General features: G+C 44.5%; 34 protein-coding genes, 2 long non-coding RNA genes and 1 other non-coding gene across 96 annotated transcripts; 18 read left to right on the forward strand and 19 right to left on the reverse strand.

Moving 5' to 3' along the window:
* The first annotated feature begins 3,412 nt into the window (after positions 1-3,412).
* On the forward strand, positions 3,413-8,100 carry LOC133509910 (pleckstrin homology domain-containing family A member 3-like). Of its 2 annotated transcripts, none has more exons than XM_061837388.1 (8): positions 3,413-3,560; positions 4,589-4,705; positions 4,774-4,923; positions 5,380-5,501; positions 5,598-5,702; positions 5,776-5,819; positions 5,975-6,081; positions 6,935-8,100. In XM_061837388.1, the coding sequence occupies exons 2-8, from the start codon at positions 4,684-4,686 to the stop codon at positions 7,030-7,032; spliced, it is 648 nt and encodes a 215-aa protein (XP_061693372.1). In that variant the 5' UTR covers positions 3,413-3,560; positions 4,589-4,683; the 3' UTR covers positions 7,033-8,100. The 2 variants fall into 2 exon arrangements, with proteins under 2 accessions (XP_061693372.1, XP_061693371.1); XM_061837387.1 differs by lacking the exon at positions 3,413-3,560 and adding an exon at positions 3,572-4,000 and having other exon boundaries at positions 6,935-8,098.
* Position 8,101: 1 nt separating this feature from the next.
* Positions 8,102-27,138, forward strand: LOC133509911 (protein phosphatase 1 regulatory subunit 1A-like). 4 transcript variants are annotated; one of them, XM_061837391.1, is made up of 9 exons: positions 8,102-8,225; positions 9,931-9,974; positions 10,067-12,362; positions 14,895-14,946; positions 16,263-16,300; positions 16,360-16,414; positions 18,231-18,419; positions 21,201-21,301; positions 26,329-27,138. In XM_061837391.1, the coding sequence occupies exons 3-8, from the start codon at positions 12,084-12,086 to the stop codon at positions 21,275-21,277; spliced, it is 690 nt and encodes a 229-aa protein (XP_061693375.1). In that variant the 5' UTR covers positions 8,102-8,225; positions 9,931-9,974; positions 10,067-12,083; the 3' UTR covers positions 21,278-21,301; positions 26,329-27,138. The 4 variants fall into 4 exon arrangements, with proteins under 4 accessions (XP_061693375.1, XP_061693376.1, XP_061693374.1 ...); XM_061837392.1 differs by lacking the exon at positions 26,329-27,138 and having other exon boundaries at positions 10,067-10,238; positions 11,102-12,362; positions 21,201-22,577; XM_061837390.1 differs by lacking the exon at positions 26,329-27,138 and having other exon boundaries at positions 21,201-22,577.
* On the reverse strand, positions 22,725-51,577 carry nckap1 (NCK-associated protein 1). 2 transcript variants are annotated; one of them, XM_061837369.1, is made up of 31 exons: positions 51,268-51,577; positions 42,483-42,593; positions 41,354-41,440; positions 41,215-41,271; positions 40,995-41,137; positions 40,816-40,906; positions 39,423-39,560; positions 39,264-39,312; positions 39,030-39,186; positions 38,145-38,201; positions 37,679-37,775; positions 37,445-37,551; positions 37,218-37,350; positions 36,071-36,152; positions 35,736-35,794; positions 35,267-35,412; positions 34,738-34,870; positions 34,532-34,651; positions 32,803-32,942; positions 32,590-32,721; positions 31,435-31,653; positions 30,726-30,856; positions 30,561-30,658; positions 30,409-30,502; positions 29,781-29,863; positions 28,877-28,957; positions 28,703-28,796; positions 28,511-28,627; positions 24,734-24,843; positions 24,408-24,497; positions 22,725-23,399 (listed from the first exon to the last, which is right to left on the reverse strand). In XM_061837369.1, the coding sequence occupies exons 1-31, from the start codon at positions 51,373-51,375 to the stop codon at positions 23,283-23,285; spliced, it is 3,381 nt and encodes a 1,126-aa protein (XP_061693353.1). In that variant the 5' UTR covers positions 51,376-51,577; the 3' UTR covers positions 22,725-23,282. The 2 variants fall into 2 exon arrangements, with proteins under 2 accessions (XP_061693353.1, XP_061693352.1); XM_061837368.1 differs by having other exon boundaries at positions 41,354-41,446.
* Positions 51,578-51,742: 165 nt separating this feature from the next.
* Positions 51,743-75,226, forward strand: LOC133509907 (dual specificity protein phosphatase 19-like). Of its 6 annotated transcripts, XM_061837381.1 has the most exons (9): positions 51,743-53,620; positions 53,966-54,202; positions 57,450-57,496; positions 60,701-60,853; positions 63,587-63,697; positions 63,826-63,903; positions 72,178-72,235; positions 72,707-72,804; positions 73,952-74,075. In XM_061837381.1, the coding sequence occupies exons 2-8, from the start codon at positions 53,986-53,988 to the stop codon at positions 72,766-72,768; spliced, it is 726 nt and encodes a 241-aa protein (XP_061693365.1). In that variant the 5' UTR covers positions 51,743-53,620; positions 53,966-53,985; the 3' UTR covers positions 72,769-72,804; positions 73,952-74,075. The 6 variants fall into 6 exon arrangements, 5 of the variants coding, with proteins under 5 accessions (XP_061693365.1, XP_061693364.1, XP_061693366.1 ...); XM_061837380.1 differs by lacking the exon at positions 72,707-72,804 and having other exon boundaries at positions 73,952-75,226; XM_061837382.1 differs by lacking the exons at positions 72,707-72,804; positions 73,952-74,075 and having other exon boundaries at positions 72,178-72,258.
* Positions 75,227-75,394: 168 nt separating this feature from the next.
* Positions 75,395-123,561, forward strand: LOC133509902 (G patch domain-containing protein 8-like). Its single transcript, XM_061837367.1, has 5 exons — positions 75,395-75,718; positions 112,729-112,836; positions 114,367-114,530; positions 117,164-117,282; positions 119,223-123,561. Exons 1-5 carry the CDS (start codon positions 75,602-75,604, stop codon positions 123,002-123,004), a joined length of 4,290 nt encoding a protein of 1,429 aa, XP_061693351.1. The 5' UTR covers positions 75,395-75,601; the 3' UTR covers positions 123,005-123,561.
* Positions 123,562-145,142: 21,581 nt separating this feature from the next.
* Positions 145,143-152,249, forward strand: LOC133509863 (uncharacterized). The gene is made up of 4 exons (XR_009797457.1): positions 145,143-145,352; positions 150,802-151,036; positions 151,497-151,599; positions 151,974-152,249. It is a non-coding gene; the product is annotated as an uncharacterized LOC133509863 (long non-coding RNA).
* Positions 152,250-154,326: 2,077 nt separating this feature from the next.
* Positions 154,327-160,097, forward strand: zc3h15 (zinc finger CCCH-type containing 15). Its single transcript, XM_061837917.1, has 10 exons — positions 154,327-154,547; positions 156,147-156,248; positions 156,320-156,431; positions 157,478-157,630; positions 157,696-157,787; positions 157,873-158,055; positions 159,110-159,190; positions 159,271-159,447; positions 159,519-159,654; positions 159,779-160,097. Exons 1-10 carry the CDS (start codon positions 154,473-154,475, stop codon positions 159,967-159,969), a joined length of 1,302 nt encoding a protein of 433 aa, XP_061693901.1. The 5' UTR covers positions 154,327-154,472; the 3' UTR covers positions 159,970-160,097.
* A 1,461-nt stretch (positions 160,098-161,558) lies between these two features.
* Positions 161,559-169,264, reverse strand: rbm45 (RNA binding motif protein 45). Its single transcript, XM_061837234.1, has 10 exons — positions 168,838-169,264; positions 167,662-167,784; positions 167,029-167,155; positions 166,271-166,588; positions 163,560-163,689; positions 163,391-163,499; positions 163,134-163,297; positions 162,517-162,592; positions 162,292-162,430; positions 161,559-161,984 (listed from the first exon to the last, which is right to left on the reverse strand). Exons 1-9 carry the CDS (start codon positions 169,120-169,122, stop codon positions 162,314-162,316), a joined length of 1,449 nt encoding a protein of 482 aa, XP_061693218.1. The 5' UTR covers positions 169,123-169,264; the 3' UTR covers positions 161,559-161,984; positions 162,292-162,313.
* Positions 169,265-170,959: 1,695 nt separating this feature from the next.
* On the forward strand, positions 170,960-174,158 carry LOC133509833 (cytochrome c). Of its 2 annotated transcripts, none has more exons than XM_061837236.1 (3): positions 170,960-171,119; positions 172,240-172,414; positions 173,838-174,158. In XM_061837236.1, exons 2-3 carry the CDS (start codon positions 172,246-172,248, stop codon positions 173,981-173,983), a joined length of 315 nt encoding a protein of 104 aa, XP_061693220.1. In that variant the 5' UTR covers positions 170,960-171,119; positions 172,240-172,245; the 3' UTR covers positions 173,984-174,158. The 2 variants fall into 2 exon arrangements, with proteins under 2 accessions (XP_061693220.1, XP_061693219.1); XM_061837235.1 differs by lacking the exon at positions 170,960-171,119 and adding an exon at positions 171,547-172,032.
* Positions 174,159-180,993: 6,835 nt separating this feature from the next.
* On the forward strand, positions 180,994-185,611 carry LOC133509774 (gamma-synuclein-like). Of its 2 annotated transcripts, XM_061837122.1 has the most exons (6): positions 180,998-181,266; positions 182,901-182,942; positions 183,745-183,872; positions 184,146-184,172; positions 185,019-185,075; positions 185,313-185,611. In XM_061837122.1, the coding sequence occupies exons 1-5, from the start codon at positions 181,146-181,148 to the stop codon at positions 185,073-185,075; spliced, it is 375 nt and encodes a 124-aa protein (XP_061693106.1). In that variant the 5' UTR covers positions 180,998-181,145; the 3' UTR covers positions 185,313-185,611. The 2 variants fall into 2 exon arrangements, with proteins under 2 accessions (XP_061693107.1, XP_061693106.1); XM_061837123.1 differs by lacking the exon at positions 184,146-184,172 and having other exon boundaries at positions 180,994-181,266.
* Positions 185,612-187,765: 2,154 nt separating this feature from the next.
* LOC133510190 (high-affinity choline transporter 1-like) lies at positions 187,766-202,157 on the reverse strand. 2 transcript variants are annotated; one of them, XM_061837964.1, is made up of 8 exons: positions 201,901-202,157; positions 197,705-197,818; positions 194,334-194,489; positions 192,979-193,127; positions 191,981-192,124; positions 191,641-191,794; positions 191,349-191,566; positions 187,766-190,925 (listed from the first exon to the last, which is right to left on the reverse strand). In XM_061837964.1, exons 1-8 carry the CDS (start codon positions 202,082-202,084, stop codon positions 190,362-190,364), a joined length of 1,683 nt encoding a protein of 560 aa, XP_061693948.1. In that variant the 5' UTR covers positions 202,085-202,157; the 3' UTR covers positions 187,766-190,361. The 2 variants fall into 2 exon arrangements, with proteins under 2 accessions (XP_061693948.1, XP_061693950.1); XM_061837966.1 differs by lacking the exon at positions 194,334-194,489.
* Positions 202,158-212,221: 10,064 nt separating this feature from the next.
* LOC133510154 (solute carrier family 22 member 7-like) lies at positions 212,222-222,085 on the reverse strand. Of its 2 annotated transcripts, XM_061837886.1 has the most exons (11): positions 221,921-222,085; positions 217,704-218,157; positions 217,448-217,551; positions 216,758-216,912; positions 216,334-216,502; positions 216,126-216,249; positions 215,022-215,128; positions 214,673-214,887; positions 213,934-214,042; positions 212,450-212,662; positions 212,222-212,373 (listed from the first exon to the last, which is right to left on the reverse strand). In XM_061837886.1, the coding sequence occupies exons 2-11, from the start codon at positions 218,082-218,084 to the stop codon at positions 212,325-212,327; spliced, it is 1,626 nt and encodes a 541-aa protein (XP_061693870.1). In that variant the 5' UTR covers positions 218,085-218,157; positions 221,921-222,085; the 3' UTR covers positions 212,222-212,324. The 2 variants fall into 2 exon arrangements, with proteins under 2 accessions (XP_061693870.1, XP_061693871.1); XM_061837887.1 differs by lacking the exons at positions 212,222-212,373; positions 221,921-222,085 and having other exon boundaries at positions 212,493-212,658; positions 217,704-218,963.
* Positions 222,086-229,264: 7,179 nt separating this feature from the next.
* Positions 229,265-269,626, reverse strand: epas1b (endothelial PAS domain protein 1b). Of its 2 annotated transcripts, none has more exons than XM_061837736.1 (16): positions 269,207-269,626; positions 254,156-254,346; positions 249,010-249,146; positions 247,226-247,313; positions 243,508-243,626; positions 242,024-242,226; positions 238,565-238,671; positions 237,434-237,581; positions 236,534-236,724; positions 235,622-235,809; positions 235,416-235,526; positions 234,431-234,957; positions 232,183-232,261; positions 230,557-230,635; positions 230,392-230,472; positions 229,265-229,436 (listed from the first exon to the last, which is right to left on the reverse strand). In XM_061837736.1, exons 1-16 carry the CDS (start codon positions 269,230-269,232, stop codon positions 229,285-229,287), a joined length of 2,427 nt encoding a protein of 808 aa, XP_061693720.1. In that variant the 5' UTR covers positions 269,233-269,626; the 3' UTR covers positions 229,265-229,284. The 2 variants fall into 2 exon arrangements, with proteins under 2 accessions (XP_061693720.1, XP_061693721.1); XM_061837737.1 differs by having other exon boundaries at positions 230,557-230,632; positions 269,207-269,623.
* Positions 269,627-272,689: 3,063 nt separating this feature from the next.
* Positions 272,690-315,210, reverse strand: LOC133509501 (protein kinase C epsilon type-like). The gene is made up of 15 exons (XM_061836567.1): positions 314,294-315,210; positions 300,916-300,979; positions 298,720-298,888; positions 297,435-297,469; positions 297,259-297,347; positions 297,045-297,177; positions 295,600-295,757; positions 294,592-294,685; positions 294,299-294,495; positions 293,320-293,493; positions 281,721-281,875; positions 276,632-276,770; positions 276,344-276,532; positions 275,732-275,878; positions 272,690-275,556 (listed from the first exon to the last, which is right to left on the reverse strand). Exons 1-15 carry the CDS (start codon positions 314,882-314,884, stop codon positions 275,410-275,412), a joined length of 2,481 nt encoding a protein of 826 aa, XP_061692551.1. The 5' UTR covers positions 314,885-315,210; the 3' UTR covers positions 272,690-275,409.
* Positions 315,211-316,978: 1,768 nt separating this feature from the next.
* On the reverse strand, positions 316,979-324,694 carry LOC133510229 (centrosomal protein of 55 kDa-like). 3 transcript variants are annotated; one of them, XM_061838025.1, is made up of 10 exons: positions 324,540-324,686; positions 324,089-324,186; positions 322,285-322,435; positions 320,716-320,778; positions 319,606-319,756; positions 319,409-319,535; positions 318,726-318,873; positions 318,313-318,387; positions 317,522-317,644; positions 316,979-317,352 (listed from the first exon to the last, which is right to left on the reverse strand). In XM_061838025.1, exons 3-10 carry the CDS (start codon positions 322,363-322,365, stop codon positions 317,152-317,154), a joined length of 969 nt encoding a protein of 322 aa, XP_061694009.1. In that variant the 5' UTR covers positions 322,366-322,435; positions 324,089-324,186; positions 324,540-324,686; the 3' UTR covers positions 316,979-317,151. The 3 variants fall into 3 exon arrangements, with proteins under 3 accessions (XP_061694009.1, XP_061694011.1, XP_061694010.1); XM_061838027.1 differs by lacking the exon at positions 322,285-322,435 and having other exon boundaries at positions 324,540-324,694; XM_061838026.1 differs by lacking the exon at positions 324,540-324,686 and having other exon boundaries at positions 319,409-319,532.
* A 1,524-nt stretch (positions 324,695-326,218) lies between these two features.
* On the forward strand, positions 326,219-363,454 carry myofl (myoferlin like). Its single transcript, XM_061838020.1, has 53 exons — positions 326,219-326,382; positions 327,160-327,215; positions 327,325-327,416; positions 332,760-332,868; positions 334,119-334,194; positions 335,093-335,262; positions 335,414-335,542; positions 336,147-336,209; positions 336,300-336,350; positions 336,494-336,524; positions 336,615-336,730; positions 337,800-337,926; positions 338,026-338,129; positions 338,205-338,273; positions 338,341-338,384; positions 338,455-338,537; positions 340,593-340,717; positions 340,804-340,917; positions 341,053-341,230; positions 342,672-342,796; positions 342,883-342,992; positions 343,071-343,263; positions 344,343-344,498; positions 344,617-344,748; positions 344,832-344,995; positions 345,999-346,113; positions 347,782-347,884; positions 347,954-348,090; positions 348,165-348,329; positions 349,559-349,646; positions 349,801-349,878; positions 350,436-350,617; positions 350,680-350,838; positions 350,915-351,016; positions 351,100-351,261; positions 352,262-352,427; positions 352,516-352,586; positions 352,660-352,674; positions 353,887-353,985; positions 354,456-354,584; positions 355,853-356,008; positions 356,069-356,160; positions 356,251-356,421; positions 357,542-357,690; positions 357,784-357,923; positions 359,432-359,520; positions 359,602-359,697; positions 360,834-360,975; positions 361,060-361,159; positions 361,744-361,937; positions 362,816-362,925; positions 363,001-363,148; positions 363,313-363,454. Exons 1-53 carry the CDS (start codon positions 326,295-326,297, stop codon positions 363,349-363,351), a joined length of 6,102 nt encoding a protein of 2,033 aa, XP_061694004.1. The 5' UTR covers positions 326,219-326,294; the 3' UTR covers positions 363,352-363,454.
* A 494-nt stretch (positions 363,455-363,948) lies between these two features.
* parga (poly (ADP-ribose) glycohydrolase a) lies at positions 363,949-397,130 on the forward strand. 3 transcript variants are annotated; one of them, XM_061838023.1, is made up of 18 exons: positions 363,949-364,026; positions 365,092-365,154; positions 365,235-365,777; positions 367,465-367,597; positions 368,832-368,954; positions 369,041-369,121; positions 370,390-370,464; positions 374,838-374,930; positions 377,202-377,356; positions 381,014-381,093; positions 381,198-381,258; positions 381,417-381,492; positions 383,906-384,053; positions 388,314-388,392; positions 388,525-388,633; positions 388,816-388,921; positions 391,813-391,941; positions 393,592-397,125. In XM_061838023.1, exons 2-18 carry the CDS (start codon positions 365,126-365,128, stop codon positions 393,786-393,788), a joined length of 2,217 nt encoding a protein of 738 aa, XP_061694007.1. In that variant the 5' UTR covers positions 363,949-364,026; positions 365,092-365,125; the 3' UTR covers positions 393,789-397,125. The 3 variants fall into 3 exon arrangements, with proteins under 3 accessions (XP_061694007.1, XP_061694005.1, XP_061694008.1); XM_061838021.1 differs by lacking the exon at positions 363,949-364,026 and adding an exon at positions 364,091-364,968 and having other exon boundaries at positions 393,592-397,127; XM_061838024.1 differs by lacking the exons at positions 363,949-364,026; positions 365,092-365,154 and having other exon boundaries at positions 365,253-365,392; positions 365,479-365,777; positions 393,592-397,130.
* A 4,022-nt stretch (positions 397,131-401,152) lies between these two features.
* Positions 401,153-450,128, forward strand: ogdhl (oxoglutarate dehydrogenase L). 16 transcript variants are annotated; one of them, XR_009797330.1, is made up of 28 exons: positions 401,266-401,285; positions 402,622-402,836; positions 403,687-403,857; positions 405,173-405,278; positions 407,482-407,597; positions 408,487-408,641; positions 408,870-409,016; positions 410,233-410,323; positions 410,400-410,579; positions 410,653-410,781; positions 411,003-411,203; positions 412,363-412,515; positions 412,959-413,061; positions 415,145-415,273; positions 415,657-415,807; positions 419,226-419,353; positions 419,433-419,611; positions 419,806-419,877; positions 422,186-422,311; positions 422,882-422,954; positions 423,039-423,202; positions 423,492-423,646; positions 423,733-423,870; positions 432,713-432,841; positions 434,010-434,120; positions 435,988-436,049; positions 444,938-445,101; positions 447,512-447,631. XR_009797330.1 is itself a non-coding variant. In XM_061836351.1 (24 exons), exons 2-23 carry the CDS (start codon positions 402,624-402,626, stop codon positions 423,854-423,856), a joined length of 3,066 nt encoding a protein of 1,021 aa, XP_061692335.1. In that variant the 5' UTR covers positions 401,266-401,285; positions 402,622-402,623; the 3' UTR covers positions 423,857-423,870; positions 435,988-438,241. The 16 variants fall into 16 exon arrangements, 7 of the variants coding, with proteins under 7 accessions (XP_061692339.1, XP_061692341.1, XP_061692338.1 ...); XR_009797334.1 differs by lacking the exons at positions 444,938-445,101; positions 447,512-447,631 and adding an exon at positions 449,528-450,128; XR_009797335.1 differs by lacking the exons at positions 444,938-445,101; positions 447,512-447,631 and having other exon boundaries at positions 401,264-401,285; positions 423,449-423,646; positions 435,988-438,241.
* LOC133510298 (U6 spliceosomal RNA) lies at positions 413,972-414,077 on the reverse strand. The gene has a single exon (XR_009797579.1). It is a non-coding gene; the product is annotated as a U6 spliceosomal RNA (small nuclear RNA).
* chata (choline O-acetyltransferase a) lies at positions 427,063-434,470 on the reverse strand. Of its 2 annotated transcripts, none has more exons than XM_061836360.1 (14): positions 434,263-434,470; positions 433,980-434,171; positions 432,753-432,871; positions 431,907-431,960; positions 431,648-431,828; positions 431,164-431,341; positions 430,923-431,092; positions 430,566-430,666; positions 430,347-430,457; positions 429,685-429,807; positions 429,468-429,609; positions 428,759-428,818; positions 428,537-428,674; positions 427,063-428,465 (listed from the first exon to the last, which is right to left on the reverse strand). In XM_061836360.1, the coding sequence occupies exons 1-14, from the start codon at positions 434,416-434,418 to the stop codon at positions 428,139-428,141; spliced, it is 2,052 nt and encodes a 683-aa protein (XP_061692344.1). In that variant the 5' UTR covers positions 434,419-434,470; the 3' UTR covers positions 427,063-428,138. The 2 variants fall into 2 exon arrangements, with proteins under 2 accessions (XP_061692344.1, XP_061692343.1); XM_061836359.1 differs by having other exon boundaries at positions 430,347-430,475.
* On the reverse strand, positions 438,312-439,885 carry slc18a3a (solute carrier family 18 member 3a). Its single transcript, XM_061836362.1, has one exon. The coding sequence runs from the start codon at positions 439,883-439,885 to the stop codon at positions 438,341-438,343; it is 1,545 nt and encodes a 514-aa protein (XP_061692346.1). The 3' UTR covers positions 438,312-438,340.
* Positions 449,488-467,015, reverse strand: rgra (retinal G protein coupled receptor a). Of its 2 annotated transcripts, XM_061836365.1 has the most exons (8): positions 466,906-467,015; positions 462,615-462,722; positions 457,265-457,421; positions 454,767-454,888; positions 453,741-453,894; positions 453,544-453,661; positions 451,074-451,187; positions 449,488-449,645 (listed from the first exon to the last, which is right to left on the reverse strand). In XM_061836365.1, exons 3-8 carry the CDS (start codon positions 457,414-457,416, stop codon positions 449,502-449,504), a joined length of 804 nt encoding a protein of 267 aa, XP_061692349.1. In that variant the 5' UTR covers positions 457,417-457,421; positions 462,615-462,722; positions 466,906-467,015; the 3' UTR covers positions 449,488-449,501. The 2 variants fall into 2 exon arrangements, with proteins under 2 accessions (XP_061692349.1, XP_061692348.1); XM_061836364.1 differs by lacking the exons at positions 462,615-462,722; positions 466,906-467,015 and adding an exon at positions 457,713-457,824.
* lrit1a (leucine-rich repeat, immunoglobulin-like and transmembrane domains 1a) lies at positions 464,732-470,773 on the forward strand. The gene is made up of 4 exons (XM_061836363.1): positions 464,732-464,868; positions 466,941-467,401; positions 468,145-468,450; positions 469,719-470,773. The coding sequence occupies exons 1-4, from the start codon at positions 464,747-464,749 to the stop codon at positions 470,771-470,773; spliced, it is 1,944 nt and encodes a 647-aa protein (XP_061692347.1). The 5' UTR covers positions 464,732-464,746.
* Positions 470,774-471,992: 1,219 nt separating this feature from the next.
* On the forward strand, positions 471,993-475,828 carry lrit2 (leucine-rich repeat, immunoglobulin-like and transmembrane domains 2). The gene is made up of 3 exons (XM_061837729.1): positions 471,993-472,102; positions 472,219-473,009; positions 475,020-475,828. The coding sequence occupies exons 1-3, from the start codon at positions 471,993-471,995 to the stop codon at positions 475,826-475,828; spliced, it is 1,710 nt and encodes a 569-aa protein (XP_061693713.1).
* A 6,467-nt stretch (positions 475,829-482,295) lies between these two features.
* cdhr1a (cadherin-related family member 1a) lies at positions 482,296-769,492 on the reverse strand. Of its 3 annotated transcripts, XM_061836294.1 has the most exons (32): positions 769,354-769,492; positions 769,175-769,269; positions 719,605-719,743; positions 682,772-682,881; positions 676,600-676,701; positions 669,207-669,281; positions 638,536-638,614; positions 571,208-571,308; positions 556,236-556,319; positions 553,010-553,155; positions 527,509-527,594; positions 519,384-519,534; positions 519,160-519,263; positions 517,235-517,382; positions 502,467-502,610; positions 497,079-497,240; positions 496,322-496,417; positions 495,549-495,694; positions 495,410-495,460; positions 493,506-493,595; positions 493,067-493,153; positions 492,396-492,512; positions 491,294-491,437; positions 491,092-491,170; positions 490,895-490,995; positions 490,610-490,813; positions 488,996-489,148; positions 488,756-488,920; positions 487,396-487,463; positions 485,978-486,206; positions 485,531-485,788; positions 482,296-484,485 (listed from the first exon to the last, which is right to left on the reverse strand). In XM_061836294.1, the coding sequence occupies exons 16-32, from the start codon at positions 497,137-497,139 to the stop codon at positions 483,931-483,933; spliced, it is 2,604 nt and encodes an 867-aa protein (XP_061692278.1). In that variant the 5' UTR covers positions 497,140-497,240; positions 502,467-502,610; positions 517,235-517,382; positions 519,160-519,263; positions 519,384-519,534; positions 527,509-527,594; positions 553,010-553,155; positions 556,236-556,319; positions 571,208-571,308; positions 638,536-638,614; positions 669,207-669,281; positions 676,600-676,701; positions 682,772-682,881; positions 719,605-719,743; positions 769,175-769,269; positions 769,354-769,492; the 3' UTR covers positions 482,296-483,930. The 3 variants fall into 3 exon arrangements, with proteins under 3 accessions (XP_061692278.1, XP_061692280.1, XP_061692279.1); XM_061836296.1 differs by lacking the exons at positions 497,079-497,240; positions 719,605-719,743; XM_061836295.1 differs by lacking the exons at positions 517,235-517,382; positions 519,160-519,263; positions 519,384-519,534; ... (9 more) ...; positions 769,175-769,269; positions 769,354-769,492 and adding an exon at positions 505,159-506,001.
* chst3a (carbohydrate (chondroitin 6) sulfotransferase 3a) lies at positions 503,924-511,996 on the forward strand. Its single transcript, XM_061836298.1, has 4 exons — positions 503,924-504,311; positions 509,778-509,938; positions 510,054-510,581; positions 511,287-511,996. Exons 2-4 carry the CDS (start codon positions 509,859-509,861, stop codon positions 511,981-511,983), a joined length of 1,305 nt encoding a protein of 434 aa, XP_061692282.1. The 5' UTR covers positions 503,924-504,311; positions 509,778-509,858; the 3' UTR covers positions 511,984-511,996.
* pax2a (paired box 2a) lies at positions 670,486-707,921 on the forward strand. Its single transcript, XM_061837739.1, has 10 exons — positions 670,486-670,697; positions 671,402-671,599; positions 676,603-676,688; positions 678,273-678,392; positions 680,230-680,274; positions 691,324-691,499; positions 694,951-695,071; positions 703,136-703,237; positions 704,907-704,993; positions 705,113-707,921. Exons 1-10 carry the CDS (start codon positions 670,486-670,488, stop codon positions 705,187-705,189), a joined length of 1,224 nt encoding a protein of 407 aa, XP_061693723.1. The 3' UTR covers positions 705,190-707,921.
* LOC133509392 (uncharacterized) lies at positions 758,384-767,002 on the forward strand. Its single transcript, XR_009797325.1, has 3 exons — positions 758,384-758,523; positions 764,760-764,866; positions 766,866-767,002. It is a non-coding gene; the product is annotated as an uncharacterized LOC133509392 (long non-coding RNA).
* On the forward strand, positions 768,696-773,370 carry cuedc2 (CUE domain containing 2). Of its 3 annotated transcripts, none has more exons than XM_061836300.1 (9): positions 768,696-769,037; positions 769,734-769,820; positions 769,886-770,029; positions 770,205-770,266; positions 770,363-770,493; positions 772,176-772,343; positions 772,894-772,958; positions 773,089-773,149; positions 773,221-773,370. In XM_061836300.1, exons 2-9 carry the CDS (start codon positions 769,747-769,749, stop codon positions 773,365-773,367), a joined length of 852 nt encoding a protein of 283 aa, XP_061692284.1. In that variant the 5' UTR covers positions 768,696-769,037; positions 769,734-769,746; the 3' UTR covers positions 773,368-773,370. The 3 variants fall into 3 exon arrangements, with proteins under 3 accessions (XP_061692284.1, XP_061692285.1, XP_061692286.1); XM_061836301.1 differs by having other exon boundaries at positions 769,738-769,820; XM_061836302.1 differs by lacking the exon at positions 768,696-769,037 and adding an exon at positions 769,507-769,632.
* Positions 773,371-777,340: 3,970 nt separating this feature from the next.
* Positions 777,341-787,751, reverse strand: hif1an (hypoxia inducible factor 1 subunit alpha inhibitor). The gene is made up of 8 exons (XM_061836297.1): positions 787,299-787,751; positions 782,637-782,887; positions 782,334-782,482; positions 780,959-781,104; positions 780,613-780,719; positions 780,461-780,524; positions 779,232-779,342; positions 777,341-777,481 (listed from the first exon to the last, which is right to left on the reverse strand). Exons 1-8 carry the CDS (start codon positions 787,740-787,742, stop codon positions 777,413-777,415), a joined length of 1,341 nt encoding a protein of 446 aa, XP_061692281.1. The 5' UTR covers positions 787,743-787,751; the 3' UTR covers positions 777,341-777,412.
* Positions 787,752-792,741: 4,990 nt separating this feature from the next.
* On the reverse strand, positions 792,742-805,680 carry wnt8b (wingless-type MMTV integration site family, member 8b). Its single transcript, XM_061837714.1, has 7 exons — positions 805,516-805,680; positions 805,238-805,375; positions 802,340-802,373; positions 800,276-800,414; positions 797,923-798,048; positions 796,266-796,408; positions 792,742-794,244 (listed from the first exon to the last, which is right to left on the reverse strand). The coding sequence occupies exons 1-7, from the start codon at positions 805,596-805,598 to the stop codon at positions 793,663-793,665; spliced, it is 1,245 nt and encodes a 414-aa protein (XP_061693698.1). The 5' UTR covers positions 805,599-805,680; the 3' UTR covers positions 792,742-793,662.
* A 3,988-nt stretch (positions 805,681-809,668) lies between these two features.
* On the reverse strand, positions 809,669-818,988 carry scdb (stearoyl-CoA desaturase b). Its single transcript, XM_061836627.1, has 7 exons — positions 818,967-818,988; positions 818,817-818,841; positions 818,452-818,688; positions 815,992-816,122; positions 813,829-814,034; positions 813,482-813,714; positions 809,669-810,933 (listed from the first exon to the last, which is right to left on the reverse strand). Exons 1-7 carry the CDS (start codon positions 818,967-818,969, stop codon positions 810,734-810,736), a joined length of 1,035 nt encoding a protein of 344 aa, XP_061692611.1. The 5' UTR covers positions 818,970-818,988; the 3' UTR covers positions 809,669-810,733.
* Positions 818,989-820,075: 1,087 nt separating this feature from the next.
* cfap36 (cilia and flagella associated protein 36) lies at positions 820,076-828,387 on the forward strand. 6 transcript variants are annotated; one of them, XM_061836626.1, is made up of 12 exons: positions 820,080-820,466; positions 821,797-821,861; positions 822,195-822,296; positions 822,376-822,490; positions 822,561-822,648; positions 824,373-824,508; positions 824,596-824,652; positions 824,843-824,954; positions 825,021-825,157; positions 826,262-826,429; positions 826,499-826,590; positions 827,816-828,381. In XM_061836626.1, the coding sequence occupies exons 1-11, from the start codon at positions 820,361-820,363 to the stop codon at positions 826,580-826,582; spliced, it is 1,170 nt and encodes a 389-aa protein (XP_061692610.1). In that variant the 5' UTR covers positions 820,080-820,360; the 3' UTR covers positions 826,583-826,590; positions 827,816-828,381. The 6 variants fall into 6 exon arrangements, 5 of the variants coding, with proteins under 5 accessions (XP_061692606.1, XP_061692607.1, XP_061692605.1 ...); XR_009797360.1 differs by having other exon boundaries at positions 820,076-820,466; positions 826,262-827,464; positions 827,816-828,384; XM_061836622.1 differs by having other exon boundaries at positions 820,076-820,466; positions 826,262-826,590; positions 827,816-828,382.
* Positions 828,388-829,914: 1,527 nt separating this feature from the next.
* ppp4r3b (protein phosphatase 4, regulatory subunit 3B) lies at positions 829,915-844,025 on the reverse strand. 7 transcript variants are annotated; one of them, XM_061836617.1, is made up of 16 exons: positions 843,533-844,024; positions 842,749-842,804; positions 841,261-841,359; positions 838,855-839,478; positions 837,535-837,612; positions 836,367-836,483; positions 836,177-836,293; positions 835,809-835,940; positions 835,450-835,552; positions 835,341-835,382; positions 834,779-834,937; positions 834,099-834,268; positions 833,879-834,012; positions 832,846-832,970; positions 832,625-832,734; positions 829,915-830,662 (listed from the first exon to the last, which is right to left on the reverse strand). In XM_061836617.1, exons 1-16 carry the CDS (start codon positions 843,672-843,674, stop codon positions 830,552-830,554), a joined length of 2,319 nt encoding a protein of 772 aa, XP_061692601.1. In that variant the 5' UTR covers positions 843,675-844,024; the 3' UTR covers positions 829,915-830,551. The 7 variants fall into 7 exon arrangements, with proteins under 7 accessions (XP_061692601.1, XP_061692600.1, XP_061692599.1 ...); XM_061836616.1 differs by having other exon boundaries at positions 832,625-832,737; XM_061836615.1 differs by having other exon boundaries at positions 832,822-832,970.
* Positions 844,026-844,362: 337 nt separating this feature from the next.
* Positions 844,363-855,846, reverse strand: LOC133510098 (polyribonucleotide nucleotidyltransferase 1, mitochondrial). Its single transcript, XM_061837783.1, has 28 exons — positions 855,587-855,846; positions 854,880-854,940; positions 854,622-854,696; positions 854,429-854,534; positions 853,175-853,224; positions 852,971-853,034; positions 852,840-852,887; positions 852,639-852,752; positions 851,772-851,958; positions 851,128-851,179; positions 850,999-851,056; positions 850,831-850,927; positions 850,663-850,765; positions 850,527-850,597; positions 850,027-850,063; positions 849,866-849,932; positions 849,650-849,739; positions 849,511-849,564; positions 847,974-848,083; positions 847,778-847,849; positions 847,019-847,082; positions 846,836-846,919; positions 846,680-846,763; positions 846,498-846,604; positions 845,162-845,217; positions 844,981-845,059; positions 844,840-844,887; positions 844,363-844,724 (listed from the first exon to the last, which is right to left on the reverse strand). Exons 1-28 carry the CDS (start codon positions 855,703-855,705, stop codon positions 844,569-844,571), a joined length of 2,313 nt encoding a protein of 770 aa, XP_061693767.1. The 5' UTR covers positions 855,706-855,846; the 3' UTR covers positions 844,363-844,568.
* A 2,901-nt stretch (positions 855,847-858,747) lies between these two features.
* Positions 858,748-927,496, reverse strand: ccdc88ab (coiled-coil domain containing 88Ab). Of its 7 annotated transcripts, XM_061836594.1 has the most exons (38): positions 926,462-927,085; positions 926,262-926,362; positions 916,870-916,978; positions 900,337-900,406; positions 894,129-894,187; positions 893,165-893,248; positions 892,952-893,092; positions 891,930-892,102; positions 889,368-889,449; positions 887,625-887,783; positions 887,182-887,328; positions 886,970-887,114; positions 886,423-886,601; positions 885,114-885,251; positions 883,914-884,097; positions 883,701-883,831; positions 882,696-882,989; positions 882,382-882,564; positions 882,032-882,310; positions 881,148-881,272; positions 880,680-880,818; positions 880,415-880,591; positions 879,172-879,333; positions 876,760-877,037; positions 876,540-876,683; positions 876,201-876,387; positions 875,915-876,060; positions 875,753-875,845; positions 875,022-875,224; positions 871,488-871,565; positions 869,353-869,589; positions 868,407-868,460; positions 867,242-867,331; positions 865,639-865,907; positions 865,122-865,554; positions 861,806-861,862; positions 860,958-860,977; positions 858,748-859,869 (listed from the first exon to the last, which is right to left on the reverse strand). In XM_061836594.1, exons 1-36 carry the CDS (start codon positions 926,522-926,524, stop codon positions 861,819-861,821), a joined length of 5,580 nt encoding a protein of 1,859 aa, XP_061692578.1. In that variant the 5' UTR covers positions 926,525-927,085; the 3' UTR covers positions 858,748-859,869; positions 860,958-860,977; positions 861,806-861,818. The 7 variants fall into 7 exon arrangements, 6 of the variants coding, with proteins under 6 accessions (XP_061692578.1, XP_061692579.1, XP_061692573.1 ...); XM_061836595.1 differs by lacking the exon at positions 860,958-860,977; XR_009797358.1 differs by having other exon boundaries at positions 860,958-865,554; positions 926,462-927,086.
* Positions 927,497-931,627: 4,131 nt separating this feature from the next.
* Positions 931,628-968,407, reverse strand: LOC133509611 (calcium/calmodulin-dependent protein kinase type II subunit gamma-like). 3 transcript variants are annotated; one of them, XM_061836815.1, is made up of 20 exons: positions 968,288-968,407; positions 967,204-967,298; positions 956,534-956,593; positions 955,718-955,772; positions 954,580-954,645; positions 953,153-953,225; positions 950,678-950,780; positions 949,451-949,534; positions 949,277-949,371; positions 948,704-948,826; positions 947,347-947,430; positions 947,226-947,268; positions 944,646-944,705; positions 941,912-941,952; positions 939,336-939,380; positions 938,510-938,555; positions 936,616-936,691; positions 936,193-936,287; positions 934,791-935,035; positions 931,628-933,883 (listed from the first exon to the last, which is right to left on the reverse strand). In XM_061836815.1, exons 1-19 carry the CDS (start codon positions 968,350-968,352, stop codon positions 934,803-934,805), a joined length of 1,542 nt encoding a protein of 513 aa, XP_061692799.1. In that variant the 5' UTR covers positions 968,353-968,407; the 3' UTR covers positions 931,628-933,883; positions 934,791-934,802. The 3 variants fall into 3 exon arrangements, with proteins under 3 accessions (XP_061692799.1, XP_061692798.1, XP_061692797.1); XM_061836814.1 differs by lacking the exon at positions 944,646-944,705; XM_061836813.1 differs by lacking the exon at positions 944,646-944,705 and having other exon boundaries at positions 938,501-938,555.
* Positions 968,408-969,913: the final 1,506 nt, after the last annotated feature.

Genomic DNA, 969,913 nt, shown 5'->3' on the forward strand with positions numbered 1-969,913 from the left:
AACAACTCCTCACCCACATCAAAACTACCCCGGTTCCTCCGGTGTTATTGTTCATACATTGTGATTTTATTTTGTCATACTTATTCAAGGCAATCAACTTAATAATCACTTTTTTTTTTTTTTTTTTTTGCAATTTCTTAGTTTTGTTTTGCTTGTGGTGTACGTCCTTTGTGATCAATGAGTAATTTATCAATACGTTTACATGATGGGCGGCACGGTGGCGCAGGTGGAAAGCGTTGGCCTCACTGTTCTGAGGTCCCGGGTTGGATCCCTGACCCGCCTGTGTGGCGTTTGGATGTTCTCCTCGTGCCTGCGTGGGTTTCCTCCGGGTAGGCACTCCGGTTTCCTCCCACATCCCAAAAACACGCAACATTAACTGGACACTCCAAATTGCCCCTAGGTGTCATCGTAAGTGTGACTCTTGTGTGTCTCGATGTGCCCTGCGATTGGCCGGCGACCAATTCAGGGTGTCCCCCGCCTCCTGCCCGTCGACAGCTGGGATAGGCTCCAGCACTCCCCGCGACCCTCGTGAGGATGAGCAGCGAAGAAAATGGTCATTTACATGATCTAGTATTAAACCATTTTCCAAAATGTTCAAGAATTGTTGGAGTAAATGATCTATAATTTGAGCTTTCATTTGATCGTAAAATGTTGAATGACAGGTTAACGATGTGTACTCGTGGCTTAGAGATATGATTTTGCAATCATTTTCGCTTTGCATATGTTTACAATGTCTGTAGTTGAGGTTGAGGTAAAGCGAACGCGTTTGTCGAGTTAAGACACATCCCCTTGGATGATATTTGCCATATGTATCTATTTTCCGGCAAAGTTAGTCCAATGCTTGCAAAATAGTTCTCAAACTGATCATGCACCTTCAATTTTATTTAATATCCGTTACATGATCACTCTTACGTTATTTTCATATATGCTTTTAATATCCTTTTCTTTTTCTAAAATTGAGCAATATTATTTCACATGTCCTGAAATTCATTCCAAGTTCTATGTCGAAGACGTTTTCTCGATAGCGAGAGAACACAAACAGATGGTTCCCGCTAGATCAGAATCAGAATCATCTTTATTTGCCAAGTATGTCAAAATCACACAAGGAGCGGCTGCCGCGTGTCATACAAGACGAGGCGAGGCCGCTCGGTATAATCTGAAAATAATTGTGGGCGTTGACGCACTATTAACTGCTCAACTGCTCTAAATGAAGATGATTCAGCATTTTGCACATCTGTGACTCGAACAAGAAATCGTCCCAATGGACTGAATGGATCTCGTTCTTTGTTCTGAATGTCGTGCCAGGGCAGCACCGACTGCCAGGGACAAATTCCTTGCGTGTTGTCACATACTTGGCTATTAAAGTTGATTGTGATTCTGATTTTCCGTCAGCCTCCGACTCTTCGAGGTCGTTGGGGGTTGGGCCGGGAAAATGCCGACGCATCCGTGGGGCCCGCCTTCAAAATGGGCACAAAGTCCACCTGGACTTGAAATGGAAATGTTAAACCTTAGTACTGAACTGAGTGGAATAAGCAAACTTGAATCAAATAAACGCAAATCGGTTGCGATATTTGCTTCTAAGTCGAAAGGCAAAGCTCTCGATTCACCAGTCGATCTACGTTTCTACCCTCACCCGTGGCCACGAGCTTTGGGTCGTGACCGAAAGAACAAGATCCCGGATGCAAGCGGCCTAAATGAGTTTCCTCCGCGGGGTGTCCGGGCTTTCCCTTCCAGATAGGGTGAGAAGCCCGGTCATCCGGGAGGGACTCGGTGTCGAGCCGCTGCTCCTCCGCATTGAGAGGAGCCGGATGAGGTGGCTGGGGCATCTGGTTCAGATCCCTCCAGGAGGCCTCCCTGGTGAGGTGTTCCGGGTCATGTCCCACCGGGAAGAGACCCCGGGGACGACCCAGCGAGAGACTATGCCTCTCGGCTGCCCTGGGAACGCCTCGGGATCCCTCCGGAAGAGCTGAAAGAAGTGACTGGGGAAAGGGAAGTCTGGGTTTCCCCTCTGAAGCTATTTCCCCCGCGACCTGACCCGGAGAAGCGGTATAAAATGGATGGATGGATGGATGGATGGATGGATATTGGCATGTGATCATGTGCCTCCCAGTTTTCTAGAAAGTTGGAAAGTTTCCTTTTCCTATTATGAAAAATGAGATTTGCCTAAAAAGTAGGAAATGAAGGAACACGTTATCAGCCCACGTTTCTTTGTGCTCAAGGGTGGCGCCGTGTGAATGTGAAATCCCCCCCCCCCAACCCCCCGAGAGAGAACGTGACGTCGGCTCGCTCGTCTTACGGCAAACGAGGAGGGACGCGATCTGCAATTGCGGTGGGGAAAACTCACAAACCCTCGCCGGAGGTTGTCCGACGGACGGCTGACGTCGTACCGCGTCGGCGTCACCTGCTTGCAACCGGTTGATCTGTTCGATTGTGTCGACCCACAGCATTTGTATGCAATCGTTAGCCATCCTGCGAGAATTTCGGCGTGTGCTGACAACAATCGTTTCAGACTTTTGCCCCAAACTACTCTTCTGTCATTTGACAAATATTTCATTTGGCTGATGGCCAGCCATTCACACTCACGTTCACACCTGCGGGCTATTTACAGTCCTCTGTGAACCTCCCACGCACGTTTTTGGTACTTGGAAGGGAATTGCACGAGGCGGAGAAGAAGAAGAAGAAGAAGGTGCGGGAAGAACATGGGAACTCCAAACAAGCCAAGCTGGATTTGATGTCGCGACATCAGAACTGTGAGGCGGACGTGCTAACTTGTCTGTCGTTTGTTGAAGAAACTCTTCAGTATTGACGTCGTTGCTGCAAAATTCGGTTCCTGATTGGTTCTGAACCCATTTCGGTGTTTTCATTGGCACGCAGACGCATTCAAGCGAGCAAAACATTTTTTTTTTCTTCCTCAAGGCGTTTTGTATAAATTATTTGGCAACAACAACAGCAAGCGGCCCTTTTCAAATCAAAGCAGGACTTTATGAATTAAAGTCACATCCGACATTTGTTTCCCAAGTACACAAAATACATAAGCGTTGAAACCGTGTGCCAAAAGACGGACGCGGTTTATAAATTGACCTGTTCATGATCTATCAATGACTAAATGGTTTTGATTCAGGTTCCATCCTGGCCCCGCCGGTGTGGAGTTTGCATGTTCTCCCCATGCCTGCATGGGTTTTCTCCAGGCTCTCCACTTTCCTCCCACATCCCAAAAACATGCAACATTTATTGGACACGCTAAATTGCCCCTAGGTGTGATTGTGGATGAAGAAATATGGTTTTTGAAATATGTTTAAAAGTAGCTCTGCGATTGGCTGGCAACCAGTTCAGGGTGTACCCCGCCTCCTCCCCGTTGACAGCCGGGATAGGCTCCGGCAACCCGTGACCCTCGTGTGGATAAGCGGCTAAAAAAAATGGATGGATGATTAAAAGTACATTTTTACCTTGTGGATAAAACGAGCTCACCCATCACAATCAAATGTGAAACAAAGTGGCGACATGGCGCCCTCCTGTGTCTCTGCGAGGTAACGCACGTGACTCAAATCACCACGTCATAAGTAAGCATATTTTCAGAATTTCATCGTTGGTCTCCAAGCGCAAAAGTTTCATCTTTAACAATGCGCACATTTCATCGTGTTGCTGATCAAGTAATCGATTGTTTTTACTTATTTTTCGACACACGCACGCGCTCCGATGCGTGTACGCGCACGTCGTCCCCGAACCCGCGTCATGTGTTATTTTTTTTATTTTACTTGAGCTCAAGTGAGCAACAGGGCTCATGAAGAGCGACGTCATGCCCGCTAATTGTATTCACGCTCGCCCGACAAATGTGGACGTCTTGGAGAGGAAGCGTAACCGTTGTTGTTGTTTTGCCATTAGCCGCTAAGCTAGGCTGTTAGCTTTAGCCTGTTAGCAGCTGTCACAGCAAGATAATCTGAACCAAATAATAATACAAACATGGAGGGCGTTCTCTACAAATGGACCAATTACATGACCGGTGAGTCTGGTTGGTACCTTGTGTGCCTGTACTGTTTTGTGTGTTCAGGTTACACCAATCAATATTATTCTTATATATATATTTTTTTTTTTTGGGGGGGGGGGTTGCAGCTGACTGTCACTGTGTAGGAATGGCAATGTTAACTCAAGCAGAAGCACTACATACATAAGTAATATAGAGTGTTTTGATCTGGCTATTGTTCAATTAACAATCAAAATGATCAGTCACACACTTTCATTATGTGACTTATTAGTTAAACGTATAAATATATACAGTAGTGTGCACCCAAATGTCAACAAGGCACCATAACAAGCAACGGCAGATGTGAAGAAATGGCTTTAAAAAAACAGTATGTGCTTTATTTACATTCCTTTTATTACCACCAATGTCTGAGGGGAGTGTGTAACATTGTCGAAGAAGTTAAATAAACTGTCCTCACTATCGTAAACTTGAAATAAAGTCCAAACAATATCTAGTATGCACTGTGCATCATACTAAATTTATTTTTCAGGCCAATATGATTTCTAAAAAAATGACTTTCTCATGTCACGTTCCAATTTCTAATGTGGATTTTCACGTGCGTGGCAGGCTGGCAGCCGCGCTGGTTCGTCCTGGCGAACGGCGTCATTTCGTACTACGACAGCGAGGACGACGTCGGAAAAGGAAGCAAAGGCTCCATCAAGATGTCCGTGTGCGACATTAAAGGTCCGCCGTCAGAAGAGGTCGCGCGACGCGGTGCGGCCGACGCCGCTGACCTTTTTGCCACTTTTCAGTTCACCCGAGCGACGCCACGCGCTTGGAGCTGATCATTCCCGGCGAGCAGCATTTTTACGTGAGGGCGGTGAACGCGGCGGAGCGACAACGCTGGCTGGTGGCGCTCGGCTCGTCCAAAGCGGGAACCTCGGACGCCCACAAACACAAAGGTACGCAACGGAAGACCGCCCAAAAGCTCACAAAAATCACATTTGTGATTTTAATTATTGTGTCCCTGTGTATATATGGAGGGGTTATTTTTCTGGGGGGTTTTCTGGGATTATTTCTTTCTCTTGATACCAATCCCACACAGAAATATAGAGAACCTGTTTGTGGCTAACTTGTTTTATTTGTGTTTTCTTTTCTCCTGTGCAATTTATGGTCAACTGTTTGCTAAAAAAAAAAAAAAAAAACACACACACACACTTACTTGATGCTTTTGTGCTCATGGATTGCACCAAAACCCTTAAAAAAAGGACTATTTGGTGTCAAGAAAAAATGTTGGAGACATCCACTGTTAGATTAAGATCTTTGGATGTCAGGGAGGAACTTGGTTTAGCCTGGGTTGTTAGTGTAAGTTTCACGGATTCTTCGCCGCATTGAATGTGTACGTGTGCGCGCTTTAGGTCCGGACTGCCTGAGGACCAAAATGTCTGAGCTGCGTCTCTACTGTGACCTCCTGGTCCAGCAGGTCCAAACCATCCAATCCCAGAGCGGCGCAGACCCCGAGGACACGCCCACATCCGAGGTTTCCAATAAAACACGATTAAAAAAAAAAAAAAAACGAGACCACGACTTGTGCTTTTTTCAAGTTTGTCAAGGGGCGTGCTAATATTTTGGTCAGGCGTCGCTCCTCCGCGCCACGTGTGCCACGTTCATCAGGACGCTGGAGGAGTGCATGAACTTGGCGCAGCACAAGCTGGCGCCGCACCTGCCGCCTCCCGAAAGGGTCAGACGCACACAGTCCCAATGTCAGCAACGGCGTACGAGCCTGACGGATATCCAAAATGTTTCGTTTCCAGATGAGAAGATCGGTCAGTCACCCTGGAACGTCCGCTTCGGACAGGTCAGACCAAACGCGGACGTTTTGCAATTCATTTCATTTTTAAAAATATCATGATCACCTCCATGTTTGTTTCTTTTGTCCAAGTTTCGTTGCCTTTGTGAATGTTTTTGCGCACGGCGTTGTGGATTCATGCGTGCTTCGTTTGTGTTGTTCAGGTGCGGCGCGCTCAAAGAAGGCTCCGGCGGGGGTCAGCGATCCAAACCGCGGCGCGACCGGGCCGGCTCGGACAGCTCCGTTTATGACGCTCAGTCGACGTATAAAGGTGAACTGGCCTTACGTTAGGAATTAAAACCGAAGGGAAAAAAAAAATCTGCCTAAATGACAATGACATTGTTTGTCATAGAAATAGTTTAATAGTCCCCCTCCCAACTTCATCTGAAAGAAGAAGAAAAAAATGGCAAATTTCTGGTTTTGCCTTTTTATGTACACGTAAAAGATGCTTGTCTGTCCGGAAGTATTCCTCCATCTTCCCGATCAACCGGTACTGCGATTTCTTCATCAGATGAGGAAAAATCTGAGAAATATGCGCCGGGCATAACGGTGTCCCATGCAATCGAGCGTTTAGAACCCCACGTAACACGTCACATCTGCGCACGTAGGTCACGTGACTCGCGAAAATGGCGGCGCGCCTAAAAATTCGTAATTGTCGATTTAAAAATCTTCACAACACTTAAATGAGAGAGGATTTAACATCACATTATCAAGATGGAGTACATATTACATGACCAATTGGATACTTTGTTCATGCAAACCACCGGAATTTCCCTTTAAGATGGAGTAATAGTATTCGTCTCGTTGCAGAGGACAAAGAATGTATGCCTGTGAGTATTTATAAAGCGTGTTTCTGCAGCGCGTGTTCCAATATTCTTTGCTTTCAGGGTTTGAATTACCGCAACATTAATGCTACGTTCATTTGCCCGTCAATGGCCTTTTGCATTATGTGTTAGCATTCTGCTAACAGGCTTAGTTTGCTTGAATACAAACAAATATGTAATTGTCCTTGATGTATGTTTATTTGACTGTACACTGTTCACTGTCTGCCAAAGTTGAGCCTCGTAAATGGCTCGCGTCGCTTAGCAAAGCTGAATATGCGATGGCGTGCGTGCGTCTTCCAGGTTTGCTGGCAAACTCGTCGTGCATCCCCGAAGAGCGAGGGGGCGGGGCGGCCCCCGAGACCACGCCCACTGACACGGACGCGGAGCTGTCCATCTGAAGGTCGCACGAAGGTCGGATGGCGTCACTCGGACGGCGGACGGCGCGAGTGTATTTCCCGCTCCATTTGCAAACGAGCACTTTGGACGCGTTCCCAGTAATTTATTTCTCTTTGCCTCTGGAACGCAGAACTTGAGGCGCGAATGCGAGCGGGACCAAGATGGCCGCCTTCTTTGCTCCCTCCCAAGGCGCGCTCGTGTGGACACGAGACGCCATTTCGTTGCAAAGGTCAACGGCGGAATGATTAAAATGTCCTTGTTACGCAGTCCCACATATTTGTGGAAGAACTCTTTCCCTTTTTTTTTTTTGGCCCAATAGACTTGAACCAATGTGTTGCCTCGAGCGGGATTCGTTTGGAGCACTAAATTGAAAATTTGCACGTCGGAACGACGTCACACGACGGCCACGTCGCCGCCAAATCGCGGACGCAGAGCCATTCCCAACGTGGCCGACGCGGAAGTGCCGCAATGCACGGTGGTACTTGCATGCGGCGCACTTGAGCGGGAAAAGTCCTTTTTGGAGGGATTGTGTCTCCTCTGTTGCTACGGCGACCAACTCAGCATTCAATCTGGTGGTTTTAAACGGCAAATCTAAAAATGCTTCAAAATCACAAATCACCCCCCCACCAGGAGATGATGACCCCCATAATAAAGTCATGAATAAATTATATTTCATTGCTGATTCCTTTCTTGCAGTTTTTTTTCCAAGTTCTTCATTGACCTTGTCTCCATTTTTATTATTTAACAGCTTTTTTTAAAAGTTGTATGCAGTACATAACGCATACATTTGAGCAGACTGAAAATTGTAACTTCCAGTTGATAGAATAAATGCAAAAAAACATGCAGCAAGTCCCCTAAAATGTCTGCTTTGTTTCTTTCGTGCCATTAAATTGTTGCCAAACATTTTCTTTGTTGTAGTCAAACACCAAAATTCAAACGAAATGTGAGTAAAATGGCCTGTCGAAAAGTGAAAATATTTTTAAGGACACAACAAACAAGTGGACAACAACAACAAAATAATTGAAGGAGACCTTGCAGCTCATTTATGAAATATGTTATCCTACTGCTTTGTGTGTGTATCTGTGTGTGTGCGCACGTGTGTGTTTTGATGGGGAAGCGCAAAGCCCGCAAAGCTTTTGAATCCCGGATGTGGCAGCAGCCCGACAGGACTCGAGTACGACGCCTCGCTCACGAGGTCAGTTCAGAGTTACGCACGCGCACACAATGGGGGTGGGTGAGGCCCCCCCCCACCGAAATTCCAACCTGTGCACGTACGTCGCAATAAATGAAACCAGTGTCAAAAACTTCCATTTTGTTGGCAGAGTAAAGAATTCATATTTTAGGATTTTACTTTTTGATGATGTATAATTTTTGGGCGGCACGGTGGTTCAGCAGAAAAGCGTTGGCCTCACAGTTCTGAGGACCCGGGTTCAATACCAGCTCTCCCTGTGCGGAGTTTGCGTGTTCTCCCCGGGCCTGTGTGGCTTTTCTCCGGGTGGGCACTCCGGTTTCCTCCCACATCCCAAAAACACACAATATTAATTGGACACTCTAAATTGCCCATAGGTGTGATTGCGAGTGTGTCTGCGATTGGCCGGCAACCAGTTCAGGGTGTACCCCGCCTCTTGCCCGTTGACAGCCGGGATAGGCTCCAGCAGTCCCCGCGACCCTCGTGAGGATAAGCGGCTTAAAAAATGGATGGCTGGATTATGTATAATTTTAATGATTTGAGCAAACACAGCAACAGCAAACACCCCAAATTATGACAATTGGGCAGGAATTTTGAAACTTTAATGCACGAGTACTGAAATAATGTACTTTTTATCATTTATGGAGATCTCATATTGCGCGAGAATGACCGGGCTCGCTTACCGCTTTTGCTGTTCATCGGATGGAGTCAAATGAGGGTTTCTGTTTTCTTTGATGCATTCCTGACAAATTACTCCCCTAAACAATAAAATCTCATTCATAGCATTCATGTTTGAGGAATAATAAATAAAAACAGATCCAAATACAGAAATTTACACTTTGTGCTTTTTGTGCTTTTTTTTCCTCTCTCTTACTATCTGAAGTCAAATCAGACTCAACCTCTCATGTTTCTGGTCAGTCAGGATCACCGAAATTATTTCATTTTTGTTAACTGCCACAATAATGAGAGAGAGAATTTCTGTCATAATTTTAGATCCATTTTTCTTGCTTGACTTGGATCAATTGGATTCGCAATCTGATGTAATGGAAATTATACATCCATTCATTTTCTTTGCCGCTTATCCTCACGAGTGTCACGGGGAGTGCTGGAGCCTATCCCACCTGTCAACAGGCAGAAGGTACACCCTGAACCGGTCGCCAGCCAATCGCACGGCACATGGAGACAAACAGCCGCACTCACAATCACACCGAGGGGCAATTTAAAGTGTACAATTAATGTTGTGTGTTTTGGGGATAAGGGAGGAAACCGGAGTGCCCACCCACAGAAAAGCCACGCAGGCACGGGGAGAACATGCAAAGTCCACACAGGCGGGTCCGGGATTGAACCCGGGACCTCAGAACTGTGATGCCGACGCTTTACCAGCCGATCCACCATTCCACCCACCGTAATGGAAATTAGTGACAACCAAATATTTTGTAGTTGTACAACTACTGTCCGGTAACCTGCCCCACCCCCCCACCCCCCGTTGACTTGGTGGCTTCGGGTTTGTCAGATGACGACGACGCAAAAGCAAACATTGCGTCGGTGTGTTTTAAAGTGCGTTTGTAGGCGAGCGCACGCCCAGAGATGGACGCGGCGGCCGGTGGACGACGAGCACACAACGGTCACATTTCCAGCGCGTATTTGGATTCCTGATTTGTGTGCTTTTGCCCTCTTTTGTTGAGGCTTAGTTGTTCAACTCTGTGTGCAGGAGGCGGCGAGGAGCAAGTCACAGCAAGTGCAAAGCCAGCCGAGGTAGCGACGCCGCCAAACGCTCACTGAGCTCAAATCCGAGGTTCAATTCTCCACCGTAAAAAGAAGTTCACTCAGTCTTTGTTGCGCCGCAGGCCCAGTGCGCTCCGGAGTTGCCGGTTCTATCCCGGTGCGCGGGTTGCTTCAAGCAGCGCAAACACGGCCTCAGGGCAGCAGGACCCCCGGACGACCGCCCAGACGACGACGACGAAGACGCGCGTGAACGTGAAGCGCCTGCTGGGGGAGCCGCTGAGCACGCGGGGCAAGGTAACCGCCGCCTTGTGGTGTGTGTACCCAAATTGTACGTGTGGGGTGAGGGGGGGGGGGGGGGAAGCACAGCAGCAGTTTGAGATGATGGAGACTCGCTTTTCCAATATTACAATTCTCATTATTATTGTTGTCATTTTTACTTGTTTAAGCGTCTCCAGTAGAATTTTTTTTCCTACACTTTCTTGTTTTTCCTTCTGCAACTTTAACTTTTTGGAAAATGTCAAATGTCCCCCCCCCCCAAAAAAAAAATCCTTCATACTTTCTGTACTATTAAAACAAATTACATTTTACAAGACTTAAAAGTACATATTAAAAAATTATACATGAACACATTTTGTAAAAAAAAAATTGCTTTTGTCATTTTCCATTTTGACATTTAATTTTTTGTCTGTAAAATAGAAAGCTATTTTAAACTGATTTGGATTATTTTTTTTATTCCAATTTCACATCATAAACTTGAAAACATTTTCAAATCTCAAGACAGTTTCAAAATAAAAGCAGATATGCCAATTTTTAAGTTTTAATGTCAAAAGTCTTGAAAAAAAAAATTTCCATCAAGGTTAAGTTTGAAAATTAAAAATAAAAAAAGACTAAAAAAAGATAATTTACTTTCCTCTCAACCTTTTAAAAACAGAATATTAAAAAAATGGTTTATCTGCATTTTGTCCTCTTTCAATTAATCTCAAAATTTCTTGAAAATAAAAAGAAATCTAAAAAAACATGCAGACCACTTTTTCAGAGATCAATTTAAAAAGTATATGAAAAAAAACTCAAAGCAATATCAAATGCAAAGTCCAAATCTTGGCAATTCGACAATTGGACTTTGTGGCACTCAAGCGTTTGCTTTTGCCCTCGTTCAGCTCGCACAGGCAGCCCCTCTCAAGTCCGTTCTTCAGGGGCGGGCGGCGCCGGCCAAGGTACGGCGTCGGCGCGGCATCGGAGGTCCCCGTAGTCCACGTCAGGAATTGGTGAAAACCGTAAAGACTCGATGGGCGAAAACCTGATGATGTGGTTCCTGGAGATGCTCATTAAATTGTAAAACCTATTGCGAGCGTTCCCTTTATCGCTTCTTTGTGTGTCTTTACCGTTAATTCGACTGGAAAGAGCCTCATTATGTTGTCGCAGTACACCAGAGGGATCTGTGAACTGCTGTGCACAGTATAGCAGGTGGCAAAATAAGCTGTTTTCATTCTCAGATATTAATGAATATGTAGCAATTTGACAACGTGTCGGAACTGTTCCACGCGACGAGTGTGATGAGTTTATTGATAACCGGGACCGTTTATGCACTGAAATTTATGAATGGGAATTTGTATTTGTATGAATTGGGCCACCGCCAACTGCTCTGCTGGGGTGTCGTTATCAGTGATCAGGATCAGGAAATCTTGTGGTTCACGTTACATTTGCATGAAATTGTCCAGCCATCCCTTTATTAGCCGCTTATCCTCACGAGGGTCGCGGGCGTGTTGCAGCCTATCCCTGCTGTCAACGGGCAGGAGGCGGGGCACACCCTGAACTGGTCGCCTGTCAATCGCAGGGCACATAGAGACAAACGACCAATCGCACTCACAATCACACCTTGGAGCAATTTAGAGTGTACAATTAATGTTGCATGTTTTTGGGATGTGGGAGGAAACCGGAGTGCCCAACCGGAGAAAAGCCACTCAGGCACGGGGAGAACATGCAAACTCCACACAGGGAGGGCTGGGATCGAACCCGGGTCCTCAGAACCGTGAGGCCGAGGCTTTCCGCCTGCATGAAATTAGTGACGTCCAATCTTTCTGATCGTCGCTAACTTTTGAAAACTAGGCGCCGTTTGAGCGTGCGAGGCATTTTTTGCATATGAAAATGTGCCCCTGGACGTCAAGCAGGAGTCGCACCGGTGGCAATATAAAAAGCGGCATTGACGGCGCTCGTGCCAACGTTTGTGTGTTCAGTCATGGACCGGGCCCCAGGCCACGCCCTCTTCACCACACACACACACACACACACTTTCTGTCTCTGTCTGTCTTTGTTTGTTTGCGCGAGCGTCGAACTGCGATGGAGCCGAGCAGTCCCAAGAAGATCCAGTTCGACGTCCCGCCGCTGCAGGAACACTTGGACCCCCAGGCCGCCGAACACGTAAGTGGGCCGCACGCCGACGGGGCCCCTCTCTACCCCGAATCTCAGCATGTGTGTGTGTCACATTTCTCCACAAGCAAAACTGCGTATATATTTAAATGACATTAAAAAAAAAAATTAACAACTGCACTTGAGCAACACGAGCGTAACTTTCAAAATCGCACCGCAGTGGCGCGTCGATTTTTGCGTGGCTTTTAATAAATGCTTCCCACTGCTCGCCATTTGGTGGTCAACGCATGATGAAGATGATGATGATGAGAATCCACAAATGACATCATGTCACGTTTGCATTCTCGTGGGAGGCCCGACAAAGCGTCGTGTTCGTGTCCCGCTGAATGGAAACGCAAACATTTTGTTTGTCTTTCAAATGCAAGATTTCCATGCTGCAAATGTGTTGTGGAGATGAGTGGCAATTTATTCAATAATTCATAAGTTTCTTGTTTGAATAATGATGTGGCGTTTGTTTGTTTGTGCATGATGATCTGTGTCGCGGCCATTTTTGTTGAGTCAGTATCGCACCAGTCAATATTAACATAAAAATAATCCTACTGCAACTTTATGATTCCCTCGTTTCGCTACTAAGAACTCAAAATTGTCAAGTGGAAGAAAAATTACTTTAAAATGTTTCTGCAGTATATTAGCATAGTTGATATTAGATCATTTATATTTTGTAACACATTTTCAAAGTTATTTTCATTTTTGCAATTTATTTTCACCATATACAATTGTTGTTTTAAGGTATGTGTTTATATAATAAACACTAAGTCATATATACATTTGAAGCCAGAAATTTACATATGCTGTGCAAAAAGGAACATCAACATTATTTTATTTTGTTAATTGCCACAATAATGACAATTTCCTAAAATGATTGTATTTTTTTCTACAAGGTCAAAAGTTAACATACATAAAAAGTTCAAGGCCACAGCTCAAACACACCCCTTTCTTGTATGAAATCATTGGAAAATCGAAATAAGTCGAGCCAAGAAATTAGAGGAAGAATCGTGGCGATCCACAAGTCTGGCTCATCCTTGGGTGCAATTTCCAGATGCTTGAAGGTGCCACGTTCATCTGTTTGATTAATTATACGCAATTATTAACATCGCGGAAATGTGCAGCCATCACACCGTTCTGGAAGGAGGTGAACGTGTTTGGGTCCGAAATGTGCGAAGCCACCTGAGAACAAAAGCTAAAGACCTTGTGAAGATGCTGCTTGAAGATGGTGAGAAAGCGTCATCATCCACAGCGCGACGAGTCCTGCACCGACACGCGCTCTAAAATTCTCTTGCATTATTGTGCCATTTAACAAAATTCAATCATTTCGCTGATCGTGACTGACCCGAAACACGAGAGGTTGAGTCTAAGTTGACTTCAAAAAAATGGAATGTGCGTTTTTGCATCGTGGATGTAAACTTCTGGCTTCAACTTGCATGTGTACTGAATCATATCCACCCATCCATTTTCTGCACCACTTATCCTCACGAGGGTCACCTTACGTAGGCATCGTCGCACAGGAGGCGGGGTCCACCCTCAGCTGCTTGCCAGTCAATCGCAGACTGAGTGAAATGTATTTCATAAACAAATCTGTGCTCTAATATTCATTTAAATCTCCTGTCTACGCGCAAAGATTTTTCCACTGAAAACAGCTGTTGAATTTTTTTTTCTTTTTAAATCACAAAACAACCAATACTGCTCTTCTTGCTGTTTTCAAGCAGATTAATTATTAATTGTTCCCCTTTGATATTCAGAAGATGGAAACAGGAAGTTGTCCAAAACATTTTTTGATAATTATATTTTTACCGCATATAAATGTATTTTATTCTTCAATCTTTATTTCACAATAAATCATACAGGGCGGCACGGTGGATCAGCTGGGAAGCGTTGGCCTCACGCTTCCAGGGTTCGATCCCGGACCCCGCCTGTGTGGACTTTGCGTGTCCTCCCCGTGCCTGCGTGGGTTTCCTCCGGGTGGGCACTCCGCTTTCCTCCCGCATCCCAAAAACATGCAACATCAATTGGACAGACTAAATTGCCCCAAGGTGTGATTGTGAGTGCGACTGTTTGTCTCCATGTGCCCTGCGATTGGCTGGCGACCGGTTCAGGGTGTACCCCGCCCGCCTCCTGCCCGTTGACAGCTGGCACTCCTGCGACCCTTGTGAGGATAAGCGACAAAGATCATGGATGGATGGATACACCATACATTATAATGCACGTAAACATAAGCACATTCATTTGTCAGCTTGCGAGGCCTTCTTTCCACTTCCTGTAGGGCCTCTCGGACTTCCTGTCCAGCCACGTTGGCGCTTTTAATGTCTGAAATCTTTCCACTAAACAAATTTGTGAACGTTTGACAATCATTCCTTGTAGTTCAGAGTTAAAAAAAAAAAAATAATAATAATACTTGCTCTTACACTACGTGCTGTGTTTGTGTGCCAGTTTGAGTCTTTTTGTTGATTGTTTTGCTAAACGTTTAATATTTGCGTGCACGTGTTTGACACGTTCTTTAATTGCCCCCCCCCCTCCCCCCCCCAGATACGTCGCAGACGGCCGACGCCTGCAACGCTGCAAATATACAGACAACCTGGTAACACACACACACACACACACACGCACACATCACCTAAGTAGCGGTCATTTGCGCTTTGGCAACACTGTTTGTGTCAATAAAGAATCTTTTGAATATGAACGGGGTGGGGGCTCGAGGGGGGGGGGCGCTGGGCTCTATAATGGAACCTTTATTAGATTTTAGCAGCAGCGTTTTGGAAGTGACGTCAGTCAGTGTGTAGACGAGACTGATGGATGCTGAGCTGCCGTGTGTGCACGCGTGTATGTGTATATGTGTGTGTGTGTGTGCGTGTGTGACTGATGGAGCGCCGGGCCGCGTTCCATTTAGTGAGCTCGCCTTCCGCGTGTAAAAGCGTCCGCACAACATCAAGCGTGCACTGGAGAAGGTCACCGAGTACGTTGCGGTGTATACATGGGGAAAAAAAAAACCAATAAATGACAGAAAAAGCCTACTGGAACCGCTGGACTTCATCTGAGGTTCATCAGAACCATTTATTTATTCAAACAACCTTTATTTATCCAGGCAAGGTAATTGAGAACGTCCATCAATCCGTTTTCTTAGCCGCTTATCGCAGCTAACTTTGGGCAGGAGGCGGGGTTACACCCTGAACTGGTCGCCAGCCAATCGCAGGGCACATGGAGACAAACAGCCGCACTCACGATCACACCTTGGGGCAATTTAGAGTGTCCAAGTAATGTTGCACGTTTTGGGGGTGTGGGAGGAAACCGGAGTGCCCACCCGGAGAAAAGCCACACAGGCACGGGGAGAACATGCAAACTCCACAGAGGGAGGGCCGGGATTTCAACCCGGGACCTCAGAACTGTGAGGCCAATGCCTTACCAGCTGACCCACTGTGCCGCCCAACTGAGAACAGATTAGAAAAATAAATGCAAAACCCAAGCCGTGAGACAACCACTGTACTGTAATTCACAAAATACATTTTATGACATCATAGCACAAAGTTCACAAGAGGCTAAAAACAATTGCGGCGATCATGTGACGTATCATTGGGATGGTTGAGGTGACTTTTATTGTTTTTTGCAGGGTAAAACTCCAGAAAGAGTGAGTGCAGGTTGTGTTATGCATGGTGAGAGATTGGGGTGTGTACACTTGTGCAACCACATTACCGCACTTTATGTTTGACTTCTCCTTTTTTCCTTTTGCAATGGAGCTTTATAGGTTTGAAGGCAAATCCATCCGTCCATTTTCTTTACCGCTCATCCTCACGAGGGTCGTTCATCGCAAAAAGAAAGTTTTGAAACGATCTGTTGTTCTCATTGCGACACGATTTTGGAATCAACAAGCTCCGTGTTGCCGTTTTGTGTCTCGCGCAGAAGCTGGCGATCAGAACAACGCAGGCGGCGGCTCGCAGGTTTGTCGCCGAGCACGTGCGCACGCAGCAGTCCGGGTCGTAAGTCGTGTGTTTGTCAGTCTGTAGATGGCGCTCAGAGGAGGCGAAGCACGTTGGCCCCGCCCACCAGGAAAGGTAAAAGGCCATTCTTTCGTCCAACCGGCACCGTGGCTGTCAAATTTTGCCCCACGTCAAGTGCAAAGGTGACGAGTTCACGTGGAACTTTTGAGCAACGATTTGGGAACAGCACGATTGTCTCACAGCCTGAAAGTTTGGGATTCGAATCTCGACTTCCGGTGGAACGTGCACATTGTTAAACGAAAAGAAAGCAAGTTACAAATTCACCTGTCTGTGTGGCTTTTCTCCCACGTCCCCAAAACATCCATCCATCCATCCATTTTCTTTGCCGCTTATCCTCACCAGGGTTGTGGGGAGTGCTGGAGCCTATCCCGGCTGTCATCGGGCAGGAGGCGGGCTACACCCTGAACTGGTCGCCAGCCAATCGCAGGGCACGTGGAGACAACCAAACGTTTCCACTCACAATCACACCTTGGGGCAATTTGGAGAGTTGCGTGTTTTGGGGATGTGGGAGGAAACCCACGCAGGCACGGGGAGGACATGCAAACTCCACACAGGCAATCCTGGGATTGAACCCGGGACCTGAGCACTGTCAGGCCAACACTTTTCGTGCCGCCCTCCCCAAAACCTTCATCGGAGGCTCGAAATTGCCCCGTGGGTGTGACTGTGATTGGTTGTCTCTATTTGCCTTGTGATTGGCCGGCGACCAGTTCAGGGTGTATCCCGCCTCCTGCCCGATGACAGCTGGGATAGGCTCCAGCACTCCCCGCGACCCTCGTGAGGATGAGCGGCTCTCGGTGCTGGAATCGTAACGCGTTGAGGGAGAAGCCGCGCGTTGTTTTTGTGACGCAGCGCGAACACGACGACCAAGTCGCGAGCGCACACGGAGGCAGGAAGTGAGTGAGCGAGCGCCTTAAAAGCTTTTTTTCTTGTATTGATCGGCAAAGTGTGCAACGCGCTCTCGCCAGCTCCTAAAAGCAAAACGAGCAGCGTCGGCGCATCGAAAGCGTTTGGCGAAGCAGCACCGAAATCTGCCCGAGTTGCCCCCGCGGAAGAATTCATCATTGAAAACATTTTTTTTTTTTCCAAATCCTGTTCAATTTCACGCCATTTTGATGAATTTTTTTTATGTATAAATGTAATTCTCTCAGCTATTTCTTTGATGTACATTTGAAATGAATTTGGACGCACATTTTACAAATATTTACTGTTATTTAATTTATTAACTGAAATTACTTGGACTTTCATTTAATTATAATTCAAATAATTGTATGTACATTTGAATCAAACGTTTTTTTTTTCACAAGCACATTTAAATTACATTTCATTTTGTTGGCATCATTGAATTCATTTTACATGTATTGAGATGCACATATTAATTCTATTTCATAATGTAGTTATTAGCATATTTTAATGTGTTGCTAATTGTAGTTCATTTACAATTCAATATACACGCAATTTAAACTAATTAAATAACAATTTGTTTCATTAATTCAATGCTTAACCTGCTTTTTTGCAAATCGTATTTAATTTATTTTTGCTGCAAATCATTGTGCAATATTATTCTTTATCTCTTTATTTTTTAAATATCTTTAAAACTAAAATTTACAAAGTATTTTCTCTGCAAATGTATTTTTAATGTGAGGTGTCGTTTCCAATGGAAATTTAATTTCATTTAATGTTTTAATGTACTTGTATTGTAATGGTTTTCAAATGATTTTCAATGCATATTTTAATTCAACTTGCCGATTTACTTTGCTGCATATTTTATTTAATTTGCGTCCGCTGCATAAGAGTAGAAAATTTTGAAATGAACCGAAATGGATTTGATTCCGTGGCAAGTTTGTTGAGGGGCTGCCGTCGTCTTCGTCAGATCTTCACGCTGAGGCGGAGCAACACCCCCCGGGGGGGCCGGACTACCAGTTGAGTCCAATCACAGCGCAGCTCTATGCCAGCGCCTGCTCGTGGACCAATCAGAACGGGCCGAAGGAAGCCAACGGGAACGAGGCGGGACTTCGAGCCAATCAGGAGAGAGGCCTGGCGCAGAGCCGAAGCTCAACCGGTAAATTATGTATATATATATTCAATATTTTAATGAGCATTTTAAGAAAAATTATGTTTTTTGTGTCCATCAAAATAATGACAATATTTTAACTGACCGGCCATAATGAGCATCGTTCGATTTGGAGGGAAAAAGTGCAGAGAACACCATCCCAACTGTGAGATACGGAATCACGTCGTGGGGTTGCTTTGCTCCAGGAGGGATTTGTGCAGCGAGTGTGCGCGAGCAAGGCAGCGTACGAGCCCGGCTCGCTTACGTCGGTTCTTGTCGGGGGGGGGGGGGGACGACAAAAATCCCCGCCGACTCGTCTGATCCAAAATGTTAAGGCAAATTCATTTTTTTAGTCATCGTTCCGGTTCTTGTCGGGGGGGGGGGGGGACGACAAAAATCCCCGCCGACTCGTCTGATCCAAAATGTTAAGGCAAATTCATTTTTTTAGTCATCGTTCTTCTGGTATTTGGCAAATTTTAATTTGCTAAATAATCCTAATTGACCTAAAACGGGAAAACTTGAATATGACTTCATGTTAGACAGTGGGGGGGACCCTGGTTCGATTCCGGCCCCGCCTGTGTAGAGTTGGTATGTTCTCCCCGTGCCTGCGTGGCTTTTCTCCGGGTGGGCACTCGGGTTTCCTCCCACATCCCCAAAACATGCGACATGAATTGGACACTCGAAATTGCCCCAAGGTGTGATTGTGAGCGCGACTTGTCGTTTGTCTCCGTGTGCCCTGCGATTGGCTGGCGACCAGTTCGGGGCGTACCCCGCCCGCTTCCTGCCCGTTGACAGCTGGGATAGGCTCCGGCACACCCGCCGACCCTTGTGAGGATAAGCGACTAAGAAAATGGTTGGTTGGATGTAAACATCTGGTTCCAATTGTATTGGTTTGATATATGAGTGGAAGTTCATAAACATGTTCAAGCGGACGGATATAACCGTCAATGGCAGTGAATTGCCAGTTTCCAAAATGTAGGGAAAGACGTCAGGCCGATCTTCAAAAGGGCTTTGCAAACAAGTTAATCATGATGAATAATTGACCTGCAATCCATCTTTTGATTGCGTTGACATCTTTTTTGTCCAAGCAGCAGAACTTGTTGGAACTCGTGTGGATTTCCATCATTATTTTGGAATTTTCAAATTCCTCAGAAGTTGAAAGCATTTCAAATAGAAAATGTTGCTTCCAATATTTTTTTCTCTACCGTTTTGCGGTGTGTTTGTGTGACCTCACCAAGACTTGAATGCAACTAACTTGTCGTTTGTCTTCCGTCTGTCCTGTCCTGTCCTGTCCTGTCCTGTTCTGGTCTTCTTGCTTCCTTTTCGTCAGACATGTCATGCGAGTCCCCAAAAGAAGTCTCCAGTCCCGACTCGGTCTCTCGGTAGCCGCCGTCGCCGCTCTTCCTCCTCAGCCTCTCCTTCCTCTTCCTCGCGCCCCGCCGCCGCCGCATCAGTTCATCATCGCGCCGTCCGATCGTGAACGTGAACGCGCACCACCGACCAATAAAAATCTCTTATGAAATGCCAACGTGCAACTTGTCCCGTGTGTGGTTTGATTTTTTTCGTGGCTCAAAGCGGCTTTTTGGATTCAAGTCTGCAAATGAGGCCCGACGTTGCTTTTTCGTGTTTTCAAGCCTCCTGCCGTCTAACGGCCGCAAGGGGGCGCACGAGGGGAAAAGGCAAGAATGAGACCGGTGGGACGTGCCGAGGAAGTGACTTTGACTGGCCCTGTTAGTGGTGCGCTAGCGTTAGCGCTATGCTAGCGTGTTCCTGCCGTGCTTCTGGCGTGTCTAAATGATATTTACGGGTAAGTTTCATTTTAACCGGCCCTGTTAGCGTCAGCGCTAGCGTTAAACTCTTTCTCTTTGTAAATATCTCATGTTTCAATGTGGACACCTGCGGCGTATGTGCGCACCAAATGGTATTTCTTTTACAAATGTACTCGGTGAGGCTTGCAACCAGGTGCGCTCCGTCGGCCGGGAATTACGGTTGTCATAAGTTTGTGAATTACAATTTGCGAGAAACTTCTCAAATCTTATTTCATTGACTTGTTCTGCATCATCCGCAAATCAAAACAATAGCGCCTGCTAAATCATCATGCCATTGTTTTTTTTTTTTCATAAATCACTTGAAGATCTTCAGACAGAACTGCTGAAATCAATTTTGGCCCTGTAAATGTCAAATGTCCATTTTATGAATGTTTATGCATATCTTTCAGCTTGATGGCGCATCATAAACCAGTTTATTTTACTTCTCATATTTGCGTTACACGTTTCATTTCTTTAATGGACGTGCAACAAAAAGCTTGTGGTCTTTTTTTTTTTTTTGTCTTTGGGATTAATGGCGAAAATTGATTAGCGACGCAAGTGATTGGAATTGCGCTCGTGGTCAAACATTTTTTCAGGTTTTTGCCGCTTTGTATGTAAAATATGTATAAATGAGATTTTCTTTGTTTTCTTTCCCATCGACTAATTAATCACCAAACTTGTGATTTTTCTCGTGATTTTGTTTGGGGAAAAAGTGACTAACTGTGGCGACCGAGAAGAGGAAGAAATTCCCCAGGGACGGGACCACCGGTATCAGGGAGGGAGGGGCGGGACACGAAGGGAGCGGTTGGCTGTATGATGGAGAAACACGGGACAGTTGAATGACATGATTGATCTTCGTCTTTTCAAAGTATCGGCAAAAGATAATTTCATAGCGGTCTGTCTGTATCTGGATGCCAAAAGGTGTCTGTTTGACCCCGGGAACGATGCTAATTGGCTAACAAACGCTACGTTTCTTTTGCAGGTGCACTTGAATCATCCGTACCCGAAGAAGACGAAGAGGTCGACGTCAAGCGTCGGGATGACGAAGACGCTTTTTGACTGTTTTGAATAAAACATACGAAGGTACCGCAACACCCGCTTGCGCAGTGGTTTTCAAACTGTGGGGTGGGGGCCGGTTTACAATATTCAGTGCTAGCACGCGTACCCGTCGGACAAAATTTCAAATAGCTGAAATTGGAGGAGTCACTGATGGTGTAGCGGCACACAAGCCTGCCTTTGGTGTGGGCGGCGCGGGATCGATTCCCGCTCAGTGATGGTGTCGATATCTGCCCGGTGACTGACTGGCGACCAGTGCAAGGTGTAGTCTGCCTTTTGCCTGAAGCTCGCTGGGATAGGCTCAAACACTCCAGTGACCCTTGTGAGGATAAGTGGCTTGGAAAAAACACCAGCTCAAATGTTTGGGGACATTGGATTGATTTTGAAATTGTTTCATATCGGTGGTGTTCAACTCCTTTTGTCGCAGGCCACATTGCAGAGACGGATTCCATCAGAAGGCCGTTATGCCCGTAAAAATCCATAATCACGTCATAACAGTATTGAAAGCATGACTATTTTCCATACAACACTTTCTGTTTACCTGTACTATAACATTATGAAATCAAAATTCCACACGTTTCCTACTATGAGTAGAAACTGAACGTCAGACCGAGTCCAGGGTGGAGGAATGTGCAGAGGGCGCCACCCGCTGACGCATTTCCCGAACTGCGGCCGCAAAGCACGAGACAAAAAGTCGGACGTGTTCACTTGTACTTTATTAACCGTCACCGAGAGCCGCCGAGGGGCTTCCCGGCGTTTTTCTTTCCACTGCACTTATGTTACAAGAATGCCCCCCCCCCCCATCCTCACAAAAAAACATCATGTCGTGTTTGTCCACACATTTGGCAAATTGCAAAAGTAAGAAAACGTAAAAACAGACCAGTTGAGTTTCACATCAAAACCTGTTTTGTTTTTTTTGTTTTGTTTTTTATCATTTTGCTTTTGTTCGAAGACACAAAGAGTTCCGGTTACCACTAGCTAGAAAAGAATAAATCACCATGTTACAAGTGTACGCGCGTGACTTTGAAGAGGTTTTTTTTTTTTTTTAACTATGAAATGATTCGACAGTCTGCGTCATAAATGGAAAATGTACACAAAGCTCAAGCAAAACGTCGTCCTCGAGCCGAAAGAAAAAAAAACCCAAACAAGAAAATCATCCAAATCCGTCACCGGCGCTCAAATAGTTTAGTGTCAGCGCAATATATATACTGTATATTTATATATACTATGTATTTATAAGGTTTTTTTTTTTTGTCCTTGCATAACAAATACTCATGTTTGTAAAGTGTTGCCATGGTTACGACGGGTCGAGCAACATCATGACAGCGTCATAATTAAAAAAATTCAAAAAAAAAAAATGTAGACACTGATCCCCAACTTCATCCAGCTAGTGTGTGTGTGTGTGTGTGTCACATGTTGGTCAGCAATCGCAGGTACTTGTGTACCTGTATTTTTTTTTTTTTTTTTTTTTACTTGGTAGTAGTACATACATTGACCCCCCCCCCCTCCCTTTATCTTTGTGTTTCGGCATTTGCAAATTCATTTATCTGCAACTTTTTAATATTTTTTTAACACTTGATCCTTTGTTATTTGCTGGAAAAAAAAAAAATTGCACAAAGCAACAAAACCATTTCTCCTGGCACCAAGGAACTATGTTGAAGTGAACAGATTTTCTTCCGACTGCAATCACCCAAAAGTTGCGTGGGATGCGGACCGAGCCCTGCTGCCGGTATTGACGCACCCCCGGAAAGGTTCAGCGCTTCCAATCGATGCCACAAGGTGGTGCCAAAGCACTACTTTTCCATTAGACATGGCTGAGGCGTGACATTGTGGCGTTTTAAGTTATTTGGAGTTTTCAGCAAATAACAGTGGATTGTTTTCACGTAAAAATCGAGAGTAGTGAATCGGGAATGAGGCGAGGAACGCTGTAATGTGTCAAGGCGTGTTTTTGTGTAGTGTCAGTTGTGCGTCTACGCAGGAAGCAGACGGAATGTGCGTTTGTGTGTGTTCATGCATTGGCGCTGATGCTCTGCTTGTAGACGGCGTGGTAGGCGTTACGCAGGAGCACGTAAGGGAAGCAGGACTCCAGCAGGTCCATGGTCAGGAACGGGGACTCCTGCACAATCTGCGCACACAATCGCAACGCGCGTTAACAACTGCACACAAACACAAAACAACTACAATGAATCTGCGCAATTGTTGCTCAGCTTCTGATTGAATGTTGGGTCGATTCCATTTTTTCAAAAACACGACTGATTGCGGACCGGTTAGCGCAGGGGTCGGAACCTTTTATTAGGCTGAGAGAGGCATGAACGGCAAATATTTGAAAATGTAATTCCAAAAGAGCCATGCAATATTTTTAAAAACGAAATACAAGTGTACTTGTGCGTTTTGTGGAAGCCCAACACTTTAAGAGAAACAAGAAGTCTCTGAATTCATAAAAATGACATTTTCAATGTTGCAAACCAGTGATGACAGAAGTACTTTATAGCATTAATGCCACTTCTTTGCTGATGGCTTCGTCGTTTATTTCGTACGTCATTAAAATAAACTTCGTGCGGCCTCTGAGACTTCCATCCGTTATTCGTGAACATAGCTTGGTTTTCATGTTTTTTGTTTTGTTTTTTCAAATATGACAGACTTTTCATATGACGGTATGAGTCGACTGTAATTCGCGGCCTAAAGAGCGCACCTGATTATAAGCCTCACCCAGTACGTTTGTAAAGGAAATACCATTTGGTATATGCGTACGCGTAAAAGCCACAAGTGGCCACATTTGAAATGGGAGATATTTACAAGGAAAGACGGTACACAGAAAGAGTTTAACGCTAGCACGGCGCTAAGAATAGCGTGGCGCTGACAGGGCCGGTAAAAATCACAGAGACATGCTCGTAACACAGCAGCAGCACGCTAGCAGTGCTAACGCGAGCGCAGCACTAAAATGGCCGGTAAAAGTCACTTCCTCGGCACATATATTCCGGTCACTTTTACCTTTTCCGCTTGCGCCCGCACAAATTAGCCGCATCACCGCATAAACCGCAGGGTTGAAAGCGCGTGGAAAAAGTCACGGCTTGAGGGTATTATACTTTATTACTTTTAAGGGTCGTCCAGGTTTGGCGTGAAGGAATCTCACCATGTCCAGCAGCAGGTAAACCGACTCTCTGTTACGCGTCGTCATTTTGTCCGTCTCCTGGCCGATCTTCAAGAGGCTTGACGACGCCAGCTGCACACAGACACAAACAACGCTCGTTAAAGGAAGACGCGCGCCGTAATGAGGACGTAAACCACTGGGGGTCAGCACTGGTCTAAACATGACTGACAGCACACAACTCAAAACCTAACTGAACACCGTGATGAAGTGCGCGCTACACAAAACTGCGGCGACGATTCTTTGGAGGAGACCAGTGGGCAGATGCACGAGGTCGCAAAAGGGTCGAGAAGAAAAGGAAACGGCCTCACCGCCAGGAACTCTTTGAGGCGGTCCTCGATGCTTCCTTTGTGGATGGTGAAGAGCGCGGCGGCGATCTGGTTGATGGCTTTGGCCAGGCAGTGGATGTTATTACAGTGGCCTGCAGGGGGCGGCAAATACACATTGTTAGCGCAGGCCGGGCTAACTCCTCCTTCATGTTTCGCTCACGGAAGTGGTGGGAAAAATATAGTCGGCCCACCTCGTTTTGCCATTAGCAAGAGTCCTGTAATATTTGCTGCCAAAATACTAGATATGTATTTATTGTTGGTAGTACACATTTGGATTGCAGTTGGATCACTGAGTTGGTTAAAAACGGCCTAATCCAGAGGACCTATATGTTATTTATATATCACACAAACGTTGCTAATTTTTCATAAAAAAAAAAATTAAATTGTCAGCGCAACAGAAATGAATAAATTAGCGCCAAAGTGCAGATTTTCTTTGGAATCCGAATGCCTCCCGTGTCGGTTTCAAACCGATGCTCTGTTGAAGCTGCTGCCGTGTGACGCCACACCTAGACAACCCCAGTAAACAGAAATGGCTTCCAACATAGACAATCATACACGTGATGAAGACGTTTTTATGGAATGCTCTGTGGAAGAGGAGGAATTTTTTTTATTCTTCCCGTGTTCAAAAAAACATCCCACGCGGGTGTAATTCAACCATATACGTTCGATCCTGCGTTGACGAATGCAACACGAGGACGGGATTCGGCGAGACCTGACCAAGTTGACGTTGAACTTCGCACCCAAAACAATCTACCTTGTTGTTACCTTGTTGACGAAATAATCAAATTCAAAAGCGCGTTTAAACGTCTGATGCTGCTATCACACAACGGTGAGTCGTTTGTCGTTGTACTAGCGAGAGAGTCGGTGTAAAACAAAAATCGAAATCTTCGGTATTGTTTTGCGTTTAAAGATTTCGCCTGTATTTGAAAAAAATGCACCGAACACTCGAGAGCACACACCGCCGTAGTCCAATTTCAGCAAGACCTCAGCGTCAACAGTGCACTAACTTTATACAGTGTCCAAATTTTGTCACCTCCTGAACATCACATGGATACAAATATTAGCTGACATGTATATCTGTAATTAACATTAAAAATGAGGTCGATACTAAACAGTTGAACACGCACGTACCGACCGTACTTGCTACTTGCCAAGTGAAGGTTGCACCGGGTTTTCAAATCCGTCCTCCGTGAAACGTTTGGAACACATGACTGTCCACTCTGATCCGTAAGTCCAATGCGCCCGCTTTGTCTTCACAAACCTGGTCCAACACCTGCCTCTCCGTTCATCTTTGGGCCATTCACGTAAGCCGACCCCGTCGGCGTTTGGCGCAGAGTCAGCCGTATGCAACACACTTCCTCGCCATCTTTGCTAGCTTTTTCACTCTCGGGCGAAATTTTGTCCGGGCGTGACGTCGCGTTCCGGAGAGTAGCCGAACTTGCCGAATCAAAGTGACATTTCAAACAAAATCTGGAGACTGACTTATTTCATTTCTGTTGTGTTGAGAATTTTTTAAAAATATTTTTAAATGAAATTTCCTCTGGAGTACACCTTTAATGACTTTTTTGACCTCATAGACAAATGACCTGCGCCGTTCTCTCCGTCACAAGACTCAAAAGTGGCCAACGAACACAAAAGTGTTGGCCGTCCCCGACTGAGGGCGCCACGACGGAGAGGACACAAAAGTGTTCATTTAGGCAGGAGACAATGGACGTTATTCAGGTATTTGACACCAAGTTGAAGTGACATTTAACGCACAGTGTGCGAGCGCGCACGATGTGCTTCAGACACGCGACACCCGCATACTAACAAAAGGAGCCCATTACGAGTCATTATCCTCTTCCAATGGCCCTTATTAACAACGGCGCCTTTCATTTCAAGGTTGTTAGCGTCTGTGCGTCTCAATGACTCCATCGAGACGCTCGCCGCACGACACCCGCGCCGCGCCGTCTTTGCTACAGAATCAACTTTCCTCCGCTCAGCCCTTTTTGGAATAATCACCTTTAATTAGCGCCGCCGAGTGGAAGTGACCTTAACGTGGAGGTACGCGGCAGAGCTGCGTCGTAATGAATCAATCGCTGGCCGCCTCGCGCGCCACCGGAGCGGTAAATGACATTTCCCGACGCGCTTTCCGCCGCAGTCGCGACACGGGCGGGGGTCGTCGGCCCGGTCTCGCTCTTCCTTCTCGCGTCGACGCACCGGAGGAACATCCTTAAATGTTCAGTTTCTGTTCAGAATGCGACTCTACTCGGGTTTTGAATAACTGGGAATGAGGAAGTATATTTGACATTTTTTAGGAAATCACGGGACTATTTGGAGCCCGACGTCAGTCAAATCGCCAAATAAAATGTTCAAGCATTCGAGTCAAACTCATTCAAATCCATTTTATGCGGTTCACTAAAAGCAAATAAAGTCAATTTCATGCTAAATGTGTTTGCTTCATTTTATGTTCTTCAATTTCAAAAGTTATTGCATGCATTGCCCCCCCCCCCTCCCCCACACCAAATCCTCTCTTGAAATAAATGTAACAATAGTGTATCACCCTTTTTGAGAGAATACCAGTGTAAAAATTCTCCGATACTGGATGCGCTCACACACGTGTACAGAACGTTCCAGGTAGGAACTGAATCTCTCAGCTTTGTGGCGTGAAAACACGTTTCCATCGCAACGACCTTTCAGGTATTGATACTCGCTATCACCAAGTACTCTAACCCAAGTACAGCGATGCCTCAGTTCTCGACCACAGTCCGTTCCAGAAAACCGTTTGAGAAGTGATTTGTTCGAAAACCGAATCGATGTTTCCCATTTGAATGACTGGAAAAAGAAATAATGCGTTCCGAGCCGAAAAAATTGGGCTTTTTAAAGCTTTTTTTTCAGCTTTTCATGATGATAAACTGTATAGTAGAAGTACTTGTATACTTTATATAATAAAAGAATTTAAGAAATACATTTATTTTTTGCTTAAAATGTACGCTTTAGTAGTAGAGCAGGCTAGGCTGGGAGCGCATTGCCGTACTCGGCCCCCAGCCTTGTAAACTTTTCTTATTAACAAAAGTGCAGAATGACTTTAAACTTAAACTTTAAACTTGCCTTCTTTGGAGCCATGATTGGGGGTTAATATGGAGTTGATAAAAATGTTTAGGCCAATGTCGAATTCAGAGGACCTATACGTTATTTATATATCGCACAAACTTAGCTCATTTTTCATAAGAAAATGTTGAAAAAAAATTCTCAACACAACAGAAAAGAAGAAAAACAAGAGTCACTACCGGGACACGTCTTGGTACGTACAGAGGCTGCGTTATACAGAATAACAAAAGCGCGCTGGTTGCGCCGCACGCGTTATGTCATTTCAGTTTTTTTTTTTTTTTTTTTTGGGGGGGGGGGGGGGGGCGTTCGAATAGACAATAACAAAGCGCGTCGTGGGTGGGTCACCTGCTTGCGCCGCACGCATTATGTTATTTCCGTTTTTTGAGAACTGAGGCTTTACTGTACTGGTTCTCTTAGTCTGGGGGGGGGGAAGCTGAATACCAACGGCTTTCCATAACTTGTGATTTTAAATCCAAAACTGAGGGTGGGTTGAGTTGAGTTGGATCACACATTTCTGTGATTTTCTGTGGTGTGAAAGTGAGCGTGAATTGCTGTTGGTCTGCATCTGCCTCGTGATTGGCCGCTGAGCAGTCCCGATGTTCATGATCAGGATAGGCTCCGGCTGACCCCAATGCAACTAAAATCGAAAAGACGGATGTTTGTGCGCACCTTCAATGGCGGGACTGTACTGCGACATCACGTTGCTGGCCAGCGTCGGCAAGGAAACGGCCACAAACACCATCAGTAGACAGGCAATCTTGTACTCCTCCTCCGGACTGATGTTCTCTACACACACACACCATGAGAAACATCGAGGACACGCCCACATGACTCTGCCCTTTAGTTGTGTGCGTGTCTTACCGCTCTTTTGCGAGGACAGCGCCACCACCAGCGCCGGGTCGATTTCGCACGGCAACCCTGCGGCGGACGACAGCTCGTAGACGTTCATGGCCACCTGGACTCAGACGCGAGTGTTTCCATTGTCAATATTTGGAGGTCACGACAGAGAGAAGATGTCGAAGTCGCGGGTGTAACCTTCATATCCGTCTCCCTGGGAATGTGGTCCTTGAAATCCTCCACCGAGCTGACCAGGAAGGGAATGTGGCACGACAACACCTGCGGAGGAGATGGATAGCAGTGCAACTTCCTGCGGCACTTCAAAGAGCCAGACGTGTGGACCGGCCCGAGAAAAACCTCGAACCGCCTCGGTGGGATTTAAAGTTGCTCACACTTTTCATTTCAATCACAGAATGTGCAGCATGGTGGCAGGGAGATTACATTCATTATTATTATTTTTTTTATTTTTAATGCAAGGGTTGATGAATTACGGCACAGACGTGACTCTTGTTTTTCTTCTTATCGAGGACTACCGAATCGATCCCCGGCTCCGAAGAAGGCAAGTTGGTTGTTTTAAGTTATTCTCTTACACAAGGCTGGGGGCCAAGATACGCCAATGCACTCCCAGCCTAGCATACTCGATTACTAAAGCATACATTTTAAGCACAAAATAAATCTATTTCGTAAATTATGTTATTATATAAAGTATTTAACGTATACATGTACTTCCACTATACAGTTTATTATACGGAAAAGCTAAAAAAAAAATGCTTTAAAAAGCCACAGTTTTTAGGCTCGGAACGCATTTTTTTCTTTTTCCATTCATTGTAACGGGAAACATCGATTCGGTTTTCGAACAAATCACTTCTCGAACCGTTTTCTGGAACGGGTTACGGTTGAAAAGCGAGGCATCACTGTGTATACCAAGTGAAAACAACACAATGTTAATGTTCAGTCCCACTTGACGTTTATACAATTTGATTGCATTGCACGGATCTGTTCGGTAAATGTAGCGCGACGTTGCATTTGCAGTCCCCCGAAACAAAAATGGAGTTTTACTTCTGCTCGTCTGGCCGACTGTCGAAGTTCGTGTGTTTCTTACGTCTCTGAGGGCTTCCTGGGCCAGGGAGCGGAAGGAGAGGATGACGCCGATGATCGTCATCCTTTTCAGGACGCTGTCCACTGCTGCAAAAATACATTTTTAAAAAGAAGGGTCACACGCTACATTGACAAACAACCAAACTTAAGGACCGGTTGATTCTTTGATTCGCAATAAATCCAAGTTTATTCTTTCGACAGTCCCCCCCCAGCAACATTTTTTTTTTCCTCCCCAAATAGCAGCCAGTGAGTTTTTGTATTCCCACTAAAAAACAGACAACATGGACGGAATTCTTTTCACCTCGTTTCAGACGCGACAAGTAAGGAGCCCAGTGGAACGCAATCACTGAGTCGATGGCGCAAAGCCTGCTGGCCATTACATGAACGCCAATTAACTTTTGAGGATCCGCTTCCATGCCGCAAATATTTTACAGAGGTGGCTTGTTTCACTTCTGCATGAGAAACTGCGTGATTTCTCTTCAATCCACACGGTTTGAGGGCTCCTTGTGTATTCAAAATTTCGAAAAGATTATTTGATTGACATGCGTGGCGCATGCTCAAAGATGGATTAGTGTGGACAAAATCCGAGACGTTGTCTTGCGGCTCGAGAGACAAGGGAAAACGGTGCCTACATGTGAGCTTCTTGAAGAGCGCTGCCATGTGGTCGGGCTTGTCGAAGCTGGTCCTCATCTGGGTCAAGACCTCCATGTTCTCCACCACTAATTTCTGCAGACATAAACGCATGAGCGCACATTCCCGCTCGGAATCGCGGCCTCGCTCGTACCTTGAGCTCGGCCACCTGCGAGGAGATGTGCCACATGAGGCTCTCGCTGAGGAACTTCATGCCGTACGGTCCCAGCAGCTCAGACAGCGAACGCATCTCTGCCGGGGAGCGTTGCCGATGGTGCGTCTTAAACGGATCTCACTTTAGGGGAGCGCGCGTTTGTACCTGAGATGTCGGAGTATTCCTCGGCGTTGAACGTCAGCTCGTTCTCCGTGGGCAGGTTGACGAAGGCCTTCATGGCCGGAAAGTAAGCGATGTGGCCGTTGCTGACCTGCCGGAGCAACGTCTCCAGGTACCTGCGCAAGGGTTTGATCGGTCACATCAAGGTCACTTTCTAGGACGACAGCAAATATCAGTTACCGTAATTTCCGGCCTACAAGTAGCGCCTTTTTTTCCCCCACACGCTTTCAACGCTGCAGTTTATGCGGTGATGCAGCTACTTTATGCATTTTTACTCATGGTCGCAAGGGGGCAGTCGAGCGGAAAAGGGAACAATGAGACCAGTGGAACATATGTGCCGAGGAAGTGAATTTTACCGGCCCTTCTAGCACTAGCGTTAGCACTGTGCTAGCATGTTGCTGCTGTGTTACTGGTGTGTCTCAGTGATATTTACTGGTGAGTTTTATTTTAACCGGCCCTGTTAGCTTTAGCGCGGCGCTAGCTTTAAAAAAAAAAAAAACTCTCTATGTACCATCTTTCTTTGTAAATATCTCGTGTTTCAATGCGGGCATTTCCGGCTTTTACACAGCTGCGGCGTATGTATGTACCAAATGATATTTCCTTTACAAGTGTACTCGGTGAGGCTTGTAACCAGGTGCGCTGTGTAGGCCGGAAACTACGTTAAGTGGACACCACTTGAACTCCAAAGACGCACCAGTTGGTGTAGAGGCTGGTGATGGTGGGCTCGCCGTGGCTGTCCAGGTGCTGCGTCTGCTGCAGCAGCACGTTGTTGAACACGCGCGTGATGTCGATGGTGACGTAGTTCTCGATGGACTGCAGCACCGTCATGTAGGCCCGAACGCTGGTCAGCAGCTCGCTGGGCTTGGCGATCTCCTGAGTGGCCTGGTTGTACATGGTCATGCCCACGATGGACCTTGGGAGGGAGAGCGAGCGGATTTCCCGTCAGATTAAGCGGCATTCTGCTCTCGCTTCGCGTCTCATCTGTGTGCGTGTGCTGCTGTTTGCGTAGATTCCGGAGCTGGGAAGAAATCTATTTACAAAGGGTATACGTCAGGGGTGCTCAACGCGTCAATCGGTCAATCGCGGTAAAAAAGAAAAAAGTCAGCCAATCTTCCCTCTAAACTGCGCGTGTGCAATTGTCCATCACGCTCTCTTTCTCGTACCTTATCTTACACCCCGGCTGCCCCCCACCCCCACCCCATCCCGCTCTTAAAGACGTACACTCATAATCACAAATGTTACAGTACTTAAGCAGCCCATCAATGTGTTTTATAATGACAGTGTCCACCACTGCTGCTTTAGTTAGCAACACAGTCTGGACAACGTAGAGCAAAGACGAGCGAGACGTGCTGCTTATGTTTACTTTCGATATTAGTGGAGAAAGTTAAAAAAGAAATGCTGTTGTTTTAAGATGCCGTGACTGTCCAAGTATGTGAATAATTGAAGAAAAAGTGGTTATACTGGACGAGATTTTTTCTTTTCCGAGTGGGAGGGGTCTGGTCCGAAGCCAAAGTAGTCGGTAGCTCGCGAGAGGCTGGCTGCTTGAAAAGTAGATCTTGGGGTAAAAAAAAAAAAAAAAAAAAAGTCTGGGCACCCCTGCTACACGTAATATGTATTTAATATAATTCTTTTTTTAAACTTGTATAAATGTACTTTTTATATTATATAGATAAAAAAATACATTCCTGTTTCCATCATTATCTACCATTATCGTTGTGCCCCGCCGTAATCCCAAATCAAAATCAAGTCACCTTTTACCCCAGCACTCCTTAAATCGAAATCTGGTGCCTTAAATCTGACTGGAGTCAAGTCAAGTGACTCCGTCCCGCCACCTCTGGCCGCTCCTTACTTGGTAAAGCGGATCTCCAGGTGGGAGGTGAGGTACTCCCTCGGCGTGAACGTGTGCTCCCACACCGCCAGGTTGGGAACGTAGTTGATGGAGAAGCAGAGTTCCGACAGCGCCGTGTGCAGTTTGTCCAGACTGGAGGAAAGACGAAGGACGCAGCTCGAGCTTACGAGGAACAAACGTTCCCCGGGTGAGAGCGGCCGGGTGTGCGCTTACTTGGTGACCAGTAGTCTGTTCTTCCTCATGCTCTCCACACCCGGTTTCTCTCTCTCCGGCTCGCCCTTCTTCCCCGTGGCCTTCTTGCTCTTCTTGTTGACGGCCTGGCTGATGGTCTTGGCGCAGTGTTTGGGAAGCAGCTGCCGGTGAAGGGAAAATCACAGAGGGTCAGTCGGACAGATGGAATCAGGTCGGCCGGTCGGCCGTAAACAATCTTTTATACGGCGATTTGGTTTAAGCGCAGCCGGCGGGGAGGTCACACGTCAATTCAAGAGGCTTTTTACGTCACGCGCCAACAAAAGAAGACCAACATTAATGTGTCAGCCAGCATTATTATATAACAGCCATTACATCCCATCACAGAATACAAACTTTTAGTGTCTTCTTTATGACTTTTATTTGCTTTTAAACAATTAGAAAATGAAAGACGCAATTATGTAGGCGCCTTCAGACCCATTAAACCGCTATATAGCAAAGAAAAGCATCTGTTGTAAACATCCTAACAATGGCGGGTTACAAAACTACCACAATTTCTCATGTATAATGCGCACCCCAAACGATAACCTCAAAATTCTGGAAAACCCTGCCACCTATGTATAATGCATTTTACAATACATGTTTTCACTTTGGCGCATATGATCTAAGTTCATTTTGGATTTTTTTTTTTCAAAGAATTATTCTGAAGTTATTTATTTGAACACATAATTATTTTTTATTTACTTGCTCTTACCCTGAAACTCACAGCAATACTTTTATTTGTAAATAATTTGCACTCATAAGTTTGATTTCCCAGGCAGAATTTGTAAGATGGGTACAATCCTTCAAAGAAAACTTCAAGGACCAGGGAAGTATTGAAAAAAATGGAATATGATTCCATTTAAATTGGGAAGGATATTAGAAAACGGTTACCATTAAACAAAAAATGACCATAAGGAATTTAATCATGGTTCTTGTTCATGCATCAGTCATCTCCTTTTTTTCCCCACAAATAGTGCCATGGTATGTCAACTTATGACCACAACTGTACATATTATGCAGTGATACGTACTTTTGTCATATTGGAATGAACGTGTACATTACTGCACATTACTCATAACCTCGAGGTTTGGGTGGCATTTTGGAATCAAAGTGTGCAACTTTTTCGTAACCTCTAAATGGCAGCATCCATTCATAAAATGTGAAAGTTTTTACCCCATTTTCCCCCATACCGCTTTATGATGCACACTATTAATTTATTTGGGGAAAATGTGCATTGCACATGAGATTTTACAGTAGTCACGCCATTTACGTTCAATCTTGCATTAGGTGCAGCAGCCCTGCAGTCATAAATCCATGAATGACTGCAATTCAAGTATCATGTTAACATAAATGCTGCATCAGCACAATATCCATTAGTCCTAATTTCCCCTATTGTTGCGAAACCGGTTGGCACTGTGGGTGACTGGTTAGCACATTGGTCTCACGGTTCTGAGGACGGTTCCAAATCCCGTCCCCGCCTCTGTGGAGCTTGCATGTGTAGGTGTGAATGTGAGTGTGAATGGTTGGTTTGTATGTGCCCTCGGCGAGCGGTACATAAAATGGACTGATTGACGATGTGAAATTTTATTCTAGTCACGTTTCACCTACAACCCATATTTAAAGGTGGGACAGAATATGAAAGCAGCGTTATTGTAAAGCTATATAAAATTAAATGGAAAAACAAGAATGAGTCAGTCGCACAACTGCCTACCTGGTCGCTGAGGGTACATTGTTCAGTGCAGATATCGGTGATGAGGTTTCGGGCTTGTTTGGCCATCTCATCCAGAAACATGTTACACAACGACAAGCTGCGGTCCCCTATGTGGTGACGCTGCAGGGAACAAAATAGCACGACTTACACAGATGCGATATACCACGCTGGGCATATTGGGACTGCGTGCGCGGATGTGCGCTCACCTCCTCGGGACAGAGCTCGTGTGTGCAGGACATGAAGTGTGTGCAAAGCAAAGGGAAGCAGATGGAGTGGCGGCTCTGCGAGGGAAGCTCCAAGCACTGCTGGAACATCTTCTCAAATGCACGGCTGTAGAAACTGCACGCACGCGCGCAGTTTTAGATTCACAATCTTGGGGTAATGGTGGAACGCGGAAAATGCAGATGGAAGGCAGAATCACTTCCACAATCCACCCCACGTCTCCGACGAGTGCTTCCAGTGGCCGTTCCTGGCATTTACGACGACGTGCAGCCCGGCGGGGCGGCAGCGATGCTATTATTACAAGTCGCCGCTAGGCATGCTCTGAGTGTGCAGATTCCACTTCCGCTGTCGCGTTGGAAGTTAAATCTAGGAATCCTCGCATCCCTAGCAGCGTTTGGAAGTGGTTGTGGCCAATTACGTGTTTTACCAATGTTAATGTTTGTTTGCCTTTAGTGTAATAGCAGTAAGTGACGTTCAAGCTTTCAACACCACTGAGTACAAATTAAAGCTCACCAGAATATCGAGAGGTCTGAAGTTTCCACCAGCATCTCCACCAGCGAGTCCACCATCTTGGTGTGGAAGATGATGGTGTTCATCATTTTGCCGAGCTCCTTGTGGTCGGCGATGCCGAGACTGGCCTTGGACACGCTGGTGTAGGCCTGCACAGAGGAACCAGAATTCAATAGACAATTTTTTATTATTTTTTTTTTTTTTTAAACATACTGGATACAAACTTATGACATACAAATTGACCATTTTCCGTCAAGGTCGATCAAATAAAAGCTTGAAGGATTGTATGAGCTTTAGAAATACAGAGTTAAAGGACCAGTCCAAGGTTTGGATTCACTTGTCCTCAGTATTCAATGAGAAATCATGTCAAAAAAATTTTAATCGGCACCGTCAGTGAAAAAGCATCAATAAATGGAAATAAATATGCCTTCATTGGAGAAAATAAATCACAATACTCAAAAAGAATCAAAACCTGCAGTCTGAACCAGTCGAGCCTCATGCCTCGGAAGTCGAACACCTCGCCGTCCTCGACTGCAAAACACAATTCAGATGCAATTACTCAACCGTGAATGGACATTCAGGGTACGTTTGGAAATTCACACCCAGGGCGCTCTCTCCGCTCCGGAACGTTCGGAAACTCAGGAGGGTTATTGGAGTGGGAGTTTGTAAATGCACAGAAAATGGAGCGCGCTTTCTCCCCGTTTCTGAATGAAAACTGCACCCTCACATTGAATTTCCCGACGTACCCGTCGTTGTATCACCAAAACAGCCAAACACGATTCGCAATCCCACTTCTGCTGCGTTCACCTTGTTTGACACTGAGCGAGGTCATCGTGTTGACAAATGAAGACATGATGATGGACTCGTCCTCCGGACATACGGACAGGTTCTGGCACACGCAAAAAATATGGACGCGGTTACAAACCAGAATGGTTCTATTTTCGCTCATTAAAACCAAAATTGTGGTGTTATTTTACAGGGGCGAGAACACATTAAGGGAGTTTCTTTTCATTTCATCCAGGGAAATTGATGTGAAATAAGGCAATATTTTGTGAAGTGGTTATGAATCAAGGTACCACTGTGTTTGTGTTTAATTTACAACAGTGTAAATGAGTGGTTCAAATACTTTTTACACCAACTAACACATAAATAAAGTCGTTACGTTAGTTCTTAAGTATAAGCATCCTGTTAACTTCCAAATAAATTAACGTCAACTAAAGGGGCAGCACGGTGGATCAGCTGGAAAACGTTGGCCTCACAGTTCTGAGGTCCCGGGTTCGATCCCGGACCCGCCTGTGTCTAGCTTGCACGTTCTCCCTGCGCCCGCGTGGGTTTTCTCTGGGCACTCCGGTTTCCTCCCACATCCCAAAAACATTCAACATTAATTGGACACTCTAAATGGCCCCGAGGTGTGATTGTGAGTCCGGCTGTTTGTCTCCATGTGCCCTGCGATTGGCTGGCGACCAGTTCAGGGTGTACCCCGCCTCCTGTCTGTTGACAGCTGGGATAGGCTCCGGCACTCCCCGCGACCCTCGTGAAGATAAGCAGGAAAGGAAATGGATGGATAAGACTAAAGGCTCACTGAAGTTGAGGTAGGGGATTTTTTTTCCCCCCTCAAAAATATAATTATTAGAACACACTTGAATGTTAACGTGGTGCTTATATATAGACAATTTTAAAATGTGATTTCAATAATCATTCAATGAACGTGTATGCCAGAAAGTATACCAAGGTCAAATATAAATTTCCCTCAATTGTTTGTAAACTAAAGAGTTTTAAAAGATAAAATTCAACTGTACTGTATTTTAGAGTAAACTACAGCTGAACAAACATCGATAGATAAATAAACAAACAAACAAACAAATAAATAGATGAATAAATTAATCACCTGCAGTCTTAAGACTGCGTACCGCAAGAGGGCGGAATCACCGGTGTCGGTCAACGTAGACCTCACCTGCACCAGCTCATTGAGTACGACGGCGTCGAAGCCCGACAGGTACTGCACGTAGTATCTCTGCATGACGGGGCCGTATTTCCTCACGTGGGCTCGCAGCTCCTCCATGTAGAAGATCAGCTCCGCGATGTGTCTGGCAAACACGACACAAAAAAGGCCGACATGTTCTCGGTGATCGCTTAACACTGCGGAGGCGGGCGCTCGAGTCGGACATTTACAGTGCCTACTTGTCAATGAAGTCATCTGTGCTTTTCTTCTGGATGTTGTCGGCGTGTCGGAGCAACCAGATGATCTCGTCTCGGGCAAATGACAAAGCCATGAAGACAAATAAGGCCTAGGAGGACAGAAGAGTCGTATTTGTTAACGTGAAACGTCTTCAAAAATCTACGATATGGCAAAGGTGCAAATGATGAACTCAGATACAAGAGGGAACGCTCAGATGCTTGGTTTTACGCCGTCACCTTGGGGCCCAGCAGGCCTGGCTGGTCCGCCAAGACGGTGGCCAGCTCCTTGAGGGCGGACCTGAGGAACTTGCGTCGCTCTCGGTGCATGGACCCCCTGCGGGGTGGGCGGACAGAAGGAGGGAGTCAGCGCGGAAGACGGCGACAGGCCCCAGCCGTCACTTTACAACCCACTTTGACACTTTGAGGACAATCCTCAGCAGATACCAAAGTGACGCAATGACAGCCGTGGCGGGAAGGAGAAGAAAGACGAAAGCGGCAGACAGATTAAGTACAGACGATGAAATGTGGGGAAGACAAAAAGGGAACAAAGAGAGGCGTCTGAGTCAGACTACTCCAGAGATGAGACGGAGCAGGTCGCAGAAAAGGAAACAAGTAAAAAAAAAAAAAAGTAGGTGACTAAATAAATCCCTTTGCTAAGTGTGAGGAACAACAAGACGAGGCTGGAAAGCGAGTGCGTTCGTACGCGTGGGACAGGGCCTGTTCCTTGCACTCTCGGATGTCGTTGATGCGCTTGTTGTACCTGGAAAACACACAAAGGCAACTTGCTCAATCCCAAGATGGTACGACATTTGACAGAAATGACAGAAAAGGGATTGAAAATGGCAAAACCAATTGATTGATTTTATTTGTTATATTTTTCATTAACCTCGAGGGTTATTCGTTTACAGTTCATTCTTCAAGAGGGATTTAAAAAAAAAAAAAAAAAAAAAAGATTTTAGTGCCTTCCATAATTCAAAGTGGTTCCCCACTCATGTGCAGCGCTTACACTAACAACATAGCTGCCAACAGAGAGACGTTGGTTTGAGTTAGACTTTTCGGACCCCTCGATGAACTATTCCAAAAAAAAAAAAAAAAAAAAAAAAAAAAGGCTCGCTAAGGACCAGACAAAATGAGCACAACCGGCACGATCCATTGTTTTCTGGATGGCAAGAAGAAAGTCTGGTGGAAGACAATATTCAGAATTCTGCCAAAATGAACGTGCATATTTATGCCACACACTTTGACAGCTTATCTCATGACATTCAATTGTTGAACATTTGAAATTTTATCGTTAAAAGGATTATGTTTACATCAAATCTATTGATGATTTGTTTCCCCCAAGAGGAGGCATGTGTATAGAAAAATGTATTCCTATGGAAGTTGATGCTGGGGGGGGGGTTAAAGCTTGTTTGGCATCAAGAGGAATCAAGAAAATCCCAAAAAGGAAGTGTGGGGGGGAGTAGTTTTTTTTTTTCTTGCTTTTTCCAAAAATGAAGTAGAAAAATGTATCAAAATATGAAACCCCTACACTTTCAGGCCAAACTGCCCAGTACTACCCAGATGTAATCTGTGCTCCTCGTTTATTTACCCTCGGATGTTGACAAAAAGGTCCTCGGCAGCCTTGTGGATGTGGAAGACTTCGTCCCTGAACAGACAGAGGCAGGTGGAGCTCTGCAGCGCCACCTTCCACAGCGACAGCGCCGCCGCGTCGCTGTTCAGGACCGCGTGACACAGGATGAAACCGACTGGACAAAAGAGGAAGACGTGGCTCAGGAATCTCCGTCGGAACGGAAACGTCGCAAAGTGTCTCTTCGCTACTTACAAACTATCCATTTCTCCATCGCGTCCAGGGACAAGTATTCACAGGGCATCTGGAAACACGAGAGAGTGAGACGGAGCGAGAGAGAGAGACATGCTTGCGAGCTTAGCTTTTCATAATTTCATTTGGAAAGACGGCACAACGTGATTTGGTCCCGCTCACAGTGTCTGACTGCGCCGGGTTGAGCATGGTGGACGGAGCCGAGATGAGCGAGAGCAGCTGGGCGTTCCTCCACTGGTCGGCGGACAGATTCCTTCTGGGGTAGACCATCTGAAGGCTGATCAGCGCGTCAGACAGAGACTGCAGGGGGAGACATCACAACTCAATGCCAACAAATACTTCGCAAACTCACTTGAGACAATTTGAAGACCTAAATGCAGGACTCCAAGACAGAGGCATAATGTCCAGTGGGTTTTATTGCAGAAGTAGTGTCCGCACCCGGTGACCCGGTGAGAACTCACTGAACTGGCAAATCCCCGTGACAAAAACTCCAACATAAATACTTGGTCAATGCACATGCTGAATGTGGCACAGCTTTGACGAGTGCCAGAGGTGCCAGCTGTCATTAACGTTTCTACGTTTATTTCTTCCTCTGCGGTATGACAAAAAAACATTAGCAGGGGACATTTGCATTGAAATACTTTGGGTAACATGCACTTGTACATGATCATACAGGTGCCTGTGAACTGCATGTTGAAATGATTCATTTTGTTTGTTTTACAATATGGAATTAATTCTGCTAATTTATTGTTATGTTGCAATGGCAAGCTGCTGCTCTAACATGTTCATTTGAGTGAAAAATGCCTAGTGCAGGGAAAGATTGCATTTTCAAACATTATTCAATTGAAATACGTCACATTTTCATGCGAATTGCAAGATGGAATTTTATATTACACTCGCATTATTACACTCAGTATTGGAGCGTACTCAAATGTAAGTACCGTCATTTCTGGCCTACAAGATGCGACTTTTTTTCACACGCTTTCAACCCCGCGGCTTATGTGGTGATGCGGCTAATTTGAGCATTTTTTTCCAACGCCCACAAGGGGGCACTCGAGCGGAAAAGGTAAGAGTGAGGGTAAGAGAGGAATAAATGTACCGAGGAAATTACTTTTATAGGTATGTTTTTTTTTTTTTTTTTTTTTACCGCCCCTATTAGCGCTGTGCTAGCATGTTACTGCTGTGTGACTGCCGTGTCTGAGTGATTTTTACCGATATGTTTTTTTTTAATGGCCCTATTAGCGCCGTACTACCGTTAGTGCTGTGCTACCATGTTGCTACTGTGTAACTGCCGCAGCTTTTTTTTTTTTTTTCTTTTTTAAGCCATCCCTGTACTGTGCTAAGATATTAAAATTTTGAAAACTCTTTCTTTGTCAATATCTCGTGTTTTAATGTGGGCACTTGCGGCTTTTCTATTGGTGCGGCTTATGTATGTACCAAATGGTATTTCCATTACAAATGTACTGGGTGAGGTTTATAATCGGGTGCGCTCTGAAGGCCGGAAATGACGGTACTTTTAATGCCAAATTAGTACTTATTAGCAGCAACAGGCTACCTTTCCATGTGGGACAAACTCTTCCATCAACTTCTTCAGAGGGTTCTCGTAATCCACGATCATCTGGCCCAGCCTGGGGTACTCACGGTCGCTGAGACACACAAAGATACACACACGCCGCACGTTAGAATTCATACCAGTCAACGTGTCAATTTTGAGCGTGACTTTTTTTTTCCCACCTGGCTCCGTGCGTCATCTCGTGAGCGTAGTTGTACAGGCCGATGATGGCTTTCCTCTCCTCGATGCGCGACAATATGATCATGAGTGTAGTGTAAGTCACGACCAGGTCCAGGTAGTTCTTCGTCAGGTCAAAGTTCACCGTCTTGACACGAAACAAAGCAGTCCCGTCGCATCGTTCACGTGGAACAAAAGCTCAAATGAAGTCATTGATGGACTTACAATGTCAAAAAAAACTTGGCACGCATCAATGGTGTTGAGCAGCTCGCACACATGATCCTGTCGACGCGTGCAAATACGTTCGTTAGGCAATTCGGGACATGATCAAGCACCAGATATCCTCGCTGTTGTGATTTCCAACCTTAAATTCCATGACATCCACAAAGGTAAAGTAGTAGAGGGCCAAGTTCTTCAGAATCTCCGACTTCTCCTTCTGCAGCTGAGCCAGCTGTTGCTGCAAGATCAAATTAGGGAACTGAAATTGGAATGTCGGTGCAACACCTCGCTTTCATGGAAACTCCAGTTGTTAGGACTGCCTTTCCGTTTTCTAGTAATCACCCCTGGTGATCATAAATAGTTCATGCACATATTTTAAAATCTACTTTATTGAAAGGGTTAACCAATACCATTCCTAATAGTTACACAAGCATGGCAACTATAAGACTTTTTTTTTTTTTTTTGTGTGTGGTAGCTGCAAAACGTGCCTCACAGTTCTGAGGTTTGGTCTTGAAATCCGGGCTGTGGCCTTCCCGCGTGGACATTACTAAGATTTTTTTCCGGGGTTAGCGACATAAAGCTAAGTTCAAAACTTGCTGGCGGTTTTCAAACCACAAACCCTCGCTTTAATCTGTTAACGCGAGACAAGAGAGTTCGTTCCTTTGAGGACACGCGGTGCAAAGCGGCTGCAGAAAACATCCAGAGACACTCGATTGACGCACTAAACTACAGGACGTGAAGAAAAAAAAAAAAAATGAATAAATAACGGGGCCAGCCGAGCAAAGCAAATGGACCAAAAAAAAAAAATAGCCTTAAAACGTAGAAATAAATGATCACAGTTGTAGAAAACTCAAATGAAATACACAAATAAACTTACCAAAAAGCACAAGTCCGGAATAAGCCAGGATTAGCATGCAAAACAAACAGACACAGAAACACAAAAGAACATAAGAGACAATTTTTGCACATTTATATTGAATAAAGCAGTTAGCCAGACACACACAGGCTTCACACATAAGCACACACGCCGCAAGCTAAAGGAACATTTGGTACTGCAAATTAATGACTCTGCACACGCAATTTCAGACATTTTTTCTCAAACTAAATTTGCCAGTCTCTCCGAACGCAGGTTTTACTACCGATTCACACAGACAAACAAAAACATAACCATAAAATGTATTATAAAAACACGTTCCGGCAAAGCGACTCGCGCCAAGATAATAACCGTGTAACAGAACGGATACTCCAGGCTACACGCAGAATCGCGTACTCACATTGTTGTTCCGTGTCTCCACAGCGGGGAACTTCCTGACGATGAACTTGACGGCAGACTCCAGGTTCTTGTCCACCAGGTAGGAGGGCTTGGCCTTGGGGTCTCCACATGCCTGAGGGGGAAAGACGCACAAGAGGTGAGGAACGTAGAAGCGACATCAAAAATGAAAGCTTTTTTTTTGTTCTATTCTGTTTCCTCGCGTATGCCCAATTCCTCACGAGATGTTACGGGTTCAATTCCCGTGGGTTACTGACCACAGTGTAGGATGACCAGATGAAAACAGACCAAAAAAAACTGACGTGCTGCCCTGTGCGTCAAGACATAGGATGCACATTCCGACAACATACACAGGGTCCGTTTCCATTTTGTTCTCACGTTACAAAAATGGAACGTTTTCCAGGTCTGTCTGTGTGGTTTTCACGTTTGGTCAAAGCGGGCTGGGATTACCTCGAATATCGAAATCCCTCAAAAAACGATCCTGCATCATCTATTTATGAGAAATAAACGCCTGCCTTTTCCTATCGGTGGCCAATCGCATTTCCTCACTTCAGATTTTCTATTTTTCAAAAACAGATATTAAAAGGTTAACTGCAGAGCCCAGTTGTTAAGCAAATCAGCAGCACCTCGCGAGGCATGTACAGTCTCTCCGATCAATTAAGGCGTGGAGTTTTGATCCGTGTTGAAAATGAGTTCCCTGTAGAGCTTACAATATGCGAATACGGTGACGTTAAAAATGATTTACGTTAAATTCCATGGCAGGTGGTGGCTCCACAATGCTACTACGTGAGTCCATGTTGTTCCGTCTGGTTTGGTTGTTCTTCCTGTTGATTTTGTTTCCAACTCCACTTATGAAGCAAATATAGTGCCATATACTAATTATGTTTAATATTTCCCCCCATGGGCAGTTGTGTAAATAAACGCGCTCGTCCAATATTTGTGGGAATGAGGTACATGAAGCCACCTTGCTATTACTAAATACGACTACTAAAATTTTGCAAACGCCTTGCAATTCCCAAAGTGACTCACCATAGACAAATAAAGTGCATTTTAATGGGAATAATTCGACAAGAAAATGTATTAATCAGGATTTAACGCTCGTCACTGACTTGTCAGACTGGCGGGAAGCAACAGAGCTCATGCATCATGGGTAGTGTAGTCGTGGATGGGGGCGGGGAGGCTGCGGCTCATGCATGTGCCATCGACGGACGGACCGAGCGCAAAGTGATGAGCACTTGCTTTGGGTTGTGTAGCGTCTTTCAAGGGACCCAAGGATGCTTGCAGTAGTGAGTTTTATCGTCAAAATACGCCCGACAAGTCAAACAACAAAACGGAACCACAGGGGGGAAATCACAAATTGTTTCACACATACACATCAGATAGAAAAGAGCTAATAATTACTACCAGTATGCTAGAACTGACTCCCAACAACAACAACGTGTTTTTGCTACAATTCATCTTGAGGAGCAAAAGAGCACCAAAAAATTTAAACAGACAATATGAAAGTTTAGGAGTTGATTTTGCTAATGAGTTAGCTTTGAGGCTAATCACCAGTTTTAAAAACATCACAGACAACACACTAGAACTTTTGCACTTCACATAGAAAAAAAAACCCCAAAAAACCTGAAAAGAATAGTTTTCACGTCTTCAGGAAATAAACGTATTATGATTTTATACAGACGGACAAAAAGCAAGGTGACGACTGCCTGTTTGCTGGCCAACCCCCAAAAACTGCCAAGCCTTTAGCATGTGACAGTTCAAGTTTACATGAAGCTAATTGATCTGGAGCCCTCGACACAACTAAAGTTTTCCCCTCTAGGCCGCCACCCTTACACTCCTGCTGAGATAAAAACCCCGAACACAAATCGGCAGCGATCCATCGTGGAGCCTCTAAAATTAAAACGCTCTCTTTTCTCTGTTCCAATCATCGTGCAACGCTCCAACTGATTTGACGAAATATATTGTACTGCGGATGCAATGTCATGGCATGGGAGCCTCTCGCATGCACTTAAGAGTCAATGACGTTGACGTTCCACATTCAATGGAAATGCCGACGCTCAGGAGGATGGTTGTGCGCAGACGAAGACTCGTGCGCTAAAGCATGCAAGGAAACGTCATGTCTGCAGCCGTCAAGTGTCGTTCGTTTCGCGTTACTTTGGTGAAACTACGACAGCGGGATGCCGTTGACATGGAGCGGGACACTGCATAAAGCGCTTTGGCTGAATGAAGGGAGGAGCAATGGATGGAGGGAAGGAAGGAAGGAAGGAAGGAGGAAACGGTGCAGCCAATGGAGGGACGGTGTGGGAATAAGTCGGATTGGTGGGAGCTGTTGCCAGGATACCAAAACAGATCTTCATCTTGCCTCCGACCAGCTGCTGCTGCTGCTGCTGCTGCTGGCCTGCTTGAAAGGGTCCACGTGTCGCAATGATGGAAGCTAATTGCGAGCGGGCTCAACTGTGGTTGGACGAGTCATTTTGGCTCTTCCACTAACAACGTTTTTACATTCAATGCTCGTGTCAGTAAGGTTAGGTGGACTGGTCTCAAATCAGTTTTTGGAATAATGGTTTAGTCGCTTATGGTGTAGTGGTAAGACTGACTGGCGACCAGTTCGGGGTGTAGTCCGCCTATCGCCAGGAGTTAACTGGGATAGGCTTCAGCGACCCCTGTGAGGATAAGCGGCTTGGAAATCGGGACGCGTGGATGGATTCCACTACTGAAGCCTGACCGGGTTGCTGCCTTGATGGGCAGCAGGCGGAAGCCAAACAGGACGCGTCAGAGACTGAAGTCTGTTATATCGAAAGTTAACGTCAGTTAGTTTCTATGGCAATATTCTGCTTTTTATATCTTAACAAGAATCAGCGTTGCAGACTTTATTTTAGTACACTTGTCTTCAACTTTCAGATCCAAATCACATGATTTCTGAGCCCAGCTTTTGGTTTTATAAAGTGTTACATTGTTGAAGTAGATATTTTGAGAGTTGATACTTGTTATCATGAGAACATTCGCTTTTGTTGCTATATTGTGGCAATATTCACGTAGGCATGAAACACTCACTCCCTTTAAACCGTGAGATTTCAGATCTAGCCATGAAAGAAAATGTAACAAGCCTTAAGATAAAGGACCCTCAAATTGGACTGGTCCATAACATCAAACATAAAAGAAGTACGTTTAGAAATAGATGTAAATGAAGCCCACAGTTATTAATTGAAACATGAAGCACAGAGGAGCAACAGATCAATACAGGTAGCCAGGAAAGGGGGCGGGAGGCGGCGAAGGGAGAGGGGTGGGGGGGTGGGGGGAGATGAGATGAGGAGGGGAGTCCGAGGGTTGGTGAGGGGTGGACAGAGGGAGGTTCATCGGTGGAAGGTGATAAACTTTGCAAACCTTCCAAACTTGTCCTTGCTGCATAGGAGAGGGGGGAAGCATTGGAACGGAGAGAAGAAGAGAAGAAATCAAAACCACCCAAAGAAACTGCTCAACACACATAACATTTGTTACACACACTTGTCGCCTCGTCGCCGCAGTTCTCCACAACACATGAAAAGGACACACGGCGCACAGGCATGCCATCGCCACTTGACACTTGTTTCACGCACGCTGACTTGCCGCTAACACGCCGAGCAGCATCCCTACCGACGTACTCGCCGGGAAGTAACACATCCATTTTGAGTGGCCACCACAGGGCCCGACTAATATGGCCGACGCTCGGTAGCCAAGTGTTAGGCCCCTGCGCTTTTTTGCTCCACATTTTTAGGGAAGGCTGTTGCCTAGTAACTGGCAGACAGCGAGTCTTTCCCAAGCGTCGGTGCGACAGCCACTTGGCAGCTGCGAATGTCGCCATACAGCTTTGTAGTCATCGACGGCTGCGTTAAGTACGTCAACAATGGCGCTGGGACTTTGGTTCACAAGCTTCATTCGTACAGACTCCGTTCTAGAATTGCAGGTACCGAATTGTTCGGGAATTCTGACGATTTATCAGATAAGAACTGAATTATTACCACAATAAGGTGACAGTGGTGAGTTGGTCGGCTGTTAAATGGCGAGCACGTTCGCCAGCCTGCGTGTTGAGTGGCTCGATGCGACTCGCAGCCATCGGCAGCTTGCGGGTACGTTTGTTGCACTACCGTTTGTTCGATAAATCTATTATCAGGACTCTGACGACTGTGTCTGTCCTTGACTACTTCTGACGGGACTACAATTCATCTAACCGACAGAGGTAGGCCATTTTAACCTAGCCGATATTGGAATGTCATCTTGAGTTGGCAATTGCAGATGGTGTTGTATACTATCGCACGTTATCTTCCCGTTAAGTGTGAAATGATCCCAAATTTAGGACATGCTCCACTTTTATAGACCCCCCCCCCCCCCATGGCTGGGTTGCACGTGACGTCACGCTCGTTCATCCGGGTACTTGACCGCCATTGTTGCAGACAAGCAGTCAGCTGTCCATCGTCATCATCATGCCTGATTTCTGTTGTGTCTACGGATGTGGAAATCGCCGAAACAGAGACATTGGGAAGCGATTTGTCCATGTTCCGAGGGTTAGATTGCACGATGGAGAAGATACAATGGAATTATCGAAAAAACGGATGCAAAAGTGGCTTGCAAATTTATGACGTACAGATCTGAACGAAGCTCGAGTACACAAGTAAAATGGTTATTCGAAAATCTGTTCTGATCATTTTTTGAGGGTAAGCGTGTCTATTTCTAGTGTCCGGATATTCTACTTCAGAGAAGTCTTTCAGATCCTTTGAAAGTACGTCATCGTGGAGCGTGTACGGATCGATATCTTCAGAGTTTGATCTTCTGTACATATCAGGTAGAAAACATCCGCCGCTCGCCGCTTACATGTGGGTGTGTGGACGTTGCCGTGGTGATATCGTCTGCAACGCTTAGCTTGTCTGTAGAAATGGCGTCGATGCGATTGAGGGTACATTTTTATTACGTGATTGGCTTTGGGAAAGACATTTTGCGTTAACCTTTTGGTCATCAAATTATTTGAGTCAATCGACTAATTTGAGGTTGGGAAGCACTGCAAGAAGTGTATATTTACTTTTCTACGAAACTAACAAATGTAAAATTAAATATTGAATAAAGAATTACTGGAAGGGGAAAAAAAATGACTGGAGTCACTGAAATTAACACAGATAATGTGTCAACCCCCCGAAATATCATACATGTGCTATTTTATCTGAGATGAACCACCACTAGGAGAAATGAGGTGAGTGTGGAAGTATTAACATTTTGGATATACCTGCATATTTAACAAGTATATCTATAGCTTGATGTATCAGTCCAACTAATCTAATAATCTACTCGCTTAATCTTTAGCTGGTGTCTTCCAACAACAAAAGATATTTACAATTTGACGAGTTATATTTGTCAATATCATTGCGTGGAAAGAACTGATCAACAATTGCTTTTGTGTATCTTCATTTTCATGGTTTAACTACCGCACCTGCATTTAGATTTTTTGTTTTGAGGATAACTCCTGTGCGATTGTTGCCAGTAACCCCCCCCCCCCAAAAAAAAAAAAAAAAAACTCCCCCCCCGGGCCCTCATTAAAGCCTGAGGCCAGGCTCCGTATTCTGGAACATTCTATGCAACATGGAAGCACATTTAGTTGATCCCTGAACAGTTGGTGAGTAACAAATCACACAACATTGGGGTGGGGGGGTGAGTTGTGGCACTGTGCAACACAGGAACAACAGCACACCAATTCAAATGTGATGGTTCAAATCCCGTCCCCGCCTGTGTGGAGTTTGCATGTTCTCCCCGTGCCTACGTGGCTTTTCTCCGGGCTCTCAGGTTTCCCTCCTACATCCCAAAAACATGGATGGTAGGCTAACTTCAAGTTAAGAATACATGGCCAGTAATACTGTAGCACTTATAGTCTATATACGCTGTTTAGACTCTGAATTACCATATTCCAAAAAAATCATTTGTTTCTTTAATTCGATAAAACACCGTGATTTTAAATATCATTTTGAACACACTTGTGAATGCTCCATTTATGATGTTTGAAGGTTTATGATGACCATAACAGGCATGGTCATTTTTGTTAGCCTGTTTATGGTGTTGTGTATTAAACTCGTGGACTTTCACCGTTTAATTTTCTTTGCTTTACATAACAGTTTAACAGTAAACTTCAATTTGGAGTGACAAGTAAACAGTTTCAAGCAGGCAGGCCTTTCCTCTGATGCCGAGAATTGTTGACCAACTCTCAAACTGTATAAAATGATTTTAGCATTCTGTGTGAGGCTTAGGGGTTTGGGAAGCTAGTCAGAACTCCGCACGTTATTGTTGGGTGGGCATCTGATTATTCGATGACTTGTTGAGGGTTCCCAATCAATCCTTGTGGCCGCCACTACACTGCACAACTATCAAAAATTTTGATTTCAAAAAAGTGAGATTGTTACCCCGGAATTTGGTTTGGATCAGGCTTAAGATGTCATTCACGACAAGCTTTGGGGCCAATTTAATAAAAGCTCGATTTTTTTTTTTTTAAATTAACGCAGAGTCACAAAAACTAGATTACACATTTGATCTATTTTAACTTAAAAATCGCTTAAATTGATAGTTTAATCCCCCGCACACACACATAGACAAATGATTGCATTAATATAGCCCCTTTGAAGGTCTACATTACCACTCATTCAGAATTATGCATTGAGAAAAATGTCACTCCTCTGTCATTTAAGAACCAAGAAATGGAGGGGGGAAAAAACACCTTATTTCATAAATCTCTTTCACAGATGGAATCAAATATTTCAGATGTACTTTAATCCAATGATTAATTAATTAAATTAATTAATGATACACCACTAAATAGTTGTATAGGATTTTATATATATATATATATATATATATATATATAGATAATTCAACACTTTAATCTGGTTTGCAACTAATGGATCTATACCCAGCCCCCTAAAAGTCTGCTCGGTTTCAGTCCTTGCTGAGGAACTTTAGGACGTCATGAAAAGAGTTCCAAAAGGAAAATGAAAATACAAAGACCATGGAAGGTGGGGTGAAAGCGACCGTTACATCATAATAAGCGAGAAGCAATGCAGCTCATCCAAAATGGACCCACAATTTTTTTAAAAAAACAGCTCTTTGCTTATGAAATGACCATTTATTGTAGCGATGAGCGTGAATGGCATTACAGGAGATGCGAGTGTGAGATTTCCGACTGAATGGTTTCCCTTTTCTACAAGTTTGGACGTCTGACTCCTCTATTCATTTTCATTCACAAACAATACGAGGCGTCACACAGACACTTCTTACAAGAATAAGACTTTTCTTGCCCTCACTCACAAGGCAGCATTCAAGAACCTAACACCAGTGTTCACGGACAAATCATCATCATTATTATTACTACCATATCTACACATCTACAATCCACAGTCCTTTGGGAGAACTCGAGATCAACACAGCAGTACAACTATGATGACAGCATGCAAGGTCATTTCTGATAAATACTGAATAAAAGAGCAAATATCATTTATGTGCACAACTTCACATCTTTCATGATGAACATTGGATTTAAACCCGTGCTTGTATTTCTCCACAGAGGCCTTGTAGCTCAGTGGTTAGAGTACTGGTTTGGTAAACCAGGAGTTGTGGGTTCGTATCCCACTGGGGCCTCCACTCCCCGAGAAGGGTTGCGTCAGGAAGGGCATCCGAAGTAAAAATTGTGCCAAACATACATGTGCATTTCATCTGAGATGACACGCTGTGGCCAAGCCGAAACAAACTTGTACTTCTTCTCCACCCCAAACCATAACAATATCTACACTGCCTAAACTTTATTTTTTTAATTTAACTTCCATATAAGGCTTGTATGAGTCTTTACGATAATGGGCACTATAAGAGAAATGTTTAATTTTTATTAATTTGATTACAATTTGGATGATTGCACTAAGAGCTATTTGTAATTTTGATTTATACGATGGGAGTGCAAGAATCAATCAAGCTGATGATTATTATCGTTATAAAAGACAGACATTTTGATGAATTGGATCTCATGGAGGTTCGTATACGTTATGACTTCAATTACATTATGAAGAATATAATGGCATCTATGGAGAATACAATGTGTAAATATGTTTTAAAATGGCAGTTTATGTGACTTTACGGGCGAAAGAAGCAAAAAAAAAAAAAAAAATGTTCCGAACACTGTTTTGGTTGTGCTAACAGCGGGCAGCCCACCAGGGTGCGGCCGTGCCCGGACGCTTCACTTCGGGCTTCTCTTGGTTTCGGGTCGTTAGCCTAGCTTAGCCTAGCCTAGCCGACACCCTCCGCCATTAACCCGAACTTAAGCGGCGCTCGTTAGGCGGCAGGCCCCGATTTAACAACCCAGGGGGTGAACAGTTATTTGTGTCCGTCGTCCTTTCTTTTTTTCTGGCTCGTTCAAATGTGAACAATTTAACGTCAGAGCGTGATAAACGCCCGGAATCCATGGTGAATTCCCTTTCGGTCGCAAGGGGCCAGCACTCCGTTAAGCTAGCCCTGCTAGCTGCAACCGTGCCCACAGTCAGCCTCAAAGAGAGCAAATTAAGGCCGATACTCTCTTTCGCTCCGTTACGATGGAATCCATAACGATTATTACGTGGGGGGGGGGGAAAAGAGTGGCTAAATATGTCGAGGATTTTACATATCAGGCCAGCTAATCAAGCGTTCACACGGTGGCGTACGTTAAGGCAAGCGACACCGGCTTTTCGGGGACGGATGTTCGTAAGCCATTCAAGCCAGTTTGTGAGCTTTTGGGGGGTGCGGAGCGTGCGAACCTTTTTGATATTGTAAACACGGGTCAGCATCCCGATGCCTCTGTCGTTGAGGATGGTGAGCTTCTCGGCCAGCTTCTGCTGGCTGGGCTGGATCACTCCCCGAGACATCTTGCCGGAGCTCCTCGATCGATCCTCCCCGCAAATCAAGTCGAGAAAAAAAAAAGGGAAAGCACGGATATCAAATCGCGAAAGTCCGCAGTCTCGGCTCGTGGCTCGTGGCGTTTGCGCTGGAATTAGATTTGGGCCATGATCAGATAGCCGAGGACAGCAGCAGCAGCTTCCTGTACTCCACCCACCGTCGCTTCAGCCGCTCGCCGTGTTTTTTTTTTTTTTTTATTTTTTTTTTTTTTTTTTTTTGGTCACTGGGATGCGAGGAGAGGAGGCGTCCTCGTTTCCACATCGTGATGCCTTCACGGTCACTGAGCCTCGTTCGCCTGATTTCTCTATTGCCGATTCACGCACTCAACATTGCAATATTTTTTTTTTCCACGTTTTTAACTTTTAAAATGTGTATATTTGATTTAATTAGATCGAATTATTTTTATTCGTCGCTGAATACTGTTTTTCTTTAATTGTTTTTGTTTGATGGAGCCAACAGAACCACATCATCTGGAAAAAGCAGAGATGCAGTACTGAGGCCACCAAACCGGACTTCCATCCATCCATCCATCCATCCATCCATCCATCCATTTTCTTATCCTCACAAGGGTCGCAGGGAGTGCTGGAGCCTATCCGAGCTGTCAACGGGCAGGAGGCCGGGTACATCCTGAACTGGTCTCCAGCCAATCGCAGGGCACATGGAGACAAACGCACTCACAATCACACCTACGGGCAATTTTGAGTGTCCAATTATTGTTGCGTGTTTTTGGGATGTGGGAGGAAACCGGAGTGCCCACCCGGAGGAAACCCACGCAGGCACGGGGAGAACACGCAAACTCCACACAGGCGGCCCAGACTTCTTCTTCGCATGAAACAGAATCAATTCTTTTTCTATTTCATGATCAAAAGATTTTACAGATACTATGATTTTTCATAGTAATAGCATAATGATGGAACAGTGTACCAGTGTTTAGAGCACAGGAGTCAAACTCAAGTCCCGGGGGCAAGATCTGGCCCACGGAGGCAAATCATGTGTATCAACTTCCATGATTTTTTTTTTTTGTTCAAATCTGTACCAAAATTTGAAATTGACACATCATAAATGATAACATGGAGGTATTACAAGTATTTTTGTGTTACCAAACAACAATAGTTGGAAAAACCCATCATCCTTGATTTCTGATTCCAAAACCAGTTCATAAATTTCATGTGTGAATATGATGAGACGGTTAAAGATTTTTATCGTTTCACAGCCATAACGGCCCTTTTAGGGAAACTGCAAGTACAGTGTGGCCCGTGACAAAAATGAGTTTGACACCCCTGATTTAGAGCATCTGCCTCACAATTCTGAGGATCGAGGGGTTCAAATCCCTGCTCCCCCTGTTTGGTTTTTGCATGTTTTCCCCGTGCTTGCGTATGTTTTCTCCTGGGACTCCGGTTTCCTCCCGCATCCCAAAATATGAAACTGCGGTAAAGCTCGGCAAGAGTGGGTGACCTGCCAAAGTTACCCTAAGACCGCAGCAAGAACTCATCCAGGGGGGTCACATAGGAACCCAAGACACAATCTAAAGAACTGTGAACCCCCCACCCCTTGCTTCACTTCAGGTCAGTGCTCATTAATCCACAATAATGAGGAAATATGGAAAAAAAATAGCATCCATGGCAGAGTACCAAGGCAAAAAACTGCTGACAAAAAATAACATAAGTCTCATCTTACTTTTGCAAACAAACATCTGAATGACCACCATGACCAAGCAGAATATTCTATGGACTGATAAGAAAAAAGTAACAGTATTTCAGAAAAAAAAAAAAAAAAATGGTGCTTGTAGTGGCAAGTAATTAATATACTGTTATCTGATTATGCTTCACACCAGTGATAGTTGCACAACGTGAGAAGCAATTATTTATGAGAGAAGAACGTTTTTTGTTAAGCAGCTCATACTTTTAGTTATAGATGAACCGTTTCACAAAATGTGCACCACTGTATGAATCTCCTCCCTTTCTGGGATGTTCAGCATTCCTACTTTATTGTAAGACATTGAATCTATCATTCTGTGACGTCCTTCCGGTGTGTCTGTTACTTTCCAAACGCTAAACGCTGTGGTTGAACATTTTTTTAATGCAGCCAGCGAATATTCATGTTCTCAGGTTTTTTTACGTCGTAACAACAGCTGGCGGAATATTATGTAAACCCCGGAGACAGTAATTGTAGAACTTTATAGTTGCAGGTCGTGTCAATCTACATTTTTACAAGGTGAGTACGCGAATCAGTTTAACAACAACACAGCAGGTTTTGGCTCGTCACATTATTAATTATAGCTTGGATAAATCTATAACTGAATAGATTTTTAGTTTCGTAAAAAAATATCGATTTTGCTTGACGTGAAATAATTTAGAATAGGAAACATTGTAGTTGAAATTAAAGCAAATTACTGCAGGTCGTTACATATTTGTGCTGTTACATAGTCTGCTCACATCACACTTTGTACATGCATGCAATAAATCAGAGGTCTCTCCCCCCCCCCTGTCCCCCATGAAAAAAAAAAAAAAAAATCATATGCCTTCTTTCCTAAACTTCACCTGAACGCAACACTTCCAGTCCTGTTCAACCCTCCGGTGATGCATTCGCTGTCCGGGGAGATTGAGGGCTTCTCCAAAAGCCGCCTGAGGAAACAGTGCACCCGCGTTACCACGGTGACGGGCAGAAAGCTGTTGGAGAGGCACACCGATGCGGGAGCAGAGGTGGAGGAGCTGGAGGAGGGGAACGGATGCGGATTTGTGGAGGATCAGAGTCTGGACCTTCAAGTTGGAGTTGTCCGACCCTTCTTACTGCTGGGTGAGAAACAGAATTGTGGCCTACCTACCCCTACTGTCCGTTTAGCAATGATAACTTAATGTAATATATTTAATATTATATATTATCATAGTTTGCGTATACATAAGGTCACTGATGATGGAGAGGGACACTCGCCCGACTTGGGTGCAGGAACCGTGCATTCAGTTCCCACTCTGGCACTCTTGCGACCCTTGTGAGGATAAGCGGCTCAGATAATGGCTGGATGACCAGTTATATAGCTGAAGCCAGAGGTTTACATACATTGTGCAAGACAAAGATTTTAACTTCTGGAAATGTGCTGTGATCTGATGAAAGTAAGTGTGAAGACCTGAGAACACCCTCGCAACTGTGATGCATGGAGGTGGCAGCGTTATGTTGTGGGGCTGCTTTTCTACAGCAGGAACTGGACCGCTTCATAAAATAGATGGCATCATGAAGAAAGCATATGACATGGAGATCAGAATCAGAATCGTCTTTAATGGCCAAGTATGTAACAACACGCAAGAGATTTGTGTCCGGCAGCCGGTGCCGCCCTGGTACGACGTTCATGTTGAGTACTGAGAAGAAGAACAAAGAACAGAATATATAATTCCCCCCCGACCTATAAATATTTTACATTTTTTATTTATTAAATTGAAATAATACATTTAATTTATTAAATTTATTAAAAAAACACACATGTGTGTATATATATATATTTTTTTTATTTTTTTTTAATTTTTTTTTTAAATTACCCCCCGCCGACCAGACCTATAAATGTTAGTTTGGTGTAATGGAAACTCCTGGCAACAAAATATTTTGTCCAATCTGGTGAAAATGTGGTGCTGACCTTTCCTAAATTGTCTGTTTTTATGAAAGTGAGTGGCAATTGTTCGTTGTTTAAATCTCCCTACCGATTGGCTAGCGACCAGTTCGGGGTTTACCCCGCCTCTCGTCCGATAGCTGGGTTAACCCCCAGCGCGCCCGTGACCCAATGATTTACATAACACACACGCCACCGTTTTGAGTTTTATGCAATGAATTCACAAATATCCGCCTAGCCGTATGTACAAACGTAGCGATTGTCCACACGACCAATGTGGAACTGTTTGGGCCAACAATATGGAACAGATGCAAGTAAAGAGGAATGCTTGGGTTGATTTTTCTACAATCGATAGTTGAAAAGCACACCGTAAGAAATTCTGGGAAGGAGCAGCTAGCACTGTGACGCTTTTGCGCCGCTTTCAATGCCGAGACTGTCCCTGCGAAGCACGGCGCCTACCAGCAAATCGCCCGTCGTTTGTACATCAACGATTGCCTTTTAAAAACATAATGCTTGTTTTAAGTGATGCAAAGTGTAAGGATACTGACCTCAAGTGGAGAAATTAGTAACTGCACCTTGCTAAAGTATCACAAACTGATACTGAATTGCACATTTGTAACATCCAAATGGATATCAATATGCAGTAAATAATTGGTTTGCACTTCATAGAGTTCCTCTATTACATGGGTTTTCTGGAACTTAACTCCTTCAGTGCTATGTTCTGGATAGGTAAGCCCATAAAAAAACAGCGCCATCTGGTGGGGCCTGAATACTGTTGTACCTTGTATACGTGTGGTTCTTACTGGAGTGTCCTTGAGCCTGACATTGAACTCCCTCCCAGCTCGATGTGGCCGTTCTGCTCCGTAGAATGAGAAAACTTGTCAGCAGGGATCAATATTAATATTGCATCTGTTCGAGTCAAAGGTGAAAAATTCCTTTACGGCACATTAGCGCCGACAGCGATGAAGTTCGCCTATTTTTTCACCCTCGCAAGTCAGCCAATCACGACGTCCGCTTGCTTACGACTCTGCTGGGATTTGCGGTGTCAACCTTTTTTTTTTTTTTTTTGTGCGTGTGTGAGCAAACTCATTTCAAGATGATAAACTTCCCCCATTTACGCTTTCAAGCGTCGCCGTCCATTTTTATAAAACACTCGCAGAAGAACTATTGTCCCTCTGAGGACAGATTCACGGTTACACTTATTTTTTTGGCATGCACGTACATTCACAACACGTATACTGTAATTCCCGGCCCACAGAGCGCACCTGGTTATACGCCTCGCCGAGTACATTTGTAAAGGAAATACCATTTGGTACACACATGGGGTGCAGCCGTGTAAAAGCCGCAAGTGCCCACATTGAAACCGACATTGAAACGCGAGATATTTACAAAGAAAGACGACACGGAGAGTTTAATGCTAGTGCCACCGTGCTAACGCTAGCACCGCCGCGCTAACAGGGTCCGTTAAAAAAAAAACATACTGGTAAAAATCACCGAGACACGGGAGTAACATGCTAGCGCAGCGCTAACAGGGCCGGACCGGTGTGATGGTCTGAGCGCTCCCGGTGCTGAAATGTCTCCTTGTGATTAATGCACACGCACGTGTATTTTGTAAACTTCCAGCCAGTCTGAAACATCGCGTTCACGTTCGCTAAGTACGTCTCAGAAAGATGAACGCAGCGAACGTACGTATATGTGTTTATCTTTTTATCAACTTTTGTTTTAAGGTTAGGCTTAGGATATAATTTATGTTAGCTCGCTCTAAGTAGAAGAAGGGGAACTATGAGACCGGGGGGATTTCCCAGTAAGTTTCTGCTACGTACCCAGAGTTCCCCCTGTTAGTAACGCAGGCGCATTAATCACAAGGAGACTTTTCAGCACGGGGGAAGTGCTCAGACCGTCACACCGGTTAAAGTCACTACCTCGGCACATATATTCCACCGGTTTCACGCTTACATTTTCCGCTCGACTGCCCCCTTGTGGCCGTTGGAAAAAAAACGCCGGGTTGAAAGCGCGTGGGAAAAAGTCACGGCTTTTTGGCCGGAAATTACGGTATGCAACAAAAATTCTTGCAATGGTCTTAGCCCATTTTGGGCACATGAGCATCTTCCCTTCAACCGAAATGTGCTCGTAAAGACTTATGGAGTAATTATTATTATTTATTTTTTTTACCTTTATTAAACCTGAACATACAGAAGTGTTTTGTTTTGTTTTTTTACATCCACAACAGCATCAGCATTAGTGCGTACCGGCCCACATCCTGAAGCACTCCTCCACAGCTGCCCCAGGATTCAGTTTTCTTTTTGTGTCATATTGAGAGACGCAATTTTATTCTGGTTGGAGTTCATGCAAGGCTGCAGCCATTTACAATTTTTTTTTTCTTTTTTGCTTCAGTAATTTTGCTTCAATTGTTGTTTTCTCATCTTTTTTGTTCTTCTCTTTCAGCCTCTCAGGATGCGGCCCACGACATGGACACCTTGCAGAGATATCAGGTCAGTGTAGAGAAGGGGGGGGGGGGTGTGTTCAATTTTGTGCTCTTGCGTGGGGGTGGGGGGGCCGATCGCATGGACGAGATTAGATGCGGCCTCGCGCAGTGTTGCTTCCGCTCAGCAGGGGGAGTAAATGATCCCAGCACGGCTCCTAGGAAATGCTCTGGCTCCAGGGGCCGTCGTTGCAGAACTCACCCGGTTCTGCCTGGAAGGACACTTTGAAGACGGTCGTTCCCTGCTGGTTGCCGTAGCTCGCGAGGTCTGTCGCTGTCGCTGCATTTATGACAACATTCAATGGCCGCATTATTAGGGACACTATCCGTTACATTAAGAGAACGTGCAAACTCCACACAGGCGGGGGCCGGGATCAAACCCAGGTCCTCAGAACTGTGAGCCCAGCGCTTTGCCAGCTGAGCAACCGTGCCGCCGCAAAAGCCTTATTTTTATTAAAAATGAAACCTCGTCTTTATCTTTTTCTATATCGTTGAAACATGCATAGAAAAATATGAATATTGTGAGGAAAATATTAGACCCGAGTTCCCCACTATTTGTGGTCACATTTAGTAAAGGAGAGGTATGAAAAAGATAAAAATGGCCCTAAGAAATGCTCGATAAAGTTTCGTCTTCCTGTAGATGTCCTATCAAAAAACAAACAAAAAAAAAAATACTACTACTAATAATAAAATACATATATAATTTCCTCCTACATCCCCAAAACATGCAACATTAATTGGACACTCTAAATCAGTGATTTCCAACCTTTATAGAGCCAAGGCACATATTTTACCATATACTATATTTGGAAAAAATCCCACGGCACACCAACAAAAGTAAATGTCACCAAAAATGGATCGATTAATTACTTATGTACTTCCTGCCATCTAATAGAAGAGGATTTTTTTTGTTCTGTCTGTCATTATGCCTCACTGGCATAAATAGATCAACAAAGATACATTATTTCTGGGAATAAACATTTGTTTTTTAGCAATTACATAAAATGGGATAACTTCCCACGGCTCGCCTGAAGAGCGCTCACGGCACACTAATGTACCCCGGCACACTGTTTGAGAATCACTCCTCTAAATTGCCCCGAGGTGTGATTGTGACCTGCGATTGGCTGGCAACCAGTTCAGGGTGTGCCCCGTCGACAGCAGGGATAGGCTCCGCCGCTCCCCGCGACCCTTCTGAGGATAAGCGGCTAAGAAAATGGATGGATATCATTCAAATCAATCTCCCGAGTTATGACGCTACTGTAATTCGGTTGTTTAATGAAGTCACCTTGGAGATTGTGAACGTATTGTCGCGATGGAAGAGCAACACACCCCTTAAGACAATTTTTAAAATGCTGATGCAATCTTTGATTGGGGTTCGATTGCCCCAACGAAGTCGTTTATCACACTTAACCGACGGCGGTAATTGAATTCCAGCGCGCACCCGTGACTTGCTGCGCGCCGATTACCGCCGTCGCTCACGTGCTAACATGCTAATAATGCGCGCTAACGTGCACCAGCCGCACTGTTCCGGCTTGCCGGTTTTTACTGCGTGTACATTGCGGCCGCGTTTCCAAGCAGACGCGGCGGCATTAAGAGCGGGAGAAACGAGTGTGCTCGAGTATAATTTGTTGACCTCCCCCGATGCCCCTCTTACGCGTTCACTGTCGCAGCCGCGCCTCGTTAATGAGCCACAAAAGTGTTCTCCACTTTGGACCGCTGCTCTTCATTTGCCGAACACAACACTCACGGTGCGCTGCGAGTCCGCCGCAGTCATCATTTTACTCGTTCCGCACTCCCGTTTTTATAGCCGGCGTGAATGCAAATAAAGTCAAGTGTGTTGTTTTGTGTCCTCACCGCCGTGTGTACAGTACTTGCTTGTTCACGGTGGCGGCGCGTGTGGTCGGTTTCGAGACCTTCAGGTGTAAATGCCACCGTGACGAGATTTCCCAAATATGATAATCTGTCAAAATAATGAGCGTGGTTGGAATGGCCACTTCCGCCTGAATGCAACGCAGCAGGAATTTTTCAAAATCAGATAGTGGGTTCTGAAGAAATTGAGTTTTGCGTGTGTGTGTGTGTGTGTGTGTGTGTGTGTGTGTGTGGTGTGTGTGTGTGTGTGTGTTGTGTGTGGTGTGTGTGTGTGTGGTGGTGGTGGGGGGGCTTGCCTTTTTGGGCAAAATTTTTTGGTGTGATATAGCTTATAAAATCTATCCATCCATTTTCTTTGCCGCTTATCCACATGAGGGTCGCGGGGAGTGCCGGAGCCTATCCCAGCTATCACCGGGATGTAGGCGGGGTTTACACCCTGAACTGGTCGCCAGCCAATCGCAGGGCACACGAAGAACAAACAGGCGCACTCACAATCACACCGAGGGGCAATTTCGAGTATCCAATTAATGTTGCATGTTTTTGGGGTGTGGGAGGAAACCGGAGTACCCACCCGGTGAAAAACCCACGCAGGCACGGGGAGAACGTGCAAACTCCACACAGGCGGGCCCGGGATTGAACCCGGGACCTCAGAACTGTGAGGCCAACGCTTTACCGGCCGAGCAACCGTACCGCCCTGCCTCGAAAACATGACTTCAGATTCGATTAAAACAGCATCATGTATTTTTTTTCCCCACTTCAAAGTACCTCCTTGCCCCTTTTGTGTCATCTGACGTGTTTATTTATATTGCCCGTTTCAAATAAAAGTACAGTTAAAAGAGTGCACATTACAAGAAATATCATTAAAAGTGGAAATACAGTACTCTAAAAGTCACCCGGATCTGAAAATATTCCCGACCTCACCCCTGTCGGCAATTTATTCCATTTGTGTGGTCCAGGCTCCTATTCTGAGGGGTTCTCTAAGTCCAAGTGTCCAAATTTCCGTAAGATTTCAAACTCAAATAGCCGCAGTATAATGGAGGAATTTATTGGCTTTCGAAGTTCTGCTACATCAAATTCCAGGATGGTGATGACGGCCACCTGTCACGTTGCTACAATAAAACGGCAGCAACAACAACTAGACTGAGAAAGGGATTTTGATTGTAAAATAATCATTTATTTAAGAAACACCATCTGGCTCGTAACAAACACCTCTTCTGTCGCCCACCCCCCCACCGCAACCTGCTTTATTTTCCTTGGTCTCCGTCAGGGGCCGTCGCGCCGCCGCCACAATCGCCCACCCCTTGCCAAGGTGCCTCATCGTCTCCCCCCCCCCCCCCCCAAACAGGTGTCGCACGTGCTGAACGTGGCCTACGGAGTGGCCGACGCGTTCCTCGATCAGTTGGTCTACAAGACCGTCCGGATCCTGGACCTCCCGGAGACGGACATCGCTTCACATGTGGAGGAGTGCGGCTCCTTTATAGATCGGGCCCGGGAGCAGGTACGGCGGAATTCATCCATATGCATTCTCCGCCGGCGTCTCGGGGGAACACTCGCGATTGGATCTCACTGCCCTGCTTTATTGTGCGCTCAATCAATAAACGCGCACTGTACATTCATCATGTTGTTTTATTAGAGACGGGAGAAGCCCGTGGAAGCCTTGCTACAAATTAAAGCAAGAAGCAGAAAGCCAAACGGCTGGATCAGCAATGCGTAGTTGAGATTTCTGCAACACTTCCTTTTCCCGATAAGTGAGCACAGCAGATACGCCGAACTTCAGTGCGCAGTTGGGTGGATTATTAGTTTGCGATTGCAGTCATGTTAGTACACGTGGAAAAATGCTCAGTGCGACGCTTCCAGGCAATCAAGGTAATCTGATTAATTCCACAAATAGTTTCAGCCCCCTTTTATGTGCGTCGTATGATAACAGATGTACATCCTCTCGTCTGCTTATCTGTCCCACCTTGTGTGAACGGAGGGTGGCGAATGTGAGGATCATCTTTGCCCGCTTTCTAATAAAATCCCCCCCCCCCAAAAAAAAAAAAAAAAAAACCACACTTTCAAAAGAATTTAATTTTGGGCTGTAGCTTACATGAAGACTGCGTTTAGGATTTTGATTATGATTGCGACGCGGAATAACGCGATTACGATCGCATTATAATCACAATCTGTCGCCGCTCAGCATAGAATGGCTCAAGCGGCAATAAAACAAAAAAAGTGAGCCCCTTTTCGTCTTTGCAAGCCAGAAAAAATTATGGCTGAGTTTTTGCGGTTTACATCCTCGGCCTTCGTTTGCCAGTTCAGAATCTTGCATAAATTACCGGTAATTCCCGGCCCCCAGAGCGCACCTGGTTACAAGCCTCACCGAGTACATTTGTAAAGGAAATACCATTTGGTACGCACATACGCCGCAGCTGTGTAAAAGCCGCAAGTGCCCACATTGACACAGGAGATATTTACAAAGAAAGACGGTACACAGAAAAAGTTTAGCGCTAGCATTAGCACTAACAGGGCCTGTTAAAATAAAACTTACCGCTACATATCACTGAGACGCGCCAGTAACACAGCAGCAACACGCTAGCGCAGCTCTAACGGAGCCGGTAAAAGTCACTTCCTCGGCACATGTATTCCCCCGGTCTCATTCTTACCTTTTCCGCTCGAGTGCCACCTTGGGGCCGTAAGAAAAAATGCACAAATTAGCCGCATAGAGCGCAGGGTTGAAAGCGTGTAGAAAAAAGTCGCGGCTTGGAAGGCGGGAAATTACGGTATTGCCTGTACAGTAAATAAAGCTTTTAGAACGGCCGTGGCAGCAGTATTTCCTTTATTTTCCGTGGGAGAATTTGAATTCTAAACCCACCCAATAAATCCACATTGACAGAGTCTGCTCGCTGCAACCGATTTGATATCAAAAAGTATCTTTAGTAAAGCGCTGATTTCAGTCTCCAACAATCGCTCCTGCACAGACCGGCAACATCCCCGCATTGCGTTTTTCGGTTTCTCCGCAGCGCGACTCAAAAGACCAAAGCTCAGCACAAAGACCAGGCTGGCATCGAGTCCCCATCCGAGTGTCCCTTTCTTCACCTTTGACCTCCTTTAATTGGATGGCGTTCCTGGCAGGCCCGCGCGGTTCTCATTGTGCGCTAGGCCACGTGATATGCGCGCTGATATGGAAACGCTCAGCCCGGGCCCTGTCGAATAAGGACAAAACGAGACCGCTCGGACCGAAAGCAAATTAAGTTTCCGTGTTGCCCGCCGTGGATTATCTGGTTTAAGCAATTTTTATTTTCCAGATGTGACTTATTTGCCCCAAAAGTATCAAAACACGGCCTGCTCTGCGTATCTATGGCGATAATCCAATGGGGCAACCTCTCTGACTGACAGTGAGTCATAAAAGATGAGGCCCGAGCGGACGCATGATTGGGTTATGTTTGAAAGTAAACCGCAGAAAGCGGCTATAACATGTCAATTACTGCAAGAAAAAAAGCGTTTTTCGATGGTCCATCTGACTTCACGGACGTTGATTGGCAGATATGATGCGGTCGCAAGCGACGCCACGCGCGATACAAAACGGCACAAATGCGTCAATGTGGCGAGCTCGGGGATTGTATTAAGACGCGTCTTTAATTGAATCATTACCACCCTGACACTGCAGGCAGTAAAAATAATTGCATTGGCATTAATATCAAGTTACATATTCACGCTCCCGTACACAGATTGCACCTTATGTATATTCGATCCATTACTGCTTGTGCGGGATTGTAATACAAATATGTAGTGCGGTCATTTTCTGCCTTACTGTATACGGTGGAATCTCGATGAACACCCCTGAGGTCGAACGACTCAGAAGTTGACACAAAGGTTCAGAATTCAAACTGCCGTCACACAAGTGCCTGTACCTTTTTTTGTGGTGTGAGTACAATTCCCCCCAGTGGAGGAGTTCAAGCCCACTTCTTCCTTGACAATCACGACATGTTTTTGTGGTTCAGTGAATCATGCTGCAGTCCCGTGCATTGTTTGTGGAACCTCAAAAGTTTTTCTATCGCAGTGTGGTTGCAAACTGAATTTTTATTTTATTTTCCCACAATAGTCGGTCTGTATTGGGCCTTAAGGGCGAGAGCATAAAAATGTAATCATTACCTCGGAATGAAAGGATGAAGTATTTTTTTCTTTTTTTTTTTTTTTTCTAATAATACTCAAAGGACCAGACTTGAGTGCTCTCTCTCTGTTGCTTCAGGACGGCGTGGTTCTGGTCCACTGCAACGCGGGCGTGTCGCGCTCCGCCGCCATCGTCACGGCATACTTGATGTGGAGGGAGGGGCTCCCGTTCGACGAGGCGTACCGGCAGGTGAAACTGGCCAGGCCTTCCAGTCGCCCCAACCCAGGATTCTGCCGCCAGCTGCAGAGCTACAGACCGTGAACGTCAACTTCAAGTTCAAGTCCAATCCCTTTTTTTTTTTTATTCTGTGGCGCCAGTTCACAACAGAAATAATCAGAAGCCGCTTGACCATTGGGCCGTGTCACGGAGGCGAGCGTCAGCAAACCAAGTCAAAGGTGAGACCGGGGATTCTCAAACCTGTTGGGTCCACGTTTCCTTGGACCATTTCCTAATCCCAACGCCACTTAAATGTACCGTCATTTCCGGCCTATAAACTTTTGACTTTTTTCCACACGCTTTCAATACTGCGGTTTATGCGATGATGTGGCTAATTTGTGCATTTTTTTTTTCTAACGGCCGCAAGGGGACTTTCGAGCAGAAATTATAACATTAATCACAAGGAGACTTTTCAGCACCGGGATCCTTCAGAGCGTAGCACTGGCCCTGTTAGTGCTAGCGTTAGCGCTGTGCTAGCATGTTGCTGCTGTGTTACTGCCATATATAAGTGATTTTTACCAGTATGTTTTTTTTTTTTTAACAGGCCTTGTTAGCGCTGCGCTAACGTTGCCACTGCGCTAGCCTTAGCCCTGCGCCAGCGTTAGCGTGTTGCTACTGTGTTACTGCCACATCTCAGTGATTTAGGTATGTTTTTTTTTTTTTCACCGGTCCTGTTAGTGCTGTGCTACCGTGTTACTACTGTGTAGCTGCCGCAGCTGTTTTTTTTTTTTGTTTTGTTTTTTGTTTTTTTAACAGCCCTGTACATGCTACCGTGTTGTTGCTATGTTAAGCTAAGCTAAGGTAGTAAAACTTGTACCACATTTCTTTGGAAATATCTCATGTTTCAATGTGGGCACTTGCGGCTTTTACACAGGTGCGGCTTACGTACGTACCAAATAGTATTTCCTTTACAAATGTACTGGGTGAGGCTTATAATCAGGTGCGCTGTGTAGGTCGGAAATTACGGTCACCTTGCGAGTCCCAAAAGACCATTGGAAGTAGTTTTTGCCCTTTTTTTTTTTTTTTTTTAAAGAACATTACAATAACAAATTGAGAGTGGTCGGAGAAAGGCTCGTAATAAAGAATTAAAAGAAGAGAGTCACATTTTGTTCATGAAAAAAAATGTAGTTTATGTGTGTGTGTGAGAGAGAGAGAGAGAGAGAGAGAGAGCGCACGTGAAAGTGTGTACGAGCGAGTGCGTGAGAATGTGCCAGAAAAAGACAAAGCATCTCCCACTGAGAAATGATTGGGAACTTGTCATATAAAATGTATATCTGCTCTTGTTGGAAAGTGTGCCTGTTCTCTTTCATTATTTATTGTTATTATTATTTGGAAGGCGCAACTTTTGGAGCATCGGCGGCGAGCACACGGGGGAGCGCGGCGGGGCGGGCCTGCGCGTTGGTGGCGTGCCAGCGGTGGAGAGGAGGAGATAAGTTGTGCCAAATGGCTGGCAATTCCTGGCGGAGCCGTAAAGGTCGTCGATTATTTAACGGGGCCGTAAAGCTCGCCGTCTGATTGCGCGGAGGCGGCTTCTGTCGCCGTTAATAACGGCGACGTTTGCACGGCGCGGCTTCCTTCCTCCCGATGTCCAGATGCTCTTCCAGCCTGACCAATTAGACAAATGAAGTGTTCTCGCCCGCCCGTTTCGCCATCCGTCGTTTTTTTGCGTTCCCGCTTTTGTACGTTGACTTATGAATTTAATTCCTTCTGTCAGCCAGCTAACAGCATAATGTACTCATGCAATATGCATTTGCCTTATTTAAATACATTGAAATAACATTCGTTCCACCATCCCCCAAACACCCCCATTTCGAAAGAGGCGCAGCAATTAATCAATGAATCGACCACGACTTGATTATCAAATTAATCAACAATTTTTGTATTTTAATAAGCGTTAACTCGTTTAGTCCCATTGTTTAACATGTGACTGGAACTGTAAATATTCTCTCATTTCTGGAGTCCTTCACAAAAGCAGACGTAATATCATTTTTGAGTGAAAGGAAAATTAATTTGCAATACAACGATGAACATTTTTGCTGATTTTTGGATTGATGACACAAACCAAACTAGCAAGTGAATCAATGAAATGTTTTAGAGTAAAGGGACGTATATTTTTTTTCCCCCAAATGACCGATTGATCGAAAAAGTAATCAACACACGAATCGATTCTTCAAATAATCCTTAGTTGCAGCCCGAATCTAAGTTTAATGAAACGAAATGTGAAGAAATGAAAAAACGGCGGGCAAGGTGCGAGATGAACAAAATCAAGGAAACAACAACGAAGCAGTATCACACGAGAGGGCGTCATGTACTCATCGACCTTTTTGAAACAGAGAGCGCGTTCTCGGGTATTGATAACGCCGAGGGCTACTAGGGCTGCACAAGGACTGCTACATACATAAAGACTTTCAGACTTTGTCCTTCCGTCCGTTTTCCAAGCCGCTTAGCCTCACAAGGGTCTCGGGAGTTCTGGGGCCTACCCCAGCTAACTTTGGGCAAAAGCCAGACCACACCCTGAACTGGTCGCCAGTCATTGTTGGTGCCGATTTCACCCCCCACCCAACCAAGCACATCAAAGGCCAGACGATCCCTTCTTCTTATTCTTCTTTTCCTTTCGGCTTGTCCCGTGAGGGGTTGCCACAGCGTGTCATCTTTTTCCAACTAAGCCTGCATCTTCTTCTCTGTCCTCGCGTCCTCCCTCACAACATCACGTCAACCTTTTCTTTGGTCTTCCTCTCCCTCGCTCTCTTCCCTGGTAGCTCCATCCTTACCATCCTCCTACCAATTTCCTCACTCTCTCACCTCTGGACATGTCCAAACCAATCGAAGTCTGCTCTCCCGATCGAACCTTGTCTCCAAAACATCCAACTTTGGCTGTCCGTCCCTCTAGTGCACTCATTTCTAATCCTATCCAACCTACGAGAACATCAACATCTTGATTTCCTGCCACCTCCAGTTCTGCTTCCTGTTGTCTCTTCAGCGCTACCGTCTCTAATCCGTGCATCACTGTTTGATAAACTTTGCCCTTCATCCTAGCGGAGACTCTTCTGCCACATAGAACACCAGACACCTTCCGCCAACTGTTCCACCCCGCTTGGACCCGTTTCGTCACTTCCTTACCGCACCCACCATTGGTCTGGATCGTTGACCCCGAGTATTTGAAGTCATCCACCCTCGCTATCGCTTCTCATTGGACCCTCACTCTTCCCCCTTCTCCCCTCTTATTCACGCACACGTGTTAAGAGTGGATTTGTCCCGATCTGAAGCTCTGAAAACAGTTCAGGGCCGATAATCTCAAATGATGAATGAACGTGTTCATGATATACGATAATATATAAAGTCTTTCTTTATGCGTGTTGGGAGAGTTGCCCAAATCATGACTCCGCGATTTGCGACGTAGAACAGATTCCAGCCAATCAAAAAGCACCCTGACGCAACAAAAGAAAACCGACCGTAAATAAATATACATTTTTTTTTGGGATTGTTATTTTTGGGTTTGGTTCCACCCATAAGATTTAAAACAAAATTGGGGGAAAAAGATTCATAAAAACAAATAGGTGAACCGTGACTTTGTGCGCGTCTACTGTATATTTTAATACATTTTTTTGAACAAAGGTTTCTGTCTACGTGTCAGATTTTCACCTATCGGAAAAGATTGTAACGTATTGGTGTGGAAAGCGTCCTCTGTCGAGTGCGAGAAGAGGAACCACAAAGAGTAGCGTGACGGGCCGGCTTTGGCCTTTCCTCTCGGTGGCTCTTCATTGGCATCTCCGAGGAGCGGCCATGGCCTGGCCAACTGGGCCAACTGGGTTCCCCCCTGACATTTTTCTGACATTTCGCCGTCTGGATGAGAGAGCCCCCCAGGATGGCTCCCGCCGTCCCATCTGTAGCGTCTCCAGCGGTGGCCCGCGGCCAATTGGGCCCGTTCAGCTGGCCTCGCTGTTGACGTGCCAGCGGAGGTATGCCCGCTGCAGTCCAACCCGGGCTTAGTTCTGCTCTTGTTGACAGCACGCATGTCGGGACGAAGCATTTTTCCGATATCCACGTACATCTATTCTTTGTCCTGTAGTAAGACAATCCGGTTCCGCACTACAACAACTATGTCCTATGTTACTAGTTAGACCAGGGACGTCAAACTCATTTTTCGCACGGGCCACATTGTAGTTATGGTTTCTGTCAAAGGGCCACTGTGACTGTGAAACTATCAAAAGGCTGAATTGACCCATCATACATATACAAGAAATGAAGGAACTGGTTTTGGAATCAGAAATCAACTATTGTTGACACAAAATTTGGTAACACAAAAATGCTTGCACTCTTTCATCATCATTTATGATATGACAATTGGAGATTTTGGCACAGATTTGAACAAAAATAATGGAAGTCGGTACACGTGGTTCGCCTTCGCGGGCCACATAAAATCGGGCGGTGGGGCGGATCCGGCCCCCGGGCCTTGGGTTTGACACCTGTGAGTTAGCCCGTTAAGTCAGAGTTGTACTCGTGACTTGTGTGCTGAATGGACCTTTCCGACGTATCAATCCTCGTACAACAAGAGCCAATCAGATGGCCGCGTTGTCTTGCCACGCCCCTGCCGCCACGTTGTCCCACAAGCAATGCTGCTTGGAAAATTCAATGTCACGAAGAAAATGGTCCTCAGATGCACTCGGGGAACGTGCAATTCCGATGAAAGATATCCGGCGAGGTTACAAGGGGCCCGCTTGATTCATTTCCCAAAGCCTAAAAGACAGTTGACGAAGCGTCTACGATGGATTAAGGCTCACGGAAGAGCGCATGTACAATTCAATGTGGACAATCGCCACAAACACAAGGCAGTATGTTCCAAGGTAAGCGAGTTTGATGAAAATATGATCAGTGCTTTATACATTGCAGGAGAGCAACTTTCACTTTGCTCGTGTATCACTGACCTGCTGAATGAAATGTGTCATCTTTTATGCCGAAGATACGAAAATTACGTCACGTCACGCAAGAGAAATGTCTATTTGCCCATTTTATATCACATCGGACTTTTAAGACAGGGCACCGGGTTCCGTTACGAGTTGAGTCAAATGAATACACCCACTCGCTTCTAAAGACTACAATGATATTACTCGTGATCTTACCAAGTAAAAAGTACTCTCCCTGCTTTACACGCGCAGTACGATTCCACTATTTTATCCTGTTGGATTTCGATATGAAGTTTGTGAGGCTTCAAACTTTTTCTGCGTCGATCGCCAACGTTTTTGCCGTAACTCTGACATTGCGTCCTGCTCCGTCCAAAATCTTCATTCCGTGTACAAATCCTAGCGTGAAATAGTTGAGACCTCTCTGTAGAACCCTCGTGGACAAGTCCGGCGCATTTGGCATAAAACGTACCGCAATACTAATACACAATAGAGAATCCACTTCGAACCTGTTCTGTTTAGTCGCCATTTTGGAAGATTCTGGGAGATGGAAACTGTTGCTCAGGGGGGCGGAGCTGAAGATCGCCTGTCGGAAAGCTCCGTTGTTGTACCGTCGGACAAAGAGCATACCAGTACATGTACCCTCAAGACTATTGAAACGGCTTTCCGGTGACACTAGTACTGGGAAAAGTCTGAACCCTCCACTCAGCCTTAATGTGTCCATAAGTATAACGAGTGATCAAATGTCCTGAAGTAGTTTAGCAGTTTCACCCCAAGATTACATTTCTGCCCATCCCCCAACGTTCCTGAATAATTCATCTGGGATCAAAGAACAATCAATACGGTTTGAACATGAAGCTACTGAGCGGCCACGCCAGCTGTTGCCCCCCCCCCAGAGGCTAAAGTTGCTAGCATACGTACGCGTGAGTCTCACCTAGCGAATTTCTCTCGTTACTTTAAAGCGACGTAGCGCCGCGCCGCTTCCGCAGAGCGAGGGACGAGTCCGAGTTTTACGACGCTTCTCAGACGCTTCACGTGTCGAAGAGTTAATAGATTTGTTCTCGAGCTATTTTCAACACTTTGAATGCGTTAATAATGCATGAAAATAGCAGACGACGTGGGCACATCAGTCGTATCCATTTGGGAAATGTACTATATTTGGATGCGCGCGGTTTCTGCCTAACAGCGATAATACGGAACAGGACAGTTTGAATATTTTATAATTGATTGTTTGAAAATTCATTTAACTAAGGAAAGAAGACGCTTCCCGGCTGGCAGCATGTGGATTTTGTGATTATTTTTCAGCGTTGTACTGCAGCGGAACGGCAAAGGCTCGTCGAGTGAAAACACTTAAAGGTTCTCCGTCCGCCGCGTCGGAGCATCTCATGGTCCAGCGGAGCGTGTCAGAGTTCACGCACTCTTATCATAAAGCAGCAAAACATCCCGTCCGCTCACAGGGATAAAACATTTTCTCTTCTTTTTTCTTTTTTTTTTTTCTTTCCTCAGGCTTGCCGCTCCGCCGCCGCGAGCTCTCTTATTGCTCCCCGTGTGCCCGTGTGATGTATTATTAAATAAAGCAGGCGTTCGTTTATTACGCACAACACTGGCAGAGTGCATATTTGACATTTTCTTTATCTCCAAAACAGCAACCCGCCTAAAACACACACACACGTGCACACTCCTGCAAACATATGTTTGCTGCTCGCATAATGCGCACATTTATAGAGAATCAAAGAGTAAATAAATTGAGACGCGAGCGCGGCGTTAAACAGACGGCATTTGCATTTGTGTTAAATGAATCTCGCGTCGCTTAGGGGAGCTTTTTAAGCTTATTATTACAGCAGTGGATCATGGGAGGGGAATTCATCAGATAAGCTGCTTAGAGTGGCCTTTATTTTCCTCAACGCTCTGCAGCAATATTTGCTCAGCGCGCCATAGAAAGAGAGAGAATCTCTCCGGGGGGTTCCTGACAATCCTTCTGCGGCCCAACTCCCTGCGCAAATGTTGCAATTCCACACGACAAAATGGGGGGGGGGGGGGGGGGGGGGAATTAGCCGCGGTCCCGATTGTTGGTGGTTCGTCAACCCGGGTTGGATTTTTGTGGGTCGACATCCGTCACGTGTCTGCAGTTGTTGTCCAGAATGCTCGGAGAACGTGAAAAGCGAATTCAGAGATTCGTTTCGAAAGACATGATACATTTTTGAAGGTAATTGCTGAAAAAGTGGAAAGCTGATTTTCGCTATTTCAATGACTGTATTCAGATTTTTTTTTTGGGGGGGGGGGTGGGTGGTTAAAATTATGCCCAGTGACATATTTGTTTCTGTTAGTGCTTATCTGGCTCAATGGAAGTTTCCGACCGGCGATGTTAAGCTCCGCCCCCCCTTAGCTACATTCGCCATGTCCCACAAACTTCCAAAATGGCGACTGAACAGAACAGGTTCGAAGTCGATTCTCTAACGAGTATTCCAGATAATATTGCGGTATGTTTTTTGGCAAATGCGTCACACTCGTCCGAGAGAGTTCTTCAGAGAGGTCTCAACTATTTTACGCTAGCATTTGTACACGGAATTAAGATTTTAGACGGACCAGGACGCAATGTCAGAGTTACGGCAAAAAAAGTTTGACGCCTCACAAACTTCATATTGAAATCCAACGAGATAAAATTGTGGAATCGTACTACGCATGTAAAGCAGGGTGAGTACTTTTTACTTGGAAAGATCACGAGTGATATCAGTGTAGTCTTTACAAGTGAGTGGGTGTATTCACTTGACTTGCCTCGTAATGGAACCCCGTGCTCTGTCTTAAAAGTCTGATGTGATACAAATGGGCAAATTTCTCTTGCATGACGTGGCGCATTTATGTATCTCTAACCCGACTCTTCGGAATAAAACACGACACGCTTCATTCGGCAGGTCAGTGATGCGCTAACAAAGTGAAAGTTGTTCTCCTGCAATGTATAAAAGCACTGATAATAATGAAATCCAACTCAGAGAAGATACTTCTCCCTCACTTACCTTGTGTTTGTTGATATTGTCCACGTTTAGTTGTACGCGCGCTCTTCCGCGAGCCTGAACACATCGTAGACGCTTCGTCAACTGTGTTTTCGGCTTTGGAAAGTGGATCAACCGGGCAGAATATCTCACATCACAATTGCACGTTCCCCTGGCGCATCTGAGCACCATTTTCTTCATAAAATGAACTTTTCCAAGCGCACACTACTGACAACCAGCATTGCTTGTGGGACGACATGGCGGCAGGGGCGTGTCAAGACATCGCGGCTATCTGATTGGCTATTATTGTACGAGTGATTGACAGGTCGGAAAGCTCCATTGTGACATGCCTGCACCATGAAAATGTATCTTCCCATGGCCCTTCCCTTTCCGTCCCTTGGCCACAACATTTTCCTAGTCCTTGCTTCATATACTGCTTTTATAGGCCCTAAAATAAACATGCGGTACTGTCGGTGGATAGTACATGGATGCCGAAATACACACAAAAAGACGCAGTTGTCTTGAATTGGAATTTTTACTGTACATTTTTTTGTTTTGTCAGATGACAACGATGATGGAGAGGATACCTGCTTCCGTTCCAGTTTTCTACCGTGGAGACGGTGAGTGAAATGTCCACTAACATGTAACGTCACCACATTCTTAAAAATGACCCGTCAATCCAAACGATGTCGATGGTTTCGAAGTCCACTTCTTTGCTTTGCGGCCACTGGAATAGCTACACATGCATTTAATAAAGAAAAGGGGGAAAAAAAACCCAAAACGATCCCTTTTGGAAGACAATGCAAAGTTAAGATATTGAAATTAAAATTTTCCCAAGTATGATGCGTATTGGGGCGGCACGGTGGCTCAAGCTGGTTCAATCCCGGGCCCGCCCGTGTGGAGTTTGCATGGCTTTTCTCCGGGTGCCCCCCCCCCCCCGGTTTCCTCCCACATCCCAAAAACATGCAACATTAATTGGACACTCTAAATTGCCCCAAGGTGTGATTGTGAGTGCGGCTATTTGCCTCTATGTGCCCCGCGATTAGCTGGCGACCAGTTCAGGGTGTACCCCGGATCCTCTCCGTTGACAGCTGCGGTAGGCTCCGCCACTCCCCGTGAGGATAAGCGGCAAAGAAAATGGATGGATGGATGATGCGAATTGGCCCAGCGACCCTTGTGAGGATAAACGGTGAGGAAAATGGATGTTTTTGTGCAACATGGCGTCCTCGTGATGAGCACATCTACTTCCCAGTTCTGTTTTGTCCGGGTACTCCCGCCGCTTCTCCCCACATTTCACAAATGAGGATAAGCGCCCTAGGAAATGGGTGGCTCGTGTTCCTAATGTTGTGGCCTTTGAGTGCATATTAACGATATCCAGTGGAAAGGTTAATAAGAGTCCAGTGACCACGAGACGTCCATCGTTTGGTGTAGAAGGTTTGCGTGGTTTTAAACTCTCAACTGCGGCTCCAAAGTCGTTGCTGTGGCGGTTCCGGAGAGGAAGCAAATGGGTCTCCCGCCGCCCATCCCATCAGTCGGTCATTTCCCGTAATGCGCAAAGCAGACCACCAGACTGACGTCCATCTGCCTCCGAGATCTTTTGTCTGTTTTGGCCGTAGTTTGTGCGTTAAGCAGGTTAAACGTAGCAATTGGAACCATTTTCGGCACTGACTTGTAACTCCGAACGCACCCCAGAATAATCCCCGAGACGTCCAATTATGGTGGCGCTCGGATCGGAAGGCGGAAATTGCTCTCAATTGTGTAGCCGCCGCTTCGCTTCTTTTTCTTGCCGCGCTCGCCGAGGAACCGAGCCGACCATGGAATGCTGCGGCCGAGTCGTTCGTCTTGACTGCGACTTGGCTGAAAAGTATTGAAGTCATTTGCAAATGGTGAAGAAATGAAAGGAAAATTACTGGGATTTTCAAACAAATACAATCACAGACGCGCTCTCGGAAAACGTTTTGCTTTTCAAAGAAAACTGATCAAATCAGCAAGCCTCTGCTTTTTTTTTTTTTTTTTTTTTACACGAGATTTTTTTAAACATCAACAGCCGAAATATTCTGTCCGTTGTGCTCACGGGCCAATATGCATTTGTTGTATCCCATCGGGGGCGGGGTTAAACCCGGCATGGGATCTTATGGATTTATACGCTGTGGGATGTTCAGTTTCATAAAGAGTCGGGGGATGACTTGTGCTCATCTGTGACCACACATTTTGATTTAAAAAAAAAAAAAAAAAAAAAAGAACATTTGGAAAAGCAGACGTTTCCCATGGGAAGATGTTTCAGCGTTTATTCTTCATGCAGCTGTCATGTTTTTTTTGTTTTTTGTTTTTTGCAGCTGGAAAGCCTTGGCCTCACAGATCTGAGGTGCCGGGTTCAATCCCAGACCCGCCTGTGTGGACCTTGCATGTTCTCCCCGTGCCTGCGTGGGTTTTCTCCGGGTGGGCACTCCGGTTTCCTCCCGCATTCCGAAAACATCCAACATTAATTGGACATGCTAAATTGCCCCTAGGTGTGATTGTGAGTGCGACTGGTCGTTTGTCTCCGTGTGCCCTGCGACCGGTTCAGGGTGTACCCCACTTCCAGCCCGTTGACAGCTGGGATAGGCTCCATGACTCCCCGTGAGCCTCGTGAGGATAAGCGGCAAAGAAAATGGATGGATGGATATTTAATGATGAGGCGGCACAGTGAAGCAGCTGGGATAGGCTCCATGACTCCCCGGGACCCTAGTGAGAATAAGCGGCAAAGAAAATGGATGGATGGCTATTTAATGATGAGGCGGTACGTTGGATTATTTGGAAAGTGTTGGCTTCACAGTTCTGAGGTCCCGGGTTCAATCCCGGACCCGCCTGTGTGGAGTTTGCATGTTCTCCCCGTGCCTGCGTGGCTTTTCTCCGGGTGGGCACTCTGGTTTCCTCCCGCATTCCGAAAACATGCAACATGAATTGGACACTCTAAATTGCCCCAAGGTGTGATTGTGAGTGCGGCTGTTTGTCTCTGTGTGCCCTTCGATTGGCTGGCGACCGGTTCAGGGTGTACCCCGCCTCCTGCCCGTTGACTGCTGGGATAGGCTCCAGCACTCCCCGTGAGGATAAGCGGCAAAGAAAATGGATGGATGGATGGATAGATGGATAGTCAAGTTGATTTCGGTTGGGTTGAAATGAAAGCAGAATGTCTCCACGCCACTTTGCTGCTCGTCGGTAGGTGGAGCTTGGCTTCTTCTCCTGGAAAGGAAGAGAGGAGGAGGAGGAGGACGGAGAGCTGGAGACGATTAAGGTGGTGAGAGAGAGGAGAGGAGAGAAAGGGATGGCATGGGGATCAACAGAGAGAGAGAGAGAGAGAGAAAGAGAGAGAGAGAGCGCAAGCGTCAGCACTCCATGCGTTAAAAGGGCAGATGGTAACGGCGGGTAACTGAGGAGCAAAGCACTCCGTTCGCCGCGCAGCCAAAGATCAGCGCAGGGAGAGCGACAGCGGCAGCGGGAGCGGGAGCGGGAGCGAGCCAGCATCTCAACGCACGCGGCCGGCCGGAGCATCTCGCATCTCGCAGGGAGCTGCAGAAAGCACCACAGCGCATCTTCCTTGGCTTCTTTCCGCGATCCCGCGCTGACAGGACAAGGCAGCAGTAGGTGAGGGAAGTGTCAGTTGGGGGGGGGGGGGGGGGGGGGGGACGGAGAGCTGAGATTGCAGCAGGCAAACGAGGGGTGGGGGTGGGGGTGGGGGGGGTCGGAGTCGGAGACCGATGAATGAAGGATGGGGCGCAAAGTCGGCGGGAAGAGGAGAAGGAGGCGCATTTAGGACAAGAAACCGCTGAACTATTGCAAGGAGAAACTTGCGGAAAGAGAATTTGTCAGCAGAAGACGCCAAGAGGGCAAAACTCTCGTCTTCTTTTGTTGTGTTTGATGACACCCAAGTAGGACGAGGAGGAGCAGGACGCCATCCGCTCTCCGCTCTCCGTCCAAGTCCGGGAAAAGTGCCCGAGGAGCTTCCGATGGCGTGCTACTACATCGTGATCAGCTCCACCCACCTGCGGGACGGACAGCTGAGGAGCATCAAAGGGGTGTTCCGGGGACCGATCGGGGCCGACGCACGCAAAAACAACACAACGGTGAGCCGTCGCAAACTTTTGGACATGTCGCATCATCGGAACGCCGCTCGGCTGACGTTTGTTTTTGGAAGGTTTCAACCAAAATATGCATGTCAAAAACCTAATCATGTAATATTTACGATACTCTGAACTCTTACCTGGGCCAAAGTATATTTTATTACGGTGGTACCTTGACTCATAAATGAAATTTGTTATCTGAGCACTTAATATTCAATGGCATGGCATTTCAATTCATTGAATTGACGCATTAAAAATATATGTATAATATAAACAATAAATTATACAATACAATAAAAAACTAGAAATTAATTAAAGGTGTAGGGTACTTGTGAAGACTGCTGATGGTTTAGGCAACAACAACAAAAAAAGATTATATATAGATGGAAATTCTGTTGCTTGGGATCAGTATTTGTAAAAAAAAAAAAAAAAAAAAAAACAACAAAAAAACCTCCCTAATAAATGAAATGTAAAATTTAAAGTATGCTTGGGTTCTCATTTTGCATTTGAGTGCTTGACTGGCCGTCCTGTTCGTTAAACGGCTGCAAGCTGGAGCCAATCCCAGCTAACTTCGGGGACGCCAGCCAATCACAGGGCACACGGAGACGGACAACAGTCGCACTCACGATCACACCTACGGGCAATTTAGAGTCACCAATGAAAGCATGTTTTGGGGATGTGGGAGGAAACCGGAGTGCCTGGAGAAAAGCCACGCAGGTTGGGACCGGGATCTGAACCCCGGTCCTCAGAACTGAGAGGCAGATTTCTAACCATTTGTCCACTGTTCCACCATTATGTTATTTCTTTGAAAAATAATAGTATCCATACAAATCTTTTGAAACAGAAAAATAATGTGTTCTGTTGAAAAATTGTATGCGTAGAGGGGGGCCGCTTTGGTGGCCTCAGTCCTGAACCTCCGCTTTTTCCAGATGATGTGGTTCTGTTGGCTTCGTCAAAGCGTGAACCGCAACTCAAACTGGACCGAGGCCCGGTCCTCTTGCCAAAAAGGGTTGAGTCGGAGATGAAATCCTGCCCCAGGTGGAGGAGTTCAGGGATTTCGGGGTCTTATTCGCGAGCGAGGGGGAAAAACTGAACGCGAGAGTGACGGGCAGGTCGGTGCAGCATCTGCACTGATGCGGATTTGGCATCGGTCCGTCGTGGCGAAGAAGGAGCCGAGCCTGAAGGCGAGACTCTCCATTTACCGCTCCATCTACTTTGCCGACCGGACCTCCACTCCTCCCCGGTGAGGTGTTCCGGCCGCGAGACCCCGCCGATGACCTAGGATGTGTGCCGGAGAGACTTTGTCTCGCGGCGTTCCCGGAACGCCGCGGGATCTCCCCGGAGGAACTGAAGAAGTTTCTGGGGAGAGGCAAGTCGCCGAGACTTCCCTGCTGAAGCGACCGCCGGCGCCACCCGAAAATAGGTTGACGGATAGAAATAGAGTCGGAAAGTACCGGAACACCGTAAGATTTTTAGAAACAGAAGTGAAAATGCTTTGATACAAAAACTGCGGGCGAAGAAGAAAAATAGCAAGTAATATTTTGCCTTGATTCATGATATTTAATCTTGGTTCGAGTTTGGATCATTGCAACAGTAGGAAAGCACTTTTTTTAAACGACACGTCAATCATTTATCGCAAGTCATTACGTGGACCCCCGAGTGGCGTCCTTTTATTTGCTCAAGCGACATCTTTTCCTGCGTGACGACCGCGGAGTCATTAGGTCCACATCAGCATCACTTGGCCCCGCCCCCGCCGGGCTTGATTGTCAGCTCCTAATCAAAGCGTTTGCACAGTTAATTAATTGCCACTTCCATTTGCTTAATTGACTTGAGGCAGATGGGCCGAGGGCGGCGAGGCAGCTCGAAGAGCTCTGCTGGCGAGCCAGCGGCGGCGGCGGCGTCAGCACGCTCGCTGGCTCGCACTCCCGGTCCGCAGCCCGCACCGGCGGTTTCGCAGGCCACGGACGACCCGGTGCCGTTTTTTTTTTTTTTTTGGTGGATGAGCTGCCGGATCTAATCGTCGCAAGTTTTGAAAATTGAAATCGGCGATGGTCACGTCGCACCTGAAGACAATCCAGAGCAGCGGCGCCCGGACAGAAAAATCAAAAGGATGGTTGAGGTCAGCGCGAGGCTGTGAGAGTGCGCCGGCGGATGCACAACCAGAGAGGGATGATTATTTTTTTCTTCCTCCCCCCTGACTTCCCCCAATATAATTTCACTCATGTACTTGCTAGTGTCGGGTTATGCTGACGGTATTGGCAAAAAATGACACGTGACTTTTGACCCCCCCCCCCACTTTCATTCATGTGCAACGCAGTTACCGCGGAGAAGCTCCTTCAAACACTCCCACGACTTGAAAGGTGTCAGATATATGACTCACTTATCCTAACTAGAATGTTCCATTATGTCAATTTCTGGTACAAATCTTACCTTTCAAGTCGCCCGACATGCGCAGCGTCATGTCTACCCCATGAGGGCTTGGCCCGCTTTGATTTTTCTTTGGCTTTTTTTTTTTTTTTGGGGTGGGGGGGGTGGGGGGACCGTCACCATAGGTATGGTTCTCGCTTCACATCAAAGCTTGGCCGGCGGCCCTGTTGGAATTTCTCTTCGTTTTTCTTCTTCACATGAATGAAAAGCCTTTTTTGGCAGCCACAACGTGCGCCATTGCGCGCAAATTTTCACAAACACGTCGACGTGTGTGGCGCTTTGGGTAGTTTGGAAAAAAAAATGTGTCCCCAACACTAGTTTTTATTGTTGTTTTAGATGAGGTTAATATTGCTGTGCAACATTTGAAATTGCCCACTCGGATTTTATTTGCCGTATTTTCCACACTACAAGGCCCACCTAACAGCCTTTAGTTTTCTCAAAAGCCGACGGTGCGCCTTATAATCCGGTGCGCCTTATATATGGATCAATAGTGAGCCTTGAGTCCAACGCCATCTAATGGATGCATAACGTAACCCCAGCCTCTACTGTAGCATCTATTTGATGCGCCTTATAGATGAAAAAAGTCTTAAAATGGGCCATTCATTGAAGGTGCGCCTTATAACACGGTGCGCCTTATAGTGCGAAAAAATGCCGTATATTTCTTATTTGACGTCCGTGCCCCGATCTGAAACTGTAAAGTTCCCCTTGAAAATGTTTGAATGTCTCTCGCACTTCCTCACAAATCGCCGTTCAAAAGAAAAGCCATCAAGTCCAACATCAAAGCAGTCAAAGTGTTTAAAAAAAAAAAAATAATAAGTTGGAGAAGCAAAGTGAAGCAATAAGGAGACTTTTCAAAACGCCGCCCGCGTCCGTCACCTCTTCCCGGAATAGCGCGGCGCTCGCTATATGCGGCCGAGAGTTAATTGGCAAACAAGCGCACACGACGGCCGCCAGTCACCTCGGATCCTCGTGCGCACTACGACTAATTTTAACTCCGTCGGCGCGGGCGGCCTCTGATGTAATGGCGTGAAAGCGGCACGCCTCCAAATAAGCCGCTGAGATCTGACATGTGTTGGCGCAGCGCAAAAAAGTCAAAGAGCCTTTTAACCGCGAACTGACTCAAGATCGTCTTAAATATACATTAGGTCGGTGATTTCCAAACACTGGGTCGAGACCGATTATTGAGTTCGCCGCGGATCCAATTTCACTTCATTGGTCTGATTTAGATTAGAAACCCGACTCGACGCCCATTTGAATTCCTCGCCGTTCAACAGTCCCTGCCCCTTTTTTTTGAATAATATTGTGTTCACTTTTTTTTAAGTTTGATTTTGTTGTTTGATTGCTTCAGGTACTGTACGGTTGATTTTAAAGTTCTCTACAAATTAAAGTTGAATTGAGGTACAATTGAGGTACAATCCTGTTACCGGTACATGAATTGAGAGAATTTGTTTTTAAATGAATTTTTATCTTTGAAGATCATTGCTGGAAACATGCAAAAACTAGGAACTACGCAGTCCTCAAATGTGGAGATTTCACGGTCAGCTGTTTTGCAGCGGTTAGAGAGTCTGCAGGCGTGGCTGCTTTAGAGCGTCACGTTGTGGGCTGCGAGTGTGCGCGTGTGACGCAGAGAACGGCAAAAGATTGAGGAGAGCTGTTGACGATCATTGCTGGAATCATGCAAAAACTAGGAACTACGCAGTCCTCAAATGTGGAGATTTTGCGGTCAGCTGTTTTGCAGCGTTTGGATACTCTGCAGGCGTGGCTGCTTTAGAGCGCAACGTTGTAGGCTGCGAGTGTGCGTGTGTCACGCAGAGGAGAGCTGTTGAAGATCATTGCTAGAAACATGCAAAAACTAGGAACTACGCAGTCCTCAAATGTGGAGATTTCACGGTCAGCTGTTTTGCAGTGGTTGGAGAGTCTGCAGGCGTGGCTGCTTTAGAGCGTCACGTTGTGGGCTGCAAGTGTGCGCGCGTGACGCAGAGAATGGCAAAAGAATGAGGAGAGCTGTTGAAGATCATTGCTAGAAACATGCAAAAACTAGGAACTACGCAGTCCTCAAATGTGGAGATTTCACGGTCAGCTGTTTTGCAGTGGTTGGAGAGTCTGCAGGCGTGGCTGCTTTAGAGCGTCACGTTGTGGGCTGCGAGTGTGCGCGTGTGACGCAGAGAACGGCAAAAGATTGAGGAGAGCTGTTGACGATCATTGCTGGAATCATGCAAAAACTAGGAACTACGCAGTACTCAAATGTGGAGATTTTGCGGTCAGCTGTTTTGCAGCGTTTGGATACTCTGCAGGCGTGGCTGCTTTAGAGCGCAACGTTGTAGGCTGCGAGTGTGTGCACGTCACGCAGAGAACGGCAGAAAAATGAGGAGGGCTGGAAAAGTTCCAGAGTGCGACATGACAGCAAGCTTGTGGGGACCAGCGAGTCGCTCGGTCGTGGTTGCTTTGGAGTGCCTCGTCATTGTGGAATGGAAAAGCTCCACGACAACAGGCTTTAAGCAGATAAAGTATATAGCATTTTCACCGCTCAGACGTGGAGTCATTTGTCGACGCGATATATTCCAGATGAAGTGGGATCCAGTCGTATTTGTACATTTGTAAAGGAAATACCATTTGGTACATGGATACGCCGCAGCTGTTGAAAAGCTGCAAGTGCCCACGTTGAAACATGGGATATTTACAAAGAAAGACTGTAGACAGAAAGAGTTTTCAAAGTTTTCATACCTTATCTTAGCACGAAAAAGGCTGGTTAAAAAAACAAAACTTACTGGTAAAAAAACAGCCGCGGCAGCTACACAGTAGCAAGGTGGTAGCCCAGCACTAACAGGGCCGGTTAAAATAAAAAAACATCCCTAAATCACTGAGACACGGCAGTAACACAGCAGCAACACGCTAGCGCTACACTAACGCTAATGTGACCCTGCGCGATGCTAACGATAACGTGATGCTAACGGTATCACGGTGCTAACAGGACCGGTTAAAAAAAACATACCAATAAAAATCATGGAGACACGGCAGTAACACAGCAGCAACACACTAACACAGCGCTAACGCTAGAGCATCGGTAACAGAAAAACATACTGGTAAAAGTCACTTCCTCGGCACATATATTCCACCGGTCTCACTCTTACCTTTTCCGCTCGAGTGCACCTTTGCGCCCGTTAGGAAAAAAATGCACAAATTAGCTAAGCCGCAGGGTTGAAAGCGCGTGAAAAAAGTCGTGGCGAATAGGCCGGAAATAACCGTAGGCCAAATGTGGCAGGGTTGGTAATAACACGCTCCTCTATGGTGTGTTACATTGTGTTCAAGATGTTTAAGTTGCTTCACGAGGACTTTACAGGATCAGTTTTTCCTCTCGATGGCAAGCGGAACAATTAACGTTGATGCAACAGGATGATAGTAGTGTTCAACTTTATTGCGTAAAAGTGACGGTTTATTGTTTTATCGATGTATGATGGAGTGCCCGCACATCCATCAAGTATCAAATGAATTCTCAGTTTTGCTAATAGGGTTGTGAAAATTTTGCTAAAATTGACATCAGACCGTCTCCGCACTGAGTTTCTTCTTCTGTGACTTGGAATCTTCATGGGGGGGGGGGGGTGTTCAACTTTATTGCGTAAAAGTGACGGTTTATTGTTTTATCGATGTATGATGGGTGCCCGCACATCCATCAAGTATCAAATGAATTCTCAGTTTTGCAAATAGGGTTGTGAAAATTTTGCTAAAATTGACATCAGACCGTCTCCGCACTGAGTTTCTTCTTCTTCTGTGACTTGGAATCTTCATGGGGGGGGGGGGGGGTGTTCAACTTTATTGCGTAAAAGTGACGGTTTATTGTTTTATCGATGTATGATGGAGTGCCCGCACATCCATCAAGTATCAAATGAATTCTCAGTTTTGCAAATAGGGTTGTGAAAATTTTGCTAAAATTGACATCAGACCGTCTCCGCACTGAGTTTCTTCTTCTGTGACTTGGAATCTTCTTGGGGGGGGTTTACACATGATTGTATAGTTGAAGTCGCCCGCGTTGCCATTCATTTGCAGCATGTGTATCGTTTTATGAATGGAAAATATACGGCTGGCTCTTATATGATGGCGATTTCCTCCCTTGACCTCTTTAACCGGGCAAACTAACGTCTCAATCAGGCCCTTCCGTCCCGCTAATAAATGATCCTAATCCTGAAATGGATTTTGCACCCCCCCCCCCCCAAAAAAAAAAAAAAGCGTCCATCCAATTGAAGGAAGTTCCAATCTCCTTCCCGATGACCACTCAAACCTTTTTCAAGAACCCCGAAATGAGGCGCAGGGCGAGAGAAAAGCACTTGACCTTGAGACGATATTCTCCTCGTAATCTGAGGATTATTATCGTGACTGATTGCACGTTGGCGGCAACGGACATATTTCTGCATTTATTTGAATCGACAACGCGGACGGACGTTTATTGTCCTCATTAAGGGATGAAGGCGACATTTAATTAGCTTTAGTCTCACCCTGCAAAGTGAATTCGCAGATTTGTGTTTAAACGTATGAAAGATGGTTGAAGATAATCGCCGGAAACGTGCAAAGACACAACTGAGTAGCGCCGAATTGCGGACGGCGAGGAGAGAAAAAGTTTTGAAGTGACATCCATTTTTCCGAATGGTACACGTGGAATTTGATTGTCACTTGACAGACGAGTAGGGCGAGGTTTCACCGCATTCCAAATTTGATCGCAGAGTATCTCAGTTTTTCAAGATTTGCAAGCCTCACTTTACGTACAATACTTGCAAATTATTATGATGATTATTTTTTTTTTAACCAGTTTTGACAAGACTGCCCCGCAGCCTGTCAAATTCCCGAGACGTTTATATTCGCTCAACGAGGCCTGGAAGGCATCCGAGCTACATTTCCTCCGCTCACATGAGTCGATTGTCTTTCGCGTTTCGATTCAAAATCCAAGTTTAGCGATCTCGGACGCTTTTAGAATCGTATCTTTCCACTTAATTATCTGCTCTTAATGAATGCATCGTCCGCCGCGAACGTGTTGATGAGTTTTCTCAGCTCGGAAAGCGCCTGCGGTGTCAACCTGACTCACGGGCCAAAACTTTTCGGAAGGAAAATTACACGCAAATGGCCGCGGGAATATTTCACACCTTTTCCCAAACATCGGCCAGGCTGGTGGACACGTTGCCGCGGCAACGTCCGTCCCGGCCAAGTCGAACACGCGCGTCGCGCTCGGAGAAATATGATTCGGAGGGATTTTTTTTTTTTTTTCCCCGTTTGCGTATCTTGCGTCTCTTGTGGGATTTGCTTTTCCCCCCGCTGGATACAAAATAAGAAATGAGCTTTAAAAGTTTTTTTTTTTTTTTAAACAGAAAGTAGAAATCAAACAAAATCAAAAAACATGAACACCCGTGGCACCTAGTCAGTCGTGGGCACCTCAAATAAGCCCCCCCCCCCCATAAAAAATGTAATCATCAAAATGAAACATTTATCCATCCATTTTCCTTGCCGCTTATCCTCACAAGGGTCACAGGGAGTGCTGGAGCCTATCCCAGCTGTCAACGGGCAGGAGGCAGGGTACACCCTGAACTGGTCGCCAGCCAATCGCACCTAGGGGCAATTTAGAGTGTCCAATTAATGTTGCGTGTTTTTGGGATGTGGGAGGAAACCGGAGTGCCCACCCGGAGGAAACCCACGCAGGCACGGGGAGAACATGGCAGGGATTGAACCCGGGTCCTCAGAACTGTGAGGCCAACGCTTGACCATCTTAACCACTGTGCTGCCCAAAAATTTGATTTTTTAAATTATTCCATCATATAAAGTATTTAAACTATACATGTATTTCTACTATGAAGTTTATTATCAGGAAAAGCTAAAAAAAAAAAGTTTTAAAAGGGCATTTTTTGTAGGGTTGGAACACATTATTTCTTTTTCCATCAATAGTAATGGGAAATATTTATTTGGGATTCGGATTCTGAACAAATCACTTTTCGAACCGCCTCCTGGAGCAGATTGAACCTGGGTCATCAGAACTGTGAGGCCAATGCATTACCATCTTAGCCACTGTGCTGCCCAAAAATTAGATTTCTTAAATTATTCCATCATAGAAAGTATTTAAACTACACATGTATTTCTACTATGCAGTTTATTATCAGGAAAAGCTAAAAAAAAAATGCTTTAAAAAGCCATTTTTTAGGCTTGGAACGCATTATTTCTTTTTCCATTAATTGTAATGGGAAGTATTGATTCGGGATTCGGATTTCGAACAAAGCACTTCTCGAACCGCCTCCTGGAGCAGATTGAACCCGGGTCATCAGAACTGCGAGGCCAACGCTTTTACCAGCTGATCCACCGTGCCGCCAAAAAATGAAACTAATGAAACAATTTCAAAATGTATCTATTTTTAGACGAGCAGGATAAAATGATCTCCGCTGTGTCGTTTTTTTGACGCACTTCCACTTTCCCCTTTGACTCGTTACAAGTTGCACGTTTGTCGTTTGCTGTGGATGTGCTCACTGGAGTTGTTTTCCACGGGGTGTACGTGCGTGCGCGTGCGGCTGTTGTTATTGATGAGGTGGACGTGTAATACATGTGTAATTGCGGCTGTTGTAGTTATCGGAATCAGCGTTCGTGGCCAAGCGCGTAACAACACACGAGGAATTTGTCTCCGGCAGTCGGTGCCCCCCTTGTACGACATTCAGAACACCCCCCCCCCCCATGATGTTCTTCTTGTACAAAGTACCGTTACCCGTTCGCGGTTCTCGTTATAGACAAGTCCAACGACAATACTTGAGATGTGTGTGTAGGTGTGTGTGTGTGCGCGATATTTTTCTCGTAGATGTGCGTCGTTGTTATTTTTGCTGTAGACGTGTAACCTTGCTGTAGATCTTTGAGGGGAATCGTCGTGTCGTTTGCGAAACGGTGTGTACAGTTGCTGCTACTACTGCGTAGTAAATGTGTGTTAAGCGTTGTTATAGCTGAGTTATAGATGCATTGCAAGTAGTAATTATATACTGAAAATATGTGCGTGTCACTGTGTGTGTGGAATTGTTTAACCTGGAGATTTATATCTTGTTAGTCTAGATGTGTGTCGTTGTGCGAGTAGTTATTGTGATTGTAGACGTGTGTGTGTAGTTATGCCTTTAGTTATTGTTACTGGTATAGTTGTTTTATTTCCTGTAGATTTTTGTGTAGTTGTTGGTATGGGCATAAATGTGCGTGCGTGCACGTGGCAGGAACTCTGTGGATGTGTGAAACATCAGCCATGACTGAGGAGGAGCCATCTGTGTGCGCGCGATTGCTCGGCTGACGCATGCGGCTTATTTATGATGTTGTCAAGTGCAACCCGAAGAGTTTTGCAAGCGCGCTACGTCGGCCCTCGGGTGTGAAAACGTGTTTGCTCGTCGAGACATCGTCTTTGTCAGACATCCGCTTTTTTTTTTTTTTTTTTGTGAAGTTTCCACTTCGACGGAAGTCTCGGCCGGCGCCGCCCGAGAGCTTTTGGCGTAGCGCCCGCAAAAAATGGAAAAAAATTCAAAGTCTCTTTCGGCTTTATTAAGCGCTTGAATTCGTCCCGAGCTCGGCGGTGTAAATCCTGTCGCGACACATTGTGAAAGCTCGTTTATCCGCTACGGAAAGCGATATTGCTGATTTTTAGAAAAAATGGGCAAGCGAGTTGTTACTAAGTTACTAACGTTGCGGTGGTACACGCGCCCGATTTTGGCGCAGGCACTGTGGGTGCAGTGGTGGCGTCTATATATATATATATATATAAATGATAATTTCTGGCCTACAGAGCGCACCCGATTATAAGCCTCACCCAGTACATTTGTAAAGGAAATACCATTTGGTACATACATAAGCTGCACCTGTGTAAAAGCTGCAAGTGCCCACATTGAAACACGAGATATTTACAAAGAAAGACGGTACACAGAATGAGTTTTCAAAGTTTTAAAACCTTAGCTTAACTTAACATAGCAACAACACGGTAGCACAAACAGGGCTTGTTAAAAAAAAAAAAAACAAAAAAAAAAAAAAAACGTACCGGTAAAAAAAAAACAGCCACGGCAGCTACACAGTAGCAACACAGTAGCACGAACAGGGCTGGTAAAAAGAAACATACCTAAATCGCTGAGACGTGGCAGTAACACACCAGAAACACGCTAGCGCAGCGCTAGCTAACAGGGCAGGTTAAAAATAAAACATATTGGTAAAAATCACTGAGACACGGCAGTAACATAGCAGCAACACACTAGCACAGCGCTAACGCTGGCACAGTGCTAACCCTAGCACAGCGGTAACAGGGCCGGTTAAAAAAAAAAAAAAAACAGGTAAAAGTCACTTCCTCGGCACATAGATTCCACCAATCTCACTCTTACCTTTTCCGCTGGAGTGCCCCCTTGCGGCCGTTGGGAAAAAAACAAATTAGCCGCAACACCGCATAAGCCGCAGGGTTGAAAGGCCGTGGGGAAAAAAAATTTCCGTTTATAGGCCGCAAATTGTGTGTAGTCCACCTTTTGCCTACATTTTGCTGCGATGGGCTCCGTCACTCGCGTGACCCTTGTGAGGATAAGCGGCGTGTGAATTGTAAAAAACTGTTTGTTTTTTTTGTCAAATTGACTTCACCGACGTAATCGTTAACGTTATTGCTTTGCGGTGGTAAATCCTTCACGTCACGGTTTTGCACGTGTAAACCAGGTCCGGTGTGTTTTGAATGCGATAACTGTTGCCGTGTCACAGTCTCAATTGTTAAAAAAAAAAATAATAATAATGAAAAATTGGATGGAGTGCATCGCCCGCGTGAGCATTTTAGCGCCGGGCGGAGGTGCCAAATGGAAGGAGCTCGGCAGGAGGTAGCGATACGACGCCGACGACCTGTTTGTTTACACGGAATTTCTCCCCGGATTTGCTGAGAGCGCGAAGACGCTCGGAGAAACGCGTCAGGTTGAATTTTATGCACGCAGCGCAGAGTTTCTCGAGTAGGTGGTCATGCTGAAATTCTCCATTTGAAGGGTTTTGGCTCAAGCGAGTAATTATTTGAATTCTATTTATGAAATAGATCAAGTGCAGATGCTGATCTTCAATTGCAGTTCCAAAGGGATTTGGTTGCCGGTTTTTGTTTTTTCTTAGTCAACCTGTCGACTTTCACAATGATATTTAGAAATTGATATCAACTAGTCTAGTCGCTAATAATATATTTTTTTGGTCGGCGGGGGGGGGGGGAAATTCAAGTAGTCCGTGATCTTAATTGATTGACACGCTCTTCCGTGTCCGACGACGCAGACGCACACAAGATATTTACAAAGAAAGACGATACACAGAGAGTTTAACGCTAGCGCCCCTGCGCTAATGCTAACGCTAGCGCTGCCGCACTAACAGGGCCCGTTAAATAAAAAAAACATACAGGTAAAAATCACTGAGACACGGGAGTAAACATGCTAGCGCAGCGCTAACAGGGCCAGATCGGTGTGACGGTCTGAGCGCTCTCGGTGCTGAAAAGTCTCCTTGTGATTAATGCGCACGCACGTATATTTTGTAAACTTCCGGCCAATCTGAAACATCCCCGTGTGCCATTCGACAACTTGCCGCAGAGCGTTCACGTTCGCTATGGACGTCTCAGAAAGACGAACACAGCGAACGTACAGATATGTGTGTATGTTTTTATGAACTTTTGTTGTCAGCAGAATTGCACGTTCCCCAAGCGCATCTGAGGGCCATTTTCTTCGTCACATTAACTTTTCCAAGCGCCTGCTACTGACAACCAGCATTGCTTGTGCGACAATATGGTGGCAGGGGCGTGTCAAGCTCGGGGTAATATTGTGCGACTGATTGACAGGTCAGAAAAGTCCATTTGCGTACGCTTCGTGTATTACATAATGCACCTAGCAACTTTGACTGTCTGGCTGGAAAAATGCTGAAATGAAGCCTAATAATCCATATTGGTACCCGACTTAAAATGAAGCCACCAATGTATTGTTTGCGAGGAAATTGTACTTTTTATGGTGTTTGTTTGCGGCCATTAAATATGCATGATGACTTAAAACGAAGACTAAATGTAAAAATATTGCGCCGGCACAAATACAATTAGAGCCGGAGACGCGTTTGCTGAACACGTGTGCCGTTAGCCGCCGCTCGTTACAATGCGGGCGGATTTAATTATATTCCAATCAGACGGCCATTTTCTCGCTCTGCCTCCGCTGGGAGTCGCCGGGTAGATCGCACGCGAGACGGAAAAAACACAGCGACTGATCGTTGGCGTGAGACGGCCGTCGGGGCCGAAAACGCGTCACGACGTGAGCTTTGCAGCAGGGTGGGAAATCTACGGAGCGCGGCCCGCATGCGGACTGTGCCCTCCGTTTTCTTTTTCTTTTTTTTTTTTTTTTATTCCAGTCCACTGAGCACTCCCATTCATAAGAGTTGTGAAATAATTATTGCTTTAATTTATTAAATTAAATAAAATATATTTAAATTATTTTAATTTATTTCCTAAAATCTGTTTGTCGAACTGTATTTATTAATTTTCCATCCATCCATCCATCCATTATCTTTGCCGATTATCCTCACGAGGGTCGCAGGGAGTGGTGGAGCCTATCAAAGCTGTCAGCGGCCAGGAGGCGGGGTACACCCTGAACTGGTCGCCAGCCAATCGCAGTGCACATGGAGACAAACAGCTGCACTCACAATCACGCCTTGGGTCAATTTAGGCTGCGGCCCTCCCGCGACCCTTGTGAGGATAAGCGGCTTGGACATTGGACAAATTAAGATCATAACGCTTCACCTTAAATGTAATAATTTCACTTTTAATATGCGGAATCTTATAGCCTATAGCCCATCGCCTATCTCAGCTGTCAATGGGCAGGAGGCGGGGCACACCCTGAACCGGTCGCCAGCCAATCGCAGGGCACATGGAGACAAACATTCACAATCACACCTAGGGGCAATTGAGAGTGTGGCATGTTTTGGGCATGGATGTGGAAGGGAACCCACGCAGGCACGGGCAGAACATGCAAACTCCACACAGGCGGGACCAGAATCGAACCCGGGTCCTCAGAACTGTGAGGCCAACGCTTTACCAGCTTCTACACCGTGCCGCCTTCTTAATTTTCATTTTTTAAAAAAAGTTACTTTTCTTCCAAGTTGGTTGTAAAAATCAAATCAATCCAACAAAGGTTTTGGCTCCGAATTCCGCACGAGGTGCAAATTCCCTTTGGTCAGATTTACTGTGAATTCCAAAGACAGAAAAACACACGAACGCAACGTGCGGGCTCCCTCGGAGGGTCGTCGACCCCCCCCCCCCCCTCGGCCTCAGCCTCGGAGAATAATTCTTCCTCCTGAGATGATCTTAATGAGTTGCGGAGTGCACTGTATATTTATATAGCTACTCCATCGCCATGGCAACTGGGGGAGCGAGCCGGCGGAGTCGAGGGGGCGTCATTGCGACGCAGGTGAAGCCTGCCAACGAGGTGGGTGGCACGACGGGGGGGGGGGGGGGGGGGCTGGAGCGTGGCCAAGCGGGATGGCGACGCAGGAAGTGGAAGCAGATGGACGACACGCACAGTGAGGAAGTTTACCCACGCTAACGCTTGTTAGCCCACTGACTCGCTACAACCTTCTTTTTTTGTTTTGGATTATTATTATTATTATTATGATTTATTTTTTTTTAACGGAGGCCATTTTCTCCGTGATCACGTCGCACTGTGCTGTGGGGAACGAGGCAATTTCACTTCATTGGTCGAGAAATGATTGTTTATATGGAGAGAGATATGTACCGTTATTATTATTATTATTTTTTTTTTGGGGGGGGGGGGGGCGGGGCTTTGATTGAAGTCCACATTTAAGCAGCAAATAGTAAAGAGTGAAAAGTTCATCCGAGATGTTTGCTGGCAAACTGAACAAATATGAGAGAATTTCACGCCGATTACGAGAGTCTGGCTAGCTTCACGCTAACAAACAAAGCAAAACGCGGTCGACCTGTTCATGCTAACGTTGACATCCGCAGTTTTCAAGGCAAAGGCAAATTTGAGCACTTGTTTTTTTGCAGTTTGACACTTTTTGGTGCCACAAAATACTCTTTTATTATTTATACTTATTTTCATTATTGATATTTTCAATCAGCTGGAAAGGTGTTGGCCTCACAGTTCAGAGGTCCCAGGTTCAATCCCGGACCCGCCTGTGTCTAGCTTGCACGTTCTCCCTGCGCCTGCGTGGCTTTTCTCCGGGTGGGCACTCCGGTTTCCTCCCAAATCCCCAAAACACGCGACATTAATTGGACACTCTAATTTGCCCCAAGGTGAGATTGTGATTGCGGCTGTTTGTCTCCATGTGCCCTCCGATTGCCTGGCGACCAGTTCGGGATGTACCCCGCCTCCTGCCCGTTGACAGCTGGGATAGGCCCCGGCGACCCTTGTGAGGATAAGCGGCTAAGAAAATGGATACATGTATATTTTTCACTATTTAAGCGTAGTTTAAATGTCGAAACTGTGCATGAAGTCGTAGCGGCTTAGGTTGACATGTCATGTCATTATCCAAGCCGCTTATCCTCACAAGGGTTGCAGCTAGCTTCGGCCCAAATTGGTCGCCAGGGCAGATATCGACACCGCTGATGACTTTGTATTTGAATGTTTGTGCTGATGGTGTTACTTTGGAGATGCCAAGTATTTTCTGATATTTTGAAGATAGCTGGACTTTGTCGTAAAAAGCTTTTTTTTTTTTTTCCACTGGGAACGTCTGTCAGGCTTTCCCGCAACAAATTACAAGGCCCGTTTTTGTGCTCTCGTGGCTTTTCTTCTCCACTCGGGTCTTCGCCTTTCTCGTCATCCTCTGGTTTCATTTCCTTCCTCCCTTCTTCTTTCCCTCCACAATCAGCCGTCCGCCTTTCTCCTCGCTGGCCTCGTCTTCTCCTTCAATCGCCTCCTCATTCTTCTCCCGTGTGATTGCTTCCACGGCTCTCCTGCCTCCTCCCCCCCCCCCCCCCCCCGGCCGCCATCCCCCTCTTCAGTCTCACTTTAGTGAGCTGTAAAAACAAGCGTCGAATAATAATCATAAAAACGACGACTGTCCTGCCGTTAGAAAGCCGTCTCCGTCTGGACCACACGCACACACACACGAGCCCGTGAGTTGAACGGGAAGTGAAACAGAAGCGCAGGCGAGCGCGACCCGTCGGCTCTCGCCGCCGTCCTCGCCCGACGGATTTTGCGCGAGCCACGCTCGCTGCCGATATCTCGTTTCAAGGACTTGCGGGTGCGACAGGGCTCCAAACAGAAATCGAGAAAATAATGATAAATAATATTGAACGGGCGACACGGAAAGCGTTGACCTCACAGTTCTGAGGGCCCGGGTTCAATCCCGGATCCGCCTGTGTAGAGTTTGCGTCTTCTCCCTGTGTCTGCGTGGCTTTTGTCTGGGTGGCCAGTCCGGTTTCCTCCCACATCCCAAAAACATGAAACATGAATTGGTGTGATTGTGAGTGCGGCTGTTTGCCTCGACGTGCCCTGCGATCGGCTGGCGACCGGTTCAGGGCGTACCCCGCCCGCCTCCTGCCCGTTGACAGCTGGGGTAGGCTATGGGCTCTAGGCGATAAGATTCCGCATATTAAAGGGGAAATTATTACATTAAGGATGAAGCAATCTTGATTTGTCCAATGTCCAAGCCGCTTATCCTCACAAGAGCCTATCCCGGCTGACTTCGGGCGAAAGGCGGACTAAACGCTGTTTGCACATTCTTATTTATTTTTATTCGATTTGACATTCATACACTGATTTAAAAAATAAATTGGAGGTTACTCACGAGTAAAGTGCAGTACTTGCCGTCCTCTAAGCCGCGACTTTTTTTCACACGCTTTCAACCCTGCGGCTTACGCGGTGGTGATGTGGTTAATTTTTGCATTTTTTTTTTCTAACGGCCGCAAGGGGGCACTCGAGCGTCAAATATAAGAGTGAGACCGTTGGAATACATGTGCCGAGAAGGTAACTTTTACCGGTATGTTTTTTTCTAACCGGCCCTATTAGCGCTGCGCTAGTGTTAGCGCCGTGCTAGCGTATTGCTGCTGGGTTAGTTACTGCTGTGTCTCGGTGATTTTTACCGGTATGTTTTTTTTTTTTATTTTTTTTAACCAGCACTCTTAGTGCTGCGCTAGCGTTAGCGCCACGTTAGCGTGTTGCTGCTGTGTTACTGCCGCGTCTTCAGTGATTTCGTTATGGTTTTTTTTTTTAACCGGCCCTGTTCGTGCTACTGTGTTGTTGCTATGTTAAGCTAAGCTAAGGTATTGAAAACTCTTTCCGTGTACCGTCTTTCGTTGTAAATATCTCGTCTTTCAATGTGATCACTTGCGGTTTTTACACAGGTGCGCCTTATGTATGTACTAAATGGTATTTCCTTTACAAATGTACTGGGTGAGGTTTATAATCTGTAGGCTGGAAATTACGGTACAATGGGAGTATTTTGAGTACTTTATTACGCTGAAGTCATTTTTGGGGAGGACGACATTCTACTTTTGCTCGAGTTGTATTATTCAAAAGTAAGATGACTCTTACTTGAGTACAATATTTGACCGCTGACACATAAGTGGACAACGTTTGGTACGCAGCTGCTGATGTCGTTCAGTACAAGTGTGCAGTTTGACGTAGTTTCCCTCTTGAGGCAAATTTACGAAAGGTTCTGTCAATATTGGACAAAAGCAATCACGGTACTCGACATGTGTTGTCGGTCATCTGTGCTACTTTTTTTTTTTTTTTTTTCCATTCATTTAATCCTCCTGAATGGGGGGGGGGGGGGAGAAGCCACAACAGCTGAAGTGAGCACATGTTCGCGTTTGGCAGCGGGTCAGCGCCATAATATTCTCATTTACTCGCACAACAAGGACGCCCTTGCTCGTTTAAATTCACTTAAAGGTGCAACTAGTCATCACCTCCGAGATGAACGAGGACGGAGTCCGGAAAATGGCCTCGGTGCGTCCCCGGCAACGCCAATTAAACGGAATCAACGTCAATTTTGCCCAGGATGTGACACAAATACACAGATTAGTTTAAATGTGGTCACGGTGTGGATTCCAGATCTGGATTCTATTTTTTTTTTTTTTTTTGTAAATTGGATTTTAAAATACTGCCCCGTGATTGGCTGGCAACCAGTTCAGAGTGTACCCCGCCTCCTGCCTGTTGAGAGCTGGGATAGGCTCCAGCACTCCCCGCAACCCTTGTGAGGATAAGCGCCCAAGAAAATGGATGTATGGATTTTAAAGTATTTTTGGGGATAACTATTATGAGAAAAATATTTACTTTCTATAAAAAACAGTAGTCTGCTATGAAATGTAATTTTACATTTAGAGAAATAAAAAAAATAACTATTATTTGTGCCTAAAAAAATACAATATGAAATTGAAGTTGTAGTTTTAAAATAAACGTCGGAAGATTGTTTACAAGAGGTTTACATTTTTTAAAAGACAAAATGGTAATCTTATGAAATAGATTTTTTTTGTTTAAAAAAACATAACAAAATGATTTTGAAATCAAGATTTAATGAAACACCGCAGGTGAAAAAAATAATTTAATTATAACCCAACAAATTCTGAAAATTTGTTGTAATCTTATACTTCATGTTTTTATTTTCGGAATAAAAGAAGGTGATAGTGAAGTTGAAAACTACGTGGCAATTTTTCTTCAAAACATTTTTTTTTTCTGAAAGGATGAATGTTGCATTTGCATTTTGCGTCGTTATCTCTGCGGAATCGCGGCGTTTGCGCCGTCCGAGAAAACACAGATCAGAGACAACTTGAAGCGGTGTCTGCGGGCACGAAAGGTCACGGCGGTTATCTCAGCTCGCGTGCAGCACACAGCCGGCGCCGCGCGGCGTCAGCGCTTCCGATGACAGCGGAGCGGCGGATCGTATCGATCGGCGTGACCCTCTCGGGCTATCGGTACCGAAGATCCCGTCCAGATAAGCTTACACGTGATCAATAGCACTCTCTTTGTCTGGTTCTATGTGTGTGTGTGTGTGTTTGTGTACGTTTGGTTAACTTTTGTGTAACCTGACGTGGGTCAGCCTCTGGCCTAGTACACTTGTGTGCGTTTGACCTTCTCGAGCCTATCCCAGCTGTGAACAGGCAGGAGGCGGGGTACACCCTGAAGTAGTTGTCAGCCAATCGCAGGGCACGTGGAGACGGACAGCCGCGCTCACAATCACACCTAGGGGCAATTTAGAGTGTCCAGTTAATGTTGCATGTTTTTGGGACGCGGGAGGAAACCGGAGTGCCCACCCGGAGAAAACCCACGCAGGCACGGGGAGAACACGCAAACTCCACACAGGCGGGGCTGGAATCGAACGCGGGTCCTCAGAACTATGAGGCCAACGCTTTACCATGCTGCCCAAAAAATAAATATATTTCTTGAATTATTTTATTATATAAAGTATTTAAACTATACATGTACTCCTACTATGCAGTTTATTATCAGGAAAAGATTAAAAAAATGCTTTAAAAAGCCCATTTTTTCTTCAGCTTGGAACGCATTATTTCTTTTTCCATGAATTGCAATGGGAAATATCGATTTGGATTTCGAACAAATCACTTCTCGAGCCGCCTTCTGGAGCAGAATGTGATCGAGAACTGAAGTTGTACTGCTGTTTTTTTTTGTTTTGTTTTTTTCCTACTTTAAGCGTAAGCCACTTTGATTGCTCTTTTTGATTGTACGTATCTGCCCCCGTCCCCCCCAACACTAAACGTGCGGGTGTGCATGTCAGGGCGGCTTTGAAGCCCCTTAAAGGTCGGTCAAGGTGAAGTGTAATGGAACCCTGACCAGATCCAATCGGGACCACTTGTGGCAAAATGAATTGGCCTCACACACAGAACCCGAGCGTGTGTGTGTAAAGGCCAAGGAAGCTGTGAAAAACAAATCGAATTTTGACAGCCGTGCGCACGCAAAAGGGCAAATTTATTTAAGAGGGATGAAAAAGTTTTGTGCACCGATCCCGTGTGAACAAGTCGAAGACTTCGCACAACGGTTGCCAGTTTTTTTTTTTTTTTTTTTTTTGTCTACGCTCTGATTTATATTATTATTGTTGCTTGATTCGTTTGTTTTGCGACGCGTTGGTCGACCTCCGTCCCGTCCAGGGGTCGCAAAGGGGTCACAGGTCACGCCGCGCCGCTAAACTTTTCTTCAGTCGTCCAAGGTCGTCCCTTAATACTTTGTTGAGTATCACGACGGCAGTAAATAGTTTGAGTTCAAAATAATGTTTATTATATAATATAATATCATATCATATACATAATATCAATCACATAATCTGTCTTACTTGTCTCACTTAAGTGAGTGAAACAAAAACTTCGCGCTTGCCTGAATTCAACTTTCTACTCCAGCCTTCTCCTAAAAAATATTCTAAATTGAATTTTTAACTTGCGTGAAAATTCACGTTTTCTGCAGTAAATGCAACTTTAATACTGTATATATGTTTTTAAAACCTTCTTTAAAATATCAGATTAATTTGAATCTAATTTGAATTAATTTTGTAGTTTTTCTTTTTCAATGATCCAGAAATATTTTTTCTATACCAAAAATCAGATTTAAAAAAGTACTGCATACAGAAGTATTATATTAATTATCAGGATATATTTTTTTCCTAAAAAAATTAGTGTAAAAAAAACTAAAGCAAAATAGAAATTTTAAAAAGTACTGTGCAAATGTTCTAAATTGAATTTCTTTAACTGACGCGAAAATTCGCGTTTTCTGCAATAAATGCAACTTTAATTCTGTATATATATTTAATAAACCTTCTCTAAATTATCAGATTCATTTGAATCTAATTTGAATTAATTTTTGTATTTTTTATTCAATGATCCAGAAATATTTTTCTAAAACAAAAATCGAATTTTAAAGAAGTACTGCGCAAATGTTCTAAATTGAATTTCTTTAACTGACACGAAAATTCACGTTTTCTGCAAGAAATGCAACTTTAAATCTGTATATACTGGATATTTAAAAAATGTTGTCTAAAATGTCATATTAATTTGAATCTAATTTGAATTAATTTTGTAGTTTTTTTCAATGATCCAGAAATATTTTTTCTAAAGAAAAAATCGAATTTAAAAAAGTACTACGCACATATGTATTATATTAATTATCAGGATATATTTTTTACCTAAAAAAAAATTATTGGAAAAAAACTAAACATTTTTGTATTTTTTGTGGCGATATCTAACGTGTATATGTAACCTATCCATCTAACGTATAATATGTAATAACAACACTTTTTTACAAGCATGCCATCATCTTTAGGTCGTCTTTGTTTTTCTCATGCAGTTTTTATTTTCACATCCATACACAATCACAAAGATTTGTCTTGTGACTTTGTGTGTTTTTTTGTTGTTGTTGTTGTTGTTGTTGTTGTTGTAGGGTTATGCAGCCGAGTTGGGGTGTTTTTCTATTTCATCAGGACGGAATACATTTTCTTATTGATACTAGTGTGTGTGTTTTAGTGATAGTGTTTTTCTCAAATTTGTATCCATCTTGTGCGTGTGTGTGTTACTGTTTTGAGACTTCACTGCTTGATTCTGTCCCGTTCGATGTCTCTCTTTTTAATGCGCGTGCGTGCACATTGACCGCGCCGTCCCATGCAGGTGTGTCGTGAATGTGTTTTGTGTGTGTCCGTGTGTAGCGAGATAACACCGTAGTCACGGGAATCCATCAGCTCCAACAGGATTGCTTTTTGACGGCTTTGCTCGGTCCCGTGTCTCATTCTTGTTTTGCGCTCCTCAACCTTGAACCACGACCCCCAACCCCACCCCCACCCCATAGACAACCCCCACACTTGCCCATCTGTCCCCTTTAGCCACCCCCCCCCCCCCCTGCCCACTCATCATTCTCTTAAGGCTTTCCCTCCCGGAGCAACAACACCGGTTGCACTTGATAAGAGTTTAGCAGCTACTGTATGTATTCGTGTGCGTGTGCACGTGTGCATCTTTTCCAAACGATTCCCCCCCCCCCCCCCCCCCGCAGAGCGTGAAATAGATACGAGGGAGGCGGCGGGACGGGAGCACAGAGGCGTGCGGAGAAGTCGGCGACAGATGACAAGTCGGGAGGGACGGAGGGCGGGATGGCAAGAACACGGAGGGGAAATGAGCGATGGCGGCGCGGGGCGGGGGGGGGGGGGTGCGAATATGTACGAGGAGGGCGGGCGGGTGTCTGAGTGGGGGCGCCAAATTAGTTCGAGGGAGCGAGCAGATGCGAGGGACATGAGGGACGGAGGTCGGCTGCCGCGTTACATTTGTCACCTGGAATATGCGAACAGATGTCGGGGAATGCGCATTGGCTCCCGATGGTCTCCGGCCCGTCCTCATTGGCTCGTTCCTTCGCTTGATAAACGGCAAGTGCCGTAATTTCCGGCCTACGGAGCGCACCGGATTATAAACCTCACCCAGTACATTTGTAAAGGAAATACCATTTGGTACATACCGAAGCCACGCCCGTGTAAAAGCCGCAAGTGCCCAAATTGAAACGCAAGATATTTTCAAAGAAAGACGGTACACAGAAACAGTTTCCAAGGTTTTAATACCTTAGCTTAGCTTAACATAGCAACAACATGGTAACACGAACAGGGCGGGTAAAACAAAAAAAAAAACAACAACAACAAAAAAAATCATACAGGTAAAAAACAAAAACAGCCGCAACAGCTACATAGTAGTAACTCGGCAGCACAGCACTAACAGAGCCGGATAAAAAAAATAAAAACATACCGAAATCACTGAGACGCGGCAGAGTAACACAGCAGAAACACGCTAGCGCGGCATTAACAGGGCCGGTTAAAAAAAAAAAAAACAAAAGCTGCAACTGCCCGCAATTAAACCCACGTTGTAAGAAAGATGGAGCACGGAAAGAGTTTTCAAAGTTTTAATACCTTAGCTTAGCTTAACATAGCAACAACACGGTAGCACTAACAGAGCCGGTAAAAAAACAAAATAAAAAACATACCTAAATCACTGAGACGCAGCAGTAACACAGCAGAAACACGCTAGCACAACGCTAACAGGGCTGGCTATAAAAAAACACACACTGGTAAAAATCACTGCGACACGCCAGTAATACGGCAGCAACACGCTAGCACAGCGCTAATGCTGGCGCTAACAGGGCCGGTTAAAAAAAACATACAGGTAAAAGTCACTTTCTCGGCACATATATTCCGCTAGTCTCTTACCTTTTCCACTCGATTGCCCCCTTTGCGGCCGTTAGAAAAAAAACGCACAATTAGCCGGATCACCACATAAGGCGCAGCGTTGAAAGCGTGTGAAAAAGAGTTGCGGCTTATAGGCCAGAAATTAGAGTAGTCGCTTTTTAAAGATGCATCCAATCACACTGACTCAAGGTGAGGTGGTGACCTGAAGTCAGCGAGATCGGGGACACTTTACTCATTACGATGTACTGACGCTAACACATAGCAAGAATATTGCACTTAATATTAATGGGAACAAATGCAAGTAAAGAGCAACGTTAAGCTTGATTTTCTACACCTGTAGCGCTGTAGTTAAAAGCATCACCACAATGAATTCTGGGTAGGCATAATGCAGTCAGTGTGAGGAATGGTGCAAATTGATGTCAGTTTATTACTTTTATTATGACCTTTAGAAGGACTTTCAGTAAGAGTGTGTTTCTAAATTAGCTTTTTGACTGCTTGATATCTATCCATTTTCTGCCCCGCTTATCTTCACTTACTTATGCTCATTTTTTTTTTCAAATCACTTTCCCACTCTACTTCCACATATTCCCGTCTTAAATCGATGCCTCCCCCATCCGCAGTTGCGTAAATAATGCCCCCGGCCACCGTTTCGGGAATTATGGCAGAATTTGAGACGGCGCTCTCATTAGCTCGCACGAGTACTTACACTGAAGTGGTTTACGAAGGTCGCGATGATTCTCAAGTCGGTTTGTGTGTTTTTGTTTATCGGGTCGGCCCTAATGACGACTGCATGGTAATTTCGTTTGGCCTCCGCCAACTAGCGCATGCTAATGATGTTTACACGGTTAAAAAAAAAAAAAAAAAATGAGGTCACTAAACTTCAACCAGCAAACATTTCACCTATGTTTATATAGCTGGTGTGTTCAAACGTTTTTGAGGCAACATTGTATGTATTTTTTTTTGTCTTTGTTACCATGACGACTATTGTGGCGGTAGGGCGTTGCGACGCGCTACGGAGTGTTGCCGTCTTTTCTGAACGATCTGGCAACATTTTTTTTTAACCTGTTGTCAGTTTTTGTTTTGTGTTGGTGATTGTAATTGTTATCTGACCGTAAATTCAAACCAAAGGTACGAAAATAAACATTAAACGACCCGAACAGAACTGAAGCTGTTAGCGCAGCTAGAACATAGAAAGATTCAACTAGAAAATGTGGAAAATACCTTGCAGATACTTCCTGTTTGCAGTGGTCATGTGACCAAGCGAGGGTGCTCATCATTGCACATCTGCCAGGCTAAATTTAGTTTCCCGCCTCCATACGAAGATGCGAGTTTCTGGGTCGAGTTGGATCACTTCAGTGTACTTCCTTGTCACCAGCTAGAACTTTCAAAACTTTGGTGGCACCTTTTTTGGCGTCTTAGAGCGAGAAAAACGCCATTAAATAGCGCGTGGGCAGCCATATTGTTACGCCCCCCGAGGTGTCTCCTGGCTAACTAACGTTAGCCGCGGTATCTTGTTCGCACTTGGCAGGCAAAGCTCCTTTGAGCGGGTGTCGCACCAGCCCCGAATGGGCCGGCGGGGCATTAATTAGATCCGAGCCGCGCCTTCCCCCGTCATAATGGGACGATTACCGGCCGGGAGAATTTCGTGGCTGCCGCTAAACCTCCCCGGACCGTTAAGCGCCGAGGAGCGGTACCGGCTTGTTTTCTTGTTGAATTAATCCGCTGGTGGCCTTTGCGTTTGGTACCGGGCCTTCGGTGAGGGATTTACCCGACTTAATCCGTGATTAATAGCGCCACGAACGTGTCGCAATTATGGAAATCGTCAATACTAGACATGAAGGCAATTTAACATTTTAACTTTACAACTAATATCTACTGATACCTTTTGTCAAATGACAAAGCGTAAATAAAATACATCTTACCGGACATGCACATCGCTGCAAACGTGTTCTCCCTCTCAAAACTGTGACGTTTTCCTATGACGGACCATTCAGAGGACGGAAAACCTACGACATCACCAAGGACCAATTTGTAAATTCAAAATTTGGCTGGTTAAAGAAATTTTCTAATAGTTGAAGTTCTATGAATGAAGGCTCCGGGCAGATTACATTGACACGGCAACACATGGATACTGAAATCTGATTGGACCAAAAAAAAAAAAAAGTAGCACGTAGCGCATGCAATGCATCCAAAGCAAACACGATGATAATTGTACATGACTACTATTTGCACCCCAAAAAAATCAGGGATTTTTTTTTCTTTTTTTTTTTTTTACATTTAAACATAAATATTCATTGATGACATAATTAACCCTTTCCGGGGAGGGGTTGCAAATTCGCAACAGGTTTAATATCATCGAAACTTTTACGTCCAGAATATCATTTTCTGAAAGTATCAGATTTTTCTCTCTGCAAAATTTGATTTGGTCCAGAGGGGGTGAAGAGAAAACAACTTGACCAAATTCAATTCCGTTTTTCCATCGTTGTTGCGCCGTTTACGCTGACAACATGGCTGCCAACACAGAGGAGCAAAACTAGTTGTTGACGAGCCAAATATGAAGTTTTGGCCCATTTTGGGTCCGAAACTCTCATACAAGTGTGGAAAAATAAGTTAACCGCAGATCACGATTCATCCGTTTTTCAAGACACTTATCCTCACAAGGGTCGTGGGTGTGCCAGAGCCAAATAATGTTTAAAAAAAATGACACACAGTCACTGTGATTTGACGGGCGCATATGCGGCCGCGCGCCGTCGCACTTGCAACCCCACACAGTCGAGCACGAAAAATCACGCGTTTAAAATTTGTCATGAGTAGAAATACATAGTTATTGAAAGACGTCGCTTAGTTTGTGTAGCGTTGACCAACGTTCCCTCTAAGCTGCGCCACTGCGCAATTGCGGACTTGTCGCGCACTATCAGCACACACGAAAACCGATCCAGCGCAGTGAACCACAGCCTACTTTTCTTTTTTTTTTTTTTTTTTTTTTTAACACGGAAGCCCACTTCCACTTCCTAGTTTACCTGACACCGCCCCCTTCCGCTCTTAAAGGGGTACACTCATAGTTACAAACACACACCCGTGACTTTATTTCTGCGGGCATGACTGGCGAACCACACCGGTAACGTGATATGTGCGGGCACACCGGTACATTTTTCAAACGTGAGTGACCGGAGACATCACTTCCTGTGCATCTTCTCCAAACAGCATTTGCTAACGCGTAAATTCATCCCTTCACCCGAGCTAAATTCACCTTATTTTGGCAAGATGTGGAAAAACGCTCCAAGGCCCGTTTTTTTTTTTTTTTTAATCTTCCCTGTAACTACAAAACTCAGTGGCGTCAGACCACTTCCTTCCTGTTGGGCCGGTGGTCTTATTTACTGATTGATGGAGTGAGAGGCAATGCGGAGGAACGAGAGGAGAGAGGGAAAAAAAAAGATTGGGAGAGAGGGAGGAGAGGTTTAACTGAAAGAGGGAGGCAGAGGAGAGGAAAAAGTGAAAAATCTCTGAGCCATAATCTTCACTCAGCCTGGAGAGGCTTTGCCAAGATGACCACGCACGCACGCAGGCACACACACGCACATAGACATGCATGCGCATGCACACGCACACAACCACACAGCTGCGTGGGCCACGTTTAAGACAGAGTGAGAATCAATGCGAGCATTGCCACAATGCATGATAATGAGAAAGGCCTTCTGCGTGTGAGTGTGTGTTGGCAAGCGACACTATTTATGCATGTGTGTGTGTGTGTGCAACTTCACAACTTTTGGGTTTGTGCGTGTGTGTGAGGTCTAATCCCAACTAAGTCTATTAATGTGTGTCTGACTGCGATAGCCAGCCGACGCTTGATTGTCATGTCCGTCCTCACGGCGGACTCGTATGTGTGTGTTTGGGAAAAACCCGTCCTCCAGAATTCCGCCGGGGAGCTCGGACAAAAGTCAGTCCATTAAACGTGGCCGCACACGACGGACTCGTGTTTGTCTGCGCGTGTGCCGGGTGAATCAGGAAACGGGAGCGGCGAAACGACGGTGAGAAAAACGGCGTCGACGCGGCAAAAGGGAGGAAATGGCTGCGACGAAACCTTAGCGGAAAAAAAAAAAAAAAAAAAAATGATAGCGGCGAATGTGGAAGTAAATATGTGCCACCGGGATTTGAATTTTGAAACGCCACAGAAAACAGGATTCGAATTTGATATGTAAAGTGATCACATTTTCAATACCGTCATTTCCGGCCAACAGAGCGCACCTGATTATAAGCCTCGCCCAGTACATTTGGAAAGGAAATACCATTTGGTACATACAAAAGCCGCAGCTGTGTAAAAGCCGCAAGTTGAAACACGAGATATTTACAAAGATATAAAGGTATACAGAAAGAGTTTTCAAAGTTTTAATACCTTAATTTATCTTACCATAATAACAACATGGTAGCACAAACAGGGGTGGTAAAAAAAAAAAAAAAAAAAAAAAATATATATATATATATATATATATATATATACCAATTTAAAAAAAAAAAACAGCCGTGGCAACTACACAGTAGCAACATGGTAGCACAGCAGTAAAAGGGCAGGTTAAAAAACAAAAACAAAAACATACCTAAATCACTGAGACGCAGCGGTAACACAGCAGCAACAAGCTAATGCTAGCATGGTGCTAACAGGCCTGGTTAAAAAAAAAAGCATACCGGTAAAAATCACTGAGACACAGAAGCTACACAGTAGCAACACGGTAGCACAGCACTAACAGGGCCGGTTAAAAAAAAAAAAAACCATACCTAAATCGCTGAGACGCGGCAGTTACACAGCAGCAAGACGCTAATGCTAGTGCGGTGCTAACAGGCCTGGTTAAAAAAAAAAGCATACCGGTAAAAATCACTGAGAAACAGCAGCTACACAGTAGCAACATGGTAGCACAGGACTAACGGCCGGTTAAAAAAAAAACATACCTAAATCACTGAGACGCGGCAGTAACGCGCTAGCCCGGCGCTAATCCCAGCGCGGCCCAAACGCTAGCGAGGTGCTAACGCTTGCACGGTGCTAACAGGGCTGATTAACAAAAACCAGTAAAAAAAATCACTGAGACACAGCAGAAACACGCTAGCTGGGCGCTACCGCTAGCGTGGCCCAAACGCTACCGTGGTTCTAACACTAGCGTGGCGCGAACAGGGCAGGTTAAAAAAAAAACCATACTGGTAAAAATCACTGAGACACGGCAGTAACACAGAAGCAACACGCTAGGATGGTGTTAATCCCAGCGCGGGCCATACGGTAGCGAAGTGCTAACGCTTGCACGGTGCTAACAGGGCTGATTAACAAAAACATACCGGTAAAAATCACTGAGATGCGGCATTAACAGATGCCCGGTGCTAATGCTAGTGCAGCCCAAACGCTAGCGTGGTGCTAACAGGGCCAGTTTGGAAAAAAAAAAGCATACTGGAAAAAAATCACTGAGACATGACAGTAACACGCTAGTGCAGCACAAACGGGGCTGGACCGGTAAAAGTCACTTCCTCGGCACATATATTCCACCGGCCGTTAGAAAAAAAAAAAAAAAAAAGCACAAATTAGCCGCATCACCGCATAGGCCGCAGGGTTGAAAGCGTGTGAAAAAAAGTCGTGGCTCACGGGCCGGAAATTACGCTAACAGCAGCGGCGCGAGTGCGACGAAACGACGGCAACAAAACTTTAGTGACGGAACCGAAGTTATAAAACGGGAGCAAGAATAGAAGCGAGAAAGCCGCCGTAACAAAACGTCGGGCGTGTGGTAATTCGAGGCTGCTTGTAGTGTTTTGTGCGAGATCCTCTTTTTGTCTCCTTCTGGCTTCCGTTCACATTAACGCAGAAAAACGCGTTCGCGTGAGCTCGACGCTCGTCGCCGACGGCTGCCCGTCATTCGCGTTCCGTCACTTGATTTCACTCATCGCAGAAGTCGTAAAGTGCATTGAGGACAAAGTGTTTCATATCTGTGTGTGCGTGTGTGTGTGCGTCACAACACATGCCGCCCGCTCGGGATGGTGATGCAATATTCATATCAATATGGCTGCTGTCTGTTCATCTTTTCGTGGCGGCAAAAAAAAAAAAAAAAAAATTGTCCGCGATGTACTTTTTGGACAGTCGTTACGTATTTACCTTTCGACTGGGTATGTGCAAATGAATATTTTTTTTGGTGTATTTCACAATTAATTGTTCATCATTTGTGTGTTTCTACGTCTTTCTGAATCGATAGTCGAGGATTTAAATCGGAATGAAAATGAAATTGAATGGTGAACTTGTTTGTTGAGCGCTTCGAAAAGCAGCGCCGATTTCAAGATATAAAAGGTGATATGAAGGGACGCAATCACTCTATTACTGTACAAGCGGATTTAAAGAGACGGTAGCTACACTGTATATTACTGTAAAATGTGATTCAATGAAACGTGTGAAGTAATTCAAAGTGTTACTTTCATGAAATGCATGATTTTTAGTATGTCATTAATGGAAAAAAACAAAAAAGCCAGCAGCCGACATGGACCCATGCGTTTTTTCCACCGCAAAATATGATTTTGACGTATAGGGCTTTTTGTAACTCCCGCCATGAAAATCCTCTCGAGGGATTTGTTTTCGGGAAGAAGCAGGAAGTGACGTACAGGGCGGGACCGCCCTCAAGTGGGCTGGTTTGTTGACCTCCGCGAAGGTCGCTCGTTGTTCCTTCGTGTTAGCCAAAATGGCGGCTCGTTGGACGGATTTACCCTTCATAAGTTCGCAGGAGACGTCGTGAGAAATGGATCGCACGGGCTGCAAACGACGAGAACTAAGTGGGTTCCAAATGACGCGCAGGTGTCCGTCCTCCTCGTGAGCCGATTGAAGACCTCTTCTGTCCCTTTTATTTGCGTATTTGTCCAGCGGTTTGGTGATGAACCCGACAAGATTATCTGGGCTGTGTAGTACTGTACTCTGAAAGATGCGACGCAGTGTCTGTACGCTCAGCGACTTTAAAAGCGAATGTAAAGAGACAGTAACCGTTACCGTGATAATAAATAGAAAGGGACGGGGGATTTTATAGCACAAGCACCTGAACTGATTTGATTGATTTAAAGAGACAGCAGCAGCCCGTTAGCCGCATTTCCGACGCATGTAAATCAGATAAGATAAGATAAGTGTCATCTTGGCCCGTCGTAACTGATGACTGGAGCGGCTGCTTGGGCCGTCGTCACGGTGACGCCCAGTCAGACTAAAAGTGCATCTGGATGTCGGGTTTTTAGCAGATCTAGGAGACCAAAGGGTCGTCTCAAACCAGTTTTTGCTCGTTCCAGATTTCTGCCAGTCTCGGGACCGGCTGGAGATTTACATCGCATGACACGACTCGAGGCGCGGCGGATCGGGGTCAGGGTACGTGACGACGGTGACGGAGCCGCTCCTCCCCTCGCTCTTTTTTCCTTTATTTGGCTACCTTTCATCTCTTTTGTCGTTACTTTTTATGTTTTCGTCGCCGCCGTCTCGCTCCCGTTTTGGACGCGTTCCCGCAAATGAACCGTGAAGCGTCTTCCCTGAAGATACACTCGCAAATGTCGGGCCGCGTGTATTCATTCCGAGTGTTTGTGCGTGGCTAACTTTATCTCTTTTTCGTTTTTTCATTTTTTTTTTTTTTTTAATGTCATGTCTTTGTTCGGATGTGAACCCCCTTATTTATCGCAAGGAAAGCTTCAAGATTCCCTCACTATTGGGGAAAATATACATGCTTGCTTATTTGTTACTCGCAGTCGAAGTTGACTGTAAAACTGGCACATAAAACAAAATACAATCGAGGTTTGTGTCACGAGCAAGGCTCGGCTACTGCCAAAAGGGGCGTGGCCAGGGCGCTGCTCTGGGCGGGGACGCCCGTCACCGGTCGCAGCTGTTTCACATTCGGACTGTAATTGGACGGGCATTTAAGTTGGAGTTTTTGTCACCGGGATTTGCCAGTTCGTTGCCTTGCGTTAGTGAGTTGCATTCACTGCCTGTGGGACTCTCCGCTTCTACACGTAAGTTAGAGTAACCCCAGTCACAGCGATTCTGTGCCCTTTCGTTTGATCCTGTCCTGTTGAGTTTGTTAGTTTGCCCCAGAGTCATCGAACCCTTGCTGTATGTCTTTTGGATCCCGCCTAGCCTAGCGTTTCTTAGCCTCTGCCTTGTCGGACTGCTACACCGCGTACGACCCAGTTTCCGGAACATTCTGCCCCTGCCTCGAAGTCCTGCATTTGGTGCCGCCCCCGCACCGGAGATTCCTGACAGGATTGCATCCTTAATCACCAGAATGTTCAACCCTAGTCATGCGTGAAGAGAAGTATGTTAGCTTAATGCTAACATATAATTCAATACACCCTTAAATGGCCTATCAGAAATTAGCATAGCAGTCCTGCTAATTGTAAACATACACACACAATCAGCATTACTACAAATCATACGCTATCAACGAGTCAGCTATATGTTTTAAATAAGTTTAAAACATTTTTAGTTGCTTTGAAAATCCTTCTCTTGTCTGAGCCACTTATCCTCACAAGGATCACAGGAGTGCCGGAGCCTTTCCCAGCCATTTACGGGCGAGAGGCGACGTAGACCCCGGACGGATCACCAGCCAATCGCAGGGCAGACATAAAGAATCATCGGCACTCATATTCACGCCGACGAGGAATTTATTAATGTTTTTGGGATGGGGGAGGAAACCGGAGTACCCGAACGAAACAACATAAAAACTCCACGCGGGTGGGGCCGGGATTTGAACCCCGGTCCTTAGACTTGGAACTGTGACTCACCAGTCGTCCACCGCGCAGGCTTATTGTAAGCAATAAAATAAAAAAAAATTAGTAAATACTTTTTAACTGAGCACCTCTAAATAATACGATTAAAATGAGAACGAATTATTGTTTCATCATTAAAATTAAGGATTTTCCTTTGATATGTTAACTTTTTTTTTTTTTTGGTTAACACCACCCCACCCCCCCCCTCCCCAGCCCCCCCTTCCCGGCTGAAGTCTCGGACGTGACACGCCGAAGACAAACGGCGAAATTCTCCGCCGTCCTGCGTCCATTATGGCGGGAAAGTCCCGCCTGGATCGTTACGGGAGCCGCCGTAATTCCATTAAGTCACGACTTATGTGGCATTATTCCATTAGATCAGGCGACATTAAGTCAGGACTTATGCGGCATTATTCTATTAAATAAGCAACATTAAGTCAGGAATTATGTGGCGCTATTCAATTAGAATCAGAAGCCTCCCATTTGCATGATTTCGTGAACGGCGACGACGGCGTTCAAGAGGCCGCCAGGGCGCTTTAGCCGCGTCCATTAAAGTCGACCGCCCGAATGAAAACACTCTTGGGCTTCAGCTGTATGGATTCTTTTGTTTGCTCTCTTTAAGGACATCAAGGAGATTTGATTAAAGACGACAATCGCGTTAAAACAACAACAACAACAAAATGAACGTCTTGGTCCTGTGGAAACCGCGTATCGAACACAAGGCGGGAGGTTAAATTTGAGTCCGTTTGGCAGGTCGTCAACGATTCGGATGAAACGGCTTCAAGCGGATTCGTGCCACGCCCCGTTAAAGTCCGAACAAAATCAAACAAACAAGAGTTCAACCTTGTGTATCGAAAACAACAACTGAGTTTATTTTTCCCCTGAGGAACGCCTACTCAGGTTAATACATTTAAAATGTCATAGGTGGGCGAACCAAAACAGCATTGAAGGCGGATACAGCACATACGGAACGAGCAGAAAAATACTCGTAGGCATATATTCTTTATCCTCTGCAAAGAAACAACTAATACTACTGCAATTTACATTACATTTGCCTGTATTGTACTGCCTCCAGGGGGCGATGGCACGCACACCGGAAGGAGCCACAATGAATTTCAGTGAATACTCGCTTCTCGAACGTCCCCGTTTTCGAGATTTTTTTTGCTTCCGTTTTTCGAACGAAAATCGGTACTCGAATGCCCCCGACGAAACCTGGAAAAAGCGTGTTGCGCTCGGCCAGACCAGCTGACCCACAACGCGCTTTGTTGCGAATACCCACGCAGCTGAAAAAAAACGGGATATCACATAATGCGCACGGCGCAAGCAGTTGACCCACCCGCGACGCGTTTTGTTTTCGTCAATTCGAACGCCCCCCTGAAAAAAAAAAGGAAACGACATAACGCGCGTGGCGCGACCAGTTGTTTAAAGTTATTCTGCACTTTTGTTAAAAAAAAAAAAAAAAAAAAAAAAGGTTTACAAAGCTGTGGGCCGAGTCGTTACAGATACGGCAATGCGCTCCCAGCCTAGCGTACTCTACTCCTAAAGCATACATTTTAAGCAAAAAAATAAATATATTTCTTAAATTATTTTATTATATAAAGTATTTAAGCTATACATGTATTTCTACTATGCCGTTCCTTATCTAAGAACAAATGCTTTAAAAAGCCAAATTTTTTAGGCTTGGAACGCATTATTTCTTTTTCCATTCATTGTAATGGGAAACATCGATTTGGTTTTTGAACAATTCACTTTTTGAACCGTTTTCTAGAACGGATTGTGGTCGAGAACCGAGGCATCACTGTATAACGTACAGACTGTTTCATTCTTGACATTCTATCGAATTAGGAACGTACTCTACGTTTTATAAAGTAAAGGTCACAGGGTGCTGTTCGGCTTACAAAATAAGTTACTAAACATTTTCTTGGTTTTTGTTTTGTGAGGCTGGAACGAATTAATGGCATTTCCTTACATGTGAATAGAGAAAATGATTTGTATTATTCTAATTATCAAAATTAGCGCTCAGAAACTGTTCAAATAATTAGCGCAAACGCATCCATCAACCTAGCAACATAGCATCACAGTTGACAGGTTAGGTCAGACATTAGCGCCACCTACAGGCCCCACAGAACATCTCCGTGCTGTCTGCTGATTGTATGAAACGGATTTAGCACCGCTTGTTGCTGCTTTGGCATGTTCAAAAGCTGAATTCAAAGAGAATATAATTTTGTGGCATGTCATTGCTGTATGTCTTCATGTGAGCCTTTAAGGGGCGTGGCCTAATGTTCGACATCAGGAACTGGAGTCGGGCTGGCTTGTTCGGCGGCGTGTGAGCGTTCGAGCGTGAGTTTTTGTTGTTGTAGTCAGTCAATCGCATTGATCAGTCGACTTGTAGTTCCAAGTTCAAGTTCATTGCAGTCAGCGTAGTTTGAGCCGCTGCGCTGTTGAGGATGTGCTGCGTGTCGCGAGGCCCCTGTCCGCAATTCCGGCAGCGGTCGACGATAGCGGCTTCGTCCGCAGCGGAGTTGCGACAGTTTGGATCTTGCGGCCCGCGCAAGATCTGTTTCGGTTTTGTCCACCTCGGGGGGTTGGGTCGCCACCGAGGACGACGACCGGTTTGGAGCCGGCCGCCGCGTCTTCAAACGACGGAGACTACGTAGCCCGTCTCGGGAGGCTCGTTCGTCGAACGCCGTGTCGGTGGGGATGTCTCGACGGTATTTGCGGACGCGGTTGAGGTGGTTCGATTGACACCGGATGTCACGGCCGCGCGGGTAGTTGGCAGCGGCTTAGAGCAGTTTTTCATTTTCTGCCCCTCTCACTTGAAATCGGCAAATAAGTCCAGTTGTAATCTACCTGGCAACCAAGCGTGAACATCTTTTTTGTTTTTTGTTTTGGACACGAGCGCCTCGCGGTTCTACGTCCCTCGGGAAGTTTTTCCTCTTTTGTTGTGAGCCCGGTTGTAACCACGGCAACCAAACGTCTCCCGAAGTGACTGCAGCCGACCGGGAAGCTGAAACCAGCGCTCAACTTTTTGTCGTTGATGACTTTTAATGAGCGTCGTTCGCGGTGTTGGAGAAAAATGCGTTTAATAATACATTAGAACGCCGTTTCTAGAACAGTTCCGACGAAAAGTGACCTGGAACTTGACTCCAAACGTTCCCTCCGCGTCTGATGTCTCAACCTCGTCTAATAACTCGCACGCGTTTCGTTGTTTTGCGCTTTGATGCCGCGTGTTGCCGCTTAGCGCTCGCCGGGCGGGTCTGTTGCCGCCGCGAGACGAAAACAACCACCGGCATGAGTGAGCGCTAATGTTTGAGAGCCAATTAGCTACTTTTGGAGCCCAGTTCAAACCCAGACGCCTCGCCGCTCTCGTCAAACGAAACGAGGCTGACGGCTGCGGGTCTGCGACTGCTTTGTGAGCTGAAAATGAACTTGATGACCGGCACCTCTTAACGGCGAACCTCAGGCTGTCATGAGCCAGCGGTACGGGGGCGGACACAAATGCAGGACTCCCGGGCAAAGGTATAATGTTCAGAGTGGTTTTATTCCCAAATAAGGTCATACACAGTTTAAGCAGTCCAAGAAGGCAGAGGCGCAAAAACCTTAGGCTGGAGGCTAGGTACAAAAACGTGCAACGAGGTCCGACGGCTACAAGGGAAAACATGAACAAAAACGTGACTTGACAAAGGCTGACAACTTACGCACAGTAGCGGAGTAACCCAGGATGCGGTGAAGCAAATGCAACGAACTGGCAAATGCTGCTGACACATTTACCACTTCAATAGTTCTTTCATGCCCACGACACGGGCGAGCGCACAAATTTCCTGGACCGGTTGTCAATTGCAAAATGTGTGCTGGTGAGCGAGTGACGGAGGGAGGGTGTGTTTTTGTGAGCGTGCGGGTAAGCCAGTGAGGGAACGTGTGTCCGCTCAGATTGCGGATCAATAATTGCGATGAATAAAGGGATCCTTCGGCAATCGGAAGGCGCCGAGACGTCATCGCTCAACGCGCACGCTAATGAAAAGCTCCAGTGCCATAAATATCGATTCGGCGCGAGCACGCGATACGTTTCACGCTACGTGAGCGCCGGCGACCGTTCGGGAAGCCCCCCCCCCCCATAGAGCGGATGGCGACAGGACGCCCCGGCGTACACGCGAGGCCGCGACGTTTTTTGGCGTGGTGACTGACGTGTTGGAAATCAACTCATTATGGAGTGAACTTAGTCGACGTTGAAGTGATTTTTTTTTTTTTTTTTTTTTGTGGACAAAAATAACTGTAAAAAATGGTATTTAAAAAGTTTTCAAATATAATCTGAGCAGGTAATAGTGTCAGTTTTGTGTCGATTTCAACTTCCTGTTTGAGCAGGAGAACTGACTAAATACTTTCCTTCCCCGCCGTTTACGTTTGAACATTTCTGTGTATTAACAATATGTAAACGTGCATTATCGTTGATGGATCCATGAAACCATCCATTATTCAAGCCGCCTATCCTCACGAGGCTCACGGGAGAGCCGGAGCCTAGCCCAGCTAGCTTTGGGCGAAAGGAGGACTACACCCTGAACTGGTCGCCAGTCAGTTGCTGGGAATGAGCGGGAATCGATCCCGCGCTGCCCGCAGCAAAGCCAGGCATGTGTAGCACTACACTGTCGGTGACGCTTTTGGATGCAAGAATCATGTCATGAGCAAGGCATGACCACCGCCAGTTCGTTGCCTGGCGTTAGTGAGTTGCATTCACCGCCTGTGGGACTCTCCGGTTCTACGCGTAAGTTAGAGTGACCCTCGTCACAGTGATTCTGTGCCCTTTAGTTTGATCCTGTCCTGTTGAGTTTGGTAGTTTGCCCCAGAGTCATCGAACCCTTGCTGTATGTCTTTTGGATCCCACCTAGCCTAGCGTTTCTGTACCTCTGCCTCGTCGGACCGCTACACTGCGTATGGCCCAGTTTACACAATAAACCACAGTGAGCATTATACCTATGCCTCAAAGTCCTGCATTTGGGGCCGTCCCCGCAACGGAGGTTTCTGACAGGATTGTGTCTTTAAATCACAAGAATGTTCAACCAAATCATGTATGAGCAGAAGTCTGTTAGCTTAATGCTAACATATAATTCAATAAACTCTTAGATGGCCTATCAGAAATTAGCATAGCGGTCCTGGTGATTGTAAACACGCACACGCACACACACAATCTGCATTACTACGGATCCCACTCACACCCAGTTTCCGGAATAAACCACATTGAACATCATGCCATTGCCTCAAAGTCCTGCATTTGGGTCCGCCCCCGTAACCGGAGGTTCCTGACAAATCATCATGTTAAAAAGATCTTCATCAAAACTAAATATTTCCATATTCAATTTAGAACTTTCCAGGAACAATCTCCTCACAAGTATAAGATCAATAACCCAATCATTCCCAGATGTATGAACAACATTTTGTACACGCGATAACATCGTGTCCGTTCCGACACTTTTCTCGAGTCGAGCTCATGTTGCTTCACTCTGCGCTCGAGTTATTTTTATTCCTTCCTTTCTTTTTTTTTTTTTTTTTTTGGAGTGAGTCAGCGTCCTTGCTCCGTGACTTTTTCCATTATTTTTTTTATTCTTTCCCAGCGCCAGACGGCGTCCACATTTTCTCAATACGCACGCGCATTAAATAAAAAGTCACTTCATGTGTCTGTGTCTGTAACTTTGTGCGTGCAGGACGAAGGCGCCTCCTCCCGTCTGTACTGCGAGCTGTGCGACAAGCAGTACGTGCGACACCAGCAGTTTGACAACCACATCAACTCCTACGACCATCACCACAAGCAGGTGAGCGGTGAGCGGTGGGCGGTGCCGGAGCGGAACCGGGTCGGGTCGGGCCCGGTCGCCTTGCGCCCACTGGTCTCTTTTGTTCCACGCCGGAGCCAGAAGGAGCTCGCTCATCTTTTGTGTATGACGCATCCGTCCACAAAAAAAAATGGGACTTTCCATGAGGGAAACGTTTGATAACGTTATCCATTTTCTTTGCCGCTTATCCTCACGAGGGTCGCCGGGAGTGCCGGAGCCTATCCCAGCTGTCGACGGGCAGGAGGCGGGCTACGCCTTGAACTGGTCGTCAGCCAATCGCAGGGCACATGGAGACAAACATCCATCCGTCCATTAATTTTCTTAGCTGCTTATCCTCACGAGGGTCGCCGGGAGTGCCGGAGCCTATCCCAGCTGTCAACGGGCAGGGGGCAAGCGAGGTACACCCTGAACTGGTCGCCGGCCAATCGCAGGGCACACGGGGACAGACAACAGCCGCACTCACAATCACACCTTGGGGCAATTCATGTTGCGTGGGTTTTTTTGGGGGCAGGGGGAGTGGGAGGAAACCGGATTACCCGGAGAAAACCCACGCAGGCGTGGGGAGGACATCCAAACTCCTCACAGGCGAGTCCGGGATTGAACCCGGGACCTCAGAACTGTTAGTACGGTAGTAGTAGTTAGTAGTATTTATTTGGTACCTGATAATGTTATAACACATGGCGGCACGGTGGATCAGCTGGTAAAGCGTTGGCCTCACAGTTCTGAGGACCCGGGTTCGATCCCGGCCCCGTCTGCGTGGAGTTTGCATGTTCTCCCCATGCCTGCGCGAGTTTAGGCCGGTTTCCTCCCACATTCCAAAAACACGCAACACGAAATGAACACTCTAAATTGCCCATAGGTGTGATTGTGGGTGTTTGTCTCATTGTGCCCTGCGATTGGCTGGCGACCAGTTCAGGGTGTACCCCGCCCGCCTCCTGCCCGTTGACAGCTGGGATCGGCTCCAGCACTCACTGTGACCCTGGCGAGGATAAGCGGCAAAAAAATGGATGGATGGAAGACAACACACATGAATCCTGAAAGTAAAAATTTGCGAACGTCACCGGCATTAGCGAGGCTCTTTTTTGTAACGCACGCGCTCACGCTAATCACCCTTTTCCGAAGTACTTAAAAGTTTGTTCCGGTTTGTCAAATCCCACGACTTGCGTTATTGTTATTGTGATGATGACGACGACGATATACGGCGTTTTTGTCGCGCCCGTGATTATTATTTGCGAGCGCCCGTCGCTATCTCTGCGGAATTAAGCCGGACGCCGCCGAAGCTGACACTTGAGCGCGCTCGCGTATTTACACATAAATTATTGAAACATATGTAGACGCAAAATGTACACACGGGCCCATACGAGTTTGTCATTTTCCAACGTTGTCACTTTGACGTCCGCCGATGACGTTACGGCGATGTCATGGGAATAATAATGATAATAGTAATAATGATAAGTCGGTGGCGACTCTTTCGGCGACGCGGTCCTCGCAATAACGACGCTGCCGTTCCAGCGTCTGAAGGAGCTGAAGCATCGCGAGTTCTACCGGGTGTTGGCCTGCAGGAGGCAGCGTAAGAGGAGGGAGGAACGCAGGGAGGGGCGCTTGCTGAGGAAGAAGAAGAAGAAGAAGGTCCAGCATCATCCTCATCATGAGGAGGAGAAAACGCAAGTGCGCTGGTGAGGAAGAAAAACGCAAACTCATATCACAAAACACCTTCCCATCATTTCAAACTCATCTCGCAACGTTACCCTTCAAAATAAAAGATGCTGTCCAGACGAGCGCATTTCACAAAATGCGGCACACGCGGGAAAGACTCTCCGTAACTCTCACAAACAACCCAGACTAAATTAGCTCCTCCCCCAATATACCTCCGCATTCCTCCTTGCGGCAAAATTGTACAACTTTCCGACTTGTCTGCAGCTTCGGCGGCACCCTGTGGGCTCGTCGGGCCTTTTCAGAACGTCAAATGTGTTTTATGAAAATAATTGGTTAATTATTCATGTTGAAATTATTTCAGTGCAATTTCAAAATGAATTATATTCATAAAATTCCCCGCTTGACTGGGAATAGTAAGTTTCTTTCGGCTTGTCCCTTTCGGGGTCGCCACGGCGCGTCATCTCAGATGAAATGCACATATTTGTCTGGCACAATTTTTTTTTTTTTTTTTTTTTTACGCCGGATGCCCTTCCTGACGCAGGAGGCCCCAGTGGGATACGAACCCGCAACCCCTGGTTTACCAAACTGGGCCTAATATCATAAAAACATTTATATGCAATTACAGATACATTGAACATATTTCCTCACTGTATTGTAAACGTTTTTTTAAATTAAATGAAAATGAATTTTATTGTTACAATAAAGTTCTAAGCCATTATAAATAAAGACATTTAAATATATTTGTTAAATAAACGAGAAATACATCTTGCATTGATTTTTGTAGATTAATGACATTTCAATTAAGAGATTGAGATTGAAACCGTCCATCCGTTTTCTGAGCTGCTTATCCTCACAAGTGTTGCGAGAAGAGATTGAATCATATATTATAAATAAAGACATTTAAATAAACAAGAAATACATCTTGTATTGATTTTTGTAGATTAATTACATTCCAATTAAGAGATTGAGATTGAAACCGTCCATCCGTTTTCTGAGCTGCTTATCCTCACAAGAATATATTATAAATAAAGACATTTAAAAATATTTGTTAAATAAACAAGAAATACATCTTATATTGATTTTTGTAGATTAATGACATTTCAATTAAGAGATTGAGATTGAAACCGTCCATCTGTTTTCTGAGCTGCTTATCCTCACGAGTGTTACGAGAGGAGATTAAATCATATATTAAAATAAACTTCTCCAATTGGTTTTAATTAGTGTAACCAAAACATATTCAAAATATTATCTAGATATGTATATTAATATGTATATATATATATTAATATGTCCGATTGGCCGGGGCAAAGTTCATCGACCTCTCCGTTAGCAGACCAACATATAGGACGCCAAAAACTTCCCGTGAAAAATGTACGACGCCACGGTAGGAATGAGAAGCCCCCGACAAACACACGAGCGTAGCTTCTGGACAAGGTGTTGCGGCGAGCGACCCGGCGCCGAGTTTTCTCAGCGAACTTGAACGCATCCCTCCCCCTCCGGAGCAGCGAGTCGCAACCGGAGCGCGCCCACGCAACAAAAACTCCAGCCGCTGCCAGAAAGTAGTCCCTCGGGAGCACATCACCCTCTTGAAATCCAAGAATGAAGGCCAGAATTTCAAAGTCGCTGGGCGGAATATGCCGTTCACGCTTCGCGTGCCGAGAAGGACGATCGTGGCGGGGGTGCTCGCTAGAAAGCAGGAAAATAAAAATAAACAACAATCCGGAGCTGTCAGATTAATTTCAGCGGTGGGCCACATTGGAGTTGCGTTTTCCCTTAGGGGGCTGCTATAAATATGAAAAAATGATAAACGCAGTCAAGGACAATAGTTTAACTATTGATCAATTAACTCTTAGGAAGGGGTTTGTAACAAAATACATGCCTGCAATATCTCAACATCGATATTTATCACATATGACAGTTTGAAAGTTTGAACAGATTTTAGCAACGATCCTGGAAGTCGGCACATGATTCGCTTCCACGGGCCGCACAAAATGATGTGGTGGGCCATATCTGGCCCCCCCGTCCTTACGTTTGACACCAGCAAACTACACTCTAACGTTAAGCATTTTTAATTCAGTAATTTCCGTCGCGAGGGAGGTCGCATATCACGCACGAAATTGACTTGCGTTTCTGTCGTCCATAATTTTATGCTATTCTGTAAAAAATAAAAATTAGACTCCAACTAAATGACATTTTAGTGAAAAGGGTTTGACTAAAAACAAAATCCATATTTTCTGTCGAAATTAACCCCAGCTTCCGGTTAGAAGCATAAACTTTCGCTTGTTCGCCAAACCCGATTGATCACAATCAGAAACCTGAAATTGTTTTACAGACGCGAACTCGTTTCCCAAACGTCCGATCGATGACTCGCAATCCAAAACGTACAATTTTGTTCGCAGTCGCAGCCACGAATATGCAATTCGCGCTCATCGTGACTCACATTCCCCTCCAATGCGCAATTTACAGTCTTCAATGAAGCTCATATTCCTATTTTTGTAACGCGGGACAATTTCCACGTGTAAGGCAGACACGTGAACTGCGATGAAGTCGCGTTTGATTAAAAGAACGAGAAAGTCGCGTGTTGCAGCTGCGGAGCCGGCGTAGAGCCAAGCCGTGACCGGATTGATTTCCAGTTTTCGCTCTTTTCCCCCAGCGCTCCGGGTTCGGGGCCAATGTTCCGCTCCACCACCGTGGCGGTGGAGCCGGCGTGCCCGATGGGGAAGCGAAGCGACGTCCGCGCCGACGGCGACGCCGTCGGAGCTCTGGGGAGAGGTAAGAGCTCTTTAAATGCTCGATGAGGGGATTTGCTCCGTCGCCGTATCGATGCATCCCAGCATCAAGCATGACAACACACACAAACACACTCATTGGCCTCATCGAGTCTGCGTACTGACTGGAGGCTTGGCGTGGACAACACAACCTGGCGTTGAGTACTCTAAAGACTGTAGAGATGATTCTGGACTTCAGGAGGCATCCCTCACCACAGCTGCCCAACTGTCGAGACCTTCAAGTTCTTGGGAATTTCAGTCTCGAAGGACCTGAGGTGGGAGACGAACGTCAACTCCATCCTCAAAAGGATGTACTTCTTGCGGTTTCTGAGGAACCACCGTCTGGCGCAAGAGTTGCTGAATCAGTTCTACACAGGGGTCACCCAATCAGGACTGTGTACCTCCATCACAGTTTGGTTTGGGGGCCGCCACAAAAACGGACAAAGTCAGACCGCGACGGACAATCAAAACCGCTGAACGGGTTGTCGGCACCGCTCTGCCCACTATTGAGGATTTACACGCAAGGCGAACTAGGTCCAGACCAAGAAGAACGTATTTTGCCGCCTCTTCAAATGCTTCTCCCCCCCCCCCAAGATCATCAAAAAAATGTCAATATCAGACAGCCATAAATGGTGATTTTGTTTATGAAGGAATAAAACCTTGTCAGGGTTGCCTGGTTCAAGGATGCAGGTACACTCCGCCGGTGTGCTCGGAGCACGTTGTCAAGGTTTGTTGCTCATATTGCGGATTTGCCATGAGGGGATTCTCGGCTGCTGACCCCAGTTGAGGCAGGAAGCAGTCAGAAATCCGTTGAGGAAACTTCCTGTCGCCGTTTTGCTGAACTTGGTGGCGGCGCGTCCACGACCAGCAGACCCCTCCGGAGGGATCGGGACGTTGAAGATGCTCGATCAGTCGCCTCAGCGGTATTCCTAGTTGGGAAGAGTCATCCGTTCTTCCGTTTTCTTCGCCGCTTATCCTTACAAGGGTCACGGGGAGTGCCGGAGCCTATCCCAGCTTGTCAAAAGGGAAGGAGGCGGGGCACACGCTGAACCGGTGTGGGATGTGGGAGGAAAGCGGAGAAAACCCACGCAGGCGGGTCCAGGATTGAACCCAGGACCTCAGAACTGTGAGGCTAGCGCTTTTACCAGTTGATCCACCGTGCCGCAGGAAGAGTCACAGAACCAGCAAAAGTAAAACCGACTCTTTTCTTGAGCATTGAGTAGCGAATATCCTTCATTTGTGTACTCAATGACGTGACAGTCTGGTGAACGGGGAGTTTGTTGTGTCCCACTTGAAGACTTTCTGTGGGTAAAAAAATCATCAGTGGGAGTTTTAAAGAAATGACAAATGCTCTCAAAACCCGTCACCGGCGCATGAATATTCATAAACGTTCGGCAAAGTTTTGCGTTTTTCTCAAACAGATGGAAACATTTGTTTTAAAGATATGCATCGAGGAGGAGGAAGATGTTCGGGAGGTGGAGGAAAGTCGAAGAGGAGAACAAAGTTGAGGAGGAAGGCCTGGTTTAGGTGCAGCAGCGGGATGAGGAGGAAGTGTCCGAGGATTTGCATCCTCGCCTCGCGACGTATTTCCAGCGCAGCCCTCGCCAAGCGCGTAAATCCTGCGGTAGGCAAACGGAGGCCCGGCAGCTGCCTCCCGGCGCTCCAAAACGGATCTGCAGAAACGGATATTTCGTATGAACATAAAAGACGCTTCCAAGTAAGCCTCGCATTCATCAGCGCGCTTATTTCTTCTCCAGTGCGTCCCACGCTCGTAAATCACATTGCGACGTGTGATGAGCGACAAAAAGTGATACCCGGCGGCCGGATTGCCGAATCCCTCCGCAAACGGGCCCAAAATCATCTTCATCTTTGTCTTTTTTCTCACATGCAAATGTAAGCTCTCTTGTAATCCTCCATGTTCGTCTCCTTCTTCCCTTCCTCTAGATCCTCAAAGCTCACTGCTCCTTCCTCTGGGAAGCCGACTCCTGAGCGACGCGCGGTGGCCGTACCGGCAACTGGACGACGGCGCCATTACGTCCGGCGACGTCACGGGCGGAAACGGCGAGACCGGCCAAAGCGGAGCCCTTAACAAGCTCCCTTGGGCTCCCGGTTTCTTAAGCGACACCATTAGAGCCACCAACAGCGAAAACAAAACCTCCGTCGCCAGCAGGGGACGCCCCGTTTGCTTCTCTCTGCCTAAAAGGAGCTGTGTTCTGCTCCACCAATCAGCCGCCGTCTTCATCCAAGCCGGGCGGAGTTCGCGAGACGGGCAGAAGACGACCCACGAAGTGGACAGAAATGTCTCATCACAGCGGATCTCAGCTGCACCGTGTGGCCGTGCTTTGACCAGAGAACTGGACGACCCGATGAACGCCGCGTTGTCTTTATGTAACCACCAACACGGGACCGGAGCCCCTGTCCACGTGGGAAGCGGGACAGGTGCCCAAGACACTGCTGGAAGTATGATTAGACCGGCAGTCGTTGGTGAATGTGGGACGGAAGCCCAAGACGGAGGTGGAAGTGGGCTTGGAGCCAAAGTTAGTATCGGATATGGAGCCCGAGTAGCCGGCCAAAGCGGGACTGAAGACCAAACCGGTGAAGAAGGTCGGACAAGAGCCCAGAATAATGGCCGAAGTGGAACCGCGGCCCAAGTCAGTGGAACACAGACAACCGGTAGAAGTGGGAGTGTAGGTGAAGACAGGGGTGGAAGTAGAACTGTTGCCCAAGACATTGAAGACTGTGGGCCTGGAGGCCAAATCAATGCAGATGGTAGTACCAGAGCTGAGGCCTGTGGTCAATCTGTGACTAAAACCGCATCCACTGAAGATAGTGGCCGAAGTAAGACTGGAGACCAAATAAAAGGTCAAAGTGTCATGGGATCCCTAATCAATGCGGGAGGTAGTACCAGCACCGAGCACAGTGGTAGACGTGAAATTGGAGCTGGAGTTAGTCACGGAATTGAGACTAGAGCCATCAGAAATAGTGGTGGAATCAGGACTGAAGGCCATGCTACTTGTCAAAGTGGGCTAGGAGCCCAAATCATTCTAACACATAGCACTCAAGTCCAGGATCCAGCTGGATCCCAAGTCAGTCTTGGTAGTGTCACTGGAGAGGAAGACTGGGACACAGGTGGTTCGGGACCCAAAGCTACTGATCGACATGAGACCGAAGCCCGTGACCGAGGTGGACCTGGGACTGGAACTGTCAAAGATACTGGTGATAGTGAGATTGGAGCCCTAGTATCTGGTCAGAGTGGGACTCCAACCCAACCAGGTAATGAAGGTGGCACTGGATCCAGCAAGGTTCCAGTCCTGCCACCGCCCACTTTGGAGTGTCAGAGTTCTGGCTTTGAAACCTCTAACAAAGGCGATTTTGTCCAAAAGCTACGTTGTTCCGTTCCCGCCGTGATCCATCAAGCAGGATTCGTGAACCAACCCAAAGACATGGATCAAAAACAATCACCGAGTTCTACTCCAGGTCGGCCCAAGGAACCTTTCTGTCCCGTCCTGAGCCGCGACGGCAGCCGCGTCCTGCTGTGGCCCTCGGAGATGGTCCGCTACACCAAGACGTCGCCCTCGCTCTCCTACAGCGTCAACCCGCTGCTGTACGATTTCCGAGCGCACGGAGGCGGCCGGGGGGAACCGGGGAGGAGAATAAAGCCGTCAGTGATCAAACGGGACGGCTGCCAACACAAGTGGGAAAACGGCGGGGGAGGCGGCAGGATAGAGTCAGATGAAAGCCAGGACGAGAATGAAGGAGGACAGGCGGGAAATCTTCTGCCAGTCGCGGGCCGAGGCGAAGGCGGCGACGAAGTCGGCAAAGTGGTCGGCCCGTTTCCTCGTGCCGACGCTTTCGAATCCGGCCGTGTTGGACTGGGGAAAAGAAAGAGGAGGAGGAAAAGGGGAGGGCTGAGGAAGAGGGGGAGAAGGAAAAGAGGAGAGGAGATGAAGAGGAAAGAGCAAAGGAGGAGGGAGATAATAACTAGTCTTTGCGAGATGGCAAGGCTGGAAAGAGAGGACGGCGGAACAGAAAAGCGGCTATTAAGTCATCTGGCGGCGCGGCGGATGCTCGCAGGCCTCGGAAAGACGCCGAGGGGGGGGGGCCAGGGAGTGATAGCGGAGAACGACGCGCTATTAAGTCGTCTTCCCGCAAATCGGTGTAATCGCTGGATGCAGGTGAACGCGGGGGCCGGCCCGCCTCGGTGCCGGCCATTACCGTGCGGGCGGGGCCTCCGCGGGGGTGCGGCATGTAATGCGGCGATTAGCCCCGCCACCCGGACGCCGCGCCGTCTGGCGACTACGGGGCCGCGGCGCAAACATCAAGATGGAGACGAGCGAGGGCGGCGAGATAACAAGTGCGGGGATCGGAGCGAGATAAGCTCTCGGGAGGCGAGAGCGTGCGAGGCGGCGATTAGCAGCTTCTCGTCCCCCCGCCGAGACGCAGCGTGCGAACGCCAAATCCATCTCTCGCCATCAAAACACGCGGAAGCAGCATGCGATGCGGCGATTAGCCCCGACCCCCTTTCTTTTAGAGGCCCAGCGTGTGCTCGCAGACAAACGGCGGCGGGACATAATCACCCCGTTGATGCAGCAAAGCTAGAAAGTGAGCCGAGGGTCCCGCCGGGACGCACAAACACTGAACTCGGCTGCGAGGGTCTCTCACAGGAAGTGAGGCGCGCGGCAAAGAGGAAGCGGGCAGAGTGCCCGGAAAACAACGCTCGGAAGAAACGCAAGCGTGGACGACGACAAACCAGAAGAGTTGTCGGCTTCGGTTCGAAGACAACTTTGGACTTAACGGAAGGAAGCGGCAAAGAGGCGAAACCTGTCGAGACAGATAAAGTACGCCCGGATGCCAACGCTGAGCTCTGCCAAGATAACGACAACGCCGTCGCCGACAATGGAATACTCGACAAGGCGCCTCCCGGGGAAAACACCCGTGAAGACGACAACACGGAACTGGAACGCCCACAGGGCAGCGGCAGCGGCAGCAGCAAGGAGACAAATCCGAGTGACTTCTCACCCGACGGGACGGATAAAGCGTGTCGGGAGGCCGGCGACGCGAGCCGACCGTCGCGCCTCGACGACGTCCCGGAAGGATTTCGTCCCGCCCGTGGCCGTCGTCTGCGCCGCGAGAACGTCGACAACAACGTCGACGCGCCTCCAGAGGACACAACTCGTGATGATGTCACCGTCAGCGGTGAACGCGTGAGCCCGGGCGGTGACGCCCCCATTTCGGAACCCAAACCTCCTCAAAGCGAGGGGGACGGTGACAGTCGGCATTGCGAGAAGGACAAGTTGCCGGATGTCCCCTCGCCGAAAGACTCTCATCCGGCTGGGAGGCGTCACGAGGGCAGGACTGTGGAACTCGTCTACCCGGAGAAGAGGCCTCGTTTCCCCCACGGCCTCCCTCCGGGGTGCGTCCCCCTCCAGGGTCCCCTCCTCCTCCCGGCACCGTCCTCCTTCTCCTTCCACCACACGGTCATCCACCACCACATATCCCTCCTTCCCCCGCCCCTCCCGCTCCCTTCGTACCCCCAACCCCTGACACACTTCGCCCCCCACCCCCTCGCCCTAAATCCGCCACCGCCGCCCTCTTTCTTCGCCTCGCCGCCCATCCGCCTCCTGGACTCTCCGTATCCCCTGGGGACGGAATTTCACCCGATGCTGAGTCACCACCTCCTGGCGCCCCCACACCCCCCTGCCCTCCCCTTGCAGGTGTTGTTCTAGTCGCCATCTCGGACAGGCTTTCAAGACTCGTAACCTCCCTCATCACTCCGCAGTGAAGCCCCGCCCCTTTACGGCAGGAGATACTTCCTGGAAATCACGCGTGATAGGTGAAAATCTGCAGTAGAGAAACCGTCGAAAATACGTACAACTAATAAACCAACACTCACCTGCATATATTCTTCATCCTCTGCAAAGAGCAACTAATATTCATGCAGGTTACCGAGAACCGTCTCCATGTACATATCTGTGCTACTTTATTTTTTTTTTTTCGAGTGCTATTATTTAAAACATTCGAATGGGCTACAATGCTATCGAAAAAGGTCCAGTCGGAAATTTTCTATTCATCCATCATGGGGAACGTAAATAAGTGAATGATTCCGAACGCAGTTACTGGTACAGTTAGGCGGCAGATTTTTAAGCTTGCATTTAATTGCATGGCCATGAGGGGGCGGGGGGACAAAATGAATTTGAAATGGGATTGATTTTGTTTCCATGGCGACACGCGCACACATGCCGAGCGATTGTGTCAACCGGAGTCAGACTGCGCACAATTGAAGGTCAATCATTCGGGGGGGGGGGGGGGGGGGGGGGCGTCCCCGTCACCGTCGTCCTCTTGACCAACAGCGAGACGGAAAAACTTCACTTTGTGTGATTTTCGCACAAACGTCACGTCGCGTGACTTTTCTTGAGAACTTGACTTTGTCAATCTTTGGCCCAAAGGCGCAACGTTGACTGTTTTGGGGTTTGCCCCCCCCCCAGGATGCAACTTTGCGCATTGTTGTCGTGGCATTTTTACGCTGTCACTCCTGCGACAAAACAACAACGACAGTTGTTAGCGACACAAATTCAACAACGGCGAGTCGCTGGTAAGACTTCCCATTGAAATGTTTTCACAAACGCTTTTATTCGATTTTTTGCATTGATTTGATTTGAATGATTTAAAATTAAACATTACTTAATTAGATAAATGAATCACAATAATAATGTAATCCATCCAGCCATATTCTTAGCCGCTTATCCTCACGAGGGTCGCGGGGAGTGCCGGAGCCTATCCCAGCTGTCAAGGGGCAGGAGGCGGGGCAGACCCTGAACCGGTCGCCAGCCAATCGCAGGGCACATAGAGACAAACAGCCGCGCTCGCAATTACACCTACGGGCAATTGAGAGTGTCCAATGAATGTTGCATGTTTTGGGGATGTGGGAGGAAAGCGGAGTGCCCACCCGGAGAAAAGCCACGCAGGCACGGGGAGAACACGCAAACTCCACACGGGGGGGGGGGGGGGGCTGAACCACCGTGCCGCCTAATAATGTAATATTATTAGTTTTGCCATTTTGTTTTTTCCTTGTATGTATTCATCTGTGTTTATTCATATCATTGGTTTATGTATTGTCACCAATTTGAAAAAAAATTCACCTGTACATTTGACATCATAGTATAGTAAAGTCTACTTATTAGAATTTAAAGCAAAATCAAATTGTTATCGAGTATTAAAATGAACAATTCTTCATCCCCATTTTAAGTTTGAACAAGATTTTTTTTTTTTTAATAAAAGATTTGGTGACGGAGATGGTCGCTTGTGAACAGGAGGTCCCACTCTGTCTCTTTTATGCACTTCTGACCAAATTCAAGAGTTTAAAGGGTAAAAGTTTTACCACCAATGCCGCTTTCTTCGTTAGCCCCCGAAGCAGGACCGTTGTTTGATTCCTCCTGCGCCCCCGTCGTCATGGTTACCCCGAGAGACTTTCTGACATATGTTGCAAACAAGTGTGACGTTGTACAGTAGATTGCTACGATCACTTGTGATTAATAATGAGAAAAAAAGCATCAACTAGAAGATAAAAAGTTTACCTGGATGTATTTTTGTAGAGCAGAGCCTCAGTTGAATGAGGCTCACGTTTTATATTTTGTGCTCATGCTCCTAATTATTACTTCTTAGTATTCAAACTACTGCTTTCTTTTCCTTCTTCTGTTCCACTGATAAAAGGAAGAATATTTGTTTAGAAATCTTTGGAGCAAAGTCAACATTATCGATGTGCTTGTTCGGATAAATGGAAAATGGAAAATGAGTAATAAATCAGTAGACTTGATACCAAAGTGTCTTGTTTGCTTCCCCCCCCCCAAAAAAAAAAAAAAAAAATCAAAGAAATTGAACCAAGAGAAATTTGATTCCGAGAAAAAGGTATTTGAGAATTTTCTGAAATAAGAACAATAACAACAATCACTTTTTTTTTTTTTTTTTACCACAAAAGAAAACACTTTAAAGATGGTTCTTTAGTTGCTTCGGAGCTCAAACTCATCATCGACACACGTCTGCACAGAAAAATATCTTGCAAATATCAATAATATAGGACTAATAATATGCCGACAAGGTTCAAGACCGTCATGGCGTTGCAAGCGTCCCATGTCTGTTGGGACATTATTCAGGTTTAGCTCCCACACAGGCAACTTTACTACTTTAAAACACGGGGACAGACCCAAATGCAGGACTCTGACACGAGGACATGATGTTAAGCGTGGTTTCATTCTGAACCGAGGTCGTATACCAATAAGCAGTCCAAAAGCGGCAGAAGCACAAAAACGCTAGGCTATAGGCAAGATCCAAAAACATGAGGCGTGGTCCGATGACAAATGACTTGTGAACAAAAACCTAACAAGACCATGGGGGCACAGATACGCTTTGACGAGTGGATGCACTACACAAAACTTGCGACTTACGCACAGTAGCGTGTAACCCAGTTAAAAAAAAAATGCTACAGTTAAAAGTTAAAATACACAAAGTAGCAATTGGGTTATAGTTAGATGGAAAAACATGACACGCTGTGGCGCCCCCTAATGGGACAAGCCAAAAGGAAAAGAAGAAGAAGACGCAATTAGGTTATAGGTTTTCTTTATACAAAGTGGAGGAATGTTTGTTAAAGTATGTGCTGAATTTATTTTCTTTTGGAGGGATTTGTTTGGGATGTGTTTTATTAATTTGTGTAGAGAAATACTTTTGTTTGACATTTTATTGTTGTCACCAGCGTTTGAGAAGGACAGGAAGTGACGTGTGAGGAGGCGTGGTGAATCGAGGCAACAGAGAGAGAGAGAGAGAGAGAGAGAAAAAAAGCAGAACGGAGTGCGGAGTACTTAGTTGGTTTTTGTTTAAGCAAGGAAAAGTTATTTATTAGCATTGATTAACGTGATCGACAAGGACTGTTGACAGTTCAATTTTGATAGTGTGTCGTTTGAGTTGGACTACTCAAATCACGCCGTAACGTGGCGGAGTTAGCAGCTAATACAGAGACGAAGTGGATGCATGGAACTTAGCTAGGACGCTAGCGACAAGCTAACGCAAGCTAGCGAGGCCGAGGACGAGGACCGTCAGGACTGAGGCTGGACCATTGGACACGTCCCTCGACTTTCTTGGTTCCTGCCGTTTGAAACGCTGCGGGGACATTGGGGTTTGAATTTCTTTTCTTTTGCCTGCTATGTTCATATTTGTATGATCCCCTTAGTTGGCTTAAATTAGCTTAGCTCATATGTGTATTTTGACTTTGTTTTATTGGAATGAGTGTTTGTTTTGTATACATATTTGATTTTCCATGCTTTCTTTGGTTATTAAATGTTCACACTTTTTCTTCCACAACCAGGTCTATTATTATTATTATTATTCATCTGCAAGACAGTTAAAAAAGCGGGGAGTTTATTTGGTAGCTGAGTTATTTAAATTAGGATAACCTTAACCCATAAAGGGGAAATATTATTTCAGAGACCTTTTGAGAGGAATAAGTGCACAAGTAAAGTTGTAATAGCAGTTTAGAATAATTATCATTGTGGTTATGGACAGGTTTCCAATGACGTCACCACCCTTAGACCAATCGGATAAATTAACCATAGACAAAAAAATGAACGTGTCATCTCTCACCTTGTGTTCTCTGACCTTTATGACACACAAGATGGCGTAATTGGAAACCTATCCGTTGCAGGGATGAGAATTTTCCATGGAATTCCAGAGTTTTTTCCAGCTGAAATTGCCATTTTTGTGAAACGTGTAAATCCATTGGGAAATTTTTTTTTTTTTTTTTTGGGGGGTACGGCTTGACGCGGGGCGAGGCTGCGCTCGAGACCGGCCGCCAGGATCGATCGGCAACGCTCGTCGTGAAATTAGTCACGGCTGTGATAGCGGAAAACGGCATTGCTATCTGCTTGGATCAAATGTTGTATTTATGATAAATATTTTTATGATAACGACAACATTCCGATTTCCGACAGCATTTTGGCGGTATTTCGTCGGTATTTTCACTCTGATGTTAACATTTCATAGAGAAACATTCTGTTTACTGCGGCATAGTTATAATATATGTTATCGAGCGGTTTGCACGTTTGTCAGTATGGTGAACGTCTTGGAGCGAAAAGGTGACGATCATGCCAGGGAAATTGATAAAAAACCACGGGCTAAAAAACTGTTTCACATGGGCATGGCTAGAAAAAAGTGTAACCGTGCAGATAGGAAGGAAAAATGTATCAACGTGTCTAACCGAACACGTGCTAAAAGTGGACGTTCCTGGCAAAGTGCTGTCCGCTCTACGTTCCGATATGATCAATTTTGGGAGCCGAGGAGCAAAAAAAAAATATCCAGGAGCATATCTAAACCAGGAAACGCAAAGGTAAGTCGGACGTAAATTTCTCAAATATTATATAATTGACAACTGTTAATACGATGAGGCCTATCTGTAGCACTGGCCCTGGTGATCACGCATTTTATTGCTCACTTTTATATTTCATGATCTCTCTCTCTCTCATATATATGTGTGCGTGCGCGCGTGTGTATATTTATATACAAGTATGTATATGTGTGTATGCATATATACAAGTATGTATATATGTGTGTATGCATATATATATGTATATATATATGTGTGTGTGCATATATATGTATATATATATGTGTGTGTGCATATATATGTATATATATATGTGTGTGTGCATATATATGTATATATATATGTGTGTGCATATATATGTATATATATATGTGTGTGCATATATATGTATATATATATCTGTGTGTGCATATATATGCGTGTATATGTGTGTGTGTGCATATATATGCGTGTATATGTGTGTGTGCATATATATGCGTGTATATGTGTGTGTGCATATATATGCGTGTATATGTGTGTGTGTGCATATATATGCGTGTATATGTGTGTGTGCATATATATGCGTGTGTATATGTGTGTGTGCAATATATATGCGTGTGTATATGTGTGTGTGCATATATATGCGTGTGTATATGTGTGTGTGCATATATATGCGTGTGTATATGTGTGTGTGCATATATATGCGTGTGTATATGTGTGTGTGCATATATATGCGTGTATATGTGTGTGTGCATATATATGCGTGTATATGTGTGTGTGCATATATATGCGTGTAATATGTGTGTGTGTGCATATATATGCGTGTAAATGTGTGTGTGCATATATATGCGTGTAAATGTGTGTGTGTGCATATATGTGTGTGTGCGTATATATATGTGTGTGTTTGTGCATATATATTTAATATATGTGTGTGTGTGCATATATATGTGTATGGTGTGTGTGTGTGCATATATATGTGTATATATGTGTGTGTGTGCATATATATGTGTGTGTGCTTATATATGTATATATATGTATATATGTGTCTGTGTTATATATATATGTGTGTGTGTGTGTATATATATATATATATATGTATACAGACATATATGTGTGTGTGTATATCCATATATGTATATATATATATATACACAAATGTGTATTTATTTCTGAAGTATAACTTGTAAGTGCAGTAGCCTATTTGATGGATATAATTTCAGTCAGTCTACATTTTTATGTCTGAAGTTTGGCAAAATTATTTTGGTTGTTTGGAGTCATATTTTAAGTTTTCAAAATATTACGATTGCCCAGTATTTACACTCTTAGAAGTAACCGGAGGTCACCATTTAACAGTGTGTTTTATTAAAAAAAAAAATAATAATTCATGCCCAAAGGGGGTGTGTAGTAAAACACAACACAAACCCTCACAAAAAAAAAAACAAATTCTCAGATGTGGTCATGTGACCACGTCCATCGAGGCACATATGAAAATTCAAGTCTTTTGGTTAAATAAAAATGAAACGGCCACCTGACTCCTCCAGACTGTACCTAATAAAATGGCCAGTGAGTTTCATTTGTGGTGGAGGCGCACGACGGCCATTATGTACAAGCGTGTGCGTGTGCGCGAATCAATGCTCGTGGGCCGTTTTGCCGGCGTGACCTTTAGGACGGCGCAATTGTGCGGCGGTGTGACATTCAAGCCGGAATGTTTGGAATGGGCCTCCCGGCGTGGACGGCACTTTTCTCCTTTGTTTGTTTTCTCGTTTGATTCATTCAGCGAGAAAAGGTGACATTTGTGTGTCGCCGCCGGACTGAGACTCGAGTGTGGCGGCCGGGCGTCGTTTCTGCAAGAACAAGAAGAAGAACGGCTGAAAAAACAAAAAATGGAAGTGTGTTGTGTTGTTTTTTTTTTTTTTTTTTGTCTCTACAGTTTGGTGACGAGGAACAAAACGCCTTAAAACTTTAATAACGTTTTTGCCACCATTTGCAAAGATTAGAGATCCTTCAATCGGGTCGCCGATATTGTGTCGTGGTACAGGAAGCGTGGGATCGATTCCCGCTCAGTGATGGTGTCGATATCTGCCCTGCCAGTTCGGGGTGCGGTCTGGCTTTCAGCCGAAGCTCGCCGGGACAGTTCTCCAGCTCTCTGCCCGGATAAATGCAGAGGGGTTGGGTCAGGAGGGGCATCCGACGTAAAAACTGTTCCAAACAAATACGAGCGTTTGTCTGAGATGACACGCCGTGGCGACAAGCCGAAAGAAATGCCTACAGAGACGCTTCAAACGAGAGTCAAATAATTCCCGTTTTGCTCATAAGCGCTTCAAATTAGGATTTAAAACGGAATTAAAGTTTCAAATTAAGTCCTTCAAGAGTCAATGAAGGTTTCGGATTTGGCTTTCAAGAACGGGACTGGGGTTTTGGACTAGGCTATCCAAATTGGATTAGGGTTTGAAAGAAAGGTTTCAAAGTCGGGGTAGGGTTTCAAATTCGTGTTTCAAGACAGGTCTCAAATCCAGGTTTCAAAACAGGATTAGGGTTTGAAGACGGGAGTAGTGTTTCAAAGTGAAGGTGTCTTTTCAAATTTGGGTTTCAAAACAAGTTAGGGGGTTCAAATTCTAGGCTTGGGTTTCAAGAAAAGAAGGGTTTTAAACCAGGAGTAGGGTTTCAAATTAGGGCTGAGGTTTCAAAACACTCATCGTGTTCTATAGCCATCCATCCATTCATCCATTTTCTTTGCCGCCTATCCTCATGAGGGTTTGCGGGGCGTGCTGGAGCCTCTCCCAGCTGTCAACGGGCAGGAGCCGGGGTACACCCTGAACTGGTCGCCAGCCATTCGCAGGGCACATAGAGACAAACAACCACACTCACAATTACACCTAGGGGCAATTTAGAGTCTCCAATTGATGTTGTGTGTTTTGGGGATGTGCCTGGACAAAACCCAGGCAGGCACAGGCAGGACATGCAAACTCCACACAGGCGGGTCCAGGGATTGAACCCCGGACCTCAGAAATGGGAGGCCAACGCTTTACCAGCTGATCCACCCTTCCACCGTTTCAAAAACGGGTTCATGTTTGAAATCAGAGTTTCAAGATGGCGATGGTTTCAAATTAGGGTTTGAAGACGGGGGGGGGGGGGGTAAGAGTGTCATGTTAGGGTTTGAAAATTGGACCAGTGTTAAAAAAATGGGGTTAGAATTTCAAATTGGGGTTTCAAACTGCTGAACGTGGACGCCTTCCCTCCATTCATGACAAGAATAGCCAATGAGCCGGGAAACAGGAAGGAAATGAAATGAAAGGAAAGGAAAGGAGGAATACGAGATGGAGAGGGGAAAAAACGTGACGGAAGGAGACGGGTGCAAAAGAGCAGAAAATTAAAAAAACCAACCAGCAAAGGACAAACTCGCTTTTTTACTCCTTTATTTTTAAGGGTGTGTGTGTGTGTGTGTGTGTTGGGGAAAAAAAATGTCAATGTCCAAAGCGTGTGTGTGTGTGTGTTATTTTTTTCACCAAGGAAAACAATTAGAGGGGTGAAGAATGATAGGAAGAAAAAGGAAGGAAGGACGGAGGGATGAAGCATCTGAGGAAGTAAGGAAAGGAGGAGGGATGGTATTGGAAGGAAGGGGGGAAGTCTTTTCTTTTTGTCTTTTCCTGTTTTTGTGAGGGCAGCTGGTAAAGCGTTGGCCTCGCCATCCTGAGGTCCCAGGTTCAATCCCGGACCCGCCTGTGTGGAGTTTGCATGTTCTCCCCGTGCCTGCGTGGCTTTTCTCCGGGTGGGCACTCCGGTTTCCTCCCACAACCCAAAAACATGCAACATTAATTGGACACTCTAAATTGCCCGTAGGTGTGATTGCGAGTGCGGCTGTTTGTCTCCATGTGCCCTGCCATTGGCTGGCGACCAGTTCAGGGTGTACCCCGCCTCCTGCCCGTTGACAGCTGGGATAGGCTTCTCGCGACCCTCGTGAGGATAAGTGGCAAAGAAAATTGTTGGATGGATGTTTTTGTGACATCATCCGCCAGGTAAGCCCCCTAAAAAGCCGCACGGGATTCGTCCACTCGCAGCAGAGGACGCGTTGAAAGGGGCGGCGGCTTCGGAAGGAACCGACCGACCAGCACGTGAGCGCCAGAACCGGGATGGAGGGAGGAAGGAGGGAAGTGGACGGAGAAACGCGAGATGTCGAAGCGCGACGGCAGATGGCGAAGGTCCGCCGGCTAACCTCGCGTTAGCCCGTCTGCTAAATTGACGGCAAAGTCAGTCAAGTCGGCGGCTTTCTATTGGGCGACGGGCAAAGTGGGTCAGACATCAAAGTAGCCGGTGCAGAATCTGCCCGAGCCGGCGCCAAATTGCCGCTTCAACTCTCTCGTCCCGGGCCGGCGCCTGCTCTTTGCAGTCCTCCTTACACGGCGGGTGGGAAATTGCATCGTACACGGCCGCCGCAGCGGAACGGTCCGCGTTTTTTTCGTCCCAAATTCCTGTGCAAGCGGAGACCGGCCGGTGTGACTCGGTCGCCACGGCGATGCATGCCACCGTTCTACGCCGGCGCACGTTCGAAAGAATCGCTCGAAATTCTTCACGCGCTCTCTCTGCGTCATTACGAAGAAGAGAGTTTGCTCGCGATCTGTTCTCGGCCCGTCTGGTTCGTGTGATTCTCCCCCACACGCCGGATACGACTCACTTATTGGCATAAATGAAGTTAGCGTGACAAATTTCAGTTTTAGTCACCATGACGGCGGCAAAACTTGACAAACTTTTTCCATTCCGGCCCCTTTTTTTTTTTTTTTTCAATCAAGTGGAAGTCGGCGTCGCAAACATTCGCGGAAAATAAATCAATCGGGTTCTGCTGGGGACGGCACGGTGGAGAAGCTGGTAAAGTGTTGGCCTCACAGTTCTGAGGGCCTGGGTTCGATCCCGGACAAGCCAGTGTGGAGTTTGCATGTTCTCCCCGTGCCTGCGGAGGTTTTCTCCGGGTGGGCACTCCGGTTTCCTCCATCCATTTCCAAAAACATGCAACGTTAATTGGACACTCTAAATTGTCCGTAAGTCTGATTGGTTGTTTGTCTCGAAGTGCCCTGCGATTGGCTGGCGACCAGTTCAGGCTTTACCCCGCCTCCTGCCCGTTGACAGCTGGGATAGGCTCCAGCAATTTCTTAGTCACGTGACGTCACATGACTAAGGAAGCGAAACTGGATTGGCTGGCTGTTGGGTTCTGACCTGAAGTAACCCCGCCTGATGGCACGGACGGTGAATTTTAGACAACGAATTGTTAACATTGAAATACAATTATTAAAAATGTGATCACTTTACATTTCAAATCCAAATCCTGGTGGCACATATTTACTTCCATACGATCGTAGCAAGTAGCAAGGTGACGAAAAACAAAATCGCGACTTCCAAGGCCTGCAAAAGAGCAAACGGAAAATTACAAAACTTGAAAATTGTAAAACGTCGGCGAGGCTTTGAGGCCAATCTCGAAACGTCGCTTGACTACGCAAAACGAACTCGACCGCCATGATGAGGGCAGTTCAACCGGTGGATGCTGGATGAGATACCGTAATTTCCCGGAAATAATGCGCAAATTTTTCCCCAAAATGTTTTCAAAAAGTTAATAGAGCGCATTATATTTAGGTATGGATGAAAAATCAAAAATGCAATTACATTGTATAGTTGTACACAGGTACATAGAGTGGTAAAAAAAGAAAAAAAGGTACACATTTCGATATGATGTTCCATGTCTTATGTTACACATTCATATTTTGTACAGTAATGTGCGCCCTCGACCTGAACTCGACGACCTCCTCGGGGAGCTTCCAATTTAAGATCGTTAGCGTAGCATGTTTGATGCTACTGCACCAAAGATCAGAAACGACTGCAAAAAAAAGACCAAAAATGTCGACTACAACGGCAACGAGTTGTGCAGCTGCTTTTAAAAGAAACGTGTCATCAAATGCTCGCTTTAAAAAAAAAAATAAAAAAAAATTTGCCCATTACCCTCGTTTCTATGTCGTCTGAGCTCGCGTTGTTTTGATAGAGGCTGTGCTGCGGAACCGAAACGCTCGGGATTCAAAAAAATGTTTGGATATGGATGAGCAAAAGGGGATCACAGTTTATGAATCTCGGCAGGCACCAGAACTGGACCAAGTCGCTGCAAAGGTTCGCTACGATGGATATTTTTTCAGATTGGAGATGAGCTAGATGTTGCTCTTGAGGATAAACTGCACTATGCACAAATGTTTTATGCACAAAGATTGCAAAAAATGGCAAACAGTCTTAAATATTTGTTTAAGACTAATATGTGTTATCAACAGTACTAATAAAATGTTGTGCCATAATTGAGCATTTATTTTAGTTGGTTGAGGGATTCTGTTCTGACAATTACCTGCCCCGAGATTATATTACGGCTACATCGGCACATTTATTATTATTAATGATTCTTGTACAGACAGTTTTTTTTTTTGAAGTACAAACCTAACAAAATATAAATACGAATAATTCCCAATATTTTTAGCATATGGGTAGCAGCAAATTGGTGGTGCGCATTATACATTGGTAGAATGGTTTTCCTGGGTTTTTTTTGGGGGGGGGGTTTAGGTCAACTTTGGGGGTGCGCATTATACTTCAGGACGCATTATGCTCGAGAAATTACGGTACTTTGCAGGCGGAAAATGTTTCCCTCTAAGTTGAGCGAGAAATTCTTCATTCCGGCTGATCACTTACAGACAAACAAAATTGTTAACAACGATTCCCGTCTTTCATCGTCCTCTTATCGTCAAGCGGCGGCGCCACCGTCTCCCGTTCTTCTCCGAGCGGCGGACATTTGCTTCGTCTGGCAGCCAAATGCTGCCATGGCAACGGCACGGGTTCAACCCCCCCCCCCCTCCCAGTCGCCGCGATGGTTTCTCCCACTGAAACTGTTCTCAATCCACACAACCCTCGGGGTTCATATCTGCGCCTCATCACGCTCCTCTGTTAATATTTACTTCCCCTCGCCGGGGCTGCGAGCGTCGCACTTGCAAAGTCCCACGCAACCGACACACACACACATCTACACACGCTCACATCTCCACACACACACACACACACACATTCCATCCAAATGAGAGCCATTCAACTAAATGTCCCTGCTGACTACTGCTACAGCTGCGGATGTGTGTGTGTGTGTGTGTGTGTGTTATAAGTGTCTTTACTCATATTTGTGTGTGTCCGTGTGTTTTTGTGTATGTGTGTGTGCTACACCGATAGCCAGCTGTCCCTTCAGGTAATGTCACGCTTGACAAGAGAACGAGTGAGAGTGGGAATTAAGAAAAAAAAAAAAAATTTAGTACTGCATCCTTCATGCTGGCATTAATATTCCAAGTCTGCACGCGTGTGTGTGTGTGTGTGTTAAATGTCTTTTTTTTTTTTTTTTTTGCGCCATTTATTTATTTGCCAGTACGCCTTCAACGTAGTTGCGATATCATGCGTAATTCATTCCGCCCCCCTCAAAACAGCAGAATTACATCTCGAGGGGTGGTAAAATAATTAATAAAGGACAAAAAAAAAAAAAAGGGCATTTATGAAGTGCGCGGATGAAAGCTGAAGCGCGCACACACACAAATGCGCGCGCACACGACCGGGAGGTGTGCAAATGGCATCCAGAAAACTTTCACCGCTGTAAATGTTCAATATTTAAATCCGCAATAGTTTGGCAGCTGCTGGTAGTAGATAGTAGATTCAAACACACACACACACACTTTGATCCATATGTAGTTCACGGAGAGAAAATACTCGGACAAATGCAAGACCGTGAACACCGACGCCGCGCTTGTTCCAGCACTGACCTAAACAAAGTTTATTACATGTTTATTATTCACGAGCATCTCCCGTGAGGTCATTTTCTTTGGACGGCGCAAAACAGTTTGGCAGCCACCGCAGAGACGAAAAATATCGGGCCAATCCTCCATCCCGGCGCTCGGGGAGTCGAGAGTCGATCCTCGCCGAGAGAAGCCAATCCCGGCACAGGCGTAGGTAAAGGAGCGTTTACGGCGCCCACGTGGACTTCTGCGAGCCGCTCGGAGTCTTCGACGCTCAACTCCAGGGAGAAAAATGCACTCGCGGCACGTCGGCAGTCGGAGGCAAACGTCTTTCCCGACTTGACGTTTATCGAAATCGGACTTTTGATCCAGACGGGCGGGACGTGGGAATCGATGGCGGGCCTCCCCCCCCGGGGCGCTCGGGATCACAAGCGAGACTTTGCGCGTAATTCCTGCCGCTTGACCCGCGGATTACCGAGTGTCAAGGTCGAACTTGTTCTCATCAGAGCTGCTTTAGTGTGTGTGTGTGTGTGTGTGTGTGTGTGTGTGTGTGCGCGCGCGCGCGCCAACCGGATCGACGTCGGACACTTCGGTCCGGTCCGGAACATTTGAGGGATCCGATACGAAAGTTGGGGGCAAAACTGACTTCAGAGAGGTATTTGTTGAACAATGTTTGTTACAACATTCGCTGCGCCAAGGCGGCTGCAAAACTCTACATCATCATTAAATACAACTGTAATAATAATAATCATATCTCAAAAATGGACGCTGGTTGGGAGGGTGGGGCGGTCACTAATGTCCTTGATTGGCCAGCGGCTACTTAGTAGCAAAGAAACAGCGATGCTAATTTCCATTAGCCAGTCTATGACACTGCGCATTCGATGTTAGCATTAAGCTAGAGCACTCGTGTTCAACGGAATGATGACATCAATATTAATGATATGAACTTTTGGCTGAGTCGTTCAGTGTTTAAATTGCTCGTTTGTCTCGTGGTTTGCATTAAACTCCAAGCGGAAGTGACACAATTCTCCGAGCGATGTGATATGACGTTCTCCCGTTTCTTAGCGGAGAGAGTGTGACAACAGGCGCAAATGACGCCTTCAAAAAAATGTATTTTACTACGTTAGTGAATATGAAAGGCGTAAAAGAAGACTCCGGCATTTCTGTACGCAATTCTCTTTTGCACGGCATCTGGCAAAACGGCGCCGGAGCCGGGTTTAGCGCGTTGACCGCGATCTTGTCACGGAAAGATGCTTTATCGTCCCCGGGGGAAATTCCCGCCGAGCGGATTGGGTGCATTATTTATGATTATTGCGGTCAAGAAGGCTTCAGCGCGGCAGAAGGTTTTGCGCGACGTCCTTTTGTGGCACATTTAAGGCCTGAACCAATCGTGTTTGTTTGTGTGCGCTCAGCGGGGGGCACTTTGTCGGCCCGCCGCAACTTGTCGGCGCTGTTAGTAACCGGCGGACTCTCTAATGGAGACCATTAGGAAGGAGCGCACACCGAAAGCGGGGAAACTTAAGAGCCCGGGTGGCTCTCTGACGGTAACCGTGGCGACCAGGAGGAAGGAGTTCCACTAATGCGCTTGTGCGTCTTTTCAAGGAACAGCACAAATGTCAGCGCGCCGCACTCTCATGCAATTAGACGGCGAAGGCTTTTTCGTTGCGATACGTAGAAATGTAAGTCGCTCCTAACGCGTGAGGTCTCCTTTGAAAGGAACTATACAGTTATGCAGACCGAGCCGTTTTGCACGATACGGGCGAAGTCCAGATTTAGATTTAAGTGCAGGAAGAGGACGCAGAGAAGGTCGTCATCGTGGTTGTTCCCACGGAGCACAAAGAATCTACGCCTGTGTACCGCCTCTCAAGTATACAAACCCGAGTCCTTTCCTCAAATCAAAATTAGGAACTAATCCATTAACTTAATGGTAATTATTCAAAACTTCTATTACGTGCACTTATCCCCTATCAAAAGGTCTCTGAAATAATATTTCCCCTTATGAGTTAAGGTTATCCTAATTCAAATAACCAAACTACCAAATCAACTCCACACTTTTGTAGCTCTTCTTGCAGATAGTCAAATCATAGACCTGGTTATGTAACAAAAAGTATGAACATTTAATAACAAAATAAAGGTTGGAAAATCAAACCTGTATAAAAAACAAACATTCAAATAAACAAAGTCAACACAATGCACATGTGAGCTAAGCTAAACTAAACTAAGGGCCCGAAAAAATATGAACATAGCCGGCAAACGTAAGAAATTCAAACACCGATGTCGGTGCAGTGTTTCAAACGGCAGGAGTGAAGAAAGTCGAAGGGTGTGTCCACTTGTCCAAAGTCATCTAAGTGCTCACGGTCCTCGTCTCGAGAAAAATCGAGAGGGCGCTTGCGATAGCAAATCACGAAGGTAGCAATCGTATGGAAGTAAATAAGTGCCACCAGGATTTGAATTTGAAATGTAAATTGATCACATTTTCAATAGTTGTATTTCAGTGTCACTTTTCAACGTCAACAATTCAGCTGTCTGAAATTCATCGTCTGTGCCACCGGGCAGGGTTACTACAGGCCAAAAGCGAAAACCCAGCCAATCGCAGTTATGCTTTCTTAGTCACGTGATGTCACATACTAAGAAAGTGTGACTGGATTGGCTGGCTGGCTGTTCGGTTCTGATCTGAAGTAACGCTGCATTCAAAAAAAAAAAAAAAAAATAAAAGTCAACATAACTACACAATGCACACGTGAACTAAGCTAAACTAAACTAAGGGCCCCAAAAAATATGAACATAGCCAGCAAACAAAAGAAATTCAAACACAGATGTCCCTGCGGTGTTTCAGGAGTGAAGAAAGTCGAAGGGTGTGTCCACTTGTCCAGCGTCATCTAAGTCCTCACGGTCCTCGTCTTCTTCCTCGTGGTCCAACACAGGCCTCGCTAGTTGCCGTTAGCCTGTCGCTAGCGTCCCAGCCAAGTTCCACGCGTCCACTTAGCCTCTGTATTAGCTGCGAACTCCACCACGTTACGGCGGCTATCAGAATTGAACATTCGACAGTCCTTGTCGAAACACGCCGATCAACTTTGATGAACGTCCGCCGTTAACTTTCCTTTTCTTCAAACAACAACAAGTCCTTCGCACTCCGTCCCGCTTCTTTCTCTCTCTCGCTCTCTCTCAATACCTCACTTCCGGTTACAAAAATAAAATGACAAACAAAAGTATTTATTTCCACAAATGAATAAAACACATTTAAATACAAATCCCTACAAAATAAAATAAATTCATCTTTGTATTTGAACTTTTGATTGTAGTGATTTTTTTTTTTTTTTTTTAACCGGGTCACACCTGTCAATGTCATCGTCTGCTCTGTTTATTTGCGTTGCTCCTCGTGATTTACGACCACCGTAACATTGATGCTAACTTCCGCTAGCCCGTCTAGGGGCATTTGCATTATAGGTTAGCATGAAGCTAGTGATCTTTTGTTGAACAAAATTACAAACACACGACACTAATTTGCAGTTGGGCTTTTGCAAACTCAATTATTTGTGGATTTTTTTGGGGTGTCGGACAACTTATTCCCCTCGCCCATTTTTCAAGTGTGTTTTTCTGGGTGTTGTAGTGTGTCTGTGTGTTCATAAGTATTTGTGCATTACTGTGTGTATGCTTTAACTGAATGTATGTTTTTCATATGCATGTTTTGGTGTGTGTCAGTGATTTCATGCATGTGTTAAACGTGTTATTGTATGTTACTGTGTGTGTGTGTGTGTGTGTGTGTGTGTGTGTGTTTGAAAGAGACAAGATGGCATATGGCAATCACTGCATGTAGGTAAATATGAAAAGCAACGTCAGCAAGAAGGACATGTTGTATTTTCCCCGTGTGTGTGTGTGTGTGTGTGTTTTTCACCCCTTACGTCAGTTTCGCATGCGCAACAGATTTCATCTCCACATGACGCACGCGCACACAAATATGCTCGTTCGTGACCTACGTCAGCACAAAGCAGCAATTCCAGAGACTTTTTGTCATTTCGGGACAATTGAAAGCAGTTCCGCTCGTTCAGTATGAATTTTGGTCGGCGCGTTTATCGGGAGCGGACCCCAAGTACCGTCTGAAGGATCCGTGCCCCAAAAGACGCGGGAAGTCTGCCATTTTGTTCAGGCTCATTCGGGCTATTTCCAGATCTCCCTCCAAGACAAACACGTCTGACATTTTGTCCGATTGCTACCAAATTGGAAGCGCACGTCGTACCCGAACAATTTTGAGTTTTCCTCGTTGTGTTTTGGGGAAGCACGGCGCAAAGTTTGACGATTTGACGTAACGCCCCAAACTCCGACCGACAGCGACCCGCAACAGTTATTGGAAAATTCAGCCAATTTCACTTAGCGATATGAAACTTGGTAGAACCATTCATCAAGAGCAGACCCACAAAAAAGTCTCAAGAAGCCATACTGTAAAAAACACTTGAAATCTGCCATTTGGGTTTAAATTGCGTAATTTGGGGTCCTCGGCTACGGGCACGAGTTGTGGGTCGTGACCGAAAGAACAAGATCCCAGATACAAGCGACCGAAATGAGTTTCCTCCGCAGGGTGTCCGGGCTGTCCCTTAGAGAACGGGTGAGAAGCTCGGTCATCCGGGAGGAGCTCGGTGTCGAGCCGCCGCTCCTCCGCATTGAGAGGAACCAGATGAGCTGGCTGGGGCATCTGATTCGGATGCCACCTGGATGCCTCTCTGGTGAGGTGTCCCGGGCGTTGTCCCACCGGAAAGAGACCCCGAGGACGACCCAGGACACGCCGGAGAGACTACGTCTCTCGACTAGCTTGGGAACGCCTCGGGATCCCTCCGGAAGAGCTGGAAGAAGTGGCTGGGGAAAGGGAAGTCTGGGTATCCCCGCTGAAGCCACTTGCCCCCGTGACCCGACCCGGAAAAGCAGTAGATAGTGGATGGATGAGGCCGTTATGGTGACTTCTCAATGTCCTTCAAAAAGGAACTTGCCCTACGATAATTTTAAAATTCAGCCCCCAAAACCAATTGCACTCAGAAAGATGAAATTTAGTAGATATTCGTATCAAGAATAGACCCACAAAGAAGTCTCAAGAAGCCAAGACAAAGGAAGTGTGTCACGTTGCCCGGAAGCCGCCATTTTTGACTCGTTTGGGCTATTTCCCAGGCGAAGAGACTCTTTTTCCACGCATTTGTTCTGCAAGGGTGAGAATTTTCTGCGGATTTTGGGAGTTTTTTTTCAACTGAAAATGTCATTTTTGCGAGACGTGTAAATCCGTTGAGAAAATTTGGGGGGATGGGGTTAGAGAGTACGGCTTGACGCGGGGTGAGGCACCGATCAAGATTGCTATCTGTTTACGTAAAATTTGGTGTTTATAAAAATGACAACATTCCGATTTCCGGCAGCATTTTGGCGATATTTCGTCGGTAATTTCATTCCGATGTGAACTCTGAATTTTCGCACCCCCTCCGAATTCCCCCAAATTGGTCATTCTCATCCCTGGTTCGGACAAATTTGAAGGACGTAAACAAGACCGATGGATGACACTAGCTGGAATTTTGTTTGTTGCATGTGGGCGGAGCTTGAAATCGATGTCATACGAGAACTCTGACAAGTCCACAAGTTCAGAGCTCGCGCAAACATCGCACGTGTGATGAATTTCCTCGCCGTGTGCTAAGCTAGCTTTTGTTTGCAGGATTTGCCCAAGTTACTGATCAGCATTGACAGCCACAATTTGACCATTGGGCCAATTAGCAGCGCACGTTAGGAATATTGTGAATATGTCAGCGCACCCCATCGATTATGCTAAAGGACGTGCCGCTCGGCTGCTCGGCGGCGGACTAACTAACTCGCGCGCCCCAAAAAGTCGAGAGGAATCAATGGCATGCATTAACAACATGGCGCCCGTTGATAGCGACCACGCGGAGCTCATTAGCTGCCGCTCGCACGCTCGGATTCGAACGCGCCACTGTGCAGCGCCGTCCATTTCCTGCGTGGGGTAAAGGGACACTTCATTGGGGACACAGATACCAGTACTGCGGTACTTAGTGTTGATATTTCAATGTTTCTGATTACTTGCAAAGATCCGTGCCGTGGCTGCACGTGCGACGGTGTAGCGCTACGCTATCGATAGCGAATCATCGCAGAAAAGCTCCTTGCTGCGATCTACTGTAAAAGCGAGCGTCTGATGTTTATGGCGCAATTAGCCGAGCGCTTTGAGCACTTGAGATGTTATTTGCTGCAATCAATTAACGACAGCAACAACAACAACAACGGCGAGCGGCAGCGGGGGCCGTCGTTCGATGCCGGCCGTCGGGCCCGCGGGCCGCCCTCTTTGCGGCTTTTTCTTTTTTTATTTCTTTTTTTTTTTCTAATGGCCGCCATAACTCACGCGGGCGCTCGCTCCTTAATGGCTTCCGAAATGAATGGCCCGCGATGAAGCGGCTAAATGCTGGTTGCCATGGCGATGGGGTCAATCGATCACGGCGTATTGATTGGACATCGATACGATCCAGACAGCGAGCTGCAGGAATAGGCAATGAGGAGTGTGTGTGTGTAGTAGTAGATGTGTGTTGATACTTTTTGTGTATATCATATAAATTCCCCAGCAGCGTTTTGATGTGTCATGGCACCATTTTGTCTCCACTGCAGATGAATATGATTGGCCCTCAAACACACACACATTTGCACACACGCACACACACACTATCACCAGTGCCAACAATCTACTCGAATCTTTTTATTATCTTAACTGTTTGTGAAAAATGTCTGCCAGCGAGGCCTCCTGAATTTGACCAAATTTGGGATCAGAATTTGCCCATTTTAAATAAGGACCGCCCCTTTTGGAATTTCACCCAAGGATGGCAGAGGACTTCTTTGCAAACGGCCTTGGAAATGATTTGACATGTGAAAAAGCGCAATAATTTGCAAACAATCATAACGTGGGGAAAAGTAGCCAAAAAAAAAAAAAAATTAAGCTGAGGGCTCAAGATGAAAGCCGGCGAGCTCACGACGGAAAATCTGAAGTGGTGCGCATTGGAAACTTTTATGCAACTCCTGAGCTTGTTGGACTTTTTATTTAATTTTATTTTTTGGGGGCCCAAATGAATAATTGATGTGAGGTCAAGTTAGTGCAAGATTATACAAAGATGCTGATGAATGAGCCCGCTTGAAAGAGAATCCTCAAATAACAATCTTGCACTTTTTTCTCCAGGGGGGGGGGGGGGCACAGCCGGGGTCCAAGTCACGTGAGTGCCAAACATAATATTCCCCGCAAGCGAGGCTATCTGTTTCTCTAAATCCATTTTTTTTAATCATTACTGGCAAACTCTCCCCTGTGCAAATTTTTTCTGTCAGAAATATCCGCAAAGTCACACCTGGACGTGTTTTCTACGTGAGCGACAGCAAAAATTGGATCCGTTGTTGTTGTTGTTCTAATTAAGCACTTTTTTGTGTCCGAGGGCATAAATATGAATATGAATATACACATAAATATGAAAAGAGTCCTTGCAAAAAGTTGATCAAGTGTCGGCGTGTTTCCCTTCAACGGTATCGCGGCCTCCTCTTTCGTTTTCGTTCAAAAGCGAGTCGAGTTCTTGCGTCGGCGCTGGACAAGAAAAGTTTGTTGACGATGACGATGAGCGTCTTTTTTTTCCTCCTCCTTCTTTTCATATTTCATCTTCCCAAATGAAAACTGTCCTTGCGTGGATGTCCACCAAATAAAAAAACATCATCAAGCCAAAAACGTGGAGGCTGTCTATCTATCTATCTATCTATCTATCTATCTATCTATCTATCTATCTATCTATCTATCTATCTATCTATCTATCTATCTATCTATCTATCTATCTATCTATCTATCTATCTATCTATCTATCTATCTATCTATCTATCTATCTGTCTGTCTGTCTGTCTGTCTGTCTGTCTGTGTCTGTCTGTCTGTCTGTCTGTCTGTCTGTCTGTCTGTCTAGCTCCATCCCTCCATTTCTCCCTCCCTCTCTCTCTCTCTCTCTCTCTCTCTCTCTCTCTCTCTCTCTCTCTCTATCTGTCCGTCTGTCTACCTTTTCTGCACACGTCAAGTGTCTTGCGTTATTCTGACCTTCACGTTAATTTGTGGCCAAATATATCAAAAACTAAAAAAAAAAAAAAGGCTCCTGTTGCCCATTTGGGCATGCAACTGAGCCCCCCCCCCCCCTACCTAAGTAGGCGCTTATATCATATCCATATTTCATATTTATCACACCACCGCTAGCCTCGCTGACTTTGATAACTCCGCATGCCGTTCTTCCCGCGCGTGTTGCGTGGTTGACTTTCAGAGCATCTGCTGGGTGGGTGCGGGCATGGCGGGCGGTGGGGGGGGGGGGGGGGGGCGGTCACAGGTGGTATATTGTCTCCACTTTCCTCACACACACACACACACACACACAAATAAACACACATATGTGGATTCTGACCTTGTACCAGGCCGGGACTGTCAGCGCTTGTCTGAAACACACACACACACACATACTGCCATTTTTCCCAACGGGGGTGTATGTGTCCCAGTGGGGGGGGGGGGGGTCAAAAGGGGGGCTTATTGATGAATAATGCTGGGACTAATGAGATGCTCGCTGATGGTGACAGAAGCCAAAGGAGTCAGGAAGTTGTTTACTTTTCCCAAAAAGTCATAAAGCATTTAGGTGGCACGTTGGTAAAGCGTTGGGCTCACAGTTCTGAGGTCCCGGGTCCAATCCCGCACCCTGCCTGCGTGGAGTTTTCCATGTTCTCCCCGTGCCTGCGTGGGTATTAATCGGACACTCTAAATTGTCCGTAGGTGCGATTGTGAGCGCGGCTGTTTGTCTCGATGTGCCCTGCGATTGCCTGGCGACCAGTTCGGGGTGTGTCCCGCCTCCTGCTCGTTGACAGCTGGGATAGGCTCCAGCACTCCCCCGTGACCCTTGTGAGGATAAGCGGCAAAGAAAATTGAAGATAAAGCATTAGTGGGAGAAGGTGAAGAAGAACAGGGCGGTTAACAGGCCTGGCTCGTCGTTGTGTGCAAATGAACACAAACGGGTGAACATGTGCTCAGCGAAGTGCAAACATAGTCGGGATGAGCGCCGAAGCGGCCGAGAGAAAGAAGAACAAATGACGGCGGGGATGCTTGAATGAAAAGCAAAGCAGCTTTCCTCACACGCTGTTGTGTTGTGAGAAAGTAAGTGTGTTTGGGGGGGGGGGGGGCAAGGGCGGCCGTCGCGCCGTTTCCGCCGGGGCGTTGACAGCCGGTCCACCTCCAGCGCTAAACAGAGACGTCCCGTAAAGCAGCGGCGGGGAAACGCATTTGGCAGCGCTTACTTTGCCGATAGGGGTCATTTCAAAGAAATACACACATTGATTCGATGCGCCGCTCCGAGATCTGCAACGTTTTGCTTCCGTGGACAAAAATTGGAAACAACATAATGGATTGAATATGACTTGAGCACATATTATCTTTTTATAGTCTCCGCAGGAGGGATGCGGGCAGCCTGATTCTGGATCAGCAAAACATGAAGGAAATGTTTGCTGCAGTATGGAAGGATGGACCGACGGACGGATGGACCGGGCTTTCTTGCTCAAGTAAGCAACGACATCCATGAAAAAGACGTCGCTTGGATGGCAGCGTGTGTTCCTCCAAAAGCTGTATATACCTTTCAGCATGAATGGTGGCAATATGCACTAACCCCCCCCCCCCAAAAAAAAAAAAAAAAAAACCGTATGGAAGGATGGACCGACAGACGGATGGACCGGGCTTTCTTGCTCAAGTGAGCAATGACATCCCTGAAGAAGACGTCGCTTGGATGGCAGCGTGTGTTCCTCCAAAAGCTGTATATACCTTTCAGCATGAATGGTGGCAATATGCACTAACCCCCCCCCCCTCAAAATCTGTATGGAAGGATGGACCGACAGACGGATGGACCGGGCTTTCTTGCTCAAGTAAGCAACGACATCCATGAAAAAGACGTCGCTTGGATGGCAGCGTGTGTTCCTCCAAAAGCTGTTTGTACCTTTCAGCGTGAATGGTGGCAATATGCACTAACAACCCCCCCCACCCCACCCCCGCCCCATCCCGCTTTCCTTCACTGATTGTGAACTTTGACCTTTGCGTTGATAGAAATCCAGACAGCTTTTTGTCTCTTTTGGGCACGACCAGCGGCATCGAACGGTCAGCCCTTTCATGCAATCTTTACAACTCTGTCATGTAGCTTTAGCCTGTTAGCATTGTTAGCTGGACACATACTAGCACGCGTCCTTGTGTTAAAGACCAATCCGTATTGTTGACCTTTTTCTTCATTATTTCCCATTTCACCTCCCTTTTGTATTTTTTTTCTTTTTCACTAGTTCTCGGTCTTCCTGGCTCTTGATCCCCACGCCACCCCCACCCCGACACTCACCCCCTCCCGGCCTCCTCTGTCAGAGAGCAGATCTGCCTGAATAATTTCTTCCCCCTGGACCAGTGCTGCTCTTTAATTCATGAGCCACAGTGCCAGCCATGCAGCTTCTCCCTGCCACTGTGTCGATGCGTGTGTCGGTGTGTCGGTGTGTGTGTAAGGTGGTGTCAATGAGTTGAGTTTGCGTGTGTATGTTTGTGTGTGTCAGCAAGTAAACCCACTCTAAAAAAGAACAAGTGACAAAGTTTTTGAAGGTGAGTGGGTGAGATGTTTTAGTTGTGTTTTAGGACCCCTGCCCTGCAATGTGTGCGTGCGTGTATGTGTGTGTGTGTGTGTGTGTGTGTGTAAGGTAGTGTCACTGATGTGTGTGCGCTTTTGCGTGAGCGTCAGCCAGTAAAGCAACCCAGCAAAAAATGATGAACATGGCGTGTGCCGTGCGTGCCTGAGCATGCGTGTAAAACTGCCATGACAAAGTTTCCGCATAGAAAAACGCATTCACGGTGGCCGTCGCGTTCCCCGCGCGTTCTGGCACTCTCCTCCTCGGCAAGGAACGTTCCGCCGGTTCCAAATCAATGCTTTTCTTTATCTCGTAAATTGCTCCATTTGGCCGACCGCGGCGTCATTAAGCGGCGAGCTCGTTTCGCGTCCATTCAAGAAGAGGCCGAGGCGGATGAACGCGACGTGATCCGACTTGAGCGCGCCGTTCTCCGCGCGAAGTTCGCCGGGCTGAGTTCTCGTTTGTCTTTTACGTTTAATTCGCGCTGACATTTCAGTCAGTCAGTCAGTCCGAGCCCGCTGCTGATTTACTGGTTTGATTTCACAGCGCACTAAATTTATCTGCAGCGTCTCCGGTTCATCGCAAAGGCCTCGCAAACGCACTCGATGAAGTCCTTAAATCCCGCGCGTCCGCCCGGCCGGTGCGACGAGACGGACGAGTGAACGCGTTCGAGACGTGCGACCGTAAAACAACGCCGCAGTCGGCGTGATGGCGACAATTAGCTGACTTTCCACGCACGATCCGTTGCTCTTGCGCTCTTCCGTCACAATCCAGATTGATGTTCCCCGGCGGTGTGCTGCTGGAAATGATCCAATTTCACTTCATTGTTCTGCAAATTATTCAACGCCTACCGCAAAAGCTGCGTTTTGGTTCATCCGTGTACTGTATGCCAACGACGTCCAAAGACCACACTACCCGAAACCGAGACTCGCCGGAAAACCAGAACTCGCCGAAACTGAGAAAACAACAAAACTTTTGGGAGTCAAATCAGTTTGAAAACGACCATTCTGCGTTTAATGTTAGTTTTCTTTGAACTCCATTTGACCGACAATAACGTGGCGTCTGCAAGTCCAAGCGCGACACGGAAAAATGTCACATTTTAAAAAATGATCTTTTTCAACGAATTTCCAGCCCAGAATAAATCCTCGCATCCCATACGTGGGGTTTTCTTCATGTGTTAGCGTTCAACTAAATGGATTTTCCATGATCGTTCGGTGCACGCGAGAATAGGTTAGGGACATGCGACCCTGAGAACGCCCGATCCCGTCAGATCTCGGAAGCCGAGCGGGTTTGGCCATGGTTGGTACTTGGATGGGAAACCGCCTGGCAATACCAGGTGCTGTAAGATTTTCTCCCCCGGCTAAATCGCAGAAGGGTGGCGTCAGGAAGGGCATCTGGCGTAAAAACTGTGCCAAACAGAGATGACACGCTGTGACGACTCCTAACGGGACAAGCCGAAAGGAAAAGAAGAAGAAGAAGAAGTTCGGTGCTCTCAAGAGCACTCGATCGTAGTTTGTAGATCGTAGTAGTTCCTTACATTCGTTAGGACTTGCCTCGATTGTTGAAACGTGCTGCTTTCTTTGTCCTTCCCTGATGAGCATTGATACCCTGCACTTCATGCATAACACCGCAAGAAGACCTTTGACCAAGACGACAAAGTACGATCATATTACTGACTTGGTTTGGCTCTAAGGTCTCCTGAGAAAGAATTCGAAGCCCTAGTTCCTTAGAAAATGTTCCACGGCTTAGCACACTCCTCCTCACTGACTTCGTGGTACCGTCCGTATGTTCCGGCCCAAAACCTACGCTCACAAATTGCTGGTCTTTGAGAGCCTCGAAAGAAGTCTACAGACTCACACGCATTTTCTAGTCAGGTTCCAGGAATCTGGAATGGGTTTCCCACCAATGCTATCGCTGTTACCTTGGTAGAAATCTTTAAAGCTCTATTTATGATGTACTTCTACGCTCTGTTTCTTTCGGCTTGTCCCGTTAGAGGTCGCCACAGCGTGACATCTCAGATGAACGCTCATATTTGTCTGGCACGGTTTTTACGCCGGATGCCCTTCCTGAAGCAACCCCTCAGGGGGAGTACAGGCCCCAGTGAGCTAGGAACTCCCGACCCCTGGTTTACCAAACCACTGCTCTAACCACTGAATTATTTGGCCCCCATATGTACTTCTACTCTCTGTCCTGAAGTTAAATTGCACGTTGGCCTGTTTTAATGCCGCCTCTCATCTTCCTCCCCGTCCCTCCTGCTCGGGCGCTACCTGGCGATGACCGAATTGAAGGCTATCTTGGACGGATTCTGCGGCAGCTAACTGACACAAGCTCGGAGGTGGACCGCTTCCCCGGTGGCGCTGTTGTGAAGGATTCTGCTCCGACCCATCGGACCACGTAGTCCTGGGACAGGCACTTTCCTGAAGGCGCCGGTTTCCCTAACCCAACTTCGTGGACAGCGCCTATCAGCAGACTACACGATAAACCCACTCGATATACTCCAGCTAGCTCATTCTGGAAGGTTCCTTCTTGAGCTTCTCGTTTGTTTTCCTTGCCCGACCGTCACGTGTCAACTGTGGGCCCGTGAAGCCCTTGAAGACTCTTTTGTGATTGAGGATGAAACTCATAAACTAGACAAAGCTACACAATATGTAATCCACTTCGTTTCATGTTGATCTTGACGGTAAACGGGATGTGGCAACCGGGGTTAGAAGTTCTTTCAAATGTTCGTTATCAGCTAAACTGCTGCCAGTTGTCGAGTGAGCAGCTGCGTCTCAAACGTTTGCTCACGAGTCAAAGCAAAAAAAAAATCGGCCAGGTGACGACTCGTAGCTCAAAATCCGGCAACCTCCCTAATGAAAGGTCCGGTCGCCGAATGCCGATGTCCTCCGAATAGCTTCGTTTTGAATGTCTCTCTCTCTCTCTTTTTTTTTTTTTTTTTTGCTGGGGTTTGTTTCAGAAAAGCAAACTTCTGAAGCTTTCATGTTTAAAACTGGAGCAGATGACGAAATGCTGATCTTCTCAAAGCGAGGACGAGAGCAGATATATCGCGTCTGCGTGTCACGCGGAACAAGCGGAAAAGATTTGAGGGTCGCCGGCGTCATCAATAATGAACGCAGAGCCGCCGCCGTCTCCATTTTTAATGTTCAGGCGTTTAGTTATCTGTCTACCGACGTCTTCCCCGTCTGGACTCGGACCGGCGGCCCGGCGCAGGCACGCACCTGCGCACTTGACTTGCTCACTGATCTCAACTTTTAACGAGTGACGTGAAGTTCCACGCCGACGCCGACCCGCATGAGGAGACCGTCACGCTGCTTTCAAGAGAAAGCGCAGGCGATGTTGAGTCAAGATACTTTGGGCCCGAGAAATTCAGAGCGTTCTCCGAAAAAGCGCTGTAGATGCACGTCGCTTTCGATCATGTGTTCGGAACTTCTGCGGACCAGGAAGAGCACGGGACCTTAAAGGTCCACCGTCATGAAATGCTTGATTTTGAGTATGTTATTAATGAAAAAAACGGCAGCCGGTATGGACCCATCTGTTTTTTCACCGCAAAACATGATTTTGACGTATATGACTTTTTGTAACTCCCGCCGTGAAAATCCTCTCGAGGGATTTGTTTTCGACAAGAAGCGGGAAGTGACATACAGGGCAGTCGTGCACTCAAGCGGTCTCGTCTATTTATACTAGTTTTACCTGCTGGAAGGGAACTCGTTGTTCCTTCGTGTTCGCCAAAATGCCGGCTCGTTGCATTGCTGGATATCGCTCGAACACTCGGGAAGATGGATTCATTCTTCATACTTTTCAAAAAGACCCGGTTCGTTGTGAAAAATGGATTGCACGGGTGCAAAGGACGAGAGTTTTGTGGGTTCCAAATGACAGGTAGGTGTGTACGCAGCTACTTAAAAAAAAGAAAAAAATAGTTTGGGGGTGGGACGTAATCCTCTCAGAATGTAACAAAAGATCCACGCACCTACGTCAGGGGTGCTAAATGTGTCGATGTACCCGTCAGCGCCGAGCACGGCTTCGGACGAGCCACTGCCGAAGCCGCGCCTCGTCTGCCGCCTCGTCTCACGGGTACGGCTTCGGCCGCGGTGGTGGATCGGATGGGGAGGCGGTTTGGCCGTGGCGCCATTGTCGCTCGCGCGAGACGTTGTTTTTATCACCGCCATGCCGAGGTGGATGAGGCGGGGAGGTGCTTTGGCCGCATGCGGTTTGGCCGTGATCCGTATATCATCTAAATATGGCTCGAAACGATAGGGTAACATTGCCCGGGTCACTTCGCTCGATTGTTGTTGATGTTCTCTTCTTCGACGCACTCTCCGCTCATGTTTATTTTTTGGAAGTGAATAATTTTCCATGTATTTTTCATGACAATATCTATTTTCGAATCTTCATCGGGATGTCACTTGACCTTTAAACGCTGAAATTACGAACCTCTCGTGTCTGTAATGCACTCGGCAACATTTGAATCTCAGCGCAGTCGGAGTAGCCACTAAATGATGACATCGCGTTTTAACGCTCTTATTGTTCTTTCGCGTCTTCTTCTTCTTCTTCTTCTTCTGTGTCCCTGGGGAGGAATCCGGCGAGCTGATAAAATGATGAAATGGAAAAAAGCATGCGAGGAATAAGGCGTAGGAGTGCATGGTAAAGCACACGCACGCGCAGACAAACAGCGAAGCAGACTTCTTCTGTTGTTTTTTTTTTTTTTTTTTTTTTTAAGAGAGCAGCTCGAGCTAATAAAAGGCTGCGGGGAGTCGGCGGAGGCCGCAATAAAGCCGGAGCGCCATCAAGGAGAGCGGCCAAGTTTCACCCGGCTGAGTGACAGTAATAAGCCAACAAAGTGCTCGGCCAACGCCGACAACAAGCTCCCGGGGGGGGGTGGGCACGCGCCCGCCCCCGCCGGCACCGCTTCCGGATTGAAGCCGCGGCTAAGCAGACCTGCAACGACCCGACAGGTGCGATCCGCGTCCGCCTTAGCGCCTTCCCGCAGAAGCGTGGCGGGGAAACCTCGAGGCCGCAGCCGCGTCGAATACTTCCTTCCGACACTCAAAGTCGTCCATTCGCTTTTGAATTCTAATTCATCGGCATGACAACTACAGGATGCCGTATGGAAATGTGTTGGTTCTTATTAGCATTTTGAATAAATAAACATTTTATGAGATTCAAAAACATCAGCTGGTAAAGCGTTGGCCTCACAGCTCCGAGGTCCCGGGTTCAATCCCGGACCCGCCTGTGTGGAGTTTGCATGTTCTCCCCGTGCCTGCGTGGCTTTTCTCCGGGTGGGCACTCCGGTTTCCTCCCACATCCCCAAAACACGCAACATTAAATGGACACTCTAAATTGCCCCTAGGTGTGATGACCGTGAGTGTGATTGGTTGTTTGTCTCCATGTGCCCTGCGATTGGCCGGCGACCAGTTCAGGGTGTGCCCCGCCTCCTGCCGGGTTAGGCTCCAGAACTCCCCGCGACCCTCGTGAGGATAAGCGGCGAAGAAAATGGATGAATCGATGAAAGACACGCGTAAGTTTTAGAGAAAGAACAGATCCATTGTGGCGGGTATAATGTCGATCGCGTCAAGCGGAATCGTGTTGATAAGCGGACGAACGGGCGATGTTGACGTTGCTTGACGGATTCAAACTCAACTGGACAAAAATACATTTGTCCCTTCTATTTTGTATCTCATGAAAAATGATAAATCGCATTTTGTTTGATACAAAAATGCGACACTGGTCAAAGTCCCGATTAACATCCAGCTAATTTATCAATATTTGATGAAGGATGAAAACTAACATTTAGTTTTGTTTCATTTAAAGACAAAATTTTGGTACGACGCCAAGCATCTGTCAATATTTGATTTACGTTAAAAAATAATATTCCCTTGTAATGACTTGCAGATGCAACGAGAACGAAGCTGAAGGACCGCAAACTTTTCCTGCGATGTTTCGGGAGTGGGTGGAGCCTGCTTTCAAGGGGCGTGGCCACATCGGAATTTGGGAGTTGGCCCAGTGTTGCAGTAAATGTGCAAAAGCGCAATAATGGACTGCACCCTGGATATGAAAATTGGGCAAAAATCATATTGATCTGAAATATTAGCATATTCTCAAACTGGCAAACATGTCATTAGGCCACTTTAGTTCCCAGGTGCTTATTTACTCTATGAGGCCCGTTTGATGGACAAACCACATTTTGTACCGTTTCGATATTATTATTATTATTATGAAATCAGTTGGGTGCAAACGCAGGCGCTTGGGCGACCGACCGTGACCTGGTTTTCCCCGTTTTCGCCGAGCACTCGCGTCGGAGGCGCGGCAGATGAAATCACTTGAGCAAGTCGAAGGCAAGTGTAATGAAATGAAGGCAAATCGGCAGCTCGAGCGGCAAAACTCCTGCCGGTCGCCCCGACCGCCCTCCGGCCACGGCGCTCGCTGACACGCGGTCGCCGCAAAACCCGTGCACGTGGAAAAACCTTCCAGCATGTATCCCCTGTCTATCCTTCTGCTCCTGTACTGGTATACTGTTTGTCACAACTCGTAAGACCTTAGGAGAACTAGTAGGCTGACTGTCTTACTAGTAACATTTTGCTTGCTTGCCTTGCTTCTAAACTGCTGCGCTGCACTAGGAACACGACAAAGACCAACTAGTAGTCATGAGTCTGACACTAGTGGCCTTCTAGATCCCATTAGTGACTCCAAAATCCACTAGGAGTAGTTTTGTCTTTAGTTGTCCAACTAGTCATGTGCAGGACTAGTGCACTCCTTGTCCTCACTAGTACACTTAAACTACTGTGTCGCACTAGTAGCACGACTGCTTCTTTTTCGTGTTTTTCTTTTTCTTCATCTTCTTTATCCCCCACGTCAAACTTTCTTGCTCCTGCGTGCACGTTTTGTGCAGAGCCGAAGACCCATTCAGACCCTCCCCCCCAGCCGGAAACTCATCCCAAAATGCAATAAACCACATGGCAGCCGCGCCGTAATGAAGCTTCGGGTACAAGCGTTAAAGGGGCTAATAAAGCAATTTTTTTTTATTTTTTTTTTTTGGTCGCGCACGGGACAGATGGCGGCTCAGTTTCGCGGCCATTTAACTCCAACGGCAATAAAGCGCAAAGAGTGGACGGAACACAATTCTTTTGTGGACATGTTAAATACACACACTCTTCAACTCTTTTCTGCTTCATATTATATTCATGGGAACTTTGATCGTGTCCCTAAAGTCACTTTTATTTGTGGATTTATTTTTGGAAGACATCTGCGGATGTGATTACCTTGAGTGTAATAAAAAAAAAAAAAACACACACACACACAAAAAAAACTGCGCTTATTGTCTTACGTGTTTGTGGACTTGTCAGGACCGAAACGTTGGGTTGGGAGGCAGGAAAACACTGACACCCAGTGGACGGCCGCTGCAATCAAACTACAATTTTGGCCTCACTCACGCTGTGTATTAATATACAATATTATAAAATATGTAATTCGTTCCAGTACAGTAGATGTGCAAGATTTTAGTTTCCAACAAACTGACAACTGACTATATTTTTACATTTTGAAGTACAGTAATCCTTTTTACATCTATCCATGCATTTTCTTAGCTGCTTATCCTCATGAGGGTCGCGGGGAGTGCTGGAGCCTATCCCAGCTGTCAACAGGCAGGAGGCGGGGTACACCCTGAACTGGTCGCTAGTCAATCGCACGGCACATGGAGACCATCAGTCGCACTAACAATCACACCTAACGGTTAATGTCGCATGTTTAAACCGGAGAAAACAGAAGCAGGCACGGGGAGAACATGCAAACTCCACACAGGCTGGTCCGGGATTGAAACCGGGACCTCAGAACTGGGAGGCCAACGCTTTACCAACCGATCCACCGTGCCGCCTTCCTTTCTTACAAAAACATTTAAATATAAACTTCTATGTCAGGGCGGCACGGTGGATCACATGGAAAGCGTTGGCCTCACATTTCTGAGGTCCCGGATTCGATTCCGGACCCGCCTGTGTGGAGTTTGCATGTTCTCCCCGTGCCTGTGTGGGTTTTCTCCGGGTGGGCACTCCAGTGAGAAAACAAGTGCTTCTCATTTTAAAAAATAAATAAGTATGAATTGAAAACTTTGGACGTTCGTCTATGTCGGCAATATGAGACAAAATATGGCCCAGTTAATAATGACCACGGAACATATTCATCATATTCATAAAACTACAGCACCCGTCATGAATAGCGAGATGACGTCATAAATGACAGGAGGTGGGCGGAGCCAGCGTCACCACGTTAGCGGCAAGTGGCTAATGGGAAGCTGAGTGTTAGCAACGAGTGGAAAGCAAATATTTCAACTGGGGTTTTTTTTGTTTTTTTTTTTTTTAAGTTCGGCTTCGGCAATAACGCGCCTCGAGCTGAGCCAACATGCCTCCGAAGAAGCCGGCTCCGGCCCCGGGCAATAAAAAAACGCAAGAGAAGAAGAAGGAAAAGATTATTGAGGTACACGCACAAAAAAAAAGGAAATCACGAGTTAGCATGTTAACGCCGCTGCTAGCGTGATCGCACGCGAGCGGAACATCGCGTGAAAGCCCATTTAGGCAAACATATTTCTTTTTGAGTTATCGTCAGTGGACTATTTAGTGTTATTTCAACTGAGGTAAGCCGTCCAGTTGTTCCGATGAAGAGTGGACGGTCGCCATTAAACGTTAGCTCGCCAATGTGACAATTAGCCCCTGGCCATGACGTCATAGTTAGCCGGTGGACTGCGTGGAAAGTCTTCGACGGTTCCTTGTTTAAATAATAATAATAATAATTTTTCGTTCGGCGTGTCCTCTGTTTCTTGGTCAAGTCAAGCCACGTACTTATTTATCAAGTTGTTTTTCTGTACGTTTTGGATAAACAACGTCTACGATGATGTATGGACACGATGACTGCATATGCCAGTGGCAAAAAGCATTTCCGGCTTTAAAAAGGTTGAAAATGCCCCAAAAAATGTTTTTTTTTTTTTTTTCCTGAGCTCAACGCAACTGGCAAGTGGTGACCACATCAAAGCATGATATGCTTCTTTCAGTCATTTAGGAGAAAGTAGGCAATTTCCTACATGGAATCCAAAAAACTGGCGTCCATCCATTTTCTTAGCAGCTTATCCTCACGGAGGTGAGGGAGTGCTGGAGCCTATCCCAGCTGTCAACAGGCTGGAGGCGGGGTACACCCTGAACTGGTTGCCAGCCAATCGCAGGGCACATGGAGACAAACAGCCGCACTCACAATCCCACCTAGGGGCAATTTAGAGTGTCCGATTAATGTTGCATGTTTTTGGGATGTGGGAGGTAACCCATACAGGCAGGTCCGGGATCGAACCCTGGACCTCAGAACTGTGACGGCAACACTTTCCAGCTGAGCCAACGTGCCGCCTAACTGGCATCCCGTTTATGGTTTTACACACAGTAGAGAATCGTGTATAAAATACTTAATACCCGTCCGTCCTCCATAGGAAGGTCCAGGTACCTTTTTTTTTTTTTTTTTGGTTGTTTCTTTTTTGCGTCTAAATCTGGATTTAAAGCGAGTGTCCAATACAAAGTCCCGATCCCATACCAGGGGACTGCATTGAAACGAAAATAAAAGTGTCTCTCCAAAATGTCTTAATTTGATTTTATTTGACACAAAATATCCCACTGTTACATTTGACATTTATACATGTAAGCCTACTGCAGCGGTGGTTCAAACCAAATCGACAAAAGCGCGTCGTAGCGTCTCTTGACGCTAACCCTAACCTGACGCTCTGACGCAGCGCAAATTAATGATGCAAGCAACTTAACATTTATGCATCCTGTCTTGAATTCACAAACTAAAATATACAAAATAAAGATCAGAAACCTCTGTTTAGCAGTTTAGATCGGGACAACCCTTGCTGTGATCGTACAAGAAGACGAGGAAAACTGAATTCTTGTTAGTGCCTTTAAGCGTAACAGTATACAAAGGCGGGAATTCCATCCTTACGGGGATTTTGCGGGGTCTACAAGATCCAGGAAGTGGCTTCAATATTTGCCTTCCGTTTCGTTCATGATAACCACCGTCGGCGTGCTGCGTTTTTTCCAGGACAAAACATTTGGCCTGAAGAACAAGAAAGGAGCCAAACAGCAGAAGTTCATCAAGAACGTCACGCAGCAGGTCAAATATGGACAGCAGAACGCGCGACAGGTCAGTGAGAAGCGACCCTGATTGGCTTTTGGACTCGAATGTGGCCAAAGTCCCGATGCGCGTCCCCACAGGTGGCTCAGGCCGAGGCCGATAAGACCAACAAGAAGATGGACAAGAAGAAGGAGTTGGACGAGCTCAACGAGCTCTTCAGGCCCGTCGTTGCCGCCCAGAAAGTCAACAAAGGTAACACGAGTCAACCGAACGTACACAATCGGTTTTCGAACGATAATTTTTTTTTTTTTGCTTCCGTTTTTGAACGAAAATCGGTATTCGAACGCAGCTGAGGGAAAAAAAAACCCGGAACTAACAAGCTGACCCGCGACGCGCTTTGTTATGAATTCCCACGCCGCCGAAAAAACCCGGAAATAACATAATGCGGCTGACCCACCCACGACGGGTTTAGTTATTGTAATTTCGAACGCCCCCCGAAATACCCCCGCCGAATAAAAACCCGGAAATGACAACGCGCGCGGCGCAACTGACTCAATTTTGTTATTGTGTATAACGCAGCCTCTGTACGCAGACGTGTCGCGGTAATGACATCAAAGCCATCCGTGCCAAGTGGAACGAAATCCATAATTTCGTCGAGCTTTATCACCCCAATAAATCTGAATGTAGCAGAGCACCCAAAATTTAAACAAATTAGATTTTTTTTTTTTTTTTTAAAGGGGGCGAGTCACCACCCCCGAACACATTTGATACGTGCAGTTGTAGAAGCATTTCTGCATTTTTTTGTTTAACTCATGTTACGAATATTTTCATTTCTTTTTGAAAAAAATTCCCCTTCGTTATTACTTTTTTAGTTATTCTGCACTTTTGTGAATTAAAAAAAGTTTACAAGGCTAGGGGCCAGGTCGCTACAGATACGGCAAAGCACTCCCAGCCTAGCATACATTTTAAGCAAAAAATAAATACATTTCTGAAATTATTTTATTATATAAAGTATTTAAACTATTCGTGTATTTCTACGATGCAGTTTATTATCAGGAAATGCTAAAAAAAAAATGCTTTAAAGGGCCTAATTCTTTAGGCTCGGAACGCATTATTTCTATTTCCATTCATTATAATGGGAAACATCGATTCGGTTTTCGAACAATTCACTTTTCGAATCCTTTTCTGGAACGGATTGTGGTCGAGAACCGAGACATCGCTGTATGTATATATATATATATATATATATATATGTGTGTGTGTATCATAATCGTCCCCGTCCCTTCTGTCACCTTCAGGTGTGGACCCCAAGTCGGTGCTGTGCGCCTTCTACAAGCAGGGCCAGTGCACCAAAGGGGACAAGTGCAAGTTCAGCCACGACATGTCCATGGAGAGGAAGTGCGAGAAGAGGAGCGTCTACGTGGACGAAAGGGACGAAGAGCTGGAGAAAGGTGAGCGCTCTCGGACGAGCGTGACGAGTACGACGCTGACTAACCGGAACCTCCGGGCCACGCAGACACCATGGACAACTGGGACGAGAAGAAACTGGAGGAGGTGGTCAACAAGAAGCACGGCGAGGCCGAGAAGAAGAAAGCCAAAACTCAAATTGTAAGATTTGGAACGTTTTGGTCATCCGGCCGAGAGATTTCCACAAAAGAGGAGGCTGAGGTGGTTTTCGTGCGCCGTCCGGCAGGTGTGCAAGTTCTTCCTGGACGCCATCGAGAACAACAAGTACGGCTGGTTCTGGGTCTGCCCGGGAGGGGGCGGCGAGTGCATGTACCGGCACGCCCTGCCGCCGGGTTTCGTGCTGAAGAAGGACAAGAAGAAGGAGGAGAAGGACCAGGAGATCTCCATGGAGGAGCTGATCGAGAGCGAGGTAGGCTGCCGTGGCGCCGTTCCAGGTCCACTGAGGTTCTGGCTGCTGTGTCGTTGTCCTGTGATTTCATTTCTAACAATCTGTAACAGTTCTGACCCTGAACCCTTTTTCAAGAGACGGTCCAAATCAAGTAACTGTAGCCAAAGCCAAGGAATTTCGAGTCCATTAACTATTGATATTTACTCTTAAGTCCAGTTTCATTTCTCAAATTAGCTTTGCTAAATTACGATGTACCGTCATTTCCGGCCTACAAGCCGCGACTTCTTTCACACACTTTCAACCCTGCGGCGATGCGGCTAATTTGTGCGTTTTTTTTCTAACGTCCGCAAGGGGGCAACTCGAACGGAAAGGGTAAGAGTGAGACCGGTGGAATTTGCGTGCCGAGACTTTTACCGGCCCTGTTAGTGCTCCGCTAGTGTTAGCGCTGTGCTAGCGTGTTGCTGCTGTGTTACTGCCGTGTCTCAGTGACTTTTACAGGTTTTTCTTTTTTTAACCGGCCTGTTAGCGCGTTGCTGCTTTTACTGGTGTGTCTCCGTGATTTTTACCGGTATGTTTTTTTTTTTTTTTAACCATCCCTGTTAGCGCTGCGCTAGCGTGTTGCTGCTCTGTTACTGCCGTGTGTCTGTGATTTTTACCGGTATGTTTTTTTTTTTTTTTAACCATCCCTGTTAGCACCGCGCTAGCTCGTTGCTGGTGTGTTACTGCCACAGTTCAGTGATTTAGGTTTGTTTCTTTTTACCAGCCCTGTTCGTGCTGCTGTTGTTGCTATATTAAGCTAAGCAAAGGTATTAAAAAAAAAAAAAAAATAATAAATGAAAAAGATTTCGTGTTTCAATGTGGTGCGGCTTATGTATGTACCAAATGGTATTTGCTTTACAAGTGCACCGGGCGAGGTCCGTAGGCCGGAAACGACGGTAATCCATTTGCAATTGCATCACGCCATACTGTTACTGTCACTTGATAAAATGTACTCGAGTGATTTGAAATTTTGGCAACGTCGCCCAACCCCACCGTGAATTCCTTTCAAAGTTCTCTCCGTGGTTCTGTTTGCCAGCGAGCAGCGCTCGGTCCCAGCGTGACCCGCATCACCTTGGAGACGTTCCTGGCGTGGAAGAAGCGGAAAAGGCAGGAGAAGGTGGGAACGCTCTCCGTTCGCTGCGTGACGCGCTCGGCGATGTCGCGCCTTAAAGGAGTCGCCGTTGTGGTCGCCCGCAGGTGGACAAAGCCAGAGAGGAGATGGAGAAGAAGAAGGCCGACTTCAAGGCCGGGAAGTCGCTGGTGGTGAGCGGCCGCGAGGTTTTCGAGTTCCGGCCCGAGCTGGTGGACGACGACGACGACGAGGCCGACGACACTCGATACGCCGACAAGGAAGATGAGGACGATCGGGAAATGGTAAAATCGTGAGGTGCGAGGCGTCCACGTGCAACCCCGATTTACATCCCGCTCGTTCCGTCGGGATTCAGACGGACGCCGCGGAGGTCCAGGACATAGACCTGTCCCGCTTCGTCCCGCAAGAAGTGGACCACACGGGAATCACGGTGGCGGCCGTGGACCGCTTCACCTCCAGGAGTAAAAGTCAGATGAAGGACCAGGACAAGGGTAAGAAAAGCTCAAACCAGGTTTCGGTGGAACCGTGTCCAGTTTTGAAAGTGACAAAAGGTTACAAATACATTTTTTCCCAGCATAACTACAATTTTTTTTTTTTTTTTTTTGCGGTTAACAGAACTAAACGGAGCGTGCGGCGGCTCCGACGCGAACGGGCCGTCGGGGGCCGAGGGGGGCGGGGAGGCCGGAGGAGGAGGAGAAGAGGACGACGACGACGACAAGGACGTCCCGGTGGACGAGAACTTGTTCACCGGGGAAGATCTGGAGGAGCTGGACGAGGAGCTCAACACGCTGGCGCTGGACGACTGAGCGGGACGCGGCGGCGACGTAAAAAGGACCGACCGACCGACCGACTGACGGACGGACGGATGCATGGACACGGAAGTTTGAAATTTAAGTCATAGAGACTCTGTAATAAAACCTTGGTGTAATCGTTACGTCTGCCTGGCTCCGTCCGCATCCCCTTTTCGTTTTCTGCCTCTTTTCTCCACCACGATGAGTGAAATCCTCCCGTAGAGCAAACGAACAGCAGTGATTCTGTTCTAAGAAATTCAGTCTGTTCTCAAAACTCCACAAATCGTAATCGTAACGTTCTCTTTTGATTCGTCTACATCATGTCGGACGGGAATGAATCCATGTTGTTCTAAAGGGGAGGCGGGGGGGGGGGGTTGCGCTCCCCCCCTCACGACAAACAGGTGACTGTCGCGATTGTAAATTATGTTCACTGTCATTCAGCAGAAATTAAAAACTGTGCATCCAAATTTGTCTCCTGTAATAAGTCAAAATTCAAAGTGTGGAATTGGCCGAAAGTGGCTGCGAGGAGGTCAGGACTCAAAAGTGGGGGCCCTCCACTGTTTGCAGCGGATGGCGAAAATTGACATTCATCTTTAAAAAAAAAAAAAAATCTTGAATAATTCGGGATAAACGACAAATGATGCTATACTTATGCAGTGTTTATACGGGTGAGACTGGCAAAAAATGTATAAAATGCGGTTTCAGGCGCCCCTAATTTGTTGCTTCAATATGACATCAGCTGTATCCTCGTGCGGTCTCCGCCCTCCAATTCCGGATCCTTTCTTGTTTCTCTTCGGCTTAGTCCTGCTCGTTAGTCAGAAAAATACAATCATTTCCATATTTTAAACCATCACCAAGTGATCCAGGGTGGGAATGGAAAGGATAGTCACTAATAAAATAATCTATAACATGTTAGGCTGAGGCATTCGGGCATCGACTTCTGTAGTGCCTTGGGCAATTAAAAAAAAAAATAATAATAAAAGAAAATAATAATTGTGGATTAGAGCTTTCAAACCCAGAAATGCCGTGTTGAGTCAGCCAGTGCTTGAAAATTAATTGACAAAATGACCGTAAAATGAATGTTTGGTACAAAAATACAATTTCCTATTTTAATAAAATTTCCCATTTTATTTTAACCAGATTTAACTTTCAAAACCCTTTACAGAATTCCAAAAAAGAAAAAAATATATATTACAAATAAGCGCTTCCTCTTTGTCAAAATGTATGTAAACACTTGGTCTATTCCTATTTTAAAATGTTCACCAAAATCCTCATTTTGCTTTATTTCTTCTGGCTTTTCGAGCCCTGATCATTATCTTTCATCAATTTGCAAATAAATACTAGATTTTGTTTTCCCTTTCAGGATGGAATAACGGCGCTTGTTGTCATCCATCGCTCGGGTCAAATGTTTCCAACGTGTTTGCTAAATCGCATTGAAAATGATTTTCGTTCCCGCTCAAAGAGGAAAATGAAATCGCGGTCGCGTGACTTTGTGTACACGACATTCAACGACGACATTTTGGAAAATCGAAGTTGACACGCAAAGCAATTTGGGACGCGGGAGGTTGGAAAGAAACGCACACAAGAGGAGGACAAGTTGGGGAGCCTTTTTGGTTTTATTTCTGTTTAACCGTATCACAGTGGGAACACATTTGAACATACAAAACTCAAACACAAATAAAATAATAATAATAAAAAAAAATAGCAGATGTCTACTTGAAGAGTTCGTTAGGAGACCCAAGTTAAAGCTTCCATTAGCCAAAGTCAACTTAATTTCGTGGAAATGGGTCCGACGCGCTCCTCTGAATTCTTCCCACAGATTGGAAAATGTTAATTGATTTTGAATCATAAAAGAATTACAAAAAAACAAACACTGGAGTGACCCGCTACATCGGAGGTCAGGGCAAGGTCACCGGACAGAAGTACAAGGTCAGACAGATGTCAAAGGTCGTGTCAAGAGGTCTCCGTCCGTGTTGGTCGTCGGGTCTGTCAGGTCGGGGGGGGGGTCGTATTGTCATGACAACAGTCGCCTGGGGGGACGAGAAGCTGCAGTTACTCACACGCCAGCCAGCGTCGCCGCGCACATTTGTCACGTGACTCGATCCTGTTGAATTTAGTCCACTAGGTGGCAGAGTTTGCTGTCCGTGGAGTGCTTTTAACTTTACTTTCAATACTTTTTTGCGTCACTTGTATCGCTCCTGAATTCTGGAACGTGACTACAAGGAGCTGCAGCCATTTTTTTTTTTTTTTTGTGGTGGGGGGTGGCGACCTTAATCGGTTCATATTTAATGAAGATGTTGATATATTCATTAAAAGGAGCCATGTTGGCTAACTCACCTGGCACGCGCTGCCGTCCGTCCTAGTACGTGCGAAGTCTTTTGTGAGATTCTTCTCTGGGAGGATCCGCGAGCATCACCTTCATCTTCACGCCGTTGACGACGTGGCCGTGAAGCGTCGCCATGGCGTCGTCGGCGCACTCAAAATGAGGACGGAAACGACACGCTTAATATCTGAAATTGTTTTTTGTTTTCATTTTTCCCCTCCGACAGACTGGATTGTCACCTGCTTGTCTGCGTACTTCATGTATCCGACCTTCCTGCCCGGAACCAAGTGGACCTCCATCAGGGAACCGAATCGCCTATAGAAAAATAATAATAATTTTTAAAAGAGAAATAATGCAGAAAAATGTATTCGTGTTGCACAAAAGGGTTGGCAAACGTTTGCGCTCAAGGATCAAATTTGATTCTTAAAACTTACAGATGGACCAAATAATTAGTAGATGAAGTCAAAATAATAATCCAGTGGATGTGATATCTTATTTTAATACTGAAAAAAAAAATACTTTTATAAAGCCATTTCATAATCAAATTTAATAAAATGAACAAGGCTTGTTAAATGTATACATACAGTTATTTATATTTAGTAATATTTATTACTTGCAACAAAATAATTTTCGATTTGGTGTGCTAACTCAAAATAAAGACTTCAGTCATTTTGGAAAAATTAAAAAATAATGCAACAAATGGAAACTTGAAATAAAATACAATATATGTCAATGTTAAAGCGTTTTACTTAAATAAATGAATGAATGAATGAATGAATACACAACCAATGTTTGGAGAACGAAAACTTGTGCAAAACATGTGAAAACGTGCATTTGGGTACGAGAAGCCGCTTACCCGAAAACGTCCTCCAGCACGTCCACGGGCAGGGGGGCGGGGCTGAAGACCACAAACAGCCGCTCCTTGGCCTTGCTGTCGGGGGGCGCCAGCTTCTTGGGGGGCGGCAGGCTGACGTCCGTCTGGACTCGGGACACGGGGGCCGGCGGCGGCCCGGCGAATCCCTGCGGGACGGACGCGTTCGTTCGTTAGCGCGCGCGCAAAGAACAAAAAGAAGCAGGACGGGACGGGACGGGACGGGACGGGTCGCTCGGTACCAGGTGAGACGCGATGGGAGGTTTGATGGCTTGGCTGTTGGAGGGTCCGTTCCAAACCGATGACATCATCTGGGTGGCCACGAACTGCATGGCCATCCGACCCACAGAACTGCGCAGAAGGCGTTCGTCGAGTCTTGACTGCGCTCAAACTTTCTTTGCGCGTTCGTACCTGCTGCGATCTTCGCCGTCGTCCATAAAACTGACAACCAGTCTGTTCCCCGGCGGGTACTCGAATCCGTTCAGTTTGTCTTTGGCGTAAAGGGCTGAACCCAGATTGCTGTAGCGGATCATCGCGTGACCTGCAAAAAAAAAAATGCTTGTCATTACATTGAACCCGTTTTCATAGCAAGGGAATTCGTTTTGTCTTTCAGCCAACAGGCGAGAAGTGAAAATCTGCTACAGAACTCGCGCACGTGACGTCACCATTTTCCCGGCGCCATATTGCAGGTCAAACAGATCTGCTGGACATTGTGGGAGACGTTGAACCGGATGAGGATATTTACAATAGCCGAGACCTGTCGTGATGTTGGTTGTCACCACAAACGAGACCCGTATCCAAAGAGATCATTCTATAGAATACAATCTGAAAATACAAAATAATATCGATGGATTTCGGCAATTAAACGTGACGGATGATGCCCGGCTAAAATACACACAGGCCTGTGTAGCGATCGCTTCATTACAGGTAGGAATTATTCTTCTCAATCTCAAATTCCCAAGAAATATTTATAATGCCAAGTTGGCTCATTAGAGAACAATGCGTATTTATTGGGGGAAAAAAAAAAAAAAAAAAAAAAGTGAAAGGGAGTCATCTCCAACAGACAAGGAAGCGTGTTGCGGCCACACGTTAATCTTCGATAAACATCTCCCAGACAGATTTTTTTGTTTTTTTTTTTTTTAAATATGCATTGTTCTCAAATGAGTCCAATGTGCATTTAAAAATGAAAATAAACCGTCAGTCACACAGAGGTTTACGTAGGTTCAGGTGTGGCCGCAACGCGCTTCCGCGTACGGAGGCTGAAGCCTATCCCAGCGGTTTATTTATTTTTCATTTTTATTTTTTTAAATACGCATTGGACTCATTTGAGAACAATGCATATTTGAAAAAAAAAAAAAAAATGTCTGTCACGGAGAAGTTTACCAAATTTTAACGTCGCCACAACACGCTTTATGTACAGAGGAGTCGACTCGTCTTTTTTTTTTTGCGAGTTTGTGTAAAACCAGGGGTCATTTATTGAAATATTGGTATTTGTATTGACAAAAAATCCGATGTGAGATTTATTCTTGATTGTGAACAGATCCAACAACGAAGTATTTGTATGCGTCCACAGACTTTTCTACGCTTTCAAACTCTTCTGTGTAAATGTCGACGACTTACTCACCAGATCCATGTCTAGATCCAGTTGTCCGAGACCAGCGGAACCGCGGGGAAAACATCGACTTTGGCATTAAAAATGGGTCCTCTGCGCCAAGTGTCTCTCATTTTGCCACGTACCTTCTTTTATTATCACCTTCTAAATGTTTAACGTTATCGGACAAAACTTTGGGCGTCGTGCTAAAAGATGTGTTTTTGCGTCATCTCCGACCGACTTTGTCACGATCCTGCCGCTTCAGCACGAGCTGATTGGGAGGCGCACACACCTGCGCCTCATGCGGCCTGATCATCCCCCGTATATATCGGACCCGGTGACGACTGGTCCTCCGCCAGTTCGTTGAGCTTTATGTCCCGTTCCAGCACTCTCGTATCCCTGATCGTCAACCCGTGCGTACCGACCTTCGCCCGTTCTCCGACCGACCCCGTAAGCCTGACTCCCTTGACACTCCCGCCTGCTTTGATCGTTCTCCCGTGTACCGACTCCTGCCTGTCCGCTCATCTGTTCTCGTCGCTCGACGTCCCAACTACCGCTGCTGCACCGGACCGCCTGCTCGATCCCCGACCTCGGCGTATAATAAACGTGTCTCTTCTTGAACTACCTTGAGTCTTCCGAGTTCCTGCATTTGGGTCCTACCCCCGTTTCTGATGGGACGTGACAGACTTAGCATTGAAGAATGCTTTGTTTGACCGGCACTTCCGGCCAGTAACGTGATTTGATGACGGGACGGGGGGGGCATAAACTACAAATAGAAAATATTGTACACGCTGTAATTATCTCTGTGATTGTGTTATTTGAGGAAAATAGTGCCTAATAGTGCATTTTTCCCCAAATTTGGGGGGGGGGGGGGTGGGGGGGCATCCGTTTCGTGCAGATTTCCGCTGTTCCCGATTGAACTCGGTCTCTGCCGTCCGTGAATTGTGGGTGCCCACCGCATTGCTTCGGTGCTGAAATGAGCGCAGCCGCTCCAATTTGGCAAAAGCAGGCTTTTATCATCATTGGGAGAAAAAAATGGATCAAAAAATATATTGACGTTGCTTGCAAGCAAAGGTCACCTAAATGGATGTGGACGTCTAATCGTGCCCACTGCAACCTCTGAAAATATTAAAACGATCACGCAGTTTCTCCAGGTGAAGCCTTTTCCTACCCATAAGCGCAAAAATATTCACATCGCTTCATGAGGAGGACTTAACGTACTCAAAATCTGTAATATCAGGATTACGGTATTGATATTTTCCAAGGTTTAATCGGCATGAGATGTCCACATGCGTTTTTGTGACGCTCGATGGGAGTTTTCTGAAATTAAGCTTTTCTTATGTGAACAAATTTTAGACTGTCCCCCGTCATCTTGTGGTTCTGTTTGATCATCTGGCCAACACTGAACGGGTAAACATATTCAGTCCTGGAACTTTTCTGTTAAACCTCGTACGATATACGGCGGGGGGAGGGGCAAATCTGGAATAATCGTAAACGGTGTTGCGCGATGTGACGCATCGCAAACGCTCACCTTTACTCATCCCGTAGGCGTCCCGCTGCAGCTCGCAGTATTCCATCCCCGGAATGATGTCGAACAGGGCGAAGATCTGCTCCTGGGACAGCGCGGCGCGGGTCGACACCATCAGGCAGCGGGTCAGGTCGGCGCCGCCGCTGCCGCCGCGGTAGTCCATCATGTTGTAGCTGACGGGCTCCGCCGGCGCCGCCATGTTGAAGGGGTACATGCTCATGGAGTCGGCGCCGCCCGAGTAGTCGCTCCTGACCGCCATGCTGTTGTAATCTTCCGTGGCCGAGGCCTTGTTGCGGGGTTCCGCCAGGATGGCCCGGTAGGCTGAAAGCGACGTCACGGGGACGGGATTACGAGGTGCAGATCATTTGTCGGGCGCAAAAAAAAAAAAAAAAAATCATAACAAAACATTTCACGCGGAAACATTAACAGACTGAAACTGAACAAAAGAGTAGGAAAATGGACAAAATTAAAAAAAAAATACACTTCCTGTTGAGATCCACAGGGATGAGAATGACCAATATGATGACAGCCTCGCCCTGCGTCAAGCCGTACCCCCTCCCCAAAATTTTCCCAACGGATTTACACGTTTCACAAAAAATGACATTTCCATCTGAAAAAACTCGGAAATCCGCGGAAAATTCTCATCCATGATTTTAGATTTGATTTTCATTTTTTACTTAATAAAAGAAGCGCACCTTGCTTGAAATATTGGAACACGCGGCTCTGAACACCCCGCCTGCAGCGCCCCCTGGCGGCCGTACCTTTGTCACAGTTTTCGATGGCCAGGGCCGCTTGGGAGGGTTTGTAGTATCTGACGTAGCCCAAACCTTTGCTCTCCCCGGTCAATTTGTTCTTGATGATGACGCAATATTCGATGTCGCCGTACTCCTGGGGGTGGGGGGGTGGGGGGGGGGGGGGGGGGGTTTCCAACGCGGACAGAAACGGTGTCAAAAATGCCTTCGACAGTATAGAGCACAGGTGTCAAACTCAAGCCCCGGGGGCCAGATCCGGCCCGCCGTATGATTTTATGTGGCCCGCGAAGGCAAATCATGTGCATCAACTTCCATGATTTTTGTTGAAATTTGAACCAAAATTTCAACTGTCATATCATAAATGATGATGTTGAGATATTGCAAGCATTTTTGTGTTACCAAACATCAACAACAGTTGAAAAAAAATCGATGACCCATGATTTCTGATTTCAAAACTAGTTGATCAATTTAATGAGTAAATATGATGGGTCAATTAAAGATTTTCGTGGTTTCAGTCATCATGGCCCTCTGACAGAAACCGTAACGACAATGTGGCCCGCGATCAAAAAACGAGTTTGTCACCCCTGCTAGAAAAAAAAAAAAAATCATCCACGTTCCGCCAATGAAATGAGCCGTGCGCACCTTAAAAGTGTTCTTCAGGTCTTCCTCCGAGAAGGTTTTTGGGATCATGACGAAGATCCGGGTCAGCTCTTCGTCCTCCACGTCTCTGTGGCTGGAGGACGACCGCGACTGGGCGATAAACACCTGCAACGGCACCCGACGCGGGTGAGGACATGGAGCCGTCTCCGACGCAAATCCAATACACTGAATCCTTCAAAGACTCGGTCGGGTTATGGATGGCTTTCCAATTACGCCATCTTGTGTGTCACAGAGGTCAGAGAACACAGGCGAAAGGTGAAGCGTGAATTTTTTTTTTTTCCCTATCGTTAATTCATCCGATTGGTCTAAGGGTGGTGGTGACGTCATTGGAAACCTATCCGTTCTTGCCATGTGACAGTAAATATTCCCAGCTCGTGGTACCGTACACGTACGCTTCTATTCATATTCGTTTTTTGATTAATCAATCAATTGGCCAGGAAAAAAAAAAAAACAACATCTGTTGATTTCCATCCATCCCCTACTAAAAAACAAGACTTCATTCATTCATCGGAAAACACGGTTATTGCTTTCTAAAGTACAAGCAAATGTCTTATTTTGAATAAACACATTCTGCTTTCAAAAAGGACGACAGATATGTGAGAATATTTACTGTTGAGATGTTCAACGCGAAGGATTTGGGCAGCTCCAAGTTTTAAAAAATGACTAAACAATTAATCGGGCAGAACTCCTTCACTGCCATTGTTGAATTTAGAAATCCAATACAGAGATTTCAGATTACGTCACTACAATCCCAGGATTCCCTTGTCCGCCATCTTATGTGTCACTCCTGATAATTGGAAACCTGGTAGCTTTAGTTGTCGATTAATTTGATGATCGATTACTCATTCAATCGTTGCACCTCGACCTCCAGCTCGTTTCCTTCGTTCCCTGAGTAAGTTTTAAAAAGTGTGTGACTTATTTGGACCCGCTGTTATTATACATTTGATTTTTTTGTTATTTACATATTTTTATTGTATATAATTGTCAAACGTGCTCCTTAAACCGAAGTACAGAGCAACGACAGGACCGTTAGCAAGCTAATTGCTAATATGGGAGCAGCATAAGAGCTAACTCTGTGCGGTCAGTATTTTGAATATTGTTGTTTTGTTGCTAGCCGAGTGAAAGGATTTTGGGTAATAAGTTGGGTTCGGTTCCGACCTTGATGGGTTTGTTTCCGTCCAGCAGGACTTTTCCGTGCATCTCCTCCATGGCCAGGCAGGCCTGAGACGATTTGGCGAACTTGACGTAGCAAATGCCTTTGGACTCTTTCGTCTGCTTGTCTTTGACGACCCACACGCCCTGGATGTCGCCGAACACGGAGAAGCGGTCCCGGAGCTCATCCTCCGTGACGGAGCGACTGGCCACCAGGAACAGACGGCTGTTGGGAGGGTCGTCGAGGTTCTCCGGTGCCGCTTGTCTCACGTTCGCGTGGGACTCGTCCATCTTGGAATCTCAATCCTGCGGTCTCTGCCGGTGCCTTCAAGGACCTTCGTAATGTGGAATGTCACCTTTCAAAACTGCCCTTCATCGTTTTGTCGTACTATGAAAATATCAAAGTTTCAAGTGGGTAAATGTTTTATACTTACGACTTATTTAATACAGATAAAGAAGGGAATTAATCTGTGCTGTGCTGTATCACAGACACGAAAAAAAAAAAAAAAAAAAAACAAAACGGAAAGTGGTGTAAATTCCGTTTGCTTTGGAAGACCTGAATGTCTCGTACAGGGCAGTTTCACCTCCACTGTGTGTGTGTGTGTGTGTGTGTGTGTGTGGTGTGTGTGTGTGTGTGTGTGTGTGTGTGTGTGTGGTGTGTGTGTGTGTGTGTGTGTGTGTGTGGTGTGGTGTGTGTGTGTGTGTGTGTGTGTGTGTGTGTGTGGCGTTGCGTTCAAAAATCATCGGCATTTGAAAAATGCATTTTCCTACCGACCGCGAATGGCGGACGACCGGTTCAGGGTGTACCCAACTGGGGTAGGCTCCAGCACTCCCGCGATCCTCGTGAGGATAAGCGGGTCAGAAAATGGATGGATGGATGTTTCCTATCGATTCTTGAAAATGGCTGCAGACATTTACATCATATTTATTTGAATCCCATTTTGAATGCATATTTGAGCAAAAAATTATTTTCCGTGTTGTGTACTTAAAACTAGAGTCATGTCAATTCTGTTTGTTTTGAAAGTTCCACGCACAGTATTCTAAATTGCCTCTCAACGTGAAAGTGCTGTGGATTCCGTCACCTTTTTTGAACCGTGAATGCAAAGGCGAGTCGTAAACTGCAGATCAACTTTGGTAACTCGCGTTGTATCACCTGACATAACGGATGTCACCTTGAATAAATCAGCGCGGTACATGTAGTTTAATGTGCGCATTCGTAAAACGGGGGTGGGGATCAGTAATGCGATTTTTAAATAAATACACATTAACTGTCTATAATACACAATTGACAGGAAATCTTCATTGTGTTTTCTCTGAGACCCCGCACCTTCCTCCGCGGACACAAACACATGAATATCTTCTGGTTATGGTTTTAAACCTCAAAACAATCCTCTCGGAAAGGTTGTCTTAATCAGTGTGAAATTGCATAATTTATGCATGTTGTCCGCAAAGTCTCTCTACAGTTTAAAATAAATTACAAGAGCAACTAATTAAATATGTTCATCTCACGTTTGGTCTCTGAGCACTTCTTTGTTATTTTTTTTAATACAAATGAAGATATGGGAAATTCCACAGCTAAAGACATTTTGTCACCATTGATCAGGTTATGCTAAATAAAACACGTCAAGAAATCAAAACTGTATTTTGAGTAATTTATATTGACCAAATAAAGAAGTATTAAACGTGGGTGGTGCACTGTATTTACTCTTACTAATAATTTCCACAGATCTGTCAGTTCATTTGTAAACATATGAATAATAACTCATGGACACCAGGTAATTAGTTTAACACATCACTGTAAAATAATAATAAAAATGATAATTAAACGTCCTGACGAAACATCTAGAAATGTATTACGAGTGCAGTACATGGAGTTACATAGGAGGGCGGACGTCACGTTCTTGTCTGTAAACGTCTCAACACCTTTTTACTCCTCCTCCTCTCTGCCCTCGCCTCGCTTCTTCAAGGTCAAACGAACACCCAAAACCTTCCGTGGAAAGAAAAAAAACAACAAAAACGGCACACCGACGACTTTGCATCTTGATTTTTATATCGAATTGACGACGAATGCGTGCCGACGGTCAAACGCGCGAGGGCGGTAAAATCACTCGCGTCGCAAACGAGACCAGGCCCGAGACGGAAGGTGACGTAACCACCGTCACGTGATCGCGTGACGTCATAAACCTGCGCCGTAATTTAGCGGAGTGACCTTCTGTGCGACCGCCACAACGCGTCGGAGAGGAACCACCAAGGAGCCGTTTTAACTGAACACTGCTTTCAACTAAGAGGTAAACGCAGCATATCACTTTAATCTCGAGTTCGCTAAAGTCGTTGAGTTAATTTGAAAATTGCGGCGAATTAACGTGAAATGGCAAGGTAGTGGCCACGTGACGATAGCTTTCTGATGTATTTTCGGGAGGATTATGGCCACTTCATACTATGATGTTTATTTGAACTATAGCGGTCAATATTCCTTACGCGTGCGGAGACTGTCTGCTTGAGAGGGACGCCGGCCTCCTTCAAGCATCCTTGAGAGCCGGCAGCCGGTGACGTGAACATACCGCTTGCCTGCGTTCTCGAATCGAGAACGTTAAATATGTTGGCGGAAATTACAAGACATTTGAATCAAATGTGAATGAAGTCTTGGGTTGAAAATTAAAAAAAAAAAAAAGGGGGGGGGGGGAATTCGCCGGGCCGCCATGTTAACGGTCATTCTTGAGCTAACCGCGCTGCTCGGGAGCTGCCGGGGATGTTGAATGAAATACGACACGCGAGGTAAACTTCACCACCGGTTGTCGTTTTCAGATTAAAACGTAAACGCTAAGAGCATTAATCACGTCCGATTTAGTGCATTAAAGCTGCCCGCGAATACACACCCTGCTGCCAGGGAGACTAATGCTAACTAGCTTTGGGGCTAACCGACCGAGTATCAGGCGGCTAAAGCTAAGCTAACGCATCCGAAGTGCCTGTGGTGGCTCTTTTGACCTCGAGCGGGAAGTCAGACCGTGACGTGTTCTGTGTTGACGTCACCCACGCGCTGAAGAGCGTATGTCACGTAAATGGAGCCTCTCAGCTGCTGGTTACCTTAACGACCTTCATTCAACCGGGAGCACCGCAGAGGACAGGAGAGGAGGAAGGAGGGAAGGTGACTGCTTGTAAGGTCTGCAGAGAGACTGGAGGAGCCACAGAAAGGCATAGATGGTGACGTCACCTGTTCGGATAACTTATAATAATAATAATAATAAACTTTCAGCAGGTTAACAGTCCTGACAAAAGCCAGATTCAGTTATAATTATTTTCATAGCCTCTTATATCTATATGTAACAAATGTACAACGGAATGTGAGTTGAATTTGCCTCCGAGCTGTTTTGAGTGTAATTATTTGTAATTTTCCGTATCCGTTTCCAGCTGACGATGGGCGACGTGGCGAAAGGCAAGAAGGTGTTTGTGCAGAAGTGCGCGCAGTGCCACACGGTCGAGGAGGGGGGCAAGCACAAGGTGGGGCCCAACCTCTGGGGCCTGTTCGGCCGCAAGACGGGCCAGGCGGACGGCTACTCGTACACGGACGCCAACAAGAGCAAAGGTCGGTCCTAGAGGAGTTTAAAAAAAAAAAAAAAAAAAGTCGGTAACTCCGAATTTACAACCCCGATGGTTGCGTGTTGACAATAATGTTTAAAGGTCAAAAAGCTGTGCGACATTCACAAACGTTCCTAATCTGACGCAAAGCGTTCAGGTGCCGCTTCATAATACTTTTCCACTTCTGTCACCACAAATTTTGGAGGGTTAGAGAATGACAGTTATTAGCCAATCTTATTTAACGACAAAGTTTGTGTGACCGTGGTTCTCGTCACGTCGTTAAAAATTCAGTCATCAGAGACACAGAATCCAGTAAAAGTAGATCACGTGACAAATTAACTGTGCAACATATTGCCACATTTTCACCGAAATGTTTTTTTCCGCCACTTTCTGAAACAACCAAACGAGCCGCAAGGTGGTGCCATAGCCCAATTCTCATCGGAAAATAGTAGATTGCCAGTGAGCGACAGAGTGATGCGCCTCCACTGAGAGATGATCTTTGTATGTCAGGGGGGAGCCAAGTTTAGCCTGGGTTGTTAGTTCAAATTGCGGAGAGTCTCCATGCACTTGTGCCCCCCCCCCCCCGATCAAAATCATTTATCAGCTGTATTTTTGAAAGGGTTAACTAAACTATTAAAATAGGCAATTATACATATTTTAAGGGTCTTTCCTACCTTAACTTAATGATAAAGGCCTAGTGTGAACTGTTGAAGTAGCAAAATGTAAAGTGTCTTGACTACCTTTTGATATTTGACTTACTGCCGTAAAAAGTGACATCACTCCCGTGCGTAGTAGTCTTAGAACTCCCATCGTTGATGCGGTTCCTTGATGTGACATCAAAAGGCAAAGAAAAAGCAAATTGAGCTTGTCTTTTGGCCCCTGCTAGGTGTACTGACATCATGTGATGTCATACATTAAACAAAATGTTCGGTAAATCGGTAAAAATCGCTGACACACACCAACACGCTTGCGCAGCGCTAACAGGCCGGGTTAAAAAAAAAACAACATACTGGTAAAAATCACTGAGACACAGCCGGAAGATGCTAGCGCAGCACTAACAAGGCTGGTTTAAAAAAAAAAAAAAATCGATTAAAATCACTGAGACATAGCAACATGCTAGCACAGCGCTAACAGGACCGGTTTAAAAAAAAAAAAAACACCAGTAAAAGTCAGTTCCTCGCCACATTGAGTCCACCATCTCGCTTTTACGTTTTCTGCTCAAGTGCCCCCTTGTGGCCGTTAGAAAAAATGCACAAATTAGCATCATCGCCGCATAAGCCGCAGGGTTGAAAGCGTGTGGGAAAAACGTCGCGGCTTATAGGCCGGAAATTACGATACATTGGTGGGGGTAAGAAGTGAAAGACTTAAAGATTTAAATGGACACGAGCAAGGCATGAAATTGCAACTTTTTTTTGGGTGTGTGTTGTCAGGAATCGTGTGGGGCGAGGACACCTTGATGGTGTACCTGGAGAACCCCAAGAAGTACATCCCGGGCACCAAGATGATCTTCGCCGGCATCAAGAAGAAGGGCGAGCGCCAGGACCTGATAGCGTACCTCAAATCGGCCACATCGTGAAGTGCGCGTCGGCGTGTTTAACCTTTTATTTGTGTTTTACTCATTCAAATTCACGCGCTTCAAAAGGTCACGTGTTGCGTCATGTGACCAGATGCCGACGAGAGGGAGAGACGATGGCTCTCGTGCATGTGGCCAAAACGATATTTGGAAAATAAAAAAAAATATACTCATTTCATAGTTGCTCATCAACATGTCTGTAGAGTTACCAAGTTATTTTTCTTGTTTGGATTAAAAAAAATAAATGTCCCATTGTTTAAAAAAAAAAAAAAAAAAAAGCAGCAGCCCTTCTCTGCTACGATTTTAAAATCATTCAAAATGAGGTGCACTGAAAGGGAGAAATGAAAATATACAAAACGTGCGCGCGTGCAGAAGGCAAAAAGGCTGTCTTGTTATTTACCTGGTTTCACAGGCCCGGAAGAGTTTTAACTTATTTTACTGCCACGTATGTCGACCGTCTTGTCTGTCAAATGTTCCCGAGGGGCTGCTGAGCACACAAGGAAAATACTGTATGTACAGGGGAAGAAACGTGTTGTCATGGCGACGCGGCCGAAGGATTATCTATTAAATACAAAAACGTCCACAAATAAAAACTTGCCTCTTGTCTATTTTTATTTTTAGCTTCTAAATAGAATGCACACGTCGATCTTTTTTTGTTTGTTTTCCTGTAGCTTATCTAAAAATTGTCTGGCCCATCTGTCCAATGGCGACGAGCACCGAAGTGTAAAGAATTTAAAAATGAAATGCATTTTAGAAACAAAGTTTAGCCGGATGGGCCTTTGTGTGCTGCAGTTTAATGCACGTCCTCAAGAGGGCGGCGTCGTGCAGATGAATGGCAAGTGTGCAGCCCAGACGGAAGGCACGCCCAATCAGTGCCTGGCTTTATATTTTACCGGGTGTTTTGCATACAAATATTTACTGTATGACGACTTTATAATAATGACAAATTACGGCACGTAAAACTGAATTAGTAATTGGAGATTGAGCCACCAGTAAACATTATGATTTAATCTGAACATTAAAATGTTTGTTTGATTTTTCACATAAACGTAATTAACTTGAACCGCTTGATTCTTAGTGATCTTGGAATAGGGCGCCCCCTAGCGGTCTAACATGTTTCCATTAAATGGACAAAAAGGCTCGTAGAGACACCAGGGTGGGATCGGGGAATCATATGAAAAGTGAACTTGTTAATTTATTTTAATTTAATTAAAAAAGGCTGGTCGATTTTCACATTTAATTAGCAAAATAAAATTATATTTGTAATTATGGTATAAATGCTATAAATATAAAATATTTACTATACAATTTATAAAAAAAAAGTTTACACACATCTGCTGAAATGTCAGGTTGTGATTTCTAAAAATCAGAGCAAGTGATATTATTGTAATGTCTCTAAACAACCTGACTGAACTGAATTTTGGAGGTACGCCCATTTTCTCTTTTTTTTTTTTTTTGCTCTGTTTTGTCCACCTGATGACTTTCTTCACCATATCAAGACACTTGAATGCCTTGTAAATTATTTTTGCACCATTTTCCCGATTGAGACCTTCGGACACGGATGCTGTGGAACTCATCGGACTATTTCATGCGCTGGTAGCTGTGACTACCAAAATGTCAGGAAAAGCCTACTTGAACACCTGAAGTTGATTAGTACGTCTGGGGGCGCAGTTTTAATGTGATTGGTTCGACCTGAACACAGCAACGTTCACTGTTATAAGAGGGTGTGCACACTTATGCAATCGCATCTTCAATGTTTTTTTTTCCTCCTGAAAGGAGTTGCCCAAGTTAATATTTCACATGAAATGGGAACTTTTGAAAAAAAATCTTTATCTTGTTTTTATTTGACTATAAAGTGTTTTTTTTTCCCCCCACCAGGGTGTGTAGACTTTCACATATATCTAATGTAAAATGATGGATTTTCTGTCAGCAGCAAATGATTTGATGTGCTGAGTGCGGGTTAGAAAAAGAAAAAGTGAAGTTGTTGTGTCTTCGCCTCTTTTTTTGGGGGGGGCCAGCGTAAGTGCTTCTGTGTTTGTGACTGTTGTCACGGCGACGCTTGTGAACGCTGAAACATTCCAATGGGCAAACAAGTCTTCTTCTTCTTCTTCTTCTTCTTGTGACGTTTGCTCCAGTTTTTGTTTGCGGGGGCAAGTTGCATAATTGCGCATTCGCCTTCAAATGGCTGCATTGTCGCTTGCAGAATTTGACCATCTGCGTTTCTTTAATTATCGTTTGTATTCATGTTTTTTTTTTAAAAATTGATTGCAAAAAAAAAAAAAGCAAGCATCGAGATCTTGAGGCAGTCTTACAGGAGCTGATGTTTTAAATTATTTTAATGTTTAAAATCATATTGAAATTTTGGAAAAGTGAGGAAAAGCATGAGCAGAAGGGGGGAAAAAAATCTATTAGATATGTAAATAGTTAAAACATCTGGTCACTTTTCCTCAACGCGCTAAATCTAGATTCATAATTTCTTTGCCTTCTGATAATAACGAGAATACTTTTCGAAGTGTGGAAAATGAACTTTTGACTTCTGTATTTTTGTTGTTGTTGTCAAGCTCGTTGTTCCTGTTATATTATTTATTCTATTTAGTTATCATTATTGTTATGAATATCCATCCATCCATTTTCTTTGCCGCTCATCCTCACGAGGGTCGCGGGGAGCGCTGGCGCCTATCCCAGCTGTAAACGCGTGGGAGGCGGGGTTACACCCTGAACTGGTCGCCAGCCAATCGCAGGGCACATAGAGACAGACGACAGTCGCACTCACAATCACACATTGGGGAAATTTTTAATGTGTCCAATTCATCTTGCATGTGATTGGGATGTGGGAGGAAACCGGAGTGCCCGCTAGGAGAAAACCCACGTAGGCATGGGGAGAACATACAAACTCCACACAGGCGGGGCCGGGATCGAACCCGGGTCCTCAGAACTGTGAGGCCAATGGTTTACTAGCTGCGCAACGTGCCACCTTAGTTATTTTAATGTTTAAAATTAGATTGAAATTTCCGAAAACATAAGAAAATTGTGAGAAAGAAAAAAAAAATCACTTAGATATGTAAATAGTTTAGACAGCTGGTCACTTTTCCTCAACGCACTAAATTTAGGTTTTTAATTTATGTACTTCTGATGATAATAACAACAATACTCTCCTAAGTGTGAAAATGAACTTGATGAACTTTTGACTTCTGTATTTTTTTTGTTGTCGTCAATCTTACTGTTCTTATTTATTGTTATTATTATTTTATTGTTATAATTTATTCAATTTATTTAGTTATTATAAATACCTTTTTTAATTGTTTAGTTTGCCTGGTGAGAAGGCAATCTTTTTTGTACTCAATCTGATGTTCACATATTTTTGTAGAAATTTTCATTAATCACACACAATGTGTATTATCATTATTTTTTTTTTTGGGGGGGGGGGTTGAATTTGACATAATTTCCCCTCATGATGAATTTATCCCTTTACTTCCAAGTATCATATTTCATTGACATTTCCTGTGAGCAGCAACATTACTGAGCTCAATTAATATTCAATTTCAAAAAGTCTCCACATGAAAACAAAGTTTGTATGTCGGCATTCTTCGGTGTTACATTGACTTAAAAATTATTAATAATAATAATAATAACAATCCAACGCCCTAGTAGAAGTTGGTGTCAGAGTTGAGGCGAGTTCTGGTCCTGATTAAAACAAAAATGTCACAAAGACGTGCGACGCCAATTAGCACGTACGAGGGGCATTCCTTGGAGAGATGATTGAGCGCAACGCACGCGCACATTCACGAATACAAACGGAACGCTCAAGTGTGTCAAATTTGTCACCGGCTCGATTTTGGAAGTGGTGCGTGCGAACGTTGTTCAAATTGTGCCACCTTGCGGGAAATGATCGTGACGGGACACTTTATTAGGTACACGTCCCGAACCACAACCCTATGAAAAATTAAAAGTTGGACGTTCCACATGAAATGCCCATCCCAGATTTTGTGATGTCACTGATCCGCCCACCAAATGAGTCGTTTTGCAGGTAAGAGAAACTAGGTCAAAGTTCATGGACTTTAAGTCTTAAACACTTGTATTTTTTTGGTTAAAAACATCGAACGGGATATGCATTTTATGGAACAGTTGAAAATATATTTTCGTCTAAATTTGCGTTAGAAATTAGACATTTCATACGCTTTAAATGATGCTCTACGTTCACCATCAGGGCCCCCAACGCTGACCTTGCAAAACTCACTCGGTAGCGGCCCCTGGAAAGTTGCAAAAGTGGAGCACCCCCCTCCCTCCCTGACGCGTCGGCCATTCTGCTTTGAATCATTTATCTAGGACGAATTCTCCTACTGGGGGGGGGGGAGAAAGAGAGTTCTTTTAAAAAAAATAGCCAAGGGAAAAAAAAAAACTAGATTGAAGAGAAATTTTATCGTGTCATGTGACTACGTCATTTTTAAAAGGAGACTCTTCATGGCACATATGTCAAGTTTGATATTTTTTTCCCATCATCATTTGTCATTAAAGGAATACTCCGCTGAACAATGAAAGCCTTAATCATATCTAGTGTACCTTGAAAATTTGAGGTTAATCTGACATCATTTAATGGTGTTTTGAGAAGATTTTACGAATTTTCATGGGCGCCGCCATTTTGGCGAGAAACATTTAAGGACCCGGCGGCCCGCGAAGTGTACAGTACGACAAGTGTACAGATGTATTCGCAACTTTGTTTAAGACCAACATTGTTAGAGTACAACAAGTCTGAATTATTTTCAATAACTTTGTTACGGTGTTGCTAACCAATGATGACAAAAGGACTTCTTACCATGAATGCGACTTCTTGTGCTTTTATACGTCACGCAGGTGTTGAGACTTCCATCCGTTCATCGTGAGCGTGATTCATTTTGATTTTCCGTCATGCTAGTAGGATGGTGAACAGTTCTTGGTGACAAAGGCGTGCCTTTTATTCCGTTTGATTATCTTGTCTTTATGGGAAATTGGTGAAATGGTGATTGGCAACGTCGAGTACGAATAATTTGGCATAATCCCAATCTGTGAATTTACAAATCGGCCATTTTGGCCCGGTCCTTTAAGGAGGTCCTGCTCGAGTGCCAATAACAGGCAGCCATGCGCCGCACGGGATTGACTTTTCTACAAGTTTTGACTTCCATTTGCAAAGTGCTGACGGTGTCAAAATGTCCGACTTTGCAGGAAAGAACATATTTGGCTTTCAGCCATTTCAAGAGTGAAAACGTCAAACAAATGCATTAAATTGAAATTTTGATTGCTTGGCGGCTGTTAACGTCCTGCCTCCTGACAGATATTTTGCTTTAAATTATTTTTATCGATCACTGCAGCTCTCGTTTCTACAGTAACCTCAGTCAGGGCGGCCATGACGACGATGATGATGACGATGATGCAGGAGGAGGCGGCTAAAAATAGGGCAGCCAATCAGAGGCCGTCTGAATTTGCTGAGTCACACTCAAGTTCCTGACTGGATGATGACTTCCGCCTCCCCCATGATCCTTTGCGGCCATTTCAGTAGTTCCCTCCACTCCTGGTTGGCTGCTTCTATTTTATTATTATTATTATTTTTTTAATCGCTGCGGAAGGTCAAATAATTTTAGATGTTCTTCACACCTCCACCTTACTTGCTTTTATTGTCAGATAATGTTTGTGTTTATTGTTGTCAGAGGATCTCATTTCCAATGTTTGTTCTTTAACTCCATGCATAAGGAATGCAACTGGCGGCCATTTTTGTAGTTTTCTCCACTCACATTTTACACGTCCTTGAGTTGATTTTTATTGCCCATTTTGTCACAGCTCGTCATTCGTCGTTTATGTCAGCGCTTCCCTGTTGTCACGTCCATTTTATTTTGAAGTAAATTTTTTCTTTCCCGTCATTTCAGGAAATTGACTCGCTGCCCTGGCGATTTCCTCAACATGTGGCCAATTCCCAATTAATAAATGTTGTACGTCCAGCGTTGTCCAAATATTCACATCATCTTGTGTCCTTCCACGTCCGCAACTCGCCTTTTTTCGTAAGCTTTGTCATGTCACCGAGAGTTCCTGCTCTGTTCATTTTTTTTCGAAGAACTTTTGTTTCTGCCCTTGTTCTGATTTTATAGCACCAAGTTGTTACTTTTCTTGTCATGTTTTTTTAAACTTAAAATGTATGCAGGAAATGCCCAGAATGTCCTTTTTCCGAGCTGTCCCATTTGGGCTTTTAGGGTCGCTTCTTGAAATGGACACGTTTCTCATCAAAATGAAATGAAAATAAATGAATTTGGTAAACATCTTGACTCTGATTGGTCCATATCACATCGTCAACTGGTGTCTCGAGGACAAAGTCATAGCGACGTTGTGTCCATCGACCTCGCAAGAGTTGGCTTGTTGGCCCACTAATAAGGAACGTGATGTAGGAGGGGGGGGGGGTAGATGGCACTCAGATATTAATCGGCAAGGCGTCGGTCATTGCAAATTGCTGTCGCTTGCAAGCGGTTTTGGTGTTGGGAAGAACTCGGTCGACAAACCGCCCCGACGTCGAACTGAACCAGGTCACAGCCCCGTTTTGACCTGTTCTGCATAAAACCGTATGGAAAAAAAAGTGGATTCGGACGGAATGGGACCTTTAATGAACCGTCTGCAATATTAGGCACGCTTGCACATTGTAATGCGATCCAATACAAGATGATAATGTGCGCTGTCATTTATGAATATGATCATCATTGACTTTCTTGATATCTCAGTGACGCAGCACAGTCCTGTGCACTGCCATCAAGATTTGTGGCATTTTTTTTTTTTTTTTGCAGTTAAATGTCAGCCAATAGAAGGCCTCCTTTTTCCCCCGAAGGGGCGTGGTCGCATCCTCTGCCAGTTTGTCACGTTTGGGGTTTTGAGAACAAAATGAGTTTTTGTTTAACTTTGAAACAAACTGCCAGTGAAAGGGAAATAAAAAAAAAAATATGGACATGAATTAGAAGCTTCTTTTGTTTTTTACATCTTTTCATTTCTTTTTTTCCCCCTTCTCTCCATTTGACACCGCCGTTCCTCCCTCCTCTGCAGCACAATTCTCTCTCTCATTCTCACTCACCCCCTCCCAACCCCTCTCGTCCATTAGCAGGACGTGCAGGCGAGGACGGGACAGTCGAGGCGGCGCAAGACTGGGCAAAGCATCATGGACGTTCTGAAGAAGGGCTTCTCCATCGCCAAGGACGGCGTCGTGGCCGCCGCGGAGAAGACCAAAGCCGGCGTGGAGGAGGCCGCCGCCAAGACCAAGGAGGGGGTCATGTATGTCGGTGAGCTGGCAAAGGCCACTAAACGGATGCAAAGAATATTGAATTATTAGTATTCTTTTTTTTTTAATGAAGAGTACCAGGGAAGGGGACGCTGCACACATTCCAGAACCAAAAATGATTTGCCAGGGGAGCGAGCAGAAGGAGAGGGTTTTAAAAAATTTAAAAATGACCGAGAAGCAGATCATGCAGAGTATGGAAGGTGGTGGAAGGTTCCGGAGGGGATGGGGGGGCGGATCAGAGCGGAAGAACAGGCGGCGGTCTGGGTGTGGCTCGGCTGGCGTTGATTCTTCTGCTTGTCGTGGTATCGAAATCTGGTATGATGCAAATACATACAAATTGGGATGCAACAGAAGCGCTTTCAAGATCAACTCATCCAAAGGATGCTGGAGAGATTCTGGGTGGCACCAAGTGGTCACAAAAAACTACGAGCGATCCAATCTTCAGAGTTCAGAGCAAGATGGGGCGACCCGTCCTTTTTCCCATCTGGTTGCCACTTTGCACAACGACTTGAGTAATGGCGACGTCGTCCGCGGCGTTTCTTTCTCCGTGCATACGAGACACAACAATAACAAAAATTCAGTCTCTCGCATTGCCTGAAATCGTTTGGCAAGCTTTCTCTTCACGAGAACCCTGGAGAAAGTCCGGACCAGGTCTGGGACTGGGTCCGGGATTGATTTTCGGTCGCGCTTAACATATCTGCCTCACGGTACTGGGTTCGAGTCCGAGTGGTTTCTCTTGGTACTTCCGCCCGACACTTTCGGATTAACGTGTGAATATGACCATAACGTTTTCTCACAGGAAGTGAAATGTTGAAGAGTTTCCTGTACAGTATCTTAGATGAGCTCTCAATTTTTGGAGATGGCGTTCCAGTAGTGACATGGTCGCTCCACAATGTCGCGCAAAGTTCTTATTGCGTAGTGACGAGCCCGGAGGTTTTCTGCTCCAGCCCTCCAGGTGGCAGTGTAGTGCCTTCAAAAGTACAAGCCAATATGGCGCCACCTACTGGATCTCCAGCTACTGCACCTCCCCCCGTGTTCCCAACGCACACTGTGATGGGCCAAATAAAAATAAATGCAATCTCTCTCTTTGCACAAAGAATGCATTTCTGAAATTCCCAATTTAATATTTGCATTACCATACAAAATATAAACTAAAATACACTTTACATCAGGCAGTTTTTGTATAAGGGAAATTCACTCGCACTTATTTTCAAGTAACTTTAAGTGTGCGAATTTACTGAGATTGTAATAAATTAAAATAAACAATACCATAGGTATCATTTTAAGATATAAGTTGGGTTTTTCGACCTTTTTGTTCAAAGAAGTTCTGTTCTGTTTGTTTACAGTTTTGCTTTATTTCTCATCTTGTTTCTTTTATAACAATCTACGCATTCACATGCGGTTCAGTGTGTAGATTGGCTTTTATATCTCCAATTTAAAAATGTATTAAACGTTATTTCATCCTTTCCTTACTCTCAGTGCAGGATTGTAATCCGGTAACGTCATTAATAATTCATCAATATTTCAAGCTAACGACAAAACGGGCTCACCGACCCCGCTAACACGCGCGGTTGATAAAGTCGTCCTGACTTCCTCATCCGCGCTCTCATCTTGTGCTTAACGTGTCATTTCCAGGAAACAAGACGATGGAGGGCGTGGTCACCGGCGTCAACACCGGTACGAAAACCGAATCATTTCTCACTCCTTCGTCGATATCGCCAAAAAATGCAAACTGGAAGACGAGAATGAGCCGAACGATTCCGAAGGCAGCAACGGCGGTTGGCATCGTTGGGCTCACGACCTCGTCTCTGTACAGGGATTTTGATTTTAGTTCACTCGTCAGAAAACGATTTCTGACCAAACGGCAAGAAGCGTGTCGAGCAGAACAGTGACGATAATAAATCTTGCTGTTGTCACTCCTCAGACTATAAAACATCAAAAACAAGACTGAGGGCTGCCGTGAGTGGCGCTAGCTGAACATTTGTCATTCACGCCACTGACGGCGCAATATATTTTCATAATCGTGACATACACTTTCTACGATCTTCCGTATACATCTTCTCTGTGTCAGTCTCAAAAACTAGGCTTACATTTCTCTCCTTCTCAAGCGCTGTGACAAACTGAAATGATTCACCGAATCATTTTTCTTCCACTCAAACACTGTGCTAATTTCAAATCCAAATGGATGCGACGCCGCCATCTACAGTACAGAGATGTGTTCGTCATGATAGTGCGCTACAAACTCGATTATTCACGAGAAAACACGGGAGAGACCCTTTTCTACGGCTGTCTCTCGGGAAAACGTATTTGACGAATATATTCGTCAGTGGCACCGAACGGTAGGATTCCAGTTGCAGAGTAGAAACGTTGAGGGCTGACTGACGCGCCGTGCACATTTGACAAAATATCCAACTCTCTCGCGAGGGATTACCAACGCAGCCGACCCCCACGACATTTTCTCTACCTGGTGTCCTTCCAGTGTCCCAGAAGACGACGGAGCAGGCCAACCTCGTGGCTGACGCCGCCGTCTCCGGGGCCAACGAGGTCGCCCAGGCAACGGTGGACAGCGTGGAGAACGCGGCCTTATCCACTGGATTCGTCACTGTGGTGAGCGATGTCATCTTGAAACAATTTTTTTTTTTTTTAAAGAGAAAATATTTTACCCCGCCGCAACATTTAACGATCTAAGTCGACCTAAGTGTCTTTCGGTGCATTTTTGTCTAAATCAAATCATTAGTGCCTTGTTTTTTTTTTGTTTTTTTTAAGAGTAATGTCCGATTATACAACTGTTAAAAGATAATAATGTGGTTTATGGTATACTTTTTTCCACATTTATAATTGTCTTGGTTTGTGTTTTATCCGTGGACCGGATGGAAACAGGAGGAGGCGGTACCAGCGACCGAGGAGGTGCCTGATTGGTTGACTGACGGATTGCATGGCATGAATCCCTCACGGCTCGCGAATTCTGCCGCTTATTAACGCTTTCGCACCTAAATTGCATTAGTTGTAGTTGCAAGTAATTTTTGCTATGAGGATACATGCATATGACGGTTATATTTAAAAAAAAAAAAACTAACATTGTACTAAAACACATTTAATGTTAGCCAGGCTGCTGATACAATATTTTATTTGCAGCTGTTCCACTTGGCGGCTCTGTTTGAAGTTTGACGTATCATTTTTGTAACTTTCGGTCTTCTTCTAACCCCGACTGAGCGACTTTCTCCTCCAACTAACCTTTTTTCATCCTCACTTTCATGACAACTTGATTAGCCTGATTAGCTAGTTTTAATTCGGTACGTATCAAATGGACGTTTGTCAATTGTTTCAGGTCACTCTTACTGAAGGTTTGGTTATTTTTTTTTTCAAGCGCATCTGTTGTAGAGCAGGTCATCTCTTGACCAAAGGGTTGGCAGTTCCAATCTGTCTGCCGTGAGTGTCTTTGGGCGAGACTGCGAGCCTTAAATTGCTTCTCGGTTAGCATTGTCAATTATATTAAAAGTGACTGTTTTCAATTGATTTTGGCCACTATTAGCAGTCCTTCACAAACAAACTTTGTCCAACATGCGCCGTTTACAAAATTGTGCTTTAGTTTTTGATTCAATTTGTAGCACGACTACGAGCGGCAGGCACAGCGACGTCTCCACCAGAGCGCTGAAACAAAGGCCAAAGTTTCTTTGTCTTGGGTGAAACGCAGTTACGAATATACGTAAATGGTGGCGGTCATGTGACGTGGTTGCTCCGGATCTCCCGCAGGCTGACGCGCCAAAAACCCAAGATGGTGGAGAACAGACGGAACAGGCTGCTCAGTAGGTGAGTCAACGAATGCAGTGGGTCACATTTTGGTTAGCCTGTTAGCAAGCGACCAAGTTATTAACTTGGTGTCACGATTATTAAGTGCTTGGTTTAATATAGATGATTTTTGGGGGGTAGATTTTTCATGATCTAAGTCACGGGAATCCACAAAGGTTCATTGATTTCTTGGGAAATTACGCTAGCGACTTCTATGCTAGTTTTGTTGACAGCCTCTTTTTGTGTCATGTTCGCCAGTCAGCAGCCACTTCCTGTGTTTGCCCGTCCAATGAGGAGGAAGAAGAAGACCAAGCCCCGCCTTTCCCCTTGTGTTGTCATGGCTACACTCGCTCAGCATTCCGCTCTCGGCCGCCCGTGTGTCGTGCGGCCTCAAGCGTCCGATCACGGGGATGCGAGTCCTTTTCGGCGTGCATGTCGCTTTGCCAACAACACACGAGCTTAATTCATCACCGCCCACTCTTAACACACTGATCTGCGCTGTCTGGTTCTCTCTATTAACTGAGCTTCACTTTTATAAAACAATACAAATGAAATAAAGATACCTCAAACATCTACTTTTGTTCATTTCATTTGGAATTTCCAGTCTGGTGTTTCGTCCCCATGCAAGGTTTGTAAATGCCACAAGATGGCAGCAAAGTGCATTTTAAAGTCTATTGGACAAAGCTATGGCCTGCCAAGAAGAAGCTCCTCCCTTCAGTTCAACACAATTTCTTGTTACCAGATGGCACCAGAGCAATATTTTTGACCAATGGCTTTGTTCCGAGGCTTGACAGCAAAGGATTGGTTCCAAAAAGCAGAAATCCATAAATTTGCGACGATTCGCAATCGTGCCGGGCTTCAGTGTCGTGTACATCAAGGAAAATGCACCCCCCCCCTCCTGTTCTGTTCGATTTGAAAGTATTGATTCCACCGCCGACCACAGAAAGTGGCTGACTGTGATTTCCAATTGATTGGGTTTTTGGTGTTCCACTTGGCGCGCTGTCACATTTGTGCACACGCCGCCTTTGAAGTGGTCAACATACAAAGACGACTACAGTACTGATGAATGCCCAGAACATGTGTCCAGAAAAGTTGCAGAACGAGTGAGAAATGCGCTAACGGATGAATTATTTAAGACTTGACATCATCCTTGATGGCCGAAAATTCTAAAGGAACCAGTTTCCCGTGATCGAATCTTTACTCGACGAAGGCTACTCAGATTAAGGTTGGATAAAATTAGATGCACAGGAAGTGGGTTTTGAGCTCAAAAAGTAAACTTTTGAAACTGGGTTAGGGGGGTTTAAAAAAGGCATCTTAAAACCGGGTTCCGTCACCCTTTAAAACTCCAGGATTCAAAACAGGCTCTGTGTATCAAGGCAGTTCGGGTTTCACATTAGATCTTAAATCGTTAGGGGTTTCAAAGCCTTGTGATTAGGGTTAGGCAATGAAGGATGAAACCCCGCCGGTCTCAACCACGATCGGAATCACGAGACTGACAGGGGAGGTGCACGGGCCAAAGTCCCAACTAAATAAGCCCTCCCTTCAAAAAAATAGAACAATTCCCCCCCCCGGGAAGCCGCATAAATTATTTATTGAATTATTTATTAAATTTAGAATTTAGATGTGTTCAATAGGCCTACTTATGCGGGCCTTCCTCCTTCCAGTTTAGTTATAAATTAGATTTCAATCAACCTCCGGATTTCACAAATAGCCAAATACAAAAAAGAGTGAGTTAAGCTTACGTGGAGCGACGTTTCGACTCTCTCGGAGTCTTTCTCAAGCGCACTTACTCACCAGAAGGCATCTTCTCTCTTTGACGTCCCAAATGGCGGACATGTCCGTCCCAGGAATGCAGGTTTAGGCGGGGAAAAAAGTAGGTTTTGGTGGGAAAAGGTGTTTGGGAAAAAGGTAAATGGACTTGTGGTAAGGATCACAATTGGGGGAAGGTAATGGGAAAAAAATAAGACATGGATCAAGGAATGGATTGGGCAATAACGAAGATAAGGATCGCAGGTAAGTGGGTCTAAAGCAAGGCAAAAGGTAAGTGGACTTAAGGTTAGGGTGGGGTTTGGGGAAGGTGACAGAAAAAAAATCAAGGCATGGATCAGGGAATGGATTGGAGAATAATTTAGCAGATAAGTGGATCCAAGGTTAGGCTAAAGGTTTAGTCAATCTAAGTGTATCAAAGCAGTTAGGGGTTCACATTAGATCTTAAATCGTTAGGGGTTTCAAAGCTTTGTGGTTGGGGTTAGGGTTGGGGTAAGGGTTAGGGTTAGAGTCAAAACAGGGTTAGGGTATTAAGATGGTTCATGGACAAAAACCAGAGCAAAAATAAATGCCCCTAAAGAGCTCATCTTTGCCGCCCTCGTTTCGGCCCTCTCGTTCAGGACCCAGAACGCGTGACCCGAGACCCAGGACCGAGGATCCGGGACACAGACGAGCGTCCTTCAACCGGCAATTGAGGCACGGGAGCTCTAAATATAGCAGCGGTCCGTTATCTCGAGCTGGGCCTGATAGCACGAGCGAGACGCCAGGAAGGCTGCTTTGGCTTCGCGAGCCAACCGACCGGAAGGTGAATGGAAAATAGAGCCGCGGCCGCGCATTTGGGAGATGAGGAAGGTCGCAACGGAGGCGCCCATTCGTGTTTTGTTGGAGTCAAGCGAGTGTCAACGAGCTGAAGAAATTCACGGCACATTAAATATGCAGTCAAAATTGTTTTATTTTTTGGTTCGGATGAAGGTCAAACATTTGCACCAACCAGTCTTCGCCATGGAGCTGTCACAGGCACTTTTTTTTTTTTTTTTTTTAAACAACCCTTGACAGTCTTGGATGTTTTGAATAATTGATTTTGAAAAAAAATGTATATGAATTTCTTTTGTTGCTGGTCGTCCTTGGAAAAAGAATGTTATGTTTTGAGCATTTCACAGGAAATCAAATGCATATTTTGTTGTTTAGCTGAAGGGCGAAGAATAAAGATGGCCGCTGTTACTGTTTTAATCAAGCAAACCGCAGACAACCTTTGAAAATGCTTCTTTCGAAGTGATGATTTTTTAAAAAAAGTATATCCAGAATGCTTCTAAGCTTACATTGAAAAAGAGACTCACGACGTCACGAATAATGCTGCTTGTCGTTACTTTGTTTTAATGAACCAACTCTTGACAACTTTAGAAAATGAACGTTAAAAATTGCGTTTGGCACGTCAAGTCAAAGGGGGCGAACGAAGGCTTTCATGACAAATTCTTCTCACTTGTTTGCATAGGCAGTTAGATTTGGGGCAATTTTTTTTTTTTTTTTTTTTTTGAAGTGCTCGTGCTTGAGAGGCCTTCTTATCGCGCCACCACGATACAATCAGCTGTTGACAATCAACTACTTGTCTAAGAAGCTAAAATACATTTTTTCTTTAAAAAAAAAGAAGAAAAAAAAAAAACAAACCAACATGTGCAACATTTTGTTTTTTACTGGCATGAGTCTCACAATCGGCTGGTGTCAAAGTCACTTGACAGCTGAACACATTCGCGCTGGCGCAGGTTTTAGGCAAGAGTGCCCCCCCCCACCCTTGCGCCCCCTTCTGTCCGTGCCCGGAAGTGTCAGTGCTGCATAAAATTGCAGAGAGGATGCTGAGCTCTTAAAACAGAGAGCATAGCCGTCGTTTTCTACCGTGTACGCCGGTCAGCGTACACGCCTATTAAAAATAACAAAACGGAAAAACTACAGTACGTAATCCCCTGTATATTCGCGGCTCACCATAAATGAATTTGCCCAGTTTTATATATATATATATATATATATATATATATATATATATTTTTTTTTTTACTCTGATCCGAGTGAGTGTAAGCGGGACGGAAGAAAAAATGAAATGTCCTCACATGCCACAAGAAGCCACTGAAGCGCTGTCTCAATGGGAATTGGTGTCAAGGAAGTATGCTTCGATTTATATGTCAGGGAGGAGCTAAATTCCCCCAAAAAATCAAAATCAAAAAGTCTATAAACTTTTTTTTTTTTTTAGGGTTAGGTTAAATTAAACCTTTTTTGGGTTCCCAGTTTTTGGTCCAACCAATCAGATTTAGAGCCTCAGTGTGTTGCTAAGGAAATGTAATCTGCCCAGTTCCTTCAGAATCAGCGGCGATGGCCCAAGCAACATAAACGATATTAATAATGAGAGCGTTTCGTCAGCCCGTCACGTTCCCAATTCGTCCGCACGGGATCTGGATTCTTACCATGTTTGATATTATATTAGGTCATTTTAAAGTTTCCTCCGAAGGGTGTCCGGGCTCTCCCTTGGAGAACGGGCGAGAAGCTCGGTCATCAGGGAGGGGCTCGGTGTCGAGCCGCTGCTCCTCCGCATTGAGAGGAGCCAGATGAGGTGGCTGGGAAATCTGATTCGGATGCCTCCCGGTGAGGCGTTCCGGGCATGTCCCACCGGAAAGAGACCCCGAGGACGACCCAGGACAAGCTGGAGAGACGTAGTCTCTCGACTACCTCGGGAACGCCTCGGGATCCCTCAGGAAGAACTGGAAGAACTGGCTGGGGAAGGGGAATTCTGGGTATCCCCGCTGAAGCTACTTCCCCCGCCACCCGACCAGGAAAAGCGGTAGATCATGGATGGATGGATAAACCGAGCGGGGAACTTTGCAAACACGAAGCAAACAGTTTTTCACGGCACTGCTCGATAGCGAGAGAGCATGCGTATGCGCTCGGTAGCCCGTAGAAAACGCCAGAAACGTCGACGCAGCTCACGGGGTGAAAGGCGGACGGCATGCCAAAAAAAATGAAAGAAATGAAATTAAAAAAAGTTCTACTCGAGCAATGCGGGGAGTCGGCGTCGCCAATGACGCGTTTCCTGCTTGAGGATGTGTAAATACATTTTTATATTACTATCAAAAGTTTTAGAGGTTGAGATGTCAGAAAAGCAACAAACAGGAGTTTCAAAGTCTCTGTGCTTGGTTTTCACAAAAAGCTCATTTTTGTCCGCGATTTTTATTTCCTGGTTTACTTTTCCTTATCGTAGCGGCGGATATTTTCTCAGGACGCAATCTTGGCTTGCCGTCGAACGGTGAGTCGAAAAAACGGGCGAGTCCGCTTCGATGAAATTTCGGCGGCAATTTTCGCACAATTGTGACGTGGAAAAGATGATTTGCCTCGAAACTAAAAAAAAAAACAAAATCCGTCCCTTTTCCATTCTTTGATTTTCAACTGCCGAAAAGTGGGCGGGGCGTGGGTTTTTGGGGGGATTACTGTACTTGGACTACTCATTTTGTTCCTACCCGATTCCACGCAGTCGCATTGAAATCAAAGTCATTGGCTCTAAAAATTTGATTCCAACATGGGCTCGCACACTTCGTTGCTCTCGTTCTGTTCCTTCACGTCGTCGTCGTCGTCGTCGTCGTCCTTGTCGTACTTGGATGGGTCCCGCGTCTCGGCCGAGTCCCGCGTCAGCACTTGAAAGACGTCCCAGCGCTCGGGGATGACGCCCTTGTGGAAAAGCAGCGAGGCCAGGAAGGAGAAGCACAAGATGGCCGCCGCCGCCGACAGCATGCAGACGGTGCGGATGGGCCAGGTCTGCACGTACACGCCGTCCACCAGCGTGCAGCCCGGGAAGCGGATGACGGGCGGGATGCCCAGCACGGGCTCGCCGCACAGGACCCGGAAGAGCATTCCGGTCAGGCAGCCCAGCACGGCGCCGTAGCCGTTGGACACGGCGAAGAAGAGGACGCACACCAGCTGCGGCAACATGAGCGTGTAGGTCAGGTCCGAGCGCAGCATCCAGATCATCAGGACGCTGTTGTCCAGGAAGGTCAGCGAGGTCCCCGCCAGGCCCACCGCCACCACCGAGGCCCGGATCACCCACTGCAGCTCCTGCTCCGTCGCCTGCGCGCCGACCACCGCGACAAACGCAAATTAGCCGCCGCCTCCTACGGGATTTGCGGTAAACGCTGACGGAAGACCGACGCGCTTCTTACTTTCTTTCTTTTAATAAACCAAGCGTCGGGAAAATATGTAATACGCTACATATTTACGTCAGTTTGCGGAGGACGGCGAGATTCGTAACGGCAAAAAAAAAAATCTAGTTGTCGTCGCGGTGTTTCGATCGAGGGAAAGGAATGTTGATTTTACAAATGAATGGATATTAGGAGCATATTTCTGGAGAGTCACACTCACAACACGACACCAATGTAGCCGGTCCTCATTACTTTTTTTTAATTGATTACAAGACGGAACCGTTACCTCAACAATAACGCGAGTCAGGGTCATTGAAAACTGAACGGGAGAGATTTCGTCTCGGTTCCTCACCTGCGTCCTGAGGATGTTCTTGTAGATGTTGGAGGTGAAGATGGAGGCGGCGGACAGGAGGGCCGAGTCGGTGGACGACATGACGGCGGCCGCCACGGCGCCGATGCCCACGATGGAGATGTACTGCGGGGTGAGGTGCTGCAGCACGATGGGCAGCACCAGGCCCGTCTGGCCTCGCTCGAACGGAGACGGAGACCCGTAAGATGTCATGTTCCAGTCTGGGAAGGCGCACACGTGCAAACGCTCGTCAATATGATGCCGCCACATTCGGATCACCCGCGGCCCGCCTCACCCGTGGAGGCGGCCGCCGCGCCCAGCAGGATGGGGGGGATTCCCAGCGTCGGGACGATGAAGGCGGCGGCGAAGCAGGTGATCTTGGCCGTGGTGGATGACGCGGCGGATAAAGTCCTCTGGTGGAAGTTCTGCAGGCCCAGGTTGCCCAAACCCTGGGCGAGAAGACGGAGGGGGGAAAAACAAGGGAAGGCGAGGACATGGATGGCGGCCTCACGTAAACACGGCGACGCCTTGACAGAAGACGGGCCCGACTCAATTTAGCCAGATTCTTATCACATGTAAACGAGAAAAACTTACGATCCCGCTTTTCGTCATGTCCGTTTCCCGCGCTCACTCACCAGGATCAAGAAGTTATCGATCCAGCGCCACACTCGGTTCTCCTCCAGCGTGCCGAGCCAGGGGGGCTGGAAGGTGTAGTTGGACGCCGTCTGCGTGATGTCCGTCACCGCCGGGCTCATCAGCGCGAAGGGAACGCACAGCCACTGCGGGGGAGTTCCGCCACCGCACCGTTAGCGCGCTAGAAGCCTTGCAGCTAACGACGCGTCTTCAAGTACAAGCCAAAGCGACTGGGCTTTTCGACGAAGAATTTCAACTCCAACATTGTGGTAAACCTCATAAAATGATGTAGCGAAAGATCCGGATCACTATTGGCAGCAACGGAAGTTAAGATTAGCGGCGGGCGGATCGATTCTCCTCGTATTCTAAGTACCTAACAAAACGTCATTCGTGATACACGCATTAAAAAAGGCGTAAAATGGCTAACGGGAAAGTAGTGCGCAGTGTTTTGATGGGTTCGGAAGTTGCCCCCCCACTTATGGTTTATTTTTAAGAGGAATGTTGAAATTTTTCATCATGTTTTGCACGTCAACTTCGATTCATTCCGACGCTTATTCGGTGCCGGAGCTGATCGGAGAAAGAGAAATCAGCGGCTCGGCGTTCCGAAAGCGAGCCGCTCATCAATCGCTGCTTTGAATTTTTTAATTTGCATAGCGTTTGAAGTCAAACGTGGGAGAATATTTTTGGCTCTGCAAAATACATTCGGCGCCGTGCAGAAGAATCCGAAAAGAGATCTGCCGGTGACTTTTAGTTCCTGGAGCTTTTTGGACGGTTGAATGCGCAGCAGATAGACGATAAATCGATAAATAATTGTGTGACATCCTGAGACACGAAAACACCAACACCAAAAACAACAACAATGGCGACAACAACAAAAGCAAAACAAGCAGTTGTGCCGGGGGGGGGGATTATGCCGAACGTGGACCCAACCGAGGTCTTTGAGACCTTTTCGCGATCAGCTATCGAGCGGACCGCCGTCGTGGCGTCGCCGGCGACTCACCAGGCTGATGAAGATGAGCACCAGCTGGATGATGTCCGTGTAGGCCACCGAGTAGAGTCCGCCCAGCAGCGTGTACGTGATGGCCACGGCGGCCGAGATCCAGATGCTCACCGTGTACGACAGATCCAGGATCACGCTCATGGTCACGCCTGTTGCACACACGGACATTCACGCTTCAGGACATGTGCGCACATTACATGTATTAGCACCCCCCCCCCCCCCCCCCACCGACAGCAGTTCTTGTCGCTCGTATACAATACTCATGTAATCAAGACTTTCAATCCCAGTTTGTTTGCACAACGTGGATTAGCGCAGATAAAATGATCCAAAACAAAAAGAAATCCAAAGGGTCAAGAACAACCGACCCCAGGTTCTCACTTTACTGGGAACCATTGGTGAGAAGACCGGAACCATAACAAGAACTCTCGGCGACGCGGTCGGATTACGCGGCCCGGCGAGCGGAATAACACAGATCGCATGTTTTCCTTGTCAGTTATTACTCATCGTTCGCACCACGAGCGCTCTCGCTCAGTCGGAGTTACGAAAACACCGGCGGATTAACTCTTAAACACTCTTTGACGTGAATTCAGAGATTTCTTTCTTAAACACTTGACACGTCTTTGAAGATCACTGCTGAAAATGTGCAAAGACTGAAAACTAAGTGGTACTTAGTTGTGGAGATCGGGGGCCTTATTTTCATGATTCTCGCAAATGCGCCGTAAATCCGGTTCACCAACTTGTCCGGCTTCCGACGAGCCGGCATTCCTCTCCTTCGCCATAGACGGAACAATTCGCCGCATTCTCTTTCTCTTCTACGCAAAAGCTGTGCTGATCTTAACCGCGAAGCGCCGCCACCTTCAGGCATCTGGCCGTCATTGGAAGAACTTCACCAACGAGCCGGTCTAGACCCTCTTCAATTTGTACGAGCGCCTCGATCCCGCCTGTTTGAACGAGGATCTGTTCTCAATTGGCTGATCTGGAAAAACACAGTTTGAATCTAAAGTCTCACCACTGAAACAAAAACCATTCGTGTTATTTAATGCCGTCGCACGATGAGAATCGATGAGGAATCGGCTACTTCTCGTCAATTCCCGGCGTTTGATGTATGGAAGCACATTTCCAGTACCGGGCTTCCGACGAGATGGAAGCCGCCGGCGTCGAGACGGCTAAAAGTCCCGGCGCCCTCCTCTGGGCCGAGGTGGGGGTGGGGGACGGGGGCCGCTCCCGCGGGAAAACACCACACCCGCGTTTGCTGTATATAGACGAGCTATAAGCGGACGTATGCGCTTCCCGGGACACGTGCGGCGTGCAGCTGGCGCGGCGCGCACGAGGATCGCGTGCGGAGGCGTTCTTACCTAATCCTATCAGCGTGCCCGTCACCCACATAATCTCGGAGACCAGCGCGGCCACGGACAGGGCGGCCGTGGCCGCTTTGCCGTACTTGATGTGGAACGGGTCCATCATGGTCACGTACTTGCTGTTGCGCATCGGCTCGGCGAAGAACAGGCCGCCTTGGGCACAGCGGAAAAAGACAAGACAAACAAAAATTGGAATTCAACACGCTGACGGCAAACACGAGATTGCGGGCGCTGACCGGGGCCGCCGTTCGTGGGGCAGCTGGTCCCCCTTTTCCCGGGACGTCCTCTCCCACCCAACTTCGGCTTTAAACCTTAACCCTCGTTCAAAGCCCGGCTGGAAACTCGGATTTAGGATTCCGATTTGAAAGCCCGCCGCGGCCTTGAAACCCCACCCCGGCCTTGAAACCTAAATTTAGAATCCCTTGCGCTGTTTTGAAATCCTCATTTGAAACCTCAACCCAGACTTGGAACCGTAGCTTCCGCATGAAACCCGAACCTTTCTTTAAAAGCCCCGACGTACGTCGGGAAAACTGAAATTTGAAACTCGAGCCCGATCTTCCGAAGCAAATTTGAAACTTTAACCCTCGCTCGGGACCCTAACCGAGTCCGGAAACCGGAACTCATCGTCTAAAGTGGCTCAAGACAATCATTTGAAATCCTAACAAGAACATTTCAACAGTGAACTCCAGCGAGGAGCGAGAAAACAAACGCAGGCGTGACGCCTTGCGTCTCGTTTGGAGCTCAAGTCCTGGTTTCCGTTCCGCAAACGTGAGAAAAGGTGCAAAGGAAAACTTTCTAAGCCGCGTTTGGGGTGACGTGAACCGGAAAAAAAAACGGCAAAACGCTCGGAGTTAAGGAAGCGTTTACGTAAGACGCGAGACGACCGCAAGGAATTTGGAACGCACACCCGGTGGGGAGAAAATGTGCGTTGATCAAGAGTAAGAGGATCAATCATGTGACATTCACGCGGAGAAGGAATGGCCGCTAATCTGCACGTCCGGTACGCGACCTTACGCAAGCTGTCGTCTGGGCGCGCTGGCGTCACGTCGCTCTGTGGCTTTTGGTTTTTTTTTTTTTAAAAAAACCCGCCCACCCGGCGTTTATGTTACACGGAGACGCATTTATTATCCGCTCGTTTAGACGTCAGTCCGTACGTCGTCGAATTCCTTTTTCATATCGACGTGCTATTTTGGATAAAAGCAATGTGGCTATAGTTCATATATTTGCTCGTTCTAGACTAAAAATGGACTTTTTGCTGACTTTTTACACAAGTGCAGCGTGTTAGTCCAAAAAAAAAAAAAAATGAATAAAAAAAAAAAAAAATCAATAAAACTCCTCTGAGAAAGGTCAACAGCCTTTTTGGAGCAGCTCCATGTTTGTATGATCAGAAAAATGACAGTTGAAAAAAGTTAACATTTATTTTGACGGCGCTACAACAAACAAAATGGCACCCGTTGGAGGGAACGGGTCCGTGTATTTATTTCTCGTGTCGCACTTGGATACCGAAACTTTCGCGGACTGTATCGTTTTGAGATTTCGACGATCACGCGATCGCCACACGGTGCCGGTATCACCTTGTACGGCATCGTACCGGCAACCGCTCCTAATTTGTTGCCGTTTTCAGCACGAGCGTCGCTGGGAGCATGCTAAGAACTTTGGAAAATATAGGAAAACGGGTTCCTTCCGTGATCTCGCTGCGTCGGTACATAAACTATCGCAATACTGCGTGATTTACAGTGGGTCTAAAAAGTTTACACACCCCTGTTCAAATGCCAGGTGTTTGTGATATTCAAAAAATGAGACCAAGATCCACCTTTTCAAAATGTTGGCTACCATCAGTATGTCGTACAACCCGGACAACTTTCAAGATCTTTTGGAGAGGGGAAGTAAGAAGGAGCATGCGAGATCACGTGGTTGCACAAGTGTGCACACCCACATTCAAAGTCCCGTCCCGTCGGGACTCAGATCGCACGTGGCCGCATTGTAAGAGCCTCAAATGAACACCAACATAAATTCAGATGTTCTAGTAGGTTGTTTTCCTGATATTTTTGCAGTACAACATCGCAAGCCGTTTCTTTTGTCAACCGGGTTGCACAGATCCATAGGTCAGGTGGAAAAAACTTTTGAAATGGTTTATCTTGGTCTCATTTATGTATTTGGTCTCGACTGAGAAAATTTCTTGAGAAGTATTTCCCACTGAAAAGAAATTGAGACATTCTCTAACTTGAACATCTCCTTCCATATTTCATATATTCCATCTGGAGACTGTTCTGTTCATTGAGGGCGTCCGACAAAGTGACCTTCTTCCACATTTGTTATTTTTTTCCCCACCAAAAAAAAAAATGAAGATATCCCCAAAGTCGTATTTAATCTTTCCTTTTTTCTTGAGCGATTCTAATCATCCACATTTCTAGACTGGATTAAACAATTTGAACAGCAAAATGTGACGTTTTTTGGACCAATTTTTACAGACGCTTTTTGGCCCGCAACAGCCGAATGAGGACGTATTTACCCCCCTCGGTCACCATTTTTCAACCAATTCATAGTACGACACCCGGAAATTGTGTTAGCGCGTTTGTGCGTTCCAGTATTATCCATCCATCCATCCATTTTCTGAGACGCTTATCCTCACGAGGGTCGCGGGGAGTGCCGGAGCCGAGGGTACACCTTGAACTGGTTGCCAGCCAACCGCAGGGCACACATAATCACACCATGGGGCAATTTAGGGTGTCCAATTAATGTTGCATGTTTTTGGGACGTGGGAGGAAACCGGAGTGCCCACCCGGACAAAACCCACGCTGGAACAGGGAGAACATGCAAAGTCCACACAGGGGGAGTCCGGGATTGAACCCGGGACCTCGGAACTGTGAGGGCAACGCTTTCCAGGTGTTCCACCGTGCCGCCCGTTCCAGTATTATATTTCACTAATTGCAGTTTCCACCCCCACGTTTTGAGCGAACTGTGCCGCCTTCGGGTTGAGCTTGTCAGCATTCCGGCCCAGTTCCAACGGAACCGGCATTCTGCAATGATTACGGCCACGGCGGCGGCGGCGGCGGTCACATGCTACTTCCAGCCTGGCTTTGTGGCGCCCAATTTTTAGTCTCCTGAAGCAAAGAGGGGTCAGCCCGAGACCTGGTAAACCCTATTTGGCCTCGGAGGCCGACGCGACTTAAGCGTTCTTAAGGACACAAATCCTCCCGTTGCGAGGACGCGAGGAGACTCTCCATGTTTGGACGTCACCGCTTTTGTTTTTTTGGGGTTTTTTTTTTTTTTTCGGTGGTGTCGCTTTCGTTGCGCTTTGACAAAATGTCGTCACGGCGGCGGAAGGCGCTGAGCCGCTCCGGGCTGCCCTAAAAAGGAGCGCTCACCGAAGATGAAGCACATGGTGGCCGTGACGGGCATGACGGCCCAGATCAGCCCCATGGACGGGTTGTACACGGCCTCGGCGGTGCCCACGATGAACCCGCCGCCGACCCACGTGGCTGTGGAGAGACACACACACAGGCACCATATTTAGCTTTTTTTATATCCTCCTTTCATCTATATACATAATTCACAAATATCATTAACCGGTTAAGCAGCACCGGTTAAAACCGGTCAACTCAGTTTCCCAGTTGTCTGCTAACCATCATTTATTAGCAACCCGTGAATGAGCGAATTTTGTGAATCCAGTACCATCCTACATCCAGCCATCCATTTTTTTTGCCACTTATCCTCACGAGGGTCGCGGGGAGTGCCGGAGCCTATCCCAGCTGTCAACGGGCAGGAGGCGGCTGGGTACACCCTGAACCGGTCGCCAGCCGATCGCAGGGCACACGGAGACAAACAGCCGCAATCGCAATCACACCTTGGGGCAATTTGGAGTGTCCAATTAATGTTTGCATGTTTTTGGGATGCGGGAGGAAACCGGAGTGCCTGGAGAACATGCAAAGTCCACACAGGCGGGGCCGGGATCGAACCCGGTACTTTTCTACAAATCTTGATTCATATTGTCGAATCTTTTCAAAATTCCACTACTTCAGGACGTGGCTGCTATCGTTTTTTCGCCCAAAAATGGTCATTTTCACAGAACTCCATATTTTCCCCCAGCAAAATCCCGATGAGAAATTAATCGCATTCAGATCGTTGAAATTCAAATCGCCTCGAGAACCACTTTCAGGTTTCCAAGAAGTCTCACGTTACCGACATGCCCCCCCCCCCTTTCCCCTTTCCCCTTTCCCAGAAGCTCCGCCAGGACGTCGAACACCAAACGTGCGGCGCAACCGTGACAAGCGGAAGGTTCCGTCTCCGAGTCGAACTCGCGATCTAGCGGGACTTCATCCGCGGTTTCGAAAGATCTCGAGGCAGCGGCAAAAAATGATCCCTGATTTGGAAAAAAACTCTCAAAAGACGAAAGATCTCGGAGCTCCGTTTTCTCCAAATGAGGGAAAAACTGCCTCATCAACTCTCAGTAAAACAATTTAGCGAGTAAATTGAGACGCCTTTATCGTCATTATTTCAGTCTTTGCACTTTTTATGACATTTTTCTTTGTTGGTGTGTCACGAGCGTTATTTTAATAGTCAACAAAATAAACTTATGTAAATTTTATTCAATGTTCTACACGCGTCTAATATATTTGTAACCTTTCACATTAAAACCTGTCTGAAGTATCATATTTACAGCATATTTAAGCGCTACGTGTGATTGAGCACACAATTGAGCTGTTATGTTTTTGTTTTTTGTTTTTTCGGGTGTGGATGCGCGCCCGCATCGGCGGATCGTGCGAAATCGATCCGTCGATCGATCGCGTCTGGGAGCCAAAAGTGGGCCAAACGGAGCGAGCGCCGTACCCGCTGTCACGGCCGCCGCAAAGACGGTCGCGTCCTGCTCATTTTTAGGATTGGCGACAATTTCGTCAGACGAAACGAACTAACAAAGACTTGACCCCGCGAACTTTGACCTTTGGTGTCACCGCTCATGTTTGGAGTAAATAAATGTCACACTTCATGAAAAAAATCTCATGTTGAAACTTCCACACACTTCTTCGTATTTAATCTGTATCCACACTTAATGTGCTATTTTTTCAAAAGTAAAATTTGATGTACTAATGCACATTATGGACATAATGTGGATAAAAAAAAAAAGGTTTTGCAAAACAACAAAAACGAGACCAAGATAAATGATCCCAACACTTTTTTCTCCTTTCAAGCAGAGCAAAAAATACAAATATCAAAGAGAGATAATGGGGTTGCAGAAGTGTGTACACCCTGCTATACCAGGGACGTGAGCGCGTTCCAAATGTATTTTCCCATTCAAACGTATTCGACGGGAGTCGACGCACCCTTGAAAGTGCCTCCGACGAACCCCAATCATTTTCCGCTGTTCTAGTAGGCTTTCCCCGACCCTGTTTTCTTGCTTCCGTGCAGGTTTTGTGTCAACATCGGCAGATATTTTGGAACTGTTGTTAATGAACTCCCCCTGCAGCCGAAGTCAATCCGTTCCTGATGCTTGGCTGTTGCCATGGTGACGTTTCTGCGCCAAGCATACCTTTTGGAATTACGGCCCAAAAAGTTCAGCCTCGTGTGTTTTTGCCAAGTCCGGGCGGGCTAGCGTGTTTTTCTCTGAAGGTAAGGCACCCTCCCGTCTTGCCACCCTACCCCGTCGCCCAGATATAGAAGACGAGAGTTTATCGGTCACGTGTACTTCGCAGCCAGGACTTGCCAGAAATTCCTTCAGTGTTGATGTCCGCCCCTTGGCAGCCTCCCCAACTCGTTTCCGTGACGTCTTTTCATCAATTTTGAAGGGAAGCCCGGTTGGTGGAAAAATATCTGCTTTGCAAAATTTCCTCCACTCGATGACGACGGTATTTACCGTGCACCTTGATGCAGTTCATGCCTCGGAAATTCTTTTGGACCCTTCTCCCGACTGAACGCGTCGGGCAACAGGATATCGCCGATGCTTTAAAAGTTCTCAACAGACTACGGCCTGTGCTGCAAGATGCGACTCCAAAAATGTCAGAAAATGCCTACGAGAACACCAGAACTTTATTTGAGTTTAGTCAGGGGTATTTTAATAATTGCACATCCACATGCCCAATTACAAGAGGGTGTGCATACTATTGCAAGAACTTCATTTTAGTTGGTTGTTTTTACTTCCATCCATCCGTTTTCTTTCCCGCTTATCCTCACGAGGGTCGCGGGGAGTATCCCAGCTGTCAATGGGCTGAACTGGTTGCTAGCCAACCGCAGGGCACATGGAGACGAACAGCCGCACTCACAATCACACCTAGGCGCAATTTAGAGTGTCCAAATAATGCTGCGTGTTTTGGGGATGAGGGAGGAAACTGGAGTGCCGGGACAAAACCCACGCAGGCACGGGGAAAACACGCAAATTCCGCACAGGCGCGTCCGGGATTGAACCCGGGACCTCAGAACTGTGAAGCCAACGCTTTACCAGCTGCTCCACCGTGCCGTCCTGAAAAAACCTCTCTCTCTCTCTCTATATATATCTCTATATTTACAGAAGGGAAGTAAAAACAGGCAGCACGGTGGATGAGCTTGTAAAGCGTTGGCCTCACATTTCTGAGGTCCCGGGTTCAATCCCGGACCCGCCTGTGTGGAGTTTACATGCTCTCCCCGTGCCTGTGTGGGTTTTCTCCGGGTGGCCACTCTGCTTTCCTCCCACATCCCAAAAACACGCAACATTAATCGGACACTCTAAATTGCCCCTAGGTGTGATGACCGTGAGTGTGATTGGTTGTTTGTCTCCATGTGCCCTGCGATTGGCCGGCGACCAGTTCAGGGTATGACCCGCCTCCTGCTCGTTGACAGCTGGGATAGGCTCCAGTGCGCCCCACCACCCTCGTGAGGATAAGCAGCAAAGAAAATGGATGGATGGATTTTTTTTTTCAGTTAAGATGTAGAGGACATCCATGGTGGAAAAGGGTTTCGAAAGAATCCTGGTCTCGTTTTTTTTTTTTTTTTTTTAGGTCAGCTCGCCCAAAATTAAGAGGGGTGTGTAGACTTTTGCTGTCCACTGTATTGAATCTCCAATGTACCTAATTTACATTCCCGTGTACATGTATTTTCTTCCATGTGTAAGCTTTTCTGGATGTATTTCTTTTTAGTGCCATACAAACATATGTGCGTCATGTATAACGCGCTGACATCATATGTAATGTTTCATGTGTACTTCTTTTTATAGCCGATTATGTACCGTTATTACATCATATTTAACGTGCTTCCACCCCCGACGTAGGAGTTTGCATTCAAGCGAACGCCATATCTGGCCCTACTGTACCGTTTTGAACGCTCATCGACTTGCGTTGCGGCATTTTTACATCATGTCACGCATTTCGTGCACACATCCCCGCGGTGGAGGTGCGCACCTTGTAATGTCGCCTTCAATTTCTCACATTTCGGGCTTTCGGTTTGGCCTCAAGCGGCACAATGAGTTGAGTAATCACGTGTAGGAGGAGGTGAAACGGAGGTCGAATTCGGATTCGCTTCGGTCCGGAACGAAGCCGGTTGACGGTCGCAAAAAAAAAAAAAAAAAGAAACGCCAAGAAGGGTGGCGTGTACTCGCCCGTCATGGTGAAGATGCCGACGGCCAGGTTGATGCCGCGGTTGCCGAGCAGCGCCATCTCCGTCTGGTCTCCGCGGCCCTTCTTGGCCTCCCGCTTGGACTTGAAGGAGGCCCACACGCCGATGGCGAGCACCAGCAGGTAAAAGAACATCATCACGCTCACGCCGGGGATGTTGAGAGCCATGATGGGCGAGCGCGAGGACCAGAACCAGGACGAGGACGGACCGATCCAGAGACCGAGCGACAGTGGCGGCGGCTCGGCGAACGTCCCCCCCCCCCCCCCCCCACACACACACACACACCCGCACCCTCTTCCGCCCCCACCCCCACCCTCTTCCACACCGCCGTCCCCGCCGCCTCGCGCCGGGCTTGGAGGAGGGAGGAGGGAGGGATGGATGGATGGAGAGACGGAGGGAGGGAGGGAGGAAGGGGGAGCGGGCAGGGATCGGCCGGCCCCTCCTCCCCCGGGCCGCCGCTGCGCCAATCGTGGGCCGGGCCGGGCACCGCGTCACCCCGGCGAGGCGCTCCGTTGACTTTGTCCTATTTGAGCCGCCCGGAGGTGACGATTTGCTGCAATGTGCTGACGCCGAGCGCCGACGCCGTCCTGGGAAAAAAAAAAAAAAAAAAAAAAAAGACAAGAAATCCACCAGGCGGGGGGAGGGCGGCTGCCACCCCCCCCCCAACCCCCCTCCCTGGATGCTTGGACCCGCACGACGTACATTAGCTAATCAATGTGGAACATCCACAGGGGAGCAGGACGACTTACTTGATGAAAAGCCGCCATTCCATGTTGCGGTCCAAATGGACGGAACGCACGCAGAACCGCCATAAAACGCGTCCAAATGCAAATTTCATTCCGTAAATTGGATTCCCCCCCTCACACCGCCACTTTTGTGGGATACTTTTGTTCCTTTCACCCCTCCTTAAAAGGTTCGAACTTCAACTTGAAAAAGAACATGGTTTTATTCCGCCATACAGAATTTGTTATTAATTCACAAAATGATCATAATTACAATATTTTTCCAATGGTAGCAAAACACTCCCATTGTCTGAAAGTGTGCTACAGCCAATAAATCACTTTTCAATCCAATATATTTGCATTTAATCTTGATGTGGCCACAATTTTTAGTCAACGTTCATATGCGATATTTACAGTTTCATATCCCGCTAATTCTGTATCGTGTTTCTGTTCAAACTGAAAATCATGCCGCAATATTGCTGACAAAAATATGTAAAATACGTCTTGAGAATAAAACTTGTGCCTTGTTTTTGAATGTACGTTAAGGTTGGTCATGATTGAGATACTTTTACATTCTTTGGGGTTTGTTTTGTTTTGGTTTTTTTTTTTTTTGCTTTGTTTGGATGAGACTTGGTGTAAAAAGTCAATTTCACTCACCCATGCAAGTGGAATGTACATTAGCGAATGAATCAAGATGACTTTTGGGGCTTCAAAAGGGATGAAAAGGTTCCATTTGAAATTGGAAGGTGACGAATCGTAACGTGCACTTTCAACAAATGAGTGAAAATAAAATACAGCCGGGGCCTGACTTACGACTTTCATTTGCTCCGTGACAGTGTCTGCGTCATGAGGGGGAAGGCGGCGGCGGGGGGGGGGGGGGGGGGAAGATGCATTAAGGTCATTGAGTGAGTGCCCCCCCCCTCTGCCCGCCTGCACTGAAGCCCTTTTCATGCCAATGCCAACATAAATGTAAATCAGAATCAGATTTAATGCCCAAGTATGTAACAACATGCAAGGAATCGAATCGATTCAAAATCGATTCATTCGGGCCACTCAATAAGGAGATGACCGACACAGAAAAAAATGAATCTGTCACAAATTCAACTTTCAACCATTATTACAAAAAAGAATCATCATCGGATTCTGAGAAAGATAAAAAAAAAAAAAAAAGAAAACAAAATGTAAAAAGGGGAGACAATGAGTGCCTCGGTTCCATGACCGCGCCCATAACACAAATCGTTCATATCTCATATCGATTTTCCCCATTAAGACAAATCAAAATGGCGTTAAACAATTTCGGCTGCCCAAAACAACGACAATAAAAAAAAAAAACGTCATTATTATTATTGTTAGGCAGCACAGTGGATCACCTGGTAGAGCGTCGGCCTCACAGCTCTGAGGACCGGGGTTCAAATCCGGGCTTCGCCTTTGTGGAGTTTGCATGTTCTCCCCGTGCCTGGGTGGGTTTCCTCCGGGCACTCCGGTTTCCTCCCACATCCCCAAAACATGTAACATTAATTTTACGCTCCTACGTGTGATTCTACCTGGGACTGTTGTCTGTTTTTATGTGCCCTGCGATTGGCTGGCGACCAGTTCAGGGTGTGCCCCGCCTCCTGCCCGTTGACAGCTGGGATAGGCTCCGGCACTCCAAGCGACCTTCGTGAGGATAAGCGGCAAAAGAAAATGGATGGATGGGACTGAGGGCTTTCCTAACCACCGAGAGCTCAGCGGACACCCAGTGCACTTTTAAGGATTTCCCAATAGAATCAGAATCTCGACTCAAGCACAGCTTTCGAGTAGAAGATCGAGATCAGCTGCTGAATGTCGGCCGGTGACGCCGAATACGAGCGAGGGAAATGCTAACGCGTTGGAAGTCGGGCGAGTTTGGCAACGCAAGTTCAAGAAAAAGTACCAGTAAAGTGTTGCGGTAGGTCGGTTGAAAATTAACTTGTGTGTTAGGGTGCGGAGAAAAGATGTTGTCGTCCATGGAATGAATGGCCAAAAAAGTCTCGTTATTGTGTTCTAGTCTCAAAAAACCTTCAATGTCACTCTTCTGCTTGACATTTTTCTTTTTCCTCGAACAAACTAATGGATTTTAAGCGTAACAAAGATTTATTTTTCCCCAGTGCGGCCGAGCGCTTCCGGCGATGACGCCTAGCGCCATTCTCAGGTCTTAAAATGCTGCCGTGGCGTTTCCAGGAACAACAGTAAGAAAAGTCGCGCTCGCAGCGTCGTCCCGCTGCCCCGCTGAGACTCGGGCCGTGTCTGCCAGCTCACGGGGAATATCGTGGAGGGCGGGCGCGAGGCTGTGGGGGGGTGGGGGAGGCGGTCAAGAGGCTCGAACACTCAAGCGACTTTTTCCACACGCTTTCAACCCAGCGGTTTATGCGGAGATGTGGCTAATTTGTGTTTTTTTTTTTTTTTTTCTAACGGCCGCAAGGAGCGGAAAAGGTAAGACTGAGATCGGTGGAATATATGTGCCGAGGAAGTGACTTTTACCAGTCCGGCCCCGTTACCGCTGCGCTAGCGTGTTACTGCCGTGTCTCAGCGATTTTTACCGATGATTGTTTTTTTTTTTTAACTGGCCCTGTTAGCGCAGCGGAGCTACTGTTAGCATTAGCGCGGCGGCGCTAGCGTTAAACTCTCTGTGTACCGTCTTTCTTTGTAAATATCTCGTGTTTCAATGTGGGCACTTGCGGATTTGACACGGCTGCGGCTTATGTATGTAGCAAATGGTATTTCCTTTACAAATGCCCTGGGTGAGGCTTATAATCAGGTGCGCTCTGTAGGCCGGGAATTACGGTACTCATATTTTTGATCCAATAACAATTGATGTGAATATGAAAAAAATTACTTAAATGATGAATAGGTTTTAAAGAGATCTGTTTAGCGGTTCACGTACGGATCAAAATTGGAGCGTACGACGCATGCGTGGAAAGGTGACCAAAAAAGTTGAAAAGCAGCGAGGAGCGCGCCCGCGGCCTGCGGTCGCCATCTTTGTTTCGGCTTAAGCCTCCCGAGGCTATTTTTGGATTTTGGGAGCGCGCGCCGGGGTGGGGTGGGGTGGCGGTGGGGGGGCGGGTGGGATTGAGGAGCGGCCAGGGATTAGCATTTGAAAGCAGATACCGCTAATTCAAGTTCCGCCGATGCTAACGGCGCTAGCGCTCAGGCCGACCAGCGGAAAGCAAAGCCGCAACACCCACCCCCGCCCTCAAGTTCTTTTTTTTTTTTTTTTTTCTTTGGGGGGGGGGTGTCAGGATTGCAATTGGAAGTGAGTCACGTCTTTTTTATAACGTAAGAATCCACATCGGAAGGAGGAGGAGGAGGCTATTTATGAAGGCCGATGACATCACAAGCGCTCACCAGCAGTGACGCTCGCGGTGAGCAAAGTCCCGCATATGACGACATCCATTCATCCATTTTTGGAGCCGCTTATCCTCACAAGGCCTATCCCAGCTCGGGCGGGAGGCCGGGTGGGTTGGGGGCGGTTATCCAAACTCCTCAGAGGCGGGGCCGGGATCTGAAAGTGACGAGGAGGTTGTATTTGCAGACCAGCGACATCAGAACCGCTCGGCAGCGGGCGACATTTGAGGCGACCCGTGTCCCCGTTTATGAGGTCAATAAGGCGCCGGATTGGGGGCCGCGATTGAAGCTGTTGGATTTGATTAGGAAAATATGGAACCTATCAAAGAGACATCAAATCAAAAACAAAATGAAAACTATTTTGGAGTTGCGGATCACGACTTTGCGCCGTTCTCTTCTGATTGCGGATAATGAGGCACTCCAACATCCAAAATTTCCGATGTTCTAGTTGGCTTTTCCCGACGTTCTGAATTCATCGCATTTTACGGACGAAACACGTTCCGCAGATCATCGCACGGATGTTGTTTTCCAACGAGATCACGTCGGCAGAAGGGTGCAAAAGGATTTCAAAAGGTCACAAAGATGAAAATGTTTTCAGATGATTTATCTTGCTCTCATTTTTTTATATCACTGAACCCTGGCATTGGATCAGGGGTGTGTAGACTTTTATAGGCACTGTACATTCCAGAGTCTACTCCTTTTTGTTTTTGTTTTTTTTTTAAATTACGCACAGGATTTGTATCAGTACTTTTACTTTTGGCAGTCTTTTTTGGCTTGTTTTTTTACACAAGTACTTCTACTCGAGTACAGTTAAGCGTGAGTACTTTTCGGATCTCTGCATTTGCAAGTTGACAGTTTGTCTGTCGGCGCTCAAATTCTGAAATGAATCCCACGTTTCGGATGTGATACCAGCCGCTGGCGTACTACGCCCACGACCTTGCGCATTATATTTGACCCGAGGCAAACTGTCATGTTGATATTTTTTTTACATAGCAAGTACAGAATCTTGTAAAGAGATATGGATTGCCAGCTGCTTCTGTACCCTCACAAAAATACATTGCACAAAAATAGACCGAACCATATTGCAAGGACGATATTCCCGGTATGATAACTAGCTTTTACGACCGGCGTGGAAATGTGCCGTCCGTTACTAAATGTTTGATGATTTCAAGATGGGTCGCCCGCTGGCCTCGCGCTACGGAGACCAATCGCGATCCCGCGAGCTAGCTGAGCGCAAGTCACGCTATGAAAACAAAATGGCTCCTCCTGAAGCACAACGACGACAAAACGACGCGCGAAAAATAGTCGAACAAACATCCAACTGCTGTGACAAAAACTAACGACGACTAACATCAACAATAAAACACGGAAGTAGGAAGAACTATTGACAAACGCTGCTGGGCCACTTTGCTAGCGCGACCACTGATATATAGAAGAAAAAAAAAAGACTGGATAGCGCAGACACATCGAGCGGTATGTCGATTGGTTGAAGCCAATTGGCCGCCATCTTGGTACTCCCAAAACGTGTGGAGGACACGGCATGTAGAATTAAAACTGGTCGTGTGAGCTTGACATTTTTTCAATTCTGGTAACATGAAGGATTTTTAATTTGACTTGGTAAGGCAAAAAAGGCGAAGTGCAAAGGAAAGACAGAACACCGTGACTAGCAAGAAACCTTGCATATTACCCAGGGCCCGATTTGCGTGACATGTTAACTTTTCCCAAAATATGCTGTAAAGCACTATCATCAGAACATCGCAAAAAACTAAGCATGTTTTGGTCATAAAAAACATTAAATTTCAAGTCAATCAGTTAGACATATTTTGGAAATAAGAACTCGCAATGGTAAAATAGATGCTAAATGCTTTGTTCATTTGTTGTTTCTGCGACGTCCGATTTCAGACAGAAACTTTCAACTTGTTTGCTCGTATTTGAAAATCAAATTGCAGAGTTCTGTATTAAGAAATTCATCAACGATTTCACAAAAAATGTGTTTTCTTGCTCATCCATTGATGAAGTCTGGGAAAATATTTACAATCGTTTTTTCACACAAAAAAAAAAGGCGAAGCAGAGCGTGAACAGTGAACAAGCGTAAACAAAACTTTGTTCAAGTGAATTAAGCTCATCAGAAAATTTTAAAAAATCCTTTACAAACAAACTTTAACAGTGTCAAAGTAAATCTTTCCAGCTTACCCGTGGAATGTTTTCTCACAGCCACAAAACTGGCAATTAACGCACATGATCGTTTTGGGAGTATCAAGATGGCGGATTGGCGACTTCAGCTTTGGTGGCCAATGAGCCATCCAGTCTTTTTTTGCTTGTTTGTTTGTTTTTTAGATCAGTGCATGAGACACTAATTTAGCAGTTGTTTTAACTCCCGACTCAAATAGGCTGAAAAGACATGGAATTCCTTTGTTAACAAAAAGCTGATTGATGCCACCCACCTCTGGCTGGGAGTCCAGCATGGGATGGGGAGTAGAACCTGCAAAAATAAAGACGGTAAACATTATAAGAAGAGAATAAACAGAAAAGATCCAAATCACTCCTTTTGTTCACAAAAAGATGATACTAACTCCGACAAGTCGATTGTCGAATGACCTGTTGGTTGTTTTAGGAGTATCAAGATGGCGGATGGCGACTTCAGTTTTGGTGGCCAATGAGCCATCCAGTCTTTTTTTGCTTGTTTTTTTTTTTTTTTAGATCAGTGCATGAGACACTAATTTAGCAGTGTTTTAACTCCCGACTCAAATAGGCTGAAAAGACATGGAATTCCTTTGTTTACAAAAAGCTGATTGATGCCACCCACCTCTGGCTGGGAGTCCAGCATGGGTTGGGGAGTAGAACCTGCAAAAATAAAGACGGTAAACATTATAAGAAGAGAATAAACAGAAAAGATCCAAATCACTCCTTTTGTTCACAAAAAGATGATGCTAACTCCGACAAGTCGATTGTCGAATGACCTGTTGGTTGTTTTAGGAGTATCAAGATGGCGGATGGCGACTTCAGTTTTGGTGGCCAATGAGCCATCCAGTCTTTTTTTTGCTTGTTTGTTTGTTTTTTAGATCAGTGCATGAGACACTAATTTAGCAGTTGTTTTAACTCCCGACTCAAATAGGCTGAAAAGACATGGAATTCCTTTGTTAACAAAAAGCTGATTGATGCCACCCACCTCTGGCTGGGAGTCCAGCATGGGATGGGGAGTAGAACCTGCAAAAATAAAGACGGTAAACATTATAAGAAGAGAATAAACAGAAAAGATCCAAATCACTCCTTTTGTTCACAAAAAGATGATACTAACTCCGACAAGTCGATTGTCGAATGACCTGTTGGTTGTTTTAGGAGTATCAAGATGGCGGATGGCGACTTCAGTTTTGGTGGCCAATGAGCCATCCAGTCTTTTTTTGCTTGTTTTTTTTTTTTTTAGATCAGTGCATGAGACACTAATTTAGCAGTTGTTTTAACTCCCGACTCAAATAGGCTGAAAAGACATGGAATTCCTTTGTTTACAAAAAGCTGATTGATGCCACCCCCTCTGGCTGGGAGTCCAGCATGGGTTGGGGAGTAGAACCTGCAAAAATAAAGACGGTAAACATTATAAGAAGAGAATAAACAGAAAAGATCCAAATCACTCCTTTTGTTCACAAAAAGATGATGCTAACTCCGACAAGTCGATTGTCGAATGACCTGTTGGTTGTTTTAGGAGTATCAAGATGGCGGATGGCGACTTCAGTTTTGGTGGCCAATGAGCCATCCAGTCTTTTTTTGCTTGTTTTTTTTTTTTTTTAGATCAGTGCATGAGACACTAATTTAGCAGTTGTTTTAACTCCCGACTCAAATAGGCTGAAAAGACATGGAATTCCTTTGTTTACAAAAAGCTGATTGATGCCACCCACCTCTGGCTGGGAGTCCAGCATGGGATGGGGAGTAGAACCTGCAAAAATAAAGACGGTAAACATTATAAGAAGAGAATAAACAGAAAAGATCCAAATCACTCCTTTTGTTCACAAAAAGATGATGCTAACTCCGACAAGTCGATTGTCGAATGACCTGTTGGTTGTTTTAGGAGTATCAAGATGGCGGATGGCGACTTCAGTTTTGGTGGCCAATGAGCCATCCAGTCTTTTTTTTTTTTTTTCTTTAAGATCAGTGAGCGCGACAGCAGCACTTCCCAGCATGCCGACCCGCTTGCTGGAAAACATGGCTACCGTAGGAATGACGCGTTTATTGGTGGCTTAGCTGTTGTTTATTGTTCCCAGATAGAAGTTGGGAGGGGGCCCAAAAGGAGGCCAGTGTCCAAGGTTGAGTGGTGGCCACCCAGCGCTTCACAAATAATATCTGGAATGAAAAAATAATAATTACAAAAAGAAAGTGCAGTCGGGGTACTCAAAATCTGGTGCAGTGGTCCTGTCCGAAAGCAGAAGAATGTGAAAAGATTTGCCAAAGATGGCGACGTGGCAAAAAAAAAAAAAAGATGTCTGCTTAGGACGGCTGCGCAAACGAGAATATTTTGCAAAATCGAAGAAATTGATGTGTACAAATTGAGGGGATTTGGGGTGGGTTTTTTTTTTTTTGAATTTGTCATAAAAAAGCCTTTTGGGGAATATTTTGGTGTGATATCACCTCTATAAAATCAGGTCAAAAGAAAAGAAAAATTCTTCAAATTAGCATAAAAGAGTTCAACTTGATTCTTTCCCATCATATCTGCTTGATCCTTTTCTTTTGCCGCCTGCTACTTGTGGAACATCTCTGATTGGCCGGCGAGTTTCAGTTAAAAAATATCCACCAATAAGCTCGTAGAAACTTCGAAACAATTTTTTTTTTTATTTTAAATAGCACAAATGGAGCAATTAAAAAAATAAAAGAAGCGGGGGCGGGGGGGGGGGGCTTTCAAATGAACTCATTTTTTCCTCTGAATTTGTTCGTTATGGAAGATTTTAGAGGTGTCAGTGGCGCTCATTCCAGGTTTTTTTAATTTGATTTTTTTTTCCGGAAAATTCCACAAAGATGGCGGCCGCTCGTTACGTTGTGCATGTTTTTAACATCATAGTTACGCATTGTGCTGCCATTTAGTTTGTAGCACCAAGACGATCCAACGGTGTGCGTTTACGTTTACACCCCGACAGAAACTTCCCTAAAATAGATGCCAAAGTCGATCAGCTCACGTGATCGGGGAAAAAAAAACAAAACGGTATTTTGTATGGAATACGCCGGGATGACGGAGGATCCGTGTTGCGCTCTCGCGGGCCTGCGATGTGTTGATGGCGTTTTGCGATGATGATGTTCCACGAACGCTCGCCTGTTCATTTTTGCGGTCGCCCCTTCGCTCCAAGACAAATTCATCCCGAAGGAACCAAAGAGAAACTTTGAACCTCGAGCTTCTAGGACTCGAACGGCGAGGAAGCGCTCGGAGATTTTTGGGGGTCCGGGGGCCGGGGGTCAGGGTCGTCTCGCGCGCCCGGACGTCCCGTTCTGAAGCTTCTTCCGGACGAGCGTCGGACGTCAGGCGCGCGGTCGCAACGTTTACGGCGACAGCTGCGGACACGAATAGCCCCTTTACGGCCGGCATGAAGGCGGCGACAACAGCCGCGTCCGCCACCTCGCGCACCTCCGGCCAGGTGGGAGGGACTCACTTCCACTTTGGTTTTGACTTTGACAGCCAGCGGAAGGATTTTGCGGGCCTCGCGTACGCGTTGGAAAGATCCAAACCGTCTCCGTTGCAGCCTCGATAATGATGAAATGAAAAGATGGTTTTCAGGTTTGCGCTCAACTCGTGAATTTTTTGAATTTTCCATTCGTGTCTCACTTCAGCGCCAGCCAAGTTTTCACGAGGCCGCCGACAGCCTGCCGCTACTTTTACTGCCGTTCAAAATTTGAACGCCCGCAATAAACGCATACTTACAGGCGGCCAACGTGGTCCGAGTCCGGATTCCGACCCGCAACCTTTGACGCTGAGGCCGACGTGCTAAACGTGTGCTGAACCGTACGACTTCAAAACAACGTAGATCGGCGTAGCCGCAGGGCCACTTGTAGCAACTGATCAACGATCCCTCAGGAAGGGAGAGGAAATGGAACTTTTCAGCAAAAACTCCAAACGGACGCATCATCTTGCTAACTGAGCAGTTTTATTTCTCTCTCAGTTTTAGCATTTTATAAACCGTAAAAGTGTAAGCTAACAAAATTTGAAGAAGAGTCAAATTAAGTTTGGCTGTAAATGTCGGCGTGCATTTTAGGTTCATCCAAGACTGGAGTTTTTTTTTTTTGGGGGGGGGTTGGGGTTGCGGTTTTAGCCCCCCGAGGCTGCACCCAACCCTCCAAAACTCCATCATTTGGCATCGTTGGTCTCCAGAGGAACTTCTTCTTGGCCTTCGGAACTAAATCAGAACGGGAAACGCGAAGAATCAGCAACGTGCTAACGAGGCGGCGCCGACCAGGGGCGACGTGACCCACCGTCCGGGGGGCTCCTCCACGTCCCCGATGGTCTCGGGCAGCCTGCGGTCCAGGGTCTCGGGCAGCGCCAGCGCCGCCAGGCCGCAGGACGTGGCCCCGGCGCACAAGACCACCTGGGGGAGGAGCGTCCACGAGTCCTCCAGGAGCAGAACTAGAGGAGCCACGGACACGCCGATGCGACTCATCACGTTGGCGAAGCCCAAACCCTTCTGCCTGAACACAACAACGGAAGACGCGCGAGGTTTTTGCGTCAACCTCCGGCGGACCCCATTTATTGTCTTTACACCCAACGATGTCGCGTATTTCGATATTGTACATCGGAAATCATCTTTATAGCATACAGTATTTGCATACGGATGGTTCTGTAGCGCTCCAACATAGCGCATGTCATAATTCAGGGATCATTTGTCGTGTTTCACGTAGAATTTGTTTATAATCGAGCATATTTACAAAATCCCCCACCTTCAACGTGCCATATTTACATTACATAAGTAGTTTTTATAGCACTTACACAGCATATTTATGCTGTATTAATCGTTAGCTACACCTACTCTACAATATTTACATCATATCTAATAGATGAACCTGTAATGTATACTGTGTTTACGTTCTTTACACCGATAATGCCCATTTACAGTATATATCGTATGACTAATATACCACGTTTACGTCTATACTCCGGTAATTTTTAATACGTTGACATCACTCGTCATTACACAATTGATGTACCGTAATTTCCGGCCCACGTTTTTCACACGCTTTCAACCCAATTTGTGAATTTTTACTAACGGCCACAAGGGGGCGCTCGAGCGAAAAAGGTAAGGAGTGAGACCGGAATATATGTTCCAAGGAAGTGACTTTTACTGGCCAGAGTAGTGCTGCACTAGCGTTAGCAATGTGCTAGCGTGTCTCTGGCGTGCCTCGGTGATTTCTACCGGTAAGGTTTTTTTCAGCGCCGTGTTAGGGTTTTAGCGCTGCGCTGGCGATAGCCTTAGCACCGCGCTAACGTTAGTGTTAGCATTAGCGCCGCGCTAGCGTTAGCACCATGCGTGTGTTAGCGCCGCGCTAGCGTTCAACTCTTTCTGTGTACCCTCTTTGTAAATATCTTGTGTTTCAATGTGAGCACTTGCGGCTTTTACATACGTTCGGCTTATGTATGTACCAAATGGTATTTCCTTTACAAATGTACTGGGTGAGGCTTATAACCAGGTGTACGCTGTGGGCTGGGAATTACGGTACTGAGTTTAGTCGGCATTTATGCTTGGAGACACCTATAATGTACCAGATTTATGTTTGGTACACCTTTATTGTATGATGTTTCCATCATAATTAAGTTTCCTACACATGCAACGTAGTAATGATACATACTCCTCGCCAACAGGGGGCAGCAAATGATCAGAATGTAAGCTGTAAATTTATTTGAAAGCGTTTGCTTTTCTTGTGCGCCGATTGGGTGGAAATAAGCCAGTCGGAGAGCGACTCACCTGAGCACGGTGGGGAACAGCTCGATGGTGTACAGGTAGATTGTCGTGAAGGAGGCCTCAGAAAGCCCCTTGCCCAAGATGGCCACCGCGGAACGCACAAGCCACAAAGCTATGTACACACACAAAAATGCAATATCATTATTATTATTATTATTATAGAAATTCACCCCTGTTCAAACGTTCCCCGGAGAACCCACAAGGCACAAACAGTCCCGGGAGACGGAAAAGAATGAAATGGAGAATGGATTCTTCAGCCGCTTATTTTGATCCAACATTTCAAATGAAAGTTCATAAAATGAGACTTTGATGAATATTTGTTTCGAAGTCATCTTGTTTCTGGAGTGCCTGGGCACCCTTCAAGTAATATATCCGATTAAATTGTCTACACACCTCTAACGTACCCTATTTACATCATATTTCATGTATGTGCCGTAATTTCCGGCCTACAAGCCTCAGGCCTTGCTTACAACCCTGCGCTTTCTGTAGTGATGTGGCGCTAGCGTTAGCGCGGCGCTAGCGTTAAATTTTTTTGCGTACCGGGGATTATAACCAGGTGTGCTAACGCTAGCGCCGTGCTAACGCTAGCCCCGTCCTAATACTAGCCCCGTGCTAACGCTAAACTGTGTAGCGAGGCTTATAACCAGGTGCACTCTTGAGGCCGGGAATTACGGTACTTCCAATGAAACCAATTCGGATGTTATTAAGGTAATCTTTGATCACTATCCGGAGACTCTTTTACCTCTGGGCACCAAGATGTTGATGCCGATGCAAGTTCCCGTCAGCACCATGGTGCCGGCGAGACACGCCCGCCGACCGATTCTATCGACCAGCACGTAAATCAGCAGCTTGGCGGGAACCTCGATGGCGGCGTACACGAACTGCGTCAGGTACACGTTGAGGCCGAAGCCGTCCAGGTTCAAGCTGATGCCGTAGTATGTCACCGCCGTGCCGTACCTGAAGTTTGGTTAGCGACCCGTCAAGATGGATATCAAGGAGGATGTAATTTAATTTGCTAGATGAAAATTGGGCCAAAAATCCCAATTTGTGATAAGAAATATGACACATATTTGAAGGGAATCTCCACCCACCACGCGATTCCGGTGACCAGCGAGATCTGTCTAAGTTTTGGCGTCTTGAAAAGATGAAGGAGGCTGAACTTTTTGTTCTTGTCTGACATTTCCAATCTGGACAAAGCCTGTTTGGAGACATCATTGTTGATTCGTGAGTTCTACGACACAAAACATTCATGTCAAATTAAACAAAACACATCAACAATTATGACTTAATACTGGAACGCTTGCTAGGAAAGGGAATTGGCTGTTGTCGTGGCTGATTTTACGTCTCACAGCAAGAGACCGAGTCGACTCGCGGTGGCTTAAGTGCATTTGGGATACAGTATCTCTGACTTTAAATGACATAATACACAGAAAAAAGTGCAGTGGGAAGTCAGAAAAAAAGGTTGGTGTGCCCTCTCCAGGTCTGGGATGAGGTCCTTCCCCAAATGGAGGAGTTCAAGTACTTTGGGGTCTTGTTCACGAGTGAGGGAACAACAGAGCGCGAGATTGACAGACCGATCGGTGCAGCGTCTGCAGTGCTGCGGACTTTGTATCGGTCCGTTGTGGTAAAGAGGGAGCTAAGTTGAAAGGCGAAGCTCTCAATTCACCAGTCGATCTGCGTTCCTCCCCTCAGCTATGGACAAGATCCCGGATACAAGGGGCTCTCCCTTAGAGAACGAGTGAGAAACTCAGTCATCCGGGAATGGCTCAGTCTCGAGCCGCCGCTCCTCCGCATTGAGAGGAGCCAGATGAGGTGGCTGGGGAATCTGGATCCCTTGTGAGGTGTTCCGGGCATGTCCCACCGGAAAGAGACCCAGAGGACGAACCAGGACACCCTGGAGAGACTACGTCTCTCGACTAGCTTGGGAACGCCTCGGGATCCCTTCGGAAGAGGGAAGTCTGGCTATCCCGCCTGAAGCTACTTCCCCCTGCGACCCGACCCGGAAAAGCGGTAGATAATGGATGGATGGATGGATGGATGGACAGAAAAAAGTGAAATATTAGATTAAAGCTGTATTTTTTTCCAGAGAAAAATCACACCATCAAACAAAGTTGTACATTTTAAAGAACAAAAGTCATATTGTGATTAAAGTTGTATTTTTCTGGGAGGCGGGATTTTGATTTTCAGACGCGTACCTCCAATTTGACTGCGGACAAGAACTTGGGTCTATTGTTGGCACGGGCGCATTTGTCCAGGTACAAGTGCGCCTCTTCCGCTTTTCCATTGGCCAAGAGCCACCGAGCCGATTCGGGGACCCACCTGGGGAACGACGACGTCGAGAACGAGAAAGCACGTGGAAGGGCTCGCGCCGGACGCCGCCTCGCGACCGGCTGGGGAACTCACCACCAGGTGAGGACGGCCAAGGCCAGCGGCGCCGTGACCGTCACGATGAGAGGTCGCCAGGCGTTGACCAGGTAGGCCAAGGCGGCCAGCAGCATGTTGCCTAGCGACCACGCCAGGCTGCAGATCACGCACATGGACGCCCGGTGAGTCGTGGCCACCCACTCGGCGCCTGCATTGTGACGGCAAACTTGCCTTTGTTAGACCAAAAATCATTATACACTGCATTTTTATGTAAAAATTTCTTGATCTTTGTTGCGTTTTTGCTGAAAGAAGATGGTGTTGTATGGTTTCGTTATTACATTATTATTACTAAAATCTAAGTTTGTGAGATTGAAGTATATTTTTTCAGGGAAAAAAAGGGGCAAGGTAGCGAGCTTTCGGTTGGGTCGTTGTGCTGGACAAGCTAGCGGGCGCGTTGCCTCACAGAGGGTGAAGGAGATGAGGCTGATGCCCGCCAGTCCCGCCCCGCAGAAGAACCTCAGCGCGGTGAACAGCACGTACGAGTCGGCGAACGCGCTCGCCAGGCCGAACACGATGGACAGGACGTAGGAGGCCAAAAGACTCGGTTTCCTCCCGTAACTGCGCACAAACGACAGCAGGAATTCAGAGAAATCTCAGGAAATGCTACTGTGGGGTATGTCGCTTAGTGAATCGTTTGTCAACTTTTAGATGGCAGCAGATGACACCCAAACTCTTCTTTTAGGTTAGACAGGGCTATGGCCTGACTAAAGGAAGCTCTTCCTTTCACCTCAACATAGTTCCTTGCACCAGGATGTTATGAGGTGCCATCAGAGCACTAGTTTCCCATCAAACAGGGTTATGATTTGACTAAAGGAATCCCCTACTCTCACTTCAACATAGTTCTTTGGAACCAAGATCCCAAACGCCAAAGCACAGCTTTTCTATTAGACAGGGCTCCGGCCTGACTACTGTAAATGAAGTTCCTCCTCTCACGTCATCACCGTTCCTTAAAAGGTGATGTTTTGGAGGGGGGCAGCGGGGCGGAACCGATTAATGGCATTTCAATTCATTTCCATGGGGAAAATGGATTTGAGTTAACAAATCTGAGTTGCAAGTCGGGACAGCGGCGGATTGGTCGGGTCAATGTTCGTACTTATCCGACAGGACTCCAAATAAGAGAGAGCCCAGCATGAGTCCCACAAAGAAAATAGTGTTGGTGGTCTGGGGGAGATGCTTCCAGTCGCACACCAGATCCCACTGCAACAACAATAAAAGATATATATATATATATGTATGTATGAAGAAAATCTGCAGATATGTTGGTGGTATGCGGTCTAAACACACATTTAAACTGCTTGATTTGATTTATGAAAAACAAAACTCTAATGTTGCAGAAGTGGGACGTGTACCTCGGTGACGATGGTCGAGGAGAAGGTGGAGTTGTCGTAAACCCATCCGTGTCGGCATTCGGTGGTGGGCGTGGCCCCCGAGCCGTTTCCCGCCAATCGCCAGCTCGGCTCGGCGAACATCCGGCACGTCAGCGGCTCGCCGTCGTCGCCCAGGGGGACGGCGGCGGCGGCGCCGGCGGCGACCCCCTCCAGGTCCCGGCTCGAGTTCCAGGACGGGTTCCGTCGGCTGACGTCGCAGCGGTGAGGCGGCACGGCGGCGATGAAATTGTTGAGCAGGAAATTACACGGGAGCACGATGCGCGGGCTCAGCATCAGGACCCCGAGGACCACCTGGAAGGGGCCCAGGGAGCCCACCTCCTCCAGGATAGCGTCAAACGTCATCCTGGCCGCCGAGACGCGACGAGATGGGAGTCTTTGTTGCCAAGACAAAGACGTCCTTTATCGCCGACGCCACCTTTGGACGTCGTATCGTTCATCGTTAACAACACAATCAGCTCACTCGCTGGCCCACACGTGACGGACGCGCACTAAAAATGAATCATTCTGCACTAAAGGCAATAAAAATCGCAATATGATGGCAGGTTTAGTTTTCACTTTTTTTTTCCAAATTGTAATGTTACATGTTTGAATTTGTTTCTTTTTTATTTAAAAAAAAAAAAAAGTGATTCTGACATTTTAAGTTTTTTCTTTTTAACTTTGTAATGTTACGAGATTTGATATTTAAACGTGTTGGACCAAGTATTGAACCCTGAGGAACACCTTTGAGAATTAATAGAGGGACAGAAAGAAGACCTTCCTCCCGGACTGCACAGCTCTCACAGAGAAGAGAGATGAGCCATCCATCCATCCATCCCTTCTCTTAGCCGCTTATCCTCACAAGGGTTGCAGGGAGCGCTGGTGCCTATCCCAGCTGTCAACAGACAGGAGGCGGGGTACACCCTGGACTGGTCGCCAGCCAATCGCAGGGCACAACGAGACAAACAGCCGCACTCACGATCACACCTATGGGCAATTTCGAGTGTCCAATTAATGTTGCACGTTTTTGGGATGTGGGAGGGAAGCGGAGTGCCCACCCGGAGTAAAACCCACGCAGGCACGGGGAGAACACGCAAACTCCGCACAGGCGGGGCCGGGATCGAACCCGGGACCTCAGAACTGTGAGGCCAACATTCTAACCAGTCGCTTCACCGTGCAGCCCGAGTTGTGATATAGCAAGTTAATTTTTTTTTAGGGCAAAAAGTTGTTGCATTACGAGATGAAAGAAGGGATTTTAAAACTTTAAATTGTAATATTACAAGATTTGCGTTGCATTTGATTTGTGTGTGTGACAAAAAATGCAGGAGATTTAAAAAAAAAAAAAAAAGCTGCTGTATTTTTAAGGAGCACTATTGACGTAGTTAAATATTTTGAAAAAATGGATTCAAATTTTACATTGTGAAAACTAATTCAAATATGAGATTTACTTTTTTTTCCCATTTTTTAATGAATATTACAGGATTATATTGAAACATGCTTTTGTTTTGCCCCTCAAACAGCATTTCCTTTCCTTGCATGTGTCACATGCACACACTCGAATTGAGGCTTGCCGATGAAGCGCTGCCTCGGCCAGTGAAAACGCAACCGAATCCTTTTCTCGTTCAAGTGTCTGAAATGCTTGCTCAAAGGAGGAATTTTTTTTTTTTTTTTGTCCAAGATAGGCAGCAAAATGTCATCTTGAAGACAAATGATTTATTTTCCCCTGCCGTCATTTTTTTTTTTTTTTTACAGCATGTAATGTTTGACTGAGCGCAGCTAAATATTGACCACACACAAAAGGTCACGTTTTAAAAGGCAATAAAACTTACAAGAAAGTTTGTCTATTGCACGCCCACTCAGCATTTTGTCAAAAGTTATTTTTTTGTGTGTGCACGTGAAGAAGTCACATGACTTTGGTGTGACGTGACGAGCTGAAGGAAATTTCAAAGTCAATCTGAAATGTTAAAAATTAGTTTTAAAATGTCAATCTGATCCTTTTTATTTTACTGTCTTCTTCACTATATTAATTAAGAGTTAACGTGATGTTACATGTCACATGCGACATAACTGAAACTATAACTAAGGACATGTTTCAAAGAAGAATTTGTCATTATGCTAAAAGATCGGTTATGAAGAGAAAAAAAAAAGTTGGACACGTTTGACTTCACTTGTCGCTCGAAACTCAAGCTTTAGGCCTACAAATTGCAAAAACAAAAATACTGCTAGGCATAATTTTGATTTTTGCCTCAAACTGCTAAATTGGACAAATAAATAAACTTTTGAGATGTCAGATGTTGCCTGGCAGAATTTAAGTGTGGGGTGGAGGGATAGGTCACGTGCTAGGGAGATTTTTAAATTTTTTTTTTTAAATTTTCCCCAGAAATGCACTTTTCACCTGCTAAGACAAAAACCATCATCATCTTCCTCACAAAAGCATTCCTGCAACGACACGTGTGGACACTAGAGGGAGACATAACCTCACAGTGAACGTCAAGTCACCTTTCGTCATAAAAAATAAAAAGTGGAAAAAAATCGGTAGTAATGACGGCACGATTACTGCTACTAATACTAACTTTTTTTTTTTTTTTTTTTGTATTTTATTTGAAACTATTTAACTAGAAAGCCTCAATGAGATTAATCTCTTTTACAGATGTCCTAACCCAAAACGACTTGGTCACAGAAGCAACAGACAAACAAAAATGAAAAATACCAAATAAATATGAAAGGAAGGTCAACATGTTCCGCACAATCGCAAAGGATCGGCGATGCAACCTGCCTTTCATTTGACTTTTAAAACCCGTTTCGAGAGAGCGTTTCCCTCAGGCCATCGTCCATTCTCAAAACCGCTCATCCTCACAAGAGTCGCGCGAGTGCTGGACCTTCACCCGGCTGACCCCCGGCAAAAGGCGGGCTACGCCCTCGACCGGTCGCCGAGCGCGCGCCGCCGCCGCCACTGAGCGGGAATCGACCCTACGCTGGACAGAACTGAGACCAAACGGGTCTTGTGAACCGGGAACAGGACCGAAACTTAAGTCGCAACAGTTCTGTGACTGATAAAAGCAGAAAAACGGTCAAATGGAAACAGATGAAAAATTGCTTTGTATATTAAAACATCCATGTTCCAAGCCGCTTATCCTCACAAAGGTCACGAGAGCACTGGGGCCAATCCCAGCTAAATATTGATTATTATTTCTCCAAATAGACAACGCAGCCAAAGCAACAAGAGAAAAGTTGTCGTAATGATGTGTTTAAGTCTTAAGAATTGGAAAAAAACGCAATGAGTAATGATAATGTCTATAATACTGTACATCACTTGTGAGGAATGGATATTTATCCTATTATTGACAAATTGATGCAACAGTGTTTCCTCCTCCATTAACAGAAGCTGAACCTGACCAGACTAAATAGTCATAGGAATGTGGGACCAATCAATATTTCTTCATTATTTTGGATTCACATCACTGATGATGTATTTACGCAATCTTGCTTTGCATTGCAATTGTTCCGACAAAACTCGGATTTCATATTGAGTGGAACGTTTCACGTCGCTTGTAAAGATGTGAAAGATCAAGACGTTCTCACGAGAAAGCCGATCCGGAACTCTCCGGCTCGCTGTTTGTCTTTGTCGTCCGCTCAAAAACGCCGCCGGGGGGTCGGGGGGGGGGACCTCCGCGTCATCGCGGCCGGCCCGTCGGGGGTCCGCACAGGAAGCGCTAGCCCGTGGACGCCCGCCATCGAAACTGGGCCAACAACAAACTAGTTGGACCGCGAAAACGATTATTGAAGGATGAACCGGGATGGAAAGATCCCGGAGCATTTTGGACAAATGGAGCGCACCCTGGCGCGGTTGCCAGACAACTGAACGTTTGCACTTATACACGAGCGTATCACACGTATGGAAAATTTGGAGCGAACACTCGGGCACATTTTCCACAGCGCTCATCCTGGTCCGGGTCACGAGAGCCCATCCCCAGCCGACTTTGGGCGAAAGGCGGACTACAGGCTGAACCGATGCGGTCCGGAATTTTGGGACATAGAACCTTTCTTTCCGGGACTTTTTTCGAGGTGACGCTTCCTCCCCGGTGCCAACTTCAATTGTGAGCGTCGGCGAGGCATCTCGTAAATGCGTCACGATTTGCCGAGTTATGAAATCCAGCAACAATGTTTGGCAAGTCCCCGCGTAGGAAATAACTTTGCTTTACCTCTGCCGTGCGAACGGGAAGCGTTTTCCTCGTGCCATATTTAGCCGCTTTCTATTCATCCGAGGTGGAAAATCGTCTCGAAATTTTCAAGGGTCAAAACTGGAGGATGATTAAGTAACGCTTGCGTAAGCCGCTTTGTCCGCCCGAGCTTCCCGGAGAGCGACAATCGCCGGGGAGACAATTGCGGGCCTGCGTTTGGGCCAAACATCGGATTTCTTGTGAGTTCCTGCACACGGACAAAAGAGACAAAGGGGACAATGACTTTCTGTGGATATTTGTGATGTAACAAGGCGCCGGCCACGTCTTCCCCCTGCACACACGCACGTATTACATGCGATAGAAGATTTGCGTGTTCCGGGGGCAAAGCTGCTTTTTGGTTTTTGAGCTATTTCCTCGCGTATGAAATCGCCCAATTACAAAATACGTGTATATTCTGATACGCAGGCACGTGCGTAGAGAGAGCCCGAGCGGTGCCGCAGCACCGGCCCTTTTGCCCTAAACGCGCCTTTTTAATTGTCATTGTTTTGATTTCCCCGGGGCAACAGCAACTTGCAACAAAGTGCCCTCTCCCGCCTTCAAACCACGAACACCTGTCGACGAACACGTTCCAGTCGAGAAAACTCGCCGTCCGGCTCCATTTGCTGTCTATTTTTTTTTTTCTCCCTGCGGCTGCCTCGTTTTAGCGCTTGAGCGCTAAGTGCTACGGAAAACGGACGGACGGATGACTGATTCTGACACGGAAGACGGTGTTTGTGTGTGCAAGAACTGGAAGGAATTATAAAGGTTCAAGGGTCACCGTACACAAATGCGAGTCCTGTTCCAGCTCCGGGGCTCGATGTGCGTACAAGCGGTCGTCCCGGGGGAGCAAAAAATGAAAAAGCCAAAAATCTGGACGCACTGGTGGAAAATTGTTAAGTCGTTAGTTGCTGGGGTGGATATGTTGTGTGGGGATTTACATTTATAATCATAATCATAATCATAATAAACAATTTGTCAAATGCTCTTCTTTGAGTTGCACAAGACTGAAAACAAACATGGAGAGCTTCAGACGTGGGAAAGAGACTTGTTTACTGATAGGGAGTGTGCGTGAGTGCGTGTGTATGTTGGGGATCCTTCCCAGTGAGGGAGTCTTTGGATCAGGGAACAAACTGGACTCGGGACAAATATTTTGTGAAGACCTCACACTTGGTTTTTGATCAAATACCTCATTGATTGATTGAATCTCCCCACAAACATCGGTAATGCCACCAACTGAGTGATCTAAGTGAGTCAAAAACTGGTGTCGAACCAAAACCAACAATTGCGTGAATCGAATGACAGCGAGTTCGAGAAGGCGCTTTGGGGTGTCTAGTGCGGTCCATAAACCAATGGAGCCTTGTCGGTTCTCCTGGGGTCACCGGCTGTCTTTCGACACGAGACCGGTTCAAGATTGGACTCCATGTACTGGACTGGAGGCAGAATTGAGAACTCTGACGATTCAAGTGGTTCTAACTGTGGATTTAACCAGCAGTTGTCGAAAGTGTTGTGGATTCTCGAGGCTCCATTTGGGTTCCAATGCAGACTTTGTTGGCTCTACTGGGAGGATCAGAGACTGTATTTGGATGCTCTCCGCCGATCTGTGGGTTTTCCTGGAGTCCGAATCGGGAAGTTCAAAAGGTTCCAGTGGGGTTGAAATAACTAGCGGTATCGAGGCATCAGTGGGTTCAAAACGAGTTCTACAGATGATCGGGTCTATGTGGACTTTGGCAGAAACTGTCTGGGTGGCAGCAGCTTTTAGTGGGGACTTTGCGGGGACTTGTGGAGCCTCAAGTGCCAGGGTAGACTCCAGACTACAAGCCATCACGTTGGAACAGGAGAAACGAACCATAAAAGCATCAAACCAATAAGACACTAAAGCCGGTAAGATCAATAATATGGTTTAATAACAAGATATCAGTGCAGAAAAGACAAAAACTTTTGAGCGGGTTAAATTCCCCATCATAACAATGGTAATAATACAGTATATGAACTGCGTAATGAATATATCGCAAGGATTTGTAGCATATACAAAAGCAGAATGGGCTCAGTGAACTAAAAAAAAAAAAAAAATACAAGAAGTTCAACGTGGATCCCAGAGTGAAAAAACTAAAACCCTGTTTTTCGACAAATTACACAACATGCTGGTATCGTCTTCCCAAGCGCGGCGATCCGAGGGGGTACCGCGCTCCCTTCGAGGAACGCGGCAGCGCTAAACGCTAACGCTGGTGACGAGCCTTCTGGCGCCGACCGAGAGACAAAGTCCGTCGTTTACATTAGCAACACTTCCGCTAGCATTAGCCTCAAAACAACCAGTTTGAGAACTTCTCAGAAACTTTTCAAAGCGGCCAGCGGAACTGCGGCTAACGTTCCCAACGACGCTAAGTCCTATTTACCGCCACGTCCGTTCAACAAGTCTTCCCACGTACGTTTACACAATTCGGCTAATGCTAACTAGCGCAATGTCGAAGCTTTAAATCAACGGCTACTGTATACTGTTTTACAACTCGCGATTTTCAAAGGACCCTTGGAGCGCTTCATCTTCAATACAACCGATTTTGACTAAAGACCCTCAAGCAGCTTCAAGGACAAACAGACCAGTTCAGGCCTCTGATTGGCCTCAGAACCTTAAAACACAAAAAGGTCTGAGCCAAGTCACCAAGGGATTCTAGCGGGGGCTACACAGGGTCTAAATGGGTCTTTTTAAGATGACGTCAGTTCTCGGAGAGTGCATAAATTCAACTGGGTTTAGAATGGTCCTGTGGGTTCTCATGGAGTCAAGGATAGGTTTCCAATGGAGACTACAAGGGATTGAATGGGGATGTCTTGGGCTCTAGTGAAGTCAGACTGGGTTGGAACAGGGACCTTGGGTGTTCTGATTGGGTTAATGTGGGTCTTTTGGCACTCTGGTGGTTATAGAGGGGGATTACGTGGCTTATACAAGGGTTCTGGTCGAGAAAGTGGTTTCTAGAGAGGTCTAGGCTATGTGGGCCAGTTCTAAAAGGACTATCGTCTGTGTTTTGCTAACTGAGTCACTTCTAGAAAGGGACAACAAGGGTGTTACTTGAGTCAATACCTCTTCTAATGCAGACCTCAAAGGTTCTAAAGGGTTCAGGGTTTGTCTTGATGGGTTTGGGTTTTTACTGTCTCGGTTTTAGTAGGGCTTCTCAAGGGAGACGTGATGGGTCTGGTGCAGAACCCGAGGCTACGTGGGGATGTTGGTGGTTATAGAGGGGAATTACGTGGTTTATACAAGGCTTCTGGGAGAGAAAGTGGTTTCTAGAGAGGTCTAGGCTATGTGGGCCAGTTCTAAAAGGACTATCGTCTGTGTTTTGCTAACTGAGTCACTTCTAGAAAGGGACAACAAGGGTGTTACTTGAGTCAATACCTCTTCTAATGCAGACCTCAAAGGTTCTAAAGGGTTCAGGGTTTGTCTTGATGGGTTTTGGTTTTTACTGTCTCGGTTTTAGTAGGGCTTCTCAAGGGAGACGTGATGGGTCTGGTGCAGAACCCGAGGCTACGTGGGGATGTTGGTGGTTATAGAGGGGAATTACGTGGTTTATACAAGACCTTCTGGTAGAGAAAGTGGTTTCTAGAGAGGTCTAGGCTATGTGGGCCAGTTCTAAAAGGACTATCGTCTGTGTTTTGCTAACTGAGTCACTTCTAGAAAGGGACAACAAGGCTTGTCAATTGAGTCAATACCTCTTCTAATGCAGACCTCAAAGGTTTCAAAGGGTTCAGGGTTTGTCTTTCTGGGTTTCAGTTTTTACAGTCTTGGTTTTAGTCAGTTTTCTAAAGTGAGGCGTGTTGGGTCTGGTGCAGAACCTGAGACTACGTGGGGATGTCCAACACTGACCACATGGCTTCTAGTGAGGTCAAAGTGAGTCTTTTAGGAAGTGACTGAGGGTTCTATGAGGACCTCAAGGGTTCTAGTTGGGTCAGTATGGGTTTTTTTTTTTATAGTGTGTCAGTATTTTTAGACTATGTGGGTTCAGGTGAAGGAGCAAGTTTTTGTACGTGTGGAGATTTAAGCAGCAGCTGAATGTTCCCAGAAAGGGTTCGGTAAGAGTTTTAGTGGGGTCAGAGTCGGGTTTGGTCACCTCCACAAGAGTTGCAGAGGCGTTAGAACTGGTTCTAATAGAGTCAGTTAGTCCTTCCAAGTGAGTTTTTGTGGGCCTATTCAGATTCTAGTAGGGATGACTAGAGATTAGGGATTATAGGACTATGTGGGTTCTACGAGGGTGAGAATGGAAATTCCACGTTTGCACTCGAAGGGCCGGACGAGACCGAGGAACGTTTTTTTTTTTTTTTTGGGGGGGGGGGGGGCAAACGGAAGCTTCCAGAAAATAGCAGCATGTTATGTAATTGAAGAGCACTTGTATATCAACTATCCATACAAATACAATGAGAAATACCAATAGAAGTATTAATATCAACGCAGCGTGTCGGTTAGATGCAGATGTGCGCGTGAACTCAAAAAAATGGCACGTGCAAACTACACACGCCTGCCCTTGTACACACGAGACCGGATCAGAACTACAAGACACCGCGTGGCCGCCGGACCTCCTTTACAATTATCAAAAAAAATAAAATAAAATGCTACATACCTGGAAAGTGACAAAGAACGTTGCGTCGTTTTTCGGCTGCAAAAGTTGTTAAAGCGCAGAGAGAAAGAAGAAGAAGAAGAAAAAGTACTGGCCAGCCATGACGGGGGAAGAGGAACAACGAGGGGGGGGGGGACCACGTACCAGAACACGTCGGCGCTACGAGTCCACCGTCAACATTCGGAACGCGCGACGTGCACGCGTGCAAAGCGTTACGGGAGGGAAAAAAAAATAAAAAAATCCACGACCATCGGACAAAAAAAAAAATGAACGAACGGGGAAACGCCACCAGAAGCCCAAAAGAACCATCGAGATGGGTCGGAAGGGGACGTCAAAACGAGGCTTTCTGCTGCTATGTATGTAGAAATTGGGGAGGAAGGCGAACGTTGATGGCATGGTGGGGATGGTCTGGATTGGGGGGTGGAGGGTGGGTTAAAGTGGGGTTTTTTTTTTTTTTTTGGGGGGGGGGGGGGCGTTAACCGTAAAAAAAGAGCAGAGGAACACTCAACGACCTCTTTGTCCACTGGCATCGGTCGGATCCCGAAAAAAAAAAAACAAAGCTACGATTGGTGCAAATTCCACTCAATGACCCCCCCGAAATTGTAACCGAGGAGGATTAGGGCCACATTGAAAAAAAAAAATTAAATTAAAAAGAGGAGGAGAGTCCAAATCCAACAATACACACGAAAACATGCATCATTTAAAGATTTAAAAACATTGAGATTAAATCAGGAAATAGCCCCCACCCAAAAAAAATAATAAATTAATAAAATCATAGTCATAACGTCACCAGAACAATTTGGTGCTTTTCTAACTTTTGAATTGAAGTGAAAATATTAATCGTAATAAAACGAGTGCAATTTTGTAAGGATAAAATAATCTACAGGAAAATAAAGTTGTTGGTGGGAATCTTACGAGAATAACGTGAAATTTCTCATTCCATTACAAATCATAATTACATTTCCGAGAATAGTCGTACTTTCAAAAGCGTGATAATATTCCGAGAATAAAAAGCTAATTTCATGACAATGACAAAATCATATTACAATCAAATCATAAGTTAATGAGGGAAAAGTTGGTACAATTTGACAAGACTAAAGAATAAAATAATTTTTACGGTAACGTTGCAAGAAAAATGTTCATTATTAACGTTGCCAGTACAGTGGGATTTTAAAACAATAAAGGAGATTTAACAAATATAAAAAACTATCTGATAAAGTTGTCATGTTATGACAAAAGAATTTAATAGAACGCAATTTTACAAAAATAAATTATTTTTCCAAGATCAAAGTGGTGACCACACAAAAATGAGGTCAAAATATATTACTATAATAAAGTCAATTTTGTTTCTTAAAAAATAGTTTTCATTTTACAAGAATACTCATAAATTAAAAATCATTCTGGTGGAATATTATGAGAATTGTCCCAAACTACCTACCGTTTTAATTTAGTGCAACAAGCGTACGAACGTGTACGAGGTGTTAAGAAATTCGTAAAATTCGGAGAATAGCAACTTTTTGTGTTTATATGGAAAAAAAGTTGACAAGAATCAAAGTCAAAATTTTAAACACATCAAAACAACAAGACAATTATTGAACTGAGATTAAAGTGCCAATTAAAAAACAAATACATTTGTAATATTAAGAGATTAAATTTGACATAAAAGACAAAATATTCTAAAAATGTAGTCATTATTTAATATATTTTTTTCAAAGATTAAATTATTAGGTAAATATCCAAATGTGTTTTTTTCAGTAATACACACATGTGCACCAAAAACAGTAACGTCCTAATAATTTTTTTTTTTTTTAATATTTATTTTCTAATTTCAATGTGGCCGAAATCCTCCTGCTAGCTCATTTTTTGCCCTCGTGACAAGTGAGAAGTGCACAACAACGAAAAAGAAAACAAATAACAATAAAAATATGCGCTCACGCGACAAGACAACATCGGACAAAGTGAAACGAGCGCGGCGCAACAAAAATACGAGTACGAGCATCGCGTGATGCTTTTTATGAATTAGCGTGTCGGATTGGATAATACAGAAAGTTGATTTGTTTGTTATTTCTTTACAGCAGTTTAACAGAGTTGCTCTTCTTAAACGAGCGCAGGTGACATCATGAGGGAAGTAAAAGATGTTATTACGTACAAATTTTGGACTTTTCAGGACGTCGTTTTTGTCAGGCACAAAAAAAAAAAAAACAAGAAAAACTCTCTTTGGGATGCAAACTTGTCATAAAGCGTTTTTTTCCCCCTCCTTTTTTTTTCTGGTGACATTTTGGCACAATTTGCGTTGGAAAATGGTCCAAATGTGGTTCCGGAGACCCAGAAAACGGGTCATTTGTAGCCATTTATACATTGTATTTACGTTGGAAATTTTCGACCCGAGGTATGGGCGATGTAGCCAAGCGGCAAATCTTTTGTTTTTCGCGACGTTTTGGCTCAAGTTTGCCTTGAAAATGGTGAGCAAAAAGGTTCGAATTGCGCGTGTAGCGTTGGCGTTAAGCCGCGTCGCTAGCGCGGCCGCGGCGGGAACGTGTGCAGCCCGGGAACGGCGGCGTCCCGCTAGAGCGGCGGGACCGCGCCCCGAGAACTAAATAAGGCAGGATGTGATTGTGAGTTAGCTTGGCAACGAGGCTCTCGCCGGGCCTCCGGTCCAGATTGCCCGGTAGCTGTTGGGGGTCGGCGGGTTGGGACCGAGGGGGTTTTTTTTTTTTTTTGGGGGGGGGGGGGGGTTTGCTGCCTCTAGGTGGCCTGGTCCAAGGCCGTGAGCAGGTCGCAGCCTTGCAGGAGGTGCAGGTTGCCCTGCAGCGGCACGTTGACTTCGCAGTCGTAGCGGGTCAACTCGGGCAGGAAGGTGCGCTCCAGCGACGGGCACAGCAGGCGACTGGCCAGACCTGCGCAGGGGGGGGTCGGGGGGTCGGGGGTCGAGGACACAAACAGAGCGCCGACACGGACAAAAGATTCTTAGTCACGCTCGACAAACGCACTGGCGGGCTACAAAGCTTTGTTTGGATCGCGACATTTGGAATGACACCAGAATTATCTTGTAAATGATGCCACAAAACTTAAGTTCCATTTTTAGGGTTATTTCAAAAAAATTTTCATTTTCAATAATCTCATCAAACATACGGTATTTGTAATGAATCGGTTTCAAATGATCTTGTAAATAATGCCACAAAACATAAGTTCCATTTTTGTGGGGTTATTTTTTTAAAAATCATTTTCAACAATCTCTTAAAACATATTTGTAATGAGTTGGTTTCAAATGATCTTGAAAATAATGCCACAAAACATAGGTTCAATTTTATGGGGTTATTTTTAAAAACATCATTTTCAACAATCTCATAAAACATATTTGTAATGAATTGGTTTCAAAAGTCATAATACAAATATATCACCACTTTCAAGCTCTTGATTTTTAATTTTTCTTCCTATTTTTCATAAAACATGAATTTACAATAGATTAGTTGCTCGTTGTAACAAAAACAATAATATAATTTTGATTGTTTTAATGTTTTCCTTACAATAATATTTACTAGAAATCTATTCATCATGAATTTGTTTGATGTTATCATAATAGATCACTTCCTGTTTTTATTTTTCATAAAACATGTCCCGTATATATTGTAAAAAAATACAGATAATTTTGAGTTTGTTTTCTCATCTTCTTGCATTTCTGTCCTTTTGGGGTCCAACATTCTTGAGCATCTTTTTTGACGACAAGTCATCAGAACTTTCCAATGCAATCGTTAACCGTCGTCGTCGTCCCCCCCCATTTTCTTTTTGTCCCTCAATGACCGCCATCCCCTTTGTGCCGGGCGGAAGTGCGAAAAAGCGCCACCTCCTCACCTGCCATATTTCCGGGATATTCGGACTTCCTGTGTTGCCGCAGAGCGTCGAAACTCGCAGCCCGGCTGCCCGCCGCGAGTCCTGCAACACAAACGGGTCTTCAGCACGGGGACCAGAACCTTAACGCGTTTTTTTCTGCAAATCAGACGGGACGCGAGCTCGCACCGGGCAACGATTCGGCTCCGGGGTGGACGTCGCCCCTCATCTTCTTCCAGCTGCTTCCTGAGATCGGACCTTCACCCTGCTCGACACGCACAAGACAAAACAAGTAAGCACGCCGCATGGACAAAGGCAGCGGGACAAATACATCTTGTGAAAATACAGTGGAGCCGAGATTTCTTCTCGTCTTTGTATAATTCCGTTTTCAACGACTTTCATAAACTGTGTTGAAGTGGGTTCCTCGGGCGCTGAGGCGTAACTCCAAACGATAAGCCTCCCGGTCTGCTCGGCAACACTTGTCGAAATTCAAGTCCACCGAATCATAACGCAGCATTTTGGGACTACTGCAGAACAGTCACACGCAAAAGAATCCACCACCTGGTCAAATAAAGTCTGTTGCATTTTGTTATTACCCCGCCACACTTTTATTTTGAAGGCCTGATTTTTACATACATATTTACACGCACGTGATTTGACTGAATGAAAAATAGTTCTGCAAGCACGATCAAAGGCTGATCACTAATTTTAACGTGCAACTTTTATAAATTGTATTATGAATGAAACATATCTAGTACATCTATAAATAAATGCTATTCTGTTTTCAAAATGTACACAATATGATGGTTCATTATTTAGGTGCATACCATTACCCCCCCAAAAATTACAAATTCAAATACACATTCAACTAACTACTAAATTGAATTCAGATTTGCACGATGGCGTACAAGCGTGCTTTCATAGCGTGTGTATCGTATCCAATTCAAAAACATTTTTTAATTTCTCGTTTTAGTCAATGATGGAAACGCATGAATTTGACAATTATTAACAGTTATATGAACGAGTGTGGATTCTGGCACAGGTTACGTTCGGAATATTGCATAAAAATGGAGAATACACATATATATATATATATATATATTATTTTTTTTTTTATTTTTTTAAATCAATGCAATTTGAAAAGACGGATTTCCACCCATAAACGGGAAAATCACGTCGAATATTAGGCCGATGTTAACTTTTACGAGAGTTGCTGAGCAGAGCGGGAGGCTTGTTAATGTCTGGAGTTATTCATAAAAGCTTACATTCAGGAATATTGTTCTCCCTTCCATGACAATAGGAAGTTAGGTTCAATAAATATTCAAAATACTGTTTAATGTTGGTGTATCCACTCCTGTTATGATTTAGTTCATGCATCCATTTTCTTCACCGCTTATCCTCACTAGGGTCGCGGGGAGTGCTGGAGCCTATCCCAGCTGTCAAGTCATTCTCTCTAAATTTGAATTATTTTATGCGTGGAATTGATGACATTACTTTGGATTTCAAGCGATTCCGTTTTGGCCATTTATCAACACGTTGTTGAAAACTTTTGACCCGAGGTATGTGCTCCCGAAGGACAAATATTTTGTCGGTCGCCTTGGCAAAAAAAAAAAAAAAAAAAAAAAAAAGGTTTCAAGCTTGTCTTACATCAGGAGAAATAAAGATGATCCAAACAAAATGCAAAACTAAAGCAAAAACCAAGTTATGAATGTATTTTTTCTTAGTAAGCGAGTGGGGGTCGGATGGACAAACATCAGACGTGAAATTTTGGTAACATTGGCCGACCAATTTCTGGCCAGCGTGACGTCAACTCACCATCATCTGACTGAAGGAGCGCTTGATGTTGTTGGCCGCGTTCACGTCGCCGTAGTTGTGGACAAAGTCCTCCATGCGCCTACACAAACACACATTTTGAATTTTCCGCTTCCACACTGCTTGGGTCGCATTTGACCCGTTTTGACGCAATCCAAACAAAAAAATCCAAAATGTCGTCCTCACACCATGAAAAATAACTTTTCCTAGAGTGACTCCAAATGGCACCAAATACATACATATAAATAAAATAAATAAATACAAAATGTATTTTATTAGTGTTACAGTGTTTGTGCACGCTTATCCCCACAAACGGATTTTAGATTTACCTGAACGGAGAAATGTAACTTCTGTCGCCCCCTCAGGTGCAACACAGTATTACATCAACCAAAAGTCCCTTCAATATGACGTAGACAGCCACCGCTTCTATGTGACGATTCAATGATTTTTTGATCCATCCATTATCGCCGCTTATCCTCACATGGGTCAGCTAGTTTCGGGCGAAAGGCGGACTTCCCACGCTGCCCGCACCAAAGTCAGGCGTGTGTACCGCTACACCATCAGTAACTACGATATCTTTATTCAGTTTTACCATAATTTCCAGCCTACAAGCCGCGACATTTTCACGCGCTTTCAACCCTGCGGTTTATGCGGTGATGCGGCTAATTTGTGCATTTCTTCTAACGGCCGCAAGGGGGCACTCGGGCGGAAAAGGTAAGAGTGAGACCGCTGGAATATATGTGCCGAGGAAGTGACCTGTTAGCGCCGTGCTACCGTGTTACTGCCGTGTCTCAGTGATTTTTTTCCCCAGTATGTTTTATTTTAACCGGCCCTGTGAGGGCGGTGCTAGCGTTTGCACACGTGGCAGCGCTACAGTTTTAGCGTTAGTGCGGCGGCGTTAGCATGGCGGCGCTAGCATTGAACTCTGTGTGTACCGTCTTTCTTTGTAAATATCTCGTGTTTCAATGTGGGCACTCGCGACTTTTCACACGGCTGCGGCCTCTGTATGCCGTGTCATTATCCTAGCCGCTGATTCTCAAAAGGGTTCCAGGAAAGCTGGAGCCTATCCTAGCTAGCTTCGGGCGAAAGGCGGACTACACCCTGAACTGGTCGCCATTAATTATTTAATTTGTGCATTTTTTTCTAATGGCCACAAGGGGGCACTCGGGCAGAAAAGGTAAGAGTGAGACCGGTGGAATATATGTGCCGAGGAAGTGACTTTTACCGGTCCGGCCCTGTTAGCCCTGCGCTAGCGTGTTACTGCCGTGTCTTAGTGAATTTTACCAGTATGTTTTTTTTTTTTTTTTTTTTAAACTGGTCCTGTTAGTGCGGCGCTAGCATTAGCACGGCGGCGCTAGTGTTAGCGTTAGTGGGGCAGCGCTAGTGTTAAACTCTGTGTACTGTCTTTCTTTGTAAATATCTCGTGTTTCAATGTCGGTTTCAATGTGGGCACTTGCAACTTTTACACGGCTGCGGCCTACCTACGTACCAAATGGTATTTCCTTTACAAATGTACTCAGCGAGGCTTATAACCAGGTGCGCTCTGTAGTCCGGAAATGATGGTAAATGGATTCTTCCGAAGAGACAATTGCTGGAAATTCATTTTTACTGATTTGTTGTCTTTTTGTGTCTGCGTTTATTTTACATCAGGGCTGCCGAGGGCTTTTGTTCAATCGCGGCGATTGTTGTTTTTTTTTGTTGTTGTTGTTGACAGCAATTATTGTATGATTACTTTCTGATACACAAAAGGCGCCACGCTCTGCCCGAAGCGCGGTAAAATGCGTCATTTGTGTCCTGCCATTTCCGCAAGGTTTATTTCGGAGGGGCCCGAGTGGACCAGCGCAGGAAATTAATCAGGCAATAAAAAAATAAAATAAAAACATGTTGTGACGGTAAGATATTAGAGGAAGTGAGCGCTTTAATCAGCGTCATGTGGACTCCTTTAGTCGCGACTTTGGGTGAAAAGGACCACCAAAGTTACATACTGCAAGTTTACAAATCGATGAACCGTTGAAAGTTTACACGCTGGAAATATGAATATTTGGTCGGCGAGCAGCAATGTTCAAGAGGGAGCTTGAAAGAGTCCGGAGAAGCGGCTGTGCCCCCCCCCCCCCCCTTTAAGGGTCTTAGAGGAATTGCCAGAATAGCTGAAAATGTAAAATTAATGTAGAAACTAAATAACGAGAAATAACTGAGCGTGCATTGAAAATGACAACATTCAAAGGTCATGTTGATAAATCGGCGTCATCACCTTTCTTTGTGCATGACGTGCAGCAGGTTGTGCTGGCAAGATGGCCGCCGCTCAGTCGCCACGGCGTCCGCAGGGTAGGCACCGCTGGCCGCTCGTCGCTGGTAAGTCAACAGGGGGTCCGGGGGCCACTGCAGGTTCTGAATGCCCCCCATCGAAGAGAGAGGGGTGCTGGAGGGGGCTCGGTAGGGCGGGTTCTGAACCCGCCCCATCACGTAGGCCCTCGCGCTCGGGTCCAGAGCCCCCTGACCCGCGGCTCGCTCCTCGCCCGGAGCCCAGGACGGCGGGGCCGGGGCGGGGGGCTGCGGACGGTAGCGGCTTTGCTGGTGAGGGGGCGAGGAGAGGGGCTGGAAGAGGCTGGCGATGTTGCTGAAGCTCTGCTGCTGGGACGGAGGAAGACCGGCGCCCCCCAGCGGGCCCACGTCCAGGGGCTCGGCGGCCTCGGAGATGATCGGATTCAGCTGGAAGTCCTCCCCGTCCATCGGGATGTAAGGAGCCAACGTCTCCAGGTCCAAGTCGCTCAAGTCCCTCTGAAGGAACACCAAAGAAACGCGTGAACACGCCAAAAATAATAATCTCATTATCCCAGCCGCTTATCCTCACAAGCGGGAAAGCCGGAGCCCATCCCAGCAAGACTACACCCTGAACGTCACTGAGCGGGAATCGATCACGTGTATACAACTACACTATCAGTGACTCTCAAATATTAATAATAATAACAATGTCACGGCAAAAAAGAAATGAGTAAATAATACTTTGGTTTGCTGTGCAATCTGCGGGTTGAAGGAAGTCATTTTTGGAGGCCTTTCCCTCACTCCATAGAGCAGTAGAAGTGACAAATATTGTATGAAATATGGTGAAAATATTTTTCATATGCTCCAAAATCTTTGAAAGTTTTAAGTTTTGAGGCTAAATTGCAAAGGTGGATTTGAAATTTTGAAATAGTTGTTGGAGGTCTTCCGCCGCGGAAGATTCCACAGAACCACACCTCGGTGTCGGCGGGACTGCCGTCGTCCGTGTCCAGAGCGAAGAGCCTCTCCGTCAGCTCCACCTTCAGGTCCCCGTCGGAAGCGCCGAAGTAGTCGCCGGGGCTGCTGGGCTGAGGACCACCGAAGCAGAACCGCAAGTTTGCTCACACGCTCCGCGGGGTCACGTCCGCGACCGTAAGGGGCGCCGCGACGCCCTCTCACCCACCGTGGAGCAGCTGCTCAGAGTCGGGGTGGCGCTGCAGGGCGACGGCTTCTGGCGGACCGTGAACGAGGCGGCCGGCGTCAGCGTCAGCGGGGCGCCCTTGAGCGTCTCGCAGGCCCAGGCCGGGGTGCCCGGCACGGAGGCCGCGGGGCGCTGGGCGTACGCCACCGGCTCCTCGAGGTGAGGATGGCCTATCGGAAGGACATCAGCTGGTGAGAAGTGAAGTACCGGAATTCCCGGCCCGCAGCGCGCACCCGGTTACAAGCCTCGTCGAGTACATTTGTAAAGGAAATACCATTTGGTACATACATACGGCGCAGCTGTGGAAAAGCCGCAAGTGCCCGCATTGAAACACGAAATATTTACAAAGACGGTACACAGAAAGAGTTTAATACTGACGCTAATGCTAGCGGCATGCACTAATGCTAACGGCGCACTAACGCTAACAGCGCCGGATGAAATTAAACTTACTGGTAAAATATCACTGAGACACGCCAGTAACACAGCAGCAACACGCTAACGCTAGCGCAGCGCTAACAGCGCTGGTAAAAGTCACTGGCACGCTCATGCTACCGGTAGCACTAATGCTAAAGGCGCGCTAACGCTAGCACTAACAGGGCCAGACAAAATAAAACTTATCACCGAGACACGCCAGTAACACAGCAGCAACACGCTAACGCAGCGCTAACAGGGCCGGTAAAAGTCACTGGCGCGCACATGCTATCGCTAGCAGTAATGCTAAAGACGCGCTAACACTAACTCTAACAGGGCCAGACAAAATAAAACTTATCACCGAGACACGCCAGTAACATAGCAGCAACACGCTAACGCTAACAGGGCCGGTAAAAGTCTCTTCCTCGGCACATATATCCCACCGGTCGCACACAATTAAGTAGAGTATGCAATGATTCGGACCGAAATCGAGGCTGACGATGGTGTCCCCGGGCGTGGGCGCCAGCTGCACCAGGTCTTCGGGTTCCTCTTTGAGTTTGAAGAGCGCCTCGTCGCCGTTGTCGCCGGGGAAGAAGCCGCCGGCGGCCCGTCGGGGCTTGAAAAGCGACTCGGTCTGCTCCAGGGAGAAGATGGTGCTCTTCTCTTCGATGTCGCTGGGGATGGGCGTGAAAATTCCGTGAAAAAAAAAAAAAATGACAAATTGCAGATGTAGTTCCGAAAATGTTGTGTTAAAACGGCTTCGGAGTGATCAGGGAGCAGCGGATGAGCGGAATGATTCCGAACGCAATCCATACTTCTTCATAACTACTGCAGATAAGAGTTTGATCTAAATAATAATAAGAATAATTTGAAGAATTTCCCTCATAATGGACGTGGTGGGTTCAAATTTTGAAATTTTCAAATTGGGGGCAGGCCTTATTTTTCCCAGTTCAATCTAAAAATTCTTTTTAAAAAAAAAAAAAAATGGAGTCAACCAGGTTGCACGGTGGATTACATTGGTAAAGCGTCGGTTTCACAGTTCTGAGGACCCGTGTTCAAATCCCGACTGTGTGGAGTTTGCATGTTCTCCCTGCGCCTGTGTGGGAACTCCGGTTTCTTCCCGCATCATTAATTAGACATATTAAAAATTGCCCCTCGGTGTGATTGCGACTGTCTCTATGTTCAGGGTGTACCCGAGAGCCAGGATGGGCTCCAGCACTCCCCGCAACCCTCACGAGGATGAGCGGCAAAAGAAAATGGATGGAACCCACCAGTTCTCCGTGGCTCGCGTTGCTTTTCTAGTGAGCACTGTCGTTTTCTACCTTTTTAAGCTGCATTGTGGACTACACCCAGGGGCACAAACAAAAAAAGACGGCGGCGGACCTGAGCACGTAGTTGATGCAGACGATGCACTGCGGCTGCGAGTTTCGGCTGTTGTAGATGACGGTGCCTTGCGTCTCCACCCACACGAAGCCGCCGCTCTTCGCCAGCATGCGGTACTGCCCGCTCACCGCCTGGCCTTTGCTGCACACTGCAAAAACACATTCAAACACCCGGCTAAGCCCAAAACGGCTGGTTTTGTGAAAATCTGGGGATCAACTTGGTCTTCATTGAAATTAATTTTGAAAAACAAAAAAAAAACAACAAAAAAAAACCATTGTCTTTCTTTCTAATACATTTTTTTTTCTTCTCATTTTTGGGGGGCATCCCAGACAGAAAATGCTGATGAGTAGTTTATCCTCACTTATTCAAAAAAATCTAAGCCCTCACACAGAATCGACAATAAAATAAAATAAAATGAATTGTTTGGTTTTAAAAAGTGGAATCACAGTACATACTGTGACAGTCATGTGTTGGATGTGTTCCTTTAAGGGGCGTGGCCTAGTGCAAGACCGCAGGAGTCGGGATCCGCATGTGAGCATTTGGGTGTGAGTCGTGGCCTACAACAGCTCCTTGCGGGGGTTGCGTGTCCGTGACTCTCCTCTCCACTTTTTTTTTTTTAAAAATAAATAACACAATTTAGTGCAGTTTTTACACCAATTTTATCGGCCTGATCATATTGGCCAATAATTGGCATTTTTTTGGTGATCAGCCGATCATTTTTGATGTCAATTTCTAAAAACAACAACAAAAACCACTAACACAGTGAAGATGCGCACAAGTTTGTGCATTTGTTGACAAAGGATCAGTTTGCACTTTTTGAGTTTTTGTGAAATTTGATGAGCACAATGTTAAAATATTACAAAAAAAAAAAAAAAAATGCTTTTCCACGACCAGACATTCCCTGAGTCGTACTGAGCTCCGCCTCCCCGGCAATTTTCTGGGAATATCCGAACTGCCGGCATACACGGAATGCACCAATGTGACATTTGTTGCAGTGGACTGTTGTGTCGTGGGAAGGAAGCAGCGCCGGGTCATTGACCAAAGATGACGATGAGGATGATGACGGAGAGGGAACGGACAACACGTACGGTGGGGGGCAAGACAATTCCGGCATTTGTGCGCGCGACTCACGGTTTTGGTGGCTCTTGGTGACGCTGTCCGAGTCCAGAGCGTGATAAAAGTCGTAGACCGAGCGGCCCAGCAGATCCTCGGGTGTGTAGCCCATCAACTCGGTGACCCTGCGGCGCGCGCATGCGTTTGTGCACATCTCAGTCAACACAATTCATCTTAATAGCAAATAAATAAAATGCATCTCAAAATGAATATCTTAAAGGCAGAGGGGTCAAACTCATTTTGGCCACAGGCCACGTTGTAGTTTCCTCCCAGAGGGCCGATAAGACTGTGAAACCATCAAAACTTTGACTCGCCTCTAACGTACTCACAAAAATTCTGAAATACGTTTGGAATCAGAACACAATGCTAATGTTTTTCATCCGTTGTTCATGTTGGGCTACACAAAAATGCCAATAACATCTAAATGTAACCATTTATTATATATGGCAAAGAAATTTAGAACAGATTGTCACAAATATCACGGAAGTTGATTTGCCATCACGGACCACATAAAATCACATGGCGGGCCAGATCTGGCCCCCGGGCCTTGAGTTTGACACCGCTGCCTTCAGGTTAAAAAAAACTTTTTGGGGACCCATCTTCCGATATCCACTAATAATGTATTTAAAAATAAAAAATTGGACCATCTACTGGCCTCTTGGAGGAAAGGAAACAATTAGAAGTTGAGGAGCTTCATTTATACTAAAGTAGTCCTTTGCTGCCATCTTGTGGCAAAGACAGGCAATTATAAACGCTTCTAGGGGAGGCCTCAAATAATATTTCGATTTACGCTGTTGCCAGACAAAACTGCAGCACCTACAAGTGAGATTAATAGCGTCCATTTCCCATCATGAAACAAAACTAGTGAGCGTAAATGGAATTCATCGATGCTGTATTTTAAACAAAACTCTGTTGCGGAAAAAAAAAAAAAAAAATCGCAGCAAGTACAATAAAAATCAGGCAGAGAAATGACGTGAAAGAGAGAAAAAAAAAATGCCGGAAAATAAACACCTCTCCACAAAATAAACTTTGAGTTGGGGGAAAAAAAAAAAAAACAGAAAGTGCAATGTCGTCTGTTCATTTTATTTTCAATTTTACTTTCACCGAAGGACCGCCAACGTCGTTAATGAGTCGTAAACAAGTTTGTCCCTCTCAAACAAAACACGCCCTTTCCTCATCAGGAAGGAAAACGGTTGCCACGATTCATTTGAATCTCAGGACAAAGATGGAGCGAAAGATTATGACTGATGTCCATAAAATTGAAATGTACCTGCTGAGCCCATCTGAACTCTTGTTGCTAACCAAAACAGCAGCACCTAGCCAAACATTTAAACAGTCAAATGAATAACAGCACGGCAACAGCCAACGAACTAGGTGCCAATTCCAAATATAGTGAAGAAAATAAGTATTTGAACCCCATGCTCCAGCGAAGAAAATAAGTATTTGAACACCCTGCTATATTGCCAGTTCTCCCACTTAAAATCATGAAGGGGTCTGAATTTTTTTTTTTTTTTTTTTTAATCGAAGGTGCATGTCCACTGAGAGAGAGAATCTAAAAAGAAAAATCCAGGAATCACAATGTATGATTTTTTTTTTAATGATTTACGTGTGTGATACAGCTGCAAATAAGTATTTGAACACCTGTCTATCAGCTGGAATTCTGACCCTCAAAGATCCGTTAGTCCGCCTTTAGGGTTAGGGTTAAGTCCACCGCCACTTTGTGTATTATGCTGAATCAGATGCACTTGTGTGCAGTCGTGAGCTGCATAAAGACACCTGTCCGCCCCGTGCAATCGGTAAGCCTCAAACTTGTAACGTGGCCAAGACCAAAGAGCTGTCCAAAGACACCAGAGACAAAATTTTAAAGGTCCACCGTTGGAGGAATGATTAGAAAATGGAAGAAGCCAATCATGACGGTCAATCTCAAATTGGAGTGGTGCCCCCATGCGAGATATCACCTTGTGGGGTCTCAGTGACCCTTAGAAAGGTGAGGAATCAGCCCAGGACTACGCGACAGGACTTGGTCAATGACCTGGAACGAGCTGAGACCACCGTTCCCAAGGTGACTGTTGGGAATACACTAAGACGTCACGGTTTGAAATCACGCATGGCACGGAAGGTTCCCCTGCTTAAACCAGCCTGTCTTAAGTTTACCAATGACCGTTTGGATGATACAGAGGACCCATGGGAGAAGGTCTGGTGGTCTGATGAGACCAAAATTGAACTTTTTGGTCATAATTCCACTCACCGTGTTTGGAGGAAGACAAATGATGAGTCCCGAGAACACCGTCCCTCCTGTGAAGCATGGGGGTGGTAGCATCATGCTTTGGGGGTGTTTTTCCACCCATAGGACAGGATAACTGCACTGTATTTAAGGAGAGGATGACCGCGGCCATGTGTTGCGAGATTTTTGGGGAGCAGCATTGAGGATGGGTCGCGGCTGGGTCTTTCAACATGGGAATGAACCGAAGCACACAACCGGGAAAACCGAGGAGTGGCTCCGTAAGAAGCACGTCAAGGTTCTGGCGTGGCCTAGCCAGTCTCCAGACTTAAACCCGATAGAAAATCTTTGGGGGGAGCTAAAACTGCGTGTTTCTCAGCGACAGGCTAGAAACCCGACTGATCTAGAGAAGATCTGGGTGGAGGACTGGGCCAAAATCCCTCCTGCAGTGTGCGCAAACCTGGTGAACAACTACAGGAAACGTTTGACCTCTGTAATTGCAAACAAAGGCTACTGTACCAATTGGTTTTCTCAGGTGTTCAAATACTTATTTGTAGCTGTATCACACAAATAAATTGTTAAAAAAACCCAAAATCATACATTGTGATTTGTGGATTTTTCTTTTTAGATGATCTCTCTCACGGTGGACGTGCGCCCTACGATGAAAATTCCAGACCCCTCCACGATTTCCAAGTGGGAGAACTTGCAATACGGCAGGGTGTTCAAATACTTATTTGCTCCACTGCATTTGGAACTGGCAAACCGTAACCTACTGAACTCCCGTCTGCCGCCCCTTCCTGGCCGATCCGTCATCTGCCAATGACGCGCGACTTTTTGACAGGAAGCCCTTTCGGCCGAGCGGGACCTCGACCACCGAGCGAGTGTGTGTGTGTGTGTGTGTGTGTCCTCTAACGAACGCCGGAACCTTCAATAACCTCATTCACTTAATTGGACGCAGGATTTGAGCCGCTATTAACCCCCCCCCCCAAAAAAAAAAAAAATTTTGGCTGAAAAGAAAAATGGGCCCTTGTTTGTAGTGAAGTCATGCCCGCGCACACCCCCCCCCCCCCCCAAAAGAAACCTTTGTCCCGCATGAGCAGGTTGAAAAGATTACAAGTCTGCGTGCACAAGGTTGTGTAATCCTAATCAGTGTGAGCGCGCGCCAAAATGTCTTCATGTACCGGCAATGTTTGAAAAGTGGCCTTTGGCTAGCAAACCGACGGCGCTCGGAGCAAACGCCAACGGCGACGGCGCACCTGTCGTCGCAGTAGGTGAACTTCATGTCCATGCTGTGCCGGCTCAGGAAGGTCCTGCTGTCCAGCGGCGCCTCGATCTTGGCCGGGTGCGGGACGGGTCGGCACATCAGGACGGTGCAGGTGAGCGCCGGCTCCTTGAAGCCGCACGCCGGGCGCTGCGGGGAGGCCGTGTACATCTTCAGCTGGCCCGTGCAGTGCAGCACCTGCCGGCGACACGGACACCAGTTCAGGCCGGATTTTGGAATCGAACAACCTTCCTTCGGATTGGATCGGAACGTCCGTTGCTCCATGGAGCAGTTTTTTTTTTTCTGGGATCTTACTGTTTACGGCTTGAATTGTGATTAATTTACGCTTCCAATTAACGCAGGCTTGCTAGCTGCTTGCAGACACCGTGAACAACAATTAAAACGTGACGTTTACTGCCTTTATTTTTGTGGGTTCTCCTCCCCATCCCGTGCCGGACGCCCAGCCAGAGTTGGGTGGCATCAATCGGCTTTTTGTCAACAAAGGAATTCCGTGTCGATTATGTTGAGAGTTTTCAGTCTATTTGAAAAAAAAAAAAAAAAAAAGACACAAGGGCTCATTGGCCACCAAAACTGAAGTCGCCATCCGCCATCTTGATACTCCCAAAACGATCATGCCGACCTGTGCGTTAATCGCCAGTTTTGTGGCTGCGAGAAAACATACTACGGTTAAGTTGGAAAGATTTACATTGACACTGTTAAAAGTTTGTTTGTAGAGGGATTTTTTTTTTTTATCTTCCAATGATCTTAATTCACTTGTTTACAGTTGTTGTTCACTCTCTGCGTCACCTTTATCGGCTGCCGGTTTTTCACAAAATAGCGATGTCAATATTTTCCTAAACTTCATCAATGGATAAGCAAGAAAACACATTTTCTGTGCATTTTTTTGCTGAATTTCATAAGACAAAACTCTGCAAATTGAATTTGATATTCAAATGCGAGGAAACAAGTTGAAATTTTCTGAAATAGGACATCGTAGAGACAACAAATGAACATGTCGTTTACTGATTGACGTGAAACGTAATGTTTTTATGACAAAAAAATGCTTACTTTTTTGCTATGTTATGATGGTAGTGCTTTACAGGGTATTTTGGGAAAAGTTAACATGTCACAAAAATCGGGCCTTAAGTAATATGCAAGGTTTCTTGCTAGTCACGGTGTTCTCTGTCTTTCCTTTGAACTTTGCCTTTTTTGGTTTACCTATTCAAATGACAAAATCCTTCACTTTACCAGAACTGAAAAAAATGTCAAGCTCACACAAGCAGTTTTAATTCTACATGGCAAACTTTGGGGAAAAAGCCCGCCATAATGTCCGCCACAGGTTTTGGGAGTACCAAGATGGCGGCCCAGTGGCTTCAACCAATCGACATATCGCTCGATGTGTATGCGCTTATCCAGTCTTTTTTTAAAAAAAAATTTATATGCCGACGACCTGTAATGTTCTTGTTCAGCCTATCGCACCTTCCAGCTGGCCGACTTGAGGTTGACGGTGCGCCCCCTGTTGGTCACCGTGCATTTCATCCGCATGAAAAAGTCCCGCTCGGCGCTCTGCTCTTTGCTCTTCTTTCCGAAGCCGCCGCCTGGGAAAATAAACAACAACAACAACAGAAAGAAAAAGACGAGAGTGCGTCACTTGATTTCAAATCGCGTCACTCGCTGCTGGCCTCCCGTTTCTTTACGCTTGTTATTTTGCTTTGTAGCCTTCTGAATGGCTAGCACCAGTCTCACGTTATAATTTAAGAATATTTTTTTGTTTCAAAGGCCGGGCGATATACGGCTTTGAAATGTGCAACGGAGCCTTCTGATTGGCTAACGCCAGTCTCATGTTTGTACTTTCGTGTTTGCTAATGGCTGGGCGATGTGGCTGTGAAACGATTGCAGATTCTTTTTACAAAAATCTATCCTCAAATCGAACCATCCGTTTTCTTAGCCGCTTATCCTCATAAGGGTCGCGAGGATCGCTGGAGCCTAAACCCAGCTGTCAACGGGCAGTCGGCGGGGTACACCCTGAACTGGTCGCCAGCCAATCGCAGGGCACATCGAGACAAACGGTCGCACTCACATTCACACCTACGGGCAATTTGGAGGGTCCAATTCACGTTGCATGTTTTTGGGATGTGGGATGATGTTTTATGACAATTAATGTTGGGGCAAACCGGTTTCTAAACAATCCAAAAACACCTGGTAATTGAAGAATTCTAAATTGCCCGTAGGTGGGAATGTGTTTGTTTCTATGCGGCTTGCGATTGGCTGGTGACCAGTTCAGGGTGTACGCTGCCTCTCGCCCGCATTTAGTTGGGATTGGCTCCAGCACCCCTGCGACTCGTGCGAATATCGAAAGAATATTGTCATGCCCATCCATCCATTTTACCCTCACAAGGGTCACGGGGGTACAAAGCAATTTTAAAATCATTTCTTCACTGGATATATATTGAATTAGTTATTTAATCAAGTTTTTGGTGAGATAAAAGTGGTTAAATGTCCCATACAAATGTGTATTTTTTTTTAAATTGTACATCAATATATATTGTATATCATCCATCCATCCATTTTCTTAGCCGCTTAGCCTCACGAGGGTCGCGGGGACCGCTTGAGCCTATCCCGGCTGTCAACGGGCAGGAGGCGGGGTACACCCCGCACATCGAGACAAACGGTCGCACTCACAATCACACCTAGGGGCAATTTAGAGTCTCCATTTAATGTTGCATGTTTTTGGGACGCGGGAGGTAACCGGAGTGCCCGGAGAAAACGCAAACTCCACACAGGCGGGTCCGGAATCGAACCCGGGACCTCAGAACTGCTTTCCAGCTGATCCGCTGTGCCTCAAATCCTCAAACCTAAAAGCTACAAATACATAATCCCTAGCAATAAATTCAGCGATCAATTAAACGCCCACACAAACATGAGCAAGAGCAAGCGTCGTCGCCGTTAGCAGATGAAACGTGAAAAGGAGGCACTCACGGTGACGGGCGCAAACGCTTCTTTTGCATCGTCTTTGATTCTCGACGCGAGAGTGAGACTTATTTTAGGGCGCTCGCGTGTGTTTGTGTGCCAGAGAGCGAAAGAGGAAAGGGAACTGCAAAACAAACCAGATTACTCCGCTCGCGCCGCTGATAAATCTTATCGAAGGCATGCGTGTAATGACGAGTGTGTTACTAACCCTCTCTCTCTGACACACACACGCATGCACGCTCGCGCACACGCCTGTCGAAATGACCTCTGAGCCCACGTTTGCACGCCGCTCTCACGAGATGGCGGACGTTGGGGGACTGGCGTGGTCTTCATTTTTGACCCGCAAACACTTTGCCCTGAAATACGCCGATGTCAGCAAATCTCTTCCACTTGATGGGACCGTACAGTTATGATTTTGCCTTTATACACACACTCATAAATTTGAAATCAAACCATTAGCATGCGATAATGTGTCAAATTTCAGCTTTTCACGAGATAATGATGTAAAAGTGACATTTTAATCCTTCGTACGTCAAGCGTCAAATGAAGACCTTAAATTTTGTCATTTGCCAATTTCTCAAAAAACGTGTTTGTGATCGAGGCGGACGGAATTTGTAATATCTGGCGTCTAAATTTAGTCAGCTCTCAGTGCTACCGGAATTAGCTTCTGATAAGCGGGCCCATATGTTTGTTTCGGCGAGGTGGTCAACGTGGGGGCGCGAGGTGTCGGCGGATCCGGGACGCGAATTGACAAAAGCCGAGTGCTGCCTCCATTACGGGAGATGCAATCAAATATTTCCCGCCGTTGACTTCACGGCCGCTCTTAAAGGTCAAGTGTCATGAAATGGATGATTTTTAGTACGTTATTGATGAAAAAACGGCAGCCGGAATGGACCCATCCATTTCCCCCCCCCCCACCACAAAACATGATTTCGACGTATACGCCATGAAAATCCTCTCGAGGGATTTGTTTTTTGACAAGAAGCAGGAAGTAGCGCCCTCAAGTGGACACGTTTCTTTCTATTAGTTTTACCTGCGGGAAGCTAGCTCGTTGTTCCTTCGTGTTAGCCAAAATGCCGGCCCGTTGTATGGCTGGCTATTGCTCGAACACTCGGGATTCGCTCTTCATAGTTTTGAAAAAGATCCGGTTTGTGGTGAAAAATGGATTAGCAAAGGACGAGAGCTTCGTGGGATTGAAATGACAGGTAGGTGTGTATACAGCTTAAAAAAAAAAAGTCAGGGGGTGGGGTGTAACGCGTAAGTCAGGAGCGCTAAATGTGCAAATCGGAAGGCTTCCTTGCAGCATCCGCTAAAGGACGGCCTACGCAGGCCGAGTGAATCTCAACTGGCATTGTCGACAAGGCCGAGCCGGCCGCCGGCCTCGTTGGCCGGTGTGGTTCGTCGCGGCTTCCGTGGATCGGACGGGGAGATGGTTTGGCTGTGAGCCGCGTATCATCTAATGCTGGCGATGCAATTGGACAAGTTGCAACAACAATTTTATGGGGGTGTGTGGTTAAACTATTTGGGGAAGCAATTTTCTGCTTTTGGTCTCCAAATAACAGATCATAAAAGTCACTTGATTGCTTCCTTTTTTTTTTTTTTTTTTTTTTTTCCACAAATTGAAAACTTGTCACATGAGCGGTCGGGAAAAGTTGCTAAATATCACCACAAAGTTGCTAAATGGCAACAGTGGGTAGCCTTCGGTTCGTCGCAGTGGCTTAGCTCTGCCCCCCGGTCGCCACGGCAACAAAATCCACCCCGCCAAAACTGATTGATTTCAAGCTGGCGAGTGGATGTGGCCCAGACTTTCAATCTTGAGGCGACACAACATTTTTCAAGACAGTTCAAGCGTTCAAGACGGCTGACGGATTTGTTCTCAAGCTCCCGTAATTTCCGGCCGACAAGCCGCGACTTTTTTTTTTTTTTTTTTCACACACGCTTTCGACCTACGGTTTATGCGGTGATGCGGCGCTAGGGTTAGCGCAGCGCTAGTGGTAGCGCGGTGCTAGCGGTAGTACACCTATTTGTAAGCCTCAGTACAACAGAAAGCTAGCGGCGCTAGCGTTAAACTCTTTCTGTGTACCGAGGCTTATAAGCAGGTGCGCTCTGTAGGCCGGGAATTACGGTACTTTCAGCACTTTATATCGATTAATAATCAAATAATTCAAAAACAGCCACGATGTGTTTGCGCGCGTCGAGTAAGACGGCGCTAAGAGGTGCGACTGACTGGCTGTCTTCAGGCTGAGGTTCTCTCTGATCTCGTCGTGGTCGCACGGGTGCGTGAAGTCGAAGATGCTTTGGCCGGTCAGCTCCACCTGACGACGACAAAAAAAAAAAAAACAATAAACATACAGCAAAAATATGCAGAGTGAAAAGCTGCTGAAGGCGCCTCAAAAGCCACCAAATTGCTCGGTTGTCCACGGTTAATTGAAAGGACCGGCGTCGATAAATACAAAAGTGGTTTGACGATGATTGCGCTGGTCTTAAAAGCCACAACAATAAAGGCGCAAAAGCCGTCTGCTCGTCGGGCAAAATCTCATTAGCGACTCAAGTACACTTTTAAGATACACGTAAACTTGTTACGATGGCGCGCAAATCCAATTTACGGGACAAACACGCGTGTGTAATGCAATTACATTTTGTTTGTATTTTTTTTTTTTTTTGTGTGTTTGTAAACAGACCACTGAGGGAGACGTTTTGCACATGGACGGTGGCCGCCTTACCAAAATGGATGAGAATATGAACTGTAACTGTAGTTATACCATGAATACCTTTTTTTTACTTTTTTTCATGAAAATTTTCTCCAATTGCAAACATCAGTTGGTAAAGCGTTGGGCTCACAGTTCTAAGTCCCGGGTTTGATCCCGGCACCCGCCTGTGTGGAGTTTGCGTGTTCTCCCCGTGCCGGGTGGGCACTCCGATTTCCTCCCACGTCCCCAAAACATGCAACATTAAATGGACACTCTAAATTGCCCGTAGGTGTGATTGCGAGTGCGGCTGTTTGTCTCGATGTGCCCCGCGATTGGCTGGCGACCAGTCCGGGGTGTCCCCTGCCTCCTGCCCGTTGGCAGCTGGGATAGGCTCCAGCGCTCCCCGCGACCTTTGTGAGGATAAGCGGCTAGGAAAATGGATGGATGCACATGGCAATATTCTTTTGATATTCACACGGGTCGCAGGAGTGCTGGAGGCAATCCCAACTAAATGCGGGCGAGAGGCAGCGTACACCCTGAACTGGTCACCAGCCAATCGCAAGGCAGATAGAAACAACCAACCATTCAACGCTCACATTCCCACCTACGGGCAATTTAGAAATCTTCAATTGCTGCATGTTTTCGGATTTGTTAGAAATCCGAGTGGCCGGAAAAAAAGCCGTGCAGGCACGGGGAGGACATGCAAACTCTGCAAAGGCAGGGCTGGGATTTAAACCCGCAACCTCAGACCACCAGCTATTCCCACACACAAGTTGAGAACAGTTACTGATGGTGCAGTGGCACATTCGACTGACTTGGATGCGGCGACCGTGGGTTCAATTCCCAGTTTGAGTTCCCCACTCAAGACCGCTTAACCTGTTCAGAGTCAAAGAGTGCCACAGTCTTATTCCAGCTGGTTTCGGGCAAAGAGGCTTAACTGGTCGCTCCATAAGGGCACGGGACAACCATTCGCACTCACATTCACTGACTGGGGAACTGAACCCACGGTCGCCGCACACAAGTCAGGTGAATGCGACAGTACACCACCAGCAACTGTGTGTGTGAATAGCTGGAAAACTGTATTACTTTGTCTCGAAGACAAATTTGCCTTCCCGCTGATCCACAAACGCACCTTCCACAATTCCCAAAGCCGAAATGAATATCACCAAATGTTACGTCACGATGATGGTGTAAATTGTGGCTATATTTGTGTAAAGTATTTTGAGACAAATTCTCCTTTATCCACTTTGGTAGCGGAGGTGACACAACAGGCCGTTTGTCCACTAAACTGTGCGTAATTGTGTTGTGTGCGTGCATGTACCTGCGTGAGACCCATGAACTTGTTGATGTTCTCGGAGAGGAAGATCATGTCGCCGTCCGACGTTACCACGGTGATGAACCCCTCCAGAGACTTCAGGTACAAGCTGCTCATCTGCTCGTCATCGCCGCCGTTGCAGCCTGAGGGCACGCACGCACGCGTTGGAAAAGGTGCACACGCTACGGCGCACTTCTTGAAACTCAAATCGGGACAAACGTTTGAACGATTAGCTCGCTCAAGCGTGAACGCTTTCAACCATTTAGCTCCTTTCACACCGGCTGGCTGCACGCAAGGGGATCGAGCCAGAAGCCAGGAGCCAACGTGTCAAGTTTAACACCTGAAACTCATTGGCCGTCGCCCTTGATGATGAAAGCAATTGTTGCATCATCCGCCGGCCACGCTTTTCTAGTAGTCATCCAAGTCAGAAGTACCAAAATTCCCTGCCTACAGAGCCCACCCAGTACATTTGTAAAGGAAATACCAGTTGGTACCGCACGAGTGTAAAAGCCACAAGTGCCCACATTGAAACCCACGTTGAAACACGAGATATTTACAAAGACGGTACACAGAGAGTTTAACGCTAGTGCCGCTGTGCTAACGCTAAGTCTAGTGCCGCGCTAACGCCACACTAACAGGGCCGGTTAAAAGAAACAAACACACTGGTAAAAATCACTGAGACACGGCAGTAACACGCTAGCGCAGCGCTAACAGGGCTAACACTCTAGGACAATGCTAGTGCGGCGACCACAGGGCCGGTTAAAAAAAAACATATTGGTAAAAATCACTCAGACAGAGCAGTAACACACACATAAAAAAAACATACCGGTAAAAATCACTGAGACACGGCAGTAACACGCTAGCGCAGCGCTAACAGGGCTAACACTCTAGCATAATGCTAGTACGGCGCCAACAGGGCGGGTTAAAAAAAAAAACATTGGTAAAAATCACTCAGACACAGCAGTAACACAAAGAAAAAAACACATACCGGTAAAAATCACTGAGACACGGCAGTAACATGCTAGCGCAGCGCTAACAGGGCTAACACTCTAGCACAATGCTTGTGCGGCGACAACAGGGCCGGTTAAAAAATAACAACATACCGGTAAAAGACACTTCCTCAGCACATATATTCCACCGGTCTCACTCTCACCTTTTCCGCTCGAGTGTCCCCTTGTGGCCGTTAGAAAAAAAATGCACAAATTAGCCGCATCGCCGCAAAAACCACAAAAGTCGCATCTTATCGGCCGGAAATGACGGCGTATAAGGGGATTGATAGCAATAAAGCGGGATCCACGGTGACTTTTTGCGGTGAAAGCAATTGTTGGGTGGTCCACCATCTACACCTTTCACACTGTCAAGCGAAGTTTGTCGGGAGACCGTGGGAAGCCGCGAATCAGGATGTCAGGTTCAACGCGCCGGACTCGCAGGTCACAAACTTTTTTTGAAAGCATGCAACCATTTACATATTTGCAAAAATAGTGGAATTTGGTCGACGCGTTAAGGACGCCGTCTCGAGAACCGCGCCAGAAAATCCGACAGGAAGTTCGCCATTTTGGTCTGCGGAAGCCATTTTAGTGCCTGTTTCCAGCTCGAAATATAAAAAAAGTGTAGTTAGGCCACAAAATAAATAAATAAAATTAAAAAAATGCGATCTGACACCAGAGTCATCAGTCTGCAAGAAATTTGCCATGTTTACAAAAATAAAGAACCCATGTCGGGAAAAAGAACAGGAAGTCAACGATTTAGGTTCGAAGATGCGATTTTGGAGGGGACGGCGGCCAGTCCGAGTTAAGATGATTTTGTTATCATCTTCCTGAAGTGTCAAAATGGAATTGTGTGTGTGTGTGTGTGTGTGTGTGTGTGTGTGAGTTAATCCACAAAGGCCAGCAGTGGAAAAGGGGAGGGGGGGGGGGGGGGGGGGTGGGGGTGGGACTGGGCGGGGGTGTTGTCCGAGGGGAAGATCGCAGTTCCTCCAGTGCTTCCCTCCGATAAGACTTTGACCTCTCCAAACTTCCAGCACGGCTAGTGGAGGACTCAAGTCTGGACCGAGGCCCAGATGGTGTTCACCCCCCTCGGGGGGAGGGGAGCCCAAGAGCTTTCTCACGGGGGAGTCTCTGGGGTCCGCTCCAAAAGGCCGGCGGCGGCAGGCACCTTTGGCCTACATACTTAGCCGTGATTAGCGGACATTTGGAGCCCCCGGTTGCACTTTTCCTCTCTCTTGTTGCTCTTGCGTTGCGTAAGAGTCCCGCTCGGACCGCAATGGGCGACGGGAACGCGTCACGTGATTGTGAGACTTCTTGACGGGGTTTGGGACAAATCATCCCCCCCCCTCCCCCCATCATTGTCGAGATTTTGTTGGCGCACAGAACATCAGCAGCTAGCTGACAAGCGCGTCGCCTAGCTTAGCCCGGTCGTGCGCCGCGACGTGAAACAAGTTCCTATTCCCGTCTTTGGTGACAGCATCCGGCTGTTGGCGTGACGCTAAGCTAAAGGCTAATTCCAGCCTTTTCAGCTGCGTGTTAAAGATGCGGGAATGGTGACGGCTAATAAAAATGTGCACGAAAGGTGATATAAAAAATGTAAAGGAGACTGCGGGAAAAGCTGATTTGAGTATGTGTGTGCGTGCGTATATATATATATATATATTTATATGCGTGTGTGTGTGTGTGCGTGAGCATGTTGGCGCCACGTCAAGGGGCTGTTATGGCTAGCTGCAGTAATGCCAGCAGCCGTCGGCCGTTGGGCAGAGGCCTTCACTTCCTCCCCAATCTCCCCTCGCATCTCGCAAGCTTTTTAATCGCGACGCTCATCTCGCTGTCCTCGCATGCATTTTCGCCTCCCCCCCCCCCACCCTCCACCCCCTTCTCCCCCCGTCACCCGCTTTTAACCACCTGTCACCAGACAAATATGACAGCAACAAATTGAAATCATCCACAAAGCAAAAGTTCCACCGCTGGCACGTACCAATGCCGTTATTTCAAGATGATTCGGCACACGAGAATCGCTCAGAGTGACTTGAAATGTTACACAAAGTCAGCCAAGATGGAGGAGGAGAAATCATTTTGGAAATTCTTCACATTGAGACATTTTGAGAGTACGTGGACCAGCCTAATTAAGCGAAATAATCCACAGGTAAAGGAATGGACCTTTCCGACTGGTGATCCTAAGCTCCGCCCCCCTTGGCTAAAGGTGCCACGTCCCACAAGCTTCCAAAATGGCGACTGAACAGAACAGGTTTGAAGTTGATTCTCTCACGCGTATTCCAGATAATATTGGGGTATGTTTTTTTGCCAAATGCGTCAGACTTGTCCAAGAGAGTTCTACAGAGAGGTCTCAACTATTTCACGCTAGGATATGTACACGGAATGAAGATTTTGGACGGAGCAGGACGCAATGTCAGAGTTACGGCGAAACGTTGGCGATCGATGCAAAAACGTTTGACGCCTCGCAAACTTCAACAGGATAAAATTGTGGAATCGTACTGCGCACGTAAAGCAGGGTGAGTACCTTTTACATGGAAGGATCACGAGTAATGTCGCTGTAGTCTTTAGAAGCGAATCATTTGACTTGGCTCGTAATCGAGCCCGGTGCTCTGTCTTAAAAGTCTGAGATGCGACGCAAACTCAGAGAAGATTCTTCTCCCTCACATATTGTCCACATTTTGTTGTACGTGCGCTCCTCCGCGAGCCTTAATCCATCGTAGACACTTGGTCAACTGTGTTTTAGGCTTTGGAAAACGAATCAACCAAGCCGAATATCTTTCATCAGAACTGCACGTTCACCAAGCGCATCTGAGGAGCATTTTCTTCGTAACGTTAACATTTCCAAGCGCACGCTACTGACAACCACCAATGCTTGTGGGACAATACGGCGAAAGGGGCGTGTCAAGCCAGGGGTCAAGACAATGCGGCTATCTGATTGGCTATTAAAGTCCATTGAGTCACCCATCATTATCAATGAATTCGATTACAACCAAAGTTATGAATTCCGACTGCCATCGCACGTAATAAAAAAAAAAAGACCGACTGGAAATAATTCCCCAAATCAAAAGTGATGCAAGATAACTTAAGCAATAAGTTTAGAAAATCACATTTGAGACTTCTTTAAGATGTTTGGAAACCAATCGAACGAAAGGAACCTCATGAAATTAGGTAATATTGTACATCCGGTCCTATAGAGGTCGCGCATCTACGTCATAAAATCACATGACTTTTGTTTTACGTCGCCATATTGACGGTCTAACAAAGCAATTGTTCAACGCTAAGTCGGTTGGAGACACGAAAACACGTCTTTTAGCACGACCCCCAGAGTCTTGTCCGATACCGTTAAGACATTAGGAAGGTGAAAAGAAACGACGGTATGTGGAAAAATTAGAAAAACTCGGCAGAGAGGACCCGCATTTAATGCCGAAGTCGATGTTTTTCCCGGGTAATAAATTGGATTGTTAATTGGCTTCCGCTTGTATTGCAGAACTGGATCTACACATGGATCTGGTGAATAAGTCGTCGAGATTTACACGGAAGAGTTTGAAAAATCTGGACGCATACAAATACTTCCTTGCTGGATCTGTTCTCAATCAGGAATAAATCCGACCTGGTGACGGTCTTGACGGCTCGTGAACGCGGAAGCGTGTTCGGCCACACGTTAACCTTTGCCGGAAATCCATCGATCTTTTCCGCTGGTATTCAGTACAAATACCAATATTTCAATAAATGACCCCTGGTTTTACACAAACTTGCATTCATTAGCTATGATTGAAAACAAAAATAAAAATAAAAGAGAAGAAGACGGAGTCGTTTCCACGGGAACGTACACAGAAGTGATTGCGGCCACACATCACGTTCAAGAAATATATGTCCACTGTGCTCATAGAGAAAAATCCAGAAAGTCACAACGGACACATACATACCACTGGTTATTAATGATAATTGCCACTTGGCACGATAAAAAAAAAAAAAAAAAATCAACACAATGACTGGATATACCACACAAAGTCAGGAAAGTCGAAGAAATGCGGACACTAAAGCTGACGTCAACGCTGACGTCGTCCACTTTGAGGAATGTGAAAACAACAACGCACGTCTTGATGACGCTTTGAAATGAAAAGTGGACCAACTAAACGTGAGCGCGTTGTCGTGCGTGTGCGTACCGGTGGCAAAGAGTCGGCGCGTGCGCAGGAAGCTGATGGCGAGCCTCATGATGGACGCCTTGTCCAGGTGAGCGCTGACGCTGTGCGGCAGGGGAAGCTGGTGAGCCAGCTCGTAGAAAACTTCCGTCTCCTTACTGCGGCGGCAACGGGCGGCGTCGCGAGACTTCTCCTTGCGGCGCTCCGAGCTGCTCCTGTGCGACGCAAAAACGACAACATAAATTCCATTTTGGGACCGCCTGGTGAACAGCTTCCTTTTCTTTTATTTACTGTAAACATCTCGACTGCGCATTAAGAAGCATCTTTAAAATTGAGATGCGTCGATAAATGTTCCATTTTTAATAACAACAACAGAGATTAACTCGTGAATTTTCAAATTTTGCTTTAATTGAAAAAAAAAGCGGCAAACCATACACCACCTATTGTTTTATCAAAAGTTATTTTTTAATTATGTGTTCCTGAATGTGCAATTAAAAAGGAAATAAAATAATTTGTCAGTATATTTGTTCAAATATGGATTATCTAATTAAAAACTCAATTTGGAAATTATTTTAAAGGCTGTGGCTGACCAATGAAAAGCATGTAGAGCTTTTATAATTAAAAAAAATATATATTTCTTCAAATGTATGGATTGTACAATTAAAAACTAAATTAAAAAAAAGATTTTAAATGCAGTGGCTGATCAATGAAAAGCATGAGCTTTTCTTAATTTAAAAAAAAAAATACATTTGTTCAAATGTATGGATTGTATAATTTAAAATTAAATTCAAAAAGTTATTTTAAATGCTGTGAAATGAAAACCATGTCCACTTTTTCTCATTTTTTTTATTTGACAGATTTTAGAAACCCAATTCTCCGATTGAAATTACTTCTTTTTATTTTTAATATTTATTTTTGATTGAAGTGTAATTTTCTGAAATATCTTGAGTGTCCAGTGAAAAGCACATACCGCCTAATTTGGTGTTTAAAATGGTTTTGTTCACATGCATACCTTGAAGAATCCTAATCAGATCTATTTGAAAAGAATAATTTGAACGACTTCATTTAAAAACGCACATTACGCAATCTTTCTGTTCCAGGTGCTCGTCAAAGACGATTTCCTCCCCTGAGATTTTGTCCAATTGCCACGAAATTCGAAGCACACCCAGCAGACAAACGGACAAGGCTGAATTGGCCAAAAACATTTGTTTTGCCTCTCATTGCGTGCGAGCGCAGGACGACGGGAGAATTTGGGCTGGCGTGTGAGCCAACGCCGATTAAATGTGCTCAACATCTGTTGACACCACAAGTACAAAACTAACGCCACACACCTTGGATCGATGGCGTGGAAAAGTCCTCTTTGTTTTGTGTGCCGCCAACAAAGTGATTTGATCACAGCTTGAACGACGCTCCCGCCCGGCAGACGGAACTCGACGTGTTACGGCGGCTTTTGATTTGAACGCCGCTGTGACGCTTTCAAACATTGTCACTATGTGCCCTGCGATTGGCTAGCGACCAGTTCAGGGTGTACCCCGCCTCTTGCCCGTTGACAGCTGGGATGAGCTCCAGCACTCCCCGTGACCCTCGTGAGGATAAGCGGTTCAGAAAATGGCTGGATGAATAATCTACATTCTCTGCGAGAGCTGTGGCGCTTGCACACAACTGGACGGAAGCAGTCAGTCAGGGTGGAGGGTCTTCTTTCTGGCCCTCTATTCATTCTCAACGGTGTTCCTCAGGGTTCTATACTATGCATACATGCATTTTCTTTGCCGCTTACCCTCACAACGAGACAGACAGCCGCACTCACAATCACACCGGGGGGGCAATTTAGAGTGAGCAATGAATGTTGCATGTTTTTGGGATGTTGGAGGAAAGCGGAGCGCCCACCCGGAGGAAACCCACCCAGGCACGGGGAGAACATGCAAACTCCACACAGGCGGATCCGGGATTGAACCCGGGACTTCTGAACAGTGAGGCCAACGCTTTCCAGCTGATCCACCGTGCCGCCAATAAATAAATCCATTTGAGAAAAGAATTTAAAAAAAGACAACGTGCAAAAGCTTTGGGGAATTTTGTCTTGAATGTTCTTTTCAATACATCTGACACCCAAGAACAGTTTCTACAACCATGCCATGAAAACAAAAAATGTAAAATGGATTTCAAGTACAGTACATTCTTGTAAAAAAAAAAAAATAATAATAATAATAAAAATCTTAGCATGTCATGAAAAATGAAGCTAACAAGGGGAGTTGTTTCCATTGAAGGAAGAAAGAAAACCGCAACATTTTGGGAATGAAACGTGCAAGGTGGGCTTTCGCGATCAGGCCCCTAGCGGACAAAATCAACTGCTGCAGAGGAAGACGCAACTGAGAGCACTTTCGGCGTCAACTCGTGGAGTTCCGGGAATCGGGTCGTGGTTTTTAACCCGAAAGAAGGGTGTCGGAATCCCGCGGGGCATCAGAAACATCGTCGCGGGTTGTGCTTTTTGAAAGCAAAGCGCGTCCCCTTTGCAATCGCGTTCGGGATAGCAGATCGGCGCTGGTCCCAAAAGAACATCCAGAGTCCGAAACAAGGTCGAGACTTTTGGGAGTCCGGTCCGAGTCCAAGATCATTCAGCATTACATTAATTTCAACTGCGTGGGACATGCCGGCCACACAGGATGTAATGACGCACACGCCAGAGGGTCTGAGGGCGCGATAAGAACAAAACATCGCAGAAATTAAAAGTTTATGAATCAACAACAAGCACAACAGAAAGTCAGTGATTGAATTTTGGAGCGGGGGAAGGGAGGGGGGGGGGGATTGGAATCAGGGCCCCGATTTGCCAAAGATCGTTCAACTGGCGCTCGTTTTGAGCCCCACACGACAAAAATAACTTTTTTTTTTTTTTAAATCAAGAGTGATTCCAAGAACTGCAGCACTGTGTGCAGGCGCAAGCACATACAAACACGCAATGGAGATAAGAAGGTCCAGGAAAAGGCCGAGCACAGATCTTTGTGATTTTCTATCCGACGGGCCATCAGCGCGTCTCGCCGCCGTTTACGCTCATTAATCCGTACGCTAATGAGTGTGCGGCGGCGTGTATGCGTGTGGTCACCCTTTGATTGCGCCCGTCCATTGTCGACCTGCACAGTCGCAGGATGCCAAACAATGGCGGGCGGAGGGGCGCCGGCGGGGCGTCGGGTCTTCTGATGCGCTCGCCACCCTTGCCGGCGAGGCGTTTCCTGTCTGGGAGCCCGGCGAGCGACCGCGCTCTGCGATAAGGGCCGATCGCGGCCAATGAGCGAAAAGCTTCCTGTTTGCCACTGTGGCGAACTCCGGGAAGGACTTCTTCACACTTGCCATTGGTGAAAATTACTTTTTTTTTTTTTAACCATTTCCATAAACAATAGTCTGCTAGCTTCATGCTAACACGCTTGGTCAAAAAATAGCGGGCCTGCCTATCCAAGCTATCTTTGGGCGAGAGGCGGAGTACACCCTGAACTGGTGTAGCCAATGGCGGGGCACATGGGGAAAAAAAAAAAAACAACAACAATTTGCACTAACGTGAAACTTAAAGGTCCACTGTCATGAAATGCATGATTTTTAGTATGTTATTAATGAAAAAAATATGGCAGCCGGAATGGACCCGTCCGTATTTTCACCACGCAACATGATTTTGACGTATGGGGCTTTTTGTCAGTCCCGCCCTGAAAATCCTCTCGAGGGATTTGTTTTCAAGAACAAGCAGGAAGTGACATACAGGGCAGTCTCGTATGTTTATGCTCGTTTTACCTGCTGGAAGGTAGCTCGTCGTTCCTTCGTGTTAGCCAAAATGCCGGCTCGCCGTATTGATGGATATTGTTCGAACACTCGGGAGGATGGATTCATTCGTCATACGTTTCAAAAAGACTCAGTTCGTCGTGAAAAATGGATCGCACGGGTGCAAAGGACGAGAGCTTTGTGGGTTCCAAATGACAGGTAGGTGTGTACGCGGCTACTTAAAAAAAAAAAAAAATAGTTGATAGGGGGGGCGTAATCCTCTCAGAATGTAACAAAGGATCCGCGCACGTAAGTGATGGGCGCTAAATATGTCGATGTACCAGTCGGCACCGACTACGGCTTCGGTGTTAGTTAGAAGTGATGCGCATATCATCTAAATATGGCCTGAAACGCCCCGGTCACTTCACTCGATTGTGCCCGCGGCGGACAGCTTCAACGCCGCCTCGTCCGCGGCGGACGGCTTCTACCGGGTGGGCTCATCCATACTGTCTGGGAGTTTGTTGTTCGTGAGAAGTGATCCGCATATCATCTCAATATGGCTGGAAACGATAGAGGTACTATCGCCCCGGTCACTTCACCCGATTGTGAGATGTTCTCTTCTTTGAAAAGAGCTTCCGTCTTCCATCGTAGGCGGCACGGCGAGTTTTCAATGGCGAATGTCCCGTTGTGACGTGACGAACAGACGACGCAGGCTACATGGCGACCGCTCGGATGTCAAATGAGACTTCCGCAACTTTGCGCATGGATGACGCGCTCGCCGCTCATATTTATTTTTTCGCATGCACATTGAAGTGAAGAATATTATATGTATTTTTCATTACAATATCTATTTCAGAATGTTTATAGGCATGACCCTTGACCTTTAAGGACCCAACCATGCATGTTTTAGGGACGTAGAAGGAAGACTCAAGTACCCGGAGATAAAAAAAAAAAAAAAAAAAAAAAAACATGCAAACTCCACACAGACGAGGCAGGATTTGAACCTGCAACCTCATAACTGTGAGGCAGATGTGCTAACCAAGTCCCGTTTTACTCCATTTATTGCAACATAAGCACAAATAAAGCCCAAAAAGTCAGATTTTTTTTTTTTTCCCCTCAGAATTGACTGTCCAGCGATGAACAGGAGCACGACCGGTGCAGATGTGCGATTCTTGGGAAATTCTTCAACGCGACATTCCGAAACTCTTAATGCGTAAATTTCAATTTCATCGAAAAATTAGTCGACGAGCGTCACACAGAGCAAGATGAGCTTTGAGCGAAACGATTTCGAAATCAATCATCCTACGCGCGCTTTGACGCACCGCAAGCGCTCACACGCACACACAGACCGACTTTGGCCGATATGTCCGTGTTTGATGAAGTCGGGTTGGGCAATGCGACGCAGGGGGCCCAAAATGACTTCAGGACTACAAATATGGCTGACTCCAGGGGTCTTTTGAGTGTGTATGTGTGTGTGTGTGCATCCAAATGAGGCTGTGGGTTGTGAATGTTTGTGTGCTTGATACCGAGCGATTGTGGTGGTGTGTGCACATTAATGTGCGGGTGTGCATGTGCACGGTTGTGTGACGTGACACGCGCACACAGCAAGAGCTCAGATGTGCCGCGGGCCAAACGCCATCAACAGTATCATTAGCGAGCATAAAGGAAAGCAGACACGACTTTATTGTTTTCATCAGGCAGCGTGCGTGCGTGCGTCGCCCGGAGCTGCTTCTTCTTCTTCTTCTTCTTCATCTTCATGGTCACCGCCCGCCACCGCTTAGGCCGACGCGAGGCGCGGAAAGACGCGGCCGACAGCCGGCGCGGAAGACAAACGAGCGCCGCGTTCGCCAGGACGTTTGGCCGGCCGCGCGGGAAAAGACGTAAGCGCGCCCGGCGGTCTCGATGGCGCGTCCCGGCTTCCTCTGTGCCACCCGTGCGGACGTCTTGCGGCCTGTCGGCGCGCTTCGAAAAATGTCTTGAAAACGTGCAGTCCCGACGGTGTGAAACGCGGCGGCCATATTTGTAGTCCAACAGTGATGGGACTACAAACGGGGGCTCTAGCCCACAAGTACACGTGCAGACGCAAAAAGTATTCAGTCAATTTGATTCTCACTCAGACTGCCTAAAGTAACCATGGCAACCTGTAGAGATACACAAAGTCAAACACGCGTTTACCTTTGACCTCCAAACATGTGTGCTCAGGTGTTGTGTTTTGCATTTAAACACAAACACGGCGGCCTTCTTGCGGCCATGTTACTGTTGTGATAACAAGCTGACGGGCGCTTATAGGAAACACACCGAGTGAACACCTTGTGTGTAGTTTGTCCAGGTCACTGTGAGCGTGCAGTACGTGTGTTGCATATATTGTCGACTTATGCATATCAACTTGTGTGCAGCTTTGTTTATCTGCTTATACATAAACACGTTTGTGTGTACCGTAATTTCCGACCTATAAACCGCGATCCCCCCCCCCTCCACACGCTTTCAACCCTGCGGCTTATGCGGCTAATTTGTGCATTTTTTTCCGAACGGCCGCAAGGGGGCAGTCGAGCGGAAAAAGTAAGAGCGCCACCGGTGGAATACATGTGCCGAGGAAGTGACTTTTACCGTTTTTTTTTCCCGTTTTTTTTTAAACTGGCCCTGTTAGCGCTGTGCTAGCATGTTGGTGCTGTGTTGCTGCTGTGTCAAAGTGATTTTTACTAGCATGTTGTTTTTTTTTTTTAACTGGCCCTGTTAGCGCCGCTTGTGTTAGCGTCACACTAGGGCGTTACTGCCGCGTCTCAATGATTTAGTTTTTTTTTTTTTTTTTTTTAACCGGCTTTATTAGTGCTGTCCGACTGTGTTTCTACCGCGGCTGGGTTTTTCTTTTTACCGTTTTTTTTTTGTTTTTTGTTTTTTTTTTTTACACTGGCCCTGTTAGCGCCGCTTGTGTTAGCGCCGCGCTAGCGCATTGCTGCTTTTCCTGCTGCGTCTTAGTGATTATGGTACGTTTTTTTTTTTTCTTTTAACCGGCCATGTTAGTGCTGTGCTACCATATTGCTACTGTTTAGCTGCCGCGGCTGTTTTTTTTTTTTTTTTACACCTGTATGTTGTTGTTTTTTTATTTTTTTACCAGCCCAGTTCGTGCTACCGTGTTGTTGCTATGTTAAGCTAAGCTAAAGGTATTAAAACTTTGAAAACTCTCTGTTTGCCGTCTTTCTTTGTAAATATCTCGTGTTACAACGTGGGCACTTGTGGCTTTTTACACAGATGCGGCTTACGTATGTACCAAATACATATATATATTTATGTACGAGGTCAGTTTCTGTCAGTGAAAAATGTCTTCTCATGTATGCAACCTGCATGTGCGCATGTTGTGCGGTATGCTGCATTTATGCGTGTGCGCGTCATGTCGTTGAGTTTGCTTGGAACGTGTGTTTCCATATGGAAGAGAGCCGTGTTGCGTTGTGTGTGCGCGCATATGAAATGTTGTGGTCAGGTGACATAAGACCCTGTTTGTAAAAGAGCAATTTGTGTGTGTGCGCACAAATTGCTGACACTTGTTTTTTTAACATGAACCAAAGTGAAACAAAATGTCCTTCAGCGGTGCCAAAACAAAACTGGCTTGGACACAAAATGGCCGCTGTTGTCCAAACGCTGACTGACAAAGTCACGTCGCCTTTCTTAAAGACACATTTGAACTCTAAAGTCCGACAAGTCCACTGCAAATGAGCTTCGCACATGATTAATATATATAGAAATAAACTATTAACGTGGGGAAAAATAGTTTTCTTTCATAAATAAGAATGTTTGTAAGGGAACCCAGACATGTAAAAGATAGAGCCATACAAGTGTCATTTCACAGGAAATGTAAAATTTCCGGGCGGCACGGTGGATCAGCTGGTAAAGCGTTGGCTTCACAGTTTCGAGGACCCGGGTTCGATCCCGGCCCCGCTTGTAAGGGAGTTTGCATGTTCTCCCCGTGCCTGCGTGGCTTTTCTCCGGGTGGCCACTCCGCTTTCCTCCCACATCCCAAAAACATGCAACATTCATTGCCCCGAGGTGTTATTGTGCCCTACGATTGGCTGGCGACCAGTTCAGGGTGTACCCCGCCTCCTGCCTGTTGACAGCTGAGATGGGCTCCAGCAGTCCCCGCAGGCCCTCGTGAGGATAAGCGGGAAAGAAAATGGACGGATAATGTCGTACTGTATTCCCAACAACGTCGTCAAGCATTGTCAAGACGGTGACACGCGATGACGTCAGCAGCCCGCGGGTAAAATCCGCAAAGAACCCGGATGAATGGATGGATGATATGCAATATATAATGATTATAATGAATGTATTTGTATGGTACATTTAACCACTTTTACCTCACCAGAAACTTGATTAAATAACTAACTCAATATATATCCAATTAAGAATTGATTTTAAAATTGCTTTGTACCCCCGCGACCCTTGTGAGGATAAGCGGCAAAAGAAAATGGACGGATGGATGGATGGATGGAAAATTGCCTGGCTGATCTCAAACTTTTGAAAATTGATGTTTTTTTCCTTAGAAGCAGGAGTTATTTTTACATCAATTGTAAAAGAAACAATGATTGTATTTTCAATATTTATGTGTAGGTAATTGTGTGTGTGGGGGGGGGCGCTTGTTTCATAACTTGCCTGGTATCCGGAGAAATAAAGCAAAACCCAGATTTGGGGGGTGGGGGGGGGGGTGGTGGAATTAAACCTTGTACCGTTGAATTTTTCTATGAGCAAACGGGGGAAACAGATTAAAATCAGAACTCTCCGATTTATATTTGAAGGTCCAGGTCGCCCAGCCCGACTCCGAGGCTCCGATTGTAATTCTTCAGCTCCCTGAAAACACAAGGACGGACTTAATTGCGCGACAATGGGACATTGAAGTTACTGGCTTCCATTTTTTAATACAACACACCTTTCCTTGCTTACAGTTAGCCTTCCTGCGGCTGTGGCGCCTGGCCGACACACAAACAACACGGCAACAATACAACGCCGGCTAATCTGTGATCCCGAGGAACACGGAGTTCTGGAAACTCGGCCAAACACACACACACACACACACAAATGCACATGCACACGCACGCTCACGCTCACAAGGCCAGACAAACGGTTTTCCCGCTCCGGGGCCTCAGATTGAGCTCAATCAGGGGAAGAACGATGCAGGAGATCGCTGATGACTGCGATAGGCCACGGAAGAAGAGTGCAGCTCGCGCACACAAAACGCAAAAAAACAAACAAAGCCGCCCGGGCCGCACCAAGCGAGGGTGGTGGGCGGGTGGGTCGGGGGGTTACAGACGCGGCGATTGAGAGGCGAGCGCGGGGCACAGGTGGTGTCGGCCGGCCGGAGCACCGATCGGAATACCAAACAAGAAGGAGAGCGACAAGCCGGAAGGGCGGTTGCAGGATCTTCATGTTTCCCCCTTTAAAACATGTGACACGAAGAAGGACACGAGTGACGTGTTCGATTCTCCGGCGCGGACAAAAACAACGCCGCAACGCTCTCCACTTTTGTCCCATTTGTGAGCTCAACGCCGACAAGCTAGCACGGTGAAAACTAGCGGTTAGCGAGTCGGCCTCACAGAGGAGAGATTCCGGGTTCAAATCCCAGTTCACACCCCACTGTTGCTATTTTTTTTTTTTTTAAACATGTTAATTTCATGTTGGCCTGTGAATTAATAATCGTGAATACCGTATTTTGCGCATTATAAGGCGCACCTTTGATGAATGGCCAATTGGAAAACATTTTTCATATATAAGGCGCACCGCATTATAAGGCGCATATAATAGAGGCCGGGGTTACGTTATGCATCTATTAAATGGAGCTGCACGAAAGGCTCAATATTGATCCATATATAAGGCGCACCCGATTATAAGGCGCAATGTCGGCTTTTGAGAAAATTAAAGGCTTTTAGGTGGGAAAATGCGGTACTCATTTGTCGATTTGCGCGGTCCGAGGTGGCGCGCCGTCCCTTGCCCAAAAACAGGCAGCCCAGATTCTAACACACCAAATAAGGACAAAGGGCTGTAGAAAACAGCCAACCGGACCCAAAGACCTCATCTTACGTTTCGGCTGAGCTAACGTCGCGCGCGTGCAAAATCGAGTCCTTGGCATCGGAAGAACCTCTTCGAGTTTGAAATGTTTACCTCGAGCTGGCGCCTTCCCGTATTTTCCTTTTGGGATTTCATTTCACGTTTCCTGATACACGGTCAAATATTCTGCCCGCCGCGAGCCGTTAACCGCGACAACAACATGTGCCGCCAAAAAACATGAGCACATCTCCCCGCGGGCGGACTGAGACCGTCTTGTTATTGGGTCCAGGCCGGCCGCTAATTAACATGTCAGGTCACATGACGTCAGGTCCAAAACGTGCGCGAGCGAGTCCGGTCAAAAGCGTTCCAAGTGCTACGCCAGACCAAAGACACAAAGAGATACTGAAGATGTAACAAACGTAAAATATTTGGGCCTTAGTCGAGATTAGAATTTGAATATTAGCTTCATTAGCCGAGTATGTGACGAGACACACAAGGAATTTGTCTCTTTAACGGACTTAATCGACAACTATCAGAACTTGAGAAACCGTCAATACGATATAAGAAGGCAATACAATAACACACAAATGTGCCATGTACGAATCAATATCGAAAAACACGAGTAAAATTGATCTCTCACCACCAGAGATGCCGAGACAATCAAAACATGGTCACGATATTATTTATCACAGCCATCGCCATAATTGTCGAAATATTGATGTCGTACCGGGCGGCTGCGTTGGCCTCGCAGTTCTGAGGACCCGGTTTCGATCCCGGCCCCGCCTGTTTGGAGCTTGCATGTTGTCCCCGTGCCCGCGTGGCTTTTCTCCAGGTGGGCACTCCGGTTTCCGTGCATCATTAATCGGACACGTTAAAAATTGCCCCGTCGGTGTGATTGCGGGTGCAGCAGTTTGTCCCGATGTGCCCTGCGATTGGCTGGCAACCAGTTCAGGGTCTGCCCCGCCTCCTCCCCGTTGACAGCCGGGATAGGCTCCGGCGCTACCCGCGACCCTAGTGAGGATAAGCGGCAGAGAAAATGGACGGATGATGTCGTACTGTATTCCCAACAACGTCGTCAAGCATTGTCAAGACGGTGACACGCGATGACGTCACCAGCCCGCGGGTAAAATCCGCAAAGAACCCGGACCCCCCCCCCCCCCCCCCCCCCCCCCCCCCCCCCACCCCGAGGCCATCGCGGCCGCCCGCGCTTCCATTTTGGTCGCGGGAGGAAGCGGAAGCGAGGGAGCCGACGGCGGCCAGGAAACAGGAAGCGGCGAGGGGACAGACAACTGAAGCGGGCCAGCGGGAGGCGCGGGGAACGGGAAAAGAAAGCCGACGCGGGACAAGCCTCCTCATTTTTGAAGTCCAGAGTCACAGAAGACCCTTTCACGCCGAGATCCTGCAACACTGGCGTCGCGAGTCGCCGCGCACGCGGAACGCTGCCAGGCGGGCGGCGACGTGCCAAACGAAGGCGCTCAACGCGGAGTCACAGGGTTCGCTGCAAATTTCGGATTTCGAGCCTCTGAAATCCGGGTCAAACTAGGGTTAGGATTTCAGGTCGGGGGTTATGATTCAAGCACACCGTTGGGTTGTCAAGTTATGGTCATAAATTGGGGTTATTAATGAAGACTTTCCACCCACTCAGGAACTCAAACGGAGGTTTTTCATATTCTGTCGACAACATTCGCTCTTTTCAACGAGCACAACTGGGACGAAAGAAAAGCCGGCAGATGTCAAACGTCCACCGGTGGGATCAACGGCTGCGTTCGGGCTCCTTCTCCCCCCTCCTGATGATAACTCGCATTGTTTTTCTCTTCCCCCAAAATTCCCTCCACTTTTTCTTAAACGGTCTTGTGACCTTCTCCGCGGTTCGGCCTGAACTTCCGACTCACGTGTCGGGGGGGGGGGGAACAAAACGCGTTTGTCCTACGGGAGATAAAAATAAAGATCAGGCCGTTAAAACGCAGCGGAGCCCGACTTCTGGTCTGGCAAGACCGACAAAAACAACTGGACCTCGGCCAGGGAGTGACGCACCGACGGCGACGTCGCGCCCGCCGGCCGTGTTCCGTCCGCGACGTCGCACTTCTCTTCGTCTCTCTGTTCAAACAAAACCTGCAAAGTCCCACTTTCAAGGATCTTACAAGAACTTTAATGAAAACACACCTTCTTTCATAATGCACGTTTTATAACAGCATATGTAATTATGCCGACTTGCATAACATGCTAATCCGTGCAAATTTAGCAACGGCGAGTCGGATAAATGCGACTTTTATAACACTGCGTTTAATAACGCCACGTTGAACAATACCAAGTTCGATAACACCGCAAGACCCACACAACCCTCACAAGATCATATTCGGTAATTCCGCGTTTAATAATAACCGAGATCACCTTTTATAAATCCATTTGAGTACGTTTGATAATGGAAATTTCCGCAAGAACACGTTTACCTACAAGTTGACGAACGCAAATTTATTACAACTCCCAAGATTCATTGCGCCGGCTGTCCACCATGAAACGTAATGGGCATAATGCGACATATGCATATTAATACTTGGGAGGCGGCGGTGACAATTTGCTTCTGTTTCTCTCTCTCACACACACACACACACACAAAATGTGCAAATTTGCCCCGCAGCCACGCTTCCTGGTCAGCTTGCCTAAAATGGCTGAAGGCGGTGAAGGGGATGCAACAGGCTCCAGTGGCTTCGGTGTGTGTACGACCCCCCCCCCCCCCGACGACCCTCTTACTGCGCCGGAACACGGAGGTGACAACGTGATTGTGCCCAGAAGCGCAGCCGGCAAAAGGGTTCGCGACGGCGACGACGAAGGACGTCACGGAGTCGTGAATGGGACAAAAAAAGTGAACCGCGGTGAAAGCAAACAGGGGCGTCAAACTCATTTTTGTCGCGGGCCAGATTGTAGTTATGGTTTCCCCTCAGAGGGCCGCTAAAGCCTGTGAAATCATAAAATTGCTTAAATCGCTTCGCCACGAGTTTTGGAATCAGAACTCAAGTGGTAACGGGTTTTTCAACTATTCCTCAGAATTGGTAACACAATAACGCTTGTAGTATCTCAATGTTATCATTTATCATCTCACGAGTTGAAATTTTAGTACAGATTTTCACGAGAATGATGGAAGTTGACACATATAATTTGCCTTCAGGGGCCACATAAAATCATGCGGCAGGCCAGATCCGGCCCCCAGGCCTTAAGTTTGACACGGGCTTCCGTCGAGACACGACAACAACGCAAAACAGTCCCCATGCTTTAGAAAATAGAGCAAATGAACGAAAAAGTCATAACAAATGTGAAATATTGCTTAAACATTACATGTAGAGGTGCAACACATCTTGAATGACTAATTCACTATCAAATTAATCAATAATGTCTTGTGACGGTACTATAAAAATAGGTGAGGCCCTGTAGCTCAGTGGTTATTTACAAACATCTTCTTTTACTTGGTGAAAAAAAATGTATCATAATTAGTCCAGATTTTCTAACGTGACGGACAAACACAAAGACCTGAATTAATTGAATTCTTTTGCATTTTCTGCACTGTCAACTTCAAATACGTAATAATATATATATATATATATATATTTTTTTTTTGTCCAATTCAGTAAGAAAAAAATAATAATGCGCAGTTGGAGCTCTAATTACATGTCATGAGTATAAGTGTTCAATTCTTATCTAATCAAATCAAACAACCTAAAATACCAGAAGAGCAATATACTAGTTTATGTAAGTAATAGTGATCTTTGTACAAGAAGTGCAAAATTTTAATGTCAAAAAAGATACTTTTTTCATACCGACACCAACACATGCATACGGTCTTAAGTACTGGCCGATACAACGAGTCGGCTATTTTTGATACAATGACAAGTATTTGTGAACAAGGATGTGTTTTTTTATGTCGCACATGACTATTCGCCCGGTGTCAAGTGTAGCGCCAACTAATGGCGAGGAGGACTGACTCAAAGCCCTTTTTTTATTTCTTTCATATAAGAGTACCCGATTGCTTGAAATAAGGCCAGTACTTTTCAAGACTTGCCCATCCCTAGCAACAATATGCATTTATGTATAACAAAGACTGATAATCATGGTTTATCATCCAAAATAAGACAAACATTTTCTTTGACTTTGGAAAACCTTGATCAAAATGAGTCCCTTCCAACAGTAATTATACTTCTATTATTATTTGGCTTATTGCTTTATTATTACAATCCCAATCTTTGGTCAATTGAAACCTCCTTGTTAGATTACAAGTAACCTTTGATTGCTCAGTGGCTGTCGCGGCAGTGTTTTTATATCTCAGATGAGTCCTCCGTCGTCTTGTCGTCGTACTCGAGCGGCTCCGACGACCGGAGACAAAAATCTCGTGTGTTTTTGAATAAAGAGGATTCGGATTCTGTGTTACATATTTTATTCCTTTCATCTTTTTTCTTCATCTGCGTTGTGTATTGGCTACTGGGTTGGGAGGGGGGAAAAAAAATAAAGATAACGTCCCCGCACGCTTTTCCTGGTATCAGATTTGAACCCTCATAATTTTGACGTATTCAACATTTTCCCGGTTAAAGGGTGAAAGTGTTGAATGCACACAATTTTCCTATGCAGAAGGCTCAACACCCATAACATTTTCCAGGCAGGTGTGGGTTCAACGCCCGCACCCGTTCCCGTCTAGGGCAAGCACACCATTTCCCCAAAGAAGCCTTCCCCAATTTAAAAGGGTGCAACACCCACACAATTTTCGTGGTGAACGGGTTACACATTCAGACTTTTTAACTATTATGAATATAAAATGCTAACTTTTATTTAAAAGAAAAAAAATCAGTTTCAGTCAACCTACACTTTGCTTCTGAATAGGATTAATAAAGAAGACTCGCAAACAAGGAATTAAACAATATAATGTAGTCTCCAAGAGCAACATATTGAAATATTTACAGTGATCTGTGGAGTGTTATACAGATAATTCATTCGTGGGTGAATCTATTGGGGATTATAATTTGTGCACCTTCAGTCTTTTTATGAATTTAAAAATCAAACATTGACTCCATCACATCAGGAGCTTTGAAAACCGTCAAACCCAACTTTTTAAAAGTCCAAAGAAAAACATTCATGGGAGAGGTTATGTTTGTTTTCATGCAAGAAGGTCAAAGTATGAGAAATACAGCATGATGTAATGCAGCTGCAGCCAAAAGTTGACGCGACTTCTTTTAAAAAAAAAAAATATATATATATATATATATATATATAAAGTTTTAATAAAGCCATTGGACGAGAAAATAAACGTCACCTTACCTTTTTTTCTCTTTGTCGGCTGTCATCTTTCAGGCGGCGACAAATCCGCTCAAGTGTCCAATGAAAGCGCGTCGGTCGGGGCGACGACCTGTCGCCGCTTTAGTCCGCTCAAGAGTGAAGGTGAGGCGGCCGCGGGGCAGGACGGAGGGCCGCCGGTCGCTTGCTGCCTTGGGGGAACCAGGGCCGTACAGTCTCAGGACACTGCCGAGGATTGTACAGCCTCTCCCCGCACGGGAGCTCCACGGGGGGGGGGGGGGGGGGGGCCGCCGGGACGACCACGGACACACCGCCGGAAAATAACTTGTCGTCCGCCCGGTCGCTGGTTCGCTCGCCCGCTTGTTCGCAAGTTCGCTTGTCGTCGTCACACTGATTTACTGCCTTGCTGACTGAGTGACCGGCGGCCGGCGGATTGCAGCTCCCGAGTGCTGATTGGCTCGAAGTCACGGGGAGGGAACGCCCCCCACCTTACCGGCCCCACCCCCCGGAAGTCGACACATTTTTTGTGACCTGCTTTCTTCAAACCGCAAACATCTTTTTACGTTTCCAAAATTCAAAACCTTCGAAAAATCTCAAGCGAATTTCTGTCACACACAGACAAAAAAAAAATTTTTTTTTTTGGACTAATGTTTAAGGGGCTATTTTATCGGAGTTGATTAATAAATTAGTTAGAATAGTCAGAAAAACAGGGAAAAAATATTAGTTCCCCCCAATTTTTTTTTACTTTTTGCGTGTGACAGCAATATAAAAAAAATTCTGTTTTTTTTTTGACTAATAGCTTTCCAAAAATGTTCAATTTTTCCCCTCTGTTTTTGGGGCTATTTTTTTTCCCAAGTTAAATTAGTCCGAAAAAACTGAAAAAAATAGTCCAAAAAAAAACAGGGAAAAAAATAGCCCGTAAAACAGGACTTTTTTCTTTTTTGTGTGTGTAAAAATATTAGTAAAAACAAAACTGAAAAAATAGCCCCAAGAACTGGATTTTTTTCCTTTTGTGTGTGACAGCCATAAGCCCCATCCCAAAATGTTTTTCGGGCAATTTCTTTTTTTTGGAATAATATTTTTCCACATTTTTCGGGCACATTTTTTCCCCCTTTGTTTTTGGGGCTATTTTTTTCCTCTGAGTTAAATTAGTCCAAAAAAAAAGTCAGAAAAACGGGGAAAAATATGTCTAAAAAAAAAACCCCACTGAAAACATAGCCTGAAAAAGAAAACAAATTCCCAAAAAACTGAATTTTTTTGTGTGACAGCAACAGCCCCCCCTTAAAAAAATCATCCTATTTTTTTTCTGAGCTAAATTAGTCTGAAAAAATGAAAAAAAAATTGCCCAAAAAACGGGAGTTTTTTTCCCTTTTTGTGTGTGACAACGATACACTTCCGTAGTTTTCCATGTGGCGGGTAGCAAAAAGTTTTGACTCAACCACCTATTTTTGTGTGCATGTGAGATTATAACTACTGAAACGGTTCTACAAGAAAACTAAACTGTGTTCATCACATAATGTTGGCAATCAATAAAGATGCAGAAACACGAGACATCATGACTTTAATTTAACACATTTCACATCTTTTGAAAATACAGTACACTTGGACACAAGGGAAACCGACAAAATAACAAAAACATTTCATGTACACAGAACAGTTGACGAGTGCAAGGAGGCTGATAAACCAAGTTTGGAAGAAAGCGTGGAGTCAGGAGCTGTTATTGCATCCGTACATTCTGACAGCCGACTTGCTACTTTTGCGATTTATGGCCAGACAATGCCGAAATTCGAATTCGTCACGCCTTAGCGTCGACGTCCACGGACTTTTAGAACCATTCTTTCGCTGAGCTGTTTGCTAAAATGACCGCTTTTAACCAAAAGCCCAACACCATTCTGTCTTATCAGGAATATATATATATATATTTCTTTTTTTCAATAAACAATAAAATGACCACCAAATTTCATGTTGCTTTGTCAAACCGGCTCAAACGGCTGAATTTTCAAAAAGTTGCAGTTGGGTGTTACTGTGCTAGTTTTTCATCTGAAGAATCTCTATAAATCACCCAAAAACTAAAAAAAAAAAAAAAAAAAAGTCAGCTTCAAACTAAAATGGCAGAATTGCAGTTTTTTTTTTTTCTACTCAAGATTGACATGTCTACCCAATGACACGTTGCCAAGTTAAACTAGCCTCGGGCATAATTTTCAAAACTTCCACGAGTTTGATTTTTTCCAAGGCAAGTCAGCAAAATGATCGATTTTCCTCAGGATTAACACGGATCCCAAAAAAATGCTTACAATTTGTTTTTTTTTTTTAGTTTTGAGAGTTCTTGGGTGTGAAAAGCCGTCAAGGTGCTTCTTTATGTGCCCTTCGAGTAACTAAATACTGACAGTAACGCGGTGAGAATCGCAGCGTATAAATACTCGAAACGTTCAACGGGGGGAGGCGAGTTCGAGGACGGGAAAAACGAGCCCGTGCAGGTCGACAATCTTGCTATCGAGGAAACGCACAACAAACCCTTTCAAGCAAGTTGTAAAAAAAAAATAAAAATAAAAAAAAAGTCATCCACCCTGTTTAAAGTTCATCATCTTATTGTCTTCTTTTGTTTTTTCTTCTCTCTCTGCAAATAACCGACAAGTCGAAAAATATGAATTTTCTTGCAGTAACGCTGCAGGGGGAAAAAAAGCCCATCCACAATATTCATGAGTAAAATTGTTTTTATAAATGACATATCTGCATTTCTCCTCTCGGATTTCTGGTGGGAAAGAAAATCACAAGTTCAGCCACTTTTTTCCAGGTTGTAAAACGAGTCAATTGTGATGTTGCTTATGAAACTTTTTTTTTTTTTGGGAGTGTTGTCATGCTTCATGTTTCAGTCACGCTGATTTAAAGCGTGAAATATTTAGTTGAAACCCAACAGAACAACTATTCAGTACTTACTGGTGCTTAAATACACATAACAGGAACTGAAATACATACAGTAGCACAACGAAGTTTATTCTAAATATTAGTACAGTTGTGCCTGGACAAACTCAAATTCCCTGTAAATGAAATTCTCCTAATGGATTGGACGAGATGCCATTAGTGGACGTTTGGCGTTCAGTAAGTGGATAAATGGTTTTCATACGATTTGTCTTTTTTTCAATTTAGTTCCTTCCAAATTTTGTCCCAATTTTTGTACAAAAAAAAAAAAAAAAAAACCGACAACATGGTGTTCATTTCCTGGAATTGGTAGAAATTTTTCCCAAGCATTTTGCAAGTTGTGTAAAAAGGTTCCAACAGAGAATGGGAGGCGAATTCCACCATGCAAGTGTTTATTACCAACTCACGGCAATAACAACCCTCCCGGTCTGCTCGGCAACATCAGCGTCACACTTTCACCTAAAAGTCACACCTTCAAGATAAAAGCAGTAAAATAACACCTTTGCCTCTCTTTGACATCTTGGTGGCTAATTTAGCATACAAGCAAGCACAAATTTGTGTTACTATACTACCATGTTTTTATTTTGAAAGAGTGCAATACGGATGTTTTCTCGCTATTTCTGTCAGTGAAATTATATTTATTCTCGACACTATGTAAGTTTTGTCAATATTTTTGGACGCCTCGATTCTCTAGCGTAGAACCTACATTATTTACATTCTTTCCTATGGGAAATATTGTTTTGGTTTTTGATCAGACTTTTTGGAATTGATTAATCAAAAACTGAGGCTCCGACTGTGGCTCGCCTTGCCCACATGCAAAGGCCTTACAGTCCGTACCGAAGACCCCCGCAGGGCCAAGCTGGACTGCGATAAATGGAGAACTGTGGATAATTGACAGCCATTATAACTGTATTTAGCCCCAGCCCACCCCCCCACAAAAAAAACAAAATAAAACAATAGGCGCCGCTAAACCGCGGATTGGTGCTTTTAGGGCTGGTTGATCCGAAACAACTAGAACAAAAAAAAAATTAAAAAAGGGAAAATATATTGGGTGAAAAGAAAAAAAAAAGTATGCGGAGGTCTACTGTACCTTAATAGCTCCATTAATATCCACTTCATTGGAGCGACGACAAATATGAAGGCCTCCCGCAGTCGACAATTTTGCCTTGTGGTGGTAAAAACTAGCAAGTTGGGGCGCTTGTAAGTCAAGGTACGACGGTGTGTTATCATTTTTTGCCTGTGACTCAAGAGCTCCAAAAAAATTCTTCTGGTGCTCAGCTTCGAGGTGAAAGAATGTCGCTGTTTTCTTTTTCTTTTTTTCCACCTTATTTTTTCTGTTTTTTGGACTAATATTTTTTCCCCATTTTTTGGACTAATTTTTTCTACCTGTTTTACTGGCAATTTTTTTTTCTGTTTTTCCGTCTTATTCTTTTCTGTTTTTTCGGGCTATTTCTTCCCCCGGTTTTCAGACTACTTTTTTCAGTTTTTTTGGACAAATTTTTTTATTTTTAATGTTTTTCAGGCAATTTTTTTTCCTGAGTTATTGGCACAGATAAAATAATAAATAAAAGTTGATCAAAGTAAATAACATGGTAATTTTCCTTATTACGGAGTCCGCCAAGAGTCACTTGTTGTTCACGGGTTCTCGCGTGAGTTCGATCTGTCCCGATAATCCAGAAAAAAATAGCCTGATAAAAAGGGGGGAAAAAATCAGTCCGATAAACTTGGAGAAAAAAATTAGTCCGGAAAAAAGAAACAAATGGGGGTAAAAATATTAGTGAAAAAAAAACAACAGAAAAAAAATAGCTCAAAACACAAAAATTCTTCTGGTACTCAGCCTCAAGTTGAAAGAATGTCACTTGTTTTCTTTTTCTGTTTTTCGGGCTATTTATTTTCTGTTTTTTGGACTAATATTTTTCCCCCGTTTTTCGGGCTATGTTTTCCTGTTTTTTGGACTAATATTTTTTCCTGTTTTTTTAGACTACTTTTTTCAGTTTTTTGGACTAATTTTTCCCCTCTGTTTTTCGGGCTATTTTTTTCCGAATTATTGGGACAGATAGAATAATAAATAAAATTTGATCAAAGTAAATAAGATGGTCATTTTCCTTATTACAGAGTCCGCCAAGAGTCACTTGTTCACGGGTTCTCCCGTGAGTTCGATCTGTCCCGATAATTCAGAAAAAAAATAGCCTGATAAAAAGAGGGGGAAAAAAATCAGTCCGATAAACTTGGAGAAAAAATTAATCCGGAAAAAAGAAACAAATGGGGGTAAAAATATTAGTGAAAAAAAAACAACAGAAAAAAATAGCTCAAAACACAAAAATTCTTCTGGTACTCAGCTTCAAGTTGAAAGAATGTCACTTGTTTTTTTTTTTCTGTTTTTCGGGCTATTTATTTTCTGTTTTTTGGACTAATATTTTTCCCCCGTTTTTCGGGCTATGTTTTCCTGTTTTTTGGACTAATATTTTTTCCCGTTTTTTTAGACTACTTTTTTCAGTTTTTTGGACTAATTTTTCCCCTCTGTTTTTCGGGCTATTTTTTCAGAGTTGTTGGGACAGATAGAATAATAAATAAAATTTGATCAAAGTAAATAAGATGGTCATTTTCCTTATTACGCAGTCCTCCAAGAGTCACTTGTTGTTCACGGTTTCTCGTGTGAGTTCGATAACTCAGGAAAAAAAAATAGCACAAAAAAATGAGGGGAAAAAAAATCAGTCTGAAAAACATGGAGAAAAAAATTACTCAGAAAAACAGAAAAAAATAGTGGGAAAAATTATTAGTCCCAAAAAAAACCCCAGAAAAAAAGAAAAAAATAGCCCAAAAAACAGGATTCTTCTGGTACTCAGCTTCGAGGTGTAAGAATGTCGCTTGTGCACACGAGATGAACTTTGACCCACAGGTTCTGACCCAAAGTCACTAAACTAACTAAAAATAGAAAAATGTTGAAAATGTCAGAAGGATGTCCAACAGTTTTGACAACTCTGCGTTGAATGACACCAATGCACTTTGTGAACTTTCAATGTATCGATGACATCGAAAGCAAAAAAGGAAGTATAAGCACGAGAAAAGCGACGGACGTAGGAAACGACACCATGAAGCTCACGTGTGTGAGAGGGTACGCACACGCACAAAAATGAACGGTGACTTGGGTTCCTCAGCGCTACAAAATGCTAGAAATCACACATCGGATCACGGGCGGCCTGGTCTAATTCCCGGCGAAGAATCAGCCGAGGTTGACTTTTGTTTCCGCCGAGACGCCGCCGTACGGGTCGCGAGAGCTCCGCGATCGGGTTGCTACGCGGTCGCGTCTACGCCGCAATGTCCTCCGCAAAGTAGGAGAAACCTTTGAACTCGTCCTGGTTGATCTGCTTGACCACGCTGTCGTCCACCGGCGTCAGGACGGGTTCCTCTCGTGTGAAGTCCTGGTCGAAGTTGTTCACGTCCCGTTTGGTTTTCTACCAACGTGACATCGAACAGGATGTGAATACGGTGACCGAGCTGACCTGCTAATGATGACGTAAATGTGCTACATTAGCAAACAATATGAAATATGACTTATAAGGATGTTGGATGTGAGACAATACAAAGCCGATCGATCAATAATTTGCGTGTGCACGTGCGTGTACTGACGATGCGAGGCTTGAACGGCGGTTGCATCTTGCGGGCCTCCAGCAGCGTCCAGTCGATCTCCCTGAAGAAGGGGTGGAGCTTGATGGCGTCCTCCAGGCCGTGGGCCGCCACGCAGCCCAGACGCTTGTTGGGATTTTTGATCATGAACTGGAGAGAGGGAGGGCCACGCGTTAGCGTGCGCGGGAATCGGGTCTCGCCATCTCAATGCTCGTCCGGAATCCGGATCAAAAGAAATGACACGCGCGTTTTGACGCGCTTCCAAAAATATCCTCTGGGGCTCGATGATGTAACGGGCAAGTTAACGAATCGAATCGTGATTAAAATATTTTGTTGTGCGACGACAGCATGTTGATTAGACAAGTGGATGGATGGACGGTTGAACGACGGATGGATGGATGGAAGACGGATGGATAACGGCTAGCCACCTGACAACGAAGATAAATGACGGCCAGATAATGATGGATGTGAGATGATGGATGAAAGTCGTATGAATGGATGGATTGATCAATGACAGACGTGTCGTGGACGGACGGATGCTGTACGAATGGATAAATTGCTACACGGAGCGCTACATGCAGACGAACGGACGGGTCGCCGAAGCCGCCCGCTGACCTCTTTGAGGACGCCGACGGCCTCCTTGCTCAGCCAGACCGGGTAGAGGACGTCGTCGTGCAGGATGGACTCGAACAGGTCGTCCTCGTTGTCGGCCTCGAACGGAGGCTGCCCCGCCATCATCTCGTACATCAGGACCCCCAGGGCCCACCAGTCCACCGAAGGGCCGTAATCCAGCTCCTGGAGGATCTGTGTGAAAACACACAACCGATCGTGAATGTCTCGGACAAAGGTTGAGCGGGCGCGGTGGCGGGAAGCGTGTGTGTGTGGACTCGGGCTGGAAGTGACCTCGGGCGCGATGTAGTCTGGCGTCCCGCAGAAGGTGTTGGTGCTGACCCCGTCGAGGATGCCCTCCTTGCACATGCCGAAATCTGCCAGCTTGCAGTGTCCGTCCGCGTCCAGCAGGATGTTGTCCAGCTTCAAGTCCCTGGAGGACAAAAACGGTCATCAGAAGCGAATTTCAAAATATCTTTTCACAAAACGCTCATGTTCTCCCTTTCGAGTGACACGACCCGTCGTCTAACGGCGGAGCGATAAAGAACGGAAAAAGCGACAAAGGAGCTTTGGGGCTTATTTGGGTCACACGACAAATTATTCTTTGTGTCGTGAAAGACAAGCCAAAATACTCCAAAACAATCTGCTCAATTCGCCATCGCGACTCGTCCACCTGCGCTGCTTTAGTTAGCAACACAGTCTAGGCAACGTAGAGCAAAGACGAGCTAGACGTGCTGCTCATGTTTACTTTCGAGAAAGTTAAAAAAATAAATGCTGTTGTTTTAAGATGCAATGAGTGTGGGAGTATGTGAATAATCAAAGACAAAAAGTGGTTAAACTGGACCAGATTTTCTCTTTTCCAAGTGGGAAAGGTCTGGTCCGAAGCCAAAGTAGAAAGTGCAGGATGAGATGGTGAATAAAGTCAAAATTCCACCTTGGCACAGCCTGATCCAGGATGAAAGCACAGAAAATACAGTGCACAAAAACGCTAATTCTGTATTTTAAACACAGGAGGCAACATAACAACCTTAAAACAGTTTGGGAGGATCATCGTCATCATCATCTCCCCCGGCTGTTTGAAAAGTAGATCTTGGGGTAACAAAGTCCGGGCACCCCTGCCCTAAAACATCGCTGCATCTTTGAAATACGCCATGCGACACAACGGGGGAATTTCAAGCCTGGCGCAAAGCCGTTAGGCGGGGTCCGGTTTGGGAACGTAATGTGCCCCCACCACCGGCCCCCGCCAGCTTACCAGGCGACGGCGGCGGAGGGAGGAGGAGGGCAGCCGAGCGCCAGCAGATAAGAGTCCAACGCGTTGAGAGACGGCAGAGTCAACGCTGAATGCGGCCGCTCGCCGCTTGATGGTTGATTGCAAGAAAAATGTCAACACGGCGACTGCCGCCCTTAAGCGACGTTCTTTTCCAACGTGCAGACGCCCAGACAAGCCCCAGGCGGGGCCGGCATGGACCGCAGATCTGCTTATGCAACTGTGCAGCTGTTTTTTGTTTTTCCTTTCAGAAAGCCAGCGAATAAAAAGTCGATTCATCAAAAAGCTCAAACACTTTGCCGGCTGAAAGAGTGCCCATCGCCATAGCGACGGCGCTACCGGCGCTCGGCCAGGAGCTTCGGGCGCCCGCTCCGCGGCAAAGAATTCATTTTTCACACGCTGCTCGTTGGAAAATTGTTTTATCTTCATTTTTTTGTAACTCACGCCAGCATTCCCACGGAGCCGGTCAAACCGATTAGGAGGCGATTGGTTGCGCACTATTACATAAACTCATTTGACACTCTCGAGTGGAAAAGTGTGTTTTTATTTTATTTTATTTTTTTTTTGCTTCTGTTTTCGAACGAAAATTGGTAATCTTGTGAACTTAAGTAATACTCTGTTCCATTAGCATTTCTGCATTTTTGTTTTGTTTCATTAACTCGAGTTACGAGTTAATGTTTTTACATGTTACTTTTTGTAAAAAATCAAAAATATATATATTTTTTGCCCCCCCCCCCCGATTATTGCTTGTTTAATGTTATTCTTCACTTTTGTTAATAAAAATAAGTTTATAAAGCTCGGGGCCGAGTCGCTACAGATACGGCAATGCGCTCTTGGCCTAGGCTACTCTACTAATAAAGTATACATTTTAAGCAAAAAAATAAATATATTTTATTATACAAACTACTTAAACTATACATGTATTCCTACTATGCAGTGTATTATCAGGAAAAGCTAAGCAAAATGTTTTAGGCTTGGAACCCATTATTTATTTTTCCATTGATTGCAATGGAAAATACGGATTTGGTTTTCGAACAAATCACTTCTCGAACTGCCTTTTGGAACGGATTGCGGTGGAGAACTGAGGTCGTACTGTACAGGTGCCTTCTGATTTGGAAACGGGAAAGATGGTTTTTGAAAGAAAATGAGGTTAGTCTTTCCAAAAGTATCCCCGTGCGGAGTTTTGGGAAGGATCCGGGATTGAACCCGGGACCTCGGAACTGCTCTCCAGCTGATCCACCGTGCCGCCTTCTTTTGTTATCTGGCGAGTAATTTTTTCGTATTACCTAACCCGAGAGAGGTGCACACCGAGTTTTATTTTGGGCGACAAATGAAAGACGGGAGCCGCTAGATAACGTTTGCTTCATGAGCAGCCTTCCAGCGCTCATTTGTGACTTGAGTCTCTTTCAGGGGTGCGCATCAAGAATCACCTTCTAAGTATACAACGCGTTGTTTAGGAACACACGCGCACACACACACACACACACACACACACACACAGCAATCAGGTTTAGTTGAGGACATTTCCTGTTTGCTGTTGATTTTTCCATGACATTCCGATGACACTTTGACAGCGAACCCGTCTCAGCTGCGCACCAATAAAAGTACACACCCACAGCGTACATCTATACAACTTGGGAACAAACCAGAACATCCGCCTCCTCGACGTCGCAGGGGTCCTCTCGGCCTATTTGGCCTGCTTGTGTTTGAGTGTGTGAAAGACTCGACTCAAAAGGTTGCTGAGGTTCATTGTGGACGCAATCTGGATTTTGATTCAGCCCTTTTTTCAAAGCGTTTTTCCTAATCGGAAATCGAGGAAATCCTTTGCTACAAGTAGGACTGCCGGGTGAAAAAAAACAATAAAAATACATGCAGGAAAATGAAATGTTTCAAAGATGGCTTGGAGAAACAGATGCACAATATATATATAAAAAGGAAAGATCAAAATTTATTTTGAATAATGTCCTTGCCCTTCTTCTATTAGCAACGAAGAGAAAAAAGATGAAATCCGTAAATCGGAATAAGAAAAGTCACGTGATTTGGCGTCCACGTTTGATTTTGGGAGGCATATTTTTCCAGTTCTACTGATTTTCGAGGTCCTCCTCGCGCCGGGGGCCAGAATCCCCCCCCCGGTTCGTTCAAGTTCACGCCGACGCTTTATCAACCCGCCCAACCGGTCCCAACCTGCTCGCTCTCAACTTTCATTGGGGCCGCTCACGTGACATCGGCTTTGTTTTGGAACATTTTCCTCGCTGCGAAAATTCGAGGCGACCTGGTCGAAAAGGTCGGTGGAAAAAGCCGAGCGGGAAAGAGAGGACGTCACATTTTGAAAAACAAAAAAAAAACTTTGGAGTTTCTCTTCAATGCTACAAAATCGGCGGAGGCCAACGAGGGAGGAACGGAGGAGCTGGTTTCCGTCCAATCCGGTGGCGGTGAATTAACGCGCCACGACGTGCGCGTGTGAAAACAAACAACAGCGCCCAAGCCGAGATGGAAACTCGCGTCTTTGCGGAAGGAGCAAGACCGAACGTGCCACTTCATCAATGTCGGGAGTGATTCCAAAAGAGTTGGCAGTTAGACGCCGTGCTGATGTCAAGTGCGTATTTGCTGATCCTAATTGGGGCTTAACAGGCTGCCGTCGTCGTGTTTTTCAGCAGGTGAAAAACATTACGACAGTTGCCGTGCGGTTGCCACTGTCGCCGTTGAGCTTCAAGGTTGCGCCGAGGTCGGGGCGTCGGATGTGGTTTCCCGGTGCCCCCTTTGGGGCGTGTAGCCACTTGAGCTTCTCGGGAGCTCGGGTGTCGGAAATTGTCGACGCAGGCTGCGGTTGGTTGAAGGGCGAAGATGGATTCTTTGGTAGGAACTTGACTCTGCTTGTCGGTCTCAAGTACGCTTCATGTCCTACCTAACTGACACACCGGTTCTAGCTAGACCGGGATCACACTCCTTAGTGCAGCTGTCGGTCGAACTTCATATTCAAGAGATCCAATGTAGTTTTTTTTTCTGGTCCAGCAACGGGAACCGTGATACTTGCGGGGCTCTGTGGGCAGTACTCCAGGAGGATGGATTCCAGGGTACTGTTCGGTCCTCAAAAATCTTGGCTGGACAACTTTCGGTGCAGTAGATTTTGGAAGTTCCCCTGCACGGAGGACAGAACCTGCTGGGGGTTGGTACCAGTTCACGTGGATGTTTATCCATGCGCAAAAACTGGTCTGAACCTGTTCAGTCACTCCAGCTGTTGACTTTGATTCAAACTTTTAAATGACATCTGCGAAAACCTCCACGTGTCGGTCTAAAGTTTTGCTTGTGGATGTTGAACTAGTTTTCTTGTGAAAGCCATGAGTCTGGATCTTTGTCATTTCCAGATGATGCAGTCCTGATGGCTCACCTTCAACAAGACTTCCTGGGAGGAGAACAAGCGCCTCGAAATCAAAGTCCACGGTCTTTAGTTGGGAAGGTGCGGATTGTGGCCTCCGTTTTAGAAGCAAAAAATCTTCTTCAGGTGGAGGATTTGAAGTATCTCAGGATCTCGTTTACAAGTGAGGGAACGACAGATGATGAGACCGGCAGACGGATCAGTGTAACCGTCCCCCGAAATAATCCAGCGCCGACCGGACTTGACGTGACCCGATGCAAAAACGCTTTGGGCGATTCGGAATCAAGCTTTAGAAAGGTTCAAATTGTAAGAGTGGGGAGAATCGTTCACGAAGGACTTTCGTGTCCCGTTTCAGCACGTTTTTTACAAATGCTGACATTTTTTGCCGCAATAGGCGCATCTCACAAATTTGAATATCGTTGAAGAGTTTTTCGCCACTGACTTGAGTAGTTTTACAGATCCAGAGGAAAGCCAAATTCTCACCTGTGATGGCAAATCATTTCAACTGTTTCTAAGATTGAAATTTCTTGACTGTACATGCAGTTTTTTTTCTGTTCAAATTATAAATAACAAAACCATAAAATACGTCATTCTGTGTGTAGTAAACTTATATCCGTCTTTGATCTTTCATGTTTTGGACCAAAGTCCTGAAACCAAGAAAAGTTGTTCCAATGTCGTGAGCCGCACTCGTCTTTGCAAAAATCTGCCAAAAGGCGACGACGCCTCGGCAGGGTTTTTACCTGTAAATGACGCCGTGCCGGTGCAGGAACATCAGCGCCGACGTGACTTCGGCGGCGTAGAATCGCGAGCGGGCCTCGTCGAACTTCCTGGAGCGCTGGATCTGGAACATCAGGTCGCCGCCGTTCACGTACTCCATCACGAAGAAGAGGCGGTCCTGGGAGAGAGCAAGTCGGCGAGGTCAGCTACCTTCCATGCGGCCACGTTCTAAACCGGTTTTCTAACGTGAAGCGAACAAGCGAAGGAATCAGACCAAGAACTTATGGAACGTGTTGCGGACGTGCTTCCCACTTGTCCTACCGTGCCGCTCACATCCCCAAATTATGGAAAAAAAAAAAAAAAAAAAAACGCACTTAGAATCCGGGATCTGCATCAAAGTCCCACAAACGGGTCGGACTTTGAGCGACAGGAGGCGACAAGGACCGGGTCGCTCCAGAGCCGTGCGGCGCACTTCCCGCGGCGGGCACGCCTGCCCGCTCGCCACCTCGGTCTGTTTTCTCGCCGCTCCAAACGGACCTTCCTGAATTCCAGCTTTCTTCCTTCACGGAGGAAGTCCGTGCGAGTTTCGGGATATAAACGGCGCTCTATATAAAGAGCTTGAAGAAGAACCCGCGGGCCATTGTGCGAGCCCAGCAGGAAGTCGGAGCGCTTTTGTCCGACCGTTTGTCTCGTGAGCGCGCCAGCTCATTAATAAAGACGTTTATTTATGATTTTCTTACCCTTTTGTGTCACATTTGTGCTGAAGGGCAACATTGAATTGCTTTAAAACGGAGCGACGAGCTTGTTGATTCAGATCACTTTTTTCTTCCATTTTTGTCAAATCAAAATGTATAAAGCAATTTTGTTAGATATATGTTGAATTAGTTATTTAATCACATTTTTGGTGACATAAAAATGGTTAAATGTACCAAACAAATGTGTATTTTTTTATTGTACATCATTATATATTGTATATCATCCATCCGTCCATTTTCTTAGCCGCTTATCCTCACGAGGGTCGCAGAGAATGCCTGCCCCGGTTGTCAACGGGCAGGAGGCGGGGTACGCCCTGAACTGGTCGCAAGCCAATCGCAGGGCACGTAGAGACAAACGGCCGCACTCACAATCACACCTATGGGCAATTTCAGAGTGTCCGATTCATGTTGGGTGTTTTTGGGATGTGGGAGAAAACCGGAGCGCCCACCCGGAGAAAACCCACGCAGGCACGGGGAGAACGCGCAAACTCCGCACAGGCGGGGCCGGGATCGAACCCGGGACCTCAGAACTGTGAGGCCAACGTTTTCCAGGTGATCCACCGTGCCGCCTATTGTATATCATTTATAATAAATTGAACGTGTCAAAAATACAGAAATCTTAATGAACCAAATATCAGTCCCCCCACAAAAAATGTAATTAATAACAAAAATTAAATATAAAAGGGAAATGATAGTGTTCATGTTTCAATGTTTCATTTATTATTCCGACAAAAGCGATTTTGAGCGAATGGCATCAATCTGTTGGCTCAGTCGAAGGATTCTCGGATTTTGCAAGACTTTTGTTCCACCCGAGTTATTTCCTCTGAGAATGAGTCCAATTGACCCCTCCGTGGATATTGCGCAATCCGCGTCACTGACCAATCAGAGGCCAGAGATCCGCATAGACCAAAGCCCGTTTTTTGCTCCCGCCATTTTCTCAGACAACATTGCATGGTCCAGTATAGGTTTAGTTAGCGTTTTATCGCGTATTTGGTGTTATTTAACAAAAAATATGGTTAAGAAGTGTCGTCACGGACTTTGTAATAGTGACGACAGGTATCCTGAAAGGCTAGTTGGTGGAGTTCCATTCGTACCCTTTCCAAAACCGAAGACCCGGTACGAAAAACGCCTTCGATGGATCAAACTTTGTGGAAGACCGCATCATCAACTAAATCCATCTTATATCAACCGGAACGCACATGTTTGCACCAAGGTATGCCCTATATTAGATTTTCAATACATGTCTCGTATAAATGAATTCCAAGTTCTTCGCTAGCATAACACCGCTACGTGTGAACGATTGACACACTTATTCTTTGTTGAGCGATATTTAGCGAAGATCGGACTGCACAAACGTATGGATTTCGTGGTGGCTCGCGACCGAAGCTTAACCAGACGGTGTTTGCACGAAGATATGCCCGAAATTTGATTTTTAATACACGTCTCGTATAAATGAATGAGACGTTCTCCGCTAGCATAACACCGCTACGTGTGAACGATTGACACACTTATTCTTTGTTGAGCGATATTTAGCGAAGATCGGACTGCACAAACGTATGGATTTCGTGCTGGCTCGCGACCGAAGCTTAACCAGACGGTGTTTGCACGAAGATATGCCCGAAATTTGATTTTTAATACACGTCTCGTATAAATGAATGAGACGTTCTCCGCTAGCATAACACGGCTACGTGTGAACGATTGACACACTTATTCTTTGTTGAGCGATATTTAGCGAAGATCGGGCTGCAAAAACGTATCGATTTCTTGCTGGCTCGCGACCGAAGCTTAACCAGACTGTGTTTGCATGAAGATATGCCCTAAATTTGATTTTTAATACACGCCTCGTATAAATGAATGAGACGTTCTCCGCTAGCATAACACCGCTGCGTGTGAACGATTGACACACTTATTCTTTGTTGAGCGATATTTAGCGAAGATCGGACTGCACAAACGTATCGATTTCTTGCTGGCTCGCGACCGAAGCTTAACCAGACGGTGTTTGCACGAAGATATGCCCTAAATTTGATTTTTAATACACGCCTCGTATAAATGAATGAGACGTTCTCCGCTAGCATAACACGGCTACGTGTGAACGATTGACACACTTATTCTTTGTTGAGCGATATTTAGCGAAGATCGGACTGCAAAAACGTATCGATTTCTTGCTGGCTCGCGACCGAAGCTTAACCAGACGGTGTTTGCACGAAGATATGCCCGAAATTTGATTTTTAATACACGTCTCGTATAAACGATTGAGACGTTCTCCGCTAGCATAACATTGCTAAGTGTGTGGGGGGCGTGGTTAAGTGCCCTGTACGGAGGGGTCAATTGTCCTGTTGGTTGCCGCGGTGACGCTGCTCATTGCGTAAGAGTCGCGCATCTGTCGGAGCGATCGCGCTCTCTGCCCCGCAACATTTCCAAAGTGTCATTTGGAACGCAAGCATGCAAAGTTTTATTTGTCGCGAGTCGTTATAGGATTTGTTTTAAACGTGTTGGGGAAACAGGTGCCAGCAAACTGTTTATTTTTTTAAAAACTCTCCATTGTCAGATTAAAAAAAATGTCTTGAGCATACCAATATAACACATTTAAAAATATATATATTGTGTCTAGAGTGGAAGAAATAAAACAACAATAAAAAAGATATGCGTCATTGAGGGTCATGTAAAAAATGCATTTTCAAAGGTCATAAACACACATTGTTATTACATTTTGTAGTTATATATTCAAAAACGTATCCGTTTGCAACCTGCCTGAATTGTCAATGTTATACAGCTAAAAATCAGTTAAAATGCTCATGACACTATACACGAAAACCCCCGCAAATCATATTTCACGATTATTTTCATTTATTATATTTATTTTTACATGTTATTGTTGCAAAATGTATTTTTTTAAATCAGGTTAGGCAATTGATGGTACAGGGAGACTCTCGGGAATGCAAATATATTATTTTTTGTATTATACGGATATGTTAATTTTGATATTTTTATCATTTTATATATCCATTTCTCTTTCACGTAATATATCCTGCTTCAGTGTGAGCGTATTGTTTTAAGTGTTTGGAGAACATAAAAGGATGTTAAAAATTGTTTATTTTTTTCAAATTTCAATTTTTTTTCTACATTGCGGATATTCATTTATCACGGCCTTTAAAATTCTCCTGAAGACTTCAAAAGCAAAAGCCGACAAGCAACATACAGACAAAAAATAAACTGAAGTGTAAAAACTGGAGCCAGAAATATTGCTTCATTCACAGAAAAAATGTTTTTTGTTCTCATCTACATCTAATTGTTGTCTGAGAATATTGTTTTATAGTAATAATAAAGCCAAATCAGTGTGATGAAGGCTTGAAAGCAGCGAAATGCTGTCAAAATAAAGAGAGGAGAAAACAAGCAAGCAGATAAAAATGAAGAAATCCAAAAGGTCATCAAGTTCACTTGGCATCCGCACAAACCCCAAAAGTGTGACGCGAACTCGCCGCGGAACAAAAAACACCAACACGGAATTGCTGTCCGATTTTCGTGGGAACGTCGCGCGCTATTAGCGCTCGGCCTCATCCCGCCAACGACGACCTCGCTAGCTTCCGCGCGTTCAAGTGGCCGCTTTAACCTCAACTTTGGTGTGTGTGTGTGTATGGGTGGGCTTGGGAGCTTATCAAGAATTAAAAAAAAAATAATAATAAAAAACTCCATCTAGGCAATCAGCGCCCTCCATATTGTTCCAAATCTATTTTCTAAAGGCGCCACGTAGGAGGCATGCTAGCCAAGCCAAGAGGTTTATATGATGCGATAATCTTTGTAATTTGTCCGATTTTCAAAAAGCGGTCTTTGTATTCCTTTTTGTTCACTCACTTTGTAGCCCACCCTGCACAACAACCACAGAGCGGCTGCGCCCAAATGTCAACTGGATTGTGTTACGCGCCCCATTAGCATGAACCGCAACCATAAGCGGAGACGCGAATCGAAACCAGGAAGACGACGCACAGCGCTACTTGGATCCCAAGAGCTTAAAAAGACATTTCAAGTGATCGTCGACGGCATGAAAGACAATGTGGTCGAATCCCATTTCTGCCACTGAATGCTAGGAATCCATTCCAGGCCTTCCAATAAACCACCACAATTACTTTTGTCATGTTACAGTTTTAATAGAGTTAATTGGACGTCGTGCACTGTATCAAAACATAAAACGTACAACATAAAAGATGTAAAAAAAAAAATGGATTTTTATAAAGTGTAATTACTGTGTGCTGTGTGTGCGTGTCTGTGGAAAAAAAACAATTGAGGGGGTGCAGATTAAAAATATTTCATTTTAGTTTAATTTGCTGAATGATGAAGTGGTTATTATGATTTCTTTTCAAGATAATAAATAACAGGACGATCATGGTGATTACAATCTTAGAATTTGACTGGATCAGTTACAAATATTCTCTCTGGACATCATAAAATGTACACGCATCAAATTTCCAGTTTCCAAGCCGCTTATCCTCACAAAATCTGTGATGAAATCCTCTTTTCAAATGTATTTATTTCCCTCGAATCAACCTCAGCCCTGATGAAAAAATGATCAGATATGCTACCAAAACCAATTTCAGGAATTTGAACCCTTTAAATAGTCCATTTCAAATTTTGATTGACGGGGGGGAGATGGGGTTCGACGAGGCTTTTATTTATTTATTTATTCATTTATTTATTACAGCCAGCTAGCGCGATTGAATTTTCCCGAGACCACACAGTTGCTCTTTCTCCAAGTGTGGCATCTTGTCTCCAATTCCTCCTGGCGGTTTTCTGGGCAGCCGGCGGAATGCGGCCGCCGCTACTGTTGTGTAACCGTATTTACATTTCTGCGCCGTAATTAGGCCGATAAGGAGAACTAGCGCGATGCCACAGTTGATTGCGAAGGAGGGAGGCCGGCGGGGGGTGGGGGGGTGGTAGGGGGTTGTTGTTAAAGACAAACTCGACGGGAAGTCCTGGGACGCCCAATACTGAGGAGAGTGATGTCACAAAATGGCAGCTGCGACTGATAAACATATGAAAGGGGCAATAATAGAGTCTATCGACAGTGTAAGAGGCGGCGCGGTAGATCAGCTGGTAACGCGTTGGCCTCACAGTTCTGAGGTCCCGGGTTCAATCCCCGTGTGGAGTTCTCCCCGTGCCTGCGTGGGTTTTATCCCGGTACTCTGCTTGCCTCCCACGTCCCAAAAAACATGCAACATTCATTGGACATTCTAAATTGCCCCTAGGTGTGATTGTGCCCTACGATTGGCTGGCGACCAGTTCAGGGTGTACCCCACCCGCCTCCTGCCCGTTGACAGCTGAGATAGGTTCCAGCAGTTCCCTTGTGAGGATAAGCGGCTAAGAAAATGGATGGATGAATTGATAATAGTGTAAGAAAAAAAACCTTTTTTTTTTTTTTTTTTTACCTGGGCCACTGGAAAACATTTTTCCCATCAGTCGAAATACATTTCAAATTGCAATCAATTTTCCTTTTTTAAGTAGGGTTGCATATTCCCGAGTGCTAAAGTAAAAAAAAAAATGAAAATGTGCACGGCTGAGCGCTTTTGCATCTTCACGTCTTCTCCCGTCCGCTTAAATCTAGAAATTATGCACCCTCGCGCCAGATACGCATTATGGGATGGTGCAAACCCTAAAACGTAGACCTTCCCTGTCAAACGCGGCCGGTGTGGCGGTCTGAGCGCTCCCCCCGTGCTGAAAAGTCTCCTAGTGATGAATGCGCATGCGTTGCTAACAGGGGAACTCTGGGTACGAAGCAGACGCTTGCTGGGAAATTCCCCCGGTCTCAGAGTTCCCCTTCTTCTACTTAGAGCGAGCTAACATACGTTATATCCCAACCTAAACCTTAAAACAAAAGTTGATAAAAAGATATACACATATATGTACCTTCGCTGTGTTCATCTTTCTGAGACGTCCGTAACGAATATGAACGCTCGGCGACAAGTTGCCGAACGGCACATGTTGAAGCACGGCTGGGGATGTTTCAGACTGGCCGGACGTTTACAAAATATCTGCGCATTTTTCAGCTCAGACCGTCACACCGGCCTTGCTCACATTCTCCGCCGAGTTGAACCACTTTTCCGCTTTCTACTCGAGAGCTTGGACGTCGCGTCCCGCAAAAGGTGAAACCTTCCAGATTATTATTACATACGTTCCAACATCATATCAGCGACTGACTCGCAAAAAGCTATAAAATGTATCTCAAGAACAAAACATAGTTAACTGAGGTGATCGAGATGCATTGCTTATTATGTATTTTTATATATATATATAAACATATACATTTATACTATGTATATATGTATTATGTACTTATGTATTTTATTATGGAAGTAAATATGTGCCACCAGGATTTGAATTTGAAATGCAAAATGATCACATTTTCAATAGTTGCTACAATTCGCTGTCTGAAATTCACCGTCTGTGCCACCAGGCAGGGTTACTTCAGGTCAGAACCGAACAGCCAGCCAATCCGGTTGCGTTTTCTTAGTCACGTGACGTCACGTCAACTTTTTCATGACTTTGATGATATATAATTAAATGACTAGACATGTACCGACCGACTGAAATCTGTAAATTTCTTGTGTGTCAATGAAAATAAAAAAAAGAAAAATTTAAAAAAGATTCATAAGGTTGTTGAAATTGTACTCAATTGTGTGACGAAATTAAAGGCTGCTCATATGATTTGCAACGACATTTTCAGAAGGACAATAATCCAGAAATGTGAATATTTTCCAAATGTAATTCTAACTATTTTGGAATCGTCGTTATTTTTGAGTTTACGACGCCACGGACCTACCGGGCCGACCCACTGGAGATCCAATTCGGGTGAATGTAAAAAAAATGAGTTTGATGACCCCGTTAAACACGCGCGTTGATATGACATATACAGCAAAATATCCGTAAATGTCCTTAAAACCTTAAATTAACGGGCGCACTTGACCTGTCTGGGGGAGGCCGAGGGTTCGATTCCCAAGAAAAAGGAATGAGTTGTGATTGCGTTGCCAATGGATTCTGAAACAATAACAAATTGTGAGTTTAGCTCCTCGTAGGTGGGCTGAGCACACATTACGCAACAAAACCAGGAAGTGTGTGTGTGTGAATGTATAGCGTAGAGTTTATTGTGATCACATAATGTGTGTGTGTGTGTGTGTGTGCGTTTGTATGGTGAAGTGGTGACTAGGTGGGTCCATGTTTTATGCGTGATAAGCATCAAAAATGTTACATAAGCAGCCAAAATCCCTTTGTCTGGATCCAGCGTGTGCGTGTGCGTGTGCGCTTGTATCCGTATCTGTCCGTGTGTACGCGTGTGTGTGTGTCGTGTAATGGCAACTCGCCGGGCATAAGCAAACATGTAAACAAACATGTCATGTGACCTCCCGGTCGCCCACCCAGAGAGCGTGTGTGTGTGTGCGTGCACGCGTTTGTCGTGTGAGCGACATAACAGGAATTCATCATTCGTAGAGGAGACGCCATTGCGCAGTGTTCCAGAACCTTCTGAGAAAATAAACAATGCACCCATCGAAATTTTTGACCTCGGCCAAACCTTTGTAAAGGACTTTAATTAAACAACCATTGTCCTCGTTTTTTTTTAAATTATTATTATTATTATTATTACCGAATCTGAATTGTTTTTCCCCATCGAGATTTAATATTAGAAAAGCAATTGCTGTGATTATGTGAAAATATTTTTACCGATAAAGTGCGTGAGGATGTTTACTCAATGACGAACATTGATGGAAAAGAAAAAAAAAAACGGAATCGAGAACACATACAGAAACAAAACTGGATTTAAGAAGAATAAAGAGGCTGAAGAATGAATGGAGAACGTCCCCAAAAACTGTTTTTATTAACAAAAGTGCAGAATAACTTTAAACGGGCAATAATGAGAGGGGGGAACAGACAAATTGCTTTCTATTTGCACAGAAAGTACGTAACGTACAAAAAATTTAACTTGCAACTAGAAGTAGGGTTAATGGAACAAAAGAAAAAAGCAATGCAAAACAAGTGTTTCAAATGTCTTTGGTGGGGGTGACTCGCCCCTTTCTGACAAAGAAAGAATCTAACGTGGACCGTTTCTGCCGTCTTTCGAGCACCTTCCTGAAGTGGCTCATTGAAAACATGGTGATGGAGTTCGACAAAATTACGGATGTCGTCCCATTTGGCGCAGAAAGCTTTCATATCGGCACTCGAGACGTCCCGCCCTGCCTTCAGCCTCATCAGACAAAAATAAGAAGCAACTTTTTGACTTCCTCCGAGTTCCGTGGCCTCTGCTCCTTTAGCAACACCACTTTCTTTGAGGGCATCCTCGTGTTTCAAAATGGCGCCGATCATCGATTTCGCCATGCCGTACTTCTTCCGTAGCTCAGAAACACGCACACCAGATTCGTGCTTGGCTATGAAATCCTTCTTGGAGTCGACAGTTTTACGCACCGCTTTCCTTTTTTCAGCACCAGCAGTTCCACTTGCCTTCTTTGGAGCCACGATCGGGGGTAAACGTTGCTCAATCGGAAGAAAAAAAACAGTCGCTACCGCCACACGTTGGCTTGCAGAGGAGTGTGTGGGTCAACTGATTTCCGATTTTTTTGGGGTGCGTTCGAAAGCGCAACAACAAATCGTCGTGGGTCAGCTGGTCGGGGCGTTCGAATACCGATTTTCGTTCGAAAATCAAAGCAGAAAAAAAAAAAAAATCTCAAAATTTTTCTTCGAAAAGCGATTTGCACGTTTGAAAAACTGAGGTTTGCTCGGGAAAGTGTAAAAACAAAACAAAAACAGCCCGATGGCGTATCGGGCTCAACGTGTAGGGTTAGGGATCAATCATCCACATTTTCGTCCACGTCTCAGGCAATTTGGTCTTCTTCAGAAAACAAAGCCACGCATGCCTCGACGTCGGGAATTCGGGAACGCCGCCCGGCACGAAGAACTCCGACCGCAATCATCACGATGATCCGTGACAGCAGCCTTCGGCATTTTTAAAATCTGAATGTTGCGTTTTTGCTCTGAGGATTAATCATGATCCAAGTGGATCTGGACCCACAAAAATCACACCTGCAACTCGCATTTAGTTGGTTTTTTTTTTTTTTTTTGTTTGCCACGCGCTACTTCAGGGGTTGACGGCGACGCAGCGTTTGTCGCGCTCGCTCGTACTGGCCGGCTGCCGACGGACGAGCGGCCGCACCTGCGCCGGCGGCGGCTCAGCGCCGTCAGGCTCCGATGGAAATGAAAAGATGTCAACCTCGTCTCCGCCGCGCACGCACGCATACGTAGCGCATGTACACATTCCGCGGCGGGAACACTTATGCAACGCGTGCTAGACAAAACACGGAGCGGACGCAGGAAGTCGTTGCCCGTGGCGGCGCGGCGCCCTTTAAGTGCCCCCCAGAGTACGCCTCAATGTAAAGGCGCACGCCAACATTAAAAAGGTCTAAGCTGGGCTTTGGCTCAGCAGCATGAGCGCCATTAACCTTGACTCCATTTTCCCTGCTGAAATGAATTCAAAGGAAATCTTTCTAGCTCGCAAATTCACAGCAAATTATTATTAATATTATTATTTTTTTTTTTGCTGCGTGAAAAACAAGCGTATTTTATTATATATATTTGGTTTAATTTATTTATATTTTTTTAAATTAAATTATTATTGTGTTTCTTAAAGTGTAATTACTGTGCACGGGGTGGTCTGGGACGTGAGCCTTTAAGGGGCGTGGCCTAGTGCGCAGCAACAGGAGGGGATTAGATGGCGTGTGAGTGTCTGGGCGTGAGCGGTGGCCCACAGCAGCTCCTTGCAAGTGTTCTCCTTTTGTATTTGACTGTCATTCCGACTTTTCACATCACTCGTGTGGATCAGCGGCTCCGAAGTTTGCTTATAGCTAAAATTTCGGGTGGAAACACAAAAGCAAAAAATAAATAAATAAATAAAAATAAATAAATAATAAACAAAAGTAAATTAACCATCCACTCAACGGCTTGTAATTTAGAAAATGGAAATATTTTGGCCACTCATGAGTCAGGGTACCACTCTATGCTTAATTCAAAGGAACATAAAGACAAGCTTTGTACATTCGGAGGCGGAATGGTTTAGCCTGGGTTGTTGCAAAGAGTCTTTTCCGTGCGCCCACATTCGCTATATTCTTTCCTAAATCAAATGTTCAAGTTATTAATTTTGAAGGGTAACTCTGTAAAATGAGTTGAAAATGACGTTAAACTGGTTAGAGCACATTTAGGCTTTAATCTAGTAATCGATACATTTCTTGGAGGTCAACTATTATTTGTGGCAGTGGCTCAGTGTCGGGCAGGGATGTCAAATTCATTTTACTTACGGTTCTTCTTGGAGGGCCGTTATGACTGTGAAACTATTAAACATCTTTTAACCGCCTCATCAAATTTACATGGGAAATTTGTGAATTCGTTTGGGAATCAGAAATTGAGAGTAATGGGTTTTTCAACTATTGTTTGGTAACACAAAAAAAATGCTTGTAATATTGCAATGCTACCATTTATGATATAACAATTTGAAATTTTAGTACAGATTTGAACAAAAATCATGAAAGTTGACACATAGGATTTGCCTTTGCGGGCCAGATAAAAATCACGCGTTGGGCCGGATCCGGCCCCCGGGCCTTAAGTTTGACACCTGCGCTGTAGGGTATTTATTAATCATTTAGAGTTGCTACATAATGCTTATTTCATTTCTTAAACTGCTTGATAGCTTGTTTAATTCAGGCCACCCCCCCCCAGGAAAAAAAAACAACAGAATTTTAATTCACTAATAATTCCGCTTTGCTCACGTGAAGGTTCGCTACGACGTTCTTGTTATTTAACTTGACGGCGGTGACAGGGCGCATGCGCGTGTTCTTACTTTGGTCTGGAAGCAGCAGTGCAGCTGCGTCAGGTAGGGATGCTTGCGGGCCAGCGCCAGGATGCGCTTCTCGGTCAGCGTGCAGTCCACGTCGTCGTCCTGCAGGATGACGTCCTTCTTCAGCACCTTGACGGCGTAGACCTCGTCGCCGCCCCTCAGCTCGGCCAGCATCACCTGAACGCCAAAAAAAAAACCCACGCAAACGAGCATTTGAGTTACGACCAAGGCCGGCAAACTTTAATTTTAACTTCAAAATTTATGCTTGGTTTTTGTTTTATTTATTTTATTTACTGTGAAACTACACAAAGAACATGAGACTGTTTATCGAACTACATCCCTCAAAGTCAGCGAGCTAAGGCTAGTGAAACTAGCATCACGATCGCAGTAGTTAGCTATGTTCAACATAGCTAGCACCGCTGATAACAATGAGTAGTCATAAATCTTTCAGCGAGGGATTTGAACGCACAAATAGGAGCAAAATATGCAGACTGACAATTTGGAAGTACTCACGGGGAAATATTCTTTATTTTTCTGTGAAAAAAGATGAACACGGCGGCATCTTACTGAGCAATTATGCCATCTTCTTCGTGTATGTACAGGTATGCATGTATTGCGCTGCCCCCCGGTGGCTGGGGTGTGCATAACAACGGGCAGATCAAGTTAAAGTTTGGAATCCTCATGCAAAAAAAAAAAAAAAAAAACCCACAGAATTCTTTATCTTCAATATACTGTAATGATCTTATTACTGTATGTTTTTAAGATGTAGATTTTTGCCGTGAAAAAATTTTCAATTGGTGTTTTTTTGGTGTCCCGGAACCGATTAAGGGCATTTCCATTCATTTCAGCAGGGAAAGACGATTTGAGATCCAAATCTCTTTAGTGACGAGGACAGTCACGGAACAAATGTATCTGTAAGTCAAGGCAACACTGTACGGACGTTTAACCCTTGACCTCTGACCCCAACCCCGTAACGTCTCACCTTTCCAAAACTTCCTTTTCCCAGCACTTTGATAAACACGAAGTCACTCAGGTCGATCCTCTTGGGCTGAGCGGCGCCGTGACCCTCGACCTCGCCGTTTTCCCGACGGCCTTCCGTCGCCGCGGCGACGGCCGACAACTCGCGGCCGCGGTGGTCGAAGGACAGCGCTTTGCGGATGTTGTCCAGCTCTTTGGCGTCTGCCCACGCGTGAAAAGATGAAAAGGAGAAATGAGGGTGCGGTGGGGGTTTTCTCGGAGGTCGGCGGCGGCGGCGGCGGCGGGGACGCTCGGTACCCGGGTCGGACGGAGACGTCGGGGCCGACCTGGACCGGTCCTCTCCCGTCCGAGGCAAGCCGGGAAGCCGCTCCGGGTCGTGAACCTGAGGGAGCTGTCGGGACACGATCGGCAATCACGTGGCACACGGCGCCTCCGCAACACTTTGACAAGATTTCACTTCTTTAATATTTTTTAAATGACATAACGAAGATGAGGCAGTTGGAGATGTTTTTGTTTTGGATTTATATGGACTATTTTTTTCTGAAATTAAATGATATTTTCAAAAAAATATTCAGATTATTTTCATTTTTTTTACGGCTGATTTTTTTTACTTTCTGCTAAAAGTAATACATCACCTGTGAAAATAAAATATTTAGCTTTTTTCATGTTTCCCTTTTTGTCACAGATTTACTAGGCAACCTTAAACGATTTCTGAAATTAAATTATAGATGATAAGATTTCAGCTCAGATGTTTTGGAAAATTTAATGGGAATTTTCTCAAAAATAAAAGCTCCAACTTATTTTCAGAAATAATAATTTGAAAATTAATTTTAATATTTCAACTTTAAATAAGATAAGAATTTGTTTTTGCTTAACTCAACTATACGTTTCACTTTTTAGAATGTTCACTTTTCTCTGTATCAATTATTACATTTTCTTCTAAGACCAAATTAATCATGTTTTACCTTTACAAATATGAATTTCTTTTATTGAAATCTTTTTGCAAAAACTAAAAATCACTTTTTTTTACTGACTCATATTAAATGAAATTCACGACAAATGTTGCATTTGGGTGATTTATTTGCTGAAATGTTTTTTTTTCCATCAAATTAACTTAAAAATGTCCCTTTTTTTTCTATTAAATGAGAAAACTTTCACCTTTTGAAATTTGTGAAACGGAGGAAAAAAAGAAATGTGGGCGTGGCTCGATGTAGTAGTTTGTCCCGGTTGAATTGCCGTATCGACCCCCCCCCCGCCACAGGCGTCGCCCGTTTCTAATGCCAGACGGAGGAAGTCGCCGCCCACCTGCGGGTGCGCTGACTTTTGGCGCCTCTGCGTGCTGTTGGAGATCTTGTCCGGCGTGACTCCGAGGTCGGACAGGACTTTGGCGATCCCGCGCGCGTCCACGCCGCAGTTGGGCGCCACGTTGCTCTCGCAGCGCCGGTGGACGTTCACCTTACACGCTGGACACACGCCAACAGGAGCACAAACTACGCGTCCAGGCTTTTACCAGATTCCCAACGACTTGCTGACAATTCAGACGTCAAAAATTCCTCCTTCCTTTTCATTCCGACTTTCTCTGCATAGCATGCGTGTACTCGTGGGCGACAACAAGGCACTCGAATTTTGTAGCGTGACACTTTTGAAACGGCATTATTTTCTAATCTTATAGCAACGGGGAGGCGGCACGGTAGCTCAGCTGGAAAGCGTCGGCCTCACAATTTCTGAGGTCCCGGTTCAATCCCGGACCCGCCTGTGTGGAATTTGCATGTTGTACTCCGGTTTCCTGTAGCTCAGTGGTTAGAGCACTGGTTTGATAAACCAGGGGTTGTGGGTTCGTATCCCACTGGGGCCTCCACTCCCTGAGAAGGGTTGCGTCAGGAAGGGCATCCGGCGTAAAAATTGTGCCAAACATATATGTGCGTTCATCTGAGATGACACGCTGTGGCGACCCCGAAAGGGACAAGCCGAAAGAAACTTACTTACTTACTCCGGTTTCCTCCCACATCCCAAAAACGGGCAACATTAATCGGACACTCTAAATTGCCCTAAGGTGTGATTGTGAGTGCGGCTGTTATCTGTCTCCGTGTGCCCCGCGATTGGTCGGCGACCAGTTCAGGGTGTACCGTGCCTCCTGCCCGTTGACAGCTGGAATAGGCTCCAGCATTCCCGCGACCCTCGTGAGGATAAGCAGCTAAGAAAATGGATGGATGGATTTTGAGGATTTTCCACACGCGTTGGCCTCACAGTTCTGGGGGCCCGGGTTCGATCCCGGCCCCACCTGTGTGGAGTTTGCATCTTCTCCCCGTGCCTGCGTGGGTTTTCTCCGGGTGGGCACTCCAACATGCAACATTAGACACTCTAAATTGCCCCTAGGTGTGATTGCGTTCGCTTGTCCGGATGTGCCACGGGATTGGCTGGCTAGCAACCTGCCTCCAGCGACCCTTGTGAGGATAAGCAGCTAAGTAATGGATGGATGGCTAGATCCTTGTAACTGAATGTGACTAAATAAAGTAAAACTAGATAAAATGTCATGGGTAAAGATCCATCCATTTTCTGAGCCCTTATCCTCACGAGGGTCACAAGGGTGCTGGAGCCTATCCCAGGGGTCATCATGCAGGAGTTGGGGTGGACGGATGGATGGATAATGCTATAGGTCCGCAATCGAGCCCGACCTACGTACATACTACATGCCCCCCCCCCCCCCAGAACAACGACTTTTGAGAGGCGGTCCCGGCGTCCGCTCGTACCTTTGCACTGCAGCCCTTGCCTGAGCAGCCCCCACAGCAGCGAGCCGCAGTGGTCGCAGAACGTGAGGACTTTGAAATTGTGGATGCGGAACTTGTGCGGCAGGTTGACGCTGAACCTCTGCGAGGCCACCGGCTGCAAGGGCGACATGAAGCCGCCGCCATTTTTCTTTGCGTTTCTTTCTGCTAGCTAGCGCCGCGATTGCGCGTCTCTCACCTCCTCCGCTTTGTCTTCCTGCTTCTTCATGGCGGCGCACTTGGTGATGATGAGCTCGTGGCAGCGCTTGTGGACCACGCACGTGCACACTTGCGCGCGCACAACAACAACGACAACACTTGAACGCACGTCCCGCACGGCGGGCCGGGACCGATCATTGTCGACGTCGCTCCTACCTTGACACTGGTAGCCCTGCTTGCCTAACACGCCCCTGATGGCAACACATGCACACACACACACACACACACAAAAAAAACAACCGAAAATTAATATCACGATGTCCTGTTTGGAGACACTTCAGTACCAGCTCATCAGTATGTCACTAATATCCGCCATTCTTTGCAGGGGATAAAGAACATAAGACCGCTAGTTGTGATATTATCTACATGTGTTTTGGCACCGCTTTTGTTCATTCTGTTGCTAACATGGTTATAGCACCGCAACACTGATGCTATTTAGCCTTAGCATTAAGCTAGCGGCCTGAAATGCAAAGCTAGGTGGTTGTTTCAAATACACAACTTGTACCGTAATTTCCGGCCTATAAGTCACGACTTTTTTCACACAAACCCTGCGGCTAATTTGTGCATTTTTTTCTAACGGCCGCAAGGAGGCACTCGAGCGGAAAAGGTAAGCGTGAGACCGGTGGAATATATGTGCTGAGGAAGTGACTTTTACCGGTATGTTTTTTTTTTTTAATTGGCCATGTAGTCGCTGTGCTCCCGTGTTGCTGCTGTGTTACTGCTGTGTCTCAGATTTTTAACGGCATGTTTTTTTTTTTTTTTTTTAACCGTCCCTGTTAGCGCCACGCTAGCTTGTTGCTGCCGTGTCTCGGTGATTTAGGTGTGCTTGTTTTTTTTAACCAGTCCTGTTAGTGCTGTGCTACAGTGTTGCTACTGTGTAGCTCCCGCGGCTATTTTTTATCGGAATGTTTTTTTTCCTCATTATCAGCCTTGTTCGTGCTACCGTGTTGTTGCTATGTTAAGCTAAGCTAAGGACAAGGCTAAGCTGGACGTTAAAACTTTGAAAAGTCTTTCTGCGTACCGTCTTTTTTTGTAAATATCTCGAGTTTCAACGTGGGATTCAATGTAGGCACTTGCGGCTTTTACACAGGTGCGGCTCATGTTTGTACCAAATGGTATTTCCTTTACAAATGTACTGGGTGAGGCTTATAATCAGGTGCGCTCTGTAGGCCGGAAATGACGGTAATTCTCTTCGTTTTAAGTTTGGTTTGACAGTAAACTTCAGCTGGGAGTGGCAAGAAAAGCTTGAATTGTTCCCTTTTAGCCAAACTGTGGCTTTTGCTGTGACGTGAGTTCGAGTTGGGTTCAAGTGCAAGTCAAATTTGTAAGTGGGGTCAACTCATATCTCAAGGCAGAAAAACAAATACATCAAATAGCTAAAAAGCTGATTGTGAGGCGCAATATAGCGTCGAAAAGTCGTATGCAACGTCAGGTGACTGACCATATGAAGTCCCGGCAGTGCGAGCAGTAGGTGGGCTGCCTCAGGTAGGTGGCCATGAACTTGTGGCCGTTGACCTGGTGGACCCGCCGGCGAAGGGCGCCCTGACGCTTCCTGGGACGCATCCGCTGGCGAAAGACGCGCTCCTCATTGTCGCTGCTGACCGTCACCGCTGGGGCCGACACGCGGGCGAAAAACCGTCAGAATGGAGAGCAAACAGTCGCTCCGTCCTCGCGTCGTACTGAGCAACGTTGGCAATCCTCGGAAAACGATTTGACGTCGGGTGACGCCTCGAACTTCCCGTGACAGGCCGTAACCCCAAATTTAACGCACGGGTTAAGGCAGGGGTGTCAAACTCAGTTTTGTTGCGGCCCACCTCTCCTTAACCGCCTCATCATATTCACATCACTAGTTTTGGAATCCGAAATCAAGGGTAACGGGGTTTCCAACTATTGTTGGTTGCGTGTAATATCTCAACATTATCATTTATGATTGACAATTTCGAATTTTGGTACAGGTTTTGACAAAAGTTATTTGACAAATACACATGATTTGCCTCCGCGGGCCACGTAAAATCATGCGGCGGGCCAGATACGGCCCCCGGGCCTTGAGTTTGACACCCGAGACACTGTCAAAATTACAACAGTGACAGAAAATGGCTGATTGGGTCCAATTTGGACGTTTTACATTTGGGGGGTGTACTCACTTTTGTTGCCATCAGTTTACACGTGAATATAATGATGTTGCGTGAGGAAAAATGACTATTTTAAAGGGACAGTTCATTGAAATTGTTGTTGTCCTTGCGGCAAAAACTTCTTTTTTTTTGCAGCTATACAATCGTTATACATCGTTAAAGTTCAAGATATTGTCAATACTTAAGATTGATTAATAATGTGTCAAATGAACAGACCCACAGACAATTGTAAAAAATTCAATAGATTTGTAAAAATCCAGAAGTGGGACGGTTCTGTCAAGCGGCAAAACTACACAACTTGGAGACCGCCTAATGTACATTGTAGCAGTTTTTATTGCAAGCATGGTTTTTTTTTTTTTTCGTTTGCATTGTTCCTTCAAACCGGTTCACAAAATATCTTGAAATTGTGAGGGGGTGTCTGCACTTTTGTGACATACTCCACATACAAGATGTGACATTTTCCTTTTCTCATTTTAAATTTGCACCTTGGCTGAATAAAGAAGAGGAAGGGAAGCTTCACTGCTGATTTGTTTTGCCTTTGCCACGTTTTGGCCTCAATTAAAAAAAAAAAAAAAAAAAAAAAAAAAATCAAAATAAAACTGCAAACACAGCAAATGTACACTAGATGGCAGTATAGCACTGTGGACCAAAAATAAAATACATACAGTACAGTAAGCCAGAGAGAGAGAGAGAGAGAGAGAGAGAGAGAGAGAGAGAGAGAGAGAGAGAGAGAGAGAGATAGAGAGAGAGAGAGAGAGAGAGAGAGAGAGAGAGAGTCCTTGAGTATCTTTGTGGGTTACTAATCATCCCATCTTTGTGGGGACATTTTGTCTTTGTGGGGACATTTTGTCAGTTCCGCAAAAGCTAACGTAAGCCCCTTTCGCCCGGCTAGACTCTCTGTAGACATAATATAACCGAATATTGGAGCATATTTTGCAACAGAGGACACTTTGTCCTTTGTGTGTGTGTGTGTGTACACTAATAGGTTGATTGCAGCTCTCAAGTCGGCCATGTGATGCGGAGCTGTGCAAACACAATTAAGTAATGAATACAATTTAAAGCCACACACAACTATGTGAGGAGTAGAAAAAAATGAAAGTATAGATTTAGCCTCCCGCTGACACTTTTCACGATGTCCCTCGTTTGTTGCCTTCCTCCCGCTCTCTTCCCTGGTAGCTCCATCCTTACCAACCTCCTACCGATTTCCTCGCTCTCTCGCCTCCGGACACGTCCAAAGCATCCAAGTCCGCCCTCTCTAGCCTCGTCTCCAGAACATCCAACTTTGTGCCGTCCCTCCAACGAGCTCATTTCTAACCCTATCCAAGCGAGAACCTCAACATCTTCATTTGCGCCGCCTCCGGGTCTGCTTCCCGTCGTCTCGAATCCGTCCATCGCGGCCGGCCTCACCGCCGTTTTACAAACTTTGCCCTTCACCCTAGCGGAGACTCTTCGGTCACATGACACACCGGACACAAAAACAAAACCCCCCAAAAACAGAATCATACCTTCACTCGTGGATTCCGAGAGATCAATGATGACGTAAACCTTCCCCTCGGGTTCCAGGTCCACCTGCAAAAACAGAACGAAGAAAAGAAACGAGATGAGCTCGCAGGAAGAGACGAGCGCTTCCGAAAGAGCAGAGCAGAACAGGAGGACGGCGTGTCGGGCGGTCGACGTGAAACATCCGCACGGCCGCGTCCTGGTTTTCGCACGCGGCAATCCTTTATTGGCCCGGATCTCTCTTTTTCGTCGGACCGGATCCTCTCTGCTCGAATTGCGTCCGCACCGCCGAACCTCGCGGACGCTCGATGAAAAGCGAAGATGTCGGAAAGCAGAGACGACGTACGAAGGGGGTGAGAAAGTTTGCGGGTTCCGAGGCTCCGCCGGTTGGTTCTTTGCGTCGGCGCTCACGTGAAAGACGGAACTTTGGTTTGTGACCTCCGCCGAGCACGAAAGTGCAAAAGAAAGAGAGAGATTTTGCCGTCCGTCCGTCCGTTCACGACTGGCCGGGACATGTCGGTGAAGATCTAGAGAAAGCGATTGAGTTACGATGTCCTTCTTTCCGACATTTTGCAGGAATGCTCCGTTTGTTCGGCGTACTTCGGTCGTTGTTGTCGGACGCCGATCCCGTCATGTTTATTTCTTTATTTTATTGTGGGGAATTTTGGGGGGGGGGGGTTCCTTGTGTTTCTGAGTTACTCATTAGTTCAGCGACGAACTGTACTACTTCATTTGTAAATTTTGAGAAACGAACTATGAAGCCATTAATTGGACACTCTAAATTGCCCCAAGGTGTGACTGTGAGTGCGGCTGTTTGTCTCCATGTGCCCTGCGGTTGGCTGGCGACTAGTTCAGGGCGTACCCCAGCCGCCTCCTGCCCGTTGACAGCTGGGATAGGCTCCAGCGCTCCCTGCGACCCTTATGAGGATAAGCGGCCAAGAAAATGGAAGGATGGATGGATGAACTATGAAGCAATTCATGTAGAAAGTGACATTCCCAAACACTGTACGAGGTAAAACAAATACATGTACTTTCAAAAGGAATTACATTTAAAGGAAACCTTTCATCCATCCATTTTCTTCGCTGCTTATCCTCACAAGGGTCGCGGGAAGTGCTGGAGCCTATCCCAGATGCCAAGAGGCAGGAGGCGGGGTACGCCCTGAACTGGTCCCCAGCCAATCGCAGGGCACGTCGAGACAAACGGTCACGCTCGCAATCACACCTAGGGGCAATTTTTAACGTGTCCGATTAATGTCGTGTGTTTTTGGGATGTGGGAGGAAAGCGGCGTACCCACCCGGATAAAAGCCACACAGGCACGGGGAGAACATGCAAACTCCACACAGGGGGGGGGGGGACCTCAGAACTGCGAGGCCAACGCTTTCCACCTGACCCACCGTACCGCCAATTTTCATCCAAATTGCAGTACTGCGTATCGGCGAGTACTGCGATGCCGCCGCATTCCGCGTGCCGACTCGTCGCGACGACGTGAGCGAAAACCCCCGAAAACTTCGCTGTACCTTTATTGACTTCCGCGATGCCGATGACGTCAGCGCGCAGACAAAAAGGTCAAGGCGCCAAACACGACACCTCCCTTCCTGCCGGCGGATTGAGCGCGCTCAGAGACGCAGGTGCAACGCCGACCCAAATATAGTGCGGGCCAGGAAGGAAACACACACCCGCGCAAGCCGCCCTCGCATGTGTGTGCGTGTTTATGTCCACAACTTGATTATGTATCGAGACGCAACTACCCGACCAGACAGCACAACTCTAAAACGTCTGCCAACTTTGTGACGCCAACATGACATTTAGCGACCAGTGCGCATGGCTCCATCCACTTTCTTTGCCGCTTATCCTCACGAGGGTCGCCGCAGTGCTGAAGCCTATCCCAGCTGTCAACGGGCAGGAGGCGGGCGGGGTACGCCCTGAACTGGTTGCCAGCCCACTCGCAGGGCACGTCCAGACAAACAGTCGCACTCACAATCACACCTACGGGCAATTTCGAGTGGCCAATTCATGTTGCATGTGTTTGGGAAGAAACCGGAGTGCCCACCCGGAGAAAACCCACATCGGCACGAGGAGAACATGCAAACTCCACACAGGGGGATCCGGGATTTGAACCCGGACCCTTACAACTGTAAGGCCAACGATCTAACCGGATGCTCCACCGTCCCCAGTGTACATTTTTTTTTTCTTTTATATGAGCAAAATGTTCTTGTATGCTAATAAATAACACACACACGCAAATTAGATTGCAGCCCTTAACTCAATTGTGCCCTGCAAGATTGCAGCCCTGCTTACAAAAATGATTTGCTTACTGTACACAAAAGCAGAATTATCAATCATAATGTACACAAATGTCCTGTACAGTTTTGGTAAAAATTTATATCTGATTACTTATCAATCCCCCCCCCCCACTACTATTTGTGATCATAAAATATTAAAAGGTTCTAAAGGGAGTGTTATGAACACCTGTCATCTTGGACACACACACATATGCACACGCATGCGCACACAGGTGCACTCACGCGCACGTATGCATTCACAAACATTTAGAAGTACAAAAACAAGCTAGCACTCAAGCTAGGTAACCGATATAAGCTTATGCGGCGGCCATGTTGGTGGAGGCAACATTCCCATCAAAGGCAACACACAGACATCGAAATGGAATCGTAATTTGCTAATTTCGCAACCGATTTTCGTGAGATTTTTTTTTTTTGGTGCGTGTCAATGCCAAAGCACGTGCTGTCAATACATATTTGGACCACCCGCAAAATATTGCCACCTGTTAAAGATGAGTTTCAGCTACCTTTTTTTGCGATTGTCCTGTGTTCAATACGACTAATAAATATACTATCAATACATCCGCCCACCCATTTCCTTTGCGCTTATCCTCACGAGGGTCACGGGGAGTACTGGAGCCTATCCCAGCTGTCAACGGGCAGGAGGCGGGGTCCACCCTGAACGGGTTGCCAGCCAATCGCAGGGGCACATCGAGTCAAACGACCATTCACACTCACAATCACACCTTGGGGCAATTTAGAGTGTCCAAATAATGTTACATGTTGTGGGGATGTGGTAGGAAACCGGAGTGCCCACCAGGAGAAAACCCACTCAGGGACGGGGAGAACATGCAAACTCCACACAAGCGGGGCCGGATCGAACCCGGGTCCTCAGAACTGTGAAGCCAACACTTTACCAGCTAAATAAAAATCATCTTCACCTGTGAAACATTACTTTCAGTTCGCCTTTTGTGATCATACGGCGGCACAATGTGCTGCAATCCTCACGAGTTATGACAGTTTGGTTGCCGTTCGCACGCCCCTCCTAGCTTCGGATCGCCGTAAAGGGCCTCACATCTACATAATTCATACCTATGCACCCGGACGGAGATATGAGCCCTGTACGGCGACCCTGAAGTCCACTTGAGTCGCTTGACGACAAGCAGCCGTCTGGCGGATCGCAGAAGCAAAAGAAGACTTGCAGATGTTTATTGGCTCAACCCAGCTGAACGGTGCTGTCAAAATTAAACACTGAACAGACAATTGTACGTTGTGTATTTAAAAGCACCGCATAGGTTTCGGGAAAGTCTGCTTGACAAATAGCATCAAAGCGGCTGCGTTAGAACCCTTCCAAAAAAACGGAACACAAACGGTAGCGCAAAGCATGCAGACAGACAAAAAGATGATTACAGGCATGTATTTTTTTTTTTGTTGTTGTTGTTGTTCTCGGCAAGAAACGACTATTATTACTGCAGCGTATCAAGCAATTAAGACGGTTGCGTGTATATTTGCAACAGTGAACCAAGCTGCAAATTCTTATCATGAATTATGAAATGAGGACGTTCGCTTTGAGTTACGAGCATGCAACAAACCGAACTCGCATCTCAAGGCGGCGGCGTGCTCCACATGGCGGAGAGGCAACGCAAATGTCAGCGCGTCGAGATTTGTTGTCCACTTTTTGCCTCCCGCGCTCGTTCTGCAGCGAAAGTGTGATGGACTGCGTGTTTACGCGCGTGTGGTTCTGAGCGTGTGTTTGGATCGGCGCAACAGAGGCCGTGTACGCGACGTCCTGCCCCGTTTACGCGCCGCTCTCCCCGTCGCGGCTGCGGCCTTGCGGTGTGACGCGCTACAGTCGGACAACGGCGAGAAACAACCTGATCAAGTTCAAATCCTCGTGGATCAATTTTTTTCAAAAATGTTTTAGAACTTCAATAAAACTCTCAAAGGAACAAAAAGTGAAGAAAATTAAAGCGCCACCGAAAGAGTTGAGGGCCTTTAAAATACAATTTTACAAACTCATAAAAATTCAATAAGAATACAAAATGTTGAGACCCCCCAGAAGGCCATCCATTGGTTGCAAAATTAAACTGTTAAACTGTTCCAAAAAGGGGCAGGGCGGTGGACGACTGGTTAGAGCATCTGCCTCGCAGTTAAGAGGTCCGGCGTTCAAATCCCGACACCGAATATGTGGAGTTTCCATGTTCTCTACGTGCCTGGGTGGTTTTTCTCCGGGTGGGCACGCCCGTTTCCTCCCACGTCCCAAAACACCCATGGTAGCGTAATTGAAGACTTTAAATTGCCCATAGGTAATAAAGTTTGGGCGACACAGTGGATTGGCTGGTAAAGCGTTGGCCTCACAGTTCTGAGGACCCGGGTTCGATCCCGGCCCCGCCTGTGTGGAGTTTGCATGTTCTCCCCATGCCTGCGTGGGTTTTCTCTAGGCATTCCCGTTTCCCGCAAAATCCCCCAAAAATGCAACATTAATTGGACATTCTAAATTGACCCAAGGTGTGATTATGAGTGAGGCTGTTTGTCTCCACGTGCCCTGCGATTGGCTGGCAACCAGTTCAGGGTGTGCCCCGCCTCCTGCCCGTTGACAGCTGCGATAGCCTCCAGCACTCCCGTGACCCTCGTGAGGATAAGCAGCAAAGAAAATGGATGGATGCATGTTCCAAGAGAGGGCAGGACGGGGGAAAACTGGTTATAGAGTGTCTGCCTCGCAGCTCTGAGGTCCAGCGTTCAAATCCCAACACCGAATATGCGGGGTTTCCATGTTCGCAACGTGCCTGCGTGGGTTTTCTCCGGGTGGGCACTCCGGTTTCCTCCCACGCATGGTAACTTAATGGACGACTTCAAATTGCCCAAAGGTAATAAAGTTTGTTTCTATGTGCCCTGCGATTGGCTGGCAACCAGTTCAGGGTGTGCCCCGCCTCCGGCTCGTTGACAACTGGGAAAGGCTACAGCACTCCCGCGACCCTCGTGAGGATAAGCAGCAAAGAAAATGGATGGATGCATGTTCCAAGAGAGGGCAGGACGGGGGAAAACTGGTTATAGAGTGTCTGCCTCGCAGCTCTGAGGTCCAGCATTCAAATCCCAACACCGAATTTGTGGAGTTTCCATGTTCGCAACGTGCCTGCGTGGGTTTTCTCCGGGTGGGCACTCCGGTTTCCTCCCACGCAAGGTAACTTAATGGACGACTTCAAAGGTAATGAAGTTTGTTTCTATGTGCCCTGCGATTGGCTGGCGACCAGTTCAGGGCGTGCCCCGCCCGCTGCCCAAAGATAGTCGGCAGAGGCTCCAGCGACCCTCGTGAGGATAAGCGACTCAAACGTGCACGGACGGACGTTCCCGGAAACACTACAACCCGTGAAAGTAAAGCACGTAAAGCTCCCAAAAGCGGGTGGGAGAAGATGAATGAAAAGAATGCGAGTGGGCAACGTGAACGGACTCACTCTACTCATGCCATTGTTGTTGTTTGGAGCATCGCCGTAGCAACCAAGACTCTGCAAGCATTTCATTTTTCGACTCTCAAGTGCGCGTCTTCATGTGACCGCGCTTTTTATGCTCGCGTATGATGACAACGTAGCGCCTTGCCACGCGCTTGCCGCTTATTATTTTGCCGAAAACGGAGTCGAGCGCGTCCCCCGAACGCAGCGACCTCCTCTCGTTCGTACACTTTTGTGCGTCGCATCGCACCTACGCGGGAAACCCCGAATTCGTACCTCGATGATTGCCGACCGAAAGTGAGCGTTCGCAAAGGTCGATTGTTTTTGCAGCGAGTTCTTAGCATTGGATCTCGTCAGCGGGACTGAATGAGGAGCAACGACGAAAACGTCCATTTTCACAAGTTGGCTTCCTCCGTCCGTCCGGTCCAAATTTGCAAATTTCGCAACCCAACAAAATCCATCAAAAGACGCAAAAGTCTTGGATATTTCATTTTGGAAGGATTGTCGGAAACAACCAAAATGATCATAAGCGGGTGGCGCTTAATCTTTTGTCTTTTCCAACGTGGCTCAGAGAGACTTTTTTTGGGTGGGTCTTCTTGTTTATTTTTTTTTTTTTGTTCGCATTTTTGAAATTTGATTTTACCTTGCTTTTATGTACCGTAATTCCCGGCCTAGGTTTAGGGTTACATCGATACCGACTCTGCCTTAGGGGGCTACATTTTCGAAATATTTTTTAGAGTTTCACATTTTGTAGCAGGTCATCAAACTTTGACGCACGTGAAAATATTTCAACAGTTTGCATCAGAAATTCGTACCAAATGTGCCTAAAATTTGGCAGCAATTGGTCAAAATCTCTAGGAATTGTTTTTTTTTTTTTTTTCCCGAAAGATCTTTGGAAACGACCAAAAAAAAAAAAAATCATAAAATGATTGCTTCAAGCCAAAACGGAAGACTTGCTGTTTCGTTCCAGGCGGGGCTCCTTTGTGGGTCTGCCAAATTTCATATTGCTAAATTAATTTAGCGTCAGGGGCGAACATTTTTTTTTTTAAACTGCTGCTGAGCCAATTTGAGTAATTATGTAACTGCGGAGCAATTTACAGGAATTATTCATTGATATCTTCTTAATCGCGGGTGTCAAACTCAAGGCCCGGGGGCCAGATCCGGCCCGCGTGTATCGACTTCCGTGATTTTTGTTCGAAGCTGTGCCAGAATCTCCAATTGTCATATCAAAAATGATGACGAGAGATTGCAAGCATTTTTGTGTTACCAAACGTCGAGAAGAGCTGAAAAACACGTTGCCCTTGATTTCTGATTCCAAAACCAGTTCCTAAATTTCGGGTGTAAATCGGAGGATGCGTCAATTGAAGCTTGTGACGTTTTGGCAGTCATAACGGCCCGCGATAAAAACGAGACACGGCTGCTCTTAATGACACAACGGAAGATTTTGAAAAAGCGAACAATCCAACGGCGTCCATTTAAGATTTGAACACGGGCGTGACTATATTAGGAGGCAGAACATCGGCAGCTCCCCGTCCGCTCGATTTTACGACGCAAGCGACGCCGACGGCTCGCCGTCGCATTCCGGACATTTCTGCGTCGCGAAAGAAGCGCGAGAAACGCCGGAGGGGCCGCCCGGGTGGGCCCACCTTCTTTCTTTCTCTTTTCTTTCTCTGGGAAGTCCGCTGACAGTGAAAACAGGAAGTTGCGCCTGCATCACGCCGCCTTTATTTTTAGACGCAAACGCACATCACATTACACACACACACACACACACACGGAGGCCGGCCCCCCGCTTCCTCGGGTTCCGAGCCTGCGCTGCACCCCCCACAGGGGAAACGGGGTTCAAGACGAGGTCAAGTACACGTTATTCCCCGCATTTTTACAAGCGACAGGCAAAATGTTTCGGTGTAGAAGAAGGTTTAACCTCTGGGACAAAACGACTCAAACGTCGTACGCAGTCATCGATACCACGATTGCCACAAAAAAAAAAAAAAAAAAAAAAAAAAAAATCACTTTCCGTTTTAAAAAAAAAAAAAAAAAAATTGTGACATTTCTCATTTTCCCTCTCTTGAGAAAGCATACGCACCGAGTCGTTGGGATGAAGGCTACCAGTATATGAAGCACGGGTGTCAAACTCAAGGCCCGGGGGGCCATATCTGGCCCGCCGCATTATTTCATGTGGCCCGCAAAGGCAAATCGTCAATGTCAAAATGCTTGATTCATGTGAAAATATGTCCCAGCATTTGAAATGGTCATATATCATAAATGATAATGTTGAGATATAAGCATTTTTTTGTGTTACCAGATGTGAACAATGGTTGAAAAACCCATCACGATCGGTTTCTCATTCCAAAACTAGTTCATGAATTTCACGTGTAAATATGATGAGGCGATTCAGGCTTTCTATGGTTTCAACCATGACAGCCCTCTTGTGGGAAATCCTAGCTTAAATGTGGCCCGTGACAAAAACCAGTTTGACACGCCTGAAATAAAGGCACTAAAGTTCCGCATGACGTTTTTGCCCAATTAACACTGTAGAGTCATTAGCACATTCCTAACACTTTTCATCTGTTTAAAAAAAAATGAAAAATCATATTTTACGGTGGCCTCGCAGTTCTGAGGTCCCGGGTTCAATCCCAGACCCGCCTGTCTGTAGTTTACATGTTCTTCCCGTGCCTCCGTGGCTTTTCTCCGGGCACTCCCGTTTTCTCCCACATCCCAAAAACACGCAACAATAATTGGAGACTCTAAATTGCCCCGTCGGTGTGATTGTGAGCGTTTGTCTCCGTGTGCCCTGCGATTGGCTGGCGACCAGTTCAGTGTGCCCCCCGCCTCCTGCCCGTTGGCAGCTGGGATAGGCTGCGGCACTACCCATGACCCTTGCGAGGATAAGCAGCTAAGAAAACGGATGGATGGATATATTTCACATCTCCTGTATGTTTTAACATATGTATGAATATTTCTAGATTTGACTTTGGGCTCTGCAACAACGAAAAGAAAGAAAAAAAATCATCAGGTCAGATATTAAATATATATTCCTTAAAATATGAACGATAAGAACGCAGATACTCGTGGATGGACGCCTGCTTTGCGCTTGTACAGCGCGAGGAGTTTGGCGCCGAAACTGGACCACAAACAACAAACGCGGGCGCTCGCGCTCCTTTTTGGCTTTGGCAGGGCGACCGATCGGATTATAAACGCGCACGTGAGTCTGATACGTCGACGGGGACCCGCGGGGCCGGCGCGCGTCGCGCGGAACGTGTCCCGACATGAACCCAGAAACGCGGCAATGAGTAGAACTGCGCGCGCGTTTGCGTTCGGCGTACGAAACAATGCGCAGATTGTGGAAGCTCCAAAAAAGGGAGACATTCAACCGCAATATGTAAGACGGTGCCTTTGTCGGAGGGAGCGGTGAAAGCACCACAAGCCACACGGAAATTTTACTCGCGCACGTGGGAAAAATTTCCACTGACTTGACGCGAAACCGGACTGTGGGTCAAAAGAGGCCGAGGCAGGGCAGCTACACGATACGTGAACCGTTTACTCCCATCTGATCTTCGAGATCGGAAATCGGACCGACGTCGGCAACAATTCATATTGCAAAATCGGTAAATTAACCGGGGTTGTTGCTGGGACCGATAACGGCGTCGGACGAAAGTTAAGTTATATATACATATATATATTATTATTTTCACTGACGTGACATTTTTTGCTGAATTAGCCACACACCGCTGCGCGCCGCCATTGAACCTCTCTACCTAGCGCGTACCCAGTGTGGAAATCTACGCAATACTCTCAGTTACTGTTTGTTTTTTTGTGTTTTTACGGGCGTCGCGGGACTCAAGTACACAAGAGAGGACTTGCTAACCGTTCTTCAGATTTTTTTTTTTTTTTTTCCGACAACTCTCGCCGATTCGCTGGAGCTTTTTCCAGAGTTGCTAGTTGCTAGTCTAGCTCCCCAAAGCCTCGCAATCCGGTACACGAGTCCCGCCGCGCGAGCGGGGACGTCGCGTTAACGCTTCCGACGAAAGACTTCGGACGTTCTGCGGCTCCGCGCTTCACGGAGACTTGGCTTTGCGGGCGATTGTCCGACGCTGCTCTCGCGCCGCCCGGTCTCAACCTGCGTCGCGCTGGTGCGTCGCCGAGCTTAGCTAACGAGCTGAATCGAAACTCTTTTCTTAAGGCTAACATCACAGTTAAGATCACTTGAAAGATTTGAGAATTTTAAGAATGGATTTTTGTCTTTCTCCCATTGTCATCAAATTTTAAACATTGCTTTGCTTGTGGGGAACTAATAAACAGGTTTTACTTTTTTTGGGGAAAAAAAAAAAAAAAAAAAAAAAAAAAAAATGGAAGAAATGGAGTTTGCCTCGATGTTAAACAAAATAATATTCCACCGCCTTTCATTTTCCGTGTTAGCATACAGCTAAGTGCTCTTCCTTCGTGATTTCCGTCACATAGAGTAAAAGATCAAGGGCACAGTACTGCACCTTTGTGACGCAGTCCCGAGTCCCATGACGTGCGTATGCCACGTAGACTGATAGTCGGTCTGGGCTCGACGTGCTGTCGGTCGCGTCTTCAAAAAAACGCAGTTAGAAACAAAATGTCGTCCACCTTAGCTATGTATGAGCAACGGGACCGCAGGGATCGAAAATGGCCGCCGTTCGAGGCAGCCCAACACGTGAAAACGACCCTTTCGATCGGATATGAAAAACAATGCTAATGCTATGCTCAATGCTAACCTTCTCGCAAAACAAAACAACGCAAGGAGCAAAATTCGTCCGACGGGCACGCGGATGATGTTTACGTGTCATGACGCGACGAGTCAGTCGAGGACACCCCGCCGCTGATGTGTGTCCCCCCCCCCCCCCTCAGAGATTGAGCTCTTCTTCCTGAAGCTTCTAATCAAGTGGTATGAACGCGCCGCGCGTCGTTAACCCTTTCCGTCGTTCTAAGCGCTCCTTCGGGACAGCGTGAAAGTGCTGATCCGAGATGGATCTATGTGCCTGCACCACGCCTCTCCACCACTGGAGTCGCCCAAAGTCTCGAAGCCCCCTCGACGACAACATCGTCGATAAATGCCCATTGCGTGACGTTTTCCATAACAATGTACGCGTGTTTAGCATAATTTTTGCCCTGACCGGAAGTCCGAGCCCGTTGACCATGGCGGAACCGATGACGGATGCAGAGTGCGACGTTCAGTTTTTATTGTGCATCATTGGCACTCCTCAAGGATTAGAACTGTTGTCAGATTTTGTCATTTCCATCTTTAGTTATCAAAATATGTCTGAACCAAATAAATTGTCATGTATCATAAATAATGAGATATGAAAAGTTTTATTTGTTTATTTTACCAAAAATGAACAATAGTTGAAAAGCCAATTACCCGACCAAAACTTGTTCATACATTTTTGGCGTAAATATGATGAGGCGATTAAATATTTTTAATGGTTTCACAATCGTAATGGGGCGGCACACTGGATCAGCTGGTAAAGCGTCGGCCTCACAGTTCTGTGGTCGCGGGTTCAATCCCGGACCCGCCTGCGTGGAGTTTGCATGTTCTCCCCGTGCCTGCGGGAGTTTTTCTCCGGGCACTCCGGTTTCCCCCCACGTCCCAAAAACATGCAACATTAATTGGACGCTCTAAATTGCCCGTAGGGGTGCTTGTGAGTGCGTTTGTCTCCATGTGCCCTGCGATTGGCTGGCGACCAGTTCAGGGTGTACCCCGCCTTCTGCCCGTCGACAGCTGGGATGGGCTGCAGCACTCAACGCGACCCTCGTGAGGATAAGCGGTGAAGAAAACAGATGGCCCTCTAAGGGAAACCGCGACTACTATGTAGCCCGTGACAGAAATGAGTTTGACACCCTTGGATTGGATGACGGACGGTTGTTTCACTGACCACACCAGGCCACGACGCGCGATTGTTGACCAGCCCCATTGCGGCATAAATGGACTCTGCACGTAATATGTACAACTGAAAAAGTTGTTTGGATCAAAGCCGAAACGTCTCCGACAAACGAGAGGTGTCCAATCGCCTTGAAGCGACTTTTGCAGATCGCCTTCGTCGTGCACGTCCGCACCGAACACACGCAAAGAGCTGAAAATGCAAACGTTTCAAAAGCAGATTTTGACAAATGGATAAAAGGACGTCGCTCGATTTTTAAGGACACTGCGTAAAACCCGACCACAGTTGTTCAAGACAAGTTGATCCCGTTTCAGTGTACGTTTACTACATGAGCACGTTTTACTCCGTTCCTGACCTTGTACTGACTTGACTGATGACGTTTTGCTGACACGTACGTTCGGCAAGCGGCGACGTGTCGCGGCGGGAGCGCCGGCTTTCGGTTCTCACGCTGCCGCTGCTGGCGAAGCGAGCGGCATGCTAGCTTTGGGATTCACCAGCAGACCACCAGCAAAGCCCCGTTTTCGTGGGGGAAAACCATTCAAAATTGGTAAATAAAACTGTGACATTGGGGTCAGTCTTACCAGTCTCACATACTTTGAACACATTTCGACGTAGTAAAAATACACTTGACATGATTTAAACACTTCTCAAAGTATTCCTTAGCACCTTTTGCCGTTCTCTCGCTCGTATAGATTTCCAAAGAGGCAATGTGTGCTTGCTTCTAGCTGTTTATTTGTTACCCCAAGTTTAGTAAAATGTACGCAAAACAAAAGATTAACTTTGTATCTTAAAACACACAAACCGTATCATCACCTAACTCAAGACATGCACGTTACTGCTAATGTATGACGTGAAACGCCAGAGACAAGCTAACAGAAATGCGATAGATGTCCTGATGGGCCAAATCCTTCAATTTTTTTTTTTTTTGAAAACACATTACATTCGCTCTACTCTGTGCGTAAAATGACAACTACTGGAGTTCAGTAGGACACCTTCTCTGCCTCTTCTTCTTGCCTTCAATAACGTCTTCCAGTAGAGCTCAGTGCTGCCCGGTTTGTAGTTGCACAAAATGGCACTACAGCGAAGTCACGCAACTCTAAATCGGGATATGCCTGCATACTCTAAAAATTCACATCGACGGCAATACAGCGGGGGAGGGGGAACCCCGCGCTCGACGCCAAAATGGCCGACAGCAGCAATTTGCTGATGAGGACACTCGGGGGGGGGACGGCGCTTGTCTGCCGTCTCCTCGTTCGCTTTTTCATCATCGCTCGCTCGCTCACTCTCGTCACGGGCCCAACGGCCGCATCAATAACGCCCGCGTCCGCCTCGGCACATCTGGGCGCAGGTGCTGATGATATTTGTGCGTTGACGTGATAACGAGAGCGCGGCGATGACGTCTGACGACGGCGGCGAACGCTCAAATTGTGGAAGCGTCCCAATGAGAGTAAAGATCATTTACATGTCGCGTGATTGGAAGAAAAACAAAACATGCCAATCGTCATATTGAGCATCAATTATGTGATCGGATCGATAACGGACTCGGAAACGTCGGCTCTCGTCCCGAACGATGACGTCACGAACGCGTGCCCACACTTTCAGGGTGAGTGATGGGGTTGTGACGTCATCACCGGTCTTCTCTTTTCAGGAGCATTTCTGGAGTCACGTGACAAACGCGGAAGACGCGATCACGTGACAAAAATGCCAAAGCAAAAAAACTTGCAAATGAAAAATGGGGGTCAGGGTCTCACCCACTGCTCGAAGTGTTTGGCGCCGCCGTGCAGGAGGTCGTCGAAGCGGATGATGCAGTTGGCCACGAAGTCGTCGTAGCCGATGGGCGCGTCGTGGAAGACGGCCAGCTCGATGGCGCGGCCGTCGCGCACCTCCGCCGTGAAGTCGTCGTTCCACGCGGGGCTGTTGGTGCGCGGCCGCGTGCACGTCTGGCCCACCCGCGACTCGTCCACGTTGAGCGCCATGTACGTGTCCAGCACGAAGCCCTTGCCGGAGCTCTTGGCGGCGGCGCCCACGGCGTGGCGCAGGGACCACGCCGTGGGCTTCAGGTCGAGCGCCTCGCAGATCCTGATGCGCATCTGCCCGTTGAACACCACCATGGCTGGTGGAGGGGGGGGGGGGGGGGCGGGGGGGGCGGCGGAGGTCCGGACGCCTCGTCCAGAACCAGCGCGACGCTCACAGGTGGACCCTTCGGCTGCAAGAGTCGCCCCAGCTCCACTTAAAAAAAAAAAAAACGGGATGTTTGTGTTTTGGGGGGGGGGGGTCTGACAGCCAGGGGGAGTGAGTGGGGCGGGGGTCCACGCGGTGTGTCGCCTCCAGCCGCAGCTCATCCGCGGCTGTTGATGTTCTCGTGGACTCGAGCGCGCGCCGTCACGCCCCCCCCCCCCCAAGACCGTGCCGGAAACACGTCAGCTGCGCGGTGATGACGTGCTGCCACCGGGGAGGTCCGTGGAGACGCAAAACGCTCACCGTGCTTAGTGCAGAGAGGCCCTTAAAATCCCCACGCGCCGGACACTTCATTGATTAGGGACACGCGGCAAAAGCGCCACATTCAAAATACGAACCCCTGCAAACATAACGTTCCAAATATGGAAGTGACTTTTGTTTTTATTTGCAATTTCCTGTAGATGCCCCAAGATGGCGGCAAAGCACCTCATATAACAATACTGATGATGAAAAGGCACAATCACTGCAGCTTGCTGTGACCGGCTTCGTGTCGAAGTATTATACTGCCCCCAGGTGGCCAAAAAGGAGCCCCACACTCGCCATGAACTCTTTCAATCTTCCACCCTTCATTTTCTTTGCCGCTTATCCTCACGAGCACTGGAGCCTATCCCAGCTCTCAACGGGCAGGGGGCGGGGTACACCCTGAACTGGACAACCGGCCGCACTCACAATCACACCTACGGGCAATTTAAGAGTGTCCAATGAATGTTGCATGTTTTGGGGATGTGGGAGGAAACCGGAGTGCCTACCCGGAGAAAACCCACGCAGGCACGGAGAGAACATGCAAACTCCACACAGGTGGCGCCAGGATCGAACCCGGGACCTCAGAACTGTGAGGCCAATGCTTTACACCAGCTGAGCCCACTGTTCCGCCTCAACTTTCTTTTTAATTATTACTCTATGTTTTCATACAGTACAGTACAGTATAGTACAATACTATACAGAACATTTTTTTTCTTTTGAGAACAAATGTTTTGGGAGGGGCTTGAATGGATTTATACATTTTAAAAAATTATTTCAGAGGGGAAAGATCATTTGAAAGTTGTTCACAGAAGGAATTCAAATTGTGTCTCAAGGCACCGCTGTATTTGTATTAGACGTGGATTAAGAAAAGCAAATAATTCAGTTTTTCAGACAATACTGGAGGATATTTCCCTGCCCCCCCCCAAAAAAAAAAAAATCTGTGAATAAGATTTTGAAACACAAATGCAGAATGATTTGCAACCAGTGTAGAGCTCATCATTTGTCCAAATTCACCTAATTGGCCTACAAGCGCATTTTTCATCCATCCGTGTACCAGAGTCTGTCACGATCCATTGTTGCGAGGGAGGACCCAAATGCAGGACTCCGAGACAAAGGCATAATGTCCAGTGGGTGACCCGGTGCAAACTCAATGAACCGGCGCCCACGACAAAAACTCCAACATAAATACACGTTCGATCAATGTGCCGAATGCGCAACAGCTGTGACGAGTGCCAGAGGTGGCACCGCCCAGAGCGGTGACTAGGCCACACCCCTCCTGGCAGAGCTCCATGTCCGCTCATGACAGATTCAATCCCAACTCTCTTCGGGGAGGAGGCTTGGAACACCCTCAACTGGTTGCCAGACAATCGCAGGGGAGGGCTGGGATACAAACCCCGGTCCTCAAAACTGTGAGGCAGACGCTCGAGCCAATCCTCCACCGTGCCGCCAAGTTGATGTTTCATTTACTTTGTTCATCTTTCCACGCCGGCAATGTTTAGTGACAGGCACGACAACAAAACCTTCTTCCTCTCCAGGACGGGTGTTTCCCGAACTTTATTAACCCAAGGTGCACATTTTACACCCCCCAAACATATCGTGGCACACTCAGCAAACAAAAATGTCACAAAAATGCTGACATCTGAATGTAGGCACAAATGTCCGCACCCGGGGATGTGGCATTATTTGTAATACATAACAAATTAAGGCCAACAGTGCATTTGTCTTAACTCTTCACAGGAATTGTCGCTGTTTTGAAAACAAGACGATGACCCAAGCATGGAGAAACGTTGTTTTAACGTTGATGACATTTTTAACACGTGACGCATCACCACCTTTGCGATCAGGTCCCGTATTGCTGGCTAGCAATAATCTGTGCCCTTAAATAGTGTCAAAAATGGATGAACTGCTATTAATCTGACTTGATGAGTATGAGGACTGGGACCATCAGAAGCATCTTAAAGTGTCCCACAAATTCATTTATTCATTTTCGAAATGACAACTAAAGCGCACAAGCGTAACACAAGAGAAGCTCGCGCGTGCGTCTTCAAACACGAACGACTCGTGCGAGGGGAACAACTCACAACGTGGAGAGCTGGAAAAACGGCAGGCAGCTTCTTTGAGGCTCGGCTCAGATCAGGCAGACTTCCAGGTGGTCCATCATCTGCCGGTACTGACCGATGGGACACTGGATCTGACAACGGGGGCACTCCAGGGAGCTTCTATCCAGGATGCTGTCGTTGGGCGACGACGTCCAGCGGGGTCTCATTTCTTCATAGATGGGCTCGTCCTCCTCCTCCTCCATCTTGCTCTCTTCCCCGTGTTGCTTTTTCTGATGAATGGAGATCAGAAAAGGTTTATACAACGACAAAAATAATAATAAAAGAACTTGAGGTTGAGCGCACAACATCAAGAAAAGAAAAAAAACATGCGGTGGCTCATGAATTGAAATTTCTGTACACGTACACCTGGTCTGTATACAAGAAAACGTTGAAAGAAACCTTTTCGTAGAACGCCAGCCGGTCGTCGCTTCGTCGCAGCAGGTTGAGAACTCTGACCAGCTGGTTCTTCAAATACGAACAGTTCTTCATTTCATCTTCGAGGTCCTGGAAGGAACTGTGTACCTAAAAGCATTTCACCAGAGTGAGCAAACGTCTCCTTTTCACGTCACCGCGTATATATCCGTCCAATTTCTGAGCCGCTTATCCTCACGAGGGTCGCAATTTAAAGTCTCCAATTAATGCGTGTTTTCGGGATGTGGGAGGAAACCGGAGTGCCCGGAGAAAAGCCACGAAGGCACGGGGAGAACATGCAAACTCCACACAGGCGGGGCCGGGATTCGAACCCCGGTCCTCAGAACTGTGAGGCCAATGCTCTGATGAGTTGCTCCACTGTTCCAGCCCACACACATTTTTTCTCACATTTATTGTAATCTTGTTCATTTTGCTTTGTTTTAGTCTGCTGTCTGGATGGATACAAGTCGGCACTGCATTACCATAACATTAACGGGATAAAAAAAAAAAAAAAAAAAAAAAACAACCAAAAATGTCACAGTCCTAAAGTTGTGCAACTTCAAAGTGATGATAAAAAAGAGTCGGCGCCTAATCTCGTTTGCGGAAGGAAACTTGGAATTGTCGACGGAGATACGGTCATGTGTGTGCTGCGTTTAGCAAGTGGAGTACGCAACACACCCTCGACGATTAAGAACACTCTCATTACGTGTGGGGAGTCGCACTTTTGGAAAATCATCTAATTATGATGTGAAAAACGGAGATTTTGGGAGGCGTCGTACCTTCCGCTCCAGGTCTGCGATCTTGTCCTGGCTGGCATTATGACGCTTTACCATGAACTCCTTGAAGAGAGAAGACTGAGACAAACGCAACAAAATTAGCACTCGTTTTTTTTCTCACACGTTTTAATCCGACTTTGGCCTCTTGGCCCGAAAGACACTGAAGTGGACCGTCTATCCATCCATTTTCTCAGCCGCTTATCCTCACAAGAGTCGCGGGAGCGCTGGAGCCTATCCCAGCTGTTAACGGGCAGGAGGCGGGGTACACCTTGTTTCAATTTGCATTGGATTTTTTTTTTTTTTCGTGTGCGCAGTTTAGAGAGAACATTGGCTGACGTCTTTTTTTTTTTTTTTTTTTTTGGCACGCGACGGCGATCAACGCATTGAGCACCCCTGCGGTACGGGCTCCAGCGCACCTGCACCTCCGTGTTGGCGCTGCGCCGCTTCTCCTCGTCGAGCTTCCACCGGAGCGCCTTCATCTCCGCCATCATCTCCTCTTTTTCTTCGGCGCAACGCTGGAGCTGCCGCTTGAGCTCCGTGGCCTCGTTCTCCTTTTCCTCATACCTGCGCATTCATTTGACGCTCACGCATTGTGTAGACTCACTACAGTATGATAGTCTTTCATATTGTATAACGTTGATTATTTCTGAGAAAAAAAAACATAAATCAACATTTCGAATCATTTCAATATTGCATAAAAATATAAATATAGAAATAAGTCAATCATGATTAATGTGTTTTTTTTTTAATTGACTTTTACAGGCAGCCTGCAAATCATCTGAGTCAAAAACAAAGAAAGTGTATTCCAAAGTAGTTTTGGACAGGAAGGAAAAGTAGAAAAGGAATTTTAAGGAAAGATAGAAAGGAACAAAGAGGCCAAAGATTGTCACGATGGGGTGACAAAATGCCAGTAAAAAAAAAAACCAGATCTGAAGATTTCAAAAAAAATGGAAAAGAGAAAAAGTCTACTACAAACTACTTTTGACTCGCCCAGTAAATGTACTTTGAATTGAACTACTGAACTAAACACACCTCTCCAGACGGTGTGCGTACAAATCCTGTACCGCGGATCGCGCAATTGGCGTTTCTAGCGACGCACCTCGTTTTGGCGTTTTCCAGGTCGTGGAGGGTGACGTCGAGCTGCTGCTTGACCATCAGCAGGTTGTCTCGACCGATCACCAGCAGGCTTTCAAAGTGCTCCTTCATGTGGCTCACTTCCTCCTCTGCTGCGAGCACAAACACCTTAACGGATCTCGTTATTGTCGGCGTTTGGTGACACGCCGCCTTGCGTCTTACCCTCTGAATGCTCCTGATTGTGGTGCGTCAACTGGGCCCGGACGGCCTGGTCCAGCTGCTTGTCCAGCCACAGCATTCTGTCCACGACCGTCCGAACGTAGGCTTCCCGTTGCTGGTCGTAAGCCAGCCAGTGGTGGTTTTTGGCCAAGGCCTTGATTTTGGGGAGAAGGGGCGGGGGGCGAAATCAACAATGGGAAGGCAGTGAGGTCGCGTGTAAATACAGTGCCAAAATATCAAAGACTCAGCAACGATATTGGAAAAAAAGTCAGTTCAATTCCCTTAATATGAATGGCTACAGTGCTGTGAAAAAGTATTTGCACCATTCCTGATTTTATTTCATTTTTTTGCACATCCATCGCACACAAAGGTGTCAAATCATCAAACCAATTTTAATATCACTCAGAGACAACCCATGGAAATACAAAATGCAGTTTTCAAATGACAATTCAATTTATTAAGGGTCAAAAAAAAAATAAAATCCAAACCTTTCGGACCCTTTGTGAAAAAGTATGTGCCCCCCCCCCGAACCTAAAAACGGGTCAGCAATAACTGAAATCAATTGCGTTTGCGTTAATCGGAATTTTGTCGCATGAACTTCTCGTTTAAGGTCACACCACAGCATCTCAATCGGATTTAAATGCGGACTTTGACTTGGTCACTCCAAAATGTTAATATATTTTTTGTAACCATTGAGAGGTGGATTTGCTGGTGTGTTTTGGATCGTTGCCCCGCTGATTCTGATTCTTAAAGGGCTAATAATATTGAGGACGAAAAAATACATGTCGAAAAGTATTGTGATATTTTCCATCTACGTGTGTTGCTCCACAGTATGTGTTCAAATACCTGTTTCAATGCTAATCCTGAACCTGTCTATGGCATTTTCTATTAAGTGTTTGCGTAGAAAAATGGTGCTTGATAAAAATTATGTTTTTTGACGTCTGCGTAGCTTCTCTGTCATCCAAGTCATGCTAACACCCAAAAGTTGAATGGAAGCAGTTGGACTCTTTTTATTTTTTTTTTCCCCACTTGTTTTCCCCAAAAATTACTTTGGCAATTATTATTATTATTATTAGGTTGCCCATTCCTGATTTTAAGCAAAAAGTTACCTACATCTTTGAGATTCTTTTGGAGCACTGCAACATCACTGGAGAACTGCTCGTTTGACGTCTCGTCCTAAAACGTTAAAAAACAAACAAGCAAAAACATTATGCCTGAACGAACAACTTACTAAATAATAACTCACATGCCACAGTGACGGAATTCAAGTTTATTTATAGTGACACATCCATAGACGAGGTAAATCAATATTGATTTCATTTGCATTTAATTTCCAAACATTTTATATTTGGACGTAATCTTTCAAGAGTCGTTTGATTAGGTACAAATATGTGCAATATCCTTTAATAGAATCGTTATTTAGGTATCTTTTGACTATAATTAACGGCGATGTTAATGTTGAAACTATATATAAAGTTAGAATATCTATACACTTTAGGAATAAAATCTCTCTTTTTTTTTTTTTTTATTAAAACTTGAGCTACTGCATTTTAACATCATGACGGTGGTATTAGAAGAGTCAAGTTTTTTTTTTTTTTTAGGTAGTACTTGGTGGCAAAAGTTTGAGAATCACTGCATGAAAGGATGCAAATCAAAATGAGATTAAAAAAAAATATATGAGAGCATATTTTTGATTCCTGGAACCGCAGCAGTGAGCAATAAATAAAGTTCTCGGGCCAGATCTACCGTTAAATTTAAAGACAGTTTGAGGACAAAATGTAATCATTTTTGTTTGTAAAATCTCTAGAAATTATGCTCTACAGGAGTGAATAGAAAAAGATTTAAAAAAACAATATAGTGCTACCATGTAGTGGTGTTTCCATTAAAATGGAGGCCAGCAGTTGAGGAACAGCCTCACAGTGGACAACTTTAGTTGGAGATTGCAAAATAAAATCAGCATTCTTGGCTGGATGGTTAATGAATTCAAACACAAGAATGAATCAATGCTTAAACGCAGCCTCTCGAGTGTGTTCCATGCAGGCCAACGATCGCATCACGTGCCTTCACTGTTCACACCGATAAGATTTTAGTGTTGAAAGCCCTGACAAATCCGTGTATGCGACGCTCATCGCCTCTGCGGATCAATATTATCCATCGAGCTCATTTATCAGGACGACATAGATGTATATTTTTTTGGGCGCAACGTCTGGAGTTCAAAGTGCGTCGCCGCTGATAGAAGCAGGGGACCTTCCACTAACAACATAGCTGGAGAGAGAAGCTAGTCCACAAAAGCAAATCAGCAATTTGGTCGCTGAACTTAGGGTCTTTTTCTACCTCTCTAAGTGACTTTTTTTCTTTTTTAAAGTGTCAAGTGACTTTTAACTTGAAGAAACAGCCAACATGAGCTCAATCATTTTCACATGTGGACGGCTAATGCGCTGCCAAAAACGTTTCCCGGTTGTACGTTGCATAATTTAGCCATATTGAAAGTTTTAATACGAGGTATGCGCTGACGTTGCCACTTTCACTTTTCATACGATAAGTGGCAGCGGCACGGTGCATATTTACCCATATTTGCCACTGGCGGTGACTGAAAAGGAAGTAGCGGGATGGCTGTTTCCTTTTTGGACATAACAAGGGCCACATTTATCACCGTTTTTCAACAGAAAGTTCCAGCTTTACTTGTAATAAGGAGAAGGAGCTGTTGATCCGATTTGAATAGCACAGCAGGATCTGGGGGAGTTCAGGCCTGACCCTGAGCATCTCGGGCTTGTGCACGTGATGTCACCATTTTCACGGCGCCATATTGCAGGTCATACAGAGCCGCTTGACACTGTGGGAGACATTGAACCGGAGGAGAATATTTACCATAGCCGAGACCTGTTGTGCTGTTGGTTCTCACAACAGACGAGACAGATATTCAAAGCGATCATTCGATGGAATAGACCGGAAAATATCGATGGATTTCGGCAATTAAATATGATGGATGGTGCCCAAACCACACACCCCTGTGGAGCGATACCTTCATTTCAGGTAGGAATTGCTCTTCTCAAACTGAAATTACCAAGAAGTATTTGGTATTTGAAAAAACAAATTGTCTTATTTGAGAACAATGCGTATTAAAAACAAAAAAACTGTCAGTCGCAGAGGTTTACGGAGGTTAAGTGTGGTCGCAATCGCTTCCGTGTACGTTCCGTGGAGATGACTCTGTACTCTTTTTTTTTAATGAATGCTAGTTTGTGTAAAACCAGGGGTCATTTATTTAAATATTGGTATTTGTATTGAATACTAGTTGAAAAGATCGATGGATTCCGGCAAAGGTTAACGAACGTGTGGCCGAACACTTCCACGTTCACGAGCTGCTATGTGGGATTTATTCCTGAGGAGAACAGATCCAGCAACAAAGTATTCGTATGCGTCCAGACTTTTATACGCTTTCAAACTTTTCTGTGTAAATCTCGACGACTTACTCACCAGATACGTGTGTATATCCAGTTGTCCAAGACAAGCGGATGCGAATTAACAGTCCACTTTCTTATCGGGAAAAACATCGACTTCGGCATTACATACGAGTCCTCTATGCCGAGTTTATCTATATTTTTCACATACCTTCGTCTGTTTTCACCTTCTAAATGTCTAACGGTATCGGACAAGACTCTGGGCGTCGTGCTATAAGACATATTTTCGTGTCGTCTCCCACCGACTTAGCATTGAACAATGCTTTGTTAGACCGGCAATACGGCGACGTAAACAAAAGTCACGTGATTTTATGACGTAGGTGAACGAGCTCTATGGCTCCACGATGACAGCCTCAAGGTGCACTTCAAGCTGAGCAGAGAGCAGTTGCTTTCTTACCATGTCACAGTGCGTCTTCGGTCCTGTATCCCAGACCTCAGGACACTGGGACAGGCTGTTTACACTGCAGAAGTTGAATTAAATCTCTTCCTGTTTTTACTCTGAAATGACCATCAGTATTTCTCGCATTTGATAAGTCGAGAGGTCGTCACAACGCACAGCTGCCGAATTGGACATTTGAATAAGAGTGTTGCGCTGTGCTAAGTGCAGTGTAAAAGGGATTTTAATGTTCAACAATTTCATATACTCACAGAAAGTTAGCGATATAAAGCTTTCATATTAAATTTAGGATGAACTTCACATGCCCTCAAATCTTTACAGGTGAATTTAACCCTACAAAACCCATGGGGTCACAATTCTAAAAGATTTGGATGTCTTAAGTTCTCTACGGTTAATTTGACCAACTCTAAATTTTTGTACACGCATGACATATCCAACTATTCAATGTAATTCTTTTTTTTTTTTTTTTTTGCACAACTTGCTGTTCGTTAACAAGCAGCACTCATTTCACAAACATACATACACATACACCATTTGTATTATTTTTACTGAGGTTTATACGGTGTTAATATTGAGAACTAAACTTGAAATCAGATTTTTGTGTGGGGGGAAAAACATATAAATCAGATACCTTTGCAGTAGACATCATCAAGTCCTTAAGGTGGATGCTCCTACTGTAAGATGGATCCCGCTTTTCCACAGATTTATAGGTTTGTCGCAGGATATCTCCTATTTGTTATTTGCAAAATTCAAATATATATATTTTCAGTGCTCAGGAATGAGAGAAGAACACGTATAGCTACGTATCTCTGTACATTAGAATAAGTACCAACTGCAGCCCAGGGCTTTAAAATGCTATTGTAGAGAATTTTGCCAGGTTTCACCACTCCTAATTTATGTTATAACTAGTTGCTGCAATAATTGAATACTATAACAAAGAATTCGTACATAAACCTAAACTAACGTAGGACTACTGTACGTTACAAATGGGAGCTAGCTTAGAGTACGAACGCATTTAAAAAAAAAAAAGCATTTTTTGTTGTTGTTGTTCCTGTAATATAACCCTGAAAAAATGCGGTTACCTGTCGTAAATTGGTGTAATGGTGTGGTAAAAGTGTAGAGTATGGATTTTATCGACTTTTTCGAGAGAAAATAGAGATATTTTACACTAAATGCAAAGTTTACATCAAAGACCAGTGTGAGACGTTTGGACGCGTTCAGGTAAACTCGGACTTATTCCACTGATCAGCTGGCAGTCATCCACGAAAACAATATTAGACTGTCTATTTAGTGAAAGTTTTACATCAAGGCAAGTATATTTATGTATTTTATAGTAAAATAGACGTGTGTGGCCATTTTAGCTGAGTAAATGTAGAAGTTATTATATTTCTGATGGTTAGAGAACGCAGCACATTGGGAGGCGCGAAACACAAACGGTTAAACAAAAACAAGATTTGTAAAAAAAAAAAAGACAACAGCAAACAAACAAAAATAAACAATAAAAACAAGGATCAACAGGAACAGAGAATCCCATGTTTTTATTATTTTTTTATTGTTTTGAGGAGGTGGGAAAAGTATTCACTTTTGTACTGTATTGGTGATACTCCTGTAAAAAAAAAAAAAAAAAAGACTGGTAAAAATATTTCCACTCTTGCTAAAAATAAAAGTATAGACTCACATGAAATAGCACAACACCAGGAACGTATTATTTTTTTTCCCTCTGAACGTTTTAACTTGAGCTACTTAAACAATTAAACATTGTTGACTAGCAAGAAGAAAGAGCTAAATTAGCGAGCTAATGATAGTTGAAAAAATAATCAAAACAAAAACGCAAATCAAGCTCGGGATGCTCGTGGAAAATATACATGTAAAATTTATTGTGAAAACTTGTGTTAAGAGCTGAAAAAAATAAATCATCTCACACTGTGGACCGACTAGCAACAACAATAACAAAATGCCAAAACAGGAAATGATAACACGCTGTAGTGATGACAAAAGAACACTAGAGCTCAGTCAAAGCCAGCTAAAATGATATCAGTGTACCGGGAACAAGATGCTGTTGTGCGCTATGTTTGTGAAGCAATCAGTTGAGTAAATTCGGAATTGTGAAACCTCTTGATTCCTTACGAATTACTACACGCATACAAAAAAAAAAAAGAAAAAAAAAACAACAAAAACACACATCCTTTTGTGAATGGACTAACAACAACAAAAGAAGCTCAAGTAGCTGTTGCTATCGACGGTATATGATGAATTATTGAAAGTTCAATGCCGGCATATTCCCCACTCATCATTCTGAAACAGTTCTCTTAAACAAAGAAATTGATATTTTGCTTCTACCAATCTGTTCCATTATCATCAAATAACAAAAAAACAAACAAACAAAAAAAAACCCACGTCACTATTGTCCCTTTAAAAAAAATAAAATAAAATCTGTATTTCATCCAAAAACCTCAGTCAATCAAATTCTAAATTGTGGTTTATATAATTGTGGTTTGTATTTATTTCCCCAATCCCTCCTCCCCACACCCATATAGGTTGGAAAAATTTTGACAAAGTAGAGATTAAGTATGTTCATATAAGTGTTCAAGTACTGTACATTGACTAAAAATAAAGAGTTGTCAGAAAAAAGAAATACTCGGCAAAACTACAAGACCAAGTTAAGTCCAGTTTTATTGGTTGCTGTGACTCACAAGCCACGTGGCCCTCCTTCTCCTCCCCTCCGTCCTCCTCCTCCTCTCTTCACTTCTGTTTCTTTCAGTCCTCTGACTCGACTCTAAGGATTATGCTCCGGTTCTTCCTCCTCTGAAAATCCTACTTTGGATTCACTCTTAAACATGCTGCGGGTAATTGTTGAGTCTGCATGCGGGATCCCCAAAAAGAAACTGGGCAACCCTGATCCATTTGCTTCTGTTGTGTTTCGAGGTGAGATATTATGAATAACTTGACGGTGTGGAAGGTGGTATGTCATCATACTTTTCAGTTTTTTTTTTAATATACAGTTTATGCAGTTCATAGGTATTTTGCTTGAATTTAGAGTGAATATTATGATCATGATGATGTAAATACCCGTTTGTCCATAATGGCTTCATTAATTACATGCCATGCACACATACAAAGACACATATAGTATATCCTAGCCATAATTAGATTTTAATTTCATCTTTGCACAAAAGTGTATCCTATATCGTTTTACATTTTACTTAGGTTCCAATCAATTTAATGATCTTTTTTCTTGAGTTCAAATATTATAATATTGTGTGTGCTAAGTAACAACTCATTTGGTCTCGTGGCCTTGTTGTTGATTCGATCAGTTATTCTCAAAGTGTGGTACTTTTACCACTAACGGTACGCGGTCTCCCTCTAGTGGTGCACGAAAAAACCTTTCCAAAATACAGTTCAGTTGTACTTCACTTTGAAGTCCGATACATTTGCTTTTGAATTGTTTGTTTCTGATTTTAAATGTTCAAATATACCTCTTTTTTTCCCCCTTGGGAGTTTTTAGTTCTTGGTATAAAATGTTTGAGAACCACTGAACTCGATGCTATTTACCATCATGTACAATAATAATAATAATAATAATACCTCGTAATCCCACTTATCGTTATTCAAGTAGTCTCACGACTTGAAAAATGTTCTTCCTTTATCGTGTGTGTACCGATTTCTTTTCTTTTCCCAACGAGGTGAACTTTGTGATTTTAGGTGAAAAGAAGAAAACCAAAGCTGTTGACAATGAGCTAAATCCCGTCTGGAATGAAGTGAGTGCAGTTCACGGCAGCTGAGTGACATCCGTAGTGTAACCAAACGAAGGCTTGACTCTTTAGCATCTTTGCTCTTTTTTTTTTTTTTTTTTTGTTCTCCTTGCAGGGGCTGGAATTTGATTTAAAGGGCTTGGCTTTGGACGGGTCTTCGTTCATCGACGTGGTCGTGAAAGATCACGAGACCATCGGCCATCACAAGTATGTGACCGACAAGTTTTTAAATGATGCATGAATGATCACAAAAGCAGGGTAAATCAGACCTGCGGTGGTCTGGGGTGTTAACATGAACTTTTTTAGAAAGACGATCTAATACCAAAAGTGAAAGTAAATCATGTCTTTCCGGGACTGCAGTTTAAAATATTGCCAGATTGATGGCTTTAGATGTTGTGGAACCCAATGAAACGTTCTGTCCGCTTAACTCACTGTCACCCGAAAAAAAAAAAAAATTCAATAAAATAAATCAGAATTTATTTGAATCTATATAAAAAAGACAACAATAACCACAAAAGCAGAGGTGGGGAACCTGATTGGTAAAATCTTGTAATTAGCATTTTATTCATATTTGAGTGACTGGATTGCTCATATGGTACTGGGCTAAGACGTCACTTATTTTGTGTAATCTTGACAAATGTTCCCTCGAAGCTGCGCCACTGCGCAATTGCGCACTTGTCGCACACTCTCGGCGCACGTGAAAACCGATCCAGCGCAGTGAACCACAGCCTGATGTCATATATATATATATTTTTTTTTTAACACGGAAGCACAACGCCTACTTTTACTCCCTAGTTTACCTGACACCACCCCCCTCCACTCTTAGAGGGGTACACTCATAATTACAAACAGAACACACACCCGCAACTTTATATCTGCGGGCATGACTGGTGGCCCACACCCGTAATTTTACATCTGCGAGCATGACTGACCACACCCGTACATTTTTCAAATGTGAGTGACTGCGTTGTAATTATCTTTACGATGACTGATACCGCCGGCCCAATGAACGACTGATTCGAGAGTCTGCCTCACAGTTCTAAGCAGCAGGGTTCAAATCCCGGCTCCGCCTGTGTGGAGTTTGCATGTTCTCCCTGTCTGAGTTTCCTCCGCAGGGTGTCCGGGCTCGCCCTTAGAGAACGGGTGAGACGCTGGGTCACCCGGGAGGTGGCTCAGAGGAGAGCCGCTGCTCCTCCGAATTGAGAGAAACCAGATGAGGTTTCTGTGGCATCTGATTCAGATGCCCCCCGGGCGCCTCCCTGGTGAGGTATTCCGGGCACGTCCCACCAGGGACACGCTGGAGGGATTCTGTCCCTCGGCTGTCCTGAGAACTCCTTGGGATGTCCCCGGAAGAGCTTGATGAAGTGGCTGGGGTGAGGGAAGTCTGGGCGGCCCTGCTAAAGCAGAAAATAGATGAATGGATGCATTTATCCCTCACTCAAAAAAAACGGAATTGAAACTAGCGGGTGGGTAATATTCACTTATTAATGATATAAACATGATTATTTGCGGGGAAATGTGGCTAACTGTCCTCATGATCTACTGTACCGTGTTTTTCCCCAATGAGCATCAACGTCAGCCGTCTTTAAAGCCCCCGAGCACTGGATGGTGATTGCGGTTAAGTTCAGACTTGTAGCGTCTGTGAGCAAAACGCATTGTCTCCCTCACTGCTGTGCTCATCAGGAATGTTGCCTTAAAAGGACACAGTCATTGCCTTTTAAGCTTCCCCTCATAGGATGCAACACCACGACACTCAGAATAAATCACAAACTTTAAGTAAGGACTTCAGAGCGCTCCAATTTGGGGTTTTGTGCTGTGCGGATAGGGGGGTGGTTAAAAACAGCCCAGTCAGGCTTTGTCAAAAAGTTTGGGAATTTTCGTAGCCCTGCACACACACACACACTTGGTTATTTTTCCATGGCCTCCAACTGGAGACGCGTGACGGTGCGTTGAGCAAGAAGAATGCCTGCCCTGGCTTGTCACTGGCACAGCTGTAATCTGCAAAATGATTTATTTTTTGTCCTCTCGCGAAAGAAATATTTTGTGACCTAGATTGTAGGAAAAAGAATGTGAACCGCGATTTAAATGAAGGCACAGCTTGCACTTATTTTTGGTGGAAGGATGTGATTGATCCAAGAGGTCCCCCGGACAATACTGCATTTAAGTTTAAACTCATTTTCAGTCAGTTTGTGTTTTGGCGCACCAGCCAAGTGGACGGACGGATCGCTCTCTCCATCCCAGACGGTCATTACGCAACACTTCATAGAATTTAATGGAAGAAACTGCTTTGATTGGTGGGAAATAAAGTTGGTTGTGTTCAGCTTCACGGGTCGCAGACTGGCCGTTTTTCAAATGGACCGGCTGCACACTTCTGAACCACTGATCTAAAAAAAAAAAAAAAAAAAAAAAAAAAGACTGGATAGCGCATACACGTCGAGCGGTATGTCGATTGGTTGAAGCCAGTCGGCCGCCATCTTGGTACTCCCAAAACGCGTGGAGGACATAGTTTACAGGTTGGATTATGGCGGGGGTTTTCTCAAAGTTTGGCAATTAGAATTAAAACTGGTTGTGTGAGCTTGACATTTTTTTCAGTTCTGGTAACATGAAGGATTTTTAATCTGACTTGGCAAGGCAAAAATGGTGAAGTGCAAAGGAAAGACAGAACACCGTGACTAGCAAGAAACCTTGCATATTACCCAGGGCCCGATTTCCGTGACATGTTAACTTTTCCCAAAACTAAGCATTTTTTGTCATAAAAACATTAAATTTTAAGTCAATTAGTTTGATATATTTCGGGAAATAAAGACTCAATTGACGCGTGGTTGTTTTGGGAGTCTCAAGATGGCGGATGGCGACTTCAGTTTTGGTGGCCACTGAGCCATCCAGTCTTTTTTTTTTTTTTTAGATCAGTGGTCTGGACTTGCGCTAGTCATGAGAATCAAGCCTGAAATTGTCCATAGGTGTGAATGTGAGTGTGAATGGCTGTTTCTCTGGTGACCAGTCCAGGGCGTGCGTCATTTCTCACGCCCAAAGTCAGACGGAAAATGATCTCGCCCAACCGCAGCTGTAATGCAGATCCGCCCAATACAAAATGAATGCATGGATACGTATGGTGGCACGGTGGGGCAAGTGGTTTGAGCGTTGGGCTCACAGTTCTGAGGACTGGGGTTCAAATCCCGGCACCACCTGTGTGGAGTTTCCATGTTCTCGCGGTGCCTGTGTGGGTTTTCTCCGGGCACTTCGGTTTGGCTCTGTGATAGGCTCTACCACTCCCACGACCCTTGTGAGGATAAGCGGCACATAAAATTGATGAATCTTGTTTGTTCGGAGGAAAAGGCCAAGCCCTACCTTAAATGTGCGTGTGTGCTTTTGAGCATAAAAATCTGTGAATCAGCAAATTTGTGAATGCCAAAACATAAATATTCGGGGGTTTACTGTACATATTTTTGGCATCAGGAAAGGAAAGCGTAGATGTTTTTTAAATGTATGGTATGACCTTACAGTATGTGCAATTTATAGCAGCAAATATGGTTGGCGAAAGGGCCGACCGAGCTGCTGCTGTGGATTTGTTTGTGGTTCTTTTGGTTCTCTCTCGGCTTCTGCACATTCATCATATGCAAAACCATCACATTTGTTCTCAGACTAAATGACTGCAGCTGCTTTATAAACTGTATGAGAAACTGAAACTGTTGGGGAGGAGGGGGGGGGGGGCAGCTCATGAATATGATCGGTGCTGTTTTCATAAAACTGCTTTTCCCCCCACCCCCACCCCACTCCCGGTCCCTAAATTTGGCCAAACGCCCACGGAACCCGACATGTGTTCTAAATTGTTTCCATGTTTTGTCATTTCTCATGCCATTTTTCCACTATCCTGAGCATGGTTATTACGGACCAAACAAAATGAAAATGAAGATTGAAACAAGCATTTCCAAAAAAAGCAAAAAAAAAAAACCAAAAAAAAAACTACTGAAACTGCATTGTCTGTTTACCCACTTAATTTAAACTACCAAGAATTATCCATCCATCCATTTTCTTCGCCCCCTATCCTCACGAGGGCCACGGGGAGTGCCGGAGCCTATCCCAGCTGGCAACGGGCAGGAGGCGGGGTACACCCTGAACTGGTTGCCAGCCAATCGCAGGGCACAGAGAGACAAACAGCCGCACTCACAATCACACCAAGGGTGTCAAAGGCACGAGGCACGGGGCTGGACCCAAATTCAGGACTCTAAGTCGAGGACATGATGCTGGAAAGCGTTGGCCTCACAGTTGTGAGGTCCTGGGTTTGATCCCGGCCCTCCCTGTGTGGAGTTTGCATGTTCTCACTCTGCCTGCGTGGGTTTCCTCCAGGCACTCCAGTTTCCTCCCACATCCCAAAAACATGCAACATTGATTGGACACTCTAAATTGTCCCTAGGTGTGATTCTGAGTCTGGGTGTTTGTCTCGATGTGCCCTACGATCGGCTGGCAACCAGTTCAGGGTGTACCCCGCCTCCTGGCCTTTGTCAGCTGGGATAGGCTCCAGCACTCCCCACAACCCTCGTGAGGATAAGCGGCTACGAAAATGGATAGCCAAATACAGATAAATAGAATAAACAAATAAAGGCGGATGGAGCCACAGCAGAAGCAAGACAACTAAACTACGAGCCCAAACGCAGATTCCAGGCTACACAAGGCAAAAATGTTGATTACAGAGAACGGCAGACATAATTTGGCAGATAACAGAGCAAACAATAAGTAATAACCGGCAAATAGGAGCTGAACCTTGAAACTTGTTGGCCATCGTAATAATTTGGTGTCCCTGGTGCGCCAAAATATCCCGCTGATGAGAAATGACGCCGGAAATTCCACGCGCCAATGCTCCCCAGAAAGAATGTGGAAACAGAACCGAAACAAGAAACCCGGCAGGCGAAAAACGGGAACAAGGAGCGATGTGGAAAAACGCCAGGATTTCTTTTGGCTCTGCCAGTTGAACAACTTCAAATGTTATTGTTGTGACGTTTGAGATTTTTATTTTGACTTTCATACACTCCACTTACGGTCAACTTGGAGTCTGTTATAACGAATTTGTGCGTGGTTATTTATCTGTCATAAATTGAATACATTTTTCAAAGTGGTACTTAGTTATTTTTAGTCCACAATACAGATTGTAATCGTTTTTTTTTTTTTTTTTTTAAATCTCATAATTCCATCGATCCATTTTCTATAGCGCTTATCCTCATTAGAGTGTCCGGTGAGCTGAGTTTGGGAGAAAGGTACACCGTGCGCTATTCTCCAGCCAGTCTACGCAAAGTATGAATTTCCTACACAATGAATGAATCACATTTTGCAATCCATCGTGGTTAATAACCACACAGCTGCATCGGAAAGGTGAGGAAGTGGAATGGAGAAGTGGAAGCGGTCCACACCCCCCCCCCCCCCTCCAACATGGTTCAAGCTGTTAGTCACACAGGGGCCAGTTTCTGCCTCTACTCGACATTTACCGGAAGACTTTTTTTAATGTATTCAAACAAATAATTAACTCCCGTTTGAATTCCTCACTTGCTTTTTCAGGTTCATTGGCTCTGCGAAAATCTCTCTGAGGGACTTGGCCGGTGGGCACGTGAGGTCCCTCCCGTCCAAGAATGTGCCCCTGACCAATGAGAAGCAGCAGCCAGTTGGGGTAAAAAGTGTTTTCAAAAGTAACTTCATGCAGGGTTGCCCTGACATATTCGGTTCATCATTTGAACCCCAACCCAGCAGCATATTTTTCCATACAATGTAAAATCTGCGTTTTTTTTCCTGCTTCTGACAACGTACTTACGCTAATGTCCTTTGTGGAAGTAAATGCGTGCCACCGGGATTTGAATTAGAAATGCCACTCAAAATTTTAGGTTGTAAAATTCACATTTCCAATAGCTGTAGTTCAGTTTAACTTTTCGATGTTGAAAAATTCAGCATATAAAAAAAATTCAACCTTTAAAATTCAAACGCAATATTTTCTGTCTCCTGAGATTGAACTGGCTACAATTCGCCGTCTGAAATTCAGCGTCTAACAGCCAACCAATCCAGTTACGTTTTCTTAGTCACATGACGTCACATACTAAGAAAGCGTCACTGGATTGGCTGGGTGTTGGCTTCTGACCTGAAGTAACCCCGCCTTCTTGACACTGAATTTAGACGTTGAATTTCAGACGGCGGATCGTAGCCAGTTAAATCTCAGGAGACTGAAAATATTGCATTTGAGTTTTAAAGGTTGAATTTTTTCATATGGCGAATTTGTTAACATTGAAAAGTTAAACTGAAATACAGCTATTGGAAATGTGATCGCTTTGAAATATGTGAATTTTACAACATAAAATATTCAGTGGCATTTTCAATTCAAATCCTGGTGGCACATATAGTCTTAACTTCCATATGGTGGCGGCAAAATGATGTCTGAATGAAGCGCCTCAATTCACTTCACAGACAATAAAAAGGTGAATTTTCGATGATTAATGGTAGGCTGCGGGTTTCAAAACCAATTTGCAAAGTTGGCAAATTCACGAATGGAGATAAAATAGAAATAAATGGAAGCACAATGAGCACACTCGAGCAGAAGCTGCTGTCAGCCACAGCTCACATACAGACACTCACGCACGGACTTGCCGATGCCCCACAGTGCCCCAGGCCCCGCCTCTTAAGGTCACATACTGTATCTGACACATAGACACCAAAATACATACAATCTTTTCTTTAGCAGTGGTTTATAAAAATATAGGTTTTATTCCGTATTGTGTTCAAATGCATGTTTGCTAAGCGTGTTTTAACCCTGGAGAACCCGAGACATCCAAATCCTCTTTTAAAATTTATGGGTTCTCTGGGGTTAATAAGTTGAAATATGTTTCAATGGTTTATATAGTAAATTTGATAATGGGTAAACGTGTTTTTCAGGCAACAATTAATTTGCTCATTGGGTATGAACGCCCCGGGGACGCCGCTGACGGCGACGTGTCTCACGCGGACAACGGTAAGAGGAAATCGGAGGAGGTTTGTCACAACAGCTGCGTTAACGCCGACTTCACAAAGATAATAAGCATCTTTTTTTTTTTCGTCTGACCAAAAGTCCAGCTGTAATAATAAGCATGAAGTTGATGCCTATTAAACAGGTGCCCATTTAAAATGCGCATTATTATTCACGCAAAGGTAGAATTTTTAGCAAACTATAGCACAGGTGTCAAACTCAAGGCCCGGGGACTAGAACTGGTCCGCCGCGTGATTTTACGTGGCCCGCGAAGGCATATCATGTGTATCAACTTCCATGATGTTTGTTAAAATCTGCACCAGAATTTCCAATTGTCATCTCACAAATGATAACGTTGCGATATCACAAGGATTTGTGTGTTAGCAGACATCATCAGTGGTTGAAAAAAAATAAAACATTACCCTTGATTTCTGATTCCAAAGCTAGTTCATAAATTTAATCAAATGTAAATGTGATGAGGCCAAAGATTTTTTTTCATAACGGCCCTCTGAGGGAATCTGCGACGACAATGTGGCCCGCGAGACAAATGAGTGACCGACAGGATCACATTCGGTTGTGAGGGCGGACCTAAAAATTGTTGACTTCCAGTGTGAACGTTAAAATAAAAGATATGACATATTTTTTGTGCCATTCACAACTACAAGATAGAATATTAAACAATCACTTTGATTCAGAACGTGGTCAATTTATGACAAATTTTGAACGGAATTGTTCATGTTTCGGACTGAAAGTGTAAAGAGAGAAAATGACCACAATGGACAGCGTCTATACATAAAAGTGAGTTTATGGTAGCGGTATTTACTTTCCCTCAAATATTACCTCAGTTTTTGTCAGGTACTTTACCTCGAATAACGCAATGCATTCGCGCCCCTGCGGGGCTCAGAGGCCCACGAGGAGGGCGACGAGGGGGAAGCTGACGTGGAGGCAGGGGACCACGCGGGAGCCCCGAAAGTTCCGGCCACGTCGGTCCACCCCAGGAAAGCCAGCCTCAAGCCGCCCCTCGTCGGCCGCAAGAAGCACAGGCCGCTGGCCAACAAGCCCCAAGACTTCCAGGTTTGGTCTTGGACCTTCGATTAAGGATGCAATTTGTAATTAATCGGATGTCAGCCTGCATAAGCAATAAAGGCCCATGATGGAAGATTAAAAACAAAAATCTGTTTCGAAGAACAAATGGCCCAATTAACTTCTTCTTTCCCGCGTCCAGATTCGCATTCGGGTCACGGAGGGCCGGCAGCTGCCCGGCGACAACGTCAAGCCCGTGGTGAAGGCCAACGTGTGCGGCCAGACGCATCGAACGCGAATAAGGAGCGGCAACAACCCCTTCTTCGATGAGGTTTTCGGTTTTATTTACAGCCGTTCCTTCTCCTTGAGGACGAGTCAGCCTCACTTTCACATTCTCCTCGGAAATAATTTGACATTTTTCAAATTATTCAACCGGTTCAAACCATCCCAAGTATTTTTCACGCACTTTAAACTCCCGCGCTGTCGGTTATTTCGCGACATTCCCAAAATAATGCAAGTATTTTACTCGCTAACGTCTTTTGTCCGGGCAAACTTCAAACTGTTGAGCTCATTCGTGACATTTTGGGAAATATAATAAATAAACAAATAAATAAAAAAATACATAAATAAAATATATAAAAATATAAAATATATAAAAAAATTATATATATATATATAAATATATTTATCACATTAAAAAAAAAAAGACCAATTTGTCACAATGGTGCACGCTTGATATTTTTGGTGGTTCTATCTAAAAGTGCAGAACTGCTTGCTAATAGACACAATTTTTTTTAAAAATCTGATAACTGTACTTGATTCATTGAAGATTTACCTGGTTTAATGTCAGACACTACGTATTTGTACACAGTTAATTAAAAACTCACTTTTCTATTACAATAAAATGCTTTTTTTTTTTTTTTGCTTTCCTTTAGCTATTTTTCTACAACGTTAATATGCTCCCCTCGGAGCTGCTTGACGAGAGCATCAGCATAAGGGTGTGTATTAATTTTGAATTTTGCAGCAGGCTTGACAAAATGAAAGGCTAATTTCGATCAAATTAAACGCTGTGCTTTTTCTGCGCAAAGGTTTATGATTCCTTCTCCCTCCGAGCAGACAGTCTAATGGGCGAGTTCAAGGTAACCCTGTGGGAAACTTTATTAAAATTTCGTTTTTTAATATTTGCTTTTTTTTTGTGTTTATTTTTTGTAAGTGTTACAAACTCACATGAGCACCCACTGCAACGTATGAACATATATTTTCTCTTGCCTGTTTTCCTCAGCTTGATGTTGGCTACGTTTATGATGAACCAGGTCAGTCTTTTTTTTTTTTTTTTTTTTCTCAACTTCCTGCGTACATATACACGGATATTGCACATGATGTAAATATTCCACTGTGGTCAGGTCACGCCATACTTCGGAAATGGCTGCTCCTGAGTGATCCAGATGACTCCACCTCTGGCGCCAAAGGTTACCTGAAAGTCAGCGTTATCGTCGTGGTGACTGGGGAAGAGCCGCCGGTGCGTGCGGGGTTTATCTTCTGAGCACATCAGTGGGAGTATATCGTATATCATTTGTCGTACATACAGTATATTATATTCTGTTCAATTGGGATTGCTTATTGGGTTACCCAAGTTTAGGTGCCATACACTTGCAATAGCAGGAGATGTAACGCTCGGTTTGGTTCATCATCAGGGAGATATTTAATTTCATTATTATTATGATTTTATTTACATTTATTTTGTTTCTTTTTTTTCATTTTATAGACATTTTGATTTTTCCACCTTTACATGTATTTGATTGTTTTGTATTGACGACATTTTTAAATTTACCTGATTTCATGTAATTTGCACGTAACTCATTTAAACTAAATGTAATTCATTTAAATTAATAATTTAATAATTATGTTTTATTTTGTTGACATTGATGTTCCATTATTGTAGTTGCATTTTTTCATTCATTCATTCATTCATTTTCCGAGCCGCTTATCCTCACAAAGTCTGCATTTATATTGTCTTTAATTTATTGTTATTATTTACATTTATTTCATTGCGGGTTTAATTTTATTGACACGTATTCGCTTGCATCATTTTATTTCATTTTACTTGCAATTACATTTCTTGCATTTTATTTGCACGTTTAAATTGAATCATTTCACACGAATTGCATGTATTTAACCCAGCTGTATCTTATTCATGTTGATTTTTTTTCCTCATTTTGTTGAGATTTTTTTAACTTAATGTAATTCTATTAGAATTGCAGTTTATTTAGTATGCTGTTTGCTATTTTGTTTCTATTTTTTTTTATATGGGTTGATTTCATTCAAAATGTTTATTTCATGTAATTTATTTAAAAAATATATGATCCGGATTCTATATTTTGCATTTGATTTTAATGATTGTTGTGTGGATGAAAAAGTGCACTGCAGTTTACTGAGCGATGTTTTGACAAGTTGGTTGCATTACATAACGCTCTTTATAATATCATCTCTTCCGATGGATCACATCAAGTATATTTAATCGAGCGATTGATGAACTATTTTAGGGCTAAATGCCAAACAATTGCACTGAAGTTTGTGTCGTCACGCAGAGCGAGAGGAGAGAAATGAGCGAGGATCAGGATGACATCGAGAGTAATCTTTTGGTGCCAGCAGGCGTCTCGATGCGATGGGCCACTCTCAGCCTCAAAGTGTTCCGTGCAGAGGACATGCCACAAAGTATGTAAACAATCAAGTACGTATTGTGGTGTGCAGGGTGTTGTCGCTACATCTCTTTCAGCGCTCTGCAACTTTTTTTTTTTTTTGTGCGTTTCGCAGTGGATGATGCATTTGTTCAGACAGTCAAGCAGGTCTTTGGCGCTGACGGAGACAGGAAGAACTTGGTGGATCCGTATTTGGAGGTTAGCTTTGCTGGAAAAAAGGTAAATAAGTCAAAGCCAGAAGTTGTGTTTCCTCTCCCTTTGGCAAGGAAATCATTTGAATTTTGTTCATTTTAGCTTTGCACCAGAATCATTGAGAAAAATGCAAATCCTGAATGGAATCAGATCATCAACCTCCAAGTCAAGGTACGAAAATGGAAGCTGGGTGACAATGGTCAAAACAGTCTTTCATCTCGTCCGTTGTCCTCTGCAGTTCCCGTCCATGTGCGAACGCATCAAGCTGACCATGTTTGACTGGTAAGAAGTGAGAAGTTCCCACGCAGTAAAATGGCAGCCGCTGATTGACGTGCCGCCGCGCTCTCGGCAGGGACCGCGTCAGCAAGGACGACGCCATCGGAACGACGTTCTTAAACCTGAGCAAGATCTCCTCTCCTGGCGGAGAGATTGAAGGTAAGGCTCTTGTCTGGCTGTTGTCAATTTAAAAAAAATAATAATAATAAAATAATAATAATAACAACGAGAGTTCAAAATGTAACTGCACACCTCTTCCAACCACAGGATGAACATTTAATATTTAATATTTTTAATATACACGCATAGTTATTAAATCTCATTTTATGTAGTTGAAGGTTACTATTTGAGTCTAAATAATAATAATAATGATTTTACTTATTATACTTTTATTTTACTTTTATTTCTTATATGAGTACATACACCGTAATTTCCGGACTATAAGCCGCAAATTTTGTCACACGCTTTAAACCCTACGGCTTATGCAATGATGCGGCTAATTTATGGATTTTTATGGATGGGCGGGCGAGCAGAAAAGTTAAGAGTGTGTCACGTACGTCCGGTGCGGGGCTGGACCCAAGTGCAGGACTCCGGGACGAGGACATGCTGTTAGGCGTAGTTTTCACTCGAGCTGAGGTGGCACAGAAACACTGTGACGAGGACGGCTAACACTACGCTACTTTCAGTGGTGGAGATTCCCACTGTAAGTGAATGCAACTCACAAACTCAGAGAACAACGCACAACGAACTGACCAATGCCAGTGACTTGAATACACCATCTAATTACAGTTCCAATGTGAGTGGTGACAGGTGTCACCGGCCAGGGCAGTGGCCACGCCCCTCTTGGCCACTGATTGGCTCATGACAGAGCGAGACAGGTGGAAGATATGTGTCGAGGAAGACGCAAGTTTAATGTAACTTAGCGCTTTGTGCATGTATAAAATGCGCATGAACAAACTCTCATCACGGAAAGAAGAAAGAAGAAATGCATATGACGCAGCTTTCAAGTCAAAAGCAATCGAGCCGGCCGATAAAAAAAAGGAAACTGAGCTGCTGCACGTAAACTTGGCATAAATGATTCGATGGCGAGACGCTAGAAACGGCGGAGCAATGTAAAAAGGCGAAAAAAAAAAAAAAAAGCTTTCAGAGGTAATAAAAGCAGGCAGCCTGAAGCGTGTTGCTGCTGTGTTACTGCCGCGTCTCAGTGACTTTTACCGGTATGTTCCCCCCCCCCCCCCCCCTGTTAGTGCTGTGTTATTACCGTATTGCTGCTGTGTTATTGCCACGTCTCAGGCAATATTTGGAAAGAAAAGCTACGGTATATTATTCCAACTTTGAAAACTCTTTCTGTGTTCCGTCTGTCTTTGTAAATATCTCATGATTCAATGTGGGCACATGCGACTTATAGACAGGTGCGGCTTATCTATGTACAAAATGGTTTTCCCTTTAAAAATGTCCTGAGTGAGGCTTATAATCAGGTGCGGCTCATAGTCCCGAAATTACGGTACTCTCATATATACTTATACTTTACTGTTCTTTATAATAATGGTTATTTTTTTTATTATTATACAGATGATAAATGATAAGTGTAGAGGATTAATATTGTGTTGGGATTATTTAATGTCTTGTTTCGCTTTCAAACAGACGCGCAAGGTCAACTTTCCAAGAGCCTGTCTGAACGTACGTAAGAAATTGTGGGCAGCACTTGGAAGAATTTGGCTTTGGATTTCAAAGACATCTTTGTCGCTGCTCCGCGTGTGTGCATTTACTGTGTGCTCGTGGACTCTTCGTGTGCGACACTATTAAACCAAAGGCTATTTAACCGATTTCTGGAAGTGGTTCATTTTATCGAGTCCTCTCGACTGCAAAGTTCAAAATGTTGGTTTAGGAAGAGTTGAGTGTGTTTGCTCTCCCCCATCTCCAGCAAATGGCTTCTTCCCGACCCCCCGTGTCTGTCTTCTCTTTTTGGCGGAAATCGGTCAAGTAGCTTTTGTTTTACTCTCGCTAAGACTCTCCCAACTGAAGAGGTGGCAATCTTGGTGGTGGTGATATCGACATGTTATGAAACGGGCAAAACTAAATCACTGAACGTTTACAACAGTTGTGAAAAGCTGAACATTGCAACATGTGGTCTGAATGGACGCGTGGAAGAACAAAGACTTTGGCTTTCGGTTTTAAAGATGGCACAGCCGTTCCGTGTGTGTGTATGTGCAGCGGACCCCGCAGCAAGCGAGTCTGGTTTCCTGCCAACTTTTGGTCCTTGTTACGTCAACTTGTATGGCAGCCCAAGGGAGTTTACTGGACTCCCTGACCCGTATGAGGACCTTAACCTTGGCAAGGTAAAATACAAAATAAAGATAAGAATAAATCAATGACAATCTCAAGTCTGCATGGAATGTTTTGGAATTTTGGATCACACTTGCAGGGTGAAGGCGTCGCCTACAGGGGGCGTGTTCTCGTTGAGCTGTCCACTGCGCTGGATGGAAAAGTGGACAAGAATGTCGATGATATTTCTCGTGATGACATCCTGGTGGCGCAGGTACTGTATGTGATTATTTAATAAGGCGCAACAGTGGCTCAGTTCCAATTGAATTCAAACAAATGAGTACAGGAACTGAAAGTACGGAAACGATTTCACGTCTAACTCCATCACATCCTTCGCTCTTGAGTGCAGAAATACCAGCGAAGGCGGAAGTACTCCCTCTGTGCAGTTTTCCACAGCGCCTGCATGCTCCAAGAGCCGGGGGAGCCCATCCAGTTCGAGGTCAGCATGGGAAACTACGGCAACAAGCTGGACTCAACCTGCAAGCCTCTGGCGTCCACCACGCAGTACAGCTTTGCCGTATTTGACGGTACGGACGTCCGCATTCTCGCATCCATCCGTCGAACCGCTGGTCATTCCCTTTACGGTCAAGTGTCCCTATAAATATTCTAAAATAGATGTTGAAAAAATAAATCATCCATGCGCAAAGTTGCGGAAGTGTCATTCGACGACATCCAAATGGCCGCCATATTGGCTGCATCTCCGGTCCGTGACGTCCCCCCCGGACATTCGCCATTGAAAACACGCGGCGGACCCTACTATGGGAGATGAAAACGCCCCTTCTGACACGGAAACTTTTCGAAGAAGAGAACATCAAACAACCGAGTGACGTTACCGGGGCAATATTACCCGATTGTTTCCAGCCATATTCAGATGATATGCGATCACGGCCAAACCGCCTCCCTGTCCAATCAACTTCCGCGGCGGAGATGAGCCATCGCGGCCCGGTGCCGTGACGAGCCACCCCGGCCAACAAAGCCGGCGGCCGGCTGCGACGAGCCACAGTGCCTTATCATGGCGCCAAGCCGGGCCGCTTTACGGCGTTGTCCATATGGTTAGGGTCGCCGCCGCCATCCGCGATGAACAACACCGCCAAGCCGGGGGACTTTACTGCGTTGTCGTCGCACGCGGCTGAGTGCGGCATTGTCGGCGGCGTTGTTCAGAGCCGCCACCGTTTGCGAGCCCGACACACAGCCTTCGCCCAAGCCGTGACCGGCGGACGCGGCGCCTCGGCCGGTGTTGTTGCTCATTTTCGGCGCCGAGGTGGCTTATCGTGCCGCCGAGCCGGGCCGCTTTATGGCGTTTTTCGTCGCACGCGGCCGAGTGCGCCATTGTCGGGAGCGTTGTTCATAGCCGCTGCCGTCTGCGAGCCAACGCGGCAGCCCGACGCCGTCCGACGCGCACATCGACACATTTAGCACGCCTGTCATACGTACGCGGATCTTTTGTTACGTTATGAGAGACCGCTTACTTATTATTATTATTTTTTTTTTTTAGTAGCTGTATACACACCTCCCCTGTCATTTGGAACCTACGCTACAAAGCTCTCGTCCTTTGCACCCGTGCAGTCCATTTTTCACGACGAACCGGGTCTATTTGAAAAGTACGAAGAGAGTAAATCCATCCTCCCAAGCGTTGGAGCAATGTCCAGCAATGCTACGAAACGGCATTTTGGCTAACACGAAGGAACAACTGGCTACCTTCCCGGAAGTAAAACTAATAAAAAAAAAACAATTCCACTTGAGGGCGGTCCTGCCTTATACGTCACTTCCTGCTTCTTCTCGAAAACAAATCCCTTGAGAGGATTTTCATGGCGGGAGTTACAAAAAGCTGTATACGTGAAAATCATGTTTTGTGGTGAAAAAAAACGCATGGGTCCATGCCGGCTGCCGTTGTTTCATGAATTACATACTACAAATCATGCCTTTGATGACAGTGGACCTTTAAGTGTGTGTTTTGCCCGCCCTCAGGTAACCACTACTACTACCTGCCCTGGGCAGACACCAAACCAGTGGTGACGCTCACGTCCTCCTGGGAAGACATCAGCCACCGTTTGGAATCTGTCAACATTCTTCTCGCTATTGCGGGACACCTCGTAAGATTAACGACACAATAGTACGTTGCAACAACACACGTCAATGTCACCTGCCCGTCATCGCCCCTTTTGTTACTTTGATGCAGGAGCACAACCTGTCCTCTTTGAAAATGGCCATTCAGGCCAAGGAGTCCGAGGACCAACTTGGTGAAGTTTGGCTCCAACTCATCAGTCACTTCCTTGAGGACCTGAGCAGGTAATGGCTTATGTATTTACGAGTATTCCATATGGATCCTTTGTGTTTCTAAAGGCGTTAACAGTTTTTGGCGGACAGTTTTCAGCTACCGGAGGTGGAGGGCCAGGCCCATGTGACCACGTTGGATCTGCAAATAAAAAGCGTGCGTGACGCAACACTGGAGAACCTCCAACAGACGGCGAATAGAATGAGAGAGGAGGCCACGGATGTCAAGGCTGCCGTCAGCGACATCGAAGACTGGCTGGACAGAATCAAACAGCTGGCGGTCGAGGTGATTTAAAAAAAAAAAAAAAAAAAAGTGTATTATTGCTGCATTTGCATTGAACACCCGTTTTTTGCAATAGTGAAAATTTGCTTTGTAGATTGTATAAAAAAATAATAATGATGAAAATATTTCAAAATAAGTTCTACCCATCATCACACACATTTAAACCAGTGAAAGCGCTTTTAAAAAGATATTCATTTCAACTTTTTGTCACTATCACGTTTGTCTATATATGTTATGTGTCCATATTGTATGTTTCAAGCAGAAGAGGAGAAGCTCATCCATGCTTTTATCTCAAGTAGACTTGACTATTGTAATGGTCTTCTGACTGGAGTATTAAACAGCTGCAGGTTGCGTTCTGGCCAAAACAAAGCGGACAGAGCGTATAACTCCAATCCTTAAGTCCTTCCACTGGCGTCCAGTCAGCTTTAGAATAGATTTGAAAGTTCTGCTCCTGGTCTATAAATCACTAAATGATTTAGGCCCTGAATACATGAAAGAAATGCTTACGGAATACAAACCCAGTCGAGCGCCGAGATCGCCTGACTCAGGTCAAATAGCGCAGCGCAGAGTGCAAAGCAAACACGCTGAAGCAGAATTTGCCCATTATGCTGCACACAAATGGAATAAGTTGCCAAAAGAGGCGAGGTCAGCCCCAAGTGTCAATGTTTTTAAATCTTTTTTTTTCATGCTTTTTGGCATGTATCCACTTTTTCATCATATTACTTGCACTGTATGTGGTTTTAAGTGTCTTGTTACAAATATTTTGTCATTTTTATTGTTTTTATGCCGTTTCAAATGTTTTTTTTTTATCTCTTTCAAGTTTGCCTTTGCTTTGCTTTGCTTTGCTATATAAGAAATGCTTTGTCACTTACATTGAAAAAAAAAAAATAGAATCAGGCATTGTCCTGTATATTGAAACACGATAACGTTCAGCAAAAACCAGATCATTTCCTCTGACGGAAGTCCGTTAGCTTCCCCCCCATCCCAGTGTGTCTCCGACACTTTTGTCCATTATTTTTTTCATATTTTTTTTTTTGGTCTTCTCAAGCGTCTCAAATTTTTTTCTGGAACTCTTTCACCAGCCTCAGAACAGCATGCCCGACGTGATCGTGTGGATGCTGAGAGGAGAGAAGCGAGTGGCCTTCGCCCGTGTCCCCGCTCACCACGTTCTCTACTCCAACTTCAGCGAGCGGGCGTGCGGAAAACATTGCGGCCGCACGCAGACGATCTTCATGCAGGTACCATGACGGGTCACCATATCGAAGCGTTCCTTAAGTGCGTGTGTGTGTGTGACCGAATGCGTTTAATAGCTTCATTTTTGGGTTTTTTTTTTTAACTTTTGTGGACATTTCTCAGTACCCGATGGATAAACATAAAGGTGTCAAGGTTCCCGTTCAGCTGCGGGTCAACATGTGGCTTGGACTCTCCGCATCGGAGAAGAAGTTCAACAGCTTTTCTGAGGGAAACTTCAGCGTATACGCGGAAATGGTACACGCCGTTGGCTGTCACACATAAGCGCTTTTTGAAATTTTCGAGGAATACTTAAATGTTCCTTTCTTCTCTTTCCGTAGTATGAAAACCAGGCCCAGTTGTTTGGAAAGTGGGGGGTCAATGGTCTGGTGGGTCGCCACAAGTCCTCAGACGTGACTGGAAAAGTGAAACTCAAAAAAGAGCGCTTCATGCCACCAATCGGATGGGAGTGGGAAGGCGACTGGTTCGTCGATCCTGAGCGCTGGTCCGTCTTTTTTTTTTTTTTTTTTTAATTTATATATCATTCTACATTGTTCACGCACCTCATACCGTATTATGTTTTTTTTTTTAAGCCAGAAGTGTCAAACTTATTTTTAGCACGGGCCACATCGAGTTGCACTTTCCCCCAGAGGGCCGATACGACTGTAAAAGCATCAAAATCTTGAATTGCCTCCAACATACACACAAAAATTCAGAAATATTTTTGGAATCAGAACACAAAAAAAAATGCTAATGTGTTTTTCATCCATTGTTCACGTTTGGTTACACAAAAATGCTAATAACATCTAAATGTAATTATTTCTGATGTATGAAAAATTTTGAACAGATTGTCACAAAAATCATGGAAGTTGATTTGAGTTGATCTGGCCCCCGGGCCTTGAGTTTGACACCTATGTTCTAAGCTAGCTTTTAAGCATTTTTTTTCCACTCCTACTTGGTTTTACTGAAACTCTAACATATCAAAGAGAATTAAACATTCTCTCTTTCAACACCAAAATGTTCAAACAGACCATGTAAAATCATTTTCATCCCAAGATGAATCCTTACATAATATGATGGAAAACAACATCATCAACATCAGAAGTTAGCATATTTTTGTACTGTTTTGGATCTCATTAGATCGTGTAAAAGGATCTCAATGTCCCTACGATGTCCCGGCTATTGAACCGGGTACCCTTTTTTGTCGGAGGCCACATTCCAAACCACTTGTCCGTCTCGGGTTATGTTTTGCTACACAACTTGATTTCTAGACTTTCCTTTGTTAATTGCCACATCATAATTCACCGCGCGTAGCCAACAGCTAATACAATCACAGGAAATGGAAAAAAAGTACTTTCAGCTTCCCGCACCGTTTTACACGAGATCTTTTCCCTTCCCTCGGCGCTTACATCCTCCCACCAGGGCTCATGTCAATAGTTTATCGTGGCACACGATTTTGAATCTTGAATCTTTGAACCTTCAACATGAGCCTCTGCTCCTTTTTACAGCCTTTTGACAGAAGCCGACGCGGGCCACACAGAGTTCACGGATGAGGTTTTTCAGAACGAAACACGTTTCCCCGGCGGAGAGTGGAAACCTGCGGAGGAGCCCTACACCGATGTGGTACGAAATACTCTCCCCGTGTACTGTACGCACATGTACAGTACTTTATGTACACACATTCCACTCGTGTCAACACTATGCGAATAATGCGGGTGAAGATTACGGGAACAAAAGCCTCGTCTCATTCACGCAAAGTACCCGTTGTTATCGGCTTCCTCGAAGCCATTATGTCGCTCACGAAGCCAAAACCGTTGAGGCGTTTTCACACGACCGCAGCTCGCCGCGCATGTTTGGGAGCGTTTTAAAACCATTCACCGCTGTTTTGCTTTACTTCCCCCCTCTCATAAGCCTCGACGCTGCTGGCACTAGTTTTAAAGGTCATGTGACACACACAGCTAAAAATAAGGGATTCGGGAACAAAGTGAGCAGCAGTGAAAGAGAAAGTGCTTGTTCCTCGTTTTATCAGCGCTTCTACGTCTTCTTTTTTTCCACACCCGCTTCTTGGCATCTCTTTAAAGGTCAAGTGTCATGCCTATAAACATTCTAAAATAGATATTGTAATGAAAATACATATGACATGATTCACTTCAATGTCCCTACGAAAAAATAAATATGAGGGAAGAGCGCAAAGTCGCGGAAGGAAGTCTCACCCGACATCCCGGTGGTAGCCATGTTGCCTGCATCGTCTGTCCATGACATCGCACCGGGACAGTCGCCATTGCAAACACGCCGTGCCACCTACTATGGGACACGGAAGAAGAGAACATCAAACGATCGAGTGAGGTGACCAAATTTAGATGATATGCGGATCACTTCTAGCTAACAACAGACTCCCAGACAGTATATATGAGCCAGGCCGGGCGAAGCCGTGCCCCTCGTCCGAAGCCGTGCTCGGGTACATCGACACATTTAGCACCCCTGACTTACATGCGCGGATCTTTTGTTACATTCTGAGAGGATTACGCCCCCCCCCCCCAAAAAAAAAAAAAAAAAAAAAAAAAAAAAAACTATTATTTTTTTTTAGTAGCTGTATGTATACACACCTCCCTGTCATTTGGAACCCACGAAGCTCTCGTCCTTTGCACCCGTGCAATCCATTTTTCACGACGAACCGGGTCTTTTTGAAAAGCATGAAGAGCGAATCCATCCTCCCGAGTGTTCGAACAATATCCCGCAATACAACGAGCCGGCATTTTGGCTAACACGAAGGAACAAAGAGCTACCTTCCAGCAGGTAAAACTAGTAGAAAAATACGAGACCGCTTGAGTGGGCGTCTGCTACTAACGTCACTTCCTGTTTCTTCTGGAAAACAAATCCCTCGAGAGGATTTTCACGGTGGGAGTGACAAAAAGACGTATACGTCAAAATCATGTTGTGTGGTGAAAAAACGGATCGGTCCATTCTGGCTGCGTTTTTTTTTTTTTTTTTCTTCCGTTAATAACATACTAATAATCATGCATTTCATGGAGGCCTCGTAGCTCAGTGGTTAGAGCGCTGGTTTGGTAAACCAGAGGTTGTGGGTTCGTATCCCACTGGCGCCTCCACTCCCTGAGAAGGGTTGCGTCAGGAAGGGCATCCGGCGTAAAAATTGTGCCAAACATATATATGCGTTCATCTGAAATGATACGCTGTGGCGACGCCGAAAGAAACATGCATTTCATGACAGTGGCACTTTAAGTACAGAGTGTGAAAAAAGTCATTGAGTGACTCTTTATCTCTGTACTATAGAACGGAGAAAAGGCCCAGAGCGCCTCAGAGTTCGAGTGTCCCATCGGATGGACTTGGGAGGACGACTGGAGTTTCGACAGTAACAGAGCTGTAGATGAGAAAGGTAGCACAGAATTATGGGGTGGGGGAGTCCACCTTTAAAAATATGTATTAATGGCTTTTATGACTTTAGGCTGGGAGTACGGAGTTACAATTCCACCTAACGACAAGCCCAAATCGTGGGTGGCAGCGGAGAAGATGTACCACGTGCAGCGCAGAAAGAGGCTGATCAGACCCAGGAGGAAGATATCCGATAAAAGCGTCGTTGAAGTAAGCAGCAGTCGGTGACCGATTTAGAAAAAACGGCCCTCACCCTCGCGGTCCTTCTTGACTCTCTTCTGCAGAGACGGGAGACGGGGGAAGGCTGGGAATATTCCTCCCTCATCGGCTGGAAGTTTCACCGCAAGGAGCGCTCGTCCGACACGTTCCGACGCAGACGCTGGCGAAGGAAGATGGTTCCGTCGGACCGCATCGGGGCGTCTGCCATTTTCAGGCTCGAAGGCGCACTGGTGGGTCGAGCTATTGGACACTTTAGCTCAAATCCATAAAAAAACAGCTCAGATTACTTCATCTTATTGAGCAGCTGTGACTGTTGTCCTTGAGGATTTTCACATACGTTGCCCTCACAGTTCTGGGGACCCGGGTTCGATCCCGGCCCCACCTGTGTGGAGTTTGCATGTTCTCCCCGTGCCGGCGTGGGTTTTCTCCGGGTACTCCGGTTTCCTCCCACATCCCACATTAATTGGAGACTCTAAATTGCCCCGCTGTTTGTCTCTATGTGCCCTGCGATTGGCTGGCGACCAGTTCAGGGAGTAACCCGCCTCCTGCCTGTTGATAGCTGGGATAGGCTCCACCACTCCCCATGACCCTCGTTAGGATAAGCAGCGAAGAAAATGGATGGATGGAAGGATGGATGTCTCCATATGCACTGCGATTGGCTGGCGACCAGTTCAGGGTGTAAGCCGCCTCCTGCCCGCTGACAGCTAGGCTTGGCTCCGGCACTCCCCGTGACCCTTGTGAGGATAAGCAGCGAAGAAAATGGATGGATGGATGGATGGATGGATGGATGGATGGATGTTTGTCTCTATGTGCCCTGTGATCAGCTGGCAACCAGTTCAGGGTGTGCCCTGCTTCCTGCCTGTCGACAGCTGGGATAGGCTCCAGCGCTCTCCGCGACTCTTGTGTGGATAAGCGGCGAAGAAAATAGATGGATGGATAGATGATGTACATCCATCCATTTTCTCAGCCGTTTATCCTCACAAGGGTCGTGGGAGTGCTGGAGCCCATCCCAGCTATAAACGGGCAGGAGGCGTGCCAGACCCTGAACTGGTTGCCGACCAATCGCAGGGCACAAAGAGACAAACAACATTGGCACATCACAATCGCACCTAGGGGCAATTCAGAGTCTCCAATGAATGCATGTTTTTGGGATGTTGGAGGAAACCGGAGTGCCTACCCGGAGAACAGCCACGCAGGCACGGGAGACAACATGCAAACTCCACACAGGCGGGGCCGGGATTTGACCCCCAGTCCTCACAACCGGGTGCTCCACCGTGCCACCCCTTCTGGTATTCCAAAACAGTGATTTCCCGTGTGGCCGTTACCATAGTTTCTTTCCCCTGAGTCACGTTGTTTACATTGGTGATTCACTTGCACGTGTTTTTTCCCGTCAAGTTCCTTTTTACTTCACTTGAAAATGTCCTTGACCCACGTCCCTCCCCGCGCGTTATGTCGACAGGGGGTTGACGTGGACGAGAAGGCCAGCAAAGCGGACGCCGGCAAATTATTTGGAGCCAACACTCCCACCGTTTCCTGCCACTTCAGCCGTGAGTCGTCGGTCAGACAAAGCTCGTGACTGATTAAAAGCCCGTTTTTCTGTGTACGCTTCCTGAGCGGTTCTACGGAAAAAGAAGAAGTGCCAGGCACCGTGCCCACGCGCGTTGTTTTCAACACTGATTCGTTTGAAAACGCTCCTTTCAGGGTCCTACATTTACCAGCTGCGAGTGTACGTGTACCAGGCGAGGAATCTCTGCGCCATGGACAAGGACAGCTTCTCAGGTGAAAAGCCCCAAAAATCAGAAGAATTCATTTTAACGAGCCAACAGCAACGTGCAGTCACAATAAGAGAGTGCATCATCAGATAAAGTCACGCTATTCACAAAAAAAATGAAATAAAATGGAGCAAAACGGTGCTTTGAACACCATCATTTAAATATCTAGATATGTAGGAGGCCCTGTAGCTCAGCGGTAAGAGCACTGGTTTGGTAAACCAGGGGTTGTGGGTTCGTATCCCACTGGGGGCCTCCACTCCCTGAGAAGGGTTGCGTCAGGAAGGGCATCCGGCGTAAAAATTGTGCCAAACATATATGTGCGTTCATCTGAGATGACACGCTGTGGCGACGCCGAAAGATACTTACTTACTTACTAAATATCTAGATATGTAACTGAGCAGAGGGCTTAAAACTTTGTCCAAATATACAGAAGATATTTTCTGTACTACTTTGTTCTTTGTTGACTATTTGCTGAATCTATTTGGGGGGCCCCCTGGTGGACGAGGCCCCCAAGCAGCTCCGTTCGCTCACGCCTCGGGCGACCTCCGCCAACTGACTCTGCAGATCCGTACGCCCATGTGTCCTTCCTCCACCTGAGCAAGACCACGGAAGTCATCAGTGCCACGTTGAACCCCACCTGGGATCAGAGTCTCATCTTTGACAACGTCGAAATCTACGGCGACCCGCAAACGATCGCTCGCAACCCGCCGGACGTCGTCCTGGAGCTGTACGACAGCGACAAAGTGGTGCGTTTCGAGAAAGAAAAACACGGGCGGCGGACTGCGATCGGACTCTTTGTGTTCCGCAGGGTAAAGATGAACCCATGGGTCGCTGCCTGTGCCCCCCGGTCGTCAAACTCAACCTCAGCGTGGCTTCCGACAATAAACTGCAGTGGTACCCCGTTACCAATAAGGGCCGGCGTGCCGGAGACGTCCTGCTGGCGGCTGAGCTTTTATTGAAGGAAAAGGTGAACCGTCTCCAGCCCATTGCAGGGCAATTGGAAAATTTCTGCAAATGGAGTTTTCAATGCTGTCGCCTGGCAGGCGACTGAGGGAGATCTTCCTCTGGCTCCCCCTCGGCGAGGGGAGAAGCTCTACATGGTTCCTCAAGGAATCAGGCCCGTTGTGCAGCTGACTGCCATCGAGGTAGCGTATTTCGCTCCGACCGTGACGGCCATTAAAACCAACAATTCAAATTGTGGGTTTTTTTTTTTTTTTTTTTCTGCCAGGTCTTGACTTGGGGCTTGAGGAACATGAAGAGCTACCAGCTGGCCACCATTACTTCTCCGAACTTGATCGTGGAATGCGGCGGCGAGATCGCGCAAACGGCCGTCATCAAGAATTTCAAGAAGAACCCCAACTTCCCTGGATCTGTGCTGCTACTCAAAGTGGTACAAACACTTCGCTGTTTATTTTGCCAGTTGGTTTGAAGACCTGGTGCCGATTCGGGGGCTGAAAGAAGCCCCACACTTTAACTGCAAAAACACAGAATTTCCAAATCACATTATCCATCCATCCATCCATCCATCCATTTTTCCCGCTTATCCTCACAAGGGTCGCGGGGAGTGCTGGAGCCTATCCCAGCTGTCAACGGGGCAGGGAGGCGGGGTACACCCCGAACTGGTCGCCAGGGAATCGCAGGGCACATCGAGACAAACACCCAGACTCAGAATCACACCTAGGGACAATTTAGAGTGTCCAATTAATGTTGCATGTATTTGGGATGTGGGAGGAAACCGGAGTGGCTACCCGGAGAAAACCCACGCAGGCACGGGGAAAACATGCAAATTCCACACAGGCTGGACTGGGATCGAACCCGGGTCCATCAGAACTGTGAGGCCAATGCTTTACCAGCTGATACAACGTGCCGCCCTCAAGATGTAGTGTAGTAGCAGTTTACGTCATGTCATTATCCAAGCCACTTATCCTCACAAGGGTTGCGGGACAGCTAGAGCCTCTCCCTGCTAGCTTCGGGCGAAAGGCGGGCTACACCCTGAACTGGTCGCCAGTCTGTCGCAGGGCAGATATCGACAGCATCACTGAGCGGGAATCGATCCCACGCTACCCGCGCCAAAGGCAGGCGTGTGTACCACTGCACCATCAGTGACTCCCACCTGTTTGTGTTTGGATGTTGGCATATTCCGTTCAATAAATTGGACACTCTAAATTGCTCATAGGTGTGCTTGAGAGCGCGGCTGTTTTCTGTCTCGAGCTGCCCTGCGATTGGCCGGCAACCAGTTCAGGGTGCACCCCGCCTCCTGCCCGTCGACAGCTGGGATGGACTCCAGCACTTTTGCGATCCTCGTGAGGACAAGCGGCTCGGGAAATGAATGAACAATATAAAAAGTAACATTTCCTTCATAAAATGTTTTTTTTTTTTTTTTTTTTCAGCTTCTCCCCAAGGAAGAGATGTACACTCCCCCCATTGTCCTCAAGGTCGTCGACCACAGACCCTTCGGGAGGAAACCGGTGGTGGGCCAGTGCACCATCGAGTGTTTGGAGGACTTCCGCTGCGACCCGTACCGGGTCAACAGTCAAGTCTGCATGTCTGCCAGAGGTAGACGCGCTCGCAGCCGTACCCACACACAAGCATACGCACGCACTGCCGCTTATTGGCGGCTTTCTGCGTCCTGTTCACATTTCAGTGGCGATGATGGCTGCCGCTCAGGGGGATGTGGTGATTGACATCGAGGAGACGTCGCCGGTCAGAGTTGAGGTGAATCACGACGCACGTGGCAGCGCATCAAATAACTTTTCGATTAACCATTTCATTCATTTCCACGTTGCAGGTTCAAGCTGACAAGGTGAGTCTCTTTCTGCCCTTTTTTTTTTTTTTTGATGCCAAAAACATTTTTCCCTCCTCTGAACAGTTATTCCCAGTTCCCTTTTGGGGCCGTCCACAATCACGGAATGTGTTGACACTTTGCCTCCATACTCCATATGTAGCCGCTTCAAAAAGGGCGTGTCATATTTGCATATTGTACATATCAATGCACCAACATGACTCCAGCTTCTGGCATCACTCACTAGGCCACACCTCTTAAAGGCACACATCCAACAGACAAATAATAATCTCATTATATTTCGTAAAACCACTTTATTTACGGCAGCGCGGTGGAGCAGGCGGTAAGCGTTGACCTCACAGGTGTGAGGACCCGGGTTCGATCCCAGATTGGCCTGTGTGTCGTTTTCATGTTCTCCGCGTGCCTGCGTGGGTTTTCTCCGGGTAGCCACTCCGGTTTCCTCCCACATCCCAAAAACATGCAACATTCATTGGACACTCTAAATTGCCCCTCGGTGTGTTTGTGAGTCTGATTGGTTGTTTGTCTCGATGTGCCCTGCGATTGGCTGGCAACCAGTTCAGCGTGTACCCGCCTCCTACCCATTGACAGCTGGGATAGGCTTCGGCACTCCCCGCGACCCTCGTGTGGATAAGTGGCGAAGAAAATGGATGGATGGACAGTTTACTGTATTTACCTTCTCTTTTATTACATTTATACTTCTTATATAATGTATAATTATTTTTATGATGGGTCTGGACTGAATTCATGGAATTAGAATTCGCTTCGAAAGGTAAAATTACCTATCCGTCCATTTTCTTAGCCGCTTATCCTCACAAGGGAGTGCCGGAGCCTATCCCAGCTGTCAACGGGCAGGAGGCAGGGGACACCCTGAACCGGTCGCAGGGCACACGGAGACAAAGAGGCGCACTCCCAATCACACCTTTGGGCAATTTAGAGTGTCCAATTAATGTTGCGTGTTTTTGGGATGTGGGAGGAAAGCGGAGTGCCCACCCGGAGCAAAGCCACAGAGGCACGGGGAGAACATGCGAACGCCACACAGGCGGGTCCGGGATTGAACCCCTGTCCTCAGACCTGTGAGGCCAACGCTTACCCGCTGCTCCGCCGTGCCACCAAGGGAAAAATTATAATATATATGATATTTCCAGGTACAGTTATACTGCGTTCGCTCGTGTCCCGGCTCTTCAAATATTCAATTTCCTCTCGTTGGTGCAGGAAGAGGAAGCAGTTGACTGGTGGAGCAAGTTTTACGCCTCGATTGGACAGCAGGAGAAATGTGGGCCTTACCTGAAGAAAGGTTATGACACGTTACAGGTCAGGACGTGATCGCACTCAGACTTCAAACCAAACACGGGCGCGATTCAATGGCAAGCGCTATTTTGTGGTCCCTTGCACACGATACAGAACGGCCAGTGAGCTGGTCGGTTTGACTTTGGACACACAAAAAAAGTTGGACAGGAACACTTTTGAGATTCACAATTCCTCCCATTTGCTGGAATCACTTTCCAGGTTGATAATTGCATTTGGATTCCAGAAGAAAGCGCCAAATACTTTTTCTGTCAGACTGCTTTGGTGCCGAGTTGTGGCATCTTGAGGTATTTACAGATTAAGCCAAGAATAACAGCAAATTGGCAAGTTTTCCGGTGAATAACGGATTCGAATTTGTGAACAAGTGAATTTGCATTTTGATTCTTTTTATTTCAGTTTTTCGGTGCATCAGGGCCCGATTGAACAAATCCAATGGCCACAAAATTCGGGACCCAGTTGAATTATTGCCTCTACAGGTGTACGACCACGAACTGGAGCAAGTGGAACAGTTCCAGGGACTCACCGATTTTTGCAGCACTTTCAAACTCCAGAGAGGAAAGACAGACGGAGAGGAAGACGACCCCTCTGTTGTGGGAGAGTTTAAGGTGAGGAAGTTTTAGGCCGAGTGCCCGCAAAGTTCTGTCGACGGGCAGGAGGCGGGGTACACCCTGAACTGGTTGCCAGCCAATCAAACAGCCGCGTTCACAATCACACCTAGGGCGTCAGGGGCGCGAGGCAGGGGGCTGGACCCAAGTGCGGGACCCCAAGTCGAGGACATGATGTTAGGCGTGGTTTTATTCGAGATCAAGGTCATACACGGTGTAAGCAGTCCGAGAGGGCTGAGGCACAAAATCGCTAACCAAAAGCAGGATCCAGAAACATGAAACGGGGTCTGATAACTGTGAAGCCAAACTTGAAAACATGAAAAACTAGATTGGACTATGATGGCACAGAATCGCTGTGACGAGGATAGGTCAACACTACACTTACTCTCAGTGGTGGAGAATCCAACTGGCAGTGAACGCAATGCACTTACACAAGGCAACGAACTGGCAAAACTCCAAACTTAAATACATGGTCTAATTAGAGTCCACATGGAAAACAGCTATGGCTGGTGACAGGTGTTCGAGGTGACACCGCCCAGAGCAGTGGCCTGGCCACGCCCCTCTTGGCACTGGTCCAGACTTGCTCATGACATTGAGGCAATTTAGTGTCCAATTAATGTTGCATGTTTTTGGGAGTTGGCAGGAAACCGGAGTGCGCACCTGGAGAAAAACCACGCAGGCACGGGGGAGAAAATGCAAAATCCACACAGGCTGGGATCGAACCCAGGTTCTCAGAACTTTGAGGCCAACACTTTGCCAGTGAACGGGATAGACAGTCAAATACAAATCATTAACTTAGGGAAAAAAAAAAATCTTGTTTCTGAAAAATGTTAAAATATGACTTATGGCCAACATAGTACAAAATGAGAACATGCCATGGTCTGCTGTAGGTCACCACTCACGCGCAGACGCTCACACTGAAATTACCGGTAGGGGCCAGCCCAACTCCAGCCCCTGACATCGCTCATTCGACTACACCCCTCAAAAGTACACATTCAAGACAGAAATACTTCAGTATCAAATTTATTTCCTTACATTTTCATTTATTACTGTATTTTTTTTTAAGGTTTTTGTGTGCTAAAGTTCGATTTTTCTTGATTAAAAAGATGACAACTGTGGTGGGTTTCCCGGGTCGGAATGGAATTAATGGTTATTTCCCGTCATGTCAATGGGATTTTGTTGTTGTTGACATACGAAGTTTTGTATTCTTTTGAAGAAAATACAGTTCATCATCGTTCATCGGCGTTGTCTTGTTTGTGGATGCGCAGGGGTCGTTCAAGATCTACCCGCTGCCCGACGACCCCGGCGTGACGGCTCCCCCGCGACAATTCCGAGAACTTCCCGAGAGCGCTCCTCGGGAGTGTCTGGTCAGAATCTATGTGGTGCGCTGTATCGACCTGCAGCCCAAGGACACGAACGGCATGGTAAGTACTGTATGAATATCAGAAGGTACTCATAACGTAGCTAATATTGTTCATCTTCAGTGTGATCCATATGTGAAGATATCACTGGGGAGGAAGACCGTGGATGACAGAGATAACTATCAACCAAACACTCTCAATCCAGAAATTGGAAGGTCATTCAAACGCAAATGTTTTGTACTTTTTAGAGGGGGGCGTTGATATTATCATACTGTACATCCCCCCCCCCCCCCATCTTTGTTTAGGATGTTTGAGCTATCTTGCTTCTTGCCACAAGACAAGGATCTGAAGATCGCGGTGTACGATTACGACTTGCTGAGCCGAGACGAGAAAGTGGGCGAGACCGTCATTGATTTGGAGAACCGACTGCTGTCCCGTTTCAGGTCCTGTTGTGGCCTGCCGCAGACTTATTGTGTGTGAGTATCTTTTTCTTTTCAGTATAGCTACAAATCGCTACATGAGTGTTACTTCGCTTTGTTGTTCTTTCTTTCCCCAGTCAATTAATTTGTTTAAAACGGCATTTTGTTTCTTTTTCTTTATTTTTTTTAACAGTCCTGTATACTTGCTCTGAGATACAAGTTTCTTTAGTCCGTGCTTGTGATTCAGAAATGTCATATCTCAAATGATTTTTTTTTCCCCACTGTAATTATTGGAATGCCATTAATCCACCCCCCCACCCCCACACACACACATACACAATAAAATAAAGAAATGAAAATCTTTGTATTGTCTTTTACAAGATAAAAAACAGTACCCTATGATTCTACTTCATAAAAACTTACAGTCTTGATGATGTGATTTACTACAATGTAAGGACATTTAAAATAGTTTTTGGAAGATTTTTGTTTTTGCTTTAATTGAATGGACATTGTGCTGCTCTTTCTGGTGTGTACGCCTTGGCCACTTGGCATCAGTATAATTCAGATATGCAAATATGCTGTAGTATATGGAGCCGGTCGCAATGCTTCCATACGCCGGAGTAATATTACCAGTCGTTCTATGCAGAGGATAAAGAATATCCGAGTGTTGTTATATTGTCTGTCTCCTGTTTTTGTTCAAAAGTTGTTTGCAATTCGTTCCATTTCTGAAAAGGTTATAACATTGCAAAATAGAGGCAATTTGTCTCTATTTGTGTCTCCCATTATGTGTTTGTATCAAGCTAGCGCTTTGTTCCAAATACACAACTTGTATTTCTTTTCGTTTTAGTGGATATGTCGTTTGATAGAAGAATTTAGCTGAGACTGGCAATTAAAAGCTTGAATCCTCTTTTTTTGAAAAATGTTTGTCCTTAATTGTTGCTTGCAAAATTTGTGGAGACAAGAGCACCTCAAAAGTCCAGACCAAAAAGCAGCCGAACGACGGGCCGTACCTCAAACAATAAGTCGGGTTACTCATACCTCTGGGTGATACTGTAGTTCCTTGACACCAAAATGCCACAAGGTTGTCGTCCCACTACTTGTGTGGTGTAATTAAGGTGTAATTACACGTCCAATACAAAGCTTTATTACCGTGTGACTGTATATGATTTTCTTGCAGTTCTGGAATTAATCAGTGGCGAGACCAGCTGAAACCTTCTCAGATTCTCCAAAATGTGGCCAAGCTTCGGGGTGTTCCTCCCCCACGCTTTGAGGGAGATGGAAGCGCTCTGTTCTTTTCAGGAAAACAATACAGCCTGCAGGATTTTGGTATATTTAGATTTCATGATTAGCAAATCACGTCCTCTATGTGATTTCCGTTTATGCACGCCCGCTTTTATTACTTCTGCGCCCCTTTAACAGAGGCAAACACTCCCACCCACCCCCACCTTGGTCCGGCCAGCGAGAGACTGCCACTGCATGTGCTCAGAGACCAGGGCTTGGTACCCGAACACGTGGAGACCAGGACCCTGTGCAGCTCCCACCAACCCAACTTGTCACAGGTTAAGAAATATTGCTAAATATTCCTCTTTTATAGTGACTTTGTCAACGAAATAGTGGAACACACGTTAAAGGCCTCATCATTAAAATCTCGAGCATCTAAAGCAGAATTGTGAAATTCATTTTCACAGTTTTGGTTTCATCAGAAGGCTCATATGACTGTGAAAGTCATATAACTGTATTATTACACATACCGTATTTTGAATACAACGTTAATGTAAAATTAAAAGTCAAAGAATTTAGTGACCACCACATATAAATAGTAGGGATGCATCTATACCACTTTTTTTCAGCGTAATTACTTTATTACGTATTATTATTACTATTATGTTATTACTTATTATTTATTACTAGTTAATATGAATACAGATACTTTCCAATACAGTTATCGCTTGCAGTTGTCCAAAACAAACATTTCTTCAGCACGACAGATGTTTTACTCAAATACTGTAAAATTTGTTTTAAGTCAACTACTTGTCAGTACTGTATTAAATATTAAACACAGTGGACGATGGGGCTCGACAAATTTGGTGCTTTTTCCTTGTCGCCTGAGTGGATTTCTGCATCATTTTTACACTGCAGAATTTCCAGTCCGCGGTATCACTGTGTAGTATCGGAGCAGTTTATTGAATCTAAATACAAATAGAGATAGCAGCAATATCTGTCATAAATATCTTTGATTTTATATGATGAAAGGATTTCATGAAATAAAATGCCAGTAATGTATGACCGTATGATGAAAATTAATTCACTTGACATTAAGGTACAGTACAACCTCGATTCTCGACCACAATCCGTTCCCGAAGGCAGTGCGAGAAGGGATTTGTTCAAAAAACAAATCGATAGTTCCCATTACAGTCAATGGAAAACGAAATAATGCGTTCCAAGTCTAAAAAAAATTGGCTTTTTCAAGCATTTTTCAACTTTTCCTAATCATGAACTGTGTAGTAGAAATACATGTATAGTTTAAATAATTTTGGAAATATATTTATTTTTTTGCTTAAAATGTATGCTTTAGTAGTACAGTAGGCTCAGCTGGGTGTGCATTGCTGTATCTGTAGCGACTCGGCCCCCAGCCTTGTAAATTTTTTAATTATCAACAAAAGTGCAGAATGACTTTAAACAAACAATAATGAGGGGGGAAAAGCGAAGACAATTTGTTTTTTTTTAATTTTTTTACAAAAAGTAACATACAAAAACATGAAATTGTAACTCGAGTTAACGAAATCTTTGAAACAAAACAGGAGTGCAGAAATGCTGATGGAACACAGCATTATTAAAGTTCGCGAGTAAAAAGCAATGCAAAACTTATCAACTATCAAATTCTGATCTAATTATCCTTCTATCCTTGTTTTAGGCCCCTTGCAAACGATCACAGATCTCGATCTTTCCTCTTTGATAGGGCATGTTTTTTTTTTTCTCCCCCCTTTTGATGGGTCCGTACAACCCTTCCTGTACGCGGACGATAACGAAGTAATTGAGTTTAACATGCCCTTTCCCGTAAACGCAGGGACGGATTCAAATGTGGGTGGACGTCTTTCCCAAGGGCCTCGGTTTGCCGGGGCCTCCGTGTGACATCACTCCGCGGAAAGCCAAAAGGTATGAAATGGTCGTCGCGGCGGATGATATAGTGATGATATAGTAAAAAAAAAATGATCTATTGTGTTGTCTTCGGAACAGGTATTACTTACGTGCCATTGTTTGGAACACAACTGATGTCACTCTGGACGAAACGAGCATCACAGGGGAAAGCATGAGCGATATCTACGTGAAAGGGTATCGTAAACTGTACACACTATAGTGTGTGTGCTCACTATATCCATCCAGCCATTTGCTTAGCCGCTTATCCTCACAAGGGTCGCGGGGAGTGCTGGAGCCTACCCCAGCTGTAACAGTTTAATTTACTGTTTACTGAAGAAGAATAACAATGAGTACACTTATACACTGGACACTCACACGCTGTGCTCCCAGGCACATATCTATCTAGTATCTACATATCTGTCTACATATCTTAAAGGCACATAACTAACATACAGACGCTACAATACTCGGGACATTTTATTAAAAATAAATTGTGTTTAAATATGTTAACAATATATTAAAGACGTTTTTATTTTATTAAATGTGCTTGAAATCTATCTCGCGTAAAGACTGAACATATCCACCCCCGACAAATGTGGTTTCACAGTTATATTATCCATCCATTCATCCATTTTCTTCGCCGCTTATCCTCACAAGGGTCGCAGGGAGTGCCGGAGCCTATCCCAGCTGTCAACGGGCAGGAGGCAGGCTACGCCCTGAACTGGTCGCCAGCCAATCGCGGTGCACATTGAGACAAACATACGCGCTCACAATCACAATCACACCTATGGGCAATTTAGAGTGTCCAATTGATGTTGCATGTTTTTGGGATGTGGGAGGAAACCGGAGTGCCTACCCGGAGAAAACCCACGCAGGCATGGCTAGAACATGCAAACTCCACACAGGTGCGGCCGGGATTGAACCCGGGACCTCAGAACTGTGAGGCCAACGCTTTCCAGTTGCTCCACAGTGCCGCCCACAGTTATATTACCGTATTTTCCGCACTATAAGGCGCACCTAAAAGCCTTTAATTTTCCCAAAAGCCAACGGTCCGCCTTATAATCCGGTGCGCCTTAAATATGGATCAATATTGCGCCTTTAGTGCAGCGCCATCTATTGGATACATAACATAACCCAGCCTGTACAGTAGCGTCTATTCCATGCGCCTTATAATGCGGTGCGCCTTATATTTGAAAAAAAGTTTTAAAATGGGCCATTCATTGAAGGTGCGCCTTATGGTGCGGAAAATACGATAGATACTCACGTGCTATTTTTTTTTTTTTTCTGTCATACTTGAGCGCGCTTCTTTTACTTATTCTGCCGTGTCCCAGATGGATGCCAGGAATGGAGGATGACAAGCAGAAGACAGACGTTCACTACAGATCCCTGGACGGCGACGGAAATTTCAACTGGAGGTTTGTCTTTGCCTTCGACTACCTGCCCGCGGAGCAGCTGTGCGTCGTCTCGAGGAAAGTGAGTGAGAGCGTCCAATCGGAATGGATTGCGGGCATCGGGCGTGAGGCCAAATGTCGAATTACGGTTCCTGTCCTTTCCTAGGAACACTTCTGGAATCTGGACAAGACCGAGTTCAGGACTCCTCCAAAATTAATCATTCAGATATGGGACAATGACAAATTCTCCTTGGATGATTACTTGGGTATGAAAAGATATTTACCGTAATTCCCGGCCTACCGAGCGCACCTGGTTATAAGCCTCACCCAGTACATTTGTAAAGGAAATACCATTTGGTACACACATAAGCCCCACCCGTGTCAAAGCCGCAAGTGCCAACGTTGAAACACGAGATATTTACAAAGAAAGACGGTACACAGAGAGTTTAACGTTAGCGCCGCCGTGCTGACGCTCACGCTAGCGTCGTTGCGCTAACGCTAATGCTAGTTCTACCGCGCTAACAGGGCCGATTAAAGAAAACATTCTGGTAAAAAAAAAAAAAATCACTGAGACACAGCAGTAACACGCTAGCGCAGCGCTAACAGGGCCGGACCGGTACAAGTCACTTCCTCGGCACATATATTCCGCCGGTCTCACGCTTACCTTTTCCGCTTGAGTGCCCCCTTGCGGCCGTTAGAAAAAAAAACCCCACAACAAATTAGGGTTGAAAACGTGTGAAAAAATTTGTGGGTTATAGGCCGGAAATTACGGTACTCAGGAAACATATGCCTGTAAATTTTAGAAACTAAAAGTTTACCGACTGAACTTGTGTCCACATTTGTGTCACAGGCGCAATCGAGCTGGACCTACTCAATCTAATCGCCCCCGCAAAAACCCCCGAAAAGTGCCGACTGAAAATGTTGCCCGGGATGACCAGCTCCAACTCCTCCAAGAAGTCCCTCTTCAGCTCCCTTTTCACCCAAAAGTCAGTCCGAGGCTGGTGGCCGTGCGCCATCGAGCAGGATGGGAAGAAAGTCCTCGGTGTATGTTTGAACCCCCATTTATAATACTCTACTTCTTTTGTCTATGTCAATTATGTTTTACATCTATCCATCTATTTTCCTTATCATCGCATGTCCTCATTAGTGCCGCAGGTGAGCTGGAGACTCTCCCAGCTGACGTTGAGCGAGTACCTATGGACAATTTATAGACTCAACATGCATGTTTTAGGAATGTGGAAGGAAGCTGGAGTACCCGTACGAAAGCCAGGCAAGCACAGGGAAAGCAGGCAAATGCCACAGTCAAGCTGCCACAAGATGGTGCCAAAACACCGCTTTTCCATTAGACAGGCATTTGACCAATGTTCCCTCTAAGCTGCGCAACTGCGCATTTGCGCACTTGTCGGACAGTCTTATCGCAGATGAAAAAAGATCCGGCGCGGTGAACTACAGCATGACGTCTATTTTTTTTTTTTTTTTTTTTTTTTAACACGGCAAGCAACACGCTGCCTCTCACAACGAGCTGCTGCTCGGCCACACCGGGCCAACACACTCTACTTCCTACGTTACCTGACCCCGCCCACCTCCGCTCCTAAAGGGGTACACTCATAATTACAAACACGGCCCACCAGCAGTCTGGGCAACGTAGAGCAAAGAGTTAGACATGCTGCTTACGTTTACTCTTGATAATAATGGTAAAAGAAATGCTGTTGCTTTAATGGATGACGGAGTATGTCAATAATGGAAAAAAAAAAGTGGTGAAACTGGACGAGATTTTCTCTTTTTTTGAGTAAAAAGGTCTGGTCTGACGCCAAAGTAGAAAGTGCAGGATGAGATGGTGCATAATGTTAAAGTGTATTTGTATACGAGCAATTACATATTCAATTTTCCACAATCTCATCTTCAAGTGATCTCTTTTACAGGGGAAAGTAGAGATGACGTTGGAAATAGTGGAGGAGAAGGAGAGGGATGAGCGACCTGCCGGAAAAGGCAGAGAAGAGCCGAACATGAACCCGAAACTGGAGCCCCCAAAGTGACTATCCTTTCAAATATGCGTTATTTTCTCACGTTTTCTTGACCATGCCTAATTATCATCTCTCACCGGCAGCCGTCCCGACACATCCTTCTTCTGGTTTACGAACCCTTGCAAGACCATGAGGTTCATCATATGGCGAAGATTCCGACTGCTTTTTATCATCGGGATCCTGCTGACGCTGGTCTCATTGTTCTTCGGGATCCTTTTATTCTCCCTCCCTGTAAGTTCCCACATTTTAGGTAGCTTCTCCATTTCCTGCCTCATCCATAAAAAAAAAAAAAAACTGTAAAATTCATAATCTGAAATCGACAATGGTAACAAAATTGCACGGAAAACGATCGTCACTTAAGTTTTTAAAAAATCATGTTACATTTATCTGTGCAGAACTATATCTCCATGAAGATTGTGAAGCCCTCCTCCTAGTTACATCATGCTGCAAAATCATCAAGATAATTCTCCTTCAAACAACATGCAGTGACTTAGTAAACCACATCACAGCAGTTTGTATTTGTTGCCAATTTCAAAGTGTGTTTTTTTTTTTTAATAAATTGTACATACAGTTGATCTTATCAATTGAGTCTCAAAGTTGTCTATGAAATTAATATCAGTTGTTTAACGTGTTTATGTATCTTTTTAATTCTAGCTTAGCATTTTTCCTTTTAAAATATTGCATCCGACGGATGTAAAATGTAATTTTATTGACTTAGGATCAGTCAATTAATTTGAAAGTTACCGGAAAGCCTTTAGTGGTATATAACGTGACGTCATCAGTTGAGCCCCTACTACGCCGATTTGCGGTTTCCGGTCCCTTTCAGCTCTTACGACAGATAAAACTCATTTGCGGCTCGGTCGCTATGATACTAAGACCTGACTCCGCCTCTTCTTCTCAGTAAACCTGCGTTGATTGGCCATGCTTCTTCTTGTCGTCAAGCGATAGCGGCTGTCGCGCCGTCATGTCAATAAAGGAGATTTTGTGGATGTGTGTGCAGTATTTTAAACGTCATACGATGTGGTTTTACATTGTAGCAATCGGAAGAAAAAAAAAATAACTGCATAATGGAGCGAACCAAGAAATGACAACCTTGGAGGGACATGCTTGTAAGATTTATCTCTCTCTCTTTTTTTTTTTTATCGGCGACCGCTAGCTTGGCGCGACTGCTTTGTGAGTCAGTAAACTGCAAAACATTTTGCTCTCTAGCTTCTGCGTGCCAAATTACCGTTAGCTCTTGATTTATTTGCGTTATTATTTTTTTTTTACAAGAGTTATATTTTGCTGTTCCTCTCACGGAGCATTGTTGCACCGGTTTGCTTCAACATATTAATTTGCTAGCTAGTTAGTCAAATTATGGCAGTAATCTGTTTTCCATCTTTCCCATCAAAAAGTTGAAAGCTGACTGCAGTTGGTGTTCATGACGTCGACCAATGTTCGTGTTGACGCACTCATTTCAACAAACTCAAACCCCATTTAATGTGTATTATTTTTCTTGCGTGACACCTCTTTCCGAACTGATGTTATACACGTTCCTTTTATTGACATTGAAAGTTCTCCGCCCACTACTTATACAATGTTGCACACGTCACCAGACATATTTGTTTATCATTCAATTAATAGTATTTTTGCTTTATATACTTGAGTATATTTGGCTTTTGTATTGTTATTCGTGTGGTCTTTTGTAGCACCAAGGGCAATTTAGTACTGTACCGTAATTTCAATCCTCTGTATGTGTTATGCATATTGAAAAATTGGAAGATATTCTCAGATGAACCCTGAACTGGTTGCCAGCCAATCGCAGGGCACATCGAGACAAACAGCAATAGTCACAATCACACCTAGGGGCAATTTAGAATGTCCAATTAATATATCGGAAATTCCGCTTACTATTGTTTAAAAAAATACAAATATTGGTGCAAAAAATACTGAACGTCTGTAATGAATTTTGCTTTTCAGCACCATAATAGAGATCAGCAAGTGGAACAAAAAGTGCTGAAACATTCAACACTTGGACACGTGCATTCAAAGGCTCAAAATAAAGTTCACCTGTAAAGTTGTTAATATATTTTACGACTATCCAGAAATGTCACCCATAAGCTCAAAACATTTTGAGTAGTTTATGTGAGCACATATTGTTTCATTCAACACCTGAATGTTTTTTTTTTTCCCAGCACCTTTTGTCAACTCTTGTCCGACATCTCGAATATGGATGCAGAAATGGATTCTCAGAGGAGGTAAATAAAAAAGCTGACATTTTACTGTTTGTGCTCTGCTTATTCCTTTTTTTGTTGTTGTTTTTTTGTACGTGTCCCAGCGTGACTGGCGATAGCCAATCTGATGGCGGATCGGCTGAGCTCGTCTGCAGAACCCAAGAAGGAGGCTGTTTTCTACAAGGAGACACCGATTCTCAAAATTTAATGGACTGCGGGTCTTTAAGTGAGCTCAGCGAGCCTCCACTTGTGAGCATTTCAGGTAGTCCAGGCCCTGCGCAGTGTCCTAATGGACAAAAATCCAAGAGGCCCGGTTCTCCCGGGCCTCACCCCGTGAAAACCACCCAGGTCGCCGATCCCAGACCGGCCTGCCACGTCAGTCCGAGGAAGGGCCCGTTGTCCGACGACGTGGAGATGCAAAGTCCCGTCGGTCAAACGTTGCTCGTCAACAGCTTGGAAGAAGACGGCAGCGCTTGTGGAAAAGAGCGCGGCGAGACTCGGAGAGACAAATCTCGCCGCTTTGTTTCAGAGGCTGACTGCGAACGTTCGGCCTTGGGAGCTGGCGACGCCGTGGCGGCGGACTGTAGCGACCTATCCGATTTAAGACAGGAGTTGATTACCGACCAGTCGGGTCCCCCTTGTGAAAGGTATTTGGAATTCGTTTTCCATCAGGATCAGGATTAGGATTAGAGTTATAAAGCGGTGGAACATTTTCAGATTTCAGGAAAGGTTTCTTTCCTGATAAAGGCTGATAAAGCGTTGGCCTCACAATTTTGAGGTCCCGGGTTCAATCCCGGACCCGCCTGTGTGGAGTTTGCATGTTGTCCGTGTGCCTGCGTGGGTTTCCTCCGGGCACTCCGGTTTCCTCCCACATTCCAAAAACACGCAACATTAATTGGACACTCTAAATTGCCCCGAGGTGTGATTGTGAGTGTGGCTGTGTGTCTCCATGTGCCCTGCAATTGGCTGGTGACCAGTTCGGGGTGTACCCCGCCTCCTGCCCGTTGACACCTGGGATAGGCTCCAGCACTCCCTTCGAACTTTGTGAGGATAAGTAGCTAAGAAGATGGATGGATGGAGGAAAGTTTCCACTAAATGACATTTGCATGTAAGTTAACCGGGGAGTTTTGGAAATACTGTGCGGTGAACCCCCACTTATTCCAAATTTGCCTTTTGCCAGTTTTGTAAAATAATTTTTTTAGGGTCGTGGGAACCTTCATCCATTTTCTGAGCTGAACCTATCGTCCTTCATTATCTGCAAATTTTGTCAAGTCACTGTTTTCGTGCTCAGACTAAAGCCTTCAAAGTGTAGTGTTGGCGCCATCTAGTGGAACCTTGCTTGTATTGTTTTGATTTATTACTTGAGTCCATCCATCCATTTTCTTTGCCACTTATCCTCACAAGGGTCGCGGGGAGTGCTGGAGCCTATCCAAGCTATCAACAGGGAGGAGGCAGCCAACTGCAGGGCACATGGAGACAAACAGCCGCACTCACAATCACACCTAGGGGCAATTTAGAGTGTCCAATTCATGTTGCGTGTTTTCGGGATGTGGGAGGAAACCGGAGTGCCCGGAGTAAAACCCACGCAGGCACGGGGAGAACGTGCAAACTCCACACACAGGCGGGGCCGGGATTGAACTCAGGTTACCATCTGATCCACCGTGCCGCACTCATCGCTTGTGTTTTCTTGGAAAACGGATAGATGGATGTTTTGAGATGTCCCGAATTGTCGGGACTTCTTGAATGCACATTGCAAATCCTGAAAAGTGCAAATTTCTGCTGCACTTCCAACAAAGCTACTAAAAAAGTAAATGTGTACTCTGCTGTTACACTTTACCTGTATAGCATAACATTTATTATATGATCCCGTGTAAATTCCAAAAAGCGAGTTGAATTACTGAATACCAATTTTATAAGAGTGCATATTTGTTTGCCCGTGCCATCTCCATTCATACTCGGTTGTTATTTACGCTCGTTTGCTAGCTGATACTATCGAAGAGCCTCACGCGGAGGCCATTAAAGTACGTTAACTGCTTTTTTATTTCCCTTGACTTCACTCAAGTAGCACCGTATCCAAAGCTTGCTCGTACCTCAAATTTTGCCTCACGACAGGTACCCCTGTACTTGGATGAAATTTTTAGTCTGCATTGTGGTAAAAATCAGTTTTCCCCAACTATTCTAAGTTCCGTTTTAAGAGTCAACCATCAACTTTGCACATTGCTGATGCATTTCTGTTAAAGTTGACGAGTTTTGCAAGACTACGACTACTTGATGATGAATTCCGGCGACCAGCACCTGCAACGCCACGCTCCTCTCTTGTGCTTGTCTTTGCAGCATCCCCTCCCCTGTGCGCGACGTGACCCGAAGGTGGCTCGGGACCCCGATAGATGAGCTCAACAGGATGCCCCAGTGCGCTCCCCCCTTGTCTCACCTGAAAGTCACCCCTAGCCACACCGTCACAGTTCGGGTGAGGGAACCATTTCTTCTTTTCTGCGTGTGGAACCATCCTGACAAAAACATGCTGGGAAAGAACTACAGAATCCGAAAAGTACACTGCGCTATAGAGCTCGTGCACTTACGTCACTGGTCATATTGCCGGTCAAACAACAGACAATGACGCTGAGACAAAATGAAAACGTCTTATAGCACGACGCCCAGAGTTTTGTCCGATAGCGTTAAACATTTAGAAGGTGATAATAAACGAAGGTACGCGGAAAAATGAGAAACTCTTGGCATAGAGGACCCATATTTAATGCCGAAGTTTTCGCTGATAAGAAATTGGACTGTTAATTCGCTTCCGCGTGTCTTGGACAACTGGATATACGCATGTATCTGCTGAGTAAGTTGTCGAGATTTACACAAAAGAGTTTGGGCGCATACAAATGCTGTCGTCAATCAGGAATAAATCCGACATGGTGACAGGTTGGCGGTTCGTGAACGCGGAAGCGTATTCGGCCACACGTTAACCTTTGCCGGAATCCATCGATCTTTTCAGGTATTATTCAATACAAATGCCAATATTTAAGTAAATGACTGCTGGTTTTACACAAACTCGCATTCGTTAAGTATGATTGGGGGGGAAAAAAAAGAAAGAGGACGGCGGCGTCTCCGCAGAACGTAAACGGAAGCGATTGTGGCCGCACGTTAACCTCTCTGCTGCGACAGACATTTTCTTTTCTTTTTTTAAATACACATTGTTCTCAAATGAGCCAACTTGGCATTATAAATACTTGTTGGTTATTTGAGATTGAGAAGAATAATTCCTACCTGAAATGAAGCGATCACCACACGGGTGTGTGTGTGTATTTTGGTTGGGCACCATCCGTCACGTTTAATTGCCGAAATCCATCAATATTTTCCGTATATTTTCATCTGGTATCCATGGAATGATCTCTTTGAATATCTGTCTCATCTGTTGTGACGACCAACGGCACCACAGGTTCTCGGGAAATTTGAAAAATCTGCTCCGGTTCAACGGCCCCCGCAGTGCAGAGCAGCTAGGTTTGACCTGCAACATGGCGCCGTGCAAACGGTGACGTCACGTGGGCGAGCTCGATTGAAACCGGTTGGCGCGTTTATTCAGGATCTTACCAGACTGCTCATCGTGTGCCGCGAGCCCGCCGGCCACCCGTTCATGTTTTAACGGCTCTGCAACGACCGCGGCGTGAGAATTCATCACGTTTGTTCTGTCCCCGTTCCAGACAGATCTCCTCAGAGAGGGGGAGGTGCCCGTCCCGTACCCCGGCAAGTTCAAAGACGTGTGGGATGACGTGTCCGTCAAAATGCCTTGCTCTGAGAAGAATCTGTTTCCGGTGGAGACGGAGGTCAAACATGCACGCCGACTCTCGATCCCAGCGCAAACGTCGAGTTGGGAGTCGTAACGCTGATCGCTAAAAATAATGTCTCGTAGGATGGAGGCGGTGTCCAGAGTCGCTGGGAGTTAATCCACTCGGCCTTGCAAGGGGGGTTCAAAAGTTCTCTGGATGTGAGGGTAAGCCACATTTCTGGAGATCATCTGGCCTAAAATAGGCAAAAAATTTTAAAAAAGTGGCACATTCCGGTGAATCTTGAAAGCTAGAATTTCATACAAAGGTCCATTTATTTCCATTGTTCCATTCAAAATGTAAAAGTCATGTTTTATGGGTTCTGGAATGTGTAATTAGGGTCTGTAGCAGGTAAAAATGTCCTTTCAGAGCGGGAATATCTTTTTGAGTGTACCGGGAGTAAATCTTGTTTCGAACAGTTATGTAAAACGTGAGAAACAACAAACACGATGAATCTATTGTCTCGAGTTAACCTTTGTGGAACACCAAGACTCAAAAAAAAAAAAAAAAAAAAAGAGAAAAAAAATACACAATTTTTTGAAAGCACAATCATATTTTTAATTGATAGTCTTATGAATAAAAAACACCTTTATGTTACATTATAATTTCTTGTGATGACAATTTTTTGGGGGAGGGGTGAAGTATGATCATCAAACTATTAATTGTATCCATATATTTTCGATGCATCTGTACACACGACTTGCATTCATATCTTTCATTTTCTCACTTACATACCCAAACTTCGCTATACTGTGCAGTATTATTTTATGTCTTAATTTATAAAAGAAAGCAGCGCACTCGGGTCGGGGAATCTCCTTCTTGATTTTCAATTGCTGCGTTCTCACCAAGTTACCTTAAACTATGTTTTAATATATCTTGAATGTATAAATGTGTTTTTCTATATTGTTAAAGCAGGTGAGATCCACCATATTGTGATGATCATTTTCCCACACACGATGTCTGGCATCCTTTTCACAAGTGCCACCGTCATCCACTGGGTGGCAGTGTTTGCAAAAATAACACGTTACAATTTGCATCTGGTCCTTTTTTAATTTTTTTTTTTACTCCAGCGCATTCTAAACAGTGATTTCCAACCTTTATAGAGCCAAGGCACATATTTTACCATTGGAAAAAATCCCACGGCACACCAACAAAAGTAAATGGATCGATTAATTACTGTATATACTTCCTGCCATCTAATAGAAGAGGATTTTTTTTTTTTGTTCTGTCTGTCATTGTTCCTCACTGGCATAAATAGACGAATAGAGATACATTATTTCTTGGAAATGTTTTTTTTTTTTTTTTTTTTTAGCAATTACATAAAATTGTATAACTTCCCACGGCACACTATTTGGGAACCATGTTCTATAGAAATAGAGCTTCTGCTCAATTCGGTGTGCTTGTGTATGATTCATAACTGATTTCTTTTCATTAGGATGCCATCTTGAGATACAACACAGCGCACGCAAAGAAATGGGACTTCACCGCCCTCAACCTTCTTTGCACAGAGGTGAGCTGCACATGCAGTACACGTACTGTACTGTAGTACCTTGTGACGTGGAACGAAGTGGTCTGGAAATCATTACCATAGAAAAAAAATTCCCGCCATTTTTTTCTTTAATATCCTATGTGTTTCAACCCAAATTCATGTTTTGATGTTTTAAAGAAGAGCTGCACTGCTATTTGGTCACATTATCAATACTAGCAAATGCATTGATTGCAACGTTGATTGGCTTTGCCTATTACAAAGGCTTTACGAGCTACCAAATATGCAAATCATTTTTTCGTCATAGTTTCCAGGACAGTTGCTGTGATTTAAAGTTTGGTTATCCTCAAGGAAATGTTAGTACCTGCAATTTTGAGCAGCATTGAATACATTTCAACATCCATTCTGATTTTTTTTATTTTTTTTAAACACTTGCCCGCTGCTAAATATAGATCATTTCAAATGTTCTTTTTTTTTTTTTTTCATTATTATTTCTACTCCACGGACTGATGTCTCCTTGCGAGGCAGCGCTTGCGCGATCGATCGGCTGTGTGAGCTTCTTTATTACTTCATCCAATTTAATTAAAAGCCCCCCCCCCAAAAAGATGCTAAGTAAGCCCATCAAGAGTAGAAGATGCCCTTCCACTGACTGTCCTCGTTCCAATGGAAGGGAGGATTTTCATTTGTGTTACATAAAAAAAAAAAAATGCTGCTAAGACATTTTGCAAAAAGCGTACGGGTGAAGGTTTAACTATAAAATCACAAGTGAACGCACAAAACTGCTTTTTTGAGTACAGTACATGTATTGCTCTCAGTTTAATTAAAAGTGCAATATATGTCGTATTTTCTAGGCAAAAAAAACCAACAATTTTTTAATCAATTTAGCTGAGCAATATTGCAGGTTTTCACCAATTGTGATTGGTTCAGTTTGCAGCATTCAGTTTATTAATTTGGGCAGAATCATTTTCCAGACGCACCCGTGTTCCAGCTCCCCCCGATTGACACTCCCCCATGGCGGTAGGAGAGGACGAGATAAATTAATGGAATGGAAAAAAAGAAAAGAGCGATACAAATCGGGATGTGTCTGTAAATTGTCGCCGCGTTTCGCTCCTTCCGAACGAAATTGACGCTGTCACTTTCTGATGGAGGATGGAAGCGGTCCAGGGATGAGTACAGCCCATGCCCCGGGGGAGCACGCGGCGAACATTTGCGTATTGTCAAGCATTTGACACTTCATCGTCATCCTGGCTCTATCCATTCATTTTTCTTCGCCGCTTATCCTCACGAGGGTCGCAGGGAGTCCTGGAGCCCATCCCAGCTGTCAACGGGCACTACGCCTTGAACTGGTCGCCAGCCAACCGCAGGGCACATAGAGACGATCACACCTAGGGGCAATTGAGAGTGTCCAATTAATGTTGCGTGTTTTTGGGATGTGGGAGGAAACCGGAGTGCCCACCCGGAGAAAACCCACGCGGGCGCGGCAAATTTATTTTTTATAGCACATTTCGTGCACAAGGTAACTCAATGTGCTTTACATGATTAAAGCCATTTAAAAACAAAAACTGAAAACATTTAAAACGGCATTAAAAACAATAAAAATGACAAAATATTTTTAAAAAAGACAATTAAAACCACATAGTGCAGGTAATATGATCATAAAATGGATATATTCTAAAAAGCATGAGGGGAAAAAAAGAAGAGTTTTTAATCTAGATTTAAAAAAACATTCACATGCAAGCTCCACACAGAAGGGGGGCAGGATCGGACCCGGGACCTCAGAACTGTGAGGCCAACGCTTTACCAGCTGATCCACCGGGCCGTCCCATTCTGCACTTGAAATTACATATTGAAATCATGATTGTAACACAATATTGGTTGAGCACTCTCAAAGTGTCAAGAGTTTTGAATTGTTTACAGCAATATCTGGAAAATTTGGCTTTTTCTGCCCTTTTTTTTTTCTTCTTGTGGACAAACAACACGAAGACAAGTGCAAAAATTGATGGTTGGATTTACCAAGCAGATTTGATATCATGCGGCCACGTCCCAAAAACACGCAACATTAATTGGACACTTTAAATTGCCCCTAGGTGTGATTGTGCCCTGCGATTGACTGGCGACCAGTCTAGGGTGTACCCCGCCTCTTGCCCGTTGACAGCTGGGAAAGGCTCCAGCGCTCCCCGCGACTCTCGTGAGGATGAGCGGCGAAGAAAACGGCTGGATGGATTTCCTATCAAGCAGCACCAAAAAAGATGATCCAAGTGTAATCGTGAGCGCCGGTCTTGTAACCCCCGAGCGTAGCCGTTTATGGTCAGCTGCTATAACTGTGCGGGGAAATCATATTTTTACCGTCATGCCGCCACATCCTCCAACCTACCACCTATTAGTCCCGCGAGAGCGTTTTATGATGCCCGCCAGCTCGTTACTTCTGACAGCGTTTAGTCAAGACTCGCTGCCACATAAACGCTCCGTGAACAAATTGCCGGCTGGAAACTCGGGCGTTGCGAATGAAGCCACCCTGCCGCACGCCATTTGCATTTTCTCCAGAAGGTCCATTTAATCAGCTGCCTCGCGTACCTTGACGGAAGAAGGCGAGAGAGATTGACGACGGTGACATTTGAAGCCAATACGCTCATAAGCGATGGCGCCGTAACTCTGGCCGTACGACGGAGTAAGTGTTGTTTATTTTGGAGGGAATTGCTGAGGCAAGCTGGAGGCTGAAGTGTGGGCCCGCTTTTACAGTGGCGGGCCCGCGACTTCCCCCCAGCCCCACCGAGAGGCCGTTCCATTTTGTGGAACTCCTCCCGGACGTGTTGACGGACGTACACGTGGGCTTTCGTCTCCCTTATTCCTTCAGTGGGTTACTTCTACCCTGGGGGTCTTCCTACCCGGGGAACATGAGCGGAATACAACTCATTAAAAGGAAATGTTTGGTACTCATCGTGACTTTTCACATTTCTAGCAGCTCGTCAGAATTTTTTTTTTTTTTTAATTTCCAAAAGCCCATCAAAGTCTAGGTTGGTAGCTCTTAATTCACTGATCAAGTGAGGGATGACTGTAAAGTCTTCCCGATACCTGAACTACTTCACTGACTTCGCAGGATCTCTAAAGTCGGCCTGTAACGTAAACTGCTGTTATTGTTATTGACATTTTGTCCACTGAGCTTTTTCCTGCTCTTATATTGGCTCGTTACCAATGTTCCCTCGAAGCTGCGCAACTGCGCATTTGCGCACTTGTCGCACAGTCTCGGCGCAGAGGAAAACAGATTCAGCGCAGTGAACACAACACCACACCACACTGCCTCTAACAAAGAGGTGTTGCTCGGCCACACACTTTACTTCTTACCTTACCTGACACCGCCCAACCCTCCATTTTAAAGGGGCACACTCATAATTACAAACATCGGGGTATGTGAATAATAGAAGAAAAAATGGTGAAAGGTCCTGTCTGAAGCCCAAGTAGAAAGTACAGGATGAGATGGTGTATAATGTTAAAATTCCACCTCAGCACAGCCTGATCCAGGATGAAAGCACAGACGATGCATTACCCAAAAAGCTAATTCTGTATTTTAAATATAGGCGGCAACGTAACATTAAACCTTAAAACTGTTTGGGAACATCAATCAGCTTTCAACGTGCATGCGAAAGATATTCTGCAAGCAATGATACAGTTTTACAGCGAGGAAAAACAGGCGGGGATGTCATTGTGGAAAAAAAAGAAACAAATTTATAATTTACAGTTAATAGTTGGCTTGGTATGTATTTTTATTGTGATTTATTTTTTTGATTGTTGACATTTTCAGTGTAAATTTGCAAAAATACAAAATGGTTGTTCAAAATGTTCTGATGGGAATGTAATCTGATCCGTTTAATGAGCCAGTATCTTCAATGGATGCCACTGATTGACCACAGTGCCTACGTCTGATGTTGCTCACAGTGGTCAAAGGGGGCGCTCACGGCCTTTGTGTGTTTGCTCAGACGCGTGAAAAAATTAGAGGGAACATTGGTGGTTACCAAGGATTGTTTTTCAAACTATGATTTTTTTTTTTTTTTTCATCAACTATGTGGTTTCTTCCTGGGTGATTAAAAGAAAAAAAAATCTCTTTTCAAAAAAGTGAAGGATTTGTACTTTCAACATTGCTCAAAAGCAATTACATTTATTGGAATAGGATTCATTCAGTAATAGAAACATATCTGATGAAGTTCAAAGTATATTAGCTACATGAACATTGTTTGCCAGACCAGGAATTTCATGTATGCAGTAAGTAGTAAGTGATTTGTGCTTATTTTCTTCATACTATATGAATATAAAAATGTCATGCAAGCTAACGCTGAAATGCGCAACAGGTCGTGTTCAAAGAAAAATTCCATTTAACGACCTGAACCTCTTTCATCCCGCAGTGTCTGGAGCATTGCGAGGTTCAGCACCTTTACGAGGTCGTGCTGCCTGCCATGGTCAAGCTGGCACTCAGTGCGCCACGCCTCTGCACGATGGTACGTACGACAGTGTTGTACTTGCGACTTTAACAGGCAGGGGTGTCGAACTCGTTTTTGTCGCGGGCCACATTGTAGCTACGATTTCCCTCAGAGGGAAACTATAGAAATCCTGATTCGCCTCATCCTATTTATTACACGTGAAATTCATGAACTAGTTTTGGAATCAGCAATCGAGCGCGATGGGTTTTTCAACCATTGTTCACGTCTGGTAACACAAAAATGCTTATAATATCTCGGCGTTATCATTAATGATGTATGACAATTTGAAATGTTGGGACATATTTTCACAAGAATCATTGATTTTGATACAGACAATTTGCCTTCGCGGGCCACATAAAATAAAGTAGCGGGACAGATTTCTCCCCCAGGCCTTGAGTTTGACACCCGTGTAATAGAGGAACAAATACTGTCAAATCACCAACTTGATCTTCAGTGGAGATCAGATCAAATTATATATTATTAATACATTATATTGAATGAAAATCTATTTTTGAACAATTCTACAGGCAGAAAATGATTCACGTTTATTTCATTTGGGAAATTTTGAGGTCCGGTCTTGGTCACAGAACCAATTAAAAATGGGCAATGGACCGCTTTATCATGTGGGAATTGCGCAATGCTATTCCAGACATTCTGCCCTGTTTTAATCGAGGCAAGAGTTTTTTTCTGTTACTGATGGAAATCAAAGTTGAAATATGTAATCTCACATTCTGTAGGAATTTCACCTGCACTTCACCACAGGAACGAACCCCCCCTTTTCCCACTCTTTGTTAATCCAGTTTCTCTCTGTCTCTGCTTTGTAGTGCACGAGAAAGCCTCGGGCCAGATGTTCAGCCTCGTGTTATTGGAGCTTGTATTGATCTGATAACTCGTGCGGCCTTGGGAGGCTCTTTATCTCTAATCAACCAAGTTACAGTGGTGCCTTGGTTCTCGAACACAATCCGTTCGAAAACCAAAGCACATTTTCCCATTACAATGAATGGAAAATGCAATAATGTGTTCCAAGCCTAAAACAAACTTTTTTTTAAGCATTTTTTTAGCAATGCAAAACAACAGATTCAAATGAAACAAAACAAAACAAAAAAAGCAATGCAAAACAACAGTTTCAAATGTCTTTGGTGGGGGTGACTCACCCCTTTTTCCACAAAGAGTGAATGTAATGTTTGTTCCTGCCACCTTTTGAGCACCTTCCTGAAGTAGCTCATAACAACGTCATTGAAATTTTGCGGTGCTCTGCAACATTCAGATTCAACATTATATCGTAGTATTATTCGGCCCCTTTATATATATATATATATATATATATATATATATATATATATAATATACACACACACACACACACATACAGTGGTGCCTTGGTTCTCGAACACAATCAGTTCCAGAAGGCTGGTTGGAAAAACAAAACGTTTGAAAACCAAAGCGCGTTTTCCCATTCCAATGAATGGAAAATGAAATAATGCGTTCCAAGCCTGAAAAAAAAAGTTTTTTAAGCATTTTTTTTTTTTTGCAATGCAAAACAACAGTTTCAAATGTCTTTGGCGGGGGTGACTTGCCCCTTTTTCAACAAAGAGCGAATCTAATGTTTGTTTCTGCCATCTTTTGAGCACCTTCCTGAAGTGGCTCATAACAACGTCATTGAAATTTTGCGGTGCTCCGCAACATTCAGATTCAACATTATTCGGCCCCATTACTTTCAGTGCAGCAAACTCATTCCAGAAGTTCAGTGAGGATCTCGGAATGATCCGATGTTGACTGATGATGATAAATAGAACCTGCCTGTGTGTCATCAAGTCTCCGTATAGATGCACCTGCTCTGTGATAGTCTCGGGGTTCTGTTTAAAGTGCAGAGACCATCATGAAGACCGAGGAACACACCAGCCATGTCCGAGATAGCCTAATTGCAGCAAAAGGTGGCGCTACAAATTATTAATGCAAGGGGGCTGGATAATATCGCATGCCCCACTTTTGAGGTTTTTATTTGTTAAAAAAAGTTTAAAATATACAATAAATTTTGTTCCACTTCACGATTGTGTCCAACTTGTTGTTGATTCTTGACAGAAAAAAAAAAATTATATCTTTATGTTTGGAGCCTGAAATGTGAAGAAAGGTTGAAAAGTTTCAAGGGGGGGGGGGCGAATACTTTCACAAGGCACTGTAATTCTCTACCCCAGTTAGTTGTATTACCCACGTTATCACACACTTCACACTTTTTATGTTTTACGTGGTCATAATCCTCACAGTCTCCCTTTTTTGTGCCTTCCCCAGCCAATCCCCCTGCTGAAGTCACGGATGAACCATTCCCTGACGATGTCTCAGGAGCAGATTGCCTGCCTGCTGGCAAACGCCTTCTTCTGCACGTTCCCGCGGCGCAACTCCCGCAAATCGGAGTACTGCAACTACCCCGAGATCAACTTCTACAGGTGACGGAGGCATTTTGCACAAAGCCGAGCGTATCCCTCGAATTCTTCGCCGAATCCCCTCGTGAGCCTTTAAAGTAGGACGATGAGAAGGTCTTTTTAATTCTGACATACTCTTTTCTGTATTTGGGATTAATGTGATCATTTTCTGCTTCGTATTTATTAGACTTTGAATAGGTTAAAGTTTAAAAAAACGCTTAATGTGTTCATGAGTTAATCAATTTTGCTGTGACGTACCGGTGAGCTTCACGCACTCCACTGCTACATGACAGCAGCAAATTTCACTGCAAAGTGTGAAAGTTGAGAAAACTGTTATGTTTATTGCTACGACCGGTAAAAAATTACCTTAAAGCTAAACATAAAACCGCAAATTACACATTGGGAATATAACCAAACCACTTTGTTTGTAGAAAGACCACTAGCATAATGCTAACAAATAATGGGAAATCCCACAAATGGGCTAACAAAACTAGCATCTAACTTGGGGTAGTTATAACCCTTTTAAAAAAAAAAAAGGATATTTGAACATAAAGGGTGCATTGACACATACAGATGCCGTATATAACATTAATGACTGTATTATAGATGTTTATATTATACTGCCCACGTGTGGCTAAAACACACACACACCAGGAGGAGCAGCATAATCTCAACTGAATTAAAGCAAGCAATCATTATTCAAAACCATTTAAATTGTTTACATTTCATACAATAATGTCATTAGTGTATGTTTCAATGAAGTACAATACTGTAGCGTGCTACGGGTATTTCTTTCATTCAAAAACACATTGGAAATTTTGGCGGGACCGGAACAGATTAATGCCGTTTTGATTCATTTCAATGGGGAAAGTTGATTTTGTGACACAAATCATTCCAGTTACGAGTGTCGTCGGGGAACATTTTTAAATTGTCAGTCAAGGTGCCGCTACAGACTATTTACAGAGAGCGATCTAATTTCCAAAAGGGGGCACTAACGTCTTAATAAAAGCGTCCTCTGGTATTCATTTCACAACTATGTTTAATATTACCCCACAGTGACAAATAACATCTGCTCTTATTTCAGCAGCCTCCCCTTCAGTTTTCTAAGTTGTGCATAGTTTGGGGGAAAAGGACTGCGGGTCCCCGTTTAACCTCAAGCGTCGGTCTCGATACTTGTGTGGGAGTCCAGAGTCTCTGGTCATTACGGCATCTGGAAAGTGTAACTGGATGGAAATTATTTTGAAGGTGCACTCGTATTTGGTTTTTATTTTGAAGTTTTAAAAAAATAGATGGGGTGTTTTTTTTTTTTTTTTTTTTTTTTAAATGTCAGTAATATGATATATTATACACAAGCAAGAATGTCTCAAGACATGATTATGTTGGGAAGGGGGTGCTTGGTAGTTATGGTTGTTATAATCACATTTGAATATCCCCTGTCTTATTATACTGTATTTACAGTCAGCGACTTACATACTGGACATAGAGCAGGTTTCGCTTCAACTCAATTTCCCCTCGCGTCTTTGAGGAGCCGTCTCTTCGTTAGTAACACGGTTACTAACATCCGGTCTGCATGTCTGACAAACATGAAACGTTCCATCCTGCTGTTAAGTGACATCTCAGACACGATGGAAACCTAAAATTCCACAATTTGACAAAAAGTCACAGGAAAAATTTGCCTCGACGTCCAAAACAGGTGTCAGACCTCTCAGTTCAGAGTATGAAGGCAATTTTGGGAATGTGTTTGTGATTTTATTTCGCTTTTTATGGGTGTTTTGGGTCACAAAAAGCCAATGTTTTTATTTACTGTATAAATTACTATTGTTGGACTATTTTTGCATTTTGTCAACAGTTTCCCATATGATGTATATACCGCAAGGGTTTGTCGCTGAGAGCTAAAATCTGCAAGTAATGATGGCAACGCGGAAAGGGTTTTTATATTCATCTTAGGTGCTGTTTGCAAACATTTTGCAAGTGTTATCTCCAAAAATATTTAGTTCTCCATGTAACACTGTGATAGCCAACAATAGACGGTACAGGAGCTGAGGTTTTAAAACACAATTACTGTACTTTCAAAAAAAAACAAATGGGGGAAAAAAGTACCACACTGGATTTAAAAAGAATTGTATCTTTTCTCTATTGCGTAGTGACAAGCTTATTTGTAATATGATTTTGTATTTCGTGTTTTAAATATTAAATGTTGTATTCAATCCCATCTTTAATCTTCTGCGAGAGAGTCCTCATACTACTAAGGGTGTGGTACTCGTACCACACTTTGAAAATGGCTGTTGATCAAAAGATACCCCAAAATGGTGGCAAAGATTTCTATTAGACCAAATGGCCCCTCGAAATGAATTTCCTCCCCTCACTCCAAGATAGTTCTTCGGCACCAAGATGCCACGAGGTGGCAGCGAAACAATACTTTTGTATTTGACAGAGCTTTGGGTTGAGCACAAACAGCAAAGAGTCAGTTTTTAACAAATAACAGATTGTATATTAAATACAAAGACATTGGGTTTTTTATTCTCTTCTATTTTGTAATAACTCAATCACAGGTGTGAAACACAAGGCCCGGAGGCCAGATCCGGCCCGCTGCATGATTTTTATGTGGCCCGCGATGGGGAATCACGTGTGTCAACTCCCATGATTCTTGTTAGAATTCCGCACAGAAATTTAAAATTGTCATATCATAAATAATAACACGGAGATACTGCAAGCATTTTTGGATTACCAAAGTAGTAGTACAAGTTCATAAATTTCACGTGTAAATACGATGAGGCGATTTAAGGGTTTTTACGGTCATAACGCCCCTCTGAGGGAAACCGTAACTACAATGTGGCCCACGACAAAAATGAGTTTGACACCCCTGGACTAAGTGACATTTATACATCTTTTTTTTTTTTTTTTTTTTTTTTTTTTAATGGGAAGCATTGTTCATAAATCTCAACAGTAAGGTAAGTTGTGGTTCCAATACTAGTATAGTTGAGGCTTATTAGCTGCCCCGAGAGGTTTTGGTTATAGTATTTTATGACTTGAACAGACTTCCTATGCGGGGACCTTTTATCCTCCTCTAAAAGAATCTTTCCTCCCTACGCATCAGATCTTAGCGCGAGGCTGATAATTGACGAGGGCTGTGAAATAACGTCAACATCTATTCCAGTCACAGGGTCCTTCTGTCGCTCGCTTGCAGATACCCGAGGCCTCGCTTCACTTTCAGGGATACTGTACAACCAAGTTTGTGAAACGATGAGACAAGACAAGCGGTGCAGTCTAAAACGGGCCCAAGCAACCCCCACCCCGGTAATTGAGGGAGTGGCCGTCACTTTGCTTATTGGCTACAGCGACGCTGCGTCTTGGACGGGCAAAGCGGCAAGCAATCTGCTGATTGCTTTTTTGGCACGACTGTCGGGGTTTGTCCGCCGCGAAGTGATGGATATGTTGGAGAGGGACCACGGGAGGCCGCTCTTTTGCTGCTGCCGTTTTCCGCAGATTGAAAAGGAATTTCATTTTTTTTAGCGATGTTAATGAAATGAATAACCATAGGGTTTGTACTTAAAAGTTATTGGAATGTCAGAAACAAGGGAGGGGTGTGGCTCTGCTGTGAATCCAAACATATTTTTTTTTCAGCCCTGTCAAGATATGACAAATTTTTCATTTGTTTCCTTCGTCTGCTTCCTCTTGCAGGTTATTTGAAGGCTCCTCGCCGCGAAAAATCGAGAAGTTAAAAACCCTCATCTGCTACTTTAGGAGGGTTTCACAGACCAGTAAGCAAGCATTAGAAAAATACACTCCCACAACCATCAGTTTACCAAATGTGGATTTAAAAAAAAAAAATAGAATCAACGTGTTGATTTTTGTCGCGTTTTAGGACCAAAGGGCCTTGTGACGTTCACAAGACAAACAATGAACGCACTTCCGACCTGGGAGAAGTATTACTTTTTTTTACTTATTCTTGATTCAAAAACAAATGTATTCCAACTTATTTCATGAATTAATTTGTTTATTATTCATTTACAAATTACTCCTTGGCAAAAGAGCAGAACTGAATTATCTTTTTTTTAATTTTTTTTTGTCTTTCTTTTTCAAGCTGCCAGACTGAGCTGACGCGCTTACATATCACTTGTGAGGGAACAATTGAGGATGATGGTTACGGTATGCTGCAGGTATGAAATTCATTTATAATGTCAAGTCTACGTACTTATTGAAAGTTTGTCAAAAGAAAACACTAATCGATGTCCAATAGCATTTGAAACTCAAAATTCGGTTCTGTGTTCACTGCATCTGTTGGAGTCTATTCAACCTTCTTTCACGCCTCTCATTGGTCTCGGCACGACAAGTGCGTATTAAATTTTTGCCTGACAGCTGAAATATCCACATGAGTAGCTCAGAGAAGTATGAGGGAGGGGGATAGCGAGGACACTTGGTTGGGGGGGAAAACGGAGGCCCATTGGTGGGGGGGGGGGGTCTTGACGACAGTGAGGAACCTCAGTGTGGCCGACCCAGCCCGGGGGCCAGGAGTCCTGCGGATGGATTGACGCCGACCTCTGCAGCGTGTTGAGCTTTTGATTGGGCAGAATCTGCTGTCATTCAGTCGGGGGGGGGGTTGAGATTGAAGGGAGAGGCGAGCGAAGCTGAGGTTGAACGAGGTGAGGAGAACCGGTTCAAAACCATACACATAAAAACGCTCTCGCTGTCACACACGGAACGACGCGGCTCCGGGCCAGTGAGCGGGACCCTCGCGCTGACTGACGTGTTTAAAGAGCAGCATTTGGATGAAAATGCACCGTCTTGTGCTTCTGCTGCCAATGCGTCGGCGTGACGGGGCATGAACTAAAAAAAAATACAAAGGACAAAGTATGTGAGCCTGTTAGCTTAGCTTAAATTTGGAATCTTTCATCTTAAAGACACAGCAAAAAACGAATACGCTCCAACATAAATATCCCACTTTGATCTTTTCACACACTTCACTTGGCGAATGACTTCTGCAAATGCTGAGTCGGACAAACTGTCAGGTTCACCACCTAACTGCCGGATTAATACGCAAATGAGAGACAAGACGAGATCTTTGATTTTTCTCATGAGGAAAACGGGTTTGGCTGACCAGCTGCACCCCCGAACCACGTTCCGAGTCAGCCTCACCGTTGTGCCTCTTTTTATTGCTTTCTCAGCTCAAAACGTTTCCATGGTTATAAATTCACTAAGTACCGTAATTTCCGGCCTATAAGCCGCAACTTTTTTCACCCGCTTTCAACCCTGCGGTTCATGAAATGATGCGGCTAATTTGTGCGGTTTTTTTTTTTTCTAACGGCCGCAAGAGGCACTCATGCGGAAAAGCTGAGAGTGAGATCAGCGGAATATATGTGCCGAGGAAATGACTTTTACCGGTCCGGCCCTGTTAGCGCTGCACTAGCGTGTTACTGGCATGTCTCAGTGATTTTTACCAGTATGTATTTTTTTTTTTTTTTTTTTTTTTTTTTAACTGGCCCTGTTAGCGCAGTGCCGGTGTTAGCGCGCACTCGCGTTAGTTTTAGCGTGGCGCTACCATTAAACTCTTGTGTACCGTCTTTCTTTGTAAATATCTTGTTTCAATCTGGGGACTTGCGGCTTTTACACAGCTGCGGCATACGTATGTACCAAATGGTATTTCCTTTGCAAAAGTACTGGGTGAGGCTTATAACCAGGTGCACTCTGTAGGACGGGAATTACGGCAGAAATGGTGAAACAGATGGCTACACCAACATGTACACCAAGATAAATATTTCTTCAAGGCTGCAACAGTGTCCCGATCAACCCACTAGAGATTAGCAGGGCATTCTTTTAAGACATGTTTGTGGTGTTTGGGTGTATCTGTTTAAGGTTAGACGGGGGTGGGGGGCATCGCCTTACGGGTGTCGCTGGGTCACAATCTAGGTCATGCACGCTGCTCGCAAAGAGAATGATTCAGGGAAAGAATAATAGAAACAAATGCACGATAAACCAATAATTCTAACACAAGCCGAGAGACCTGACGATGTGATGAGATTGAAAGTGTTAGTTAAAGCTGTACTGGTCCATAAAAAGCGCACACCTGGTTTAAGCGGTGCCCGACGTGAACCATTCTTCAAACAAAAGACCCCTGAGAACACCGACCAACCATCGACAACTGTAAACTTGCACAAATCTGGAAAGGGTCACAAAATATCTCTCAAAGCCTCGACGCAGAAGTGCAGTTCATTCCGAAGTTGCAACGTACTGTACGTACGGATTGTGTAGGTTACAAAGTAGCGTCTGTGCTGTGTTCACCATTCGTTTGCGTGGCGTGAGTTCTTATAGATCCAACTGGCTGGATTTTGCTTCCTCATTTGATTATTCCGAAAACAGGAAGCAAGCATGTGATCTTTATCTGTATTAAATGAGCGCAGTGGGTGGCAGGAAATAAGGACATACTAATTGACTCATTTATCTGCACAACTGGAAGTCAAATCTTACCGTTAACTCCAACCACATTTTTTTTTTTTTTTCTTATTAATGTAAGGAGAAGAAATGCTGTTGGAACTGTAACTCGTAGCGATAAAAACGCTCTCTTTCTTTACAAAGGTGGACTTTGCAAACCGATTCGTGGGCGGCGGCGTCACGGGCCACGGCCTGGTCCAGGAGGAGATTAGGTTCATCATCAACCCCGAGCTCATCGTCTCCCGCCTTTTCACTGAAGCTTTGGAACACAACGAATGCCTCATCATTACAGGTCTGGATTTGATTGATTGATTGATTGATTGGAGTTTATCCCCCGCTTAGGCCGCTGGTGTCAAACTCAAGGCCCGGGGGCCAGATCCGGCCCGCCGTCTGATTTTACGTGGCCCGCGGAGTTCAAATCGGTACCAAATTTCTAATTGTCATACCATAAATGATAACGTTGAGACATTACAAGCATTTTTGTGTTACCAAATACCAACAGTTGGAAAAACCCATTACCCTTGATTTCTGATTCCAAAAATAGTTCATAAATTTCATGTGTAAATACGATGAGGCAGTTAAAGATTTTTATCGTTTCACAGCCATAAGGTCCCTTTGAGGGGAACCGTAACAACAATGTGGCTTGCGACAACAAATGAGTTTGACACCGCTGGGTTGTTGGACCATGACAACAACAACAAAAAAATCAAAACAAAATGACATTTCCTTGTTGTTTTACAACAAAACATTTTTTGATTGTGTTTGAAGAGGACGCGCCTTTTCTCCTCCACATCCTCGCCATCCCTCTGCTAATCGAGAAAATCCAACTCTTAAAAACCTCGTACTCGCATCCAGGGCAGCCTCTCCCTTGCCTTCGCACACAGTACACACATTTCCACAACTGAAAACGAGGTATTACAGTGCGTTATTAATAGATGCGACCCTTGTGATGAATATTTGTGTCGGCTACCACGGAACGGTGCCGTCGTAGACGAGAGAGGCAACGTTTCTTCGCTCCAGCGACGTCACCAAACGCGCACAAACCGCTTCATTCTGTGGCGTCAATGTAAAAAATCGACTTTTGTCTCCTTAAGCGCCGCAGACAGGGCGACGCAATGGCGCCGCCCTGTCTGCTCTCGTACATTCATCTCTTTTCCGAGTCACCTTCAGTTGTTAGTCACGATCCTCCGAGCCTCAGACCACCCGCTCCTCCTCCTCCTCTTCCTCTCCACTTAACTTTATTACATTTGGACAGAAAGGAATTTATAACTGCACTAAGGTCATCGCTCCACTAATGGAATGGGCCAGTTACGCCATAGATTCATTAAAACCTTGCGCAATGTTCTTTGCACGCATGCAGTCTTTTCTTCATTTTGTTTGTTCGCCTCCGTCCGCTTTCGACATTCCTCGCTAACGGCGAGCATTCCCGTTCGTTTCTGACGACACGTCGGCATCTATCGGTAGTCCTCAACGGGGGCGTCGTCTGATCGGAAGGTAGACGAAGGCCGCGATGTAATCTGGTGATGGGAACCTTTCGGGCAGGATGCTATAAGGAGGGACGGGGGGGGGACGGTTTCCGGCACAAATGACATCGAGGTGATCCGGGGAGGGCCGGCGGCGCGCGTCTGTTGATAAAGGAGAAGGATGTGAAGTTGAAGTCCCTTGAATACATCTTTGGTCTGAGTGGATCTTTAACGGGGTCTTCAAGATGAAAAATGTTCTGTAGAAACTGTTTTTTAATCCCAGCGCGGTTGTTGTTTCACGCCGTGCCTCCCACCGCGGGCCACTTTTTCATCGGAAAACTTCTCACAAGGTGCATTTTGATGCCGAGGGTTTGAAATAAAATCAATGGTGAAGAAATGAGAGCGCGGCGATTTTAAGTAACTCAACTTTTTCCGTTTGTAAGGAAGGTTAAATGCAAATTCGAAGAGACTCGAAGTACCGCAGACCTCAATTTATGCAGCACTTTAAGAAGGACTGCGGCTGGAACAAAGTCCTGCACATAAAACACAAGGCCATAAATAAAATCGTAAATAACTACATAAAACGTGTTTTTATCATGCAATTTTATAAGAGCTCCCTTTGAATTGTCATCCAGTATACAGGCGGGTGGAGTATTATCCCCTTTGATTGTACATGTTGGGTGAAGTAAATGAGAAAGACGAGGAGGAGAAATCTCCAGCGACCAGTATGAAATCTTCATCTTGCAGTCATAGTTTATGTGTTAAAAAAAAAAAAAAAAAAAAAAAAAAAAGGAGCCTTAAAATGAATTTCATGAGTTCTGAATGTCTGTTGTTGAACACCGCACCCACCCCGGCGCTCTCGTGATCTTTTTTTTTGCAATTTTACAAGTTGGCGAAGCAACTTTAGCAAAATTCTGTCGCTTGGAAGAACATTCACGAAAAGGTACAGATGATAAATTATTGTTTTTGCCAACATATACAATTAATGGGCATCGTGCCTTTGGCAATGGTCAATGCGATTGATTTGATTTTTTTTTTTTTTGCCTTATTGAGATAAAAGTCTCCTAACAGGCCACAATCGAGGAAATAAGACTTCTTTTTCGTCTAAAGCATAAAACAAAAGGCAAAAAAAAAAAAAATGACCCCTCTCGGGGGCACCGGGTATGTTATCTGTTTTGTGAATTGCTACATACTATAGATATGTTTATTAATGAATTCTTATTCTAGAACGATACTTACGCACGAATAATACTGATGGATTAGCATTTTGAAGACAAACTTGACATTTCTCCCTTTCTTCTCTTGGAAAACGCTGCGTGCGTACTTGAGGCAGCCATGTCGGTCGGGTCAGGAAGGAAGGAAAGGGAAATAACTCCGTGCGAACTTTGACCCATGAGTTATCCTCTCCCCATACCAAATTATGGCTTTAGGTTAAAAAAGTTTAAATATTTTGATATACAGAAGAATATAATGTGTGAAAATCATGATGTCCCAAAATGGGTTAAAATCAGACAAATATACACAAAGTAAACAATGAAGTCACCCAGCCCAATTATTAATGAAGCATTTATTATCCCCTGGGAAATTGACAAAAATGCCTAATCATTCATTTAGAACTCTTAAATTGGTGTTTTGTGTCATCTGTTGTTGTCTCGCTGATGAAAACCTCTAAAGTGCATGTGACAGGAATGGACTTTTGACAAGATTTCCTAAAATGAAATCAACAGTCAACAGAATTTGTTCATTTTTATGTTATGACCGCAATGGACAGTTTTGAAGTCCCGTTTCAAAGTCAGCGTTCACGTTGAAGGGGCGCTTTGGTGACGTCTTCCCTTTGAACCATTTCTTCCCGTTACGGCTGGAACGGTTTTATTTTAAACCCCAAAGCCGATTAGGTCTTACATGAGGAGCTTTTATCGATGGCGATCCGATCCACGTCGACATTTTGCATGCGGAGAGCATAGAGACTGATTTAAGAAACGCAGACGACGTCACTTTTTGTGCTCTGACTGGTGGTCGCCTGCATTCGCGACTTTTCGGGGTTGCCTTTTGAACGTGATGCCTGCAGGATGGAATTTTGGGAAAAGCCTCCGTTGGACTTGAGGAAAAATTGGTTGAAGGTCCACTGTTGTACTGCACTGTATTATTCGACAATCAGTTCCACACGGCGGAATTAATAGGAACACTCAATTATGGAAATGATGATTAGGTGTATCCCTTGTCATAATGCAGAATCTTTTTGGACATTGGACAGGTTTGTTGGGGACAGACTTTTATACCCCAAGATCTACTTTTCAAGCAACCAGCCTCTCGTGACCGATTGGAGGGGGCGTTATTTTTCTTTTTTTTTTTTTAAATAGAATGACCAAGTCACAAAGATCTACTCACTACAATACAAAAATGCAAAGCACGTTTATTGTAAAGTATATCGAGGATTCTTTCTGTATACATTTTGCTCAACACGACATACATAATTGCTATGGCTCTTTTACCACCTCTCCGCCTTGGAAGGACTTCTTCTTTTTAACGATGATGTGACGAACTCGGAACGATTCTCCGGCGGCTGCTTTCGCTGTTGGTTCTACGTTGCGTGAAAAGTGACTGCTGTGCGGCCAATTGGGACTTTAGTTGGTTCACTTTTCTCATTCTTTGCTTGCTTTTCGGCGGAATGTCGCTGTCATAAACGGTTTGAAAAATGCCGCTCCACATTTCACTACACTGGCAGATGAGGCGAACGCACTTCGAAAATGATACCGTGAAAAATAAGTCCCCCCCCCTCCCATTCTGTATGAAATTATGTTTTTGTTTTCTTCTTTACTCCAGCATCCATACTCATGTTTGCTAAGATTTCTTAAGCAAGGGTTTAAAATAGGAGGGAACTCGCCGACTTGCGTGTTTTCCTGTACTAAGTGTCGTCGTTTGCGCACGCACGGTGAGCTAAAGGTCAGAAAAATACGGTTGTCTTTTTTTTTTTTTTTTTTCTCGCCACGCGGTCACGATCGACCCAGACTGCCTCAGTCGACGGCGATCCACGGATTGAGCACCCCTGCTCTTAACTGTAGCCCACTCATTTTGTTTCCCTCGTGCAGGTGCCGAGCAGTACAGTCGCTATTCCGGCTATGCCGAAACTTACAAGTGGGCCGAGATCTACAAAGATGAGACTCCCAGGTATTTCTTTCACACTTTCCCTGGGGGAAAAAAAAAAAAAAAAAAAAAAAAATGTATTCCCTCTTGTCAACCCAGCGCGAGGACTCCGGCCGGGTTTGAAACGAACAAAATTCTTATTGTTGATTTTTGAAGGGACGACTGGCAGAGACGATGCACGGAGATTGTGGCCATTGACGCTCTGAAATACAAAAACTTCTTGGAACAATTTCTACCTGAAAAGATGACCAGAGAGCTCAACAAGGTGAGACATCTTTTTTTCTTTCTGCATGAACAGAAGGACCTCCTGTATGCGTTTGAAGCATTTCGACAAAATATTACATCTTTTGTGGGACATCATGATCCTCTTCAAGCTTCCTTAATAATCCCGTTTTTTTTTTTTTTATTCCCAAACCTTTTGGTTCTTCCCACTTCCGCTTTTTCAAGGCGTACTGTGGATTCTTCCGAAATAATGCCAACAGAAAGCACCTGTCTGCAATAGCCACCGGCAACTGGGGCTGCGGCGCTTTCGGCGGAGACACGCGACTCAAAGGTAGGGACCATTCGGTCAGATCAGGACTCAGATGATGTCACGAGCAAAAACTGAGGGACCATAGCCTCTATTACAACAAATGAGCAGCTTTAACAATGTTGTGGTTAGTCAGAAAATATGAGAAAATTGTAATTTCAAATACTATGTTAGAATTGAGCAGCACGGTGGAGCAGCTGGAAAGTTCTGAGGTCCCGGGTTCAATCCCTGTGTGGAGTTTGCGTGTTCTCCCCGTGCCTGCGTGGGTTTTCTCCGGGTAGGCACTCCGGTTTCCTTCCCACATCCCGAAAACATGCAACATGAATTGGACCCTCTAAATTGCCCCTAGGTGTGATTGTGAGTGCATCTGTTTGCCTCCATGTGCCCTGCGATTGGCTGACAACCAGTTCAGAGTGTACCTCGCCCGGCCTCCTGCCCGTTGACAGCTGGGATAGGCTCCAGCACTCCCCCGCGACTCTTGTGAGGATGAGCGGCTAAGAAAATGGAAGGATGGATGTTAGAATTCACTGTTTTCCAGCCGTATAACTTTGCAAGCCTTAGCTCTGCTCCAGAACTCTTTCAAAGAAATGGCTCCCGACATCCATCCATCCATTTTCCTAGCCGCCTATCCTCACAAGGCTCCCGACAAACACGGTTATATAGTTGACGTGACTTCAAAGCGGTGGGGAAGCACTGTCTTTATTAGAGTAGCGTATTTTCCGCACTATAAGGCGCAGCTTCAATGGATGTTTTTAAATTCAAACATTTTTTCCCATATATAAGGCGCACCACAATATAAGGCGCATAAATAGAGGCTACAGTAGAAGCTGGGGTTACGTTATGCATCCATTAGATGGAGCTGCACTAAAGGCGCAATATCGATCCATATATAAGGCACACCGGATTACAAAGGGGACTTTTTAGAAAATTAAAGGTGCCCCTTACTATAGTACGGAAAATACGGTACTGTAAGGCTCCATTTATCATGGAGGGACGTCCGATGGTCATTGTAATCTTTGCCCCAACTGTTATTTAATCCACACACGGAACAGCAACTCATAAAAAGCGTCTTTAAGAATATGGGCAAAGTTGAGCCATGATATTGTGGAGATAAACAGCATACAATTTTCCATAATTACAGTACACAGCTAAAATCTGCTCATGTCTGAGGGGATTTTGACGGCGCTGTGAAATCGCTACGTGCTGCGTGTTTAAAGATGACCCCTCAAAGTTTAACGTAACCGCCACCAATTTCCCAGCATGTCCCAGCATTTTAAAGCATTTGCAGAAATACTGATAACCCCCCCCCCCCCCCCCCCCCGCGCGCGATTGTGTCACTCATCCGTTTCTGTTTACACGTTTACGCTTCCCATTATAACACCGATTGATTTGAGACGAGGGAGAGCATAAATCGCAGCCCCCTCTGTGGACTCGCAGTGCATCCGTCTTCATAAACGAGGGCCCACTTACCGTCCCCGGGGGCAGACTTAACGCTGCGCATTTTCTCCCAACGTACTGCGACATACGTTCAGCTCGCACTCGCAGTTATTCGGAGCCATTTGCTCCGCCAGTACGTACATTCCACAGATTCTATTTCAATAAGAATTTATTGACGACTTTTCTAATCCGGTTTTGGTGAGCGTGCTCACGTGAGACGGCGTGTTTCCCGAGCGCTGCTGTCGCCGTAAATATGAAATGAGGTTATGAGTCGTGTGTTCATTAATCTGGAGTTATTTCTCCTGCCGTTAAATATTGAACAGCCTTAATTTGCAAAAAGACGGACGGCGTCGACTGAGTCGTGAACTGCGCGCCGGAGGCAAGCAGCGTTTTGGACCAACGACTAACTTCCCTCGTTTACTTCCATCTGGTTACTTTCAGAGCAATTTGCCCTTAAAAGCCTTCGATTCTTTGCTTTTTTTTTGTTTTGTTTTGTTTGTTTTTTGATTAGACGTTAAATTTGATGAATAAAATATAACAAATGACACTGGCGTTATTGAAAACAACCTTTTCTTTTTGGTTTTGCTTTATTTTTCCTGAAACCAAATACTGCACATTCTTTTTATGATATTTTAACCCAGAAATGTTTTTTTTATACTTTTTCATTTCTTTCCAATGTGAAATAAAAGTAGAATCCACACGCTTTAAACCCAATCGTCAACAGATTTTAATAAAACATGCTTCACATATATTAACAAGAAGTATGGAAGTAAATATGCGCCACCGGGATTTGAATTAAAAATGCCACAAAAAATGTTATGTTGTAAAATTCACATATTTATTTCAAAGTGATCACATTTCCGATAGCTCTATTTCAGTTTAAATTTTCAATGTTAGAAAATTCGCCATATAAAAAAATTCAAACGCAGTATTTTCGGCTACAATTCGCTGTCGGAAATTCACCGTTTTACAACTAGCCAATCCCGTTACCCTTTCTTAGTCACGTGACGTCACATACTAAGAAATCGGAACTGGATTGGCTGGGTTACGAAGGCAGGGTTACTTCAGGTCAGAAGCCAACACTCAGCCGATTTTTTAACTATTGGGGAAGTTTTGGTAACGTCAAAACGCTTGCAATACCTCAACGTAATGATTTATGATATGACAATTTGGAATTTTGGTACAGATTTGAACAAGAATCCCAGAAGTCGACATAAATGATTTGTCTTCGCTGGCCACGTAAAATCACGGTGGGCCGGATCTGGCCCCCGGGCCTTGAGTTTGACACCTGTGCCCGACACTGGAAAAACCAACAAACTCCAGAGGTCGTTCATGGAAGAAAAAATAAATTACCGGGGGAAAAGATCATCCCGAGGCAAATATTTCAATGAAGCGAGTGAAGTTAGCGATTCCTTTGCGACGGAATGATGACGGCTTGGCTTTCCCTTTTAGCCTTCTTGTTTTCTCTCACGTTTCAGCGCTGATTCAGCTGATGGCGGCGGCGGAGGCGGGCCGGGACCTGGCGTACTTCACCTTCGGAGACGCTTCGCTCATGCGAGATGTTCACCACATGCACGCTTTTCTGACTGAGAGACAAGTCACTGTGGGTAAGGATGACAAAATCTCTCTTTTTCTTATTCTTTTTGTTTTTTTGAACTGCTATAGTTGAAAAGTTCGGGCAAGTGGAATTGTAAAAATAGTCCCTAAAGTTGCACAATCTGGGAATGACATCACCTGAGACCTCAGTCCAGTGTGCAACAAATTATTAGAAATGTTTTTTTTTTTTTCTTTTTTGGTCACACTCAACAAGTTAATCAGGACAAAAAGCAGAATAGACAATGAAAATTTGTCAATTTTTTTTTTTTTTAATACCCTAATTTGCGGCCTACAAGCCGCCACATTTTTCCACACGCTTTCAACCCTGCGGCTTATGCGGTGATGCCGCTAATTTGTGCATTTTTTTCTAACGCCCGCAAGGGGGCACTCGAGCGGAAAAGGTAAGAGAGACCGGTGGAATATATGTGCCGAGGAATGCTGTGCTAGCGTTAGCACTGTGCTAGCGTGTTGCTGCTGTGTTACTGCTGTGTCTCAAGTGATTTTTACCGGTAAGTTATTATTTTTTATTTTTATTTTTTTTTTTTTAACCCTAACCTAACCCTGTCAGCGCCGCGCTAGTGTTAGCATTAGCGCCCCACTAGCGTTAGCGCCGTGCTTGTGCTAGCGCCGCACTAGTATTAAACTCTTTCTGTGTGCAGTCTTTCTTTGTAAATATCTCGTATTTCAATGTAGGCACTTGCGGCTTTTACACAGCTGCGACGTATGTGTGTACCAAATGGTATTTCCTTTACAGATGTACTGGGCGAGGCTTATAATCGGGCGCGCTCTGTAGGCCCGGAATTACGGTAATTTGATCAATTCGCAAAGACTTTACGTTCTTCCTAGTTGCAAATGCTGAGGCGATCACAACGGCAAAATCTGGAAACGAACGGCTGGAATCGATCATTTGACGCGATTGAGAAAACGGCGTAAACGATGAATTGAGTTTCCTTGCCCGCCGCCGTCGGCAGTCGAAAACATGCTACGTGGCCTAAAATTAGTTGACAATTAAGTAATGCAAATTTAGACGTGCAAAACTCATTTCTAAAAACTGAACCGATACGCAGGAAAAAGGAAAAACTTTCATAAATCTGAATGAATCGGGGGTGGATCTGCAGCCTGCGACAGTCCAACAAGGATTGTCCGACTTTGGAGGTTCGGCGGCATCTCGTGAAAGACGAGACAACAATTGAGCTTTCATAGTAGACAACATAATAAATGGGACTGGGGACGATGGTCGTGAAGATTGAGAGACTCGTCCTTGCTGCCACTATTACTGCGCCAGTATGTGTGGTGGGGGGGCAACAGAACGCTAAGTTATTACACCTTATGGGCCATGTTTTTTTTTTTCCCGGGGCCCGTCCATTCAGCCTCAGAGTGGATTACCGGTGACCCCGGCCTCGCCCTCCCCCTCGCTTTTCCATTTTTCTCCCGCTGACATTTATGAGAGCCTCTCGGAGAAGTCCCCCCCCCCCCGGCCATCCATTTCCTAAAGTGGCGCTGCGCAGGCGCCCGAGCACGAGCTCAAACCGGCTTTCTTTTTTTTTTTTTTTTTTTTGGGGGGGGGGGGGGGTGGGGGGCGGGGGTATTTTGCGGCATAAGCGTCTCCCGTCTCGTCCTCAACATGTTTTTTTTCCTCCCCGTCTTTGTCTCTGTCCCAGGGAGGCTGTACGGCCTTTTGAACCAGTACTCCAGCCTGGTTTGCAAGAACTGCCGCACGACGAGACCCCACGTCAGCCTCTACGATTTCATCTATCGGAGGGTCTCTTCCCCTGCGACCGCCGACGCCTTGGACACCGCTAAGGATTCTGGGATGTCCCCTATAACATCAGACTCTCATTTAAAAAAAAATAAATGAAAAAATAAGAAACGCAATTAAAAAAAAATGTCAAATCGAGGGGCCTCCCCGTACTTCCCTCCTCGAGGTCCAGAAATCTGTCGTGTGCTTACAATCACTCTTACAGGTGCATCTCAATCATTAAAATATTATTAAAAACATCAATTTCAGTAGTTATGCGGCCTTTTTTTTTTATATACAAATGTTCAGTGTTAAGAACTGAGGCCTGTGGCGAATAGCGAAAATCCGCAAATATTTGACACCTCCGCTAAAAAAGGATATGGCGATCATTGCCTATATTTGATACAAGCTTAATACATCACATTCTATTTAATTACATTATTGGGTTTTATAACATTCAACATAATAAGAGTGCTATTTCTCTTGAGTGGCAAAAGCTACAACCGATTAATGGCATTTACATTCATTACAATGGGTAACAATGATTTGAGCTAGAAAGGAACAAATTACACTGAAATCTCAAGGCAGCACTGTACATGTTTTTAAAGGGTATTTTTTTTCAAAGCCTGCATTTTTTTGTATTATTCCTCACTATTTTATATATATATATATATATATTTATATTATTCCTCATTAAGTGTGTCGTGACATGGCGACAATCAGAAAATGCGCATCCCCGGTGACAACAGTTGAGAATGACACCACACCACCATGGTGCTATGGTATGGTAATTGTTAGATTAGACACGGCTTTGGCCTGAACACAAAAACAACAAATAGGCGAATTTTCCAGCGAGTAACAAAAGTGGCGTTCCGAGAACAATCCACCACTAAGCAAATTCGAAAATAGCTAATCGGGAATCATTACTACATTTTTTTGTACGTGTATAATTTTGATGACATTGCCTGAAAACAATCAACATATAATTACATATTGTTAGATATCCATATTTACTGAATAGCGTAACTGTCAAAAGTATTTTTTAACTTACTCCCACCATCAATTAAAAAAATCGGGCGAGATTCTTGGTAAATCCGCAAAGGGTGAATGAACCCGGACAAATGTTTTCCCTGATTAACGTAAAATAATAACTTGGGCAATTTTGCCAACGATAAACAATCACTGATTTTTAATTTACTGTAGAAATTAGCTTGATTTTTTTTTTTTTTTCGTTTTGTTTAATGACTGTAAAATAGATCTTTGACTTTTTGAATTAAACTATTGAACTGTATGAACTCGTCTACAATATAATTTTTTTTTTTTGAATTGAGATGCACCTGTACACACACTCCCTTTAAGTTTCTGATTTCCCCAAAACGCAAGCTACCAAAAAACAAAACAACAACAAAAAACCTGCCTTGCCTTTCTCGCGGGTGACGGGGGTGCATTCCAGGAGCCTTGTGCTGAAAATGTGGTGAAAAGTTTGCAATTTCTAGCAATTTGCCAAGTCTTGCCGACGGAAGTCAATTTTTCAAATCGCTTCTGCTTTGATGACATGCAAATGTCACTTTTCCATTGCGAACCGGCTCGACGCAGGTCCAATCTCCGTGTTTTTGGGGCAGAAAACTGCAAACAAAACAAACCCCCAACCCCCCCCAAAAAAGGGCATTGAAAATATCTGTCCTCTTTGGGTTTTTTCCGGGTGCTCCCATTTCCTCTCGCATCCCCAAAACACGGTACGGTAGGTTGTTTGAAGACTCTAAATTGCTCGTAGGTGTGAATGTGAATGGTTGGTTGTTTGTGTGCGTCCTGCGATTGGCTGGCGACCAGTCGAGGGTGTACCCCCGGCACACCCGAGAAGTGGTGTAGAAAATGGATGGATAACTGATTTCGAAGGGATACCACAGACAATGTTGGTGGCTCACCTGTTGGCCTTCTGAGGTCCCGGGTTCGATCCCGGCCCCGCCTGTGTGGAGTTTGCGTGTTCTCCCCGTGCCTGTGTGGCTTTTCTCCGGGTGGGCACTCGGGTTTCCTCCCACATCCCAAAAAACATGCGACATTAATTGGACACTCGAAATTGCCCCCGAGGTGTGATTGTGAGTGCGGCTGTTTGTCTCCATGTGCCCTGCGATTGGCTGGCGACGAGTTCAGGATGGACCCCGCCTCCTGCCCGTTGACAGATGGGATAGGCTCCGGAACTCCCCGCGAACTTTGTGAGGATAAGCGGCTAAGAAAATGGATGGATGGAAATGGAATTAATATTTAGCGACAAGATTTCGGCTGTTATGAGGTTATGTAACGAGGTCTGGGTCTTGGGGTCGCTAAGGAAAACTCTTATCCGAGAGGAGACTGAGGGCCCCCTGCAGCCAACTGGAGACTGTGGAGTTTATCAGTAATGAATATTTTTGTCATTTCTAGAAATCCTCAAAAGGCCACAATGACAAATTACTCAACCTGTGAGCAACCAAGATTATTTGTCCTCTCATCAACTAGAAGCCAGGTACAATGATGCTAATCATATTTGGCGAGTCTGTACCGGCGGTGGAAAATGGCTGCCAAAATACGGGCGATACGATGATTTGACGGTGCTTGATGATTGTTGTCAGTATTCTCTTCTGTTTTAGTGAAGGAGGCCGTGAGGGGGCTGCGCCGTCGGCTATGCACATGTATCTCGGAAAGTATTCCACGCGTATTTTTTAGAGCAGGGGTGTCAAAGTCGTTTTTTTCTCGCGGGCCACATTGTTGTCCCGGTTTCCCCTTCAGAGGGCCGTTTTGACTGTGGAACAAACATATTCAATCATCTCACAATATTGACATCATCAATTTATGAACTAGTTTTGGAGTCAGAAATCAAGGGTGATGTGTTTTTCAACTATTCACGTTTGGTAACAATAAAAATGCTTGTAATAGCTCAACTTTATCATTTATGATATGTGACAATTTGAAATTTTTGGTACAGATTTTGACTAGAATCGCAGAAATTGACACTGTTGGTTTGGCTTCGCGAGCCAGATAAAATCACATGGCGGGCCAGATCTGGCCCCCGAGCCTCGGGTTTGACACCTGTCTTTTCGGGCTTGACCCTGCTCAAATGACAACCGCGGCTGACTTATAATTCTTTGAATAAATAAAAATCAACAACACCATCCCCGCATTATGTATGAACCGTGGGGTGAAAAAAAAATGTCACGTTACTTTTTTTTTTTTTTTTTTTTTTTACACATTTTTTTGCTATCACATACCGTGACTGATGTACGGACACTATTTAATGATGCTTTGACAACATATCCAGGAACGGCTGTAAATGTACATAACATAATAGTGGCGAGCTGTAGCTTTTTATTCTGGTTTGTTGATTAAAATTTATCCCGACCAAGTCGTGTTCCTCCACCGCCGTCGCCGTAATTGAATGATTCGCGGCTTTTATCGCGGGCACCACGATCGGCACGGCGGATCCGTCACTTGATTTTTTTTTTTTTTTTTTGTGCAAGAATCATGCATTATTGAATGAGGCCCAAGCCGATTGATTTCTGTGACGCCGCTTGCGCCCGCAGCCCTCGAGGCAAATTAAATTGCGCCTCGGTACGCGCTTTATTAAACGAATTAGGCCCCTAAGTAGCGTCACGACTTGGAAATCCATAAACGGCACCGAGCCGGGCCCGCCTCTCGTAAGTGGATTACACATTAGGTGCCTCCAAACGAGACTTTGCTCCAAAGTCACTTTGGGTATGTGCCACTCAGACAGTTGTTGACTTTCGACGATGCGGATCAGCGTGTTTTGCGCCGTATTTATTTTGCCGAATTAAAGATTAACTTTTTCCGGTGAGCTTTGGCTCTCGCTGCGGGCAACGAGGATTCACATCTGTGGAAGTAAACACGTGCCGCTAGGATTTGAATGTGAAATGCCGCAGAAAACGGGATTTGAATTTAAAATGTGAAGTGATCGCATTTTCAATTGTATTTCAGTGTCACTTTTCAATGTTAACGATTCAGCCGGCTACGATTCGCTGTCTGAAATTCACCGTCTGTGCAGCCAGGCCGGGTTACCGTATTTTCCGCACTATAAGGCGCACGCAAAAGCCTTTAATTTGATCAAAAGCCGACGGTGCGCCTTATATATGGATCAATATTGAGCCATTCGTGCAGCTCCATCTAACGGATGCGTAACGTAACCCCGGCCTCTAGCGTAGCGTCTATTCTATGCGCCTTATAATGCCGTGCACCTTATAGTGCGGAAAATACGGTAGTTCAGGTCAGAACCGAACACCCAGCCAGTGGACCTTTCCGACCTGTCAATCACTCGTACAATAATAGCCAATCAGATAGCCGCGATGTCTTGACACGCCCCTGCCGCCATGTCGTCCCACAAGCAATGCTGGTGGTCAATAGCGTGCGCCTGGAAAAGTTCATGTTACGAAGGAAATGGTCGTCAGATGCGCTAGGGGAACGTGTAATTCTGATGAAAGATATCCTGCCCGGTTGATCCATTTTCCAAAGCCGAAAACACAGTTGACGAAGCGTCTACGATGTGTTCAGGCTCGCGGAAGAGCGCACGTACAACTAAACGTGGACAATATCAACAAACACAAGGTAAGTGAGGGAGAAGTATCTTCTCCGAGTTGGATTTCATTATTATCAGTGCTTTTATACATTGCAGGAGAACAACTTTCACTTTGTTAGCGCATCACTGACCTGCCGAATGAAGCGTGTCGTGTTTTAGTCCGAAAATTCGGATTAGAGATACATAAATGCGCCATGTCATGCAAGAGAAATTTGCCCATTTTTATCTCATCAGATTTTTAAGACAGAGCACGGGGTTCCATTACGGGCAAATGAGTACACCCACTCACTTGTAAAGACTACAATGATATCACTCGTGATCTTTACAAGTAAAAAGTTCTCACGGCGGCGGACCCAAATGCAGGACTTCGAGGCAAAGGCATAATGTTCAATGTGGTTTATTCTGGAAACTGGCCCATAACACGGTGTAGCGGTCTGACAAGGCAGAGACACAGAAACGCGAGGCTAGGCGGGATCCAAAAGAGATGCCACAAGGCCCGATGACTATGGGGGCAAACTAAAAACTCAACAGGAAAGGAACAAACTAAAGGGCACAGAATCGCTGTGACTAGGGTTACTCTAACGTTAACGAAGAAGCGGAGACTCCCACAGGCAGTGAACGCAACCCACTCACGCAAGGCAACGAACTGGCAAGTGACAAATAGTCCAACTGAAATGCCGGTCTAATTAGTCCGTCACCGCCCAGAGCATCGGCCCGGCCACGCCCCTCTCGCCAGTCGCCAAGCCTCGCTCGTGACCGTTTTCCTTGGCACGACTTGCAACTTTTTTGGTTTTTTTGTTGTTTTTTTGAAATCCTCCGCCATGACGGTAATTACCCTAAACAGGATTTGATTTAACACCTTCGCCCGCAGTGCGTCCGCCAGCGGCGCAGGAACTTTGCGTCCACGGAGACTATTAATAAAACGCCAGCCAACAAATGGCCCCTCGCTCCGTCTTTGTCAGGCGGCAGAGTCGCCCCGGCGGAGTGGCATTTCTCTTGGTAATTGCATGACCCCTTCCTTCCGTGGGTCGGGGGGGGGGGGGCACTGTTCAAAGACGCATGCAAATAATGAGATGGCAGGTTGGGGGGGGGGGGACGTTATTATAGTGTAACAACCTAAGAATGCCATCTATGATTTGACTGCTTTTGTCATTTTTTTTTTTTTGGGGGGGGGGTATAGCATCAGCATGCTAATGTTGCTATCTTGATAACACCAATAAGAATAATTGGATTTAGAAACTTGATGTTCCCTGTTTTTCCATTTTTTTTTTTAATGATCGATCCCCCTTTTTCACCCATGTTGCAGCCAGCATGTATGAATGATGAAATTTAAAATGAGGAACAGCATTTTTAAATTGGTGCCGGGCCAATTATTTGATTGATTTTTTTTAGCCCCGCAAATGGGAAACCACTTTCCGCAAATGACTTTTTTTTTTTTTTTTTTTTTTTAAGAAAAGTTCACTGCGCTTTCTCGTTCCGTGCCAGAATCCTTCTCAAGGGTGTCGTTCCTTTCATCTAAATTGGCATTTAAAAAAAAGTGTGGCAAACACGTCAAGCGGATGACTCACCGTTGGCGACCCCGACCGAGCAGGGAAAAAGCCAAAAGTCGCTTCTAGTTGAAAGCGGCGGAAACCTGTTTGGTGACCCTGCATTTTGCCGTCTTTGGAGGAAAAACCACCGGTCGGGGTCAGCAAGTCGCAGTGTCGCGGTTGGGACATCATTAATCAGCTCATAAAAAAAAAAAAATGAGTGATTAAACCTGCCCTCGGGGTGCAGCATGAGACTTTCAGAATTTTACAAATTTTTCAAGGAAGGTCTGGAAAGCGTCGGCCTCACGGTCGCGGGTTCAACCTCGGATCCGCCTGTGTGGAGTTTGCATGTTCTTCCCGTGCCTATGTGGGTTTTCTCCGGGCACTCCAATTTCCCCCTACATCCAAAAAATATGCAACAGTAATTGGACATATTAAAAATTGCCCCTAGGTGTGATTGTCAGTGCGGGTGTTTGTCTTCATGTGCCCTTGCGATTGGCTGGCGACCAGTCCAGGGTGTACCCGGCCTCCTGCCCGTTGGCACTTGGGATAGGCTCCGGCACTCCCCGCGACCCTTGTGAGGATAAGCGGCTCAGAAAATGGATGGATGGATAAATTGCCTCTAGGTGTGATTTTGAGTGCGGCTGTTTGTCTTCATGTGCCCTGCGATTGGCTGGCGACCAGTCCAGGGTGTGCCCCCGCCTCCTGCCCGTTGCCACCTGGCATAGGCTCCGGCACTCCCCGCGACCCTTGTGAGGATAAGCGGCTAAGAAAATGGATGGATGGATGAACTTGACATACAAAAATGTAAGAAATAACATTTTTAAACGCAGTGCAGTATTTTACAATGATAGTACATTTATGTATTTTATCGATTTGGTGGAATGGCCCAGACCCAAAATCAGATCAGTGGTGTCCAACACAAGGCCCGGGGGCCAGATCCGGCCCTCCGCATGATTTTATGTGGCCCCCGGAGGCAAATCACGTGTATCAACTTCCATGATTTTGGTTGAAATCTGTCCCAAAATTTCAAATTGTCATGTCATAAATGAGCTATTACAAGCATTTTTTTTTCAATAGTTGGAAAAGCCATTAGCCTTGATTTCTGATTCCAAAACTAGTTCCTAAATTTCATGTGTAAATATGACGAGGCAGTTAAAGATTATTCACAGTTATAACGATCCTCTGAGGGGACCCCAAAGTAAAACGTGGCCCGTGACAAAAATGAGTTTGACACCCCTGTATTAGATTCGACCCTGTTTTAAAGTTTGTATTCAAAACCGAACCCATTTGAAAAGGTTTTTTTTTTTTTTTTTTCATTGCAAGTGTACTCACTGACAGAGACCCGGCGGATTTTGTGCTCCTAATTTTGCGTGCGGCGGCGGCGCTTGCATCACGCCGCCTGACTCATGCAGGGGTGGGGGGCGACGGCGGTGGCGGAAGGGGGGGGGTTCCGAGTGCTTCGGAGTCCGTGCCACCTTCGCCGCGCTGGAATCTGGGCCGGTCGCGAAATTGCAACGGCCGAAGGTGAACGTTCGGAACGCACGAGGGTGATTTTGAAACGCGTCGCCCTTTGCGCTCGATATTCTTTGCGGTGCGTCACACACACACACGCACACGCACACACAGGCCGGGGGGGGGGGGGGGGGGGGCTGATGATTGTGGATTTGCATTGAAGGCGGCGGATTAGTGGTGCCGTCACACAGAGCATCATAACAAAGCCAAAGTCAAAAGCGCCGCTGCCAGAACAGGTGAGGAGCAACTCGAGATCGCATCGGACATACTTGAAGGTTGCTTTCAAGGTGCGCGAATGACTCCGCGCAGCCGAGTCCGATTGCACATTTTCTGGCGTTGCTGCAGTAAAAGTTTCCGCCGCCAGGATGGTGGCGCTGCGTCTGTTCGAGAAGAACCGCGTGCCGATTTCAGTACTTCAGTTGCTCAAGCTTTGTACCGTTTCTTGTTGCACTTCCTTAAAAACCGAACAAAAGTACTCACGATAGTAGATGTGCCGATACTACAGACCTTAAATGTACTAGTAGCTGAGATCAAAGCAGGTTTCTCCATCCATTGTCAACAGTAATAATACTAATATTGTGTTCTGTGACAATTGAGGAACCGAAGCGACCAGAAAAAGAGCAGATTCTCTTCTTTCTTTCACCAGAAAAAAAAATCCCGTTTATACGTCTTTCCAGTTCTTTGTAATCAGTAGTAGTAGTATTTAGGTTGGGTTTCCCAAAAACCGGAGAAAAAATGTCAAGCAGAGCAATAAAATTTAAATTATTATTATATATATACATAATTAAAATTAAATAAAATTACGCTGATATTTTTTTTGCGTTTGTGATACCCCAAACTATAAAACAAGACTTAAAAAAGGGTTTTGATTCCCGCTAAAAAAAAACAATTCTATAGAACTTTAGGACCCAAGTCCTATAGAAATTTCTATTGTTCTGTAGAAAAATTCTAGAGAAAATCACAAGTTCTATAGAAGATGCTGTTCTGTACAAATTCTATAGATTTCTATAGAAAATATTTGGGATGGCAAAAGATAAGACAACAAAAAAAAATGCGGCTTGTTTTGTTTGTGTTATTCGTCAGTCACTCCACCAAGTGTGTCAGTTTTTGCAATTTCTACTACCGACCACGGCATAAACCCCGTTTGTACCGTACGTAGTCCGCAGTACCTAGACTTGAGCGATTTCCGGCGTGCCGGCATTTCGCCCCTCGATGCGATGAGCAGAGATTCGCCCCCCCCAGTCTTTATCTTCTCCTCAAAAGCAGTGCCGGCCCCAAATCCGAATTGGCGCAACGTTGTTGAGTGCAAAACCAAACCAGATGAAAGCGTTGTCTCTCGCTCCCTCAGGCATGAGTCCGTTTCGAGCATTGGGGGGCGTGCTGAGGGCTGGCGGAGCCGGTCCGTGGTGGCGAGCGGGTCGGGGGACCCTGGCCAGGTGCGGACCACATCCCGGGAGAGCGCGTTCCCACGAGGCTCCGCCCACGCAAGCCGTCGCCAGTAGCTCCAGCTATGTGGAGGACATGTACTTTGCCTGGCTGGAGGATCGTAACAATGTCCACGAGGTAGACGCTTGCCAATTTTTTTTTTTTTCCGCATCACTCAATACCAGTCGATGATTTGACGCACCCGCACGTCGTCACGCTCGCAAATTTGCACGATCGAGAACGAAATATCACGCGCGTAAAAAATTTTCATGAGCAGGAGTGCATAGATATTGAAAGATGTGGCTTATTTTGTGTAGTCGTGAGCAAGGTTCCCTCGAAGCTGCGCCACTGCGCAATTGCGCACTCGTCGCACACTCTCACCGCACATGAAAACCGATCCAGCTGAGTGAACCACAGCCTGACGTTTTGTGAGTTTTAACACGGAAGCAGACGGAATCTGCTGCTCAGCCTACTTCTGCTTCCTCGTTGACCTGACACCGCCCCCCTCCGCTCTCAAAGGGGCACGCTCATAATTACAAACAGAACACACAGCCGCAACTCTATATCTGCGGGCATGACTGACCACACCCGAACATTTTTCCAAATGCGAGTGACTGCAATTCCACCTCAAAATACTCTTCAATCATCATAACCTGACATTTTTCATTTTGTGTGGAGATCACATCAACATGGACCCCCCAAAATATGGAATTCCTCCGGTTAATGTTGATATATCCAATAGGAAGTGTCGAAGAAAATCTGTAGGAAGTAGCAATGCACAGTGGTGGCTTGAGACTTATTATCCATCCGGCCTATTTTTTGCCGCTTATCCTCATGAGGGTGGCAGGGAGTGCTGGAGCCTGAGACGTATTAATATTATGCTCTTATTATGCTATGGGTCGTTATAAAGGAGGCAATTTTCCAAAGTATGTCCCCTCTCTTAGCAGCTGTGCTATTTGTTTCCCTGTCCTCCGGATCGGCGCCGCAGTCGTGGGACGCCTTCTTCCGGAACGTCCAGAGCTCGGGCGGCTCCGGCGAGGAGGCTCAGACGCGCCCCTCCGCCCTCCTCCAGGGCCGGCCCGCGTCCCACTCGCCGGACGTGACACAGAAAGTGGTGGAGGACCACCTGGCTGTGCACACGCTCGTCAGAGCCTACCAGGTGCCCCCCACCCTCATGCATCATAATACATCTCTGGTATTGTTCGTTGGGGGGGGGGGCAAAATGGGGAGGTGGGCCGTATCCGGTTTGGGGTCTTCGAAGCAAACGGAATGAAAGAAAATCACATCACATTTCCAGTGACACTGAAACAGAAAGATTCTAAAAATGATTTGACAAAGTTGAAAAATCTTAAGCCTCATAGCATAATTTCTCATGTGTTTTTTTTTTAACGTACTGTCACAATATAAATTAAAAAAATGTTCTAGTGAGAAGAAAAATCTTCTTTCTAATCTGCTAAAAGCTGAATCAATCATCTTTTCCTATCTGTTGATTTTTTTTAACAAGAAATGACAGTTATGCTTTAAAATTTAAGAAATAAATATAATTATTTACAGAGCACGTTTATATGATTTTATATGATTATATTATATGATACATGATGAACTTTTTCTTCTGTGGCAAAAGTACATCTGTGATTTTTTTTTTTTTTTTTGTGCCAGGTCAAAATCGGCTTTGTTCTATTTTAATTATACCACCTCAAAAAATGCATCCTCTTAATTTGACTTTTTAATTTTCTAACACAAACAAACGACTGACCGTCATTCATTAATATGAAAAAAAGTCAAAACTTAATCCAACATTGAACTTAAATTGAATATTAAATTTAATTTTCGCACACCTCATTGGAATGTGACATTCCTTGAGTGAAAATTTGACTGTTATTGGACTAAAAAATTACAAATATTGACGGCGGCTTAGCCCTTTTTCAACATTTTTGTAAAACAAGAAAAAAAAAAGACAAAACAAAGCCAACAAATATGAAGAATCCAGTTCCCTCGGTTCAGCCGTTATGGAAAACCGTGACGTGGATGACCGAGAATCCGCCAGAACCCCATCTAAAAGCATTTTTTGAAAAATGTATAATGTGACAGTAAGTTTAAAAAAAAAAAATCATCTGTCTGTTTTTGTATTAACATATGTGTGAAAAATGCATCCAAATGTGCCCAAAACGATGCTGCACTTGTTTTAAATACGTAGAATATCCAAGTTGTATGGTTATGCAAACAATTCACTTTTTGAACATATGAAAATACCAGAGTGGCTAAACGAAGCGGTTCCCTTCGCCCGATCCGTTCCGAATTCTCGTCGCGATCCGTGTGGCGACGCGTGGCCGACACAAACCGAAGAAAACTCCCCCCGGGGCTCCGGCGGGGCAACTAACGAAGTCGCACCTCCGCCTGTCCACCCTCAACCATTTGTCGACAAACGCATTTTTTCATTTTCATTTTTTGTGGTGTCTGTGTGCTCTGTCTAGATTCGCGGTCATCACGTGGCCCAACTGGACCCTCTGGGCATCTTGGACGCCGACCTGGACTCGTTCGTCGTTCCCTCTGACCTCATCACCGCGATCGATAAATTAGGTGAACGAAAAAAAATAACGCTCGTCATCGTCATTTATAAATATGAAGTGCTTTGCAAAATGATAACTGCGGGAATTATAAATCTTGAAACAATAAATAGTAGTGACACATCCAGACAGAGCATACAACAATACTCACGGGAATATTTCTTCATCCTCTGATTAAAAAATATATACATATTCCGCCTCATTTGCGGCATGTAGTAGTGCAGTTGTATGTTGATGTCTGCATGCGTTATGCTGCCCCCTGGTGGCCGACCCACACACCAAAAGGAGCAACACAATGCTCATTGAATGAATGAATTGCATTTATTAAATACACGGTCGTAAATTGCCACACAAACAGATACATATCAGTGAATTTGAATAATGTCAAATTCCTAATTTAATGTAGACTGTTCAAGTCAAAACGTGGAATTGATATTATTGATATGCACAACACACACACACACACTCAGAATGATGTATTTAATTGGGATTTTATATTTTTATTTCTGTGTCAGTTAAATAATTTGCGAGTACCAAAAGAAATGACCGTAATTCCCGGTTTACAGAGCGCACCTGGTTATAGGCCTCACTCAGTACATTTGTAAAGGAAATACCGTTTGGTACATACATAGGCCGCGGCTGTGTTAAAGCCGCAAGTGCCGACACTAACGCGAACGCCGCGCTAACAGGGCCGGTTAAAAAAAAAAACCAAAAACATACTGGTAAAAAAAAAAAATCACTGAGACACGGCAGTAACACGAGAGTGCAGCGCTAACAGGGCCGGACAGGTAAAAGTCACTTCCTCGGCACATATATTCCACCGGTCTCAGTCTTACCTTTTCCGCTCGAGTGCCCCCTTGCGCCCATTGGGAAAAAATGCGCAAATTGACCGCATCACCGCATAAGCCGCAGGGTTGAAAACGTGGGGGCACAATTATTCCAATTTCTTGAGCTACGGCGGTACACCCGCGTTGGACACGGATGTGGCTGCACGTGGGTCAGTAGTTGTTAGAGTTGGAAGAAGAATAAAAAACCCGAAGAAGCCAGAGTGCGTCTTTGTGTCGTTGCAGAGCGTTGCATTCTGCGTTATATCGTCACGAGGCCGCTATAACTCGCTAATGAAACGTAATGAGTCATGAATCATTTGCGCAGTCCATGGATCTATTCTTGGCCCCCTTTTCTTTTTTCCTCTTTGCTGTTAATGTGATTTGCACCTGTCTCCTTTTATACGGCTGGCGAGCGCTGAGCCTGAGCAGCTCTCAGGTGGTCGGCTCGTCTGCGCCGACGCCGTCGTTGCTCACGCCCGTGAGTGCGCAGTTTTTACCTTCCAGAAAAGTGTTACAAGTAGCCACGTATTTTGCTCGTTCGCGTTCAGTGTGTTCGGAGTCAAAATTTAGTACGAAGCAGCACAAAAGGTGAAACATTGGATCATTTCTAGCCTTTCTGGAACATCCATTTTCCGTCCATTTTCCTTGCCGCTTATCCTCACGAGGGTCGCGGGCAAAGCTGGAGCCAATTTCACCTGTCAACGGCCGGGAGGTGGGGTACACCCTGAACTGGTGGCCAGCCAACCTCAGTGTGTTTAAAAATTTCATTTCTTACATTTTGGTATATCCAGCCATTTTCTTAGCCGCTTATCCTCACAAGGGGCGCGGGGAGCGCCGGAGCCTATCCCAGCTGCCGACGGGCAGGAGGCGGGGTACACCCTGGACTGGTCGCCAGCCAATCGCAGGGCACATCAAGACAAACGGTCACACTCACAGTCACACCTCGGGTCAATTTAGAGCGTTCGATTAGTGTTGCGTGTTTTCGGGGTGTGGGAGGAAACCGGAGTGCCCACCTGGAGAAAAGCCACGCAAGCACGGGGTCGGCATGCAAACTCCACACAGGCGGGGCCGGGATTTCAACCCGGGACCTCAGAACTGCGAGGCCAACGCTTTATCAGCCGCCCGCCGTCCTGCCTCTTTCTGGAACAAGGCACGTTAAATTCTACAATTCTACAAAGCCTCAGTTACAAAAAAAAAATACTATTTTCATAATTTATCACCTGTTCTGGCACACTAACCTCGAAAATTTATCCGAAACAAATAAAGTAATTAATCATAATTCACCAATGAATTAGTTTGATGACGCAGGTACTTTCAGGTCGGCATAAATATTGTGTTCAAATGATTTTTGTTCCAAACGTTGTTGTTTTTTCTTTCAACGCGTACCAGGTTTCTACGGTCTGCATGAGTCGGACCTGGACCGGAGCTTCCGCCTCCCTCACACCACCTTCATCGGCGGAGGAGAGACGACGCTTCCTCTCAGGGAGGTCATACGGCGACTCGAGGTACAGCTGGCGGTTTTATACTTCATATTGCTGTTCATTGTTCCCGTCCCCGACGTGTCGCGAATTTTTGAAGCGGGTTAGCGGTTTTTTTTTTTTTTTTAATGGGAGTTTTACAGCATCTACCACTCACTTCTCACCTCTAAAAGATATTCATAATTGCATATGGACGCCACAAGGTAGCAATAAAGCGCTTAAAATGAACGTGATGAATCCGCATTCAAACCATACATCGAGCATGTTACATAAACATCCATTTTCTACAGCTTTTCTGGGTCGGGTCGCGGTTGAAGTAGCTTCAGCGGGGATACACAGACTTCCCTTTTCCCCAGCCACTTCTTCCAGTTCTTCCGGAGGGATCCCGAGGCGTTCCCAAACCAAGCCGAGAGACGTGGTCTCTCCGGCGTGTCCTGGGTCGTCCCCGGGGTCTGGAACACCTCACCAGGGAGCCATCCGGATCAGGCGCCCCAGCCGCCTCACCTGGCTCCTCTCAATGCGGAGGAGCAGAGGCTCGACACTGATTCGCCGGTTCCCTAAGGGAGAACCCGGACACCCTGCGGAGGAAACTCATTTCGGCCGCTCGCATTCGGGATCTTGTTCTTTCGGTCACGACCCGCAACTCGTGCCCCGAGGTGAGGGTAGGAACGTAGATCGGCTGGCAAATTCAGAACTTCGCCTTTCGACTTAGCTCCCTCTTTGCCACAACGGACCGATCCAAAGTCAGCACCACTGCGGAATCTGCACCGATCCGTCTGCCGATCTCCCGTTCCATTACATCAACAACTACTCTATATTCAGTACTTCCGTTGTTCAAACAACACACCTTCCACCCTCCAATTGGATAGCGTACGACGTGATTTACTTTTTTCTTCTCTCCGTTCTCCCGATCCAGGATTCGTACTGCGGACATGTGGGGGTGGAATTCATGTTCATCAACAACGTGGAGCAGCGTCAGTGGATCCGTCGCAAGTTCGAGACGCCGGGAATCATGCGCTTCACGGCCGCCGAGAAACGAACGCTGCTGGCTCGGCTGATACGATCGACGCGGTCAGCAAAGAAATGAACATCTAGATGCATGAATAGATGCGCAGACAGCGCAGTAGCAGACCGTAGATCATACTCCAAATCCGGCAGCCAGTTTTACGACTAGCTCATTTTTATCTGACGATAAACGAACTCAAAGGTCCCTGTCGGCTCTCTGGAAGCCTCACCGCATTTTTATTAATCGACATATTCCGAGACCTGTTCAGACCTGTTCATGTACTGACTTTATAGCTTCGAGGACTTCCTGGCCAGGAAGTGGTCGTCGGAGAAACGCTTTGGACTGGAAGGCTGCGAAGTCCTCATCCCGGCTCTCAAGACCATCATTGACAGTTCCAGCGCCGCCGGTATCGAGAGCGTCATCGTGGGGATGCCGCATCGGTAATGCGCATTATTGCACCTTTGGAAAAACACCACAGAAAAACAACTGCACAGACAATCATTTAAAATGAGATTTTAATCACATTTCATATCTTGGTTTTGTTTTAATATTTGGGGGGAAAAAAGATGAATAAAAACATTTGTGTTACGTACACTTAAGAGCAGAGTTAATGACTTCAAATGACACATCAACGGCTTATGTTTTATTTTGAGAAATGAGCATCATAATCACGTAAAAAAAACTAACGTACTTCAATGGAACATAAAAAACAAAATAGTTTGTGCATCATGATAATTCATTGGACATTGTGGCGCTCATTGTTCTTATTAATTTTGGCCACCAGAGGGCAATACAACACGTCCAAAAACAACACAATAATTTGATGTAAGAACGTCAACCAAACTGCAGTAACGTTTTGTGCAGAGGATAAAGAAGATGTTCCTGTCTGTATTTTTGTGTGCGCTGTTAGCATGAAGCTAGCGGACTTTCAGTCAGCAGGTTTAATGAGCTTTTGGTTAAACACACCTCCAAATCTGAGGCCGTGGTGGTCTTCAGTCGGGAAAGGGTGGCGTGCCCCCTCCGGGTCGGGGGTGAGATCCTGCCCCAAGTGGAGGAGTTCAAGTATCTTGGGGTCTTGTTCACGAGTGAGGGAAGAACGGAGCGGGAGATCGACAGACGGATCGGTGCAGCGTCGGCAGTGATGCGGACTTTGTATCGATCCGTTGGGGTAAAGAGGGAGCGAAGTTGAAAGGCGAAGCTCTCAATTTAACGTTCCCAACGTCACCTATGGGCTCGTGACCGAAAGAACAAGATCCCGGACGCAAGTGGGCGAAATGAGTTTCCTCCGCGGGGTGTCCGGGCTCTCCCTTAGAGAACGAGTGAGAAACTCGGTCATCCGGGAGGGGCTCAGTGTCGAGCCGCATTGAGAGGAGCCAGGTGAGGTGGCTGGGGAATCTGATCCGGATGCCTCCCTAGTGAAGTCTTCCCGCCATGGCCCACTGGAAAGAAACCCAGAGGAGGACCCAGGACACGCCGGAGAGACTGTGTCCCTCAACTGGCTCGGGAACGCCTCCGGAAGAGCTGGAAGAAGTGGCTGGGCAAAGGGAAGTCTGGCTACTTCCTCCGCGACTCAACTGGATGGATGGTTAAAACCACAAATGGGAAAATGGTTTGAGGTACCACCGTATGTTTTGGTGTGCTTTGTTCTGCTTCCAGGGGTCGACTTAACGTCTTGGCCAACGTGATCCGGAAGGACTTGAACCAGATCTTCTGTCAGTTCGACCCCAAATTAGAGGCGGCGGATGAAGTGAGGACGCCTGGACTGAAGTAGCGGCCCGTCTGAAAATACTTTCGAGCTAACCCCTCTGTTATTCCCCCGACAGGGTTCCGGCGACGTCAAATATCACCTGGGGATGTACCACGAGAGAATAAACCGGGGGACGGAGAAGAACATCACGCTGTCCCTCATGGCGAACCCCTCCCACTTGGAGGCGGTGGATCCGGTGGTCCAGGGCAAGGCCAAAGCCGAGCAGTTCTACAGGGGAGACTCGCTGGGGAAAAAGGTCGGAATCCCACTCGCGACGGTAGCGCTCTGTCGCTTGTCGTCAGACTTTGAACGATGTGGCCTCTTCCCAGGTGATGTCCATCTTGATGCACGGAGACGCCGCTTTCGCTGGCCAGGGTGTCGTGTATGAAACGTTCCACCTGAGCGAACTCCCCTCGTACACCACACACGGTACAATCCATGTGGTCGTCAACAATCAGGTAATGGGATGGCGCTCCTCGATTCAGTTCTCGAAAGGAATTTAGGTTTTAGAAGCGCCTGTTGGATTCAGGCTAATGGTAGCAACTGAACGTATCGAGTTGCTTGTCTTACTTTACGATTTTCACTCACAAAATGTTTTGTTTTTTTGTTGTTGTTTTTTGGATCAAACGAAATACAAAAATTGTGACGACACGAATGCCAATTGAGTCTTGGCTTGCAGATCGGCTTCACCACCGACCCCCGGGTGGCCCGCTCCTCGCCTTACCCCACCGACGTGGCTCGAGTCGTCAACGCCCCCATTTTCCACGTCAACGCCGACGACCCCGAGGCCGTCGTGTACGTGTGTCGCGTGGCCGCCGAGTGGCGGAGCGCCTTCAACAAAGACGTCGTCATCGACCTGGTCCGTCCCGGAACTACGGTGGTACCTTGAGACCTTTTTGAAACACGGGCCATCGTTCAACCCGTTTCGTTTTGCTTTCAAGTGCAAGCGCAGACCTGAGATGCAAGAATCTTACGCTAGCAAGGAATCCGCTAACTTCACAACAATTAGCAGTTTGTCAAACACAATTAGCAAACAATTCTTCCAAAAAGAGTTTTTGAGCTTTTCATCGCCACTTCCAGTTTAATTTTATTGTCAAACTCAAATGAAAACATAGAGAATTTTCCTTTGTGTATTTCAAGCAACCACCTAGCCTAGTTTTGAAGTCACCTAGCTTAATGCTAACACTAAATGGCATCTGTGTTGCAGTGCTTTAACCCTTTAAGGAGAGCGCTGAACACAAACTGTGTACTAACATGTGTAACACGGGATCATATGACAGCACTCACGCTCATATATTCTTTATCTTCTGCATAAAACTACTAATATTAGTGCAGTACCGATGACTGTTGCGACATCTCAATGAAGTGCCAGAAGAAGCTCAGCGGCCATTCTATTGGTACAGTGAGATAGAAACAGTTCAATTGGGTTTTTAATTTTTCTTTTTAAATTATGTCATCCATCCATCCATTCTCTTCACCGCTTATACTCACGGGGAGTGCTGGAGCCTATCCCAGCTGTCACCAGGCAAGAGGCGGGTTACACCCTGAACTGGTTGCCAGCCAATCGCAGGGCACATAGAAACAGCCGCACCCTGGGGCAATTTAGAGTTTCCAATTAATGTTGCATGTTTTTGGAATGCGGTAGGAAACCGGAGTGCCCACCCGGAGAAAACTCACGCAGGCATGGGGAGCACATGCAAACTCCACACAGGCGGAGCCGGGATCGAACCCGGGTCCTCAGAACTGTGAGGCCAACGCTTTACCAGCTGCGCCACCATGTTATGATTTTGTTTTCATAAAGTAAAATACTATGAAGTGCAGCCGTTCCTAGTTCAAATTCGTACGACAGCAATTTTTCTTGTACTTGGGTTGCAACGGATTAACGGCTTCTCCATTCATTGCAATGGGGAACGGCCATTTGACGTGTGAATGTTTTGAGTTGTGAACCCCTAAGTCAAGGTCCCACTTCAAATCCAACTTATTTCTTCATTTTTGACGATAAAAGAGACTACTAAAAATTCCTTCGCTTGTCTCTGCAGGTGTGTTACCGGCGCTCGGGCCACAACGAAATGGACGAGCCTTCGTTCACGCAGCCGCTGATGTACGAGCAGATCCGGCGCCAGGAACACGTTCTGAAGAAGTACGCCGACAAGCTCATCGGCGACGGGGTCGTCACCCTGCAGGAATTTCAGGTGTTTCCTCTTCATCTCGTATAGGATTTTTTTGGGTGTGTATCCATTCTCTTAGCCGCTTATCCTCACGAAGCCGATTAAGTGGCTCTCATCAATGAATTTCTCGATAAAAAATGCGCCCCGAAATGTTTGTCCGTGCAGCGTGGCGGCTACAAGACATGTGACCTTTTTATTCCTTGCTGGATTTAAAGCGCACTTGAAGATGCAGCCGTAAATCAGGCGGCGGCATTGAATCAGTTATTTTCGATTTACTGCTGCGATTCAATCACCGGTCTCCGCCGTTTGACGGACGTTGTTTGTCACCGCAACGTGGACCCTCGCAAATAGCCCATCGCTGACACAGCTCGGCAATTTACTGCCGTTAAGGACTCCATTTTTCTCGTTCAGCTCGAGGGAGACATATTTTTGATGAGTGAATTGTTCTTCCAACGCGGGTTCTGCAGGAGGAAGTGGCCAAATATGACAAGATATGCGAGGAGGCCTACGCCAGCTCCAAGGACGAGAAGATCTCGCACATCCGACACTGGCTGGACTCGCCCTGGCCAGGTACCAAACTGCCTCAGCTACGTTGTTTTGAAAAAAAAAAACACAACAAAACATATTTTCTCAGATATGAGCAAGGCTCCCTACGTCATCTTTTTCCATCGAAGCCCATCTGGCGCATCGTCACTGTCCTCACGTCCTCCCTCCGATAAGTCCTCGTCGTACAAGTTATGAAGTTACTCACGTTCAACATTCACGAATTGATCACATACGCGTCTCGTTGTTAGCAAGCTAAGCTAAGGAACACGACGCCGATTAGCAAGTTTTAAGTTGACGTTTCCACTCGCCCGACTTCTTATGAGTACTCAGTATCGTCGTTGTATACGATACGTAGGTTTTGCGGGACGCGGAGATACTAGCGTTTGATGTTTTATTCCTCAGTAAATATTAGAAAAACGGGCGCGTTTTGTTTTTAGCGGTCTAAGCTAGGCTAACTTGGGCCGAGCAGCTTCGACGCGAACGATACGGCTCCAATTATGCTAATAAGAATGCACAGATGGTGATTTTAGTCAGCTGAAGTCGTCGCCAGGAGCGTCCCACGTCGACTGTTCACAACATTCGGTCCAAATTCAGCAGGATTTATTGAATTTACGATCGGGTTGGTCAGAGCCTTCTGCGTAAACTGTTACCAGTTTGAAGACCGGAAGCAACTTTAAATCTTCTTCTTTTCCTTTCGGCTTGTCCAGTTAGGGGTCGCCACAGCGTGTCATCTTAGATGAACGCATATTTGTTTGGCACAGTTTTTACGCCGGATGCCCTTCCTGACGCAACCCATCTAGCATCTATCTGGGGGGGGTATTCCCAGGCGGTCTCCTCTCCCAGTACTAACCAGAGCCAAACCCGTTTAGCTTCCGAGATCCAACGAGATCAGGCGTTATTTCCAAATTAATCTCCATATTAAAAAAAAAAAATGCAAAATGAGGAACGCTTCACGAATTTGCGTGTCATCCTTGCGCAGGGGCCATGCTAATCTTCTCTGTATCGTTCCAATTTTAGTATATGCGAAGCCGAAGCAACGCAATAGTACGAGGGACCGGGCTGCTATATGAAGAGCTCATTATACAACACAACTTAGAGTTATGGTTTTATTTCAGAACGCTCGGTCACAAAATATATCGATGTGTATATGTATGTTATACAAGCTATTCCAAAAATATGTTGGTTATAATTGTTTGATTATATGCAGAAATGTACTGAAAATAATATTTGGAAACACGGAAGTGCACATACGGCAATCTGATAGGCTGCCAGGAGGAACATGTAAATTTATTTGACGTCAGACGAATGCCATTGGTGGAGACAGAGCACCCCCCCCCTGGGAATGGCCAGGATGGGGGGGAGGAAGCGAGTCCTGTGTGCTCACCCTCGTGGCGAAACAAGGTCGAGCGCCCTGCAGTTCCAGCCCTTGCTTATTCATTTGGTCATTTTTTGAAATAAAAACAACTTGAAAATTATATGAAAAAATACAGGGTGAGGACATCTAAATCGGAGGAACAGTGGAGCGACTGATGAGTGCGTTAGGCTCACAGTTGTGAGGACCGGGGTTCAAATGTCGGCCCGCCTGTGTGGAATTTGCATGTTCACCCCGTGCTTGCGTGGGTTTCCTCCCACATCCTTCTTTTTTCACAGTTAGCTGCCCAGTGAAGCGACATGCACCCTCAGTTGAAGTTTACTGTCAAACTAAACATGAAACAAATATGATCAATGATTGGTTATTTAATAACAACCGAACGAGAAAAGCTCTGCTAGCTTAATGCTAGCATAAAAACGTAGCTAGCTTAATGCTAACGCACAACACTTTACATTTAAAGTCGCCGTGTCTTAAATCTTCACGGATATTTGAACACAAACGTTAGAGTAAAAGATTATATTATTTCTCCTTTCTGAAAAAAAAGACAAATACAAGAGCTGCTGACTTAGTCCATAACAAAACACTAAATTTGTGCCTCTACGTGATGCATTATACCGCAGTATCTCCAGTTGAGAAGCTAAACAGCACTGGCCAGTATTTAAATAAATGCTATATTTGCAGTCTTTCTCTGCTGCTGGGAGATAGCGACTGATTTTCAGGCATCTTTTCTTTCAGAATTTTTCACAGAAGAGGGAGAACCCAAGACCATGACCTGCCCCCCCACAGGACTGGATAAGGAAGTCCTGCAGCACATCGGCCAGACCGCCAGCTCCGTCCCTTTGGAAGATTTTGCCATCCATCCTGGTCAGATAAACCTATCCTTTTATTCGTTTTAGTGTCCCTTTTACTTTTGTCGTAATGGATTTGTTTCCTCGCCGTTGTGGCAATCAGACGTATCATGAATAGAGTATTGTTACTCACATTATTATAAATTTGGTTTTGGGATTGTATCGCATTGAATAGTGCGCTTGAAGTTTTGCCCTGTATAACAGTAATGCAGTAGTTGTACTTGTGGACAGTTTTATTTTCTTTAAAATTCCTGTCCAAGAAGTCCCGCATCAGCCAGACTTTTAGTGTCCACAATTGACAAGACCACCTGTCGTTTTGCAGGTTTTTTTTTTTTTTGCTTGCTCATCCTTTTTTCCTGTTCTTTCCTTTCGCCATCTCTCGTCGGTGCGCCCCCGGAGGCCTGTCTCGAATCCTGCGCAGCCGAGCCGACTTGGTGCGCAGGGGTCAGATGGACTGGGCCTTGGGAGAGTACGTTGCCTTCGGGTCGCTCCTCAAAGACGGCGTCCACGTGCGTCTCAGCGGCCAAGACGTGGAGAGGGGAACGTTCAGGTGGGTCCGTGTCGCGTTAACAATAACGACCACAAAATCGACAGCTCCGTTCGGTTCACTTGCACAATATCAACACATCTGGTACGAGAGCTTTCATAATAATCACGACTCATTTTGTCACGTTTTTTTTATTTGTGGCTGTGCTGTTTTGCCAGTGATCAAATTGCATTAAATGTTATATTATTCATATTGTTATTAAAAATGTGTTTTTCCTCTCTTATTATGATGGTTGTAGTGGACAACTGCACTCATCACATTTATATTCCAAACAAATATGAGCGTTCATCTGAGATGTCACGCTGTGGCGAACCCCAACGGGACAAGCCGAAAGATCTTCAGGTTGTTTTTCATCATTTTTAAAATGCATTAATATTTTGGTATACTGAAGATATTTATTCTTGTGGTTTTAGTTCTCTGTGGTGTGGAGCTCATGTTTGAGTTATGTTTATTTAAAAATACTCTTTAAAATGTTCACATTGATAAATATATATTACATTTTTGTACATTTGATTTTAGTTTGCTGAAATTGCACTTACATTTATAATTATGTTTTTAAAATTGTTCAAATTAGTATTAGAATTTTTTAATATTTTTTGTGTCCGTTCAAAATGTTGTATTTCTTTCTTTAGCAGTTTTAACATACTGTGGCTTTAGGGTTAGCAATATCCTAAAAGTGTATTTTTCTCTTTATAATGAAAATGTTCACCAATGGAGTGCAGGGGCGAAGGACTTTTTAATCTATGTATTTCGAGAGGGTCAAAATATTACAGTGAGCTCTTCGTATAATGCAACTACACAATGATAAACGCGAGTGCACACATTGCAAACATTTTGAACCAGAGGGGATTTCAATGAAATGCAACAACGCAATTGAACTGGTCAAAGATGATTCCAAGGTGCGAAAAGATGGTACAATAGCCTCACTATTGTGTAAATGAAGCTCTTCAACTCAGACCAACATAGTTTCTTGACACAAACATGCCAATTTTTTTTTCAGTATAGCCCTGCAATTGCGTAAATTAACCCCATCAACTCACCGTGATATATTGTACGTCCTTTGACGCCAAGATGCATTAAAGCACTACTTTTGTCTAAATGAAGCTCCTAACCTCACTTCACTTTAGCTACGTGTCACAAGATGGTGGAAGAGCGCCGCTTTTGTAAAAGAACATCAACTAAATTCCAATGTAGTTCCTTGGCACCAAGATGCCACAAGATGGCACCAAAGTGCTACTTATTTGCTACGCAGCTCACTTCAATCCAGTTCCTTGGCACCAAGATGCCACAAGATGGCAGCAAAGCAATACTTTAGTGCCATTGAAACTCCAAAACTCACTTCAATATAGTCCCTTGGTCTCGAGGTGCAACAAGATGCAGGAAAGCACTACTTTTGTCTACAAGAAGCTCTCTTAAAATACTGTACAGCGTTTCAGAATAAGACATTTGTGTCGTGTATTTTACATATCTTAGTTATTTCTGTTTCATGTTTGTAATCCAACAAAAAAATGACAAACACCCGTACTTAGATACAGTCACGACAGATTTGTACCAATGGCCTTTTTGTTTTCCGTCTTCAATTCTCTCTTCGCCTTCACGTAATATTGAAGAAGTTTTGGCGTCTCCTGCGCTTTTGTTTCCCCGCTTCCGTCGCGCACGTCGTCATCTCGCAGGAGCCGCCGAGCATATTGGCGCGTTCTGCTCCGCCGCGTCTTTCGCCGCCGCACCCGACTCGACGTGTTTGGGTGCGGGAATGCGTGCGGCCCCCCGTTTTCCCCGCTAATGGGGTCCCCGAGGACCGGCGACATAATCTTGTTGCGTGCGCGTTACAGGAAGGACGGGTGGACGACGAGTAAATTGAGGTCCGGCGTTGGCATTACAGAAAAATATATATTTTTTTAAATAAAGAAAAAGAAGGAAGAGAAGCTTGAGGAAAGGTGCAGGGATAAAGAAGACAGGAAGAAAAGGAAGTTATTAGGAATAAGTCCAAGACGATATTATTGGTGTAAGGATAAAAGATGAAGAAGGCCAAACATGGGAAAGGGGAGGGCGGCACATGTAGGCGAACTACCATAGGAAAATTGTTATGTTGAAAAAAAACAAATTCAGTATGTATCTGGTAGCTCATTGTACTACAGTGAGGGGAGGCTTATCGTACAAATCGAGATCAAGTAGCCAAGAAAACAATTACGCAGCATCTGACCTCATTAAACAGTGTGCTGTCAATTATTATTATGATTACATAGGAGGCTGATATATACAGTCGTACATATACGTACATCTACTTATGCCTAGAAAGAGTACCACAGATGCATTATTTGCCTTGAGGATGCTCGTGGAAAAGTACAGAAAAGGTCAGAACGAGCTACATTTTGTCTTTGTAGACCGAGAGAAAGCCCATGACAGAGTACCGAGAGTGGAACTTTGGTACTGCATGCGCAAGTCCAGTGCAGTGGAGAAATATGTTACAGGACACGTATGAGGGTAGCAGAACAGCGGTGAGATGTACCGTAGGTGCGTCAGAAGAATTTAAGGTGTAGGTGGGACTGCATCAGGGATCTGCTCTGACCCCCTTCCTGTTTGCGGTAGTAATGGATAGGCTGACAGATGAGGTTAGACTGGATTCCCCTTGGTCCATGATGCTTGCAGATGAGATTGTGATCAAGGAGCAGGTGGAGGAACAATTACAAAGATGGAGGCATGCACTGGAAAGGAGAGGAATGAAGATTATCCAAAGTAAAACAGAGTATACTTTATGTGCAAGAATGAGAGGGGAGGTGGGGGAAGAGTCAAGCTCCGGGGAGAAGAGATAGCGAGGGTGGATGGCTTCAAATACTTGGGGTCAACAGTACGGAGCAATGGAGAGTGTGGTCAGGAAGTGAAGAAACGGGTCCAAGCAGGGGCGGAACAGTTGGCGGAAGGTGTCTGGTGTCCTATGTGACAGAAGAGTCTCCGCTGGGATGAAGGGCAAAGTCTATAAAACGGTGGTGAGGCCGGCCATGATGTGCAGATTAGAGACGGTGGCGCTGAAGAGACAAAGGGGAAGCAGAACTGGAGGTGGCAGAAATGAAGACGTTGAGGTTCTCGCTCGGAAGTGAGCAGGTTGGATAGGATTAGAAATGAGCTCATTAGAAGGACAGCCAAAGTTGGATGTTTTGGAGACAAGGTTAGACGGAGGAGACTTTGATGGTTTGGACATGTTCAGAGGCGAGAGAGTGAGAAGGATGCTGAGGATGGAGCGAGAGGAAGACCAAAGAAAAGGTGGATGGATCGTGTTACGGACGACATGAGGACAGAGAGGAAGATGCACGAGATAGGCTTCGATGGAAAAAGATGACGAGCTGTGGCAACCCTTAAAAGAAGAAGATTCTTGTGGGAATGGTGTTTGAGTACTTTGTGGTTGTTTGTGCATGTTTTCTAGTCACCGTCATCATGTTCTCCACGACCAAGAGGTGGACAAACGCACCTGCGTCCCCATGAACCACCTGTGGGCCGACCAGGCGTTGTACACCGTCTGCAACAGCTCCTTGTCTGAGTACGGCGTGCTCGGTAAGTGCCCGAGTAGAAACCTCGACCCGGTCGACCGCGGACCCCGCCCCCGCTCGACGGCCTCCTTTTTCCCTCTCAGGGTTCGAGCTGGGCTTCGCCATGGCCAGTCCCGACGCCCTCGTCCTGTGGGAGGCGCAGTTCGGAGACTTCCACAACACCGCCCAGTGCATCATTGATCAGTTCATCAGCTCGGGGGAGGCCAAGTGGGTCCGCCACAACGGCATCGTTCTGCTCCTCCCGCACGGCATGGAGGGAATGGTGAGGGGCCGCATTTCGGAGCACATTTATGTGATCTTCAAGTTAATGCTCATGACCTTAGTGCTGGAACAAATTCAATTGGGGTTTGAATCTGCAAATAGATGTATCTGTGAGTGCCGAACCGCCAGTATGCGAGTGTTCACTGTATATGCATTTCATCACTGTACCCAATCAAATCTTGTCCTTGGTTTCAGGGTCCAGAACATTCCTCTGCCCGACCTGAGCGCTTCCTGCAAATGAGCAAAGATGACCCGGATCACTTTCCCGTAGGTGGACCTGAACTATTTGGATTTTTATAGGAATATTTTACGATACAGCTAGGGCAGTGCAATGGCCTGGAGGTCAGCATGTCATCTCATGAGCTGTCAATACGGGGGAGGACCCTAATGCAGGACTCCGAGGCAAAGGCATAATGTCCAGTGAGTTTTATTTCAAAAGGAGTTTCCGCACCCGGTGACCCGGTGCAAATTCAATTAACTGGCAAAACTCCAACATAAACACACGGTCAACAGCTGCGACGAGTGCCAGAGGTGGCACCGTCCAGAGCGGTGACCAGGCCACGCCCCTCCTGGCAGTGCTCCAGCCCCGCTCATGACAGAGTCTTCCTTTGTGGATTTGGCTTGCTCTCCTCGTGCTTGTTTGGCTCATCTTTGTCTTCTTCCCACATCCAAAAATATTCCACGTTAGCTTGGCTGACAACTGTAAATTGTCCACAGTTGGGAACGTGACTGTGAATGGTTGCTTGTCGATACGCTGACCAGTCCAGAATGCACCCCCCGACCCCCAAAAGTCTGCAGTGATATATTTCCTTTGCATGTTTTTTTTTTTTTTTTTTTTAAAGCTGAGGACGGCAATTTAAACCCTCCCGCAATGGCTTCTTGCTCTGTCATCGACGCTTTAAGTGATTGTTGCCAACTTCTTTATTAGGGGCCCCTGAGGGGCTACGGCTACGGGATGGTGTTCAGCGCTTAGTCAGGTCCCCCGGGTCAGCTGGTGTGAGGGAGCATTTAAAGAGAGATGAGGATAAGGTGCCAAATTCATCTCCAAATGAAATAGTGATCAAACAATTAGTTGGGGAGGGGCACACGATGGGGATATTGCGGGTATTTGTGTCTCATCTTTTCTGTTGTCGGTTGGTGAAGATGTTTCACCCTGAAGCCGAAAGGATTGTTCAGTTCTAAATTTTCAAGCGTGAAGTCTTCCCGGTATCAGTTGCGTGTCGATGGCAGGTTACAGCTGGTGAGTGACCGAGCAGCGCTTTGCAAAGCGACCGTCGTTCACCTGCCAGCCGGCCACACTTTTCCCATCCGACAAGACAAACTTTCGGGGAGGGACGCCCGTCAGCAGGAGTTTGTTGAAAGCAATGTTCCTCGTAAGCTGCGCAACTGCGCATTTGCGCACTTGTCGCACACTCTCAGTGCAGAGGAAAACAGATCCAGCACAGTGAACTATAGCCTGACGTCTTTTTTTTTTTTTTTTTTTTCACGGCCCACACACGCTACTTCCTAGTTTACCTGACAGCGCCCCCCTCCATATTAGTGGAGCACACTCATAATTACAAACATCGGGGTATGTGCATAATAGAAGAAAAAATGTTGAAACTGGACGAGATTTTCTCTTTTTTTGAGTGAGAAAGGTCTGGTCTGAAGCCAAATTAGAAAGTGCAGGATGAGATGGTGTATAATGTTAAAATTCCACCTTGGCACAACCTGTTTGAGGATGAAAGCACAGATAATATACAGTGCCCAAAAAGATCATTCTCTATTTTAAATATAGGAGGCAACATAACATTAACCTTAAAACTGTTTGGGAGCATCATTCAGCTTTCAACATGCATTGCCAAAGATATTCTACAAGCAATAATTCAGTTTTACACCGAGAAAAACAGACGGGGATATCATTGTGAGTTAAAAGTTAAACGTTTTCAGATTTATGGTTCATAGTTGGCTTGGTATGTATTTGTATTGTCATTTATTTTTTCGTTTGTTGAGATTTTCAGTGTAAGTTTGCAAAAATTGTATTCTGATGGGAACGTAATCTGAAACTTTTGATGAGCCGTGCGACTTCATTGGATAACGCTGATCTGACCACTGTGCGTACGTCCGATGTTGCTCACAGCGGTCAAAGGGGGCGCTCACGGCCTTCGCGCGTTTGCTCAGACACGTGAACAATTCGAGGGAACTTTGGTTGTAAGCAGATCACAAGTGACGGCGCAATTTGCGTGGTTCTTTCGAGTTTGACGGCTTCACTCAAAACGACACTGGCCAGAATTTGAATATTGTCCACAAAGCGAAGATCCTTCTTCTTGATAAAATGACCTGCTGACTCCAGCCCAAGTATTTGCGTCGGTCTTTCTCCTTTTCAGTTTCTCCGACGCAAAAGTCGAGGATTTTATCTCCGGGGTGAACCGACTTCTCTTGCTGGGTTTCGAAGTTTGGAGCAATTCTTCTGAGTTTCCCTGACAACCCAAACACCTTCGTGGATTTCTTATCACCCGGACGACCGACGTGTTCTCGTTTGGTTTGCTGGTGAATTCTTTCTCCTCTTTTTTTTTCTTTTTTTTCCTGCATGAAGGAATTTGGGGGAGATTTTGAAGTGCGGCAGCTGTACGAGTGCAACTGGATCGTGGTCAACTGCTCCACGCCGGCTAACTACTGCCACGTGCTCCGACGGCAGATCCTGCTGCCGTTCAGGAAGCCGGTAAAGCGCGACAAACTGGCTTCGTGTTCCCAAACAAATTTTATTTCCGCTTTTTATCCCTCCAAAGTATTCCAACGCAGCTCTGATTGAATTGAATTGTGGTATTGGTTCATAACTATGTCGACATTTTATGTTGGTTAGGGGGCGTATAGCCTTTTTTTTTTATAACTTAATGAAGCCATAAGCAACAGAAAATGGAGGGATAAAATGATGCAAATTAATGATGATCAGCGTAACTTCTGACTGAAACTTTTATGCTATACATGAATTAATTATTATTCCTTTATGCACAGCTCCACTTTTTTTTTTTTTTTTTTGTCCAGCTACAGTGAATTTCTTAAGTGATCCCCCGCCGCCTACGAATGTGACGCTCCATTGTGCATGAGAAAACAAACCACCGCGAGCAAATTAGCGGGGATGCCAAAAGAGAATATCGTGTTTTGTTTTGTTTTGTTTACAGGGAAAAGTCTCAATTCTGGTTTTGGTTGAGTGAACATTTCGGCTTCGTCCCTGCGCTGATGTCACTCGGTGGCAAAAAAATGAACAAAACTCTGTTTTCTTGTTCCCCAGCTGATTATATTCACTCCGAAATCTCTGCTGAGGCACCCCGATGCCAGGTCCAGTTTCGAGGACGTCGCCATAGGTGGACTTTGACCCGTTCGCTACGTTTTAAGTTTTAAGGTTGGATATCGTCTTTAAATGAAAATAGTGTTTTTATCTTGTCCAGGTACTAAATTCAAGCGGCTGATCCCAGACGAGGGCCCGTCCGGTCAAAGTCCAGAGCAGGTCAGAAGGCTGATCTTCTGCACCGGAAAAGTCTACTACGACCTGACCAAAGAGAGGAAGCGGCAAAACTTGGAGAACGACGTCGCCATCGTCCGACTGGAGCAGGTACGCTGCGACGTGGTGGGACCGAATGGTGCCCGATCAGGTCCCAATATCGCCTCACGGCAAAAACCGTCGGTAGCGTTTCAGCGCAAAACACGTCTGGAGCGGTCTGTACACATTATTATGTGAAATCAGCAAAACCTCTCCTGCGTATGATGGACTCGGATTTGATGTAAAATGTAACGTTTTGTCACATGACCTGATAATTGTGGTTGCTAAACTGCGTTCCTGCGCGGCGGTCGGTCCCAGTTCTCGACGCCCTCCCTAGCGTCCGTCGGATCTCCTTGTCCAGATCTCTCCGTTCCCCTTCGACCTGGTGAGAGGCGAGGTGGAGAAACACAAGCGCGCCGAACTGGTCTGGTGTCAGGAGGAGCACAAGAACATGGGCTACTACGATTACGTGCGGCCCCGCTTCACCACCGTGGTGGCCAACGAGAGGCCCGTCTGGTGAGAGCCTCGCCTCCCACCCCGTCATCCCGACTCGATGCGGATCGCTCGCCGGAATGGTCCTCCTCCTCGTTGTTTGCTTTCAGGTACGTCGGGCGCGGCCCCGCCGCGGCCCCCGCCACGGGGAACAAGTCGACTCACCTGAATGAGCTGAAAAAGTTCGTGGACGCGGCCTTCAACCTGAGCGCCTTCAAGGGGAGGGAAGCTTGAGCCGCTCCGGAGGTGCACGTTTTCTCTCCATTTGTTCTGTAACGTTCCTCAGACAACTCGAGTCCTCACACGCGTCTTTAGATAGAACTTCAGCCAATAGAAGGAAAATCGTTTCACCATTAATAACTACGAACACGTTTGATCTTAATTTCTCAGTAGTGATAAGAACGGCGGCTTCTCGGAAGCCTGACACAGTCCGTTCCAGGAGAAATTTGGAATTCATTCATTTTCCCAGTAATATGAGCTGCGATGATTCGGGCGTTCTCCTCATTCTTGTGCACTTACGTCTTGTCCCTCGAGCAATTCAACTTCATTCTGCTTCGATTTTGGACTTTGGAGCCCTTTTTCTTGTAACATTGTTGCTTTTCTGGGTTATTGCAACATTATGTCTTTTGTGTTAAACTATTCTCCTCCCGCTTGGAGTTTATTGTGGTGACATTTGCATGACTTTCTTGGAGCAGGATTTCTATCCTAATGTTGTCTTGGTTCTCGTTTTCATTTTGACTTTATACTCTTCACAATCCGTCTTAATTCTCCTATTTGTAGTTTATTCCTGTGACATGAAGATCATTTTTGGTGCGATTTTATTCCGGCGACTTAGTCCTCGTTCTCATTTTTTGTTGTTGTAAAATTCTGACTCGATCCGTTTTGAGACTACGCTTATAAAATTCAGACATTTTTGGTTAGATTTTGAGTTTATTTTCTTTCTGTTTCTCTTTCTGGAACATCGCGTCTTCCTCCCCTTTGAGACATTACGGCTTTTTTCTTCGTTTCACGTTGACTTCTTTTTCATAAAATTCCATCTTTTGCCAAAATTTACCTTTCCTTTTTTCTTTTGTCATTATGACTTTATTCTTGTAACATATATTTTTGTAACAATACACTTCCACCTTTTTCGTGTAACAGGCCGTCTTTCCCCTAATTTATTTCATTTAATCTCGTAACGTTTAGACCTTTTTTCTTGTATTATTCTGACTTTATGGTTTTTCTGGTAACATTATGACTTTATACTCTTACCACTTAAATTTCTTTCTCATATTTGTAACATTGCATCGTTACCCTCCTTGTACTTTAAACGTTTATCTTGCAACATGATGATTTTATTATTTTGGTCCCATTTTTAAGTTGTTGGATTTTTTTTTGTGCCATTACCGCTTCATTTTTGTTCCATTTCTTGATTACTTTCACAACAGGACTTTTTCCTCATCATTCCGACTTTTTTTTTTCACCAAATCACAACTGCGTTCTTGTTCCGAGTTTATTCTCCTTAAAATTGATTTTCCCCCCCCCCTTTTATTGTCATCCCACTTTGGTTACCATAAGGACATGTGACTCCCGTAACATTCCAGTTTGATTCTCTTTCTGGTTTCATTTTTCCAGACTTTATTGTTCCATTCCTTTTTTGGAATATTGTGGCTTTATTCTCATTGCATTTTCAGTCTACTAATGTAATAAAAGGACTTTGTCCTTTCCTGCAAGATGACGACCTCATTCCCTTTTGCTTTTTTTTCATTTTTATTTTCCATTTTTCCCCGCTTGTTCTTGTTCTCGCCTAATTTTGAAGCGGTTGTTTCTACTTGTATGAGGTAATTAAACTTCTCCTGACAGGCGTCAGAAGGTGCGCTTCTGCGTTTTCTCTTCACTGTCACAGCTCACTTCGTTAGCAGACGTCAGCCAGCTGGCTGGGAGACTTGTTTGCTTTACGACGATATTTTATCGGGCTCGTAAAGCGCAAACAAAACGGAGCCCGAGAGGCGTGAAGAGCAAAACTGACACTCGGTCGTCACGTGTAAATAAACATATTCCGAATGCTCCGTGAAGGAGGAGCCAAGCCTTTAATGGCAACTGTGCTTCTGAATATGCAAATGCGGTTGAAGGTTTATAACGAGCCCAACGTTCACATTCATTTCCGTTAGCCGTCCGTGGGGTTTTCTCGTGATATGTTAGCATTACGCTTGTGGATTTTTACTCGACAGAATGACATGTTCTGGTCGAATGTCTTGCCATTTAAACATACTCGTCAGTTTTGCAGTAAACGTCTACTAAGAGTGACAAATAAACAGTTTGAAGCGAGCGACTATGCCTCTTATTTGTAGAAGTGTGCCAACGAGTCATGCGTTCACCTCAAAGCGTCGTTTCCACAGTGATGAAATCCCTCCAGATTTTCTCGGCATTCCGGATTTTTGAATTTTCATGAAAATTGCTCTGGAAAATTGAGGAAAAATTGTCTAAAATTAATCCGGATATTAGTTGACAACATTGAACGAACATGCGTTTGAGTTTGTTGTTTTGCTGTCACAAGTGTAGCCATGTTGAGGCACTAACACGAGTCACAGTAACGCCCCTCCCCTCGCATTCTCTCAAGACGTCGCTTATGTTGTGTGGTCTTGACCTTAATTTACGTGTTTATTTCATAAACGTTGTTAACTAAACAAGGCTCCTTGAAAAAAAAAAAAAACTGTCATTCGCCCAGAAACAGGAAATGCAATTTTAGATGTCTTTTTACTGAACAATTCGTTTATTTCATTTGTATTGAGATAAGATGCCATATTTTAAGCATATTTTAATGACAAATGTGATTTTGTGCTATGCAGTGATAGGGGGATGGCGGGCAAAAAAAATCTGGCCTTGGCCCTTGGGGAACTTGTGCCCAATTTTTTTTTTGGGTCAGGACTTAAAAATGTTACTTTCATTTTTTTGTCTGAATTTTGTTCACAGATAACGCCAGAATGCACCACAGCCATCCATTTTTTGCAAAAATTTCCCGTGGGGGTGGGGTTGTGTCAAGGAATGCCCCCGGACCCTTTCGTGCTCGCATTTGTATTTTCAGGAATTTTCACGAAAGTCCACTTTCGTCTCTATTTTTCACAACAGTCTCCCGTTTGTTTGGATTGAGAGAATGAGAACAGGCGCCGAGGATCCACTTCGGGAAATGTGTTTTATTGCGTTGATCTGAAACTTTTGTTTTCGTTTTTTTTTTTTTTTTGGTCTTTGTAACAGATCACGTGTGGGTCGAGAATGTACCCCTGCAATAAACGTTATATATATATATATATATATATATATATATATATATATATATATATATATATATATATATATATATAAGAATATGATGAAACATGAATTGGTTAATTAGTGAAAAAATGGACCAATGGAATTACATCAAGCATACAAATACTTGAAGCCAATACTTTTATTCTTTATTATTACCAGTTGTTGTGTTTTGATGGCCGTACACCAGCTAATATGAGCAGCAAGTACAACATTAAGTCCATCATTTATTATTACTATTAACAAAATGCACATTAGAACAGTGGTCACAGATTTTGTTGTCAATTGCACACGTAAAACTCGGCTTTACAGTATATTCAAAAATAAATATAATTTGTTTCACAGTCACAGCACAGTACAGTCCTCACATAAAAGCAGGGATTTCTTCCTTTTTGTAAATACTGATCAATTACCGGTTTACATTTACACTTGGCCTTATAACACAGAACTGAAATCATGTTATTTGTGGAATAGTAAATAATTCAGTGGCTCAAGTATTCAATTTAGGGTACATTCTTGTGTTTTTTTTCAACAGCTGGCCGTTTATTACAGCCAAATAAGGATAACAGTATGCCATCTAAAGATATGGAAGGTATTTCCTCAAATTAGTCGCCGTGGGTTTTGTTTGTTCACACGGTTTTTAAAAGTGGGCCTTTTATTAGTACCCCGGACTGTACGGGCGGAGCTCCCGACCTGGCATACGCGTTGTACAGTACGTACATACATCGTGTATCATTTTCTTCTCGGTTCCCATCAATAATGCAGTACGGCTGGAGGCGGGACTAATTTGTTCGAGAGGGGTTTTCGCCCTCCGAAGTTGTAAGAAAGCCACAAGGAATGTTTGCAGCACTTTATCTTCATGAATGCGAAGATGCCTCTTTAAATCTGCCCTCGCTGCAGGGCTGGCAAGTCCACGCCGACGTCTGCTTTGTTGGAACGCTTCACGTCGGCGTCGTAAAGGTGATTGGATCAAATTGGCGGCCCCGCCCTTTCCATATGGGAGCCGTGTATTTGAGAAGCGGCCTTCGATTGTTCGAGTGGGCGATGCACACGACAATTAATTGGCCTTAAACACAACAGAGGAAAAAAATATCAACCAAGTTTCATCAGAACTTGAAAAATGGCATCACTGTGGCAATGTTTCTTCGGAGGATTTGTACGGCACGTACAGTCAAGACGCTTTTAAAAGTTACGCTTCCACGTTGTATTGCAGCATTGATACTATTTGTTATGCTTGACTCCCAGACTCGGGTTTAGTTTGGCTCAGTGTCTTCACAAGAGAGCAAGTGGCACTTCCTGGTTCTGGGATCTCCGCGGGTGGGCCCAGGGTCGGACTCTTTCTCGGCTCACGCGGATTGCTGTTGCAAAACAAATCGCTCATGTCCAATAGCCCCCGCTGCAGACTTTTGACAAATTGTGACGAGCACGTGTGGGGACTTTCCCTAAAGCTGGAAACGCAGAAGACAAAATGGTCCGACTGAGGGTTGTAGCACACACCGTATCCGTTGGGGACCACGGGTCCGTAGCAGCAGAACATCTCAAACTTCGTGGGTACCTGCAGGGAGAGTGATGGGCTCATTGACTCCTGGACTGTTTCAGTGGATTCTCTCCAGATTTCAACAGTACCTGACTCGTGGAGAGAATGAACTCATTGCTGATACGATAGGCCTCATCTTGAAAAATCTCCGGCTTCTCAATTTTCAGTTCTCGCGCCATCTCGCGTAATCCTAGTAGGTGATTGTCTATTGCCAGCCCCGCGATAGCCTGGAAAAGAGAAATGACATCATGTATTTATTGTGTTTCCTTTGTGACACTAATTCAACGGAGTGACGGGAACTTGGTAGGTACCAGTGTCGAATTCTTTGTCTGTTCTGCTATGGCGGCTTGTAACAACTGCAACTTTGCATCCTGGTGAAAACAAAGGTCAATGGCAATTCAAGGTCCTTTACGTACTGAAAGCATGAGTTGTAATGGTATTTAGCCGCTACAGTTGTCATTTTTCTCGTGCAGTTCTTTTAATTGATCTTGATTTTGTGTCTTCACTACATTTAATTATGTCTCTGTCATGCTGTCCACAGTCAGACCAAATTTGTTCATTTGCTATTTGGAGCAAATCCGAGTTGGATCTCTTTGTCAATGGAACCGAAACGCATTCTTTGTTTTGAACTGTGACATTGAGTATGGTGAGACACAACCCTCAAAACCCGGTACAGTCAGACAAAACCTACCAAACCAAGTTCGACCGTCGAGTCGATTTCTTTTGGATGATTGGAGAAACAGACATCTTTTTGTTCAAGTCCATTTCACCTTTAAACCAAAATAAGACCAAGATGATTATGTAGCCTCGATTAAACATTGGTGAGTGAGAAAGGGCTCCTTATTTTGGATTAAAGATGAAACGTCCCGGCCGAAGAGTCCAGTTGCATTGAGTCAACTTTTGCTCACAGTCCAGTTGATTTCAATGTGCACAGTACTAGCCAGCCAGCTCGATCAAGAATGACTAAACAGTGCCTGGACGAAAGTGCTCGCATCCCTCGTCTAACTTCAAACTGCTTACACACGCGCTCACGTTCCCGTTGGTCATTGCTCGAACAAAGGCCAGGGCCTCCGGCGTGGCCGAGCGAATGTTGTCCACTCGGCCATCTTTAAAGCGACGTATGGAGGCGCTCTCATAGGTGGAAACTGCTCTGCCATGACATCTGGCCTCACAGAGAGAGAAGCAGGTAAGAAGGCACGGCTTCCATACGCCGTGACGTCGTTCGGCTTTCTACTACCTGTAGTAGGCCAACTGAAGAGCCACCTGAATGAAGGCGTCCGGACTCATTTTCAGCCTCTTGATCAGTTCTTTTCCGTAACGGTTGAACTTGTGGACGTTCAGGTCGAGATTCTTCACAAGCCTTTGGAGTAGACACACATTGCTGTTGGCTTAAAACGTAGACCGTATTTTTGCAAATAGTAGGCGGCGGTGTTTTAGATGAGAATGGGAGATGTAAGTAAAAACTCAAAGTTTAAAACGATTTTTTTAAAAATGCATTCCTACGGAGAAATGCAGTAAAATGTCTAGAGCAGAGTCAGACTGGGGAGAACTGATGGAAGATGCACAATCATTTCTGTACATTGTTATTTAGACCGTTATGGTTGTGGTTGAAGGAATTGTTCTTTATTGATCGAATAAGATTTAGAAGAAGGATTATAGGAAACAATAGATAGCGTAGACATGGATGCAGAAAATTGTGAAGCAAGCACTCGTCAGAGTTCTTCTGGAACTGGATCTTTAGCATTGGGGTTGCTGTTTTGGTTAGCGTCAGCATTCAAATGAGCTCAGCAGTTAACTCTTCTACATCAGTTCGTGACAAGTAGCATCGATGAGCTGAAATAATTGCAGTGACTATAAACGTCCCCTCGTATTTTCCGGATTGAAAGTGTAAAGCCAAACCTGTAGAGTCTGTCCACAGAGAATGCCAGAAGTTTATGCACGACCGTGGTACATTTCCAGCGAAGTCGTCGCGGTGCTGGCAGCTCGGTCACACTCGCAGCCCGGACCAGCCTGGAAGGGCTGCGGTTCCTTTAGTGCCACAACATCGGCATCAGCTATAAAGATTGTCTGATTTTCTGAAATTGCCTTTCATCAAATCTTTAAGAGTTAAGTACCTACATGTATTTGAGAAGGTACTCCGTACACTGCACCAGAACGATCCCTTCGAATGCCGAATGCTCGCACACGACTCCGCAGCAACCGTCGGCACCTACGACAAACTGGCACAATGACCCTGCTTTCAGAGCGTAAGAACTCGGGTACCGAAGAATGGAACACAATCATGAGACATAGTCTAAGCGCACAGTTGCACGACATAAATATAAGAATGTCTTTATTGTCATCACATGAGGTACAATAAAATTAGAGATCATTAAAGATCGCAAGCAAGCATCACGATGGTGATCTTGAGCGGACGTGTTACGGAGAGCGTACCAGTGGCAATACAGGGGTGACGACATATTTCTCTGCACGAACCTGCATGCTTTTGTCGTACCACCGGTTGCCCCCGTTCAGGGCCGCTCCTCCGCCGTGTAGCGTCAACATGGCCCGAGCGGCGTCCGTCAGCTTGGCCTTGCTGCTGTCGTCCAGACAGACCAAACAAAGGCAGCGTTCCAACAGGTCCAAAGAGTCCCTGTTGGTAGACTCTTCAAGGGAGCAACGAGCGTTTCATGTCACGCAGTGATTCTCGCGTCATTTCCTGAGAAAATTTCAGTACCTCTAATGAGCTGGGCCCGGGCCTCTGCCCACTCCGTGCGGCCATCCGAGGTCAGAAGGCCGATCGGCGGCTGTCGCTCGTCTTGGTTGTCAGCCATTTTAATAATCCTCTCCAGCTGAGTCAGGAGGTCTCGCTCGTTCAGACGCCGGAAATCGATCACCACGTCCAGGACAAAAAACTGAGTAACAAATTCACGTTGCATAACCAAGATGAAAATGAGTAAAATTTTTATTTGTGCAAGAATGAAGTGGAAAGTGCTACAGTGAAAACTTAAATTTTACAATTGCAAGTCCATGTTGTTAGCTTTTTCAACAAACCAGATCGATCGACAGTCCTCACTAGTCAGAAACTGAACAGTAGATTGTGTAGTTACTTTATTCATCCACAAGGGAAATTCACTTGTTATATTCTGATCAAGGTTTGCTGAATATGTACCGTAACCTTAAGATTGCGGTTGGAACTGTGCAGGTTTTTGCCAACTCACCTGGTTCTTACAAGCCACAATGATATGCTCCGGTTCTGGCGCCGCTCTACCGTCCCGTGCCACAAGGGTGTCCCTCGTCTGCCCCGGCAGACGGTAGGCGCTAAAGATCCGGTAGTACTGCTCCATACAAAGCGGGGTTCCGGCATGTTGCCCTCGGGCGTACTCGGCAGGTAACGCACGTCTGCACGCAGCCGCACGCGAGCTTGTCAGCCGTATCTCCACTTCCTATGTTCAGTGTTTGAATCTTTTTTGGACTTACTCATCAAGCAGACTTTTGTACTCAAGAATTCCAGAAATCAAGTTGGCGGCAAACCTGCAGAAAAGTCAAAGAAACATCACACCGTGGTCAAAATATCATTTACAATATGGTTTACTGGTTTATTGTGCGGATTACATTTAGGTCTACTTCCTAAATTACCATATGTGCTACACTACCCCTAAAAAGTTTAGACTATTGGGTCAAGTTTTTTCATTACCCTTTCAGATTAACTTCATTTGATCTCATTTAAACTTTATGTATCAGTATTGCCGCACTACTCGACACCGAACACTTGCCGTAATGATGTGATTTATGTCTTAAATTTCTCCTGTGTTTTTAACATACTTGCCCGATCACCGTCGTTAGATTCTGATTCTGATCTTTTGAGAATACGTCCAATTGTTCAGTGTTTCAGTCTTGTTTTTGCTAAAATAGCTGTTCTCTAACAGGAACCTAAATGGATGAATTCACAATCATTCACTTGTTGGTGTTCTACTATTATTACTGTTACTGCAGCTATTCGTTAGCCTAGTCTACGGCGTTTTGTATCGTGTGTTAGCATTAAGCTAGTGGAAAAAAAAGGTGAGGAAAAGTTCTGCGCTTGGAATACACGACGTGTAATTTTCTTTTCTGGGATGCCGGTAAACTCTAGTTTGGAGCGGCAATTCACAGTTTGAAGGGAAATTTTTGGAAGAATTAGCTCAGGTGTACTGAAACGATGTCCCCGGATGCATTCGCCGTTGAGCTTTCAGACTTTTATTGAACGGATTGTTCAAAACTGCCGTGTCCTTGGTCTCTTCCCCCAGTCGAATATTTGCCGGGTACGCGCGTTTGAGCCGAACGCACCTCAGAGAATCGATACGAGCTGCGAAGTTCTGGAACGGGAGCACCATGGCCGGGCTGGAGTTGACCGGCAGCGGCAGTCTGTTGTCGAGGTACATGTCGTTCAACCAGTAGTCGTACACCTACGTTGCGCAAAATCAAAATGTTCACTCAAGGCCCGATTTAAATTGGTCACACAAATGATTATTTAAAAAAAAAAAAAAAAAAATATATATATATATATATATATATATAAAAATTAAGCCCATTTGAAATATATATAATAAATATATGAAAGGTAATTATAATAATTTGATGATTATTTTTGGAGTTATAGTAATGCCGTCATGTGGGAAAAGAGGGTCACAGTTGCCGATGAATTTTTCAGCTGTTTATTGAAAGTCGGGAGGGCACCGAAATGGTGAGTGCGCTCCTGCTGAAGCCCCGCCCCCCCAGACACTGGCACCACCCCAGCAGGTCTCGCCTCTTAAAGGCACAGTACACAGACGCCATGTACGTTCTATATAGTTTAGGTTTGAAATAATTTTGTTGTTTTAAGCGATGATGTTCTCTTAGAATTACACCAATTGCGGGTGGATCTGAAACGTGATATCTGTGATAATTTTAAAGGTAATTTTCACTCTCAGTCAATAAAGTAGCTTGGCAATCACAACGCGATCCAGAGCAGACGTGGCATTGGTAAAGCTGACATTATCGCAGACAGTTTTATTACTTTTTACGCGGATTTAATTTAGCTCGTTTCACTGTAACACTTCAAATAGAATGACGACTACTTCTATTGAACATTGGCTCATTTAACAATTTAATAACTTGCTCATTAGATTTTTTTTTTTGTTTTCCCCATCAGAAAATTGCAACACGAGCCTTAGCAGATGTGGCATCTGTAAAGTTGACATTTCAGCTGGCATTCAAAATTAGTTGGACGGAAAGATGTAATGTTTTTATTTTATTATAGTTCGTCTTTCATTCATATATGATACGGTAAGGTATCATGTTTGAATTTATTTAAAATAACACATGATGAAAATTCAAGTGAAGCCCCCTCGCCTGCCCAAATAACGGTCTACACCTTATTTTTTTCGTTGCACTTGCACGTTGCATCGATAATAAATCTGAATATCTGAATCAATAACTTTTCACAGTGAAGTCAACCCTCTGTGACCAAATAATTTATGTTTAATACGGCGCAGTAGTATTGCTAAAACAGAATCACGTGCTGTATTTGCGTACCCAGTTGGTGGTTTGCTCCCTCCTCTCCAGGAGTTTGCGGTGCAGGAGCTCCCCCAGACCTCCAGGGGCGCCAAAGCGCTTCACCCCCTCCTGGGTTTTTTGAAAGTGCTCGTCAGTGAGCAGCTCTTTGACGCATCTCAGGTACGTGTCCAGCGTGTCCTTCAAGGCGGGCACCGGCAGTTTTGGCGCACTCTGGACAAGCGGGGTGGGATTCAGTCCCGGAAAAAATTATCGCGTGTGCGAAGATGAGGTTACGTGCGAAACGGTAGAATAACATCTTTACGTCGGGGGGCTTGCAATCTTTGGGGGGCTCCCTCTTGTCAAGTGACATCTTGCTGGTGCACACGAGCAGTCGAGCAAATGAAACGGCAATTCCTGACTGGCACTCAAACAGGATCATGAATGCAGATACGATTATAAAATTAGAACATATGACCATGTATTTTTTTCCAAGACATAAATTTCACTGTCCAAATTAAAACATTTTTTTTCCAAGGATTATGATGATGATGATAATTTAAAAACTATAAAATAGTGTTCTAGTCATGGTTACCATAATAATAAGAAGGAAAATAGTTAAATGATGATACAGTAATAATTAAAATATACAATAATACATATTGCTGCTACTACTACTAATAATAATAATCTTTCTCCTCGCCCTAAGAATAATTAAAATGAAATAAAACAGGAATAAAAAAAAGTCCTCATTTAGGTTTCTTTAATAGTTAAGTAATTTAATTACATGAATATTAATTGATATTGTTCTAATCACGCTATAAATTTTCATGCGAACAATGATAGGATTTGAGTTTTGGTGCTTGATTGATTTCTGATTAGATTTTCCCTTCATTTATGCTCTCCCGACAAATTGACATCGCTCGGCTGTCGCGAATGATTGACACGTGCCCGTCGCAAACGTCGCCGTCAGGATCGACACCCTCAACCGACACGCGAGCAAGGCACTTTCCCGAGTCACTCGAAATGTCGTCTGGCTTACCTGCGAGTGGTCAGAAGCCGCTCCGTTGCCCTCAGACTCCGGCGAGGGCTTGAATTTTCTTTCTTTTCATTTTCTTTTTCCCGAGCATCCTTCGTCCAAAGATGCTCAACTATTAAGTCCGTCGCCGTGGTTCCGGAGATATGCTGAGGAGGGGTGGGCGGTTGGGGGAGGGGTGGGAGGTGGGGGGGGGCCCTGGCGCTGCCCCTCCCTTGGCGTCCGGCGATTCGCCGGAAACTTTTATTCGCTGCCTGACTCATTAATGCCGGCTCAATCGAGTCTTGACCAATTTCGCTTGACTCATTTGCCCCGCGCATCTCTCCCTCCCTCCTTTTTATTCATTTTTTAAACATGATTACATTTACATTTGTCATTCCATTTTGTTAGTTGATTATTATTCAATATAACGGGCCTCAATTCGATATTGCATCTTCCATTTAATGCTGGTTGAGGCAAACATTGCGAGGATTGAAAATATTCAGCTCTGGAACAAAAAAAAATAATAATAAAAAAAAAAAATGAAGAGACCACCGCAAATTGATCAGTATTCTGATTGTGTTATTCATATGTTTGAGTAAAATATTCATTTTTGTTTTTTCCCAGAAACTTCTGACACCATTAGCCCACCTTCTGAATACAAATATTTGTCCATATGTGATTATATGCAGAAAATGAAACATTCTCAAATGACCTCCCAAAATATTTAAATTTTTGTTTGTGTTTTTTTTTGGGGGGTCTATTAATTATTTCCAGAGCTTCATATGTAATACATCATCAACACAAACATGCACCTTTTCGCCATTATTTTTTTTCAATAGATTCTTCCACTTTTATTACAAATATTGATTAATAGTGTAACAATTTTTTTTACCGTGCAGTAATTCAACTTTAAAAATCAGTGATTCCCAACCCCCGAGGCCAGGGGAAACGATCCAATTTCACTTATTTGGTCAGAAAATGATTATTTGTTCACTTATCATGACGTTTCTTTTTTTTTTTTCTTCGATCTAGGCCGGCGACGTAGAGTGTCCGATAAGCGAACAATTAAATGCTCCTCCACTAGGTGGCAGAAGGTAAGAACTTGCGCTTCCACCCGTTCGGTTTTATGCGGCAGAATAAGTTGTCGACTTACGTTTGGTATTTTGCGAGATTATCATTGTTTTATGCATTCATATGCTGCGCGATGTTTTGATTTGTTTGGGCGGTGTTGGGGAAAATGTCGTAAAGCAGCAACACCACGAATCTAGCATGCACGCAACCTTGAAGCCATGTTACGCGTGTATGTACACGGGCTGTAACATGTTATTTTACATTAAAACATGGGAAAGGAATATTTTTGAGATCACTTTTGAGTAGGCGGCATGGTGGATCAGCTGGTAAAGCGTTGGCCTCACAGTTGTGAGGTCCCGGGTTCAATCCCAGTCCCGTCTGTGTGAAGTTTGCATGTTCTTGTGTGGGTTTTCTCCGCGTACTCCAGTTTCTTCCCACATCCCAAAAACGTGCAACATTAATTGGACACTCTAAATTGCCCATAGGTGTGATTGTGAAGGGCGGCTGTTTGTCTCTGTGTGCCCTGCGACCAGAAGTGGGGATAATCGGCAAAGAAAATGGACGGACGGATTGATATTTTTGAGTTGAAGTGCGGGCAGTCGCGTCATCCGTCCTTTTTCTGAGCCGCATATCCTCACAAGGGAGCGCTGGAGCCCATCCCGGCTATCGTCGGGTGAACCTCGAACTGGTGACTGGAGAGTCCACACGGGCGGGGCTGGGATTTGAACCCCGGTCCTCAGAGGTGTGACGCCAATAACCGGTTGAGCACATTTTAATCATTGTACTACTCTATTCAATACTTACTATAACTATAAATATACGATAAATACTATAAACCGTCACTAGCTCGCATACGAAATCGATGAAAGGATTCTGTCCGACAACCACCACGGATATATACTTTTTTCAAATAATATTCCTTTAGTGGTGTGCTGTGACATATTTCCGATTTTTAACATATGCACCTCGGCGCAATAAAGGTTGGGAAACACTGTTTTTAATAATTCCCGGGTCGTCGTCGCGTAATATCTATTTGACGCGTGTACACCAATATGCACGTACCGTATGTACAGGAGCGGCTCGTACATCAAGGCTTTGCAATCTGTGATTACATCATCGAAAAACCAGAACAAAAGCCTACTTGCCCCCCCCCCAAAAAAAAAAAACAAAACATATTCGGGGACATACGCATTCATTATTTTTGCATAATTAGCGAGTACGTAGCTGTGCAACTCAAAGGCAAACTGACCACACGGACGGACAAGTGGCGAGTGTGGATTCCAAATACAAAAACGGATCAACAATCCCTGAATTGTAAATTGATGCGATCACTTTTTTTTTTTTTTTTTTTGCATGGCTCCTTTTTACTCAAAAAAAAAAAAAAGCTGAAGGTAGAAGGTCACAATTGTACATTTGGCACTTCACTTCAAAACTAAGTTCACATGTTTGCGTTTTGGATTTTTTTTTTCTTTTTTTCTGGAACGTATCCTCAGCTATTGGATGAAAAACGATTGGTTATAGGAATTGCTACATATTTTCAACGCCATCTGTAACGCACTAAGATGCCACAAGGTGATGCCAAATCTCCGGCCAACAGGAAAGTAGTCATCAGTGTCAAGAAAGTCGTTTGAAGTGATCCATCTTCACTGCTGCCAGAGAGAAGCTAATTTTTAATCTGGATTGTTACCGGGAGTTACCAATGCCTGTGGGTGCCACGAGACGGCAGCAAAGCACGACTTTTGCCACGAGATGGTGGCAAATCAAATCGAATAACGGAGAAAAATCTGTGAACTTGTAACCGCCAAACGAGGAATCTGCTTAACTACCATCTGGCACACAATGAATACGAGTTTGACAACCCTTGTTTCAACTTTTAATATCGTCGGTGATTGTCAAAGTTGTACGCAGGCTCCCTCTGGTGGTAAAGGAAGAATTACTCAAATGTGGCCTAATCGACTGCCTAAATCCAGCACAGTACGCTCGTTGAGTCCAGTTCAGTCCTATTTCACGTTCGGCTTGCATTTAATTTCATACACTGAAATTGAATCACCATTTAAGGATTATTTTCCTCCATTTTCAAACGGTGCATAACGTTCGGCTCAAATTCGATATATTTGTTACGATGCCGTCGTTACGGTGGCACTCTGTAAAAAAAGTTTGAGCAGTTTTTTTTGGGGAGGCAAAAAAAAAAAAAAAAAAGCCCAAAATATTTCGTGTTTTTCAGTTGCTCTCGGGCGGCCGCCACCCCCCACCATCCCCCCCGCCCCCCACCCCACCGCGCCCCGCGCGCCAATGGCCGGCGTTTGCGGCGACTTCAGGCGGACTCGCCACCCGAGGACTCGGAGAAGGAGCGGCGCACGAAGGTCTCGACGGCGCCGTCGTCCGCGGCGGCGCTCAGGCCTTTCCTCTTCTTCTGCCTCTCCTCCTCCTTGACGGACTCGTACAGTCCCGCCGGGCCGTCCTCCAGCAGCATGTTCCTCTCCGAGTACGACGGCCTCATGCCGGCCACGTTCTTGAGCAGCAGCAGCGCGGGCGCGTACAGCACGTTGGCCAGGCCCATGCCCAGGTTGAGCTGCGCGAAGCCCAGGTCGTGCACGATCTTGCCGGCCGCCACGGGCCCCATGGCGTAGGCCACGCAGTAGGAGATGTCCGCGATGGCGTACACGCTGCCGTAGACGGACACGTGGCGCACGTCCACCAGGAAGGCCAGCGTGGGCAGCAGCGCCGTGTCCACGAAGGCGATGCCGAAGCAGATCCCGCACAGCGGCACCATCAGCTCCCCGAAGTTCTTGCACGCCGGCACCGTGCACGAGCTGGCCCCGATGAACACCATGCCCACGGCCCCGTAGAACCACTGCAGGTGCGGGTACTTGGCGGCCAGCTTGACCGTCAGGAAGACCCCCAGCACGTGCGGGAAGAAGGCGGGGAACCAGGTCATGCCCATCTCCCAGTTGCTGGAGTTCATGGTCTTCTCCATCCACGTGGCCAGCGTGGGCTCCAGGAAGGCCAGCGGGATGTTGCAGATGGTCAGCGCCCCGGCCACCACCGCGATGTACGGGTCGGCCATGAGCCGCCAGATGGGCGTGCCCACCGGCATGTTGGCCCGCTCGCGGTCGGCGAAGGGCTTGAGGACCGCCAGGCACATGAGCCCGTCGGCCAGGCACACGGCGGCCAGGATGAGGAAGGGCACCCGCTTGCCGGCGAACTGGTACAAGATCCCGCCGAAGGGGGGCGCCACCAGACTCCCGAAGGAGATGAAGGCCAGCGCGATGCCCAGCGAGCGGCTGCGCTCGGCCTCCTCCGTGTAGCGGTCGGCGATCAGCGCGATGCCCGACGTGTCGGCGAAGGCCGAGCCGATGCCCTGCATGCCGCGCGCCAGCAGCAGCGTGACGTAGTTCTCGGCCAGGGCGAAGCCCAGCGTGGACAGGAACATGATGCCCAGGCCGATGACCAGCGGGATGTCGTAGCCCACCCAGTCGATGAAGGTGCCGCTCAGCGGGTTGACGAGCAGTTGCACGATGGCCTTGGAGGCGAACAGGACTCCGACCTGCATGTCGAAGTCGCCCCCGTGCGCCGCTCCCCGCTCGCTGCCGTTGCCCGGGGCGGGGGAGGCTTGCCCGCCTTGCCCCTGGCGCATCCCCTCGAGGTAGTCCGGGATGATGGGCACGATGACCATGTAGAGCATGTTGTCCAGGAGCAGCACCACGCACACGATGACCAGGACGATCCGCCTCTGGCGGGCCGGCTCCTGCATGGCGCTGCCCAGCCGCTTGCTCCTGTCCCCGATCCGGCTGAGTTTGGAGGCGGCCATCTGCGCCAGGTTGGGGGCTTCTCGCGCCCCGCTTTCCTCCGGCTCCATTTCGCCTTCTTCTTTTCTTCTTCGAACTTTTGCGGTAAGCGGACGACCGCGTGGGACTTCACCGACTCCCGTCAACTTCTCCTCTGTCGACATCCTCCTCTTCCGAGCAGTCAATCCCCGCTCACTTTTTTCTTTCCGAGCATCGTTCCGCAGCTGCACTCCCGAATCGGAAAGCTCGCACTCCGCTTCCCCTCCCGGCTGCACAAGCGAGTGACGCAGGCTCCTTTTATGCCCATCAAACGCACACGTGCACATGCACGCGCACGATAGATAAAGCGCCAGCGTACGCTGCAGAGATTCTTTACGATGTGTTAACTTTTGTCCCCTCCCCCCTTAAATTCTCCTTTTAATTAGATTTAGGTTGAAAATCATTTGCGGTCGCATATTTTTCCCCACTTTTCCATAATTTATTCATCTATTTTACAGGTATGAAAGGCCCTCTGCCGTCCCTCTTCACATAAATTGAACAATTAAATATATTTGCTCGTCGCTGGTTTCCATGACTTGTGATTTGAAATTGACCTTTTATAATATACTTTATGGAACAACAGTGAAACGCGGGGGCAAATTTTTTTTTTTTTTTTTTAATTCAATATGATGTGATTTGTCTGTATTTGCAGAGGGGAAACCATATGATCGGAGCCATTAATCCTTATACAAGCTCATTCGTTTTTGGATATGTCCTGAAAATAATTATGATTGTGTGTAAAAAAAAAAAAAAAAAAAAAATTAGAAGAGCGAACTCTCCCTTTTTATGTACGCTGTCTCCCTCTAGTGGTTTGTTTATGAAAAACAACCATTTGGTAGTATGAGTATTTAACAATAAAATGTCACAAAATAAAAGAAACTGAAAAAACATGACAAAAATGGTAAATTATGTATATATAGATAGATATTTGAATTATTAAGTTTGAAAACTAAAGATAAAAGTGCACAATGACTAGAATTGACCAATAACTCTAATACATAAAAAAATATTGTACATTTTGAATATAATTATAGGTATGGAAAGTTTTATCCAAAAATGTGACTTGCAAACACAAAATGAAATCGAAATGTGCCGAGAAAAATTGCAAAACACAACAGCGCGTTGAAAAGAATTGAACACATTTTCTAATATGGAAAATTTTTATCTTGAGAGGGAGCTAACAAGAGTGATGACCTAACCAAGCAAAACAATACATAAATAAATAGCTGGGTTTTTCCATAATGGGGAAATTTCAGCATCGTATCAAAGTGACAGCTTCAATATGTCACACGTTACACACAAAAATATGTCATTTCTCTTCAAAAAGCAAACTTAAGCAACCCCTTCTGAATGTTTTATGAAATGCTAAAGTTGACTGTGGAGCGCTTCAACCACCCGACCCCCCCCCGAACCCCCATAAAACACATTCTTGAGTCAAATGTCAGTATTATAGCGCCATCTAGAGGTAAATTGAAGCTCCATCTTTCTCCAGCGTTCATCTCAGCAGTGACAGTTTCCCGATTTTTACGGCGCCAAAACACAAATTTGACAGTAGCAAAAAAAAAACAAAACAAAACAAAACTGTCACAAAACGCCACAACAAAAACGAACAAAAAAGTCATGAAAATTATAAATACTGAAAAAATCAAATTTGAACTCAATTTGTTCACAAATCCACGCCTTTAGTTCATTTACTTCAATGCTGGATTAAATATAACCACAAATTGAGAAATACTGACTTCTATCTGGCACAAAAGGAAGTGGTCAAGATTTATTTTATTTTATTATTTCAATATTTGATTTGACATGTTTAAAAGATCGAACTTTAATATAAGGATACTCTATAAAAACAATACTGAATAAATATGTAATTAATGAACAATACGTGAAATGACGAATTGAACAAAAGTGAAGCACTTTTCATTTTGAATTTATTTCCCTTTGGCCACCAGAGGTCGTCCCTTCAACAAATATTTGTCGGGACGATCATAACATTTCTTATTCATTTGTAATACATCGCAAATGGATTATTTAATCCCTGAATTATATTATGATACCATACAAGGAAAAAAAAACATTACGTTTGTTGTAATGGCTTATGAGCGTGATGTATTGAATTAGAATGAATTCCTAATGTGTGATCATTAACTTTCTTCATTGATTTATTCACACACATTATGAATATCTACTGCCTTATCATGAGATGTGTGATACGAATTGTTTCATTCAATTATCATATAATATATACATGTACTTATATACATTCAGTGGATATAAAAAGTTTACACACCCCTGTTCAGATGTCTGGATTTCGTCATATGACAAAATAAGACCAAAATCCTTTCAATCTTTAATACCACCATTAATTTAATTGGAAAAAAAATGTTTTTGAGGGTGAAGTAAAAATAAACAACTGACATACGTGAGTCAGTCCACACACCTTCCACCAATTTCAAGTTCAGATGTTCCGGTAGGCTTTTCCTGCCCCCAACATTTGCTTAGCTTTCTGACTCAATTCTCTGTTTACAGTTCCAGGTGTCCCAAATGAGTTTTTTTAATCCCAATATTTGATAACGCCGTGTTTTTGCGCATCGTCAGTCAACCTTTACGTAAGACGGCGCCCAAAAAAAGGACATTTGACGTAAGAGTCGCTTTGAGCTCTTTTGCAAACAAGGCGAACGCTGTGTCGTCTTTGTGTGACGTAGGACACGTTAAATCCGGCCAATCCCACCGGGGAGGGGATCAAAATTTTCGAGTTTTATTTTTAGACGACCGGTTACGTCACTCGGCATCGATAATCACATTTATTTCCCTTGGCGAAGGTTCCGTTAGTGGAAGGCTTAAGCAAAACACACACGCATGCGGATTCGCACACGGAGGCAAATTAACTCATAAACAAAACAAAACGAAACCTGACAGCTGAGGTAGGAAATAAATACAGATATGTTTAAAAAGTTATCTTTTTATTACAATTAATGCACCTTCCAAAGTTTCCTCGTGCAGCACTGTTTTCCTTTTTTTTGGTTTGTTTTTTGCCACCTGTACGAGATCGGGCCATAACCCCGTCTACTGTAATTTCCGGCCTATAAGCCGCGACTCTTTTCACACGCTTTCAACCCTGCGGTTCACGCGCAGATGTGGCTAATTTGTGCATTTTTTTTTCTAACGGCCGCAAGGGGGCACTCGAGCGGAAAAGGTAAGAGTGAGACCGGTGGAATATATGTGCCGAGGAAGTGACTTTTACCGGTCCGGCCCTGTTAGCGCTGCGCTAGCGTGTTACTGCTGTGTCTCAGTGATTTTTACCGGTGTGTTTTTTTTTAACCGGCCCTGTTAGCACGCTGCTAGTGTTAGTGTTCGCCCGGCGCTAGCGTTAGCGTTAAACTCTCTGTGTACACCTCTTTCTTTGTAAATATCTCGTGTTTCAATGCGGGCACTTGCGGCTTTTAGACAGCTGCGGCCTATGTATGTACCAAATGGGATTTCCTTTACAAATGTACTGGGTGAGGCTTATAACCAGGCGGGCTCCGTAGGCCGGGGATTACCCTAATTAAAAAAGTAGTGGTTTGGTGCCACGGAAATTTGCTGACTCGATGGAAGGAGATACTATTTGACAGGCCAAAGCTGTGCCAAATAAAAAATGTAATGACTTGGTATTTTGTTCTACTGTCAAGGAACTATGTCGAAGTAATGGAGGAGCTTCTTTGAGATGGGACAAAGCCCCGTCTAATAGAAGTGTACTGCTTTGGCAGCGTCTCAAGCCGTTTTGATGTTGAAGAACTGTGTTTGATGTAGAGGGGAGGAGCTTGAATTAGACGGACCATGGTCGTTTTGGCATCATCCTGTGGCATCTTGGTGCCAAGGAACTATGTTGAAATGAGTGGAGGAGCTCTTTTAGACAGGGCTAAGTCATTTTTCAACTGCCATCTATTTTTCGGTTATATGGGGGCACCGTCGATTGGCTGTAAAGGTTCGTCAGGATACCTTTTATCGATTTTGTCATGAACAGACACAAAGGTGACACACGCGTGCAACCATTTATGACGCGCTTGTATGAACACGCACAAACGTAAACAAGTCCGTGCCGAGGCGGGATCCACGTCGTATGTTTTTTTTTTTCGGCGTTTTTTTTTTTTTTTCTTCACGTCATTTCTACTGTGACCTGATTTGAAAGCAAAGCTCCGGAGATTCAAGATGGCCACGTAATCTTGTGCACTTGCCAACGTATTAATTTCCAAATCCCAAAAGGCACCGCGGCCAAACGCCGACGTCGGAAATAACCCCGGCCGCACATGAACGGTTAACACAACGCGGCAACTGGACTTCACGATGGCGTCGAATTCCTGCCGTAGCACTCCTCTGACTTTTTACTTCTTCTTCTTCGTTTCCTTTCGGTTTGTCCCGTGAGGGGTCGCCACAGCGTGTCGTCTTTTTCCCCATCTAAGCCCATCTTGTGCATCCTCCTCTCTAACAGCCACAGTCCTCATGTCTCCCCTCACCACATCCATCAAGCTTTCCTTTGGTCTTCCTCTCTTTCGCTCTTTTGCCTGGCAGCGCCATCCTCAGACTCTCTCGCCTCTGGACATGTCCAGACCGTCAAAAGCCTGCTCTCTCTCTAACCTCGTCTCCAAAACATCCAATTTTGGCTGTCCCACTAAATTTGCTAATTTCTAATCCTATCCAACCTCCTCACTCCGAGCGAGAACCTCGCCGTCTTCATTTCTGCCACCTCCAGTTCTGCCTGCCGTTGTTTCCTCAGTGCCGCCGTCTCTAATCCGTACATCATGCGTTAGCTCGTCGCTAGCCTTAGCTCGTCGTTGGTTATTTCGTTTCACTCTCCGATGTGAGTGTTACCGGCCTCAGAAATGGGCAAAGGATTTGAATTTTGGGGAGGTAAAAGAAGCTCAGAAGGAGCGCCTGCATCGACCCTGCACCAGAGACATCAAATTGGATCTGATTCAGTGATAAATTTATCTGTATTTATATTATATATTCAAATATTCCTCTTTATTATATATATATATGTATAAAAACGGAATCGTGCTGTATTTGCGTACCCACTTGATGGTTTGCTCCCTCCTCTCCAGGGGTTTGTGGTGCAGGAACTCCCCCAGACCTCCAGGGGCGCCAAAGCCTATATATCACTTTATATGATCCGTTCCAACTCGGCGTGTTTTTGCCGCAAAAATTCAGGGAGCAAGTTGACCTCTGACCTGAAGCAACGACGGCGACCTCACAAGCGTCAGAACCGGTACGATAAAAGTGGTGGCGTTTGGTTGGTCGGGCCCAAAACAGGACACGAGCCCTTTTTGCCTTTTTGATTGTGTATTTTGCTTCCCGTGTGTGTATGCGGCGCAATTTATGTATATGATATATATATATATATATGTATATATTTTGTTGTGTTTGTGTATTTTTACATTTTTTTTTGTTTTCATGTTTGCATGTGTGTTTCAGTTTGTCACTTAATGTTTGCATGTATTTATTTTTGATTTTTATTCATTTTTTGACATGTGTTTGTTTTTATTGTGTGCGCGCACGTGTGTTTGTGTGCATGTAATGTGTTTGTTTGTGTATGTGTGTGTGGAGTGCATTTATGTGTGTTTGCTTTCGTTTACTGGTGTCTGTTTTTCTGTTTGTGTGTGTTTCTGTGCATGCATTTAATATTTTGTTTTTTTTCCCGTGTGTGTGTGTGTGTGGTTGCGTTGTGTGCTTTTGCGTTTGTGTGTAAACCATACAGTGCGAACATTATCGCGGGCCCACACGGGTCAACGTGAGCGGTTTAATGAATTAAAAGAGTGATTTCTAAAGAGCAGTGACGCACGGCCAGGCCCACTTTAATCCAGATTACACTCAAAACACTAATCCTGTAAAAATACTCTTTCTTCTAGACAAATACTCGTTTAAAAAAATTTTTTTTTTTTTGGTCTCACCCCAAGTTGCGAGTTTGATAGTCGAACACGTATACCTGATGTGTGTGTGTGTGTGTGTGTGTATCATGCCAAGTGGCGTTCACGGCTCAAGCGGACGTGATAGCACAGAGAAAGTCTACCACGTGACTTTTGGAATCTTGCAAATATATATTTACGTCATGGGTTGACCACCAGCGATGGTCAACGGGGGCGGTGGGGGGGCGCCCAACAGATGGCTGAGATTGGCGGTGAAATTCAGTGATAAATCAAGAGCACTTTTTTGACACTGCACACTTCTAGGGAACCCCCCTGTAGGGCCCCTTACTGAATTGCTGGCTAATGGCTCGTCGGGGAACTCGAGAAATGGCAAAAAGAGGCCTTTATCAATGACAAAAGAGTCTAAGTGCTGCAACGACGACGTGTCGGGAATCCCCTTCTCGGGCCCCTGACCAGCTGTTGTCGATTGGCGTGCGCCAAGAGACGACTGCTTTTGGTCCTTTTCATCGCCGCAACGAATGACGTCTGTCGACGACGCAAAGACATTTGGAGATTCCGGAATCTCCTCGATGTGGCCCCCTTAGAAAAAAAACAAAAAATGCCACCAAGGGGACTAATAGATACATATATTTGGTACATTTATTTTCTATGGCAATTATTTGAGAAAAGAATGTATGAAATCCAGGTCCAGCTCGCTGGTTGGTCACGTCGCCGCGTAATCCTCTCAACAAAAAAAAAAAGACCACGTGACGACGTGATTGGTTGACCAGACGGAATAATCCTCGGTGAACTTTAACTACCTGAAAATATGTTTGATTGCCAGAGACGGAAAGCCGCTCGGGGAAGGGGGGAGGGAAATTGAAATTGGAAAAAAAAAAATGAGAGAAAGACAAAATGACAGCAAAGTGAAACTATTTGTGATGATGATGACGACGTTGTCATCTCACTTTCCATCTTTATCAATATTCGATTTTCTCATTTGTGTTATTATGGCACTCTTATTATAAATGTTGACATTTCAGTCAAAATAGATCTGTGCTGTTTTGTGTACTGTAAGTCGATTTCATTCTGTTATTCAATTGCAATTTTCGGCATTATTTTTACTCTACTATGGATTTTTAATTTTTAAAAATAATTTCTTACGGGCGGATCAGCTGGTAAAGCGTTGACCTCACAGTTGTGAGGTCCCGGGCCTGTGTGGAGTTTGCACGTTCTCCCCGTGCCTGCGTGGGTTTCCTCCGGGTGGCTGCTCCGGTTTCCTCCCACATCCCAATAAACATGCAACATTGCCCATAGGTGTGATTCTATCTGCCCTGCGATTGGCTGGCAACCTGTTCAGGGTGTACCCCGCCTCCTGCCTGTTGACAGTCGAAATAGGCTCCTGCACTCCCCGTTAACCTTGTGAGGATAAGCGGCTAAGAAAATGGATGGATGGATGGATGTATTGTGCATTAAAGTTAAGTAAAAAGTAGACCAAATTGAAAAAGGATCTTCAAGACGTAATGCAAAGCAGCTGGGATAGGCTCCAGCACTCCCCGCGACCCTTGTGAGGATAAGCGGCTAAAAGAAATGGATGGATAGTACCACCCAGGTGCATTTAATCTTTTAAAACTATTTTCAAACATGTATTTATGTACAATTATTGTTTAACCTCTGCAACACATTTGAATGAAGTCCTTTGTTTCTTCTTTTTTTTTTTGTAATTTTCCAATATTTTAGGAGGAGAGTGTTCATTTTTGTGTAATGTTACAGCGGCCGAGCGATTCTGTCCTGGCGTGATGTTTCCGACAGGCTGTCGACATTTAATCTGCTCGGCAACCCCGACTGGGGGCTTCCCGCCGGCGTTATTACCGCCAACCTTCCGCCTCACGGTAATGTAATTCCGCACGTCTCATATTTTCATGACCTTGGTCATTGACTGTGGCGGAAGAAGAAGAAGAAGAAGAAAAAAAAAATCCCAAAAGACAGAAAAATTCATTTATTGTCACGTCAAATCAAGTTTATAAACAGACGAAAGGTCAGCAAGGAACAATAACGTAAACTATTGCCATGTGGAAAATAATCATAAGGAAGTTCCCATGTGGCGAGCAGAAACTAGGAAAGAATGTACACGCGTGGAGCAACGCGTGGACGCTACAAATCAGAAACAGCGGAATGGCAAAACTGTGCTGCAATCTTGAGCAAAATATCGTGAAAGAAAACAAAAACGTGCGTTGAGACAAAAACGAGTGGACTGACAAGTTTTGGTTGATGGTTCGCTTCGACCTGCGAGTGCCAACTGGACATGAGAGCGGTTTAAATTGGCAGTGACTCGGATTACCGATTATACATTGAAAACGACCACATAGCTTAGCCTTCAAGTCCGCTCGCTCTGTGCTAATGCTAATACATATCTGGAAATGCCATAGCTGTATTACCGAATAAAATGCAACATCACTCTTTACCCTATGTGACCACAAAACGTGTAGCAACACAGGTAGACAGATGGTATAACAATCCTCACAGGCACATATTTTTTATCCTCCGCAAAGAACAACTAGTATTACAGCTGAGAGACTGCAAGGTCTCCTCTGTTTCATTTATATCTGTACGGCTGTATAACACTGCCCCCGGGTGGCCAAGGTAATCATTGATGTGAAGCACAAAATGTGGCTTACGCTCTGTCTGAAGTCATTATTGTATGTTTTTAATCATGTCAAATATAGAGCGCTATTTTTCCTTATTAAAATACACATTGGGAAAATTCTATTTTTTTTTGGTGGGGGGCAGGATGGAATGGATTATTGCGCGATTGGTTCAAATTTTGGTTGAAAAAAAAAAAAAATGCAGACGTCCCTGAAAGGATTGAGGACGCACGGCAGTACACGTTGATGCACATTCTACGATAACGATTATTCGATTATTCGATAAGCGTGTCGTGCAACACTGATTCATATTGATCGCGATCAACATACACGGTTATTTTTTTGTCCACTATTGTACAGAAGTTGTTTATATTCTGTGTTGGAGTCTGCAAACACGTGGATGTATTTTCGAGAACTGCTGACTCATTTCTGATCGTGGGCGGTGGGGGTTGGGCGTCCGAGTGAATAATAGTCTTCTTGTTCTCTGGGATTACTGCGACTTCTACGCACCGATCGAGCGTGACCACTCGGGAGCGGCGTGCACTTCAAATGGAGGGGGGCGAAAATAATAATAATACATATGATATCACGACTTTATTCGTAATTAAAGCTCGTTATTTTGCAAGGTTAAAGTTGTAGTAGGATGAGCAAAATCTTCTGCCCGAGTAAAGATGTACATGATACATTATTTTTATCAATTTAACAAAATTAAACATTTCCTCGATGGATTTTTTTTTCTCGGTTTCTCTTTTTGTGTTAATTTTTTTTCACAGCTATATTATTTTTTTTTTCCCCAAGATTAATACTTTATTCCAATGACCCGATGAAACGTCATGATTTTTTTTCCCCTCCTCACAAGCGTGACCATAAACCGCTTTTATGCTAACTCGTGTTTTCTTTTCAATAGACTTTATTTTTGTTTTTATGAGGAAAAAAAAAAAAGCATATTTTGTGAGATGTGTATTCAGCTGACTAATTGAAGCACACGAGGGGCGACGGGCACTTCACGGACACACGCGCGTACGTACTGTACGTACGAACGTAAACACGACATAAAACGAAACTACCACCGCCACCGCCACAAGCGAAACGGCTGCGCAACATTTGCAGCGCTGAGTTTATTTGGACTTGTTGTCAATTTGAGGCACTTCGATCTTCTCCCCGGTGAGGAACTGCCAGATGCCCCCTCGGTAGTTCTCGTTGCCCAGAGCGTACAGGAAGACGTTGAAGGTGGGGGAGGTCTTGGCCAGGATGGGGGCCATCTGACAAACACAGCAACAAAGAGGCCCGTCAGCGCTCGAAAGACCGGCGGATTCAAAACGGCAGCGGTATTGAGCTCTCGGGGAGAAATTTCCGGATCAGCCTAAAAGACGCTACGACCTTTCCAGGTGAACTTCATTTCACCTCCTCTAAACTTTCACGTCCAGATGTTCGGCGTTTTCGTGCTGTCCTCGAACCAGGAGCCGAATGGCTGATGAAATATGCATTTGGGTTTTCATACATCTGGAGAATTTCTAGCCGTCTTTCAACTCCACACCAAAGTTGTATTTTTTTTTTTTTTTTTTACTTTTTACCAGATCAAAACTAATTTGTGTCATCAATGAAAATTCACATAATGAGCAAAATCTGTAAACATGCAAATTTAATGAATGTCAAGTATAAAGAATTTTGGACCGATCATTGATCCTTGAGGTACGCCGCTTCTTAATCTCATTGCTGTCTCTTTTACAAGTAGTTTTTTACCCATAAAATGGCAACGCCTCGAGAACAGTATTTATTTATTTTTCTCAGTAATTGTCTGTGATCAAACTGTATACTATTAAACTTTTTCTCCTGGTTGAAATACTGTTCATGATTGTCATTGGAATTACAACTGACCATCCCGTATTCCCTCAACTTCATATTTTATTTTAACAGATGAACAGATTGAAATGATTTACAAATGAAGAGTTTGTTTTCAAAACGAGACATAATAATAATTATCCATTCGGAGCTGGATAATTTTGGCGCGAGTTTCGTAAATCTGAAAAAAAAAATGCCTATGTCTCGTTTGGAAAACAAACTCTTCAAATGTTATAATGATTTTTTTTTAAAGTTAATTAAGAAGCCATACCGGTCTATTATTTTCTGTATATTTATCTCCGGTGTGAAAAGGTAAAAATGATTTTCGCGTCTTTTATCGAATTAGGAAAAACTCACATTTTGAAATGCCAGATTGCTTGGATGTTTTATAATAAGATTTAATAGTAAACAATCAAGGAATCATTATTTCATGAAATTTAATTAGTAATTAACCATAGTCACAGAATTTACATCAGTTTTTTTTTTTGTGTGTTTTCCATTTTTCTTACAATTTCTTTTATAACATCATCATTTACCCGCAAAGAAACACATAACACTTACATTATTATATCTTAAGTTACTGTCATTTTCCTATCTAATATCCACAAAGCAGTAATTGATTAATTAGTACTATCTTCTAAATGGCCTGTTGTGGTAATCTGCTCTGATAACCATAATTAATCCACTTCCAAGTGCTTTGCACATTATTTTTCACTTTTCTTTAGTACTTTACTATAGTTGTAATTTTTCTGTACTCTTACAGTTGTCATCGATGTGGTTTACTTTCGTCTTCGCAGTCATTATTCCCGAGTCGTATTTTCTGACACGAAAAGCGTGGCCGCGCTTACCATCCTGAGCTTGGGCGAGACCAGGTTGGCGTTCTCCACCGCGGCGTAGAAGGCCAGGAGGCCGTAGGGGCCCCAGCACAGCAGCATGGTCTTCAGGGGAGTACTTGGGTTGAACTGGAAATGGGGTGGGGGAGGCCACGGGTCAGAACCACACCATTCAGAAATTGCTGAGAAAAAAGTTTATAACTGCTTTATAACACCTTTATAATCGATTTATAAAGCCGGAGTCCACTATTTGACAAGTTACCTCTTGCCCGGTGTCTCGGTCTCTGACCATTTCCATAAGTAGTACCTTGAACTGTTAATGACTTTTAGCCACCTCATTAATCGGAACTCGTGAATAACTACAGTACTTCACGAGGGCACTCTTATAGAAAAGTGGCACCGACATCGCAGTCAGCTGGCGAGTGATGCAAGATATTACCGAGAGTACGGGATTAACCCGCCGAGAATACATCTCGTTATGCTAGTCCATAAATCCCGACGCTAATTCATTGGTCTCGTGTAATCCAGCGTGCCAGGAATTCATTACGGCGTTCCGTTCCCACTTCACGACGCTCGTTTCGTCCATATGTGCCCTTTTTTCCGTGTTTATGTTTCATGTTAGAGCGTTATGATGTTAGAGAGTCTTACAAAAATAATACGACGGCTACGTAACCTTTAATCGACCCGTTTTGATTTGTCCCGGACTGCCAAACCGACATGTGCCAGCTGTATAAAGTTTGACGGGGACGCACGTTGTTGTCGTTTGTCATCAAAGTGTTTCCGGCGACCTCACGTGGCAACTAGCTTAACTTATTTGCCGGGGGGGTGGGGGGGTGTTCCACGGTCTCCCCCCCCCCCCCCGCCCCCACTCCCCCCTTGTTGGACCATCATCTCCCATCCCGGTCGGGAACAGAAGCACTGGGTCGTGTGTTGATGATGACCTACATAATCGGTTGTTTGGCGCTCAATGAGCAGCACATGAGGAATGTGCGCGTGCGTGCGCATGTGCGGGCCAGCCTGGGAGAATTCCTGCGGTTTCTCCCGGCGAGGCGCTTCAAAGCACCTCGAAGACTTCCGAGCGTGCACGCGATATGTTCTCAAGCTGGACTTTGCGTGTACAGTGTACCGGCATCATTACGATCTGCAGCAGTTTTCGAAGGTTCCTAAATGTTGTCGTAGCCGTGTTCATTTTTTGTTAGCCCCTCTCAAAAGGACAAGTCCCATTAGCCGTCACGTGATTCATAGTTATGATTTTTGTTTCTTAAACTCTTGATATTAATGCTTGTTTTTCTTTATGTAGCCTGCTGTTGGCTGCTGACCGGTCCAGGGTTTATCCCGCGTTTCCTCCGTGTACCGTGTAGCTCCATTCCAAAAGCACAATGAATACATGTTTAAAGGCCAACTGACGCCAAAAGCAGGATTTTTAGTTTGTTTTTCATTTTTTAAAAAATGCAGCCAGTATGGAGCCATCTGTTTTTTCACCACACAAATGATTTTGACGTATATGGATTTTTGTAACTCCCGCCATGAAAATCCTCTCGAGGGATTTGTTTTGGAGAAGAACCAGGAAGTGACGTTAGTAGCGGACGCCCACTCAGGCGGTCTCGTATGTTTCTACTAGTTTTATCTGCGGGAACGTAGCTCTTTGTTCCTCCGTGTTAGCCAAAATGACGGCTCGTCGCATTGCTGGATTTTGCTCGAACGCTCGGGAGGACGGATTCACTCTTCACACGTTTCCAAAAGACCCGGTTCGTCGTAAAAAATGGATTGCACGGGTGCAAAGGACGAGCGCTTCGTGGGTTCCAAATGGCGGGTAGGTGTGTATAGAGCTATTAAAAAAAATAATAATAATAGTTTGGGGGGGGGGGGGGGAACGTAATCCGTCTTTCAGTGAGCGACGACAACGCTCGCGGGCTCATCCGCCGGTTTACGGCGTTTTCGTCGCTCGCGGCCGAGTACGCTACATGCTGTCATCCGTACTGTCGGGGAGTCTGTTGTTAGTTCGAAGTGATCCGCTTATCATCTAAATGTGGCTCGAAACGATAGGGTAATATTGCCCCGGTCGCTTCAATCGATCGTGAGATGTTTTCTTCTTCGAAAAGAGATTCCGTGTCAGAAAAAAAATCCAAAAATCTCTGTTGTGCCACTTCGTGATTTCCGTGGCGAATGTCCCAGTGTGACATCCGCTGACGTTGCAGACGATAGGCCGCCACTGGGATGTCGAGTGAGACTTACGCAACTTTGCGCATGAACGACACACTCGGCACTCATATTTATATTTTCGTATAGACATTGAAGTGAAGAATATTATTTTTTAATTTTCATGACATCATCTATTTTACAATGTTTGATAGGGGAACTTGGAGTTCAATAAGTTGCTTCCTATGCATATGCATAAGTTTGTCGCATATGTTTCGATATGGTCTGCGATTGGCCGATGGGCGTTTCAGAAAATGGCCGGAGTTCTTGTGGGAATTGTACCTACCTTGGTGTTTCCAGTCTTCTTGAATTTCTGCGCAATGGACTGGTAGGAGGACATGACAACAAACACCTGGATGGCCATGTTGAAGACGCTCATGGGGATCAAGTAGGAGACGTAGTTCCTAAGCGGACGGAGGGTGTGTGTGTGTGTGGGGGGGGTCAGTACGCTAATAAAGAAGTTTTGAGGGGCGCTTCAAATACCTGTCGCCTTTGCTGTAGTCCAGCGTGCAGCACGTCCGGAGGGGCTCGTAGTCGTACTCGCCCCAGCCGATGAGAGGCATGGCGGACCAGAAGGCGCTGAAGAGCCAGATGAAGACGACCAGAGTGATGGCGCTGCTCCACTGCAGTTTCGTCCCTGACGACGACAACACAACCGAATGTGAAGACGTCGGTCCGTTGCGCAAATTGACATCGGGCGGGTCGTCGTTTATGCTGCGCCTGACGCAGAACTTGATCAGTCATTCAAATTAGACAAACACACGTATATATATATATTTTTTTTAAATTTAATTTAATTTTTCAAATTTTTTTTTTAAATGAAATCTATTTTCTAACACAATTTAGGATTTTGTATCTGCATTTCCTGACCTGTTTCAGATGGAGACCTTAGCATATTTGCCAATTTCACTTGTCTTTTAATGTGATACATTTTTCATTACTGCTAACAAAGAGAAGCACAACAGTACAATTTAATCATTCAAATTTCATATTTCTTTTGTATCCATTAGATTGATCTACTTTGGAGTCAGCCAGCGCTCCCTCAAACGTCCTCACGAGCACTTTTATCATATTTTTAAAACCCGCCTCGAAACCCGTTAATCTTCTTTTGATTTTAACAATTTTTTCTTTTTTTTATTGTTCCTACAGAACTCAGTTTCATCTGCTTTTGTTCTTAAAGTGCAATTAAAAAAAATCCGAGTTGTATTGAATTTTTAAATACAGCACATTTGCATCTAATATTTTCGGACCGTTTCTTTATAAACATGAATTTTGGCATATTTTTTCATTCAACGTTGATGTGCATTTTATTTGATGAACTCTCTTTTTTTTTTTTTTTTTTTTTAAACCGCCTTCATCTCTGTCGAGCCAACTTTGCATTGTGTTGCAGCGACTTACGAAGATCCCAAATGCACTCGCGGGGGTCTTAGAGGACCTTTCCCGCGTCGAGGCCCAGCCCGTGCCGGCGCGGTTCGGCCTCGCGACTCCGACGAACGGCTGCGGACTCACTCGTGCAGTACTGGTGGTATCGATCCCAGGCGATGGCGGCGATGAAGTGGATGCTGGCGAGAGCCGTCACGAACCCCTGGAAGCCGTGAGTCTGGCATCCCTCGGAGCCGTACGGCCAGTACCTGCCAGCAGGGTGTCAATCATGTCGTTTGATGATTAGATTGATCCAACGGTACGCTTTTGTTCTAAAGCACACATGCTCAAAAGTAGGGGGAATTTTATTTTGAGCAACGGAACGAACATATGCATGTGTGCCTTGAGCCGAGTTTGGCGTTCACACCGACGGCGAAGGCAGCCTCGTCTCAGGCAAACTCGCAACAAAGGAGATTACCTCCACTGCACTGACTGAAGAGAAAGGCGGGTCGACCACCAGAAAAGCCCCCACCCCTTCGCCCCCTTCGCCCCCTTCGCCCCTCGCCCCCACTCCCCTAATCCACGCCGTCACGATAATGGCCGACTGCTCCCGATTATCCCACGGAAGCGCACTTTGATGCAATATTAAGCGCCGCCTTGGTGGCGATTTGACGTCGTACCCTTGGGGCGTTTGCAGCCAAGCAGACAACGAATTACCTCCAAATATTATAAAAAAATCTCAAACATATTTGATGTTTGGCTGGAAGGAAAAAAGGAAATAGATGCAACTTTGAGGTACGGGTATAGAAAAAAAAAAAAAAAGTATTCGTTTTTGTTTTGTACCTAAAAAACAAAACAAGAAGAGTTCAATAGAGTAAAGAAGTGTCCATCTGTCCATTTTCTTTGCCGCTTATCCTCACGAGGGTCGCGGGGCCGTGCTGGAGCCAATTGCAGCTGCCAACGGGCAGGAGGCGGGGGACACCCTGAACTGGTTGCCAGCCAATTGCAGAGTAAAGAAGTAACTTTTACACATATTTTCCTCACAATTTTGCGGGGGTATCCATGCTCATCCATATTTTAAACACATTGTAATCGGTATAAAAATAATATTCCACAGATGGAAAATGTAGACTGAAAGTACAAATGTAAAATGGACAAATACATTTTTCAGTTCAATGAATCACTGACAGGATGCAAAATGACAAATAAGCAATTAGCAAATGCTAAATAGCGAACGTGCAGGCGTCTGCGATTATTAATTGAATTCATTATTATTATTGTTTAGGAGTTAGGTAACACCGGCTCGACTTTTATGCTGTCGAAACAACTTGTGCAGATAGATTTGTGAACTAATTAATAAAGAATAGCTCAACTGACGACCAGTGACAAATGAAATACTGTAATACACTTTACCTGTTTGTGTTGGCTTCAGAATTTTGAACTATATTTATATATTTTTGTATGGCGCAAGATGATTTTCCTCAAAACAACAACGTGAAACAATTCTGAGAAGTGGGGAATATCTTGCATCTCCGAATTTGCCGCGTCGGCTCCTCACTTTTCAAATTTGTCCACATGGCTGCTGTCCCGTTTTTGTTTTTCCCCATCTTATGTGACCGAAACTCCGTTTTGGCAAACTCAGCAATAAAAAGTACAGCTAACCAGATTTTAAAATACACGAAAAACAGTCGAGAACAGCACAAACGTATCTCAATCTGTGTTCTGAAAGTATTGTAAAGAAGTTCCCGTGTTGCCTTTCATCACAAACTGGTCAACATATTGTATCCATGAACTAGACTAGCTCCCTCTAGTGGTGTTTAAAAGAATCACTGAATTAACTTTTTTAAACATGGATGGTACATTTGTGTCGCATATTATAAATTCCAACACATTTGCATTCTGTCTTGAAGATCCTTTTTCAATTTTGTCTACTTTTTACTTAACTTCAATGTGCAATACATCCATCCATCCATTTTCTTTGCCGCTTATCCTCACGAGCGTTGCAGGGAGTGCTGGAGTGCAGTTTTATCTTTTAAAACTCTTTAGTTTGCAAACAATTTAGGGACATTTTTGACCTTAGTATTCTTTCTAGCATACACGTGTATTGAATGATTATTGAAATCATATTTTAAAGACGTCTATATATGAGCACAATGTAATATTCAAGTGTGTTACAATAACAATTATATTTTCGAGGGGTAAAAAGTCCTCTACCTCACCTTCGGTGAGCCTTTAGTCTTATGCATCCATTTCCTTTGCAGCTTACCCTCACGAGGGTCGCGGGGAGTGCTGGAGCCCAACCCAGCTATCAATTGGCAGGAGGCGGGGTACACCCTGAACTGGTCGCCAGCCGATCGCAGGGCACATTGAGACAAAAAGTCGCACTCACAATCACACGTAGGGGCAATTTAGAGACTCCGACACGCGCAATACAGTTGAATTGAGTTTATTTTTGTTAATATTCATACCGTGCCCATTGATGGCTTACAATTACAGAAACGAACATGTAGCCCTACTGCGCTACGGTACTGGAATGTTGGTGCTGATTTGTGGCCTTTTTTTTGGGGGGGGGGGGGGGGGGTGTCGGTGTAAGTACCGGACGAGCGGGTGTGATGAGAAGTGCGCGGGCGATGGAGGTCGCTGACCTGAGGAAGCTGGAGAACGCCGCCACGGTGGCGTTCATGGAGATGCCCATGTCGGCCATGGCCAGGCTGAAGACCAGAAAATTGCTGGGGGTCCTCAGCTCCCTCACCTTCAGGAAAGCGGCCACGGTCACCGCGTTGAGGAAGAAGCCCATCAGACCTTTGAAAGGGGGAGGGAGGGAGGGAGGGAGGGAGGTGGCACGCGATGACACCAGTCACTCGTGAGATTGTGCGCAAAAAAAAAAACAACAAAAACAAAAACGATTTGAAAAATCCAAAAAGAAATGGACTCCAGTGGTGATGCGTGATGTGTGAAATCACGTATGACACCCACGCCCACTGTGGCTTTTCCTGTCCGCATTCCACGGGCAAAACAAGCAAAACCCCGCAAAAATAAATATATAAGTACATGAAAAAAAAAAAAAAAAAAACCCAAAACAACAAAACTCACCCTCGACCAGCAGGCACGATCCCAGGGAGAAGACATCAAACTCGGAGAAGCCCTCCGGTAAAGGGTACGACGAGACCATCCTCGGAGCCGATTTGTCACCCGCGCGCGCAAAAATAATTACAAAACAAAAAAAAACCCCACACGCACACGCCGGCCTGGTTACGCAGCGCCTCTGAGCGAGCGCGCCGGCTTTTTAAAGGGCCACTTCACGTGAAAAGCGGGCCGCTCGTCATGCAAAGCCACCGCCCAATCCGCGCAGGAATGTCTTAACACCCCTCGGAGCACACAGCAAAGCAATTACTGACACAACGAGCCTTTTGTGCGCGCGTGCGTGTCTGGCGGCGAGCACGAGGAGGAGGAGGAGGATGATGACGATGGCGGCGATCTTCATCTCCGCGCACACAACAGGTGTCCGCAAACCGCATCTTCGCGCGTTCGCCCATTAAAAGCTGCGATCCAGAGCAAAAATGGAGGAAATGTTGCGCCTCATGCGCCTGCAGCAGCAACAGCAGCAGCAGCAGCCTGTAGACACCCCCCCCCCCCCCATGCCTTCCACATGTGGCCGTGCGCATTTTTTTGGGATGGCGCAAATGAAGGCGGCGGAGTCGTCTTCAAGATGCACGCGCAAATGTGCTCCTAACATGCAACGGCTGATGGCTCAAAGGTGCACAGTCACTACTTTTAGAGGGTACCAACACCCCAGTAATGAGCCCTTTAAAAAAAAAAAAAAATTATTAAATTAAATTTAGGCAGCATGGCGGAGCAGCTGGAAAGCGTTGGCCTCTCAGTTCTGAGGACGCGGGTTCAAATCCCAGCCATCCCTGTGTGGAGTTTGGACGTTCTCCCCGCACGTGCGCGGTTTTGTCCAGGCACTCCGGTTTCCTCCCACATCCTCAAAAAAACATGCAACATTAATTGGACACTCTAAATTGCCCCTAGGTGTGATTGTGAGTGCGATTGGTCGTTTGGCCCGATGCGCCCTGCGATTGGCTGCGACCAGTCCAAGGTGTCCCCCACCTCCTGCCCGTTGACAGCTGGGATAGGCTCCAGCACTCATGAGGATAAGCGGCAAAGAAAATGGATGGATGGATGAATTCAATTTAATTTTGAGGGATGTTATCGGAATGGGCGCCTTATACATTGAGATGAGAAGAATTTTGTTGAAGCGTTTTGTTTTACTGGCTTCTGATTTCAAAACTATCAATTTTTTGCATACGTGTAATAATATTAAGCGATCATACACTTCTACGTATGCCTGATGTTACATTTTTCCAGATTCAAGAAGCAAAAATAGCGACACAGCTGTACTTTTGCTACATTAAATTTCAAAGTTTTCGAGTTTACAGCTGCGCGTGCACAAACGGAATTTACAGCATCCGTACGTGAACGGCAACAACGAACAAACGTCCGACTAAAGCGAAGGCGTTATCGATTGTATTAAGGCAGAAATTTTCAAAAAAACGTCATGAAGATGCGGTGGAACGGTGGGGTCAGCTGGTAAAGCGTTGACCTCGCAGTTCGGAGGACCCGGGTTCGATCCCGGCTCCGCCTGTGTGGAGTTTGCATGTTCTCCCCGTGCCTACGTGGCTTTTCTCCGGGCACTCCGCTTTCATCCCACATCCCAAAACATGCAACATTAATTGGACGCTCGAAATTGCCCCTCGGTGTGATTGCGAATGTGGCTGTTTGTCTCTATGTGCCCGGCGATTGGCTGGCAACTAGTTTGGGGTGTACCTCGAGTCCCTCCTGCCCATTGATAGCTGGGATAGGCTCCAGTGCTCCCGCAACCCTTGTGAGGATAAGCCGCAAAGAAAATGCACAGCTGGATGAAAATGTCGGTGCCGTGTTCAATCTTAGTTTGGGGGAAGCGTCGCAAAATCAAAGCCGATCGGGGCGTCGCTATCCTCGTCGGCCTCACTCACTGGATGTAATCACAAACAATCATCCAATCACAAAAAATTGCTTTGTGATTGGATGACCAACTCAAATGCGACAAGCCTTCCACTGCAGAAAATTGCTTGAGTGGACAACTATTCTTATTTTATTTTATTTATTTATTTATTTTGGGTGGGGGGGGGGGGGGACTGCAGACAGCATTTAGCCATGAAAATAATTTTTGGACTCTTTAACAAACAGAGAAAACCAAGAATACGCAATTTTTTTGATGGCAGGTTCCAAAAAAGAAAAGCATCTGCAAAAGGATAAATTTGTGCAAAAAGTGCAAAACTGGAAATACGCAGCGCTCCAATGTACACGATATACTTTCCAGCTGCGTTGTTGTATTTTTTTTTTTTTTTTGCATCGTTTGCTCTTCTTAACAGAACGAAACATGCGCAGTTAGCGGTTCGCAGTCTCGAGGATTCGACTGAAAAGATAAAACAAACGTTTCAGCCAGCAGGTTACGTTCAAAGAACGATCACGGCAAGTGTGCGGAAAAAACAAAAAAAAAACCTTCTTTGCGGCTTTGTCGTGCTTCGCGTCGCGACGACGTCACCGTTGGCGGCTTTTGCCGAACAAACCTCACATTGTGTGCGGGCGGCTTCTGGATTATAAGATCAAAAATGTTGGGAAACCACAATGTGCCAAATGGTGCCAAAGGCCACTTTGAAAAGATTCTTAATTCTTTCCATTTGTCAGAATTACACGCCCCGCCCCTTTACAAGGCTTATAAGATGAAGATTGAAATGTTCTTTTTTTTTTTTTTTGGGGGGGGGGGTATTCATAGTCGTAGCATGTAGTAGAACACGTTTGAATTTGTTTGATTTCATGAAAATAGCGTCCCAATTGTTCCGCTGTACAGGGAGTCCTAAAACGTTTCGACTTTACAACGACTTTACAACGCCCGTTCCCCCGTCCGCCGTTTTGTCTGTCCCATGCTTTGTGGGTCGGGAGTATTTGCGCATTTTTCACCCTCCTTTTTAGACATTACCGCCTCAAAGAAGAAAACTGTCTTTTAGCAATGCTTCCGCAGCCATCACCACGGAAACGAAGCTCAAGATCATAAAACGATTGGAGGAAGGAGAGACGCTAACACCACCGAGGCTTCAGTCGGTCGACCGTGGTGACAATTATTAAAGACAAAGACGTATTTTAGCACATGTGAAGGGTTCCGTTCCTATGTCGGACACAACGATCACAAAACAAGGTTCTTTGATACTTGTCGAGATGATGAGGATTGAAGACCGGGTTCCTTGGCAATAGCTAAGCACGGCCTCCCCTTCTTCTTCTTCTCCGTCCACCTCTCAGCAGTCATGCTAAGTACGTCATCTTGTTGAGTATTTATTGGTATTTTGACGTAAATTCTCACGTTAAGGGTGAAATCCGACTTAATTCGAAATTCGAGTTAAGTCGGAACTGTAGAAACGAATCTCAGTCGCGGACCGAGGACTCCCAGTCGTAGACCGAGGACTCCCTGTCCTGTGAAATCCTCTGCTTGTATGTGTTGCTGCCCCGTGTGTTCAAGTAGTGGTTGCTTGAAGGCTTGGAATTACTGAAGCATCAAAGCTAATTTTTGTTAGCGTAGCATTTTCACGAAATATGTCCCAAAGTGGTGCACACGTCTGCCTCACTGTTCAGACCTTCAGTTTCCCCCCGCATTTCAAAATTTTGGCTTCATTGAAGACTCTCGACAAGAATACTTGTCTGATTAATTTTTTAATCTCTACGTGCCCTGCGATTGGTCGGCAACTAGTTCAGGGTGTAGCCCACCTCTCGCCCCGAGTCAAACGAGATTAAGCCCCAGCTCTCCCGTGACCCTAAAATGAGCACAAGTGCGTAGAAAATGGAGGTATGGATTTCTATGCTGCGTCGGTATCTTTGTGGAAAAGTTAGTTCTTAGCTAGCTCTGTGTCTGGAACGTCAATATTTGGATGTCACGTTCGTCCACTTTTAGCTTTGATATTTTCTCCGATAAAACCAATGCTAAGAAACACCATTTTCTATTCTTGGGGGGGACGTAATCGCTTCCCTCTTGTGGTAAGTGGTAACAATGACATCGCATCTCCATAAAGTCCACTCCAGTGATCGGGATCCTGCAAATGAGCTTAAGGACTTGATATATGGAATGTTTGAGTTTTCCTCAACAAGTGATTGCCCAAGAGGTTAAGAGGCTCATTTCAGCTACACTTACTTCGCATACTTACTCACAGGGATTTGCACAGGAAAAAAAGGTGACAAAAACTTCAATACGAAAGTAGATTATGGATTAATATGAGGTCTCATTTTTGTGTATAGTACAAAAGGGAATATCGATCTCCGATTGTAATTCGACGTGACAGAATTAATCTTCCACATGTAAATGGCCTGTTCAGTCCTCTCGACTTGTCCCGTCCTGTCCTGTTCTATCTGTACCCATCCTGTCTTTTCTTTGTATAATTTTTCCTTTGCCTATTTCACGCTCCGCAATCCTATCTTGTTCCGTCACATCCTTGCCTAAGCCTAGTTCACCTTTTCTGTCCTGTGCAAACCTGTCCTAACCTTTGTGTTAGCATATCAGGTGCTTTATTTGCCTATCCTATCCTCTCCCTTGTTTATCCCATCCTATCCCATTATATCACATTTTGTCAAATCTGATCCCAAGCCGATCCTTTATGCCATATTCGACTATACCTGCACCCATCTCATTGTCCTGTACCTTATTGTCTGAGGTAAGCTTATCTGATCCGGTTCCAGTCATGTTAAGTCCTCCTATCACGCATTATATCCTGTACTTTTCCTACCCTTTTTGCAATTCAGCTATCAAGACTGTCCTATCATGTCAAATCCTAGCGTAGACCCGAATGATTCCATCAGATTCTAATTATACATAGATCTATCCTTTCCAAAGTCCTGTCCTGTCCTGTGCTGCCTCATCCAGTCTGAGGCAGGCCTCTTCTTGGCCCATCAGATCCCATCCTGTCCTACCTTAAACACCATCTTTGAGCCTTTCCTCAGAGATAGTTCCAGAAGAGGCACACTTTGCAGGGTCAATGGCTCGTGGTCTTACGGTGGTCCGAGTACAAAGTCCAGGTGCTGCAAATACACAAAGTTCTGAGAATGAAACAAACGCTTTATAGTCGGAAGTCCCTCGCACAAGCGGCCAAATATTTGACTGAGTTGATATCTCGAGTCTCCTTTCCGTCCACTCGCTGGCGACTCACATTTTCTCTTGTGCCGAACGTTGCTTGCCGGCAAAAAAGATAAAAATCAAAACCAAAACATGAGTAACTTGAATGGCAATGTTGTACTATTCAACATTTTTCATCCCGTTTGTTTTTGGAAAAAGTGCTCACAAAAGTCACAGGAAATCAAACCTTTGATGATCACCGAAATCCTCGTTCAGTTCAGGATCTCGTGTGGTTTCGTGCGTGACGATAATTCGGCTCATTTTGGGGGGGCCTTTTTATTTTTAGAACATTCCAGCTTCGACTGGGGATACAAAAGCTTTCATTATTACTATTATTCTGATGATTAATGTACTGTCAGTATTAATTCATCCATCGCTTTCTTGGATGGATGGTCTCGTATATTTGAATCAGGAAAACAGCTCGGCGCTGATTCGTCGCGGTTGGACTGTAGAAGACGAACCGCTTCGCCACATCCAGTTTAATTTTTACAAAAATGGTAAACTCATTTTATTATTATATTATTATATTTTTGACACACAGTCTGAAGAGGAAACTACACGTACAGTGATGCATGTCTCATAACGGTTGCTGGAGTTAAGTTTGAGCAAATATATTGCGCTTGTATGTGGGGTGGCTCCACACGCTAATCAACAGAGCAAAGCCCTAACCACCTCTAATATTTACGGAATAGTTTATGCACATCCGAATTAATGTAGCGTCGAATATTCCAAAATCACAATAACATCCACATTTAAATAGGCTACGTTATGTAGGCTTATGCACTGAACATTAGAGGAGCCTCATTGTTCTTCTTCTTCTTCTTATTATTATTATTACAACATTTCAAAAGCATCAGTGTCATATAATCATCTCATAGGTATAATTCTGCTGACGTCTTGAATAAATGCCTGTCAGATATAAAAACAATCAGGGACAATCAGGTTGTTTTCTCTTTTTTTTTAACCTTTTAAAAAAACATTAATGAGCAAAAAAAAAAATAAATGGACTGCAGCTAACAGACCATTTTTTTAACCATCAATGGGAAAATTGAAATGTGCTTGAGCACCACGTGAAGTCCATGTATGCATTTGCCTTGTAAATATGATTAATAATGTAATAATGGCTGAACAGTTTTGAAAAAAACATTTTAGTTTTCCAATTTTTTATAAAAATACTCACGGGAAATAGATAGATAGATAGATAGATAGATAGATAGATAGATAGATAGATAGATAGATAGATAGATAGATAGATAGATAGATAGATAGATAGATAGATAGATAGATAGATAGATAGACAGACAGACAGACAGACAGACAGACAGACAAATATAGAAATAAATTTAAAAAAATCGCCAATAAAGCTGATTCTGATTCTGAAAATAATGCCCTTGTCTTGAATGACAGCCAAATGGCACATTGGTAAAAAGTGTGCGGTGAAATGCAGGAGCCCCCTAGCGGCCGAACTGAGATGCTTCAACTTGTAGATTAACAGTCACGGCACGGCTCAAATGAACAAACTACATCTGAGAGGAAAAGAAGCGGGGGGGGGGGGGACAAGCAAACATCAGAGGGGATTATGACTATTTCGGAAGTTTTTTTTGTTTTTTTTTTTGCCCCCTCCCTCTCCCACTGTCCCCCCCCCCCCCCTCCCTCGGCCATGCGACAACAAACAGGGGACGTCTCCGCGCAGCCTATCGGATTCCGGGATGCCAGAGGCATCCAAATGAAAAGAACGGCAGTCCTTGCGCTAATCCTCGCGCATCCTTTTTATCTGGGGACTCGAACGCGGTCTGATCACTATGGGACAGCGGAGCGGTGGGGACGAACCATGCGGATGATATTCCCGTAGATGCGAGGGTGGGGGGAGGAAAGTCGGATGCAAAGTGAGCGCGTGCATGTTCGGCGCCCTGCGTACAGGCGGCCCAAAATGTTCCTCGTCCTGGTCGTGGGGGTCTACGCGGCCGCGGGGGGGCTTTTCTCCCCGGTGAGCAGCTGCCCGTCCCAGTGCAGCTGTTTCTACCACAACCTGAGTGACGGCTCCAAGGCCAGGTAAGGTCGCCGCCCACCACCCCGCCCGCTGTTTAAGGGGCACCAGTTCGTCCCGGACCCATTCCTTGCGCTTTTACGCACGTGCTTACGCGGGTCTTTCATTTGTGACATTTGGAGTTTTGCACCAAAGTATACACACACAAATGTACTGTACGTGCGGAAAACATAGATCAGGGCGAGTGTCGGTACAATTTCTGCACTTTACAGCTCGTCAGCAGTGGGTCGTAGAGTCGTTTCTGTCTCTCTTTTTTTTTTTTTTTGTGTTTATATACTTTTCTTTGTTCCCCTTAACACCACTTTGGAATGCATTCCTACAAACTAACAGTACAGCACCAGAATTAGTTGGAATTCAGGTTCCTCATTGCGCAACACTGCGTATCTTGGGTGTGTATCCCAAAGATTTTGCTGTTCATAAAAAGAAGGCCACGCTTATAGATTTTGGTCTCCTGCATTATTTTGGAAAAAAAAAGTGGATGTTCCTCCAATAAAAGTATGGATGTTGGAAATGGCATCTTGTGTTGCACTGGAAAGACTCGCGTACGTTACGAGAGGAAGAGCTCAAGAATTTGAGGACATGTGGAGACCCTTAGAAGAGTTTTTGAAAAAAAAATGTGAATTCTTTGTGATTTGTGTGCTTTTTTTAACACTATTATGTGTTTTTTGTTTTTTTTTTTTGGCTTGTTTTTTTCTGTTTTTGTTTTACTGTTATTGTGTTGTTTTTGTAAAATTATATATGAAAAATCTAATAAATATATTGTTTAAAAAAAACATTACAGCACCATTTAAGTACATGAACATCATGAGTTCCAGTGCATGCCCCCCCCCGCCCCCCCCCCCGCCAAGACAAATAAAAGCAAAACAACACTAAAAACATTTCCTGCCTTACATGCATACTTAAATATCAATTAACGTTATTCCAGAAGCCAGAGTTGTCCTGCTCTATTGGAAACTGTTAGTAATACGGTTATTACTATATGTACACACACACACACTCACACACACACTGGGGTTGGCATTCAGCAAATATGTACATGTGCAAATGCATAACACTGGGGGCTCTTGTGAATATTTTGCTAATCCCTTGGCAGCCAAATTAGGGGATGTCATGCATGTTCTGTGGGTAATTTTCTTCCAAATATGAATTACATACAGAAATGTCTGCATTATTGAGATTAGTAGTTTTGATCTTATTTTGGCTGCGGGCTACGTTGGGGCTGAATTCACTCAGCAGGTATTGAAACTGTGAAAAAAACATTTAAAAGTATTGTAGCTCATCATATGATTACATATAAAGTTGCTCCTTTAATTGATTCTTACATAAATTACCGGTCAAAACTTTTACTATGTCTAATTTTAATCATTAAAAAAAAAGAATTAAAAAAAAAAAAAGGCAAGCGGTCTACATCAAATAAATATTGGTAGTGAACTGCCAGAGGTTAATTAAAACAGTTCAGGTCGCCAAAAAAAGGAAAATAATTAAAATTTCAGAAGTATCCAAAAGTTACATTCTCCAGACATGAACCCTATCGAGGTGGTTTTGAAACCGGGCTGTTTTTCAGCTAAAACGAAAAGAAGAAATCCATTTCGAAAGAAACGTGAAGAATATTTTTTTTACTGGACCACGTAAAATGGGGCCGGATCTGGCCCCCGGGGGCCTTGCGTTTGACACCGGCACTCTCCTGACCAATCCAATGCAAGTGTGTCATCACGGCCTGCAATCAAAAGTTGTTGTCGTTCAAAAGCAGTTAAGAGCGCTACCGAGAACCAAAGTGGGATAACTCCCGTTGTGAGTTTTATGACGAGTTTAGTGCAATCGTGGCCTAATCGTGTATCGTAGCTAATCGTATCTCGGCATATCGGATGCAATTCAACGTATTTCAGCGTCGGTTGTGGAATCTTATCGGATCGTATCCGAGCGTATCGTGCCGTAACATTGCAAATCGGACGATATTGTACCGCTGCGTATCGTATCTCATCTTAACGTATTGTGATATCAGCGTAGCGTATCTTACGGTGTCGGATTGTGGAGTTACTCACGTTGTTTTGTGCGCGTGCGGATTTTTGTTTCCCAGGAGCGTGATTTGCAACGATCCCGAGATCTCGCTTGTGCCCGTCGGCTTCCCGGCGGACACGTCCAAGCTCCGCATCGAGAAGACGGCCATCCGGCGGATACCGAGCGAAGCCTTCAGCTCCCTCTCGGGTCTGGAGTTCCTGTGGATGTCCTTCAACGCGCTGTCGGCGCTGACCACCGACAGCTTCCGCGGACTCCTCAGCCTGGAGGAGCTGCGCCTGGACGGCAACGCGCTGGCCGCCTTCCCCTGGGAGTCCCTCGCGGACATGCCCAGTCTGAGACTGCTGGACTTGCACAACAACCAGCTCACCTCGCTTCCCGCCGAGGCCACCGCGCACATCAGGAACCTCACCTACCTGGACTTGTCCAGCAACAGTTTGCTAACGCTGCCCGTCGCCGTGCTGGCCAACTGGCTGGCGGCCAAACCCGCCCAAGGACCGGAGAGCTCCAAAATGATCCTGGGTAAGAGCGTTTCCTGGCGTCGGCTCTTCGTTTTGCCACCGCCTCCTTGTCGAAGAAACGACACAAGAGTCGAACAGTTCAAAGAACAGTTAACAATACATATATGAAACTTTTTTTTCCACTTTCCTTTGGCCAAAATTAACCTCGTTCCCCAGGCTTGCTTCTGTTTTTCTCCAATTTCACGGACCCCGTTCTACCACCGTATACCGACGTGACGACGACCTGGTCCGAATTGACTCGCTATTGTTTCAGATTGGGTCCGATTGTACGGTGCATGAAGTTGTTACCGTTCTGCCCGAGAAATAAAGATGGACGAACCGATTGTTAAAAATAGTAAACATGAATTTATGCATGGTCTAACTCGTACGATGCGAAATTGCAGCTGGGCGCGTAAATTGGAAACAATCTGAAAAACAAAATTCACCAATTTAAACCACCAAAAAAGGATTTGGAAACATTTTTGGTGACTGAAGTAAGAAAACGCCAGATTTTTAGCGTTTATGGAATTCTACGATTCGATAGAATGCGGCGGTCAAGGGCACGGAATTGAAACGACGGCAGAACCCGACCTTGATCGTCATCATCATCATCATTGCCATCGTCATGCTCATGATGTAGTTTATGAATTAAATGTTAATCCTCTTACAAGATTAACATCCTCCACATTGGCCATCTGCAAGCCGCTCCATCGCGTCGCGCCGACCTTGCTCACCTGTGACCCCGCCTCTCCGCCACCCCCCAAGGTCTCCACGACAACCCGTGGGCGTGCGACTGCCGCCTGTACGACTTGGTCCAGTTCCAGAAGTCCCCCACTCTGGCCGTGGCGTTCATCGACACCAGGCTGCGCTGCTCGGCCCCCGAGAGCGTGTCGGGCGTCCTGTTCAGCGACGCCGAGCTGCGGCGCTGCCAGCCGCCGCAAATCCACACGGCGGTGGCGCGGGTCCGCAGCGCGGTCGGCAACAACGTGCTGCTCCGCTGCGGGACCATCGGGGTGCCCATCCCTGACCTGACGTGGAGGAGGGCGGACAAGCGAGCCCTCAACGGAACGGGTGAGTGTGCGGATCTCTCGGGACGGAGACAAGAGATAGACCGGTTCCCCGAAATGAGTCGTCAAGATGACTCCAACATTTCGTCTCAATTCCTTTTACTGACAACTTTTTCAGATTTCCGACATGTTCCAATTTCGACAATCGACATTTTGATTTCAAATTCTACTAAAATGTGCAGGTAGGTCCTAAGATCAGCAGCATTTCTGATGAAACTAAGTAAGTTTCTTTCGGCTTGTCCCGTTTGGGGGTCGCCACAGCGTGACATCTCAGACGAACGCTCATATTTGTCTGGCACAGTTTTTACGCCGGATGCCCCTTCCTGACGCGACCCCTCTTGAGGATTAGAGGCCCCAGTGAGATACGAACTCACGACCTGGTCTCCCAAACCAATGGTCTAACCATTGAGCGACGGGGCCTCACCTTGTCTTATGAAAAAATTGTGAAAAAAAAAAAAAAAAATCACCAAATAAATAGTTCCCTAAAATGTTCTCTGGTAAATAAGATTTTCCAGTTTCATTGTAATCATAATCATAATTCAGTTCAGACAATATAGAAAAAGTGCGGTGAGTTCCCAGGGTCTGCATTGTCTCATAAAGTGAAAATTGGGATAGAGACGTAAATGTCCAGTCAGTCTCCCCCAAAAGGTCATCCTGATATACGAGAAAATGCGGAAAATCGGCACCGATTATCAGCCCGGGCCGATCTACACTTAATGAAGATGACTTGTTTGCGGTAACTTCAGCCATGGTGAAGCAGCATGTGGCTCATTAGACAAGTTTATGTTACACGCCATTTTCCAATAAAGTGAAACATCTTCGTGGTCAACCACTTGCCTAATAGGAGATTTTTTTTTTTTTCCGGGGTGGGGGTGACCCGTCCTCTATTATTCACACCGGTGGCATTTTGGTGCAAAGGAACCGTTGAACTGAGTTGAGGAGCTTAAGGCAAAAGTAGTCCTTTGCCGCCATCTTGTGGCAACTTTAGGCATTTACGGAACAATACAAAGCATCCATTTCATGTGGATTTTGGCTTTTCACAGCAGGGATCGGACGCTTATCGAACGCGTGTCCCCATGAGAGTCACGGGTGAGTTGGAACTGATCCCAGCTGACTTTGAGTAAGAGGCAGAAGCACCAGAAGTACACTCACAACACAAACCGCGAAATCTCACAATTGTGAGGCAGCTCTGCATTAATTTCAGCAAAGTAGAACATTTAGCCACAAACAGAAGCCGGATGATCATCGCGTTGTCTCATTTTGTTTTCACAGTCCAGCAGGAAACGTCCAAAGATGGAATCACCTGGTCCATCCTGAGTGTCCCGGCCGTGTCTTACCGCGACTCAGGGAAGTACGTGTGCAAGGCGACAAACTACGCCGGGAACGCCGAAGCTGTCATTTCCTTAGTGGTGTCTAATTCTCCAAAAGTGGAAGGCAATCAAACCAGCAACGAGAAGAAGGCCAAAGTCAAAAAGTCCAACCCGGTGGGAAAAGCAGCCTACCAGGAGAAACTGGTGGCCCGATATGTGGCGGCAACCTCCACGCCTACATCCCCGCCGCCAGCCCTGGATCCCGGCCTCGCGCCTGAAGTTCCTGGGCCCGGTTTGGACAGTTCCGGTCCTTCTCCCGACCCGGCCGCGTCGTCCAATGCGGACGCACTGCTGGATCTGGAGAAGACTAACCTCAGCAACCTGGCGGCAAACGCCTCGTCCCTCCAGCAGGACCCGGAGCAGGTGGTCCGCTCAGTGAAGGTGGTGGGGGACACGGACAATACGATCTCCCTCAACTGGCGAGCTCCGAAGGCCAAGAACACGACCGCCTTCAGTGTGCTGTATGCCGTGTTCGGAGAGAGGGACATGAGGAAGATCAACGTGGGGGCGGGCCAGAACAGGGTGACCATCGAAGGCCTGGTCCCCAGGACCAAGTACATCGCCTGCGTATGCGTGAGGGGGCTGATCCCCAAGAAGGAACAGTGCGTCATCTTCTCCACAGACGAGGCGGCCAGCGCCACGGGCACCCAGAAGCTGATCAACGTGATCGTGATCACAGTGGCTTGCATCATCGCCGTCCCCCTCACAGTCATCGTGTGCTGTGGCGCCTTGAAGAGGCGGATCCAGAAGTACTGGGGGAAAAAATCCAAGGACATCCAAGATTCCTATGTGACCTTTGAGACCTTGTCACCCGGGACCAAAGCCAAAGGGCTGGAGGGGGAATACTTGAACAGACTCAACCCGGAAGAGTCCAACAGGCTGCTGTCCGCCCGCTCCAGCCTGGACTCCGAGGCCACGGCTAAGATTGAAGGACAGCCCAACGAGTACTTCTGCTGACGTCACGCTCCAGCTCCGGCTCCTCCGCCGCGTCACCTTCCTCGCACGCATTCTCCTCCTCCTCCTCCTCCTGCGCCGTGTCCCAGTCCCGACCAGAGCTCACAGCATCGCCCGCTTCCCCGCTTCCAGCCGCATCCGAATCCCCACCACCACCCGTATCCTGGAGTGAGGCCGTCCGCCGGCCACCCTCCCCACATTCCGTGGGACTCGCCCCCGCCAGTTCCTCCTCGCTGGGTCGCGCCTCCGACTCCGCCTCCACCCCGAGCCAATTTCTACCAAAGGACCTTTGCACGCTGCACCATCATGGAAATATCGGTATAGGGTATTTGTCAGGTGACTTTTTTTTCGTCTTTTGGATATTTCCGTACCATATCGCTTCACTTTCGGTTTTAAGAAATCCTAGCGCGTTCACGTCGGCGAAAAAGCAGTCCGACGCTGCCCAAAGGGAGCTAAAAGCAATAAGACACTCCATTGTCAATATGTACGTGTGTGATTTGTAAATACTTTTCTGGACGGTGTACACTTCCATATACGGTCAAGTCTGTGCCTCTGTATATATCTGTCATACGTTCTCAGAGGAGATACTGCACATATATACGCAGGCATGGTGAACACAGACAAGCTGGAGCTGGAGACGAGTGCAGAAAGGACTGAACTATGACGGCGTGTAAATAAGACGTGGAACTATTTGTATTCCCCTGAGCAATCTACGTGTATTTGTTTTTGCACCACCTAGAGGCAACCACTACTCCAGTAAATACATTTATGAACTCCACTGAGGATTTGAATAGTGTTAAATAAACTTTTCTATATCTATACACGGGTATCTGCGGTGTCTTTGTTGCTGTGCAGCTTGCTGTGATCCATCTGCTTGTATTTGCGGTTGTAGTTAGCATTTCTGAGGGACTGCACTGTATCCTACTTGTCCGTGGCTAATGTAAGGGAATCAACTGAAGTGGTACAGTTTTTGCAAATGAAGGTTGAAGCAGCAGACCCGGTGACGTCATCAGCCAGTAGCGCCTGACAATCCCTTCCTGAAACGCTACTTATCAGTGGGCGTCAGCGACTTAAAACCAATAGTGGGTCAAACCTGCTGACTCTGTCGAGAAGTAGGAGTTGTTCACTCGGGGATTAGTCCTAATAAGCTTCCCTCGTCTGCCTCGACCGACGTGTCCTGCGTGTGAACGCCGCCTGCCATTTGGGAAACTCGAGGCAGACTATGGACAGGATTTGTTACCTGCTAGTTACCGTTTTGCTTCACGTTCAAGGGTATGAAAGTTTTTCTCAGTGCTTGCGGGGGTGTAGTTGTATAGAAGACCGTCATGGAAGGTAAGATTGAATCTTCACCAAGGTAGATCCTGTTTCTGTCTTTGGTGTGGTCTCTTATCTTTTCCCCGGAGTCGCGGTGAAGATAAGTCTGAATGAATCCTTGACTTGACCCGTAGGTCTCTCATATGCATGGAGGAGAATGCGTTCGGGGCCATTCCGGAGAACATCCCGCACGATATGAGCAAAATCCGAATCGAAAAATCCCACTTCACTGAAATCAGGCGTGGGGCTTTCTCCAGAACACCCGCCTTAGAGAACTTGTGGTTGAACTTCAACAACATCACCCTGATCAACTCCAAAGCTCTGGAAGGTTTGGGCAACCTGACCGAGCTCCGCCTGCAAGGGAACAAGTTGCGCTCCATGCCATGGACGGCGTTCGAGGACACCCCGAGTCTAAAGATCCTGGACCTGAAGCGCAACCAGCTAGATGTGCTGCCGGAACATGCGTTAAAGAATTTGCCGGATCTGACCTACTTAGACATATCCTTCAATCGGCTTACGGTCATATCCAAGGAGGTCTTCCAAAACTGGCCCCTGTACCAAAAACTGCAGAGCGCAGAGAAGCAGGAGGCGAGCTCCTCCGGGCCGAACGTCGTCCTCGCGCTCCACGACAACCCCTGGCTTTGCGACTGCCGCCTCAAGGGCTTCGTGGAGTTCATCCGCTCCCTCAGCCCCCCGATTATACTGATGAACTCCTACTTGACCTGCTCCGGGCCGGATTTTAGGGCGGGCAAGTTCTTCCACGAGGTCGAGCTGCAGACCTGCGCGAGGCCCGCGGTCACCGCCCCGTCGCCCAACGTCAGCCTGCCGCTCGGCGCCAACGCCACGCTGCGCTGCCTCGCCAAGGCTCGGCCGGACCCCGCGGTGTGGTGGACATATGGTCTGAAGATAATCAGAGGATTTCATGGTAAGAGTGTCACAACCGGGCGTGCGGCTGGGCTGATATCTTGCACTAAATTAGATACTTACACGCACAATTTAATCACAGACCTCAATAAAGCTTCCTTTAAGAGAAGTCAATCTGGGTGTCGGCCACTGAGTCCGTCAAGCCGCACACCATCGGTGTCGCAGATCATCGTCCGCCACGTCGGCATCGGTGTCGGCCGACTGTTAGAACTGGATCAGTTAACGTGCTGCCACTTCAGTTGTGTTTTTTTTTTTGAGGAGGGGAATTTTTTGAATCCTCGGGGTTATGATGGATTACCCAAATTTGTATCTACTGTAAATGGGAACATGTAAGAATTACAAGCAATTTTTTTTTCATTAACCCATTCATGGGAAGAGTGGAAATTTTTTAACTTATTGAGATAAAAGCCTCCTAACAGGCCACAATCAAGGAAATAACACTTCTTTTTCGTTTATGATAACTTTACTAATTTATAATCTCGTCCCCAAAATGGGACGCTGCCCGCGAGAGGCCACTTTGGTTTTCTTAGTAGATCGTCCCAAAGAACAGAATCAGAATCAGATGAAAACACTTCAATATTTTGATATATTGAAGGATATAATGCGTGAAAATCATGATGTCCCAAAAATGGGACGCTGCTTTTTGACAAATACTTACGTAGAACCTCCTCCAACGAGTTGATGTAAAAATATATTATAATGGCCAGAACAACAACACCGTCACGTTATATTTTTGATGCGGGTGACGTGAAAGGAAACAACTGCAGGTGAGGCGAGCGAGTGAGTGAAAAAAACGAATTTTTCCTGTTCAAAATGGTCAAATCTGAAGCGCTCGCTGAAATCGACACACTTCACGATGGTGGTTGGGACGGACAAAATATACAACTAAATGGTGGTCGTACCAATATATTTACATTGTAAAGGTATGTAAATACTAGAAAGAAAAAAAAAAAGATTCTCAATAGGTTCTGATTCATTTTCGTTTATAACAGCATATTAACTAAAATGCCCAGGAATGTGTGAGTTCTTGGTAAATTGAATCACTCCCTGGCAGGAAGTAAAATATTCCTCTGGCGCAGGACCAGGAAAAGCCATCGTGCTAGCCGTAGCTACTACCCAAAAGCAATTTCTGATCAATCCAAACTCTAGTTTCCTCATTTCAAGCAAACAATCTTCTTCAAAAGATTCCTAAAAACTAGTTCCTAGTTTCATGGTCACGTTTACAGTGACAGAAATCCATTTTCTGTTGCGCTTTTCGAAGCTGACTTTGGGCGAGAGGCAGAGCGCAACCGATGCTACGGTGGCTCGTTGACGGCGCGGACAGAAAAAGTTCAACGCAGGATTGCACAGCGTTTGTACGCGAGTCGAAAAGCTATTTAGTCATAAAGAGAAAATCATGTCTGTCATTTCCACGGTCGCCCCATTCCACCCACTTTCGTGGTTTAGTACAGTGACCGGATCAGGCAGGTCCGATCTCATGTTGTGTTCGCGTTCGTATCTGAGCTAGCATCACAAGTCCCATTACGTATACATGAAACGTTTTAGTTTGTATCACAGATTTTTTTTCACCGTCATTTTGGTATGCCAATGAAGCACTGCTTCTTCTTCCGGAACCACCCGTGATAGATGCAAATTGGTGAAATAAGGAAACCATATAAAGAGCATTTGTGATTTGATTTCGATATGTTTCACCCATAGACAAGAAGGCTAGCTAAATCAGGGGGAACAACGACTGAACGTGTTTTCCTATTCTTCATCTCTTCCAGTAGACCTCGGTGCTGGTCGCCATCTCGCGGCACAATATGATACGACACAGAAGGCCCGATTCTAAATTCGGAATTGCCTGTAAATAACCGTAAAAAAACGATCCGTGATTAGCGGTGGTACGAGGGATAAGGTGCGAGGTAGCAGGGCAGAAGTACTGGGACGTGTCGACACGTTCTTCTCAGGGCTCAGGTCTGATTCTTAAGCGCTCGAGTAATTGTCGGTATATTCATTATATTCCTCTCAGAGTCTCGGGAGAGAGTGGACGAAGACACGATCAGATCCGCCCTGATCATCCCTTCGCTCCACGCGGCCGACCGGGGCGTCTACACCTGCAGCGCCGTCAACTTCATCGGAAACTCCTCGGTGAGCATCCACGTGGACGTCGTCTCTCCCGACGGCTCACGCTCGCCTCCCCTCCCCGGCTCGCCGCCGGATGACGAGAACGTCTACATCGACATCCGTATCGCCAAACAGACGGTACGCGGCATCGCCATCGAGTGGTTCGCCGTTTTGGATCACCCCGACCAGACGTGGTTCACCATCCATTTGGGTCGCGCCAACGCCGAAAAGAAAGAGACCATCTACATCGGGCCGGGCATCCGTTCCTACTCCGTCTCTGACCTGATGCCCGCCACCAAATACGAGATCTGCGTGACGCTCAAGAACCGGACGCCGCGGCCCGGCCAGTGCGTGGTGTTCGTCACCGGAAGCGACATCACCGAGATGGAGCAGCGGGAGAAGCTGATCCACATCGTGGTCATCGTCCTGGCCATGGTGCTGGCCGTGCCCGTCGGCATGTACGCCTGCACCACCGACGCAAAGTTCACCTGCCTGGAGGGCCTGATGGCGTTCTGGAAGAAGCGGCGCGGCGAAAGGGGATCGGCCGGGTTGGCGCGCGAGAGGCAAGGCACCTTCGACAGCCTGCAGGCGGCCAGCGACGAGGGCCTGGTCCGCAAAGAGTCCAGTGAGGACCGGAAGGTGAGGTGGAGGTCAGATGACAGGCCGCTTAAGAGCAAGGCCGACCACAGCAGAATCACTGCAGAACTGTACTAAACGGCAGCGAGCACTTACTGTATCTTTTGTACGTGTGATGACGTGGCGTGATACCCTGCTGATACTCTCTACTCTCTCCTCTGTTCTAGGACGGGAGGTTTGTTGAAAAGGTCTGATTGCTCATCTTTTTGTCAAGATTGTTATTCCAGGGATTGCACCAGTGTAGCCGTGTACTTCACGATTTTACGCTGCTATTGTTCAGTGTGTTTCTATTTTTGTTGCCTTTGTTACGGAATCGGGATTCGGAGCACATCTACAGTGAAGGTAATAAGTATTTGAACACCCTGCTATAGTGCAAGTTCTCCCACTTGGAAATCATGGAGGGGTCTGAAACTTTACAGAGGTCAACCGTTTCCTGTAGTTGTTCACCAGGTTTGCACACACTGCAGGAGGGATTTTGATTTTGGCCCACTCCTCCACACAAATGTTCTCTAGATCAGACAGGTCTGCGGGCTGTCGCTGAGAAACACGGATTTTCAGTTCACCTTTGAAGATTTTCTCTTCGGTTTAGGTCTGGAGACTGGCTAGGCCTCGCAAGAACCTTGATATGCTTCTTACGGAGACACGCCTTGGATTTCCTGGCTGTGTGCTTCGGGTCATTGTCTGGACTGGACTGGACTGGACCTACGATGAAAATTTCAGACCCCTCCATGATTTTGAAGAGGGAGAACTTGCGATACAGCAGGGTGTTCAAATACTTATTTTCTTTACTGTAGGCTTTCTACGTGCGGTTATTGTACACAATTTTGTGTTAGCACGTTAAAGAATCATGAAATTGTTGCATTTGTTGCGGGGGATTCGTTCCACAACCTCCTGCGATAGATGGATCTGTGATAAAGGAGTCCATGTAAAAAAAAATATTAAAAGACATTTAAATGTATTAAAACAGCACTTTTTCAAGTATTTCTCGACGCTTATTGTTGCTCTCTGGCCCAATCGTCAGTTACCCAAACAAGAGGAAAAAACGTGTCGCTTCGAGCTGTTCGTTTACGCCCGGTTGAAGTTGACAGTAACACTCATGCGTCAAATAAACAAAAATAAAACATTGTATAAGTCATCACCGAAACGTTAAAGTAAATTTCATTGATTTAATTAAGTGAAACAAAAGTGAGCGGGCGTAATGCTAACACAATCAGAAATGTTATCGGATTAAAATTCGGTAATTCTAAAAGTAAAAAAATGCAAAAACCTGGAGCAGCAACGCATACAACAACACAAACGGGCTTCGATTCGCGCCGCTTAGTGTGAAGACGGCAATTAGTGCGGCTTGGAAGGGAGCCTGGGGGCGCGCCGTTCTAAATTCGGAATTACTGCGAAACGGGTGTGGCGCCACTCGCTCGTTGGGCAAAGCGTCACGTACAAGTGTGAACACGAATAAGCAAAACAGTCACTTCTGATGCACTTATTATTTAGTATTTTTTTAAGACAACCGAAAAAAATTGGGCAGAATATTGAGGATTATTCAACCTTGTAAAGGCAGACTTTGAAATAAAAAAAATAACGATTATTATTCTACATCATCTACATTTGTTGCTGTGTCCAAAAATCAGCAGAATTTAGAAATATATGCATTTTGTTTGACAGCAATATTGCATTTTTTTGGTCCCATCATTTCATATGAACCTCATCATGTGATTGAAAATTATTTTATTGAAATTGCGCTTTGTCGATTCGTTGCAATGCGATTATTGTCATTAATAGATTAAAAATTTCATTTTATGTCATTTCTTTCTCAAAATACACACATGAGATGTTTTACAAGGAACTCACATTTTATGAATGAATATAAAATTCACAAATCATGCCCAAAATGATGATACAAACATGGCTGAAATGTTGCCCCGTAACCATATTAAAAATGTCATTCACACACACACACACACACACACACAACACACACACACACACACACACACACACACACCACACACACACACACACACACACACACACACACAAAAAAAAACATTTTATACAAAATCCAACAAAACTCTAAGAAAGACCTTTTGTGTGTATTTATTTGAATCATTCCTGTGCTCATGTAAAAATGAGATATAGAAATAAAATGGTGTTAATGTGTGGAAATCTTCATTTTACTCAATGGTACAAAATAAATTTTTTTTTTTTTTTTATGCACGCCGTGAGATAATCGCACACACGGTTTGTCCAAAGTGACCAAACTGGCGAGTGCAAAGTTTCATCCGTTGATCTTTAATCCCCGCCTGCGTCATCGCGCTCTTGACAATATGTCACGGGATGGACGCCTGCAAACAAACGCCGCCGAGCCTCAACGGGGAAAAGCCGGACAGATGGCACGTCGCATGCGCGCACGGCCATTGTTCGTTTGACACAAGATCCAAACATCCAGATCGTCCGTCTTGAGTCTCTAACTCAGCCTTCCTGCTGTTTGACACATGAATCGCATCTCCGCCTTATGTATAATAATCCTTTGCAATGCATGAGAGACTTCAACAGGTAGTCAGCGCTTAATTCAGTGGCCAATTATTATTTCTCGGCCCATTTTTAGCACTATGATGTGCGGCTTGCTAGCAAAGCAAGCTACGTCTCCACCCTCCAAAAAACTGCTCTTCCTGAGATGCAAGATTTTGCACAATATTTTTGTCGACATTTAACTTCCCGAGCGTGGAGTCGACGCCACGAACGATTCTGGAGGCCAGTCGCCGGCCGAGAGGACCTCCGAAAGCCTTAAAGCCCGCCAGCTAGCATGTGGATAGGGAGCAAAAGCTCCACAGCAACTTGCCGCTACATTTTCCAGCTACTGGAGGCTTTAAGGGAAAGTCCAAATATAGACATAGAGAGAGAGTCCTCGGGTTAAGATGATCTCGACCTAAGACGTTTCGACTTTACAACGCCGTCCCCCCATCCGCCATTTTGTCTGTCTCATGCTTGTTTGTGTTTGCGCGCCGGGAGTATCTTTGCATTTTCTACCCTCCTTTTTAAACATTATGGCCCAAAGATGAAAGTTATGTCTTTTAGCAATGCTTCTGCAGCCAAAAGAAATTCCATGACCATGGAAAGTAAGCTCAAGATCAACAAAAGATTGGAGAAAGGAGGGAGACACCAACACCACCAAGGCTTCAGTTGGTCGACCGTGGTGACAATTATTAAAGACAAAGTCCGTATTTCAGCGCACGTGAAGGGTTCCTTCCGTTCCTACGTCGGCTCCAACGATCGCAAAACAAGGTTCTTTGATACTTGTCGAGACGGAGAGGATCGAGGACCAGGTTCCTTCGCAATAGCGAAGCACGGCCTCCCCTTCTTCTTCTCCCCCATCCACCTCTCAGCAGTCATGCATCATCTTGTTTATTTCAATGTATTTGTTTTTCATACAAAGTATTTTGATGTACATTCTGACTTTATTGGGGGAATCCGACTCAAGTCGAAATTCGAGTTCAGTCGCTACTGTAGAAACGGATCTCAGTCGCAGACCGAGGACTCCCTACATATATATGTATATATATATATATATATATATATATATAATTCCTGGCTTGTTACCTATTTAGCAACCTTTAACATCCTTAGCGCTTCGGCTACTTTTCTTCTATTTTTTTGCGGTTTGACAAATACGATCATGTACAATATTCTTTATGTGCCGCATCAAACGCCGACACAGACACACGGGGGTCCATATATGTAATTCCGGTTCAGTCACTCCGGACAAGTTGCTCTTTTTCACAGGCCTTTATTAGCACGTCAACAAGCTTATATGCCGACATGCCAAGATGCTTTGATGCCAAAATGTCGACGATGCCAAAGATACCGTAAGAACCACAGTAGCAGAGTGTCCCAGAACGCAGTGAAGTATGCGCAACGAACTGGAGTTATGGTAAGAACTCACTGGCCTTCTGACCGGATGGAGTTATTCTTCTTGCTTCTCTCTTTCTAACTAACTAGCGTCGAATCTTTGCCGCTGATGGACCGTTTGTACAGGGAGTGCCCCAAAATAAGCGTCCTGACACCAAACAACATTGGTGAACAAGGTTCCGCTACAGAAACGCAAACTACCAGAAGGAAACGTTTTCTCTCAATAACGTAAATTCTTCTTTACTGTAATTCACTCTTTCATTTAAAATAAATAAATAAACAACAAAATAAACTGAAGTATTATAACTGACACTTATGGCAGCTCCAACGTAGATAACCTTTTAGCGTGAGGCGGTGAGTCGGCAGCTCACATTTTTCAGAGATCGGGTTTGACCTCGCCCCGCTCCGTACGTAAGGCGGGGGCCATGATGCGCTACATCGTCCTCTGTTGCCGACCAAAATTAACATCACAACTGCTCTCGGGTTTGCGACGATGTTGTTATTTGCGATAAGTAGTCGCACTGAGGGTTGACGTGGTTTGGAAAAAATTTGAGTAAGCTTGGGTTGTGGCAGAAGCCTCTATTTTTTTTCCCCATGAATTGCTCACTATTTGTCGAACTGCAGACCAATTGACTTGAGAGCCCTGCCGTCACACAGTGCGAACAAAAAACAAACAAAAACCATTCGGGCAGATGCCAGCTCGCATCTCGAAAGACTCGCAAGTCAGGTGACTTGCGTTTCAAGGCAGCCGTCCGGAAACACGGCGAAATGGGCTGGATGAAACCCGCCCGTCGTTTGTGTCTGTCCAGCATGGGCGCTTTTTGCAAGTTCCCACTGTGTACGCAGTAATCCTCTGTGCAGCCGTAATCCTGGCTGCCTCTTACACGGCATAATGCACGCTCATTTGGGCTGCTTCGCGTATTATTCCCTGTCCATTTCGCTTTTAATAGCCATTGAAATTGTGTCACCGTTCCCTTCACTTTTCTTTTTTTTTTTTTTTTTTCATATATGGGGGGGGGGGGGGGGGGGAAGGGGGAGATTGATTTGGCCTTTTACTTTGGCCTCACGCCTAACGGTTTAAAATACACCAAAAAGTTCATTGCTGGCGGGCTAAACCAGACGAGGTCAGATGAACCTTTGGTTCGTAGCCAACGCTGCAATATTACGGAAAGATGAACAAGTTGGCCCTCGGATTAGCAAAGGGTAATCTGCACATTCCGTGTTTTATGTAATTTTGAAAATATGCCACGGCTGCATGTTTGGCTGAAAAACGCTCGGAGGGCGCTTTGAGCGTAACTTGGTAATTGGTGGCGCGGGCGAAGAGGATTGGACGCATCGGGAGTTGAATATTTGCAGAACATCTGCTCAGATGTTTGCTCAAATAAAAAAATAGAAAAACAACGACAACCCGAACACGTCACGACAAGTACGGTTGTATAACCCGCCACCAATGTCAAACATATTTTTAGTGTTCTGCTAAAGTCCATCACTTTTTTTTACTTTTGCAGGACAAGTAAAAGGATAAAATAAATTATTACTCAGTTTCTGTTTTATACTTTTTTTCTTAGTTAAAAAAAATGTTTTGACATGCTTTTTTTTGTAGTGGACTATTTCTAAATTAAAATGTAAAAAAAAAAAGCAGTAATATTACTAGACACCATACTATTTTTTTTTTTAACCCTTTTTTTTGAAAATAGTTTAATTAGAAATTAGTACACCTTTTTTTTAAATTTCAAACTTATTACATTGTGATAGCATCACACTTAATTTGAACTTGCATGATTCAAATGTAAACAAGGTTTAAAGAAAGCAAGGTTTAAAGAAAGCTCATCATTTTTTTTTCATTTTATTTTACTTTTGTAAATGGTCCAATCAGGCACAGCGGAGTGGGGTATTTTTAATTTAAAATGTAAAAGAGCATTAATATTACTAGACACCATACTATTTTTTTTACATTTTTTGAAAATAGTTTAATTCGAAATTAGTACCCATTTTTTTACAATTTCAAACTTATTACATTGTGATGGTATCATACTTAATTTGAACTTGCATGATTCAAATGTAAACAAGGTTTAAAGAAAGCTCATCATTTTTATTTCATTTTCTTTTATTTTTGTAAATGGTCCAATCAGGCACAGCGGAGTGGGGTATTTTTAATTTAAAATGTAAAAAAGCATGAATATTACAAGACACTATACTATTTTGTTAGAATGTTTCGAAAATAGTCTAATTAGATATTGTACACATTTTTTTTTTAAATTTCAAACTTATTACATTGTGATAGTATCACACTTAATTTGAACTTGCATGATTCAAATGTAAAGTGTGAATGGTTTTCTTTACATGGCTCGAGTTTTATCGGCTCTCTCGTGAGGATAAGGACAAGAAAACGGATGAACGGACTGGACTGTCCAGGAACCTGAAACCCGTGGCCAACTGGTTGAACTGAGCCTGCCTGTGTGCCGGTACGAAAAGGATAAAAACTGGTATTTCTTCTAGATTGTCAGAAGGAGGCGCTAGGCCCGACAAACAAGCCAATTACTTCGAGTGTTAAGCGGCAGTCTAAGGAAGTGGACACTCACGCTTGCGAGAATCGAAGCTTAAACCACCGGAAAGGTTGAAAATAAACACAGAGGGAAGCCTTTCAAGGACTTTACTGACAAAAATACAACCATAAACCAAAAAATAAAAATGCAGCCAATATCAGGAATATGTCGTATAATGCTTGAATGTGAAGAAATAATTTGCAGAACTGTACTGCGTACCTGTGAGTCGTTGGGATTAAAAGTGGTCTTAACGGGATCACTGTGGTTTTCTTCCTTAAGACCAGCTCGGGCTGATCTCCTTAGCCAGCTCCAGTGTCAGTGAAATTTCCCTGTAAAGGAGATTGTTGGAATCCAAAAACTGTACACAGTCTTGTCTCGATATTGGTGCCTTCAGTCCTTGACAAAGGAGAGTTTTACACAAAATGTACAAAGTAACAAAGGATGGGAAGCTGGGAAAATGGCCACTCGGATTGTCCAACCAGGCAAAGTGTGCAAAGTCTGAGACCACTGTTGAGTTGTTGAGTTGAGAAATGTGGATGTCTTGCTGGCAAAACGTTGGAGTCGCAGTTGCCTCGTATGGTTCACAGTTCACGCTTCAAAGTTTTGGATTTTCCAGATGCTTATCATGTTTGCGCTGGTTTCATTCCAAATACATGCATGCTAGGTGAATTGAAGACTAAATGGGTCCAGGGTGTAGCCCGACGCCCGGCAAAAGTCATCTGGGATAAGATCATCTGTGATGCTAGTGGATGCTCTGGAAAATGAAAAGATATTTCAAACTTCCTGGACTTCCTGGTTAATGGAGGACAAAAAATGGAGGTCTGGTTTCATTGAACGTTACTGCAGAAAATAATCCCTGTGTCGACAGCTTTATTCACATTTTGATGAAACCCTGCTAAAAAAATTTCTATAGAACACTTCTAAAGAATTTCGAAAGAACTATAGAACTTTAGGACCCAAGTCCTGTAGAAGTTCTATAGAAATGTTATTGTCTTTGGAAATTCTATAGAAAATCACAGCCAAAGTTCTATAGAACAAGTTGTTCTGTACAAATTCCATCGAATTCTATAGATTTCTGTAGAAAAAATTTAGCGGGGAAACTTTATAGTATTTTTTCTCGGTCCACACACCCCCTGCCTACAAAATTTCATTCATTTCGTAGTGGAGCGCTACCTGTACTGTATGCGTCTGAGTCTTTATTGTTATTAACCATTCATTTTCAATGACGACCCAGGTCGGAGGTGATCTGCAGACCCTCCCAGTTGATATTGGGTGAGAGGGTGGCTACATCCTGGACTGGTCGCAAGGCCACTGACACCAAAGGACCATTGAAGTGACTGACAATTGGACACTCGCATAAAAACGGGAGTGCAGTATATTCAGGGACAGTCTTGCGTCACATGAAAATCAGAAGTGGGGGACTCGAGCCACTCGACCCCAAGATTCAGATCTGAGTGGTCAATTTCTGTTTCAATTTTAGCTCAAACTTACGAAAGACAGGACATGACTTTGACTCGGTATTCACGAGACTCGGCTTGAATTAAACCTGATCTGCATAATTTGAAGCCTTAGCAACTTTGCAACTGGAACTTGCTTGAAAGTTGAAGGTGAAGAAGAGACTTCAGATGAAAACTCAAATAAAGTGTGATAAATAATCATAAACCAACAGCTGGAGGGTGGCCAAAGACACACACATGGATACATATACACGTTAATGCGCTCACAGCACTATAAGTGATTGCGTATCCTCTTCTGCTCCAGTCTCATTTTGAGTTCTGACACCAGCGCCTTGTTGACCGAGTCCGGCGTCGTCGACTTCTTCTTGGGGCGTGCCGCCACGGCGGCCGAGACGGTGGGCACCGCCCGCTTCCTCTCCGCCGGGATGCAGGGCGGCGGCGGCGGCGGAGGCGGGAGCCGAGGGGCGCTGTGCGGCGGGGGCCAGTGCCGGACCGCGTTGCCCACGTTGTTGTTGTGGTTGACGTTTTCGGCCGTGGCCCCGGCGTCCTGCTCTTCCTCCTCCACCTGGAACTTCTCCTCGGGGTTCTCCGCTCTCCTGAAGGGATTCCTGAAGGTCCACGCGTGCTGGTTGCGGGGTCTCCTCCGCACACGGCGGTTGGGCACCACCCGGTTGGACTTTTTGTTGCGGACGAAGGTGACGGTGGAGATGAAGACCGTGACCGTGACCATTAAGCTAATGACGCCTGCGAGCCCGCCAACGATTTGCATGGGCTTGTTTTTATTGTGCATTAATAATGATCCCAAAGGCCCCCCTTTGAGTTGGGCCTGTAAAAGAGCACAAGGAGAACGGGGATCCGTTGTCACACATTTGTTACTTTTTAACCAGCTACTGTTCCCTCTATTTACACATACATTGCTCCCAATTTGGCCAAATGCGTTTAAAGCATCGAGAAACTAAGTAAGCTGCCACAGTATCGTAAGTGCAAACTGCATACAGTTGAAATCCAAACATGCCGAGTCTGGATATTACGACGTCTTTGCCATTTCAAGACAAGATCAGAGGTTGTCCAGGAAACCATTGCTGAGACCATTCAGCTTTTAGCGAGGAAATTCAATATAATTGATTTAAAAAAAAAAAAAAAAAAAAAGGGAACATTCTGAGTCACATTGTGCTCCTTTACTCTTTTACAGACACAGCTCAGTGTAGAATGGACCAAAATATTCAATCGTTCCAGATCTCCAGATTCCAGATCTCAAGGCAAGCTTCGCTCATAGCCTCCTGATAATCTTTCTGATCTTGCCCTGAGGTTTGACACGGGACTTTTTCACAGAGTTCCAGTATATGAGAGTTGAAATGACGATTGTGAGGGAAACGGCGAAGGTGACGGCGGTCATGAAAATCCCAAACACGGCCCTGGGGCGTTTCCTTAGTCCCAGGAAGTACGACACAAATCTGGATTTGACCTGAGGACATGACAATGCGGCACAAGAGAGCTTTTCAAATCAAATTGGTCTGATGGAAGATGTTGAATAGGTTGTGCAATTGAATCCAGACATCGAATTCAAGGCCTGAAATATTGAAGAAATATTCTATTACAACGAAAAAAGTGCTTAACTATGCAATAATGCACTCTAAATTTTATACAGATGTTTATGATGAACGTTTTAAAATAATGACTGCAAACTGCTCATTTGAGACGTATTTTGTGGTTCTTTGAATCTATTTGCAACAAGACGAAATGGTCCGAGAATATTGCTACTCGTTTGCAGCCCTCACTTGATGACGATTGAGATTTTTCTCCTTTCCACGAACAAACACGACTCAGATTGAAATATTGTTGTGCGTTTATGTGAAAATGGCGCCACTCACCGCTTCGGTGATGTCGATCTTGACCACGGCGGTGGTGCTGAACGAAGGCTGGCCTCGGTCGCGGGCCTGCACCACCAGCGACCAGGTGAAGTCCCTCTGGTTGGTGATGTTCTTGATGATGGCCATGGACTTGATGTAGGACTTGAGGTTGATCTCGCCGGTATCGGCATCGATGTCAAAGATGTTGTTGTCGGGCTCGGCTTTCATGATGGCGTACTCGATCACGTTGTTGGGGATCTCCGCGTCGTCGTCGACAGCCTGCCGTCGGAACGGCTTTAAAAGTTAACGTTCTACCCCTGCACAGTGCAGCTTTTAGCCCAGGGGTCTCCAAACTCTTTCGTTTCCAGGGACAACAACAATTTTCACGCTGCCCCCGGCAGATTTTCAAAAACAGACTTTGGACACCTCTGTTCTACGACATGAAATGTATGACACAAAGACCATCACCTCTATTTTGACTGGTGCGCCAATCACCATGGTCTTCTCCAGGAAGTTATCGTTGAAAGCAGGCGGGTGGTCGTTCAGGTCCAACACGGTGACGAAAACCTCAGCCAGGCTGTACCTGCCCTCCGAGTCCTCTGCCTTGACATAAAAGTTGTACTTGGACCGCACCTCTGCATCCAGGCTGGCCCATGGTTGCGTGTAGATGATCCCGGTAGAGGACTGGATCAAGAACCTGAAAATGGACCACATGGTTTCAAAACCCAACAGATTTCCTGTGAGACTTTGTTCAAGAGTGGAACATGTTACAAGGAAGAATAGATATATCAAACAAAGTTCAGTAACAGAACACCGCTCGGGTTCTGATCAGGGGTCCGTTCTTCCCAATCACGCCCTTCCAGGTCTCACTGTCATTGCCCATGAGAGCATTGAAGTCCCCACCAGAACGATGGAGTCCCCAGCACCCACTCTAAGGACTCCAAAAAGCGTGGGTACTCTAAATTGTTGTTTTGGTGCACAGGCACAAACAACAGTCAGGACCCGTCTCCCCCCTAGTCTGGCCAAGGAAAACTAGATCCAATTTTTGTAATCATCGTAGGGGCTTTTGGAGCCGTGCTTTATCAGGTCCCTCACCTAAGACCTTTTTTGCTGTGGGCGATCCTACCAGGGGGGTGAAGCCCCAGACAACTAAAGTCCTCGGATCAGTGAGACACACAGACCCCTCTACCACGGTAAAGAGGCGACATCTTGAGTATGTGACCCAGCAAAGAAATCAACATTCCAGCCCTGACAAGGATCAGTATAGTAACACAGCAGATCTTGATGCCGATGGACGTGTTCAGTCGCTCTCTCGGGTGACTTTGCCAGAACGCGAGCTTGTTCGAAGTAAACAACGTTCTATTTTCACCCCCAATCCCATTATGGAATTAACGAGTGCAAAGCAACTGGGGAGAGCAAAGATTCCATGATCTCATCCATGCCCAAAGTCTTCCGCAAGACATTTACAGGAACGCGGGGAGTTGTTTATGATTGTACAAGTCACATGGACTGTATACTCATCAAAAAGACTGTGGCATGCGATCGGTCGTAACAGAAATGCCACCAAAGCAAACTTTTCAACTCTCGTGATTGTCTCTGCGAGATGGAGGCCGAGATTACACCGTGACATCCAGAGGGAAAAGTGAACCCCGGCTGAACCTGGATTCTCTGGAGTTATAAATATTTGTGTGTACAGGAAATTTAGAAAGGTTGAGACGACGGACAATACCAGGAAATCTTCAGAAGAGATGAAAACAAACCTGCAGTGGTCATTGCATGCTCCCGCGAGCAAAAATATGAATGTATAAAAACTCTACAAGGTAGAACTTTTTTTTTTCTACTGTCACCCCAAAAACTGTGAGGAATTAAGTTCTTGAGATACTCACAAGTCAGCCCCAGATCCATAGATTGAGTAGGTCACATCACCCCATGGCCCTGAATCCGGGTCTATAGCCTAAACAACAGGATAAAAAAAAAAAAAATCAAAACAATAATGCGTTGTATTTTTACAATTGAAAAAATAGTCAGAAAATAATCTACAATATCAATGAATAAAATAAATTTTGGGAGTTTCTGTAAAATATGCTATTTTTATTTTATAATATATTTTTTTCTCAGTCCCGTATTAAGTCAAATTATTTGACGTAGTCTTTGCACAAAGGATTGTGGTCTCCAAATTCTGCCTAGCAACAAGGTGTGACGTGACCAGGAAAAAGAATCTGGGCGATTAAGATTCTCTCTTTGTGAGATAAAATGATATTTCACAATGGAAGTTTTTCATTTCTGCTGTGAAGTCGGGAAACTGGAAGGAAATAAACTCGATGACAACGTCAAAGTGAAGTAGCCGCCAGAGAGAGAGTGAGTTAGTTTACATTTCTTGCGCGGCATAATAACAGGACTAGTCCCCCACCGTGCTGGCGCCAACATGGCAGCCAGACCAGATACCGTGACATGGAACATTTAATACATTTTCATGGGGGGGGGGGGGGGGACGGTTTGATATGCAAGGAACTTGAATTTGGCCAGAGAATGAATCCAGATCAAGATCCTCCTGCGTTTTGTTTGTGCACAAAGATCGCAAAATGAAACTGTGTCGACGCGTCAGGGACGCGATGTTGCGGCGATAAAAAAAAAGAAGGCCTGTTTGATGTCATCATCGTGTCATCGGCTAATCTGTTGCATCAGCGAGGCCTGTTCAGTGTCTCGATGTGTGCAAGGTCGCTTGTCGGCTGTTCTTTTATCTGATTGAAATTGCCCGGGATCAAGGCAGCGAGCCTCTGCTGGCGTTCCCGCAACCTCGGAAGCCCGTCCGGCCGTCGCGTCAAGGGCGACCGGACGTCGAAAGTCGCAAAATTGCCGCCCTACTGTGCCTTGAATCGATCGGCTCGGCTTGTGTTTCCGCGGCGTTCGCGAAGCGCTAACGTGACCTTGAATTTGTTCAAAACGCGGTATGGCCGCACATATTTTGTAGAGCTTAAAAAAAGAGAGAGAGAGCGAGAGAGAGAGAGAAAACAGGGAATTTGGTGTTACACAACAAAATGAAAGTGATAGCCATCTGGCAGCTTCCCTCGCCTAGCTTTTATCTACATGTTTTCGCATATTATCCCTAACTCAGCACCAAAAGTCTACATTTAGGGAATTAAAACTCCTCTCTGGCATTTTGCTCAAATCCAGCATTCCTCTTGAGCTCGCCGTGACGTACGCCGATGCGGGTCTATTTTTAGAACGGAATGACGGCCAGCTCACCAGCACGGACACCACGTTGGAGCCGCCAGGTGAATTCTCCGGAATTCTGGCGATGTAGTAGTCCGAGGAGAATTTCGGCACGTTGTCGTTGGTGTCCAGGAGATGGACGATGATGTCGGCCGTGGAGCTGAACCTCTCCGGCGTATCGATCTCGACGGCGAGAAGCTGAAAGAAACAAAACTCTTTGAATAAAAATGAAGGGCGGCCGCGGATAGGCTGGCGGTTTGCGAATGAGCTCACCTTGTACGTGAGGAAGTGATGCTTCTCGTAATCCATGCTTGCCGAGTCCTCCACGAGAATTGTGACTTGGGCCTCGTTCAGTACCGTCTGCGGGACGACCCGCAACATTCTGCCCGGCCCGATCAGCCTCAAGTTGAATTTCGCATTGGCCCCCTAAAGTGCAGTGCGAAATGCATACACTGGTGTTGTTTGTGTGCGCTTGTAGAATATTGTTGAATTTATTGTTGAATATTGTTTCAGGGGTGCTCAATGCGGTCAAAAAAAAAAAGAAGACGTCAGCCAAGGTTCCCTCTAAACTGCGCACGTGTGCAATTGTGCACCGCTGATGCAGTCTCTTCGCAGATATTCTGCGTTGCGCACAAAAAATACATAATAATCCAACGCAAATTGAAAGTATAACATCCAGCTATTCAGTTTGTGGCATTTTGCAATGTGATGGAATGAGTGAGGGATGACTTGTTGTTCCATCTAATGGCACAATTCACATACGTACTGTAAAAAAAAAAAATGAAAAGAAGAAGCCGCTGGTTTCTTTTAGGCCGACCGATGCGCCGCCACACTCTCTTTTTCCTACTTTACCATGCACACTCTTAAAGACGTACACTCATAATTACAAATGTTGCAGTACTTGCGCAGCGCATCAACGTGTTTTATAATGACAGCGTCCACCAGCGCTGCTTTAGTTAGCAACAGTCTGGGCAACGTAGAGCAAAGACGAGCTAGACACGCTGCTTATTTTACTTTCGATATTAATGGAGAAAGTTAAAGAAGAAATGCTGTTGTTTTAAGATACAGTGACTGTCCGAGTATGTGAATAATCGAAGAAAAAGTGGTTAAACTGGACGAGATTTTCTCTTTTCCGAGTGGGAAAGGTCTGTTCTGAAGCCAAAGTAGAAAGTGCAGGATGAGATGGTGAATAAAGTTAAAATTCCGCCTTGGCACAGCCTGATCCAAGATGAAAGCACAGAAAATACAGCGCACAAAAAGCTAATTCTGTATATAACATTAACCTTAAAACGTCAACCTCGTCAGTAGCTCGCGAGAGGCTGGCTGCTTAAAAAGTAGATCTTGGGGTAAAAAAGTCCGAGCCCCCCCCGGTTTAGATCTTAGCTTCTCTAGGAGACTGTAAACTAGATTTGGCGGATGATGTAAAGATGCTACCGCAAAACAGCTGTAATTTATTAACCTTCATTCATTTCTCTTACAAAGTAGCAATCGTTACCATCGAGGATGCGTTATTCTCGAGCCCACTTGAGGTCTCGGCGGGACGTGCCAGCTGTAATGTGATTGGCCAACTGGCCACATCCAAAAGTACAGTACATGCATACCCTACTGCAGTCAGACTGGAAGGGCAGCATTTAATTTTAGCAGGGTGGAACCCTAAGTCTTAAGTGCTAAGGTTGAAATTTGCTGAAAATTTTACACTTAGTTAGTTTTTTCATTCAAATATAGACATATAGTCGTATCTAATATATTGGTAAACTGAGACATTCTTGGCTTTTAATTTGTGTCCTTCACGTCGGTTCAATCCATTTCTCATGAGTTAAATGGAGAAACGTGGACACGCCGAGTGTTTCGCAACACCGGCGTTCCTTTGCTTCGGTGCGCGCTCACCTGATCGGAGTCGTTGACTGTGATTTTGAGCCCCCGGAGTATCTCCCCTTCGGGGGGATGCTCGTACATGGTCAGCTCAAACGTGCTTTGGGTGCCGTTTTCGCCGTAGAACGTCGGCGGATTGTTGTTCAGGTCGACCACGCGGATCACCACCGCGGTCTCGCCGTAGTCCAGGAGACGGCCGTCGGGGCTGATTTCAGATGCCTGGGTCCAAATTAGGCCAGTTTATATTCATAGTGACTGCTAATATTGCCGCAGTTTATTTCCATTTTTATGGTTACTTACTTTGACTTTAATGTTAAAGATTTCTCGCTTCAGAAACGCGGGACTTGTCAGCAGGGTGATACGACCAGTGGTCTCGTTGATGCTAAAAACTCCATCGTCCCCTTTAAATGTGACGTGGACAAGAGTGGCAACAGACGTGGGAAAATATTTTGGGAGGTATATTTTCATAATCATTGCTGTGTGAACAGCATGCTCACCTTCCACAAAAGAGTAACGAATCGGATTTGGATTTCCCACATCGCCGTCTTTAGCCGCAACGGTGAATATTTCAGACCCCTGGGAAAAGATGCAGTATACGGAAGATTAGGTTTTTTTTTTTAATCCAAAAATACAAAGTGCCCATGCCGAGTAAATTTGAACGCTGAAAAGGGGCAAGCAACGTGTACAGCACATACTCACAGGAGAAGAAACTTCATACACGTAGGCGAAGTACGGCGTTCCGATAAAGGATGGCGGCGTGTCTTGTGCATCTATGACGTTAATGGTCAGCGTAGCAGAGGACGACAAAAACTGCTCTTTGCCGTTGAAAGTTCCTCCCCCATCCTGCAAAAAAAAAAAAAAAAAAAACAGAAAATAGTGATGTAAAGACTCCTGAAATGGTCTTCTGGGGTAAATTATACAAGCAGTCACAGTGCAGTAGAGTATACATGCAGTCTGCTAATTATATGATCAAAAATGACGGATGTGGATTGTATTGATTCTCACAAAAACTAACCCAAAACGTTAAGAAAAACCTCACTGAAGTGCAAATGAGCTTTCAAAAGGAAGTTTCATGAAAAAAAAGGCGTACGTGTGCAATATCTTTTCTACTTCTTCTTCTTTGCCTTTCGGCTGGTCCCGTTAGGGGTCGTCACAGCGTGTCATCTTTTTCCATCTCAGCCCAACTCGTGCATCCTCCTCTCTGACCGCCACTGTCCTCACGTCTTCCCTCACGACATCCATCAACCTTTTCTTTGGTCTTGCTCCCGCTCTCTTCCCTGGGAGCTCCATCCTTACCATCCTCTTATCAATTTCCTCACTCTCTCGCATCTGGACATGTCCAAACCATCGAAGTCTGCTCTCTCGAACCTTGTCTCCAAAACTTTGGCTGTCCCCCCAATGAGTTCATTTCTAATCCTATCCAACCTCCTCACTGCGAGCGAGAGTGTCAACATCTTCATTCCTGCTACCTCAAGTTCTGCTTCCTGTTCTTTCTTCAGTTCCTCCGTCTCTAATCCACACATCATGGCCGGCCTCACCACAGTTTCACAGACTTTTATAGACAATATCTTTTCTACAATACGTAGAATCACTCGTGTGCTCGGTGTTCAGTCGCGAGCCAACTTCCGGTCGGGAGGTTAACGCGTCGCAACAGCGAGCGCAGAGCCGAGAGTCTGCCGGATCAGTGACGACGTCGACTTCAATTGCGAAAAGTCGATTATTCGACTCAATCTTCGCTTCAACGCAGAATAATAATATGGTGTCGAGGGCCAAAAGTACATCTCTGCGGTCCACTTCATACCTTCGCGACCACAACGACAAAATGCGTCTTTGCTTTCTCGTAGTCCAGCGTTTCCTCAAGCTTGATGCGAATGACGCCGCTGTGTCTGTCAATGGCAAACAACGCCGACTGCGTGTTCTGCAACAGAGAGCGCAAAAAGAGCAGGAGTTCAACATTTTGAAAATCAAGAGCAGAGATTCAAACAAAGCCTCAAAGTGGAAAGAAACCCCATTAGGAGCACGGTCGCATGGAAACGTCCATGAAAACACTAACAAGGGGCCGCTGGAAGTAGGCCGCGTAGCGCATTTGTGGTTCTCCATCTGGATATAAGAAGCCCATACGGTCCATAGATGCAGGTGAAAGCTGTCCATGCCCAGATGTGCGCCGTCGTTGTCACCGGTCCTCGCCACCGCGGGAACCAGATGCGCTTAAAAGCCCCAAAGTGCACACTACGAACGTCGGACGGCCGTTGGCTCGCCAAATCGGCCTCACGTGTGCAAATGAAATTGTGGCGTTAATCCACTCGCGACTAATGCATGAACGCCGGCCCGTGACATGGGGCAAAATCTTTGTCGCCCCATCTGGGGCCGTCATCGCGATGTGTCGTTTGATGGGGGTGGAAATAATTAAACGGGAGTGTGAACACGTAGCCGGGTTGTCAGAAAATGTGACGGGACATGAGCGCCAATTACCAGAAGGTAGTAGGTGACCGATCCCCCCGAACCCGTGTCTTTGTCCAAAGCCTCCGCTTTGAAGATGCTGTTGCCGGACTCTGTGGTCTACAATCAGAATTGAAGCAAAACAAAATGCAGATACAAATTTAAACAACAAAAAAAAAAAAAAAAACAAGGCCACAAATAAAATGGGGGCTAAAAATTATCTATCTATCTATCTATCTATCTATCTATCTATCTATCTATCTATATATCTATCTATCTATCTATCTATCTATCTATCTATCTATCTATCTATCTATCTATCTATCATCCATCCATCCATCCATCCATCATCCATCCATCCATCCATCTATCCATCTATCTATCTATCTATCTATCTATCTATCTATCTATCTATCTATCTATCTATCTATCTATCTATCTATCTATCTATCTATCTATCTATCCAACATACCTCAAGGACATCAATGATGGCAGGCATGTTTTGGAATTCAGGTTTCTCGTCATTTGCGTCCATCACAAATATCGTCACTCTTTCCACAACCTGAGAGCATATTTTCATTTTTAGATAATTACACAATATAGAAAAGTGCAAAGCCCTTGGGGCCCCCGTTTGTTTTAAAGGTTTAAATCACATCAACTCACAGGAAAGCACAGGGAGTGAAACTTCACATCTCGCCGAAGTAATGCAGTGAAATGTGAAAACATTTTTACCACACTGTCAATGTTGATTTTAAACACCCCAAAAAAATCAACCATTTGCCTTTAAGAGGCGTGGCCCATTGGGGGGGGGGGGGTGGTTAGCGACGTCATCGCGTGGAGCGTCCGGGCGTGAGCTGCGGCTGACAGCAGCTTCTGCACGAGTTTGTCCTGAGTATGTTTCACGCGTCTGTTCTCCTGGCATTCATTAAACAGCTGAAAAGTAGAGAGCGAACCCTCGGTGAAAAGGGTTAGGCTACAAAGAGTGAGCAGATCCCGGGCAAAGCCGGGGGAAGAAAATGCACGGTACTTCGAGTACTGAAGTGTGGAAAGTGAGGTTTCAAAATTTGTGCTGCCAATTTAGTTCAGTTTGCTTCCATCTTATTTAGAATTTAAAGTGTTCCAATTAGCCTAATTGGAACGTTCCTGCCTCCTTCTTTTTTAGCAGCCAATTGGTTCCATCCATCCTCCAAATTTGGAAAACGAGCCAATGAACACCGATCTCTGGCGTGACGTTTCGGACTTAGTAGTGGCCTTCTTCAGGCGCAGCTTACTCAAAATTAAGTCAGTCAGTCAGTCATGTAAGTTCCTTAATGGACGTCAGTCAAGTCATCTCCTCCACTCGATGTCACAATGTGGAAAAAAAATGTTGTTTTTAATGTCATTAAATGTTAAACTATGCTTTTATAATTTAGAAAACTCGCCAATGAACATCGATCTCTAGCGCGACCTTTCGGCTTCGTACAGGCCTTCTTCAGGTGCAGGTTATCAAAATGAAGTCAGTCAGGCAAGGTCCTGAATGGGCGTCAGTCAAGTCATCTCCTCCATTCAATGTCACAATGCGAAAAATGTTTTTTTTTTTTTTTTAAATCTCATTAAATGTTAAACTATGCTTTTAGTATTTAGAAATGTGCCAATGAGTCAAATTGTTGTTTTTGCCTCCTTCCAAAATTCAAACAAGTTACCACCATCCTCCATATTTATCAAATAAATGAATACATAAAGAATTTAGACAGGTTGTGGTCAGGGTAAGGGTTTGGGGAAGGGATAGGGACAGAGACAGGGTTGCGGAACAGGTAAGTGGAATTAGGGATAGGATAGGATTGCGACCAGGTACAGGTAAGTGGACTTATTATTAGGATAAGGGTTTGGGGAAGTTGTATCCGAGTATGCCAAATGTACTTGCTAACTTGAGGTAAGTATCAGGTGAGTATGAATCTGTTTTAACAAAAAAAAAAAAAAAAAATGTTGTTTCCCGTACTTGGGTTGCTAATAAATGTTGTTTGTTTCTAGGGCAGCTGTTGCAGCCAAATGAGTTATGTCACGTCTCCCAGGTTAGGTTAAGGTTAGGGCAGGGTGAGGGTTAGGGTTAGGGTACGGTTAGGGTTAATGCCCACCCTAAAAAGGTTTCTAATTGCTAATTGATGGCTACAAAGTGGCACGTTTGCCTCAATGAAGTACCTCAACTCATTTTCGGCCACTCTACCCTCGAAAACAACTATTTGCAACACGCAAATTGCTGGCTGGCGCCTGTCAACCGCACGACACCAATTTTGTGAACTCTTCAGCCTTGGTGGAGTTCTGAATTGTTTGAGGAAACAATGAGGCAGCCCGAGCTTGACTCAATAGTCCAGACTGCAAACAGAAGAGTGTTGTTACCTTGCTTCTCCCATCTGTGATGCTCACCATTACGTCAAAGGAATCCTCTTTCTGAGCAGAGATCGAAAACAAGGTTACATTTTTCCCACCCCCGATTTCTGCATTCTGAATCCTTAATTTGAACCATCCCGACACTCACCTCTCGATCCAGCTTGTGCACTAAGGTGATATTACCCGTTTTGGGGTTGACCCCGAAGTACTCCTTGGAACCCGGATCGAAGGAAACGCCGTAGCTCACCTCCTGGCCCTCGGGGTCGCTGCCATTAAGGCAGTAAATTTGTGTACCTAAATGGGAATGCATACATTTGACATCCTTTCTACCAAAAAAGTGTTTTGAACAAAATGACTTTCATGCCAATGCAGGTTGAGACTCGAAGGTTTTCTATATAGGTGTGAGCTACTTATGTACAGTGTGCCCAAGTCAGATGTCTAAAACGAAATGTTCCTTCCAGATGACTGCTGGGATTGGCTGCAGCAATCCCGCGGCCCTCGTGAGGATAAGCGGCACAGAAAATGGATGGATGGATGGATGGATGGATAATGTGATATGATATGTCGAGCTTCGGCCGGACGAGATGCATTATTAAGAATCCCACTGGAGTTCTTGGCAGGACACACCCCACTGCAATAGGATTGGCTGCAGGACACGCGCTGCTGCACGATGATTGGCTACTCTATCACGCTCGGACACGCCCTCCTGCCCCCAGATTGGAGAAGAACTGCGACTTCAGTGTGACCGTGCTGTTATGGATCCCAATAACTTTAAAGCACCCGAACCCTAACCCTAATCCCAACCGTCCACCTCCATATTACATAAACCGCAAATTCAAATTTAACGTTTTAAATGTGCTGGGTGTCGGGCGTTGTTACGTGAACACGAGAGTCATAGCGATAGTCACGTGTCGATCTCACCGACGGGCGTGTCCTCCGAGAGGCTGAAGAGCGCCATGTTGCCGTTGCTGCTGTACGGCCCGTTGTCGAAGAAATACGGGGCAAAGTCTGCCTGCGCTGGACGACACAAAACAAAAGGGACAAAAATTAATTTGGTAACATCGACATTTGTCGTACTTTCCATTATTTCCATTGATCGTAAGAGAGCCGTAATAAAAGGAAGTACATGAAATGTCCACCTCGCCATTTTCTTAGTTGCTTATCCTCACAAGGGTCATCAGAGTGCTGGAGCCTATCCCAGCTGTCACCGAGCAGCATCGTACTCGCAATCACACCGACGGGGCCATTTAGAGTCCATGTTTTGGGGATGTGGGAGGAAACCGGAGTGCCCACCCGGAGGAAAGCCGCGCAGGCACGGGGGAGAACGTGCAAACTCCACACAGCCGAGGCCGGCCGGGATTTGAACCCCGGTCCTCAGAACTGCGACGCTGACGTTCTACAAGCAGGACTAACGGAGAAGTAATACTATTACTTTCCGGTACTTCACACAAGACGCTCCCTTCTTGGTCACGTCGGGATTAAACGGGAGTTACGTCAGCCGCCTTAGAAAACCATTTCTTGATACACACTGCTAGCTAGCTATTTTGTGGGTGACAATGCTAACACTCTTTTTCTGTGTATTAACACTTTCAACAACTGCGATGAGCGTTAATCGTGAAATATTTGCCCCCCCACGCCTCACGCCACGCAAACCTGTTCGTTACGCTCGTGAACTCACCCAAGCAGACGTGCAAGACGCCAAAGAGCAACGGCAATGGCGCGACCCTCGCCGGCTTCATCCTTTACAGCGTGAAGCGATGAAGTCGCACCATGAAGGCCGGCGCGCGAGGTGCGCCTCCCAAGCTGCTTGCCGGCCGACTGAAGGCAGATGCTCCCCCGGCTAATCCAATGACACTTCTTAAGAGTCCCTCCTGGTGTTGCTCGAGTCGGGCCTCTCTAAGCACCGCGGGCCGGACCCGAATATCCGGGGGGGGGGCCGTATGGTATTGTGCGCCGTGCGGTTTTGCCTCAAAAAGTCCCCTCAACTTAATGCGGACAAACAATTCAAAAACGCCATCGATGTGGCCGAGTTACGTGTCAAACAACAAATATTTGACCACAAACGGTGGCGCAACATCTGGACAGACATATTCACGGGAATTTCTTCCTCATCTTCAGTGAAAAGCAACCAATATTACTACAGTTACTGATTCCATCCATCCATCCATCCATCCATCCATCCATTTTCTTTGCCGCTTATCCTCACAAGGGTCGCAGGGCGTGCTGAAGCCTATCCCAGCTGTCAACGGACAGGAGGCGGGGTACACACTGAACTGGTTGCCAGCCGATCGCAGGTCACATGGAGACAGACAACAGTCACAATCACACCTATGGGCGATTTAGAGTGTCCGTTTAATGTTACATGTTTTTGGGGGGGATGCGGGAGGAAACCGGAGTGCCCGGAGGAAACCCACCCAGGCACGAACATGCAAACTCCACACAGGCGGGGCCGGGATCGAACCCGGGACCTCAGAACTGTGAGGCCAATGGTTTCCAGCTGATCCACCGTGCCACCCAGTTACTGAGTCACTTATAGTAGTTGTGAAAGTCTTCTTTGTTTATGTTTGCATGACTGTTTAATACAGCACCCCCCAGTGGCCAAGTAGCATAAGGAGCCACGATGAATTAATTATGATGCATAAATGGTTTACTTATGTTATTTTCTTGGTGGGGGGGGATACAATATTTAAGAGCACGAATTTCTCGATTTACAAAACAGAAAAATGATCGTTTGTGAAATGGGCTCACGCGCATACTTTTTTTTTTTTTTTATAATAATCATCCGACGTAATCATTCATTGCGAGTGTAAATCTGAATTCTTGGGCTGACTTTTCCGTTTTCCTCCGCAGTTGACAGAGGAGATGGAATTTTTTTAAAAAGCGGGCGGCATCGCTCGTGTGCCAGAGGTTGCGCGACTTTGTGCAGCATCTGCTGTGCACTCCACAAACCATCTGCTGCACGGAGGGGGGGGGGGGGGGGGGGTCGTGGGGGGGGGGGTCATTATTTGCTCCAATTAGTAGAATCATAAAGCAGAGGATGATGCAGATGAGAGCAGCGAATGATCTGATGGGATTACGTCGCTCCGCTTGAAATAAATTCGAAAATGGGAATCCGTTCTAACGACACGTCGTTTTGCAGTCTTCTCCTGCCATATCATTTTTTTTAAAACCATTTTTTTTTTTTTTTTTTAGATGAATTTTCATTCGTTCAATAACCACTCTTACGAACCAAAACACACAAATCATCTTTTCCCCGCTGTCCAAGCCCCTCCCCCCACTAACAAAAGCAAAAAAAAAAAAAAAAAATTTTAGTAATATGTTTTTAAGAGGAAAATCACAAAAATTTGATTGTATTTCATAAAAGCATACAATCATGATATGTTTTTGCCACACTGTTTGCTTCATTTCAATGGATATTGTGCTGCTCCCTCTGGCGTGGCCACCTGCAGACCTACAGATCTAGCGGACCCCCCCCCCCCCCAAATATTTATGCTTTGGCATTTGCATTTTCATCTACAGGGAGTCCTCGGCTTAAGACGATCTCGACCGAAGACGTTTGGACTTTACAACGCCCGCCATTTTGTCGGGCTATTGCTTGTCCGTGTTTGTGCGCCGGGATTATCTTCGCATTTTTCGACATTATGGCCCCAAAGACGAAAGCTGCGTCTTTTAGCGATGCTTCTGCAGCCATAAGAAAATCCATTACTACAAAAACGAAGCTCAAGATCATAAAAAGATCGGGAAAAAGGAGAGACACCAACACCACCAAAGCTTCAGTCGGTCGACCGTGGTGACAACTATTAAAGACAGTTATGCTAAGTACATCAAGTCGAAATTCGAGTTAAGTCGCTACCGTAGGAACGGATCTCAGTCGTAGACCGAGGACTGCCTGTATTTGCCAAGAGGGGCGTGGCCATGCCACTGCTCTGGGCAGGCACACCTGTTTCACATTGGGACTGTGATTGGACGGGGATTTAAGTTCGGGTTTTTGTCACTGGCATTTGCCAGTTCGTCTGTTCCCTGAGTTAGTGAGTTGTATTCACCGACCGTAGGAATCGCCACTACTGGGAATAGTGTTCGCGTTGTTATCCTCGTCGCAGCGTTTCCGTGCCACGCCAGTTTAGTCCCGTCTTAGTTCATGTTTCCTAGTTTGTCTCCCAGTCGTCACGTCTTTTGGATCTCGCCTCGCCCAGCGTTTCTTTAACGCTTCCTTCTCGGACTGCTTATGACCTCAGCTTTGAATAAAACTACACCTAACATCATGCCCTCGTCTCGGAGTCCTGCGTTTGGGTCCAGGCCCTGCACTGGAGGTTCGTGACAGTATTTGTGGATTTTTTGGGAGGGGAACCCCCGTTTTTTTTTTTTAAGGAAACCCCCTCATGTATGGTGTGCTTTTTATCACGATGCCCCACTTATTCCCCCTTTCATTCGGGGAACCACTTTTTTTTTTACACGATTATAACGAGGATCAATAATTTACTGATTTTCGCATTCATATAGCGCAAAGCGGGGGTCGAGTATTTACGATACACGGAGACGGTAACCCCTCACGAAGTCGCAGTAATATTCATCATTTTTTTTGCAGAGAATAAAGGGTTGAAAGGGTTATAACACCACAATACTGACGTTATTTGTTATTTTTTTTCCGTTTTCATTCAAAAAAAAAAAAAAAAGAGGTCCCACGTTATTTGCTTAATACATTCATTAAAAGTCATGGCACGCAAAAGATTAAGATTAGGAAACGTGAATAAACCTTTGACCGTCCATTCTCGTTTTGTAGTACAATCGACTTTATAATCCGAGCGGCGCCGGATGGACGTAAACAACGCGAGTCGCTCGCTGCTTTGTGTGCAGAGAACAAGTCGTCGAGTCCTTCAAGAGAACGTCTGCAAAGTGCTCACGCCGGGCAGATTTTATTTTTTATTTTTTTGTGTGCGAAACGATCACGGGTACGACACCGAATGGCATCGGGGGAAGATGGGCCACCTTGTGCGTTGGTTTCAGGTTTAATTCTCATGGCGCTGGCAGATGGCAGCCCTAAAGATTAACCCACTGTGATCTAATCCAGCCTCATCTTGTAATGCACAGCCGCCGATGTACAGGAAATCACAATGGACCGCTCGACGGTGGGGGGGGGGGGGGGGGGGTCTCATGCTCACGAGCATGTTTTGTTTTCCTGCGATTAATACATAAATCTCTGCTTTACATTCTACACGTTGGAAACGGGGAAAAAAAAACAATTCTTTTTTTTTTTTTTTTTTTTTTTAAAGCTGGCTGTTCATCTAATGCTGACCTCTGTCAGAACCAGCGGGGGCGCCTGCCGGGAAAAGTCCGCCACGCGCTTACGACTTGAGCCCGTCGCCGTCATCCGATGTGGATTACGCGTCGTCGACGGACGCGGCCAAGCGTGCATTAAATGCGCTCCCGAAACGTCGGCAACCGGCCACCTTTGGGCTCGCCGGGGCCTGCCGCGCCGTCAGAAATGGGTGACAAGCTCATGCGGCCAATATAAAAAGACTGCACACCCCTGCTGAAAAGGCAGATTTTTCTCGTGTAGAAAAAATGAGCCCAAGATTATTCACCGCAAAATGTTATCCGTCATTAATGTGAAAAAAAACAAGATGTACAATTTAAATTGGGGGAGGGGGCTCACAGTTCTGTGGTCCAGGGTTCGATCCCGGACCCGCCTGTGCGGAGTTTGCCTCCTCCCTAATGACAACTGGGATAGGCTCCAGCACTCCCGCCACCCTCGTGAGGATTAGCGGCTAAGAAAATGGATGGATGGAACTTAAAGGGGAAGGAAACAAAACAAAAAATCAAGTACATGGAACTAGTCTAAATATGGTATTATGATTCATATTGTGTTCTTGGAAAAAGAATAGAATTAATACATTTTGACTGATGGGTGGGGCAGCCACATTGTGCAATGTCACCCTCTGATGTCCACAATTTAAAGGGGGGGGGGGGGAGACCCGGTGGACCAGATGGAAAGTGCTGGCCTCACAGTTCTGAGGTTCAAGGTTCGATCCCGGACCCGCCTGTGCGGAGTTTGCCTCCTCCCCAATGACAACTGGGATAGGCTCCAGCACTCCCGCGACCCTCGTGAGGATAAGCGGCTAAGAAAATGGATGGGTGGAACTTAAAGGGGAAGGAAACAAAAAAAAAAAACAAGTACAAGGAACTAGTCTAAATATGGTATTATGATTCATATTCTGTTCATGGAATAAGAATTGAATCAATTTTCAGTGATTGGAGGGGGGGGGGGCAGCCACATTGTGCAGTGTCACCCTCTGCTGTCCAGTTAAAATAATGCAATTGGACAAATGGTAATCATACAAGTTGATCCCCCCCGCCACCCAAAATTTACATAATTTGAAATGAAAATCGTCGACATGCATCATGTTGAATATCGTAATAGTGTTGCGTTCAAAAGCGTTAATCATGATGTCTCCGACGACGAGTGAGGCAAATCATATTCGTACCTAATCTGGTAAATCACTTTTAGTGTTTAGTGTATTTAAAAAAAAAAACAACAACAACACGCAACACGGTGGGATTACATGTGAAAACATGTTGCGGCGTGCGTGTCGCCGTGCGTGCTCGTTGGCCCCCCGTCAAGGAGCGATGTCGACACCGTGAAGGAGTTTGGCTCTCGGACCGCAACGCGTCTGCGGGATTCTGCGTGAAAAAGTGTCGGGAAAACATGTGGGGCTGCAGAGAACACATGCCGGGAACATTCCAGATTACTGAAATCCAAAGCGACAAGTCGACAAGTTGTAAGGCACCGAGCCCGAGTGATTGCCGCCATAAAAATTGCTTGTAGGTATGGCAAAAGGCTGCTTTTGTCTAAATTACGCGCTTAAACTCACTTCACATGAACCGTACACTCTAAATTGCCCCAAGGTGTGATTGTGTTTGTCTCCATGCGCCATGCGATTGGCTGGCAACCAGTTGTGGGTGTACACCGCCTCCCGCCCCTTGACAGCTGGGATAGGCTCTGGCATTCCCCGCGACCCTCGTGAGGATAAGCGGCAGAGAAAATGGATGGACGGATGGATGAACTCACTTCAACGTAGCTCCTTGACACGAGAAGGCCACAAGACTGTCGAAGAACGAAAAGAATCTCAGCAAGATGGTGGCAAAGCATAGCGTTTGTATAAATGGAGCTCCTCAGCTCACGTCAACATAGTTCTTCTTTTATTGCTTCATCCTGAGTTAAGAAAAAAAAAAAAAAAATCCAACATTAACATCCATGCACAAGAAGCAGCGTAGCTAAGAGAAACACTAACGAAATGAAAACTATAGACTAATATTCATATTTATACAAATATTCTAATTTAGCTTTTAAATTTACATCAGCGCTTCTAATCGCCTTAGGCCAGCGTTGAAGTCACTTACCAACCTCTGGTACACGTTTCTGCATATGACATACATCATAGCATGTTCCAAAGTATGTATCTCATATGGAGGAATATGAAAAACAAGAAAAATGTATGAACTGATTTTTTGTTTTTTAGGATACATACATTAAGAAACGGAAATGAGACGAGAGTCGAAAAGTTTTTGCATGACTTTTGCGAGCGCACACTCACGCCGATCCCGAGCACCTGTCGTCAAGATATGTACCCGATTCAGATTTGTCCATTTTGGATTATTATTGATAATCTCCAGTGTGGTTGGCCAAGGGCAGAGGTTCGCTTTTAGTCCCGGTCCACTCCAGTAAAACTAGGTCACTCCTTTAATCTGTCCACGCTGAGTGGACTGTGGGGTCACACAGCCTTTTTTTTTTTTTTTCTTTTTGCTCTTTTTTCATTTAATAAACTGCAGAGAGGATATGCACACGGTGACTGTACGGTCACAACTTCAAGCAAATCCCACAAGACGTGACGCGCGACTTGTGCAGCAAAACCCATGGACTAAAAATAAATGATGACTAAAATGATCAAATATGCTCATGAAAACAGCATGTACGTGTGAAAAAAAATCTGATGTGTTGTGACATTCAAACTTGCCTTATCGGAACAAAAATCTACTTCCATATCCAAGCACAAGGTTTTTGTTTTTTTTCAATCCAATCTTATTAAAAGTTCAATATTTACTTAAATTGCTTTAAGCAGAGGCTGTCCGGAAGGCGCCTTACGCGCATATTCTTGTACATTGCTGCCCTCTAGTGGTCATAAACTGTTACCACAAAATAACGTCATATTGCATGAGAAACATGGGTGTGCAAACATTTGCAACAGCGGGGGGCCCACACTTGATTTTTAAACCTGACAGATAGGCTGGAAATTACATATTTGAGACTAAACAACATTAAACAAATATGGATTGTATTTAAAATGATCTATTTTAATGATTAATACTTTGTGTTGGTCATTTGTGGACGAGTGCACGCCGGTGGGTCTGAGAGTGGGAGTGGGGAAGTGGGGGGGGGGAGTTGAAGGTGTGCAGCGGAGTGTGTCACGTGACCTTGCTCACTTCGACTGAGACGTCCCACGCGCGTAGTCGTGTGACGTCAGCACGGTCGCACATTTCGCTCGCGTGGTCCGCGTGCGCGCGCGTCCTCAGACACGCCACACGTTTTCGACCAGTAAAAAGTTTAAATGCAAAAAATAACTTTTCTTTTCCGAGGGGGAACTTTTGGAATAACTTTTCTTGAGTGTCGATCACAATAGCAGATTATTTTTTTTTTTTTTTTTTTTTGGTTTCGTTTTCTTTTCAATGCTCGAGAGGCGATAGTTGTCATTTTTTTTTTTTTAATGTTCCCGTGGACGTTTGTGCTGCCCACGTGCGCGCGGGGGCCACGATGATGCGGCGCGTCCGTCCTTGCTGGGGACAATGCGGCAAGATGCTCCGTGGACCGGGTTCCTCCCACGAACGCGAGCGCAGGCAGACGGAGAGCAACGCAAAGGTCGGTAAATTCGTCGGAAACGGAACAGAAAAGTGTGGAATTTTGCAAATTATTAAAAAAAAAAAACGCTCGTTGTGTATGTCACTACTGACTATAAATATTTGTAAAAAAATTTTCTTTTTTTTTTTAACATTGCATACAACGAGAATTAGCGTAAATGTGGAGCTTTTGGATGCTCGGGCAGGTCGAATTTTCCTCGATCCGTTGACAGATTTGTCGTTATGGTGGACAAAACAACCACAAAAACATCTCCACGAAGATGTTGCACAGGCACAAAAGCGTCATGTCGCAGACGTTCGAATTCCACTGGCCGCAATTCATGAGTGTGCATTCATTCATTCAGGTTCGGTAGGTGCGAGGAGGTGTGAAATTCTTCCATTCATTCAGCGACCCCTCCCCCCTTATAGGCTTGCTATTGAAGGAATGGCAACACATTCATGGCTGCTGCACCATATTGCCACCGTCATTTGCATCCATTTCCTGTATATTTACATATGAGTAAATTCTTTTTTTTGGGGGGGGGGGGGGGGGGTCACAAATGATTAAATCACCCTCACGCCCGTTACAGCGTCGGTATCCGATACAGTACAGAATACACAAACATAATCGCGTATCTGCTTAGCGGGGCTGGTGTGTCAAAATCATCTGCATCTGAATGAGCTCCCCCGTCGGCTTCAGCCGTCTCATTTCCATACAGACTAGACTCAAAGCTGTCCCATACCGGCCTTATCTATGTGACTTTCTCAGGGAACCTCCCCCTTTTTCAGTTCTGAAATCTTCCAAGAGTACTGGTAAAATTAAAAAAAAAAAACATTTCTTGGAACATTTAAATGTATTAAAAAAATACCTTTTAAAGGATTGCTTCGTCCGTTCACGCTCTCCAGCTTGCAGTTCTCCAAATTAAGAGGCTCGGCGTGCTTGCTTCAACCACCTTAATAGTTACTCTAAGTGAAGTTGAATGTCCAATGCACAAGATAAAGTAGAATGAAAGATTAAATATTTAAACGTCAATCAATATATTGAACCAAACGACACAATTTATCCCACCCATCCATTTTCTTTGCCGCTTATCCTCACGAGCGTCGCAGGGAAAGCTGGATCTTATCCCAGCTGTCAACGGACAGGCAGCGGGAGACACCCTGAACTGGTTGCCAGCCAATCACAGGGTACAGCCGCACTCACAATCACACCTAGGGGCAATTTAGTGTGTCTAATTAATGTGTTTGGGATGCGGGAGGAAACCGGAGTGCCCACCCGGAGGGAAACCCGCGCAGGCACGGGGAGAACATGCAAACTCCACACAAGGGCGGGTCCGAGATTGAACCCGGGACCCCAGAACTGTGAGGCCAACGCTTTACCAGCTGCCCCACCGTGCCGCACTACATAATTTAATCGGACAAAAGTCTGCCATCTTAATGCTAACAAACAGTCTGACTGTTCCTGTCTCTTCTGAAAACCCGTTTAAAACAAAACAAAAACCCATTCGTTGGTTGAAAAACTCCATTTTGAGGATAGAAAATGTTGTCATCTGTTTCCCACTCCCTATTCGAAGTATTTCGGGCCTCCGGCGGACAACTGCAGACACAGAAACGGATTGGCCAGCAACCCGAGCGGTCCGCCGGGCTATTTACCCAACAGATTCAGCGCCGGGACCAAAATCCGCCAAATATGCCATCTGATCGGAGTCGTGTTTCACTGGGAATATTTCGGGGGGAGCGGTGGGTGGGGGTGGGGGTGTCATGCCAATGTTACTCAAATGAATAGAACAGTGTTTAGTACAAAGATTGGATTCAAGTTGGCCTCACAGTGGAAACCTGCCGGTAACATCTCGGTGTTGGACCTCCTCAGGCTGTCCTGCCAGCACAAGAAAGGGTCGGGGTGGGGGTGGGGGGCGTAATTGCTCCTTCTTTGGGGGCAACTAAGCCTTAATGACAATAGCTTACTGTCTCCCTGTGAGATAGCAGCGAAGTACCAAACGCGTTCCCGTCGCAGTTGTTAGAACAACCAAAGCTGCGAGCACATAACTTTGCCCTTGCAAGCAGATAATAGATAAAATATTGTGTGTGTTGGCCCCATTTAGAATGACACACGATGATGACGACATCTAGTAGAAACTTCCCACAGACTAAACATTACGTCAAGCTAACTGATATTCAGAGAGCAAGCATCTGTTGTGAAAATCTCTTGAAATGGCTTCCTCGTTACTATTCTGGTCACTTTAAGAGTCCTCCCGGTGTCAAAAAGTCACAAAGTCCCACAGCTTTGGTCATCCTGGTGAAATTATGCGTTATGTCCGACCTTACAAAAAAAAAAGCCCACTTCTACTGATGTCAAAGGCGTGGGCAAGAACACAAGTTTACGTAGTTCAGGAAGTAATTACCGTCATTTTTGGCCGACAAGCCGAGACTTCTTACACACAGTTTTAACCCTGCGGTTTATGCGGTGCTAGTGTTAGCGCACCTGGATATAAGCCTCGGTACACAGAAAGAGTTTAACGCTAGCGTGGCGTTAGCGCTAGCATTAAACTCTTTCTGTGTACCGAGGCTTATAACCAGGTGCGTTCCTGAGGCCATGAATTACGGTATGTCGGTCGGTCATGATACATTTGTAGGATTTACAAGGATTTTGTGGAACCGGAGCCAACGTTGTCTTACATTTATTCGTTCTTATTTCCGCCATCGCCCGCCGTTGCTTTTTTGGCGCGTGGGCGACCCAGCAGATGTTAAACTTACGTCTCCAGGCTGGCCCGGGAATGGCTCGGGGTCTCGGCGTCATTCCCGTCCGAAGAACCATCTGAAAATTCTACATTATTTACAGCCACAGGTTCAAATCTGTACGGTATTATTCCTCCGTCTTCCCGATCAACCGATACTGCAATTTCTTCATCGGATGAAGATAAAGCCGAGAAATCGGCGCTGGCCATAATCGTGCCACGACGCAAGCGAGCCTTTGTCTGCGCATGCAATACGTCACATCCGCGCACGTAGGTCATGTGACTCGCCAAAATGGCGGCGCCCGTGAAAATTCGTAATTGCTGATAAAAAAAAAAAACAATTAAATGATAACCGGATTAACCTCAAATTTTCAAGATACAGTACATATGACATGACCTATCTGATACATTAATTCAAGACCGGACTTCCCCCTTAAGATGGGAGAAATCAAGGCAGTGAAAGTTCGCTTTCCACCCACTCTCAACCGACCCAGATGAGCGTGGGGGGGGGGGGGGGTGCCTGGACCGGTTAATCATCGGTTGCAGCTTTGATGAATTTTAATGAATTTCTTGCCTATCCAGCGACAGTCGGTGATTTACAGTAACGTCCCGGGTAAAAAAAAAAAAAAAAAAAAAGGAAAGGAAAGGAAATGAAAGCTTCCAGTGGGAATTTAGCTCTCAGCGTTTCCACTTGTGAAGGCAGCCATTAATGCAATTTGTAGCGAGATGATAAACAGACTGATGGATGTTTCTGCTCGAGCAAATAGTCCGATTTGCCAAACGCTCCAGCGGCTCTTGAATATGTAAAAGCGCTCAAGCTCCAGCGGCTCAGCCTTTGACGGCCGTGGCGTATTAAACTCGGATAATTGGCTGATATTTACTTACAGGGAACACAATCGGCTGACAAGGGCCCGAAAATTGTGTTCTTCCTCCCCTTAATGATGCACTTGAAATGTGAAAATTCATCATTCTGTTGACGGGTCCAGATCACTTGATTGTTTAAGATAGTTTTGTCAGATCCTCACAAAGAAAAGAATCTCAATCAGGCAAAAACTGCATCAATGAACGCGGTGTACTGAAAAGGACCTTGGCGTACTTCTTGATCACTAAATGCAAAAAACTGTACCGCCTGACTCCCCGCAGGTTGAGGCTCGCGCTCGCTCTCGACCGGCAACCTCACCAAGCACGTCGACATTTGGGGAAAAAAACGTGTGTCGAAAGCACACAGGCGCCTCTTGACGGGCCCACGTGGACGCGTTCCACCGAGAACTGAAAAACAGCCCTGTTTGCGTGACCCCCGCCCGCCCATCTCCCCATCGTTCACCCGACTAAGCGGTGGTTTTCCTCGGAGTCCGAGAAGGGAGGCATGTTGTTTACAGAGCCCGTCTGGTGTAAAAACTGTTTGAACATTCCTGAGGTTTCGCATCAGCCCAACTGCGACGTCCAAAAAAAATCAAATTAGATCCGCGATTGGTTTAATCTCCGGGTTTTGAAGAAAGTGGAATGATTTTGGCGATCTTGGGTTTTGTGCTTGGTTAAAACCTTTTTTAAATGTTATCTAAGAGCCTGATCTGGACAGGCGACTAGCTGTGGACCTGATGGAGACTCGAGTCTTGAGCTTCACGTAGCTTAAGATCAGAAAAAGTCAATCAATTGCACCCACTTTTATGTGCACAGCTCTCCTTATCCCCACTTCAACCTCTGAAAACATCAGAACGAGAGCCTTCATCCTAGCGGCGGAGACTCTTCTGTCACATAGAACACCAGACACCTTCCGCCAACTGTTCCAACCCGCTTGGACCTGTTTCTTCACTTGCTTACCACACTCTCCATTGCTCTGTATTGTTGACCCCAAGTATTTGAAGTCATCCACCTTCGCAATCTGTTCTCCCTGGAGCTTCACTCTTCTTCTTCCAGTGCGTACCTCCATTTTTCCAACTGTTCCTCCGCCTGTTCCCTGCCTTCACTGCAGATCACAATATCATCTGCGAACATCATGGTCCAAGGGGAATCCAGTCTAACCTCGTCTGTCAGCCTATCCATTACTACCGCAAACAGGAAGAGGCTCAGAGCGGGTCCCTGATCCAGTCCCACCTCCACCTTAAATGAACCTGAATAGGCTCACTATATAAATAGCTTAACGTTCCTTAATGTAATGTTACACAACTGGCGGTACGGTGGTGCAACTGATTAGATTGTTGGCCTCACTGTTTGGACTTTGCACGTTCTCCCCGTGCCTGCGTGGCTTTTCTCCGGGCACTCCGGTTTCCTCCCACATCCCCAAAACACGCATTGATCGGAGACTCCAAATTGCCTTTCGGTGTGAATGTGAGTCCGACTAGTTGTTCGTTTCTATGTGCCCTGCGATTGGCTGGGAACCAGTTTAGGGTGTACGCCGCCTCCTGGTCGAAGATAGCTGGGATAGGCTGCAGGGCTCCCGTGACCCTTGAGAGGATAAGCGGCTCAGAAAATGGATGGATGGATGGATGTTGCACAGTATCGGCAAACAATACAACACAACTCAATACAAGATTCCCTTCAAACAAACGCTACTGAACAATCGGTACCAAAATGTATGCGGACATCTCAACAGTGGACATCGACTGTACTTCAAACTCTAAAAATATCACAATGATCGCTGCAATATTTTCTGAACCTTAACGCATTTTGCTTTTCATAAAGCTCACCCGCTATTGAAAATGGATGAATAGTACCATTGTTTTTTTGGGGGGTGGGGTTTGTTTGTGACGCAGAATGAAACTTCAACCTCTGTATGAGAACCCCGGCGTGGACCTTCTAGAATCGGAGTTGCCACAAGACGACTGAACAAAAAAATGAAGATTAAATATGCCATTGTCTTCATCTTTATCGTGGCCCTGGTCATCATCGAAAAGGAAAGCAATATCATATCACGGTAAGAGTTAAACTGCAATTTCATTTTGCGTCCAAACACTACAAACCTCGTTCGGGTAAATGCCAAAAGTGAGCCCTTTAGGGTCGGCGGTCTAATCCGGTTGGTTTCCCACCAGGGTGTCTGATAAAATGATGCAGAGGCAAATTCCGCAGCAGACCACGCAACCTTCGCTGGATTACGGCAACACCACGCAAAGTAGCCCGACCGTCTTCAACACGCTGCTCTCCAAAGTCAACGCCACAAAAGTGAGCCGCTCCAATCGAACCGAGGAGCGCCATGGAGAAGAACTCGGAAACGGGGGCCGCCAGCACATACTACTCATGGCTACCACCAGATCGGGTTCTTCGTTTGTGGGAGAGTTCTTCAACCAGCACGGAGAGAACATGTTCTACTTGTACGAGCCGCTGTGGCACGTAGAACGCATGCTGACCAAGCCGGCGGAGTCGTACAACGGGAGTTTGTTGCCGGGAATTTATCGGGATGTGCTCCGCGGCCTCTTCCTGTGTGACTTCGCGCCTCTGGAGAAGTTTATCTCTCCGCCACCCCGGGACCACGTGACCCCGGGACTGTTCCGCAGACAGTCCAGTTTGTCGCTGTGTGAAGAGAATGTTTGTACCCCCGTCATCAAGGACGTTTTTGAGAGGTACGCATTGTAGAAATTGGGGCCACTTTTGTCAATTTGTACCAGGATTTTTGAAAAAGGTTTTGGCTGCGATTAAATTGGGAGGATTCATGTCTAGGTACTTACATGGCAATGATGACTTCTTCTGGAATTGTGGTTTCACTCCGATTTTGGCAAAATGCCCTAAAAGGTCACGATACACTTCCTTGTTTCTCTTTAGTTTTGGGAATCATTCGTACATGCGGTAGACCATCAGGTCTTGACAGCGCTTAGGTTCTTCAGTTTTTGTAAGGAGAACACTTTGTTTGTCAATCGACATTGGAACAGTGTAGCGAAATTGCCGCCTGGTAAGAGATTTGTCTTTCCTCGGCTGCAGTTCAGCATCAGTTGGAGAGTCCGCATGGCCTTCAAACTGCTTCAAAGCATCCTGAAATTTACGATTTTGGTGGGAAGTTTCTCAAAACAGAATCAGTGCTTCACAAAACAAAAAACTTCTAGAGAAGGCGTTCATGTAAGACCTCGAAAATTCAGTCAATGCTTTCAAGAGTGATAAACGTTTTGGGGAGGAAGTTTGTCGTAGTGAGTTTTGCCCCGACAAAGCTACCAGAAGATTGTTAAAGGTTGACATCCCCCGAGGGGTCGGCTAACTGGCCTTGCGGTGGACGAATTTGAAATCTGATCGCTTTAGGAAACAGTCCTCTTGCTAAAAATGTGCTCTCGTTGTAGGTTCCGCTGCAAAAATCGTCAGTGCGGTCCACTCAACCTGACCCTCGCCTCGCAGTCGTGCCTTTCCAAACAATACCAAGCCATTAAGACCGTGCGCGTACACCAGTGGGAAACGCTGCGGCCTCTGGTGGAGGACCCTCGCCTGAACATCAAAATAATCCAGCTAGTCCGGGATCCACGTGCCATACTGGCGTCACGCATGGTGGCCTTCTCCTCAAAGTACCAGACGTGGAAGGCCTTGGTGCAGGACGGTCAGGTGCCGGAGAATGACGAGGAGGTGAAGGGGCTCCAGGGCAACTGCGACAACATCCGGTGGTCCGCCGAGTTGGGCCTGAGTCAGCCCGGCTGGCTGAGGAGACGCTACATGTTGGTGCGCTACGAGGACATCGCTCGCTACCCGATGCAGAAGGCCGAGGAGATGTACAGGTTCACGGGGATCCCGTTTAGCCCCCAAGCCCGCGAGTGGATCCTGAGCAACACCCGCACCACTCAGGGTGCCAACGACATTTACTCCACCCAGAAGAACTCGTCGGAACAGGCGGAGAAATGGAGGTATAGCATTCCGTTCACACTGGCCCAGGCGGTGCAGAGACTCTGCGGACCCACCATGAAGCTGTTTGGCTACAAGTTTGTGGACGATGCAAAGATGCTCGTTAATAAGTCCATCAGCTTGTGCGAGGACAGGACATTTAGCTAAACGTGCCTTCCGAGACGTGAGCGGCCTTTACGCGGGTGGGGGTGGGGGGGGGGGGTGCAGACTTGTTCTTCCATCGGCCGCATCGAGAAAAATCGATGGGAAAAAGGGCAGCATGGGCGTTCTTCGTCTTTGACTTAATTGGCATGATAAAACCGATCCATCACCATAGATAAAGATATCATTAGCATGATAACGTAATTGTCAAAGTCATTTTTTTTTTTATTTACTTTCCCCATAAAAACACTTAGAATTGCCTGCACAGTAGTGCCTTGAGATACAAGTTCAATTTTATCTTTTCCCATTGCAATGAATGGAAATCCAATTCATCAGATCCTTCAATAACATGTACAAAAGTATTCAAATGCAGAGCAAAAAAAAAAAAAATACTATCCGTATAACCTGCAAACAGAAAATATGAGTACAAAACAAGACTGTAGTTAACGATATTGTCCTTGTTCTGTGGGGTTTACTGGCAGTTGCCAACTGATATTTTGCTCCCACTTCAAGGAAACCAATGCGAAGCGATGGTGGCTGGAAGTCGTAAAGTGTGCTGGCACCATCTATTGGTCGGATTGTGAAAAACCTGCCAAGCGACATATTCCGAATAGCGAAAAACTCGGAAGTCAAATCAATTGTATCCCAAGGCGACACTGTATTCATACTTTAAACTGCGCCGATACTATACACTGTACGATATCATACTGTCAGACATCCGATATTAAAGTTAAAATAATAAACGGCTTACTAGTTATTGGATTTGGGGGGGGGGGGAGCACCATAAGGATCTTTGTAATCTCCATGAACAACCCAGGCTAAACTTAGTTCTGCCCCCCCCCCAACATTCAAAATCGTGTATCATTCACGATGTATCACTTCAAGATACTCACTTGGCACACATTATTCCTCTCGTTTCCTATTTCGCCAGAGTGTTCGCACAAAATGTTGAAGAGTGAAACGCGTACACGTCGGGGGGGGGGGGGGGTGTTACTGTATTTCGCAGGCCATAAAGTATTGATCGCATTTTGCCTGTGAGTCAGGCCGAGATGCAACCGTGTAACAGTGAGGAGCCGCATTGGAAAAGGGAAGTATTTATTTTGCACACCGTTGGCCACTGAGTAAGCCAGATACAAGCCTAAAACTGTGCATATGAACAAAAAGTGTCTTTTTATCGGTAGTGGATTATATTTGGACATTCAGGGATGTGTTGTGCGTGTCTATGTTCAACATTTATGGTAATGCTATCAAAAAAATTTGTGCTTTAAGTCTGTTGGCGTTGACTCCGGTGAAGTGAAAGCTTAATAAACGCTAATAAATAGCATTTGAATAAATTCTTTTGTGCTACACAGAACCAGAGATCTGCCTTAAATACATCAAAATGTTGGAAGATAAAAACACGAAAAGCAAAAATGAACTGTGGAGATTTTTCACCAGTTTTTGAGGCCCGGCATGAGTTGTTGTGAAGTGCGGTTAGCTAGCTAGCTAAGCTCTCCATCCAGCTTCTCCGCTGACGTACCCGCTTTAGAGCGCCTCGCTGTTAGCCGTCGGTCCGCACGTCGTCCAAAGAAAGGCAAGCGGATAGCAAAGAGGGGGTGTAAAAAAAAAAAAAAACTAATTTAATACTAATTTAAAATTTATAGTCATTTAAACTAAACTAAATCGACTTGACGCCCAGCGTGTGGATCAGGTCTTGGCCGGAGCGCCTCGTTGTCTGACACGAGTGCACGCGCATCACAGAGATAAAAGGCGGAAGAGCGACTTGTTTTATTTATTTATTTATTTATTATTAAAATATCGGGCGGTGGCCAGCGTGCGGCGTGCCTCTTTTTCGAGATATCGGAAAGCGCCGGAACAACCCGGCGATATTCCAGTCCCCGGAATCTTTTAGCTTATATTTTTAGGGTTCAAACGTGTAGTTGTGTGTTTAGATGAAGAATTATCAATTTTTCCGGGTGGCAGATGTGATATTTGATTAACAGAGAGAATAGATTGACTTTGCACGATTTTCCAGGCTTCTATTTTAATCCATTCATCCATTTTCTGAGCCGCTTATCCTCACGAGCGTCGCGGGAGTGCTCGAGCCAATCCCAGCTGTCATCGGGCAGGCGGCGGGGTACACCCTGAACTGGTCGCCAACCAATCGCTGGGCACATGGAGACAGACACTCACGTTCACACCTACGGGCAATTTAGAGTCGATGCACGTTTTTGGGATGTGGGAGGAAACTGGAAGAAAACCCACGCAGGCACGGGGAGAACATGCAAACTCCACACAGGCGGGTCCGGGTTCGAAACCCGGGTCCTCAGAACTGTGAGGCCGACGCTTTACCCGCTGCTCCACTGTGCCAGCCTCTATTTTTAATCCTTCGATTTTGGCAGGGTTGTTCACAACACTCTTCTCTTTGGCGCTTTACTTATGAGGCGTGTATTTGCGTTTGCGGACGGTCGCGGGACAAGATTAGCGCGTACAACTGCGGCCTGTGTCTTGAAGCCACACCCAGGTGCTGTCGCGCTAACTGTCTTCTCTCCTGACGCCGCATGAAGGTATCCACTGTGACTCGGCGTCAATGGCTGCATTGTGTTCGCCTTGGCGCAGGCTCTGTTCAATTCCCCCCCTCGCGGGTGAAAAGGGATATGCATTAAAGGCGCCTATACGCGAGCGCTTACGCTCTCCTCGGTTGAAAATGTGAACTTGAAAGCGTCGCAGCTGCTGTGCTCGGGTGGGGGTCAACGTGGAAGCGTTGAAGACGGAATCGGTACAGTGAAGTCACAAGAGAGCCTGTCCAATAAGGTATGATGACACTTGCTTTCCATTGAAGTATAAGTTATGTTGTACAGCTATTTGCGAGCAGTATTTGCCATTTGAGTTATTATAATAATGTGCAAAAGTCTCACAGGTCGGCTGCTATTTGGGAAAACTACGTCGGTGTGAACGTTCGCAGTAAAACAGAAACTACGGCACAGCAAATATTCAAATATGACGTTGTTGAAATAATGATGTGGGCGTGAAATGTCGCATGATTATACCTTTTCTATTGTTTGTTGAATACAATGTAAAATATATTATTGTTGTACATGCGTCAGAGTATTTTTTTTAAAGACGACACAAAGACAACACAAAGCAAAATAAATACAATTTTTACCAAAAAAAAAAAAAAAGGGTCCGTTCTGATTAAAACTACAAACTCAAAACTACAATTTCATTTACATTCACAGCACAAATATTGATCATTTGGTGAATTTATTTTGTATTTTGATCGCTACAGTGTACACATTTGAAGATTAGGGCTGGAATGTGCAAAGACTGAGAACTATGTGGAAGTTAATTGTGGAGGTGAAGTGTTAAACTCACAGTTTTTTTTTTATTTTTTAAGATTTTTAAGACGTGGCTAAAACAACAGCCACTGATGCATTACAAGGGCGTCCCGCATGAGTCCTCTCCAATCCCACGATAGTTATTGGTTATTGCTTTTGCGAGATAATTCTTGGGCAAGCACATATTTCAGATACTTCAGTGTGGCAGCATTACAGTACTATGAATCCCAGTAACCCAAATCCTAACCCTCACCAAAACAAAGATGCTTGTTTTCATTTTGTGCAAATGCAATACATATTTGGAGCGGCCATTTCATAACATCTGCGCAGTCTGCCGGCCCCGCGATCATACCCAGTGGGGGGTGTCCTGCCCGGACCTCAAGCGGGAGTCACAATAACTCCTCTGTGACAACCCAACCCCGAGTTCGAGAACCGTGGCGCTAGCTTTTTGCGAGTGGCCCGAGATTTCTGTGTCACGTGGCGAACGTACAACTCGAGTACTCCACCCCTGGCAAACACGCGTACCCTGTGTAGCCCCACCCTTCCTCGAGCGTACACTCCATCATCTCGGCCGCCCCCGCTTGCAAGGTAAATAAATGCCGCGGTCGGACCGGAACACTGAGTGGCCTCACGAGCCTCACGAGCCTCACGAGCCGCGCTGGATGACAGAGGGCTTGTGTTTAGCTGTCACTCCACAAGCCACAAGCACGCATATCTCGAGACTATATTCAAACGTGGAAACTTAATCAAGTCGTTGATGGGAATCAAACCTGCAAAGGGCCTCGTTTAAAACCCATTCGCGGGCAGCGTCCCATTTTTGGGACATCATGATTTACACGCATTATATACTTCAGTATAGGAAAATATTGAAGCGTTTTAATCTGAAGCCGTAATTTGGTATCAGGAGAGGATAACCAAGTCAGCACGGAGTTATTTCCCTTTCCTTCCTGACCCAACATGGCTGCCTCAAGTTATCATATAACTTAATCATAAACGCAAAAGAAGTGTTTTTTCCTTGGTCGTGGCCTGTTAGGAGACTTTTATCTAAATAAGGCAAAAAATTGCCATTAATGGGCTAAGGTCATTTGAGTGACGTGTGTGCAAAAAAAGCAACAAGGGAATTTATTTTGTGTGTTCTGGGAGTATCATTCCCAAAAAGATGAATTTCACATGTGCAATGTGATCAAATTGTTTTCATTTTCAAATATTTTGTCTCACGGGCGGGTGCAAACATTGTTATGAGGACTTTTTCTTAACGCTCGTTTTTTGAAAGGCCATATTGGCTATTCAGTCATCCATCCATCCATTTTCTTAGCCGCTTATCCTCACAAGGGTCACGGGGAGTGCTGGAGCCTATCCTAGCTGTAAACGGACAGGAGGCAGGAGACACCCTGAACCGGTCGCCAGCCAATCGCAGGGCACATCGAGACAAACATCCGCACTCACAATCACACCTTGGGGCAATTTAGGGTGTCCAATTAATGTCGCGATGTGGGAGGAAATCGGAGTGCCCACCCGGAGAAAAGCCACGCAGGCACGGGGAGAACATGCAAACTCCACACAGGGAGGGCCGGGATTGAACCCGAGACCTCAGAACTGTGAGGCCAACCCTTTACTAGCTGATCCACCGTGCCGCCCATTATTCAGTAATGTTTTTTTTGTTTTGTTTTGTTTTTACATCCATGCCTATACAGGGGGAAAACATTGTTTGATAAAAAAAAAAATAAAGTAGTACCACAGCATTAACCAAATATCATATAAATGCGTTTGAGTTATGATTCCAATGAGTTGCAAGAATGAAAAAGCCAAAAGCGACGTTAGCAAGAAAACGAAGCTTTAAGAAATGAAACTTTTGGTGGAAAAATAAGCATCATGATTTGAGTCACAATACACACTTTGGACTTGTTATAAAAACAAAGATAAGCAAAACTGCGACTCACAGAGGTTGAAGTTTTTCCAATAAGCGTCTGACCCTGTACAAAAAAAAAACAAAAAAAAATGATTTTGGGGTGAAACCTGACAACAGCCTTGGAAAGCAGCCCGGCGTGCCGGTTTTGCTTGACGCTGGCTTGCTCGCGTTTGTTGCTCCTGCAGAGGGAAGCAAAGTCCACAGCATGAGCAAAAACGCGGATTTGAGTTTCCGTCATAGTTTGCGCACCTACTTTTATTTTGTCAACATCATTACCGGTGGATGCAGACCCCAAGGCCCGAACCCAAATCATATTTTTAGCCACTATTATCAGTCATAAGTTAAACACATATATATTGGCTGCCTGTCTTCTTTGAATAAATTTCAAGAACTATTTAAAATGGGAACATATTATATTAAATACAGTATTATATATTAATTCACAGAATGTGCCATTACAGAAAAAAGATATATAGAAGAAATGATAAATCAAAGAATTATGTCAATGCGACGAAAAGAAGCATTGTGAATAAATAAGCTGTATTTTGCTATTAGAAATCTGTGACCGTTTTTCTTTCTTTTTTTTTAATGTAAGAAGGGTAGATGTTTAAAAGCTTTAACTTCGCCTTTTTGCACCTTTGAGTTTATTCTTGAATATTTTCATAAAAGACATAAAATTACTTAATGGACAATTTTTAAGATGCAGCATAGATTTGTAGCGTGAGACCAAAAAAAAAAGGAAATAACTTTGCTAGGCTGTGTATATGAAGCTCAAATATACAAAATCAAAGCAGTAAAATAAGAAAATGTCAAATACTGTACATGTGCCTGAAAAAAAACTTGTTAAAAAGAAAGATGATATCAAATAATTCTTCAAAACTACGTATACTGTAAATATGCGTAGAAACTCAAGAAAAAAATTCTTTATCCAAACATTTCAACATTGTTACCCTTGCTTAATCCATTTATGCATTCATTTTGTTTATCAATTATTTATGGGCTGTTCTGGTTGATTAGTTTTGCAATGGAATATTTTGTACGTAGATCTCAACAAAGTCAAAGGGTGCGCAGTGCAGAAATGTCCTTCCTTTGTGTTTTGCACGCGCGAGGAACGGAGGCGCCTCTCGGGCGAGCGCTCGTTTGTGCGGGGTGAATTAACAGCGCGCCGCATTTCTCGTGCCGCCGCTTCCTCACGGCCGAGTTGCCTTTGCCGCTCCTCGGTGGGACAAACGTGTGAAGGATGTCCGCCGGAAAGCGGCTGCGGGCCAGCGGCACTAATCCGCTAATAACCACAGCCGGCCCGGGCTCAACATTGCGGCGTATGCGACCGCAAACCCTGAACTGGGGCCTGTCCAAGGGCCTCGGGCATATGGTGGTCAGGGTGGGGTAATTTCCATCCATCCATCCATCCATCCATTTTATTTGCCGCTTATCCTCACAAGGGTCACCTGGAGTGCTGGAGCCCATCCCAGCTGTCAACAGGCAGGAGGCCGGGTACACCCTGAACCGGTCGCCAGTCAATCGCAGGGCACATCGAGACAATCACACCTAGGGCCAATTTAGAGTGACCAATTAATGTTGCATGTTTTGGGGATGTGGGAGGAAACCGGAGTGCCCACCCGGAGGAAACATAGGCAGGCGCGGGGAGAAACATGGAAACTCCACACAGGCGGGTCCGGATTCGAACCCGGCACTTCAGAACTGTGAGGCCAACGCTTTCCCAGCGAGCTTGAGCGCGGCGCTAGCGTTAGCACTAGCTTTAAACTCTTTCCGTCTACTGTCTTTGTGAGCATCTCGTGTTTCAATGCGGGCACTTGCGGCTTTTACACAGCTGCGGCGCTTGTATGTACCAAATAGTATTTCCTTTACAAATGTACTCGGTGAGGAGAAATTACAGTACTTTCATCTCATGGTGCAAACACAAAGAGAGAGGGAGAAGAATTTACTGCACGTCACCTCGTCTGCAGCGGTCCTCTCAGGCAAGCCTCCGCCGATCAGGCTGCAGATGCGACCTTCTCAAGTTGCTCCGACGGGGCAATTTCTCCTCCTACGAATCTCGCCTTGCATAATTCAAGCGTCCGGTCATTCTTTTAAAGACTTTGCCCTTCAGAGAGAACCCGAGAGGGGACTCCCGCAAAAAAAAAAAACAAAAAACAACAACGCAATTTTAATTAGACTACCAGTGGTTGCTTTATAATAGATGAAGAGTTGATTGTAGGTCATCAGGCTCCAAAGGGTGATCGGGTCCAAAGACCAAATATGACAAAGCTCCAGAGCAGAAATCCCGTAGGCCGGCCAGAGCTTTTGTTCCCGCTGCGTTTACTTGGGTCGCTGTAAGAAATGGTCACATAAAGATGGCACATATTGTTTTTCTCAGTACAGCAAAGCCTCGGTTCTCGAACGGCCCCATTTTTGAAAACAAATCGGTTTTCGAACGAAAATTTCGAGAGTTTTTTCCGTCTGTTTTCGAACGAAAATCGGTACTCCAAAGAAGGCAATTTGCTTGTTTAAAGTTATTCCGCACTTTTGTTTTATTAAAAAAAAAAAAACGCTTACAAGGCTGGAGGTCGAGTCGCTACAGATACGGCAATGCGCTCCCAGCCTAGCGTACTCTACTGTTAAAGGATACATTTTAAACATAAAATAAATATATTTCTTAAATTATTTTATTATATAAAGTATTTAAACAATATATATATATTTCTATTATGCAGTTTACTATCAGGAAAAGGTAAAAAAAAAAAAAGCTTTAAAAAGCCCATTTTTTTTTTAGGATTGGAACACATTATTTCTTTTTCCATTCATTATAATGGCAAACATTGATTCGGTTTTCGAACAAACCACTTCTCGAACCATTTTCTGGAACGGATCATGGTCGAGAACCAAGGTATCACCGTATGTGCTGCCACAGACAATTTCTAGCAACATCTTTGCGGTTTGGTGTACCTCAGGGCAGGATGTAAGGCCCCATCCCAATTACCATAAATATGATTGCCTATTGGGAGAGTGACTCTGACAAGTTACTCAGACAACTAATGTCCGTCCAGTCGACGAACTCAGAGCACAATATCAATATTTTGCTGACGATTATGTAAATGATAACTATTCATCACACTTGCAGTTTCAATCAAAATCAATTAGCCCCTGTAAAAAAATTGCAAAAATGTGACAAAACTTATTTCAAATGTTTGGGCTTTGATGATGCAGGCAATTAAAAAAATACATTATTGCAAAATTGACAATTATTAAATGCATCATTTTCATGATATGATGTATTTGAGTCATAAAGCAGCCTCAAGTCACTTTTTCCCGTTAAATTTGTAACTTTGCAGTCGGAACGACTCGACGTCCCCAAAGAGGCGACAGCTGTCTCCGCGTCAGTCCCACGCACGCCGTTCCGTTTTGTCGGCTGCTTCGCGGAGGTTTCCGTGTTTGACAAGTCCTCTCTTCCTCCCGGGGATCAATGTCTGCGCTGTTCTATCCGATGTTTATCTGCGGGTGATCAATCACAGCCGCCGACAGCTCGCGGGTTAGAGTTACCGCCGCGAACTGAGCGGAGTGGATCAAAGGCCGGGGAAGGTTTGATGGGAATACTTTTCAATATAGTCGCTGGTGGCTTTGGTACGGGCGGCGTGCGATCCATTCCCGCTCGGCTCTGCCCTGCGACTGACTGGCGACCAGTTCAGGGTGCAGATCGCCCGGAGCTATCTGGGATGATAGGCTCTGGCTGTCCCGTGACCCTTGTGAGGATAAGCAGCTTGGACAATGGATGGATGGATGGATAATTTCAATGTATCATAATAATAACGTTGGGAACTGAATTTGCAACAAAAAGTGGCCCCTGCTCAGACTGACACTTGACGAGATTTCCATCCATCCATCCATCCTTCCATCCATTTTCTTAGCTGCTTATCCTCACAGGTGTCACGGGGAGCGCTGGAGCCAATCCCAAACCGTCAACAGGCAGGAGGCGGGGTACATCCTGAACTGGTTGCCAGACAATCGCAGGGCACATCGAGACAAACAACCACACAACCGTACTCACACCTTGGGGCAATTTAGAGGGTCCAAAAAACGTTGCATGTTTTTGGGATGTGGGAGGAAACCGGAGCGCCCACCCGGAAAAAAACAACGCAGGGATGGGGAGAAGATGCAAACTCCGCACAGGCGGGTACGGGATCGAACCCGGGTCCTCAGAACTGTGAGGCCAACGCTTTACCAGCTGAAAATATTGTATAATAAAAATAAAAAAAAATAGTAGTACCATAGCATTTACCAAATATCATACAAATGAGTTTGAATTATCATATAATTCCAAAGACATTTGCATTGCATCTTGAAGATCCTTTTTCAATTTGGTCTACTTTTTACTTAACTTTAATGCGCAATACATCCATCCATTTTCTGTGCTGCTTATCCTCACGAGGGTCGCGAGGAGTGCCGGAGCCTATCCCAGCTGTCAACGGGCAGGAGGCGGAATACACCCTGAACTGGTCGCCAGCCAATCGCAGGGCACATAGAGACAAACAACCAATCACACTCACGGTCATCACACCTTGGGGCAATTTAGAGTGTCCAATTAATGTTGCATGTTTTTGGGATGTGGGAGGAAACCGGAGTGCCTACCCGGAGAAAACCCACGCAGGCACGGGGAGAACATGAAAACGACACACAGGCCGATCTGGGATCGAACCCGGGTCCTCAGAACTGTGAGGCCAACCCTTTCCAGCTGACCCACCATGCCGCCTCGGCAAGATTTTTCACCCAAAAAAAAAAAAATAATAATAATAATGTCCCAAGTGTAAAATAAAAAAAATAAATAAATTGTGCCATACAAATCATGCAAGTTACTGAAAGTTGTCACATTATTTGTTTGAACTACGACCAAATCAAAGAGACTCCTGCTCACTTGGCAATGGCGTAAAAAAAATTAAAAAAATGAAAACTAAAAATAAACATCATTTGAGGACATATGCTAAAGTTTCACATGCATTGCAAGTATAATAAATCCGCCGCAGCGTATGTGGCACCTTTGGCCCACTTAAAGATAAATCAATGATTGATGACAACTTTGCTCCGGCAAGTCAGGATTTCGGGCCTGGAAACGCAAGCGTCAATAATCCTCGCCGGCCCCTTCGAGTGATGTTTTTTTTGGCCTGAGGTAAGACCGCGGCCAGATCCTTCCTCCTCCTCGAGCACGTCCAAACGGTGTCATCTCTCCACCGTTGACACAGCAAATAAACAGAAAAAGGGGCAACTTTATCTCTCACTTCCTTCTACATTGTCTCCTTGACGCGTTTCACAGGCAATAATAGAGCAGATGTATTTTCCGGCTAACAAGCCCAAGGGCCACGGAATGAAGGTTAAGTGCATGTAGTAATACTCACAAAAAAAAAAAAAAAAAAAAAAAGGGGCAACTTAACACCTCAGGAGAGGACGAGATGGAATGTTTTTCCTCCCGGGCTTTGGCCCCTTTGGACCTTGCTTGAAAGGGCAAAAAAAAGGTACACGTTAAATTTTCTAGAAACATGTTTATGGGAGTAAATATGTGCCACACCAGGATTTGAATTAAAAATCCAGCTGAAAATTTCATGTTGTAAAATTCCACCGATCCATCCGTTTTCTTTGCCGCTTATCCTCACGAGGGTCGCGGGGAGTGCTGGAGCCTGTCCCAGCTGTCAATGGGCAGGAGGCGGGGTACACCCTGAACCAGTTGCCAGCAGGTCGCAGGGCACATCGAGACAGACAATTGGACTCACAATCACACCTATGGGCAATTTACAGTGTCCAATGAATGTTGCATGTTTTTGGGATGTGGGAGGAAAGCAGAGTGCCCACCCAGAGAAAACCCACGCAGGCGCGGGGAGAACGTGCAAACTCCACACAGGGGGTGCCGGGATCGAACCCGGGTCCTCACAACTGTGAGGCTAACACTTTACCAGCTAATCCACCATTCTGCCCCTATTAGTATTAGGAATGTGGAAAAGATATCATTACAATATTATGAAGGTCTGTACCTCCTATTCCATATGCATGTGTCAATGTACATTTTAAACCTTCCATGTTGCATGTTTTTGGGATGTGGGAGGAAAAAGGTGTTTAATTGCTTGTAGGTTCCACAAGATCACAACAAAGGAAGGCTTTTCTATTTGACGAGGCTTTGGAAAAACAAAAAAAAAAAGATGAATTTGCAATTATCATTATTGCTAAACTATGCATACGCGAGGTTCTGCTGTAAATGTTCAGAACCGCTGATTAAAATCTTTCATCGGGGGGGGGGGGGGGGGGGGGGGCAAAGTGCAATTTCTACTCTCGGCCATGATCAAATACAGAACACCCCGAAGAAATGACTGCAGTTCTCGCATGGGGGATTTCAACTAGTTAAAGAGTGAGAAAGGAGGCAAAAGCAGCCTCCGGAGCTCGTGTCACACGCTGCAGTATTCACCAACATCTAATTGCTGGCCATTGTCTTCATTTGACTTTTAACCCGTCTCATAAATTATGCCCCAGGATACTTGAACCGACACCGCCGAGCCAGGTTTCGTCTCAAAGGACGCCGTGGGGATTTCCAGCTTCCCAGAATAGTTGCACGTCTTGCTAACGCGTCCGAGAATTCCCGACGTTGCTTTAAAGAGAGCGACCGACCTCGCGATGACACCGAGTGATCGTCTTCACTTGTCGGGGTTTTGCTGTTCTATCTGTGGATCCAAACGTCCATCCGTTCGTTTTTTTTTTTAGCCGCTTATCCTCACAGGGGTCGCGGGGAGTGCTGGAGTCTATCCCAACTGTCAGCGTGCAGGAGGCGGGGTACACCCTGAACTGGTCGCCAGCCAATCGCAGGGCACGTGGAGACAAACAGCCGCACTCACAATCACACCTTGGGGCAATTTAGAGTGTCCGATTCATGTTGCATGTTTTTGGGATGTTGGAGGAAACTGTAGCGCCCACCCGGAGAAAAGCCACGCAGGCACGGGGAGAACATGCAAACTCCGCACAGGCGGGTCCGGGATTGAACCCGGGACCTCAGAACTGTGAGGCCAACGCTTTCCAGCTGATCCACAGTTCCACCGATCCAAACCTTGACCGGAGTAAAATGCCCGCGACCCGACGACACCAACAATTATAATTCATCTTGAGAACTGAATTCCAATTTTCTATTGGCGCTGCGTAGGAGCCAACGCCCCTAGTGTCGGGACGTGGTAACGCGCCCTTTAATTCATTATTCTTGCTTGTAAAATGTCGCAGCTTCTGATTGGCCGCCTGTTTTAATAATTGCATAATGTCCGCATATGAGATTTGAGTGTGAGATGCTGCGTTTGTGAGTTAGTTGCTTCCAGGTGACTCCCAAATCGTCCCAAGTTCACATACTGTGTAAGTCAACGATCTCAAATTTAATTTTTATGAGTGTTTGGAATTACTGTTATGAAAACAAAAAAATGCGGTTTTGTGTTTGCACAACACGAAATTCAAAATTCATATGGCTTGTGGGGATGTGCCAAAGCTTTGGATGTTAACTTTACACACCCCGCAAAAAAAGATGTTTTGACAGACTGAGTTATTGGGACTCATAATTCAAAAAGGACTCGTAATGTTGTGTGTATTCATCCGACACACACACACACACACACACACACACACACACCACACACACACACACACACACACTCTCGATGAAGGAATTCCTGCATATGTTTAGGCAGATTCGATTTGTATTAGTTTGTTTTTTATGCATTTATTCCTTTTCTTCACTGCTTATAATATTAATATAAATATCATAATATTTAGACCAATTAAGTAAAATTTGATAACATCTCTCACGGCACAGTGGTTGGGAATTGTCTTCATCTAAAACTCCGAGAAAATTTTTTTATCTCACACACTCTGCAACCGAACAAATGAACTAACGTGAATGCAATTTCATCTCATTTTGTAATTGAAAAATATAATGACATTAATCGATTTAATGGATGAGGAAATAAACTTGAGTTATTATCATTATTGTAAGCGGAATATGAGAGGGCTGAATTGATGAGTAACTTCCGACTTCCGTCGCGCTGCGCTTCCAATTTGAGTTTTTTTGCCTCTAGGGGGCAGCAGAGGTCCGCACCAGGAATCGTGAGGCAAAGCACACCAGTCGGGAACAAAAGGGACGAAATTCAACTGACAACTTGGCTGCAATTAGGATCAAAAGGCCTCTTGTTGATGAGCTCCATAGTGGTAAAATGAAATTTGATGAGAAAAAACACAAATGTACAATCTTCCCATCAGTTAATCTTCCAAGTGATAATGTAAAGCGGATTGTTACTGGGCGGGCTCGTCGGTCAGTGTTCTTTGGTGAAGACGGTGGGAGAAGTGGCATTATGATGAAAGAAAATGAGAGATGAAAATGTCTGGAGATATGGGGATGATCTATGTTTTCGGATGGGGGTGGGAGCTAAAATCGCGGCCTGTGGGGGGAGAGTTTGGCCCACATGAAAGTGGCAACGTTCCGTTGTTCCCCTTCGGCTGTCGGCACTTTTTAATGTCAACTTGCTCACGGCTCGGCTGTAACTTCATCATCACGAAAAACGGAGCTCGTGTTGAATTGATCCCGTTTCCCGTTAACCCACCGCTATTCGACCAATCAGGAGGGCGCGTTCACCGTTTAAGATCCAATACAAAAGAAAGTTTTACACTTGTTTTGGACTTTCCCTTTGGATTAGTTTTACCAATCGAACGGAAGGTAATAGGAAGTGTAATAAATCAAAATATGTAATATCACCACTGTTAATAGCTTATCTGCTTCGGGTGCAACAACAGAGGATTCATTTGAATTCTGTGAAACATTGATTCTATTGTTATGGGGCTCCCCCTTGTGGAAGGTAAAAGAAACGCTGAATTAAATGACAGCGGCGTCATAAAAAAAAATACAGCACAGTACATTTAAGTACAGTTCATTTCCATCAAATTGAAGTACAATATATTTGCATTTAACTGATTTTAATATTTTTTTTTTAAATTTCCAACATTTTAGTTAGATTTAACTTTTTAGTACAACATATTTGTAGATATTTTTTTTAGCGCTATTTGTTTTCAAACATTTATTTGAGTAAAAAAAAAATGTGCAAAACATTTCATTTAAGTCATCATCAATTAAATATGTATTATTTTTTATATATTCAGGTGCAAATTTCAAACTGTGTGATGTTACAGTGGCTTGCAATTCTGTTATTAAAAAAAAAAAAAAAAAAAAAAAAGTAGTGTTGTCCATTAAGGTGCAACCTGAAAACATCTTCAAATGTTCAAAATCACAAATGTGTTGCAGGTTTAAATGAATCTTTTTTAAAAACAGCATAGATATGGATGGATATTGGAAGCATTATTATAATTCCCCCCCCCCCCAACTTGCCCCAAACAGCCATCTTTAGCCTTTACAAAGCAGCATAATTGAACGGAGCCGCGATCTTTCCTCGCCTGTAGTTATTTGAGGACGCCCGGGCCGGTGACACAACCAAAATTGAAACGCACCCCTCCCTCCCGAACGCCCCCCCCCCCCCCCCCCCCCCACAACTCGTGTTCTCATTCCGGCGAAAGGTCAGAAATTCAATCAGGGGCCGCCGCGGCGATCGCAACATACGATACGCATTGGAACGGACTACTAGTGTTAACTCTCGTTAAATTCCTGGGCCGCCTGTGGTCATTTTCGGCTTTCTCTCCGGTTAGCCATTAATCCCGGCAACACGTTCTTTTATTCCTGACTCATTGTTTATGTCATCCGGAAGGAGACGGACACTGACGAATAACTACATTTATGGGTTATTACGCTATGGCTGTATGTAGAATTATATGCACGTAATCCTTCTGTATTGCGATTTTTTGGGGGGACTTTTTAGGGAACCAACTAGAGCCGCTATATTATAAATTACAATCGATCGCTCATATTATTCGTTATTATTATTCTCTTAAAAATAACTAATTACCCTGTTAATATTAAGACTAGCTATCCTGAAAAAGAAAAAAAAAACATCCATTTTTTTTTTTTACTTGCAAAATTTCAATTTTCTTTTGGAATTAGCCCAACAACATTCTTTTTTTTCTTTTTCCTCAATTAATAACAATAATTCCAGCACCTCATTACATACGAAACACAAACTCGACAACGACCACTACATAGAAACACAAAATCGGAGTCCAAATCTAAGTAAGGAGGGGACTTTGAAATTTTATCAATTAAAAAAACAAAAAAAAAAACTATCCTTGGATCCCAAGTAATGTTTTATCAGAATGCAATTTGGCAAAACATTGCAATCATTTCTAATAAGTTACCTTGTGTTTCACTTTCATCCTCTCGTCCACTTTCCTTTTGGTTGCCATCGGAGTGGAGGCCGCGATGTTTCACGTTCAGGAACGCCCTGTGCACATGGAATAATAAAAATGAGTAAATCTGAAATGTGTGCAGCGAGCGTACAAGCAGGAGAAGTGTTGGTGGTTGGTGGGGGTCTGGTCGCGAGGGGGAGAACTGGAGGAAGTGAAGTTGTGTCGAAATAAACGGCCTCATCAATGCGCTGCCACGGACCTCGTTGGACGCCACCGACGGGCGGCGGCAATATGAATCACGGACAAAGAAGCTTTTCAAAGGCGGGTTCCGCGTATCGGCAGCCGTCAAGACCCCACAGAAAAGGGGCATCGGTGACGATGGACGTTCCAAGTCGACTGTTGCTTTTCAACTTTTCCTGTTCTTTTCTAATCGGCAGTTTCACCCAAAACGAGCGTTGTACGTCGCGTGTAAACAGAAAGTACCGTAATTCCCGGACGACGGGTCGCACCGGATTCTAATCCTCCCCGAGTACATTTGTAAAGGAAATACCATTTGGTATATACATACGCCGCAGCTGTATGAAAGCCGCAAGAGCCGACTTTGAAACACGAGATATTTACAAAGAATGACGGTACACAGAAAGAGTTCAACGCTAACGCTAACGCTAGCACCGCACTAGTGCTAAGGTTAACAGGGCCGGTTAAAATAAAACTTACCGGTAAATATCACCGAGACCCACCAGTAACACAGCAGCAACACGCTAGCAAAGCGCTAACGCTAGCGCAGCGCTAACGCTAGCGCAGCGCGAACAGAGCCGGTAAGAGCGTGTGAAAAAAGTCGCGGCTTGTAGGTCAGAAATTACGGTAAGTCAGTGGGGTCGTTGGGGGTCAAAATTACCGAAACAACACGTGTGACCCTGTAGCTCAGTGGTTAGAGCACTGGTTTGGTAAACCAGGGGTTGTGGGTTTGTATCCCACTGGGGCCTCCACTCCCCGAGAAGGGTTGCGTCAGGAAGGGCATCGGGCGTAAAAATTGTGCCAAACATATATATATATATATATATAGATAGATAGATAACACGCTGTGGCGACCCCGAAAGGGACAAGCCGAAAGAAACACACACACTGCTAATGCAAAGCTACGCTAAAACCACAGGCTAGTTTAGATTTGGAATTATCCAAGGAGGCCTTTTGAAGGCCTTCCGCTGGGTAAATACCGAAAGCTAGTAGAAATATAGTCTATGTTTGCGCTTGGCCGAACAGATTCGATTATTAGGAAGTGGGGGGTGAGCATCTCAACTTCGGCGTAGATAATTAGCTATGAATTTATCGTATCATTTTTTTAAACAGTACATACTTAAATATGGTGACCAGTACGCCAGTTAAACACACATAATCAACAAATTGCTCATCAATACTTGAGCCCAAGGCCAGTTAAAAGTTTTGACATTTCAAGATGTAACGACAAATAATCGACGCCTTTAATCGTTATCTGCATGGGTGTGATGCATCATGGGATATATTGCTTTCCCAGTGATCGTCATTGAGCACTACTTTCAAGATGCATTGTGGGATAAAAAAAAAAAAAAAGTCCCCCTGGAACAAAAGGTTTTTATTTAATATGCAAACAAATTGATGAAATTCACTTGTGACAAGAACTTTCTTGACTTGATTCTTGTCAAATTAAAACTTTTTTACCATCTTATTTGTGGGAAAATTATTTTTTTCTCTAAAATAATGAATTTGTCACGGTAACTCTGATGAAAAGCAACATTTTAATATGCAGTACTACACACGCGATCTTAATTGATGTTTGGATCACGAGGGGATCCTTCAATTTTTGTTCTAAACAACAAAATAAATTCAACAAAATAAATTCCTCCAACATTTAAAGAAGCCGCACAAGTCAGCGTCAGCGGCCATAAAATGTAAATCATATTCGCTAACAAGAACGATAAACAGTACAATTAGCCGAATCACCGTAGCTCCGCGTGCTAGTCAAGGATAAATCATTGAGAACGCAATTTAAAAAAAAAAAACAAAGGACAACGAGCGGTAACAAAAAGGAGTGAATTGTGGTTGTTGAGCACAAGGTCGAGTCGCTATTTTTCTTGCGTGTTGTTCGGCGAGCGAGGGGAATGGGGGGGGGGGGGGGGGTTTTGTGCGATGCGGTATTTACATCAAGCCTCATTACAGATTTACTACTTGCTGGCTGCGGCGCGTTCATGAGGTCAACATGGTGGAAAAGAGGCGCTAACGCGGCGCTGCCAACGACCCGGTGACAGACAAGACAAACACGAGCCGCCCCCTCGCATAACGGCCGCGTTGTCGTTTTGTTGGGCGAGAAATGCTTAATTAGTAACTCATTTTTCACGTGAAAGTAACATTTAACATTCTTAACGTGATATATATATACCTGTGAGAACCGTTGTATTCTGCGTTTGTACGCTACGTGTTGCTGCTAGCAACTAGCAGTTGTTCGAAGGTTTCTAATTCCAGTCTGTCATCCATGCTAATCTGTGCTAGCCCACCTTGATTCACATTACGTTAGCATTAAGCTAGTTTTTATTTTCTCAGATGAAATTAATTCTGGCGGTTGAGACAAAGTACGCCAGCGTGTACTGATACTCGCGGTGGTAGCCACTACGCCCCCACGCCCGCAGGCCAGTACTCGCTGATAGAGGCGCAGAACGAGCTCCGTAATAGCGAGGCAGCGCGCCCAAAACCATCAATAGCAGCGCGCCGCGCTCTGGGCTCCCGTGGCCGGCAGCGCAAAGTTGCGGCGTGTGAAGGGTAATGGGACATCCGGCGCCGGGAGACGGCAGGCGCCACAGCGGTCACACGCCGGTGCCGGAAAGAAAGATGAAGTAATCTCGGGGAAACAAGTAGACACAGTCCACTTCCAATCTGGCCCCAAACAAGATTAAAGTGACATTATTCTACGGGAGCGCGGCAAGAGTATTAATCTTGCGCCGTCGCGGAGGCGGAGGGCCAGACAAAACAACGGATCCGGCCGACCGCTACGGAACGAACGGTCGCACATTTTTTTTTTAAATTTTGTCACTGCTGGAGTTAACAAGTGCAATCATCTCTTGGTGGAAAAAGCTCGGGAAAGGCCACGTGGGGTCGTTTTTAAAACTTGCTTGTGTGGGAAAAAAAAAGAAAAAGGAAAGCATTGTGAGATCTGAATTATAAATTTTACCACGAGGTACACACGGAGCCGCTTATCGGAAGTGATCCAATTGTTACATTTTCAGCTCATCTTTTTACTTTTGCTTAAAAATCCCAAAATGTTGTTTTAAATAAATCAGAAACATTTCAAGATAAGTGCTGAAAACGTGTCAAGACTGAGAAAAATCTTAATCAATTGTGGAAATATAGGATGAAACAGTTTTTCACGATTGAAATTTTCCGGCTCTTTTTTCAGTTTTTTTGCGAGGGGGGGGGGGGGGTTCGTGTCCAAAATGTGGCCCAGTGATGCACTTTGGAGTTTGGCACGAGTTCGTTTGTTCCTTCCCCATTATAGAAAAACTTCACGTTCGCAGCAACAGTTATTCGGTGCAATTGTGACGCGCAGTTACAATAGCTAGCTAGCTAGCTAAATGTGCCTATTATCCGAAAATACATCTTTCTTCCGGATAGTCAACCGGAACGAGCGGCTTAGAGCGCCTCGTTGTCGAAGACGATAAAGGGAGACTGAAGACCATGAACTCTGGGTTGACGTTACCGCTTTAGAGTGCCTCGTTGTTGGAGTGTAAAAAAAAGCCCTTGCCCGGTTAGCAGCATTTTTCTAGTTTTCTAGTTGGCACTGTTGGTATTTGATCGACAGTGGGGGCGTGTTTTCAGTCCATCCAGGAGACATATGCTGTCCTTCCCCCTTTTTGGGCATGTTGTAATTGTGAAGAGAAATAAAATTAAGGGTCCGGGGAGAACTGCTCCAGAGCGTGGTGGACAATTGTGGGGTGCAGTTCTCTTCCGTTCTCCTTGCATAAAAGCAAACTGGTAGTGAGTGTCTCGTCCTTATTTTAATTTTATTTTATTGATTGAACCCGACGTTGTCGAAGACGATAAAGGTTAGACAGAAGACTTTAATTTCCGGCTTGACGTTACCGTTTTAGAGCGCCAATAAGCGCCACATTTGCTGCGAGGTAGACTATAAACTCCCGCTTGACGTTACCGGTTTCGAGTGCCTCGTTGTTGCGGTGTGGAAAATCCCTTGCAGGGTTAGCAGCATTTTTCCAGTTTTTCCATTTTTCCAGTTGGCAGTGTTGACTTCTACTTTTACCAGGATATCTTGACTTCTACTTCAGTACTCAGAGCGAGAACTTTAACGTGATCTTTTGCAAGTATCACAGGCAAGAACCGGATCTGGAATCTGCACGACTGCACGTGTAGTGTACGTCAACATATCCAATAAGCGCCGCATTTGGTGAGAGGTAGACTATAAACTCCCGCTTGACGTTACCGCTTTCGAGCACCTCGTTGTTGCGGTGTGGAAAATCCCTTGCAGGGTTAGCAGCATTTTTCCAGTTTTTCCATTTTCCCAGTTGGCAGTGTTGGCTTCTACTTTTACCAGGATATCTTGACTTCTATTTCACTACTCAGAGCGAGAACTTTCACGTGATCTTTTGCAAGTATCGCAGGCAAGAACCGGATCTGGAATCTGCACGACTGCACGTGTAGTGTACGTCAACATATCCAATAAGCGCCGCATTTGGTGAGAGGTAGACTATAAACTCCCGCTTGACGTTACCGCTTTCGAGCGCCTCGTTGTTGCGGTGTGGAAAATCCCTTGCAGGGTTAGCAGCATTTTTCCAGTTTTTCCATTTTCCCAGTTGGCAGTGTTGGCTTCTACTTTTACCAGGATATCTTGACTTCTATTTCACTACTCAGAGCGAGAACTTTCACGTGATCTTTTGCAAGTATCGCAGGCAAGAACCGGATCTGGAATCTGCACGACTGGACGTGTTGTGTACGTCAACATATCCAATAAGCGCCGCATTTGGTGAGAGGTAGACTATAAACTCCCGCTTGACGTTACCGCTTTCGAGCGCCTCGTTGTTGCGGTGTGGAAAATCCCTTGCAGGGTTAGCAGCATTTTTCCAGTTTTTCCATTTTCCCAGTTGGCAGTGTTGGCTTCTACTTTTACCAGGATATCTTGACTTCTATTTCACTACTCAGAGCGAGAACTTTCACGTGATCTTTTGCAAGTATCGCAGGCAAGAACCGGATCTGGAAACTGCACGACTGCACGTGTAGTGTACGTCAACATATCCAACAAGCGCCGCATCCGCCGGCTGTTCGGGCGCTTGTCGGACGAGCCGGGGAGGGATCGCGCTCCCGTACCCTGTGGTCCGACTCACCGGGACCCCCACACCCCCCGTCCTCCCCAGCATGGGTGCTGGGAGAGGTAGCTTAACAAAACGTAAAGGGCTTCAACTGAGCAGCGGCACACAAACTGTTTTCTCTCCACAAAGGGCTTCGGGTCCAACCAATGTCATAAGCCTTTAATGAGATCGCTGATCTGGACTAAAGAATAAAAAGCTTCCCCTGTCCAGACACTGGCAATGAGTACAAAAAAAAAAAAGAAGGAAGGGGGGGCCGGGGGGCTCGGGGGGAGTGTTGCCGACATGACAATGCTGCTCAATTAATTGGTGGGGGGGAAGCCAAAATCCAATTAATGTGTATCAAGCTGGCAGTTTTGCATGATGATGGCTCATTAGGAGACCAAGCCGAGGCCGCGGGAGTCAAAGGACGGAGGGGGCTTAAACCCCACTCATTAAAGCTCGCCCCCCCCCCCCCCCCCCTCAGCGGGATCGGCTCATTTATGCAACAGGTCGGAGGCGAAAAAAAGTCAACGGCGTGGGCGGAGTCGCCGCTGAGAGGACCAACTTTACGCTTTTTAGATTGTTTTTTTGTGTGTGTGTGTTTTGAGCCAAAATTGAAATCAAGATACCGCTGTATTGATATAGATTTTAAATGAAGTATATTCAAAATATGCGCTGTACTTACAATCGCATTAAAGTCCATTTTCGCTAGAGTTAAAATGTAATTAATGTGTAAAACGCTTCTTTTTTTTCGGGTGGGGTCGAATTAGACCGTTTTGATAACTCGGCACTAGGGGGGGGGGGGGGGTTTGGTGGGGGAATTGCAAAATACTTTCCCCTCTAATTAACTTATATCATACTCATACTGACAAAAAAAAAAAAAAAGCATTTCTAACAGTATAATCAAGACTGAACGCAGTATTTTGGTGTTCTTTTTTGCTCGTGTAGCCTTTTACTCCACCGGTGTCAAAGTCAAGGCCCGGGGGCCAGATCCGGCCCGCCACGTGATTTTGTGTGGCCCGCGAAGCCAAATCCAGAGTACCAATTTCAATTATTCTTGCAAAAATGTGTACAAAAATTTCAAATTGTCACGCATCGTAAATGATAAGTTTGAGATATTACAAGCATTTTTGTGCTACCGACCACAAATAGTTGAAAAACACAAACTCGAGTTCCGATTCCAAAATTTTATCATAAATTGATGATGTAAATACGATGAGGCGATGAAATTCTTTGTATTGTTTCACGGTCATAACGGCCCTCCGAGGGAAAACAGAACCGCAACGTGGCCCGGGAGAAAAATGGGTCTGACGCCGCTGTTTTGCTCACAGTGACATCCATCCTTGTTATCGCCAAGGCAACCCACTGTACGCCTCATTAAGAGTTTGCTAATATTTCAACAGGCAACACAACAAAATACATAACAAAAAAAAAAAGGATTAATTAGCTAACAGTAACATTTGAAAAGAAAATAGACTTAACTGCCTGAGTCTGTTTTTTTTTTTTTCCTCAGAAGAGTTTTTGTGCCAAAAATGAAAGCATATTTCTGGCTAAAAAGCATTCCCGAAAATGTATTCCTGTGTGTAAACGTCGGAATGTGAGTTTAATAATTTTTAATCATTTGTGTATTGATACACATCATGTGACGGTGGATCGTTTGCGTTTGATAATTTAACTATGTAACATGGCTTTATGATCGTGTACATGCTAAAAACATGGCGTTGATTTTTTTTTTTAAAGGTGATTTTTCGCCGTCCGCAATTACAAACCGTCTTGAGAGGGAGGTCATTCATTTGCCAGACATAAATGTAAATTATTATTTAGTGAAGTCGAGCCGCAAAGCCTTTGCACTTTGCTACTTCCCACCGCAAATGCGGCGCCCGTCGGATCGGATGACGCGCACCGCGATTCTGCTGGTGGCGTTCGAAACCCTCGAAAGATCTCGCTTGACGGTCGTTCAGCGAGTACCAAAGACTAACGTGGCCTTTTGTTAACCGTTAACCCGAAGCGTCCATTCGGAGGTCGGATTGGAGCCGCGACGCTTAAATATTAGCAAACTCTTAATGAAGTGTCCAGTCGGGCGACGAGGATGGATGGATGGATGTCACTCGGAAGGCTATCGTGGCTCGCTACGTGTTAGCATCAAGCTAGTGGACTTTGTAGCACGGTTCTGCGGTTTGACCAATGACGTAGAATAAAAACGAGAACCCCTTTCACGTGGTAATTTGACTTTTAACTTCCGGTCAGGGCAAAACATTGCTTTGGGGACTACATTTCACGTCAAAGTGGACATCCTTTGATATCTTTACAATTGTACATTGTGAAACATAACTTTGGAATATGTTGGGTTTTTGGTGTCAATATGGTTCATTCTTGTTGCGCTGTCAGCTGTCAAAAATCGTGAGGGCGGTCGCAAAGAAGTCACTTTTCACCAGTTTAACCGTCATAATTAATTATTATAATTATCCATCCATCAATTTTCTTTGCCGCTTATCCTCACGGGGAGCGCTGGAGCCTGTCCCAGCTGTCCACGGGCAGGAGGCGGGGTACACCCTGAACTCGTCTCCAGCCAATCGCAAGGCACATCGAGACAAACAGCCGCGCTCACGATCACACCTAGGGGCAATTTATTTGTCCAATTAATGTTGCGGCGGCACGGTAAAGCGTTGGCCTCACAGCTCAGAGGTCCCGGGTTCAATCCCGGACCCGCCTGTGTGGCGTTTGCGTGTGTGGGTTTTCTCCGGGTGGGCACTCCGATTTCCTCCCACATCCCAAAAACATGCAATATTAATTGGACACTCTAAATTGCCCATTGTTTACTGTCTCCATGTGCCCTGCGATTGGCTGGCGACCAGTTCAGGGTGGAGCCCGCCTCCTGCTCGCTGACAGCTGGGATAGACTCCAGCACTCCCTGCGACCCCTGTGAGGATAAGCAGCTAAGAAAATGAATGGATGGACGTTTGGATCCAAAGATAGAACAGCAAAACCCCGACAAGTGAAAACGATCCCTCGGTGTCGTCACGAGGACGGTCGTTCTCATTAAAGCAACGTCGGAAACTCTTGGACGCGCACTTTTCTCGAAAGCTGGAAATCCCCACGCGGCTGTTTGTCTCGTTGTGCCCTGCGATTGGCTGGCGACCAGTTCAGGGTGTACCCCGCCTCCTGCCCGTAAACAGCTGGGATAGGCTCCAGCGCTCCCCGCGACCCTCGTGAGGATAAGCGGCTATGAAAATGGATGAATTAATGTTGCACGTTTTTGTTTCGTAGAAACAAAAAAATCAGCATTTGGTGACACGTGGACACCATACACACTGTCAAGCTGTTTTTTTGTTGTTGTTTTGAAATGATAAAATCTCTCAATTTTTTCGTCTGTTCAGCTGCCTTCAATGCTTTTTTTTTTTTTTTTTCAGGTCAAGGCGATTTGAAGCTTTCCCTGCCGCCCGCGCACCGACGCCTCGTTTTTTTTTTTTTACCCAAACAGCCGTTAAGTGGTAATTGCGAGCCAAGACGTCTCATCGTGACGCAGAAGAAGAAATGCGGCGAGGTGGAAACCAACCGCCGCGTCGACCACACCGGATCGCGCGCGGCGAATCATTCATTTGTAATATCGAACGCGATCCCAATAAATGACGCGGCAATGTGTGCCGAATGCTAACTTGTTGCGCGACGGGCTAGCCGGAGGACGCGCGTTATCGATCCCGCGCGACGCCGCGACAATTATTTTATGTAACGGCCACAACTGCGCCGCGTCCAAAAAGGATAGTTACAGCTCTCTTGGGGGGGGGGGGGGGGGGGGGTGGCGGGGACAACCCCCCCCCCCCAAGGAGACACTTCATCAGCTACTCTTTTTACAGGCCGGGCTGGAAATAAAACATCGCCTTAAATCAATACGGCTGCGAGGAGGGGAGGGTGGAGGTCGGAGGTCACGCCGGGTCAAAGCCGATTGGTTGACGGAGGCCGATAGCCTTAATTGATAGGTTGAGGGTTCGAGGGGACGCGCGCGTGAAAACAGACAACAATAAAGGCTCCTGTAATTTATGTAAAAGCGGCCATCGCGTCGGGGAAAAGCGAGACGTCTTTCGACGGCGTCGGCGCTTAATCGGGCGGAACTTCATTAATTCGGCGTAATTAATTGAACAGGCTGTTGTTGAATTTCGCTACCTTTCTACTTTTCTGCTCGGACGGCCATGTTTCACCGTTATTGTTGTCCCATCCCTTCGAGGCTTCGCGAGTTAATCTGCGGGACCCCCGGCGGCTGTCACATGCTAATAATCACGCAACTAATTGACTTTGTTGGCCCACTTATCAGCCGCCTCAGCGGGCGGCGCAGAGCCTCCGCCATGTTTGTTTACGGCAAGGTGAGCCTCCATCTCCTCCCAACGCAACTTTTAAAAGACATGCCCGTGATTCTTAACTTGCCTTTTTTTATTGTCAAATTGGAGCATCGGATGTTTTTGTTTTCAAATTCCTAGCATTGAATTTTATTTTTGTTTTTCCCAAAGTGAAACATTCATAGTTAACAGGTACATAAAAATACCCAAAATTGCATTTCGATTAAAATATCTCAAATGATTTTCCCTTTTTAAAATGAACAGGAAAACACTGTGCCATTAATCCATTTCGAATGGATGCACAACAATAATTTTTGTCATATGTTTAGATTGATAAAAATAGCTGAACATTTTAGCCCATAAAAACATAGTAATAACCTTACATGATAAAATACATCTGTCTCCATGTGCTGCTGCTCCATTTCTTCAAATATCCGATATAACATTGCTACATAGATGCAATATGTTATGGAATTTTGGAGCATCAGACGCTTTTGTTTTCAAATTCCTAGCATTGAATTTTATTTATTTTCATTTTTTTCATTACTACTTTTCAAAGTGACAGTTAACAGGTCCATAAAAATAGTCCAAAACTGCATTTCGTCTTTCTTATTAAAATATCTGAAATCATACCTTTTTAAAAAAAAAAAAAATGCACGGTAACACACTATGCCATCAATCCACTTAGAATGGATGCACAACAATATCTTTGTTATATATTCAGAATGCTAAAAAATAGCTCTATTTAATATTTTAGTTCATGAAAACATAGTAATAACTTAACACGATAAAATACATGGCTGAGTACTCTTACACTGTCTGTCTCCATGTGCTGCTGCTCCATTTGTTCAAATATCCGTTCCTTCAACAGTGATAACATTGCTACATAGATGCAATATGTTAGGCTGTCTATGGCATTTTATTTTGGGCAGATGCTACGTAGTTATGTGTAGTTTTTTGGATTTGGTGTCAGTAACAAATTCCGACCGTCTACAAGTTTGGCTAATGGGTTCGGGGGGGGGCGGCAGCGGTGAGGTCGAGACACGAACAGAAGAACACTCGCTATCCTTTCTCACTGTTGCGCTTGTTGTCACTTCCCCTTTAACGCACGTACAGACACACACACACACACACACACACTCGTGTACACAATGGATTTTCCCGTTTTTGCAGGGTATTTCCCAGTTAATTAACAGATTAGTGGTGTGCGGCAGCTCTGAAGTTCGAAGGTCAAGACTAAAGCATCTAACTGGGGGGATAATCAGTGGCAGGTGGGCCAACACTTCTCCTACGCCCCCCCCACAAACACACACTCCCCTGACTTGTGGCAAAATAAGCCCCTGCGCCGCCATCTTGAAGCCCCCACCGCGTGTGGCCTGGAAGCGCTTGACTCGGGTCACTTTGAAAGCGGCTGAAACCGAGCACCGATATTGAGGAGGATACCCAAAAGAAAGAAGAAGAAGAAGAAGAAGAAGAAGGCGGGACTGCTTTGAATTTGTTCGCCTCCGCTTTGCTAAAGTGACCCCGAGGATCCTTTTAAGCACATTTCCATTTCGCGCATACAGCTATAAAATACAATAAACGCTTCGAAGGGAAATAAGGACGTGAATTTCTGTGGTCCACCCCCCCCCCCCCCCAACCAATCCCACCGCCCTCCCCATCCTCCATTCACGCCTCCCATGGTCCATTCCAGGTTCTGCTCGCTGGAGACGGCCCATTGTGGACTCGTGAATGGGAGAATTAGGGAGTGTCTCTCCTCCTATTAATTAGGAGCGGGCGAGCGGTCGGCCTTTCCGCTCCCCTGCGAGTCGCCCTTCATTATTATTTCCTCGCATTCTTTCGCCGGAGTTCGCCCCCGTTTCTCCGCGCTCACATCAAAGAGCGGGCGACAAAGACGCGGCGCCGAGAGAGGAAACTTCGTGTGCGTCCGTTTGCGCGCAGGCCGACGTTTGGCGTACGAAAGTGATGTTCGTAACAGTGTAATAGAGTGAAACGGGCGACAGGTTTGGTAGTTTTATTTCGAAGGTTTTCATAGTGTACAGTACACGGAAGTCCAAATTTAGTCGTACACCTTCACTGCAAAAAGAAAATATTACTGTGGCAATTGTGTTGTGTCTTTGGACTGATCTATTTGTGATAACGTAGCTGTTGTTTGAAGGTTTATTAATTATCATAACAATGATGCTAACTTCCGTTTAACCATCGATGGTGTTTCAAATGATCTGCCTTTCATTAGTTTTGCGAGACGCTTTATCTTTTATCGTGTGGCTTGTCGCTGCTGTAAGCCACAACTCACACCTAGATGCTCACGCAAAATTAACTAACTACTACTAACTAATGGACAATCAGCATATTAAAGTATTTACAGTAATTTCACTTCATAAAACCATTTTTTTTACCGTGTTTTATTTTTTTTCTAAAAAGTATTATAATTTATTTCTATAAAAATTTATTTTAGAGGCTGGGTGGAATGATTTAATTGCATATTAATTCATTTTAACTGAGAAAATTGTATAAATTAAACTACATATTCTGTCACAGAACTAATTAGTAATTCAAGGTAGCACTGCATTGTAATATACAGATAATGTTGTTTAATAGCTATATTTTTCTAAAAAGAAAAATCACTTCCCATCCGCGTTTGACTGAATAAAATTAATATTCCTATTCAAGGTTTGCCGTCACATTAAGGGAGTCAAGTGACGACATGAGCCTAAATTCAGTGGAGAAAAATCACTTTCACACTCAAATTTGCTCACAAAGCCTTAGCTTGAGTCCCGCCAACGCGCCCCCCCCCCACCCCCCACCCCAACACCACCCTCTTGTTGTCCACTTGGAGACTTCGGGGGGCCAGATGCACCGTTTGGGTTCGAGTGAGGTCTTTTCTTCTCACCCCTTTCCAAGCTGGTTTAAAGCTTGTAATTATCTTTTGCTGGGGGAGGCCGTAAATTGGATTAAAGTGGAGGGTCTCGCCTGAATGGCTCCTCGCCCCGCAGCCCCCGCCTCAAACGACCCCGCCTTACCAACCTCCGCACCGTCAACCCCTCGCTCAGCCCGGCCCCCCACCCCCCTCCGCACAATCTCACCACTCGGTGGGCCGCGCGCTGATAAAAGTGCGCAAAACCGGATTTGGATTCAGCCTCGGCATTCACGCCTCCCTGCCGGACAAAATGGAATTTTCCGACAGAAGAGGCCAGTACGCCCGCCGGCGGTATCTGCCCGCGTGGTGCTTTCATCTGGCCTCGCTCTTCCAGAAACGCCATTACCTACGTTATCGGCCGCGTGCGACTCAGCCTGACTGGACTCGGAAGCCCGGACGCCTCCTCGCACACGCTGATGTCCACACACATGCGCAAAACATTTTAAGTGACATGTTAGGTATGATCTCCCCCCCCCCCCCCCCCCACATTGAAGCTCAGTGTGTTCACACTGGGTCATGTTATTGGATTTTTTTAAAAACGTATATAAATACACACATATATATATATATATATATATTTTTTTTTTTTACCATTGTGCAATATATTTTTAAGTCTTTTTTTTCATTTAAATTTTCCATTATTTATGTATTTAATTTTTTTTATTATATATATTTTTACTATTAGTAAGTAAGTATCCCCCCCCCCCGTAGACTTTAGCACACTGTTAATGTTCAAACTGGGGATAATGTTACAGTGGCTCGTAATTTTTTGGGGGCGGCGCTCGGTGTAAAATTGAAATCCAAACCTCGTAGATCTGCAAACTCAAAATAAACTTGCGATGCTCAGGGTTCAAACCCAAACACGCTGAAGCGGAATTCAGCTTGTAATAATCATAATGTTTTCAAAATCCAGGAGAACAGCTAGCTGGGATAGTCTGCAGGCCTCCCACGACCCTTGTGAGGATAAGCGACTTTGACAATGAACATGGACATGAAATCAATCGCTACTGAGCTCTTTTAAAGCATCTTAAAATCATCTTTTTTTTTAGCAATTTTACTAAACCGCCTTATATTTCTGTGCTGGACTTTTTAAAAAAATATTTTGCTCTATATTTCTATATCTACTGTATGTTTTAATGATGTAAAGTGCATTGAGTTATGTTGCGTATCAAATGTTGACAACTAGTGGAATGAAGATTACTGTCCGCATTTAAAAGAAAGAAAATTAGCTTTAAATATTTTAGATAAATAAATTAAATATATATATATTATATATATATATATTAGTCCTTTTAATTTCAATAAAAAATGTTGTGGTGTAAAAATATAAATACCAGTGACACACACAGAGTACAAAAAAAAAACGCTAAGGTCTATTGTGTATTAAATGTTGACAACTAGTGGAATGAAGAATACCATCTGTATTTAAAGAAAATTAGGTTTAAATATTTTAGATATTCATTAAAAAAAATCTATATATATATATATATAATTAAAAATATATATTTTTTTCAGTCCTTTTAATCCTACAAAAAAAATGTAGCGGTGTAAAAATATAAATACCAGTAACACACTCGGAGTTAAAAAACAAAACAAAACATGTAAAACACGCTAAGGTCAAAGGTTAATATGTCTCACTTTCATAGCGCGGCCCTCCGAGCAGTATCAGGCTTCCCTCCGAGGTAATCGCAACATGGGTTGAGCGTTCCTCTCTTGCCGCTATAATGACCTGAAACGTGGAGAGCGGCGACAGAGACTCCATTGAGGGGGCTCGCAAACCCCCCCCCCCCCCCCCAATTCATGTAAAATGTCAACGCATTTTCCAACAGACACTTACGAGGGGCTCAGCGGACCCTCGAGGGCTCACGGAGAAAATAACCTTTCGCGAGGGGACGCCGCCCGCCTCCGATGATTTTAACCAAATAGCTTTGACATTTTACAGCATGAAATTCGGGGAGGTGAAAAAAAAATAATAATAACAATAAAGAAATAAAAAAAAAAAGTAAACCGTCAACAGACACTGGGGAGTTTACGGACGCCTTCGAGCAAACGGCGGCGTGAAAGGCCACGCGGGGTGCAACGGGGAAACTTATCTGGCCTCTTTGGATTTCAGTTAGCGCTGTGGAAGCTTTTTTTTTTTTTTTTGGGCCCCCCCCAACCCTCCCTCGAAAAACTTATCTGCTCTTTTGATGTTCGGTCGGGAAGGAGGGAGTGATTCCCTCCGCACAGTGGGAGCTCAGGGCCGGTACTACGATTGTTTGTCCAAGATATGGACTGTTTTCACTACTCCCGCTACTAATTCATTTATTATTGCACACAAGAAATATGCTCAAAGGGGGGTGTGGGGGGGGGGGGGCGCTGCTGCTGCCCTGATGTTTATTTTTTTTCTTTAAAGTGTTGGAATTCTGACATTTCTACTTTTTGTGTGGTCATCATAAACTTGAAGGGAACGGAAGGACCGCAGTGCACCTAATATTGCTAATATTGTACAGTTTTTATGCTGAATATGAATCTTAAATCCGCGATGAAGGAAACATTTTTATTTTATATGATCGCGCATTGCCGTACCCGCCGGTAAAAGACGGAAACGAAGCGGGAACAGCCGATCGGGGGCGTGACGTAGGAATACATTGTAAGAACGCTGATGAATTTCCCGATAATTCGAGCGATGAATATTGTTCTGAAGGGTCCCACGAAGACGGTGAAGAATACGAATTTTACGAAGGCGTTGAAGGTTATCAATTTGAGCCGGTTAGACAGCAGTCAGGCCCATCGTGGAGGATTTGCCTCGTGTTGGAAATATCGACTGGAAAGCGTTTGTGACGTTCTTGTTTGTCATAAACTGATAAAAAGTAAAGGCTTCGATTTTCTGAATGTATATACACAAAGTTTTTGGTCTTGTTTTGAAATTATGCAAACGGCGTGTGTTTTGCGATTTGGTACGCGGCAACTACTTTGCAGGAAAAATGCTCATTATTGCACCAAAACGCGCAGAAGCCGATAACATAACTTAAGTTAGCATATTTTCACAAATAAGTAATAATATAATGCTGCTTTCTTTCGGTTTGTCCTGTGTGGGGTCGCCACGGCGTGTCGACTCAGATGAACGCTCATATTTGTTTGGCACAGTTTCAATAGTAATAATAAAATAAAAATAATAATAAATGATTTTTTTTTTATGGATTGGTTTTAGCTTAGAATTGCTGAGGAATTCTTGAAACGAATGTTTATTTTTTTTTTCTTCGGCGTGAATATCATCGTTCCAAAACAGCCCATCCCAGATTTTGTGACATCAAATGAAATGAGTCGAAGCTCGGTCAAAGTTCGCAGTCATAAACACTTGTATTTTTTGGTAAAAAACATCGAACAGGACACGCATTTTATGGAACAGTTGAGCATAGATTTTCATCTAGATAGATAATTTGCGTTAGAAATGTCACATTCCATACACTTTCAATATTTTATAGTGATGTCATTGACTCTCAGCAACTTTTAATTCCCGAGAACTGGAAGGAGAACCACAGCTGTACCAAAGTGCCGTACATCGCAATAAATTTGCATTCCAATCTAGTTTGAAAAGAGCTGCACAGGTGCGGGGTTGAATTCCTGCGTGAAGTCGTAGAGTAGACGAGAGTATGAGGGCACCCGGCTCCAGGCAGCGTATGCCCCGTGATGGTTACATTTTTATTTTGCCATTACAGCGTGTGTGACGCCACTCGAGTGTGCATGTGAAAAAAACAACCGCGGTTATTTAACCCCCAGTAGTTTGTCAGTTGCAATCACTGTGATTTGCGCCATCGCACTCGCAAATCTGCACAGTCGAGCAGGATAAATCACGTGCGTAAAATTTGTTACAAGTAGAAGTACGTAAATATCGAAAGGCGTCGCTTATTTTGTGTGGACTTGACCAATGTTGCCTCTAAGCTGCGCCGCTGCGCAATTGCGCACTTGTCGCACACTCTCGGCGGACGTGAAAACCGACCCAGCGCAGTTTTTCAAACACGGAAGCACACTCTCTGCTCAGCCCACTTCTACGTCATGGTTTACCTGACACCGCCCCCCTCCGCTCTTAAAGGGGTACACTGATAAGTCCAAACAGGTCACACGCCCGCAACTTTACATCTGCGGGCATGACTGACCGCACCCGTAGATTTTTCAAATGAGAGTGACTGGAGTTGGGAAGTAACAGAAGTGAAGGTTGAATTCTGCTGTTGCATTTTGGTTTTCTGGCAAGCTTCAGCGCTCCTCCGGGACGCATTCTTCCCAGAATTGACATCTCTTTGCCGTCACGTGCGCTTTCCGCTGTTTCACAAGCCAAATACAAAATGAGAACACGCTGACAACTGTGCTTTGGATGTTTTTCTACTTCTATATTACAGTCCAACAATGTATTTTTGATGAAGCCATTACGGTACGGTTTAAAGAACAAATCCCACGGTGACTTTTGCCGTCCCGTCGGTTTCAGAAAAGGAGGCGTCAGTGTTTATGGGACGGTAGTCAGCACCTCCTCTCATCTTTAATTTCCTGCCGTGTGGTGCGAAGACAAAGATCAAACGGAGGACAAAGTGACACTCCTCAGAGGAGAGTGGTGACCCCCCCCCTCCCATTCCGAGCCCTCCCTCGTTTCCAGAGCTCCCTCGACTTCCTCTCCTCCCTTTTTTTTTGAAAGCCAAAACTTATCATAGCTATTTGTCTGCGACGACAGCCGTTGATCCGGCGTTACTGATTAGCGACGGACTCGGGGAGCATTTGTACGCCGGCAACTTGATTCTGTCATTGACGGATACGCCGTCACTCTCCGCCGTTTAATGTCCCGTGACGGCAACCGCCGATCCGTCAGCCGCCGCATAAGCGGCTTTTAATTTGGGTTTTGACTTCCTCGGGTGTCTCCTCCTCGTTTCTCCTTCAACATCAGAAAAAAAAAAAAAAAAAACCTCTTGATGGCCAATCTGCGGCAACCCACGTCAATCAAACATCTGTTCGGCGTCGGGTCGTCCGCGGCTGCGCCGGCTGACCTCGCCGTGACCCGAGCGATAAGCGGCGAGGCGGGGGAGCGGGGGGGCGTTTACGCTCCCCGAAGCCACCTTGGAGAAGGGCGAGCCCATCGCGCATTAGCGCTGATTGTCCATTTTGGATTCAACGTAGGCAATGTTTGATTTTCTCGACTTTTTCACTGCACGCGAGGGGGCGGTGGGCGGTAGGTGTGTGTGGAGGGGGGGGGGGGGGATAAGGGGAGGTGAAATTTCTCCCTTCCAAATGGATTGCAATTTCCCCCCATTTAGCACCTGAGGGTAATTAGCTTGAGGAGAGTGCAGAGTGAGAAACACGTTCATGGAACATTAACTCTCGCACATTCTCCAGTTGCAGGGAATTAATAGGAAAGATTAAAGTTTAAAGAGAGCAAATGCCATTAGCTGGGAAACTCCTTCTTGGGGGGCCGCATCCAGCCAGCCAGCCACGCTAATCCAACCCCCCTTTACGAGCGCCGCTTGAAAAGCGACGGCCGTGACGTTCACGTCGTAGCTTTTTTTTTTTTTACATTTGGACTTTTTTGTGCGAAAAACGACGCCGATTGCCTGGTTGCTACGCGCTAACAGCACATTTACGTGAGAAAAAGCGGCAAACGTTGCAGACTCGTTTTCTACGTTGTCGGAGAAACAACAACGGTTGTCTCGGACTTCTACTTTTGAACTTTATTCAAACACTATTTTTTTCACTAATTTCATTGGTTACTACTACACTTGTGAGGTTTTCTCCATGCTTTGTGCGTGTAAAAATAGCAGTTTTTGGAATGCTTATGATTACCATAACATCTATGCTAATTACCTACCGCCAGTTTGTGGTCTATGATAACATTAAGCTAGCATATTTTCATCACGTAAAATACAGTTCCAGTATGGCTGACTTTTTGGGTGTTGGAAAATACAGTACAGTACAACCTCGGTTCCAGAAGGCAGTTCGAGAACCGATTTGTTCGAAAACTTATCGATATTTCCCACAATAACAACGTGTGTCGTGGATCAGCTGGTCGGGCCGCGCGTGTTAGGTTATTTCCGGGTTTTTTCACGATGCATTCGAATTTACAATAACGCGTGTCGTGGGTGAGCTGGTCGGGCCGCGGGCGTTACGTTATTTCCAGGTTTTTCGCAGCCGTTCGAGTACCGATTTTCGTTCGAAAACAGAAGCAAAAAAAATCTCGAAATTTTCCTTTGAAAACTGATGTGTTCGAGAACCGAGTATTCACTGTATGTTGATTTTTACAGCAGACATCATCCGGGAGTGCCAAACAGCTTGAAGCAAACACACATTGCATCTTTTTTGGAGAACTGTATGACCGAACAGGCGCTAAGGAATACTTTAACACGTGTTTAAATGTTTTTAACGCATTGGGAGGGATAAACATATAAAAAAAAAAAGTGTTCTCTAGATGGTTGCGCCATTGCTGATTTCCCCCTACCTAATCATATCCTTTTCTTCTTTAGACTGTGAGGACAACCAGTGTAATACCACTATAATAACATAATAACGACAACAACAACAAGGCTCAAATTATGTGAATGAAGACTTTGGAGGTGGAATTGTGTGGTACTGAGTTCCCCCATGGAACATATTGGGCGATGGGCAGTCAATCGCTGTACACAGTCATACTTTTTCCCATCACATCATATCGCATATCACATTTCATTTCCTCACCGAATGAGAATCAACGAGAAAACTGATCAAAAAACGGGATCGATAAGCAGTATGGAAAATCAAATCTGACTGCTAAAGTCTGATCGATTCCCGCGGCCAAGTGAGCGATGTAAGCGCTGCAAAAGAATTGGGGTAAGCATATTTTGGGGGATTTATTTTTACAAGTCTCCTTCTGAGACGGCGAGTCGGCGTGTGTGTACCCAATCGTTTATTTCCATCATACACGGAGTTTTCCTTGGCTTGTACTTTTTCTCCACTTATTCGCCCATTTAGCCGTTCATCCATCAATCTATCTACCTTAAGGGGAGAGAGGAGGAGACGGCAATTGGCAATGAATTTTTAGAAGCTATCCCGCTCACAGATTCCATCACAGGATGAGAAATTCTGTGAGGGCGAGGGAGAAAAAAAAAAAAAAAAAAAATGGGAATTGAGACATGGTGGAATTTATTGCCCATAAAATTCCATTCTACTATCTGATTTGAAAAGTCCAGTCCTCCTAGCTTGAGAAAATCTATTTCCCGCACATTTTAATACCCGCCGCGGCAGTCCTCATAATTCATCGGAGTGTGTTGGGCTCACTTTTATTAGATCTGAAACAAATTTTGGTGGGGATCCTATAGGTCATTAAGCATGGAGTAATTTTATCCTTGTTTCCCTAATGACGCCATAATGGTGAGTGAATTTCTTAACTAAAGACCAAAGAACATTGTGAAGGTCAGCTTCATCTGCAGGCTCCTTCAAGCGCTTCTGGCAGAGATTGGAAAGCGCGCACATTTTCGGAGGCGTCATTAATAACCTCAAAGCCGAGAGCCTATTTGCGTTCTCGCTCTCCACCTTTTTAATTCCCCCTCTTTCTTTTTCTTTTTTTTTTTTTTTTTTAACGTCTCTCCTTCTCACTCGTTCCTCGCGCGGGCCCGGCTGGCAGACACGGCGGCGCGGCGACACAGCGATCCCAGATGTGATGCCGCTATAATTTGAATTTTATGCCTTTGTTATCGCTTTAATCATTTTCTTTATTCGTTTTGTTCCAGCGGTCTGGGAGAGACACCTGATAGGCTGCAGCGCCGGGGGAGCCATTTTTATTTGGAATGTGGTGCAAGGTCTAATTAGAATTTGAATTTTGCTGAGCCTTGAAATGGCTGGTACTTTATCCTGATCACTTTAGATATTGTTCCAAGTCAATCATTTGTCATTGCAAAGCATGCCGGGAAGGGCTCGCCTAATGAATCCGCGGCGCTTGTTCGCCGCTTTTTGCTGCCCTGGCGTTTTCGGCCACTTAGGCGGCGCGATGCGCGGACGGCGGCGCTTACATGTCCATGTAACGACGCCGCGTGCCTCGGAGCTTTGCCAACGCCCCCCCGCCGCATTTCCCACGCCGGTCGCTCTCCCCTCTCCGAGCGAGCAAAGTCACGAGGAACTTTGGACGCTTGTACAACACGACCGATAAAGTTAATGGAGTCAAAGTAGTATCAAATACGGCGCGCTCGCGGCACGTTCTTTTCTAATTGAATTGATTTGAATCATTAATGGCGGCCAGACTAACGCTAAATCCGGCCCGACTGAGCTATAAACTTTCAATAGCCGGACAAATTTTCGTGTTGCAATTTTTTTTTTCTTTTTTTTTTTTTGGAACTGTTGTCTTTAAACAAGCTAGAAAGTTGTTTAGTTGGTTGTCATGTGATTTTTTAACAGCAAATGGATAGCAACACCCACTCAAAGAACCCCTAAAACGAATCCCAGCACCCCGAAACCTTTCACGCGTATGAGAGCACTCCTACGTGTGAGGGGTCTTCTTCTTCTTCTTCTTTTCCTTTCGGCTTGTCCCGTTAGGGGTTCCTGCCACCTCCAGTTCTGCTTCTTCTGCTTCTCTAATCCGCCCATCATGGCCGGCCTCACCACTGTTTTATAAACTTTACCCTTCATCCTAGCGGAGACTCTTCTGTCACATAGAACACCAGACACCTTCTGCCAACTGTTCCACCCCGCTTGGACCAGTTTCTTCACTTCCTTACCACACTCTCCATTGCTCTGGATTATTGACCCCAAGTATTTGAAGTCGTCCACCCTCGCTATCTCTTCTCCCCGGAGCTTCACTCTTCCTCCTCCGCACATATATTCTGTTTTACTTCAGCTCATCTTTCGTTCCTCTCCTTTCCAGTACACGCCTCCATCTTTGTTATTGTTCCTCCACCTGCTCCTTGATCACAATATCATCTTCGAACATCACGGTCCAAGGGGATTCCAGTCTGACCTCATCTGTCAGCCTATCCATTACTACAGCAAACAGGGAGGGGCTCAGCGCGGATCCCTGATGCAGTCCCACCTCCACCTTAAATTCTTCTGACACACCTACGGCACATCTCACCGTTGTTCCGCTGCCCTGTACTATTCGAACATATTTCTCTGCCACACCCCAGACATCCGCATGCAGTACCACAGTTCCTCTCTTGGAATTCTGTTATAGGCTTTTTCTAAATCAAGGGTCACCAACGCGGTGCCCGCAGGCGAATGGTAGCCCGCGAGGACCATATAAGGCGCCCGTGAGCTATATCCTAAAAATACCATTGGCCAAAAATTGTGCTTTAAATTCTGAATCTGACGTCCTTCCGTGAATTAAAATTTTAAAATACCTGTAATGTCATTTACGACAATAAATTAAAATGAAAATATTTTATCCACGTGTAATGAACTGGGTCTGAAATGTTCCCCAAACAGGTCACGGAGCCCTTCATACGATCGGTGCTCACGAAATAGCCGTGGGCCTCTAAAAGGTTGCTGAGATCCGCTCGAGATCCACAAAGACACAATGTAGCTCCTTCTGACCTTTTCTGTACTTTTCAGTTAGCATCCTCAAGGCAAATAATGCATCTGTGGTACTCTTTGTAGGCATGAAACCATACTGTTGCCCGCAGATACTGACCCGAGTCTACCCTCCTGCTACGCGTGAGGGGTGAACCTGAATTATGCCGCATATCTTCAAAATGTGCTGTCGAGGCAAATTTTTGCACTTCCTGTATTTCAATGAGTAACCCCTTAAAATCCACGAGATGCTTTGGAAACTTTTATGTTAGATATAAATGTCACATTGCTATCTAAAATGTTCTCATCGCGCACGTGTTTGCGTCCGAAGCTCGAATAGTCGACGGAAACGACCGTCTGTTCTGCAGGAGTCGCCGTGCGTAGCCGACATGGAAATGTTGTTTTGTCACAGCCTATCTAGGAGAACGTGAGTCCCCCTTGCTAACCCCCCCACCCCCACCCCCACCCCCATCCCTCAGATGTATTTTATTACCGGGACGCCTTCCTGCGGACGGATTGGAGCTGACAGGCGTTTAGGTCCAGAAATGTAGCAATAAATGGCATTCTCGGGGTGCTGATGTGCACTTTGCTGCGGCGACTTGACAAGCTAACGTGTGCAGCGCGACGCAGCGCCGCCTCGGCTTGAATCCGTTCCGCGATCGTGCAAGCGTCTCCAAACGTTTGTATCGCAAATCATCGCCCGTCATTGAAATCAATGGAAATGCCATTAATCCGTTTTTTTAAAAAGTATACGACTACCAAAATATGGATGGTAGCTTCTTTAGTGGTTTCCAATCATGTGTTAACATTAAGCTTGCGGACTTTCAGTAAACTTATGGGCGTTGGTGAAATATACATGTCATTGTCTTTGCTTCATGTTTAATTTTACAGTAAAGTTAAAGTGGAAGTGGCAATAAATACCTTGAAGACGTTTTAGGCATCTTTTTTATAAATTGAATTGCTCAATATCTGATGCTTGTTGCGAAGTTTGCTGCCACCGTCAATCGGGCAAGACAAAATAAGCGGCTGAACGACGGCTCGTGTCTCAAAAAAGTCCGGTCACTCGTAAGTCCGGGCATGGCTGAATTTGGGCTATCACCTTCGATCGATTCTCTGATTGATTACTGAAAGGTGAATTGAATCATTATTACCATCTTAGTATTTATGAGGGCTGGATTTCAACCTTTAAATTGCATACGTTGGTACCATACGTATGGTAAAAAAAAAAATAGCTGTGCAGAATTTGAGGCAGCAAAATGCTAAAAAGTTAGCAATTGTGATTAGCATCAATGCTCTATCTATTACAACTTCAGGTAAAAAAAAATAAAACACTAATTATCACTCATATTTACGTTATATGGACGTTAGATGTTGAACTTTGTCTTAAAAATCACTCATAGATGTTCCTTTGTTGTTCTTGGCAAAGTTTATCACTGCCCCAAACACTGTCCGTCTGCAATAAATGTCCATGTGACACAAACAATGGTTGCGATTTAGTTTTTTGGTCAGAGCTTCGAGGTCAGAATTTTACCCGAGTTATTTTTTTTTTTTGTTTCTTTTTCCAGCCCTACACTTGTGTTAGTTGCTTTTAGAAAATACAGCCTTGGTGATTTTAGAAGCGAATAACGTTCGGTTTTTCCGAAAAAAAAAAAAATGTGCAAGCGAGACCTTTTCCCCTTTTAATTGCCTCGAAATCTAATGGAAAGCGAAGCGCAAAAGTCAGGAAGGCTGGCTTTGAACTCCTTTGAAAAGAAAAGAAAATTCTTGTGACAAGATGATGGATCACCTGTAAGCCCACCTGACACTGAAATTAGGCTTTTCTTAATGACACGCTGCCTCCTCCTCGATGCGAAATTCAAATTGGCTCCCCGGCTCGCCCTCCCTGTCGTCACCTGTCCCTTTGACTCGCGCGAACGCCAAACGCAGGCACTTTGTCTTTGTCAGCGGCAGCAGGACAATGTTTTTCACCGGCAAGCTTTTGTATTAACCAATCTCATATGGAACTGACGACATAGCTCATTGAGCAGCGCGTAGTTGTTGCGGGAGCGCCTTCAGCCGCCTCCTCCGCTCGCTCTCGTCGGAGCCCGGGCGGATTTCTCAACGCTCTCGTTTGGGGCCTGCTTTTGAGCTGGCCGCAGGAAAAGAAAAATTGGTGCCATTCGGAAAGAAGACACTTCCAATAGTTGAGTTATAATGTACGAATGATATATTGATGAGTCCGTGGTTTCCTGCTACGTTGAATTTGCCAGAGGATATTCAGAACTTTTTTCAAAATTGTCATCTCTGGTTCTGTATTACTGCATTTTTCTTCGGATCTATATGAAGACGGTGAATGCCAATTTATTGTGGGGGGGGTATTATGTGTGTGTATTTTTATTCTCTGTTCTCTTTATTTTCCTATTCTGCTATTACGTTGTTATAATGCCGATCTTTGTGACACGGTTTCCTTTCATACTCTTAAGTCCGTATGAAGCGACGCGGTTTCCTCTAACGCTCTTGGGTCGCGAACTCTTTGTCTTCTTTGTGACGCGGAAGTCATGAAATGTTTCAAGGATTACCGATATAAGGACGAGAAAGACGGACAACGAGGCTTCTTACCGCGACCTCGACGCTGCTCTGGGAAACTACGCCGTTTGGAACGCTAGTTACACCAACGCCTGCCGCCTTTGGTTTATGGACCGGCTGGGCTGGAAATTTCGCTAACTTGGAATAACATTTGCTCATTCGACATCGGCGACTATTCGCCGTTGTGGCTCAACTACGCCGTTCTCGAACGGCCATTTTGTGTTGTCTATTCTATCGTGTTTGTGTCGCGTCGATGTGCGTGAGATTAAATTGTCAGAAACGCAATACAACTGGTTTGAAGAAAGGGGGCGCTAGTCTAAATTCATACGTAACAAAATTGGGGGCTCGTCCGGGATCGAATCCATTTGACATTCGAGACATTTGTTTAAAAACGTTTGTTAGGTTTTTTTTTTTTTTTTTTGGGGGGGGGGCATATTTGAAACTTAAACTATGAAGCCAGCAAAATGGAGTTTCATGTTGAGCACTTTATTAGGTCCCCAAACCCCTGAATTGGTCTGTGATTTGCATCTCGCTAGTTATTTCCGACTTGATGCCAAACCCGCTATGAGAAAATTCCAAATTTTGAACTCAATCGCACATAAAAGAGGCGGCGGACGCCTTTTCGTTGGTCACTCCCACTTAAAGTTGGACGTAAGCCGACTCATAAAACAAACCGGACTCAAACGTTGTACATTTAAACACCAAAATGGTCAACAACTTTCTCTTTATGGATTGGGGGGGAGGCGAGGCAAGGCCGAAGCCCCCTAAAATAGGCCTAGCGACATCACTGGCTTCATGCGATGAAAGTCCGCTGCACCCCGAACAGTTTTGGGACGGGATTTAAGCGCTAGCGCGCAGTCCACCAAGCGCCTCACCTGCCACTGGAGATGACGTCACCTGTAATCAGGTGTGGCACCTCACACGCTGACCCGCATCATCCGCCGCCCCCTCCTCCTTCCTCTCCCCGCTCTCGGCGTGACGCTCGGTCTCAACGGCGGCGGCCAGTAATCCATCCTGACGCCTGAAGGAAAAGACCCGGCAGGCCGCGGGACGCGGGCCAGAGGGCGGTAAATGAAAAATCAATGTTACTGTGACACATTAACTTATCCCGCCAATTTCATAAGCGCCACGACGTGTCAGGGAGAATCTGCGGCGTCGGGAGGTGCTATTGGTTTTCCGCGGGACACTCTCAGCTCACAGGAAGCGGCTGGAGGAGTTGCCTCCAAGAGCAAAAATACTCAAAAGTGGTTTTTCTTCAGTTATTTCTATTTCCTTCTTTCTCAGCCCCCTTAATGGTCACTCTCCGCCATATTTAGTGCCATTTGATTGCCCTGTTCGGTTTCTGCCGTTTGCTAACCGGGACTTTACAATAAAAAAAAAAAAAATAAAAATAAAAAAAAAAAAAACCTCTTTGCCATTCGTTAAAAATGCCAGTTTGACCAGCCAGTATCACATGATAAATATGATTCGTTGGATTAAAAAACAAAATAATAATAAAAACAGTTCTCTCTGGCTACAAGTTATGCGCCTAATAGTGTGCATCAAATGATTTGAAATCTCGTAAGTCATGCTTTCGCTCTCCGATTGGTTGTTTCCCCTCGGGCACGGTGGTTTCTTGCAAATCACATTAGAAGCACACGATGGCGCCAGTGACCGCAAATTTATTTAGTTTGAAACAAATCACATTTACCACGCACTACTGTCACGTCATACCGACAGTTTTGACAAATAGACTATAACACAAAATGATTTTTTTTCTCACGAAATTTTTAAATTCCCCTTTAATGTCATTCGCAGGAAAAAATAAATAAATTTGATCTTTGCAGTCCATTGACCTCACATTGTGTCATGCCCTTAGTTTTGAGTGATAAAAAACATTCAAGGAAGACTAATTTAATTTTTTAAAAATCGTTCTTTCGTGTAATAATGATAAAATCCAAAATACTGTATTTTAAAAGCGTTATCTATGACATTCCATGACTTTGCGACACACTTCGTGAGTCTGATTCCAAATAATAATGGATGCACTTATGAACTAGAAATTTATGACCACAACGTAAATGTGTCGTCCAAAACGCCATTTTTTTTTTTCATGCAGGCTAAATAATGTTGTGCTATTATACAAATACAAATAAAGTTTCAAGGATAATAATAGCATAATATTACCGTCGAAAATTCAGGCTGCATTGCACATATTGCTCAGATAAAATTGTATTGTACACTTTTAAATGAACAGAAGTACCATTTTTCTTTTACTCTCAATTTTGCATTACCCTGGTCTCAGTATTATGTATCATATTTGTTCTTCTAAGATGTCTGTTGTCATACATTTTGCTATTGTTATTAATTGTATATGGATATATGGTACATATTAGATACCGACATTTTCTCTGAAAGCAACAGTGAACACAGTAATAAACTTTGACAGAACTCAAGATGGAAAAAATAAAGAGAACTTTGTTCACTAATGCAAGTACAGTATGAATTCAACTACACACACACATTTAAAGTAAAAATATGAACATAAAATGAAAACGGGTGTAACCACCCTGTCATGTACATTATACAACATGAATGTAATTTTCTACTGTTAAAAAAATAAAACTTGCAGTTTTCATACATGTGAACAACACAAATGGATATATCTGCTCTTGTGTCTGAACTCCTCATATATATATATAAAATTCACATAAAAGTCTATTGAAAACATTTTTGATTTTTTCAACAGTAGAAAATGACATTCATGGTGTATAATGTGAATAACGGTGGTTACACACTTTTTCATTTTATGTTAACATTTTTACTTTAAAGAAAACACATGTAATGATAACCTCCTTTTTTTTTAAAAAGTAAACATTCACACCGGAGATCCATTTTTACACAAATTTTGTAAAGTCGTGCTGCAATCAGATAAGATGAGCACGCATTTAGAAATATGTAGTCAGTCAGATTAGTCAAGTAATACGGAGAGAGAGAGAGAGAGAGAGAGAGAGAGAGAGAGAGAGAGAGAGAGAGAGAGGAAAAAAAAACCTCGGGCCTCGTTGGGGGAGCCTGCGTAATCAGTACCCCCCTCTCGACTGTTAAATGTATTTCAACAGTAAATTAACAACCCATAAAGGGCCTTTGGTACGCTCCGTTCAAATTAGAGCCGCTTCTTATTTACTGCCACAGAAGTGCAAAAGTGACACTTTGCCTGATCACATTAAGAAAAGCAATGGAGTGACCTTGGCATAATGGAGGCGGCTGACATATGAGAGCGTCTGCAGCCGCCTCGTCCTCAAAAACGCGCCGCGTTCCCGGCATCCTCCGCCGCCGGGAGGGGAGCGGGGAAGCGGGGAAGCGGGGGGGGGGGGATGACACAAAGCGCGTCATTAAATCATCAGCTAATGGCGTTAGCATCACTTGGGCTGCGAATGCCGACGCGGAGCGCAGAGATTTATGGCGACGACTTCCCCGTGTTGGAAAAACACCGAAACGGCCGAGGTCCTTCCCTTCGAACAAAAGCGCTGCCGGCGTCGGCGTCGGCGTCGGCGCCGTCGCTGTTGATGTTGATGTTGATGTTTTCTAGCGCCACTCGATTGTTCGCACGTTTTAATGCTTTAATTACACCTCAACATCTGTGCGCAGTGATTTCACTTTATGGATGTGGAAGCTCTTAATTATGAAGCAAAATCCATAAAGTCATTTCCGATGGCGGATGCAGACAATTAAATTTATTTAAGATTTCCAGCCGAGGCTGTCTGGAAATGACCCTCAATGCCACGCGCCTCGGCACGTGACAACGTCCCGTAACGGACGACCGGCGGCGACAGACGGCATCGATCACGAGCCATCATCTCGAAAGCGAGGAGCCGCGTCTGCCGTTCGCCGTCTTATCGCGCTTCGCCGATGGTGTCTGAAAATGACGACAAACGTTGAGGAAAGTAGACACGCGAACGCAGTCGCGGCTCAACTTGCAAGCTAAATTTGTTCGCCGACTCGTTGACACGAATTGAAATGCCGTCAACAGTTCCCGGTTTTGGATGAAGACAACAGCACTCGATTGTATCAAAATATGATGAATGAGAATGGAAAAAAAAAAAATGGGATTAACGCACGTACTTGTGTGTTGGTCGTGTTCCTTTAAAGGGCGAGGCCTAGTGACTGAGCTCCTTCTTCCCGAACAAGCCAGATTGCTGAGGAGACCTAAAACATGGCAGGTACATGACATTAAAATGTTTGCATCAATCTTACGAAAAAAAAAAAAAAGGGGGGGGGGGATATAGAGGTCGTGCACCTACGTCATCAAATCAAGTCACTGGCCGGAAGTGCCGGTCAAACAAAGCATTGCTCAATGTTAAGTCGGTTGGAGACGACGGGAAAATACGTCTTATAGTTTGGTCCGATAGCGTTAAACATTTAGAAGGTGATAATTAAGGAAGATACGTGGAAAAATGAGACACTTAGCATAGAGGACTCATATTTAATGCAGAAGTCGATGTTTTTGCCGGTAAGAAAATTGGACCGTTAACCCGCTTCCGCTTGTCTTGGACAACTGGATCTACGCACGGATCTGGTGAGGAAGTCATCGAGATTTACACGGAAGAGTTTGAAAGCGTAGAAAAGTCTGGACGCGTACGAATACTTTGTTGCTGGATCTGTTCTCAATCAAGATAAATCCCGCATACTGATGAGCCACTTGGATTTTTTTTTTCAATACAAATACCAATATTTCAATAAATAACCCCTGGTTTCACACAAACTCACCTTCATTAGCTATGATTGGAAGAAAAAAAAAAGACAGGGAGTCGGCCCCTCGTACACGGAAGCGCGTCGCGGCCACATGTTGAACTTCGGTAAACCTCTCCGTGACAGACATTTTCTTCTTTTTTTTAATATACATTGTTCTCAAACGAGTCCAATGAGTATTTAAAAAAAAGAAAATAAACCGATGGAATAGGCTTCAGCCCCCGTACACGGAAGCGCGTTGCGGCCACACGTTAACCGACCTAAACCTCTGTGTGACCGACGGTTTATTTTATTTTTTTTTAAATACGAATAAGTCTCATTTGAGAACAATGCATATTAAAAAAAAAAACAAACAAAAAAACATCTGTCGGGGAGAAGTTTACCCAAGTTTAACGTGAGAACATGTGGCCGCAGCACGCTTCTGTACGTTAGGGACGACTCCCCGTCGTTTTTTTTTTTTTTGTTTGTTTTTTTTAACGCATTGTTCTTAAATGAGCCAATTTGGCATTATGAATATTTCTTGGTACTTTGAGATTGAGAATAATAATTGCTACCTGAAATGAAGTGATCGCTACACAGGCACAAGCTCTATAAGATGCAGTCATCCCTTTTAAAACCTTTTCAAAAAATTATTTCAAACAGTAATAATGCTCCAAATCAGACACAAGAAGAAGGTTGGTTACATGAGAAAACAGGCAAAATCCTCGATGTCATAGGCAGGAAGCGGAATTAAACCTTGGAAAGCTCGTCCCTAAAAATGTGGGGTGAAAAAAATTCATCCCCGTAAGAGGTCCTCATCCACGTCGGCAGCAATCTTCATTGCACAGATACGGCTGATGCCAAGCGCCGGACTCTTCCCGTTGTCATTTGAGGAAATGCTGGGAATCGTCGGAAAGCTCACCCTTGCTTTGTGTTAGTGAGTATGCTTCACCGCATCCCGGGTTACTCCGCTACTTAGCTTCATAGTCATCGCACCCTGTTTCTCGTTTTTTTGGATCCTGCTTTCTTGGACTGTGTAATTGCGCATCCCTCGAGTTAAGAATAAAACCAACTAAACATTATGCCTTTTCCTGGGAGTCCTGCATTTTGGTCCGCCTTCACGCTGCTGGCATGTGACATTTTTATTTTAAAAAAATGCATGCCATTGCTCAACAGTATTGCAAGTGAAGACGATTTTAAAATTTTGGTGCATAAAAACATGAAGTTGACGCACATCATTTCCTCACGCAGGCCACGTGAAACGATGTGGCGGAGCAGATCTGGCCCCCCTCGGCTTCGAATTTGACACCTCGCTAACGCTGGAAAGCTGACCTCTAAAAATGTGGGGGCAGAAGACAAATGTATCACTTCAAAGTTTATTCCCAATCGTGTCACGCAGAAAGTCACAAAATCGGGGACGGAAATTAAATTGACCTTCCACTCAAGAGCTTTGTTTGTTTTGCCGAAACAGTCTAAATCGGGCAAGATGTTGAAAAGTACCATCGGAAAGTCGATTTCAGTGAGCGAGCGCAAAGAACCGGTCCAGATAAACAGATCACATATGTGCGCACACCCCCCCAATCAAGCACAGAGCCTTTGAAAAGGCCATTTAGCGGGCAAAATGTGCCCGTTTGCTCCACTAGTGTGAAGCCCAACAGCAAAAGACAAGGACGGCGGAGTGTGACAAGCATTAAGACGCCGTGCGTGCCGCCTTAATGTGCGGCTGTCCATCACCGCGACTTCTACTTGAGGACCGCAGACGCCACGGCAGCTTCGGCTAAAAGCGTCGGGCGCGAGAAAGGAGGAGAAGAAACAAAAAGAAAGCCCTGCAGGATTTCTGTCAAGATGAGATCCATTTGTTGTCGGCCGGTCACTGACAAGCTTCCGTGTCGGCGCCGCTGATGTGCCTCGTCACTCAAGCCGGCCTCGTGTGGTTTCGCCAAATTGACTCATAAGCGCAGTTTGCTAAAAGGAACGTCGTGCGCAACATTTTTCTTCTTTGTGTCCCTCACAATCTTTTTTAGTCCTTCTTTCCAGATGGCTGATTTAAAAAAAAAAAAAAAACAGGAAGAAATTAACTGCCTTGAGTGTTTTTTTTTTTTTTTTTGGTCTTTAAACTGCAATATAGCCGCCATTATTGATGACATCATTATTATGCGTAGGATCTCGGCGTGAATAATAAGTCGTGATCTGTCATTTATCCCGTTATCGGCGCCGCGAGTTGGAAAGGTTAGCTAATCCGTTGTGATGTTGAATGTGTCAACCGCCATCGCCGACGGGGGTCCACGTTGAAAGGCGCCATTGTTCCCTTTACCCCCCCCAACACCGGGAAAGTGCCGGTCACAAAAATAATCTATTATTTAATCGTCTGCTCTGATTTAAAGCCACTTGTGTTGGAAGCAGTAAGTGATTATTATATATATATATATTTTTTTATAAAAATGAAAGCCGGTAAAATGCTGAAATGAGGATGAAAATAAATGTGCAATCTCGGCAACTATATATGAATCTCCTTACGTGTGATTTTTTTTTTTTTTTTTTTTAAAGACTAAAGCATGAAAAATAGTGCCGCCGGTTACGAAGCAACGTGAAGCGGGCCTGGTGTACAAAGACATTTCTGTACAGCATATTCCCCAAAGATGAATAGCTGTTTGGCGGTATGGTCGTGCAGAACAATGAGAAGGATTTCAGGAAAATGGGCTTTGGGGTGGCATTGTGAGCATACATTGTTGAAATGGGGAGGGGGGGGGGGTTGAGGGATAGGGGTGTGGTGTGTAGGGTGTGGGGTGGGGGGGGGGGTGTTCAGCACGCTTGAGCGCATTTAAATTTACACAAACTCTCCAGGAATGACAGTGATAAATGTTACACTCTATTCTACAATATGTTTAATGCATAGGTCTGAGGAGTTAAGTTTTCTCCCCCTTTTGCGACGAGGCCGCCGCCGCACTCGCCGCGACGCCTTACATCGCATTCCCTTCCATTAAAATGCCAAGTGGCAACAGTGGAGACAGCAGGAGGATATGACACGGAATTTGTTTACCTGTCACCTCCCACCATCCTTCATTTTTTTTTTTTGTTACTTTTTATTTGAAGCCTTCCTCCCCCTTTGTCATGTCGGCTATGGTGAGCGGTGAAGGTTGTTCTTGTAAAACATGCTAGTGGGGGGGGGGGGGGAGGAGGTGGGCGAGGGGTGGAAATATTCGCAGGAATTGAGACACAACTTGATCCCTCAAGCAACAGCTGGGAGTATTTTTTGAAACAATTTTTCATCTATGAAATGGTGGCAATATTCTGTTCCTAGGTGAGATTTAAGGGTTGCTCATCGTTAGCGGGTCGTTAGCTGCTGCTACTAGTAAACCAAAAGAAGAATAAAACATTTGGTCTTAAACAAATGACAAAAGTGTAATCAGCTGCTATTCTTCATATCATAAATGTATAAAAAGGATTATATTTCAATACTATGATATAAAAAAGGTACTGCAGATGATTTTTTTTTTTAAAAAAAATATACACCAGGAAAAAAAAAATACTCAAACTTGTATTCTACGTGTGCTCCCACATTTATGCTGAAGGGAGCGCACACACTGGCACAAAGTAATCAAAACTGGGAAAATGTTCAACATGAAAATAATAAAACAAGTTTTACACGTCATACCTACATATTTTTCCAGTTCTTACTTCGTCTAGTCCAAAGCAAAATATGGTGAAGCAGCATTTGGCTATTATACTGCACACAAATGAAATAAGTTGCAAACAAACTCTTATTTTTTTTTCTCATGCTTTTTTTTTTTTTTTACCATATATCCACTTTTTGATCATATTACTTGCAGTGTATGCAGTTTTAACTGTCTTTTTAAAAAATATTTTGTTTGTCATTTTTATTGTTTTTATCCCGTTATAAATTTTTCATCTCCTTGTTTTCAAATGCCTTTAATCATGTCAAGCACATTGACTTACCTCGTGTATGAAATGCGCTGTACAAATTAATTTGCTTTGGTCTCAATTTTTGTAAAAGCCCAAATGATTACGGTGCTGAAATCCATAAGCCCGTCTATGGCGTTCCACATTTCATGTACGCATCAAGCTAGCCGACTTTTGATAGATGAAATTGCGCAGTTTGCTGGACCATTTTAATATTCAAAAATCTACAATGCGCAATTCTCTTGTTTTACAATGGACTTAAAGTGGGAGTGACACCCAGCTTGAAGCAAGCACGCGTCGCCTCTTATTCGGAGAACTGTACAAGCGCAATAGTGAGAAGGCGCTCTGAAAATTCCCACTTGTACCACTTTGGTGGTCTTCAACTTGGGAGTTTCCAGTCCCGCGTCCCATGTTATGCTAGAAGGGGGGGCCCCCCTCATTGGGTCCTCTGAGGCCCCTCAGATGCTCGGGATTCCGCATCCCCGCTTATCGCTACGGCGATGCCAGCTGTGACCACATGACCGCACCGAAACGGACCGCCGCCGGCGACGCACGCGGAAAACTCGCTCGACTTCCCTCCGTCGCCTTTGCGGGCACGGAAGAAAGACAGCGGCGCTGGTGTGGATTATAGCGAGCGTAGGTCGCGCTAGTAGCAGGAGGAGAGGGCGCACGAGCGAGCGTGTACAAGTGCAGCAGTGTAAGTGCAGATAAGATACAGAGCGCAGGCTTGATCTCTCTTCGGGATAAGCGTTTCGACTCCCAGTTCACCCGCAAACACACTCGCGGTAACACCTCAGTGGGCGTTAGCAAAATGTAATCTATAGACACTGTACATGGCAGTGAAGCAGCCGGGGATTACAACACAAAGTACTCGCTGCGGGAGGTACACAAGGCGCAGAGATTAACCGCTGCAAGGTAATATTTTGGATCTTTTTTTTTTTTTGTCTTTGCTTTCGAGTACGACTGGAAAAGGTTCGGACGGGCCGGCGGATTTTATGCGGCGGTGTTATTACGCTTTCGGTCATTCTCGGCACGTCGAAGGAATTGCGGCTTTTGTCTGGAGACGGCGTTAGAACGGATATTTGAACACAAGCAGTGCAGCAACACAGGTAGACAGACAATAAAACAATGCTCACAGGCACATATTCTTTATCCTCTACAAAAATGACAACTATTACTGCAAATTATTGTGTCACTTGAAACTCCTCTTTGCTTGTCTGCACGTCTGTCGTGTGTTTACCCTCAGCAAATGTATCATTTGCAATTTTTAATATTCTATTGAATCCGGATTACGTGGAAATGACTTCCTTATGCGGCACCTCCTCCTCGCTCGGCCGAATGGCGAAGGAGAGCGTTTCAAAGCGCCCGCAGGAAACTTTAATGAAACGTTCAACACAAGAGATCAGCACAGGACTGCCAACGATGACAACAGACAGACAGTTCTCTTACTTATATCTTATATTTGTATAAATTACATTTACACTGTACATGTCTGTAACTTTTGTCCCTAGATGTCAGCCATAAATAAAACAAAATTGCAGGAAGTTCACTATGTCATCAATTCTAGTTAGCATTGTTTGCATATGGTTGGTCATGTGACGTCCCAGTTATAGTTGATTATGTTACTACGGAGCACTGAAGTACAATATTGAGTATTTAGATCCTGATTGAAAAACAATTCATTATATATATTTTTTGGAGGGCGGTGAGAGGAGTAGGTTGGAACGGATTGATGGTATTTTCATTCATTTCAACAGGGATGAGATATTTGGGTCTGTCATTTGTTGTAAATACACAGATTTTCTGGTAAATGTGGTTAGAATGATACACGAACGAGCCACTTTTCTCGCCATTGTGGGAAAGAATCGGCCTATCTGTGCGCCAACAAGATGCCTGCTACCAACAACGCAGCAGTCAGAAGGTGGCGGGGGGGCGTCGGGGGGTGCGTTGCTTTTATGGCCCATGCATCAAGCGCAGCTTCTTGCATACTGCAGCAGAGCCACTGTAAAGCCTGTAATATGTAAACAAACAAGCCTAAACTTTTTTTTTTTTTTTAATGCGTGTGATTTACAACGCGAGCAGGTGGGCTGGGCTGGGTGGGGGTGAAATTGGGGGAGGGGGGGGGGGGGCATTTTTCACCACCTCCAACAGGCCCCAGCCATCAAGCTAGCCGGCCAGCCGGCCAGCAATCCCGTCCGCAGACAGCTTGAGCACTTTCGATTTTATACCTCAGCAGTTTTTATCGCCGTCTTTAGCCGCGCGCGAGCGGACCGCCTCACTACATCCTCCGCAAGCAGAGCGCCGGCGTGGGGCGTCCGAGCGGCGGCGAATAACAACGCGGGGCGAAAACAAGCGGCGACGAAGGAGGCTAAGAAGCCGCGAGGTCACGTGACTGCAGCCGGCGCCCGGATGGGCTCTGGTGAGGAGGGCGGGGAGGCGGTTGGGGGTCTCGTCGGCGCAGATCGAATTGTCTGATGCGACGGCTTCCCGCCTCAGATTAAGCAAGGTAGAGTAGCCAAGCCTCCGAGGCTTTTAGCATCCGCGCGGGCTTGCTGCAACTGATACCGGGAAGTTATAATTAAAGGTTCCGAGTGAGGGACGCTCGCTCGGTGCGGCTCACGCGTTTCCGTCTTCTGCGAGAGGAAAACGGGGAGGGAGCTGTCGGGGAAGCGAACGTTGCTAGAAGAAAAAAAAAAACATTTGCAGACAATCCACTAGTGACGCTTTTCATCTAATATTTGCACAACTTGTATATATATATGTCGTATTGCTTATACGATAAAGTACTCTCGGGAAAATTCCACTTTTGCGTGTAAGTTTAGCGTGCACTCTAACCTTGATTTGAATTTCTCGTGTTGACTTGTTCCAGGTCTCAGTGTGTTGCGCCCCACTTGTTGTTCTCTAGCAAGCGTCAAACGTTTGAGTCGTGAAAGTGTTCAAGGACCTCCACTTTCGCGCCTTTCTGTGACTCTTCCGGTATCAAATTTGCGACCTGAAGCCTCGCAAAGTCAAAATGCTGTTGTTGAATTTTTTGGCGTCATCTTGGTCGAATGACGTCAAATATTTTAATCTTTTTTTTTTTTTTTTTTTGACGACAGCAAAAATGCAAATGTTGTTGTGCTGTCTTCTGCACAAGTGTGAATGCCTTTAAGTCCTGGTTTAAAATACATTTTTTTTCTCATGCTTTTTAGAGAATTTCCACTTTCAAATGATATTTCTTGCACTTTACGCTGTTTTAATATGTTTTATTCTTTGTAAAGCAAATTGAGTCACAGTGTATGAAAATGCTATCTAAGTACAGTAAAGCCTCGGTTCTCGGACGTCCCCGTTTTCGAACAAATCGGTTTTCGAATGAAAATTTCGAGATTATTTTGCTCCTGTTTTCGAACGAAAATCGGTACTCGAAGGCCTCCGACAAAACCCGGAAATAACATAATGCGTGCAGCGCAAGCAGCTGACCCACCCACGACGGGTTCTGTTATTGTCACTATTGAACGCCCCCCGGAAAAAAAAAAAATGGAAACGACATAACGCGTGCGGCGCAACCAGCGTGCTTTTGTTATTCTGCATAACGGTGCCTCTGTACACAGACGCGTACATACATTTTAAGCAAAAAATAAATATATTTCTTAAATTACTTTACTATACAAAGTATTTAAACTATACATATATTTCTACTATGCAGTTTATTATCAGGAAAATCTAAAAAAATGCTTTAAAAAAAGCTGAATTTTTTAGGCTTGGAACGCATTATTTCTTTTTCCATTCATTGTAACAGGAAACATCAATTCGGTTTTCGAACAAATCACTTCTGGAACCGTTTTCTGGAACGGATTGTGGTCGAGAACCGCGGCATTGCGATTTGGTGTACCTCAGGGCAGGATATAATGCCCCATGTCAATTATCAAAAACACTGTGATCGAGAATGAGGCATCACTGTACATTTGGTTTTCTTGTCTGCGTGGCTTTTTTTTTTGTTGTTCATAATATTACGTCAGTCTGATATTGCAATATGTTAAAGTAAAAAAAAAACAAAACGAAAAAAGCCAATTTTTTTGCCAATTTGAGAAGGGCTTAAAAAATGGCTTTTAAAAATAAATTTAAGTATGGGCTAAGTTACATAACGTGTGAAATTCGTCGATCACTGTGTCACCACTGTGTTTATTTCCTTTTTTTTTTGATGATCTGTTTGACGGAGCAAAGGATTACGGTTTTCACGGCGCCGGGGGCGAAACGGATAAAGGCATAAAACCAAACGGGAGCAACAAGCGTCCAAATTGACCACCGCGCAACCTTGACGCGGCCGACGGCGGGGGAAGACGCGAGGAGGCGGGATTGAGTCGAGGGTGTTGTTACGCCGGCCAGCTTTGGGCAGTTGACTTTAATTTGGGATTTACAAGTGACATCGCGCCCCCGTGGCCGTCTTCCTAGCCGGGGCCCGGCTTTATGGAGTGAGACGTCGGGGTCTTTTTCCTCCTGATTAGGAGGCCTGCGGGCGGCCACGCGCAAAGTATTATAACCCACGGCATTATGTATCAGAGTTAAAAGACCCCCCCCCCCCACCCCTTCAATCTTCGCCGTCCCCTCTCCATCAAGCAAGCATCACGCCCCCGCCCTCAGTCACACCTTCGGAAGGTCAAGCCTCTCAGATGAGTCGAGGGTCTAATGAAGACGTGCGACGTCCTGGCAAAGTTGGCCGGGAGAACGTTTACAGTTTCAAAAAGAAATCAAAACCAAAACAAAATTGGGAATGTTTGGGGGTTGAGGGGAAAAAAGCGGGAACCCGCAGCCCGCGGGCTTATCTCCGAAGCCCGAGGTCTGTTCGGCTTAAGCCGCCGCGTTAAATACGCCGATAGCCGACGGAATAGCCAAGCATAAAATGAATGTGAAAGGATGACGAAACAACAAGAAAGGCGAGGAAGAAAGAGGAGGGAAGCGGTTCGGCCTCCCGGCTCAACGGAGCAGAAATCGAGAACAAGCCCGAGCATTACCGGGGAGCCCACCACCACCACGCGCTTTTGTTAACAACAAAAATGACAAACAGAGAAGAAGTTTCACAAAGTTCTGCACGGAAAAAAGTGATGGGAAATTTTTAACACATCCACCAAAAAAAAAAAAAACGTAAGCGAGTTCAATTCCTACATTAAGATCCACTTCCTGTGTAACGCGAGCTTTTGCTGAAGCGCTATCCCTTTTATTTTATTGATTTAAAAAAAAAAAAAAAAAGGAGTCCCAGAGGCGCTAAAATGTAGAGCCAATGATTAATGTCCCTCTCAGAAAAAGAAATTATATGGAATAAATTAAACTACTGCAGCAGCAAATTGAAAAATAAGAATGTAAATGAGCTTTGAATACTTAATATCATGGAGAAAAATAGGCAATGAGGCCCTAAAATGATGAGGGATTAGCGCAGAAACATGACATTAGCTCTAATGGCAACGAGTGGATTTGCGCCGCTGTCACAATTTAACTGTCGCGTCTGATTTTCTGGCAGGTAAATGACAAATGGGGAAGATCGCGGGCGCCACTCCAAAAGCTTCCAAAAGATTGGGGCCAATTGCGTCGCGATCAAAGTCGGCAACGCCCCCGATTAGCCCGCCAGTTGCGATTTGGGCTGTGCTATTTTTTGGGCGGATCGCAATTCCAGTTGGGGATCACAAAGCTAACGATTAGCTCGCTGCCTGTGTTTCTACTTCTTTTACAATCACCATCCACCCATCCATTTTCTTTGCCGCTTATCCTCACGAGGTACGCAGGGAGTGCTGAAGCCTATCCCGGCTGTCAACGGGCAGGAGGCGGGACACACCCTGAACTGGTCGCCAGCCAATCGCAGGGCACATCGAGACAGACAGCTGCACTCACAACAATATTTGTTTCATAAATTGTATTTTTCCTTCAAAAGTTGGCTGCCTAAAACCCATTTATTCATTTTTAAATCAATTTCTCATGAGAATACATAGAAAATGTTGACTCAAATACTGTACATACTGCACATTTAATTTGAAAAATGCATTTAATGAAATACTTGGTTAATGTTAACATATGACCTGCTGCATTCTTGAAAACTCATCCATCCATTCGTTTTTTTTAGCCGCTTATCCTCACGAGGGTCGCGGGGAGTGCCGGAGCCTATCCCTGCTGTCAACGGGCAGGAGGCGGGCGGGGTACACCCTGAACCGGTCGCCAGCCAATCGCAGGGCACGTGGAGACAAACGGCCGCACTCACAATCACACCTTGGGGCAATTTCGCGTGTCCAATTAATGTTGCTTGTTTTTGGGATGTGGGAGGAAACCCGAGTGCCCACCCGGAGAAAACCCACGCAGGCATGGGGAGAACATGGAATAATGAAGTAAATAACGGGAATTCAGCCAAGATGTGACCAAGATATGGATGACTATTAAAAAATAAACATATTCTTCATTTCAAAACCCAAAAGTCAATGCGTTCCGTTCCAGACGCTCTCAAACTTTATGGGCTGAGAGAAGAAGTAGCAAGAAATCTTTTCCCTCGTAATCATGAATTCCAAGGCAATTAAAGTTATTTTTGAGACATAAGTTGCGATATTGGGCAAAAAGTGGAAAGCGTTGGCCTCACAGTTCTGAGGACCCGGGTTCGATCCCAGACCCACCTGTCTGGGGTTTGCATGTTCTCCCCCCGTGCCTGTGTGGATTTTCTCCGGGTGGGCGCTCCGCTTTCCTCCCACATCCCAAAAACATGCAACATTAATTGGACATCTTAAAAATTGCCCTTAGGTGTGATTGTGAGTGCGGCTGTTTGTCTCCCTGTGCCCTGCGATTGGCTGGCGACCAGTTCAGGGTGTACCCCTCCTCCTGCCCGTTGACAGCTGGGATAGGCTCCAGTGCGCCCCACCACCCTCGTGAGGATAAGCGGCTAAAAAAAACGAATGGATGGATGAGTTTTCAAGAATGCAGCAGGTCATATGTTAACATTAACCAAGTATTTCATTAAATGCATTTTTCAAATTAAATGTGCAGTATGTACAGTATTTGAGTCAACATTTTCTATGTATTCTCATAAGAAATTGATTTGAAAAATGAATAAATAGGTTTTAGGCAGCCAACTTTTGAAGGAAAAATACAATTTATGAAACAAATATTGTTGTGAGTGCAGCTGTCTGTCTCGATGTGCCCTGCGATTGGCTGGCGACCGGTTCGGGGTGTAGCCCCGCCTCCTGCCCGTTGACGGCCGGGATAGGCTCCGGCACTCCCCGCGACCCTCGTGAGGATAAGCAAGCGGCAAATAAAATGGATGGACGGAAGTTGCAATTTTAACAAATTTTTCTGAGAGAGAGAGGAAAAAAAATACAAGATTTGTCGTTTTTTAGTCATAAAGTGTGCCGCGACGTGATCATTATATCCACTGGGAAAAGATTTTCCCAAGTTACGGAATACTGATCTCAGGGTTCCACTATTCGTCTGATTTGCGAAGAAATATATTTGTATGCGTATCGCGGAGACGTGGAGCAGGCCGTAAGGGAAGAGGAAACGGTCTCCTTGAAGGCAATCTGCTCATTAAGATAATGTGTTAGTTCCAATTAAACTAACATTAAAACGGTGGCCATAAAGCGCTGGACTCAGCGTTTTTCTTAACTTGCTCTTTTAATTACATCGTTCCTCTCCTGTCATTAAGGATATTAAAAATTCATTAACACGAATAGTCCTGCGTGGCGGCAACAAATCAGGGAGAATTTCATCTCGTCTTGTCAAAGGATTAGAACCATTAGTGATTTCATGTGAAAGGCGTCAAAGTCCAGCCCCAAAGCCATTTTTTTTTTTTAAATTTCATTTAATTTTTTTGTGAGTCAACAGGTTATTGCCAACTGTCAGATTGTGAAAGCGTCACATTTATTTGAAAGGTGTTTTAATAAAAGCTTTAATGGGGGGAAGAAAAAAATAAAGAGAGGGCGACATTTACATGATGAATGAGTTTTGGCAGCGGCGAGTTTTATGCGTCGTATTTATCCATTTATTAATTGTACATTTATTTGCCCGGGCTTCGAGCGCCGGCGCCATTCCGTTGCCGGCTGTTATGTTTTGCGTCCGTTATATTTCTGCCTTCTAATTTGTTTTCATCAAATGTTGTTTATGGCTAGCTGAAGCCGTTTTACAGCTTCACTATCGAAGCGTGCCGGCGCCGCTGCAGGAAATGAATCACGCCGAAAGAGCGAAGAAAAGGAGGAAGACCGAGAAAAATAATCATTTAAAAAAAAAAAAAAAAAAAAAAAAAAAAACACCTGCAAAATCCTGCCGGTGCACATTAGCGCTGTCCAACAAGCTAGCAACAGACACGAGCGCGCGGCAAAACGAGGAAGATTAATCAGATTAAAACAAACGTACGCACTCGCGGGAAATGCGGCAGGTGCTAATGTGCAAATAATTACAGCTTTGGCATGAATATAGGAAAATAATTACAGCCAAAATGTAAAACAACAGCTTTGAAATGTTTTGTTGGCACACAATTGTGTGCCCCGTGTGTGTGTGTGCGTGCGTCCCGAATATTTCCCCAGTGGTAAATGTGATCACCTTTATGCAAATCTTAGCCGCTATTAAGAAAATGATGCGCGGCTCCATGAGGGAATTATTTGCCAAATGTGAAACTAATGTGAATATTGCACGTTGTTGGCATGCGTGGCGCACTGCAGGCACTTTCTTTTTCTCTCTATTAATTTTCTGACATAGCTTGAAAATAAAGACGGGGGCCTTAACAATCATGGAAGTATGATTCTTTCAAGGACGAAGTGGGAGTTTTCCCAAATTTCCCCCAAATACTTTCTCACTTTCTCCTTTTCTTCTTTTATACGGAATATGTATTTTTAAAAATACATCTTTTTACAGGGTGCATTAAATATCATGGCCACTGACTCTCAGTGGAAGTTTACTGTCAAACCTAACATCAAAGAAAGGAGGAAGAAAATATGTATTTGAACACCCTGCTACATTGCAAGTTTTTCTGCAGTGTGTGCAAACCTGGTGAACAACTACAGGAAACGGTTGACCTCTGTAATTGCAAACAAAGGCTACTGGACCAAATATTAACTTTGGTGTTTTCAGGTGTTCAAGTACTTATTTGCAGCTGTATCATACAAATAAATCGTTAATGAAAAAAAATCATAAATTGATTTCTCTCACAGTGGACATGCACCTACGATGAAACTTTCACAGCCCGCCGTGATTTCTAAGTGGGAGAACTTGCAATGTAGCAGGGTGTTCAAATACTTATTTCCTTCACTGTATTTAAAACTGCCGACGTAGCTTAGCCTTTAGCCCCGCTATCTTAAGGCTAGTGTTAAAATAGACAATGATTCGCATTCTCGTGGCTGCGTTTAAACCCTTGAAGAAACGGATATTTGACTAAAAACTGTGCGGCAACACATGTAGACCGACAACGCAACACTAAACTGCATTCGTTATCTTCAATGAAGACAGCCCATGTGAATCGCACTTTGTTCGAGGCACCACATGCCCGGCTGCAATACGATTGGCTGGCGCACGCAGGCGGGAACGTGAGACGTAAAAATTATTTACTCATCTATTAATTACTATTTCAACCAACGATCAACCTTTGATTACGCTTGCGCTCCCACATTTTTCGTGTTGCTTTGTTTCCACGGAAAATGTAAAACTTTATAATCATGTAATTACATTTATCTTATCCATTTTGAAGAAAGGATATCTGGCGATTAAACCACAAATAATAAGATTAAGATCATTACTAATGTGTCAATGTTGATATTTTGCATTCTATACTAGTCAAATCAAAATCAAAATGAGTGTCAAACCACAAATATTACTCCAAATATCAGTTTATATACATATACATATATTCAGAGTACATTATAGATCAACATCCACAGAGGAGTGCGACCAACCCATCCAGCACATGTACACACACGGTGAAAAAAACAACACCGAATGACGACAATTCATAATTCATGAGGCGCTTGTTGTACTACGTATGGAACTGTAGCACGCGGGCAAGCCGCCGCACGATCGTCGCGCAATGAAATATTCATGCGCTCCGAACTAATTGGACTCGGAAGGGCGCTTTGTTTTCTTTCTCAAGTGGTGTAAAATCATCTGCAGATTAAGGATCGATATATAAATAAAGAAATATGCACAATGGCGGGGGGGGGGGGGGTTTGTGACTCGTGTAGAGAGCCACGGGAGGGTGTCGGTTGAGGTGGTGGTGGTGGGGGGGGGGCACCCAGCCCCATTTGAACGTGATTCCACCGCTTGAATGTTTTAGTTAAATAAAAAATATATATTTATATATACATGTAAAAAGTTAATCACTTTATTTTGCTTAGACACATTTTCAACATGACGATACAAATACGGCTTTCGACGCGCGGACAAATTCACGCGTGGGTCGGATTTGGAATGGCACTCGACTAATAATTGGAGATGAAATAAATAATACTCACTAATACGGTGAAGTACTCTGTCATCATCGGTTACAGCATACGAGGTCACCAAAGCATCTTCACCCATCCGAATAAATGGAAATGCCATTGATCTATTCCACCTGTCCCAAAATATGATGTGTCATATCAATATCAATATTACTGTACCCTATATAACATACAGTAATGACATAATTAAATACAATGTACTATATAGCATAAAGTACATGGAAAGTGAGGAGACGTCACAACTCCTTAGCAGTAATATTAGTCATTCTTCGCAGAGGATAAAGAATATATGCGAGTATTATAAGTATATCTATCCACACGTTGCTCCAAAATGAGTTCAAATATTCTTTGCTGAAAGGGTTAAAGGTCACCTGGAGTTTTATGTCTTAGTTATGTGTTGGTATGAATCCGAATGTCATAAAGGCTAAGCTACGTGTTTATTTTTAAATTAACTCCCGAAGAGAACTGAAATGATTTCCACTCCCCGCCGTTGACTGGCAAGCGATCCAGGGTGTAGCCCACCTCTTGCCCCAAAGTCAGGTGAGCTAGCTCCAGCTCACGCATGACTAGCATCAGTTCAAGCACTCGCGGTAAATACAGTGAATCGTTTTCGTACCTAGGAAGCGGAATTGGACAATTTCCAGCAGCACGCCCGGTGAACTCTCATCGGGAACTGGTTGGGAATCACCGGGATAGGCTTGACGACACTCGATTCTGAAATATTCTTGATGCGCCGTTCCAACGCTAATCAAACGGGTCTCGGCATTCCTCGGGGAAACGGATCTGTGCTTGAATGATTGCCGGTGCGACGCCCTCGCGATGATAGAACAACACATTGTGTTGAACAAAGAGGCCCTCGAGTGCTCCCAGGGGTCCGTTTATAGCCCCGGGGGCTGCGGCTTTGACAACAACATGCTAACGCTTTTTCCCCATCGCCGACACGTGCCTGCGCCACCCAAAGACACGGAAGGACTGACGACTTCAGTGTTTTGATGACAAATTAAATTTCAAGCCACAGTCGGGAACCTTTCGCTTTGGCTACAGGGCTCCATCTGCAGACGCATCAGTAAAAATACCAATTTATGACATTTTTGATTTGAAAACACACCAACAAACAAATATGAGCGCTGTATTGTATAAAAACATGCATCGTTTTATGGAGTGTAATTACTGCGATTAAAGTGAGTAGCAGCGTTTCATTTGGACAAAAGTAGTTCTTCATCTTGGTGCCCGGGAACGAGGCTGACTTCACGTCATTTCCGGACAATAAGGCGCGACTTTTTTCCCCCCACACGCTATCAATTCTGCGGTGATTCGGCTAATTTGTGCATTTTTGTCTAACGAGCGCAGGGGGACACTCGAGCAGAATAGGTAAGAGTGAGACCGGTGGAACATATGTGCCGAGGAAGTCACTTTTACCGGCAATTTTTTTTTTTTTTTGCACTAGCGTTAATGCTGTGCTAGCATGTTTCTGCTGTGTTACTGCCGCGTCACAGTGATTTTTAACGGTATGTTTTTTTTTTTTTTAACCGGCCCTGTTAGTGCAGCGCTAGATTTAGCACGGTGCTAGCGTGTTGTTGCTGTGTCTCAGTGATTTTTACCGGTATGCCTTTTTTTTCTTTTTAACCTGCCCTGTTAGCACTGCGCTAACGTGTTAGTGCTCTGTTAGAGCCGCGTCACAGTGATCTTTACCGGTATGTTTTTTTTTAACCGACCCTGTTAATGCTGTGCTAGGGTTAGCACCATGCTAGCGTGTTTCTGCTGTGTTACTGCCACATCTCAGTGATTTAGGTATGTTTTTTTTTTTTTGTTTTTTTTTACCAACTCTGTTCGTGCTACTGTGTTGTTGCTATGTTAAGCTAAGCTAAAGTATTAAAACTTTGAAAACTCTTCCTGCGTACCACCTTTCTTTGTAAATATCTCGTGTTTCAATATGGGCACTTGCGGCTTTTGTATGTATCAAATGGTATTTCCTTTCCAAATGTACTGGGTCAGGCTTATAATCAGGTGCGCTCTGTAGGCCGGAAATTGCGGTACTTGAGGAGCTTCATTTAGTGATTTGAATGAATTAATTGATTCATTAATTCATTCATTCAGTCAAGCTACTTCTGATGATTGCTTAAAAAAAAAAAAGCGCTATAACGGGGGAACACTTCAATGGCAAACGACGCTCAGCGATGCTCACCGGCGCCTTAAGCGACACGTCGCCGCTTTATTATTATTATTTTTTTTTTTGCAAACGTCTGCAACGCGACGCTCCAAGTGGCCAGCGCCACGCGTCTCGCCCCCTGACGACGTCACGGGGGTTTCGGACGGGCGCCGTTGCGACACAACGACCGCCGTGCACTTTTCTAACATCTGCCGCGAAAAGAAGAAGAAAAAAAAAAATCCACCCTGCCCTGCTCCCTTTGACACCGTTTTTTTCACGAGGGAAGAGCGGGCACAAAAGCCGCCGGTTCTTGTGCGATATCCCGTCAAGGCTGTTGTGCGGGCGGCCAAGCGTTGCCTTCCTTCGGAGAGCCGGGCCAACATCATTCAGCTTCCTCCGTGTGATCCCAAGCACACAACAAATCCTGTGGCCCACAGCTCAGTGGCCAGGGAGAAAGAGCCGCCACACAATGTCTTTTTATCCATACGTGCGTTCACGGGGCGTGCGGCATCTATTTATTTGGCCGACTTTTCATCGGCATTATTGATTGCGGACGACAAAAGAATCGTTTTTTTAATGACACTCAAACCTCGAAAGTTCAAGGCCAGGAATTTGCAATTCGACAGCACATTGCAGATTTTAAATTGGACAGTGCTGCTCCACAAAATCCTGAATCAAAGCAACTGGACTCTTCTGGTTTGTGATAACCAGAACTCAAGTGTGGACCCAAATGCCCGACTCGGTACGCGGGAAAGAAGGTCTTTATTTGTTCCAAGGTCGTGCGCCGGGAGGTCAGTCGGAGAGAGCAGCGGCATCGGGGACGTGAACCTTACTGGGTTGGTCGGAGGACCGGCATTGGTCGATAGGCCGGGATTCGGGATCAGAAGCGAGGAAGCGCCGGAACGAGGCATGGATGGCAACGATCTGGCAAAGCCAGACCGTCCGCTTGGTAATTATTGGGGATGAGGCACAGGTGTGCGCCTCCTGGCGACTGCATGGCGAGGACCGGCAGGACCATGACATGGTTGGTCGTAGATACTTCAGCTTGAATCTAAAAGACTTCTTTAGTTCCATTTTTGGTTCTGGGGATCCAGTGCGTGTCCTCCCAGGGTGTGGTCAACAATTGGGTGTCGTCGTTGCCCAATGCGGGTCGTACCAATCAGTCGTTCTGACATCTTGTGGCAAAACGGCTCATCGGAGACGTTCTTCCCATTAACGGGACGATCTTTGTCCGTTAGCGAGACGTTGAACGCTAACCCGCCTCGAGCTCGGTCAACGCGAATGAGAAATCATTTTCAACGGCCTTATCTGGTTGAACAAAAGAAATTATTCTTCATTTCTCTCTAGATCTCAATGGCGTGCATTGGTGAGTTCCTGGACCCGCCGTGTTTTTGCTTGCCGAAACCTTTAGCGCAAGGATGTGACGTTAAGCCACATTTGAAGATGATTACAGAAGTGGCCCGGAGTGGGGTCGGCTCCATTCTGCGTTCTCGTGTTTTAGGCGTTCACTGGCTACGTCAATGGCAGAAATGCTGGAGGGTTTTGGGGGGGCACGTGAACGGCGAGGGCGCATGAAACGATGCCACGGTTTCATCCGCGGTGAGTCTAAAGTTCTAGACCTCGGTGTTGGGTATCTGTACTTTAAGAAGCCCATAAATGCGAGTTGTCGTGACTCCGGGGTACAGGTGAGAGGCCACGCGGCCAATATTTAGCAAGTGTATGACTGACTTTGGCCAGTTCTGCTACTGAAAGACTTTTTAACTGGTTGCTGCATCCAAATTCCACCCATTAGAAACTAAATGACTCAACCAATCGAAGGCTGATCAGCATTTCAAAATTGCGCCCGACTGCGGTTCATCCACATCGCATATTTGTGATCAAATTGCGTCTCGCGTCGAGCAAATGAGTCCAATAAAACAAAGGGCTTTGTGCTGTCTGCTGGGGCGCAAACAGAAGCCATCACCCCGACAGACCCTCTGTTTCCACTGAGCTCAATTAGCCCAGCGCTAACGCTGTATAATTAACACCCCTACGAGGGCAATCAAACAGAATCTAAATGAATGGCAACGGCGGCGTATTAAGAAAAGGCCTCCGAGCGGCGGGGGTGGTCCGAACCCAGACAGAAAAGACATCTCGCGGGCAAACATGATAGAATTACAAAACGAGCAGCTTGCAAACTGTCTCGGCTTTGATGAAGAAACGTTTAATTATCCCCCTGGCGGAGAAGGTCTCCTATTGTCGAAAGCTAATTTGTCCCTTTTGGCTACTTCCTCACCCGACGGGCTTGTCAGTCTCGGGTTACCCGCCGCCGCCGCCGCCTCCTCCTCCTCGCCGGCGGACCACCGTCGACCCGAGTTCCACGCGGACAACTATTTTGTTTGTTAAGCGTGGCCCTTTGGGGAGAAGATGAAAGCACGGAGAAGATGCCTCCCACTCGGGTGGGGGGGATCAGGCGGGTCAATTTCCCTCCGACTTTGTCTGGTCTGGGCCCACAAAGGCCACCATTGGACCGCACCGGAGGCCGGCTCGCCATTCTCTGCCTGCCACCGCCGCTTGATTCACACCATAATAGATGTGCAAAACCAGGCTCTCCCGCACACAAATCCTCTCCGAAATGTGAAACGGGAGACGGCGCTCCCCTCACGCGGCGGCGACATCCAAATAGAAAGGGACACCGAGGCGCTCGCTCTGGTTTCGACGACCTTCATATTATTTTCCGTTCCGGTAAATAGTCCGGTGCCGCGTGATTTAAATGCCGCCGTGAACCCGTGAAGGGTCCCGACCGCGTCCGTCCGTGTTCCGCCCGTGTTTTGAGAAAGTGACGCGTGAGAAATTCAGTCGGAAAACTTTTTGGCTTGCTGAGTTACCGTAGCGCCAGTTTGGACTTGACCAACTGGGAACAAAAGTGGGCCAGATCATTGACTGGCGTCATCCGCAACTCGGCACGGAAGTGCATCTGCACCACGTATTTTAAAATCTTTCATGAACTATTGATAGATTGATATCCGATAGGCTGCTTGGACTTGGACAAATACTATTAAATGAAATTATTAATAAAGCAGCACTGGATTTGCCAAAGTTTATCTTCCCCTTTTTTTATTTCAATTATTGATTCCTGCAATTCTTTCCAGAAAGTACAATTAAATGCAATGCCATTAGGCCCCGACGGTAGATCCGGTCCACATTTAAATGCAATTTAAAAAGAGAGACTTGCGGGGTGGGGGTGGGGTTTGGGAGGGGTTATATATTTGCATAGCGAATTAAAATTAAGACCTAATTATGCAAATACATGATCAAATGCGACAGTGGATGGGTTTCAATTCTGTTCATATCATCATTCTGTACGACAATAGTCACTCGATAGGGCGAACGACATTGCGCTCGTTCCCGACAACCATGTTAAATATTCAGGTGGTGTTTAATTAATAAGTGAAATTAAAAAAAAAAAAAAAAAAAAAGAGTAGGGCGGGGGGGCCTCATGAATTACAAAGCCTTGCTTCTTAAATACACCTTGACAAATCCTCCTCCCTGAGGAATTCCGTTGCCTTCATTCATTTTTGGACGGGGCCTTCGAAACAGACAAGAAAAAGTCACAAGTCACAACTTAAAGGCCGCAAGAATTGAGAGAAACGATTAAAAAAAAAAAAATGGACCGGACCGCAATTTCCAAACATTTCCCGCCGTAGCGTAAACGCGATCCGAACCGGAGGAAAGCGTGACGAAAACAAACCGCGACGACTCCCGCTGCCCTAACCGAGCAATTAATTAACATGTGTTGAATATTTAAAAGCTAGCAAACATCTTTTAAATATTAATCATGTGAAGAGGAGGAGCAGCGTCCCCCACCCCCACAAAATGAGAAGCACGGCAACCAGAACCGACTGAACTAACAAAATTCTCCGTCTGACGCGCTGCCGCCACGTACGCAGCCTCTCGCCACGTCAAAAATCTTGTTTACATACATAAATAACGGGAGTGAGAGGACCTTCAACGCCACAAACGCGATATATTAAGCAGTGTTTTACTTTGAAAAACAAAACAAAACACGCTCTCTTGTTTATGCTGCTGTGCGTAATTAGCAGCCATTTAATACCGCGCCGTTAAAAGCCGAGATGCGTCGCGTTGGTGCTGCTCGACGGTTTTTATGTGGACGACGTCTGTTGCTAGTGAGACTTAATTAAAAAGCCCATCGGTGTAAGTACAGATATTAAAAGGGATAAAAAGGAAGGGGGGGGGGGGAGAGAAAAATGTAACTTTCGTTCAAGCTGATCCTCCAGATTTGGGCAATCAAAGTATGTGAGATGAATAGCGGGAGGTAATGAACTGGCCAAACATGACATTTGCTTCGCTCTTAATTAACAAAGTTGTAAAACAGAGTTATCGGTCGGCCACCGCAAGCTGTGAAAGAAGCAAAGTGCTTTTTTTTTTTGTCTTTCCTGCGATATTTTTATTCAAAAATCTTACTTTTCATGCACCTCACAAGCCATTTGTTACTTCTAATTAGTTGATCGAAAGAAACTAATAAGCAGTTTCCTCCAACAAGGCCCTCAAATGATGCCGCGAATTACCGTAACTCCCGGCCTGCAGAGCGCACCTGCTTACAAGCCTTGCCGAGTACATTTGTAAAGGAAATACCATTTGGTACATACGTACGCCGCACCTGTGTAAAAGCCGCGCATTAAAACCCACACTGAAACACGAGATGTTGACAAAGAAAGACGGTACACAGAGTTTAATGCTAGCCCGGCTAGCTAACGCTAGTGCTAACGCTAGCGCCGCGCTAACGCTAACAGGGCCAGGTTAAAATAAAACTTACCGGTAAATAACACTGAGACGTGCCAGTAAGACAGCAGCAACATGCTATGACAGCGCTAACGTTAGCGCATCGCTAACAGTGACCGGTAAAAGTCACTTCCCCGGCACGTATATTCCACCCATCTCGTTCTTAACTTTTCCCACTCGAGTGGCCCCTCGCAGCCGTGAGGAAAACTTGCACAAATTAGCCGCATCACCGCATAAACCGTGTGGAAAAAAGTCGCGGCTTGTAGGCCGGAAATGACGGTAGATGCAATCTCTAAAAAGAAGATGGAATATGTTAAGGAAATATGGTGTAAATTAGCAAAATATGAAATAATAATGAAAAAATATCAGGACCCTGAGTTTCCTCTTTTTTCACTTAATAAAAATGCTCCACTGTAGTATGAACTAAAACAATAAAAAGCATGTGCCAATTTTTTTTTCAGTGCACAATGGCAATACAGTATATTAAAATGGATTTGCACGGTTACAGATGACAAAAATTGACCTTTAAGAGTCAACAAGATGACTGAAGTAAGTTCCCCAAGATTGCGCGAAAGGTGGTACTTTACCTGTGCATTTTCCCCCAAAATATTTTTCACTTTATCACACCTAAAATACAGTTTTCCTTTGGCTTCATCCCAGGAAAACGACAATTATACTTCCTCTTCGTGACTTTCATTTTCTTTTCCAACGGCAATTTACGAAACCCAACAGACAACGAATAGCAATACATAAGTGTACATGTACATGTAATACCTCACAAGCAAACAGAAATTACAGCGTGGTTGCCGACAAACGGAAATTTTTGTACCATACCGCCGTATCAGCTCCTGTAAGCTCGTCGGAGAGGATAAAGAATATACCAAAATATATCATTCTGCTCTGCGTTCAAATATTTGTTGGTTGTGCAGTACATGCGTTTCCCAAGATGTGCTAGCATTAAGCTAGCAGACTAAAAGCTAAGTTGTCCCACAAGCTTCTAAAATGGCGATTGAACAGAACACGTTTGAAGTCGATTCTCTATCGCGTATTCCAGGTAATATTGGGGTATTTTTTTAGCAAATGCGTCAGACTTGTCCAAGAGAGGTCTCAACTATTTCACGCAAGGATTTGTACACGGAATTAAGATTTTGGACGGAGCAGGAAGCAATGTCAGAGTTACGCTCGATGCAAAAAAGTTTGACGCCTCACAAACTTCATATTGAAATCCTAAAATAGTGGAATCGTACTGCGCATGTAAAGCAGGGTGAGTACTTTTTACTTGGACAAAGCACGAGTAATATCATTGTCGTCTTTATAAGCGAGTTCATTTGGCTTGGCATGTAATGGAACGCAGTGGTCTGTCTTAAAAGTCTGATGTGATACCAACGGGCAAATCGACAGTTCTCTTGTATTACGTGGCACATTTACGTATCCCTAACCCGACTCTTCGGCATAAAACATGACACACGTCATTCAGCGGGTCAGTGATTCACGAACAAAGCGAAAGTTGTTCTCCTGCAATGTAATAATAATAATCAAATTCAGAGAAGATACTTTTCCCTCACTTAGTTTCGAACATACAGCCATGTTTTTGTTGACATTGTCCACATTTAGTTGTACGTGCGCTCTTCCGCGAGCCTTAATCCATCGTAGACACTTGGTCAACTGTGTTTTAGGCTTTGGGAAACGAAGCAACCTAGCAGGATATCTTTCATCAGAATTGCACGTTCCCCAAGCGCATCTGAGGACCATTTTCTTCGTAACATGAACTTTTCCAAGCGCCCGCTACCGACAACCAGCATTGCTCGCGGGACAATACGGCGAGAGGCCAGTCGGCGTGTCAAGCCAGGGGTTAAGACAATGCGGCTATCTGATTGGCTATTATTGTACGAGCGATTGACAGGTCGTAAAGGTCCATTTATTCATATGCGATTGAATCGCGACATTAACGTCGGAGAATGAGGCTTTTTTCCGCACACCGCCATCTGCTGGATTTTTGGCCGGGAACTGCCCGAATCAACCCCGACTGCAAAAGGTGAGCTTGTTTACGCGCAGTTGACAAATAGCGAGGTATCGAGGCGGCCCCCCGTGAAGCGTGACGCGGTGTCATTGGGGAGGGGGGAGGTGGCGGTGGGTGGAACAGGTGGAAGGTAATGAAGAGTATCAGCGGGGTAATTGATGACCCCTTCCTCCTCATTGGGGATGTTGTTGTGAAGCTTAATCTTTGTCATCAGAGAGGGAACGAGAGAGAGAGAGATGGAGGAAGATCAAGAAGGGGGGGTTGGGTTAAGCTGTCTTTCTCTCTCTCTCTCTCTCTCTCTCTCCTCTGGGTCAGGTAAACATGCTCGGCGGGGACAGGTCGGGGCCCGCCGTCTGACCAACCAGGCTGAAAATGGCCCTTGTCCGCTGCCGGCGTGTAGCGTTTCGGGCACGGCTTGTAATAAGAAGAGCCAACATATTTATATACGATCGAGAGGCCCCACCTGGTTGCTGCCTTCTGTCTGGCCCGTCACAAAAACAGCTTTGTTACTCCTGAACAATTCACAAGGTGGGAGGGGGGAAGGGAGAATGGGGGGAGAGGGGAGGGGCACATCCAGGCCAGTGGACGGTGAACCCTCATCGCGGTTCATCGTTCGGGGCCCGCCATTTTGCTGATTTTTTTTTTTTTTTTTGTCATGTTGTCTGTGTTGCTGTTGTTGTTTTTTCTTCCTGTTTGCAGTGATGGCGGGAGACAATAGCGACCCGGTTTAAGAGTTTTTCATCATACAGGCCATCTTTCGTACATTTTTTTTCTTGCTTTAACTCACAAGCAACAATTTAAGACGCAAGCACTGTATTAATCTTACTTAATTACTCATATTTACTGCTGAACTAAATATAAAATAAAAGAATTACACAAGACAACCAAATAACTTCAAGCTAGCCTTAAAGTCTGTTAGCTTAATGCGAACATACGGGTCATCTTTTGTATGTATTTTTTTCTTGCTTTAACTCACAAGCAACAATTTAAGACGCAAGCACTGTATTAATCTTACTTAATTACTCATATTTGCTGCTGAACTAAATATAAAATAAAAGAATTACACAAGACAACCAAATAACTTTAAGCTAGCCTTAAAGTCTGTTAGCTTAATGCGAACATACGGGTCATCTTTTGTATATATTTTTTTCTTGCTTTAACTCACAAGCAACAATTTAAGACGCAAGCACTGTATTAATCTTACTTAATTACTCATATTTGCTGCTGAACTAAATATAAAATAAAAGAATTACACAAGACAACCAAATAACTTCAAGCTAGCCTTAAAGTCTGTCAGCTTAATGCGAACACAAAATAGGAACATATTAGTGTTCACATGGGAGCGTTATAACGCTTCAAGTGGCAGGTCCATCCATCCATTATCCAAACCGCTTATCCTCACAAGGGTCACGGGAGAGCCGGAGCCTATCCCAGCTAGCTACAGGCGAAAGGCTGACTACACTCTGAATTGGTCGCCAGTCAGTCGCAGGGCAGATATCGACACCATCACTGAGCGGGCGGGAATCGATCCCACGCTGCTCGCAGCAAAGTCAGGCGTGTGTACCACTACACCATCAGTGACTAGTCAAGTGGCAGGTATTTGAATAAAAATGGTTTATAACGACCTTCATATTTTTCGCTAGTTTCCAGTAGCTCATCAAAGGGGTTTCACACATGTTAACATTTTACCTTAAAGCATTTATGCTTTTTTTTTTTTTAGGCTGCCTGGAATCTTCTGGAATATTCTGGTGAATACAGATTTAGGTTATATTATGTTACATCTTCATTTATAAAATTTTTAAGACTATGGTTTGTTTGAACATTTTGATGTTTCAACATACCATTTAAGTTTCATTTTTCAGTTTTATGGTAAACTTCAACTGCGAGTGATAAAAATATCTTGAAGCAAGCACGCTGGGCCTCTTCTCTAGAGAACTGGGACCTTACGAATCCTTTAAAAAGTTTTATTTACATTCTGTCTGGAGGAATTCTTGACAATGTTTGTTTTCATAAGTTTAAAGGTGCGTGACGTACAAAACTTGTTTGATCGCCTCTTTATCTGTCTGGCAGATTTGACATTGGCGGGTTTGTAATGCGAAAAACCCAACGTTGCCGTTTTCCTCCAGGCGAGTGACCAAGAGAGATGCGGTCCCGTCCACCCCCCGCAGCGACAGGTGCACCGTCCCCGCCGGCGTCTCCGGCTCGCCGCTGACCTCCAGGCCAATTAGAAGCGTTCACGGCGAGTGATTTGTTTTGCCGTGTGCGGCAGCTGTCCACTCAGCAACATTTATGAGTGATTAGTTAAGCTTGGCCTGAGCTCTATGCGGAACCTGCGAGGAGCGCCAAAGCCGCAGTCACGCGGCGTTGGTACGTGGGGGGGGGCTTAGCGGCGGAACTTTTTGGAGAGAACACCAAACGAATAATGAGGCCAACAAAGACGTCCTTTGACAGCTCCACCGTGTGTTTTCGAGTGGAGAGCAGGGGAGGTCCGCTTACGAGAAGTTACCAGATGACACCGACTCCGTACATTTTTGTGATGTCGCAAAGGCGACGGGGGGTGAGGGTGAGGGTCAGCGCTACTTCTCGGTTGTTGATGAACATCTCATGCTAGCCCTCTGAAAGACCTGTGAAATGAAAACAAATGTTTCAAATTGCCTTTATTTTCCACATTATTCATAAATTATGATAGCCATCTACTGTATGTGAAGACTCTCATCATTAGGGCTGAACGATTATGGGCGAAATAATAATCGCACGTGTTTTGATGAACAGTTATTCATCGTGATTATTTACATTTCTTTACAAGGCGGCTGGTAAAGCGTTGGCCTTACAGTTCTAAGGACCCAGGTTCAATCCCGGCACCGCCTGTGTGGAGTTTGCAAGTTCTCCCCGTGCCTGCGTGGATTTTCTCCGGGTGGGCACTCCGGTTTCCTCCCACATCCCAGCCACATGCACCATTAAATGGACACTCTAAATTGCCCATAGGTGTGATTGTGAGTGCGGCTGTTTGTCTCTACATGCCCTGCGATTGGCTGGCAACCATTTCAGGGTGTACCCCGCTTCCTGTCAGTTGACAGCTGGGATAGGCTCAAACACTCCCCGCAACCCTCGTGAGGATAAGCGGCTAAGAAAATGGATGGATGGATGGATTATTTCTCCTTAAGGGAAAAAAAGTCATTTTTTTATTGCAGTACTTTACAAGAAAAAAACTAAAATTTTCCATTTTAGCAAGAGATAACTGAATAAATGTGTAATTACAAATGAGCTAACTGAATAAATGTGTAATTACAAATAAATGGAAGCAAGTACAATTAATGCATAAAACAGTAAAATTAATCTGGAAGGCCCAATTTTTCATCCGCTGATTTCGGAATTCCGATTAAATTTCCACATATGCGACATCTCAATTGGTTTATCAAGGTTAAAGAGTGCCAGCGCGACCTCTCGGCTAAACGAACAGTTCATTTTGCGGCGTGGCGGGCGCCATCTAATGAATACCGTTAAACAGCCTGAATGCATTTGGAGACCCCCCCTTGCATGGAAGCGTGATTACAAAGGACGGCTATATCAAGTGGTCCTTTCATTTGGTTAACATGATCAAATTGACTCCCGTGTCACGAGAGATGACACCGGCGGTAATTAATTTCTCCATTAACGCCGGGGCCGGTGTGACAGCCGTGCAAACACGGCCGGGAGAGCGGCGTCGACGGTGGCGCCGGGTGGGGTGGGGTTGAGAACCCTGGTGCGAGGTGGAGGAGGCGTCCCGTGATCTGTCTGCTGCGCGTTTGGACAAAACCCCGCCCGTCTGCTGCATGTGCTGAGCCGGCACTTTTCAGGGCAGCTTTGAATTTACATATCATAATGAAAGTTTGAAATAAAGACGATAATTAGTCGAGGGAGTCATTAGAGCCCTTGGCCTTTGCTTCTTTGCGGAACGTGGAAATGCTATTAATCCATTCCAGCATGCTCCCCAAAAAAAACATCAATTTGGAAATCAAAATAGATGTCTATATTATCTATTGTTATTAAAAAAAAAAAACACCTTGCAGTGATGACATTTAAGTATCATGTAAAGAATTACAGTGATGCCTCGGTTCTCGACCGCAATCCGTTCCAGAAAATGGTTCGAGAAGTGATTTGTTCGAAAACCGAATTGATGTTTCCCATTACAATGAATGGAAAAAGAAATAATGCGTTCCAAGCCTAAAAAAATGGCTTTTTAAAGCATTTTTTTGGCTTTTCCCGATAATAAACTGCATAGTAGAAATACATGTATAGTTTAAATACTTTATTTAATACAATAATAAAGGATGAAGGACATATGGCAGTGAGTATTATTTAACTGCCTGTCTACATGTGATGCTCCACCGTTGTAGTTAAAGGGTTATAACACTTCTTCTTATTCTTCTTCCTTTCCTTTCGGCTTGTCCCGTAAGGGGTCGCCACAGCATGTCATCTTTTTCCATCTAAGCCTATCTGCATGCTATAAATTAGCCTGTCTGTAGCGCTTTTGTAGCATTGTTTGCTCACGTGAAGCTAAAGGATGTGACCAGGATCCCTCATAATACACTGAAAGTAGTAATATCATAGCCTTATGATGTAGAAAATGATAAAATCTTGTCTTGTCATTTCCAGTCCATTCTACAAATAATTTGTTGTGGGTGTAAATCCTTTTGGGCTCGTGGAATATGTTTATTCAGACGTGCAACAGAGGCAAGAGAAGCCTCCGATCAAATCAGAAGGCTTATGAATTTATTCAATTCGTCTCAGCTCCCTTTGTGGATTAAACCAGTGATTGCTCCCCCCCCCCCCCGCAAAATGCATTATTTTAATAAAAACGGCAGTCTATTTCCCGATGTTATTCACGCATGCGTGGATGCCTGCAGGCCGCCCGCCGGACCTTTTCGGAGCAGAAGCGAAACCGACCCGGCCGGGGCTTTCTCCCGGGGAGCGGGTGCGATTGTCCGCCATTTTCACCACAATGCCGCCATATGGGGAGCAGAAGGATGAGCCGCTGGGCTACCCCCACCCCCGCCTGAGCAAAGGCAAACAGCCATCCCCGTATGCATGCAAGCGGTCACTTAGCGCCGGCGCCTCTTTAGCATTACAACACATGAAACACAGCGGTCACTTTGTTTCCGCCGAGAGGCGTCGTCGGGGGGCCTCACCCCCCTCTTAAGGTGCCTCCGCATGAGGCAGGATAAACTTAGGGGCCCGGGCCCGGTGTCAATAAATAAAAAAAAAAAAAAAAAAAAAAAAGACACTTACATGCTTCTTCAATCCTATCAGAAGATGAAAAGAAAGGGGGTGGGGGGCAGTCCATTTCCTCACACCGTGGAAATGAGTTTAAGACAAGACAAATGCCTTTAAGTGCTCGTGGCCGCGATGTGTGTTTTAAGGCTCAGCGACTTTGAAATCTTTCACGCTAAAATTTTTTTTTTTTTTTTTTTTTTACTCGATACCATAGTGGCAGAATTACATAGAATTAAACAGCTTTTGTCACACTTTCTGATTCAATTCAGCGCACGTTGAGCTGCTCCTCCTGGTGTGCACGCCTTGGCCACGCGGGGGCGTTATAAAGCAAAATCACAGATCTCCATCAGTCGCAACCCCGAAGCTGTCGTTTTCTGCGGAGGATGAAGAAAATATGACAGAATACTGTTGACATGTCTTGCTGCAGAATTTGTTTTCATTAGGATTACAACACTGCCACATGGATGCTGATATCTGCCTATGGCATTTGCCATTTTGCGTTAACATTAGCATTAACATCGCAGGCTATAGGCTAAGCTATGTGGTTGATGGAAAAACAACGTGCGATTCTTTTTGTTTAATGCTTAACGTTAACAGCTTCAACTTGGGAATGAAAATAAAGAGTATTTACCAATTGACCTTCCCGACTTGTCAATCGCTCGTACAATAATAGCCAATCAGATAGCCGCATTGGCTTAACCCCTGGCTTGCCACGCCCCCTCTCGCCGTATTGTCCCGCAAGCAATGCTGGTGGTCAGTAGCGTGCGCTTGGAAAAGTTAATGTTACGAAGAAAAGGGTCCAAGAAAATGTGCAATTCTGATGAAAGATATCCTGCGAGGTTCCAAAGCCTAAAACACAGTTGACAAGTGTCTACGATGGATTAAGGCTCGCGGAAGAGCGCACGTACAACTAAATGTGGACAATGTCAACAAAAACATGGCTGTATGTTCGAAACTAAGTGAGGGAAAAGTATCTTCTCTGAATTTGATTATTATCAGTGGTTTATACATTGCAGGAGAACAACTTTCACTTTGCTTGCGTAGCACTGACCTGCTGAATGAAGTGTGTCATGTTTTATGCCGAAGAGTCGGGTTAGGGAAACGGAAATGCGCCACGTCACGCAAGAGAACTGTCGATTTGCCCGTTGGTATCACATCAGACTTTTAAGACAGAGCACTGGGTTCCATTACGAGGCAAGTCAAATGAATACACACGCTCACTTCTAAAGAGTACAATAATATTACTCGTGAACTTTCCAAGTAAAAAGTACTCACCCTGCTTTACATGCGCAGTACGATTCCAAAATTTTGGGATTTCAATATGAAGTTTGTGAGGCGTCAAACTTTTTTGCATCGAGCGTAACTCTGACATTGCTTCCTGCTCCGTCCAAAATCTTAATTCCGTGTACAAATCCTTGCGTGAAATAGTTGAGACCTCTCCGTAGAACTCTCTTGGACAAGTCTGACGCATTTGGCAACAAACATACCCCAATATTATCTGGAATACGCGATAGAGAATCGACTTCAAACATGTTGTGTTCAATCGCCATTTTGGAAGCTTGTGGGACATGGCTAAGGGGGCGGAGCTTAAGATTGCAAAGGTCCAATCTATCAGACTTCTGCTTGTGCTGAAGCGAGATGAGTCACTGACATGATACAACACCCGAGATTTACTACAAAATAACCCATCTTTGTTCCAATATTGATGCGAGCAACGTACGGTGACAGGCCAAACAATTACTTGCACTTGTACTACATGGCAGACGGCACATAATTACATTTTTGGTGACGGTGTTGTTTGGTCATATGTGGTGAGATTGTGTTTATTTATTAGAACGTGACATATTTGCTACGGCACAATAAAGGTTAAGACTCACTCACTAAACTTTCACGTTCAATACAAAACACGCATTTCCTAATTTTATGAGTTTTGTATTTCCTGCAGTGAAATAAATACCGTAATTCCCAGCCGACAGGGCGCACCTGGTTTTAAATCTCGGTACACAGAGAGCGGCGGTGCTAATGCTAACACGCAGGCGCTAATGCGGCAGTGCTAATGCTAACACGTCAGTGCTAACGCTAACGCGGTGGTGCCTATGCGAACTAGTGCGGCGTCTGTGGAAAAAAACTCATGGCTTGTAGGCCGGGAATTACGGTAAATGAATAAATAAAACTGATAAAAAAAAAAAAAACTCCCAATGTTTTAATATGAACATCTGAAATCTCTACGTCGATGTATCTGTTTTTTTATGCAGCAGTGTTTCTTACACTCAGGTATGATTCGGCATAAAAAAAAAAAATTGTGAGCAGGAGTCAATTCGCCCTGTTTTTATGGCCAAAAGCAATGAGGCGATTGGCCATTTATGTCTGGGTTGTGTGTGGCTCAGCGGCGCCGGTCAGCCAGTCGGCGTGCAACTTAAGTGTATAGCGCGATTGTAATAATGACTTACTGATGGGAGGGAAGAGGAAAAAAAAAAAAGGCAAACTGCCTCATCCGAAACTGTCTGATTATGACTCGGAATGGATGAGTTCATAACGCCGTTAAAATTTTATTGTGAGACAAAAAAGGATATTTTGTTGTTAGGTGGGGAAAACGCGTGAAGGCTTAATATTTAGTGAAGCAAATCACAGCCCTCGACCTCACTACTTTATCGCAGGGGGAGACATTGCAGAGCTGCCCACAATCGAGGAAGCTCCGTGATATACAAAAACCGTGATGCCGCGGTTCTCCGCCGCAATCCGTTCCGCAAAACGCTTCGAAAAGTGAATTGTTCCAAAACCGAATCGATGTTTCCCATTACAAAGAATGGAAAAAGAAATAATGCGTTCCAAGCCTAAAAAAATTGGATTTTTAAAACAATTTTTTTTAGCTTTTCCTGATAATAGACCGCACAGTAGAAATACACGTATAGCTAAAATACTTTATAAAATAAACTAATTTATACAATAATTAGCAAAGCCTGTCGTGGGTGGGTCAGCTGCTTGTACCGCACGCATTATGTTATTTCCGGGTTTTAGGATGAAGGTTTTTTCGGCGGCGTGGAAATTTATAACAAAGCGTGTCATGGGTCAGTTAGCCTGGTCACATGGTATATGTTATTTCCGTTTTTTTTGAGCGCCGTGGGAATTCACAACAAAGAATGTCATAGGTCAGCTGGTCTGGCCGCGCACAATATGGGTTTTGTTGGGAGTGTTCAAGCACCGATTTTCGTTTGAAAACTGAAGCAAAAAAAAAATCTCAAAATTTTAATTCGAAAGCTGATTTGTTTGAAAACGGGGATGTTCGAAAACCTAGGCTTTACTGTACCAAGCATCTAAGTGGTGAATGTGGCATTGGCATTTGCCAGTTCGTTGCGGATGCTTTATTGCATCCTGGGATACTCCGCTACTGTGCGTAAGTTCGCAAGTTTAGTGTTGAGCATTCTTTTGTCACAGCGAGCCTGTGCATCTTTAGTTTGACCACGTCTTGTCCAAGTTTGCCTCGTAGTCCTCGGACCTTGTGCACGTTTTTGGATCTTGCCTGTTGCCTAGCGTTTTTGTGCTTCCAACTGTTTTGGACTCCCTTTTCGTGCTCGACCTCCTTCTGGAATAGAACCACTCTTAATATCATGCCCTCGCCTCGGAGTCCTGCATTTAGGTCCGCCCCCGTGCTGATTGCTCATGACAATGTGTCAGTATTACAGTGAACTGACAAATTGCTTGAACGTTGAACGCACGTTTTTGCCCCGTATTTGAAACATTTTGCAAGATAAAAGAACAAGAACAGGTTTGGTAAATAGGTTTGTTGTCAAATTGTGTGTGGGAACAGTAAAACTGTCCCCAAACAAGTGTTTTTATATGGTTGCTCAATGACTTTCATCCATCGTAGGTGGGTCTATTGAGAACGTATCTTTTTTTTTTTTTTTTTTTAGGGGGGGGGGGGGGGGACCAATCCCCCTAACTTGTCTGTCATTTTTGCTTCATCTTGCTAACTGACACCAACTAACAAGCACATAATGTATGATCGGTTCATCATCCATGAATGTGCTGAATGGCCGGCTTACTGACCTCGCCTACTGAAACCGGGAGGGGTCATTTTCTCCTTCTGTAAGCTCAACCTTGATTCTTAACGCGGAGAGCCCGGCGGTAAATCACGGCTCCCCGCCGAATGAACTCCGCTACAAGGCGACAAAACTTAGTGGAAGTATTTATCGGGGGCGCGGTAATGCACTGTGTTTAAGCCCCATCCATTGAAATATGGGTCCCACTTTTAATATCCAGAGGGTGAAGCGGGAGGCAGTCAGGTGATTCGCTATAACCAAATGTTACAGTATAAAACAGCGTGTCACGCTGCTATTTGACATGAATGAGATTAGATGGAATTCTTTCTAAGTGAGGGGAAATTACAAGCCTATCGGGGCGGGGGGGGGGGCAAGCGCACACACACACACACATACACAGGCATCCGCTTGTGCTACCCCCCGCCCCCCTTAGCCCCCCCGCGGCCCGACAACGGCGGTGTAGTCGCGCATGAACATCGACATGAGCGGGGAATGACCCCGCAAACCACATCCGTAACCACCTTGAGTGCAGCAGGAGGGAGCGAGCGGTGTTGTTTTAAAGGTCAGACCAGTGTGAGGTCACGCTAGCGCACACGCTACCGCGAACCGCTGTCAAGCGGCGAGATTGCGCTTCATACAAACACGTGCGCCTTATCTCTTTGTTACGCGTTTGTAAAAAAAATGAAAAAAATTGCAGTGTTCACTTCTTGCCTACGTAAACAAAAATATTTTTTTTTATTTTGATGGACCGGCATGAAACACATTAAAATTAAAACCTCGCTACTCATATGCTACATGCAACATTTTGCTCCGCTTTTGAATCCTTCGCTTGGTTTTTGGACACCAAAGCATTTGTCAAGTTGTGCGACAAGGATGACAAGCTAACACAAAACTAAATAAAAATAAAAATTATATTTTGGGAGAACTTGGCAGCAAAATTTATTTTTTTTTTTTTTTTTAATCATGTCAAATTACATGAGCATGTTCAGCGACAAAATGTGTATTTTCACCAAAGGTTGAAAAAAAAAGTTGAAAAAATTCATTGATTTTGTGAAATAACTACAAAAATTCCAAGGAATTCTGTTATGTTAAGTGCACGTCACAATTAAGACGGTAACGCAAAAGGAACAAAGTAGCAATGGTAGCTAGTCGCTAGCACTAGTAGCGCTAACCATTTTAATTCCAATAGATGCGGTAAGTGATTACTTTTCAGTAGGATTGCCACAATCAAATCTTTTTAGACTCCATTATATATTTTGCCCTGTACTCTCGTAATCAAGACAACGAAAATAATATTTGCTAGACGGTTAGCATTCACGATTAGCAATTACTGATTTAAGTTTAAAAAAAAAATGCTAACAACCCTTCACCTGTCTCATATGCCATGTTAGATGTAGAGCACACATCTGATCGTGTCCTAAAAAAATCACTTACAGATGTTTATGTTGTTTTGGCCGAAGTTTTTCCACTGGTCACGAGTCCGTCTGCAACAAAAGTCCCTGCGCTAACAAAGGAGAGTGGTTAAAAATGCTCTTGGGGATGCCAAATATGCTTTTATTACTATTTTTTATTGCTTCAGGCGGAACTTTTTGCAAGGACCAATTTTATTTTACACAGTTTGACTTTCCAATGACTGTAATGCGGAGTACATTTGGAACGGAACCCCCACTCCCCCCACCCCGAGGTTGCTAATCATTCCATGACACGTTCACCCTCTTTCACATGACTTTCCAGCACATCAGGATGACGCCTTGTGAAAATTGACCTCCACCTTTAACTCCTGCTGGAAAACAACACGTGTCAGCAGGCACCCCCCGACCCCGCGGGCCATGTCGGGGGGAGGCGAAGAGGTGAGGCGCTCCGTGCCCGGTCTTCTTCGGGACCACCATAATGACTGCTAATTACGCCGCCATCTGCGGGCTGACACCTGTTCATTAAAACGCAGGAAGAACTTTCGTGAAGGCTGCGAGCTCACAAATGTGATTGGGGGGGTCTCGATTTACGTGATTTGTCCTGAGTCAGACTTGGGTTGCCAAATTTAGGACGAGGACAAATCAAGACGTGACTTGACTTCGACTTGATATTCATGAGGTGTGACTTTGACTTGAAGCACACAACTTGAGAACTTTTACATTTGAAAATGTACATTTTTAAAATGTTATTGAAAGAAAATCGTTTTTTTGTCTGGTGTATGCGAACCTTGCCAACTGGTATTGGAACCATGAATACGTGATTGTGTTAGTAGACCTTAATAAGTACAGATACTGACTGCAAAGGGGCTAAACTGCCACGGCCAGGCGATAAAACATAACTCATTAAACCAAAATAACGACTTGCTTTGCTGAAAATTTGGAGGAGACAAGGCACGGGGCTGCTAGTACTCTCTAATGGTATGTTAACCAAAATATTGCAGTGTCACAGTACCCACGGTACGCATTTTACAGCTCTAAAATGTATTATTTTTGACTGAGTGGGTAAATAACTTTTTTTTCCCCTTTGAAAACGCCAAATAGATTCATTCCTAAACATGAAAAAAATAAAATTAAACCTCTTGTTTTTAAGGTAATGAATTGACTTTGTGTAGTAACATCAAATTGGAAACAATGTGTTAGCCTTGCTAGCTTGCAAGTTACCGCCTTCGATAGCAAGCCGACAGCATTTACTATATTTCACCAATTATAGAAGTCTCATAGCTGGTTGTAAACATTCATTTCAAGACAGCTTAATAAGAATATTTATATATGTTACCTTGAATTTGTCCAAGTGCGATGTCATTGCATTTCGGAAGTATCGCTTCTCCTAGCGCCCACTCTTCCGTTAGCAGCTTTAACGTAATCTTCCTCTACCGAGTGGAGGTATCCTAAAAATTCCCCAAATAGTTGACTTTGATTGAATACGATCCGGCTACTACAGGTGGAGTATCAATAAGACTTCTGAGACCTCTGCGGCGCTAATGATTGAGTGAACTTTGCGTGACACTTTTCCAGCACTCCAGGAGGCATCGCCAAGGTTAACCAGGCCACGGGGCGGCATTAAGAGGCGGGAGGGGAGAGGAGGGGGGCGGCGGCGTTGTTTGGAGCGGGAAGCCAATAAAAAAGCTCTCGGATATCTGCTGAGGGGGAGCGCGGGCTTGTCAATTGTGTGGCCCAAAGAGGTGATCTGCCATTACCGCCTCTCGCAAGACTAATGAGAGCCATTGTGCTGAAAGCTCCTCGAATTCTACGTCGATACTCATTCGGGGGGGGGGGGGGGGGGTGTCTGTGTTGAACGCAGTTTGTTTTTACTTCCTTTCGATGCGGAAACAGTTGACACCTCAGTTCGCCGCTTGCTTTGCGGCGCTTGTCGTAATGCTGCGTTCCGGATCGCTGCAAACTTGGAGGTCATTTTGGGCCTCAGACTAGGAGACGTGCATTAGGGTCCATATACACACACACGCGCTCAGCACCGGGGGCAAATATCGTGTCACAAAACATTCTGTCTTTATTGACTGATATCTGATATCAGATATCTGAATACAGGCAAATATAATCAGATATGGTTAGGGTAAGGGTAGCTTTTACGGATGGACAATACTGTGTACTGTGACTCATAAGTAGAGGTTTTCCAAATGGTTATCGTTAGAATAATTCTCGATATTGTATATACTCTCATGAACAGGTAGGTATGTTATGGTAAGCATTATTAATGGGGAATCTGGTTTAGGTAAGACCAGGTGAGTATAACACAGTAGGGCAAGAATCGCGAAGTTTCCATTTTCCTCAAAAGGAATTTTGTGTTCTCTTTCCATCCCCAAGTCAAAGTCGAGATTCCTTTCCCTGTCCTACAAGCTAAAACTCCTCATAAACAATTAAGTGGATGAATGTACTTTACAATACCCTTTGGTTGGTGAAACCAAGTACGCATGCATCCCTTGTAATAGTTGCAATACAACAACAGACATGCACTAAAGGAAGTCTCTCGTATCAAATATTTAATTCCATCACTCTGATCCTGAAAAAGTCAGAGATTCACCATTCATTCACCCAACTATATTGAAACCGTTGTCTTTTTTTTTCCCGTGAAGACGGGAGACAGAAGAAAGAGAGGGGTTTGCAAGAATGGGGCCAGCTGCTGGAGAAGATGGAGCTGCCAATGGTCGCTTAGGGGCTGGCAAGTCCTCATGCTGGATCACCTCAAGACTACTGCAGGACCCCCGTGGGACCCGCGGCAGTTTACCTACTGCGCAAACAGCTCTGTGCGTGACGGAGTCAACACGGGACTGCACTTGGATCTGGAAAACCTGGACGGGGCAGGGATCTACGCAAGTCATCCTCAATTGCTTAAGGACTCCATCAGTTTTGCCATTATATCAGCATCACCACACACTAGTGGTATACTTCCACTGCTCAATGCCGCTCCATACTTGTGCTTTTTATGTCCTCAATGTGTCATACTAGAGTGGCTCGAACTAGCAGAGATAAATTCCTCGTCTGGCTCGTCACATACTTGGCCAGTGAACTGGATCCCGATTCTGAAGATAGGTGTGAGTGGAAGACGGCAACTTGTCCAGGCTCTTACCAAAAGTCAGCTGGGGTAGGGTGCGACAGGCTGCGACCCCGATGAGGAAAGACCAAAGGGATGCACGTCATTTTTGATATCCCGTAGAAAATGTTTGTGTCATGGCCAGAACTCGCGGCTGAAGACAAACGCATGACCGTTGAGTCTTAGTAGCAGTTTGGGAAGAGTCTTTAGTCCAAATACCGGTAAGCAGTCCACAAAGGCAGCAGTAGTAGATTCGGCAGGCGTAAGAGGAAGGTCAGTAACGGGTCGGGGTTTCGGTACACGGGATAGCAAGAGCAGAAACAAGGAGTTGCGGGAATGTCACACGGGATCAACGATCTGGCAAAGACCACAATACACGCGTGGCCATAAACGCGTGGGACGGAATTACGTAGATGAGAGACCGGTGCGCGCCATATTGGGGACCGGCACAGCCGTGACAGTTCGAGGCCTGATAAAACAGATGCGTTTTATTGCCTGGCTAGAATTTTGACTTTAATGTCAATGAATTGAGATCAAATCAACAGTTGAGCCACTAGTGCACTTCAGTTTTGCTTCCAGGCGACCACATTTTTGAATCGATTCATACAGTAATCGATTCTTGATGCCCTTCTCGAGCGGACTGCTGACTGCCACTTTTCCAATGATCGGGTTCAGTGGGTGTGGCCACCGTGTGGCCCCGCCCCTCCCATTCTGTAAAACCTCAGTGCAAAGCGACCTTCCTTCACTGCGGCATCCCGCCACACTTGTGTAAAATCCCAATGTCTCACGTGAAACATTTACACAAACAGATGATGGCCAGGGTCGGCCCGTTCCGAGTCCGTCGAGCCCGAGACGGTCCGACGCGGCGACCGCAAAGCAAGCGCCAATTAAGATGCTGACAGATTGAGTTTGGAAGACAAATTTTGGGATGGAGAAGGTTGACATAGCTGCGTCTGTACAGCCTCCAATTAAGTGTGGAGAAGCATTCTCTCTCTCTCTCTCTCTCTCTCTCTCTCTCTCTCTCTTTCTCTCTCTCCCTGCGGGATCAGTGTCTGTCCCTGACGGATGACTCACTAATGAGAGCAAATCTCGCTAAATCCGCGAGAAACATGATGAATGAAATCGTGTTCGCCTCGTTCATTTGTCGTCTTCGCCGATGAGACCAAAAACACAACATTTATCTAGTCAACAAATTGCAGCCCATCATTGTTCATCCATTCTTTGGGCTCATTAATACACGCTACAATTGCCAATAGTTGTTTTATATATATATATATATATATATATATATATATATTTTTTTTTTTTTTTTTTTGCTACTTCCTTCCTCTCAAATTTTGTATAAGTAGCAATAAATGAGCAGACAAATTAGGGATGCCGTCTTCCTCATTATTACACCCCAAAAGCTTCACCATATGTAGCCGTGCTATTAGACAAGCAGCGGTAGGTGTCCTATTTTCAAAATTTAAATGACCAAGTCTGGGCTTAATTGGTTCCGAACGTCGTTTAGCGGACGGCGCGGCAGCCGGGCTCGGGAGAAGAATCCGACAGATGGCTTAGTCTTATGACTTGTATTAACACCTTCCAAGTTTAATGAACTGTTAATTGCTTTTCTAATACATAATGGGAGCGCCGGAATGCTAGCGGTAACGCGAACAGATTAGCTTGCGGGCGACATGTACGCACGCGTCCTATTCAATGTCACCTTTGCATGGAGTACAATACGTAGCTGGAAAATATAATACACATCGCCGAAGCCAAAAACAGAAAAAAATATGTTTTTTTCAAGAGCTAATCAATGCATTGTAATTGAAGATAGACCAAAGGTTTTTTTTTTTCTTTTTTCAGGGTCGAGGTAGGAGTACCGCAATTTCCGGCCTATAAGCCGCGACTTTTTTCCCGCACGCTTTCAACCGTGCGGTTGATGTGGTAATGCAGCCAATTTGGGCATTTTTTCCAAGAGACACAAGGGGGCACTCGAGCGGAAAAGGTAAGATTGAGACCGAATATATGTGCCGAGGAAGTGACTTTTGCCGGTCTGTCCCTGTTAGCGCTGCGCTAGCGTGTTACTCCCATGTCTCAGGGATTTTAACCAGTATGGTTTTTTTTTTTTAAAACTGGTCCCGATAGTGGGCGTTGCTAGCATTACTGCGGCGGCGCTAGCATTAAACTGTCTGTGTACCGTCTTTCTTGGTAAATATCTCGTGTTTCAATGTCGGTTTCAATGTGGGCACTTGCGGCTTTTACACGGCTGCGCCCTACGTGAGTACCAAATGGTATTTCCTTTACGAATGTACTGGGTGAGGCTTATAACCAGGTGCGCTCTATAGGCCTTGGAATAATGGTAACTGTTGGTTAATCAATTAACTGCAGCACCTATTTACCCGTAAAACACAAATATAAAATGATAACACTGTCAAAAATCTGCTGTAGGCCACAACTCACACCAAGACACTCACACACAGACTAACCCAGCCAACCTGACTCCAGCTCCTGTCATCGCTCACTAGGCCACACCCCTTAAAAGCACACATCAAGACACGGATACTACAGTGCACCTGTTAGATGGCGGCAGCAAATGCCGCAGTATGTGCCCCTGCCCCTCGCTCCCGTAAAAAACACATTTTGAGATATAATTTAACTAAACTTGTGAGTCATGGAATATTAGCATAATAGCAATTTTGACTTTTTCCAATACAAAATATGAACGTGTTCCTGAGATGGCATTTAAAAAAAAAAAAGAAGTTCCTCTTGCAGTAGCTCATCAGCGCGTTTTATCTGTGTGGATTGTCCTCAAGTGACCATAATAGCTCTGCTAACTTCAGGGGAAGTACTTTATTAAATTAAGCCATCTTTAAGGTCAATATACTTCTGTAATGAGTTGTCTCTTTTGATCATCAGAGGTGAGCTCGTAGCTCGCTCCTCATTCTTTTTAACGGCTGCCGCGTTGTCGCCGAGCCTTGCGCTAACGTTTTCCCTCTTCTTCTTCTTCTTTTTCCCTATTCGGGCTTCGACTCAAATAACGCTTTGGATGCTTAGAAGCCATTTCCATAACTAAGTGCAATTTCCCCTCGGTTTGTTCTTGTTTAATGAGGTGCAGTCTTGTTTGTACGCCTCCCAATGTCACCAGAAAAGCCGTTGAAGCGGCGGCCTCGGAATTAAATCAAACGGGAATCACTACGCCGTCGAATGGTTTATAAAAAAAAAAAAAAAAAAAAAAAAACCAACAACAACAACAACCCTGTTAACCGCTCACTTTACATCGAATTTGCTCTTCTTTTTTTTTTTTTTTTTGGTCTCTTTCTTTCTTTCTTTGCGTGACTCTCCCTTGAAACTCTTGAGGGGTCCTAATGATGGAATGTGTAAATGACTTTGGGGTGAAGGCGCCGATGCGAGCAGCGACAAAGAGAAAATGACCAACATTGATTTATCCTGGCTGTTCTCTTGTCTGCTCGCCGCAGTCAGAACACCTCGCTGCATCCCATTCCCTCCCATTATCTCCCCGCGATCGCCGCAGTCCAGTGACTTCCCTACAGGGTCATAAATACTTCCTCGCAGACCCCATACTGCTTGCACATCATCCCGCCCCCACCCCCAGACGGTGCCTAATGACAGCCAAAGACGAGACAATGCATCCTTCGCCGCTCGCGTGCGTTACACAAGCGGATGGACGAGGTACAGCAACAACGCGAGAGGCCGACCGACCGCCGCCTCGCTTTGCATTTAAAACGGCGCATTAAAGAAAGTAGCGCACGTGATTGATGCTCGTAATGGCCGGAGTTTTGCACTGTTAAATCCACGTGTGTTGCTGTCGATATCGGACTTTCTGAACAAACAAGAAGAGGGCAGCGGAATCCTCATCAGTGAAGCACGCTGGCGATTTTGCCACGGCGTGGCCATATTTGACCGCCATCCGAACTGCTTTCCTTCTATTTACTGACGATATGACTGCCGAGCCCGCACGGTGGGCTCAGCTGGCAAAGCGTTAGCCTCACAGTTCCGAGGACCCGGATTCAAACCCGGCCCCGCCTGTGTGGAGTTTGCATGATCTCCCCGTGGCTGCGTGGGTTTTCTCCAGGTACTGCGGTTTCCTCCCACATCGACAAAAACATGCAACATTAATCGGACACACTAAATTGCCCCGTCGGTGTGATTGTCTCAACGTGCCCTGCGATTGGCTGGCAACCAGTTCAGGGTGGACCCCCCCCCCCCCTCCTTCCCGTTGATAGCTGGGATAGGCTCCAGCGCTCCCTGTGACCCTCATTGGGATAAGCGGCAAAGAAAATGGATGGATGACTGCTGACAAAAGTAGCGAGTTGAATTCTGGAGTGTTTTGCGTAAGATTCTCTGCTTATATTCAACCAAATGAAGTCATTGGACGGTGACCCGAAGCAGACTGCGAAGGTTTCTTAATGCAAAAAAAATGGGATCTTATGCAATGGCCGAGTCATTCACCAGACCTAAATCCGATTGATTATGCATTTCTTTTGTTGAAGGGAAAATGCCGCGAGAGAGAGCAGGAAGTGAAAGTTATTGCAGGAGAGGCCCGGCAGAACATCACCGGGGATGAAATCCCGCATTTGGGGATGTTCCGCACTTGAAGCTGCAATGGACTGCAAAGGATTTGCAACCAAGAACAAAAAATATGAAAAAGTACGATTTGATTGACGTCCCACTGCATTTGAGTTCCTACACTCTTGACCTAATTTGGACACAAACATCATCATTACACATCAGGCAGTTGTTCCATGATCAATGTTACATTCTCCAACCAGAAAGTCCATCAATTTTCTTTGCCGCTTATCCTCACAAGGGCTGTCAACAGGCAGGAGGCGGGGTGCAGCCTGAAGTGATTGCCAGCCAATCGCAGGGCACGTCGAGACAGGCGAGAGTCACACTCACAATCACACCTCGGGGCAATTTAGAGTGTCCAATTAATGTTGCATGTTTCTTTGGGATGCGGGAGTAAACCCACGCAGGCACGGGGAAGAACATGCAAACTCCACACGAACCCGGGTCCTCAGAACTGCGAGGCCGACGCTTTACCAGCTGAGCCCACCGTGCCGCCTCCAGCAAGTCTGGATTTGGAATTGTTTGCCGTCAGTGTCGTACCAAGGCCGTCAATCAGGTTACTTTCACGGTACCACAAGAGTGCACCGAGTCAAACGCACCCCTTCATGGGGAGACACAATGACTCCAATTAATTATTGTGACGCGTCGGTCATCCAAATCAATTAGAGAGCCGCGCATAAAGAGCCGCCACCGTCAACAAATTCCTTTTCAGCACAAACATCCCATTCCGGGAAAAAAAAAATAATCAAAGAAAGAAAATAAATGTTTGGTCGTTTCTTTTTCACGGGGCCCGGGTCGAGAGGGGGCGGGGGGGGGGGGGGGGGTGGGGTGGGGGTCATTGTTTTGCGCGTTATTATGTGTACGGTCAGGAGCTAACGAGCAAAGCAACAAGCAAATGGTTTTCATTTGCTCATTTACAAACTGGAACCGTCTGAATTAACGGCCTCCGGCCAACATTTTGGCAAAAAACCTGCTCGGCTGACTTCTTGCAAAGAAAAATCATGGAGAAGCCAAACAATATTTAAAAAAAAAAAAAAAAAAAAAAAAAAAAAAAAAAAAAAACAGAAAATGGATTGAATAAAAATCTTTTGTGGTTGCACTTTAAGTGATTTTCCACTGGAACGTCACACCAATATTTTCTCTTATGGCTAATTTAGGAAACCAATTGAAGAAAAAAAAATATATAAAGAATAATAATTGAAAATAATAAATAAATATAGTATAATAAATGTATAACATTATATTATATATATAATATTACTAATATATAGAATGTAATTTACTCACTAGAATCAACAAGAAAATATAAAATCGATTATTAAAACGAGTGAGAAGCAGTACAGAAAATAGATCGATTATTAATTACTTATAATAAAAATAATAAATTAAACTACATAAAAAAAGTAATATTTACACAAAATAATACAACTATCATCTGTAGTAGTAGTAATGTAAATAATTTGATTTAAATGATTGATTGGCTTTACAGTCTTGCTTATCGCCGCTAAATTTGAATCCCATTACATTTAATAATTCAAACTTTCTGGCTGTCATAATATTACTTCATGATAATTCTGTTATTCCGCTTAAATCATTATCGCTCCCAAATTTTGAAATTCCACTTTTTGTTCGAATGACATTTATTGATTTATTTCCTTTGCGTTTGCACTCGGGACTTTCGAAGCCCCCCGGCGCAGGCGTCTCTCGTCTGATTTCCAACGGAGAAGCGGCACGAGATGTCGACAGCGCGGCGGGCGCCGAGCTGCCGACGTGCGCATAAAAATAAATAATGCCAAAATCTGCACTGCGGGTGTGCGTTTGCACATGCGCCACAGTCTACTTGGCATGCGGGATAAAAGGGACGAGGAGCTAGCGGGAATCAATCGGCCACCCACCAATCCTTTGCGTTGGAAAGATATTGTACAGTATATAAACACAAACATTGAGGCCATTTGAGCATATGTACCCCCTTGAGAGAATTTGAAAATACAGTAGCGCTACCTCGCGTCGGTTTGCCCTTGGTCCTTTTTTGGGGCTTTGTGTTGGGGGCTAAAATGTTAAAGGGGAATTCCGGTGATTTGGATTAACAATTTTTCCAACAGGTCGTGTCATATGTACTATATCTTGAAAATGTGATGTTAATCCTCTCTCATTTAATGCCGTTTTGAGAAGATTTTCATCCGCGTCATTCCCGTCCAAAGAACCATCCGAATTTTCAACGTTATTTACAGCCATTGGGTTCAAATCTGCACGGACGTATTCCTCCGTCTTCCCGATCAACCGATACTGCTATTTGTTCATCAGATGAGGATGAATCCGAGAAAATCAGCGCCGGCCGTAAGTAAGCGAGCCTCCGTCGGCGCACGTTACACCTCGCATCCGCGCACGTAGGTCACGTGACTCGCCAAAATGGCGGCGCCCGTGAAAATTCGGAATTGCCGATAAAAATCTTCTCAAACGTCACATTTTCAAGATACAGTACATACATGGGATATTGGACACATTATTAATCCCCTTTAATTAGGAAGGAGCTTCGTGTCCGCCTTTTGAGTGAAGTGAGGAATAAAAAGAGAGAAGCAGTCGCCGGTGCGCTTTCAGAGGAGGTCCAACAACACAAGAATAGAAAATGAAAACACTCACAAGGAGCAGGAAGACGGTGAAAAACTTTTGCTTTGTCTTTGGAATCTGCAGTGCTAGCCCACATAATTTAAACATGAAATATTATCAATGGGATCGTTTTTCGCATTTTACATTTCTCCCGAAAGTGTATGGCCTCACCTTTTTTCTGTCTTCTGATTGGTTGTCAAGAGCGGAAATGTTTAACTAGCTAAACAGATCCAAAGTGATCTCCACACGCGAACACCTGTAATAATCGGCATCTCTTCTGCTGAGTATGTATTTTAATTTTTAATAATGCTTGGTCATGTTATTAGGTAAATAATAATTATGAGGCACTCCATATGATATGGTGCACATTTGTGTTACTGTATAGCAGTGATTCCCTAACAGTGTGCCGTGGAAAATGTAAAAAAAAAAAAAAAAAACATTTATTTCCGAGAAATAATGTATCTTTATTCATCTATTTATGCCAGCGAGGCACAATGACAGACAGAACAAAAAAAAAAAAATCCTCTTCTATAAGATGGCAGGAAGTACATACAGTAATTAATTGATCCATTTTTGGTGACGTTTACCTTTGTTGGTGTGCCGTGGGATTTTGCAATTGTAAAATGTGTGCCTCGGCGCTATAAAGGTTGGAAATGACTGTCGTATAGCGTCGATGGCGCCGATAATTGCAACTCGCCCGGTCGCGCCATTAAGAGGCAGACTCAGTCGGGGTGAGCCCCCGGCCCAAAATCGACAGCCCGCCGCCGATGCACCGACATCACGGCGGACGCGCCAGTCGGGCAAGCCGCATTTTGCAAAGCGTAACAAACGGGCCGCCGATGAGCACATTCTCGGCGCGGGAGGGGGGGGGGACGCGATTGGCTGAGCGTTGCTCGACGGAGTACGGCCCGTCGAGGAGGCCTGCGCGCTAAATGAGAGTTTTAGCAGGCATGGCTAATGTCTGCGAACCTGCAGTGTTTAGCTTGCTGTTAAGGGGCCGCATTAGCGCGCACGCAGACGTGGGACGCCGATCCGAGCCTGCGGGTCCTAACGCGCGCAATTGTGTTTCTGCCTCATTTCATTGCGCCATAATCAAGGATGTGTACTTTTTTTTTTTTTTTTAAGAGCTTAGCACCAAATCTCGCTGCGTGTCACCATTGCGTGTGCCGATGACGCCGCCGACGGGAGACCCACGCGGTAAAATGGGCCAGAGTCTAGACTGCAATTCACAAATCAGCAGAATATGAATTTCAAAAGGTGAAAATCAATTAAAAAAAAAACAAACAAACTAATTCATCACTTTGAGGAAACAAAACCGATCACACAATTCTTCAAATACTGTAAAACTGACAAGACAAAATAGAACTTGAATACAGTAATTTTAACATAAAAGCATTCATAGTATTTGATATTGCTTCATGGAATTCTGAATGGATTCCAAACTATTATGCAAAACATGATACACGGTCCGGAGAACACAATACTCACTAGTTCTTTCTGTCCAGTGGGAACAACAACAACCAATTTGTGAGGGATTTCATGTGCTTCTCGTTCTTGCTCTAAATTCTGCTGCGTTGCATCACTTGCACTCGACCTCACTGCTGCCTGCCTGCCATGTTGTGGCACAACGTGGTACTACAACAAAGTTATGCAACTCAAAAGTCTGACTTGACTGCATACTGTAAAAGCATATTAAAAAAATCCACAAGTTTGTTGGCACTTAATACAAGCCTCTTGCAGTTGCCAAATATGGTTGTAACCCTTTAAAAAACAAAAGGTGTCAAACTCAAGGCCCGGGCGCCAGATCTGGCCCGCCACATGATTTCATGTGGCCCGCAAAGCCAAATCCTGAGTGTCAATTTCCATGATTCTTGGAAAAATCAGTACCAAAATTTCAAATTGTCATACATCATAAATGATAAAGTTGAGATATTATAAGCATTTTTGTGCTACTTCCAAAACTAGTTCAGAAATTAATGATGTAAATACGATGAGATGATTCAATATTTTTGTTCCACAGTCATAATGGCCCTCTGAGGTAAACCTCAACAACAATGTGGCCCGCAAGAAAAAAATAGTTTGACACCGCTGCTTTAAAAAAAAAAAAAATTCTTTTCCTTTCGGCTTGTCCCGTTAATGCTAACAGGCCCGGTTAAAAAAATAAAAACATACTGGTAAAAATCACGGCAGGAACACACTAGTGCAGCGCTGACAGGGACGGATATGTATAAGTCACTTCCTCTGCGCATATATTCCACCGGTGTCACTCTTAAATTCTCTGCTCGAGTGCCCCCTTGCGGCTACTAGAAAAAAAATCCACAAATTAGCCCCATCACCGCATCAACCGGATCACAATATAATCTGCGAACATCATAATCCAAAAGGATTCCACTCTAACCTCATCTGTTCAGCCTATCCATTTCTACTGCAAACAGGAAGGGGCTCAGCGCGGATCCCTGATGCATCCCCCCCTTTAAAAAAAAAAAAAAACAAATATGCTAAAGAATTACATGAAGCTAAATCCAACTGGGTTTCCATTTTTTTATATGCTAATGTGAGTTTGTTAAACGCAATAAAACATCAAAGCGCTACAGCAAACCGATGTGCTAACCGCGGCGTTTCCTCAGAGTGATGTCGCGCGGCGAGCACAAAGTAGCCGTCCTCCTTCTTGTTTACGCGTTGTGCGCTGTGTGTTTTGTGTGCTCGCAGCCCCGGCGGCTCTCCCGAGCGACAGAAACCTTGTTGTGATTTATGCGGGCCCGCGTACGAGCGCCGGTTACGGAGTAGCAAGACATCGATCTGACAAAGCAAAGCAAACAATAAAGAGGCGAGGAAGATGATGTGCCCAGTGGAGTGGAGAAATGGAGAGTGTACCTATAAGAGCTAATTATCTGAGCACATAATTCTTCAGGTTAAGACAGCGCCGGGCCCCGGTCTCCGCGAGGATCCGCAAGGTCACAGTCTCGAGTCCGCACAAGCGCGCAACGCCGCCATTTGCCGAAGAAATACGACTTTGAGTACCGAAATGGTCTGAGCGCTCCCTTATGAAGAGAACACACACACGCGCACAGCTGTAATATTATTATTATTATTAGTTTCTCCACACTGGATCGCAGGTCAAACATTTCTTGGATTGTGTTTTTCAGGTGAAAAGTTGCACTTATATAGAATCTAAATTTCTCCTTCAAGGCACACTGCAGCCGCTCCTCAAATGGATTCTCAGTACGGCAATAATACTAGTTGCTCTTTGCAGAGGATAAAAAACATATGCTCACGAGTACCGTTGTATCGTCGGTCTAATTGCGTTGCGCGACTATTTGTGTTCATACATCAGTTGCTTAAAGGGCAACAACACACCGCGTACATGCTAATTGTTCATCCGTGTACCTATGGAGTTTTCCATTGTATGCTAGCATTAAGGTAGCCTCATAACAATAAGCAATATCGACAATTGACTGATGGGCGGTGTAAGATGAGTTGTGAAATTATTATACATATATAATATTGACTATTATAAACATTTTGAAGCTGTGTCTCCTATTCCTATATTTTTGTCATAAATATATAGTACATTAGGTGGCACGGTGGATCAGCTGGTAAAGTGCTGGCCTCACAGTTCTGAGGTCCCGGGTTCAATCCCGCCTGTCTGGAGTTTGCGTGTATTCCCTGTCTGTGACTGCGTGGGTTTTCTCCGGGTGGGCACTCCGCTTTCCTCCTGCCTCCCAAAAACATGCAACATGAATTGGACACTCCAAATTGCCCGGAGGTGTGATTGTGAGTGCGGCCGTTTGCCTCCATGCGCCCTGCGATTGGCTGGCGACCGGTTCAGGGTGCACCCCGCCTCCTGCCCGTCGACAGCTGGGATTGGCTCTGGCACTCTTGCAACCCTTGTGAGGATAAGTGGCGACTAAGAAACTGGATGGATGAGTACATTATTTCCCGTTTGGAAAATAGTTTTTGAATCCATATTCGCAGCACACACTGCATCTTTATCGTTTAACAAAAAATGTTTTTGTCCATGTTTTTCATTAGTAGAAGAAAGATTTAGGCGCCACAGCAGCTCGGCGCCTTTCTCATTTGCGTTTATTTACCTCGGCAAATACATCTCCGAAGCAGTCTTTTATCTTTATGCATTTGTTTTGTCGTACCCGTGACTGATGTTATGATCGGCGAGGTGAAATGTTATCCCTTCCTCACAGCCGCGCAACAATCCAGCGTACAAATGCGGCCTTTCCACCTCGCCTCGTCTCTCTACCGGCGGGCCAGAGTCATAACGTTTGCAATTATCGCTTTCTATCGAGCTTGTTCTCTGCTCCTGTAAGCAGAGATCTTTTAATTAGACACCAGCAGCAAAAGCAAGCAAACACTCCTCTGGAAAAAAAAAAAAAAAAAAAACTGGGGGGGGGGGGGTCTGCGTGCTGGCTGCCATTAATAACGTGATATAAAAGCAAAGGCAGACAGCGTCTGACACTTTTAGTAGTTGGGAAAACAAGATGTAATCTGTGCTCAGTGCCAGGAGCGGAGAGCGGCGGAGGGAAAACTACGAGAAAGAAACAACACAAACTGGGGGGGCATCAATTATGAGAAGATTATCTCTGGAAAGTTCTACCCGCACGGACAATGGGAGGTGCCGCGCGGCGGAAGGCGGTCGGACATGTGCGCACTTCACTAGTCATTCAAAACATATGAACATTCAAAAGGAAATGAATTTTTTGTAAAAAAAAAAATAATAATAATAATAAACCTCGCCTTTTTTTCCCCCTCCTTGTTTGTCTGCTTTTTGTTCCATGCAGCCCTTTTGATGGGATATTGCAGCATTTTTGCTGCGAGACGACAGAGTGAAGGCGATGAGGCTCTGGTTAGTGGCACCCTTGGCACTCATCTGGGCTTGGCATAGCGCTCAGCACGCTCCGCTGGCCTTGAACATGCTGAGGTTTGAATCCAAAAATGCCTTTGTGCAGCACAGGGCCGCCAGAAGCGAGGCGCCCCCCCCCCCCCCCCTCGCTGCATGGCACCAGTCGGGGCTGCAGGATCACATCTCTGGTCCCAAAGTAGATTTGCCGTAAAGTCCACTTGGCTTAATGCCACCCCCCCCCAAAAAAAAAATGCAAAATACCATAGACAGGCTAACTACCGTAATTCCCGGCCTACAGAGCGCACCTGGGTATAAGCCTCACCCAGTACATTTGTAAAGGAAATACCATTTGGTACATACATACGCCTCAGTTGTGTAAAAGCCGCAAGTGCCCACATTGAAACACGAGATACTTGCAAAGAAAGACGGTACACTGAGTTTAACGCTAGCGCCACTGCGTTAATGCTAGTGCTGCCGTGCTAACGCTAACAGGGCCAATTTAAAAAAAAAAAAAAACATACTGGTAAAAATCACGGCAGTAACACACTAGCGCAGCGCTAACAGGGCCGGACCTGTCAAAGTCACTTCCTCTGCACGTATATTCCACCGGTCTCATGCTTAAATTTTCCACTAGGATGCCCCCTTCCGGCCGTTAGAAAAAATGCACAAATTAGCCGCATCACCGCATAAACCGGATCACAATATCATCTGCGAACATCATAGCTCAAAAGGATTCCAATCTAACGTCATCTGTCAGCCTATCCATCACTACCGTAAACAGGAAGGGGCTCAGCGCGGATCCCTGATGCAGCCTCCCCCCCTTTAAAAAAAGAAATATGCTAAAGAATCACATGAAGCTATATCCAACTGGGTTTCCATTCTTTTATATGCTAATACGAGTTTCTTAAATGCGATAAAACATCAAACCGCTACTGCAAACCGATGTGCTAACTCTGCACATATATTCCACCGTTCTCACGCTTAAATTTTCCGCTAGGGTGCCCCCTTCCGGCCGTTAGAAAAAATACACAAATGAGCCGCATCACCGCATAAACCGCAGGGTTGAAAGCGTGTGAAAAAAGTCGCGGTTTATAGGCTAGAAAGTACGGTAATAGCATCAGTGTTGCGTCGCTATAAATCTCCACAACAAATATGTGAACACAAAGATAGAGCAACACGTGTAGACAGACAATATCACCACACTCACGTGCTTATATTCTTTAGCCATCGTAGAAAAAGGGCCAATATGACCCGGAGCTTACTGATGATATAAGATACACGTCTCACGAATTAAATTTGTACCTCAAGACAAGTGGACTGCACGCGAGAACTGCAGCGAGAATCCACGGAAAGGATCCTGACCGGAGCTTCATTTGAAATCGGTTTGAAACGTGTCTCGTTTGTCCGTTCTTTCCACACACACACGATCTGGTGGTGTTTTTTTTTTTTTTTTTTTTTTTTGTGGTTTGTGTGTTTGTTTGTTCAAGGTACAGCATGAATTCTAATTTTGGCAGCCCGGGTTGGCCACATTAAGCATGCATGGCGGTCTGGGATGGGGTCCAGCTGGAAGCCGACAAACCAGCAATAGCCGAGTAGTTTCTTATTTCCCAACGGTGTTTGGAATACAAATAGAAAAAAAAAAAAAAAAAAAGAATTACCTATTCAGCGGTAAACACGTGGAATTGAAACTTTTTCCTTTTTTTTTTACCCCCCATTCCCGAAATATAAATGACGGCGCTGTAGATTTAAGGTTTTTATCTCATCTGTGCCACGAATCACCGATAAGGGGAGAGAGCGAGACCGAGAGATCGGTTACATATCTATTGGAACGGAAGCGATATGATAATCATTTGCAAATCCCGCGATGGAGACACTCTTTTCTCCTCATACTTGTTTGCTGTTTTGTTTTGTTTTTATTATTATTTTCTGATTTGTTTGTTAGATGCTGTCTGCAAAGTGGCCAAACTTTGAAAGTGCAGCAGACGGCACAAATACCACACAGGTGAGGAAAAAAAGACAAGGAAGGATGGATGGATGGAGAGAGAGAGAGAGAGAGATGGAGAGGGATGGAGGGAGGGGTAGGGAGAAAGACAGAGGGAACGAGAGAGAGGGGGGAGGGACAGATAGATAGATAGATCAATTGGTATAGGCAAGGATGGATGGATGAAGAGAGAGAGAGAGAGAGAGAGAAAGAGAGAACGACAGATAGGCAGGGATGGAGGGAGTGAAGGGGAGAGAGAGATAGATAGATAGATAGATAGATAGATAGATAGATAGATAGATAGATAGATAGATAGATAGATAGATAGATAGATAGATAGATAGATAGATAGATAGATAGATAGATAGATAGATAGATAGATAGATAGATAGATAGATAGATAGATAGATCAATTGGTATAGGCAAGGATGGATGGATGGAGAGAGAGAGAGAGAAAGAGAGATTGACAGATAGGCAGGGATGGAGGGAGTGAAGGGGAGAGAGATAGATAGATAGATAGATAGATAGATAGATAGATAGATATAGATAGATAGATAGATAGATAGATAGATAGATAGATAGATAGATAGATAGATAGATAGATGATAGATAGATAGATAGATAGATAGATAGATAGATAGATAGATAGATAGATAGATAGATAAGGCAAGGATGGATGGATGGAGAATGAAGATAAAGAGAGAGAGAGAGAGAGAGCGACAGATAGGCAAGGATGGAGGGAGGGAAGGAGAGAGAGAGAGAGAGAGAGAGAGAGAGAGAGAGAGAGAGACAGACAGGTAGGCAGGGATGATGGAGGGAGGGAGGGAGGGAGAGAGAGAGAGAGAGATAGATAGACCATAATAATGTAGAGCAAATGTAACGCAAACATGACTTGGGTGAAAATAGGTTGGTAATATAGAGGACCAAAACTATGAATGGGTTTTCTAAACATATCTGATGTGCTGCTAAAAAGAACAGGAGGTGTTGCGGTCCCAAAGCGACGTCGTAAGAGGCCGGGCAACCCACGTAAATGTTCGGGGGCCGATATTGGTCCCTAATAAACAACAAAACTAGAAGTGGAAACCCTGCGGACACACTGTGACGGTGACACCCCAGGAGCCTCCCGAGTGGGGCGTTCGAAAGAGGACTCGTTACTTTTCTATTTCATTCGATTTTTTTTTTTTTTTCACTTTCTTGCCAACACCATACAAGTGTTAAAAATAGCATCAATGTCAGCCGGAAATACGATAGGAAACAGAAATAAATGAACACAAATGGTGGAGCAACACACAGAGAGAGGATACGCAGTAGAGCAATACTCGCAGGCGTATATTCTTGACCCTCTGGGTAAAATGACTCCAGAAGGAGCGGCATAATGACCTTTGAGATGAAGCAAGAAGATTTTAGATTGAAATACGCATTTCAAAAATGTTTTTGGCTAACGCCAGAAAAGATTAGCGGCAGTTCCTTTCATTTAAATGGAGAAAGATGATTTGAGTGAGTCGTGTTTGTAGTAAATTATTTGTGACCCTTTGGTGATTTAATATAGGATATTTTTCCTCGTGGGGGGCTTCCGAGGTTCTATTCGCAAGCACCCCGGGTGGGCGCCGGGTGTCACGCGCCATTCAAGTCCTTTTCCAACACGCCTCCACTCGCCCTCGCTGGCCTCTGCTGGGCACAGTGGCCTTCCTCTCCCACTTTCATCAGAATCCCATTTGCCGCCGCCGTCGCCGCACCCCCTTCCTCCTCTTCCTCTTCCTCCTCCCGCCAAACTCTTAACCTTCCCTCGGCCGTAGTTTTGCCCCCCCCCCCCAGGCCCTCTCGGCCTTGTCCGTCAAGCGCGGCGATTAAAACACTGGCAACGACCGACATTTTTCTCTCCCCCCCCCCGGTGCCACCGCGGCCCCCTGCCCCCTTCACCTTTCTCGCCCCCCCCCCCCCCCCCCGGAAAGCCGCAATCCATCTTGTGGCGAGGCAAAAAAAAAAAAAAAAAAACATCATTTATTCTGTACTTCCCCGATAATTTACTTTCTCTCTCTCTCTCTCTCTTCCCCTCTTTTCGTCTTTCTTGTCCTTTCGGCCCTCCCTCCTCTCATACTACAGGAATTCTCCATTTCCCTATAAAATGAAAATTCATCTGGAATTACATCTTATGTCATCATTATGTTTATTAAGCGTGGATGATGTATATGAGGAGCCGCGATGTGCCGCTGAGTGCTTAATGATGCATAAGATTAAGCCGAGCCTCTCAGCTGTGCTGAGACTCCCCTCCGCTTCCCGGGCTGCAGACACACGCTGGGGGAACGGGCTCCGAACGGCCATCAGGTGAACGGGAGGGGGGGGGGGGGGGGGGGGGACCGAAAGCCGACGTTCTTACGGCTCTCGCCGGCAGCGAAGGAGGAGGAGAAGCAGGAAGGGGGGGGGGACAAGAAGAGTTGCAAAGAGTTGGGAGGCCACTCGCGAGAAACACAAATCAACCGGGGGAAAAACAACGACCGATAAGAGAAAAATGGACGACGGTACGTGGGAAAAATTAGAGGACCCGTGTTTAATGCCGAAGTCGATGTTTTCGCCGATAAGAAATTGGACTGTTAATTGGCTTCTGCTTGTCTCGGACAACTGGGTCGACACGCGGATCTGGTGAGTAAGTCGGCGAGATTTACGCGGAAAAGTTTGAAAGTGTAGAAAATTCCGGACGTATACGAATACTTTGTTGCTGGATCTGTTCCGAATCAGGAATAAATCCCGCATAATGACGGTTTTGACGGCTCACGTAGCGGAAGCGTGTTCGGCCACACGTTAACCTTTGCCGGAATCCATTGATCTTTCCAGCTAGTATTCAATACAAATACTAATATTTGAATAAGTGACCCCTGGTTTTACGCAAACTCGCATTCCATAACTATGAAAAAAAAAAAAAAAAAGAGGACAGACTCATATCCATGGACCGTACACGGAAGCGATTGCGGCTACACTTAACCTCCGTAAACCTCCGCGACTGACAGTTTTTTTCATGCGCATTGTTCTCAAATGAGCCAAATTTGGCATTATCAATACTTTTTGGTCAATTTGAGATTGAGAAGAATTATTGCTACTTGAAATGAAGCGATCGCTCCACAGGCGTTTGCGTATTTTGGTTGGGCACCAACCATCGCGTTCAATGACTTTGTTTATTGTGAGCGTGAACTTCTAATGCTAAACTAAAACCCCGTTGAATACACCTAGTAAATATTTGCTTGATTAGCGTATTTTCTCGAGTACAATGCGGACCCCCAAACTTGACCCCCAAAAATCCGGAAAACCCTTCTACCCATGTATAATGCGCACCACCAATTCGCTCCTACCCATATGCTCAAAATATTGGGAATTATCTGTATTTAGAACAACAAACATGCTACGCTAACGATTGTAAAATGCTAGCTCCCCGAGGAGGTGATATAATTCAGGTTGGGGGCGCACATCACCGTAATAAATATAAATGTGTAACACAAGACATCGAATATCATATCAAAATGTATATGTATATCTCTTTTTAAACCACTTTATGTACCTGTATACAACGATACAATGTGATTGTATTTTTTATTTTTCATCCATACCTAAATGTAATGCGCTCCATTAACTTTTTGAAAATAGTTCTGGCGTATCATTTTGGAGAAATTATCACACAACTCGAGGCTCTGGTCCCGCCACGTGGCTTGAATGCCGCTCAGCTCGAAATTCGAACTCGCGCGCGGAACGATCAGAAGCCGTCATTTAAAAAAAATCGGCAACGTAGCGAGGGCGCGAAACATCCACTGCGCTCTCCCTCGCTGCGATGTCACTTCCCGCAACCGCGCCGGTGGCAGCCGATGACAAAAACATGATCCTTCTGGTGCTAAACAATCCAATAAAGCTCTCTGCGGGGAAGAACTTAACCTTTCCTCTCCTCCAACGCCGCCTTTCACGGCACGTGACGCCTGCCACAGTAAATTCAAATCATTAGTCTTCTCGCTTTGCCATCACACGGGGGGAGGAAAAAGGGGGGTCTGCCTCTATTAGTAATGGAGACCTCGTCGGAGACCTTCCACGGAGAGCCCTGCCTTCCCCAATTCCCACAGGAAAAATCCCCAGCACAAAACTAATTCTACTTTTAATAATCTGTCATCAGGACCAGAGGCGGTCATAAATTATGTGGGGGAGCGTGTGCGGGAACGGGCCACAAGAGGGAACTCGTGGCAGAGGAGAGTGGTGGCGCCGGTGGGGAGGGATTCTGGGGGCGCTGGCTGAGTTTGACAAACTCGGAGGAAAACAAACAAGAACTTGCTCACAGGATTTGCGGGAGAGTCCGGCCCTGCGTGGCCTGCCGGCATCTTCATTTCTGCCACCTCCAGTTCTGCTTCCTGTTGTTTCTTCAGTTCCGCCGTCTCTCGTCCGTACATCATGGCCGGCCTCACCACCGTTTTATAACCTTTGCCCTTCATCTGCGGACATCATGGTCCAAGGGGAATCCAGTCTAACCTCATCTGTCAGCCTATCCATTACTACCACAAACAGGAAGGGGCTCAGAGCGGATCCCTGATGCAGTCCCACCTCCACCTTCAATTCTTCTGACGCACCTACGGCACATCTCACCGCTGTTCCGCTGCCCTGTACTATTCGAACATATTTCTCCGCCACACCAGACTTGCGCATGCAGTACCAAAGTTCCTCTCTTGGTACTCTGTCACAGTCTTTCTCTCGATCCACAAAGACACAATGTAGCTCCTTCTGACCTTCTCTGTACTTTTCCACGAGCATCCACGAGGCAAATAGTGCATCTGTGGTACTCTTTCTAGGCATGAAAGCATACTGTTGCTCTCATATACTTACTTTTGACTAGAGTCTAGCCTCCACTACTCTTTCCCATAACGTCATTGTGTGGCTCATCATCTTTATTCCTCTATAGTTTCCGCAGCTCTGAACATCCCCTTTCTTCTTAGAAATGGGGACTAGCACACTTTTCCTCCATTCTTCTGACATCTTCACTTCCGCTAGTATGAATATCGTATTGTATCGAATAAGTCGGTCAAAAACTCCAGAGCCACCTCTCCAAACGGCTTCCATAGCCCCACTGGTATGTCATCAGGACCAACTGTCCTTCCATTTTTCATTCTGTTCAGTACCTTTCTAACTTCCCCCGTACTAATCGTTGCCACTTCCTGGTCTGGAAGTGCCTCACGCGTCACGTCAACTCAAGACTGATAAATAAGCAGCTTGAAACAAGCACTCTTTGCCTTTTATTTGGAGGATTATGCAAGCAAAAGAGTGAGGACAAGTGCTGAAGTTCCCCTTAAGGTACATTTTAAGAAGTTTAAACGCGTTTAAATTGTGTGGGATCGTCCCGCGTTATGGAAATTGGAAAAGTTAAGCACACACAAAGGTGCTGATGAGCCACCATCGATCTGGCTTTTACGCTGCGTCTATATCTATGAAGACATCTTGAAGCCATACACGACTTTGTGTGTGTGCACGTGTGTTGCTGCCGCCGTTGTTGTTGCCGCGGGCACGCTGGCTCGCTCGCAGTTTCCATGTCAATATTTGCCGGAACGACGGTCATGCTTCATAATCGGCTCCCTCGATCAAATCGTGGCTAAAGGCCCCCCCCGACTCCGTCAGGTAACGGGGGGGGGGGGGGGGCAGTCGGCTAATGAATACTACAACCCCCCGCCCCCCTCCCCTCGGATAAAATAAAGACTGATACAATCTCGATTGACTGAAATGACCAAAGACTTACAAGATCGGGTCACCGTTTAATGAATGGATTACATTTTTATTCCTGATATTGTTGGGCTATTATACTGCACGTACGCTAACATCAATCTTCTGACGTCGTGTGCTTTGTTCAGCACTTATGACGCGTTTACGAACGTTATTACAGTTAGTATTACAAATAACGGAAATTAGCATTGGTGTCGCAGTAATTTTAAAATCTCTGGTGAAAATCATATTTCTATTTTTTGGTCGGAGTTTTACCCTCCACACCAAACACTTTTGAAATATTTTTTGACAGGCTTCCAACTTCTTTGCCATACTGCAGCACCACATACAACAATGCTTATGGATATGAACAGCGGATATAGAAAAAATCTACATACCCCTTATCAGATGACAAATTTTAGCAATATTTAAAAAAAAATGATTCCCAGATGAATCATTTCAAGATGTTTTCCACCGATAATGTGACCTACACTTGTGCTGCTTCATTGAAAAAAAATACTTTTTGTAGAGAGTCAAAATATAAAATTCGATGACTGAGATAATACTGTTGCACAAGTGCGCACACCCTCATATAAGTGTGGACACGGCTGTGTTTGGAATTAACCAATTACGTTCAAATTTGAATAAATGGGAGTCAACGCACATCATTTAACGTGTCTGGTTCGCCCCAAGATAAAGTTCAGTTACTCTGGCGGGCGTGCAAAACAGCGACTTCTAAACACCGATCGAGCGCAACATGAAGACTGTAGCTGGACCATGTGACGCGAAGGGCGGGGGGGGGGGGGAATGCAATAGACGCAGGACGAAGAATGGAAGCCCCGCAAAGTCAAGTGCTCAATTTTCTCTCCACTCTGCGGCGATACCGCAGAAGCTCAATCATACCGGGACCGTAATATGAATCAAGGACAGCTCACTCACTCTCAATTGCGGGCCGGGGCCTAACTGGGACCCCGCGTAAAGCGCAAACTGGGTTCTCAATTCAAACGGGAGCGAGTCAAGTCGGACTTTCCGGCACGTCTGGAGCCTGACGGATTACCTGGCCGCCGTAAGGACAAAGGGAATGAAGATGACTACTCTGCCAAAGCTGGCTACAGATGAGACATGCACGGCTGAACGAGCATCGCGCAACCTCGCCCATTTGTCTACGTGCTGGAGCTTTGCACAAGCTCTGACAAAGGAGTCCCCGCACTTCACTATTGACATATCGTCTCCGCTTATGGATGCCGGAATATCTGCTTTTCAACTCTCATTTGCAGTCCGGCTTCAACATTCATCAACTGGATGCGCCATTAAAGTTCCAAACATTTTGGAGTTATTTATGGCGCGCGGGGCCATAAATCAAATTGCGTGTCCTTCAAACTTAGCGAAAAAGTGAAACACGTGCGAGTGGGAAAAGATGGAGTCATGGCTGTGACTACGCTGTGTACCGATCGTTTTTGTTCTTTGGTTCTTTCTTCCTTATTCGTTTATGTCAGTTAAGGAATTCGGCGGCGCCGCCTTCCGCATTTTTCCATTGCTTGGTCCATTTTCTATTTATGAATATAAAAATTATTTGAGATACAGAGAGATTCACTTATTTGTCATGGGGGGGGGGGGGGGTTTCCGGTAAGTTACGGACACCCCCTGCAATAGGTCAAATCCGTGGAGTGGCGGCCCGGTATTTCTTTGGATATACATATTTTAGAGCAGGGGGGTCAAACTCAGTTTTCTTTAGGGCTGCAATGTAATTCGTGTTTCCCCTCAGAGGGCTGTTATGACTGTGGAACAAAAATATTTAGTCATCTCACCGTATTTATGGACTAGTTTTGGAATCAGAAATCAAGGGTAATGCATTTTTCAACTATTCATATTTGGTAACACAAAAATGCTTGTAATATCTCAACTTGATCACTTAATTTGAAATTTTGGCACAGGTTTTATCAAGACTCATGGAAATTGAAACTCTAGACTTGCCTTCGCGGGCCAGATAAAATCATGTGGCAGGCCAGATCTGGCCCCCGGGCCTTGAGTTTGACACCCATGTTTTAGAGGTATATATGACACACTCATACTTTTTAAAATCTTCCTCACACACCTATTGGCCGCTACCATACGCTTCTGAATAATTTCTATACTCATAAAACATAGGGTAATACACAGCAGTACTGTTAACTATGTACGTTATGCATTTTATGATGTGTTTTAATGAGAGAAATAAAAAAATATGGCTGTTAAGGTACCAGAATGCCCTTGCAAGTGGGCAAGCAGAACCACAATTGCAGATGCATTTTCAGCCAATTCAACTTGTAGGAATCGACTGAAATGAGATTAGATCGGTACCGTAATTTACGGACTATAGAGCGCACCTGATTACAAGCCTCACCCAGTACATTTCTAAAGGAAAAAGCAGTTTTTACATACACAAGCCGCACCTGATTAAAAGGCGCATGTGCCCAACATTGAAACATGAGATATTTACAGAGGTACACAGAAAGAGTGTTCAAAGTTTTAACAATATACCTAAGCTTTTCTTTCCAAACAGTGCATGTGACACTGCAGTAACACAGCAGCAAAACACTAGCTCAGCGCTAACAGGGCCGGTTAAAAAAAACAAACGTGCAAACACACCAGCAACACGCTAGTACAGCACTAACAGGGCTGGTTAAAAAAAAAAAAAAAAAACATACTGATAAAAGTCACGGCAGTAACACAGCAGCAACACGCTGGCACAGCACTAACGATAGCACAGCGCTAACAGGGCGAGTTGAAAAAAAAACATCCGATAAAAGTCAATGAGATGCGGTAGTAACACAGCAGCTACATTCTAGCACGGCACTAGCACAGGGCTAACAGGGCTGGTTAGAAAAAAACATACCAGTAAAAATCACTGAGACACGGCAGTAACACAGCAGCAACACGCTAGCACAGCACCAACGCTAGCACAGCACTAACAGCGCCGGTTATAAAAGAAACATACCGGTAAAGGTCACTGAGACGCGGCAGTAACACAGCATTAACACGCTAGCACAGCACTAATGCTAGCACAGCGCTAACAGGGTCGGCTAAAAGAAAATGTACCGGTAAAAGTCAATGAGACGCAGCAGTAACGCAGCAGCTGCACGGTAGCACGGCGCTATAGCTAGCAGAGCACTAACAGGGCCGCTTAAAAAAAACATACCAGTAAAAATCACGGAGACACAGCAGTAACACAGCAGCAACATGCTAGCAAAGCGCTAACAGGGCCGATTAAAACCAAAACATATCGGTAAAAAGTCCCTTCCTCGGCACACATATTCCACCGCTCTCACTCCTACCTTTTCCGCCCGAGTGCCCCCTTGCGGCCGTCAGAAAAACTCCACAAATTATCCGCATCACCGCATAAACCGCAGGGTTGAAAACGTGTGAGGGAAAAAGTTGCGGCTTGTAGTCTGGAAATGACGGTAATTGTACCATAAAACAAGAGCTGTCTGTCGCCATTAAAAAAAATAGATATATTTCCGCTAAACATGTTCTTATTATATCAGTCACATATGTCAATCGTTTTCAGCAATTATCTTCAAACGTGTACACTGAAACAAATCCCCCCCCCCACACTCGGTGTTCCGGAGGCCGGGTTCACTTGTATCCGAGCCGCGCTCGTATATTACAATGCAGCTGAGGTGGCAGCAGCGGTAAGTCATTCCTTTCGCCCCCCCCCCCCCCCCAGCATATTCCGCAAACCCCCCCCGCTCGGCACTTAGAAGGTCACCCCTTTCATCAGCGATTCTATTTGCATTCCAAATCGTACGTACATGAAAAATGTGCCACCGGCTTCCAGAAGCTGGCGGGCCCCCCTTCGCAGGCAGATTAGATAGAATTTGCCGTAGCAACCTTACACGCGCTAACCTTTGCAGATGGCCTCGCCATTGTGTGGAGGGGGTGGGAAAAATGGATTGCCTAATAAAGCATATCATCCGACATATTTGCCGCTTGGCCGGCTAAATAGAGGCTGTGTTTTTGGAGCAAATTCCCTTTGTCAAATTTGTCAGCGTTCGCGCTGCCGTTTTGGGTTCGGGCCACGAAGAGGAGGAGGCGAGATTCGCGGTGTCAAGTTAAAGTGGCGGCCAATTTGAAGAAGAGACCATTTTTCTACAAGATGGATTATAGTGGCGGGGGTGGGGGGCAGATTTGTTTTTTTTTTTGTTTGTTTGTTTGTTGCCATTCTCTTGTGTTCAGCTTGTTACATGAGCGTTGATGGATCACAGCTCCAACTGAGATGTAATATTCTTTGGTGCTACACTTGTAGCACTACAGAGGAATAACGACGATGAGCCACGCAATGAAGTTATGGGAAAGAATAGTGGAGAACAGACTCAGGACAGAAGGAAGTATCTACTCAACTCCTTAAAATGTACCTTAAGGGGAACCTCAGCACCTGTCCTCACTCTTTTGCTCGCATAATCCTCCAAATAAAAGGCAAAGAGTGCTTGTTTCAAGCTGCTTATTTATCAGTCTTGAGTTGACGTGACGCGTGAGGCACTCCCAGACCAGGAAGTGGCAACGATTAGTACGGGGGAAGTTAGAAAGGTACTGAACAGAATGAAAAATGGAAAGACAGTTGGTCCTGATGACATACCAGTGGAGGTAGAGAAGGCGTTTGGAGAGGTGGCTCTGGGGTTTTTGACCAACTTAGTCGATACAATACGATACTCTTACTAGTGGGAGAGAAGATGCTAGAAGAATGGAGGAAAAGTGTGCTAGGCCCCATTTTTAAGAACAAAGGGGATGTTCAGAGCTGCGGAAACTACAGAGGAATAACGACGATGAGCCACGCAATGAAGTTATGGGAAAGAATAGTGGAGAACAGACTCAGGACAGAAGGAAGTATCTACTCAACTCCTTAAAATGTACCTTAAGGGGAACCTCAGCACCTGTCCTCACTCTTTTGCTCGCATAATCCTCCAAATAAAAGGCAAAGAGTGCTTGTTTCAAGCTGCTTATTTATCAGTCTTGAGTTGACGTGACGCGTGAGGCACTTCCAGACCAGGAAGTGGCAACAATTAGTACGGGGGAAGTTAGAAAGGTACTGAACAGAATGAAAAATGGAACGACAGTTGGTCCTGATGACATACCAGTGGGGCTATGGAAGCCGTTTGGAGAGGTGGCTCTGGAGTTTTTGACCGACTTATTCGATACAATACGATATTCATACTAGTGGGAGAGAAGATGCCAGAAGAATGGAGGAAAAGTGTGCTAGGCCCCATTTTTAAGAACAAAGGGGATGTTCAGAGCTGCGGAAACTACAGAGGAATAACGACGATGAGCCACGCAATGAAGTTATGGGAAAGAATAGTGGAGAACAGACTCAGGACAGAAGGAAGTATCTACTCAACTCCTTAAAATGTACCTTAAGGGGAACCTCAGCACCTGTCCTCACTCTTTTGCTCGCATAATCCTCCAAATAAAAGGCAAAGAGTGCTTGTTTCAAGCTGCTTATTTATCAGTCTTGAGTTGACGTGACGCGTGAGGCACTTCCAGACCAGGAAGTGGCAACAATTAGTACGGGGGAAGTTAGAAAGGTACTGAACAGAATGAAAAATGGAACGACAGTTGGTCCTGATGACATACCAGTGGGGCTATGGAAGCCGTTTGGAGAGGTGGCTCTGGAGTTTTTGACCGACTTATTCGATACAATACGATATTCATACTAGTGGGAGAGAAGATGCCAGAAGAATGGAGGAAAAGTGTGCTAGGCCCCATTTTTAAGAACAAAGGGGATGTTCAGAGCTGCGGAAACTATAGAGGAATAAAGATGATGGGCCACACAGAATTATGCTAGAATGGTACAGGACATGTATGAGGGCAGCAGAACAGCGGTGAGATGTGCCGTAGGTATGTCAGAAGAATTTCAGGTGGAGGTGGGACTACATCAGGGATCCGCTCCGAGCCCCTTCCTGTTTCCTGTAGTAATGGATAGGCTGACAGATGAGGTCAGACTGGAATCCCTTGGACCACGATGTTCGCAGATGATATTGTGATTATTGTTATTTTGAAAGTAAAAGAGGGTTGCTAGGTTCTGTTCATCATTACGTGAAGCCTTCATATTTCTGTGATACCGATGCGAGTAAACCATTGTGGGTAGTCTTCCGATTTTGATGACACTGTTGTATTTCAATCAAACATGCACACAGATTAGACAATACACGATGTCAAAAAAGTTGTCAGAATTGAAAGAGAACCTGAGAATCAGCACCTCCAAATCCGAGACTATGGTCCTCAGTCGGAAAAGGGTGGCCTGCCCTCTCCGGGTCGGGGATGAGATCCTGCCCCAAGTGGAGGAGTTCCAAGTATCTTGGGGTCTTGTTCACGAGTGAGGGAAGAACGGAGCAGGAGATAGACAGACGGATTGGTGCAGCGTCTGCAGTGATGCGGACTTTGTATCGGTCCGTTGTGGTAACGACGGAGCTACGTTGAAAGGAGAAGTTCTCAATTTACCAGTCGATCTACGTTCCTACTCTCACCTATGGGCTCGTGACCGAAAGAACAAGATCCCGCCCGGATGCAGGTGGGCGAAATGAGTTTCCTCCGCAGGGTGTCCGGGTTCTCCCTTAGAGAACCGGTGAGAAGCTCGGTCCACCGGAAGGGGTTCAGTGTCGAGCCTCTGCTCCTCCGCATTGAGAGGAGCCAGATGAGGTACCTGGGACACCTGATCCGGATGCCTCCCGGACACCTCCCCGATGAGGTGTTCCGGGCACGTCCCACCGGGAAGAGACCCCGGGGGACGAGCCAGGAGACACTGGAGAGACTACGTCTCTCGGCTGGCTTGGGAACACCTCTGGATCCCTCCGGAAGACCTGGCTGGGGAAAGGGAAGTCTGGGTATCCCTGCTGAAGCCACTTCTCCCGCGACCTGACCCGGAAAAGCGGTAGATCATGGATGGCTGGATGAAAGAGAACCTGGTTGACGGGTTTAGAACTGACTTACTTGACAGACTTGCTCGAGATAGTAGCGCAAAATAAGTTGAATTCAAGGACCGGCAATATTGGAGGAGAAACTGTGTTGCGTTTTTTGAACCTATGTTGAGAATAACTGAGAAAATTAGAAGGAACTCCGGTTGACTTGCGTTTGGACTCGCCATTGAAGAAACAAAGCAAGTCTGAAATCTCGCAAGGCCTCCCCCACCTCGTCCACACACACAAGTGTAATTTGGCCACTCAGCCCTAATTCGCGGCTCCCAGAAAAAGCTCTTTCATCAAACTTTGCATATGAGCAGCCAAGTGACGCACAGCCTCTTAACGGCCTGCTTTGCCTCCTTCGGAGAGTCGGCCGACCAATCCATCTTCCTGAGCGCGCTCGCAGCCGAGGAGCCGGGCAACCCGTGCTCCCGTCAGCCGGCACCGCCGGGAGATGGATTGGGTCTCCGTCGCCCACCTCCGGTCCGGTACCGGTCCAGTGGCACAATCTGGACTTTAGACGGCGGGAGCATGTGTAGGGGGGGGGGGGGGCATCCAGTCAGTCATGTAGAATCCAGATACACGAGACGGACCTCCTCTTTGTGTCTTGCACTACAAATTTTTGTGTGTCGGTGCAAGTGAAGTCGCCAGTGGTGGGAAGTAACAGTGTACAAATATTTGAAACTTTTCAGGTTATCTTTTTTGACTTTTGAAGACGGAACTCCTTTCAACTCCTTACTTTTGTCAAAATACGCTTCTTACTTGTTTCTCATCTCTAGAACAAACACACACACAAAAAAATGATATAACGTAAATTACGACCCATAAGCCGCGACTTTTTTCACACGCTTTCAACCCTGCGGTTTATGCGGTTAGTTTGTGCATTTTTTTTCTAAACGCCGCAAGGGGGCACTCGAGCGGAAAAGGTAAGAGTGAGACCGGCGGAATATATGTGCCAAGGAAGGGACTTTTACTGGTATGTTTTTTTTGTTTTGTTTTTTTAACCGGCCCTGTTAGCGCTGCTTTAGCGCTGTGCAAGGGTGTTGCTGCTGTGTTACTGCCGTGTCTCCCTGATTTTTACCGGTATGTTTTAGCGCCGCGCTAGCCTGTTGCTGCTGTGTTACAGCCGTGTCTCTGTGATTTTACTGCCACAGCTGTTTTTTTTTTTTTAAACCGGTATATATATATATATATATATTTTTTTTTTTTTTTTTTTAACATCCCTGTTCATGCTACCGTGTTATTGCTATGTTAAGCTAAGCTAAGGTAAGGTATTCAAATTTTGAAAACTCTTCCTGTGTGCCGTCTTTCTTTGTAAATATCTCGTGTTTCAATGTGGGCACTTGCGGCTTATACACAGGTGCAGCTTAGCAAATTTAGAAACGTACTGGGTGAGGCTCATAATCGGGTGCGGCTTATCGTCCAGAATTTACAGTATATCTTTTTTTTCCTGTGTTCAGCAGTTCACAGTGTTCGAAAAGCTAAGTGAACATCTCAAAAGTGGAGTCAACACTACAAGCAGGATGGAGCACCAGTGTCCCTTTTATGCCGTTTACACTGCCACAAAACTGGAAAAGTCACGTCACGTCATTATCTACGCCGCTTATCCTCACAAGAGTCATGGGAAAGCTGGAGCCTACCCCAGCTAGCTTCGGGTGAAAGCCAGACTACACCCTGAACTGGTCGCCAGTCACCACACCAGTCTCAAAAGTGGAAAAGTAAGAACTAAAATCTGAGTGAAACTTTGAAAAACTCGGACAGGTGAAGTGTGGAAAAAAGCTCTCCGCAAAGCTGGAGACAAAAACCGCAATTCAGGAAAGACTCGGAATAAAAACATAGATTCTCGAAACATGAAGCAGAAACGCTAAAGACCAAAACGAGTTCAGGACGCGACAGAAGACAAAAGCATCTGATAAAGTGTTTGCACTTGTACTGAAGTACTTCTTCCACACGCAGCCATTTTGTCTCTGACAAATTCTCGCGCTCGATGTGAGCAAACGTGCAATGTTCAGTGGCGGCGGCGGCGGCGGCGCTACGAATCCATCTGATGTCTGACGGGACGCGAGCCTCAATTGAACCGGACCATCCAGCCATTTGGTCCATTCATCCTCCGGAAAGTTCCTTTCACTTCAAGCGGAGGTTCGGCGCTCCTGCGCCGCTTTGCGGGAGCGATAACTCACGTTATGCAAAGCGGTCCTTGTAACATGTCACTTTGTGTTTGGAATTACTTCTGACCTAATAAGCGCAATCTCTGAGTTATGGCGTCGCGGCCTTCGTCACCTCGGTCAGCGACGTGTTGTGAATAGTTTACGAACTTTTCTGCGGGTTTGGCACTTTTTCAACGTCGCCTCGAAAGATGGGAAACGAGAAAAGAGAATCTGCCGGTGTCGTTTCTCCGTCAGAATGTGGAATCATGTTCGACTACATTTTTTACAAATGATCATTTTTTACGTTTTTTTTTCACTATACTCGCATACTGTAGTGCGCTGGCTTGTGGGAAAAGATTACTACAATGTACTGTCTATAGTACAAAATATTTGCTCATTGATTAGCAACAGTAAAATCTTCATAAATTTAGCGGTTTTTATAGAAAAATGCGTTAATTTGTCCAGAGGGGGGAAGAAACTAGCTTAATTACATCCAGTAAATATTCAAAAACTATTTTTTTGTTCTCTTAGGGGGGCTGAAGTGTCATCTGAAACCAGGTAAAAGAACTTCTCTTGAACCCAAAAATATTTGCTTTGACACAAGAAGTCTGGAACTGGTCAGAGAAAAAAAAAACACGGTGAATGCAGTAGCTGTAAACAAAAAAACAAAACAAACAAAAAATTATAGTGTTCTTCAGATTTTGATGAGGCAAAGAACTCGCACCACGTCAGAGTTAATGGTCAAATTTCCCTCGAAGTCTCATTTTAGTTAAGCAATTGATTGTTTTGGGTTTGTAAAGCACAGTACAACCTTGGTTCTCAACCACAATCCGTTCCAGAAGTGATTTGTTCGAAAACCAAATCGATATTTCTCATTACCATCAATGGAAAAGGAAATAATGCGTTCCAAGCCTCAAAGAATTTGGCTTTTTAAAGCCTTTTTTTTTTTTTTAGCTTTTCCTGATCATAAACTGCATAGTAGGAAGATATGTATAGTTTAAATAGTTTATATATTAGAATAATTTCTGAAATATATTTATTTTTTGCTTAAAATATATGCTTTAGTAGTAGAGTAGGCTGGGAGTGCATTGCCGTATCTGTAGCAACTTGGCCCCCAGCCTTTTTTTTTTTTTAACTAACAAAAGTGCAGAATAACTTTAAACAAGCAATAGTGAGGGGTAAAAAAAAAAAAAAAGTACAAAAATTTTTTTTTTTTAATTTTTACAAAAAGTAACATACAAAGTGCTTTGTGGGTCAGCTGGTTGTGCCGCGCAGCTTACGTTATTTTCGGGTTTTGTCGGGGGCGGGTTAGGGTTAGGGCTAACCGATTTTCGTTCAAAAACAGAAGCAAAAAAAAATCTCGAAACTTTCGTTCGAAAACCGATTTGGTCGAGAACGGGGACGTTCGGGAACCGAGTATTCACTGGACTGTATTGGCCTCACGTGTACGAAAGGAGTGCTCCACTTGCCGATGGACATTTTCAGTCCTTTAATGAACACAAACACAGCGAGCGTACTCGAGAGGGAGCTGCTGTCGACCACGGCTCACACGCAACTGCCCCCGGTCCGGGCCTCACTTCCTAAAGTTACATGCAAGCGCAAAGACAATCGAACAAAGAGTATTTTTCCATCATTTTTATGGCCTTGTAATTTGTATTCAAATATGTTTACAATGTCTTTAAAATGCATTTCCATAACTTCAAAAGTGTTTCAAACATGTGGGAAAGTTACAATAAAAACATTTTCCTTATCACCTTCTTATGGGTGGTCTGCGTCCCCCGTGATAGACGGGGGGGGGGGGGGCTTCGCTGTATTTACAATTCCTCCCCCACGGGCCTGCTGCCGCTCGCTTACTCATTCCGGTGGGATGCAATTTTTAAAAAAAGAGAGAGAGAACGATTTGGTTACATCCGACAAAGGCTATCGTGTGTCCCGCACGTCTAATGCGGCCACGGACCTCAGATCAAGAGGTAAAACAAAAAAAAAAAAAGTGTGTGTGTGTGAAGATAATAGCGCTCATTCGCCCAATTTAAGCTTCTAAAAAAGGGAAAAAATAGTAATCGAGCACCATTGGTAATGTTTTGTGACTCAACTGCAGATGGGTGAGACGTCCATGAACGGGGGCTGGCCTTTATCCGCACTTATTTTGGAACAATGTTCAACAATGCTTACTACAATTCGTGTCAAACGAAACGAGTTCCAATTCGGCCATCTGCTTTTTGAAGAAAAAGGAAGCAAGAAGTGATGCGTGTGGAAGAAAATATGCGCCACCAGGATTTGAATTTGAAATGTAAACTGATCACATTTTCAATAGTTGTATTTCAGTGTCACTTTTCAATGTTAACAATTCAACCGGCTACAATTCGCTGTCGAAAATTCACCGTCTGTGCCCCACCAGGCAGGGGTTACTTCAGGTCAGAAGCCAACGGCCAGCCAATCGCAGTTCGGCATTCTTAGTCGCGTGACGTCACATACTAAGTAAGCGTCACTGGGTTGGCTGGCTGTTCGGTTCTGACCTGAAGTAACCCCTGCCTGGTGGCACAGACGGTGAATTGTAGACGGCGAATTTCAGACAGTGAATTGTCGCCGGTTGAATTGTTAACATTGAAAAGTGACACTGAAATACAACAAATTAAAAATGTGCTCACGTTACATTTCAAATTCAAATCCCGGCGGCACTTATTTACTTCCACGGTCGCGGAGTAGGCAGACCGAAGAGGGCGCGCCGCTCGGCGGGAACACAACACCGTGGTCCACGCGTCGACTGAACCCCGAATCGTCGCTAACAGGAGCTGCTACTGTTTTAGCTAGCAACATAGCTTAAATTGAGCCCCCCCCCCACACACACACACTTTTCCTCCTACTTGATTGGAGTGTTTCTTTGTTTTGATTTCCGGAGCATTTATTTGTTTTGGTGGGGTTCCTGGATCAAGTTCCAATGTGAAGGTGTACCAAATATCGTGTCCTGTGCGCGCATTTCCATTGATAAATGACATTTGACATCCAATCGAGCCGGTGGGCTTCCAGTGATGCGTTTTGTCATTTTCATTTGGGGCTCCTTCCCGCCCTACAAGTGGCCCATCTCCGCCCCTACGGGGGCCATTGAAGGCCGCATCCATAACCCGTCATCTGATATTTCATTCCCCGTACGGGCGCCGTGTACCTAAGATGTAATCGATACGCAGACACGCGGGCCCCTCCTGTGTTATTACAAGGAGCGGGGCGGGGAGGGGGCTGGGGGTGGGGGGTCGGCAACGTCTGCTCGGCTTCCCGTGCCGTTTACACAGTTCAGGCTTCCGATTAACCTGAGCGGATCTCCACGCCAATCACGGGGGGGCGCATGAAAGGAATGACATTGTTAGGAAGATGTCGCTGACGGTAGGAGGGCCACCGTGATGTATCGCCCCCCCCCATCCTCAACCGCGGCACCTCCAACCACCCACACCCACGCCCACCTGCACACACCCTCGCCGGCGCTGACGGGGATGAGCGTGGAAGTCATTCATCACATCCTCTCCGTGGCCACCGAGAGGCCAAACGGGCCTGCAAGCCTCTCACGGAATCCGAATGCGTCGCGTTTGAGAAGCAAAGGCGAGAAATGGCGCAGAAAGCGCGACACGTACGAGGATACGCACGGCCGACGTGTGGAAAAGGCGACTTGTACTACGACCCTACTCACTTGTTTCTAATACTCTCATCGAGTTTTTATCCAGCGGGGCACGATGCAAATTCTTTGAAGCGGGGAATTTGATAACAACTGATATGATGTCGCAATGACAGAAAATAATTCTACATGCATACGTACTTTTCCACATTTCATCTGAAGCGGTTCAAAATCAACATTTATCTAACAACATGCCAAAAACATTCACAAATATGGAAAATACACCTTAGCAGAGATGCTGATTATTTCATGTATTCATAGAGATTAGTTTAGATGTTTTTTTCCCTCGTAGAAGTTGACTGAAACGAGTTTTGCGCCGGCCAACCAATCAGACGACAGAAAAATGTTGGCATCATTGAGCGCCGGCGCCCCCACCCTGATAGGACCAATCTAGTTCGATAGTACAGTAGTACAATACAGTAGCGCTACAGTATACTACTAATTGTCACAAACCTCCGGTGCGGGGGATGACGCAAATGCAGGACTTTGAGGCAGAGGCATAATGTTCAACGTGGTTTATTCCGGAAACTGGGTCATACGTGGTGTCGCGGTCAGACATTGTCTCGTCATAAATGATAACGTTGAGCTATTACGAGCCTTTTTGTGTTCCCAAACAACAATAGTTGGAAAACCCATTACCGTTATTTTCTGATTCCAAAACCAGTTCATAAATTTCTTGTGTGAATATGATGAGGCAGCTAAAAAAAATGTTTCACACTCATAATTGCCCTCTGAGAGAAAACCCGAAGTAAAATGTGACCCCGTGACAAAAATGAGTTTGCCACCCCTGATTTACGCGAGAAGGCCTTGGGTAGATCCAGTTGACGTGGAAACACGCAGAAGATGAAATCTGATTTGACAAAAACTAATCTGACAGCTACAATCTACTACAATAATTATTTATTATTATTATTATTACTGTTTTATTATTAAAAGGAAAATATCCCATATTGGTACTCAATATTTACAAGTACTATTTCTCGTGATTTTTTTTTTTCCAATTTAGCGGTTTTAAGCTTGATTAAATAATTCTCAATATAATTGAGTACAACAGGAATGTAGATTTTTTTTTTTTTAAATGACCAAATCCGAGGTTGATTTTTTTCACATTTCGGTCAAACTTCGAGGTATCACCGTATTATATATATATATATATATATATATATATATATACATTGTTATAATATCATATTGTGACTGACTCGCACCCCAAATATGAACAAATACACGATTGAAAACTGTCACAATACACAAGTACGCATCTATCACATGCGTGTTTGCTGTTTGCACACGGCGACGTCCGTTTTATGAATCCCTCCCAAAATTTAATTTAGGATTCGAGAGACCGATTAAGCCCCCCACCAACCAACATCCTCACCCGCCCCCACCCTGACAACACCGAAATCGAGACTGCATCCAAGCTGCACCGGCACTCGACTGTGGCCTGCGGGAAGATCTCAGCAGTGATTGAGAGTGCGTTGAGACGCTCAGGGCCAAACTCTACAAGCATTGTTACACGGACAAGGCCGGCGCGCGCGCACACTCGGGTGTTGCCCCCACCGGCGACGCGGATATCGATTATTTCGCTGGCAAACTCACTTCAAGGAGCACCATCATTAAGACAAATGGAGTTCCTCTCCAATGACAAACGCATGAGACGCTGCAAATTCTCCGCCACTGGACTCACTTTGTGCTCGCTTGGGATGCGCAAAACGGAAAATTCCACCATCAAGAGGGGGAGATAGCCGCTTATCCTCACGAGGGTCGCGGGGAGTGCCGAGCTGCTATGGCCCCGAAATCTTTGCTCTACTCATGAACAAACATAAAGGCAAAAACATTTTTGTGAAATGATAACGATGCAGTGTGTGCTGATAATAAGGATTCAAAAACTATTCTCCAAATGGGAAATAATGTACTCATCCATCCATTTTCTTAGCCGCTGCTTATCCTCACAATGGTTGCAGGAGTGCCGGAGCCTATCCCAGCCGTCAACGGGCAGGAGGCGGGGTCCACCCTGAACTGGTCGCCAGCCAATCACAGGGCACCCACACAGGAGACAAACAGCCTCAATCACACCTTGGGACAATTTAGAGTGCCTAATTATCCTGCTAAGAAAATGGATGGATGGATGGATGGATGGATGGATGGCTCAGGATAATGATCATTAAATCAGACGCTTTAGTTCTGTATATTCTGTTTAATTATTATTACTATTGGCGTGATTTTTTTTTTTGTTTTTATTAAGGATAATATAAGTGCTATTTTTACTCATTAAAAACAACTTTTTGTGCAAGGCTGGAATATAATAATGGCATTTTCCTGAATTTCAACAGGGAAATAAGATTTGAGATACAATCAGGTCATCATATTTGATCAATATAACATATATTTATCGTGATTTTGATATTTAAAACTTTGGGAATCTTTTTCAGGCAACACATTTGTTTTTTTTTTTTACTTTCCACACGGATTGTGAGTGCAGCTATTTGTCTCCATGTGCTCCGTGATTGGCTGGCAACCAGTTGAGGGTGTATCCCCGCCTCCTGCCCGTTGACACCTGGGACAGGCTCCACAGCACTCCCCTGACCCTTATGAGGATAATCGGCTAAGAAAATGGATGGATGGACGGATTTAACGGACAACCTTCTCAATAGTCTGTTAAATCGAGGTTTGGGGTGTTTGTGTGTGCAAATACTGAATATAAACAGTGATTTTACTTTGTAGATAATAATCATGTAATTGCTATTTTTGGGACGGACATCTTGAATTCATTTTATTTTTTTAGCGTTTTAATACAACGATGATTTGGTTTTAAAATGAATCAATACTTTGATTAATCACCTCCCTCACATGACAAAAAAAAAAAACAAAGAAATGCGGTGAATTGCGCACGTGGCTGATGTGCAGTAGATCAATAAAAAAGCCTCGCCGATGATCAATTTTTCCCCGTTGAGCGGCAAACAAAGCTCCGACTTGAGGATGTCATTTCCGATTTAATGTGTCCTCCATACCTTTGCAACTTTCCATTTGTTATGTTTGGCCAAGCCATTAGTCGCCATTTATTATCATTAGCGTGATAGAAGCGTCTTCCTCGCCCAAGCGGAAGCGGGGGGTGGGGGGGGGGTAGATAATAAAAAAATGGACATTTTCACATTAGACGGAGCTTCACTGGTGCGTCAGATTAATGTTGCTTTCACAAAAGCAGGGAAAAAAAAGGTAGGCGGAACGTCAACTTCGCCGACAAACTATCACATTATCTTGTCTGCTTATTTATTTGTTCATTTTCTTGACGGCCGTAGGTAATCTCCCCCCCCCCCCCCGCTTATCATATCATGTTTAGCGCCTCTTTGCTCCCGACTGACTATTCCAAAGTGTAATTGATGAATATTAGGCGGACCTGAACGATCCGATGAGATCCGATCTGAGGGCTTTGTCAAAAACAACTGCGCACAAATTGAACACGGCATATAAATACATACAGCCCTTCTTATATTCCTTAATAAGTCGGAGAAGAAAGAAAGTAGCCTTTTATCAACATGGCATATTCTTACAAAATGTTCGCACCCCAGATATTTCCAATGGGATTTAGGGTCTATGTGAGAAGCTCTTCGGTTCCAAATTGACTTTTTTTTTTTGCCTTTTCTATAAATATCTGAATCTGTGGTACATGTACAAATTACAAACCCGTCCACCATTCAAGCCCTCTAAAAATCACATTTAGTTTTTGTCTGTTACATTTTTAAATTTCAGAAAAAATATCCCTGTATTGTATGAAAACAAAACGTGATAAAAGGTTCTGAAGATGAAATTAAAACCTTCCAACATCATATTTAATTACACATTTTTCGGTTGAAAAAAAGCATAAAACATCGAGACTTTACAAGTCTTCCCTGCTCAACTCGTCAGGCTTTTTCAAAGTTTTTTGTAACTAAATTTAACACAATTTTGAAATGCTATTAATCCATCCAAGCCTTCTAAAAATCATATTTTGTTTTTGTCTGTTCCATTTTTAAATTTCAGAAAAAATATCCCTGTATTGTATAAAAACAAAACATGATAAAAGGAACAGAAGATGAAATTAAAACCTTCCAACATCATATTTAATTACACATTTTTAGGTTGGAAAAAAAGCAGAAATAGCAGCTCCTCCAGAGTGTTCTCATGCTTTTTTTTTTTTATTCATTCTGTCATAAACCAGAGGCACGGGGGCGGACCCAAATGCAGGATTCCGAGGCAAGGGCATGATCTTAAGGATGGTTTTATTTCAGGAAGAGGTCGTACACAGCTAAGTAGTCCAAAGAGGCGGAAGTGGCCTGGCCACGTCCCTCACAGGAAGCCCCGCCCACAGCAGTGGCCAGGCCACGCCCGTGACACCTTCAGCTGGCTAGCAAAAGGCACAAACCGAAAAAAATGCAATTAAAAAAACACGAGAACACTCACCAGGAGCTGCTTTAGGCCACAACTCGCAGCCAGATGCTCACTCGTAGCCTAACCGGCTGCTTCACAAGGCCACGCCCCTTAAAGGGACGCGTCCAATTAAGAATAACACAGTAGCTACCGCTTTATCGATTTCTTTACATTCGCTTTTATTGTGTTTTGATACAATACAGTGACATTTTTCCGAAATGTAAAAATGTAACAAAAAAAAACCCTAAATATCATTTTTCGAGGGTTTGAAGGGAATAATAGCATTTCAAAATTAAGTTAAATTGAGTAACAGAAAACTGTGGGAAAAGCCTGATGAGTTGAGCAGGGAAGACTTGGAAAGTTTCTTTACATCCCGCTGTTATCATATCATAAATAATGTAGATTAATGGCCAGAGTCAAAACCACTGAGGATAATCCGCGTGGAATACATCACTGTCACGGCTCACTGTTGAATATTGCATTTACACCGGGAGCATTTTTTAATCACGGCGAGCTCCACATGTTAATTATCACTCTGGGGGGAAAAAATATATATTAAAAATTAAAACAAAAAAACTCCAAGTGAGAAACGGCGAATCGTGAAGACTTGTGCAGCGTGCGGTGGACTTTTAGATGGACGCTTTTCGGACGGAGACTCGTGGAGCATCTGAATTTCTTCAGACTTCCACCCCAAAAAAGACAAAAACTGTTAAAAAAATGGATTTAACTTTTTATCTTATGAATTTGGCCCTGGCTGTATAAAATCTCGCAAGTCAAGCCGCCATTCGTGAAGTGGAGTGAATGATGAACAGCTCAAAACTAGGAGTTAGTGTTAGCCCAAAAACCATCATCGAACCAAATCAAATTCTACTGGTTAATAGCTGGGATTTCACTAGTGCCATACAGATGCCACCTAGTGCACCGTTTTTCCCCGTTAAAACAGTTTTAGTCATTTTTACATCATTTATTGTTTTACTATATATTGTTATTGGATGGCAAAGTTCTCCTCCCATCCATTCGTTCATTTTCTTAGCCGCTTATCCTCACGGGGGTCGCGGGGAGAACACGCAAACTCCACACAGGTGGGTCCGGGATTGAACCCGGGACCTCAGAACTGTCAGGCCAACGCTTTCCAGCTGAGGCACCGTGCTGCCCCCTTACATTTAAACTCTTGAAAATTGAGTTCTTTAATCTAGCCGTAATAATGTTGAAAAATTATACAACAAAAAAATTGCAGCTAGTAAAAATGCTGAGTGGCAAGTCATTCTGGGAAACCACTCACCAACGTGGCTGGTTTGCAAAAAAAAAAAAAAAAAAAATGTAAATCTCAGCTTGTAAGTGTTCTTTAAGAATTATGCACAGGATTGAGAACTCCATCCATCCGTCCATCCATTTTCTTAGCCGCTTATCCTCATGAGGGTCATGGGGAGTGCTGGAGCTTATCCCAGCTGTCAACGGGCAGGAGGTGGGGTACACCCTGAACTGGTCGCCAGGGCACATCGAGACGGACAACAGCTGCACTCACAATCACACCTCGGGCCAATTTAGAGTGTCCAATTAATCTTTTTGGAATGTGGGAGGAAACCGGAGTGCCCGGAGGCATGTCCGGGATTGAACCCAGGACCTCAGGACTGTGAGGCCAATGCTTTCCAGCTGAGGCACCGTGCTGCCTGCCCCCTTACATTTAAAGGCTTGAAAATTGAGTTATTTCATATAGCTGTAATAATGTGAAAAAAATTATCCAACAACAAAATTGCAGCTAGTAAAAATGCTGAGTGGCAAGTCATTCTGGGAAACCACCCACCAACTTGGCTGGTGTGCAAAAAAAAAAAATAAAATGTAAATCTCTGCTTGTAAGTGTTCTTTAAGAATTATGCACAGGATTGAGAACTCCATCCATCCATTTTCTCAGCCGCTTATCCTCACAAGGGTCGCGGGGAGTGCTGGAGCCTATCCCAGCTGTTAATGGGCAGGAGGCGGGCGGGTTACACCCTGAACTGGTCGGCAACCAATCGCAGAGCACATAGAGGCAAAAACCCGCACTCACAATCACACCTACGGGCAATTTAGAGTGTCCAATTAATGTCGCATGTTTTTGGGATGTGGGAGGAAGCCGGAGTGCCCGAAGGAAACCCACACGGGGAGAACATGCAAACTCCTCACAGGCGTGTCCGGGATTGAACCCGGGACCTCAGAACTGGGAGGCCGCCGTGCCGCCGTCCTCTTACCAATGTGCAGAAATTTGCATGACTTGAAAAGTGAGAGAGTCGTTCTTGCTGTCTTACTAGCGAGGAGTACAAAGAGCGCACTAGTACACGAAGGTTCTGGAAACCGCGCAAGGGCTTGAGGAGGCCTCGTTTCAAAGTTTCAAATGAGGATTGATGCGCGTCCCCGCCGTTATTAATGTATCGACGGCGCCTGTCAGGAACATTACAAATAACATTGTTTTAATCCATATTGATACATTAGCGCGGGTAATTGATGGAAATCCAATGAAACTCCCTCATTTTCTCCGCTTAGACGCTATTCATCCGCCATCTGCTCAATTTAGAGCTCCCCCGGGGAGAGTCGTGATGGGCTGAAATCAGCGCTCGTCAGATGCGGCCCGCGTTTGGGTTCTCTCTCTGAGCAGTCGAGTTCTGCAAGACGCTTTCGCTCGTGCCGACACTCTCGTTTGATACGCACGTTCCGGGTCGGATTTAGTATCCCTGTGGATTTTTTATTCAGTTTTTGCGAGTGAATTGAACAGTGAATTGAACAGCCGCTTGAATTCTTTGTTCTTCTTACTTCAATGATTCATCCTCAGTGCTACTAATGGCGTTTTTCCATGTTAGAGCTTTTTTACGCAGCCATCCAAGCAGCTACATTGAAACGACCTCAATCCAAGACGTAGAAATACGTTGAACCTCCTCCACAGACTTCGCACAGACTTTCTCAAAAGGACGAGATGACGTCGCAAGGAGAACCCCCACCCCCGCCCCCGCCCCCAACCCCTCCGCTTGTAATCCATTATTACCAAACTAAAAAGAAGCCTATATGTATATTTGAAAGTGTTCTGTAATAGATTTTTAATGTGCATTTGTCTATGCCCCAAAGGCCTGGATCTTTGACATTTGGAATAATTGTTGTCGTTCAGCAGGGGAGGCTCGCGAATAGCGCGGGGACAATTGCAGTAAATGACTGTGTCAGCCTGTTTATTTGTGACATGATTGCCCGCGGCGGAGCCCCCCCCGGGGGGGTTGGGGGGGCTATTAGAGGCTGCGGTCATAGCGACCATGGCGCGGGGCGGGGGGGGGGGGAGAAGCTCAGCAATCAGCCAAAAGTTTGCACTTAATGCGACAAGTTATCAGGCGAACGCCCCCCCCCCCCCCACCGCCCCCTCCCACCGCTGAGAAAAGGAGAGGCGAGGGAAGGACGTCGCGGGTGGGCATCGTAGATATTGGAAACGTGTTGAACATCATAATCACAATTATTCAACGCGGCCGCCGTGTGAGAGGTCACGTGTGTATTCAATGGCGCCTCCCCCCGCCCAACCCCCCCACCACGCACACATATGTTTGGCCATATTGCACAAAGCTGTCTCATACATGTAGGCCCGAGGGGGGCCGCAGAGCAGAGCGCGTCCGGCTCCGTATCTAATGACATGATGCGAATATCTTGGGCCTGCGGCGTGGACGCAAGTGCGTGTGGAGTGGTTTATTTATTTATTTTATTTTATTTTATTTTGAAAGGTTCCCCAGTGCAAGTGAGATCGTGACGGGACGCGTGTCATTCCCGACATATCGGGTGTGTCTCGGTGAGTGAATTCCTCAAGCGGGCTTTATTGCAGTTCAACTATTGAGGATTTTTTTTGTTTTGTTTTTCATTCCGCGCATAAATGGTCGTATTGCGGGATTTTGAGTTTATGTTGTAGAAATCTTAAACGTGTGGTAAAATAAACACTTCCTCATCTAAAAGAAAACTGGAAAAACACATCACAAACAATGAAATGTACAGAATTTACAGTACTATTGTGTATTACTGTACGTTTAGGTGTTAAGAGTAGAAAAATTTAAAAAGACAATGTGTGGCAAAGATAGTTTGGGGAGGTTGGCACAGATTAAAAATTATGTAAAAAAGCAACCCAAAATGTGGTCGCGACTTCACTCGTTTCCTGTATTGCAGTATTGGTCCTGACACTAACCCCTGACCCAAATCATTTTTAATATCATCATCATGTAGCTGTGACTTTTTTTTCAAGGAATTTCAAGGATGTTAAATAATAAAGATTATCCATAATTGTGATGATTCCAAAAAATACCGATTGCTCTGAGTGGTGAATCGATTCAGGATTATAAATAAGTCTGTACATTTTGGTTTTCTTGTATTTACTATTGTCATTGTTTTCACAATTTTGGGCCCGTTTATGTAGTGTGCCTGGTTTGTTTTGAACTTTTCTGCACAATAAGCGCTGCTGTCAAATCATAATTCATGCATTATACAAAATTCCACATTGAAGCTGTTTTGACTGACAGAAATGAAGACGTCAGGGACGTGACTGGAACAAAGCGCGGACATTTTCCCATCCCAGAAGAAAAGCCCCCGCCGCATCACAGGCCACCGTAGCAACTTGGGCCTCCTCAAGAATGTTTGTAATCTCCTCTGGCGGGGGGGGGGACACTTCCTGCGGTTGGGGCCGACCCTGCGGTGGACAGCGCTATTGTTCGAAACTCAAAGGATGCGAGGGAGACGGGAGGCGGAAAGACAAAAATGGCGCCAGTGCAAGAGCTCCCGGAGCAGGTAGTGTCCACAAATAATGCAAAATATGCACAATCATAAATATATTTATGCGCATTCTTGTGTAACTGGAGGTCTCACGTGGCAAAATTGATCAGACTCTAAGTCGTACTACTTAAAAGAAGCCTCTGGTCAAACTAAAAGTACTGATTCAACTCTACTATCCATCCATTTTCCTTTGCCGCTTATCCTCAGAAGGGTCGTGGGAGTGCTGGAGCCTATCCCGGCTGTCAACGGGCAGGAGGCGGGGCACACCCTGAACTGGTCGCCAGCCAGTCGCAAGGCACATCGAGACAAAAATCCGCGCTCGCAATCACACCTACGGGCAATTTAGAGTGTCCAATTAATGTTGAATGTTTTTGGGAGGTGGGAGGAAACCGGACTGCCCACCCGGAGAAAACCCACGCAGGCACGGCGAGAACATGCAAACTCCACACGGGCGGGGCCGGGATTGAACCCGGGTCCTCAGAATTGTGAGGCCAACACTTTCCAGCTGATCCACCGTGCCGCCCCAACCCTACTAGTAAAAGTTAAAAAAAAAATGCGTTAAAGTGTTAATTAGTACTATTTTTTAAACGTCAATTCTATAATATAGCTGTTTGATTCCATAAAAAAAAAAACTAATTTCACACAAACTCAAACGTTTACTGACATTGTGTTCATACTACGGCGATTGAAAAAAGAAACAATGCTTACATTTTCCATAAATCTGACATTTCCACCTTTGGCATGTGGACTGAGGTAACGCCTTGGTATTTTTTTCATTATTATTTTTTTTTTTTCAAAGCCTGCGTTGACCAAGCCACGGGTACAAAGTGTAGTAATTTTTTTTTCCAAAATGTAGAGAGGGAAGCGAAATAGTCGTCACAAAAATGAATCAACAACAAGTTCAGAGCTACGAGTATGGAAGTAAATATGTGCCACCGGGATTTGAGTTAAAAATGCCACTGAAAATTTTATGTTGTAAAATTCAGTTATTTTTTAAAATATCATATATTATTATATCATATATATTATATTATATATATTTTTACATTTGCAATAGCTGTATTTCAGTTTAACCTTTCAATGTTAAATTTCCCATATAAAAAAATTCAACCTTCAAAATTCTCCTCCAATTCGCCGTCCGTAATTCACCGTCCAACATCCGACCAATCCGGTCACGCTTTCTTAGTCACGTGACATCACGTACAAGCCGATACATGAGCTATTTTGGCTGTGTGCTTGTATTTCTCCCGCCGAATTTGAATTTATCGAAGTCTCCTCGCTCATTAAAAGATAAAGTTTTGAAAAAGTATTTAAAGACGAGGAAGCGTCAATTGTGTAATTAAACGGGGGGGGGGGGGGGGAGTACGACCAGTCGGGGCTAATTGCAGGTAGGGGGCGGAGTTGAGCCCCCCCCCCCCCCCGACAAAGATAGAAGAGAATGCCGCCTCTGTTTGGCGTTTAAAGGGGCGACGGAGGTTGAGGGATGGATGGGTGGATTGAGGAGAGCAAGAGAGAGAGAAAAACAACAAGAAAGACGCGAGAAAGAGTTTGTTTTTGTTTTTCTTAAAGCGCAGAATTTCGCTGCCGCGGCAGACTCTCGGCGCGGCTCCTCGGACAGATGCCGAGCCAGATGGCGGAGGATTAACGGAAGACGGGCGAAGAAGAAATGAGAAAGCCTCAAACGGGCCCGCGGAGAACAGACATTCAAATATTTTGCGTTTGTGTGTGCGGCGGGTCCAAGGGAGAGGCCGTTAAACCACATCTCAGCTGGGAGGACTAAAGAGGATGGGTGGAGGATTCTCAGCCAGAGACGGAGCTCGCGATAATAATCACAGGCGTGAAATTACAACGCTGATATTTGTCGCACCCCGGGGTGTCGTGCGCTGCGGTGGGGCTGGGGCTCGCCCGGCTCAAAGCGCCCACGCGTCAACCCCGGCCCGACTGACGACTTTTTCTTTCCCCGTCACGTTCCGGACCGGCCTTCGGCGGGCAGAAACCCACAGTACAGAAATATAGTTTGACCCTTCCAACACGCTTTAAGCGCATTTGAACTTAAGACACGCTCAAACGTCAAGTTTCATCCCTATAAATGTTCTAAAGTAGATATTGGAATGCAAAATACAAATAACATTATTCACTTCAATGTCGATACGAAAAAGTACATGTGAGCAGAGACCGCGTCAAAGTTGCGGAAGTCTCACTCTCCTGCCCGTGATGTCACACTGGGACATTCGCTGTTGAAACAGACTTCGCCGCCTACTATGGGAGACGAACGCGCCCCTTCCGAGACGGAAACTCTCTTCGAAGAAGAGAACATCTCACAACCAAGTTTCGTTTCGAGCCATATTTAGATGACATGCGGATCACGGCCAAACCGCCTCCCTGCCCGATCGATCCGCCTCCGCGTGGCGCTGATAAAAACGACGACGACGCAGCCAAACCGCCTCCCCGTCCGATCCACCTCCGCAGCGTCAATGAACAACAAAACAAAAATGTAGCACCCTTGATTACGCCCCCCACACCAACTATTACTTTATACACACCTCCCTGTCATTTGGAACCCACGAAGCTCTCGTCCTTTGCACCCGTGCAATCCATTTTTCACGACGAACTGGGTCTTTTGGAAAAGCAAGACGAGCGAATCCATCCTCCCGAGTGTTCGGGGAAAGTCCGGCAACGCAACTCGCCGGCATTTTGGCTAACACGAAGGAACAACGAGCTAGCTTCCAGCAGGTAAAACTAGTATAAACAGTCGAGAACGCTACTGCCCTGTACGTCACGTCCGGCTTCTTCTTGAAAACAAATCCCTCACGAGGCTGTTCATGACGGGAGTTACAAAAAGCCATAAACGTCAAAATCATGTTTTGTGGTGAAAAAAATGGATGGGTCCATACCGGCTGCTGTTTTTTAAGCTAAGGTTTTCCTTACCGCTTTTCCGTACTCGCTCACTCGCGCAGTTATTCCATTAAGAGGCCGGGTGTGCTTGCTTCAAGTTGTTATTTCACTCCTGCAAAATTGACACATAAAACAAAAGAGAATTCAACATGTAGATTTCAACAAAGCATATCATGCAACCACACAACATCAAATGAAATGATGCTAGCTTAATAAACATAAAATGGGAAGCGGCGTAAACAGGCCGATGGAAATTAGCATAAACCCACAAACAAGTGCTATGTTGCTGTACGCTAAGCAGCGACACATAAAAACGCAACATACAACAATACACAAATGCATAAATTCTCTCCGCTCTCAATGCATCGCCAGCGACGATCCAAGTGAAATTGTTGTTTGGGAAGTTTATCGAGCTGAAAAAAAAACATCTGTTGCAATTTTTTTCGGCACCTGTCTGCGTGAACATATTCTAGGGTTTCACACGCAGTAAATAGATTTTAAGTGCTGCATAAACTGCCACAGCGGCACATTTTTGGGGTTTTATGAAGAGTAGGTTGAAATAGTGTGAAAAATGTGGCGTGGTTATGATCAATTATTTGGATTCCATGCGGGTATTAGCAGGAAATTTGCTCGAGAGTACTACTGACGTCGTGACTACTTTGTAGACTGTCCTGCGTGAAAGCTGTCATTCTAGAGTTAAGCAGAAAAGTCACCCCCCCCCCCCCCCCCCCCTCGGCAACGCGCCGAGCGAGCGAGCCCTGACAAGATGTGACACCACATTTTCTTCTGGGCACTTTGGCGGCGATGGCGCAAAAAGAAGCTCATTTTCATGTCCGTCATCTCCCGCTGCCGGGCCCCGCTCAGCCTGCCTCTATTACTGCGGCAAAAGTGAAAAGCAGATGTGTTGGCAGGCCCAAAGTGATAATGGCAAAGGGGGGGGGGGGGGGCGCAGGAATGATGGAGCTGGGGGGGGGGGTGGGCGCCGACTGATCCCAATTGCCCTGCTTTCAGCCGCTGCCACCCCGGCTCCCCCCAGGCACTAAAGGGCCCACTGACAGATGGGACGGAGCTCCGTGGGACAGGCTGGTGACTTGGCACCAAAATGCTCCGCCAAACAGACTTTTTCCCCCCCCCAAAAAAAAAAAAAATCATTTTTTAACGTCACAGGTGGAGATCTCAAAGTCGCCGGGCCCGACGCGTCATTTCAAGTGTGGTCTGAAAAAGATTCCCACGATTCTTCCTCGTATTGCGCTCACGACTTTCCATCTCAAAATCATGATAAATATTTGATATATTGATCAAATATGATGAAGCGATTGCATGTCAAATCATATTTCCCTGTTAAAATTCATGAAAATTCCGTTATTATATTCCAGCCTTTCACAAAAAGTTGTTTTTAATGAGGAAAAATCGCACCTATATTATCCTTAATAAAAAAAAACATGTTAATCGTAATAATAATTAAACAGAATATAAAGAATGAAATCATTTTGTCACACTATATGCTTCGATTCAATGGTCATTATGCTGCTCCTGCATCATGCCTTAGTCACCTAAGGGCAGTATAATACACACAAATATGCGGTACATCTAACAGCAGTAAGTTATTCTCTTATTTTTTACATTGTCTGTCTACATGTATTGCAGCACTTTTTGCGTTCAAATATCAGTGGCTTATCGGGTTGTGACACGACGAGATTGATGATATGCTTAAATATTCATTTTGGTGTTTTCTAATTTTTGTGTTGACATTAGCATTACACGAGCAGACGTAAACGTTTTTTTTTTTTTTTTTAACCAAAGGAGGCACGGTGGCTCAGCTGCAAAGCGTTGGCCTCACAGTTCTGAGGACCCGGGTTTGATCCCGGCCTCGCCCGTGTGGAGTTTGCATGTTCTCCCCGCACCTGCGTGGGTTTCCTCCCACATCCCCAAAAACATGGAACATTAATTGGACACACTCTAAATTGCCCGTAGGTGTGATTGTGAGTGCGGCTGTTTGTCTCGATGTGCCCTGTGATTGGCTGGTGACCAGTTCAGGGTGCCCGTTGACAGCTGGGATAGGCTTCGGCAATCCCGCGACCCTCGTGAGGATAAGCGGCTAAGAAAATGGATGGATGGGTGTTTAACCAGGAAAGCCTCACTTACGGTGTTCAAAGCGACAAATCGACTGGACGACGGCTCGGCTCGTACTTTCTACAAACTCCAAACTCTAGTCATTAGTATCTCATAAAAAATTATTTTATTAAAAAAAAAAGAAATGTTTTAATCCTTCATCAAAAGAGTTTCACTGTATGAATTAAAATATGCTTCTAGATGGGCGCTCAAATATTTCCCGTTTCTCTCAGAAGTTTTTTTTTTTCCCCCTGTTAAAATGGAGTCCAACAATGTCAAATCCAATATAATGAAAGAAACTCCAGGAATCAATCAGCGCCCCCAGTCAAGGTCATCACAGCGTCATCGCAAAGTCATCCTGTCGGTGCGCCCGCGATCGCCCGGCGGAGGGTCCGCAAGTACGGGGGCAGAGGGGGAAGGACGACAGGAGGATGGCGGGAGAGCCACGATGACAGACAGGTGGGAGCAAAAAAAAAAAAAAAAAAAACGTGGAATGCGGAAAGAAATGCAGAAGTGGAGGTAATGTACAAGCCTGCCTGTTAGATTTATACCTCAGAGAATCGGCCGGTAAAGACGCACTTTGTCTTCGGAATATGAAAACAACTCCTGCGCCTTCCCAGCAGGGAAATTGCAGTTTTTTACATTTCCGAATCATTCTCCCATAAGGGATTCGGGTAACAAATGAAATACTCCTGCCCCCTTGTCTGATTTATTCCTTTTATTAGCCGCAAATATCAACCTGGCAGTCAAAGGATGAGTCACCTCATTCAGAGGCGGGATTGGGGGGGCTCAAAGTCACTTGGGGCCAGACAGCCTTGCATAAACAACCCCCCCCCCCCCCTCCAAAAAAAAAAAAAAAAAAACACTACAACAGGGATGTCCAAAGGGTGGCCCCAGGGGCATCTGCGGCCCGTGCCGCATTTTTTATGGGCCTGCCACGTATTCCAATTTGAAATAATTATAATAATTTGACATAAGATTATAACAAAGTTCAATACAACGATATATCGTGCAGTTTTTTTTTTATGTTTTTTTTTTTTTTGCAAAGTAAAAATGCTTTATGGAACGGCAGTTTAAAGATATCACACCTTTTATTCTTAAATGTTTTTGGTCGAATGCTACAAAACACCACATATTTCATTTGAAATTGTTACATGAAATAATACAATAAAAATGTATTACTTTAGTTTTTTTCATTTAATATGGAAAATGTATTTGAATTTACAAAATATCACCATTTTTTGTCAAAATATGCTAAGCAAAATTTGATATGATAGCAAACATTTTTTACTTCATTTTATCATAAAAAAATTAAGGATTGTTTATATTTTCAATTAACTTTAATGTTACAATGTATCACAATTTTTTTTTATTTGAAAGTGTCTTAAATATGTTAAAAGACCCCAATGAAAATTTGTCATGCAAGTATTTTTCATTTTAAATTATAAATGAATCTAAATAGCATATGAACTTTTCATTTACATTTTTTAAGTAGAATGTTACATTTTATTTGCAATTATTTTCTAATAAAGATATTTTTCGTCTGACTTTTGGTCAGTTAAAATCATCGCTGCTCTTAACAAATACGCTGGTATATGCAGACGATTTCAATACGTCCCGTACATGCTGCGCAATGAATTTGGCTCGCCATATTTCATAAACTCCAGGTGGCGATTTATTGTCGTTCAAAAAGTTTGGACATGGCTGTAGTAAACGCTTCGGAGCGAGCGCAACGGCTGAAGTAAAAATCAGCGGTATTGTCGCAGCCCCTCAATTCGCAGGCCGCATTTGAATAATTGCACGCGTGTTTGTCGTCGTGGCGACGTCGCAGATGCCCGTTTACGGCGGCGCCGCGACACAATGGACCTCATTAGATATTAGTAATTGGCCATTAATGAAGTCCTTTCGATAGCCCGCTGAGGAATATGCGCGAGGGCCCCTGGAGAGCGATCGGGAGGGGGGCACCCAAGGGGGTGGGGGGGATGGGACCTCGCGGCATTAACATAGTCCCTCGGCTACCAGCGGCTTTTAAACGGCCAATCAATAAAGAGCACGAGTTCATCTCTCTCGCCGTGGACGTGTGAGGACGAGTGAGCAGTCAAGAGGCCTTTTCTTCACCCGTGATGGATGCTGGGAAACACAAGCTGCCAGATCGTGCGTGCGGCTCCAGAAGGAAAATATTACCCCCCCCCTCCTCCCCCCACTTATTTTCTCCCTGTTGTTACTTTGCATAAGCCAGACAACATCAACAGCGTAAGCGCGACTGTAAAAAGCCGCAAGACAAGGGCGTCGCAAATATCGTGTGACATTTACGGCACGTTGCAGCGCGGAGGAGACGGGAACCGGCGAGGTTTTATTCTTAATTTTCTCATTTGCGTTATATGAGCACAATGAAACGGGTATCATGGCGTACAAATACCGCCGCCGCGCGTGTCCTTGAAGGCGGCGTCATAAACGGTTCGAGATGACGACGCCGGCAAATTTATGGCGACTGCGCCGTCGCGGCAAAGTACTCGGTAAAATTTCATTGTAACTTTCATGGAAATTAATAAATGTGGCCCCTGACCTTGAGGAAGGCAACCCCCCCCCCCACCCACCCACCCACCCCTCCTCACTTATCCAGTTGAGACATTGGACCATCTGTGCCTCGATCACTCCTCCTCCCTCCGTATCAGGCTCAAGATCGCTGTCCCACCTTCGCTAGGACTTCGCGCCGACCCCTTGAGATTTGCGTCGCGCCCTTTCTCTCTTTGTCGCCGCCAAGACGTCCGACAAACCCCCTGGAGGGAGAAAGATGGAAGAGCGCAGAAAATGGCGCAAGTGTGAGGGATGGAGGCTCGGAAATTACATGACGCGGATCGAGGCCTTCGGTTTGGGTTTCTGTCGAACGCCACGTTGAAATTATGGGAATGATGCCCGATTTGGATTGACTGTTTATGGAATCGTTCGCACAACCGCAAAACGTGATGTCACGTGGCCAACTGTGTTTTCAGTCTAGTCCTGAAAACATTGGTAGTGATTTTTTTGCTTGAACTAACTGCCCCCCGCCCCCATATATTCATCAATTCTAAAGAATCTTGTGGACCAAAGAATCCACTGACAGTTTTCAGCTCTTTCGCTTACTATCGCTTTTCTGGCCTAAGAAACTGTATTTGTCATCAAATAGAAAAAGGCAACCACAGTGCTAACCGCTCAAAAAAAAAAGCAAAATACGTAGTAACGCGGGAAACCAAAACACTCACAACAACAAATTACCGAGAAACCTCGATGCGACGTGAGACAGCAACGAGAACGGCGACGACGGACAGACCCAGACTAAAAGAAGGCAAGGAACAAAATTCAAGCAAAGTGGCGAGACGACAAGGCACACCTGGACAAAACACGAGTAACTGGAGGGTGCTGATTGGTTGACAAAACAGAGACAGAACGGAGCTGACGAGAACTGCTGGGAATAAAAATCTAACGAGTAACCCAATGCATGAACGTTGGACACAGGAAAACAAGATACAGCAGAGCCTCGGTTCTCGACCCCAATCTGTTCCAGAAGGCGGTTCGAAAAGCGATTTGTTCGAAAACTGACGACCGCCACCCGCATTGTTATTTTGGGCGGGTGGGAATCCACAACAGAGCACGTCGTGGGGTCAGCTGGTCTGGCCGCGCGATCTGTTTTTTCCCGGTTTTGTTGGGGGCGTTCGAGTACCGATTTTCGTTTGAAAACAGAAGCAAAAAAAAAATCTCAAAATTTTCATTCGAAAACCGATTTGTTTGAGGACCGCGGTTGCACTGTATAATCTAAAGAACAAAAACACAAATCGTGACAAATGTCTAAAAATGAAACAAAAATCTGTCCTCATTTATCACTTGTAGCAATGTAAACAACTGCACAAGGTAAAAGCCAAAGCGAGCCCCTGTTAGGTGCAGAATAACTTTATGACATTACAAGAAAAACATTTCCAGACAAAAGTCCTTTTTTTAAGAAAATGTCATTTTCCAGGACAAAAGGAGAAAGGAAAATCAAACGCAAAAGAAAGTCAGAGTCTTGTGAGAAAATGTTGAATCCAAAGACACTGCAGGAAACTTTGGGCGGGGGGAAATAACACAAAAGTGGCAAAAAGTTGGCTAAATACATAACGATAAATCAGACGGAATTTGATCATTTCCCACAAAGGCTTCCCCGGGTCTTCCACCACAGACTCGGAATTTAAATTTACAGCGTGCTAAACGAGACACATTCAAACATTTTAATAACCCCACCGAGCGACGACTTCAATTAGCTTTTATGAACATTTTCCTTGAGGAGCGCCGTCATCGCCGCGGAAGGGAATTTAAAAAAGATCGTTTAAGACGGCGCCGCCATTATTCTTGAAAATGAGGAGTTATTTTTACTCGCCTCGTCGTGGCGATTAGCTCCCCGGGTTGATTCGCGTGCCATTAAATGACCATCTACCAAAATGGCTGCCATTCGACGGAGAGCAAAACCGGCGTTTTTGCCTTCGGGATCGGCCGACGAGAGGCGTCGCCGCTCCTTTATCGACTATCTGTCGCTTGATTACGGGACGGTAAGGCGTGTGTGTCAATAACGTGACGCGCGAGATGGCGAAAACGGCTTTTTACGCCGCAAAGCCATTAAACAAGTCATCCCAACTCCACTTTGCGGAGGGTGAACGTGGGAGCGCAGCAGAGTGTAATGGCTTTAATCTGCCTGTTGTTTGTCTCATGGGCATTAAACACCATCTTGATATGAGTGAGACGACAGTGAACACAGGAGGGGGTCCTCGTAATATTTAATAGGTCATCAAAAGGAATGAGGGCTCCGCGGCTGACATTCGCCGGGATAGTTAGGAGAAACCCCGGGAGTTGTCACATGAGTCATTAGCGACTCGCTGGCGACGTCGTTCCAAAGAGGCGGGAAAGTCATCATCGAGCAAATGTGACAATTCAAAGGAGCCCCATTAGCGGGCTGGAGATTTGATTTGTGTTCCCACCCTGAAAATAGACTTCATAAAACTCTCCCAGCTCAATCGAGGAAGGAGGCGCCGGCTCGATCGAGATCGATGGGTCCGATTTCGGATCGGGCCGTCGAAGGCCGCGAGCCGTCGTCGTGACTGGGTCGCGGGATCGTTGTCGACGCGCAGACGCGCGACGGAAAAGCTGCGGAATTCATTTCGATTGCTGACGACGAGCGGCGTGAAACGTCATCTCGGAAAGGTTTGAAGTCGAGAAATACGGAACGAGGAGGTCAATGTGATCGAAATTTGCCGTTGTGAAAATGTTCACTTGGGAAATTTATTTTGTACTTTTTCAAATATTTTTCATTTAGCTATTCGAATGCTTTTAACCGTGTATGAAATGAGCTCCACAAACACATTTGCTCTAGAAATGCCCCCCACAAGGTCAATACTAACACGCAACTCATGTGCTAACGATTAGCATAAATACCGGAAGGGTGATAACATTTTATGTTAAAGATACAGTACAGCTTCAGTTCTCGCACGTCCCCGTTCTCAAAAAAAAAATCAGTTTCGAGATTTTTTTGCTTCTGTTTTTGAATGAAAATCGGTACTCGAACGCCCCCAACAAAACCCGGAAATAACAGAACACGGGCAGCAGATCAGATGACCCACGACGCACTTTGTTGTGAATTCCCATCCCGCCGAAAAACCCCCCAGAAATAAGACAACACGCGCGCCGCGACCAGCTGACCCACCCGCAACGCGCTTTGTTATCGTCAATTCCAACGAACCCTTCGGAAAAAACACAAACTCACGCGGCCGTTGATTTGGTTTTCGAACAAATCGGTTTTCGAGCCGCCTTCTAGAACAGATTGTGGTCGAGAACCGAGGCTCGACTGTACTTAGTGACTCTTCTTCATTGCCTGTATTATAGTGTACAACCCCCCCCCCCCGCCCCACACCGTCACCTGGTGGCCAAGGTGCGCATACCAAAAAGATTATCACAATTATTTGAATGAAAGCATTAATCATTTCTTTACATTCTGTTTATCTTCTTATGTTGTTCGGTGTTATAGAGGGCAGTTTTCTTGTTGAAATTACATTAAATTTTTCTTGGGTTTTTTTGGTTGTTGATTTTTTTGTGGGGGTGGGGGGGGGGGGGGAGAGTGAAGGCTAGAATGGATTAACGGCATTTCCATTCATTCCAATGAAGAAAATTGATTTGACGTGATCAAGGCATCGCCGCGTATGTAATGGGAATAGAAATATTTGTTTATTTGACAAATCCGCTTTGAAGAAGACAGAGTGACAATTCCGTTCCCATCTCGGCTCAAAGGATGTAAACAAAACATTTCAGGGGAGAATTCAACTGTCACATTTGAGACCTCTCAAAACTTTCCAAACAACAGCGGGCCGCTCACTTGCCCCCCTCCCGTCCCGAGAGGCCCGCGACCAATTTCTCTTCTTTTCAGACCCCCGCGCCTCCTTTGCCGGAACCCGCACCGGCCGTCAAAGACGTTCCATCCATCCAGCCGGCGTGACTATGACTGATCTGGCCACCAAACGATCAATTTGTATCCCTTGCCGCTCCTTCTCGGTCTCCCGTCTCTCTCTCCTCACTTCATTCTCCTCGCCGTTTTCTTGATGCGCTCAATATGATGAAAAAGCGAGAGTGCACACGCCGTTGACACCCGGGCACCGGCGGAGTAACAATCCTATCAGCGTTCGACCTTGGACGACGCCTAATTCCTACGTCCATCTATCTATGCGCGTGTGACACCAGAAACTTTTCACTTCGGGACGCGATCAGTCATCCTAAAAGCTGTATTTACTCCACATCCTAGTACTAGTACGCACTTTTCCGTCACAGGCAAAACTACTTAGCGCACGAGTTAAACGGCTAGGGTGCACCAGTAGAACGACTATTTATGACTAGTATTTTTTTTTCCTCTACTTTGTGGCATTTCCCCGCATACTTGGAGAAAAAAAAATGGACTCCTTGACCTTGTTTTGTTTTTTTTAAACCCTCCCCAAATTCTTGAATAATATCTATTACCATGACAAAACATCAAAAGTTTAAATAAACTACATGGTAATCACCAGAGATGTGAATTATTTTGCTCCAATAAATCCGTCCTCATTGTCTTTGCTCCTCGGAGCTAATCCGCTAACTGTCGCCACAGCTAACTGGAAGCGTCGAAGAAATCTTTTCCTTTTTTTAATTGAAAAGATGGCCCTGAAAATGAATTTTAATAATGTCCACCCAACATTAGTCCAATTCCGTCACCTATCAGAAGACGGAAAACTGTCAACGTCACTCGAAGCTAGCTCGCAGGTCTGCGTTTGACTGATCGGTTCGCTAGTGCGCTTCACTTCTTTAAAGACTGTTAGAAATCCCAGCTGCTAAAAAATTTCGCGGTCATGACGTTACATATTTTCATAGTCTTTGCTGACCAGTAACTGTATCGAAATCCTTTCTAAAGTAACGCTTAAAGTTCAAGTAGTTTACTAGATTTTACAAGATGTCATTTTACTTTGTCAGTTGGGATTTCTTCAAAAATCTTGTAGAAATTGCTATTGCGCAGACCTTTTTATTTGCACAGCGACATGTTTTTAAATTATTAGAATGCTAAAGTTGTGCTGCAAGTGTCCAGAAATGTCACACGGTAGTGGAAAATGAAGGCTACGGAACAAACGTTCAAAGAGGCTTCCCGCAATCAGGTGATGGATGTCCTCAAAAATGCCAGTTAACCGCCGGCGGCCTCCATTCAGGAGTCCCCTTCATTCATTAAGCGGTAATTGGACGCGACGCTCACCGCGGAATGCCGGGATTCCTCCGAGGCACGGCGGAGGCGTGTCGGAGGAAAAGAACCGTTAATCCGTCCTGTAATTGCGGAGAGCAGACGGCGGGGCCGCCCGCGTCCGCCGGAGACATCCGTCACCAGGCGCGAACAATAGCGAGCGTGCGCACCCATGTTGACGCTAGCATATGCGGGTGTGTATGTGCGTGGCTACCCTTTCCCTTTCAGACAATTTGTAAGGCCGGCTGTCGAAGACAGGCCGAAGACCGCGGAACAGCTGGAGACCCCCCCCCCCCCCGCCCCCCCGCCCCCCCGCCCCGCTCCCCCAACCCGTGATTGATAAACGCGCAGGCAAGAACTTCATCTCCCCGCCCTGCCCCGCCGCCAATGAAGACAAAGGCGCCACGTCGTCTCCGTCGGCGTGCGACCGCCTCGCGTGTCGTTAAGTGGCGACCGCCGACCTGCCCCCGGTCCTCAGCTGGGGGAGTCGGGGTGCCAAGAGGGAGGTCAGGACCCGAACTAATTACCATTTTATGACAAAACGCTTCTTTTGTGGTTGTTATATAATTGATTTACCTTTCAGGGGGGGGGGGGGGGAGATCATTATGAAGTAGCGCCGGGAGAAAGGCTTTGCAAAAAGGGGAGCGGCGGGGGTCGCTGGGGGGTAAGAGCGAGCACACACGTCCGCAAATATAAATACAGTGGCCCCTTGACTTACAAATGACCCAACTGGGGGATTTTGTCTTGAGTTAAGAGCAAAAATTTGACTTACCAATGCCAGATGGCCAAAGTTTACGTCACTTCAGTTTGGCAAGAATTCTAGCTAGCTTAATGCTAACACACAATGCCAATCGCCATAAGACTGATGTCGACGCTCTATAACGTGTTAAAACATCAACACAAACAATGCAACAACACGTCTAGACAAAAATAATCACAGGCATGTTGTTTTTTTTATCATCTGTGAAAAACAACTACTGCATCTGACTGACCAGTTGTGACCATCTTATGTATTTACAGTAGAAGTTTGATAGAACAGATTAATAGGGCGATAAACATACTGTACATGGATTATGATTTTGTTATTGGGGAGGATGGTGGTCCAGTATACCCTCCTGTCCATTACGTTGAAGCACTTTTCTTTGCGGGCCAGATGGACTCATATTACTGTACAGTACAGTACAGTATAAAGTTCTTATGAAAATATATATACAGTGAAAAGCTTGAAAATGCTTGAAGGTTTCACATTTTAGCCAAACTTAGCTCGTCCGTTGGTGTTCTTGGTGACATTCTTGATGTACAATACTCTAAGGTAAGCAAATATGAAACTAGCAGATTTTATCAGTGGCATTTTAAGTTAAAAATGGAAACTGTTTTTGAATTTGCACAAATTGTTCAGTTTATCTCATATCTGTTATTTTGGGGGTCTGTTTTATTGAGGTTCTGCTGCGTTATATTCTTCCATGGTGGCCAAAGCATGAATAACAGAAGGAATTGCACAATGTCCATTGAATTGAAGCATGAAATCATGATGCGCAAAACTTTTGATTCTTTACATTTCTATTAAGTTGTGTATTCCTTCTATATTCTTTTATAAAATACAATAGTATATCCTGCTCCTTTTCTCATGAAGAAACAGTAAAAAAAATTTGTAGGTTTTTATGGGGGTGAGGAACAGATTAAGGGCATTTCCATTCATTTCAATGGTGAAAGATGATTTGATATACAGCACAAGTTTTTGTAAACTCATGGAGTGGAAATACTTGTGGAAAGGTATTTATAAATGGGGGGAAAAAAATGGATGGCTGACCCAAAGCGTGGACACGAGTTGCTAGCTATGTGCATCCAAGATGGGAAAAGCAAGTCAAGCAAGCGTCAACGGCACGTGATTAAAGCCACATTAGGATGTCGTATCGATCCGCGCCCGTGTCAACATGGCTCCGGTTTTGACCTGACACGTTCGCAAGGCTCGTTGGCTCGGTTTGGTCAGGTCAGCGAGTCGGATCGCGAGCGGCTTCGTTTAAAAGGGATTCAGTTTGACCCATAAATATGCGATTTCATGATGTTCATCAATTCATTTGTTTGATTTATTTGACATTTGTTATGTTTGTCAATTCATTTGTTTGTCATTTTGTTCATTTCATTTCATTTAAATGCATTTTATTTTGTTTGCCAACGAGGTTCTGTATCATGCTGTTTTCATTTTTATTCGTCAATTTATTTTAGTCAGCTTGTCAATTAGGCTGCGTTTCTTTGAGTTCTTAAAAACTGTATTTGATTTCAATTGATGTGATATTACCAGGGAATCGCTCTCACCGAATCCCGTTTATTTGATGCTCTTTTGTTACGCGTGTGCATTATTTTCCCCGTATGATTTCGGCACTTGAAGCCAAGAATGATTTTCGGTTGCTCCCAACTTTCCGTCTTTGGAGCTTTGGCATCTCCGTCCTCGATGCATTTTATTCACGGCTTGGTTCGGTCGAGGACTCTGCACACAAATTGAAAAGTTTTCAGTTGCTGAGTAAAAAAATATGCCTCCGCCTTGCATCAAAAAGGAGGTTTTTTTTTTTTTTCACGGTTATTGTTCCATTTTAATTCCAGACTGAACTCCAGACATCGTCCTTCATGCGACAAAGTGGATTCGAGGCTCATCCATTGCGCCGAGCCGGTCCGCATTTCATCTGCTACGACAGACGATGAATGAGTGAATACTGATGAACAGGCGTGCAAAAAAAATAAATAAATAAAAATAGATGCGCCCGGCCTATTTTTCCTTTTTATTTTAGTGTGACAGAGGTGGAAAAGAGGAGGTACCCTTCGGCTCCCCCGGGAGTCGGCGGCAGCCTCCTCCATATTCACAACGGAGGCCCGGAGAAGTTCACAAGTACGCATCAATCTCACTTTGAGACTACGGGCCTTTCATTTGTTTGTGTGCGCGGCGCCGCTCGCGTGACGGGGCCGATTCTTCAAATGCCACTTACTGTACAAGTACGCGCACAAATTGCAGCGCTGCGTATGACGCTTGGATCGGGCAGAAGTTACATAATTTAGTATTAACGATTTGCTTATACGTGTCACATTACTGTCTAAAAACAAAGCGTAATGAAATCATTAACTTGTGTGCAAAGAATGAAACTGTTTTGCCGTATTTTTTGCTTCAATTCAATAGACAGCGCTGCTCCCTCTTGTGTGCGTGCTGTGGCCACCTGGGGACAGTACAAGTAAATAAAAAAAAATAACACAAACGAGTGGATGGAGTAGTATTACCTGATAACATTAAACAAGCCACGGCTTAAGGCAGGGGTGCCCGGACTTTTTTTTTTTTACCCCAAGATCTACTTCTCAAGCATCCAGCCTGAGGATTCTTTGTGTAAATGTACGTTTGTCTGCCTCGCATAACCGCACGAGCCAATATCACACAATGCTTCACACCGCCTTCCTTGCTGCAGAGATTTTATTTGAAGAGAAGATTTCCGCCTTATTTTTAAATCTTATTTATTATTGTTTTTAAAATTTAGTCAGCTACGCCTCTTTTATGCGTGATGTGACGAACTCGGTGACTGCTGCACTCTCAGCTTGCTTTTCGGCAGAATGTCGGTGTCGTATTTTCCATAAAGAGTTCGAAAATGCCGTTCCATATTTCACTACGCTAGCAGATGAGGCAAACACGCTTTTCCTGTACTGTCGCTGTTTGCACATGCGCGGTGAGCTAAAGTTAAAGAAATATATATGGCTGATGTCTTTTTCATTTTTTTTTTTTTTTCTCGGCACGCCATCGCGATCGACCGAATCTGCCTCGCAACCGAGACCAGTCGATTGCGATGGACGCGTCGAGCACCCCTGGCTTAAGGGTTTGTAACACCATCTCCAGCACAGAACCTGCAAAATCTACACAGAAACGACCTCTGAACCGTGAGCCAGATGTGTTTACCAGTTGTCCACCACGCTGCCTGGTACTGACCCACGTAACTTCGACTGGATTAGCAAAGGGACGACTTCTTTAAGCAAACAGATTTGAAATGTTTGCTTCCGTGATGGCGACGTAAGCATTTTTTTATCCTCCGGTTAGTCAGAGCAAATCTTGTTGCAGCCAAGCGCAATTCGCACAACACCTCAGAAGCAATCGGCACACAGAAATCAGCATTTTGGGTGAGCGTGATGTGTTTCGGTTACATTTTAATATTATTACGGGCATTTGTACAGGGAGTCCTCGCTTTACGACTGAGATCCGTTCCTACATTGGCGACTTAACTCGAATTTCGACTTAAGTCGGATTCCGCCATTAAAATCAGAATTTACATCAAAATACTTTTTACAAAAAAACTAATACATTGAAATAGACAAGATGATGTACTTAGCATTACTGCTGAGAGGTGGATGCAGGGATGAGAATGACCAATTTGGAAAAAACACTGAAAAAGTCTGCTTTTGCCAGACATAATGCACAATTTTATTTTTATTTTAAATCAAGCACACTGTTAAATGGTGACTTCTGGTTACTTCTAACAGTGTAAATACTGGGCAATCATAACATTTTGAAAACTTAAAATATGAGTCCAAACAACCAAAATAATTTTGCCAAACCTCAGACGTAAAAATGTCGACAGTGAAATTTATATCAAAGAGGCTACTGCACTTACAAGCTATACCGTAACTACGCCGTAGTAAACAGAATGCTTTTCGATGAAATGTGAACATCAGAGTAAAAATACCGACGAAATGCTGCCGGAAATCGGAATGTTGTCATTTTTGTAAACAGAAAATTGAATGCAAACAGGTAGCAATGCCGTTTTCCGCCATCAATGCTGTGACTAATTTCACGACGAGTGTTGCCGAAAGATGCTGGCAGCCGGTCTTGATCGCAGCGTCGCCCCACGTCAAGCCGTATCCCCCTCGCCAAAAATTCCATCAACGGATTTACACGTTTCACAAAAATGACATCTTCAGCTGAAAAAACTCGGGATTCCGCGAATCTGCGGAACATTCTCATCCCTGTGGATGGAGAAGGAAGGAAAGATGGGAAGGAGTTTTACATCGTCTCATATCTTTTTGAAACTGCCATTGCGCTGACCTTATTTGGCAGAATCTTTCAGTCAATTTTTATTTCCACAGCGATCTTAGCAACATGTTTTTAACCCATTCGTGGGCAGCGTCCCATTTTTGGGACATCATGATTTTCACGCTTGATGTCCTTCAGTATATCAAAAATATTGAAGTGTTTTAATCTGATTCTGATTCTGGTTTTTGGGACAATCTACTAAGAAAACCCAAGTACCCTCTCGCGGGCAGCGTCCCATTTTTGGGTCGGGATTATAACTTAGTAAAGAAGTGTTATTTTCTTGATTGTGGCCTGTTAGGAGGAGGCTTTTATCTCAATAAGGCAAAAAAATTGCCACCCTGCCCGTGAATGGGTTAAACTAACTCAATCGTCTCCATCTCGACAAGTATCAGAGAACCTTGTTTTGTGATCGTTGTGTCCGACATAGGAACGGAACCCTTCACAGCTGCCAAAATACGGACTTTGTCTTTAATAATTGTCACCACGGTCGACCGACTGAAGCCTTGGTGGTGTTGCCGTCTCTCCTTTCTCCCATCTTTTTATCATCTTGAGCTTAAAGCCTCGTTGCATCAAATGTTTACAGTCTATAGGTTTGTGTCTGCGCAGCGGTCCCTTACATTTATTAAAGGCTTGAAAATCACATTTTTGAATTTAGCTACAATAATATCCAAAAATTATCCAACAATAAAACTGCAGCTAGTAAAAATGCTGAGTGGCAAGTCATTCTGGGAAACCACTCACTAATGTGGCTGGTGTGAAACAAAAAAGGCTCATGTAAATCTCTGCTTGTAAGTGTTCTATAAGAATGATGCACAGGATTTAGAACTCCAGTCATCTATCCATTTTCTTAGCCGCTTATCCTCACGAGGGTTCGTTTCCATGGTCATGGCTGGAGAAGCATTTCTAAAAGACACAGCTTTCTTCTTTGGGGCGACAATGTCGGAAAAAAAGAGGGCGGGAAATGCGAAGATACAAACGCGGACAAGCATTAGCCACACAAAATGGCGGACGGGGGACGGGCGTTGTATAGTCGAAAGGTCTTAGGTCGAGACCGTCTTAACCCGAGGACTCCCTGTATTTTAAACCACGGCCCACTTGTGATTGCTACATTTTTTTTTTTTTTTTGATAGGTTTTCACCTCTCTCTCTATTTTGTCTCCGCTCGACGTGTTGGTATTTTCTCCCCCCCGCCGGGTCGGCGGCCCGGCTTTGGTTTGGTTTTAGCAAGGCAATGGGCCGTGCTGGCCTTTTTGTCCGACCCGCAGCGGCGCGTCTGCCCTTACTCGTGTTCACTTGGGCCTACTTTACCCACACCGTTGATCGCAGGTGATGTTCTGGAGCGGGTCCAGCTGACCTCAAAGAGGAGTTCGATGCGTCATTGTCCGGGCGGGAGGACCTCCCGAGACCGGCCGGCACCGTTTGACTCGGGCTACTACGTCCTCAAAGTTACACGTGCGGCGTATTCCGCAATTTCCTGGAGCTTTTTTTTTTTTTTTTTTTTTTTTTTGCCCCGCTAATGAGGAATCTTAATATGCAATCATGTTAACATTGGCTGTAATTTGCGGCGCGGTGGATCTTCACTCGCGCGCAGACACCTTGCAGCAATTGATGGATATCCGATGAGACGGCGAGTGGCTGCCAAGGGGAGTTAGCCGCCGCGGCTTGTGACACATCGCCAAGGCTGGCGGGAAGTACGCCTTAAATTAATTAACAACGGACCTCTTGTAGCCGCTCACTTCTGTAAACAAACATTTTAATATGCGGTAATTAATTAAATCTGCCAAGCTCCTCTGCCCCCTCCCATTGATCTTCCTTCAGTGTTCCTTTGCCCGTCTTGTTAAAGAGTTTATCGTGTGCAAAGGGAGATGAGGCCTTTTACCTGCGCTGAAACTTGATTGAAGGTCCTTTTTTTTTTTTTTTTACACGTGACTGCAGCAGGTGATACTGTAACGTGACAACTGTAAATGGACATTTTGAAGTTCTTTCTTTAAGGACAGTGATTTTCAAAGTTTTTACACAAAGGCTTGATATTAATGCTTGCCAAAATCGGGTGGAATTTAGCAGTCGTGGGTAACACTGTCGACTTCACTTGCCACTTTGGCGGGTTGAGTTTGATGCGGATATTTCAAAAGAGACTTCAGCTCGGGTGGTGGTTCAGACTCTGAAGTCTGGTATGCATCATAGTTCTTGTTGCATGAAATATTTACAGTCTATAGTTTTGTGTCTGCACAGCGGTCCCTTCCAATTAAAGGCTTGAAAATATATTTTTTTAATCTAGCTATTAAAAAATTATCCAACAAAATTGCAGCTAGTAAAAATGCTGAGTGGCAAGTAATACTGGGAAACCACTCACCAACGTGGCCGGTGTGCAAAAAAAAAAAAATGGCTTATGTAAATCTCTGGTTGTAAGTGTTTTAAAAGAATGATGCACAGGATTTAGAACTCCAGTCATCCATTAATTTTCTTCGCCGCTTATTCTCACGAGGGTCGCGGGAGTGCTGGAGCCTATCCCAGCTGTCAACGGGCAGGAGGCGGGGCACACCCTGAACTGGTTGCCAGCCAATCGCAGGGCTCGTCGAGATAAACTGCCGTACTCACAATCACACCTGGGGGCAATTTAGAGCGTCCAATTAATGTTGCATGTTTTTGGGATGTGGGAAGAAACCAGAGTGCACACCCGGAGGAAACCCACGCAGGCACGGGGAGAACATGCAAACTCCACACAGGCGGGTCCGGGATCTAACCCTGGACCTCAGAACTGTGAGGCCAACGCTTTCCAGCCGATCCACCGTGCTGCCCCCATCCATTTATAGGCTGGAAAATCAAGTTCTTTAATCTAGCTATAATATTAGAAAATATCCGACAACAAAATTGCAGCTAGTACAAATGCTGAGTGGCAAGTCATTCTGGGAAACCACTCCCCAACGTGGCTGGTGTGCAAACAAAAAATGGCTTATGTAAATCTCTGGTTGTCAGTTTTCTTGAAGAATGATGCACCGGATTTAGGAATTACAAAACGAAATCATTCACAAGGAGCATGGCACCCAGGCTCACGCTGAAGTGACCGTGCGGAAAAGCAAACAAGCCGCTGCAGGCTCCTGACCTCACTTACTAGGCCACGCCTCTTAAAGGCACACTTCCACACGGGGGAAGAACTTTCATCTAAATCACACATGATAGAATCAGTGTAATTCTTTATAATCTCCTTGTATTTATTGCGAGAAAATTGGTTGCTAAAATGATCAAATGATTGCAAATAAAGGTTTGTTAAAAAAAATGTACACATTAAAAACGCAACAAGATTCAACACAAATGTTTTGTAATTCAAAGTTAAATCCAACCGAAGTGTGATTGAGTAAGTGAGGAACAAAACAGCGGCAAAACCTCTTATTCCTTAAATATGATCGGAGAAAGGTGTTTACATTCCACTTGGTGTCCACTCCCCGTGTGTTATTACAAGTTTAACGCATCGTGCTTTTCTTGTTTAAAATTTCCCAAAGATGATTCAAAAATGGGGATTTTCATGATTAAAAAAAAAAAAGGATGAATAATGGGAAAGGAAATAATATGGAAAGCATTAAATTGAGTTTACTTTAAGTCCAGAATCAGTTCAAGTAGATTAAGAGAGGGAAAAAAATGATAAATCCCTGTATGCAAATTTGACAAAAGAGTCATTATTGAGTCAAATCTGCAAAGGCAGCGTGGACTAAAACAGTGCCGAATGGCTTAAGATTGATTTGGCCAGATTTCTTGGTGGAGATAAATAAATCTGAGCACTCCAAATAAATCCCTCAAATTATCTACAGTGGGTAGTTTTGCATTTATCAGAGATGAAGAAGAAGAAGGGGAAAAAAATGTTTATGGAAATCCACGTTAGCTGGGGGAATAAATGCGGGCTCAGGGGGCATCGCTGCACAGGTAAGCTGCTTTTGGAGGGTTCATGTAAATCCTAAAAGTCCAAAAGTCAATTACTGGGCCATCTCAAGCATGTGTTACTTGAAAGACTCGGATGTTTTATTGAAGAGCGGCTTTAATTCTCAAGCCTTCCCTTTCATGCCGCTTGGAGAGGGAGAGCGAGCAAGGCGCCTCCTTCGGACACGGCCGGTGTCGTGTATCACACACACACACACACACACACACCGATGCCCAAAAACAACTCTCAGGTGGTCCGCTCCCCTTCGCTGAACAGCACAAAGCCTTCTCAATGTAGACCACACAGACGAAACGAGAAATGCGAGGCGACGTCTCCTCCTTTGCGCCGACCTTTTTTTGGACGGGCAGATGACAATTTCCACAAAGAGGCCGGATTGTTCGAAACCCCGCAAAGTTTGGCTTATTCGGCATGATCTGTCATGAAAACTACATCGTAATATGTTATTTCAAATCTGAAAAGTAGTGATCATACATTTATTGGATTAGTGCATTTGTTTATTTTAAAGCTTTATGCATAATACCAATGCAAAATGTGAACGTGAGGTTCCGGTATTATTTTTGTGCCTTTGGAGGGCGCCATCCCCACATTCTACACTGTAGTATCTGTCAGTTTGAATGCGTGTGACTTGAGAAAGCCTGTTGAGAAAAGTCGGAGTCAGCAAACAAGACTTCGCTGACTGTGAAGCGGCTAACCTATTAGCCAGGTAACGCGTTTAAGTAACTCACCGTTTGCGATCGTTTCTTCGATAATTGTTCGTTTTGTTGATGATTGACCACCCGTGGACGGATTACAGATCCTTCCAACTGGCGGTCGTAGGCTATATTAAATTAGCCAACATTTTTTACTTTACTGTGCTCGGGTTTCGAACGTCTTTGTTTTCGTACAAATTGCTTTTCGAACGAAAGTTTCGAGATATTTTTTGCTTTGGTTTTCAGACAAAAATCGGTATTTGAAGGCCCCGACCAGCTGACCCACGTCGATTTGTTACAGGGTTTCGTACGCACCCCCGAAAAAAACGGAAACAGCGTAACGCAACCAGTTGCCGGTAGCGACTGTTTTTTCTTCCAATTGAGCAACGTTTACCCCCGATCGTGGCTCCAAAGAAGGCAAGTGGAACTGCTGGTGCTGAAAAAAGGAAAGCGGTGCGTAAAACTGTCGACTCCAAGAAGGATTTGATAGCCAAGCACGAATCTGGTGTGCGTGTTTCTGAGCTACGGAAGAAGTACGGCATGGCGAAATCGATGATCGGCGCCATTTTGAAACACGAGGATGCCCTCAAAGAAAGTGGTGTTGCTAAAGGAGCAGAGGCCACGGAACTCGGAGGAAGTCAAAAAGTTGCTTCTTATTTTTGTCTGATGAGGCTGAAGGCAGGGCGGGACGTCTCGAGTGCCGATATGAAAGCTTTCTGCGCCAAATGGGACGACATCCGTAATTTTGTCGAACTCCATCACCATGTTTTCAATGAGCCACTTCAGGAAGGTGCTCGAAAGACGGCAGAAACGGTCCACGTTAGATTCTTTCTTTGTCAGAAAGGGGCGAGTCACCCCCACCAAAGACATTTGAAACACTTGTTTTGCATTGCTTTTTTCTTTTGTTCCATTAACCCTACTTCTAGTTGCAAGTTAAATTTTTTGTACATTACGTACTTTCTGTGAAAATAAAAACAATGTCCCCCCCCCCTCATTATTGCTTGTTTAAAGTTATTCTGCACTTTTGTTAATAAGGTTTACAAGAGGTTACAAGGTTACAAAGGTTTACAAGGCCGGGGGTCGAGTCACTACAGATACGGCAGTGCACTCCCAGCCTAGCATACATTTTAAGCAAAAAATAAATATATTTCTTAAATGATTTCATTATAGTATTTAAACTATGCATGTATTTCTACTATTCAGTTTATAATCAGGAATAGCATAAAAAAGAAAAATATACATTTTTTAAGCTTGGAACGCATGCTTTCATTTTCCATTCATTGTAATGGGAAAACGCGCTTTGGTTTTCAAACGTTTCGGTTTTCAACCGGCCTTCTAGAACGGATTGTGCTCAACAACCGAGGCACCATTGCGGTTCACTTTGTTGACAGTTCTTCTCTGCAGTCGACGCACTGCACTCCCTCTTCTTCATTTAGTGTTAAATGAGACCAAATTTTGCACATTCTTTGAACCACTTTTTGCCGTCTTACTGTATAGCAAATTTTGAAATCATAGCTATCACATTTTATACAATGGATTTTCACCATATCGAAGGATTTTGCAGCGATCGTTTTTCTACACAGTCAAGGAATTGACTGGAAAGCTATTAGGGTTGTTTTTTGGTTTGTTTCTTATTCAGTTTGGAAAAAAAATGCAACAGCAAGATGATCAATATTGTGCAAGAACCAAAGAAATCATTTTGCCATATAAAAATTGCTTCATATGCAATGTGAAACAATGAAAATATTAATGTTGTAGAGTTAAAATTGCTTTCATCAAACAAATCGGTACCCTAAGAGCCCACCATTTTTTTTTTCAACATGTTCAGCAAACAGGAAAAACAAAAAATTAAAAATTTCAGGCAACAAGAAGACACCTTTGCAGATGACAACCTGCCTCGGGCTGACTCCGGGCGAACGTGATACTATATATCGTCACCCAGAAGATGCTAATCGCCACGCATCTCATTCTAGCATTTATCCTGATCGGGATTATGAATAAAATTGGTATTCTTTTGCCGTCGTGTCACCATAAAACAAATCTGGAATATGACCCCCCCCCCCCCCCCGCCCCACACACACACACACACACCACTCCTCCTTACCCTCACCACTCCCATCTGTCAAGACAAAAGATGTTCATCTTTAATCCATGAGCAGCCATTGAGGAGGTGGGAATTACAACTTGCAGATGTTTTACTGTGCGTTCGCCTCCCGCCTGCGGCCCGCCGTTCCGCAATTGCCACATTTCGACACGCGCTGACTTCCGTCGGGTTCGCAAACACAACAAAACCGGGGGGAAAAAAAAGGTGTTCGCACTTGCTCGCAAATAGCAGACAGAACCCACTCGTACCATATGACACTGTCATCGTTTGGTAATTAAACCCTCGCTGCCTTTAAATATGAAAATCTGGCAAGAAGAGGAGATGATGATGGTGATGATGATGCAGGCTGCTAACATTTGCAACAAAGCATCCCGACGCGAGGCGGGAAGCATATGGCCGCCCTGCCGCAGCGCGGTGACCCCCGCCCGGGTGGATCGGCGGCAGCCCGCTTCAGAAGCAGCATTGTTTGAAAAACGAGAAAAAGTTTTTTTTTTTTTTTTTTTTTTTTAAGAAAAGGGAAAATTTCTGCCAGCTTGTTCGCCAGCTGGGTTGCCGTCCTCATTACTGCAATAACTCAACATTGCGCGGCGCAATGTATTCTGGGAAAGAAAAAAAAAACTGGCTTTCATAGCATTTGCTTTTGTTATTGATAAAATGAAGAATCAAAAAATAAACTGTCAAGAAGGGCTGCAAAACATTTCATGAAAACTCATTAATAATAGTAACTTCTTTGATTTCAAGCTATTATTATTGATGTTTCAGTCATAGCTCACGTTTAAAATATAAAGTGAATTTAAAACCACCTCACAATTTTGCCTAAGGAAACTTCGCTGATATGATTATTCACACGAGTACTTTACATCAATTACACATTTACAATGTGGAAAAAACTATTTCCAGAGGAGAATTGCAAAAAAATGACATCCGTTTATCACATTTTAATCACGTGCAACCGACGTACTGTACCTTTTATTTTTTTTCCCAGTTTGGGCTACCTCAACTTTTATCATTTTGCAAGAAAATTCCAATCATAAGTTTTATGGCTAATATCAGTTGCTCATCTGAAATAGTAAGTTTTCAACAATGTGTATATTTATCGAGTCGCGAGTCAGGGCCGATTATGGTACTTTGTGGCGGAAAAGGGGTTAATACCGTCCTGCAGACGTTGAAAAATTATTCAAAGTTCAAGCAATGAGCGAGTGGGACACTACACAGGAGGAAGAGGAGGAGGAGGGGGGGGTGGAAATGCAGGTGAGAGGAGACAGGAAGAGATCGTTTGCAACGTTGGTCAACATTAGTCTGACCTCTCAAGATTTCTTTGGCCCTCGGGCTCCAACGGCCAAGACCCCAATGAAGCGGTCGAACGGACGACACCGCCACAAACCGCCTCTCCTCCCTGTCCCGGCAAAAAATACATAAAGAAGAAAGAAAAAAAAGGGGCACGAAGCTTCGGGAAGGACCTTCGGCTCCGTTACGGGCAAATCCGAGACCAATCCGATAAATTAAGATCTGTCGTCTAGAAAAAGGAAAAATGGAAACTTCCGGTGGAAGTTCAGCAAACGGGATTCTAACATCCTCCATCAAAAGGCAAAAGGCTCGTGCTTACAATTAGGATCATGCATCTCTTTTTTCCTTTTTTTTTTTTTTTTTTGAGGAAATTAAGACGTTGGCTCATGAAAAAAGCAAAAGGGTGAATGCTACGATTGTCAAGATACTTTCATGAAAAGTTTCCCACCTGCCATGAAGCAGAAATCCCAAATCTTGCAATCGGGTTTAAAAGTCGCAAAACTAATCTGTTTATCCTTGAAAATGAGACTTTTTTTTGTTTGTTTGTTTGTTTGTTTGTTTGTTTTTTGTTTGGTTGGTTTTTTTACTTAGACCACAGGCAATTTTTTTGTGAACTTGTGACAAGGCAAACAATTTACTTTTTAAATAATGAGTCTGATTTGTATTAGTTTTGATTAGTCAATTTTGATTGATTTACTGTGTTGAGCGGGGAATCGCATGAGATTTCCTGCAGGGGCCCATAAAAAAACATATTTATAGACGGTAGACCACTTTGAGTTTGCCATGAGATACGAGTGATGTGGGTTCCAAGTTTTTCAAAATAAAGGCCATAATTCTTGCCATGCTGGCAAAACTTGGAAATTTGCAAACTCAACTCACTTCACAATAGGCAGCAGTTTGGCAGATTGTGAACAAAACATTTTTTTTAAAGAATCTATGAGTGGCTTATTGTCACCCAAGCTGTCAATCTAAACATCAAACAAAGAGAATTACATGCTGTGCACGTAAAACAAGCACACAACATTTGCCACAAGGAAATCCGCCGATCTTAGCGCTATCAAAACACAAGAGACGAGGTGTATGGATAGCATCGGGGTCGCAGTTTTATAACCCTGAAGGCCATAGAAATTGGAACAAAAACGGTAGACCAACACATGTAGACACACAACATAAGACTGCCGGGCATATATTCATTATCTGCTGCGAAAAATAACGACTATTACGGCATCCATATACAGCTGTGTTTCTACATTGCACTGGCCCCAGGTGGCCAAAGTCTCTGCATTCTATTTCATGATGTAATTACTATGTAATTACTACGTTACCATAAATGACGGGTTAGATATTGTACGTTGTTGTTGTTTTTTTTTTACATTAAAAAAATAATCCTGCATCCCTTCTCACGCAACGAACAACTCCATCTTCTTACTGAGCATGTGCAGACTTAATCCGGGAAGACGCAGCAAAAGAATCTTGCACATTCTGCCATATAAATATTGGTGTATTATGGATAAAGCTACTACTTGCAAATAAGATGATGCTTATAATATTGTACTTGTGTTTTAAGTTTTTCCTCCATTATTTTCGCATGGCAGACATTCCCCCCCACCGGAATGAAACATTCTCTGTGTAGGATTCACTTGAATTGGTCCAATGAATAATAATGTTCACGTGCCATAAAGATTTGATGTTAAGGAAGAGAAGAAAAAAACCTCAAAGTACTGCGCAATCGACTTTTGAAGCGCAGTATAAGCAAGTGCACGAGTATTTAAAGGTATAAAGTTTGCCAGCGTATCCATTGCGGGTTCTTGGTCCAGTGGCGGCCTTATTGCCACCGCTGAACTTCAAGCATTATAAAGAATCTTTTAACACAAAATGTTTGTTAAATAGCCGATAGAGAAGCCATCATCTTTTAATGTTGTATTATATGGCCTTCGCACGCTCTGCCGTTCTTGTGGACATTGTAATATTGCATTTTTACTGGTTACTCATCTGTTAATGTTCCAGTTACTGAGGTTTATCTTCTGCCTGGTGCTATTTTGTGCCCCCCCCCCCGCCTCCCTCCAAACCGACACCCCACCCGCCCCCTTTTACACTGTTAAACACACACACAAAGTTGGAGCTCAGCATCTCTGACTGAAAAAGATCATCCCACTTTTACATCTTTACCACATGCACTAGTTAAATTAATGGTTGTTAGTATGCGGATATTCTCAAGCATACAAAATATTATTTAGCATGTAATTGGTGGTTTTATGTCACAGTTGTCATGTTAAGAACTTCTGCCACACCCGCACAACACAAAATATTAAATATAGACCAATGTGAAATTGTGAACTGGAGGGATTATGTGATTTTAATTTATGTATTTTACTTTTTTTTTGTATCATATCATGAACATTCAGTTGTATTTTTAGTCAGTAAGAAGCAAAATTTAACTATGCAGTCAGCTGTCTTTGCCCTCACTTTAAAAAAAAAAAAATTAATCAAATCTCAGTTCACTGGAGCAAACTTGTTACAGAGTGTGTATTTGTGTGTGTTTGTTCCTAAACCGTTTAGTTGTGGATGATCGCTCCAAAAAAAAAAAAAAAAAAAAAAAAAAAAAACCTCCAGACAACCGGTGGAGCCAGCGACTAGAAGCATGACGCCCATGCCGAGGAGGGCTCACGGGAGGCCGGTCAGACGTAGCGGGCTGCATCGGGGAGACGCACCATTAGCCAGGGGGAGAACCGCGCCTCGCTGTGCCGCTCGATCAGGTCAGAACCGCCGCCTCTTTTTGTCACACTAACACGGAGCTCCAACAAACACCATCTACATTTAATTTGGTAACAAATTTGATATATTTACAGCATTGCAATAAATTATGACGTTGCACTTGTGGCACCCAAGATATGATTTACCCATTACAATGCATACGTATCGATATCAAATAAAAATAATACAAAATACTATTTTATTGATATGGGTTAATTGGAAGAACACGCCTCACAGTCCTTGTTTTGAGGGGGGGGGGATCAATGCGTAATGATGTCACTAATTATGGCAAAAATGAAACGCAAGTGCAAAATCAATCTGCACTGCTGTGGAGGATCTGGACTCGAAGGGGAAATCCATGAGCGGGTCGGACGCGGCGCGTGAGGTGTTTGTGTTGTTGTTTGCGCTCCGCAGCATTAAGTCCAACCCGCAAAAGATGAACTCGTGCAAATTTTGCACATTGGAGATATATATATATATTTACATATATATATATATATATATATATATATATTCTTTTTTTTTAAAAAATCATGGTCATGATTGTAACTTTTTACGTCGCATCCAAAACTGTTTTGCCTTGCCAATGAAATATTAAGAACGCCACCATCAACACACTGTTAATGAAAATCGATCATTATTATTGTAATAATTATGAGGGCGGGGAGGGGGGGGGGTTGTTACATTATAATTCGTGCAGGTGTGCCTAATGTTTTGGGCGAAACGGAATTTGCTGCGTCGTCACTGCATGCAGAGAGAGAGATAAACAATAAAAAAAAACATTTAAAAAAAATAAGATAAAAATAAAAAAATGAAACATTTGAAGGAAAACATCGATTGAGTTGAAATGTGCGTCACAGGTCACCGGTTTGTAAAAACGGGAATTTTCCATCCCGCCTCCGTGGAAATGCCTTACTCGGTATCACGACGTGCAACTCAATAAAGTGAAGAAAAAAATAATATTTCTCGTGGGGGCGGGGGGGATTAAAATCAAAATTTTGCTGGAAAAAGAAAGCTGAGATTTGTTAATGATGACCTGCTTGTTTGTTTGTTTTTTTTTGTTTGTTTGTTTTTTTAGTGGGTGGGTGGGAGTGTTGGTGGTGGCCTGGCAGAAAAAGTGAGGGACGGGGGGGACATCGTATATGTGTGTGTGGGGGGGGGGGCGGAATAGCAGCAGCTTAAGGGCAAAAGTGCACTGACGTGTGAAATTACAGCCCATGGTGCTACATATTGTACCAGAAGCTCCTAACACCCCCAACACTGCACCCCCAGACCCTAAAATAGAAGAAACAAAAAGAACTATTATTAGTAACAGCCCCCAAATAACAATAACAATAATGATAACCATTTTTTTTAATAGTTCCTTGTTGATCCTGAAGCTGCAACATCATTTGTGAAATCAACCTAACTGGAATCAAGTCAAATTATATCCAATAAATGAGCAAATAAAATCAATTTAAAAATTATATTATTCATTTGAGTGCATTCATGAATCATAGGATTACCATGATGATGATAATTATGTGTATATGTACGGTATACGTCGATATACATTATTTCTAACATTGTAGCACTTTTCTCTTGAGTTTGAAAAAAAAAAAAAGGAAATGGATAGCCAAAATCTAAAAACACAAAATAGATTATTGGATATTATTGTTGAATATTAAATGACATCAACCAAAACACCTATTAAAACTAATAAAGTACACTAGTAATACATGTATGTCTTTAGCCTTGTTTTTATTAATATAGAGATTGAGTTTTTCCTGTTTAAAAATTAACATTTGTAAAAATGAAAAATAATAATCTCCACATTACAAACATAATTCAAACAACGAATTCATGTACATTGAAGTTGCATCACTGACTGAAACGTGACTATTTGAAAGTCACCAAAACCGAAATTATCTCAAATTCGAACATTCATACGTGATTTATCATCTTTTTATGGTACGCTTAAAATAAAAGGAAGCCTTCACAACGGGATTAATTTTTTTTAACCTTTGTAATTAAATATGTTTTCCAGTCTTTTGCATGTCTGAAAATATTCTGAATGCAAGCAACCCCTAACATTCCCTCCCCCAACTCTATTTTAGTCGTCTTATTTATTATGTCTCAACATGCATCAAAATGAATTCCAAAGTCAACAAAATTGCTTGAAAATATTATGGCTCATACTGATCACGTGCTATAAAACATATCTGCCCCCCCCGCCCTTTTTTTAACCCTTTGTTCTCCTGATGGATTGAGTCCTAGCGGAAGAGATTAGGGAGGGGTTAGTGTGTGTGTGTGGGGGGGGGGGCAATTTATTCCATCTACAGTAAGTTTACTCGCGAACTTTGACCCCGCCGAGCTGCGAGCGAGTCGCCTGAACGCGTGCGTGGGGACTACCGTGGACCGCTGGGCCGCGAGGCTGCTGTGCTGTGCGAGCGCCATCTACAGAGCGAGGGAGCGCATAGCCGAGGAGGCGTGCTTGTTAGATGACGACCGGGAGGAGGATGAAGATGAACGTGAAAAGGAAGAGGAAGAGGAAGGAGAGGATGATGGCCTGCAGTGGTGACTCACTGACTACAAAATCTTTTTTTTTTTTTTTTTTTGGGGGGGGGTGCAAAAAGTCGCAATGCTCAGATACCACATTCGTTGCATTGTTAGTCCTGTGATTGGCTGGCAACCAATCCGGGGTGTACCCCCCGCGTCCCGCCCCATGACAGCTGGGATTGGCTGCGACCCTCGTGAGGATAAGCGGTTCAGAAAAAAAAGGAGGATGGATATTATTCATGGTCCCAGGTAGAAAAGTTTAAAAACTGCGTATATTATTCATTTAGAATAATTACCCAGCATGCACCCTTGCTTTAAGTCGGGGGAGGGGCTCATATTAAATATATATATATGACTTTTTAGATTTTCTAACACCAGGCATCAAAGAGTACCACAAGTGTCTTTTTTTTTCAACAATTTTTATGGGACTTTATTTGGGCCCCCGTTCGGAAAAGTTAATTTAAAGTTAACTGCATGAAACATACAAAGAATATGAGAAAATGTGTTTTTCTTTTTTTTTAATAGTTTTTTTTGTTTGTTTGTTCGATTTTGCACCCTTTCAGTAACGTCAATTGCTTATTATGAGTGCCATATGTATAGATGTTTTTTTTTTTTTTTCAATAGAAGCCATCAGAAAGAGTGCAATTGGTGCTGGTTGGCCATGTTGACTTTTTTTAATTTCATATATTAGTGGGACTTTATATGGTATTAAATAGGACAAGGGGTTCCGCACTCCTAGTTTGAGGTCACCTGGACTCATGAAAAGAGTTTTAAAAAGTTTTCATAATTTACTTACACACGTCACTACAAAAAATATATAGCATCGTCAGTCAGAACCAAAAAGTTCTAAGAGGCTGATTTTATTGATTTTCAATTTTATTATTTTTTACATTTTTAAACTTGTAATTTTATTTCATGTTATTTTCGTATCTTGATAGTTTAGTTTTGGCGTCACAATATGAAGACCGTACTTGGGGGGGGGGTGCCTTTTTCAATGTTTTCCTTTTTAAATTATCTAATAAAAGTCATCTTGGTGCTGGTTGACCCAATTACGTTCATTTTTTCGTTCCATGGCCCCTGCAAGGAAAAATTCTTGCCACAGTGAAAAACACGAAAAAACGTACATGTGTGGGTGTGTGGGGAGTGAGGGGGGGGGGGCATTTTTAAAAATGATTGTTCCGCATTTTTTGAAGGGACAGGTTCACATCAATTGCATATTAAAGTGCTGTTTGTATTTTTTTCATTGACGTGTCACTGAATGTATATTTCTTTTCATTTTACTCTTTAAAGCGTAGCTGACAAAGTCACACTAATTGAATATAATCCATATTTATATCACGATTATAATATTCGACGATGAAAAGATCCTCTACTTGGATTTCAGAAAGCAATATTTCATGATGTATTTTTGGGGCTTTTGGGCACTTCCACGTTTGAGGTTGAAGTGCAGTTTGTGGCAGCTCTTGAAACAACAAAATTCTGACGCGTTCCCAGTTCCATCGTCGTCGTCTTCGTGACGTTTCTTTCTTTTCTCCTCTTGGATTTTTCTCTCTTTTGCGTGGGCGCATCGCAAAGTGCTGGAATCTCTTGCCTTTGTCTGACAAGTCATCCATCTCTTTGCGGAGGGGATCTGTGGGATGGAGCGATAGGAGGAGGGTGTGGAGGTGTGGGAGTGGGGGGGAGGGGCCGGGGATGGGGGGGTTTGTCTGTGGGACTTTTAGAAACAGACACGCAAGCGAGTGGGGCTTCATTGTCAGCCCAAAGCTCAGGCAGGCAAGGCAGGCGCAGTCCATTCCGGAGGAGAGGGGGACCCGCTTGTTGTCATCTCCGCGCCTCCCCCCCCCCCCTTCCCCATAACCCCGGCCCTCCACCCACGCTCGCACCCCACCCCACCCCAATCCAATCCACGCGGCCGCCCCCTGGTTTATATTTTTTTTTTTTTTTTTTTGCTTCTTCCTCCGACCAAGCCACCGGGGGGAACCCACGCCGCTGCTGCCGCGGCCGAAGCCAAGCGAGGATTTCTCCGCTGGACCGCGCGTGGAGAAGTCCACTCGAGCCCCGCGTCCTTTCCTGAGCGTGTCTTCGTCCGGTGCTGCAGACGCACGCGTGGGTCATGCTCTGCACCTGACAGCAAAACCCCCCTCCCGCCCACCCACCACCTACCACCAACAACAACAACCCGCCCCACTTTTGTATTTTTTTTTTATTCTTTTTTTTTTTTTAACACGGACGATTTATTATTATTATTATTATTTTTTTTTTTTTGGTTTGTTTTGGAAGAGCTGAGAAGTTGCTGCGCACTCCACGGCAGCCCACGCGGACTCTGTCGCGGCCACCCGGACTATTTGCTGGTCCCGGGGTTTGCGTACTCGTGTGCGTTTTTATTTTTATTATTTTTTGTTTGTTTGTTTTGTTTTTTTTCTCCTTTTGACGCTGCCCCACCATCGAGGCGAGACGGCGACCTCAGTCGATTACCTTTCTTTGCTCTGCTATCCCATGGATATCCACTGCAAGGCAGATCCTTTCTCCGCCATGCACCGTGAGTCTTTTCTAAAATAAAAGTAACAAAAAAAAAGAGAATTTTGCACATTTACTACACAATTAAAGCACATTTGTCGGGGAAACAAATCATATGTCCTCTTTCCCCATCGTCGATTTATTATTTTCTGTGCGAATGGTCAAAAAGTCAAAAATCGACCATTTCTTACAATCAAATACAAGAAAAAAAAATACAAGACTAACTCTTTAATATTGTAATGTTCGTTCAGAAAGTCTATAGAATTTTAGTAGTTGATTTGATCGTGGATTGCATGTAATTTAAATGTGGCAAAGTGAGGTAATCTTTGTCCCTTGTCCTCGAAGATAATAAAAATTAAAATATGGTGGTTTAACACATTTCATTCATGTTCACTTTATTTTCCAGTACAGTCGTGCTGATAAATTTGCGGGCAGAATTTGGTGAAATGTTGAAATGATGAGGGGGCAAATTTCGACTAAACGGGGATGATCTCACGATTATATTTATTATTCGGCGTTGTGTTTTTTTTTTTTTTTTTTTTTTTTTTTGAGAAGAGGCCTTTTTGTATAGTTTCAATCCGGCTGAAAATAAAACAAATGTTTGAGCAGACGTTTTCTTTAAAGAATCCTACAAATTTCACGTTTGAGCGCAAAATATATATATATACAAATTCCAGCGTCTTGCTTGTGAAATTGTTGTATTTGTTATTTTTCTAAGGGATCGATTTGAATACAAAGCTTTTATTACCGGTGACATTACACGACAGTGACCTGAAAGCACCTTGTATGTAAATGATGTCAAACAATTTCTCGTAATAGTGTTAAAAAAAAAAGGTGGGTGGGGGGGGGGTCAAAATCTCCATGTGATATAGGTGGGTGGTAAAAAAAAAAAAAAAAAAAAAAAAAAAAGAGCAGCGCCGTGCGCGTAAATTATTGATCTGCCTTTGTAATATGAGTTATCAAAGGTCATTTGAATTATTTACCGTAATTGTGCGGGGAAAATTAAACAGGTCGAAACGTAATACGCGCGACATGTGTTGCGCTGAGGATTTGATCTTGGAAAATTGGACGCTGGCGATGCGATGCTGAAGTTTACGCAGAGACGTGCGTTTACCGCCCACCCCCACACCCCACTCAACGACAATATGAATAATAATAATAATAATAATAATAATAATGATAACGATCGCGGCGAGGGCAGACTGCGGCCCGCGCGGGGGTGCTCTGCAGGTATGTAATGTTACGCTTCCCCCTCCCCGCTGCCGCTGTTGTATCCCACGCAGGGCACGGCGGCGTGAACCAGCTCGGCGGGGTGTTCGTCAACGGAAGACCCCTCCCGGACGTGGTGCGCCAGCGGATCGTGGAGCTGGCCCACCAAGGGGTCCGGCCCTGCGACATCTCCAGACAGCTACGGGTCAGTCACGGCTGCGTCAGCAAAATCCTCGGCAGGTAATAACGTCAAGAAAGAAATTGCGATCAAATCATACGATATAAAAATAAAAACAAAACAAAAAAAAAAAGAAAAGGAGCTCGTGTCCAAACATCAATCTTGGAGTTATGCGCGTCTTTGCAGCTCCATTCCAACCTCAGCCATATTGTGATACGTATACAGAAGCTAGCTTTTATTAGTAGTCAGTTTTGAATTCATTTATTATTATTTTATTTTGCTTACACACTACTATACCCCCCCCCCCCACCCCACCCCCATATCACGCAAAGCTCTGCCAAATGGGAGCCGTTGAGGCTACAAAAATAATCAATCCCGACAAACCCAAATGCCTGCTTTTATGTCTAATTCTAAACACACTGCAGAGGTAATATTTTGAAATATATTTTTTCCTAGCTATCAGAAGGCATTTCAGAGGTATTTCAATGCACACACTGAATGTTTGTCAGAAACATTGCTTTTTTTATTTAATTATGTTTTGGGTTTTTTTTTTAGGAATAATAATAAATAATAAGTCATGGTGGCATGTCATGCATGCACACTTGTTAAATCCACTCTCACTCCACTTTGCGCCATGAAGCTGATTAAAAGTGCAATTAAATGTGTATTATTATTTTTTTGCTGTTGTATTTTGAATCCACGCAAGCGAAATAATGACGGCGTTATTTGTCCATCGTTGACGATATTAAACGTGTCTTGTGTGCAGGTACTACGAAACGGGCAGTATCAAACCGGGGGTGATCGGGGGTTCCAAACCCAAGGTGGCCACCCCAAAAGTGGTCGACAAGATCGCCGAGTACAAGCGCCAGAACCCGACCATGTTCGCCTGGGAGATCCGGGACCGGTTGCTGGCCGAGGGCGTGTGCGACAACGACACCGTGCCCAGCGTTTCGTCCATCAACAGGTAGGACTTTCAAAAATATATAATTAAAAAAAAATATATATATAATAATAAAATGATGACGACGACCGCGCATCATCATAAGTTTCGACGGAGGCAGGCAGACCCGTTTTCTGCAGCCCGGCACAAGGGTGGTCTGTTGCAGGTGCAATTCAATACGCCCCCCCCCCCCCCCCCAAGTACCCCAGGGACGAAGCCTGCGTGCAGTGTGAAGAGAGAGAGAGAGAGAGAGAGAGAGAGAGAGAGAGAGAGAGAGAGGGGGGGGAAAAATCACATCTGTCTCGATAAAAAGAAAAAAAAAAATCGATCGATAGACTGTAAGCAGCGAAACGCCCCAACAAAATGCGTCAAAGTTGACACCGAGTCTCTCTGGTGGCCGACAATTACATCGCAATCATAATCATAAAAAATAATGAGGATAAGCCGAATGGAAAATGAATTGATGAATGAATTATACATTCCATGTCGTCTAAAAGTTTATATCCCGACCATGAAGTGGTGGTTGTATTATTAATTCTTCATAATTACAATATTTTGTAAACTGTGCATTTTCTGGAGATTCAAACATAAATTGATTGTAATTACTTTAAAATATTATCTATAAAGTATACATACAATAATAAAAAAAATACATATTGTATTTTTATGCTTTCTATTCCTATTAATGGGTTATTATTTTGATTACAATATATCTTTTAAATGTAATGCGTTTATTTTAGGGAACTTACTTTCTATCTCTGGACCTGCATTGTATTATCAACTCTTATTATTATTATTTCAAAATATTTGAATGTATCAAATTATACATCAAATTACAACAATTGTATTCATCTACATTCACTCGTGTTATCTTAAACGTCTCTTTTCCTGCCATTAATTATTATTTTGATTATTGGCCATAGTAGTATATTTCTAAATTGATCTGATTTCCTTGGGAGAGAAAAAAAAATCAGATTTTTTTAAATTTATTATTTTACATCGTCTAAAATTGTTTCTCATCATTCCATAACTAGGTCCCAATTATCTATTTTTCTAACCTTTATTTAGCCAGGAAAACTTCCCTAAGATTAAAAATATCTTTCAAGAGTATTCCAATTCTTTTCAGTCTTCTTATTCTTGCTAATATAATTTAAAAAATATCCATGGCAATAACATAAATAGAACAATAATTACAATTTTTTTGTTGCCTTTCTTTTTTTCCCCAAAATGGCTCGTCATTATTTTTCACCTTATAATTGTTACTCAAAAATAGATATTCAGCGATCGTTTAAGTACATCAAATATTTTCCAATCCTCCCATCGATGGCGGCGCCCTTGCAGGAGTGCTGAACTTTGGTTAGGAGCCGACGTTCCGGAGAGCTGCTCCTCGGCATTACATTTTAATGAGGCCACCGAGACACTCGGAGCGAGTCCCGCTGACTGGGGGGGTTTGGGGGGGGGGGGAGTCGGAGGTCTCCACACACACACACAAACACACAAAAAAAAAGACATTTGGGGACGTTTGGGGATGAAGTGGAAATTTGGAAGCTTTGTACCGGGGGCCAAAGCGAATTCGTGAAAAACGATACATATATAAACATGATGCGGCGATCGAAAAACACATTTATGATATCTTCTGCACAGTTGTGGCTTATTCTTGTTTTTTTTTTATGCGCATGTGACCTGTTGCTACTAAAAATGGTCGACTTTTAAACACGCCTGCTTAAGTGTGTTAATAATTGACTTTGGCTCCAAACGGTATGTTTGTTTAACTTGCGAACAATCTCATAATAAGCTGCTCCTGCTAGAAGAACCCCCCCCCCCAAAAAAAAAAGGGAGGGAGTTTTCCCAACATGCAACTTTCAAATGTTTTTGTTTTGCGGCTGCGTGCGGGTCGGTGGTCTCTGCGGGAAAAGAGGGCTTGACCTCTGCTCTCCTGACTAAAGAGGACATTTTCCCGCCGTGAATTATGAAAGATGACGACGGGGGCGAGGTTGCACGCCGCCCTCGAAACGAGCGACTCTCGGCCCGATTGACCCCCATTTTCATATTTCTTCCGGGGATTTTGCCCTCTTTCCACGCTCGCGCCAAACCCCAAAAGTCGTCCATTCGCCCCTCCCAAAATTGCTTCTGCGATAGCGACAACGTGGAGCACAAAAACAAAGCCCTTGAATTTATGATCCCCCCCCCCCACACGCCCCCGTCCCACCCCAACGCTGTGCGGTCAGATAACTGTTGTGGGTGAGATGTTAGAAATTCAAATCAAATATTGATGTGTGGTTTCTGGGAGGAGGCTGCGGGGCCTTTTGTGGCGCACGGAGGACACATGAGACACATGAAAGGAGCGTCCCGTCCCGTCCCCCCCCCCCCCCCCCAACCGCCCCCTCCAGGAAGTTAACCCCTCACTGCCGGCCCCCCCTAAGAACAGTCACAGGCCGGCACCCCCCCACCCCGCAATCCCCTCCCGTCACACCTGCCGGACGTCGGTGCGGGATTCCCAAAGCCGACCGACGGTCGTCCGATGATCTCACGTCGGCGCGTCGGTCAAAATATTGATCGCGGCCACGCCGGCGGTTGTAATGCGATCGGGCGTTGACAAAAGAGCTCGCGCAAATCCCGGCGTCAGGTCCGCCTGAAAGAATGACAGAAATCCTCAAAATATGGAAAGGCCGACCGATTGTCAGAACGGCTTCAGAGGACGAGGAAAATAAACGGGCGGGAACGCTTTGAATTGAGATACGGCGGAGCGGCGCGGGGCGACCGGCACGTTCAACACTTTTGCTTTGGATGCAAAAGGTCACGAAGACATTCCAGGCTTTTGATTTATTAGATGCACAAAAGTAAATCCATACGGATTGGTAAAAAAAGCAGTTGGGCGTTTGCTATCCAGGATGGGTGTCAAAGTCATTTTTGTTGCAGGCTGCATTGTTGCCGCAGTTTCCCTCATGACTGTGAAAACTGAATACGTGTTTCACGGCCTCATCGTAGTATTATGCACATGTACAGCATACAATACAACAGATGGGCCTGCTACCACTGATGAAAACAGAACCCCGAGGTTATTTCAAGGCTTCGGGCATAAGATGGTGATGAACGGAGAACCGAATCAAGCTTGTGTTGATTCTAATTTCGAGTTTCCGTGGCTTCGTGCAAACGTTTGCCGTAAAAGTTTGGTGTTTTTAAGCAGTGGTTGTCGTCGCAGGACCCCTGCAGGACGCTGTTCGGAATGGTCCTAGACAGCATAAGGTCCTCAAAACTGGTGCTGAGCCACTCAGGGACTCTGAAAAGATCTTTCTAGGCGGCAATTCTGCAACGCTGCTCTAATGTCGACTGGGGAGGGACTGACACGCTTACAAAAACCGCAAAGGTGCCGACGGAAGTAGATTAGTGCCACCAGGATTTGAATCGGAAATGTGAAGTGAAATAGGATTTCAATTGGAAATGCCACAGAAAACGGGATTTGAATTTGAAATGGAAAGTGATCACATTTTCAATAGTTGCTACAATTCGCTGTCTGAAATTCACCGTCCGCGCCACCAGGCAGAACAGCCAGCCAATCGCAGTCACGTGACGTCACATACTGAGAAAGCGTAACTGCGATTGGCTGGGGGCGTTCGGTTCTGACCTGAAGTAACCCTGCCCTGGTGGCACAGACAGACGGTGAATTTTAGACAGCGAATGGGAGCCGGTTGAATTGTTAACATTGAAAAGTGACACCGAAAAACAACGATTGAAAATTTTACATTTCAAATTCAAATCCTGATGGCACTAATCGACTTCCGTAATGGCCTCCTGTCTGACGGAATCATACCTTATTTAAAAACAAAAAATGAAACATACACAGATTTCTCTGGATTTTTAGGATCCAACAGCGGTCGAGCCGTGATCCATCTCTAGATTGAGAACCAAAATAAAGGCAATCTGTCCCAAGATGACCTTGATACAGAGCAGAAACTTCCTACTCGAACACATTTTAGAGATTAATTTATTTCAATGCCTGCATCACCTGCACAATTTTAACCGACACTTAGCCGTTGTGACGGTCTGAGCGCTCCCCCGTGCTGAGAAGTCCCCTTGTGATGAATGCGCATGCGTTGCTAACAGGGCAACTCTGGGTACGTAGCAGACGCTGACTGGGAAATCCCCCGGTCTCACAATTCCCCTTCTTCTACATAGACGGAGCTAACATACGTTATGACCTAACCTTAAAACGAAAAGTTGATTAAAAAAAAAAGATATACGCATATACGTACAGTACATTCGCTGTGTTCGTCTTTCCGAGACGTCCGTAGCGCACGTGAACGCTCGGCGACAAGTCGTCGAACGGCACATGTTGAAGCATGGAAGGGGATGTTTCAGACTGGCCAGGAGTTTACAAAATGTACGCGCAGGAAGACTTTTCAGCACCGGTAGCACTCAGATCGTCACACCGTAAACGTTCCCGGGGCCACAGTTTGGTCACCCCTGGTCTGGCGAGCAGATGGGAGGGAAACGGCTGTTGAGGTGGGGGGGGGGGGGAGTAAAAGAGGCGGCGGGGGAGCGAGATGATTAGACTTGGCCAGGTAGAGTCAGTGAAGCCGATCATTGAGGTGAATTGATGTGATTTCATGCTTTGTTTGCAAGATCATTCAGAGCAAAGTGCAATGAAGACTTTCCCGCCACATCACATCGCGCCGCCGTGTATTTGAGGGGGGGGGGGGGCAAACTTTATCATATTTTGAAGCCCAGAATCCCGCTGGATTGAAAATACACTCCCAGAAAGGGGGCGGCACCCGTTCAGCTTCGCACAAAAAAAAAAAAAAAAAGCCTCAGATTGGCTTTCTAGTCGTGAGATTACCTATTTGGGGCTCGGATGGCGAGGATACGAGCGCGGGGCCCCGGACCCCCGGCCCCTCGGACCGCGGCGCGCTTTCGCATGCACGAGGCCTAAGTGGACATGATGAGCTGCGTTTAAAGCGTCCCGGCGAAAACCTCCACGCTCGGGAGGCGCCGATGACTGATCTTGTGTGTGTTGTTCACTTTACCAGGATTATCCGCACCAAAGTCCAGCAGCAGTTCCACCCGTCCCCCGACGGATCCGTCACGCCGCTCTCCACGCCGGGACACACCATAGGTGAGAGTTGTGACTAAACGGAATGAGAAAGAAAAAATATTATAATCTCGACATTGCGAATCATTCACTTGCTCCTTGTAGCTCGTCCCCAATCACAATTTTGGGATTTTTCTATAGTGGACTACATATTTCACTACAATAACCACTAATATCACACTATATGGTTAACTTAAAAAAAAGTCTCCAAAAAAATCCCTGCATACTAAATTGGGTGACACGCCACCGGTGTCAAACTCGTGGCCTGGGGGCCACATCTGGACCGCCATATCAATGTACATGGTCCGCGAAAGCGAACTCATGAGTGTGAGTTTCCATAGTTCTGGCTAAAATCTCTCGCAAAATATCTAATATTCATATGTAAAAAAAATAATAATAATGAAAAAAATGCTTGGTCACCAAAATACTTTTAATACACTGATATGGTTTTGCAGGGCGGCACGGTGGGCTCAGCTGGTAAAGCGTTGGCCTCACAATTCTGAGGTCCCGGGTGCAATCCCGGCCCCACCTGTGTGGAGTTTGCATGTTCTCCCCGTGCCTGCGGGGGTTTTCTCCGGGCACTCCGGTTTCCTCCCACATCCCAAAAAAACACGCGACATTAATTGGACACTCTAAATTGCCCCAAGGTGTGATTGTGAGTGCGGCTGTTTGTCTCGATGTGCCCTGCGATTCCCTGGCGACCAGTTCGGGGTGTACCCCGCCTCCCTGCCCAAAGTTAGCTGGGATAGGCTCCGGCACTCCCCGCGACCCTCGTGAGGATAAGCGGCTAAGAAAACGGATGGATGGTTTTGCAGTCGTACGGCCTCAGAGAGAAATTTTAACTATATTGTGACAAAAATATGACACCCCTGGGGTAGGGGATGTATGAACTTGGTCAATTATTAATATTTTTTAAATAAGGGTGACTACACTATAGATCATACATCAGTCATGTGAAAAATAGTTTTGGAACACCGTCGAGGTGGCGTTAAATAATGTCATAAATTGACAATTGCATGATTACGTCAGCTTTTGTAATAAATGTTGAACAAATACTGTAAATGAATTATGATAACATAATGGGATGTGTGTATTTTGCAAAACTGAAACAGTAAAAGTGTTGCATATTGATTATCTGTTACCTACCGTGTTTAACTATGATTGATAATTAATGTGAGAAATCAATATAACAAATTATTACTGTTATTACAGTGTCGTTAAAGGCGAATTGACCAAATTCGTTTTTTCCCCAGAAGTGCAAATCAAACCGGCCGAAGTTCTCCTGAGGTAGTTCTCGGTGACCCGCCTTGGCCGACAGCGTTACGCACTACACGCCCCAAAGTCCTCAACGCAAACCGGGCGTTCATCTCAAACCGGAATTGAAATCCCATCGCAAGCGTTCAGTTTTCAATGACGCCGAGCGGACGTACAAACAAAACGGAAACAAAAAACAAAAACCAAAAACAAAAACAAAACAAAAAAACGATACACAGTAACAGTCGTGTTGCGTCGCGGCAGAAAAACCGAAAGCGCTTTTGAGGGCACGGTTCGGTGAACTGAACGGGGATTGATTCCCCGACGCGGCCTGACTGCAGTTTCCCCCGTCAGTCCCCAGCACAGCCTCCCCGCCTGTGACCAGCGCCTCCAACGACCCCGTAGGATCCTACTCCATCAACGGCATCCTGGGAATCCCTCGCTCCAATGGCGAGAAGAGGAAACGAGACGAAGGTGAGGGAAGGAGGACGCAAACCTCTTTTTTTTCAAATTCCCTCTCTCGCCTAAAGCCGCCGCACGTGAGGAAGAAGATGGCGTTTATGAGGATGGGCGTGTTTCCGTGGGGCGTCTCCGGTGACTTGTTAGCTTGCGTATCAGCCAGGCCTGACGAGTCAATCAAGCTTTTTTTTTTTGATGCCCTCGTGTTTTAGCAGCCACGAGCGTTGCAGACCAGGCTCAACTGTCATGCTGCGAGGATTCAGCAATTCAACCCCCGCCGGTGATTGTCAAACTGTGGTACGAGTACCACTTGAGATAGTCGTTAATTTGTTGTTCAATTTGTGCATCATGTAACACTGGCTTCAAGTTTAAATCCACAACAGTTCAGTGGTCACGTGCGGTTCAGTTGTATTTAACTTGAAAGTGCAAACCATCGGCATTTCATCTTTGTTTCTTTTGTTTTCAAATATTTGTTTTGGGTCCAATTTCATTATTTCTGGACTTCATATTTTCCTATAGTTAAGCACAATGTAAATGTTGTTCAAACTCTGCATACTGTTGCACTGGCTAAAAATAATATGCAGTCAAGCCTCGGTTCTCAAACGTCACCGTTTTCGAACGAAAATGTCGAGATTTTTTTTGCTTCTGTTATCGAACGAAATTCGGTGCTCGAACGCCTGCAACAAAACCCGTGAATAATATACTGCACGTGGCCAGACCAGCTGACCCAATACGCGCTTTGTTGTGAACTCCCACGCCGCCAAAAAAACGAGGAAATAATGCGCACGTTTTGTTATCGTCAATTCGAACGCCCCCCCCCCAAAAAAAAAAAACAGAAATTATTCTGTTACAACTGTTATTCTGTATAACGCAGCCTTTGCACACAAATGTGTGGCTCAAAAAAGGGCAAGTTGCTTGTTTAAAGTTATTTTGCACTTTTTGTTAAAAACAAAAGTTTACAAGGCTGGGGGCCGAGTCGCTACAGATACGACAATGCGCTCCCAGCGTAGCCTATTCTACTACTAAAGCATAAATTCCAAGCAAAAAATAAATATATTTCTTAAATTATTTTATTATATAAAGTATTTAAACTATACATCTATTTCTACTATGCAGTTTATAATCAGGAAAAGCTAAAAAAAAAAAAAAAAAACGATATTTTTTTTAGGGTTGTAATGCATTATTTCATTTTCCATTCATTCTAATGGGAAAACGCGGTTTGGTTTTCAAACGTTTCGGTTTTCAACCGGCCTTCTGGAAAAGATAAAAGAAAAGAAAGGAAATGCTTTAAAAAGCCAAATTTTTTAAGGCTTGGAACGCATTATTGCTTTTTCCATTCATTGTAATGGGAAACATCGATCCGGTTTTTGAACAAATCATTTCTGAAATCGTTTTCTGGAACGGATTTTAGAACTAGAACCAAACCTGGTGTGTTTTTATTTTGGCCCAAGTATTTTTTGAAGAGCTACATTGCTAACGGTCTCCAACTTTTGCACACAACTGCAACTTGCCCAGCTTGGCAGCGGAAACGTGCGCAGATATGTTGAAAGATTAAAACGGAAAGCCAGCCAGTCCGAGCCAGAATTTCTCATTGTGGACACACACGGCCGGAGGGCTAATAGATTATTGGGGGGGGGGGGAGGGGGGGTGCAAACAATTGGCTTTTTTAATGCCTGTGAATTAACATGTCCCCAGTGGGGCGCCGAACAGGTGTAGCGACAGAACGACGGTCGCGCCGCAGCGTGCGTGCACGAATGTACGTGTGTGTGTGTGCGCGTATGTCAACAATTTCAAAAACAACATTTTATTACATTAAAGGTCGCTTCCTTCTTTTATCTTTCTGTTTCTTTAGTTCTCTGGACTGGCAACCACTTGGACGGACGGAAAATCGGACATTGTGAGTGAAATCAACCTATAAACCTCTTTTTTTTTTCTTGCTTTTCAAACAGATCACCGCTCTTTATGTTCTTGCTATTTTTTTTTTTTTTTTTTTTTTTTTGGCCCTTTGAGGGATAAATTAACAAGCTAAAATTAATGCAAATGGGTATTTTCGCACATGTCGTAATGGAATGCCGGTCGGCGTACTTCGCAGGCGGTAATCAACCAGCTGTGAATTTCCACCACTGGCGTATCATGTTAACGGTTGAAATTGCCCACAAATTATTAGCTATAACGGCGCACGTGTGACTTACACCTTTTTGCTGAGTCATCACACTTTGACGCATACACAATTTAACATTGAACTGCACATGATGGTGTCAAGACGAACGTTACGTGGTCACAAAGGGTTAATAATTAAAAAAAAAAAAAAAGGAGGGAAAGAGTTAACCGTAATGCGACAATGTTGCGCAACGCGCACCCGAGGTGAACCTCAAGTGCTTTTGCGTGTTGCGAGGGAGCAGGTTCAAAGAGGGAATCCGATGCATTTTGGGATTCGTGCCAGCATCCCGACGTGGGAAATAAGTGTGACGCTTTGCACGAGCCCCGACCCCAACGCGAACGTGCTGGCATTTAAAGGAATTTGCAATTCTGCAGAGAAGAAGCTATTAATTCACAAATTAACACCCTCCCTCACTCTATCGTGGATGTGCAAGCTATCGAAAAGACAAAAGAAAGAGCCTTAAGGGGAGGGGGGAAAAAAACGAGAGAGTCTCAACCCTATCTTGCGGAGAGATTGCTTTGCATGTCTGCGAGCATCGGTGGCAATTACGACGACGCCGGGAAGAAGGTGTCCTTTCGTCCCCGCCGCCAGCGCCGCCGCCGCTGTCCAAATCTATCCATAGCCAGATTTATTTGTGTATCTCATTACAGGAAATGGAATGTTGCGCCCTCCCTGCCAAATGCATGAAAAACAAAGTCGGGGAAATTAGCCCGTCGCACTCGCGCTCGTTCCTTTAAACCTGCCTTGCCAGTGGACGCCGGGAGGATTCGGTGACAAACGCGGTGCCGTTGTCGCACGTCATCGAAAAGGACCACCGCATCGGAACTTTTATATACTCGACTATATTAAAGGAAAATTCCCGCGGTTTGGAGTAACAAAGTATCCAATACGTCATGTGATATCTACTCTATCTTGATAATGTGATGTTAAATCTTTTCTCATTTAATCGTGTTTTGAGGAGATTTTATTTATCGACAATTACGAATTTTCAGGTGCGCAGCCATTTTCGCGAGTCACATGACCTACGTGGGCGGACGTGACGTGTACCGTGCCGTTCCGAACGCTCGATTACGTGGGACGCCGTTATGCCCAACGCTGATTTCTCTGATTTATCCTCATCCGATGAAGAAATCGGTTGATCGGGAAGGCGGAGGAATATTACCATACAGATTTGAACCTGTGGCCGTAAATATTGTTGAATATTTGGATGGTTATTTAGGCGGAATGACGCGGAGTCTGACGAGCGACCTCTGAGCTCCGGGACTCGAGGAGCGATCAACCGATACTGCCATTTCTTCGTCAGATGCCGAGCATAATGGCGTCGCATGCAATCGAGCGTTTGGATCGGCACTTAACACACGTCGCCTCCGCGCACGTGGGTCATGTGACTCGCGAAAATGGCGGCGCACCTGAAAATTCGGAATTGTCGACAAAAACCTCCTCAAAACACGATTAAATGAGAGAGGATTTAACATCAATTATCAAAATAAAGTACAAATTACATGACTTATTGGATGCACTGCTACTCCTAACCACCGGAATTTTTCTTTAAATAGATCAAAATTATCTATTCCTAGCCGGGGTGCTACACCCAAGAATAAATACAGTTTAGTTGTCTTTAACTTTGGACTTTTTAACACTTGCTTTTAATTTTCAGTTTGAACTTTTCAAATATTTCATTAGGTTAAACTTGTGTAATGTATTGTTATTAAAGGGGACCTTGAAATTTTGTGTTAAAAAAAAAATCCCTAGGAATGATTTACTGATTCCCAAGTCTCTAATGACAATATGGCAATTTGTATATAGTTCGCTTATCAGCAAAATGAAAAATAACTATGGAGTATGACACAGGTGCGCCATTGATGATATCATTGCTGCCGCATAATAACAATGTGCTGTCAGCTGGGGTGGGGGGGGGGGGCTTCCCTAATAAATACTGAACAAATAAATCATAAGATTACATTGTTTCAAGATGAATGTATTTTACAAATTTTAATAGACGAACAAAGCACTTCATGCCCAACTCGACTGTGATGTGTACCCCCCAGAATGGAGGGGGGGGGGGAAAAAACACCACTTTTTTTTTTGTATTGCCCCAATGCATCATGGGAAGTACAGCGGTACCTGGAGTTTTACAAAACGAGGAAGGAGACCACCGCCGTGCGACTGCGTCTCGTAGCGGTTCCAGTTCCTCGCTAATTAAAAACGGGAGACAAGTTTCATGTAGATTTACCTTGGCCTCCAGTTCTTGGGCCAGGGCGGGTTGATGTGACCTCGGCTTCGGCTCAGCACATCCTGAATGGAGTCCGGCGGCGTTCCCGGGAGGACGGGCAAGTCGGCAGGCTACGGTGATAAATCAGGGAAAGAACAAAGGTCATAACTTGTGATTGTAGCGCCGGTGCACAGGAAGCTGATGAGAAAATGAAAATACGGCCCGGCGCGGTTGTTAAGTCGTGACATAAAAAGAACGAGACGCGTGCGGGAGCCGAGCCCAACTGATTACAGGGTCCGTGTTTTGATTTGCTCGCATGCGATATTCGGCCGTGTCGGACGATTGTACGGCGTGTGTAGCTTTTAACACACGCGACCCGTTGGCCGAGTTTAAATCAGTTAGCGCGCGGCTTTTAACCCGAGCCTCCGCTTGCTTGGCTAGCCAAGCCCGTCCATGACAATGAGTCGATAGCGGGAGCCGCTTCGGAAAATAAATGCACCCACGGCCAAAGAGAAATAAATAGCGTCGCGAGCGCCATGATGGGAGGACGGCTGGGGGGGAGGTGACGGGAAGACGGTGTGTGTGGGGGGGGGGGAGTCCAGGTATGAGAGGGTCCGCAGAGCGGAACATCTAGACAAGAAGCCACCACAACATCGGAGGAGGACACAAAAGCCCCCCCCCCCCCCCCCATCAGTGTCGTCTTATTTCCGGGTCTCGCGCGTGCGCGTTAACCGTTCGGATCCGGCAGCGCGGCTCGCCCCGACGCAGCTGTAAACGATGCCATCCTTTAACGATACAAACACGGGCTAAATATATACATCTTCATATGCGGGGAAAAGCAATTCGCTGCTCGGAGAAGGAATCATGTCAGGGAAAAGTCAATTATGGCCAGCGACGCTGAGAATTAATGGAGCGACGCATTACTCAGCTTGAGGAGGGGAAGGGGAAAAAGAAAAAAAAAACAGCAAGGGGAATAATTATGTTTCCACAAAAAAAAAAAGTCTAAAATGCTAAACGGCAGGCTGGTTCAGGAGATCTGAGCAAATGAGAAGTCGTATAAAAGAAGGACAGCCGCGCACGACAAAGGTCTGCACGGAACATTCAAAAAAATCTGAGTCAAAGTCCCTTTGAGGTGAAAATAAGGGTCTTCTGAATCTGACACAGCATAGACAAGAACAACCCGGCCAAATGTTGAATGATTAAAAAAAAAAAACAAAAGAGCTGGTATTTTAAAGAAGGTTCATAAATCGTTTCAAGTCAAACGATTGACTCTGGTCTCGAACACGGTCGATAGATACTTTTTGTAGCATCTTCCTTATACCTAAACATCCCTGCAACCCAACATGTATTTAGCTATAAAACTTTTTTTTTTTGTTTTATACCAGCAAGACTAAAATAATGTGCAGCGATCATGTACAGCGTCGCTCTTTAAATGATTGTGGGATGAAGTTTAATTATTACTGATAAGAGTGCTGCAGTCGTTTACGGGGAGAAAATTGAAAAGATGTGCGAACTTCGGGAACGAAGAGGATGATAAAACTGCTGCGATGGACAGTGAGAGTGGTGGTATGAAAGGTGAACAGAAAGCAGGTAGAGGAGATGAGTTTGAGCTGCAAAAATATATCCGGTTAAGTCTCTGGGGCGTAGAATGAATCCCGTCGAGACGACGAGAGGTGCTAGCCACCAGCTAGCTCGCGAGCTAACAGGATTCCTATCGGGCGGTGGACGACGGGCTGTCGTGGCATCACATCCTCGATACGGAATTTTAAAATAAACATAGAGCTGTTCTGTAAATTGTGGCGTCCAGGGAAGCAAAGGTGCGTTTTTTGGGGGGTTTAAGCCTAGCTAGCTAGCTAGCTAGCTAACTGCACCAGTTTCATCATTGTCCAAAATAAAATCGGGAAAAGTGAAATGGCAAGAGACGGTTTAATGCAGGCCTTAGCGACCTTTTTGAGGCTGAGGGCTACTTCGTGAGCACCGATCGTATGAAGGGCTACGTGACCCGTTTGCGGCAAATTTCAGACTCGGTTCATTACACGTACACAAATCATTTTTGTTTTGATTTATTGTCGTAAATGACATTGCAGGTATTTTAAAATTTTAATTCACTTAAGCAAGTCAGATTCAGAATTCAAAGCACAAATAATACCTGGCAGGCGCCTTATATGGTCCTCGCAGGCTACCATTCGCCCGCGGGCACCGCGTTGGTGACCCCTGGTTTAATGCAATACAACCACAATTGAGTACTACACGGTTCTTGCTCTTTGTACATATCTCATATTTTCCGCCATTTTCTTAAAAGGTATATAAATTTACTTGGGAACAAACCTTTGAATTCACTTTCCAGGGTCAGGGTACAAATTCAGCTTTGGGAATCAAAGCAATCATCGAATTAACAGCCTGATATCATTTTTTTTTTTTTCTCGTGACATTGCATGTATTACTTCTATTTAGATTCAAATCCAGAGTTGAAATTAAATGGGAAAGCGCGCGCGTGTGCCTGAATGCCTGACGTGAGTGTAAGCATCAAGCAGCATTTTGACGCCTGCTGACAGTCTGTAAACTGGCTGATGGTGCTAAATCGAATTAATAAAGCTCTTAAACACGATGTAACATAACAGGATCTTAACAGTCGAGGCAATGTTCCAGCCTCTCTCTCTCTCTCTCTCTTTCTTTCTGCACCGTCTCGCCCTCCCCCCACCATACCCACCGCTCTCATTTCCGCATCAGAGGTTTCATAAATATAGCTAGCTTACAGGGAAGCAGTGTTCACCCTCTGGGTATACCACTTTGTTTGTGCTCCCCTCCTATTTCTTCTCTAAATGCATTTAAAAAAAAAAAAGAAAGAAAGGAAAGGGGGGGGGTGGAAAAAAAAAATGCTCCACAATTTGCGGCGATGCCAGCTATCAGCGGGAGAGGCCGGACGAGGAAAGGGGCCTGTGATGTCGGGGAAAGCCGACGATTTACGCCCGGGCGGTGTGTAGGAATTCATTTGCCTTTCGGACAATCTCCCCTCGGTTATCTTATCAGCCAGTGAATTGCGGAGATGAAAGAAGGACGTAAGAGCGCCGCCGTGCCGCCGCAGCACGTTTACATCCCCCTCGGGGTGGGGGTGGGGGGGGACAAAGCAAAACAGAAGCGGCATTTGATAGCGTCGTAGTCCGCTCGGAGGGGCCCCACCTCGAGTTAGCCTCGGATCGATGCCGGGGCGCAAATTTAAAAGTGCGCCCGGCTAATTGTTTTTTTTTTTTTTTTTTTTTTTTGCCGGTTTACAGCATCTGCAGCACAAGCTCGCGTTCGCAGGTGGGAGTCTGAAACACGGAAAGCTTCCATCTGCTCCGCAGAGGTGATCAAAGGGGGTTATTAACGCGCGTTGCTTTAGGGACGCCGTGTGAAAGTGGCTGTTTTGACAAGTCTTGTTTTTATCTCGGCTTATCTGCTCGCACGCCGGTGTTGAGACGGAGGAACATAGTCAGCTGCTGAGGTGGGAGTGATAGCGAGGATACCTGCTGAGACACCCGCAGGGATTGCAAAAACCACAGAGAAAATGAAACACACACAGACGGTTGGGCTTCACACTCCGCTTGACGCGCTGACTGTCAAAAGGATGAATCTGATTTATTGCGGCTATCCTACGTGATATATGACAGACGTTAACCCCTAATGGCTAATTCTGAAAATGCATGATTTAATATTAATTCCATTGGAAGGCACAGTTTGCCTTTTTTTAATATTTATTTATTATTTTTTTTGGGGGGGGGGGTCAGACTACAAACTTGTCATGTCTTTTGATATGCGTGAGAGGTGAAACTGATAAAAGCTGAATCAAATGTTACCTAAAAATGGAAACAACAAAACAAAGTATACATATCATAGGAATACTGTAATAGCAGAATTGTCATCCAAACAAACCAACGACATGTTTGGTTCGGTAATCAACGTGTCTGCTAGGTAAAGCGAGCATGCGCTAGCTAACGCTTGCTATTGATTCTGTTTCTATTTTTTTTTCAGATTAGCATGATATGATTTCTCAATTGATTTCTAGTTTACTATTCAACCACAGAAAGCAATTTGAGTGAGAGATGACGAAAAAATATTTGGCTATCTGATTGAAAAGTAAAGACTTAAGTCGGCAAAAAATTCCTATCCTGAATCTCTCTCAATTGTGTTATTTTATAAGACTAGAAAGTTCATTTAGAGATTTGTTTCAAACTACATTTAAAGATAATTGATGAAACGGACTGAACGATGCATTACTGTACCAAATTGCGGCGCTGTAGCGTTGAAACACTTTTCCACCATTTCTGTGTTCCCGATTTTTGTTGGCCATAGCTAAAACGAGGCCCCATCATCAGTTATTTTTACTAGCCGCGTTTCCGTCACTAGAGTGCGTGCAGTTAGCTAAACGGCTATGGCTACAACCTGAAAATGGATCTTCCCTGGATGGTAGAATTAACGGAACAGGTCACTCTTGTTTTTTTAAATTTCCCAAGCGAAAAAGATTCAGATGAGGCTGTCAGCCATCTGAGAGGAGCCTAGAAGTTGATTTTGCTAATGAGCTAGCTGGTGGCTAGCACCGCTTGTCACGGCATACAATAAGCGATATATTACAGTCACCAGAGTTTTTTTTTTTAGAGCAGTGGCTCCCAAAGTCAAGCTGGGCCCGTTCAAAAAGCTCCCAGATACTCAACTTGTGTGGCTCGCGTGCTCTTGCTTTTTATTTTTGCACAATAGATCAAAACGCGGTTCAACACTGGAAAGGGCAATTCTCACATGATGAGACGATTTCGTTTTTTTTCATCTTCACATCTAATAGAGTTGAAAACCCCGCCTCACGCTTGTACGTAAAAGGTGCCGTTTGATTCTCAAATTGTTGAGGGATGGCTTCCGAATGACCGAGTTGGACGAGTTCATGCTTTCTATCGTCGTCGTGTCAAGACCGAAGCCAAAAGGATCTTGAACCCACGATTCTTCTTTTCCAGACAATTCTTCAGGTGTAGTGGTCAAAACTTCCCCGCTGGATTATTTGTTTTTTGTTTGTTTCTTTTCTTCAGAAAAAATATTTTTATTCTTACTCCGTCTCAGACATCGTGTCGCGGACCCCCTTGAAAGACGTTTTTCCCCCCGCTTTGGGAACCACTGTTTTCGAGGATGTGCTGTATTTTCACAGCTCAGTTATAGGTATGACAAAGACGCGACAGCATATCAACACATCATGTAACCTACACGCAAGTTTTGTTGTTGTTTTTTTTTTTTTTTAAACCTGCACCCATCATGTTATGTCGGGTGTAGGTAAGAAACAACTTTCTCCCGCGTGTACTCCGAAACACAAGTCAATACACTGTATTTTTCCCCGTAAAACACAGCCATCATGCCCTCCATTCCGTCTACACATATACACACGGCGCACCCAATTGCCGTTCTCGCTTCCATTCCCCCTCGTGGATCTATTTCTTGCTGCGAGTCAGGTTCATCCTCTGGACTGAGCCGTTGAAAAAAGGTCAAGCAGCCGAGCAGAATGGCAATAACGCCCCTGAAATGGTACCATCAGTGGAACATGATTGATCAATTGAATTCCATAGCACAGAAAAATGTGGGATTAAGTAGAGTATTATACGCACAATGAGTTGAGGCATGGTGTTCATTCCAAGTTCATTTCGCCTCCCTCCTGCGCTGGCAGATCAGGCAATCAATAGTGGACTTGCATATCATATATCACCGGCGGCTCGCCCGGGAGAGAACATAATCTGCTGCAAATTTAGAATGACAGATTTGTACGGGAGCTAAAACCCTCATCCGCTGTTGGCGGAGGAAGGGAAGGAGGGCGGATGGAAGCGGGGCAGTCGAGTGGGGAGAGTACTCCCCGGACTAGAACGCCGGGTGGAGGTTTGACCTGCAGATTCTGGTTTTTGCGGGGTCCGGAGATGATGAGTGTGCTACGGCTGCGGCGGATGGGGATCGGAGGTCGCGAGTCAGAACACGGGCTCATTTGTTTATATAGACGGTGACTATGTGAGGAAATGCATACGCTTGCCCCCGGGCGCCCCGTCCTCTTTCGGACCGCCTCCACTCCATTCCGATTTCCGGCGGGGGGGGGGGGGGTGGACAGGCAATATGCGGGAGGAGCTGGGAAGGGGAAGACGTTCGGGAGGAAATTGTTGCGTTAAATAATGGCTCTCCATTTCCCGCTGACAGAATGGGAGGCCGCCGACGTGAACGCAAGGCGCGCTTTCTTATGAGGGTCCATCAGGGGACAAAATTCCGGATTAGCTCTCACGCGAAAAAAAACTGAAAGCCTCTCATACACAAACCTCAAACGCTCTCACGCAAAACAACGAAATACTCAAAGAGATACGAACTGAAACACTCACCCATTACCGAAACCCTCAGACACACACTGCTGAAAAGCTTTCACGCATACTACCAAAACGCTCTCACACACAAGACTCACAGGCATCTGGATCAGTCTCATGCGCACACTACGCAACACTGAAATGCTGTCATGCACACTCACAGTGCAAAAACAATCTCACACAAACCATAGAATATTTTTCACATTCATACACACTATTCCAGTGCCCATACACGAAAAACTGAAATGATCACACACACAACTGAAAGCCTCTCATACACAAACCTCAAACGCTCTCCCGCAAAACAACGAAATACTCAAACAGACACGAACTGAAACACTCACGCACTACCGAAACCCTCAGACACACACGGCTGGAAGGCTTTCACACATACTATCAAAACGCTCTCACACACAAGACTCACAGGCATCTGGATCAGTCTCACACACACACTATTGAAATACTTTCATACGCAACACTGAAATGCTCTCATACACACTCACAGTGCTGAAACAATCTCACACAAACCACTGAATATTATTCCAAATCATAGACACTATTCCAATCCTCAAACGCAAACAACTGAAATGCTCTCACACACAAATCAAATGCTCTCTCACACGCACGACTGAAATGTTTTTTTCATTTTCACGTGCAACTAAAACGCTCAACGAGACGACTGAAATGCTATTTCTAATCATCTCAGGCACACAAAGGCACACACACTGTTGAGTGTTTTCTCTCTCATAGCCACGACTGAAACTACCTGACCATATTTTAGTATGATGTGGGAAAGGATTACAAACGTGTGAGAGGATTTCACTTTTGTGTGTGCGCGCGCGCGAGAGGTAATCCTGACTTATGACCCTGAAGGCCCCTCATATTCCCTGCCACCCACTCCCCAGCTCGCTCTCCTTTACAAGTATATATTTGCGCTGAAGGTAATCCATCAATTACCGTGGACCTATCACATGATGACCGCGCTGATGGCGGCCGCCGAGGAGAGGTGGAGGACGCGGGAGCCGCCCGAGTGTACGAGGCAGAGTCGAGGTAGATAAAAAAAAAAAAAAAAGCAGACATGCAGGTTGTTGCCCTTCGCAATTTACTGCTGCTGCTCTCGGTGCCATCACTCTCATTCCCGTTTTGCTCCAAAACGCGTTTGCTGGTGCTTATCTCACAAAGACTCCTGGGATATGGAAGGCTGAAAGCTTCTGTAAAAAAAAAAAAAATGTATTTCCTAGTGGCTGGGGGTTCGGTGGCTTGTCACTGAGGTGGGACCTCCAAAGGCTCAGCTTTTGGGAACATACGCTACGAAGGCAAAAGTATCAGCAGCACGGCTTGCTCCGCCGGACATATTTGTCCTCCCTAAATCTTAATTCTCTAGACAAAATCCTTGCAAACTCGATCGGCGAGAACTCGGCCTTCACCTTTTAAAAGTCTCTGGGATGGGCAGAGATCGCCAACATGCCCTCCACACCAACATTTCGTATAGGAGCTGATAAACAGACGGAAATCCCAAAAGAGATGCGCCAAAGTTTCACAGTCTCGGGTGGAAGCAGTTTCCGTTTCTGTCGCTGTAATGGCCTGGTGTGCAAGCGCTTTCGATGGATTATGGATGTAAATCGGTCGTTTACTCACCTGCAATCACGCGGTGGTGGAGCCATACTGACGGTAAATATTTGGATAAAAAAAAAAATCTAGGTCAAAGGAAAAATCTCAGTGCGGCATGAACTGAGTGTATTTTGTTGAGAAATGATCACGTTTCATTAAAAGACACCGCAAAAAGTGTTATTTTACAGATAAAGCACCATCAAGCACAACCCTTAAGCACGTTGAATAAAATATTCCTCGATAACAAGAAGGGAGGCTGCTGATTAAAATTGGGCCTGAATTTTTCTCCGCATATCGTTTGCCTAACAGCGTACTTGTCTCGCTCATTTTTAACTCACTTTGACAATTCATCCATCCATTTATCTGAGCCGCCTATTCTCACAAGCGTGGCGGGAGCGCCGGAGACTATCGCGGCTATCTTTGGGCGGGAGGCAGGGTACGGCCTGAACCGGTGTCCAGAAATACCGACGCAGTTTCGAAAATACATCTCGGTCGAAGCAGGTCAAGGTCATCCACAAAAACCTCAATGAAGAAAGCAAACTTGTAAAAATCACAAAGTGGAGCCTTACAGCGCAAAGTCAAACATTGTCCTTCACTTCACATTTTTAGGCGGTTCTGACGGCTCGGGCCCAGGCAGCGACTCTCAGGGCAGCGTGGAGAGTTTAAGGAAGCACCTGCGGGCGGACGCGTTCACCCAGCAGCAGTTGGAGGCCCTGGACCGCGTGTTCGAACGCCCGTCCTACCCGGACGTCTTCCCTACTTCCGAACACATCAAACCCGAGCAGGTGGGTTTATTTGCGTATTTCCTGCGGATTTTTCGTGAGAGCTGAATAAGACCTACAGCCCGTTTATCGTGGCTAACCTTTATTTACATTATTCCCAGAGTTAAACAACAAGAGACTATTAATTTCGCCGTACCAACTCTATGTGGGTGCGTGCCCGGGCAGCCTGAGCGCTGCCCTAATTGAGTTCATTTTCATCTCTGCGCAATCGCTGAGAATTACAGCGGCGATAAATCAGGGGGACAGCCCCGCGGCCCCCGCCGTACAGTCCCTAATGCAGCTAATTACCAAAGTGATTTCTACGGCGAGATCAATACCAAAACGAATTGGAAATGACTTGCAATCACAAAGAGCGGAGGAGAACGTATTAAAAAGGCAGCGGGAAGGTGGGGAGGGGGCCTAAAAATGGCATCAGAATTGGGTCCAGAAAAATCAGTTTTAATTTAGGGCAATATTAATCAGGTTGATTTGCACTCTTTGTGTGCGGCTCCCCCCCCCCCCCCCACCACCACCACTTTTCTGAAAGTGCTGAAAAGGTGGCGCACACTCGCTATTAAGGGGCTTGTCTGGTGTCTGCGTCAGAGCATTAAAAAGCCATTTTGAAGAGGTCGCTCTCAATAGGCCTCATCCCTCCCACACTTCTGGCAGCCATGTGGTCGGGTCATTCAGGCCCCGCCGCGCTCGCCACTCGCCCTCCGCCCGGCCCCCCCACCCCCGTCCCTGGCCCTGCCCACCGGCTCATCTGCATGACAAAATGCCTCTTGTGCTGCGGAGGCCCGGCGGAATAGAGAGGAACATCCAGCCTAGTGCCAGGGAACAGTTGTAAGCAGACAATTAGAGTTTATCTGGGATAGAGGCGGACAAGGCCGGGGTCACCGGCTCGCCCCTGAGGGACCCCCGTCCCATTGAGACAAACAGATGCCCTCTGATACGAGCACTGTGCACGCACACTTATCCCCTTGAAGAAGAGGCCGGCCGGGAAGTGTCATCGCATCACCTCAAAAGGAGATCAATGCAATTCTGCTTTTCAAGGCAAATAAATAACGTCGCCGTGTGCCTCCAGCAAATGTTAATTCCAGATTAAAAAGATGTTTTATCAACCCACTTTTAGGCGTCTTAGAGATAAAGCACGACGGTATTTTTTTAAATTTATTTTTCTTTTTTTTTTTGGGGGGGGGGGAGGAGGGTTATGCTCCTTTAAAAACCACAACCACATGTCTCTCCTGCAACAAAGCCCTGAATGTCTCCTCCCTTGACTGGTCACAGGGATGACTGCAGTGGAGCACAAAGCACCAGCTGACACTCCGTCCTTTCACTCTTCTCCCAATCCCTCTCTCATCCCGCGCTCTGCTTCTACTGCCTGCCTGCCTGCCTGCCTTCCTTCCTTCCTTCTCCTTCAGACAAGGCCTAATGCGTGCATACATCACTCGGGGCTCGGTAAAAGCGCGGCGAGCGCGAGGGCGGGAGTGTTGTCGCAGGAACTGCTATCCGGAAGGAGGACGGAGAATTCCACAGTCTCTGCAAAACAGACTCAGATTCATATCGTGCTAAAAAAAAATTAAATCCCTTCACCGAAATGGCAAGGCTCGGCTTGTAATGCCGTCGTCTCCAAACCAAAAAAGGCTGCGGGTTCCACGCTCAGCTCTCGTGAGCATTTCGAAGTGTCCTCGAGCAAGATACTGAACAGTACAACAGTATACGGATGAGGAGACGCTTTTGAAACGCTTTGAATAACTTGAAGGGGAAAAAAAAATCCATTTACAATTTAAACACAAGTGTCAATATTGTACAAATGGGTTACAGAGTCCCGATCGCAAAGCTAAACAAATTTTAAAAGAAAAATAGTAAAAAAAAAAAAAAAAAAAAAAACAAGCAACATTTATTGCACATATAAAAAAGTGCAAAAACAATATAACATTGCTGATATTCAAATTATTTTATGTACTTCACAGAATTATAATTTTGACCCTATAGGCTTCTTTTCGCTGAAGTTTGCATAATTCATTTCTCGTTTTCAGATGCGTACGCTTGCTGTGCAGCTGTTGTATTATTTTCTCTCAAGACACATTCGTTTACCGGCTAATTTGCTCTCTGCTGTAAATCAGTTTCAGCCAGACTTCTGTTAAAAGTGTAGCGCACCACTTAAGCGCTTATTCAGGTGTTTCGCGCCTCTACGTTCATGTTAGCTTCAGAGCTAGCATGCCTTCGCTGTCTTTTCCTGTTCTCTCTCGCTGCTCGGCAGCGTCCCACGGTTAGCTATTCCTCTTAATCCTTTACTGATAATACTTGTTGGAAGTGTAGCTTATTTCTAATTGTGACTTTGGGACGGACAGTGTTTGGCGAGCAGTAGCTGTTTTGGCCCAAGTTAGCGTAGCATTTTCAGGGTAGTTCCTGAGCAGCAGGGAAGAGGACGTAAACGCAAGCACAGCTGGCAGCTCCTCCAGCTCCACGGCAGGTTTGCGTGAAGCCATTTTCGAACTGAGGCAAATATGACGACATCATCGACGAGCATTATCGTGATTGGTTGGTAGACACCAAATCGGTATTGTAAAGCGAAATTACCCGATACAGCACCACACATTCCTAGTTTTAAAAAAATGGATAAGTAATATAGAAACTATAAAACTACCCCTTTGCTAATTGGAGTTTGACGAGTAGCGAGGGACAAACGTTTTTGACTGGAGAAAATACAGTAGAGCCACGGTTCTCGAGCGCAATCCGTTCTAGAAGGCGGTTCGAAAACCGATTTGTTCGAAAGTCGAATCAACCGCCGCATGAATGTTAAATTCGGGGTTTTTTTAGGGGGTTCGTTCGAACCGACAATAACAAAGCGCGTCGTGGGTGTGTCAGCTGGTCGGGCTGTGCGTTCTGTTATTTTCGGGCTTTTTCGTAGGGGTGGGAATTCACAACAAAGCGCGTCGTGGGTCAGCTGGTCTGGCCGCGCGCGTTTCTCTTATTTACGTTTTTTTGTTGGGGGCGTTCGAGTACAGATTTTCGTTTGAAAACTGAAGCATAAAAAAAAAAAAAAATCTCAAAATTTTTCATTCAAAACCCATTTGTTCGAGAACGGGGACGTTCGAGAACCGAGGCTGTTCTGAAAACTTAAAGGGTAATTGGGATGTAGAGTAATATAAATATGTAAAAGAAAGAAACTTTTCCAAAGAATTTTTATTTTCGTTAGATTTGATGCTAAAGTGTAATTTTTTTGGGACGCACTCACAAGCAACAAATGCTATGTTTCCAGTGCTGTTAAAAATGAATCTTTTAATTTGTATTTATTAAACGTGCAATCAAATCAATGTGCAGGACACGTTGCGTAAATGATTTTCCTGTAGATTTATAACTTCTATTTCCCCGGGATGCAGTTTGCCACTGCTTCAGCGGAACGATCCACCCGGTTCTAAATTGCGCAAGGAGCCCTTTTGTTACTTGTGTTTGTTCTTCATCTGCACAGGCGAACGAGTACTCCCTCCCGTCCCTGAACGCCGGCCTGGAAGACGTGAAACCGAGCCTCTCCAGCAGCGGCAGCTCCGACCTCGCCTCCAGCGTCTCTCAGAGCTACTCGGTTGTGACAGGTACAGTCCGACCGACCGGCCCTCCTTCCGCTGCGCACCGTAAACATCCCGTTTACAGCCCCCAACCACCTCCCACCCCTTTTTTTTTTTTAAATCCCCCTTTGATCGTCAAGCCATACAATTTTCCAGAAGCGTGTTTTTGTTGCTTTCCCACCGACGTTCCAACTCATTCCATTTTCCATTAAAGGAGCCTTTAGTGTGCACTATCAACGTAGTAACAGCTGATGGCTAAAAATAGCGTTTATGGCCGCCAATAACACAGCATGATAACAGTGATAATTAGCCATATTCTTGAACATTAGAGATTAAAGTTTAAAGCTTAGGAGATAAACACAAGCCTTTCCACGATTGACTATTCCCAACCTCTCACGCCTACGTGCATCAACCTCCCTACTGACTACCTCTTCCTTATGGCATGCGCATTATCCGGCGATGTTAAATTGTTACGACCGGAGTTATCTTTCTTTCGGAACAGACTCGAGCTTGATATGATCCCGGTTTGCTGGATTCCTACGCGGGGCCTTTTAACATGCTGCCGGTGTTCGAGCCGGATCGGCCCGCTAACAGATTGAGGGAGAACACTTCGCCTAAGAGACAGCTGCTGTTCTCACCGCGACACCCCGCTTGTCATCAAAGGCTATGATAGCCTGCTGATTGACAGCGGCCGCAGTAAAACGCGGCGGCTGGCTGCCTGTTCTCATTGTGAAGAGAAGAGACTAAGACCCTAATAAAGATTAAACGCTGGGAAAGGAAAGCAAGAAGCAGAATTGCTTCGAAAGACCCACGCCAGGGGTGTCTGGACTTTTACCTCCAGGATGACATTGAGGAAGAAAAAAAATTGCTCAATCCAATTCATCGATCAATTAAATGTTTCAATGCAGTGGTTACAGCAGTGCTTTGAGATACATTTGTTAATTTGTTGCATGACCGTGCCTTTCACTCGGATACTTTATCTCAAATCTTTGATCCCCATTGAAATGAATGGAAATACCGTTAATCCGTCACTGCAGCTATTTAAAAAAAAATAATAAATCCTGAAAAAAAATGTAGTGTTTGTGTGTGAAAGTGGCACGCTATGTAAGATTGTACTTTTAACTAACTTTAGCTTCTTCTGTTGTGTGCAACCGGGCCACCAGGCAGCAGCATAATACAGTAATATAGACAAAAGAGGCCTTTTAGTCAACTATTGCGACTCAGTAATCTGCAGTAAATCAATTGTTGCAGAGGATAAATAATCCGTCCGAATATTTTTATATTGCCAGACTTCACGTCTATGGCATTTCTCGTTATGTGTTAGCATTAAGATAGCAGATGTGCGGGTTTGAAATACCCAGCATATTCTTTTCATTTGATGTTTAGTTTGACAGTAAACTTCAATTGGGAATCACATTAAAAAACTTAAAGTATCTTTTTTGTAGATTTGATTATTATACCAAACTACATCCTGCTGTGGCGTGAGTTGAATTCAACGGCATCATAAAGTCAAATAAAAAAAAATAATCCGACCGTCATCTCGGATCTCAAAATAAATTGGAGACCGCAAACGGCTCCCGGGCCAAAGTTTGGACACTTGCAAGACAGCAGGTAATAGCAGGTGCGGAGTAATAAAAAAGCTTGTCATCGCCGCGTCACATAACCGCAGTTTAGAATGTGCTCTGGCTTCGTGGAGCTTTTGATGGGTGCGCGTTAGTTGAAATATTGCTTCAACGCAGAAGTTCTTTCCGTCAGAGGTTAAGCTTTACTGGGAATAATGTGCTTTTTTTTTTTTTTTTTTTTTTTAAACTCCCATAATTCTGTAGCATAGAGAAGTAAAGACAAGGACAGCATGATTGAAAACTGCCTCGGCCCTTCTCAAATGATCCCCGCAGCCCCCCCCCCACACACCCCAGCCCAGAAAAGAAAAGACTCCCTTTTTCCTCCAGAGTATGTAGGAGGTGGATTTGCAGAGAAAAGTTGGGCCTCAGGAGAAGAAAGGTGTACTCCCCCCCCCCCCCCCATCCCTTCTTCTTTTCTCCCGGGGCTCCCGAATGTAAAGGCTTAACGATAAAACTTCGTTTCAAGTCAACAAAGCTTGATGCGGTCATTTCAGACATTAGACTGAGATGTTCATTTCAGATCGCTTTTATGACTTCATTTTTTTTCAATGCGAGGATTGATTGGCTCTTGGTAGTTAGCGTATGATATGAGCAAAAAAAAAAAGGAATGTATGCCAAGGCTGGAGGAGAAAAAAAAAAATACTAAATTACCTCGCTCACTTGGGCTGGCATCCAATTATCAATAAATTATTCTCCCGTACCGGAGCGGCAGCGACGAGATTATATTCATTCTTGAAATGTTTTCTGCTCCTAATTAAAATCCACACTGTTATTGATCGTGTTGATTTTTATGTCCCGAGATTTGCATAATCTATTAAAGATGAATGATTAATGAATAGCTGAAGTTTGTCTTCCAAGGTTGCAGTAGCGATAGCGTTCTCGGTTTACCTGAAAACTGTAAGTGGAAGCGATGGTCTGTAAGGAAAGTGGCATTTCCCCCTGCACTTTGTACACATGCAGAGCAATTTAATCAAAGAATTTATTACAATGTACAAAAAAAGCAAAATATGCCATTTTCATTGTCCAATATTATATTTGCAGTGTATTGCCTGTGCAGTTTGTCCACCATTATTGGTTGATTGTGTGCACTGGACTCCCCGAGTTGGTCACTGTCGATATTTGCGGGATGGTGATCACGTTGCGGCTACAATTTGACCGGTACCAGTACAAACTTTTTTTTTTTAGCGTGGAGGCGGGTTTGAGAAAGTTGCAGTGTGCTAGAAGGTCCGTCTCCGTGACTCGTGGGGTGATGACCTCTCGCACTTCCCAGAGTTCATTGCGATTAGACTTGCCTCGCTAGCTTCAACTTGGATTAGTCATAAAATATTCATACCAGCGGCAACGGGACCACGGTCCCAATGGCTATGAACAACTTCAGAAAAGTGAAGGGAATCTCCATTTTCGGCGACAAAATATTCTCCCCGTTAATGCGAGGTGTGCTCATGAGAACTTAAAACCTTCTGGAAATTGTAGAACTAAGCATTTGTTTGTATTTATCTGGAGTGCAGAAATGGTTTAGGATCACTGATCTAAAGGTTGAGTTTCAGTCCAAATTATGACTGTAGTTTTATGAGAGCACATTGATAGGTGGCTGGAGAAGTCCAAAGGAGAAGCCTCGATACAACCTTTACCGAAAATGACTGTGAACTGATCAGTTCTTGGGTAGAGCATGAGCTCGTAATTAATGCTTGGTCTTTGGCTCTTAAACCACAGCAGTTTAGAAACGCTTAACTGAAGTAAAAGTGCATTTTTCTGGAGTGCCGACTTTCGCTGAGAGGTGGGGTACATCTCGAAAAACAGTAAACGCTACAAATCCCGTCGAGCTCGTTTGAGAATGTTCTCGAAAACTCAGCAAGACTGATGACATTTTGTATTTTCTATTTGTGTGTCTGATGAATCGGTTTTACAAACTTCACACCAATGTTGAAGTAGATGTGTAAAAAAAAAAAAAAAAAAAATCTGACTTCCAGATGGTTTTGTCTGATAGTCCAATCATTTTTGGGGGGCATCACCTGTTATTCTCTGCCGGGGTGGCAAGCATCCATCTAACCTGCAGAGAAATCAAGTGGCTGACGGCTTGTCTCAGCTCAGGCGCGACTCTGATGAATGTTTATATCGCCCCCCACAACTGCACATTAACCTTTAAATACGCTGCTCACGATGAACTACGTAAACCCTGTAAATGAAGAATTTCAATTTTGTGTTCTTGCTCTAATATGCTCCTAGGTAGAGAGTATTCTCCCGGTTTCTGGTTTGTGTTTTTAGCGATTGTTTTTATTGGGATTTTAGAGTATTTTCACTGACTGTAATGCCATCACGTGTGGGCAAAAGAGAGCCACCGTCAAGAATGCAGTTTTCAGCCATTTATTAGTGTGAAACACAAACGGCTCACGCCAGACCGACAGGTCCCGCCTTTTAAAGGTACATGTATGCATACACATTAAACTGGGTACCAGTGTGTGTGCAAATATGTATATCTTTAAGTTGATAGGGTCTCGCACTACAGCAGATTTTCTGCACTATATTTTGAAAAGCAAACGCTCACCTAACATAACATATGTAGACTTTAGGCTGCGTACAGTATGTAGGAACCAACTAACTTCAGACACGGTCTTTGAAGACGGTGGGGAAAAGCCAGAAAGTGGTTTGGTTCTCCAAAGTTCCTTGGAGTGTGTTTAAGGATGAAATGCTCACTTGAGAGAAGACTACTGCAGCTACGTTGTGAACGCATCACTCACAAGGCTGCTGTAGGTTCTTAACAGTCCATTTCTACGCTTGATGAGGTCTGTGCGCGAAGCGTCAGTTGCGCGGTCGAGACATGCTGGAGAACTCTATAGCACCACCGGTCTATTCGAGATGCGTTTGTTGAGGGGAAGCGTCCCAAAGGACCCCGAGTTTATCTTCCACCTCCATCATCAGGGCCTGTGATTTGACAGGCTCCCTTTACCCGGGGCTCAGCCTCATCTCCAGGACAATAAGCAACACCGTGTCTGATTAGTTTCAGAGTTCACTGATCTCGAACGAAGCGTTGCTATCGGTAAGTTGTTTGACAACGGTTGGTCGGGTGTTGAGAAAACAGAAGACCGCGGGTGTGCGCGTGGGGATGTTTGAGATATCCCCAGCTCGGCAACCTTCGTCAAAACTGTATGTCTGCTCCGCGACTTCCATATTTCAGGGCGGCTCTGGATTTCAAGAGCGAGCTGATGATAATGTAACTCAAGGTGAAAGTAACAATGATATCAAACTAGCGAGCGCTAATGGCTAACACGAGCTGTTAAGCGCACAATCCTTGAAATGTGGCGAATTTGAAAGCGTTAAAGAGACATACATAATTAGCGGAAGAGAGGAAAGCGCGTCATTGCAATAATCCTTTCAGCGGACTGCGCTTTCTGGTCGTTTATGTGACAGACTAGGATAGGCCAATTAAATCGGCTTCTGTCTCGTATTCATCTCAACTGCGCAGTAATGATTTGATCGCAAGCACCCAAAAAAAAAAAAAAAAAGGATGCAGTTTCTTTTTGTATGTACAGAATTCACAGCGCTGTTAACAGCTGCACAAAAGGGAGGTGCGAAGAAGGCTAAATGAGATTTGGAAAGCCCACTGTGGGATTCTATGGGAAAGCAGTCAGTTACATTGCCTGATTCTCTGGCATTAGGTTGATAGTGCTGACGGGGCTGCATCGCCTCTTCCATAGAGCGGCCCTTATCTTAATGAGGAATCGCAACACACAGTCTTGTTGTAAAACAACAATGATGCGGGGAAGCAGCTAATGAGCCTATCATGGCGTCGGGAAAGAGCCGCCCCCCTCCCCGCAGGCCCCGGCCGGCCAACAGAGGAGGCTCTGCGGCAGACGCGCAAAGAGTCCGACACAGAGCGTACATTGATTGCATAGGTCGGGGAGGCGAAGTCGGCGGAAATGAAAGACGCCGAGGCTCATCGAGCCAAATGAGATCAAAGCGCGGCGTCGGGATGCTTTCCGCGAGCCAATCGCGCCGTTATTTGTCGGGAGAAACCGGCCGTGAGACGATGCCGGTTGGGCGAGCCCGCCGCCGTTTTACAAATTCATAACTTTCGGGGAAAATGCTTTTCGCCTGTTAGCCGGCTCGATCGTTGCCGCAATGTTTCACCTGCTGTACGTTTTCGCGTGTCATTGGCAGCTGCTGGATGTAAATAAAGAAAATGGCAAAGTGTGCTTGTTCCTATCAGATTGTTTTGACCCAGTAAGATTTGTATAAAAAAATATATATAAATACAGTCAGCAATGGTGCATCATAGTGCATTTGTTGTGGCCTTTTTGTTGTTGTTGTTCGCATGTACTCCCCAACGTTGTTTGGGTTATCTGAGGGTGCTTACTTTATAGTAGTCTGCAAAAACAAATATTTCTAAGATTATTTTTCCTATTTCTAGTCTATGCTCATTTGATTAGACTTACAATAAGAAAGAACTTGTTTTTGGACAATTTTCCCTCGCTTCAAGCTCATTTTTATCTGAAATAATTGGGGGAAAATGTCAGTGGAGGAAGTTATTTTTTAATTCTTATAATTAAAATGACAACAGTCTATGCTTGTTTCCAGTGAAATTACGCCTGAAACAAGTGAAAATTGTCTAAAAAAAAAAAAAAAAGTTACACTTGAGGTGACGACTCTTACTTTAACTAGAATCAGATGAGTGTTGACTAGAAATAACTATTTTTGATATGATTTGGTATGATGAGTTTTTGCACTTACGGATCATAAATGTGAGCGTGAACGATTGGTTGTCTATGTGAGCCTTACGATTGGCTGCCGACCAGCCCAGATAAGATAATCCCTCGCTGATCCCCGTAAAGGAACTTCTCACCTCTCCACATAGTTTTTATAGCACGCGGCATCGTTTGGCCCCTTCACCCCCCCCCCCCCCCCCGCCCATCCCTCCCCAGTCGGGGACTCGTATCTAGCTGGCATCACGTCCCACCGGCGGAGCCTCTCTGTAGACGTCTCCCCTGCCCGTGGCCCTCGCTACAGTCACTTTGCCAGCCAGGAATTTATAGCAGGTACAGCTTTAAGGCCCCATATAACCCGATCCAATTTGCATTCAATTATAATAACTAAGCCATTTATTTTAGATTTATCTGAATCTGCCGAGAAGAAGCACGCGCACACACACACACCAAACTTTCCTGCTTTATTACTTTTGTTTATACAGAAGCAATCGTGCTTCCCGCTCATTACCACTAACTACCCTCTCCCCCAGTTTCACCCTGCTTTTCTACTGGTATGACCTTTCGCTCGTCTCTGGGCTTAACAATGGGCCTCCTGGACCTTCTTGCCTCGTGACGGGCCCAACGTCTGAGGGGGGCGACAGGAGGCCAAATTGGGGAGAAGGTCGGGGTAGGGGGGCTGACGCAGAGGCAGAGGGGCTGATGCTCGGCCCTGCTTTGGACCTGTAGCTCTGTGTCCTGTGTGCCCTCTTCATCAAGCCGGACCTGGTGCTGTCACATTTAATTAGAGGGCTGAATGCGGAGGAGAGATCAGAGACTGCTCTCGGTGGCCTGCTGTCAGTTTTAAAGCCGCTTACAGCGTTGGCTTATTAACGGCCTTGATGAGAAAATGTCATAATTTGAAAGGGGCTCGCTCAAAAAGTCACGTGCGTGATGCCCTGGGATACGCCGATGGCGATCCGCCCATTTGCGTGCTCTCAGTACACAGCGAAGCCGCCCCGTTGCGGGGGGACACTGTCGGTGACAATCCAAAATATACATTCAAGAATATTCGTAAAGCATGTGTGAGGGGTGAAACTCTTTCATCACATGTAAGCTTGTTAAAGTACCCTGTGTTGTAATTATGACAACACACTGTTGAAATGATTTCCTTTGATCCAACTCTGGTTCGAACAGTTCTTCAAATAAGCGTTACAGTGCGTTAGCTTCAAGATGTTTGTCACTCCCAGTTAAAGATCGCTGTTAAACTGAGGCAACTAGCCAAAGACAATCAAACATTGTATGTTCGAACACAGACATGTTCAAACAAACCAAGTAATTCGGTCTAGACAAAAGTCCAGAAGCGTAATGCTAATGCTGACATATAATGTAATATTGGGTAAATGGAAATTCAAATTCCTCTGTATACTGTAGAAACGCCAAATTTGTGATATAGCAGATTGGGAATGATTAACTGCAACATGGTGTATTCAATCTATTCCTTCTCGATGACGACGTAAAACATCACGTCTTGAAATTGACCCCAACCAATTTGCATGGGGTCAAATCGAGGTTAGTAAATTTCAATCTTTGCTGGCACCGTATGTTTGGCCTCACGTCAGCGGAGAGGCCATTTCTTTATTTTAGAATCTGTATGGGTGAAGACATGACTATTGCTGCGGTGATGCGGTGGTGGCCTAAAATGTTAGAAGCTCGGAAAAGAACGGTAACTTCTTGATTTTTCGATTCAACTGATGAATGAAACAGTTTCGTCCTGTGTGGCTTTGCAGGTCGAGACATGGCGAGCACCACCTTACCAGGGTACCCACCTCACGTCCCGCCAACGGGACAAGGCAGCTACCCGACCTCGACACTCGCTGGAATGGTTCCAGGTGAGCGAGGGACACGTCATTACGTGGATGGGATTTACAGGTTGTGACACAAAAGCAAAAGCAAAAAAAAAAAAAAAAAAAAGCCTCCGAACACGTTCACTAATGTGAAACCAGAGCCCCGGATTGCGGCGAGCTTGTTACGGCCGTGTTAGATTGCGGTTTGCATCCGCGGACGAGGACATTAGACGAACTCAATAGGCGATCACCACAATCAGCGGCCGTGAGATAGGACAGTTCCTCTCAGTTACACTCCAGCTCCCAGCGCTCATTACCCTCGCCGCGTCCGCACGGCGCGCTCTCACCGGCCCCGTCGAGTCGATAAACAGCGCGTTCGCTCCTCTCTTCGCCTCCCCGGACACCCCCCGGGGCTGCCGAGCGTATCTCTTTCCCCTCTACTTAACCTGCAGTTCAGGTTCATAGCAAACAGTTAAGGGTCACAACACAGAGGCGTGGAGGGCCTGTAAATATTTAAATCACTATCTCTCTCAGGGATGAGCTCCGGTTACGCGACAAACAGGGATGCGGATGCGGCACACGACGCCGGCGTGTACATTGTGCTCTCGAAGAACTCAAAAGACCCTTCATCGCTCGGACACCTTCCACATACTCCAATGCAAACGATCAAAGAAAAGCTGGGTTGAGAAAGAACAACAGATTCGCAGAAGCACGATCAGCTATCAATTCCAGGAAAAGAAGGACGCGAGTTTCCGCCAAGCAGTTCAGTTCAGTTTGGTACAGTTTTGACTGTAAAAAGTACCGAAACTATCGGACGGGAACTGTCAAAATTGGGACTAGCTCTTGATTGGGGATGCCAATTGGTGTGGTAGCTCTCCCACACCGATGCACACGTCTGGAATGAAGTATATGGCGTGGTGAAAGTGGGCCAAATTCAGTGTAGTCTATGTTCATGTTATAGAAACTTGTGGACCAAGGATAAAACTATGGAAAGACTCAAATTTTGGAGAACTGCTTCAGAGAAAGACCGTCTTCATTTTACAGCAAGAATTTAGAAGTTCGACTGGTCCTAAACCAAGGACAAAGAACACTAAAGATCGGAATCTGATAGTAAGTTTCTTTCGGCTTGTCGCGTTGGTGGTCGCCACAGCGTGACATCTCAGATGAACGCTCATATTTGTTTGGCACAGTTTTCACGTCGAATGCCCTTCCTGACGCAACCCCTCTTGGGGAGTCGGGATCGGAATCTAATAAAAACTCCTTAAAAAAGTGTTCCCGATTGACAATCAACAAAACGTCTCGCAGCGTTTTACGCTGACAATCAGCGACCCAAATAAAACTGACGAGTTTTGGGTTCCAAGTCCTATATCTGGGAAAACCTTGCCTTTGGGAGTAATTGATGTACACTTTCATTTAAAAGTTTGGACAGTTTCACATTCAATAGCACTAGCGAGCGTGGAGAGGGGGTTAGAGACGCGGGTGGCGGGGGGTGTTTCGGGGGGGGGTGGGGGGGGGGTTTGGTGTTAAGATCTAACCTGCTCGAGAGCCTGAAAAAAACGGCAAATGCAGTTTCTGCTGTTTATTGAAGGGCAAATCAGTCACGCGAGGAGCATGGAACAAACAAATTAAAGTCATAACGGGACAAATGGAACTTTTGTGATATTTGCACGATCATTTTCTGAATGTTTCTTCCCACCGGTGTGTTGTTCTATAGGAGGGGACTTTTCTGGAAACCCTTATTCTCATCCGCAGTACACTACTTATAACGAAGCATGGCGGTTCAGCAATCCAGCATTACTAAGTAAGTGACTCTTGTATAGCGTGTAGGTAATATATTTAGAGTCATAGATTACAAAAGCAAGTCTGATCTGGATACGATGGTGGTTTCCAACGGCTCGTTCTTCTTCTGTTAACTTCCAGGTTCCCCTTATTATTATAGTGCCGCATCCCGTGGCTCCGCACCTCCCACCGCTGCCGCTGCCTACGACCGCCACTAGTTACCATGGAGACCAGCTCAAACTGCAGGGCCGCGGCTTCGGCCTCCGTATTGTCCCCGTCTGAGAAAACGCTGAGGTCAAAGGGAATTGCGAGGGGGAGAACCTAACGGAAAAGCCGCCGGGTCACGCGGACTAGAGGAAGGATCGGCGAGGTTGGACGCCGATGCGTCAGCGTTACACACTTGGGGCCGTACGAGTCACCGCAACCATCGCGGCCTCACTGCCCCACAGAACCCCACCCACCCAACCACCACCCGGAACATTTCCAGAATCATTTTGAAGAGATTATATAAATATATATATATATATATATATTATGAAATATAAATTCAAGACGTGTGACGATTCCATGTGGAAAAAAAACAAAACATCTTGTGGGATTTTATTTTGCCTCTTAGTTGCTGTTGTTGGTCTTTTATTCACACCATCCTCACGTTGCTTTTCCATCATGAAGTGCAGTATTTTTCAGCTCTTAAAGTCCCTGTAACGTGAATTCCGACTTGTAGTAAATGCATTACACAGCAATTTTCACTATTTCCGTTTTCCTGATTTCTGACACACCTCGGCGTCCCGCATGAGTCCACCCCTCACCCACCAGATAACAGCCGAACCACCTATGTTCATTTGAGTGGCTACCTAGCGCAGCCACGAGTAACTTAGTTACGACTACTGGGCCCATTTTTACCACTAGAACCCGCTAGCTAGCTGTGCCTACGCCGCAAAAATGCGTCTTCTCTGGATGCCACAATTAATGGAACAGTTTAGTGGATTATGAAAATTCCCAGGAGGTGACACCAGGATGAGCCCACTGCCCACCATCTGGAAAGGGGAAGGGGAAGGACCCCGGTTCACTCATGATCGGGGGCGCTGGTGGCTAGCACCTCTCATGGAAGACCCTGCGACGACCCAGTGGGATGCATTCTAGTCACTGATGCTATTTTTGCAGCGCAAACATATAGAGATGCGAAGGCAAACTAGCATCAATTTTTCAGGTCGTAGTCGCGGTATTTGGATTGGAGAATTTCAAAGTTCAGTTCATAGTCAAATGTGGCAGGGTTGTTAACAACACTCCTTTGTGGTGTCTTTGTTTTTCACTTCAAAAAGACATTAATAAGAGACAAATGGTTTAATAGCTTGACGGTAAAGCGGATTCCGTTGCAAAGACGTTAATTATCATCCTGGCTGTGTGTCGTAGAGACGTCCCGACTCTGTTGCTTCTAAAGGATTCCCCATTTTCTGAGCCCACAAAAAAAAAAAAAAAAAACGGCAGCGTCATGTAGCGAAGAATCAGATGTAAATTGTTTTTCAAAATACAAATGTCAACTTGGAATTTTTAAATGTTAAATTATTTTTTTCTGTTACAAATGATGTTACCAAGGAAAATGCACCGGTTTTGAGCGTAGTTGTCACACGTTGCTAATATTCCACTCTGTCCGTGAACAACCGATTTGTTTTCTTTTCCAAATTCAGAAAATGGTTTTTTTTTGTTTTTGTTTTTTTTTTTGGGAATCTTTTGAATTTATGGTGTGCATGGACATCAGTAGAACTCAGTGGACTTTGTAAGCCATAGCTCCTTGGCTCCACTAAAAAAAATCCTGTTCACCAACTCGGTCGCACCACTAGATGCCTACAGTTGAGCATACCGACTGTAAATTAGCTTCGACGTATGCCTTATAAAACGATTTGTTCACCTTCACCTACGGCATCGAAGACATACACGCCGCCATTCTTTGCCTCGCATTTAACTCTCGCTGTGGACTGAAAGAAAAACCCTTGTTCCTTTTGTTTGACTATTTTGTGAATGTACTTTTAACTACATTTGCCAAAGACTTAGTTTGATATTTAATATTTTATTTACAGTGTACGTGAGCGTAACGAAGCAGTATTACCTTCGAAAACGAGCAAAACGTGCCGGCGCCGACGACGGACGAGGTGACATCCGGCGACAATTGTGTTCCACTGCTTTGTCGAATGACTTGTGAATATTGTGAAGACAATTCTTTGTAAATACTGTCGCAGTATCACACTATTGAACCGGCTCCCTTTGTAGATAAAACAGACCGATGCATTTTCGTGTGTCTTAATTGTCACGTCGCGCCGTAGCCGACGGCGCAACTGCTGTGTAAAGCGCCGGGGCTACGTGCCGTTTGTAGCAGGCTAACCGCAGAACTGTAGGCTGCCCTTGTTATTTCCCGTCCATGATAATGCCATAACGATGTTTTATGTCACTATGCAACAAGTTCAATGGCTTTTCTGTATCATCTTTTGTTGCCGAGCCTCGAACTAACGCTTCTGTGGGGAAAAGGAGCGCGGTGTCGAAGAATGTTCCTTTCAGCGAGGGTTAGTCCGTGTCAATAAAAAAAAAAAAGACCAAAAAAAAAGAAAAAAAAACCCCCAACAAAAAAAAAAAATAGCAACTCTACTGTTGTCCCGTCGGCCATTTCTAGATGTTGTGATCATTGAGTTCATCCAATTCAGTCAGCTCTCAATGTATAGACGCATCCATCTCATTCCTTCCTACTAGTAAAACTGTACATCCTCCGGTAAACATGACGATGTCGGAGAAACAGACTGCCGCCACCATTTAGTCGGGAATCTTAGCTGTGCTAAGCGGAGCACCTGTGAGGATGTGGCTCTGTTGTAACGATGACGCAGGCGATGTGTCGTGGACATGGAAAAACGAAAAAAGGATTTTTGAGGAGAAAATCTATATGGAAAGCCCTGTGGCCTCAATCATTGCTCTGTTTCACTTCTGTTCCAATTCCTTTTGTGCACATGAGAAATAAATTCTTTTATATGTCACTCGGCGACTCTCGCGTCTCATTGGGCTGAAACTCGTATTCGGATTTCGGGAGGATATGACGCTAGAGCAATGGATGGCTCTTTTTCCCCAATAGAGGAGAAGAAATTGAAAAGGGTAGACGGCAGACGTAGCAAAGGTACTCCTACTCCTTCATAGCATTTTGACGTATCTTTCATGGCCTGCAGAATATTGTTTTTCATTACAATATAAGCACTGAACCTACCAAAGAAAGAGTACGCTCACTAGACTCACAGGCAGAGAAAAAAAAATGTTTTGGGAGCTTTTTCCGTTCTTGAATAATCAGCAGTAGAAAATTGTTCATTTCCCCAAAGATGTGATAATTTCTTGATTTATTTTTCTTTCTTTAAAACAACAAAAACAAGGCGGTGTAAGGGCTTTCGACCACAAAACTATTTGTAGATCTACACCTAAGAAAAGCACCAAGACCTCAACGTCAGTGACTTTTTTTTTTTTTTTTTTTTTTTACATAGAATTTCCCCTTCACTCAATGAACTGCAACATTTTTTCACAACACACACATTGTACTATTTCCCCGACACATACAAAGTTTATCCCGCACTTCTAAATACAGTACAACCTCGGTTGTCGACCACAATCCGTTCCAGAAGGTGGTTCAAGAAGCGATTTGTTTCAAAAACCGAATTGATATTTCCCATTAAAAATGTAGCCACCGAATTCACAATAACAACCCGCGTCGTGGGTCAGCTGGTCGGGCCACGCGCGTTGTGTTATTTCCGAGCTTTGTCCAGGGCTTTCCAGTACGGATTTTCATTCGAAAACCGATTTGTTCGAGAACGGAGATGTTCGAGGACTGAGTATTCGCTGTACTTTTTTAGTATGAGGTGTCTCAACAACAATACAAACTTACCCTTTAATCTTTATCTTCTACTCTAAATTTGTGCAGTTTTGTCATTTGTAGTTCAATGGGAAATATAGCTGCTCAAATTGGGCCTCCATACGTAAACCGTCAACGTGGTCTGATGCGAAAGTACTTTTTGAAAAAGGTCCCGAGAGATTAGCTTGACTGTATGTAAATGTATTGTTATATCAAATCAGTTTTCTCCATTGAAGTTAAACAAATTGCTGTTAATCCGTTCCGGTCCCAAGAAACACAATTGTTTTATGTCTTTTGCAAAAGAGAATGGCACTGAATTGTAACTTGAATAAAGACAATCAAAGAGAATGTAAATAAATCAATTCCACGTGAGGAGCTCCGACTTCCGCTCGGGTTGCGTATTTACAACACTGCTAGCTCAGTGTTAGCATCTGCTCCGTGGTCGTTACGAGTGTTTTTATTTCGTATTCATGTAGTTGACTGCCGAGAAATGTTTCAATCTCAACTTTCAGTAAGACTTGTTTTCATACTCTTGCATTTAGTCCAACTACACATCGTACTAAAACGCCCTCTCGCTGTCCCTTGCAACAAACATCTGCATTTTGGCCTGTTTTACAGCCGCTTCACCCCCCTCCTCTTCTGCTCGATGGCGACGGTGGAACCTTGGGGTGCTGTTGTGCGAATTTCGGACCGACTGACTGGGACAACATAAAATGTGGACCACTTCCCATGAGCCATCGTCACGGAGGATTCTGCATAGACTGATCCTGAGGAAGAATCAGTCATTTTTTGTATCTATAAGCGGCACTTCATCCTATGATATTGAACAATTGTGCGGTTTTAACAGAGAGCGTTGATGCACATTGATGTATCCAGTTTCACTGCGCACAAAGGCTAAAAGCCCCACTCCATTTTTGATTTCCATTTCTCCACATCCTCTGCCTATTGTTTATTTCATGGATCCCCCGTGAAGCATCAAAAGCCGCTATTCCTGTCATCCCCTAACTGTCCGACGTGTTTGTCATTCAGCCCTTGTTAAAAACTAGAAACACCCACTGCGAAACACACAAATGCACACCGACGCTTGCGCTTCTCCCAGCTGAGAATTCCCAGTGGTGAAATTATTCCATTTAGATGGGAACTTTTTGTCACTGGCCTGTCTAAATTGGCATATCTGGCTCTCTCGTCGAAACCAATAAACTGTGAACCCCGGATGCATCTGTCAGTCAAGCTCATCTTTACTTTGGCGGGCCAGATGACAACAACGGCCGAGAGGCGCGCAGCCGGCAGAATTGGGCCGCGCTGATTGGCTCTCATCAGTTCGGCATTACGGAAAGCACCTGTCATCCTCGGGCCTCCTCAAACCCGATCACGGAGGCCCCTGCCGGAGGGGCCGGAAGGGCTCGCATAAGATTTACTGAAACACTTCACCCTCATTGTCAACTTGGCTCCCCGAGACCCTACAGCGAGGCCTCTTTGCCGTGATTCATGTCTGTCACTGGTAATATATGCAGTACGCCGGACGGAATAAGACCGTCCTAAAGGGATACGAGACGTACGCCACGGCAGTCCCTTGTAAAGTCAGTTGGACGGACGTGAATGATTCATTCGGTACACTCTCGTAATCTGTCAAGAAAAGGCTTTACAGAGACGACGACGGATCCCTTTTGACGGACAATCTCGGGCATGTTCACCAACAGAATATTACGGTACACAGCAGTGCGGAATACAAGCACAATAGGAAACATACCGATTAAAATATATTCCTTTGTAGCCTTTTTACAAAGGAGCGATCCCCGTGCAAAATTGTGCTCTGTGACAAAATATGTACTTAACCAATCAAAAAAGTAGGCGCTCTACTTTCACCGGAAAAAAAGTGAAGTTTTTTTGTTTTCTTTCGTTCTTTGTCAATGAAGACGGACGGGTTGGTGTCACCAAATAGTGGAGAAAACGTGAAAAGGAGACGTGTCGAGCAAAAAACAGCGACTTGACGCGAGTATTTGCAGCTTTTGTGATGCCTTAAACTACAATTCAAATAAAACTAAAAAGAGAATGGACTCCAACATAATCATTTATTCACGGATGAAAGGCGCCTGGCTCGGGTTGCATGCCCGTGAACGTTCACGCCGTGAACAAAGTCATCTTTTCTCCCCATCATGACAAAACCTTTCCACTACATACTGAGAAACAAACTCGGTTTCTACCATAAATATAAATAGCACATCCTGTTCAACTATGAGATTCCGTAACGTGTCTCCAACTTCCAACAAGTTGGCATTTCGCTCAGTCATAATGGCGCCATCTACAGGGCTCTGTTAGTTTTACAGTTTCATAGACTAGCTAGACAAGACACTTTCTCGCGCCGACCCGTTGAAAAACATCCTTGACGAGGATATTCATTGGTGGGAGTCAATAACTCGGGCGTAAATTGCTCAACAATTCGTCGTTCATTATTTGTCTTGGATCTCATCTGTATATAATACTGCTGTCGGTAGGCGGCACGGTGGATCAGCTGGGAAAGCGTTGGGCTCACAGTTCTCATGTCACGGGTTCCATCCCACCTGTGTGGAGTTTGCAGGTATTCCCTGTCTGTGCTTGCGTGGGTTTTCTCCGGGCACTCCGGTTTCCTGCCGCATCCCAAAAACACGCAACATTAAATGGCCACTCTCAATTGCAGATAGGTGTGATTGTGAGTGCGGCTTTTTGTCTCCATGTGCCCTGCGATTGGCTGGCGACTAGTTCAGGGTGTACCCCGCCTCCTGCCCGTTGACAGCTGGTACAGGCTCCAGCACTTTCTGCAACCTTTGTGAGGTTAAGCGGCTAAGACGACGGATGGATGGACTGCTGTCGGTAAGTTTTTATAGTTGCTAAATTTGCTCTTAATTTACGACACACAAAACTACGTTTTATTTGCATGTTGTTAATATTTTATTGTAAAATAAAATACTCCAAGGGGGCATTTTTCCTGTTAAAATGGTTACACACATTTTTGGGGTTTTTTGGTCTCATTTTTGTGGGGGTGGATGAAACAGATTAATGGCCTTCCCCTTCCTTTGAGATGGGGTTAGTGCCTTGAGTTACAAGCGTGGTCACACAAATAAATGTCGCAAGGCACAACAGTACTTGGTTGCTTCTCATCGCCTCAGCTCGAAAGGTTACTTGCGACTGCCAATTCATCAAGAAAATAAAAGAAAAATACTTAGAACGACTAATGCGTAAGAATTGAGCGCAATGAGCGTCATCACCCGTAAACATCCACAGCAAGGAGCGGAGGCGTCACGTTGCTTCGGGACGAGCGTCGGCGGTGAAGTGACGTCCCGTCATCTCGCTGCACGGGAGCCTGTCATCGGCCTCATCATGTGGCTGTCATAGTTGACGTCGGCCGGGGGAGAGGCTAACGCCGCCGTGTCAATCAGTGAGCCCTCATTAGAAGTGGCTTTAATTAGTGGCGGCGGTATTGTTGCAAAAGATGCCTTCGTTAGCTCTGTTAATCCCCAAATGGATTGGCGGGTCGAGGGAAGAGGCGACAGAGGAGTGTTGCAGTACAATGAAGTGCCTCAGTGTGTGTCGCTTGCTGAAATGAAAGCCGATTTTGTTGCTTCTTTTTTTGGTCAAGTAAAAAAGTAGACTAATGAGAGCCGATACCGGAGCCTTTGACTTAAAAAAAAAAAAAAATTAAGGTTTTGATGTAAGAATACAAATGTTTGTTTTTTTTTTTATGTACTGACATAGGAAAGGAAAACTTACCGTAAGTGTGAAATAAATAATATACAAATATATTTAAAATATATATTGACATTCCTAAAGGATTTAAATGATTATATTCATGGAAGTATCATATTTTATGAAGCAGGGAACAGGCGCCAACTGTGATTTTTCCAGTATTCAAACTAGTTTAAATCAGTGATTCCCAAACAGTGTGCCGGGGTACATTAGTGTGCCGTGGGAAGTTATCCAATTTTATGTAATTGCTAAAAAAAATATATATATATATTTATTTCCAAGAAATAATATATCTTTATTCAGCTATTCATGTCAATGAGGCACAATGACAGACAGAACAAGAAAATATTAGATGGCAGGAAGTACATACGGTCATTGCTCGATCCATTTTTGGTGACATTTACTTTTGTCGGTGTGCCGTGGGATTTTTTCCATTTTAGAATTTGTGCCTTGGCTCTATAAAGGTTGGAAATCACTGGTTTCAATTCATCTTTTTAAATTGTATCTATTAAATGAGTGTTTGTTTGTTGTTGTTTTTTTTCAGCACTCTTCCTCAAATTGACTCTTTGCATCCGAGCCAAAATAAGAATGATTTGTGTGGCCGTAAATACGATTCATCATCTGAAAATATGATTATTTCCCTGCCGTCCGAAGTCCAGGCTGACGACGGCGACGCTGACAGGATGATGATTATGGGGTTATTTTCACTGTCGGCGGGCCAGACCATCCAGGCGACAAGAACATGACTTTGTGATGTTTGTAATGAGTGAGCATTGATTGATTCAACGCAGCCCGAGGAGATTTTTTTTTTTTTTTTCCTTCCTCCGCCATGTTCATACTCCGTGGATGTTCGGGGCCGCGTGTGCACCCCCCCACCCCCACCGACTCCCCACCCCACCCCTCGAACTGCAGCACATATCGCAATTAGAATAATGAGCAGTCGGAACGGCTATGTGCTGCGTAGACGTGCAGTTGGTTGTTTCTCGACCGGCCCCCAACTATGTGCGATAATACTGCCCCCACCCCCCGTCCCTGTTGGATCAGTCAGCAGCGAGGCACGGTTTCTCTTCAGGAGCTAAATTATCAATTTCAAAATGCCAATTTTCGACAGTTTGTGTAGTTAACTACTAAAAAAAAAAAACGCCAGGCTTACTATCGGCCTAGAAAAGGGCAGAAGAGCTCGCTGCCGGGCGAAAGATTGTGTGGGCGATAAACTGCAGCTTGGAAAGGAAGTATGCAAGGAAACAAAAGGACAAAAGTGTTCGAATGAGGGCACCGTGGACCAGCATGTGTGATATTTTCCTGAAATTATTGTTCTTTTGAAAACTATCAGCATAGCATAGAGTTATTGTATTCAGTGTTTGTGTGGAGATGGGGAAAACCGCATTTTTGCGACCACCATTGTAACGGCACGTTTTCATTGAGGTATCACGTGGGGAATGAAAAGCAACACTCGCCAATGCACTTTTCGAATTGGGAGAACAGTAAAACATGTCTTAAACTCTCACGCAGGAGCTGCTGTCAGCCACAGCTCACACCTGGACACTCGCACGCAGAGTCGCCAACGTCACAGGCCAACCCGCCAGGCAACACTTTTTGTGGACTTTCAAAATTGTTTTTGGAGCAAATCTAGCACGTGATTGCTTCAAACTATTTGAGATGGTCACTTCTATACTGCAGATTTTCACCGGTCTGAAGCGTATTCCCCACGATAAACAGAGGTTCTCTCAATTTGAAACATTTTTTGTCTCATGATATTATCACACTATGTATTAAACTTATGACAGGTGGTTAAAAAAATACATCCATGTTTTATCTCTATCAGGCTTTGTTTTTTTTTTTTTTTACTCACCCCCCCCCCTAACTTCCAGCAGGTACGTAAGATTAAAATGTTCTTCTTTTCTTCTTAAATCTGAACATTGCCTCTTAAAATCTTATTTTTCCAACTGAAAAACTACCCAGCTACAGCCTGTCAGCCCATCTCCTTCTACAAAGTGCAAATTAACTCTCTTGAGCGTCAACGTCATGCAATTATACAAAAACAAGTTAGATGAAACTGTATTTTGGATTATTTGTCAGATGTCTTGAACTTGTATGCATGATTACGTGTAATCCTTTCATTGTCTTTTAATTTTTTGGGAGCGCATATGGCGGTCAGGGAGGCACCAACAATGTCCAAATTTTGAAGAAAAGTTTGGCTGCTGTAAATGACGCCAAATTTTTAACATCGTGCACGTAAGAATCAGGAACAAAGGCATCATTATTTTCCAGGAAGTCATCTTATGTTGCTTTTCTAGGCTTCTGATTAAAAAATATATATACCATAATTCCCGGCATACAGAGTGCACTTGGTTATAAGGCTCACCCAGTATATTTGTAATGGAAATACCATTTGGTACAGACATTCGTCGCTGTGTAAAAGCTGCAAGTGCCCACATTGAAACCTACATTGAAACAAGATATTTGCAAAGACAAGACAGTTCACAGAGCTTAACGCAAGCACCGCCGCACTAATGCTAACGCTCGTGCCACGCTAATACTACGCGCTAACAGGGTTAAAAAAAAAAAACGGTAAAAATCACTGAGACATGGTAGTTACACGCTAGCGCAGCGCTATCAGGGCCGGACCGGTAAAAGTCACTTCCTCGGCACATATATTCCACCGGTCTCACTCTTACCTTTTCCCCTCAAGCACCCCCTTGTGGCCGTTAGGAAAAAAATGCACAAATTAGCCGCATCACCACATAAACCGCAGGGTTGAAAGCGTGTGAAAAAAGTCATGGCTAATAAGCTGGAAATTACGGTAGACGGGGAAATGTTTAAACGTTGTTGTGGTTGGACGTGAACATTTTAAAATGACAATTAGAGAGATTTACTATAAAAAAAAAAAAAAACTTGAAACATCTCAATGTGGAAGTTTTTAAAAATCCAAGGAGTTGTTATTGTTTAAAGACCGAGCAATACACAGCAGAAAATGATGCCCTTGCTGAACTTTCACTGTGACAAGCAGAAACTTTACTTCTGTAACTCAAAATACAAACTTAAATAACTCTGGGTGAGTTGAGTATTTTCAACAACAAAACAAATGAACTTTTGCATACGAGCACAGCATGGCAGTTACCAGTCCTCCTGACTTTTTTTGTCTGTGCGTAAATGGTGACCGTGATCAAAATATTTGTCTGTATTGTAGGACTTATCATAAAATAATGAAAAAAAAAAAAAAAAAAACAATAATAATGACTGAGAGGCTTAGATGGGGGGCTGAACTCCGAGGGCGGTTTTGTTTGACTCTTTTTGGTCAAACTGCAACAAGAGCATCCAGGCCTGCACAGACTGAAAAATGGATGAGTCAAAGAGGCCACAATCACCAACCCCCACCACCTCCGACGAGCTCCCCGTGCCGCCTCACCCCACCCCCCCCCTTCCCACACACACACACACACACACACTTTCCCCAACGCCGCTACCCCCACCCCCAACACCCAGTCACTGTCAGGCCAAACACATGATGAATTGCCCTGTCAACAGAATTCATTCAGGGACCAATTAATTCAGCAGAAATGAACTAGAGCCATCAGTCGCTGAAAAACTCAGTGCAAAGAGAGCAAAGTAGCCCCACTTCACAAAACGAGGAAGCGAGGGAAAAGGGGAGAGAGGGAGAAGAAGAAGGGAGAGGGGGAAAAAAAAAAAAAAAAAAAGCGCAAACGGGGTGAGAGGCTGGAGAGAGCCGAGGAGAACGAGAGGGCAAAGCAGAAGAGGGGAAGAGAGAGAGAGAGAGAGAGGGAGAAAGAGATGGGGAGCGAGAGCGTGCTGGAAGTTAGTCTGACAGAAATTGGTCATTTAATGCTTTAGCGCACTGGAGACAGCCCCTGTCATAGACGAAGGCATGGCAGGGCCTCCCCTGGTATTTTATTTATTAATTATCTTATGCAGCGAGGGGGCCTTTAACTGTCTCAGTCCGGCGCCGTCAGCCCCGACTCGCTGTCATTTTCTCTCCGCAAACAGATCCTTTAACACCGTGCTCCAGGTTAATGGAGACAAAGCCCGCACCCGGCCAACCTTGCCTCTCCCCGCAAATACAGTATGCACGTGCGCCTGAGCCAGGTAATTATTTCCTGAATATGTCGTCGGGATGCTAATAAAGCGCTTCGGAGGCGGCGCGCTGAACACGTCTGACCTCTTCAACTCGCTGCTTGATGGAAGCTACTTCTCCCGAGGAGGGCGGCAATTATTTACACCTGAGCGGGAACGGCGCGGCGGCGGGGCGTAAACACGGCTCCGAAGTGGGACGTCGTTTGGGAGGGTGGGGGCGGGCCGAGGCCGAGGCTGAATGACCGCCAGATTGCGATGATTCACAGTTTCGTCATTCGCCGAGATTAGGGATTTATTCCCTTTTGCGGGGAATTCGCAGAACCACAGTCGGCCCGCCAAATGGGATCTTCGACCCGTTTCAAGCAAAGTCAGAAAAGGTCCGATTGAAAGATTATCCTGACTGATTATCCTTTTGTGTGCAACGTATTGAGGGATTTTTCCTCACGTAAAAAATACAAGAAGAATTTGAACTCCTACCAGATATGATTATGCAGTGGAACCTCCGTTTACAAACAACTGGGTTGACAAACCATTCAGGTTACAAATACATTTTTAATGAAAAATCATGGAAGTAAATTAGTGCCACCAGGATCCAGGTGCTACGCCGCGACTGCCCTAAACAGGAGGCCGGCTTGCTAGAACCGCCTTGATGGGCGTACGCTCAACGTATTGGCGAGACTTGAATCGAGCGACGAGTTGGATGATAGTCTAACGTCTGTTTTTGGGGGGGGGCAAGCAGTCACACGATCAACGCGATCGACGCATTGAACACCCCTGAAGTAGCTGAATTTCCTTTGACATGGCTCATGTTGATGACTTTCAACATAAATGCGCTCGCAGTACGTGAAGAAGCTCAGAACATGCGTTTTTGGCATCACTTCCAGACATGCTCAGTGCGGTTGACTTGCATTTCCTGTTTCTGGGTGAATACTGATTGTTTAGGAACAGGCTTGTTTAGTCAACGTTTATGAAATAAACACGTAAATAAATGTCAAGACTACACAAAATAAGCGACGTCTTTCAATATCTATTTTTTTTTCTACAAACAAATTTTACGCACGTGATTTTTCGTGCTCGACTATGCAGATTCGTCAAATGTGAGTGACTATTTGTGTAGCGCTTTTTTCGAAATCCAAGGAGGACCACAGAAACACAGAGACCAGTAATAAACCAAAAAAAAAAAAAAGATCCCCAATAGAAGAAGTCCAAAGCCATCCATGACTCTACTGCTGCAGTTAGCGAGTGAAGGCCAGCTAGGCACCAATCCCAGTGATAGCGTTAGCAAGGGTTTGTAGTCTAAACCTCAATATTTTGCAGTCCCGTCATTCACTTGACTTGTCCGCAATTTTCAGTCACCTTTCAAACAATAGCATGCTTTTTTTTTTTTAATTGTGTCGTGTTTTCTTTGCTGTAGTGGTTAATAACCGACCACAACTGCGCCAATGAATGATGAATCAACCTAAAACCTTCTTAGTGAGAGTAATACTGCGATGATGGCTACAGAAATTGAGTAAATAGCCAAACCACGATTATCTTCCCGCTTCAAGACCGGCTTCAGGATCTCAAATGAAATTGTTTTATGTCTCCCTGATGGCAACAAATTGGCGGCGTGAAGTGCGATATCAACACCGGCTAATTAAGGTGTCGTGTGATTTTTGGGCTCCGGATCAAGAATCTGCTGAATCATCCCACGGGTGATGATGAAGTCCATATGGTCAACATACAGAGCGCTACGCGAGGGAAACACTATCAGCCCTCGACGCCGCTGCCTTTGCCAAAAGTTTCGAGTCTGTCTTTTGTGGCGCTGATGGGCGCTGTTCATCAAGGCGTGTGAATTATTTACGTCGTCTTTTCTTTAAGCCCGGGATCCTGCGGTGGAAAACACGGGATGAGGAGCAGCTGGGAGGCTGCCCGTGACTGGCCGCTGACATCAGGAAGTGAAATTCAACGCCGTTTCCACTGACGTCCATTGATAGGTTTGTGTGACCTTCTTAATATCACCTGTTGTCCTAGCCAGTAAGAGGAACTGGTTTTCAGTGTGTTGTTTTTTTTATTGAGGATCGGCGAGCAGTGCATTTGGTTCTAGGGCCTACAGTGAGGAGTTGTCTGTCTAAATCATTTCACAATTACAGAAAGCCTCAAAACTACACAAAAATGCCGTATAAAAGCGTGCAATGGAACAGTTATGAATCAATATTCTAAAATTCGACCTTTTTTTTTTTAAACGGGAAAACACATCATCTTGTTTTTATTTCACTGCCCCCAGGTGGCCAGAGCGCATAAATTAGAAGGAACACTATAGGCAAAAAAAAATGCATTAGGAGTAATATTTTTCTCATTACAATTAAAACATTGAAGCAATAGTCAAACATGCATCAATTTGTATGAGAACATTTCAAGGACATAAATATAAAAGAAATGAAAATTAAGCACGGCTTGCGCGTTTCTTGTGCGGCGCGTGGACCGATTGTTGCGCGGCTTTAAAAACTCGATTGGACGCCTTAGGTAGCCTCCAGATGTTATTTGTTGTGACTTCATAAACCAAAGATCTTCTCGAGTATGACAGTTTTCAGGGGTGTGCAGTGAATTTTCCTGTCCTATTGAGTTATCCGAAATCCTGTACGACACCACTTACTGTTTGCAGCGCAGCGGTTCGCCACAACCTCAAAGTATTATCATCATTGTAAAAGTCATCATTGTATTGGCTCTCGCGGTGGACGGATCGCGAGTAATTACACCATAACAATAAACCCGATTCTTTTCTCCTCATTTCTCTCCATTTACTGCTGAGCTAAGCGCGGGCACAAACGCCCCAAATAGACAACAGTGGCACGCAAGTCAAGCGAACTTGACAAATGGAATACAGAAGCTAACAGAGAAGAAAGAGGTGCTTAGGCCGCCTGTCACCGGTAAAGTGCTCTCCTGATTTCTGTTTACTCACCACGCTCGAAACTCCACTTGTCTTTCCTGCGGTTTACTGAAGTCGGCCTGTGTGCAAATCAGCCGCTCGCCTCTCAGCAACACGCGGGACGCGGCCGCCGCCTCGGAAGTCGAGCGCGTCAGAGCTCGTGAAGTCGTTTCTTTAACAGATCAAACTCACAACGGGGGCCAGGAAGTGATTGACGGCCTTTCGATTCTTTTCAGTGGTGTGGTTCGATTTGGTCAGCGAAGTGAGTTACACACAAGCTCGCTCATGGAAAAGATTAACTTGTAAAACAAGCTAGCACTGTCGCTATTGAACGTGACCGTAAGAGATAGTGTGTTGGGTCAAACGGCAACATTTTAGATCTTGGAATGTTTTGGTGCAATATATACGAGCATTCATTTCTGGTTCTACTTGTATGACAGTTAATTGTAAAATATTTTTCTACCACACTTAAAAGGAGGTGCACAAGAGTGTATGGAGTCAAGATGTGGAATTTAAAAAATATATAAAAAGGTGATTTTGATAAAGTAATTCGACATTAATAGATTGGCGATTTTGTGTTTCTGTTCTGAATGAGAACTCATGTCTGCATATACTGTTAGTTTTGGGTGAATAGAATTTGACAAAGAAATCATTGCAAAGTACGAAAATGGTGGACGCTCATCGCGGGATGGACGCCAAGTCCACAGATTGATTGCGAGAGCGGGTCCTGCGACTTTAAAGCTGCTTTGATCAAGAAGATGAGAAACACTGGAGAATTCTTGAACAAATATGTAAAAGTATGAAATTGTGCATACGCCATCAAGAGTCGTTTATAAAGGTTATGTTTAATGTTCATGTATACAATTAGTTAGTCATTTTAATTTATCTATTGTTTTTTTTATATAGTGAACTAAATTCTCTATAAAATGTGCTTCTGGTGAAGATTATTTTTGCGTGTCTGGAACAGATCGATTTGATTCTGAAGGAAATGTTGCTTTGGTTTTCACACAATTTGGTTTCAGACATACTTTTGGGAAAGTATTAAGACAACTTTATGATTTGATTTTAGTGATGTCAACGTAATCGTACTGGCGAATCGACCAAATAATTTCTAGAAAAGACAGTTTAGCAGATTAACAGCTAATTCGGTGCGCTTATTTGATCTATTTTTTATATAACGAACTAAATTCTCGATAAAATATGTTTCTGGTGAAGATTATTTTTGGGTGTCTGGAACCGATTGATTTGATTCTGTGGGAAATGTTGCTTTGGTTTTCACACAATTTGGTTTCAGACATACTTTTGGGAAAGTATTAAGACAACTTTATGATTTGATTTTAGTGATGTCAACGTAATCGTCCTGTCGAATCGACCAAATCATTTCTAGAAAAGAGAGTTTAGCAGATTAACAGCTAATTCGGTGCCCTTATTTCCTGCTACAAAGTCCCTTCACACCTAAACTTCAGAAGTATGTTATTAAAAAAAAATACAAATGTAAAAATGAAAAAAAAAAAAAAAAACAAGGAGGATGGTGAGGAAATCCTGCCGAACGAGCGGGAACGTTAGTTGTGAGGAGATGTGCTATGGAATATTATTAATTAAAATGAGACTAATTAGGAACATGAGAGCAGGTGCCATGCTACGAGCTGACAGAGACGACAGCGAGACAACATGCAAAACACACACACACACGAGCGCAAGCATGCACACAAACACACAGCTGCGGTTATGAGGGTGTATCGTGACAGGCGCAGGGACTAAAGAACTTTCTGCGTTTTGTCATATGAAACCCCGAAGGAATACTCGTGACAGGAAGCAGAGACCCAGGCACCACGGGGGTCTCTTTCCTTTGTCTCGTACGTTCCCTTTATTATTTTTTTTACTTTTTTATTTATTTATTTTTTTTTTTTTTTTGCTCGGCTGTGGTGTAAAGAAGTTCAAAGATTTTTTTTTTCTTTTTTCTCCACTCCACCTAATTATTTCGGTACTTGCTTGAGACTGCGGGCGGTGGAAATTCACCAAAAAAAAAAAAAAAAACTTCACCAACTAGAGCGTTTAAAGCGCGCCTCATATAGAGACGCCTGGCGGGGGCCATTTAAATAGAACACTTAATTTGATCGCATGGACTGCGTGCTAAGTCACAATCGCAAAAAGAAATGCAATCTGGTTATTAATTAGCGCAAATACTGTAATGTTGTAGTTGGAAATAAAATGCCGGATTATGTGTTGAGCTATAACAATATTGACCATTTCTACTTATTGTTAAAACCTGCAATCTTACAAAATCTCTTACAGATAAAATACACATTTGAAATGTAATTAATAAGAAAGTGTTTAAAAAAAAAAAAGATTTCAATTGATTTATTTTTCATTAAAAATGACAAGTGATAAAGTAGGCTTTGTTTAAATTTTGACATGTATGACTTGTTTTTGTGTTGTAAATGAACTCTTATTCATAGTTTTTATTTTATGAAAGAACAAAATAACTGAACGAAGGTGGGTATAATAGCCAAGGATTGTACCGAAATATGTTTACTTCAGAATACTGACTCAAATAAAAATAAAAAGTCATTCTCCAAATAATGAATAAGTCCTCAGTGAACCAACCGCTCAAGTACTGAGTAACTGGTGAGTAGGATTGTCAAATAGAGAAAAATAAAAAATGGGAACATGTAACTGCAGATAATGCCCATCAAGAGCCATTAAAAAAAAAAAAAAAAAAAACAATCTAAAGGTAAACTACTAAAACAACTATAGCATAAATCTTTATGAAATCACATTTCTTAGCCATCCATCCATCAGTCGGATCACCAAGCAGCTATTCCACGGATTCCCACAAAGGGTTTTCCCAAGTTGAAAGGGAAGTTCTTGTAGGCTGAAATGCAGACATTTTTAGGGACACTCAGATGAAATAGCCGTTCTTTTTTTTTTTTGCCGTCTATTCCTAATGACCGCTATTCCCTGCCGAAAAGGAAAAAAAAAAAAAAAAACCCCAAAAAAACTTGATGAAGCGCCAATCAAAGCCAAACGCTAATGTGCACACGACGCAACGCTCGGAAGGTACCGCTGGAGTCGCAAAGCGGACAGCTCAATATCTCGCCTTCGTGTGGCTTGTCAATGAAGCGGCGAAAGCAAGACGGGAAGAGATGGGGAAAGGTGGATGAAAAAAAAGCTTTTTTAATTATCTGTGGTCGGGTCGGACTGTGCATCATCATTAGGGAGACTAAATAGCAGTGGTCACTGACTCAGGTAGTGGTAAACGGCACAATTAACAGGCTGAGGAGGGAGAACTGTATTCAATTTGAAAGCCTTCTCTCCTAATCCATCTCCAGTGATCAGTGCTGCTGCTGAGCTACGCCCTTTTACATTCAATTACATTAATCAGGTTATTACCTTGCAAAAAGTCAACGTTTTAATCAAGAACTAGCAAAGTAGGGCAGCGTGCGCACCTGCGATGACACTCGTGTCTGTGGATGGCGGATGGTGGATGGTGTGGCATGAACAGAAAAGGGGTACTGAAGAAAACTTTCCATCTCAAGATTAAAATGAAGTGAAAATAAATCGTTGGCAAGGTTGCAGTTATACGAAAAAAATATCCTATTTTGAAAAAAAATCGGGAAAACATTTTCTGAATGTGGTGAAGGGTGTCTATTGTTTTTTTTTTTTTTCTGCGTATGTCAGTGACCGCAGAAGCGCTTCAGAAAATGGATGAACGGACGTATGACAAAAAAAATAATTATGCAAGGTTAAATAATATACGTAAGTGAATGTAAGATTCAAATAGAGATCATATCAAAAACTATGCTTTAAACACATTTAAAGGGAATCTACTGTACAGAATTTTGACCAACCAACCTTTTCTAGTTTTTTTTTTTTTTTAATGTATTGTCGCTGTAATTCTTCAGTAAAGGTGTGAAATATGAATTTAAAATATCCACGCATTCCTGATGAAAACCTGAAATTAGATTATTGGGATTTCTTGAGTTTATCTAACGTCACTAGTGAAGATCTCCTTCTACATGGAGGTAACCAATTGGAGTGGTCTTAGCTAAATACGGACAAACCAGATACAAAACTGGGTCAATCTGAAGTAACTGGAAAAAGTGTAGCACGCAATAGCAACTGTTTTACTCCCCCTTGTTTTAAATGTTTTATTTCTTTGTATTGAAATACTTTTTATGATGTAAACTAAATTTTGTTACCGTATTTTCCGCACTATAAGCCGCACCAAAAGCCTTTAATTTTCTCAAAATCAGACAGTGCGCCTTATAATCAGGTGCGCCTTATATATGGATCAATATTGAGCCTTTAGTGCAGCGCCATCTAAATGGATGCATAAGGTAACCCCAGCCTGTCCTATTCTATGCGCCTTATAATGCGGTGCGCCTTATATATGAACACCTTTTAAAATAGGCCATTTATTGAAGGTGCGCCTTATAGTGCGGAAAATACGCTACCTTGTGAATGAAATGCGCTATACAAATGCATTTTCTTTTCTTTCTTCCTTTGGGAACATTTTTGGGGGGGAAAAGTGAAGAAAACAGAGGTCGCCACTGGTGTCCTCCACCAGACTGCAGTCTAACTTTCAAGTTTCAGCTTACACGCCGTCCTCGTCCTTGAATTAATCTCATTCTGCAGTGACAACATTGCGAGGGTAGAATTCAGTTCAGAAATTCAAGTTTATATTCTATAACTCCTATTGAACTGCAAATCCTCTTATCCTTGCAGGGGTGTTGTTAACCCGGCAGGTGCGTATGAACAGTAAAAAAAAAAAAAGGCACCGCGGGGGGCGGGGGTTGGTGTTGTTTCACATGTCAATAACTATGCCGATACTCCTGAGATTGCTGGCTGGGACTGCGCGAACGCCTTCTCTAATACGAGCTTTTATTTAACAAGTTCTCCAAATGTATGGAAAAACTACCAACTAGACTGTGGATTATTGCATTCACTGGAGGCAATAAATACATTTTTTTTTAAAAACTTTATTTATATGAATGTGTGCTCAGTTGGCCACCAGTTTAAATTGCTGACTGATTGCCGGCTGCACAAACAAAGCGAACGTAATTTAGTTGAACCTCTGGCTAAGCAGCAGTTTCTCACCACTCCTCTCACAACTTTAACGGGGAGAAAAATCGATTCCCGGGCATCTACGACAGTCAAGAGATGCAACTTTTTATTGCCTTGATTTATTTATGTCTCTTTTTGCAAGCCATTCTGCCCTTTTGTTTTTTTCCTCTTTTTTTTTTTTTTTTGCATTTGGCCTCATTAGTAGTTGACCCGAGGTTTGGGTTCTGAATAATGGAGCGAAAGTCCTGTTGTCCGCCTCATAACGAGAGAAGACAAGACGTTGAGAACAGCTCAATAGGTGAGATAACCGCTCTTTGATCCAAACAGTCATGCAGAACCTTTACTCGCCGCGTCGTCAGAAAATGCGCTCGCTTTTAAAACCTTCGCAAAGAAACTTTTAATGGGGGGGGGATTTTTGATTTCGTCGAAGAATACAGTGCTGCCTTGACACGTTCCAGCCTCCTTTACTATAAAGACGACAAAAAATGCAAAATAGCACTCTGGAAAACTGTACTTCGTGAAAACATAATAACATTATTGGAATCGGAATCGCATTTATTGGCCAAGGATATTAAACATACCCAAGGTATTTGTCTCCAATAGGTGGAGCCACAGTAATACTACAGCAAACAAGCCACTGGAACAAAATATACACTTAAGATATAAATGCATAATTAAAGAGTCGTTAAGCAAATTGAAGGTGTCCGCATGTACAGCAATACGGATACAACGCTCATCGGGCAAATGAATTACCGCAATTCCCGGCCGGCGCACCTGGTTACAAGCCTCGCCGGGTACATTTGTAAAGGAAATACCATTTGGTAGATACAGTACATACGCCGCAGCTGTGTAAAAGCCGGAAGTCCCCACATTGAAACACAAGCTATTTACAACGAAAGATAGTACACAGAAAGAGTTTAACGCTAGTGCTAACGCTAGTGCTAACGCTAGTGCCGCGCTAAAGCTAGCATTAACACGAGTGCTGGGTTAGCACTAATGATAACCGGGCCGGTTAAAATAAAACTTACCGGTAAATATCACTGAGACACGGCAGTAACACAGCAGTAACAGGCTAGCACAGCATTAAGACTCATGCAGCGCTAACGGGGCCGGTAAAAGTCACTTCCTCAGCAAATATATTCCACCGGTCTCATTTTTACCTTTTCCGCTCGAGTGCCCCCTTGCGGCCATTGGAAAAAATGCACAAATTAGCCGCATAAACCGCAGGGTTGAAAGCGTGTGAAAAAAGTCGCCGCTTGGAGGCCGGAAATTATAGTACAACGTAAAGAATAAAAGACTTGGTGCATCCTGTTTCACCTTTTGGTCTCATATGAAGACAAACAAAGAATCCTTTCCTAATTCTTAATTAATAAGAATGAAGAATGAAATCTCATTTGACTCGGTAATATGCTGTAATCTTGTTTTTTGCTGATGATAAAGACTTTATGCCTGAGTATTGTTATATTGTCTGTCTACAGGTGGTGCTCCACTGTTTGCATTCAAGCATCCGTTGCTGAAATCAAAGAAAACTGATCGTTCTAGTTTAAAAGTTTTTGTTCCACCAGTTTCACATACTTTCAGTTTTCCTCAGAGGGCTCCACCGTGTAAGTGTGGTCCATTTGTAAAACCGAGCTTTCGAGCAGCGTGTCACTTACTTATAACTTACTGTTAAGCTTCCAATTATTAAAAAAAAAAAAAAAAAAGTGTCTTCTCTTTGCACCATTTTACTTTTGAATACATTAACGACTTCTCCAAGTATCAACCAAATCTGTGATAACGAGATCCAACGATTTAAACTTAAGATGTCTTGTTAAACGGCGGCCGTGTTCCCCAGCGGAGAGAAATGTTCAACATATCTCCGCCCTTGACAAGCAATGTTAATCCATTTGGTGTAACGAACTAGCATGTGTCTAATTAAAATATGCCTTTTAATGATACGCCCTGACGTCCCAGAAAACACTGTCACGCTTTTCCTCCTCTAATACGGGAATATGCTGATTGCTTCAGGAACACCGAGGGGTTACAGTCCCAAGGCTGCCGCCGCCTCCTGTGGGACTGAAGAATCCTCTTTAACAGCTGCTTCCTGTTGGTGGCCGGCAAAAAAAAAAAAAAAAAAAACTTGACAGAGTGTCGGAGGGGGGGGGGGGGGGGGGGGCAACGTTGTTGATTTCATTTGCAGGCTGTTTAATTCAGCGCCTCGCCAATAGGTGCTGCAGGTGAGGAGAATCTGACCCGATCCGGCGGCGGCGCATTTAAAACAAATCATCGCCCGGTTTGCCGCACTCGCAAAGTCGAGCTGATAAAGCAATTAAAGGCCGCTAATTCCGCACATCGGAAAAAGGCCAGGAGGTAATAACTATACGTAATGAAATCTTTGCGGTCCCTCCGCGTTTGGCACCTTTGGGTTTTTGTTTGGCGCCGCACGGCGAGCGAGGGGACGGGTCTGCGGTGGGTGGGGGGGGGTCGTGAGGAAGGGGGGGGGGGGTCTGTGGCCCTCGGTGGCGCGGGCAGGGCTTCGGTTAATGGGCTCGCTCTGGACAGATGAGGTCCATTAGGAGGTTAATTTAAAACGTGAATGGAGGACATCGAGGGAAAGGTGATGGAGGAAGAGCACAATTGCACTAGATCACACAGTTCAAGGAGAGAATGAAACTGATATTCAAATGGGCCAGCTAAGCCGGCTAAATGATACATATTGAGCTGAGAAGATGAATCAAAATCATGGACTTCTACTCCAGAAGAAACATTGAACCAACAACAACAACAACAACATTTTTTTCGCCATTGTTCACATGCATAGACTGCAACCGCTGACTCCCAATTTCCATCCCCCCACCCGAAGAAAGGTCGAATCGGATCTGGACTCATTGGTGTGTGGATAATGAAGGGGTTACCAGGAGCTGGGAGAGACCCAGTAATTCCCCCGCACCGGTGGGGGGGCGTGTGGGGGCCGGTTTTTTTTGGGGTGAGGTTTGGATGAGTAGCCCTGCTCCGTGATGCATGCACTCATGTGAGCTCGTGACAGCCTCACCCCAAATCCGAGGCCGGACCGGCACGCCGCATGTATTACCGAGATACAGCCCAAATTCTTCCAAAATTCAGATTGGATATGCAAGAATTTAAGCTTCCCTAGATTGCAGTAGAAAGTATTAGCTGAAGGCAGAAACTGCCCTTATAACAATTAATAAGCAAATATTGGTCACGAGACAGTTCATGTCCGACGACAACAGCGGAAGTCGCATTTTTGGTTTTTTTACGCATTTTATTAAAACACTTTTTACTGGGCAACAGCAGTTTCGTGTGGACACATTTCATGTTCTGAAATATTAAATTGAAATTACCTCGTTGCCTTTTGACAATCTGCTGATCTTAAGGTGATAGAAAATGTAAAGTTTTAAATAAAATATATTAAAATAAAAAATTGCTTCAGTGTGGCAATGTTATGACACTTTACGCATCGGGTATTTGAAACACAAACGTGGAGCAACACGAATTTTTTTCTCTCGTCTTACTATGTTTGTGTTATACTGCGCCCTGGTGGCCAAGACTTGCACACCAGAGGGAGCAGCACAATGTCGAGGCAGTTGAAGTAAAATACAGCGATGTGGAAAAAACAATTAAACCAAACAGCTTTTCAGATTTTCAACTTGTTAGTTTTTCTCTCCTTTAAATAATTGGCATATTTGGTTTTTTTTTCCCCCTTTAAAGAAAGGCGACATGAGTCAAAATGACAAATAATCTGCCCCCCCCCCGCCCCCCCTTAATATTCATTCAAGAGTTTATTCGGGGGGGTGGGGGGGGGGGGGGACAAAACTCAAAATCTCTTTTCAAAGGCTTGTGGTCACTTTGTCACATCCGCAAACTGAAAACAGTCCCATAGGAACGTGCCCTGAGTAATAATAATGAAATTCATATGATCATATAGGCATGCAAATAAAATCTCGTCATTCTTTATCTCGCCGAGTTCGCCACCTTCCTTTACCGTAGACGTAGCTCAATATAAGGTCAGAGAAATTAGCATATCTCCTGGCAAAAATGGTTAGACAAGGTGTGGGCGTATCCCTTTGGGGGAAGGGGGGGGGGGTCACCTTAAACATCATTTTTAAGGCACCATAAGACCCCCATGTTCTCCAGGGTTAAATATCTCCACTTCATTCCGATAAAGACGTGAACAACTATTCAAAGCGCCGACGCCGTCAATAGGCATCGAGTCCCCGCTCTCTCCAGCCTGAGTCACCGTCTCTCCGGACCCCCTTGCGTGAGCCCCCCCATCCATCATCTGAATACTGCGGGCCTGAATCATTGCAGATCATTATGGTAACAGAGAGCGTACTGGTGATCGGCTGTGATTGCGAGATTACAGGGATCCGAGGGGCGATCCATCACGTCGGCTGGCACGCTAACGCCTCTCCGTGATGGGGTTCACCCTGGGGGTCAGGGCCAGGTCAGCAAGAGGAGCGCCCCTCTGTGGAAAATTGCTCCATCCACCAAAAGCTCCGAGCGCAGGGTCATTTTTTTACCCATTTCTCAATTTCGGTTGAACTCGTAATCAGCGAGCGGTATAGATTTATCGGAATGGCTTGATGTATGGAGATGTAATGGCGCACACGCTAAACTTGGATCCAACGCGGTTTCTCGTCTCCGAGACTTGTTTCTGAAAAGCGGCGTGCACGCGACATGCCCAGAGGTGATGTGTTGTCATCCAAATGAGATAAGTTTATCTTCCCCCGGCCGACATTTGTTCCATCGGCCCGTGAGGTCCCGAGCTGCGCTAGCGACCGGCGGGGAGTCCGTCCCAGCACCTGCAGCTCTGGCGGGGTGACCCGCTAGCGGAGAAAAAGTCTTTGGCTGCTGCCCAAATATCTGCCTGCGCCTTCTGTGCCAACGCGTAAGCCTTAGAAAAACCAGGAGGCGACAATATTGTAGAACAAATGTCCTCTAATCTCAGCCTGATGGGCATTGGTCCTGGATGGTTTCCTCCTCTTTGTTCCGTACAGTTTTTCCCGTTCCTAAAGGTTAGTATGAACACAATGATGGAAAGTGAATTCAGAGGTTTGTTTCTACATTTGTTCAACACTTAAAGAACGTCATGGCTGGAAAAAAAAAAAAACAACAAAAAAACATGCAAAGACCTGAATACGTGGTGCTCAATTGAGAGGCAGATGTCGTGGCCGCTTTAGAGCGCCTCGTTGTCACACCGTAGAAAGGCGTAACGTAAGGCGTGACGCCGCAAGATTTATTTCAGACAACACAGGTTTTAAAAAAAAAAAAAAAAAAAATCCAAATTTGACTACGAGATAGCTGTGACATCAGCACAGAGCAGGACGAATCGCTTGATTTTTCATGATTTTGAAGCCACCTTTGAAATTCAATTGTGGTCCGGTCAATTCAGAAGATATTTATTTCCACTTTCCGGGGACTTCAAAACGTTTTGGGGTTTTTTTTTTTCCCCCCTCCAATGGGATATCGCAAATTTTCATTTTATGTTTAATGGGATTGGAGAAGCGATCAAGATTTGTCGATAGACGAAAGAGAAACCCAGAGTTTACTTCAGTTTTTGCAAATACAAATTCAAAATAAAATGCATTAAATCGCAAATCATGCTGCCAAATTTGTATGGGAAAGAAAAAAAAAAAGTTGGACTAGTTTGGTATAATCCAGGGTGTGTCAAACATTTTTGTCACGGGCCAGATTGTAGTTATGTTTTCCTCAGAGGGCCGTTATGGGGAAACCATAGAAATCCTTAAATGCCTCATCATATTTACACGTGAAATTAATGAACTACTTTTGGAATCAGAAATCAAATGTAATGGGTTTTCCAACCATTGCTCATGTTTGGTAAGAAAAATATCTCAACATTGTCATTTATGATTATATGACAATTTGAAATGTTGGGGCATAGTTTGAAAAGAATCACAGATTTTGACAACGATGGTTTGCCTTTGAAGTCGCATTAAATTATGTGGCGGGCCACGTGTGGCCCTCGGGCCTCAAGTTTGACACCAGCGGTCTAATCTTTTTGCTGTGCTAAAATTGATTTCACCCATTCCATAAACCTTCAATTGAAATTTTCCTTGTCAGTTCTAAAACTGACTCGGGGTAGTGGGAGACCTACGAAAAATGGAAAGAAATGCATTTTCTGTGTATTTATATATTTGTTCCATTCATTCATGTGATCACTTTCAAATTATCTTCAAAAGAAGAAATGCGTTGTTTCGGAAAAATGGAGCCCTGGAAATACTTGAGAATCGTATTGTTGAAATGGTTAATGTGCGCGTAGAAAACCTGTCTACAGTCAGTACTAGATGAACGGTGACGGTTTTATAAGCTAGCACACAAAACGTTGCCCCGTGGTGTGTGTTATTGGAAAATTTCATTTGAAATGATTTTCCTGATCACTGGGTTATCTCCTGGATTCCTTCTGCCGCCGCCGCCGAGGAGTTGAACAATTTGGGCAAAAAGGAACGGAAAACCCAGTCGACTACACCGACTCAAATTTGGTTTTACTGATCCAAAAACTGACTTTCCATTTTTCACGACGGCTTCTCATAAATACCAATTAAACATGGGAGGGCGCAGAAAGAACTGAATTTGAATCACTCCCCCCCCGTTTAGTTTGCCACCTACTTCAGACTTCTGCAAAACAATCGCTATTAGCTAACATGCAGCGCGCGAGCGTTTATTTCAAATAAATGAGCAGTTGACCGGTGGGCGGAGAGTGTCGCTATGGCAACAGTCTGGTCCCCAGCTGTCACGGAGAAGAAGAAGAAGAAGAAGATGGGTGCCACGAGCGAGGAGACCACTTAACCTCAGCTGCTCCACAGCTTAGGGGAGTCAAGATGCTGCTGAAGCCTGCGCGGAACCTCACTTAATATGTAGACAATCATCTCCCCCCCCCCCCCCCCCCGCCCTCCACCCCCCACCCCACCTCCCCACGACAACGACAGACAAAGGCTGACTTCAGCAAGCAAGTGGAAATAAAAGAAAGCACACTGGGGGAAAAAAAAAAAAAAAAAGAACAGCGCTGTACTCTCACTCCGAGAAGCTTCGCGACACCAGATGGAATGTGCGATATGAGGAAAGGAGGGTGGGGGGGCCCTAATTAAATCTGGTTTAACTGGAAAAGCAGTTTAATTGTTTACTTCGGATACAGCGCTGCTATTTTCTGGCAGGATTTGATCGCAGCAGGAACCATCTGCCAAACTCGCATCAAACTGCACGAGGAGACGGGGAAAAACTTGGGAAATAAGCGGCGTTTATTTCAGTTCTGTTGGCTTGGACAACAAAAACCGGATCCGCTGCCGTTTCGTCGGGTCACTTTCAGCGAATACAAACGAGGGTTGATTCATGTATCGTAAAACTATTTCCACAGTCAGGCATAACTATTCATATACACGTCTGGACACTATCCATCAAAATTACACTGACAATTTAACATGACGGTCCCTGCTGTAAAGTGTTTTTCTTGATAAGTTAAATTAAACATGTGGCAGTGAACTTGTCATGATTGACTAAAGAGCAAACCTTGCAATCATTCAATGATACTTTTCAAGGGCTGCAACAATAAATTAATACTTCAAATAATTGGATTATGAAAAAAAGTCAAAGTTTTGAAAAATTAAAAAAAAAAAAAAAAAACAGCTCAAAGCTTGGCAGTGGTCATGTCTCCACATAGACACATCACTAACCAAAAAAAAAAAAAAGTTGGCGGGGTGGCACAGTCTACGAGCTCCAAAACAAGAACGCAATCAATCATATTTAATCGAACATAACTAATCTATTACACCCGAAAATGGCTTGGCAGAACATATTGTAATGCCCCATTCAAATGGTCAAAGATAGACAGCTGCCAGTGCACTTTCGATCACTTTAGTAAAAAAAAAAAAAGTAACCAAAAAATTAAAATAAAAAACTATAATATAAATCAAAGTCACAGATACTACAGTAGAACATAAGGATGGTGATCCCACGTGGACGACATGTGAACGTTAGTGTTGAAATGATGTAAAATCTTTTTTATTTGATTACTTCATCAATCGATAAATGTTACAATACACTACTCGAAAAATATTGGAGCTACAGCTTTATACTTTAATTTGGCATAGAAAATCACAAACTTATGAGCCGTTTTAGGCCAAATGTTAACATATTTAACCCTCGTCGTGCAAAAGATGTTCACAACTTTTGTTTCGTTGACCAGCGTTACAATGCTGCTCCTCCTCCAGCGTTTTTGTTCATGTTAGCAAAGCTGATTCATTGAAAGGATGTTTTATTTTAAAGTTCTATAAGACAGTAAAAGTTGTTTTTTTTTGGGGGAGGGGGGGTTGGTTCATCAGCTACAATTCGAAGTCAATAAATTCTTCTAAACGCCAATTTACGAAACGGCACTTGTCAAAACTGTCAGGCTATTTACTCACAATTTTTGCACAGCCCGCCCTAATGTAATTAATGAAAGTCCCTGATGCGCAATCTTAATTAACAGCTCAATTAGTTCAATGTTTTGCACAGAACTGTTAATCCTTTGTTTGTTCCCCCAATCGATATTGTTGCACGTGCCAGACGGACGGTGGACGACGCGAGCTCGGGAAGCGCCTGTCGCGGCGTCTCCGTGCCTCGTGACGCATATTGTCACCGACAAGAGGTCAGCGGGTCGGACGGGAAGGTCGGTTTTTATGAACTAGAAGCGGCCCGCATTGTTCGCGCTCCCTCCCCGACTGCGCGGAGTCGGCCTAATCGGGGCTTTGTCGCCGCCGCCGCCCACGAGTCGACGGAGCGACTTCATTCGAAAGTTGCTCTTCCTTAATCTGCCCAGCCCCTTTTGTCTGCGATTTTTTTGACAAAACGTCCAGCACCGACTAACTTTTTATTTTTATTTATTGAACATTTTCAGGGGAGCCTCGGGGTCAAATACGCGTCGCAATTTGCTCCAATCTGATGATTATCGTTGTGTCTCCAAAGGTCTCCACACGGCCAAAGAAAACGCAAAGTGCATATTTTCGTAAATTGTACGAGTTCAGGGGCATTCAACTTCTAATCATCTTTTCCCCTCACAACCGTGTCCGCTTTAATCCTGCGGCCAAAAGTCCCTCGTGTAGCTTTGCATGCATTTGCGCACGTGCGTATGCCCGAAGACATCCCAAGGGAGGCTTCACAGGCTTCAGAGGTCAAATCAGTTGTAAGTCTATTAAAAAGCCAAGCATACACATTCTTGCCGCGGCATGTCATTCAGCCGCACTTAATTTCCACTTGATCAAGGGAACCAGTACACCGTCTTTGTGTTTTGTCGGTCCTTCAGTGGCTTGTATTTTTCTGGACATTTGTACCCCTTTTGGACACTATTTTACACTCAATTTTGATTACTGTGAACCCCCGTTCACATGGAAGTAAATGAGTGCCACCGAGAATTGAAATAAAAAACACCACAGAAAATTTTATATTGTAAAATTCACATTTTTATTTCAAAGTGATCACATTTTAAATAGCTGGATTTCAGTGTATATATAAAAAAAAAAAATGCAACCTTTAACATTCGTCGCCATCCGCCATCTTGATACTCCCAAAACAAGCATGCCGACCTGTGCATTAATCACCAGTTTCGTGGCTGTGAGAAAACATTCCACAGGTAAGTTAGAAATATTTACTTTGAAACTGTTAAAGTTTGTTTTTAAAGTTGGGTTTTTTTTTTCTGATGAGCTTAATTCACTTGAACAAAGTTTTGTTTACGGTGGTTGTCGTTCACTGTTCACTTTCTGCTTCCCCGTTATAGGCTGACGGTTTTTCGCGAAAAAGCGATGTCAATATTTTCCCAAACTTCATCAGTGGATAAGCAAGAAAACGCATTTTCTGGGAAATTTTTGATGAATTTCATAGTACAGAACTCAGCAAATTGAATTTGATTTTCCAAATGCGGGGAAACAAGTTGAAATTTTCTGTCTGAAATAGGACGTCGCAGAGACAACAAATGAACAATGTCTTTAGCATGTATTTGCCCATTGCGAGTCCTGAGTTCCAAAAATATATCGAACTGATTGACTTCAAATTTCATGTTTTTATGACAAAAAAATGCTTAGTTTTTTGCTATGTTCTGATGATAGTGCTTCACAGCGTATTTTGGGAGAAGTTAACATGTCACGGAAATCGGGCCCTAGGTCATTTGCAAGGTTTCTCGGTAGTCATGGTGTTCTATGTCTTTCCTCTGCACTTAGCCTTTTTTGGCTTCCCAAAAATCCTTCATATTACCAGAACTGAAAAAATGTCAAGCTCACACGAACAGTTTTAATTCTACGTGCCAAAATTTGACGAAAAACCCCGCCATTATCCAACCTGTAGACCATGTCCTCCACACGTTTTGGGAGGACAAAGATGGCGGCCGACTGGGTTCAACCAATAGACGTACTGCTCGATGTGTATGCGCTATCCAGTCTTTTTTTTTTTTTTTTCCAAATCAGTGGCTACAATTCGCTGTCTGAAATTCGTCCTCAAACACCCAGCCAATCCCATGACGCTTTCTTAGTATGTAACGTCACGTGACTAAGAAAGCGTAACTGGATTGATTGGTTGTTAGACGGTGAATTTTAGACGGCGAATTGTAGCCAGTTGAATCTCAGGAGACTGAAAATATTGCGTTTGAATTTTAAAGGTTGAATTTTTTTTATATGCTGAATTTTTTAACATGGAAAAGTTAAACTGAAATACAACTATTGGAAATGTGATCACTTTGAAATAATGTGAATTTTACAACGTAAAAATTGTCAGTGGCATTTTTAATTCAAACCTGGTGGCACATATTTACTTCCATATGTTTACCATGGGGGAAATATTCTGGACCCATACACTAAAGGCGAAAATCCACATTATAGAGAGACCATTTTAAGTTAAACAAGGTGTTCAAACAATCGATTATCAAAAGAATCGATTCATTTGATAATCGATTAGTTGTAGAGTTAGCAATTAAGTGTTGCACCTCTAATTGCAAGCATAAAATTATCAAAAATTCTCTCTGGATTGTAGTTGTGTGTGTATGTATACATTTTAAAGCGGTCATTGCAATACTGTGATAGCATGAACACCTCATATTTTAGCGATCATTTGTTATGATTCTATTGTAAATCAGTAAGAGTATACTGAATTGATTGGAAAAGATCTCTTTCTGACCTTAAACGGTCTTTCAATAAATGCTCCATAATGTTTCCCGCTGCTCAGTCTAAAGACGATCAGAGACTCCACATAATTTCAGAAAATGACAAATTGCCGCATTCGCAACGGACGACTCCCGAGGACGACTGCTCAACGGAAACCGGAGGAAACGCCAACGATTCTTTCTAGGCTACGGACGGCTTGCCGTTTAGGAGTGCGCGGCGTGACGTTGTGAGAAAAGGCAGCACTTCGGAGAGGCCTGTTTATTCACAAGGAAACTAAAGATGCATTCTGGGGCGGCTCGGAGGACACACCATTCATCCTGAAATGATGCCCCGCGGGTCATCGGAAAATGTCCCAACCTATTTTTCAAACTGTGATCATATATGTATCCAGGTTACTGATATAGACATAGACTTCTCACGCTGTCGCATGCCGTATTTTCCGCACTATAAGGCACACCTTCAGTGAAAGGCCTATTTTAGAAGTTTTTATATATAAGGAACACCACATTATAAGCCGCATGGAATAGACGACACAGTAGAGGCTGGGGTTATGTTATGCATCCATTCGACGGTGCTGCACTAAAGGCGCACCGTCGGCTTTTGAGAAAATGAAACACTTTTAGGTGTAAGTGCACCACAAAAGAAGACAATGAAACCTTGTATATTTCAACATCTATATGTTCAAACAAAAATAAAATAATTATTCATAAAAGTTCGCAAGCTCGTGTAAATTAGCGCAGATGCTACAACAATGACAAAACCTTCAAACAATTGCTGATTTAACACACTGAGCAGTAACAGATACAAACTGAGAAAAGGATAATATTCACTCTCTATACATATCCATCCATCCATTTTCTTAGCCGCTTATCCTCACAAAGGTCACGAGGAGTGCTGAAGCCCTTCCCAGCTATCAACGACCAGGAGGCGGGGTACACCCTGAACTGGTTGCCAGCCAATCGCAGGGCACATGTGAGACAAACAGCCGTACTCACAATCACACCTAGGGGGCAATTTCTATTAAATATTTTCGGGATGTGGGAGGAAACCGGAGTGCTCGGAGAAAACCCACGCAGGCACGGGAAGAACACGCAAACTCCATGCAGGGAGAACTGGGATTGAATCCGGGTCCTCAGAACTGTGAGGCCAACGCTTTCCAGCTGATCCAACGAGCTGCAATAAACATAAGTATGTCGTCACTATCAGAAAAGAAAACGCCAACGTCCAAATATGGTCATTTGTACATTTTTTTTCCATAAATCTCCAACTCTACCCTCACTCTGCAGGAGCCGTGCGGGATTACGTCCCCTCAAGATTGAAAGTCTGGATTTTTTTTTATTTTTTGACCATAATTGACAACAGTAAGGTTAGATACACTTCTCTCAACGTGTTTTGTTAAAAAAAAAAAAAATTAAAAAAATACATAGCTACAACGCTTTGATACAGAAGGAAGTGAGTGGGGCGGGGCATCATAAAAACCCAGTAAAAAAAAATCTACTGATAATAAAAGTACTCATAGATTTTAATCACACAATTGAATTATTACAATTACAGGCAGTGAGTAGCTCCCAGCAGTTTTTGTGTCTCGGGGCAAAGTGACACGAGAACAGCATAACCAGACCCTGTCAAGATTAATTACCGGTGATTCCGAGTGTAGCTTGCAATGCTAAAAAATTTAATTCGCTATTGATTTGACTTTTAAATGGTAAATGTCCACTCCCATTACCATAACATGGACGCGGGGCAGCCAACACAAGAGCGCGGAGCACTCGAAAAGGTCACGCAACTTTTCCCAAATCTGCATGTCGCGATCAAGAAAAAGACCCTCGCCGCCACGTTTGGCGTGCGGCGGCGGCAGCCTGTCGGCGTTTCTGAGGTCAGTGGCGCGGTTGCGACCTCTGAAGGCCGATTCCGCTGACGGGCATTTGTCACTCTGCGGAGGGGGACTGCGCTCTAATAGATTATTGACCGCCTCGGCAGGCTCATCGCAACCCGCACGATTCACAACACACAAGACGGTGAACGCCGCACACCAGCAAGCCAGCAGAAATGTCATCCAAAAGCAGCGTTAATAAATTAAGAAAAATCAGAGCAGCAAAGTCCTTGAGAAATTCTGATGAAAGTAAAAGGTCTCGCCTCCATATTTTGTTTGGCCATTTTCTAGCATCCTTAATTGTATGATAATTCATCTCGGAGCACTAATTTACCCCCCGCTGATCTCTTTAAATGCCGGGCCCGTTCTGTTTACCAGCTTCCAGAATGAGAAAGGCGTGTGTCCTCCAGCCAAGGAGCATATTTACAGCCATATTTCTCCACTTTTTGCCCATATGGGGTATTTGCTGAAATGGGCTTTGTTTCAACATTTACATATTCTTTCGTCGCCCTTCAAAAAAGTTTTTTTCTAAGAGATTTTCCTCACATACCCCGCTCATAATGCAAAATAGCCGTCTCTCAAAACATTGTGAACTTCATAGAAATGCAATGATTTTGTTCCGGCGCCCCAAAAATATCAACAAAAAAATCAGAAAAATGGAACTTTATGGTATCGTACTTCATTTTTTAAGCATGAGTACAAACACAATTTGAGATTTGATGATGAAATAGAAAAGGAGAAAAATGCAGAAGGTATTTTATACACAGGATGAAGAATACACGCCTGTGAGCAGTGTTGTGTGCACGTGTTGAAATAATGATTATCAGCATGACACTGAGGTTAGTTTTTAATTGTTGTTCTTCGAAGTTTTGTAAGCCTTTCAATCGAAGCTAGCGAAATTTCAGAAAATATAAATAATGTCACCAAACGCGGAAAAACACGTTCCAGCTAACGAGCACAACTACGACAGACGATACCGTTGAAATCGAAATCTTTCGTAATGGCGAGCGTCTTCGGACAAAAGTTATACATGTCTTTATAATTTACACCTTAACCCAAGCGAGGCGTCAACGTTAGCTCTTGTCATCTTTCTTTTTCTGTCGTCACCTTCAAATCATAACTACCTGCTGTTCGGATTGGTGGGCCCCCCGCATGAGTGTCACGCGATTGGGGGACATTTAGGCTTATTTTGCCATTGCTTACTTTAGCCACAGGAGGCCTATTAATTTCGCGAGCTTCGTCCTCTCCAGGGGCGGCCGCCGTCCCCGCAGCACGTGCGGTCCCATTGTTTAGAGCCATTTACATCTGCGGTCAATGAATAATGACAGTTCTGCAGGGGCGACGCCAGCACGGCCCAACGCGCACTTCGCAAACAGACCGGCGAGCTTAGAAGAAGCACGAGAAGTATGAAAAGATTTCCCAAATGGAGGATTTTCTAAAGGGAAAAATAACACTGCCGAATTGCAACGTTTTTCTGTGATGATTCAAATCTGCACGGCGGAAAGCAAAAGTGGAAAATGTCACTTTTTGTATGCGTGTGTGCGTTGCGCACCGTTTGGAATTCTGCTGTTGTGGCTTCTGGCACCCGCCCAACTGTTTTGACCCATTAAATTAGCCGCATTGGCTTGCTGCGGTGCCACGCTAATGCTGCGGGCTTCTCTCAATCGGGCGGCGCAGGCTCCTTGGCACGCTCGCATCTCGCTCTGGCTGTGCCACTGCTTCCGCACATCATAGAATATTAACCCTTTTCTGTTCCCTGACAAATGCACCAGATGGCACGGCACAATAACAGCTGTCAATTTCAAGGCGGCGCCTCTTCAGCGGATTCTTTCCCCTCTTTGCACTTCGGGACACTGGGAGGACTTTTTTTTTTTTTTTTTTTTTTTTCCAAGACATAATAAGCAAACTGATGTGCTCTTTTTGATTGTAATGAATCGCATGTTTACAGCTGTGCGAGAGGCGTATTTCCTCACCGGGAAACCAAAGAGGCGTTACTGCGCACGAGTCCCAGTGAGGTGAAATGCGCTGCAATGAGGCTGCGGAAGTATTTAAATATACAGCGCACCCCCTCCTCCCCCCCAACACCAGAGCGGTGGTAGCAGTCGCGAGATGAGGTCCCCGGTGTCGCTTTGCTGCCACTCAGGGTAAATTAAAACTGAGGGCTCCAAATACATTTCTCATTGTGGCCCCGAAGCACAGGAAAGTTGTATTTGGCCCAAACGGCGGCTGGGGAATTGCACTCCTAGCGCGGTCCCAGTCGCCTTATTTACATGATAAAAGCAGAAGTCCAGGAAAGAGGCCCAGTCTATGCGCTGCAACCCCACTCCCCCACCCCCTTCCCCATTTATTCATTTCTTTACCAACATCACCTCTGGTTCATCAAGGACACGGGTCGAAATGATTGTGGCAATTTAGATTTCGTTTAACACATTCCCTTGGATAGAAAACAGCGAATTCCCTCTCCACCTCCATCTTCCAGCCCTGGATGAAGAGCGAAAGGGAATACAAATTCCCAAAATAGTCCAATCCGGCTGTACCATTTCTCAAATATTTGCGGCGGTTCGGGGTGGCACACGGAGTGATTGAATTAGGGGACCATTTTTTTTGTTTTTTTTTTTTTTTCAATGGAAGTTAAAAAGTATTTTAACTGGAGCTCCATTTCATTGGTGGTATGTCAGCAGTTTCCACGAGCTCGAATTCGAGGTCCTGGGAAGAGGCCTCCCGAATACCCACGTCTTACCCGACTTGATTTTTATCTTTGGGGGCAACTTGAAGGTCATATCGCATCAGGAAAAGATACAAAAGATAAATCATCTCAAGAAAGGTACCACCAATGCTATCAGAAGCAGAACTAATAACAGTGGAGAAATGTGTTTTCAAACAAATAATGTAAAGCATGTTATATGAATAAATGTAAAAAAAAAAAAAAGTTTCCATTAAAAAAAAAATCTGTAGAATCTAAAGGGATACCTACATTTGTGTTTATCCAGGAATGAGCATTTATTCCTAAAAGAAGGATTTTTTTTTTTTTTTTAATCGATTATGCTACTGATCAGCTCACCGATGCATTGAGCGGTTGTGTAAAAATGTATTTTGCTTTATTCAAAAATAATACCAAAACAAAACATGCATATGAGCTGCAGGTACAATTTTTGTTCATTTGGGGTTGCTACTTTCATGTCCCATTTTAATTTTTGTGGGACTTTAAAAGGCGTCACCTGCGCCCAGCGAATGAGAGTGTAACTTACTGTTGTTGGCTATGAATGTGCATATTATCAGTTATGCTTATTATTTTGTGGCCATTGTTATATACAGTGATTAAAACTGCGCCAGTGACAGTCTATCCCGCGCAGTTTGATCTCCAAAATGAGATTCGAAATTAATTATTGAAATTAGAAGGTCATCACCGGATATTGTTCGAACATTTTTCAAAGAGTTTGAAGAATACGTCGTTTTGTTATATTACCTCTTTGTATGTAGCACAACCGTGTTTGTGTACCACTTTTCATTATTTTGAGCAATATATGTGCCGTGATTTCCATTTTCTAATTTCTGTTATACTATAAAAAAAAAAAAATTAGCTAACATCAATACTTTGTGTGCAGCCACTGATGGTGTAGTGGTACATGCGCCTGCCTGTGATGCGGGAAACGTGGGCTCGATTCCGGCTCAGTGACTGTGTCGATATACGCCCTGCGACTGAACGGCGACCAGTTCAGGGTGTAGCCTGCCTTCCGCCAAATGTTCGCTGGGATAGGCCCCAGCTCTACCGCAACCTTCGTGAGGATAATCGGCTTCGACCATCTACATGGACAATGCCTTGTGTCGGTGGCTGCGGGGGCACGGTTGTTAGTTCTGCTTTCCAGTCGACGCATTGCAATGTATCATCTTTTTTAAGTGTGAAATGATCCCAAACTTTGGATATTCTCCATCCTTAACGCACACTTTACTTCTGGCGAATTGGAGTAATCTTTTCAGCCTATATTTTTTGAAACTCCTCCAAAATACTGTTCCTTGCTTCTTTTTCTCAGTGCGGTTCTAAAAGGCAGATACAAATGGCATCGCCGACACAGAGACCATCAATCCATCTCATACCTGAGCTTTGTAACTCAATTTCCCACCTGGCTTGAGCTGACGGTTACACGCAGAAGTCAATTCCAATAGCAACTCGGCAAAGTGCACGTCCGCGGGAGGAGCCCGCGGTTTAACGCGAACGGACTTCATCAATCGCCAAGTCGAGCTAAATCAATTGGGATCGGCGGCTTAAATCAGACGCTGACAGGAGCGAGCGAGCGAGCGCCCGCGTGCCGACCGTCCCCCCGTGGACGTGGATCGGGAGGGATCCGCCATAGCGGCGTCAAACTGGAGCGCATAACTACCGTGCTCACCATCTTTCTCACTTGTTTTCATGCCACAGGTTTATGCCTGGGAGGCTAAGCACGACGTTCAGGAGGCAAAATCCACACGCCAACATAAACGCGCACATTTTGCAGCGCGCGGCTGTCGAACGGGTTTGTTCCGACGTGACCTAGTTAGAAAATCGTCGTACGTGAGACAGGAACACACGCCGCCCAATATCATTTGCATTAGCTGATCGTCTATTCGTGATGTCCATAATTAGCAATATACCTTTTTAGATCGACAAACGCCCTCTTTGTATCACCCCCCCCCCCCCCGCCATTTCCCCGAATGGTATCCTCCCCCTTGAAGATTAATTGAAGCCGGGATAAAACAAAATGGTTCCCAGGGGGTGGCGCGCTGTTTGTTATTCATGTGGGTCTGAAAACAGCAACAGTAAATCCTCTAAATTGTTGTTAAGATGGGGATATTACCATATGTGTGCCATTTCCATAGACTGACAGCTCCCTCTGGATCAACTGGGGACTATTGATCTTGCAGCACTCCATTTCAAGTTAATTGTGCTTGAAATGAGGTCCACACTCCCAGGCATACCTTTGTTTGAAAGGTGGATATTCATTTTTTTATTTGGCAGGATGTTGACATCAAAGACGGAGGATACATTTCATTTTTTGGGACTTTGCGTTTATCTCGCGTAGGCAGATTCTCTTTCTGAAGGGGATTGTTCGAACAGCAAGACGACAACATTTAAGTGCGCTTGATCCCCCCCCCACCCCCCGTTATGATTGGACAGCAACAAAGCTCCGCCCACGCTGAACATTAAGTGGCGGGTGGGTGGGGGGGGAATACCACAACATCATTTGCGTGATAAAACATCAAGAGCACATTTTCTTCACGTGCAACAGAGAGTAAAACTATTGTACCTCGACAGACATTGGTTCTACTTTGTCTACATCTTCCATGGACAGTTTGCACATGTATGGAGCAATAGAAAAGTATTTTACAGCAATGCATCTCTTGAAAACACACCACAAACAACTCGAGATCTGCATGTTATACAGCCGTGTTTTCATGTTTGATCATAACTGACGCAAAAAAAAAAAAAATCGTGTTTCTCACAGAAGGTTTTAAAATGTACTTAGATATCATTTGACAGGCAAGATTAATCTCACTACAGTAAGAAAATGAAGAAAGAAAAGGAGAATTTCCCACCGCTGCACAAACAATCCCAGCCAGTAAATTCAATTGACTCATTGGCAGAGATTATTCAAACAGAAAGCCCGAGCATGAAACATTAAAGGCTACTTATGACAGATTTTTTTTTTTTTTTTTCCCTGTAAGCCGTCTCTTTCCTCCTAGTTGAGCTAATTCCTCATCGGGGGGGGAAATGTGTCTGCCCTGCAAAAACATGTGCCAAGCTCACTGAAAGGTGAACTTTGGCGCGGGAAAACGCGGCGAGAACGCTGAAGGTTTCGCGGCTTGGCCGTTAATGTACATGCGCGCTAATCCCTGCGACGATTAAGTGCAAATCGGATTAGGATATGTGACGTGTGTGTGTTTTTACAGGTGCTTATGACAGTGCGATAGAAACGGTGCGAGAGAAAGAGAGAGAGGTAGACTCCCAAGAAACCAAGCAAAGTGCAAGCTCATTAGCGGCAAAGAGAAAATGGGAAGGTAAACTGCGTGATGGCGTGCAAATACTGCCACGCTCGCTGATTAAACCTCTCACTCTCCAACTGCATCGTAATCCTGCCAGGAACTCGGCCTGCCAGATTATTTTGGTTGAGGGAGAGAGAGAGAAAAGCCACAGAGGATGGTTTCCAAATGAGTGTCAGTCCCAATCTGAGGATCACGGCCTAATATCCCCATCGCCTCGACCCTCCGAGGGAAAAAAAAATAATAAAAAAAAAAAAAAAATACGCTTTGCAAGCAAATTCCATCTTCTTCGGCAATCATTCCCATATCAGGCTGATTTTCCCGCAGCAATATCTGCTTGCAATACGAGGTCACAACAAATAAAAGGTGTGTAATGGGGGACATTAGAGGGGCCCAGTTTATAGAGGCAGGATTTAATTTGCATGGCAGATTAGCCCTCCAGTCCCACCGGTGGGGCCACGGCCTCGGGGGCAACATCGCCTCTTTTTCCTCCTTCCCCTCCATCTCTTTCATTCTTTTATTAATGGGATCTAGTCCCTTCAAATCCATTAAGTCAATTGAGCAAGCTTGAGTCTAATCTGATTTCAAATTCGGCATGAAAACGCTTAACCAGTGGCCCTGGCTCCATGCTGCTTCCTTCTTGATGTGGGGCGGCAGGAGATGAGGGGATAACACAAGTGAGGCCAACGGGATCTTCCTCAAAGGGGATTTTTTCATTTTTTTTTTTTTTTTTTTGGGGGGGAGGATTTTCCGTCATCCCTCCTGCTTACTTGACACTTCACGGGGAGCAAAATGTACTTCGTGCGCATGTACAAAAAGGGGCAAAGAATCCCTGAGCGTTGTGTACAAAATAAATACGTTACATCTCCGAGGCTAGCTAGTTCCAAATCCCAATGGAAGAGGGAGATTGAAAGAGAGGGAAAGCACGGCTAGAGGCTTTCTTCTTTTTTTTTTTTTTTTTTTTTTTGGTCTCTGCCCTCAGTGCACCGGTCTGACTGGGGCCAAGTTCCGCCTCAGTGCCCCGCCGAGCCTCAGCATTACACAGGCAGACAAATACACACACACTCACAGCTGGGGTTACCAGTTATTAGACAGCAAGAGGGGAGAGGCAAGTCCACTTTTTTTTTTTTTTCTACAAAATCATGCATTCATAAATACATTTACAGCCTCTGAACTCACCGCAACACATAACTGAGTGACATGGAGTCGCTTGACAGCTTGAAATGCGGGATAGAAGACACAAAGAGTCGCTGTAATTGGCTGAACAGGCTTTCTGTGTCAACAAGAAGAACGATAATGCCACAAAAAGATCATCATCATCAAAAATCCTGAAAATCATATCGTCCCGATTCATCTCTGGCGCTTTTATCGGGACCTGGAAGCGAGTGCAGCGTCACCTCAACTGACATTTCGCCGGTTACTACCGAGTTTACTCACGACAGGGGTGATTTGTCCTGGTACATATGTCAACATTTAATTTCAGTATATGGTAAACCGCATCTTATTGTGGGGGAGACGTTCCAAACCAAATGCAAAGTCGGTGAAAACTCACAAGAGAGAAATAGAGACAGAACATATCAAAGGTTTACGTCTAATTTTACCGCTCCCGCATGCTTTAAAACTCTTAAAAGCATTGAAATGTTAACTTATTAAAACTGCATTTTTTTTAAAGAGTTCCTTAGCCCTTCTTATCATGCTTTTGTTCGTCTTTATTTGTCACTCCCATTTGAACTCAAACTAACGCAAAAAGAATGTAACTCCCAAATGTTCAACCAAAACTCATACCATTGATGGAAAAGTACCGTAATTCCCGGGCTACAGAGCGCACCTGGTTATAAGCCTCACACAGTACTTTTGGAAAGGAAATACCATTGGGTACATACGTAGGCCGCAGCCGTGTAAAAGCTGCAAGTGCCCACATTGAAAGGAAATATTTACAAAGAAAGACGGTACACCTGGACTTTAACGCTAGCTCCGCCACACCAATGCTAACGCCACGCTAACAGGGAGGTTAAAAAAAAAAAAAAAAAAAAAAAAAAAACATACTGGTAAAAATCACTGAGACACAGCAGAAAACACGCTAGCGGAGCGCTAACAGGGCCAGACCGGTAAAAGTCACTTCCTCGGCACATATATTCCAGCGGTCTCACTCTTACCTATTCCCCTCGAGTGCCCCCTTTGCGGCTGTTAGGAATAAAAATGCACAAATTAGCCGCATCACCGCATAAACCGCAGGGTTGAAAGCGTGTGAAAAAAGTCGCGGCTTATAGGCCGGAAATTACAGTTGTAGCGATTTTGAAACCGCGGTACCTTCAAACTGATAACCGTCCCAAGCCTATTAATAGACTTATGTATATTGTACCTGAAGACTACTACTGGAGCTTAGTTGGTGACTTTCTCTGCCTCTTCTTGTTGTTCGTAATAACCCTCAACCTCTTCCAGCAGGCCTGAGCGCTGCCCAGCAAGTTGCGGCACTGAAGACGCCCAACTCTAAATTCAGACTTGCATTGTGTAGACCATGACAAAAAAAGATTGCTAAAATTCTACGATATAGCAAGGAAGCAAGTGATGAACCGCGATATAGCGGAGAGGGGGGGGGGACCCCCGCCCCGATCCACGCCTTATTAACATAGACGGCGAGAGCGGCGGCAACCATGTTTTGCGAACAGTTCATGCATTACCACACGAGGGAGGGTTTGCACCATGCATCCCTGCATCGCAAACACACACACGTACGCTCCCCAGTGTGATGCTCTCTCGGAGAAGAAAGAAAAACAACAACACCGCCGATCGGGGCTGCTCAGCCCACCTGCTATGCACTCGTGGGAGGGGGGGGCTGAGAGAAGCAGAGATGTTTGAGATGCAGGGGGGCCTCAACTTTATCCAGGCTTGATTAGTAAAAAAAAAACTCCAATCTTCCTGACCTGTTGCTCATCTGTGGATTTTCAACACGATAAAGCAAAGGTTACACGACATCGACGTTGATAAAACACTCCCCACTCACACGGACCTGCAATAGCGGCAATATACATTGCCGAGTCGGCAGTCGGCGAAGGCTGGTCGTACTCCTGATCGGCACTGCCGTCAAATAGCGTTTATATGGAAGAAAATATGTGCCACCGGGATTTGAATTAGAAACGTAAAGTGATCACATTTTCAATTGTTGTATTTCAGTGCAACTTTTCAACGTTAACAGCTCAACCGCCAACAATTCGCTGTCTAAAATTCGCCGTATGTGCCACCAGGCAGGGTTACTTCAGGCCAGAACCGAACTCCAAGCCATTCGCAGTTACGCTTTTTGAGTCACGTGACGTCACACACAGCACGACCTCGGTTCTCGACCACAATCCCTTCCAGGGGGTGGTTCGAGAAGCGATTGGTCCGAAAACTGAATCGATATTTCCCATTACGATTGTAGCTACCGGGACACGTCTGTGTACAGAGGTTGCGTTATACACAATAACAACCCGCGTCGTGGGTCAGCTGGTCGGGCCGCGTCCAGATTGTTATTTCCAGGTTTTGTCCGGGGCGTTCGAGTACTGATTTTTGCTCGAAAACAGAGGTAAAAATGAATCTCGAAATTTTCGTTCGAAAACCGATTTGTTCGAGAACAGAGACGTTCGAGAACCGAGTATTCATTGTACTAAGAAAGCGTAACTGGATTGGCTGGCTGTTTGGTTCTGACCTGAAGTAACCTTGCCTGGTGGCAGAGACGGTGAATTTTAGACAGCGAATTTCGAACAGCGAATTGTAGCCAGTTGAATTGTTAACACTGAAAAGTTACACTGAAATACAACTATTGAAAATATGATCACTTTACGTTTCAAATTCAAATCCTGGTGGCACATATTTACTTCCATACGTTTGTCAACAGATAAAGTGCAGTGCAAAAGTATTTGCCCCCTTCAATTTTTTTTAAGGCTGTATTTCATACAGCAGATAAAAATTAAGAGTGTAAAAATAAGCATTTGAAAAATCTGCGCTAATTTCATTAATAAGCTTGGTCAAAGAATGTCATCTTTAAGTATACTGTTCTGTTTGGAGTCAACAATGTCTCCGTCCGTTTTACTTCAAGGCCCGATTGATCAACAATCGATTCTACACGATCAACGGAAATCGTAACGATCGCTTATTCGCGGCATCAATGAACATGCCCACACCTGGCAAACAGACGTACGCACGCGAGGACGGACGGTACAAATGGAAGGCCGGGTGGCGTCGTTGGATTTGTAAAACACGGCGCAGCAAAAGCAGGCAATTAGAGGCTCTTCCCTGACATCACTTGACTGTATTCCTTTAACGTTCACACAATGAGTCGCGTCAAAAGGATTTGTCATCTTCGCAGCGGGGCCTTCGCGCCGTCCTTTTCACGAGTCACAATAGGCGAAAGGAGGAAGGAAGAAAACTTCAACAATCCTCCTGTGAGGATTTGGGAACTTATATAACTCCCAATTATTAAAAAGTTCTTCTCGCAAGCCTCTCTTTGTCGGGCCTCGCCTGCGTTTGCAAGACTTACAAAATATCCGCAGTGCCACTGAAGAGTGTATAATGCCTGTGTGCCCACATGACTGGCGAAAAACACTCCTGCTCTTTCTGCCCCGCTGAGTCCTGCTGCATAATGGGGGTCTTGAAGGCTGCGGGCTCACAAGAAGGCCTGCCTAACAAAGCCTTGGTGGCTCGCAGCGACAGGAGAGAGGCTGTTTGCGAGCCGGAAGCAAAAAAAAAAAAAAAAAAAAAAAAAACAAATCTCATTTCGGGGAGGGTCTCTGCGGGAAGCGGTGTGACAGTGTAACGTTTAGATATCTCGGCCGGATGAAGGCGGGGGGGATACACTGGATTGGTCTTTTGTGAAGTTCACAAATTGGTTCCGAATACATTTTAAAAGTCAGGAATTATTCTAAAGATGGAATTCTTTTGTCCTAGATGACATCAGATCAATGAAGTATTCTCAGTACAGTATTTCCATATCCCTTTCACTCTCACTCAGCATCGCGATCCAGGCATTCAGTCGCCGTTCACTTTTCTTTTGAGCTCCGCAGGAGCGAACCTGTTTACCTGATGGGTGGTCTTAGACTGGGCTAAACTAAAGCCCCCACCATCTAAGTGTAGAGTAGCCGCTAATCCGATTTCAGGAAACAGTCAAGCCCCACACGTCCCCACCACGGCACCCACCCCACCCCGCGTTTCCAGATCCCACTTTGCTCCCTCCTGATACAAGGAAAAGGAAAATGCAGCCGTGCCTTGCAATACGAGTTGAATTCTTTGACACGCCCTGACACGGCAAAATAATTATATGGCAAGTCATCTTTTACCATTGAAATGAATCAAAATGCCATTAATCGGTTCCAATACAAACAATATTTGCATTTTGATGAGAACAAACAGCGATCCATAATATCGGACTTGTAAAAAAGCACAAACACAGTGGATGGCAATTAAGTCATTAAATTCTTGATCATGTGCCACGTTGGGACACTCACTCACACCCTGCTGGTCCAATCAGTATTAGTATGAGTACTATATATATTTTTTTCCCATTTCTTTTACTTTATTTCTTTTGCAGACCACACGATTCATCACTTAAACTGCTCCCTTTGTACAATTGACATTGTTAACATACTTTTCCATATACTGTAGCTTTCACATCTTGCACATCTTATAAGGAATAATTCCTATAAACAGAAATGTCTCTTGTTCTTGTTGCTATGTTGTTCTTTGTTCTGTACGTCGTACCAGGGCAGCACAGACTGCTGGAGAAAAATTCCTTGTGGTCTACACACTTGGTTATTAAAGCCGATTCTGATTCTTTCTGACGTGCTTGGATACAGTGTTCGTTGGGATATCTCAAATCCGCGCAGCTCATCGCTGTGTCACTAATATTGTTTGTCCTTCACAGAAAGAAAAGAATATATATGACTGCGAAGACTGTTGTATTGCCTGTCCACATATGTGGCTACGCCATTTGTGTTCAATCGTCTGCTTAAAAAGTGTTAAAGCGCCACAACATAAATGCTATTTTGCAATTGCATTCAGCTCACGAACTGAAAGGTCAAGCTCTCTGGTTGTTTTAAATACACTATGTAATTCTTTATGTTTTGATGTTTAGTTTGACAGTAAACCTCAGTTTGAAACCACTTTTTAAAATTGAATTGTTCAAAGGCCAGTGAATGAGTTTGAGATTTTTCAGGAGATTAAGGGGTGAAGAAATAAACTTGACTTAAAGTCTTGTCTGTGTGCCTTTAAGAGGTGTGGCCTAGTGCGTAACTTCAAGAATGCGGCCACTTGGTCATCATGCAAGGCTTTGGATCCGACTTTTGACTTCCTGTAGCTGTGTTGTTAATGGCAAAAAAGTGATTGGCCATTAATCGACTTCAACCCCTCCTCTTTAAGTCAAGGAAATGATTGAAGGGGATGTACTATTTGTTGATCGATCATGACATAATACATAAACTGACAGTTTTGTCGAATAGACGGGACTCGCGTGTATCTGGCCCTTTAATAAGGTTCACCACGTCGGACATTTTACCTGCTCGCCGCCAGGTCTCCCTCTTGAATGTGTTCAGCCCTCTTCGAGATGTTACATAGGGCAAACATAAAGCAGTGTTTCATGGGCCTGCGGCTTATCGGGCCTCTTAAAGTATGTGAGACATACCAAGAAACAAAGTAGCGTCTTTGTACGCCAACCAGGAGGGCGAGCGTATCCCTTTCATGGGCCACACATCGGACTGCAGTCTACACCTGGACTGAAACTCTCCTTGAGTGTGGCCCAAAAAAAAAAAAAAAAAAAAAACTATAACCTTACAATGTAAACTTTACAACGAAAGTGTAGATGGATATGGCTTAAATCTTCAGACTTAAAGAAGCCCAATTGTAGACTTTACGGGACCTTTTTAAGGCCACTTCGACTACGTTGCAAACTAGCCTTGTGTTGTTTATAGTAGTGGTGGCCTTTTTAACACCTTTGAACAATGGATTTAACAGTTAAGAGTATTTTTTTTCTCCAAGGATAATAAAGGCCTTAACTTTGTTAAATTATGTTTCAAAACAATGAGTCACTGATAGTGTAGTGGTACACGTGCCTGAGTTTGGGGCAGGCGCTGCTCAGTGACGGTGTTTATATGTGCCCTGCGACTGACTGGCGACCAGTTCAGGGTCTAGTCTGCCTTCATGCCGATATTAGCCGGGATGGCCGTGGGATAGGCCGCGGCCCTCCCGCGACACCTTGTAAGGATGAGCGGCTTGGACAATGGATGGATGTTGCAGACAGACAAGCTGAAAATAGAAATGGGGCCCAACTACAATAACTGAATTAGTTTTGATAACTCAGTGACATTTGACCAAGTTCATTGATCCCAACAGAGGAAATCATCCAAATCTCCCATAAACTATAGAAACTTATATGACTTTTATATTCCGGCATTTATTAGATGTGTCATTTGTGTGATTGTTCTTGTGTATGTCGGAACTAGATATCAAATTACAAAGTGAGTCTAAGGAAAAGCTCGACGCACAAAGGCACCCGAGCCTTTGTGAGTACGTCTAAACTATTCCTGTGTGCTGCTGAGAGGCCTCTGCCACGACCCATTTACAACTCTGCTGGCTGAGGAGCGAGCGGAGCTTGGAGAAAGCATGGCCTCAGCTGGCCAAACGGGAGCAGTACAAGCCGACGCTTCATTTTCAGCTGCATGGAGTGAAAACAGGGTTGAAGGACATCGTGGTGAAAGTGAGCAAACAAACCAAATATATATATATATATAATATATATATATATATATATATATATATATATAATAGTAGGTGTCGCCATATGAATAAAATCCCAAGACATGACTGCTAGTTAATGTGAGAGAGAGAGAGAGTGAGAGAGAGAGAGAGAGATAGAGAGAGAGAGCGAGAGAGCGAGAGAGAGAGAGAGAGAGAGAGAGAGAGAGAGAGAGAGAGAGAGAGAGAGAGAGAGAGAGAGAGAGAGAAACATAAGTGGATTGGTGTCACTGTGTCACAGTTGATCCCCGGTGTAAGACCAGAGAACAGAGACCCTATAGGACTTTTAAAATTAAATAATTCAATAACTATATTAAACAACAACAAATGAATGTCCATACGGCATCTGTCACATGGTTGTATTACCGCTGTGTATTTCCTTGGGCATAATTTTGCACTTTGTGCATTGGGAATATGGATATTTTGTGAATACAGCGGTGTCCTGAGACACTAGTTTGCCAATTTATGAGTTTTTTTTTTTTTTTTTTTTTTAATTCTATGCAATTGTATTATTACTCCGTTTTCAAAAATCACCATATTGCTGTTATTTTTCCTTCCATGAAAACACACAACCGTTTTGTGTTGGTATTTTTTTTTTTTGGGTCAGGGGGGGCGAGCAGGAGGTCGGAACAGATAAAAGTCGTTTCTATTCATTTCACTGGATAAAGATGATTTGAGCTGCGATCGCCTTGGCAACGAGTCTGGTCACGGAATGATTTTCAGTAAACTCGCACCGCCGCATCTGATTTCAATATCTAAGTGTAATTTTTTTTCACTTTTGTGGCTAATCTGGATTACTGATTCCACCTTCCATACACCTGTTATGTTTCTTCCGGCTTGCTCCCGTGTTTATTTGTCCACGCTTGAATAAAAGGTCACGCTCGCGGCTGCAGCCAATGTTGACCTTGGTTTAACCCTCCCGCCACGGTCGCTGTGCTCCATAAACAGCCAGGAAAGACTCAGCGTCTGGTGTTAAAAGCCCCCACTGTCTAAATAACAAAAGGTAAATAGTGATTTGGATTATGTGGCTACTGCTGCTTTAGCTCCGCCATTGTCCTCAGGTTGCTTTAAACAAGGCTGAACAGCCCACTCCAGTGCGCTTAAATCAATAATTTGGTTATTATATTTGGGGGAACTGGATACCGCATGAGTGGAAAATGTAGTTTTCTTTGTAAAGTGGAAGATCCAATGTTGAACGCAATCACTTCTGGACACTGGGTGACCTCAGATGTTTTCAGATTCAGATCATTTTTCCATAGGAAACAATGTAAATGTGTTTATTTTCTACAGTTATCACAAAACAAAATTATAACTACACAGAAAACTAAAAAGTAACGTTATTTTTTAACTCTCTCTGAGATCACACAAGTGTAAAATAAGAATTTTTAAGGAACATTTTTTTAATATCCTTAATAGTCATTCAAGTGTAAACTATGTGAGGGGGAAAAAAATGTAACCATTAATCATCTAATATTCTCACTTATGTGTTTGCAGAAAGTGGATGTATTTAAAAATATCATGAACTTCTTTTCCTCCATATCAACTTCTGGTATGTGTTTAAGTGAAGGTTTTCCATTTGAAAAGCCACAAAGTATGACAATAGTGTCTCTATAAATAAAACATGGACTCTCCTAAAGTCTTGAGTCACTGACTGCGGCAGAAACCAATCACAGCGACACGGCAAAGAATGTCATCCCGATTTAAAACCTTAAACACATCAACGTGACTGCGTTGAAAACTATGCAAATGAGAAACTCCTGGTGAAACATAATAATAAAATAAAAAATAATAAAGGATTAAATGTATTTTCAAGCAGGCCTTTGCCAACTTTTACACTTCAATTCTGAAATAGAAGCAAAAAAAAAAAAAAAAAAAACTATCGAATCATAAAATGCGTTTTTGACGTTAGTCAACATACAAAGAGTTTCTTGGAGTACTTCAAGTTTGCGTATAAGTGTGTTTTCAAAAGCTTGAGCTTTTCTGGTGGTAGCGGAATGTAAGGTAAAGCGTTAAAATGTGTTGAAATCAAATGTGCCTTTTAATATGTGATGACGCAGCCAGCCAATCGGAAGCTAGCTATTCGGTTTGAAATTAAATTTGTTTACATTCATCAAATTAAGGTGGCAAAAGCATGCGGTTGCGGGATGAATGACTGGGTGATAAAAAGACACGCTGAAGTAAATAAGGAGCGTCCAGAAGTCTATTCATTAAGACTTGAACATTATATGAGACGCTCAAACAATGGCTAGAGGCGACGCCATTTATTTGTTTTGATGCAATGTGCCGGCGAGCAAAGCGCTGAGCGGACACTTTTATAGAAGGAGCCTCTTGAAAAGCCACCGAGGAGCTCGCTGGCTTCCTTGAGCAGACACAGACAAGACTGCTCCAGGTTAACCGCTTTTCTTCATGTCGCCACGCTGGCCAACTTTCTTTCAGGGGGTGAAAGTCAAACAGGGCCCAGTGAAAGACTTCATCTCCCATTAGTGGGGAAAGGGGGAGGGAGGGAGGGAGGGGGAGGGCGTAAATGGCTCTCCTGTGAGCAAGCGGTTAAAACAGGATGGGATAAAGGGCCTCTCCACACACACTTTGCTCAGACAGATTAGCGAGGTGACGCTCGTCTCGAGGACGGAAAATGTTTGTACGCGCACAGGAGAGCACTCCAAGCTCAGCGGTGTCACCATTACGCGTATCGCCAGGAATTAGCACAAAGCTGCGGCAATTAAAAAGCTCCTGCTGAAGCATTATTTTGGGGCGAGGGGGGGGGGGGGGGAATACAGAACTGTGGCGCAGAACCTACGGGCCGTGGGTGAAATAGGGCCCGCAGGAGAATTTGAACCGCCAACCCGCATTCGTCATCCCGAAATATATTGTAACAGAATTTTGTGCATTTCTATATGTCCAAAGTGAAATCCAAACAACACAGAATTACGACTTCATTTTTTGTGTGTGTGTATTCACTAGATGGCGCTACTTATTCCCTACTCAAAACATGCAGCAAAATAATAGATAACGGCATATACATTACGTAAAATACTTTGTTTGTTTATTTGATTATGCAAAGAGGAAATCCCGAAACCTTGATTCATGTTTGAAAATGCATATTTCGGGCGAGTTGTAAAAGATGTACTCGTGGAAAATATATTTACCTTGATTTAACAGAAAAATAGGAGCAAAGGGATCGTCTGTTAAATCTGATAGATCCTTAAAATGAGGCAGTTTTTTTTTTTTAACCAAAAAACAGCAATGCAGTACCAAACTGTTACACCCGTGTTTTTTTTTTTTTTTTCACAAAATTACTGAAACTGAGTACAGAAAAACGCTTTGAAATGTTTGAAAAGGTTTTCGGTTCATCCAAACTTACCTCAATGTTGCATGGAAGGGGAGATTTAGAATTTAATTTTAACTGGGCACTATTTTAAGTCAGTTAAATACAAAATCCGTGAAATCAAGGTCCCTGAAAAACTTCCACTGTACTGCATCTAATTTTTATAAAGAAACAATTTGGGCTTATTACCACTCAGTGAAAAAATATGTCTTCTAAAGGCCTAAACGTACATTGCGCTTGATTATATCTTAATTTAAACTCCTCATAAAAAAAAAAAAACACGAACTCAACTTCCTCTTAAATTCTGTACTGAGGTGGCAGGTGGGGGGGGGGGGGGCATGCAAAATCACAAGCTTATTGCTCCAATGGCATGATTGCGTTGCAGCCAAGAAGTAAATGTAACATGCTCAGTTAGCAGGTGAAACCAAGCAGGCTGATGTGTCTGCAGCCTCGGTAGACATTCACCGGGCCCTGATGATGCCCGCCTGCCCGCCCGCGTGGGCGATACGCTTTCTGGCCAAGTCAGCTGCTCAGGAGCCGTGTTACTGAGCATTTATGTGTGCGAGCAACACGGAAAGACCTGAGAGTCTGGGAATGTTGCAAAAGAAAAACAAAAGCATTCCCCAAAAGCAATTCTTCTGTGTGACAATCTTTCTCAAGTTTTTGATTGTCATAAATGTAAAAAAAAAAAAAAAAACCTCATGTCGCACTACCTAACCAAATTGTCACCATTAGGGTATGTAATGAACTAATAATGATTGTGTATTCATTTCTTGTGACAATTTCAATTTCACTCAAATGTATTTCGGGTGGAGCAGCTGGTAAAGCGTTGGCTTCACAGTTCTGGAGTCCGGGGTTCAACCCCAGACCCACCTGTGTGGAGTTTGCATGTCCTCCCTCTGCCTGCGTGGGTTTTCTCCGGGCACTCCAATTTCCTCCCACATCCCAAAAACATGCAACATTATTTGGACACGCTAAATTGTCCTTGTGAGTGCAATTGCTCGTTTGTCTCCATGTGCCCTGCGATTGACTGGCGACCAGTTCAGGGTGTACCCTGCCTCTTGCCCGTTGACAGCTGGGATAGGCTCCAGCACTCCCCCCGACCCTAGTGAGGATAAGCGTCAAAGAAAATGGATGGATGGATGTATTTAGTGTGCAATATTGGTCTGATTAGTTGAACACAAAGCTTCAATTTTGCTGTATGAATTGCAACAGGCGGACAAACAGGTTTATTGTACATTCTGCCATCGAGTGGACGACAATTTCATTGTTTTGCTGTACATATGTCACTGGCATAGATAGTTGAATAGATTATTTTTAGGCATTTATTGTGTGATTTGCCAAAGCAAACCTTATGACATTACTTGTTAATTACCGCTCTATTCTACCCCCACAGATTTTCCGTTTAGTTTTCATTTTTTTTTTGCTTCAGAGTAAAGCTTGACAATATTGATAATTTTGTGGACAGAAGGTGACGTGAACAGAGTGGCAATTTTTGAAGTTGCAGTCGCTCCATACATAATTGCTTGCTGTGCGGCAAAAAGTCACCAACTGTCTTTTTTTTTTTTTTTTTTTTTTTGCGCTGGTCCACTTCATTCACTTTCAGGCATGTCTCTCATTGTGCAGAAGGCCGAACATTTTTGCCCTTCCCATGCAGCCGAATAAAGCAACCAAAGTATTAGAAACCTCTTGTGAAATTACGTTCCGCGCCACTGAAAACTGTTCAATCATTACCTTTGTGAAGATGGATTGTGTGTGTGTGTGTATATATGTACACTGCAGCTACTGTATTTTTCTACATTAGATGTACCGAATGAAGTGTCCATCTAATCCAAATGCTGCTTTTCAATTTAACAATTAGATCAAATTTTGCATCTTCGGTGAACAAATGTGCAACTATAACTTTAATTTACACCCGAAACATACCAAAATGGCACGCACGCTCATTGTGGGCAAAGCGAAGTAGCGGTGGAGGTATGTCGGCTCGAGCGACGGGGCCGACGACACAATGGCCCTCCTTCTCCGAGTATGTAACCATAGACTTTCATAAAGTCCCGGCCCGCAAATAAAGAGCCACGCTCGGCTCACGTTTCGACAACAAGGGCCGGCATTATGTAACTCAAGCTCCGGTTTGAAGAAGGCCACCAAATGTCACAGAGCGACGAGCGCGCCGCACACCGATTGAGGAGCGACATAATGTACACAGTAAATTAAGAAGCATTAAAAGATGGCTATTTATACCACAATGCATGTAATATGATGACGAAAATTAAAAAGGCTTGGTGAAGGGTTTCATCTGTGGAGATCAACAATAAACAAAGATTGGATGAAGAATAGCAGTGCCTTGAGATCTGGTCCAAATACCACTGTATAGTACAGTAATGACATGATTCAATAAAATGAAAAAGAAATAAACAATTTTTCGCCACACGTTCCGATTCAAAACAATGCACACCGCGCTGTTCATTCTGATGTATGTGCCTTGGCCACCTGGGGGCAGTATAACTGTCAATTCATACCATGCCTGCATTTTCCTGTCCCCACTGCAAAACCTCAAACAATTTTATTTCGAATCGAATTTAACCTGATTACACGTAAAATAAGACTTGTGACCTGAAAAGTAACATGTCTGGAGACAATTTTCACTTGTTTCAAGATTATTTGAAGTACATGGATTTTTTTTTTTTTTTTTTAACTATTACAATGGCGGATTTCTCCATTTCAAATGACATTTTACCCAAAGACAGGTGACTTTTTAGGTGATGAGTCTTATTTCAAGTGTAATCAGATTAGGTTTGACTGGAAGCAAAAAAAATAGTTTGTTAGGACTTTTGAGTTTTTGCAGTGTGGATGCAACACCGATGATGTTGCAGCAAAATTCAAGCGAGAGCCAATGTCGTTCTTTGTACAGGATAAAGAATATAGGTTGAGTAATGTCTGTCTACATATGCTGCTGCCCCACATTTGTTCAATGATCAGGTTATAACAGCCACACAGATGCTAATTATTGCCCATTTTAGCATTAGCATTAAGCTATGTATTTGTGTTAAGTACACAAAGTGTATTATTTTATATTGTTTGACAGTTCACTGAAACAGAGTGGCAACAATCAGCTTCAAGTCTCTCTCTTTATTGGCAGAATATTTATTAAATCTTGTTATCTGACACTGCCACCATACAGAACGAACAAAATCACAAAAGAAATTAAGCAAATGACAGCTAACATCTCACGGCACCACTTGATGTATGATTTACCAGAATTTTTTTTTTTTTTTTAAATGATCAAAACAGAGCAGATTTTGGTGAAAGAAGTCATAACGGAAGCGACGACCATTTTCTTTCTACCTGAGCTTTCTCCTGAAACATTAGTCCGTATTGTATCAATAGTTGACAAGCAACCAATGACTGTGGGAGCTTTTCTTTGTACATTTCAGGCCTCCCTGTTGCTTAAGGTTGTGACCCCACTTTTTAGTTTTCCCGGGGCTGTTGGGTTAATGAAGTAACAACAAACTGAGCCCGCGGCTAATTTGGAGTGGCACTTCCTGCACACCCCCCTCCCTCCCTTGTCTCCACGAAGACGTATTTCATTTTCTCTTATCTCTGCCTCAGTCATGTGGCTTTCCGCATGGACGCCCATGTCTCCCCCAGTTGCAAAACTAATGGAAACTTTGTTAATGTCATTAATCTGCCGTCCAGGACATGGACCAAACATGTTTAACCTTCCCGGGGTAGGCCGCCGCCACCAAAGCTGCAGCAAGCGTCCGCACACGGTAACGTTCCACAAAGCCGGTCAAACGTGGACAACGTGTCACTTTTATCCTACCAAACAATTAGCAACAGGTGCGAGTTTGCCTCTTCCATTGGACTTTCGAGATGTTGTAATTTAAAATTGAAATCAATTATTTAATCATGAAAGCTATACAATGGTACCTCAATTTACGAGTGGTGCGGCTCCTTTGACTTTTTCGAGACATGAAAGTTATCTATACTTACAAAAAGAAGCCAAACGCTTCCATTCAAGGTATTTGTTGACACTCCCAGCTGAAGTTTACTGTCAAACTAAGACAATAACACATCGTGTATTTAAAACAAGGGATGTCCACTAGCTTAATGCTAACACAAGCTGCAAAACATCGATGGGCTAAAGAATAGCTTCCATGTTGCGGGTTGATAACCTTTAACAACATATATGTGAACGGAGATAGGTGTAGCAACACATGTAGACAGACAATAAATCAATAACATGAAAAACATGTGAATAAAAAAAAAATAATCACAAGCACGTGAACCGTGAAGCTGTGCACCAATGAGTGCAAGGAACACGACCGCCGACCAGTATGAGGGCGTCGGGATGCCGAAATTGTAATGCCGCCATCCCAGCACGTGTGACGTCACTCATAAAGTATGAAAATAAAAAAAGTGCATCCGTCTAACAGCAGTTAGATACAAACAGAAGATCCCAGCCCATACATAATGAAATTTGACTTCCAGTTATTGTTTTTCAGGCACATTTTTCTCGGGCTGTTTACCTTAACTTTTTGTTGTTTTTTTTTTTTTTAGGTGGAGGGGGGGGGGGTCACACTGGACATGCGATGTCCCAACTGTATCTCTGTTATTTCTTTTCCAAATCAGCCTCAGCCGAGTGAGCGGGCCCTTTTCTACATGACAGCACGCTCACTTCCACCATGCACATTCGAACAATGGCAATGTCAAAAGACTGCTTAATGACTAATCAGGTGGCTGCGATTCATTCCTCATTCAAAGCGCCCTTATTCACGCATTCCAGCCGCTCCGTGAATGGGCACTCCCGGCCCTGTGTGGCATATACTTTCATTCATAAAGAAGAAAACGGGAGACGGGGAGCGAGGTCGTGGGGGTGCGGATAAGAAAAAAAAAAAAAAAAGAAGAAGAAGAAGAGAAACCTCTCTGGAAGGATGGGTCACCCGGGGGACATCATTTTCTTTTGTGTGGCACTCAGCTTATGGGGCCAAATGCCAGCAGGCTTACCCGCACACTGACTGTCTGTGTGTGTCCCTCTTTCCTTTGCACACAGTAATTAGGAGGATCTTAATTGAGAGGGGGGGGCGGGGGGGGGGGGGGTTTATTAGTGTCTGAGGAAGGCTTTAAACGTCACTTTAATTAAGGGGGATTCGGCAGACAGCTTGTGTGGCGATGTCACCCGTTTTATAAAATCCTTGTTTGGGCACAACAAGGAAAATAGAAGTGGGCCTTTAAAAAGGAAGGCAGCGGGGAGGGAACGGCCAAGGGTGGGGGGGGGGGGGGGGGGCTTTCCAGGGGAGGTTGTCTAGACCTGCGGTCAGACACAGAAAAGTTGCCCTGACCCCGGCTGAGCATCCAGATGACGGCATTATCGGCGAGGAAATTGTGCGTGTGCAACGTGTGTGCAAAAGGGGGAAGTCAATCGGCCCGGCGAAAGGCCTCTTAAAATAACCTGGCTACAAAAATTCCAAAAAAAAGGGGGGGGGGGGGGAGGATTAATTTATTCTCGGCATATCCTTTGGCCACTCATGCAGAATATAAAATCAGAGATTATTTCTTGCTTGGTTAACCCGCATCCGGCCAGTTGCTCGCACAAAGCCACTCTAATGTTACCATTAGTTATGCTCCTCTGGTGGCCAAAAGATTGATCCCAGACACTCGGAATCCAATAAATGCGTACACGAATGGTCGGGGGAGATAACGCCTTTCCCACAGATGGCGAGAAATAGGCGTAAATCTGCGTTTCGGCGCGATAGAAAAAAAAAAAAGATGAACGATCTCACGGTCGCGTATTATCGTTCATTCGGACTTTCGAGCCTTTCTGTTTCGCTCTTTTATTTAACGTTACTCACACCTACAACGCGGAAAATGAAAATGTTCCGCCACAAGTGGTGGGGAGTAACTCATTACATGCAACACGATTACGTCATTACAAATTTGTCTACATGTAAACAGTTATATTGCTGGAACAAAAGCTGTGATTAAATTACAGCTGCTTTTAGCAGTTTCCGTGATCAAAAGTTTTTGAAAAAATGTTTTTTTCATATCAATTCTTTGTTCTTCATCTGATGCTTGTGCTCGGCTCCCTGGTCATCTGCCAGTCTGCCGTGATCTCAAACATGATGTGGTTTTTCCAAATGCGACAACAAATTGCCACAATCTATTAGTTTGTCAAAGATTTTGAAAACATGAGATTCAGAGTTAGATTTTTGAAAACTAATTAACTTTGATTTTTGAACAGTTTCATCTTTATAGATTCAGACCTCTTATGGAAAATTCACTTTCCTGGTTTGAAGCAATATCGTCTAAATTCTCCGCATTTGTCATTAGGTCGACAACTTATAATTACGCAAAATAATGTGAAGTGCTTTCAAATGAGGATAAATAGTACTTTAATTTTTATTCTTATTTTACAAAAACATATGGTAAAGATATATTTAAATAAAATGTGAAGAGCTGAACATGTTTTGCTTGACTTCAACAGAAATTGCTATGAATATACTGTGTATATATAGAGACTCATAACTTAGTCAGTAGCACTAAGATTAGTCATTCTTTGCTGAAGATAAAGAATGTATACCTGTGTATCGTACATGCCATGTATATAATTTCCGACCACGTGTTTTATCATTTGTTTCCAAATGCTGAAGAGGTCATAAAACTGCCACATAGATACTACTCGTTAGCCAATTTATGACTTTTCCTGTTATGTGTTAGCAATCACCTAGCACTGGCTAGGTATTTGTTTGTCCATCCATCTATCTATCCATTTTCTTTGCCGGTTATCCTCACGAGGGTTGCGGGGAGCCTATCCCAGCTGTCAACGGGCAGGAGGCGGGGTACATCCTGAATTGGTTGCCAGCCAATCCCAGGGCACATGGAGACAAACGACCGGTCGCACTCACAATCATACCTAGTGGCAATTTAGAGTGTCTGATTAATGTTACATGTTTTGGGGATGTGGGAGGAAACCCACGCAGGCACGGGGAGAACATGCAAAATCCACACGGGTTGGGTGATTGAACCTTGGACCAGAGAACTTTGAGGCCAACCCTTTCCAGCTGAGCCGTATTTGGCTGTTTTGAATACAAAATGTTTTTGTTTTTATTAGCTTGACAGTAAACTTCCAATCGGAGTAGCAACTTGAAGCCTATTTTGACAAATAATTGTTTACTGTTTCTATCCGTCAAAATAGAATATTGCGCAAAGAGCGGCTCGTACCTTGAAAAGTCGGTTCAACTCATATTTCAGGGAGCCACTGTGGTGAAAAAGACCCACAGAAAAGGGACAGTCGGGCTGCCTTCAGTCACACAGCCCACCGGTGAAAAAGCACCTTTCTCGGTGGCCACAAAACAACATGTAGTCGCTCCTAAAAGCCAGTGTTGTCACAGACATCATGGGGCCATAAACGTAGTCTTCCACAATAACCGCAGCTGCCGGGAGCCCGCGTCGGGGATCTGATAATGGGCCTGAGGGGAAACGACAACGTGCTCAGGGAGCAGGGATTGTCTGCCACACAGATAAGGAGTCGCCGGGATGCGTTATCAGCTAGTTTATGGGGTGTCGCTATACAGTGAAAACACTCACCTGTTCAGGCTGGGGGGGGGCATCACACCTTCTACTACGTAGCCGTGCAACTCGAGGTCATGTAGACGTCTTGCATACTTTGAAAGAGTGGAAATGTGTCTTGGTGCTTAAAAAAATACAGAACATTCTAAAGTTCTGTTTTGGGGTTGTTTTGGTTTTTTTTTTGGGTGGGGGGGCAAAAACTTGAGTTCAAACCATGAATATACAACTAGTGGATAAATTTGAAAGTAAAAAAATAGATTATGGTGCTGAGAGTTGGGGAAAATTTTGAGAACTAGTATTGCTCGTGTTGACAATTGAGCTACAAACATCTTCAGAAGTTAGTTTCGAATACCTGCGACTTTAAGTTTTGTGCATTAATCTATAATAATTCTGATCAGTTTAAATGCAAACATATATATATATATATATATATATTAAACAGAAGCCTTTTTTCTGGAGTTGTTTTTAATGTTTTATAAAATGATATTCCTTCAAATATATCTTCATCATGTACTTGTATTACTTTGCATCAGGATAGAGCTGAAAACACCGGTCAAGAACTAACGAGTGTGTTTTGTTTTGTTTTGTTTTGTTTTTTTTGGGGGGGGGGGTTGTGTGTATTTTTGTGACCCTCCACAGAAGAGTACCAATAATGGTAAAAAAAAAATGAGATGACAACTACTGAACCATGGACATATGGAATTACGACAAACAAAATTATGTGGCTGTTCAGTGATATAAAGGATTAAATATAAATTATATGAACAAATTAATGTTTTAAGCAGATGCCATGTTGAGTATTGCCAATGTCGGGCAAAAACCTAAACTGTGATTAATGCAATATTTTTTTCACAAATCTATAGATTGGACTGTCCCATCAGCTACGTGTTTTTTTTACACATCATTAACCAATTTAAAGTGTTAAAAATTTGCTTGAGAACAAATCCGTTTACTCTCTTGCTAGCTTGAACTGTCCGAGAAGTGCGCTCAAACATCTCTTCCCATGCACCGCGGGAGCAGGGCGGCATAGTGTCGCCTCAAGATTCCAAAATGTTTTTTTTTTGTTTGTTTTTTTTGCCAATAATGAGTGAAGACTGGGGTTGGGTACATTTGAGTTAGCCTGTTTTGGTTTAAAGTGAAAAACAAAGAATCAGACGTAGGAAAGTTCTGTACAGATTCATTTGAGCCTGTTACAGTGCTTAGTCATCGCATCATTTTATTTTATTTTTTTTTGCACCGCTCCTGACTCACGTATCTTTAAACAATGTAACGTTTGGTAACTAGGGCTCGGCCAACAGCCCTTTTTTTGTTTGCCGGCAGACGCTTGCGTGCGTGCTCCCGCCCGTGTTCGTTTCTTTTTTGTGAGAAGGCGCTGAAATGACTGGAAGCAGCTCCTTGACGAAGATAAATGGCGGCTAACGGGGAGAAACACAGAGGTTGTGTGCCTCGTGGCGTTTCCAAAAGAGCTGCTGTGAGAACACTTCCAGCATAATGCTCAGCCATTTTCGAGACAAAAACAACTCTTTCACGAACCGAAATTTCCCATTTTGGGAATCCTCTTCTAGCTGTTAATTTGTGTAAAATTGCACAAAATCATGCGAACCAGATAACCGCGGTGGTTGTTTCTGATTCAAAAGCACACTTTGTAAATTTTCAATTTTCCAGTAGCTTTCCCTATCAGATAAAAGTGCATCCCCATGAATAATTCATATTTATTTTGTTATCATCTTCAGGCAGCTTGTCCAAGTCATACAGGGAAAGAAATGCAAACCAAATTTCATTTTTAAATTATTGCTGCTGTGTACGTTTACTTTTAGATGAAATACCACCGCTTTACGGCGTATATAGAATATTTTCTTTCAGCGCAATATGGAAGGGGGAGAGAAATATCATCTTCCACTCGCAGAAATGATCAAAACAAATGACAACGTCTGCAGCGAGAGGAGACGCAGGCCGCGGATGTCTGACAGCCCTTTGCAACAACAGATGTTTTTACAGAGGGGTGTCTTCTCTCCGCTGAGCAGTCTCACACATGAGAGACCCCCAAAAGCTGCAGATAAACATCCAGAAAATCAACATGTAAATTTGTAACTGCCACGTCGCAGACTGGCGGGCCACACGCACACAAAAGGACAGCGAAGAAAGAGCGCGTCTGTATTATAGACTCGGAGTGTGAATTTCAATACGAGAAATGAAATAATTTATAAAAAAAAAAAAAACACACACACGCACACACAACACTGTTATGCGTTATGGTGAAAAGATAAGTCCCTATTGATTCAAGTTGTTGGCAAAGGCTGCACTATTGACAGGAAGACAGAAGACGTCGGAGGGGCGATATTTCATACGTTTGCTCTGTTCACTCCATCAATGTGAAAGGGGCTGCTTTTTTTTCTGGGCTGTATATAATAACACGTGTGCTCTTTATTTCCCTCAGATCAATGGTAAAGTGCGGGGGTGGCAAGGCGGGGGGCGCCAAAGATGGATACTATGGACAGGTTAACCTATCGACTGCTCAACAGTGACACAGGGATGGAGACAAAGGTGGGCAGGGGGGGGCCCCATTTGCTGACACGAAGCTAACATAGTTGTACACAGAGTTGGCCCACTTATTATATTACATCAGCTGGAGGCGAGAGCGTATCGCGAACCTTCTTAATATACTGCTGGTGATTGCGCTAATTTCATTATAACGTGTTATCGCCTTCAATCGCTGCGTGATGGGACAGGACTGAATGCAAATATTAAAAGAGGCAAAAGGTATTGTTAGGACAAATATATTTGCTTGGCTATGTCAAAATAAATAGCATGTACAAAAACAAACTAAAATAAACAAAGGCTAAAAAATGGAAAAAAATGTCAAGAGGCAAAAAGTCAAGTTGTGACATCAGACAAAGTCAGAATGTGACCAGAATACATTCAAAATCATAGAAGGGGGAAAAAAATGCTGGGTTACAGGAATAAAATCATAAAATTACAGCAGTAAAGTTGGGGAAAAAAAATGCAAAAAAAAAGTCATTCAGCTACAATAATAAAGTGCTGGCTTTCATAATGTTACAAAATTCTCAATAGTATGAAAATATGGCACTTTGTAAACCTCGAGGGATTGCAGTAATCCTGACTTGTCCCGACTTTTGTAATGTGACAATAATATAGTAAAATTACAAGTCAGCAGGGTAACCTGACAAAAATGTAAAATATATGACTACACCCTGATAAAAATGTTCTATAGAAATTCTACAGAAATCTATAGAATTTGTACAGAAAAACTTGTTTTGTAGAACTTTGGCTGTGATTTTCTATAGAATTTCTACAGAACAATAACATTTCTAAGGAAATTCTTTAGGACTTGGGTCCTAAAGTTCTATAGTTCTTTAGAAATGTTCTATAGAAAACGTTTAGCAGGGCAAAAATGTGCATTTTTATGTACTGCATTAGCCAGTCCATGGAAAAGTCCCAAAATGGACTGTTTACGGTGTCACTTGCTCGCACAAATCGGGTTAAATTTTTATTGACACCAATCACTGGTGTAAAATGCAAATTTGAAACGTAAATTGTGTCCGTCAAAAATCCAAAATAATTTGCTAGAGGTTATTGATGTGCACTGATTTTCTGTATACGCTTTGACCCCAAAATACCGTGGCCTCCGAGGGTCAACTTCCTTTCTGGAAAGGACTTGATTTTTATGTGCGTTCTGAGGAATAAAGATTTGCGTTTGCATTAAAACGATCCAATTTTTAAACGTGTATTTTCACTTGAAAAACTACAATTGTGCCGATGAAAACGCGTATCCCCGGTTGAGGAGTATGGATGTGGTATCGAGTGGGAAAAGGGGACAGCAGGCAGATGGGAAGACAGGCTAGGCCCTCATAGGTGGCCCGGATCTGGATCAAGTCAAGCTCGCAATGGGACAACAAGATGGCTAATCTCTTGTCCCTTCAAGCCAATCACGTATTCGAGTCAGAAAAAAAATAATAATAATAAAATGTGTCATTAACAGTTTGTCACGGCAACACAATACCATTTAAAACGGTTTTGAAAATGAACTAGAGAAGAAGATTTTGATTAAAAGCAGGCTATGATTCTGGAGGAAAAGCTCGCATTGTGAAAGTTCTGATTAATTAAAGCGCTCTGTGCTTGAATTCACACTGTAAATGCCCCTTTATGATGCCGGGAGACAGCCACGCTAAGTGAAACTCGGTTTGCGACAAACTCGCCCTCTGCAAGTAATGTGCTGATATGATCTGTGTCGCGCGAGCGTTTCGGCAGAAACTATCGAATAATTCGAAGCCATTATATTACGGATGCAATGCTACACGTTGGCTTGGAAAATACAATAAAAATCCAAATATGAAGTCACTGTAGCTGAACTGCAAATTGTACGTTAATAGAATAATAGAGCTCTAGCAGACAGCTCTGAGGGTTATTGTCTAAAGTTGGCTAAAGGGTAATTAATTTGGCTCATTCAATGTTTTTTTGATGAGAATTGTAATTTATGTGTGGTTCCCCCCCCACCACCAACACCCCCCCCCCCCCCCCTTAGCTCAGACATCGCCAATCGTCATTGTCTGAATGTAAATGGAAAAATGTGTGCCACCCCGTGCAAGATCCACGTTCGGAGCCCCGGCTCGACGTCGCTGAACGACACGCTTGATTTTGCGCCCGGCACGAAGGTGCACAACGCTGCAAAAAAAAGCAGAATTAGCGCATGTTAAGTAAGCTCTGACTTGCACTTGTAGTGGCGCTCTGACTATTAAAGTTTAGTTCATACTTGTCACACATTAATGACTTCTTCTTTTATTTGAACATGTCAACAACAACAAAAAAATAGTATATAAAATGAGATATAGAAAATAGATGAAAAAAACTGCAATTGACTATGCCATTTGGAGGTTTAAAAGTTAAAAACGACTACAAGGAAGTATAAAACTGAATACCATCCTCTAAATAGTCTGACCTATATATCATATTATTGCAATAATAAGTTATTCATATACGATATGCATAGACTGCTTTAGAAATGTATGAAAATAATATATTTATGTCATCCTGATAGAAATGTTGATGTTTAAAATGTTTTGTTAAATGTGTGTGCGTGTATATACATGGAAATTTAAAAAAAAAATTCATCTATTTAAGTCCAATATATGATAGCGTGTTTGCTCTGTATATTTTTCTCTCTACCGAGATGAAATGTGCTCACTAACATGCACAGATTACAAATGGATTTGTTACTCGGCCAAAGCACGACCACCGTCACACGTTTGGTTGTAAATAAAGCTGAGCCAATCAAGTATTAGGCCCGTGATTTCTAATAGCATCAACATAAGATTTGGGAGAAAAAAAGAAAAAAAAAAAACAGCATAACACGTATTTCGATTACTGACTAGGACCCTATTAAAGTAATCAAAACAGTAATATTTTTCTTCCTGGGGTTAAAAATGCTGCTATTTTAAGTGCCCTCGAGAAGAGTATATTCATCTTAACTGTTTTCCATGTAGAGTTCCACTTAAACTTGAATGGGGCGTACAACATACACTAATGTAGTGGTTATTTTCAGGTTTAAAAAAAAAAAAGTCGTTATTATTAACTCCATGCTGCCACCTTGTGTCCTCCTGGTTTCTTTGCACCCAATAATATGCATTATTGAGCATTTATATACCTCTACTGTATAAAACTCATTACAACTCAACAGTTTACTTTATCCTATTGTCTTTACTCAATGAATGGATTTTAATTAAGTGATGGAGAACCAATTGGGATGCTGAATATCAAAAGTCACAAATATATTAATATGGTATACATTTACAGTAAAAGCATCATGTGGTTGATATTTCCTTTCAAAAGCCATGTTCAAAAATGTTATTGCTAGAAAAAAAACATTTGCTTGGCGATGTAAAAAAATAGCATGTACAAAAACAAGCTAAAATAAACAAAGGCTAAAAAAAAAAATGAAAAAATGCCAGGAAAAGCCAACCAGAACAAAAGTGCAATCTTGTAGATTTTACTATTCCATCTCGCTAAAACAAAATTTAAAAAAAAAATCTCAAAGTTCAACGAGAGAAATGCCACAGAGCAGAAAAAAGCAAGCATGCGGTGGAATTAATGATTAATAACTATAACTGTCTACATTAATGACAACAGGTGATTGTAACTGAGAACGGAAGCTAATGACATCAATATTTGTTCATATAACACCAAAGTTATCAACTATGCATGGAAAACTATCAAAAGATATCACTTACCGTATGTCAATTTTTGTAAGTGTGTAATCTTGACCAAATGCTTAATCCTAACAGAATAGCATTCACTTGAGCAATTAATATGGATTTCAATGAAAAATGTAAATTGAGGGGAGATGGGTGGGGATGAAATGATGTGAACTCCATTGTTTGAAACACTTGAGAACTCTTGAATTGTGGGAGGGGGAAATGTTATTTACACTCCACTCCTTTTGCTTGATGTATGAACAGTCCCCCAAAAAACGTGAAAAACATATTCATAATGTGCAGTACAGTAGACGGGTTGAACGGAGTCGCCTGTTTTTACAATGTGAGGAAATGACGTCCCAATGTTGTGAATTGCTAATAAGCTCCCCAGACGGCCAGACTGAGAGCCACTTGGACTCGAGCTTCTTGCACTGCCCATTTTTTTCTCAGGAATATATCTTTGAGGCACGGCGCGAGCCCTTCATGTCCTCACACTTTCGGACATTGTGAGTGAGCTCCAAAATCGGCGTCGTTTCGAGCATTCGTAAGATGAAGCCGTTTGGGTTAGCCTTTGAGTTGTTAGCATGTTCGCTAACTAGCAACAGCATCCCCGGTGTACCGAGTCATGAAATAAAATAAATACCTGTTATCTCCCGTTGTTTGTGAAAGTTCTGATGTTGGTTGACATCGTCGAGTGACTAAAAGTTGACAACAGTCATCGGTCTTGGTGTAAATGTGCTGTAAAAGAACACAATAGGTTAGCATATAGTTAGCATTGCTAGGACGCTAATTGTACGGTACACAACGGTACGGTTTACTTACGACTATCAAGAATCGTCGATGAATGACGAAACCTTTTTTGGGGGGGGGGTGATGTTCGTGCATTAAGTCACTTGTTTTAGCTTTTAACAAAAACGCAGCGTGTGGCTTCCCTCAGGCGTTTGTCGTTAATGTTGCTTTCACAACTCGATTATTTCAGACTGGGAAGTTACGTCGTGCGTTAAACACTGTAGCTGTGCGCCAGGGGCACACAATAAAAACAACATGCATGTTACAAAAATCACCAAAGTGTCAGACGAAGTTGTTTTGCAACTTGTTCACGTAAGTGTGCCCTATTTGGTGCGGGTGCGCTTGATATGTCGTCGGCCACACCACGCCCACCCGCAGCTGTTCAGCTTTCTGCATTTTCCTCCTGTGTCCAGTTAGATAACCACCATGGACCTCCACAAAATCATCCACGGTGCGTTGCACGACTTCCTACAGACTTACATCCCCGATGCAGATCTCAGGTAAAGCGCTCACCTCTGATGCACAGTTTTATTTTTGTGTAATTCTGTGCAACTTGTCGTTACAGCGCACTGGATGAGGTCCTCCTCTCTTACATCACCGGAGTTCTGGAAGATCTTGGCTCCCAGCGGAGCGTGGAAGAGAATTTTGACGTGGAGGTCTTCGCCGAGATGCTGGAAGCGTACGTGCCGGGATTTGCCAAAATCGACAGGTGACAACGGCGCTTTATCCCGCTTTCGGTGCATGTTCATTTAAAGTGGGCTTAAAAGTATTTTTTTTAGAACTTTTATACTACTCACAAGCACAAATATAAGTAATCAATTCTTTCTTATGCACACATTGTTGTCTACAGTTGTAATTGTGGGGGGTTTTTTTGTGTGTTGCAGCGTCAAAGTGTGTGAAATGATGTTTAGCCTGGCGTCCGTACTCGCTACAGCTCGCCTATCAGGTACGTCTGCTCTTGCCCTCGTTTTTTTTTTTTTTTCTTATCGTAACTTTGCAGGGTGCTGAATGACACTCAGAATGTAAACGTGTTCCTTTTTAGTGGACGAAGAAAACGGGGCGTCCAAGCCAGAAGACGGCTTGTTGAAAAACGCCCCCCACCACCCGAGCGAAGCGCCACCCGGCAGGGAAATGCAGTGCCTTCAAACACAGACAGAGGGCGCCACCGCCAAGGTAATACACCAAGTCATCATTTATTTAAAACCAGGGGCGCACATAAGTGGAGCACCGTGACTATTAAAAGAGCACTAAGGGTGGGCCTTGTCACTTGCTGCTACGTAATAAACACTACAGACAAGGGATTATTTTGATAATCCAGTAATCTGTTGTTTTATTTTTTTCAGTTAATGAACGGAAAAAAAAAAATTCAAATCAATGTTTCAAATCAAAAGTGCAGAAAATAGACATTTATTATGATTCAGGTATTGGTTTGGTCATTAAAATATCAGAATGGGACAAATTGGTTAGCATAGAAGTGAATATGTGCCACCAGGATTTGAATTTGAAATGTAAAGTGGTCACATTTTCAACAGTTGCTACAATTCGCCGTCTGCGCCACCAGGCAGGGTTACTTCAGGTCACCAAGCAGCCAGCCAATCCAGTTACGCTTTCTTAGTATGTGATGTCACGTGACTGACAAAGCGGTAACTGCGATTGGCTGGCGGTTTGTTTGTTGCTGACCTGAAGTAACCCTGCCTGGTGGGGCACAGACAGTGAATTTCAGACAGCGAATTGTAGCAACTATTGAAAATGTGATCACTTTACATTTCAAATTCAAATCCTAGTGGCCATACATATTTACTTCCATAGTTAGCATTGTTTTGTTTTGCGAAGCCAAAGCAGATGATTGGAAATCTTTTTTGGGATTAAACACAAAATGAATCAATCAACCGACAGAAATCTGAGACTATTTACTGTTGAGAGGCTGAAATTCCAAGAATTTGGACAATTTTCTAAATGATTATAAAAGTTGATTAAATTGACAATAGATTTAATGTCAATCATTTGCATGATTATTGCACCTCGACTGCCGCAGCATCGTTGTTCATCTCTCGTTGTTTGCATTTTGCGGAACATATTTGACGGACATGTCACGCCTTTACACAGTGCCATTTCACCTCATCTTAAATTTGACTTACCGTAATTCCCGGCCTACAGAGCGCACCTGGTTACGAGCCTCACCCAGTACATTTGTAAAGGAAATACCATGTGGTACATACATACGCCGCAGCTGTGTAAAAGCCGCAAGTGCCCACATTGAAACTCGAGATATTTATAAAGTAAGATGGTACACCGAAAGAGTTTAACGCTAGCGTGGCGTTAACGCTAACAGGGCCGGTTAAAATAAAACCAGTAAATATCACTGAGACATGCCAGGAACACAGCAGCAACACGCTAGCACTGCGCTAAGAGGGCCGGTAAAAGTCACTTCCTCGGCACATATATTCCACCGGTCTCATTCTTTCTTTTTTCTGCTCGAGTGCCCCCGTCCGCCCGTTAGGAAAAAAAAATGCACAAATTAGCCGCATCACCGCATAAACCGCAGGGTTGAAAGCATGTGGGGGAAAAAAAGTTGCGGATTGTAGGCCGGAAATTACGGTAATTATATATTAATTAGGAATACCCTAAAGGAAAATGTTTCGATTCAACCAGGAACCAGAATTAAAAGCTCATTTTACTCAATCGGCAAAAAAATGGAAATGAACTTCTCATTTTCAAGAATGCTGGAATAGAAAAAGATCAAATTGACAGAATAATGATTTTTCAACAAGTTGAGAATTTTAGTGAGAGTGTGAATACTCATCAGCATTCACGCAGGCATTGGTGCATGACTTTCCGTAATCCTGTGTTGCCAGCTCCCAGTGTCGGAGTTGGAAACCCAGGAGCAGCACCTCCTGGAGATGTTCCCCAAATGTAGTCTGTCCGAGGCCCGCAGCGCCCTGTCGATCGCCAAAGGCGACATGGACGAAGCCGTGCGGCTCATCATCGAGGGCGACGTCCAACTCAGCCCCACGCCGCTCAACGTGCGTGTCCACCTTTTGCCTTATATGTCAACTACACCATGGATGCAAGTACAGAAGTGCCACCAGGATTTGAATTTGAAATGCCACATAAAATAGGTAAAGTGACCACATTTTCAATCGCAAATAAACCGACGCCAATTCGCTGTCTAAAATTCACCGTCTGTGCCACCAGGGAGGGTTACTTCAGGTCAGAACCGAACAGCCAGCCAATCGCAGTCACGCTTTCTTAGTCACATGACGTCACATACAAAGAAAGCGTAACTGGATTGGCTGGCTGTTCGGTTCTGACCTGAAGTAACCCTGGCTGGCGGCACAGACGGTGAATTTTAGACAGCGAATTGTAGCCGGTTGAATTGTTAACATTGAAAAGTGACACTGAAATACAACTTTTGAAAATGTGACCACTTTACATTTCAAATTCAAGTCCTGTTTTCTGCAGCATTTCAAATTAAATACCTAGTGGCACTGATTTACTTCCATACCTTTGTCGCGTGGAGGAGGGAAGAAAAAAAAAAAAACTAACCGCATCTTTTTTTTTTTTGGGCATAAGGTTAATCAAGGGAAGAACATCTCCTCACTGGCGGATCAGAAACTGAAAGAAAGCATATTAGAGAAGTAAGTGACTAAGTACCGGTAAATACTGTCATTGTTTTGATTATTTGAATTTGGGGGAAGGGGGGTCAAAAGTCAGTCTCGTGGAGTCAGTGCAATGAAAAAATAAAAAGCAAAATGTTGATTTTTGCAGGTATATGCTCGTCGACAACGAAGAGGACAAAAAGACACATCGACCCGTCGCCCCCAAAGAGGTCAGAACTGAAGTCCGTCGGCAAACGTGTAGCTCGGTTTTCACTCGGGTTCTGTTTCCGAATTTTGGCAGGCTCCGAAAAAGTTGGTGCGCTACCACGGCAACCAGGTGGTGAGCACCAAAGGGGAACGCTACCAGGTGGTGAAGAAGAACGAGACGGACGACATGAAGAAGACGTACGTCAACCTCAAGCCGGCTCGCAAATATCGATTTCACTGATGCCGCGGCCGCTACGGCCACACGTTTTATCTGACCTGACAGTATTTTCGTTTTTATTTATACAATTGCTCTGGTTTGAAGTGGATTTTTTTTTTTTTTTTTTAATTTTGTCAAAGTGAGCGATGATGTTGCCATGCTGTGTACAGTTCTCATTATTCATCTTTTTCTGTTGTTTTTGGTTGGAATTTGGTTTTAATGGCGCATTTTGTACCTCGTCACTGTATTTTTTTATTTATTTTTTTATTATTTGATTTTTTTTATAACTACCATTCTTAACCTTTTTGGCTGTTAAAATGTGGTCCGGAGCCTATTTGCAATTCGTAACTCGCAAATTCACGATTGCCCCACAGCCCGTTGGCACCATCTTGTGGAGTCCGTAGGAAATTCAAGGTCATTTGCGGAGATTACGATACAACAATTTCCGTCAAGTTCTAGTGGTGCTTTAAATAGTTTGCGCTCTTATTTCAACTGCTTGTACGTACGAGAGCACTGACTTTTTTTTTGTTTGTTTTTTTTGCCGTGCCACCAAATCTCGTGTAAATTATGATTTGTGATTGTTTGCACTGTGGTTTCCCCTCCAGGTAAATAACGCAACTTCCCGTGCATACATTATTTTAGTCTGTCCAATTACCGTAATTCCTGGCCGACAAGCCGCGACTTTTTTCCACAGCCGCCGCGCTAGTTAGCGTTAGTGCCGCCACGTTAGCACCACTGCTCTAGTTAGCATTGGCACCACCAGATTAGTGTTAGCACCACAGCACTAGCATTACCACCGCCGCATTAGCGTTAACAGCGACGCAATAGCGTTAGCGTAGCCGCACTAGCGTTAAACTCTTTCTGTGTACCGAGGCTTATCACCAGGTGCTCTCTGTAGGCCGGGAATTACGGTTGTGTTTTTGAGCAACCCGTTTTAGATTTGCGGGTATATTTATTATTAGAGGGCGTCTTTTTATATTTGCCACATCGCTCGCATAAAAGAGTTGTCAGAAGAGTATAAGCTAAGATCATCTTTGAAGAAAAATGTTGATGCCTGATGAAAAGTGTTTTGGTTTTTTTTTTTTAATCCATTTGGAGTGAGTTGTAAGGTACGTGGTCCCACACTGGTCAATCGTGTGTTTCTACTGGATGCTCTTGAATTCATATTTGAGTCATTGCACGGCAGCAGTGGCGTCCGTGCGTGGTTAACGACGATCGCTATGACTGTAACGCGTGCAGTGGCCGTTGACTGAACTTGTAACCTTCTTGCTTTGATGAAAATGCACAATTTATATCAAAGACTAATTTTGTAATCCATCATGTTTCTCTCTTTCCTGTCTACCCTAAAAAAAGCAATCGCTCCCGTATTTTGTGAAATCACTTTTCTTGCTCTTATCTGTCAGGAACTTGGCGATGTATTATTTGTGTTGGGACGATATCCACGTCTTGATGCCGAAATCAACAACACATTTATCTTCGTTTGCATCGTTGAACACGAGCGATGAACGCTTGAACGTTGTTAGCATCTTCACTCAGTACAACATTTGGGAACACGACGCCTTCTTTCTAGAGTTGCAACCCATACAGCTAGCGGACAGCGTATGAATGGAAGTGTCAACGAGCAAACAAATTAGATTCATAGCATTCATATTCTTTGGTGAAGCATTCAGTTATTGACGTTAACCGCAACGTCTACAGTAACAACCACAAAGACAAAAACAAAACGAAAAAAAATACACTGACATTGACTTGCAAATTGTGTCTTTATTAAATCGTGAAGTCCTGTTCGTGTAAATTTCAATCAAGTTTGCAAAAATCAAGGTTTTTTTTTTTTTAAATTAGAAGCTTTCGACGGGATTTTACAGGAATGAATCATGAATTTACTTAATTTTGTTATTACTTTCCATGAATTCCCATTGAAGGTTTCCAATTTACAATACAGCCATGCCTTGAGATACAAGTTAAGTTCACTCATTGTGCACGGCTGAATTTCAAAACAGTGAAATGAGGCTGGAACGGATTAATGGCATTTCCATTCATCTCAATGGGGAAAGATGATTTGCAACATTTTCAAAATTCCCCAGCGTAACACCCACCCAGGTAATTTACCAGAAATGTTCCAGCCTGTATTGCAACCGTTATGTTCTTTTAAAAGCAAAACCAGATCTCCTCCTACTTGTTTCTATGGTGTTTGACACGCAAAAGCAGAATTAGACACAGTCCAGTCTTGCATCCCCGTTGAATATTTCTATTGTAGCTAGCGGTGTACGTCACACAAAGCGCCGTGAAGCAGCTTTGAACCAGATCGTGGTTACAGTATAAACCTTAAATATGAGCCTTACTGTAAATTTGTTTCCCAAAGGACGTAACCTGCGATATTAAGATCTACATAAAAATTGAGAGGAAAAAAATTGTCATTCCTAATCCAATTGTCCTTGAAGTACGAGTCAAAGATTATCAAGAACACAAAAATGATTTGGATGCCCGCCGGTGCACTTTTTTATTACATGAAGGTTCCCGCTCGTATTTCTTAAATCCTACAATATTTTTATCATGTACATTACTACACTGAGATGATTTATTAACATGCCAGCCCTCACTCCCACAAATTTACTATTATTTTTAATAACACAGCTCCTGTGAATTCATTTGCTCTAAACATACCTTAACAACAATGCCGGTTAATACTGTTCAATATTAAAATGGGCAGATGTTACATATACATATTTGTACAATTGTTATTGAGAGCCAAATGGAATTATTGTGGTGGACGTCATGCAGGGATTAGTTTCATCATTTTACAGGACAATTTAGTAGGATTTTGTACAAAAAACGTAATGCAGTGATTAACAGAGAACTATATTGTCACCGTCAATAAAAACACTACATTTTTAAAAAATGCCATACTTTTTTCAAATAATCACAAATTAATTAGTATGAAAATTAATTGGAAAGAGTCCAATTAAACAAGTGTATACAACCTTTTAATTTTTTTACTTCAGGTAAATAAAAATGTTTCCCTTTCTTACAGAAAAAAGAAAAATAATTTAGGAAACATTTAGAAATTACATATTTGCTGTTCAATTAAACGTGCTTTTTTCCCATTTCTATGATGTATATTGAAAATAAATTTATTTTTTCCTGTACTGAAAAAATTATGAAATAAAGCAATTTGCTCTCCACTTAAATTTTGTAGCTTTTCTTTCACTTTTCGATACATTTAGATTTATATGTTTTAATAGCTATTTACAGCAAATAATTGCATTTTCTGAAAATCTTTAGTTGTATTAATTTGTTTCATTTGGAACCTTCAAATTAAAATACGAGTTTGTTTCATGTCAACAGTGGTGGGAAGCAACAAAGTACATGTACTGTATTTGAAGTACATCGTACTGGGTGTCAAAACAAATCCATCCACTTTTGAACATGAAAAAAGTGTTTACTTAATGTACAATTTCCTACTAAATTTCCGTAGCCCGAACGGGTTTCTGGAACTTTTGGCAAGTGGATGAGAAATTTTATTAAAAAAAAAAGTCATCAATCAAATATCTGAATTAAGAGCATCATCGGCAGGTCGCAACAGAGAAACTGGAAGAGTCACTGAAAGGCAGAGACGTCGCCGTACTTGGAAATTTTAGTCGAGCTAAGCTAAGTGAGCTAGCACGACGCCAGCCAGGCACAACTTTCCATTAAAAGTCCGTTTTGACTCAAGGACTCGTCGGCCTCGATGTGGAGGATCGTGTTCAGTCCGTCAGTAACAACTGCTTTCGACACGACCGGGTTAGCGAAATTTTAAATTTCACACCACTAAATCTTCACTTGTGTTTTGTCACTGAGATTCCTATCAAAAGCTTTAATTCACAGCACATTCTATTTTTTATTTTTTTTTTGATTATGAACTCTTAGAACACTGACTGACATAAATAATAACTAAGCAAGACGGGGAAAAAAAAAAATCTTGTTCAAGTACGGTCACCTCCCATGAGATCGGCAAAAACGATGGCACTCGGAGAAGACGGCTGCTCATTGCCATGCAGCGACATAGTCCAAAAGTCACGACGCCGCGCTTTCAAGGGGCCGCCTCCTCGTTGGGGTCTTCGTATCGGCCCGTGATCATGGTTTTCAGCAACGGTCCCACCTGGGCAGGAAAACAAAATAAAATAAAAATGTTGCACATATTATGGAAAATAGACTTTTGTTGGCTTGTACACAAATACAGTGGACCACCACTGGCACCCTTGGATTCAACTTTTAGCTCATTTTGTTTTCACATTTTTTCATTTCAATTTTTTTTTGTATTGCCGCATTTTCAATGGTTTCAAAATAGGTCATTTTTCTGACCCAGGCTGGTTGAAAATCCCGAAGGAAAAAGCCATTTTCAAGCATTAGCTGAAGCGTAATCTAAGCCAAAAGGGTAACGCAGGTTAGCATTGGCTAAGACTGCTACCTGCACGACAGTGATGCCTCTGTTCTCGACCACAATCCGTTCCACAAAACGGTTCGAGAAGCGATATGTTCGAAAACCGAATCGATGTTTCCCATTACAATGAATGGAAAAAGAAATAATGCGTTCCAAGCCGAAATAATTTGGCTTTTTAAAGCATTTTTTTTCAGCTTTTCCTGATAATAAACTGCCTCGTCGAAATACATGTATAGTTTAAATACTTTATATAATAAAATAATTTTAGAAAATATATTTATTTTTTGCTTAAAATATCTACTTTAGTAGTAGAGTACGCTAGGCCGCAAGTACATTGCCGTATCTGTAGCGACTCAGCCCCCATGAACAAAAGGGCAGAATAACTTTAAACAAGCAACTTGCCTTCTTTGGAGCCATGATTGGGGGTTAATACGGTCGTCCTCAATAAAAAGAAAAACAACAATCACAACCGGGACACGTCTGTGTACAGAGGCTGCTTCATACACAATAACAAAAGCGCGCTGGTTGCTCCGTACGCGTTATGTCATTTCCGTTTTTTTGTTTTTCGGGGAGTGTTCGAATTGACAATAACAAAGCGCGTCGTGGGTGTGTCAGCCGCTTGCGCCACACGCATTATGTCATTTCCGGGTTTTTTCGGCGGCGTGACAATTCACAACAAAGCGCGTCGTGGGTCAGCTGGTCTGGCCGTGCGCAATGTTATTTTGGTGTTGTCGGGGGCGTTCGAGTACCGATTTTCGTTGGAAAACAGAAGCAAAAAAATCTTGAAATTCTCGTTTGAAAACCGGGGCTTGAGTGTACTAGCTTGCTGGCTAGCTACCTGCCTGGCCGAGCCAAATTTTTTCGAAAGGGACAAGCCGAAAGAAGAAGAAAGTTGCGAGCTTCAGACAGACACACCTCAATTTGAGATAATTTAGTAATAACGCAGCACGTAAGATACTGTAATGTCCTCACATGTGGGCAAGGAAAGCCAAAGCTAATATCAAATGAGAACAACTGACAAGGAGCTACTGTTGCCCACGACTCACGCCCGAAAGCTCACACTTCCGACGCATAAATACTACAGTAAATACTACACAAATAATACATTCATTACCGTTTGACTTTTTCTTTCCATTCTATTTTATTGCATCAAGAAAAGAGATCCGGTCTCGAACGTGTACTATTAATCCTGACTGAGCATGTCGAACTCACAGACACTTGGGAATTGTTTTAAAATGTGAAGAACAAAAAAAAAAAAAAAAATCTATTAAGAGTGTGACGTTGGTGAGCCATAAATAAAAGCAGAAAGTGGGTTGCTGGCAGGGTCGAGCGTGCCGCAGGGATTTTCTCGCGACAGGTGACCTAAAAGCGGTTCTGGATCCAAGTGCTGGATCCACGTAGGAGTTCACTGTTCATAGCGAGAGAAAGAGGGAAAAAAACAAAAGAAGAAGAAGCAAAGAGCGTTTACTTGTCGAGGGTCGCCGAGCGCTTCTCCCAGCATCTTCTCGATGTTCCTCATGATGGCCACCTTCTGGTGGGCTCGCAGCGGGTATTCTATCCTCTTGGGCGTGGGCGCCCCCTGAACACAAACATCAAGATCATGAAAATATGCCAATAAGCCCGAGAAGAACATTTGAAAAAGAATCTGTGTGTGATGTAAATACCGTAATTTCTGGCCTACATAACGCGACTTTTTTCACACGCTTTCAACCCTGCGGTTTATGCAGTGATGCATGCAGCTAATTTTTGCATTTTTTTCTGACGGCCGCAAGGGGGCACTCGAGCGGGAAAGGTAAGAGTGAGACCGGTGGAATATATGTGCCGAGGAAGTGACTTTTACCGATCCGGCCCTGTTAGCGCTGCGCTAGCGTGTTACTGCCGTGTCTCAGTGATTTTTACCAGTACGTTTTTTTTTTTTTTTTTTAACCGGCCTTGTTTGTGCGGCGCTAGCATTAGCATTAGCATGGCGATAGCGGCGGCGCTAGCGTTAAACTTTCTGTGTAATATCTTTCTTTTTAAATATTTTGTGTTTCAATGTGGGCACTTACAGCTTATCTATGTACCAAATGGTATTTCCTTTACAAATGTACTGGGTGAGGCTTATAACCAGGTGCGCTCTGTAGGCTGGGAATTGCGTTGTTTTTTTTAGGGATATTGTACCGTGTTGCCTTGAAATACGAGTGACCTCCAACTGTGGGGTTTTCGAGATCCGAGCTGTGATTGGGCCAATTTTTTGACTTGGAAGTAAAAAATTAAGATAGAAGTGCTGTACGGTGGCGGTGAACTTAACTCATTTCACAACAGGCACCAGTGCGATGTTGAGAGAAAATAAATACAGGCATATTATATTCTTTATAATCTCTGAAGATAGCGCCACCCAGATGGCAAAAAGTGCACGCTACAAGGAACATCACAGTGTACATTGAACTGAAACGGAAGATGTGGCAGAATCTGTTCGCATTGTAATTAATTATGCCATTAGTGTATACTTTTATGAAGTATATGTACTATTATTGACAGCTATTTTTCTTCAAAACCACAAAACATGTTGGGGGAGTTGGGACGCTGGAACAGATTAACGGCATTTTCATTCATTTCAATGCGGAAGGTTGACTTGAAATGACGAGCGTGCTCACGCTACAAATAATACTTGCATCTCAATGCACCACTGTACTTAAATCTGATTAAAATGCATACTTTGTACCAAAAGTTGACTGTGATTGTCACTCCTCCGCTCAGCAGTGATTCTATGTGATGCCACCTAAGGGAGAAATACAAAATAATGCTGAATAATACGTTGAATAAAAATGAACAAAAGAATGTTTACCGACGTAAATTGCACTTCTCACCAATACATGGGGATGTAGAGGACGTCTCCTGGGCCCACCACCGCCTCGTAGCCAACTACATTCTGAAAAGCGGGGAACCTCTTGTAGTCGGGGTTGTCAAAATCAACCTAGAAATGACAAACAATAACATTTTGGACTACAATACAGCATTAGTTTGTTTATAGTTTACGGGTACATCTCCCAAAGGCGAGCGCACCGCTCAGATTTTTGTAAATACTGTATTCTTTTATATCGCTTTGTACAGTAGTCGGCGTACGTTTACCATCCAAACAAGTGTATCGGAGTAAATCAACGTCGCTATGAGGAAGTTTGCTTTTGAATGTTCTTTGTAATACTCTTGACTTACTTGACTCTGCCTGTCACAGGGGTGGTGTACGGGGTAAGGATAGAGACGCTCAAACTGGTCTGGAGGGAAGAGGATGCATCTCTTGTGGCCTTTGATTTGGGCAAAGAAGTTCTGCTGCTCGTCGTAATGCGCCGGCGTCACGTTGCCTGAGCGTGGGGGAGATACGACTTGAGTTATATTGCGTTATTATAAAGTATCTCCAGTCACTCACGTTTGTCAAATGTACGGGTGTGGTCAGTCATGCCCGCAGATACAAAGTTACGGGTGTGGTCCACCAGTCATGCCCGCAGATACGGTAAAGCCTCTGTTCACGAACCTCTCCGTTTTCGAGCGAAAATTTCAGTATTTCTTTGCTTCTGTTTTCAAACAAAAATCAGTACTCGAACGCCCCCGATGAAACGCGGAAATAACATATTGCGCGTGGCCAGACCAGCGGACCCACGACACGCTTTGTTGTGGATTCCCAGGCCGGCGAAAAAAAAAAAACGGAAATAACATCGTGCAGGGCGCAAACGGCGCACTTTTGTTATTCTGTATAACGCAGCCTCTGTACACAAACACGCCCCGGTATTGACTGTTGTTTTTCTTCTGATTGAGGACGACAATCATGGCTCCAAAGAGGGCAAGTTGTTGCTTAAAGTTATTCTGCACCTTTATTAATAAAAAAAAGTTTACGCACTCTACGACTAAAGCATACATTTTAAGCAAAAAAAAATATGTATTTGTTAAATTATTTTATTATATAAAGTATTTTAACTATACATGTATTTCTACTATGCAGTTTATTATCAGGAAAAGCTATTTAAAAAATGCTTTAAAAAGCCCAATTTTTTAGGCTTGGAACACATTATTTATTTTTCCATTCATTGTAATGGGAAAGATCGATTCAGTTTGCGAACAAATCACTTCTCGAACCGTTTTCTGGAACGGATTGTGGTTGAGAGCCGAGGCATCACTGTATAAAGTTTCGCGTGTGTGTTCTGTTTGTAATTATGAGTGTACTGTACCCCTTTAAGAGCAGAGGGGGGCGGTATCATGTAAACTAGGAAATCGAAGTAGGCTGAGCAGCAAATCCTGTGTGCTTCCGTGTTAAAAAAGACGTCAGGCCGTGGTTCACTGCGCTGGATCGGTTTTCATGTGCGCTGAGAATGCGGTACAAGTGCGCAATTGCGCAGCTTCGAGGGAACATTGCTCAAGACTACACAAAATAAGCGACATCTTTCAAAAGCGATGTATTTCGACTCGTAACAAATTTCACGCGCGTGATTTTTCCTGCGCGACTGTGCAGATTGGCGAGCGCGACGGCGGCTGTCAAATCGCAGTGACTGGCATCTCTGACGGCGGAGAAACGGCGAGAGACTCGGAAAGTGCGTACCCTCCATGCCTATGAGCAGCAGGTTGGATGTCAGCTGGCCCCAGTTCCTCTTGGCCTGCTGCTTGTTGATCCAGTTCCAGTTGAAACCGAGGAAGTCGACGACGATTTTCTTTCCGACCGTGTCGTTGAGCGTCTGCTGCAGGTACACCCTGAGCAACGCAAACGTACACACGAAAAAAAAAAAAAACTTGTAAAACCAGCCCTGAAATTTCCCTTTTCAGCGCCGTGAACAGTTGTTCCTTGAGATACACGTTTGAATGTTTTCCATGGCCATACTCATAACGTCACGAAATCGTGTTTTACCGCTCCTCCCCTCCCATTTGCTGCACTTGCTGCATCTTCTCCACAAACTCGGAGAATTTCATCTCGAGCCGTCGGGACTTGGGGACAAAGTTCTCCACGTTGGCCATTTTCTTCTCGTCGTAGTAAAGGAACTTGTGGTTTTCCGCGATGTAGACAGAGAAGTCGCCGTTGCCGATGTTCTCTTGGAGGTACGCCACGTCCCATTTCAGCGCAGGGTACACCAGATTTGTGTCCGTTAAAACCACCGGCTCCTGCAAATATGGACGTACAATACTTAGTCTCAACTCACGACATAAGAAATAGTAAATACAATAATTGCCACCGCCATTTTGACTTGTGCATGTACGCAGTGCAGCTTCACTGAGCGCGCCATAAAGTTTTCAAGTGAGTAAATGAGTAAAGAGATAAACGGGCTCCCCGCTAAACGAGGTTTGCATTTAGCCAAGCTGATGTGAGTTGCACGGATAAAAATGGAAGCGCATACAACGCGAGCGTGAAAGGACGCTAGAGCACCTAGCTAGCCAGCGGGCTAGCAGAAAAGGAGGCTCGAGCAGCTAGCTAACCAGCAGGCTCGCGGAAAAGGAGGATCGAGCAGCTAGCTGAGCAGCAGGCTAGCAGAAAAGGACGCTCCAGCAGCTGGCTAGCTAGCCAGCAGACAGCTTGGCCCGTGAAGATTTGTGGCGCTGACAGCTGAGAACCAGACCGGGGATTCGACTTGTAGCTAAGGTACGGCAAGGTGATTCCGGTTAAAGTAAGCAATTTAATTCCAAAAAGAAAACCTTTTCTGAATGGACGTGTGGCAGCTAAAAGGCATCAGTCAAAACGTGCCAGTTGGAGACTATTTTACTTTTATTGCACTTTCATTATTTGCTTAAATATGACCTTATACATTTAACGGATAAAGTGTTGCCCATTTGCTAATCAGACAAGGACGTGTTGTGGAGTTGGTGGTCGTCCTTGATCTTTTCTGGTGGCATCCTTCCCTCCCAGGCGTCGCCGTGGAGACGAACAACACCAGATAAGGAGCGGAACGTTACAATCCCGGCCTAGGACCAAAATGCGGAGGCGCAGCAAGTTTTAATATGGACCCATACATGTAAAAACCTTGTGTTACCGGGCAGCTTTTGTCTTCTTCTTTGGCTATCCTGCCAGAAGACACACGTCTCGTGTGCGGCAGATACCGAGATGAGACCCGGCCGCACGTCTGTATTGCACATTCCTTTGTAATCAATCCATTTGCTGTTAACTTTTTTCTAATCATTGGTCATATCTTCCTCGACTCGTGAACACGCGTAGGGTCCAAACTCGCAAATCCCTACACAGTGTACTTACTCGCTTACTGGTTCAGTAGATGGTTTTCAAATCATGATTTTTTTTTTATTTTTTTTTTTTTTTTGCAGAAAGTATAACAATTCCATTGTAATTCCATCCATTACAATCCATTTATCACTAGCATGCTAACATTGCTTACGTTTACAGCAACATCGATACTAGCTAGTTACCTTGGCTACGGGGATTTGCATCGTCAGTTAGCGTTAAAGTAGCACATTTGCTGAAATACACAACGTCCGATTCATCGCTTTTAGTTTCATGTTTATTTTTCCAGTTAACTTCAACTTGGAATGCTTTCGCGTGGCTAACCTTTCCACGAAGCGCCACCACAGATCACATTTCCAAGTTATCGCTACGACTTTGAAAATTCCTTTTCCACTAAATACTTGCATTATAAACCACAGGCAACATTTTCCAAAATTTACAGTTCAAAAATGGCCTTAAGAAACATGAAAAGTGGGTAAGATCATTTTCCAGTAGACTATATTAATTTTTAGTGACTTTTTTTTTCCATTTAACTTTGGAAAATATCTGTAAAAACACTTGAAATCTTTATTATGTGTCATCACTAACCATGCTGAGTAAACCACAGGCTATATTTTCCAAAGTTTACAGTTCAAAAATTATTTTAAACCTCTATGGACCATGTAAGATTTTGCAGAGAGAAAAATCTGATACTTTCAGAAAATTATACTCTCGACTTGAAATTTTTGATTATATTAAACCTGTTGCAAATTTGCAACCCCTGCCCGGAAAGGGCTAAAAAAAAAACATGAAAGGTGAGTAAAAACATTATCCAGTACCCAATATTAATTTTTAGTGACAATTATTTTTAATTTAACTTTGGAAAATATATGGAAAAACACTTAAAATCTTTATGTCATCTGTAACCATGTTGAGCAAACCACAGGCCACATTTCACAAAATTTGCAGTTCAAAAATGGCTTTTAAAAACATGAAAGGTGAGTAAAATCATTTTCCAGTACCCAAAATGATTTTTTTTGACATTTTTTTTTTATATTTAATTTTGGAAAATCTGTGTAAAAACACTTGAAATCTTCACTAACCATGCTGAGCAAACTTTACTAAAAATAGGTTCATAAAGACGAAAGTTATGATAGTTTGGGAAATGCATTTTAAAAAAAAAAAAGCATGCACTTTCACTGGTTTTAACATACATAACTTCCCCTACCAATACAAAAAAAAAAAAAGAAAAAACAATCCATGTGATATCACTAAAACGGTTGACAAAAGACCTGCCAGATAGCTTTAGCATTAGTCACACCCAAATATATATATATATATATATTATTTTCATATATTATAACAACAGAGACGGTGCAGGAGGACCAGGAGCAGGAGCAGGAGCGAAACCCGACACTCAAAGAGCAGCGCGTCCGTGGTGCGAGGCAAGCGTGCCATCGGACACCTCGGGACTAAATCCGACACGCGTGGAGACGGAGGCTACGTGACTGAAGCAACGTACGCAGAGGCGCGCTCCCGACGCCGCTAAAGCGTGGGAGGAGGGGGGGGGGTTTGAGTACGCGCACACCGCACGTAAACATGGGTGTTCCACGATAGCGGGTGCCCACTTCCGCGCGGCGAGATTATTGTTTTTGCTTTTGTTGGAGGACGCGGCGACGACATTTGAACGCAGCACGTGGTGCCACAAACATTCATAAACGACTTCATTTTTTTTTTTTTTTTCGATATTGGAGCGTCATCTTTACGCAACAGAAAATTGAAGAAATGTCAGGAAAATTATTCCGTTTTTTAGACATTTATTATAATCTATTTGGTGTGAATACTATTGACAGGGGAAGTAAAAATAAACGACAATAATGTAGTTGCACAAGTGTGAACACCCTCTTATTCCCACCAATTATGGCCCACTCCAAAATGCATCCATCCATTTTCTGAGCCGCTTATCCTCACAAGGGTCGCGGGGAGTGCCGGAGCCTATCCCAGCTGTCAACGGGCAGGAGGCGGGGTACACCCTGAAATGGTCGCCAGCCAATCGCAGGGCACGTGGAGACAAACAGCCGCACTCACAATCACACCGAGGGGCAATTTTGATTCTCCAATTAATGTCGCATGTTTTTGGGATGTGGGAGGAAACCGGAGTGCCCACCCGGAGGAAACCCACGCAGGCACGAGGAGAACATGCAAAGTTCACACAGGCGGGTCCGTGATTGAACCCGGGACCTCAGAACTGTGAGGCAAACGCTTTCCAGCCGCCTCACTCCAAAATCAAGTTCAGTTATTCTTGTAGGCTTGTTTGTTTTCTCACACATGCCGGCAAATATTTTGAAGTGACTTTTCTTGGCCTAATTTAATTATGAAATACTTTTCACTTGTCATTGCGTGCATTGTTCCACTGTAACGTCTGTGTGCGTGTGTGTCTCAAGACGGCCGCCATGACACGCAAATGATGCTCATCTGGGTCACATCTCAAAACGTGCGTCACACTTTGGACGCAATCATATTTCTAAATGATGCAGAAATACTTGAAACATTCTCATTTAGTTTCATTATCATTTCAACTGCTAAAGAGAATTTAAAAATCATAGTATGTTTTTTGCACATTACTTTTAGCCATTGTGTTGCATAAAAAACAAAAATTTGATTGCATTTTATCATGATTATTGCAATCCCCTAACTGGCACTTTAATTTTTAAAAATTGTTATCTGACTTGATACTTTTATATTGCAAACAAAAATTCCCCTTCACCAATTATGATGTAAAAAAAATGTCAGTTTATTACTTATTATCACTTGTTTTATTTAAGAAATACAATTCTATTGCACTTAGCAAAATCTCTCAATGGGAATTTTATTTTAAAAAAATGTACATTTTTAATATCTTGTACTACACAATGCCTATTAATCCCTAGGAATTATTGTAAATTAATTGTATTTGTAAATTGAAAAACTAATGTATCATTCTTTTTAATCAAGGTGACTTTTTTATTTAAAAAACAATGTTTGGTTTGAAATGTTTTCATTCTACTTATTTAGTGGGAATTTTGTTCAACATCTATATTTTTTATTTTTATTATACACGTAATGACTCAAGGGGTATATTTAAATTTTTATTATTTAACAGTTACATTAAATGAATTTTTGGAACGAAGTTGAAAAACAAAAAATATACATAAAAACGCCGACAGTTCAGTCATATTTCACACCAACAACAGACGATGTTTTGCAAGTCCAGTTTCACTAAAAATGGCAAAGGGGAAGTTTCACGGCGATAGTGATGATAAAGATAGAAATGAATCAATGCGTGCGAAGTGATGGTGGGTGTGGGTGAAGCCGTCTGATGCTCACCTCGTTGTCGATGAGCATCTCGGCTCTGGGGTCCGTGTGCGACAGCCTGGGGACGGCCTTGGTGGCGAACGTATACCTCCGCAGCTGAGACTCGTCCCAGGCCGGCGCGTGGAAGCCGGAGACGTCGGCGACGACTGAGCCTTCGCTCGCCGCCGCCGCCGCCGCCGTCGCCGTCGCCGGCTTCTCAGCCTCGGCGACGGTCGCCGCTGCCATGGTCGCTCGGTGGCTCGGAGCTGCGATTCGGGGATGTACGTCCCGAGTCCCGTCCCGTCGTCCTCCCCACCAAATGACCTTGTTGTGTGTTTTTTTTTTTGTTTGTTTGTTTGTTTGTTTTGTCGTCCGGTCTTTTAAACGGATAAATTCAGAATAATACGGCAAAGTCTGCGGTGGTGCGTCCTCCCTGCTGCAGTGGAACGAATGCGTGTTTACACTCTGCGGTGACATCCGGAAAACAAGCGAAATTAACTCCAAACTGCGGCGCGGAGGGCGCTGAAAAAAACAAAACAGCGACATCTAGCGTGGTGGAGTGTTCGCAACGCACTTGTTTCTCTCGTTTCAAGACAAAGTAAAATTGAAATAAATGTAGAGGCAAATGCACTTTCATTTTTTTTAGATGTAACTAAGGTATCACCAAATATGAATGCATAGCCAAGACAAAAAAGTTTTTTTCATTTATTTTAGCGATTTTATCTTATTTAAATTTACAGTTCTCCCTAAATGTTTTATCATATTTTATCGTTTTTAACTAATCAATATTCAGTATGAGTATCAAACAGTAAAGGAGAAAACAGAATAATTGCAAGATGGGATATTGCTAAATTTGAATAATTTTTCATATTGAGAAATGTAAAGAAACATTCTCAATGAATTTGGATAGAAAGGAGTTGCAAGTGTAAAATTTGTGTTTTTTCGTTTTTAAATATAGAATGAAAAATGTGTATTCGTAATATGTCTTTGGACGCTAGAGGGTAGTGTCGCATCTACTTTTAACAAACTAGGTACGAGTACATGAAGTGTACCTTTCTGAAATCAGGTGACATTTTTTACATTACGAAAAAAATACTTCACCACCAAACAACATATACTTTAATACTTTAATTTTAATGTATTTTATGTGTTGAGGGCACACATTATTTTACAAATTTGTTGCCAGAGGTGGCAAAAGTACCACGCTCTGTATTTTATGAATAGAACTGCATGTATTCAGGTTAAAATGGACTCCTGGTAAAAGCATAAATACTCATTCAACTCTTTTACTGAAGTAAGTTTAAAGAAATAACGTACAGTACAGAGGTAAATAACAAAATCATTATGAAAACAGTTATTGATTCATTGGATAATTGTTTGGTTGGTAATTAATCAATGAATTGTTGCACCTCTATACTCCAGTAAGGTGCAGATACCTGAAATATGTACTTTAGTACAGTCACCAAATATGTACTGTAATTCCTGGCCTACAAAGCGCACATTGAAGCAAGATATTTACAAAGAAAGAGGGTAAACAGAGAGTTTAATGCTAACGCTAGCACCATGCTAACAGGGCCGGTTAAAAAAAAAAACAACAACAACAGGCCTGGACCGGTAAAAGTCACTTTCTCGGCACATATATTCCAACGGTCTTACTCTTACCTTTTCCGCTCGAGTGCCCCCTTGCAGCCGTTAGGGGGGGAAAATGCACAAATTAGCCGCGTCACCGCATAAACCGCGGGGTCGAAAGCGTGTGACAAAAGACGGCGTACACAGTACTGCATCCCTTCCTCTGGCTGATGTGCAATTGCCATGTCACTGTTGAGCTGAAGGAGTTGGTCAAAGAATGTTTCCACCGGAGTCCCCAAAGTGAGACAAGCAGACGCATTCGTGCCTCGTTTGTTTTGATTCCGCACCTGTTCTGCATTCATCGCGCTCTTGTGATGCTCTTCTTCCCCATTCTTGTGTGGATAAGCAGAGATATTGAGCACCCCGGTGAGTCCCCTTCCCCAATTCCCCTGTAGGAGCTGCGATCTCAATACCGATTGATAATCCGCCGCTATTGTCTTTTCTTCTTTTCAATTTCAACTCTTCCAGAAACTTGCTCAGACAGGTATTCGAGGAATTTTTGACGCAGATTTTGGGGTAATGGGAGCACATGATAGTGCGTCCTCCCTCCTCCTCATCTCTGTTGGCTTTCTCTCACATTCATATTGACCCTCGCCCCTCCAGGTGTTGTGGGTCCAGAACCCCTAAGCCTTAAATCCTATTACTCAGGGATTCTCTCAAGCATTAGAAGTTGTTTTTCCTCTCATTTTGCTCGCTCCCTAAGAAGACTTAACCGTCCTTGTGTCATTTTGAAATGAAAACTAGAAGAAGAAGGAATCCCTGTCAAAATTTTGAATGCATTGTTGAGGGATTTATGACGAATTGGGGTTGTCTTGTCAAAGTATTTCAAAATTTGGGCTCAACAAAATGGGAAATCTGAACAATTTTGAAGAACTGTTGCTAAAAAGCGAACAGTCGGTATGCTGTTATCGTGTACCAACCACATCGGTGTAGTACTGTGGTGTTAGTGCCAGGCACGGCTGCCAACGGAACTGGTACCCTTGTATTTAATGGCATCGGGACGCAATCCGAAATGTTTTGGGCAATATTATCCGCTCGTATTCCACCAAAGGCTTCAGAACATCATTGGATGTCAGCTCCACAATGATCCGAAGCGCAACGCCGTTTGTTACAGCAAAGTCGTGGAATGTTACACAACGGGCGAGCCGATCCCCTGACCTGAATCCGATTGAGCATGCGTTTCTCTACAGAGAGAAGTCTACAGAAGGGTATCGGCTTGTTTCTTCGACTATCTTCCAAAAAAAAAATGAGGGCGCTTGAAATACGGCCCTTCCTTCTCGCTGTCGTCCACCTTTCCCCCGCCACCTCGCGCTCCCTCGCGCTGGCAGATTGGACGTGGCAGGGTCGGCCCACGAACGTGGAAGTTCAGACGTCTCGGTCGGAGGTCGGGCCGCCCCGCTGGCTGGGGGCAAATGTTTGTCCTGCTTCGCTTTTTTTTTTTTTTTTTTCCCACACTCAAGGATAAATATATGCTAAATGGGAGTAACCTCAAGAGGACAGGAACAGGATGGAATTTGGTTAAGTTTGAAAATCACACCTGTCAAATTAGTTTAGATTGCGTTGTATACAAAACCGAGAAAAGGGAGAAAGAATGAAGCGGGAATATTACAAGGAGACAATTTTAGGGAAGTCAATTGACATCCGAATCAGGAACAAAATAATGTTAAAGGAGTTCCAATTCAACGAGAAAAAAATGAATTACAAGAATAATGTCATCGTATGAGAAGGCTTCTGCTCGCGGCAAATGCTTGTCAAAGAATACACCGAGATAAACGACAATCTGATCTCAGGTGCGTGCCTTCCCTGGAGCGTTTTTAAAGTGTGTGGAACATTTTTTTTTTTTTACTTGGTTTCTCCATATCATTTCAATATACAGGGAGTCCTCGGTCTACGACTGAGATCTGTTCCTACAGTCGCGACTTAACTCAGATTTCGACTCAAGTCGGATTCCGCCATCAAAGTCTGAATTTACATCAAAATGCTTTGTATAAAATAACAAATACATTGGAATAAACAAGATGATATACTTAGCATGACTGCTGAGAGGTGGATGGAGAAGAAGAAGAAGAAGGGGAGGCTGTGCTTAGCTATTGCCAAGGAACCTGGTCGTCAATCTTCTCCATCTGGACAAGTACCAAAGAACCTTGTTTTGCGATCGTTGTATCCGACATAGGAACGGAACCCTTCACATGCGCTGAAATACGGGTTTTGCCTTTAATAATTGTCACCACGGTCGACCGACTGAAGCCTTGGTCGTGTTGGTTTCTCTCCGTTCTCCAATCTTTTGATGATCTTGAGCTTCATTTCCGTGGTGATGGCTGCGGAAGCATTGCTAAAAGACAAAGCTTTCATCTTTGGGGCGATAATGTCGAAAAAGGAGGGCGAAAAAATGCAAAGATAATCCCGGCGCACAAACACGGTCAAGCATTAGCCAGATAAAATGGCGGACGGGGGAACGGGCGTTGTAAGGTCGAAAAATCTTAGGTCAAGACCGTCTTAACCCGAGGACTACCTGTAAAGTACAAGGGTGGGTCTGGTATATATGGGTCACCGGGTCTGTATTTGTATTTTTTTTTTTTTTTTTTTTGAATTACACTTCCTAAATTGAAGGTATCAGAATTTTTGGTCAGGTATGTTAAAAACGCACTCCATGTCCGGTACGTAATTAACGCAATGATGAAGCCGAAACTTCAGAGTCACTCCAGGGATGTGCAAAATTGTCGCAATGTCACAACGCCACGATATTGATCCATCCAGATCCAACCTATGCTTACAAACGCCAATCGAGATTTTTTTCGCATTTATCGTTAGAATCGTGGGGGGGGTCCAGCGTGCATAGGGTAACATGTCTGGAATGCTGCGTTTCATTCCGCGGGGTGGGGGGGAGTCATCGTATGAGGGTGGGGGCTTTTGATGATCGAGATTCACTAAATAAGATGTCAACAAGGTGTTTCCTTGACACATTATTGAGCCGAAGGAGGAAGGTGCAGAAATGAATGCCCCCCCCCCCTCCCCCCGTTCCCCCATTCTACCCTCAATGGGACCTCTAATCTCCTCTTTCTCATCTGAAGGGGCCCGGACCCTCGGCTGCCATGCGTTGGCCCCTGCCAGCTCGGGCCTTGGCACTTCTTCCGCTAGCTCGCCGAGCATGTGTTTATAAAAGCCACTTGTTGGGGCACAATACTTGAACTAACTTCTTTAGAGGGAACAGTGTGAATCTGTGTAAAGCCTTTTCCCAAAGTCCTTTAGGCGGCGACGGGCCATTGAGAGGGCCCGAAGAAGGGGGATTACCTTCCTGGACAGCGGCGCATTTCCGAGAGAGCTGATTAGCTCCGCGCGCATTGTTAAATCGAGCAATGGCAGGCCCTGGAGGAGTGAAAGGAGCCAAATAGGTGGGCCGCTCGGGATAAAACAGCCGCAGGAAGCCCCGCGCAAGTTTTCCCAACATTTCTTCCCCCCGCCTCCGACGCTCCGCTGAGGAGGCGCGGCGTGAAAAAGGAGATTAGCATACAAAATTGATTTTTATAAGGCCGACTTGCCTCATGCCCTCCTTCAAGCTCCCCCCTCCGGGCTATACTACTCCGTCTGGACAAAGTTAATTAAACCAGTATTAAAACAGTAAAGAAACTCGGGCGTTCTTTTGAGGATTAGCGCGACGAGGGAGGGGACGGGAGGGATTTGTCGCGGGGGCGAAATTGAGAAAGGCACGGCGGAGAGAAGGTGAAGGCTTTTCTTTTCTTTCACCCCGCTTTGACGACCCGGACGGCCACTGCGGGAACAATGCGAGGCGCCGCGCGGTGTTTACTCCGCGACGACAGTCAAGAGGTGAGGCAAATTGATACCAGGAAGGATTTATTATTCTTACATCACAGCTGAATAGAAAACAAAACTAAACTAATGACGACACAACTAAGGCAAGGCGGTGCAATAAATTAACAATGTACAGTACAAAGTGCTTTATCTTATATACAGTACATTTAAATACATCACGGTTGGGATCCAGTTCAAATGGACTGCCATGACCCGGACGGCTAATTTTCGACACGGGCGATTCAACTGAAAGTTTGTAGCGATTTGTTTTTGAAAGAAAGCGTCTTCACTTAACGTGGTCCTCGAAGTTGTTCCGTTTATTCCCACCACAAGAGTTGCGGTTTTGCATTTTGTGTGTTTACAAACTTACTGTAGATTTCGGTTTCTGTTCTTCTTTGGACCATATTTTGTCTCGCGTTCATTGTCACTCTGGAGCCGGAGCCTATCCTAGTGGACTCGGAGGACTAAACGGCGAGTAGGATCGGTGTTGGTCATTTAACAGAGCAGCGCAGGATCTATAAGTGGGCAGGCTGCGGAACTGTGGGAGCGTTTGCAGCTGAGACTTCAGTTACCACCAATAAAAGCGGCTCCTCTCGTTCCCTTTAAATGCGATGAAACTGACACTCTCGACAGAGACACAGCTGACCTTGGGCGAGAGGCGGGTTAAACCACGGACTGTAGAAGATGCTAACTCCACAGAGGAAGGTTGGTCCCCGGATTGGAACCCACCACCTCTGAACCATGAGGCGGATTTTCACCCTGTCACTATGCACTTTGATTTCGAGAACAAAAACGTCAACGTTTTCAGAAAATTCCTGGTCAGTTGGACAATTTAGTACTAAGAAAAAAGTCTGAACGCGTCTTGGTTTTTTTTTTTTCTTATTTTCAGGAAATTGTCTTGCGATTGTCTTTTTTTTTCCAACTTCACATTTTCTTGGACAATCATGAGCTAAAATATTCAGGAGGAGGCTCGGTGCTTTCTGCCGGGCTTTAGGGTCTTGCGTCGTCCTCCCGCGCTCTCGTTCCTCCCCCTGGCGCTTCCTCTCTTCACGCAGAAGAACTTGGTGACCGTCTTCCTGCACTGTTCGCACTTGACGGCGCAGCACCAGTGGAACTTGCAGTTGCAGCTGGACACCGTCTCGGCCTTGCGTTCCTCCACGGCCAGGCCGCACTCGCCGCACAACCTCTTGCAGCTGCGCTTCTCCCACTTGCTCAAGTTCTTGCCCTTCTTCAGGCACTCGCGGCCCTCGGTTCCCGGCAGGCCCAGGGTGCGGTTCTCCGAGCAGTAGTCCGGAGAGTCTTCCAGGTGGACCAGCTCTTTGCGGGAGATGGAGCTGAAGGTCTCGGCCACGGCCCCCCGGCTGGCCGCGCTGTTCCCGGCCCCCCGGAGGAGGTCCACCTTCAGAGCTCTGTGGTACTTCTCCTTCAGGTAGTTGCCCACCTCCCTGAACTCGGGCAGCTGCAGCCAGCAGGTCTGGGTGGTACAGCTTCCCGACACCCCGTGGCACTTGCACGTCTTCTGCATGGTCCCCTTCACCGCCTGCAGTCGGGATAAACCGGTCGGCGAGATTTAGTTCCCACCAGGGATTCCTAACTGTAAGCGATTATGCCTCAGTAAATTATGGTATATAGTAGTACTTCGTTTCCCATAGGGGGATCTGGAACTTGACCCATCCAGTAGTGACCGTATTGCTTTTTTTCATTAATCTATGCTAATGACATATAGCGACAGGAAGTACAATAGAATGCTCTTCTACTCATTGGCAGAACGTCCGCTTTTACCGTGCTCAGCTGATGTTTACTGTCCAACTAAACGTCAGAGAAAGAGATTCACGTGTTGTATACTTAAACTAAGCCCATAACACAGCCTTCAGTCTGCTATGTTAGCATCAGTGCTATAAATTAGCCCTTAAAGCAATGGAAATGTGAACACAAATGGTGCAGCAAGAGATGCTGAAAGACAATAAAATAGTACTCATACATTCTTTATCATCTGAGACGAAAAAACTGAGATTAGTGCCGTACTGAAGAGCTATATTAGCCATTAAAACATTTTTTTTGTTGTTGCTGTTCGCCTGGAAGAGACAAGGGTATGTCCATTCATTTAATGGGGAAAGGTGACTTGAGTTGAGATTGCGTTCAAGGAACAAATTAAGCAGGTAAAAGAGACAATTCTGATGACCATGTCCAACCACTACAAAAAAGGTCCGTAGAAAATATTTTGCGTGCGGCAGAAGGAATAACGACATTAAGGCGGTAGCAAACCCCGACACAAAGCAAACAGAGGGGACGTTCGGGGTCTCCGCAAACGAAAGGATTGCGCTCTCCACGCGGCAAGCTCGAGTAAAACTGAAGCGTGAACTCACAGTCAAAGAAAAAGGTGATCTCTTTCGAGGTCCTCGGCTGTGTTTTTGTTGTCGTTCAACGCTTCCTGACTCCGAGCAACACAAAACATCTGTCGCTTGAAAAGAGGACGTCTTGGCATTCTTTCTGTGAATCCAAAAGTTTCACATCGAGTACCCGTAGCGCCCCCGCCTCGAAGAAGCGGGTGTATTTATTTAGCCCGTTCATTATCGTCGTGTTTTCCGAGAGCGACGAGACCCGACGGAGAGTCCCGTCGAGTGGGGGATATGAAAAAAGACCAAAAAGAGGTTTTTTCTCTTCCCTTTCTGTGCCCATTTTTTTCTGTTACAATGATGCTCCAGGTGCCGTGGGGATCCCGGGGCTCGACGGGGGGTCGCAAAGGCACCGTCAACAAAGACCACTTCAGCTGCACGCCTGTGGTCCCCTCAGACTACCCCCGGAGCCGGACAAAGACCTACATAAATGTGGGATCCTTATTGCAAGAATAAAACTAAACACTTATTTTAAAAAAAAACGGGGAACGGCGCGTAATGTCTGGCTCCCCTGGATCTCCAATTAGGCTTGCACGCCGGCGATCCTGCGATTCTCAAGTTGAGGGATTGTTATTCAGAGCTGGTAAATGGGCCCTTCTGCTACAGCGAACACACTGTTATGATCGGGGACGAGTGGCACCTCACTTATAGCCGTGTGAAAGGGGACGCTTGGGTGGCACACTTGTGGAGACGGGGCGGGGCGTGGAAGAAATCAGCCGGAAGGCCGAAAAAGTGCTCCCAAAAATATCAAACCCTCCATCGCCCGTATGAGGGTCTTTATATTTTTTAGTGGCCACTTAAGTTAAAAAAAAAAAAAAGTCGATTTTATGCAGCGCACTGAAATTACAATGTTTCATTTTTTAAAGTCGATTTCTTCGAACAGACATTACAAGAGTTAAAATAGGAGTGACTGTGATGGGATGACATTTTTGAATGAAAAACACAGAACTTGGCTAAAAAAAAAAAAAAACAATCTCGATAAAACAAAAGGTATCCTTGGAAACACTAACTTGCTGGCACAAACCATTTTCTCCATTTGGCTCTCACCGTGGTTCACTGGAGTCTTAAAGCTTTGGAACTGGCTTTGTCATTGTTTCCAGACTGATAGACATCAGTATCGTTTATTTTGCTTTTTTTTTTTCTTGAATTCAAGCCCAAACGGTACCTTTCTGCCCGCTTCATTGTTGTGCAGATTCATGGCCGCTCGGGCGTCCTGGCCGGTCTCCAAAGCGTCGACAAACTGTTTGGCGATGGCCTCGCCGAAGCCCACGTTGTCGCTGCAGCCTCCCCACAACCAACCGTGACCGCCTGCAAGGTAAACGTCGGTGATTAGGATCAAATATCAAGATCGCAGTCTACGCTATGCTTATTAGAGATCGACACTGCCCCCGTCCAATTAAACGACAACCAAAAATTGACCAAGTGATATAAATATTGTATGTTCTTTCCCTGTTAAATTGATTGTCCAGCTTTACAGGTGCCACATCTTCTGCATAGCCGACATGGTACTGACAACTACAGGTCTTTTCAGGTGTGCTGAAGAGGAGGGTCCATCAAGAAGTCAAATCTCACATTCAGGAGGAGCAGTGTGGTTTTCGTCCTGGCCATGAAATAGTGGACCAGGATTATCGAGGTTGCGTCGGCGTTCAACCGGTCTACACGTGTTTTGTGGACTTGGAGAAGGCGTTTGACCATGTCCCTCGGGGAGTCCTGTGGGTGGTGCTTCAGGAGTTTGGGGTTCAGTCCCTGTAAGACTGGTGTCAGGATTTGGTCCAGCAGTACGTCAGACTCGTTTCCGTTTAAGGTTGGACTCTGCCAAGCTTTCCCTTTGTTCATAACTTTTATGGAAAGAATTTCTGGACGCAGTCAAGGTATAGTGTGGGTCCGGTTTGGTGGCCTTAGTATTTCATCTCTGCTTTTTGTAGATGATGTGGTTCTATTGGCTTCATTAAACCGTGAACTGCAACTCAGACTGGAGTGGTTGGCAGCAGAGTGTAAAGCGACTGGGAAGAGAACCAGCAACTCCAACACTGAGACCATGGTCTTCAGTCAGAAAAGGGTGGAGTGTCTTGTACAGGTCAGGGATGAGATCCTGCCCTAGATGAAGGAGTCCAAGTACTTTGGAGTCTTGTTCACGAGTAAGGGAAAAATGGAGCAAGAGATTGACAGACGGATTTGTGCAGCGTCTTCAGTGATGTGGACTTTGTATCGTTCCGTTGTGGTGAAGAAGGAGCTAAGTCAAAAGGTGAAGCTGTCAATTTACCAGTCGATCCACGTTCCTGCTCTCACCTATGGTCACGAGCTGTGGGTCGGGACCAAAAGAACAAGATCCCGGCCGGATACAAGCGGCCGAAATGAGTTTTCTCCCCTAGAGAGAGGCTGAGAAGAAGCTCGGTCATCCAGGAGGGGCTCAGAAGAGAGTCGCTGCTCCTCCGCATTGAGAGAAACCAGATGAGGTGGCTGGGGCATCTGATTCCGATGTCCCCCTGGAGGCCTCCACGGTGAGGTGTTTCAAGTACATCCCACCGGAAGGAGATCCCAGAGCCGACCCAGGACACCCCGGAGAGACTGTGTCTTGGCTTGTTTGGGAAAGTCTCCGGGATGACTTCGGAAGAGCTGGATGAAGTTGCTGGGGTGAGGGAGGAAGTCAAGGCATCCCCGCTAACGCTACTTCCCCAGCAACCCGACCTCGGGTAGGCGGTAGAAACTGGATGGTGGACGGACGGAGGGATCTAGTATCACTAGTGGTAGTAAAAGTAATTTCACCCATTCGGTGGCACCACTGGTTCAGCAAAGGTGATGAGAAATAGGACGTCGCTTACCTCGTTGTCCGTTCCGGCTGTCGTCGCAGCCGCAGTTGTCGAAGTCCCCCAGACTGCAGTTCCTGGTCAGCGTGTACATGACCCCCGCTGAGCTGATGGCGTGCACGAACGCCGTTTCCCGGTTCGCTGGCAGAGAGACTCACGTCAACATCGTCACTAGTAGCGCGGAGGCATACATTTTAGCGAGCGCGGCCCTCCTTTCCCAAATGTAAGCACATTAAAGATATAAGTAGAGTGGAAAGTAATAATAATAAGACTAATAATTGAAAGAAAAACAGAACATAGCTGTATTATGTTGTATTGTTGTACGAGGCTGTAGTTTATTACAATAACCTGAAAATATGCTTTTTGGCAGACACTTCATTAGGTACACCAAATGTGTACTATTTGTAAAATACTGCATCGTTTGTGTTTCTTATATTCGATGTTTCAAAATACTGATACCAGGATATTAAAATGTATATTCACTAATAAAACACAAATTAAAATCAATCTTTTAAAAAAAATCTGATGTGCCGAACTGTAACGTAACCAAAATTAGGGCGCAATCAATATGAATTTTTGAGGCCGATGTCAATTCAAATATTTGGCAGAATAAAATTCTGATAACCCGCTAATTAGCCAGTTAATTTTATACATATAATAAAATTATGACATTTTGGTCCCTTGAGTCTTACAACAATAAAGATATTGATTAAAATATTTGATTGTTTTACAATACTTTTTGATTTTACACCTTTGCAAGAGGGAAAAAACAAATTGCTAAAAAAAAAATATATTTTTTTTAAATATTAGTTTGTCATTGTCCAACGTCATGATGTGCTAATATGTCTAAAAAAAAAAAACAAGGCATTAATATAGAACAATTTAATCAGCTGTTCGGTTCATCAGTCAGGACTTAGCAAGAATATTATGTAATATCTTTTACATTAGAGGTAATTATTTTTTCATATTTTTAATTAAAAAAGATAAAAACATTCAGACAATCGTAATTCCGTTTGGAAAAATAACGTACTGCAATAGTGTGCATTTCTTTGAGTAGTATTATTTTTATGACTATATTTCTAAAAATTATATACATATTTTGTATATTTTAAAAGTGAGGTGAAAAAAAAAAATTCCATATCACTGCAAACAACAACCCCAATAATAAACATGTTGTTGAAGTAGGAAGTTCTGTAACGCCTTTTTGCCGTTCCTAACTCGGCCCAGCGAGGCAGCATTTTTCGGCGCCGCGGCTCCCCGCCGGACCACCAAAAATGTCCGCCGAGTTGTTTTGTCCGGGCCTCCTCGCCGCTGCCAACTGGCTCGCTGCGACGCGTCCTCAAGCGCTGGCTGTGTTGGCTTAGCGTGTTTGTTTTGGCACGCGCGACCGCAACAGTCCCAGACTGGCAATATTGGCGGCTACAGAAAGTTACTTGAGCGATTATTCAATATCGTTACTTGTACGAGTTGTGCTCTTTGTCCTCACGATTAAGATCGTTCAGCGCGCTTGTAGAACAACTGTGTCTTACAAATTTCCAATATTAGCGCAAAAATTGAACTACCGCAATTCCCGGCCTCCAGAGCGCGCCAGGTTATAAGCCTCACCCAGTACACTTGTAAAGGAAATACCATTTGGTACATACATAAGCCGCACCTGTGTATAAGCCGCAAGTGCCCACATTGCAACACGAGATATTTACAAAGAAAGACGGTACACACAGAGTTTAACGCTAGCGCAGCGCTAACAGGTCGGGACCGGTAAAAGTCACTTCCCCGGCACATATATTCCACCGGTCTCACTCTTACCTTTTCCGCTCGAGTGGCCCCTTGCGGCCGTTAGAAATAATGCACAACTTAGCCGCATCACCGTATAAACGGTAGGGTTGAAAGCGTATGAAAAAAGCCGCTGCTTATAGGCCGGAAATTACGGAAGCGTATTTTCCGGACGACAAGCCTTGTTACATACACAAGCCGCAGCTGTGTAAAAGCCACAAGTGCCCACATTGAAACACGAGACATTTCCAAAAAAAGACGCTACACAGAGAGTTCAACGCTAGCGCTGTCGTACTAACAGGGCCGGACCGGTAAAAGTCACTTCCTCGGCGCATATATTCCACCGGTCGCACTCTTACCTTTTCCGCAGGGTTGAAAGCGTGTGAAAAAAGTTGCGGCTTAGAGGCCGGAAATTAGGGTACTAGCATCTTACTTGATAATATTTCTATCTAGCTTCAAGTCTTATTAGCGGGGCAAAAGCGACACTACTCATAGGGGGGAAAAAAAACACAAAATACTACGACTAAGACAAAGTATCTTCCCGGGGCCGCCTAGTAGTTGTACTCGCGCGCCCGACGGCCGGCAGGTCACTCACCGCTGCGCAGGCCGTTGTGCGTGGAAAGCTGCAACGCCCTCTCGGGGCAGTTCCAGCGGTCCCACGCAAACTGGAACTTGCACTCCTCGATGCCGCTCTGGGCGCCCGCCGCCACGCTGCTGGAGTAGATCAGGTACGCCTGCAGGGGGCGCACGGCGTGCTCAGAGGGGATCCCACACGAGAGCTGGAACGCGCGCTGCGCTGCGTTGCGATACGAGCCAACGAAGTGACTTGCCAGTTTGGCTAAGATGCCAAACCTGGCGGTTTGTTTTGGGGTTTTTTTTTTTTTTTGCTTTGACTTGCGGACAAAAACTGGACACATCATGTACTGCGACAGATGATCAAACAATACTCGCTGGTAAGCGTTCTTTATCTTCTGCAAAGAATATTACTGCATCTTACTGACTGAATTGTTTTCATGTACAGTATGTAAGTCGTGTACATATTGATAAATCATACTTTGTTCAAAGTTAGCTGGGAAAGGCTCCAGCACTGCTGGAAAATAGATGGATGCATTACACGCCAAGTCACTGATGGTGTAGTGGTACACACGCGTGACTTTGCTGTGGGCAACGTGGGATCGATTCCCACTCATTGATGGTATTGATACGTGCCCTGTGACTGACTGGGAACCAGATCGGGGTGTACCCTGCCTCTTGCCCGTTCATACCTGGGTTGGCTCCAGCACTTCCCCTGACCCTTGTGAGGATAAGCGGCTAAGAAGATGGATGGATTATACTCTCCCACGTGGTCACGGTGTGCAAATCAGAAGGAGCAGCCCAATGTCCATTGCATTGAAGTAAAAAGTACGACAAATGGCTTCATTCTTTGTGTTCGATTTGATGATGCAAATAATGCAAGTATGAAATATTCCATTTCCCATCTTTCGTCATCCGAATAAAACAGTCGTAGTATGTTTTTTCAGTTCACAGATCCTCGGAGATATTCAAAAGTTTGCTGCCGAGTCCACTTGGAGTTGGTTGCGAAGCAAAATAGCAGCAGCTATTGAGACAGGTTAGCGGCCTCTTGAATGAAGTGTGACGTCCAGGCCTCGCAGTTCTGAGGACCCGGGTTCGATCCCGGCCCCACCTGCGTGGAGTTTGCATGTTCTCCCCGTGCCTGCGTTTGTGTTTCCTCCGGGCACTACGGTTTCCTCCCACATCCCAAAGAACACGCAACATTAATCAGACACTCGGAAGTGTGATTGTGAATGCGGCTGTTTGTCACCATGTGCCCTGCGATTGGTTGGCGACCAGTTCAGGGTGTACCATTGACAGCTGGGATCGGCTCCAGTGCTCCCCGTGACCCTTATGAGGATAGGCGGCAAAGAAAATGGATGGATTTTGGAGCGGGCCGTAATTGGTGGCAAAAACAGGGTGTGCACACTTGTGCAACTCCATTATTGTCATTTATTTTCACTCCCCCTGTCAACAGTACCCCCCAATAGATTATAAGCAATGTCTAACAAAAATGCAATAATTTTCCCGACATTCTCTGTCCCATAAAGATGACGCTCCAATATCGTAGACCAGAGGCCCACGGGCCGTACGTTTGACACCCCCGGTATAACGCATTTTATCTCAATGTTCCGTTTTCATCCCGTTAGCAGATGTATGTTAATTGTAAAATACCCCAGATGAAAGTTCGACTTCCCTTCTTCTCTGCACGGGTATCGCTAACTTCCCGAATCGCGACGCGACGTGACAACAAATGGCGAACGCGTCAATGATGGACGGCTAATATGTCTCAAGTGGACTTTTTTTTTTTTTTTTTTTAAACTGAGGTGGAGTGCAGCACCTCACACACACACACACACACACACACATGGCGGGGCCCGGGGTCTCGCTAATGATGACCACCCACCAAAGCGATCGCCGCCATTGCTTCTTCACACATTCACACACTTTCACAAACACACACAAAAAAAAAAAGGCTCAGAAAGGTCAAGTGTACGCATGCAAGAAGGAAAACAGCGAGGAAGAATATTTGTGCAAGAACGCCACACAGGTACGGGGGGTTTCTGCGTGGACGGGAAGCAGAGAGATCAAAAGGAAGTTGTCTTACCTTGGGCCCGGTCATCAAGAAATTATTCACTGACCTGGAAAAGGGGAGACGGCTTATTCAACTCGGGCGGAGGCTCAGCGTCCATAACACATTCCGCTCATTAGCGCATGGGAAACTGTCGCGCATGTGGACCGAAATATCCCATCATACTCGCCGACGCTGTCTTTGCAACTCAGTGACAAGTTGCATCCGTCAGGGAATGAATTGGAGGCGGGGGGGCTGTGAGAAATCATTTTGAAGTTGACGCACGGCTAGATAATTTTTATATATCACAATTTATTTTTTTTTTTTTTAAAAAAAAACAGCAACTTTGGCGTGTTAATAAGCGGATTGCGACTCGTGCCCCGCAAAAAATTGAAATTTGGTAATGTGCTTTTCATCAGGAAAATAGCGTTCTGATAGATTACATTTTGATAAAAGGATTAAAGTGAGGACATAATTCAATAGGATGTGATGAACGCCCGTCGTGATTTTTTTTGTTTCACTTCAATTCGTTGCGCTGCTCCTTCTGGTGCGCTCCCGCCCTGGCCGGCGGCAGTCAAACTGACACAAAAACGAAGAAGATTCCTGCTTCATTGTCTCCCACTACGGTAAGCGACCGAGTAAAATTGTTTTGTCATTTTTCATGGAGATTAAAAATAAAATAGATGCGCGGGACAATCGTTTTATGATCTGTCGTCAGCCAGCAGGGGGCAGTATGATACAATCATGCAGACACAAAAACAAAGAAGAATCCTACTTCATTTTCTCCCACTACTGTAAGCCACCGAGTAAAATTGTTTTGTCATTTTTCATGGAGATTAAAAATAAAATAGATGCGCGGGACAATCGTTTTATGATCTGTCCTCAGCCAGCAGGGGGCAGTATGATACAATCATGCAGACACAAAAACAAAGAAGAATCCTACTTCATTTTCTCCCACTACTGTAAGCGACCGAGTAAAATTGTTTTGTAATTTTTCATGGAGATCGAAAATAAAATAGATGCGCGCGAGAATCGTTCTATGATCTGTCGTCGGCCAGCGGGGGGCAGTATGATACAATCATGCAGACACAAAAACAAAGAAGACTTCTACATCATTTTCTCCCACTACTGTAAGCGACCGAGTAAAATTGTTTTGTCATTTTTCATGGAGATCGAAAATAAAATAGATGCGCGCGAGAATCGTTCTATGATCTGTCGTCGGCCAGCGGGGGGCAGTATGATACAATCATGCAGACACAAACGAAGAAAAAAAAATTGAATTATGGAATGTGCTGTGGAAACTAACATTTACATGTAATCATAAATTAACAGCATCACGAGGAAAGAACATGAATACTATGTTATTATTACTATTAATATGTTATTATCCTTTACAACATTGAAGTGACATCAGACAGAAAGTTCAAGCGTTGACGCAAAATGTCTTCCAAACGAACGACGCATCGTTTGGCAGCTGCGCAGAACTTAAAGACGGCAAAAGTCGCTGTTCCTGATGGGCGTCACAAAGTCCTGACCTCAATCCGACGGAAAATTCATGAGCACAACCGAGAAGGGAAAGCACAAACTTGGTTCGGTTCTGACACGAGGCAGTGGAGAAAATTCCTGCCAACTATTGCGAGCGGCTCGTGGATGGAGAACCAAAACGTTTTGACCCAAGCCAGTGAGCGGTACCGATACTCATGAAATTTATGCAAACTTGGAACTTTAAAGATCAAAAGTTTACACCCCCACCCCCAAAAAAAAATAATAAATAAACAAATAATAAAGCCTTAGCAAACAGAAATAATTTTGCTAATCCTAATTGACCTAAAACGGGAAAATTTTAGTCTGAGATCATGCAAGACAATGAGAGAAAAACAACTTTTTTAGATATTAAAACATACGATAGTATATTCTAAATATAAGAAACTCTGCCTTTTAAAAGAAGATGAAAAATTAAGTGGAGCCAAATTCACTGACGAAAACCCTCAAAAAATTGAAACCAAAAAACCTAAATAATAAATAAAATAAAAATAACAATTCCCCAAAAATCAAGAAGAAGTATGGAAAAAAAATACCTCTAAATAAATGGTGGTTTCCATCATTCATCATCATCATCATAGTCATATTTTCTATGCAGTACACTTGTAGAGATATTTCAAATATTGCAGTTCTAACAATAATAATACATTTGTTCTAGAGAACATTTTTAAAAGGTACTCAATAATGATATTAACGAGGTATTCTTTTTTTTTTTTGTTGCATTCTTGAATTGCGGAGGAAAGCAATTCAAAACTACAAGTATGCAATATTTCAGAGCTACAACACGTGTTTTCTAATTATTACTGCCAAAAGTTACATATCAATTGGGATTAGCTACAGATTAGATTTTATTTGATTCATTTTACTTTATTTTTTGTATTCATTCCTATATTTTGTTTCTCTTTGACTGTTCAATATTTCTGCATAACTGTGTGAAATACATTTTGTGCTCCATCGCTGGCAAATCCTCTATCAATAAGATTTTACATCCGTATTTATATGCTTACTGACTTACTGTGCAACAACATGATTTTAAATACATTTTAAATGTCCTTATTTAATCATGGAATACATATCATATTGCGCTCACAATGCATGGAATCAAGATGTGTATAAAAAAAAAATGCCCCCCTCCAAAGAAAAACAATTTTAGTTTGACCATTTTTCCTTTTCTGCAAAGCAATGAATTGCTATGAATGGGAATATTTAGATTTAGAATTTATGAGACTGGTTTTCACTTGTCATGGTCAACAGCGAAATATTGAAATGTCACCAAAAAAAAAAAAAAAAAATGAAATCAAAGAAACGCAAACTGCATTTTCTTTTTCTTTCTTTCTTTCTTTCGTTTTTCTGTTCACGGCAGCATTTGCGCAAGGAGCGCGAAGGACTCACCAGCAGCAGCAGGACCTGAGCTGGGCCTGCAGCACCACCAACACGTAGACGCAAAGCTCCCAGTGCGCGAACATGCTGCCAGGTGAGCCCGTCCCGGAGACTGACGGCGACCCAAGATCGGATCGTGCGAAAGCGGACCTGAAGGAGGAGGAGGACGAAGATGAAGAGGAGCCTGAGGAGGGGGGCGCTCTGAAATGGAGCCCCTCTCGTCCCCAACAAGAGATTATCTGCTTAATTCAAGATTGTCCCCCCCACCCCCGCCCGCCACACACACACACCTCCTTTCTTCTTCTTCTTCTTCTTCTTCTTTGTTCTTTTTTCTTCTTCCCCTCCCTCGCAGCCAATCCCAATTAAGCTTCATCGTGCACGACGAAAAAGGGAAAAAGTGCAACGGAAAACAAAACAAAAACAAAGAGAGTCATCCAAAGGGATGGTCGGGGGGGGGGGGGATTAAGAAACAGAATGTCTCTTTGAGAAAGACGACAAATGGTTTTGAGAATCAAAGCCTTGTGACGTCATTACGCCAAAGGAGCGGAGATGGCCAAATTGTTGTTTTTCTTCGTTGGTGCGAATGAATTGTTCATGACAAAAGTTACTGTTACGGCACGCTACTGTGGAGCGACTTCAACTTTATTTATTTAAAAACATAAAGGGTGGGGTTTTTTTTTTCATATTTCGAAGTTTTTGTATGATTTCATGCAAAAAGGATTTCCAATTATTGACATTTTTAATACTTAAAATGTTTTGTATTATTATTTTTTTACTTGACTTTTTTACTTGTGAGAGTATCTGCCTCACAGTTGCGAGGGCGGGGGTTCAAATCCCTGCCTCGTTTTCTGACCAGTGCCTGAATTAATGCAGAATGAAAATGTTTGTGATTCCGCAGTCACGTTCATTTGTTAACGCTGGTATTCTTTATTTCATTAAAAAGTAGCTATATCATGAATGAAATGAACTAAAATGTTTAGCTACGTGATTGATTTAGAGTAAAGCAAAGTAAGAAAAAGAAAAAGAATGACGTGGATGCGTCGTATAGCGGGCCAGTGTCGGTCGGAGAGGAAGGTTGATCCCCCGCCGACGGCGACATTTGCATCTCAAATCCGGTCGCTGGGCCCAAATAAATCCCGGCGTGCAGCGCGGCCGTGCGGGTCCCGCTCACCTCCTTGTGTGCAAATTCGGATTAGGGCGAGAAACTTTCATGGGATGTTTTTGGATTAAGATTCGGAGAGGAAGGCTCAGAACGGAGGATTTATACGCATGTGTGTGTGTGTGTGTGTGTGTGCGCGCGCGCGTTTTCATGCATTCGAGACGTCATGAATGAATGAATGAATGAACGAATGAAATGAAATGAATGAATGATGAATGGCATTTATGACAATGAAATGCAGCCGTCAGAATGTGGTCATATTCTTAGGTACACTCCAGGAATGAACGCTTCTGGCATCAAAATACTAATCAGGGGAAAATAACGTCTTCATTTGGCAGTCGACATCTGAATTATAGGAGATTCTAAAATATCATAAACAGCATTCGGTAAAAAACTATACTGCGAAATGCACAGATTGGATTCAGATGTTTATTTTCAATAACCACAGGAATTGTTTTAACAATAAACATTGAAGACAAATACGCTTGCATGTAACTATGAAAGTAATATTTTCAACATTCATTTATTTACTTGACTAAAGACTGGACTCGTCATCTTTAAAGTGCCTAAACGTCATCACCATTTTTGTGATTGAAATAATCGATTATTATTCCCATGATCATTATGATTACATTTGTTTGTATATTTAGTAGTCGTAGCAGTAATTCATTGAAGGTCATTTACTTCAGTGTCCATCTTTTTTTATTATTATATGCTGTAGATTTTTTTTTTTTACAAGCACCATTTATTACACATTTCTTATTATAATGATGCTAAAGAGTTGACTTTTTTATGACGGTGATGATTATCTGACTCCTGTATGGAATGATATAATGATGTAATAAATGCTTCCATCCGTCCTCATCCTCGCACAATGGGGCGTGGCCATGACTGTCCAGCAGAGGGCGCTACAGCACAGCAGCTCCTTTCTCATGTCAATGTCATTATCCAATACGCTTATCCTCACAAGGGTTGCGGGAAATCTGGAGCCGATCCCAGATGGCTTCGGGCGAAAGGCGGCCTACACCCTGAACTGGTCGCCAGTCAGTCGCGGGGGCGATATCGACACCATCCGGGAATCGATCCCACGCTGCCCCCCGCTAAAGGCAGGCGTGCGTACCACGACGCCATCAGTGACTCTTGCTCCTTTTTGCCTCTCATCCATTTTCTCCTGCCGTTCACTCACTCGCTCGCTCACTATCTGATCCAAGATCACGTTGGAAATCGTTGAGCTCGCCGCTGCCGTGACGTCCGGGGGTGACAAATGAACAAAACAAAACACGGCAACCGACTGTCAAACAAACGAGGAATGTCCATGACAAGAAAAAAAAAAAAGAATGCTATCTGAAAAATGCGCAGCGCGATAGTGACGCACGTGGTTACCACGTCGCCATTGGCTTGTGCGTGCGACTGACGCGAGTGACCCGATGACAATCGCGAGGTTGCATGCGGGACGCTCGCTTAATTAGCGCGTTACAAGATGTGCCCACGAAATAAAAAGAAAAAGAAAAAGTGCATGCCCAGAAACAACAGATAGAAAAACTGATTTTCTATTACTGCAACAGGACGGAGCTGCTGTAAACTAGGAAAAAATCCATTTACATTACATGGCCTGTTTACATGGGTTGCTGCTCCATGTGTGTTGAAGTAGCAGTTGCTTGAAGTCTGCTAACTCATGTTCGCGTTAAGATATTAGACTTCTGGTTGACAAAATGAAAGTGAAATTTAAATATACAATTTTCTTCGGGTGGCACGGTGGGGATCAGCCGGTAAAGCGTTTGCCTCACAGTTCTGAGGACCCGGGTTCGATCCCGGCCCCGCCTGTGCGGAGTTTGCATGTTCTCACCCGTGCCTGGGTGGGTTTTCTCCGGGTGGCCACTCCGGTTTCCTCCCACATCCCAAAGACATGCAACATTGTCTCCGTGTGCCGTGCGGTTGGCTGGCGACCAGTTCAGGGTGTACCCCGCCTCCTGCACGTTGACAGCTGGGATAGGCTCCGGCACTTCCTGCAACCCTTGTGAGGATGAGCGGCAAAGAAAATGGATGGATCGACAGTAGTCATGGGCGGGAGTTTGCTGGACACGACTGGTAGCACCAGCGATGTTACCGGCAAAGCCAAATAGTGACACAATTGTGCACACAATAGTTCATATTTCCATAATGCTCCTCTGAGGGGAAGCATAACTATGACCAAAAAAAATAATGAATGGCAATGCAATCAAATGAAATGAGCAAAAAATACTTGTTCACTGTGTTTATTACAAAGTAATGCCATTTTTTTTCCCTCCATCATGTTAGTGGTCACTCGCAAGCGGGTCCAGTAAAGCAACCGCGATCATCATTTGTATGATTTGTGCTTCTGTTTATGTTAGCAGGCATCATATTAAACCGCCGCACGTGACCGCGAGGTGTTCTGCCGCCGTCCGACCGGCTGACGTTCTTATCTGAGCGTCCGCGTCCGTTTATCTTCCGATCGGAAAATACTGTCAAACGGGTATGAGGGAAAGGTTTCCGTGCTCGCGCCGATGAACTCGTCGACTCCTGGAAACGCGACGTTCGCGTTGTGCTTCGCTCGCGTTAGCTGAAAAGGTGACAAACAAGGCGGCGGTTGCTTGAGGTTGACTGCCAGATGCTAATCTTGAGCACGCCCGGTCATGCTGTAGTTTAGTACGGCTCGTTTTTGTCACAATCCATTCTAATGTTAAAAAAAAAAAAAAAAAAAAAGATGGGGCAAATTATGTAAATTTGGTTTTGGCTAAGCACAGTGATCCCTATAAGTAGACTTTAAAGCATTTTTGAAAATTGCTCGAGAATTGCCCGGCTTTGTGCAATGCTACATTTTTATCTCCATTTTCTCCAAAGGCCCCAGCGTGCACTTCCTTCATTTACAAATGAACTTCCTTCCACACTTTCTGCCCGTGACTTTGTGGCTTGACAGGGTGAAGATCCAGGGGCACTTTCAAGCCAGGACCAGAGGTGGCGGACTACATTTCGCCAAAAGGTCAGCAGAGCGCCATCTTTTGTAGGATTCGATTTATTCGCTTTGGAATAAGTGCCACGTACTCGATTGGGCCGTGAAGTTATCCACGCAGAAGGGTGGGGTGGGGGGGGGGGGGCAATTTGTTTTAGCCTCTGCTGCATGTGCCTCAAACACAAGTCAGTGGAGTAATGAGTGTACAATATTTTATTATATAAAGTATTTAAACTATACATGTATTTCTACTATGCAGTTAATTATCAGGAAAAGCTAAAAAAAAAAAAAAAAAAAAAACTGCGATAAAAGGCCTTTTTTTTTTTAGGCTTGGAACGCATTATTTCTTTTTCCATTCATTGTAACGGGAAACGTCGATTCGGTTCCCGAACAAATCCCTTCTCGAACCGTTTTCTGGAACGGATTGTGGTCAAGAACCGAGGCATCACTCTACTTTGGTGGACAGCGGTCGAAATTGTGCCTCCAACAGGGGAAAACCAAGAACCGGAACGGGAATACAATCCGTGCGGCAGAATGTGAGGCGGGATTGGGGCTGCCTCACCTGCACTGCGCAAATGCAAAAGAGAAATCAAACAAGTACGTAGCCGTCCTCGGGGTATTCTGACACTTTGGAACAGTCAATAGTGTTCTCCAATAAAAAAAGTTCAGAAGTACCTTGAGTTGACTTTAACAAAATTATCTATTCACATTTTGTGGTTTTTTTTCCCCTTATTGTCTCTAGACCATAAAGATACCATATATTTGTTGCTTTTCAGGGGGAAAAAAATACATACATAAATAGTAACGGGGATGCCCTTAATCATCAAGTTTCTAAACTGGCAAACATTTGTAAGAAATATCAAATGAATTAACCTGCAACCGAAGGTTCAACCGCTGTATACTAGCAACTCGGCTCGGGAATGAGGAAAAACCAGGCCGCAGTTAAATTAATTTTAAACAAAAGCCTGAATAAAACCGGCAAGGTTATTAGTTCGCGTGGCCACTTGGAAGGAGACAATTTATCCGGAACGAGATTGTGGGCCGCTGCAGCAAAGCGGAGACTGCGGTGTACAAGCTAACGTGAACCGTGTCCTTTCATTTTTTGCCTTTTCTTGCCGTTCACCCTGAAATGTCCCAATTACAAATCCGTTCCACCGTGAAACGACGAGGTACTCGAAACAGTGCCTTGTTGAAAAATGCTAACGGCGAGTCAGCACCGCGCAGTGGAAAAGGAACAGAAAGGAATCCCGATTAGCTTCCCTTTTTGTCTTCCGGTCAACTGTTGTTGTGGTTTTTGAGTGAAAACTTACTGCCCGTGCGTCTCTTAAAAATAATCTTCTTCATCATCACCACCAAGAACGCGTCGCCACATTCCGAGTCAGCCGCTTTGAGCGCCGCCGTCGCCGGTCCGCTGCACGCGGGCCGCTATCATCTCCTTGGACGCCGCCCTGCGCCCGCCGGCCAGACGCAGGAGGCACATCAGGTCGATGAAGGCGGTGGTGAGGTTGAGGCGGCAGCCGAACTCGCTGGTGGCGTAGTCGAAGGGGAACGTGTGGTGGTAGTTGTGGAAGCCTTCCCCTGGCAACGCCACAGACAACGACGATAATAACGCTTTTTCTTTCTTTTTTTGGGCCTTGAACTCACAATGACACGGCATAAATTAAAAGTGCTTTTCGTGACGAACTGCCACTCAGCTGATTTGTGGGCTTTGAATCGCAAGCAGAAATTTGAGATACAAGCGCCGGATGCCGGCAGCAAACTCACATTCACTCCACAAGTCGGAGATTTTGTCACTTTGAAACTAAATATCACACAAAGACAAAAACACGTTGCGTATTTATATCAACTAAATGTCGCCTTAATCGAAAGACTGCCGACTTAACGCTAACACGCTGCTTGCAAAACACCGTAGTCGCAGGAACAAGACTAGCGTAATTTCCGGCCTACAAACCGCGACTTTTTTTCCCCACACGCGTTCAATCCCGTGGATTATGCGGTGATGCGAATAATTTGTGCATTTTGTGCAAGGGGGCACTCGAGCGGAAAAAAGTAAGAGTGAGACGGTGGAATATATGTGCTGAGGAAATGAATTTTACCGGTATGTTGTTTTTTTTTTTTTTTTTACTGGCCCTGTTAATGCCTGCTAGCCTTAGCGCTGTGCTAGCGTGCTGCTGCAGTGTTTCTGTCCTGTCTCTGTGATTTTTTCCGGTATATTTTTTTTTGACCGGACCAGTTAGTACCGCACTAGTGTTAGCGTCGCAGTAACAGAAGCGTCATGCTAGCGTTATTGTCGTGCTAGCGTGTTGCTGCTGTGTTACTGCCGCATCTGTGATTTGTTTGTTTGTTTGTTTTTTTTTAACTGGCCCTGTTAGTGCTGTGCTACGTAACGTTTTTTTTTTTTTTTTTTTTACAGGTATGTTTTTGTTTTTGTTTTTTTTAATCAGCCCTGCGCTATGTTAAGATAAGGTGTGTCCTCTTTTTTTTTTTTTAAACCAGCCCTAATTTTGCTTCCGTGTCGTTGCTATGTTAAGCTAAGCTAAGGTATTAAAACATTGAGAACTCTTTCTGTGTACCATCTTTCTTTGTAAATATCTCTTGTTTCAACATGGCGACTTGCGGCTTTTACACAGGTGCGGCTTGTGTATGTACCAAATGGTATTTCCTTTACAAATGTCCTGGGTGAGGCTTATAACCATCGCACTGTAGGCCGGAAATTACGGTAGCGTTGACTGTCCGACTGTTATAACCCTTTAAGCACAGTTATGTCAGATTCTGTAATACTCTCGGGAATATATTCTTTATCCTCTGCAAAAAATGAGCAATATCACTGCAGCTTCCTCAGCTGCTCGTGTCCATCTCACAAACGTGCAGTCGATTAGCGATGGAGGACGTTTTCATGAACACAGAACGTCATGCACAGTGAAATATTCTAACGTGCATCGTGATAGAATAGTAGTACTCGGGCGCGTAAATGGAGGTAACATAGAAAGATGTGGTACACGGGATTCCCACTCTTTTCTTGAAATTATTTTTCATGACTTTTGCAGGATATTTTCAAGTTTTTTCAAGGGTCAAGTTATCACAACATACAAAGCTTTGGAGAAGTGTTATTTTCTACAATTGTACCTTGTATTTTGTACATTTAAACAGAGTGCTTCAATGTTTATTCCTCTCCCTTTTTCTCTCTTGAACTTTCCCCACAAAAAATATTTTCACATGTTCAATAAATGACCCAAACAATTTCCTTTAGTTAATCCGTTTACTTACTGTATTTAGTTGACAGTACAGTTTACTTTGTGCACGTGACACCTGCATTCTTAAAATAAACATCAAATTCACTGCAAAAATAAATTAAAATGAGAGAGAAAGAAAAAGTTTTTTGGGTGGGGGAGCGACTCAATCTAAGACATGGTGCCCCCCCCCCCCCCCCATGACAAAAGCGTTTTTGAACTTTGGTCGAAGTCGCTTAGCTACTGAGTATCTTTCTAATCGGCATTGGACAAAAATTAAACAGTGTATACGTTTGTAGACACACAAAGGAACATTTGCTTATTGGATATTTGATGGCAATATGATGCTAAATAGCTCCAGAAAAAGTACCTTGTGTATTATTATTATTTTATTTTTTTTGTACATGGACATCCATTTTCAACAGATTCTATGCAAATATGCAACTGTAGTTGCAACTCAGGATAACCAAGACCTTCTCTTCTGCTTTTATAGTAACAGAAGCACTAAATCACTCATTTACACCGTTAATTCTAATATTTTTTTCTTGAAATTTGTTTTAATTTATTATAAACAGTCTGTTTTCATCATGTTATAGTTGTTTTTACTGACTGCTTTGCTTTGTAGTACTGAATCTGGATGTGGGATTTATTTTTGTATCCAATCCGATTTAAGACTGTGCCTGTTGCCATGTCAATCGAGGCGTTCTTCACAGAGGATAAAGAATACATGCCGGGAAGTATTGTCATATTTTCTCTTTATGTTTGGGTCCATTGTTTACCTTCAAACATCAGTTGCTATTTGTGAGCACGTCTATGGAGTTTCGCATTGTTTGTTAGCATTAAGCTAAACAGACATCTTTGAAGACGCGTGAAACGAGAACGCTGACTTTTCCTACCTATGGCGCTGAAGGCGACGATTCTGTTCTCCCTGGGGTTGATGGTGCGGTCGTAGGGTCTGTTGCCCCACATGTGGGCGGCGCTGTTGACCAGCCAGGTGGCGTTGAGCCCGATCGTGTACCTCAGCAAGCCGGGCAGGAAGTAGCCCACCAGGAGGGACTCGCCCCAGAAGTACCAGGGAACCAACATGGGCACCAGGAAGCACAACAGCAACACAGACAGCTTGTAGTGCCTGAAATACACGCGCGTACTTTATTATCACAGCAGATAATACACCAAAACAGCGTAAGAGAGGAAAACCACCACAGAAGAAGAAAGATGACAGTTGACCTCCAAATCCCCTCACCGTCTTTGGAACATGACCACTTTATCGGCCTTGAGGTCGGACAGGTCCAGTTTTCGGCCCTTCTCGACCACGTCGGGGTGCTTGCGGACCAGCAGCCAGCCGACGTGCGCGAAGAAGAAGCCCCGCTTGGCGTTGTGCGGGTCGGCGTCCGTCTCCGAATACTTGTGATGGACGCGGTGGTCCCTCGCCCACTCGTATATGTCGTTCTGCGCGCCGGAACAGAGAACCAGATCAGTGCAAAAAGGAACACCTGCACGACATGGCGAGCCCCGATGCGAGAGCCATATCACAAAATCGGAGCTTTTTCTTTGTGGGTTTTGACACACATGCAAGGTGATTATTGCCATATGATCGTTTTGTATCTGTTTTTGCGGTTGTTTGAAGGTTTATATCTATTCTAAGACCCGAGCTAATTTCCACGAGCCCGTCAATGGCGTTTTGTATGATATGCTAGCATTGAGCTAAAGCACTTGGAAAATCAATGTTTTGGTTGAACTTTTTTTTTTTTTTACTATTTATATGTTTAATTTGCTTTTTTAAAATGGGTTAACCCCACCTGGACGTGTCAAATAAAGCGTAGTGTCTAAGCACTAATAATTTCTTTAATAAGATTATATTTGTTTAAAGTGTGGAGGGAGGAGGGGGGGTGTAAAGTATAATTACATGATCTTAACCAATCTTTTCCTCGTGAAACCTTGACAGTTACATACTAATGCACAATGCAAAATGCCATAAACAGGCTAACAAAACTAGTATCGATACCACATAGGTTATAACTTTTTAACCAATGCATAATTGAATGTCGACAGACGTCGTAGCAATAAAACGCAGAATCCTTTATGACGAACGTTACTGCAATTTACCGAGTAGTGGTGGTCTTCTTGGTGCATACGCCGTACAAATATTTCACAAACATTTTTGCAACGGTGGAACGGATTAATGACATTTCCATTCTTTGAACTGGGAAAGGTGCTTTGCAATACGAACGTTTTGCTCAAAGAGCTTGCCCGCGGAACAAATTCACCTTATAAATCAAGACGCTGCTCTTTTTAGTTCGGGAAATGCTTTTTGTTTTTGTTGTCTTGCGTTTAAATATTGATTGTGAACTAACAGCACCTGATGACACAATGGACCACAGTTTCTCTTTTTCACGTCTCACACGTGTCTGCATTCAATGCTTTGTTTTTTGGTAGTTTAAGGCCCACTGGGTCATTTGTGAACTGTGATCTAAACCGGAAGTAAATTTTTCCAAATGTGATGTTTTTGTTGTGTTCCTTTGACGCTTGTTGATTAATTTATCCATCCATCCATCCATTTTCTTAGCGGCTTATCCTCACGAGGGCCGTGGGAGTGCTGGAGCCTATCCCAGGTGTCAATGGGCAGGAGCCGGGGTACACCCTGAATTGGTCGCCAGCCGATCGCAGGGCACATGGAGGCAAACACCCCCACTCACAATCACACCTCGGGGGCAATTTCGAGTGTCCAATTAATGTTGCATGTTTTTGGGTTGTTTGTTTGTTTTGGATCCATCATGCCGCCTGATTAATTTAGTTAGTACATAAAATTTAAAAAGACAATTTGAACAGTGTCCCAGCTGGACAGCGTTGGCCTCACAGTTCTGAGGTCCCGGGTTCGATCCCGGCCCCACCTGTGTGGAGTTTGCATGTTCTCCCCGTGCCTGTGTGGGTTTTCTCCGGGTGGGCACTCCGGTTTCATCCCGCGTCCCAAAAACATGCAACATGAATTGGACACTGTAAAACTGCCCCTGGGTGTGATTGCGAGTGCAGCTGTTTGTCTCCAAGTGCCCTGCGATTGTCTGGCGACCAGTTCAGGGTGTACCCCGCCTCCTGCCCGTTGACAGCTGGGATAGGCTCTGGCACACCCCGTGACCCTTGTGAGGATAAGTGGCAAAGAAAATGTAGGGATGGATGGATTTGGATGTCTTGGGTTCTCTCGGGTTAAACGCGAGTGACGTTTTCAATGATTGCGTCGTGATGATAAAATCGGGTCAGGCCCGAGTATGAAATTCACTGCTGTTTACTTTTCCACTAATGAGAAGGAGGACAAATGTCAGGAATATGTATTTGTGTGTGCGGCAGAAAAGATGATTCTTCGGCTTCGATGCACGCCACACCCGCATCCGCGTGCGCGAAAGCGTCGTACCTGAAAGGCCATCGAGTTGGCGAGAGCCAGGAAGACTCGCAGGGCCGGTGACGCCTTGTAGGATCTGTGGCTCCATAACCTGTGGGCGCCGGCCGTGATGCCCAGCGCGCTGATGAAGAAGCACGCGGCAGCTAAAGCGGGGAGAGGAATGACAAAGCGTCATGTCGGGGGGGGGGACTAGGTGCAAAGGCAGGTGTGCGCTTGTTGTTTATGCTGTCGTCTGCGCGCGTCGGGCGCAAGCACGCAGGGGCCTTCTGGCAGCCGGCGACAAATTGTCGTGGTGCCACGCGGTCCACAATGGAATGTCTATGGGAGCGCTGATTGTGCTTTGTCTTCTGCTGCGAAATAATATGCAGCCCAGCATTGCAAGGACGAGGGGGGGGGGGGGGGGCGAGGGTGAGGTTGTGCTAGACTCGAGACAAAGTGAAGACTGTTCAGGAATTTGCGAAACGTCTCGATGGTCTGCCGTACGGGCCGCAAATTCTAACGGTTGTATCTTAAAAATGATGACAAGAATGGGGACATCATATCACGATCATCGCTCATTGTGACTCTCAAGGCCGATGACATAAACATGAAACGGCTGCCGGAGCGAACTTTGTCTGTGAATTCACGCCGTGATACAGGAGCTCAGCTCATTCGGTGGAGAATAAATAATAATTACAATAATAATAATAATAATTTTCAATGGAAATGAACAGGAAAGTCATTCAGCCATTTCAGCCCCCCTAAAAAAAATGAGAAAAGCAGTGATTTATATTATACGTTGCAAACAGTAATTACATCAAATGGCAATTTTTTTGGGTCACAGTTTCGCCTTCAATGCACATTGGGTTGCTCGTTCGGATTTGCATACCTGGGGAAACCTGATAGCAGTATTAGAGTATTTTTGTATACATTTCATGCTTGTATTTTTTATGTTTCTGTACGTTCAAAAGTTGTTTTTTCAATATCTTTACACGTACAAAACTGTGCCAAACAAATATGAGCATTCATCTGAGATGTCCCGCTGTGGCGACCCCTAACGGGACAAGCCGAAAGAAACTTACTAACCGTAGCCCGAAATGATGGTGTTCTTCAGCTCCAGGGCTGTAGGTGGCAGTAATGCTGCTAACAAAAGCTGTGACCAACTGTCAAACAACCGAATCAAAACAAGATAACGTCTGTTCAAATGATTTAGAATAAAAAGTGGACTGCGCACAGGCGCCTTTCACGCGGTAATTGGGCTTCAACTTCCGGTCGTGGCTATGATTTCACGTGAAAGTTGACGTCCTTTGACATCCTTATAATTGTACATTGTGAAACACAATAAAATCTAATTTAATTAGAATATGTTAGGTTTAGCGTTTTTGTAGCGCTGTTGGCTGTCAAAACCGTGCAGGCGGTCGCAAAGAAGTAACTTTTCACTGTTAAAGCCTAACCTTCATAATTAATTATTATATATTTATCGTATCATTTTCTCTAACAATATATGTATGTTTACCATACTTTTTGCCCTGACCGGAGGTTAGAGCCTGTTGACCATGGCGGAACCAATGATGGATGCAGAGTGCACAGTCCAACTTTTCATTCTGAATCTGCTCCAACTTTTGTGGACTTTACATGGAACACTTTCTGCTGACGCAGCATAAAACTGCTACACGAGAAGACAAAAATAAACAAAGAAAGACATAGTTGCATCCTTGGCAGACTAAATTAAGAAAACAAACGATATTCGTGACACTGTACTATACTGTATATACTGGAAGTACGGTTCGGATCGGAAAGGAAGGGACAGAAATTTCCCATTTACGGAAAAATTTCGGGAAACCTTCAATGGCGATTTTAGCCAAATGGAAATCCAGTCTAATTTCGTACACTATATATATATATATATATATATCGTACAATAAATGTTTAACTCACATTTAGAATGATGTTGGAGCAATTAAAACAATTTTGATATCCATTCATTCATTGTATATTAATGCAAATACTGCAGAGAAAATCCTATATTTTTTCATGTTTTAAAATACTGTAATTACTTTAAATTAAGGATTTTAGAGCCACTCTTTTTAGAATGATACCAATACAAGTATTAAATATTGAATACTCACTGAGTAGTTTTGCTAAATAAAATGTCAACACAGTGACGATTTGCTGACGTCCCTTCAAACGTTATATCCACAAAGCAACGACAAATTAATAGAATTGTCCTAATTTCCAGGAATTTTAGTTGATACACACATGCTCATGTCAGAGTAAAAAAAAAAAAAAAAAGAGTTATTATGAATAATATCACGAAATATATTATATTGCATGCACAAAAACTATTCAAAACAAAATGTTTATTTATGAAAGATTTAAGTGCAGTAAAATGTACAAAATCCACTGTCCCCAAACTTTTGAGGAGTTCTACTTTACACGAGCACCACGCCTGAGTACTTCTGCCATAATTTGAAATACATAGTGCGTACTTACTCCACGCGAGCGTGAGGGCGCGAGCGCCGGGGACGAGGAAGACTCCGTAGATCGCGCCGGCGTGCAGCATCGCCATGAGCCACACGTTCCTCCACACCAGCGCCCCGCGGGGCCGGCCGCCGCCTTCTTTGCCCGCGTCGGCGTCGTCTTCGGCGGGGCCGACTGTGCGCTCGGCGTCGGGAGGGCTGCTGGCGGGCATATTACGGCAAAGGGCAGTCCAAAGCAAAGCACCCGCACCTAGAAAGCGAGGATGCGGGGTGCGGGCGGACGCTGTGTGTCATTCACATTTCGAGTAACATTTACTTTCGATTATTAGGTTGTTTTTGTGTGAGTGTGTGTGTGCGCGCGCGCGTGTCTGTGCTCACCGTGCAGAGATCCAGCGGCGGTCCACTGTGGAAATGATGTGTGCAAGTCATCAAGTCCTTCTTATTATGCACCGCGTGTGTGCGTGCGCGTGTCCAACGTCCGATTGGCTCTTTGCTTATCTGATGTTTGTGTGCGTTAGTGCGAGTCACCATGACAAGTGTCGCCTCTTGCAGCAGGACTTCCACGCGCTGACTTTAAGCGTGGAAACCGGGGAGCGCTCTTAAAAACCGGGGGGGGGAGAAGAACGTCGAAAGTCCAAATCGACCAAAAATATTTACGATTGGTTTCATTCATTCTTCCGTTCCCATCAGAGGACGGTTGGCTCCCCCTGCTGTCTGAAAAGTAGAGCTGAGGTTTGCGTCCTGCATGAGGGCGGGCTTGGAGAACTTTCTGCAACATCCATCCAGCCATTTTTCTTTGCCGCTTATCCTGGAGAGTGCTGGAGCCTATCCCAGCTTTCTACAACAGCACACACAAAAATAATGAACAAATACAAATTAAAATTTAAAAAAATAACTACACTTCAAGGATCACCAGTAGGAACATCCATCTGTTTTCTTAGCCGCTGATCCTCACACGGGTCGCGGGGAGTGCTGGAGCCCATCCCAGCTTTCTACAACAGCTTACACATACATGATAAATAAAATTAATAAATAAATCGATCCAAATTAAAATGAAAAAAAAAATAATAATAACTGCACTTCAAGGATGAAAAGTAAAGGACCAACCATTAGATAGTGACTTAGTAGGCCTACTCTTCATCAAAACAAAAAAGGATATGTAACATCACACAGTTAAGCTCTATTGAAATAATGACTCGTTTAAAACGTATTTCAAATGAGTAAAAATCTGAAAAAGTTTCGAGCATGTTTGAAACCTTTTTTCCATCAGATGCTATTATAACTATATAATTATATCACATGCATTATTCAGTTTGCTGTCAAATGGATATTGCATATTCGTGGTCGGTTGCAGACTCACCTGTTCATGTATCTCCGCCCCCCCCCCCCCATTTTGTTTATTTTTTTGGGTGGGGTTATAAAAAAACGGAATTGCATTCATTACATGCCAAAATTTAAATAAAACTTTTTTTTAAATGAATGTAAAACTACAATATGAAAATATGCGTGAAATGTAATCCAATGGAATAATGACAAATTGATGCATATTTAGTTTTTGCACTAATCAGCCGAGAAAAGCTGGAAAATTCCTCAATTTGATCAAGTTGCGTTGCAAACGTCTGGTTAGGGAGCGACCATGTGACGTCACAATCACCGTGGCAACCGATCAGGCGTCACCACCCAACCCTCGCCTCCACGAGTGCGCAGCTACTCCTACTCGGGGTGGGGGGCGACCAAAAAAAAAAAACTTTCGCAGGGATTGTATCCGCGTTCCTTTTTCCGGTTGCAGCAACCGTGGATGTGTGCATCCGCCAGCCGCGCGTGGCCGCATCGTAGCGGGGGTGGGCAGCGTGCAAGGCCGGAGGAGAGCTCGCTCTCTCGGCCCGGCGCCGCCGCCTCCACCGCTGACTTTTGGAAGCAACATGGCCGAGGACGACAGCGAGTGGGTGGTGGAGAGCATCGTGGGCTATCTGGGGAGTCCCGAGTGGGTCATCCCCGTCACGGACTTCATGGAGCACAAATGCACAGGTGACACCCCCCCCGCGTCTAACATTCGATTGTCTCCTCAGCTTTTGTTTACGTTTGCACGGGAGCTCTACGCAAGCCTCCATTTTGGCTCTGTGGCTGAAGCTAATAATGCATGTGGAGCAATCTTTATCTGTATTACAGTTGATATTATGGCACCAATTAGCGTTGTCATTCAAATGTAAAAACGATTTTTACGACATTTTCCCGATTCCGCAAAAAACACGCGTGCGATTAAACGGAGCAATTAATAGTTACATGTAGAAAGCGCAACTCTTGCGTCATTAGCCACTGCCTCCGGTAGCCTCCATTTTGGCTCCCTGGCTGAAGCGCATGCTGCTAACGTTGGAAGATGTTTATCCGTATTAAAAATGACATTTCGGTGGCAACTAGCGATGGAATTGAAATTTTAAGAATACATTTAGGAATTTTCCAGAAACCTGTAAAAAAATGCAAGTTATTCAATGCAGCAATTGTTGAAACCATAGGTGCGACAATTAATCTAACTAACAAACAATTGAACATCAAATTATTTGACATATTTTAACTAATCGTTAAGAGACCGTGTTTAACTTGAGATTTTCCAAATCCTCTCAGTTTCAGCCTTTTGTACTCTTAGATTCCAGAAGTCTGATTCTGCTTGTAATTAATGCATTTGAAAACTGATAAATGTTTTTCACGGTTGTTGTGGTTTTTTTTTGGGTCAAATTTCTGAAGTTAAAAAGTAAACCAGCATATTCTACAATCTGTAATAATGTCCTGTTTTTGAGTAAAGAGATGGAAATTAAAATGTAAAATGTGATCCAAATCATTGATTATTCAAAAACCTATAAATATATTACTCAATTATTAAAATAATAACACGAGATGTATATAACTAACATGTCAGTGCCAGTCAATTTTTTAAAATAGTTGTCACTTTCCTGATGCCACTGAAGATACGTGATCGATTAAATGTAACAATAGCTTAAATGAAAATTAAAAAGTATCACTGGCCTCCATTTTCACTGTGGCTAAAAGCTTTTGTGCGGTACCATTGGTGTTCCAATTTTTGCAATATTTATCCATTTTCCATATGCCTACCGACAAGACACGAGTGGTGAGGTTTCCATCCATCTGTTGTCTTTTGCCGCTTATCCTCACAGGGGTCGCAGGAGTGCTGGAGCCTATCCCAGCTGTCAACGGGCATGGCTAGATATTAATGAATATATTAATCAATACATTAATTAACAATAAAAAATGAGTAGCAGATATGGTAAGCTAAATTGTTGTTTTTGGTGAATAATATGTGAATTTCGCTCCCCTTCGACTTATCCACGTCGTTCTGTTTCAGTGTTTGACGACGAAGACGAAAATAAGTTAGTGTACACGGAAATCCATCAGCAGTATAAAAAGTTGGTGAGTACACGCGCCGATACAGAAATACACATTCCACAGCTTTTTAAAAATGAAAACTTTTTTTTTCACGAGTCCCTCTCCTATAAAAAAAATATATAAAAAAAATTAAAATAAATTATATAAATAAATTATATAAACAAGCCTTTGGATAGTAAAAAAAAATGACATTATATTTTCTCTAAAAAAATGTTAACTATAATCCAAATTAGAAAAATGAAAAACGTCACTCTGTGTGTAGCGACTCGATATAATATGTCTAACGCGACGTGAGCTACTGACTAAAATCCATTTTCCGAGATATTCCAATGTATCGAGTGGCGCTTGTACTTGCAGGTGGAGAAACTTTTAGAAAATTACATGCAGGAGGTGGGCATCAACGAGCAGCAGTTTTTGGACGCGTGCACCTCCCCTTTTGCCAAGTCCAAAACGGTGCAGGTACGCCGGAGTCGCCTCGCCGCAAAGTCGTCGAGCTCTGTAAACGCCAAAGACAATCAAGCTCCGTTTTGGGTTTCAGTCCGTGTTCCAGCCCGTCCTGGCCACAGACGACTTCCAGATGTTTCGCTCTCTGATGGTCCAGAAGAACATGGAGCTGCAGCTGCAGGCCCTGCGAGTGATCAAAGAGAGGAACGGTAAGTGTTGCAAACGTTCGCAAAAAAAAAGCGCCGGCGTGCCCTCTAATGCAACGCGTCCGTCGTCCAGGAGCGCTTCCCGACTGTCTGACCGACGGTGAGGACGTGATGACGGAGCTGCAGCAGCAAGAGATGAAGATCCTGCAGGAGGTCCTCAAGTTAGTTGTCTTTGTATTTCGCAATAACGATACTACAACAAATATTACTGCACGATGACTCAGATGGAAAAGGTTGGCCTTACAGTTCTGAGGTCGCGGGTTCAATCCCAGACCCGCCTGTGTAGATTTTGCATGTTTTCTCCGGGTGGGCACTCCGGTTTCCTCCCACATCCCCCCCAAAAAACCCATGCAACACAAATCAGGGGTGTCAAATTCATTTTTTTGTCACAGGAAGGATTGTACTTGCGGTTTCCCTCAAAGGGCCGTTATGGCTGTGAAACAATACAAATCTTTGTGAAATTTATGAACTACTTTTGCAATCAGAAATCAAGGGTAATTGTTTTTTTCCCAACCATTGTTGTTTGGTAACACAAAAATGCTCGGAATAGCTCAACGTTATCATCTATGATATGACAATTTGAAATTCTGGTACAGATTTGTACACACACAAAAAAAAAAAAAAATCATAGAAGTTGATTCACATCATTTGCCTCCGCAGGCCACATAAAGTCATGCGGCAGGCCAGATCTGGCCCCCGGGCCTTGAGTTTGACACCTGTGCTCTAAATTGTCCCTAGGTATGATTGTGAGTGCGGCTGTTTGTCTCCACGTGCCCTGCGATTGGCTGGCAACCAGTTCAGGGCGGACCCCGCCTCCTGCCCGTTGACAGCTGGGATAGGCTCTGGCACTCCCCGCGACCCTCGTGAGGATAAGCGGCTAAGAAAATGGGCGGATGGATTTCCTTTAAGTTGGCCACGGCGCTTGGCCTGCTCTCCTGATGGGATTTGGCAAGCGGCATCCTGACCCAGAAAGCGAAGTCCACTTTAAGCTACTTACGCTCGTGCTAATTTAAGTCGGACCTTTTAGCACTAGTAACGAACGGCCACCGAGGAAGAATGCATACTTTCATCCACTTTGTCCTACCTGGATGTAGCTCGGCGCTTGGGGGTGCCACTTGGATCCTTCCCAAATCCAAAACACCACCATGAATTATCGTGGAAGGTCATCCATCATCTTCTTCTGGGGAAGTGGTAGAGCGAGCACATCATTAAAAAAAAAAAAAATATAAGGAATACTATTATGACAAGTACATATAGTAATACAATATGTAAAAAAAAACCCTTATATATATCACACAAACAAATTCCGCCATTTGCCTGAAATAGTCCAGTAGTCCCGTGACCCTTGTGAGGATAAGTACCTCAGAAAATGGATGTATATGTGTGTGTGTGTACATACATTTTTTTCCAACATGGATTTTGCTGTCACTCACATTTGAAAAATATACGGGTGTGGTCAGTCATGCCCGCAAATATAAAGTTGCGGGTGTGTGTTCTTTTTGTAATTATGAGTGTACCCCTTTAAGAGCGGAGGGGGGCGGTGTCAGGTAAACTAGGAAGTAGGAGGTGGCTGAGCTGCAGCTCGCTGTGCTTCCGTGTTAAAAAAAAAAAAAAAAAAAGACGTCAGGCTGTGGTTGACCAAGCTGGATCGTTTTTCATGTGCGCTGAGAGTGTGCGACGAGTGCGCAATTGCGCAGCCTAGCGGGAACATTTGTCAAGACTATACAACATAAGCGAGATCTTTCAATACCCATGTATTTCCACTCGTAACAAATATTTTTACGTATGATTTTTGCAGATTTGCTACTGCGATGGCACGCGGGCGCATATGCGCCTGTCAAATCACAGATGTTGTGATTTTTGCTAAGAATTTTTTCTCCTTCAGGAAGTCGAAAGAAGAGTATGACGAGGAAATGTCGTGGCGGTTGCTGCTGGAGGAGGAGCGGGCGTGTTCCACGTCGGGCGGGAAAGCCCAAAAGGGCGCCCCCGCCGCTCCCGCGCAAGACGCCGCCCCCGCCATAGTAAATGACCGACGTCAGATTAGGGCGGGGAGTCGAATTTACAGGCCGATAATCGCCCGCGTTGTCGGATCGAACGGTTTGTTCCAGGCCCAGGCCCGAGCCGACGACGCCGACGCAAAGAGCGCGGCCCCTCCCTCAAATCAGGTTGGCAAACGAACAGTCGCAAACGTCTTACGTCAGACTGCACCGTCATCCTCCACATTCCACATCACTTGTGTTTTAGCTCAATATTTTAGGACTTTTCATTTTTACATATCAGGATTTTTCCCCACGTAGGTTGAACATTAATAAGCGATACTTGATTTGACTAAAATGACTTGTCTTGACCTTACAGGTCAATGGGAAGACATCCCAAAATCCTGAGAGCAAGTTGGCTGTCACAGCACTTGCGAAGCATGTGGAAAAAAGCACCTCATCTTCCTCTTCTTCTTCTACGCGCACCCCTGGTGAAAGCAGCAATATTTGAGACGTACGTTGATGAAGTGTATTCAAGCGAGCCATTGTGTGTGCAGGGGGCGTCGGTGTCGGCGTCGGCGTGGCGCCCAAAACCCTCCCACCCGTGAGAGCGCCCGTCGGCGTCGAGCAGACCGCGGCGGAATCCTGGCTGGAGGAAGCGCACAGGGAGGCTGGCTTCTCTCAGCCTTACACTGTGAGCCCCCCCCCCCCCCCGTTATAAAAAAAAAAAAAATTTTAAATAAAATTGCAATAAGATGTACACCTCTGCCAATTACCGTAATTTCCGGTCTATAAGCCGCGCCTTTTTACACACCCTTTCAACCTTGCGGGTTATCCGGTGATGCGGCTAATTTGTGCATTTTTTTTCTAACGGCCGCAAGGGGGCACTCGAGCGGAAAAGATAAGAGTGACGCCGGTGGAATATATGTGCAGAGGAAGTGACTTTTACCGCTCTGGCCCTGTTAGCGCTGCGTTAGCGTGTTACTACCGTGTCTCAGTGATTTTTATCAGTATGTTTTTTTTTTGTTTTAAATCGGCCTCGTTAGCACGGAGGCGTTAGCATTAAACTCTGTGTACAGTCTTTCTTTGTAAATATCTCGTGTTTCAATGTGGGCACTTGCGGCTTTTACACGGCTGCGGCCCATGTATGTACCAATTGGTATTTCCTTTACAAATGTAGTGGATGAGGCTTATAACCAAGTGCGCTCTGTAGGCCAGTGTGATGGTCTGAGCGCTCCCCCGTGCTGAAAAGTCCCCTTGCGATGAATGCGCATGCGTTACTATCAGGGGAACTCTGGGTACGTAGCAGACGCTTACTGGGAAATTCCCCCGGTCTCATAGTTCCCCTTCTTCTACATAGAGGGAGCTAACATATGTTATATCCTAACCTAATCTTAAAACAAAAGTTGATAAAAAGATATACACATATATGTATGTTGGCCGTGTTCGTCCATCGCGAACACCATCACTCGGTGACAAGTTGTCAAATTGCACATGTTGAAGCATGGATGGGGATGTTTCAGACTGGCTGGAAGTTTACAAAATATATGCACATTAATATACTAATATTAATATATTATATTATTATACTTCTACATATTAATATACGCGCATGCGCATTACTCTCAAAGATTTTGCAGCACCGGGAACGCTCAGACTGTCTCACTGGGAATTACAATTATAATAATCAATGAACATTCGCATTATCTTTGTAAATGCTGATCATTGGACGCCAGTCTTTGTACTTAATATTATGCCAAATGAATATTTCATACATACCGCTTTCTTCACGTGAAAGGAGCTGTCCGCGTCGCAGCAGGAGCGTCTCCAGCAGAGGGCGTCCTACCTACGCGAGCAGCGCGACAAGCTGCACGCTCTCAAGAAGGAGCGAGCCGCCAAGCAGGGCCCCGCACCCGAGGAGGAGGCGCCGCGACCCCCCGCCTCTCCCGCGGCTCCCCCGGCCTCCGTGAGTCCCTTTCAGACACGGTCGCTCTGTCGTGGTGATCCTCGACGCAAGCTTTTTTTCTTCTCCCAGGAGATTTCGACGGAGGAGCGCAAGAAGCTGCAGAAGAGAAAACACCTGGCCGACAAGTTGAAGGAGGAAGTCATCAAGAAATGAAGTCCTGCGTAAGCAAACATGAACGCATTATTATAACCGGGAAAGCTTGCCTTTGTTCCCCCGTTAGACGTCGTAGCCTCACAAAGATTTATTACTTTTTTTCCGGGTGAGGGACGAGCCGCTTCGGAGTTCACGGCGGAACTGGGATTTAGTCGCTCGGCCTTTCCAGAGCGCCTTCAGTGACGGTCGCATTTGACGCAAAAATGGGCCACGGGTGGCGATCGCCACGTGTTGAACTTCAACACCACCGGTGTCAAACTCAAGGTTCGGGGGTCAGATCCGGCCCGCCACGTGATTTTGTGTGGCCCGTGAAGGGAAATCTTAGCATGTCAACTCGTTAAATCTATACCAAAATTTGAAATTGTCATGCATCATCAATGATATTGCAATATTACAAGCTTTTGTTGTTACCAAACATGAACAATAGTTGAATTACCCTTGATTACTGATTCCAAAATTTTGTGTGTAAAGATGATGAGGCAATTGAACAATTTTATCATCGCAGTCATCACAGCTCTCTTCACAAAAACCATAACTAAAACGTGGCCCACAACGGAAATGAGTTTGACACCACTGGGGTACCTTAAAAACAGTACTGGGAGTGAGTAAAAGTCCATCTTAGGTGGCAGTTTTTACTGGTTCGCTATCCTGCATAGAAGGTTCCGTTGCGGTACGGGGTGGTCGAATTGGACCCACAAATTTGCCACCTATATTGCCCCTGTCAAAGGAGCTTGTTACAGCACCTCGTATGCCGGGTAACATGTTTGCTGTCCTGTGTCTATGGTCCAAAATGCCGGATGGAGGATTTTAACTCAGCCCTCGTCTGAGGCCCGCTGCACACCGAGCTGCGTGGATGAAAGCGCCCTCGCAAAACTGATGGAGGTGGGGGAACGTGGGTTGTGCCACCGAAGCGCTACAACTGAAAAGCTGCCGCCTAAAATCGGGTTTTGAGGTTCCACGTACAATCATTTGTATTGTTTTTAATGAACCACAAAAACATAGCGCAATTGTCAAGTAAACTTTCCAATTGAAATACCGTAATTTCCGGCCTACAAGCCGCAACTTTTTTCACACGCTTTCAATCCTGCGGTTTATGCGGAGATGTGGCGCTAGCGAATCACAGTAACTTGTGCCATATTTTGTCCACTGAATGTCGCACTGTTGCTATATTTAATTTCTGTTGAAATATTAAGACACTGAATATTGCAAAATGTGTCTGAATGCAACTCGCAGGCTGATTTCAATCCCCTCATCCCGCATCGGAACCTCACACTCAGGACAGCGAAGTACTGGGAAACGGGTGGTGGCTAGCTCTAAACTTCATCCCGCGTCAGAACCTTTCACACAGACCGCCAAGAGCCGCGACAAAGGCAGTTCGAAGCCGGTGCAAGGCAGGCCAGTGTGGAAGCGGCTACCGACTGTTGTACAAAAATGTGTCACAATGGCGCATGTTGTCCACCTCTTGCTATTGACAGCTTGGACCTATGTTGATGTTTTACTCATGGCAAATAAACAACAAATACAACATTGTGAACTGCATGTAGAGCTACTCTAGCATAAGGCAACGCCGCTCCTGCATCCCACTCCATCAGTATATGGTGAGTGTCCTGATGCTATACCATTATTATTTATATATATATATATATATACACAATAAGTTAGTGCTTCTGCGTGTACATTTCATCCATAACGGGGGCCAATAGTGTTGGAATGTATAGTACTTATAAACAAACATGTTGCATCACTGAATACCCATGCAATACTCAATATACTATGCGCTTGAATAAATCTTTTGTAAAGTGTATTGCTTTTTTTTTTTTCAAGTGGTACGAAATTAGTACGAGTGATTGGAAAAAAAAAATGGTGAACCATAGACTGGGAAATGGAAGGTGCGCCTGTATGGAAGTAGATTAGTGCCAGCAGGATTTGAATTTGAAATGTAAAGTGATCACATTTTCAAGAGTTTCATTTCAGTGTAACTTTTCAATGTTAACAATTCAATCGGCTACAATTCGCTGTCTAAAATTCACCGTTTGTGCCACGGGGCAGGGGTTACTTCAGGTCAGAACCCAACAGCCAGCCAATCGCAGTTACCCTTTCTTAGTCACGTGACGTCTCTTACTATAACAGTAAGATAATCAATAATGTATTGATTGCTCTCATGCAGCCCGCTACAGCAAATCATGTTCGTCAAACTTCGGTGATTTTTGCTAAAATCGGTGCCAAATTCCAAGATTGTCATGGTAACAATCGAGATATTGCATTTTACTATTACCAATCAGTTTTTCTACAGTAACTTAAACAATACGTGAACAAATTATTATCTTTGTCTTGTGATTTCAAAAGTTATCCTTCAATTTCTTGTGCAATATTTGGTGATTAAACATTCATATGATTTCACTGTTAACAAAAACCTATCTGATCCCGAGACAAAAATGAATTGTTACCCCTGCTTTAAAACATTGCTAAGTTATAAAATATTCTCCAAAAGGACGTTAGTTTTACTTAACTTTCATCTAACTTTAGAGTGGCTTATTAAATTATGTAAATTTCCGAGTGCGTTAACATTAAGTACGAGGATGTTATTAAAAACATTGCCTGCAAAATTACTAAAGCACGGCTTCAAAGGGAAAGTACGGAATTTATTTTAGTAGCACACTTTTAAAATGATAATCATCATTAAAGTTATTAAATTGTCTTGAGAAAACATTTTAGTTATATTTTACAGTAATGCTACTTAAAAGATGAGCTCAAGGGAAAGGTGTTGTGCTTTATTTTCATGCTTACCGTCTTAAAGAGTTAAAATATTACGCGAAACATCTCTTGCAGTTATATCATCAAAGAGATAACGGTTTTACTTTGTTAAAGTTTTATGGTGAGTAAAACAATGTAAAAACGTTTATTAATATTTTTTGTTGACACACTTAAGCCTAGAATGACTTCATTTTGTATATTATACCCATTATAGTTTGTATTTCCAATGGGAAAAATGTTTTAAGCTTTTTCATTGTGAAGTAATTTTTATTCCCCTTGTCTGCGTCCCTGTGGGCCCCCACCTCCAAAAAAAAAAAAAAAAAAACAACTCCGGTGGGATAAATAAGAGTCCATTCAGTGGCGACGTTTGTATCAAAATGTGTATCAAATGAGATTGAAATTCAATTTGCGCTACAAAATTGGTCAAAGGAATCAACAGTTTGCTTTTAAATTAACTTCCCCTTCAACAATAAAATGCAAATTTAGCAGCGTTGGTTCCCTAAAAATACAAACACGTTCCCAAAAGTTGGCTGCGAAAAACAACTTTACTGCAATTTTGATTTCTTTCCCCCTCTCGCTTTGTCTTTTTTTTTTTTGAAACCAGCATTTGAAACTTTTACATGAAATCAAATGAACTGGAACGAGAGGGACAACAGCAACGCCACCGACGTGCTTAAAAAAATGAAACAAAATGATAAAGCACAGGCCGGATGGTCGTTTTCCCCCTTGTCAACATGGGGGAAGGGCGCAAATTATTAAACAGGAGGGCGGGGGGCAAAACAAACAAACAAACAAACAAACCAAAAAAACATTTGTACAGTACTTCTTGAAATAGTACAGCTGGGATCCTTGGTTGTGTGTTTTCCGTTCCTGTGGATGTCCGATCACGCCCAGAAATGGCCAGTCAAGCGTCTTTAACAACTGCTTGGGGTGGGGTGTGAGGGTTTCTGGGGATGGGGGTGGGGCTAGTCCTGCTAGCCTGACTGGCCCGCGGCTCAGTTCATTCTCCAGCGGCCTCCGTTTTGTCAACCCGCGAGCCGCTTCCCTCTGGGCTCCCGTAGCGCGTCGGCGGCTTCCGTTGCTATAGCGACGGAGCCCGTGCAGGGAAGGGCCTTGGCACTTGGATGATGAAGAGAAGTTAAAGGTTAGCGAGGGTCTGGAGAAGAGGGACGGGCCATCCGATTCATTGTGCGCCAAGACTTGGTTCCGAAGGTGTTAAGAGCTGAGACGGGGACGCTTCCTGGGGGATTGCTCCTCTTCTTCCTCTTCATCTACCTCCTCTTCGTCTTCGTCGTCGGGGTAGTCCACCAAACCGACCAGAGCGGTCTGAGAGACACAATAAATCGGATCACACCTGCCGTGAGGTTAATTCTGTCCTGGAGCCACACATTCAAGCACTTTTACACAAAGACAAATCGGATGTCTGACAAAAAAAAAATGGGCGATTAATCCAAATTTGTCAGGATGAGATTTTTTTGCTTTCAAACATTTTTGTTTGTTGTTGCTTAAAGTGCCTTTGTTGACATGCACATTTTACACTAATAACATGGATGTCAAAAGACACTGCTTCCACCAACAACGTGGTTACAGCTAGTTGAGTTGTCGGGACTCAAAATCACTTGTTCATCCTCAGGAGCAAAAAAAAAATTGAATCAGAGTGCTCAAATTTGAATCAAAACAAAGAGTAAATACTTCTGACTTTATTCTGAGAAGTGCAGCAATGCTGCCTCTTGTTGTTCACAGCTGCTGCTATAGAGCTCGTGCGCGTACGTCATCAAATCACATCACATCAGTGGCTGAAAGTGCCGCTCAAACAAAGCATTCTTCAATGCTAAGTCGGTTGGAGACGACGCAAAAATACATCTTATAGCACGACGCCCGATACCGTTAAAAACATTTAGGTGATAAAAAACGAAGGTACGTGGAAAAAAAGGGGGAGACACTTGGCATAGAGGACCAATATTTAAAGCAGAAGTTGATGTTTTTGCCGATAAAAAAAATTGGACTATTAACCAGCTCCCACTTGTTTTGGACAACTGGATCTACACAAGTCGTCAAGATTTACACAGAAGTGTTTGAAAGCGTAGAAAAGTCTTGATGCGTACAAATACTTCGTTGCTGGATCTGTTCTCAATCAAGATTAAATCCCACATAGTGATGGACCCATATAAATACCAACATTTTAATAAATGACCTCTGGTTTTACACAAACTCGCATTGATTAAATATGATTGGGGATAAAAAAAAAAGACAGCGAGCCGGCTCCTCTCTACACGAAGCGCGTTGCGGCCAAACGTTAAACTTTGGTAAACTCCGTGACAGATGTTTTTTTTTTTTTTTAAATATGCATCGTTCTCAAAAGAGTCCAATGCACATTTAAAAAAAAAAAGAAAACAAACCGCTGGGATAGGCTTCAGCCCCCGTACACGGAAGCGTGTTGCGGCCACACGTTAACCTACGTAAACCTCTCTGTGACCGACAGTTTATTTTCATTTAAATACGCATCCGACTCATTTGAGAACAATGCATATTTTTAAAAATAAATAAATAAATCACATGGCGTGAGGTTTACCGAAGTTTAACGTGTGACCGCAACACGCTTCAGTGTATGTTGGAGATGGCTCCGTCTTTATTCTTTTTCTTTCTTTTTTTTAACGTATTGTTCTCAAATGAGTCAACTTGGCATTATAAATACTTGTTGGGAATTTGAGATTGAGAAAAATAATTCCTACCTGAAGTGAAACGATCGTTACACAGCCTTGTGTATTTTGGTTGGGCATCATCCATCACGTTTAATTGCCAAAATCAATCAATCTTTTCAGGTGGTATTGTGTCCACACACTGTCCAGCAGCTCTTTTTGACCGGCAATATGGCGTCGTGAAAACGGTGAGGTCACGTGCACGAGCTCTATAGTGACTTAATGTGCATTGCTATTGCGCATGTACGCATCGTAGCGTCAGAGATCTCCATAAAGTTTGTTAAAAATAAAAAAAAAAACTCTCTGGTGAAAGAGACTGGCTTTCAGCGTAACTCTCCAATAATCTGCACAGATACCAAGGAAGTGCCACAATGAAAGCCGAACAGAAGCTGTCGATGGAGAGCGCGACTGCGGCAAATTGAGAAAAATAATCCAAGAAAGCGTGGCAGACTCGGAGAGTCTTGAGAGTTGAAATATGACGTTTTTAGCAATGAGGTTATTCCCGTTCGACCAGACAGAAGCTAGAGATGAATTATATACATTCATTAAAAAAAACAACAAAAAAAAAACAACGCAAGAGAATTATTACCTTCACTATCGGTGAGGCGGCAAGTGCGACCGTCTTGACAGAGGACGTGTTGGTGGGCGCGGCGGGCGGCGAGTTGGGAGGCAGCGCCAAAGCTTTGCCATTACTTGCGCCTGCTAAGGAGACGGCAATGTTGATGCAATTCAGACTAAGGAGGGCGGACGGTTGGAACCCTTAAAAAGCCAGAAGGGGCATTTCACCTTTTTTGGCCTCCATGTACTTGCCGTAGCTGTCCGTGTAGTCATCTTCCATCCGGCTCTTGTCCATAGCCTCCGCCTCGATGTCGTCTTCGTCCTCGTTGATAAATGGCTCTTCGTCCTCGTCTAGTGAGCGAGCCTCTCGCCGGTGCCTGCAAAATGCACCTCGATTAGGACTGAAGCGATTGGATATTTTAAGAACCCGTTATCCCGGGCCCTGTAGCTCAGTGGTTAGAGCACTGGTTTGATAAACCAGGGGTTGTGGGTTCGTATCCCACTGGGGCCTCCACTCCCTGAGAAGGGTTGCGTCAGGAAGGGCATCCGGCGTAAAAATTGTGCCAAACATATGTGCGTTCATCTGAGATGACACGCTGTGGCGACCCCGAAAGGGACAAGCCGAAAGAAACTTACTTATCCCGTCAATGAAGAGAGGAATCAGTTCAAAGTTGGTTTTGTGATATTAAAGAGTAACGTGCGTCTAAGGTACACTTGTTGACTTGCGGGTACCATCCTCACGTTCTATTTTAGTAGCTATGATTTGGAAAGTGAGGTGCTTGGCCGGGTGAATAATGAGAATGAAGGGTCGGCTTGTTAACTGACTATCAGGTTAACAAGTCCTCTTGGGAAGTCTGTTTAGGATGTTCCACTGCATTGGTTAGGATCACACAGGGTAACCTCTATGTCATATTTTCAGTGCCACGTTTTATTCCCTTCACCTGCCTGCCTTGCGTGTTGGACATGAAGATGCGACCCTTGTTGCACAAATAACACTACTTAGTGGTGCTGTTTGTATTTAAAAAAAAAAATCTATATGACATTAAAACTCATTTGGAGTTGTCAAAGGAATCAATGAATCACAAATCAAAGATTAGAGAAGGTCAAATTAAGTTTCACTAACTACATTATAGTGCATTCTCGGGAGGACCCTTCAGAAATTTCCAAACATTGCTGCTAACTTTTCATGAGAAATCTACTTAGCTACCCGTTAAAAACTCCTTTTAAAAGTCCAAAACAGAAGAGATTCCCACACATTGGTTGTAAAAATGTCCTGTGCACCCACCTGTTGCGTTTCTGTCTTTCTTTCTCCTGCTCGTATCGGCCCTTCAGGCCCTTGAAGGTCTGCACGTACTCGATGGGCTCAAGTGCTTCGTAGAAGTTATCCACAATGTGAGCAATGAGGGACTTAATGTCCTCCTGCAAACGAGACAGGACGCAAAAACCTCCAAAAGTCACGTGACCCTTCTTTTTTGTGTGTGTTGTGCGTGTCACCCACGACGCACCACTTTGATGAACTCAAAGAGCTCGATGACGGCCGAGTTGAGGAGGTTGTATCGCGTGCCGTTGTCCAGCAGCGCGTTGATGACCGGCTCAAACAGGTTCCCTTTGATGATGTAGTGGTTGTAGGATTCGTCCTTCAGGCCGATGATCCGCCGCATGAAACGCAATGCACCTTGGGACATACACACAACAACTACCGTAATTTCTGGCCTATAAGCCGCTACTTTTTCCCCCCATACACTTTCAACCCTGCAGTTTATGCGGTGATGCGGCCAATTTGTGCATTTTTTCCTAACGGCCGCAGGGGGGCACTCAAGCGGAAAAGGTAAGAGCGAGGTCGGTGGAATATATGTGCCGAGGAAGTGACTTTTACCGGTCTGGCCCTGTTAGCGCTGCGCTAGCATGTTACTGCCGTGTCTCGGTGATTTTTACCAGTATGTTTTTTTTTTTTTAACCGGCCCTGTTAGCACAGCGCTAGCGCGGCGGCGCTAGCGTTAAACTAACTGTGTACCGTCTTTTTTGTTTCAATGCGGGCTCTTGCGGCTTTTACACGGTTGTGGCGTTTGTATGTACCAAATGGTATTTCCTTTACAAATGTACTGGGTGAGGCTTATAACCAGGTGCGCTCTGTAGGCCAGGAATCACAGTAAGTGCGAATCTAGTTGTGTGCGTGTGCACTTACAGAGAGCGAGGAAGGTATGCTTGGAGTTCATGAGCACCAGCACTCTCCTCAGCAGGTCTTTGTTCATGATGTAGCTCTTGATGTGATAGGTGTGGTGCTCCACGCAGAATGTGAGCAGCTCCAGAATCAGAGCCAACAGTTGTGCTGTCTGGAAGTTATCTTCACATAAAAAAAAAAAAAAAAAAAAAAAAGAATGAAAAACATCATCACAACAACAAAAAACGTACAAAACTATCGAGACTGCCTCAAATATATGCCTATCCTTCACTCAAAGAAAAAAAAAGTAGTATTACAACTGTAACCAACTCAGTTCAAAAATGCCAATGTAAAGAACCTATAAAAACGCAGTTGCTTATCAAAACAGCAGCACCCACAGAGGCATGTAACATTGTTATGCGAGTTCCCTATGCAATATCAAAGATGATCTTACAACATGGACTCAGACACACAGTAGTAGTCGAGATAGTTGCTTTAAGTGACTGGCAAGGACGCCTATTCGGGCCCATTTCAACATCATTTGAATGAGTCTGACTCAAATATTTTTCATAGTAATAACACTCACCTGGACACACAGGGTTGATCTTGGGGGATCCCTCTTGCAAATCTTTCAAATAAGAGAACAGCACGTCAGCGCCTCCATTTGACCCACGTTACAACGACGGCACGCTCACCTTTTGAGTTTTTGTCGAGCGCCGTGTTGGCCAGCAGAGGAGCCGTCAAAACGTGCATGCAGTACTTGTAGAAGAAACCCAGGAATTCCGTCTTCTCCGTTTTCTATAGCAAAAGATGAGCGATTAGGTGTTGTCTCAGACCTGTTGACAAAAGCGGGGTTACGTGCATACATCAATGTGTCAGCATTCATGCCTGATTCTGAAAATGATCCCGAGCAATTATCTAAACTGTTATGTGGCATGGCGCTTAATAGTCAGCCCAGTTTCTCCTCAACACCTGTGGAGCTTCTCAGTTTCAAAATCGGTATGCGCGCAACCCCGCTTTACAGCTTTTCTTTCCAAGCCGTCGCCACGCCTACATTGGTGGAAGCCAGCATGTTCTCGGGGTCGATCAGCGTCCGCAGCAGCCCCATCAGCTGGACGGCGCCCCCCAACTCGGGGTCCGAGTCGCAAATCATCTGCTTGATCACCACGTTGATGAGCAGCACGTCCTGGGAACGCAGACGCGCATGCACAAAGTCACAAAATTGACATACATAAATGCATCGCTGTGAAGTAGAAAACTTTTATTTTCATAAATCAAGCCAAAAAGAGAAAAGCATTTTAGACGGATTCATTAAACGCATCATTAAATATGTTTATAGAAGGCCAATTGCAACCTGATTTCCATCTCAGAAATAATTTAGCTTTTTAGCTTGCTTCTTTCTAATTGCTGTTCGCTGCTTACATCGTCGGGCTGTTGCAGTTCCTGCATGACAAACTCTCGGACCATTGAGGGGCTGAATTCCACCAGGTAGGAGAAGATGTCCGTGGCTGCCGCCCTCACCTGCAAGTCGTCCATTCCCTGGGGAGCCAACAAACACTTAACTGGCATCAGTTCCCGAACTGTCCTCCCGTTAGCGCCAGACCTGACGTACCATGACTATTTCGAGCGCGGGCAAGATGCTGAGATTGGCCAGGGTCTTGAAGAAAGCGTCTCTGTTTTGAGGCTGGAGCGTCTGTGAGAAAGCGCAGAACTCTTTGACAAAGTTCACCTAAGGATAAAGAGAACAAACACTTGCTTTATGTTGTTCATCACGGTTTAAGACATAAAACACGATCCAAAGGCCCCTTTCAGCAGGATCTTGTTGCTCAAAGGTTAACAACTATTACAACAGTGAAGCTAGTTTCATTAGTTCCTCTGACATTCCCCCCTTGCCCCCATCCCCCCCAAAAATATTTTTACTATGTCTCCAGAACATGGTACCGCCATTTTCTTGTCAGTCATGATACAATATCAAAAATCCGACACCGCAAAACATGAAAACGTAACTTGACTTGATATGACTCAGTGCGCACATGTGGCCATGGAGACCCACGCCCGTCACATATTACGTGGTGTAAAAATGTTCGGGTCGGTCGGGAAATCAGAACCACAAGCTTTTTGTTTAACGCCTTATTTATTGTCAATAAATATTTTTGGAATAATTAAGGAAACAAATAAATAGCATATATGAACAGGTCATTTAAATAGACTCATTGCGCCATCTTGTGATCGCATCGGGTATTTAAACTCGCTGACCGGTGTGACGGTCTGAGCGATCCCCCATGCTGAAAAGTCTCCTTGTGATTAATGCGCATGCGTTACCAACAGGGGAACTCTGGGTACATAGCAGACGCTTACTGGGAAGTCCCCTGGTCTCATAGTTCCCCTTCTTCTACACAGATGTAGCTGACATACATTATATCCTCACCCCAACCTAACCTTAAAACAATAGTTGATATAAAGATAAACACATTTGTGTACGTTCACTTTGTTCGTCATTCTGAGATCTTCATAGCAAACATGAACACTCGGCAACAAGTTGCCGAATGGCACATGTTGAAGCATGGATGGGGATGTTTCAGACGGGCCGGAAGGTTACAAAATATACGCCCGTCAATCACAAGAGGGCTTTTCAGCATGGGGAGCGCTCAGACCGTCACACCGGGCCCCAAAATCCTGATCGTGTATGGTCTAGTTCTGACAAACAAAAGCTAGCGTGTCTGTGTGAGATTCTTTCTTTCCCACGTGCAGCACCACTGGTCTGTATCTTTTGGACTTACAAGTTCTCGTCTTTTACTGTCCTCGGTGCCTTCGTCCGTGAGCCGTGCAAAAACTTCAGTGAGGAACTTCTCGTCCTCCTGCAGCAAACAGAAAAGAAAAAGCATTGATTATTACATTAAATACAACGTATTGCATCTGTTTGGCAAAAGAAAACAAAGAGCCTGTAGCCTTTTATATCACATACATGTTGGACCAATAGGAAACAACAAATATTTGTATTGAGAACAGTTCAATGACAGAAAGTCTGGCAGCAACTCAGCGTGAAAAGGTCATCTTTCAACCGCTACGCAAACTTAATAACTGCAAAAACTTTGGACATCTGAAGCGCCATCCCCAAAATGCGGTAGACACTGTGTGAAAGTTTCAGTGTAAACAAACGCCCACGTTTCTGACTACATGAAACAAAACTCACCATTTGAACAAAGAAATCATTTTCATATAAATTTTGTATTGTTCTGTACTCACAAATAGTCATTTAGGACGGTCCTCAATTTATGACCATCCTGACAAGTTTCCCATAAAAAATAAAAACAACAATACAAGCAAATTTGAGTCAAAAATTATGGAATTAGAAATGTTAATTTCATTGGACAGTGATAATTTTAGTTGTTTCTTCATCTTCCGTTATTTCCATTTTACTTCATTTCTGTCTGAAAGTCTTCAAATATACTGTACATTATGGGGGTTCTCGTGTTATCTGACGAGAAGTAAGAATATCTTGAATTCTTTTATAGTTTTTCATAGCTACAGTTATGCAGTGTCAATGAACTCACTTGTTGTCACTTGACCTATGAGGACTTCATCATCTGGGCTTTCCCATCTTCTTTAAAGACATGGTACTACTTTTGGTGGATATGTAAACTTTTGACCTCAAGCAAAATATCAAATTCTCAAAGAAATTCTCTCTCTCTCTCTCTCTCTCTTGTGGCATTTAACAAAAATCATTTTGGTGATCCTGAGTGACCTGAAACAGGAGAGGTTTAGTCTCTTTTAATTTCAGACAGTGAGACAAAAAAAATGAAATGTATTTTGGCACAGCGAATCTAAGCTCCTGGCTTCAACTCTGTATTCACTCATTAATTATGACTTTTATACTCTAAGTGTTATGACTTGCATACAAACTCAAGTTACTACAGATGTAGGACGGGAACTGGCTCATAAATCAAGGTACAATTTGTGAAAATGAAACACTGCTACACAGCATGTTTGACATGACATTACATATCCGGGGAGGGTAAAGTACAACGCACGCCATTCTACAATGCAGTCACTGCACTTGACTATTTTTCTATTTTTTCAATTACAGAACTGTTTCATACCTGCAACATACTGACAATCTCCACCTTGTTGAAGAAGATGAAGGAGTTGAGCGTGGAGAGGAAGTTGTCCTCGAAGACCGACGGCGTGGGCAGAATGATGTCCTGGATGTACTGCACGCGGTACGTCTGGTGGATTTTCTGCCGCAGCTCAGAGTCCGTGATGGGGATGACCTCCTTGAATTTGGCCGTCTTGGTCAAGAACTCGCGGTGACGCTTGGGCTGCACCAGCGCCGGGTCGTACTCCAGGCAGCCCACTACGTCCATGATGCAGTCGTCGGAGAACATCACATCAAACAGGGCGGCCTTGTTGAGGAAGAGCACGCCGCGGACGATCTCGTATAGGTGATGGAGGCCTTCCCGGTTGTCCAAGTCCTCGCACACGCGGAAGAGACCCAGCAGTTTTTTGAGGTAGCTCTCGCTGATGAGGGCCAAGGCCAGTTTTTCCCGGCGGATGGGCGACGACAGCACTGACGTTACCAGGTCAGCGATCTCCTCCAGGTGGCTGAGCTCGCCGGGCGGGAGCTCCACGAGGTGGTTCGTCTCGGGGATCTCCTCGAAACGCTCCTCCTCGGACTCGTCGATGGGGTCCTGAGTGATGTCCAGGGCTGGGTCCTTCCCTTGCACCTAGACGAGAATTGAGAGGTTAAAGCGTGGGGATCATATTTGTAGTTATGGTTGCCCTCAACTCAGTTATAATCGAGTAACCACGTACAGTGACACCTCTACTTCCAAGTGACCCGACTTATCGTAAGTTTTCAAACTATGATAACATAAAAACTGCTTCCTCTGTGAGGAAAGCGCAACATCAGTAGTTGTCTTCTTTTTAAGAAATGGATGGAGACAAGTTCAAGAGTGTGCAACAGTGTGAATTATTATGCTATTAAACACACTAATTACAGCTATTGTTTTGCCTTGATCTGAAGAGAACTAATGAGGGTGTTCCAGACATGATTTGACTGAATGAAAAAAGACTGAAAAATTGACACCTCTACTTCCAAGTGACCCGACTTATCGTAAGTTTTCAAACTATGATAACATAAAAACTGCTTCCTCTGTGAGGAAAGCGCAACATCAGTAGTTGTCTTCTTTTTAAGAAATGGATGGAGACAAGTTCAAGAGTGTGCAACAGTGTGAATTATTATGCTATTAAACACACTAATTACAGCTATTGTTTTGCCTTGATCTGAAGAGAACTAATGAGGGTGTTCCAGACATGATTTGACTGAATGAAAAAAGACTGAAAAATAGCGGGGGGGCTGCAAGCATGATCACATGTGGAGGTTTTATAAATTGTATTATGAATGAAATATATCTAGAACATCTAGAAATAAATGCTATTCTGTTTTTAAAATGTACACAATACGATCATTCATTATTTAGGCGAATACCATAACCCAAAAAATTTCAAATAAAAATTCAACTAACTACTCAATTGAATTCAGATTTGTATCATGACATGCAAGCGTGCTTTCTAGCATGTACAATGTATCCGTTCAAAAACGTTTTCATTTCTTGCTTTAGTAAATGAGTGAAACGCATGAATATGACAACAATTATTAACGTCAAGAAAATAATACATACAGACAATTTTACAAGTAATTAGTTCTGAACTCTCACCGTCTGCAACTGGGGTTGGTTGTTGCCTTGGTTGACATCTTAATGTAGCAGCTATGGAAAAGTTTGTTTTCGTTGTTTCCAGTTGTTTGACGTGTTTTCATCGTTTTGCGTGAACTTCCAATGCCTCGAAAACTCTTGATCCATACGCAATAGTATCCTGACCCCATGTGCACATCGGAACTTATTTTTTTACATCAATTTCTTTCACTCGAGAGGCGTCTTTCCTCTTGAGCACCGCCATCGTGTTGACTTGAAAATGGCCCCATGAACAGCCTCGTATACAACGAGCGTTTTCATTGGTCAGGAGGAACACATTTGACCGATCAACTGACGCGTACCTAATCTTGCACCTCGCTTCAAAAAGTCAGACCGGAAAACGAACGAGTGTGAATTCTGGCACGAGTTACGGTCAAAATAGTGCAGAAATAGAGAGACAAAAAAAAAAATATATATATATATATATTTTTTTTTTAATCAATGCAATTTAAAAAGGTAAGAATCCTGCCTATAAATGGAAAAAAAAAAAAAAAAAATCACACACCTGGTGTTTAAATTTCCGTGGAAGTTTTGACGTTGTGCCGAAAACATGTCACAAGCCACAATGTGAGCTGGGCAGTGTTGGTTTACATACTTGGCAGTTACACTCCTGATCAACGACCTCTAATGTTGTGTTGGAATCCTAATAATTGCCCTTTCATACCTTACATAATCTCCGTTCTTTTACCCCTCACCTCCCTTGATGACCAGACCCAATGGAACCAACAATATTCCGGCCCAATTGCAGTTTACCTGGCAAATCTTCTCCCAGATCTCATCGCAGCCCGCTTTCTCCTGGAAGCTCAAAGCCAAGTCATAATTATCCGCCTCGGACCAGACAATCAGTGTGTCCTGCGCAAGCAAAGGGGAAGAAATATTCAGTGATATGTAAGTTTGTATTAAAAAAAAAAAAAAGATGGACCGAAAGATTAAGATAGTAGTGGCGCACCAATATTCCTCATACAGGCATCTGATTATGGCTCAATAATGGGGAGTAAGAGAGACGATCAAAGCCAAAGATGCAAATAAAAGTGAAAAGAAATGAAAAAGTATAGCGAACCTTTGCCAATTCATGCGTCACCTTTTGTGAACTCTGCTACTCACAATCACGTTCAAACTCATGTTAATGAAACTCAGCACACACCCGCCACCGTTTCAAGTGCTTGTGATAAACCCCAAATAAAGTTCAGATGTTATTGTAGTTTTTTTTGCTTTCTCCTGACATTTTTGGACTCACATCTTACAGTCAATGCTGAGCATGTTGACCTGAGAGCTTCCATAGCAGACAAGGCTCAATGTTCAAAGATAGCAGTTAGGAGGTTACAAAATAATGTATAATTAAATCCAATGTACTATGGAACACGGCAGCGATGACAGTCATCATCAAGTGAAGAAAATATAACAGTGCTATTATCAAGAAGTGGATCAAAATAGAGATAGCACCAAATCTTCAGGCTTCTGACAGAAAGCAAAAACTATATCAGAAAATGCCTACTCGAACTTTAATTGGAGTACATCATCGGCACTTTGAATGGCGAGTGGTGTGACATAACTACATTTTAACATGAGTTTATTTTATTGGTTCGTCGTAAACAGCCATGTTCCCGATTAAATGAGGGTGTGGCACACCAATGAAACCAAATTAGTTTTTTTTTTTTTTACTTCGAGAATCAGAATCACCTTGAATGATCAAGTATGTAAACAAGAAATTGGTCTCCCTCACGGGAATGTCTTCTCTCCAAAAGAATTCACCCCCCCCCCTCAATTGTGTTGCACATGCCGCATCAATGGCAGATAACCCAATTATCATTGCACTGGTCTATAACAGGTACCGCGAACTAGAATCTTTGTACAACTGCCACTCTAACAAGAAATAGTTCCCGATTAATTGAATGTCTATTGTTCTTCGTTCTTGTTAGATAGTTCTTCTCGGTACTCAACATGAACGTCACACCAGGCCCTACAAATTCCTTGTGTTGTTACATACTTGGTTCATACATATTAAAGTTTTCAACATCTCCCTGAAGGGAATTTACAAACATTTTTATGTAGAGGGGAGGCATCTTATACAATTGTCAAGTTTTGGGGAAGGTTTAATGTAATTACAACTTAATATGCTTGTGGCTCTCTATAAAGTTGAAATCCAGATTTCACCAGAGCCAAAAGCAATTAAAAATTAATGAATGCAGACATAAAAGACAAGTGTGTGTGTTTCATTTCTTGGGCTGCAACTACACTTACCTGTTGTTTCTGATATGCAGTGTTGGGGCTAATCTTCGACTCCAACAACAGTGACCCTAAAACAAGATGATATAAAGTAACTGCCGGGTAATCTTCACGCACATCCCTGCTCGGATTTGCCTTTTTTGTTGAGGGGGGGTTAAGTACTTCAAAAGGCATGTGTCTGAAGGGTAAAGTATTAGGTTAATGAATTTTCTATTTAAAAAAAAAAAAGTAAGCAAAGCAAAAATACAAGGGAAATTTTGTGGCCATATTTTGTGCAAGGGAAAAATTCACTCCATTCATTAATGTACACGTAGATGACATGTTAATATTCAGTTTCTCATTGAGGTGCTTTCAAAGACACTTTGAACATTAAATCTTAGTGTGATTGCTTAAAAGACAGTTAACAGAGGTGTTTTTTTTTTAATTTTACATGTACACTTTCTTTTTTTGCACTTGTCAACTTTTATAGAAGTCCATCGCGGCGATAGGAAAACGTGGGTCCCATTATGACAGGAAAAAAAAATAAAACGGTGACTCTCGGACCCCCCACGCGACTGACGTCGAATGCTAACTTAAGTAGCCCGTCAGCACACATTGATCCAAATTTAATCACCGAGGGGCTCTTTAAACGCTCTTTTCTTGACTTAACAACATCGCCACAGAATACTTAACATCATGTTATTAAATTTGCGAAACAAGGTTAACTTGAGGCTATAACACACTGGACGAGAATGAATGCTAACGTTAGCGATGCTATGCTACAACCAGGAGACTGTGGAGGGGGGAGGGTGGGACTCACCGTCGGATTCTGCCCGAACGAGTAAAGATATCCCCTTGAGCCGTTCCACAAAAGTGGAAGAAACGTGTCCAGTGCCCCGGTCGTCCCACTGGCGGTCCTCGTTGAGCGTATAAACTTTCACTCGCCGCCGAGTGTCCGACATTGTGAACAGGGTTGGGGGGGGGGGGTTGTTGGGTGAGCTAGCAGGCTAGGCTAGCTGGAAGCTAACAAGCCAAGCGGAGAAGCACCTCGCTGTTTTCCTCCCTAGCCTGACAACTTCGCTGGCGCCCGCATGGTACAACGGGACAGAGGAGCCAACCCGGCGGGGCGGAAAGTATCGGCGTCGACTGCTGCTATTTCCTTGGCATGCTCCCGGACCCCCGGCACGAAAGGGAAAGCTCCCCCCCCTCGGTTGAAGGAGAGGAGGAGGGGAGACAGAAACACAAACTCAGTCGGCCTCCTCGCTAACGTCCACGGGGCGCCATCTTGTAATCCGATAGTGTTTTTTTTTTTTTGTTCTCGCGTGACGTCAAATACATACCGAGAGGCTAAGAAATAAATCCAACAGTATCACGCGAATTTTTTTTTTTTAATACAAACAAAAAATAACGCCTTTCATTTAACGTAATTGCGGATTTACCTGTCGTATTCAGATTTTCCCTCCAATTTATTTTTAATTTAGGGGGAACCAAACCCCGTTTTTTTTCAATAAAAATGCTCATTGGCACCATTTATTCACTTATTCAAGAATTTGGGGGTTAAAAGAAAATAAAAGTGCATGTGATTGACTTGGAAGTCATCCATGGTGGGGATAAGCACACTTTATTTAGCTCCCTAATAAGGAGGACATGTTGAAGAGTACAGAGCCATCCCAAAACTTTATTTACACAGGATTTACATATCTTGCAGTTGGTATTTTACACAGTTGTGTATTTTCTTGCCCATCACGTGTCTTTTTTGCCACGATAAAGAGAGGGCATGTCCAACTTCCTGCCGTGGTGCGTTCAAACGTCCCATCCGGCAGTTCTTGTTTTCGTTTTTGCGTGGGCCAAACGGTTCACGGTCCGCCGTTTCTCGTGTCGTTTGCGGCCGTCGCCATGGAGATGCTCTGCTTGTCGCTCATCGTCTTGACCACCGTGGCGGCGGGTGACTGGAGCACTTTTCGGGAGAGCCGCATCCTGCCGTCCGTGGGGTCCCGTCCAAAGTACTTCACCTGGTGACAGAACGTGTCCGAAATGAATTAATTGTTTTTTTTTTTTTTTTTTTTTGGGGGGGGGGGGTTGAATTGTGACAGCATGTAGCGTAAAGTTAGGCAAGTGACAACAAACCTGAATCTGCTGACCCACTTCTAAGCCCAAAGCACTTGGATGTTTGATCTAATTGAATGGAAGAAAAGAAATATTTACATGTTTGACTCACACATACACACTTTTTCTTCCACTTTCTCACTCTCACGTGCACACACGCACCCGTTTGTGGTCCAACTGGGAGTTGTGAAGCAAGACGGCGCTCATGTTAGGATAGAGCTTCACCATCACGCCAATGTCCCTGTGGCATATTTCGAGAAAAAAAAGAAAAAAAGTTTAATGTGGAAATAATACATTTTCCATTGTAAACGTATGAAAGTGTCTGTTTACTGCTGCAGCTGACCTTATTTCAGTGATTGTGGCAGTGTAGATGGCGCCAAACTCCAGCTGCTGCTCTTGCTGCCCCCCCAAAAAAAATAAGAAAAAAGATGAATTTCCACTTACAAATATCCCTTCCGATATTTTGTTGAATTGTGACGTCACACATTTCCCTTAATTTACATTCATTTAATGTTTTCAGCCTGGCAGTAAATATAAAAAACATTTGCCGTAAACATTACCGCGCTTCATATAGAGCTCGCGAAAAAATTTGAGTTAATCTTTCTGCGATGTAAATACCGTAATTTCCAGCCGATAAGAGGCAATTTTTCTCACACGCTTTCAACCCTGCGGCTTATGCAGCGAGGCGACTAATTTGTGCATTTTTTTCTCGCGGCCGCAAGGGGGCACTCGAGCGGAAAATGTAAGAGTGACCCCGGTGAAATATATGTGCCGAGGAAGTGACTTTTACCGGTATGTTTTCTTTTATGATCCGGCCCTGTTAGCACTGCGCTATCCTGTTGCTGCTGTGTTACTGCCGTGTCTCAGTGATTTTAACCGGTATGTTTTTTTTTTTTTTAACTGGCCCTGTTAGCACAGTGCTAATGCTAGCACGTTGCTGCTGTGTTACTGCTGCATCTCAGTGATTTAGGTATGTTTTTTTTTTAACCGGCCCTGTTAGTGCTACCGTGTTGTTACTGTGTAGCTGCCGCAGCTGTCCCCCCCCCCCAAACCAGCCCAGTTCGTGCTACTGTGTTGTTGCTATGTTAAGCTAAGCTATTAAAACTTTGAAAACTCTCGTGTACCTTCTTTATTTGTAAATATTTCACATGTTTCAACGTAGATTTCAATGTGGGTGTAACTACACCCACTTTGCAGACATTTTAAACTAATTTATATTCACTTTTTACAAGAAACCAATGAAAATATGTGGACCAAAATGCCTAACTTATACGTAGAAGTCAGAAACACAAGAGGAAGTGATCTCGTCCAGCCACCCGATAAATGTGGCTTCAAAATAAAACAACGTAGCCTACTTCCTGTGTTTCTCACATCTTCCACCAACACTTCAACTGCATGTTTCCCCCTTTACCATGAACATTTTCCTGATATCAGTAATCGAGTTGAAAAGAACGAGAAAACAAATAATAAATGCCAGAGCACGTGCTGCCTTTCAAAATAAGAGTGCGCTTCCACGCTCTGTCACAACACGGCGCCATTACGTGGGTGCTTGCGGCTTTTACACGGGTGCAGCTAATGTATGTACCAAATGGTATTTCCTTTACAAATGTGCTGGGTGAGGCTTATTTTCAGAGGTGCGCTCTGTAGGCCGCAAATGACGGTAACCGAAAGTCACTCACGTCATCTCTGCAGAGCTCGCTGATGAAGTCCTGCGCCTCGCTCAGCGCTCCCGGCGTGGGAGCAAACACGGAGAAGGTCTCCTCGTCGACTTGGCTGATGGTCACGCCTTAAAATGACACCGAACGCAGCTCCCTGAAATTTCCGGATCACTTCCCGTCTGAGCTAGAAGCGGAAACGTTACCCGTCTGTGCTTGTAACCGGCGAAGGTTGTATCCTCCCGGACCCACGAAGCGGGCCCGTCTGGACACGGGCACACGAACTTTCTCTAAAAGAAACAACAACAAAAATATGTCCATAATTTGTTCGACAAACTGACAAATTTCTCCCTAATGCTCACCCACGACAGGCCCGTTTTCTTTTCTGTTCGTCCTGGGCTTGGCCAGACACTTGTTCATGATGCCCAAGATCTCCCGTTTTGCCACTAAAATGTCATTTTTGACAGCACACCAAAGCAGCAGAAAACATATATCATCAAAGTGTATGATTTTTGTGTGTAGAACTCTTCACGGGACTGCGGTACCCGTGGCCTGCTGGATGGCCTCCATGACCACCTTGAGAGGAAGACCAGGAATCTTCACATCTGCCTGAAAAGTAAAGAGGGGAAAAAAGGGATGTTTTCCTTGCAAAATTAAACAAAATAAACACAGAATATATTTCAATAATGAATGTTATATATTTGTTCAAAAAGCAAGTATTTAAGTACTGTATGTAGTCACTAAAACAGATATTTTTCAGAGATTTAAATGAATTCTTTAATAAAACTAAAACTGACATGAAGTATCAATGTATACATATTAAAATGTAAAAAAAAAATACAATTTGAATAATGATTATATAATAATTTTAAATAAGTTATTTGATCTTAAAATGTTTAAACACTAAATACTAATATTTCAATACATTATTTTATAAAATCAAAAGCTTACATTTAAGTCTTACTGAATATTATAAAATATTACATCCATACAGTACTGTAGTTACTGTATATGAAGGAATGAAATGTAAATTATATTTTATATAAATATTTAATCCTAATAATTGATGTAAAGTAATTAAAGTTTAGTTTTTCATCTTTAGCAACTTGAAAAAAAAAAAAAAAAAAATCAAAACGTGGCCAGGATTTGAATAATTTGGTGTTTGTTTTCATCTATTTTATTTTCTTTATGAAGATAGCAATTTAGTGTGAAATGAATCGCGAGAATTTTCACAGACTTTCAAGCTCAACGTTAAAGTTCGGCCATGTTGAAGAAAGTTGCGTGAGGGCTGCTGGACTTGTTACCTGTAAGGCAGTGATGCCTTTGTTTGTTCCTGCTAATTTGAAGTCCATGTCTCCAAGGTAGTCCTCGATTCCCTGCACACAAACGACACAAATGACGATTCCATCTAGTCAAGCGCAATCGCCGTCAACGTCATCGGCTTGGCTTGGCTTGGCTTTTGCGCTTCCTCGGCGGCAGAAGACGACGAGCGCGCGTTACCAGGATGTCAGTGAGCAGTCTGTAGTCTTGCATGTCGGAGGGCTTGTCGGGGTCGCACTTGGAGATGAGGCCCACGGCGACGCCGGCCACGGGTGACGAGATGGGAACGCCTGAGAAACCGCGCGACGCAACGGTGATGACACGCGTTATTATGGTGTACTGAACACCATTCGGGAAAATACCGTAATTTCCAGCCGATGAGCCGCAACTTTTTTCACCCGCTTTCAACCCCGCGGCTTATGCGGTGATACGGCTAATTTGTGCATTTTTTGACACCGGTGGAATATATGTGCCAAGGAAGTGACTTTTACCAGTATGTTTGTCATATTTAACTGGCCCTGTTTAGTGCTGCGCTGGCGTTAGTGCTGTGCTAGCATGTTGCTGCTGTGTCTCAGGGATTTTTAACGGCATGTTTTTGTTTTTTTTTTAAAACCGGCCTGGTTAGTGCCACGCTAGCGTTAGCGTGTTGCTGCCGTGTCTCAGTGACTTAGGTATGTTTTTTTTGACTGGCTCTGTTAGTGCTGTTCTACCGCGTTCCTACTGTGTTTACTTTTACCGGTTTCATTTTTTTTTTTTTTCCCCACCAGACCTGTTCGTGCTACCGTGTTGTTGCTATGTTAAGCTAAGCTAAGGTATTACAACTTTGAAAACTCTTTCTGTGTACTGTCTTCCTTTGTAAATATCTTGTGTTTCAATGTGGGCACTTGCGGCTTCTACACATCTGCGGCGTATGTATGTACCAAATGGTATTTCCTTTACAAATGTACTGGGTGAGGCTTACAATCCGGTGCGCTCCGTAGGCCGGAAATTACGGGAATTAACTTGACTTTGTGGGATTAAGGAGGAAGGAAAAAAAACTGAAAAGGACTGGAAAAAAAAGGGAAGAAAACGTGAAAGAAAAAAAAGAGCACAGAAAGAAGGAAAGGAACAGAAAGGGGTAAGATGAAATCAAGAATGAAAAGGGAAGGCAAGGAGAAGGAAAGAAACAGAATGGAAGAAAAGAAAAAGGAAGGACCGAAGATAAAAAAGGAGTTCAGGAAAGGAAAAAAAAAAGCAAGCCAATCATAAAAAAAGACGGAAATTTTGAAAAAACTAAACCAAGAACAAAGAAAAAGGAAGGCAGTAATAATAATAAAGGCAGAATATTTGAAAGTTAAGGAACAAAAAAAGTAAATTAAAGAAGGAGCAAAGAAAATCGGAGCAAGGAAGGGATGAAGTTAGAAATTCAAGAAAGACGGAAACAAGGAAGGAACGACCAAATGAAACGAAAGAGGAAAGAAAATGAATTTGGAAAAGGAAGACAAAATCAAAGGTGGGAAGGAAAAGAAGCAAAGAAATATACATCAAAAAGTAGGAAGAAATGGGAAGAAAAGGAGGCAACAATAAGAGGAAGAACGGAGGAGGGAAGTATGGAAGGGAAAAAAAAAAAAAAAAAAAATCAAAGAAAGAAAAAGGGAGCAGGAAATGCAAAGAAAGGAAAGATGGAAGCAAAAAAAGAAGTCTCCACCCTCGCATCGGTACGGCTGTGGAGGATTACCTGCGTCCATGAGGGCCAGGCTGCCTCCGCACGCCGAGGCCATGGATGAAGACCCTGACAGGTCAGAAGGAAAACCGCGCGCCAGTCAGTCGGTCGGTCGGTCGGGACCTGACCCGCGGCAGCCTCGCCGGACGCTCACCGTTCGACTCCAGCACCTCGGCCGTCACCCTGATGGTGAAAGGGAAGTCTTTGGGGATGACCGGTCGCAGCGCTTTCTCCGCTAGGGCCCCTACGAACCCGGACAGAACAAATCAGATCCAGAATCGGAATCAACATTTCTCACCGGCGGACCCCGCGCGTGCGACGGAGAACGGATGGCTAGCGCATTAGCAGACTGTCGTTCATCCCAGCTCACCGTGTCCGAGCTCCCTCCTGTTGAGGCCTCCCATCTTGCCGATCTCGTTGGTGGCGTAGGGCGGGAACTGCAATCAAATTAAACCGGCTCATTAATGACATCAATTCAGATTTTCAATAAAACTGTTAAAAAAAAAAAAAAAAAAAGAAAAACTTTCTTACCTCATAGTGGAGCATAAAATTTTTGTCCTTGATGCCACTGCAAAGAGAATGTGGTGTCGCATTCTTGAATATATTACTATTTGTTAGTAGTTTAACTCATTCAATGCCATTGACGTTTATCTTCGTCAAATGGAATCAGACATACCGTAATTTCTCAAAAATAATCCACAATTTTTTACAAAAATATTTTCAGAGTTAATAGAGCGCATTAGATATGATGTATGTATAGATTAAAAAAAAAAAAAAAAAAAAAAATCAACTTTGTATGCCATTGTAATAATCAATAGATCCCTGTAGATAGTGCCATTGCATCAATCTGGATTTGAGCTCAAGATTAGGGGGTGAAACTTCAATTATCACATCAGTTATGAGGAAGAGAAATGTCAACAAGCTGGAAGTCGCACTCAAACAGCGTATGAGGTGATCGTTTTTTTCTAGTCGGTTTGGTATTAATATTGTCACAGAAGAACATTTTATGGGTTTGGAAAAAGTCGCCCGACCTTAACGCTGTGGTGATGACGTCCGCTTTAATGCTTGACTCCAGCGAATCAAACGTGACGCTACACAGTACCTACAAAAGATTTCATTTTTAAGTCCAATTATTTTTCAAGAAATGAAATATTATTAAGAGCACACCTGCGTTTGTCCTCTCTGGAAAACAGCTGACCCGTGAAGCGGTTTGAAGAGGTCTACGTCGCAGGAGATGTCTCTCAACGCCGTTAACTCTCTGCCGTCACACCTTAAATGCGCGCACCATCGTGATCATTATCATCATATCATCGTCACGTAAACACAAATACATACCTTCTGTATTCGTTGAGCACTAAATTTCTGAAGATGTCCCTGCTCACAACGTTGAAGGACTCGATGACTTCAAAAGGTTCGGCCTGAGGAAATTTCTCTGAAGAATGAACCGGAATTAAAAATTGTAACGGTGACAAAACGAGCGTCACGCCCGAGAATAAAAATGACCTTTTAGGTACTCCTCGGTTTCCAGGCGGATCTTGTTGATGGCTTCGTCTCTCGAGATCTACGACGGCGTTTTTGTTACGGGAAAAAAAAAAAAACAGACGGGGCAAATTGAAAACGAGCATCACTTACCTTATCGTGCGTGTAATCGGTGAAAACGGCGTAGATCTTCTCCGACACTGATCTGGGTTCACGAAAAAAATAGGATGTGCGAGATGTCCAAGATTGTTACTCACGTGAGAAACGACAACACTTTTGTGGACATGCCATACAGCAGATATAGAAAGTGAACACGCCACGATCAAGGTACAAATGATTATATATTGAATAAAAAAAATACATGTATTAAATTAACATTTTAACTTAACGCTAGCGCCGCGCTAACAGGGCCGGTTTAAAAAAAAAAAAAACATACAGGTAAAAATCACTCAGACACGGCAGTAACACGCCAGCGCAGCGCTAACAGGGCCGGACCCCGGTAAAAGTCACTTCCTCGACACATATATTCCAACGGTCTTAGTTTTACTTTTTCCGCTCGAGTGACCCTTGCGGCCGTTAGAAAAAAATGCATAAATGAGCCACATCGCCGCATAAAGTCGTGGCTCATAGGCTGGAAATTGCATTACATACATGATATTAATATATTATCTTCTTGAACTTTTTTTTCAACTGAGGTGCGTTCACTTTCTACATCGCCATAGGACTAGTGGGTGGGCCAGCATTGTCGACGGACACCGCATAATCGGCGTGGCAACGTCCGGCACGGCGGATCTTACTGTCGCACGTGCGCCACCATGTCCGCGGGAGCCGAGAACATCTTGGGCGGCGTGCGCTTGGCGACTTTGAGCTCCCGCGCCAGCTGCTGGATGGCCAGGATGATCTGCTGCGCGTGCTTGACGCCCACCTTGACGGCGTGAGCGAAGTCCTGCTGCAGAACGTTCTCGGCCGACGCCTCGATCATAACTGGCCGCGACACGAAAGAGTGAGACACATGTGCACACGTGACCGAGAGAGGCCGCAATACTTTGGAAATTTCACAGATGTCCGTTGGGGATTTACATAATTACAGACGGGGAAATTGAAATTAGGGTTAAAATTCTAGCGTACTTTGAGAGTAATTCAAGTATGTTTTTGGCAATTAAAATCATTTTTGAGGGGGGTCAACAAAATAACACACTCACATATCAGTTTGCATGCATGTCTGCTTATGACAAGTTATAACACATATATGACACAGTTATATACACACTACCAATTAAACGACAGTAATAAATAGCCAAAGTCTGAAAAAAAAAAAAAAAAAAACCTGAAGTTCTCAAATATTTGTATTAATATTGCTGTTTTGTTGTCATTATTATGAATAAAAATCTGAAGATTGTACTTCAGGATTCTGGAAATATAACGCATCATTTATGAGTAACTGGTATTGCCCAGCTGGAAATTTATAAGTAAATAAGAGTCATTATAGTGAGGAAAAATAATAATAATAAGTAACAAAACAATAATAATAATAATAATAATGATGAAAAAATCTAATAAAAGTTGCACCACCTTGCAGGGATGTTTTAGTGGATAAACGTCAAGGGATTCTGGTATTTTTTATTTATTGATGTTTTTTTTAAAAGTATTAAGCTTCAACTGACCCACTTGACTGCTGGGGGCTCCGGCCACGATCATGTTGAGCGTGCTGGTCGCCATCTCGACTCGCGTGGGGTTGACCACCAGCTCGCCGTCCACCAAACCCATACGCACCGCACCTGCAGAAAATGCGGACAAACTGCTACGCGTACAGCGTAAGGCGCAAACGTCTCGGAATGCCGCAGGCCGGAAATTACGGCGCTCACCAATGGGTCCGTTCCAAGGGATGTCGGAAAGAGCCAGAGCTGCTGAGGCTTGAACAGAAAAGACAACAAAACGATTACGCACCACAAATGAGACACGACAGGAACATCCGTTATTAATATTCCACGATCACCTGCGTTGATAGCGAGCACATCTGGATCGTTGACGCCATCCACAGCTAGCAAGTTACACAGAATCTATGAAAAGACGACGCAATAATGTTAATTCATCAATATTACATTGTGTCTTAAAGGAGATGTTTCCATCATGCAAAAACGTCTCCAAATATGTCAAGCTTGGCTTTCGTCAAACTTCCGCGACAAAAAAACAAATTTACCTGAGTGTCGTAAAAGTAACCAGATGGAAAAAGAGGTCGAATGGATCTGTCTAATAAACACAAGAAAATAAGGCGAGTCAGTCGTTTAGGTCGAGTGTTGCCAAGACTTACAAGTTTTATTAATTCCATAACCACACTTGTCACATAAAATACTCGCATCTCGAATCATTTTTTCCACATTGGCTTCGATGGAAATGTCAAAAATTGGATCCAGTGTTGCCACAAAAAGATGAAAATGATGGCAATGTTTATTGAAAAATAACTACAGCAGTCACTAACATTTGAAAAATATATGGGTGTGGTCAGTCATGCCCGCAGATATAAAGTTACGGGTGTGGTCCACCAGTCATGCCTGCAGATATTAAGTTGTGGGTGTGTGTTCTGTGTGTAATTGTGAGTGTACCCCTTTAAGAGCGGAGGGCGTTGGTGTCAGGTAAACTAGGAAGTAGAAGGAGGCTAATGAGCAGCTCGGTCGTGTGCTTCCGCGTTTAAAAAAAAAAAAAAGACACCAGAATGTGTTTCACCGCGCAGGATCGGTTTTCATGTGCGCTGAGAGTGTGCGACAAGTCCGCAATTGCGCAAGACTACACAAAAAAAAAGTGACGTCTTTCCATATCTATGTGTTTCTAGGCGTGATTTTTCGTACTCGACTGTGCAGATTTACGATTGCCCCCAAGATCTACTTTTCAAGCAGCCACCCTCTCGCGAGCTATCGATGACCAGGGGGTGCGTGATGATGATGATGATGATGATACTCCCAAACCGTTTGAAGGTTAATCTTATGTTGCCTCCTGTATTTAAAATACAGAATTAGATTAGATACAGAAAGTGCGCTGGAGCCTATCCCGGCGGTCAACGGGCAGGAGGCGGGCGGGGTACACCCTGAACTGTTCGCCAGCCAATCGCTGGGCACGTCGAGACAAACAGCCGGACTCACAATCACACCGACGGGGCAATTCAGAGTGTCCAATTAATGTTGCATGTTTTTGGGATGTGGGAGGAAACCGGAGTGCCCACCCGGAGAAAAGCCACGCATGCACGTGGAGAACGTGCAAACTCCAAACATGAAGGGCCGGGATTGAACCCAGGACCTCAGAACTGTGAGGTCAACCCTTCACAGCTGAGGTAGCGTGTCGCCCCACTGCGAAGTTTTGCTTATAAATTAAGAAGGAAAAAAATGGCTGAAAGATGGATTGTTTTATGAAAAATCTGTAAATCAAGTGTACCGCTGGATGACAATTATCGTTCACTCACCGATGAGCCTGCTGGTGAGAATCTCGTGGTCGGTGGTGCCCAGCTCCCGCCTCAAATAGTTGGTGGGGATCCTGCCGGCCGCCGCCGCTTTCTGCCTGTAGTCTACCTGCCGAGCAATGCATCCAACGGGACATTTGACGCATCGGGAAAGCGGAGCATATGCGTGCGTAAATGGCGTAACGATAAAACGTACCACAAGCGGCATGAACTGCGATGGGGACGGTTTCGTTTTGCTCACAGCAGTCACCATCACCGAAGTGTCGCCCAGCTTCAAGAAAAAAAAAAAGTTTCACCCGATTATTACTGTAGAAAAAAAAACCAAAAAACATCTGGGTGCAACTAACAACACCGCAGCTCCGATTACCTTTTTTTTTTTTTTTTTTGCAATTACAAATATACAAATTAATTAGAATTACATATACAAATATTGCTGGAGACATGGCGCGTTTACCTGGACTACAGCAGAGCCATCGGCAAACTTGGCGAGCCTCCCGGTCGAGATCTCCAGCTTTCTAAAAGTCAGACATACAAAAAAAAATCATATCAAATCAAAAAATAAAATACCACTCAAGCCAGGTGACATCTTTTTTTTTTTTTAGAAAAAGTTGTATATTTTTGAAGGAGATAGATATTTCAGACGGAAATAAATGTACAGGATAAAATTGTAGCTTTTTTGGATGAAAAACCATGTATGTTCATTTTTTTCCTACTTCTATTTATGATGCAAGTCATATGAATATAAAGTCGTACTTTTGTGAGGAAATAAAAGTATCGACTTTCATTTGTAAAAAAAAAAATTAAAAAATCCTTTTTTTAAATTTCGATAATGTAGAATTTAAACTGAAACGTTTTTAACATTTCTGATCACGGATCTTAAAAAAAAATAGTATAGAGCAGTTTAAATAAAAAAAAAAAAAATACACCAAATCTTGAAATATTTTCAATCACCCAACTATACAATACGTAATCTCGATGATTTTTATAATCCAGACGATTTTCCGAAGGGGGACAAAAAATTCTCGAAAATGTTTTGAAGATATTCCATACATCTCTTCGTTGTTTTTGTTTTTCGTGCTCCTGCATCTCCCGAGCACTTCCGAGGAAATCGAAACGAATCTTAAAAATAAATAAAAAAAAAAATTAAAAAAATCAACTCACTTGTCTCCAAGGTCCACGGCCGCACTTCGGACCTGGCCGTGACTTTTGTACACGCTCTGGTGACACAAACGCACGCGGCTCCAAGAAAAGGAACGTCCGAGCTGGAGTAGACGCCTCATGGCCCAATTTGTGAGAAAGAACGAGAAAAAAATAAGAGACAGAAAAGGGGACTTTATGCCGGAGATGCGCGCGTGTGGGCTTCCATGACAGTCAGTCACATGTCCGGAAGTACGCCGCCAAAAGGGAGTCTATGATTGGACGATGAGCTTTAGTGTGCGGCAGTAAAGATGTCCGACTCGCAACTGCTACAAAATAAACGACAAATCAATCAAATGCATGACATTTATATTTAACATGCCCGAATAAAATTAGGTCCAAGTTAGCCGAGTTGTCTTTTATTCTTTCATAAAATGCATGTTGAAAATATTAACTTGAACAGTTGTCGTGTATCCCTCAAACTTAAAATTTAAAAACTTTCGTTAATAAAGTCATTGCATGTTTTATCACCTCCCATGGCTGTTTTTTTTTTAAATTCTGATTAGCTAATACTTCCGTTTCTTAAAAAATAAATAAATACAGACATTCACCAAAATAATAGTAATTTGATGAGGACAGTGGGTGTTAGAGAGGAGGATGCACGAGATAGGCTCAGATGGAAAATGACGACACGCTGTGGCGACCCCTAAAGAGACAAGCCGAAAGAAAAAGAAGATGCCCCAAAACAGTGTCGATAAGTACGTGTAGTTTATATTCTGTAGACTTACACCAATTGTTAAATTAACATGAATATCAGTGAAACCGGTGGGTTATCGTTGTTGTATAAGAAGACATGACATTTGATTGAGATATTATGGGAGTACACCTACCTTTATGGCAGTAAATAACATTCGGGCACTAAATATTATATGCATCTCCATTGGAAAATAGATTAGACTACATTCAGTAAGAAAGGAACAGAAATAAGCATCTTTTAGCCTTTATTATAAAATAGTAAATCGGAAAGTGTACACTAGAGGTTGTTGTTTTCCTTTCGGCTTGTCCCTTTCGGGGTCGCCACAGCGTATCATCTCAGATGAACGCATATATATGTTTGGCACAATTTTTACGCCGGATGCCCTTCCTGACGCAACCCTTCTCGGGAAGTGCAAGTGTACACTAGAGGGCAACCTCTTAATGAACAGCATCGGATATAAATCTGTATTGTATAATTAATTTACTTTGAATAAGTATAATTATTTGCGGGAAATTACAAAATGGCGAAATTTAATAAAATGTAAAACTTTTTTTAATAAAATGTAAAATAAATTAAAAAAAAAAAAAATTAAAAAATCAACTCACTTGTCTCCAAGGTCCACGGCCGCACTTCGGACCTGGCCGTGACTTTTGTACACGCTCTGGTGACACAAACGCACGCGGCTCCAAGAAAAGGAACGTCCGAGCTGGAGTAGACGCCTCATGGCCCAATTTGTGAGAAAGAACGAGAAAAAAATAAGAGACAGAAAAGGGGACTTTATGCCGGAGATGCGCGCGTGTGGGCTTCCATGACAGTCAGTCACATGTCCGGAAGTACGCCGCCAAAAGGGAGTCTATGATTGGACGATGAGCTTTAGTGTGCGGCAGTAAAGATGTCCGACTCGCAACTGCTACAAAATAAACGACAAATCAATCAAATGCATGACATTTATATTTAACATGCCCGAATAAAATTAGGTCCAAGTTAGCCGAGTTGTCTTTTATTCTTTCATAAAATGCATGTTGAAAATATTAACTTGAACAGTTGTCGTGTATCCCTCAAACTTAAAATTTAAAAACTTTCGTTAATAAAGTCATTGCATGTTTTATCACCTCCCATGGCTGTTTTTTTTTTTTTTTTTAATTCTGATTAGCTAATACTTCCGTTTCTTAAAAAATAAATAAATACAGACATTCACCAAAATAATAGTAATTTGATGAGGACAGTGGGTGTTAGAGAGGAGGATGCACGAGATAGGCTCAGATGGAAAATGACGACACGCTGTGGCGACCCCTAAAGAGACAAGCCGAAAGAAAAAGAAGATGCCCCAAAACAGTGTCGATAAGTACGTGTAGTTTATATTCTGTAGACTTACACCAATTGTTAAATTAACATGAATATCAGTGAAACCGGTGGGTTATCGTTGTTGTATAAGAAGACATGACATTTGATTGAGATATTATGGGAGTACACCTACCTTTATGGCAGTAAATAACATTCGGGCACTAAATATTATATGCATCTCCATTGGAAAATAGATTAGACTACATTCAGTAAGAAAGGAACAGAAATAAGCATCTTTTAGCCTTTATTATAAAATAGTAAATCGGAAAGTGTACACTAGAGGTTGTTGTTTTCCTTTCGGCTTGTCCCTTTCGGGGTCGCCACAGCGTATCATCTCAGATGAACGCATATATATGTTTGGCACAATTTTTACGCCGGATGCCCTTCCTGACGCAACCCTTCTCGGGAAGTGCAAGTGTACACTAGAGGGCAACCTCTTAATGAACAGCATCGGATATAAATCTGTATTGTATAATTAATTTACTTTGAATAAGTATAATTATTTGCGGGAAATTACAAAATGGCGAAATTTAATAAAATGTAAAACTTTTTTTAATAAAATGTAAAATAAATTAAAAAAAAAAAAAAAAACATTGAAAAGGTATAAAATCCCAGGCCCACCTGTGTGGAGTTTGGATGTTCTCCGTGCATTGAGATTTCCTCCCACATCCCAAAAACATGCAACATTAATTGAACACTCTAAATTGCCCCAAGGTGTGATTGTGAGTAGACCATTGTCTGTCTCTATGTGCCCTAAAAATTAATTGGCAACCAGTTCAGGATGTACACCGCCTCCTGCACGACGATAGCTGGGATAGGCTTCGGCACTCCCGTGGCCCTCGTGAGGATAACTAGCTCAAAAAAATGAATGCAATAAATTTTCTAAAGAAAAATTAAGGCCTAGAATTTGATAGTTACGTTCCTGCTACCTTCTGCACTTCAGTAAATAAACGTAACAGACCATTACTTTGTTTCGCATATTCTTTCACATTCAGATCACCATTTGAGTACAGAAAAACTAAATAACACCCTCAAAAAAAATGTCCATTATTACAGGAACAATTAATAAAACACACAACATCTCTTAATTGATGAATTTTAATTACATTAAGTGAGTTTATGTAAAAGTGGTAAAGGAGGGAAACATCGCCATAGCAACAGTAATGCACCCGGTTTTCAGGAAGTGTGTGTATTTGTGTGCTTTTAAGGACGTCCAGAGTGCAAGATGACAAACACTTTGTGGGAATAATGAGGCGATCGTTAAAATGGTACATTGTGGAAGCATCCCTCACACACACACAACTGCTATAAAAAGTCGACACACCCCTATTCAAACACCAGGCGTTTGTTATGTTAAAAAAAGATTTTGAACTTTTTTTCCAGCACAAAACATTTATCTGCTTCAATTGTCTAGAAAAGCCTACTAGAACATCTGAACTCGGGGTTAATCAGAGGCACTTTAAATTGTGGCCGGTGTGGGCTGACTTTCATTCGACAGGCTGAAATAACTGAGTGGTAAATTCCCAACACAGACACATCCCAGTTCGAGGAGGGTGTGCACACTTATGCAAACATTACCCAAGTTTTTTTTTTTTTTTTTTTTACTGGTTATAGGCCACACAAATGGTGAGGAAAGTTTCAGTGATTTATCGTGGGATTTGAACAGGGGTGTGTGGACTTTTTATATCCACTGCACACATACGCGGGACTCTCACGGAGTTTCCCGATCCAACGGGACGGGACAGCGTTCTGATTGGTCTGCTGATTGCTCCGCTGTGCGCACTTATGGAACATTTAGGTCCACATGCTGAACGTACAGAACACACGTCGTTCCTGATTCAAGTTCACAGAAGATCCGAAAGGAATCGTCCAGGTCGGGTTTGTTGTTGGGGGATTTTTATTTTTGAGGGGTGATTGGGCTGGCTGTGATTTGGCACTTGAACTGTCAACTTTACAAAGAGTAGTGCCCATCACAGCAGAGGAGGACACGGGAAAAAGTAGGGGGGAGGCGAGAGAGAGGGGGGGGGGGCAACAGGTGTTTCTTGGTCCGTTTCCTTGATTCAAGGAAGAAAAACAAAACAGAGGGAAGCCATTTTCTCGACAGAAAGGTTGGGAGAGAACTCAGCAAAAATGGTGAGATTTTACAATCGTTTTCCTCGCAGTATACGCGCCGGCTGTCTACCAGGCTTCAGACCTCCAAGACCACCTAGTGAGTCCCCGGCAAGTCAAGAAGAAGAAGAAGAAGAAGAAGAAGAGCAGACAGATGAAGAGAGCAGATTAGAGACAACATGCAAGTCAAACAAACAGGAGACGCCAGAGCAGAGATTTCCCAAATTGGGCCTCAGGGACCCAACATGGCCAGCTGTTCATATTGCTTAGAAAATCATGTCCGGATATTATCCATGTATGTGTCAACGCTATGGTAATCAAAAAATTTCAAGCCCTATCGTAAATGACATTTACTGTAATTCCCTGGCCTACAGAGCGCACCTGGTTATAAGCTTCACCCAGTACGTTTAGAAAGGAAATACCATTTGGTACATACATAGAAAGCCGCAAGTGCCCACACAGAAACACGAGATATTTACAAAGAAAGACGGTACACAGAGAGTGAGACCGGTGGAATATATGTGCCGAGGAAGTGACTTTTACCGGTCCTGCCCTGTTAGTGCTGCGCTAGCGTGTTACTGCCACGTCTCAGTGAGACTCATTCACTCAGCTAACACTAGCGCTAGCGCCGCCAGGCTAACACTAGCCGCAGGGCTCAGCAACCTTTTTGAGGCTGAGGGCTACTTCGTGAGCACCGATCGTATGAAGGGCTACTTGACCCGTTTGCGGCAAATGTCAGACTCAGTTCATTACACCTTCATAAAATATTTGTTTTAATTTATTGTAGTAAACTACATTACAGGTATTTGAAAATTTTAATTCACGTAAGCAAGTCAGATTCAGAATTTAAAGCACAAATAATAGTAATATGTGGCCAATGGTATTTGTAGAACATACCTCGCGGGCACCTTATATGGTCCTCGGGGGCTACCATTTGCCCGTGGGCACTGCATTGGAGACCGCTGCACTAGCACTAGCGCTGCCGCACTAACATTAGCGTTAGCGCCATCATGTTAACACTAGCGGTAGCACCGCCACGCTAACAGGGCCAGTAAAAAAAAAAAACAAAAACAAACTGGTAAAAATCACAGAGACACGGCAGTAACGCGCTAGGGCAGTGCTCATAGGACCGGACCGGTAAAAGTCACTTCCTCAGCACATATATTCCACTGGTCTCACTCTTACCTTTTCCACTTGAGCGCCACCTTGCAGCCAGAAAAAAAATTCGCAAATTAGCCACAGGGTCGAAAGCGTGCGAAAAAAGTCGCAGCTTATAGGCTGAAAATTACGGTACTCAAATGGGTAATTTAAAAAAAAAAAAAAAAAAAAAGATTCGTACAATCTCATTATACCATTTCAGTCAATCAATATATAGCACATTAACTCCAATTATTTAAATCGCAGGTGTCCAAATCAAAGCCCACCAAATCATTTGCATAAAATATTTTGTCAAAATCTGTACCAAATTTTCAAATTGTCAAATGTAGTAAATAAGATTGACCCCCCCCACCCCAGTTTGCGACCAAACTCCTTTTTCCGATTTCAAAACTAGTTCGCCGTCAATTTGTCGTGTATATTTAATACCATGACGACGAGATGAAACGGTTACATAGCGTCACAGTCGATACGGCCGTCCCGGATATGCGGTCCCCGACAAAAATGACCTTTCCGCCCCCGATTTAAATCAACAGGAAGTGTTCATAAATTTGATTGAAGATGGCGTGGGGGTGGGGTGGGGGGTGGAGTTTGGGAAATCTGTGCACTGGAAAGAAACCTATGAAGGAGAAATTGTGAGAAGGTGACGATGAAGGGAAAAACAGGAAGCAGGAAGTAAAAGCCATCCAGCCAGCCGGGAACTACATGCGTTGTCATGGGAACAAGTAGGAAGTAGGACAGGTAGGTGCACCAAAAAAAAAAAAAAGTTATTTGGGGTGGTTCGCAGGGAAAATGGATGACATTGGTTACATCCCGCCTGAGGTTCCCATGGCAACAAGCATCCCCCTCCACCCCCATGCCTGCACGCACGCACTCACCACGCGTGGGGATTTAGCACTCGCCACTTCTGCTTTTGGACTTTCTGCCCTCCACATCTGCAGGATAAAGCAACGTCGTTACACACACAAAGCAAACACACACCGAAATGCCAGCGACGGGGGAATAAATAAGCGCGTGGAACCGGTCGCGAAGCCGACAGCCGCTCGTCTACGATTATAATTTAATATCTACAAGAGTGTCAACTTGACAAAAAAAAAAAAAAAAGGGATGCTGCAGGTCAAAATGGCACGTTGACACAATTCACACACACACACAAAAACATTTTTGCTCTTTTTAGAATACAGTGGTACCTCAACTCATGAGTGATTTTTTTTTTATATATACAAATTTTAGATACAAATGCAAGACGGTGGCAACAGACAGAAGATATTCAAAAATGGCTCAAAACATGCAAAAGTCTGCTAGTTTAATGCTAATAACTAACGGGAAATGCCATACACGGGCTAACGAAACTAGCATAGATGTTGTGGTACTTCGATTTACAGACGATCAAAGGGTGAGGCATGATGAGGAAAAACATACAGCATATTTTTTTTCCATTCTCTGCACTAATATTACTGACGTTTAGCAATTACTGTACGTCAGTCTTATGTACAGTACTTAATATATGTAGTATACTGCCCTCTGGTGGCCATGGCACACCAGAAGTAGCAGCACAGTGAATTAAAGCATAAAGTCACAATGCCCAAACTTTTTTCTTGAACAAGCGTTTGTGGTCACGTGACAAATTAATCTCGCAAGTGAAGGCACCACTGTATTTTCTCAAAATAGATCTTTGACGTGATCAACATATTTGGCGGAACATTCCAGCAACGTCATTTTAATGGCTTTTTCTTGACTTGGATGGTGGCCTACGGAGTCCACTTTCCTGGGGGAAATCGGATACGTACGTCGACAACAAACCTCGTCGCTGCACTCAATTTCTTTGTCAACTTTCTTTTCTTTCGTGGTCACTTTCACTCGAGCCGCCCGATGCAATTTTTCCTGAATCGGCGCAGGGGTGGGCAACCGATGGGCCCCCAAATGCTCAGCGTGTATGAATAGTAAAGATTTCTCCCATCATATTTTCTGAGGCCCTTGAAAAATATGACTGGTCACCCACCCTGCACCAGTCCCACTATCCAACAATTCTATTTTCACATCACCCACAAATCCCATACGCAAACAAACCGGCCTCATCACTGCGCTAACTTTCATTTATAATAACTGGCAGCCTGTTTATTAATAAACATTTGTTCCTAGCTTGGACGACTTGAACAGTCGCTCATCCTCACACGAGTCTGACCAAAGAACAAGCCCGCTTTCCAGAGGAAGAAACGTAAATGAAGGGGTGTGGGGGGTTATTTTGATCCCAGTGACCCAAATGGTGAAGAGTGTCAACACACTCGTACCGTGCCGCAAGATTTTCATTCATTCTGTGACAAAAAAAATTTAAACGAAACTGCACTTATGCTACATAGTGTACAACTGAAGTGTTTGTGTGTTGGCTGTGTGCCTTTAAAGGGCGGGGCCTAGTGAGTGACCTCAGGAGCAGAAGTTGGACTGGTCGGGTATTGCCACTGATCTAAAAAAAAAAAAAAAAAAAAAGACTGGATAGCGCATAAACATCGAGCAATGTCGATTGGTTGAAGCCAGCTGGCCGCCATCTTGGTACTCCCAAAACGTGTAAGACATGATTTACAGGTTGAAGTATGGCGGGGTTTTTCCTCAAAGTTTGGCATGCAGAATTAAAACTGGTCACGTGAGCTTGATATTTTTATCGGTTCTGGTGACATGAAGGATTTTTGGTAAGCGAAAAAAGGAGAAGTGCAAAGGAAAGAATAGAACACCGTGACGAGCAAGAAACCTTGCATATTACCTAGGGTCCGACTTCCATGACATCAACTTTTCCCAAAATACGCTGTGAATCACTACCATCATAAAAACTAAGCTTTTTTGTCATAAAAACATCACATTTTAAGTAAATAAGGAAATAAGGATCCGCAATGGGCAAATAAACTAAGCTAAACGCATTGTTCATTTGTTGTTTCTGCGACATCCTATTTCAGATAGAAAATTTCAACTTATTTTCTCTCATTTGAAAATCAAATTCAATTTGCAAAGTTCTGTATTATGAAATTCATCAAAAATTTTCACAGAAAATGCGTTTTCTTGGTGATCCACTGATGAAGTTTGGGAAAATATTGACATTGGTTTTTCGTGAAACACCGTCGGCCTAGAAAGGTGAAGCAGAGAGTGAACAGTGAACAACAACAACCGTAAACAAAACTTTGTTCAAGTGAATTAAGATCATCAGAAAATAAAAAAAAAACATTTACAAACTAACAGTGTCAAAGTAAATCTTTCTAATTTACTTGTGGAATGTTTTCTCACAGCCACGAAACTGGCAATTAATGCACAGGTCGGCATGCTTGCTTTGGGTGTATCAAGATGGCGGATGGAGACTTTCGTTTTGGTGGCCAATGAGCCATCCAGTCTTTTTTTTTTTTTTTTTGATCAGTGTGATGTTCTGGACGTGAGTTGTGGACCTACAGAAGCTCTTGTGTTCGAGTGTTCCTCATTTTCTATTCGTCCCGTTAAACGGTACTCGTGATCCACATGCGTGCGGATAAGAGCACCATCACAGCTCCATTTTTTTTTCAGCTTCCTTGAAGCCAATGCGGAACTCGACTCAAGCATGGAGTTACCGCCATATTACGAATATTACTGCGACATTCATGGGCTTTTTCGTTTATTTTTGGGTTGGGAGTCGTAGTCCTTCATTTTCAGCTGGTGGGTGCAGGCTATCGACTGACGCATCCAGTTCATTTCAGGTGAAAACAATGGTGGACGGCAAAAAAAATGTAACAAAACAACAGAAACCTTTAAAAAAATGTAATCCAGCACCAGGGGACCCCGAAAACAAGAGAAAAAGACCCAACAGACACACGTCAGCGGGCCAGAACCTCCCCCTCCATCACACACACCCGTACTCGAACCACAACGACTGATTCTCCTCCGCGTCCAAATGCTCGGCCCCGGACCCCGACGGGGCGTCCGATTGGCTCGGCTGGTAAGAGGCGACGGGGGGTCCGCTGATGTTGCTGACGAGGGAGGGGTTGAGGGAGAGGAAGGGGAGGCTTTTGCCCGCCGACTCGCTGAAGATGGAGTCCATGAAGACCGATTCGGCGGTGAAGGAGGGACCCAGGAAGGACTCGAGGGCGGGCAGCTCGGCTTCGTCCGAGGTGCGGCACGGTGAGCTGAGGGACTTTGGCAAGGGGGCGCTACTAGAGGGTCCCTTTAGGGTGTACTCACTGGGTGCGGGCGGGGCTTGGACCCCGTCGACGGACACGGGCTGCCGGCTGTCCTTTGAGAGTATGTCGTGGATGCTGGTGCGCCGCGAGCTGCCCTCGGCCGTGGAGATGACGCTACTAGCGCGGGGCAGGGTGGAGGCCGACCCGGAGGCCGACGCCCGGTCCAGACGCTCCGACACCGACGTGGCCCGGGACTGGGCGGACAGTCCGGGCCGCACCGAGCCCCTCACGCGGGTGCTCTCTGCTTTGCGCAGGCTCGGGCGCCCCGGTTGCCCCGAGGAGCGCGGCGGCCGGTCGGCGGCGACGGGCGGCGCTTTGCCGCTGGACGAGCGCAGGATGCCGCGGCCCCGGGCGGCGGGGCGATCCTTCTGCGCGCGCTCGCAAGAAACGGGGAGGCGGGGGGAGTCCACGGTGAGGTTTTCCTGACTGCCCGACTGCATGGGAGACACAGGAAGGAATCAGTGGAGTTTTCAGTTGTCCTACTTTTTTTTTTGTTTGCTTTTAAATTGAGAGCTCACCTCGGCAGGGTCGATTCCCTCGTCCAGGAACTGCTGCAGGGAAAGCACTTCGCTTCCCGGGGACGCCGTTTTCCTGATGGACCCGGGGGTGGCGGCCGGCAGCGGTTCCAGGGAGTGCCGCGCGGGCCCGGGGCTGCGGTGGGACGAGCGCGACGACGGCTGCTGGACGGGACTGCTGCCGCTGCTGGACCACGCCTCCTGCTCCAAACTCAAGCTGAACTCGCCGCTGCTCTCGCTGTGGGGACGACTCGCGCTGCCGCTCAACGTGCCTGACGGACCACATTACTCGGGATTAGGATTTTGTCATCAAAGAGTATGACGATGTCATAGATTTAGGATTTTGACAGAGATTATGACATTGTTACGTTCTAATTTAAGTGCTCATTAAAATGAGATTACAGTGGTACCTCGGTTTTCCAACATCTCTGTTTTCGTACAAATCGGTTTTTGAACCAAAATCGGTATTTGAACGCCCTGACCCATGACGATTTGTTATTGTGCTTTCGAACGCATCCCCCAAAAAAACGGAAACGACAACGTCAACCATTTGACCAACACACTCCTCTCCACGCAAACTTCCAATTGAGCAACATTAACCCCTGATCATGGCACCAAAGAAGGTAAGTGGAAATGGTGGTGCTGAAAAAAGGAAAGCGGAGCATAAAACTGTCGACTTCAAGAAGGATTTGACGGCTGAATACGAATCTAGTGTGCGTTTTTCTAAGCTATCGAATAAGTACGGCAGAATGTTGCAGAGGGCTGCAAAATTTCAATGAGCCACATCAGGAAGGTGCTCGAAAGACGGCAGAAATGGTCCAGGTTAGATTCTCTCTTTGTTAAAAAGGGGCAAGTCACCCCCAGCGAAGACATTTGAAACACTTGTTTTGCATTGCTTTTTTCTGTTGTTCCATTAGCCCTACCTCTAGTTGCAAGTTACATTTTTTGTACGTTACATACTTTCTGTGCAAATAAAAAAAATAATTTTCCCCCTCATTGTTGCTTGTTTAAAGTTATCCTGCACTTTTGTTCATAAAAAAAATGGTTTACAAGATTGGGGGCCGAGTCGCTAGAGATACGGCAATGCACTCCCAGCCTAGCATACATTTTAAGCAAAACATAAATATATTTCTTAAATGATTTAATTGTACAATGTATTTAAACTACACATGCATTCCTACAATGCATTTTATTATCAAAAAAAGCTAAAAAAAACTAAATTTTTAGGCTTGGAACACATTATTTCATTTGCAATGGGAAAACGCGCTTCGGTTTTCGAAAGGTTTCGGTTTTCAACCGGCCTTCTGGAAGGGATTGTGTTCGAGAACTGAGGCACCACTGTAATATAAAAGGTATCAGATTGACAATGTCGCCATTCGATGCATTGTGGTGATAGAATGACATTATCGTAGATTATGGCGTTATTATGACAGACTTACAACCACGATAGAGTCCATGTCAAGAATTGACAGTAGGTGCCAGATTGAGACGCCGAGGGACACACTTGCATGTTGCGTGAGATGAGATGTTAACCAGATAACTGACAGGGAGGGAGAAGAGGAGGAGGAGGAAGAGGAAAGGTGGAGGGGTAAAGGGAAGGGCGTACCTTTTCCCTCCAGAGGAGAGGTGAGCTGGGAGTTATTGTTACTATTACTACTGGTGGTCCTGTTGCTATGGAGACTGGAGGGTCTGGAGGCTGGTGGCAGGGTGAAAGGACAAAAACGGAAGACATGTAGTAACACACAGAGGAAGAAACACGAAGGCCCGACGGCGCCACCGCGCCACCCCCGCTGGGGCAGCAGATGGCGCGTGCCAGGCAGACGGACAGGAAGCGTGGTCGGCTGCCAACGTGGCCGCAGGGGGGACAAAGAAAAGAACCCGTGGCGAGGAAGACAACCTTGACCAAATATATTATCGTACATTAAGAAATGATTGTTATCATAGATTATGGCATTATTGTTGCAGATGAAGATTTATTCTAGATAACGTTTCTATCATTTTATGAGTGTTAAAATCTTTCATGACATTTTAGCCAAAGTGTTAATATTATGGGTTAAGATTTTGTTAGAAATGGATTGTGTTATGATATATTAGAGAGATAGATAGAGAGAGAGATAGAATATAGATGAGAGTGCGTAGGACAGGATAGTGGATGGAGACCAGGCAAAAATCCATGGATAATTGATGCTCATAATGTCTGCCTTTAAAAAAAAAAAAAAAGTTATGTTATGAAAAGTCCTAAAACTCTTGAAAAAATAGGGATGAAACCGCAATAAGACCATGACCAAGTTCCATCCATCCCCCCCCAAAAAAAGTTATGAGTACGAATACAAAGGTTTTGTCTGTCCCCCATTAAAGATGTTTCTTCACATTCGGTAATTCATCTCTTAATATGAGTTTATTATCATAGCATAACACTCGAGCGGCTTTTAATGGGGGTGCGTTCTGCAAGTCGTCAGCTCGGCAGCATCCACGCTTCCCACTACTGAATCCAAGACCTTTACATAATTAAGGAGGTCCGGTGAGAGTGTTAAGAAAAGCCTAAGAACGTGGAAATAGTGATAAGACGTGCATTTGACTTAATGAACATCTGCCCTGAAGAGCGTCTTGCAGACTGCGCCGGCGTCGATCCAGCTTTGGTCGCGACTTCGCTTTGCCCACCGCCAAAAATGGCCGCCGCTAGGCTTAATCAAAGAGGCAAGCGGGGGGCCGAAAATTCTCGGAACGATTGACCCGGTTTTGACAGCCGTCATATCCTCAAGTAAGCCTACCTTGACTCTTTGGGTCGTCCGAGGAGCCCGCGACGTCCTCGCAAGAAGTGTTGTCTGTTGACAATAAAAAAAAAAAAAAAAAAGAAGGAATTATTTCATCCATCCATTATCTGAGCCACAGACTTGCTACATTCGAAAATGGCATCTTATGTACACCAAAGATGTTCATGGATCAATTTGTAAAGTTTCACAATTTTGATTGGCCCATCTTTGGGATTACCTACTTCAGGTTGAGGGTCCCAATACCAGCCTGTCAAGTACTGTAATTTCCGGCCTACAGGCCGCGACTTTTTCCCCACACGCTTTCGACCCTGCGGATTATGCAGTGATGCGGCTAATTTGTGCATTTTTTTTTTTTTAACGGCCGCAAGGGGGCACTCGAGCGGAAAAGGTAAGAGTGAGACCGGTGGAATATATGTGCTGAGGAAGTGACTTTTACCAGTCCGGCCAAGTTAGTGCTATGCTCGCGTGTTGTTTTTTTAACCGGCCTTGTGAGCGCGGTGCTAGCATTAGCGCTGCAGCGCTAGGGTTAAACTCTCTGTGTACCGTCTTTCCAAATATCTCGTGGTTCAATGTGGGCATTTGCGGCTTTTACACAGCCGCGGCGTACGTATGTACCAAATGGTATTTCCTTTACAAATTTACTGGATGAGGCTTATAACCGGGTGCACGCTGTAGGCTGGGAATTACGGTACTTTCTTTTATAACGTATATACAGTATATACTTCTGTCCTCAGGAGCGTGCAGTGTAGTTTGGTAAATAGCCAACGGTCCTTCAAAGAGTCAACGTGTGTTTGCTTCAAGCTTTTTGACACTCGCAGTTGAAAATTACTTTACATTTATAGATAAAAATATATATATATTTTAGCCAACATGTAGCGCTGTCGCGCGACCAACCGCGAGCTGAATGCGTTCAGTCTAGTCGGTAAATGGTGGGCTGTCTCACCTTTGACGTGGAGCCTGTGGGAGACCCTCCTCTGGGCGGAGGAGGGCAGCGTGAGGGCGGCACAGTCGATGGCGTTGGTGGAGAAAGCCAGCTCCTTCATGCGCTGGCCGCCGCCCCCATTGCGCCGCGCGCCGCCCCCGTCAGCCGCCTCAGCGCCGTCCAGGTTCTCGGTGCTGCCCGCCCAGTCGGCGCCGGGACCCCCGGTCGCCGTCATGCTCTGCAGCAAGTCGTTCATGGCTGCGCGTGGAAGTACAGAAATTGGAATATGTTCACATCTACGATGATAAAGCTTTAATAAGCATTTGTCTGGTTTTAGTTGCGTGTTGGAGCAGCTAAAAAAAAAAAAGTACCCGATACAAAACAGCACATCCAAGCAATGACACATGCAAATATTAGGTTTAATAGCAGAAAACTAAAAAAAAAATACAGTAAGCAGCACTACCTGGACACAACATTAAGTACACTTGTGCAATCAAATGAGAACTAATACAGGAGGTGGATATTAAATTACGTTTTTCAACACTGAAAATGTACTCACCTCATTGTAAGGAATTTTGCATTAAAATGAATGAAGGTGAATCAAAATATCACAAACAAAAAAAACTTTCAAAAGGTTAAATTGTTTGTGACAAAGTCTGCATTTTAGAAATCTGATCTCCAAGGAAGCCGAGCATTAAAGATACTTCAACCAAGGAAAATATATTGTATTTTACACCACCTAGCTATGGTTACATTTTTATGTTATGGTGTCATTTGATTTATGTGAACAACTACAAAAAATTAGAAAAATTCATTTTTACAAGTCCTACAATTTTAGACGTTAAAGGTTAAAAATTTTTTATTTTAAAAATTCAAAATACCACATTGTTGTCAAATTAAAATTGAATGAAAACACCCTTATTTCGCCACTCCCCGTTTTTCACAGCTTTTATTGATTTACAGTCAACTAAGATTTTTAAAAGCACAATATATTAAAAAAAATTCTCGCAAATCCAAATATTGGACGATAATTAAACTTATCTTTGTACGGTTTTTTTTTCTAAATTACAATGTCAGTCAAATTATATCTAAAACCAGAGTTTTAGCTTTCCAAAGCACCTCTGGCCTTCGATCTCAACGGCTGGCACAAGTGTACATAACGTTTTGTGAGGAGAGTGCAAAGTGGGGAAAAAAAAAAAGAAAGACGGCCCTTTGCACTTGCCGCCGTCTTTCATGCACTTGAAGCGTGAAAGCGGGCGGAGAACTCCGGTACGAAATCGACACACACAAGAATCGGGCATGTGAACGTGTGCAATGGAGGACTCAGATGAACACGGCAAAGCCATTCAGAGTAAGCTTATCCTCACGAGGGTTGCAGGAGTGCTGGAGCCTATCCCAGCTGTCAACGGGCAGGAGGCGGGGTACACCCTGAATTGGTCGCCAGCCAATCGCAGGGCACATCGAGACAAACAGCCGCACTCACAATCACACCGATGGGGCAATTTAGAGTGTCTAATTAATGTTGCATGTTTTTGGGATGTGGGGGGAAACCGGAGTGCCCACCCGGAGAAAACCCACGCAGGGCACGGGGAGAACATGCAAACTCCACACAGGTGGGTCCGGGATTGAACCTGGAACCTCACAAATGTGAGGCCAACGCTTCACCAGCACTTACACAATCAGACAAACTTGTACAAACGCACTCAACACACAACCGTGGAATCACAAATTTGAAAACTCCCACACAGAGACACTCTGAGGTAGCCACACACGCGTGCACACATATATATACTCACACACGCGCACACCAACTATATCTCAAACAAGGCGTCTTTCATTCCAAAAGCAGCACGACGCTGCCCAGTGATTCCAGCATCACAAACCGACGGGCGCCACTCAAGCAAAGATCTTAAAGAGAGGAAAAACTTGTCTACAGGCGGCGAGAACTGACTCAATCATCCCTGCTACGTGAACCACTACACAGGAGTGATTGAAGACCACAAAGGAGGACGGGTCACTGATGTTAGCGGCGTGGGCGTCCGAAAATGAAAGCATACGCAAAAGTGTGCGCACACACACAGGCACGCACAACATCAGCGAGCAATCCCGGATGGCGGCGGGAGGAAAAGAAGAACGGCAAGGCGTGGCGGTCTTACACATGGAGCGCCGGTAGATGGCCTTGGCCTTGTCTTTGTCCTTGGATCGGTTCCTCATGAAAGGCAACCTTTTTAAAGCTGCCACAGCACGGCCACACGCAGACGGGGACGGACGGACACAGACAGACAGGTTGGTAGTGGGGAAGGGGGAGGGGGAGGGGGTGACAATTAGGCAAAAAGGAGGGGGACGTCGTTAACGTGATGACAGGAAGAGGCAGCGGGGAGCGAGCTGAAGTCCTGCGTTACTCAGGTGGACAACAATGACATCAGAAGATCACCTCCAAGTCATTTTTGATACACGCCAACGGCGTCTCGTGGAAATTAATGACGCAACACTACAGCAGATCCAGAACACGTCGTTTGAAATATCGACAAGCGTTACGAACTCCGCCAAGGCAAGGATGCTTTTTGTTTGTTGCCGTTCATCCATATTCTTTATGATTGCTTCTGAAAACAAGAAAACCTTTTGTTTTTTCAAATTTCAAAATAAAACAAGATTTTTAATATTTAAAAAAAAAAAAAAATCTAAATTGTTAAATGACATTGATTCTAAATCTAGTGGAGGGCAGGGGGGGATCTGATGACCAAAATTTCCTTTTCCTTAATAAAAAAAACTGATATTTTAAATGAGTTTTTTTAAAAGTATCAAATCACGTATATTTTTTGAGCAAAACTTGTACCTCGTAATACTTAAAAAACATCCTTATTTTTAATTTTACTTTAGAATGAGAAAATGTAGAAAAAAAGTGTATGTTTTTACATGTGAAAATTCTGAAACATTTGATAAAAAAAAAATTGTATATACAGCATTTTTAATTTAAGCTCACGAAACGATACGGTATTTAGAAGACCCATTCCGATGTGAATTTAGGAAAATTGGCCAGATAATAGTCCAATATATATTTAAAAATCAAAATCTGGAGAAAGAAAAATCCTTGCATATATATTTCAATTTAGAATATTTTAAAGTTATTAAAACAATCTGGATCAGACAGATTTATGCTTAGAAAGCTAAAATCTCGCTGGATCTGATTGTAATTGACTTCGGATTTCATAAATGAGCCAAAATAAAAAGCCTTGGCGGAGCTCTCCGCTGTCCATGCAGGTGCTTTGTGGTTGGCGGCTGTGTTAAAAAAAAAAAAAAAAAAACACATCCAGCTCCAATTCCAAACACATGAAAGTAACTTTCATGCAGATTTTATACATTTCCCCCTAATGCACATTTTAATCAACTAAAATGTGCTGTCACAGTCAAACGTCTCCCAAGCTAGCAACACCTAAGAGCACTTCCCACAACAACAACAACAACAACAACAACACATCGTACAAAGTGGCAAGTGTCGCGCACACTTGCAAAATCTCACACTAGCTGATTTCTAATTTAACGTCACGATCTCAACACGCTACAGAGTCCAACGCATCGCCACGGCGACATGACAGCAGTAGATTAAAGGGTGCAACGGCAGAGCAGATACTTTGGTTGTTGGTTTATTAAAGGAGACGTCATCATGCTCAAACATTTTCAGAAAGTTTAAGATGGAAGTCAGTTCAAATATTACTTGAATTTCATATTTACGACACGTGACTAAGTAGACAAAGGTGTCTAAAAACCTAAGAATTTACTTGCCATTTGGTTACACTACAGCTTATTTAACACATTTTGTTATGTTTGAGGTTACATTTAAAAATCGATATGACTGGTCTGTCCCCAGGTCATCTTTTACTTCGACACGTTAACTCATTTGGAAAAAGCTGAAGAAATCTAATAACATAAATTGGAATTCAATTAGCGGCTGAACATGATTTTGAGTTGACTTTGGAATGCAATATGGTCGCAATCTATGGTCTAATACCGACTTGAACGATGTGCTGTTTGATGAAGTTTGAAGCCGTTTGAAATCCACGAAAAGTTATGATTTTAGAGGTGAGCGACAATTTAACCACTGTAATGACTTTCTTTGGTTGCTAAAGAATTTCAGGAATCTACGCAGTGATGACTTGAACCTTACAGCAGGCGTCGGGAACCTTTTAGGCTGAGAGAGCCATAAACGGCAAATGTTTTAAAAAGTAATTCCAAAAGAGGCATACAATATTTTTAAAAATAAATACAAGTGTATTCATGCAGGAGAGTACAATAAATCTCTAAATTCATGTAAAAAACATTGTGCTTCAGCTAACCATTGATGACTAAAGTACTTCTTATCATTAGTGCGATTTCTTTGCTGATTTCATACGTCATTAAATTAAATTTCATGCAGCCTTTGAGACTTCCATCTGTTATTCGTGAACGTAGGTTGGCCTTAATGGATTTTTTTTGGTGAGAAAGACTTTTCATACGCATAGGTTTAACCAAACATTGTCAGTACATCAATACTCACATGCCGCAGTGTGAGGTACGTGAAAGGACGTGCGTTCCAAGTTTTTACAATCAGCTGGTCTGCAGGTTGAATTTTTTTCATTTCTCCCCACTTATGTGCGCTCGTCAACAATGCTTGCCGACAGAGGCATGTCGTTATGGAAAAAAAATATTCCGGTGGTGGGTGGTGCTGTCATTTTAAACCAAATTGATAGGTTGCGTAAGGACTGTGAGGACATTTGTAATTATGAGTGTGCCCCTTTAAGAGCGGAGGGGTGCGGTGCAAGGTAAACTAGGAAGAAGATTGTGAGGCCGTGCAGTAGGTCGTTAGAGAAAGTTACGTGTGTTGCTAAAATGTTAAAAAAAAAAAAAAATTTTTTTTTTTGGGGGGGGGGGACACACACACACCATCACGTGATTGACCAAAAGTCCCTCGGGAGACCCCCGCTGAATACAGTATGTCATTATGAGGGCTCTGCAAGCCATACGCCACCAAAAGCGCCAGGTATGTGTTCCTGACCCCTGCCTTAAAGCGACAGCGAAGGAATATTTGAGAAAAACTACATTACAAAAATCAGCACGAAAAGGATGAAATCAGCATCTTTCACCCTTATGATAGGATTAGCTGCTATTGAATTACATTCAATTTTTTTCGTGTTTGTTTTTGTGGTAGGAGCGTATGATTTGAAGCGCGATGCCTTGCACCATTTAATCAACATTTATCCAACGTCGTAATGGTTTGATTCTTCTTTACAGCTGAACTGCACACATCAGCCGGTTGACTGACAGCTAATTGAAATGGAAATATTTCAAACATTAAAATATGAAACGTTTGAGTCAACCTCGTGGCCCGGGCGCAGCTCAGCCGTAAACCGACCGACACACACACCACACACACACACACACACACACACACACACACACACACACACACAACGGGACTCACGAAAACATGCCCTGCGAGAGGTGAGGGGCGGCTCGCGAACCCCGCCCACCCTCTCAGTCCTCAGCATACCATTGGCGGAGCCCTGCCCTTGGGCAAGGCACTTTTGGCCTCTCCTCCCTTACGCACAGAGACATATAAAATCCAGGAGTTAGAGCGGGAGGAGCGAAGCGCCCGGATGTCAACTGGCATTGGGAATGATCTTGGCACTTGGATACATTTGGCGTGTACTCACTGCTGCTCCTCTTGTGCGTGAGCGTGTCGTCTAGCGAGTTGGACCCCGAGCCCACCGAAGAGCTGTCCTGGCTGTCGGCGGGGAAGGACAGGAAGCCGTCGCCGCAGTCGGAGCGCGACGGCGTCAGCGTGAGGGAGCGCATCCTCTCCCGGCTTTTGGGCTTCATCAGCTTCTTCATTTTTAGTGTGATCCAGTTGGTGCGCCTGTGAATACAAAACACGTCGTCGACGGTGTTAAAGAGGAAAGAAAGAAGACTCGCATCACGATCAGTCTGAGGCATCGCTACGGCAACATGACACACACAGCATAATCAAATTACGCTCAATACATTCCTTTAAAAAAAAAAAAAAAACACAAATCAATTCATAATATTGTTGTTCCAATAAAATACCTTATGTATATATATGTTTTAATTTAAATTGTTCAAAATACAATTTAATTAACCGAATGGAAATAAAATACACTTAATATAAAGATGTGAAACCACAATTTCACTATTAAAAACAAAGACAATAACCTGATTCAAAGTTATTTAGCATTAGTTTTTATAAGTTCAATCATTATAAGAAAAACAAATGGAAATAAATTCCGTCCATTAAAATTAAATGGTATTTATTTTACAGACATTTTCTTTCGCCTATTAGGTTCCGTTTTAAATTCCAAATACATTTTGAGAAAACGAAATGGACTGACAATGTATAGCGTATGTCTTTTCGCTATCTTTTGCTCACCTGCGTGGAGGTGAAGGATCATAGAACTTGTACTGGTCCATAATCTTCTCCTCCAGCTTCTCCTTCTGCCTCCTCAGCTCATTGAGCTTGTCGCTAGGGGGGGTGGGGAAACAACCACGTCTGATTTCTTCTCTGAACATTGCTCAGCTTCTTTCGCCTTACATGTATTGCCTCTGCTCGACATGGAACAGGTCTTTGCTCTCCATGGTCTGCTCCAGCAGAGTGCGGTTCTGCAGCATCAGCGTCTGGATCTGGTCCAGCAGGTGACGGTTCTCCTCCTCCAGGTTACCCTTCAGCTGACTCAACAGCTGTGATGCACGTTCATGGAAAAACACACTCCTTAGTAGCGATTACAGCAGATGATCACGTCACAGCGCCGCATATCTCAGTTCAGAATTCGTCATGTGGGCTCCTCGGATGCTTGTTTGGGTCTTGACGTGGTCCTCACCTCGCACTGGTTGGTGAGTTTGGTGGAGGTGATGTCCAGCTGCTGGTACTGCTCCTTCAGCTTGGAGAACTCCGCCTCCAGCCTGGTCTGCTCCAGCTTGGCGCCGTTTAGCTGACTCTTGACGTTCTTGTGGTCCAGCTGGAGGTTCTCGTTGTCTTTCTGCAGCTGACGGTATGTCGTGTTCAGTCTGGTGGGACAAAAATGTGTGGTAAGGGGGGAGGACTTTATGATTTACCTCCCCGACAATCATATTCGCAAGGTCTGTTTTACATTTACGACTAAATATGCGGTCAACGTGGGAGTTTGGCTGCGTCTACCCTGAGGTCCACACAGTCTGACCTTTCGTTTTCCTCTTTGAGCAGTTTGCACTGGTCAGCCGTGGCTCGGTAACCTTGGTTCTCAGAGGACATTTTCTCTTGTTGCTCCTTCAGGTTCTTCTCCAGCTCGTCCAGATCTCCTTTCCTCTGCAAGAACTGCTTATACCTGCGAGAACAAATTCAGTCTTCTCTCAGCACGGTCCTCAAAGTTAGGGTGTTCCTCCCGAGGCCGACTCATTCACTTGTCCTCCAGGTCGCGGTGCTGCTGCTCCAGAGTCTTGTGGGAGGTCTTGAGGCCGCCGTGCTTGCCGATGAGCGTCTCGTACTCGGACGCTTGCCGCTCGTGGAGCGCCGCCAGCTTCTCGTGGTCACGGAGGAGCAGCTCGTAGGTGGACCTCAGCTCCTCTTTTTCCCGCAACGCCCCCTCGCGCTCGCCTTCCACGCTGCTCTGCTGGCCCTGCAGCTGAGCGTTCTGCGCCATCAGGGAGGCGGACTGCGAGCTCAGTGTGGAGTTCTCCACCTGGAGGGGAAGAGAAGAGAAGGTGAAACACTTGTGAAAACAAGAAATTAAATCGTCTGAATGGAGGCAAGGTATTGCGGGAACCTTTAAGGATGAGTCAGTCTGCAGGGGGCACTGTGTGGCTTCATTTGTATTATTCATGTCTTATTACCTTTAGTGCCACAATCGAGGTTAATGATACAGTAGTACGACTTAAATATGTATTTTCAACATTTAATTACCTACTGAAATTTCAAATTTAATACATTACAATGTAATTAATTAATGAAATGAACGATGACGCGATGAAACTCTTAAAAATATAACTTAAAATAAGGTTTAAAATAAAATTAGAAATGTTGAAAAATCTTAAAATAAATTTAGTAAAATCAAATTATCATAAAAAAATAAATTACATTAAAAATACATTTGTATTAAAATAAAATAAACTAATTAAAATAATTGATCCCAGGATTTCACTTTTTAAAATTTATATTAAATATACACACACACACACACACACACACACAAAAAAAACTTTTTCGGCTTGTTCAGATGAATGCTCATTTATTGTGCGATAATTGTGAAAAAGTGAAATCCCGGAATCAATTATTTTAATAAATTTATTTGATTTTAATGTATTTTTAATGTGACTAATTTTTCAATCAGAATTTAATTTGGTTTTACTAAATTATATATATATATATATATAGAGAGAGAGAGAGAGAGAGAGAGAGAGAAAAATAAACACACACACACAACATACATACACACGCGCACGTTTTTTAACTAGTTAAGGGAATCGATGGTCCAGGTCTGGAAAATAACCCAGCAATGGAGGCGGGTTTACTGAATATCAAGATGAAATGCAATAATTTTTGTAAAACATGTTGCTTCTATGCACAGTCAGAAGTCATCCATCTTCTGTACTACTTGTCATTCAGGTTGCCTGTGAGCTGGAGCCCATCAGAGCTGACTTGGGTCGAGATGTGAGGTACACCCAGGACTTGTCGCCAGCCAATCGCACGGAGCACACAGACAAAAACCCACACCTACGGACAATTTGTCGTCTTCAATCCAGATAAGGTTTTTGGAATGTGGAAGGAAAGCACCGGCGTATGCACAGAAAACCAATGCAAGCTGTCCAAATATACTTCTTTTTCTGATACAAATTGCAAATTTGGCATTCATGAAAGAAAATCCCATGTTATGAAATTTTGAGTCTCATGTCTGTCAAATCTCATTAAGGTTTTAATGCATTATGGATTCAATCCTATTTAATTCAAACTAGTTTAGCTGTGAATCCCATAGTGTGCTTTCGTATAACAGACAAGACAACATATGCTCCCAAACACAAACAACCGTCTTAAGTACCTGGAGACATTCGAGTAGGCAGAGACCAAAAAACAAACGGAAAAAAAAAAAAACCCAAACCCTGAGAGACACCACTGCCGGTCAGTGTCAATCCTGTGTCCCGTAAGCTGGTTTTGAAAAGCTGCCAAACAAGGAGTTCAGGTCTAAATCCATGGCAGGGGAGCTAAGCAGGCTGGCGGGGTTGGGACGAAGCCAAAGAGGGGCAAGCGTCAGGCTGGCTAATGTGGCTGAAATGCTTTTCAATAGGCTGGGGCCCTTTGGAGCTTAGATTGCTTTTAAAAGCATTCAAAATCACTTGGAGGGAAGCTGATGTCTTAATTGATCCGTTTACATTTGAAATTGCATATGACATGACAGTATCCTGATTCAGAAGGTATTACAAGTATAATAAAAGAAAGTATCATCTTTCAAGGATTCATGGACATCCTGAGCAAAAGTGATTCACAGCCAACGAGTGTAAAAAGATACATGAAATGATAAAAGTTAACATTTTTGTAATACTACTATGCTTCTAATAGTTTACAATAACTTGCTTTTATTCCCATTATGATGGATGAAGAATAAATGGTTAAGGCTGTCCTGTGTTGACCGTATGTTTGTTTATAATATACAATGTTGCTCATTGTCTATATTGTCTCATTGTATAAATTAACAGTTGATGATGAGACGTGTCAAGACCATTTTTCGTGTCCTTGCTTTAAGCCACAGTGAGTTACAAAAAAACGTGTTGATTACTATCCTGCAGTTGTCCATTGTGTGTGCGTGCAAATGTATGCGTCACCTGGAGCTTGGCGTTCTGCATCTGCAGCGTGGTGTTGTTCTCCTGCAGAGAGGCGGTCTGTCTCTGAACCGCCACGATCTGAGCCTGCAGGTTGGAGCTCTGTGTCTCCAGTTGTTTGAGCTGGCTCCTCAGCGCCGCCTTCTCCGCCTGCAGCGTGGCGTTCTAGGAGAAGAGTTAAAAAAAAACAAACCCAAATTCACTTGAGAAGGAGGTTGCCGAAAACCTTGTAATGAACTGAAATGCTGTGGGATAAATTGACTTGCTGGAAATGTAAACATTCTGAATTATAGCACAAATGCTAACAAACAGCGAGGTAGAAGCTCGAGAATGGAGAGTGCAAATACGTGTGAGCCAAACAATTTGAATTACCGTAATTCCCAGCCTACCTGGTTACAAGCCTCACCGAGTACATTTGTAAAGGAAATACCATTTGGTACACACATAGGCCGCAACTGTGTAAAAGCAGCAAGTGCCCACATTGAAACATGAGATATTTAGAAGGAAAGACGGTACACGGGAAGAATTTAATGCTAGTGCTAAGCACCGCGCTAACGCTAGTGCTGGCGCTAACATTAAAACGGCCGGTTAAAATAAAAAAGGAGATACACAGAGCAGCAACATCCTAGCGCCTGTTAGCGCAGCGCTAACAGGGCCGGTAAAAGTCACTTCCTCGGCACATATATTCCACCGGTCTCGTTGTTACTTTTTCAGCTCGAGTGCCCCCTTGCTGACGTTAGAAAAAAAATACATAAATTAGCCCCATCACCGCATAAACCGCAAGGTTGAAAGCGTGAGGAAAAAAAAAGTCACGGCTTGTAGGCCGTAAATCATGGTAAGTTTGAATTGGCTGAAAAATGTGCAATGACGTGAACTTGTAAAATGTTTTTTTCATGTGGAAAATGTGCATTAAGATTGGAATCGTGGCAGAAATATGGAATAACCCCTGGGAGGAATTGGCAATGTCTGGAAATGTGTCGAATCTTAAAAAGGCTGGGAATTTTAGAAATAAGAAAAGGCATTCAAAAAAATCTCCTGAATAAGCTGAACAGTGTGAACTAGGAATGAATGCAGCATGATTATGATGACTTGTAAAATGTCCACATGAATTACATAATTTTTTTCATGGTAATGTAGGAATTTGTAGGAAGTGTCCTGAAACAATTATACATTAGAATAGTTTAAAGGTGTGGAGAACTGTGCCGTGAACTCAGGCTAAAGAAAAAAAATGTTCAGGCGAACTCACGTTCCTCTCCACCTCGATGAGTCTGTCCTTGACCTTGAGAAGCTCCCTGGTGGCCTCGTGGCTCTCCTTCTCCCATTTGCTGACCGCCTGGGGGTCCTCCCCGCCTCTAGGGGGCGAGCTCTGCACCATCCTCTCCTCCTCCTCCCTCTGACGCAGAGCCTCGTAGTTCTTTTTCACCTGCGCAAAAAAAAAAAAGCACACACAGGGAGTGAAGAAAACCTTTGGAACTCTTTTTTTTTTTTTTCTGGTCCGTGTGGCTCTTTACGGTCTTGAGTTCCTGCCGAAGCTGCTGGTTGAGGTTGGACGACTCCTGCAGTCTGGCCTCAAGGGCGGCGATCTTCTCTTCCTTGATCTCCAACGAGGACTTCAGCGTTGACTCCAGCTTGCTTTCCAGCAGCTTAAACCTGGTAAGAAAAAAAAAAAAAAAAGAAAGAAAGAAAAATATCTCATGACAACAGAAGCAGCAAACACTGATGAGTGAAAAATCCTCATCGCACACTGCAGAAAATAACACGATGCGACGACGTGATACCATCTGATTTCCTTCCTTTCTTAAAACAATATGATGGGCTACTTTTTAGTTGGCGCACTCCCACAGGATGACTCATAATACATTCCAATTATTTGAATACACGACATCTAAATCTGAAGTAGGCCACAGACCTGATTTATTTGGACTCCCGTGAGTACAACCCGAAATGACGGCCCTAGTTCCGAGTGAACTTGCGGGTACCTGTCGTCGGAGTCCTCGTCGAGGAGCAGCCTTTCCTTATTCAGGCCCATCTTCTCGAGTTCGTGTGTCAGTTTTTCAAGGTCATTGTTAATCTGCTGCGTGCGCAGCTTCTCGCTTACCAGCTCCTACAAACACACAAATGAACATTTACTTACCGTAATTTCCGGCCTGTAAGGCACGACTTTTTTTCCACACGCTTTCAACCTTCTGGCTTGTGTGGTAATGCGGCTAATTTGTGCATTTTTTTTTTATAACAGCCGCAAGGGGGCACTTGAGCGGAAAAGGTAACAGTGAGATGGTGGAATATATGTGCCGAGGAAGTGATTTTTTTTAACCGGCCCTGTTAGCACTGTGCTAACGTGTTGCTGCTGTGTTACTGCCATGTCTCAGTGATTTTTACCTGTATGGTTTTTTTTTTTTTTTTTAACGGGCCTGTTAGTGCCGCGTTAGCGTGTTGCTGCAATAATTTAGATCTGTTTTTTTTTTTGTTTTTTGTTTTTAAAAAGGCCCTGTTAGTTCTGTGCTACTGTGTTGCTACTGTGTAGCTGCCGCGGCTGTTTTTCTTTTTTTTACGGGTATGCTTATTTTTTTTAACCAGCCCTGTTGGTGCTACTGTGTTGTTGCTATGTTAAGCTAACCTAAGGTATTAAAACTTTGAAAACTCTTTGTTTTCCATCTTTCTTTGTAAATATCTCGTGTTTCAATGCCGGTTTCAACGTGGGCACTTGCGGCTTTTACACAGGTGCGGCTTATGTAAGTACCAAATGGTATTTCCTTTACAAATGTACTAGGTGAGGCTTATAATCAGGTGCGCTCCGTAGGCCAGAATTTACGGTATTTTGTGCACCCCAAGCAGGCCATTACTTAATTTTACCGTCACAAACCTCTCTGAGCGCAATGAGAGTCCTCTTATCGATGGTGCCTTGTTTGACGAGCTCCTTGTTCTCCTTCTCCAGGTCTTTGATGCGCGTGCACGAGTCCCGGAAGAAGATCATCTCCTTGCCCATGGTGCGGTTCTCTTTCTCCAGCGAGGAGATGCGCTGGTTGCTGTCGTCCAGCTTGGAGTCGCGGATCTCGGCCTGCTGCCTCAGCCGCTTGTTCTCCTTTTCCAGGAGCTTCTTGTCCTTTTCCAGCTGAGAGCTCTCTTGCTCAAGCGTCTTATTCTGCAACAACGAAAGTAGAGAAGTCGGAAATGTGTTTTCTCTTACAATCTCTGCTTCATTTTTCAACCCACCTCCTGCTCCAGCTGCTCGAGGCGCTTGCTGGAAATCTTCAGCTCCTCCAGGTTTCGTTGGAGGGTTTGGTTCTCTGATTCCACCTCCTGCAGCTCAGCTTCCAGCTGCTGGATCTTCTTGCTGCTGTTCTCCAGCGCCTTCTGCAAGCGCTGGTTCTCCGTATCCAGGCCCTGGTAGCTCACCTAGGGTGAGGGGAAGCGGTCAGAGTGGAAGACCAAAGGCCTCAGCTGACTGACTGGATCAGTTTGGCGATAAAGTAATGAGATTTTTGCAGTGTGATTGTGATGAGGCACCATTAGATGACTTGTCTTACCTCTAATCTCTCCGTCTTCTTGGTGGTGGCCTTGAGGAGCTCCAGGCTGCGCTTGAGTTGGCTCCTCTCGCTCTCCAGCTCCCTGTTCTCGGCCTCCAGCTGCACGGCCTTGGCCCCGGCCGATCGGAAGCTCTCGGCCGAGCGTCGCACCTCCAGGTTCTCCTGCTCCAGCTGTGAGTTCTCTTTCTCCAGCGCCTCCAGTTGGAAAGCCATGTTCTTCAGACCGTCCAACTTCTTCTTGAGGCGCCGGCTCTCCGCCTCCAGGTCGGTGTTCTCCTTCTCCAATGCCGACACCTGCAAGTGGAATAAACGAAGACGGTTGCCTCAAACATGGGCAGGACTATTCAATTTCCAACCTCATTTTCTCTTACTGTGAGAGATGCATTTCTGGTACGTTAACTACATAAAACTATGCCTAACCTGGATAACAAAGAGATGAAATTGAGGGAATTTACTAAACAGGCTCAAACAGGAAGAGGCAAAGGCCCATTCAGCATTTACATTATCAAGAGTCCAATAAAATTTGTTCCATAAATTGTATTTTTCGTTCAAAGTTTGGGTACTTAAAACCTATTTATTAATTTTTTAAAAATCAATTTCTTATTAGAGTATTGGCAATGTTTGCTCAAATATTGTACATACTGCAAATTTTTATTTTAAAAATGCATTTAATGAAATCATTGATTGCTCTTAACATACGACCTGCTGCATTCTTGAAAACTCAATAGTCTTGTAACAATTTCTCTTTTCATTTCATTTTTTCCATTTGATTAAATAATTGATTGTAAATTGTAAAATAAAATCACAGCAACGTAAAGTTAAAGCTTAATTCACATTCATGATACGAAATAATTGGGTGAGTGATGAATAAATTGATGAGAAATTTAAAATAAAATAATTCACAAACAAATTTCAACATCTACCAGCTCATTTGTCCGATCCCCAAAAATTCACTGAGGCCCTGGAAGACAATCGCTTGCCCAGCACTAGTAAACCAGAAGAGACCTTCTCGCATGTGATTCCCAGGCTGGCCACTTTCTTCTGCAGGCTCTCGTTGTCCCTCTCCAGCTTCTGTAGCAGAACCTCCAACTCCTCTGCTCTCTCGCCTTTCTCCTTCATGGCCTCCAGTTCTTTCCCTGGAGACAAACAGCCGCACCGTTGACCCGAGGGAGGAAAAGAAAACGACGCGAAAAAGCGCCGGCCGAGATCTCGACTCACTCATCTGTTTCCGCTCGAAGTCCAACTTGTTGAGCTTGCCCGTGGTTTCGCAGATGGAGTCGTGGAGGATTCGGTTCTCCTTCTCCACGTCCTTGACGCGAGCCTCGGCACCGACCTGGCTTCGCTGGCGCAGGGATGACACCGTCTGGCTCAGGTGCTTGTTCTCCTGTTCCAGACCCTTCAGCTGCAGAGACGACAACAGTCCGTTTCATTCCCGAGGCATATCGAAGTACCGGTACCGGGGATGATTTTATCCTTCATCCTTTATTTCCTACAATATAGACAAACTATTGCACAAGTATATTCATAAAAAGAATACAAACTATTGATGATGCACTACTTTCCTAGAAATAAGAAATTGATAATGAACTTTCCTGAAAAAAAAGACAAACTAATCAAATTGTACTTTCCAAAAAAGAAGAACGCTATTGTTGTTGCACTTTCCTAAAAAAATGACAAAAAATATTGTTGTTGCACCTTCAAAAAAGAAGACCAATGACTTAACCAGAGAGTGTGTTAGCACTACACCCAGTGGAAAATGAATTTGGTTCACGTGAGACATCTGGGAAGTTGAAAATAGCACACTTGGTGCGCACGAGGGCCGACTTCAAAGAGTTCCAGCCACATGTGTATATTTAAAAAAAAAAAAAGGCGGCTGATGACCAGATAAATATACCTCGTGGTCTTTTCAGACAGTTTCTCTGTCACTGAGCAGAATTCAAGCGCACTTTTAGTGTCGTACAATATACCGTAGCACAGTGTTACTTGCACTAGAATCGACTCTCACTACCATGATTAGCGCAGTACAATAATCTCAGAGCAGAGCATATGGCGCCGTATTTCACCAATCAAACGTGAGCTAATGAAAGGTGTCAGATTTGGGTCAAACTGCAACGGAGTCCCTGTGGATCCCTGACAAGAGAACGAGATTATCTGCAACTAGTCCACAGTCGCACAGGAGGCTCCTCTTCAAAAATGCACAGTCATTGCTCATATTTTGCACAATTTTCCAGGGGGGAAAAAAAAAAAGATCTATGAATGTTTTGTTTGTGTGTCACACATTCCCAAGAGGAGGAATAACATACGGTCACATTTGCCGCATGTGATCGAGACAATCACATGCCGCAGTCAGAACATTTCGACACAAAATGAAGGTCATAGGTTTAAGGTGCAATGTTTATTAGCACCGTACACAAGTACCTGTCTCTCGGAGTTTTCCCTCAGCGTTTCCAGGGTCTTCTCCAGCAAGGCCTTCTCCTTCATCAGGTCCGTGCTCAAAGACTCCGCGCTGCGGAGTGACTCTCTTTCTGTCGCCAGTTCACTTTCCAGATGCTCCATCTGCACACAAAACAGTCAGGTTGGCATAAAGAAGAATAGAGTTCATATCATGTACAACGGATCCTTGATCAGCTATCTCGTCTCATCCAGGAGCCGTTTGTTAACTAAATGCCAAATATAAAATTACTGATGTAGCTATGGAGCTTATCTCTTACGTCCCTCTTTTTCTTTAACTCCTTAGTCAAAATACCACTTTAGACACATTTGTGTCTGTGTGTGTGTGTGGTGTGTATGGTCGTTTTATGTGATAGTTTAAGATTATTATTTAACAATGTGAACTAAAAAAAAAAAATGATCATTCACGTTCCCCATCAAAACACGGTCAAAAGCCCATCTATGATACAAGTATTGATTCATGCCATTAACGGCAACTCATTTATAATGACTCAAATTAAGGTTTCAGAGGAATACAGTAGTTTGATGCAGTCGGCATACAATACATCACGAAAATTACTCTATGTACAATGGAAAATGATCTAGACAATACCAATGCAAAGGCTAATGCAAAGATAAATGGACAAATAAAGTGGTAAGTTTTGTGCAAAATGTAAAAATAAGGGATAAAGGTGTTTGTGATCTGAGTAATCTCCACTATTTTAATGTCACTATCTCTGCGGTCCACATTGTGTGTATAAAACTGTTATTATCTAAAGCACGGCCACAGCAAATTAGATTTTCCTTTTAATACAACTTGCATTCAATTTATTCAGCACTCCTGCGAAGGACATCAATACACCCTGATATAAAACGTTCGGTTTTGTGTGGGAGGAACAGCAAAATTATAAAAGGTGGCACAGAGTATGCCCACGGTGGGCGTAACTCCCAGCAGAGAGGCTCCTCTGGGCGAGGGGTATTTAGACTGTCACTAAGCGGGCAAAGAAAAGGCAAAGCCAGGCTGCTGGGATTTACGGCTTTGCTTTCATGGTCCTTTTCTGCTTCTCTCCAAATACTCTCTGCTCTTTTCTCTCCAGTACTTCTGTTGGTGTGGGAAAAGGTCAAAGGCCTCGCCATCAGAGGGAAGTATCTGCTTTAAAGTGAGATGAAAATTATCCATTTGTCAAACTGAGCTACATTGTAAAAAAAAAAAAAAAAAAAAAAAAAAATGCAGAGGATCAAGAACAGAGCTCTGAGGTGCGCCTCCGCAAGGATTAATAATAAAAATATGACTCACTTTTTGGTTAAGTCTTTGGTTCTCCTGGCTAACTTTGCCCAGTTTGGTCACAGAGTCCGGACCGACGCCTCCTCGGAGCTCCTCCACCGTTTTCAGCAGCGTTTGATTGTCCTTTTCCAGCTTCAGGAGGCGACTGGACGTGAGATCGTTCACTTCTTCGCCGAGGGACTTCTGAGGGGCTGAAGCAGAAAAGAATGCAGCTTTATCAGCAAATTTTAATTGAAGGAGAAATGGGTTTTTCACAAGAAGAACCAACCACATAAGGTATTAGCAATTCAAAAGCAGGTTTTTGGATAATATTTTCTCTTTAAGACAAAGCTCTACAGGGTAAGGTTCCAGGCGTTAAAAGCTCTTAAATGCCATTTCAACAAACAACAAGTCGTTATCCAGATCCTTGGCTCGTCAAACCTCTTAACAGCTTTAATAACTCAAAAGAACAGATTATCTTCCAGAAGCCGCCGAATATTAATTACAGGACTTGAGCCAGGAGTCGAGGCAGAGCCAACGGCAGGACGCCAGGATGTTCGTGCCGCCTGATTCTTCTTACCCTCGATGAGCTCTGGTGTTTTGGACAGTTGTTCCAGCTCCCAGCCCAGGTGTAACGACTCATCCATGCTCTGTTTCTGGGCCATTTCCAGCACCAGATTCTCCTCCAACAGTTCCTCCATTCGCTTGCGGTCCAAGTCTCTCTCCTGGTGGAAACAGCTCAGTTTTGCATGTTGCAAAAACAACATCAATTTGCAAATGTATTGGTCTCACCATCTCCAGATCGTGGATTTTGGATTTCAGCTGCAGATTCTCCTTCTCCAGGAGGTGTAATTTGTCCGATCGGCTCCTGCTGGCGTCCAGCTGCTCCTCCAGCATGGTTTTGGTCTCCAGCAAGACCTGGTTGTCCTCCTTCAACTCCTACACAATTTTCCACACAGCGCAATAAGACAACATAACACAAGACAACACAACTACAGTTACTTAAATAACTGCATTGCTTGTAGTATTAGCGGTAAAACCATTATGAAGACTAAATGTACAATAAAACCTAAAAGATTGAATAATTTTCACAGCTGCATAATATGCTTTGAAATAAAACTAATGACTGACATATATTGGGTGCAGCCTGAATAGCTGAAATTGAAGCGAGCTTATTTTGTAACTATCATGTTACTCTTTCATCTCATTTTCAGCATGGGTTTAAATTGCCGTACCTCCACTCTGGCCTTGAAGAACTCTATGTCGTGAAGTCTCTCCTTGAAGCGGCTCAGCTCGCTCTCCAACTTGTCCACACGGATGGCTTTCTCCCGAAGGGCGTCCAGCTCGTCACGGTACGCCCGGGCGGAGCGAGCGTCCGACAGAAGCTGATAGCTCTAAAGGAGTTGACACACAAAGTAGATTAATTGATCGAAAATCATGCATTTTTAAAATCAGGAAAAACTGCTTATGTGCCTCTTTTGGTGTTGCCGTTTTAATAAGCAAGAAAGCTTCAACTCACTATTTGAGGGAGGCGTTTACTGTAATTTCCGGCCTATAAGCCGTGACTTTTTTTTTTTTTTTTAAATTCGCTTTCAGCCCTGCGGTTTATGTGGTGATGTGGCTAACTTGTGGTTTTATTTTCTAACGGCCGCAAGGGGGCACTCGAGTGGAAAAGGTAAGAGTGAAGCCGGTGGAATATATGTGCCGAGGAAGTGACTTATACCGGTCCGGCCCTGTTGGCGCTGCGCTAGCGTGTTACTGCTGTGTCTCAGTGATTTTTACCGGTATGTTTTTTTTTTGTTACCGGCCCTGTTAGCGCAGCATTAGCATTAGCATGGCGGTACTAGCATTAAACTCTCTGTGTACAGTCTTTGTAAATATCTCGTGTTTCAATGTGGGCACTTGCGGCTTTTACACCTCTGCGGCGTATGTATGTACTAAATGTTTTTTTTTTTTGTATCACAGATGCACTGGGTGAGGCTTATAACCAGGTGTGTGCTGGAGGCCGGGAATTACGGTACATTTCATTTTTTTGGATGCATACTCCACATCTTGGGGTCAGCTGTTGACTCACGTTGGCAAATAACCTCACTTTCTACAAACGGAGGTGATTACCGCTAGTCCACATTCCTTTCTTCTGAGGGTAAAAAGGAAGCATGTATTTGAGGGAAGTATTTGCTTTTATCGAGTGGATGACACACTCCACATCATGGACTCATTTTTAACTCTTCAATGTCTGTTTGTGAACACTAGCCACTAGGAACTCTATGTAAACAGGAGGCATTTATTTTTCTTAAGTGGATGGTTTGGATAACGGGCTCACCAATTAACTCTTTAATGAACAAAAATATCCCTGGAAATAAGTTACCCAACTTTTTTTCTTTTGCTGAAAACAAAAATGAAGTGGGGGGGGGGGCCATAAAGGAGGCCTCTATTTGAGGATATCTTTTCCTTCATTTTGCTGGTTACTGCGTTTTCTGCACTAAAAAGCAGATCGAATAGATGCCACAGTGGAGGTTGGGGTTACATTATGCATCCATTAGAGGGAGCTGCACAAAAGGCTCAATATTGATCCAAATATAAGGTGCATCAGATTATAAGGCGTACCGTCGGCTTTTGAGAAAAGTAAAGGCTTTTAGGTCTGGCTTATAATGTGGAAAATACGTTAACTAGTGTCCGTCAGTACACTAAGTTAAGAGATGGTTACTACACTATTTAATGAATAGTTACTTAACTATTTTGCTGACGGTCAAATGATACCGACTCTGAGGCAATTCTTTTTCTGGAGTGGTAAACAGTGCCCTCTTTTGTCTTGACCTCCACCTCAGTTAGCTGCCGAATGTCGCGTGAGGATGCCGCTACACACTCAACGCAGTGCCAATTATAACCGCCGCTAATGGGCTGAAGTCAATTAAGATCCGCAGGGACAATGCACACGAGTAGTAGGTGGTGTACTACTTTGTTGTTGTGACACTCACCTCCTGCTGAATCCTCTTGAGCTCCGTTTCCATGTTTTCCAACTCTTGCCGCGTGTCCAAAAGCTGCTCGCTCTTCTCTTCTCTGCAAAAGCAGCAATGATGAGTGTTCAACTAATTGAATAGAATATTTTATGACTGTTCACCCCATCCCGTATGGTGCTGGGCGAATCTGGGTGCAGCATTATGTAAATTAACCCATTTGTGACATCACAATTTAGCAAATTTCACAATAGCTCACCGACAAACTTTCAGAAATTGGCAGCTCATAAAAGATTTACTTGTTTAATTTCACACTTGATGGGTGGGCAGTCACTCTTGTGACCTAACAATAAAATGTATGGAAGTGTACTTATACAGCTTTACACCAGGGTAAACAGAGTCTACCTAATGAAGTATCCTGTGGGACATTCGGTCGTGCATGGGTATCTTTCCCAGTCACCCTGACCTGAATTTGACTCTGACTACTTCCAACAAACTCCGTCTGCAGAGTGTCAAACTCAACAGAAAATGAGAGTTACAACTCCAAGATAAACAACAACCGACATGCAAATATTTCACGACACGTCTCAAAAAGGCAATGGTATCCTTCATGGAGATGCCTTTATGCATTTTGCTCGCATGTAGGCAGATACCCCCCCCCCCCTCGTCCACCTCTTTTACCCAAATCACAAACACCTGTCAGATCCTGCCTAGCAGATTAGCTGCAGGCTCCCGCTTTGCATGCAGCTGGCTAGGTTACTAACGGTTTAACACGCCCTGCATCTGAGCAAACAACGTGTGCTGCTATATTTACAAACTCTGTTATTCCTTTATTCTAAGTATGATATGGTCACCTTTTAGCCCTTAGCAGCTAAATGCTACAGTATGACCACCAATTATCAAAACCATGTTAGACACCAGCTAAATACTACACCTCCTGTAGTCAGAAACTGTCACTTGCTGCCAGATGCTATACTACGCTTGCACTTAATCACTAGCATGTTAGTTAGCAGCTAAATGAGAGGGCATCCAAACCTTCCATTAGCTGGTTGGTTCCATTAGGGCCATAACGCTAAGATACTTTTATCATCTGGTTACTAACTGTGTCAGTTAGCTGTTAGATGCTACACCATGTCTGCAAATTAGCGCTTGAAGGTGTTTTTTTTCGTGAACAAATGACACTATTTCTACCGTCAAGTCACTACTTGTCCCTGTTAGCTGCTACATGATAGGCTATGTCCATCCTCTTTCTAGTTACCAACTGTGTGCCCGTTATATTTATTTGTCTGGTAGTTTGTGACAATACCACAGCAACCACAAAACAACAACAGCCAATGACTTTGGCTTTTATTCACTGTTCCACTTCCAAGGAAAGAGTGGCGCCTGTAGTGATGGAGCGCCACAATAAAAGGGGTCCAATTTCCCTGGAGGAGACTTGTTGTCATGGATTTTAACATTTAACACGCCATCTTTGCAAGCGGAACAAAACAATCTCATTAAAAGTACTACAGAGTCTTGTCCAGGCCTCATGACGCCAGCTTTTATGCTTACAAAAAAGTGATAACCTACCTGACTGTAACGCTGAAATGAAAGCACAAACTCTTGAATGTGAACGGAAGCTCTATAATTCATTAAAATAATATCTATCCATCTATCTATGTATTACAGTGTTGGTTCAGACAGAGGTCTGCACTAAATACACAATGGATGGTAGACTTGCATTATTAATGGTCATATGGACTCATTCTGCATGAATCAGGAAGTACCTAAATCTTAGCTAGCTTAGCTTAGCTTGCTGGCTGGCCATTTGAGTCATTATGGTAGGAATGGTACTGTCAGACAGAATCAAAATGGCACCATCTACTCAGCATGAACTAAGAAGTAGCTACATCTTAGCTAAATAGTCAGTCAAGTGATTAGGTAGTTGGCCATCACTTTGGCAGGAATTGTAGTCCATCTAGCTAGCTAGACAGTCGGCCATAGACGATAATTCTTGCCAAAGAGTAACCATAACATGGTATAGTCCAACTCAAAATCAAAACAGCACCTTCCATTCTGCCTGCACCAAGAAGCTAGAAAATCTTTGCTACAGAAATTACCGGCCTGCAGAGCGCACTTGGTTATAAGCCTCGGTACATAGAAAGAATTTAACGCTAGCGCGGGGCCAGTGCAGCGCTAACGCTAGCGCCGCATAAAGCGTAGGGTGTAAAGCATGTGAAAAAAGTTGCGTCTTGTAGGCTGGAAATTACAGTATATATGACAGTAAAGGTTCAGCCCAACACTAAATCAAAATGGGGCCTTCCATTCTGAGACAACCAAGGATTAGCAAATCATTTTAGTTAGTTAATTAGTTTGTCAGTCAGTCAGTCATTTGAGTCTTTTAGCGGGAATGTATAGGTCCATTGGGATCAAACTGGAACCATCTGCTGTTCTACATAAACCAGGAAGTAGCAAAATATTAGTCCGACAATCAGTTGCCCATTTGAATCAGTATGACGGGAAAAATACAGTCCATTCTCCCAGAACGAGCAACGAGCAACACAGTACCGAGTTACCTTATACAGAACCAAATTGGCCACTTACAATTCCTGGCGCAAACGTCTGATCTTGGCCTTGGCATCAGCCAGCTCCACGGACAGGTGCTGCCGGCTCTCCGTCCTCCTCATACTGGGGGAGCCGTTGGGCGATTGGGCCGGACCGGCGGACAGCGGGGACAGCTGAACGCAGTCCCTCTCTTGGGTCAACTCCACGATAGTCTGGACCACAGTAGGAGAAGAGTTCATGTTGGCACAAATCCATTTAAAGAAAACCTTGGTAGTCCTTTCAATAATCATAGGAGGGTAACTCAAAATGCCACCGCCACTGCTCCCCGCAACACACACACACACACACACACACACACACACACACACACACACACACACACAAATCTGTGCTCCCCAGGCTGTGACAGGAAATGGACTTTTAATTGAGAACTTCTGGACAGCACACTGATAATCTGGAGGCGATTACACCCACAAACACACACACCCCCGCGCACACAACCCGCACAAAAGCATACACACGCGCACACAGTGTATCAGTTGTAGGCATCTGCCCTCTATGGCTGGAAACTCAACTGATGCATGAATGCTAAGAAAAACACACACACAGACACCCTAATCTTTCATCCATGAGACAGTTTGCAACCCTTTCCTTCCTGAGGCCGCGCACTTGTGGTAAACTTTCCACAAGACTCAACATGGCAGCATCCATTCTGCAAGAACCGCGGTCTCGAAAAACTGAGGATAGGTAGTTAGTTAAATCACATAAACAGGAACAGCACAGTTCTATATAGCATTAAAAATCCATCCATTCTGGATAAACAAGGAAGTAGAAAAATGTCATCTCTTAGCTGCAGCTAAATGCTGTGCTACATCCACCTTCAAGTCCATAGTTGGTTTGTTAGCTGCTAAATGCTACACAGTGTGGCAGTTCGTTCGGTAAGTTGGTGCACCACTTGAGTCACTATGCCAGTGATGGTCCACGTCGACACAGAACCAACATGGCGCCCTGTATTCTCCATCAACCAGCAAGCAACAAAACCTCATCTGATATCCCCGTACCTCGAGCTGCATGTCCCTGTCGTCCACCACGTGTTTGAGATGAAAGGCCAGGTTCCTGGACAGGTTCTCCAGGCCCTCAACTGGCAGCTCCCCGCTCTCCAGCCACTGCAGGTCCACCACATTCTCCTGGTTGTGCGTCACCTTTAAATCAAACGAACATCAGTGAGACGATGGGAGAAGAATTCTGGGGGATTGAACGTGAGGGACGCTGACCTCTTGTATGTGGGAGGCGATGGCAGCTTTGGTGTCGAAATCCAGAGTCTGGATGCGTTCGATGTAATCTTCCTTTTTCTCACACTGGCGACAAAAATAGTTCTCGTTCACTTAAAATCTTACCCCAAGTTATCTGCATTGTAGCTGTGATTAAATGAAATTTAACAAAGAAATCGTTTGACAAGTAATGATGAGTTCACACCGCAGCTCTCTGATTCCATTCATTTACGGCTTTGATTAACGGAATGCAGCGGACCCCTAGCGATTTGCGGGTGGGAGGGGGGGGGGGGCGTTAGGAAAAGTCACACTACAAATACTGAAAATCTGTGGCTAACGAATGCCTGTTATAATTTCATTAAAGACACCCTTGAAAATTCTTGAATTTGGATAAAAGTGCTGGTGCCCCACCTCCCAAAAAACTATGAAAAATGAAAAAAAGGGAAACATAAATCTGCAGACAAGAGAATCTGAAGTCATTTCTAACGTATTACCAAATTAAAAAAAAAAATACAAAATTTAATGGGATTTAGGAGATTATGGTATTGGGCTGTTACATTTGTTTCTCAGGACCAGTGAAAATATTCCCTGGATCAATTTGATTCGGAAAGAGTTATTTCTTCAAAATGCCGGAAACAAAACCACAATACCCCAATAATTGTGATCTACGGAAGTAAGTATATGCCACCAGGATTTGAATTTGAAATGTAAAGTATGTGATGTCACATGACTAAAAAAAGCGTAACTGCAATTGGCTGGCTGTTCGGTTCTGACCCTGCCTGGTGGGGCACCGACAGTGAATTTTAGACAGAAAATCGTAGCCGGTTGAATTGTCAGCATTAAAACGTTACACTGAAATACAACTATTGAAAATGTGATCACTTTACATTTCAAATTCAAATCCTGGTACACATTTACTTCCACAGTGATCTCATTATTAATGGAACAAATTCATGCAGTGGCTGACCTGCACGGCACAGCCCAGCAGCAGCAGCAAGAGTTTCTTCATCTCTTCCAGCCCTCGCTCTAAACAACAGAAACACAGGGAAAGGTTATGTAATAAATGAAGCTCCCGATCCTCATGTCACGCATCTTTGTCGCCGTTAATGCCTCTTTTATGTTTGTTTTCAGGAACAGCAATAATGGCGCCAGCGCCCCTATTGTTCAAGGCTCAAAAAGTGTGACAAATTAAACATTGTACAGGAATTGTATTTTAAATGGTTGTATTCAAACAGTTCTCTCTGGAGTCTGTCTACCCATCAAGTGTGTAGTTCAAAAAAGATGCACTATTACAGTACGGCCCTTTGTGACAGTTTTCCCTCAGTGAGGAGACAAAAGAACTTTCAGTTTGTCAGCGAGCTCCAACAGGCTCGATTTCAACCAAGTGTTGAGAGTCTGAGAGTGAGTAAGCGGTACGTTATACGAAAGACATGTCTACACCGCTGCTGGGATTGTCGTGATACAGTGATTTATGTGCACATGCAACATTGACAGGCTGTGAGGAAGAAGAAGAAGAATAAAGTCATTAACCTGTAACTTTACCCTTTTGTACATGAAAAAGAAGACCGGAACAAAAGGGGAAACAGTGCGCTCAGTTTGTAAAGCCTCGCAAAGTCCAATTAAAGACATAAATCAGGCCACAAATTCAATGAGTAATATAATTGCTTGGGTCACTTCATTAGGACCACTATTTAAGTATGGACCTCCACCAAGGTTAAAAAAAAAATAAGAATTCTCTCTTCTGTGGGGACACACCGTAATTTCCGGACTATAAGCCGCACCTGATTATTAGCCTCACCCAGTACATTTGTAAAGGAAATACCATTTGGTACATACATAAGCCGCACCCATCTATAAGCCGCATGTGCCCACATTGAAACATGAGATAATTACAAAGGAAGACGGTACACAGAGTTTTCAAAGTTGTAATAATATACCTTAGCTTTACTTTCCAAACAGTGCCTGTGACTCGGCAGTAACACAACAGGAATACGGTAGTTACACAGCACTAACAGAGTTGGGTAAAAAAAAAAAAAAAAAAAAAAAACATACCGGTAAAAGTCACTGACACGCGGCAGTAACACAGCACCAACACTGTTCAGGCCACCTGCTTTTATTACCTCTGAAAACTTTTTTCGTCTTTTTACATTGTTCCAGTTCTTCCTGTTGCCGTTTCAAGTGTCCAGTTCTAGTGCTGCTTCCTTCTTTATCGGCTAGCTCGATTGCGTTTAACTTGAAAGCTTTTTTCCATTTTCCATGATGAGGGTCTGTTCATGCTGATTTTATTCATGCACAAAGTGCAAAGTTACATTAACCTTGCATCTTCCTCGACACACATATTCCACCTGTCTCGCTCTTACCTTTTCTACACGAGCGCCCCTAACGGCCATTGGAAAAAAATGCATAGATCAGCCGCATCATTGTATAAAAGCACGGTTGAAAGCGTGTGACAAAAGTCGCGGCTTGTAGTCCAGCAATTACGGTACACTGAGATACATTTTGTTCGTCTAAAATCACGAAGCTATGTTAAGATCCATTTAAAGTGAAAAAACACACTAAAAAGAAGTGTCATGAACGATCGTGCCAAATTTGAATGGATAAGAAAAAAAATGAAATAAGTGTCTAAAACGAGGCTTCAAAATGATGAAAAATGAAGCAGTTTTGTTGGTGGGGCGACTGAAGCCAGACTCCAAAATGCGTCAATGTGGTGCTGTTTTAGCCAAGCCCGCAACAAAACGTTTAACGCCATCTCTCTACAACCGACGACATAATTCTTAAATTTTAACATTTTCAGCAATTATGTTCAAACATGTATAAAGTATTTAGAAATAAATCTGTGAATTCACTTTGTGACTTTTGATCGTAATGGATGCCTTTTGGCTGTGTTGGTGTACCTAAACAACTGTCCCATGAATACTTTTGATTAAGTGATGGCTGACAAAAAAAAAAAAAAAAAAAAAAAAGCCAATTCTTGCTGGCGCACAGCTTAGCGGCAACTTCTATTAGTACTGTCGCTTCTAGACGGGAAGCGGATTTAGCACGGCGGCAAGGTAGGCGAAGATAAGGAGCCTGCTAGGACAAATAATGGATAGAGACAAAGCAAGGAGAGGCTACGGGGGAGCGATGAAAGGCAAAGAGACAAAGCAAGCCACCAACAAACTGCGATGCAGGGAGAGTGGCGAGGTTGAAAATACACAGGAAACGCATCCATTCTTGACTCTTCCATCATCGCTCCTTCCATCCAAATGAATCATCCCTCGGCTTTTTCAGGCCACTTCCTCGACTCCCTCCCTGCTCGATCTTCAAGGACACCGACTCGCCCGGCGCAAAAGCACGATAACGACGAGTGAACTCGCGCTATAAACGCCTCGTCTCTCGGGAGGAAAACAGTCACTCGCGACTGCGTGACTTGCATGTTGAGTGTCAAATACCCGCACACACACGGTCAGATGTTGCTTCGCGGGGTAGCTTTCAATAAGCCTCATTACACCAAAAGGACTCGATTCATTGACGCTTAGCGTGGAGTTCAAAAACCAAGTAAAGGTTTTGACATTGTTTTTTTTTTTTTTTTAGGGGGTTAATGGTTAGCCATTTAACTTTTTTTTTTCTTTACAATTTAAAACAGTTCACTGGAATGTTAATAACATGCTCCGTCACATGCTTTCGATCAAGAACGATAGGCCATTTCACACCCTTTTATTTAATCCTCACAAAGCTTAGCCTGTTTCGAGGGGGCGGGGTGTCATTACCGAGATAACGGGTGGGGGTGGGGGGGGGGGAATCGAGGTTAATGAGCCAAATGGTTTCTACTTGCAGATGCGAAGCCCAGAAAGCAGGGGGGAAAAAAAAGAGCACGTGTGAAGACAATTTCAATTTCACTCGTAGAGGCAAGACTTGTTACATTTTTCAATTATTAGGTGGTGATTCGAGCATTAATATGTAAATTTATTGAAATTCAGAATGACTCAATCACAGGCACGTTTGAAAAAATAAGAAGAAAAAGAAAGTTTTTGTCTTTTAAGACTTAATGGGTGGGGCATTTGTCACTCACAATGTCCTTTTTATGTTTAATGTGTATTTCTAAATACAGACATGACAGTGTCTCCACAGTGGTCACTTTCATCGGAGGAATTAGGTTTGGGGATCCATCCAAAACAAAAACAACATTGATAGTCAGCAATAACATGAGACAGATGATTTAAGATTATACAAAGGAGCTACTGTGCGTGCGTGTTGACATTTGCATGCAGGCGCAGCCGTTAAAATGACACGCAAAAGCTCAGTGCGGGCTCCGTCGGGAGCCCTCGGGTGCCACAGTAAGTTCCTATTGTTGGGGAGGAACTTCTCCTCTTTGCCCCCTCACCCCCTCCCCAACATCACCAATGCGAGCATAATAAAAGCCACATGTTCGATGACTTTCAGTTGGCAGCCACCGGGCCAGACTGTGCTTTCAGTGGCTTGTTGACTTGACTAAAGGGGGAGGGGAAAAAAAAAAAGCCATGCAGAATTTGGCCTAAATCTCTGTCTGCTTTGGTCTGCTTGCTCCAAGCAACCCCCTGCTAACTTTCAAAATCTGTCTGGCAGATAACGTTTTATCCGGTAATTACATGTCGAGCAAAAATAAGAAATTAACTGCAGACTACAACGGTGGCCAGTACGTCGCAGCAAATTGTAATAGTTGTGAAATTGTACCACGGGAGGCTAGGCGAACAAAAAACAATGGATAACCTTGTTCTGTTCATTTTGGTAACAAACGCAGGAGACTGTGGAGTAGCATGTTTACTTTGATTGTTTACAGCAATGTCAAAATGGCAACAATATCAGGTTTGTTTTATTTTCGACGTGACTCGTTACATTGGAGACTCGAGCGTCACCCTCAAACAGGTGAATGCTCACATTTTTGGCTAAACAGGTTGTTTTACTCAAGTGACAAGAACCTGAAGTGAAAGCCAGATAAATGCAGGGGGAAAGGAGTTTGGAGGTTACTCAGGCTATATTAAGAAAATGATTTTAATTGCTTGGCTTTGGAAAGAAATACTCGAGTGTGAAATGAAAGTGAAGTAAATCTTTAGTCATCTGCTTATTTCTGAAAATGTGTATGAGCAAGCCTGTCTAAATTTTTGCTGACTTGTGACACCCGAAGTCAGCTATTTGACCGAATACCAACTAACACCATGGTGCATCTGCTACGCTAAAAAGTTCTTAATTTCATCTTTAAAGGAATTCACTTTTCTCTAAGATTGTGCCTTAGCTGCAGCTAGTACAGCAGTACTCGAAATGTCGAGTCGAATGTCAAAAGAGTACTAGAGACTTTTTTATTTTCCTCATTTAATCCATCTGCATATGCAATCTCCAATGTGGTGGTTCACCATCTTGCAATCTGATTATAAACTTTGATAACCAAAGTGCAAATCACAGTCGTATACTAGTAACAAATGGATGGACCGGGCAATCTTCTCGTCTACATTTGCTGCTCACTCAAGTCCCTTCTCACAGTCGCGCCGCAATATCAAGTAGCCGTGCAGGTCAAACCGATCACAATAGCGTCAGCGTGAAATTGAAACGTTAAGACCGCAGTGCTTTGAGGCGTATCTGATGTCGCTTTCAGGTTCAGTGGGTCAAAATTAACAAACATATAGACACAGACATGCATACATACATATACTGTAGATATACATACACATTATATACTTATATATACACACACACAACATACACACACACACACACACACACATACATACATACATACATACACACACACAACATACATACATATATATACATATATACAGACACACACACATATATACATATATACAGACACACATATATACATATATACAGACACACATATATACATATATACAGACACACACACATATACATATATATATACACACACACACATATATATACACACATATATATACACACACATACATACATATATACACACACATATATATACACACACACACATATATATACACATATATACACACACACACACATATACATATATACAGACACACACATATATACATATATATATATACACACATATATATATATATATATACAACACACACACACATACATACACGCACATATACACACACCACACACACATATACACACACACACACACACACATATATACACACACACGCACATATACACACACACACACGCACATATATACACACACACACAACACACACACACACATATACACACACACACACCATATATATATATACACATACACACACACACATATATATATATATATACACATACACACATACACACACACACACATATATATATATACCACATACATACACACACACACACATATATAATATACACACATACACACACACATATATATATACAACACACACACACACACACATATATATATACACACATACATACACACACACATATATATATATACACAAACATACATACACACATATATATACACACACACACACAACACACACATATATACACAAACATACACACACACATATATATATAACACACATACATACACACATATATATATAACACACATACATACAACACACATATATATATATAAACACATACATACACACATATATATATATAAACACATACATACACACATATATATATATAAACACATACATACACACACATATATATATACACAAACATACATACACACACCACACACATATATATACACACATACATACACACACACACCACACATATATATATATACACATATATACACAAACATACACACCACACACATATATATATACATACATATATATATATATATATGTATACATACATACATACACGCGCGCACACACAGTCCGGCTCCCTTTGTCATCAAATACAAAGCACAGAGCAGGGAGCTTAATTACTGATTCTATTCATAAAAAAAAAAAAAATAAAATAACCCATCACAGTCAAAGGGGAAACATATTTGAAACATCAAAGCACCGGAAAAATGAAAGCCAGTTTATCGCCGCACTGAAGTGATCCGATGAGAAAGAAGCTGCATAAAAATTCCCGGTGACCGCCAAGTGAACTCGCTAAAAGTTCTACCCCCTCCCCTGGTGGGTTGCGCCAAGTAGAAGGAGCGTTAAAAGCGGAAGGCTTACCGGTGAGAGGGTTCCGACCCAGGACCAACACGTTGGGTAGCGGCATCATCACCAGCTGCTGGAGGGTCTCCTGTTTGGGAGAAAGGTCTGTGGTCACTTGGCCATTAAAGCTGGTTTTGATAGAAGTACTGAAAGATCGGAACATAAGAGAAATCTCCTTTAGGCAGGTGAATATTGATCAAAATAATGTCTCGATAGCCTGTATGTGTGTGTGTGTGTAGCCCAATTGAAATATTAAAGACGTTTAACTCTAATAATCATCGGCTGCGCGAACATTTTATGAGCAGCGCCTGGTGGGGTGCACTCTTAACCTACGCAACACCAAAGGATAGTCAGGATAATCTTTCAATGATAAGACAATGTGGATTTGTCTAATATCCATAAGTAAGGGGAGGTGGTGCTCAAATTTGGCCCGATTCGCAATATATGAGTAGCCAGTTTTAACCATTGAACCATTTGAACATTTACGATTGTCAGCCCCAGCTCTTTATCCAACACATCGGGGATGAAAAATAAAATCATAATCACTAAAGATAATCTTTCAGAACCATCCAAGGAGCTCGATTTAGCCGACTTTGATCAGGAAGAAAAATGTCTTTTCAAAAAATGACACAGCAAAAAGACAACACCGTAAAATCATTCAATTTAATCCAGCAGTCTTCGTTGACTTTAATCAGACGGAGAATCATCGGATGGAGAAAGCCACATTTGGCTCGATTATGAGTGAGGGTGTATGTAGCTGAGATTTCTGTTCGGGGTTGGGGGAATCACAATGCCTTATAATACTGTAGGATAATTGCTAAAGCTACTCGAAACAGCCGCTAATCTGGTTTTGCACCGAAGGGTGAAAAAAATGTTTAAGGTGTCGCTACACCAGTCAGTCTGTCAGTGTGATATCGTCCCCAATCCAAGGCAGCGAGCGCAAATCTTGAGGCGTGTGGCGCTCATACTATACGGAAGGTGATAGGCAGCAGAATTAACAGTGCCGATCCCCTGCAGTGTTAATGTTGACATTCATATGGTTTCAATTGCTGGGGTGGGGTAACCCGTTTCAGCCACAGCACCCCCCGTCATTCGCGTCAATCACGACAACTCAAAGGAAGCCATTAGATGACCCACACGGGCAATTATTACACAGTCCGGTATATCGGCACATCCTCCCACAACAAACGCACGGGTCGGAACTTTTCTTTTATCCATTCAAGTCAGATCCCAGGTCGGGACAATTCAAACAGGAAATGGGTGGGAACATGCGACGAGGAGGAGCGGCGAGGCGACTTCCTGCCAAATCGACGCACACACACACGCGGGCAAACATGGAGGACAAATGCAAAGACAAAGATGCATCTTACTGGTGTGCTTTTCAGGTGTATGGTCAGATAATTTTATTATTTCATGGAAGAAAACAGTTTCAGGTCCACGTACTGTTGTAACCAACTGCTGTATACATATTGCAAGAGCTCATTGGGGTGGGCGCACATAAAAATAACAAAAACAGTGCCCAGGACTATTGATGGTGGAGGTTAATATTCTAAAAAAAAAAAAGAAAGATTGATATAGTTAATCAAGTATGACTCGCGCGATTACTCTGAACATGATAATCTAGTAGGATTTCCGAGAAAAGAATATTTAAATAAATAGGAAAACACACTGATTTTTTTTGGACTCTTATTTAATGAGTATTTTGACACACAAATGTCAAAAGGTAGCATTTAGAGCAAAGTTACAGTAAGTGCGTCTTTTTTGGACCACCTATGCGGGACTACAGTATTCCCTCCTGCCGTTGAGATTGAATTGGGGACAGTTGCAGACAAAAACAGACCCGGCCGGCTCTGTTAGTGTCTCAAACATTTCCTGGATTTAGGATTTGACACGGAGACAGAAATAAAAGATAAAAAAACCCAAACCCAAAATGGTTGATTACGTAAGAGAAGTGGAACTCTGTGCCCCACTTAACATTCAAACGCCAGATGGCTAAAGACAATCTGGCAAGAGAACGGAAGCCGTGCTGCACTCTTTTTCAGCATCTTGGCAACCTGTGATTTGTTGTGAGGCTACAATTGAACTCCATGACCAGTGCGTGGAAAAACTGGACAAGAAGAAAAGAAATAATCTAGGAAATCCATGAACAGTACGATCACATGGGCCGTCATTGTATTAGTGTGGAAGTTCCCCTCATTGAGCAAAAATACAATCCATGATTTTACTCTCATGAGAAGGATACTCTGTGCTTCGCAGTTTTAGATTCTAGGTTCAAAACTTAGTCCCGCAACTGCACTTGGCATTGGCCTCGCGGTACAGATGAGGCAAGATTGACACTCAAAACGGCTTTCAGCCACAGTAAAAAGTACACTAATTCTTGGGCATCAGGTTAACTTAAAATTTCCTAATCCAATCATGCAAAAGTATCAAGTATCACCTCAAAAAATGAAGTACTGATTAATAAATAGTTTCCTACAGAAATCAAAAGAGAATAATTCATTTTATTTTGGAGTTTAAAGTGATTAAAAAATATGTATAGGTTCTCATGACTGGTGCAAAACTTTGTAAATCCAATATAATCCCTGCAATTTTGTGTACCTTGAGCTAGACAAAAAGCTTTTAATACCTCACAAAAGCACACAACTGTCGTTACATCATCTTCCCAAACCCTTTTTCAAAGGCCCAAGAACCCCGAGTAACACACTAAATAAAACTATCAAAAGATATCTACCATAATTAACCGAAAACAATCTGCGGTCAAACTTCACAATTTGTCTAACCAGTTCCTTCTGCAACCAAACGATCAGAGCTATCAATTTTTAACAAAACTGGCCCATAAATGTATCTTAACTTTTAGAATTTTCTTCAAATCATCTCGCTTTTCGATCTTGAGGTAACCTAATCCACATTGTGGGGAATTTCAATTCATCAACCCCCGCAAAGACAAGTGACGCACCCAAAACAGATTTGCTCAAGTTATTTTTCACTACTTTAAATTGGTCATGCTATGTAGAATAGACAGAAATATGCAAAAATCATTTGAATAAACATCCATATTGTTCTGAAGCCTTCAATTATTGCTACTTTTATTTCTTTAGCCAGCCATCACTCACTTGTTGGAACTTTGGCTGCCTTTCATTGATTACCTTGCAGCAATGTCGTCAGTTGCGCTTGATAGAAAATGCTGAGTCAGCTCAGAGGAGAAAGCTGCCCCTGGACCTTTTTGGGCATGTCAACCACCACCTGTCCCCCGTCTGTAGCCACAGCGTCAACACTTCCCACCTGTTCACGCTAATGTCAGCATGTGCTTGCTGTGCAAGTGGCGCATTGTAGCCCGTCTGACCCTGCACGCCACCAAAATCGAGTTGAAGACGCTCATATACAGTCAAATATTTGGTGTCATGAGGACGCTACAACATTGGGATTTTTAGATTAGGTGCTTTCTGCTACATTTCAGGATGTCACAAGACAGTCGGAGTAAATTTTCAACATTGGAAAGGCTTAAAAAAAAAAAAAACAAACTCCGTAATTCCCAGCCTACAGAACGCACCTGGTTACAAGCCTCACTGAGTACATTTGTAAAGGAAATACCGTTTGGTACACATACATACGCCGCAGCTGTGTAAAAGCCGCAAATGCCCACATTGAAACAAGATATTTACAAAGAAAGACGGTACACAGAAAGAGTTTAAAGCTAGCGCCAACGCAAGTGCTAACAGGCCGGTTAAAATAAACCTTACCGGTAAATATCACTGAGACACACCAGTAACAGCAGCAACACATAGGCAGAGGGCTAATGCTAACGCAGCGCTAACAGGGCCGGTAAAAGTCCCGTCCTCGGCACATATATTACACCGCGGTCTCATTCTTACCTTTTCTGCTTGAGTGCCCCCTTGTGGCCGTGAGAAAAAATGCACATATTAGCCGCATCACGGCATAAACCGGAGGGTTGAAAGCGTGTGAAAAAAGTAGCGGCTTATAGGCCAGAAATTACGGTAAGTATATTAGCCCACTCCAACCATAAGGTGGTTTTTGTATATCTGAGTGGTTTTCTAATAAGATTTTGGGATTTGATTCAGAGCAGAGATTCCAATCTCAAAATGAAGACAAGGAAAAAAAAAAAGTCTCTGAACCAATGACAGAATAAAAACTAGAATGCGCACTTTGCATCCAACATTGGTTCCGCCATGGTCATCAGGCTCTGACTTTAGGTCAGGGAAAATGCTTGGTAAACAATACACACATTGTTATGGAAAATGATGCGATAAATTGATTTACTCGGGATGTTTTGGATCCCTAGAGACATGCATATAATCTAAACATTTGCAGCATGCCCAGGAAGGTTTAAAAGATACATTGACACATAACATATGTCATCGGAGGTACAGACCTTCATAATATTGTAATGATATATTTTCCACATCTCTATTTATAATAATTAATTATGAAGGTTAAACTGAAACACACTTACTAGTGAAAAGTTACTTTTTTTGCGACCACCTGCACGGTTTTGACAGCGAATAGCGCAACAAGAATTAACCATAACACCAAAAAAGCTAAACCGAACATATTCCAATATTATGTTTCACAATGTAGAATTGAAAGAATATCGAAGTCAACAAATCAACTTTCATGTGAAATAGTACCCAAAGCAATGTTTTGCCCTGACGGGAAGCTGAAGCTTAATTACCACGTGAAAGGGGTCTGTGCGCAGTCTAGTTTTTAATTCTACGTCATTGCGCTGACCTCTGCTTTAAAGTGAACAGGAAGTCAGCCATTTTGTTTTGGGACAAATTCCAGTGTTCCTACTGAGGAATTTTCCCAACATGAGCCTCAATCAGAAGTCTCTAAGAATCTTAGAGAGGCGGGGCTAATTATTACCAAGCGAATGTGGGAGTAGCATGTTAACAAAGTAAAAAAAAATAACTAAAAATTACATCACATTATGCAGCCTTTGTTAAGCGTAGTTTTGCTAACGCAGAGTTCCAACTACTTAAGAAACACAACAAAGGTCCGGCGGTGGTGGATTCGTATTAATCAAATGTCTTATGCGCCTCCTGATCGCAGCACCTTCCGTCAACTTCCACCGTGAAAGGCAGGAAGGAATAAAACGCTTCAAGGATTAGCAGCAGACTAATACGACAGCTGAAACACAGCTGCCTCATATTTCGCTCGGATTATCCGCGGCGCGGGTTTAGCGGCTCTCATGCATAAAACATGGACAATGCGGGAGGAAGAGAGAGTGGGAAAAGCGAGGGTGTCATGGTGATGCGCCGCTAATACCAAAAAGGCAAACACGTGCGCACACGCCTTCCTTCCTCACAGCGCAAGGGCTGTCTTGCTTCTCACGGGCTGGGTTCAGGATCGCTCTCATATCATTCGCTAATCCCGACCCTCCAATCCGCAATCACGATATTTATACACGGGGGTTTTCTATATTGTCCAATCATCACAGAAGTTCCATTAGTTGTTCTTTTGCCGTCAGATAAATGCAATGTACTTGATCCACATCACCCTTTGGACCCTCTGTAGTAAGAAATAAATTCGAACAACATTATACTCTTTTCAGAAAGTGTGATATTTCACTGGAGTCTAAGCATTTACTGCCAACGACAAAAAACATTCTTCAGATAGGCGTTGCACAGGTTTTCTCCTGATATTCAGGTTATTAAGACGCTGTAATGACTAGCAAATCCCTGTAGATGGCAGTGTCTCATCGCTTTGGATTTGGGATCAGCATAATTTTTTAGTAGATGAGAATAAACGGACCTTTCCGACCTGTCAATCACTCGTACAGTAATAGCCAATCAGATAGCCGCATTGTCTTAACCCCTGGCTTGACATGCCCTAACCTGTATTGTTCCACAAGCAATGCTGGTTGTCAGTAGCGTGCGCTTGGAAAAGTTCATGTTACGAAGAAAATGATCCTCAGATGCGCTTGGCGAACGTGCAATTCTGATGAAAAATATCCGGCAAGGTTCCAAGAGGCCTGGTTGAGTCATTTTCCAAAGCCTAAAACACAGTTGACCAAGTGTCTACGATGGATTAAGGCTCACGGAAGAGCGCAAGTACAACAAAATGTGGACAATTTCAACAAAACAAATACAAGGCAGTATGTTCGAAGGTAAGCGAGGGAGAAGTACCTTCTCTTGAGTTTGAGTTCATTATTATCAGTGCTTTATACATTGCAGGAGAACAACTTTCACTTTGTTGGTGAATCACTGACCCGCTGAATGACGTGTGTCATGTTTTATGCCCAAGAGTCGTGTTAAGGATACGTAAATGCGCGATGTCACGCAAGAGAAATGTCCATTTGCCCATTTGGATCACATCAGACTTTTAAGACAGAGCACTGGGTTCCATTACGAGGCAAGTCAAGTGAATACACCCACTCACTTCTAAAGACTACAATGGTATCACTGGTGATCTTTCCAAGTAAAAAGTACTCACCCTGCTTTGCATGCGCAGTACGATGCCACTATTTTATCCTGATGGATTTCAATATGAAATTTGTGAGGCGTCAAAACTTTTTTTGCGTCGATCGCCAACATTTTGCCGTAACTCTGACATTGCGTCGTCCTCCGTCCAAAATCTCAATTCCGTGTACATATCCTTGTGTGAAATAGTTGAGACCTCTCTGTAGAACTCTCTTGAACAAGTCTGACGCATTTGGCAAAAAACATACCCCAATATTTATTCCAATTAATTTTATTTAATATTTAATACCCCAACACGCGATAGAGAATCGACTTCAAACATGTTCTGTTCAATCGCCATTTTGTAAGCTTGTGGGACATGGCTAAGGGGGCGGAGCTGAAGATCGCCATCGGAAAGGTCCATTGTCATCCATCTTATTTGCCTTGGTTCTCTGACCTTGACTATGATGAACGTCGCCTGATCTTTAATATTGCACGTTAAATACTTTTTAGGCTGTATACACCATACCTTTATTCAGCGTTTCGAATGGTATTTAAGATCTATTTGTAGCACCTCGGTCCCTTGAGTATCATAATTTCAACCCTCTGTATGTGTTACGCATATTGAAGAATTGCTAATTACTGGTTGGTGTTACGGCTGCTGTTGTGCCCATCGTTCTCTCATCCTGGTCTCAGGTTTTTCCTGCCCGAGTCATGCATTGCTTACTTACATGCGTTTACTCAAGTGAAGTTGGTTTTTATAGCCCTTAATTACAAGCACCTCTCAAAGGGCTTCACGGGCCCCCAGTCGGTCATGATTCCTGGTACAGTTGTTTTTCTTATATCCAGTCATGCACATACTGTATAATAAAATGTACGGGCTTGGTTATTGCCCTGCTCAATGCGTAAAATGCTTTCTGTTGTGAAATAAAATAGACTCGACAACTCGAACATCTTCATAGGGTGTTCAGCGCTTTCCAGGATGCATTGTGGGACGCAATTAGGGAGCTACTTTATGTTGTGGAGGACTTGTACTCACTACGCATTTGAACAGCACGAGCAAATGGCAAACTATAGGGGCGCAATATAGCGGATATGAAGTGATTCCCTACAAAGCCATGATGTCTATTAAAGGAGGGAGTCGCCAAGACAAATAGAGGGGAGAGGAGGATGAGGTGGGGGGAGGATGAATTCTTGATTCCATCACTTTCCACGACCCCTCCTCTTCGCCCTCTACCACATATTTCCTCCCCCCTCTGCGCTGACGATATATTTCCGTCTTATTGATTTCAGCGGGAATCGCAGCCGTCCACTGCGGCTCATCTTCCATCCCGCGGAGAGGTTTACAAACATTGATGATGAGGCGCGTCGGTGCGACGGGGGACGTGTCACAACACAATCGCAGTAACTGCCTTGCTTGATTTACGGTTGGTTATCGTCGTGAATAATAAATAATCTAGCAAGCCAATTAAACTGTCATCCTTTTGAGGAGAAAGCTATTTATGTGTGAAGATGCTCATATGTCTCTCGGGACAAAACGCACAGTTCACGTACGCTATTACAACAGGGATTCCCCTGGCCTCCAGTGTTGTGAGTGATACAATTCTTCATTTATATTGTGATTATTGCATATAGTCTGAAATGTATTTTCTCAAGAGCTTGACTGGTTCATTTATCGGCCGACTTCCTGTTCAATTCAGCGCATACACCACTCTTGAGACATTTTTGTCCTCCGTGTTGTTGGATACACAACAGCAGCCACAAACTGCTTATCAGTGGCTGATTTATTTTAATATTCATGGAGGCCCAACTGCGTAAGTTTCAGGGACATCATATTTGGAGACCACTTTAAAAAAAAAAAAAAAAAAGCATGCTATTAAAGAGAACATGTGCACGTGCAGATGCCTGCGCTACTAAACGTGTGTCAGTGGACAGGTTCTCCACTGTTTCCATCTCACAGGGAGTCTTGTCTCCTTAACACATACTGAGTACCCTAGACCCCACCCCCCACCCCCCACCCCTTCCTCCCACTTCCGCTAGCGGCGTATAGCTTTAACAGGGAGGCTAATTGTGCCGGTCTGCGCGTGTGTGTATGTGTGTGCATGCGTGCCTGAACCCTTAAAAGCATGAATCACACCCATTCTGCAGCCCCACGGAGTGCTGTTGCCATAGCAACGGGGGTGAGAAGACTGAGTATAAGCTCCGCATGTGCTAATACATACAGTGCAATACACGTGCACGCGCGCACACGTCTCTGGGGGTACTTCTCTCTGCTAACTCCATCACCACCACCAACAAAGGGAGGCAAGGCACTTCCTCTTTTTCTCCAAATACACACAACACACACTTCCACGGAAAGCCCACTTGACACCTGATCTAACAATCGCGACACAAAAGGCAGTTTGGGCTGTCGGATGCACAACAAAGGCAAGATATGGGAGGGACATAAAGAACATTTACTTGTTAATTTCTCGTATTCCTCGTACAGTTGGGTAAAGTGAAACCACTCAAACTGTGACATTGAACAACTCAAAGAATTTTTAATGAGCTGCTCATATCTGAAAATGTGTCTGGGAGTGAATTGTTCTGAATTTTATCAAATTATAACATCACGATTCAGCTAATTTACATGAAACTGCCCCCACACAGAGTTTCTCCGCCCAAGACCCGGAAAATCTGCCATTTTCAAGCAACTACACGATGTGAATATTTATAATGTCACAGCCAAGATTATAAAAGAAATAGAGTTGCATCAGGTTTTGCTGGATCCACAGAATACGTAATTTAGCTCGCTGAAGTTATTGAAGGAGGAGGGTGTGCGTGCATGTGTGGCCTCCATGAGTGAAACTGCTTTTACTTTCTCTACACAGTTTTTTTCCCCAAACCTTCTGCGCTTTCCTTTTACCTTCCATGACTTCAAGTCGTGCAAATATCTCACTTTGCTTTAGAGTAGAGGTAGAAGAGAGTTGAACCCGCTCTCTCGGTGCCTGCGGTCGATATGCCTACAACTGGCGTCGTCCCGATCACCTTTTGTTGTACCGAAAGCCCTTGATTTTGCGCATTGTCAATACAAAGTTTCATCAAATACCCGATAAAACTACTTTTAAGACATCACTGCTGCAGCACAAAATGACGCAAATTACATTTCAATATTCTGTCTCATCCTTAAGCAGACTAAAATCTAAAAATAATACAGCATCAGAAATTCCACTCAGCGCGGTAAGAAACGCTTCTAAAAGAAAATCCCGTTAAAAGGATGCTTGCAGGAGAAAGGGCCGCCATGACACTTGAAATATTGCAATGCATTGTGCGCCTTAATTCCTACACGTGAAGACACCTGGCAACTATTTTAAATTGAAAAATTAATTCAAACAGCATTAATAAAAGGTGTCCAGGTCCCTGTGTCTCCTCGTTATGTTTAAGTGCACAGATGAATAAAGTGGTCGTGGGCGTGTCCGCAGAAAAGGGCGGCAGACAAGGCTTCCCGAGTGGTCCGGATGGAGCAGGCTTGATGTTCTAAGCGAGCGGGAGAAAACGAGCTGTAACCAGCACATTTCTTTTGTTCTCTGGTGTTATGTATCAGCCAAAGAGCTTTTTATTACATCCCCCCCTCTGAAGCCCTCAAGGCTGAACAAGCTGCTGCTCAACAAGGTAGAGGGGGGAAAAGTGGTCTGGGGGAATCCTGATACCGTCCACCCGCTCTCCCCCGTCACCCCCTGTGGACTCTGCTGTTCACTGAAGTTACAGTTGCGACTGTTACATCAAATTGAAATTATGTAAATGTAAAGTTTCATCATGATACCTGTACATTTGGTTATCGGTACAAAACAGAACAAAAACTACAGATGCATGGTGCCAAGGACCCTGTCAGGAATGTCACATATCCTGATGCAAAAATGTAAACACGGTAAATTGTTTATCAGGAAAAAAAAAATGATCAAACCTTTATTCCATCAGCACAAGAGGCACATTTTAGTAGTTAACAGTCATAAAAAAATAATTACGAGTTACTCATCTTGGCTAAAACAACCCAGCAAACATTTAGCCCCGGAGTTAGACATTAACACGACACGCTAACTAGCCAAGGAATCACCATCAACAATGACAAAAAAAGAAAAGAAAAAAATGGAAAAAAAGAAACTTGTTTTACCGTTTCAAATGGTATTTCGGGAATCACAGGATGCCCATCTTTGCAACACTTTTGCAAAAGTTTTTATCAACCCAAAGTAGTATTTGATTACCACTGACCGCTTATATAGACAAAATGTTATATAAAGTTCAAAGTGTCCATCCAGTTACACAGTATAGTATCACTTATGAAATGACTTGTCCAATTAAATTGCTGGATCAATATTATAATAACAAGTAATGAATACCTCTCACAATATCAATCAAAAATAAAAAAAAGTTTGTTTATTACTGTACTGATATCACTAGATTGAGCAGGTGTAACCAAAGTGGTCAGTGAAACCATCTACAAAAAGAAGAAGCCAATCTGTCCCTCTTCCCTTTTACGCAGCTGCTGAGCTTTGCGTAATATTACTTAAAATGATAAACATGGGATAATATTGGCAGGGTGGGGGGGGACACACATACAGTGTACTTCCCAATAATTCAACTGTAATGTACACATTACCAACACAGGCTGTGATGGTTGATGTGGAATTCAAGTTTAAACAGAATGCTTAATGAAGGGGGGAAAAAAAAAAAAAAAAAAAAAAGCACAGGGCTCTCGTAAAGCAGTGGGACACCATTCAATCCATCCATTTTCTACCAAACTTGTCCTCATTAGGGTTGCGGGTGAGCTGGAGGCTATTATCGGTAAATTAGGGCGAAAAGTGAGCAACACCTCGGACTGGTTTCATAACCACAGCTCACATATGAATGCGTTTATTAAGACTTTGTTTACTTCATTAAAAGTGCATCATTCCTTGACCATTTGCGGGAAGCATTACAATCCATTTTAATGAAGGGTTTTGGACTATTAAACTAGCTAATATTGATACTTTGTCATGTGTTGGATATTGTATCCCTGTGAAGTTTCCAAGAAGAGATTTTTTTTATCTTTCTTCTTTTCTTAAGCAACTGCAAATTTGTGAGATGCAAGCCATCTAGAGCCTTGATATACGCACCGCCGTAAACCGAAAACCCACCGAGTTGTGTAACGGCTCCCGACTGTCGTTTTCACAGTTGCTCAATTTGATTCACCCTTCGTGAAAAAAAATTAAAAAATAAAAAAAATCCCATCCCACGCCAGTGTTTTCCCCAAATTGCGTCTGAGGCGCCTTGTCGCATCATTACTGGCAACTGTGGCGAGGAGCATGTGAGCGAGCATGACAACGTGCATTTGCCTCGCGGCGGGCGAGCGCATCCCCTGATAAACCGATTCGTTTGTGACGTGCTGAAAGAAGCGAGCCAGCGTTGGGGAATTCCAGGCTTGATTGGAAAATGCATACACGGTGTGACCGAGTTCATATAAAAATAATCAGTTGTGGCAAGAAGCTGCTACAACAAGGCTGCAATTTTAGTCACAAGCATGCTGCAGTGCAGAGCTACAGTACACTAGGTGGAGGGAATGTGTGGGATCGTTTTTTTTTTTTTGTTTTTTTTTTAATGAACAGAGCATCTTTTGTGAGGTCATCAAGCGAAGGCAGACTTTGCTATTGCACGCGTCAGCTAGCAGTTAAGTCGCGTCGCACACCTGCAGGGAAAAACATCTGGGAAGCAAATTAGCAGGATGAATGCTGCGTTTCAGAGAGAAAAACAGCATAGGAAAGACAACTCTCTTGTTACATAGTAACGCATAGGTTACAATGTAGCCTAATGCTGCCTATTGGTTGAATGACTGCATCAAGTTCCTGGGACTTGCATTTCCTCATACTTTGTTTAAAGGAACTAAAAGGTTCCTGCGGCTCATTGTTGTCGAAGCGGACGGAGGTCATGCGAGTCAGGCCGATTACAAGGGGTAAAACAAAATAATACTACACCTCTGATCCAAAAAGGAACATGCCAGCAAAAAAAATAAAATTAAAAAAAAAAAAAAAAAAAAGACTGGCTACAAAGGGTATGACTGCGTGTATTTGGATATTTCGGTACAGTACAGGCATGTACAGCACTCCCACATGGAACATATAAGGTAAGCCATACAGGCCACATCTACTCTGCAAACAAATACAGTGCAGCTCAGACTCTGGAAATGGGTTGACATGGCTCACAATATAATTTGAAGCATGTCGAGTTTTGCAAGTCGATTGCAACGTTATCACACTAGCATAAATATAAGTGCAGGTGGCAAAGAAACCTGATGTGCACTTTATTATCAGAAAACATTTAAGCTGCAGTGTATGTCCTTCTCTACATTATTCTATGTATTGGAGAATTCACTGTGGCACTTAGTTTGTCGTTAAATGTATATATATTTAAAAAAAAAAAAAAAGCCATTCTGCTCTTTAAATGCGACCTTAAAAACCAAGGTGATTTTTTTTTTTTTTTAACCCCTGAATATTTCCAAAGAGTTAATTTCGATCATTATCTTACGGACCATTTAGAAACTAAATTAACCATCTGTTCCGTGCGACTGAAACACTTTCTGTTTCTTCCGATTGCCAACTTTCTGTTCCAGTGACCGGGCCAAAAGATAAGTTTGTTCCTGAGATCCTAATGTTAAGTGTACAAAATGAGTGCCAAACCTTTCATACCAATCCCTACAAGAAGCAGCATCAGCAGCAGCCTCAAGAGTAAATGCCAACTCCCATTCCCAGAAGGCAACATGTAAAAGTAAATAAAACAAAATTGAAACCGCAGATCCAAGCAACACAGTAAGATGGAATGTAGCAACATATGTCTCAGGATCCTGATTAAAAGAAATCAAAGGAAAGGATTCCTGAGACCGGCCACCCAAAAAAATAATAAAATAAATAAAAATTTTTTTTAAAAAAAGCAGACAAGAATGTAGTTCAGCTGGCCGGAGTTGTATAATTGCACGCCCCTGGGAAAACCAAAACCGAGGCCGCTAAATTGAAATGTGGGGCGGCCTATTTTTGGCCCCGACATTGAAAAGAGATGAAAACGTTGCGGTGCAGCTCAAATATGACTAAGTAAGGTTATAGCGACGCAAAAACGCGCATTCTTGGTCATATGATCACATCTGGCTGAATATGATCTGTACACCATACTCCTAAATGAAAGCGTGAAGAAGCCCGTCTAGACGCTGAAGCCCTCCTACGCAATCTGCTGAAACAGAACCCAATAACTTTGAACACACATTCTCTCATGCCCGCTTTTCCCACCACGGCAAAACTGTGTCAATCACAGTGCATTGTACACATCAGTCGGAATCACGACATTCACTTCGGTAACGGAGACGTTTAATCTAACAGGAGACTGATAAACCGATATTAGCAGCCAAACGGACTGCAGACTATAACAACCAAGCTAACGTTATCGTGTTTCCATTAGTCCATCCTCAAAAGTTAAATATCTGCTTGACCGGTGAGCAACAAGCCACTTACTTTGACAGGATAATGACCAGGTACCAAAACGTACCTTGTGCTTTTGCCAACGGATATGTACAATGTGAATCTTAAAAAAAAAAAAACAGTTTAGATAATGTGCAGGGTAGAAACTGGGGTCTTTTAATGTATATTTAAGACAAAACCTAGACATTGTCTATGTAAAACCCAAACATTGGGAATTCTGGAATTATTGTCTCTGCACCCCTGGAAATGGACTGCATAAACATGCAGTAGACCAGATTGGATACGGAAGCGAAGGGGCAGAGCGGAGGCATGCAGGAAATGGGGGAGGGTCACAGGAAAGATGGCCTCAGGAAGGTCTCCAAGTGTCTGACTTTAGCGGGTCCAAATGAGTTAATGAATTAGATATTCTCCCGACACCAGAGGAAACATTCGAATCCAATAAAGCCTTTAAGAGAAAGAGCGCACGTGCATTTCTGGATATGTACTCTAACGATGAGTTGCTTGCCATCGAAGATCAACACGTAAATTGAATGAATTGGGGGGGGGGGGGGCAGCCAGGCATACAAAGTCAGCAGGAGACACGAGTGGGCTCAGAATGCTGAGCGGTACGGTAAACTGCAAACCTGTTAAGCCCATTAGCTTGGAAAGCAGGAGGGATCCGTCTGCAGCCAAGGGTCTCGGAAATGAGAAAAGCCCGTATGGGACCAAAATCACCACAGGAAACCAGAACGTGGCTTATTGATCCAGAGAAGCCAAAGACACTCCCAAAAAAATATGTAGGAAGGTATCATACAGTGTGGCTGAAACCTGTGTGGTATTTGTCTCATTTAATAAATTATCGTACTGAATCACCTTCACCAAAATAATACAAACGCATGTACTGTTATACGACTCAAATCTATGGATTCCACTTTTTACCCTCCGGAACTATTTGTTTAATTGGCATACCAAATGTTCATACGTCAGTGGGACCATCAAACATTGAACCAACTGTTCTTGGCTCATCAACCACAAGTCATTGTTCAATAATTGTTCCACACTTCTATTTCAATGAAGTATCAATCCAACGAAAAACATGAACCAGATGGTGGCTAAGGGGTCTTGAACCGCTTTCTCACGGACAGGGCAAATTCACGCTTAGGCGAGTTCTGTCTGAAAGGAACAGGTAAACACATTCAGGCTCGACTGCTTCACCGATTTCACATGAAGACGCCTATTAAGACTGTTCTGGTGGGACACGCTGAGGGGGAGGACTTGAAACTGTCGGCGGTCAAAGCGGAGACGAGCGGTCGCACGGTGGTCAAAACACAACGAACCGCGAGACAAGATGAGAGGATTAAAGCACGCGGCGCAGACAGACGAGGCTCATTGTTTGCATGCGTTGCCCCTCGTCAAGCGACAAGACGACCACTCAATGAGATTAACCAAGGAGGGGTGTTAAAAGAAACAGCCTTCAGCGTCACTTGAGCTCTTCAAATGTGAAGAAAAAAAGATGATCAAGAGCTAGTTGATTCCTCACTAAACAAACGGACCAAAAGGCTTCAACACACAGCTTAACCTTTAACAGAGGCCGATCCACTCAGTGATTCATTTTCTTGGGAAGCTACTGTGTGTTGACTGTTTATAGAAACCGATCTGGTAGTGATTAACAAGATGCTTAAAATTCAACCCTCTTATGTTGTGAGTCAAATTGACCCAATCACACCAAATGTTGGATAATATTCATGCCCAAGAATGTCGTATACAAACAAAAGTTGCGTTAAGGGACACACCTCTTCTACACACATCCACACCCCTCTTATGTTGTGGGTGAAACTGATCCCGATTTGAACTTTACAAATATTGGATAACATCTGCACGTTTCTGACAGCTAAACGTAACGGCTTCATGCACCTTCAGGGGGCACACCTCACTGACTTTAACGTAAAAAAAAATATATATACACAGTACAAATCGACCACAATCCGTTCCAGAAGGCGGTTCGAGAACCGATTTGTCCGAAAACTGAATCGATATTTCCCACGTCTGCGTGCAGAGGTTGTTTTATACACAATAACAACGCGAGTCATGGGCCAGGATGTCGGGCCGCGCACATTATGTTATTTCCGGGTCTTGTTGCAGGCCTTTGAGTACCGATTTTCGTTCGAAAACGGAAGCAAAAAAAAAAAAAAAAGACGTTTGAGAACCGATTATTCACTGTACTATTAAAAAAATGATTTTCAATCTCTTGGCTTGAAAAAAATGGATGTTGGCGACAAGACATTTTTAAGCGGGGCAGAAATTGAAAGTTGTCCAATTTCTTTTTGAAAATATTACAGACGAATTCCCATGATATTTCACATCCGTCACACGCACACACAAAATGTCTTTATACTTTGTGTCTCCAATTAACAGGTCGCATTTTGTGTTTACATGCTTTCCTTTATATGTTTGCATGCTTTTTGCAATGAGTAAGTGGCCTTTCGGCGGCCTCGATGTGGCCCCTGCGGATATGGGTCATGTTGTCGAGTGTGGGAAAGCTGCGGACGCCTGACCGTCGTAACATAATTACAACATAAAAATAAAGCTTCAAAGCTTGGGAAAAACAGTTTTTGGCCACCGGTTTATGCTGCGTAATGATAGCGCGCCGACGCCAGAACACACAAACGTCTTCCTACCTGATAGTAGGCTTTGATCTGCCTGATGAGAATGGAAAGGTTCTGGATGCGCAGCGTGGAGTCGTTGTTCACCTTCTTGTTGGTCCTCTGCACTGCAGCCTTGGGGTTGCTGGTGGAAAAATATAGACAATTATGTCATTCAATCAGAGATTTTGTGTGGATCTTTGTTCCATGTTGAAACCTGGACAACAGATACTGTACAGAAGGCCTACAGTTACCAAACATTTCTAAAATAGACGTTTCTACTTATTAAAAATAAAACTGTATCTTGCGTTGTACATGGAAGGTACGGGTATTTTTGTTTGTCCGCTCTTTTTTGTCACATATCTGACTGTGCATTGCTTTAAAAAGTTGCTGGCTGGGCTGTTGACTGACGTGTGCACTATGAATGGCTGGCTGTTCACTGGCTAACCCGTTAGCAAGCATTAGCAGCATGTTGAGTGACTGTAACTTGTGGCCATCGGCAGCAAGTGTAAAACCGTAATTTCCGCAATATAATCTGCGATTTTTGCCACACACTTTCAACCCTGCGGCTGACTTGTGCATTTTTCTAGCGGCCGCCAGGGGCGCTCGAGCACAAGAGTGAGACAGGTGGATTGTATGTGTCGAGGAAGACGCAAGTTTAATTTAACTTTGCGCACGAATAAAATTAGCATGAACAGACCCGCATCATGGAAAATGCAAGAAGAAATGCACATGACGCAGTTTTCAACTTAAAAGCAATCGACTGGCCGATAAAGAAGGAAACAGAGCTGCTGCACGTGAACGTGAATAAAAGAATTGATGGTGAGACGCTGGAAACGGCAGAGAGATGAACTGGAGCAATGTAAAAAGACAAAAAAAAAAAAAAAAAACCTTTCAGACATAAAAGGTTTGAACTGTGTTACTGCTGCGTTTCAGTGACTTTTACCTGGTATGATTTTTTTACCCAGCCCTGTTAGTGCTGTGTTATTGCCGCGTCACAGACATTGTTTGGAAAGAAAAGTTAAGGTATATTATTAAAACTTTGAAAACCTCTGTGTACCTTCTTTGTAAATATCTCATGTTTCAGTGTGGGTACGTTCATCTTATGTATGTACAAAATGTTTTTTTCCTTTAAAAATGTCCAGGGTGGGGCTTATAGTCCAGAAATTAGTGCTTTTTACGTGTTTATTTTCATACTGTTTGTTCAATAAAGCGATGGAAAGCGGCTATCGCAAAGATGACATCACAAACATACAATTGTTTACAAACTTGGAACAACCTTGGGCAATGTTCCACTTGGACTTGGGTGGGGGCATTCAACTGTGTGAGGAAAACTATCAGTGACACACTGATTTCCAGCCATCCTATAAATCTTTCAAGCACTTCCTCGTGTCTATAGACATAATGTGGCAACGCCGATGTTGATTCGAGTGCGTGTCGCCCAAGGTTGCATGCGTGACGACTGACGTTACCGCGGGTGTCAAAATGTTTTAGTGAGCGTCGCGGACATTCCACACGTTCGCACAACATCCACGTTCCTCGGAAAGGCCTATCCAAAGCATCCATCAGCATATCGGCAAGTCATTAACTCGAGAACGCAGGCCTGCGCTAAAACTCAAACCTCTAACCTTAAACTTTCTCCTTCTTCGACCGAACCATAACATTGGAAAGTTGACACTCTGTTTATATTTTTGTTGCACATGGAGAAGAGCACAGATGCAGGCATGCAAAAATCACAGCACGCATGAAAACACACGCACGCGTTAGCCGCCACGTGCACGCATGCATGCATGCATGCATTCATTCGCAGGCAGCAGTCTCCTCCCCCACATACTCGCAGCAGGTTGACCCTCATAAATAGGTCATCGACTGAAGCACATTTTGATGAACAAGAAGGTCGCCTCGAGTCGACGCAGCTACAAGTGAATTCGGTTACATCATTGGAAATGAAATTATGCTGTGGGGATGCAGAATAAATGGATGGTGTCTGACTGGCAAGAACTTTTCTGTCTTTATTGCGTTACTAATGTTTTTATTGGTCATCATTCTGCCATTTTCAGGAAAATATTTCTGAGTCATTTTGGGTTATATGCAGTTTTGGTATTATTTTAAAACTCGTATTGTTTCAGTGGTCAAATTCACCCGTTTAGTCATAGAAAAAGAGATTCAATAACTCAAAAAAAATAATAATAATGCAAAGGGGGGGAAAAAAAGGGTCAGAAGAAGATAATTGACCCCAAAAAATATTGTCATTTGAGGAAGAAAAAAAATCTGGCAAAGCTGAACATCTGAATTTTATTTCTAGCAATTTATTTATGATGGCAATTGTATGCCGACTCCCGTTTACCTGCATTTGAATGTTAATTCTGAACACAGCCACAACCAGGAGGGTTTGTGCACTTGTGCATCGCTGTAAGTTTTTACTACCCCCCTCTTGGAGCTAATTTGTACAGTTTTTTTATAATTTACCAGGGGGAAAATTTTTCAATTGTTTTAATGTGTGCCAAAAACATCCAACAAGGCTTTTGAACAGGGTGTGTAGACTTTCTCAACTGCAGCCACAGAGCATTTACGGATATCTAATCAACCTCAATTTAACAAACAGAGCAAAAATGGTTTTATTTTCTATTTTGCTCATATGATACGTTGATGTCAGATAAAATTAGTAAAAATAATGGCCATCCATAACAACTAAATTCCTCCTGCCCACTATGCTGCAATTTAGAAATCAAAACTTTACATGTGGTACTTCCAATTGATTAGTTTTTACAACTTGCTCTTCTTCCTCTTTGGGAAGGAGCTGCTAAACATGGCCACGCGGAGAATTTCAACCCCAAATGTAAACGGACCTTGGTCTCAATTCGTCAGTAAGTCGTCTTTTGATCCGCCCTCCGATGCCCAACGCCATTAATCCTCATCAGAAGGACAGAGGGCTCATTTTAATGGCTTGAATGAGCAGTCACATGAACTGCATCACACCACACACACAAGCACGTGGACCCTTCAGGAGTACATAGTAGGGGGTCTAGTTAACCCCTTAATTAAAGAGTGGAGGTTGTAATCCTGTCAGGGCGAGGAGGGCGGCGGGCTGTGTGTGTGTGTCGGGGGTGGGGGAGCACATTCCACAACACTTAAGCCTCACTGATGTCAAAAAGCCAATCTAAATTTCCCCCAAATACACAGAACAACTGTAATATAGTAAAACTGAAGGAGGTGTTTACTCTATTTTCCCTCTTGCTGTTTGTCAAAAAAAGCAAAAATAAATTAAGTTACTTTGAACCAGACCCGAATACGATTGGGATTTTTCAGGAGTAAATATGGTAAAAAAAAAAAAAAGTCTGGGAATTTTTTTGAAAATGTAAAAAAAATTTAATAAATGTTACTTTGCGTATTTGTAAATATATTTACTTGTTTTTTTTTTTTTTTATTATTATGGAACTCTCAGGGGCAGCACGGTGAGTCAGCTGCTAAGTCGGTGGCCTCACAGTTCTGAGGTCCCAGGTTCAATCCCGGCCCCCGGCTGTGTGGAGTTTGCATGTTCTCCGCATGTCTGCGTGGGTTTTCTCCAGTCCGGTTTCCTCCCAAAACCCAAAAAACATGCAACATTAATTGGCGACACTAAATTGCCCCTAGGTGTGATTGTCTCCATGTGCCCTGCGCCTGGCTGGCAACCAGTTCAGGGTGTGCCCCGCCCGCCTCCTACCCGTTGACAGCTGGGATAGGCTCCAGCACTCCCCGGGACCCTTGTGAGGATAGGCGGCAAAGAAAATGGATGGATGGATGGGTCAATTTGACCCGTAATGTAACAGGAGCGTTAGTAATATCCTTATTAAAAAGCGGTACTGTGCTAAAACACCTTGAGGCATGTCAAAGATGATTATTTTTCAGTTTCATTCGCCATTTCTGGAAAGTCTTTTGGGTTGGTAATTGCTTTAAAACGTCAACACCCTAGCGTTGCCCCTGGTTGTCATGGTAACCGAATACATCGTATTGACCCAACAGCAGAGGGGATACATGAGACAGAACCGTTCTCCCTAAATTGAGCAAACGGAAGCAAAACATGCTGTAATTGTTTTTTGTGTGTTTTGACCGTAGAATGTGAGAGACCTAATATTAAAATAAGCAGGAATCGTTCCACGCCACTCGCGTGCTGACGCTGCAAGCGTCAGACTGAACCCCCCTGGGGACCACCAGGCGACAAAATAAGGATTTAGTTCTTTAGCAGGCGAGTGGAAAAAGATATTAATCCTCCAGGCCGTTCCTGCTGATACAGTAAACTTAAGGCTTTGGTGCAGACAAATAGATTAAGGAGAAACGGCTCAAGACAGACAGACAGACAGACAGGCAGGCAGGCAGGCAGAAGCTAAACCATCCATCGCTCATGTGGGGATGGCCACCCAGGCCAAATTCGGCAGTCAGTGGGGCTTGCTCTGATTGGCTGCGTGCTTTCCAGAGTGGGGTTAACCTATATATGACAGGCTGCATTACAGTCAGCGTGGGCAGCCACGCAAACGCGCGCACAAACAAAAAGGGAAAAGGAAAAAAAAAAAAAAAAAAAGACTGCCTGCATTTGGCCACGTGTTGGGATCGAGCCAGTCAAAACAAGCAAGAAATCCGAACAACCAAAGAGGAATCCTGGGGTGTGAGCTGCTAGCAGAGAGCCTGAGCACTGCTGCTAACGCTAATAAAAGAAAACGTTCAGGATTTTTGTACGTCATACAGTCAGAGTGAGTTTTACCAAGGTGCAATAATTAGGCAACTCATCAAATTGATCGACAACTATTTAGCATTAAGTTAGCATACTTTTGTATAAGGCAAAGTTATGCAGGTGATTTAAATATGGAATGTGTCATTTTATTTATTCTACTTTTAGTTTGACAGTCAACATCGACAGGGAGTGGCAAACGTGGTCATTTTTCTATGAGCATCACATTCTGCTATTCTGCTGTGAAAGTTTTCAAGGATCATATAAACACTTCGCTTAGCACCAGACACAAAGACGAATGCCAGAGATGTCAGATTAAAGTCAAGATCCCGCACTTCCTTACAGATTTCCAAGCGCGGCCAACTACTGCGTTTTTTTGCCAGCGGAGGAGCAGGGCCTCCGACGTCTCAGCGGCGGCGTCTCCGCATCCTGGCTTCCCTCCTGGAGCAGGAATCTCAACTATGTCAGCCCGTAGCTCGCCAAACAGAAGCTCAAAGAAAACAAGAAGAAAGGAGTAGAAGACAGCAGCCCCCGGGGGGGGGGGGTGAGCCGTGAAGGAAGGATGGGAGAAAGTGAGGAAGAACGAACGAGTGCTAACAGGAGGTAAAAATAAACTAAGTGCGAAGCCAGTTGCTGTTAAAACGCCAGGGATGAAAATGAAACTGCAATTATGATGTTAGCTTTAGCACATCGTGGCTTCTGCGTACGGTGAAGTCGGGCATCCATGACGATGGAGACTCCATTTATCAGCGCTAAATTGCTCGTATCATCGCGCACATTTGGTGACGGCGATTATTGCGTCGATAAGATTATTCAACAATGCTGCAAGACTGCTGGAAAAGTAAAAACTAGAACCACAGAGAGTTCCATCCATCAATCCAATTTCTTTGCCGCTTATCCTCATGAGGGTCACGGGGAGTGCTGGAGCCTATCCCAGCTGCCGACGGGCAGGAGGCGGGGTACACCCTGAACTGGTTGCCACCCAATCGCAGGGCGCATGGAGACAAACAGCCGCTCTCGCAATCACACCAAGGGGCAATTTAGAGAGTCTAATTAATGTTGCATGTTTTGGGGATGTGGGAGGAAACCAGAGTGCCCACCCGGAGAAAACCCACGCAGGCACGGGGAGAACATGCTAACTCCACACAGGCGGGTCCGGGATTGAACCCGGGGACCTCAGAACCGTGCTGCCCCCGAGAGGTGCATAATAAAAAAAAATATTCTTGTAAATATATTTACAAATACACAAAGTAGCAACATTTATTAATTTTTTACATTTTCAAAAAATTCCCAGACTTTTTTTTTCCACGTTGAGTTGAATTGACCTCCAGTAAAAGACAAATTTCTTGTTGAAAATTCCCCAATTGTATCCAAATAAAAGCGACTCCATTGGGCATCCAGGGTCTCAATTGGACTCATTTTTAATTGGCTCCCCCTCATCGAGCGGGCGAGCTAATTGGTTTGACAGCAGCGAGGAGGTCATCTAATTGGCTGGGTAATGACGGTCACGAGAGGACAGAGGCAAGTGGGAGGGGAGGACGGCGGGGATGCCATCTGGGTGTCGGGCGCAAACCGTTAGATAATCCCGACGTCCCGCCGCTGCCCTCGGGGGGGGGGGACGGCGGGCGGAGTTACGACACTCGCCCGCTGTGCTTCGAACAGCTTTTGAAGAAGTGCAAACACGAGAAACTTAAACTACAACGCCGCCGTCAAAACGTGCTTAATCTCTTTTTTTGCTTCTCAATCGTATTTTTGGAGCCATGATTGACAGCTGCCTCGTTCGCGTTTGGCTTTGTGCAACGTAAGCCAATTTGACGTTTTATAGATCGAAACCCAATGCGGGCATACAATTGTTTTTTTCCCCACTTCAATATTTTATTTTTTGGGGTGATTTCCCGGCAGAGTCAACCAGCAAAACAAAGTCATTGTCGTCTCTTGTGACTTATTCCAGTTTCGGCAATTAGACAAGCTGCTGGTGTCACGCCAAACAAGAGCCGGCAGACAAAGGGGCGACATAAACACAACAATCTGACCGTCACTGTGGGCCCGTCCGTGTCTGCGAGTCGCTTGCCAAGACGACAACTGACAGCTGCCCTATTGCAAAAACAAATGCGCCCACACGGACAAAAAAAAAAAAAAAAAAAGATACGCAGGCCCTGCGCTGACACGGAAAGCAGCCTTGAACAAAAGCGTCCACACGCCCAAGCGCACAAAGCTGGCTGTGATTAGCCACTTCCTGTCAGGCGGCACACAGCTGCCAAGCCCTGAACACCCGTGCCCAGTGTGAGTTCCCCCAACGTCGTAACGTGACTTTGGTCCAGTGCTGTAACCGGGCAATTTGGAAGACCCGTGCATGAGGAGGAGGAAGCCGCTGGGTGGGAAACGAAAACCGCAATTCGCCGTGGACCGGGCCCGGCAGCCACTTTATCGCGGCCAATCCTCCAAATGATCACGTTTCGTCCACGTCGGCTAGCGTAGGGATTTATTTTCATACGACCGAGTGTAAACTTCCCCAACGGCAAACTGTCAAGCTCTGAAGCTTTGCGGTTTTGCCGCGAACGGCGTGACCGAGCGCGGCTCCGAGCGGTCCCCGCGATAATCGTCTGCGAAGACGTCCGACTGCGTGACGCGTCGGTGGCCCACATACGAGGCCCCGTTGTGCGCGGCCTACATCGACTCCCCGCGGACAGCTTCGAGAAGATGGCTGTTGGAGAACTGGCTCATGTGTGCCTTGAGGGCGAGGCCAGGGTGGAAGGGCCAGACTGGGCGTCGTACGCCCTTTACGCGTAAAATCCAGGACGACAAATTATTTTAAACATCACTCCTACATCTTTTTATGAATTGGATAAAACATGACAAAACTCCCATTCCTTTATGTCAAATTGTCAGTGCAGAAATTACAAAAGGTGGATCAAATGGGCAAAAATCTTGATCGTTGCTTTGAAAAGTGAAAGACGTTTGCAAATATCGTTGTGTTTTGACTCCGCTTTCAAGGACGACTACAGAATTCACAACGTATCCTGTTGCGAGGCGGATTTGGACATTCAAACAAGGACTCTCAAACGATTAATCCATTATCAAAATAGCTAGCCATTAACTTGATTGTGGATGATTAATCATTAAACTTCGAATGACATCTAATGCAAGAGCTCTTCATCTTCCCAAAGAGAAGAAGTTTGTGCACATTACAAAAAAAAACAAGTCAAAATGAATGAATGGTTTACCCAAAAAAGATATTAAGTAATATCATGTGACCAAGATGAAGAGTAGGCATATTTACCCTGGCAACACTGTACACACAAAGTGTAAACAAAGCAGCTAACAAATATCTTTGGAATCGAAAACAATATTCCCAACGATAAAAGGTCAAGTGTGAGCCCTATAAACATTCTAAAAGAGATATTGGAATGAAAAATACATACAACATTATTCACTTCAATGTCTATACGAAAAAAATAAATATGAGCGGAGAGCGCCTCATCCGTGCGCAAAGTTGCGGAAGTGTCATTCGACGACATCCAAGTGGTCGCCATAATGGCTGCATCTTCTGTCCGTGATGTCACACCTGTACACTCGCCCTTGAAAACATGCTGTGCCACCGACTATGGGAGACGGAAACTCTTTTCAAAGAAGAAGAGAACGTCTCACAACCGAGTGAAGTGATCGGGGCAGTATTTCCCTATCGTTTCAAGCCATATTTAGATGATATGCGGCTCACGGCCAAACCACCTCCCCGGCGGAGACGGGTCACCGCGTCCGCCAATCACAGCTTCGGCCAGGGTGGCACATTGACACATTTAGCACCCTTGATTTACAGATTACGTCACCCGACAACTATTATTTTTTTTTAGCAGCTGTATACACACCTACCTGTCACAAAGCTCTCATCCTTTGCACCCGTGAAATCCATATTTCACAACAAACCGGGTCTTTTGGAAAAGTATGAAGAGTGAATCCATCCTCCCGAGTGTTCGAGCAATATCCAGCAATACAAAGGAGCCGGCATTTTGGCTAACACGAAGGAACAACGCGCTACCTTCTGGCAGGTAAAACTAGTAGAAAACAGACGAGACCGCTTGAGTGCACTACTTGCCTGCTTTTTCTCGACAACAAATCCCTCGAGAGGATTTTCATGGCGGGAGTTACAAAAAGCCATACACGTCAAAATCGTGTTTTGTGTTGAAAAAATGGATGGGTCCATACCGGCTGCCGTTTTTTCAGGAATAATGTACTAAAAAGCATGCACTTCATGACGGTGGACCTTTAAAGATAAACATCGATTTTTCATTGTTAAAGAACAAAATGCGGATGTGAGGTGTGGCTACTGCTGTCAAAAGGTGGGTGGCGGCCCGTTGAGTGACGCTGGACTCGGCGAATGAGAGTGTCGAGTTGACTGTCGCAAACTCAGATGAACAGCCGGCTGACTGTTGACTGACTCGGCCTCAATTGCGGCTCTAGCAGCTCGTGTATGAATGTGCTTATTATATGTGTGTGTGTGTGTGTGTGTGTCCCCAACTTTGGACATAAAATTTTTACGCAAACTTTCCTCCTGGCTCGCTGCCACTGCGCCAAATTATTTCGAGTGGTGCCCGCTGCAGTAAGATTAGTTCATGTGGGAAAACGATCACGCACACACACCACCGTTTTGTGACCCCCCCCACCCCACTCAAAATCGACCCAGCGTGCTCCTGAAGATGTCGCGTTAGCATTCGGGAGTACTCACATCTCCAACATGACCTCGTTGAGGTAAACACCATCCACCAATTGCACATATTCTGACAGTTTGCTGCCATCTGTCACCGGGGGGTGCCCCACCGTCTTCACCTGAGGGGGGGGGGGGGGGAGGAGAACAACAATAAACACGGCACCTCAAATAAAAGCAACTGGAGTGGATCCAAGTGTTAAAAGCGTGGACGAACCTACCCAGCAGACCAGAGGCGACACCATGAAGTGCTCCAGCAGGGGGCTAAAAACCTCACTTTCCATATTTTACCAGCACGATGACTGCAGTGTGTTTGAAAGAAAATGAGGGATGGGTGTGAATGAGAAGTGTCGCTTTAGACTCCACTCATGTGGTTGACTGGTTTAAAAAGAGGCGCATTTCGGCGGCTTTGTGGGCGATTTTAGAGCGGGAGAGGGTTAAAAAAAAAAAAAAAGCGTCAAGATTATTCCACAAATGTCTCGACACGACCTCGCCGTTCTCCAGGAGCCATTTCAACACCAGCAGCTTCCGAGAGTGATGGCGAATGGAGACAAATCCCCGGGAACGGTAGATTTAAAAAAAATACCACCGTTAAGCACACCAAATAAATAAATACATATGCAGGAAAATAAAAGCAATAATTGGAATAATAATCCGGCCTTTTCAGATTCCAGACAGCAGTCTTGGTCCTCGTGTCAAAAAAAAAAATTTTTTTTAAAAAGTACGTGCGTCGCCATTCATCCGCTGCTCGCTAATGGGACTGAAGAGGAGCAGCTGAGACCGAAGCACCGCCCCGGAACCACCTAGTCTCTCTCTCTCCCTGTCTCTCTATCCCTCCGCCGTGCGCATCCTCCTCCGAGAGAAAAAATAGGGCCTCCAGCATTTATCGAGAATTATTTTGGTCACGGGTTTTGAAAAAACGCACAAATATTTAATTGACTTGTTTAAATTATGTGAGTACAAAAAACATACGGGACATTAATCTTCACTTTTGGTTGACACTGTTAGGCGAATTAAGTATTTTGCACGTTGATGTGATTGCATATCTAATAAATACAATTCAAAAGATTGATAAAACTCACCTTGAACACAGCTAAAGTCCATTTTTTTTCTACCCCAAACCTTTTCTGTTTTTTTTTTACCCGTTTTTGTTTTTTTAATCAACTTTTTATCTTTTTTTCTTTTTGCAATGAAACACAGTAGCACACGGAGCACGTTAACTTCCGGTAGTCTTAAAAACGTATATTGACATCATTCTTCCTTATTTAGAATCTTCAATTAATGACAACATGAGGAATGTAAAAACTAAATACTTTTTCTTCCATTTCGGCTTCAAATTTGGAAAACATCCACGAGTTACACACTGAACAACAAAGGTTATCGTTCAGTCTGATGGCGTCCCATTAGCTTGTAGCATTTGCCCCCTGACCTTTACACCTGAACAATCCTTAAATTATATACTGTATTTAATTTTGTTTTAACTTATTAGATAAGATTCAGGGGATGAATGACAAAATGAAACATCAAAGTGATAGTAAAAAAAAAAAAAGTTTGCTTTTGACAGACCCCTCCTGCTTCCTGTATACTGTAATATAATTATGCACTGTGGTATTCAGATATCTGATTACATTAAATGACAAAATTACGCTGTAAGTTAAGAACTTCCAAAGGGTTTACCTACTTTTTACTCCCACGGCATGTACTCATCAGTATTGTTCTATTACCCGTCTGCGTGTCGCTTCGTTTGTTTTCAAATATCCTTTGGGTTGCACACCCACAAAGATGCTCTCCATTAGCCCATCTATGGTGTTTCTCATGTTTTAGCATTAAGCCAGCGCTGGTTATGTGGCTGTTTTAAATGTACTGCTTGTTTACTTTAGTTTGACAGTAAACCTTAATGGATAAAGGCAATAGACCAAAATCACTGCTACACTAAAAAAAAAAAAAAAAAATCATCATCCGAACGAAAGGTTTTATCGACAAATTATTAAATTATGCAAATGAGAGCTGTTTGTAATGTACAGAGATAAATTCTGTGGTGAAACTGGGGTACAGTTCTTACACAGGATTGAGTGCACCTAATGAAGTGAGTGCAAATGAATGTATGTATTTCTCCATATGTAGTGCACGTTTGTCCACCAACAGGAGGACAATTGTTTAGGCAACATGACCACATAAAGGCCTCGACAACATAAACACAACGTATGTTATATATGCTTCTACTCGGGCGGAACGTTGGTTCAGGTGGTAAAGGGTTCGCCTTACAGTTCTGAGGTCCCGGGTTCGATCCCGCCGGTGTGGAGTGTGCATGTTCTCCCCGTGCTTGCTTCCAGTTTCCTCCCACATCCCAAAAACATGCGACATTAAATGGACACTCTAAATTGCCCGTAGGTGTGATTGTGAGTGTGGCTGTCTTGCGACTGGCTGGCGACCAGTTCAGGGTGTAGGGATAGGCTGCAGCACTCCCCGCAACCCTCGTGAGGATAAGCGGCAAAAGAAAATGGATGGATGGATCTTTCTATTCACTCGCCCAATATAAACTGGTCAATTTCAGTAAAAAAGATGGTGTGCTTTAACTCCAATAATTAAGTCGCCTGGGAGCTGCTTTAACTTGAATTTGTTTAAATAATTAAATTTATGTTTCCTGCAATAAATTCAAGCCAGGAGGAACATCGTTTTTAGTTGCGTTATGACGCCTCCCTGTGGTCACCAACAGGACTGCAGCTAAACGTGCCCCCCCCCCCCCAAGTAAGTTCCAAATTTCCCAAGTAATTAGCATCAGTGGCCTCCCAGCATCATGGGCGAGACTTTAGTTTTTTAAAGTGTGAAATTAATCCAAACTATCGTTTACGTACTCTTTACACGCGTTTCCTGAATATTACGACACAAATTTGCAGTAATAGTCTGTGTTTGGAAAAATTATTCTCTCAAAAATCCCAAGATATAGCTAAAAAATAAAAAAAGAGAGAAAATTATAAAGAGTATGTAGAATTTTAAAATCTGTGATACGGTGAAATTGCAACTAAGTGACATTGAATAAAAACATTTTCCATTATTAAAAAAAAAAAGTGGGTGGACGTCACCCTGCGTGAATGCACGGACGGAATTCCCATGTGTGCCAGAAACCGCCAGTGATGACCATTATCAATAAAAAAAATATTGATCTAAAGCCTGGAAATTGCAACCATGATTGCTATGAATGAAAAAAAGGCAAAATACATAATGATGAAATGCTTTTTTCTTTTTTTAATTAAAGACACTTCAATTTTCCAGTAATAACCAAGCTACGAAGAACAACCGTCCACACAAACAGCTTTGTAAATGTAATCACTGTCATGATTTAATTCTACACTCATGCAAAAACAGAACCGGCGTCCAACTTTATCATATTTGATTATTTCCTGTACTTTTTTTTTTTTACAACAGTCTCACCGATATGCTAATAAGGCTTTCTTCTACTCTGGCGAGTATTTCTCCTTTGTTTATCCAGTAAAAGGTGAAAAATGACAGGAAATAAACACATGCATATTTCACCGTCATCATGTAAAACTGCATATACTTTGATATTTACGTACGGTTGCTGTGGCAACAACTGACAATTAACACGTTTTTCTTCTTCAAACAGCAAATATTCACACGATGCAAAAAAAAAAAATACACTGAGTGAATGTGTGTAAAGATTAGGTAGTCGGTGCCATCGCTTCCTGTTTGGTCACGTGACGCGCGCGGACAAGATTCTCAAAAGCGGACGCGTACCCTGTCTCGCCTGTCACGTTGATAATAATCGACGTTGGTGTCCTCGTGGACGGGACAAGACTCCAAAATTTTTAAAAAAAAAAAAAAAACCCAAAATGTATCACACGTGATGTGCCTGGTAGTGACCTGATGTTAAAATCATCAGGGAGAAGAAAAAAAAAACAAACAATAATAATAGATAAAATATTAAGTGCAACAATGTATTTTTTAGGTAGTCAAGGAAAAAAAATTAAAGTTAAAAAAAAAAAATAAAAAAATGAGAGGGTGCAAAAACAAAAAAAGGTATGATGTTAAAATTAATAGGATGACAAAAAAATACAAATATCTGAATGAATGATGGAGTTTTTTTAAAAGCATTTTCAATGTTAGCCAGGGGCGAAAAATAAACTAAAATGACATATGAGATAAATTTGAATACAAAAAAAATGCTACATGTCATTTAAAAATTAAAGTAAACGTGAAAAAAATGGATCTTGGTGGGTGGAAAGATATAAAAAATAAACCCCCCTCCCAAAAAAAAAAACTCCACAATATTTTAATGATAGTGGGGAAAAACTAATACCAAAAAATAATTTGAAAATAAAAGTAATCGCATTTTATTTTAGGACTCAAAAAAATAAAAGGCCTGATGTTAAAAATATTGAAAAGAAAAAGTAAAAACTGGAAGAAACTGAAAAAAAAATTAATGGTCCAAACCTGATTTGAGATCAATTCCAGCAAAAAAAAAAACAAAAAAGTTATGATGTTAAAATTAATAGGATGACAATAAAAAATACTAATATGTGAATGAATGATATCGGAATTTTTTTTAAGCGTTCTCAATGTTAGCCAAGGAAGAAAAAAAGACATGAGATAAGTTCAACTTTAAAAAAAATCCAACAAATAATTCAAAAATTAATATAATAATAAAATGAATCTCGGTGGGTGGAAAGATATAAAAAAATAAAATACCCCTCCAAGATGCCTTAATATTTTAATGACAGTGGGGAAAAACTAATACCAAAAAATATATATATGTATAAGTAAATAAAAGTAATCACACATTAATGTTAGAACTGGAACAACGAATGGCCTGTTAAAAATTATTGAAAAGAAAAAAGTAAAAATTGAAAGAAAGTGGGTGGAAAAAAAAAATAATGGTCCAAACTTGATTTGAGATCTTTTCCAGCAAAAAAAAAAAAAAAAAAAAAAATCTGACAAGCTAACATTAAATGACAATAAAGTGAAATTGTGTGACTCTGCGTCCTAAATTCACGGACGTAATATTCGACCAAGACGCTGGAAAAGCTTTTCTCCTCTTAAAGGGAAGACGTTCGATCGCGTGACCCTCGCAAGTGTCGCGACAGGAGCAAAAGGTTGCGGAAACTTCACACTTTTCAAACAATTCTTTTCCAGTTCTGACTTTGATTGAAAAACAAACAAACAAACAAAGAAAAAACATCGACGACACGAAACAACAAGTACGACATTTACAACAAAGGAAGGACCTGCCGGTTGATCGGCTTCAGCTAAAGAAAAACAGTCCCTCGTGACTCTTCCTCCCGTCATGCGTCGTATTTTTTTTTCTTTTTTAAATATACGGATATATATATATATATATATATATATATATATATATATATATATTTTTTTTTTTTTTTTTTGCCACGTGTTTCAGCCGACAGTCCGCAAACATGCTTGCTGAAGGGAAACGCACAAGTACGGCAAAAGCCCGGATGGACGATAAAAACGAGACGCGGGGAGGAGACTTCATCATCCTCATCATCATCATCAGGGAGGAGGCGGGGCAACAGTCGGAGAAACAGTACAGGCCAGTAAACGGAGAATCATGCTATCAACACGCACACCAAAATATACGCAAAAGCCATTCAGAATGTATCATAATTTCCGGCCTATAAGCCGCGACTTTTTCCACACGCTTTCAACCCTGCGGCTTACGCGGTGATGCGGCTAATTTTTTTCTAACGGCCGCAACGTAAGAGTGAGACCGGTGGAATATATGTGCAGAGGAAGTGACTTTTACCGGTATGTTTGTTTTTTTTGTTTTGTTTACCAGCCCTTTTACCGCTGTGCTAGCGTGTTGCTGCTAGGTTACTGCCGTGTCTCAGTGACTTTTACCAGTATATATTTTTTTAATTGAACCTGTTAGCGCCACACTAGCGTTAGCACCACACTAGCATGTTGCTGCTGTGTTACTGCCCCGTCTCAGTGATTTAGGGATGTTTTTTTTTTTTTTACCGGCCTTGTTACTGCTATGCTACCGTGTTGCTACTATGTAGCTGCCGTGGCTGTTTTTTTTTTGTTTTGTTTTTTTTAATCGGTATGTTTTTTTGTTTTTTTACCAGCGCTGTTCGTGCTACCTTGTTGTTGCTGTGTTGAGCTAAGCTAAGGTATTAAAATTTTGAAAACTCTTAATCTAACTAAATCTCGTGTTTCAATGTGGGCACTTGCGGCTTTTACACAGGTGCGGCTTATGTGTGTACCAAATGGTATTTCCTTTACAAATGTACTGGGTGAGGCTTATAACCAGGTGCACTCAGTAGGCCGGAAATTACGGTATTCTAGATCCTTGATATCCACAATGAGGTCCTTGGACTAGTACACTCGTATTCTGCGCGAGTAAGACGGTTCAGGGGGCTGAAAATCAAGGATCAGGAATCTTGATATCCACCTTGAGGTTCGTGGACCTACTAGTGGCTACTATGCGACTCATGTCTACTAGTGGTGTTACTAGTGCTGCATAGTACGGTTTACTTGTGCCCAAAGTGGTACTTGTAGTGGGGAAAAAAATATTACCACAAATGCACACTAGTCATTCTAGTGCACTGAATTGTCTTACTAGTGAGGAAGAAGGGCATACTAGTACGTGGAACTTAAGCTGGATATTGAGAATACTGAATAAATACATGCTCGAGCAGATTTCCATAAAGACAATTCAGCGCACTAGTAGAATGACCCTCGTACTAGTAACCTTTTTTTTGGGCGCTCACGCCTTCCACCAGCATGATATTTCTGCACACTAGTAGGACAACATCTGCAAAATAACGAGTGGGGATTTTGGTGCTACTAGTCCCAGGAGGCTACAAGTGCGTGACACGATTAATAGCTGGGCCTGATAGTGGTAATAGGATGTTTGTGTAGTAGTAGTGCAAATAAATGTGACTACTATTAGTCATTTTACTAGTGCAACTACATTGTCTTCCTCGAGAGGCCAAATAATGTACTAGTAGACGGACAATATGATGGATTTCAAGGAAATGGAATAAATGCTTTAACTACTTTCCACACACCAACACACAAATCTTGCGCATAAATATCCATTCACACATTAAATAAAATGCCCCCAAATACAATATAATACATTAAAAACACTAATAAAGAGTACAAAATAATCATTGTCATAATAAAAAAAAACCCAAAACTGACGATCCTTTTAAGTAACACGACTAAATATCCAAATAGGACATTAATGCAAATTTCATATTAGCGCTTCGCAATTCTGTGTGTGTGTGTTTGTGCATGCGTGCAAGCTAACAAGACGACGGATGGGGGTGGGGGGGGTCGGCGTGGACAGGAGTGGGGCGGCGGCATCGAACCCGCACACCTTCCGCAAACATGCACCATCCATCCACACGGAGGAACCGCGCCGGCCGGTCGGTCGGTGGGTCTCCTGCTGCTTCGGTTGAGTTAATGATTGTTTTTTTTTCCACCCCCCCTCATCGTTAAATGTGTTGTTTGTTTGTTGTCTTTTGACATCGTTGTTGTCATGGTTGTGTTGGTGTCCCCCTGGGCTCGTATGTTGTTACCCTCTTGTTCCAGGCCGGGATGCTTGCAAGCACGGCGGAGAGTCGCGGCTCCGCCCGACGGTTTGAAGAGTTGAAGGTGAGCTGAGAGAAAGAAATAAAAAAACAAAACGTGCGACGACTTTGTGAAACTTTACGTGAAAGAAAATATGAAGCATTACATACTGTGAAAAACATTTTTGACATTCATAGGGGATGGTTAACAAAAGCTGAAAAACGTTTTGGCGACTCGATCTGATAAAAACTCCAAAACATATTTTTTGGTTTTATTAGTTTTATTGTAAATACATTTAGCATATTTTTTTTCTTCATCTTAAGAACAATAAGTAAATATACAACAAACAAAAAATAAAACTTGTTTTTCTTTTATCATGACCACCAATGCTTCTAAAAACAATTAAATCCCTGTATTTGTATATGTAATTTAGATTTTTTAAAAAAAGAAGAAAAAAAGAAATGGTATTTAAACAGGGCACTATATTTAAAAAAAATAACTACATCAGAATACTTTCTATTTTTCCACTGGATACACTAGTCATAACGTTTTAAATGTCAAATTAGGGTAAAATATACATTTACAAATATAATATTAATAATTAGAAATGATGTATTTAAGAAAATAGCACTACTTTTTTCAAAACTGATGTGAATTTAACAGCAATTTTTACTCTTATTGTATTTTGTGTCATTGACAAAAATCTAAATTATTAGAAATATGTGTGGCCACCAGCTTTTATTGAAACAAATGTGAAGCTATATTAGATGACATAGATATACATCCAAATTTCTATCCATGTCAAAATGTTTTTTTAGTGTTAAAATTATGTAATACCGGTATAATAAAATGCCTTCAAAGTCTTGGAAGTCACATGGGCGTGAACTTTTAAGATCTGTTGAAAGTGGGCTTTTGAATTTCTGACGTGCGCACGAAAGGTCGGCGGCAAGAAACAGCGAGAGCGAGAAGTGGCGAGACGGCGTCTTTCCGGCTCACCGCGGGCGACGTTCACTGCAGCGGCGCGGCGGGAGCTCCCGAGCAGTGGAAGTGCACGTTGAGCCACTTGGCGTCGCGGCGCTGCCACACGCGCGTCTCCTCCGACTGGCAGGAGCGCGGGCGGCCCTGCGCGTCCATGTACTGCGTCAGGCGGATGTACGCGATGCACGCCGCGTCCTCGCCCATCAGGTGCACGTGAGGGTTCAGGATGGTGGTGTGCACCGGCTTGCTGTTCTTACTCAACACTGGTCGCAAAGTCACAAAAATGGATACGATATCAGTCATCTATACTTATTAAAATTATATTGGTATATATTTCAATCGTGATCATCGAGTTATTGCTTTTTGTGTAAAGAAATTAATTTTAATGTGAAATGAAATTCATTTTAAAAAAATGTATTAAATGTATAATTACCCTATTGAAGTATGGAATTAAATGTACTGGATTTTCTTTTACAAGGAGGACCAGTAATGTTATTGCTTTGATGGAAATAAATAATAGAATTTAAATACATTAAAATGTACACTGATTTACAAATATTTATTTGGAATGTTTTAAAAGTTGTATTAAGCAAAAAGTATTTGACATTTTATTATAAGTATTACTTTCGAATAAAAAAAATACAATTAATTACATTTTCTTTTATACCAATTCAGAAATATTTTTCATTTTTTTCCTCTCAGATTTAAAAAAAACTATACTGTAAAATAATGACTTAATGTGAATTGAATTTCATTATTAGTATTTTTTTGTAATATTTATACTATTAAAGTGAGGAATTAAATGTGACGGATTTTCTTTTAGAGTGAGGACCACGAAAGTTATTGCTTTGATGGAAATAAAATAGAATTTAAATACATTAAAATGTACACTGATTTACAAATATTTATTTGGAATTTAAAAAAAAAAGTTATCTTAAACAAAATGAAGTTTAATCTATTTGACATTTGATTATGAGTATAGGTTTGGAATATAAAAAATACAATTAATTATTTTCTTTTACACCAATTTAGAAATATTTTGTATTTTTTTTAATCTCATATTTTGAAAAACTATACTGTAAAACTAAGACTTAATGTGAAATGAAATTCATTATTATTATTTTCTTTGTAATATTTACTCTATTAAAGTGTGGGATTAAATGTAATGGATTTTCTTTTAGAGGGAGGACCAGTAAAATTATTGCTTTGCTGTAAGTAAACAAAATAAATTAAGGAAACAGCATCAACTAAAAATAGATATTTAGAAATATATATGATATATAAAATAAAGATCAATAATCATGAATTATCAGTGTGAGCAATTGGAGAGGAGGCTCCTATTTGAAGAAATTGTGTCCAATCTTTCATCTTGACAATTTACGCGGCGTGAATACAAATGAGGCCGCCACGTAAAACGTACAGTTGTCAAAGTAGAACTTGTGGAAGTCCATGCCCTCCACCAGATTCCCCAGAGCTTCCGGTTCAAACGAGGTCAGACCCGGGTCGCAGATTCTCCTGTCACCAGATGACAACAACGACAAAATATGGCGCTGACGTGATAACCAGAAATGTAAAGTTTTGTGCGCATTCAACACGTGCGGACGTAGCGTACCAATTCTAGAAATATCTATTACGTGAGTGTGCACGTGGTTTTCATATAGCGATTCACTTCCGACAGAAGACGGTCGGTTATCATTTGTGGACTTCAAAAAAACAAAAATGAATTCAGAAGTAACCCAGTGTCATGGGAACGGATGGTGTTTTGATTACGGATGTGAAAAAAAATAAAGCAGAACAAAAGACATAAAAATGAATCGTTATTAAAAAAAAAGAAATAACGTACGTGTAGGCCTCAAAGTCGCCATTGTTGATGGCTTCGATCAGCTGCTCGGTCATCTTGATGATCTCCTGCTTGCGGCCTGAAAACACACAAACGGGAAGTTAAACGACAGAAAACACAAAATTACAACGTTAAATACTTGAAAACAGGAAATTAAAATGTATAGAGGAAGCTCAAGACCATAAAAACAAACAGGAAGTTGACAAGTTGAAGAAAAATATATACAAAATGTCTTCATCTGTGTGTCTGTGTACTGTAAGGATGTTGTATAGTGCCCCGTGTGCCAGTAGGGGGCAGCATAGGAATGGAAAAAGCGTCAAAGAAGAACGGCTCAAAGGCGGTTGTTTATTTTTCAGCTTAGGGCCTGTTTGTTTGTTACTAATGCTGAGTCGGCAAAAAGAAACGCATTTTACCGCTAAATGCAAATGCTAACTTGTTCAGATGGCTCAGTTCTGAAGTGACACGACAGAAAACGTCCTCAGATTGGCGGTCGGCTATTCCCAAATGTTCATATTAGTAGATTCGATTTTGGGAACGGAGTCACTGAAAGTGGACAAGAGCCGAAAACCACCAGGATCATCGTCATCCTCCTCGTCCTCAGGCCGCTTCTTCTCCTTGCAAGCAGATTAGCTCCTTTCAGGAGGTCCTGAGACTAATTAGAGGATTAAGCGTTAGCGGCACCACGTGCCGCCCGGGCACGGCACGACACGGCACGCTAACGTAGTCCCGCCGCGAGCCGACGGTGATCATTTGGAAGCCCCAAAAATCATTCAACACACCCTACACTGGAAGGTTATGAGAATGTGTTCAGAAAGATTACAGATCACTTACTTTTATGACAAATAGAAACATTTTTTATTTCAAATTTTGGGGAATTTTTAAAGATATCGTGCTTTTAAAAAAAAATTATTTTATATGACTGATTAGTATAAACGTGTAAATGTATTAGTATAAACTGAAATCTGGATAGCAGACTATATATATATTTTTTAAAAAGTTTTAAGAAAATGTTGAATTGTACAAAATGTGACATTTATTTGGAAATTATGTAACAAGTTAGTTGTTAGATGATCACACCGTCTTGTAAAAAAAAAGGACAAAAATGTAAAATAGTTGAATGTTTTCTGAAAAAAAAAAACGTTTTTTTTTTTTTTTTGTTTTGTTTTTAAAATGTGAATTTTTTTTACAGGTGGTTAAGCGCCCACAGGTTCGATCCCGGCCCCACCTGTATGGAGTTTGCATGTTCTCCCCGTGCCTGTGTGGGTTTTCTCCGGGCGGGTACTCCGCTTTGCTCCCACATCCCAAAAACATGCAACACTAATCGGACACTCTAAATTGCCCCAAGGTGTGATTGTGAGTGCGGCTGTTTGTCTCCATGCGCCCTGCGATTGGGTGGCAACCAGTTCAGGGTGTACCCCGCTTCCTGTCTGATGAATTGAGTAAATTGGTATATTAATAAGGTATTTAAAAATTTAAATGTAAAAAGTGTTGAATTGTTACTAAATGACAATTTCTTAATCAAAAAAAACAACAAAAGAATTTCAATTTCTTTTCCAATTAGAAAATGACGGATGAAAAAGTAGAATTTTACAAAATCTTTCAGGTTTTAATTTGGAAAAACCAATTCATATTTTCACACGCTATCTTCCTATTTTTAAATCTATTTTAAGTAAAAAGTTCCAAATTAAATATCACATTGTATTGAAGAAAAAAATGTTTTGAAAAAATGGTTACAAAATGTGGCAAGAATTTGTATTTGAGGACATTTTTCAAATATACGTGGCAGAAATTTACAAGCTTTTTAATGAACGTGTCGCTGAAAATGAGGGAAAATGTCAAAGGTTGAAGGAAAAGCAGCATGCAGAGAAATCCAAAGTGGGTCAAGTACCTTTCCTACCTTTCATCTCCTCCTCTTCGGCATTGTTGCAGCTTTCCGTCGAGCCCTGCGGGAAGACCGCCGACACGCGGTTGAACACCACCGGAGGGGTCAAAAGGCCAAAAAAAAAAAAAAAAAAAAGTGGAAAATGGAGGAATAAAACAACACCACACGACAAACCTGACGGATGGAAAGATGGACAAAACACGACGGCCTCCCAGGAGCACAAACCAGCCAAGGCTTGCACGATGAAATGATTACATATTTTGAAATAGTTCGAGACTATTGAAGAATATCGTACGAAAGGAGTGCCTTCAACATTTTAGAAAAAAAGACAAATAGAAAGTTGAATCTATCCGCGCAGTTTTTTTCAGGGATCCTTACAGGTTAACTGTTCCTATTGTTATCATTTTAGACATCTAAATTAATTCCAATTTCATTTCCTAAAACTATTCTTTTTATTTTTATTTGTATGAATTTTCAAATTATTTTTGTATTACTATTATAGCATGATTTCTGGATTTTTAAAAATTTAAATCTTAATTTATAGCATTGTTTTTTTTGTCATTACTTTTTTATTGCAGTATTATTTTTTTTAATCTGTATTTTTTTTAAATTTAGATTTGATAAAAATACATGAATAAATACAAATACGAAAAAAATACATTAACAATTGTATTTTATAAAAATAAAACGTGAAAATATTGCGACTGGTCAATTTGCTTTCTTTATTTTTAAAAATGCATTGAGCGAAACGTATGTAATTGATGTTATGAAGCAAGTTTGTTCGACTTCAGTATTTCGATGATCCCCCCCCCACCGCCCCAATTAACTGCGAGCGTCTTACCTTGGTGCCGTCAGCTGGGTTGTGCACGACAGTGGTCTGCGTTTCCTGGGGGGAGGTAGGACACACTTTACCATGCAGGGATGGATGGCGGATGACGGACGGACGGACGGACGGACGAAGGACAAAAAGCCACGGAATAACAACATATTCCGTGACAACATCCAAAACTGGACAACGCAGCTTTTGCGTCGCCTTCCGCTGCGCATCTCTTCGTCTCTTTTACCGAACAGACAACGCCCAACATTTTCCTCCGCCCCAAACTGTGGTGGCAAGCACACAATAGTATCCCAGAGTACCACAGTCATGTCTTGTCATCACCCAAGCCGCTTATCCTCACAAGGGTAGCAGGAAAGCTGGAGCCTATCCCAGCTGGCTTCGGGCGAAAGGCGGACTTCACCCTGAACTGGTCGCCAGTCAGTCGCGGGGCAGATATCGACACTTATTCAAAAATTATCATTATATCACCAATTACTATATCCATCCATTACATTTTCTTTGCCGCTTATCCTCACGAGGGTTGCAGGGAGTGCTGGAGACTATCCCAGCTGTGAACGGGCAGGAGGCGGGGTACACCCTGAACTGGTTGCCAGCCAATTGCAGGGCACATCGGAGCAATTTTTAATGTGTCCAATGAATGTTGCATGTTTTTGGGATGTGGCAGGAAACCGGAGTGCCCACCCGGAGAAAAGCCACGCAGGCACCGGGAGAACATGCAAACTCCACACGGGCGGGGCCGGGATTGAACCCGGGACCTCAGAACTGTGAGGCCAACGCTTTACAAGCTGATCCACCGTGCCGGCAATTACAACATAATAAATAAAATAGTCATCTTAAAAATGAAAATCTGAACAATAATGGAACAAAGAAAACATTGTTAAAAAAAATCATTGTAAAAATACTCCTAAAATACAACATTTTTAAAAACTAAAACAATTTTTAGTTAAACAAAAATTCCACAAAAACAGTACAAAAAAATAGCATATATAGTAGACACAAATTAAAAATGTTATTATCAATAATGAAATTAATTGCGGCGGCACGGTGGATCAGCTGGTAAAGCGTTGGCCTCACAGTTCTGAGGACCCGGGTTTGATCCCGAACCCGCCTGTGTGGAGTTTTCATGTTCTCCCCATGCCTGCGTGGGTTTTCTCTGGGTTGGCACTACGGTTTCCTCCCACATCGCCAAAACATGCAACATTCATTGGACACTCTAAAGGTGTGATTGTGATTACAGCCGTTTGTCTCGATGTGCCCTCCGAATGGCTGGCAACCAATTCAGGGTGTACCCCGCCTCCTGCCCGTTGACAGCTGGGATAGGCTCCAGCACGCCCCGCCACCCTCGTGAGGATAAGCGGCCAAGAAAATTGATGGATGGAATTGAATTGCTCAAAAACAAGACTAACTGAGATTCAGGGACAGCTGAATAAAAATCTTACTACAAACACGCGAGAATACAAAAATATTTCAGCAATTATTCAACGTTGATTGTGTGTGTGTGTGTGTGTGTGTGGCGAGGGAGGGTACAAAAAGATGCAAGGGAGGAGGATGGCGATCCAAATATGAATGACACATCACGATCGGTATCACGCGGATGAAGCGCATCTACCCAGGAAGACTCGTTCAAAAAAAAAAAAAAACGGACAGACAAACGGATGAGCCAACAGACAGCGAGCGAGCGACACGAGCTCGTCATCTCACCATCAAACAAACACTCGAGCTGGACTTCCTTTTCTGACGGACGGGGAGGAAGGGGAAAATAAATGAGCAAGAAAATCATAATCAAAGCAAAGAGGCAGCCACGTTTTTGCACACAAAAAGTCGGGAAAAGCTGAGAGATTTAAAAAAAGAAGTGAAAATAGTTGGGGAAAAACGAGGGAATACAGCTGGGAAGTAAAGGCTCCCGGAATATGAAATTATACAGGTGCAGCTAGCTCAACAACTTTAGCATGTGCTGGAAAATGTCTCCATTTCTGTAGTTCAATACAAAAATATATCATATGCACAAGAGAATTATATGCTAAACCATATTTCTCAAATCTAACGTGAAACCCAAAATTCTACAGAAGAGCTAACAAATCCAGCATCTGTTACACGTTAAATATGAACTTTGAGCTGTAGTCACCAAAAAAAAATGAAAAATGTAAAGTGACACATTCAGCTGCATAGAGTGAATCGATTGTACATCATATTGTTAGCCTAAGATCATTTTTAACTAAATAGAAAACACCCAAAAAAAAGCTTGATTTTTAAAAATATTCAAATATAACTTGGGCAACTCTGCTCTCAGGCTAACAATGCATGAGTTTCATCTGTGGCACTGAACTATTGAAATAAAGTTTTTACATGATATTCTCATTTATCAAGACGAACTTGTATGGTGTGTTTTAGCTTCAATTATTATTATTTCTTTGAAATAATGACGTTTCATTACATGCGCAGACATAAAACTATCACTCGGTTTATAAAAATAGTTGGTCTTTGCATAAACTAATTTATTATCCGTTTTCACTTTGAAAATCAGGAAGAGAGCAGTCGAGGTCAATCGGGGTGATTGTGAGGGCGCTCGGCAAACCTACCTTGACGCCGTCCGACTTTTTGTTGAGCAAGGTTTTGCAAGCTGCAAAACAGAAACGACAAGAAATAAGTCAATACGGTACAACCACAGCCAAAAATAATGAAAAAAAAAAAGACCTTTTCCCGGAATCAACATGTTTCAGCAGAACCTCCAAAAGTAAAGAAATATTAGCACAGTGGCATCGTTGCCCAATTCCCTTTTTTTAAATTGTCACAATGTGCCCCCCAAATACCAATGTAGCTTTTTTTGGTCTTGTTGAAAATGTATTTTCCGTATGCTCGGGGGTCCCCAACAACATGGCAACCAGTCACTCACTAGCAAAGTTGAAAAAAAAAAAAAAAAATTCCGACTTGGGAATTCATCCAAATGAAACCCAAACGGAAACCAGTCCTCTCGATAACTGTGGTACCGGTGCCACTAGTGCCAGAATCACTGATCCCAATGTCGGAACTCTGCATAAAGTTACAGTGTCTGAAATGTGTTTAAATCCATCCATCCATTTTCTGAGCCGCTTATCCTCACAAGGGTTGCGGGGCGCGCTGGAGCCTATCCCAGGTGTCGACGGGCAGGAGGCGGGGTACACCCTGAACTGGTCGTCGGCCAAACGGAGGGCACATCAAGATAAACAGCCACAGTCACAATCACACCTTGGGGCAATTTAGAGTGTCCGATTAATGTTGCATGTTTTTGGGATGTGGGAGGAAACCGGAGTGCCCACCCGGAGGAAACCCACGCAGGCGCGGGGAGAACATGCAAACTCCACACAGGCGGGTCTCTGAACTGCGAGGCCAATGGTCGTCCAGCTGAGCCAACTTTTTTTTTTTTTTAAACTTTTTTTATTCAAGTAAAAAAAAAAGAAAAAAATCTCAAAATGTCTGTCAGTTGTGCCTCAAGATGCGCCTGCATTATTATTTGGTTTAAAATTATAGTTTTAAGCTTACATTAAAATAATTTTTTCATTTGAACTTTGGATTTTTTTGCAACACGCATCATTTTCTATATTGAGAATAACAGTCAGCCTGTCCCAAAAAAAGAATCAAAATATTTTTTAAAACTAATAAACTAAATCAATTAAAATGTACGCTCAAGATTAGATCTGATTAATGTTGCATGCTTTTGGGATGTGGGAGGAAACCAGAGTGCCCGGAGAAAACCCACGCAGGCACGGGGGAGAACATGCAAACTCCGCACAGGTGAGGCCGGGATCGAACCCGGGTCCTCACAACTGTGAGCCCAACACTTTCCAGCCCTGCTCAAACCAACAACAATAAATTCAACTCCAATTCAGTTATATTTAAAGTTGCGGTTAGTTTTGCTTGGGAGCATTGATGGGGGTACTTTTTTATGCTTTTATGCGCAATATAGTATAAACTGTAAGAAAATAAATTGCAGTATCACTTAAAAACCGAGCTTTCATAGAATAAAACATATGTTTTTTAAATTTTTAACATATCCTGCACTGTGCCATATCTTCCTGGAACAAAATTAGGAAAGAAAAAAAAAAAATACTGCCACAGTTTGACAGGCAAATTGTCAAAAGAGATTTTTTTTTTTTAATAGCTGTTAAAAGAAAAATTACATTGCGAGTCGGAACATTCTAGTGGGCCTCGCCTTACCTTCCGTGTTAAAAGTGTTGGAAGGGTGGCAGTAAAGAAAGTCAGAAAAATGTATCGGATCAATCAAGTCAGCACTTGAAAGAATGCAGACATAATAGCGCCATTGTGGGCTTCATGCGTTTCACATGCAGCATTCACTTCAAAAGACAACACTTGTACTTTGAAATTGAATACCAGCAGATACTTAAAGAGTACTTGAAAAAAAAAGGTTTCCAAATAAGTACAACGGAATATGTCATCATGTCATTTCACTCATATTGAGAGAGTTCCGATGGCTTGCTGATGTTTTGTACGGCAGCGGGCAATATTCATATAGTATTAGCAATAATATAATATCGGAAATGGGGATTTAGCTAGTAGCGTAGTTTCTCTAGTCTACATGCAAAAACCAGCAGGCAGTCATCACGGGACATTCCGTTGAGCACGTCGCATGCACACCGGCACGTAGGCAGGCATCGGGGCGCTAAAATGATGCAAAAGTGGCGGGGGGACGGGAGCCTCGCCGAGCGTAGACGCTAATATTTGGAATCGAATCGGATGACGGTGAACCCTCACTGACTATTTGGAAACTTTTTTCCTTATATAAGGCGCACAGAATAGATGCTACAGTCGAGGCTGGGGTTACGTTATGCATCCATTAGATGGAGCTGCACTAAAGGCTCAATATTGATCCACGTATAAGGCGCACCTGATTATAAGGCGCACTGTCGGCTTTTGAGAAAACTAAAGGCTCTGAGGTGCGCCTTATAGTGCAGAAAATACGGCACACATTATAATAACTAGAATATGATCGCACATCTCAAGGCGTTGCAAAATTTGGCCCTGCGATCGAAACATTAGCGGAAAATACGTTCTGCAAAAAAAACGCAAGAGTAGGTGAGGGTTCACCGTACCGTGGGAAAGGACTGCGTCGCATGTGCGAGGATAGGCTGGAAATCCAAGCATCCACACATGCGGAGCCACCGAAAGTTGGAAAAACACCAGCTTTCCTTTCCCGCTTCAAATCATTAGATGGCGACCAATCAAATAGCGGTCAGGTCGGGCGTTTCGGGACGTGGCCGCGGACCGCATGCCGACAAACCCGGATGCAGAGGCGGCGGTCACTGGTGTCGCTTGTACCTTCCTGCGCCATGGCGGCGGTGCTGGTGGTGGCGGCGGGGCTGGTGTGCTGCCGTCCCACTACGGCGGGACAGAGAGCGATTCAATGGGGGCGGGGGGTGAGGGTTGGGGGGGGGGGGCGGCGGCAATGTTCCCTCTAATTTTTGACGCATCTGAGCAAACGCGCTCAGCCCGTGAGCGCCCCCCTTTGACCACTGTGAGCAACATCAGACGTACGCACTGTGGTCAGATCAGTATCGTTTGTTGAAGTTACAGGTTCATATTACATTCCCATCAGAACATTTTTCAGAACATTTTAACGAGACAAGCCGAAAGAAATAGATGAAAACACTGAAAATGTCAACAAACAAAAAAATACATTGCTAACCAAATCATGCCAACTATGAACTATAAATTTGAAGCGTTGCTTCCAACTTTGTTTCATTTTTTTTTTTTTTTGTCAACCCACAATGATATCCCCGTCTGTTTTTCTTGGTGTAAAACTGAATTATTGCTTGTAGAATATCTTTCGCAACGCATGTTGAAAGCTGAATGATGAGTGTACCCCTTTAAGAGCAGAGGTGGGCGGAGTCAGGTAAACCAGGAAGGAGAGTGTGTAGCAGCTCGTTGTGAGAGGCAGTGTGCTTCCGTGATTAAAAAAAAAAATGAAATAAAATACGTCAGACTGTAGTTGCGCAGCTTAGAGGGAACACTGGCGGGGGGTGGGGGGACGCTGGGGTCACCATTCGGCAGGTGGGACGGCAGCCTTGTTTAACTACTAAAATCAAGTCTGTACCTTTGCTTGTATGCACCAAGAGAAGCGCATATTGACTAATATATACTGTATATAATTTTGACCTGTATTTTGCAACCTTCTATGCAGAAACGACTGATTTGGATGTTTTGCGACGGTTTTGGTTCACCAAATCCAGTCCGCTGTTTGACAGCAAGGAGTCCGTGATATTATATGATATTAGCTATGGATCTTGTGTGACTGGTGTGGTGCAATTTGATTTTGTGACATTTGAGATGAGCAAGCACTGACCGCGACATTAGCTTCCCCCGCTAGCCACCGAACGGCTAGCTGTCGTATGCTTTTCATTTGTGCTCAAAAGGCAGAGTCCAGCTGTCCCATTTTCTTAGCCGCTTATCCTCACAAGGGTCGCGGGAGTGCTGGAGCCTACCAAGGTGTCAACAGGCAGGGGGCAGGGGACACCCTGATCTGGTTGCCGGCCAATCGCAAAGCTCCGTTCCCAATTTATTTTATTTGGACTCTTTCCTGAGTTTAGATGAAGCCTGCTTCCTTAGCTTCTTGCGCTAGCCACTGACTACCGTAATTTCCGGACTATAAGCTGCAACTTTTTTCACACGCTTTCAACCCTGCGGCTTATATGGTGATGCGGCTAATTTGTGGATTTTTTTTGTTTCCTAACGGCCGCAAGGGGGCACTCGATTGGAAAAGTTAAGAATGAGACCGGTGGAATATAAGTGCCGAGGAAGTGACTTTTACCGGTATGTTTTGGTTTGGGGTTTTTTTTACCGGCCCTGTTAGCGCTGTGCTAGCATTAGCGCTGTGCTACTGTGTTGCTGTTTTGTTACTGCCATGTCTCTGTGATTTTTACCGGTATGTTTTATTTACCGGCCCCGTTAGCGCTGTGCTAGGCTTAGCGGTGTGCTAGCGTCTTGCTGTTGTGTTACTGCCGCGTCTCAGTGATTTTTACCGGTATGTTTTTTTTTTTTAACCGGCCCAGTTAGCGCTGTGCGAGCGTGTTGCTGCTGTGTTACTGCCGCGTCACATGCACTACTTAGAAAGAAAAGCTCAGGTATACTATTAAAACTTTGAAAACTCTCTGTGTACCGTCTTTCTTTGTAAATATCTTATGTTTCAATGTGGGCTCGTGCGGCTTGCGTATGTACAAAATGCTTTTTCCTTTAAAAATGTACTGGGTGAGGCTTAAAATCAGGTGCGCTCTATAGTCCGGAACTCCTGGGATAGACATCTCGCACGTGAACCGTTCGCCATGTTTGACGATAAAGCGTACCGACAGCGAAGATGTACACTGAAGTGTTAGCCTGTCACATTAGCCAGCTAGCTGACTCTCAAACAGTAAATCTAGCAGGTACGTGAAAAACGGGACACTGTGCTACAGCACTGACCGAGACTGCTCCGTTAGTTTCTCGTACTTGCCTGTCTCCAAGGTACTTCTGTATTTTCGGAGAAACGGCAAAAATCCCGCACGACCTAATGAAACGCTTAATAGTGTTAAAGCTCTCCTAAGATGGTTTGCCGAAGAAAGCCCCAAAACAAAATCTGAATTCAATCCCCTTTAAGCTTCCCATATGTAAGCAGGGTCATCCGTCACTCTGTCTGGATCAATGCCGACCGATGAAAAGCGGTTGGCGGCGGCCCACGGGAGCGGCTTTACTTCCACCGACGCATTAAAACCCCAAAGTCATTAACGCATCCAAGTCTAGAAGGCCGCTTGATCGAGGCAACACCCTGATGTGTGCTATCCAAACTGAAGAATCAATAAGACCGGAGTCCATTTGGCCTTTTTGAGGTTTCAGAATTAGGAACAACAACAACAACAAAATGCTTACCGGAGAAGTTCCTGGACACGAGCATCGTGGTGAGGATGGCTCCCTGCAAAACAATTATGGCTGGAGAATTATATCTGATAACATAGGTTAATTCATTTTGCGCATGTTTTCGAACATCCACCTTCAGTTTTCTCCTGGCGTTGAACTTGCGCAGACACTCCACAGTCTCTTGCCGGTGCATCATGGACGCAACGGTGGAGCGTTGCTGGAGTTCAAGTGTAACAGTATAATATGAGTACATCATAATAGAAAAACAAGACAAATTTTATACTTTTCAAAACTCAACTTCAAAAGGCCATATCAATCACATTCAAGACCTACCATTTTCCCTTTCTTACATATTTTTAAAAATCCAAAATATGCCACAATTCCTCGTGTATAATGCACTTTTTTCCTCCCCAAAAACGTCAAAAGGCGAAATTAATACATTGGTATATGGGAAAATGAGAAAAAAAAAACATTCCATTTTATGAATGTACAGCGCCTTCTAGGGGTCATGAAAAAGCGGTACAATTTCATTCTAATATGCCACCGCCACCGAGAGGTTAAGGCCATTTTTATCAAACTCAAGACCTACCATTTACCCTATCTTAAATATTAAAAAAAAAAAAAATCCAAAACGTGCCACAATTTCTCGTGTATAATGCACTTTTTTCCTCCCCATAAGGGTCAAAAGGCAATAGTGTAAATTGCATATTGGTGTAGGGGAAACTGAGAAGAAGAAAAAATTCCATTTTATAAATGTACAGCGCCTTCTAAAGGTCATGAAAAAGCGGTACAATTTCATTCTAATATGCCACCGCCAGCGAGAGGTTACGTGAAATGTGTAGCCTTACACTTTCATTTCAAAATTACAGGGCTACATATGACTGCGTGTACGTACAGCTGTGCTCATGAGTTTACATACTATTGCGGAATTTGTGAAATGTTTTTTTTACATTTTTAAATGTGACTGATGACTAAACAACAACCATTGTCAATTTCATTATCGATATGTTTTGTTGAATTGAATGTGAATCCCATTCAAATAAAATGTTTTACCTGGCCCTTCATGTTTTGGTGCTTAGCGTCTAGAATTAAAAATAAAAATGAAGATAATACTTCATATTTTGATTTTTGAAGCAAAATTGTGCATTGTAAAAATGCATTCGTTATACACAGGTAGAAGGGTTTTCCAGAATCTTGAAGCTGGGGGGGGTGCGTATTATACACGAGAAATGACGGCAGATACTGTATAAATGAAACGGATTAGTCGCCAGTCCTAAGCGCTACACAACTGCGACGTCCGCCATCTCCAGGAAATGAATGCAATCCAGTGTTCTGCCATCCCAAGCGACACAAAGCGACTTTGCGAGAGCTGTCGCCTCAAATGAAGTCAGCGCATGACTTCATTAGGCGCAAAGTGGGGGGAAAAAGAAGGAGTGACGACTCCAGAAGAAGAAGAAGAAGAAGAAGAAGATGTCGTGTGTTTAACTCACGCAGACCCACGGATGCTTGAGGGCCTGGTCGGCCGTAATCCTTTTGGCGGGGTTAATGGTTAACATCTGATTAATCAGGTTCTTGGCCTCGGGTGTCACCGTGTCCCACTCTGGAGATGGGAACTGGAAAAAAAATTATAAACATATACGCATATAGACAATAGATACTCTATTCATGTTAATCATGACAATGACGTATTTGCTCGGCGTGGTCTCTTTGATTAAATTTCCTTCATTGATGAAATGTTTAATTGCTCAGTCGACTGCAAAGAAAAACAAGTGTCGGAAAAAAAAAAAAAAGTACTGTCATCATTTCTATAGAAATGAAGACATAAATCCCGCAGACTTTATTGCTGGCTCCAAACTATGAATCAGTCTACTGCAAAACAGCAAAAATGAAGTCATCCTACTTCATTTCTCAGCAGCTCATTTGAGGTGTGGCGTTTATTCATTCAAGCGGAAGTGATTTAATCTCAAAGGGGAGGCCACTCCGAGTAAAATATGTATTTGCGCGAGAAAAACGGCACCAGCAAGTGACTGGAAGATGGCGTATGAGAGACAAAATGCACTGACGTCGTACGCTCCGGCCTTGATCTGCTGGTACAGTTTGTGCTGGTCCTCGTCCCAGAACGGGGGGTAGCCCACCAGGAGGATGTAGAGGATCACGCCTGACGCCCACAAACACACAAAATCAGTTCCCTCGTCTCTTCCTCTGAAATTGCTCAGACGAAGGCCATTTCTACCGACCGCACGCCCAGATGTCCACCGGCTTGCCGTACGGGTCCTTCCTCAGAACCTCTGGCGACAGATAGCCTGGAGTACCTGCGAAGCCTGCCCGCACGTAAACAAACGTGCAGTATCATAAATAATACAATCCAAAATCATTTCTGCTCTATGCTGTTTTGACCTGTGATTGAAACCATGTGTGAAGAAAAGACGGTACACACAGTTTAAAGCTAACGCTGCTAACACAAACGCAAACACAAGCGGCACGCTAATGCTAACGCTAGCACCGCGCTAACACTAGCACCGCGCCAACAGGGCCGGTTCAAAAAAAAAAAAAACAGTAAAAAATCACCGAGACGCGGCAGTAACACACTAGCGCAGCGCAAACAGGGGCAGACCGGTAAAAGTCACTTCCTTAGCACATATATTCCACCGGTCTCACACACCGTTAATAGGGCCGGTTAAAAAAAACATACCTAAATCACTGAGACGCGGCAGTAACACAGCAGCAACACACTAGCACGGCGCTGATGCTAGCACGGCGTTAACAGGTCCAGTTAAAAAAAAACACATACCGGTATAAATCACAAAGACACAGCAGTAACACAGTGCTAACGCTAGCGGAGCGCTAACAAGGCCAATTAAAAAAAAAAAAAACATACCTAAATCACTGCGACGCGGCAGTAACACAATAGCAACACGCTAGCGCAGCACTAACGCTAGTGCGGCGCTAAATGGGCCGGTTAAAAAAAAAAAACATACTGGTAAAAGTCACTTCCTTGGCACATATATTGCGGCCGTTAGAAAAAAAAAATGCACAAATTAGCCACATCGGCGCATAAACCGCAGGGTTGAAAGCGCCTGAAAAAAGTCGCGGCTTATAGGCCGAAAATTACGGTATTTGTTATTTGCAATTAGTTTATCTGATGAACTAAAATATATTAGTTTTATATCACTTATTTTTCTGCCAAATCTGGCAGATATTTTTACAGTACGCACAAAGTACTTCTGCTTCTTGTAGCAAAACATACCGTAGATGTATTGTAGTTTTGCCGGAAGACATTTTGTAAAGGTCAGCATCAAACTTGGGAAACATCTCATTTGTCGTCACACAGGAAGTCCGCGAACCTGTTAGGTCAGGCGATCTTGATTCCCGCGCTTACTATCGGCGACTGTTTTGGACACAGTTTTTTTTTCCTTTTCCAGTTTGGAAGGCAGCTCCGTGTTTTGACCCGACTTTGGACCTACCGAACCAGGCCTGCTGGTCCCCCTGCACTTCGATGGCCAGGCCGAAGTCGGCCAGCTTCACTGCCGCGCCTTTCATCTTGCTGGCCAGGAGGAGGTTCTCTGGCTGCAACAGACACAAACAAACAAACACGCAGACGCTACATCAGCGTACGTGCAGTCGGATTCACGTCTTAACATGTTGACTTGGCGCACGCTGCACGAGGGGCACGGTGGGCTGGAGGGGCTGACGCAACCGAGCCGGATAAATAGGAGGTGACGTAATGAGTCGTTACTGCAGCAGGCGGGTGACCTCACCCCGGGGTTACCAAGGCAACCCAGCCCAGACGGCAGGCAGGCCCTGTCGATACCGCGGAGGCAAACCGAGGACAGCTTTCGGGCTATTTACGGGGGAAAGCGGTGCTTGCGTCCGACGCTTCAAATCAACAGGAGACGGCGTAGAGCTGTTGAGTTACATTTTAATAGAAAAAGATAATAATGACGAGAGTTTTCTGAGGGTTTTAGTCACATTTACACATGACGTCATTCATCGACTTTTGACTCGACTTTCATCACATTGTCGTCGGATACGAAAAGTCTAAATTTAGGATCCACTGAAAGCATCTCAACAGGCAGCCATCGATTTCCAAACCACCGAGAACAAAAGCGAGTGCGCCTCTTCGTGAAATTGTCAAAATTTGGACCAACTACCGTAATTTCCGGCCGATAAGCCCCGACTTTTTTCACACGCTTTCAACCCTGCGGTTTATGAGGTGATGCGGCTAATTTGTGCATTTTTTTTCTAAATAGTGAGGCCAGTGGAATATATGTGCCAAGGAAATGACTTTTACCACTATCGTTTTTTTTTTAACCAGCCCATTTAGCGCCGCACTAGCGTGTTGCTATTGTGTTACTGCCGCGTCTCAGTGATTTCTGTTTTTTTAACCGGCGTTGTTAGCGCTGCGGTAGCGTTAGCGCTGTGTGACTGCCGTGTCTTAGTGATTTATACCGGTATGTTTTTTTTTTTTTTTTTTAACTGGACCTGTTAGCGCCGCACTAGCATTAGCGCCGTGCTAGCGTGTTACTGCCGCGTCTCAGTGATTTAGGTATGTTTTTTTTAACCAACCTTGTTAGCGCTGCACTAGCGTTAGCGCTGTGTTACTGCCGTGTCTTTGTGATTTATACCGGGATTTTTTTTTTTTTTAACTGGACCTGTTAGCGCCGCACTAGCATTAGCGCTGTGCTAGCGTGTTACTGCCGCGTCTCAGTGATTTAGGTATGTTTTTTTTAACCAGCCTTGTTAGCGCTGCACTAGCGTTAGCGCTGTGCTTTGTTACTGCTGTGTCGTCGTGATTTTTACCGGTATGTTTTTTTTTTTTTTTTTTTTTTTTTTAAATGGACCAGTTAGCGCCGCGCTATCATTACTAGCGTGTTTCCAGTGTGTTACTGCCACATCTCAGTGATTTACCTGTTTTTTTTTCAACTGGCTCTGTTAGTGTTTTTTTTAACCGTTATTTTCGCTGTGACTACCCCTAACGGGACAAGCCGAAAGAAACTTACTGTTTTTTTTTTTTTTTTTTTTTTTTAACCAGCCCTGTTCGTGCTACCGTGTTATTGCTATGTTAAGCTAAGCTAAGGTATTAAAACTCTTTCTGTATAACGTCTTTCTTTGTAAATATATCGTGTTTCAACGTGGGCACTTGAGAATTTTACACAGGTGCGGCCTACGTATGCACCAAATGGTATTTCCTTTCCAAATGTCCTGCGTGAGGCTTATAATCAGGTGCGCTCTGTAGGCCGGAAATTACGGTAGGCATCTTTCCTTGTCACGCAAAAGAGTGTTAAAAGGTCTCAGGTGGGGCATTTTTGTGTTAAAGAGCCACTGAAGGAAGTCGACCTGGCAATCTCAAATTGGCGTGTGAAAATTTTTCGCGGTTCTTTGTGAAAGGCGCCGACAACTCAATGCTCTCTCGTTCGTTGCGGAAATTTGACAGGCTAGAGAGGCTTCGGAATGGCCCGCAGGAAGTTGACGCGCATACCTCAACGTGAGATTGTATGTGAAATTTCGCTGGGTTCCGTGTGAAAGACACAGATGACTGAACGCTGTCTTTTCTACCGCAGCTCTGATGCGGCAACTTTTGCAGGATCTCTGCGTGGGGGCCTCCCGGAAGGGATGATGGTTAGGGTTCGCTATCCTTCACTGTGTCATTAGCACATCACAACACGGCGGATCAGGTCAGAATGCGGTCGCGGGTGAATAATTCTGCCTCGGCGGGAGGTCGGCGGGGCGGGGGGGAGGGTGGTGGGTTAGGCGCCTTCGTGACACGACATCATGTCAAGCTGCGCCAAAAATAGCATCTGTCCCGCTGTCGTCATGCTCGTCCAGAACAGGAGGAGGAGGAGGTATGGAGAGAAAACCGGGGGAGTCGGTACAGAGGGAATAACGAGGAAGGATGGAAGAGGACAGGAAAAGAAAGGAAGAACGTCACAAGGTCTGACCTTCAGGTCCCGGTGCACGATGTCGTGCTGGTGGATGTGGCTCACGCTCTCCAGGATCTGATTGATGCAGTGGCTGCGCGCACACACACACACACACACACACCACACACACACACGTAAGATATAGTCTGTAAAGTTCGACTTCAAAATCTGGAATTATTATTAGTTTCACTTCTGGTAAAAATATAACATTTTTATTGAGGGTATTCTCAGTTGGTATAAACTAAGCTATTAAAAGTGCATCTTTCAAAGAGGCCTTTGACGTGATTTCATCGCAAAGCCAGACAACAAGAGGGGCCAAGATTGATTGATAAATCAATAAATTAATTCATCAAGCTGAATAAATTTGGGGGGGATAATTTACTAATAATTATTAATAATTCCATAAACTGTTTTATATCATATTTTTATATACATTTTGTATATAAAATATACACAATGTATTAATATAAGATACAAACTATATTAATATGTAAAGCCAGACAACAAGAGGGGCAAAGATGGATTGATTAATCAATAAATTAATTCATCAAGCTGAATACATTTTTGGGGGATAATTTATTAATAATTATTAATAATTCCATAAACTGTTTTATATGTGTTTTTGTATATAAAATATACACAATGAACTAATATAAGATACAAACTATATTAATATGTAAAGCCAGACAACAAGAGGGGAAAAGATGGATTGATTAATCAATAAATTAATTCATCAAGCCAAATACATTTTTGGGGGATAATTTATTAATTATTATTAATAATTCCATAAACTGTTTTATATAATATTGTTTTATATATGTTTTAGTATATAAAATAGACACAATATATTAATATATAGTAACATATAATTAATTAATTAACAAATTTTACTATATAATAATATAATATATCAAGAAGGGCATCCGGTGTAAAAACTGTGCCATGAGCGTATTTACTATATATATATATATATATATATATATATATATATATATATATAACATAAATTGTTGGATTTCTGTCGTTCTCTATGAAAGCAAAGTGATTATCTTTGTTTTTAATCAACATAAGACATTTAGAAGCATCTGCTTTAACAAAGATAATTTGTGCATATTTTGGTGCATTTTGGTGCATTTTCTTCCCTGTCAATTAGTAATAATGTCCAGTTTTTGAACGACTAATTATTAAATCAGACGTCCCACAACAAGGAAAGACAAAAACGAGTGCGTCATTGGCCACGTGGGAGGATTTCCTGCTTCCGTTTTCTAATGTCAAACGCAGATTGTGCCCCTTTTTAATTGCGGGTTTGCGTGCGTTGGGCGGCTCGTAACGTTGGTCAACAATGTCTGATTCCAGCTCTCCGTGACTTATTCATAAAATGGCATTTGGAGGAAAATTGCGCAAAGGCGGCGAAAGAAAGATGAGGACAATCGATCGGAGCGTACCTGGCGTCGGCCTCGCTGTAATATTCCCTGGCGACGATGTCCTCAAACAGCTCGCCGCCGGTCACCCTACGCGGACACACGTGCATCAGTTCGGGTGAATACTGTAAATCCGTATGAACTCAAAACCATATTCTGCAAGATTAACGCATCATGTCATTTTCAACACGCAGAAAGAAACATGATTATTGTATTATTGTATAACTCAAAATGTCCTTATTTCAATACTGTTCATACAAATTAGCTGACCTCAATTACAATATTGTATTGTGGAATTTATTAAATTTTTCCCGAACATGTTTTTTACAGTTTGTTTATTCTCCCCTACATTTATGTTGCAGTAATATTATAAAATAGTTTGAATTACATTAAAAAAAAATCACATAAAATTCAACACAAAATACTCCATGAGTATAATGTGGATAAAAAGTATTCTGGAATTTTTTTTGTACACCTTTTGTGAAAATTAAAATTACTCAAATTTCACCCCTTCGCTTTTTTCACGTTATTCCAGAGTCTATTAAATGCATCCTCCAATAATTAAAACAGAACTTTTTCCCCCGCTTTCAACACGAGGGGAAAAGTTAAGAGTGAGACTGGTGGAATATATGTGCCGAGGACGTGACTTTTACCGGTCCTGCCCTGTTACCGCTGCGCTAGCATGTTACTAACGTGTCTCAGCTATTTTTACCAGTGTGTGTGTGGTTTTTTTTTTCTAACCGGCCCTCTTAGCGTGGTGCTAGCCTTAGCGTTAGCGCGGCGCTAGCGTTAGCATTAAACTCCCTGTGTCCCATTTTTCTCTGTAAATATCTGGAGTTTCAATGTGGGTTTCAATGTGGGCACTTGCCCAAATGGTATTTCCTTGACAAATGTGAGGCTTATAACCAGGCGCGCTCTGTAGGCCGGGAATTACGATAAAAGGGAACAGTGAGGAAATGGTTCATCATTTCCGTCACGGTATCTCAGCTTTTACCAAGAGCGCTGTCAAGATTAAATGTTGCGCTCCCGGACAGCAGAGTTATCCTGATCTGTAATTTATTGTCTACGGCTCCGGTAAGCAATGCCGCAGTCTTCATTTGGTCGAGTTGACTGTTATTTGTGGCGGCATAATTCATAGTAAAAATCCAACGTGTGTACTTACAGGTCAAAGACGAGGTAATGGAAGCCCTCCTCTGAGATGCTGTCATGGAGTCGCACTAGTACAGGAAGAACGGGAGCAGACATTATTTAATATCAATAAAAATGCAGATATTTCACGTGGAGGGTCGTCGGGCAATATTTCGCTTCGATCCGCGAGCGAGCGAGCGCAAACTTGAGATTCAAACGCTGCCTGGTGGCACAGAACTCCGCTCGACTCACTTCACAAAGAGAGTGAACATTTCTTCCGATAAATACATAAAACCTACTCAAGCTCTTTAATGCCACTCCCAGCTGAAGTTTGGTGTCAAATTAAACAAAAAACGTTTCATAATGTGTATTTTTAAACAAGCCAACGACATTGCCTTTGGAAGGCCCTCGCTAGCTTAATCCCGACACATAACGGAAAACTGATGAGTGTTAAGTGACCATCGAATAAGCAACGGATATATGAACATAAATGGTAGAGCAGCACACGCAGATAGACAAAATCACAATACTGTCACCCATATATTCTTCTTCTGTGAAAAATGACCAATATTATTGCTCAGTACTGAGTCAATGAGAGCAGAGGTGACTCCTCGTTATTTGTCTGTAGGACTGCTCTGTACTGCCCCACGGTGGCCATGTCGGGTACACAGGACGGAGCTGCACGATGAATTCAATTGAATCTTTAATTAACAATGCACAAACTGTTTTAATTCTTCGCTTTCCATTTATTTATATGATTAGATGTGTTCATATCGTGCATTATTATATGTTTCGAAATGATTTTTTCTTTTTTTCTTCCTGCCAAGACAGAAGTACGCAAACAACTCACCTATGTTTGGATGTTTGAGCAGACGACAGATTCTTGCCTCTCGCTCCAATTTCTGATGATCTGAATGCAGAAAAAGACATACAATATTTACTCATGACTTTATTTTTATTTACAGGAGGTACTTTACATTTTTTGTCATGTGACACAATCAAATGCAAAAAACAGGAACAAAATGAAGCCGGTATTGGGCGAATCATCAAAATTCTCCACCATGACCGTCTTCTTCACGTTTCTCCCATTAATTTGCGTTCTCCCGTAAGTGCAACGTCGGACAGGGCGTCCCAAAACGTCCATTTTGTGTCCTTTCGGCAGACGGCGGCACGCCCCGGAAGACACTTAGCGAGCCAGACGAGCTAAAAGGCCGGGCGGCTTTTTTGGACTTTTGTCGAGCGCGCGCACGACGGGCGACTACACGCCGGCAAATGTCGTTTGGCACTTAGTGAAATGAGTCTGGTGGGTGTGGCTTGAATATAATCATCGTCTGTTAATGATTCTAATGGGGAGGCCGGGATGAGCCAGCGCGTGCGGATTTTGCGTTGTGTGCGCGGATGCACGTATAAAAAGGTATTGACTCGGCCTTTCCCGCTGATTCCACATTTTCCTGTTGCAGCAATATACGGTGCCAAAATTGACTGAATATGTTACGTTCGCAGCATTTCCATTTGCGAAAAATTGTCGCATTGCAATAATGGAAAATAATGTGAAAAATTGGAAGAATGGAAAGTAATTTAATCCATTTTGGAATATAGTTGTAAAATAACAAAATATGATAAATGTGAAGGTGGACCAAGATGTGTGCATGTTTTATATATATATATATATATATATATATATATATATATATATATATTATATATATATATATTTTTTTTTTTTTTTGTTAAATTGGCAACATTTCATAAAATGTATTTTTACTTTGCAATTGTAAGTTTTTAATTTAATTAATTCACAAATGTTTGCAACAAAATATGACATAATGGAAAATAATGAAGAATTTTAAGAATGGAAAGTAATTTAATACATTTTGGAATATAGTTGTAAACAAAATTTGGGAAATGTGAAGGTGGACCAAGATGTGTGCATGTTTTATATATGTATTTTTTTTTTGTTAAATTGGCAACATTTCATAAAATGTATTTTAACTTTGCAACTGTAAGTTAAGTAGAAATATTTAAGTTAATTCATTTGTGAATATGTTTGCAACAAAATATAATAGAATGGAAAATAATGTGAACAATTTTAAGTATGGAAAGTAATTTAATCCATTTTGGAAAAAAGTTGTAAAGTAACAAAATGTGGGAAATGTGAAGGCGGACCAAGATGTGTGCATGTTTTATATGTCTGTATATTTTTGTTAAATTGTCAACATTTCATAAAATGTATTTTTACTTTGTAATTGTAAGTTTTTAATTTAATTAATTCCCGAATATGTTTGCAACAAAATATGACATAATGGAAAATAATGTGAAGAATTTGAAGAATGGAAAGTAATTTAATCCATTTTGGAATATAGTTGTAAAATAACAAAATATGATAAATGTGAAGGTGGACCAAGATGTGTGCATGTTTTATATATATATATATATATATATATATATATATATATATACACACACACACACACACACACACACACAAATGGTATTTCCTTTACAAATGTACTGGGTGAGGCCTAAAACCAGGTGCGCTCTGTAGGCCGGAAATTACGGTATTATGCACTATTCTATCTATTCATCTTGAAAAAAAAAAAAATCGTGGCAGTCACTCAGAGGAGTCACGGGAGGCTTCTCACGGTTGTTCAAACGTTCCGAGCGGCTGGAAAAACATTGGCAGGAAAAGTTGCAATCGCTTCCTTCCTCCGCGGCAAAACTCAGAGAGGCGGGGGAAAAAAAATCGAGTCTTCCCAGGAAAACGCCGCATGCCTCAAGAGCAAACCTGCTCTCGTGTCGGATTTTGTTTTCCACGTAATAACACAATTCAGTCAGCACCGTTACGGGTAGCAATTAATTGTCTCCGGCACCGGTGTCAAACTCAAGGTCCGGGGGCCAGATCCGGCCCACCACGTGATTTTTATGTGGCCCGCGAAGGCAAATCGTGTGCGTCAACTTCCGTGATTATTGCGTAAATGTGTACCAAAATTCCACATTGTCATTTATCATAAATGGTCAAGCTGAAATATTAAGAGCATTCTTATGTTACCAAGCGTGAAGAATAGATGAAAAATCAATCCAAATCTAGTTCATAAATTTTGTGATTGGGCCATTAAAGATTTTTATGGTGTCACAGTCATAACAGCCCTATGAGTGAAACCATAACTACAATGTGGCCCGTGACAAAAACGAGTTTGACGCCCCTGGTCTACGGTCTGGTTACGAAGTACGGACTAGGATACTGCAACTGTACCACTCGAAACTCAAAACCTGGGACTTGAGATGTGACTCGGGACTCTGGACAAAGGAATGACTTGTTCGCACCTCTGTCGCCTTTAGTGTGCTTGGTGAAAATGTGCACAAAATGGAGAAAAATATGATGAGCGCACATCACGTTCCAGCAAGGTCCAAACCCGTTTTGACCCCGCGACTGGCCTTGCGAGAGGACCGCCGCCGCCACTGCCCGTTCTTCATCCGACCATCTTGTTCTGGCCGGAGCAATCAAAAGTGACATTCCGCAACCTTCCCGCCTGCGCTATAATTGGCCCATTTCGACCGCTCGTATTCTTAGAACCGTGGCCGGCCCTGCGCAAAAGGGAAGGCCCGATTACGTCGCTGATTGACAGGAGGCCTCGGCGGCTCGGGAAACGCGGGCAAAAAGACGCAGGGCCTCCGAGGGGACGCTTCAGAGACATTATTGCGGGCCTCCGACTCAAAAGACCACAATTGGCGAGTCACGCACGGGTCGGCTTTTCAGGACTGCGATACGGTTCGCTTGACTCGGATTTGATGAAATGAACGTGAAATATTTGCTGTTAAATCGGATGTTTGAAGTACCAACAGGTTAATTTACCAGGCCTGCTAAGTTTCACATATCAACTATGCATATTTTTTTTACATCCATCCATTCTCTTTGCCGCTTATCCTCACGAGGGTCGCGGGGAGTGCTGGAGGCTATCCCAGCTGTGAACTGGTCGCCAGCCAATCCCAGGGCACATGGAGACAAACAGCCGCACTCACAATCACAGCGACGGGGGCATTTTATCCATCTGTCCATCCATCCATTTTCTTTGCCGCTTATCCTCACGAGGGTCGCGGGGAATGCTGGAGCTTATCCCAACTGTCAGCGGGCAGGAGGCGGGGGACACCCTGAACTGGTCGCCAGCCAATGGCAGGGCACACGGAGACAAACAGCCGCACTCACAATCACACCGGCGGGGGCAATTTATCCATCCGTCCATCCATTTTCTTTGCTGCTTATCCTCACGAGGGTCGCGGGGAGTGCCGGAGGCTCTCCCAGCTGTCAACGGGCAGGAGGCAGGGTACACCCAAAAAACGGAGTGACCACCCGGAGAAACATGCAAACGCTACACAGGCGGGGCCGAGATGGAACCCGGGACTTCAGAAGTGTGAGGCCAACGATGATCCACCGTGCCGCCCATATCAACTATATATTTTTTATTAAATAGAAATGTAAAAATATTACCAACAAAAAATGCATATTTACAATGTTTTTTTCTTTTCATTCTTGTTCCTGTATTTTTTAAATATATCTCTAATATATATTTTGAGGTTGTTGTGTGAGTATTATTCATAAGTCCTATTATATTTATTTTTAGTATCGCAGTCAGAATGTTGATATCGTGACAAAATTATTTACAGGTAAGGCAAAACTCAATATTTTTTGGGCGGGGGAGGCGGAAGGAGGGGCACGGCGTGAAAATCGTGGAAGGCCGCGCAAAAGTGATTTGTGGGTAATTTGATAAAAATAAAAATAAAAGGGTGAGTGGCCTTCGATGGCAAGAGCGAGAAGGTTTCGCCTCCACTTTGCATTCGGGAGGCGAGCTGCAACCACACCCGCACGACGCGCATCCTTTTTGCAGTTTGACGGCGCACGCGCAAGCACGCAGCCGCCACTTAGGGCAACGAGAACGATTAACGGGACGACACGATGGTGCTCGTGAATCCAACTTCGTTGCGGGCGGGACGGATGCCGACGTTCGCCGGCACTGAAAAACGAGCCGCGCTGCCTCGACTACCGCCGCGCACATCAATTAACTTTGGCGGCCTTCGACAGCACTTAACGATACATTTCGACAAACAAAAACAGAACTCTTTCGCTATTGATTTTTTCAAAGATGAAAATATAGTGCTACATTGGATTTTTGACTGAAAATAACATTCAATATTTATTTGAATTTTAGAACAATATTTTTAACAGAAAATTATATTCCAAAATATTTTTTTTAATTGTTTCTTCAATTTACTTCTTTTTACAATTTCACATAGGTATCAAGTATTATAATATTTCTATTTTTTAAGCAACTAACATTTAGCATTTGAAAATAAAAGCTTGAAGAGTGTTTTGAATGAAAATATAATATCAATAATATTTAACAGATAGTATTGTTTTTAATAAAAATATAGTATAAATGAAATAAATACATTTATAAATAATATTTAACATAGTATTGTTTTTAATGAAAATATAACATAAATTAAATAAATACATTTATAAATAATATGACATATAGTATTGTTTTTAATAAAAATATAGTATAAATGAAATAAATACATTTATAAATAATATTTAACATATAGTATTGTTTTTAATGAAAATATAATATAAATTAATTAAATACATTTCTAAATAATATTTGACATATAGTATTGTTTTTAATGAAAATATAATATAAATTAAATAAATGCATTTATAAATAATATTTGACATTTTCAAATGTTTTTGAACTTAAAAATGATGTTTTTAAAAAGCCATTGAATTGAATTGATTAAATAAATTGATAAAATAAATTGATAAAAATTGTTTTGAAGTAAAACACGAGAATGAAAATTGGAAAAACTGAAAATGCAATTCATAACAACAGCAAGAATAATCTCGCAATCATTTGAAAATATAGCAAATATTTTTTTATTTAATTTAAAAGTACTGATAAATCTATCTTACGTTTAGTTCCCCCCACAAAATGTATTATTTATTTATTATTATGATTGTGATTTATCTTTTACTGTTTTATTTCATTCCATACTTTTACGCGGAAGTCGCGGGTATAATACAACACCACCACAACATCCAGCAATTGTTGAAACACAAACGCGTTGACAATGAAAGGAAGGTGACATCATTCGCTCAAAGCGCCAAACCGCTTCTGGGACAAAAAAAGAAGAGAAATTGCCACGAAATGAGGCGATTAAACGAGCGCGATAAGTCACGGATAATACGGCGGGTTGTTTTTCAGGGCCCCGAGGCTTCCGAGAGGGTCACTATGAAAAGTAGAAAAAGTACGCGTCTCAAAGAGCCCATAAAAGCGGAACTGATGAAATAACAATTAAAAAAAAAAAAAAAAGAAGAAGACTACAGTATGAAAAGCTCAAGTTGCGTTTTATGTATTACTTGCGGGCAGACGGCTGACAGCTAATCATGTACAAAGAGAACCGTTTTGTCAGCGTGTCAATATTTACCTCCGCCGGCGAGGCTACCGTCTCAAATATCTTTCACTTTAGCGCCGTTAGCAGCAGTCAGAATCATTTACGAGGTTCCTTGTTAGCATTACTTTTAGCGTTAGCATTCAGACTCCGCGGACGGCGGGGATCGACGTCTATTTTCAAATTTGTTCTCGACGTTCTTGAAAAAGTTGCTCCGGACTGGACGTAGCGGGAAGTTTGAGTGATCGCTAACAGTTGAAGCTCATTTTGTTGTTAGCTTTGTTTTTAGCATTTGCGTTCAGCGTCCGCGGATAAATGAAATGATTTCAGTGATGAATGAAGTGGCGTGAAGAAGCCGTTCCCGATGTGCGCGACAAAGACATGATGATGTACACGAGTGCAAATAAGAAGGCGTGTTTGAACCAGCCTGATCAAACATCCGCACGTTGAGAAAACATCATCAGGCGTGTCAAGCCAAACGCAGCCGCTTAGAACTTCTACGTTCATATTGGACTGCGCAAAAAGTCTTTAGCCAGCATCACAATTTGTTATTTTACCAACACAGCACGTGGAGCGTGTGGCAAAGACCTCTACCAAGGCCGAACCATCAATGAAAGCGAAAACAATTCATAGCGGTTTATATTTGGGTTTGTCTGTCCATCGGTGAGGTTAAATCCCGGTTCAAGGAGGACAGGAATAGACCAACTTGATTGTTGCTGTCAAAACAACTGCGATGTCACGCGGTCACAAAAATAAGACCACATCCGCGCGTGCCAACCCCCGGAATAGAGCTCGTGCAGCTACGTCGTAAAAATCACGTGACATTCGTTTACGTCGCCATATTGCCGGTCTAGCTAAGCATCGCTTGGAGACGACACGGAAACGCGTCTTGTAGCACGACGCCCAGAGTCTTGTCCGATACAGTCAGACATTTAGAAGGTGAAAATCAACGACGGTACGGGGAAAAAATTTGATAAACTCGCCACAGAGGACCCATACTTAATGCCAAAATCGATGTTTTCGCCAAAAAGAAATTGAATTCGCTTCCGCTTGTCTTGGACAACTGGATCTCCACGTGGATCTGGTGAGTAAGTCGTCGAGATTTACACGGAAAAGTTAGAAAGCGTATACAAAAGTCCGGACCCATGCAAATACTTTGTTGCTGGATCTGTTCTCATCAGGAATAAATCCCACATAGTGACAGTTTTGACGGCTCGTGAACGCGGAAGCGTGTTCGGCCACACGTTAAACTTTGCCGGAATCCATCAATCCTTTCCCCTAGTATTCAATACTTAATATTTAAATAAATGACACGTGGTTTTACACAAACTCGCATTCATTCATTAACGGAGGCGTCTCAAACGGAGCGTACACGGACGCGTGTTGCGGCTACACTTAACCTCCGTAAACCTCTGCGACAGACAGTTTTTATTTTTGAACGCGCATTGTTCTCAAATGAGCCAATTTGGAATTATAAATACTTCTTGGTAATTTGAGATTAAGAATAATGTGTACCTGAAATGAAGCGATCGCTACACAGGCGTGTGCGTATTTTTGGTTGGGCACCATCCATCATGTTTAATTTCCAAAATCCATCGATATTTTCTGGCCTTTTCATCTAGTATTCCATAGAATGATCTCTTTGGATATCTGTCTCGTTTGTGGTGACAACCAATATTACAACAAATCTCGGGTATTGTAAATATTCTCCTCGGGTTCAATGTCGAGCCGCTCTGCTTGACAGGCAATTCAGCGCTGTGAAAATGGTGACGTCACGTGCACGAGCGCTATATACTCTTGGAAATATTTTGTCTTTCCTTGAATAGTTTTGAGTGACAAACTATTGACATATTATTTTAGGACTTAAGTGGAACAGCGACAATCCGAACGTACAGTGCGAAACCACGAAAGCTCAATTTCAGACAAGATTCCGTAACTCGGTGGATACGAAGAACAACTTGTTTGCGCCCCTGCGCTACTAAACAGTGTAAGTGGCGCATGTTTCAATGTTAGCTTTGTTTAGAATTAGCATTCGGAGTCGGGAACAATTTCAATACCGAGCGGTCGTACTTGTGGCACGGCAGAAATTTGGTCGGCACAACCGGTGACACGGTTCAAACCACACTTGTTTCGTAGTTAGCTTTGTCTTCAGAATTAGCACTCAAATTGGAGACCACGGAATTGACTTCTTCTTGAAATGTACTCGTTTACTTGACCGTAGGAATGCTCGATACCGCCGATACCAGTGCGAATATTCACTGAGTATTAATTCTCAACTCCGCCCAAGTAATTTTGATCCATGGAATTACAATTCGCACAATCTTTTCATCCTGATAGATACACAAGATGACACACCGATGCGTAGCGCCGACTACTGGGGAGGAGGTCTAACTACGAGTACCCGAAAAAGTTTGATAACGGCCAGAAACTGATAGCTGTTATCGGTCCCTTTATTGTAATATTGTTTTACACCACATCACGATCATCAAACACAAGATCAAGCGCTTTCATGCGGGCTTTTTCAATTTTAGCAAGCGTTTGACTTTTTACTTTCACGTTTCCAGTCCAGCAAAATAATATTTTGTGTGCGCGCGTGTAGAACAAAATGGTGACGCTTGACACAAAAATGAGACGGCGGTGGGAAGCGTCGAAGATGACTTGAACACAAATCGCGAGGGCGGGCGGCCAGATCGAAGCGATAGCGCCGCCCGCGTAAGAGGAAGCGGGGAAGGCTTCCTCGTCCCGCTTTCGTTTTTCTTGACGGGTTGCGTTTCCCGGTGTGGGTCGGGCGAACGTTTTCGCCGTTTCGGCGGGACGCGTCGCGGATGTTTGAACGAGCGCGAGCGTAAATATTTGATGAGTCACATATGGAATGAGCGAACGTGGCCCCGGAACTGCAAAAAAAAAAAAAAAAAAAAAAAAAGACTTCTCTCAGTTTACTTGCTCTCTTTTCTCTCAGATGTTTTCCCTCGTTTTCGAACACTTTCGTCGGACTTTGGCTTTCCCTCGCACTTCCTTTTCCACTCTTTTTGCTCGCTCGCTTCTCTCTCTTTTATTCTCCCGCCGTCTCTTTGTCACTTGCTTTTCTTGCCTCTACTTTCTTTTGTCTCATTCGCTCACCTCTTCTTTTCTCGCGTCGTCTTTTCTCTCCATATTCTGTATTTTCTCCCGTCTCGCTTTCTCACCGCTCGCTCTTTGCGTTCCGTGCAAAACCGATAAACGGATGAAAATGTTGGACAATATTAAAGGAATCAGGACGGAGCGCGTTTTGTTTTTATTTTACATTTTAAATAAGGCATCATCATGTGCATCTACCAGACTCGCGGCGGCAGTCAGCGGACTTTTGCGGCTAAGTACATTAGTCGGCGCTGACAGAGGCGTTTTTATTCAGATGATTTATTGCGCCACTTGGATGAAAGTCATAAAAACTGTCAACCCACAACGGGGTGAGACCGTCCGTCTGTCTGTCTGTGTGAGAGACAGTGAGATCATATAAAATGGAGACAGTCTTGCTGATCAACGTTTCCTTGCATTAGCTTCACAATTGTCAGTTGATCACCTTTGATACATTTCTCTATGTACATCCATCCATCCATTTTCTTAGCCGCCGCCTATCCTCACAAGGGTCGCAGGGAGTGCCGGAGCCGATCCCAGCTGTCAACGGGCAGGAGGCGGGGTACACCCAGAACTGGTTGTCGGCCAATCAGAGGCCACGTACAGAAACACCCGCACTCACAATCACACCTAGGGGCAATTTAGAGTGTCCAATTCATGTTGCGAGTTTTTGGGATGTGGGAGGAAAAGCGGAGTGCCCACCCGGAGAAAACCCACGCAGCCGTGGGGAGAACATGAAAAACGCCACACGGGATTGAATCCGGGACCTCGGAACTGTGAGGCCAGCGCTTTACAAGCTGATCCACCGTGCCGCCAATTACAACATAATAAATAAAATCGTCATCTTAAAAATGAAAAAAAAAAATAAAATAAAAAAAATCTGAACAATAATACAACGAAAAAATCATTGTTAAAAAGTCTACACACCCCCTGTTTTAGTGACGTGAGATATATATTCCTTCCTCTCTGGCCCTCTTTTTCCACTCATTCTTTTCCCTCGCTCTTTTATTCTCTCTTTTCTCACGCTTGCTCTTTTCTTTTTTTCTTTGCTCAGCTCGGAGATGGTAACGTGATCATTTCATTTTTCTTAATGACACCGGCGGCGCTCGTTCCCAAAGAGGAAGTACAGAAACCGTGTGAAAGGAAGATGAAATACGTGCGCTACAAATAAATTTGTCCGGCACGGTGCGGCTCAGCTGGTAAAGAAAGCGTCGGCCTCACAGTTGTGAGGACCCGAGTTCGATCCCGGCCCCGCCTGTGTGGAGCTTGCTTGCTTGTTCTCCCCGCGCCTGCGTGGCTTTTCTCCGGGTGGGCACTCCGGTTTCCTCCCACGTCCCAAAAACACGCAACATTAATTGGACACTCGAAATTGCCCCTAGGTGAGTGTGATTGTTGTCTGTCTCCACGTGCCCTGCGATTGGCTGGCAACCAGTTCAGGGTGTACCCCGCCTCCTGCCCGTTGACAGCTGGGATGGGCTCCAGCGCTCCTTGTGACCCTTGTGAGGATAAGCGGCTAAGAAAATGGATGGATGGACATACAAATTTGTGATTTTTTTTTTTAAGGGTAAAATTGCCAACGACTGGCCCGGCATATGCCGACTACATCGGTCACAAGTTTTTTGTTTTTTTTGTGGTTTTATAAACGTCCGTTTCAACACAACAACGAGCAACCCAAACAACGTGCGCTGCGAATATTTTGGATCCGATGTCAAGCCGCCGCTAATGCAAATGCGGACGCAAGACATGCAACGAGCAAGCAGAAGGACCCGAGGGCAGGATTTACACGGCGGGGCTCGAGAGGCGCCGTAAATTTAAATTTATAAAATTTCTCCACTGTGAATTGGGAACCCGGTCTTGCGTTTTTTTTTTTTAGGTGTTGAGAAAAATGGGATGGACGTGGCAAGGAAGCGGCTGCTTTTCAGGAATTCCACCGGAAAAAAACAAAAACATTCTGCGACTCACCTCTGGCCGACAGCTTTTTGGTGTTGATGATTTTGGCGGCGTACTCCTGCCCTGTGGACTTTTTCACGCAGCGCCGGACCACGGAGAAGGCGCCCCTGGAAGAACGGAAGCGTCACTAAACGCGCCGACGCGGACAATCGTCGACAAATCCGCCCAACAGGTGGCTTTAGCTTTTTTTTTTCCCCCCAAAATGCCACCGCAGAAGAGCGTCCGTGATAACGCAAAGCTTGACGCTTATACGACGGGACGCTAAAATGTCATCCGGGCTATTTATGACGACAGGGAGTTTGACCCTGGAACAGATTAACCCATGTCACATGATTTCCTATGAGTTTTGATTCTCTGGCTTTCGGTGGTTATTTAGCGTTAATCTTTTTTCACTTGCACGACAGTTAAGAACGCCAAATGCTGCATGCGCATTTTATCATGAGATGGGAATAGTTTGACCCTAGCACAGATAAAATTTGACTTTACAGTATTTCATATGAGGAACTAAAAAAAAAAAAAGGCGTGAGTTTAACTCCCTGCCTTCAACAAGGGAAGACGCCACACTTGTTCTGCACAACAAGTCGTCGATTACGGTGGCCTGCTTGCGGCCGATGCTGCTAATGGAGGTGGGGGCCGGGTGGGGGGGGGGATTAAGACGGCAGCTTTGCACCCTCGTCGTGTTTGTGTGGTCGTCACACAAGTTGCGTGCACAAGAGGGGTCGCGCTACGTTGAAGAACGTGCAGTCCCTGCATGCCGAATCTAAGAAGGTATCGGTGCACCGAAAGACGCGTGGTGCGTGCGCGCGGGAGCGGGGATGCCACCGGGCTGTGCACCCCCCGATGGGGAGGGAGGGAGGTGTGCGTGCGGTGGTGGTGGTGGTGGTGGGGGGGAGAATCCTGGGAGAGGGGTGGTCCGGGGCTTCACAACCCAACTTTGACAAGGCGAACATGGCGCAATGCACCTTGAAACGCCACCGTTGGGGATTAAAGAGCAGCCAACGCTCAGCAAGGCGACGAACAAGATGGAGCGCACGCGGAGGGAAGAGAGACACAAAACGAAGGGAGGGAAGAGGGGAACGGAAGGGGTCTCGCTTACTTCCCGAGTTCCTCGTAGAGCTGGTATTCATCCGTGAAGCGCGTTGAGGTGAGCACCGTGGCCATGTTGGAGGGGAGAAGGAGGAGGGGGCGGGGGGGAGAACCGTGCGGGCTGCCTGCGAGGGAGGGAAGGATGGACGGGGAGAGACGAACGCCACACAAGAGCCGCGAGCTCCGAGAGGGGAGGCGAAGGGGGAGGGACTGGGGAGGGGCGAGCAGCCGGAGCGCCCCCCCCCCCTCCCACCCATGATCGTCTATTGTGATGACAGGAGCTTCTCTGGCTATGGGCAAACACGGTGAGGTGGCAAACAACGGCCCGGGGGCCATTTGACAGCCGTCGGCGGCACATACGAAAATAAAGCTAGCCGAAATGCTATTTAACAGCAACCAAAAATAAATAAATTGGGGGGTCGGGCCTTGTAAAAACTGGTGGCACTGAAAAGAATGGGTTAAAAATCGGTTTTTAACAGGCTACTGTAGAGCTCCCAACTCTTGTCGGCCATATTTCATATATGTGGCGACCCACATATTTTTTTTATTCAAGTAAAAAAAAAAAAAAAAATTTAAAACTCTGTCAATTGTGCCTCACACAATTGCATTATTATTTGGTTCAAAATTATAGTTTGAATTATAGTTTACCTTTAGTTATAAAAGGTATTATTATCCCACTGTTAATGATTGTAAATTGCCTATTTTTTTGTCTCCCTTTTTTACCTTTTCTTTTCGCTTTCTCTGTTTGGATATAAAAGTGTGGAAAAAATAAATGATTTAAAAAAATAAATATATATATCGTTTTAAGGTTACATTAAAATGATTTTTTTATTCGAGCTTTTTATTTTTTGCAACATCCATAATTTTATATACAGATAATAGGCAGCCGGTCTGAAAAAAAAAATCTAAATATTTTTCAAAACTAACAAACTAAATATATTAAAATATCTGTTCAAGATTAGCGCAAATTGAGTTTGATCATGTCTGCTAATTTTATATATTGATAATAACAGCCAGCCTGTCTGGAAAAAAATCTAAATATGTTTTTAAACTAATAAATTAAATTAATTAAAACGTCTGTTCAAGATTAGGGGCAATAAATTGAGTTTGAGCACGTCTGCTAAAGTAAAGAATGGTCAGAGTAAGACCTCTTCCTCGAAGCTCCTCTATTTGCGTAGTAGTGTAATTCCGAGGTTTCCACTCAGCAGCAGGTCCAGGGTCAGTTTGAGCCTCGCTTGTCTCATTTAAACACCAAAACAAATCTGACTGCACGTCAGCTAATGTAGACGGCGTCCTCCTTTCAACGGGGCTGAGATGAATGCCGCAATATTTTGATGTTTTGCTGCACTGACACCGAGCCACGACCCCTGAAAAATGTCGGCTGCTTTCACTTCGGTCTCTCGTCCAAGTGTTGGTATTCCACGCGCACCTTCAGAAAGGACGTTCATAATCATAAGCAACAATTTACTGGTGAACAGAGCCGTAAAAACCTCGACCGTCAGGCTGATATTAGGGATAGTTTAAGGCCCTCTGGAGAGTCCTCCGCCGCGAAGTACAGTACATTAGCGCCGGAACTAACTCGCTACACTCCGAAATGTCGCAATAACCCCGTAATGACGCAGCGGTTGTGCTAATT

The sequence above is a fragment of the Syngnathoides biaculeatus genome, chromosome 12 (assembly GCF_019802595.1).
Source record: "Syngnathoides biaculeatus isolate LvHL_M chromosome 12, ASM1980259v1, whole genome shotgun sequence".
NCBI lineage: Eukaryota > Metazoa > Chordata > Actinopteri > Syngnathiformes > Syngnathidae > Syngnathoides > Syngnathoides biaculeatus.

What these genes read in the sequence shown, in the direction of transcription:
- LOC133509910 (XM_061837387.1), top strand. Translation starts at nt 3,961, where the DNA reads ATGGAGGGCGTTCTCTACAAATGGACCAATTACATGACCG. An exon ending in ATGGACCAATTACATGACCG is followed by an intron (nt 4,001 to 4,588) that starts GTGAGTCTGGTT and finishes CGTGCGTGGCAG; the next exon opens with GCTGGCAGCCGCGCTGGTTC. An exon ending in CGCTCAGTCGACGTATAAAG is followed by an intron (nt 6,082 to 6,934) that starts GTGAACTGGCCT and finishes TGCGTCTTCCAG; the next exon opens with GTTTGCTGGCAAACTCGTCG.
- LOC133509911 (XM_061837391.1), top strand. Translation starts at nt 12,084, where the DNA reads ATGAAAATGTGCCCCTGGACGTCAAGCAGGAGTCGCACCGGTGGCAAT. An exon ending in ACCCCCAGGCCGCCGAACAC is followed by an intron (nt 12,363 to 14,894) that starts GTAAGTGGGCCG and finishes TCCCCCCCCCAG; the next exon opens with ATACGTCGCAGACGGCCGAC. An exon ending in GCAGAGCCGAAGCTCAACCG is followed by an intron (nt 18,420 to 21,200) that starts GTAAATTATGTA and finishes TTTCTTTTGCAG; the next exon opens with GTGCACTTGAATCATCCGTA.
- nckap1 (XM_061837368.1), bottom strand. Translation starts at nt 51,375, where the DNA reads ATGTCTCGGGGAGTGATCCAGCCCAGCCAGCAGAAGCTGGCCGAGAAG. An exon ending in TCGACTGGTTCAGACTGCAG is followed by an intron (nt 35,413 to 35,735) that starts GTTTTGATTCTT and finishes TCCTCTGTGCAG; the next exon opens with GCCTACACCAGCGTGTCCAA. An exon ending in GTACAGTCCCGCCATTGAAG is followed by an intron (nt 24,844 to 28,510) that starts GTGCGCACAAAC and finishes CGCCCCCTGCAG; the next exon opens with GCCACTGTAATAACATCCAC.
- LOC133509907 (XM_061837380.1), top strand. Translation starts at nt 53,986, where the DNA reads ATGCATTCGCTGTCCGGGGAGATTGAGGGCTTCTCCAAAAGCCGCCTG. An exon ending in ACACCTTGCAGAGATATCAG is followed by an intron (nt 57,497 to 60,700) that starts GTCAGTGTAGAG and finishes CCCCCCAAACAG; the next exon opens with GTGTCGCACGTGCTGAACGT. An exon ending in TCGACGAGGCGTACCGGCAG is followed by an intron (nt 63,698 to 63,825) that starts GTGAAACTGGCC and finishes CTGTGGCGCCAG; the next exon opens with TTCACAACAGAAATAATCAG.
- LOC133509902 (XM_061837367.1), top strand. Translation starts at nt 75,602, where the DNA reads ATGGCGTGCTACTACATCGTGATCAGCTCCACCCACCTGCGGGACGGA. An exon ending in CACGCAAAAACAACACAACG is followed by an intron (nt 75,719 to 112,728) that starts GTGAGCCGTCGC and finishes TTGTGCGTGCAG; the next exon opens with GACGAAGGCGCCTCCTCCCG. An exon ending in CGTCGGAGCTCTGGGGAGAG is followed by an intron (nt 117,283 to 119,222) that starts GTAAGAGCTCTT and finishes CCCTTCCTCTAG; the next exon opens with ATCCTCAAAGCTCACTGCTC.
- zc3h15 (XM_061837917.1), top strand. Translation starts at nt 154,473, where the DNA reads ATGCCTCCGAAGAAGCCGGCTCCGGCCCCGGGCAATAAAAAAACGCAA. An exon ending in AGAAGGAAAAGATTATTGAG is followed by an intron (nt 154,548 to 156,146) that starts GTACACGCACAA and finishes CGTTTTTTCCAG; the next exon opens with GACAAAACATTTGGCCTGAA. An exon ending in GGACGAAGAGCTGGAGAAAG is followed by an intron (nt 157,631 to 157,695) that starts GTGAGCGCTCTC and finishes CGGGCCACGCAG; the next exon opens with ACACCATGGACAACTGGGAC.
- rbm45 (XM_061837234.1), bottom strand. Translation starts at nt 169,122, where the DNA reads ATGGACGAGTCCCACGCGAACGTGAGACAAGCGGCACCGGAGAACCTC. An exon ending in CTCCCATCGCGTCTCACCTG is followed by an intron (nt 163,298 to 163,390) that starts GTACCGAGCGAC and finishes TCCGTCCCGCAG; the next exon opens with GGATTCGCCGGGCCGCCGCC. An exon ending in TGAAGTACGCAGACAAGCAG is followed by an intron (nt 162,431 to 162,516) that starts GTGACAATCCAG and finishes CCTCATTTTGAG; the next exon opens with TGCGCCGACGACGCCATGGC.
- LOC133509833 (XM_061837235.1), top strand. An exon ending in GGACGCCAACAAGAGCAAAG is followed by an intron (nt 172,415 to 173,837) that starts GTCGGTCCTAGA and finishes GTGTGTTGTCAG; the next exon opens with GAATCGTGTGGGGCGAGGAC.
- LOC133509774 (XM_061837122.1), top strand. Translation starts at nt 181,146, where the DNA reads ATGGACGTTCTGAAGAAGGGCTTCTCCATCGCCAAGGACGGCGTCGTG. An exon ending in GGAGGGGGTCATGTATGTCG is followed by an intron (nt 181,267 to 182,900) that starts GTGAGCTGGCAA and finishes TGTCATTTCCAG; the next exon opens with GAAACAAGACGATGGAGGGC. An exon ending in CCACTGGATTCGTCACTGTG is followed by an intron (nt 183,873 to 184,145) that starts GTGAGCGATGTC and finishes GGATGGAAACAG; the next exon opens with GAGGAGGCGGTACCAGCGAC.
- LOC133510190 (XM_061837964.1), bottom strand. Translation starts at nt 202,084, where the DNA reads ATGGCTCTCAACATCCCCGGCGTGAGCGTGATGATGTTCTTTTACCTG. An exon ending in GGGCACGCTGATAGGATTAG is followed by an intron (nt 193,128 to 194,333) that starts GTAAGAACGCCT and finishes TGTGTGCAACAG; the next exon opens with GCGTGACCATGAGCGTGATC. An exon ending in TCGATAACTTCTTGATCCTG is followed by an intron (nt 191,795 to 191,980) that starts GTGAGTGAGCGC and finishes CTTCTCGCCCAG; the next exon opens with GGTTTGGGCAACCTGGGCCT.
- LOC133510154 (XM_061837886.1), bottom strand. Translation starts at nt 218,084, where the DNA reads ATGACGTTTGACGCTATCCTGGAGGAGGTGGGCTCCCTGGGCCCCTTC. An exon ending in CTGGTCACCGGAATCGCGTG is followed by an intron (nt 214,888 to 215,021) that starts GTGGGTGGAGAT and finishes ACCAAACTTCAG; the next exon opens with GTACGGCACGGCGGTGACAT. An exon ending in CTGTTCCCCACCGTGCTCAG is followed by an intron (nt 212,663 to 213,933) that starts GTGAGTCGCTCT and finishes TGTTGTGTTCAG; the next exon opens with GCAGAAGGGTTTGGGCTTCG.
- epas1b (XM_061837736.1), bottom strand. Translation starts at nt 269,232, where the DNA reads ATGACAGCCGACAAAGAGAAAAAAAG. An exon ending in CATCGTCAGCCTCGATTTCG is followed by an intron (nt 235,810 to 236,533) that starts GTCCGAATCATT and finishes TCCTTCCGATAG; the next exon opens with GCCATCCTCACCTCGAGGAG. An exon ending in CTCTGAGCAGCTGCTCCACG is followed by an intron (nt 235,527 to 235,621) that starts GTGGGTGAGAGG and finishes GGTGGTCCTCAG; the next exon opens with CCCAGCAGCCCCGGCGACTA.
- LOC133509501 (XM_061836567.1), bottom strand. Translation starts at nt 314,884, where the DNA reads ATGAGCTGCGGCTGGAGGCGACACACCGCGTGGACCCCCGCCCCACTC. An exon ending in GCAAGGGCTGCAGTGCAAAG is followed by an intron (nt 295,758 to 297,044) that starts GTACGAGCGGAC and finishes GCGTGTGTCCAG; the next exon opens with CGTGTAAGGTGAACGTCCAC. An exon ending in CCGTCGGCGTCCTCAAAGAG is followed by an intron (nt 275,879 to 276,343) that starts GTCAGCGGGCGG and finishes CCCTCTCTCCAG; the next exon opens with TTCATGATCAAAAATCCCAA.
- LOC133510229 (XM_061838025.1), bottom strand. Translation starts at nt 322,365, where the DNA reads ATGCTCAGGGTCAGGCCTGAACTCCCCCAGATCCTGCTGTGCTATTCA. An exon ending in CAATCAGGAGCATTCAGAGG is followed by an intron (nt 319,536 to 319,605) that starts GTAAGACGCAAG and finishes TTGTGCTCGCAG; the next exon opens with CAGAGGAGGAAGTGAGCCAC. An exon ending in TCGCAGACCTGGAGCGGAAG is followed by an intron (nt 317,645 to 318,312) that starts GTACGACGCCTC and finishes AAATGCTTTTAG; the next exon opens with GTACACAGTTCCTTCCAGGA.
- myofl (XM_061838020.1), top strand. Translation starts at nt 326,295, where the DNA reads ATGCTGCGGGTAATTGTTGAGTCTGCATGCGGGATCCCCAAAAAGAAA. An exon ending in TTCCTTGAGGACCTGAGCAG is followed by an intron (nt 342,993 to 343,070) that starts GTAATGGCTTAT and finishes TTTGGCGGACAG; the next exon opens with TTTTCAGCTACCGGAGGTGG. An exon ending in CTGTTGTGGGAGAGTTTAAG is followed by an intron (nt 354,585 to 355,852) that starts GTGAGGAAGTTT and finishes GTGGATGCGCAG; the next exon opens with GGGTCGTTCAAGATCTACCC.
- parga (XM_061838021.1), top strand. Translation starts at nt 364,859, where the DNA reads ATGAATTTTGCTTTTCAGCACCATAATAGAGATCAGCAAGTGGAACAA. An exon ending in AAAGTTCTCTGGATGTGAGG is followed by an intron (nt 369,122 to 370,389) that starts GTAAGCCACATT and finishes TCTTTTCATTAG; the next exon opens with GATGCCATCTTGAGATACAA. An exon ending in CGCCACGCCTCTGCACGATG is followed by an intron (nt 374,931 to 377,201) that starts GTACGTACGACA and finishes TGCCTTCCCCAG; the next exon opens with CCAATCCCCCTGCTGAAGTC.
- ogdhl (XM_061836355.1), top strand. Translation starts at nt 401,168, where the DNA reads ATGCAGGGGTGGGGGGCGACGGCGGTGGCGGAAGGGGGGGGGTTCCGA. An exon ending in ATCGTAACAATGTCCACGAG is followed by an intron (nt 402,837 to 403,686) that starts GTAGACGCTTGC and finishes TCGGCGCCGCAG; the next exon opens with TCGTGGGACGCCTTCTTCCG. An exon ending in CGCTCGTCAGAGCCTACCAG is followed by an intron (nt 403,858 to 405,172) that starts GTGCCCCCCACC and finishes TGCTCTGTCTAG; the next exon opens with ATTCGCGGTCATCACGTGGC.
- chata (XM_061836359.1), bottom strand. Translation starts at nt 434,418, where the DNA reads ATGGTCATATGTTCTAATTTTATAATCGTATCTGCATTCATGATCCTG. An exon ending in TCTGTGGACAGACTCTACAG is followed by an intron (nt 429,808 to 430,346) that starts GTTTGGCTTTAC and finishes TCTACTCCAAAG; the next exon opens with GCTTGTGAAGAATCTCGACC. An exon ending in CTTCAGTTGGCCTACTACAG is followed by an intron (nt 429,610 to 429,684) that starts GTAGTAGAAAGC and finishes CTGTGAGGCCAG; the next exon opens with ATGTCATGGCAGAGCAGTTT.
- slc18a3a (XM_061836362.1), bottom strand. Translation starts at nt 439,885, where the DNA reads ATGGAGCCGGAGGAAAGCGGGGCGCGAGAAGCCCCCAACCTGGCGCAG.
- rgra (XM_061836364.1), bottom strand. Translation starts at nt 457,791, where the DNA reads ATGGTCTCGTCGTACCCTTTACCGGAGGGCTTCTCCGAGTTTGATGTC. An exon ending in ATACCACCAGTACTGCACGA is followed by an intron (nt 453,895 to 454,766) that starts GTGAGTCCGCAG and finishes TGTCGTCGTCAG; the next exon opens with GGACGAAACTGCAGTGGAGC. An exon ending in GACTACAGCAAAGGCGACAG is followed by an intron (nt 453,662 to 453,740) that starts GTATTTGAAGCG and finishes CCGTCCGCTTAG; the next exon opens with GAACTACGTCTCCTACTTGA.
- lrit1a (XM_061836363.1), top strand. Translation starts at nt 464,747, where the DNA reads ATGTTCCTCGTCCTGGTCGTGGGGGTCTACGCGGCCGCGGGGGGGCTT. An exon ending in AGTGACGGCTCCAAGGCCAG is followed by an intron (nt 464,869 to 466,940) that starts GTAAGGTCGCCG and finishes TTTGTTTCCCAG; the next exon opens with GAGCGTGATTTGCAACGATC. An exon ending in GAGCTCCAAAATGATCCTGG is followed by an intron (nt 467,402 to 468,144) that starts GTAAGAGCGTTT and finishes CCACCCCCCAAG; the next exon opens with GTCTCCACGACAACCCGTGG.
- lrit2 (XM_061837729.1), top strand. Translation starts at nt 471,993, where the DNA reads ATGGACAGGATTTGTTACCTGCTAGTTACCGTTTTGCTTCACGTTCAA. An exon ending in ATAGAAGACCGTCATGGAAG is followed by an intron (nt 472,103 to 472,218) that starts GTAAGATTGAAT and finishes CTTGACCCGTAG; the next exon opens with GTCTCTCATATGCATGGAGG. An exon ending in GATAATCAGAGGATTTCATG is followed by an intron (nt 473,010 to 475,019) that starts GTAAGAGTGTCA and finishes TATTCCTCTCAG; the next exon opens with AGTCTCGGGAGAGAGTGGAC.
- cdhr1a (XM_061836294.1), bottom strand. Translation starts at nt 497,139, where the DNA reads ATGAAGCCGGCGAGGGTCGCGCCATTGCCGTTGCTCTTTGGCGTCTTG. An exon ending in CCATCATTGATGTCCTTGAG is followed by an intron (nt 493,154 to 493,505) that starts GTATGTTGGATA and finishes TTCTGATTGTAG; the next exon opens with ACCACAGAGTCCGGCAACAG. An exon ending in TCTTTAACATTAAAGTCAAA is followed by an intron (nt 490,814 to 490,894) that starts GTAAGTAACCAT and finishes ATTTGGACCCAG; the next exon opens with GCATCTGAAATCAGCCCCGA.
- chst3a (XM_061836298.1), top strand. Translation starts at nt 509,859, where the DNA reads ATGAAGATTAAATATGCCATTGTCTTCATCTTTATCGTGGCCCTGGTC. An exon ending in GAAAGCAATATCATATCACG is followed by an intron (nt 509,939 to 510,053) that starts GTAAGAGTTAAA and finishes GTTTCCCACCAG; the next exon opens with GGTGTCTGATAAAATGATGC. An exon ending in ATCAAGGACGTTTTTGAGAG is followed by an intron (nt 510,582 to 511,286) that starts GTACGCATTGTA and finishes CTCTCGTTGTAG; the next exon opens with GTTCCGCTGCAAAAATCGTC.
- pax2a (XM_061837739.1), top strand. Translation starts at nt 670,486, where the DNA reads ATGTTACGCTTCCCCCTCCCCGCTGCCGCTGTTGTATCCCACGCAGGG. An exon ending in CGGACGGAAAATCGGACATT is followed by an intron (nt 680,275 to 691,323) that starts GTGAGTGAAATC and finishes TCACATTTTTAG; the next exon opens with GCGGTTCTGACGGCTCGGGC. An exon ending in ACTCGCTGGAATGGTTCCAG is followed by an intron (nt 703,238 to 704,906) that starts GTGAGCGAGGGA and finishes GTTGTTCTATAG; the next exon opens with GAGGGGACTTTTCTGGAAAC.
- cuedc2 (XM_061836300.1), top strand. Translation starts at nt 769,747, where the DNA reads ATGGACCTCCACAAAATCATCCACGGTGCGTTGCACGACTTCCTACAG. An exon ending in GGATTTGCCAAAATCGACAG is followed by an intron (nt 770,030 to 770,204) that starts GTGACAACGGCG and finishes TGTGTGTTGCAG; the next exon opens with CGTCAAAGTGTGTGAAATGA. An exon ending in TCAGCCCCACGCCGCTCAAC is followed by an intron (nt 772,344 to 772,893) that starts GTGCGTGTCCAC and finishes TTTGGGCATAAG; the next exon opens with GTTAATCAAGGGAAGAACAT.
- hif1an (XM_061836297.1), bottom strand. Translation starts at nt 787,742, where the DNA reads ATGTCACCGCAGAGTGTAAACACGCATTCGTTCCACTGCAGCAGGGAG. An exon ending in CAAATGGGAGGGGAGGAGCG is followed by an intron (nt 782,483 to 782,636) that starts GTAAAACACGAT and finishes TGCGTTGCTCAG; the next exon opens with GGTGTACCTGCAGCAGACGC. An exon ending in CTCTACATCCCCATGTATTG is followed by an intron (nt 780,525 to 780,612) that starts GTGAGAAGTGCA and finishes TTTCTCCCTTAG; the next exon opens with GTGGCATCACATAGAATCAC.
- wnt8b (XM_061837714.1), bottom strand. Translation starts at nt 805,598, where the DNA reads ATGAAGCTTAATTGGGATTGGCTGCGAGGGAGGGGAAGAAGAAAAAAG. An exon ending in GAAGAAGAAGAAGAAAGGAG is followed by an intron (nt 805,376 to 805,515) that starts GTGTGTGTGTGT and finishes CTCCTCCTTCAG; the next exon opens with GTCCGCTTTCGCACGATCCG. An exon ending in CAGCCGGAACGGACAACGAG is followed by an intron (nt 796,409 to 797,922) that starts GTAAGCGACGTC and finishes TTTACCTTGCAG; the next exon opens with GCGGTCACGGTTGGTTGTGG.
- scdb (XM_061836627.1), bottom strand. An exon ending in CGCCGCTGGATCTCTGCACG is followed by an intron (nt 818,689 to 818,816) that starts GTGAGCACAGAC and finishes CTCGCTTTCTAG; the next exon opens with GTGCGGGTGCTTTGCTTTGG. An exon ending in GTGGTCATGTTCCAAAGACG is followed by an intron (nt 813,715 to 813,828) that starts GTGAGGGGATTT and finishes CGTGTATTTCAG; the next exon opens with GCACTACAAGCTGTCTGTGT.
- cfap36 (XM_061836621.1), top strand. Translation starts at nt 820,361, where the DNA reads ATGGCCGAGGACGACAGCGAGTGGGTGGTGGAGAGCATCGTGGGCTAT. An exon ending in CGGCCCCTCCCTCAAATCAG is followed by an intron (nt 824,653 to 824,842) that starts GTTGGCAAACGA and finishes TTGACCTTACAG; the next exon opens with GTCAATGGGAAGACATCCCA. An exon ending in TTCTTCTACGCGCACCCCTG is followed by an intron (nt 824,955 to 825,020) that starts GTGAAAGCAGCA and finishes TTGTGTGTGCAG; the next exon opens with GGGGCGTCGGTGTCGGCGTC.
- ppp4r3b (XM_061836613.1), bottom strand. Translation starts at nt 843,674, where the DNA reads ATGTCGGACACTCGGCGGCGAGTGAAAGTTTATACGCTCAACGAGGAC. An exon ending in TCTGGGAGAAGATTTGCCAG is followed by an intron (nt 839,479 to 841,260) that starts GTAAACTGCAAT and finishes ATTCTCGTCTAG; the next exon opens with GTGCAAGGGAAGGACCCAGC. An exon ending in GAAAGACAGAAACGCAACAG is followed by an intron (nt 832,971 to 833,878) that starts GTGGGTGCACAG and finishes TGCATTTTGCAG; the next exon opens with GCACCGGCGAGAGGCTCGCT.
- LOC133510098 (XM_061837783.1), bottom strand. Translation starts at nt 855,705, where the DNA reads ATGAGGCGTCTACTCCAGCTCGGACGTTCCTTTTCTTGGAGCCGCGTG. An exon ending in CGCAGTTCATGCCGCTTGTG is followed by an intron (nt 854,535 to 854,621) that starts GTACGTTTTATC and finishes ATTGCTCGGCAG; the next exon opens with GTAGACTACAGGCAGAAAGC. An exon ending in TCCAGAGAGGACAAACGCAG is followed by an intron (nt 850,598 to 850,662) that starts GTGTGCTCTTAA and finishes AATCTTTTGTAG; the next exon opens with GTACTGTGTAGCGTCACGTT.
- ccdc88ab (XM_061836589.1), bottom strand. Translation starts at nt 926,524, where the DNA reads ATGGAAAGTGAGGTTTTTAGCCCCCTGCTGGAGCACTTCATGGTGTCG. An exon ending in TCTTCAAGGCCAGAGTGGAG is followed by an intron (nt 887,329 to 887,624) that starts GTACGGCAATTT and finishes AAAATTGTGTAG; the next exon opens with GAGTTGAAGGAGGACAACCA. An exon ending in CTTCGAGCGGAAACAGATGA is followed by an intron (nt 883,832 to 883,913) that starts GTGAGTCGAGAT and finishes GTTTGTCTCCAG; the next exon opens with GGAAAGAACTGGAGGCCATG.
- LOC133509611 (XM_061836815.1), bottom strand. Translation starts at nt 968,352, where the DNA reads ATGGCCACGGTGCTCACCTCAACGCGCTTCACGGATGAATACCAGCTC. An exon ending in ACCCAGCTGACGGCACCAAG is followed by an intron (nt 938,556 to 939,335) that starts GTAAGACGCTCG and finishes GTCTTCCCGCAG; the next exon opens with GGCTCGACGGAAAGCTGCAA. An exon ending in CGAAGAGGAGGAGATGAAAG is followed by an intron (nt 936,692 to 938,509) that starts GTAGGAAAGGTA and finishes GTGTGTTTTCAG; the next exon opens with GCCGCAAGCAGGAGATCATC.